Below are 1,153,433 nucleotides of genomic sequence, written 5' to 3'. Positions count from 1 at the left end.
CGGATCAGTTGCCGAAGCTATTTTACTTTTCTGCTGTGCTTCCAATATGTTTGGTGTTTATTGTACTTATAACTGCCTCACATGGGCATGGCGTAGGAGGCAAAGTATCCTGGACACCATACAGCTTCCTCTTGATATCGTGTAACATTCAGCAACCTGGCCCATTAGGTTATTTATATGCTGTAGAATGAATTATCAATGGTGTTCAACTTGTAGATCGCATTGTCTAATGATACTAGCATGTGTTGTGTATTTAAGTGCAGAGCAAACAGCCCTGGTAGTCTTGTCCTTGCCTGGGCTACAAGCTATTTGTGATATGTTTGTATTTTATGATGTCTTGCTGTTTGAATCTGTTTATATTTCTGTGTTTTTGATTGTTGATATTGTGCTGCTTTTATGATATATTTTATCGAAATAAAGCTGAATGATATAAATTATGTCCAAGTACAAATAATGCATATTTAAAAACAAGTATTTTATAGCTATACATAGTATTCCTGTACATCGACTGTGACATACTAAAAATACAATATTTTATAGAATCACTCATACTCAAGAACATAGTGGATCTATACTTGTTTTGCGCATAGTTCCCCTCAAGGTATACGATAACACTTTATTAGTTGCTTACCAGGTGAGGATAACCATCTACCATGGTGTCTGCTGCAGGGAGATAGCGATAGTTAGATACATCACAAACTATTTCAAATCTACAATTGTTTCTCAGAAGTTGGTGCAGGGCTGTTTCACCACATTGTCTAGTTTTCTAAGAAAAAGACTGTCTGAACCTAATCAGGATAGTCTCCTCTATGTGGAAAATGAACTGCAGGAAGCGGTTGCAGTGAATTCTATTCTATTGAACACACAAAGTGAGGGAGACCTAGAGCATGAGGAGAATTGTTATACTCCACCAACCTCCACTTCTGTTTTGCAGTTTGTCTAGGAGTCCTTAACCGCAGTAGGTTTAAGTGATAAAGCCTCTATTCTATCTCATTCACATAACTCTGAAAATGATAGGTCTAAATAGAGGCCTATCTAGACTTGTATGTAAACCAGGCCAAAGACCATCTAGTAACCTTGAGGCCACACTGACAGGCATTATCGGAAGGTCTTTTGTTGGACCTTGAGCCTTTTTGCAAAACAAAGATTAATTGCTTTTTAATCGCTGTAGAGGTTGAACATAATCCATACAATTCCAAGCCTTGTTTGATAGTTTCTTCAGATATAGATCAAGTCAACTTTGCAGACCAAACCTGTTTGGATCAGGGTGTACTGTTTATGACGTCTAGGATAATGTTTAATATGTATTGGCAGAATTAGAATCTTTTCTGTTATTGGGTAATCATTTTTAATCTTCACTATCCCCCATGTGGATCTCTTTCATGGGAGTCACCAATTTCACAACCTGCTTTCCTGGTTGGCCTACAAGAAAATTAGTCATGTATGCCGCCCAGGAAATCGGGTTATGAAATTGGTGACTTCCATGAAAGAGATCAAAATGGGGGAAATTGAAGATCGGATATGGTTACCCCCAAATTTGTACACCAGTTTAAAGCAGAATCTCAGGAACAACATCCATTTTGATAGTACTGTCATAGAGGCTATAGCAGATTTATGAAAAACAAGAACATTCAAAAAATTATTTTAATAAGTTTGATATTTTCTTATTGCAAGATGTATGGCATTTCGATTCTATCTCTTTTGATGGTTATACACTTTTTATGAAGAAAGCGGTTAAAGGTGTTTGAGATCGCCAAAGGGATGGACTCTTGGTAGCAGTTAAAAACCATCTTCAAGCTAGCTTTTTTCAGCAGTATTGTCCAAAGCATTTATGGTTTTGTATATAAATTGGGAGGGAAGGATTAAGAAAGATGATTTATTACCAATCCATCTTTATTACCAATCCATCTCTATTAGAACTCCATGAAGTGTGACAGAGAGTATTGTGGATGATCTAGCTGACCAGATGCAGCTCTAGTATTCTAACGGTAATACAGGCTGTTGAAGCAGGACATTTAAACTCTGCATGGATATTTGTAGGTCAGGTCAACTCTGGGGAGTAGAGAGTAATAGTGACATCCCTGTCTCCAAATTGAGGCGTAAAAAACAGATCCAACTGGCCTAACATGGGCAGCATATTTTGTTGGGTGGGATCTTGTGGTGTTAAACGGGAGAAGACAACGAACTTCGGGTGAGGTGCCTGAAGATTTCTAGAGCACCAGGCCCTGATGGGTTAGCAAAAGTGAATGGGAAAAGTAATGCTAGAAACCAGGTTAGAATTGTGTTATTCATGCATGTTTTGAGCTTCCAAAAACATACAACTTGTCTTGCTTTCTCCCTCTATGGAAAAAATGACAAGATGGTGGATTGGGTGGGGACCTTCAAAAATAAAAAACACCACAGTTAAAATAGCGGTGGCGAAATTTGCCACGATCAAACCATGTGAAACCGGTTAGGGAATATACACAAGGGTTATTCTGACTTTTAGTGGGTTGTGACAGGTGAGTTTGTGCCACATGTACATTTAATCTTTGCTCCCGACATGTTGGATACCTTAAAGAGCGCCAAGAATATTCTGTTTAAATGGGGCCATGTTGGAAAACTGTGGCTAGCTTATGCTGATGCCATTATCGCATTTGACATTGCGTCTCAAGGCCTCCAAGTTAGTATGCTGTTCTTGGAGGGATAGTTTTTTAATTACAATTTTTATTAGTGTTTGGTTAACCAGAAACCTTTCATAACGTACTGAAACACTTTGCAACAGTGTGCGTAAGCCCAGGGTTTTTCAAGGCAGGATCCTTAAAGGGACAGCTGTACCATTTCCTCTTCAGTTCCACAGCGAAGAAAGTAGCCGGTACACAGATGACTCCCAGCAGGTAGCAGGATGTGAAACACAATTAAACACTTCTGGACACTTCGCCAATGATATGAACATCAGTGTAGCGAAATCAAACACCATGAGGTTTACAACTATGAGGCATAGATGTTCATTTGTCTGGCATGTGTCAGATGAGCGACTAGCAGAAGTCTTTGTTTTAGACAAAGAAACAAGAATGCTTACTAAGACAGAGGCTGAAAGTAAACTGTATAACATTTGTAGCTAAAATTAAGAATTTCACCACATATAAAGTACATTTTCATTATAACAACTGATTCATTATTACAAAATAAAAGTGGTGAATAGTCTATTATAAAGTTTAGAGACTATGGACAGATTGGATTTGAAATGGTTAGGCTTTTTGAAGTGTTACATTTGGAAGACACTGCTATGAATAACATCCTCATAACCTATTGCTTCCAGTCATCTAGAATTAGGCTTAATCTTCATAATAATATTAGTAAAGTTGAGGAAGATGCTGTTGTATGTGAAATTAAGACAATCGTCGGGTAATTAGTTATTCTCAGACACAAGTCGAATATACAATAAGAGATGTGTGACATTATCCTCATATATGTTGAGCTGCAACAGCATCGTAGATTTGAACAGGGCTATAGTATTTGTGTTGAACAATTTGACTGCATAAAAATAAATTGTGGGTTTGGAATGGCTTCAACATTTGAGGGTTGCGGACACATTTTCGGAGATAAGGGAATACACAAGATTAGTACATTAGCAGGCTGTAATCACTCTTGACCTGCAGAAATATCCCCGTCAACAGTATAGAGCAATATTTTTGTGATGGCGATTTAAATCTTGTTCCAGCACTGGAAATGATGGGCTCAGGTTGTGCACTAGCAAAAATCAATGAACATGCACATAATGCTGGCAAAAGTACAAGATGGAAACCTTAAATTATCTAATAATTTATTGTAGAGCAACTTTTCTAATGAGACAGGATCTTTTTTTAAATTTGTACACAGCATCAAATTTATATCTACAGAGGCTTTATGGTTTAGATTGCCACAGGGCCGCCAGGATTCCGTTATTCATTGCCATTGTAAATGTGATTATTTCATAAATTATTGGATGAGAAATTTTATGAGTATTATTGGGTTTTATTCATCTTTAGGAAAATGAATTGTTTTATTTATTGGGTTTTATAATGAGCAATGTTTAATTGTGATCATTTTGACTGGTTTGCTTAAAACCAAAAATCCAATTAATAAAGAAGCTACAAACATCATGTTGCACATGTGAGCATTTAAAACGATACTTTATTTTCCTGCAAAGTAAATGACATTGTGTAAGTCTAGGAAAGTTCCGAAAACATTTTGTGTGTATATAAGCCACAAACCATTTTAATCATATTTCAAGAATATAACTGCTTGTGTGTGTGATGTGCATGTGTGAATACTTGTAATGTTACAGGATTTATAAAGTGCAACTAAGGCCATTAGGCATCTAGGTGCTAAGCACTACGCGGGAATTCCAGGGGGAAGAGACCCTAGCAGTGTAAAAAGGAACAATTAAAAGAGATACGTTTTAAGCGCCCTGCGACATGGCAGATACGCCTCAATTTCTCTGAAAGACAGAGGGAGCCCATTCCATAAAGTAGGGGCAAGCACAGAAAAGGAGCGGCCCGCTAGCTGGGCTTGCTGATACCTCGGCACTCTAAGGAGCGCACAAGAGGATGAGCGAAGGCATCTAGTAGGGTGGTAGCGGTCCACCTTGTTTTTCAAATAAGTAGCACCAGTACAGTGAAGTGCTAGACGAGTAACACACAGTTTTAAACTCAACTTGGGCCTTCACCGGCAGCCAGTGGAGTTGACACAGCAAGCCTACAGAGGAAGTCATGCTGGGGGCATTCAGGGCCAGCCTGGCCACCAAATTTTGTAGTACTTGCAGCCGCTGCATCTAATCATTTGGTTGCCCTAAGTAGACCCCATTACAGTACTTCAGTGATCCCATGATCGCCGATGTGACTACCTTAGTCCGGCAGTCCATAAGGAAGCAACGGCAGAATTTTTCTTAAAACGTAGTTTTCCAAAGCCAGTGTTACAGGCTGCTGCAATCTGGGCTTCACGAGAGCCGGCCGGAAGAAGCCTCACCCCTAGACTTCTCACAGACGTACTGGGAATCAGGCAAGGGCCACGAGAGTCTGGCCAGAATTGGGAACTCCAGGATTTGATAGCCACCTGGGGGTCGAACACAAGAAATCCGATTTTCTTTTTCCCCATTGAGTTTCAAACAATTAGAGAACATTTAACTGCCTATAGGAGATAGTTTCTCAGTTTGTGAGGGGGCTCAGTAGTGGGGGAGTCAAGACAAAACACCAATTGTGCATCATCAGCGTACGTGTAAAATAATACCGCAGACTCCGAGATAAGGTCTGCCAATGGGTGCAAGTACAAATTTAACAGAAGAGGAGACAAAGCCGACCCCTGGGGCACACCACAAGGAAGAAAAGAGGAAGGGAGCGACAGGCCTTAAAAGAGACCGTTTGAGTGTGCTCCGCAAGAAACGAGGCAAACTTTGTTTATACACAGGATTATTACATTTAAAAGCACATATATTTGTGCATGATTAATTATTTTTGGCTTTGCATGTGCAGCAGTAGTGTCATACCTTACAAGCTACATAGTATTCAGTGTTCTCTGTTGGGAGGCATTTGCCTTCAGCCAAGAAAGTCACAATTCCAAATGGCAAATTAGTACTTCAAAGTTAGGGCAAAAATGAATGGTATAGATCAAAGCAGACAGTTATAGAAAGATTATTGCATGATCTTGCTCACTCAGTGAAGCCACCTACAGCTTACTTTTCAACAACATTCGCAGGAACTGTTCCATGTCACTCTGTACTTTAGCTTCAAGTTGTTTTTAAATAATTTCAGGAAGCAAAGGATATATCTGTGAATCTCTTGGTTCATCCGTAGGGGACATTGAGGTCCATAGCCCAGCTGCATTTTCGCCATACACTGCAGACTGCAGTGTTGTAGGCTGAGTGGAGTAATGTTATGCTTTTCTTTGACAGGAGGTCGTCAAATATTATTTGTGCAATGCCCAGCCATGCTTTCATCATATTGTACAGCAGTAATCGCAGGTACCTCTTGTAAATCTGTGAAGATGGACATTTGTTGGCAGACTCTTTTTATTATCTCTGCAATTTGGCCAGTGAGTGTAGAGACCGATGTTGTTCCTTCTTCAATCTGGTGTAGGGCAACTCTCCAACAACCAGACCAAGAAAAAACAACCCGCTAGGGAGAAAAGCTAGGTGCACCCTTTTTTTTTAGAAGAACAAGAGCTTTATGTGGTATACAAAAAGGAATGGGGGGCAGGGTATTACAGATCCACTGCCACAGATCTCTCTTCTTATAAACGTAAAACTTGTCATTCATGTGGTACTTGATGTGCAGTATTCATCCCCCACCCTCATTGGCTACTGCCTATTTACATGCTAATATTTACATGGAGCCCCTTTTCCAATTGGTCACGTTGTCTTCTCCTACATCTTCACCACACGTGGGTAACAACCTCTACCATCTTGAAACGATGCAAAGCATTTGGTTACACTTAAATGGCACCACCCTATCTTTACTCCTAACCACGTGATGTGCACCTGGTCGTCAACATGAACTTGGCAGATAACTCGAGGTCAGCCTGGTCCTTGTAGACAAAGCAACTCTTTTCTCATCCCAGACACGCAGGCGCCCCCATCGTGCCTACGCACTGTTTTGGCATCACCCTTTGCTCTCCGTGAGACAAATCACAAGCCTTGTTGTTCTTGGCTTCCCCCTGTATCAGTTACCCCGCCCAAAAGATATGAAGCTTCATTCTGTCTCTCCAACACGGCCTGCAAGGATTCAGGCCTACTCTTAAATACAGCAATAGTTCATTTTATAACTACTTACACGCATGCAATATATTCCATGTGACACTATTAAAGCAAATGGTTTGGGGGGGCGTGGCCTGGAGCTCATGGTGGTAGGAAGCTAAGGCGCCGAGCTCCGGCCGAGACGCCGCGTTACGATCCTCGTCGGACCGCTTGCAGCTTGCCCCCGAGCCACAAACTCGGACAAAATACGGCGGAATCTGCCGCCGAGCAGCGACAGCAACCCCGAGTAAAATCGGAGCCGGGAAACCTTGATTCTGCCCTCCACGCACCTTCCCCCTCTCCGCCCTAGCCTGCACCCAAGATGGCGGCCCCTGCGTTGCTTTAACACTACCGAGCGGACCGCGGCCGAGAACTCCAGCACACGGAGGTGCGATTCGTCTGCGGCCGAGACCCTGGGGAATAAACTCCCACACAGCCCCGACTCGCACTCAGCACCCGCGGCCCCTCCGACACACAGGACGCTGTGAGCCGCGGACGAAAGCTCCTGGACCTGCTCCTGCTGTCCGGGCGGGAACATCCTGATTGCCGCCGAGACCGCCGTCGACACGCCGGCAGCGGAGACTGCTGCCCAGGAGGTGAGGAGACAGGGGGGGCCCCGCTTGACATCGCCGCGGCTCCAGCGCCCGCCGCCGCTCTGAGACCTGAGCCCGGAGCCCAACGGCGCCCAACCCCCCCTCATCCTCCCACCGCTAACACCATCAACCCACCCCACACTGCCTGCCTGGCGGATTGAAACACCCCCCCAAGACTTGAGAGCAGCGCACCATCAAGGCATCGTCGCCCGGCCCTCAGGCCCGCCATGTCTGCTAGAGGCAAATCAAAACCTCCTACGATGGACAGCTACGTCTCCACAAAGGCCAGAACCTCGGCCGACCCACGCCCCCCCAGCCCCGATCCTCCAAAACCGAAAAATGCGGATCCCACCGAGAACCAAGCACAAGTGCTGGAGGCCATAGCATCCCTGCGCACCTTCATTGATACCAAAATCGACGAATTCAGGTCAGACATTCAGCTTGTGAGACAGGATGCCAGGAATTTAACGGATAGGGTCGCCACCTCTGAGACGACCATTAAAGAGACCACTGAAACCACTGTGGAGCTGAGGTCCAAGGTGACGGACCTCGAAAGGAAGGTGGCCTTTCTCGAGGCGAGGGCTGAGGAGGCCGAGGGACGTGCCAGAAGGGGCAACATCAGGATACTTGGAATCCCTGAAGGCGACGAGGGCCCGAACCCGACTGCATACATAGAGACCCTACTACAACAAGAGGTGGGCGCAGGCAAACTCACGCAAGGCTTTGCTGTTGAGAGGGCACACAGGTCCCTCCAAAAGAAACCCCCTCCGGGCTCCCACCCTCGCCCAATAATAGCCAAAATACTTAATTTCCAGGACAGAGAAGTCATCCTCAGACACTCCAGGGAGACCGGCCCACTCATACGCGGGAACACAAAAATATCCGTCTACCCAGATTACACCCCAAAAGTGCAAAGGGAGAGAAACTCGTTTGTGCCAATCAAAGCCAGGTTGCGACACCTAAACTTAAAGTATATGCTGCTCTATCCCTCTAGACTAAAAGTCATCTACAAGGGCCGCTCGATTTTCCTGGAAACCCCGGAGGCAGCCAACATGTGGATGGAGGACAACAACTTAGCCCAAGGCGCTGACACTCACCCCAAAGACTAACGACTGAAACTAAGCACCTGACCGCATGCTCAACCGCCGACGCAAGACCCCGCAAAAAAACACATGCACTCTGCAGTGCGGAAGCAATCAACACTACAGTTCGCCAAACTAACGCGGCTCTCGCTTGGCCCCACACCGGACTCAGGACTTCGCCCCCGCGAACAGACCAGGACAGGCCAGTTGCCTGACCGACCCCACTCGAACCCGACGCCCGGATGGGTCCCGACGGTGCGAGAGCGCCTGAGCGCAGCGAAATGAACGCAGTCGCTAGGCGCACAAGTTACAGTTACGTTATCTGTTATGTTATAAGCACAGTCACTACATCTTCACGCCCGAGTGGACAACAGGACACGCCGACACAGCACTCCAACTTAGGCGAGTACGAGGGCCGAATGCTAAATCGCCCTATCAGGAACCCAAACCCTCTGGGCAGACCCTCTGAGGAGGAGATAAAAAAGATCACCCACACACCCAAATGACATCACAACTAAAGATACTAACGTGGAATGTGTGCGGGATGAACTCCTACCTGAGAAGAAATCGCATTCATTCCTATCTCCGCAGGCAGAAGGTCTCTTTAGCTATGCTCCAGGAAACCCACCTGACGGCGGAATCCTCCTCCAAACTAGCAGAGAGATGGGGTGGCACTGGAAAGGGAGCAGCGTACTCCAAGTACGCACGGGGAGTCTTCACATGGGTGAACCCAAGCGTCCCGTTTCGCCTACAGGGGTCGGAAGCAGACAAAGAGGGCAGATACCTGATAATTTGGGGGACCATTGAAAATACTGCAATCTGCCTGGTCAACTCCTACTTCCCGCAGCACGGGATACCATCGCACATCGCAATGCTGTGCCCCAAAATAGCCCACCACAGGGAGGGCACCCTTATTTGGGGAGGTGACTTCAACTGCACCAGTAATGGCGAGATGGACAGGTCGGTGCCTCTACTACAATCACGCAATGCCGCCACCACGGCCCTTAACAACGCTCTGGAACACCTAGACCTGGTGGACATATGGAGAGCGCGACACCCAAACGAAAGGAGCTACTCATACTATTCTGCCCCCCATAAGGTTCACACAAGGATCGACTACCTCTTCACCGACAGGGAACAAGTTGCCCTGGTAGAGGACGTCACATACCTAGGCAGATCGATATCTGACCATTCCCCGCTGGTCATGCAGTGGGGATTGACTGGCCCCAGGCCTCCGATTCCGACATGGAGACTGTCCCCTATGGCACTCACTGATCAAGAGTTCAAGGAAGACCTTGGCATTAAACTCGAAGATTACATAGACAATAACAAAGGCTCTGTATCGAGCTGGAGCACGCTATGGGAGGCGATGAAAGTGGTAACACGGGGCGAAGCCATCTCTGGAGCGGGAGGTATCCGGAGACGCCTGAAAGAGACAATAGAAGAACATGAAGCGGAAATAACACGCCTCGAGTCCCAATTGGACACCACTACTGAAGGGGAAGAGACCCTGCGGGGACTTCGAGACGACTGCCGAATGGCATGGGACAGACTGGCGAAATTCGACTTTGCAACCAACACTACCAAGATACACAAAGAGGCCGACAAACCAGGTAGACTACTCGCATGGTTGTGCAATCGAGAACACCCGAGGCATTACATCACCAAGATCCAGGATGAACGTGGAGTCTCACACAAATCACAACCTGACATCAACACCACTTTTGCAGAATTCTACTCCAAGCTCTACTCCCACGACAAGCAAATACCCAGAGAAGACATCAGAGCCACCCTGGAAGAGATCGAACTCCCTAAACTAGCCGAAGATCAGCGCGCAGCACTCGACACTGAGATCACCGCCGACGACATCAAGGATGCGATCAGATCTCTAGCCACCAGCAAATCTCCGGGGAGCGATGGACTCCCCCCAGAGTTCTACAAAACCTACGAAGACATCATCACTCCAATACTATTGGGAGTCTACACGGAAGCATACGAAGAAGGAATTCTTCCCAGCACCATGAAGGAAACCATCATAATCCCTATGCTCAAACCAAACAAGCCACCCGAACGCTGCGACTCCTACCGCCCGCTAGCGATGCTGAATTACGACGCCAAGATCTTAACCACCATTCTGGCTAAGAGGCTTGCGAGGGTGATTGGGTCTATTGTACACGAGGACCAGAATGGGTTCATCCCGGGACGCAACACCTCGGCCAATCTGAGGAGGCTACAACACGTCATAGCCGAAACCCATGAAAGCCCTGAGGATCTGGCGGTGCTCTCACTCGATGCGGTCAAAGCCTTCAACTCCATCTTCTGGGAGTGGTTAATCGAGGTGCTGATTGAGTTTGGGTTTGGAGAAGGCTTTGTGAGATGGGTCAGGGTCCTTTATAGTTCACCCAGTGCCAGAGTGAAGACCAGGCGAATAATATCGGAAGCCTGGGCGATACAAAGAGGCACTAGGCAGGGCTGTCCGCTATCACCCATGTTGTACGTTTTGGGACTGGAGCCGATCGCCATCTACTGCAGAAGACAGTTCTTTGATGCAGGCATAAAACTAGGCAACAGACACTTCATAATTTCCTTATATGCGGACGACGTTCTCTTATACCTACAGGACCCACAAGTGAATGCACAAGTCCTACTCGATGTCCTGGACAACTACGCCCACTATTCAGGAATCAAATTTAGCAGATCTAAATCTTGCGCATTCCCACTAGCCAGACTCAACAAGATAAGCATGGAAGAATTGCCGGAGGTGGGGATAAAATGGCAACCAAAGATGTTCCGCTACCGAGGAATCAACATAACACATACCCCAGAACTTACCCACGAACACAACACTGAAAGAGCAACAAAGGCACTCCGTAACTCCATGAAGTTCTGGTCTAAGCTGCCACTTGCCATGATGGGCAGGGCAGCGATTGTGAAAATGATCATCCTACCCAGATTCCTCTACTACTTCACGAATGTCTGCCACTACATCCCTATACCCTTCTTTAAAAAACTGGATTCGCTCATTAGAGACTTCCTATGGGGCCCATATAGGCCCAAGCTACCTCTGAAGATCCTCAAGCTGCGTCACAAGGAAGGGGGGATACAACTCCCAGACCTACACATGTATTACTTAGCAGCCCAACTCAGCCACGTCACAAGGTGGCTCCACGATGACCCAAACGCTGAATCAGGTCTCCTAAGACTAACATCTTCCAACCTGTTTCCCAAGGAATCACTCTGGAACCCACTTAAACAAAAACTAGGGGTCCCTATGATTGTGCAGCTGGGCAGACAAATCTGGACTAGAACCTGCTCTACCCATCAAATCACTCACCCATACTCTCCCGACACCCCCATCCTTGTGGACGCATGCCAATCCATATCAGACCTCAAAGTGGCAAGAAAATGGGAGAGCGCTGGGATTTACACCTGGGGCGACATATACGAAGACGCCAAATTCAGAGAATTCGAAGCGATCCTAGAATCAGAGGAACTAAGCAGAGGCCAATTCCTGTGGTACCATCGTCTCAGACAGATTGCAAAGACGAAATGGCCTGAATGGCCAGAAGAACCCAACCCCAACCCCCTCCTTAACGAGATGCATGAACTCTCAGACGGCTGGAAACCAATAACCCGCCTCTACGGCCGACTAATAGACAGACCCAACCCTAAAAGCGCAGCACTAAAAGAGAGATGGGAACTTGACCTCCGGGTCACGCTCACGGACACTGAATGGGAGAGAGTGCTACTATACCCCAGTGAGGTCTCCAGGAACATCAGATTCCGACAAATCCAACTCAACGTTCTCTACAGAACATACATGACCCCGAAGAGAGTCTCCAGCTTTAACAATAAGACAACATCAAACTGCCCTTGGTGCGACACCATCCCAGCAGACCTGCTGCACATGTTCTGGTCTTGTAACAGGGTGTCGCAATTCTGGTCCAAAATAAAGCAAACCTGCACGGAAGCTGGCATCACCAGATACAACTGGGACCCCCAGGAATGCCTCCTCGGAACTTACCCCAGACTGAGCAAGATCAAACACGTGGTCAAGCTGATGGACATCTCCTGCATCCTAGCCAAAAGAACCATAGCTATGGCTTGGAAATCTAAGCCAGGCCCGAGATACCAACACTGGCTTAGAGAACTAGAGCGTTGGACCACAGCCGAGACCAGGGCCTGGCAAGATGGAGCCACCACTGGAACAACCGACGTAAACAACAGCCTTGAAGCGTGGAAGGCTCTCCTCCGCGACATACCCTTCTCTGCTGACCACAAGCCCCCCTGAGGTGCCTGCCCACCCTAACACTAAACATCCACGGATCCACCTAGTATCTGAACCTCGAACATTCGCAAGCCCCGGAACCCTGCCTTCACACTCCTTTCCTCCAGAATACCTGCTGAACGAAGACATCCTCACAAAAAAACTGTGCATGTTTGTTGTTAATCTTTGTTGTTACCTGTTTCTTTTACACCTCACTTGGCTAACGGACACCTTTACTAAACGCAGCCTTGAAATGTAACCTTACCAAAAATGCCAATAAAAAGTGTTTTAAAAAAGAAATTAAAGCAAATGGTTTGTTTTCTCCTGTATAACCTCCCAAAATACATATGTCTCCCATCAGTTGCTTTTGCCCACAGAGTTCTGCCCGCCTCCCCTACCACCACCCTTTACATTCTACATGTTTTAATATATATTCTGCAATCTAAATAGTTTGGCAGGTGCAGTAATCTGAACATGCATCCCAATATTCCCTTTAGTTAATCCTCCATTCACTAACTTCTTCCTTTCTCTCTATTCGCTTCATCCTTAGGGACCTATGCCCTACACACATAACACAAACTGTAATCAGGTTTCTCACATAAAAACTGCGCCACAGACTTGATTTGGTATTTTCTATCTATGTGCGTCGGCTACAAGTGAGACTTGTAGCCGATGCGCAGAGATAGACAATGGGCCTCATTACAACCTTGGTGCTAAGTGCACCAACTTTACCACCATGGTGTAAACTCCATTTACACCATGGTGGATGGCGGATTTACTGCCCCATTCCAAGGTGAGTGGGGCGGTAAATCCCCATTTCCCATTTTCCCTTCCCCATTCCCATTTTTGCCCCATAGGGCATAATGGGAGTGGGGAAGGCGCTAATTACGCCGCCGTAAATTACGGCGGCGTAATTGGCACCATGGCAGGTTAGCGCCATGGATTTTAACGCCTGCTAAAAGCAGGCGTTAAAATCAGAATCAGGCGTTAAGGGTTAACGGTGGCGTTAACCCTTAACGCCTGAGTTGTAATGAGGCCCAATGACTATCTTGAAGTGAGATCTAACCCGTAAATACATGCAGTGAACGACTTAAGAAATGAGAATGTGCATTTATGCAATGAATGTTTGAAATTTGTAATAAATTGCCCAGATTTGAGAAAGGCACAAGTGTGCCGAGACACATGTCATCATATGGGCTCTCCTACGGGAGGAAATATTTTGATTAAAACAACCAGTTCAATACCAAATCAAGTCTGTGGCGCAGTTTTTATGTGAGAAACCTGATTACATTTTATATATTGGAGGTGGGGTTTTGGCCCTCTGTTTTTTCTCACAGACACGACATCAGGTATATCCTAAGCTACAAGTCGAGTGGTCGCAGGGCCTCAAAAGTTGATATCGTTGCATCCCTGCTTTTTCTAAACCATGACACAAACTGCCCCCATCTTGTGCATTTTTCTCTGGGATGCACATAAGATATATGCAATCTCCATCACCCGCTGAGTTCACCCAGTGCTCAGTGTCACTTTCTGGATCTGAGGTTAATGTCCCTGGGTGGTAGATGGGTCTTTCAATCCTAACCATGCATGGTTTATTTGGGTCCTCAGTTTGAGCTTGCACATCCTTTGTACCTGGGAGAGCCATTACTGCCCCAATAGTAACCATCATCTTTGCGCTGTTCGGAATATTCTCAGCACAACATAGAAGCATCATCTGGCACATGCAGAACAACACAAGCAAGAGCACCATGATCAAAACCAGTATCTTCAACAGTGCCCCAAGCCAGAATCGAACCAATCTTCAGCCTGCACACCTGCTTCACTTTCCATACGAGTCTTTAGCTTATGTAGGGCCCCGACGATGTGTGTCAGGGACCTATTCTCTGAATCATTTGGGGTATGTATTTGCAGCAAGACAACCCTATCTTCTTGCACAAACCCCTTTCCATCACCATCAGGAGATCCAGGGCATACCGGTTTTGAAGCGTCATCAACCGGATTGCTCATCAGGTCGCTTTTGATAGCGTTTAGGCCTTGTTCAGGTCATTCGCCAACTGGATAACTACCCACCGAACAATCTGCAACCACTTTGCATTTGCTGCAGTCTGGATCCCTGGTGTTAAGAGAGACGCGAAAAACTCCTCTGTCTTGATGTACAGCCGATATTTCTCTGAAATCGCTTTGAGCAGCTTGGACGACTATTCCAACAAATAATTTGATTTTCTTTTTCTCAACTTCACTGACTGCTTCTTCTTCCTCATCCCGGCCTGAGGGGTTGGATAGAGGTTGGGATAGATTATGACACACCATGCTTGGATGCCACTGTCAGGTGAGCTCCAGGCACGACTAGGATAGCAGAATGCAATGTTGTTAATGCACGCGTGCCTCGCCAGGAAGATGCAGATATGCTTGTTGACCGCATACCTAGTACAGGTCAATCAGTGCGGCTGTTCCTTTTGCAAGGTTTCTAATAAACATTTTCTTATTGCATTTAGTGTTCATGCCTACAGGAACAGTCTCGTGCCCTCGAAAGCAAAACTGACATTCATCTGCGTGTTAATCTTCTTTTTTTTTTTACTGGAGTTTTACGTGCTTCAATCCATGTTTGTTTAGGTATATATGCAGTCCATCGTGAAACAGTTTATGAAACAGTTCTTATTAATATTCCATCTAGCTTCTTCTCCAAACCTGCCAACCCCCCTGATGCACAGCTCACCACTGCCTTCTGCCATCTGTTCGACACGAACAACAGACACTCCATCCAATTTTTACATGGGCCGTGGTCTAAATTTCGGGCACTGTCATCTTTGGCACACTTCTCTCCATCTTTGACCATCAATACAACTTGTATCTTGTGCCCCTGGAACAAACTACGAACCCGACACAGTGCTAAATGCACCAAACACTGGGCCTCCAAAGGCAATATCTCCTGGGGTACTAACATTTTGGGTGCCCCAGACACGTGGGGAGTGACGGAGCAGACATAACACCTGTTATACCTCTGTTTCACCCACCGAGTTCATATGACTGTACCACATGTTACTAAATTCTGGGTGGTACACATCAGACATTGGGCCTCATTATAACTGTGCCGGTCTGGTAACAACGGTGCCGGTAAGCCTACTGGCACTGTTGTTACCAGACTGGCACAGAGCGACTCTGTGGGTGGGTGCCGTCCCGCCTGCCAGGGTCAGACATGGTGGGCGGGATAGCACCCGCTCGCAGAGTTCTCGTGGGAGCACCGGCACCATTGTTAGCGGTGCCGGTGCTCCCATGTCCCCATTCCCATGGAGTCATATCGGACTCCATGGCACTGCATGGGAATGGGGATTAACAGAAATACCGGCGCCTGACTTCCCGGCCGCCGGGGATGTAATACCCTGGTGTTACCGGGAAGTCAGGCGCCAGTAATTGTTTTCAGATCTGGCGGCAATCCACTGGTATCACCGGCAGGGTTACTGTCAGACCTGAAATGAGGCCCATTGTGTCAAATACCACACCTTTATACTTGTATTCCTTTTCTTCATGTAAACCCCTTTTGACTCGTAACTTTAAATTCCATATTATTGTATCTCATCCATTTAAAATTCACTACCGTGGTCATATACTTATCACTTGGTGTAGCATCAAGAAATTGATTACTGTCAAACAATGTATTGTCTTTATCACATCCCCATTTATATGAAATGACCATATAACTTCACTAGATAAATATGAACATAATCCAAGAAAAAACCCACATGAAAGAGGAACTCCTCTCATACAAATATTTTTAAATCATATAACATTTGTTCCATCATAAAATGCTAAAACTTGCAAATTCATTGCAGCTATCATCATTGAAAAAGTTACAAAACCTAAATATCAGTAAAGCATTCAACCAGTGGAACGTTAATATTCTTGGAAAGGAAATGCAGCAAATATTGTTTTTACCTAAAGAAAAATCGCCTTGTGGTTGGTGGCAATGTTTGCAGTGCTTTCCTAACATCAGACAAATGCACCCAGTACCGTATTGCCTTAACTTTGGCTGCAAGCAAAGTAGAATGCGCCACGGTATAAGGTCCATTGTATCGAGGCTTGCTCCACCTCAAGACAAAATTCTTAACATATATTTTATCACCAGGAAACAATTGCAATGGAGGCGAGCTTGCAGATTCTGGTGCAGCGCTGTTTTCACCTTCTGTTTTCACCTTCTTGCGACCGCCGTGGAGCAATCTGTTGAGAAAGGTATTAAATACACTTTAACTGAGTCAAATATGAATGAAACTCATCACCCAAAATTGATGCATCCCTGTGAGCATCAGAAGCACTACGCACAGGGGATAATGGCATTTGCATGCATCTTCCCATTACTATTTCATGCAGGAAAAGGTGATGGTCCTTACAGGGCTGGGTCCTCAAACTGAACAAGGCAAAAGGGAGACAATGCACCCAGTTCCTTTTCAATGTAGCACAAAGTGGGGACAACTTATTTTTCAGTAAACCGTTTATCCTTTCTACAAGGCTGTTGGCCTGGGGTGATAAATGGAACACAGCTCATTAAAGAAGTGGGTGCCATTGTCACTTTTAAGCATTTTGCACACTGCCCTTCGGGGAAACATTTCTCTCACCAAAAACCTGGTGGCCGATTTGGCATCAGGATGTGCACATGGACCAGCCTCAATCCAACAGGAGAAACGACATACAACTATGAGGTAACGGGAGGAATTACATCTCTCCCCCATATGTGCAAAGTCAATGTGGAGGTCGCGGAATGGACCAATTGGATGCTGTTAAGACGGATTTCTGAACCTGGTGGGCAGAGGTTCAGAAGGCCAGCCTAGTTTTTTGGAACAGGGTAACCTTCCGGACAAGCCGGACCAATTAAGGTAGCATTGGCGGCAGTCATGACTAGGTCTCAGGAGGGGAGAGGGTGACTGAAAGACCTCAATGAGCACACAGAGTAAAGCACACTTACAAATCACTCCCAGTCAGATGTATATATATTAAAAATACAAATACATTTATTTCAAGGCCTTTGAAAGTTCACCACACAATAACAATCACAGTAATACTTTTAGATCAATTCAATCCTATCTAAATGCATATATACAAGACCAAAGGGTTACTGCATGAAATGGGTCCACAACCTAAAAGGGAAACAAAGCAGGCAGTGCAAATAGTCTTTAGTCCCTTCTTCATCAAACACAATCCTAACTGAGAGGCAGTCCAATCCCTAAGAAGAGTGGAGCCTATTGCTCAAATGTACTTGCAATGCTGGCGCACGCGGTAATGCATATGGGCAAAACGGGGTCTCTTCACGGGTCTGTAGCAGCTCAGTAAGGTGGGGTGATGAAGAATAAGTTCCCACTATTTGTGGAGGGTCTACCAACAGGGCAGAACGGGTTCCAGATTTCGGGAATAGTTTTCTAGTTCACACTAGCAGTGGAAAGGAGATGGGCCCTCAGGGGCCACTCGTGCGTAAAAATGGATGGAGGCGCTAGGGGCCACCAGTCAGCGTTGCAATTACTCACTGACCAAACTTCGGCAGTCGAGTCCACTTCGGTTGCAGGTTCAAGTGCAACAATTTGGCAGCTCTGCGGCTTTCAGCGACGAAGTTACAGTGTTGATTCCCAAACAGGACAGTGGCGATTTCTCTGCTCCTGGTGGATGGATCAGGCCAGTTTCACTGCAGCAGGCTTCAGGGGCAAGAGGGGCACAAAAGCAGCGCACGTGCAAAGTTTGTCACCACGGCTGGGCGACACGGTAACCACGTATGCTCTGGTTGGGGCGCACTCACTTTACTCCAGACCTGGGAATGCCAAGTGTACGAAATTCGGTGTGAGAGTGCCGTGAACACAGAGCTAGCAACGTACCAAGTTTCGAGTGTCTCCTCGAACTGGCGACGGTATCTGGGCAAAGGTCCTGCGTAAACTGGTCAGCCCACTTTTTGGCCCAGGGACACTTCCGAGAAAGCTTCCCTGCAGGGTTTGATGAAGGTGCCGAGAATAGTTGGTCCCACTATTCCATTGGGTCGAAGAGTCTTCGCAGACCTTCTCAGATGACCAGATGCAGAGAGGACCAGCGCGACGACAGCGGGCTCAGGGTGCCAAACCTTCCAGCGGGTCACCAGGTTTCCTCGACTTGTCTTTTTAGTTTCAGGATACTTGGATCCTATCCTTCGTTCAGTGAGAACTCCAGAGATTGACATGGTATGGGTGTTTGAAGCCTTCTCTTATCCAAAATCTCCTTCGCGCCAAAACGCAGAAGACCCAATGGGAGATCTTCTCACATACAGGCATACCATACGTGGACCAATCATGGACCACCGTGGTCCCAGGCATTCACAGCACCTCCGACTCACTGGCACCCATGATGTGTATTGGAACCAGACATTCCAGCCCACATCCTGGAGGCACACACACGCGAGGGATGCAGAAGCCTGTGAAAGCTTGGCGTTTCGCGGGAGAATGCATGCCCAAATAAGGACTGATCTGGGTTGGCTCGATCTGGGGAAGGTGAAGGGGCAAGAATGGCCAAAGGACAGGACAAAGAACCTCATGGCATGGCCATTTTGGAGCCAGGCCACCTATTCGTGCCAAACGCAGTAACTGCGGTTTCCATGGCAGGAAAGGGCTAAACATACACAAAAAGATAAGCTGCCACCAGCCCTGTCCAAGGCACATCTGCGCTTCTCCTAACAAGTCCTTCAAGAGTATCTAGGGCCTTTGGAAATTATTATTAGACCCAGGTGCACTGTACTTGTGTATGGGCGTGTTATAAATGCCATATTATATCATACTGTAAGGTACATTGTACACTTGTTACACTTGTTACATGTTGCAGAAAAGTTGCAACATGGATAAGGACTAAGGGAAACAAAGCAGAAGGCTGTGCTACTCTGATAAAGTCAGACTATGGTGATTAAACAAAGCAAAAAGTTGGGGGTACACAACTGGAGGAAAAATTGCACATTAAATGGCAATCTTTCCTAACAGATGCAACAGTGTGCCGCTCAAAGAATTTAATGTGTTCCCAGTGCTGTACGAACATAGACAATTGCTGAATATTGGGCACATACCAATCCTCTTGCATCTCTGTGACAATATTATGTTTGGACACGTTGGAGGGGTAATGGAGTTTGTTGAACGCCACTAAGGCCAAAGCTTGGGCCATCACCACCTTTCCTGTACTCATCTGTCTCCACATTAAATCAGTTGGGGACTGTGGGCACCCCTATTGTTGCCACAACAAATTCTCACTGTGTGGCACCAGACCTTGTGTCTCAATTTCAGTAACGTGAAGTAGTATATGGAAGTGCAGTATATGGAACCTGAAGCTGCATATTTACAAGTGCTGGATGCGCAGGAATGTCTGCTATTGGCAAATACATTGCCTGTTTCACTACTGTCTGCTGCTTCGTTCCAGAGGGAGATGAAATCTGCACCACTTGTGTGGGCGGCACACTTGACGACTGCAGCAAGCGTACACTGTGAAATGGCATGAATTAATCAATCCAACAGGGCCACGTGCTGCACCGGAGACTAATCTGCTATACGAAATCCTTGTCTCATCCATCTTAACAACCCTGAAGAACAGTTGTCGTAACATAGGCCGAGTCAGAATAACTTGTCATTTCAGCACCCTTGCACTGCCTCAAGTGCTTCAATAAGAGCAAATAATTCCACGGCCTGTGCTGAATAATGACCTGGTAGTCTCTGCTGCAAAGAAATCTTGTATTCTCCGCCAACTAGTCGTGCCAATGATGCCCCAATATGTTGCTGCCCTGTCTCCTGATCAATAGTTGAGGACCCATCAACAAAAAAAAGTTCTCAGTCATCTAAACCATCCTAAAGCATAGCCACGTGCCTTGGGAATGTCATCTCCAGGACCCTCATATGTAACACAGTCATGCACCTCATCACTGTCAGTAATGGCTTCAGTCAAGAAAGTAGCTGGATTCACTGTTTTACAACAAACAGTATGAATAGATGAACTTGAGAGAATCACTTGATATTCAGAAGTCATTTGTGTGATCAATGTGGATTTGGACCTCTCTAGTATTGCAAAGATAGTGTGTTTGACGTGCAGCACCAATGAACACCCCATGACGATGGCAGATTTCTCAATGGCAAAGGTAGCAGCAGCCAATGCTTGTTCACAAGGAAACTGTCCTTGCATGTCATAGTCCAGCATGCCACTGTAAAAGGCAAAGGGGTTGTGACTCATAGTGCTGTGTTGTGTCAATACTGTGATCATCATCTGGCCATTAGAATGTGAGAAAAGATAGAACTCTTTAGTATAATCAGGAGTTGCCAGTACAGGAGAAGTGGAAATAAAAAATGTCAGTATTGGTAACCATTTCATCAGTCCAAATAATAGTATTTTTCAGTCTGTTGTGCTTCCTTAAGGGCCTGGAGCAATAGTTTAGTATATGACATGTAGTTAAAGATCCATGCACTACACTAATTGCACATACCGAGAAATGTCTGCATGCCCTTAACCGTCACAGGTGAGGGGTAGCACGCACTGCTGCTGCATGTTCTGGAGTCACTCTTTGTCATGCCGCCGGTTTCTAGTCGCCGGTGGGGGCTATGGAACGTCTGGCGCTGGCGGTGCCATTAGAATGTTCCGGGTTTTCTGTCCACTTCTGGGTTTCCCGCTCTAGTCTTTGCTCTGTCTTCCTGGCTTTCACTACTTAAGCTCCATTCACTTCCGGGTTCGGCGCGTTGCAACTTTGTTTATCTACTGCGTTGCTTGCTCCGTGTGTTTTTTCCTACGTGCTTCTCGCTCTGCCCCTTGGCCCTCTGACGGTGTCCCTTAGCCGTCCCTTCTCTCCTGTTTCTTCCTCGCGGCATCCCCTCACCGCTCCGACTTCCTTACCTTTTTCCCGCAGCGTTTCTTCGCCGTCCTGGTCCTCCTGTCTTCCCGCTTGCTCCCGTTTTTGTTTCTCTTCCCTTCCTGCTTGTGCCTGTGGACTCTCCTGTTCCAACATTCGGATTGTTTCCATTATCCGTCTCTCCCGGAACCCTTTGAAGGACTTGCTTCACCTTTGGTCTTCAGTCCAGAAAAGCTCCATCAGGCATCCTCCATCTGTCACTGGGTCTGTGGAATTTCATCGCTTCACCTTCCGGACCTGTTGAACTGCCTTCCTACTCACAGAGGGTTTTTTTGAGTGTCTGCTTTTTTCCCTCTTCTATTCAGTCCCTGCGGGAAGGAAGCCTCCTGCTTCCCTGCCTGGCAGGGAACCAGGGTGGCTTTCCACCGCAGACGGCCCTACCTCTTCTCAAAAAAGAAGAAGACCAGGAAGAAGTGTATCCGCCATTTAACTTCTTCTGAGGATTCAGGTGAGGAGGAAGGGGGGGAGGTTGTGGATATTACTGATACACCTTCTAAGGCTGCTGAGTTTGACAGTTTGCAACACCAACAGTTAAGAGCTATGGCCTCTCCCGAGCAGGTGCAAGAACTGCTCACAGCTGTGCATACTCTCATACAGGATTTACAGGCAGTCAAAACGGAAATTACTACCCTCAGACAGAGGTTAGACCGTTTCGAGCAGTCTCGCAGTGACCTTCCTCCCATGCCTTTATCCTGCGGTAAATACGACAGATCGCCCAACAAATTCAAGCAAATCATGGAGGCTTTTGTGATCTATTACACATTCAGACCCCATACTTACGCTGCAGACCAAGCCCGCATAGGGTTTCTGATTTCTAATCTGACCGGGAAATCCCTGTCATGGGCAGCCCCTTTGGTAACTAGTGCCAGTCCTCTCCTTCAGGATTATGCTGGGTTCACAGCCCAGTTCAAACTGGCGTTTGAACGACAAGAGACTACCCTAGTAGCCAGTGAACAGCTACTAGACATTCATCAGGGGAACATGGACCTTTTGTTTTACATATCCCACTTTAAGAGGGTGGCCGCTGATGCAGGTTGGCAGGAGAATACTCAGTATACTATCTTTCGCCGAGGTCAGAGAGAAGACCTTAAGGATGAACTAGCCAGGATTAATCGTCCTTCCACACTCTCGGAACTCTGGGCTGCTGTCATCCAGCTCGACTTGCGGCTATCTGAAAGACGTTCTGAGCGTCGGAGGCAACGTGGGTCTCCAATTTTTGCTGACCCAGCTCCGTCTTGCCCCACTCCTATGGGTTCAACAAAAGACGAGCACATGCAGATTGGAACCACTAGAGGACCACTTATGGCCGAAGAATGAAAGCGGCGCAGAGACCTCAATCTCTGCATGTACTGTGGTTCCAACACCCATGTCTTAAGGGATTGCCCAGATGTACCACCCCGCAGGTCGGGAAACGCCATACCTCGGAACTAGTGGGGACCAGTTACCGAGGGGGATATTCCGGTCCCTACGTCTCTTTGGCTATCACACCAACAGTCAGCGCCTCCGATGACAACCGTCGCATGGTTATCGCAGTCCAGTTGAACCACTCACATCAGACATTCGAAGTCCTAGCGCTACTGGACTGCGGGGCGGCAGGATGCTTCATGGACGTCGTCTGGGCAGACAAGACAGGTATTAGCCGCCTGGAGAAGGAAGAAGACCAAAAGGTTGAGGGTGTTGATGGTACGCCTTTAAGCTCCGGTCTCATCACTCACGCCACCGCTCCCATGATAATGAAGGTGCTCCATCATACCGAGACCATCCAATTTGACTTGATCCGAGCAGCTGATTTCCCTGTCATTCTGCGGGTTTCCTGGCTCTGGAAACATAATCCTACAATTGACTGGACCAAGAACCAATTGTCTTTCTCTTCTAGTTTTTGTAAAGAATCCTGTTCAGTACAACCCTTGGCTGCTAAAGTCCACACACTTCCTGATCCTCATACCCTGACAGATGTGTTATCTGTGAACAACATTCCCAAGGAGTGTCTTCTCTATCAGGAAGTTTTTCATGATGAGGGTCCTCAAGAACTACCTCTGCATCGGCCTGAGGATTGCCATATCACCCTCAAGGAGAAGAAAGTACTTAAGGACTACCTTGACTCCAACCTACAACACGGTCTCATACAACACTCCCACTCTCCTGCAGGGGCATCCCTGTTTTTTGTTCCGAAGAAAGGCTCTGATGAATTACGACCTTGCATCGACTACCGGGGCCTCAATCAAGTGACGATAAGAGACCGTTACCCCATGCCTCTCATAAGGGATATTCTGGAGGCCGTCCAGGGAGCACGGATCTTTTCCAAGATTGACCTCCGAAGAGCCTGCCATCTTCTGCGCATCCCTTCAGGAGACGAATGGAAGACTGCGTTCCGCACTCCGTTTGGACATTATGAGTACTGTGTCATGCCTTTCGGCTTGGTCAATGCGCCATAATTTTCCAGCGCTTTATGGATCGAACCTTCTCGGATCTTCTCTTTCATTGTGTTATTGTCTACCTCGATGATATTCTGATATACTCGAAGACCGCCCAGATCCATAATACTCATCTCCTCCAAGTTCTTAAAAGGCTACAAGACAACCACCTCAAAGCCAATGCAGAAAAGTGTGTCTTTGGAGTCCCTCAAGTATCTTACCTTGGTTTCATACTGTCCTCGGAAGGCATTCGCATGGATCCAGCCAAGACCGAAGCTATCTTGCGTTGGCCTCCTCCGGGATCAGTGAAGGAAATTCAAAAGTTCCTTGGTCTTGCGAACTTTTATCGCAAATGTATTCAGGGATTCTCTGAAACGGTTCTTCCCATTACTAGACTACTTAAGAAAACTTCCAACCCTTTTTCCTGGACTCAAGAAGCTGACCAAGCCTTCTTACTGTTAAAGGAGAAGTTTTGCTCTGCTCCCATCCTCCGGCAACCGGACCAAGTGTTAAGGTTCATGGTGGAAACTGATGCCTCTTCAGCTGCCTTGGGGGCAGTTCTCTTACAGGAACATGCTGGTCTCGAATGCCCTGTAGCCTACCTTTCCAAGACCTTGAATGTCAGTCAGACTCATTACTCTGTCATCGAGAAGGAACTACTGGCCATGAAGATTGCTTGTGAAGAATGGCGACACCTTCTGCAGGGGGCTATTCATCCATTCGAGATCAGAACAGACCACAAAAATCTCAAAGTCCTGCAGAATATGGAGTGCATCAACTCACGCCAGGCCCGATGGGCCCATTTTTTTTCACAATATGACTTTCTTCTGACCTACCTGCCGGGATCCAAGAATATTCTAGCAGATGCCTTTTCCAGGAGACCATGTCCCAGTTGTCCTGCCAAGGAACTTCCCAGTTTGTTGCTTTCTGACGTCAAGTTCATATGTACCATCGATGCTTTCTTGGAGAAGGTACGTCAAGTCACTCAGTCTGATGGTCTTCCTCTTACCACTCTACGCTCGGAAGACATAACCATCCAGGATGGTTTGGGATTCAAACAACAACGTCTTTAACTACCCGATTCACAGACTCGGCGCACTGCGCTAAAATGGTGTCATGGCAATCTTGTGGCCGTGCACAGGGGGGTAAAGAACACCCTGGAACTGCTTCGACGAAGCTTTTGGTGGCCTAACATGTCTAAAGAGGTGGTCTCGTATGTTCGTTCCAGTCCGATATGCTGTAGAACTAAGTATTCAACTCAACGATCCATTGGGTTCCTACAGCAAGGTGAGGTACCGAAAAGACCCTGGAGTCTTATCTCGACAGATTTCATCGTGGATATGCCAGCTTCCGAGGGATGTTCCTGCATTATGGTTACAGTTGACTGTTTTTCTAAAATGGCCCATTTCACACCTCTGGCTGGGTTACCCACCGCTGCTGAGATGGCGACCGTGTTCGCCAGAGAGATTTTCTGCCTGCATGGCACTCCTGACAAGATAATCTCAGACAGGGGTTCGCAGTATACATCACGCTTCTGGAGGGAACTATGTGAGAGGCTGGGCATCGACCGTGCCTTATCGTCCGGCTTCCATTCCCAAACCAATGGACAGACGGAAAGAACGAATGCCACCCTTGAGCAACATCTACGCTGCTTCACCAACAACCAGCAGGACAATTGGGTTAGTCTTCTCCCTACTGCTGAGTTTGCCTACAATAACTCTGTACACAGTGCCACTGGTCTTAGTCCTTTCTACTGTTCCTATGGGTATCATCCCAACTTTACTCCTTCCCTGTCACTTGCTCCTTCTACTGTTCCTTCTGTGGATTCCCTTCTCACTACGTTGACAGAGGCCCATAAAACTGCTGTCAATAGTCTACGGCCTAGTAGCCAGCGCTATTGCAATCAGAGTAACCCCAAGCGCTTGCCCTCCCCCGCTTGGCAAAAGGGGACTAAGGTATGGTTATCCACCAAATACCTCCCGTGTTGGCTGCATCCCTCTAAATTGGCCCCCAGGTTCTTGGGACCTTTCCCCATACTGCGCAGGATCAATCCTGTTGCCTATCGGCTTTCATTACCCGAACATATGCACCGCCTTCACCCTGTCTTTCATTCCTCTCTCTTAAGGGAGTATAGGCCGGACCCCTATCATCGCTCCATACCGGCTGTGCCGATCCCTTTTGCTTTACCCCCGGAGGAGTATGAGGTAGCCTCCGTGTTGGACTCCTGCTTTCGGGGAGGTTGCCTGGAATATCTCATCCATTGGAAGGGGTAACCTCATTCTGAGGACTCCTGGGAACCGGTCTCTCATGTCCACGCCCCATCTTTGGTTCAGAGGTTTCACTGTCTCTTTCTGGGCAAGCCTGGGGGGTCTCCATGGGGAGGGGACGTGCTGTCATGCCGCCGGTTTCTAGTCGCCGGTGGGGACTATGGAACGCCTGGCACTGGTGGCGCCATTAGAATGTTCCGGGTTTTCTGTCCACTTCTGGGTTTCCCGCTCTAGTCTTTGCTCTGTCTTCCTGGCTTTCACTACTTCAGCTCTGCCTACTTCCGGGTTCGGCGCGTTGCAACTTTGTTTATCTACTTCGTTGCTTGCTCTGTGTTGTTTTTTCTTCCGTGCTTCTCGCTCTGCCCCTTGGCCCTCTGACGGCGTCCCTTAGCCGTCCCTTCTCTTCTGTTTCTTCCTCACGGCATTCCCTCGCCGCTCCGACTTCCTTACCTTTTTTCCACAGCGTTTCTTCACCGTTCTGGTCCCCCTGTTTTCCCGCTTGCTCCCGTTTTTGTTTCTCTTCCCTTCCTGCTTGTACCTGTGGACTCTCCTGGTCCAACGTTCGGATTGTTTCCATTATCCGTCTCTCCCGGAACCCTTTGAAGGACTTGCTTCACCTTCGGTCTTCAGTCCAGAAAAGCTCCATCAGGCATCCTCCATCTGTCACTGGGTCTGCGGAATTTCATCGCTTCACCTTCTGGACCTGTTGAACTGCCTTCCTACTCACAGAGGTTTTTTTTGAGTGTCTGCTTTTTTCCCTCTTCTATTCGGTCCCTGCGGGAAGGAAGCCTCCTGCTTCCCTGCCTGGCAGGGAACCAGGGTGGCTTCCCACCGCGGACGGCCCTACCTCTTCTCAAAAAAGAAGAAGACCAGGAAGAAGTCTATCCGCCATTTAACTTCTTCTGAGGATTCAGGTGAGGAAGAAGGGGAGGAGGTTGTGGATATTACTGATACACCTTCTAAGGCTGCCGAGTTTGACACTCTTTTACCATTCACTGAAATCAATTGACCCAAATACAACACCTCTTGCTGACAGTATTGAACTTTTCTCTGTCCACTGCAAGGGACGCATGGTATCAATAGTAAAACAGACACACGTGACCACAGTTCAAGGGTGTTTATTGAACTTCAAAAAGGGTGTGAAAAACGCCTATCTATTCCTAAATCTAAAGATGGGAGCAAGCTACGACCATCAAATAATAACGCAGTCCCGAGTTGTGTCTTGTCAACATAAAAGGGCCTATACTAATAAACCTATTGCCAATCCTTACCTCTAAATAAAAATAGTGTGGGAAACAATTTTGTGTAAAAGAAAGAAGGGTTAAAGAAATGACATGTCAGGATAGTCAGGCCGTTGGCCTCCCATCCCCACATTTTCAGCATGGGATAAGGTGGTACACTCGAGCTCAGCACAGTCTCTGGTTTCTCTAGCATGAGGGTACAGTTCAAACATTAGCATCATTGCCTTCCGTTCCCAAGTCTCTTTGCCTTTCAAAGTCTCTTCTCTCAGAGGGCGTAATGTGACCAAAAATTATAAGTTCCTTTCCTCTTTCCTCATCACACGTACTCAATTTCTCAGGTGATTCACTAATCACCTCGGATCCCCCTCAGCTGGTCCAGAACCCTCTTAACACAATGCTCATGAAATGTCCATGTATCCAATTTCTGGGGTGATTCACGTTTCACCCCGGATTCCCCTCAGCTGGACTCAGATCCGTTTCAACACAATGTTAACACAATGTTCAATCAATCTCCCACATGTTTTTCCAACCTATCAATTCAATCCTCCCATACCACACACACATCCCACTCCTCACACACTCAGCCACTCATACTCTCTTCCCATACCCCACTTGTTTTTCTCTGAAAAAGGTGCACTTTCATTTCCGTGTTCACCCAAAGCCCTCGGTCACGGGGTCCCATTAACAATCTGTACAATCCAGCAACAGCGCCCGGCTCCAAAGAACAAACAGGAATTCTGTTAACACGGCTTCTGTAAACCTCTCAAAGGTACAGACAAAGAGGGACTGGTGGATGTGTGGCCAGGAATCCTCTGCCTTTGCTGGGGATTCTGAAATCACGTCGGGGTCACCAATAATGTAGGGCAACTCTCCAACAACCAGACTAAGAAAAAACAACCTGCTAGGGAGAAAAGTTATGTGCACCTTTTTTTGAGAAGAACAAGAGTTTTATTTTGTATACAGAAAGGAATGGGCGATGGGGTATTACAGATCCACTGCCAGAGAGCTCTCTATCCTTCTCAAAATGGTGGGGGTCTTATAAACGTAAAAGTTGTCATTAATGACTTACTCAATAAACAGTATTCATCCCCGACCTCCATTGGCTGCCGCCTATTTACATGCTAATAATTACATTTAGCCCCTTTTCCAAATGGTCATGTTGTCTTCTCCTCCATCTTCACCACACGTGGGTAATGGCCTCTTCCCTCCTGAAACGCTGCAAAGCATTTAGTTAGACTCGAATGAAACCACCCTGTCGTTACTCCTGACCACGTGATGTGCATGCACCTGGTTGTCAACATGAACTTGGCAGATAACTTCGATGTCAGCCTGGTCCTTGCAAACAAAGCAACTCTTTTCTCATCCCAGACACGCAGACACCCCATCATGCCTCCCCACTGTATTGCCATAACCCTTTGCTCTTCCTGGTACAAATCACAGACCTTGTTGTTTTCGGCTGCCCCATGTATCAGTTAATCCTCCCATGAGGTATGCCCGGTGTACCACTGATTCATCCATTTCATGAAGGATTTAAGAGTATAATTCCTGTGCATCTGGTAGTCGTGACAAGACTGAAGGTATTCTCTCACCTACTCCCCCGGGATGTTCCATTCAGGTGGCCAGGGAAGGGCCATCGCTTTTGGATCCTGACCCTGGGGGTGGCCAAGCGAGGGAGGATCACCCGATAAGGGTCACTGGGTATTGGGAAGAGAATACCAGAGGGCGAGGCATGGAATTCCCCTTTTCCCAGCCGTCCATTACCCCACTCTCCCTTAGCCTTTATGGGATACTATCAATTTTGCCCAGTTTCCCCCTCCCCATTTTCAACACATACTAAGACAAGGAATATGTGTGTCAGAGAGTAGCAAAGATTACCATTGAAAGTCCCTATAGTACTGTGAAGAGGAATGGAGAGGCCTACTACTACGTTACACTACCAACATGTCCCCTTAATGAGGTCAGGCAGAGTCGGGCACTTGACAACAACTATGCACACCTGATTTTTATTGAAGACCGACCAAAGTATAAAAGGTGGAGTTTTTCCAGAGAACCTGAGCGAGTTCTGAGTGCTGAGTGAGCTGTGGAAGCTGGAAGACCAGGAAGCTGCAGCATGAGGACACCGAAGCGTCTGGAGGAGAATGGGACGCAGTGAAGCTAACCCTGTGCTGTATAAGGGTTGCAGCGAGGCGAGGGAGCCGTGTCTCCAAGGAGCCGGATTGGGGTGTGCAGAGTCCTGTGGGCTGTGCCCAGGCAGATGATTGTTCCCCTGGGAGGAGTCCAGTTCCCAGGGGCACCTGAGGGGCAGGTGGTGAGACCCTGACCTCGTTGCTGAAGCCGATGAGCTTTCCTGAAAGAATTGCGCTAACCAGTGAGTTTCTGCATGATAAAAAACCTAGTACGCGTTTGAAACTGAAGCGTGAGATTTGAATGCAAACGACAGAAGTTAAAGCGTACAAGCGGCACGAAAGGAAAGGAAAGAAGTTAAAGCGTGCAAGCAGCGCATAAGGAAAAGAAAGTAATTTAAAGAGTTCAAGTGAAACAAAAGGCAGAAGATAAAGAGTGTGAGTGTGAGAGCAGTACGGACAGCAATGAGGGAAAGAAAGTATGCAAGAAGCATAAGGAAGAAAGGAAACCGAATGAAATAAAGAGCTTGTCAGAAGCACGGAGAGAAAGCCAAGTTCTATCTGCGAGAGGCACTACACCAGCAATGGAAAAGCAGTAAAAGGCGACACGAGGAGAAGGGTATTAAGTATCAGAGTGGTTGTGCATAGGGGAAAGAAAAGCTATGCGTTCTCAAAAGTCTCTGATACCGACCCAGTGTTGAAAGAAAGAAATAAGCAGCAACACTTGAGGAAAGGTGAAGTGGGAGCAAAATCCCCAAATTTTTTTAAAGGATTGTTTTGACCCAAGAGGAAGAATTGTGTTTTGAAAAGCATAACGTTTGTGTTTATAAACCTTTTGGTAAACCTATAAATCCGAGGGGCCTAAGCTAGGGGAAGGGAACCCTGAGAGGCCTAAAAGAAACTGTGATTCTTTTTTGATCAGAGGGGCCTAAGCTTGGGGAAGGGAACCCTAAGAGGCCTAAAGGAAATGTCAGGGGTGTTGCTAGGTCTGGAAAAGATCTGGGGCTACGCTAATGTCGGGACTCTGGGCTAGCTAGCATTTTGGTTGTAGCCCCTGAGATTCTATTCAGGGCTACAACCAAAAGACCCAGGGCTATATCCCCCAACCCCCCCGCCCCCTTAGCAACGCCTCTGGGAACTGTGTAAGAAACTGTGAATCTTTTTTTAAATCAGATGGGCCCAAGCTTGGGTAAGGTATCCCTGAGAAGCCTAAAGTAACTGTGTGCTTTAAAAAGCTTGGGGAAGGGGGCCCAAGCAAACCTAGGAACTTTTGAGAACTAAGCTGGTTTGATGCTACAAAAACGTTGTCTGGAAGATTCCAGGGACATCTTAAAGTTGAACTGTTTTTGTACTGGCAACACTAATCCTGACAAGAAGGCCACCTGAATCCAGTCTTGAATACATTTCTTCGGAACACTATTTTTCTTTTAGAGAAAAACTGCACATTTGTTTCCAGAGTGAGGGCAAGCAAAGGTTTGACTCAGACAGATTTTGTGTTGGGATTTACGGACCTCGACTATCCTTAGAAACATCAGTTGAGGGAAAACCCAAATTAGAGAGTTGTGTATTACACCAACCCCAAATTCTTTAAATAAAGGTTTTCAAACTGTTATTGCTTGTGTCTGTGTCTCTCTTGATACCATGCCTTTCTCACACAGTTCAAATGGAACAGCCATCATTCTGAGGGGTGGAGGGGCTAGTGTCCTAAATCTCAGTTAATGTTTTGGCCACCCTGGACCTCTGCCCCGGATCCCAGGAGTGCAGCCTTCGTACTTGGCTGCAGCCCTTCTCCCATTTAGCTGCTCGCATTCCTACCTAATTGTTCAAAGATCTGGCATATATTTATATGTGGGTGTACCTGTGTGTTCCTTGCCGCTTTTGGGAATTGGAATGTTCTAATTGAGCAACAGATGAGGCTTTGATGTTCTGTGTCTCCTACACGATCTGCAAGGATTCAGGCCTCTTAAATACAGCATTAGTTCACTTTATAACTATTTACACGCATGCAATGTGTTCTACATGACACTATTACAAGCAAATGGTTAGTTTTCGCCTGTATAACCTCCCAAAATACATGTTTACCAACAGTTGCTTCTGCCCATAGAGCCCCCCAACACCACCCTTTGCATTCTACATGTTTTAATATATCTAAATCTTCAGGGGGGGAGCGGGATAATTTCACGTACATCCCAACACTAGGCAAGTCTTTGGAGCAAGTAGGTAGATTTTAGGATGCAGAGTTGCACCTGCATTCGTCGTTAATGTATATGCAGGACTTGCATTTTACATTTTGAGTCTTCCAGCAATGATAGAGAGTTAGATGTTGCTTTTTGATGCCCACTTTTATTAACCCATCCACCTGAGAATGTCAATGCAAGTCAATGGCAGTTGGAGCAGATTGTAGAGGTTTCCGAAATTCTCATTATGGCTGCCTCCTGAATCTGTTTCTGTCATGCATGGCATCACGCCGATGTTGTGTACCTGCGCTTCTCCGGTGGTTCTGAAGCGATGAATCCAGTCTTGCAGTCTCAGGAAGACAGTCATGCATAGAGGAAGGTAGTGAAGCAGGTATGCAGATTGAACATAGATTGGTAAAAAAATATCATCCAACACAAAAGACCGGTATGTAGGTAGGCAGAAATCAGGGAAAACAGTGGAAAGGAAGAAAAGGAATCCAGGAACTGCATGTTTGCAAGAACTGGAGTTTCAGGAAAATAGTTAAGGAGAACCCTACTAAAAGTAGGAAGAATTTCGGCTAGGTGGAGAAAACCTCAGGCAGGGCCGGCAAACACAACGTCTGGGCTGGGGAAAAACAAGCTTGGGGCGTTAAGACACGCAGGCTTCTGTACTGAGATGGGCTTTATACTGACACGCTAATGGAAACGAGACCAGACCCTCCGGAAAGGGTTGCCTTGGCAACCGTGGGAGCTTTCCATGATAGCATGTGGGAAATACAAGGACTGCGCTTGCTCATTAGATCTAGCATGGCAGTGGCCTGTGTCACTGGCCCATGGTCGCTCAAGCCAGGGCAGCCTGGGGTAGAGCAATATCTTCAGCACTTGCCAGCACTTGCCACAGACCTGGGAGGATAGCTCAGGGGCAACGCACTTGTCTTGGAAGCAAGACGATGCGTAGCAACACAGGTTCGATCCCTTGGTACACGCTTGGAAACCTCTGGGTATTAAGCGCATTATAAATAAACAATTACAATGCTCTAGAAATGGTTGGCACCTCGCGATCAGTGATCATCTTCCCTTTCTCAATAAGTGCAGCAATATGCCTCATATTACCACTTTACTTTACTGCCATAGATTAAATCTTTCAATTCATATTCAAAACACGGTTTAAAACTTTTAAAGTGTCACAGCCTACAATCTCCATGAAACTGTTCTGTACCCTTTGTTGGTTGCATTTTCAGTCGGTTTCTCATTGAGAACGCACGCTGGAGTTGACCCACTAAGGTGTCTTCGACTGGTGGATTGTCCCAATCTTCTGTTAGTCTGCTCTTCTTGTCTTTGGATAATTCATATCTGTGTCTAGTCCCCTTGCGGGTAATTTGGTGGAGGGGAAAGAAGAGTGGAAGGTACAGCAAGAGGGATAACGTAAGGGAGAGGTGAGAGTAGGAGAATGAAAGAGACAGAATGTCTGTGAAGTCACAAGCCCATTTTTGAACCATACAGACATGATCCTGGGAAAAGATATAATACACTTAGAAAGTCTCATAGGGAGTCTGAAAGCAAAGGCCTCATGGTTAGGCTCTCACCAAAAGCTTAGGAGTGACCACAAATTAGCGGTTACCACCTTGGGGAATAGGGAAGCCTGGGCTAGAGTAGAGGGAGCTCATGGGCTGCCCATAGACCCGCTATGGCAACTCATTTGATTTTAACATCGAACAACCATCAGGAAAAGGGTAAAGCACTATTTTGACATATCATTAATAAAAACCCTTGAACCATCTTTTGAAGTCAGGATATTATTAAGGACATTGTGACAAATTCTTAAGTCATAAATACGAAGAAAACCTAGAGCAGAATTGGTATTTTAAACAAAAGGATTTCAATCGTGTTGCATATGTTCTTTCACTACATGCACCCTTTAAAAAGAAACAGGGAGATAATGGAGGACAGATTGCAGAAAAATGTCTTACTTTAGCATGAGGTTGCAGTGAACTGAAACAGCAAGATCTAAAGTGATCCCCAACTTGTAGCTCAGGAGCAACATGTTGCTTGTGGCACCCTAAATTGTTGCTCACTGGTTGCTCTGGGCCATGGTGTGGAGGCCTAGAAGGAGGTGCTCAAGGGATGAGACCTAAGTAGCAGTAAAGCCAAGACAGAGTCCTGCATTGCGAGAGAATGTTGACCAATCAGCCTGCTCTAGTTCCAGTTGTATTATTTTTGTAGATGCACGATTTGAGTTTATTGCACATTATTTTTCAGTAAATGTTTTTACTCATTATAGCAGTGTCATTGTTAAAAAAAAAGAAACTGTCATCTTAAAATACTTTGCCCAGCTTACAAATGTATTACTGAGCAAAATAATTGAAACATGTTCCCATGTTTGTGTCCTGGAGAACATTGTCATAATCGGTTTCTTTATACAGCTGGTAGGAGCATAATCAGACCCTGTAGGATACTCTGGATAAAATTGAACATTTTGCAGCACACATGTGTATTTTTTGCAGCATTTTTGAAGCACATGTTATTAATTGCCTGGAGGGCGTGTGAGAGTCGGGGTGTAATTATTAGCACCGTTTGCATGTTGATTCTGCTATTCTGTAATAGAAAAGATTCCCAGATGCCCCCAGCTTGACAGAAAAGTGTTGTTTTACGCTATATTTGTTTTTTTTAAGTGTATGCCTATTTTAGGTTATTGACTGTATTGATGTCTACCTCTTGTAATACTGTAAATTAACCCATTCCATGGATGCCAACTTGATTTTACCTACTGGGTGACATTTTTGTATTGTGCATTTGCAGAATCCTTAACCCTAGTGCTTTGCAACAAAGAATTGTAAAAAGCTTAAATTAGTTAGTGAAAGCTGGTGGTTAGTTTTTATAGTGTCTAAAGGAACATATGGGTACATTGTTTTGAAGCACAGTAGGTATCACAAATGCAGAGAGATAGGCTTACCAGAATTCTAACATACATACAAGTTGCTCAGGCTCTCTGAATAGCTACATATTGCATACAAAACCCTATGCGATTAACCCGATTGGTTAGGAGAGGTAAATGTTTTCACTTCAGTACATATCTACATGCACAGAATCTGCTCAATATTGGAATTTTAAATCCCCAAAACGCGAATAATGTGACATTAACACCCTCTCTGGCGTGCCGGATCGGTGTTATCGGCCCGGGCCCCGAGTTCTGTGAGGGCCTTTAAAGGGGGTCCCCGAGCCGATAAAACCCGATCTGGCATGCCGGAGAGGGTGTTAAGGCCATTAGCACCCTGGGTTACCAAAGCGGTAACCCGGGGTGCTAAAAAACGCTGCACTTGTCCCGTTGAAGGAAGGAAAATCGTTTACAAAGATGGCCGTACGGAGCCCCTCTTCCCTTTCCATGGTGGCTCTTGGGAGCAGAGCGGAAGGTGCGACGGCGGCAGCAAGTGCCACTGCAGCCTAAATAAGGTAAATTGGGGAAGGGAGGAATTCAAAATAAAAAATAAATAGGTACGGAGGGTGGGGCGAAGATGGCGGTGGGGGAGCAGGCCATCAGCCTGCATGGAACGCTGGCTTGCATCGGCGGTTCAAGCACGCATTCCTAGCCACCCAATTGCCCCCCCCCCGCCCCGCCAGGGTGCTAATGCAGGTAAATCACTGCCCACTTTCCTCTCCTTGGATCACTACATGAACACTCTTGTTAATTAAATGTATGCAGAAAGATGGCTATAAAGACATTTTCGGTAAATCCTGGCATTTAGATGCATGCCATTTTGCATTCCTTACACATTGTAGGGGTCTGACTAGAAGTACCAGAATGCAACATAAGAGTTTAAAAGCTAGGGATTGTTGATTATTTCACACCTGACATTAGAAAGCTTGAGATCCCCATGAACTATGCTATAGGTTTTACTAGTTTCAAGACTTGGGCACACCCTCACACCCCTCTGAAGAGCCATTTTGATAAACCGATTTGAGGCATGGATGACATGCTACAGAGTGGGTGTGTGTGATTTTATGGGAGTGTGTGTGAACGGTAGCGGGTGCTTGTGTGGACATGAGAAAGGGACAGTATGTGCATGCAAAGGTGCTAACGTGTGGATATGTGCATGCAAGTAATGCCAGTGTGACAACAGTGTGCGTGCTGTGCATGTGAGAAAAGTGGCAGACAGGGCAAAATGAGGCAATAAATTAAATGGTGGCAGCAAGAGAAACTGGGGCCAGAGAAGCACCCAGTGTTTTGGCCAGTTAGTCGCAGATCCAGGATCTGGCAGAATGGACTTTCTGACACTCCCCTGAGACAGTCTAGGAGTAGGTCGATTTTTTAAAACTCTCTTAAGTGTTCCATTTCATACTCTGCCTCTGTCTTTCTCTCACACACGCCTGCCATCTGTTGGTCATGCTTTTCTTTGCCTCTCCTTTTGTCTTCCTCTTCCTTTGCTTTCATCAATCTCCCCCTCGGTTTTGTGTTCCTTCACTGTGTGTGTCTCTTTTTCTCTCCCTCTATCTCTTTGCCCTTCGGGCTCTCTTCCTCTTCTACTTCATTCTTTGACCTCTCACTGTTTCACTTCTTCTTTGCCTTTTCACTGTAGGCAATCTTCACAAGTTCTCTGTCCATTCTATCTGCCCTCTCTACTCCCCCTATCTTCTTCCTTCTCTCCTCGCCCCTCTGAAACACTATTTTCTCTTACCATTCGTATCACTTTTTCCTGTCTCATTTGATTGACTCTTTTGTTTTCTCTCAGTCTCTCAGTGTCTTTAGCATAGCTCACTTGTGTAGCTTCCACTCTGCTTTTCCTGGGTTTTATTCACTCCCCCCTCTTCACTTTCTCTTTTCCAATTTTTCATTTTTCATAATCCTTCCCTCTGCCTATCTCCCAAATACTAAATCCTTTTATTTTCCCTAACTTTGTCCCCCTTCACATTTCTTTAGATGAACGCTTTTCATTTTACAGCTGAGAACTGATCAAATAAAACCCAACCATTTGTCCTTTTATTGTTTTAACTAACTATCACTGGAGAATAAGGTTATGAGCTCTACACTCTAAATGCAATGCGTTCAGCAAAGAATGAATTGAGATGGGGCAGGGTTTCAAAACAAAGCAGGACGTTGTTTATCCGAGGGAAGCAGCAGGATGGCAAATCTGACATGTTGGGAGCTGCTCACACAGCTCAGGGAAGAGTGAAGCACTTGGCTGCATTCACTCAGCAGCCCAAAGTGAAATGTTTGTTTATTTTTGCGGCCATTGTCGGCTTTATAGCAGCAATTGCGGCCATCAGCTGATTTTGCCACCATTGTCGGCTTTATAGCAGCAATTGCGGCCATCAGCTGATTTTGCGTTTATTTGAAAAATCGCGATAAGCTGGATGGTGTGCGTAATGGACCAATAAGCAGCATGCATAACCAACTTTTTTTTAATTAAATCATTTGCATGCACTGTCTTTTCAAATCCAATTAAGTTAATGTTAATAGCTGTAAATTAACAACTCAATTAATGAATCAAAATACCTAGTTAAGGGAGGCCACCAGGGTGCGCGCAGATTTAGGTCTTCTGAGCGCTCCGCTCTCCTGTGACTGCCCCGAAAAAAGTGTTGAGATCCCCCACTTTTCACTCCCCCATGCAGCTGACCCTGGGACACGGGACCTATGAAGGTCCCCCGCTCCTCCTGATCCAACAACGGTCTTAATTGGTCAAGCAAAGACAGAGTTCTACCCTGCGGCGCTTGAGGGAGAAAGCGCAAATGGTTCTTCCCACCTGAGGGACGAGAAGAAGAAACAGTTGGCAGCCTTTCTGCCGGCCAGGGACCCTGCTGCAAGGTCGGGCCTCAGCGGGTAAGCGGTGTCCGGAGGTGAGTGTCCCAACTCTCTGCCCCCGATGCTCTCCTGGGTCCTTCCATTTGGGAGAGGGGTGTGAGCACCCCCCATAGGAGCGGCTGGGGCAGGTGGCACAGTCAACTTTTACTGGGGTGCCAGGCTGATTCCCGGCCTCAATTGATCCTCCCAGGCGCGGCCTGTGGCTTTCCCGTGGAGTTCAGGAGGTCGACTGGGAGCGAGCAAAGGAGAGCGGCTGGCTTCACTCCTGCACGCAGCCCGGTGGGCGTGGCATGCCTGATCCTGTCCCCTGGGCTGTGGCTGGAGATACCGGGCATTCAGCCCATAGCAGCAAATGCTGACAGGGAGACCCCAGTGGGTGGAGGCGGCAGGGCAGTCCCACCTTGGTACCAGCAGTGCCCACAGGGGGCAATGCACAGTTTGGGCCCCCCTCACTACTGGAAAGAGAGGAAGGGCAAATGGGACATCAGTGCGGGGAGGATGTGTGGGCCCTCTACACAAGGGCATGTGCCTGCCCCCCTGCTCCCTTTGGAAAGAAAGAACCTAAGAACCAGAGGGTCCTGGGGGAGATGCACTACCAGGACAGGTGGGAGTTGTATTGGCGGCAGGCGGAGCCCCATTGGCAGGGCTGAGAGGCTTCTTGCCTGTTGAAAAAGTGTACGAGCGGGCCGGTTTGCCACTGTGAGTGTGGTATTGATTCCTGCCCGGCTCCACAACAGCTATGAGTCGACCTTGCGCTATCAGTGGGCCTACCTGACAAGAGACCATTTCTCCAGGAGCTCAAGAGACACGAAGGAGTAAGCATAACACTGAGATAATCCAGAGGCTTGCAATAGTTATTTGTCATGGAGGCGGGAAAGGAACTTGAAGGCCGCTCCAACACAAATGGGAAGTCGTGCTAGTCCATGGTCGGACCACCACACATAGGACAGCTTTGAATACATACCAAGGAAGAATGGCGCAGGGTCCGCCCCACGGTGCGATATGTCTTCCGGGGGAGGTGAGACCTCGGCAACCAAAAAAGACATTGCAGCACTAATGGAGGAGATCAGAAACATGAGGGCCGACATTGGAGGAAGGGTGAATAGAATTACCCATAGAATCGACAAAATGGAAGAGAAATTGGAGGAAGTGGAGCACAATCAATCCTCCCTGGACACCCTGGAGACCCAAATAGATGTGCGAATGTCTCAAATGGAAAGAAGAGAGGCCGAGGTCATATTGAAAATAGACGACCTTGAAAACCGCGAAAGACGGAATAATCTGAGACTTTTTGGAATCCCGGAGAGGGGCGGGGAGTCGGAGTTGGACATGAGAAGAACCTTTTGAGGACGACGCCATTGATTAAACGAAAATTGAGAGGATCCATAGAGCTGGAGGTTTGGCAAGGGGACCAAATTCAGTCCTAGTCCGCTTCCACAACTACTCGGACAAGCTCAATATTCTGGAGAAAGCAAGGAAGAAAGGCCTGGTAATGTACGGTACATCTAGAGTAACGATCTTTCAAGACCTGTCCTCCTTGACCCTGGCAAAAAGGAGAATGTGCTTATCCCTCATGAAGTGGTTGAATGAGAAAGGGTCCAGGTGGGGGTTCCCATTCTCCATCACGTTTGAGGGTGACGGATACAAACACTAGCTGTCTTCGAGGAGGAAATTCATAGAGTCAAGAGGTAGCTCCTGGGAGAAGCCGGAGAAGCCATAGCTCCCCGAGGTCCAAAAGAAAAGGGGTCAGGTGACAGACAATGGAGTGTCAAGGGCCCAAGGAGAAGGATAAGGCCTGGATCCCGGAAGTTTAGAAAGTTGAACGCATCCCCCACAGCAGAGACCTGAAATGGCACTGGTGTAAAATATGCAGTGGACACTCCAGTTAAGGGTCACACAATTTGAGGGGACTCAAGGTGGGGGGCCCATACGGGGTCTGCTGAATACCTATTTGTCTCCTTTTGTTTTGAAAGATGGGGTGACGGGCGGGTGCTCCGGTGGACTTTGCATCAATGTTTTATAAGAGATTGTTATGGGGGGGATAGAAGTAGTGGGGCTCTAGAGTATGTGCTTTGTTTGGAAGGGATCCATTTGAATGGGTCCAGCTGGTGGTCCAGTGTCGACCTAGTGAAGCTAACTGAGGAGAGCCGGGTGGCTTTGGGGAATCGGGAGGGGTTCATGGTGGGGGCATAGGAGGGAGGCAATGGTGCCTTGGTGCAGGCTTGCTCCTTTTGGATTATCCTTCTATGAAGATGTTTGAATCGGAACGTGGAGGCACGCCATGTGGCAAGGAGGGTGCTCCTGTAGTGGTGTTGAATGATGGCAGTAGCTACGGGAGGGGCACGTGCTGACCGCCATAGTATTAGCACCCTCAATGTTAAAGGGCTGAACTGTCATCCGCTGCCGCCGCGATTGGCGGATTCTTCCGCGTTACAGGTGGCGGCACAGGGGTGGTGTGTTTTAGTCCTCTTTCTATGGTCATCATTCTCGGCCATTCTTGTGGGCGGTTTCTGACAAGGAGTTTAAATACTTCCTCTTTCCCAGCAGACTCCGCGTTGCAACCCGCTACAGAAGTCTCTCTTCCGGGTTTATGCGCTCCCGAGGCTTGGCTCTCCTTGCTTGGTTTCAGCCTTTCCTCGCTCCACTGTCCACCGCTTCGTTCTTTCCGCAAAGTATTTTTCTGATGCTTTCCTTTGAGCGTTCTTCAGTGTTTTTCATTAGGTCCGGTTCTTTATTTTCTCCGGACCTACCTTTCTCCTTCTTACCTGTTTCTTTCTCCTTTCTCTCCGCCTCCTGGCTGTACTTCCCCGGACTACTTCTGTTCTCGCTTACTTTCTTTACCATATTCGGCTCCCTCTTTCGGAGCTACTGGGCGGTCTCACCCGTCCTCGGCTTGCCTTCCGGAGGTCCCTTCTGCCAGTGCTGTTTCCTTCATTCAGAGGTGCTGCCCGACCTTCAAGCTATCCTGCTCGTTCACGTTCTGCTCTGCCTTCACCGACACCTACGGAGAGGAAAAAGAAGTGAACTCAAGTACTACGAAGGGTGTTTTCTTCCCGATTGGGTTTTTCCCTTCCTCCGGCTTCTTTCCGGAAAAGGGGCCACGGAACTGCTGTTTCCTAGCGGTAACTGTGGCTTCCTTCCGTGACAAGCACATTCAACCAAGAAGGGAGAAGGATACCTGGCCAGGTGGAACCTACAGTCTACGAACAACAATTCCGGCAGCTCAGGTGAGGAGAGTGCAGAAGGAGGGAAGGAGGAGGGAACGAAGGGAACTAAGGGAATCAAAATAGCACATGAACTCCCCAGTGAAATGATCACTGGTGGCAAGGGAACTCCAGAGAACAGGATGCTGACTCTCGGTAGATGCTGAAAAGGCATTTGATAGGGTGGAGTGGGGGTTCCTCAGAGCAGTGCTCATTAAGTGCAGTGTTGGGGAAATATTTCTCATGGGGTGGTTTGGTTTTGGAAGGGGTACCAAGCAGGGCTGCCCCCTCTTCCTGACATTATTTGCCCTCTCTGTTGAACACCTCACCCAGAGGATTTGAGTGGACCCCTGCGTAGAGGGATTCCTGGTTTGAGCTGAGATCTATAAAGTCGCCCTTTATGCAGACAATATACTCCTACACATAAGGAATCCCCTGACTTCCATACCATCGGTGATCCAATTGATTGAGAGTTCAGGAGCCCCCACCACCGGAAACATCCTCATGCTGCAGGAGCAGCGATGCCCCTCACCCATCCCGCAACTCTGGTGAGCTCAGCTAAACTCCATCATTATTATCATCTCAGAATTCATGAAACCGTTCTCCTAAGCGCATTTCGAGTGCTTGCATCCACTTGTGCTTTCACCTCACTGTGATAGGACTCAAGGGAAGTGAGGAACAGCGTCCTCGAAAAAGCGTTTATCCCCCTTTTTCACCCTGCTCCCATCGCCTTTTGCTGAATCACCCCCACCTCCAAAATGGCTGCCTCGTTTGTGCCTTTGTGAGAGGCACTCATCTCTGCAGCTGCACCATTCGATTGGCCATCACCGCCTACTTAATGCCATTATCATTGGCCGGTAGGCGTAAGCTGGCCCCTCAATTCAAAGGCCCATATTCAAAGGCCCTGTCTGTGCCTGTCTGGGCCTCTCTGGAGACGTTACAATGTGCAATATGCTGCTGGCGCCTAATTGCGGGCTCCCCTATGCCACGCGAGCTACCATAGCAGCAACAGCAATGTTCTATGCCAAAATACACCCTGCCACCTCCAACCGTGCCACACCGGTGTCTAACACTGCCCTACCTGGTCAGACAAGTGCCGCCCCTCGCGGACCCGACCCGCCGACCCCGGTAAGCTTGGGCTTATGCTCTATCTCATATCGCTACCCGTGATAAGCCCCAAAGGTAGTCTGAGTTTACAGGATCCTTAGCCCAGCCAGACAATCTGAACTAATGTTGGCTTGTTAATCACTTCCATGCCCAGACCATACTCTGCCGTGTTTGCAAGCACTTGGTAATTGCCACAAGTGCTCAGTTGACTTCCCGCAGAACCCCTCACAAATAACCTTGGCCCCCCCACTCCCATTGCGCCTTATTGTTAATATGCTCTTGCTCTCAATGTATCATGCAAGATCTGTATTGACTCTGGATTTACTTCTGTGATGTAACGTGGCATACCTTGCTATTACTGCTTACCTAACATGTACAGTAATAAGTGTTTGTTTTGTTAGTCAGTCGACCATGCTAGACTTACCAGATACCGCCCACCTACGTACTCTCAGGTGTCCTAACTCTGTTACTCATTGCTAACCCCTCCCGATGAGCTATTGTAAACTGGCTGCGCCTAACCTCCTCATGGGCCTGGTGTAATTGTACCACCTGCGCTAACTTGCTCCAATCCTCTAGTTCCTGTATCTACCAGTTAGGATATAACTGCAACAGTGCCTTTCTTACAACACTGTCCCATGTACGAATCATGTACCACCACTTCATGTTGAAATGCCTTGCTAGGCCACCTTACCAGATTGCACCCGTGCCCACATGCTACTCGTGTTAGCACCATTTCTCCCTCCAGAACTAGCACAGCCTACTTCCCTGCACATGAACACCTAGAACTAATCCAATTATCCACCAACTTTATCACATACACTGTCACATCTTACCCACAAGGTAGCACGTGCCGCACCATGCTGCACTCCTACCCTTTACCTATACTCACCCACGCTCATTATCCTACCACCACCCTTTTGACTATGTATCCTAAGCTCCCTGACTCCACTGCAATTTCACTGACTCGTTTCTACCTCCTATCATTGTACATCACTTTAATCCTCACCCTCAGCCAGCCAACTCAGAGGCACACCCTACTGAGATTACTGGAACAAATCAACTACTAACTAAATTAAATCAGTCCATTCCCAGCACACCAGCTGACAGAAATAACAGACAGTCTAAATGGACCGACAAGTAACCAAGCCCCCTGGCTTCAACCTCCATTCTGTCGATCCCTTGGAGGAACTCAAATCTGAACTCCAAAATCCCTTTCCGTCTCGTGTGCTACATCCAATAGCCACCCTAGTGGATCCAAAGCCAGGAATCCCAATTCTGGCAGCTCCAAAGCCATAAATTCTTTGTCCACTGCCTGCTCGCCCTCTTGCAGACCTCCTGCCAAAGCGAACTCCAGCAAACCACCAACCCCGCCTCAACAACAAAATACTGACACTAAGCACCCCTCAACTACAAACCTTAATATGAAAGCTTCCACCATCCAGGGTGGCCTCATCTATGCCAGATCACTTCTAGCTCACGCCCTTGATATCACAGACTTGATCACAGCCAATGTTCTTGACTTCCTAGCGATCACTGAAACATGGCTCCATGCAGCAGCAGGCCCAGCCCTCTCGCTGGCTGTCCATGAGAACTACTCCATATACGGGACTGACAGACCTACTAGCAAAGGCAGTAGAGTAGCTTTCAAGCGCTAAGAACATTATTAACATCTGGGAAACACCCAATCTCACCTTCCATGCTGGTGAACTTCTTTCGGTCAAAATGGCCATCTCACCGACAACCATGCTGAACATACATTTCATTTACAGGCCTCCAGGCCGCATATTGTCATTTGAGGGCGACATAGCACAACTCCTCTCCACCATACCAAGACCAGTACCCATACCCTACCTCTCGGCGACCTCAATCTGGGCTTCAATTACCCTAAAGACAACCACGCCCTGGCCCTAGCCAACACCATGTCATCACTAGGTTACTCTCAACGCATACACAACCTCACCCACACTAAAGGCCGCACCTTCGACTGGCTAGTGGAGCTCAACTGTACCACTAACATTACTGCTAACGCCCATTGCCCTTGGTCGGATCATCAAATAATCACCTTCAACATAGACAAGAATGCAGGAGTTGACACCCCTCCACCTCAGGCTCCCGCTGCACTTTCCAGAAACTCACATAGTTTCAAAGCCAACAACATCCTCTGCTTGCTCCACGCTATCAGAGCACTCCACGACCTGCAAACCAAAGATGCTTCAGACATAGTGGACCTCTGTAATCAAACTCTCCAAACAGCTATTGACAAAGTAGCGCCTCTCACTCTACACAAAGCTTAACTACTAGCCCAACTCAACACCTGTTATACACCCAACCCGAAAGCCCTTCGCAATAAGAAAAGAGCAGCGGAATCCAACTGGAAATAATTCCCAATGCTATGGAACAAAGGAGCCTTTTCCGTAGCATCTAAAAACTACAAACAGGCAAGCCTTCACACTTAAAGTACCACGTATAACGAGAGAATCTCAAACACTAAATCAGTATCCAAAGAACTCTTCGTAATCCTGAGAGAACTTGAGTCCCCACTTACACCTCGAGAAAGCTGTATCAAAGACGAGAGCTCGTGCTCTGGTATTTAAAAAGCCCTAATGGACAAAATCACTCTCCTGCAAACCAAAATTGAAACTAAAAAAATCTGCCTCAAACCAGTTCAACCGACACATAGCCCCATCACCTACAAATCAGAAATGCTATTCCAACAGTGAAACCAAAAAAAGAATCTCCAGCCTCAAACCGTCAAGCTGTCAGGGCAACATCTGTCCGGCCTCACTGATTAAAGACTGTGCATCTGAACTGACCCCTTGCATCACTAGATTAATCAATGCATCCTTCGAAAGTGGCTCTGTCCCATCCAATCTTAAAGATGCCTGGATCCTCCCCATCCTAAAAAAATGACTCTAGAACCCAATACACCGACCAAATACAGACCTAGAACTACAGTACCCTTTCTCTTAAACATTCTGGATAGAGCAGCTTACCTCCAGATTCAAACCCCCTTGGAAACCAATAATCTCCTTGGCATTCGACAATCTGGCTTCTGGCCAAGACATGGGACGGAAACAGCTCCACTTGACCTTCAAATACAAATGGATGAGCTAAAAGGCAATGGTAACCTAGCACTCCTCCTCTTATTAGACCTCTCTGCAGCGTTTGACCTACTCAATCACAATATACTATGCAGCCACCTAGCCTCAGCAGCCCACTTCTCACCTAGAGCTATCCTTCGGATTAAATCCTTCCTTACAGACAGAACCATGAAACTCTTTTCTCCTCTCTCAGCGGCTGTACCTGCCCTCGTTACTTGCGGAATACCCCAAAGTTTCTGCAGCTCCCCGACTCTATACAACATATTCACAAAGCCTCTTTTTGACCAACCTGAGAAACTAGATGTTACCTACACTAATTATGCAGATGGTACCCAAATCTTCATACATATCACAGGCTCCCACGACACTGACTCTGAATCGCTGAACAAAATCAGTCAAACAATCCTAGCCTGGATGGCCCTACATCGGCTATGCCTGAACGATAATAAGGCGGAACTCCCCTCATAGGCTCCCAACACCATCTCAACAAACTATCCAACTCCTTCAAATCATTCAACATAGATGGCAACATTATCAAGGTGTGGAATGAAGTAGAAACCCTTGGTTTTTACCTGAACTCATCCTTAACCTTGACTCGACAAGTCAACGCCACTGAATCTGCCGCAGCTTACACATCTAAGCTCATCAATGCCGGTAGACCATTCACAACACCTGACAGCTGCACTACCCTAGCTAGAGCCCTCATATTGTCTAGGCTAGACTATTCCAATGCTTTGTATACAGGCACTTAGGTCCAGAATATTAACAAACTCCAAGTGATCCAAAACAAGGCACTTAGAGCAGCCCTGAACATACCCAAAAAATCCCACATCTCAGCGAACAGAAGGAACGCTCATTGGCGTCCCATCCTTGAGCGCATCCAATTTAAAACACTTGCCTTGACACACAAATGCATACACAAGGTAGCACCTAATCACTCCTTGAGGCCCACGCATTCTGCCTACGTGCACTGCATCGCCACACCAAGATTCAAGCACCAGAATGCCGGTGGCAGTAGCTTCCGTGTGGTGGCTGCTAAACAGTGGAACAACCTACCAGGAACATTGAGAGATGAAAGTTCCTACTGGGCTTTCTGCAAGCATCTCAAAACATGGCTCTTCACTCAGGAACTAGCAAATAACCTCTATGTTCATCCCATGTACTCTCAATGCACCCCTACTATTGTAGACACCTTTATTATTGTTTTGTACAGCACTGTGGCTATGCTACCTGCTTCACTGTAACAACTTGCTAGTTGCAACTCCACACATCATAATTATTAAGGACTGTATTGCATCACATCAACGATTAGAACAACCTGACCTGTCATGATCACCTTGTATTGTATTGTACTGCATTAACGACTAGAACACTCATGTAACCATTTAAGCATTGCGACCAGAACACTCTTGCTACTTTGTAACCTTTGCAACTCGACCTGCAACTTTGCAGCCATTGCAATCAGAACATTCATGCATTCATGCAACTATGTAACCTTTTGCAACTCAGTATGCTTGTTGTCTGTCAAGAAAAGCGCCTAGGTGCCTTTGGGCTTGAAGCGCTATACAAATTACTAAATAAATAAATACGGCTCGTTTAAGATTAATAGGGCAAAATCTGGCCTCTTTCCTTTAGATAGGAAGATGGATAGAGAAGCTGGGAGTTTTGCATCACTGGGTCTGCAGGTGAACCTCGGAACACTTAGATACGTGGGAATTAATGTAACGTGGGGCATAGGGGATTTATTCGGGGCAAACACCCCCCCTCTGATGGCCAAAATTAAAATTGATTTGGAAAAATTGAGTAAATTAACGATATCATGGTTGGGGCGCCTCAATGCTATTAAAATGGTAGTTCTTCCAGAGGCTCCCCATTCGGATCCCAGACTCATTCTTCAAGGAAATAAAGGGCTCCCTATCAAGATTTCTCTGAAGAGAGCTAGGTTTTCCAGAGAAGTATGGGTCCTGCCCAAAGAAAAAGGGGCGTAGGCCTACCTGACATTACACTCTATCATAAAGCTGCCCAGTTTAGGGTTCTTATACCTCATTTTAGGGCCCAAAGGGATCTCCCATGGGTTTCATTGGATAACTTACAGTTGTGCCCGTCCACAGTCGGGGAATGGCTGTGGGTACCGAGAAGTGAGCTTCCCCGCAGAATTAGGAAGCATCCTATTGTGGGAACTATATGGGACATCTGGCGACAAGCGCAGACATGAGAGGTGTTACAACGTGGCCCTCCCCACTAGGTCACCTCTGGGTGCCTGGAGTTAGGGAGGCTATACCAGACCCAGAACGCTTCCAGAAATGATTTGAGGCGGGACTGGAGCGGATTGGCCAACTATGGAGGGAGGGTAGCTTGATCAATATACTCAACCTAGAGGAGGCCCTGAGCATTGGTAAACTCAGTTTTCTCGTACCTTCAATTGAAGGGGGTCTTAACAGGAGCTCGATGGAGGGAACAGATACAGAGACCTCACCTCCTTCGAAAACATTTTAGACAAAGGAACTGAAATGAAGGGACTAATCTCCGCGATGTATGGGGCTCTAGTGGGATCGGGGAAGCACTCCAAGGAGAAGCTTAGAACTAGGTGGGAGAAAAACATGGAGGTTGATATAGATCCAGTACTGTGGGACAGACTTTGTAGGGGAGTTTCACAGACTTTGACCTCCAGCCAATATAAATTGCATGCCATCAAGCTCCTTCACATTCGGCACTATGACTTGGTTAGACTCTCCAAAATGTTTCAGAACACCATTCCTCTGTGTTGGCGAGGGTGCAGGGCTGTGGCAGATTACTGGCATATGTGGTGGGGATGCCCCAGTGTGCAATATTCTTGGGATGAAATCCTAGGTTGGATTAAGGAGATTGACGGGATTGGCCGGTTGAAGTCATCAATGCTGGCCTTGTTTGGTCAGCAGGGGGAGGAGGGAGATTACATCAGGCTGCTGAAAATGTCCTCTTCCCTGCTCTTAGCAGCAAGAGCTTGTTTAACATACAAATAATAATAAATAAAAATAAATAGGTTATAGAGGCAATAAACAGTGGTAGTGCAGCCAGCAAGTGCTGGTTAAGTCTGATAAGTGCAGAAAAAAAGAAAATGGGGGTGTGGGGAACTGTATTGGTACAGATACAGTCCCCAGTGCCAGGAGGCAGTGCAGGAGGGTGGCAGGGTGAGTAGGTACCTGGGCCCAGGGGACAGAGGGTGGCCAGGTGCACGGTGCCAATAGAGCAGTTCAGCAGGGGAGGCGGGGAGCGAATGCAGCAGCAAAGAGGAAGGTCTTGAGGAGCTTCTGGAACTGGAGATGATTCTCCTCAAGTTTTAGAGTGGCAGGGAGGCTGTTCCAGAGGGAGGCCCCAGCCGGAGACAGAGATCTACCCCCAGCTCGTTTCTTTGAAAAACGACTGACCTTGAGTGAGTTAGAGGTAGAGGAGCGAAGAGCTCGAGAGGGGAGATATTTGCGGAGGGATAGCTGAAGGTATTTTGGACCCAGGCCCCAGAAAGCCTTGTCGACAACACACAGGGTTTTGAATTTAATCCTAGCGTCCACTGGAATGCAGTGGAGGAATTTTAGAGCTGGAGAGATACGATCCCAGGGCTTGAGGCCGAGGACATGTCTTGCAGTCCTGTTCTGGATTAGTTGCAGAGTGTGGAGAGTAGAGGGAGGTAGATTTAGAAAGAGGCTGTTACAATAGGCCAGCCTAGAGAGAACCAGAGCTTGGGAGACAGTGAGCTTCTGGGGGAAGAAGAGGAAAGCCAGAGTACTTCTGAGGAGGTGCAGTAGGAAATGTGACTTTCTAGAGACCTCAGAGATGTGGGCGGAGAAGGAAAGTGTGGAGTTAAAGAGGACCCTGAGGTTCTTAGCCTCGCAGGTGGGGGTAGGAGGAGGGCCAAGTGAGGCCGGCCAGAGAGTGAGGGGAAAGGATGGTGAAGGTGTGCCGATGAGGAGGATCTCCGTCTTGCTTGCATTCAGACAAAGATCATTGGCGGCACACCAATCTTGAATGGCAGTTAGGCAACCAGAAATGAGAGAGGGAGAGGAGGTGGCTGAGGGAAGACTGAAAATTAGTTGAATATCGTCAGCGTAGCACTGGAAGTTTGAGCAGAAAATGGAAATGCAGTGGGCGAGAGTTGCCAGGTATTGGTTGAAAAGCCAGGGTGAGAGGTTAGACCCCTGGGGAATACCACAGGTAGAGAGGAAGCTAGATGATAGGAAGGACCAAAGTTGGACCTGGGAGGGTCAATCAGAGAGGTAAGAGGTCAGCCAGTCCAGAGCCTGATCAGTGATATCCAGGTTATCACGGAGATGGTTGAGCAGCATGGTATGGTTGACCGTGTCAAAGGCAGAAGAGAGATTGAGTAGGATGAGGACAGAGGGAATGTTAGAGTCAAGGTTGCAAAACAGATCTTCACGGATGTTCAGGAGAGCAGTTTCCGTACCTCTGACATCTCTGAAGCCAGACTGATGGTCATGGAGACAGCCAACAGAATCAGAATGAAGGTTAAACTGAGAGATTGGCAGCTTTTCCAGGAGTTTCCCCAGAAAGGGAGTAATGGAAATAGGGCGATAGTTTGCCGGACAAGATGGATCGGCTGTAGGTTTCTTGAGAAGAGGATGCACAAGGGAGTGCTTCAGAGCGGAGGGGAAGGATCCTGAGGCAAAGGAGTGGTTGCAAAAATCAGCAAGGGCCAGAGCAAGGGTGTAAATGTGGCCATTGATGGTTTTAGAGGAACAGGGATGAACCTGTTTTGATGAGGCCTTCATAGATCAGACTTGTCTAGCAACCTCATCAGGGGAGAAAAGAGGAAAGGACGATAAGGAGAGTAGGGGAGTGGTTGAAAGAGGGTCAGCAAGCTCAGACTGAGAGGGAATAGGAGGGGAAGGGGGGAGAGGAGAGGGTGGACGGGATATCCTGGGTTTTTGAGATAAAGTGAGAGGCCAGGGCATTGCAGAGAGCCTGGGAGGCAAGAAGAGGGGTAGAGACTGAGGGACTAAGGGACTAAAGATGTAGCTATAGCAGCGAGAAGTTAGTCCCAAGGGGGTTAGGGGGTCAGACTGGGGAGGGAGAAGTGGATACAGTTGGGGATGTTTCTTGGGAGAGGTACAGGCCGGTACAATAAACTGGCTCTGTTATTCGAACCACTTCGTGAAAGTTGTTTATTGTATTCCATTAAACTTAAAATAATGAAAAATCTGAAAAAGAAAATACCTAGTTAACATCACCACACCCCTCTATGAAGTGGTCGTCAAATGCTCAAAGTTTTGACCAATGTTTGCCACTCATTTTTGTGTAAAATCACTTTTGAGGCTCTAAATACTTCTGAAAAATATTTTTATTCCTAACCACTTTTTCTCCAGTATAAAAGTCGCAAGCTGCTTTAAAATGCACTATTTGCCATTACATGCCAAAAGAACTCTTAAGAGGTAATCGCCAAAGCCACACTCAAGTGATCTGTAAAGCCTACCGTGTTATGACCAGTATTACTCAATCAATATTTATTGAATCGTATATCTCCATTAAGTTAGCAACATTTAAAAACCGCTTTCACATATTCACACAAGCTATATATAAAAACATAATCATTACCAATAATTATACAAAGCATAGCTTCCATGCATGTTCACGCTTACGCAAAACAGAGAAACAATTACAAATCAACAGAAAATGAACCAAACCTTCACCAACTCCCTTTTTGCAGGCACAGTTTGTGCTTCCTCTTGCACGCCATCTTCGTTTATTGAGGGGTGGTTACATTTAAAAGTATCATTAGCATCAGCCTGTGGCATTCTGGGGATCTTATTTCACAGATTTCTCTTTGCCGTCTTAAATGCATATGTAAGTATGCAGATAAAGCTAAAGAGGGCAGCTTATGTATATTTTGGCATCTGTCTCTCTCCATTGGTGAAGCTCTGCTTTAAAAGCTATTTTTAGTTGGCTTCATGTACCAAATGTAGTTATAGCACACACCCCTATCCAAATGAGCAGTGGCTTACAAACCCCCCGGCCCCTACTACCCACCCCGGCTCACAAATATTTTGCTTTTCAACTGGAGGCTGCAATCACGCTTACACTGAAATTTCCTTTGTTCTAGCAGAAAATCCCAGATTTGCTTTTAACAAAATAAGTACAACATCTTAACTGGTTCGACACCTTGAAACTGAACACCACCAATTCAGTTCATAAGGCGCTACCAGGTGACCTGGGACGAGGCACAGGAATATATTTTGCAATCCCTCCAGGACATGACAGTTCAAACTTCCCCAGATTTTGCTGCCATAAAACAATCATTGAACAGACCTTTGCCTTGTATATCTGCAGGCATTTGTCCCACCTGAATTCCCCAAACATGAAATAAAATATTAAAACAACCTTTAATCCTTAATGACACCCTTTTAGCTGTCTTCTAAAAATGATTGACCCAAGCACCACTCTTTGAGAAGAGTAGGCTCAAATAAAAATGAGACTACCTGCTCATTTCTATATTCTTTTAAAAACCATTGTAAGGATGCAGAAGTATGAGTCCGACACAGTGGTGGCATGTTTGGTGGCAAATACTTTTTGTTTATATAAAAGTAAAAATAAAAAAAGGAAAAACCTATCTTGCTCTATTTCTGCGGGGGATTGCCCTACCTCATCTAAAATACTAAGGACTCTGTTAGGATTTACAGTAAAGTAAAATGTCCACCGTCCTGTGTCCAAATCTATTTCTGTCCCTTACACTCTAGGCTAACTAAAGAAAAACTGTGTGTCTTCTTGAGCCAGAATGAGGTTTCTCTCGTTCTGAATGCCTATTTCAAATGTTCAGTTCTTGATGAGAAAGCACAATGAGTGGTTCTTTAACTTAAAGGTTCTTGATCTTAAATGCTCTTCCAAGTGTATACAAAACACAGTTCCCAAGTATTATGGGGGGAGTCTCTTCCTCTGTTCTTTATCCAGCTCACCAATGTAGCGTCAAGTCTTGTTCACTGTCCTGCCAGACTTGACTATAGAGCTTAGACTGTCAGAAAATGTCTCTTCCTTTGGCAATGGAGCCTAAACCCCTTTTTTTAGCTTCTTACACATCTCTTTCTCTCTTTCGTGGGTCCCAGGCCCCTCTGTTCTGTCCCAGGATCTCCCTGACTTGCTCTGGGCCCCAGTCCCTTGACTGTGTGCTTCTTTGGACTTTTGTGGGTCCTTGAGCCCTGTGTGCTGCTTTTGTGGGTCTCCTCTGACATCGTATGGGTCCCAGAGACTGGTGTGCTGCTTTGGCAGGGATTCCCTGACTCCAAATGGGTCTCAGACACTGGTGTGCTGCTTTTGCGGGCTGCCTGACCCTGCCTCACTCAATGCCCAATGGAACAGACCTGGTGTACTCCCCTACCAGGTACTTTTCCACATAGGACATTTTGTGAAGTTCGTTCCAGTTTTTATAGTTCTTTCGCTATCCCTTTCTGCTTCTTGGGATATTGTTGTCTCTTTAATCTAGTTGGCCCCCTCCGTGTCCCACCAGCCAGCCCGACCCCTTACCTACCTTTAGGAAATGTTGTCACGGTCTCCGGTTTGTCCTGGGAGTAGAGTGGGGCTTCTGTACTGCTTCTGTGTTCGGCATCCTGCCCTCGGCGGCTCCATAGCGGTAGGCTCTCTCTCCCGTCCTCAGCTGTGCACCTTCTCCTTGCTTTGGCTTCGCCGGTCAAGTTTTCTTTCCCTGTCACCTGGTCCCTGCTTCATGGAGCTACTGGAAACACTTGTCCTTCCTCAACAGCATCTTGTTCTCGTCTCCTTGGGTCTCTATCCACGGAACCGGCGTGTGGTTCCTCGCTCCTCCACGGCCGGCTTGACAAGGTACACAGTCCTTCCTTGCTTTTTATCACCTGGGCTGCCTGTAATAGACTGTACCACGTGTGGTAGTTCCTCAGTGGGCTTTTGCCTCCTTGCCTGATCTTCTTCATGTCAGTGATTGAAGGTACTCCACCTGGGTAAGCCTCACTCTTCCTTGTCCCACTATGATCTGTATGAATGAATTCCTGTATTCTACACAGATACATAGAGGTGTGGGGGACCACAGGGGACTGAGTGAGGTGAGAGGAACGAGGGGACACATGGAGGGAGTGAATACTGCATTTTCTCAAGGCCAAGGCGATCATCACTCGTCCCATGAGATCCACCCACTGGGTACCACCCCCAGGGGGACTATTGGGTAGCGGCCTCAACTCCCTGGCCTCATGGGAAGTGGCTCCCCCCATGGGAGCAGTGACAATACCCTGGGATTCATCACGCCAGCTACAAGGATTCACCCTTTTCCTGAACACCATCTTTTTAGTTTTTATCATATTTAATTTCAAACTATAGTTCCCAAAAATTCATTTGGGTACAGCATACCCTGTTGGAGACCTGCCTGGGTTAAGTTCAAAATAGCTGTGTCATTGGCATGAAAAAAAGAACATGCTATAAAAAGTACCCTTCCTTAGAGAAGTACTAGAGTCAAAGTCTGAATGTATTAATTTGGGGCCAACTAACATCCCTGCTTTTCACCTTTATTGCTGAGGAAAACAATGTTGAATTCCCGGATCGTGTATACCACCAGACGCTGAGATGTCTGCGTATCACAGTTGGATAAGATTTAATAAACCTTTATGGAATGTAAATTACGCCACAATAGGCTTCTATCAATCAAATCAAATGCTTTCTCCAAATCTGAAAAAGCCACAAATAATCTCCCTCCCTTAACCTTACCACTCAGAGTGAAGCATTGATTCACTGTACTAAGCCCTCCCCGGAAATCTGCTTAGGAGGGCTTCAAGATATTGTTACATTGAGCCCACTCTTCCAATCAGAGCAACAAACATTTGGAGAATGTCTTACTGGCAATGTTCAGTATGGAAATTGGACTATAACCGTTGGGTGCTAGTGGTCTAAGGACTACTTGTCCAAGGAGATGGCATAATGCTGTCTGGACAATTGCATTAAACATAAAACAATTTGGTGCTATTTGAACATGTGACCCTCTCTAAATGCTTCTGTTGTTTCTCAAAACATTTATTTTGGTCTTTTAGCAATTTTTATATGCCCTTTTGAAGCTATACATCTGGCCATCTGTGTACTGTAAAGGATGAAGAGTAAGACTCGGACACAGTGGATTTTCAAATGTGGGTTACAGACCTTTATTTAGCATAAAAGAAAATGGGTTGGAGAAATCCTATCTACCCCTAATTCTAAGAGGGGTTTCCCAGCCTCAACAAAACTAAGGAACGTCTGAGTCAGGATGTTAAAGCATAAAACACCCTCTGCCCTGTGTCCAAAAACCCTAAACTGTCCCTTACACACTAAACTTAATATAATGTGTACACAGGATTTCTGTGAGCTATTTACTTGTAGCTTTACAAAGTTCAAAACATAAAACTTTAAAGTGCAACATAGGAAACTGGTATAAAGTTTTACCAGGAAAAGGGTCTTACCTTCCACTACATCTCCTCTGGTCTTCCAAAACTTCCAGAAGGTAAAAGTCAATAATTTTCCATTGTTTTCATAAGGAGACCACTCTCTCTGTAAGTAATTCCTTTTGTCTACAGTTTATTTTCAAGGTTCCAAAAAAGGGGGTGGGGGCAACTCCACCCCTGGACAGGGTTACTGTTTCTATCATTCTGAAGATAGAAGTTTAGATCTCCTTTGCCTTCTTTTTAATTACTCAGTTCTTTGGGGTGCTCTCTCTCTCTGGTTCTCGTCCTTTTTTTAAAGGGGTTATCACTTCCCCCTTTTGTTTTCTAACTCGATTTCAAAGGTGAGTGCTCTTAGCCCTTTGATTGTTCTCAATCCTTTTTCTTAGGTGCAGCAAAGCAAAAGTATACAGTTCATTAGGAAAGTGGTCATCTCTTCCCCTAGATTTCCTCTAGTGGTCCAAATGCTACTTTGATAAAGTTCCAGTTTTATTCAAGGGGGGAATGCTCTTCCCTTGAATTTCCTTTAAAGTACATAATTCTCTTGGATACACACAGTTATCTTGAATGGTTTGTTCAAGGGGTAATGCATTTCCCTTGAAGCACATAAAACTCTCTTGTTACTGTTTTCACAACTTCATGGAGGGGTATTGACTGCTGGGCTTTTAGTCTTTTCTCTTTCCCTGGTGTACTCTCCTGCCAGGGTATTGCAACTTTATAGCTCCACTTTAGAAAGGGGTATGGGTCCTCCCTTTGCCAATGTTTGACAATTTCAGATTGGGATTTCAATCCCCTGTTTCTCTTACTCTTCTTCTTACCCCTGGTTTACTCGTCTGCCAGGGTGTTTCAACTTTTCTACTTGGGTGCAGGTCCCAAACTCGCACATTGCCTGGCTCACTATCCTGCCAGGGCTTATCCACCTTCCGTTCACTCTCTGTTGTATCCAGAAAATAATCATGTTCATTTGCTGAGTCACCAACCCTTTCTTAACAATGACCATGTCAGTTTTGCTTCTCTTGTCTTGGCTCTTAATAATGTGGCTCTTAATGTTCGTATCAGTTTCACTGTCCTTCCTTGGACTCTTAAACAATATTTGTATTGGTATCAACTATACTGTCTTTACTTAGACTTGTAACAATGTTTGTATTGGTATCAATGATACTCTTGTGCTCTCACGCACTTTGTAGCATATGCAGCTTTCACCCTGAAGTGCCCCGGTTACCCGTTCTCTCCCCCTGGGCTTACCGGACTTCTGTGGCTGCTTCGGTGTTCCTCGCATTTCACCCACAGCTTCGTCCTGCAAGCCACTCTGCTTCTGCCGGCGTGCATTGAGAGACATGGTTTTGCTGCTCTGCACGCTGTGTCTCTTTTCTGCATAGCATTCCGCTCCTTCCAAACAATGCCAGAACAAGTTAGCCATAGCTGCAGAGCCTGCCAATCTCGCTGCATCTCTGCCTGGTTCTCTTTCTTTTGCTGCACACCTGTGTCCATTTTAAATGTCCCGGTCTTATTTCGCATTCTGCAATGACTAGAATGCGGCATTGGTTTATCGCACCTGGTCATCCACATTACTCCATCCCTCTTCCTTGTCTCAGTACTTGAAAAGGGGGATAGAGGCTAACAGTGCTATTGGTTAGAATTGAGTGTTGCAAAGGTACATGGCTGTTACTGAGAGGTATACCTGAAGGGTTATTTGTATTCAATATCTCTCTGCCTCCCTTGAGTTTGTCCTCCTCTACGTGGTCCTCCCGCAGATAGCCCCCCCGCCCCCCCAGGGTTAATGTCAGTTTCAACCAAAGACTCAAACAAACTGATACTTTCCTTTGTGGCCTCTGAACTGTTCAACAGTTTTTACGCAAATGGGCCTCATCATAAGTTTGATGGTCCGGAAACAACGGTGCTGGTAAACCTCCCGGCACCATTGTTTCCGGAATGGCACCCTACAAGTCTGCCTGCCAGAGCCGCTGTGCCTGACAGGTCTGACCCTGCTGGGCGCCGCAGCCACGGTAGGCAGACTTGTCACAGGAGCACTGTTGTGAATGGTGCCGGTGCTCCCGTGTCCCCATTCCCATAGAGTCCTGTGGGACTCTATGGGAATGGGGATTAACGAAATTGCCGGCGCCTGACTTCCCGGTCGCTGGACTTGGAATAGCCCAGTGGCACCGGACAGTCAGGTGCCAGTAATTCATTCCCCGCCAAGTAGCACTGGAAAGTTGACTGCCGGACTCGGAATTAGGCCCACTTCGCCTCCTTACGAGAATCACAGTAAGTCAAAAATGATGCCGGAATGGTAATACCAACATCGCCTACCGGTACCGCCTATCACGAGTCGACATCCCGGCATTACCGCCACCGCTTGGTCCGTGTCACTCTGTACCAGGACGCCGTTAACAGGAGGACATCACAAGTTACGCGGGCATGCACTTACCGGCATCCTGAAGGCTGTAAATAGGGTCACCATGATGCCGGTATTACCGGCAAAGCGGATCACCCGTAAATAGTAATCTGCTGTGTTCTCAACTGCCACAGGTGCACACAATCAGCACAGGTGGAGGCAATGGAGTCTGGCCCAGCACAAAAGGAGCACACCCACACACCACACCAAAATGATCCCACTTGCTGTTGCGATTTTGGGGCTGGAGGACATGCCTGCATTGCTACTCCATGAGCAACAACAACAGGCACTACAGAGGAGACACAGGACGAAAAGGAGGATGAGACAGGACCAGCAAGTCCCACCAGTGCAGCCAGCATTACCACGTAGGCAGCCACCAATCCCTCGCATCAGAGCCAGTCCTTTTAACCTAACCACTGTGCAGATCCACACCCTGTACTGGGACACCATCACCACCATTGTGGACATGATACACAATGACACTGTCAGCCTGATTGAAATCTGCACCGCCATCCCCCCTCTACTGAAGGTAGTGTCTGTGCTCCACTTCCTGGCCACAGGCACCTACCAGCACACAGTGGGGCAGCTGCATGGCCTATCACAACCTTTCTTTTCACGCATGCTGAACCAAGTGCTGGATGCCCTCCTGAAGCATGCAAGCGACTACATATCGCTACTGTGGACTGCCCAGGAGCTTTTTGACACTAAAGTTGGCTTCCATGCACTGGCAGGCATGCCCAATTGTATCAATGCCCTCGACTGCACCCACGTGGAATTGGTGGTCCCTCATGCCATGGAGGTGGTGTACTGCAATCGTAAGCTATACCACTCCATCAATGTGCAGATGGTATGTGACTCCAGCAAGATGATCACACATTGTTGTACCCGATTTCCCAGATCAACTCATGATGCAATGGTGCTGCGGAACTCCTCGCTACCCCGCTACATGGAGCGACATGCTGGACGACGAGCCTGGCTGCTCGGTAAGTCGCCTGACAGGCCCATGGCAGTGTAATGGGTGGGGGGGATGCATACTCCACCTGGGTGAGATTGGGGGGAGATGCATTTACCACCTGGGTGAGATTGGGGGGGGAGTGATGCATACTCCACCTAGGTGAGATTGGGGGGAGATGCATACTCTACCTGGGTGAGATTGGAGGGGGTGATGCATACTCCCCCTTGGCGATTTGGGGTGGTGACTGGACAATGCCCATACAGCAAAACACCGTGCCCCAAAACATCCCAACCTGAACATGCCACAAAAACGTTATACAAATAATCAATGCTGCACACCAATGCCAATATGCCAGACTTGCAAGCAGCCCACATCCATCAACATGTCCACTGCACATCATCAGACCGTACCTTCTGTAACACAATTCAGCAACATGCAGTGAGTATGCATGCTGTACATGACCGCAGCAAAGCACAACACAGGGCATGCATCCATGAGTGTGCACATATAAATCCCACCAAGGGAATACACTGATTGTCACTGGCCCTCCACCACAGTAGCGCTGCATGTCACCATGGGAATAACAACCGATGAATGACAAATTATGATAAAACTTGTGCCCATGCTGCTAGTAAAAAGCATGCAAGTGGATACCCTGCATCATCTGGATAACGCAACCCACACCTGCAGACCATAGAACAGTACACATTGTGGCAAATAAACATGTGTGCAGACATCCAGGGACATGTGCATGTCAACACCAAATAGCTGCAGGCATGAGAGTGATAAGTACAGGTGTCATGGTAGAAATGGACTCACACATACCTCATTGTGCTCTCATGCAGGTGATGCTGGCTATCCCTTGAAGCCGTGGCTCCTCACCCCTGTTTGGAACCCGCAGAACAGGCACGAAGAGGACTACAATCGGGCTCATACTCGTACCCGTGTTGTGATTGAGCAGACCTTTGGCCTATTGAAGGCACGGTTCCGCTGCCTCAGAAGGTCTGGTGGCGCACTCCATTACAGGCCTGAGAAGGTGGGAAAGATCACCATGGTCTGTGTCATGCTGCACAAGATGTACATCCGGAGAAATGTACCACTGCCACCTGACATTGACCAGCATTCACCGGGTGAGGATGATGATGATGAGGGAGGAGAAGTAGCACCTCTGCCAGGTCGCGATGCACAAGATGCACGTGCTGTGCGCCAATCAGTGATTGGCAATTTCTTCTGAGACACTGGTATGCTGAGGGTTCTGTGTTAGTTGTACACTGGGCACTGGGATCATGTGCTTATGGACACAGTGTGTGTGGGGAGTTGGGCACTGTGCACCGTCATGAATTGAATAAACACACGCCAAATAAACAATGCCCAATCATATTATTTTGCACACAACTGGTGTATTGAACAGTCTACATCATTGTGAATGGACCCTCCATCTCACACACACACACCCTCCCCCCAACACCCCCAACAACCCAAAACCCCTCCCTCATACCCCCTCTCTGAAAAACATCCAACACATGATGTGCAATAAATGTTTTGGCATTAAACTGCAGTCAGCACATGCAGGGTGGCCCTGCTAGTAGCGGCCTCCCTTAGGTTCCGGGGGCTGCATATCAGTGAGCCGTTTGCTGCCCCTGGTCAACCTCACAGGGCTGGTTTGTGTCGAGCTGGCAGGTGTGCCGGATGATGTTGACGTGCCTGCTTGTGCGTCTGTTGGTGCAGGACGCTGCTGCTGTAAGTGATCTGCAATCCTGGCCAGGACCTGGGTTACTGCTGCTAAACCCTCAGTATTAGCTGTGTGTTGTTGTTCATGTTAATGTTAATGTTAAAGGACATTTGTACCGCGCACTATCACCACCGGAGTGGTACCCTGGTACTCTGGCGGCTCTGAAAAAGGAAGGGAACGGGGGTTAGTAGGAGGAAGCTGGAAAAGTGCAAGAGAGCAGTGATGTGCTGTTGGCGGCCTCAGCCCGGTGGGTCCGTTGGCTGGGCCTGGGGTGTTTGCGGCCGGTAGTCATTGTGTGCTGTCTTGCAAGCCTATGTGTGTTTTTGTTTTGTTGTTGCCATGTAGTGAAGTTTGGGCGGTTTGTTGTGCTGTAGGTTTGTGGATGTGTTTGGTTAGAGTTTGAGAGGTGTATGCAGAGGGGGAAATTGTTAGTGCAATTCGTTAGTTGGCATCTCTATCCTGGATTGAGGCACTGGGTTTGTGTAATCTACCCAGATGGGGTTCGGGAGCACCCCTGCGCCTCTGTCCTGCTCTGGGCCCGTCCAGCCTTCAAGGTCCCTTTCACATCTGGCCCCTCCTTCACCAGCCTCCATCGCAGCCCTACCTGTCTTTCTTTCCCACTCATACGGCCTGTGCACCTGCCAAGGTCCCTTTCACATCAGGCCCCTCCTTCACCAGCCGCCATCGCCGCCCTACCTGTCTACCTTTCCCACTTATACGGCCAGTACACCTGCCAATGTCCACAACTCAGCTAGTGTGGTGATTGCCAATATCCTGACAATTCCACACCACTGTGGTACCTGGTGGAAACTAAGGGGCGAGTGCGGGTGTTGAGTGGGATTAAGGTCGTTGTTGACTCCATGGGTGTCGTCTGTGTTCCGCTCTACACGGCGTCACCCGTCCAGGTGCCGTGGGAGCTTCCCATTCTGTTCTGGGAGTTGTCTGTGTTTGCTCCATTTTTGTCATCCCTTTTCCTTTCTGTTGTTTCGGTTTTCAGTTTGAGTCTGTGGTGTTGAAGAGCCAGGTTTTTAGTAATTTCCTAAATTTGAGGTGATCTTTGGTGTTTCTTATTTATTTTGGGGTGTTGTTCCAGGTTTTTGCGGCTAAGTGGTAGAAGGAGGTGCCTCCTAGTTTTTTCTTGAGGTATGGTTTTGGTCCAGGCGGATTTCGTTGCTTGACCTGAGGAGTCTTGTTGGCTTGTAAATTGTTATTTTCTTTTATAGGAATTCTGCTCCTTGTCCATTGATTGCCCTGTGTGTTATACACATTGTTTTGAAAGTGATGCAATGTTTTACTGGGAGCCAGTGTAGTGTTTTTAGGGCAAGAGTGATGTGTTCTCTTCTTGATAGTTTGAAGAGTAGTCTGGCTGCTGTATTTTGCATCAGTTGTAGTTTCTTCAGGAGGTATTCTGGTATTCTGAGGTAGAGGCTGTTTGCATAGTCGATTTTTGACATGATGAGGCCGATGATAGTGAGTGTTTTGTGCATGAAGGAGAGGAAAGGTAGGATTCTTCTTGCCATGTGGAGGAGGAAAAACATTTCTTGACTGTTGCATTTCTTTGTGGTTCTAGGGTTAGGGTGTTGTCCATCAGGACTCTGAGATTTTTTACTATGTTTGATGGTGCGGTTCCCATTTCGGTTGGACACGGGATGGCGGTTTTGTACTCTTGGTCTTCGGATATGATCATGATTTCTGTCTTTCCTGGGTTGATTTTCAGGTTGTTGGCCTTCATCCAGTTGAAGACTTCTTTTAGACACACGGTTAGGGTTGAGGGATCGGCTTGGGTGTCTTTGATTTGGTAGATGATTTGAGTATCATCTGCGTAGTTGTAGCATGTAATGTTGTATATGTTGAAGATTCTGATAACCGGAGTCTGGTAGATGTTGAAGTACAGTGGTGATAGTGAGGATCCTTGTGGCACTCCACAGTCGTTAACTCATGGAGTGGATTTGAAGGGTTTGATCCATACGGTTTCTGTTCTGTCTACTAGGAATGATTTAGTCCAGAGTAGTGCTGTGTCTGTTATGCCTATGTCTTCTAGTCTTTTGGTTAGGGTGTCATGACTAACTGTGTGGAAGGCGCAGAGAGGTCGAGTAGAATAAGGGCTGAGGTTGTGTTTGAGTCTGCATTAGATTTTAGGTCGTCCCAGATGGATAGTAGTGCTGTTTCCGTTCCTCTTGCAGGTCTGAAACCGACTTGAGCTTGGTCCAGCAGGTGGTGTTTTTCTACGTGTTCTTGGTTTAGTTTATATACGTAGGTTTCCAGGAGGTTTGCCGGGTAGGGAATGTTTGAAATCGGCCTGTAGTTGGAGAGGTCTTCTACGTCGCCACTTGTGTTTTTCAGAAGTGGTTTGATTTATGCTGATTTGAAGGTCCTCTGTACAGTTCCTGTTGCTAGTGATAGGTTCAGAAGGTTTCTGTAGTATCCTGCTGGCGTTCGTTGTGCGAGGATTGATTTGTAGATGTCCGGAGGGCAGGGATCCATGGGTGATCCAGCTTTCTTGCTGTGTTTTACCAGCATTGCGAATGCCTCTGCTGATATTGCAGGAACGTTTTTGAGTTTGTGCTGAGGTTCTGTGATAGGTTCGCTTGGTAGTATGTTGTGGTCAGTTGGTATGTTTTGTATGGTTTGTCGGATGTCATTGATTTTTTTCTTGAAGTGGTCTGCCAGATCATTGCATAGTTTCTCTGAGGGGTTAGGGTGTTGTCGCAGCCCGTAGGGTTTCTCATCTCTTAATGATGTTAAACATTTCCTTTTGTTTGTTGGTGGCATTGGTAATTCTGTCATCATAATGCCTCCACTTCGCCTTTTGAATTTCCTTCTTGTATGCACAGATTTGTCTCCAGAACACAGTTTTTTTTGTCTGGGTTGTATTCTTTCCTCCATTCCAGTTCCATCTCTTTGTTTTCCTTTTTCATGGTGCTTAATAGTGGGGTGAACCATTTTGCCATTGCTCTTTTTTTGATGGGGTGAATGCTTTTTCTGGGGCAATCTTGTCGATTGTATCTGCAATCCATTTGTGTAGTAGCTCTGCTTTCCCATCTAGGTCAGCTAGCTCTAGTTCTGTAGTTGAGGGTTTGGTTAATTCCAGTTGTTCGAATAGGTTGCTTTATTTGACGTCTTTCCAGTTTCTTTTTGTGGTGGTTGTGGGTTTAGGAGGATGAATGCAGACTTGAGTAGGCAGAGTGATCACAAATGGGAGGATGAGATGGTCGCATACAGAGTGTGTCCTGCCGAGTGTGTTGCCCCTTTGACTAGTTGTCGTGGTTTCATGGTAGCGAGTTGTTCGATCAGTGAGTTTAGGGAGTTGGCGTGACTGTCTTCAAACCAGATGTTGAAATCCCCCAGGATGATTAGGTGTTCGTAGTTGATGGCTATGTTGGTGATGGCTTCTATGAAGTTGTCGACGAAGGTTCCATCATATGTCGGTGGTCTGTACACACGGATGAAGTGACGTTGGTTTTTGGGCTTGCTGTTAGGTGTATTACCATGGTTTTGCAGTTGAGGATATTGAGCGGTTCGTCTGTTTTTATTTTCAGGTGTCCTTTGAATGCTATTGCGATGCCTCCTTCTTTTTTGTTTTTCCTGTTTATTTGAAGGCATTTTAAGTTGGTTGGAAGACAGCTTTGGAGTGCGATTTTGTAGTTGTTGTCCAGCCATGTTTCTGTGATGAACAGGATGTCAATGTCGTTGTCATCGAGTAGGTCGAAGATCTCTGTTGAGTTTTTGACATGGATCTTGCGTTTATAAAATTGCAGTGGAGTTGGAGGTGTTGTTTGGTTTGGACTTTCTTGTTGAGGTTGTCTTCTGATCGGTGTTGGGGTTTCTTTCCTGGTCAATCTCTTGTTGAGGTGTAGGTTTTGGGGCATCAGCGCCCCAAACTTTTTAAAACTCTTTCCCGCCTTCTATCTCCTCCCACTCCTGATCCCTCATCCAATTCCACACTTTCTCCCTCTGACTTTGCCAACTACTTTTCCTCCAAAATCATCACACTCAGGCAAATAATTAACCCCCTCTGTGACTCCCTCCCTCCTCCTCCCCCCTCTCCTCCCTCCTTCATCATGTCTGTCTTCTCTGCTGTTTCCCCTTCTGATGTCTCCTCTCTTCTTTCCAAAGCCCACCCAACATCCGCCCCCTCTGACCCTCTCCCCTCCGCTCTCATCCCTAAGATCTATCCTCTCATTATCCCTTACCTTACCACTTTCTTCAACTCCTGCTTCTCCTTATCTACCTTTCCCTCTGCCTTCAAACACGCAACGATTATTCCTATTCTTAAGAAACCCTCTGCCGATCCACTGATCACTGCTAACTACAGACCTATCTCTCTTCTGCCTTTCCTTTCTAAACTCCTTGAACGCCTTGCCTACTCTCAACTCTCTTCCTTTGTCTCTACTTCCTCTCTCCTTCCCCCTTTCCAATCTGGCTTCCGTCCCAAACATTCCACTGAAACTGCTTTCACCTCTATTCTCAACTCACTCCTCTCCGCTCGTCACCCTAAACAATCCATCTATTCTTATTCTCCTTGATCTCTCTGCCGCTTTTGACACTGTCGATCACCCACGCCTGCTCCTCACTCTCTCCTCCTTTGGATTCAAAGGACCTGTTCTAAAATGGCTATCCTCTTATCTTTCTGCCCGTTACTTTGCTGTTTCATGGGGAGGCCAGACCTCTCCTTCCTTCCCTCTAACTTATGGTGTTCCTCAAGGCTCTGTACTTGATCCTTTCCTCTTCTCTCTCTACACCTCCCTTATCGCCCCTGTCATCTCCTCCTTTGGCATCTCCCATCATTTCTATGCTGATGATACTCAGCTCTTTCTCTCTTTCTCCTCCTTCACTCCTGACCTCCATCTTAACCTCTCCTCTTGTCTCACAGCCATCAAGAACTGTATGTCCTCCCGCTTTCTTTCCCTCAACACCAATAAAACCGAAGTCCTTTTCTTCCCCTCTAATACTCTTCCCCCTCCTTCTCCTCCTCCTTTTATCCACTTTCCTCCCTCCGATCTCCCTATCTCCTCCCATGCTCGCAATCTAGGCATTCTATTTGACTCCTCGCTCTCCTTCTCGCAACACATTTCACTCACTTCCCGCACCTGCCGATACCACCTCTACAATATTCGCAAAATCCGCCCCTCTCTCACATTCCATGCTACCAAACCACTAATTTCCTCGCTCATTTTTTCCCACCTCTTCTACTGCTCCTCTCTATTCTTCAGACTTCCCTCTTCTCAACTCTTAAATCCATATACCACTCTGCCATTCATACCCTTTGTCTCCTTACCTCCCACGACTCCATCTCCTCTTCGCTCTCTCACCTTGGCTGGCTACCTTTCCACCTACAACTAAAATTCCACTTTTTCTGCCTTTTTTTCAAATCCCTCCATGGTCTTGCTCCTCCTTATCTCTCCTCCCTTCTCTCTCCTTCTACTCCCCCTCTCGCTCCCTTCGTTCCGCTGAACGCTTCCTTCTCACTGTACCTCCTTCCCCCTGTGCTTCCTCCCGGTTCCGCTCCTTCCACCTTCTTGTCCACTGCACTGGAACTCTCTCCCCCTCCCAAACCGCTCTTCCTCTACCTTCACCTCATTTCGCACTTCCCTTAAATCCCTCCTTCTCCATTCCCCACCTTGAAGCCCCCCACTACCCTCTCCATTCCCCCCTGTTTCTCCCCTCTATTAATTCCTCTCTCCCCTCTCTGATTACATTCTTTCTTCCCTTTCTTCTACACTTATTCTATCCTTCTCCTGCCCCCTCAACACTCCTATCCCCACTCCTCTTCCCCCCCTCTCAGTTAATTGCTCCTTGCACTGTTTTGTAGAATGATTCAAGTTGTATTCTTGCTCACAATGTTAATTGTTGTTATTTCTCTGTATGTGTTGTTCCATTGTACAGCGCCTTGGTGTAAGGTGCCCAATAAATAAATAAATAAATAAATCAGCGTCTTTGAAGAGTTCTTTAGGTTCTGTCTTGGGTTTTTGTTTTCATCGGGTTCGTCTTCCATGAGTTGTGGTTGTGGATTGGAAGTTCTTCTTGCTTTGGTGATGTAGGGTGTTATCGCATCGGTCATGTATTTGTTGTTTCTTGTGTTGTTCATCCTCCTTCTGCATGCTTGTGTTGTGTAGTTTGATGTTGCTGATTCTAGTGTTGGGTTGGTTTGCTCTGGTGACCAGTTGTCAGCGAGATAAGGAGTTAAGTAGAGGGATTTGTCTCTTCTCTCAGTGTTGGTTCGATTCTTGATCCTGACTGCGGCCACAATAAGTGCAGCATTGGTTTCACGGAGTTTGCGGCGGGTCAATTCTCCCTCTGCGACGTACTGCTTGACCAGCTTGGTCATCTGCTCCTGGCGGCCCTCCATTCTTGTCATGCAGCCCTCCATGTCACAGATGGCTGTGGAGGTGGATGGGGCACTTGCAGGAGGGCCCAATGCAGGGCTGTCCTCTGATGGGGACCAAAGATCTGGACTCCCCTGTCCTCCAGACTGATGCTGATGGGTGCGGTCTGGGGTGCCCTGTGTGGTGTGCTGGGGGGTGGGCTGAGGGCTTGGCATATGTGCGCCATCCCCATAGAGGTGGTCATCAACGTGGCACTTTCCCTCGGCATCGCTGTGGGGGGCTGAGGCAGCTGCCTCCCCGATGGAGCTGGTGGCAGCAGACTGTGTCCCGTCCGCAGCAGTTTCATCAGCTGGTGTCTCGGATGGTGTTTGGCTGTCCTGTGGCCTGCCCTGTGTTGGTGGTGCTGCTCTGTGTGGCCATCTGGGCATCGATATTGCCCTAGATGTTGATGCCCTGGTGCCATAATCACTGGGCCTGGATTCCTTGAGGGGTGTCCTGGCCTGTGCGGCAGCAACCTGGCCGTCACTGTCAGCATCCGTGCCTGTGGGGGACCAAGAGAGGCAGGGCATCAGTGAAGGTGGTACGTGCATGATGCATACATTGGTGTTAGTACAGTTGTTCCCATTTGATGTATTGCATTCTTGTAGTTGTGGCGGACAGGGTGCTTGCATAGGGGGGGCCATATTGGCATACGTCGGGGACTCCCATTTTAGCGCTGGTGTCTGCTGTGTGGCCTACCGTTGTATTGCGGTTTGCGTGATGTGTGACACATGTGTTGGGTGTCTATTGGTTATGGAATTGGCATGCAGCATGCATATCAATGTGACAGTGTTTGGCCCACCATCTGGACCTGGATATGTAAATGTGTGTATGATGTGGGCATGAATTGCCTTACTTCACTATCAGATTAGTTGGCCTACATCATGCTTTGGTTATCTGTGGTTTGCGGGGACACTCACCTCCTTCTGCTGATGACGGTACTCCCAACTCCACGTCTCTGAATCCCTCGATTCCCTCCATGCTTATGGTGGTACTGCATGTTTCCTCCCACCTTGTGAGTTTTGTGGGAGAGTGGTCCCCGCCGCCTGTTGCCAGACCCTGCCTGCGGTTGACCGACATAATATTTCTGACGCGGAGACGTAGATCATCCCACTGCTTCTTCACCTCTTTGACAGTGCGGGTGGTGGTCCCGACCGCAGTGACCTTCCTGGCCACTTCCTCCCAAATTTCTTTCTTGCAGAGTTTGGCTGGATGCCTTAAGTCTGCAGCGAACACTTCGTTAGCGTGCCCAACCAATATGTCAGCCAACATGTTCAGCTCGTCATCGGAAAATCTCTTCTTGCTCAGCCGGGGGGCACCTTTCCTAGTAGCTTTTGCCATTCTTAGGTGATTCGGGGTGCTCTCTAGTCAGTACAAGTGCTGTGTTTGGAGGATTGCGATGGATTGTGTTTTTAAAGATGGCCGCCAGCGCATTTCCCGTTCAGGCACAATGACAATTGCCATGGTGGCATTACCGGGTCCGTTATTTAGGGGGTGCTCATGGGCGGAGGCAGTATCAGCGGGTCTCGTGATGCCACTATCAGGGAGTTGGGAGTCTTTAACGGCATGGCGGTGCAGCCATTACCGGCATGGAGGTACGCACATGCACGCGCTCTCGTAATCAGCCGCTTTTTGCGGCATGGAGGCAACTTGGACACATTAATACTGCCATGCCGGTAATGACTGTTTTTTACTGCAAATCTCGTAATGAGGCCCACTGTCTTTTAATTTCTTGTGAAATAGTCATTCTTTCCATTGACTCCTTGTCGAGTTTAGGCATCAGCAACTAATCCCTGTGGCTTTCGGACATTTTCTTTGTGGTGCCTACCCCTGGACATTGGAAAATAAATTCACGAGGATAGTTCTCACTCTGTTCAACCGGAAATGCAAATGTCATAACATTCCTGAAGAAAAAACACAGTAATCAATGACTGAGGAACAGTATTATAGGTCTTTTATGCTGAGGAATGCACCATTTGCCACTAAAATTTCCAGAAATCAAGTACACCTGTAAATCAAGAACCTGAAGCCCCTGGTAATGTTTATTTAATTCTACTATATTTTGTTAACATCTTGACTGGTGCTATCTGTCTGAAAATGTACCGTTGACCACTCAATTGTTTCAGCATTTCATGTTTACCATTAAATGTTAAATCAAGTTAAATGCATTGCAAATTTCCTTTACTAGATTTGCACGTGGTCTATATAACTGTTAAGTACTGCAAATTAAAATGTTCTATTATCAGTCTTAACTGTATTACATTTCTAATTTGTGTTGCAATCATTTTTCCGCCAATATGTTCCATGTGCATAAATCTTTAAGTACGGTGTCACCTAGTCAATCCTGCGACATTTGTAGCCGAGCTAGTGAAACCTGATGACATTTTCCACGATTGTGCAACATATGAGGGAGAAGAGGAAGCGAGAGGACGAGTGTTAAGGAGGATTCTTTGGAGGGAGGTACTTTTTGATAATCAATCAGGACACTGGTGAGAGGCATACAGGTGCAGCCGTTGTGGGCCTTGTGGATAGGAAATACCAGGTCAGACTGAAGAAACGGTTTCCTTTGTATTAATTACTCCTCGTAAGCAGAGGAACTAGTGGTACTTATGGAGGCGTAAGAAATTAGTAAGGGTAAGGCAGTGACTGTGCATATATAACCTCCACTGTGAATTCAGGCTTATCAAGGAGGCAGAGAAGAGGGTTTAGGAGATCTGACGGGAACCCTGTCCAGCATGCTGCTTTGCTATCCAGACTAATCGAAGTGTTAATCCTGTCCACAGAGGAAGGAATCGTAAGGAATCGTAAATTGCGCTGCGCACACTAATCGTACTAACTCAATAGCACTTGAAAATGTTGCTGCATGTAGGGCAGCGAAAGAAGCTGCATATTTGCCATTTACAGATTCCCAGAAAATGGAAACCATGTCCCAGCAGGTACGGTTGCCAGCTCCATACACAGCTGTCCTGTTGCTTCAGATCATAGAAATGCAAGCAAAAGCATCTAAAGAGGAAAAGGAGCTTTGGGCAAAGAGAGGATATGCCCTCTCACCCATGAATTTCCTGTGGAGACAAGAGCTGATGGGGAAGGTAGTAATGCCTGTAGAACTGCTTCTTGTGGCTCTACAGCAACTACATTACCAGTTGCACACTTTTTAATGACAAATTGCAGCAGAGCTCCAGGAGAAATGGTTTATACCAAACCTTCAGGAACAGGCAAGTAGATTTGTAGGAAACTGCATAGTTTGTAGGGAATTAAATCCTGGAAACACCATGAGGTCAGTAAGGGGAGTTTTGCCTAGGCCCTCTGGGTCATTTTGTGAACTCCATATTTATTTTGTCGATATGCTTGTGAGATGTAACAATTACTGGTACCTTACAGTTGTAGTTTGTCTATTCTCCCGGTGGCTTGAGGTTGGTCCCTGCACACACCCTGATGCTAAGTCTCCAGCACAATGTCTTGTGAGGGAGGTATTTCCAAAGTGGGGCATTTGTGAGGTCTTGAAGTCCAACAATGAAACCCACTTTAATGCCTTGTTCTCAGAAATCACTTTGCTCTTGGGAATCAAGCACAGGTTGTGTTCAGTATACAACCCACATGCCAATGGAATCGCCAAATGGTTAAATGGGGTTCTTAAGGTCCGGCTGGAAAAAAATGTGTAGCGATTTAAGTAAACCTTGGTTACACTGTCTGCCTTTGGTTTTGTTTTATTTGAGGAATCGGCCAGGTAAAAAGCACCACCTTGGTCTTCACGAGGCCGTGGCGGGTCGTAGATTACACACACCGCTCTCACCTGCATGCACAGCATCAGCTGCACATAAGACAGCAGAGGTACTGGGTGAGGCATTTAGGGAGTGCCTTAAGGCCCTAACCAGAAGTGTCAGAATTATAGCTTCACAGGTTTTCTCTTCTTACCAACAGCCTACAAGAGGAAGCAGCCAAGAACCTGACGATCTCGACAAGCAACTATTGTTCCCTGGGACCGGATCTTTATCCGTACCTTCGTGTGATGCTGGAATGAGTGGCGTTTCCATGGACCGCACTGTGTGATTTTTGCAACTCTGACTGTTGTGAAGGTGGAGCAGAGCAAGAGCTGGGTCCATATCAACGACGTACGAAGGGATACCAGTGCCCTTCGTTAAGTATGCCTTAAGGATTTGTAGCTCCTTCCAGCAGAAAATGGGGGTGCAAATGAAAATCAGGAATTACATTTTTTTTCAACATTTCTAATGTATATTACAATGATTGTTTATATGTCTGTTTTGTTTCTTATGTCATGTTCAAAGATGTCAAACAGTATGAATATACAGTACAAATGGTTTAAATGTATCTAGAATCATAGAATTTGATGATAAATTATTGAGGTCACAAAGAAATGTTGATGTTGATTTCCTGGCCAGTGAGGACAATGTAAAATTAGACCCGATTGTAGATGCACACGGTTTTGCAGAGAACAATGTATGGTGTAGCCATATGAGGAGAGTTGGGAGAGAGAGATCGGTAGGATTTTGCTAAATTTGCTCTCTCATCCCCCTGCTTCTGGTGTCCCTAGGGTATTTATCCTGGATTAAATGGGGCTACCTGAGGCACTGTGCCTACTGCACCTAGCTTTGTGCAGGGTGCGAGGGTAGTTTCAATGGCAATCACTCACAGCATCTATTGTACCTGTGTTGGGGAGGCATGGTATCACAAGTATGACACTAACACAATGGATACAATTTGTAAAACCTTTGTAGAAAATGTTGGGAGTGGTGATAGCTAAAATGGGAGTAGTCTTGACCATTAAATGATAAACAAAACAGTCCTAGTGGAGTCCAGCAAATCTAAATGGCCTATGCTAACAAAACCTAGTGCCTGCCCTTTCTCTTATACAAAAAGTGAAAAGAGGATAAATGTATGCAAAGGAAAAATCAGTTTTCACAAAGAATAAATGTGGTTGAACCAGCTCTCCTCCTCACGGATTAAGGCTTTCCCTGTAGGCAGGATGACACACTCTGACTCTGTTTCCAACACTATAAACATTGGATCGAGGGAGGCCACCAGGGGGCGCACAGGTAATGGCTGCCTGAACGCCGTGCTCACACTGAGGCTAGGCCGTTTAAGGGGATTGAGCCCCCCCGGCCCCCTCCAGCAGATTTACACGACTGGATTGGGCTGGTTACCTCCCCGGGACCCCCCGCTCGAAAGAGCGAAGCTCAGGGACCCCGGAAAGATAGAGTACGGGCTGTGACGGAGGAGCGGCGAAGAGAGCACCCGCCTCAGCGCCAGGAGAGGAGGAGCGGCCAGGCAGGTGAGCCTTGTCGGGGAACCCGGCCTCCTTCATCCATCCGCTCCCCGCCCCCGTGGGGGGAGCGCACAATCTCGGGTCAGCGTCCCCGGAGCAGGATTTGGGCTCTCGCCAGCGGACGGAGAGAGCACGCAGTCCTGGACCCGGTATCCGGGGCCTGGCAGTTGAGGTAGCGGGGCCCAGCACCCCCGGAGTCTGCCGAAGCGGTCAGGCGGCATCGGGGCATGCTTGGGAGCGGATGCCCCCCCGCGACACACCACGCAGCGGATCTAGTGGGGCTGCGTCTGCCACCCTCTCGCAGCCGCACCCCCCCACCTGAGCGGGCCCATCAAAGGCTACACAAAACCGCAGAGGGCCCTCACAGGGTGGTCGGGCCCGCAGCACAACAGTCGAGGGGCCCCGGGGTCTCCGCGGCCTGCATCCACAACGAAGACAAGTGGAGGGACGGTGATCACCCGTGCTGGACTCAGGCAGGTGGTGGCCCCTGGGCCCACACCCAGGGCGTGTGCACGCCTGCCACCACCCAGGAGGAGCAAGAAGGCATCAGACGGAGGCAGTGGAACGGTGGCGGTGGTCCCCCAGCTTTGAAAAAGTCTGCCAACCTCGGGGAGAGACCCAGGTGTGAGGCCCCCACCCGGTGCTGGTGGGGCGTGTGCCCACGTGGAAGCTGCCCCCCATGGAGGGACGCCTACCCCCCACGGGCTCCCCCGAGACACCCCAGTCTGGACACCATAGGGGGGGCTTGGAGGAGTCCCCCCTAAGCCCCCGCTCCACGCCAGACCCCTCGGTGGGCACACCGAAAAACCATATGAGCTGGCAAGAGGCCCTGCAGGCATACCGCTACAAGGAGACGGGGAGTAATATCAGCGGCCCTAACCGCACTGGGGACATGGTTCAGCCATAGGCCTCGATGCAGTCCACGACAGCGATGGAAAGGGGCTTCGCCTCTATCCTACAGGAAATCAGGGAAATGCAATCAGACATCGCTCAGAAATTCGAAAAGATTGACCAGAGGGTGGACAAGGTTGAGGACAGGCCCCTCCCTACAAGTGGAAACCAACCAGTCGACATCAGCATCCCAGGAGGTTCAAATTGATATGAGGCTAGCGGCCCTGGAGAAGAGGGACGAGGAAAGGGCCAGGCAGATGGACGACTTTGAAAACAGGGATAGGAGGAATAACCTTAGATTTTTCGGGGTCCCTGAGACGGAGGGGGAAACGGAGAGAGACTTAACCCGAGTGGTGAGAGACATTATTACCCTCCTGTTCGCAGAAGAGATGACCACAGAACTTACGTTCGATTGGGTGCACAGGGCAGGGGGAAAGGCGGGGAACCCTCGGTCAGTCCTGGCCCAGTTCCACTACTACACGGAAAAGACTAAGGTTCTGGAGGAAGCAAGGAAGGCAGGGGCGATCAGCTACAACAACGCCCAGATCACGATATTCCAAGACCTCTCTGCCTACACTTTGGCCAAACGCAGGATGTGTCGCCCCCTTACGCAGCTATTAAAGGAGAAGGGGGTGCGCTACAGTTGGGGGTAACCCTTCTCCCTGGCCTTTGAATATATGGGCCAACGGACAATGCTGGTCACGGAAGAGGACATAAGGGGAGCCATCCAGGATTATGTGGTGTAGCCAACCCCCTGGAGGGGCCCAGTCAGCCCGAAGGCGATCAGAGTGGGTGATTCGGCCCACACGGGAGGGAGGAAGGGGGAACCAAAGAAAACAAGAGGTGAGACGAAGGGAGCGAGAAGGGAGCAACAATGTATTGATGTTGACCAAGAGAGAGGGAAACCTAGATTATGGCTGATAATCTGCCGGCCCTGGGAGTGGGTATCCTGAACGTGCGAGGTCTGAACACCCCACTAAGAGATCTCTGGTTTGTAGAGAATTCAGGAGGGCAAAACTGGACCTGCTTTCCTTGCAAGAGACACATTGGGCACGGGGGAAGGAACCCAAAATGAGGGGAGGAGGAATGGGAGAGGTGATCTCCGCATCTCACAAGACTAAGAAAAGGGGGGTGGCCATTTTATTAGCGAGGGACGTTGGCTTCAAAAGGAGGCCACGCTGAAAGACCCCGAGGGCCGCTATTTGTTGGTAAGGAGATCCCTAAAGGGCACCCCCTAACTCTTGTGGTGGTGTACGGGCCAAATGAGGGTCAAGCTCAATTCTGGGAAGAAGTGAGAGACAGGCTCAAACTTATCGTGCATGGCACGGTGGTGATGGGGGAAGATTTCAACATGGTCCTGGACCCATCCACAGACAGAAAGCGGGTAGGCCCCAAAGCATTAGGTCCGCAGATGATGCCATGGCACGAAACTTCCAGAGGGTTAACTCGGAACTGGGCCTGGTAGATACAATCCCATCCCCTAGGACGGATGACCCCTCATTTACATACTACTCTGCCATCCACACCTCGTACTCCAGAATTGATTACATTCTGGTGGACGAGACCCTCCACCCATATATCTCTGGCCACAGGGTCGACCCGGTCCCCTGGTCGGACCATGACATGGTCCGCGTCACCATAGCGGAGGGATGGCGCAAAGACCGCAGAGGACACTGGAAGTGTAACGATACCCTATTAAAAGACAAAGTCCATGCTCAGGAAGTGCTAGATGCCATAACGGAATTCTTTGAGCTTAATGATAACGGGGAGGTTGGCACACACACACTGTGGGAATCCTTCAAGGCAACCCTACGAGGAGTTCTCATCAAAATAGGAGCCCAGAAAAAAAGGGAGAGGGAGGCCCTGGAGAAGACCTTGCGAGAAAAAATAGGCCGTCTCCAACCGGTGGGCCCACCAGATCAGCCTCTCGAGTGCAACCGGGTGGCCGCCCTGGAGGACCACAGGATCCAGCTAAAGAACCTCCTCCTACACAAAACAGAGAAGAGCCTCCAGCTGGTCAAGCAAAAATATTATGACAAAGGGGATAAAGCAGACAGGATCCTTGCCTGGAAACTGAGGGAGGTTCAGAGAAGTAGAATGGTGAAGGCGGTGAGGAACGCCCAGGGGTCATTGGGTTATGATACTCCCCACATAGGAGAGGCCTTCCGCCAATACTACGAAAAATTATATGCGTCAGAATATGATGGGGGCGACGCCCAGATAGAGGACTTCCTGAGCTCCATCCAAGTCCCGGCCCTAACGAGAGAGATGTCGGAGGGGTTGGAGGGCCCGGTCACCGAGGAGGAGATAGATAAGGTGATTAGTGGGATGAAGGTGGGTACTTCCCCCAGGGAGGATGGCTTAACAGTGTATTTCTACAAAAGGTTCCGCTCCACCCTAGCCCCGCACCTGGCAAGGGTTTTCAATTCTGTGTGGAGGGGGGCATTCTCCCCGAATCCATGATGGGTGCCATAATAGCAGTGCTACCCAAGGAGGGTAAGGACCTCGCAGAATGTTCTTCCTACCACCCTATTTCATTGTTAAACATAGATGTAAAGATCCTGGCCAAGGTGGTGGGGAGGCGGCTGGAAGGAATAATACTGAAGCTGGTCCATGGGGATCAGGTGGGTTTTATAAGGGGAAGGCAGGGGTCGGACAACATTCGCAAAATGATAGACCTGCTTCATTACGCCCAAGAATCTGAGCTCGAAGCATGTGTCCTCTCCTTAGACTCAGAGAAAGCCTTTGACAGGGTTTAATGGAGATATATGGAACTCCTCCTCCAAAAAATGGGCTTCGGGTCACACATTAGGAATTGGATATCTGTACTCTACAGAGCCCTCACAGCAAGGGTTCAAGTGAACGGGAAATTGTCAGAGTCCTTCCCCCTCTCACGAGGGACAAGGCAGGGCTACCCACTCTCCCCCTTGATATACATCCTTACGATGGAACCACTAGCCATAGCGGTCAGAGCACAGCCGGATATCAAGGGGATTAGAAGAGGTGAGTTGGAATTTAAGCTATCCGTGTTCGCGGATGACATTTTAGCCTATCTGGTAGATCCCGGCTCCTCACTCCCCCCCTTTCTGTCCTTGGTGGCCACATTTGGGCACTTTTCGGGGCTGAAAATTAACACAACGAAATCGGTACTGCTCCCAATGAGAGCGCGAGACCCTGAGCTAGATCCCCTGGATAGGTTCAATGGGATCGCAGTGGGGAAGGTCTCCATACGTTATCTGGGCGTCCTGCTTACCAGGGATCTGTCGAAACTCGCAACCACCAACTATGACCCCAAAATGGCAGGGATCATATCAGACCTGAGGAGATGGGGCAAGATGATCCTGTTGTGTTATGGCCGGATGACGGCTGTAAAGATGAATGTTCTTCCACGGCTTCTGTACATCTTTACTGCGCTCCCAACCAGCGTCCTCGATCAGACCTTTAGAGACCTACAGAATGCAGTACGAGATTTCATATGGCAAGGGAAAACCCCGAGGACTGGGAGGGCCATCCTAACCCTACCAAGGGAGGAGAGAGGGTTTGGGTTACCGGATTTTCTTCTGTATTTCCGCAACGACCAGCTGCGTGTCCTCCTGGAACATATGAAAGAAGGGATGGGGACTTACTGGTCTTATTTAGAGGACATGGATGCCCATCCCCTGAAGGTTCGGGTCCTCCTGTGGGCCCCGCGCAAGACAATCCGAGACACCTGAGAACCCACCCGACCTTGGGAGTTCTTTGAGAAATTTGGAAAGAGGGCCCACAGACCGCTTAACTTACTTCCTGGCTGTCCACGATGACCTCTCTTTGGGGCCATCCTGTCATAGTGCCATAGATGCCTACCCCCGGGGAACCAGACCAGGACCAGCAACCCCGGAAGCAGGCATCAAGTTATTTTGAGCAAGCCCAAAAACCCCTGCTAGGGGCTGTTTGGGTGTGGTCCTGGCGCCTATGGCGCCAGGCTCATATGGAGAGTCAGTCCTGGCGCCATAGGCGCCAGGCTCATAGAGTTGAGCTGCAGAGCTCCAAGCCAAATGAGACTTGGAAGGGACTATTTTACCTAGGGACTATGTTTTTTACTCGGGTGGGGCTGGGGAGGAATACTTACCTGGGACTACTTTGGAGGCTATTTAAACCACACCCGAAGAGCAGCACACGCTTCATGTTATTCTGCATCCAGCAGCGTAACGCTCACCATGTCTGCAAGCCTGCATCCAGTCTTCTGCCACGCCCGCCTCGAGTCTGCAGCTCCTAGAAAAAGGGAGGAACAGAAGGAGAAGAGGTTAGAATAAGAGCAAAACCTTCGATCCTTACCTGAATTCCGGATCCACCGTGCCTTCGAGCTGGAAGAAAGAAGCATTTTATGCGCGCCGCCTTACCTGCTGCAGCGCCGCGCTGAACTCACCGGCCTTCGCAGCATCCTCACGATCCACTGCATCCTTCTGCACGTTCCCGCCACACTCTGGCACCTAAGGGGAACACAAGAACAGCAAAGGTGAGCCAAGGGAATAAAGAGAGGCAATAGTAACTACCCCCATAGACTTACCTGATTACCGCCGGGGGTACTATTCCTCTTCACAGGTCGGCGCAGTCTCCATTGCATCCTCGCCGTACCCCGGCCCCTAAGGGGAACAAAAGGACAACAAGGTGAGACGAAGGGACTAACAAGGGGAACTCTTCTCACCACAATAGACTTACCTAATTTTACCGCCAGAGGCATTATTCCCCGAACTTCATATTTTCTCTCCACACCTGAATAAGGGAACAAGCCACAGGTTACATTCTGGCCTTATTTTATTGAACTGTGTAGGAAAGGCCAAATCCTTACCTGAACTTCGTCAGCTACCATGAGGAACCCTTCGCTGGGGTCAAGCTGCAAACTGCAAGGAATCGGACAAAAGTGAAAGTCAGACATGTGAACTCTTACGAACTACATAATTTTCGGAGTCAATATTGTTCTGGAACTCACCACTTCCTTTGAGCCAGTGAAGCAACTGGTTATCAATGCGCCCCTGCGCTCAATGCAGGTTGGAGAGCTCATCTTTTCAAACCATCAGGTGAGACTATAAGAGGGAACAACGGGGGTGGGGGGATTTACGCTCAACCCCACGGGTGGTTAATTCCCTTTCTCCATTTACAGAAGAATATTCCTACGGGCCAAGCAAACGAAGTTAGGTGGGCCAGTCCAGTCCGTCATCTCGGCCCCAAGCGTCACATTGGTGGAGACCGCAGCTGTCCAGTTCCGATCGACGCCTCTGTGGGGGCCAGGTGAGCGTAACAGAACGCGAAGCCTACCCACAAATTCCCACCCCGGCCTTATGGATACCTCAGAGACTGACCAATTGGCCCAATTACTAGGGGAACTGACGGCTGAAGTGCATTCCGCCCGTCAAGAAACCAATGCTCTTAGGAGAGAACTGATTTTGTCAAAGGAGCGAACTGATGACCTTGCTAGGCAACTATTGCAAAGCCAGGCTGGACAAGCACCCCTACCTGGTTCCGGGGGAAATCCAGCTCCTATGTTATCAAGTAACCCTGTGCAAATAAACGTACCAGGAAATATTCCATTAGCCCCACCCGAACGCTTTGCCGGAGATCCCAAAAGGTTCGCCGTGTTTATGAACCAATGCCGCTTGCACTTTTTATGCAGACCTGGAGCCTTCCCAAACGATCAAGCCAAGGTAGCCTTTGTATTGTCATATCTCAGCGGCAGTGCAGCTGATTGGTCAATTCCACTAGTTACTCAGGATGACCCAATTCTTCGGGATTTTCAGGGATTTCAAACTAGCATGGAAAGACTATTTGCCCGGCACTCCCAAGGACAGGCCCTGGATAACAAACTTTTGTCCCTACGACAGGGTAACCAGGACCTTCTAGCCTACATTGCGACCTTTAATAGGTTAATAGTGGAAACTGGATGGCCTGAGGTAAAACGAATCACGTTATTTCATCGAGGGCTTCGAGGAGAACTCAAGGATGTTTTGGCTCAAGTTGTGAACCCACCTCAAGACTGCGCTGAATATATAGACTTAGTGGTCCAGTTAGATCACAGACTTCAGAACAGAAAGGCTGATCGAGCCAAGTTTGAGAATCGGATGTTGGTCAAAACCCATGCTCACCCCAAAGGAGCAGATGCTTCAGAACCCATGCAAATCGGAGGGTTTAAAGGACCCTTAACCCAGAAGGAAAGAGAAAGGAGACAGCAAATGCAATTGTGTCTATATTGTGGAACTTCTGGACATTTTCTACGGGATTGCCCTGTAAAACCACCCAAGAAGGTGGTAGGAGCTACTGATAAAAGCCATATGGAGTCAGACTCGGGAAACGACCACGCCCGACAAGCGTAGAGGTCCGCTTGCGGAGCTTAAAGAAGGATACTCAGACCTCGCATTTTATCATACCAATGGTCCTCGTAGATCCAGGGCAACCATCGCGTATGCACGCAGTAAGGGCATACATTGATAGCAGGGCCATAGGAAACTATGTGGACTATGAATTGGCTTCCAGGATGAATCTACCTCTCTGCTGAAAAACCACCTCAGATGTCATCACCACAGTCGATGGAACTGAAATAGCCTCTGGGCCTGTAACTCATTCCACCACAGAGATGACACTATTGGGTCAGGATGGGCATCGAGAGACTATTGTGTTTGATCTAATCAACGCCCCACAGTTCCAAATAATACTGGGGATACCTTGGTTGGAAACACATAATCCTTGTATTGATTGGCGAGAGAAGAGAATAACCTTCCCGATTGTGCACAAACCTGTTACCCAAAGAAAAATCAGAACGTAGGCCTGGCCACAGTAACCACAGCAGTCATGCAACTACCTCCAGAATACCAAGAATTCCAGGATGTCTTCCAAAAGGAACAGGCAAACACCTTACCTCCTTACAGATCGTACGATTGTCAAATCGATCTCATACCCGGTTCACAACCCCCTTGTAGCAGGATCTATGCCCTTAAGGAACCTGAGAACCTTCACCTACGACAATACTTAGACCAGTACCTTGCCAATGGCTTTATTCGCCCATCCAAGTCCCCTGCATCTTCAGCTTTGTTCTTCGTGCCCAAAAAGGAAGGTGACCTCAGAACGTGCATAGACTACCGCGCATTGAACCAGATAACTGTTAAGAACCGATACCCGTTGCCTCTGATCCCTGAACTACTAGACCAAGTGAAGGACGCTTGTATATACACTAAATTAGATCTCCAGGGGGCATACCATCTGGTACGTGTAAAAGAGGGCGACGAATGGAAGACTGCTTTCCGCACTAAGTATGGGTTATTCGAATACCAGGTGATGCCTTTCGGGTTGTGCAATGCACCAGCAGCCTTCCAATACTTCATGAACGATGTCCTTCGTGAACTCATTGACGTTTGTGTTGTCGTGTATATCAATGATATTCTAGTATACTCCTCTTCAGAATCTGACCATGTGAAGCACGTCCGAGCAGTCCTTGAGAAATTGTGCCAGCACAAACTATATGCAAAACTAGAAAAATGCGTTTTTCATGCCACAGAAGTTGAATTCCTTGGGTTTATACTGACCCCAAAGGGAGTCTGAATGGACTCACGAAAGGTGGACGCAATCCTTAAGTGGCCATCACCAAGTTCAGTAAAAGGAGTACAAAGCATGCTCAGCTTTGCCAATTTCTACCGCAGATTCATCCCAGATTTTTCACATGTCGTACATCCCATCACAGCACTCTTGCGAAAAAATAAACGCTTTATGTGGACTGAAAAAGCTGAAAATGCCTTCCAAGAGCTGAAAGCGAAATTAACGTCTGCACCTGTGTTAAACCACCCGCGCCCTGATCTTCCATACATAGTGGAAACTGATGCATCCAGTCTAGCCATGGGAGCTGTCCTGTCTCAAAAGGACCTTGAAACTGGCCAGCTTCACCCAGTAGTATTTTTGTCCAGAAAATTCTCGGCACCCGAGTTAAACTATGCGGTTACCTACAAGGAGTTATTAGCCATTAAATCTGCCTTCAAGGCTTGGCGGCACTATCTTCTCGGTGCCAGGCATACCATTACTGTGATCACTGATCACCGGAACTTACAGTATTTAAAAACAGCCCAGGCTCAATTGTCACGTCAACTCCGATGGGCATTGTTCTTTGCCGAGTTCGATTTTGTGATAACCTATCGACCAGGTTGTAAGAATTGTAAAGCAGACGCCTTATCCCGAATAGGGATGGGAGAGGCAGAGGTGAACCCAGAACCAGTACCTATAATTTCCGAACAAAGGATTCTTGGCATGACTACTCTACAGACACTAGAGAACATTCAGGTAAAGATCGAGCAACTCTTTGATCCTACAGCCCTGCAGGACTGGGTAAAGAAAGGCCCGGACTACTCTGTCACCAATGATCTGCCTTATTACCAAGGGCGGCTATTTCTGCCACACAAGGAACTACAAGAGTTAGTAATTTCCCGTTATCATGATACCCTAATGGAGGGGCACCCAGGTATTGCAAAAACTGAAACTAAAATTAAAAGACAATTCTGGTGGCCCACCTGGCGAAAGGATATTAAATCATTTGTGATGTCTTGTGGCATTTTCGCCCAAAACAAAAGTCAAAAGAAAAAACCAGCTGGACTCTCACAACCTTTAGACATTCCGCCTACACCATGGCACACCTTATCGTTAGACTTTATTACCGATCTACCTCCTTGTAATGGGTTTAACACCATTCTAGTTATTGTGGAACTTTTTTCCAAGATGGCCCACTTTATTCCTTTAAAAGGACTACCTTCAGCCTCAATCCTGGCAAAATAATTCCTCGAAAACATTGTTCGCATACATGGATTTCCGTCCGTGTTGGTCTCTGACCGGGGCAGTCAATTCATTTCACATTTCTGGAAGAAATGTTGTCAATTGGCGCAAATCGACGTGAGATTATCGACCAGTCACCACCCCCAGACCGATGGTCATCCAGACTCTTGAACAATACCTGCGTTGTATGTTACATCAGACTGAGAGTAATTGGAAGGACATTCTTTGGATCGCCGAATATGCATACAATAATTCAGTACATTCTGGAACTGGACAAAGCCCCTTTTATACCCTATATGGGCACCACCCTCGAACCTCAGACCTTGACTCACCCCAACACTTAGAAATGCCCGCAGTGGACCATCTACACGCTACAATTACACAAGCCTTTAAGGAGGCAACTGCACATTTAAAACAGGCGAAGGAGAAATATAAGAAAGATGCTGATCGGCATAGAAGTGATACTCCACAGTACCAGATAGGGGACCAAGTATGGTTGGCCACAAAACACATACCTTTCAAGGGAACGCAGACCTTTAACGCTAGATATTTGGGACCTTACTCTATTAAGGCCATTATCAACCCGGTGGCCATCAAGTTGGATTTACCTGCTAATATGCAAATTCACCCCGTCTTTCATTTGTCATTTTTGAAGCCAGTACAACCAGGGACAAGACTAACCAAGCCACCAGAGCCCATCCTTATAGACGGGGAACCCGAATTTGAAGTTAAGAACTTCTTGGACTCCAAGATGGTGAAGTCAAAACTTTTTTATTTATTCGACTGGAAGGGTTACGGACCACAGGAAAGGTCTTGGGAACCTAGTGACCACATGCATGCACCTCGATTGGTGAAAAGATTCCACCGAAATTTCCCAGACAAATTCCCAGACAAACCAAAACCACAGGGAAGAACGACTTTAGGAGGGGCCTTGGGGGGGAGTGCTGTCATGATGCCTACCAGCGGGAAACCAGACCAGGTCCACCAACCCCGGAAGCAGGCATCAAGTTATTTTGAGCAAGTCCAAAAACCCCTGCTAGGGGCTGTTTGGGTGCGGTCCTGGCGCCTCGCCTGCTGCAGCGCCGCGCTGAACTCTCCGGCCTTCGCAGCATCCTCACGATCCACCGCATCCTTCTGCACGTTCCCGCCACACTCTGGCACCTAAGGGGAACACAAGAACAGCAAAGGTGAGCCAAGGGAATAAACAGAGGCAGTAGTGACTACCCCCATAGACTTACCTGATTACCGCCGGGGGTACTATTCTTCTTCACGGTTCGGCGCAGTCTCCATTGCATCCTCGCCGTACCCCGGCCAATAAGGGGAACAAAAGGACAACAAGGTGAGACGAAGGGACAAACCAGGGGAACTCTTCTCACCACAATAGACTTACCTAATTTTACCGCCGGAGGCATTATTCCCCGAACTTCATATTTTCTCTCCACACCTGAATAAGGGAACAAGCCACAGGTTACATTCTGGCTTTATTTTATTGAACTGTGTAGGAAAGGCCAAATCCTTACCTGAACTTCGTCAGCTACCACGAGAAACTCTTCGCTGGGGTCAATCTGCAAACTGCAAGGAATTGGACAATAGTGAAAGTCAGACATGTGAACTCTTACGAACTACATACTTTTCAGAGTCAATATTGTTCTGGAACTCACCACTTCCTTTGAGCCAGTGAAGCAACTGGTTATCAAAGCGCCCCTGCACTCAATGCAGGTTGGAGAGGTCATCTTTTCAAACCATCAGGTGAGACTATAAGAGGGGACATCAAAGGTGATCTGTGGGGAGAACAGCGGGGGTGGGAGGATTTACGCTCAACCCCACAGGCAGTTAATTCCCTTTCTCCATTTACAGAAGAATATTCCTACGGGCCAAGCAAACAAAGCTAGGTGGGCCAGTCCAGTCCGTCATCTCGGCCCTAAGCATCACATTGGTGGAGACTGCAGCTTTCCAGTTCCGATCAACGCCTCTGTGGGAGCCAGGTGAGCGTAACACATCCTCTCAAACTGTGTATTAGGGGGTTCTGGAGCTCCCAGACCTGGTCAGACATAAGAATGGAATGGGCGGGGCAGTTGTTCAGAAAGGGTGAGTTTCTAGCGTACAAGGAACTAAGAGACACTCTGGGACAGGGGTCTCTTTCCATCTTCGAATACCTCCGCCTCAAGGGCATCCTCTGCGACCAGTCATGGGGTCAAAACCTGAGGAGACAGTTGACCCCCTTCGAGAAGCTCCTGGACACGGCGACCTCAAGGAAGGGGGCTGTATATAGAATGTACACAATTTTGAACACTGTCAACCTTCCGGGGAGGAGGGGTTTCCGCTTATTCTGGAATGACCTGGCAGGAGAGGATATTTCAGAAGATGCTTGGTCAAGGATATTCAAAATTGCTTTTCACAGGAACTTATTCACCTCGGACATGGAGCATAATTTTAAGATTCTGAAGGGGTGGCACAGAGACCTAGTGAAATTGTCAAAGATGTTCCCAGGGGTGTCACCAAGATGCCCAAGGGGATGCGGCCAGGTGGGCACTAGGAGCCACATGTGGTGGCACTTCCCAAAAGTTCAAGACTTCTGGGGGAGGGTAAGGGCCTGGATTGCAGAGGTATCAGACGAACCTCTCCCACTACACCCTCTAACGATGCTGCTGGGCCTCTCACCGGAGGAAACAGAAATACATAGATATCCAAGGATGTTGGAAACAATGTTGTTTCCTCTCACCGGAGGAAACAGAAATACATAGATATCCAAGGATGTTGGAAACAATGTTGAGGGCAGGTAGGGTGGCTCTGGCACAGAAGTGGAAGAGCCCGGAGACCCCCTCCAAGGAGGACTGGCTGAAAAAAGTAAAGAACATGTTCCTGATGGACAAACTGACTGCAATGGTGAATAACGACTCTGGTTCATTCCTAGCGAACTGGTATGGGGTGCAGCAGACCTGGGGATGGGACGTTCACTAACACCGGGACGATGCCCTGAAGTGAGAGAGGGGGGCGGGGCCAGAGATGTGCTGTAAACAAACCGAGTGCCCACAGCCCGGGGGATGGCGGCCTCAATTCAGCCGGCAAAAATGGTCACCAATCACATCATCTCCTAAGTATAGGAAACAAAGAGAACATTCAGAGTCTCCCAAGATCAAAGTTCTTGTTTGGGCGCGGGGATTGGGGGGAGGGTCGGTGTTATGGTGGGGGGTTTGGGTGGGAAGGGCAGGGGTTTAATGGGCCAGCTGAGTGTATACATTTCAAATCTGCATTGACCCTGTTTGTAACAATAAGAAAATGCTGATAAAACCAGTGTTTTAAAAAAACATTGGATGGAGGCCCACTTGGCCCTCCACGTTAAAGTATATTTTCTTGTCTTTTAAAAAATAGTACTTCAACACAAAGTTCACAAAGGTCCCCCCCTCTGCCGGGCTCAGACCTTTCACCACATAGTTCGTGTAGGACCCCCTCTGTCGGGCTCAGACCTCTCACGTCAAAGTTCAACACAAGCTTGCCAGGGGGCTCCCTTTTCCAAACTTATTATACTTTGGGCTTCCCTCTGTCGAGCTCGGACCACTTTCAGACATCGAAGACTTTCGAATGTGCGTGGCTTTCTTTACAGACCACCGCAGGACTACTTCGACTTAAAGTTCACATTTAGTCTTGCTTTCTTCACTTTTTCTGTTCACCTGCTTTATTGTTCCAAACAATGTACCTTTCACAGAGACTTTCGAGTGGGCTACTTCCTTTCACCAGACCACTCTGTTACTTAGTATCGCTGATCTCACAGCTGTCCTTGTTTCAAAGTTCACTCACAGGCCTGCCTTTCTTTGCGTCTCATTCACATGCGTGCAGTTTTCACTTGCGATATAATGTTGCTACTTCATTCACCGGCCTCTCAGGTCGCTTGCCAACTCACTCGCTGTGTGTCTTTTTCTTCTTTTTGCTATTTCCAATTCACGAGTCAAGGTTAGAACCACATGCTTGGCCTCACCTCCTCAACTTTGCTGTTCATCCGGGAGGGTCGTTGGCATCCTTGAAACACAATGCAATCTTTACTTGTGGATCTGGCCTTCTCCACGTTTCTTTCGTGGCCTGTCGTAGGGAACGACCTCCAGTAGGGAACTCCTGGGTTTTTTTGGGCCACTGCTCTTGTCCCTTGGTCTGTTGCTCTGCCACAGTAGTTGTGCCTTCATCCCGGAGGTTCTGCTCGTACTTGTGTTTCACCTTGCTCAGAGTGTGTTGCCTTTTATTCGTGTGATGAGAGCTAATTGGTATTGGGTGTATGCACCTAGATTAAAGTGCCTAACTTTGCCTGACCAGATTAACAGGACATGTCCAATACGATGTGAGAGAGTTGGTCTGCTTGCTCTCCGTCACCCTCTTCCTCTGTCCAGTGTTCGCGTAAAAAAGGGGGGTTGGTGCTCAAAGCCACATCCGCGCCCCCTTTGTCCCATGTGCCCCTTGCATCCCTTGTATCATCACACATGGACACATCAATGACTCTCTGATTATGGAAAGGACAGACTATTGCGACAGATCAAGCGGTCCAACTATCTTTCAACTGCATCTTCAAAAACTTTAATGGACATCCCAGAACAGTATTGGTTGTTTAGTCATAATGAAATGTTCTTTTCGTACCTTCTAGCAACTGGCATCCAACATGCAGCAAATGCAAAGTGGCTCCTGGTGACCCGGTACAAACTCCTTTTCGTGAATTCTTCCAAATCAGCTTTCAGTGCCATCAAGGAAGAACTGCAGGTCCTGTGACTTATAGCTTTGCAGAACAGATATATCCTCGACCTCCTAACCTTTATGGAAGGAGGGGCCTATCAGAAGATAGGGAACACCTGCTGCATGTTTGTGCCTCCCAATGATTTGGAGAATGGGATCATGACACAAACAGTGACCACCTTGCACAAGCTCAGAGTGATAATGGAGAACGAGGCAGGAATCACAAATGGCCATTGGTTGGACTCTTTTTACTTGGGTGCCATCTTGGATGAGCCCATCTGTAAACAATCTAATGCCAATTTTTGTCTTTTTTCCTTATCTTTTGTTCCTGTTAAATGCTCCTGCGATGTTGTTCTAACCAGGTACCCAAAGAAGCTGCCATGATGACTGTGAACCTTTCCAAAGCTAGAACCACTACCATTTTATATCACATGGGTACTGTGAGGAATCCTGCACAGTCATCACCAAACCCCAGCCTAAAGTCTCCTCCCATGTGGCCAGGGGAAGGCAGCCGCTACCTGATCATAACCCTGGGGGTGGTATCAGGTGGGAGGATCTCATGGGAGGAGACGATTATCAGGACACAGTATTTATCTTCTTCTGAGGATGAAAGTCAAATTATTCCCAGATACATGATGGCATGTTATCAATGTAGAAGTCCCTCCCATATAACTACCCAAAGTACCTGTCATGGGAAATCATCTAGAGAGAGTAAGGTTGGTGCCTCAAGGGTTCAAGAATTAAAAGTGAAAACCTTGAATTGTCCTAATTTGACCTTAGAAATAAGTCCTCAATCCAATGTGGAATTACAAACTCCTTTCACAACCTCCCCTTACTGTAATAGCTCTCAGTATATTAAACTATTTGAATTAACTGAAGGTAAATAGATCAAACTAATGTTACACAATCCTCTATGGACTTCAGTTCCCATAATGCTAGTGGTACTGGGACGAGGAAGAATGGCTCAGAGCCAATCGCTGCGTCTTATTCAGGAGAAATGTGCGAGTGTCCCACAGGGTGTTCAGAGGCCATATAATGGGCTCTGTGCACCCCGCGGGCAGCACCCTCAGGAAGCCATCTCTGGGAAGAAACCCCATTGGTGTAGTTAGATGAAAATCCACACAGCGTTGAGAAGTCTTGTTGAGGTGAAGAGGAAGCTGTTGAGGACACCGTAGATGTGGGTGTAGGAGAAGATTTGAATTCTTCTATAGGAACAGCCGAAGGAAGTTCAATCACCAGGCTGTACATGCTGTAAAATCACCAGGCTATAGTAGTATGCTGCCTTTATCAAATCGAAGGAGTTTTTTTGAGAATGGGGTGAAACTTTCATGATCATTGTAGAAGTCTGTTCCTTGATAGGTCCTGATGTGAGAGGGGTTCTGTTTACTCCTTCTACAAGTACCTCAACTGCCTTAGAGACACAGGGGATACTGTTTTGTGTTGCCCAATCAGTGTCCATAAAAAGTCCTGCAGCCCCACAATCCACAAGGGCAGGCACCTTGTATATGTTTTTGTCATGGAATTGAAGGGTGACTGGTAGTACTACCATAATGTGAGAATTTTGGACACAATCCAGGGAACTCTTTGTAGGCAACCCGTCCATGGTTCCATTTATGGACAGGCTGAAGCGTTTCCCAAACGTTTTGGAGAAAGGAGTGTACAGTCTCTAAGAACATGTTTCTCAGATCCACAATGCATGCAGAGACCCAACGTTCTTCTTCTGAGTCTTTCTTCTGGGGAAAGGGAACCTCGGGCAACGCCAAGTTGCATAGGTTCTCCTTCATTAGATGGTCTAGTAGACTTGGTGTTTTCTGTTCTCGACATATCATGGGTAAAGCAAGAGGTTCTGCTCTACTTCCTTTTGAGGTTTCTCTCTTGCAGCCTGCATTCCATTTGTAAGACCAATGTTATCATCTCCGCTAGGTTGTATGGGCGAGGAATTCTGCAGACTTCATCTTTGAGATCCTCACTTAGATTCCTGCAGAATATCGTTAGAAGAGCATCGTCAGACCAAGCTGTTTAAGAAGCCAATTGTTTAAAGAGAGTGATGAAAGTCAAAACATCTGTGTTTCCTTATTGTAAGTCCAATATGTTCTCCTGGGCTGCTGCTACTAATTCACATCACCCAAACATTGCTTGAAGGCTATTTATGAATCCCATTTATGAGTTCAAGAGCTGATTGGTTGTGGTGACGAGTGGGGTTTCCCAAGATAGAGCACTTCTTCACAAATTTGAAACCATGAAACTGATTTTGGAATGATCTGTAGGAAAATATTTGGGCTTTAAAGTAAATTGTAACATACAAGAGTCAAGGAATTCCTTAAGTTTCTTAGGATTGCCATCAAATTTGCCAGTGGTTAATGGTCCTGGTGGTAGTTCAGTGCGGGATGTTACCATTTGTCTGAGCATGGTCATTTTTTAAAGTTTGTAACTCCACGGTAAGGTTTTGTACTGCAGCGACCAACTGTTACAGCTGTTGATCCATGCTTCTCTGGCTCTTTTCGAGCATCGCTATCTATTAGCAACTTTGAGATTTTGAGTACTCACAGTTTGATTGTCACTGCATCTTATTCAGGAGAAATGTGAGTGTCCCACAGGGTGTTCAGAGGCCAGATACTGGGCTCCGTGCACCCCGCGGGCAGTGCCCTCGGGAAACCCTCTCGGGGAAGAAAAGCCATTGGTGTAGTTAGATGGAAGTCCACATAGCGTCGAGAAGCCTTGTTTAGGTGAAGAGGAAGCTGTTGAGGACCTTGTAGATGTGGGTGTAGGAGGCAGACTTGAATTCTTCTCTAGGAACAGCCGAAGGAAGTTCAATGACCAGGCTGTACATTTTGGACCAGGACAAGAAAGGAAGAGGAGGCGAAGGATAGAAGGAAAATAATAAAAGGACAAGGAGCAGAGAAAGGAAAAAAGGCTTAAGAAATAAACCCCGGAATGCGAACACCCAGGAAACAGGAAAGTAAAGTAAACGGATTCAGTCGAAATTACCTAATACATTTTACCTACCCCACCAAAAGACCTAAAATACATACCACCAAAAGTTCGAACTACAAAAAGTTCGAGCCTTTTGTGCTATGTATATTTTGGTGGGGTAAGTAAAAGAAAAATAAAAACAAAGGCTACAGGGGCTGCAGGGGACAGCCCCACAGCTAACCTGAGTAAAATAAAAAAAAACAAAAAAAAGCTGTAGGGGCTATAGGGGTGTCCCCCGCAACATCCCACTCACTATACTAGATAGAATAGTGAGCGGGTGTTGCAGGGGTCACCCCCGCAGCTTACCCAAAAAAAAAGCTGCGGGTGCAGTAGGAATGTCCCTCGCAACACCCAGCTCACAATACTACACAGTATATTGAGCGGAGGTTGCGGGGGACACCCCCACAGCTGCCCAACAAAAAAAAATGAAGAAAAGGACCCTGCGGCGCCGGTATCCGATCACGGAATTGAAAGGTAATCAATGTTGCAGGGACACAGCACGTTGAGGTGAAAGGTAAGTAGGGGGGGTGTGTTGGGGGTGTGAGCGGGGGTAGGGGTGTGGGCAGGGGTTAGGTTTTGGGGTTGTTTTACAATGGATATCCGCATGAAAAATGTACGAACATTTATGTATGTCGTAGATTTCTCATGCAATCATTTCCGTCGCTGACCAATGGTAAAACAACCCCAATTCAAGTAAACGAAGGAAGATTGGGTACTCTGTTATAGAACGCAGAGCGCGAGTACCGGGCTAGAAAGGGCAGGCAAGAGAAATGAAGGAAAGGCAAAGGGGAGAACGGAGAGGTATGCAAGAGAGCGCTCGCGAGAGTAGTCGAACAGACAGTAGACCAAAGCAAAGAATTACAAGATTAGAAGGGAACGAAGGGGGAAAAGAGGGCGCGCTAAGGCGTGGAATCAAGAAATGCAACAAAGTTGTGTTTCGCAAAGAATCGAAGAAAGGTAGCGGTTGCAAGCAGCCAAGTGGAAAGGCTAGGCAAAATCACAAGGAGCGAAGTAGCGACGCACCTACCTCTTCGCAACGGCAACCTTTAATGAGAACAGTAACACTCAGCTGTCCTCAATTTTGAAAAAGATTAGACCTGCTTGTTCTACATATGGCATCAAGGAGGCGCAATCTTGGTTTCCATTTTAGGTAGTGAGAATGGTACTTTCTCCAGTTCATCAATAAGGATTGAGAGGTCTTCCTAACGGTGGGACATTGAAAACCCAAAATGAGGCACAGCTGCAGGAAGGAGATGAAGGTGAAGGTGATACTGAATGCCATGCAGGTGGTGTAGCTGTTGAAGCAGAAGCTATCCGAGGTGCAGGAGCAGCCACGGAATGAAGAACGCCAATAGAAGCCATCACGAAGTGTGAAGGCAAGCAGAAGTGCAGCGTATGCGCAGCGGGAAACGACATGTGTCAAGAAGAAGCACAGCTGAGAAGTGCTCCCAACGTAGCATACAGTTGGCCTCATTCCGAGTATGGCGTTAAGGGATAGCGGCCACCGCTAACGAGAGCGGTGGCGGTAATCCCTTACCGCCATACTCCGAGTTCCCTTAGCGCCATGGTGCTTTTAACACCTGCTTTTAGCAGGCGTTAAATACCATGGCGCTAAGGGACCTTGATGTTAATTACGCCACCGTAATTTACGGTGGCGTAATTGACGCCTTCCCCACTCCCATTATGCCCTATGGGGCGAGAATGGGAATGGGGAAGGGTAAATGGGGATTGGGGAATTACCGCCCCGCCAACCTTGGAATGGGGCGGTAATTCCGCCAACCACCAAGGCGCTGCCGGTCCGGGTACGGCGTCAACCAAGGCGTTAATAGCGCCATTGGTTAGCGCCGTACTCGGAATGAGGCCCAGTGTGTTGGTGAAGTCGCAGAAGATCAACAGAGCTGTCAGAGCTCCAGAAGACAGACACGCAGCTTACCAAAGGTACACGGTAGCAGGAGAGAGAGCGGGAAGGATGCCGGAGAACTGCCCCAACACCTGACCATGAGAAGGAGCTGCCGCAGAGAGCCGGTGAGTTGGCTAGATGTACATGCTGACCCTGGGGCACTCTATACGAGAAAACTGTAGAAATATAACAATTTTAAATACCGAAGAATTCATGAAACAAAGGAGAAAACAATTAATTCTCAATACCGAATAAGTAAAGAAGCAGAACAGAAGTGATAAAGACACAAGTTCCCTTATAGGGAACTACTATTGGGGAAAGCTTATAAGCAGCAATACCAACAGCCAACAGGTGTCCTCCAACACCCTGACAGTGATCTCCCTTTTATAGTTGAGGCGGACGCGTCCTCGTTCGCCTTAGGGGCAATACTGTCTCAAGAATGTGTCTCTACTGGACGCTTGCATCCAGTCGCCTTTCATTCCCGGAAGTTTACACCCAAAGAGTGTCACTATACAGTGACCGAAAAAGAACTTCTGGCTGTCAAAGAGGCTTTCCAAGTATGGCGTCACCATCTCCTGGGTGCAAAACATCGGCTGACGGTCTTCTCGGACCATCAGAATCTACGCGATTTAGCTTCTCTGAAATGCTCGAATAGCAGACATGTTAGGTGGCATCTGTTTTTTGCCGCTTACGATTTCCAGATCATGCATCGTCCTGGTACCGTTCATGGAAAGGCTGATGCTTTGTCTCGCTCTCCTGGGGGGGTTTCATTGCCAGTCTATCCTGAGACCCTGTTAGATAAGAAACATGTGATATATCTCTGTACTCCTTCTCGAGGGGGCGTGGCTAACTGCCATGTAGAGCGGACGTGTCTCCTGTGAGCTCCGCACCGATGTGCCATCATAAGCTGATTTTCACGTATTTCTGCTAACTTTTAAAAGCTGCAACTTGCACCATTCGTCGCCGGATCTCATCTGCTGTCGCTCGATCAGTCTTTCAGACGGTTGGAGACAACCAACACCGACGTACGTCGAGCTAGAAGAGCCGGAGCCGAGAATCAAAATGGCGGCTCCCGCGTCCTGAGTTCCAAGGGACCCGAGCGCGCCTGCACCGCGGAGGACATCATCCATCGGGGCCTGCAGGGGAGCCAAAACAACCGGCCAGCCCACACCGGTGTCGGGAGAGAGATCAACCACGCTCCTAGACAGAGCGACCCGTCCCCCGAGCCTCCATCCTGCGGCATCCTGCCCGCGGCCGCGGGGCCCAGCGGAGCCCTGACAAGACCTGCGGCCGGCCAGAGCCGTGAAGGTGAGCGGGGCGGGGGGTAACCAGCGACTGAGGACTTGCGACCGCATATCACTGGGGCCTTATCCCCCCTCACCCTCTATCAACGCATATCTGCGCCTGGGAGTGTCGCCGAAGCTGACTCCACCACCTTGCGCCCCCTAGCAGACACCGAGAGCGACTCAGGCCCAACGCTCCACATGCACAAGATATGACAAAACCCCGGTCTGCTCAAACCAACGCCTGTCTCTTCGGATGCGTAAAGCCCCGCTTCGGCGCCCAGATATTGCAGCCTCTCCCCCCCTTCGCCTTCATCTTGGTCCTGAGCCCCGTGGCAACTGCTCCAACAACCCCACCGCGCCTCTTAACGGCGGCCTACCACCGACGCCCCTGGCGCGAGAGCACTGTGCCCTCAAAGGATTGCTGGTAAAAGTAGCAGGCCCAAGCAACGGCAGACCACCCTGGACACATACGCCGCCAGCAAATCCCCTAACCCTGAGAGCACGATTTGTGTGCCCACAAGTCTTCAATCAGACCATACAGCACCGGCGGTACCTGAACCCAGCAATACCCAGCTCCTCGAGGCCATCAAACTTCTACAAACAACGATGGAGCACAAAATCGATGCTGTCGCAGTTGACCTGGGCCTTCTGCGCCAAGATGTCTGCTCCCTGGCCGGCAGGACTGACGCGCTCGAAATACAGGTCAAGGAAAATACAGAATCCAAAACGCAACTCCTCTGAGACGTAGACGAGCTCCAGCAAAGAGTCAAGAATTTGGAAGACAGGGCGGAAGAAGCGGAGGGGAGAGCCCGTCGTAACAACATTCGTCTCCTTGGGCTACCTGAGGGCACCGAGGGCTCCGACCCCACTAACTATATTGAGAACCTCCTGTTGCAAGAGGTGGGAGCTGGCAAACTCTCCCAAGGCTTCTCTATTGAAAGGGCCCACAGATCCCTTGCTAAAAGACCTCCGCCGGGAGCTCCACCCAGGCCGGTGATCGCGAAAGTCCTTAATTACCGAGATCGAGAAGTGATCCTAGCCTTTTCTCAAGCAGGTGGTCAAATCAAACGAGACTCTGCCACAATTGCAATCTATCCTGACTACACCTTCCAGGTTCAAATGAACAGAGCCCAGTTTATACATACTAAGGCCAGATTGAAGGCAGCTGGGTTACGCTACATGCTCCTGTACCATTCGAGACTCAAAGTACTGCACAACAACAGGGCACACCTTTTTGAAACTCCGGCACAGGCCAGAGACTGGATGGATGGACAGCAAATCCCTGACATCGATGAAAAAAAATGGAAACCTAGATAACGTTTCTCCCGTCATCCCGACAGCATTTAAGCAGCCTTCACCCACCACTGGCGGGCGGAATGAGCCCCCTACTCAGCTGAACGGATCCTGATACGGAGACACTCGAGTCATGGTCCACTCCTCCCCCTGGAAATTTCTTTCCTTTCTTATTTTTTTTGGGTGTACATACCCACCCGTAGGGCACCTAGTGACCCAAGCACGGTCCTATGGAGCGGAACCGGGATTGTTATAACGAGGGTGACCTCGCTGGGCTAGTTCTATGTTTGGGTTGTTTACAGTTAAGGGGAGAAGGTGGGAAACGGGGAGTTATTACTACAGTTGGGAACTGCAAACGAAAATCACCAAGACCACGGAAGCACTCGTCAAGCATTTCAGCATCAATAAGACTCAGAGTCCTGCCAGCCCCACTCGTCAGACTACGCAACAACTATGGCTGATACAGTTAAGATGGTCACATGGAACGTTAGAGGTCTACACAGCTTTGTCAAACAACGACGCGTCCAGTCCTACTTGAAGAGATGCAAGGTCAGAATCGCCATGCTCCAAGAGACTCACCTGTCAGCCAAAAAGCTAGACGCCTTGGCCAAAACTTGGCGCGGCACCCTAGTGGGTTCCACATACTCCTCCTATGCCAGAGGAGTCCTGATCTGGATTGCCCCCACGGTCCCCTTCAGGCTCACCAGCACCAAATCAGACAACGAGGGGAGAATGGTTGTGGTTTGTGGTTCCATTGAGGGTAGAGAACTGTGCCTGGTCAGCACTTACGCACCCAACCACGAGGCAACTACCTTCTTCCACTCCCTCTACACACGACTCACCCCGTATGTGGACAGAATCATGATATGGGGGGCGACCATAACTGCACCCTCGATCCTTTGCTGGATTGATCCGACGACAAACATGACCGCCCCTCCCCTCCGGCCAAAATACTTTCCAGATTAGTCCACCAGCTACAACTAAGTGATATTTGGAGGGACCAGCACCTGGGGCAACGTGAGTACTCCTTCTATTCCCCCCCACATGCCGTGCATACCAGGTTAGACTATATTTTTCTCAGCCAGACACAGCAGTCCATGTTTGTTGATGCGCATTATTTGCCGAGGGTGCTGTCCGATCATTCTCCCCTGCTGGTTAGCTGGGAGGTGTTCCCGCCTAGACCCCCCATACCCACATGGAGATTGAGAGCCGAAGCTCTCCTTGATACATCATTCAGAGAGCACATTAGAGACGAGACCGAAGAATATTGGGAGAACAACCTGCACAGCGTTAAACACATAGGCACCGCCTGGGAGGCATATAAGGTGGTCATGCGGGGTGAGATGATCGCAGCAACCGGGGGCGCTCAGAGATCCATCACAACCCTGCTGGAACAGGCCGAGGGAGACCTGCGCACCTTCGAGGGCAGGGCTGACTCATCTCCCGACTATCTACTTAAAATTTCCGATCTTAGACAAACCTGCCTAAAGCACTGGGAAGCCCTTGGTAAACTAAGCTACGCCAAACACACGGAGAGAGTCCATGCCCTAGGAGACAAGCCCGGGAAACTCTTAGCCTGGCTCTACAAAAGGGAAACCCCCAGGCCGCCCATATGCCACATACTCGCACCAGATGGCACTACTGTGCATACCCAACTGGAAATTAACTCGATCTTCTCCAGCTTCTACCATAATTTGTACTCTGAGACCCCCTCCCCTCGAACACGGGGATCGAGGACGCCCTTGACGTCATCGATTTGCCAAAACCAGACCCGCATATGGCTGAGACCCTCGATGAGCCCATTACTCCCGATGAGGTCAAGGTGGTGATCAGAACGCTACCAGCTGGGAAGACCCTGGGCTCGGATGGCCTCCCGGGGGAGTTCTATAAAACCTACGAGGAAACACTTGCCCCTATACTGGCCCAGGTCTACAATGAGGCCTTCGAGCGTGGCGCCCTCCCGGATTCCCTGAGCGAGCCTGTGATAATACCCTTACTCAAACCTGGGAAGGACGGAGCAGATTGTGCCTCATACAGGCCCCTCTCCATGCTAAATGTAGACTGCAAGATCCTCACTGCATTGCTCGCCTCCAGACTGCGCAGGGTGATCCCACTGTTGATCCATCAAGACTAGACCGGATACGTCCCCGGACGATCCATTACTGAGAACCTGCGCAGGCTGCATCACGTTATTTATAGTACCGAGGGAAGACCACAGAAACTTGCGGTGGCATCACTTGACGCCACCAAAGCTTTCGATTCCGTGAGGTGGGAATGGCTATATGCTACCATGGCAAAGATGGAAATTGGTCCCGTATTTCTAAAATGGACCCAGCTGGTTTATGCCAACCCCACGGCAAGAGTCCGAACTAACAGAACCTTTTCTGCGAAATGGTCCCTGCACAGAGGCACCCGCCAGGGATGCCCCCTATCCCCCATGCTGTACATCATTGCAGCCAAGCCTGTAGCAGCCTACCTGAGACAGGAATATAGAGACGGGGGCATCACCATAGATGGGACAACTCACCTCGTCTCCATGTACGCGGACGACACCCTCTTATATTTTCAGGACCCCGAACACCTCCTACCTTACATTCTTGAAACCCAGATTAACAAAAATAAATCTTGCCACTACCCCCTAGCCGCACTACACAGTGATCATTATGGGTCCTTCCCTCCCCTAGATCTTGAATGGCAGCCAACATCGTTTAAATATCTGGGGATAACCATACATCGGACCCCCGGCACGGAACACATACTCAACACCGTAAGGGCCAAAGACTCCCTCTCGAAGTCCATGGAGTTTTGGGGGCGGCTTCCGCTCTCGGTTGCCGGGAGGGCGGGCCTCCTTAAGATGGTCGCCCTGCCCCGCCTGTTGCACTACTTCACTAACATTCCCTTCTACATCCCCCTGGCGTTCTTTAAAGACCTCAACAAGCTCTGTAGGGGCTTCCTCTGGCAGGGAGGCAGGCATAGGGTGGCGTTGGAGACCCTCCAGAGGCCATACGAGAGGGGTGGGCTGAAGATCCCAATTTCGAACTTTATTTCCTAGCCAGCCAGCTAAGACACATTGTGCGGTGGATGGCTGACGAGAGCACAACAGACACCCGCCTCCTCCAACCGGCCCTCCCCCAGCTATTGCTCAGGGATCTGCTGTGGACCAAGAGGAGGGCTCTCGTACACTGCCCTTACCTCGTCAAGCAGGGACACCGACTCTGGAAAAGGGCCTGCAAACTGGTCGGGTCTGAAGACCCATACTCCCCACAGATCCCCATTGCTGCACTCATGTCCAACCATTCCTGGGGGCAACTTGAGACCCTTACTCAGTGGGAGCCCCTGGGGGTGGCCACGCTTGGGGACCTGATCCAGGAGCAAACGGTTTTAGCCTTCCCTGACCTTAGCGACGCCACTGGCCTCCCGGCCGGGCAATTCCTACTGCACAGAGCGGTCATACAGGCCCTAACTACCAGGTGGCCCGTCGCTGACGACCTGAATGACGAAAATGAATGCATTGAAACGATTCTTAATGCCGCCAAGGGGGGCCACGAAATCTCACGTATCTACGATGCCTTACTATGGGGTTCCACCAAAGATGACCTTAGATGCCGAGACAAATGGGAGGCCGAACTGAATCTGGTTTTCGAAGACAAAGCATGGGGCGATATAACACACTACCATAAAAAAATCTCCCGGAACGCCCGATTACAGCTCATTCAACTGTACGTCACGAACAGAGCGTATCTCACCCCGGAAGCCATATCCAGATTCTCTGGTGCGACCACTCAATCATGGCCCAAATGCAGCGAACCCAAGGCAGGCATGACCCACATGTTCTGGGGATGCCCAGTGATCAGGGAATTCTGGACTCAATTGAGGGATAGAGTGGCTGGTGCAGACATTGACATCGAAGTGGACAAGCCCTCGGCATGCATCTTGGGCAGGTTTAGGCGCAGCAGGGAGAACAAACCCCTCAACAGGCTGAGAGACCTTATTTACATAACTGCCAAAAGGCGCATTGCCATGGGGTGGAAGAGCCCCAAAGGCCCACCTATGCCCCTATGGTGGGGGGACCTTACAAAGTGGATCGCTGCGGAAACCGTGGCATGGGAGACTGCGATCCATGTGCAGAGGCTTGACTCCAGGGAAGAGCTACACCGCTGGGTGGCCCTAACTGTACCCTTGTTGTACCCTGAATCACAGGAGAGAGAGACAGCTGGGGAAAGCGGCCCTGGCCCGAGCATGGACTCTTGACAAACTTAGTACTTACTGTGGTCTTGGTGGGGAGGGGAGGGAGGGGCGGGGGATAGTTGGGGATTTAATTTTCTTTCCTCCGATATGCTCAATCATTTCCACTGATACCAGTTTTACTCTTTGTTATTGTTTGTAACGAAACTAATAAAATATATTTTTAAAAAAAAATCTCTGTACTCCTTCTCTGACTCTGCTGGATATGGTCCGTAAGTGGGTTTCCACTCACCCATCCTTACTTTCAGATTGGGATTTGGTATTACAAGACGGTCTGCCTTTCTTTCAGAACAAGTTGTTTCTACCCACCACTGATATTCGCAATCTGGCTCTTGAATGGTCCCATGATCTCCCTGTTCATGCACATCCTGGGCAGCGAAGAACACTTTCGCTTCTACAACGTTGGTGTTGGTGGCCTTCCATGAGAAGGGATGTGGAATGTTATGTTAACACTTGCTCTGTTTGTGCCCAATCCAAACATAGGAAAGGACAACCATTGGGTCTCCTGCAGACTCTTCCCATACCCCCGAGGCCCTGGCATACCGTGACGATGGATTTCGTGACGGACCTTCCCCCGGTTCAAGGTTTTGATTCCATCTGGGTTGTGGTAGACTCGTTCACCAAAATGGCACGATTTATTCCATGCTCGGGCATTCCCTGTGCTCCTGTTCTGGCAGGATTGTTTTTCAAGTCTATCGTATGCCTTTTTGGTTTACCATCAGTGTTGGTATCCGACAGGGGTCCTAAGTTCACTTCTCGTTTCTGGCGCGCCTTGACTAGATTAGTGTGGATCGATTCACGTTACTCTTCGGCCTACCATCCGGAGACGGATGGACAGACCGAAAGGGTTAATCAAACCATGGAGCAGTATCTGCGTTGCCTGATTCTCCAGCATCAACAATCCTGGTTTCGCATCTTGCATATGGCTGAATTCGCCTATAACAACGCGGTGCACTCTTCCACTGGTTTCTCTCCCTTCTATGTCTTGTATGGTCAGCACCCTAAAATCCTCCCCATCCCGGATTTTTCGCTTTCTGGTAATACGGCTGCCTCTTCTTGCATCAGAGATATCTCGGCTGTCCACGCGCAGACCTTGCTGCACCTCAAAGAAGCCCAGGATTCCATGAAGGCTGCCGCTGACCGGAAGCGTTCTGTGGCCCCTTCGTTTGCTGTGGGGGATGGAGTTTGGCTTTCTTCTCGTCATCTGCATCTCCAGGGTTTCCGCAAGTTGTTGCCCCGCTTCGTTGGTCCTTTTGTGGTTTCCCGAGTGATCAACCCCGTGGCCTATCGCCTTTGAGCCCCGGTTTCATGGCGGCTTCACCCCGTCTTTCATGTCTCTCTTCTCAAACCTTGCCCTGGTCCTACCCGTCTTCGTTCCCCTGGATCTCCCGTTTCCCCTTCCTCCCCGTATGTTTTTGAAGTGTCTGCTATTCTGGGTTCTCGTTTCTTCAAAGGGGGTTTGCAGTACCTAGTGGATTGGAAGGGTAATGGCCCGGAGGAGCGCTCATGGATTCCTGTGGGTGATGTACATGCCCCTCGTTTGGTTTCCATAGGGACAATCCGTTGTGCCCACGGGGTCGTGGGCCTTTGGGGGGGGGCTCTGTCACGCTGTCCTCTCATTCTGTCCCTTTTTCACAAACATCTAGGTCAGACAATAGGATAGGCAACACTCACAATACACCAGTTACCCCAGTCAGGTTTCCACTCCATGTCCCTCACAGTGGAAGGGTGTCACGTGAGCGGGTTTACCCCAAGGGCCACACATGCAGACTCAAGGGTTCTCCGTTCCTTCATTGGCGCCTGCCATGGTGTCTCCAAGAGGGAGCTCACAGGCGCCGGCTACAGGACGCTGCTCGCAGAAAGTCAAGTCCGCGATCATGGAGACCATTGAGATCAAAACAACGCTCATGTGTCGCGTCTGCGGGTCACGTGACGCGTTCATCCGTCTCACTCGCGGATCAGGTGACGCAGAAGCTTCCGCTATTTAAGCGCTGAACTTCCGCACTTCCGCGCTTCACAGCTGTTCTTTGGAGGACTTTGTACAGCATTTGGATACCATGTGTTTCAAGTCTCTTGACTCTTGGATTGTTTTTTGGATTTGCTTTTGCTCACGTCTTTGGCTCTGTTTGCTCGATCATCTCGAACTCGGAACGCCTTTTGGACTGTCTTGGATTACCCTGAATTGGACTTGGCATTGTTTCCTCTTCACTGCATTACGTTATCAAGTACTTTGGATTTTGCTCTTTTTGTTTCATCAAGTTACAGGAGGGCAAGTTGGGTTTTAACCCAGCCTACAGTTCTTCTCCCTACTGTCATCGGGGAAACCAGCTCACATGCCCATCCACGGAATTACCAACTATCTTAGGTTCTGGGCTTCCCCATCCATCAGTTTAGGTAAGCCCTGTTCTTTATTCTGCCTGTTTGCTTGTACTGTGCTCAGTTGATTGCTAATAAAGGTTTTCTTTACAGCTGCCTTGGGTTTCAACATTTCCCGTGGATCTGACCTGCAAGAACTACCCACCTGTGGCCTCAATATTCGCATAGGGAGTAATCTTATATTCTCTCTCTGTGGTACTTGGGGACAGAGGTTTCAATACTCTTCACGACAATCAAGCAACCTGACAGTATATTCCCCTGCCAGGAATCCTCCTATGGGTTTTTCAGATCCCCTCATATACTACACTGCCAGGTATCTTCCCACAATGTCAGAATATTTATACATCTTCATGTGCCAGGTGTACTTGCCAGCCAGGGCTTCTATTATGGGCTTCTTTGATCCCGTGGTATAATCCCCTGCCAGGTATCATGCCACAATGTCAGCTGTCTGGTATATTCACCTGCCAGGACGTCTTATTTGTTTCACTGTTCTTTTCACTATACCACAGCAGCATATAACCTGAAGTGCTCTGTATATTTGCCTACTTGATTGGGGTTTGTTGCTGCACTTTGTCTTGTCTGCATTCAAATATTATTCTTATTGGGTATTGAATTGGTATTGGGTTTTGTCTGCATTGAAAACACTTTTGAGTATTGCTCGTATTGGCAATCTCGACCATTCAGTCACTCTGTAGCATGCATGTCGGTATGTCGCAGGGCCCCCAATGATTTTGGGCAGACTCACTGGTTATTCCCAGCATCTCTGACTCTTGCCGTGCCTCTGCAATGAAGCTTCTTCACTGGTTCGGCTTCTCAAAGTGTGTGTACGTTCCTCCAGTGTTTCCTTCAGCTCTGCAATCACTTGCCGGCTTTCCTCTGTGGCCTGGACCAGACAGCGCTGCCTCCCTATCTGCACAAATGTAGCTCCAGGAGCTCCTTTGCGGCTCCCAGTGCTTCCTGGTCATTCGGGTGTGCCTTCTGCACCTCTCCTCCCTTCTCCCCACACCAGTATGTGTGTCTCATGTTTGCAAGCCACCGCTTGGATTTGCACATCTTCTTTTGTACAGCTTTCTCCTGCACTGTTCTCTCCCGCACTGCCTTTTCCATTAGTGCGGATGCCCTTTTTAAATGTCCTGCACACTTTAGGTTCAGTAAAACTAGCCTGTGCGTTGGGCTTCGGGTTTCCCTTGGTTTACATAAACTTGTGTCTCCTCTCAGTACTTAAGGGTTTATGGGAGTTGAAATCCATTGATGTTACTGGATTTCTTAGATATGTTGTTCAAAGGTTTCATACAAAGGTACATCAGAAACAGAAGATGATATGTGTGAGTAGTGAGTGTTTGAGTCATATATGGGGGCTTTACTAGAGTGATATAGAGGAAAGGTTTCCTGACTTACTATAAGGTGTAACTGTTAGTTGACAGCAAGACATTAAGAACTCAGGTATTATAGGTTCTTCTACAGGGGAATGAGGGGAATACTGCATCTCATCCAATGGAGTCAGCACCTCCCCCCGGTCGGTAGCTGTCTCCTCCCACATTATCCTCCCTCATATAGCCGCTCCCAGAGTCAGGTTCAGGTAGTGGCTGCCTCTCCCTAGCCACATGGGAGGAGGCCACCGATGGGGAATCAGTGATGACTCCACTGGATTCATACCAGTATGTGACGAATCCCAGGGCATTGTCACTGCTTCCATGGGGGAGGCCCCTTCCCACAAGGCCACGGAAGTGAGGCCGCTACCCGATAGTCCCCCTGGGGGTGGTACTCAATGGGTGGATATCATATGGGGTAATGTTCATGGGACAAGTGACGATGGCCCTGGGAGAACGCAGTATTCACCTAACCCTTTGGTAACTGTGAAGGAATCATGAAGTACAACACAGACAAGAGATATCAAGTTGAACAAAAGAATATTTATTAACTTAAGTGTCAGGATGGTTTAAAGCCTAGCTGTCATGGTCATGAAGTCAGGGGCACAGGCATGCAGGGGTCGCATGCACAGGAGACCTGGGTGGACACTGTCCTGGCGCCTTTGGCGCCAGGCTCATGAACAAAAGTAAACAAGAACATCCATTTAACACCAAAAAGATTTTATTATGGACATAGCACTTCAGATGCATTAACCTTGAACATTGCATCCGTTAAGCATCCCCAAGTGTATTCTTGGGTCTGGCTGCTAATGGATTGCCTTTGCACGTGCTCACTCTCTAGGAGTGTCAGGGTGTGGCTGGTAAGCTGGCCCTAATGGGCGTGCCCGCAATCTCAGCTATATAAGATGCCCTGATCCTCAAGACAGACGATTCGCGTTATTCTGCACTTGCAAGCAGCGTAATGCTCACCGTCACCTGAGGTCAGACTTACCTTTGAAGATCCTGCTTCCTGGACATCCTGCTTCCTGCCAGCATACTTACCAACTGGGGGAAGCTGTTCTTACCTGGACATCTCTTCGGCGAACCAAGTATTCATCTTTACACTTTCCTGAATGCCGAAATCTTCAGCTTGGCACCGCAGCACGACACGCTCCATCGTCAACAGCAGCGCCTGGAAGGAAAAACAGTAGACAAGGTTAGACATTGAAAAAACAGTCAGTTTAAAATTGCACTTCGCCATACTTCGCGCTTTTCCTTAAACCATCACTTACCTACTGTCGAACATTGCGGTAGCATCCATCTTCCATCCGGGCGAGTCTCGCGTCTCACAGCTGCATTGAGGCCGCATTTCCATCTAAGGGAAGAAAACAGAAGAGAGACATTATTGCGGGCATAAATAGGAGCAACATATAAAGACATTAAACAGAAAGAACAACATCACAAGAGCTCATGAAAGACTTACCAATCATAAGGAGAAGCATAGTCGCAGCTGGACTGGACTAATCCTTATCAGGGATCAATGAAGGGACTAGATCCCATTCGACACGCCCCTGCCAGAAGTAGCAGGACAGAGAGCTTATCTTCCATAATTCACAGGTGAGCTTTATGGGGCGGCGTATGCTCACAGAAATCGTACTTTGGGGTGAAGGGTTCGAGAGGTACAACAATCACAGATTGGCGCACTCACACACTGTTATCTCCACGCAGGAGTAGTATCACCACGTACCACCGCTCACAGCTTTTCTACTGAGGGAGAAGCCTGAAGGGGGTGATTCAAGTTCAGGGATGGCTGCAACCATGCCCCAATACCTCAGCATAGACCAGGTGAGCATAACACTAACTTGCCCTACGGTAAGGTGGGATTTCCCTACCTGAATGAAACTAAGGATAGTCTGAGCCAGAGTTCAACATAAAAAAGTCTGTCTGTGTCCAAAACCTATCCTTGCCCTCACAACTACAACAAACCAGTGTGTAGGGATGTAACAGTCAAAAGAAACAGTGTTCAACAAAATGTTCTGAGCTTCTTCCAGCCCACAGCTTTCTTTCAGCTCCCTTCCCCAAGTATAAAATAGTTCCACAAAAAGTCCCAAAGTTGTCTTTTATTTTCAAGTTCAGGATTATGCCAAAATAGTTCTCGGGGTTCCCGTCCCCCAAGTTCCAAATGTCACAGTTCAAAAGAAAGAGTCCTGGAATGTTAGGATTCCCTGTTCCTGGACTTGTATTTCACTGTAGTTCACAACTCATCAGAAACTCATCAGAAAAGGAAATGAAGTCTCAAGGTTCCCTTCCGCAAGACTTCTATTCCACCGTAGTTCAAACCACACAACACAAAAGTGCCATGGCTAATTTCTTATCCTTCTTTTGCCCCATGTGTTCTCTCAATCAGTTTTGCCTGACCATAATTAGGAGGAAATGCCTGACCTTCACACCACCTTGCATTCCTCTTCCTCGTCCCAGTACCAAAGTGGTGAAAGTGTGTGGTATTCATTACTCTCAGTTGCCTCTTCCTCTTCTATGTACTGGCGTAGTGAGAATTTAGGGTGTTCATTACTCTGTTGTCTCTTCCTCTTTGCAGTACTGTCAAGCGTCCCATATGTGTCCCGTATGGGGAATTGAGGGGAGTTGTCTTAAGATAACCCATAAAGGTCAGGGAAGGGTTAGGTTGGTCTTCATTAGGAAAAGGGGGATACCATGTCTCGCCTGAGGTCACCCCACTCCCAATCTTCAAGAACCCTCCACCCAGGTGATCCTCCCTCGCTTCTCCACCCCAGCGTTAGGATCCAAAAGTGATGGCCTTTCCCTCGCCACCTGCTCAGAGGATCGAAGGGGGTTAGGAGTGAGAACACTCTCAGGTTTCTCACATAAACCCACTCTCCTTATTCCCCACTCAAGCCCATTTGGTCCCCCGTACTTCTACATTTTATTGCAGAGTTTTATAGCAGAGTAGAAAGTCTAATTGACAATACTGTGACGAGGAAGAGGGAGATTTACCCAAACCTAAACACAACTGCGATGAAGAAGAGGAAACAAGGAAGCAAAAGCCCACTGTGGAACCAACACATGCAATGCAGTTGTTAAGAGGCAACCCCACAAAAAGGAAAGATTAACCCCTTGGTACCACTTAGTAACAAGTTTTTGACTCTCACCTGACAAAGACCCTATAGTACACATGCCAGTCAAGGGTTGTAAGAGATCTTATAAGAAGATAATTACGTCTAGAAAAACAGGTGTTAAAGTGACAAAGACAACTGGTAGATTTTAGAGACACCACTGAAAAATCATCTGGTCCTAGTGACCTCATTATCCCTGTGATCGGCAAAGATCCCAAAGAGACAGCAGTAATGCAGGGATAGCAAGCTTTTCAGGTTTGTGCTAGAAAAGAAGTTAAGGGCAGACAAAGTGGGGGTCTTCTCATTTGGCTAGAAACTGTATCAAATTGGGAAGTGACTGTCCGACAGATATGGAAGAGCGCCAGCACTTGGTTATCTGCACTTGGGGTGATGACTGGATCCTTTTATTAAATTTGTATAACAGACCATCCGAAGTTAGTGGGTCAGCGGTGGTCGAAGATATCCAAGAATTGACAGATTCATGGAGGGGATCGAACTATTTGAAAACCTATATAATCATGGCAGGTGATTTGAACCTGCAAATGGAACCCATAAGGTAACAGTAAGGGTTGTGGGAAAACCAGGATTGCGCCTGGGGTATCCCCACCCTGTTAGCAGCCCGCCCAAAGAGGGTTCATCAACTTGCCATCGATACTGCCCGCACTTTCTATAATATGGAACTCAGGGCCTGCAATGGCCGGTTCTTAGAAGACCAGCCTGCAAAAATAATCTTTTGGTGAGCATACTGGTGTTTCCGCTATGGATTATATCTTGAACTCGGCCAAGGACTGGACTAGGGTAAGAACTGAAAGTGGCCATAAAGTATCATTTTCGATTCAATAAGATTATTGACTCATCTGCACAAGCCTCAGACCTGGTGGAAGCCATAGTTCTCACTGGCCATGCCCGTGCTCGTAAGTCGGTGAAATGGGTCAGAGTGCTTTAGCAATATTTGAAGTCAATAGTATATTAAGCAATTCTGTCAAATCTCGTAACTATCTATACAGACAATATCCCTGAGAAAGAGCTGCTGTATGAATTTGATAAATTGCTAGAGGATTTGGTACTTTATCTAACCTGTGTGGCTACTAGAGCCAAAAGGCTTGCAATATTTAAACCTGGTTGGTAACATAAAGCCTGTAGGGATGCGAAAAGTAAGATAGTGGGATGCATAAGATCCACCGGGATGTGGATAAGTTACAACTCAGACTGTATAGAACTGATTATAGGTGTCTATTAGGAAGGAAAAATAGTTTGTTACCCAAAAATGGGATGCACTCCTACGGGCATATGAAGAAGGAGACTACATCCCCTATTGGAAATTAATTGTGGGTGAAGAGATGAATGGGGATTTAGGTTTTCAATGTTGTATCACGGCAGATACTTTTCAAATGTATATGGTAAACTTACTGTAGACCAAAACTAGTGTGTGACTTTGGATCCCACTGCAAAATCTAATTGTCGGGGTGAGATTCTTTCATTTAACATAGAGGAAGTCCAGAAGGCAATTAAAAGCCAAAAAAGTGGAAAAGCATCTGGGCCAGATGAATACCCTTAGTCCTCTATAAAGATGAATCAAAGGTTTGGGGCCCAATATTGTGTTCTATTTTCAGCGCAATAATCGGACTGGGTACAGTGCCCACCTCCTGGCGAAATGTGGAATTGTGCCTATATATAAAACAGGTGGGAGGGACTCACCAGCCAAATACCAATCCATCCCTCTTAGACAGCGTGGGCAAAGTATACGCTACGGCTTTTTTGTTTGATCTACAATCCTGGGCTGATTAAAATAATATCATTAACGATCTCCAGGCAGGGTTTCAAAAACACAAGAGTTTTAGGCTGTTCCTGTTGATCCAGAAATACAACATGCTGTTGAAGATGAAACTGTCCGCCGTATTTGTGGATCTCAGGACAGCATTCAACAGTATCTCGAGGGAAACCCTGTGGCGCATTATGAAGGAAATGGGAGCTCTACCAAAACTAATTTCTGCATCCAGTTGCTGTATACTGAGAACAAGGCATCTGTCCGTTTTGGTTTAGCTGATGAACTAACTGAACCATTTCATGTGGTGAAGGGGGTAAGACAAGGATGTGTTCTTGCCCCCCTACTTTTTAACATATACATGGAAGAAATATTTACAGGGATCTATGTGATGTTAACGAATCAAATTTCAGATAATATTTTTTTACCAAACCTTTTTTTACCAATAACGTTTTAATTGTGCTTCTAACCCCTCCCCAAACTCCTCCCAACCCATGTTTACCCCTATACCCCACCCCCATACACATTTTAATTCGAAATTTGATATTTTTTCAGTATTTTAGTTTTGGTAAAAAAGTTATTCTCGGTTTTCTATTCAGTAACATCACTGGATACCTAATTATGGCATTAGTCCAGATGTGCATGGATTGCCCCATGATGGTTCAGGATATTTACCCAGCCCTATTTTATACTGATGACATAGTGATTTTGTCTACCACCCCACAAGGCTTAAAGGGGACTTTGAACGTATTTCTTATCAAATGCAAGGACCTTGGATTGCAATCAAATACTGACAGAACAAAGACTATGGGGCCTCATTACAAGTATGCTGTACAGTAAATAGTGTTGCCGGTATATCCGTACTGGAATCTTTTTCCGTACCAACGTAGTCAGAGTAGTGACGTCAGTAACACCGGCATCGTCAGGGAACTGGCGCGCCCGGCAACACCGTTGCCGGTATCTGCGGAGACACGCGGCAGCTGTGCCAGTGATACTGGCATGGCATAAGTTAACATTCAGTGGTGCACGGACACGCAAACACTGGCATGGGCATGCCATTAACAATGTGAAAATGATGCCGGAAACACCGGCATTGCGGACCAGGCGTTAAGTGGATTATGGTGTGTAGAAACATGCCACGGGTGCTCAAAATCAGAACAGGTGGACCCATTGAGCTGTGCCATAGCACAAAATGACCACTCCCACACCCCTTCCAAAACCACAATGCTACCATTAGCACTAGCAGTACTGGAGCTGGAGTACATACCTGCGGAGCTACTGATTGAAGAGGCTTTGAGGGGGAGGACCATCATGGCCCAACCAATCCCCAATGTGCAGCAGGTTGTACCCTGGAGGCAGCCAACAATCCCATGCCTAAGGGCCACCCCATTCAATCTCATCCCCGGTCAGATCCACACCCTGTACCAGCTAGACAGGGACACCATCACCACTATAGTGGACCTAATATAGGATGACCTGGTGAGCCTCTTAAATATCCAGACAGACATCCCCCTCTTGCTGAAGGTAGTGTTTGTGCTACACTTCCTTGCCACAGGCCTATATCAGTACACAGTGGGGAAGCTGCATGGTATCTCCCAGCCCGGTTTCTCCCGTGTGCTCTTCCAGGTGCTAGATGCACTCCTGTCCCACGTACGCGACCACATCAGCTTACCACGGACTGCGGAGGAGGTGAATGCCACAAAAATAGCATTCCATGCACTTGCAGACATGCCTAATGTAATTGGTACGGTCGACTGAACACATGTGGAGCTGGTGGTCAGGCATGCTGTGGAGGTAGTGTACTGCTACAGGAAGCAGTACCATTGCCTCGACGTACAGATGGTGTGTGATGCCTGCCAACTCATCACGTATTGCTATGCAAATTTCCCTTGCTCTATACTTGACTCCACAGTGCTGCTGAACTCCACGCTACCCTGCTACATGGCATGACATGCTGGACATCCTACCTGGCTGCTGGGTGAGTCTAACTATAAGGCCATGTGGACTGTTCAATTGGGGGGGGGGGCAGTAATCAGCATAGCAAATCTGGCTGCTGGGTGAGTCTAACTACAAGGCATGTGGACTGTTGAAATATGGTCTAGTATGAGATGCATAACCAGTGGATCTTCACGCTGCATGCATTAATCCATCATTACTCTTACTGCAATTTCCTGTAGCATTTCCCAAACCCCTGTGAAAGTGCAGAGTGTCATGATCCACAGAACACGCCCCTTTTGGACCTCATGGTCCTTGTCACAACGGGGCTTGCACTCCTTGATACTCCCAACATGGCCGTCTAACGTGCAACATCTTCCTTGTCCTTACGTCAGATGTAGCGTATTTACAAATAGGCCACGCCCCCGCAGGCCCGCGCGTCTCAATGCTACTGCAAGCAGCGACTAGACGTGTGCTCCGTAGTTCGCTAAACTGTTGTCCTTATTCCTGGACCTCCTAATTCCATTCCCATTACCCTCTTCCTTCCTCCTTGTTTCCCGGACTCGTGTGCTGTGTGCTTACCCTCTTGGTTCCTGGATCCCGGAGTGTCTGAATCCTGGAGCTCTGAACGCACGCTGGAGCCAGAAGAGGCTCGCGCAGGATTATACAAGACCAGGTCTGTGCGTAAGAAGACACCACCCAAGAAATCCTACAGGGATCGCTCCCAGGTGAGAAAGGGGGAATTCCGTGACAGTTAGAGATGCTAAACGACCGAAGTCTAAGCCAACATGGAAGCGGCTGTTCAGGATCTCTTGCGTGGCATGCAAGAACTAATGACCGAGGTACAAAATTTAAAGGCGGAAAACGCCGCTCTCAAACAATTAGTTCTATCCCGTGACTCTGCCACAAAGGAAAGCGTATTGCTGGGCGGCATTGTTGACAAATACGATGGGTTGGCAAAAACCCTTCGTGGATTCCTTCATTCTTGTTTGGTTCACTTTACTTTTAAGCCCTACTATTTTTCAACCCCTAGGGCTAAGGTTGGCTTCATAATTTCACACCTTTCTGGAAATGCTCTAACTTGGGCTACGCCGTTAGTCAATTCTGGTGATGCTCTCCTGGATGACTACGACGGTTTCATAAAAGCCCTTAAAAACATGTTTGACCGCCCTGAGCAGGTCTATAGTGCCCAGGAGCGCCTGCTAGACTTTCATCAAGGATCCCAGGATATGCTTACGTATGTAACCCGATTCAAGCAATTGACCCAGGAAGCTGACTGGTCTCCTGAAGTTTTACACTTTTCAGAAGGGGGCTGAATGAGGAGATCAAAGATGAATTGGCCAGAGTGGCTCGCCCAAGCTCGTTACAGGCCCTTTTGGATCTTGCCATACAAATAGATTTTCGTATCCAGGAAAGAAAGGCAGAAAAAAGGAAATCCAAAGTAACCCCCCCCGAAGGCATCCTTCGAGATTACCTCCAAGACTGACAGAAATCCAGGGTCAGCTACTGAACCAGAACCTATGCAGATAGGAGCCTTCCGTGGACCCATATCCCCGCAAGAAAGGATGAGAAGGATTCATACAGGGCTATGTATGTGCTGTGCCTCGGATAAACACCTGGTTAGAGAATGCCCTCTAGCCCCTACTCAGCGTTCGGGAAATGCCAGCTTCCGATCCTAGATGGAGCAAGGCTTTGGGAGACAGATGTTTGCTCCACGTCTATTCCATCCTTGAACACTCCTGGACAAAACAGCCTAGTGATTGTACAGGCCGTTCTATCGCCATCCAAGAATAAGACCTACTCCATTTTGGCCTTGGTTGACTGCAGAGCTATGGGAGTATTCATTGATCAAGATTGGGTTAGGTGTCACCACATTCCATACGAGACACGAAGTACCATGCAACCGGTGGAAGCGATCGATGGAAGACCCCTCACTTCAGGGCCTATAAGCCTGCAGACTAAAGAGATCCAACTTTCAATAAACCATCACCCAAGAGCTGATCAGATTTGACATCATTAAGTCTGCTCATTATCCCATGGTCCTGGGTATGCCCTGGTTACAGAAGCATAATGCTTATATCAACTGGGCAGCAGGATCCTTATTTCTTGGATCTGAGTTTTGTATGTCTCACTGTCTATTCCTGGAATCTTCCGTGACACCTTCCAAAGAACCATCAATAGATCAGCAAGTTCCACTCATGGTTTCCAATATTGTATCGGTTCCAAAGGCCTATCAGAGTTATGCTGATGTGTTCTCAACTGCCATAGTCCAGGCTCTACCCCCTCACAGACCTGAAGACTACGCCATAGACACAGAACCCTCAGCAGTGATTCCCTTTGGAAGGATGTTCATCCTATCCGAACCTGAAAAGAGAGCCCTACGAGAATACTTGGATACCAACCTTGAAAATAGCGCCATAAGACCATTGAAATCCCCAGCTGGAGCCTCACTGTTTTTTGTTCCCAAGAAGGACACCAAGGAACTTAGACCTTGTCTCAATTATTGTGGATCAATTCAATGCACCCTCAAGTTCAATCCTTCCTGGGGCTAGCCAATTTCTACCGGAAGTTCATACCCACCTTTTCTGAGTTTGTTCAGCCGATCATTGCGCTCTTTTTTTTTAACTTTGTTTATTTTCAATCAAGGCAGAATGATAATTACAAACAGTATCGGCAGTGATTCTTTAGGTATATAGATCCCCAGTCTCTTATCCCCCCCCCTGGGTTTCCTCCCTCTCCTCGTTCTTCGGCCTTTTTGCTCCTCAGTCTCTGGAGGTGGTATCTTCCCTCCTAGGTTGTCCGCTTCTTGCCTCAGCGTCTATGGTTCTGCCTCGGGGGTCCCTTGGTTTTCCAGGATCCAGCGGGCTCGGGTCGGTTTGTAAGTTAGGGCGGGGAAGCGCTGGTCGTATTCTAGCACTGGGGCCCAAATATTCCGGAACCTGTGGAGTATACCCGCTTGTGCCGCCGTCACTTTCTCCGCGATCAGAATGTCCCATAGTTTGGTCCACCATTGGGCTACGTGAGGGCCTTCCGGGGATTTCCAAGTTCGTGCCACCACTGTTTTCCCTGCCAGGAGGCAGTGGGTTAGTAGTTTCGCTCTGGGCCCGGAGCGCGGGTAGATCGTGGGGATCGGAGCTCCTAGCAGGACTGCTTCTGGTTCTAGGGGGATTGTCGTTCCGGTGATCTGCGAGATGGTCTCCAGGCATGTCCTCCAGAACCGTTGGATCTTTGGGCAGGTCCACCACATGTGGAAGAAGGAGCCTGGGTGGCCGCATCCTCTCCAGCAGGAGTGGTCTAATTGCGGATTCATGTGGTGAAGTCGGAGGGGCGGGTAATACCACCGGAGTGTGACCTTATATGCACATTCCCTGTTGGTGATGCAGGTCGATGAGGTGTGAGTTCTGGTCCATATGTCCACCCAGGTTTGGTCCTCGATTGGGTGTCCCAGGTCCGCCTCCCATTGAGCCATGCATCGAGTTTTTGTGGTCAGGAAGTCAGCTAAAAAGCGTCTATATAGGGTGGATACTTTACCGCGGGTGGGGAGGTCTCTCAGTGTGAGTTCCAGAGCGGTCGGGGGGCGTGTCGCTGCTTGGAGGGTCTGGGGGTGCGAGCACCAGTGGCGTATCTGGATGTAGGTAAATCTGTCTCTTTCCTGGAGTTGGAATTTCTCCTTGCATTGGTCGAATGTGAGTGGTCTCCCTCCTATGTATAGCTGGTCCACTGTCTCTAGTCCCCCGTTTATCCAATTCTGAAAGTTGCGGGGATTCGCTCCCGGTGAGAAAGTTGGGTTGTGGAAGATTGGGGATTGTGGGCTCAGCCCCCTTGGCACTCCCTTCCGTTTTAGTGCCCAGTCCCAGGAGCTGAGGGTGTGTTTAGTTGATAGGAGGAGGTCTCCCCAATGCGACCTGAGGGGGGGTGGGATGTGTGGCAAGAATCGTAGGGGCAGGGGTGTTCGTGATTGTTCCAGCTCAACCCATCTAGGGCGATTTGTTATGTTTTGCCATGCCTGCACCTGTGCTAGTTGTGCCGCTACTCTGTAGGCTTGCAAATCCGGGACCCCGAGCCCTCCTAATTTGGAACCCCCCAGCATCGTCCTGAGAGGGATTCTCGCTCTCTTACCTTTCCAGATAAAGTTCAGCATTGTCCTTTGGAGACCTCGGAGCGTTGGTGTGGGAATCGCTACTGGTAGGGAGGCGCAGGAGTACAGGAATCTGGGGAGGAGGTTGAAGAAAGACACTCACTTTCTCTGGTCTACACCTCAAGACAAGGCATTCCAACGTTTAAATATAGAGTTTACTCAAGCCCCCATCCTAGCACAACCCGACATAAATCGACCATTCATAGTGGAGACAGATGCCTCTAACTACGCCATAGGAGCAGTGCTGAAGCAAGCGTTCGAGGATAAGATGGAACACCCCATTGCTTATCTTTCAAGAACTCTGACTCCCAGTGAGACTGTCTTGATATGGGCAAAATCTTCCTCGGGGCCAGCCCTTTGAGAGCAAAAATACCCAATTCAGCCCAAAATACAGGTTCTATTGTGCTGAGCAGTGATCTCATGCTAGTGACAAATGACACTTTCAAAGTTTTAGCATATTTATTCTAAGCAGTGAATTTCATATACATTTGGGATTCAAGTTAAAGAATATTACAAAGCATAAACTTAGAACAATGCAAAATATAGTGAAACATGGAACTTAGATAAACATAGAGAAACATAGAGAAATATAGAGAAACATAGAGAAACACAGTCTTACGTCCCTTTAATCAGCACTGGGAGACCTGGGCTTTTCATAGAAAAACAATGCTGGAGGACACCGTGAGAGCCAATTCCGGGCACTTGACTGTACACGAATCAAGTCCACAGGACGATCTCCCCCCGAGTCATGTGTGCATGGATATTTTATAATCTCGTGATGTCAGTCACCATGACGCATAGTTCCAGAACTTTCCCTGTGCAAAAATATGGGCTGGTTCATGGAAAAAACCCAGCTCTCTCTGAGATGCTCCCTGCTCGCTCCTACCCCCTCCCTTGGAGCCCTCTCCGCGAACACTGGAATGTCCTTATCAGTGCCTTCCCAGAGAAAAGCAAGATTAGCTTGGAGCCAGGGCTACCGTTAGTGAGGCTGAATATTCTAAGGGAAGCAGGGATGTATTAACCCCATCTGCAAGCTCTAAAAGGCATGCACTCATAGCTTAGTGTTTATAGCGCTTAAGACTGGCTATCTAAGCGCTATATAGGTGCCATGATGTTCCAAACACTCCAAAAATACCTATTAGCTACATAGCTAGGGACCCTCTCCCTGCCGGTCTATCAACAATGCATAATGTGACCTATTTCATACTAGGCCTGCATATCCCTTGTAGCTCACTACTGCATAATGGAAGTGCTACAACAGACTACTGTCAGCATTTTTAGCACATACTTTGAATACACTATTGGCTTTCAGCGGCTAATGCTGTCATCTAAAGCCCTGATTGGCAAGGTTGCAATTTCGTGTATCACTACATTCCACCCCTATTCAACGTGTGTGCGACAAAATGCTGACTAATACCTATCAATATAGTATTTAGTGCAGTGATAAAGACCTTGGGGCTTTGCAAGAGGTTTAAGCAAACTATCTTCTAGCGGTTAGTTAGCGTGGCATGCAAGGTAAAACACTACCTAAACAAAAATGTACACAAAGTGAACAGTGACATATACCCTTGCCAAAACCTGGCCTACACAAAGTGAACATGGACATTTACTCTAGCCAAAACCTGGCCTACACAAAAATACCTACACCAAGTGAACATGGACATTTACTCTAGCCAAAACATGGCCTACACAAAAATACCTAAATCAATTTTGTATAACTGATTGTCAGTTAAAAAACAGCATGCAGTTAAAATGTCAAGGCAATCCAGTGTAGTCTAATCTACAATGCACTATTGCATTTATTTATGGTTACCAATTCTAAAACCTGGCAGCCTTTTCACTCTAAGGGCCTACCTCCCCCTGATCCCAGGGCATTCAAGCGTGACTATGGGCTGTGTGACTAGACACTTCCCCCAGGTAGGTGGAACCCAACCAGAAACCATCTAATTTCATGAACAAGGTGAACCCATGGGCACCAGGTTATCTAAATAAAAACAATTCTACTAATTTACATCAAGCATGGCATGTGTTATTCATGCAATCAAAAGCAAGCAATTCAATCCATATGTATGCTGGTAACTGTAGCTGTGCGTGCCAGTGTGTGGAGGATGGTTGCCCCCACCCAGTAAAAAGCCAACACCTGCTGATTTAACAATGTTTGCCATACAATGCATTGTGTGTATTTAGCAGTCTTGTTGACCTGCCCTATTGCAGAAAAAATGTCTTCATACCTAAAATTCTGCCATCTTCAGTTGGCTGTCAATACTTGTAGCAGTGTTGGGCATATCAATGGGCCCCACTAGGCCAGAAGTTCTATAGCAGAGCTGGCATCAGAACCCATAGTGGCTAGCTTATTGTGCACAGTTTCTATGTCACAAGCATATAAAGCACCTGCAATTAATGAATCTAGCTCCCTAGCTACGCGCACTCTAGTGATGGGCCATACAAATGGACTCCATTTGTAGCAGCTTGGTAGTACTAAGGAAACATTGCCTCATGATAAATCTATGTCTAAGTGTATCACTGTAATAATGGAGGTGTGCATTACCAGTCTACCTATTGTGACTTGGAGAATGCTCTTCTTCAAGTGGGATATCTACCATATACAATAATAACTTTAGCCACAAACACCATACTACTATCCGGCAGTGGCTGTTTCATCACACCATGGTAAAATGCCTTAGTCAAGTTATAGTCCATAAAATTTTGGCGAGAAACTCGCTGCAGTTCTTGGTCAGAAAAAACATCACATTAGACAAATTAAACAAATCGTATCCATTCAGTGACAAAAGATGCCTGACAATGTGCCAGGCCAGTACACTAGCAATTCCATGTGGATACTCATTTGTAGCGCTTTTCCAAAGAATTATTCCAAATGTCTACAATCAAAAGGTGACTCTTTGCATTAGTGTGCTGGAGACAGCTGTCCCCACAAAAACATGAAACTGGTTGGTTTAACAAAAACCGTGTCACACTCTGTGTCATAAAATCAAACATCAAGTCAGTCATGGTTTCATTTACCTGCCTTAAGCTGGCTGTAAAAGTATCCAGTGTTTCAAAGATTACCATTTCAAATTAGAGCTCACACACTTGGCAGCATTACTTCAATTAAGAATCTTAACCTGCGCACAGGTGACTTTGATGTGCGCACTCATCTTATCTCAAAATAAATTACACTCCTGCTTGCATAATCCTGCTGCCCCAACAATTCATAAATCATTTTCCTGCCTACGTGCAATGTAGAATATTTTTTTTTTTTTTTTTTCAAAAAACAAAACATCTCTGGTTAAAGCAATTCAGTTGGAAGAGTAAAACCATTTCGTTTTTTCAGATTCATCTCAACAGTGCATTTAAAAACCATTTTTCAATGTGTTAGCATTCAATTGCTGTGTCACACATCTGTTTGTGGTGCCTGATGTTACAGTCCACCACTCATTGTCCATAGTCCTTTAAACAAGAAAGGGCAAAACATGTCAATTAAGTTATTTCCAGCAACTGAGTCATTTGAATGTGTAGCATCAAATACTTGATAATTAGCCAAGTCTGCATCGTGCCAGTTCAGCAAGAGTTATTACTCTGTTGGACACCTTTCGCAGGTTGCAGCATTGAGTGCGGTGCAGGGCACGTTAAAGTTGACTCGCATATCAGTAACTCGCATACTCTATGAGATCAGTGTCACCCACAAACTGCATACATCTATTTCTGATATTATGAAATGCCTTGTCTTGCTTTTATGCCTAGGCAAAATACAAACAGAAATGTTAGGATGTCATCAAAACTTCAATATCATTATTCTTCATGTTAGGATGTCATCAAAAACTTCAATATCAGCGTTATCCACCCCTTCCCATAATACCACCCCCATCTTCAAAAAGTCTCATCAGGTAACTACACACTTTGTCATTGCTACTGCAATTATTTATCACCCTTCTGCATGTTTCTGGGGGCTTATTTACACTCAACCATACGGGGTGTGGCTGCCTAATCACAAACTCATTTGTGCAATGCAATCATAGCTGGTCAATGGTACCTCAGACTGATTTGTGCTTTTACAAAGCCATATAGTAAGTACCCAGGTCGCACAATGCTTTTCTTTTTCACCAAAGCGATCACAAATGCCAGGCGCCAACTTTCTTCCAGTGTCTCATGATCTTGATTTAGTTTGCACTGCTGGCATCACTCCATTTTTCAAAGGTAAAGTCTTTCAGTCCAATACCGCTTACAGTGGTACAAGCAGCTGTTTATTTTTCTTTCCTTACAGACAGTTGCCCTCATTACGACCCTGGTGGAAAGGGGAAAACGATGGCGGAAATGCAATACCGCCATCGAATAGCGCTCGGTGCGACTATGACCCGTCACCGCAAAGTACGAAGCCATTAGCGACACCGTAGTGAACGCCAACGCTAACTGCACTAAGCACGCGCGCGCGCGCCATGCCAAACCGCAAACACCACCATGGTGCAACGGTACGCCAATTCCGACCCTAGCGGACATGTACCTAACGCCATCAGGCATGGCGGAATGGACCATTCCGCCATGGCGAGAAGTACGGCATCGCGAATCAACCGTAAACGGCCCCACTGAGTGCCTGTACACCGCTCCCTGCCCACAAAGTACAACTCCCTGTAGGTGCAATGAAGTCACAATGCAACCAGTGAAATGTACAAAGCACCCATGCATGCCAACGAACAAAAGCAACACAAGAGGGGCCAATGGGAGCTGCAGGTCACAGATGGCACGAATACAGAAGCCATCCCAATGGACATGACCACAGTCCCCCACCAAGAAACGCACGCAAACACAGGCACCTGTGACCAGCAACATTCCGAAAATCACATCATTCCACCAGTCCACCTGGCTGACCGCCATCTGTCACACAAAACCCAATCCCCCGCCCCTGAGCATGACAACATCCAAACTGTCATATAGGCAGCCCCCATCCCTGACCTCACGGGCTCAGTAGGCAAACGCGCCCAGCACAGTACCACGCAACTAAACCCCGAAGCAGGAACCCAATGCAGATCTCCTCACAATACATCGCCCCACATATAGGCACATGCCACATCACTTGCAAAGAAAAACGCTACACGGGCCAAATCAGAATAGAAATTTAATGCACAACAAAATCACCAAGCCCATACAGCCATCAGGCCATGAACTCCAAAACACATTTCACCATTGTGGGCTGCATCCGCAAGAAATGACCAGCCACTACTTGTGTGACGCCCTGTCCCATCATGGTACACAGAGCCACAATCACGTACGAAAAGGCAAAAAGGAAGCGCACACAACCGCAGGGCCGTCCCAATGGGGAGGCACTAGTCCAGCTGAAAGGCCGAAATGTTGCTCCGAGCCACCAGTACTGCGTAAGGGCATGTGGGCCACTGGCGATCGTCCCATAAGATCGTAATGCTGCTCCACCGATTAACACGAAGCAGCAGGTGTCGGGAGTAAAATCCATCTGCAGGAGTGGCATACAGATGGCAGTGGCAAAAGGGGAGGAGATACCTGTCAACCAAAAGAAAAGAACAAGAACAGAATGGCCATCAGAACTACATTCGAACAACTCACTTCAATGAGCACACGAAATCCACAGCCATATGCATGCTAGCCCACTCCAAAGGATCATCACCACCCCAAAGCCACTTGCGACTCATAACCATCTATACCTAGGTGTAAACACCATCACGAACGAGTGTACCTGTGCATGCGTCTGCCAAAACAGAATCCATCAGATGGGAATGTTAACGTGCATGGACACAAGTGTCTGAGGGCGCGTCGAGACAGGGAGGGCTCAACAAGGCCAGATAGACGATGGTCCCACTATGGCAGCCCTGCATCACATAGCGTAGGGGAGGCGGATAGATCCCAAGAAGCCCTGTACATGGCAAACCCTGCATCAAATCACCTGCCCATGCATCCATTCATCATTCCCTCATCCCGGGATCAAAACGCCTGAATAATTACTCACATGACATTAGAAACGTCCATTGAGTCTGTGCGTAATGCAGCCTGCTAAATCCACAGTGCCCCAGCCCGTAAATCCAGTGTTGTGAAGTAACATGTATTTGGGAATGGCCGGCCTCATCGCCCACGTAGCTATTGCGCATCCCAAACTATTCATATCAATCATTGCTCCCTCGCCATGGGCCCTGTCTCAAGGACATAGAACAATAGAACGTTATATTTGCAGTCAGACCTGTGGGCATCTCCTCGCCGCTAGCTGGAAACCGAAAGCGCCGCCCTTCGAATTCCTCATTTGCAACATCACGTCGAAAAGGCATCTGTGGCCGTTTGAAATCACTAATTATTCCATCGAGTGCGGCTGTGTGTGAAAATGGCAACTGCCTTCACCCACAAATGGGACGCCCCGCCCGTCGTTGCAACTCGGTACAGTGATGCATGAGGGCCCACCGTTACTCGAGTACTACGTTCCACTGACCCTTCACAAGTCCGTTCGCGACTGCACAGATAGTATGGGAAACAATGGGACCACAGCAGAATGAACATATCAACCAATCTTACACGCCCATCGGGTACAAATACATGATTGCAATAGCAAGATACCATTCCCCGAATTGCAGCGTTGTTCGCGGGACGTGCTCGGCCAAAGGGGAGAGCAGTTTGCACAGGTGGAATCAATCACCACAGGTGGAGGCCATACAGCCTGAAAACACATAAATTGCACAGCCAGTCTCCTCCCACAACCACAGCGAAATGCTACCGGCAGGACTCGCGATGTTGGCCCTGGGGGACCTGATAGCACTGCAAGTGCTCCGACTCCAAGAAGAAGACGAACAACAACTACAACCAGCCGCACGGAGGAGACGCAGGAGGAGGAGGAGGCCAAGGCAGGGCCAGCAAGGCCCAGCAGCACAGCCACTACCACCACGCAGGCAGCCCGCAATCCCACGCCTCCGAGCACATCCGTTCAACCTCACTGATGAGCAGATCCACACCCTCTACCGTCTGGACCGGGACACCATAGCCGCCATTGTGGACATGACACAGGCTGACCTAGTCAGCATGATAGATAGCCCAACCGCAATCCCACCCCTACTGAAGGTGGTGTCTGTACTCCACTTCCTGGCCACAGGCACCTACCAGCACACAGTCGGACAGTTGCATGGCATTTCTCAGCCACTGTTCTCACGGACACTATTCCAAGTGCTCGATGCCCTCCTGCAGCACGCAGACGACTACATCTCCCTACCACGCTCGGAGCAGGAAATAACCAACACAAAAGTGGGATTCCATGCACTTGCCGGCATACCGGGTTGCATTGGTGCCATCGACTGCACCCATGTTGAATTGGTCGTGCCACATGCCATGGAGGCCCAGTACCGCAACCGAAAACAATTTCATTCCCTGAATGTACAAATGGTGTGTGACTCCAACAGGATCTTTACGCATTGTTGTGCCCGATTCCCTGGATCAACCCATGATTCCATGGTCTTGAGGAACTCTACCATACCACGCTACATGGAGCGACACGCAGGGAACAGATCCTGGCTACTCGGTGAGTCTCATTGCATGCATGATGATGTGGGGTATGTGATTTGGCAATGTACTGGCAGGAAGGGGGGGGGGTGTGCGTACGTACCAATGGCATCCCACATCCTACGTTTCTCGTCCACATACAGGTGATGCTGGATATCCACTGAAGAGATGGCTCTTCACACCAGTCCGGAACCCACGGGACCAGCATGAGGAGGACTACAACCATGCCCACTCACGTACCCGTGTAGTCATTGAGCAGGCATTCGGCCTACTGAAGGGCCGTTTCCGCTGCCTCAGCAGGTCTGGCGGGGCACTCCTGTACCGCCATGAGAAGGTTGCAAAGATGGTGATGGCATGTGTCATGCTCCACAACATGTGCGTACGTAGAAATGTGCCCATGCCCCCTGACGCAGAACTGCAAGCACCGGATGATGGTCATGATGAGGGTGGGGATGTGGCAGCACCTCAAGGAGTCTGCGAGGCACCGGAGGCCCGTGACATTCGTCAGCATCTCATTGATGTATGCTTCTAGCACTCATGCCTGGTGGCTGATACATGGACACGGGACACGTGGCACTGTGTGTGTCTGGAACATGCACGAAATGGACTGTACGCCTATGATGGCCTAGTACACAAAGATCAATGTCCACACATCTCATTGGTTGATCGTGCACTGTTTATGGCATATGTGATATCATGTTGTACACCCTATAGACCCGCCACCCAAGTGAGCCCAACACACCCCCTCCACCCTCCTACCTCCCCCCCGAACACCAGTGTTCAAAGATGCTCATTGTCAGTGGGCTGTCGCTATTGCATGCCCCCTCTGCGGGTATCAGGGGCACCCCTGCCTGTGGAGCGCCGGGTCCTCCCAGATCTACGTTGGGGGCTGCCCTGGACGGAACTTGCAACGGATGATGTGTCTGCCTGCTCACGTCCATGCATGTCCCTAAGGGTTTGCGAGAGCTCAGTGAGCACACGGCGCACTGCGGCAAGTTCGGCACATACGTCTTTGGACGTCGCATGCAGTTCCCCCCTCAGGCTCTCGGTGCTTCTCTCAATTTGTGACCTTAGCGTCTCTGTGCCTCTCTCCATTTCTGCCCTAAGTGTCTCAGTTGATGTTTCTATGTCTGCCTTGGTGCCCCCACATTCATCGGCATGGTCCTTGAGGAGTGTGGCCAGTTGCTGCTGTTGTTCGATCAACTGGTCGAGGGACTGTTGCCTCTGCTGGGCCATGGCCATTTGCGGGGGTGTCGCAGAGGGGCTGTTGACCTCATGTTGCCTTCCCACAGGGCTTGGGGGGGATGGCCAGTCGTCGTCTTGTGGGTGCCCCTGCGTGGTATCCTCATGTTGTACGGGATGGGACAGACAGGGGGATTGGGACAGGTCATGGATGGATCTGACTTCGGCATCCCCGTTTTCTGTGTCCGAGCATGCTGCCATCAATGGGGTGTCACCTATGGTGCTGCTGCCACCAGAGGCAGTGCCTTCTGTGGCATCCATTGGGGGGACCTGTGGTGGTGGTGTTGTGGGCATGCTGGCTGCTGGGGTGCCTGTTGATGTTCCCTCCTGTGTGCTGCCACCTGATTTGTGCTGCTGCCGTGTCTTGATGCGTGCAGCTGAGGTGGAGGGTCTCTGGCCGTTGGTCTTGGCCCTCTTTGCAGGTGTGCTGGTAGGGGTGTCCTGTTGCTCGTCGTTTGGATCGGACCCTGTGGTGGAGTAAAGGAGAGCGAGGGTTATTGATGGGTCTGTGGGAATTGGAATGGCATAGTATCACATGCTTTGGGGTGGTACCTGAGGGTGTTTTGGGTCGGGGCCTTGGAGGTGCATTGATTTGTGTGTGGAGTGAGGGTGCAGTTGTTTGGCAGCCTGCAGTTAGGGTGTGCCTGCTGCACGTGTAGTGCGTGTTTTAGGGGTTTTTAATTATTTATGTATTTATTGTGGTTTTTAACGTGCGCTATCAGGCCGATGTGTGTGGACGTTCTCCTGGACATGTGTTTCTGTTGCACTATGTGGACGCATGGTACTTCACATGGATGGACTGTGTGGATTGTTTTATCTGGCCCACCTACCTGAATCTTCGGATGTCTGCACTCCTTTCTCCATCCCTCCGACTCCCTCAATGCTCTCCATTCCGATGGTGGAGGCACAGATTTCTTCCCAGGGGGTCAACTTGATGGGTGATTCAGGACCTCCCCCGGTGGCTGTGGCAATGTTGCGGTTGGCAGAGAGTATGCTGCGGACGCGTATCCGCAGGTCGTCCCATCGCTTGCGGCATTGCTGTGGGGTGCGGGGTGCGGTCCCCACCGCACTTACCCGCTGTGCCACCAGAGCCCATATGGCCTTCTTGTTTGCAAGTGCCGTCCTGGTCATTTGCGTGGAGAAGACCACGGCAGCATTCTCCTGGAGGGTCTCTGTTAGCACGGTGAGTTCCTCACGGGAGAAGTGGACCTGCCGCTTGCGGTCGCACGCTTTCTTCGCTGCTTTTCCCATTTTTCTTGGTTTCGCTAGGGTGGTTGACGGGGTGGGGTGTGTCTCAGGGTAGTGTTTTTAGTGGTTGTGTGGTTTTAGTGTATTTATAGGTGTACGCCGGGATGTTTCCCGTTCCGGGCCCGTGTTTTAACTTCCGTTTCCGTATATTTCCGGCCACCGTACTTTCCGGTAGGCGCACACTGCGGTGACCGCTAAGAGGGGTGGCGGTATTGCACCTGGGGCGCCGTACGGCGGCGGTGTGGGCCGTTTTGGGGTCTTTTCCGCCATCGCGGACTTTGCACTTCCGCCATGCCGTGGTGCTCGTGCCCGATGGGTCGGAATGGGCCGCACTTTGCTCCTTCGTGCAATGGCGGAAACGCTATTTACGCTGTGGCGCTCCGGTCAGTCGATTTCCGCAAGGGTCGTAATGAGGGCCAGTGTCTTTTCAAGCCTCTGGTTTTTTCACTTGTCATTTTTTCAAAGGGTGTTTGCTGTTTCCTGAACCACCCCTTTGAGTGCGATAGTCTAAGTCAGTTTCTTTTGTTGCTTCAACAAATCATTCATTCTTGCACTAAGCCGTGTGGCTTCTGGATCATGGCTAATGTGCAGTGTTCATGTTATACTTCAAAGCCCCGCTCTGCATGTTGTCTCTTGCAAAACGGCTAAGCACTTTTGTCAGTTTTGCTTCCATCTGGAATGCCATAATGTCTCTGTCAGTTACTCCATCCCTGGCAATGTAGCTTGCAGTTTGCCAGATGTGTATTTTCTCTTCTCAAAGCGCCTAGAGGTTTCTTCTCCAGTGCACAGCGCTTTACTTCAGTTCACATCACATGGAGCATTGGAATGCAGCTTGCACAGCAATAGCGTTTCACTTCACATCACATCACATCACATTGGAATGCGGTTTGCACAGTAATGTCTGTTGGAATGGGCAGCTGTCTTTTCTTGGCCCATTCACAGATGCATAGGTTAATGTTCAGATGTGATGTGCCCGTCTGCCATCCTGCATGAAGCCTTTGTTTCCCTACCACAGTTTCACTGGGCAAATTCTTTACTTCTGAACAGCTCTCTCTTTGCTCCCCCTTCCTCAGGAATGCAGGCATGTTTATCTTTCGTGTGCACCTGGGAGCGCCATGAGCACGCAGCTTATCTCTTTTGCCTATAACTCTTATACTGTGGCGGCTTCAATGGGAAGCACTCGTTTCAGACAGTTCATCCAGATTAACTCTTTCTTGTACTGTTTCTGCTTTTGTTTGCCTTCCTTTCGCACACCTCGCCCAAGACAGCTTCAAGGCACAAGCTCTGCACACACAGCAAGACTCTTGTTTTCAAAAGCGGCACTTTTCTTGTCATCAGATTCTACTCCATGTAATTTTGCAAAATGTCAAAGCGTCTTTTTTTTCTTGTAATGTGCGATCTTTCAAGAGAACTCACAACCCATTAAATCTTTGTGCTATCTTATCACACACAGATGTCAATTCTGTTGTACCATTGCCAAACTATAACCACTCATTTCAGTGCATTTAAAAAATAAAAATGCCAATGTTTAGTGCAGCTCCCTGCACGTTTTCCTGCAAGAGCAACCCACACTCTATATATTGCTTGTGGGCTGTTTAATGTGTCAACAACATTTTTTCATCATGTATCACAGTCAACAGGACACTATTTCCAAATCATACATCACTTATAAGGCAACAGCACAAATCCATGGCATAGCGTGGGATCAAAAATACTCCAGGGGCAATTTAGAAAAATATAAATTGTTTTTCCCCCCAAACCACTGCAAACTGATTCTGCAAATTCAAATCAATACACAAAATCGAAAATCCAAATGACATTCACTCACTTTCCTTTTAAGTGAGTCTCTCACCCATTATAAGCATGGCACAGCCTAAAATGCAATATAACCATTTTAGTGTGTTTCCTTTAAAACAGAATTCGCCACCACCAGCACATGGAATTTTACAGTTGCCAAAAGAAAAACAAACCCTTTAGGCTCTCAGCACAGATGTTACTCATTCTCCTAAACATGGCTCCTCATTATTCAGGAATGCCAACACTCAAAAGCATACATCAAAAAAGCGAACCTTCGCCTCCGAACATTACAGCCCCCACTCGCTAGCACACTGGGGCTGAGTCAATGGTTAAATCACTATTCATAATTTGCATGTCAAATTCTTGCAATTATTTTTTTCCTGCCCTCATGACAGAATAGAGATGAGAACTCCGTCTCACTATGCATTCCAAATTACAACTTTAAACTGGGGAAACCGCATGATAAAATTCTTTTCTAATTGAGCATACATCTTTCTTAACCATTCATCGGAGTGCTTTAAACAAAGCCATTTCCCGCTCGTTTATCGCCTTGTACTCCCTGGCACCAATCCCATGCAATAAGTCAGTCACGACTTATTTACTGAAGGGAGTCTTAACCACACAAGCTATCGGCCACGGCAAGCCGACACAACATTGCTGCCTTTTGAAGTCTCAGAGCTGCAGTGAGACCACCAAGGAAATGCGACAGCCTGCTCCCCACTCTACACTGTGTTCTCTCACACACTTTGTCATGTCATAGCATGGCACTGCTCTTCACAAATCCCACAAAGCTGCCACCAAATGTCTTGATATGGGCAAAATCTTCCTCGGGGCCAGCCCTTTGAGAGCAAAAATACCCAATTCAGCCCAAAATACAGGTTCTATTGTGCTGAGCAGTGATCTCATGCTAGTGACAAATGACACTTTCAAAGTTTTAGCATATTTATTCTAAGCAGTGAATTTCATATACATTTGGGATTCAAGTTAAAGAATATTACAAAGCATAAACTTAGAACAATGCAAAATATAGTGAAACATGGAACTTAGATAAACATAGAGAAACATAGAGAAATATAGAGAAACATAGAGAAACACAGTCTTACGTCCCTTTAATCAGCACTGGGAGACCTGGGCTTTTCATAGAAAAACAATGCTGGAGGACACCGTGAGAGCCAATTCCGGGCACTTGACTGTACACGAATCAAGTCCACAGGACGATCTCCCCCCGAGTCATGTGTGCATGGATATTTTATAATCTCGTGATGTCAGTCACCATGACGCATAGTTCCAGAACTTTCCCTGTGCAAAAATATGGGCTGGTTCATGGAAAAAACCCAGCTCTCTCTGAGATGCTCCCTGCTCGCTCCTACCCCCTCCCTTGGAGCCCTCTCCGCGAACACTGGAATGTCCTTATCAGTGCCTTCCCAGAGAAAAGCAAGATTAGCTTGGAGCCAGGGCTACCGTTAGTGAGGCTGAATATTCTAAGGGAAGCAGGGATGTATTAACCCCATCTGCAAGCTCTAAAAGGCATGCACTCATAGCTTAGTGTTTATAGCGCTTAAGACTGGCTATCTAAGCGCTATATAGGTGCCATGATGTTCCAAACACTCCAAAAATACCTATTAGCTACATAGCTAGGGACCCTCTCCCTGCCGGTCTATCAACAATGCATAATGTGACCTATTTCATACTAGGCCTGCATATCCCTTGTAGCTCACTACTGCATAATGGAAGTGCTACAACAGACTACTGTCAGCATTTTTAGCACATACTTTGAATACACTATTGGCTTTCAGCGGCTAATGCTGTCATCTAAAGCCCTGATTGGCAAGGTTGCAATTTCGTGTATCACTACAGAGACACATTACTCTGTCCTGGAAAAGGAACTCAGAGAAGGACTGCTACCCTTTACCCTTGATCTCGGATATCCTGGAAGCGGTGAGAGGATCTGTAATCTTCACGAAACTGGATCTCATGGGTGCCTATCATCTGATCCGTATCAGGGAAGGAGACGAATGGAAAACAGCCTTTCGAAACACCCTTTGGACGCTTCGATTATCTGGTAATGCCCTTTGAACTTGCTAATGCCCCTGCCGTCTTTCAACGTTTTATGGATAGGGTGTTCTCCGATATGCTGTTCATCTTCGTCATCGTCTACCTGGACGATATCCTGATCTATTCCAAGGACTTTCTAAGGCATGAAGAACATGTTAAGGCTGTTTTACAACGACTACGTGAACATAGACTCCTAGCCAAACCCGAGAAATGCCTGTTTAATGCGACCTCTGTTCATTACCTAGGATTTGTCCTTAGTCCAGAAGGAATTGGTACAGATCAGTCAAAGGTAAAAGCCATATTATCCTGGCTGGCTCCCACTTCTGTGAAACAAGTTCAATCCTTCCTGGGGCTAGCCAATTTCTACCGGAAGTTCATACCCACCTTTTCTGAGATTGTTCAGCCGATCATTGCACTCTTGAAGAAAGACACTCCCTTTCTCTGGTCTACACCTCAAGACAAGGCATTCCAACGTTTAAATATAGAGTTTACTCAAGCCCCCATCCTAGCATAACCCGATATAAATCGACCATTCATAGTGGAGACGGATGCCTCTAACTACGCCATAGGAGCAGTGCTGAAGCAAGAGTTCGAGGACAAGATGGAACACCCCATTGCTTATCTTTCAAGAAATCTGACTCCCAGTGAGACACATTACTCTGTCCTGGAAAAGGAACTGTTAGCCATTCGTCAAGCCTTCACCGAATGGCAACACCTACTCCTGTGTAACGCTCACCTGATTCCCACGGAGGCGCTGTTCTAGGCAGGAAGGAGTCTGTGACTCGAAAAGTGATGTGCAGGACTCGATTGGCTTCTGGGGCTGAGCCTCTTCGCACTGTGTGTCGAACTCGAAGGGTGAGATTTCTGCAGATGAAAGAATATATGGGGTTAAAGATCTGGGCAATTGAGTGTCCTTCTCTCTCTCTCTCTCTCTCTCTCTCTCTCTCTCTCACTCTCGTCTAAGCTTCTCGGTAGAGCCCCCAGGTCAACGTGCTCACCTTAGATAGGTGAATGCTGGGCTCTCCATCTGCGTCTGGTGCAGGGTGCCGTTGCCAGTTCCTTCACTGGGTGAAACGTAGGCCTCTTAACATCAGAGGATCGAAACCGCCGTTAACAGCACGAGCGGTGAGTTTCCGGACACCTTTTAGTCCAGATAGTCTTTAGGTGCGTGGACACGTAAGTATTGAACAGGGCTCGGAATAATGCTTTCTTCTATTTGTTTTGCAGGGCTCTAGCGTTAGAAGATGGAATGAAGAGAGCCAAAACTGGAGCCAGAACCTTGGAAAGAAGCGCTTGGAAATGCGTGAGTAAATGCAAGCGCTTTAACTGTCTCTTTCCTTCACAGCTGTGAGTTCGTGCTGAAGAGGTGCTGGAAAACGCCAGAGTAGTTGCAGGCGCTCTATTGTGGAGAGCGCGATGGGTGTAAGTAAATACCTGTTTAATGTCTCTTCTTTTGTCTTTCAGATGCTGGGTTGCAGTGTTGAAAACATCCGGAATTCACGGATTGCCGGTAAGTAATAACTATGCTTTTTTCTCCACAGGCGGAGGTGCGGCGTGAAGAAATGGTCGCTGCCGATGGACCAGGTAAGGAATGCGTTGCATGTGAAGTCATCGTGCTAACCTGTTGTTTCTTGTCTTTTACAGGCGCTGCTGAAGACTGGATACTGGAATGGTAAGTATTGTTCTTGCAGGTACAGGATCGGAAGAAGAAAAGCTGGAACAGACTCGGTGAGCGTTCTGCTGCAGATGCAGAATAACGCGAAGCACGCTTCATCAATGGGGTGTGGTTTAAATAGCCTAGGAGTGATGAGGCGTCTTCCTCCACGGCCCCGCCTAGGTAAGAAAAGAGTTCCTGTTCCAGAAGAGTTCCAGTGTTGTATCCAGGGCGTGGATCTTGCCCCACCCAGGTAAGAAAATAGTTCCGGCTTACAGAGGATTCCTATGTAGTTGGTAAGTAAGCAGCATGGACTGCTGCAGGTAAGTCCACCCAAGCATCTCCACACATATTATGAGCCCGGCACTTCCTGTGCCGGGACCGATGGCTTTGATGAGCCTGGTGCCACCGGCGCCAGGACAAGGTCCAAAAGGTCCCAGTAGGGACCGGCTGGTGCCTAGGCTTAGGATTAGGGGCCTGCTTCCAAGGACGTTGGGCTGGTCCTGGCTCTTTGGAAGCAGTAATCATGACAGCACCCCCCCTCAAGGCCCCTCCTAAGCGTGTCTTCTCTGGGGGTTTTGGCTTGTCGGGGTGATTCAGATGGAATCTCTTGACCAGACGAGGTGCGTGGACATATTCTGAGGGTTCCCAAGACCTTTCCTGGGGGCCATATCCTTTCCAATCAATCAGGTAATATAATTTAGATTTGGAGATTTTGGAGTCTAGGATGTTCTTTACTTCTAATTCAAGTTCTCTTTCTACCAAAACAGGTTCTGGGAGTTTAGTCAATCGGGTTTCTGGTTGTACTGGTTTTAATAAGGAGACATGAAAGACTGGATGTATTTTCATATGCGCAGGTAATTCCAATTTGACAGCCACCGGATTAACTATGGCAGAGATGAGATAGGGTCCAAGGTATCTTGGGATGAAGGTGCGGGGTCCTTTTAGAGGCAGGTGCTTAGTGGATAACCAGACCTGGTCTCCTACTGCGTAGTGAGGGGCCTCTTTACGGTGTCGATCTGCTCCTTTTTTGAATTGAGCTTCAGCTCTTTGCAGATGGGCAGTGGCTTCCTTAAAAGCACGAGTGATCTCCGAGTGCAAGTAATCCACAGCAGGTGTTTCGAATTCTTGGGGAGGATCCAGGTTAGAGGTTCTAGGATGGTGTCCGTATAATAGGAAGAAGGGAGTCTTCCCGGTTCCAGAATGAGTCGAATTGTTGTAAGCGTATTCAGCGATCCAAAGAATACCCTTCCAAGGGTTTTCAGTTTGTTGGAGCATGCAACGTAGATATTGCCCTAAAGTCTGATTTGTCCTCTCGGTTTGTCCGTCAGTTTGGGGATGGTGACTGGTTGAAAGTCTTACATCAATTTGGGCTAGACGACAGCAACTTTGCCAAAAGTGGGAGATGAATTGACTTCCCCTATCGGAAACCAAAACCGAGGGAAAACCGTGTAACCGAACGATGTTTTCTAAGAATTCTTGGGCCAATATTGAAGCTGAAGGTAGGCCCTTCAGGGGAATGAAGTGAGCCATCTTGGAGAATAGATCCACGACTACTAAAATGGTATTATACCCTGAGCATGGAGGTAAATCCGTGATGAAATCCATGGACAGGGTATGCCATGGACAGGGAGGGATGTCTAATGGGTGTAATAGGCCGGCTGGTTTCTCCTTCTGACTTTTATTCTGGGCACACACACCGCAGGAGATTACAAAGTCTCTAATATCCTTCTTCCATGATGGCCACCAGAAATGTCTTTTGATCTTTTCCATGGTTTTGGTAATGCCAGGGTGACCCTCCATTAGGGAGTCGTGATAACAGGAGATTACTTGTTTTTGTATTTTCTCACAGGGCAAGTACAATCGTCCTCGGAAATATGGTAGGTCTTGATCCACTGAGAATTCTTTTCCCTTTAATTGCCAGTCCTGCAAATCGGCCGGGTTTAGGAGTGATTTGACTGTAGTCTTGATGTCTTCAAAGGATTGAGCGCTGACCAAACCCAAAATCCTTTGTTCTGGGATTATGGGTATTGGTTCTGGATTGGTCAAATGTTCATCTACTCCCATCCGGGAGAGAGCATCTGCCTTTCCGTTTTTACTGCCTGGTCGATAAGTAATTATAAAGTCAAACTCAGCCAGAAACAGAGCCCAGCGAAGCTGTCTGGAAGACTGAGCTTTGGCTGTCTTCAGATATTGTAAATTGCGGTGATCAGTCATTACGGTGACTGTGGCCCTCATTACGACCCTTGCGGAAATCGACTGACCGGAGCGCCACAGCGTAAATAGCGTTTCCGCCATTGCACGAAGGAGCAAAGTGCGGCCCATTCCGACCCATCGGGCACGAGCACCACGCCACGGCGGAAGTGCAAAGTCCGCGATGGCGGAAATGACCCCAAAACGGCCCACACCGCCGCCGTACGGCGCCCTAGGTGCAATACCGCCACCCCTCTTAGCGGTCACCGCAGTGTGCGCCTACCGGAAAGTACGGTGACCGGAAATATACGGAAACGGAAGATAAAACATGGGCCCGGAACGGGAAACATCCCGGCATACACCTATAAAAACACTAAAACCACACAACCACCAAAATCACTACCCTGAAACACACCCCAACCCGTCAACCACCCTAGCGAAACCAAGAAAAATGGGAAAAGTAGCGAAGAAAGCGTGCGACCGCAAGCGGCAGGTCCACTTCTCCCGTGAGGAACTCACCGTGCTAACAGAGACCCTCCAGGAGAATGCTGCCGTCGTCTTCTGCACGCAAATGACCAGGACGGCACTTGCAAACAAGAAGGCCATATGGGCTCTGGTGGCACAGCGGGTAAGTGCGGTGGGGACCGCACCCCGCACCCCACAGCAATGCAGAAAGCGATGGGACGACCTGCGGATACGCGTCCGCAGCATACTCTCTGCCAACCACAACATTGCCACAGCCACCGGGGAAGGTCCTGAATCACCCATCAAGTTGACCCCCTGGGAAGAAATCTGTGCCTCCACCATCGGAATGGAGAGCATAGAGGGAGTCGGAGGGATGGAGAAAGGAGTGCAGACATCCGAAGATTCAGGTAGGTGGGCCAGATAAAACAATGCCAAATCCACACAGTCCATCCATGTGAAGTACCATGCGTCCACATAGTGCAACAGAAACACATGTCCAGGAGAACGTCCACACACATCGGCCTGATAGCGCACGTTAAAACCCACAATAAATACATAAATAATTATAAACCCCTAATACACGCACTACACGTGCAGCAGGCACACCCTAACTGCAGGCTGCCAAACAACTGCACCCTCACTCCACACACAAATCAAAGCACCTCCAAGGCCCCGACCCAAATCACCCTCAGGTACCACCCCAAAGCATGTGATACAATGCCATTCCAATTCCCACAGACCCATCAATAACCCTCGCCCTCCTTTACTCCACCACAGGGTCCGATCCAAACGACGAGCTTCAGGACACCCCTACCAGCACACCTGCAAAGAGGGCCAAGACCAACGGCCAAAGACCCTCCACCTCAGCTGCACGCATCAAGACACGGCAGCAGCACAAATCAGGTGGCAGCACAGAGGAGGGAACATCAACAGGCACCCCAGCAGCCAGCATGCCCACAACACCACCACCACAGGTCCCCCCAATGGATGCCACAGAAGGCACTGCCTCTGGTGGCAGCAGCACCATAGGTGACACCCCATTGATGGCAGCATGCTCCGACACAGAAAACGGGGATGCCGAAGTCAGATCCATCCATGACCTGTCCCAATCCCCCTGTCTGTCCCATCCCGTACAACATGAGGATACCACGCAGGGGCACCCACAAGACGACGACTGGCCATCCCCCACAAGCCCTGTGGCAAGGCAACATGAGGACAACAGCCCCTCTGTGACACCCCCGCAAATGGCCATGGCCCAGCAGAGGCAACAGTCCCTCGACCAGTTGATCGAACAACAGCAGCAACTGGCCACACTCCTCAAGGACCATGCCGATGAATGTGGGGGCACTAAGGCAGACATAGAAACATCAACTGAGACACTTAGGGCAGAAATGGAGAGAGGTACAGAGACGCTAAGGGCACAAATTGAGAGAAGCACCGAGAGCCTGAGGGGGGAACTGCATGCGACGTCCAAAGACGCATGTGCCGAACTTGCCGCAGTGCGCCGTGTGCTCACTGAGCTCACGCAAACCCTTAGGGACATGCATGGACGTGAGCAGGCAGACACATCATCCGTTGCAAGTTCCGTCCAGGGCAGCCCCCAACGTAGATCTGGAAGGGACCTGCGCTCCACAGGCAGGGGTGCCCCTGATACCCGCAGAGGGGGCATGCAATAGCGACAGCCCACTGACAATGAGCATCTTTGGACACTGGTGTTCGGGGGGGAGGTAGGAGGGTGGAGGGGGTGTGTTGGGCTCACTTGGGTGGCGGGTAGATAGGGTGTTCAACATGACATCACATATGCCATAAAAAGTGCACGATAAACCAATGAGATGTGTGGACATTGATCTTTGTGTACTAGGCCATCATAGGCGTACAGTCCATATTGTGCATGTCCCAGACACACGCAGTGCCACGAGTCCCGTGTCCATGTATCAGCCACCAGGCGTGAGTGCTAGAAGCATACATCAATGAGATGCTGACGAATGTCACGGGCCTCCGGTGCCTCGCAGACTCCATGAGGTGCTGCCACAGCCCCACCCTCATCATGACCATCATCAGGTGCTTGCAGTTCTGCGTCAGGGGGCATGGGCACATTTCTACGTACGCACATGTTGTGGAGCATGACACATGCCATGACCATCTTTGCAACCTTCTCATGGCGGTACAGGAGTGCCCCGCCAGACCTGCTGAGGCAGCGGAAACGGCCCTTCAGTAGGCCGAATGCCTGTTCTATGACTACACGGGTACGTGAGTGGGCATGGTTGTAGTCCTCCTCATGCTGGTCCCGTGGGTTCCGGACTGGTGTGAGGAGCCATCTCTTCAGTGGATATCCAGCATCACCTGTATGTGGACGAGAAACGTAGGATGTGGAATGCCATTGATACGTACGCACCCCACCCCTTCCTGCCAGGTCATTGCGAATTCACATACCCCACATCATCATGCATGTAATGAGACTCACCGAGTAGCCAGGATCTGTTCCCTGCGTGTCGCTCCATGTAGCGTGGTATTGTAGAGTTCCTCAAGACCATAGAATCATGGGTTGATCCAGGGAATCGGGCACGACAATGTGTAATGATCCTGTTGGAGTCACACACCATTTGTACATTCAGGGAATGAAATTGTTTTCGGTTGCGGTACTGGGCCTCCATGGCATGTGGGACGACCAATTCAACATGGGTGCAGTCGATGGCACCAATGCAACCCGGTATGCATGGAATCGCACTTTTGTGTTGGTAATTTCCTGCTCCGAGCGTGGTAGAGAGATGTAGTCGTCTGCGTGCTGCAGGAGGGCATCGAGCACTTGCAATAGTGTCCGTGAGAACAGTGGCTGAGAAATGCCATGCAACTGCCCGACTGTGTGCTGGTAGGTGCCTGTGGCCAGGAAGTGTAGTACAGACACCACCTTCAGTAGGGGTGGGATGGCGGTTGGGCTATCTATCATGCTGACAAGGTCAGCCTGTGTCATGTCCACAATGGCGGCTATGGTGTCCCGGTCCAAACGGTAGAGGGTGTGGATCTGCTCAGCAGTGAGGTTGAACGGATGTGCTCGGAGGCGTGGGATTGCGGGCTGCCTGCGTGGTGGTAGTGGCTGTGCTGGCGGCCCTTGCTGGCCCTGCCTTGGCCTCCTCCTCCTCCTGCGTCTCCTCCGTGCGGCCGGTTGTAGTTGGTGTTCGTCTTCCTCTTGGAGTCGGAGCACTTGCAGTGCTATCAGGTCCCCCTGGGCCAACATCGCGAGTCCTGCCGGTAGCATTTCGGTGTGGTTGTGGGAGGAGACTGGCTGTGCAATTTATGTGTTTCCAGGCTGTATGGCCTCCACCTGTGGTGATTAATTCCACCTGTGCAAACTGCTCTCCCCTTCGGCCGAGCACGTCCCGCGCACAACGCTGCAATTCGGGGAATGGTATCTTGCTATTGCAATCATGTATTTGTACCCGATGGGCGTGTAAGATTGGTTGATATGTTCATTCTGCTGTGGTCCCATTGTTTCACATACTATCTGTGCAGTCGCGAACAGACTTGTGAAGGGTCAGTGGAACGTAGTACTCGAGTAACGGTGGGCCCTCATGCATCACTGTACCGAGTTGCAACGACGGGCGGGGCGTCCCATTTGTGGGTGAAGGCAGTTGCCATTTTCACACACAGCCGCACTCGATGGAATAATTAGTGATTTCAAACGGCCACAGATGCCTTTTCGACGTGATGTTGCAAATGAGGAATTCGAAGGGCGGCGCTTTCGGTTTCCAGCTAGCGGCGAGGAGATGCCCACAGGTCTGACTGCAAATGTAACGTTCTATTGTTCAATGTCCTTGAGACAGGGCCCATGGCGAGGGAGCAATGATTGATATGAATAGTTTGGGATGCGCAATAGCTACGTGGGCGATGAGGCCGACCGTTCCCAAATACATGTTACTTCACAACACTGGAATTACGGGCTGGGGCACTGTGGATTTAGCAGGCTGCATAACGCACAGACTCAATGGATGTTTCTAATGTTATGTGAGTAATTATTCAGGCGTTTTGATCCCGGGATGAGGGAATGATGAATGGATGCATGGGCAGGTGATTTGATACAGAGTTTGCCATGTACAGGGCTTCTTGGGATCTATCCGCCTCCCCTACGCTATGTGATGCAGGGCTGCCATAGTGGGACCATCGTCTATCTGGCCTTGTTGAGCCCTCCCTGTCTCGAGGCGCCCTCAGACACTTTTGTCCATGCACGTTAACATTCCCATCTGATGGATTCTGTTTTGACAGACGCATGCACAGGTACACTCGTTTGTGATGGTGTGTTTGCACCTCGATATAGATGGTTATGAGTCGCAAGTGGTTTTGGGGTGGTGATGATGCTTTTGAGTGGGCTAGCATGCATATGGCTGTGGATTTCGTGTGATCATTGAAGTGAGTTGTTCGAATGTAGTTCTGATGGCCATTCTGTTCTTGTTCTTTTCTTTTGGTTGACAGGTATCTCCTCCCCTTTTGCCACTGCCATCTGTATGCCACTCCTGCAGATGGATTTTACTCCCGACACCTGCTGCTTCGTGTTAATCAGTGGAGCAGCATTACGATCTTATGGGACGATCGCCAATGGCCCACATGCCCTTACGCAGTACTGGTGGCTCGGAGCAACATTTCGGCCTTTCAGCTGGACTAGTGCCTCCCCATTGGGTCGGCCCTGCGGTTCTGTGCGCTTCCATGTTGCCTTTTCGTACGTGAATGTGGCTCTGTGTACCATGGGGGAACAGGGCGACACACAGGTAGTGGCTGGTCATTTCTTGCGGATGCAGCCCACAATGGTGATTAGTGTTTTGGAGTTCATGGCCTGATGGCTGTATGGGCTTGGTGACTTTGATGTGCATTAAATTTCTTTTCTGATTTGGCACGTGTAGCGTTTTTCTTTGCAAGTGATGTGGCATATGCCTATTTGGGGGGCGATGTATTGTGAGGAGATCTGCATTGGGTTCCAGCTTCGGGGTTTAGTTGCGTGGTACTGTGCTGGGCGCGTTTGCCTACGAAGCCCAGTGAGGTCAGGGATGGGGGATGCCAATATGACTGTTTGAATGTTGTCATGCTCAGGGGCGGGGGATTGGGTTTTGTGTAACAGATGCCGGTCAGCCAGGTGGACTGGTGGAATGATGTGATTTTCGGAATATTGCTGGTCACAGGTGCCTGTGTTTGCGTGCGTTTCTTGGTGGGGGACTGTGGTCATGTCCATTGGGATGGCTTCTGTATTCGTGCCATCTGTGCCCTGCAGCTCCCATTGGCCCCTCTTGTGTTTCTTTTGTTCGTTGCCATGCATGGGTGACTTGTACATTTCTATGGTTGCATTGTGACTTCATTGCACCTACGGGGAGTTGTACTTTGTGGGCAGGGAGCGGTGTACAGGCACTCAGTGGGGCCGTTTACGGTTGATTCGCGATGCCGTACTTCTCACCATGGCGGTATGGTGCTTTCCGCCGTGCTTGATGGCGTTAGGTACATGTCCGCTAGGGTCGGAATTCGCGTACCCTTGCGCCATGGTGGTATTTACGGTTTGGCATGGCGCGCGCACGCGTGCTTGGTGCAGTTAGCGTTGGCGTTCACTACGGTGTCGCTAATGGCTTCGTACTTTGCGGTGACGGGTCATAGTCGCACCGAGCGCTATTCGATGGCGGTATTGCATTTCCGCCATCGTTTTTGGATTTCCGCCAGGGTCGTAATGAGGCCCTGTGTGTCTGGCTCCCAAAAGATAATGCCGCCAGGCTTTAAAGGCCGATCTGATGGCTAAAAGTTCCTTGTCTGTAATTGAATAGTTGATTTCGGGAGCCGAGAATTTGTGGGACCAAAAGGCTACAGGATGTAATTGGTGTGTGACCGGATCTCTTTGTGATAAAACTGCCCCCATAGCAAGACTGGAAGCATCCGTTTCCACGATGTAGGGGAGTTCTGGGCGAGGATGTTTTAGAACAGGTGCAGAAATGAATTTAGCTTTTAAGTCCTGAAAAGCTTGTTCTGCTTCAGTAGACCACTCAAAACGTTTGTTCTTCTTTAACAGAGCGGTGATGGGCTGGACTATCCGAGAGAATTCAGGAATGAATCTGCGGTAAAAGTTAGCGAAGCCTAACATGCTTTGAACTCCTTTTACAGAGGTTGGTGATGGCCACTTAATGATTGCATCGCCTTTCTTTGAATCCATATGGACTCCATCAGGTGACAATATGAATCCCAGGAACTCAACTTCAGTTATGTTGAAAACGCATTTTTCAAGTTTAGCAAAAAGGTTATGTTGACGCAATCTCTCGAGAACCTCTTTGACGTGTCTCTGGTGTTCCTCTTCAGATGATGAATAGACGAGGATGTCATAAATGTAGACAACAACACACACATCTATGAGTTCTCTAAGGACATCGTTCATAAAATACTGGAAAGCGGCAGGAGCGTTACAAAGTCCAAAGGGCATCACTTGATATTCGAACAGCCCATACTTGGTGCGGAATGCCGTCTTCCATTCATCGCCCTCTTTTATTCGTACCAAGTGGTAGGCTCCTCTGAGATCCAACTTTGTATAAATACATGCGTCTTTGACTTGGTCCAGGAGTTCAGGGATCAAAGGTAACGGGTATCTGTTTTTAACAGTGATTTGATTCAGGGCGCGGTAATCTATGCAAGTCCTAAGGTCTCCTTCCTTTTTCAGAACGAAGAACAAAGCCGAGGAAGCTGGAGATTTTGAAGGACGGATAAACCCGTTAGCTAGGTATTGGTCCAGATATTGTCTGAGGTGAAGATTCTCTGGCTCGGTGAGGGCATAAATCCTACTGCAAGGAGGAGTTGTTCCGGGTATCAGGTCTATTTGACAGTCGTAGGACCTATGAGGAGGCAGGGTGTTAGCTTGGTCCTTCCGAAAGACGTCTTGGAATTCCTGGTATTCGGGAGGTAATTTGGGAACCTCGGAAGAGATCTCTGCCAGTGAAACATCAGGCCGAGGATAACAAGTGGTGACACATTCTGGAAACTGAACCGTCTTTGCTCGCCAATCGATCTGAGGATTGTGCTTCTCTAACCAAGGAATTCCCAGAATGATCTGGAACTGAGGGGCCTTGATCACATCGAACACGATTTTCTCCCGGTGTCCATCTTGGCTCACTAACGTCACTTCTTGGGTGGCATGCGTTACTGGTCCGGAGGCTATCTCCGTGCCATCCACTGTTGTAATGACGTCTTTTACTGCCTTAGGGACAAGAGGTAAATTCATCCTTGATACCATTTCACGGTCCACATAATTACCGATTGCTCCGCTGTCGATGTAAGCTTCAATTGCATGCAAACGATCCGGACGTTCTGGGCTAATGAGGACCATAGGCACCACGAAATGCGAGGTCACGGGACAGATTTTAACGCTCGGCAAGAGGACCTCTACACTTGTCGGGCTAGGTCGTTTCCCTGCTCAGAATTTTGGGTACAGGTATCTGCGGCTCCTACAGCCTTCTTAGCTGGTTTCACTGGGCAGTCTCGAAGAAAGTGCCCCGAGTTTCTGCAATAGAGGCATAATTGCAGCTGTCTTCTTCTTTCCCGCTCCTTTTGAGTTAAAGGTCCTTTCATGCCCCCTAGTTGCATGGGTTCCACGGTGTCGGCTCCCCTAGTAGAGGTCTGTGGTTTAGAAAATACTCGGGTATCAAATTTGGAACGATCAGCCTTCCTGTTCTGTAATCGGTGGTCTAATTGGACAACTAAGTCAATATAGTCTGAGCATTCTTGTGGAGGATTCACAATTTGAGCTAACACATCCTTGAGCTCTCCACGCAGGCCTCTGTAGAAAAGCGTTATTCTTTTATCCTCCGGCCATTGAGTTTCCACTATAAGTCTATTGAATGAGGCAATATAAGTCAAGAGGTCTTGATTACCCTGTCGTAACGAAAGGAGTTCATTGTCCAAGGCCTGCCCTTGGGCATGTCTTGCAAACAGTTTCTCCATGCTGGACTGGAAGGCCTGAAAATCGTGAAGGACCGGATCATCCTGAGTGACCAAAGGGATCGACCAATCTGCGGCACTGCCACTGAGATAAGAAAGCACGAAAGCCACCTTGGTCTGGTCTGTTGGAAAGGCAGCTGGGCGACATAAGAAGTGTAGGCGGCACTGGTTGATAAACACTGCAAATTTCTTTGGGTCACCAGAAAAGCGTTCGGGTGGAGCCAAAGGCACATTACCGGGTAGATTGATTTGCACTGGATTTGAGGATGCTGAAGGGTAACTTACTCCTGGAGCGGGCAAAGGAGTCTGTCCTGCCTGCGTTTGTAGTAATTGCCTAGCGAGGTCCTCCGTTCGCTCCTTGGATATTATCAGCTCTCTTCTCAAAGAGTTTGTTTCCTGACGAGCTGCATGTACCTCTGCTCTTAGTTCCCCAAGCAATCGGGCCAGTTGGTCTGTGTCCGAGGTTTCCATTGCGCCTGGGTAGGAGTTTTGTGGTGGGCTTCGCGTTCTGTAACGCTCACCTGATTCCCACGGAGGCGCTGGTCTAGGCAGGAAGGAGTCTGTGACTCGAAAAGTGATGTGCAGGACTCGATTGGCTTCTGGGGCTGAGCCTCTTCGCACTGTGTGTCGAACTCGAAGGGTGAGATTTCTGCAGATGAAAGAATATATGGGGTTAAAGATCTGGGCAATTGAGTGTCCTTCTCTCTCTCTCTCTCTCTCTCTCGTCTAAGCTTCTCCGTAGAGCCCCCAGGTCAACATGCTCACCTTAGATAGGTGAATGCTGGGCTCTCCATCTGCGTCTGGTGCAGGGTGCCGTTGCCAGTTCCTTCACTGGGTGAAACGTAGGCCTCTTAACATCAGAGGATCGAAACCGCTGTTAACAGCACGAGCGGTGAGTTTCCGGACACCTTTTAGTCCATATAGTCTTTAGGTGCGTGGACACGTAAGTATTGAACAGGGCTCGGAATAATGCTTTCTTCTATTTGTTTTGCAGGGCTCTAGCGTTAGAAGATGGAATGAAGAGAGCCAAAACTGGAGCCAGAACCTTGGAAAGAAGCGCTTGGAAATGCGTGAGTAAATGCAAGCGCTTTAACTGTCTCTTTCCTTCACAGCTGTGAGTTCGTGCTGAAGAGGTGCTGGAAAACGCCGGAGTAGTTGCAGGCGCTCTATTGTGGAGAGCGCGATGGGCGTAAGTAAATACCTGTTTAATGTCTCTTCTTTTGTCTTTCAGATGCTGGGTTGCAGTGTTGAAAACATCCGGAATTCGCGGATTGCTGGTAAGTAATAACTATGCTTTTGTCTCCACAGGCGGAGGTGCGGCGTGAAGAAATGGTCGCTGCCGATGGACCAGGTAAGGAATGCGTTGCATGTGAAGTCTTCGTGCTAACCTGTTGTTTCTTGTCTTTTACAGGCGCTGCTGAAGACTGGATACTGGAATGGTAAGTATTGTTCTTGCAGGTACAGGATCGGAAGAAGAAAAGCTGGAACAGACTCGGTGAGCGTTCTGCTGCAGATGCAGAATAACGCGAAGCACGCTTCATCAATCGGGTGTGGTTTAAATAGCCTAGGAGTGATGAGGGGTCTTCCTCCACGGCCCCGCCTAGGTAAGAAAAGAGTTCCTGTTCCAGAAGAGTTCCAGTGTTGTATCCAGGGCGTGGATCTTGCCCCACCCAGGTAAGAAAATAGTTCCGGCTTACAGAGGATTCCTATGTAGTTGGTAAGTAAGCAGCATGGTCTGCTGCAGGTAAGTCCACCCAAGCATCTCCACACATATTATGAGCCCGGCGCTTCCTGTGCCGGGACCGATGGCTTTGATGAGCCTGGTGCCACCGGCGCCAGGACAAGGTCCAAAAGGTCCCAGTAGGGACCGGCTGGTGCCTAGGCTTAGGATTAGGGGCCTGCTTCCAAGGACGTTGGGCTGGTCGTGGCTCCTTGGAAGCAGTGATCATGACATCCTGGGAGCGAGACATCCAGTCCAGGTCTGCACGGACCATCAGAATCTTCAAGTTCTACAATCCTTGGAGTGTAGAAACAGTCATCAGGCCCGTTGGGCCTTCTTCTCTGCCCAGTACCAGTTCCACATCCACCATGTCCCCGGATCACAGAACATAATTGCTGATGCCTTATCCCGACGTCCTGACTACGAAACAATTGAAGACCGGACCTGTCCCAAGATGTTTCCCCACCCAATTTTTGTAGCCCAAGCAGTCAGTCTTCTCGAAGAAATTCGGATACAAACCCAATGCTCTGAACTCTGGAAGGATATTTCAAGGAAAAATCAATGGAATCTAAGAATCAAGGAAGGATACTTGTTCAAGGATAATGCTCTAGTCATCCCCACACAGAAATTACAACAAAGGATAATCAACCTCTGCCACAATGCCCTTCTTTCTGGACATTGTGGCATCACCAACACCCTCCGTCTTATACAAAGACAATTTTGGTGGCCTAGAATGAAGACAGACGTACAACTGTACATCCAAGCCTGTTCTATTTGTAGTCAGAACAAACATGATAACAAGAGACCAGTAGGTCTCCTACTACAACCTACTCTACCAACAAGACCATGCGAATTCATCGCTACAGACTTCATTGTGGAATTGCCACCTTCCAGGGGATACACGACTATCATGGTTACCATTGACTTGTTCACTCACATGGCTCACTTTGCACCCCTGCATAAACTACCGTCCTCATCAGAGCTAGCTGGAATCTTCCTGGAACACATTTTCCGCCTACATGGACTTCCTTCCAAGATCATATCAGACCGAGGAACTCAATACATCTCACAATTCTGGAAACATCTCTGTCGCATTCTGGGAATCCAACGCGCTCTCTCATCAGGTTATCATCCACAAACCAATGGAGCTACGGAACGTGTAAACAAGACCCTGGAACAATACCTTCGCTGTTTCGCCACTAAGGTTCAGGACGACTGGTTGCTCCTAATAACCTTGGCTGAGTTTGCGTACAACAATTCTGATCATTCGGCAATCAACACCAGCCCCTTTTATTGCAGTCAAGGATTCCATCCATCAGTATTACCCTCTGTTCTTCCACATCCCACACCTGTTCCTACCGTTGACTCCTGGATGGAAACACTCATCAATGTACACAAGGAAGCCAAGGAACACTTAGAGAAGGCCAGAATACAAACTAAACAAAATGCTGATTCTAAAAGAAGACCAGGGCCTTCATATGCAGTTGGTGATCAAGTCTGGTTGTCCTCGAAGCTAAAACCCCGACACTTACGGCCAAACAAACTGGCCCCCCGGTACTATGGTCCATTTCCCGTCAAGGAAATCATAAATCCTGTCTCATACCGACTCAAGCTACCCGACTCCTGGAAGAAGATTCACCTAGTTTTTCACACTTCTTTATTAAAACCCTACATCCGATCTTCCTGGTATCTTGCAGACCTCCTCCGGTGGTGGTGAACGACCAAGTGGAATATGAAGTGTCCCGAATATGCGATTCCAGGTATAAACGGGGTCAGCTTCAATACCTGGTTGAATGGAAAGGATATACTCCAAGTGAATGAACCTGGGAACCAGCTTCTAACCTGAATACCCCTCGATTGCTCAGAAGATACCCTCTCATACACCCGGGCAAACCCGGTGGAATGAGTCTTCGGAGGGGGCATGCTGTCATGATCCACAGAACACGCCCCTTTTGGACCTCATGGACCTTGTCACAACGGGGCTTGCACTCCTTGATACTCCCAACATGGCCGTCTAACGTGCAACATCTTCCTTGTCCTTACGTCAGACGTAGCGTATTTACAAACAGGCCGCGCCCCCGCGGGCCTGCGCATCTCAATGCTACTGCAAGCAGCGACTAGACGTGTGTTCGTAGTTCGCTACACTGTTCTCCTTGGTCCTGGACCTCCTAATTCCATTCCCATTACCCTCTTCCTTCCTCCTTGTTTCCCGGACTCGTGTGCTGTGTGTGAACCCTCTTGGTTCCTGTCAAGGAGTTCCCCCCTTCTCACCTGAGTTCGATCTTTGCTGGGTTTCTTGATCGATGCCTTCTTGCGGACGGATCGAGTCTTGAATAAGGCTGCACGAGTCTCTTCCGACTCCAGCGTGCGTTCAAAGTTCCGGGATGCAAGGATCCAGGAATCCGGGAAATTAACAGAATGCGCTACTAGCACATGAGTCCAGGAATCAAGAAAGGACGTAAAGGGACTAGGAATGGGGTTGGCTGGAAGAAGCAAGGAAAACAATACCGCGAGCTAAGGAGCAAACGTCTGGTCGCTACTTCGCAATAGCATTGAGACGCGTGGAGCCGCGGGAGGCGTGGTCTATAAATAGAACACGCTACATCCAAGGTGTAGAGCGAGGAAGGTGTTTCACAGTGGACGGCCATGTTGGAAGTACAAGGGAGTGTAAGCCCGGTTGAGACAAGGACCAGGAAGTCCAAAAGGGGCGTGTTCTGTAGTTCATGACAGTTCCTGGATCCCGGAGTGTCTGAATCCTGGAGCTCTGAACGCACGCTGGAGCCAGAAGAGGCTCCACTGGCTCATACAAGACCAGGTCCGTGCATAAGAAGACACCGCCCAAGAAATCCTACAAGGATCGCTCCCAGGTGAGAAAGGGAGAATTCCGTGACACAGAGAGGCCGGATAGGTTATTAAAAGGCAAAGGTAGATGAGGAATAAGAGCAAGGAACCTTATTACCCACAATCTGCACAATAATAAACCTCACACATTGAACGGGACATGACCCTACTCAGCATTGTGAGGGCATGAAATGTGCAAGTGTGTAGGTGTAACTGAAGGTGCAACACAGTGGTAGCATGCCAAAGCGCAAGGCCTTGACAGTCGTGTCTCCATGTATGCAATACATACAGTACATACTTAACTACCTCTATTTTGGTCAGCAATAAACCAAAACCACATGTACCAGAATGAACCACACCATAGTGAGAATGACAAGCAAAAACACAGTCAAGGAAGCACAAGTTATGATGCTCAGCCAGGGAATCCAGAAGCTGCCGCACAAAAATTATTTGTGACTGCACACACATTTTACAGGCACACTGCCTGTTAGCACCAGTGTCATATCTCCTTAAGGAACACCTTTAAATTGACAAAATACTTAACTACCATTAATGCATGATTTTAAGGCGGCGGCGTCACCCAATGCAGCGTTTTCCATCCCTGAATACACTCTCCCACCCTTATTGCAATTATGTAACCCTTTACCCCTCACACACACACATATTTGATCAATATGTGATTTCGTCATATGGGTTACGATGTATAAGGATGTCTAGATGAAGGATTGCTAATAAAGACTGCATTCCGTTACTAACACTAAATCACAAATGCAAATCATTTAAATGGTTAAAGTACCATTTTACAGGTACAGTTGATTTTCATTTGTGACACATTCATGACATTTACATCCATTTGTGTCAGCTGCACGGAAATTCTTAGAGGTCATGTTGTCTGTGAATGGTCCATGTGAAAGCAACTGACCAGCACCCCAAATCCCGCCCCCCCCCACACGCATCCTGACAATGTACCCTTCGGGTACACGAAATAGAACATATCCTCTGTAAACTAATTTTTGCCTCTGCATGTTAGTCTTCTGAAATGAACACTATATGAGATGGTGTACAGCCTAACATGTGTTTCGAGCAATCCTTGCTCTTCCTCTGAGGCTAGTACATAATAAATGACAGATATGTTTCAAAGTACACAAAAATATTACAAAAATAAAACATTATAAGATATGTGTCAAATTAAATGGTAGATTATACGAAAAGATATGGTAATTTAGGATAGGTTATATTATTATATTATATATTTTGTTTGAGATCCAGTTGGTGATGTTTCTGCCAGTGGCAAGCCAATGGGAATTTGGCGTCCTGACTGGCTATAGTGGACAAATGTGATCTACGCAAAGGGCTGTTAGGCAGGGAACTTGTGGGAGTCGCACTGGAGGATGGTGCGAGTGGCAAGGTTGTGTGCCGTTGTTCCGCAATTGACTGCACCAACATGGCAATCGACTCCACCAGGGTTCAAATTGATCCATTACCCTCCCTCACACACCGTGCCAGATGATAAACTCCCTCTGTGGCTCTGCCCAGCATGTGTGCAGTGTTCCTGGAGGTGTCCTGCAGTATCTGCCACCTGAGCCGGGCCTCAGCAAGGTATTGTTGCACCATTGTGTGCATGGCTTGCTGTCGTTCCTCCATCCTAGTGAGGCGCCCCTCGATGTCACGTGCATTGCATAGGGGTGGTTGTTGTCTAGGTTGGGTGGTCCAAGGGCCCACAGTGCTGAATCCAGCAGCATCCGCATAGCTCTGGTTGTTGAGTATGTTGTCGACTCCACCGTTGTCCCCAATGTTGTCCGGTCCACCGCCTTGTGCAAGGGGGTGCAGGTTCATCCTGCTGGCGGGGGGGCTGGGTGGCAGGTGCCTCCTGCTGGCAGGGTGGCTGGGCGGTCGGTTCCTCCTGCTGGCTGGGTGGCAGGTGCCTACTGATGGGTGGGGGGCTGGCCAGCAGGTGCCTCCTGCTGGCGGGGGGGGCTGGGCGGCAGGTTCCTCCTGCTGGCGGGGGGGCAGGGCGTCAGGCGCCTCCTGCTGGTGGATGGGCTGGGCGGCAGGTGCCTCCTGCTGGTGTGGGGGCTGGGTGGCCAGTTCCTCCTGCTGGCGGGGGGGCTGGGCGGCAGGTGTAGTTGCCCGCTCCTGTATGCTGGTGGATGCGTTGCAATCCTGACTGGAGGCAGTGGTTGTCTGGCGGGGGGGCTGTGCCCTGGTGGCCCATGATGTGTTTGGCTGGTCGCCGTCATTGCCAGATGATGTGCCTGTGTGGGACAGTAAAGCAGGGCATAAGTGATGGGTGTGGATTCATCAGACAGACATCAATGGTAGTACTTTCCAAAGTATGTGCATTGCCATGGACATGGTGATGAGCATGGCATTGTGCACACATGCATGTGTCAGGGATGCTGTGTGGGTGCATGTGTGGTGTGTGGATATGGTGTGAGCAGTGTCTGTTACCTGGGGTAATGGTGTTTTCCGGTTTGGTGTTATGGGTGTGCCACAGAAGCTGTATGACATGGTTTTGTGTCTGATTGTGAAACGGATGTGTTTCACATGTGACTGCTGCCTATGCCATGTATCATTGATGTCTGCATCTTGTCATCTGCTGGTGGTGGGGGTACGTGACACTGACGTGACTTTGGGCATGTGGTAGCACGGCGGTGATGACGGCAGTTGTGCAGTGTCAGGGGGATGTGTGTCTGAGTGTCTGCAGATGCAACTTGTGGGGGTAATACAGGGGACCTGTTTGATGTGTGAGTGGTGTATGGGTGTGGGTTGCAGGCAAGTACGATGTGCATGTGTGCAACGAGGTTGACGGTGGGTGGAAGGCCAGCAGGGCTATACTGTCCTCGGATACAACATACTTGACATATTGGCCTACCCATTGGCATAGGGGCTACAAGGTATGTGATGTGACATTGGGCTTATGGGGACTCACCAGCATCATTGGATGAGACATCTCCAGCCTCTGCATCTCCGACTCCCTCTATCGCCTCCATGTACATTATACTGCTGCAGGTTTCCTCCCATGCCTGCAGTTTTATTGGAGATGGTGGTCCCCCTCCTGTGGCCGTGCCCTGGGCCGCGCTGTGAGGCAAGGAGGTTCTGCACACAGAGACGTATATCGTCCCACCTCTTTTTGTCGTCCCTCAATGTCCTCGGGGTTGTCCCCACCATCGCCACCTTCCGGGCAACCTCCTCCCAGATGGCCTTCTTTCTGATTTGTGTTTGGCGCAGTTTGTCATTCCAGAAGACTTCTGCAAAGTGCTCGATCAGCATGTCTGCCAGCATGTTCAGTTGTGGTTCACTGAACCTTGGCTTGCACCTCCGTACAGCAGGTTGTCTTGAGGACATGTCTCTCTATATTCTTCAGTGCTCAGATTGTGCCTCAGACTCCTGCACACTGAGGATTGCAATGGATTGTGTTTTTATAATGGCCGCGGGTACATTTCCTGTTCCGGCAATGACGTTATTTCTGGTCCCGCTAATACCGGTGACAGTAACAGCGGTGTGCTCAGAACCGGAGTCAGCGAGGATGCCGGTATCGGGGGTTGTCAGGTTTTTTAATGGTGTTACCAGCATGCCGGTGCTACCGTTTCCGGCATGCCCGGATGTGTGCACACACTGACTCAGAATCAACCGTTGATTCCAGCAGCAGTGCTACACGGACACGGTAGCACCGGCATGCCGGTATTTCTCATTCTTTACCGGTAAACTTGTAATGAGGCCCTATGGTCTTTAAACCACAGTTCTCAAAGCACAGTGTATTGAACTTCTACATGAATTAATGCAAATTAGAATTGATTCTGTTTCATGATTTTTAGGAATTAGATTCCACGAAAACTGTGGATGGTTCTCACAGTTCGCTAATGCCTATACCAACTTGGGTAAGTATAGTGGGGCTACAAACTCCTTTTTCCTAAAACACAGGAGTGGGGCAATTTCCTCCCCCCTTGATCTTTACCGAAAGCAGGAAAATGTACTTTCATTAGTACAAATTTCCCCGACAGTATTATTACGCCTGGAGCTGAACATCATCCCAAAAGGAGATTTACCTGCCTTTAAGCCAGTTTATTACTGGCTTAGACTGTGAAGCATTAACGGCTTAGGAAAGTACCGAGATGCACTAAAACATCTCCTGAGGGTGGAGGGTGGGTGGGGAGGAATGCATCCCATGAGTAGCACATGTTAAGAAACAACGCGGAGAGTGGCGGTGGAGTGGTGAAACGTGGTGGAAGACTGTCTACCATTGCTGCACTAGTAAGGAGGATCCTGCTGTTTGACTGCCTTTCCACAAGCTTATAACAGCACAGACTGCGCAGAGCGGAGAGTGGCGGTGGAGTGGTGAACCATGGTTGATCGGGGATGTCCGTGCCTCTTTACTTCCCTGTAACAACTGGGTGAGTAAAAATGCAGTTTGTGAGAGGTGTGATATTTCCATACTGCCATGAAACCTGCATTGCGCAGCGCAATAACACATGCGGGGAAACATGGTTTTAGTCCCCCTGTCTTTGAGTCATATCTTCCCAGTATAGCCGTAGATGCTGCAGAAATAACAACAAATGAACCTCACCATCTTGAAAATCCACGAAGGCCTCAGATTTAACCACAGCTACATTTACACTCACAGGCTACCCTAAACCCTGGTGCAAAATCAACAAATATCCGATCTGTGGAGGAAGACCAGGCATTGACCCTCATTCCGAGATCGGAGGTAAGTACCAGTATTTTCCGGCATGGTGTAAAGTACAACACCGCCCTGGCGTCAGACCGCTAATTGCGGCCCATTCCGACCTCGCGGACACGCTCTTTTCGCCATGCCGGAAAAGAACCGAGCGGCCTGCCGCTAAACGACCCGCAAACCCCTTACCGGCATGATGCGACACGTAAATAACAACACCGCCTTGGAAGCAGTAGCGTCAGTACATAACGGTGACCGTAATTTACATATATTGTAAATTACGGTCACCGCAAAAAAAGGAACCGAAAATTACGTCATCGCACAGGAACGGAAAGGAGAGCGGCGGCCATCTTTAAAAACACAATCCATTGCCATCCTCATCCGCCAGCACCCTTGGGAGCAAACTAAAGTTTGTAAAAGGACCAGACGACTACCAACATGCTGAAAGCTCCAAAGAAGGCTGCGGACCGCATCCACAAGAGGAGATTCATCCCAGAGGAACTCCAGGCCATGGTGGACTTCCTGGCTGAGCATGCAGATGTCGTTTTCAGCAACGACATGCAGAGGGAGTCTATCCTCTGCAAAAAGAACATCTGGGCTGAACTTGCCCAGAGGGTGAGCCCTGTAGGCAACACCTACTCTGGGGCCTCCTCTCCAGCAACCGGAGTCAGGCCATGCAGACGGGAGGCGGTCCAAGTACCCCTGTGCAACTAGAGCCGTGGGAGGAGACATGTGCGGTTCTGATTGGCACAGAATCGATCGAGGGCGTGGGGAACATGGAGTGCGGGGCAATGACTTCTGCCGAAGGAGGTGAGTGTCCACAGTGTACACTGCCAATGTCCATTGCATGATTCAAACTGCCCCAAGGGCCATCGAAGGCACCTTCTCGTGTTGCCCTCCCCCCATCTAACTCATCCCCCATCCAACTAATGCAGAGGCAAGTCCCACGCAATCAAGGGCCAAGTGCGAGTACATAATTCACATCAACCATATTGCATTAACTTGCACATCCCATCATGCACACTGTGCAGCCGGCTCGGCATTGTGCCAGCCAAACTGCACATAACCAGGCCACGATGAGTCAATCCCAAACATGCGTACATGACATACTCATGCACATGTACCACTGCCGTAGCTACACCCAAAAGGCCACAAACTGCAATTGACTGAAATGTGAATGCAGCCATGTATGCAAATAGGAGATCTTACAATCACTCATGTTGTCCCTCTCTTCTACCCCCACAGGCACTGACCATGACAGCGCCGAGCCACAATCAAGCGGGCCAAGCACCTCCATGGGTAGTGGCAGGGTCAGGCAAATCCCTGCACCAAAAAGAACAGCCCCCCCGGCTCGGGAAAGGCCACTGGATGCTGCCCCACCACAATCCATCCCAGCATTGGTGCCAGCCACAATGCCAACCACAACATCGGCACAGTCGAGCATCTCTGGGGAGGCTGCTGCTACCGGCCCTGACGAGTGTGTGGACAGCCCGTTACCCATCTGTGGGGCGTCCGAGGAGGAGTGCCAACACACAGTCCACACCCCGGAGCCCTGCATTGTACCCCTGGCCTCATGTAGTGACTGTGGAGATGCACCAACACCTGTCCGTAGTCCTCAAATAGACGCGCAGGGGTATGATGATGATGTCCCAAGTCCACCCGTACAGCCCTCACCCGAGCATGCAGGGGCAAGTGGTTTCAGCGATGGTTTTCCATCATTCGGCACACGTCGAGTGAATCAGCTGGCAGACCTCATAACAGAGTTCATGGAGGACAACCGCCAGGCCAGGGTTCAATGGCATGATGGAGTAAGGGAAATGCGGCAGGCACTCACCAACTGCACCGACCGGTTGTGTGACACTGTCACTGACAGCACAACCTGTCTGTGTCACATCCTTGGCCGCATAGCCAATGCCCTTGAAGCAGGCCATTCTAATGCCCAGCCAGAGCAGGCGGACATGCCCGCATCCAGTGAGGCCACACAAGGTAGCCCAGCAAGACGCACTCGGCGTTCCATGCGGCGCAGGGATATGCCTCCCCCGGGCCAGTTGAGCAAGAAACAATAGTCATTGCTGCCACATGTGGCCTTTACGTCCTACATGGGACCACTGCTGTGGAGTTGGGGGGGAGGGGGGTGGGGGTTGGGGGTTTGTTGTGGAGTTGGGGGAGGGGGTTGGGTGTGGGGGTTTGTTGTGGTGTTGGGGTTTAGGGGGGCGATGGTTTGTTGTGGAGTTGGGGGGGAGGTGGGGGCTGCAGATAATGTTCTCACTAATACCTTTTTCACAATACACTATTGGTGTTGCAAAGTTCAACCGTTGTGGACATTCATCATTGAGCATGTGTATAATGACGTCTGACAGTGCATGGTGTACAAGTATACACACATCCTGTGCTCTGTGTGCCCATGTTATGCCACCCTCTGCTGACTTGTGTTCTGGACATCTTGTCCACTCTTTTTTTGGCGCATTACATGTCCCTCAAGTGCACTGCCTCCATGATGCTTTCTTGCCACTTCCTCCTCCACCTTCACCACATCGTCATGTGGTAGTAGCAGTACCATGTCAGGGGAGAGAGACGCAATAGTAGGGATGCACATTTTGTTCAGCTACACATATGACATGGGGTTTTTGGACACCAGGTAGCAGTGGATGGGTCACCCACCAGTTCCTGCTTCGCCAACTCATATGTGCCTTACGCAAGCCAGGTGACTGCTTCTATGGCCAGTGTTTTAGTGCTCCATGGGCCTGTTCTGTGGGTTACTGACAGGGGTCATGTACCATGGTGTCAAGGGACAGCCACCAACAGCTGCATGTCTAGCCAAATAAGGTGAGTGTTTGAACTGTCATGGTGGAGAACTGAACTTGGCTGACATGGCAGGGTTTCACTGGTGGCCATATGCACATGTCCATGGATGCATTCCGCACCTTCATGGACACAATATGTGTCCAATACAATGTAATGCTGTGGGGGGTTGCGTCTTCAAGATGGTCCGTGAACAATGGCATGGACATCTTGTGGTACATGTTCCGTTGATGCATGCTGCTGTCCTGATGTTAGATCCATGTGGTGATGTGTACTGTGTAGAATCGTATTTGGGTGCAATGGCTGTAGTCAGTCGCTCATGGTCATCATCCTGCTCTGATACATACTATGGTGAATCCCAACACTCCTATGGGAGTGCCATGCCGGTGACATGGTGTGGTATCCCTGCTGCCCTCAGTTCAATCCACTCCCAGGGATGGGTCTCCGATGTGGTGCCATGCTGGGGGCAGCCACATTGTGCATATGCAGTGTGTCTTCCTATATGCGCTTACGGTTGTGGTGGCCGCCAATGAGTGGTGCAAGTGTAGTGGGATTTGCCCTTGTCAGATGGTGGAGATGTAGTGTATTGCGAGTGCCTTATTCCATCGATGTGGTAATCTGTTCTCATGTGCCGTTGCACTGGTTCTGTGGCAGGTTGGTTGTTGGGGTGAACATCGTACGATGGCTTCATCATTTCAACCCAGTTGGTTCATGCAGGCACCCACCTCATGGCACCAATGCACTTGCATGACACAGTCAGATGACTCACCAGGCAGCCAGGCACCTCATCCTGCATGTTGCACCATGTGGCACGGTAGCGTGGTGACCTGCTGGCCCTTTTGAGTCATGTGTAGTTCTTTGATGTCGGGCCCACCCATGTGTACGGTTCTTGGTTGCGTTGCATTCCATCTGCACGTAGGGGGAGTGGTATTGTTTGCAGTTGCTGTCCGCCACCTGCATGCCATGCTGGTCCACATACGACATGTGGGTGCTGTCAGGGGCACCAATGTCATTTGGCATGCCTCCACATGCATGAGGTCCAGCTTTACTGTTGTGTATCTCCTGGGTGGTCCATGTTGGGGATTGGTAGGCACTTGTGTGCTTGGGGAGGTGAAACAGCACTTGTTCATGTGTCCGTGTAATGGGCGGTTGTGACATGCCATGCATGGGCACCACTGTGTGCTGGTAGGTGCCTGTGGCATGGGTGTGGGGCACAGGCAACACCGTCACTTGTGCCAGGTTAGCAGTGTATATTTCTATGCTGCTCGCTTATCTCGTTATGTCTCAGGCCAGATATGGTGGTAACGGTGTCACAGTCAAGGTGGTCAGGGGTGTCTATCTGCTAAGGGTTTTCCTTGAGTGGCCGGACATGCTGTGTGTGCATGGGGGCTCCTGGGGTGGTGACAGAGGCTGCACTGGTGCTACATGCAGGGCATGTCTCCCCCTCCTTCTTCCCCTCTGTCTCCTCAAAGGGGGGGCCTGGTGTTGGTGCTGAACTTTTTGTGGTTGTGCCCTTGCTGGTTCTATTGGTGTCATCTTGGTGTGGGAGGGGGTGTGGTGTGTGGGTGTGTTCCTTTTCTGCTGTGGCAGACTCCATTGCCTCCACCTGTGCTGATTGTGTTCACCTGTGGCTCTGGGAACCACTGCTCAGGGTTCTTTACTCCTTCTCTGAGATGCCTGTATGTACTCCATGCCGGTAAGGTACTTTATGGGCTTGAGGAGGCCGTTATTTACGTGTGCTCCTTACTTGCGATCAGCTCCGGTTTACGCCATGCCGCTAATTTCGGCATGGTGGGGCGCGCGCAAGACCCAAGACCGATAATTACGGCATTGTAGTTTACGGTGCCGTAATTAGCGGTCTGAGGGGTCAGAATAGCATGTAGCGGTAAACAATGCCGGTAAATCATTACCGGCATGGTTTTTAGCTTACCTCCATGCTCGGAATGACCCCCATTGTCACCTAGTATTGACAACAACCATTCCTTATTGAACCTATGTATGGATTTCCGAGGGAACTCAATGGGACAAACTTGGTACATGGCTACAAGCACATGCCCCGGTTAAAAACCCTCCAACTATATTAACCAAAGCCCCTTGCGTGAAAACACGCTTTACTAGGGTCCGCTCCCTACAAAGAGATGGCTCCCTAAGAGACGTGAATTTACGGGGCATGCTTGACAGATGGCTAGAAACTAATGGCCGGCTAAAGCAACAACATTGGAAATACATTCGCCTAGCTCTAACGGGCCTGCAAAACACGTTACACTTCCTTATGGTCTGCCTGCAAACACAAGGTTAACCCCAATAACTCGGGAAGCAAATGCTTTAGTGGTTCAAGAGGGTTTAAATGTCTCGAAACGATCACAAGAGGCAAAAACATTGATCTCCTTGGCTGAAACACCCAGGAATGCCACTCCTAATATACATTGCATTTCCCTTGTCAAATTACTACAACGTGCAAGGAAAGTACTATACATCAAATGAATTCAAGGCCAGACACCCAAGGAAATATAATACCTTATTGGGATACCAACACGCAGATGGGAGCCAAAGAGGATAGATCTAAACTGAACTGTGCTACCTATGTTACTCTCCCACCAGGGAAATGGGTAAAATTGAAGAATTCAATGCCAGCGCAGAGAGCCCTTTTATGAACCGTGGGATCCTTATGAACTTATTTCTTCATACCATCCCGGAGAAGATATTGTGCATTTGGAACTTCCTAAAATTGATAGCCTGACGAACTGGGCTGTGATTGCGTTTGTTTCATCTGCAGTGCCAACCCTATTGCACACTCATAATTCAGCGTTTCAAAGAATGGGTTTTCAGCTCCTGTATGTAGGAAACAGACTATGTATGTAGGCAACGAGGAGCCAAGATTGGCTCTATTTGCTGACAATTGACCAAAACAAATCCACCATATGAGAGATCCTGTCTGTTGGCTTCAATTCCGATGACAAGGCCTAAGATGACCACCTGTAGAGCCATAGATAAATGGATCCCAAAAATATCACTGTGATCTGCCTCTAAGGATAATTTTCGAAGCACCAAATAGGCTTTGTGGAATACCCAAGACTAAATTATCATTGCTATTGTCAAGTGACGTTTTTATGTTACAAGAGACTTGGCTACTTGATGGTTTTCTCATTGATGGTCATAATGTTCTATGTACCCTGCTATAAGTGGATTGAGAGGGAGGCCGAAGGGAGGCTTAGCAATTGGTGCCAGATCAGCATTTGTGTTAACTCCTTTCCTTATAGGTACAGTCTCTGCCTACATACAGCCAATGAGCATACATAATCCGGAATGCACGAGTTGAAGAACAGTCATTATAAACGTGTATGAACCCCCTGGGCACGGGATTACAAATACATATGCTGAGGAGGAAAATAGGCATTATCCTGCATCATTGGTCTGAGCTCTACCCCGAAGCAGTGGTCGAAGTGCACAAAAAGAAGTAGTGGAACTATGTTCCCTACTGGCCTGCACCACTCTCCACAAACCCCATCGCCACGCACCCTCCCACGCACAATACAGACCCCAAAGAACATTCTCCTGCTGTTTAGGGGAACGCTCAGTGCAGTGCACTGAAAGTGAACATTTTAACTTCTTCCTACACTTTTGTTTTAAAACGAAACCGTTCCGGAACAGTTTCTTTTTTAAAATAAAAGTATAGGAACTGTAAAACTTAAATAAAAGAAGTATAGGAGCACAATTGCCGACCGTCCCGCCCTCTTCGACCACTGCCCCAAGGCCACATAATTGAAGCGTAGTGCCATCTACCGCATTGACCACTTCGGGATGTTCTTTGGGTACAAGTGGTATTTGCCAATCCCGGACACACTGGCTATCAATATAATTACCAGTTGCTCCGGAATCCAAAACAGCTTTAGTAGACCAGTGCTGTCTTTCCAGACATGCAATGGTGGCCTTAATCGTGAATGGGAAAGAGAAACTGGAGCCCTGAACATTAGTGCTCAGCATAGGGGCTCCCTCTATTGCCGGGCCTTGGCGTTTCCTGATTTCACTGGTTTCTTGGGACAGGAGCGTAAAAAATGCGCAGACGAACCGCAGTAAAAACATACGTAGTTTTTCTTTCGGTTCTCTCTTTCTTCTCTGGATAATGGTCCCCTCACCGCCCCTATTTGCATAGGTTCTCCATTCCCAGAGACCGAGCTCACAAGATTGACTGGACCCACGGCAGTGTCCTTTTTTCTCCCTTCCTTTCTGATTTCCGAGCATCGATCTGGAGAACCAGATCCAAAGAATCAGGAAAAGAGGCTGGTACCACAGGTACCGATGCTATGGTGTCTTTGAGTGAATCCGATAGGCCTTTGTAAAACAAAGCTGCCTTCTTTTCATCCGGCCAGTTAGTCTCAGCCACGAGCTGATTGAATTTAGTGAGGTATGTCAATAAGGGGGTATCACCTTGCTGAAGATTTAGTAGCTCTAAGTCGGTGGCTTGAGATTTATATCTGGTGTCAAAGACCTGTGTAAGTGCCTCTATAAGGGGGTCGTAATCGAATAACAAATGACTACCCTGTTCTAAAAGGGGATTGGCCCAAACTGCAGCAGTACCACCCAAATTAGACAGGACAAAGGCAGCCTTGGTAGTTGAGTCAGGAAATGATGATGGTCTGCATAAAAAGTGCAGTCTGCATTGGTTTATAAACGTTCTAAAGGCTTTGGGATCGCCCAAGAATCATTCAGGAGGGGCCAATGGGAACTGTGCTGCCATATAGACAGGTACCGTTTCTGACCGTGGCTGGGCTCCAGGCGTACCTGAACTGGATGCCACAGCAACTGGTGGAGGCCCAGTGACACCGGTTCTTAATCCCGCCTGAATGTCATCAATGCGGCGATGAGTGGCGTAGTGAGCTGTCTGCATATCAGCACGCAAATCAGCCACCAACTGAACTAATGTCGCCATGGGATTACCAGCTGTGTCCATTATAAGGCTTCTGATTCTGTCAGAACCAAGTGCCTAACGGGCATGGGGTACTCTTGAACTCGTAGTGAAGAAATGAGTTCTTCCCACCAATCCAATACTCAGTTGTACTGAAGAACAGTGATGAGCGTTTAATTGGTTGAAAGAGTAATTGACGATGGCTGGACACGCTGGACCCCAAATGGCTGCAAAGAAAACACTGGGTTAGCAACTGGTATATGGACGGTACTTAGTAACATAAATGACAATTGGTAACCCACCTGACTATAACCAAGATGACTCCTGGGATAGCAGGTACGAAATGGCCAGCACTGGAGTCAGATAGTGAATCTATAGTAAACACAATACACCACAGGTAAGCCTAGGACTGGAAATAGAATCGGATAGAAATAACCAGGCACTAGTACCCTTTGGTCACCTATGTGTCCAAAAGCAGAACCTCTTTTGTAGCACCAGAACCGCAAGACGTAAACTTGAAAAGCTAATAGTTCCAAAATTCCACAATGAAGCAATAACTCCACCTTTACCGCCGAAACGAGGACGCCTGGGTTTCACAAGTACTGCAGGCAGTCTCTAGTCCAACACAGTAGTTCCAAAGTGCTGCAGGCAGTCTCTAGTCCAGCACAGAAATAAACACCCTATTCCCGCCGGCACGAGTACGCCTAGGTGATGGTATTTCCAGCGCAGCTCCTTGTAGAGGTGTTTAAACAATGTCCATAAAGCAAGGCATTCCGTAAGCAGTCCAGGTCCTCAATCCACAAGCAACAAGAAGAAGTGAAATCACGAGACAAAAGCACAGCCAGTTACACAGTCCAGGTCGTAGCAGTTCAAGAAGGCTTAGACAGGAGGGCAAGACAAACGAAGTCCAAAAAACAAGCAAGGGTCAGAAACCAGGAGTTCAGTAGTACATAAGCGCTGCTGTTGAAGTCCAAAGAGAAAACAATCAGAAGCGCTGGGGGAAAGAGGGGGTGTGACTATATTGGCATTGCTGCGGCGTGGGAGTCACGTGAGCGGAAAGCAGATGAGAACATGACTGCAGCCGTGTCAAGTGCCAGCGTCGCCATGGCAACCCCCAATGCCTTCGAAATAGTCCATTGTGCAATCGCCTGCCCGTATGTGAGATTGTTTGTTTAATATCACTAGGTGAGCAAGGGGAACGTGCCAGCGATTGCAACCTGACAGATCCTAGCTTACTGAGCTGGGCCTTCAACCTGGTAATGGGTTAGTCCAGAGAAAATGTTGTATACCGGGGAATTTGTGTTAATCGTCAAGGCAACAGACTCCTATGGTCCAACGCAAACATGGACATATTAGAGTCATATGGATGGTAAACCTACATGCATACCATAATTGGCACATGAACAGAGTCATAACACTATTGTGACACACATGACAGAGAAATCACAGGGTAGGACAATGCCTAGGAATCGCCCTACCAGAGGCCTTTTTGACGTGGCCATTTACAATAAGAAAATATTATTGCACAGAGATCGGGCCACTATAAAAAGAAACTTAAATATGTCATGGCATATGCGGAACAAGGAGTTGGCCTGACTCTGCTAATGACCAAGTATAAAACTGGATTCACCAGTATAAGACTAGTATGCATGGTGCATGCTAATGATAGCAGAACATTTTGGGTGCACTAGTGTAGAGATATGCCTGAGTGGGGATGCAAGAACTAAACCCCATTGCCGTAGTGACATGGCTGACATACATCAAATCCCTTTAATGTGATGAGAAATTGCAGGTAGAGACTCTGACTAAACCTGCGGAGGGCACATTAAAATTGCCATTTGACACTTTATATATAAAGTTGATTATAAAGCGTATCCAATCATCTAGAGCCCCTGGCCCCGATGGTGTTCCTAATACGGTGTATAAAACAAACCCAGATTATTGGGGTCAGGATTTGGAATGTGGCTTCAGAGAAATCATACGCACTTTTACCGTCCCTAAAAGCTGGACAAAATTTGTATTGGTACCCATTCACAAAAAAGGTGATTGGTTAGACCCCTCTAATTTCAGGCTGCTAGTGATGCTAGATTCTTGTTGAAAGATATTTGCCTCCCTATTATTGAGGAGACTACATTCTTGGGCCGACTCAAACCATTGACTAAATAAATACCAGACAGGATTTAGGAAGCCACATAGCACAGTATTGAGTACATGCGTTTTGCAATACTTTGCTTCTGAGACGACCTCAACAAAGAGGAATCTATATCTGTGTTGTGAGAACATCTCTAGAGCCTTTGATACAATTTCAAAAATTTAGGAAATGGGACCTTGATCCAGCTTTGTTATGGTTTTTGCACCATTATTATATAAGTTCTACATCTCTTATCTAGATGAAGCCCTGAGAAGGATTCATAATTTTCCACCCAAAATTGTAACCATGCCACCTCCGTGGTTGATGTATGAGGACGATACAGTTCTCATGGATTGTACGCAAATCGGGCTCCAACAACTCATCGACACCCTCCAGAGTTATGCCACTGCCAACCACCTGGCCATAAATTACAGCAAGACCAAAGTAATGGTACTGGGTGGGAGAATTAGAAGGAAAACATCTTTCATGTGGAAATTGGGTGAAAGTCAACTTGAGGTAGTGGAGAAATACATATATTTGCGCTTCCTGATATATATTGCCCCCACTCAAATTGCTTAGAGGTAATATATCAGTGGCAACGTTCTGAAGAAATGGGGGGCCATTAGGAGATATCTCTCCATATACGGAGAGAGTAACATTGAGGGGCTTCTTACTTTTTACACTACCAGTATAACAATGGGTCTTCTACATGGGCTGGAACCCCTCACTGAACATCATATAGGATGGTTGGAAATATTGGAGGGCAAAATACTCAGAACAATACTCGGTGTTCTCAGGTCGGTTCCAGTGGAATCCCTCCGCCTTGAACTGGGAGTACAGTCACTAAGAGCAAACTGGTGTGTAAAATTATGTAGATTATACATAGCCCTGAGCACTGCTCCTGGCACTGGCCTGACTCTAGCTGGCCTCTTTTCTGGAGGATTACAATCTCCTAACCTTTTTTAGGTGCCCTGATGAAAATGGCACATGTCCATTTTGATAACATCATTTTCGGGTTTGGGGTCATTACAGACTTTCCTGTAAGTATAAGTGGCCCGTAACCATGTACTAAATTAAAAACCAAAACGCAAGTTTGGGACAGGCAAACTCTATTGCCCAGCTCAGCAATAAAAACAGATATCTTGATTATAGCAGGCAGGGTTTTCTACATAATAAACCCTGTATGTATGTTAAGCTCTGCAATAAAGAATTACGAAGATTAGTTAGTTACATTTGCTATAACATGCTCCCTACATACGAATATACAGGGCTTGGTGTGAGAGACATGAGAATATGTAGACTTTGTAAGATGAAGATAGAATCTGCTAGACATATACTAACACAGTGTACCCAGCTCTCTGAGCAACATTACACATGATACAATTTACTTGTACAAGATTTGCAGAATATCCAAGGAGACCAATTCTGGAGTCTTTCTAATGGGAGCTAGTTTATTGGTAGTGTCCAATGCAGCTTTCGATGTATGGAAAAAGGCACAAAACAACATAGAGAATGGCTCTTAATTGATTAAATCATGTACTATTCAATTGATCACTTGTATGATATTAAGGAAAACTGCATCTACTGGATAAGGTTATAACTTGAGATTATGGCATTGTAATAGCTGTTTGCAACTTTAACGCTTTTTTCTTCCCTTTTAAAAAAAACATGAATGGTGATTTTATTAAGGATAAAAATGAAGTTGCATTATGAGTAAACCCTGATAAAAACGATACATATGCTCCACTTAAGATTAAGAAAACAGCGATTGCAAGGAAAAAATAATTGATGATAGAAGCAGACAGAAATCTCAGATTAGGTCCAAACTATCTTCATGGAAAATTAGATTTTGGCTTTGAATGTTACCTAGATTATATACAGCCACCATACAGAGATCCCTGTATACCCGATTTAGGATGGGAATGCTACATTTAGCATACTTTACTAAAACGTGGGGACAAAGTGGGTTAGGTATATGTCTTCTTTGTGGCTTGGGCACGGAAACTATTACTCATTTCCTGTTTGTGTGTGCCAAATTGAAAGATTTGAGAAGCCAATATTTAAGATCATGGGGTTTAGGGCTGCTAGCATACGATCTAATATTGAATCCCTGAAATTTTGCAGAACATCTACTGAGCACCATATTGTTTTTGCAGTAGCCCGTTACATTCATAGGGCATGGTGGCTTAGACTTAAGCTATTACATGGGATTTTATCGAGGCTGCAAGCGTGCTCTCCTCTTTTCATGAAATGTTAGAGATTTGTATCCCTCTTCCATTTAAGACCCTTTTAAAGAAATTGATGAATCTGTTGAAATAACATTTAATTGGAAAGAAATTGAAAATGTTACTCTTTCATTCCTTGTGTATTGAAAAGTGTTTTTGTATGTCTATTGTTACATTGTTACTTTATGATTTTTATACTGAATAAAGTATTAAAAAGAAAAAAGGAAAAATAAGTCAATGGCCTGTTGAGTCAGCTCTGGAGGAGCACTGAACAAGAGGCTCTCGTTCAGTGGAAGGGGATCCAAAGGGTGGAAATGGGGACGCAGCGAGGTGGGACTATCTGTGAGGTCCCAGCGAGGTTGACCTGGGCGATGGCAGAGAGAAAGAAATCCAGACCAGTGAAAGCAGGCCGAGAACGAAGATGCAAGCAGCCGGAGATGTGAGAGGGAGCATTTGGAGCTGCAGAGCCACGAAGACGAGAACACATGAGCGCAGGAGCAACAGAGAAGCTCTGCTCCACCACCCCAAGAGACAGCAGACCGCTCCAAGAGTTCCCAAATGTAAGGAAAGGGTCAGACCGATTGTTGGGGTACTGAGGGAGATGAATACACTGAAAAGCCTCATGTATATATCTCAAAGTGCACAAGGGGATAAAAGCAGAATAATTCCATTTGACACAAACTTTGTAAACCACATAAATATATCCAGAAGAGCACAAGGGAATAAAAGAGGAATTGTACAACTTGATGCAAACTTTGCAAACCAGATAAACACATCCCAAGGAGCACAAGGGGATAGCAGAAGAATCATACACACTAACATGCATGTTGAAAATAAACCTAGGCGGGATAGTACCTGGCAGGAGAGTATACCAGGTATGTCCAAGTGCACACTAGGCAAAGCAGGAACAGGGATCCCACAGAGACAGACAAGCACGGTCTGGGACTCATATGAAAGCGGTGAAGCCTGCAAGTGTGCAACAGGGTCTGTGGCTCAAATGGAAACAGGCAAAGGCCATCAATAAAGTATATAAGGGTTGAAGACCTACATCAGTGCAAAGATATGTATAACCAGTGGGCCGGAGCTCCAAAGCAGTCGGAGAGACCCCGAGAAGACGTAACAAGATAACCCAGGAAACCAGTGAAAGAGCAAATATCTTTGGAACTCAAAAGCTATGGAATCAATAATGGAGGGTAAGTGAACCTGATTTGATACACCATTGGGAAAGTCTGCAGTCAGGTCTGGCAGGTTAGTGAACCAGGCCTGGTAAAAGACTGAAAAGGTTCATTTTTGTTTCACTGACAGAGGAACAGGATTCACCCAGAAGGTTTGGAGAACTGTGTTTTTTTTAATTATAAGTGGCAGCAAGAACCAAGGAGGAGGTTCCTCCCAAGGGATTGAGGAAGTGCATTTTCTTTAAGTTGGTCTGAACATAACAGTGAACAGTTAACTACATATATATTTTATACTAACTTTGCCTCAGAGTCTACATCCAGAATGAAAGGGGCCTCCTTCTGGATTAATGAGACATCCAGTTTTCTTTAGTTAGACTGAATGTGTAAGGGACAGAAATAGGTTTAGACACAGGACAGTGGACTCTTTACGGACATCCTGACCAGGTCCTTAGTATTTCCGTTGAGGTAGGGCAACCCCACATAGTAAGCAGGGCAAGTTAGGCTTTTCATTTACTTTTGTGGTTAATAATAAGTCTATACCAACCAATATACCACCCCTGTGTCAGACTCATACTTCTGCACCCTTACAGCAGTTGTATACACATTTGTAAAAAGTGTAACACAAATACACAATATGAAATAAACATTTACAATTGGTTTGTGTACTATAAAGGTAGACACCAAAAAATTACACATTTACAAACACCTTTTGTATCCAAAGAAAAGCACACATTTTCACACAAAGTAACATTTAGCATACAAACCCTTAAGTAGGAACTTTACAAAATAAGTCATACTGATTCTATTACATTGTGAAGAAATGTACATTCCCACAATTATTTAAATGTACTCCATCACGCAAAGATTTTCCTCATTACTTTAATGCTGCTGTGGAATACTGAAGATCTCCGTTTGTACATAAATTTAAACATGCATCTATTAAGAGTGCATGATTAATTTTGTGGTGAACTGCGGCATCATGCATCCATTTTTTATGTGCAGCTAATCCTGTGCCATCTTGAAACCATAACAAATCATTTTGATAAATCATACTTTATTTGCTGTACACAGTCAATTCTTTTGGTGTACCTTAGGTCATCAGCCTTCCAAATACTTTATAAGGTTTTGCCACTTTCCTCCAAGCCACTGGTCCTCATTACGACTGAGGTGGAACAGGTTAACGAGCTCCGCTAAAGGAGGCGGACCCGTTAAACCCGTTCCGCCTCATTACAAGCTCCCCTCACGGGACCTGGTAGGTAACGCCTGGTCAAACCAGGCGTCCTTACACCGGGTCCCGCGAGGGGAAGAGGGAGCAAACAACGGGCCGCTCATAATCGGGTCGCTGTTTGCACCCTCTCCCATTCCCATTGAGCCGGAATGGCCCGGTAATTCCCCATTCTGGGAACCCGGACCCAATTTCGCCAATGGCGGCATGGCTACCGCCGAAGTTGTAATGAGGCCCACTGTAATCTTACATTTTGTGAGGAGCCAGGAATGACACTCAGACACAAGGAAGTCATAGTTTTGGTCAAGGACTTCTATTAAAATAAAAGGGAGTGGGGAAACACCTCTCTGTCCCTGCTCTAAGAGTTATTTCCCTACCTAAAACCAAAACTAAGAGTCTGTCAATGTCAGAATGTCCAAAGCAAAGCCGTCCAGTGTCCAAAGTGCTATTCTGGCCATCACATTCTAACAAACTAAATCCTGAAGTGAAAAGGTAATGTCTTTGGCCTTACGTGGTTCACAAATGTTCAAAAAGGAAAATGTGTAACTCGAACACAAATATTTGAACAGGACAGAAATCCTTATTCCAGTGGTTGACTCCCTTCCCCGGGATTTCTTCTCCCTTTGTTGCTTACTCAACAATGTCAATACCCTGGGTTTTCTCTGAAGTAATAACATAATTAGTGTACAAAACAACTTGGCTCTCTGTCTTTGTCTTATTAGGATACCTGGAATGCTCTCCTGCCAGGTTTTCACTCCTCTTCTCGTCATCAGCACAGCCTTTTTGCTAATCCTGCTTTGCTTTTCTCAGGACCTCTTTGATTCATGTGTTCCCTATACAATGTTCAACTTGTCCTTGCATGGTGTACTTTTCCTACAAGGGCTTCCTTTTTTCTACACACAATTGCAACTGCTGGTATACTCTTCTGCCAGGGCTTTCTTGGATGCACACACTTGTAACTGCCTGGTATACTAAGCTGCCAGGGCTTTCTTAGATGCACTCTCTTGCAACTGCCTGGTATACTCACTGCCAGGGCTTTCTCAGGTGGGCTCTGTGCACCTCTCCAAAGTTGACAGTCTCTTGTCTCTGCTTTTTCTAATGTTTCTGCTTTTTCTAATGTTTTATTCACCTACTATTTTATCTTGCCTGGGCCCGTGTGTTCGGCATATATTCACAAACGTTAAAGACTTGTGTTTCCTTCTGTTTCCTCTTTCAAAAGAGATACCCTTTCGTTCTCTCTCTTATGTGCTTCATTAATGTTTACTTGGTTTTGTCATGTCTGCCAATAGGCCGCAGCATCTCCACTTTCTCTGGGTGGACTCATCAGCTTTGGCTGGCATATTCTCCTACTCCCGTGGTAAACCAGCAGCATTTGTTTGGTGTCTCCTCTTCGGTTGCCGTATCCGCTTCTTGGCTTCTCTACATCCCGTGGTCACTGCTGGGCTCTTCTGCTTCATGTCTTTGGACTCTGATAAGGCGAAGGCTGCCTCCATAAACCTGTGATCGCCAGCGAGCCCTCTGTTGTCTTCTGGCATTCCCGCTACGTGTTTCTTCTCACGGTCAGCTTCCCTGTTTTTGGTTCTCGGACCAGTCGGTTCCACAGCTCCCTCTCCAGCCTCACAGTCTCTCGGCTCGTTCCGAGACAAGCAGCTTTCTCTCTCCAGCAGCTCCCTTCAGTCAGCTGGTCTACTGGTTTAAATCTCCTGGGCACAGGTATGCGCTCGCAATTACTAGAGCGCAACCTGTATTCCTGGCCTTCCTTGATCTGCATTCCTCTGTTCATCTTCCTCGTTGCAGTTCTCTGTTAGTCATGGGCATAGAAGTCCATTCCTCATTTTCTGTAGGTAAAGTCTGGAAAGTGTGAGTAATTGTTCTTTAAAGTTAAGTCAGTTGTAGATGACTTGTAGGTAGAAGCTGAGAAGTTGTATTAATTAATTTTAGAATGTAAGTCAGATCGTAATGACTTACATACAGCTCTCATTAGAAGGTCTTCAGCATATTTCCTAGGTGGATGAGGAGAGGTGTTACAGTATGCCATTAAGGCATTAGGCAAGGATGGGGTATCCTCAAAGAAGGGGGATACCATGTCTCATCCGATGGATGCCATGATATTCTCCTGGAAGTTGTCTCCCCCCCCTCGTGATCCTCCCTCATATAGCCGCCCACAGGGTCGGGCTCAGGTAACGGCTTCTGTCCTCTGGCCACATGGGGAGGTCACTGCTGCGAAAGGAGTGATGACATCATCGGATTCATCACAATTCGCTAATGATAACATAACTTGTGTTACATAGTTTTGCACCCAAAATATCCAGGAATTGCCAAAATCCAAATTGATTTAGTTTGTATCTAAATTAAAAAGTTGAAATTACAAAATGTTTTGTGACAAGCCAAGCAACCTGACCTTGTTGCAAGGGACTAGGAGCCCCTCCCAGTCTAGGGAGGGAAGCCTGCCGAAGTAGAAGATGGTCTGTTCTACACCAGAGGGTGACAGTGGCAGTTGAGAGGGCCCCATTTCCTGTCCTGCCCCAAGTGCCAGTCTTTACATATTCAATACCAACTTGTATCACCCCAAACCTGGTGACAAAAATGCAGGCCAAGTTCTCTTTCTTTTCTAGAAAGGTCAGAGAAGCAGCAGCCAGGAAGAGACCACCCACAGGACAGCAACCCATCAGCGCCCCACACGTTCTAAGCCAGTGAGAGAGAACCAACAAAAGGGGAGCCAAAACTCTTATGCTGCATTTCAAGGCCCTACACGATCTGCTTACTGATGCAACTTGGATAGTGGGATGAATGAGGAACTGGGGCTACTATTTGGGTTTGTATGGGTACCAGCTTGGAACACAGAAACAAAACAATGGGGGTCAACCTAGACCACCAAAACTTAAAACAGAGCAGCAACCCCTCAATAGATCTTCATTTATCTTGAGGGGAACTGTGCCAAAGTCCCCTAACATGCATTCAGACACTTTGCAGCATGTGCTGCCATGCAGAGAAAAAGGGTGGGCTTAACGCACTCTTTGTAACTTCTTATGATTGTGATGCTGCAGAGGTGGGGAAGACAGGGGCAGATTGTCTAGAGTCAGAAAATGGAGGATGGGGAGGAGGATAAGAAAGAGGATAAGAAAGGCAACAGGAAGTTGTGGGTTCTTTGTTGAAGTGGGCAGAGGAGTTGGTGGTAGTAGCCCAAGAGACCAGCAGGAGGAAGGAAGGTGGATTGGAGTGTGGACATTTTTTAAAAAGGTGAGGTGTTGATTGGTTAGAGCAAGTGGTACTGATTAGTGACTGTGTATACAGGATTAGTGAGTGAAATTGTTTGAAGGAGTGTAGGGAGTGAGTATGAAGTGGTTGTGAGAGTGAAAGGAGTATGATTGGGAACACATTGGGGTGGAGTGGTAGTAGTAGTAGTAGTATGGAGGAGGAAGTAATAGATGGTAGTAGCAGTGTGGAGGAGGAAGTAACATTGAAGGGAGGGTGGAGGTAAGTGGTAAAAGGCGTTCCAGCAATCAGAGGGATAAAAGAAAAAGATCAAAGGTTAGGAGTGCAGGTGGTTTGGGAGCAGGAGAATAGTGAGAGAACATCAGACAGAGAGAGGGAGAGGAATGGGTGTCCATGATAGGAAGAAGTCCGAGTTGGGCATTTTGTCTGATAGGCAAACCCTGTAATCTCTTTTAGTCCACTAACGGCATTTATACTATAGGGTCAGTGTAGGAAGTCCCTGAGGGAGTCTAGACAGATGAGGCTTTTAGGTTTCCCTTCTAGCAAAGTCATAGACTAGTCAGTAGGGAGAAACCAGCAGGATATACTAACCTGAAAGTAGGGACAACTGAGTTAGAGAAAGATTAGTGCTTTTAGACAAGAGAAGGACAACCCCAGCGCACTGACAACAAGTTCAACAAAAACCCGTTAACCATCTCAAGAAGTTTAAATATTCTTTGAGTCACCTGTGACAGTTTACAGATGCACATTAGGAAATGATTACATTGCAAAAGCTGCATGCACAGAATGCACGGCCACACACATCTCTTACACCCGGAGACACATGAAACCTTCTGCAAAAATGTTTCACTACAACTGCATGCATACATGTAATCCATCTCGTATGTGACTAGTACAGGTTTTTACAGTTGTTAAGTATTTACTTACAACGTGCACTTTTACACATTTTTAGATGTACTCACCATTAATTATTTGTGTGCTACAAAACTACCGTAGCCACACCCCTGCCACAATACCATGCCCAAGAACTAAGAATGAACCAATACATATGCAACATTACGAACAAGATGTTAGCCACGCCCATAATGTAATTTGCAACTGAAGTGAAGCACACAGTGTTAGGCACACCTCAGCAAAACATCAAGTAAAACGCTTGCCATTTTTAAAATTTAAGAGAATGTTGTGGCAAGTCAGACTCAGGAGACGGACACTCTGACATCTTTTTAAGGGTTATTTGTTGTTTCACTGTCTCAAACCCTACTCTTTCCCTGATGTGCAGAGCCCTAACCTAGAAATAAAGAAGTCTAAAGGGTGCTTGTCAAGATGTCCTCCAAAGTAAACTAAGTCCATCGTCCAGAAAACCTACTCTAGTGTGGATTGGATTCTACACTTTGAACACAAGGGCCCTCATTACGACCCTGGCGGATTTTTACCGCCATCGACGGACTTTCCGGCCATGGCGCAAAGTCCCTTTACGCCATGGCGGATGGCGGACTTACCGCCCCATTCCGAGGTCGGCGGGGCGGTAAGTCCCCATTGACCCATTTACCCTTCCCCATTCCCATTTTGGCCCCATAGGGTATAATGGGAGTGGGGAAGGAGTTAATTACGCCACCGTAAAATACGGTGGCGTAATTAACACCAAGGTCCCAGAGCGCCATGGATTTTTCCGCCCGCAAAAAGCGGGCGGAAAAATGACCATGGCGCTCCGGGAACTCGTAGTTGGCGGTAAGGGGTCGGCGCAGCTAACGCTGGCGCAGACCCCTTAGCGCCAGGGTCCTAATGAGGCCCAAGGTGTCAGGGGCTTGCGAGCAGATACGTGTCCAGTCATTTGGTCGACAGACAAATGGTCGACAGCCAAATGGTCGACGCAATTTGGTCGAAAGACAAATGGTCGATTTTTTTTTATTTATATATATATTTTTCAGGTTTTCGTTTAGGAAAAAAAGGGTGTTGGGGGGGGGACCCCCCCCAAAGAAAATGTGAAAATACAAAAACAAAAAAAACCAAAAAAATTCGACCATTTGTCTTTCGACCAAATTGCGTCGACCATTTGCCCTGTCAACCATTTATTTTCAACCAAATGACCTGTAACCACGTGCCCACAATGTCAAGTGGAGAAAAGTACACAAGAGACAGGAGTGTAAGGAATCCTGCTGACCAGAAAGGATAGGCAATAACTACAGACAGGCAACAAAGGCAGTGCACAGAAAGGGGCAGGGAGTACAAGTAACACAAACATGTTAGGTTCCCACATGGGTGTACACAGAATGGGGGAAGTTTCCCACAGGATGTGGTGAAAATCTAGCCTTCTGAGCTGGTTACTTTTACAGGGCCCCACTCTGAATGCTCATGGAAAGGAGCAGCAGAAGTGGGTGTCTGTGTCTGGATGCTAAGGCACAAACAGTACTCACAAGACAGAACTGAACATTGACAGCCTCCTGAGGCAGGAACCAGCACACTGTCAACAATATGGCACAAGGTACAATACTGAAACACGAAAAAGGAAAGGGGCAGAGATTGACCCAGCAGCCAAACTCTGAACAAAGGAATTACACAAGCACAAGTAAGGACAAGAACAGTAACAGAAATATCCAAGGAAGAATAGGAAGTCAAAATAAGCAAGGTTTAAGACAGAGTCTAGCAACACAGAAAATACAGAATGCCGCCACCCGTATCATCTTTCAGATGAAACCTATCGAAACAACAACTGCAGCAAGAAAAAGGCTGCACTGGCTCCCAGTGGCAGCTCGTATCCAGTTTAAATTATTGTCCATATGCCACAAATGCATCTTTGGAAATGCCCCATCCTATCTGAAAAATAGGGTACACATTTACCACCCTAAAAAAAATTTGACATCAGCCGAGGGCTCCCTGTTGGAAGTACACTGCATTAAATGAGCCCGTGGACTCGGTCAGGCTTTCCATATCCAGGGAGCAAGGGAATGGAATGCCTTACCAGCACAGCTATGCAAAACTGAGCATTATCTCGCATTTAGAAAGCAACTGAAAACTGTCTTATTCAACCAATATGATTAATCTCCTTACAGTTATAATTTCTACTATCCTGTCTCTCTGCGCCTGGATGCCCATGGGCTTTGGCGCGGTATAAATACAATAACATAACATAACATAACGAAAGATGAAAAGCAAGAAAAGAATCTGAGTGCAATGGTACTGGAGGCTTGCACTTTCATCCAGTGCATCTCCAGACCGTGTAGCACGTACCATACCTTGCACTTCATCTGTGTCTTACCCACGAGCACGGACACTCCAACACCTACCCCCACTGCCCTCTTCCTTGCTGTACTTGCACGTTCTGACTAACCGCAAAGCATAGTAGGTTTGTCCTTTTCTCTTTTCCCTCCACTTTATTTAATATTTTTGTGTTTTTTACTGTGTATCATTCCCATGTTCCCTCGCTTTGCCCTGTGGGCACTTTGAAACAGAATTTACTTGCTGTAAAAGCGCCTAACAAGTGAACAATACATAAATAAAATAAAATAAATAAATGAGTCCCCAACATTCCAAAATGAGTGCCAATTGGTGCTGGAGTGGTGCAGTCATGGCACAAGGAAAATGTAACAAACACAAGAACGTCTTTTCCACAATCAAGGAATGGTTAATCTCTTCTGACCCGCTTGTGATCTCTCCTAGTCCCAGGTTGCACAGTGTCTAGGCCCTATTGAGAGTTCCAGTCACTAATATAAGTCTCTCTCTTCCTTCCCTCCCTCATCGGGTGATATCAAAGTATCATAGTGGTACACTTTATCAAAAGGATTGTGTCAGTCTCTGGTAACAAACCAGCCGGGGGTGGTGTCCCATTCACTATTAAGTGTCCTCTACTTCCCCTAGGTTCTCCATCCAGGAGTCTTATTCAGCTCTCTCTAGGATTGGTTATCCTTATCAGAGTTGTCAAGGTTTTCAGGCCAGCTTGGCCGTTGATTTCTGGTATCCTATCATGGAATTGGGTTGCTCTTACCTTCTCTTGCTCCTTGGGTTCTGATCCCCCACTCTGGGGTTTACTTTCTCTTTCCCTGCTGTGGTAAGTTACACTAATGAACTAAGGAGATGGACACGAGGTCATGCTACAATTGGTGTATGGTTTCTTTCACCGCGTCCTTAGGAATGTGTATCTCACTCCCCACACTGGAATATTGCTACTCTCACTCTGCCCTCGGGTAGTGTTTCGTTTCTCCCCTCCTTAGGATATTGCGACTCATAAAGAGTGAGCAGGTCTGGTAAAAATGCTGGAATAAATGCTGGTAATACTGGTGCATTTATACCGGACCAGCTCACTACAAGACTGCCTTTAGGGGCTGTGATCTACCAGCAGGCCTGACCTGCTGATAGTTCAGTCCCCTTCCAGCAGATAATGACAGAATCACCAGCCCTGCAAATGCCAGTACCGGTGATTCAGTAGTTCCCATCCCATGGAGTCCTTTTGGACTCCATGGGATGGTAACTTACAACTGCTGCCGGCACCCATAATATCCGGTAATACAGGAGAGCTCACATTTAGAGTGGCTGGGTGAAGCTGGTTGCCACCCTTGAAGGTTTTCTGAGGGGGGGTACAGGGACATGGTACACCAGTTGGAGATGGTAGAGCGGTTAGAGGAGAGGCAGAAGTAGGGGCAAAAGGGGAAGGGAGGAAGTTAATGAGAGAGGGAAGACACTGGTCAAGAAGGAGTAGAGTAGGTTGAGAACCTTGGGCCATGATAATGCCATTGTGGTAGACATTAATGATGCACCTAGAGGATGAGAAGTATGCCAGTAATACTTCCCATCTAGTGCCACCATTGATGGGTGAAGAGGAAAAAGGGGAGAGAGTGGTGACCATATGGGGGGTTCATAGGTCAGGAGAGGTGACAGAAAAGAGGATATCAGTAATAGTCTGTCTAGAAGTAGTATTAACATAGGTGCCACACTAGATAGGCCAGATTTAGAGGCCAAGAGAGCTCTTTTAAGCTTTTTTCTTCCAGACTTTGTGAGAGAGATAGAATAGGTGATAGAGTAGCAGTTAGAATATATAGGGAGATAGAGAGTACCATGCGAGTGGTGGGGAGAGAGGGGAAGATAGAGAGGGGACTGCACAGTACAGAAGTAAACTCACCAGGTGGCCTAGCAGCCAGCAGACACAGATGGGGTACTTTGAGCCGATATACACAGGGTAACTGGTTATTAGATACCCAGACTGGATGACCACTAGAATGCAGCAGAAAAACAATAGCCAAGTCTAAAGAGACATCAAAGTATGATTTTTCAACAAAGTTCCAGAAATACATAGGTTTTAGAACACAGCTATGTAAGATTTTTCAACAAGGCACAAAACATGTACAGGTTTCAGAGCACAGCTAGATATGATTTTTCAGCAAGGCACTAACATTTCACAGATATGTGGGATATATTGACTCACTGAACAGTATTTCTCCACATCACCAAACTGCATTTGCGCAGATACAGCAAAATGGCTGTGCCGGCACTTGTGGGCACCATGGCCTCAAAACTGCGTTTTGCAGCAACAATAAAATGGCTGCACCATCCAGCCAAGCACACATCAGGCAGGATGGAACAAGGGGACACAGGGGGAGCTTGCCAGTGTGTTCTTACATATAAATAAGAAACATGGTGAAAAAGCAGCGCTGTTTTGCTGCCAGACCAAAGTCCTCATTAAAAAGGAAACTTTTTCACCTTTAAAGAAAATGCTGTTCTGACGCTATTTCCATCTGTTCTTCCTTAAATCACTGTGATTATTAAGGCCCTGCCATGCCCAGTATAGCTCATTGTGCCTCAGTAAAACCAAGATATGATTTCTGAATGACAGGTCCTGTCAAACCAACTCTGAAAAAAATCAACAAGGAACTTCACTTTTACTCGCACAGTAACACGCGTTCATTTCTTTACAAAAGTATCCTGAGCTCAGCAGTTCAAAGGGACTCTAACTATTTGAGCCATGTCAGTTTCAATTTATCTTTGCTTCAGACAAAACACCTTCAGTCAAGAAAATGACTATAGCTGCAAGACAGTGTGGGAATCTGATGGTGACGCAAAATTCCTGTTTAAAAGTAAACTGTTGTATGAAAGCATGCCTTATCTAGCAATGTGAAGGGGTTTTGTTGCTGGTGATAATACACACATGGGCTATTTTATTCCACAGGTTTGTTTTAATTCAGGACCCAAAATACCACCTGGGCTGGGATGTTGCAAGCTTCCAAAAACAAGTTATTCCAGATGGCAGCTGAAACCTCCCCCAAGGAAAGGGAACCAACATAAACACTCTCAGCAGATGCTAACACCCCAAGGATAATTACAAGGTTGGAAAGAATCTAGTCTAGGCTGAGCCCACTGACAATGAAATTTCCAGGACAAGGACATGTGAGAAGAAAGTTGCATATCATTGTGATTTCTACTGGAGGCTTCAGAGGAGATCTCCATGATGGCCTTCAGCTTCAGGGGTGTAGCTTGGAAGCTATTCCCAAATATGGGGGACAAAGGACTGCCATTTGTTTCCAATGACTATTTAGGAATACAAATGTAAAGACGTTTATCTCTGCAGCAAGACTTTGTAAAAATGTTGCAGTTTAAAAGTAATTTTATGGCCTTTCATTTAAGACATGGTAGAATTCACTGACCCTTTGGGAATATGAATGGCAAAGAATCAGGGATTACAAGGAAAGTATCCATGATGCCAATGCAAATTTTCATATTTACATCCCTTATGACGATCCACACATATGTATGAAGTTTTGGAACTGTAGGCCGAACATTTCACACTGAAAAGCGTGAAAAACTGGTAGAAGGGCGAAATAATGTCTCACAAACTGGAGGATTGGACTGCTATATGCTGCATAAAATGTGTAACCTGTTTATGTAATTTGTTTAGATGTTTCCACTGTAGAAAGGTGCCATTTAGGGCAAAACTGGATTTTTGTTAAAGTAATTGTGGGAGGTTTTGGACATTGTAAAACCTACATCATAAATTTGACATCATTCCCTTGAAATCCAACCAGCTGAGAGCGAGGCGGAGACTAGCACCCCTGACCAATCCAGTAGTTTAGAGGTGTGATTAGCTAAACCTGCCCAGCCATATAATTTGATGATGTCACTGTGCATTATAAATAAGAGTCCCTGACAAGGCTCCATAGACACTCTTCCTGAAGTTCCTGTGCTGCGTTCCTGTTCCATTCATCATCCAGATTCCAGACACCAACTACAAGGCCAAATCATTGCTGACCCTACTCCATGGCCCACTGCAAAACCCAAGCAGTGCTGATCCTATTCTCAGCAAGGCCTCAAATCTGAAAACCCACTAATCTCCCATTAAACAGGGGAAAGCTGTGGTACCTTTTGCATCCTGAACCAGCCTGGCTTGCTGCCCACTAACTGCATGCCCGCTACCATCCTGCTACTCTGCAATCCTGCCATCCAGCTGACCTTTAGTATCCAGTGACCACAATTGCCATTCCAGTCCTTGCCATCCGGTGACCAGAACTGCCCAGCTGCTTGCCAGGCACGCTGCCGTGTAGTGACTAGAACCGTTGACGGGCCAAAAATCCCAAATAAAAAGTGGATGGTAAGTATAAATCACCACCCTATAGAAATTCATATTATACCTTGTCTTGCCTTTGTCCTTATCCCACTCTCTAAGCCATCTTATCCTTATCCTGATAATCTGTAAAACTGTCAGAATTCTCCATGCAACCCCGCCCTTAATTTCTAGTGCTAGCACCATCTCTCTTTTCAATTTTGTTTTGTGTAATCCTATGCCATCAGTCATATTTCGAGTGATCGGACTGGTGTCCGCCAGGGTTGGGCGCTGGGGTGATAGGGTTGAACTCGCAAATCAACCTTGGATCTTACTGTGTCCGTCTTTGGTGGCCTAGCCTGAATACTCTAGTGTAGAGTAAAGCTGTTCTTTCCTATTTCACTGCTTCATTTTATTCAAAGCGCACCTTTTTATATCTTGTATAACTCATCCAATTTACCAGCTAGAGACTTACTTTCACTTCCATATTGTCCCTGTGATATACCGCTATCCCCCAGCCCAAAATCCACACTCCAAATCAGCGTATGTGTATTACCATTTGCAGGGCTTTAAGTGGGGTAAGAAATCGAGGGGGGGCCCTCATTTGGGGGCGTGGCTTGTGGGGGGCGTGGCCTAAAACGTACGCAAATCGTAAGGTATGTACACACATATATATGCATGTTATATATCTGTGTGCGTACCTTACTATGGTTTGTGTACTTTGCAAGCCATCTTTTATAACATATTTATTTCTATGTTTAGAAAAGATGGCTTGCAAAGTACACAAACCATAGTAAGGTACGCACACAGATATATAACATGCATATATATGTGTGTGTGCATACCTTACGGTTTGCCTACTTTTCAGGCCATTTTTTTTTAAACATTTCGGTTTTATAAAAGATGGCTTTGAAAGTACACAATTCAAGCCATCTTTTATAAAACTTTGACTACGGACAAAATTGTCTGTCGGCAAAGATTTATAAAAGATGGCTTGAATTGTGTACTTTTCAAGCCATCTTTCATAAACCTCGAAAAATGTCGAGGAATCCCCAGGTTCGCCGAGGGTTAAAGACGCCTCGGCGACCTGGGGAAACAAAGGGACAGTAACTGCCTCTGGTGACCCCTCGCACGAGAGGTCACCAGAGGCAGTTACTATGACTTACAGAAGTGGCAGCCAGGCACAGCATCGCTGGGGTTGGCTGCCACTTCTGTCAGACTTCATGGCAGGCGCATCTCCCGTCGCGGCTGCCGCCGCGACGGGATAATGCATCCCGCCAATGTTGCGTGCAGTGGAAGGGGGGGCCCCGGCAGGGCCCCGGCTCAGTCCCACTTTTTGGAGACTGCCGGGGCCCGGCCCCGGCAGGCCCCGGCCCACTTAAAGCCCTGACCATTTGGGTAATTGAAGGCGGGAATTGAAAAATGCAACTTTCACACGTGTCACTTTGCTGCAATCTGTTTTAAACTGTCCACTCATTTTTGAACTGTATGCTTTTGGTAATCCATTCTTTGTGATTGTTAGTGTGTTTGCATTGTTGCTTTAGTGAGGAATTATATTTGCTTCAAGGTTTTTAACACACATTCATTATTTATTTGTCCATTTCCGAGTATCATTTCATAACATTGCAAGGGGTTTAGAATCTGTTTTTCTCTCTTATTTGGGAGGGAAGGTCAGATTTGGATTCTGTCTCCTGTTTCTTATTCCTGATTACCTGCTGCTTCTGTTTATCCACTCAGAAATTGATTATTTGTGGGTGGAGGGAACATTGCAGGGGGAAATCCTAACTCGGGTGCTATCTTTCCTAAACTAAAAAGTGCTTGTATTCCGCTGTGCTGTGTATCTGTTCCACTAGCAGGTTAAACCCAGTGCATTGCTCACATTCTCATTGTAATTATCACCCCATTGGTGATTGCTGCCCCATATTAAAAAGTGTATGATTTCTTTTGAACTTTAAAATAAATAAATATTGCATTTTACCAACCGGCCTGGTTCATGGTCCATTGTGACCCAGGGTCTTTGAAAAGGGGGTGTGATATGAGTGGTTTACCATCTCAAAATTGAATCTGCATAAAATAAGGAGAAACGCATCTCAAATGTGCGCTACATACTAGGCCGAGACCAAGGTGTGTGTCGCTTGATTGAAATCCTTAACATCTGACAGTCAACTCCATATGCGTGCAATCTAATGCACCAATGCAATTGGGCATGGAAGGCCACTTTGGTGGCATTGCCCTGTGCAGGGATTCGGGTAGCGCAATGTGGTCTGACACATGGCACATCAGAGCATCCAGTACCTGGAAGAGTATCCTTGAAAAACAGGGTTGTGACAGCCCGTGCAGCTCCCCAACAGTGTGCTGATAGGTTACAGTGGCAAGAAAGTGCAGTACCGAGACTACCTTCAGCAGGGGTGGTATAGCAGTCCCGATGTTGATTATGCTGCTGATGTCTTCATTGATGAGGGTGACAATTGATATTATTGTGGGCCTGCCTGTCAAGCTGGTATAATGTGTGGATTTGACTTGGGGTCAGGTTCCAGGGTGAGGGCCTGATGCGGGGTATTGGTGGATGCCTGCGGGGTGGTAACTGAGGGTTCGTAGCGCTAAATAAATGCTAAATTATAATTTTTATTATTATTAAAATTAAAAGCTAAATTATTATTATTATTATTACTATTATTGTTACTACACTCTCCATTACAGAATGCAGGACATCACCTCTGGTTTGCTTTTTTCCACTTACCTTGGTAAGGTGACCTCGTGCCATCGGGTCCGGTGACATATTGGACTGGAGACTCACCACCCCAGGGCTAGGCGTCCTTGTGCCGTTTGTTCCGGTGGTGCACTGGACCTAGAGACTCACTACCCTAGGTGTAGGATCTCCTCGTTTCATCGGGGTAAGTCTTGTTCCTTTCCAGATCAGAGATAGCACCCCTCTACCCACACACGGGTAATCCTGTTTGTGATTGGTTGTTGCCTTTACTTGTTTTCCGAATCCGCAAGGTCCCTTATTACATGCTTTTTGTATTGCAGGGAAAGTCCCAATGTTGACTCAAGGTTAAATTACTTATGGTCTGCACGGCTTACGCCTAACACAGGTCAGTGCACATCTGTCGTTTCGATTGTTTACAGGAACTGCACTTTTCGTTCTTTGATATCTGTATGGTTTATTCTACAGGTACCTAACATCCTCAGAATACTCCTTGAAGTGTTCCGGTGCAGTCCAAGAGCTCAACTGGTCTCCATCTTCTGGCTAATATCCTTCTTGGAGTGGTTATTGTTATTCACCCAAGAATCACATTTTCTTGAGGAATTCTACGGCTACACTACATGTTCAAGGGAACCTGACAAAATCAGAAGCCTTTTATCATGGAGATCAATGAGAACATTGCAGGCATCATGCAGCTAGTGGCGGATTTCCACACTGACATGGCTGCTGCTCATAACGCCACACAACGCTGCATGGATGAACTCCAGGCTACCATTCCAACTGCCAGTCCGGGTGTTCAATCGGCAACTGGGGCCTCAACCTCCGGACTCCCGTCCGGGAATCCGGGGCAGGGACTGATGTATTTTACAGCTCAGTTCCCTCTCGCTCCACCAGAGAGATTCACCGGAGACCCTAAGGTTTGCAGAACCTTTGTTAACCAGTGTCGCTACCACTTCCTATGCCACTCGAATTCATTTCCTGACTCAACTACCAAGGCAGCATTTGTTCTTTCCCATTTGGGAGAAACAGCGGCTGCATGGGCCAGTTGTCATGAACTCACCTCAGTCACCTCGGCCTGCACATGCCCCACCCCGCTTCCCCGGAGGGTCGCGCTTGCGTTCGGGACACTCCGGGAGGCGTCTTGTTTGGAGACTCTGGCCGCCCCGATCCTGGCGGGTCCCGTGGCGGCTTGCCGCAGGTCGAGGGAGACGGTCGCGTGTTGGGCGGCGGGGCCATTCCGTAACATGGAAAACTTCTGCATCATATGATTCCCCAGCCTCCAGTCAACACAGTAGGTTACAGTCACGTGTCTCCTCATGCGCTCTATCCACGCGCTCACGTGACCTTAACCAGGAAGTATAAAGCAACACACGACACGCCGCAATACGCTTCTCAGCTGTTTTTTTTACAACGTGTGGTGTTTGTTCCTGTTTCTTGTGCTTTCTTGGATTTTGGACCTTGGCTTTTGCTTTTTTGGACTTCTACTGGTTTCTACCCATTGGATTTGGCGCCTGTCTTCATTTTGGATACCTTGAACTGCTCTGACCTTGGATTCTGAACTTTGACTGCCTTTGGATCATCCTTTTTTGATTCTTAAAACTGTTGGCCTTTGGACTTTGGATTGCTTCCTTGTCTGGAACCCCTCTTGCTCCTGGTCCCACCCTATCCTCCCTTCATGCTGCACCTTCCACCCCTTTTTTCCTAATATCTTGGTGGCTTCCCATGGTTGCCTAGTGTGAGTAGCCTCTTGGGTACTTTACATTAGCCTATTATCAACCCCTGGAAGGGACAGCTATCATATACTGGTAGGACTCTTTCTATTTTTTTCCTTCTTCAGAATTGTGGCTTTAAGTTGGTGTTTTGGTGTATATTCTTACCTGCCTTCTTCCCTTACAGTCATCCGGGTTCCAGCGATTCCTGTTCCTACCTACTGTGTCCTCAACGATCGGTCAGTGAGTATAATTATTATCTCTCTGGTCAGTCCACATCTGTGGTTTCCATTGTTTACAGGAACTGCACTTTTCCGTTCTTTGATATCTGTATGGTTTATTCTAAAGGTACCTAACATCCTTAGAATACTCCTTGAAGTGTTCCGGTCCGGCCCAAGAGCTCAACTGGTCTCCATCCTCTCGCTAATATCCTTCTTAGAGTGGTTATTCACCCAAGAATCATATTATCTTGAGGAGTTCTACAGCTACACTACATGTTCAAGGGCCTTTAGAACCTGACATTCTGGCAATAATGTAACAACATTTGCAGACTATGTTTCATACTAAACCCTCGCAAATGCCCACATGCATTCAAGGGTTCCCCAAATTAAGATGGTCATTGTCCCCAAGACCAGATGCTCCACCTCAAAAGACTCATACCTCTTGCATTCCAACCCCTTTAATATCACCACATTGCTACAAAAATCCCTGCTCCGCTCACTCATGACAACTTTACCCATTCCATTCGGGAGGTGCTCATCCAGTCCTGGTTTTAAATTTCCATTCAGAGACTGGTAGCCCTATAAACCAGGAATCAAAGTTTAAACCAGGACTCTGTAAAATGTCAATGTTAAAGTCTTGTGTGTTTGTTAGTGCGAAATATCATTCCATGATAATTCTGTTTGTGTTTTTGCAAAATGTATTCCGAACCACATCAATAAACTCAATTAAAAATCACTATGTATATGTATCAATGTCTATTTGCCTGCCCGGCCTGCCAAGATGTGTTTCGACCAACCATTCTTTTTCAAGGTATACAAAACAATAATCACCAAGAAGAGATATCGCTTTGTCAATTCTACGCAATTTTGTTCAATTGGTCATCTGCTAAATTTTGATGTGACTAAATGCATAATATACACCATTACAATATGTGTTCACTAATGTTTCAGCTCTTCAAATGATGTAGTAAATTCATTATATTATATCACTCTCATGTCTCAAATTCTCATTCCATAGTTTGTGTTCAATGATAATATGCCTCAAATCTTCATTCCACAGTTGGCGTTCAAAAATGTTGTCAAAATTGCTTAAATAGTATTCTTGCATGAAGATGTCAGACCATGTTTGGTCAAATTGTAGTACATGCCATCTGAGGAAAAGGAAAGATAGGGTGGCCTGGGGCAAAGGAGTGGAATGAAATTAAACTTATTGGAACTGTGCATCCCATCTACTAGAATGTTTCCTAGTAGCGATAAATCCTTATGTATTGATCTTAAAGCTGGCATGATCTATTCATTGCAAATTGTTGTACATATAAAATTATGTCTGTACCTATTTATATTTCTGTTAAATTAAGTATAGATTCTGAAAGGTTCTCAATATAATTGTCATGTTTGATTCCAATGTTTTTCTTTGTATTTTTAGGGATCACAAAGACTATAGGGAAGACAGGCTATGTACAGGTCAACCCACATTTGATGAAACAAGGAATGTTGGATCACAGGACAGCACTCTGGCCTCATCACCTGGCAGTTTCAATGTGCAAAGTGACTATGATACACAAATGCAGGCTTTAGAAATAGACCATACATCACAAGATAGTCTCTCATGACCAGGTGAAATTCCCAAGAGAAAAGAGTTTTTAGAACTGATACAAAAGCACAAAAGAGGGAGCAGGAGGGGAATAATGATTCAAGTAAGACTTCAGAGCCAATCCAAAAAGCTATCACAACAGACCTATTAGAGTAAGAGGAAAGAGAGGAGGAAGACACAGACACAGAAAAAAAGGAAGAAGGAACAAAAATAAGAACCAGCTCTGGATACAAAGAACTGTGAAAGAGGGGCAGAATGTGAATTTGATGCTCAACCTTTCTGATAAAATCTCAATCAAAGAGAAATCGCAGTTCTAAATAAGGGGGTGTCTTTTTTTACCATCCATTTGGAATAATTAAATTGATCTATAAATAGATACCATTAAATGTATCAGGAAACATAAAATAAATAATTACTTCCACCACAAGCCTCAAAGGTTGGGATCTGATTACCCAAATACTATAATACGTGATTTGACAATCAAAGATATTAAAGATACTCACATTTGAATTATTTTGCTTGAGCAAGAAGCAGAAATTTCAGATTTCCAGATACCACAGAATTTTTTAACATTAATTCAGGGACATTTACTATTCCTGCAATGAAAAGAAAATCAAAATTTCTCACAAGAAAACTTAATGCATGCAGACATACATTTCACAAGGTGGTGGTCATTCATAAACCAATCCTGTCACAGATGGCACAAGAATCACTCCAAATCAAAGAGGGTAATTCAGTGGTTTTTATTGAAATATCAATGGCCCATATGACCATCCCTCTCCCTCATCTCAATGCACCTATTCTCTAGTCCAGGTGTCCTTAACCCCAGGTTCGTATATAGCAATTTTTTCACCCTGAATATGCTAATCACTAAATTAACTGAGATGTTGAACTTGGCCTTATTTCACTAAACTCCCTCAGGGACTTCTTTACTTTCCCTACTGTAGCCAGTTGTCAGTGCTCTTAAGGGATATCATAGTTTATTTATATAGCGCCTATACACAATGGGCCTCATTACGAGTCCGGCGGTAACCGCGGCGGTAAAACTGCCTGGTTACCGCCAGACTCGTATTACCATTCCGCCTCCGTGACTCCTGGAATTACCAGGGCGTTACAGAGGCGGAATGGTGTTAAGTCCCATAGAACTCAATGGGAATGGGGAAGTGGAAACAGCGGCACCATCTCGTGATGGTGCTGGTGTTTCCACATCTGCCTGCAGGCGGGAGGTGTTCAACCCACCAGATCAGACCTGGTGGGAAGATCACCTCCCGCAGGACTCGGGATCGGGCAGTCCGGAATTAACAGTGGCGGCGGGTTTACCGCCACTGTTAATTCCGGACCGCCCGACCCGTAATGAGGCCCAATGTGTTTCAAAGCGCTTCAAGGCAAGGGAAGAAACAAGGGGCAATACAATGACATTCTTACAGGCCATGAACAGTAAGGATGTGAAATTGACTATCGTACTCGGCTTGATGACATTTCAGATAGTGCAAGAGCTAAAACATAGATAAGGAAGGGAGGGGGAGAGTGGGAAGGAAATGGAAACAGACACGCATCTACCGTACTAGGCCTGACGACATTTCTGGTAGAGCCGGAGAAAACAAAAGGTGAGAGAAAGGGGTGCAGAAAGGGAGGGCAGGAACAAAACAAGCGACTGACGTACTAGGCCTGACAACATTTCAGATAGTGCTGGAGGGGCGGGGTGGGTTTGGGGGTAATAGTAAGGGGAGAGGCGGAGATAGACGAGAGTTGCTATCATACTAGGTCCAGGGACAATTCTGATAGAGTAAGTGCATAGAAGAAAGTAAGGGGAGGAGATAGGAAAAGGGAGAAGGGATACTAGAAGAGAACAGAGAGTAAGCAGTCAAAAAGAGCGGAGGAGCAAGAGGGGAGAGCGAATACAATTGCAGAAGTCAGTAGTAACGCATAATGTTGCAAGCCAGGATACAAGATGAAGATGGGAACAGCATGATTCAGGGCGACCATGAGTACAAGATGCAAAGGAAGTCCAGCATGAGAGTTGAGAAAGGGTGACTCACTGTGAATCAATGAAGTTCATAAAAGTCAAATCCAGCATTGGCCACATGACGGTGATGGTGAAACCAGAATGTATCAGGACAGACTCCTGCAGAAGTAGGCTGGAGGAGGGAGCAGGGCAGAAGAATCAAGTAAAACAGGCAACACCTGTGTGCGAGAAGGGGGGGCACAAGGGAACATCACGGGGCGACCAGAGTGGATGGGGATGCCCTGTGAGGACAGAGGGTGTAAACACATGTTGGTGCATGCTTACCTGCTGTCTGAGCAGGAGGTCGGGCCCTGGGTCCTCCTGGTCAGCACAGGTCCAAACAGGAATTGCCATTTTCTTTGTATGCCCAGGTCCAAACAGGAATTGCCCTTTTCTTTGTCTGCCCAGGTCCAAACAGGAATGGCCCTTTTCTTTGTCTGCCCTTCGCTTCGGACGCCTGGGTGAGAGATGCCCTTGATCTAAGAGTTAAGAGCAGGAAGGAAGAGGCTGGGCTAAGAAGTTGGGTGGTGCTTAGGCGAGGTGACCTAGATCCACTTGCACCTGCTCCACAGCTGCAAAGGAAAAGAGGCTGGAGGGCTCCTTAAGTGGTGAAAAAGAGCGGCAACCAGGAAGGCACCAGGTGGGCGGGGCTTGCTAAGTGGTGAAAAAGAGCGGCAACCAGGAAGGCACCAGGTGGGCGGGGTTTAGGCCAGGTGACCTAGATCCATTTGCACCTGCTCCCCAGCTGTATGCGATGTATGCTTTGCAGACACCCTGCTTGATTTCTTTCCCTTCACGCACACTTTCTCCTTTATTTCGCCTCGGCTTCCTACTACACTCCTCCCAATCCATAGCCACTACTGTCTTCCTCCTCTGTCTCTCTGATGCCCCTCATACCTTCTGGGTCTCACCTGAAGCCTTTGATGTTACTACTCTTCCTTCCTCCATACTACCACACTCTCCTCCATTCTACAACTCCCTACTCCACTCTGCGACTTCCTCCTCCACTTTACTACTCCTTCCTTCACTTTACTACTCCTCCCGCCAAAATACGACTGCTCCCTCCAAACTATCACTTCTACCTCCTTGCATTATTCTTCCTAACATAAATCTGAATATCGTCTGCATAAGAGTGGTAACTCAGCTCAAATTTAGAGACAATGCTTAATAACTGACAAATATACATATTGACCAGCAGGGGAGAAAGGGAGGAGCCCTGGGAAACACTGCAAGGGACAGTCAGTGTGGTGGAGCCCTGCTTGCCCTTCCACTACACTCACTCCTCTCACCTCCTCCCCACTTTCCCTCTACACCTCTCTCTTCTAGCCTCACTCTCTCCTAACATTGACTCCCTCTCACACTAACTAATGCTCCCCTACTCCTATCTCTCATAGCATCTCTCTCACCTACTGTGCACTCCCTCACCACTTCCTACACCACACACAACTGGTATCACACCCTCTCACAAATACCTCACCTTAGCGAGCTGTGCCACCAACTCAACAACAGTCTCCTCTCCTCTGTCTTGGGGTATCAGGTAATATTATCCCCATAAATAATGTCACCATAAATATAGTCGCCGGGAAACGGCGTAGGTGACATTCTTTAGGGGAATCATATATGGGGTAAATGGGAGCAGGGATTGTGAGGGTGTCCCCCGCTACATTTAAAAAAAATTGGGGGTTGCAGGCAGTGCCTTAAGTGGCACTAAAAAATGAGCCGGGGCTCATTGAGGGGGGCATGGCTTAATGGCGGGGGTCCTGCTGGCCCATTAGGCCATGCCCACCAACGAGCCCCGGGGTAATGGGCTACTGGCACCCCTGCCAGGCAGTCTTTTGTAGAGATCACCACCAGCTACCCATGTGGGAGAGGGTGCTGATCTCTGCCTTTATTTTCTAAAGGCTTGCCTGAAAGGGGACAGCGCCTCGCCTATTCAGCCTTAATGGTGGCACTGCCCCTCGCCAGCTGGGGAGGGGCAGCGTCTCCATTAAGGCTGAAAAAGTGAGGCCGCTGGAAGCAGAGGCCCTGTTCCTTAAGACTGAAACTCCCGCGAATCCGCGGGAGCTTCAGTATTTAGAAAGCAAGACCACTGCTTCCAGCGGCCTCACGTTTTCTCCATAATGGTGGCTCCAGCCCACGGGCATCTCTTGCTTAAAGGGATGCCTCGCAGGTGCGGCGCCACCGTTATGGGTTAAAGTCATTTTTTTCTGAAGCCTGAAGCTCTCGCACACGAGCGAGAGCTTCAGGGTATACAAAAAAATGCCTTTTCGTGTAGTGGCCGGGGCTGCGAGGGGAGATTAGTGGGCCCCAGCAGGGCCCCACCTCAAAACGAGATTTCGGAGCCTTCCGGGGCCCAGCCGCAGCAGGCCCCGGCCCACTTAAAGCCCTGGTTGCAGGGGTGTGCCCTGCAGGTTCCCTGTGGTAATATCGCTGCAAAAAACGGTGCCATTCTTGTATGGCGACGTTTTGCAGGGATCTCGGTCCACATCTACTGTAACTTCACCTGTAAACCTCACACTCATGCCTCTCTTGCTGTCTGCTTTTATACTGTGAGGCTGGTGCTTCAGTGCCTTTCTCCCCTTCCCAGTGGCTGCAGTGCTCACCTAAAACTCTGCACCAATCGCTGCCTGTCTTTCCCCCAGGACCCGAGAGGTTTTGAAACCTCTTTCGCCTCCCCACCCACTTTTCCAGCACGGTGTCAGCAACAGTCGCATATGGTTTCCATGCTGTTTTTCTGTTTTGCTGTGTGTCTGGAAGTTCATCTATTTAGCTGCTTTGGTGGTTTTTATGCTTTTATGCAGTGTTGGATGCTATTGGGTTGTGGCATTGGTAATCCTACTATATCTATTACACAAAAAGAAGTAAATAATTGATCATAAAATGGCATAAAAGGGATTTACTGATGACGAAAGGGTTTTTCTGATGAATGGACATCCTACGATCCCCACAATGTATTTCTTCCCGGAAATACATAAAAATATGATTTTTACAAACTGGAAGTCCGATGGATTGTAAGTTGCATTGGTTGGACGACAGAGAACGTATCAAAGTATACTGACAAAGCCATCAGGCTAAAGGTGCAGGAACTGAAACCTTATGTAAGGGATTGCAGACCTACTTTATATATTTTAGACCAAATTTCCTGGCAAGAACAATGCATACTAGCCGCAATATTATTTGAATATGCAGGAATATCATTCTTATTTGTACACTACATGTTTTAAAATTGGTATTGCTGTAAGTGCTTCTCTGCACCCACTGGAAAGTCCTGATATATTTCCCACAGTTGAATAAATAACCAAAGGATGTGGTTGTGTGTGCACTCTAAAACAGACCCAGATTAGAAATATACAGTTTTGAATTCTTATGGAATGAAATGCTGACACATTTTTTACGATCAAGAACAATTATTTTGAATTAAAACTTATTTTAAATGAAAAAACGAAAACAGTGTTGAACTTCACACTCCAAGAAAAACATTTTTAGCTGATATTTCTTCAATTAAGGACAAAATCCCCTTAAATCCTAGTCTTGTAATTCTGTAAATGTCTGTAAACTGATCCCTCCCCTGTGAAGCTAGGGAGGTGAGCCCGCTACGCAACGTTCCCCCGAGGGGTGGCGTTAAGCGGGACCTCACAGGGATAGACTCCCCTCCTAGGGATAGGAGCTCCAGTTCCGTGAATGAACTCTGTAGCCCTCTATCCTGTAAGACCCATTGGTCATCACTACCTCAACAACTCCAACCTGTTGCTATTGTAACACCTCTTCCCTTACCCCGTTAAAAACCCCAACCACTGAGTAGAGAAAGAGTGAAGGAAACATGAAGAGTGCCAACACATTGGAATCCACTCATACTAGGAAGATGACGAATGAAGGAGTAATAATGATCACTCCTCCATTGGAAACATACATCACTGGGAAGAGTTGGAACCATGGAGTTATTAAGAATACTCCATGGAGACTGAGGAAGGACAATGATCCTCTGCTGGGGGGTCCCGTCCAGATAGTATAAACATTGAAGACAGATTTACAGAAGAGGGAAGCCGACGCCAAGCAGGTGTGCCCCGGAATTTCAAACCCGGGAGGGAGAAACCCATGTGAAGGACTGGAGATCCAGCTGGTGGCGTGAACTCAGGGAGGTTGACTTTGCTGTCCACAAATGACGCTGAGACCACCAAGCAGAGGGCTCTGTGGAGCCACTGAGAAGCACTGAAAGCCAGAGAGAGAAACACTGGAAGCGAGGAAACTTGCGATCCCAGGAAGAACCAGTGACGCCAACCCATCAAGACAAAGGTAACGGGGTGGGTGGGAGAGGACATAAGGAAGGCAATAGCGAAAGTCAAGAAGACTTTGGGAGTTATCTCCCTAGTCTCAGTAATTGGGAAACATTGAAGCAGAATAAGAATTCTACGAGAGTCATCTCCCTTTTCTCAGTAATTGAGAAAACATTGAAGCAAGTCAAGAATACTATGGGAGTCTTCTCCCAAGTCTCAGTAATTGGGAAACATTGAGGCAAGGCAAGACTACTACAGGAGTCATCTCCCTTGTCTCAGTAGCTGGACTACTAGTAAAGGAAATCAAGACTACTATGTGAGACATCTCCGTCGTCCCAGTGGTAGCAAAATAACAAAGGTCAATCAAGAGGACTCCAGGACTTGTGATACTTGTCCCAGCAACAGGAAAGGGACACTAGTAGAAACCCAGTGGGGAAAAGAGCAAGATACTGACCTAGTGAAACACAGAGCATTGAGCACCCTTATTGAACTACAAGGGTTAATTAAAACTATCATAAGGAACTATATGCAGATAAGTTACTAAGTCTGAGTAAGCCTAACCAGGAGAAGGCAGTCATTCTCCTGGATGCCCTTTTGTTTGCTGACCTTTTTTTTAATGGTAAAGTCAACAAGGGTTACTTTTTGTACAGAGGATGGCCCAGTTTGATTTGGACAACATCACAAATGACGAGCACCATAGTTAGATTTCTGTTAGGCAGGGAACACCCCTACCTTTTATTGGGACAGATAGGCCTTTTTTCTAAACATTTAATAAAGTGCTTGTTAAAAATGCCACCACTTTGTCCGTCTCCCTTTTCTGGCCTATCACATTTCTCAGATATCACTCAAGTTTTCTATTTCAAAACTCAATTGCAAATTTCCAATTTGGTTCATATGGTGAACATAATTTTCATTTTAATAGTGAAATCCTCTAATTAGATCCTCTGAGTAAGAGATGGTTACATTCTTGTTAGGCTCACCTGGTATCCACAGGGACGCCACCCAGCCGGGCTACTCGCTGGTATGCTTCTCAGCGTTGCCCTGATGTGGTCTGCGGGGAAGGTTCTGCCTGAAAATACAGGAGGACTGTGTTCAAGACTGACCGACTGGGGTAAGTATCCTCCCTACACCCCCGTATGATTTCAGTCCCTCTGGCGCCCTCACCTAGCCTTGTAGTAGAATTAGGTGTGCTCTCCATCCTTCCTTCTTTGCAGGGGCGCGTTGTCTTTCATGGGCAAGTGCGGACAAGTTACTTCACTGACGCCAGCCCGTTTGATATTGTTCAGGTAGGTCTTATTGCTGTTCTTTAGTTTTGTTGCTATCCTGCATGCCTTTCTTTGTTTAAAATGTCTCTTTTTTCTCCCTTAGGTATGCGGAGCTTCAGTGCGGCGAACTGGCTTGGTTGAACCCCGCTGGTAAATGATGGCGAATTAAGAGCGCTATGATGCGGTAAGTAAGCGCTATGCTCAGCGCTGCGAAGTCTTGCCTTTGCTAACCTGTGTTTTCCTTCCTTGTAGGTCGTGGTGTTCTTCAGCGCGAGTGGAATGTCCGGAGTGGTGCCAGCCGAGAGGCATCCAGCCAGGTAAGCCTTTTGAGCAGTTCGTAATTTGTAAATGTCTCTACTGCTTTCTTTAATGTTGCCTCTATCTTCCTCTTTCAGGTCGTTCTGTTCGGGAGGCGTGCAGATTCGAGGAAGCTGTTCTCAGTAGCTGCGAGTGTTTAAAGATGAAGACTGCAGGTAAGATGCTGCTGCTAATGATGTTCCTTTTGTCTCCTTGCAGGTTCTGCTTCTCCGAGGTTCGAGGGAATAGCTGGACACGGTGAGCGTCACGTTGCAAGCTACAAAGTAACGCAAAGCATGTTGTCTTGCTCGGGTGTGGTTTAAATAGCCCCAAGAAAATAGTCCAGGTAAAGTAGTCCCCAGGCTACCACACCCAAAACACTAGACCGCATAGCTCGATTCTTAGGAACCAAGCTATGTGGATGCCTCCATGTTGGCTGACAATACAATAAAGTAGTTCCCAAGCACATTGTTTTTCATGGTGTATGAGCCTGGCGCCATAGGCGCCAGGACTGGCCCCATGAGGGCTTTTGAAGAGGATTCCAGGTTCTAGAGGCCCGAGTCCTGACTCCACCTGGTCAATGGGTTTGCCAGAGGGAGTTTTGGGCGTGGGTTGTGACAATTCTGAAATCCTCAACTTTAATCATTCAATTCTCAATCCTCTGAGTAAGTGATTTTTGTTCTTTAAATCTGTATTGATCAAATTCTCATCTTGGATGGTCCAGTCTTATTTTTTTAATAATCAATTGCCCTTCCTCAATAATCAATTCCTCTACCTCAACACATGTTTCACAATTCAGTGGCTCATCAGGAGGATAAGTAGCTTGAACTTAATGTAAATCCATGTGATAACTTTATAAACCTATGAGATAAAGAATATAGTAGCAGTGCATTGGATATGCTAAATGAAATGTTTGCTAGTAGTGTGATTGTGAGTTATGTAAATAGTTTATTTAAGAACTAATGTAGAAATAATTTTCTTTTAATATTCTGAATAAATTCTGTTGTCACGGCCCACAGTTCCTTTCCCTGGGATCACCTCACCTGGATCTTCTCTGTGGCTGGGTACCTTCTTTCTCCTTCTCCGGTCCTTCGGGGGTTTCTCCTCTTCACCTTCCTTCTTTAGAGATCCTTTCCCCTTCTTACGTTCAAAGAGAAAGGGGCGGTCTCCTCCCGAGGCCACCTTGACCGTTGATGAAACAAACAGTCAAGTGAACCCTGGGGAACCCGCTCCTTCAAACAGGGAAAAAGCCTGGAAGGCAGAAAAAACCCTGTGTAGCTGCAGATGATGATGGCCGGGTGGATTTGAAGGTCCAGAGGCTGGTATGGCCTTGCAACAACGATCTTGATTGTAACTCCAATGGATGGCGGCACAGTTACTGGGATTTCCTTGGGAGGAATGAAAGAGCCCGGGAAGGAGAGGGTGAGGGTGAAGCCGCTGAAGAGGACTTCCGCGATAAAAACGGAAGCGTCCAAGGAAGGACGAAGGAAAGATCACACAAGAACAAACAGGGTAAGCAATGGAAAAGCTCTACCGGAGAACAGGTAAGATCAAGGAGAGCGAGAAGTCAGAACGAGAGAGAGAGCGAGAGATGATGAGCCGGAGTGAAAGAGAACGAGTGAGTATGAGCGAGAGGGAGTGAGAGAGAGCGAGTGAGTATGAGTGAGAGAGAGTGAGAGAGAGCGCGAGAACGGAGATGAAATGAAAGTAACCCCGAGCGGGTGGGAGCCGACAAGTCGGAACCCGGCCGCCGGGGGAGACAGGTCTGCGGCAGCGCGAGGCTGACCACAGAAACAGAGCTAACCAAAGCCGGGAAAAGTAGACCGAATAGAACAGCAAGAAAGACAAGGGAGGAGAACCGATACCCGGCTAGAAGGCTAGGGCAGAAGGGAAAAACAGGGTAGCAAAGGGGAATTGCAGAGAAAGGGGAATAACTAGGAAGGCACTGGAGAGGAACAAAACGAAAGTCAGCGAAAGCGAGTTGCAACGCGACTCGCAGGGGGCGTGGCTTCCATATATGCCTGCAGCAAAACAAAGGCTGGACCGCTAGCAGACAAGCCGTAGAGACCTAATAGCGCCTCCATCTTGCCCATAGCTTCCATGGCCGCAGCGTTGTGACATCTGTGTAGTTCCAATTGAATAATATAGCTCCATATGTGTGTAAGGAGTAAGGGGAAATGTTTTTTGATAGTAATCTATACATCTATCTTGGAGATTTTAAAAACCTGGTTAAGCAAAGAATGATCAAAGGATAATAGTGTTTTGACTTGTATTTGAGTAGATGGATTTGAAGCAGGATGTCTCTCTGTTTCTCGAAATTGTGCTTCTTTCAAGCTACTTGCTTTCACAAGGATGGCAATGATTCAAAATAGGGTCTAGTTATGCAGCATTTAAGTGACATCATTGCGTAGCGATAAACTCCATGATGTCATGCATGCAACGGCCATGTTCTATCTATCCACTTTGAATAAACGTTCAGTAGTAAAAAGACCCGAAATTGACATATTTGTTAATACAATTAAATATAGCGTAGTATGAGATAACGATATGGGTTATCATTGCTGATAAACCTATTGCTTGAAATTAATGCAAAAATGTGGATGGAAGAATATAGGTAAATATTTCAAAATAATATAGAGCTATGCAATTAATGTGCTACTAGTGTTTTTGTTATTGGTGATCAGTATAATTAACAAATCATATGTTATTATAGACAATTTAGTCCTAATAGATGTTGGTGTTTCTGTGTGGTTACATGTACATTTGTGTAAATGATTTCAGGGCATTTTTTAAAATAGTTTATTATCATTATACCCTTGCAAGGAGAGTCTTGATTGATTATTATGACTTGTGGTATCATCTATATTAGACTTTTCATACATTCAGTGTCTTTGTTCAGGCCTATATTGCATTATATGTCAAACCCACAGCAGCAAATACCATTTTACATGCAAATAGTGACCATCATAAACATGTAATTAATAATATCTAGGACAGAGAAAAGGCATAGAGATCGGGTTCAGAACAAGCTATGCAAATAAAAGCAAAATATTGTATAAAATCCTACTTAATGAACATACTAATGGATGATGACCAAAGAGCATATATTGGAAATAAACCAGCATTGACATTCACTAAAGCTTTGGTATTACGTACCAAACTATGTCCAGGCTTTATGAAGAATGAAAAAGACGATACGGGAAGATGGTTACATGTTGTGAATGGTTTCTATAACTGTGGATCATGTCCAATGTGTACATTTGCACTAAATGATACCAAAACAATTGTAACTACTAATGGACAACACATTGCAATTAAAGGTTTCAGAAACTGCAGGGCACAATATGTGGTATATGCAATAATAGGTTTATATAAAAAAAAGTATATAAGGAGTACCATGAGAGAATTAAGGATCAGAGTACCCCAACACCTTGGTATGATTGGTAGTCAAGATCCTATTTTATCACTGGCTCTACATTGGCATAAGGATCACCAGGAAAACCAAAAAGAAGACATGTATGCTACTTATCCATTTGAGATGAAACAGTAGAGATGGTGACAGAGAATTGAAACTCAGACAATTGGAAGCTACACTCATAAGCAATTTGAAAACAGTATACATTGGTTTGCATTATGAACATGAAATTAATGTTTGTCTCTGAATTAATTGATAAGCTTATATATAATATTAAGAATAGCAAGTATGGACAGGGTTAAGTTATGATAAATTGTGTCTATTGTTTTTGGCAAACGAATTGACCTAAATGTGGTCAATTTATAAATATCAGATGATTCATTGATGGATAGGGTGTTATTTAGAGTACAAACAAGATGATAACATAGTGTCACGACCCTCGCCCAAAACCCCCTCTGGCAAACCCATTGGCCCGGTGGAGTCAGGACTCGGGCCTCTAGAGCCTGGCATCCTCTTCAAAAGCCCTCATGGGGCCAGTCCTGGCGCCTATAGCACCAGGCTCATACACCATGAAAAACAATGTGCTTGGTATCTACTTTATTGTATTATCAGCCAACATGGAGGCATCCACATAGCTTGGTTCCTAAGAACCAAGCTATGCGGTCTAGTGTTTTGGGTGTGGTAGCCTAGGGACTACTTTACCTGGACTATTTTGTTGGGGCTATTTAAACCACACCGAGCAAGACAACACGCTTTGCGTTACTTTGCAGCTTGCAATGTGACGCTCACCGTGTCCAGCTATTCCCTCGAACCTCGGAGAAGCAGAACCTGCAAGGCGACAAAAGGAACATCATTAGCAGCAGCATCTTACCTGCAGGCTTCATCTTTAAACATTCGCAGCTACTGAGAACAGCTTCCTCGAATCCGCACGCCTCCAGGACAGAACGACCTGAAAGAAGAAGATAGAGGCAACATTAAAGAAAGCAGTAGAGACATTTACAAATTATGAACTGCTCAAAAGGCTTACCCGGCTGGTCGCCTTTTGGCTGGCACCACTCCGGACATTCCACTCGCACTGAAGAACACTGTGACCTACAAGGAAAGAAAACACAGGTTAGCAAAGGCAAGACTTCGCATCGCTGCGCTTAGTGCTTACTTACCGCATCATAGCGCTTTTAATGCGCCATCATTTACCAGCGGGGCTCAACCAAGCCAGTTTTCTGCGCTGAAGCTCCGCATACCTAAGGGGGAAAAAGAGACATTTTAAACAAAGAAAGGCATGCAGGATAGCAACAAAACTAAAGAACAGCAGTAAGACCTACCTGAACAATATCAAACGGGCCGGCGTCAGTGAAGTAACTGGACCGCACTCGCCCATGAAAGACAACGCACCCCTGCAAAAAAGGCAGGACGGAGAGCACGCCTAATTGTACCATAAGGTGAGGAGAGGGCGCCAGAGGGACTGAAATCATAGAGGGGTGGATGGAGGATACTTACCCCCGTCGGTCAGTCTTGAACACAGTCCTCCTGTATTTTCAGGCAGAACCTTCCCCGCAGACCACATCAGGGCAAAGCTGAGAAGCATACCAGCGAGTAACCCGGCTGAGTGGCGTCCCTGTGGATACCAGGTGAGCATAACAGAACGCGAAGCCTACCATAACAAATCCACCTGGGCACCATGGAGTCATCAGAAATGGACCAGTTGGCCCAATTACTAGGAGAGCTTCGTGCTGAGGTTCATTCTGCCCGACAAGAGACTAATGCCCTCCGGAGAGACCTAATAGTGACCAAAGAACGCACTGAAGAGATTAGCAGGCAATACTTGCAATCACAGGCAGGACAGACGCCTCTACCTGGAAGCAATCCAACGATGCAAAACCCTGCCATACCATCCACTCCGGTACAGATCACGTTACCTGGAACAGTGCCCCTGGCACCACCAGAAAGGTTCTCAGGCGACCCACGGAAGTATGCGGCATTCATCAATCAGTGCCACCTTAATTTTCTTTGTAGGCCTGGAGCATTTCCAAACGACCAAGCTCGGGTAGCTTTTGTCTTATCATACCTGAGTGGTAGTGCAGCAGATTGGTCGGTGCTGTTGGTAACCCATGACGATCCTCTATTACATGACTTTGGGGGGTTCCAGAGAGAAATCGAAAAACTTTTTGCTCGCCATACCCAGGAACAAGCAGTAAACAATGAACTCTTGTCCCTACGACAGGGGAATCAGGACTTGTTAACGTACATTGCTACCTTCAACAGACTGGTTGCCGAAGCTAGGTGGCCAGAAAACCAAAGAACCACGTTATTCCATCGAGGCTTACGAGGCGAATTAAAGGACGTCTTAGCCCAGGTGGTTGATCCACCCAGAGACTGTGCAGAATTCATAAATCTGGTCGTGCAGCTAGACCACAGGACCGAAAGGCAGACCGGTCTAAGATGGACCCTCGGACCGTGTATGTTCGACCAAGGGAAAACACACCTCGTGTACCTGAAAATGCTGTATTTGTATTTGTATTTGGTTTATTTATAAAGCGCAGCCAGGCCCAGGGGCATATGGGCGCGTAAGTTTGAGATCAGGTTACATAAGAGTACAGTTACGTTAGCAAGCAGTAGGCAACAGTTACAATGGTTGTGGTTACAAATAAATACATACATTGGTATTACAAGTACAAGCATACATGTTGCAATTTAATGTGGTGGGCAGTAGATGAAGCAAATTGTGATATTATTTACAATAAGTACAGTGGGTAGGCAATAAATCTAAGCTCTAGGATGTTAAGCTGTTGATGTGTCCAAGTCATGAAGCCAACGTTTAGTGTTGCGTTTAAATCGGTTGAAGGAGGTTTCAGACCTAAGTGGAGCAGGAAGTGTGTTCCATAACTTAGAGGCTTGTACAGGGAAACTAACTTCTCCCGAGTTATGGAGTTTGAATCTCGGTATGGACATAGTGTTTGCTTGAGCAGTTCTCAGTGGTCTTGAAGATGTGTGTGGGGTAAGTTGGTTAGAGATGTAGGATGGTGCAAGGTTAGCCCTAGCTTTGTGAGTAAGGGCAAGAGCTTTGAGGGATATTCTGTGCTCTATTGGGAGCCAATGCAAATTACGTCTAGTCTCAGAGATATGCGACTTCTTGGGGATGTTGAGGGCTGCCCTAATGGCATTATTTTGAGTTACTTGTAGTTTGTAAATATTTTTGCGGCTAGTGCCTAAGTATAGGGCATTACAATAGTCTACTTTGGACAAGACTAACGTTCTAGCAAGAGTAATGCAGTTGGGTGTGGAGATAAACGGCCTGCATGCAGTAATAAGTTTACAGGTGTAGGCGGCTGATGAAGCTACTGTATTGGTTTGTTTGGTGAAGGATAAGGTGGCATCGAGGTAGATACCAAGGGTTTTAGTGTCATTGAGACAGGGATGGGGTTACCATCGATAGTGAATGATTTGAAACCAGTATTGAGTTTTTTAGTTTAGCGTGAGTACCAAGGATAATCAACTCAGTTTTTTCGTCATTGTGACAAAATCCATGGTGTGCCATCCACGCTTGTATTACTGCGTATATTTCATTGAGGGTTTTGCTGTCAGTTGCATAGTCGCCAGAGATAGGGATGAGTATCTAGGTGTCATCTGCATAATTAGTATACGTGACACCCAAAGGATATCGAAGAGGGGCTTTGTGAATACATTATAGAGCGTTGGGGACACGCAAGAGCCTTGTGGGACACCACAAGAGACTGGTGAGGGTTCAGCCGAGTCAGTAGGAGAGAAGACCCTCATGGTTCTGTTCGCCAAGAAGGAGCTGATCTAGGCAGTCGCTGCGTCTGAGAAGTGTGCTGGAGATTTCAAGTGGTGGCAAAGCGTTTGGTGGTTGACCTAGTCGAAAGCTGCTGACAGATCAAGCAATAAGAGCAGTGCCAGTTTGCCATTGTCTTTTAAAATTTGAATCTGAGAGGTGAGATCTATTAAGGCAGAACCTTAATAGATACCCATGCAGATTGGAGGGATACAGCCTCCATTAACAAAAGAAGAGCGAGACAAAATAAGACAACTACAGCTTTGTTTGTATTGTGGGAAACCAGGACATTTCCTGGAGGACTGTCAAGTAAAACCGCCAAGAAGAACAGTCAAGGCCACAGAGAAGAATGAAGCTAAGGAATCGGAAAACTACCAAGCTCGACAATCGTAGAGGTCAGTTTGTCAAGTGAGAAGAAAGAGTTGCTGACCTCGCACTTTGCAATACCAGTGATCTTAATTAACCACCAACAGTCGTCAAGAATGCATGCTGTTGAAGCATACATAGATAGCGGAGCACTTGGAAATTATATTGATCAAGAACTAGCAGCAGAGATGGGGCTTCCTTTGTGTTGTATGCCAACTATGGACAAGGTAACCACCGTGGATGGGACAGAAATCGCTTCCGGACCAGTAATCCAGTGCACAGCCAGGGTAACCTTGCTGTGCCAGGACGGACATCGGGAGTCTATTTCATTCAATCTCATCAAGGCACCTCAGTTCAGGCTAATACTAGGGATGCCATGGTTGGTTGCTCACAACCCTTTGATAGACTGGCGGGCATGAAAATTAACCTTCCCCGGTGACTGATCCCCTGCCTGCTATTACCAAGTGGAGAAACCCGACGTCTGTATCCCCATGACCCCCGGAGCGACAGTATCAACCCTGGGAGCAACTAATATCTTGCCAAGTGAATACCATGATTTCCAGGATGTTTTCCGAAAGGACCAAGTCAATACATTGCCGCCGCACAGGCCCTATGACTGTCAGAAATACCTTGTTCCTGGTGCACAAATCCCTTGTGGCAGGATCTACGCTCTCACCGAACCAGAAAAACTTCATTTGAATTCCTATTTCGACCAGTAACTTGCAAACGGATTTATCCATCGTTCGAAGTCCCCCGCAGCCAGTCCTTTGTTCTTCGTACCGAAAAAGGAAGGAGACTTGAAACCCTTTATTAACTACCGCGTATTCAACCAGATCAACGGGAAGAACCGCTGCCCCTTGCCACTTATCCCTGAGATGCTAGACCAAGTTAAAGATGCCCAGATTTATACCAAATTGGACCTTCGAGGAGCGTACCACCTGGTCCGAGTCAGAAAAGGAGATGATTGGAAACCGCCTTCCATACTAAGTACGGCTTGTTTGAATATCAAGTCATGCCCTTCGGGTTATGCAACGCTCCTGCGTCATTCCAGTATTTCATGAATGACGTCTTAAGGGAGTTCATTGATGTGTGCCCCTTAGTGTACATAGACGACATCTTAGTATACTCAGCCTCGGAACAAGATCATGTCAGGCACGTTTGTTCAGTCCTCACCAAGCTCCGTCAACATCGCTTGTTTGCAAAACTTGAAAAATGCTTTTTTCACATCACCGAAGTAGAATTTCTTGGTTTTATCCTTACTCCAGGAGGCATCAGAATGGATGTGCACAAGGTAGATGCCATTCTGAAATGGCCTTCACCGACATCTCTAAAAGGGGTACAAAGCATGCTGGGCTTTGCGAACTTCTACCGCCGGTTCATCCCAGACTTCTCTCAGGTTGTGCACCCAATCACAGTACTATTACGAAAAAACAATAAAAGTTTGCTTGGACTGAACAAGAAGAAGAAGCCTTTCAGGAACTTAAACGAAGGTTTACCTCCGTTACCAATCCTGCGACATCCTTGTCCAGACCTCCCTTACGTCGTTGAAACTGATGCGTCCAGTCTCGCAATGGGGGCTGTCCTTTCACAGAGAGACCCGGAAACCGGCCAGCTACATCCTGTGGCCTTCTGGTCGAAAAAGTTCTCACCTCCAGAGATTAATTATGCCATCACGGACAAGGAACTCCCGGCTATCAAATCCACCTTTAAAGCCTGGAGGCACTACCTTCTGGGGGCCAGACACACCATTACAGTCATCACAGACCACCGAAAACTGCAATATCTCAAAACAGCCAAGGCCCAGTCCTCGCGCCAATTACGGTGGACCCTTTTCTTCACTGAATATAATTATGTAATCACATTTCGACCAGGAGTCCGAAACGGAAAGGCGGATGCCTTATCTCGCATGGGCATAGATGAAATAGTATATACAACTCCAGACCCAGTACCTATTATACCTGAAGACAAACTCTTGGGTATCACAACAGCCTTAACACAAGCAGAACTACGAAAAGAAATCCAACGGACAATGAATCCTGATGCCTACCTTGCATGGCAAACTCAAGGAGAACAATATACCATCAAGGACCATCTACCCTTTTTTAGGGATTGCCTATATTTACGCAAGAAGAAATTACAACAGCATATTATTTCAAACTATCACGATTCACTGATCGAAGGGCATCCTGGGATCGCCAAAACCCTAGCTAAGGTGAAAGAGAACTTTTGGTGGCCTACCTGGCGTAAGGACATCATTCAGTATATTCAGTCCTGCGGTGTCTGCGCACAAAATAAATCACAGAAACAACAACCATCTGGTCTCCTACAACCATTGGACATCCCTCCAGTTCCATGGCACACTCTTTCCCTTGACTTCATCACTGATCTACCTCCAAGCCAAGGGTTCAACACCATCCTTGCAGTTGTGGACTTATTCTCGAAGATGGCCCATTTTATTCCTCTGAAAGGCCTCCCAGACGCAGCCACTTTAGCAAAAGTGTTCCTGGAGGGGGTGGTTAAGCTACATGGCTTCCCTTCGGTTCTGGTCTCTGATCGAGGCAGCCAGTTTGTTTCAAACTTCTGGAAAGAATTTTGTGCAATGGCGCAGATCGACGTTTGGCTATCTACCAGTCACCATCCCCAAACGGACGGCCAAACCGAGAGAACCAATAAGACACTCAAGCAATATTTACGGTGCATGCTGCACCACGAACAAAGGAATTGGAAAGACCCACTATGGATAGCCGAATATGCATATAACAATTATTTGCATTCAAGCACTGGACAAATGCCCTTGTATACCCTTTATGGCAGACATCCACGTACCTCTGAACTAGACCTTCTAGCCAGCTTGGAAATGCCAGCGGTAAAGACGCTACACACAACCATTACTCAAGCTTTCAAAAGGGCAAAGGAACACCTTATTCATGCCAAAGAAAAACAAAAGAGATTTGCCGACTAACACCGGAAAAAGGCCCCTGATCATCAAGTAACAGACAAAGTTTGGTTAGCCGCTAAATTCGTACCCATCAAGGGAACCCGGACCTTTCATCCCAGATTCTTAGGACCCTATACCATTAAGGCAATTATCAACCCAGCAGCCGTAAAACTGGATTTACCACCTAATCTACACATCCACCCGGTATTCCATGTGTCCCTCCTGAAACCAATGCAACCCGGCACACGGATTGGGACACCACCTAAACCCATACTTGTTGACGGAGAACCAGAATTCGAAGTCAAAGATATCTTGGACTGTAAATTCTCTAGGACCAAGCTATATTATCTCGTCGATTGGAAAGGATTTGGACCACAAGATAGATCATGGGAGTCCAGTGAGAATATCGACGCACAACGTCTAATCAGGAAATTCCATCGGAACTTCCCAAACAAACCTGGGCCAGACAGAAGGAACACCATGGGAGGGGCCTTAGGGGGGGAGTGCTGTCATGACCCTCGCCCAAAACCCCTCTGGCAAAGCCATTGGCCAGGTGGTGTCAGGACTCGGGCCTCTAGAGCTTGGCATCCTCTTCAAAAGCCCTCATGGGGCCAATACTGGCGCCTATGGCGCCAGGCTTATACACCATGAAAAACAATGTGCTTGTGAACTACTTTATTGTATTGTCAACCAACATGGAGGCATCCACATAGCTTGGTTCCTAAGAACCAAGCTATGCGGTCTAGTGTTTTGGGTGTGGTAGCCTAGGGAATACTTTACCTGGACTATTTTGTTGGGGCTATTTAAACCACACCCGAGCAAAACAACACGCTTCGTGTTACTTTGCAGCTTGCAATGTGACGCTCATCGTGTCCAGCTATTCCCTCGAACCTCGGAGAAGCAGAACCTGCAAGGAGACAAAAGGAACATCATTAGCAGCAGCACCTTTCCTGCAGTCTTCATCTTTAAACATTTGCAGCTACTGAGAACAGCTTCCTCGAATCTGCATGCCTCCAGGACAGAACAACCTGAAAGAGGAAGATAGAGGCAACATTAAAGAAAGCAGTAGAGACATTTACAAATTAGGAACTGCTCAAAAGGCTTACCTGGCTGGTCGCCTCTCGGCTGGCACCACTTCGGACATTCCACTTGCGCTGAAGAACACCGCGACCTACAAGAAAGGAAAACACAGGTTAGCAAAGGCAAGACTTTGCAGCGCTGCGCATAGCGCTTACTTACCGCATCATAGCGCTCTTAATACGCCATCATTTACCAGAGGGGCTCAACCAAGCCAGTTTGCCGCACTGAAGCTCCGCATACCTAAGGGTGAAAAAATAGACATTTTAAACAAAGAAAGGCATGCAGGATAGCAACAAAACTAAAGAACAGCAATAAGACCTACCTGAACAATATCAAATGGGCCGGCGTCAGTGAAGTAACTGGACCCGACTCGCCTATGAAAGACAACGCGCCCCTGCAAAGAAGGAAGGACGGAGAGCACGCCTAATTCTACCACAAGGTGAGGAGAGGGCGCCAGAGGGACTGAAATCATATGGGGGTGGAGGGAGGATACTTACCCCAGTCGGTCAGTCTTGAGCACAGTCCTCCTGTATTTTCAAGCAGAACCTTCCCCGCAGACCACATCAGGGCAAAGCTGAGAAGCATACCAGCGAGTAACCCGGCTGGGTGGCGTCCCTGTGGATACCAGGTGAGCGTAACACATATATTATTCAATATACAATGCCCAATGGGTAAAGACACATGAACAAGAGTGTCAGTATGAGAGGAATCAGATCACTTTCTCACCTGTTTGGTTTTAACAGTTTTCTTCTTTGCAGAAGTCTTCCCTTTCTTTTTCATAGATCGCGGTTCATGGAGATAAGGGCAAGCCTCCCCAGACGCCACCCTGCTGGCTCAAGACCAACCAGGCTAGCACCGAGGGCAACTCCCCAAGTAAGACAGACCAAAGGCATTTCTAGGGAGTCCACGCGGTCACCAATTCCAGGGAAGAAGGTCCAGGAGTGATCGTAGCAAAGGAATCCAGGAAGTAATATAGAGCAAGTAATCCGAACGGACGAATTGCAACTGCAGCCGCCAGAAGGACGGAAGATGCACTAGTCCAGCGGTTCAAGAGAGAACCCACAAGTGACAGCACAAGAGCAATGCAGTAGCAGGAAAGGTGCAGGAAGGATAGCGGCGACATTCCAGGAACGACCCGAAAACACAGAAGAAGGTTAAGCAGCCCAACCAGGCGGAGGCACTAGTAGGAGATAACAAGAAAGGGAACACAAGTAAGCGCTGAGCACGGCAGAGCATTACCGAGCGTTGAGACGCACCGAACACATGTCTCAACAGCGCTTAAATGATGATGTTGTCAACAAGGCCAATGACTAGAGCCCACTTGTTCCTTTGAGCGGTGGCCATGTTGGGAGCAAAAATGGACACTGCTAGGTGTCGACGAATCCTCCAGGCTGAAATAAATGGGCGGCCACGTTGAATCATGACTAAGAGACATGAGATGTATCAGACAAAGGCATTATGCAATTATATATACACTAAATTAAATGTTGAATTTGGGCACATTGTAAAATGTATTATATATGACACCCATAATATGCATTATAGATGCGCAGTGCATTTATTAGAAAGATTCAATATTAGATGCTTTAAATTAAAATTGAGGAAGACGTTAGGCAAACAAAGTGTTTTTCGCACAGTGGGTTTATGATGTAACACGTACTCGTGATGATGTCATGTTCATACTTTAAATACATTACAAATGAGGGCCGCAGTGAACGTGGAATGCCAGGCAATGCTGAATACAGCATGGATGATCCCCATCCAACCACTGGATGTGAGTAGTTCATTTATCTATTCTTTTTTCAATATTAGAATCTATAGTGAGGAAAGTAAACTCATACACACAGTTGTTGAGTGTCCTGGTCCTCAGGTCCACCCACCGACACTGTCGGGGCCACGCACCCCACAGTCACGCCTCCACAGTACCAGCAGCACCAGCTGCCTGAGATGTCCAGCCACAAAGTATTCTCAAATCCCCCGGGGCACACAGGTATCGGGTTCCAAGTGTGTTGACAACTGCGCGGTTCCTGGGTAGGCTCCACAGTACACCAGGCCTGCATCATCACCGGTGTGCTGTCGCCTTAACATACGCCAGCCTCACCCTCCATGGTAGTACAGGAGCAGCAACATTGAATGACAGTCCTGGTCCCCACACGGTCTGCTTGTTGCCTCACCTGCCTCCCGTAATTCAGTGGTGCTGAATCCATATCCCCCCCCAATGTGCAGCACCTCGCTGTTGCCAGCGTCGCAGTAATCCTCAGCCTGCTTCAGCTCGTATTAGACATGGGCTAAGCAACAGGCATAATAGCCCTTCAGCGGTTGTCTCAGCCCCTCTCGGGTCCTCAGTGATACCAGTCAAGCCAGACGGCACGGAAGCAGGATCGGCTGCACGGGTCGGGTCATCTGCCACTCACCCTGCACCAGCACCGCAGGTTTCCTCAGGATCAGGCTGCAGAGGTTATTGTGTCAGCAATGCGAGATCCATTCACCACAGATTCATCCCATTAAGCCAGTATTGGCCTGGTTAGGTCTTATCCGCTCGCCCACCACAGTAGATAGTTTAGCAGTGTCAGGCTGGGATACAAGTAGAAAATACGCATTCCTGCTCAGAACTTAAGAGCGCTCCCCTTCTACGCTCGGCTGCTCAACAGCACCCCTCCAGGCCATCGCTCTTGGATCCCAACCCTGGAGGTAGACGAGCAGGCGAGGATCATGTGGGTAGGGTAGTCTGGGCTTGTTCTCGGGGGATACCCTCAGCGAGACACGGTATCCGAATGGGACAATAGAGAAGGGGGAGAAAGTCCCAGACGCTTTCATGGGATACATGATTGCCAGCCCAGTCCCAATCTCACCCTTTCTCCTTCCAATCTCACCCTCCATGACCCAAGGGTGAGGAGGAAAAGAGTTCAGTACCCCAGAAATAGAAAGAAGAAAACATAAATAGGACCAAGATGAGCCCTTTATACTAATATCAGCCCACCCCTTATCCATCTAGATTATGGGAAATATTATCAGGGCCCACACTTCTATAACAGAACAGCAGGGATAGGAAGTAGTATGCCACAAAAGAAAGAAAACACGTCCATAACCACAAGGCCAGAAGAACCCCATATCTCCCATTCAATTCATAAACACCTTGAGACTCCCTCCCCTTTCTTATAACAACCCTTCCATCTTCCCCTTCCCATTCCCACATAATAAGGAGAAGAAGAAGAGGCAACTAGGAGCCATGATGATTATCCCTAGGAACAACCAGGGAAAAGTAAGGGCAACCAACTTTGAAAAGAATAATTGTCCCACTTATAGAGTCAGGCAGCTATTTACAATTGATTCCACTCGACAGTAAGTTCAACTATAAAAGGCGTGGTTGTTCACATGTGAATGAGTGAACTGGGGATGCAGTCCGGACCGGTGGGGCCCAGAAGGAGAGAGAAGCAGGAGGTGCAGGCAGGAGGAAGATGGCGTGCAGGGTTGCTGTCCCGGTGTGGAATGGGGGCTGCAGCGTGGCGAGGAAGCCATGCCTCCAGTGAACAAGGGAAGCACAGCCTGCATTCTGCAGGCCAGATCCAGCAAAGTGCTCGTTCCCTTGGGGCCAGTGCTGACTGCAAGGGTGCATGAGGGGCAAGTGGTGAGACCCTGACCACAACCGTGCATTTCCTGAACGCAACGCTGCCTGGTGCGTTTCGTGGAGAATGTGAGAGAAACCTGTGAGTATGCGTTTAGATGAGAGCGGATCAGGAGAAAGGCAGGAACTGGAAAAGCAGCATGGAAATGTAAAGAAAGAAAAGTGTAAAAGTTGACAGTAAGAACGAAGCGGAAAGCAAAAGGGCTGAAAGCGCAGCAGAGAGCCAGAGTCAAGAAGAAAGCGGAAAAGGCTGAAAGTGCAGCGGAGAGCCCCAGCGAAGCAAAAAGCATAAAGGCTGAAAGCACGGGTAAAAAGCAGGAGTGAAGCAGAAAGCGGAAAAGGCTAAGAGCCTCGCTGAAAGTGAATGTAAAGCAGAAAGTAAGAAAAGCAGATCTGAGCGGAAAGCGAGAAAAAGTCTGATCGGAGCGATTAGCGAGAGAAAGTGGAAAGAAGCACAAGAGTATGAGTGGCCCGTAACGAGAGAGGCACGCTAAAGAGGAAAGCAGAAAAGAAGGTGCGAGTGTGCATGGAAAAGAAAGTAGATAGTACAAGTGTGCACGGAAAGGAAAGCAGTAGAAATGGGGTGCAGGAAGCATCTCAAGAAAACAAAAAGGTATCAGGAAAAGTGAGAGCTGGAAAACAAAGAGGCGCAAAAGGGTCAGAGTGATCACGCCTAGGAAAAGCCAAGAGCCTGCCGTTTCTGAAAGCCTCTGATTCTACCCCATGAAAGGATGGTATGTGGAAAAGATTGTTAATCTGGAAAAAGGTACATCCTAACCAGCAGAGTTTGTGTTGTGAATTGAATGGGCCTAAACCTGGGGAAGTGCCCCCTATGAACTCAAGAAATTACTGTGTTAAATCATGTTTTGTGTTTGAAAGCTGGAAGCCTAAAGCTTGGGGGAAAGGAACCCTGTGAGGCCCATTATACGATATGATAAAACATTTATAACATGCCTGTACACATGTGTTTCTAGGCATGGCAAGACAAGGTAGGGTACAGAGGGAGTACAAGATAAACAATCTTACTAGGCCATGTGTCATTCAGATTTTGCAAGTGCAGTAATTTAAAGTGCAGGGGGAAAGGACGGGCAAAGTGCAAGGGGGTGCAATCAGGGCAGCATTGCTCTTAGTAATTGCAGCCAGGACAGCGCAGCTCTGGGTAAGTGCAAGGAGGCAGTGGACTGTAGAGGTTACAGTCACTAGTGCGTGACAGACCCGCAGGCAATGAGGAGAAGACGGTCAAGAGTAGCCAGGTACCCAGTGAGACTCTGAGGGTAACCAATCAACCAGTCGGCGCAGCCGATGTTAAGTCAGCAGGGGAGGAAGGGAGAGAAAGCAGAGGAGAAAAGGAAGACTTTCAGCTGCTTCTGGAACTTCACGTGGTGCAGCTCAAGTTTGAGAGGGGCAGAGAGGCCGTTCCAGAGGGAGGCACCTGCAGAGGAGAGTGATCTGCCCCCTACTCTCTGCCTGGAGAAGCGTCTGACTCTCAGAGAGTTGGAGGCAGCAGAGCGAAGGGCTCAAGAAGGAAGGTATTTAGGAAGAGAGTGTTGAATGTAGTGCGAGCCCTGGCCCCAGAAAGCCTTGTGGACGATGCAATATGTATTGAACTTGATCCTTGCAGCCACCAGGAGCCAGTGGACAGATTTCAGGGCTGGAGAGATACGGTCCCTGGGCTTGAGCCCAGGGATGTCATTTCACTGAAATGCCAGATGTAGCAGAAGTGACATCAGACGACCCTTGACATCGGATGACATTACAGGAAGTGATGTCATTTGATCCCACCCCCGAAGTGACATCACAGTAAGCGATGGAACATGATCTTTCCCCCCTTGACAAAACAGGAAGTGGCATCACATAGCATTGTTCCTAGGTACACTACGATAAATATGGTTACAATATCACTGTAATGTGATATACATTTCAATGAATCGCCATATGTATTGTTAATATTAGTGTGTATAGGCCCATATTACCAAATTACTGTGCATGCATGCAGACATCCAAGGCCAAATGATAATGATGTGTTATTATGTAGCGCTTATGCTTACGCGCTTTATGTAGAACAAAGATACATGCAATATCACCCAACCTGTGCTGGTACTCATTTATCAACCTCAGAAGGATGAATGGCTGAGTTGACCATGTCGGGATTCAAACCTGCAACCTGCCGATCACACACACATTGCTGCAGCGAGCACTCAACCCACTGAGCTATCTTACCAGCTATAGCTATGTTACATGCTATAGTAAAATTAGCAATTACATGTCTGAATTTTCAAGTCAGAAAACAGATTACACTCTGTAGTGGATACCATTAAACTGGTAACAGATTTAACAGCAGGCCAGTTCCAGTTAATCTGCAGGTCTGGTGCAAAGTTGGCCACATGTCAACCCTGCGTGGATCTACTTTTCAGGCTTCAGAGGTTGGCCTCACATGGCATCCCATACTCTGGGCACTCGTTACCTCATAAATGCAAACAAGCATGCTGAACAGCATGCCATGGAAATTGGAAAGAAAGACACATTACAACAAGGCATTCATTATGTCACAATAAAATCAAGGGCCACTTAATGTGCTATGGTCGAACATTTCTACACTGTACACAAGCTTTTAGGCTCAAGGATTTTGTCAAGGGACCGAGGACACAGATGGAATGTCTTGTGATGATCATAACAGAGACAACAGCAGAAAAAAACATTCTATAACTGCAACTTGCAAAAAGCAAAATACATAGGGGGTCATTCCGAGTACGGTGGTAGGGTGTTAACGGCAACGGTAAGGATGCCGGTGCCGTTAACCCCCTACCGCCACATTTCGAGGTCCCTTAGCGGGTCCCACTAGGGCCAGCTGGTTTTACCAGCTGCCCTTAGCGGGACCCGTTAAGGGACCATGGAGTAATAACGGGCCCGCAATTTGGGGCCCGTTATGAGCTCCTTCCCCATTCCCATTGAGCCCTATGGGGGCTCAAATGGGAATGGGGAATGGTTTTCGAAATGGGTACTTACCGGGTCTGCATAGGTCGGAATGTCCCGGTAAGTCCCCATTCCGACTACCCGGACCCGAGTTTGGAGGCAGCCATGGTGCTAATAGCACCATGGCTGCCTCCATACTCGGAATTACCCCATAGTCCAAAATGGATGCTTATTCTATGCTAAATACTTTTGTGAGGTTTTCCTCTGCATTGTGAATTTGAGCTCTTTAATAACAGACTAAATCAGTGACTCGTCCTCTGAAGTGTGCCTAAAATAAATCTTTGGTGAGTCTTGCAATTAGTGTATATAATTCCAGAAAGACAAATTATTTGTTATTCCTATTCTTTCTTATTTACGGTATTCGCTCAAAGTGGTAGACTTGTGGAACCCCCTCTTTTTAAGAGGCCTGAACAAGAAAGCCAGCCACCCCAGAAACAAAGAGCCACATGCTGCTGGCTCCAGCCCAGGAGCTTCCATTAAAAAAAATAAAAAAAAACACTATTTTTCTTTTTTCTTTTTTAGGGGTAGCAAGGGAGACCTCAGCCCCACTTGAGGCCAAGGATAAGTCTTGCAGAACTGTTCTGGATTATTTGCAGAGGGCGGAAGGCAGATTGAGAAAGACTGTTACAGTAGCCTAACCTAGAGAGAACCAGGGATGTGGAGATAATGAGCTTCTGGGGGAATGTGAGAAAACGAAGAGCACCTCTGATGAAGTGCAGCTGGCAGAGGGCCTTCTTATAATGTGAAGAGAGGAGAGACTAGACTCTATGAGGAGGCTGTAGGGACCCGGAAGGAGAACTGAGTGTCATCCGCATGACACTGAAAGTTGGAGCAGAAGGTAGAGATTTGGTGGGCCAGAGGGGCCACGTAGAGATTGAAGAACCAGGGTGAGAGGTCAGAGCCCTGGTGAACACCACATCCTGAGAGAGAGGTGGTGGATCGAAAGGACCCAAGTTGGACCTGGGAGGGTCGGTCCAGGAGGAAAGAAGTCAACCACTCCAGGGCCTGATCTGTGATGCCCAGGTTCTCATGGAGTCAGTTGAGCAGGATGGTGGGGTGGGGGAAAGCAGAGGAAAGATCGAGGAGGATGAGGACAGAAGGGGCGCTGGAGTCGAGATTGGAGAGCAGATCTTCACAGGTGTTCAGGAGAGCAGTTTCCGTGCCTCTGGCTGCTCTGAAGCCAGACTGGTGGTCATTGAGACAGCCAACAGTTTCAGTGAGCAGAGTAAGCTGGGAGATGGCCAGCTTTTTCAGATGTTTGCCCTGGAAAGGAGTCATAGAGATTGGGTGATAGTTAGCCGGACAGGTAGGATTGGCTGAAGGCTTTTTAACGAGGGGGTGCACAAGGGAGTGCTTGAGGAGAGAGGTGAAAGCACCAGTGGCGAAAGAGTGATTGCAGAAATCGGCAAAGGCTGGAGCAAGGGTGTCAATGTGGTCCTTGATGGTTCTGGAAGAGCACGGCAGCACCTGTTTGGACAACACATTCATAGATCGGACTTGTCATACCAAGAGTTGTACTTGGAGGTAGCCTTCAGATGGATTCTCATGGCAGGGGCCAAGATGTCCAGAGTGTTGGAAATGGCTAGATGCAGATTAGAGAGGGCTGGTCAGGGTGTGAGTCAGCGGCAGGAGTAGGAGGAGCAGAGAAGGTGGAGGCAAAGGCAGCAACTGACACACGCTTCATGGGTCAAATGACCAGGAAAGTAGGTGGTAGTGCTGGGGTGGGCTTTTCCTGGGGGACAGAGTGCCAGGTGAGAGGAAAGAAGAAAGTGGTCAGTCCAAGAGAGAGGAGTAGTGAGAGGGTTAGAGAGAGGGATGTCTGAGGAGATGAGAACATCCACGGTGTGTCCGACAGTGTGTGTCGGACCAGAAGGTAGAATGGAGATAGAGAGTCGCAGAGATTGTGGAAGAGCCCTCTGGAGGGCTCAGAAGCATCTAGGTGGATGTTGAGGTCTCCGAGGAGAAGTTGAGATGTAGAGGCACAGAGAGATGTGGAGAGGTCAGCCCACTCTGGTAAGAATAAACCCTGGGTAGTGAACGGAGGTCACATGAAACAAACATTTTTCAGGTTTGGCCAGGAGTTTATGATCTCAGAGTCTCTGCCAAACTGCCTTCATGTGCTCTTCATATTGTTTAGGATCCTTGGAAAAGATCAGTATGTCATCCAGATATACAATAACAAAGAGAAACAGCATGTCAGAGAACACCCTATCCATAAAGCGTTGGAAAATTGCCAGGGCGTTAGCCAATCCGAAGGGCATGACTAGGTACTCAAAATGGCCAAAGGGTGTTCTGAAGGCGGTCTTCCATTCGTCTCCTTCCCTGAAACGGATCAAATGATAGGCGCCCCTGAGATCCAACTTGGTGAATATCACTGCACCTCTCACGGCTTTCAGGATATCCGAAATCAGGGGTAACGGGTACAGATCCTTTAGGGTACATTGATTTAGCCCGCGATAGTCAAGGCAGGGTCTGAGTTCCTTGGTATCCTTCTTGGGAATAAAGAATAGAGAAGCAGGAGATTTCAAAGGTCTTATGGTGCCATTTTGAAGGTTGGTATCCAGGTATTCTCTTAGGGCCTTCTTCTCGGTTTCGGAAAGAATGAACATCCTGCCGAAGGGAATCACTGCAGAGGGTTCCGTATCTATTGCGCAGTCTTCAGGTCTGTGTGGTGGTAAGGCCTGGACAATGGCATTCGAAAACACATCAGCATAAGCTTGGTAGACTTCAGGAACTTGTATGACATTGGATACCATTAGTGGTGTCTGTTGTTCCTTTGTTGGTTCCTTTGGGTGTGTTAACGGAGGTTCTAGGGATAGACAATGAGACATGCAAAACTCTGAGCCTAGGAATAGGGAACCCGCAGACCAGTTGATATATGGGTTGTGTTTCTGTAGCCAGGGCATGCCCAATACCGAGGGGTAATGAGCTGTCTTAATAATGTCAAACCTGATCAGCTCTCGATGGTGATTTATTGAAAGCTGGATCTCCTTGGTCTGAAGGCTAATGGGTCCTGATGTGAGGGGTCTTCCGTCGATAGCCTCCACAGGCTGCATGATGCTTCGTGTTTTGTAGGGAATCTGATGTTTATCAACCCACTCATGATCGAGGAATATTCCCATAGCTCCGCAGTCTACCAGGGCCAAAATGGAATAGTTTGTATTCTTGGATGGTGATAAAAAGGCCTGTAGTATCACCAAATTGTTTTGTCCAGGAGAGTTCAAGGATGGAATGGATGTGGAGCAAACATCTCTCTCCCGAAGCTCTGCTCCATCTAGGATCGGGAGCTGGCGTTTCCCGAACGCCGAGGGGATGCTAAAGGACACTCCCTAACCAAATGCTTATCTGAGGCACAGTACATGCACAAGCCAGTATGAATTCTCCTCATCCTCTCTTGTGGAGATATGGGTCCACGAAAGGCCCCAATCTGCATGGGCTCGGATTCTGAAACTGGGCTTGGGTTGATTTCCGGTCTGGGGGTACCCTCAAATGATACCTTGGAAGGAGTTCCCCTGGATTTCTTCTTTTCTGACTTCCTTTCCTGGATACGGAAGTCAATCTGCATGGCAAGATCCATTAATGCCTGGAATGAGCTTGGTCGTGCCACTCTGGCCAGCTCATCCTTAATTTCTTCGTCCAATCCTCTCCTGAACAGGGTAAAACTCGCCTCAGTGGACCAGTCGGCTTCCTTTGCCAGTTGTTTAAATCGGGTCACATACGTGAGCATATCCTGGGCCCCTTGCTGAAAGTCTAACAAGCGTTCTTGTGCGCTATAGACCTGCTCAGGGCGGTCAAACATGTCTTTTAAGGCCCGTATAAACCCATCATAATCGTCCAGGAGGGCATCACTAGAGTTAACGAGGGGAGTGGCCCAAGTCAAGGCATTCCCGGAAAGGTGAGAGATTATAAAACCCACCTTGGCCCTGGGGGTCGCAAAATAGTAAGGCTTGGAGGTAAAGTGAACCAAGCACGAATCCAGGAATGCATGAAGGGTCTTTGCTGAGCCGTCGTATTTATCCACGACTCCGCCCAGTATAACACTCTCTTTTGTAGCAGAATCCCGGGATAGGACCAATTGTTTGAGAGCGGCGTTCTCCGCTTTCAGATTCTGTACCTCGGTTGATAGTTCCTGCATACGACGCATCAAGTCCCGCACGGCAGCCTCCATGTCGATATCGCTTTCGATTGGGTGGCGTCTCAAACTGTCAAGGTGTTCCCCCCTTCTCACCTGAATCTGTTCTTTACCGGTGTCCTTGGATGCTGCCTTCATTCGGATGGATCAGGTTTTGAAGAAGGCGGCCCGTGTCTCTGCCGAATCCAGAATGCGTTCAGTTTTCCAGGAGTTCGAATCCAGGAATCCAGGAGGCAAGGTAAGTTCGCTAGAACTAGAATCCAGGAGGAAGAAGAAGGGGGGGGGGTTCGAGGAAGGGAAGGCGGAGTGGAAAGGAGAAGAACCGCGAGCTACGGAGCACAAGTCTGGTCGCTACTTCGCTATAGCATTGAGACACGCAGAGCGGCGGTAGGCGTGGTCTAGAAATAGATGAAGGTTACGTCCAACGCATGGAGCGAGAAGGGAATGCGTTGGACGGCCATATTGGAGGTATTAATGTGTATAAGTCTGTTGTGACAGAGAGCATGAGGCCCAAAAGGGGCGCACCCTGCGATTCATGACAGCGGAGGCAGGAGGTGGCAGTGGAGCAAGAGGTGCTAGTAGGAGTAGCGGGAGAAGGAAGGAAGTTGATAAGACGCGGGAGACACCTATCGAAAAGGAGGAGATTGGGCTGAGGGCCCTGGACCAAGACAGTGCCATTCAAGTAGACATTCATGATGGCCTTGGCGGAATCGAAGAAGGCCATGAGGACCTCCCACCAAGTGCCACCATTAATGGGAGAGGAGAGAGAGAGCCAAGACCATATGAGGGGTCCATGGGTCCAGTGAGAGAACGGCAAAGCGGATGTCGGTGAGAGTCTGTCTGGAGGAGGCACTGATGTAGGTATCAGTAATAATGAGGCCAGGGTTGGCAACCAGGATGTCCCTCTTGAACTTCTTCCTTCCATTCTTAGTGAGAGGGGTAGGGTAGGAGATAGAGTAACAGTTAGAGAAGATGGGTGAAACAGAGAGCACCATAGAGAGTCCGAAGGAGGAATGAGAAGGCGCGAGAGAAGAGAGAGAGAGACACACAGTCCAGCAACACACAACGCAGGATGCACAGATGGGGTGGTGGGGTGGGGGCACACAAAAAGGGAAGACACATTAGGGAACCACAGTAGGAGAAAGCAAGTGATTCCAACAGTACAGCGGCAGACCTAGAGAGTGGGTGAAAGCCTAATGGGACACAATACACAGTACAGCAATAACCACAGTGGATGGAAACCTAGTGGTGGGAGAGAGCCTAATGGGATGCGGGGGGGGCACGCAGTAGGGAACGTGCAGAAGGATCAGACAGGTACACTCAGCACTACAAAGGTACTCCCACTGGGTGTGGACCAGGAGAGAGCTTAAAGAGACACAGTTAACAGTACCACAGTTACAACAATGCAAAACAACCAGATTCAGCATTCCTAAAAAGGGGAGAAAAGGCAGGTTTTTAAACACAGCAGCAATGCAAAACACGCAGATTCAGCTTTCCTAAAAAGGGGGAAAAAAGCCTAGTTTTTAAACAAAGCAGCAATGCAAAACACCCAGATTCAGCTTTCCTTAAAAGGGGAAGAAAGGCTTTGTTTTTAAACACAGCAGCAATGCAAAACACCCATATTCAGCTTTCCTAAAAAAGGGGAAGAAATGCCTCGTTTTTAAACACAGCAGCAATGCAAAACACCCACATTCCATTTTCACTGATTTGTCGCAGCAGGTTGATGGCCACTAGTTCCTGCTTCACCTGCTGACACCGGCAGACACCATCTGGGGCTGTGTATGTGGAGCAGCCCTTGGCCTTGGGGCCCTTCGACACAGGGGCTGCAACGGGCAGTGGGGCTGCCCTACTGGGGTCCAATAAGTGGGCAGCAAGGTCAATGAGTGGTCTGCGGAGGGGTGGGAGGAAGTTGAATCCAGGAAGGAGCAGGTGCAAGGGGATAATGGGAAGACAAGCCGTGAAGCGACAGCAACAAGGCACGCAAAGTTTATTAATCAAATAAAGGCAGGAGTGGGGGATGAAGTAGAACTCACTGCAGCCTCCTAAAGAAAATGTTAGCCGTGCAAAGAACGGCTGGGCTTGGCACTCGGCAGTGCCTCGGGCAGTGTGCAGCAGGCCAATAAGGGGTCCTGGGAGGGATGGGAGGAGGGAAGAACCAGAAAGGAGCAGAGGCAGAAGGGATCGGGGGAAGACAAGCAGTGAGGCAGCAGCAAGACACGCAAAGTTAATTAATTAAATAATGGCGGGAGCGCAGTATGAAGGAGAACTCACTGCAGCCATCTACAGAAAAATAAAATCTCATCAAGGAAAGCATCCCCATAACAGTGACTTTGGGCCTCATTACGACCCTGGCGGTAAGGGGTTTACGCCAGCGTTAGCTGCGCCGACCCCTTACCGCCAATTACGAGGTCCCTTAGCGCCATGGCGCTTTTAACACCTGCTTTTAGCAGGTGTTAAAATCCATGGCGCTAAGGGACCATGGAGTTAATTACGCCACCGTAATTTACGGTGGCGTAATTAACGCCTTCCCCACTCCCATTATGCCCTATGGGGCAAAAATGGGAATGGGGAAGGGTAAATGGGGATTGGGGACTTACCGCCCCGCCTAGGTCGGAATGGGGCGGTAAGTCCGCCTACCACCATGGCGTAAACGTAGTTTACGCCATGGTGGTAAAGTCACGGCCCAGGCGGTAACTTACCGCCTGGGTCGTAATGAGGCCCTTTGTGTTTAAAGGTTGAAAGGGGCCTGGGCTGGGGAAGGTAACCCTAAGAGGCCTAGCCAAGTTGGAGACTTGTTCGTTTTTGTTTTACTGTTGAAAGGATTGAAGCATGGGGAAGGGAACCCCGAGAAGTTTACAAAAAGAACTGTGTTACAATTTTCCATGGTGTTTTGAAACTTGATTAAGCTGAAGCTTGGGGAAGGGAACCCCAAGAAACACAAATACATTGAAAGTAGATAGAATAACTACAAGGGACCTGTGGAGAAGGTCTTATGAATAGCCTTGTGGACTGAACTAATTTGTGTGACCTTGACCAAGCAGCACCTGGTAAGAAGACCACCTGAAAGCAACTCTTGTTTCCGTTTTTGTTGAACCACTATTTTTCTTATTTTGAAGAGACTTCCTATCACATGTTTGTATAGAGTGAGGGCAAGCATAAGTTTAGACACAGACAGACTTTTATTTTGTACTCTTAGACAACACTGGCCATTAGAAACATCAGTTAAGGGAATTACCCCTTAAGGGCCAGTCAGGCATTACACCAACCCGTGAATCTTAGCAAATACAGGTTTAATATGAGTCTGTGTCTCTCTTGATACCATGCCTGTCTCACAGTACATACATATATAAACACTACTCATCTGCTCCCTAAACATCAAAGAAAGACATACATGCCAACCCGCCTGATGCAGGCAGGAGACAACCCCTTTCTCTTTAAAAGATGTTTTACTTTTTTAATTTCTCCCTTGTGAAGGCATCATGAAGTAAACACAGACAACAGGCTCAAAATTGCTTCTCAATAGTTGTATCAACTTAAAAGGCAAGATGGAGTAAGGCATAACTTGCCCTATGCTAAGGTGGTATTTCCCTACCTAAAGAAAACTGAGGATAGTCTGTGTCAGGAATTTCAAATGAAATGTCTGTCTGTGTCCAAAACATATACTTGCCCTCACAACTAACTTTGTACAATGTGTAGGGATGTCAGCATCAAAATTAATAGTGTTCAGAATAAAGTTCTGAGCTTCTTCCAGCTCTTGGTTTGTAATTAGCTTCCCCTTCCCCAAGTAGTTCATAGAACACAGAGGTTCCCTTCCCCAAGAGTTCCAATCTTCCAGCTTTCAACAAAACACAATTCCTTGGGACCCTTCACAGCTCTTTTGACATCAGTACCTTTAATAGGTTCACATAGATAGTTCTGTTTCTTTACTTCAAAATCACATAAGCGGCTGTTGCGAAAGGCAAGCTTATTTATGAATACTTTCATTGGCTTCTCCATACAGGGGGCAGGTCTAGGCGCAGTTGTCGGACCACCCATTACAGCTCATGCAACCGATACCCCATCTTTTCTTAATCAATCTGTTTATTGTTTACATAACAGAACAAACAATACACAACAATAGTACGACTTATGCAAATCAATTTAGAATCCATACATAGTATTAGTGATGACATTTGAGCACCGCCTGCCAGGGTGCCGGTGAGGTGAGTTAATAGGATGGGTGTTCAATGTCTGGGCAGTCCATCCTATCGGGCCACTTAGCCAACACCTTCTTACTTCCTGCATATCTTCATGAATTTCCCAGGGCATCCCTGGCTCTATATATTCTTCTTTTTAGGACCATACAGCGGTCCAATTCCACAGACCACTGACTTAACCTTGGGCACTCTGCTGAGCCCCAGGATGTTGCTATCAGTCTTTTAGCAAGTCCCATTACTACAGCCAGGAAGGTTTTCTCGTGTTTCGTGAAATCCCTGTCCTCCCATATTCCCAGTAATGTCAGTTTCGGCTCCAAGAGGATCCGGGCCCCCACCACGGTGGACAGTTTTTGTATGGATTTAGCCAAAAAGATTCTGATTTGTGCACATTCCCAAAGTGTGTGGTAAAAAGTACCCCCTTTACTACCACATCTGAGTCATGCGTCGCTGTCTATCGTGCCCCATTTGTAGAGCATTGTGCGGGAGTAGTATACCCTATGAAGGATTTTAATTTGTATTAGCCGCATCCATGCCGCCATTCCCACCTCTCTCGGGAACATCAGTGCCTCCACCTATTCCTCTGGTTCCATCCTTCCCAGGTCCTGCTCCCACTCTCTCTTAGGCTGGTGAGTTCTACAGCCCCAAATGCCGTAAGCACTTGGTATAAGGTGGATGTGACCTTAGCAGAAATTCCCACTGTGAATAGGTTAGCCTCAAAGGGGGAACTATTTGGGACTTCTCCCGGGGAGGGGAATTGGGCTGTGATGGCGTGAGATATTTGCATGTATCTGAATCCCTCACCTGTTGATAGGCCATATTGTCTCTGCAGCTCCTCAAATGACCAGAGGTGTCCGTCTTGTATGATGTCCGCCAAGGTGTCTATTCCGCTCGCCGACCAGCTCTCAAAGTACCCTATCTTAATCAGTTCCCCTAGGTACACGTTATACCATTTGGGCTGGTCAAGAGTCGGTTTCCGGACCCATCCCATGTCTTGGTGAGCCTCCACCTACACCTGGCACGTGTGTCTCATTGGCCCCGGCAGGGTCCTCATGTATCACTTCCCCCCATATAGGGCTTGTCTGGGCGTCCGGCCCATCAGCCTTTTCCGCTCCGCCGCTGTTTGTGGGAGTTATTGGTCTCCGTGTAGCCAGTCATTTACCGTCTGTAGCTGGACTGGCCAGTAATATTTGCACAGTTTGGTTAAACCTATTCCTCCTTCCCACACTGACCGCTGGTATCGTCTTCATTGCCACTCGTGGTTGTTTCTGTCATGATTCCTGCCCCTCATGTCCCCAGCCCTCCAAAGACCCACTTGGAGTGAGAATTGACGCTTGTGGCACCAGACTCACTCACTCCCATAGGATACCATTGGGGATTGGACTTGTAGTGCATTGATGGAGACAAGATGGATGCCCCCACATATTTCGGTTCCCAGAACTGCATGTGCGGTCTAGTCTTTTGGGTGTGGTTCAGCCCAGAGACACCTGGGATACCCAGAGACTATTTAAGCCACACCCAGGCTGAGAAACATGCTTTGCGTTTTCTGCACCTGCAGCGTGACACTCACAGTGTTCGGATCGGTCTCCAGTAGGCCTGCATCTTTCTTCTGCGCTCAGCTCCTGCAAGAACAAGAACACCGTTAGGAACAGCCTTACCTTGCGGAGCTTCTGCCCATCATTCATCGCTCCTTCTGTTCTGCGGGCATCTTCGGCGGTGTCATTCCCATCCCGGCATGCCGCTTCCTAAGGAAAAGGGAAAAGAACAGAAAAAAGGCATTAATAAGCATTCTGCAAATCTTCGCTTATTTTTAAATACTGTACGAGCTTCAAACGCTTACCTGAATCCAAGCCGCTCTGGGGGAACTCTGTCTCCGGAACTTCTCATCCATCTGCAAGAGGGAAAAGACACTCCAGGTAAGCGTGGAAACATCTAGAGGCGCTGCATACCGCGCTTACCCACCGCATTTGTTCTTCATAACCGACATCCACGCTGAAAACGTTGCGGCACCTAAAAGACACAGAAAAAGAACTCAGTTCAATGCAAATACGAAAGGGGTGCATCGATGATCGCGCTCTCAATCATCTTCAGCGCTACTCATCTCAGCAGCATGCCGCCAACCCCGGACGCCAGCCATCATCTAAGGAAGGAAAGGAACGAAGTTAGAGAACTAGAGAACTAGAGTTAGAGTAACTAGGCAGCAACAAGCCTGCATCAATCAATGCGCCCCTGCGCTGAAAGCAGGACGGAGAGCATACTATCCAAGAAAACAAGGCCCAGTCTCCAGTCGAATAGCCTCCAGGAAAGGGTTCGAGGTCGTAAGAGGTCAGAGCAGGCTGAGTGACATCCCCGTGGATACCAGGTGAGGGTTACAGTTTCACCGCCCATAGGAGGCCCCTTAGGGATCCCTCAATTTCCACAAAAACCTTCTTTGGGATTGGGAGCGGGGTGTTCTGCAGGGCATATGAGAATTTGGGTAGCGTGAGCATCTTAAACAGAGCCGCCCTGCCCAGTAAAGTTAATGGGAGGGATTGCCAATGGGTAATATTTTGTGCGAATTTGTTCACTACAGGGGTTAGGTTGAGCCGGACATAGTCCGCTAAGCAAGAGTGAAGGTGGATTTCCAGGTATTTGAAGCCTGTTTCTGCTTTCGTGTATGGGCATTCCTGGGGAAGCTATACTATCTCTCCCTGCAGTGAGAAAAGGACAGATTTTTGCAAGTTTAATTTGAGCCCACTAAAGCTTTGGTATTCCTGCAGTATTCCTGTCACGACTTGGCACAAGGCCTTGGGGGTGCTCATGTATATTAATAGGTCATCCGCGTAGAGCGAGACCCTGTCTTCTCCCCCTAGGGCCATCTGAATACCCCCCAGTTTGGGGTTTCCCTGAGTCGTATTGATAGGGGTTCTATTGCGAGGATGAATAGCAGCGGCGAGAAGGGGCATCTTTGCCACATGCCTCTCCCTAGTGTGAATGTTTCAGGAGGTGACGCCATTCACTCTTACCACCGCTTCAGGGGAGGTATATAATAGCTGGACCCATGCGAGGGAGCTTTTGCCAAACCCCATGCGGTGCATTATTTCCCAAAGCGAGTTCCACCGCATGGAATCAAGCGCCTTCTCAAAAACGATGGCAAGGAGCGCCAGTGCGTCGGGTATTTCTGTTGCCAGACCGATAGCGAGGTTTGCGCGGCATAAATTCATTCACGTAGATTTAGAGGGAATGAACCCACACTGGTCCAGTTGTATTAACAAGTCTATCACCCGCATTAGGCAGTTGGCCAATACGCAGGCCAGGATCTTAGCTTCCCCATTTATTAGGGATATTGGCCGATAGGAGGCACAATGTTCTGGGGATCTTCCAGACTTCGGGAGAACCCCTATGCTAGCCCTTCTGAGGTCGGGCGGTAATTCACCATCTAGCTTACTTTGTAGAAAGAGGCGGTGCAGAGAGCTGCACACCTTCTCCCGCAGCCGCTTCCATATCTCTATTGGAAACCCTTTGGGTCCTGGCACCTTCCTCGTCTGCAGTTGTGCGATTGCGGCTGAGATCTCCTCTTCCGAGACGTTCTCCTCCAATCCAGAGGCTTGTTGAGCAGAGATCCACAGGATAGGCACCTGGCCCATTGTGTCCAGATCCCATGCCTCTCGGTCCTCCTCCCTCACGGTGTATAGCACCTCATAATATTGCACAAAGGCCTCCGCTATGTCTGTATCACTGGTAATTTCCTCCCCTTGGGCATCCCATAGGGCGCGCACGTGCCCCAATCCTTTATTCGTTCGTTCTAACCAGGCCAGTATTGGACGTCACACCCCCCTTATCCCTGCTTTCATGGATTTGGCTTTGTTTGACCGAGTGCACTTCCTTGGCATTGTCTACTGCCATGTTGCACAGTGTTTCTTGCGCCGTAACTAGTGGCCGCTTGGCCTTCTGCACCCCGGAGGAGAGAAGCTCCGCCTCCACACTACCTCCACACTCCGCCTTCTGCACTGCCCTTTCGGCCTTCTCCACCTCAGCCATATGCTGCCTATGCTTAGCCGCCACCATTGAAAGGTCCTCCCCCCGGAGCGCTGCCTTGTACCCTTCCCAGAGTGTGACTGGGCTGTCCACCGTCCCGTATTTATTACGAAGTAGTCCTCGGTTTTTGATGCTAGGCCTTCCACAAATTTGGCGCCAGCTCCCTTTGGGCTTTGCCCTCCCACTCTTTAGCTCCATAAGTAGGTAGGAATGATCTGATATCCCTCTGGCCAGGTATTTGGCAGACAGTGTGTCGAAAAAAAATCAATTTGTGACACTGTTGTGTGCACCCCAGAGAACAAGGAATAGCCCTGTTTAGTAGGATGCATCCATCTCCATGCGTCTACCCACCCCAGGGCTTCAGTGAATGAGCGCAATTTGGTACATGCTGCCAGGTTCCTGGTGCTCATATATGATCTGTCCAGGCCGTGGTCCATCAACTCATCGAAATCCCCCCTAGTATCCAGGTATCAGCATGGCATTGAAGCGTGAGTCTCTGGAGTTTCGCTAGGAGATCTGCAGAGAGCGGAGGGGGGGTGTAAACCACTACCATTCCCAGGCTGTTCCCCCAAAGCTCCCCTTTTGCCAAGACATAGCACCGCCTGGGGTCGGACCTCACTTCCGCTAGCTGAAATGGGACCCTCTTGTGCAGTAGTATTAACGTTCCTCTGGAGCCCCTAGCAAAGCTTGCGTGGAAAGCTACTTTGTAGTTGGACCTGAGAAAGAATTTGCATTCTGTTCCTGTCATATGGGTCTCTGTAAGGAACATGATGTAGGGGAGAGCTTGTTAAGAAACTGTAGGACTAGCTTTCTTTTGATCCCAGAACACAGCCCATTTCCGTTCCAGGTCATCACTGTGACCTTTCCATCACGAGCTATCCTCCCAAGGGAATTCTGCTGCAGCCCAGGTAGTGCCCCTCCTTCCCTCTCCAACCCTACCACTCATTGACCCTCCTTTTCACATGCCAGTCCTTGTTTGGGTGCCTTTGTGCGCTGAGTATGTTGTAAACCCAACCCCAACAATATTCCGGCCAACAACGGTTGCCCAACTATCCCACATTCCCGGCCCGTACTCCTCCCAAACTTGAAGCACCTGTAGCCCTAACTCCACACCAACTGGGTATGAAATAACTGTGTCAACCATTTGCTGGGTGCCTGCAGAAGCTGTCAATGCGAGCCTCCACTTCCGATCTGTAGCCGCTGTAGTCACTTGCCTCTACACATCTTGCAGGTGTGTTGCCCGGCGTCTGTATGCGCCAAGTCATCTGTAGCCCTCTGCGCTGGCGTTGCTTCCAGGGGTGCTACTAGGTCTGTTGGTTGCGAGTCGAACAATGCTGGAGAGTGACTCAGGTCTGGTTAACTTCTGGGTCTCCCTTTCGGTGGCTGGTATTCTGGCAATGAGAGGACGTTTGTTTACACCCGCGACCATGCCTCCTTCGGATTGTTGAAGAGGTGCACTGTTCCTTCGTGGTAGACTTTAAGTTGTGCTGGGAAAAAGAGCGCATATTTCATGCTGAGTGAATGCATCTTCCTCTTAACGGATTCAAAGGATTGGCGCTCTCTCTGTACCTCCCGGGTGTAGTCTGGAAAGAACCCCATCTGCTAGCCATTGTATGTTATGGGGCTGGAAGCTCCTGCCATTTGTAGTATGTCATCCCAGTACCTATAGTTCACCAGGTGAGCGATTATGGTGCGGGCGTGCCCTAGGAACGGGGCAACCTGCTGGCAGCCTGTGTGCTCTTTCCACCGAGAAGAATTTGGAGCACTTCCTTGGGGTGAAGAGTTCCGATAGCCATTTTTCCAAGAAGAGCTCCATTCTTGGTCCCTCTTCCTTTTATGGCACTCCAAGTATGCGAATGTTGTTTCGCCTAGCTCTTCCCTCGCTGCCCTCTGCCCTGTTTTCGAGCTGTGTGAGCTTCTGGGTGACCACCGATAATCGCCTTTCCATTTTCTTGATGGCATCCTCTGACTCCGAGATGAGTTGCTCTGCCTCCCCGACCCTCGAGTTTATGTTCCGCATGTCTTGTCTGAGGAAGGTCACTTCAATTGAGAGGGTGTCTATTTTTTCTTTGATTGATGATCTGGATTCCCATATGGCTCCCATTATGTCATGTAGCGTGATTTGGGAGTCTTGTGGCTCCCCTTCCATGCCTTCTGATCCATTGGCACGAGTCGTGGGGGGGCTGAGAAACACCCACTGTGTATTGGTCTATCTTGCATTGAGTCCGGTCTTATTAGCCTTGTCTTTGAGTCTTGAACATGGTGCTGTGCAGTCGGCTCTCGTTCTCACTGCCCGATGTATTTGTCGATATCACAGTGGTGAGAGCCCAGGCTTTATTCCGTTGGGCTGACTAACCAGTGTGGCGCGTGGTTAGTCTTAGTGCTTCCTCCTGTTTCTCTGTGATGTGCGTTGTGTGGGTGTGCAGGTTGTGGCTCCTGCACGAGTGGGGTCCCCCGCTACTGATTGCGGCACCGGGTCTGTCCTTTTGCATCTCACTTGCGGGGCCTTGTATGCATAGTGTTGCCCCCTCCTGGTTGGGTGTCCCGCTCAGAGTGTCTGGGTGTCTTTGCCCTTGTTGCTTCCCCACCTCCGTCGGCCAATATGGTCCCTGAATGGCCTTGAGGTGGCTCCTGGCTGGGCGCACTCGAGCCATGGCTTCACTAGGGGAGGATCTCTCCCAACTGTTCCCCTCTTCTTCTGCTCCCGCCGCCACTTTGTTCTGTCGCTATCCCGCAGGCCAGGTGCCTTCTTCTCTGCGCCTCTCCCCCTAGTCCACCTTGATGTCCGGGTGATGGCAAGGCTGGCGTTAATGTCCAGCAGTTTAGGTGGTCCGCGGCCACTCAGGTGCCACTGGTGTGTTTTTGCAGGTCTTGTGGTGGGAGGATGCAGTCCTCACATCCCCAGCAGCTCAACAGGCAGACCGCTGGGGCAGGGACCGATGATCTGAGTTCTAGCCCTTGGCAGCGGGGGTAAGAGCTCCGTCAGGAGTGTGAGGTGATGGCACCTCCAGATGTAAAAGGCTGCAGTACGGAATGGATTGCGAGGGTAGGGATCAGCCACGCGGCCTTTTTGCAGGTGTCACAGGACCACTCTGGTCTAGCCTCTCCAGTTCAGGGCACCCATCGTGCCACACATTGCCAGGGGTAGAGAAGTCCAGGGGCCCATTGTGCGGGTTCTCAGTATCGGGTCCCTGAGGCACCGTTGGTGCAGATGCCCTGTTCTCAGTCCGCCTGGGTAGAGGCACAGTCTGGGTGCTGGGGGAAGTGGGAGTTTCCACGCCGCGTTCCACGCTGGGGGGCTGTCCTCCTGCCTCTGACCCCGCAGTATCAGCCGGACGCTATTGTCGACCCAGGTCCCCGGGCTCCTCACAGTGCTTAGTTGCAGGGTTTGCTCCGGCAGCTGGCTGTTCATTGTCCCGGCACTCTCGCCTGGCTGTGGGAGGGGTGCCCTGTGTCGGTTCTTCCACCTTGCCCTGTGCAGTCTGGATTGTGGCTGCATTGTCCGATGGGGGTTTGCTGCACCCTCGTCCGGGAGGCAGGGGGATTTGGAAGGCCGCTAGCAGCAACCAACAGTGTTGCCACCCTCGGCCGCCGGTGTTACGCTCACCTGGTATCCACAGGGACGCCACCCAGCTTGGTTACTCGCTGGTATGCTTCTCAGCTTTGCCCTGATGTGGTCTGCGGGGAAGGTTCTGCCTGAAAGTACAGGAGGACTGTGTTCAAGACTGACCGACTGGGGTAAGTATCCTCCCTCCACCCCCGTATGCTTTCAGTCCCTCTGGCACCCTCTCCTCACCTTGTGGTAGAATTAGGCGTGCTCTCCGTCCTGCCTTCTCTGCAGGGGCGCGTTGTCTTTCATGGGCGAGTGTGGTCCAGTTACTTCACTGACGCCGGCCCGTTTGATATTGTTCAGGTAGGTCTTATTGCTGTTCTTTAGTTTTGTTACTATCCTGCATGTCTTTCTTTGTTTAAAATGTCTCTTTTTTCTCCCTTAGGTATGCAGAGCTTCAGCGCGGCGAACTGGCTTGGTTGAGCCCTGCTGGTAAATGATGGCGCATTAAGAGCGCTATGATGTGGTAAGTAAGTGCTGTGTGCAGCTCTGCGAAGTCTTGCCTTTGCTAACCTGTGTTTTCCTTCCTTGTAGGTCGCGGTGTTCTTCAGCGCGAGTCGAATGTCCGGAGTGGTGCCACCCGAGAGGCGACCAGCCAGGTAAGCCTTTCGAGCAGTTCGTAATTTGTAAATGCCTCTACTGCTTTCTTTGATGTTGCCTCTACCTTCCTCTTTCAGGTCGTTCTGTCCGGGAGGCGTGCAGATTCGAGGAAGCTGTTCTCAGTAGCTGCGAGTGTTTAAAGATGAAGACTGCAGGTAAGATGCTGCTGCTAATGATGTTCCTTTTGTCTCCTTGCCAGTTCTGCTTCTCCGAGGTACGAGGGAATAGCTGGACACGGAGAGCGTCACGTTGCAAGCTGCAAAGTAACACGAAGCATGTTCTGCAGTCAGGGTGCGGTTTATATAGCCCAGGTAAAGTAGTACCAGGGACAGTATTTCCAGGCCTGCCACACCAAAAACACTAGACCGCATAGCTTGGTTGGCTGACAATACAATAAAGTAGTTCCCAAGCACATTGTTGTTCATGGTGTATGAGCCTGGCGCCATAGGCACCAGGACTGGCCCCATGAGGGCTTTTGAAGAGGATGCCAGGCTCTAGAGGCCCGAGTCCTGACTCCACTTGGCTAATGGGTTTGCCATAGGGGGTTTTGGGCGAGGGTCGTGACAGCACTCCCCCCTAAGGCCCCTCCCATGGTGTTCTTCTGTCTGGCCCAGGTTTGGTTGGGAAGTTCCGATGGAATTTCCAGATTAGACATGGTGCGTGGATATTCTCACTGGGCTCCCAGGATCTATCTTGTGATCCAAATCCTTTCCAATCGACGAGATAATATAGCTTGGTCCTAGAGTATTTAGAGTCGAAGATATCTTTGACTTCGAATTCTGGTTCTCCATCAACAAGTATGGGCTTAGGTGGTGTCCCAATCCGTGTGCCGGGTTGCATTGGTTTCAGGAGGGACACATGGAATACCGGGTGGATGTGTAGATTAGGTGGTAAATCCAGTTTTTTTACGGCTGCTGGGTTGATAATTGCCTTAATGGTATAGGGTCCTAAGAATCTGGGATGAAAGGTCCGGGTTCCCTTGATGGGTACGAATTTAGCGGCTAACCAAACTTTGTCTCCTACTTGATAATCAGGTACCTTTTTCCAGTGTTGGTCGGCAAATCTCTTTTGTTTTTCTTTGGCATGAATAAGGTGTTCCTTTGCCCTTTTGAAAGCCTGAGTAATGGTTGTGTGTAGAGTCTTTACCGCTGGCATTTCCAAGCTGGCTGGAAAGTCTAGTTCAGAGGTACGTGGATGTCTGCCATGAAGGGTATAGAAGGGCGTTTGTCCCGTGCTTGAATGCAAAGAATTGTTATATGCATATTCGACTATCCATAGTAGGTCTTTCCAATTCCTTTGTTCATGGTGCAGCATGCACCGTAAATATTGCTCGAGTGTCTGATTGGTTCTCTCGGTTTGGCCGTCCATTTGGGGATGGTGACTGGTAGATAGCCGAACGTCGATCTGCGCCATTGCACAGCATTTTTTCCAGAAGTTTGAAACAAACTGCCTGCCTCGGTCAGAGAGCTGAACCGAAGGGAAGCCATGTAGCTTAACCATGCCCTCCAGGAACACTTTTGCTAAAGTGGCTGCGTCTGGGAGGCCTTTCAGAGGAATAAAATGGGCCATCTTCGAGAATAAGTCCACAACTACAAGGATGGTGTTGAACCCTTGGCTTGGAGGTAGATCAGTGATGAAGTAAAGGGAAAGAGTGTGCCATGGAACTGGAGGAATGTCCAATGGTTGTAGGAGACCAGATGGTTTTTGTTTCTGTGATTTATTTTGTGCGCAGACACCTCAGGACTGAATATACTGAATGATGTCCTTACGCCAGGTAGGCCACCAAAAGTTCTCTTTCACCTTAGCTATGGTTTTGGCAATCCCAAGATGCCCTTCGATCAGTGAATCATGATAGGTTGAAATAATATGCTGTTGTAATTCCCTCTTGGGTACATATAGGCGATCCCTAAAAAAGGGTAGGTGTTATGATCTTGATGGTCGTGTAGATGAAGATACCTCCGTCCCCAAGTACCACACTGGTAAGAATAATATCACTACCAATGCAATTCTTGAGGCCACAGGTGTGGAGTGCCGTCAAGCTGGAACCAGGAACACCGGAAGGACCCCCTGACCACTGTAAGGCAATAAATGATTAAGGCAGACAGTCACAATGATCACAGTGTAATATGGTGGAAGAAGCTAAAGGGCTTACCCAAATGTGCTGGTCAGGATGCCTCAAAGGGTTAGGGGAAACAGAAGGGTCCTTGTGGGCACCTTGATGGAGTACACCTAAAAGTCAGGTAGCCAGTGGATGATCCGTAAACAATCCGTTAACAGTCCAGGGTCAAAAGCCAAGAAAACAATAGCCAAGGTCCAATATCCAAAGTTCAAAAGTTTGTGCAAAGCCAAAGGTCGTGAAGCCTGAAGATTAAAGTTCGCCTGAGCCTGAGGAAGAGACCAAAAGCAATCCGTGAAACGTTCCGTGGTCCAAGAAATCCAAATTCTAAGCGAGATCCAAAAACGCCGTGCAGCACTCCGAAAAGCAGCTGTGAAGCATTTGTTCCGCGGTTCCCCTGTCCTTTTGACTGTGTTGAATTAATCACGTGATACAGTCACGAGGGAAACGCGGATCCACGTCACATGACCCTCGACGTTGCACGGGGAGTCTGCCGGCGATTGGCCGCCTGTTGCCGGCGTTTGGTCACCTGATCGGAAACACCTTGTGCGCTGGATCGTAGTCTCTGGACGCCCGTGGACGGGTGCCGTCCCGGAGAGAAGCGCCATTGCAGATTCCAGTATAGGAAAGGTCATAGCCGTCCTTGGTAATTCAGTTGCTGAGTGCGATGAATGTTATGGGGAACACGCCGGATGAAGTGTGCATGGTTAGAGGTGCTGGATGTGAATCTGGAATGTTGTCTGGTAATGGTGCGGCAGGGAGTAGGCGTGACAGTAGGTGGTCCTTGATGGTATATTGTTCTCCTTGAGTTTGCCATGCGAGGTAGGCATCAGGTTTCATTGTCCGTTGGATTTCTTTTCATAGTTCTGCTTCTGTTAAGGCTGTCGTGATACCCAAGAGTTTGTCTTCCCGTATAATAGGTACTGGGTGTGGAGTTGTATATACTATTTCATCTATGCCCATGCGAGATAAGGCATCCGCCTTTCCGTTTCTGACTCCTTGTCGAAATGTGATTACATAATCATATTCGGCGAAGAAAAGGGTCGTAATTGGCACTAAGACTGGGCCTTGGCTGTTTTGAGATATTGCAGGTTTCAGTGGTCGGTGATGACTGTAATGGTGTGTCTGGCCCCCAGAAGGTAGTGCCTCCAGGCTTTAAAGGAGGATTTGATAGCCAGGAGTTCCTTGTCTATGATGGCATAATTAATCTCTGGTGGTGAGAACTTTTTCGACCAGAAGGCCACAGGATGTAGTGGCCGGTTTCCGGGTCTCTCTGTGAAAGGACAGCCCCCATTGCGAGACTGGACGCATCAGTTTCAACGACATAAGGGAGATCTGGACGAGGATGTCACAGGATTGGAGTGGAGGTAAACCTTCGTTTAAGTTCATGAAATGCTTCTTCTGCTTCTTCGGTCCAAGCAAACTTTTTATTGTTTTTTCGTAATAGTACTGTGATTGGGTGCACAACCTGAGAGAAGTCTTGGATGAACCGGCGGTAGAAGTTCGCAAAGCCCAGCATGCTTTGTACCCCTTTCAGAGACGTCGGTGAAGGCCATTTCAGAATGGCATCTACCTTGTGCACGTCCATTCTGATGCCTCCTGGAGTAAGGATAAAACCAAGAAATTCTACTTCGGTGACGTGAAAAAAGAATTTTTTGAGCTTTGCAAACAAGCGATGTTGACGTAGCTTGGTGAGGACTGAACGAACATGCCTGACATGATCTTGTTCCGAGGCTGAGTATACTAAGATGTCGTCTATGTACACTAAGGCGCACACATCAATTAACTCCCTTAAGACGTCATTCATGAAATATTGGAATGCTGCAGGAGCGTTGCATAACCTGAAGGGCATGACTTGATATTCAAACAAGCCGTATTTAGTACGGAAGGCGGTTTTCTATTCATCTCCTTTTCTGACTCGGACCAGGTGGTACGCTCCTCAAAGGTCCAATTTGGTATAAATCTGGGCATCTTTAACTTGGTCTAGCATCTCAGGGATAAGTGGCAAGGGGTAGCGGTTCTTCATGGTGATCTGGTTCAATGTGCGGTAGTCAATACAGGTTCTCAAGTCTCCTTCCTTTTTCGGTATAAAGAACAAAGGACTGGCTGCGGGGGACTTCGAAGAATGGATAAATCCGTTTGCAAGGTACTGGTTTAAATACGATTTCAAATGAAGGTTTTCTGGTTCTGTGAGAGCGTAGATCCTGCCGCAAGGGATTTGTGCACCAGGAACAAGGTTGATCTGACAGTTATACGGCCTGTGCTGCGGCAATGTATTGGCTTGGTCCTTTCGGAAAACATCCTGGAAATCATGGTATTCACTTGGCAAGGTATTAGTTGCTCCCAGGGTTGATACTGTCGCTCCGGGAGTCATGGGGATACAGACGTCGGGTTTCTCCTCTTGGTAATAGCAGGCAGGGGAGTAGTCACCAGGGAAGGTTACTTTTTGTGCCCGCCAGTCTATCAAAGGGTTGTGAGCAACCAACCATGGCATCCCTAGTATTAGCCTGAACTGAGGTGCCTTGATGAGATCGAATGAAATAGACTCCCGATGTCCTTCCTGACACAGCAAGGTTACCCTGGCTGTGCACTGGGTTACTGGTCCGGAAGCGATTTCTGTCCCATCCACGGTGGTTACCTTGTCCATATTTGGCATAGAACACAAAGGAAGCCCCATCTCTGCTGCCAGTTCTTGATCAATATAATTTCCAACTGCTCCGCTATCGATGTATACTTCAACAGCATGCATTCTTGACGACTGTTGGTGGTTAATTAAGATCACCGGTATTGCAAAGTGCGAGGTCAGCAACTCTTTCTTCTCACTCGACAAACTGACCTCTACGTTTGACGAGCTTGGTAGTTTCCCGATTCCTTAGCTTCATCCTTCTCTGTGGCCCCGACTGTTCTTCTTGGGGGTTTTTTTGGACAGTCCTTCAGGAAATGTCCTGGTTTCCCACAATACAAACAAAGGTGTTGTTGTCTTCTTTTGTCCTGCTCTTGTTTTGTTAATGGAGGCTGTATCCCTCCAATCTGCAAGGGTTCTACAGCATTTTCAGGTACAGGGTGTGTTCAGGGTGTGTTTTCCCTTGGTCGAACATACACGGTCCGAGGGTCCATCTTAGACTGGTCTGCCTTTCGGTCCTGCAACCAGTCGTCTAGCTGCACGTCCAGATTTATGAATTCTGCACAGTCTCTGGGTGGATCAACCACCTGGGCTAAGACGTCCTTTAATTCACCTTGTAAGCCTCGATGGAATAACGTGGTTCTTTTGTTTTCTGGCCACCTAGCTTCGGCAACCAGTCTGTTGAAGGGAGCAATGTACGTTAACAAGTCATGATTCCCCTGTCGGAGGGACAAGAGTTCATTGTCTACTGCTTGTTCCTGGGTATGGCGAGCAAAAAGTTTTTCCATTTCTCTCTGGAACCCCCCAAAGTCATGTAATAGAGGATCGTCATGGGTTACCAACGGCAACGACCAATCTGCTGCACTACCACTCAGGTATGATAAGACAAAAGCTACCCGAGCTTGGTCGTTTGGAAATGCTCCAGGCCTACAAAGAAAATGAAGGCGGCACTGATTGATGAATGCCGCATACTTCCGTGGGTCGCCTGAGAACCGTTCTGGTGGTGCCAGGGGCACTGTTCCAGGTAACGTGATCTGTACCGGAATGGGTGGTATGGCGGGGTTTTGCATCGTTGGATTACTTCCAGGTAGAGGCGTCTGTCCTGCCTGTGATTGCAAGTATTGCCTGCTAATCTCCTCAGTGCGTTCTTTGGTCACTATTAGGTCTCTCCGGAGGGCATTAGTCTCTTGTCGGGCAGAATGAACCTCAGCACAAAGCTCTCCTTGTAATTGGGCCAATTGGTCCATTTCTGATGTCTCCACGGCGCCAAGGTGGATTTGTTATGGTAGGCTTTGTGTTCTGTTACGCTCACCTGGTATCCACAGGGATGCCACCCAGCTGGGTTACTCGCTGGTATGCTTCTCAGCTTTGCCCTGATGTGGTCTGCAGGGAAGGTTCTGCCTGAAAATACAGGAGGACTGTGTTCAAGACTGACCGACTGGGGTAAGTATCCTCCCTCCACCCCTGTATGCTTTCAGTCCCTCTGGCGCCCTCTCCTCACCTTGTGGTAGAATTAGGCGTGCTCTCCGTCCTGCCTTCTTTGCAGGGGCACGTTGTCTTTCATGGGCGAGTGCGGTCCAGTTACGTCACTAACGCCGGCCCGTTTGATATTGTTCAGGTAGGTCTTATTGCTGTTCTTTAGTTTTGTTGCTATCCTGCATGCCTTTCTTTGTTTAAAATGTCTCTTTTTTCTCCCTTAGGTATGCAGAGCTTCAGTGCGGCGAACTTGCTTGGTTGAGCCCCGCGGTAAGTAATCGCTATGCGCAGTGCTGGAAGTCTTGACTTTGCTAACCTGTGTTTTCCTTCCTTGTAGGTCACAGTGTTCTTCAGCGCGAGTGGAATGTCCGGAGTGGTGCCAGCTGAGAGGCGACCAGCCAGGTAAGCCTTTTGAGCAGTTCGTAATTTGTAAATGTCTCTACAGCTTTCTTTAATGTTGCCTCTATCTTCCTCTTTCAGGTCGTTCTCTCCGGGAGGCATGCAGATTCGAGGAAGCTGTTCTCAGTAGCTGCGAGTGTTTAAAGATGAAGACTGCAGGTAAGATGCTGCTGCTAATGATGTTTCTTGTGTCTCCTTGCAGGTTCTGCTTCTCTGAGGTTCGAGGGAATAGCTGGACACGGTGAGCGTCACGTTGCAAGCTGCAAAGTAACACGAAGCATGTTCTGCAGTCAGGGTGTGGTTTATATAGCCCAGGTAAAGTAGTACCAGGGAAAGTAGTTCCAGGCGTGCCACACCCAAAACACTAGACCGCATAGCTTGGTTCTCAGGAACCAAGCTATGTGGATGCCTCCATTTTGGCTGACAATACAATAAAGGAGTTCCCAAGCACATTGTTTTTCATGGTGTATGAGCCTGGCGCCATAGGCGCCAGCACTGGGCCCATGAGGGCTTTTGAAGAGGATGCCAGGCTCTAGAGGCCCGAGTCCTGACTCCACCTGGCCAATGGGTTTGCCAGAGGGGGTTTTTGGCGAGGGTCATGACAGCCGGCTCTGCCAGTACCGCCGGGCCGAGTGGAAGGAGGACGAAAATGGCGACTGTGCATTTTTCCCTGGGACTGCAGCATTCTAGAGCTGCATCATTCCGCAGCCTAGGGCTGTGCCTGTAGATGTGCAAGTATGCGAAACCAGGATAAAGGCTTCAGGATGTCTGCGGCTACTCGGGAGCTATAGCTGCTCACGTCCGCATGGCTTTGCTGCGCAACAGCACCCTCCCGATGACCCATCTTGACTGGTTTCCATCAACAACTGGCCACTGTCTTCATTTGACAGTGAAGCTTGGTTCTTTCATCAGTGTCACACTCTTATAACACTGTTCCGTCGCTTGTTTGGCCACCATGCACTTTGTTACCCTGCTCTGTGTTCTTCTGGCTCTTGCCAATACAGGTCTCCTCTTAACCTGCCGTTCCTTCAACTCTTTTAGCTTTCCCAATACTTGGTTTCTCATCTCATACCCTCCTTGGTATTATCTTGGCTTTACCAATACTTATGTCTCCAACAATACATTCAGTGGTATCTGCCACATGCACCACCTTTCTTTCACTCCACTCACAACTGCTCAAAACTTGATTTTTCTCGGGTTGTGGAATTGGGTGAAATGAGAAGCCTAGAATTGTTATCATTATTAGAAATCATAACACCCATTAGAAGAATAGGTACTATCTGTAGAGAACCATTACCCATTATTAGACTCACTGTTAGAGAATCATTAGAATTACCATTGCCTACATTGTTACACTTTGCTATGGAATCATTCCATTATTGCATTCTGTTTAGTTCTGATTAGTACATTGCTGAAGTAGACACTATCTACATATTAGACTGTCACCTTTGTATGCATTTGCAATATGCTTTTAGAACCATACTGTATGCATATAGTGCTTGCCATTAGGAGAGAAACATGCTGCCACTTTGCACTTTGCCATTTAAAATAGAATGACACTTGCACTTGCACATATTTGAAGTGCCATGTAGTGTTTGAGAGACACCGTATATTTGACATGTAAAGATGATGTTTTGTGATTTGCCATGCATCTCTGTTTGCATTAGATATAGCGCTTAGGCTGAGAGAGAAAATGCATTGCTTGCACCACACACACACTGTTATATTGGAAATGGACGTAGAGACATTTAGAGTACACATTGTTATGCTTTGTAGAGACACATTTAGAGACTGTCATGCATGTATGTATGTATGTTGAGTCACTTAGAATGAGTCTGCATTATGTAAAGCTTGTATTGTGAGAGAAATCGTAAATGCTAGAAAGCATTAGGCTGGCATTTGAATCCTTTTTCTGATGGAGAGAGACAGAAGACACTGGGCTCAGTGCGGAGAATTGTTTTGTAAACATTGGCAGAGAGTACAGATAACATGGACCCTTGTCCCAGTAGAGACGGCCTAGGAAGCTTATCAGCTTGGCTGGTGTGCTTCGCTGAGAGACTGCAAAGGTGTGGGCTGCGCCAAGGGAGTGACGACGCAGAGATGGAGGAGTGCTTTTTGCATGAGAGGGACGGGGCCTAAGAGTGCATTATGTAATACAGAGTGCAGCATACAGTGGAGAGAATGGGTATGAACAGTGAATAGATGATGTATTTTGCAACATACTCGGAAGGCCAAGGTGGAGAGATATGAGGTCGCGCTGACAGCACACAAAGTGACAGGACATGCCGTGCAAGGACACGCAAACACAGACAGGCAGGCATTTTGCTATACGCCGAAAGAGACATTCTTAGAATGCAAGTAATTATAGAAATATGGTGCATCATGGAAGACTATAACCAAGGAGGCTAGAATGGGCTGGAGGAAGACTGAAGAGTTGTGGGACTGCACGGGAGATCGAGAGTTGGCCTGAGAGATCGGGAGAGCCACAGAGAGAGAGTTGGCTGGAGATGGTGCTTGGTGCAGCAGACTGATGGGCCTTGATGAGATCGATGAGGCAGAGAGAGAGCTTGAGAGAGCTTGGCAGTTGGCAGTCTTGAGGCCTGCCACTGACTGATTGACAACAGAATGGGAAGTATGGTTTTGGCATAGGCTAAACTGAGGGGAACAGACAAACACACACACACACACACACAGTTTTGGGTGAAGGGGAAACCAGACAGGGGATTGTTTAGATTGTGTAGTGTGAAGATGGTGTGGATTGGATGCTTGAAGCTTGCATTAGATTGCATTAGAACCACACACTTGCAGCACAGGCTTACATAGTTACTGCATGGTAGCTTTGCACCAGAAGTATAAAAGGTGCAAATTAGACATAGCATTAGAACTGCTTGCATTGTTATGCATTATGCTTAGCTGTGTGTATATAAATAAATGTATCCCATTGTTATAAATTGAATCGATTCTTTGTGTTTTCTTTGTGTCGTAGTGTTATTTGTTATTGGCCATGGTAGTAAGATAGGTATCTGTTATTAGGCGTAATCTAGGAGTACACAGTGCACATGGGGCCTGATACGAATGCAGCCAAAGGGGGTGTATAGTGATCCTTCACCCTAATAGGAGATTGTCAAAGATTGTCTGAAGACCGGAGAGCGTGCTTGCCCAAAAAGGGGGGGCAACACGACAGTTAGGGGTTTGGTTTTTTCAGACTGACAGGGTGGCATTCACAAGTTCTTATTATGTCTTTCAGTTTGTTCCGTATTCAAAGTGCTTGTTTCAGCAATCAAAAACGCTTACAATGACTTTTAGTCCTTTTATTATTCAAAAGTACTTTTTTCATGTTCCCAGAGCACGCCGGTATGAGTGTTTCTACTCACTGGTTGCACACAGCAGCTCCCTTCTGATTCTTTCACTGCTCGTTCGGCTCTCTGACTTCCAGGAGCTTTACTTCCTTCACGGCAGCCGCTGAGCACGATTCGCACCCCTGGTTTCCGTGGCGGCTGGGGTCCTCAGCCTCAGGTGTACCCCAGCTCCTGCTGTGCGTACCTGGAAAGGAGGCTAGCAGGACTTCCAGAAATTATTGCGGCCGGCCTCAGCGTCTCTCTCTCCTGCTTGACACGGCTCCCGACTCCAGTGTCACTAGCTTCCTTCCCTCCAGCCCGTTCCATCCTGTGCTGTACTGCAAAGATTTTTATATCCATTAGAAGAGATAATTGACCTCAGGTGAGCGTCATTAAGTCCAATTGTCTTGCCTGACTATGGTGAAACCCATTAGGTTGATGTGCCTGAGGACAAATAGTCATCCTCAGATAGTGGGTCGAGCTCGTCAACAGAAGAATCATGATGAAAAGGGTACCTAGACACACTTGGCAACCAGGTTGCGAAGGAACAAAGCCTGACCCAACTGCTGCAAATAAATAACCTGCAAGCAGAATTCCTGGTAGACACAGGGGCCACTGTGAATGTGATCAGCAAGGACATTTCTAACAACATACCCTAGGCTCCACGCCTACGACCGTCAGAGGTGAACATATATCCCTTCTGCTGCAAAACACCATTGTAACGCAAGGGATATTTTGAAGCCACTTGCCAATGCAAAACAAAATCCAAAAGACTACCAATATATGTACTAGAGGCGGTTGCATCTTAAGTTTCAAAGTGGCCTTAGATATGGGACTCATACATGTGCTGTACCGTCTGAAGGCCCATAAATACATAGGCACAGTGGCGAGAATGGAACAGCTGATCCTCTCATTTTTAAAGGACTAGGAAACCTTAAAAACAAACAAATCCACCTGCACATTGATCCGTCTGTCCGTCCAGTTGCCCAACGCTATTGGGGCATAACAGTTACCAAACAACACCAGGTGGAAGAAGAACAATATAAGCTTCTAAAACACATTATAGAACCTGCAACAGGACCCAAACAATGGGTGTCAGCCATTGTGACTGTTCCAAATAATGGGTCCAACGCTATCAGGCTGTGCGTGGGCATAAGAAGTCCAAACCAGACCTTAATGAGGGAAAGGCATCGGGCCCCCCCCCCCGTATCACAGACCTGGTACACCTATTAAATGGGGTGCATGTCTTCTCAAAGCTGGACCTAAACAAGGGTTATCATCCGTTGGAGCTGAGTCAAGAGTCTAGCTACATTTCAAGCTTTGTGACTCACCTGGGCTTATACCGATGCAAAAGGCTCTGTTTCGGGATGTCGTGAGACACAGAACTCTTTCAGGTTGAGATCCACAATGTCGTAAAACACATGCCCAACTGCCTGAACATCAGCAACGAAAACCTGGTATTTGACAAGGACACGGAATAGCATGACAATAGCCTAGCAAGAGTATGAATGATGCTGGATGCGGCTCACCACACGTGCAGTAAGGAAAAATGTGAATTCAGGAAAGGTACACTCTGATTTTTTGGACACAACTTTTCAGCACAGGGAATGATGCCAGATCCAGAAAAAAGTGGAGGCCCTCAACGAAACACCTCAGCCCGAGAACGTGGCAGAACTGCGGTCCTTTCTAGGGCTTCCTAGCTATTGCACCAGATACATCAAAGACATTGTATCAGTTAGCGAACCCCTAAGGGCCCTAATAAAACACCAGGCCTTATTTCAACGGTCCAAAGAATGTTAGGAGATATTAGAGCTGATTCGGCAAAAAATATCGTCAACAGACCACATGGCCTGCTATGACATGGTGAGGTACACAAAACTGACAGTTGACGCCAGCCCAGTGGGGCTGGGTGCCATGCTAGCGCAGGTTCATGACAACACATCTTAAAGAAGGCACATTGTATCCTTTGCAACCAGAAGTGTCTCCAAACCATACCAAATGTACTCACAAGCCCAAAAGGAAGGGCTAACGGTGGTCTGTGTGTGTGAACACTTCCATCTATTCCTATTCGGAAAACCATTTATTATCATGGCGAACCATCAAGCCCTGTTATTCATCTACGGCAGCCCTCAGGCAAGGATGCCACAGAGAATCGCAAGACAGGAACTGCATCCATCAGCCAGGAAAGGAAGACAGATTTTCTCTCCAGACACCCGGTGGAAACAGTGACCCCAGAACGGTCTATAGTGGATAGATACATCCACTATGAGGTGTACCAGGCGCCGGCTCCTACAAGAGTTGAAAAATGATCAAGCCTTCCAAATCATACAAGAATTCCTACGGATAGGACGCTGGATTATGCTAAGAAGATGGGGGAAGGGACAATACCGAAGGACCAGAACAACATCAAGAGCTTGCTATTAGTAAAGGATAAGCTATCAATGTCCGAACATGGACTATTATTGAAAGGAATGAAGATTATTATCCCATCCTCATCGCCAATGTGACTGGCGTATGCCTCGGGACTGCTGAGGCACGCTGATACTGTTCCCCGGACAGCGTCCTCTCAGCCAAGAAGGATGCGGACACAGAGGTGTACAGAAGGAAAGGATAGGGTCTTTATTCCTTCCTCATTTTATCGTAACTGCACTCCTGCTCTTGCTCCATGCCAAGGCTCCCTTCCGAGGCTGCCCCTGACTAGTGACAAAATCCCTGACTTCACTACGTGAAACGGTCTTGCCATAGAATCAACCTTTTGCCCTGCTCTGATCTTGGCTAAGCAAGAATGCTCCTGCAGCATGCAACATGGCTACTCACCCAATCCTGCTTGGAATTACTGAGAGAATAATTAACGTGTGCGTTGTAGGACATTGAGTTTATTGTGCACCTCATTGGATGGCGTGGGAGGATTGGCTAGACAAGAAAAGTTTGAGTTCCTGTCAAACAGGTGTGTCCATTTACTATACATAAGATTTAAGTACTAGGACTGTGGTGCCTGCCCCTTTAAGGGCACACACGCGGCGCAGTGAGGCAACTCCACCGCATGTGTTTGTAATAAACGGGGCGTTGCCACGGCTGTACAGTGCGACGGTGGAGCCTGGACAGCAAACATCTTGTGCAGTGTGCTCTGTGGCTGGGGGTGCTCACGGGGGCCGGATGAGCATTCTGGCAACATGCAACAGTGGTGATGAAGTTGAGGGGTCGCTCCGACACAGACCCACTGGGCAGAGGCAGTGAAAAAACATGGAGGCATTTTTTCATGCCGCGGAGCTGGCGGGGTCAATGCGGTCGGCCGCCATCTTGTCCACGTGGTGGTGAGGGTTGTGGCTCCTATTAGGAGTGCTTGTGCGCCTCCCACATGTACATTTTTGAAACCCCTTGCGCAGGGGGAGTATTGTGCTGCTGATTCATAATTTTGGAGTGTTTTGGACACTTTCTGTTCATTGAGTGTGAGGTGAGGAGAAAGGGGAGGCGTAGAATTAGATTTTTCTTTGTTCTTTTCCCCTGGGCCCCACCCCACTATATTTTTGGGGACTTCTGGCCCATGGCCTAGGGAGGCTATCCCATTCTTCCTGGCTGGAAGACGCATTGTGTGACTGTGTGGAATTGGTGGAGGTGCAATCACCAGAACAAGCCCGAAGGGGAGTATTAGCTTCCTTCGGCGCGCTCAATATTTTAATGCATTCTGCCCGGAGGAGAGCCATTTGTGATTTGCGGCCCCAGTGCTCACGTGGGGTGCTCGTGCGCTCAACACCATGGGTGACATGGATGACGGTGCAGAAGCCCCAGCGGCGCCAGCAGGAGCAGCAGGCCCAGTGAGTGCACGTTTGCTGAGAAAACAAAGGGCGCTGACACCAATGCCCGAGTTTGATATTTCTGGGGCCCCGTTAAGCCTTGGACCAAGGTGGAGGCTTTGGATAGATCGGCTGGACATGTACGTACGGTCCACTGGTGAAACAGATGAGGACAGCAAAGTGGTCACACTTCTATACTAAGCAGGATTAGCAGTGCAAAATGTTTTTTAGTCCCTGGCACCAGTGGATGCATCGTACACGGCGGCCAAGAATGCACTGCGTGAGCACTTCATGCCATTGGCCAACGCGGATAATGAATGCTTCGTTATGTGCAGTGCCAGACAGAAAGACAATGAGTCTCTGGACACATTCTATGGAGGTCTGCGACGGATGTCGCTGTCATGTGTCTGGGAGAACCCCCAGACCATGATCAGGAACCAGCTCATACAGGGCTGTTAATCTGGAAAACTGAGAAGGCAAGTGCTGCGGGAACCGGAACTTGCGGCCCGCATATTGGAGCTAGATCAGTGTCAGAGGTGTGGGCGTCAAAAATGGATGCAGCAATTCGGCCAGGGAAGACAGAGGAGGTGTGTGCTGTGGGCCGAGGTCAAGGAGGAAGAGCGACCCAATGTCCAAGTGGCGGCCAGCGTGACAGAGGTGCCAGAACCATTGAGTCCTGCCTTAAGTGTGGGTATGATCTTCCGCACCCCGCAGAGTGCCCTGTGCAGGGGAAGGCCTATGGACATTGTGGGGCATTCAACCACTATGCCCGTATGTGCAGGGCACAGGTGGCGGTTGTGGTGCAGAGGAGGCCAGTAAGGGCAGGTTTCTTCAGGCCTCAGCGACTGCCCAATATTTCCCAAGTAGACCAGGGGGATGATGGTGTGACTCACGAAGAAGAAAAGGAAGAGGAGGAGGAGAACATTTTCTTTTTCTCCAACGTCAGTGTGCTACGTGCCTCCACTAGAAGGCAGCCAGAGTGCCTCGTGAAGGTCAACGAGTCAACGGTACCGGTGCTGGTGGACACAGGGGCATCAGCCAATGTAATGGCCAGGGTGCACTGTGATGCCATGGTGACACCGCCACACAACAGAAGCCCAGGGCGTGAATCTTCACTTTTGGTGGGGTGTTTGTGGTAAAGGTTGAGCATGGAGGGTCGTCCATTCTATGTGACGAGCATCAGCAGCAACACTCTCCTGAGCTATGCGGCAGCAGAAGCATTGTGCATTGTGAGTTTTGCCTATTCAGTGTATGTGGAAGATGTACAGGGGCTTCTCGTGAAGTACAACCAGCTCTTTGAAGGAATAGGCTGTATGGAACCTGTGAGGCTGCACATTGATGAGTCCATACGACCAATTGTGCTCAAGCATCGCAGAGTCCCAATCCATCTGCGGGACCTGGTAGACAAAGAACTGGACAATTTGGTGGCATTGGACATCATCGAGAAAGTGGATGGACCTACCCTATGGGTTTTGCCAATAGTCATCGCAAGGAAGCCAAAGCAACCGGAGTCGGTGAGGATCTGTGTGGACATGAGGCTCCCGGATAGGGACAACAAGTGAGAAAGGCACCTGATGCCCACAATCAATGACATCATTGAGTAACTGCAAGGGGCACGGTTCTTTTCAAAGCTTGACCTACAGACGGGTTACCATCAAGTGGTGTTGCACTAGGACTCAAGATAAATTACCACCTTTACCACATATAGAGGCCTCTACAGATACAAGCGCCTGAGCTTTGGGGTTTCATCGGCGGCAGAGGTGTTCCAAAACATAATCTGTGGGGCCCTGGCAGATCTAGAGGGTGTCCGAAACATCAGCGACGACATCCGGGTGTTTGCAAAGACAGAGGCGGAACACATGGAGTGCATGGTGAGGACTCTGGATCGGTTGCAGGCGTTGGTGCTGACCTTGCATAGGGAAAAATGCAAATTCCTCAAGAGAAACATTGAATTTTTTGGGTTCGTATTCAAGGAGGGAGGCGTGTCACTGACCCCCGAAAGGTCAAAGACATTTTGCAGGCGAGGCCACCAGAAAATGTATCTGAAGTCCGAAGCATCCTGAGGATGGTCACCTGCTGTGGCCGTTTCATCTGTCAGTCTGAAAAAACCAAACCCCTAACCGTCGTGTTACCCCCCCTTTGGCAAGCACGCTCCGGTCTTCAGACAATCTTGGACAATCTCCTAGGGGGTTATGGATCACTATACCCCCCCCTTGACTGCATTCGTGTCAGGCCCTATGTGCACGGTGGTTACTTACTCCTAGATTACTACTGTGGACACAAATAACAAATAACATTAAGACACAAAGAAAACACAAAGAATCGATGCAATTTATAACAATGGGATACATTTATTTATGTACACACAGCTAAGCATAATGCATAACAATGCAGGCAGTCCTAATGCTATGTCTAATTTGCACCTTTTATACTTCTGGTGCAAAGCTACCATGCAGTGACTATAAGCCTTTTAGGTTTCTAATGCAAGGATGTGCTGCAAGTGTGTGGTTCTAATGCAATTTAATGCAAGCGCCAACATCCATCACCCTCATGGGCAAATCCACCCCAAATCCACACCATCTTCACACTCTCACTCTAGACAATCCCCTGTCTGGTTTTCCCCTTCACCAAAAGGGGGGGGGGAGGGGGGGGGGGGAGGGGTGTGTGTGTGTGTGTGTGTGTGTGTGTGTGTGTGTGTGTGTGTGTGTGTGTGTGTGTGTGTGTGTGTGTGTGTGTGTGTGTGTGTGTGTGTGTGTGTGTGTGTGTGTGTGTGTGTGTGTGTGTGTGTGTGTGTGTGTGTGTGTGTGTGTGTGTGTGTGTGTGTGTGTGTGTGTGTGTGTGTGTGTGTGTGTGTGTGTGTGTGTGTGTGTGTGTGTGTGTGTGTGTGTGTGTGTGTGTGTGTGTGTGTGTGTGTGTGTGTGTGTGTGTGTGTGTGTGTGTGTGTGTGTGTGTGTGTGTGTGTGTGTGTGTGTGTGTGTGTGTGTGTGTGTGTGTGTGTGTGTGTGTGTGTGTGTGTGTGTGTGTGTGTGTGTGTGTGTGTGTTTTCTAATCCATCAGTGTAGCGTAGGCCAAAACCATACTTCCCATTCTGCATGCGCTCCAGGTCAGTCAGTGTCTGCCTCTCTCAAGATCTGGTCACTTGAACTCCCAAACTCTCTCTCTGCCAGATCAATCTCATCAAGCCTCATCAGTCTGCTGCACCAAGACACCTCTCATCGCATCTCGTCTTGCACCATCTCCAGCCAACAGCCAGCAACCTCAGCAACCCCTCTGTGGCTCTCTCCAACTCTCTAGCAACTCTCCTTCAGCAATCAACAACTGGAACTCCCCGCAACTTTCTGGCTCTCCCGAACTCTTTCGAACTAGCTCCAGCAAACAACTTCTAACGGGCTCTCCTCTCCTCCTTGCTTATAGTCCCCAATGACGCACATATCTCTATGGTTACTCTACTAAGAATGTCTCTCTCTGTGTCAGCATATAGCAATGCCTTCCTGTCTGTGTTATGTTCTTGTCGTGTTCTTGTCGCGTGTACTTTCAAGGCATGTCCTGTCACTTCGTGTGCTGTCAGCGTGACATTAGAACATCATATCTTTCTTTCATGGCCATTCTGTGTGCGAAACACCATCTATTCCCTGTTTCTCCAGTCACTGCACTGTAGGCATCACTATACATTACGAAATGCTCTTTTAGGGCCCGTTCTTAAAGCACCTCTTCTGTGTGAAAAGGCTTCCCTCTCTCCTCTCTACCCACTCCATGTCGCGCCCTTCATGGCCCCAACCCTCGTGTTCTCTCTGCGAAGCACACCAGCCATGCTGATAAGCTTCCTAGGCCGTCTCTACTAGGACAAGGGTCCATGTTATCTGTACTCTCTGCCAATGTTTACGAATACTTTCTCAGTGTAATTCATAACAATTCTCTGCACTGAGCCCAGTGGCGCAGGCAACTTCTGTCCCATCAGAATGGATTCAAATGCCAGCCTAATGCTTTCTAGCGTTTACGATTTCTCTCACAATACAAGCACTACATATTGCAGACTCATTCTAAGTGACTCAACATACATACATACATACATACATAACATACCAAACATATCTCTAAATGTGTCTCTACAAAGCATAACAATGTGTGAATGGCTTTACGTGCATTTCAAATATGCCAGTTTGTGTGTCATTCCAGGCCTAATTTGTTTCTCTCTAGTGCAAACATACGTTTCTCTTGCAGCCTAAGCGCTATTTCTAATGCAAACATAAATACATAGCATATCATGGTGAGTATATATCGTATCTCTAAAACAATACATGGCACTTCAGATATATGCATGTTTCATTCTATTGCAAATGGCAAAAGTGCAAAGTGGTAGCATGTTTCTCTCAAGCACTATATGCATACATATCAATCTATAAGCAAATCTGCAAATGCATACAAAGGTGACAGTGTAATATGGATAATGGTGTCTACTTCAGCAATGTACTAATCAGAACTAAACAGAATGCAATAATGCAATGATTCCATAGCAAAGTAATGGTGATTCTAATGATTCTCTAACAGTGAGTCTAATAATGGGTAATGGTTCTTCTACAGAGAGTCTTATGATTTCTAATAATGATAACAATTCAGGCTCCTCATTTCATCCAATTCCACAACCCTCCCTTTTATCATTAAATAAATCATAACATAAGTCTAATATAACATAGCATAGCAATCGTGGTATGCTAATACCAAGCAAAGTTACTGAAGGAAAAAAGCATATATTTCATGATGCAAAAAACCCTTCTAAAAAATGCAAGCATTTCACTCTATCAGTGGCAAGCTAAAATATCAAATGCAAAGCTGCAAATGTGTCAGAAATCAGAATAGCATAGCCAAATGTCAAAGGTCAAGCCAAAAGTGTCTACAAGCCAAAGGTGTGAAAGTGTCTCTACAAGCAGAAAACGAAAAAGCAATGCATAGAATCAATACATAAGTAATGTGCATACAGGTGTTTCCAGTTCAATGTGTGTGAAGAGGTGCCGGAAGCGGCCTTGGGAAAAGCCACCGATTCGCACACATCGGTCGAACTCGGCGGTCCTGACAGGAGCGGAACTGGCCCCGCCGAACGCTACGGTGGGGTTAGCTACTCACCTTACTGGAGTCGCCGACCCGGACTGGGAAGGGGGCGGGAACCTTGTCAGGATGCAGACCGCGGCCCGCGGCCGAGGAGGAGTAAGAATCCCGACATCAGAGGTCACCCCTATGTACCCAAGTCCCGGCGCCGCATGGATGCCGCCGATGGAAGCACTTCAGGAGCAGTCCCCATGCTGCAGGGGCAGGCAAAACGGACGGCAGGGAAACCCGGTTTTAAGGGGGGCGGGGCCAATCCTTCCCAACCAATAACAAACGAGCCAGGCAAGACGTCTGCTCATTGGTGGGGATTTGAACCAAGGGAAGTATATAAAGGCCCGCCTTTTCTAAACAGGGCGGTCTGTTATTTTCACAGGACACCGAGGAGCAAGCAGGCAACCCCGAGTGGTGGGCCTACCCAGATAACCCGAGTTAGAGGACCACAGCCTTATCACAAGGGCGAGTGGGGAAGGAAAAACCCCGCGGTGAAGCAACCGCCAGAACTTTCAGTTTGTTGTTTATGTACCACACCTCAGTTATTGTCTTTTCCCGGATCATCCATACGGCAATAATAAAGATTATTGCAAAACGAGCATAGTCTCCTGTCCGTAATTGTTACAACTGGCGACGAAGGTGGGATATCGACGGCGCGATGGAGGCATTGATAAAAACGCTGTCGGAAGGACAGCAGCAACTGCAGCAGTTGGTTCAGATACAAAACCAACAAGCAGCTGCCGACCGCCAAGCCTTCCAGCAGGCATTGCAGGTACAAAGCACGGTGCAAACTACTGCACAGGACAAACATCATGACACTATATCGAAGCTAACCGAGCTGGTGGCTAGCTCTAGGACACAACCAATGGTCCCATCCGCATTACTACAGAAGTACAAAGACGGCGAGGACCCTGCCTTCTTTTTTACAAGCTTCGAAAGAATAGCCAGGAACGCACAGTGGCCCCCCGAACGATGGGGACAATATGTCGCCCCCTTGTTGTCCGGCGTCATGCAAGGAGCCTACCAGGCGGCAAACCCCACCGGGAATACTCCCTATGGTGAAATAAAGGCGGCTGTACTGGATCGTCTTGGCCTTGATGAAGAGGCCTATCGAATCCAACTAAGGGACACCAAGTTACGACCTGGGGAAAATCCACGGCAGCTGTATTATCGAATAAAAGACCTGGTGGAAAAATGGCTGTCAACTCCGACGGTCGTAACTCAACCGATACTTGAAAAGATTATCCTTGAGCAGTTCATAGAAGCCCTACCAGGACAAATGCAGAGGTGGGTGAGGCAACATCACAGACCCTCCCTAACTGAAGCGGTGGACATTGCCTCTGCATATCAAAAAGCTGGGTACCACAGGTTTCCACCCACAGGGATAACAGCCCGCATAGCAGTACCAACGACTGATGCCCCGCTGACCAAAGGGGTCAGACCACAACAGTTGAGATGGAGACAACTCGAGGAGGCGGTTCGGAGGCCAGACGAGAAGAGGTCTGGAATTGAAGACAAGTCCGCGGGGACCAGTCCGGGATATCGGCAACCGCAGTGCTTTGAGTGTAACGAATGGGGCCACATAGCCCGGTTCTGTCCCAGGAAAAGATCCGCTGAACCAATGGATATCGGGTACCTGCACGCGCTACAAGAAGAGAGCATACCCGGTCCTTACATCGTGGACATACGAGTGGACGGCAGACCCACACGCGGTCTACTTGACAGCGGCAGCCGGCAAACCGCCATATCACCTAATGTAAGTAGCAAACCCAACTTACTTAACGTGTCCGTACCTATTAAATGTATTCATGGAGATATAAAACTTTATCCGATGAAAAATGTGGCTATCGAAATTAATGGGGAGTTGTCACCCGTGAGGGCTGCCGTCCTACCTTCTCTGCCTGCCCCGGTAGTCATAGGGACCGATTTACCTAACTTTGACCAGGCACTGATGATGGAGGGGAGAAGGGACGTATGTCCCGAGTCAGAACCGGGAAGGGGCATGCCTAGTCCAAGAACCCTCAATAAAAAGAGACGAAACCGTATGGACTGGTGTCAGGCTTGTTATACGACTAGAGCAATCGACTGGAGACTAGAGGATAATGAAGATAGCATCAGGACAGAAACCCTAACGGACAACACCCTCAAGGTAGCCCGGGAGAGGGCTACACAGGAAGGGGATCCGGATCTTTCCAGGGGACCAGGATTTGTGCTTCATCAAGGTTTACTGTACCGAAGATACAAGACAGATGATGGGACTGTTAAGGAACAGTTGGTTTTACCCAAGAAGCAACGCCCCATAGTGCTGCAATTAGCCCACAACCATCCTTGTGGAGGCCACATGGCTTCGCTGAAAACACAGCAAAATATACTCAAACGGTTTTATTGGCCGGGAATTTATGGCGAGGTGGCTCAGTTCTGCAAAAGATGCCCTACCTGTCAGCTAACGAGCGGAGTAAAACCAGCCAAAGCTCCTCTACAAAAAATGCCCCTTATAACAGTACCATTCCAGAGGATCGGCATGGACATTGTCGGTCCATTAGAACCAGCCAGTCGAGGGTATAAATACATGCTGGTCATAGTCGACTACGCTACACGTTATCCTGAAGCATTTCCCCTTAAAGGGACGTCAGCCAGACAACTATGTGATCAACTCATACCCTTCTTTGCCCGAGTTGGCTTACCCTCAGAAATCATCACTGACCAAGGGACGAATTTCATGTCGACTTTACTGCGACAAGTGTGTGAACGCCTACACATCAAGCAGCTAAGAACATCCGTGTATCATCCCCAAACCGACGGCTTAGTCGAAAGATATAACAAAACGATAAAGAAAATGTTGAAAAGGGTGACAGGACCAGGTGCCCAGAACTGGGATAGGGCGATACCTCTTGTTCTGATGGTCCTTCGAGACACACCCCAATCCTCCACGGGGTTTTCCCCCTTCGAACTCCTGTTCGGGAGACAACCCCGAACTATCCTAGACCTGGTTAAGGAAGAATGGGAAGCCTCCGAAGAAACGACCCTAACCGAATATACCGAGGAACTGAAGGAACACTTAAGCGCACTGCGTGCTTTGGCGGAAGCCAACCTTTCTCATGCCCAGAACATACAAGAGAAAAACTACAATAAAGGGAGCAGAATGAGAAGGTTCAGCCCAGGAGACAAGGTACTCGTTCTCTTACCTACCAGCGCCAACAAATTACTGGCCAGATGGAAAGGCCCGTACGAGATCACGGATGTTCTCAGTCCCGTGACCTATAGGGTGCACCAACCTGACCGAACCAACCCGGATCAAATATACCACATTAACTTGTTGAAGGAGTGGAATGAACCCCGGGTATCAGCACTAGGAACCATCGGAGACATAGAAACATTGGAAACCGCGAACCCAGACCCCGGTTCGCTGGACCGCGTCCAGTGGGGGAACGCCCTATCGCCACACATGAGAAGGGAGCTGATGCATAGGCTACTACCCTACAGAGAATCCTTTTCCACCCTACCAGGGAGAACCAATTTACCTGAGCATGAGATAAAAACAGAGCCCGGACAAGTAGTACGGCTCAGACCCTACCGGATACCCGAAGCCCGGAGACAACTCATAAACACGGAGGTGGATGAAATGTTGCAACTAGACATCATTGAGCCTTCAGTCAGCGCTTGGTCGTCGCCCATCGTTCTGGTCCCTAAACCTGATGGCTCAATTCGCTTCTGCATGGACTACAGGCAGCTGAACAGCGTGTCCAGTTACGAAGCATACCCAATGCCACGGATGGACGAGTTGTTAGAGGGACTCGGGGCTGCCCGGTACCTGAGTACGCTAGACCTAACAAAGGGATACTGGCAGATCCCTTTGCGGCCCAAGGATAAAGAAAAAACCGCCTTTTCCACACCAAGGGGACTGTATCAGTTTAAGGTTCTTCCTTTTGGCCTACATGGGGCACCAGCCACCTTCCAAAAACTTATGGACATCATCCTAAGACCGCATGAGGGATATGCAGCGGCCTACCTTGACGATATCATCGTATACAGCAAAACCTGGGAGGATCATCTGAACCATTTGGAAAAGGTGGTAGCCGACCTACATGTAGCCGGCCTTCACATCAATCCCCGTAAGACCACGATGGGAACTCACGAAACAAAGTACCTCGGCCACATGGTCGGGGGTGGAATGCTGAAACCACAGATGTCCAAAACTGAGGCCATTCATCGCATCCCAACACCTGTGAACAGGAAGCAAATACTGGCTTTTCTGGGGCTCGTTGGTTATTATAGGAGGTTTATTCCCGATTTCTCTGCCATAGCCGCGCCACTCACCGATGCGCTAAGACTCAAAGGGAACCCAAACCTGACCAATAACAAAGACGCCCTAAAGGCCATAGACCTGCTAAAGGAGAGGATCACATCTGATCCGGTATTATGTTGTCCCGACTTTCAGAAGCAGTTCTTCCTCCAGACCGATGCCTCGGACCAGGGCTTGGGCGCAGTCCTGTCTCAGGAACAAGAATCGGAACTGCGGCCCATTTGCTTCATCAGCCGTAAATTGCTACCACATGAGTCGGCGTACTCCACGATTGAGAAAGAATGCCTGGCCATAAAATGGGCGATTGAATCCCTCAAGTACTATCTGGTTGGTCGTCGGTTTACGTTGTTCTCGGACCATGCCCCTCTCCATTGGCTTGCCCGACACAAGGATACCAACCAGAGGGTTCTTCGCTGGTTCCTCTCCCTACAACCCTTTGACTTTCTGACTCTGCATAGGCCAGGCAGATTTCAGCTGGTGGCGGACTACCTGTCCAGATGCTCCCACTGGCCCGATCGGCCAGATCCCGGGGTGAGTATGTGTGAAGAGGTGCCGGAAGCGGCCTTGGGAAAAGCCACCGATTCGCACACATCGGTCGAACTCGGCGGTCCTGACAGGAGCGGAACTGGCCCCGCTGAACGCTACGGTGGGGTTAGCTACTCACCTTACTGGAGTCGCCGACCCGGACTGGGAAGGGGGCGGGAACCTTGTCAGGATGCAGACCGCGGCCCGCGGCCGAGGAGGAGTAAGAATCCCGACATCAGAGGTCACCCCTATGTACCCAAGTCCCGGCGCCGCATGGATGCCGCCGATGGAAGCACTTCAGGAGCAGTCCCCATGCTGCAGGGGCAGGCAAAACGGACGGCAGGGAAACCCGGTTTTAAGGGGGGCGGGGCCAATCCTTCCCAACCAATAACAAACGAGCCAGGCAAGACGTCTGCTCATTGGTGGGGATTTGAACCAAGGGAAGTATATAAAGGCCCGCCTTTTCTAAACAGGGCGGTCTGTTATTTTCACAGGACACCGAGGAGCAAGCAGGCAACCCCGAGTGGTGGGCCTACCCAGATAACCCGAGTTAGAGGACCACAGCCTTATCACAAGGGCGAGTGGGGAAGGAAAAACCCCGCGGTGAAGCAACCGCCAGAACTTTCAGTTTGTTGTTTATGTACCACACCTCAGTTATTGTCTTTTCCCGGATCATCCATACGGCAATAATAAAGATTATTGCAAAACGAGCATAGTCTCCTGTCCGTAATTGTTACAATGTGTCAAGCACAAAATATGACAATCACTTTCACAAGTGTCAAAGGTCAGTACAGATGTTTGTAGCCAAACAGGCCAAACATTCCATTGATGAATGCATACAAATCAGTGTATACATGCAGTGTTGGTTATATAGGCCAATTCAGTTATATTCCAGTCCAAGGTATTTCCAAGTTACTCATGAGGTATGTGTGTCCTCACAACCGTACACAGTACAAATTCAGTTCTAATGCAAAAAGGTTTCAGCCATGGAATGTCAACAAAGATAAATGTCAACGAAGCAAGTGTTCACAAACGGATGATGTGTTCACAACGAGCATATCAGAGTTCAGCAAAAGGTCAAAGTTCAGGTTGCAAAGGTGCCCCACAACAGCAAAAGTGTGAAGCAGCAAAGTGTTCAGGTAGCAGAAACATGTACAAGCCAATTCAGGTTGGCCTGCTTGATATATGGCAGCATGAGATTTTTGCACAGGGCTCCATCAAGGAGCAAGCAAGTGTCAGGTACCATATGTGCCCCATTCGTCCCCATGGGGTGATCAACATGTGCCCTTCACTTCAAAGGTAGCACAGGGAAAAACTGCGTGTCAGGACTTTCAATTGATGCCAATCGATGATTACGCTCCCTTTTTCCCTAGGCCTCAACAAAGGCGACAGGTGCACTCATTCAGAGTGTTTGCAAAACAATGCAGATGGTTACTCTCCAGTGCAATTCCATGCACACTGCAATTTCATGCACATTGGCCCTTCTCCGTAGGCCCAAACTCCAGCTTCAAATTCTCTCCTCCCTCGCCAGGTCATGCTGTTGCCATGCTGTTGTCATGCCACCAGTCCCATGCTCTTCAAATGAGGGACAGTCAACGTTAAATGCAAGTGCAAATGCTTTCAAAGCACCATGCTCTGTCTCCTTCACTCAAGAAACAAAGCTTCACTGCTTTCAAACATGGATCAGGCAAGAAATGCTTTCAGAGCGTGTATTCCTGCTCATTGCTGCATTTTTCTCTTTCTCTGCTCAGGCACAAACTTGTCTGGTGCAAAAGGCATTCCAAATGGATTCTCTTCTCGCTGCAGATTACAAAAGCTGTTCACAAAGCAATTCAAATTTCTTCTTCTGCTCTCCTCTGCTGCTGCTTGACTGCTGAACAATTTCTCACTGCTCTCTCTTTCTCACTTGGCATAGGATGCTGCAAGGTGTATTCTCTCTCTGCGCAGTCGGTCACAATCTCTTCTCTCTCCATGGCAATAGGTGTCATGCCACAAAGTCTCTTCAGACTGGGTAGCAAGCACATTTTCTGGGTACATTCTCAGAGCACAGCCATTGGACAAGGCAACACCCTAAGGCCTCTCACCAGGACGGTAAATCGGTCGGTCGGCATTCCCCAGAAGTGCTGCTGCAAAGCGTCAAATGGCTCATCATTGCTGCAAACAAACAGCCATGATGCAAAGTCACATTGCACGGTGACAAAAGCCAGTCTCTTTCTGGTGCTGCTTCAAAACAGCCATGCAAAGTCACAAGGTGTCAGCCATCATCAACTTCTGGTCATTTGGTCTGGTCATGCCGGTCATCTGGACATGCTGCTCTCAGGTGTCATGCTGCTCAATCATGGTCTGGTCATTTCATGCGGCGATGCCATCTCGTCTGGTCTAGGTGTCTCTTCAGATTTCATGTAAATAAACAAAAGTGCAAGAATCAGTCTTACTCAGTTTCAGGTGTTTTTCAAAACCAAAATAAAACAGCATTTCTCATTGTGCGTTGAAGTGCACATCGCTATCTCTACACTTTCCCATGTCTCTCAATGGCATCCATGCTAGTTCCCCCTGTGTCCTATCAATGTGTCAGTGCCTCTGTCTATTGTCTCACTAGGCCTGTCTCTCCCTGCATCATAATGCATGCATGCTTAATGCATGACTCCTGCCATTCCATTGCGATCTTTTTCAAAACAAAACAAAACAAACAGTTTCACATACTTCAACCATGTCACTTTCAAATGCACATTCAAAAATGTCACAACTGCATTCAATTTCAATCCTGCGTTTCCTTCTGTGTCACTTCCATGTCCTCTAGATGTCACAACACTCTCCCCATTTTTCGTCATTAAGAATTCACAAAGCTGAATTATTACATGCTGGAAAATCAAATCAGTGTCATTTAAACAACAATTCAAATACACACTAAATTCCTGCAATGCTGAAAAAGATGCACTGCCAACTCCTGCTTCAAATACTCCGTCTGCCAGTCCCGCGCGTTCTACAATGTCAACAAACATGCTTTCCACGCACACATTAAAACTACGACAATTTGAGGAATGCAAGCTTTCAAAACATCCAAATTTAGCACGATTCCTTTTATCAGTATTCCCTTTCAATGTTTCCAAAATATCTAGGTCATTGGACAATATTTTCTTTTCACTCGAAAACGTAGGAATCAAAATGCTGGCAGTTTCACTGCTGCAAAAACTGTCATTATTCCTATTCAAATCAAAGATCTGCACATAACTCCCTTCACGCACACAACTCTTTTCATGCAACATGCTCTCTAATGACATAGTTTCACAATACCTCAAGTTTTCATAGGCAAAGCCTCTATGCATTCCTCTAGCCAATTCTCTAGGCACACTGCACATGTCTGTCAAATCTGCACTATCTCTTCCTTGTCCTGAGGTAACTTTTTCTCCCCATGAACAATATGCATTTCTATAGGAACGCTGTTCCTGCCCATCACTGCTGATGAAATTGAATTCAATGGGTCTAATGCTGGGACATTTTCCCAGTTATTAATCACATATTTGAGACGATATATTACTGAGTGCAAGTCAACAATATGTGGGCTCCCTTCTCTCATAGCTATGTCACTTTTCACTTTCAATACAGTTGATGCCTGTGATACATCCCAGGAAGCAAGTGTATTTTTAAGCCGATTTCCTATTGCCTTCAGGTCACTAAGAAATTAACTCATTCTGCAGATTCAATTATTCCGAGCGTCTTCAAGAAAAAAACTGTTTCTCTCACTCAGTGAATTAATGTACATTTATTCATAAAACATTTGTCAACTAATGTCAACCAATTCTGGCAACCAAGGTCAAACAATTACGCTCCCCTTCCCACGACGAACGAAATTGTAGACAGCATGCTCTAAGACAATAACATAACCAAGACAGACAAAACATGAAACAAAAAAAAAATCTCTATTCCCACGAAAGAACTAACAGAAAAACAAAAAACACAGTTGCACAAACAAGATGTTCATACTTTGACCGCTGCGAAACTGATAAGTGTGTCAACAGACCAGCTGCAAAACATCTATCTCTATCAGTCAGCATTGAGTGAAGATCCGGGTGCCCCCTTCATTTTGTCAGCCTGAAAAAACCAAACCCCTAACCGTCGTGTTGCCCCCCCCTTTGGCAAGCACGCTCCGTTCTTCAGACAATCTTGGACAATCTCCTAGGGTGTTATGGATCACTATACCCCCCCCCCCTTGACTGCATTCGTATCAGGCCCTATGTCCACTGTGGTTACTTTCTCCTAGATTACTACCATGTACACAAATAACAAATAACATTAAGACACAAAGAAAACACAAAGAATCGATTCAATTTATAACAATGGGATACATTTATTTATATACACACAGCTAAGCATAATGCATAACAATGCAGGCAGTCCTAATGCTATGTCTAATTTGCACCTTTTATACTTCTGGTGCAAAGCTACCATGCAGTGACTATAAGCCTTTTAGGTTTCTAATGCAAGCCTGTGCTGCAAGTGTGTGGTTCTAATGCAATCTAATGCAAGCGCCAACATCCATCACCTTCATGGGCAAATCCACCCCAAATCCACACCATCTTCACACTCTCACTCTAGACAATCCCCTGTCTGGTTTTCCCCTTCACCCAAAGCTCTTTGTGTGTGTGTGTGTTCTAATCCATCAGTTTAGCGTAGGCCAAAACCATACTTCCCATTCTGCATGTGTTCCAGGTCAGTCAGTGTCTGCCTCTCTCAAGATCTGGTCACTCGAACTCCCAAGCTCTCTCTCTGCCAGATCGATCTCATCAAGCCTCATCAGTCAGCTGCACCAAGACACCTCTCATCGCATCTCGTCTTGCACCATCTCCAGCCAACAGCCAGCAACCTCAGCAACCCCTCTGTGGCTCTCTCCAACTCTCTAGCAACTCTCCTTCAGCAATCAACAACTGGAACTCCCCGCAACTCTCTGGCTCTCCCGAACTCTCTCGAACTAGCTCCAGCAAACAACTTCTAACGGACTCTCCTCTCCTCCTTGGTTATAGTCCCCAATGACGCGCATATCTCTATGGTTACTCTACTAAGAATGTCTCTCTCAGTGTCAGCATATAGCAATGCCTGCCTGTCTGTGTTATGTTCTTTTCTTTTTAAACACTTTATTGTTTTTTTTTTTAACGTTACAAAAACGGACAAACATATAAGATACAACGTGTAACACATTACATGACTGGCTGCTTGGCACTCTGTATAAGTGTCCTACTTCTCTTTGCCCCCGAGTGGGCAGGCGACCCTGCCATTTGAGTTTCCTCTGTCTAGGTGGCGGTGTAGCTGTGCAGCGGTTTTCTTTTTCCACCTTCTTGTACTGGGGGGTGCTGCGAGCACCGTCCTCTACTGTTCTTCCTCCCTTCCCAGGTCCCTCTCTTCACTGTCCTCTCTTTGTTCGAGTAAGTCCTGCACCAGGGAGTTCTACTCCATCATTTTTTGTCCTATTCCCTCTTCTCCTTTCTGCGCTGCCCTCATCCACACCACCGTTTCTGTCATCGCCCATTTCTTGAGATCTGCCCACCAAGAGTCTATTCTTGGGCCCTCTTTCGAGTTCCACGCCATCGCTATCCGTCGTTTAGCTAATATACATATTAAGTCTTTCATTTTTGCGAGGTGCGACCTATGTCTGCCTCCTCTAGGGAAGAGGCCCAGTAGGTATAGTTCAGGTTCCCCACTTGTATTTGGAGTCCGCTTCCTGCCACCTTACTTCTGACTCCGTCCCAAAAGACCTGTATCACTGGGCAGGTCCAAAACATGTGCACCATGCCCGCTTGCTCCTCCGGACAGCGGCGGGATGTGCGGGGTTCTCCCAGCTTCATTAAATTCATCCTTTTGGGTGTTAAGTACGCTCTGTGTGTGACATATAATTGTGCTTGCCTGAACCTTGCGTTCCTTGATACTTTCTTGGGATATTTCAATGCTCTGGTCCACTCCTGATCGGTAAGGGATCGTCCGAGTTCTTCCTCCCAGCTTCCTCTCGTGTGTGGCGCCTGTGAGTTATTAGATTTTAACAGCTGTTCATATAGCCTTGAAGTTGTGTGTCCACCTTCTGCTATCTCGTACCATACATCTAACTCCCCTTCTTTATCCTCTTGTTCTGGCCACTCAGGCCACCTCTTTTTAATTGTCAGTATCATCCTATTATATAGGATGAATTGGCCTTCATGTATATCAAAACTCTCCACCATGTCTTGGAACTCTGCCCACTGTTCTTCTATCCTCAGATCTCCTATTTGTGTCACCCCTTTGGCTTCCCATTGGGATCTGTATGTTGCAAGCATGTTCCGATCTGTACCCAATAGCCCGGCTAATGGGATCTGTGACGAGCAAGGGTCCATCGCCTTCTGGAGTGTCCACACCCTCGCCCACAGTTTTGTCACAAGCCTAAGCATGCTTGGTAAGGTCTTGTGTAGGGATTTGTCTAGCCATGGGATTTCTCGTAGATAGTATGATTTCAGTGCCGGTTGGAAGAGTATTTTATCTATTGCTTCATCCTCCCCCAGCCATTTGACCACAAATTGAAGTTGCCCTGCTAGGTAGTATCTTTCGAAATCGGGTAACCTGATAACCCCTGCTTCGTACTGTATTTGTAAAGTTGTCATGGCGATCTTGCACCTCCCCCCACCCCACAGGAACCTCCGCGCCATTGTGTCTAATTTTCTGACAAAGGCTCTGGGTATGGCGTGCGGGATGTTTGTGAAATAATATAGCAACCTTGGGAGTACTACCATCTTCAAGATGGCTGCCCTTCCCATCATCCCCAGAGGGAGTGTCTCCCAGAAGCTCATGGCCTTTTGTATTTTGTCTAATGCTACTAGTGTATTACGTTCATGTGATTCTACAGTGTTATGGTGTATCTCTATTCCTAAATATCTAAAGGAGTTTGGTGCCCATGTCAGACCCATGTCTGGGAGTTTGTCTCGGGGGACTCGTCTGAGGTCAGCCAGGGGGAAAAGGATCGACTTCTCTTTATTAATGGCAATCCCTGAGAGTCTGGTGTATGCATTTGCTGCTTCCAGGAGGCAGGGCAGGTTAGTACGTGGGTTTTCTACGAAGAGCAGGGTATCATCTGCATATATCGAGATCTGATGTACAATTCCGTCTATATCTATTCCTGTGTCTCCGTATTCTGCCCTGAGGAAAACCGCCCATGGCTCCAAGGCCAATATATATAACATTGGAGACAGTGAGCAGCCCTGTTTGGTGCCCCTGTATATTCTCCAAGCTTTTGAAAATGTGCCTTCCTGTCTTTACTCTGGCTCTGGGATCCTTGTATGGTAGCCTGATCCATCTAAGGAACCCTTCCCCTATGCCAAAACACTTAGCAGCCAGTTCCAACTAACTGAATCGAATGCTTTGACGACGTCTAGTGACACCACCGCGCACTCGCCCTGTATCTGGTTCGTCTCCTCTATAACATGATGTAATCTGCAAAGGTTCCATGACGTATTGAGTCCTGGGACGTAGCCCGTTTGATCTGAGTGGATCAATGTGGGTATCACTATTTTCAAGCGGTTCGCTAAGACCGCCGTGAGTATTTTGGTGTCTTGGTTGATGAGGGAGATCGGTCTATATGAGGCACATTTCCTTGGGGATTTCCCAGGTTTAAGGATCGGTACAATCGTCGTTTCCGACATGCTGTTTGGTAGTTGTATGTTCTCATAGGCCTCCAGGTATGTCTCTAATAGTTTCGGGGCAATGGTGTTCTTGTATACCTTGTAAAATTCTCCCGGGAGTCCGTCAGGACCCGGGGCTTTACCCGAGGGGAGGTCGGAAATCACTGTTTCAATTTCATCTAATGTGATGGGGGCATCTAATGATTGGGCCTGTTCTTCCGTTAGTTTTGGTAACCTTATCTCGGCCAGGGTGTCCGGAATGTATTCCGGTTCCACTCCGGATTAGGAGCATACAGCTTTTCATAAAAGCCGGTGAAAAGGTTGTTTATATTTTCTTGACTTCTAACCTCTGTCCCTATTTCATCTTCCAGTACCATTGTGGGGTCCCTTTTGTTTTCTTGTTTCGTGAGCCATGCTAGGAGTCTGCTGGGCTTATTCCCTTCTGCGTGCAGTCTCTGTAGGTATTTCCCATAATTTAGCTTCCTCAATTTCTCCCAGAGTTCCATACATCTTATTCTTAACGTCAGCAATTCCCTGGGTTCCCCGCCTGCCTTTTCTGCCCTTTTCTCCTCCTTTCTTATTTCTTTTTCTATTTTATCCAGTTCCTCCATGGCTGCCCCTTTTAGCCCTCCTGTTTTCCCAATCGCCGCCCCCCTTATCACTACCTTAAACGTGTCCCAGAGTGTGCGTTGCTTCCTACACTTCCCTCGTTGTGTTCAAAGTATTCTTCTATTACCTCTTGTAGGTGTGCTTCCAATTCGCTCTCCTCCAGCGCCTCCGCTCGGAGGCGCCATGTTGGTATTGGGGTTTTCCTATGGGTATACGCCCATGTTACTATTACCGGGACATGATCCGATAGTGTTCGTGCTTTAATGTAAATTCCTGTGAATTCTATTAAGGATTCAGCACCTGTGAACAGGTAATCAATCCGTGTGAATACCCCGTGGGGCATGCTATAGTGAGTGTACCCCCTCCTTCCTCCGTGTACCTGCCTCCAGACGTCCACCAGCTGCAGTCGTGTGAGTGTTCTATGAAGTTCCTTGGCTGGAGGCGCCGGACTCCTGTACTTGTCATCTGATCTGTCGAGGAATGGGTCTAAGGTACAATTGAAGTCCCCTGCCCAGATGAGTGTGGCGTCTCTGTATTGAGCCACTCTGAGTGCCGCTTTCTTGAAGAACTCGGTTGCTTCGTGGTTCGGAGCGTAAGTATTGATCAGACATATTTCTTTGTTTTCTAGCATTCCATGTACCAGCACTAGCCTCACCTCCAAGTCCGTTTCTTGCTTCATGAGCTGGAACGGCACTCCAGGTGCAATCCATGTTAGTGTCCCTCTTGCATAATTCAAGTATGTGCTGCTATATACTTGTCCTCCCCATTTCTTTGCCATCTTGGCCTGCTTTTCCGATGTTAAGTGAGTCTCTTGGAGCATTGCTATTTTGACATTCACCCTGTTTAGCCAGGCGTATACTCTGAGTCTCTTGACATAAGCATTGAGTCCCCGCACATTCCAAGTTGCTATTTTTATCTCGTCAGGGTTCATATATGCATTGATTCCTTCGGCTCCGTTGTCCCTTAGCCTTCAATTCGTTCGTTGCCCTGCTTCCTACCAAGTTGTCTCCTCCTTCGCCTCTGGGGTGGGACTGCATGCTTTGCTGTTGTGTGATTTCTCGATCTCCACCCACTCGGGACATGCTGTAGTTGCTTGAGTCATCTCATCCCTTGATGGTGCCGTGTGCCAGTCGGCCATGTCTAATATCAACCAACATGTAAACCGTAACTTTCTTAACCCAAACTTCAACCTTTAAACTAACGTCCAGCCACTCTCCCCCCGCTCGGGCTTCGCCGCTTCTCTTGTCATGCTCCTTTGGACAAAGCAGACTCGCCGCAGCGTGATACCTTAGAACTGGCATCCAAACTCTCATTGTGCTCTTCTTAGGGGCTTGGCCTTTCCCCCTTCGCTGGCGCTTCGGAGTGGAGCTAGTCGCTCCTTTCTATCTGTCTTCACTCTCCGAACTCCTATTGTATATTCGATGTTTTTCGGCATCATTATTCCTAGTTGGCTGCGTATCCCTTCACCGGGGTCGGCCCCTTCCGTCATTGGCATCCTTCTGTGTCAGCTGGGGGATCCCCTGCGCATCCATCCATGCTTGAGCTTCCTCCGTAGATTCGAAAAAATAAGATTTCCCTTTATGTATCACCTTTAGTTTGGCCGGAAAGAGGAGCATGCATCTTATCTCCGCCCTTCTGAGGCGTTCCTTTGTAGGGCCAAACTGGGCTCTTTGTTTCTGGACGGTGGCAGTATAGTCTGGATATATTGTGATCCTAGAGGAATTTCTGATGATCTCTCCCCCTCCCCTCGAGAATGACAGTATCCTTTCTCTGTCTTTAAAGTTCATTATCCTGGCGATCATTGCTCGCGGTGGGGCCCCGGGCCGAGGCCTCCTAGATAGTGCTCTGTGTGCTCGTTCCACCACAAAGCCCTGGGATAACGACCCCGCTCCGATTTCCTGAAGGAGCATATTTTCTACATATTCTGTGGGGTCATTCCCCTCTTCGCCCTCCGGAACTCCAATTATGCGGACGTTGTTCCTCCTGGCCCTGCCTTCCGCATCCTCTGCCCTCCGCTCTAGGAGCCTGACTTTCTGCAGCACTTCTGACATTCCTGTCCTTGTAACCGTGAGATCTGCAGTGTTTTGTTGTAACTGCTGCTCTGTTGTTGACACCCTGTCCATCAAGTTCCTAGCATCCTGCCGAAGGAGGCCCACATCCACCATGACTGTGTCCAGTTTCTGTTCCAGGGATGCTTCAGGGCACCTATAGCCATGTCCATTTTGTTTTCGAGACACGTCTTTAGGGAAGGAATCGCCTCCAGGACCTCTCCGTTTGTCGCATTGACTAGTTGGCGTGGGGCGCTCGCCTCCGCCGCCACCACATCCTATACGTTTGGTTGCTTATTCCCAGGTGCTGTAGCGAAAGTGTCCATGGTGGCTTGTTTAGTTTTCACTTCTGTTTTCTTGTTGGTAGGCATTGTTTGTATATGGGCATTTAGGTATGGCTCTGCTCCCGTCCCTTTCAGCCGTGATCTGCTCTCAATTCGAAACTGCTGTTATTTTATCTGGGGTTTAGCTTCCCCCGAGGGGCGAGCTCTTCCGCCGGGTTTCTACCAGCTGTGGCAGCCGGGCTGGTGGGTGAGGGGGTCCTGTTCGTCGCCTGCGCCGTTAGGGTGGAGGTTGCGGGAACAGATTTTGCCCGTTCTTCCCGGGGGGTTGTATAGTCTCGTATGCAATCTCGTGGGGACCTCCAGCTCTGTCATGGGTGGGGACAGCTGCCTCCCGCCTGCTGCCACCAGGTGGTTAAGTGTCCCCCAGGGCTGTGGCACACACAGCCCTGTTTGTGACTAGCAGGGGGCCGCAGCACACGGGCACGCCACCCCAAGACAGGTGCTCCGGGTGATCCGGATCTCCGAGTACCTGCAATCCCGATCTGTTCACCTCGGTCGGGCGTCTTCCCCCCGCTCCTCGCTGTGTCGTTGGTGCGCTCTTCGTCTGCCGCCTTTTCACCCGGGCCCACCCGCCGGCAAGTCTGCGGCGGTCGCGAGGTGCAGGAGGCCGTGCCCAGGCTCGGGGGTCTGCGGGGCTCACACCTCGCCGCCTCTGTTGCTTCAAGCGCTCAATCGGTTCCCAGGCGTCAGGGGTGATAGCGATGGCCCGTCCGAGCCCGCTCGCCCCGGGGGCACTGTTCCCCACCGTGTCGTTCGTGTGTTCCTCGGTCACCGCCTCACCACCAGCCCGCCTAGGCCCGTCAGCCTGCGGGTCGGCGATGGCCACAGGGTGCAGGCGCGCTCTCGGGCCCGAAGTCTGCAGGGCTCGCCCCTCGCCGCCTCTGTTGTCTCAGGCGCTCGGTCGGCTTCTGGGGTGACGGAGATGGCCTGCCCGGTCTTACGCACATCGGGGAGCCCTCGGCGCCATCTTGGAGGAGGCAGCGGGGTCACGTGAAACAGCCGCTACCACAGTTTCCCTGGTCTGTTTTCTCTCCGGGATGGCACCGGAGGGTAGGAAAATAGTTCCGCCAACTTTATTTGTGTTTGCTTGCCGACAGATAAGTCTGTATCCGCCGTTACAGGATCATTTACAGGATCTCAAATGGGAGCTGCGTGGATTCGCGTCTTCACTCCATGCGTGCTGGTCACGCCCCCCGTCTGTGTTATGTTCTTGTCGTGTTCTTGTTGCGTGAACTTTCACGGCATGTCCTGTCACTTTGTGTGCTGTCAGCGTGACATTAGAACATCATATCATTCTTTCATGGCCATTCTGTGTGCGAAACACCATCTATTCCCTGTTTCTCCATTCACTGCACTGTAGGCATCACTATGCATTACGAAATGCTCTTTTAGGGCCCGTTCTTAAAGCACCTCTTCTGTGTGAAAAGGCTTCCCTCTCTCCTCTCTACCCACTCCATGTCGCGCCCTTCATGGCCTCAACCCTTGTGTTCTCTCCGCGAAGCACACCAGCCATGCTGATAAGCTTCCTACACCGTCTCTACTAGGACAAGGGTCCATGTTATCTGTACTCTCTGCCAATGTTTACGAATACTTTCTCAGTGTAATTCATAACAATTCTCCGCACTGAGCCCAGTGGCGCAGGCAACTTCTGTCCCATCAGAATGGATGCAAATGCCAGCCTAATGCTTTCTAGCGTTTACGATTTCTCTCACAATACAAGCACTACATAATGCAGACTTATTCTAAGTGACTCAACATACATACATACATACATAACATACCAAACATATCTCTAAATGTGTCTCTACAAAGCATAACAATGTGTGAATGGCTTTACGTGCATTTCAAATATGCCCGTGTGTGTGTCATTCCAGGCCTAATTCGTTTCTCTGTAGTGCAAACATAAGTTTCTCTCACAGCCTAAGCGCTATTTCTAATGCAAACATAAATACATAGCATATCATGGTGAGTATATATTGTGTCTTTAAAACACTACATGGCACTTCAGACATATGCAAGTGTCATTCTATTGCAAATGGCAAAAGTGCAAAGTGGCAGCATGTTTCTCTCAAGCAATATATGCATACATATCAATCTATAAGCAAATCTGCAAATGCATACAAAGGTGACAGTCTAATATGGATAATAGTGTCTACTTCAGCAATGTACTAATCAGAACTAAACAGAATGCAATAATGGAATGATTCCATAGTAAAGTAATGGTGATTCTAATGATTCTCTAACAGTGAGTCTAATAATGGGTAATGGTTCTTCTACAGAGAGTCTTATGATTTCTAATAATGATAACAATTCAGGCTCCTCATTTCATCCAATTCCACACATCCAGAACCTAGCTTCCTGGTCTGAGCCCCTGAGAAGTCTCACAAAGAAAAAGGCAACATGGCAGTGGGGTCCGCTGGAACAGGTCGCGTTCCAACATGTGAAGGGAGCGCCGATGGCTGAGGACACCATGGCGTTCTTCGATCCGTCCTTGACATCCAAGATCGTGGTCGACGCCAGCCCATTTGGTCTGCGTGCAGTCCCTTTTGAGACGAAGCCCCAAGGAACGAGGCCCTGGGAGAACGTACATGCTGACTTTGGGTCCACTGGCCGGGACACTCACTTCTTGGTGGTGGAGGCTGAGTGGTCACGGCACCCTGAGTTCGAATTCATTGAATCAGTGTCTTTTGACAAGGTGGCAGTTGCACTAGAAAAGATCTTTGCCACCCAAGGCCTGCCTCAGACCCTGTGCTCCGACAATGGACCAACGTTCAAAGGGGACAGCTTTGAAGTGCTCGTGAAGAACCGACATCCACAAGGCAAGCTCTCACTGACTTATGAGCCTGGTCCCATGGACGTGGTGGCGGCGAGTGGCTCGATAGTGACTGCATCTGATCAAACTGCCACTGTTATCCAAAAGGCCGGTTTTTCAAGAAGGTAGGTGGGACCAGGCCGAAGGCGATCCATAGAAGAGACTATGTTGAGGTACCGGACGAGGGTGGTGTCCTGGCCCATCCGTCGAGTCCTCTAGGTCGAGGGGACGCAGGTAAGGAGGGCCCGATCCGGGTGGCGGGAAGGAGGTATCCCCAAAGGGTCTGGACGGGGAAGCTTTCCCATCTCAGTGACTATGTGTTGGACCCCTGAACTGGTGGGACCAGCCCACGGGCTGTGCAGTGATTTGTGGGACTGGGAGGGAAGCAGTTAAAGGGGTGCTTATTTTGTGTGCAGTGTAATGTTTTGAAGTGTCTGTATCTACCTCTTTTTGTTGTATGGCACATACATGTCAACATTCTGACAAACCTGGAGGGAGATTTCATCAGGGAAATCGGGAGACATACATTTTCCCATAGCATAACTGTCATGCCCCTGCCCTGGAAGTGCTGGAATCGGTGGAGGCTCTGTGGCTATGTTAGCTAAAACTGTCTTGTGCGGTCTAGTCTACTCAAGAAATGGCAGCTGCAGTTATTTATGCGGTCATTTCCAGATACACTGTGCGTTGTATCCGTCTCTATACCTGCGCTTGCTAGTACTGCTTTCGGTTGTACCAGTGCTTTGCAGTTTTCTTTCTGTTTCTCTTTCGCCTTGCTCGCCGTTCCTTTGCAAACCCTCCTGTTCCATTTTGATACTGTGTTTGACAGGTCTGCTCTTACGGTCTTTCCTATCAGTTCTTTCTCACTATTCTCATAGCTCTCAACCATTTGTGTTGCAAAGGCGGGTGAAATCACCCAATTTTGTTTTTGGCGGGTGAGAGGCCCATTGGAATGAATGGGCGTGAAGGGGGCTTGGCGGGTGACTCGGCCCTTTACAAGGCGGGTGACACCCGCCAAAAGCGTGTGAGTTGAGAGCTATGTATTCTTTTTCAGTGATTTCTTTTCCGTTCTATATCTCTTTTGTCTGAACTCCTACTATTGCTTCTGTACTTTTCCCTTTTACTTTGTTTCCCTTCTTTCTTGCTTTCTCGGCTTACCTTTTTCTTCCTTCGGTACCGTATCCGGCGGCTCGCTAGCTTGAGGGCTGTAGTCCTCTTTGAACCGGTACGGTCTGTTTGTTTCTGTTCTTGTTTTACCTTCTCCTGCTCTTCGCCGTCGCATACAGTGCTTTCTGCTCCTTCCTTTGGTACCGTTGCCTCGCTAGTTCGAGGGCTGTGGTCATCTTTTACCATCACGGTCTGTTTGTTTTTGTGTTGAATGCTCTTGCTCTCGCCGTCTTGTACGGTGTTGTCTGTTTTCTACTAGTTCTTTCTCAGCCTTCTCTTAGACTACTGTAGTTTATTTCTTTTTCTATTGAAAGTGTGGTTTCCTTACTGGACGATCGCTTCCCTTGTTCACTTCTCCTACTTTTTCTCTGTTTCCATTTCCTTTGTGTGGAACTTTCTACTTTATTCTTTGGACGGCCTTTCTTCTGTCCTCCTAGGTCCTTGCTTTAGCATCCTCATAGGTCCTTGCTTTAGCATAGCTCTCAACCATTTGTGATGCAAAGGCGGGTGAAATCACCCGATTTTGTTTTTGGCGGGTGAGAGGCCCCTTGAAACAAATGGACGTGCAGGATGCTTGGTGGGTGAGTCAGCTGTTTACAGAGCGGGTGACACCGGCCAAAAGCGTGCGAGTTGGGAGCTATGCCATAGTTATATATTGGGTACATGCTAACTCTCCCAATTTGGGCGGGAGACTCCCGATTTTTCTGTGAAAAATATTGCTATTTTTCACAGCCTCCCACCTAAAATAACTGTAGCCCCAATGCATTCCTTTGGGGAAATGAACGACTCCCGATTTCCCTGTGGGAAGCTCCCTCCCAGGTGCGTCTGAATGTTGGCATGTAGGGCATATATGCCAACATTCTGGAGCAACTAGGAGGGAGATTTCATAAGAGAATTCAGGAGAAATTAATTTTCCCATAGGCATGCATTGGGGCTAGAATTATTTTTGGTGGGAGAACGTGAAAAATAGGAATATTTTGCAATATTTTTCATTAAAAAATCGTGATTCTCCTGCTTAAATCGGGAGGGTTGGCATATACGTTGGAGTGTGGTGCCTGCCCGGCAGAGTGACGCAACTCTGCCGCGCATGTTTAGCATTGAAAAATATATAATTCATGAAAATCTTGTCTTTGTCCTACTGGGGACGACTTTTTAAAAAAAGAAAAAGATACTATCCTCATTAACAGGCGCGAAAAAAAGATCGAGTAAGATGGCGATCTTTGGACGCAAATGTATGTCTCCCTTTAAATTCCTCATTTGTGGTTTTCCGCAGTCTTTTCTCTGTTTTACTGCCACCCGGTCACGTTGGGAAGGGGTAAGGCTCTGTCTCGCTTGGCGGTCATATGACCTGACCCGTGCCGGTCTGGAGCTTCAGCCTGCTGTCGAAGACACCATGGACTTTCTGCTCGGGAACCCATATGCCTCTCCGGTGGGGCAAAGAATAGGTGAGTACAAGGAAAAACTAAGGTGGGGGCCACTTGACAAACTAGAAGGGGTCTACATAGAGTTTACTTCCGCATCACGTGACACGTTTGACAGTGAAAAAAATGAAGGGGCGGGGCAGATGCGGAGGTTTACCCTGCCAAGACTTGTTTACTGTACCAAATCTCCCTTTATTCCCCCAACTCTCTTCAAGAACCAAAACAGTAAAATCTGTTCACCACAAACACAGTGACACCAGAGTTGCATCGGACAGAACATCCTCTTGAATCCATCCACACTGCTCGGTGACTCACTTCTTAAGGGGTTCTGCCTGGGAAGGATCCACCTGCCACCATATCATTTCTCCCAGTGGATTGGCAGCAGTTCCATTTTGTTTTGGCTGTTAGGTGGCGCCACCTATAAGCTTGAACTACTGCAATAGATTGTACAGTTGGGGAGACATGGCATATGAGGAGGGACACAAAGCTTGTAGGTGTTTAGTTATTTACCCCATCATGGCCATTCCCACCGACGTACTGCCCCTCCTAAAGTTCGTTCTCCTGGGATCTCTTTGAGCTAGCGTTATCAAGCCAACCATCTAACCTTGCTTGAAGTACTTGCCGGTGTTTTTTCAAAGCAGTCTTCTGAGAGTTAATGATTTATTGGAGCTGTAAACACGCATCTGATGTAATAAAATGTCTTAACCAGGACTGTCTTCAGCCACTCTATACGCCCTATGCGTATCCTTCAATGAAGTCCTGTTAATAGCAAGCTTTGGCAAAGCCTAGTTTTTTCTTGTCTATAAGCATTAGACATTTGCCAGGCATTGCTATTGTAGAGGCAGTCACACCATTTTGCAGCTGCTATTTTCCGTGCCCAGCTAATAATACCATTGCGGCAAGTGCATTTTCTGTATCTACACAAAAGCTGAAACTGTTGGCATTGCCAATGATTGTTTGTTTACACTAGGTTTCACCACACTAAGGTTTCAGTAATGCCTATAAGAATGAGTATTAGGGGGCACGTACAAAGCTGGGCGGTGGGGTACATGCAAATAATTCAATAGGCCAAATTGATTTGAGTTACTGTATGCATATATGCGTTTGTATTTAGTGAAATGGTGATGTAAGAAAAGATCTACATAAAGTGCCTACACAGTCTAGTTGGGTAAGATATGTCAACAAATGCAAAAAAGCTATTATTAATGTTCAGGGGCATTTTTGTTTTCATGGGCATTTTTCATTGAACGTGTTTTGCCAATAATGGAAAATGCATCAAATTAATTGGTCTGCACTGACCTCCCACTCTGGTCCCACACAGCAACCTGAATTGCACTTCAATCATGTGTTAATTTTTTGGTTTTCCTTACAATGCCCGTTCAGTGCATTCTCTTATTTGTTACAATTTTAACAACGATCGTTTCACGGTTTTGTCTAGCCTGTCACTATATTAAGTGTTTTTGATAGCCAATTTTATGGTACTCCCTTTAGCAATCTGCGAGAATTCAACTCTGTGACAGCAGATTGCACCCAGATGTCAGAGACATGTGCTTAATAAGTCGACTATCTATCCTTGGTTTGAAAATATCGAATTACTGTATTACTGCAGCGAGGGATCATCTTTCCAACGGTGTGCTTAACAAAGTCACACGGAAAACTGCCCCCAGTGTCCCAAATAACTATGGAAATTCAAATTGAGATCCACATCGGAAGGAAAACTTACTCTGGCAGCATTGAGCATAGATCTTTGGTAGACCGTTTGGGAGCATTTGGTTTAGTAGCATGGAAAACACGTTGGCACGCAATACTGAGATGGGGGATGTGGCTTGTGTACTTGCATATTCTGAGTGGGATAAAATGCTGCCTGTGCTGCGGTTACTTGCAAAAGCCATTCTTGTAAAAACACCGAGTTTCATGGTTTGTTAGCCATGCCAGGCTCCCATTTAAGATTTTAGCTAGCTTTTTTATTTAACAACTTCATTTAAATTCGACTGCAAACAAGTGTATTCAGAGTAAGTCCACCTTTTACCAATACTCTCCCATTACCCCAGTGCTGTCCCACCGTTTCTCAGTCCCACACATTCCATCTACCTTTCAGCAATCCCTTTAAGAAATGTGCCACCAGGCGCGGCTTATACGTTTGTGCTGCATAGTCGAGGTCATACTCAAGTATGGGAAACCAGACCTCTGTGAACTGATGCAACACCCCTTCTTTTGCTGCTGTGACCTTTCAGGCCACTAAGATATCCCAAGTCTTTGTCCACAACATAGGAATGAGCGGACCCTCTGTGGTATTCCAGGTTCTGCCGATTGTGATTCTAGCTGCTAGTAGCAGGTGGGTAATGAATTCAGATTTTCAACACATTCATTAAAGAAAGTCATTCTATTAAAGACACGGAGGCGAAGGATTATGCTTCTCTTATGCTTTACTAACTCAAGCAGCTTAACAGTAAACATTTGAACAATAAAGCGAGAAATTACATGTTCTATGAAAAACCGAGTCTTTAGTAGTTCTCTTGTTATTGGTCCCTAAAGAAACACGTGACATTATTGCACCAATAGTCTATAATCACATCCATAAATATGTCCACCATCTTAAATCCTTCTCCTCTTTCTTTCGCTGGTCATCCAATTTGCGTCCCAATCGGTAAATCCTTAACCTTTATCGAACGTCGCCCTGACGATCATGTTCCCGTCTGTTTGTCATCGCCCATGGAACTTGAAAATAAAGAAACATTTTAGATCTCTGCTCTTCTGTGGTGGGTAATCGTGTTGCATGACAGAAATTGCATCATAAATAATGACATCATATTGGATATTTTCAAGATTTAAAGGGTGGGATAATCCTTCGTCTCTGTGTGAAAATCTGAATTCTATGTCAAGACCCCGAGGCTCGGATTATGCTTGTATAAAGCTTGCTTACCATCAACTTTGTTGCGTTTTTGACTGGTTTGAAGTAAAAAGTCTTCAATGTGGACTCAATTCGTCCAATCTGCTGCCTTCAATATATCCTCCAGTCGGGCACGCACACTAAATGCCTTGGCCGCCATGACTCCTCTCGCTGAGTGAGCGCCATAGCACGAAATGTCAATGCATGCCTGACTAGTCGCCCATCTCATCCATCTTGCCAGAGTGGACGACGCCACTGCCCCAAAGGCTCTCTTCAGAGTAATGAGCAACTGAGATACCCATGCGGGCCATAGGTCTTTTGTCCCGCTTATATATGTTTGTAAACACTGTGCTGGGCATAACTTTGGTTACCCTGTGAATGCTGCATAATATATTGTTCTCAGATTTGTCTTAGTTCTCCTAGATATATAAAATGTCACCCATGTGGTGTATGTTTTCCTATCGACTTCTAATGCTCTTACGTCAGATACTCGTTTGCATGACAGTAAACAAAATAGCATTGCCACCTTAGCCGATAACTCCTTGCTGGATAGCTCATTGTTATCCGGCCATATTGTGATCAACTTTAATGCTCTATCTACACCCAATAACTGGTTGTATTTTACCTTTGGAGGTTTAATCAGTCTGACACCCTTTAGTAGTCTGCATATCGGTGGGTGTTCCCCCACTGCTTGACCTTCCAGCTGTATGTGCACCGATAAAATTGCTGATCTGGCAGTATTGATGTGCCTGTATGCCCTGCTGTGCGACACAATGTTTCACAAAAAAATGTGCTACATGCACAACATCTGTTCTAGCTGGATGAGCGTTCCTTTCCATACACCAGCTATGCTGTTTCGCCCATGCAGACCTGTATGCCTTTCTGGTCCCCGGGGCCCAGGAGTCCTCAATGATGTGTTCAGCCTTGCTCGATAGTCCCGACCTAGCCCAGGCTCCCCTGAGGTTGCCCATGCAATGAGGTTAAGGTTGCCTGATTCCACTAGAGGATGGTTGCCCCCGGTCGGGTCCCGAATGATTGTTTGGATCATCAGTAGTGCAATCGAGTTGTCGTATGTCATCTCCAGCAGGTCTGGGCTTTTTCATTTGGCTTGTTTTCCACGATAAGAGCGCCGTTGGTCTCCCTCTGCCTCCCTCCCTCCCCTGCATCCAGTCCCTCGTTGCCTCCCTCAGAAAATGATAGAGAAACTGCACACCCTATCTTAATTGCACAAGAAAAAATTGTCTTAATTGGTTAGGTTTAGAGCTGTGAAAGCTCTCACCACTTATGAGACTTCAAGGGTGCCGGGGAGAAAAAAAATGACTCTGGTATCAAAAGTCATGCAAAACGTTCTTGATATGTAATCGTGCAAAATTGCTAACGTTGAATGAATTTTGTAATTATTCGAAATTGAAAGTTTTTTTGACTGTGGGATAATGGAATGAAGATCTTCTCATTAATGCACTACGATTCCCAGAACACCTTATTGCACGAAATATCAGACGCACTAATATGGAATTACATTAATAATGAATACATTTGTGCTTAAAAATTGTAGTGAAATGCGCACTTACGGACTGACAAGTATGTTAAAGAAAGCATTGTAGTAAATATTGGGACCTTCCAAATTACGAGCGATTTTGAAATTGAGCGTGAGCTCACTTATTACCGTTTGTTACCATCAATGATGGATAAGACCTACTAAATTCACATTAACATCCCTTTAGTCTCAATTATATCTTTACATCATACGTTTTTAACTAATCTAATTTGGAGAGACTACGACTCCCAGCGTTCCGGACAGGCATGTGACTCACATCACATGACTATTTAACCAATCACGCGGGAATGCATCGGTTCTCGCAGACTTCAATTTGGAGAATAAGGCTGACGATTAAGAGGGAAACGCTGACGATTAACAAGTGAAGAATTAGAGGTATGTCCTAATAGTATGGTAGAATTTACCTAGTGTAAATAACTCTAAACTTAATCCTGATAGATTTCATATTCCTTTTAGAGAATCGCATACTTGAGGGGAATTAACTATAGAATTTGGACCGCCTGATGAAAATAAGTATACACGCTGACAGCAACAGCACGTGGGCTGAACTATACATAGCGTCCCTAGGAACTAGGTGAGTGGATTCTAAAGATCCAACCTGCATTCTAAGATTAAACCAGTAAGAATACACGTTAACTGCTATTGGAAATTAAGTAGATGTACTTATCTCCACAGGGTAATACCACTATACATTGGGACAATTGAGACCCCTAATTAGATGCAGCAATACCAGGTATTTCGATAGAATTTTTTCCATTTAATACTAGAATTTTCTTTGTTTCACAAAATCATTAATAGCAAATATCCGTATTGTTTACAGAAATTGTGCGCGAAGATGACGCTTCCACTACCCCACAATTGAATAATAATTCTCTGAAGATAAACAAGAAAATTAAGCTGAAAAACTTCAGTGTTTGTACAAAAGATTGAAGAACAAATATCATTTAGAAGTGTCAGATTGTATAATTTGATTGTGAATATTTTTGTTGAATGCTTGAAATATTGTTATAAAACTTTTAATGGCTCCTGAAGAAGAGAGATTTCCTCTCGAAACGCGTAGAGCTCATAATTATTAATTTTCCCTTTTTTTTTAAGTGAGTTTGTGAAGTGAATTGAACTCTCAAATTTTAGATTCCTGATTTTTTGAATCCTAACTACATTAAAACATTCGGAACTTAATACCTTAGTGAAGGTTGCTTATCTGATTGTCATCACTTCTTTACACATTAAGAGGTATATTCCGAGACAAACTGAGGATTGAAAAATATTTGAGTCGTTAAAAACTGTTTGGAATATTCATTTCCAATACTAAGAGGTGTGCAGGGGAAGGGAGTTCCTACTGAATATAGGAACTTTGTTATTTCCCTCGTTACCTCCCTGCCCGCCCTCCTCCCCTGATTGGTGGCCTTGTTGCCGTGTGTTTGGTGCTACTGGGCTCCGAGTCCCAAACTCGCTTCATGTCCTCGTGATGACTGCAGTTGAGGTCAGTGCTGGCAAAGCCCCTCCTGGGCTTCAATTGTCTAATTTGCAAAACTTTTTAATTTGGCTTGTTTTTCACGCTACAAGCGCCATTGGTCTCCCTCTCCCTCCTCTGCATCCAGTCCCTCGTTGCCTTCCCTCCCGCCTCTCTGCCCACCCTCCTCCCCTGATTGGCGGCCTTGCTGGTCATTATTGACCCTCCCTTGGCAGCCCTCTTCCCAGCAGCCCCTACGCAAAGGGCGGCTTCAGCAGAGGCGGCTCCAGCTAGTGCCTGCAGGTGTCCGCACTGGAAGCCAGTGCCAGCGGTCAACCAGCAGTGACTTAGTAAGGTAGGAGTGACCCCCGGATAGCTACAGAACCTCACTCTACCCTGCAAACCTGTCCATATAGCAGACTCTCAAACTTAGGTGTGTTTTTCTCCTGTTTTAAAATACCATTGTGAAAGTATTTTGAATTGTATTGTGAAAGCAGTGACGTTCTGTAGTTTGCCTCCTAGCATAGCACTCATATAGCGAACCTTTCTATCACTATCTAAACCCTGTCGTCTTGTCCAGTTGTCAACTTGTCTCGTCTGCCCTGCTCTCCTTCCCTAGTGTTCACCCCTACCCCTTCCCACCCCCTTCCTCCTCTCTCCGCTCCCTACCTACTCTATGGTGCTCTTTGTCTCTCCTATCTTTTCTAACTGCTTCTCTATCGACTATCCTGCTCTCCTCACTAAATCTGGTAGGAGGAAGTTTAAAAGAGACTTCCTGGTCTATCGCTGACACCTATACCAGTGCCTCCTCCAGGCAAACTTTTTCACTGACATCCTCTTTGTCATTCCCTTGCCAGACCTATGGACTCTAAATATGGTCTCTGTTCTCTCTCCCCTCTCTTCCTCTACAATTAATGGTGGCACTCAGTGGGAGGCCCTCCTGTCCTCCTTCCACTCCTCCAAGGTCATCATTTAAAGTTTTTACTTGAATGGTACCGTCTTGGTCCAAGGCTCTCAAGCCAACCTTCTCCTCTTTGATAGATGCTTCCTGCGCCTCATCAATTTCCTTTCTTACCCTGCTGTCCCCCTCTCTCCTCACCTTCCCCTGCTTTCTCTTCTTTGGCTACCTTGCCCTCTCCTCCTTCCTCCTCTTCTGTCGCCCCCTCAGGCATCTTCTAGACCTCTGCAGGGCTTACCTCTGATTTGTACCCCTCCCTGGAAGTCTTTCAAGGATGGCAACCTTCTCCATATTGCCACTCTAAACTCTCGCTCAGCTGTCAAACACTCCTCTGACATCTGCATACACCTGGAAGAATTTGACCTCGATGTCCTCGGTCTCAGAGACATGGTTCATGGCCAGCTCTCACGTGCTTTGACACTCCTCCCTTATGGCTACAAGATCCTCTCCGCGCACAAATCCTACCATACCAGAGGGGGTGTAGCCCTGATCTTCCCTGAGTGGATTCCTGCCTCTGTCATTCCTATGCAGGCCTACCCCTCTTTCAAATGCCTCGTCCGTAGGCTCTCTCTCTCTTGGCCATTTCCTCACCATGGCTACTGTCTATAGGCCACCTGGTCAGATCTCCTCCTTCCTCTCTGAAAGGGCGGTTCTCTCCTCTTCCCTCCTGCTCTTGATCACTCAACTCCTCCTTCTTGGATACTTCAACATCCACCTGGATGCTTCCTGTCCTTCCACTGGACTCTTTCGTGACCTCTGGGACTCTCTCTCACTCTCCATTCTCCCCACTGACCCGACTTTCTCTGCAGGGCACACTCTGGATGTTCTGAACACTTCAGACCTTCCCCTTTCGATCCCTCTCACCACTCCTCTCTCCTGGAGTGATCACTTTCTTCTTTCCTCTTAGCTCACCCTCTCTACCTCTCAGGCCAAGCTAACTCCAGCACTGCCACCTACCTTCTTGGTTATCCGACCCATGAAGCGTGTGTCAGTTGAGGCTTTTGCCGCCACATTCTCTCTCTCCTCCCCCCCCAACCCCCCTGGCCGACTTACACCCTTTCCATGCTCCACTCTGCTATATCTGATACACTCGATGTTCTTGCCCCTGTCATGAGGATCCGCTTGAAGCTAAAGCCAAGTGCAACTCTTGGTACGACTCAGACCTCGTCACGCTTAAACGCAAGTGCAGGGTGGCTGAGAGGAAATGGCGTGCTTACGGTACATCCTCTGACAAACTGGCCTGCCGCCTGCCCCAAAGGAAATACTGGCTCTCCGTCCGCACCAAGAAGAGAACCCTCATCCAAACCACCATCTCTGCGACATCTAACAACTTGGCCGATCTCTATATAATCTGCAAGGAGCTGGCCAATCCTGCTGCAGTCTCTACCTCTCCCGTCCCTTCCCAGGCCCTGTGCACACCCCTGGCTACTCATTTCATCTCTAAAACTCAGGACATCCTGACCTCTCTCTCTTCCTCTGCCCCCCCCCTCCTCCCTCCACTCCCTGCCCTTCCTCGGGCCCTTCTTCAGCCACCTCTCTTCCCTCCGTCTCTGCCTTTCCCCTGTTCTCCTCAGACAAGGTTTCTAGACAAGTCCGATCTATGAAAGTCTCATCAAAACAGGTTCACCCCTATTCCTCTAAAACCATCAAGCACCACATTGACACCCTGGCTCCTGCTCTGGCTGATTTCCACAACCACTCCTTCGCCACTGGAGTCTTCCCCTCCCCCTGAAGCACTCCCTTGTGCACCCTTTTCTTAAACCCTCGGCCGACCCTTCCTGCCCGGCTAACTATCGTCCAATTTCCATCACTCCTTTCCTGGGCAAACTCTTGGAAAAGCTGGCCATCTCCCAGCTTAATCTTCACTCTGAATCTGTCGGTTGTCTGCTTCAGAGTTGCCAGAAGCACGGAAACTGCTCTCCTGAACATCTGTGAAGACCTGCTCTCCAACCTCGATTCCAACACCCCATGTGTCCACATCTTACTTGATCTCTCTTCTGCCTTTGACATGGTCAACCATGCCTTCCTGCTCAACCGTCTCCGTGATAACCTGGGTATCGCCGATCAGGCCTTGGCTTGGCTGACCTCCTTCATCTCCGATCAACCCTCCCAGGTCCAACTTGGGTCCTTCCTCTCCTCTATCTCTACCTGTGGTGTTCCCCAGGGGTCTAACCTCTCTCCCTGGCTCTTCAACCAATACCTGGCACTTCTTGACCACCGCTTTCTGCCCCAACTTTCAGTGCTGTGCAGATGACACTCAACTCATTTTCAGGCTCCCTTCTGCCACCTCTTCTCCTTCTCTCATCTCTGACTGTCTGTCCGCCATCCAGGAGTGGTGTGTCGCCACTGATCTCTGCCTTAATGCCAGTAACACTGAGATTCTCCTCATCGGCACACTGCTCCCTCCTTTCCTGTTACTCTCTGGCTGGCCTCTCTTGGCCCTCTTCCTACTCCCACCTGTGAGGCTAAAAACCTTGCGGTCATCTTCGACTCCACACTCTCCTTCTCTCCTCACATCTCTGACTTCTCTAAGAAGTCACACTACCAGCGGCACCTTCTCAAAGGTATTATTCCTTCCCTCTCCTTCCCCCAGTAGCTCACTGTCTCCAGAGCTCTGGTTCTCTCTCTAGGCTGGACTACTGCAACAGCCTCTTTCTAAATCTTCCTGCCTCTACTCTCCGCCATCTGCAACTTATCCAAAACAGGACTGCAAGACTTATCCTTGGCCTCAAGCCCAGGGAGTGTATCTCTCCAGGACTGAAATCTCTGCACTGGCTCCCGGTGGAGGATTAAGTTCAAAACCCTCTGCATTGTCCACAAGGCCTTCTGGGGCCTGGGACCTCAATACCTTCAACTGTCTCTTCCTAAATATCTTCCTTCTCAAGCTCTTCGCTCATCCGCCTCCAACTCCCTCAGGGTTAGTCGCTTCTCCAAGCAGAGAGTTGGTGGTAGATCTTTGTTCGCCTGGGGCCTCCCTTTGGAACAGCCTCCCTGCCTCTCTGAAACTTGAGGAATACCATCTCCGGTTCCAGAAGCACCGTGAGACCTTTCTCTTTTCTTCTGCTTTGTCTCCTCCTCTCCCCTGCTGATCTCCTGGCTGATACTGAACTTGTACTGGTTACCTGGATACCCTCTGATCTTGGGCCCAGGTTCCATCCCCGCCAATTGCACACCTGCACTGCCCCTCTGGCTTCTCTTGCACCCAGGGACTGTTTCTGTATCCCTACAGCTCCTACTAGCACTTGACACCCGATGTCTGCACTTATGCTTGCTCTGGCCTCCAGCTGGCCCCAGTTCTATTTATTGTCTTTATTTACTTACTGTTATCCTATGTACTGCACTTCACCCTTCCCCCACCTCCTCTGCACTTGCGCAATCTTAATGTCACTTGGCCTAGTAGGATTGTTGTCTGTCTTCCCGCTGTTCCACCCCCTTGCCTCACCTCGTCTCGCCTTGAAACACTTGTTTATAGGTGCGTTATAAATGCCATATCCTATCATGCCTGGTCCCTCCATGCCGGTGTCGCCAATAATATCGATACCCATTGTCTCCTCACCTGTGCCACAGTTCTCGCTATAATTAAGAATGGCGGGAAGGCGTATTCCGAACTTGGGCCCCATATTTGCAAAAATGAATCTGTTGCCTCTGCCTCTGTCGCTGGGTCTGGTCTCCAGTTGTTCAACATCAATGAAATGGGCTGCACCTCGCCTATGGTCTCTGGAACACTGTTTCGTCCAGCTTCCAATCACTGGCATCTCTTAGGAACCTGGAGTTTCCAGTCCGCTACCTCGTTCAGACTGCCGGGCAGGTATTCTGCCATCACCGATATCCTTCTCTGGAGACATAAGTCCCAGAACTCCTTTGCTAGATCCGCTAGCATTTTGGGTCTCGTGTCGCCTAACCTGTTTATGTACCTCACTTCAGACACATTGTCCATCTTGAGGAGAATGCAACATTGAGCCGTTTCCTGTGTCCAACAAGCCTGTCAGAAGCTCCAGGCAGTTGATATGTAGATCTAATTCTTTCCCCGACCATCTCCCTCCAGTCGTCCGATTTCCGCACCGGGTTCCCCAGCCCCATCTGCTGGCATCGGACTCTATTATCAGGTCTATTATTTGTAATGGAGTGGACCTGGGAAAATCGCCTGTATCAATCCTACCACTAGTCTGGCTATCCCTTGAATCGATATCGCTCCTCTTGCTAGAGCGTTCTTGATCTCTTTTGTTTGATGCTGTTTTCCTTGTGAAGCAGTGGACTCAGTGTACCCGAGGGATGTTTACCAAGAATCCCAGAAACTCCATGGACTGTTCTGGTCTCGGTATTGACTTTTCCCAGTTTACCAGGAAACCCAGACATCCTAGCGGCTTCAGAGTGGTGTCCACCTGCCGCTTGACTGCCTCTCTGTTTTGACACATTATGCAAATGTCATCTAACTAGATGATCATACATATTCCCTGTTCCCTTAGATACTTCACAACTGGTTTAATCAGTTTTGTGAAACACCATGGTGCTGACGCTAGCCGCAAGGGCAGACCTATGAATTCCCATATCTGCCCCCTCCATCTGAATCTCCCGACATTTTCAGCAATCGGAAGAGTCGGGATGCATACCTGAGATCTATCCTAACTAGCCAATCGTCTCGCTCAGGTGTCTGATAAGTCACACCAGTGTTCTATGCATTGCGCCTGCCTACTGTGGGCGAACCTCTCTATCACACAGGATCTCTGAATCACTGTTCTCATCTGAGTTAGGCTGCTGTTGGCATTCTGGTTGCCTCTTCCACTCCCTCTTCCCCTGATGGGAAGAAAGGGTTGGGTTTTTTGGTCATTTTGTCTCCAGTGACTTCAGTCGTTGAAGGACCTGTGGTGTGTATACCGGCTGGCTGAGCCACCCCTCCCTCTGCCACCCCGTCCAAGTATTTTCTATCCAAACACCCTTTTTAGGGATGCTTGCGCTTTGTCAATGGCAACGTATGAGTTTGCAAATTTTGTAAGTTCCTTTATAAAGGAGTCACCAAAGAGCTTTCCTTTCGCTGCTTCCGATGTGACCAGCTCAGTGAGTTTTGGGTCTATTTTAACGAGGACTGATTTGCACCTCTCTGTCAAGAGCGCACTGTTCACATTTCCTAGAACGGAGGCTGCCCTCTGCGCCCATCCTGTTAGTATCGTAGGGTCTACGGCCTTGTTTTTCTCTTTGGCCTCCGCTGCCATTTTCAAAATTTTGGTGAGGGGTCCCACCATGTCTAGCGTCTTGTCCTGGCATGACCGCCAGGAGCCGTCTAACCCCTTTATGTCCTTTGCATACTTGCTCAGAAATGTCAGCATCTTTTTAATCTCTTTTTCAATCTATTTCCTGTATTTCTGCTATACCCTCTGAAAGATATGATTTTGGGCATTCTGCCTTAAGTTTGTTCCTGGCCTCTTTGTTCAAGGCGTTCTCAGCCATTTCTTTAGATATGAGGCTATCTTCGCCAGTGACTTCCACTCTGCAGAATGCGTGTGTATTAGTGTATCCGTGTCAAAATTCTACCGGCATTTTCCTCTCTCCTAGTTCAGTTGTTTACTTTTTCTTAGACATTCCCTCTTCATCAGATGATGCTGTCGCTTGCACCTCATCTGAGTAGTGCTCTTGCCACTAGTCATCTTTTTCTGAGCTCTGAGCATGTGTCATGCCACTTATTCACTCTCCTCTTGGACCTCACTGTTTTTTTTCACTTTTTTCTGTGGCGTGCCTGAGGGATTGTAGGGGGTCTTGGTATGTTTAACATTACAGGCTCTCTTTCTTTGCCCTTTCTCTGTCCCATGTCCACTTGCCCCTCTGAGCTCCTTCATACCATGTGAGAATTTTATCCAATCTTCCATAATGGCCAGTTGGTGGGGTCCCCCCGTACTTGCCCCTAGAGCCTTCTGAATAATCTGACACATTCGTGGGTGGCTCCTTTTCTGGCTCACTTGTGCTCTTCTCTCTTCGCTGAGGCTGGACATTGTGACCTTAAAATGGATTTGCCACAGATTCTCTTGCGGCTGAGCAAGAGAACATAATGATTTATAATATCTCATACATGATTCTTACTAGAGAAAGAATCTGTATTGGGTCTAGGCTGTCCCTTCTGGTGAGTATGTTTAATTACATTGACGCACATATAGATATGTTTAAATTTATACGCAAAATGAAACTGACTACATGTTACAACACTAAAGTTACCATTAATGTCCCAGGTGTGAGTACAAGCAATGGGGACATTACTCCTTTGAGTGTAAATGAGGTGTCATCTCTTGTGTATCAAGATATTGATTTGGGGGACAACTTGACTGGGTTGGAGATATCCTCACATTTTGACATCCCTACAGACCTGACTACCAGTGTGGATTTGAGTCAAATCTAAATTTTGTCCACTATTGGTACCCAGTGCTATTGATATTTTTGAGGAATTCGTTTTAAATCATTTGAAGGAACTGCCTGGACAATCCCATTCTGAGTCAGTTGCAGGTTCTGGCCATCAAAAGCTTGCAATTGACAAAAATATAGTCATTAGATCAGCTGATAAAGGGGGAGGGATTGATGTCTGGCAAAGATCCTGTACCTGCAAGAAGCTCAGAGGCAGTTGGGTGATCACGCCTGAGATGTTAGTTCAGGCCCAAGAAGTATACAACTGCAAACTCGATATATGGCATCAACGGGGTCTCCTAGATGATGAGAATATTTCTCTAAAATGTCATCATCCGGTGACGGCCATAATATATCTACTCCCCAAAGTTCACAAAAGTCTTACAGGTCCACCAGGATGTCCCATTGTTTCCTCCATGGGCTCCCTGTTACAATCAGCCTCCAAATATCTTGACCAGTTATTGTATCCGTTTTGTATTGGATCTCAATTCTTACTTAAGAGACACCTCTGATCTATTGAGGAAACTTGAAGGGTTTCACTGGGAATCTCACTACAGTCTTGTGTCTCTGGATGTGGTTTCACTTTATACCAGCATCAATCACAAAGCAGACCTACAAACGTGTGAATTTTTCCTTAAACAAAGATTGGTGAGTTTTAAACAACAAAACGAACTTGCGATTGACCTTTCTTTTTGTCTGAATAATATGTTCCTATTTGAAGACAAATTATATAGGCAAAAAGGAGGTACCACCATGGACTCATGTGTGGCCCCCACCTGTGGTAATCTGTAACCAGGGTGGTTGGAAGAATGTAATAGCCTGGTCATCAGAACAGTAGAAATATCTTGATGATGTTATGGTATGGTTCAGATTTATAGACCACCTGTTCTTGATTTGGGGAGTAACGCCTGCCAAATGTCTGAATTTGTTTCTATCTTCAATAAGAATGATCTGAATCTTGAACTAATCATGAATATTGATTCACAAAAACTTGAATTCTTGGATGTTTGTCTTGAAGTGGTTGATGGGAACTTGGAGAGCAGACACTTTAGGAAATCCACCAGTGTTAATATCAATCACCTGCTAGGAGTTTTCACCCCCAATCTCTTATCAAGAGTATACCCTTTGGTGAATTGATCAGAGCAAAACAGAATTGGTCAAGGGAGACGGATGTTGTGCAAGAAGCAGGTATAATGAGCAACCGTTTTAACAACGGGTTACTCTAAGCAGACCAATACTCCAGCTTTTGACAGGGTGCAGATATGTATCGGGCTGACCTACTTAAGGGAGCCAAAACAAGAAAAAAAGATCATTGCGAGTGTATCGGATTCATGACCAAATATAGCACACAGGTTGCGAATGTGAAGAAGATAATGCAGAAACATTGGGCAGTATTGCAATCGGATCGAGACATCACCAAAGTGATTGGATCTCATCCTTTGGTTACTTTTTCTAAGGCTGCGAATATCAAGAATGTTTTGGCTTCCAGCATGGAAAGGTCTCCATTGACAAATGTGACTAGTTGGCTTACATAACATCACAGAAAGTGTAGTTGTGGAAAATGTAAATTATGCATACTGCTCATATGTACTTCGGAATTCCGATACAATCAAAGAGTCAAATGGAAAATAGATCATGAAATAACCATTTTGACAACATTTGTTTTTATCTGATGTCCTTGTAATCTGGCTTATATTTGCCGTCTTAAATTTAGTATACTCCAACACTATCGTGCTATTAAGAATAATGAGGAAGCATATCCTCTAGCCAAGCACTTCTATGAGAAACACAATGGAGATCCAAAAAACTTGAGATTTTTGATTTTGTCACCTGTACATGAGCATATTTGAAAAAGAAACGGTGAGTTAAAACTACGTCAACTCGAATCTAAATTGACCATTCCCTTTTACACATTGCAGCCTCATGGTCCTAATGTGGATAATCAACTACATGTCTTTTTATGATGTCTTTTATGATTGATTTTTCTTTTTACCTTTTCAATGTCAGTTTCAGTGATGCACTAGCACTTTATTGAGAATGGGTTAGTCCAATATTGGAAATTGCCTATATGGAACTCTCTGTGACAATGTCCATGAACTGTTGTATACTGGATGTGCTGCCCCACAGCGCTTCATGTTGATGTGATCTGCTTATTAGTATTCTGGGCACGTTGTGCAAGCGATTAATGTCTTCATTGCCATTACACAATTGGCTCAAATAATCCAGTAGCATTTTATGGAGATTTTTATTGCCAATTACTTGCTATTATTGCTCTTTGCACATTTGGTTCAATGATACACAAGCACCCTATTGAGACTAAACTGCCAACACATCACTTGCTAATATTGCTTTTTGCACATTTGCAATGTTCCACTGATGCACTAGCACTTTGAGACATGTGCAATATTAGACCTAATGGCACTAGCACTTTATTCAGTAAAAGGAGCCAATTTCACATGAGAATATGTAAACCCAATGAGTGCGATGCATCTGTACACACTTGTGTATACATCCTGCATCTTGTTTGAGGTTTTGAATCATTGACACATGTCTAGTAGAAGGGTTATGTTAGAACGCTGCTGCTGCCGTGTGTTTGTTCTCACTGACCATCATTGGGCTTTTTGGGGCTTGCCTCGTATTTTGAGCCAGAGCCTAGATTTGAAAATTTCTAGCAAAGAAGTTGCACATTAAAAGTGTAAAGTTAATTGTATAAGAAGTGTAACCACAGTGCATAATGTGGACTTTGCACTACATGGTGATATGTAACTGGTTAAAATTAGAATCTTACTAAGTATGTGTTCTAGGTTAAAACGGCACCCATGTTGGGAGATAGAACCAGTGTTCTGTATCAGTCGTTTCTTTTTTTAAAATTGTAACATGCACCGTGTGGACACAATGTTTTGTGTTGACACAATGTTTTAAAAAGAATGCGTATGAATGACAAATGTTATGCTAGCCTGACGAAGCCTGGGTTGGGGTGCAACGCGTGGCAGTTTTTGCTCATTGAGTCTCATTTTTTCCATGGTTTTGTGATCCATGTATCTAGAATACATTTACATCCATTTATTTTTTAATCGGTGGAGTGCCGTGACTTATTTCCTTTATGGGTGTCTGAGTATGCCTTGCATTCACCTTGAAGGATTGGGACGTTATACACAATCGGAGAGTCGCCTCCTTTTTTATAACTGCTGATCCTTTATTTCTTCATGGATGTGTGTAATTATATATAAATACCCACAGGTTTCCTTGGCCTGTACCTGTCAATCACCATACAACAGTGAGCAGTGGTCCCAAAATATGGCTTTTCTTGCAAACCAGGTTTTGATTGGGACTGTGCCCGTCAATTTGTTGCTTTTTTGCAATTTATTTCACTTGGCCACCAGGTGGTGCTGCTTCAGTTCGTCCAGCGGTTGAAATGATAGTAGTTCCCGCTTCAACTGAACGATATGCATACTGTGCTGTAATCCGAGCCTTACTGGCAACGAAACGCTGTTGGGCTAAGGTAACTGCCCCTTTTTCCCTGAGATTGTCTTTGTGGATTAATTTAAAGCGTGAGTTCAAGGCTACTTTTTGAGTCTGTCGCAGTGTGTACTCCCATTCTTCTTCTGGGATGGGTGTCTGTAGAGCTTTTTCCCATCTTTTGTTTGTGTGTTTTCCAGAACCGTGTTGGTTAGGAGTGATTTATAAATTGACCAGTCTTCTCTCCCCTTGCGTTTGTATCACGCCTTGAAGCAGCTGCCACGTTGGTGGCTCTTGTGGGAATGAAGGGAGGAAGTCTTGTATGGTATAACGTAACCTGAAGTATATAAACGTGTCTAGAGAGGTGGTGTTGCCTCTCTCCTTGGCCTGTTGTGGTGTTATGAATGTCCCTTCTACAAATGGGTCGCCTAGTGTGTGGATGCGTGTTTAGTCGGATCGCTGGTGGAAACATTTTTCTGCAGTAAGGGGGATCCCAGGGATGAATCTAACAGGTAGCAGGGGGTAGTATCCGGTTTGCACCCTGTATCTGTGGGCTATTCTTTTCCAGATTGCGTATGTGGACAGCACCACGTTCAGTGTGGTGTAGGGCAATGTTTGTTGGCTGATGATGACTGCCCTTAGTAAGTTTGGAGATGCCAGGGCTCTTTCTATTTGCAAATGCGGTCTAATAAAGTTGGTGGCGAACCAGTAGCCCAGGAATTGCGCCTGAGCGGTCCAATAGTACCATTCCAAGTTTGGGAGCACAAGCCCGCCTTTGGATACCGGTAATATCAGTGTCGAGTAAGCCACCCTTGCAGGTTTGCCGGTCCAAACTAGTTCCAATCTAAGACTTTTTATTTTCCCTAGGTAGCGCAGTAGTAATATAATTGGTATATTGGATAACAGATAAAGAAGTTTGGGAAGGATTACCATCTTAACCAATTATGCTCTCCCCCATAACGTTAGTGGCAGCGACTTCCACCCGTTTACCTTCTCCTGCAGCGTTTTTATTTTGGCTATGTAGTTATCTTGGAAAATCTTGTGGTATCTTAGGGATACTAGGATCCAGAGGTACCGTACTTGTGAGCTCTCCCATTTAAAGTTGTAGTCGTCTGTGAATTTTCTGGTGTTGGAGGTTAAGGGGAATACAATGGATTTGGAATGATTAATATTCAGGCCGAATTTCACTATTTCATGCATTTTTGGGTTCAGATTCTCGTTGGGATTTTGAATGAATAATACCACGTCGTCGGCATAGAGAGAAACAATCAGTTTGTGGGGCCCTATGGAAAGACCTCTTTGAAGATGTCGAGCACGTAGGCCTGATGCCAGGGGTTCCATCACCAATGCAAAGATTAACGCCGATAGTGGGCAACCCTGCCTGGTCCTGTGTTGGATATGTGTATTTGCGGATTTTGTTGTACCAAGAATAATGGCCAATTGGGGTTTATTATATAATAGAGACACAAATTTAACAAATCGGTTCGCTAGTCCGAGTTGCCGAAGTACAGCAAACATGAAGGGCCATTCGACGGAGTCGAAGGCCTTCTCGGCGTCCAAAAGGACTGCCACTGCCTGGTGTGTGTGATCAAGTGCCGCCATGGCCCCGAACAGTCTTGTGATGCCAAATGTCATGTTGCGGCCTGGCACAAAGCCTGCCTGGTCAGCGAGCACTAGTGCCGGCATCAGTGGGCGCAATCTATTGGACAAGATTTTAGCTAGGATCTTCTTATCCAGATTAATTAAGGAGATGGGTCTCTATGATCCGCACTCTTCGGGAGGTTTGTCTTTTTTTATGTAGGAGGATTACATTAGCTTCCCTAAGGGTTTGGGGGAGGATCCTGGTTTCTGTAGCTTCCTCATAGACTTTCAGAAGGAGGAGTGCCACGATGGGAGCAACAGTTTTATAGAATTCCCCTATCAAACCATCTGTGCCGGGGGCTTTGGTGTTAGGGAAGCCCTTTATTGCTAGCAGGATCTCTTCTAGTGTGAAGGGGTCATTTAGAGGTTTGCAGTGTTCTCTCTAGCCAGTAAAGTTCTTGGTAGAAGGCGTGGAACACTTCTACTATTTCCTCCTCAGTGTGGACCAGTCTGCCTTGTGTGGAGAGTATTCTTTCAACCAGGGTTGGTTTCCTATCGGCGACAATCGGGCAGGCAAGGAGGGCGCTTGGTTTTTGTCCCTCTCCGTATTGGCGTATTTGGTGTCCAGGATTTAGGAATTTCAGCTTGCGTTCTGCTATGGTCCTAAAGTTTAGTAGTTCTTCCCTGAGTTCCGCTTGGATGTCAGTTTGGTTTGTAATGCTGTACTGCAGTTCCAGAGCCTTCAGGCGATCTTCGCTTGTGGCCAGTTCTCGTCTTATTAGTTTTAGTATTCCATTTTCTTTTGCGATGCACACCCCCCTTCTGTAACACTTTTTTGTGTTTCCTATAACGTGCCTGCTGAAGAGACTGTATCTTGGTTGAGTTTCAGAAAGGAAACAATCTCATCCTGAAGTTCAGTTGCGAACACCTGGTCCGTTAGTGCTCTGGGCTTAAATCTCCAGTGAGTCGCTCTTGGTTTGGAGTTAGGGAGAGTGCATTCGAGCGTTACTGGGGCGTGATCGGAGAAGGTTCTTGGGAGGATTTGGCACTTTTCCCCACTGGAACGTGCTTTGTGCGGAGACAAGGAGGTAGTATATGTGCAAGCTGGTGTTATGGGCGCCCGACTGAAAGGTGTATTCCTGGTTCTCCCAATTCCTGTGTCTCCAGATATCGACTAGGTTGTACGCTCTGCATATCTCTTGCACTTGGAGGCTGGCTTTGGGTGGCTGAGTTGTTGATGTTTGTGATTTGTCTTTTCGAGGGTCTAGGTGTGTCTTTAGGTCACCTCCCCAGATGATGGTTGCTGTGCTGCTTTGCGTAAAATGGGAGAGTACCCAGTCAAAGTTGTTTGCTACATCAACATTGGGGGGATAGGAGTTTACAAATATGATTTCCTTCCCGGCCAATACTCCCTGTACCAGGAGTGCCTTAACCTCTGTGTCCTTTTCTGTTTTTATTAGACGAAAGCAGGCTGTGGGGTTTATGATGGTGGCCACTCCCCTGGCATACGATGAATAGGAGAGGTATTGATGACATCCCCAGTTTCGAGCCCAAAGGTGTTCTTTGTGTGGAATAAAATGTGTTTCTTGTATCATAGCTACGTCTATATTGTGACGCTTGAGGTATTGCAGGATCTTCCTTGTTTTGGACGGAAGATTACCCCCTCTAATATTCCACGTTGCTACTTTGAATTGGCCAGGTGGTGCTCGCGTACATGGCTCATTTGTGGTGTGGAGCCGCTTGGTGCCCTGTGGTAATTTTGGCGATCTCAGGGAGAGCATGGTTGTCTTTCCTTTCGCTGTTATGTGGGGGTGGCTTGATATCCGAGGACCAGGGGATGAAGCGATGCAGGGGGTGAGTCGGATGGTGCATACCCATAACAATTCAAACAAATAGTTCCTTACACGGACAACCCCCAACTCGTCCGTTCGGAATCCCCCCAAAGTAAAGTCAATGTTGCTGCGCGTGGGGCGCTAGCATCCTCCCAATGTTGGAGACTCCTTTTTAATATTGCGTGTGTTATCCCGGTTTTAGATGTTGTTAAGCAATGTTTCTGGCGGGTTTGGCTCTTTGCGGTTCACGGTGGGTTTCTACCTGCTTGGTCTCTCTGGGAGGTCCCTGGGGCGTTATTGTGGGCTTTGCATCCATGTCTGTCAAGAATAGATTGGCGTCTTCTGGAGAGTTGAAGAATTGGACTTTCCCTTCATATTGGATTTGTAGTTTCGCGGGGAAGAACATCAACTATATTATTTGGTTGTCGCGCAGTCGCCGTTTAACCGATGCGAAGGATCTCCGCTGGGCTTAGACAGTTAGGGAAAAGTCTGGATATATCTGTATGGTGTCTCCGTCTTAATGAAGGTTTCCTTTTATCTCTAGCCAACCTTAGGATCGTGTCTCGATCTTCATAATTCAGCAGCTTGGCTATGATCAGGCGCAGGGGTGCCCCGGGAATAGGTCTGGTTGATGGGATCCTGTGTGCCTTCTCAACCACGAATAGTTGTGATAGAGCTGTGGCCCCGAAGAGGTCTCTGCACATGTTTTTAATTTGGTCCTTCATCTTGGTTTGCATCTGTTGTTCTCTGATTCCGACCACCCTTGTGTTATTTCGTCTGGATTGTCTCTCCAAGTCCTCGTTCTTGTCAATAACTGCTTTCATTTGGCCTTCCAGTGTTGAAACTCTTGACGTGAGGGATGCTGCACCATCGTCTAGGTCTGAGACCCTTTGTTCGACGTTATCAAGTCTATCGCTGTGTTTATCAAGGCGGTGTTTGAGTAAGTCTACCTTCGACAGTGTGTCAATCTTGCTGTCAAGATTGCCTTTCCCTGTTTTTAGGTCATTAAGATTTCCTGGATGTCCATTTGTTGGGGTTGCTCCTCTTCGAGGCTCGCCTGATTTTGCAGTGAATCTGGGCAACTTCTTGGCCTTGGGTTTTAGAGGCCGGTCCGGCTTCGAAGTTGAGCTTCCATTGTGACTTATCGGATTTACCCATATTGTTGATTTGCTGGGGAGGATTGTGAGGTTGGGTAGGAACCGGAGGCCGCGCTGTGCTGGATTTGGCATGCTCAGGCCGGTGTGCTTAGTTGCAGAGGTGTTCAGAGTAGGCGAGCCATCTGGTGTTAGTTCTGCGACGCGACGGAGTCAATGATAATATGGTTTCCACGATCGTTCGTGCGGTCGGTGCATCCTGACTGCTGCTCGGTGAGGAACGGTGATATCCAGCTGTGCCCTCAGGGTCAGGGTGTTGTCTGTTACTCAAAGCGCGGGGGTCGTGGTCTGCGTTGCTTGAGGTTGGTCCGTGTGGTGCGCTGTTGTCGCCCAGATAGAGCCCCTGTCTTTCCCGTGTTGCTACTGAGCTACTTTCCCCTTGTGGGTCTGTTGGTTGCCACGGGTCGCCCCGCTGTGTGCCGTGGGCGCACTGTGGGGGCTCAGTCTTTGCTGGATTGCCTGGTGCTATGTGGTGTCGCAGTTATTGGGCTCACAGCCTCTGTGGCTTGTTGCTTTCTGGGGAGGGAGTATTTGTGCAGGCCAGCCAACTTTTATGTGGTTCCTTTGTTTTTTTTTCTCCTTTTTCGGGAGCTTCTTGGTGGGGGAGCTGGGCCACGAGCGGTGGCGCCTGCCCCTCACCCTCCCGGTCGTGTGGGGGGCTGGGGGGCCGTGTGCTTTGAGTCCCCGGACCCTCCGGCCCGATGTTCTCTGGCTGCCGCTGGGTATGTGTGGGGGCGAGGTGAGGCCGACCAGAGGGGGTGGCGGGGACGCCGCGGGGGAGCCCGCCTGGACTGGCTCACTCACTGTAGGTTGTTAGCAGCCCTCCTCCCGCGCCCCGCAGGTGCTGCGCTCACCTCGTTGATGCAGCCCTGAAGTAGCCTCTGTGCCGCGGGCTGATCAGCTATTTGTTTCCCCCCTTATGCGTTGATGGTGCGTCCGATCTTCGTCCTCCATCTCTGCCAGGTGCCGATCACGCTCCCAGCAACTTCCAGCCCCGCTGGCTTGGTGGACCTGCGGCCGTCGCCGGGTTGCTGTTGCTGCTTGCTTCAGGACTCTGGGCTGCAGGGATGAGGCCCCGGGTATCTGGGCGTCCACTCGAGCTGCGGGGATGTGGCCTGCAGTGACTCAGCCTTCCGTGTCGTCTCTACGTCCCGTGGTTCCTGAGGACGCTCTCCTCTCAGTGTTCGGGTGCTGTGTTAATGTGAGCTATGAGTAGCTTACTGCCTGCATGCTGGGTTGAATCCACCTCGGGAATGCTGTGATTTATCAGGATTGTTAAAGGAGCCTCCTGGGAGCTCACAGGGGGGCCGCCATCTTGGTTGGCTCTCTAGCGCCCTCTTCCCTTAGCATCCTTGAAGACACAGGAGTGGGCAGTTTGGGTGGGAACACCTGCTGGCCGGTCACACCTGCTGGCCGGTCCCTCTATTTAAATACCTTGGGATTGAGAGTCACTGATATGCATGATAAACCTACCTACGTACATAATACAGTTGGGTCCTGATGGTCCCTACTTTGGAGGTTTTGGGAAAAAAAAAACTGCTGCTCTCCTTGATGGGTAGGGTTTTGTTGGTTAAAATAGGACTGCTGTCAAGGATGTTGTAGTATTATTATTCACACTCTGGCATCAGAAACCTCTGATGTCATCTTTGATGTCCTGGGTGTTAGACTTAGCAGTGCACGGTGGTGGCGCGAGTTATGGTTGCTTAGCTTGCCATAACTGGCGAATTTCAGGGGGTTTTTGGTTTTACTTGTAACCATAACATCCCTTTTACAAAGGTTTTTCATTGAATTTCATAGGTTTTTATTAGTGAAACTTAACCATACCGCCTCTTGTTTTTTTTAAACGTTTTTTCATTTAATTTCATGGGTTCTTACCAGTGCGTGCTATTTTCCTACAACTTACTAATATCATACCCAATATAGCAATATTTGTGTCCAATTTACAAAGTGCCACCTTAAAACTCTGCCATTTCCCACCTTCTAGAATCATTTTCAACACTTCTATACACTTTTTGCAACAATTTCAACTAGTTTTGTATCCCTGGACGTCTACGAACATCTGACTTCATTGAGGACCTTCTGGACAGTGCCAGATGACATACGCTGGCGCGCAGCACGATGAAGTGTCCGAGAACCCGTCCGCACTTCACGATAAGATCTGTGCTTCGCGGACGGTATATTTCTCAGTAAAGTACATGGAATCAGTAAGATTTTCCAACATTTCCATTTGCATTTTGTGTTCCGCTAATGGGAATATTGTGGTGTTCATCCTCCGTTCCAGGAAATGGAATGGTGGATATCGGCCCGGCAGCCCAAGTTATCAGCCCAAGCGAAGTCTGGACCATTATCCTCTCCATTCCAGCCCCTGTAATGGGGGATGAAGGCCATTAGCACCGTAGGTTCCCACAGTGGGAACCCGGGGTGCTGGAAAAAAGGATTATTTTCTTCCTACACCGGGACGACTGCGGCATCCCGGTGTAGGGAGGAAAATCCTTTCCCACCATGGCCACTATGGAAGGGGAAGGCGGGGTTCCATACAGGACCCCTCCTCGCTTTCCATGGAAGCCTGTCTCCAAGATGGCCACCATGGAAAGGGAAGGCGGGGTTCCATACAGGGCCTCTTTCCTTTCCATGGAAGTCTGTAGAAGGCGAAAAGAGAACCCTATAACATTATTACCACAAGCACATTTTTCTTCCCTTTCAAATCTATCCCAATTTCGAATAATTTCACCACAAAGCCAGTCCCAGGTGGACATGGCCACTTTAACCCCATGTGTTGTCCCTCATGGTCATGGCCAGTAGCCAGATTATCCGGATCATGACCTTATTCCATTACCTGGACAATCTGGCCACTGCCCGTGGCCACAGGCTACACCTCAGTCACCAAAGATATACTATTTTTTTTTTTCTTCTTTTTTTTTTTGTACCTACATTATGACACTTGTCAAAAAATAAAACACAGGCACATTTGCAAAACCATGCTTTCAGGTTCTTGCCAATGCTCCTTGCAAAAGTTTGCTGGAAATCCACCCATGTTTTATTTTTTTCTAAAGTGTCAAATGTATGCACATACAATCGTCGTATAACCTAGCCCCCACTTGACAAAATCCATTCAGGCCTTTACGAAAACATTTATAGCTAGATCTATTATCTTTTTGAAAACCTTTGTGTAGATTTGACAAATGGCACCTCATTTATAAGCCTTTACATTATTTTGGGACCCCTCCCTCTAATTTTGCCCGCTCTTGACAGAATCCCACCAAACGTTGCAAACTAATTCGGGATCAGGTCAGGAATATAATTGCGAAATTTCATGCATTTTTATTTAGTAGCGCCAAGTGTCCCTGAACTTCTCAGGACTGTTTGTGAACATCCAAACTGTTCGCGGACTTTCGCAGCGAAAAACACCCTTTTTTTCCATCTTGCAGCCATATCCCATCTCATCCTCATCACCCCTCACCTCCCCAGAGATTATTTGGTAAGTCTGACCAGTGCAATGTTGTGCTTTTTAATGTTTTTACTGCGATGTCCACGTACACTTGCCGCTGTCTGCGAATCCAAGATGATGGGCATTTCCAAAAATCTTACGCACCTCACGATTCATCCCAGCCAATCGGCAAACAAGTTGCGTGTCCGCGGACATGACGCAGGCCGATTTAACCAATCGGTGTCCTGTCCGTGGAGCTTACATTTTGGTCGGTTTGGGCTGTAGCCGTGAGCAAAGTTTGTTTTTTGTTTGTGTTTTTTTTTTTTTTTTTTTCTCCATTATGTCTATGGAAAAAAAAGAATTTGGGACCCCCCCTTATAACTTTGCCCCCTCTGGAAGAAATCTCACCAAACTTTGCAAATACATTCAGAGCGGGTCATATACTTTTTTTGCAAAGCTTTTTTGGATTCGTCCACGGGGAGCAAAGTTATAAGCCGCCCAAAAAGTGCTCTTCCTATGGGTTTAGCAACTAATCATTTATTAGTTTTACATTCCTCAGAACGGGACAATAAGCCTCTGCCTGGACCTTTTTGTATAGTAAACTAAAAAATTAAATGTGCAAACTAGACGTACTGTTTTTGAAGTACCTTTTTGTCAGCTTTACTATTTCTTGTTTGACATCTGTTTGCCTCCCGGTCTGCTTTACAAACACATTTCAGCCATCTCGTTTCTCTTGTACTACTGAAATTAATAAGATCCTGTAACAGTAGTTGGGTCAGTTTGGCTTGTTTATTAGTCCAGATTGACGCCCAAAAGAAAGCAGGTGCTGCTTCTAAAATCACAACTTGGTGTGGTATTGAACTCAAAGTTCATTAGCCGTACATTTCTATACACCTAGAATTGGCTTGTAAAAATCCCGCTCAATTTTACTGATGCCTTTTTATGTATTTGTATAGACCAGACGCTTGCACTATAATGTGGTTGGCCACAAGTTTTCGCTGTATATATTTTCAGGGCTGGAACTGTGGTGTTTTTCCCCTAAAACTGGTCATAAGCGTTTGATTGCTGCATTAGATTGTGCCATTCTCACTTCCAAACTATGAACATGCACTGACCATGATTGATTATTGTTAAATGAAATTCACAAATGGATAAAAGTTTGCACTTCAAGTAGTTATTGGACTTTGGAGAAGTTCTCGTTTTTTTTTTTTAGGTTTTTTGATAATTATTTTACATTTGGCAACATTCACCTTTATCGGCCTGTCATGAATGCAACATAGCCATCCAATAATTTCTGCAATGCCCTTTGTGTCGTACGAATTACGACATCTTTGTACGCCACGATGCTAATAGACGGTGTCCAACTCTCAGGACATCTGTTGTATTAGGCAGAAGTGCTTCTTCCAATCCATTTAAATAGAGGGTGAATAAAATTGGTGCTATTGCACATCCCGTTCTTACACTGACTTAAAGTTATCAGTGTGTCTACTAGCTCTGTGGAATAGAACAAATGTTGTTGTGTTAGTATACAGTTGAATAGTTATATTGAGTAGTTCATCGTTTATGTGCAATGACCTTAGGACCTCCCATAACATGGACCTATCCACGGGATCAAATGCCGTGGGTAGGTCCACAAATTCAAGATGCAGATTAGTTTCCTTAACCTCCATACTTTTTTCAAATTATCGATGAGAGGTTCAACAATTGTTCTTTGGTTCATACTGATGGGCGGAAACCCATTTGTGTATCAGATGTTTTAGAACCGCAGATCTTAAGTTCCATTGGAGTTGGTGTCAACCGGTTTCCCTGATGTTATTTTGGTATCCCCACTTCCCTCCTCTAACTCCTCACCTGGAGTATCTGAGTCGTCCTCCACGGGGCTGAGAGATCGATGAGCTCGGTAATCCTTTTCTTTTTCTCCTTTACTGCTCGAGTCTCCCGCAAGAGGAAGCCAAAGTGAGAGCGGTAAAAACGCCCTAGCCGTGACCCCCCTCCCCGGGGGGACAGAAAGGGGAAGAAAAGCCAAGTACTGGCAAAAAAAAACCCACTGAAGATAAGGATCCAGCAGGTCTCATGATGGCTGCTGGATTCGTTCGGAGGATGGAAGAAGCGGGAGACCCAGAATGGAAATAGTAGTACCAGAGGATGACAAAAGAAACACTCCAGAAGAAAGCTGAAGGAAGCTGAATGCACAAACTGCCAGAAGCGGTTCGCAGGAGGAGGCAAACTGGGAGAGCCCCGAAACCGAAATCAGAGAAACCAAGAGAGGACTGGAACCAAGAAAAAGGGAAGGTAGGAAAAGGAAGAGGAAAGAAGATAGTGAATGCTCAGAGGCGCAAACAGCGTATAGCAAAACCGCAGCAGCAAAGGAGCACAGCTGACCGTGAGCGGTTGCAACGCGTAGGACTGAAAGAGAGGCATGGTTAAGTAGCGCTTCGTGTACTCGAACGGAGAAAGACTAGACCGTCGAGTGCACGTAGCTGCTGAACGTGACAGGACTCAGGAAGTCCAAAGACGTACTCGGGGCCACAGACGCCAGCCGGGAACGAGTCGCGTGACAGTTGGGCTGAGTTTTAGCCTATTCGTCATCTGCATGTCTATGTACCGAATTATTAAAATAAAGATGCACAAATGGACACAACCACACTGCACAATTACAAAGTCAATTTATAAACCATATTCAACAGTGAATGTAGCTGACGCGTGTTTCGACCAGAAGGTCTTTTTCAAGGCTAGTATCCACAAAGTAACAGAACTATGGTAATTACAAAGGCGTGTTGCGCACAAAGATTGACAGAACAATGTGCATATACAAATTTGAATAAATTCAAGCAATATGATATTACATAAAGAATGCCAGGGGAATCCAGAGGCATATGGGGGAAAAGAACTAGTTCATGAGTCTACAAATATCCATTCAAGGTAAATATGAAAAAACAAAAGGAATTATTATAAAATATACAACCGTGCAAACACATCATGTACCAAAATAATGACATGATGCAAAGGAAAACGCGTATGACATTCCAATTCCAAGTAAATAGCAGGGAAGAAAGGTTGCGAAAACAAGAACCATGTTGTGAGGACCATTGCAATTAGATTCAGAAGTACGACTAGTAAGGACTCCTATCTAAGCATGCCAGTGCAGTTGCGTGGTACATGCATTGCTAGCGTGCAACACCAAAACAACCATTGCAAGCGGTGTCACGTGCAAGTACTCAAACCTCTCATGCACACGTTTCTTAATCGCACACGTCCATTCTCAGTGCAGTTTACAGAGTACAGTGCAAAGCATGTCAAGCTAATCAGAACCACGACCTACAGGATAATTGATTTTCAACAATTGATGAAAATTTTGTCATGTCTGTCCACAGAACCCGTTCGGAGAACAGGTACTTTTTGCTAATTTAAAAGAAAATTAAAAACGACTTGCACTATCGCTATGAGGGAAGTTCCCTACCTAACAAAACTGTCAGCTCCAGGGATGGCAGCGTAAGGGCTGTGCTCCTGTGCCCTGAATACTGATCCCTTCTCAATCAATATGTCTGTGCCTGATACTCCAGAGAGGACCCAACCAGCAAAAAGACAAGGGATTGGAAAAAAGGACGATGATGGCAGAGACGATAATTTGTTACTAACCAAAGTAACTCTTGACATTGAGGATTTAAAAACTAAGCTTTTTCAATCAGAAGAAACATTTATGGAAGTGACCAAGAGGGTTGACTCAGCAGAAACCCATTTGAGCTTGGTGGATGAAAAGACTCTGAGATTAACTGACCAAGTAAGAGAATTGAAGATACTAAATGTGAAACTGACTTTGAAGATATCTGAGCAAGAGAATTTTTGCACGAAGAAATAACCTCAGGATAGCTGGTTTTCCTGAAAATGCTGAAAAAGATAATGCAATTAACTTCTTACAGAAGGTATTATCTAAAATATTGGATTTGGACTCTAAATTAACCTTGGATATTAAAAGGGCTCATAGGTCTTTGGGTCCTAAACTGTCCATAGGGGAGAGACCAAGACATTTTATTGTTAAATTCTTGAGGTTCCCCATTAAAGAACTCATACTTAAAAGAGCTTGTGAATTAAGAGATATAGCATGGGGAGGCAACAAGATCATGATTTTTGTCGATTTAAGCAAAGACATTTTGGAGTAAAGACAAGCTTTTGACAAAGCTAAAACGAAGACACGTGATAAGAACATTAAATATTATGATATACCCTGCTATATTTAGGATAGTTCAAGATGGACGTTTGCACTCCTTTACAGATCATAAATCAGCTGACGGATTTTTGACTGATCTTGAATTGGACCCCATGCAAGGCACATCATCAGAACAATATCTTACAAAAGCTGTAAAGAAAAGACATATGACAGTTTAATTTCAATTTTTAAATTCTGGTGGACTCCTCCAGTTTTATTTTTTATTTTTGCTCTTTTTTTAAGGTATTAATCATTCTTTTGTGCACCTCTCCTTATATAAATCTAGGGAAAAGATGGCTGCCAAAAAATGTCTGACATATTTAGAATTTTGCGTGGAGCTGGTGGTGTTTTTCAAGTACCACGGTCCCATTGTGCAGAAAAAAGCACCTGCCGACATAAGTGAGATGTTTCTGTGTTAGCACGCACTGGAACACTCAAAGACGTAATGGCCGAAGTTCGGGTTACAGTGAGCCGGCTTGGGAAACTTCAGCAAGGAAAATGGACGGAAGCGGATTGGGAAATTGAAGGAACAGTAGTCATCAGCGCAGCTCCTATCATGCAGAGTGTCAAAACTAGTATAACGCCGAGCGAAGATAACATGAAGGTGTCGGGTATGCATATGCACAAGTACAATGATATGCGGGCAGCATTCGTTATGAGTGCTGACAGCAGGGATGCGGTTATGCTCTGGGGTACATTTGAAATATAACTGAAAACTATCGGTGGAGGGAGAATACAGTGACTGCCTATGAGGTATTTGAAGAGGAGGAGGGATGAAGGGTAAAATGTTATGATTTTATATGTGAGCGAAGACACGGGATATATGGCTCACCACTTATTGAGCTCCTCATAAAGTAGAAGTGTTAATATGCTGATACTTGAATACTGATGGTGAATCCCCTTATGTGGACGGATTAACTGTTACTAAATATAAAAGGATCACCAGGCAGAAAAGCTGGTACATTTAGGCGGAAGCGGACCAGCTAGTTAAGCAAGGTCTTATAACTGGCAGTTGTGGGACTGCTGTTATACGGCACCGTGACTGTATCTATGGTGTGTTCAGCTTGCTCAAACGGTTAATAGATTGTATACGTTGTGTGGAGGCGCCGTTTGTGGATCAACGGGTGCTTTTGCAAATAATTACACAAGTTACTTCAGTTCATTGAAATATGCGACGATGGAGGTGCAAAGCGGATGTACAGTGTAGTGTGCACTGAACGATAACACTGAATGATCAAGTGCTGTGTGCCTTGGCGGATGGTAGTGTTGGCTCTTTGGATTTTGCTGTAATTTTTCATTGTTTACGAAATGCAGTGCAGCGTTTAATATCATATGTGATGCTGCCATATATGCCTGCATTTAGAATCCTTTTCGGATTTCCTTCCACTTCTTAACATCTCTCTCATAATATGTTGCTGGTATGGAAATATGTGCAGCAAGAGCCGAGTTGGGCAGTCAAAATATATACAGTGCCATATTGACTTCTTAGATTGCATGCTGCAGTGCTAAGTCTTTGTCTTAATTCACAATGGCAGATTTGCTTATTTTATGGGGAAAATGTGATGTTTGTTAGTGGCTTATGATGCTCGTCTCTCTTGAAAACACATGTATACTGATCGCGCTGGAAACGGCTGACAGAGTAATATGTTTGCACACTGATTGATGTGACCTAGATCTACAAATGCAAGTTTCTGCACAAGTGCTTTCTTCTTTCTTCTAAGCAACCAGTAGCCATTGGAAAACCACATGCTGGGGTTGTGTACGATTAGTGAAATCTGTTGCTGTACACATCTCGCTCCAAAGGTTGTGCCTGTTGCCTAAGCACTTTTGAAATTGTACTGATGAGATCTGTTCATGGGATGGGAAGTAGTGGTGAAGACCTTATGCTGAGTTTATTGACGTGGATGAACGACATTTTTGAATAAGGTGAAATGGCTCAAACGGAGCGAAAGCTGTTTCGATTTATTGCAAAAAGAGGGAAGGCATAAGATGAGAGCTAATGATTCACATTCTGACATATACTGTAGTTGTCAGAGGATGGCGCTGGTATAAGGAAGAAATACGTTTTGTGGCAATGATAAATGAAGAGGAGGACAAAGATACGTGAACGGTTGCCATGATGCGGCTCAAGATTAAACTGAATGTTGCCGGACCTGGATTATTAGTTTTCAGAGTTTAGGGATATGTTTGGATTTATATTGTGCTAGAATACTGATGATTGGGGATTGATGTAAAATTGTTATGTATGTATATTACATACAGTGATATGGGGGGGTCGAATAATATAGCTGGGTTAATAATAGATGCTGGGGAGGGTTGTGTTTTGGCATAATCTAGATGAGGGCAGAAGAGTTTGTCTGAGAGTATAGTAAGTACGGGATTTGGTACTTGGAGATTTCATATGACTTGAAAAGGGAAGGCCAATGACTACTTCATGTAGAATAAAGAGGATCTGGTTGCTCTTAATCTCTTGCTTAGAAATCTATCTGGCTGTTTTTTCACTTTCAAGATAGATTGGTAAATGTATAGACCTAATTAATATATTTAGTGTTAGGTTGTTTGCTTAGTGGGTTCTTGGTGTAATTTAACAAACTTAGATAGGATAGAACGCAAATATTCTGTTCAGGTAGTAGGTGTTAGTTTAGAGGTTAAAAAGTTCTGTGGGAGGATGGGTTGGGTGCAAACTGTAATAAAATTGTATTGGGTGAAGGGAAAAGCGCTTGATGAAAAGCTTAGAATATCGGGCATAGACAACTGGTACGTATAGTTGGAGACAATGTAGGACCTGTGTTTATAAAGGAATTTATAAGGTTTCTGATGGATGTAGGATTATGTTGTTGGAACCTTGCTTAAGTAATCTGTTGACTGATTGATTGTGTGTCTTTTTGTGGAGTACTATTATGTTTGTCCCCTGTTTTTTTTTTATGATTTATTTAGTTTTTACGAGGTGGGCTACATATTTGTGGGGCTTAGAATGAAGCATGCCCAATTCTTTACTACTAAGCAAAATTATATAAACCAGTAGGACAATATGGCATTTAATTTTATTTCATGGAATGTGAAGGGTGTGAATTGTGCATTTAAGAGGAGGAAGGTTTTAGTAAGAATCTGGAGAAGTAAAGGGGATGTAGTGTTTCTTCAGGAATTCAGCAATCTGAAAAGTTTATAATTCTAGATATATGCAGGAAATATCTAATTGTTATGACTGAAAATCGAAGGGTGTGCGTATTTTGTTCAGAAGGGGGCTGGCAGTAACATTTGAAAAGATGGTGCAGATGAGGGCTGCATATTATTAGCAGATGTAATACACAATTGAGAAAGGATGACTGTAGGAACAATTTTTGCCCCGTGTTCGGCAACTATACAATTTGTTTGGTACATTGGGTAGACTGTTAGAGGAAATGCAAGCGGAAAGTATGATTTTAGGAGGCGACTTAAATACTTAATAGTAAGCTAGATAGGAAGTCAACTTGTATAGTGGTGAAGGAATTGGTAGTGTATTTCAGGAGTTCACGCAAAAATATAGTTTGGTAGATATATGGCAGGAAATGCACCAGGTAGATGCATCATACACTTTATTTGCCAGTGCATGAATCCTATTCGCGAATTGATTATATACTTATGACTAATTGATTGGTCAGTAATGTGACATGGCCAGAAATTAAGGAAAGGGCGATCTCTGATCACTCACTTATTGACATGCAGATGACAATCATGGATCTGAAAGGTAAAACGAAGAGATGGAGATTGCAAGCGGGAATACTGAAAGATTCAACAGTCCCTATGGGATTAGAGACATTTATTAATACATATTTTAAAGATAATCTAAATACAGCAAGATTTCTGGGATTGTTTTAAACAGTGATAAGAGGAGAACTGATAAGTAGATTGGCTACTACTAGAAGAAAAAAATAAAAAAGGAAGAATTTAGGGGTTTGCAGAGTGTTAATTCTAATACAGAAAAGAATAAAAATGAGTTGAGACTATTAGAAGGGGAGATGATGAATAATTTGGACACAATGGCGGAGAAGGGAATGTTTTATAGTAAACATAAATTCTAGGAGTTTGGGGAGAAAAATGGGAGAATCTTGGCAAATAAGTTAAATGGAACAATAGAGGAATTGTGTGATGCATCACTGATAATAGATGAAGGGAAAATACTGCTTAAGAACACTGAGATATGTGGTTATTTTCAGGAATGTTATTCACGATTATATAGGGAAGACAATTCTACAAGTAATGAAGATCTGAGGGCATTTTTTGATAAAATTAAGCTTCCCAAAATTGTCTTCAGAACGGAATGGCAAAGTAGAGGCAGATATCGAAATATGTGAAGTAGTTGAGGCAATAAAACACCTTAATGGGGGGGAAGTCGCCAGGGCCAGATGGGTTAATTTCAGAATTTTTATAAATTATTTGCAGATCAATTTTTGTGCAAGGTGTTCAATGATTTCTTGCTGTCAGGGACTTTGTGTGATTCAATGAAGCAGGCATTAATAACACTGATTCCAAAGCTGGATAAAGATAGTCGGAAGTGTGAGAACTGTAGGCCGATATCATTATTGAATGTAGCCTTAAAATTATTCACGAAGATCTGGTCAAATAGACGATATGGCTATATCGGCGACTTGATTGATAGATCTCAAGTAGGCTTTATTCCAGGGTTATATGGGCATGACAATATCAGGACAATTTTGAATGTTTTAAGCTCGCATAATAATAATCGGATGCCCTGTTGGCTTCTTTTTTAACGCTGAGAAAGCTTTCGATAGGGTCAATTGGACATTTTTGGAAACTCATTGCGAGAAATAGGATTTGGTCCTAAATTTATTCAGGCTATTAATTGCATACATCTGGATATATCTGCAAAAGTTGCAAGTTAATGGAATAATATCTGGAGCGTTTTCTTTATCGAAGGGCACTAGGCAGGGCTGCCCACTATCACTGTTCCTATTTGATTTAGCACTGGAACCCTTGTCTGTGTACATTAGGCAAAATAATGAAATAAAAGGGATTTGAATAGGAAATACTGAGCTGAAGATATTAACTTATGCGGATGACATGACTATAATCCTTTGGAATGTGGCCTATCTCTGAAAGCAATGATGGAGGAGGTAGGAAAGTTGTCGGGTCATAGGATTAATTGGTCTAAGACAGAAATCTTTCCACTCTCCGCTGTATACGATATGAGGGTATTGGAATTGTGAGATTGCAAATGGTCCCCGGATGGAGAAAAATATCTGGGGGTTCTTATTGTTGGAGATTTAAAGGAAATTGTGAAGTTGAATGTTGATATGGTTATAAGTAAAATTTCAACGGCTATTAAAAAATGGGAAAGATTGACCCAAACTTTGAGCTAAAATAAATGCAATTAGGATGGTGTTACTGCCAAAAGTGTTGTATGTTATTCAATCACTTCCTTTATTAGTCACATAAAAGAATTTGAAGAAAATTATAGGGTCTTTCAGAAGTTCTAGTGGGGAATTGGGAAAAGATAAAGTTTCCCCAAATATATTTTGTTGCGTAAAGTACAGGAAGGAGGATTAAGCTATCCAGATCTCTTTAAATATTATAATGGATTTCTTATAAAGAGGGGCTTGCATTATTTTAGTGAGGTGGATGGAAGAGGCCCAATTTGGTTGGAAACGGAGAGGGAGGTCTGTAGACCCTTCGCTTTGGATGCCATATGTACAATGGAAACGGTTTCAAGGAAAAACATTAAGCTTCAGCCAATTGTGGTGACTAGAAATGCTCTGGTGGCATGTTTTAAGGAAAATAATCAATATTTTGGGTTTAGTCAAGAAGCTTCCATATGGCATAACCAAGCGCTATAGTTGCAAAACAAGTGTTTGCATTGGCAGAGCTGGATTGAAAAAGGTATTCTTAAGGTAAGATATGTTTTGGAGGGGAATAGGATTCTGAATATTGAGGAATTAAGAAGCAAGTATAACTTAAATAGAAGAGTTGAATCGCAATACAGATTTAGTACTCTCATAAGTCAGACAATGAATATGATTGACAGAGATGTGGAGTAGAGGCCATAGATTTGCAATTTGTTTGATGGAGTAGAACATGGGGTGTCTACTTATATGAAATTTATGAGTATGGGATATGCAGACTCGTGGTTAAGATTGAAAGATGTATGGTTGAATGATATTGATCTACAGATATTTGAAAAGGAATGGGAGGATCTACTTAGAGTGGGATCCAAATCGAAAATGGACATGAATTTGAGGCTCATAAGGCAAAAGATCATTGGGAGATTATACTGGACCCAGAGAGAATCCATAAGCTTAAATTACTGGATAATGATATGCGTTGAGTTGTGAAACGAACAGAGGATCGTTTTTTGCATTTACTCTGGGATTGTCCAAGGGTTCCAAACTTTTAGAAGGAAGTGTTAGACCGAAGAGATATCACTCTGAGCATAGCTATCCCTATGCCGGCTGCGAGCATGATTCTACTAATGCGTAGAGGAAGACGTCTAGTTACAAGAGAATTTGATATATGGGTTGATAAAGCTTTGATGGTTGCTATCAAGTTGATTCTAAGAGTATGGAATAGTAGGAAAAAGCCTGTGGTGGAGGATTGGATAGTTGAAATGCAAATGCTGTCCAAATATCAGAAGGTGCCATTGGAAAAATAAAAATCGTACAGAAATGTATCTTTCGCTATGGAGTCCTTTTTAATAGTATATATGGTTAGATTTATTTTTATTTGTTTTCTCTTCGCTGTCTTGTGTTTGTGCTGTGCTATGTTGTCCATATATGGAATGTCATCATACTCATTTTTACATTGGACTATGTATAAGGGTTGCGGGCTCACTGTGCAAGATGATGGGAAGTATTTAAGAATGGTATGGATATTATGGCATGTTGATATTGTTTGTAATCTGCAATCTGAGACGTATCTGTAATCCATATGTATTTGTGAAATGTATATATTGTAAAAAGAATAAACGCATTTAAAGAAAAAGTAAAGCAAAGGGTGCACGCCCAGTCCCAAAAAAATCTCTTGTCCAAATCCCAAGTAACTAATTGGCCCTAACACTTTTGAAAAATAAAACTAAAAAGAAGAGAGGCTTGTATGATCGCCTAGCCATAGACTTCTGCCTGCTCCCTTGTAGATGACTATTTCTCAGTTTCTTGTAGCTTGTCTTCACAACTTTAGTATCAAATCCTTTTGGAAAATGACTATCGTCGGTATGGGGTTCTCTCTCCCATTTTTAATAAGGAAACAGTTTCTGTTTTTTAAAAATGTCAGTCCCTCAAGGACGACTTGAAAAATATACTTTTATTTCCCACCTTCGTAGCGTTGAGACTTCCCAAAGTCCTGTAAATCTGTGGAAAATGTCTCTTTTCTTGTGACCAAATGTATCCTTATAGTTTCCTGTGAATTCATACACTTTGCTGTTCTTATTTACCAAGCATTCAACGTCACTTCACTCCATTTTACCGTAGGATCTATCATTATGCTTCCTTGATACTCTTGGTGGTTAATTCAGCTGTGATATACAGAGTCTATGGCCCTAATTACAAGTTTGCCGGTACTTCTGGTGGGATATCGCCAAACTGATCTACCATTTCCACTACCTGATAAACTGGGATATTCCAGGTGGCGGGAAGGGCAGTAAATCCCCATTCCATGGGGTCCCAAAGGAGGGGATTGCCAGTATTTCCGGCACTGGTAATTCTTGTGCTGGAAATGCTGGCTTTTTTCCGGTGGGGGCCTCCAGTTGTTGGCTGGATGGTAAATCCAGGAATACCCACTGGCAAATCTGTAGTTTGCCGGTCCAGTAAATGTGCCGCTCACAATATTGTCTCCACTTTACCTGGCATTTTTTTCCAGACCAGCAAATGTGTAATGACTCCCCCCCCTCCCCTATATCTTTTCCATTCTCATGTAGTGAGGCTGTCTGCCTGTCACATTTTGCTTAACTTTTCAACCTTTTGCAGGCTATCCCAGCCTTGCATCGCAATGTTCATATCCCTTTTTATCTCCTAGGATATTGGGACTGTGTGCCCATTGCATGCTTGTGACTTTGGTGGTTATTCCAGCCTTGCATAAATTTGTTTGTATCCCTTTCTCCCTGGATAAGTGGGGCAGTGCAGCGCTTATGTTCTCTTATTGTTTCATACCTGTCAGTTTTGGTGCTCTTGAAAACCTGCAGTCCGGCATCTCGCTCACCTCCACTCGGTCATAGCTTCCATTTCTCCGTCCATGCCTCTTGTGGCAGGAGCTCGGGATCCTTTGTTTTGCCGGGTCTCGGTGTTCGTTGCTGGTAGCCAGGCCCACCAGTGCTCTTCAGTGGTGATGCCACCCAAGAAGACTCTCTGTCCTCTCCTTCCCCTTGACAGGAGCCTCTTGCTCCTGAAAGGTACCCGCCTTCCAGCATCCAGCTAGCATGTTTCTTGCTAGACAGACGCTGCAGGCTCCATGGCTCGACGTGGCTCTGCCCCCTTCAGGATGTCTATTCTTCAGGGGCTTGCCTGCGCATACCCTTTACTCTACTCCCACAGTAGGAGTTCCTTCTCCATTCATGGTTCGTCTTCGTATATGCGGTGTGACGAATCCTATGATGTTGTGCCTTCTCCCCGAGAGGAAGACCCTTTCCATGAGGCCACGGAGGTGAGGCTGCTACCTGATAGTCCCCCTAGGGGTGGTACTCAGTGGGAGGATCTCAGTGGGAGGATCCACTCTGGGATACAGGGAGGACATCATCGGCCAATGCGGTATAATCAACCATCACCCACCTTGCTCTTATTCATTACCTGCCTCCTATCGGTTCCCCCATGTACCTATGCCAGATTAATAGTACTTGGATTACTGTGACGAGGACGACTAGAGTTGACTCCTCTGAGCTGTCATCTCAACATACTGGGATGAGGAAGAGGCTTGGAGCCATGAAGATCTCTCAAAACAACCCTATTGAATGGTCTATTTCTTCTGAGATGGGATTTAAAAAGGTCAGGCCCTTCCTGGGGGCCCCACGGATGACGTCACAAATACTGCAGACGGCGAGGCTAGAAGAGAAGCTGCTGACTGGGACATGGACGGTGGTGACCTGACATCCCTACCTGCTCTGTCGAGGACCGGTAGACTGAGACAAGGTGGAGAAGGAAGTCAAGGTGGGGGAGAATGCCATGTGACGCTGACAAGCAGAGATCCGGAGCCCGGCTCTGAGGAAGTGCGGCTGAGTCACTGGATACAGCGTAAACCTAGAAAGAGGTGGACAAAAGTCGCCTGGAGACTCTGAGAAGCCAGAGACTGACTCCAGAGACAAGGGCCCAACTATAAGGTACAGGGGCTGCTTTGGTACATGAAGGGGTTGGGGACCCGAGAAATAGAAATTATATTAACTGGATTGGGGACCCAAGCAAGAGAAACCATAAAGGGGTCTGGGACCCAAGGCCGTACCTGGCAGGGCAGTATACCAGGACTGCCCATTGAGCCACTGAAAGGGCATTGCCAGGGGAAGGGAGACATTACTCGCCCACCCCTGGTATATGGAACTGTGCCTGTCCTGAAGAAGTTAGTAGTTCCTCTGGACTCGGAGGACCGCAAACCATTTTAGTTTTCTTTCAATTATTGGCGATAGAAGTTTGATTTTTGATGCTGGATGGTGGAATCCTTATTTTCGGACGTTCAGACCTTTTCTTTAATATTTAGTTGAGGCAGGGAAACCCCTCTCAGAGTTAGGGAAAGATAGGTTTGGCTCTTGATTTATTTGAGAGTAAAAGTGTTGCCCAAAACCATGGCACATGTGTCAGTCTCCTCCTTCCACAGACTTGCGTCCTTCTAGTTACTGAATGGATTTCTGTCTTCATTGATCATGGCTCTCGAGATTCACCATTGCCTGAAATCAATAGCCAAAGAAGGATCCTTGTGAATTATAGTTGCAACATCCATGTATGCAGAACGGGTGGTTTGGACGGGAAATTCCATGCAGGAATGGAAGTCTTTGTCACAAAGAGGGGAGTTGCTCCCACTTGCCCAGACACCTAGGGAGGATCCTGCATAGTGGGCTTGCCTCCCTAGACTCAAAGGTGGTGGCTCCCCTCTGGCGAGAAGGCACGAATTGTGCAAATTCTTCACATGTACCTCCTCGCTTGCTGGACGTTTCATTTTAACAGAGCAAGAATTTTTAAGGGCTAGTGCATAGGCAAAGGTTCCAAAATAGGCTGCAGGGTTGGGGCTGATATCTTGAAGCTTAAAGGAATCCTTCACTATTTCTACTTAAATCGAAGACGCACCAGTTCTGCACCTCCATAGTAATGTATTGTAACCATGTTTTGTATAGATCATCACTTTCTCATGCCCTCGATTCAGTGACCCATCCTTGTTTGTCATGGCCATGTTGTAATGCCAAGTCACACACGTGCGAGTGAAATTTGACTACTAGCATGCACCCCTGCTGTTGATGCGTGGGACGGCCAGAGAAAACCTCTTCTCTACACCTTGATGTAATGGTATGCCCACATTAAAAGGCAGAAGTTTCTCCTCTAATGCATATCCACCAAACCTTTATACAGTTTCTTATATATTCTTTTCTTTTCAGATATACTTTCTCAAAGCAATTGGCAATCATTTAAGTATTTGTATTAACATTTCAGTACAGAAATCTAACACTTATTAAATAGCCTGCATTAGATATCATTGATGCATGTTATTACATGGCAAAGATAAACCTGACATTCAATGCGTTCCCACTATTTCCCTATTTCAGTGTCCAAGGTTGGTGAAGCCAAAAGAAACTGATGGGCGACCTTGTTGAAGTCACGTGAAAACCTCTAGTGACTTTCTGGTGTAGTCTAAGGAAAATAATAATAGTCCTTGGTCTTTCACCTTCCCAATAAGGGTGAGCTTTGTAGACTTATTTTTCACTTAATTGATGTAATTTTGGTGTAATATCAAATTTGAGGTATTTGCAAAACCGCAGCTCTACAGCCCAATTCTAGTCCTTTCTCAGAGATTGGAGAACAGCAGCATTGCTCAGTAAAAACGTAGCGAACAAAAAAGTAGTCTGTGAAAAGTAGTGGTGAAAATACCTCTTCAGTGAAAATGTTGTCAAGCAAAAAGTTGATGCAGTGCTGCTAGGCTAATTGTTGGGGTTAAGTGGGCTTGTGATTGCCTGGTTTAGGGCTAGGATAGGGGGTTAGGGTTAGTAAATTTGTTGGGGTTTGATTAATTGTTGGGGTAGATTAAGTGTCATGGTAAGTGTTAGGGTATGGGTTTGGGTAAGTGTTAAAGAGCCATAGGTTGGAAAGGGCTGGTGATATTGCATAGGATGTCAGTTAGGATAAACCTAGTGGTTAGGGTAAAGCAAACATTAGGGTAAGTGTTAGAGTTGTGATTAAGGTAAGGTAACGTTAGTATTACAGCAAGTGTTTGGGTTAGGGCAAGGGCTATGTCATTTTTGGGGAACTGGTGATGGGTTTGGAGATGGGGTCATTGTTCATTTTCTATTTATTTTGCATTCAGTAATATGCAAACAAAATGCAGTGCGTTTTTGTGAAGGAGAGCCAGCAGTCTGTCTACTCTGCATATTGCCTGTTACAGCAAGGAAGAGTAAGAACCCTACCTACTTAATCTCGGAACACAGGAGCGCAGTGGTGTGCTGCTGTGTTTTGTGGGTGAGAGGGTCCAGACCCACCTACGACTTGGTGGTAGGAAGAAAATGTATTTTTTTTTTTTTTAAACTCTTTATTTCTCATTTTCAACAATATTCAACAAGCAGTATCATCATCATAAGTCATTGAACTGCAAAATATACAATAGCAGGAAGCAATACAGCAGAATTTCATACCATGACCCCATATCCCACCATATCAAAATGTAAAATTAACTTAAAACCAAACCAGATATATCAAACAAATAACAACAGACAAACAAGACTACACAAAACAACCACATAAACAACACAATTCCCCCCCCCCTATATGTAAAGTACCTGAAAGTAAACCATTTCACTCCACTCTATAATTCAACCTAGCATTATCCATAAAGGTCATTAAAACTCTCCCACATTTCATCATAAAGTTCTGCCTTGTTTTGTTTACTAAACATAGTTTTTTCAAATCTTGATAAAGCTCTAACATCCAAAATCCACTCCTCCACTGTCGGCTTTTTCCGTGTCTTCCAGACCTTCAACACTTGTTTAACCGCCACCAACAAAACTTTACGCACCCCGCACAATATCACCCAACTTACATTACGCCCACCACCATACGACAGGAATATAACTGCTAAGGGATTGCGTGGGTAAACAACGTCCCAGACCTGATCAATCCTGTCAATAACCTCCCTCCAAAATCTTACCACCCTTTCACAATGCCACAACATATGTAACAGAGTACCCTGTTCTTTTCCACAACCCCAACACAAATCATTATCAACTAAACCCAATTTGCACATACGTGTTGGAGTCCAATATATTCTGCCCAATATCCTTTGATGTATGTAGCGTAATTGCAAATCCACTTTGGCTGTCGTCGGCACTCTCCAAATCTTATCCCATTCTTTCAATGTGAGTTCCCTGCCCAACTCCTCCGTCCATGATAACCTCAACTTTTCCCACGAGTCCAACCATTGCCCATCCAGTTGCATAAACTGCATAAATGTAGACACTTTTTGAAATCCCATTTCCAATATATCAAAATTCTCTGGCTTTTTCAAGAATGGAGCATCCAACATTTCTCTCCGTTCCAAGAGTAAAGCTACCAACATTTCATATCTTCTCAATTCTATAAAATGTATTTTATTTATGCCTTACAAATAATGGCTGCTTCAGGCTCCCGCTAATATTTGGCCACACTAATTGACACCGAGGTCAGACTCTCGCATTTCTGAAACTAGTTTGTGTGGGTCCACAAGGAGTGTCGCAGCCCGCACACTGTGTACTCTATTTTGATTCATCAATAGCTTAGTATAATTGTGCTTTGCTGTTGGGATTTATGGTGACCGCCTAGCACGGTAAAAACCGGGGCACTGATGTTGTGCGCAGTCCTAATGTGACATTTGGAGCGGAGGGTCAATTTAATATTGAGGGTCCGAGCCTTTCAGAAGACCCTGCCATGGAAGCCTTTTAACAAAATGGCTAATAATCCAATTCAGATTCCCCCTATGACCACTGATACTGTAACGGAATTTACAGCCGATCTTACTTTGAATCAGACTGCCCTGCCGGATACAATAGGGGCTTCTCTGAATAGAGGCGTGACATATGCTCTGGTGTTTAGGGGAAACGAGTGACTGTGATACTCCGCCCTGTCATCCGGCAAGAGTGGGAGCCGGGAGGGGTCCTGATCAGTGGAGAGGAGGGTAACTCATTCCATCAAAAGAACACCTCCGCATCCTTGGATAACTCAGTCATACCAGATGCTTCTTTTCCTAGACTATGCAAAGAGATGGAGCTGTCACGACTAAATAAAGAACGTCCAGCTCCTTCTAGCAAAGCAAATGGAGATCTATCTGGCACTTCTACCCGCCAGGTCACAAGACTGAGTGACGATTTTGGAAAACCACAAAATTATGTTTAACAACGATTTATTTTTACTCCTGAAAAGATTCAGCTAAGAATGCAATCTGAAAAGGGTGGATGCCCTGGGTTCGGCATCAATTTCCGCCCTCCATTTGGTTTTGGATCCCTCCTGAGGTTGTGTAATAATGTAAGACATTGTGACAAACAACTCGACTAAACTGTCTTTTCTGGAGAGTTGCATTTCTGGCCTTTAAGCTCCTTCTAACATGGGTCTAGGAATACCGTTGGTTTCTAATGACATTATAGTCAGTTTTCAAACCCCAGCAACCAAGGCAATACCCAATGAAGGGGTTGATATAAGGATGCATGGTCCGTGGCCTCCCAACTCCTAACTCTCCAACGCCACTGCTGGAATGCGTTTCCAGATTGAGTGCCTCACCACTTCTTTTTGAACTCCAAACCCCTCCAGCTAGTAATTGTGTCAATGAGCAGGTGGTGGTGAGTTACTCTCTTATTAATAACAAATGCAAAAAGAAGTCGATGGGAGAAGTAAAGAAATCTAAAGCTGTTGCCAAGCTCAACCATCGAAACTCTTTGCGGAATCATGTACAACAACTCCCCACCATAGATGTGATTGATTTGAACTTGCAATATTCTATAGGTGGTGCTGGTGAGGTGGAATAGAACAAGTTGAATGATTGCTTGAGTGAACCCCCAGCTATATCTGCATTGATTCCGAATGAGGTTGATTCTGGGATCTCTACCAATTCTAATACGGTGAGGTTCCATGTGCCCTTGCGCACTTAAAGGAACACTTAAGGATACCATGAATAACCACAATGGGGTTCAAGGCGAAGTGCTTCAGGGGTCCAACTCTAAAACTGTTGCTCAGTCTACCCTTAATTCACTGCCTCCTCCTATGAGTGCACTCAGTCGTAGGAAAGTTCAACAAATGAAAATGACATCCTTTTGGCGACCATCAATCCAGAGGGTGTCCCAGCAGTATCTACTTCTATAGGTAGTGTCCAGGAAGGGGTAATTGTAATTTCTCCAGCATCCCAGCCTGGTCCCTCAACAAGTACTGATCCCACCTCAAAGGCAGTGAGGTGTTTTCACTGAGGGATACTATTGATGCACCCAATGAATGTTATACATCAAAAGAAATTGTGGGGTGGGAATGCAGCACCCAAAATGAGGGAGTTAATCGACTGAATAGAACAAAACTGTAGGGTCTTTAAGCAGATACCGACTCTTAGATCACTTCAGTACGAGGATATCGACTTTATTTCTCTCTCCATCATTCCCAATAATAGAATGAAGAAAAGGGTTTGAGTCATTGGATTGTGCTCTTCCAAATAAATTGCGTGAAACTTAATGGTGATTTCATCTTTAATCAGAGGTTGGAAATAGAAGAATTAAAATGAATGGTCAGTTAATAATCACTGGATCATAAATGGAAAAAACATAGATAATGAAGAGATTTTAATTTCCCAAATTCTATAAGTTGCACCACACAATTAAGTTTAAACTCCACTAATTGTTTGTGTGTTCTTGTTGTGATTCTGTCCTCAAATAGCAATAAGTTCATGAAACATCTTCAGAAATTAACCGAGTTCTATATACGGTTCCGTCCTTGTCTAGGACTATGTCCATGAAAATCCTTGAAAGATACCTCGACACGTGTTTCCCCGCTCTATGGTCTGAGCGCTTCTTCAGGACGTAATGTGGATAGTGTTGTCCAGGCTTGAAGAGATTTAAGAAGTCTGGCTTAATTGTCAAAGTTTAGAGATTGTTTGTTGGTCCTGTTTTGCAAAAAGGTTGATAAATCCTTTGGTAAAGCAAGGGCCAGGTTGGCGAATGAAATGTTTTCTTGTTGTATATGATGTTAAATAAAAAGATTGCCATTAGGTAGCAACAAGGAAGTTTGTGTAGATTAGATGTCTCATGAAAATAAGATGGTTCTGCCCGCTTGGTATTAATGGTACATTCCCAACATAGATATGGCGTTCAAAAAATGAGGTCTTGAATGAACGGTGATAAGCGTTGTGTCCCCCAATCGATTGGTCCGGTCGCCATCTTCACGCAATTTATTTGGAAGAGCGCAATCCAATGACTCGAAACCTTTTCTTTACTCTAATCATCAGGCTCAGAGAGCGTCTTTTGGACGCAGCCTTCATTGTTTCATTTATATCCAAAATAACAGGTACCAATCGCTGCCCAATATGCAGAAAATTTGGCAATCCCAATAATAGAATGGTCTCACAATTCCCTTCCTCAATTATTTTGAATATGATCTAGGAGCAACCTTTGAACTTTTTGTCCTTTGGGCTTTGCATTCCATGAGTGGAATTTCGTGGAGGAGGCTAAGATATTTGGATCGCATTCTACTCAACAAGACCTGGTAGCCGAGGTCCCTGGCAATTGTAAGGCATCTGATTCTACTATTTCTTCATCGGCTATTGTTCAACTAGCAGAAGTTTTAAAAGGAGGCCAGGACTGGTTTTGGATTGAGGCAGCACTCAAGCCTTTCTCTGGGTTAAGACAGGGACTGAATCGACCCTAGCACGCCATCAATTCTAACACAATCCGGATCATGTCATGGAATGCATGTGGGATCAATGACGTTACAAAGTTGCTTGACATTAAGGAATTAATGGGGTACATTTTTTTTTTCCTGCAGGAAACAATGAAAACCATGCATTTTGATATTAGTTTCACCACCTTCCCTTTACCAGCTACCTGTAATGTCAACAGCCGTCCCAGTGGCAGGATGGCTATTTGTATAGACCGTACTTTGAGCCTGCATGCCAATTTGTTTCATTCATCAGAAGGGGTACCGGCAGTAGTGAATGTGGAGAATAGTTGCTGTGAGCCAACTATTACTGCTGAATGTGTATTGGAACCCAGCAAGACAAAACATGCTGGAGTTTCAATAAACCTTGTCTCATATTTTTGATGGTTGGTTAGCTAGGATTCATGAACATGCAATGATTGTAGGTGGTGATTTTAACTCTAATTGTGCAGAAGGGGCTAGATTGAACTCAGTGGGTGTTATTTCCCAACCGTCCCAGATTAGTGCCTTTACGGGTGCTGCCTGGGAATCTTACCTGGTCATTTGGGATTTCAACAGAGTGGAGGTTGCATCACCAGTGGGAAAGTATCCCTTCGCAAGCACAGGGGTTCAGCATCCTCTTGGATCGATCATTTTTGTTTTGTTTCGCGGAACCTAATCTCTAAAGTTGGGCCCCTCCTCATCCAGGATACCTTCATAGGGGACCACTTGATGATCTACTTTGACTATACACTTACTCACTCTGTACTCTTAAGTGATTACGATTACGAGTTCTGCGTGGCTGTCCTCTGACAGAGGTGGTCTTGCAGTAAGATGGAATCAAAAACAGGCCAGACAATTCTTTCAGCTCCTGTATTCTGGTGTGGAGGATGGGGGTTTGACTTGTGATACTGCAGTGGATCTATATTCGGTCATAAAGACCTGTATTGGATACCTGACTGGTTCGATGGAAGGTTCACATTTATTAGCACCAACTCGTCAGTTTGATTCATGAATTGCTTCCTCAAAGAAAGCCAAATGACTGAGCATCAAACAATTAAATATGAAGGGGTTCATACCTTGCGATTATGAAATTGCCAAAAAAAGATCTATCAACGCAACAAGAACTTCATAATTGCAATCAAACATGAGGTTCATTTGAAAGATAATCGGTCGGCATTTAAATTTGTCTTAGAGAAACATTATCAAGTCTTCTGTGCTTAAATCAACCAAGGGGCGGGTGGCGCACTGATACATCTGGACTATCTTATCGCAGAGCCTGAATGGGTGAAGTTCATCTAGTCAAAATGTCATTTTCTTGGTGGGTTTTGTGAATTGGGTGACCCCCTCAGATGGGCCCATTAAGCAGGGTTTATGCCCGTGGACATTGGAAGATCTATTGTGGAGCATTGGCAAATTAAAACCATGTGGGGTCCCTGGCCCTGATGGTGTTCCACTTTTTATAAAGCAGCCCCCCCTTCTTTGGGTGCAATTAATCAAACCTTGTTTTGATCATATTTTTATGACCTACAGGATTATTCCACTTTCTTGCACCCAGTCAATCGTGATACCTATTTATAAAAAAAGGGGCTAGAGATATCCCGGCCAACTATTGGCCTATAGCGCTGATAGATGACATCAGCAAGGTGTTCTCTATCCTTATCCTGAGAGATTTTAATCCGGCATTGAGGCAGCATTCCATTCTGTCTAAATTTCAGGTCGGGCTTTGGCACATCATGGGAGACCCCCCCCCCCCCAACCCCTAAATGCTACCATCTTGGCTCATCTTTTGCAGAATTGTAGGTAAAAGGGGGACATCTAGCTATATAGCCTCATTGGACTATTCTTTTGCTTTTGATCGGGTAGTACTTTCCATCTTATGGACTAAGATGCTCTCATTTAAGGTTCCATGAAAACTGGTGCAAAACAAGATGGCTGGAAGGTTTGGAATTGATCCTAACCTCTGCCATTGCTCCGGGCAACCCTCCAGACCATCGTTATTCAGCCTGCCAAGCCATTACAGAAGGGGGAAAAACCCTATGCAACTCTGGCTTGGTCCCAACACATAGGGGCAGTCTAGCCCAAACTGCTAGGTCACATCCCTTCTGCACGAGACACCAAGCAACCCCAGACATGCCTCAGCCTCATTGGGTGTCATCGGTGAGGATTAGCTTGGGTCTCTAGGCCCAGCCGGCTCGGGTCCCACATCTGGGCATACCCGTTCCACTCAGGTTAACCTATGCAAAACAAGAGGTGATGGCCCAGAGCAATACCAGAGGTTAAGATTAATTCTAAACCTTCCAGCCATCACCTCTTTGTTTTTGTCCCTGAAAACTGGCACAATTAATTGCTTTACTCTATTCGAAATCCTCTCTTAAGATCAGAGTTGCCTGGGATGTTTCAATGACCAGATCCATTCCCTCACAGCTCGGTCTGAGATAAGAATGTACCTTAGCTCCCACACTCTTTAACATCTATCTATAGAGAACTTGTGGAGGGCAAATATGATCCCGGTTAGCCTTGTACAACTGAAAGTTCAATGGATTGCTTTTGCAGATGACCGAATTCTTTTTGATTGGATCCCATGGGCCTGCAGCAGAAGCTGAATTTGTTCCACCGCTAAGCCGTGGCTAATAACTTAATTGCAAAGGTGGTCATCTTCGCCAACTCGGCCAAACCTTAAATGGTGTGGTCTGTTGATGTGGAAACAGTGGAGTGGGCTCCTGCCATTTACCTAGATTACAATCTTAGTAACTTCACCTCCAGGGCCATGTGAAGGACTTTGCTTAAACAAAAACGTCTACCTTACATTGCCCAGAGGAAACACCTGATGCCCGAAATGTGTACATTTTCCATGTTACCAGCACTGAAGTTTTATTTGGGTAAAGGGGAGCCGGTATTATTGTATGGGTTGTATTTTCCACTAGTGGATTTAGGTGATTATCTTAATGTCCTACAGGGTTCTTTTTGCACAAAGGTGCTAGGTCTGGCACCTTCGTTACCCAATTCTATAATTCATCATGAACTGGGGTTAGTGTCTATAAAGCACAGTATGTATGGAGACAGTTGCTTGATTATTCCAAAATGCTCCAACCGCCAGACAATTCCTTGTACATTAGTCATTCATTATTTGCTCGAGATCAATCAGTATCCTCATTGCTCTGCTTTAAACTTAGGATGCAGAATGTTTTGGCTGACTTGGGTGTAACAGAGAAGGATCTTGTTTTTTCTATCTGCGGGTAAGGTAAAACTAAACCTATTTAGGTATGATTGGATGATTACTTTAGAAGAACTGCGCACTTCCTCAACATATACATAATATGTGAAATGCCCCCATAAGACACCAAATTTTGATCTACCTGGTCCGTTTCTCTTGTAGCAATTTGTGAAATATATATATTTTGCGCTTTTGGTCATGGCTATAGAGTCATGTAGAGAGACGTGTTTCCAGAGGAGCTCCGGACGATCCTGCATTAATCCGTCATGAAGATGCACACGCAGATGCCTGCTGCGTGCGAAAATAAATGTGCATGCACATGAATATATGGAGCCTCTTTAAAGACAGTCCGGAGGCCACGAGAAGCGCTGGTGACACAGCCCTGGGCATAATTGAGACTGCGGGACTCAGTGATGCCCGGATGTAAAATGGCGGACAAGTGAGGAGAACAAAGGAGCTCTACGGAGGAAGCATCTGCAAGCCCATGGTGCGGTGAAACTAAGATGTGTGAGGCACACCCAGCGGAAAGCGCCACCGCAGACCCTACATGCAGTGAGCACCCACTGCCGAGCGATCTCATACAGACAGCAATTGCCTGAAGTGAGGTGGACCAGAAGAGGACCAGAGCGGTGCATGCCCCAGCTGACAGACGGAACCAAACTGTATGCACGAACTGGGGAAAAGCTACGCCGGACAGCACAGCACAGCACAGCACACACGCCTGACCGTGCTGGAAGGAGAACGCACACGCGGTAATCAAAGCCCTCACCTCGAAGAGCGGCCGAAGATGTATTGTTGCGCTGCACACAAAGGAAACCGCTCCTAAAGGCGTTGGCAGCTCCCCAAGTAACAAGGCAGTCGGGATAATGTAAGTGGAGGGAACACATTGCTTACATAGTGCCTATATGGGCTAACACAGACTTCAGACCACAGGCGAGTGTTCCGAACTGAGCAGCGGAGTGGCCCAGGAGGATACTGTGCCACAAGTGACACGAAGCTGGGCAACCCAGCAAAATGAGATCCTAGGTGACACGTGGGGTAGTCATCAGGGATCACGTAGGTCTGGGACACCGTGCCGAGTGGAAGACTGAGACCACTATCGGGAACTTCCGGGTCCAGCAATGGCACCAGGGCAGGTCCACAAGCCCTCGGGAGTGCAGATAGCGACACGACCCAACAAGGGCCAGGACATAAAGACACGGGTGAGGACACAACCCACTTGTGAAACACAAACAGAATATGAGGACTTTCACCACAGCTTCCTTCAGGCATCATAGTTGGTTACGGACTAGCCCCGAAGTGCTGTAGACCACACTCCTGAGAGCCCAAATTGAAGCATACGACAACACCGAGATGGCGAACAAATAGCCCTTTGCCTTGGTCTAACAACTCACGCTGGAAGAATATGCAAGAACACTGCAGTCGGCAGAAGGAGCTAGGAGCAAGGGGAAGACCCCTGCCACGGATACCGCCATGGCGAGCAAAGACCAGCAGATCCTGGAAGCAATCGCAGACCTGATACTAGCATGGGAAACTAAACTGGAATCTGGTATGGTCTAACTGAAGGCGGCACTGGATCTTAAAGTCGGCGCAGTACAGGAAGAGGCAAATCTCCTTAGACAAGATGTTAAAGCACTAGCAGGTCGCACAGGCGAACTGGAAAAGGAAGTGACCCCGAACACAGCTGCATGTGCGTCTCACACATCGGAGATTCACATCCTGGAACAACGCGTGAGCAATCTGGAAAATAGGGCAGAAGAAGCGGAGGGACGTGGCTGGAGAAACAAACGCATCGTGGGACTACCGGAAGGAGCAGAGGGATCAAACCCTACGGACTACATTGAGACGATGCTGCTGCAAGAAATAAGAGGAGGGGTGCTCAATCAAGGATTTGCGGTGGAACGTGCGCATAAGGCCCTGACAAGGAGGCCACCGCCAGGAGCCCCCCCCCCCCGAGACCAATAATTGCCAAAATTCTGAACTATTGAGACGGGGGGGGGGGGGGGAAAGAGGGTGGGAAAAATCCTACAACACTTCCAGAAGGGAGGCACGATACAAAGGGCATCGGCGAATATCACAGCATACCCGGATTACACACTGATGTTGCAAAGACGTCGAATGAACTATGGGTCATTGAAGAGAAGATTGCGGGAAGCAGGCTGCAAATACATGTTAATGTACCCGGCCAAACTGAAGGTGTACCACAAAAATAGAGCACTGTTCTTCGACACCCCAGAGGATGCATCAGAGTGGCTGGACACACAGAACTGCCCATCGGAAACTGAGAACCAGAAAGAAGACTGTGCAGATAAGTAACATAGACTGTGGTACCTATGGTGCTGCAGAATCAGACACTAGGACTAGAATATAAGACAGAGCAAAGCCAGCTGGGATAGGCGGAACACGGGCTGCATAAATACGAATGTTCAAGCATGGCGATATGGTGCAAAAATGCAGGAGTCTCGAGGGACTCGCTCTCATACCCCCAAGAATAGATTAGTTAGGTTACCGATAGATCGCTAACACCCTGCTGGGTTCCTGATTTCGGCACACTGAAATAGGACAAATGCGGGGGAGCCTGAGATCCAAGGATGGAGCTGGGCATCAGTTGGGGGCGGGCAGGGAGGGGGGGGAGGGGTGGGAACGTGTGTAGTGAACATAGTTGGGGAGTATAGGGTGTGGGGGGTTAATTGAGGAGTTAATGTTGAAAATGGACAGGGAACAAGCCCACATTCATGCCAAGCAAAATCGGAGAGAAGAACAAGGAGGGAGGGAGAAGGGATAAAATATGGATGACCATGGGAGGTCTTAGAATAGTAACTTGGAATGTGAGAGGTATTTGAGAAGGCAAAAAGTGGACGTAGCATTACTGCAAGAAACCCACCTTACCCAAGAGAAACTAGAGGTGGTCAAGAAAAAGTGGAGAGGGACCACCATGGAAGTATCATACTCTGCTTACGCCAGGGGGGTGGTTACCTGGGTGGCACCTCATGTGCCATTCCAGATGCTTCAGGCCACGGCGGAGCCAGATGGAAGGATGATAGTGATGCAGGGACTGCTGGAGAATAGAGAACTGAGTATCATGGATATATACACGCCCAACCAAGATACGGCGGCTTACTTCAGGACACTGTACAGCAAAATCAGCCCCCATATAGGAGGCATGATTATATGGGGAGGGGACTTTAACTGCACTCTATACCCTAAAATGGATAGGTCAGACACGAAACTAGATAAACCCACCCCTGCCGTGAAAGCACTACAGGCCCTGCTGAGAGACTTTGGACTAGAGGACATCTGGAGGCAGCAACACCCAAATGATAGGCACTACGCCGCCCTGCACAACCTGTATACGAGACTGGACTATATGTTCGACGCCTTGTAGGAGAAATGATGGGCTCAGAATATAAGGCAAGAATACTATTGGACCACTCCCCTCTGGTCCTTGAGTAGAGATATCAGCCCCCAAGAGCAAGAATTCCGACATGGAGGCTTAGAGTCGAGGCCCTGCAGGATTCGGTATACCGAGAGGACCTAAGGGAGGAGATCATTGGGTACTTCGATACTAACACAGGGAGAGTAGAGTCAGAAGGAACCCTATGGGAGGCGTTTAAGGTGGTAATGAGGGGAGCAGCCATATCCAAATCCAGAGGGCTCCAAGGGGGCATAAATCGTGAGCTACAAGAGACGGAGAAGAAACTAGAAGAAATAATGAATAGGCAAGGTACCTCACAGGAGGATGCCGAACAAATGAGCCAACTACAACAAGCTAGCGGGGGGCTTTGGGAGAGGCTATGCAATCTGAACTATAAAAAAATATACTGAAAGGCAACATGCAGGGGGGGATGAAACTGGGAGGCTGCTAGCATGGCTATATAAAAACGAGACACCAAGACCAGTAATCGGGGAGATAAAGGGAGAAGGCCAGATCTGGAACACCCAGGAGAGGGTGAACGAGGGGTTCCTCAGATTCTACAAACGGCTCTATGAAGACACAGGGGAGACTGCACAACGGGAGACTCGGGAGACACTGGAAGACATAGGATTACCTAAATTAAACGAGGAAGAAAGGGAGCACCTGGAGGCCCAAATCACAATAGAGGAATTTGAGACGGTGGTACTGCACCTACCCATGAGCAAAGCCCCGGGGTCAGATGGGTGCCCCAGTGAATTTTATAAAACGTATAGACAAGAAGTGCTCCCCCCGCTGCTGGCTATGCTAAATTAGGCTTTTGAGAGGGGAAGATTGCCAGAATCCCTGAGGGAGGCGATAATTAGTCCACTTGTCAAACCCGATAAGCCAAGCACGGAATGCGGATTGTACAGACCCCTATCCATGTTAAACCAGGACAGCGAATTTCTCACTGCTGTGTTGGCGAACCGACTCAAAAGGTTAACAAACAAACTCATACACCCCGATCAAATTGTTTATGTCCCAGGCAGGAATATATCTGATAACCACAGGAGACTCCACCATATCCTAGACCCGACAGAGGGCGACTCTAGCGAAATGGCAATAGTCTCACTGGATGCCATAAAAGCCTTCGACTCTGAGGTGGCATTGGATGATGGCGGCCTTGAAAGCTTGAAAGAATACCGGATGGGACCAGGGTACCTGAGGTGGGTGAAGATGGTGTATAGCTCTCTAACAGCTAGGGTCAAAACAGGAGCAATAATTTCAGATAAATGGCAACTTTGCAGGGGCACGAGACGGGGCTACCCCTGGTCCCCCATGCTATTTATCCTTGCATTAGAACCACTAGCGATCTGTCTCAGACAGCAGTACGGAGAGATAGGTGTCCACACGAAGGGGGGACCGCACGTGATATCATTGTACACGGATGATATGCTGGTATACCTGCGCTTCCCAGAAGAAAACTTGCAGTATGTCCTGGAAGTGATGGAACGCTATGCGACCCTTTCGGCATAGCAGTAAACCCTAAAGTCCTGCATGTTCCCTCTGGGGGAGATATAGGGGAGTCCCACAGGGGAACCTACCTATCCTGCAGATACCCTGGCAGACCACAACATTCAGATACTTGGAGATCAATATATACCACACGACTGTAGACTAATATAAATACAACATGGAAAGGGCAGTGGAAGGCATCAAGAACAGCATGGGGTTCTGGGCGAAACTCCCCCTGGCCATGATGGGTAGGGCGGCCTTGATGGTGGTCCTGCTCAGGCTGCTACCCTTTTTCACGAATATCCCATATATGCTCCCCAAACGCTCCTTCACGAAACTCCAGAGCTTATGCAGGGGCTTTAAATGGCATAACACTAGAAACAGGGTGGCCCTATGGAAATTGCAGAACACGTATGATAGAGGGGGCATAAACCTGCTGAAATTTGATTGAGATATACTGTAGCGGGGCAGCTACAGTACATAGCCAGATGGTTGTCTGAAGACGAGACAGCAGAAGCTAGATTGCTGAGGAGGGACTGTGACCCATTCTTCTTAAAAGAACTGCTATGGCTACCTAAACTAGAGCTGCAAGGGCGAGCAAGATTGCTGTAACTAGGCTGGAAAACATGGCGCAAAGCGTGCCAAGTAGTGGGAAACCCGGCCCCATGCTCCCCGCAGGTGCCACTCGTGCCACTTGTGGCGCTATGCGGAGAGGATGAGCAATTGATGAGGAAAAAAAAATTATATAAATAATATGCTTTAAGCTTAATCTGCTGCATACGGTGGAGAGGACTGCGCATTCGAAATCTACTGATCTAGCCACAAGCCCGGAATGTCAATTTCTGCAGGTCCAGGGGCCAGGCAGTGACTTTACGACACAGGGTTATGGATTGCTATGTCTTGACTCGTTCCAGTCTTGGGATGTTCAGCAAATTCAGTGTATGATTTGGGGTGGAAAAATCTGTTTTGGTCAAGGCTTATTTGGCATGAGAATGTTTCGTTGATTATTGCTTTATTGTTTTTTAAAGGAAATTAATGTGTTTAAATGAAATTAATTAATCTTTCGCATGTTTTTATGCCTGTATGATGTGTTAATTTGTGTAAGGTTACATTTAAACCATATAGCAATAAAAAAAATGCATGTTTTGTGAGTTCAGGGTAGGATAAGGGTTGCAATTGGAGTTAGGGGAAGGTTTAGGAATGGAATTGGGGCAATTGTGGTTTTTTTTCGTTGGCGGTTTGGGTCATGTTTAGGGTTGCAGCCTTGTACTTTTGTTTTATTCTTTTGACAAGCTTGTTACTGTCATTCCCCTGGTCTTGGAGCGTGTAGAGTAGTACCAGGAGAAGAGAGCTATTCTCCTGGTCCAGAAATTTGACTGTACGAAGTGCTGGAACTACCAGCCAGGATAAGGGAGGCCTTCTCCCAGGCATCTGTTTACAAGAGGACATTTTTGGGAACACCACCCATATACCAGGAGAAGCGAGTCTTTCCCCTGGGGAAAGAACTTTGTCAGATTGCTACAAGCCAGGGGCAGGGAGTCATTGCCCTGGCACGTTTTTGTGCTAGTGATTATTTAGGGAACTCCACTTGTTAAGGAGTCATTCTCCTGGAAAAGGAGCTTTCTGGTGGAGTATATTATTCTTTAGTTGTAATGTAAGGGATAGAAGTAGGTTGTGACACAGGACCGTGGATCTTCATTTGGACAGACATTCTGTCAGATATTTTAGTATTAGTTTGTGGCAGGGAAACCCCTTTTGGAGCTGGGGATTGTGAGTGTTTTACCATTGATAAAGGTATACAGCAATAAACATACCACCCTTGTATCAGCTTCCTTCTTAGACACTCTTACGGCACACAACAAAAATCCTGGCTTTTGGGGTACTAGCATTACCAGCAGGGTAATTTATATAGAACTCAAGTTGTTCTATGTTGGGTGCAAGCCAATACAGCAGTACCTCATTTTAGGTTAACAAATGGCATTCTAGGAGATATTAGCCACTAAACAAAAGTTGACATGAACTAAGCACATTACCTGCTGCAACATTACCAAGAAAGGCTATAGTGGTTGTCTTGGGTCCCATGCACATGTATGTTGGTTTGACCAATTTCTTTTTTTAGTTATTATTTTATTTTTAAATGAACCAAAGGTTTCCCACAAATGGTACCATTAAAAATATCAACCAGAAAGCGTTCAAAAATGACCTATTCAGGCTCCCACACCAAGCCCTCATTTGGAATTTCATAGCCTTCTGCCTCAGTGTTTTCCTCTACTCGAGAGCGACTGTATTGTGGGTGAAGTTCTTGATTTTTCTGCAGTGCTTTCAAGCAATTGTGAAGATTTTAGAAGAGATATTTCAGGTGTTTGATTGCATTAATGGTATTGATCATTTTAACCTGGTGGCTCAGGTGGCATAGTTTGTGAAACGGACTGACCTGCATTAAATTAAATATTTTTTTCTGTAAGTATTGTCTGCTCGGGTTGGACATTTGAGGGAAGCAATGATCTTTAATAACCTTCCATGGCTCTGCACTGGTGTTTAATTCAATTTCTGGCAACTGCACATAAGCATCTTTCACGAGTATGGTTGGTTCAAGAGCAGGAGGCTCCAGCTTCCCAGCCACTGCTTCATCTCTGGAACTCTCTGCCGATCCACCTGCGTGCTGAAACATTGTACTAGCCGTTCAGGAAACAACTGAAAACACCACCTTTCAATTGACGCTGCTTCCCCCTCTGCTGCTGATCACACTACTGTATGCAGGATCGGATTTCTCCTACTATGCGCCACCTTCATTAGCTCGCTGTCAATTGTTGCAGCCAATTTAAATCCCTTTTATATTGTTCACAGGGCCTTGCACCACCTTTGTGCTGAGTTTCTGCAACATAAGTTCTGTTGTTCTATTCCCCCTTGAACCTTAGGCTTTTTCTATCCGTGTACCTAGATCCAGGCCTGCCAGGATCGGTGGTCGTGCCTTTTTTAGTGTCTGCTGTGACCCTGTGGACTCCCTTGTTTCCCTCCATGCCATTGACTATCATCTTTTGTTTCACCAACATTTCAAGACTCTCCTATTTTGGCAACAGTGTGCTCTACAAGTAGAGATCACATAACATAACTGCAACCAGCGCCTGGTTTTGCACGCTTATAGAAATGTAAAACTAAATAAATATGTTGTGTGAGATTGGCATGGTATCAAGAGATGAGACAGACCACAGAGAGATATTTAAACAAACCTTTATTAATAATCGGGTAATCAGGATGGTGTAATGCCTAACCCTATGCTATGGTGGGTTTTCCCTGACTAAAGAAACCGAAGGAAAGTCTGTCTAAGTCCAAAACAAAAGTGTCTGTCAAACACCTATGCTTGTTCTCACAACTAAAACCAAAACTAGCGGGGAAGTACTCTCAATCAAATAGAAATTCTTCAAAGTAAATGTTCAATAATTGGCTATTTGTCTTCTATACTTCTCTATCTCAAGATCAATACAGTTCCAATGTAGTCTTGTGCCAGTAAGGACTGATCACATCCTAAGGTTACCTCCTGCAGATGCACATCACTTGCTGGTCTCTGGTTTCTCTTCACTAAGTTCCAAAGATAACAAAGTTCATGTAACACTGTCTTGGGATTCCCTTCCCCAAGATTTACTTTCAACAGTTTCTCCAGCTTACAAGTTCACAAAAGATCATGGGGTCTACTTCACCCCTCCTTTGGTTAACTTCACCAATGATTCACCTTTTTGTGGCTTTCCAACCTTAAGTGGTTTTTGCTCTAGGTGCAGATGTCAGACTGTAAGGTCCACCCATCACATGTCCACAGCCATAAGTCTCCCAAAACCTGGGGTGGGGTTAGGGGGGGGTATGGCCAGCTGCAGTGTGAGAAGGACGTGATTGCTGCGTGTTCCCTACTTGATCCTGCAAAACGTGATCCTGTGTGTGACAGAACGAACAACTGGCGTATATTTCTAATTGCTTCAGAAGTGCGAACTTAAGCAGCACATTTAGAACTGCGTTTGAAAGCACGCCGCAACGTGGGGAAGGAGAGCCCAGCCGCAAAATGGCAGCCGCAGCCTCCAGACGTTGAGTGGAAGGAGGGAGCCCAAACCATCACCATCGGAAACTGCATGATCCTGGGGGAATCCACATGGAAAGCAGCGCTGAATTGGAAAATAACAGTAAGGCAAACTGCCAGCTGCAGTTGCATAAACTGCACTTCTACTGTGCTGTGGAGGGACTGGCCAGAGTGAACGCAACCGCAGAAGGGAGGAGGGGCAGTGTACATCTCTAGCCGAAGCAAGCCCCCAGTCACCCAGCACACGTAACGCGAGCCCACCTCGTATGCACACACCTGCCTCCCCAGGTGACAGTTACGCTCAGGGACGCAGAGAAGGCAGAGCAGAAAGGCAAGTCGGGGAGAAGCGGTGAGAGGCTCCCTTCCGTGTCTCCCTGACAGCACTGGAAAGCAGCGCTGAATTGGAAAATAACAGTAAGGCAAACTGCCAGCTGCCGTTGCATAAGCTGCACCTCTACTGTGCTGTGGAGGGACTGGCCAGAGTGAACGCAACCGCAGGAGGGAGGAGGGGCAGTGTACATCTCTAGCCGAAGCAAGCCCCCAGTCACCCAGCACACGTAACGCGAGCCCACCTCGTATGCACACACCTGCCTCCCCAGGTGACAGTTACGCTCAGGGACGCAGAGAAGGCAGAGCAGAAAGGCAAGTCGGGGAGAAGCGGTGAGAGGCTCCCTTCCGTGTCTCCCTGACAGCACGGACTGATTGTAGGAGCTTCCAAGATACGCAGAGCATAAAGAGCAGCTGGTCATAAATTGAGATGCTTAAACCTCCCAACCTCACCCCAATGATGAGTGCGGAGGGTGCATTAAATGGCATGCCCTGAGCGCCGATAGAGGCAGACCCTCTAATAGCAAATCCGCAGCACTGCCACCCAGCCCACCAGCACACAAGATGGCACACAGCCATAGGACCTGGGATATTCCCCGCCCCCCCCCCCTTTGGCCCCCAAGCTACCTACATGCCACCAGCCACCAGCTGATGTAGCTGAGCCATCCGACACCTTGCCACACCCGAGACACAGATTTAATAGAGGCCACTAGTGGGCCAGCGCAGAGAGCAAACCGGATAAACAGCTCAGGATAAGGGAGTAATCAATCAAACAAGCGCTTCACATTGCTCAGCAAGCCCTGAGGCAGGAACTCCCTCATATGCCGGAGGGGAGGGGAAAGAAAATGACTGCTCAGCCAAAACAAACAATGATGGGCTCCTATGCCAAGAAAAATGACCCGAAACCAGACTCTGGACGCTGGACACCCGGAGAATTTTCCCGGAGGGAGCGAACAGAAACCACAAAATACAGCCAATGAGAACAAGATCCTTTACTTTACTTTATTGCATTTGTACTGCAGAGCAATGAACACGTGGGCACGATGGCGCGGACGAGACTAAACAAAAAAAATAAATATGCGCAGAAAAAGCTGGGGGAGAGAGCTGAGGATTCAACTGGACTTTATTCAAAGAGCCATGTTTTTAACTTTCTTTTGAAGGCCTCGAGAGTCGGTTCCAATCTAAGGTCCAGGGGAAGGCGATTCCAGGCAATGGGGGCTGCTGTGGCAAATGCACCCCTTTCCACTTTCAGAGATTTGCTTTTGGGAATTAAGAGCATATTAGTATCCTGATACCCAAGAATGCGAGGAGAACACTTGGGCAGAATGAGTTTGTTGATGTAGCGGGGCATAATGCCCAGAAGGTTCTTGAATGTAAGGAGCACAAGGCGGTACTGGATTCTAGCCTCTACATGTAGCCAATGTAGTGCTCTTCTTGCTGGTGTAACATGGTCCACCCCCCCCCCCCCCCCCCCCCCCCCCGGCGAGGCCAGTGACCACCCTCACAGCACCATTTTGGATAACTTTCAGCTGATTAATCTTCCTTTTGCTGATACCAGTAATCCATTTTTGTGCCTACTATGGTTCTCGCCGGTGTTTCGGCGTTGGCCTGAGAAGTCATAGGTCTGAGGTCAGTGAAGAGTTTTAGATAGTAGGCTGCCCCTGATACAACACTTCCCACATGAGCATTCATAGAGAGGTGTTGATGAAGAATCACCCCTAGCGACTTAACTTTTTTAAGTGTGTCTAGTTTAACTTCGCCAAGCTGAATTTTGCAGTACCTGGGGTCAAGTTTTAAGATCTGATTAGGGGATCCCACAACCATGAGCTCCGTTTAGTTCTGTTAAGCGCCAGTCCATTTTGTACCATCCAATTCTTGATACAGGTGTAGACTTTGTTTATACACTCTTCATCTTGCGTGTGGTCTCCTGTAAGGGGAATGATACATTGGGTATCATCTACAAAGTTAGTGAACCTGATGTTTTCATGCACCAACATGGAGAAGAAGGGGACAGTAAAGATATTATAAAAACAGGGTGAAAGATTTGATCCTGGAGGCAATGGCGGCTATGAGAACCTCTTTGGAGACCCACATAGGGGAAATGCAACATGTGTCTCTTGCGCAGGGATGTGCGTAACCTGGCCGCAGCGTAAGCAAAACAGAGCAAAAACTGGAGGAGGCAGCATCCACTACATGCTCCGGTCCAAGGTCGAATGCTGCAAGAGAGCCGAGGACGCAGAAGGGCGTGCACGTAGAAGTAACATCAGGATCCTGGGGCTACCTGAGGGGGCGGAGGGCAGAGACCACACCAACTTTGTTAAAAACGTGCTCCTCCAAGAAATTAGGGCTTGCGCTCTGTCGCAGGGATTCACAGTAGAGAGAGCCCATAGGGCGCTCACGAGAAAGCCACCCCCTCCGCACCCTCTGGGAGCGCACCTGAGACCAATCATAGCGAAAATTCACAACTACCGGGACAAAGGGAAAATCTTAGCTCACTCTAGGTTGGGCGGAGTGATCCAAAGAGATTCAATGACCCTGGCAGTATAACTTGATTATACTATCCAAGTTCAAAGGAGGAGAGCTCAATACATTTCAACCAAAGACAGGCTCGGAAGACACGGTATCAAATGCATGCTCCTCTACCCCGCAAAAGTAAAGATTCTTTACAAAGGGAAAGCCCTCTTCTTCGAGACACCGGAGGCATTCAATGAGTGGATGGATGAGCAAAATCTGGGGCAGATGTCGGAAAGACACGAGGACCTACACAGAGACAAATAAAGCAGGAAAGATACGCAGATGCAAGCAAGAACTGACGACACTACTGAAAGGAGGTGATTCAAGTGGGGAATCTGCACTCTTGGTCTCTCAATACTCAAGTGAAGAAAAGTAAAGGATACAGCAACTAGGAACCATTGCCGTTGTTCCTGGTTCTTTTAGACAACGCGCCTGGAGATCTGGCCCCCCCTAACTAACCACACTTGATCTAAGCGTACGTCCTAGTACTCGGCTACTAATCCCTGAGCTGTCAGGGATTATTGGTGGTTATGCCTCTACTGGACCCCACCGTTGGGCACTATGTTAAGTTATGTTAGCGTTCAACTGTTAACACCCCTGTTGAGGTTCTACCACGGTCGAGCCAGCTATGGAAACAAGAACTTTACAGCAACCTATGGGTCAATAACACGATCCGAGATACTGAGAGAGCCCCCCCCCCCCAGGGTTCTGGGGAAATATGGAGCAGCAGAAGGTGAAGGGAACTTAAGGCGGACAACAAGGCCACAGCCGCTCACCCAGCAGACAAGACCCATGCCAAGACAAGGCGTAGAGACAATCAGTTAGGCCCACGAAAATGGGATCACGTGATAACACCAAGAGTAAGATCTCGATGACAGATTAAAAGAATGAGAGTAATGACATACCTACGTCGGAAAGGAGTTCACATTGCCCTGCTGCAAGTGACGCACTTAACACCAACTAAGCAGACACGCATACTGGGAAAATGGAGAGGCAGAGGGTCTGGGTCCACATACTCCAACTATGCCAGAGGGGTGATTAGATGGATATCACCAGGTGTGCCGCTACAGATATTAATCACTTATGCTGATCAAGAAGGAAGGGTGACCTTAATTCATGGCTTTCTTGAAAAGCAAGAGATCTGTATAATCAACACCTACGCACCCAACCACAAAGCAGCAGCTTTCTGCCGCTCTCTATAACACCCTAACCCCCTGTAAAGGTATGGCATGGATCTGGGGGAGGGAGGGTGGGAGTTAAACTGCATATTAAATCCATCCCTAGATACATCCGACAACACGCCCTGCCCACTTTCCCCCTTGTCCAAAGCACTGAACACATTGATGCAGGACTTGGACCTACAAGAAATATGGAGGTGGATACACTGGGACAAGTTGGTATTCTTGTATTTCTCAAGTGTACATTAGATCTACACACAAATAGATTAAGTAATTACAATTGGGGAACGTGGTAGGGTTCTCCAATGAAGGTAGGACCTTTTCAGACCACTCGCCCATGATACTGGAATGGTCACGCTCTCTAACCATCCTGCTCCCATACCCACCTGGAAACTAAGGGCAGAATCACTTGGACAGTAGTTTTAGAGAAGAACTAAGGCACCAAGTGGAACAGTACTTTGAATTCAACCCAGGGAGTGTAAGACATGAGAACAGTGTGGGATGCCTTTTAAGGTCATATTGAAGGGGGCAGCCATAGCCAAAGCTGGCAGAATCCAAAAAGACCTACCCATGCAGATAGTGATGATGGATGGCAAGATAAAAAAAATTGGAAGGGTCGGACCCGCCAAAAACGGAGGATTGAAGGCAAGCTCCCAACACTCAGACAACGGTGCTTGGGGTAGTGGGCCAAATTGGCTAACTTTAGCTATGCAAAATACACCAAGAAACTTCATGGGCAGGGAGATAAACCGGGCAGACGCCTAGCCTGGCTGGTCCAGGACAAGAATAGCAGGGAAGAGGTAGTAGAGATAGCAGACCGATGTGGGAATCTCTGGAGATCCCAGAAAGAGCTAAAGAACACCTTTTAGAGAATTCTATAGTAGCCTCTATGAAGATCACTCTGAATGCAGAGAAGCAGAAATTCTAGAGACCTTTAGAGGACATAGGTTTACCTAGGTTAACGGCAGAGCAGAGAAATGTAAGACGCACCCCTCACTATAGAGGAGATGCCCGAGGTTATGGCTGCACTACCTACCGGGAAAACCCCTGGAAGCGACGGACTCCCGGCAGAATTTTATAGAGCATATGCTGACCTGATAGCCCCAAAACTGCCACAGGTCCTTGAGGAAGCGTATGAGAAAGGCGGCTACCAGATGCAATTGAGCAAGCGGTGATAATACCCATCCTAAAACCCGGCAAAGACAAAAAATTATGCCAAACCTTAGCACTCATAAATCAAGAGACCAAAATCCTTACTGCTGCCTTTGCTGAGAGGTTAAAAAAAAAAGTAGTAACCACACTGATAGCCCCAGATCAAACGGGATCTGTCCCAAGGAGAGCCACCACAGAGAATCTTGGGAGACTTCAGGCGATTATTGACAGAACACTTGATCGACCTGAGGGTAGCGCGTTAGTAGCGCTAGATGCTATTAAAGCATTTGATTCATTAAGGTGGGAATGGCTATTCGCCTCCCCGGAAAAATACGGCATGGGGAACCATTCTATGAGATGGATATGCATGCTCTACTCCAAGCCATCTGCAACAGTACGAACAGGGAAGCATGTCTCCGACCCATTTCCAATCAATAAAAGGACCAAACATGGCTGCCCCTTGTTTCCCTTACAGTACATTCTAGCACTAGGACCCCTAGCAATATACCTAAACTTTCACTGACATGGGGTTGTGGGTGGCCGGGACACTGCACCTCCTATCCCTTTACGCTGATGACATGCTGCTCTATATATAATATCCAGAAGACAACCTCGAAGCATACCTAGAGGTACTTGAAAACTTTGCAACGCTGTCAGGAATAGCGATTATCAAAATAAAATCCTGCCTCTTCCCTTTAGCAGGGTGGATAGGAGTGGAAGATATTCTCCCCCGCCTCGGTCTCCAGTGGAAGGCCCATACCTTTTGCTATCTGGGTATAAACCTATGTCACGATACCAGAGAGACCCATGAAAAAAATACTATTAAAGCAAAAAAAGGGTTGGAAGCGCCCATCAAGTTCTGCGATAAGTTGCCCCTCTCTGTGATGGGCAGAATGTCCCCTGTGAAAATGATGGCGCTCCCCCGCCTACTGTAGCATTTTATAAATGTACCACATCTCATACCAAAAACCTTCTTCAAGGAGCTCAACTCGACGTTCAGCAGTTTGATATGGGAAAGGGACGGAGAAGAGTTGCAATGGAGGTACTGACTAGGGACTATACGGAGTGCGGGGTACGCCTCCCGCATTTTGAACTCCCATTACTTAGCAGGACAGCTCCAACGTGTAGCAGGCTGGCTGGCGGACACAGACAATAGACCATACCCTGATGAGCTCCAAGATGGCCCCCTTCCTCCTCCTTCGGGAAGTGGAGATAGGTAGACAAATCACTGAAGGGTAAAGGGTGAAAGCAATGCTATATCCAAAAAAGGTTTCAAGAAACGCCAGGCTGAAACAGATACCATTCTACATACTACACAGGGCGTATGTGACACCTCAGAGCAAAAAAATCACAATTCCCAGAAGTGGGAACAAAGGGATGCCCAAGATGCAGAGAAGCAAACTCAGACGTGGGCCATATGTTCTGGTCCTGCCCAATAATCCAGAAATTCTGGCAGGGAATTGAACAGCACCTGTGCGATAAAGGGTAAAAGGCCAGGAATGGTCAGCGGAAGCCTGCCTCTTGGGGCTATACAAGTACCCAGGGAAAGATGGAGCAATGAGGAGAATGATCGACCTGGCATGAGTACTGACCAAAAGGAGGATTGTGATGACTTCGAAATCTGAAGATGGGCCGAGAATAGAGACATGGTGGAAAGATTTGAAAAGATGGACCATGGCAGAGGCAACAGTGCGGTATGAGGCACGAAGAACAGGCATGAGAGAGAGCTCTGCAGATATCACGGCATGGAATGCATTGGTGCATGACCCGTTCTCCTCACCAGACAAACCCTCCTGAATCCGACCCTTGATGTATGGACATTTCCAGGAGACTGTGCAAAATGTACACCATTGATATTCGTTACCTCTCAACCAGACAATGGCGATTTGTTATTTCCAGGTTACTCCCACTGTCTATTCCATTTCTGACCTCCCTGTTAGGGAGAGCTTAAACACTGTGGCCTTCTCTCAGACTCCGTTAGGGACTTCCTAGGTGTCCTAGTGGGGTGGTCTGATTGCCCGTACACCCTTATCCTCACTGTTCTCTCCCACCATAGGGCTCCACCCTCTCTCTCTCTCTCCTTGTTCCCGCTTTTGCTCTTTTCATGCTCCCTATTCTGCGCCGTCTCTTGCTCTCTTCTCCCGCCTCTGTCTCTCTTTGTTTGCCCCCCCCCTACCCCTGCCTCTCTGGCTCTCTTTGCCCCCCACCCCTGCCTCTCTGTGTCTCCCTTTGCCCCCCGCCTCTCTGTGTCTCCCTTTGCCCCCCGCCTCTCTGTGGCTCTTTGCCCCCCCCCCCAACCTCTCTCTGGCTCTCTTTGCCCCCTGCCTCTCTCTGGCTCTCTTCCCCCTTTTGCGCCCTCTCCCTTTTGTTTTGTTTCTCCCATTGGTGCCATGTCCTCAGTCCCAACACCTTAACTTCAGTCTCTCCTAAGGGCTCCTCCAAGTCCTGCTAAACCCTCCTCCCTAGTCTCTTCCTCCAGCAATGCGGACATCCCCTTTCACTATCAACAGTTTTTTTTTTTCTTTTTCATAACCCTCAATGAACTGCTTAGAAGCTTATATTGGTTACATGCGCCAGCCTCAGTCTCCGCTATCCACTCCCGGGCCAGGACTACCTCTGGGTATGTTCATAAGGAATTCCAGCCCCACCCACTTTGTAGTCTCCATCTGCCACGGAGACCATGCGCACACCAAAGTTCTTTGTTGTGTGTCTTCCCTTCAATCAGTCACTCAGTGTAGAACCGGTTTTGGAGACTGTCCCTAAGTCTTCCCTATTTTTGGCCAGTTCCTTGCTAGTTCATGCTCAGCAGCAGTTGCCCCATTGTTCCCCTGTAGCCAAATGGCGGTTTATGGAGTAGTTGTTGGGCCGCCCATTTGGCTGCTTAATGGGTAAACCCAGTCCATTCCTTTCCAAGCAACCAGTGTGTGCCTCCTGCTCCAGGCTGGTTCGGGTCTTGCCTGTTCAGCGAGGCGCATTGTGGTTCTTGTAGTTTTTCATTGAATGGTACTGCTTCGTGTATGTGTGTGTGTTCCTAGTGTCCAAAATAACTGTCCCTCACACTCATGCGTACAACAAAAGCATATAGGAACAACTTGGTGATTACATCTCACAAATTAACATGAACATTCCATCATCGTTTTCAACAAAAATCCTTGTGACCAGGGTTGGGTCCTCCTTACACTGGATCAATGCAGGATGTTCAAACCAACAATCCAGTTTAGGTAAGTTCCTTTCGCTGTCTGAATTCTACTTCGGGTACAACAAACAATTCCAATATGTCTTTCATTTGGCAACGTGACTTTCAGCTTCAAAAAAGGGTACTTCACTCTTGAGACTCTTAAGTTCTCTGCTTGGTTAATCCTAATGATTCTCTCTTCACATATCAAACCAAAATGCAGTATAAATGTCTCTCTTTATATAGCCAACGTTCAATATAAAGGCTATTATGCAAGTCTATGCAAAAGGGACAAGCATACTCGTCCTTGGCACTTAAAGGGTTAAAGGTTAACCATGTTGTATAACATTACACTTCTTCATAAATGATACTTTTGTCAGGATGGTTCGATAACAGTAATAATTCCACTACTGTGTTTTGATTAACTGTATTCTACTACATTGCAGTACTTCAAATCCTATTCTTCCTGGTCCACTCGCCTGCCAGAACTAACCACTATAATACTCCTTCCACTATTTGTACTCTGCGGTGAGGTTTGTTCCCAACTTTCCACACTGACATCTTCAATAGGGAAAGTTGTATCAACGACTGCTTCCTAATTCAGTCTCTTGACTTTCACAATACTTGATTCATAACTTCTTTAACATGTATATCGTACAAAAGGACAACGCTTCTCATATTGATCTCGTTTCCATAGGCAATGCACGTTTTTATTTTTTAAAACAATTTTTATTCCCTTTCTTAACAATCAATCCAACATAAACCAAACTTGGCAGCATTCGTTATACAATTCACATAGCTCATGTCATATTTTGCCATAGCTGCTACCTACCCCATACCCACCCCCATTCCCTTAAGCCTATTTACATATCCTCTGGAGATGTTCCCCTTCCACATCTTGGGAGGTGTCATCCCAACTTGAGCTTGCTTGCTTGGGTCCCGATAGTTCAGCCACTAGGTGCCTCCAGGCTATTAATGTGTCTGCCCCCCCCCTTCTATTGGCTGACTCGGTCCAGACTGCCGTTTCAGTTTCAGCCCATTTCGTAAGATCGTTCCACCAGACCTCCATCTTGGGTCTCCTGCTTGATTTCCAGCCCAGGGCAATTCTGCGCTTAGCCAGTATGTAAATTAGGTCCTTGGGTTTACCCACATGCTTTAGCTTGCGTGATCTAGGGAACCCCCATCTTGCATGCCCACACCGACCCCACCACTAGGCAATGCCTTTTTCTGCTAGGCGGTGGGCCACTTTGTTAAAAAATTTGCCAATTTCTGGGCACGCCCAGAACATGCGTCATCCCAGCATTCTCTTCTCTGCATTTGGGGCATATTTGTATTCCTGCGTTCTTAAATCGGGTTATCCTCTGGGGGTCATATACACTCTGTGCGTTACATACAGCTGGATTTGTTGCAACCTCGCATTCCTGGACACCTTTTTATGATACCTTTTTTTTTCTTTTTTTTTTCTTTTTTTTTTTTTGAGCCCTTTCCCACTGCCCGTCATTCATGTTTTCACCCACCTCCTCTTCCCATTCTCTTCTTAACTGGGTCACTTCTTTTCCCACTCTAGTCCTTAATAGTTCATAGATTCGGGAGACCTCATACCCTCCCTCTGCGATGTCGTATATAGTATCTATGACTGTCTGGTTGGTCTTCCAGCACTAATTCAGATCCCGTTTCTTTCATCCGTCGCTCTAGTCTGGTGTATGTGATGTGTATTGCCTTAGGTGTAAGCCCGTTCCCTCTACTAATGCATTAAATTCCAGTTTTTTTCCCATCTTGCCATATATCTCCCAGTGTTGCAATGCCTACCAGTTTCCAGTGCTTGCCTATCATCTTCCTCAACTGCACGTCCCCCCTGGTCAGTGCCACTAGCGGTGCCTGCGGTGACCACGGGGTCGGGTTCTCCTTTGCCTGGCAGGCCTTTCGCAACATTTGCCATCCTAACTCCAGCATTTTTTAGCACCCCTTTAGTTCTGTTTTGGGCAGCCAAATCCATTCTTTTAGGAAAAATGGGCCACATTCTGACCTCAACAGTCTAGACTCGGCTCTTGCATCTTCTGATAGCCATCTGGCCACATATTGTAGCTGGCGGGCCAAGTGGTAGATCTCAAAGTTGGGGAGTTTTATACCACATCTATCATATGTATTCTGTAGTTTCCACAGGGCTACTCTCTTCCTGGTGTTATGCCGGATGAAGCTGCTGCATATCCCTTGGGTCTAGCAAAGAACCGTTTAGCTATCCAATATGGTATGTTCCCGAAAAAGTGTATCAGCCACGGTAGTACTACCATTTTCAGCAAAGCCGCCCTTCCCATCATAGCCAGTGGGAGCTTAGCCCAGAATTTCATGCTATTTTCAATGTTTGCTTTACTGCCTTTTTTGTGTTGTGTTCATTCTCAATGGCATGATAGATGTCTATCCCCAGGTATCTAAAGGTTTTGGTCTCCCAGGGTATTTGTAAAGTGGGTAGGTGCCCTCCGCAGGATCCTTTTTGTATCTCCCCATGGGGAATATGCACAACTTTTTAGGATTGACTGCAATGCCTGAGAGCGACGCAAATCGCTCCATAACTTCTAGGATGTACTGTAGGTTTTCTTCCGGGTATCTCAAATATAACAACATATCGTCTGCATACAGTGATATTAGATGTGGCACTCCTTTGATGAAAATCCCCACCTCTTCGTACTGTTGTCTTAGGTGTATAGCTAGGGGTTTAGTGCAAGAATATATAGCATCGGGGGCACCCCTGTCTGGTACCTCTGCCAAGTTTCCATCTGTCTGAGATGACCGCTCCCATCTTAACTCTGCCCAAAAGTGAGCTATACAATAGTTTCACCCATTTCAGGTATTCGGGCCCTATTGCATATTCCTCTAAGGCTGCAATCAGCCACGGCCATCTAACCGAGTCGAAGGCCTTCATTGCGTCAAAGGAAACGATTGCAACTTCTTGCCCCCCCTCCATCCGTCTGTTCCACGACCCGGTGAAGTCTCCTATGGTTAACAGATATGCTTCTGTGGGGGACATATCCAGTCTCATCAGGATGTATAAGTTTGCTTATAACCTGTCATAGCCTCCTGCCAACACTGCTGTAAGAATCTTGCTATCCTGGTTCAGCATGGACAGCGGTCTGTATGATCCGGGGTCCATGCTTGGTTTATGGGGTTGAGGATCGGGATAATTATCGCTTCTTGCAGGGACTCTGGCAGCGTTCCTGTTTCAATGGCCTCCTTCAGCATTGCCAGCAATGTGGGAAGCACCTTTGTCTTATGTTTTATAAAACTCGCTAGGGAGTCCATCCGCCCCCGGGGCCTTGCAGGTGGGTAGTGCCTCGATCACTGCCTGTAATTCCTCCAGTGTGATGGGGGCATCTAAATTCTTCTTATCTTCGGCACTCAATTTGGGCAGGCCAATGTCCTGTAATATTTCTACTATCTCGTCCCCTTCACCGCCCCCCCGTATCTTCATACAATTGTTTGTAAAACTCAAGGAACCCTTCGTTCACTCCCTCCTGGGTATCCAGTATCTGTCCTTTCTCCCCATGCACTGCTCTGATCGTCTGTCTCGCTTTTATACAACCATGCCAGCAGCCTCCCCGGTTTGTCCCCGCTAGCATGCTGTCTCTCGTATTTCTTATAATTTAAGTTACTAAGTCGCTCCCAGTGCTCGTCACATACTTGCCTTCCGGGGTGTCATCCCCTCTGCGCATGAACGCCTCAAGTTCCTCTTCTGCCTTTTGCAGCTCCTGCAATATACATCGTTGTAGCCCTTTAGATTTTGCTATCGCTGATCCCCTTACCACCACTTTGAATGCCTCCCATAGAGTGCCAGCCAATTTCACACTTCGGGTATTATTCTCAAAATATTCTATTATCTCTTCCTTCAGGTCCTCTAAACACTGTATCTCTCAATGCTTCGGCCCTCAGTTGCCACGTTGGTATTCTGGCTCTGGGGGGGGTTGATGTTTCCATGTTAAGATCAGCGGTGAATGGTCTGATTGGACTCTCGCTTTATATTCCGTGTGCACTACCTCTTCTGTAATCTCCATGGAGGCAAACAGATAGGCCAGTTGTGTGTGCAAATTATGTGGGGCTGAGTAATGTGAGTACTGTCTGTCATGTGGGTGGTGTAGCCTCCACATATCTTCTAGTTTAAAGGCTCTTAACAGGGTCTTTAAGGTTTTGGCTGCCGAGGCGGGTTTATTTAATTTCCCATCTGGCCTGTCTACTTTGGGATCCAGGGTGCAGTTGAAGTCCCCTCCCCATATGATTGCTCCTCCCAGATACGGGCATATCTTACTATATAAAGTCTTAAAGTAGGCCACGATATTTTGGTTCGAGGCGTATGTGTTAATGATACGTATTTCCCGGTTTTCAAATGGGTCCCGTACCGCTATCATCCTCCCATCCGGTTCCGCCGCAGATTGCAGTAGTTGAAAGGGGACGTGCGGTGCCACCCAGGTAATTACCCCTCTGGCGTATGTCGACTATGTTGCCCCAGGGTGGTTCCCTTCCATTTCTTACTTCTAATTTCTCCTTAGTGAGATGAGTTTCTTGTAGTAGGGCGATGTCTATTTTCTGTCGTTTCAGGTACATCATGACCTTATTTCTCTTCAAATAACTATTTAGTGCCCTGACATTCCAGGTCGCTATCTTAAGGTCTCCCATCGTTCATCCAGACCCAGACCCGCCACTATCCTCCTTTTGACTTCTGTATCTTCCGCCGCGGCGCGTTGACATAGGGAACAAGCCTAACTAAAATCACTGCACACCTCTCAACTCCCCTCCCCCCACCCTTCCCGTTCCCAACTGTTGCCCAGCTTCATCCCTGGATCTCGGGCTATCCCGCATTTGGTCCTTTCTCGGTGATGCCGATATTAGGAGCCCAACAGGACGTTACCGTACTATCGATAACCTAACTAAATTGTCTATGGGTGTGTGAGAGCGAGTCCATAGAGTCTCCTGCAATTTTGCACTATTGCGCCATGCCCATTCACATCTACTTATTCAACCCACTGCATGTCTATCCCAATCTGGCACCACCCTAGCTTATATTCAAGTCCCAGTGTCAGTTTATACCACACCTCGATTACTGCAGTGGCTGTCTTACTTATCTGATCCGTCTGCTTTCTGGTTGTCTGTTTCCGTCGGGGAGTTCTGGACATCTAACCATTCTGTGCATCCTCGGGGTATCAAAGAACAGATAATTCAGGATTTTGGCAATTATTGGTCTTGTGGGGGGTGAGTGGGGGGTCCCGGCAATGGCTTCCTTGTTAAGGCTCTAGGTGCTCTTTCCACTGCAAATCCATGGGTGAGGGTCCCTCCCCCTATTCCTTGCAGCAACATCGTCTCGACGTGGTCCTTTGAATTTGATACCTCTTCACCTTCCGGTAGTCCCACGATACGCATGTTATTTCTCTGAGAGCGTCCTTCCACTTCTTCCGCTCTATTTTCCAGGTTGCTCACGTGTTGTTTCCGGATGTGGATCTCCAATGTATGGGACGCACATGCGGGTGTGTTTGAGGTCACTGCTTTTTCCAGTTCACCTGTGCGTTCTGCTATCGCTCTGACATCTTGTCTGAGTAGATTCACCTCCTCCTGAACTGCGCCAGCTCAGAGTTCTAATGCCGCCTTGAGTTCAGCCATGGCTGACTCCAGTTTAGTTTCCCACGTCAGTTTCAGGTCTGCAATTGCTTCCAGGATCTGCTGATCCTTGCGTGCTGGGGTAGTGTCCGTAGGGCGTTTTTCTCCTTACTCCTTGCCCCTTCTGTCTGCTGCGGTGTTCTTGCGTGTTCCTCCAACGTGGGTTGTTTCCCTTTTGTCTTGGTCTGCTTGTTCGCCATCTCAGTGTTGTTGTGTGCCTCAGTTCAGGCTATCGAGAGTGTAGCCTCCGGTACTCCAAGTCTGTTGTATGGCTAGCAGTGTTTCATGAGGGAGGCTTTGATCTAAGTCTGCATGTATTATTTATATTGTCCAGCGAGTGGATTGTGCTCTGCCAAGTCTTCTGGCTTCTGCCAATCTTATTAAATCCTCTGCGGTGAGTCTTCTCACCTCTGAGTGTTTTTATTGGGACAGATCTCAGTGGGGGCGCAAGCTGCTCTCTGTACCTCCTGTATCTTCGTGGTCCATATGCTAGGTCTTTCAGCACACGTTGGCCTCTTCAGCCTGAGCGGATCGCATTGGAAGCTGAATGTCGATTATGAGGTGGTATAGTTGTCTTTTACTTCCTGCATCTATTTTCATTTCTCATGCAAGAAACTACTGTCTTGCGGACAGGGGGACCTCTGTGCAGTTCCAGGTTCCTTTTACTATGCCATACCTTTTCCGCAGGCAGTCTGCAGAGTGACCAGGCAGAACCTCTTCCATTCGGTTTAGACCGCTCTGCTTGTATTCCCTGCACAGTCCGGACCACTGTGCAAGCCGAGCCCGCACTGACTGAATGTTCCTGAGGTGTGACGGGGCACCGTTGGGTCTGCTCTCTGCTGATCATGTCTTGTCCTGCATTACAGTTGTGCCGTAGTTCGTAGTTTTTGCTTCCCATGCAAAGCTACGTTTTCATGAGGTGGCTTCTTGTTGTTGTGCGGTAAGGAGCAGTCCGCTCCTTCTAGTTATCTCTCTGGTCAGCGCACCTTAAATGTTTCAGCCACTGTTTGCCTTTGTGGCGTGATGTGTCCGATTCACTGCTGCACTTCACCTCAGTCTTACATAGGGCGGACTCTGGCGGAAACCGGCATCTTTGCAGTTTTTTCCATTGCCGGTCCGATGCTTGCCACAATGTCGCCAGATAACTGTGTCTGTCTTGGGGGGGGGGGGTGAGGGGGGAGGGTGGACCACACTGGAAGCTGATTTGCAGCTTGTACGTGCACAACTACGTAGCCTGTTTCTTCCGTCTGTGTTTATTTTCCACGTTGTTGTGGGCGGACTCTGGAGGGAACCCTCCTTACACCGATTTGGCTTCTTTCGTGCAGGTTCCGTGCCTGCCATGCTGCGGCAATCGTCTTCAGAAACAGAATCCCTCGTTGGCGGGCGGACCCCGAGTGGTCTCGCTCAGCTCCTCTGTGTTGTTGCACCACTCCAGCTCCACTCTTGCACCGCTGCAATTCTCTGACGCCGCTCGTCTCTCCCGCCCGGGCCAGGTCACTCTTTGGGCCAGACTGCACTCTGCAGTCCACGGTAAGGTGACTGCTACTTCTCTGGTGGTGCTTCGCAATTGTTGTTGTCCTTTGCGGTTTGTTACGGCCGCCATTTTGATTTCCCTTGCGCAGCGGGGTATTAAAACTTCACCGACTTGTTCTCGGATCCAGCACCAGCAGTGCACACGAAATGTGCATGCATTTGTACCCGTTCGCCTCCGACAACCAATACTTTGCGTTTCATGGGCCCTTGCCAGCTGGGACCGTGATGCCAGGATATTGTAGGATCCCTAATCTTGTTCATTAATGGGCATGCCTTATCGTTCTCCGGTGCAATGCAAGTGCCCTGGCTATTCACGGTGCTGGCCTAGAGCACGTTCGTCCACCCTGCGTGTGGTTTCCGGTGCCGGCGTGTATATGCTCCACACTGCGAATCCTCACGCTGCTACTGTCCTGAAGACCTCGCTGGCTTTTCGTTTCTACAGACTGTCTCTCGTGTTACATCATCGAATTACTGGTACAGCAACACTGTATCCGTGCCTTCTTCCGAATGCGTTTGTGCCCGTTGCAGCAGCTGGCCCAAAATCTATCACAGCCAAGCCTCCCTGTCACCTCGTATGTGTTGGTTCAACGCAACCGAGGGAAGAGGCCTGTGCTGTGTTCCTCCCCATTCCCAGCTGATCTCCCGATGTAAGGGTCTGCGTACACACGTCTCTGTGTGTGTGTGTATCTTCCAGCTGGTATATGGGCTGCCACTTCGCCCGCTCCGGCACCGGGCTCACGCTACAGCTAACCTGCATTGCATCAGGGGATCAGTGCTTCTCCTTTCTAATTATTTCCTGCACTTTGGTCCACTTCCAGCTGATCCACATGTAGCAGCCCATCCGCGGCTGCTTATTTCTGTACTCTATCTCTTTGTCTGTTGCGGGCCGCCATCTTTCCCTCTTCACCCGCGAGTGGCTTCAACCTTTTGGAGTCGAATTATACTTGATTCTCGGTGGCAGTCTACTCAGGTTGCACCTCAGGCTAGCATTAAAGCTTCATAGGTCGATACACTTATTTTACTTGATCGTAAGCTTCAGTTAGTATAGCTTCTGCACAGATCTTTTCAGGATCAGCAGGATCTCCCTACGAAACTCGTCCTATCCCATGGCTTAGTAGCCACGCCCCCCGCAATGCAGGTTATACTTCTCTTCCCCTTTTGATCCTTTCTACAAGGAGAGCCTTTCTCCTGCAGTCTCTTATCTCATCTTACACAACCTTTTGGTTCTAGATAATGTAGTGTACAACTTTCTCCCACAGGATATTGTAACGCTTACCTGGACTCCTCGGGAGTGTAATGCCTTCTCAGCCTGTGGACCTGGTACCTTGGCACTTTTAGGATTCTTTCTGTTTAAACAAACAATGGCAACAATATAAATGCTATAACCTCTATTCACTGAGATAATACTACCTGATATAAATATTCCTGTACTCCCTCCCTTCTCACCTGTGTTTATTTATTTTGGAGCTCTTCATCTTGCTTTTCTAAAGGGGCGCGTTGAGATGAAGAAACAGTGGTAACTTGGGTAGCTGATGTACTCATATTATCTTGCCTTGAAATGTCTATACTTTTAAGAATGAGTCCTTGGGTAAGTAAGCTGGTAAAATGCTGTGATCTCTAAGGGCTTGAATGATTCCTACGTTTGCGAGATCTTTCTAATTTGCTCTTTTTTTCTCTTTTTTGCAGGTTCTCAGAATTTGGGGAAAAAAATTATGGCTGCAGAGTTACTCAGCATGAGAAAATTTTTTACATGCAGGTTTGCCAATACGGAGTTACTGCAGCCTTCAAGGAAGAGCGCAGAAACAACTATGCGGTGAAAACTTGAAGAAACTTCAGGTACGTAAATGCTTATTAAACGTCTTCTTTTATTAACTGTTAAGTTGGTTGGTTAATTAAATACCTTTTGTGTTTTCTGCAGGTTTTCAGAACGCTGAGGAAAAGTTCCTTCGAAAGATGCGGTGGCTGCGGAAGAAACATCTGACTGAAGATGCTGCGACTACGAGTGACAACTGCTGACTGAAGATGCTGCAGCTGTGAGTGAAACTTCTGATGGAAGATAACTTCGATCAGGTAAGTATTTTCTATAAACTATTGTATTCAGTAGTTTTCTGTAAAGCTAATGTCTCTATTTTTCTCCTTTTACAGGTTCTGTGAGAAACGCTGGTAGCGTTACATCAGCTGAGCAGAGGCGGGGCTTAAGTAGCTCCCTCTGCAATATGAATAGAATGTGCTTCAATTTGTAAATGGATCTTGCAGCGGCCATGTTCAGTGTATGGAATTACTGTTAAACATCACAAGAGTCTATGGAAGCAAATGCAGTGAATGGTGCAAATGCGATATGTGCCAGGCTAACACCCATCTTTGACCTGACTGATCTAATTTTGCCTGCCTAGACTGAATGCCTGAATGAGGACTATGCACTGCGACTGGGATCATGACGGATATCTTGTTCTAGGATTGTTACATCTCAATGGTCTTGTCACTCTCGGCTTACTTCGGCAGTGCTATTTACAGTATCCTCTTATTGGATATCCTTCTTTGGGTTAGTTGTATCCCCTTTTAACTATGTTTGTTTATTTATTTGTATAGTGCACCAGACCCAAGGGTATTCGGGCGCGAAGGCAAAAAGAGGGTTGTTCAGCTTAGGTTACATATTAAAACATGGAGGTACAGCTACGGTTACAAGGCTGTATGCATATGTAGTCAGAGAATCACAGATGTATATACAGTAAATTTACAAGTGTGCATGTGTGGCATATAAATAAAGCAAGACAGATATACAAAGTATACATGAGATACCAGGTGTCAGTGGGGGGAGGTAGTTCTAATCGACCATGAGGTTAGGTATCCTGTTCTTTTAGCCATTGAATCAGATTAGATCTGAATTGCTGGTAGGGGAGATCTTCCCTTAAAGCAGGGGGGGAAGAGTGTTCTAATATTGTGCTGCTTTAACAGCGAAGCTGTTACCACCAGATTTAGTGAGTTTGAATCTGGGTACTAACAGGAGGTTGGAGTTAGCTTTTCTTAGGGGGCGAGAGGCTGTTTGTCTGGAGAATCTGTCTGAGGTATTGTGGGGCTGTGTGGTTAAGACATTTGTGTGTAAGAGATGCTGTTTTAAGGAGGATTGTCTTTTGTGGAGATCCAGTTAGTAGATCTCCTAAGGACCTGATATGTGGGTATTTTTAGTGAAGTTTAGTGCGGCTCTCAAGGCATTGTTTTGAAGTGTCTGTATTTTGGCAGTGATGTGTTTGTTACTACCTATGTAGAGGGCGTTGCAATAGTCGAGCTTCGATAGGATTAGTGCCCTTGCTAGGGTGACGCAGTTATTAGGTGAAAGGAAAGGTTTGGCTGCTCTAATTAATTTGCAGGTGTAGGAGGTGGCTGAGGCCATGGCACTCACTTGTTTGCCAAAGGTGAGCGTGGAGTCTATGTAGAAGCCAAGTGTTTTGACTACTTTCGCCACAGTAATGATATTGTTGTCAATTATTAGGGAGTCATAGTTGGGGCCTAGTTTTTTGATGTTAGAGGAGGTGCCTAGAATGAGGAGTTCAGTTTTGTCATCATTCAGGCATAGTCCGTGGGAGGCCATCCATGCCTGGATGATGAGGTAGATTCTTTTCACAAAGGCCAAATCCTTTCCATAATCTCCCGTCAACGGGATGAGGATCTGTGTATCATCTGCATAGTTCGTGTAGGTGATACCTAGAGCGTCTAGATCATCGAAAAAGGGCTTTGTGAAAATGTTGTAGAGGGTAGGAGATGCACATGAACCTTGGGGTACGCCGCATGAAATAGGAGCGGGGTCTGCAGCTGCTAGAGGTGAGAAAACTTGCATTGTCCTGTTATTTAGGAAGCACTGGATCCATGCGACTGCTTCATGGGAAAAGCAGGCTGCCGCAACCAGGTGTTTGCAGAGTATTGCATGGTCTACCAGATCGAATGCGGCCGAGAGGTCAAGGAGTAGTAGGAGTGAAGTTGTACCTTTTATCTCTTAGTGTGTCTATTTGTGCCTTAAGGTCTAGGAGTGCAGTCTTAGTACCATGCTGTGGTCTGAAGCCGGACTGTCGAACTCCTAGCAGGTGGTTTAGTTCCAGGTGGTGCAGAATTTGTAAATAAGCCACTTTATAAGATTTTCAGTAGGAACGGCACAGTGGTTATGGGGTGGTAATTGGTTGGGATGGAGGGGTCCAGAGTTGTTTTTTTGAGGAGGGGGAGGACCCAGGACTGTTTCAGGTTGCTAGGTATGGTACCTGATGTGAAAGAGGCAGTTATAAGTTTAGTAATGAAGGGTGAGAGTTCACGGGCAGCATCTTTTATGATTTGGGCTGGACATGGGTCGCCCTGGCAGTTAGAGGGTTTGAGAGTGAGGATGACTTCCTCGACTTCTTTGGTGGAGACTTTGCGAAAGTAGAAGGGAGGGATGTCCAGTGTGGGTAGAGAAGGAGTGGATTTCAGAGTTGGTAATGGGTTAGTAGTCGCCTTGGATGGGGTGCCTATGCTGACATTATTTGGGCCAGTTATGGAGGCTTTTTTGTTATTTATCTTTGTCTGAAGCATTGTTATTTTGTTGGCAAGGGCATTTTGTTTGCCTGTGCACCAGTTCTTATCCTTGAGGCAGGAGTCGGGGGGAGGGGAGTTGGGGGGGGCTGGAGGGTTGGATGGGGGAATTATACTTCCTTTAGGATGGCAAACAATTCTTTGGTGTTGGATTTGGCTTGGGTGATAAGGGTGTTGTAGGATGTTTGTTTCGCCAGGATGATTTCTTTTTTTGTAGAGGGTAGCTAATTTCAGCAGGTTGTTTTTGTTGATGTCTGAGGGGTCTGATCTCCAAGTTTTTTCGCTTAGGCGTTTCTTTTGTCTAATGTCTTTCAGTAGGGGTCTGAACCAAGTATTTAGGTGTTGGCGGGGTTTGCTCTTCCTAATTTTCAGTGGTGCGATCGCGTCCAGAGATGCAAGCATCACTTCATTGTACTTTTCTACCATGTAGGCAGGGTCGGACTGATCTGTTATGGAGTTTAGGGTGGGGCGAATGAGGGGGATAAGATTTTCAGGGGTAATATTTTTTTTGTTTTTGGTAGGTGTGGTGTGAGCTAGGATGCTGTTTATGGGTTTGGAGGCTTCTAAGGTGAAGGATACCATGTGGTGGTCGGACCATTACTGAGGCATTATGGAGGTGATGGTAGTTGGGCAGTTATGTTCGGCAATCCAGTCGAGAGTCCTTCCTTTGATATGTGTGGATTCTGTAATCTTTTGGTCAAATCCTAATTCCTCAAGGGTGCTGTTGATTTGTAGGGCATTGGGGTCACGTAGGTCATTGAATCCGAGGTTGAAGTCACCCAGGATGAGACATTGAGTAGAGTTTTTTTTTTAAGTTGCCAGAAAATAGGTTCATGAGGCCTTCCTCAAAGGAGCCTAGGGGGCCTGGTGGGCGGTATATCAAGTGGATGGTGATGGTTTGATTGTTGGCAATGGTAAGTTTGGCTGTGAGGGATTCACAGGAGTTGGTATTATTGGGGGAGGAGAGTCTTAGTGCTAGATTATTTTTGACAATTATAGCAAGGCCACCACCTCTAGACGTGGTGCGATCCATGCGTATAAGAGTGTAATTGTCTGGGATGGCTAGCATGATGGCTGGCCCTGCTGCGGGATGGAGCCAGGATTCCGTGATGGCTAGCAGATCTAGGTTCTTGTTTTGGATTAAGTCCGCTATTTCGGTGGCATGGGCTACCATAGAACGGGCGTTTATTAAGGCACCATTTATTCCAGGTAGGGTAGATGGGGCAGAAGGTGGTTGGACATTGTGTTGGCATTTTGGGGGGAGGTGGATTCTCTAAAGATTCGACTGCCGAGTTGTAGTCGGTGTTGGCCAATATTATCTGTGTGGAGGCGTGTTGGTGGTATGCATGGAGTGTCTATTGTGGTTGGGGGCGGATTGAGCATTGGATAGAGGGTCATAAATTCTTGGGAGTCTGGCGCGGAGTCTTAGGTTTCGCTGTTGGAGGCTGCAAGTTTTAGTGGCCATGTTGTCTTGCTCCAACGATACACTTCCGTGAGGTAGCTGGTTCTGTGGTTGGGATAAGTTCATATCGTGAAGCGTGGTCAAGTAGAGGACAGTTCTCAGTAGAACTGTGTAGAATAGTGGTATAAACATAGTGGGCTAGTGTAGGTGGCTTGGAGTGCTGGCAACCTAAACTTTGATCGTGCAGGCGAGATAGGAAAGCACTGTCTGATAGCTGTGGGGCGTGTGCTGGCAGCCTGAGTGCAGATTTACTAAGGCAAGCACGACTAGGTGGGCTAGTGGCTAGTAGACCGATACAGGCAACCTAGATGCAACTTTACTAAAGCAAGCCTAAATCCGAATTTGCTGAAACAGGCAAGGCTAGGTGGGCTGGTGGATAGATACAGGCAACCTAGATGCAACTTTACTAAAGCAAGCCTAAATCCGAATTTGCCATAACAGGCAAGGCTAGGTGGGCTGGTGGATAGATACAGGCAACCTAGATGCAACTTTACTAAAGCAAGCCTAAATCCGAATTTGCTAAAACAGGCAAGGCTAGGTGGGCTGGTGGATAGATACAGGCAACCTAGATGCAACTTTAGTAAAGCAAGCCAACTACAGCTTATCTATATGAGCTAGCAGCGCATAGATGACTTGGTGTCAGTTTCCGAGCGCAGTCCATAGAAGGCTGGTGCCTGGATAAGTGGGTCCTCAATCATAGTCAGAGAATGGTGCGTGTTGATTGTAAAGCATGGCCAGCGGTTACTTACAGAGTGATCTTGTTAGCTATGGAGCCGGATGTAGGCTGCACACGACGGTCTAAGGTCTTACTTTTGTAGCCGCGTAGCATATTGGGCAGCGAAATGCTGAGGCTGGAGCAGTCGCGTCCCTGGAGGCGCATCCATGCGCAAACAGGGTAGATTGGCCTAAAGAGGCCTTAGGAAGGCCGCTGGCTCTTCCGCTTGCCGGCGGAAATGTGTGTTTAAATAATAACACAAACACGCGTTGCCTAGCAACGGCGAAGCTTCTTAGCCTCGTTCTCATCCCGCATCGCGTCCGACATTTTGAAAGTATTGAATGTCGGCCTGTGCGTTTTTAAATTGTCCCCTTTTGGCTTTGTCAATGCGGTTAAAGTTTTCTCTTATTCCACTTCTCCCTTTTGGGTTATTACATTTTCTTTGCTTAATTATTGACCCCTCTTGGGTATGGCAATACTGGTTACAATGTTTGCATTGAGCCTCTCCCCTTTAAATAAGAGTCGTGTCCAACTTGCTTCAATTCAAAAGTTTGGTTTTCAAAAGATAGATTCTTACGTAGTGGTCTATCTCGGAGTGCCCTGGGGTCACCTATGTCAGGTAAATTCGCCAGTCTTTCCTGACATCTCCTCGGGACTCGCTGCTTCTTCAAGCATCTGGGTTTCCTTCACATTTGACATGTGAGAAACTCTAAGGTGTCTCTCCCGCTAGTCCCCGGGGACATGCCATCTAGGTGACCAGGACATGGCCATTGCTATTGGATCCAGTTCCTGGGGGTGGACCAGTTCGGGAGGATCACCTGGATGGGGACGGGGAGGTTGGATATTCGGGAAGTGGAAGTGGGACACCGAAAGGGTGAGACATGGTATCCCCTTTACTGTTACACTGTTTCCCCCTTCCTACCAGGCAGGATACTGGGATGCTCAAACCCCCCCTGGCCCCTTCCCGACACACACCTTTTCAAGGACTGTTCATCGTGAGCAATAACAGACTAACACCAGAGCAGTATGCCTGACACGTCCCAACACCTTAGTCCGGCAAGATCAGGCAATTACTAATCATTACACACACACCTGACTCCCATCACACTTCCCCACATGGATAAAAGGCATTGCATGAAAGCACACTCGGAGCGAGGAAAAGCACACAAGGAAAAGGCAGTTCCAAGGTGGTGATTTAACACCAGGAGAAAGGCAGCGAGACTGGAGAGGGTTGCAAAGAGGGGAGTACCATTGAACTCTAGAAACTGCTATTTACATTAGCCTTGGAAAGTATACAGCCCAAGACCAGGAAATGAAGCTGAGCCGACCTACGATGGGCATCACAGGTATCGAGAGCTTTCCTGTGTTGAACACCCAGGCCCGGAGGAGCGATTGCTGCTGTGGTACTGTCCTTGGCTCCTGCAAGAAAGCTGCGCCAGTAAAAGCAGCACAGCTGGTCAGTGTGAGAGACCAATACGAAATAACCATATGTTTGAACCACAGTTGCAAGCGGCAACATTGTATGAAGAATTCTACTAAGGACTGTTTGAAGTGCATGTGTTCAGAGGCGCAAACAATTGGAATCTTAAGGAGTGAATAAACTGTTGAAAGTTAAATTGGATACCAAATACAGAGTGGTCGACGCCCGAGGGCGGTGCTCATTCTAAGGTCTCTGTTGGGTATGGAATTAAATGAGAAATACGTTGTTGAATACATTTTTAATCGCCTCCGACGGGTCCAACAAAAACCTGTGTACAATCGAAAGTATTCGATAAATATAAAGTGGAACTGACAAGTGGTCTGAGCCTGGCTGAGGGAGACTAGTTGAACGTGAAGAGGCAATCTGAGCCTGGCTGAGGGGGATCCAGGATGAACCGTAAGTCGCCCGAGAAGGAATAGATTTTGAATTACAAGAAGAAAGGAATTTTCTACGTTTTTGTTTTGCACATCAGGCTCTCTAAAGCAAGAGACTTAGATGGAAAAGAGACTTGAGCACAGAAGGCCCTGATATTGGAACTGCCATTACATCCTTGTATCGCAGACACCAGAGTGTGCGCCTTGATCAGAGTGCACCGCCTTGCCCCGTGCTGAAAAATTGGGGAAAGGAGGCCAATGGCCCAAGTATCCGGAGTATCATTTTGTGAACACTTCTTTCTTTTTCATGAACTGTACCCCACACTGTTTGTAGCTAGTAGTAAGGATTGGCAATAGCAGTATATGCCCTTTTTTGTTTGACACGACTCCAGTAGGACTGCATTCTTTATTATTTGATGGTAGTAGCTTGCTCTCATGTTAGATTTGGGTTTGATTGACCGTATATCACACCTCTTTGAAAGTTCAGTAGACACCCTTGAACTGTGGTCACTTGTGTCTGTCTTACTTTGATACCATGCTTTCCTTACAGACAGCTGTGGTCAGCTTCTGACACTCGCACAGTCCGTCAATGGAGCTTCCACTGCTCTTCACGTGCTCCGGTGAAAACTTCAAATCCCTAGGCAAAATGCAGGACTAGGAGAGCTTCTCTCTGTCAGGACTGCTGGGATTCACGCTGCTTCCTGCTTCGTGTCATCTGCATCTCACAGGAGCCTCATTCTCCGCCATGCTTTCTGTACATTATACAGCGGCAGCTTCTACTTCTGTTTTTACTTTGTGTCTGCTGCTCCCACTGCTTTTTACTGACCTGCATCTGAAAGGCCTTTTAAATATTTAAAGGTCTCGCTCTGGTGTGGGTCATTGGAATAACTAGACCGCTCAATACGGTTTAGTAACTTTGTGCTTCTCTTCCTCGTCTCAGTAGTAAGACCATTCACAGTTATTTTAAGATAATTTAATCCATTCTGTTCGAGTGGTTTATAGGACATATTTCTAAGGGATATTTTAAAAGGAGGTCATGGCTTTCTCTTAGGTTTATCCAAACCCACTGGGAAATCACTACTAAAGGTATTTGCATTATCTCCTTGTTCCCTATATACATCATGTTCAGGTTTCCAAAAAGGAGTTTCACACTTGGTACCTCAAATAATCCTGGTAGGGGAGGTCTTACTGTGGCAACATGCCATTACTTACTCTGGTATTCAGAGACCTTCATCCTCTGAAGAGGATAGATATTGCGTTTCTCCTGACAGTCAGCCTTGCTAGCCTTCTTCTCCCATGTGATCCTGACGCCACCCACAGGGTAGGGATCAGGTAGCGTCTGCCTTTCTCAGGCAACATGGGAGAAGACTTTAGGCTGGGATTTTGTGATGGCTCCACAGGATTCATCACACACCACTGAGAGTACATCGAGAGGGTGGGGCTGTTGCTTCCTCATTTGGGGTAGACCAGTTAGTAAACTGTACAAAAGGCATCTTGGACAGTGCTCACACGCTATAAAAAAGAAAGAAAAACAGTTATTCAACAAGACCAGCATGCCAAGTGTACCTGTATTGATTGAGATGTGTCTGAGGGCACAGACGATACACTGCTTTCCAGTGTCTCCTTCTGCAAGAAATGAATGGGTGATGAGCAAAAAGTGCAGTTGTCATATTCCGATATTGCACAGGCACACCCGTGGGAACAGGCCTATATATGAACAGGCTATATATTGGCCACCTGCCCTCCTTTTCACATTGGTTGAGATAACTGTGGGTAGCATCACAGTTCCTTCCACCATCTGCTGCAGAGGACAAAGGAAGAGGTCAAGAGAAAAAGGGCCAATTCATACATACAATGTACACATCCAGTGATGTCTTTCATTATGACTTCATGACAACAATCCATCTTTAACTTACTGGACGACATTTGTCTGGAAAGATCAGGAGTATAGCATTAGCAAGTAATCTTGGTTGAATTTTCAAAAAGGCTATTCCAGAATGACTAACCAGTACATCTCCGAGCTGAAGTGATGACTGCATGCATAGTAAAGATTACCTCTTTTATCTAATATGGTTGAATTTGTACATGTATTCATCTCATCTTGTTGAAAAACATAGTTGAGAAGCCATTGACTGATTAGTGAAAACTCTTTGCGAAAACGTGAAGTGTGGTGCCTGCAAGATGGCACTTTAATAACAAATTCAAAATGTGCAATAGGAAAATGCATTATTTGCAGTAACTAATCATTTAATTTTATATTAGCATGATTTGTTTTATTTAGAATGTATTGACTCTATTTACTTTTACATTTATTTTAGCGCAACAAGCCCTGAGGCATTTAGCCGCTACTTGCAGAAAGTGCATATAAATTTAGGGAAGAGCAAGCATAAGCATATGATTATAGTCAGAGTTGGAGGGGGGGGGTGGGTGGGTGGGTGGTGGTGGTGGTGGGGGGGGGGTGTGTGTGTGTGTGTGTGTGTGTGTGTGTGTACACACACACAAACTGTCAAAGCCTCACCTCAAATTGCAGGGGGCTACATCAAGTATGTAGTACAGGTTGAAAGTCACAATAGGTAAGGTAGTACAGCCTGGAAAGAGCCTCACTTCATGTTACCGGGGGAGGGGCAGGAGCTACATCAAATATGCAATACAGGTTGAAAGTCACAATAGGTAAGGTAGCATTGATCAATATCACAATTCAAATCCTCGGCAGGTCCTAGTTAAAATAATTATGTTTCAGTCTCTTTGGATTTACAACAAAGATGGATGAATAGAAATATTTGTATACAAATGCAATTGTAGCACATAGAAACTGAGTTAAGAAGTTTCTTGCCTTTTTTGCATGATGTCTTGTCTAGTAGTATGTACTGTGACGAATTGAGGGAATTTGTCCTTTCTCTCAAAGGGGAAGCCTCTGCCTTTGAGGCCAGGGAGGTGAGCCCACTCTGTAAAATCCTCCCCAGGAGTCTGGGCATGTGGGACCTCCCTGGGAGAGACTCCCCCTTGGGTGACAAGACAAGGACTCCTGTTCCTTTAAGAAACTCCCCAACCCCTCTCCCATGATGGCATACATGTGACTGCCTGAGATGCTTAACAGTAATAAAAACCAAGAATGGGCTGAGGACAATGTTAACATGCACCATGAGTATCTGAGAAAAGAAGCTGTCTCTTTAAAGACAAACCTCGACTTAACTGTGATGAGGACGTTTTACGTAGGAGTACATGCTTAGATTTAGGAGACAGAGAATAACACGGCAGCAGGGGAGACTCCCTGGTAACATAATGCAAGCGGGAGGTAGAGCCCGTGAGAGCCGCAGGGTCTGCTTAATTCAGGACTCTGAACTAGAGTATCAGAAACTGGGGAAGATGGCGTACTGAATTGTCCAGAAACTGAGGGTCTAAGAACCCAAATCCAGTTGGCAGTGTGACCATGAATAGTTTGGGGAGGGCAGAGAGGGCAGGGAGCCCAACTAACTATGCTGACACCAAACCGCGGAGGTATGTGCAAAGGTTGCCAGGAGAGGACGGTGACCATAGCACGCAAGGGAGGTGAGAAACTGGCAAAGAGATGCCAACAATTCTTTAACACTATCCTTGTATGATACGAACAATTGGCAACCATGCATGGGCGAGATTCATGTATGAAGTATAGACTTAAGAACTTCCAGATGAATATCTGGACATTAATGACTTTGAAGTAATTAAAAACGCTGAATAAGAAGTGTAATTTCAATGTGGTTTCTCAAAAGAATTGTTTGGGGGGAAGGTACTTCTGCTGCTATGCCACCCACCTTTTTTTAATCTTGAATATGAAGTGTGCTTAAGGTGACGCAAACCATTTTACAGAAAGCATTGGTAAATAGTTTGTCCGTCACCATGGGGCAAGTGCATTTCTTTCAAGTCAAGGCTATAAACTAAGGAATTCTCCCTGTAGGTTAAGTGGGATTTTTAAGACTCTGCGAGGCATGTGGAAAATGGCAAACTGTTGTTTTACTGGCCCTTCTGAGAACAAAAATGACATTCCAGTCAGACGTGAACGTGTTTTTTAAAAAAAAGTTTTAATTTTTATTTTTTAAGACCTATTTAGAAGAATTTCCATGAATACTTTAAAGGCACAGCTTCCTACAGCGTATGGCTGGCAACCTGTCTGCAAGCACATTGGGCCTGAACATCTCTTTATAGGTGAGAGATCTCCCCAGTGCATCAGCTGTTTGATTGCTGAGATGTTTACCATCTGGTTAGTCACGGATATCGGGGGAGAGAAATGTCAATGAGTGTTGGCATTTGTAACATTTTTGCATTTTCTTTCAAATGATTAAAGTTTTTGTTTTTGTAAGCCAACTACTCTTTGCTTTCATAGATGCCCCTTTTGAAAAAGAGCAAGCTTCATCTGCACAGCGATTTTTGCGTGACAGAGTATATCCCAACCACCGTTATGTGACTCCTCCAAAGGTTTCCATGTTAACATTCTTTGCTTAGCATGGCATTTACTTTTCTTTAAAAAAAATAAAACCATTAATAAGTGTTTGAGAATACCACCTGTAAGCAAAGCAGTGTTTGAAGAGGGAGAAAATGCTAAGAAATGCTCAGCAGTACACCCCTTTCATCGATGCAATAATTACATTCTGGTGTAAGTGCTTTACCTGCACTTTTGTTGTTTTATAGCACTGGCTCTGTCCTCTGCACTCACAGGGCTCCTCTGAGCTTTATCCATTTTTTATGTTAAAGATGCCAAAGAGTGGGCATTTTAAAGAGGGTAAATGAAGCTCATAAGTAGGGTGCTTTTGGTCAATTTCTGCCTAGGTCTAGTTTGTTTTGGAAAGCCTTTGTGGCTTGCATATTTCACCCTTTGAATGCGGGTCAGACCCACAAGTTGATGGTCTGTTGGCAGCTACGTGTTTTACACTTATTTCATTGTGGAGATAAAAGCAGCTCCTGGGTATCCAGCATCAACCAGTGACCAGGAGCTACCACTGGGGAACGAGGAGCTTGTACAAAGCGTTTCACGAATCTAACTTCCACATAAGATGGAAACGTATGTTTTTTTTTCTTATGACCGCTTATGCTTTAAATGTTATATAGATGTGTCCCAAAGTTTATGTATAGATTGCCCCAAAAGCAGATTTCACATGTTTATTTGAACTCCATAAATTAGCTTGGTGAGCCAAACATAGCTCCTGGTAGCGGTTGGTGTCAAGCTAACAAGGCTATTCGAGGCTAGAAACAGGAGCTAAATAGCTCCCAACTCTGGTCAATTTCGAACCCTGACCTGGCATAATACCACTCTCCCTGTAAACTCTTCCCTATCCCCACACCGTCTGAGGGGAGTTAAATTACCTGGGGTGCTATCATCCACTCCAACTGATTTATCGCTTTACACCCTGCCTAAAGCACAGCTTTAGCAGTGTTTGAACTGTGGCGTGTTTCTTACCGATCCAGAGTTGCCGCTGAGTGAGAACTCCTGGAGATTGGAAAAGCCAGTAGCAGGTCTGTATAGGTGAGTAACTGTGGCAGGATGCAAACATTACTTGTAAAATATGTTCTACCTCATAGAAATTGGTACTCCATTTATCAACCAAATAAGGATGAAGGGCTGTGTCAGGCTTCCTGGTATTCGAAACAGCCTGCAGAGCCTTTAGGGTACTAGGAAAGTGCATGAACATCATGCTACAGTAGGAAACCTTCTTTGGGCGTGGTTCGGGCGGGGGGCTATTGTGCAACAGTGTTAAAGGTCAGTGCACTGTGCAGCTGGTAGTTTCGTCACACAGTATCCATTACGCCACTAGAATACCATCTCAATTTCACCCAACACTTTATATATACTTTATAGGTTCGAAAAAAAAAAAACCTGAGAACCGTTGACGAATAACAAGACGTTAAAATGATTCTTTTCAGATTTGTATTGGTAGTATATGAAATGATGAGCGTTGAGACATTAAGATTCACTTATTAAAATCACAAACACAAGATTTGTGGTCATTTAAAAAAAAGTCTTGTTAGAGTCTGTGCTCTTTCGATGCAACACATGCAGGGATAACTTTCGTTCAAAGTATGCCATGAAACCACCGGTTATATGCATGGAATGCCAAAAGAACATCTATTTTTTTTTTTGGCCTTTGGGACAGACAATGGATGAAACTAGTAGCCCATTTTCAAGAATACTACCTCTCAGACCTGGCATTAGCCATGGCAGCCATCACTACCTAAACCTTACATATAGCTGGACTGCCCACTACACAGTGATGCCAGATTGGCTTCTATAGCGATATAACAACACACAAAGTGCAGTGCCAACATGCTAGGTTGGGTTTGTTGTGTCATAGTGGGCCCTTTCAGGAGTTACTTTACTGTGCATCTACAATGTTTAACGAATGTCTGTTAGGAAGGATTTCTCTTTTAGGCAACTTTCCCACCATATTCTATGTACCTCCAAACGTTTTGCCTTTTGTTTTACACCTTGTCCTGACTTTTTGCAACAAAGTGAATCCTTCAGCTTCACTTCCACACACCTTTGGGTCATTTGTTATGGGGAAACTAACTAGCCCTTTAGACTGTGGATACTGGGAAAGCAGGTTTCCTTTTGTCTTTTGACATGTTATTGTTTTGGGTACATTTTTCATTTTGCACAGAGGATCTTTCAATGTAGTGCAATGGGGATACTTTGTAACACCCTAGACTTTTACCAAATGGATTCTTTGTTACTTTTAAATTTGCTTAAAAACAAGCTGGTGGCAGCAGTTACATTTTTACCTTCTTTGATATATTTTTAGTGTTCCCATTCTCGTTTACTGTGTTTGGCTACTAGCAGTAGCTGCCATCCTATGATGGCCTCGCCACAAGATCTTTTGCTTGTTCTTTGGCCATGTTGTTCTTTGGCCTTCTTCCTACCTTCTCAGATCAGGAATTCCCTTTGTATGGTCGTGCAGTTGCCTGATAAAACTTCTGTTTTCACGGGCTAGTGCATGACGTGTGTATGGACCCAGGAAGTGGGTTGTGACCGTCTGGTCCCAATCCACAAACTGGTGCCAGTGAGTCTAGTGTGCTTGCATGAGTCCGCCCCACAGTGGTCCCTGATTGGTCTACTGCTGGTGTGCATGAGTGGTGTAGGTCTTTGCTATTGGAGGTCTGAGTTTGACCACTCACCAGAATTTCGGATAAGAGGAGTCCTGCAGTCATTCCAGCAGATCAAAAGAGCACCCAAGTATCCTGTGGAGCTGTGCAGATGATGCAAGACGACAGGACAAATCGTGAAGAGGCCTGGCGACCACTCTTGCTGCTGTCCCGGTGAAGCCCTGCTGAACTACCTGATCTCGGGAGACCTTTGCTGGTGCTGCCACCCTTTGGACTGGTGGGACCAACTAGTCTCTAGGCTTACTCGCGACCCTGGAGCCTTCGGAAGTGTCCCTGGACCACCCAGTCGACTGACCAGCAATGTGTTGGGCTACCGTGCCAGAAGCATTGCTGTTAACTTCGTAATCCCCAGTGAGTCCTACAAGGTGCCTTTCTTCCAAGTTTCAGTGTGCCAGTATCCAGGCTTCCTGTTCTGGAGGGCTTCCTTTGCTTGTGACTGGAGAGATGCCTGCTGTTGCCGTGTGCAGTGATGTTCACTGGAAATTACCATCCCCCATCTGGTAGAGTGCCCTGAAAAGGCCTGCATTGTGCCTACTGCGTATCTTGGCTGGAAAGGGTTGCACTCAGCATCTGGACCCACTGGAAACATCCTTGCACCCGCAGTTCCTGGGCATCTTCTACTGGATCCAACAGCGGGAAACCCTACCTCCAGCGACTCCCATTAAACCTGCAGAGTCATTTGGGAGTAAGGGCAGAGAGTAGTTGTAATACTTACCAGTGCCCCTATCTCCTCCATTATAAAAGTTTAAGATCTTTAATTTATATTCTAGTCCATTGCTTTTTAAACTTTTACTTAAAAAGCTGTTCTAAAAGACAGTTAACATACTTTACTTGGCTGTGAAAGTCCTGGAGAAGTCTTTGGAAACCTTGTTCATCCAAACAGGAACATTTCTTAACTTTGTCCCTTCTTCTAAAGGAACTTTGTGAACCTTTGGTCACAAGGCCCCATTCAACTTGGACTGATAGTGAGGGCTCCTATTCTAGTGGACTGGTTATACAGTTGCTTAACTACTTACCTCCCCTTTCAGGTACATACGTGAATTGCATGCATTGTTCGAACCAAAGGTGATTGTAAATATGTTTTATATTTAGAGTGTTGTGTGATATTACCTACTTGATCCATTTTCCTTTTGTGTTTTCTGGCTTATAATAAATATAGTATTTGTGTACTCTGTGTAAGTAGAATCACTGTGATTTTCACTGTGGTATGTTACCATTTCGTACCACGGGGTACAGCGTAACTTATGCCAGGAGGCAACTTGGCACTGCAAGACTTGCAGAACTGCTACATTGGCCCGTCAAAGACTAGCAAGGTTTTTTTAATGAACGTCAAAACTGCAGATGAGCCGTAGTGGACTGCAGTGCAATAGGCAGGGCATACCACAGTTTGGAAGCCACCACTGAAAAAGAAATCTTTCCACAGAATGAAGAGAGCGGCAAGGTACGTAGGGGTGGAACATATGCTGTAAATATTCAGGCCCCACAGCATGAAAAGTCCTGTGTACCAAACACAGGGATTTAAACTGCACCTGCCTGGCCACTGGAAGCCAAGGAGGAGCATGGCTAATCGGGAAATATGATCCCTGATTGGAGTCTCAGTGGCTAGCCGTGCTGCAAAATCTGTAGGCGTTGTAGCAAAAAAGACAGGCTGTGTGAGGTACAAGGAGTTGCAGTAGTCAATACGGCTAAGGACTAAGGCTGCTACATCCGGACCATGAAGATGTTGAACACCTTTCTAAGAATCTTCAGCTGCAAATGGCCAGCCTGACCAACTGAACTGATCTGAGTAGCCATAGAAAGGGACGCAGAAAATGTAACCCCTAGATTTCTAACAGCCCCTACAGTGGAAGGGACCAATAGAGGAAGGCAAGAACAAGGGGTCCAGAGGTCGAAGAAGCAGAAACCACCAGCATAACCTCAGATTTACCCCCGTTCAATGTGTGGGCTCATTGTGGATCCCTGACTCCACTCGCATCTCCTGTGACTTCGGTGTCACTACTCTCCACGCTTACCTTGATTGGGTTTGAGTAAACTCTCACAGTTCCCCTGTTTACTATAACTAGGGTGCCTCCTGAATCTGTCCACCAGGCAAGATTTGAGAAATGCATCTTAACAGTGTCACTGAGCAAATATTTTTAAAATGCATAGTTTTTAAGCGGTTTTACCTCAAGTCACCTTGGCCACTATTTGCAGCCACAAAGTAAAATAATTGCCTTGCTCCACTTCTAACCTTTGACCCACCAGTAAGTGGGTGATATTCCAAATAACGTTTCTTAATTAAGAGTAATCAACATCCATACTTAAACTTCTGTATTACAATGTATGAATGGAAGTCTTGACACATATAGGAGGATATGAGCTAGTGGTATCGCACATTGTGCCATTGAAAAGGTGACTGCCAGTTATGCTAATGGGAGTGGAGTAATGTTTGAGTTATAGTTTCATTACTTGAATGCACTTCTCATTATTGGTGACCCTCGGAAGAAGAGTACCCCGTAGCTCCTGCATCAATATTAGCATGTTAAGAATGGAACGGTTAATACTGACCTAAAGTCCTTTTTCAAACGGATCAATCGTGGGGGGATCTTCGTCATCAAGACAAGCACAACCCGTTGAATTCTCCATACAACAGATATTTTCCTGTAATATGGAAATCAGTTGACACTGCTGCCAATCGCACCTAGTTGATATGTCGCCCATATGACTGGGTTGAGGAACAGGAAGGTAGACTTCACTGCCATTGCCTTGCACCTGGAATCCTCGCTTCTATTTCTTCATCGGTATATTACATTTCAAACAAAGGTGTGAAAACCATCCATAATTAAAGTGTACCAGTAGGAGTCGTTCAAAAATAATTTGGTCATGTGGGCAACCTATAAGGAGTCGTACAACTAAACTGTGTAGTTGCGAAAAGGATCAATGATTCACAATCCTTTTTTGTTCAAAGTAACAAGTCGAGAGAGATGTTGCAACGTAATTATCACACTTTTAGTTTAAAAAAATCACATTGCCTGAAAATTCTTTGTGAAGTACAGATATGTCGGATGCAGTCTTTTTTAGATCAAAATATTTAAATTGGAAGCCCATCCATTTTCCAATACCCACCAATACATTCTACATCTGTAAAATAGGCAATATTTAATGTAACATGCTCACTGTGAATGATGTAGATGATGAGAGAATGTTATGTTTACAAAACTATATGAAGCATTTTAGTATAGCAATAATTAACTTGAGCCTGACTGTCCATTAGCACAAGATTGCCATGGTGAACAAGGTCGGGGCCACAGTATGCAAATGTAAGTGATGCTCCATAGAAATCATGGTTACAATACTGTGCTGTGCGGTGCAGAGTTGGCCTACTGATGATTTATGTGGAAACGGTGAGGTGTGACCACTCCTTTTTAATACTGGCTAATTGAAATCAGGCCATGCCATCTCACTTTTTTGGCCAGATTTTAAGGACCCTGCTTCCCCCACCTTCTAAATACCACGTACTGCTCAAACCCAAAAGTGGCTGCCATGGCTATGAGCACCATAGACTGGAATCAAAGAGTAGAGACTCATTGACATTTGTTCTCCAGCATGGGGTCTGGGATGGATTCACATGCTCATGAATATTCCCCATCAGGCTGGGAATCCTTGGTAAAAAGAAATGTTTCACTGAAGCTTGAAAACTGTATTTCTCCTCTAAACCAATCACTGTCCTTTTGGGTCATAATCCTCCCGTCCAATGACAGTCCTCTCCCTAAGCTCCACCCCTGGTGGCCAGCTTCAGATTTTTACTGCATGCTTCAGTGTTGGGACTCTTCTTGCTCTCTGAGCTAATTTTCATATTAGGAGTTCCTGCACATTTTGGAAAGGATTGTGACCAATTATTTGAAAAAAAATGTATGTTTTTCTTTTTTTCTTCTCCTTGGACCGGAAGGTCGATTACCGTCAAGCGAAGATCACACTACAATGTGGATCTTCCATCGAGTTACGAGAAGGCCAGGGCCTACTTTGCGCCTTTCCACAATGACCGAGGAGAAGAGATGCCTCTTCGGACTCTGTGCGAAATGTGGATTGAGGAATGTGTACATCGAAGATCGACACCATAAATGTCTATATTGCCTGCATCAGGTCCATGAGGAGGGATGCGAGGTCTGCTGTGCATTTTCGAAAAAGACAAAGAAGCATTGCTACAGCAGACTGGCAGCGTGGCTCAAAATCGGGCAAGGCCTCCATGCTTCCTGCTTTGAGGACGCCACACCTTCGGGGGTGGTCCAAAAGAAGGCCAGACTGAATGACGTTGATCCCACTGGGTTCGCCGCAGCTGCGGGTCAATGGTCGGGAAGGACAAGGTTGCCGTCACAGACTACTTCTACAGTGACACTACCAGTGAGGGGTGGTCCCTCTAAGAGAAAGTCCTTGACTACTTCAAAACTCTTGTTTATCATCGCAGGACAAGGTGACACAATAGGCAGTTCAACCCGCCAAAACAACTTCGTCATCAATCACGACGACGAAGGCTTCTGCTACCACCCCATTTATGAATCTGTTGATTACCACTACTTCGTCAAAAGGGGGCCTAGCGACAAAGGTAGCGCCCACGGTCATGGCGGCCGCTGCTCCTTAGGGGTCCCTACCGCCACAGCATGAAGCAGCTGCTGTGGCTCTGGCTAAGACCCCTGGAATGTGGACAGCTCCACCTAAGAAGTCTCCAGAGAGAAAGGGTACAGCTCCTAGTGACCCTAAAGGGTATGAACCACAAGCTGCCCCGGTGAAACCGTTGCAGATTTATATGAGGTCCAAGGAGGGCTACGATAACCTGCCCGAATATTTTTCACACCACAGACTTCATCAGGGACCCATGTCTGTAGGTGGTTCCCCACCAGGTGAGCTTGGCCCCCAACCTCACCAAAGGAGGCTCATCAGTCCGGAACCTCCACTTCCCATTCCTTTTATGCCTCAGCCGAAGGACATGTCTTTGGACAGTCTGACCTCTCTGCACACGCTTGTTTTGGAAATTCCCTCAGATGCCGCGTCGTCTAGAAGTGACCCAATGCCGCTTCCCAGGATTTCTCACTGGCGCAAGCCCAGGTCGAAGGATTCAGCTGGTCCAAGGCGCCAACTGACACCTCCTCCTCCTCCTCCTCCTCCTCCTCTGGAGTGGACTCCGACTGGGGATCCCGCAAAACACATGCAAAGACACTGGCACAGATACGGCGACCAACAAAGCCGATTTCGTACCAGCTGACAGGGAGCCGGTCGTTGCGGATGAGCTGCAAAGCGCCTCTCCACCGGTTGAGGTTGGCTCATTTCAAGCTATGATGTCCAGGGCCTCTGAGCTTTTTCAACAGGTGCCAGAGGAGACAAAAAAGAAAGGATTCCTTTACCAACGACGTGAATCCAGAAGGAAGACAATCATGTCGGTTCCCTTGCTAGACGATATCTGGGCTGAGGGCTTTGCCCCAATGAAGATTCTGAGCACCGTTCCATCCAAGTGGGATAGGTTCGAGAAGAAATGCAGAGTTCCAGACTCTGCTTCCAAATGCCTCTGGTCCCAGCCCCCCCCCCCCCCCCTCTCCCACCCCTCCCAAACTCTGGTCTCAGCCGCAGCTAGAACACGCTTGGCTAACCAGTCGTTCTCATCCATGGTGCCCCCGGACCAGGAGGGTAAGGAGCTGGACGCGATGTGGGATAGGGGGGAGGGGGTGGAGGATCATCTATACTGTTGCCAGCACCATTGAGGCTGCTAATGCCCTGGCCATTTTGGTATAAATCTGGCTCCATTTTGGACTTCTTACCTGATTACAAGAAGGTAGAAGCTCTGGTGCTGTTCCAGGAAGGAGAGGTGGCCTCGGACTACACCATTACACTGGCAGTGGACATCGCGGGCACCTGGTTCTGTCAAATGGGCAACGGAGTGTCTCTTCGTCAGCAGGGATGACTTAAAGCCACCAACTTCAGACCGGACGTTGAGTCCAAATTGTTAGACATGTCATTCGACAGAGAGAACCTCTTTGGCAACACCGCCGAGTCTCTGCAAATGATCAAGACAGACACAGAGACGGTGCGTTTGCTGGGTAACCTACAGTAACGTCGGCTGTCCTTTTAGTTCCTCGTGAGGAAAGCCCTGCAGGTCCTTCAAGGGATATACTACCCCTTATCGACAGTGTTCCCGCCCCATCACAATGCAAGATTCTTACAGAGGTAGCTCAAAGGCATTCGGCAGCGGAGGACGCGTTGGCCCGCCCATAGGGCAGAGCCCCGACTCCGAAACAGGCCTGAACTGGTTGTGGACTCGGGCCCTCACTTGTGCACCACTGTGAAACGCCGGCTGGCGAGATTTGTCAGCGCGTGGAGGAACATCATCACCACCAACAGAGGAGTGCTGGACTCCAACAGGGGCACTCCAACGCCGGTGTCCTTATTCCCCTGGTGGCTCCACAAGAACATGTGGCGCAGCTGCTGCAGGAGGTCCACGCTATTTTAAAGAAGGGGGCGATAGAGCCCGTCCCCCAGTGCCTCTGGCGCTCCCTGTGTACTCCAGATACTTTATGGTCCAAAAGAAGTCAGGAGGGTGGAGGCCGATCCTGGACCTGAGACGCCTCAACAAGTACTTGAATTCCCAGAAATTCAGGAAACTCGTCCAACTAGAGGACGGCGACGTCCTGGCATCGCTGGATATGGAGGACATCTACTTCCACATCCCCATCCACCGAAAGCACTGCAAGTTCCTGTGGTTCGTAGTTCAGGGCGACACTATCCATTCAAGGCTCTCCCCTTTGGCCTGAAATCACCCCCATGGATCTTTACAAAATGCTTGGCTCAGGTGGTGGCGCATTTTCGTCTTGAGCGCATCCACGTCTACCCTTATCAAGACGATTTGGCTTGTCCAATCCCATGCCCATGCACTGGCAGGCCAACACACGGCGAGGACCATGCGTCTGCTGACGGATCTGTGGATTCTCCATACTATTTCCAAAGCCCTGCTTGGAGCCATCGCACAACCCTCCGTTTCTGGGAGCCTGACTCAACACAATAACTTGTCTGGCGTCTCAATCAATAGTGATCGCCATCCTAGCGATGGTGCAACGCCTGTCGTCGGCGCGGTTGGCTTCTGTGCGAGCCATCAAGTCTCTGCTGGGCATGATGTCCTCCTGCATCAACCTAGTCCTGCTTTTGCAGAGTAAAGATGAGGCCTCTCAAGTCATTTCTGGATGCGAGGTGGCTGCAAGCTTTATTCCAAGTCCCTCCTTACCAGGAGACAGTCACCATGGATGCTTCTCTGGAAGGTTAGGGAGCACACACTAGACAGTTGCACGCCAGAGGCCTCTAGCTGCCAGAAGAAAAGACCCTTCACATCAACGTCCTGGATCTTTGGGTTGTCTTCTGGGTCCTCAAGCCGCTCCTACAGTCGCTGAGGGGCAAGGTGGTGCGATCTTCACAGACAACACCACCACCATGTTCTACATCCAGAAGCAGGGCTGGACATGCTCTCTCCAGGGAGACCCAGGATCTGTGGTGCTGAGCCCTTCGTCGGGACATTTCTTGGTCCTTTTCACCTGGCGGGCACCAAGAACATGATCGCAGACTCGCTCAGCAGAGAGCTGGGTTCTTGCCATGAGTGGGATCTTTGCCAGGACCAAGTGGATCGTCAATTCCACAAATGCAGTCTGCCCCAGATCGATGTCTTTATGAAGGCAACAATTTAAGTGTCGGGGGCTGGGGGGAGCAGGGAGGGGTGAGATTTTGTTCCCGTGGGCGGGACCTGTCCTATGCATTTTTTTTTATTATTTTTTTTTCTCCATTTCCCACTCCTACCATGAGTGATCTACCCATTCAGTGTCGCTGCCGGATGACTCGTCGCTTCAGTGCGGCTGCGACGAATTTGGTATCCAGACCTGCTACGTCTGTCAGCAGCTCTGTCCATCAGGCTGCCGTTACTTGCCGATCTACTCGCCAGAGAGGGGAGGGGCGATTGTACACCACTACCCAGCTTTGGTAAACCTCAGGGCCTAGCTTTCGCTGCCCTAGAATTTAGACCTCAATCTTTACCAGCATAATGCACGGACATCCTGGCCAAGGCCAGAGCCTCTTCAACGTTGACATGTTATGCCCATAAGTGGATTTCTCTGTGTGGTGCCGGGCTCAGAAGATTACTCCTCTGTGCATGTCACAACCCTGCAGCTCCTACCATACCTGCTTTCCTTGGCCAAGGCTAGACTGGCTCATGTCTCATCGCCTGGCTGCCATATCCCGCTAGACCAGGACACTGGGTACGCTTTCGCTGTGGTCGCAGAGGCTTGTCTAGGAGTTTCTCAAGGGCCTCTTCAGGACTTTTCCGCCAGTAAAGTCTCCTGCCCTAGCTTGGTGACTCAATGTGGTCTTGACTAAACTCATGGGGGCGCCTTTTGAGCCGATGCATCAAGCCCCGCTCAAGTTTCTCTCGTGGAAGGCGACGTTCCTCGTGGCGATCACCTCAGCCAGGCGGGTTGTCACCTCGGCCATGTGGGTTGGGAAGATCCAGGCCCTGTCTTGCAAGCAGCAGTACTTATCCTTCCACGCTTCAAGGGTGGTACTGCGTACACCTCCCACGTTTTAATGCAAAAGGTGCTGTCGGAGTTCCACCTCAACAAACCTTTGGTGTTGCTGGTCTTCTTCTCGAATCCGTCATTGCCAGCGTTGAGGGCCTTGTATTAGCTGGATGTTGCTTGTGCCTTGATGTAAGGGTTTTCGGAAGACTTCTCAGTTGTTTGTCAATTTCTGACCTGTGAATCACGGAAAGGCCTTGTCGAAGGCTTCCATCTCCAGGTGGGTCTCCAGCTGCATCATGCACTGTCGTTGTCTGGCTAACAAACCGCTTCCTGGCCGGCCGAGAGCCCATTCCACCAGAGCCATTGCAGCAACAACAGTTCTCTCTGGTGTGCCCCTACTCGAAAACTGCAGGGCTGCTACATTGAGGTCCACGCACACCTTCACAAGGTTTTACTGCATCGACAGGGATTCTAGGGCGGAACCCCGGGTTAGCCAAGCAGTGCTATGCAACCTGTTCACTTGAGATGAGTCTGTTCCAGGGGTAAGTCTTCTTTTGAGCCTTGCCACCTTCCATGGTTGTGTATTTGTATTGCTGTGTAATCTTTATTCATGAGCATGTGAATCCATGCCAGACCCCATGCTGGGGAAGGTTTAAGTTACTTACCTGTAAATCTTGTTCTCCGCATGGGTTCATATGCAAACCTTCCATGTGCACCATTTAAAAAATGAATCTTATCCAAGTGGTTGACTTTGGTCAATTTTGGGACATTAATACCAAACCTTTAGATTTTGGGATACTGTTTACCATGCTGCCTTTAATGATGGCACCTGGGTTCTTCACTTAGCCGAACTCTGTTAAAGGACTGGGCATTTCTGACTTATAGGTTCAGGGAGTGCAGTGGGCAGAAGGGCAGGGAGTACTATAAGCAGGTGCTTGTATTGACAGAAATAGCCTCACGTTACCAGTAGTGGCAGTGATTTCCCCTCACAATCCCAGACAGGTGGTTCAACCTTTCGCTCCTTCTCCGATGTGCACAAAACACATAAAGAACATGCACCCCAGCCACCTGCAAGTATATCTGATAAATAGTGGCTGCCCTGGATTGCGAGCCACGGTCTAGTCGTTTCACTTTCCTCCTGCTTGATGTAATATTATGCGCCGGACGGCTAGCAGACCTCGTGTCTCAACGCTCGGTCGCTTAGCATTTGCTTCCATGCTCAGCGCTTTTTTCCAGTCTCCGGTCTTGATCCTTTCGCCTTGTCCCTGGTTCCCTGCTCCTATTCCTTCCTTCCTTCCCTTCTCCTTCGAGGCTCTGCTTCACTCTTGCCTTGTTACTTCCTGGTTCCTGCTATTCTTGCCAAGCCCTGTCTTTGTTATTGCCTTACTTCCTTCTTGGATGCCTTCCTTGCCGGCATTCATTGTGCTTGCCTTACTCAGCTTACTCTGCTTGGTTTGCTGTATTCCACGCGGCACACTGAAGATCTACAGCAGTGTTCGTCACGTTCTCATCAGACTGCCTACATGTCATCTGCAGGGGTTTTCCCCATATGTGGTCACCAATTTCAGCAACTGAATAAGAAGTAGCCGATTTTGTGCTGCAATCCTAAAGCCTCCAGGTCCAGCCAGGCCGAGCAAAGGGCCCATCGGCATAAAAAAACCCCGGCGAGTAGAGACCCTGATGCACAGAAAGGAGACGCAACAAAGAGAGACGTTACACCAGGCCGAATAGTCCGCCCCCCCACCCCCCCTCACCTGACACTTGTCAGAAAGGGAGGAGACGGATCCACCACCTGCGCACAAACAGTCTACAAAAGGATCAGAATCTGTCGAGCACCGAAGGAAGGAAGAGAGGGTGTCTGTATGCCCTATGAAACCCGTACGCCTCAGAACATAGCCCCACGTTTCCCATAACCATACAAGGGAAAGAGTTAAAGTTCCTTGTCGACTAATGTGCAACGATCAACGCAATGTCAGAATTCGAGTACTGCAAACACACAGAATCCCTAAGACTGAAGAAAGCCTGTGTCGACATCTATGCTTATGGAGTGAAACAGCCACACCCATGCCTAGGAGCCTTGATGACCACCTGTTGGCACAAGGACAAACCGGGCTGCATACTCATTCATGTCCTTGACACTGTGGCCTCCTGTGGATGCATACTAAGCTTTAAATTGGCAAAACAGATGGGGCTCATTCACATATTCTACCAAGTGATGGCAGACAAACGCCTCTCGCCCAACATCTGGCCTGCCCCCCCTCCGTGTGTCCCCTAGTAGTGCCAGTACTAAAAAGGGCCAGAAAGACACATTAGGTTATGTGTGGACATGCGCGTACCAAGCCAAGCAATACTGAGGGAGCATCACCAATCACCATGCATCACAGATATGATGCACTTGCTAAACGGAGCCAACATTTTTCTTGCTTGAATCTAAACAAGTGGTACCATTAAGTGGAGGGTCACATAACATCCTGACCTTCACTAAACACCTGGGACTTTTTCGTTATAAACGACTGAACTTCGGAATATCTTCGGCCACAGAGATATTCCAAGAGGAAATCCGCAAAGTGATCTGTCGCATGCCACACTGTATCAACTACAGTGACGATGTCTTCATCCAGTCACAAGAAGCCCACAACGCAACACTCATGAAAGTATGCTCCGCCCCCCGTAACGCAAATCCGACATGCAACAAAGAAAGATGAGCGTTTTTACAAAAAAAAAGTTTCTTTGGGCACATCTGTTCAGAGAAAGGCATTCAACTAGACCCTGACAAAATCTGGGCATTAATGGAAGCCGCCTGCCCGACGGGTACCGCACAAGTGAGATCCTTCCTAGGATTAGCAAGTTACTGCACACGCTACTTTCCTGGCTTCGCCTCCACCAGGGCCCCACTATGAACCTTAACCAAGAAAGACCACCATTTTGAATGGAAGGCTACCCAACAAAAGGCATTTGACAAAATCCCAAAAGGCATCGCCATGGCCATCTCCATGTGGTGCTTCGACACCAAACTACACAGAGAAGTGACGGTAGATGCGAGCCCCGTAGGGCTAGCCGCCATCCTAGCCCAACATTCATGCAGTGAACATGCGAATAGGAAGATTGTATAGTACGCCAGCAAAAGCCTTACAGAGGCAGAACAGCTATACTCACAGGCCGAAAAGGAAGCACTAGCGGTAGTCTGGGCCTGTGAACACTTCTACCTGCTGCTTTTATCTTTTTTTTTTTTTTTTTTTTTTTTTTTTTTTATTTAAAAATGTCTTTATTGGCACACTTGGCAGCACAAAACACAGCTCACAACATAGTATGACAATCAAGTACATATAACAGCAAAGATTTCATCAGGAGGGTCAAACTGTATATATTGTCTCGCACCAGAGAGGAGAGTATAGATGCATAGATGGAATGAGCACCTACAATTCGAGCAGTGGGGGGGGTGTATTGCTGGGGCGGCAGTTTGCATCAGGTGGGGAGATCAAGGTGAAGCCAGATCCGATGCTGTGCGCCAGAGATGCAGGTTTAGAGGATGCCAGATGTCACGTGGCCGGGACTCGGGCAGTTGCATGTGAGCCCATTGATCTTCCATATCATTTGGGTGGGGGCGCGTTCAGGGGGAGGGCAAAATGCGCACTTGTCCAGCGTAGCAGAATACAGCGCTTGGCAAGCAGAAGGCATATACATACAATCTACATATATTTCCCAGTGGTTGGTCATGGATATGGAACAAGCAGGGTAATGGTAGTGGAGTGACAACCTTGCCAGTTATTTCGGAGAGTTTGCTGCATACTTCCCTCCAAAAGGTCCTGATTTTTCGGCAGTCCCATATCATATGAAATTATTTAGCATGCATAGAGTTACACCGCAGGCACGCTCCAGACCCTGCATTAGAGAACATATGCAATATGTTAGGAGTGTAGTGGTATCGATGCAACACTTTAAGCTGTACCAATTGAAATCGAGAGTTGTACGATAGCTTGCATGTCTGTGAGCACATATCAGCCCAAAGGCCATTTGAGATCTCTACTTGGAGATCTGCGGCCCATTTTTCATGTGCATTGAGGTGCTTCGCACTTGTGTGTGTTTGGATTAGGGGATATAGAGCCGATACACGACTGCGACTATCACCTGAAGACAGAACAAGCCCAGCAGGGCATAATTGTCGGGCTTAATCGGGAAATGCCACCGCTTTTTACAGGCCCTACGCAGTCCGGCATACTTTAGCCACTGGGAGGACGTTGTGCTTGTGGGCCCGGAGATATCAGTAATGTGAATGAAGTTGTTCTCAATATATAGCGACCCCAGAGTGTGAAACCCTCGCTGCGACCAGGCGGCACGCGTGCTGGTGTCCACCTGCGGTAGAGCTGGGACACAGTTCCAAAGGGGATAGTCCTCATGGTACGGACGTGAGCAACCGTCCCCTTCCATACCTTCCGTCAGGCCAGTGCCGTGATGCTTGCAGGATTGAATCTGCAATCAGTAAGTGCAGTGGGAAAAATCAATGACCTCCAGTCTCTTATCACCTGCAGAGTGTTTGTTTTTCTAGCAGTGTATCGGGGCTAGAAAGTCATTACTGAACCGTTGGGCCTGCAAATTGTGCCTGTGCGGCTAACAAGTCGTAAATTGGGGGCAGCAAAACCTCCCCTATCATGTGGTATTGTCAGTGTATCCTATTTTAGGCATACCACGCTCGAGTGCCAAACAAACCTGTTGACCATGCCGTCCAGGTCCTGAATGAATGTTCGCCCCACCCAAAGTGGTGCATTAAGGAAGAGATACAGGAGTTTAGGGCGAACGGTCATCTGAAGAAGAGCCACTTTGCCAGCAATCGTGATAGGCAGGTGAGCCCAGTTTGAGAGCTTAGTATGTAGGTGGGTCATATATATAGTCTAATTACTATCATATAGCCTGAAGGGCTGTCTTGCAACCATCACACCTAAATAAACTGTACATTCCAGGGCCCATTTAAAGCCACGTAGGTCGCCAGGGCAGCCAGTGATATCAGTGAGGGGGGAACAGTTCACATTTACTACAGTTCACCTGGTGTACCAGCAACTTTCTAAAGTGTAGAACATCCAGCATAATGGGCTCCAGGTGTACTCGAGGGTTGCGAATATAAATCAGTGCATCATGGGCATAGAGGGAAATTTGTGGTTCTCCGACTATCCTGAGTCCCCGGTGTCTCTGGCGAGTGCCTCTGTCTATCTCAAGCTGTGGGGAGAGCATACCGTTCGTGTTGACCTTCGGCATCGCATAGAGGAGATGCAAAGCATCCAAGAAACCTCAGCCAAAATCCAAATCGGACGCCTTTTGAATATCAAGCGTGGCGGCTACCGTTTGAACCCCGGGGCCAATTTTGAGCTAGAATATTAAAGAAATGGCGCAAGTCCAGTGTTGTGGATCGACCCAGGATTAACCCCGATTAGTCTGGGTGAATAAGGAACTGCATGATTGGCAGCAACCCAGTCGCCAGAATCTTTGCAAAAATGTGCACGTCCGTGTTAATTAACGATAAGGGGCGATATGAGACATTGATCAGCGGGTTTCTTAGGTTTTTACAGTACCGTAATGATCACCTCCTGCATAATGGGCGGAAGTGACTGGGGCTCGAGGGCCTCCTGCCAGACCCAGAGGAGGTGCGGAGCAATGGTGTCTTCATAGCGCTTATAAAACTCTTCTGTAAGGCCATCAGTGCCAGGGGCCTTTCCCGACGGCAGATGATGTATTGCTTGAGTTATGTCAATTATTGTAATTGGAAGGTCCAACAGGGCACTTGTGTCCTGTGATCTTTGACTGAGAGGGAGGGTGTCAAGAAACTTGTCAATCTCCGCCATAGTGCATGTGTCTTTGTTCATGTAAAGGGTTTTGTAAAAGGTAAAAAAAGACTTTAATGGCTGCAGGGGGTGGACTAGGTTGCCCGAGGCATCCATCATAAGTGGAATGCATCTATCGCCGCCTTTTTGACGAGCCTTGCAGGCAAGTAATCTACCAGGCCTATCTCACTCCCTGTATTTCTTAGCATACATTGGGGCTTCAAAGAATTTACTTTGAGCTAGGCGTGGGCCCTAAACGTGTCGATGGCTTCTTAAATCTGTGCCAATGAAGCCGTGGGGGGGGGGTCGCTAGCAAGCCTGCACTCTAAGTTCTGCAATACGTCCTCGCATTGGGCCACACCACGTCAAATAACTTTGAGGACGCTGCATTCTGTTGACATCGTAATCCCACTAACGTACACCTTGAAGACTTCCCAGAACACACCGGGTGAGGGCACTGAGCGTCATTTTGTTTGAAGTACAAGTGCACATGTTCATTGATAGTAGATGCAAAAACTGTATCCAGCAGTGCCTGTGGTTTGAAGCCCCAGTTATTACGGGGTCTAAAATAGGTTGGCAGTGTTAAGGCTATGCTGATCGGGGCAGCATGCAGGCGTCACTAACCCCTCCAACTAGTGTATTGGACACCAGCAACAGGTCCCTACGAGAGAATGAGTAGTGGACTGAGTAAAAAGAATAAGAGCATTCCCTTGCATGCAATGATGCAATGCCCTTCAAGCATCCACCAACCCCAGGGAGTGCATACAGTCTATGATGGTGGAAGTGGCACACATAAGGGTTCTCCTGGTGAGGGTGGATCTGTCGAGTTCCAAATCCAGAATAGTATTAAAACCACCATCCCACAGCGTGGGGATCAGCAGGTATTACGCTAATTCACCCTGGATGTCCGAATAGAATTGAGGGCCATCCACATTAGGGCCATAGACATTCAGCAGCAGAATTTCCCTTCCCGCTAGCACCCGTATACCAAGGCATATCTGCCCAATAGGTCTACATTTGAATGTTTGCACTTGAATGGGAGGGACTTATGTACCAGGGTCATGACATCCCAGGACAGTGAGGAATATGTTGTGTAGAGCTGATTTCCACCCCAGTTATTAGCGAACCCTTCGCAGGTCTCTTGTAGAAATAAAATCTGGGCTTTGTGTCTTTCCAAATAAAGCTGCATCTTACGTCGCTTTGTCGGATTCCTTCAGCCTGGCATATTCCAACTAAAACCAGTTATTTTCCCCCATTCAGGTATGTAATAACCTGCATTTGACTCCCTGGTACATATGTCCAAAAGTTCCATTACCCTCCCGATTACGACCAGGCCCATCCACAGCCTATCAGTGAGTGTAGTGTGCGCCAAATGTTTTTTTTTTTTTTTGGAACTTAAATATTCCCCGCCCCTCCATCTCCCACATCCCCCTTAAAACCGGGGTGATGATACCCTCCAAGAAACGCCCCAAACTGGTAACACAACTTTACATGGGGTGTGGGGGGGGGCTAGTGCGCAAGACTATCCGAGCCAGCACGGGACTTACTACGGAAAAAAAAACAAGGGTAGATGTTCACGTACTCCTTATACTGTTGCCCCAACAAGGAGCAAAGCGTCTACTTCCAGTTGCAGATTTCGTGACCAACACAGACCAACACAACCCCCTGGTGAGCAACATAGCAGCAGTGATGGGTGTACAACTTTTCACAGCAAACAATCCAAAGGTGCTTTGCTTTGGTGCAACAGAAAAGAGGTCTCTCGGTGAGAGACGGCAATCTGGGCACGGGCGTCAAAAGTCAATACAGTGGTAGAGATTCAGCCAGAAACTTCATGGCTTCGTTGGGTATTGTAAAAGAAAGTCTTGTTCAATTCCACCCGCAGTTTAGCAGGGTAAAGCATTGCGTATTTCAAGTTATTGTCACATAATGGTTTCTTAACCACCAGGAAGGATTTCCTCTCCTGCGCACGGCCACAGAAAAGTCAGGATACATGTGTACTGGATCCCAGCATCAGATCTCCCTGTTCGCAAGCCGCTTGGAGGATCGCATTGAGTAGAGAATGCCTGCTATGCTGGGCCGTGGATGTGCCAGAGGTCTGGGGACCAGAGAGCTATGTGCCCGTTCTACAACAAATTGCAGAGACGGCTTCAGGTTACCCAGGAGCCAGAGCAGGCCGTCTCTAGCCATTGTTCCAGGGATGTTTGGCTGCCGCTGTCTGGGACCCCGATGATGTGGATATTGTTACGTCCGGACCTTGATTCCAGATTGTCGTTGTTGTTCTCCACCTGGATAACTCGCCAGGAGAGTGTAAGTTCATTACGCATGGCAGACACGTCATCCTACACGGTACCCACTCGTGCCTCCACTTCCAACAATCTCTGATCAGACCTATCCATATGAGTTTTCATAGAATCTTTGGTGCTGGTCATTTCGTCAAGTTTGGTGTGCACTTTAGCGAATCCCTCCTGCATGCACACCAACATACATTGAGAGTCAGATACCTCCAGTGGCGCTGCCTCTGGTTCCATGTCTGTAGATGCCCCACTGGAGGTCGATGGCCTAGGAGTGGATTAGGTATAATGATTCATGATATGATATGGCATTTGTAACGCGCCTATACACAAGTGTTTCAAGGCGTGACGAGGCAGGGAGGGGGGGGGGGGGAACAAAGGGAAGACGGACAACGAACCTAATAGGCCAGGTGTCATTCATATCGCGCACGTGCAGGGGTTGGGGGAAGGGAGAAAGTGCATGGGGAAGGGGGGGGAGTGCAGTACAAGGTAAGAAGAATAAAATAAAATAAATAAAGAGGGCCAGCTGGTGGCAAGTGCAAGGTAAGTGCAGACAAGTGCTGGGAAGGGGGGCTGTAGGGATACAGAGACAGTCCCGCAGTGCAGGGGTTGCCAGGGAGGCAGTGCAAGTGGAGAGTGGCTGGGCCCAGGACCGGGGTCGGTGAGAGTGGCCCAGTTGCAGATTCAGTGCAGTTTCAGCAAAGAATTAGCAGGGGAGAGGGAGAGAGAAAGCAGAAGCAAAGAGGAAGGTTTTGAGGTGCTTCCAGAACCGGAGATGGTTCTCCTCAGGTTTCAGGGAGGCAGGAAGGCTGTTCCAGAGGGAGGCCCCTGCCGCGGAGAGAGATCTACCCCCAGCTCGTAGCTTCGAGAAACGGCTGACCCTGAGGGAGTTGGAGACAGATGAGCGAAGGGCTCGGGAAGGAAGATATTTAGGAAGAGAGAGTTGAAGGTATTTAGGCCCCAGGCCCCAGAAGACCTTGTGGACAATGCAGCAGAGGGTTTTGAACTTTATCCTCGCAGCCACTGGGAGCCAGTGTAGAGATTTCAGTCCTGGAGAGATATGGTCCCTGGGCTTGAGGCCAAGGACAAGTCTCGCAGTTCTGTTCTGGATGAGTTGCAGAGGGCGGAGAGTGGAGGCAGGCAGATTAAGATCGAGGCTGTTACAGTAGTCCAGCTTTGAGAGAACCAGGGCTCGGGAGACAGTGAGCTTCTGGGGGAAGGAGAGGAAGGGAAGAATACCTCTGAGGAGGTGCAGTTGGTAGTGTGACTTCTTAGAGACGTCAGATATGAGGAGAGAAGGAGAGTGTGGAGTCCAAGATAACCCTGAGGTTTTTTGCCTTGCAGGTAGGAGCAGGAAGAGGACCAAGAGAGGCCGGCCAAAGAGCTGCAGGGAAGGAGGGGGTGGGTGTGCCGATGAGTAGAATCTCAGTCTTACTGGCATTAAGGCAGAGGTCATTGGCGGCACACCATTCCTAGATAGCAGACAGACAATCGGAGATGAGGGAAGGAGAGGAGGAGGCCGAGGGTAGCCTGAAAATGAGCTGGGTATCGTCCGCATAGCACTGAAAGTTGGGGCAGAGAGCGGCGATGCGGTGGGCAAGGAGTGCCAGATACTGGTTGAACAGCCAGGGGGAAAGACTAGATCCCTGGGGGACACCACAGGTGGAGAAAAAGATGTCAGAGAGGAAGGACCCCAGTTGGACCTGGGATGGTCGATCGGAGAGGAAAGAGGTCAGCCACGCGAGAGCCTGACCAGTGATACCCAGGTTATCACGGAGACGGTTGAGCAGGATGGCATGGTTGACAGTGTCAAAGGCAGAAGAGAGATCGAGCAAGATGAGAACACACGGAGTGTTGGAGTCGAGATTCAAGAGCAGGTCCTCACGGATGTTCAGGAGAGCAGTTTCCGTGCTTCTGGCGGCTCTGAAGCCAGATTGATGGTCATGAAGACTTCCAACAGATTCAGCATGGAGGTTAAGCTGGGAGATGGCCAGTTTCTCCAGGAGCTTGCCCAGGAAGGGAGTGATGGAGATTGGGCGATAGTTAGCCGGGCAGGAGGGTTCAGAAGAGGGTTTCTTAAGAAGAGGGTGCACAAGGGAGTGCTTAAGGGGGATGGGAAGACTCCAGAGGCGAAGGAGTGGTTGCAAAAGTCAGCCAGGGCCGGAGCCAGGGAGTCGATGTGGTCCTTCATAGTTTTGGAGGAACAGGGGTGAACCTGTTTAGACGAGACTTTCATAGATCGGACTTGTCTAGAAACCTCTTTAGCAGAAAAAAGGGGAAAGGCAGAGGAGGAGGGGTGGCTGCAGAAGGGCCAGAGGAAGAGCCAGGAAGAGAGGGAGGGAGGTGATAGGAGGAGAGTGAGGACAGGATCTCCTGAGTTTTAGAGATGAAGTGAGAGGCCAGTGCAGTGCAGAGGGCCTGGGAGGGGACAGGAGAGGTAGAGACAGCAGCAGGGTTGGCAAGCTCCTTGCAGATTTTAAAGAGTTCGGCCGAGTTGTTAGATGCCGCAGAGATGCGGGCTTGGATAAGGGCTCTCTTCTTGGTGAGAACGGAGAGACTGCATTGCCTTTGGAGCAGGCGGCAGGCCAGTCTGTCAGAGGATGAACATGAGGCACGCCATTTCCTCTCTGCCACCATAGCATTGTTTTTTTTTTTTTTTTTGCTCCACATTTCGTCATACCGTGTAGGGGCAGGGAGGACGATTCGGTTGGTGACAGGTATACAGGATCGGTGGACCACAGTATGCCAGAAGTCTCAAGTCGATGACCACTCTCTGGGCACAGGGGCGCAAATATGGAGAGTAGACAAGCTTCTTCCTGGACTCTAGGATAGATGAGCGCAAGCGGGCAGGTCCCCAAGATTGCCCACCTGAGCGATCAAGTGAGATGAGTTTAGAGAAGAACCAGCACCATGTATATGAGGAATTTACCCGTGATCATGGGCAGTGGACCCATTTAAACAGACTGCAGGTCAGCTATTACAAGGATGGTGGGTGGGGTTCGCTCAGCGGAGACGGCATCAACTGGGAAAATAGGCAGGGCCAGTCTCTCAAACCCCGCCAGCCGGACTCTGCATAGGATGGAGGGCACCGGTGTGGCCCGGACCGCAGGATGCATCACGGAGAGACTGCAATGATAGATGTACAGAAGGACCCCCCCAATCCACTGCACACACCATGGCTTGAGGGGTATTGAATGCTTTGACTCAGTGGGACACCGCAGCATAGTGTTGCCCGGCTGCCCTTGGGGGGTGGGGGAGGTGGGAGGGATTAGGGTTTGAGGGGGGTGGGAGACCTCAAAGTGGCCTACACAAGGACAAGGCGGTGGCACCACAAGGATCTGTGGTGCCGGATCTGCAGCAGTCACAGCAGGTAGATGGCAGAAAAACATGACAGGATCGCATGTGGACCAAGCAGCCCAGCAGCACATGGACTCACCTCGATGTTCTTCTAGTGGGGGATGCAGGGCAGTCGAGCAGGGATGGCAAGAAGGACCCACATCGCTAGCACTGTTGTCTTCCCCAGGCGCCGGGGTCATAAAGTGAGGTGTATCGTGGTCCGGGGGCAGGCTCCACCTCAAGGACAGCAGGCGCTGTTCTCCCCCACTCCAGAGGAGCGGCACCACAGCGGGTGTGAGGCTGGACTTGGCCGACAGTGGAGAAGGGGGGGGACACGGACGAAGTGTGCAGTACAGCAATGTGGGGCGAGGGGTGGGCTGAGGTGCACCACCCAACGATCTGGCCAATGCCGCCAATCTGCTTCGGTGCCACAGTAGTAAGCCGGACCGTCAGTGCATCCAAGGGGGGGCGGCAACGAAGGACCATATGTAAGCTGGATGGTCCCCCGCTATCATGGAAGGCGTCTGCCACGTTTGCGCCACTTGTCCCTCACCAGCATTCAAGGCTGACAGCCCTATCAAAGCTCTGCAGCTGTCCCCAGAGGTCAGAGCTGGACCAGAATGTAGACGGGGAGGTCAGGGGCCGATCGGCCACACTGGAGAGTTTCAAGGATGATGGAAGGAGACCGATTGCGTCTCGGACTGCCATGGGTGCGGGAGCTCTAACGGAGAGCAGCCATCCTCTAGTTCTGCGCTACCCCAACCCCCCCCACTTCCAACTGTTCTTATTTGATAAACCGTTCACCATCATCAGACCACCAAGCCCTTGTCACCAACTGGCCAGATGCCCCCCGGATCGCACTATGGGGACTCTGTCTACAAGAATACCGTATTCGACATCATACACAAGCACGGTATCAAACGCTCTTAAACCATGCCACATATGCCTCCGCCTACAACCACCATCATTCCCGGAACACCTACACATGACACCACTCCCAAATGGCGTGTGGGAAGAGATTGCAATCGACTTCTTTGGTCCACTAAGGTCGGGAGAATACATACTGGTAGCACTCAACAAACATTCTAGGTACCCAGAGATCGAGATACTGCCAGCAGCCGCCACAACCGTGATCCCTGTATTGGACCGTATGTTCTCCACCTACGGTCTCCCGAAGGTGGTAAAAATCTGACAAGGGGCCTCCTTTTACCAGCAGTGACTTTAGAACTTCGCCAGATACATGGGATTTCACCACAGGACGATTGCCCCACTGTGGCCCCAAGCTAACCGGACAGTAGAACGATTTCTGGCCAATGTCAAGAGAGCCATCAGGTAGCCAACATCACCCATATGCCTATAGAACAAGCCCTATGCCACCCCTAGAGGACTACCGAAACACACCGCAAGACTCCCCAGTAACACACCTGGCAGAACTGATGCTCGGCCGCCCCATACACCCCAGAGTGCCCTACGAGGCTCAGCCCACAGGAGTTGACCCACAGGAACAGGAGACACGGAGAAAGGACAACCGGGCAAAACACAAGATGAAAGGATATGCTGAGCACAAGAGGCCAATCTGAAAGAACATTTGATTGTGTTGCAGACACAACCCCACAAGGATACACCATCGTTTGAGCCTCGGCATCTGACCTTCACCAGCATGAGCGGGTCCATGATCGCCGCAGAGAGAGAGTGAGAGAGCCGACAAACTAGTAACCAGGAATAGTTTTTTTTTTTTTTTTTTTTAAGAACAAACACACAGCAACCGGACCCAAATGGAGCAATGATGAAACCCGCACCAGACAGGAATCGGGATACACTGGGGACGAAGATGAATTGGAGGCAGGGGGACAGACTGATGAACTGACTCATCCCCAATCCGAAAGCAGACCCTGCCAGACCATTTGGGGACCAAGACGATGGACCGATGAGATGGGTAGGACAAAGTTATTTTGGGGGCGATGTAGTGTCGTCTGTGCTCACCAATTAAGGTGACATGACCAGGAGGGTCAGGTGAGCAAAGTTTTAAGTAACCGCGTGCGGCGCTGCAATAAAGCAGTTCCGTTTAGACACTTGTCTGTGAGGCCGTGTCTTTTCCCAAGCGTGCATAATCCCGCACGCCACAGGTAATCAGAACCTGACAGTTGGATGGATAATTTTTTTGTTTTTGATGCAGAAATATTCTGGCCCTTTGCTCCAGATTTCTTGGTTACTGTGCATTGGATTTTGAAGTTCACTCTTTTCGATTGGCAGCCATTAAAGGGTTTTTAGGCCGTGTGAGATTGCTCATTTCTTTTAAGCTGCAGAATCCTGCAGGTTGAAGTTAATTTCGAAGTGCCAACAGTAAACATCTATATAACTCTTGGAACTCCAGGAGAGGACGCTCTTTCTGCCATAGTTGTCGATCTGCCAATGGAAGAAAACCATATGGCTGCAAGTGTGCCATCTGAGAGTCACCTATTATAATTTCTGTCTTGCTCTGGTCAGGCAGAGGCAGCTCTTGCTCTTTCAGTGTTGGGCTTTTTACAGTATCCTGTGGCCTTCTGGAGTGTGTGCTGATTAGAATCTGAGTCTCTGTTACACGTAGACGTATGTGTGTATTTTGAAAGTAGTTTTTATTTTCCCAGATTGTTTGCCACATTTGTTTGTTTCCTTCCCATCGACCTCTGCCAAGTTCTTTTTGAATAATGTAATATTCTTGGTTTCGATCTTTGTTGGTTTTGGGGGCCATGCTTGCTTTGGCCCTTTTTGTTATTTGTACATATCTGGTCTCTCCTTTGCCACCAAAGCGTTTGTGTATCATTAATAAATCTATTGACAACATGTCTTGGAAGGATGACCAACCAATAAAATACAAAAATAACTTTATAACGCTAATCTTAGTGTGAGTTGCTTCTTTTGAATCCAAACATGTATTATTTCTCATTTTATGTTGTTTATATTTCTCTTTGTATGTTCTCATTTTAATTTGTCTGCCATGTTTTTTGAGTCCACGCCTCGAATGATAAATTCAGTTAGTCACACTTTGAAAAGGGTAAAAGTTGGTTGATGAGCGCATAATCTGTTGGGCCGAAGGGTGGCAGAAAGAGTACATTGTTTGCAGATAAAGTGAATTGTAGAGCATCTATTTGAGGCATGCTTGTCTGTCTCGCACAGACCTAGATGGGTTGGGAAGTGCACCTCCTCTCTCTCCCTCCATCTTTTGGTTTAATTGTGAAGAGGCCCGAGATTGGAGAAGGGTCATGCTTTGGAGTGTGTCATCTCTGCTATAACTCTGATCAATCCAGTGATGTATCCCCCCCCCCCTTCGTCTTCTCTAGTTATGTAACACCTGGCACATTTGTGGGCCCGTTTTAATTGATAATGTTGTTTCTTGTATGTGGGATTATGGTACCACAGCATGTGCCCGTCTGAGGACTTTTGTATTTGCCCCATCAGTCCACCTCAATTCAACCTGATTTTAGATACAATGTAAAACTGATGGTTCTTCCACCTATTCCATTTTGGGTGAAGTATGAAACCTCTATAAATGCAGTTAAAATCATGTTGCGATTATGAGTCTTTAAAAGATTTAAAACGACCACCATACACCACACAGACTACATAAAGAGAATGTTTGTTTAACTATTTTGTTTATCTGTTATCTATGATTTCCATGAAATCTAGACTTCAAAAATGGAAATATGTTCTGTTGCTGTCACTAGGTTTATGAACATACTCCATAAAATGGTCTGCCAGCTTAATTCTTGAGTCTGTCTTGACCCTCATTTCAGTGGAAGGCCAGAGGGCGGGAGGCAAAAAGGGGATATATCCTCTTGGCGTACTACTGATGCCTTTGGGGGACACCTTTTGTTTAGAAGAGGGCATCAGCCACTCTTTGGGTTGCTTAAACACTGGCTTGTGGGGTCTGATTCCAAAATATTTTTTGGAGATCAGGATGTTGAGGCCCTCTTCCTCTAGCTGCAGGAAGAGGGCCCAGGGATGTCCCACAAAGGTGTGACCCTTCTCATGGGTTCTGCAGATTCACACCCTATTGAAATTCTTAGTATGGCATCAGCTGTTCTTAAAGCAGCGCGTCTGGAAATCTCTGTGTGGCTGCAGATGGAAGAATGCTTTTGTCTGTGATGGCTTATGTGCACTCCACATTACATGATGTCTCTCTCCACATCATACCAAGATTCAGGCTAACTAAGACTGGGGGAGGTAGCTTCCAGGTCCAAGTAGTCAGTTATGGAACTCACTGCCTCACCCTTTACGTGAGGAGCAGCCCTTTCTGAAATTCAGACACAACTACATCAACCTGCTGAAGTCTGCCACTGACTAGCCCACTAGCTATTACCTTACTCCTGAGCACTCCCAGTGTAGATACGTTATAGACCCGCCTATTTGTTGCCCATGTGTACATTTTCATTTTTCCCTCTCTGCTGGGGACTCAACGCCCTGCTAGTGCCTGTATATATGCTGTGCCCCTTGCAAATCTGTATATATTTTGCCTGCACGTAATCTGTTATTGACTGCCTGTTCCCCTGTATATACTTTGTTCTGCATGTAATCTGTAACCTTGTAATTTAAGCTTTGCCAATCCTGTACTGCTGCGCCCGGCTACCTTCGGGTTTGGTGCGAATTATAAGTGAATAAAACGAACATTACATGATGTCTCTCTGGGTAATCGTGCCCTCCCAGAATCTAAATGGCCTACCACCTCGATTTAAAAAGTCCCTCACGACAGAGCTATCATTAAAGTTCATAGGGATGATGCAATTCTTGTTAACATACCCTGGGGAGTTAACTCTTTTTGCACCAACAGTAGTCTGACTTTCTCTTGTTCCATGCACTGTTAGACTAATTCCAGTGGACGAACATACCAACGCACAAACCTCATGGTACTGCACTACTGTTAAAAGATGAAAGCCCAAATGGCGGCTAACCGAACTTTGTATAGCGCTCCGCTCCTCTCGAGCGAGGTCCACGCTTTAAACAATAAAATAAAATGCAGGGGGAGGGAAATTACTTTGTGGCCTCAGATAAAACATATGTGAACAATAGTAGAAAATTGGGATTTCAACACTTGTGGAGTGGGTACAAATATGTCTGCCTTCAGTTCTGCTTCATGGCTATTAATACTCTGTCCATATAACCACACACATCAATGCCAGTTCAGTTCTACAATGGACTTCAGCAAACCCTGCTTTTTTCTAATAGGTGCCAACAGCTGGTTCTGCTAATACACTTCTTTTCTGACCTGGATTTCTGCTGCTATTCCCTGGCACCGCTCTGTCAATTAACATTGATATTTGCCTGCAGCACTCTGCTATGCAAAAGCATACAAATGTGCAGCGGGTAGCGGCCCCGTGGGGGTGTAGTCACTGGTCTCCAAACACTAGACTGGGTAGGTTCTGTGAAACGGCTGGTTGTGTTGGTTTTGATATCCATGTCTCTCACTTCCAAGTTTTTCCTCTTCCCTGGATACAAAATCAGAGGTGAGGTGAGTTGAGTTGGTGATGATGGCCAGAATAGTTTAGTATTGGCTGTTGAGATCTTTGTGTGATCTGTTGGTTGCTGGTTTGAATCCTGGCACAGCCAAATCATCCTTTCATCCTTCTTGTTCAATGTGAAGTTGTTCAGTAAAAGCAATGTATTAGAGACATATTATTTATATTGCAGAATTGTCCTAACCCTCCTTTTTTTTTTTTTTTTTTTAGAGAAGGCCACGGAGGGTGCTTTGCAGGCTGAGGACTGGGCCCTTAACATGGAGATCTGTGACATCATCAACGAGACAGAGGAGGGGTAGGAAAAGGAGTGCAACATGCATTTCCCTTGAGTATGGCTAGTATGTTTGAGTTAAGAAGGCATGCAAAGTCTGAGGATGGTACTGTGAAGAGTCAGGAATGAAATTCGGACACAAGTTAGCCTTGCTTTTGGTTAAATAATTTTATTGAAAATAAAAGGGGTTTGGGAAAATGCCGCTCTGACCATGCTCTAAGAGGAATTTCCCTTCCAAAACCATAACTAAGGATCTGTCTGTCAAGATGTCAAAATCAAAACTGTCCTTCTGTCCAAACGTTCTTTTCTGACCTTCACACTATAAACTGAACTAAAAAGGGAAAGGTCTTTAAGCTTTGAAGCTTTATGCAAACGTGTTCATAAAGAAGAATACATAGTTCCAACCCGGACTTTAAGTGGGGTAAGAAATCGAGGGCGGGAGCCCTTGTTTGGGGGCGTGACTTGTGGGGTGGGAGTGACCTAAAAAAGTATGCAAACCGTAAGGTATGCACACAAATGTATATAAATGTTATATATTTGTGTGCGTTGCTTACTATGGTGGTTGATAGGTTATTTGATAGGTTATTTATAATGCGCTTAATACCAAGAGGTTTCTAAGCGCGGACCCGGCGAACAAACCTGTGTTGCTCTGTGTCTTGCTTCCAAGGCGCACACGTTGCCCCTGAGCTATCCCCCCCCCCCCGAGGTTTGTATACTTTTCAAGCCACCTTTTTATAAACATAGAAATATGTTACATAGTTCTATGTTTAGAAACGATGGCTTGCATAGTACACAAACCATTGTAAGGCACGCACATAAATATATAAATGTTTACATTTATAGATTTGTTTGCGTGCCTTACTATGGTTTGTGTACTTCAAGATGGCTTTACACAAACCATAGTAAGGTACGCACACAAATATATAACATTTATATATATTTGGGTGCATACCTTACGATTTGCATGCTTTTCAAGCCATCTTTTTAAAACATTTTTATGTTTATAAAAGATGGCTTGAAAAGTACACCATTCAATCCATCTTTTATAAAGCTTACCCGACGGACAAACCATGAGGCGTCTTTGTCTGTCAGCAAAGCTTTTTTATAAAAGATGGCTTGAATGGTGTACTTTTCAAGCCATCTTTTATAAATCTTGAAATATGTCGAGGAATCCCCAGGTTCAGTGAGGGTTAAAGACGCCTCAGCGACCTGGGGAAACAAAGGGACTGTAACGTCTTCTGGTGGCCCTTCGGACAAAGGGTCACCAGAGGAAGTTACAGTGACTGACAGAAGTGCCAGCCAGCTACAGCCTGAAATAATGGCGGGCACATCGCCCGTTGCGGCTACGGCTGGAGCAGGATAATGTGTCCCACCGATGTTGTGGTGGGACCGGGGGGCCATGATGTTATGCAATGTTATGGAGTTCTTGTTCCAGAGGGCTTCCCTTCCTCTGGATTTCACTTCAACAAAGTGATCCATACAACAGTTCACGGTCACACACAAAGCTCCTTAGCTTTTTAATTCTATTTCTTTCAGAATTCCTGGTTTCCTTATTTGCTAGGGATTATACTTTTCCTTATCCATTCATCCGTTCTGATATGACTTTTCTTAGAACTTCTTGTTCCCACACACTTGCAATCACTGGTATACTCTCCAGCTAAGGCTTCTTGTAGTTATATACTTCAGATAGCCTGGTATACTCTCTGACTTCTTACATTCACACACTTGTAATTGCCTGAAATACTCTCCTGCCATGACTTCTTAAGTTTACACAGGGTCTTTACCCATTTGCACAGTTGTATATTTACTTGGTTGAATAATATAGCCTCTCTTTTTTTTGTGAAACACTTTTTATTTCATTTTGTATAACAACAACTAACATATCAGAGGTCACACCAAAGTCTTCCACGTGAATGCTTATGCATAGGTATCCCTGGCCCAAGGCCTCCCTCCCCTTATACCACATCCCTTTCCAAGTCTTTCCCCTGCACAGAAACTATCTCTTACATCCTCACACCTATTTTTCCCAGATATTTTACATGTTTTTGTGGGCATCCCCTATGTTTATATACCACTAGGTCCCACCGTTTGATGATGTCCAACCCCGTTCTCCAGACTGATTGTTGGGGTGTCAGGGCTCATCCACTTTTCTGCAGTCTCTCATTTTGCCATTATAAACTCAATATTTAGAAAGATTTTATCTAATCCATCTACATTCTCCTCCCCCCAAATCCCCAATAGTGCCCCCTTGGGTTCCAATGGAAACGCCCTCTCCCAGGTCCCTTCCACTTCTCGTCTTACCCTCTCCCAGTACCGCTGCAGCGTCGGGCACTGCCACACCATGTGAAGAAAGGTCCCCTCCTGTGATTTACATTTGGGACACGTCATCCTCCCCCCTCCCCATTCTTTTTTAGTTGTTGCATAGGGTCTATCACTCCAGGGAAGTATTTCAAATGCATCCGCCTCAGGCTCGCTGCAATTTCTACCTCCCTGCAGTATTGTAGCCCCCACCCCCATTCATCCTCCCCAAGATCTCCCAAGTCCTGTGCCCATCTCTCCTTCAGCTTGTCCCACAGTGTCGTGGAATTGAGGTTTAATGCCTTGTGAAGGGTTGAGACCTGTTTTCCATTCTCTCTCCACCCAACATGTCCTGCTCTATAGGGGAAGCTTGTGGGATCTCCATTTCTCAGTTCACACAGGGTGCCAAGGCATGTAGTAGCTGCAGGTGTTTATAATGATCATGACTAGGCAGACCCCCCCCCCCAGAAGTAGATTAAAACAGGGGGGGGCGACCTACCAACAATTTTCAATAATTGCAACCATGCAAACTTATTTACCTTTTGTATCACTGAGACAAGAACCTCTTTGTCTCACTAATAACCGAAGCATAACATTCACAAGCCCACTCCAACTGAGTAGTGTATAAACAGCTTTTATTATTTGGCTGCTGATCTTATTTTGATTTTTAGTTGGCAAAACTGTGCTTGGAAGAAACACATATTCAGAGTCCCATGGGGTGTGTAGTATCACACTCCTAAGTGGAAACCTCGAAAAAAGGTCTACCAATGCCAGGCCGGTCAAAAGCGTTAGCAGAGGCGCAAGCGCGAATGAAACAAGCAGTATTTATGTGTTGCCTTGGAGATCCCAAGGCGTCGCATGTAAACACGTACGCCCTGGGTCCCACCTCCGTGCGAGCACGGGAGGCGGGATAGTCGCCATGACAACGCTGTGCATTGTTACAGTGAAACTTAGCATTTGTTAAACGAATACCAGCCAATATGAAAATGTTACTGAGAACAGAACGGATGCGTTTTCAAAAGGCAGTATACGAGTGCTGCAATGGAGATCCAAAGGCGTTGCGTGGGCACACGTACGCCTTGGGTCCCACCTCCGTGCGAAGCAAAGGAGGCAGGAATATCGCCATGACAACGCTGTGCACTGCTGAAGGGAAACTAAGCAATTGTTAAACGGATACCAAACAATATAGAAATGTTATTGAGAACAGAACGGCTGTGGTGCGGCATCGTATTAACTCGTGATGACTGTAGTATTGGAAAAACCCAATGATTATGCTAATAATGAATGATGTTAAAACGAATGCTAGGTAATTGAAGTGGGTAACATGAAGATGTCGGGGTATGGGTATGTTAAGTACCCAAATGTCTAATAAACGGATAGTGGAAGATGGTATATCCATAAGAGGAATCTTAATTGAAGGAAAGATGTAAAGATAGGTAAAAGTAAGTGCTCAACATCTACAATAGGAATACTTGTGATGAAAATGTCTAGGAAACACACGCAATGATCTGGTCAAAAGATGGAGACCATGGGTACAGTCATGTTATCATCAAAAATTATAGGGACGGTAGAACTGGATACAGAGAAGACAAACTGAGATGTCTGTACATCCTCAGTTGCAAAAAAGATGTATGATGTTCATAAGTAACACATATAGTTTATTTCTTCATTCAACCCCTTGTGTGTCGGAGAACTCAGTCGATCTATCTAAAATGTTTCTTGTTGGTCGAGTCTTTTTTGGAGATTCTCATACTTGTTGTATTTGCGGACCACTTCTAAGATTACAAATCTGATCTGTGCCAGATTGTGGTGTTTTTCTTGCCAATGTCTGGCCACCGCCGAAGTTGCTGTATGATTCCTTATGCATGAACGATTTTCATTCCATCAGATTTTAGCAGTACGTTGTGTCTAGCCAACATAGAACAGCCCACAGGGGCATTTTATTCCGTAAACAATATTCTGTGTATCACAAGTGGCAAAGTCTTTCAACTTAATCTTGGCTCCGAGTGTGGGTGGTCGATGGTTGACCCCTTGATAATGTAGTTGCATTTGCTGCAATTTAAGCACGGAAATGTGCCTGCCCGATCTGTTAACTTTTTTTTCCGCAATGGTTTTTTGTAGACCAGCTTATCTTTCGAATTCTGGCTCCGTTGATACGCAAAAGTGGGGAGTTCTTTAAAAAGATGTTCTATTCTCTGATCGGAAGATATGGTGTTCCATTTGTCTTAATTATAGATTTAATCCGACTGGTTTGCCTAGAATATTTTGATAATAAGACCAATGGGGGCATTTGTTCTGTTTTTGTTTTAGGTTTCAATAGTTCTTCTCTGTTTTGTGTAGCTGTGCGGGCAACTGCTGTGTTTATCTCGTCTTGGGAATAACCTCTTTCCAGAAATGTATTCCCCCATCTCTTTCAGTGCTTCTTGGTAATCTGTAGGGTCGCTGACTATTCTTTTCACCCTTAGCATTTGGCTGTAGGGGAGATTCTTATTAAGACTTGGTTGATGGAAACTTAATCTTTGTAGAAGATTATTGCGATCCATACTTTTGCAATAGATCGTGGTGCGGTATTCCCAGTCAGTGACTTATTTCCACATCCAGAAAATGTATGATTTTGTTCGAGTATTCATCTGTGAACTGTATCCGAGAGTCTATACTGTTGAGGTAGTCAAGAAAAGTTTGGGATCTCCATGGCAACGCATAGATACTGCTTGTTTCATTCGCGCTTGCGCCTCTGCAAACGCGTTTGACCGGGACGGAGCATTTAGTTGCTGAGTAATCGTAGCATTTATCTCATGTTTGAGGATTCTGCGTGTTGACAGACTGCATTCTGATGATTTTTACATAACATTAACCGGAAGATTTACTCGGATTGGATTCTTCCTTCACAAGTCTGAGAATCCTTTGAAGCACAAGGTACATTTTAAACAGATTACCTCAATGTTAAAACGATGATTGCAATGCTAGTCACATTACTGATTTTAGAAAATGGTTTTTGTATTTTTCTTTTTTCACAACTACAACTGTACCGTTGGAACACTGTGACACAACTTGGAACCGGTATGTGTGTTTTCATGTGTTTCTTCTTGTAAACACTGTTGAATGATCTTTCTGTTTCTTACAACATGCTGATTTATTGATCTGACATAGTGAATTATTGGGCATAATTAAGTCGTCGTATGGCTCTGATGAAGGTTTCAATAACCGAAATGCATTGGCAAAATGTACAAATATTCGAATCAGTATTTTTATGCCTGTCCTCATTGAATATGAAGTAAAATATTCAGGAGCAAAGAACCCTCAGAAGATGTGAAATAAACATTCTTTTGAGAAAATGATACAGTATATTTTGAATTTCTACATATATACAGAACTAACAGTGCGAAAGCGTACAATCCCTTCTTTTAGGGCAAACTGAGAGCACCAGTCTTAATAGAGTGGATACACGCTTATTTTTCTTTGTTTAACATCTTGAATACCGCCACTCTTCCCATCAACAAGATTCAGAGTCGTCTACTGTCTGGAGTTCTGTTCAAACCTTTTGATGGATAATATAGCCCGTTGATATAATATTCGATTTGGTATCCTCATATATTTGCATTCCATGCATTCAAATACTTGTAAGGGCTTTGATTCTCTTCCCCTTTTTGTAATTAGTCTCTTTGCTTTCTCTCTTTCTGTTGTATTAATTTGTCGTTGCTATCCCCCCAGAGTCCCCACTTTCTTTGGTTTGACTCACTGGCTTTTGCTGGCATTTTCGGGATAGTTTGCTGTCAACCAGTGAAGGCATACAGTCTGCTTTACCTTTGTGGCTGCTTTATCTTCGGTCTCCCATCGCTCGTAGCATCTCTTCCACATGCCCGCTTTGCTTCAGACATCAGTAAGTAAGGTACTGCTTTCTGCGGTGGGTGAACGCCCATGAGTCTTTCACTGGCTCCTGGCGTTTTGGGAGTGTGTCGCGCTCTTGCAGCGTCTCCCTTCATCCTGCATGGTGAGCCGCCCACCTACACCACGCCTGTCTCTGCTATTCAGTTCCTCATGCCTCGCAGAGAGGTGAAATGGTTTCTCGCAAATGGCAGCCTCTAGCGTTTCGCTTCGGTTCTTTACATTTCCCAGACACACGTGTTTGAGGAAAACCGCTAGAGCGTTCGCTGGGCTTCTGGCCTCTTCTGCTCTGCACTCCTCTGCCCCTACTCCTCGTCCCAGTACCTGTGTTTTTGGGACACGAAGTCCATTGTTGGTATTTGATTTACAAAGCTTGAACAATCACTTGCAATAGTTTTTAAATGATGAAGCAGTTCTGGATGATAGAAAAATAGAACTTGAGAAGGTGATCTTGTCATTTCCTCAAGATTAGGGTAGACATATGACAAAAGGCCATAAGGGGTTTGGGTAAGGGAGGATTATCTTCAAGGGCAAATGGATAATACCATGTCCTATCCATTGAATCCATGACGTCTCCTGCTTCATGTGGCCGCCCCCAGGGTCAGGATCAGGAAGTGACTGCCGTCCCCTGGCCACATGGAAGGAGGCCCCAGCCGAGCAATCATTAATGACTCCATCAGATTCATCCCAGTACATGTAAGGTTGGCTCAATGGGGTGTGGCATCATCTGGCCATGTGATCAGAGGAGTGGATGTAGTATACGAAGTTGGGTTGGTCTTTGAGATCAGAGTGGGGGAGGTGATCTGTGTCCAGTAGGACCTAATGGAGAACAGAGGGCCTTCACAGTGGACTCTCCTTGCCCCCTCTTCCACCTCAGGAGCAGGCATGTTTTGTAGGGATCCTGTATGGAGCTCGGAGTGTGGTATGCTGTAACAAAACCATGGTCCCTTTGCCAGACTACCCCTCCTTTCTAAGGGCCGATGACGCCTGAGAACCTCAGACATCAGTGAAGTTTCTAACCTCGTGCAAATGTTTCTAAACCCTGTCATTTTCCTCCTTTTGAAGAGTTTTCTTTCATGAGGGTTCCAAGATCACAAGCAGGACTCTATCCTAGTGAAGAACATGGTGCTGCTGGGATTCAAACATATTGCTAATTCAGCCATGCCGTGCCAGCAATGCTCTGGACGTATTGTTAGGTCAGAGCCTCCAGCTAGACTGTCTGAATGTGTAACCCAGATACCGGTCAGATCATTTGTTACTAAGTGGCATAATTACCAGAACCCACTTGTATTATGCACAAAACATTATTTTACAGTAATGTGCATCAGTTTCAACAAAATAGGCTGCCCGACGTACTTCAGCAAGTTGTTATCTTCCAAACTGAAATGGAGGCTAGGACCACTTCTGATCTAATGGACATACACATCAGCGATATTGCTTGTCTCATTCAGGGGATCAACAGAAAACATATAGTCAACAAGCAAGGTCACAAGGGTTTATTATACATTAGTCAAAATATCAGGGGAAAACAGTTTGTCCTTTGACCGTGGCCCCCAGTCCTTTGCTCCTGGCTAAATCTGCCCCTGTGTCAGCAAGCAGTCACTCAGCTGCTGGGGGTATAATTGTGCCAGCACTTCTTACTTGACATACTTGTTGGGCCTTTCTCGACTTACCTGGTTCGCATTAGGATATCGTCCTTTCTTTCCTGTATTGATCAGATGATCAGGCTTGGTGCTGCCGGATGCGGTGCATGCTCCTAACAGGGTTGCGTATCGGGTTCTTGAGCACATTTTCAACCCCATCACTTGTATACTTCACCCGTGGTTGGGGCTTGTACTGGCTTGGCTATTGTTTCCAGGCTCTCAGTTGTTTGCCCACTTCTTCCCTCCTGTAGATGATGTGTTGGATGATCAAGCCACTGAAAGACTATCCTTCAACATCCTCCTACACTTTAATCTGGCAGATAATTCAAATTCTTATTTCCTGTCCTTCTCCAGCATGGGTTCTGGCATGGATTCACATGCTCATGAATATGAATATTACCCGTCAGGCCGGGAATCCTCAGTAAAAGAAAAAAGCTTCACTTTCACTTACTGTCTTTCTCATATGAACCAATCACTGAGCTCTGGGGCACACTGCCCCCAGCCAATGCCTAAGCCCCTCCTCTGGCAGCCATCTTCATATTTTTACTGCACGTTCAAGTGGAGTCATCGTGTTTTGCTCAGAGCTTTTCTACATTTTCACGATTTCTTCAATAAAAAGTTCCTATTTTTGTCAAATAGAGCCTGTGTGCTCTTTAGTTTCTTTGACCGCCAAGCAGGGATCTGTTTGTCAGCGTCTTCAATGCCCCTCAAGGGCAAGGGTTTAATCGAAGATTCCAGAAGGCCATCGGGCCTACACTGCACCCCGAGCCATGGGGGGCAAGAAGGACGGGGGGGGTTCCCTCTTCAAGCTCTGCTCCAGCTGCGGATTGAGGAATGTTTGTAGAGGACAAACACAGTTCCTCTACTGCCTCCATTTGGATCTCAAGGAAGCGGATTGCAAGATCTGCCTTGGTTTTTCCAAGTGCACCATCGAGGATCATCACAGTAGGTTGGCGGCGTGGCTCAACGCCATGGCCTCTACGCCGTGTGGCAAATGGTGCCATGCTTCATCCAGGACCGGCCGGTCCGAGGAGTGGGCTTTTAAGTCCTTTGGGGGCGCTCCAGCCGTGGTGGCCCAAGACGAGGCCAAGCCCCTCAAGTCAGTCTCCGTCGGGGTCACAACACAAGCAGGTACCCCAATGAGCAGGGCACGCTCATCGTCACCATCTGCCACCATCTCAAGTCATCGCTCCAGCTCCTCCTCGAAGAGGAAATTGGCTAACTCTGTGAAACTGCGGGAGAAGCCAGAGAAGACACAGGGTAAGGTTTCTGACCTACCCTTAAAGGCCCCGGTGGTCCAGGAGAAGTCATCTTTGAGGACCAAGCTGGTGGCTGCCACTCAATGGAAGGTGAAAGGGGCTGGCCCAGAGTGGCGCCCGCACACCCCAGGCGGGAGGCTTCGGCCAAAGCGTTGGAGAAAACGATGGAGAAGAGGATGTAATCCCTGAGCCCGAGACTGACCCCCTCAGGATGCAAAAAAAGGGGGGGGGGGGACTGGAGGTCTCTACCGCGCTCCAAGGCACGCATATTTTTTCTTCGGACCAAGAGGATCTGGTGTCCGTTCACACAGTCCTGCAGGACATGGAACAACGATGATGGTGGAAACGCAGAGGACGACGACCAAGACGACGGCAGGAATGCCGATGTAGGCCCAGACACCGCCCAGGGACGTATCACTGGACATTCTCTTGCCGCTCCAGGTGCTGGTGTCAGAGATCCAGAGGAGGATGCTGACGGCCAGCGAAAAAGAGAAAGCGGCACCCTATGCCGCCTCGGCAACCGCTGCACACGCCCCTCCCCACACCCCTAGGGATACGGGGACGGACACAGAGATGACTGATATGGACGACGACAGCATTTCCCCGCTGGTGAGGGCTTCTCCCCTGGACGAAGTGGGATCATTCCATGCCATGGTCGCCCGTAGTCAGTCTCTTCCAGCTGATGCCAGAAGAGACCAAGAAGGAAGGTTTCCTTTATCAACGTTGTGAGGCCAAGAGAAAGACCGTTTTGGCAGTGCCTCTCCTGGACGACCTCTGGTATGAGGGCCTGGCGCTGATGAAGAATCCCGCCTCGGGCCCAGTGAAAAGAGACAGACTGCAAAAGAAGTACCAGGTGCCAAAGTCTGCACCCAAGTGCCTGTGGTCACAGTCCTCACTGGACTCTGTGGTCTCAGCGGGTGCGAGGGAGAAGTCTTCAAATCCCTCATCTTCAGCCTCCATTCCCCCAGACAGCGAGGGAAAGAGGTTGGACGCCATGGGTAGAAAGGTGATCTACTCGGCAGCAACCATGATCAAGGCAGCGAATGCGCTAGCGATACTGGCCATATACGACAGGGAGTTGTGGTATAATATGGCCCTGCTGCTGGAATTTCTCCCCGATGACAAGCGGGTTGAGGCGCTGGAGATCCTCCAAGAAGGCGAGGTGGCATCGGACCAGGCCATCACCGTGGCCCTGGACGTCGCGGACACTGGGTTCTGACAGATGGGGAACAGTGTCTGCCTCGGTTGTTGTGGCTGGCTGAAAGCCGACCACTTTCGGCAAGAAGTTCAGATGAAGGTCCTGGACATGCCTTTCGACTGGGACAATCTCTTCGGAAAGGCAGTTGACGAATCGTTGCAAGCCATCAAGTCCGACACGGCAACGGCCGTGCCCTAGACACGCTTCAGCAACATTGTCCTTGCTTTTGTGCCTCGGAAGCGAAATACAGAAAGTCGTCAAAGGGCTTTGGCGGGGGCTCATCCGCTTACTGCCAGCCCTCCCGTTCCATGAACCAGGAGGCCTACAGTGGTCATTCCAAGGCGTTTGAAGGTGGCCGCCATCATCGTCGTTCCAAAGGAGGCCCGCAGGCCCCGAAGCAGGATTGAACCCGTCAGGACATCTGGCCCCCACCCATGCACCGCAGTGGGAGGCTGGCTGGCAGGCTTCGTTAGCGAGTAAGAAAAGATATCCACCGACTGATAGTTGCTGGATGCTCTTCCCCACGGGCACACTCTAGAATTCCAGCAGAAGTGTCTGTGGATTCCAGCGGTGGCCCGGCAGGAGCAGCACATCCCTCGGCTCTGGCAAAAGGTATGGGCCATGTTAACAAAAGGGGCGATAGAGATTGATCCAAAGCGACTCCGGGCTCCGAGTGTACTCCAGATACTTCTTGGTTAAAAAAAAAAAAAAAAGATGGGGGAGTGGGGTGGGAGGGCTAGAGGCCCATTCTCTACCTGTGGCATCTCAACAAGTACCTCAAGTCTCAAAAATTCAGGATGGTCACTTTGCAGCACGTGCTCGGCTAGCTGGAGGAAGGGGACTTCCTAACATCACTGGATCTGGAGGACGACTACTTCCACATTCCCATTCACGAGAAGCATTGGAATTTCCTGTGCTAGGTCATACAGGGAAAGCACGACCAGTTCAAGGCCCTTCCCTTCGGACTGATGTCGGCACCCTGGGTGTTTACAAAGTGCCTAGCAGCGGTGGTGGCCCATCTACATCTACAAGGGATACATGTGTACCTGTACCTGGACGACTGGCTCATCTGTGCCAAGTCAAGGGAAGTCGCTGTCGAACACACAGAAAGGACCGTCCGGCTGCTGACGAATCTGGGGTTCTCCGTGAACTATCCAAAGTCCTCCTTGATTCCATCGCAGAACGCGCTGTTCTTGGGTCCAGGCTCAACACGGCCTCCTGCCTGGCTACTCCTTCGGAAGAGAGGAGAGCGTCCGTGCTGCGTAAAGTGAAACGGCTGTTGGCACTGAAGACCGCCATGGTGTGGAACATCAGGTTGCTGCTTGGCATGATGTCATTGTGTATTTACCCGATTAGTCTCTGCAGGTTGCGGATGCGATAATTTTTAGTTTTTTTTTGTCCCCCCCCCTCTTCAAGAATTCCCAGTGGATCCAGGTGGTCCGGAAGCATCGCAGACAAGATTATCACTTGTCGAAACTCCTCATCGAGAACAAAGTGGTGGGGTGTGCGCTCCAACATCTCTGGGGGGCACTGATTTCCAGAGGCCCTCCCCTCCCCCAATACCAGTAGATGGTCACCACAGACGCTTCCCTGTAGGGCTGGGGCCCACACCGGAAGTCTCCACGTCAGAGGCATGTGGCTACCGGAGGAGAAAGATCTCCACATCAATGTCCTGGAACTGCAAGCTGTGTTCTGGGCCCTCAAGTCCTTCCTTCCGTCCCTCAAGGGCAAGGTGGTGAGGGTCTTCATGAACAATACCACCACGATGTTCTACCTAAGGAAGCAGTGCGGCACCAGATCACCAGCGCTCTCCAAAGAGGCGTAGGACTTGTGGCACTGGGCTGTCGCCTGGCGGGAGTCCAGAACACCATCGCCGACACCCTCAGCAGGGAGCTGCACTCTTTACAAGAGTGGGAACTTCGGCATGATCTAGTAGACAGCCTCTTCCTCAAATGGGGCAGGCCCCACATCGATCTGTTTGCGACAGCGACAAACTCCAAATGTCAGAAGTTCATCAGCAGGTTCCACCAGATGAAGAGCATGGGGAACGTGTTCTTCCCTTGGGAAGGCCTGTTCCTGTGCATGGTTGCACCCCCCCCCTTTCCCCTTGTCGCCTCTCCTGCTGCAAGTCATCAACCAACTCAAACGGTGCCCATGCAGGATGATCCTCGTCGTCCAGGCAGATTTGGTACCCGGACCTTCTTAGCATGTCAACGTCATTGCCAGTCAAGCTGCCAGTGGTCGCACATCTGCTTACCAGAGAAGGAGGCGCAATCCTACATCACGACCCAGGATTGCTGAACCTGAAGGCCTGGCTCCTGCAGCCTTAGATTTTGGTGGGTACGAGCTGCCGGCGGACTGCAGGGAGGTCCTTGCCAGGGCAGAGCGTCGTCCAGTGCTACGGGCACAAGGTGAAACGTTTGGCTATGTGGTGCCGGACACAGAAGATAACCCCTTGGAGTGTCACGGCCCGCAGATCCTTCCATACTTGTTGTCCTTGGCCAAGGTGGGACTGGCACACGCCTCCATCAAGGTGCATCTGGCGGCTATCTCCTGCTACACCAGGTCTTCGGGACGGTCTTCTCTTTGGTCACACCGTCTAGTCAAGGAGTTCCTCAGAGGACTGTTTCGATCGTTCTCGCCCGTGAAGGCGCGTCATAGTGAAAACTCAACGTGGTTAGACAGGGCTGATGGGTGGGGGTGGGGGGCCTTCGATCCTATGCATCAAGCCTCTCTCTCAAGTTACTTTCGTTGAAAATGGCTTTTCTCATGGCCTCTGCCAGGAGGGTAGGGGAGAGCCAGGCCCTGTTCTGCAAGCAGCCTTATTTGACCTTCCACGACACGAGGGTGGTGCTGCAGAAGCACCCCTCCTTCATGCCAAAGGTTCAGTCAGAATTCCACCTCGAAAAGCCTTTGGTGTTGCCTGTATTCTTTCCGAAGCCTTAGTCACCGGCTGAACGTGGCGCGTGCTCTGAAGTTCTATTTGGCACGCACAAAGTTTCCGGAAGACATCTCAACTTTTCGTGAACCTTGGTCCTGTGAACCATGGGAAGGCCTTGTCCAAGGCTTCCAACTCCAGGTAGCTCTCGGGCTGCATCACACACTCACCGGTTGGCAAACCGACTGCTGCCTGGCCGTCCGAGAGCCCATTTCACCAGAGGCTTCGCTGCGATGACTGCATTCCTGTCTGCTGTGCTCCTGCTGGACACCTGCAGAGCTGCTACATGGAGGTCCACGCACACCTTCACGAGATTCTACTGCGTCGACAGGGATTCCAGAGAGGAGTCCAGAGTCGGCCAAGTACCTGTTTGCTTGAAGGTGAGCCTGTTCCAGAGGTAAGAGTAATTGCTCCTATTGAGCCTTACCACCTCCCGTGGTTGTGTAGTGTTTGTACAGCTATATATTATTTATTCATGAGAATGTGAATCCATGGCAGACCCCATGCTGGAGAAGGAACAAGTTACTTGCCTGTAACTGTTGTTCTCCAGCATGGGTCTGGCATGGATTCACATGCGAACCCTCCCACCTGCCCCTCTGCAGCGGCTCTTGGTCATATTGCCCCTGTACGTGCTACCAAATATGAAAATGGCTGCCAGAGGAGGGGCTTGCGGAGAAGGCAGTCAGTGGCTGGGGGCAGTATAACCCAGAGCTCAGTGATTGGTTTATAGGACAAAGACAGTTTGTTTTTTCTTTTACCGAGGATTCCAAGCCTGACGACGGGGAATATTCATGAGCATGTTAATCCATGCCAGACCCATGATGGAGAACATTTACAGGGAAGTAATTTGTTCCTTTACCAGCCCCCCTTCTCCTCGCCACATGTCTTGTTCCTCCACTTCCCCTCTACTCCTGCTTTCTGTTCACACAACCTGTTTTTCTCTACTGCTTTCTCAGAGCTAACTTCTGTCAGTTCAATTTCATATTTTTCTTCTTCCCACACCAAGGTTATTTTACCTGCACTCTGCTTGTCCGCGCCATTTCTCTCCTTCCTCACTCCTCTTTTGTTTCTGCCCCCCTTTTACTTGTCACTGCTGCTTCCTTCATTCCTTCAATCGATCCGTGTTTCTGAGGTTGATTGAAGTTAATGGGAAATTCATTAAATACCTGGTGGATAAGTCAAGGCTATGTACAGACTCATGGGGGGAAAAACAAAGCGGGCGCAGCGCCAGGCCACATGGACCGAGAACATTAAAGGAAGGCTAATGTGAAAGAGATGGGTGCGATTGCAAGGTATGTACAGAAGTGTGAATGGGATGAATGCTCTTAAAGACCTGATCAAAGAATTTGAATGTAATGGGTGGCTGGCTGAGCACTGTGATTGCATGGCCTGTAAAGTGATGCAGAATAGTGACGGATGAGCCGGGGTGCAAAGCCAGTAAACTAGTTGGAGATGAGAGATTAGTTGTACCTGATGAATTACACCAGACCCTCATTGGCATAGGTCCTGAAAGCTGCTAAGGTGCTTCCAAGATCAAAACACTTGTCAGGGAAGACTCCTAGTAGTAGGGCATGGACCATATGGCAGAGAAAACCATAGAGACATATAGTGAATGCAGCCACAGTGACAACTTATAGGCTACCAGATGGTGCTGTATCCAACCTCTCATGTAAGAAGTAGCGCTTGATCTGCTGGGTCCACTAAAGATTGGGGGAGCCAGCAGTGCATTTTGTGGCCGTGTTGATTGACCTCCTTTTCTTTCTTTTTTTTTTTCTTTAATGGAATAAGTTTGTATGTTTATTGATGTCGGCAGTAAAGGGCACATAAAGTTTCCCTTTGGCGGGAAGTGGGAGGTTCTTAAAGATTATAGCTGTTAATGGGTTGCAGTTAGGCTTGCAAAAAAAGCCTGAGGTTTCACACTCAAACAGCACTGCAGCAACCCCAGAGTAATCGGAGTGGTAAAAGATGTCAGCATAACCTCTCAGATACCATTAGAATTTCTGTTTCTAGTGGGAACGATTGGATTAAGTGCCTCATGGAATTGTCTTACAATAATGTTTCGCAGCCATGCCGTCCTTAATATATCACATTTTGAACTATTGTGCAGGAGAAATCCTAACTCGGGCTGTGCCTCACGTGGTTAGGAAGAGTAGTGTTCCAGTAATGTTTTGCAGCCATGCCATCCTTAATATATCACATTTTGAACTATTGTGCAGGAGAAATCCTAACTCAGGCTGTGCCTCACGTGGTTAGGAAGAGTAGTGTTCCAGTAATGTTTTGCAGCCATGCCATTCTTAATATATCACATTTTGAACTATTGTGCAGGAGAAATCCTAACTCAGGCTGTGCCTCACGTGGTTGGGAAGAGTAGTGTTCCAATGTTTTGCAGTCATGCTGTCCTTAATATATCACATTTTGAACTATTGTGTAGGATAAAACATAACTCGGGCTGTGCCCCACGTGGTTAGGAAGAGTTGCAAGCAAAGTGGTGGAGAATAGGTAGGTCAAGAGGAGAATATTGTCTCAAGGTGTTTGTAAAACAAGAGGTTTGATGACATGCATAGATTGGAGTGTTAGCGGTGGAGGTAGCAAGCTCAGGGTAAATGGCAAAGGCACAGTCAGATTCACTGTAATGGTGACCGTAAAGCAAGATTTGGGAAGAACTGTGTTTCTGGCGGAATAGTGTATAAAACAAGGAACTAGTGGCATTACATGCATGCATCATTAGCAACCGGGGTGGGGGGCATAGCCTATCAGGTTCTGTGGATCGTGGGCTGAAACCTATAATCTCAGCCTGTGTTCCACAGAACCTGCAGGCTGCCTTCCCACGCCCTGTATATATATATTTTTTTAAATGTCCCAACCCCCTTCCCCACACCCGCTTACCTGATTGCAGCAGCAGCTTCCATTTTCCGGCTGCCATGGTCATAGAAGAGGGGCTCCGTATGGAGGCCCGCCTTCTATAACTCTGGTGCCCATTTTGGATCAGTATTTTCATTAATTGAACAGGATGCCGCGTGCGTCCAGTTAAATGAATGAATATATAATCATTTTTATTTTTTTTAAGCACCCCAGCACTAAAGGCTTTGCTTGGGTCATTAACAGGTGCTGCCAGGCTGTTACCCTCCCCACCCCCGTTCCAACCCTTGGAACTGGGTGTAAACGCCACATAATTTTGCTCGCAAATGAGTGTGGGAGAGTAGGAGGTGCCTGGAAGGAGTGGTGCTGACAAGTTTGAGGTAATATGTTTTTTTCCTTTCACTTGTTTTCATTTCCTTGTACAATGTTCACATTCCTCTTGTCCCCATATGTCCTTTCCGAACTTCTTAGGGTGCACCTTCTCATAACACACACAAGCCTTGGAATGTCATGTACCATGCAGAACCCAAGAAACTCAGGAGTACAAACTGTCAGGGGACTGTTTTGTGATCTGGAGAGCAGCTGTTCCCCCAGGGCTTTGTTGCCTATTTAACATAATTAAATATATAAAGGTTTAATACTGTCAACGTTTGCTTATTAATTTATCGCTCTGCTCCAATATTTTAGCACTCTTCCCTTATTCACTCTTCTGCCCCCTTTCTCCACTCTCTACTAGTACTTCTGATGCCTTTGCCCACCTTTCGCTCCTTCCAGGGTCCTTCCTCTGCCTCCTTTCACCACCATCTTCTCTCTTCCTTCAAGGTCTATGCATACCTAACTCCCACACTTTTCTGGTGTGGCTGACCACTATTATTTGCCCTCTGGGTGAGTGGGTCAGGAAGGTCTACTGGGCTTGCGGGTTCCCACTTGTGTGGAGCATGTAACTCTATGCAGGGATTGGCAAGTAGCTATTAGGACTGCAGCTGTTGTCAGTAGGGAGTAATGGATCAGCAGTCTGCCCAGCTGCTCCATGACCCAAAGCTATTATATCCTTATTCACCATCTTGGATTCAGTCCACAGACCACAGTTCTTGCTCCTGGCAGATGGACAAGTTACTCTTTCTCTTGGTGGATTTGTATGGTTCGCTCCTTTATTTGTGTTTTACAAGCCAGCTGTGCTCAGTCAGGACTTGCTTCACGAACACCGGGTATAGCGGATCCGTAGATCACTTGAGTTGCATCCTCCCTTTTATTTATTTTATACCAGCTGAGTGGCACTTTGGGGTGTAACAAGCATAAGAGTGGTATGGGCTATACAGAAAAGTCTAGGGGACATCAACCCTATTCCTCCTCTGGTGCCAATAGAGTGAAGTGGAGTGGCTGTGTCTGGCCCCCACGGTCACCTTGGCCTGATCCTCTAGCTTTAGAAATGGAACTTGGTCAATGGAAAAATCGCAAATAAAATAAAGGGGGCCAGAAAAAGCTTAAACTACTAAGTCAATCTGTAGAGGAAACCTGCTGGTTGGACGTGAATCTACATACATGGATTGACCAGTTCTGTTTAACATGACGAGATACAATAAAGCTGTAACAGGAAACCGAAAATTCACTACATTTAACATATACACATGGTGATCATCCCAGAAAATTATCTGAATTATCTTACAATGAACCATCACTGCCAGTTAGTCAAGCTGCCTATCAACATTGCAAAAAAGCTTTCCCCTTCTTCCAGTCAGACAAGCTGAGAAATCGAGAAAAATGATCGACAACCGACAGAGCATTTTGCACTGCGTCCTCTCGCATCCTGTCTCAGAAGGTGTCTCCATGTCTAGAATTGCCAATAGCGCATTTGCTCTGCTTTAGCTTCTGTGCATATGATACAAAGTTCCCGACTAAAGACGAAAACTACCACACCTACTTCTGTTCTTTCCTAACCCTCAACCTTTAGAGTTGGCCACTTTCCTTGTATGCCCAATTGCTTTCCCTTCCTAATTACTTTTGGTCTGGAAATCCCAGCACTATTTCTCTGTGCCAGGTGACCACTATTGTTGTGCTTGCACAGTATCATAGAATGCCATCAGGTCAGACCTTGATGCTAGGAGACCCCTACACAGTGTAATTGGTGCAGTATAAAGGTTCATTGTGTTGGCTTTCATATTGCTACAACTAAATCTTATTCTCAAACTCAAAGATAAGAGAATAGAATAGGCCATTTCAGCTAACACCATGGCACCACTCAGTAGTGATTCTTGGAAGACCGACTCCTGGAGCAGAATACATCCTTTTCAGTTTAGTTACATAGCCACATGCATTGCTCAGTGGCTCTGAACAGAAGTTGTCTTTCGTCTTGTAGGACAGTACTATTGTTTCTGATGCTTGTTAATCTGCTTAGAATCGCATGCTGTGCATATAGTCCGACATCAGTATTGCATCTTGTCTTTCAAGGATTGAAAGGGGAAGTCTTCATGGGCGTGCCTATAACACGATCCCTAACGTGACGTTTAGTGTACCCAAAATCCCTCACGCGTTGAGGTCCCTCAGATAGTTTTTTCCGCCCAGCTAGCTGATCGCCTTACGCGGAGCTCTTACCAAATTGCAATATTGTTATATTTCCCGACCTCCAGTCATATTTTTATTATCGTTCCCCTCCTCGACTATTGTTTCCTGAACCACCACCGAAGACAGCGGAAGAACACACTTCGATAGCTGGGGCTCCAGTCGACGCTGTCGACCGTGTGGCTGGGCCTTCAGGCCGGCCTATGGTAGGGAGAGTGGGGAGTGGGGGTTTCTATTCTTTTCAACAATGTCTTTCCTTCTCTCCTCTGTTTGTCTCTTTGGTTTTGTCGTTGCTTTTAAATTCCTGAGCTATGGACAGGACACCATTTAAATGTTGCCCTTCCTGTAAGGGAAAATTCTCATGGAAAGACTAGCACCAGCGATACAATTAGTGTCTTCCCCTCAATCACGACGAGGCGTCATGTAAGCTCCTATGCCCTAAGATAATTAAGGAGCATCGAGTGAAACGGTGGGCAGCCTACGCTATGTCGCAGGCAGAGGGTAGCTCCCCCACCACCGCAGCCGCCGAATGCAATGAGATAAGCAACGACCAAGGCTCCAGTTCGGACGCCATTGACCTTCCATCGGAGCGCTCCACGACATCCGTCCCCAGTCCCGCTAGGCTCGGTGCAAGTCCTGCTATGGGGAATGTACATCCCGGCGACAGGGACGCACCCACTACTCAGGGCACAAAGTACACAACCCCCGGTACCGCCTCGACGGCTCAGTCGAAGTGATCCAAAGCGCCAACGGGTACGTCTGATTCTTCGGCACCCGCCGATTTGTGTGATTGGCAAATCCTTCCTGCAACCACGTCAGCAGCCTGCATCCGGGCATTCTGAAAGTAAGGGCGCCAGCACCAAAAGCCACGCGGTCGTCGAGATGCCTCAGAAGAGCCCACTGATGCCACATAAAGCCCTGGTTGTGTCGAAATCCACGCCGCAACCGCCTACACAGTCCAAACACCTCCCAGTAACGCCGAACATCAGCGAGAGTATTGCTAAGGTTGTTTCGGCGCTTAACATAAAGACACGCGTTGAAACGCCCAGAAGAAAGGAAAGATTACACTGAGCGTCCCCTATCTTTATCTAAAACTCTGGTTGAGAAATCTTGACATTTTAGGCAAGAGGATCATCGGGGAGAGCCCTTTTCTCCTCTGGACACCTCTGCCTCCTCATCTTGGACCAAAGAGAAGTTTGAAGGTTACATGGACAGGCTGGAAAAGTTTGTAGACTTTTCTGAAATGTTTTCTCCTAAGAGGCCTAGTGAACAAGGCCCTTATACACCAATAACAACGTTCCAAAGGACCTCTTGAATTAATTCATGAAGAGGTCTTTGACCTTACTGTTCAAGAAGGAATTCCTGTTGACCCATACCTACAGGATGATGATACATTTGATGATACTGCTGATGATCCCACTGATCAGACCCAAGGATAGGGGAACGACCAGCTGGTAGATAACCCACCTTGGCTGTCCCCTACCCATACCCCGGACTTTGACACCTTATGTATGGACTTGCCCCTCTGCCCAGCATTACGTCAGGCATCACCTGTTGATGACCAGATGGCGTTTAACGCCATCCTAAAGAAAGCAGCAGAACATTTCTAAATTGCCACGCTGGAGGCCGTGCCCGAGATTTTGTTGAAGACATTTTAAAGGAGAAGCCTCCTGCCAGCCAGGCTGTCCCATTACTTCCTTTAAAAGGCTCATTGCCCCTTCATTATTAACACCCACACAAACCAGGGCTGTTAATCCACAGGTGGAAAAGCTTTTTCGGCCTTCCCCTACTGACCCCCTTTACATTAGGGGGCATGCCACCCCGGATTCTCTGGTGGTCACAACGACAAGGAATAGGGCATGTGTCCCCTTGTCCACAGGCGAGGCACCGCCTGACAAAGAATGTAAGAAATTGTACTCTGGGAAAGGGAATCACTACTGCAGCAGCATACTCCACCCACATAGCCAAAAATCCTATGCTATTGGCCAGCTATTCGGATGTTCAATGGAACCTGCTGCAGGAGGGGCCTAGAGGATGTCCCTGAACCTGTGCGTACTCGCCTGCTTACAATTGTATCTGAGGGTAAGCAGATGAACCACAACATTCTCAAAAATACTTTAGATTCTGCGGAGACAGCGGGCCGGACTTTAGCCCAGGGAACCCTGCTAAAACGTCACGCCTGGTTGAAGAACTATGGATTCAAACCAGAGACTCGGGTGTCATTAATCAACAAGCCGGTGCAGGACTCAAAACTGTTAGGCAAGGCCGTTGATGTGGCGCTGGAAACGGTAAATAAGGAACACAAGACTTTGTAAACTTTGGACCAAATTACTCAAAGACCCTTTCAACAGAGAGGGGGGCGGGGCGAGTTCTCGCCGCTCCTTTCATGGGCAATCCTACTCTTGCTCCCTTCACAACCAATATGGCTCTGGGAACAATTGGTCCTCAGGACAGGGGTCTGACTCCTCTACCCCCTAACCACCAAGGGGACAATACCGTGGGAAGGGAAAGGAAGGGGTCGTAATGCCACCCCCAGAGCCTCCCCGGCCTCCAGCAGTCAGAAATGACTTTCAGATCTGGGTCCCCTTCCCATGCCTCCCCGGTTGGGGGACATATAACATCATTCCTGGGAGGGTATTACAACAGACCAGTGGGTGTTGAAGACTGTTGCCCACGGTTACTGCATCAAGTTCATCTCACCGCCTCGATTCAGATCTCTGAGATCAAGACACCTAACAGCAGAACACCTGAGGATCCTGCTGCAAGAGGTCAAGATCAACCAGGAAAAGGGCGCTATCGAAGTTGTCCCTCTTCTACAGGTAAACAATGGTATTTATTCAGTGTACTTCCTTGTACCCAAAAAGGATCTCACCATGCGCCCTCTGTTAGACTTCTGCCCAGCGAACAAATTTGTCGAACCTCAGAAGTTTCGTATGGTAACGCTGCAAGAGGTAATTCCTCAGCTAACGCAGGGGGGGATTACATGGCAACATTGGACATGAAAGATGCATACTATATCATATTTCAATGTTGCCGGCACAAAGGAAATATCTGAGGTTCATGATAGAGGACAAGCATTACCAATTCAAGGTCCTTCCCTTCGGCATTGCCTCAGCCCCAAGGGTGTTTACAAAGGTGCTGGCAGTGGCAGCAGCACACCTGCGCAGGCAATCCATTCCAGTTTATTCTTACCTTGACGACTGGCTCATAACGGGAGATTCCTACGGAACATGCCTGTCGAATACCCAAAAGACGATGGACCTCTTATTCAGTCTAGGATTCTCCATAAACAAGAAGTCCAGCGTAGATCCCAGCCAAGTCAAGCAGTTTCTCGGGGCTCTAATTCAGAAAGAAGACAGCCTTGTCTTGGGTCCAAAACATGCTGTTTCAGATCCCTCTGTATGTAGCCAGTCGAGAGGTGATGGTATGCAAGGAATGATGGTGTGCTGCATTTACTTGGTTCCTCATGCACGTTTGCCCATGCATCCCATGCAAGAGTGGCTCAACAGTCCGCGGTGTCGGGCCAGTGGACAATGGGACTATCTAGTGGTTGTCTCAGCAGCCCTCGTTCGCTCTCTGCAGTGGTTGTCGAGGGAAAACCTCTTGAAGGGGAAGATCTTCACCACCCCCGCAGTAGAAGCCACTCTCACGACGTACGCATCTCTCACTGGGTGGGTGGCTCACCTTCTTCAGCAGATGGCGCACAGCGTTTGTTCCCCAGCAGTAGCGCCAAACCACATAAACCTGTTGCAGTTGTTACCAGTGTTCAAAGCACTGAAGGCCTTTCAAACACAGTTGCAGGGAAAGACGGTCCTGATCCTCACCGACAGCACCACGGCCTTGTACTACCTGACAAACCAGGGGAAACTCACTCTCCAGGGCTATCCAAACTGTCCCTGAACATTTGAAATGGGTTCTCGCAAGATGTTGCTGTTGTCTCAACACGTTTCAGGGGAACTCAATCTTCTGGTGGACGTGCTCAGCAGAGACTTCCCACTGCCCTTGGAGTACGAATGGCGACTACACGAAAACATTGTCTCCAACATCTTTGCAGAATGGGGGTCCCCAGAGATCGACTTGTTCGCAACTCTAGTGAACGCACAATGCCAAGATTACACATCCAGGTACCCTCAGAACCGATCCAAAGGGAACGGTCTCTAGATAACATGGTCAGGGAAATTTGTTTATGCTTTCCCCACCCCACACCCCCTACTCAACAAGATCATGCACAAGGTGCACCAGGAACCAGTCGCCATGATGTTGGTGGCCCAGATGTCGGCCCGCCTACCCTGGTTCTCCCATCTGATGGAGATGTCTCTCTCTCTCCTCCGATGAAACTTCCTTCCCATACAACATGTTATCTCAGGACAAGGGGGGAAACACTACATCCATGCCAGCAAACTCTGAACTTGGAGGCCGTTTGGGCCTATGCCTAAGGCAAGTCTCAAAGCTCTTACTTACAAGACCGCCTTCCTAGTGTCAGTCACTTCCATAAGGAGAGTCGGTGCACTACAGGCCCTCGGTTTGCGCCCACATTTATTTCTAAGTTCCATGTGAACCAGTCTATTGAACTGTCAACTTTCTTCCAGAACCCCACTAATGTGGTGGAAAGAAGCCTACACCCACTAGATGTGTGCAGGGCAGTCATGTACTACCTGGAAAGAACTAAACCACTAAGAAAGATTAACTACTTTTTCGTTTCAGTGGCTGCTGGTAGAGAAGGGGATCCTGACTCTAAATCGGCCATTTTAAGGTGGATTGTCAATGGCACTCACACTCTGCTACACTCTTCCCAAGAGAGATCTGCCCTTCAAGCCTAGAGCACACTCTAATCAGGGCACTGGGGCTTCCATAGCATTCCTTGCAAATGTTCCTCTCAGGTCCATTTGCAAAGCGGCAACCTGGAGTTCTGTACACACCTTTACAAAACCCTATTGCCTAGTTACTCACTCTAGGTCTGATTCTCTGGCGGGTCAAGCAGTACTAAAACATCTTTTCACTACTGTTCCTTCTCACATCCCACCTCCAACTCCAGGTACTGCTCGCTAGTTTATGCACAGCATGTGATTATAAGCAGTTTAACAAGCATCAGAAGACATGCATTAGTTACTGTAAAAGCATTTCTGATGATTGTATCTGCTTAGATTCACATGCGCCCTCCCTTCCTCCCCGCTTAGATGGAAGGAACATACACATCTTAATGCTACTCTCTTTTCTGTACTCGCTCACAATAGTCCTAAGGCTCTCTCAGGGCAGAAAAAATACAATCAGAGGGACCTCGACGCTTGAAGGATTTTGGGTACACTACACATCACGTTAGGGATAGTGTTACAGGCACGCCCATGTCGACGTCCTCTTTCGATCCTCGAAAGACCAGATGCAAAACTCTGCGGTTACCACTAGATGTTGGACTATATGCACAGCATGCGAAACTAAGCAGATACTTGCCGCAATAGCATCTCTGATGATTGTAATGCATGTCATAAGTAGCTTTATCAACTCGGGACAACCACAAGGTTCCAGACATCATTAGGGCATAATGGGGCATAAGAGCTCATTTGCATACCCACAATGCCATATTCAGTAGCTCTGAACTGGGGTGAATTTCCAGGGATGGCTACTAGATGGAGCTATGGTGTATTTCTTTGAAAATGTATTTTTATTTTTGTTGTTGTTGCTGAAATTACATAGGATTTTTTAATTCATATTTAAACCCTCCATAGCACCGATAGTTTCAAAGATCAGATGTCAAGCCTACCGGTTAGACCCTACTTTCTTAACATGACTAACTCCTTGTCTGGTCTTTGAGCCAGATTTCATGACCCACGTAACACCTATTTGTCGGCGTTAGGCAATATTATATGCAGTACCCTTTTGGTGCACTACAACAACCCTGACCTCCTGGCAATAGGAACCCAACCTTTGGTATACGTCTGTACTACACAGGTTGGTAGCATTTTGAGCAGCCAGGTTCATCTCAAGAGGTGTCAATGTGAGTTGCAGGGGAGTTACACAGAGGTTCACAGTGACAGGTATTAAAAAAAAATAACTCTTACACACAAGGTTTCTTGATTAAACAATTATTAATTTATTTAACAGTCAGTTTGAGTAAGCCTTCTTCAGAAGGGGCAATATAATAGTAACACACAAATACACTCCAAAATACGCACTCTAATATTTCTAAATCAAGTACCCTTTAGTAACTAGGACACTGTGGACATTAATATATCACTGTTTGCATTTAGAATCAGACTTGGGAGTATGTCAAAGAGAAAGGTTATTAGAACAAAAGCAAGAGATCACACAAATATTCTGAAGCAGGTAAGTACTTTTGGTAACTCCCAATGCAAAGTTAGTTAACACATTCCTGGAAGGAAGACAAAACACAATGTCAGAGAGCAGTCGGTCAGGGAGCCAGGCTAGGCCAAAGTCAATTGGTCAAAAGTCTAGGTGAGCTGAAGCACTTCTTGCAGGTAAGTAAGTCTTGCACAATGTTTTAGAAGTCTTTGTAGAAAAGAAGAAATCAAAGCAAGGCCACAAGCTAATTAGGCTTGTGAAGTAAAGAAGCTGTTATCAACTCTACAGAGCAACCAAGACAGGTCTCCACAGAGCAACCAAGACAGGTCTCTGCAGAGAACAAGTAAGCTTACAACAATCGATAAGTTCTCTTAGACTGTACAGTACCTTTGGTTAGAAGAAAAGGGCTTTGGCTGGTTTCTGTTTGTGTGCAGCTCTGCAGATCCCATGTTCCTGGGCTTCAGTCGGACAAGAGGGAGGACGTCTGAAGGACTCCTGCACTGCAACGGGACGATCAGCAACAGAAAAGGACCAACTTCTATTCAGTGGCACTTTGCAGTTTCAGCTCCTCGTGTGTAAGCAAATGGCAACACTGCAGACTCTTGGCTGTCAAGATGGGCTTTCATTGCATCTGGGGTGCAGCACTCTGTTGAGGTGGCTCAGGCTCGATCGGTCCTGCTTCCTGGATCTTCCTGGAGCTCTTGGCCAACTTAAAAGCAACGCACATGATCTGGTGGTCCTCTCCCTGGCTATTCGGTTCCAGCAACAACTGCAGTGGAATTTCACCCATCTCTGAGAGGATGTCCAGGTGGCTTACTTTGGAGTTGATTGGTCCCACCAACTCAAGGAGAGAAGTCGTCCTTGCAAGGCTTCTCTAGTCGAAACAAAATTGGAGTCTCAGCACAGCAGCAGGGCTTCACCGGGCAAGCCAACGGTCCAGGAGTTGCAGCAGGCATCCTCTTCAAGTTCTTCTTCGGATTCCTTCGTCCAGTGGTCGACTCTGCCTTCCAAGCCAAAAAGCCTTGACTTTATGCAGCTTTCTCCCATTCATTCCAGCCCAGCTGTCAGTCACCCAGCAGGGTGGCTGTCCTTTCCGGACAGCCAGCCGGCCAATCACCTAAGAGTGCATTCCTGTCTCCTAGGAGACTAAGCACAGGGAGTTTTGGGCACCTCCCTTGCTTCCAGCCACCGCCAGACACCCTGGAGCCATAGGCGGGCTTCACTCACAAATCCCGCCAAAGGCAAAATGAACAAAGGGACCAAACATGGTTTGGTGCGCAGAGGAAATTTCAAGAAGGGCCTTTCCACAAAGAAATGGCGAAAAAAGACGGTGCCATTTTGACAAAAATGTCACCCATGGGTGCTTTACTGCAGCTGCGAACGCAGCTCGCGGTAAAAGCACACCACGGTAGTTAAAGGTAAACCACTGACACCAGCCATTCATCAAGGAAAGGGCAACATAAAATGTTACATGAGAAGCTAGACTAAGGGGATACTAAGAAACCCCTCCAGCACCCTATTGTAAGATAGTGTGTGCTGTGTCTAGAAAGTTTACAATGCAAGTAAATTCAATTTCACTTCACTGCTCTTGGAAACAGTAGTTTATCCAAGAGAAGGTATTTAAACCTTGGGAAATCTAAAAAGACTTCCCTGTGTCCCTGCACTGAAGGTGATATGTGGCACAAAGTAAACGATGATGCCTATTGTGTTTGCCAGACTCTACACCCAAAAGAAACACAGAAAACACATAGAATTAAAAGTACAAAGTCCCAAAGTTCAGCACAAGAGCTGGGGTTCTCTAAGATGCGAGGAATTTAGTACTAAACTGAAAATCCTCCCTAACAGTGGGGGTGTAGTTCTCGACCTGTTCAAACACACCACTCACTCAAGTAATTGCCAGCAGATCATAAGGAATATCCCAAATATCACCATATCTCAAGCTTGCAGTGCTTAAGCAAATTCTTTTGAAAGCAGTGCAGCAGCTAATTTAAGGAATATTAGAGATGTCAATCTGAAAAAGTGAATACCCTTCATTTGAATGACAGACGTAACTTGATGGCCGTAGGCCAACCGTCTTATGCACCGAATTATAGAAATATAGACTGCTATGCTTGACCAACAAGCGGCCATTTTAAACGTAGCAAGAATCGCCATTTTGCTTGTTAACCATTGCTCATTGCTTTGTCTAAACTGCTTTGCAGCTTGCAATTCTTGCGAATTCTGCTTACGCTGCTCAACTGTTAACATTGTTGTCTGAATATGAAAGGGCAAGGTCGCGGGACTGAGGAGTTCATTGAAACGCCTCATGAGTAGCTCAGAAAGGAATGCCCACGCTCCCTCTCTGTAGCCTTGGGAGAGAGCTGCAGGGCATTTAATCACTTCACAGCTGCCAGCCAGTCTCGTACGATGGTAGAATGTTAGAATAAAACAGCTAAAGGCTTGAATTATGTTCTTCTTACGGCCCCCCTTCGCAAAACCCCTTAGAGCGTGTTGGCTCTCAGGACACAAATAGTACCTCATAGATAGAAAAGTATGGAATGTGGCTCTTCCCCCGTGTGCAGCTTGCTTCCAAGAACAGAACCACCGTGTTCTGTTCAACAACTAAAAGATGCCTCCGCACTTTCTAAATTGCACATTGTCACTAAAATAGACCTCGAAAGTGTCATAATTGTCATACCCGTTAGAAATGTCCATCGCCATCCCGAGTTTAAAGAAGCTAACCAAAGGGGGTGTTAAACATGACATTGCTGATTGTATGATATGCATTTTGTATATATGTAACTGATGTACGTAATCTGCTCTCTTGCGTCCCTCGAGGTCTAGGAAACTCGCGTCACGGGGCGTGAGACCAGAATTGGCCAATTGAGAATATTTTTGCTTGCAATAAACCCTAGCATTGGGAATTTGAACCTCGTGTCTGCCGCATCTTTTCGTGTATGGTTATTGCCTTGTTTCCATAGCACGAGGGACCCCTAGGGGCCCCTTTCAAGATGGCGCCCGAATAGGGACCCTCCCCCACTTGCCCCATCGTATACATTGTAACGGAGTAAAGGCGGAAGAACAGCGAGGACGGGACGATCGAGCCGGGATCAAGAAGTGTACGGGGCGCCCTGTAGAAGTGAGGAGAGATTCCTTCCGCAGATCTGCACACATCTGATCCCTGATCGACGTACCGGGCCAGAGGGCAAAGGAGGCGAGGGTCCTGAGACGAGGCAGAAGCCAGAGAAGCGCAGACACGACGTTGGGAGAGGTTGCGTTAGGACAGGCGACTTGTTTTATCAGGTGAGTCATTCCCCGATTCAAATAAAAACCTGATTTTTGGTAGTGTTGATTTTGCAAATTCAAACGTCCAGGTAAAGGTTAGCTAACCAAAGGGGAAGGTTAAAGAAACATGCCTGGAGTACTGTCCACTTTAGCGGGGCTTTTCAGCTGCGGTAGACAGTCCTTGGAATATGGCCAAAGTGCACCGCCTGGGGGAACGCCGGCTTATGATATGTATGCAAAATATGGTGTGGGTGCGATATTTTGTGAAATTTGGCATAGGCAAACTAGAAAGCAACCCGACCATCAGTGGCCGATTAATGGTAGCTTTGAGATTGCGAGGATAGATAACCTAGAAAGGGTGCTCATTAGGAAAAAAGCGTGACCCGCAGCTTTTGAGACTGTCAAAGATTGGAGGAGGGAAGCAATGCTCCGATTTAGGAGTAGAGAGAGAAGCATGCGCGTAAGCACAAAACGAAGCTTGAGGTAGCAGAAGAAAAGGAGGAGGAGTGGACGGCAAGTCTAAGACGGGAAGGGAGACGTGACCAAATGAACATAGAAAGAATATACCCGCAGCGGGAACTACACATAGCGGACGAATTAATGGAACATTTGTTAACTAACACAGGTCGAGGCACAAAACCAGAATCGAAACCAAACACGCCAGCAGTGACTGCGCAGGCCCAACCAGTAGCTCTCATACTTCCCCTCAGGCAAGCATTAACCCAAGCCCCACCCACAGCTCGAGCCCTCCCACAAGCGCAGACTGCGGACACACAATTTCCCAGTACCCAGGAAGGCCCTTCACAGATGCCACCTGTGTCACTTGTCCCATCCGCACCTCCCACTCCAGAGACAGATTCAGCACCATCCGCCCCTCCCGAAGTCGAAATTGAGACCGGGGAGGCGAGAGGCGGGGCTGAAGGAACAGGATTTGGACGGGTAACTCGAAGCGCGATCAGCAAAGAAAGAAAGATTGAATTACGACAAGAGGCAGAAATGTACATAGAAGGAAATTATGGGACGGCAGCATTGGCCTCATTATATGGGTATCAAAGAAGAAACGAGAGACAGGTAGTGTTGGAATGCATGGGGGAACTTTTGGTGGGAGAATGGAAAAAGATACTTGGAAATTTACCGCCACAGCGATTGTTAGATTTGAATAAGTTAGCACGCAGTGAGCAAAGAGATGAGGACGTAAGAAAACATGTGCACAAACTCATTGAAGTAAAAAATGAAATGGAAGACAGATATGCTGAGATGTTTGCTACACCCGAATATAGTAGTGAGTGTATTAAGAAAGGTAGGAAGGAGGCGTCAAGGTTGTATATGCAAAAATTGTGGCCGAGAGTTTTTTCAGGGGGTACAAAGCATTTGCCGGTACGGGGACAAATAGGGGATAAACGAAGATTGCAGGTATGGGTGGGGGAAACAATGTGATGGATGTCGAACAAAAGAACGTCAGTAAAGGAAGTAAGTGAGATATGTAATGGGTACCCATTGGAGATGAGAAAAGAAGCAATGCGAACGATAGTAGGGGTGTTACTGCAGCAGGTCAGTGGATACAATAGAGGTAGAGGAAATGCACAAGGCAGAGGAAATGTGAACAAAATGCATGGGGTGTCATTGGGAGTGAATCAATGTGCGTACTGTAAGGAGGAAGGACACTGGCGAGCGCAATGCCCGCACCTACAAAATAGAGGTGGGTTTGGTCAGAGAAGGCCTCATAGAGGACATCAGGGGTCAAACGGCCCAAGCAGAAATAGCATGCAGCAGCAGCAGGGATATACCAATGGAGGTACTCAAAACCAATCCTATGGTCAAAACCAAGCGCAACAGAACCAGGCATTGAACCAAAGTGTTTCGAACCAAAATCGGGGCGGGCAGGGCCAACAGAGAAATGATCAGAGTGGAGGACATTGAGGTGGAAATGGGAATATTTTTGATACACAGCCAAACACGTATTATAGCAGCAGCGGTGACTACACATCGGACGATGTGTTATTTTCGCGATAGGACAGCCCACGGCAGGGGTCGGAACCAGTGTCTATTCCCGTGAATCAGAGAGGACCCTACGTAGAAATGAGAGTCGGGAATAAGGAGCACCGTTTCCTTGTAGATACAGGGGCACAGAAGTGCTCGATAGACCACCACTTGGTTCCGGAGATACCACTGTCGGGGCAAAAGAATGTTTCTGTAGGGTTCGCAGGTGCACCAGTAATTACCCCCATGTCCGAAGCTGTCCCAATTACAATAGGACCATTTACGGAACAGTGTCCATTTCGTTTGACAGAAAATTGTGCAGAGAACTTGCTAGGATTAAATTTGTTGAGAAAATTGGGGGCAGTCATACATTGTACGGCAGATGGGGTGTTCCTCACGATGTGGCCTCACGATACACCGGTGACGGAATTTGTCATCAGCGTTACCAGAAGAGCTAAGTAGAGTACCAACCTGTCTGTGGGCAATGCATGATAACGATGTAGGATGTTTGAAAATAGAGCCAGCAAAAATAACTTTGAAAGAAGGTGTTACACTACCACGAATTCCCCAGTATAAGATTTCTGTTGAAGGTGAGAAGGGATTAAAAAGTGTTGTTACTGACCTGGTGAGATTGGGGGTGGTTGAAGAAATTGCAGGTAGCGCGTGCAACAGCCCGATTCTTCCAGTTTACAAGAAAGGAGGCAATGAAGTACCCTATCATTTCATAATTGATCTGCGCGCACTAAACAAAGTGGTAGACCCACAATTCCCTTTGGTCCCAGATGTCACAACGATACTGACAATGATACCGGCCACTTCAGAATACTTTAGTGTAGTTGATTTGAAGAACGCGTTCTTTAGCATTCCAGTGGATAAAAGCAGTAGATATCTGTTCGCGTTCACTCTAGGAGGTCGATCATTCACATTCACACGCATTCCACAAGGATATACAGAAAGCCTGAGCATTTACAGCAGAGCGCTAAAAGAGCAGCTAGACATGCTAGAATTATCCGAAGGTTGCATACTCTTGCAGTACATAAATGACTTGTTATTAGCTGCTGACACAAAAGAGATCTGCAAAGACAGTAATATATTACTATTGACACACTTAGCGACCCATGATCACAAGGCAGGTTTGAAGAAATTCCAGTATAATCGGAAAGAGGTGTCTTATTTGGGTTACCTACTTTCGAAAGAAGGGAGAAGATTAACACCAGAACGCATATAAAGTATTTGTAGTATGCCTATTCCAAAAACTCAAAAAGGAGTGAGAGCTATAATAGGCATGACCTCGTATTGTCGGCAGTGGATCAGTAATTTTGCGTTGATTGTGAAGCCGATGATAAAGTTAATTAAAAAGGATGCAGTGATGCCTTTACAGTGGGATGAGGAATGTCAGAAAGCGTTTGAGCAATTGAAAGCTGCATTGTGTGCTGCGCCAGTTTTAGGCACTCCTAACTATAAAAAGATCTTTAGACTATTTGTGAGTGAGAGTGAAGGATGTGCATTGGCGGTTTTGACACAGGAACAAGGTGGAAGAAATAGGCCGTGCGGCTATTATTCTTCCGCGCTGGACCCTGTAGCGCGCGCACTACCATGATGTTTGCGATCCGTCGCAGCGGCTGCTGCGTCAGTGAAACAAACGGAAGGAATGGTATTGGGTCACACTTTAATTCTGATGGTGCCACATGCTATAGGCGTTCTATTAAATAGGACACAGACGCAACACCTCACCTCAACTAGACTGACAAGATATGAGCTCATCTTGTTTGCACCCCACATCCAAATTATGAGGTGTAGCGCATTGAATCCTGCAGAATTAATGCCACTGCCCATAGCAGAAATTGGTGACGACGAATCACCACCCCATGATTGTTTAATGGTCACTGAAGAAGAAACAAAGAAGAATTGACTTGAGCGACATCCCACAGAAAGAGCCAGATGGGGAGTTATTTTGTGACGGCTCTTGTTTTAAATTACCTGATGGCACATCAACGGCCGCATATGCAATTACTACCCTAGAGAGTGTTGTAGAAAGCAGAAGAATACCCTACAATTCGGGGCAAGCCGTAGAAATAATAGCACGGACCCGAGCCTGTGAACTCTCTGAGAATTTGAACGTGAATATTTATACTGACAGCCAGTACAGTACGCCTTTGGCGTGGTTCATAACTTTGGCCGACTTTGGGCTGAGAGGGGTTTCTTGACCTTGCATGGGGCCAGGATTCAGCATGGCCCTTTGATTGTGCGATTGTTGTCTGCACTCACGTTTCCAAAGCGCCTAGCTATAGTGAAGTGCGAGGCGCATAAAAAGGTAACATGTAAAGTGGGAGAGGGAAACGCATTTGCCGACAGGATTGCGAAGCAAACGACCACAGATTTGTGAAATAAAATGAGGACAGTACAGACTGAGGAAGTACCTTGTATGATGGAGAATGGAGTTGCCACAGTCAAAGAAATGCAGGCTGGGGCCACAACCGAAGAGATTCAGGGGTGGGCTGAGGGCTCTGCTGAGTTAGATTTGGAAGGATTTTGGGTGGACAAGGAAACAAAGAACTGGATGTTGCCTAATTGTTACGTGACCGCAATGGTTACAATGGCGCATAGCCCTAACCACATTTGCGCGAAGAAAATGGTACAGCATTTATCCACAGTATGGAAAAATGAGCACATAAAAAGGAATGCAGAAAGACTAGTGCAGAATTGTATTACGTGCCTGCAACACAATGTAGGGAAGGGAACCGTGACTCCAGCAGGTAGTTTCGGCCCACCCTCTATGCCATTTGAGGTGGTCCATTTTGATTTCATAGAAATGGAAAGGTGCCAGAACTACAAATATGTGTTAGTGGTGATTTGTGCATTCAGCAAGTGGGCTGAGGCATATCCTTTAAAAGACTGTACTGCCATGTTTACTCCTGTAAAGTAATGTTAAAGGAGTATTTCTCCAGGTTTGGGTTGCCCCGTGTCCTGTGGTCAGACAACGGCCCACACTTTGTGGGCTCAGTAGTGCTACAGATCTGTGCAGGTCTGCAGATGGAGAAGAGATTCCACAGTTCCAGGCATCCCAGGCTTGTGGAGAGACATAACGGAATCTTAAAGTCAAAGATAGCTAAAATCTGCGCTGGGAGCAAGTTGAGTTGGGTGGATGCATTACCCCTAGCGCTGTTGTGCATGCGCACGTCTGTGCAGGCTAGACTGGGCTCTCCCCCTATGAGATTATAATGGGGAGACCAGCAAATCTATGGTGCGCACCACAGCCCAACAGATTATGTGAAGTCGAGCATCATATGTTAAGCACGTACTGTGGACTTTTAATACAGAAGTTGCGTTTGAGTCATCAGCAGGTGCAGGAGGCGTTACCAGTGCGATATACCGGACCGGGGCACTCGCTGGAGCCTGGAAGTTGGGTCTTAATAAAGAACTTTGAACGGAAGACCGCACTAGCACCCAGGTGGCGCGGCCCCTACCAAGTACTTTTGGCGACGCAAACGGCCATCCGAGTAGATGGACGGAAGGCATGGATCCGCGCGACACATGCAAAAAGATTCCCAGGACTGCTGACAACTTCTGACGACCAGAGAAAGGAAACGGTCTTGGAAACGAAAGAAACTATTGCCAGTCCATTGCCACAGCATCAGCCTGAGCGAGAAGTGAAAGTTGAACAAAGCCCAAGCGAGAAGTGAAACTCGAAACAGAACATGAGGAGGCTGACAGTAAGGGGAGAGAGTGAAAAGTGCCCCAACGTTGTTCAGCAGAAACAACATCACTGCCGAGCGACACAAACCCTGCATTGCAAACACGAGCAGAAACAACCCGTGTACCCCTTTGGCGCCCACCAGTTTCTACAAATGCACCAAAGCCAGAGAAAGAAACTAGGTCATTGCCACGGCGCTCATCGCTACCCATCATTGTGCCACAGACTGACACTGAGCCTGATACTGGAAGTGCAACAGCACTATTCACGGATCATACAATACCAGGAGTGAATCGGTATAATTTGCGGCCTCGACGGGCAAAGTGATCCACAGATCTTTGGTGCTTTTCTTTTGCCTTTGGTTCCACTCACGGACGGAGTAGGAGCCAGGGGCGTAGAGGAGGGAAGTGTGAGAGTTGTGCAAGTCGGACAATTCAAGACTCACGGCTCCTGGGTGCGCTTATAAAAGTACATGTGTCCTAAGCCAGAGCGGGACAAGCTGGATGCACATAGTACTCTATCAATAAAGAACTGTTCAGAAATCGTCTGAGCAGTAGGAGAAAGAACTAATCTTGTTCGGAGTGGATAGGTGATCCAGGCTGTGAAAGGGCTGACAGAATTGAACTGTGACATTTTTCGTTGAACTTTTCTGGCATCGAGAACGAGAGACATTTACGACGAACTTTGCCAGCAAGAAGAAGGACGATGAAGAACAAGTCAAGACCGGTTTCAGCCTCCTCCTGCACCCCAACTGAAAAGATGATAGATTTAGAGACTGTAAATTTAGGGAAAAAGCATGGTAAAAGGAATAAGGTACTGATTTGGACATTGGTCCTGTGTTTCTTAAGTATGGTAGTACCAACAATAACAGCTATTACACTATGGTTCCTAGAGTACGTGCACCCATTAGAAACACTTTTGCCAAAAGCAGCTACTGAAAGCCCGGTTCATGTAATCACTGGTACTTTGCCCCCAATGGAAGAGAGACATAGAGAAGGATATGGCAACAATACATTGTTGCTCATCATGAACATGACCCATGCGGTTTTAAAGAAAAAAGATTGCTGGGTTTGCGCCCATTTATCACAGCACGGTGGGAAAGGGATAGGCTGTTATGTACAACCGTTACCATTGATTTATTCATGTGAAGTAACATTGAGTGCAATGTTCTTTGGGTAATGGAACAAGAGTAATACGGGTCAGCTAGATGAGACCAATATGAATGAATTTGAGGAAGTGATCATGAGACCTGTGGGTTGTTCCATATTCCAAAAATCTGAGTGTTTTCACTAGAACCCATGAGGAAGAATACACGAAAGATAACAAGACTAGATAGATTACATAGGCAAAATAGACCAACCCCGCCAGCAGAAAAAACATCAGTAATGACATTTCGAATGAGGGATGAATGGAATGAAGATGCTGTGCCCCCTGCCTATACAGTGGATCACAGCCCCAAAACTGTTCCCCTATGTTTACAGAAAAAGGGTTCCTATAAAGTAGGAACGTTTAGCAACTTCCTGAACACAGTGGTTTTAAAACACGAAATAGTAGGGGACCCTTTTTACTTTATATGTGGGGAAAAAGCATATCCATGGTTACCTAGGAACTGGGGAGGTACATGCTACCTAGGTCTACTGTTTCCAAAAGTGTTCCTCTTGGAGACAGCAGAGGTAGCCAGACGAACAAAAGGTAGAACTCAAAGGAGTAGCGAGGATGGAATGATAGCAATGGATATAGCCAAATCATTTATGTGATTTGCACTGAAAGACAGATTTTCAAACATTCTGAATACAATTCAACCATTGGCACATGTGCATGCGAGGCGGCATCTAGTACATGATAGCTGTTGATGATTTATGTGGGCATATGCTGTACATTCTCGTGGCTCCTGCTCTTATCTGTCTGTATATAGCCGCACCTGTGCATGCAAGGCTGCATTTAGCAAATTACCATATCTATCATGTGAGGTTATAACTGGCATCATTTGGCAGTAACTGGTCACCTGATCCTGTACTGTGATACCAATGCAGGACCCTCCGTCAATGAGGTCTTTACCAGGTGTGCCCATCGTATTACGAATGTGCCCATGGCATATTGAGGCACCCCAATGATGATAATAAAAATTGCCTGTTTGTCTTTTTTTAATAGCCGTTTTTGATCCATCATTAAATCTGTGATGTTATTGAACCGTGTGTGATGTCACTTCCTTTGTCGTTGTATCTGTGAAGTCCCTACTGCTACCTGTGGCATTTTGATGAATTGACGTCCCTGCCCTTAAAGGGTCTTTGCCAAGATGTGGCTTTATTTATTCTTGGCTGTTGGTTTTGGCCAGGGCATCCTCTCCACTTCACCTCCAGGTCCAGCATTACAGCATCGGGGGTGATGCCCACGGCCATTTTGTCCACCCAACAATCGCCCCAAGGGAAAAGCAGAGGAGAGTGTTAGATTTCTTACAGTAGTAATGCTGCCACATTGGCACAACTAGCATGATAGTGTTGTCTTCAAGTGACAATAGTGGTATTATTGCGCACAGCAAGCATGAGAATGCCTTTTTACACAGGCAGAGTACTAGAATATACTATAGATGCAGGCATTGTGAAGTACGTTTTACAGTGCCAATGCTGTATATGTTTTGGGCAAAGGCATCAAGCCCCCCCCCCCTTTTTAATCCCGTACCCCACCCCCCATATATATTTATTGCTCAAAAAAATGTTTTTTTGTTTCGTTATTTAGGTTTCACAGGGAAAGCTTGGCGTTATTTTTATTTAGTCATAAACACTGTATACCGTTGGTAACTTGGTATCTATTGGATTTTTTTCATGTGTTAATCTACATAACTGACTTTTTCCTCACAAAAGTATGCAGTAAAATTACATAATTTTAACGCATTGCTTAAGGAGTAATCTTGGGAGAGGCATTGAGGTGTGAGGGTAGAAACCCTCCCATGATCTTTAAAAAAATGTTTTACAAACATATTTTTTAGGCTCCCTAGCTACGCTTGGTCACTTGGGCTTATTAAGACACACACAGTGAATATGTATATGGTATTTAAGGTAGGGCTTTTAAATACAGGTTGACTTGTGGCTGACTTATCCACTCCTACTGGTGTATATAAGGTGTATCCATGTCAGAGCGATGCAGTGTTTTTATGTGCTGAGATGTTATTTTAATAATTGCACATTTATTGTGGGTGTTTGTCACTTCTGATGTCATTGCTTATGCTAATTAGTACCGGCTGTGGGACCAGCCTGCACATCTTGCTTGCCGAGGCTGCTAATGGCTTTCGTCTGTCACTGCTCCTGGTTTTCTCTTTCTGGGCTAATTTTAATTCGAGCCCTACTGAGGTGAAACTTCTAGTGGCAAACATATATGCAGATTGTCTGTCTGAGTGAGAGAGACCCTTTTTCTGCGATTACTGATTTGTAGATGATGCAACACGTTTACATTTGAGGGGAAAATGGTTTGGGTAGCCAATTAATGAAGAGTACTGTGGTTTTCTTCCTGCATCTAGTCATGTTACTTTATTAGGCTTTTGCCATATGAAAAGTAACCATGACCTATGGATTGAAACTTCATAAAAGAATAACTATCACTTTCGGTTGTTTTTTAAAAGGTTTATAAGAATAATTTCGAACTTTCAGGGTATTTATTTCTTTGCCTTGCCCCCTCCCATAGATTATAATTGTAGTTAATTGTGCTACTATATCCTATGTATTCGGAAACCATAATTGACCACTGTCTCATATGAGCCGTTTACAATAGACCAGTGGTGGGCAACTTCTGGGCCGCCAGATGTTTTTCCCTACGACTCCATTATTCCTCACCTTTGGCTATGCTGCCTCGGCCTATGTGAAGTTGTAGGCCAAAACACCTGAATGCTGCACTTTGCCTCCACCACAGCAGTAGACCTGTTCCAGTCCCTGTATTTATAGTTTAACTCCTTACTTATGATATCTTATATTCTTACATGGCTAAAATAATGTTTATATATATTTCTGAGGCTTGTGGAATCTGCTTAGATCACATGCTGTGCATAGGCCGACATCTAGTGGATGCTGCGGAGTATTAGTTGTTTTCAAAACTCGAAAAGGGTCTTCGACAGGGCGTGCCAGTAATACTATCCCTAGTGTGACATCCATTGTACCCATGACCTCTCATGCGTCAAGGTCCCTCAGATAGTTTTTTTTCCTGCCATTCTAGACAGACACTTATAGCGGAGTTCCTCTTTTGCTGATAGCCATTTAGTAGTTCACAATTACTGATAGTTTATTCTTTCTATCCTTTATACCACCGACTTTGAAACATCACGCCAGTGAAGGCCAGAATAACGACCATCGGAAGACTCCCGCGACGGATCCATTTTGGCCTTAATGGCCACCCCGGGCCTCAGCCCACACAGTAGGGAGAGAGGGGGGGGGTCATTTTAGAATGTAGATGCCCCTTTATTTACACTACATTCGCCTTGCTGACGTATCCTTTCGTTATGGACAAGACCCCCCACTTTAAATTCTGCCCCAAGTGCAATAGAAAATTTCGATGGGTCGATAAGCACCTAGTCTGTCTCCCACAAGACCACGTCGAGGGTTCTTGTTGAGCGTGCAGGCTCTTTAAGCCCAAGACTTTGAAGGACCGATCTACTAAAGGCTGGGCCCATTATGCCAGGCAGCTCGAGGCCATGGGGTGGAGGGTGCTTTCAGTGACGGCAGCAACGCTGCGGTATCCGAAGGCGACTGGGTAGCTCCGGTTACCCAAGCGCTGGCCCCCGACCCCCAGAAGAAAGGTCGGGCGGCCTTGTTATGGGGACAACACCCGGTGGCGTAAGCGCTATCACTTCATCCTCCACTAAAAACACAACCCACAGCCAAGACTTGACACGCGTGTCGAGAAGGAAACGCACAACGTCTAGGGAGAGGTCAGTGGAATCCCTGGGCACTCTCAATCGAGATCGCCACATGACAGCCCCTGGCCATCAAAGGACGGTACAGACGTTGCGCGAAAAACTCCCACTGGTGGCCGATCGTCAATGGACGAGGCTCCGGTTCAGCCCACGGCCAAAATTCGACGTTCTGCGTCTAGTCTGGTACAAAACCCCTTACAGTCCGGGAAACACGCTTCGGGGGACCAGGGTAAAGAGAGGGAGTCCAAGAAAAAGTCCTATAAGACCCTCCATAGGGAAAAGAACCCTCATTGGGAAAAATCTCAGGAGGTTAGGCCCAAACAACCTGGATCTCACGATTCTCTGTCTTCCACCCTGAAAAAGAAGATGACTCCTTCTACCTTACTTCCTCCCATGGATGAAGATTTAGGGCTCACTTCTCAACCATTGGTCATCCCCAGTTCTGCCCAGTGGTCGGCTGAGGACATAGACAGGGTAATGAGGAGGATGTCCTTTATGGCTAACTTCTATGAAAAGGACCCTGCCTATTTCAAGAGTTTCCAATCCACCCCCCGCCCCATTACAGCACCCTCTGGGTCGCAGTCCCTTGCTCAATCTGCTCAACCCCCTGCTAAAAGGTCTTGCCCCAGGAATTCAGTGCAAGACAGTCCTAGATCTCTATACCTGGACTCCGATCAGGAAGACCCTTCTATTCAAGAGGCGGCAGACCCTTATTATGGGGATGATGAGGACCCTGAGGTGGACCCCGACGCAAATATGCATGTCATGGACTCGCCTGTTAATTAGGACTGACCCCCCACCCCACGGTCATGGATTCACCCATTGACAACCAACCCCTGCTCAATGAGGTGTTCGTCAAGGCTAGCTAACCAGGAAGAACAGGACAAAGATTTTGTAGAAGAGATCTTGGGGAATAAGAAGTCTGTTACCCAGTTTATCCCTCTCCTGAAGTCCACTCAGCGAAAAATACAGCCATAGCTGGAAACCCCTAATCTTACGCGGGCAGTAAACCCTCGTATAGAGAAACTGTTTAGACCTGCCCCTTCTGACCCACTGTATATCCGATGGCAGTTCAAGCCTGATTCATTGGTTGTTAAAACAAGAAAAAAGGGCTGGTACTCCCCTAGCTTCCTTTTGAGGCCCTGCCTGACGAGGAAAGCAAGAGACTTTAAGCAATGAGCAGAAAGGTGGCCTCTTCTGCAGCATTCCAGACAAGGATTGGTAACAGTTCCACCCTTTTGGCCAGCTATAACTGTCACAAATGGGATGAGGTATTGGGCTTACTATCATCAGCCCCAGAGCTGCTTAAGTCTCAGCTTGCCCAGGTGGCCACAGAAGGCAGGGTAGTGTCAAGCTGTTTATTGACGACCAATCTTGACGCCGAGGATAACGCAGGCAGGATAATAGCAGAGGGGACTATTATCAAGTGACACACTTGGTTGCGCCAATCGGGCTATAAACCAGAAACTCAAGCGACCCTTATTAACATGCCCGTTGAGCCCAATGTGCTCTTTGGAAAGGCTGTCGAGGATGCCTTAAAAATAGCCACAGAAGAGTACGATACCCTCAAATCATTGGGCCAACTGACCAATAAACCTACTGGCCAGAGGGGAAACAGGAATTTTCATCGCTCACACGGCCAAAATCTCAGAGGAGTTCCACTTACAACCAAAGCAAAGGTACTGCCTGGGGAAACAATCTGGGTCAGTCCACCCAGAATTATCCTAGAGGAGCACACAGATCACGTGGTGGGGTAACTCCTCCCTAGGTGGTACTCTCAAGTAGGAGGGCGCATACCCCGCTTCACCCACGCATGGGAGGGAATCACCACAGACAGGTGGGTGCTGTCCACTGTAACAGGCGGATACTGTAGAGCTCCTCGAGAAACCTCAGAACCATCCACCACGACAAAAGACCCATTCCAAGGAACACCAGAGCATCCTCCTCGAGGGCCACTCTTCTTCTAAAGGATGCCATTGAGGTTTTCCCGGCCAACCAGGTAAACAAGGGTATTTATTCAACCTACTTCCTTGTGCCAAAGAAAGATCTAACAATGCGCCCAGTGTTATATTTGCGCCCTGCAAACAAATATGTCAAGCCACAAATGTTCTGCATGACTACGCTACAAGAGGTAATCCCCCTACCAAAAAGGGGATTACATGGCAACACTGGATATGAAAGATGCCTATTTTCATATTTCAATGTTCCGAGCGCACAGAAGATTTTTGCGTTTTCAAGGTAGCGAACCAGCACTACCAATTGAAAATGCTGCCCTTCGGAATACCATCAGCTCCAAGGGTATTCACGAAGGTACTGGCGATGGTGGCAGCACACCTGCGCAGGGAGGCAATTCCAATGTACCCTTACTTGGACAACTGGCTGATTACACCGGGTCTCCCCTGATTTGCAGACATAACATTCAAAGAACTATCAACCTTCTCTTTCAATTGGGCTTCTCAATCAACGAGAAACATGTTACTGCAAATACCACATCAGGCCGGCTGCCAGATAAGAGTGTGCAAAGCTATGCGTTTGCTAGGCCTGATGGCATATTGGATTTACCCGATACATCACGCAAGCCTGCGCATGCGACCATGCAGGAGTGGTTGGCGAAACAGTGGTCTTGGGCAAGTGGTCAGTGGGACAATCTAGTGGTCGTTTCGCCAACACTAGTACAAAATCTTCGCTGGTGGATAAGAGAAAATCTGTTGAAGGGGAAACCCTTCTACGATCCGGAAGTACAAGCGATTGTCACAACGGACGCCTCACTCACTGGGTTGGGGGGAGTTCACTACATTCACCACACAGCTCAGGGTCTGTGGCCTCAGGCAGCAGCACAAAACCACATCAATATACTAGAACTTCTGGCAGTATTCAAAGCCCTCCAGGCGTTCAAGTCTCACCTAGTGAACCAATCTGTTCAAGTCCTGACAGTCAGCACTACAGCAATGTTTTACATCAACAAACAGGGGGGCACACGTTCTCCAAATCTGTCCAGGCTTGCACAATAAATTTGGAAATGGGCCCTCAAACGGAGAATATTCCCATCGTCCCATCGTCCCAGCACGTTCCAGGGAAACTACACTCTCTCTTGCAGACTCTTTAAGCAGAGATCCCCTACCAGAAGAACACGAGTGGCAACTTCACGCAGGAGTCGTGGAACACCTCTTCTCTCAATGAGGTTTCCCCACAATAGACTTGTTCGCTACAAACGAAAACAAGCAATGCCCAGACTTTGCATCCAGGTTCCCCCAGCCATGCTCCAAGGGAATGCCCTATGGATGAACTGGTCAGGGAAATTTCCCCCAAAACCTCTGAGGAAGTTGGTGAACAAGATACACAAGGAACAGGTGACGCACATCCTAGTTGCTCCTATGTGGGCAAAACAACTATGGTATCCACATCTGCGCAATCTGGCAATGTGCAATCCCATCAAACTCCTGTACCCGTACAATCTTCTCAGTCAGCGCGGGGGCCTAACAGTGCACCCTCAACCTCACTTGGCTGCATGGCTCCGGAAGTCCTAGAGTTTGGACATCTTAATCTGCCACAGAGATGTAGGTGTATCTTAAAGGAATCCAGAAAGCCTAACACTAGGCACTGTTATTTTGACAACTGGAGAAGATTTGTAATTTGGTGCCAGTCTAAACAAATTAACCTCTTAGAGCGTACCTCTTCACACATTCTAACCTACATGCTCCACTTGCTAGATGCAGGGTTAGTATTCAACTCAAAGGTCCACCTGGCGGCTTTGTCAGGCTATACCACTTCCCACAATAAGGTTGCATGGTGGAAGGTACCTGTCATCAAAGCATTCATGTAAGGTGTAAAGAGACTCCACCCTCCAATTTCAAACCTGCTGCCAGGATGGGGCTAAGCTCATGCGACCCACTTTCGAGCCAATGCATAAGTCTAGTCTCAAATACCTGACTTACAAAACTGCCTTCTTAGTGGCTATCACTTCCATAAGAAGAGTTAGTGAAATGCAAGCATCATCAGTGCAGGGCCCTTTCTTTGTTGTACACAAAGACACACTGGTCTTAAGTACTCACCCTAGGTTCTCTCCTAAATTAATCTCTAAAGTTCACATAAACCAGTCTATTCAGCTACCGGCTTTCTTCAGGAACCCACCAGCTCAGCTGAGGTAAAACTCCACACACTAGATGTGAGGAGGGCGGTCCTCTACTATGTAGACAAGACCAGATCGCTAAGAAAAACAAATCAACTGTTTGTCTCTATAGCACCAGGCAGAGTAGTGATCGCATTTCAAAGAATGCCATCTCGAGGTGGATAGTCAGATGTATACAATTGTGCTATTCCCTATCAAACAAGACGCTGCCTTTTTATGCCCAGGGCTCACTTCACAAGGAGCACAGAAGCCACTCTGGCTTTCATTGCAAATGTCCCTCTAGACAGCATTTGCAAAGCAGCTACATGGAGCTCAATACACGCTTTCACTCAGCATTACTGCATTGACACTCATTCCAAGAAAGATACACAGGTGGGACAGCGTCTAAGACATCTGTTCGCCCATGAACCTTCTCACATCCCACCACCTTCTTCTAAGACTGCTTGCTAATCTATGCACAGCATGTGATCTAAGTAGATTCCATAAACCTCAGAAGGGATACATTACTCACTGTAGTCGTATTTCTGATGCTCGTATCTACTTGGATTCCCATGCGACCCATTCCTTCTCCCCTCGGAGAGAAGGCGCATGGATGCCTATGAGCTTGTACAACTGTACTCACGCTACACCTCATGCTACCGCATGTCAGAAAAATAATAATCTGAGGCACCTCGATGGGTGAGGGATCATGGGTACAGTGGACGTCACACTAGGGATAGTATTACTGGCATGCCGTGTCGATGTCCCTTTTTGAGTTTCGAAAATAACTACTGCAATACTCTGCATCTTCCACTAGATGTCGGTCTATGCACAGCAAGTGAATATAAGCAGATACAAGCATCAGAAATACGATTATGGTGAGTAATGTATCGTATATATGCTATCACTATGCCACCTGTGTGTTGGTCTCCTCCTTCTGTACCCTTGTATAGTTTCAAAAATACTCATTCAGAACAGGACTTATGTATTCCCTAAATAATAATTTTACTCCCAACTTGTAAACATCAGTGCTCCATATAAGATTTTGAAGTGGGAGTATTTTACTCCCTATTTTTTTTTTAAAGTTAGGTGTAAAATGTCTTTTTAACTCTCGAAGTCCTGTTCCGAATGAGTTTTTTTTTCTGAACTATGTAAGTGTGTGGAGGGAGGAGACTGACACACATGCGGCATAGTGATTGCTAAAGACTTTTATTTAAGATCAAAATAAAGAGAAAACCTATCTATCCCTCCCTTTTTTAAACGGTTAGTATAGCTCAGTGGCAATGTGCTAGTCTTGGAAGCAAGACGCAGAGCAACACAGGTTCAAATCCCGGGATGCATGCTTAGAAACCTCTTCAGTATTAAGCGTGTTATTAAAAAACAAAAAACAATTATAATAACAATGAGGGGATTCGCTGCCTCAACTAAAGTGCTAGTGGATGTGAGGAGTCAGAAATGTGAGGCGGACAAATTTGTGAAGGTTTTTCAAAAGATGCAATTTTATTAACTCAAACGGTTGGATAAACGCCTCACTATCCCTACTCTGACTAGGATTCCCCTGCCTAAAATAAACTAAAGGAAACCCCCCTCACACTTATACATACAATAACTCAACAAGGTAATGCATGGCAGTGCAAATGCAACAAAAATAACACCATATAACAACACTTTCGAATGTATGGTCTGGGCGAGTTTCCCTTCCCCAGATTCAAACAAGAAATCAAGAAATCCTGTTCTGTAAAAGTTCAAACAGTTCTTTGTGACTGCAGCTTGACAACAAAACGTTTCCACACTCCACTGGTTCAACAGAAGGTTCTTTCTCTTCCTCTTGTAATAGTAAGATGTAAAGTAATCTTCCCATAAAGAATATCTCCTTTGTAACATAAATTGTCTTTGGTTGGGATGCTTTTGCCACAACGTATTACTTCTGAAAATATTTAACACTTCTGCAACAGTTTGATAACGTTCTTGCTTATGCAATGAATGTTTGTCGGTACAGTTTGCCAACACCACTTCACTTGCAGCAATTCATCAACTTCCACCTGGTTTACTTCCACGCCAGGCCTACTACTTCAAAGTTTGTTTTTCATGTGTACTCCCTGTCCGAACATTAATTTACAAACATGTGCTTCTGTGGTTAAGGTCAGCATAGCAGTGTTCATTACTTTACATCATGTTTTAAGCATTTCTTGAGGAAGGCATGATTCACATTGGTGCTCTTTGGTACTCTTTTGCATTTTCCAACACCTTTTCAAGTTATGCTCCTCTCCTTCTGAGCAACCTTTTCCAGAAGGGCAGCATTCTTGAAACTCTTGTTTCCTCACTGCTTTATTAATCAAATAATGACAAGGATAGGGTTTTATTCTGCTTCTCCCTTGGCTTTGGCAATGTGAGTTTATACCAGCTTTTGTTATGTACTTCTTCAAATATGAGCAATAAGCTTTAAAACCTTTGGAACTTTAATTAGTACCCTACTGACTTTGGCAATATCTGTTGGTTTTAAATTGCCTTGCTTTTGGTTTATTCTGGTTTGGGCAATGGTTGTCTACATTGGGTTCTAATAATATTTCCCCCTTTTGTAGCTGGGTTCTAATTAAACTCACAGGCTTAAACAGCCATTTGATTTGCAAAATAATGTCTCTGGCTTCTAATAGGTTTGTATTCAAAATTGCCTCTGCTATTAACTTCAAACACTCATGCGCATGTGCTTTAGAGTCTGAAAATACCTGTAGTGAGCATGTGAGTGGTCTCGGAGCGCTCCTATGTCACTATCAACTGGTGAACACACCAGGTCAGGCGTGCGCTTCAGATTCCCTCGCTGCTCACAGGTATTTCGCTTCAGCAGCTCCTTGCGAACCAGAACTCTGCTGATTTTGGTCCTCCGTCACCCGTGCCACTTGTATACAGAGCTTCCTTTGCTCTAGAGGCCCTCTGGTGCTTGCTGGCCACCAGAGAAGGCCTTGGGGGGGGGGGGGGGAGGGGCAGGGGGGCGTGGTGGAGGCAGGGGGCAGAACGTTTTCCACACTTTCGCTGCCCACAGCAAAACAGGTCTTCACAGGGCAAACTTCCCCCCTCACGCTTTCCGCTGCACAACCTCTGCAATTAATGTTTCTAGAGGCAAAGACCCTCTCGGGACTAGCTGCAGCTCTCTGCTTAACAATGGTCCGGATGTCCCCCCCCCCCTCCTTTCTCCAGTTTCTGCTTCTCCTGCTTACACTGCTCACACTGCAGTCTCTATCTAATGGCCTGCACCTAATGGGGCCGTTTAAGCCTCCCAGTCTCCCTCCCATTCCTACTGATTTAGTTAGAATATTTAAACAGGAGTAAGGTGATACATTGACCCTGAAGAAGACCTGTGTTCTGTAAGGTTGAAACATGTGTTGGCAGGAGCATATTAATCACCAACTGAAATTAAATTTAAATGTGAAGAATCTGTTAAACTCTCAATTGCGAATTGGAAAGAAAACTGATACCTATTGGTAACATTGTATATTAAGGAGAGGATTGATAAATGGTCTATGCGCAGTGGTTGAACCAATACCTTGTCTGTTGATTTACCACTTGTTAGGCTCACCAGGGATTCTGGGTCTACATTTTCAAAACCCTGCAGCAATGATGTTCTTGGGTTGAATATTTGAGCACTATTTTGTGTGGTTGCGCATCGGAGTAGCAGTCCCCCACCCCTCATTTTTGTGGGGGTACATTTTTTCTTTTACATTCCTACTAACGAGCTGCACTCGGCATCTCTGTTCCTCTTTATCCTTCTTCTTCATCCCAGGACTTCCGGCATTATGGGACGTGAAGTCCCTAATGAAGAAATTCATTTTTCTAACTTCTTCTGTTTTGCAATAAGCCATTATTATAAGTTTGGGGTCTCTGGGAAAGTGGAACAGGGGGTTTCCTATTTCTCATGACCTGCTATCCTCCTGCAGAACACCACCCCCGAGGTCTGGATCAGAAAGCGTCTCTTTCCCTGATCACATGAGAAGAGTCACAGGCCAGGTTTTCTTGTGTAATCGCCACTGATTCATCACGTGGGTCTGTCGGGAGGTTCTTTTAACTAGAGTCAACCGTCCTGTGTCAAACGTCCCTATCTCTGTCCCTTAAACTTATAACTAAACAAATGTTTAGATTTAACTAAACAAATTATCTTGGTCAAGGACAATGACTCCAACCTCCGGAACAGGACGGCACAATTCTGTTTTCAAGTTTCTCACAAGGGGGAATAACTCCTTTTTTCCTGGTTTCAATGCTTCACAACAAAGGATTGTTGGCTCTGCATCACCTGTTAATCATGTCTTCCCTCCAGGTGAATGACTCACTTCCCTAGATCACTAGTTTGATCCTCGTTACCAGCAGAATGACTCTCTTCTCCTGATGTCTGGCTCTGTGTTCCCCCCCCCCCCCCACACAAAGCCAGGACTCTTTTTTTTTTTTTAACTTGGTTTCACAATTTCACTGGCCTTCCATGGCTTTATTCTCGCACTCTTGGCTTTACTTTCACAGTTCACAACACCAGGTGGAATTACTCCCTTCTCCATGCCTTTTAATTTCACCCTTTGGTTTCTCAGTAATAGTTTATGTACCAGTAGGGTCCTTAACCCATGCGTCCCCACTGTGGCCCACTTGGTTCTCTGCCTTGCCAGGTGTTGCCTCAAGGAAGAGGGATTAACTCTTTCTGCTGCACTCTGTCGTCGCTGGTCCCAGACCTGTATCTCTCTGTTCTTTAGTTTTGGCACAGCTGGTTCACTGTCCTGCCAGATACTGCCATGAGGATGATGACCTCTATGTTCCTCTTGCTGGCTGGCATTTCGGTCCCAGGCATTTCTCTGTTCTTTCTACTTCTCCCAGACTTGCTTTACTCACCTGCCAAGTACTGTGCCGAGGAAGATTTCCCCACTCGTTATTCCGATACAAGGTCTTGTTCCCCTGTGGTTTCCAACCACCACCGGTCCCTGTGCGGTTCCCGTTACCTTTGTTTTTCTTTGGGTGCACGGTCAGTTCATCCTGGGGTCTTTCTCTCCAGGTCTCAGTTGCACGGGCGTCTTAGTGTTTGGGTTCTTTGCCCTTGGAGACATGTTGCCTTCTGCTGGGACTAAAGGTTTCTTCTGCTTCCTGCCTTCAGGGCTCCGTTTGCGAATGCTCGGACGTTGTGGGGATAAAGCAGATTACTGGCTTTCCCGTACCAGGGTACTGATTGCTCTGTTTCTCCCTGTTCAGCTCTGTCTCCTTCCAACTTCCTGGGCTGCACCGTCTTGCGATCTGGTTGGCTGCTTCTCTCTTTTTCATAGTCCTTCCTTGCTTTTTATGATCAGTGGACAAAAACAACTAGAACATTTATCCCAGTTCTCATCATGGCTGTGCGCCTCCTTCTCATCTCAGAATCTGTCAAAGGAGTCCTCACCAGGTAGTCCCTACTCTTCTTCTCAGTGGGTGTTAAGCTTGTTGCCCTACAGACATGCATGTGAGTAGTAGATAGGTAATTGAGGTTCCTAGTATAAGGAGATGTGTAAGATATGGAGTGAGGGTTGTTGTACCGCGTTCTCCTGAGATGTTCTCCCTAATCCCCAAATCTCTCCCCTTGAGATCCTTCCGCTGAGTACCACCCCTAGGGGGACTATCTGTTAGTGGGCTGCCCTCCCGGGCCTCAGGGGCTCCCCCCTCGGGGAACATTGACGACATCTCGGGATCTGTCACGCGAGAAAAATGTTTTAACCGTCAAACATTTTTTGTAATAAATATCTCTTTGCGCCTAGTTATTCATGCACATTAAAACATACATGTTTAATGTTTACCTCTTCGGAGCAGGCTGTAATAAGTGTTTTGTTCCTGAGGCACTGTGTGTACTGCTATGCCAAACACATCCACAGAGCTCTGTGGGTGAAGGCAGAGAGTACAGGCACCTTTTATGTGTCTGTTTGCCATTTTCTTTTTGGGAGTATATTTTAACTCCCGGTTTTTATTTTTGGGGAGGATTTACCTATTTTTAGGAAGTACAAGTGGTTGATACACCGCTTATCTACAGGGCTGCTTATGCCTCATTCTGGGTAGTGTCCACTAATTCAGTCCGTATCGCCACAAATAGGCGAGTGACTGCACTGGTATGTGATCATTCTTAAGAGGAGACGTTTTTAACAACATATGTATACAATGGACAAAACCAAGGAGAGAGGGCTATATCTATTTAATTTGTTTTATGTACTGTAGCTGCATATATTTTGTCTTGCGCTCACATCAATTTGTATTACAAATACAAATTCTAAATTCATAATCGGGGCTCAATTCGAGGGTACATGCAGGTGGACGGAGTTCCGCCGTCCCCTTTTTCAGGACCCAGGTTAATGGCTTGGTCCAGGCTACCTGATATTCTTCTGCTATTTCTCTGGCAATACCCTACAGCTATATGCTATTGCCATACCTATTCCAGTCCTCAATCATGTTTGACTGTTTTATCTCGTTTTCCTATCGACCTCTATACCTGTTCCTTGTAGTGTATAAGCACACTTATGCAAGTTCAATAAAAATAAAGTATAATTGTTGGAAGGGCATGCCACAGGCCCCACTTTGATTTTTGGCTCCATTTGGTTTTTCTGTGGGTTTGCAAGCCCAGGCAGAAATCTGGGATGAAACAGACCTGGACACAACGGGTACCACTGATGTGACTCCACTGGATTGACTCAAGGAGCAGCCTCTTGGAGCACATTTCTTTTTTAAGCATTACATGCATATTGCGGTTTTGCAGTTATGGGGGTGGCAGTAGTTATACACAGCCTGGCTTCATTTGATCATAACTGTTTCTCTCTACCTGCAGTGCAACTTAAACAGGCATTGGTACCTGCACCATAACTAAAACCTAAAATAGTGTGAATGCGGCTCATTATGGAGGATTGAAAATTATCTTTGTCCAGAGAGTAAAAATATGAAAATTGTGTGCAGAATATTCATGGAACTGCTTGAGTGCTTCTCTGTACCTGGTTAATATTTGCCTGTATATTGGGTGTATCAAGGTCTGGCTACATTCGTTGCAGTCCATCGCCTGTGTGTCAATCAAAATGTCCCTGCTTTGGTGAATATTTCCTTGCATTTCCCTAGGAATTCATGTCTCTAATCTACGGTCCCCAGACTCTGCCTTTGTCTTCCTGTGTCCAATGTTCCCAATCCTTTCTGGATCTCTGATCAACTGCTGTGTTTTTCAGCAAGTTATGAGAGTTCCAAAGGTGTGCTATTCAATACCACTCAAACACTCACTTAAATGCCAACAGAAATTGCATTCAACAGTAATCAAGCTGATTATTTTAGCAAAAATATATATAATTGTTTTAACACTAGCAACTAAAAATGTACATTGTTCTCAAGTTTACCAATGTGGAAACATGTAATTTTTAATATAGTCCCATTTAGTGACAACCACAAGTGTCTTTGTAAAACTCTCAACTGAGGCCATGCATGGTGTGCACACCACCTGGAGGCTGTGGGGTTTCGGGTAATATCTTTCGAACAAATTCAAACTCCTGTAGTATTATGGGCAATTTATATTTAGTTTCATATGAAAACGGTATCATTTAGAATTTCTGGAGTACACCCAAAGCTGTGCTCGGCAGGCCGATTTCCCAAACGCCTCATGTTACAGGGTACAAAGTGTGGGACATAATTTGGTCATTGATTGTGAGCTGTGAGGTATTTCATGGAAAAGAAACAACTTTTCAAAATATGAAATCTAAATGAATGGTCCGATCATTGTGAAAGGGTGGTTTGTGCAACTGAGTAAGATTCGAACTGTCTAGCTTTTGTAGATCTGTGTGATTGAGAATCAGTAATTGCTTAAAAGATACATATACATGTTTTTGTTTCTTTACATGTTAGTGTGTGGATAAAGGGAACATCTTACATTTATAATTTTACTATCAGGATTTTTTTCTAGAGCACAGTATGTGGGTCCAAGATAACTACTGACCTAGCTAGTGCATGTATTTCTTTTGGCTTCACTTGCCTCACTTATTGGCAGCAGTGGTCAAGCAATCAGGTTAAATTCTCAGGCGCGTGGCTGAATAGACCAGAGTATATGCTAACACAAGTGTTGCTTTGAATAACAGAAGGTTCACTGATAGAGTTTTGTTCCGATTAACTGACCTCTCTAGCCTTGCAACTATGGTATCCACAGAATTATAATGCACATAAACCCAGAGTACGGGTGGGACTGAATAATGCACTTCTTTCTTGGTGTGTTGCTGTTCTTCTCTGTTGTCATTTTGGCTAGGATGCTGGGGTTTTGGGTGGTCCCTTCCACCTGCCAGGCCTGAGTGGGTCTGACTTGCCAGACAGTGCCACATCTGCATCAGGCTTTGCAAGATCTTTTTGAACCTAGGGAGCTTCTTGGGTCATCCCCAGAATTCTGGTGCGTCTCTGCCCAAGTCGCTTGTAGCAGTCGGTCTGATGTCGCTTCCCCTGGATGAATCTATTTGGTTCTCCTCAAATACTTGATCTTTTCTGTTTTCATTGCAGCCGCTACTACTTTCCTCATCAATGCCCAACAATGATCTGGCCTAACCTCCGCTTTAGCTTTCTCTCTTCTCCCAATTCTATCACTTTTCCTTTCATAAGGTCACAGACAACCTTGCCTCTGGGGTTCCCTTTACTGTCTGGTCCTTATTCCTTCTCCCCTTCAACTCACCTGTTCTGGTCTGTTTTGCCCTTCTGTGCTTGTTCTCTCCTTTTCCGTCCTTGTACCTTTCTTGTACTCGCACCCTTCTTTTCCTCCTCCTTCCTTCGTATGTCTCTTCGCACCTTGGTTTCTCAAGCTCTTGTCTCCATCTTCATATCCCTACTCTCCTGCACCTCCTCTGCTGTCTACTCTTATTTTTGCTCGCATACACCATCTCCATTTCCTCCTCCCCACTCCAAATCTTTTAACTTTCTTCTTTGCTTTTTACCACCTCTTAACTCCCTTCTCCAGAGTTTTCCACGCCATTCTCCCACTTTCCTCTTCCTCCGAATCTCACTCTCTCACTCTGATGTGGGATGCAGCCTGCAAGTGCAGGAATTGGCTGGCTAACCTTTTGAATACCTTTCCGCACTTGATCCATGGACTAAACCTTTAAAAGGGGTGTTCACCATATTTATTTTCACATTGTTTTGATGTCTACCGCTGCTCATCTTCTATGGGCCATTGCTTTGATGCTCATTCCGCTCTGAAGTCGCTCTCGCGTACTCGCAGAGGAAGGTACCTGGCAGTGGGTCTCATGTCAGACCTAGTTTGGATATCTTTTTGGACATTGCTGGTCCTCGCAGCTGCCACTTGTCTTGTGTGTTCATTTTTTCCAGATTGGTATTCTTTCAAGCAGTATATGAGACATAATGGGCGTTTGCTGTGTTTCAAACAGCCATTCTTATACGGGATTCTGCAGTTTTAGCAATCTGATGACTAGAGGTGGTTTGGGATGTGTGACGAATGTGGACTATCTGTAGTTTCTCCCCACAGGGGAGCACACCCCCTTGGAGGGTAGGGAGGGGGGGGCCTGCCCTGCAAGACCCTCCCTAGGGGTCTGAACACGCAGGACCTCACTGGGAGTGACTCCCCTCTCTGGGATAAGTACTGCCATTCTAGTAAGGAAGTCCCTGTCCAGAATACATTGTCTGCGTACATGGGAATCAGACTGTTAACCCCGTTTTGCTTCCACCAAATAGTAACATCTCTCCAATCTCGTTGGCTTCAGGTAATGCTTGATCTCACCTGAACTCTAGTCAGAGGTACGACGCACCCCTTTTGTTTCTGATGTACATAAAACGAGGAGCTTGGAATCCAACAGAGGACTTCCTCCCGTCCGAGGCTGTCCTCTGCATAGGATGTCCTGGAGGGGGTAGCCAAGTGTGAGAAACTTGGCAGTATTCTCCCATATAGACCCTGAGAGTCCTCTGTTCAGGTGGCCTGGAGAGGGCCATTGCTTTTGGATCCCAAACCTGGGGGCGGACTAGCGAGGGAGAATCCCCTGGGTAGGGGAGTCGGGGGTGAGGTGGGGCTTAGTGGATGTTTATATATCCATGGGGGAACCCCAGGTAAGGCATCCTATCCTAATGGGAGGATGATGAGGAAGATGTCCCTGAAGCCTTCATGGGATATGCAGCTCTGGTTATCCCCGATTCAAGAAGGGGGCTTGACTATAGTAAAGGAGTGAAGGTGAGAAATTATGAAGACCAAATGTGTTTAGCCTTGACACCGATTTATTTCCTCCTACTTCAGATCACAGGATTTGTTGTTAACACCAGCCACCAGCCCTTTCATTTCATGTTCTCAGTGATGGGAAATCTCCCCTTTCAAACACCTTATGGTTCCTTGACCCTTAAGATTTAATTTCAGTCTTCTCCCGTTCCCATCCACCCCACCCTCCCCATTTCCAACATATACCAGGATGAGGAAAAGGCGACCGAGAGTTAGAAAGATCACCTTTTGGGAAAAGTACTGTGACGTGGAAGATGAACGGAAAGGCCTACTGCATTACACCACTAGCATTTCCCTTTAATGCAGTCTGGCACTCTATTGACCAGCCAAGATATAAAGGGTGCAGTTCTGCTATAGAAAGTGAGCAAGCTGTTGGTGCTTGATGGACCGTGGGAGCTGAAATACAGGAGGCTGCAGCTAGAGGGGCCCTTAGGAGCGCAAGACACTGTGTGTCAGGGGGGTAGCAGCGTGGCGAGGGAGCTGGATCGGGCTTTTATGCATCCTGTTGCTCGTGTCCAGGCAATTGCTTGTTCCCCTGGGAGGTGTCCAGGTCCTTGGGGTGTCTGAGGGGCAGGTGGTGAGACCCTGATTTTTACACTGAAGCTAACAAGCCTTCCCGCCAGCGCTGTGCCGACTGGTGAGATTCTGTAAAAGTGAAGAACCCGGTACTTGTATGTGAGGCGGGAGCATTAAAGTAAAGAGTGTGCAAGTGGCACGACGCAAGAGAAATAAACTGAGGTGCGCGAGCAGCACAAAAGAATAGCAGGAGAAAGTGTTTCAAGTTGTAAAGAAAAGGAAGAAACCAGAGGGTGTGAACATCCCGAAAAGAATGCCAGAAGTTAAGTTTTAAAACGTGCGAGCGGCACAGGGCGAAAAAAGAGGAAAGTGTGCAAAGGGCATGAGTAAAGAATTAAGTGACAGTGTGCAGGCGACACAGAAAGAAAGCAAGAGGCAAGACAAGAGTGCAAGTGGCACAGAAAGACAGAACGTGCCAGAGAAGTGGGGAAAAGACAAACCCCAATTTAAAACAAGATAAAGGAATATAAGGAGAGGGAGCTGGGTATCGGAGTGGTCACGCATGGGGAGGAGTAAAGCCGTTCTCGATTCTGATATTGCCCCAGTGTTAAAAAGGAGGAAGTGAACAGTGCCACTTCAGAGAAGGTGAAAAGGGGGGGAGCTACACTGAGGGTGTAGTGGGAGCGAAATCCCCAAAGTGAAAGAGGGGCTGTTCTGAACCAAACAGAAGGAACTGTACTTTGAGAGGTGGATGCTGACAAGTGGAACTTTTGTGTTTTACAAACATTTGTTACCCTTTTGAGACCAGAGGGGCCTATGCTTGGGTAAGGGAACCCCGAGAGGCACAAAGGAAACTGTAAGTGGAACATTTGTAACAAGGGCTTAGGCTTGGGGAAGGAAACCCTGAGAGGCCTGAAAGGAACTTAATCTGTATGGAATGGGAGGGGCCTAAGCTTTGGGAAGGGAACCCTGAGCGGCCTGAGGAATTGTGAACTTTAAGAATCTTAGGAAAAGGCATCCAGGCGAACCTAAGAACTCTTGGTGAAATTATAGTACAAAAGGTGCTCAAGCGTAGGGCCAGGAACCATAAGAGGCCTAAATTGAATTGCTGACTTTGAAAAGGTGTGAATTGATTTATGTCAAAACTAAAGATGGTGCATGGAAGAGAATAAATCACCTTTTTGGGAGTTATATTATTTTGACTTTGGAACATTGAGTGAACTGCTTTATTTGGCTGCAAGGGCCTTGCCTGGAAAATTCCACGGGCATTTATTTTTTAGCTGAACCATTTTGAACTGACGGAACTAAACCTGACAATAAGGCCATCTAATTCCTGCCTTATTTTGCATTTCTTTTTGAACCACCATTTTTCTTTTAAGAAGACCCAGCACAACATTTGTTCCAAGAGTGAGAAGCATAGGTTTGACACAGACAAACTTTGTTTTGGGATTTGCAGACTTTGACTTTCCTTAGAAACATCTGTTCAGGGAACAACTCCACTAGAGTTAGTGCAAGTTAGGCATTCCATCAACCTAGCTATTTTTAAGAATACAGTTTTCAAACTGTTATCCTTGGCTTCTGTGTCTCTCTTAATACCATGCCTGCCTCACACACGCTATGCCACAGGGCCTGCAGTAGCGTGGAGAGCCAGCTGATCGCTATGATGGAGATGGTAAAGAGATTGTCTCGCCTGATGGTGTGACCCCACAGAGGTCGTGGTGGGCCTAGGGCTTGTTAACTGATGCCAAGACCAGACTGCAGCTGAGAGGTCTGAACCCCCGCAGGAGAGGTGCAACAACTGCTGAGCCGGACAGAGTAAGAGAAGCCACCGCTCCCGAATAGGGAATGCCGCTGAGAGGGGCCATCCAGTGTATATGAGGCTAGGAATGTTGCAAGGGTTTATGGGAGCCAAGAAGACCTGAATGCTGGATACGGGCAGACGCCCAATCAAGGTCCCACTAAAGCCAGCTTAGCTCAGCGGGCCATAGGGCTTTGGAGAGCCCAGGAAATCAAGAGACATTGAGATTAGAGGCTGGAAAAGCCACTAGTGTTACAGGAGCCAAGAAACCTGAATGTTCGACAGGCTGATGCCCCACTGAGCCCCCACTAAAGTAAGCCGACCAGACGGCCAAAGGGCTCCGGAGAGCCCTAGAAAAGCAAGAGACATGAATACCAGAGAAATGTTAAAATCCTTATTTTTTTTGAAAAGATCTAGGACACATTTTTTAAATCAGGATGGCGGGGCATGAAAAGGAAAGGTCAAGGTGATTGGGTAGGTTAGGGATGGACTGGGGAAAATTTTGGAACCTATCTTTTTCTCCACAACCTAAATCATGTAGTGACACCCCGCCCCAGGGTCTCTCCAATCTCCCCATACAACCTTAAACTTAAGACTTTATCATAGAGGGCAAGCCTCTTTCTTGGTTACTTTTGGTTCTGTAGTTTGGTATCCTAGAAAACCGTAGCACTGTCTTTTTTCCTGTTGAAGCATTTCTGTTCAGGTGCTCTCACCTCTATCATCTGTTTCATGTAGGGAGTAGACAAGCAGAACTGTTGCTTGCAACAAGACTAGTCCCTCCACATTCAGGGGAACGAGAACCATCCTTGGATTATCTTGAGTGGAGAGAAGTTCAGTTCCACCGTCCACGAGGAGAGCTTAGTCTTTAGGAGCATTGTTAAAAGGTTGCACATTCCAGCAGGGTTTTCTTATATCTGCACCCACCTGTGTGAGTAACTAATGTAGATCTGCTTTTATGGGGAATTGGGGTGATAGTAGATGGGTTGCATTTTTTCTAACTGTAGTGATGAGGCATACTCACTGAGAGAAGTAATTTTATTCATTCCCTGCTACACAGCTCCTGCCTACTGCTTGTTAGCCTGCCCTCACCAATTATCCCCTTTGGAATTCTGACCCTCTTACACTCAGTGAATGAGGTAGGCAGTGACATCTTCTGTATTCAACTAAGCACTAGACCGTAACACACTCCCTTCCACTACAGACCTTTTTACAATTCCCGACAACGTGCTCCCTTACAGACTTGTGACAACCACCTAGCAACTTAATTAATTGCAAAGATAATGGATGTTACTTCTCAATTTAATCTCTAAGGTGAATTGGGGGGGGGGGTGGAGCTTTCCTGGCCCTTCCTGTCATGTGCCCTGAAGTCACTGGTGGTTCCCATGCACAAACCTCCACCAGAGTGTTCCCTTTTGGTGTAGGTGTACCGGCTCCCTCTCTGCTCACTTTACTAATGCCTTCACCTAGATCTCTTGGAGGTGGCACTTCTTGTGCTGTTCGAGGATGCTCGGTCTTCCAGCAAGTGATGGATTGAGTGGACTCTACGCCCCTGTTCCTCCACCATACCACTCTGTTGTAATTCTACATTGTGAATTTGTTTACTCTGTCATTACTGTGTATCTCGATTCAGAAAGCCCCCTGCAAATTTGGAATGTCCTTTCTCTGTGGAAATGCCCACCTTGCCCTAACCTAATCTTCCACAGTTCAAAATTCGTCCCCTCTGCCATGAATTTGCTCGGGTAACAGTATAGTTTAATTATCTCCTGCATGTGGAAAATGTACTGTCTTACCTCTTAAATGGTCTTGTTACTCTTAGTTACTTTCATGTTAACCCAGGCCAGGTTTAGTTGTAGTTAACTTCCCTGTTCCCCATTAGCCATAATGGGTAGGTGCGTGTTATTAATTGTGGCGTTGTACACATGCTCCACTGGAGCTCCTTCAAAGGCTCCCTCTATTTTAATCTGCCGCTGATGGCTAGCTTCAAATGTCTTTAAGATGCAGTTCTGTCGCTCTATGGACCCATTTATTTTTAGGGTTACATGTGGCAGAATACATCCATGTACATCCCTCTCCTATGCAGTACAGTTTGATGGTCTTGGCTATAGATTGTGGTCTATTGTCATGGATGATATTCCAGAGAGAGGGGTTCCCGTAGGTGTTTATTTCAGGTAGATCAATTCTCATCATTGGTGACAGTCTGTCGCCATCATCTCAAGCTACTTGGGAAGTGGTCCCTCATCCCTACGAAAAATGGATCGTCCTTGCCCAAGTTTTGCATGGGCATAGTATGTAAATTCCTAACTTAACCTATGACCCGCATGGAACCTTAATCGGTTGACAAGTTTGTTTAGGAGGCTTGACTCCCTTGTCTGCATTCGTGCAAGGCCAACAATTCATGACCAGCCTCTCTATCTGGATGTCCATTCCTGGCCACCAGCGGCTTCTTCTGACCTGCCTTTTTACATTTATGCCAGGGACCCTCTTGTGCTTTGGGTGTTATCATGTGTCAACACTCAGGCAAGACTGAGTTTTGACTGCTCAGTGGGAGAGAGTTCATTACATTATCCCATTAACCCCAGAAATATTGATTTCTAACTTTCTCCTGTCTGGCCACCCGCTGTTTGTCCAGCTTGTCAACAACATGAATAGGGGGTCTTGGCAAATGGCTCCTGTCCATTTGCTAAGTGAATGGCGCCCCTACCACTCTGGAACTGCTAACCAAGCTGCACTGTACTCCTCGTCTCCTTCCTGCAGTTTACCCTATTCTGGCATCTTCATCATGGAATGCAATTTCTCTTAGCAGGTTGGTAAATTGTGTAAATACTTTTTTTCAAATGCATAATTGGTTTGGCTAACCTTGGGGTGGCTTTAATTATGTCCTTAACTGATCATGCATCCAACAAGGATTTGTGGTCCGTGCCTATAGTGATATAAGTTTGCCTCTATACTTGCAGCCTGAAGCGCTCCGTCCCACAACAGCAGGCCAAGTTCTCTTGCAATCACTGAAGTTTTGGTTTTGTTCTGTCACAGCCCTTGATGCAAAGGATACTAGTTGTTCTTTAACTCCCGCTTTCTGAGAGCACTGTCTGTAACTCTTTTGTGTTAGTGTCTTCTCTAATAGTTTTTGTTTTACGATCAAATCCTCTTGAGGATAGCACTTTTGCATATGCTTTGTTTTATTTCTCTTGTGGCCTTTCCACACACCACATCCCACACAACGCGGTCGTGTTTCTTTAGCAATATGTGGCGGACTGGTTATGCTTACAGTGGTACAAATTTGCTAAGGGATTATTGCAGCAGATTCTTTTTGCAGGCAAAGCACCGTCCATAATGGTTATCGTGCCATACTGCTTTTAGGCAGGTAAACCTTACCATCCAAAATGGGCCCTAGATACTCCACCTCCTTTGAGTTTGAACTTGCACTTTTTGTTCTACTTGCCGTATATGTTGCTCAGACCCAACCTCAATCCCCCATTATGATCTGCTGTGCCTTTCCATATATAGTTGTTGAAAAAAATCAACTGCGGGTACTCCATTTCAGATAAGTTTATTTTGTGAAATCTTAGCTGCACTGCAGGTGAACACAGACAAGAATGCCCACAGATGTGCAGGTCCAAGATGAATCGGACTGCACCCCTCCATCCCCAAGCAAGGTCTTGTTTGCTCATTTTTTTACTCCATTACCTTCAGTGCTGCAAATGGAATGCAACTGAACTCATTGGAGAGGTTTCAGTCTCCCTCCCCCAACTCCTCCAATTCACACAATGATGGCAGGCCAGTTCAAGCACTGGAGGTAAATGGCAAGTCTGCATGAGATCATTTAACGGAAAATACAATTAAGCATTTCAAATTCTCTCAACAGATCAGTGTGCATTCGTAAAATTTTGATAGTGAAAGGTGTCCCTCTCAATATTTACGCAAGTGCAGAAGTTTCAAATGTTACATGGCCGAGGGAACACACAACTGACGCTAGAATAAAGTTAAATGGCATTATTAAGAAAAGGTCAGTGTTATGCCTATTGCAAGGAACTGTTTCAGGACTGTAATATTAATGTTCTTGGGAAATGTAGTACTTGTAAGGAGGAGTGTGTGTGTGTGTGTGTGTGTGTGTATGTGTATATATATTTCTGAGGCTTGTGGAATCTGCTTAGATCACATGCTGTGCATAGGCCGACATCTAGTGGAAGCTGCGGAGTATTAGTTTGTTTTTCGAAAGTCGAAAATGGGCGTCGACACAGGCGTGCCAGTAATACTATCCCTAGTGTGACGTCCACTATACCCAAGATCCCTCACGCGTCTAGGATCCTCAGATTGTTTTTTTCCGCCATACTGGTCGGAAGCATCTTGCGGAGTTCCCTGGCCTTAGCCATACTTTTGCTGTTATTATAATTATAATTCTTATTCATTCCCTTCCCCACCCCAACGTCGACCCTCGACGACGGCTGGAGAAGTCATCGACCGTCGACTGCTGCACGACGGATCTGGGCCTCGGAAGGCCGCTGGCCTCGGCCCGGGCCTAGTAGGCCGCTGGCCTCGGCCCTTACAAGTAGGGAGAGTGGGGGGTGGTACATACTCTTCACTCTTGATATATAGTTACATTTTATATATTCCTACACTTAGCAGCCCGCTGCCTTAAGGTGCGTATGGAGGGTACCCCTTTTCAATTCTGCCCCAAGTGCAATCGCAAATACCCTTGGGTCGACAGGCACGCCACGTGCAATCTCTGCTTGCCGAGGGATCACCCCGAAGCGAACTGCAGAGCGTGTAGTAGATTTAAACCTAAGACACTTAAGGACCGTTCGACAAAGCGTTGGGCCCACCACGCCAGGCAGGAGGCCATGGCAGCGGAGGGCGCCTTTAGCGATGGCAGCGACGCCGTACTTTCGGACGGCGAGGGCATTATGGCGTCGAAAGACAGCCGGCGAGCGCAGGTCCCCGACCTCGGAAGGTCGTCCGGCAGGGCGGCTATGGGGAAGACCCCCGGCGACGCAAGCGCTACACACCTAACACACACTAAACACACTAAGACCAACCGGACCTCGACGACGTCGACTTCCCGGAAAGAGGCACAAAAAGAACGGTCCGACTCGGTGTCCTCTGGGCGCTCTCGATCGAGATCACCTCACGACGCAAGGCAATCATCCACTCTTGCCAAGAGTGCCTCGCTACACACATTAACGGAAGTTCGATCGTCGGGAGACGAAGACGACTTCCACCCCCAGGCCGCGCTCCAAGATACCGAGACCGCGGTTAACACCAGTGAGGCCCCACGCCCGAAGCACACAGATACCTCTCCAGACCCTCGGCGCCAGGCGTCGAAACTCTCTGGGGCCTCCAAGGGACAGGGAAAACATTTTTCCACGCACGGGGAGGGGGGGAAACAGCGGAAAGCACAGCCTTCCACTCCTGTAAAGCCATCCTCTCACCCTAGGCAGACAAGCAAACACAAGTCTACCCTTAAAGTCCCATAAATCATCACCTACTAAAGTAATACCCTGTTCCAGGGAATGGTCCAGTGAAGACATAGACAGGGTTATGTCTAGGATGTCTTCCTTGGCTGATTTTTATGATAAGAACCCAGAACATTTTCTTTCATATAACCCTCAAGGGGCCACACCCTCAGGCTCCTCCGATCCTATCCCGCTAAGTAAAAAGCCCCGGTTCGAAAGACCTGAACCCTTCGAGGTTCAGCCTTACTCCACTCCATATTCTACTCCACGCCCCAGTTACCAGGGACAAGTTTTCCCTGAAGAGGACCAGGAGTTTGAAATTATGGAAGAACAAACCGGGACAGATTACTATGCAGAGGATGTGGACCTGGAGGAGGGAGAAGATGAGCAGGAAATTTACAGAGTAGATTCCCCAGTACAAAGCGAAGCCCCAGTTACCGACTCTCCAGTTGATAACCAGCCCCTCCTTAACGAGGTTCTCGCTCGAGCAGCGGAACATTTCCACATCGACACCCACGGTGTACAGGAGGAAAGGGACTTCGCGGAGGAGTTTGTAGGAGAGAGGAGACCGGTCGCTCAGACCATCCCTATCCTCAAATCCATCCAACGAAGAATAGATCCTTCCCTGGTGAATCCTAACCTCACCAAAGCTGTCAACCCCAGAATTGAAAAGATTTTCCGGGCAGCCCAGTCTGACCCTCTGTATATAAGGGGACATCTTAAACCAGATTCCCTAGTGGTTACCAACACTAGAAAAAGGGCTGGCATGCCCTGATCTTCATCAGAAGCTCCTCCCGACAAGGAGAGCAAAAAACTTTACGGGTTTGGCAGGAAGGTAGCCTCAACGTCCGCCTACCAAGCAAGGATTGCGAATTCCACCACCCTGTTGGCTAGTTACAACTGCCATCAATGGGAAGAAGTCGCGGCGCTCATTGCCTCTGCTCCAGAACCGTTAAAGGGCCAGCTGGCTCGGATCTCGGCAGAGGGGAGAGCCGTGTCTGGTTGCATTTTAAAAGCAACTTTCGACGCCGCTGACAACGCAGGGAGATTGATAGGAGAAGGTACTGTTATCAAGAGACATGCGTGGTTACGGCAGTCGGGATTCAAGACAGAAACCCAGGCTTCTTTAATAGACAAGCCAGTGGAACCCGACCTATTGTTTGGGAAAGCGGTCGAAGACGCACTTAAAAATGCCAAAGATGAATATGAGACTCTCAAATCCCTTGGCCAGCTTACCAACAAACCCCCTAACCAGAGGGGGAACAGTAATTTTCGTCGCCCACGCGGCCAAAATTCACAAAGAGGCAACTATGCCCAGGGACAGGGTACACAATGGAATAACAACCAGCAGTCTACCCAGAGTTACGGCAGGGGTAACAAGAGAGGTCGTGGAAGAGGCAGAGGCAGCCCCAACAAGGGAGGCGGCACGCCTCCACCAAAACAGTGACGCTCAGTTCAGGGTCCCTTGTCACGCAACCCCAGTAGGGGGACGCATTTCCACCTTCACCCAGGCTTGGGAAGGGATCACCTCAGACAGATGGGTGCTGTCAACAGTATCCGCAGGATATTGTATAGAACTACTGCAGCGTCCCCGGAACCATCCTCCACGACAAAGAGTGCACTCCCTAGAGCATCAAAGGATCCTTCTCGAGGAGATCGCCATTCTGCTAGAAAAGGACGCGATAGAACTCGTCCCAGGACACCAGGTAAACAAGGGTATCTATTCAACTTACTTCCTTGTGCCAAAGAAAGATTTGACAATGCGCCCAGTATTGGATTTACGGCCTGCCAACAAGTATGTCAAGCCCCAAAAATTCCGTATGACCACGCTACAAGAGGTAATCCCCCTCCTAAAAAAGGGGAATTACATGGCAACCTTGGATATGAAAGATGCTTATTTTCATATTTCCATGCTCCCAGCGCACAGAAAGTACTTGCGCTTCAAGGTGGACAGTCGCCACTACCAATTCAAGGTACTGCCCTTCGGGATAGCTTCAGCACCAAGGGTATTCACCAAGGTACTGGCGGTGGCAGCTGCACACCTACGCAGGGAGGCAATCCCGGTGTACCCTTATCTGGACGACTGGCTCATAACGGGGGAAACCCCAGGAATTTGCAGGTCAAACATTCAGAGGACTATCGACCTCCTCCACGAATTAGGCTTCTCTATCAACGAGAAAAAGTCAAGTCTGGTGCCAAGCACCTCAAAACAGTTTCAAGGAGCTATCCTAGATACTCAGAAAGGATTGACCTTCCCTTCGGAAGAGAGAATTCGGAATATACTTCTGCAAATTCCGCATTATCAGTCAGGTCAACAGATAACAGTACGCAAAGCTATGCGGTTACTGGGCATGATGGCGTCATGCATTTACCTGGTCCCCCACGCGCGTCTGCGCATGCGTCCCATGCAGGAATGGTTGGCGAAACAGTGGTCTCAGGCAAGTGGTCAGTGGGACGATCTAGTGGTCGTTTCGCCAACACTCAAACAGAGCCTACACTGGTGGACAAGAGAGAATCTCGCAAAGGGGAAACCCTTTTACGATCCCGAAGTACAAGCCGTGGTGACTACAGATGCATGCCTGACTGGGTGGGGAGCTCACCATCTCCACCACACAGCTCAGGGTCTCTGGTCTCACTCAGTAGCCAAGAACCACATCAATCTGCTAGAGCTTCTGGCAGTATTCCGAGCGCTAAAGGCGTTCGAGCCCCATCTACTGAACTTGTCGGTGCAGATCAGGACGGACAGCACGACAGCCATGTTCTATCTGAACAAGCAAGGGGGGACTCGTTCGCCAAATCTGTCCAAGCTTGCCCAGAAAATATGGATATGGGCACTCAGACGGAACATCTTCCTGTCATCGCAACATGTTCCAGGGGAGCTCAATTCCCTAGCGGATGCTCTAAGCAGAGACTCCCTCCCAGAAGAACACGAATGGGTCCTTCACAGAGACGTAGTAGAAGATCTCTTCTCTCAGTGGGGTTTCCCCACTATAGACCTATTCACCACAAGCGAAAACAAACAATGCCCAGGATTTGCATCCAGGTTCCCCCAGCCGGACTCCCAAGGGAATGCCCTGTGGATGAACTGGTCAAGGATGTTTGCGTACGCTTTTCCACCAACTCCTCTCATCAGGAAGGTGGTGTACAAGATGAACAAGGAATCGATGACGCTCATCCTAGTTGCTCCCATGTGGGCGAGACAACCATGGTTTCCACACCTACGCAGGATGGCGGTGTGCGAACCCATCAGACTCCCAGCCTGGTACAACCTACTGTCCCAGCAACAGGGTCAAACAGTGCATCAGGAACCCAACTCTATGAACCTAGCAGCATGGCTCCTGAAGTCATAGAGTTTGGACATCTCAAATTACCACAGAGGTGTATGGACATTCTAAAGGAGTCCAGGAAACCAAATACAAGGCACTGTTACTTTGATAAGTGGAAATGATTCGTTATCTGGTGCCAGAATAAACAAATCAACCCGGTTGATTGCACTCCTTCCAACGTTGTGACATACATGCTCCACCTGCTGGATGCAGGGTTGGTTTTTAACTCGCTGAAAGTACACCTGGCAGCCCTCTCGGCTTACACCACATCCCATAACAAGGTCTCGTGGTGGAAAGTACCAGTGGTTAAAGCCTTCATGGAAGGAGTAAAGAGACTTCACCCTCCTATTTCGAACCCACCGCCAGGATGGGACCTCAACGTGGTGCTAGCTAAGCTCATGGGACCCCCATTCGAACCCATGCATAAAAGTAGTCTCAAACACCTGACTTATAAAACGGCCTTCTTAGTAGCCATTACCTCCATAAGAAGGGTCAGTGAAATTCAGGCTCTGTCAGTGCAGGATCCTTTCTTTACTATCCACAAGGACAAACTGGTTTTACGCACACACCCTAGGTTCTCACCTAAATTCATATCAAAGTTCCATGTAAACCAGTCCATCGAGCTTCCGGCTTTCTTCCAAAACCCGCAAAGCTCGGCTGAGGTGAAACTACACACCCTAGATGTGCGTAGGGCGGTCCTATACTATGTAAATAAAACCAGACCGCTAAGGAAAACAGATCAACTGTTTGTCTCCGTAGCTACAGGCAGAGAGGGGGATCGCGTCTCTAAGGGCGCTATCTCGAAGTGGATTATCAACTGTATACAGCTGTGTTACTCTCTTTCTGAAAAGACTCTGCCTTTTACGCCAAGGGCCCACTCTACTAGAGGCATTGGTGCCACTCTGGCTTTCATTGCAAATGTTCCCCTCGACACCATTTGCAAAGCAGCTACTTGGAGCTCTATTCACACTTTTACTCAGCATTACTGCATTGACACTCATTCCAAGACAGATACACAAGTGGGACAAGCGGTTCTAAGACACCTGTTTGCTCATGACCCTTCTCACATCCCACCTTCTTCTGGTACTGCTCGCTAATCTATGCACAGCATGTGATCTAAGCAGATTCCACAAGCCTCAGAAGGGATACATTACTCACCGTAATCGTATTTCTGATGCTTGTATCTGCTTAGATTCACATGCGACCCACCCTTCCTCCCCTCCGAGAGAAGGCGCATGATTACTTGTAGTCTTACCTTTCTGTCTATCTGCTTGGATTATCTGTACTCACGCTACTCCTCATGCTTCCTCATGTCAGACAAAATACAATCTGAGGATCCTAGACGCGTGAGGGATCTTGGGTACAGTGGACGTCACACTAGGGATAGTATTACTGGCACGCCTGTGTCGACGCCCATTTTCGACTTTCGAAAAACAAACTGTAATACTCCGCAGCTTCCACTAGATGTCGGCCTATGCACAGCATGTGAATCTAAGCAGATACAAGCATCAGAAATACGATTACGGTGAGTAATGTATCCCATATATATCAAATAAAAAGGCATGCAGAACGTTTCAGACCAAAGGTCGTCTGCTTAGTAATTTCTTGAGCTCAGTTCTTATCCATCCTTCTGGGGCCCACAATGCCTCTCTGCCCCTCTGATTTTTAGAGCTTCCTCCCTTTTGCTAGTGTCCCAAAAGTCCTTCCTTCTCTGTTACTTACTCCCTTTTTCCAGCGCCTAGGGTCCCCCTCTGTTACACATCCCCTCTCCAGCAGATCAGTCATTCTCTCTTCACTGTAGCACATCCCCCTGTTTAGGGCCATCTTCCTTCTGATGAATCCGAGATGATTCACCCAGGAAGCCTGGCCTGGGACCCTTCTCACTTGGCCAGGGTAAGGCAGAAGCTTTGTGATCCTGACCCTAGGGGTGGTGTTCTGCGGGAGGATTGCATGGCGGGGGTGGAGGGTGGAGGTGTGTGAGCAGGTCAGGAGGAGTGGGAAACCCCCTTGTATAACTTTTCACAAGACTCCAACCTTCTAATAGCCTATTGTAAAGTGCAAATGAGTCAATTAGGAATTCTAACCCACACCTGAGGAGGACTAGAAGGCATAAAATGCCCCCTCATGTGCAGGCCGTATAGGAGAATAGTAGCAGAAGGTGGAGTTGTTTTTCTCGCTCCATGTGGCAGCAGAAGCCAAAGGCCGATGTGAGCAGAGACGCGGGGACCTCAGCAATGTGTAATTGGAATACCGGTCCTGAGGGTGTCTCCCATGCTCGAGTTTGCATCTGCGGAGCTTACACAGCGGAAAGTCTACCATTTTGCAGCTTTTCCCACTATCAGACAAGCAGCGGTGGCAGATGAGCTCAGAACAGCAGTGGGAGCCAGGAGAGCTCTGAAATTGACAGACGCGGGCCGTGGGAAGCTGCGAAGAAGAGGTTGCTGGGCAGGGAACCAAAGCAGAAGACGCAAACTGACATGCAGACCAGACCTCTTGAGTTCACGGTTACATTGTTACCCCGGAGCGCTCCGTAACTGCCCACTGGTCAAGTTAAGGGATCGAAGTCTCAGAATTGAGATAAACAAAGTAGCGTGAAGATTATTTTGGGAATATTGAACTGATGCAAAGTAGATTCATTCTTCTGGTGGGTGTGTGTGTCTGCGTGTGTGTGTGTGTGTCTGTCAAGCCGGGTTTAAAAAGGTGTAGATGGCAGACTAAGAACTTGATTATCATAGCAGAGGTGTGTGATTATGACATTATGGAGCTGAATAAGTGCCAACAATAAGAGAGGCCAATATCCATAGATGGAAAGACAAACCATCATTGCCAAAGCTAAAAGAGAAACATACCTAGGCAATTATGAGACAACCAAAATTGACCAAGCCAAAACAAAGCAGTTGAGAATTTTAGCAATGGTAAAAACTGTTGCCCATATGAAAAGGTGGTCCTAAAAGATAATGGTTAAAACCCACATTGCCAAGAAGTGTAAAAGTAAAACCGAATCCTTACCAGCAGTTAGTTGATGCGAAAGGGGAGAATAAAGAGTAGCATGCAGACTGCCCTGCTGCCAGAAAACATTCTGAAGGACAGGAGCATAACCTGCAGAGAGCTTGGCAAACACACAGGTGTAACGAATGGCACCAGTGTGGTTCTTGTTTCCATTGAAGAGTGTCTTATATTTGATGTTGCGCAAACGACATTGCGAACCTGTTTGAACTTGACCTTTACCACAGAAGTACATACAAGTAGTAGTTTAATCTGCCTGGCAGGGAGTACATCAGGTCAGAGAATGTTGTAGTATTTTGATCTGTGCTGGCAGGAGATTATACCAGAGAACGTTGTCGTACTAGGTCTGGCAGCTGAGTGGACCAGGTGGAAGCCATTGAAGTACTGTGGTGTGTTTAACAAGCTCAAAGAAGGTGAAGAACCACTAAAGTGTTTTGTGGATTAATGCAGAATAATCCTGACAAATGAATGTTGTTGAAGCAAGTGTTGTGTGAACTGCTCCAGAATTATTTAATATTGTGAAACAAGTGGGTGAACTGATGCAGAAATATCCTAACAAAGACTTTTTTTTGCAACCAATAAAGCAAGGACTTATTCTGTGCTGATGAAAAGAAGTTGCGTCAAGATGTTTGTCGCAAGTAGAAAGAAGAAACTTTGAACACTTGTGAACTGTTTGTTGAATACAATTTGGAACTTTGTGATATCAAGTTGGAACAAAGAGAAATGAAGTGGAACTGTGTTACGAGACCAGATTTGCTTAACTTTTGTTTGGAACTATTGAAGAAAATTATGCTTGCATCTGGGGAAGGGGAATTCACCAAGATTAGAATGAGAAACATTGATTATGATGCGAATGTAACTGTTACATTGGTTGCTGTTAAACTGCCATATATTGCCTTGTTAAGATAGTGTATATTTAAGTGTGAGTGTCAGAAACCTTTGTTAGTGTTTCCTTAGTTTGTTAGGCAGGGAAATTCTCGTCAGGGTAGGGATAGCGAGGTGTTTATGCAACCTTTTGAGTTAATAAAATGGCATCTTTTGAAAAAAACTTCACAAAGTTGTCCGCCTCACATTTCTGACCCCTCATATACCCCTCACAGGAGCACACAACTCCTCTGGGCTTCAAGGGGCTCTCCTCTTCTGTTATATATCCTCTCCTCCAGGGATCAAAGTCACTGCTTCTCTTACTACTTTACACCCCTCCCTTTGAGTCAGGACCTGTTCTACTGGTCTCAAGAGCTCTCTTCCCCCTCACTGGAGCACATCCTTCTTTTCTGGTCCCAGGTGCTCACCATTTCATCACAGGAGCACACCTCTCTTCTTGAGTTCAGGGGTACTTACTCCCTCCATAGTAAACCACAATTCTGGGGGGTGGGGGCAAGGGGCTCTTCTCACCCTTACTGGGGTTCAAATGGCTATTCTCTTCTCACTGGATCCCCTTTGGGCTCAAGGGGTTCCCCTTTGCTGGTGTTCTCCAGCTTTCTCGACAAACTCCACTCCAAGCCCAGAGACATTGTTTTGTGGATCTCTGCCTCAGTTTTGAAGCCCTCGCCGTCCTCCCATTGGTGGAGGCACTCTTTTGAATTGATTGGTTAATTGGCTTCCTATTCCAATCCAGAGGGAAGTCTTTAAAAGGCTTTCAGACACTTCACATTTTTGTAAGTTTTGTTCCCATGTAGGAGCTGGTGTTTGCCTGCTGCCCTGCGCCTGCCTTGCCTTTTGGTTGCTCCTTGCACATAAGATTATTTGCGTTTCTGGTGTTTGAAATGCCATCACAAGGGACAGGAAAACCTCTAATAAGCTACCACCTGTGCAAAAGTGTTTTTTGGAGGGAGGCAGAAAGGAAGTATTTCTCTCCTTAAATGCTGCATGGGAGGGGAAACCGGTTTCCTCCTTAACAAGCACTGACCTAGGATGTGCTAGTGTTTCCTGATCACATATCTTTATCTGAATGCCTGAAAGAGATTCTGGAATCCCTTCTGGGTTTTGTAAACCTGATGCATATTGGCAGATTTAATCCCGAATGTTCTGTTTCTTTGAGACCTGGTAGTTCTTAACTAGTTGCTCTCTCAGGGATGGTCCTGCCAGAACCTACTCAAAAGCAGACAATGGGCTGGATGTGATGTTGGTACTGTTACTGTGTCACCAACGTTTGAATAGGTATGTCATGAATTGCAAACCTATTAATTTCCATATCTGCTAGAATACACCTCATCCAAGATGGATTCTCTTTCTCAACTAACTTGGGCCTATTGATAAACTGAGGCCTAGTTCTTCTCAATCAACACATTTCATAATTACACAAAGTCTACTTGGTTACATTTCTCATCCACATTTATGAAACATATAATTGCATTTTCTGACATCATTATATTGTCTTGAAATATGCACACTCCCAGTACCCCCATGAGCAAACATCATTCTCCACTGAAGCCCTCTGCTACTGAAGACTGTCCAAATGCCATTTTGCAGTACCTGAATGCCCTGAAGGGGGTAATGGATATCTGTCCTCCCCTGGTGGTGTTCATAATTTCTGCAATTATGGGAAGTGGCTATTTCTCCATTAATATGTTCTTTTTTCGGGTTCTCCAACACATGCTCTTACCTTCCCATTGGCCTTGTGGGCCACTGTGATGGGTGACAACTATTCTGCTTCTTATATGGGTTCATTGATCTCTTTGCTCATCAACTGCTTTTTTCCTGTATAACCTTTCCACTTAGTGGCACAGGAATACTTCTCGGGTTGTGTATTATGGCTGTAGCTTCCATTGTGAGGACAATCCTGTTTGCATACTCTGCCTGGGATCTTTGCAAAAACCCTGAAAACTGTATTCCTTCTGGTATATTAACTGACTCTGTTGCCAGCACTTGTTCTCAATAGTTCGGGTCATGTTTCATGTGATGCCTGGTGCTTTCAGCCCAGGATGTTGATCTCCTGGCGTATGATATACAAACTGATTGTGGAACATTTCCCTTAAGCTCAATCAGCACTTGTTTGTGAGCTTTGAGGATTATGACGGATCCCTCAAATCCCCTCAACTACACTGCTGTATAGGAGTTGTTGAATAAGTATTGTAGATAACTCTAACTGTACAAAGTATCTTATACATGATTAGAAGCTCACAATTATGTTTTAGAAAGTGTTTTCTGTGATTTTCAAATTCACATTTTATTATTTATTTTAGGTAGCTGCACATTTTTATGCTGCTTTATGGGGTGCTGTTGTTTTAACTTAATAGTTCGCACTCAAGCTCTAAAAGGCTTGAGTAGTGCCTATAAAGCCTGTTTGGGCCTACTCAGGCAAGGTTGGGATTGGAAGAAGTTTCTGCTAATTTTTTTTCTGACCTTTTTTTGAAGCGCCACATTTTTGAATGTGCAAACACTTTAGACTGATAACGGGACGACAATACGATTCTTTTGAGATCGGTGTTGCCGTTCTTTTGATGATTTCTGTATTCTAGTTTGATTTATATATGACTTGTCTAATTTGCTCAAGTTACCTGTTAGGATTCATTAAAGAACTGGGGCCTATTTTTGACAGTGTTAAAGGCTTGACAATAATATTAATACATATACACATCTGGGCATCATCAAGTAACTAACAGCAAGATGTCAATAATGCCCATCCTGTAGTACCCAACGTGTGCTTAATTTCTGATCTAATTGCACAAGCAATTCATGATTTACCTTCCTTTTATTTCTGAAACTTGGTAAATTGATGAGAATGTAGCAGTTTTCCCGATGTTATTTCCTAAAGGTTATATAATTCAAGGTGTAAATGAACAGGAGAAAAGTTGTGTGTGGGGGTGGGGGGATTGGCTGTAATATGTAGCCAACCTTTACAAATCAATCGCCATCTGTCTGGTGATTGGGAATGAACGGCAGAGGTCTTACTGTTAGATGTGGCCATGTTTATCAATCAAACTATAAAGATGTCTTTGTTATCAAACCCCCTTTCCATCAAATTTGTTTTTTGGATTTGTTTTTTTAGCTTCTCCAGCGTGGGGTCTGGCATGGATTCACATGCTCATGAATATTCCCTGTCGTCAAGCTGGGAATCCTCAGTAAAGAAAAAATCAGTTTCAGTTTCACTTCTGAACTGTCTTTCTCTTAACAACCAATCACTAGTCTCTGGGTCATACTGCCCCCAGCCAATGACTGCCCTCTACTTAAGCCCCTCCTCTGGCAGCCATCTTCAGATTTATACTACAGTGTTGGGAGGTCTCGTGCTATAGCTCTCGAGCTTTTACTGCGTTTTGCGTTTTTTTTCTAAGAGTTTACTCTGTTTTTTCCGGTCAATCGAGCCTCAAGCTCCATCGATCCATCATCCCACTAACGGGAAACCGTTTTCAGAACTTAAAACACTTCCATCCCCCACCCACAATATCCCCCCAGGGTGATTTTTCGTCGATTTCCCTTCTTGGAGGATTCCAGAAGATTGTTTGAGGCCTACCCCGTGTGGACATGGCTGAAGACAAAGGAGACTCGACGATGCTGTACAGGATCTGCCCTGGATATGGACTACGGAACATTTTCCTCAACGATGGCCACTCTCTGTGCCTTTACTGCCTACATTCCGACCAAACGCACGTGGAGGAGACCTGTGCATTCTGCAAGGATATGGTGGCCTGCACAATGATGGACCGTCGTAAGCAGCTCTCCGAGTGGCTTCAGACGAAGATCCCGGCTGCGGGTGAGCCCCGAAACTCACCCAGCAAGAGAAAATGTGAGCGGTCTTTTAAGACCTTTGAGGGCGCTCCGGCGGCGGGGGCCCAACATAAGGCAAAGCACTGCAAGCTCGCGGGCACCGGGAGCGCCGTTGGGATGGGCTCCTCTGCGGCCAGGTCGGGGATGGCATCCCTGGCACCTTCAACCATGAGCCAACGCTCCGGGTCGACGATGAAGAGGAAGTCGGACCATCCAGGTAAACTTCTGGAGAAGTCCCATTCGATTCCAATGGAGAAAGCCAAGGGGGAGCGGGGCGCTGATCACCCCCTCCCCTCCACCCCTCTGCCCGGTGAAGGCCTCAAGCACGTCCAAGATTGTGAAGACCCAGGTTCACCAGGCGAAATCTTCCCTGAAGGAGTGGTGGCGTCACTAGCGAAGGCCGCAGATGCGGGTTCACAGGAGGCGGCCCCTAAAACGAGAGTTTCCCTGCCTGCGCAGAGGGAATCGTCTTTTTTACCCATCGAGAAGACACCGGTGAAGACGATGCAGATCATCTCCCCTAGAGTTCCCCGCTGGTTGAGTAGCGGGGGCGGGGGCCTGTAGTCCTGCAGGGCTTGGACATCTCCTCAGAGGAGGAGCTTTCTAGCCTGAAGGCCGTACTGGACAAAAAGTTTGTCGAGGCCAGCTCCTATGGGAAGGACCACGGCAAAGCAGATGTGGAGAGCAGCGAGGATACCGACGCGGAGCAGCAGGGCGGTGAGGAGGCAGAGGACACCACGCCACTGCCATTGCTCACTTTGCAGCCACCGCAGCAACCGCCACCACCGCCAGCTGACATGTCGGCAGACCTCCTACAGGCACTGCACACCTTGTGTTCAGAGATCCGGACAAGGAAGCCCCTGTCGCTGGTGGGAGATCCTGCGGCACCTGGGCCGTCAGGGGACCCCCCCACACCGGCCAGAGTAGGAGAGTCCATCCTCCACCTCCTTGCCATCCTTCGCCTCCATCCCCCCCCTCAGAGGGTCGATACGGAACCAGATACGGCGACGACGGGCACATGTATGTACGACGGAGGGGACCTCCCGGTGCCCAGAGCCTCGCCACCCGACGAGATTGGCTCCTTCCACGCCATGATCGCTAGGGCATCAGATGTTTCAACTGGCCCCCGAGGAGGAGGAGGAAGGCTTCCTGTACCAGCGCCGGGAGGCCAAGAGGAAGGCTGTGCTTTCTATCCCTCTGTTGGATGACATTTGGGACGAGGGGCTGTCCCTCATGAAGAACCAGTCCTCTGCCCCGGCGAGGAGGGAGCGTTACGAGAAGAAATACAGGGTGCCGGGCTCTGCACCCAAGTGTCTCCGACCCAACAGTCCCCGGACTCGGTTGTCTTGGCAGCGGCAAAAAAGTCGTCCTCCGGATCTTCGACATCCTCTACCCCCCTCCCCCCACCCCCACCGGATGGCGAGGGAAAGAAACTAGATGCCATGGGGCGACGAGGGATCTCGTCGGCTGCGACGACGAAGGCGGCCAATGCCTTGGCCATCGTGGACTGTTATGACAGGGAGCTGTGGTTCAAGATCGCTCCCCTCCTGGATGTCCTTCCCGACAACAAGAGAGCGGAAACGCTGGAGATCCTGCAAGAAGGCGAGGTGGCATCGGACCATGCCATCACGGTGCCCACAGACCTCGCCGACACAGACTTCCGTTAGATGGGCAACAGCGTTTGCCTTCGTCGGGGTGGGGTTGGTTGAAGGCCACTAGCTTCCGGGAGGATGTGCAGTTGAGGGTGTTGGACATGCCTTTTGACGGGGACAACTTATTCGGCAAGGCAGTGGACGAGCCACTTCAGGCCATCCGGGCAGATACCGAGGTGGCCCGGGCATTAGGCACGCTCCAGCGGCAACGGACATCCTTTCCGGCCTCTGGAGAAAAGGCCCAGGGATAATCGTTAGGTTTCGGCGGCGGCTCATCATCCTACCATCAACTGTCCCGCTCTTCGGCCCAGGAAGCCTACAGGGGCCGCAGCAAGTCCGGAGGAGGGTGCTGTCTTCGCCAAGGTCCACAAGGTGGCGCCCCCATGCCGAAGCAGGATTGAACCGGCCGCGATGTCTGTGCCCCCACCCGCTCACCACGGTAGGAGGCTGGCTGGCGAACTTCGTCAGCTCGTGGAAGTCCCTCTCCACTGACTGTTGGGTGCTGGACCCCCTGGCCCACGGGCACACCCTGGAATTTCAACAGAAGTGCCCGTGCATTCCACCGGTGGCCAGGAAGGAAAATCATATTCCTCAACTTCTGCCGAAGGTACGGGCCATGTTGAAGAAGGGTGCGATCGAACTCGTCCCATAAAGGCTCCGGGGCTCGAGTGTACTCCAGGTACTTCCACGTCAGAAAGAAGATGGCCGGTTGGAGACCCGTACTAGACCTCCGCCACCTCAAGTACATCAGGTCCCAGAAGTTTTGGATGGTCCCTCTTCAGCACGTGCTGGGACAACTGGAAGAAGGGAATTTCCTGCCGTCACTGGACCTGGAGGACGACTATTTCCACATCCTCATTCACAAGGGGCACCGCAAGTTTCTGCGCTTCGTGCTCCAAGGGCAGCATTACCAATTCAAGGCCCTTCCCTTTGGATTGATGTCGGCACCAAGGGTTTTCACCAAGTGTCTGGCGCCAGTGGTGGCGCGGTTACGCCTGCAGGGGATCCACGTCTACCCCTACCTAGAGGATGGGCTCATCTGAGCTGAGTCGAGGGAGACCGCCTTCCAGCACACGGCGGGGACCGTCCGGCTACTCACGGAACTGGGGTTCTCGATAAACTTTGCGAAGTCCTGCTTGGTGCCATCGCAGGACGTGCTGTTTCTGGTGTCCCGGCTCAACGGTGTTGTCTGGCGTCCCCGTCGGAGGAGAGAATAGCGGCCATCCTGGGCAAGGTACAACAGCTGTTGAACCTGAAGATTGCAAGGGTGAGGTCCATCAAGTCCCTCCTCCGCATATCGTTGTGCATTTACCTTGTGCGCCTGTGGATGCGACTGCTGCAGCAGTTCCTCGATGTCTGCTGGATCCAGGTATCGTGAAGCTTCGAGGACAAGATCACCCTCGACAGTTTCCATTGAGCGATTCGGTGGTGGGGTGTCTGCGCGCATCTGTCGGCATCTTTCCAGACCCTCATGCACTAGGAGACAGTCACGACGGACACATCCCTGGAGGGATGGGTTGCGCACACTGGTCGTCTCCAAGCAAGATGCTTGTGGCTACCGGAGGAGAAGTTGTTGCACATCAACGTTCTGGAGTTATGGGCTGTGTTTTGGGCCCTCAAGTCTTTCCTTCCGCCCCTCAAGGGCAAGGTGGTGCGGATTGTCAGACAACACCACCACAATGTTTTACATATGGAAGCAGGGGGGCACCGCAGGAGATGTTCCTCGTCCCATTTCATCTGGCATGAGTGAAGAACACTGTGGCCGACTCTCTCGGCAGGGAACTGAGCTCGTGCCACGAGTGGGAGCTTCGACAGGACCAAGTGGATCTGCTGTTCCGACGATGGGGCAATCCCCAGATCAGTCTGTTTACGACGGCAACAAACACCAAGTGCCGGAGGTTCGCCAGCAGGTTTCCCCAGGTGGGAAGCATGGGGGCTGCTATCTGGAGGTCGACTCACACCTTCATGAGATTCTACTGCGTCAACCGGGATTTCAGGGAGGAGTGCAGGGACGGCCAGGCAATGCCGCGCAACCTGTTCGCTTGAAGGTGAGCCTGGGGAGGAGGTAAGAGATGCTTAATGTTGAGATGTTGAAATGCTTAATGTTGAGCCTTGCCACCTCCTGTGGTTGTGCATGTGTGTACTGCTATGTATTCTTTATTCATGAGCATGTGAATCCTTGCCAGACCCCATGTTGGAGAAGGAACAAGTTATTTACCTGTAATTGTTCTCCAGCATGGATTCAAATACGAACCCTCCCGCCTACCCCTCTGCGGCTCTTCTCTTGGTCCTAGTGCCACTTTACGTGCTACCAAATCTGAAGATGGCTGCCAGAGGAGGGGCTTAGGTAGAGGGCAGTCATTGGCTGGGGGCAGTATGACCCAGAGACCAGTGATTGGTTGTTAGTAGAAAGACAGTTCAGAAGTGAAACTGATTTTTTTCTTTACCAAGGATTCCCAGCCTGACAGGGAATATTCATGAGCCTGTGAATCCTTGCCAGACCTATGTTGGAGAACAGTTACAGGTAAGTAACTTGTTCCTTACTGCTTAGTATGTCTGCCATCAAACCCCTCAAAAATGGACTGTTTGAAGCCTTATTTATTAGATATTTTATTAACATGATATTGCTCTCCATTACGCACGGCTTCACATGTCGACTGTCTTGATTTAGACCTAGTAATGTCTCAATCCCAAACTGATTGCTACCTCCCTAAAGATGATTGTTCTTTTAACAGGGAATATTTGTATGAAACCTAAAAAGAATAGTGTATCCTTTGCCGATCTAAATGGAAACGTTCATCTGACCAGTGTGGCGAATTGCTGCACCTTATTAAATTAAATCTAGCAATGGATTATTCAATTAACTGTACTGAGTTGTGTTTTTTTTTTTTTAATTTTTTTTTTATTCCCAGCAGCAAGCCTTTCTCAGTCTATTATTATTTGGCACTTTTGTGGGGGGAAAAGTGGCTTTCTTGTTCACTCCAGAGCTGGTCAGAACTGCTACCAGCAGGGATCCTTTTGGCGAAAGTCATCCTGCTCTACTGATCTTTTTAATTTTTAACATAATCCTTAAATAAATCTAAAAAGATTATTTTGAAGCAAAAAAAGATGCACTTAATGGGTGTCCGCTCTAAACAAACCGACCTGAATTGTTCCAAATTGTTTAGTCTTTTTTAAACTCCTAAATGTAATCGGGGGCATGCTGGAACCCTCTCACAATATAAAGCTTTTAATCTGTTTTTTATTTTATACAATGCAATCCATTCAATCTGAGTTTATCATGAAGACTTCAGTTCAGAGTGAGGATATTCCGGTATCGTACTTAAGAGATTTTAATTCAGCGAGGTCACGTTTATGGATATTTTCCCACCACTACTTACTACTTTACACTCAATCTGCCAATTTGAAGATCCTCTTCCTGCATTACCTGCTGAAGAGCATGTTGGATACATTTAACCATTAGTCCCTTATATCGATCCCCGCCCGTCCCTTCCCCAGCCCTCCCCATAAGGTTTCTCCTGTCTTAAAATCTTCTATCCGGATCCCTCTATGAAGGAAACCCTCTTTTGGCCTTATGCTCCTGCATAATTTTAGACCTATTACCAGCATTAGCATTCCATGCTTTCAAATGTTTCTGCGAAAGTAATCATTTCACAGCCCCAGAATGTTATCATACAAATTTTGGTCCTACAGGTTTGTCAGTCAGACCTTCTCCCCAGTCATGGCAGGAAGGATGCATTATTAACCGTTTGGGATGATGTTCTGATTGCTGATGATGAAAGGCCTTTTTCATTGTTCGTAATGCTGGATCCGTCGGCAGCCTTCGATGCCGTCAATCATGAAAGCTTGGTGTCCCGCCTAGCTGTGGTTTGCATCGCGGATTGCGCGATCTGTTTTCGATCATTTATGTTTAATAGAGTGCAGAGCGTGAAGATGGGGAAACTAGTTGGTTATGGTTAGTTTTCATATCAGACTTCCGATAGGGCATCTTTTCCACTCCTTTGCTAATGATGCACATGTATTTGTGTGTCAGTGGAGCGCAGGAAAATTCTTTTGAGCCGACTACCAGTTTAGTGAAGACTGACACTTGCATAACTTGCAGTGGTCTAAAGCTTAATGCATCAAAAGCTTGAGTGCTATTAGTAGGCCCCTGCTACTTAATAAATGGCCATAAGACTGCACCAATCCCCTGTAGATAGTTTGGACTTGACAGTGTGAGAACCCTGAGGGTATTCTGATTCTGAACCCCTTGGATCCTCTACGCAGGATGCCAGGAAAAGGCTATTGCTTTTGGATCCCTACCCTGGGGTTTGAGAAGTGAGGGAGGATCACCTGGGTGGATGGTCCTTGGGAACTAGGAGTGGGGTGCCCTTGGGCGAGACATGGTATCCCTCTTTCCCTATTGACTGCCAACCCAACCTTTCCCCAACTTTCATAGGCTGTTAAAAGCCAGCTCCCCCCATTTCTCCACCAATTACATTTGATAGTACTGGGACGAAGAAGAAGCTAAGAGCAATGAAGACCATGCTCTTTTACCATTCTGGTACTGGGACGAAGAAGATGCCTGCTAAGAGCTGTCCGGGTCAGGCATGTCCCATTAATTGTGGTCAGGCAGGGCTCATTGACTGCTTACACCTGCAGTCTGTTAAGCAGCTGTAGGTTTATAAAAGTAGCTCAGCTAAACAGTTATCGGGGGCGACAGGAAAAGCAGCAAGGAGATTGAGGCAAGCGGCAGAGGACCTTTCCGGAAAAAGATTCTGGGACAGTTGCGAAAAAGGGTCCATGGAAACGTGGTCGAGGAGCTGAGACTCCCTGGAGCAGAGGGAATGAAGAGAGGGAATAATGAGGAAAGGCTATCCCTCGACCTTATATCTGCGTTGCTCGTTCCTCTTTGTGGTGAGGCCCACCCAGGAGTACCTGAGGGGCAGAAGGTGGAGGCCGAGCCTTGAAAATCGGAGACTGTGCTCCGGGCTGCAACAAGACCAGTCAGTGCGGCCAGTGAGCTTCTGGTGGCTGGGAAACCCAGTGTGCTAATAAATGAACTTTGTTATCAAGAGATATTTTGTATCGGAGTGGTTGTGTGTCTCTAATGAGCAAGTTTTCGAAGGTCTCTGGTCTTTAGCAACTTCAATTACTGAACCGGGAGGATAACTTTGTATCAGAGTGGTTTCGTGTAGTATAAAACACGTTTTCAAAGGTCTCCGGACATTGGGCAATCCTCTTAAAGCAAAACAAACCAACTTTAAACACTTAAAACAGAACAAACATCCAATGTTTAAAGAGGAACAAACACCTCTTGAACAATAGACAATGTAAAACTAAGTTGAGAATAAAAATCGCCGTTATTGTATACCAAACTAAACTAAAACTTTGGGAACCGCCAGAATCAATACCCTTTTGAAGCCAAAGGGGGTGAACGTGAGCCTACATTTAAGCAAACCATTACATGCTGAGTTCAACAGTGAATTTTACTCTAACAAACCAGCAATTTACTGCATGTTCTGCTTCAAATTGAACTCCACTCTGAACAATAAACAAATAAAATCTGAAGTTGAATGTATATTGGAACTTTAAACTTAAACAGAAAGCGATATAAAACCATATCATCTTGAATTTAAGCAAGGTAACTTTAATACTTTTTTTGGAACTGCTTTACACTTGGGAAAGGAGGCCGAAAGGAAGCTTCTAGCTGGAAAAACAGACTTTTTGTATTAAACACTGTGTTTTCATTTGGTAACTGACATCCCTACACATTGTACAGATATATTTGTGAGGGCAAGCATAGATTTTGGACTCAAGATTCGTAAGTTGAACTATTTTACTCAGACTTTCATTTGTTTTATTTTGGTAGGGCAAGTTAGGCCTTTTTCCATCCTGACATTTAAGTTAATAAAATTATTTGTTTTGAACCTGGAATATGTTTGGTGTGAATGCATTATGAAGGAGGACACACACGTCCCTCACTACCTATCCTCTGTTAGGGTCTTAGAGACTTCATCTGCTCTATGTGGTGGTCACCTGTAGCTTAAAATCCCCTTGCACCTCAACTGCATAACTTGGTATTTTATCAAGCGCCATGTTGTCCTCCAACGTGGGTTGACACACGCCCGAACCGATCTTGGTCCACTGGATTATTTGTGTGTGCTATTTGCTCACAAATTAGTTTATCTAGTCTTACCCCGTTACAAAATTGCAGAAGGCAGTCTGCTTCCTCAAGGCAGTGATTTAGTCACCTATGCTCATCACTAAATTGTTTGCGCAAGTAGAATTGGGGCAGTTCATTGCCACATTGGTCTCTGGATAGTAGCACTTCTCTAACTGTTTGGCTGTTGTCATTCAAGTTTGCCCCATCCCTCACCTCTGCATCTGCTAATAGGGGAATGTCCCTGTAAATTCTGGCTGTCTGGTCTAAGGGAATGTAACGGACAATTGCTTGTTTTGGGGCATGAAGTCTGCATTGGGGTGGGTGTGCAGCAATGTCAACGGTCTTCAGACCGAGAAGTGCAGCTGTGAAGTCGTAATAGAATGGATATTTTAATTCACCAAGCATCACAATGCACTGTGCGGAGGAATGCGCAGAATGTTGTTTCGATGTGCAGAAACCCCCTTATTTGGTCACAATATGCTGCTCATTAGTGGATCGTCTGAGAATTGTGATGCCAGGCTAGCGCAACACTGCCTCATTGTCAAGCGCTTGGCCAGTGTATTGTGACCTAATAACGGGAGATAATGCACATTCTACACAATTGCTCACTACGCTGGGCTAAGCAGTAGTGCATCACTATGTCTTTTGTGATGCCGACCAAGCATCAAAATCGCCTGCCATGAAATAAAAGTAGTGACGTTATTATGTCCCTCTGCACACCCCTCACCAAGAAGCTTGCTGACGTTTCGGGAAAGGGGGTTGGGACACCTTCACCCGCCCACAGCGACCTGCCGCTGGCCATAAAATAATGTTGCCTCTCTAACAATGGTGGAGGATTGCTGAGCTCATTCCACACCCGCAGTGGCTTGTGTTCATTAAATAACACTGCCTCTCCAACAGTGAGGCGGGTCATGCCCCTCGCTCCATTTGCCAAATGGTAGCGGGGTCGTAAGTAGTAATGGCAATCACACCCCCAGGGGAGTTAAAGCAAGCAATGGCGCTTCACAGGCTCACCTCAATAGCCACTGACTGTTTGGGATCCACCATCAGTCCACACAAGCCATCAATCCAGGTAGTGGTCGACTAGCCTAGAGGGAACTCTGGTAGGCCTCTGCCCCATGGGCCTCTTTTGTGTGGATACCTTAGCGTTCTGCTCCTCTCTCGCATGCACCCTACCCTGTCCTTCTATCTCTCCACATAACCAACATCTTTTTGTTTAGCTACCCTTTAATCCCGATATAGTGACACATCTACTTTAAAGTTCACTATTTGGGCCAATTATTTTCAAAACCTATTTGGAGGGGTTTAGTTTGCACTCCTGTTTTTAAGGGGGACACTTTGGAAACCAAACGAGGCCCTGGAAATTCCAGTCTACCCCCAGTAGAGGGGCCATGTGTAGGAGGTGATGTGTGCAGGGTCTATCCACTCATCGTCGGTTGTAGTAATTGGGCAGGCACACCAATGAAAGATGTCGTTTATTCAGACCCTGCTGCACAGCTTCCTCCCACTGCTTGCTTGCCTGCTGTCGCAAACTGTTTCTTTTAGAATGAAAAGGCTCCAGAACCTTCAGAATTCCAAAGGAATTACCAGTAACGCCTGTGTTTCATCAAGCACTAACTTGTAACACAAATGTTTTGCCAGGCACTCAATTAGTGGGCGCTGCCATGTTGAAACTTCTCAATTGTCTTCTAGGGCAAACTTTCCAGATGTGGTTTCAACTTCGAATGTTATGTTATTGTGATATACCGCAAGACTGCGACTGTTTTCATGGTCACCAGGGGCTCTGGCGGATCTGAAAAGGCGGGATTTAATAAGTGGGATTTAGAAGGAAGAGAGCTTTGATATGCTGTTGGTAGCTTCAGTTCGCAAAACTGGTCACGTGTGCTGGTTTGTTTTTAGTTGCTAGATGTTATGTGGTGGTTGGTGCATGTGTGTGTGTGTGGTAATTTGTGAGCGATTGGTTTAGTTGCCTGCTGGGTCTACGGGTGTTTGTAGTTTGCAGTGTTTTATTTGTTTTTTTTCTGGGGTGGAGGTATGCGTGTGATTTGTTCCGTGTTTGAGGATGAGCATTGGAGTATTTAGTTCGGTTAGTGGATTAGTCTTCAGTTTTGTGCAAGTTATGTTGATCCATCAAATTATTATTCTGTGGTAATTTGCGGTAGGATCTGTTATTTCTTTGGGTGGTCTAGTTTTGGCTCATCAAGTTTTTGTTTTCTGTGTTTCTATTGTGATGTGGTGACGTTTTCCCTTCGGTGATGTTTCCTATTTGGCTCTGTGAGTTAACAAGCTATGTTTTTGAACTGAAGTGGTCTTCTCTTCGTACTTCCTTTGGGAGCTAGTTCCAAAGTCTTGCTGCTATGCAGGTCCAAGGCAAATGTTGCTGGACTTTAATGTTGGTTTTGGTTTGTAGATATAAATTCTTCCCTGTATGAATTTTGCTCCTTGGCCGTGGATTGCTCTGTGTTATGCATAGCATTTTTTGACCCGTAGCGAATATAGTCTTTTTAGTGCTGAGATGTGTTGTCTATTAGCGAGTCTGAGGAGTAGCCTTGCTGCTGTGTTCTGTATTAATTGTAGTTTTTTGATAAGGTACTCTGGCATTCCGAGAGAGATGCTGTTGTCATAGTCTATTCTTCACATGACTAGAGAGTTGATGGTGAGTGTTCTGTGTAGGAAGGTGAAGAAGGGAAATATCCTCTTGATTGTGAATAGGTGGAAGAAGCATTTCTTTACTATAGCATTAACTTGTGATTCGAGTGTTCGTTGTCCATTAGTATTCTGAGATTTTTTTACCATTTTGGAGGGTTCTGGTGGGTTTTCCAATTCAGTAGGCCATGGAATGTGTTAGTGGTTTGATGGGTCATTGGGCACAATTATGATTGTTTTGTCCGAGCTGAGCTTAAGGCTGTTGATACTTTTCCAATAGTTTGGAAACTACCTTAGTTGATAGTGTCCCAGTTGTAGTATTTTCCCTTGGCCCAGCTTTTTCTGTACGGTTTTCCTTTGATAGAGGACTCAAAGTGCTAGGAACTGGTGATGGGGAGGTCTCCAAATGTTAGGGTCTCTGAATAAATGGTCATTACTGTGCTATGGTTCCTGGTCGTAAGTACTCGTAGCGGTGGTGCACTGTATTGGCGAACGGGTTTAATGTGGCGTTTGCTTCCAGATGGTTTCCGTTTTATGAGACCCTGTGATGGTATCCGGTTCACATTGGCTAAGTCCTCTTTGTGTTTGTATCTTGGTTTCTGAGCCTCGTGGTGGAGACCAAGAACTATCGATTTGGGGCCCTAGTCAAGCAATATACAATTGTGTAAGACTACAAGTATTGGCTAGATGCAGAGCGGAGTCCAAACCGGGAGAATCTGGTCAGGCTGAAAGCCAGTGCGGTAGACATCAACTGTCGGCAACCCCAAAGAGGCAATCCACCTTAGGAGACCTAGTCAGGCCAAGTTCAGTCGTGGCAGAACCTAATCAGTGGGCGTCATCACCACAGTAGTCCATGCTGGGGGACCTAATCTGACCAAATGCGAAGGTGGCAAGGCACAACTAGTGTCGAAAATCAAAGCAGCAGCCTAAAGTGGAAGTCTGGCAAGAAGGCAAGGTGGTTAAATAAGGCAGTGGAGAGGTTCAAATGAGTGATGTACCTGGTAAGGCACACACACTGGCGAGGTATAAAGTAGCAAAACCTTCTTTTGGAGTCAAAGTGTAAGTTGTAACACATAAACCGTGGTGAGGCTGGTGATGGCAAAACTCCCTTAGGAACGCTTCTGTGGGCAGAATGCTACTGTGGCAGGGTGCAGACCGTGGCAGGATAACAGGTGGGCAAATCTACATTTGGGGCACTCTTGGGGCCAGATGCAAGTAATGGCAAAATACAGGCAGTGGTGAGGTAACAGGCAGCAGAACTTATATTTGGCACACTCTGGGAGCAAAATGCAGGGAATGGCAAAATAGAAACCGTGGTAAGAGCGGGCCGCCAAACTACATTTAGGTCACTCTGAGGTTAAAATGCAAGTAGTGGCAGAATAAAAACAGTGCCGAGACAATAGGCAGCACAATCTATATATCTGGGAAAATCTGGGGGTAAAAATGCAAGTAGTGGCATAATACAAATACTGGTGAGATACCAGGCAGCAAAACCTACATTTGGGGGCAAAATGCAGGGAATGGCAAAATACAAAGTGGTGCGGTAATGTGCAGCAAAATCTACATTTGGGCATTCTGGGGGAAAAATGCAAATGGCAGTGAGATACCAGGCAGCAAAATCTACATTTGGTCACCCTGCTAGGGGGGATTGGGGGGGGGGGGGCAATATGCAAACTGTGGCGACATACAAAGTAGACGTCCCTTACATGCGAGTTGCTGTAGTGCGTCCTTTGCTGGCTGCCCTGGGGGAGAGCTTGAGATATGGTGCTCCAGGTCTTGTGACTTGGAGCACCAATAGGTCTCGCTCAGGGCAGGCAGTGAGATGGTGGTGGGTGGAGCTGGCTCTCTGGGTGGGTTGTGCTGTGGAGGTGCCTTAGGGGAGTTAAAATGCCCCCACAAAACAAATAGCTACCTGCAAAGGGCTGCGTAATCCCTGTGGTGGCTCTGCATGGTCACTGGTAGCCAGGAAATGGGCAAATCTGCCTCTTTTGCCGAGTCTTCTTGGTGTTCTGGGTCTTGTGACCTGGAACACCAATAGGACTTGTCGAAGGCGGGCATCTAGACACAACAAACTGGCCTTCTCATCATGGCTGCCGGTGCCCTGGAACTCTGAGGCTGCCAAAAGTAAGGCATACAAGACCACGTTTGAATGCATTCACTGTATCGCTGGAAGAAGGCTTGGCTGCTGATCTTTGCTTTCGGTTTACAAAAAGTTTACAAATACCCACCCACTTGAAGAGAAGGCTGATACGAACATGTAGAGTTCTCAATGCCAGTGATTGCAGAGTACTTTAGATGGTGAAGAGGGTGCATGGTGCACCCTGATTGTGCGAAATGTAGGGTCTTTGAGAGGCAAACATGTTATTTGTGTCGGAGTGAAAAAGGTGTCATGGCCATCGGGCCAAGAACACAGACAGGGCCCGGATGGACACAGTCCTGACGCCTTTGGCGCCAGGCTCATAAATAACAATCAACAAGAACATTTATTCGGGACAAAATGCTTTTATTACAGGCATAGCACCTCATTCCAGGTGCAAGGTGCATTTAACGTGGGAACTTCCATCACTCAGAGCATCCCCACCTGTACTCTGGGGTGGGGCTGCTATTACTGGGTTGCCTTGTACGTGCTGACTCACTAGGAGTGGCAGGGCGTGGCAGGCAAGCCAGGCCTAGTGGGCGTGCCCACGATCACAGCTATATAAACTGATCCAATTCACGAGGCAGACGCTTCGCGTTATTCTGCACATCCATGCACCGTAACGCTCACCGCCGCCTGGGATTAAAATTTAACTTGGAAATCCTGCTTCCTGCTTCTATACTTACCATCTGGGGAATCTGCTCTCACCTGTGCGCGTCTTCTTCAAATCATCCGGGACGCCGTCATCTTCATCTTGGCACCGCCGCTTACCTTCAAACCTTCCGCAGCACAGAGCTCTTCATCTGGGGACCGCAGCTCATCTTCACAGATTAGAGGATGTTGAAACCTCCTTCTTGGCACCGCAGTATTACGCGCTTCATCCGTGACCACAGCACCTGCAAGTAAAAGCAAAAGGCAAAGTTAGACAATAACAAGACATTAAGGTTAAGGTCGCCATCCCACCGCATCTTGCGCTTTTCCTTAAACCATCACTCACCTGTTGTCAGACATTGCGGTTCCTTCCATCTTCCTCCCGGCCGTGTTCCACACCTCCACAGTTGCTGTTGAGCTGCAATTCCATCTATTGGGATGAAAACGGAAGAGAAAACGTTATTCAGGAATTAACAAATGGAGACCAAGAATACAAGACAGAAGGCGAGAAGGGGAAAAAAACGGAGGAAAAGACCAGACATTGAGAAACACTTACTACCAACCAAGAGAAGGATAGTCTCATCCGGACTGGACTATTACTCACCAAGGATCAGTGAAGGAACTAGATCCCATCGACAAGCGCCCCTGCCAGAAGTAGCAGGACGGAGAGCTCACCATCATTAATTAACAGGTGAGCCTTATGGGCCGGTACATGCCCACAGAAATCGCACCTTGGGGAGAAGGGTTTGAGAGGTACCATAGTCACCGATCAGCACACACACACACACACACACACACACGTTTTCTCATATCCGTGCAGGAGCAGTGTCACCAATTGATGCAGCCCACAGCCAGTCCGCAGGTGGAGAGATCCAATGGGGGTGATGCAATTCCTGGGAGGGCTGCAACCGTGCCCCAACGCCTCCACAGAGACCAGGTGAGCATAACAAAAGGCAGATATATATCTGTCAACCACATTACATGTCAACCATTCGGTGGTGCTTAGTTTCTGACTCTGTCCAGCACTTTCCATATGACTTTAGACTGTGATAGTTTGGCTCAATGAGGGTTGTATAGGACTACTTCCGTAACTCTACTCGTGGAGGGGGCCCTGTCTTGCAATCGTTTCTGTGGCGCACCCCACTCTCCTTCTTCCTCAAATGTTCTCATTTCAGCAACCTTTCAGAGGGTTGACGCACGCTGGCTGCCTCATTGTGTCCTATTCTTACTGGATTTCATCTTTGCTCTGCAAATCCAGCATTCTGTCTATCATGCAGGGTTTTTGTCGAAGCATGACAGTGGTTTAAGCTTTTTTCTCCACCAGTCACACCTCTGGCCCTTTGTATATAACCTCTTTGGTTTGCATTAGTGACTCCACTCTGCCACCCCACCTCATAGCCCAAGAGGCATCTACCTCTGTGGTGCTCCTGACATCCTTGAGGTTTTTGGGCACCCCAGTCTGGCTCATTTTCTCTAAAGAACCACTGTTTGAGACCCACCTCCATACAGGACTGCTCATGGTTGAATGATGACCCATACGCTCTTCCAATCCAACCTCTTTTTAAACTCTCAAGTTCCCCCTGTAAGAGATGGGTCTCTTGAATGAGGCAAACATCGGATTTTAGATCATTTAAATAGGCCAACACAGTTTTACGTTTTTGAATGTTGTTCAGACCATTAACATTCCACGTGACCACTTGCAATTCACCATCCATCCTCAATTCCTTATTTATACTGAAAACGTCAACTGATTGTAATGGGGACGTTGGGGCTGATGTGGTATGGGAGGCATTTAAGTGCACGATGAGAGGTATTCTGATTGGCATGGCGAGTGGGCAGAAGAAGAACTTTGAAAGAAAGCATCAGGAGTTAGAAACAAGAATTAAAGAAATTTCAGGGAGGTTGATGTTGAATCCAGCATGTGATGGTTTGGGTTTGGAACTATTGAGATTAGAAAGGGAATTAAGAACACTACTGGCAGAGCGTATGGAGAAGAGATACTTTTATCAAAAATGTACTTACTTTGAGAGTCGAGAGAAATGTGATTGGTGGTTAGCTTTCAGGTTAACAAAGAGAGATTCACAGCGTGCAATTAAATCAGGAAGAGGTAATGATGGTAGCATCACTTTTAAACCAAAAGAAATAAATGAGGTCTTTCAGTCATTCTTTACTAATTTATACAAAAATTAGGCGGATGTTGGAGCTGACGAGGAGTTCATTAAAAATATAGAGATCCCAAAAGTCTCAAGGGATAACGCAAAAGTTCTGGAGAGAGATATTACACTGGATGAAGTCAGGGGAGAAATTAGTAGACTGAATACCAGAAAGTCCCCTAGCCCTGATGGTTTGCCGGTAGAGTTTTACAAAATACTCCCCAATTCTGCACTAAATCTGTTGTTGAATATGTTTACTGATGCATTATCCAAAGGTTTGTTGCCAAGTGCCACGAGGCATGCTATGATTTCGTCCTGCTAAAGAAAGGTAAAGCTGAGAATCTAGCATCAAGCTATAGGCCAATAAGTTTGCTTAACGTGGATAATAAAATTCTGGTTAATGTTTTGGCAATGAGATTGGAGTCATTACTACCGGAGCTAATACACCAGGATCAATCAGGGTTTGTAAGGGGAAGGAAAACTTCAAGTAATATCAGGAAATTACTGCACACCATAATCAAAAGCGACAGATTGTCAGGAAGATTTGGCGGTCCTCTCGTTGGGTGCCAAAAAAGCCTTCTACCGGGTTAATTGGGAATTTCTATTTAAGATCTTGGAGAAAATGGGTTTTGGCATCCAGTTTAGGTCCTGGGTTAAATTGCTTTACACCTGTCTGACTGCAGATGTCCATACAAAAGGCCAGAGATCGGACCCTTTCAATTTAGAGCGGGGCACACGACAAGGGTGCCCACTTTCACCGCTATTATTTGTCATTGTGATTCAGCCATTAGCCATAGCTCTGCGATCAAACACAGAAATACAGGGTGTGAGTTGTTGGGGTTTACAGCAAAAAGTTTGGCTATATGCGGATGATCTGCTCCTTGTGTTAAGTAATCTAAAACAATTGCTTCCAAAAGTGATGAATATCTTGTCGGCTTTCAATAGGTGTTCAGATTATAAAATAAACTGGACCGAATAAGAGGTTTTGCCCCTGCACACATTTACAACAAACATTTAACAACACAATTGGGGTTTAAATGGTGTGATGAAAGACTTATACTTGGGGGTGGGGGGGTATGGAGAACACCTGTAATTAAGGATTTCATTAAGGAGAATATGAATGTGGTCTGCAACACATTTAAATTAGACATAGAGAGGTGGAAACAACTACATCCATCTCTTTGGGGGAAGGTGAATGCCTTGAAAATGGTTTCCACCCCCAGAATAAACTGTTTTAGGCAGGATACCATTGGATGTTGAGATCAAATATTGGATGGAACTGAATAGGATAATTCAGAGTTTCTTGTGGGACCAAAAACCACCACAATTGAAGCTAAGTAAATTGCAATTACCCTTGTCAAAGGGAGGTTTGGGAGTACCAACATTTAAAGCATACCATTTGCCTTTTGTTTCACAATTTCTAGTCGAATTTTTAGAACCTAATCCAGGAAAATGGGTGCTTGCGGAGACTAGTTTTCACTGACCGCTCACACCAAAAGCTATGTTGACAACAGTATCCAGAACAGGTAGTATAAAAGATCCTAAAACTAGGAATATAAAGAATGTTTGGGAAAAGTTGAATAATTACTTTGGAAATGATGCTATGAGAGGCCCGGGAGACTCAATATGAATGAATCCCAAAATCAGGATAGAGGGTAAGGTTATCTTCTGGCATGAATGGTTCCTCTGCGGTGTGAAGTGGCTTGGAGATCTTTACAAGGATGGGCGTTAGATGACCGGGAGAGAAATGCAAGCTACCTTCAAAATTCCTAATTTCATGGTGGCAGACTATCGGAAATATTAGTAAAGTCATTGTGGGGATTGTGGTTTGTGGACCTGTTCAGGAAAACTCTGAAACCGAGAGAGAGTGGTTTAGCCAGCCGTCTATATGGATTAGTGGTGGCTGCATACAAAGGAAATGATTTATTACGAGAAGAATGGAGCAGGAGAATTGGTGAGATTGATGAGTGAATGGTCTCAAATGTGTGAAGATGTCAAGCTATGCTCTTTAGGGTTAACAGAGAGATTGCGTCAAATCAAGATTTTAAACCGGGTTTTTTGGACGCTAGAACGATTGCGAAAGAGGGGGATGAAGGATAATTCAGAATGTTGGGCTTGTGTACAGGAGCCCGGAACACTAGAGCATATGTTGTTGGATTGCACATGAGTGAGAGGATTTTGGTTAGAATATGATACCATCTGTGCGAATGTTTTAGGTAGAAGAATACAATATGATTTCAAGACTCTGATTATGAGTAGTGATTTAATTTTAGAAGATTTGACTTCTAGTGAGAAAAAATGGATTTTCAGAAGTGCTATGGTGGGCAAAAGAATTATCTTGAGAGGGTGGAAGACTGCGGAAACTGTTGATATTGCAGTGTGGCTTGCAGAGATGCATAATCTGTTGGAAATTGAAGGATTCTTTAAAGTAGAGAAAAGAAAATTGCATTGTTTGAGAGAATTTGGGGTACATTTCTTACAATATATTAATTGATAGTGTGTGTATATATATATATATATATATATATATGAACCTTGAAAACCGGGTGGGGGAGAATTTATTTTCTGTGTATTATTATTATAAGATGTATTTAATGTATATATTTTTTTATTGAATGGCACTATGTATATAGTTGAAACTAACATTTAAAATTAAAAAGAAAGACTGCTCATGGTTCCACTCAGCTTTCCAGATGGTGAAGCTTAGCCGTTTGAGTCATGGTGAGTGGGTTGGAGGGTATTTTTGTTCTCTTGTGCATTGCAGGGGCCTGGTGCAGACGGGGACGTCGTTTCACGAAAATGCCTGGGGTAGCGTGTTTTCTTTTTCTGTGCCGTGTTTGAATTCTGAGTTATCGAACAATGGCATAAAGGGGGCCGGATTTATTGACGGTGTTTTTTTTTTTACTGCTCTATCCCAGTTGTCGAGGGCCACACTCGTGATCTCGCTGATCCTGAGGTTGTTGGAGGTTTTTCCTTGTCACTGCCCTGTCTTGTACCACCCATATCTTCTGAGATGTGTTGGGAATCCATTATTTCAAGACCCACAATTGGGTCGCCTCATAGTATTTCCGGAAGTGTGTTAGTGCCATGCCTCCTTCCGACTTCGGGGCCGTGAGCGCTATGCTGGAGAGTCTCTGGGTTTTGTTCAGCCAAATGTATTTGTTGACCATTTTGACCAGTGCTTTGAAGAACGTGGGTGGGATTCTGATTGGAAGTGCCTGAAAGTGATACAATAATCTGGGTAGTACCATCATTTTTATCACTGTTATTCTACCCCACCAGGACGCCGAGAGAGGGGTCCACTTGTCCAAGTCCTTTCTCACTTTCTCTAACAGGTGTGGGTAGTTCCCAGCATAGAAGGCTTTAATTTTGCTGGTGAGGGTGACCTCTGGGTATTTGAGACCTTCCTCCGCCGCTCTGAGTTTTAACTCTCCTGCGCACTTCTGTATTTCCTGTTTGTCTCCGGCCAATACCATTAGCTCTGACTTCTGTCTGTTTATCTTCAAGCCCGAAACTCGGCCAAATACCTCTATTGTTTGTGTTAGTGGGGGCAATGTGTCTACCGGATCCGCTAGGACCATCAGCATATCGTCCGCATATGCTGCTGTTTTATGGTATATGCCTCCCATTGTGATACCTTTAATGTTGGGTGAGTTTATTTTCATCAGCAGCGGCTCCAAGAAGATGGCGTATAGGAGTGGGGAGAGGGGGCACCCCTGTTTGGTGCCTCTTTCGATTCTTATGTCTGAGAGTTTCCCGTTCACTGCAATTCTGGCTGTTGGTGTGTTGTAATTAGCCTTTATCATGTCGATATGTGTCGCCAAGTTCATACTTCTCCAGCGTCCGGAAGAGCATGGACCACTCCACCAGGTCAAACGCTTTTTCCTCGTCTAATGCCAGTAGGGCAGCTGGGGTGTTTGTGATTCCTATTTTCTCAATCAGGTGAGTAATTCTTCTGATGTTGTTGTGTGTTCTGTTAGAAATGAATCCTGATTGATCCTGGTGTATCAATTTAGGGAGTAGGGGGGTGAGTCTATTGGCTGGGACTTTGGTGTATAGTTTGGCATCAAGGTTTATCAGTGCTATGGGTCGGTATGCACTTGGCGATTCTGGGCTCCTACCTTTCTTATGGAAGACTAATATTTTTGCCTCGGTCATTGACTTCGTGATGTTTGCGGAGTCTTTAAAGGTTTTCAAGAGTTCAGTGAGGACCGGGTTTAGCGTTCCCTTGTAAATTTTGTAAAAGTAGGCTGTGTAGCAGTCAGGGCCCGGGGCTTTGTTTTTAGGCAGATCTCTTATCGCTTTTTTGACTTCCTCTATCGTTATCTGCGCCTTGAGTGCCGTTTTCTCCTCTGGTGTGATGGTTGGGAGTTTCATGTCTTTTAGATAGTTTATTTGGTCTCTTTGTAGGTTTGCCCGATGTGTATAGTTCTTGGTAGAAGTCTCTAAATATTTATTTGATGGCCTTCGATTGGGTTCTCACTTTGTTATTGGAGTCTCCCAGAGCCTGTACAGTTTGTCTTTGTTTGCCTTTCAGCTGCCTCGCTAGTAGTTTTCTCATGTATCTTTTAATGTGCATGATTCACTTGATTTATTTGAAGAAACGCAGCAATCCTTGTGTTGGAACAATTGGGACAAGCCTGCAATGCATAAATGAATAAGGACTAACAGAACATTAGCAGCATCCATTTTCAATACGTTGCTTCATGTTCATTTACCTCCCACAGTGGTCACAGATAAGGTTGGCTGCCAGCTGCTCAATGGTGGTACTGTTTACCGAAGGAAACACTGAAGTTTGGTAAGCAATCTTTCATTCTTGCCAATCCAAAGAAACAATAACAAATGCCTTGTTGGGTCTAAGTAGAAGGTGTCTGAGACCCCAAGTGGCAATCATCTGGAATTGAAACGCCACTCTGGGTAGAGTAGTCATTTGAGGGTGGACAGCCTTCCATTCCAAGAGACTGCTAAATGTGGCCACTTCCTAAGATCCTTCATGAGCGTCTCCCACAGTAAAAGGAACATTCCATCAAAAGGATGCTCGAGGGATTTCATCACCTGGACTTGCAAGTGTCTTATGGTTTCTGTTTGAGTTACAAATGGGAAGAACATAGTTCTCTAAGCCAATCCCCTTTGTTACAATGAAGGGGAATAAACAAAGATTTATTCAAGTTAATGTTAAACCTGGAGAGGTCACAGTATATCATTATTGCCCCTAGTCAGCATGGATATCATTGGTCCGGAAATGTAACACATCTTCCACAAAAAAGACCTATTTTATATTCCCTGTACCTTAGTGTTAAAACCGTAACTGACTAATTTCCCCCAATCGCAGCTGCCAACGGCTCCATCACCAGAGCAAACAGTTAAAGGAGCACGGGGCATCTCTCATCGTTTCTACCAAGTGCTTTCCATTCGTCCAAAAATCTACCTGGGTCAGTACCTCACCCATGAATCGCCATCTGACCCAGTCGCACGTTTTCTGGATTCAGTAATAACCCAACCGGGCCAGTCACGTTTTCATCCAAGGAAGCAAAGAGGTTATGGGTTTTTCCAATATTGTCAGCCACAGATAAACCTTACCTTCTGATTGTGAATGCCAGATGGTAGTAGAGAGTCCAGCCCTGAAGCCAGGAATCTTGTGACAATCTTAACATCTCCGTTAAGTAATGATATGGGCCTGTTAGACTCCCAATTCTTTTGATGTTTCCCTACCTTGGGTATCTCTGAGATGACTGCTTTGAGAAATGACAGTGAGTCCCCATTAGAGAAGATGTTGGCAAAGCAGCTACTACATGGTGTAATCACTTGAAAACGGATATCATAAAACCATCCCTGCCTGGAGCCTAATCTGCCCCCATACATTGTATAGCCTCCAGAACTTCTCTAGTATTTAAGGAGGCATCCACCCTTGCACTCTCCTCCCTCGACATCCATGGGAAACTCTGCTTGTACTGGTACCCTTTCATCTATTCCATGGTCCCATTTCCCCCGTTGCCACCCCGTCTCGTAACATTCTTCAAAGTGTTGGGAAATCTCTCTGGGGTGAGTTTTCTCCCTTACTAATAGGTCCTGATGCTGGTAACGCCTTCTATTTTCTGTGTTCTGAATTCATCGGCTAGCAAAGTGTCTGCTTTGTCCCCATTTTTTTAGAATCTTTGCATAGGATGCATTCTTTCCTAAAGACCTTCCATCAGTAGAAGGATAAGCTCATGCCTCGTTGTGTATGTCAGTGACCACGTCTTTTGTTACTTCTCCTTTCTCCAGTACCTCCCTAGCACCTGTAGCTCCCTTTTCAGCCTGGTTTTTGGACATTTTTCTCCCTCTTCAACCAGGTGCCTTCGCTAATACGTAAACCCTGGAATGCGGACTTCACAGTCTTCCAAACCATGCTAATAGATACATTACAGTGTTAACTTCCAAAAAGAAATTAATTTAGTCTACTAGGGTATCCCAGAATATATTCGCCTCCCGATTTTAAATATTCTCCATAGGTGTTTCAGTGTTTTTTATTTTTTCTTCCATCAAACCTGACTTAACACTATACAAACAAAAATGTGTGCCAGTGATATTGTATGGCCTAGAGGCAACAGTCGATGTTAGCCCCTGACTTGATAAGCTGGAGGGGCCCTTTTGCAATAATTGTGTGGGACTATTTAAGGCTACCCTAATATGATTGATCTAATGTGAGCTGGGATTACATTGTTTATTTAATTAAAAGTTGGGAAGGCTTCTTCTGATCTGAGACTTTTGTTATCAGAAACAAATACGATCCCTCACACCATAAAGGGCCTCCTTTGAGGAATTAATTTGTAGATAAACTGTAGAAGAGATTCTGTGGAAAAATGACAAGAAATTGAATTAACCTGGAATATAACGGATCACGTAACGTCGTGGCAAAAATTGCTGAGGAAGAAAGCACTACTATAGCGTTGGAAAAATAAGCAAGCTAATATAGCAAAATTAGCCCTTGCAAATGAATATCACAAACGCTGCCCAACGATTTTGTACATTGAGCCCTATACGAAATTCTTTCCTGACAAGACGGGCCGCAGAACCCTGGCCAACTTCGGGCTAAATCAACTGGAGACACTGAGTTTGTAGGGGCACACAAGCATTTAGAAAGAAGACCGTAAAACATTGATCTATCGAATGCCGAAGCTTGAGGAATGTGAGATGTAAAACATTTGGGTGATTTGTTCATAATGAAGAGTGTTTGGGGTGGGTTGACTTCTGGGCAAGACGTATGCGGGGGAGACAAGTGAGTTTAAATGTAGCAAATTAACAAAGAAATGTGTAAAATAATAAGCGGTGAAGATTCCACTCGTAAATCTAGGATTTATCATGTTGATTACTTTTTGTAATGGGCATGGTCATCAATGTTATGTTATGGTATGTTACTTGCCATTTATATAGCACTCTATATATCATTGGTATGACCTCGAAGCTCTGGTAGGTTGAACGCACTCGGGAACCGTAGTTCTGGTCAGTAGAGGGGTATTGTCGTAGGGTGCGTGGGTGCACCTGATGTGTGCAGCTGATGTAATTGCCAATGGTAGCTGCATCTTAGCGTTGGGTGTGGCGCTGAAGATATCAGTTGGATGTGTGCAGTCTGGTGGGTGGACACCCAGACTGGGCTCTGTCTGTGTTAGACCTGAAGGACGCATATGTGAGCAACTAGGCCGGAATGTGCTCGGTTAGCTACGTTTTATTAGGGTGATGAGGTGTTCATGGGGTCGTATTTGTATGTGAACAGTTAGGCTGAATAAATCCGGGGTATAGCTATGTTCTAGTTGAATGATGGTGTATAAACCAGTCCAAACCAGTGCACTCACCTGTTTGCATGGCAAAACGAGGTGAGCAGGCTCAGAATACAATTTTGGGCAAGATGCACTACAAGGGGGGCCTGGGGGCTACAAGAAGCAGTTAAATTATAATTTTGGGCAAATTGAGGCACGAGCACCAGTGCACTCACCTGTTTGCTTGGCAAAAGGATGCAAGCAGGCTCAGAAGCGGGTCACTACAACCACAACAACACAGCTAAACAGCCAATCGGGAACAGTGGGTGGGTTGGCTGGCGGGGAGTGGAGGGAGAAGGAAGGGATGCAATGGGGAGATGCGGGCACACTAGGTACCTCGGCCTACAAAATATGTTCAAATTACCATTTAAAGTAAATAGATTTGTTATTATAGCATGACACTTTGTGCATAACACTAATACTTAAGAATGAACTGAGTATTTAATAATGTTTGTAAACTTGGTGTATAATGAAAGATTAAGTATCAATTAACCGTTTTTTTTTTTTTTAAGGTTTTGTATTGTAATACCTCTAGTATGTAAGGTTTAAGTGTAAAGAAAATATGCACTGTAAAATAAAGTATCCCAGAATAAAACGCCCTCAAAAAGAGAATTGTTAAATCATCATGTCAGCACTCATGAAACAATTCTCTTATGTTAGTTGTCATCATAACCATGTTGTGGTCTGTCCAGTATTGTACTGGCAGACACAAAGTATTCCTTCCCCTTTTCAACTTGTAAATAATCAGTGTATGTAGAGGGGTGGATATTAAAGAGAACTTTGTTCCTAGTTTTGGTAACTCTCAACATCTATTCAAAAACGGTGTTATAGGTAGAGGTTAAACTTGTTTGCTTTACTTTCTCTCAGCGGTAGAACCCCTCTCTCTCAGTGAGAACCAGTTCAAAGCATTAGCAGAGACCCTCTGCTCACCCCCTGCCCTCCCCCCTGATAATTCCAAAAGCCCGTGTATAAAGTGATGCTTGTCTTTGGTTTGAACCCTATATGATTCCCAGGGTCACCATTGGGCCCCCAAAGGAGCCCATAACCAGAAAAAGCCATCCACAGGGTCTTACTTATGGCTCTGTGTGAATTGTAAGGATTTACCAATCCAAATTCCTACCCCCTTTTCTTGTGTGCTTGACAGAGTATTCAAATCCAAGTCTGTACATCTGAGTCTATACCCTCTTTAATAAATATTTATTTATTGTTCACTTGTTAGGTGCTTATACAGGAAGCAAATACTGTTTCAGAGACCACATGACAACAGGGAAGGGGACATGGGGTGATAGACAATGTAATTACAGCTATATTAAATATTTAAATACAACAAAGAGACAATGGAGAGTGGAAGACTTATCTACTATGCCTTGTGAGTGTTCAGAATATGTAAGTGCAGAGGGGACTGAACGTATGGGATGGGTGCTGTGGAGTATCCTGGACCACCAGGAAGTCCCTGCTAACCCCCACTTCACAGCCCTAAGACCCACCAATTTTAACAACCCTTTTGTTTGAACCATGAACCCTTTTTGGTGAGTGGGGAGCACCAAGGTGTGTCTCCATGCGACCTCAGTCTCAGCAACAAATTATTAAAACCCTTAAGTAACCCATGACTCTAAACAAGCGAATATTCCCAAGAAGACAAGATGTTCTGTGCCAGTTATCAACTATTGACCCTTTACTTGGTAATGGAGCACTCATTTTCCTGTATGTTATTGCTCCAAACATCCTCTTTGACCCAACAGAGAACACAAATTTCCCTTCAGACATTCGCTTTAGCCATAAGAGATTGGTGGGACTCTCCTCCTTTTTTTCTGTCTGTCTACGTCTGTCTCTATCTAGCTCTTTGTCTCTCTTTAGCTCATTCTCCTTCTCTTTCTCTCTTCCCCTCTATCGAAGTGTCGAAGGACTTGTTCTATATCTTCAAGGCTTCTAATCCTCATTTTTTTTACATCAGAGATCTAGAATATCCCATCTGTACATCAAGTCATGCTCATTTAGCAGAGCAGTTGGGGCATTGCGTTTTCGTCTCTGATTAAGTGTTTGCTATGAAAGGTATTGGAAAATATTACTCTTCACCCATTTATAATCCATACTCGTGACCGTGTGCATCTTTGTTAGGACCTACCTTGCATGTTTTCACAGCATTTAGCCTCAGTAGACCTATGGCCGTTTTCGATGAGCACATTCGATGTAATGTGCACGTTTAAAAGCCTAGCGATGTAAAAGCAGGTTATGTAAGGACGTCGTACCCTCTGGGAGATACCTCGTCCTTCTCTGTGGCCACAATAATGCAGAGATTACAGCACCTCTTCCCTATTTTCAGTATTGTTCCGTTTGTGAGCTAAATCAGTTTCTCGTGCTTCCTAGTCTGTCAATGTCACTTTATAGTTAATCTCCCAGGAGGTCTGTTGAACATGGATTGTTCTTGAGGACCTCCACCCTGGTCTCTTTGCCGAAGCAGCCTTCAATCTGTTATTGATGCCTGGATATCAGTACAGAGTGCTTTAATTTCTGCTAGGATATCCATAATGTCCTTTTTAGTAGCTGTCTCCGACAAAACAGCAGCTCGGTTGGGGACTGCAGTAAACTCCCGTTCCATGATTGCTATTTGCACAGCTCTCTTTGTGTTGCAGAGATAATGGGTCTTGCAACTTCGAATCTTAACTGCTTCTCTGCCACCCCACCTTTGCACAGTCCTTCTGGTTCTCTAGGGCTGTTGTTAGGCACTTCTTGTGATCTCCCTGACACGTGCTTCCTTGCCTGTCCCTCAGGAGAGCCTTCACTGGCAATCCCTTCTTTCATCCGTGTCCTCCAAAGTTCCAGTTGTAAGGGCCTTACCTGACGTCTCTTTACTGCCTGCTCATGCATGGGCAACACATGACAAAATGGTACACACATGCTGCTGTGTGCATCTATGCATCTAAATCGTCTGACCCTTACGGGAATGCTAGGTGTTCCGACCTCTTACCCCTGTCAGTTTGTTCTTGAGGGGCAGCCTACTGCTGTCCTCCTGTTTTCTAGGTCTAATCTTAACTTTTTTTTTTCTCTCCACTGCAACCTGTACGCCTGCCTCAACAGTCTGCTGCAGAATGAGGGGACCTCCCGGAATGCCAGAAACTATCTTCCGTGTTGCTGCTCATCTTGAACTACACCAGGCTCCTGGACTCTGTTCTGAGCTCCTGAACTCTAGCTAGTGTTTCTGCCACCGACTTACAATAGGCTGTGCCCCATACCAGCTTCTAGGCTTTTGGGTCTACTTTCTTGGGTTTTTCTAGCTTTCTGTGATGCACCTAGATTCTCTGCTTGGGCTTCCGGGTATGTGCCCTTACCCCCCCTTTGCCCCGCCCCCCGCTGGTCCCACAGGAGGGGTGTTGCTAGGTCTGGAAAAGATCAGGGGTTATGCTAATGTCTGGACAGTCGGGACATAGGGCTAGGTAGCCTTTTTGGTTGTAGCTCAGAACTTCTATCAGGCGCTACAACTAAAAGACCTGGGGCTATAGCCCCCTTGCCCCCCCAACCTCCCTAGCAACACCCCCAGGTCTTGCAATTCAGTGACTCGTCTTCGCTATGGCAAATTGCAAAATGGAGCTGCTCTGCTGGAGCTCTGATCACCAGAGCCACCTCTGTGCTGGACATCTCAGGAGACCATGGGGTACCCAGGGGTGGAGGGCAGGGCACTGACCCCATTTTTTCATCCCTTTTGGGGATGTTTCACTACTGTGGGGTCTGGGTAGAACCACCAACTTGCCTGCTCCTCTTGTCGGTCTCCCTTCCATCTTATTTTGATGTCTTTTCTGTAGCGTGAAGCCTGAACCATTCCTGTACCAAACCCAGCACCCATTCATGAGTTAAGTGGACGGAGGGAAGAATTTGAGGAAATGCCCAGTTTTGTTCGATTTAATCTTTAGCACCACTGGCGAGGGGCACTATTGGTCATTAAGGGACTGGAAGTCCCACTTAATGGCTGTAAGCGAAAGTGAGAAGCATGAAGGAGGGCTTAGGTTACCCAGTGAATAACTTTGGCCTTCTCTGGGGATGCCAAGGATTTTAATATTCGCCAATGCCCAAGAGATGTAGTCGAAAAATATGGGAATCGTAATATTAATGTGCCCATTTTACTGTGCCAGATGAAAATGCTGACTTTTTGTTTTATTTTCGACCCACTTTTCACTGCATATATATGTGGGTGATGGGTAAAGTATATAATTAATGTTGGGGTGATTACTGGTGCAGTAATTGCATAGATCCGGCCCAGAAAGGCCATGTCCTGATTAGCTGGGCCCATCGCACCATTCTGAAAAGGGGTTATTTTATCATGGAAACCTTCTTCAGTCACAATCGGGCTCAGGAGTAGGCGCATAAACTGCAACATTTATTTGACATTAAATTTGTTGAACACCAATTACACTCCAGTACATATTAAGACATAAGGCAAGTGACAGCCACTGGCCCATCCTTGGACCCATAAATACATTGAATTTACCCAACAGGCAGTGAACTGTCATTCATCTGTAGCGCCAAGATTGTACAGTCCAGCCTGGCGGACCAGTGAGCAGGAGTGGACTCGGAACCAAAAGAGGCCCTGGAAATAATGTTCAAAGTGGCCCCATATTACACATGTTCATGAAGCCCATTTCTTTTCCTATGAGAAAATGTGGAAATAAAATCGGTTACCGAGTTACCTATAGGCCAGTCCACTCCTAGCACCGCGACGAGTAACAGACGTGTAGTCCTCTCGTTGCTCTGCAGCCAGATCTAGGAAGGTGCTGTGTGGATAGTTGCTCAGATCCCTGCTGACCATTACACGAAATGAGTTCTCAGGTTCCTAACAGCAGTGCTCACTTGAGTATATAACAACCTGAACTTTGGGAGAGATCTGTGGAGGCTGCAGTTTCACGTTCTGTACGGATTCTCCCGAGCGCTGCTTCCGCTGGTCTTTTCCACTCAGCTGACCGGGGCTAGCTGAGGGCACTTGTGTCTCTGTAACCAAGGTGATAGAGTATTCTTCCATGATTGATACTGTGTAAATTAGATAATAATAAATGTGTTGCTATTTGTGTACTTTTATTGAAGTACTTTGTAAATGTCTCTCTGAGTACGTTTGAAACATGTGGGCCCTTGTGACTGATGCGTATGTGGTTGTGTAGATTATTTGCGATTCCACATGCCTCGACTTTTCCACCGCTCGGATTCTTCGCAGTTGGCCACTTAGCTGGTGGCTGATGAGCCGGGCATTTGCCGCGCCCCTCTCCTACTATCCTAGTCACGCGGGCAATTACCCTTAATCACTCCCTTAACTACCCCGTCTCCCCCTTCTTCGCCACCCCCATTTTCCCCTTTTCTTTCGCTAACTATATCACATACAGGCTCTCTGTTCTACTAAAATGCCCCAAACTCTAAGCCCCTTTCTCCCCGCCCACTCACCCATCCTTCCCTCCCCACCACCACCAGCACCTAACGCAGCTGAGGAAACTGACCATGTGGGTGGAGCTGGAGTGGTTTGAAGTTAGTTATGAGCTTCTGCACAGTGTGCTTGACTGGGGTGTGTCCCATTGAGTCAGCCAAGCTCTGTATATTTGAATCCAGCCCAACACCGCGCCCTGCGCTCTGCTGCTCTGTTCAGCTGGATTCCAGCGACCGCTCCCTAGAGGGAGAACCAGCGCGGCCCGTTCCTCTGGTACCGTGCCCTTTCATATGGGACGTCTCCGCTCTAAGCTTCGGATCCAGACCGTCCAGTGCTGGGAGTAGGCCTGCCAATGCCACACATAGCGGGGCCGCAGCGCCCCCTGCTGTCATACACTACTGGGACCCGATTGCGGCTCCGAGAATATTTCTGATCCGCAGCTGAGTTCCTCTGCTGACCCCAGTCCTCGAAAGCACACACCGCCCTGCTGAGGCACCCAAAAATCCGACTTGCATCTCCTTAATCTCGACACAGCACTGACATGGGACACGCCCTGCTATTCCGCACACAGCTCTGCTGACCCTTTTGCCGACGTACACCCCCACGTGTGAAGCTTTACTGTGCTCAGCGGCGCACCTCGACAAAACTAAAAAGTAATGTCTGGAAGGGTTTAAATGAATTCTAACCACTAGCATTGCTCCCAACCACCCATACCATAATTATTTTAACCCATCTACGCCAGCGCTGGACATGGACAGCATCTACTGGGCAAACTCCCTTCGCCCCTTTGTGTGCGAGGAGGAGTTGATGGTAGGTGGAGGGTAGATTGACAGTGGCGTGGGAGGGACGGAGCTAGGTGTTGATGTGGGTGCCCTGCGCTGTATATAGGATTGTGGCTGCTTTGCATAAAAACCAGAGTGCATTTTGGGAACGTAAGCATGACCATCAATTTATCAAACATTTCTGTAATAGTAATTCAAGATTGCATTCCTTTCGAGAATGTCGTGCACACTGGGAATGGTGCTAATTTGATCTATCAGAATAGACACCACGACAGTAAAATGTGTGCAGAGCATGAGACATAAATGCAGCTTTAGACTGTTGAATTGCTTGAGTTTGGGCTGTCCACAGGACGACTTTCATAGGCAGTTTGCGAAGTAATTGTTGAGATTTGTGGCAGACTCTAAACCCACAAGGTTAAGGAAATTCGCGGCAGTCGGGTGACGAGAGCTCGCTGTCTGCCTCAACTGTTGTGGCGCGTGAGGCCAGTGTTGCCTCCCAACCTCCCGTTCGCAGCGGCCCATCGGATGCGCAGGCCCTTTGTTCAAGCAGCACGTTAAAGTGGGGGCATTTTACAAATGATGGCCCAGTTAACTAAGAGACCATTGTTTTCGAGGAGATGGTAATAACGTTTCTGTGTTAAGAAATGCTAATAGGCAGTTTCCTTCTTGATGCATTTATTTTTCCCTGATTGCGGTCATGTGCTGCTTTTCAGGGCACAAGTAAAGGTCACGTGGGTGGACAGTCATTTTTTTCAGAGGATGGGCTCCACCCAATTGGGTGTTTTTGAGGTCGGCAAGCTTGTGCAAGCATTTGGCTACCAGGATTGCACCCAGGGTGTCATGTTTACAGTGCAGACACCCAACCCACAAGACGCATAAAATGATCACCACAGCACATGCTCGTAATGGGATTTTGTTTTCTTGGGAATATTTCACTACATTACATGTTGCTGGGTTAAAAAGGTGAACGCCCTTTATACTTGTCCAGTGTATTTTTAATGAAAAATGTCCTCTCCCCTGTTATCTTTCTGTTGATTACTTTTTTTGTAAGGCCAATGCTCTTTTGTCTGGTGCACTTTCTTGTAAGGGGAAAGGTCAAGTGAATGTATCTTTCACTTTAAAATATGTTCACTTTACTGTGCATATATTCTTGGGTGCCAGCTTTTGATTTTCGGTGTTGGGGCAAAAGTTCCCACACTTAGTAAAGTGAGGGAGCCGTACTCATACCCATGACAAAACTCCACATTTTACCGCACATGTTGTCGCAGCAATAGGAAAGAAGACATATGATTTACCAGAAGGTCTAAATGTATAACATCTCTGCAATAGTCTCCAACCCTGCTCAGTTGCCTTTGAAACTTTCTGCTATAGGATCCCCTGATAAAAGTTTTGGCCTGCTCACCACCTCCAATCAAGGCTCAGGAGGTACATTAATGAGGATACCTTCTCATTTTGTAGTGCGCAGCACTTGATAAATGTAGTTATTTGCTATGTTTGTTGACAGTCAAAATACTCCTTATCTCTAGCTTCTGGAATAAAAGCATATTGCTAACTTGAGCAATATGCCCAAATATACACACACTAAAAATAAAATCAATCGTGAGACTTATGCAAAACAGCGGTTGGTTTCAGTTAGCAAAACACAATCAACATATTTTTTATTGCCTTCCACAGATGGCGTTTTTTAAACCAAAGTTTCAAAAGACCTTTTGTAAACAGTATTTATATCAATTATATCTGGGAAGAGATGTGTTCAAGTTCCTTAATTGCAGACTGGTTTCAAATCCGGCCTTTTAAAAAATGGGAATCCAGTCCTGATGAAAAGTAGCCCACAATAGGATCATAGTTGAAACTACGAATAAAGGGAAGAGCTTTACCCCTTCACTTGGAGCTCAAGACAATGTTTGATTGAAGACAATCACAGTGATTTAGATTGTCTCCCCTAGTAGGCTTAGTTATTGCTTCCTCTGTTCGCTCGCTTTTTCTTTTCCTTAATGTCCTCCTAATGTTACTCTATGATTGACAGTAATGTGATTTGGTCGCCCTTTGTTGTGGAATTCACTTCATCGAATAAGATTGTGATTCAAGAGGGGCATCTGCTCTTGCACAGGAAGGGCAGTTGCTGTTCTAGTCTTCACTTTGATTTTTTGCTCCCTATCCTTATACACGCTAACCCTTCTTTGCACAATTTGCTTTTTTACTTCGATCTGTAGTTTTTTTGACACATTGGTATATTTATTTCATTTGTGTTTTTAACTTGTATGTGTTCAAGGCAGCATAATGCGGCTACGTTTAAATGATTAAAAATGACGCACATCAGTCTTTTTAAAAACTATACTTGACCTTCATTGTTGCATTGAAATCCGGCCATCACCACTTAACCAAAGTGAGTGCCCCCGCAACATTTGCCACACCGTGCCTTATCTGCCAAAATTAGAAGTCTGTACAAGGCATTCAGCTGTCTGCTACTTTGAAAAAATGCATCACTCCTGATATTGCCACATAGGTAAATGTTAATATTGGCAATTCATATACTGGACGTAATAGTGTATTTGTCTACTACCATACGCATGGCAACATGTTTTTAATTTCACTTCCCATGATACCTTTGTGTACCGAAGATTGTTTCTGTGATATTACTGATGTCGCTATTTATGCAAATTAGGGGGTGCGGATTAGGGCCTTTGGTCTAAACGTAACAGCACTACGCAAGGCTTTTTTTGCCGGAACACAGCTCAGTCTCGTTCGGGCCCAATTCCTTTCCTGATAGTCTACACCATTATGAAAAGACACCACTCATTTGCAAATTATTCTTTGTTCTGCCACTACTGTAATTTAACAGTCCCTAATACTGTGGAATGGCAGCAGTTCTTTCACCACTTGTAGGCCAGATGCCCGCATGTGTTTTCAGACCGTTTTTTTAAAGTCTGCTTTTTTTTGTGCACCTTTGGTCGAATGGACTAATTATATATACATGTTTGTGAGGCTTGTGGAATCTGCTTAGATCACATGCTGTGCATAGGCCGACCTCTAGTGGAAGCTGCAGAGTATTAGTTTGTTTTTTGAAACTCGAAAATGGACGTCGACACAGGGCGTGCCAGTAATACTATCCCTAGTGTGACATCCACTGTACCCATGATCCCTCACACGTGTAGGACCCTCAGATTGTTTTTTTCCGCCATACTGGTCGGAAGCATTTCGCGGAGTTCCCTGGCCTTAGCCATACTTTGTAAAATATTGTTATATTTCCCCTTTTCTCCACCACAACGTCGAGTCACTGAACTTCCACACTCGACGCCGGCCCGGAGAAGGAATCGACCGTCGACAGCTACACGACGGATTTGGACCTCAGAAGGCCTCTGGCCTTGGCCTGGGCCTTGGCCTGGGCCTTGGAAGGCCTCTGGCCTCGGCCCTGCAAGTAGGGAGAGTGGGGGGTGGACATACTCTACACTCTTTGTTATATAAGTACATTATATATATTCCTACACTTATTAGCCTGCTGCCAAAAGGGGCGTATGGAGGGTACCCCTTTCCAATTTTGCCCCAAGTGCACCCGCAAGTACCCTTGGGTTGACAGACATGCCACGTGCAATCTCTGCTTGCCGAGGGACCACCCCGAGGCGAACTGCAGAGCGTGTAGTAGGTTCAAACCGAAAACACTAAAGGACCGTTCGATCAAGCGTTGGGCCCACCACGCCAGGCGTCAAGAGGCCATGGCAGTGGAGGGCGCCTTAAGCGATGGCAGCGACGCCGTGCTTTCTGACGGCGAGGGCAGTGTGGCGTCGAGACAGCCAAGCGCAAGTCCCCGACCTCGGAAGGTCATCCGGCAGGGCGGCTATGGGGAAGACACCCGGTGACACAAGCGCTACCCACACCACTTCCACCAAACATAAGTCCAACCGAGACTTGACACGCACGTCGAGTTCTCGGAAAGAGGCACACAGAGAACGGTCCACGGAATCGGTGTCCTCTGGGCATTCGCGATCAAGATCGCCGCATGACTCCAGGCAACCATCCACTATTGCCAAAAGTGCCTTGCTCCCTAAGGTAACGGAGGTTCGATTGTCAGAAGACGAAGCCGACCTCTATCCCCAGGCCGCACTCCAAGAGTCGGCGCCAGCAGACTGCGTAGCGGCTTCATCAGAGTCCCAACCTCCACACTCTAGAGATAGGGACACTACCCCCGAACCTCGGCGCCAGGTGTCGAAAGGCTCCGAAGGGGCCAAAAAGTGGGGAAAACAATCTTCCACCCACGGTGAGGGGGAATAACAACTCAGGAAGCAGTCTCAGCCTCCTTCCACACCTCAGAAACATTCTACTCCACATAAAAGACCCCTGCTCAAACCAGTAGGTCTAGTCAAGATGAAACAGGGAAAGTCCCCCAGGGAACAGTCATTCCTAGTTCAAGAGAATGGTCGAGCGATGACATAGACAGTCATGTCAAGGATGTCATCATTGGCAGATTTCTACGCCAAAAACCCTGCACACTTTCTCTCTTATACCCGGACGGGTCAACACCCTCAGGCTCTAAGGATCCTATACCCCTAAGTAAAAAGTCCTGGGTTGAAGCTCCTACTTCAGACCCCTTCTATATGCAATCCTATTCTCAATATCCGGGAGATCCATCCATTTGTGAGGATCTAGAATTGGGCATGTTGGAAGTACAAACTGGGACGGACTACTATGGGGATGATGCGGACCAAGAGGAGGAGGAGGAGGAGGACGACCCAGAAACCTACAGGGTAGATTCCCCGGTAGATAAAGAACCCCTGGTTACCGACTCCCCTGTCGACAACCAGCCTCTCTTAAATGACGTTCTGTCCAGAGCGGCAGAACACTTCCACGTTGACACCCAGGGTGTTCAGGAAGAGAGGGACTTTGCCGAGGAGTTAGTGGGAGAAAGGAGACCTGTTGCCCAGGCCATCCCTATCCTTAAATCAATACAAAGAAGGTTAGACCCTTCCCTTGTTAATCCCAATCTCACTAGAGCAGTAAACCCCAGAGTTGAGAAGCTTTTCAGGGCAGCCCAAACAGACCTACTGTACATAAGAGGGCATCTGAAACTAGACTCCCTGGTAGTTACAAACACCCATAAGAGGGTGGGAACACCCTTGTCATCCGAAGCTCCTCCCGACAAGTAGAGCAAGAAGATTTATGGCTTGGGCAGGAAAGTAGCCTCCACTTCCGCCTACTAGGCAAGGATTGCCAACTCCACCACCCTGCTGGCGAGTTACAACTGCCACCAGTGGGAAGAAGTCACGGCACTCATAGATTCCGCCCCAGCTCCCTTAAAAAGCCACGAGTTTCGGCAGAAGGGAGAGCCGTGTCCGGTTGCATATTAAAAGCAACCTTAGATGCCGTGGATAACGCCGGCAGATAGATAGCAGAAGGTACTGTTATCAAAAGGCATGCTTGGTTTGCGACAGTCTGGGTTCAAAGCCGAAACCAAGCATCATTGATGGATAAACCGGTGGAGCAGGATCTATTGTTTGGAAAGGCGGTCAAGGACGCGCTGAAAAACGCCAAGGACGAGTATGAGACACTCAAATCCCTAGGCCAACTAACCAATAAACCCCCTAATCAGAGAGGGAATGGCAATTTTCGTCGCCCACGCAGACCAAATTCCCAGAGAGGATCTAACTATTCCCAGGGGCAGGGTACACCATGGAACAATAACAACCTGCAGTCTATCCAGGGTTATGGCAGGGGTAATAAAAGAGGATGTGGTAAAGGTAGAGGCAGCCCCAGTAGAGGCGGCGGCACGCCTCCACCAAAACAGTGACGCTCCGTTCAGGGTCCCTTCTCACGCAATCACAGTAGGGAGACACATTTCCAACTTCACCTAAGCTTGGGAAGGGATCACATCAGACAGATGGGTGCTGTCCACAGTATCCGCAGGGTACTGCATAGAACTGTTGGGGCGTCCCTGAAACCATCCTCCACGACAAAAAATATATTCTTTGGACCACCAGAAGATCCTCCTCGAGGAGATCGTCAATCTGCTAGCAAAGGACGCGATAGATCTCGTCCAGGGACACCAGGTAAACAAGGGTATTTATTCAACTTACTTCCTTGTGCCAAAAAAAGATTTCACAATGCGCCCAGTATTGGACTTACGGCCTGCAAACAAGTATGTCATGCCCCAAAAATTTCGCATGACTACTCTCCAAGAGGTAATCCCCCCCCCCTCCTAAAAAAGGGAGATTACATGGCAACATTGGACATGAAAGATGCCCATTTTCATATTTCCATGTTCCCAGCGCAGAGAAAGTACTTGCGCTTCAAGGTGGACAGTCGGCCCTACCAGTTCAAGGTACTGCCCTTCGGGATAGCTTCTGCTCCAAGGGTATTCACCAAGGTACTGGCGGTGGCGGCAGCACACCTGCGCAGGGAGGCAATCCCGGTGTACCCTTACCTGGACGACTGGCTCATCACGGGGGAGACCCCAGTAATTTGCAGAACAAACATTCAAAGGACGATCAACCTCCTTTTCGAATTGGGCTTCTCAATAAACGAGAAGAAGTCCAGTCTGGTGCCAAGCACCTCCAAACAGTTCCTAGGAGCTATCCTAGACACTCAAGAGGGGTTGACCTTTCCATCCGAGGAAAGAATTCGGAATATACTACTGCAAATTCCACATTATCAGGCTGGTCGCCAGATAACGGTATGCAAAGCAATGTGTTTGCTGGGTATGATGGCGTCATGTATTGACCTGGTCACCCACGCGCGCCTGCGCATGCGTCCCATGCAGGAATGGTTGGCGAAACAGTGGTCTCATGCAAGTGGTCAGTGGGACGATCTAGTGGTCGTTTCGCTAACACTTGTACAAAGCCTAAACTGGTGGACAAGAGAAAATCTGTCCAAGGGGAAACCCTTTTACGATCCCGAGATACAGGCGGTAGTCACAACCGATGCATGCTTGACAGGGTGGGGAGCTCACCATCTCCACCACACAGCTCAGGGTCTCTGGTCTCACTCAGTGGCGAGGAATCATATCAACCTACTAGAGCTTCTGGTGGTATTAAGAGCGCTACAAGCGTTCGAGCCCTACTTGCAGAATCTGTTTCCCTCCATAGCCCTCTCCCATGCCCCCCAACCCTTATTGTTCCATGTGACGCACTTTCATCCCCGATCTTGTATTCGTTTGTAGCCGCGGTTATTTCGCTCAATAACCCTGGCTATGAAAGCACCTTTCTGCTCTTGACTTGGTATCTAGCATTCCTCCAACTCCTCATTTTCACATGGTTCCCCACCCCGCTCCCAAACCCACCCCCTAATGCCATTTCTTTGTTTTTCCTCCTCCAAATGGCATTTTTCTGCCTTTTTATTTGAAGTTATCTCTCGCATAGAACAAAAACCAAAATGGTAGCTTTATCATTTATATAACTTTAATTTTGGGAGAAGGGTGCACCCCCCCCTTATCTGTAAAATACTTAATAAACTACTGCACGCAATAATTACCAGACCCCCCAGCCCCTGAAATAGAGTTAACGCTTCGTGTCCAAGTTATTTTGTAACTGGTCCAATTTCGTCCATCGGTTTTGACTGTGCACTAAATGAATGGGTACTAGACCTAAACTGTGCTTTTTGTCTTCTTATGATCTTTTTCATTTTGTAACGGATATTGCTCGTGGGGTGGTGGATACAATTTTGTCTGCAAAATTTCAGCCATATGCGTCGTAAGAGTCAAGTTATTAGCAGTTTATTTTTTTTGCGTTTCCTATGGTACTCGATACTTAATTATAGTGTCGCGATTGCTGCACTGTTGAGTCACACACGTAGACCGACACACGCAGACCGACACAGACTAAGCCTGGATTTGAATCCAGGATGCAACTTAAGCACTTGATTGCAGTTCCTCCCAGGGGCAGTTGGTGTGAATAGGTTTGGCTTTCGAGAAAACGGCTTGGAACAGCACACTTCACAATAGCATCTAAATGCATGTCTACAACCTTATGAAATATATTATATCAAAAAGTGTATAATTGTAGCTTTTATGTAGAATGGAAGAACACAAGTTCCAAAATGCCAAGTCATACGATCCATAAAACGTCCTCTGGGTTTTGCAAATGTACTTTCAAGACTTACAGAAACACAAGATGCTGCAATAAAATCGCATGCTTTTTGGTTAACCCCGTCATCCGGCTTGTAATTTAGGTATAGTGTGAAGAAAATTTTGAAATTCCACATAATGCAGAACCTTCGTTGTGCATTAAAAAAAAAATACATGAACATGAGATGCAGTTCAAAATGCTTTTTGTGTATGATTCGCAGTTTCATTGCCATGCAATAAGGCACCGATTTGAATATCTAACTAGTGCTTTATTCAGGTTTTCAGAAGCAAAATAGGAACTGCCCCTTCAGCTCTGATCACGAAGCATCAATAAGCAGGTGTTTTTCAACATCCCAGTTGGAGCCATGTGCACCTTGCTGGCCGAGTGACGTCCTGTAACCTGCCTGTAAGACGTTTTCTGACCACTTCTGTTCTGATGGTCGCTGTCCAGTTATTGTAATGTATTGCATGCCCTGGCCATCCCGGTGTTTAAGCAAGAATGCCATTTTTAAAGTAACATCCCTTCGTTTTAAAACTATGATAGGGAATCCAATTTGGGGTTTCTCTGCCACACCAACAAAGTCTGCCCGTGCTGGTGTGGCAACCTTGCTCTATTGAAAGGGAAAGCGCTCCGCACTCGCCATGGAGCCCCCGGCACCAGCGCCAGAGCCGGCCTATTTCATTTGAATAGGGTGCATTCAATCCAGCTCGAGGGAGCCCTTGAAAGAATCCCTGAGCTGGTGTGGCAGGAGTAGGTACTAATGTGGCGTCCTGGACGACTGCCCGGGTCACCCATGCCTATAGCTGCCGCTGCCCACCACCGTACAAACTTGATAGGAGATTGCTAGCCAATGCCCAGATCCCCTAGGCTGGGGAAGTGAGAGTAGGAAACATTGGAACGGCAAAGTCCTCACACAGTCCAGGCCCAGGCAAACCACTTACCCACTAACTCAGCAATTCATTTATATACATTTGAGTGTTCTTGTTTATAAATGGAGCAAACATTGTAGTGTTAACCATGCATAAGTGAAGCTTTTCGTGTAGTGCACACTTGATATAATTACTTCTAGTTAATTTTGGCAGCAAAAGAAAATAAGATCCCTTTAGGTGGTTTGCCCAGTTTGTATAGACTTGTCTTGGGACAAAGCGTGGCTATGAGCCCAGGTGTTCAGCTTGAAAATGTTTAGACTTCATTGTACACGTGCTTCCCTTGCCTCTTCAGTTGTCAAGGGCAAGTTCCAGCTTTTTAGCACACACCATTCTATTTTCTTCTAGAGTATTTGTAGTTTTAGGTTACCAATAAAAAATGCAGGGCTAAAAGAAACAGAATGTGATGTGATGGGAGCCTAAAAGGAAGGACTCGATGAGCATCTCACAGGGCCCTACTTGAGATGCCTTTAATAACATCACCTGCTCTGTCATTGTTTGTTTGATGTAGCCGTGCATTTTATTTTTATGCATGTGAATAGAGGTTGCATTACCACAAAAAAGCGAAACCCATATCACAGAAGCGTTTTATAGTGTTTTAATCCCACTGAAAAACGCTCTGTGAATCAGGCCCCACGTGTCCAAATTAACTGATGGCTTTCAATGTAAGGAAATGGTCCGATATTGTATCCAAGTCTATTTTCAGTTTGCGCTCTTGTGTTTCGCCACAAATCCTAGTGTGGTGAAACGGTTGGCATGAGGGTGTAGATGGAGGAGAGAGCCATATGAGGAATGCACAGCCCCTTTCTCTCTACTTACTACTTTCTTTCTCCTTTTACTTCTTTCACTATTTACTTCACTTTTTCTCGTTCTCTTTATCTCTTTCTTATAATGTTTATTTATCTCTCCTTCCCAGACCCAAGGATGCCATACGAGCCCTGAAGAAGAGGATTGGAGGCAACAAGAATTTCCATGAAGTGCTTTTGGCGCTGACGGTGAGGAACGTTACATGTAAACATGTCCTAAAAACCCCTGGTTGCAGGGTAACTTGCAAGAAGAGCATCTCCAAGCCGAGAAAAGGTTATCACTGCCTGTACTCATTGGAATCCTTCAGAGATTTGCATTCTAGTCCAAAAGTTTTGTGCTTGAGACAGCATCAGAGAACTAAATCATAGCACCGTTAGCATTTTTTTAAACAAATAAGCTCACTTAATTACAGTAACAATGGACTGCATCTAATTTGTTTCTGAATTTCGCAATATAGATAAGCACGAAATCAAAAAGATCTAGCCATGTCTCAATGACAATCTTTACACTTTTTCTTCAGACTCCATGGTTTCATATGAGCTTTCACATCCACAAACCTAATGTGCATACAATCTTCGTACAAACCAAATGTCCATAGTATTTGATATCCTTGCAAGTTTATCGCAACATATCATGTTCTTATTCCAAGGCACTGTACAGCGCTAGCCATACAACCACTTTGGATTTTAAAGTACCTTTACAGGAACTTGGAGAATATTTTGGCTGTAAAGCAGCCACTCTTAACTGAAAATAATAAGAATATGAGCTTGTTGCCACCTTTACCTGAAGTTCACTGATGTAAAACGTAATGATTGGGAACAAATCCTGAAATTGCTTAATGCCAAGACTTGTAAAGATCTACATATATGTAATGTCAAGTGCTATTCGTTCACTTAAAATTAAAATGTCTTAATAATTTGGTTTTACATGCAACGACCGACATACCACATACACAAAGCATATATACAATGGGCTATTCAAGAGATTCAATTGATTAAATGATATTCAAGAGATTAAATGATATTCAATACATTATTTAGGTCCCTCTCAGCAATGCCTTATTGTGATAATTTTTTTATTTTTTAGTGTTCCACAGGCCTGGCAGCGGAGAGCATAGAAGATGCATTTACAAATATACAGAGGTTTTCCCCCTTCCAACATGGTATAATGTTTTATTTGGTCCAATGGCAACATTTTAGTTATCACGATTGTAGTAGAGAGATCGCCCGATAAAGCATCTTCAAAATAGTATGTGTTGAATTGAGCCTGAAATATCCGGGAGGGCTGATCTGCATCTGCCTTTAGTGCTGTAGCGTAATGCCGTACAAATGTTCACTTGACCCCCTTCAACCCTACATCAGTTCAACGGGTGGATGCTAGAGTTGCTAGTGCATTGACCCAGAAAGTAGTCTCAACCGAAACACAACTCTAGATGACAGAGGAACTCACTATCTCCATAGAACGGTGCTCCACCAGGAGATACAACCTCACAAGACTGTAAGTAAGAGGGGTGAAAACAAGAAACTGGCCTTTTCGTGCTGTAAACTAGATCTTTGGAGCAAGTCACCAATGCGGATAGCAGTGGCCCTCTCTGTCCTACACTTAGGAAGGACTAGAAGACCCCTGTGACAAAATTGGTATTACTCTGCTGAAGTACAAAGATGAGAAGTGGATGCAACTCCTATTGAACAACGCACTACTACGGAATCGGCAATGAACCCTGTCGTAAAACAAGCACAATATGAACAGAATACTTCCTCTGCTTCTTTAAGGTAGTATGAGTCTCTTCAAGAGGGATGGAAGATATCAAAGACGCTTCCAAACAGAAATGGATCTGGATTACTAAAATAAAAGAATGCCCAACCAAGGCTCTATAAATAATGGGAGTCTTTAAAAATACAGACCACTAATAACCCACCCCTGTAAGAGTAGACACAGAATATGCAGACTTTGTAGTGAAAGGGTGCACTCTAGATCTGAAGTTCAGTCAACATTTTCTGCAGGAAAGTCGAGTTCAACTAAGACACCCTTTAGAGTTGGGTCTTCTTTGTCACTAGGGCCTCTTAAGCAGCGAGTGTTATAGGCAGTTCAGGTGGCTTGCAGTAGAACAACCGAGTATTTTACCTGGTGATGTCAGAGCCAGGCTGCTTTGTCTGTAGGAAGTGGGCACAGGAAGTGTGGGGGCTGTGTCCGAATCTAGGGAGTTTTTCCTCTCACTAAGGGGAAGCCACCCCTTTTGAGGCTAGGGAGGTGAACTTGCTAAAATGAACACCTCCTAGGGGACAGGGCAAGCGAAATCCCATTGGGGTGATCCCCCACCCTCTTTGCAGACCTATGATTCCACTGAAAGGGATATCGATAATCCTCCTTATTCTCAAGACTGCAATGTTTCTGTTGGTTTGGTTATATGGGACTTAATTTGTGTGATAACTTAAAGCTTCCTCTAAGGATGATTGGTGTGGCTTCTAACATTAACCTGGATTGAAGGAGTGCTGGTCCGACGCACCCCCTTTGTGGAAGAGCGATGTCTACCAACCCACACTGGAGAGGAGCTGGGCCCATGGGACCAGAGAGGTCTGCCTCCTGGAGGTGTGGTACTAAAAGGCGACGCATGCGCCACATTTTGGCAAGAAAGTCTGTGGTAGAGTCTGTAGAGTGCTCTGAGCCTGCCAAAACCAGAGCAGAAACTGGCTGGCCCCCGCAAACAACACTTAGCAGCCGCCAAAAGAAAGGCGGAGCACTGGCACACACAGCTGCTGGCATCCTGGGCCTGACTGGAGCATGACGAACGAAAGGGCAAGTTCTGCCTGGGCTGCAATGCCAGAAAGGAACCAAAGCAGTGCAGCCAATGGAGCAGAATTCCTGGAGTCTCCTGAGGAGCATTGCTCATGGGGGAAAGGCATGCAGTGGCTCCAGGAAGTAAGGATAGGGGACGCAAAGAGCAGCCAAACCCCGAGGTGGGGCAGAGAATCTTAAAGGTTGTGGCGGGTGTAGAGAAACAATATGCTAGGTGGGGGAGAAAAAGTGGAAAGCTGAAGGGCTAGACAAACCCAAAAAAACCCAAGGCAGGGTGTGGGGAGGACAGAACGCAGAACCTTAGATGGGGGGAGACTCCTTGCCCAAAGGGGGATTGTGAACAGCCGCAGACATGGACACAGCTCTACACAGCTACTCTCAGGATAGGCAATGTCTATGACATTGAGTATCCAAATAAATATAAACTGTGCAGCAGGGCAGAAGCTGTGTTTCAGAGCCAACCACCATTCAGTTAGGGCCAAGGCCCAAGTGTACTACTGAGTTGATTGTTTATTTGATAGTGGTCGGGTCTAAATATAGGCTAGCATAGGGTTTGGGCAGAGTTTGAGAAACCTCATGATGAGGATTCGATCAGGCTGTTTGCAGAAATGCACATGTCACTCTAAGGCTCGTTCACAAAGCTCTTGCCTCACCTCAGTAGTGGGAAGCGCGCAACATCAGTATAAGCTGAGAAGGGTCTGGGACCCGAAAGCCGATACTGAGGGCATTCGAGGAAATCTTCATTGTCACAGTGGGGAAGAGAAAACCACTGACCACCACAGAAGGGTCTGGGACCCTAACACAATTTGGGACTTTGCTAACAACAAACCAGAGTGGCAAAGTGTACGTCAAACTAAAAATTGTAAGAAAGAACTGTGTCAAGCAATACCAGGAGAATGTTGGCATTCTCGTACTACTGAACTAGGAGTTGTGGTAAAGACACCAGGGGAAGAGTGTCATTCCCCCTGGCCTTGTTGTGAACTGTACCAAGCTATACCAGGCATAGGGAGGCATTCTCTTGCTCCTGAACTAAAAGTTGTGCTGGCGACACCATGGAAAGCCAGTCATTCCCCCTGGTTTTATTGGAAACGGTATAGATCTACACCAGGAGAAGGGAGCCATTCTCCAGGACATGAAATTGTATAAAGTCTGTGTGATACCCGCACGCCAGGGGAAAGGAGTCATTCCCCTTGACATTTTTGTTGCAAGAGAACATTCCTTTAAACACTATCGAGAAGCAGGACAATGGAGCCATTCTCCTGAAGAATGAACCCTGTTACTTTATCCTTTTAGTTGTAGTGTGAGGGATAGACCTAGGTTGTGACACACGACGGTGATTAATTTGATGGACACTTTAGTATTAGTTTTGAGGCAGGGAAACTTCTCTTAGAAGATGGGGATAGTGAGGGCCTTTTGCATGCATAAATACAAGTCTATAACCACCACCATGCGACCTTTTGTGTCAGCTTCCTTCTTCGACACCCTTACAGGTGTGCGTAGACTGGCTCAGAATTGCTACATGTTTGCACTATACTTGTCGTCATGGTGCATTATAAAAGTGAGGTCCGATTAGCAGACCCCGCTTTTCAGAGACTGAATTACCCGAATTAGTTATATTTTAATGGAAAAAAGCTCAGGCTAGTATACCCTCACAGATGCTACTCCTGTACCTTACTTTTAATCCTGTAGATGCAGCCTCAAAGTACAGCGCTGTGTTGCTCCCAAGTAACACTCAGTAACACTACCAGTTGTGAGGGTTCAGTAATGTGATGCGGACAATGGTTAGTGTTTTTTTTTTTTTAAATCCAAATTAAAGATTTTATTAAAGGTAAAAAGTGCAAATTAATCCTCACTAAACCTACTGTATCAGGGAGTTCCCTAATTAGTTTAAGGGAGGTACTCCCAGCATCAACAAAACTGGCCCTCACACTAAAAAACAAAACGTTGAAAGTAAAACATAAACAACATAAATGAGTGAATAACCATCAACCAGTGATTTGCATGACCTTCACCTGTCTTGGGTAGATTCCTTCTCCAGGATTGCTCAATATATTTCTCCCAAATGTTCAAAAAGAAAAGTTAGTCTTGAACCAGTTTTTGTAAGTTCCCAATGAAATCAAAGTTCACCAAACAAAAATCCACTGGTAACAGTTCTTCAGCTTTCTGTTGAAAAGTTCCCCTTCCAATTCTAGCCAAGAAAACAGTACCAATGTTAATCCTGGGTATCCTCCTTCCAGGATGGTTTGCCACAGTTCAATGGATAAAGAAGCAAACGACGTCTGTTTCAATAACTTTCTTTACAGTTCTGACCTCTGCAGTGTTTTGATATACTTGTCGGGGTGCTTCTTCTTAGGGTGTTGCTTTCATCTTGACATCCCCCTTCTACTGTTACCATGGGAACAAGCTCCTTTGTTCCACAGTATGCCACTACCTCAACCAGCTTTAGGGTAAGATGCAGTATTCTACACAACCACAGTTCTGGCAGTTCTACTTCACCTTGATACTTTAGATTTGTAATGTGTTTTAAAGATAAGAGTCTTCGTCTTCCACAGGTAGGCAAGGCACTCTTCTTTCCTAGGCTATAGCAAAAGGGCAGCCTCTTTGCCTCTTCTTTCTATGTTATTGTCACCAGTATAATCTGCCTCTGCTTCCAGACTGCTCCTCTTTCAACTTCAACAGCCTCAGCATTATAGATTGTTGACTTGATCTTCTTACAAGCACAAAGCTCCCTTCCTCAGCTTCATTGACACATTCATGGATGGTACCAGTAGCTACCCTGAAGCTGTATTGTCACACTTCCAGCTTTGGAAAACAATGTCACACTTGTATCAGAAGACACTGGACCTTTGATAATTTTAACAACCTCAGATTGTAAGTGGATAGATCTCAAAAGTGCTGGTTTCACCATAGGAAGCATTTGCCTACTGGCTTTGGCATTGCTTGTTCTTCTAGTCAATTAAACAACTTCTACGTTTTTATATAATACTTGTTCTGGATATTACAGGGATCAACCTTCATTAGCGAAGCAGATTAAGGTATACCCGACAACTCTTTAATGGCGATCTTTAACCTTAAAGATCCACAAGAAAATGTATTCCCTTTTATTAACACAGAGTTATACTCTGACTCCAGTCAGGAATCACAATTGTTCACACACAACCTCTTTGATGTAATATGCCTTGTAACAATTTGTGAAAATCAGCTTTATGTTTCTGAGTGATTTGGAAAAGCGTTCCCCTTCTTAATTGGAGACACTCAACCACTCCAGTAATGTTTAAACTATTCCACAATGGAAATAAAAGCTTTTCTTTTATACGTGAGCACTCTGACTTGCATTAGAAGTGCGTGTGATAAGACTTCCAAGAGGGGAGCACATTCATCTAGGTGCTTTTGCCTCCCGCTGCCCAATAATGAGGAGAAATTCCACATTTGTGCCTTTCTGACTGGAGGGGGGAGGGGTGGGCTGTGTGGAGTTGCAGTGGGGGCGGAAAGCTGTAGCAGCGGTGATCGAAAGAGGCAGATACATCGTCGGAATCCTCTTGGGTCTTGGCGAGGGGGTGACTTGGAGGCAGCGTGGAGTGAACCGAGAGGCACAGGGGAGCCGCTCTAGGTAACGAAGAGGCGACGGTGGGACCGGCCTCTGAGGATTGAGTGACATAAACCCCGACTCCCCCACCCCCCACTCTCCCCCGTTGCAAGCAGTGCTGCGGGCAGGCACGGCGGGGGCGACCACGCTCCGAAAGGGGGGTACAAGCAGCTTCGGCCCGGAATCAGAACCCGCATGAAGGAGCAACCATGTGGCAAGACGTGGCTGAGGGGAGCGGGCCGGAACGAGCGGGCGGACTCTGAGGTTGCCAGACCGAAGGCCCGGCTGCGCTGACAAGGCTGGGCATGCATGTGTGGAGAAGCCGCATATAGAACAGAGGGAAATGCCACAGAGAGCCCAGCAGGACACCCCGGTACGCTGTTGAGCCACAAGGGGAAGCTGGAGATGATGCGGTCAGGGGAGGATGAATCATGGAACTCCCGGAGAGTTGAGGTGCAGGCTCACTGCCCAGCAACGTGGGGGAATCCCCTACAGCTGGCCCGGCGCCGAGTCGTGAGAGAGGGGGCCCTCTGCAGCATGCATATGATCCACAGTGAGCCCGGGACTAGGAGGGGGGAGGGGAGTGCTGACCTGTAGCCATTTAGGCAAGCAGTGGAGAACGTGTGGGCCTGCAGAAAGGGCGGAAGTGAGCAGGAGTTGGGCTCGCATGGAGCAGCAGAGGAGGCACATTATGCCAACGATGATGGGGTACAAACGCAGCCCTATTAAGGAGGAGAGGATAAACCAGTGGCAGGGGCTGTGCGCAGGGGCAAACGCCAAAAGGTGACTCCAGCCAGCTCGAGTGGACACTGGTAACGGTACCATCCCCTAAAGGGGTGACTTCAGTGAGCAGGATGAGCAACTCAGAGGGGGTGTGTCATGACCACTGTGAGGGGGCACAAGTTGTGCCACAAGCAGGCTCCCACCAGAACCCTGAGGGCCTTACCACCACTGCAAAGGGCTCCTGGAGCCAGTCCTGGCGCCTTTGGCACCAGGCTCCTATGTAGGAAGGAAGGGCTGTTCAACCTAGGTCCCATTTATGTACATGGGCTTTTAGATCCAGCATGGAAGCACCCACACAATCTAGTTCTAAGAACCAAGCCATGAGGTCTAGTGTTTTGGGTGTGGCAGGTCTGGAACTACTTTCCCTGGTACTACTTTTCCTGGGCTATATAAACCACACCCTGACTGCAGAACATGCTTAGAGTTATTCTGCAACCCGCAGTGTGACGCTCACCGTGTCCAGCTCCTGGTCTTCAGCATCTTCCTGTAATCTTGCAAGAACAAGATTATTCTGTTTTACCTGAGATAACACCCTCCAGCACTCAGCATCTCAACTGGGCTGCAATCTGTGGAAACCGAGTGAAGAGGAAACCTCACTCACCTGTGAGTACTAGCTTAAGGACTTCCGGCAAACTGCTACCACAGCTGCTGTTCGAAAATTGCAACCTGCAATAATGAGAAAGGGTAAAGCAATATTAGAACACGCGTTTCCAAAACATCGAATTTCATCAGTCTTACTTGCATTCCATCGCACTGCGCCACGCTTTCATCCGAAGCACCACAGCAACATCTGCAAAGGAAAAGAGACATATTCCGGTTTGCTTTCAATATTAAACAACTGCACAGCGCTGTACTTACCTTTAACGGATTACGAGGGCCTGTTTTTCATCTCGCTCTCATCCACTCGCAGCACCCCAGCGGCTTGTGAGGAGAAGAAGAAGAAAACACAGGTTAGCTTTAAAAGACAATAAAGGCGCTGCGCTTCGCGCTTTCTCTTAACTGGAAAACGTGCCTCTCCATCTGGCACGCCAGCATCAAGACCTTCGCACCTGAAAAGGAGGAGATAAAGACATTAACAAATTCCCACCATAAACAGAAAAAAGACTCAACAATTAACAAACCTTCCTGCCTACCAGCAGATTTGGGGTCACAGCAGGCCTGGGCCCAAGGAAGGCGTACTGCACCAGTGAAGCAACTCTGGCAGCTCCCCAACAAACGTCAAGCGCCCCTGCACAAGAAACGCAGGACGGATAGCTCACCCTACAAATAACCAATGTGAGAAAAGAACCCAGTGGGAAGGGAATCGGTCAGAGGGAGGTGGGAGATTCACCCATTATAGACAGTTATCACAAATCCTCCCTTCTGTAATTGCAGATTCATTATTCAGCTCTGGGCAACTATGCATCCAGGGTTCCAGATCTCAGAACCTTCCAGACGCCCCCAGGGATATCAGGTGACTGTAACAGGGTGAACAAGATTGAAGAACAGTCAGACCTGCAGTCACAGAGGCAGAGGGGCGCTTCTCCCCAGCGCAGCGGGCAAATGTCGCTGCATAGGAACAAAAATCAGAAGGAAGGGGTCCCAACCCCTAAACTTACAAAAAAAGGCGCAAGACGGCACCCTGCAGAAGCTCTTGCGGAGACAAGGGGTCGGACACGTCCACAAAGCATATATCCCAGCAAGCAGGAGGGGACTGTACCCCCAGGATGAAAGAGCGTGCAGTGATGAGCGCAGCTCTACAATAGGGCTTCAGGGAGTTTAGTGACAAAAAACACTCTGCAATCACAACTAAGCTTAATTTTACCTGAACTAGCACAATCGTTGCAGGAGGTAGAAGGAGACCTCGCCGAGCTGGGTGAGGGAACGGATGCGGCAGAACATGCGATTTCAGGAGCTGGCTGAAGATGCCTGTAAAACAGACGGACTGGTGGAATAACTGGCCAGAGTCAATCGGAACCTGGAGATCCAGAGTGAGGACCTCGAAATACGCTCCAGGCGATCCAACCTACGGATAAAGGGGATGTCGGAGGGCCTTGAGGACCGTGATCTGCTGGAAATAATACAACAGGTCTTTGTGGGCCTCTTAGAAATGGAGAAAGGCGAGGATGTTCTGCTGGATCTGGTCCACAGGGCTGGGCCAAAAACGAGGGAGCCGGGTGCTAAACTAAGGGACGTGGTGGTAGTGGTGCTGCAAAGGTACGGTCAGAAAGAAAACATCCTGTCGAAGGCTAGTAATGCAGGCCCAATAAAGGCCAACAGCACCGAAATTCAACTCTACCAAGATCTGGCCCAAACAACGCTGGTGAAGCATATGCTTATGCGGCTGGTGGTAAAGGCCCTGACCCAGGCACAAGTGAGGTATAAATGGACCTTCCTGTTTGGTCTCCACCTGGGAGGGCCTCCAACATTGTATCACCACCTGCAAAGGATTGCAGCCCCTGAACCTGGAGGAAGAGGGGTCCGAGCGACGTGAAATACAGCAGCAGAGCGAAGCAGCCAAGAGGAAGCAATGGGAATGTAGGAGGGTCCCCAAGTCCATCAAGAAGAGGTCCCCGAGTGGCCCAGCTAACAGACCAAAGATCCCCTCCTCCTTTGACAGGAACTGAATTGGCTCCAACCAAAGGGGGCCCCCGTCTGCGGTTTTGGCAGATAATAGCTGGGAAGCAGAAGATTCTCTGACTGGAATTTCGGCGGAGAGGGAGGTTAAAGGGTGGAGGGACAGCAGGGGTCAGATGAAAGCAGATATGGGGGATGTTCATGGGGATTAACCATCACTTCCGACCTTTGATGTGATGGTGGAGCTTGGGGGTGGAAGCGCTACGTCAGCAGGGATGAAAAGAATGGGACTACTGTCAAGAGCGGGAGGGGGCACGGGTGGGCTAGTCAGGGGTGGGGCTTGTCAGTTGTGTATTCAGAAAATGTTTAATAAAAATGTTTAGAAGAAAAGAAGCGTGTATGATACATTTTCATTGTTGGCAGGACTCTTCAGTGACAAACAGCTTCTACTCGTTTCCACTCTTCATGGAGCTGGTAACCATTACCGACAAGGTTTTCAAAGTGAACCTGCATACAGAGCTTCACTCACCGGCTCCATGAACACTTTGGTTGTGGGGTGCTTCCACCTCCTGACTTCTTCTGCTACTACGGTAGTGTAACGCTCAACTGGTATCCACGGGGACGTCACTCGGCCTGTTCTGACCTCTTACGACCTCAAACCCTTCCATGGAGGCTATTCGACTGGAGACTGGGCCTGAAACACAGGATCTGTAGAGTGTAACTCCCTATTGTCTGTGTGCTTGAACCCCCTTCTTCTCCGGGGTCCAACCCTTCCCTTTGATCCACAGCTCACCTTGTTTTCTTGGATAGTGTGCTCTCCGTCCTGCTTTCAGCGCAGGAGTGCGTTGATTGATGCGGGCTCGTTGCTGCCTAGTTACTTCACTGGCAAGAGTCCGACAGGTAAGTATAATGAGTCTTTTGAACAGTTCTCTAACTTCGTTCCTTTCCTTTCTTAGATGATGGCCGGCGTCCGGGGATGGCGGCGTGCTGCTGAGATGAGTAGCGCTGAAGGTGAGTGAGGGCGCGATGCAGCCCTTTCGTATTTGCATTGAACTGAGTTCTTTTTCTGTGTCTTTTAGGTGCCGCAATGTTTTCAGCATGGATGCCGGTTATGAAGAACAAATGCGGTGGCTAAGCGCTGTATGCGGCGCCTCTAGATGTTTCCACGCTAACCTGGAGTGTCTTTTCCCTCTTGCAGATGGATGAGAAGTTCCGGAGACAGAGTTCCCCCAGAGCGGCTGGGATTCAGGTAACCGTTTGAAGCTCGTACAGTATTTAAAAAAATAAGCGAAGATTTGCAGAGTGCTTACTAATGCCTTTTTTCTGTTCTTTTTCCTTTTCCTTAGGAAGCGGCGTGCTGGGATGGGAATGACACCGCCGAAGATGCCCGCAGAACAGAAGGAGTGATGAATGATGGGCAGAAGCGCCGCAAGATAAGGCTGTTCCTAACGGTGTTCTTGTTCTTGCAGGAGCTGAGCGCAGAAGAAAGATGCAGGCCTACTGGAGACCAATCCGAACACCGCGAGTGTCACGCTGCAGGTGCAGAAAACACAAAGCATGTTTCTCAGCCTGGGTGTGGCTTAAATAGTCTCTGGGTATCCCAGGTGTCTCTGGGCTGAACCGCACCCAAAAGACTAGACCGCACTTGCAGTTCTGGGAAACCGAAATATGTGGGGGCATCAATCTTGTCCCCATCTTTGCACTACAAGTCCAATCCCCAATGTTATCCTCTGGGAGTGAGTCTGGTGCCACAAGCACCAAGTCTCACTCCAAGTGGGTCTTTGGAGGGATGGAGAGGCCCTTGAGGGCCATGTATGTGATCGTGGCCTGGCTCCAGCCTGACATCTTGGAGGGCTGGGGACATGAGGGGCAGGAATCATGACAGGTAGGCACTCTTGGGACCCACACACCTCTGCAGGCCAGGTGTCTTCAGTCCACCCTTAACCACAGGGAGACTCCTTCATGCCTCTGTCCCTCTGCTTGCTTCTGCACACGGGCCTTGGGTTGCAGCACGGTCAAGGCTCTGCAGTCATAGCCACTAGGCACCCCTTGGAAGACTTTCAACCTTGATACATCTGTTTCGGCGCAGCCATGACAAGTAGGGTTTATGAACAGATGACTCTGTCAGTGCTTGCAGGTGAAACCTGCTTTCCTCTTGTCCCAGCGTCTCTTAAGTGAACACACTTCCTCATGAACTGACAGCCTTGTGCTCTCCTCCTTCTGCTATTACTGCCAGCCTTTCATCTCATGCTCTAGCTCCATTTCCTTTATTCCTACCGCTGAAGCCTTTTATACCTCTTAGGTGGAGCAATTGATTTCAGGTGCAGGCCCTTTGTTAATTGCCTGACCCTGGCAAAGGCTGTTAGGCCTACTTGCCTGTCCTTCACTTCTACAGGATATCCATGATAATTTCGAGGAGAAAAAAAAAAATTGAGAAATGACCTAATAATTTTGACAGAAAAGCCAACATTTCTTTTTTTATAATGTGTGGGGGGGAAGAGCCTCCCTCACCACCTCCCCCTGCCCTCCAACTTATACCCTTACTTCACCCCCACCTATTATTTACCATACAAATACTACAATACCTATTATTTCCGGTCAAATAAATGTGAGATGTTAAAATGACAATAAGCCATAACCTCTTCTGACATGATGGTAAGAGTATCCCTTTTAGAGGAAAAATACTGTCTCATACCATGGATTCTCCTTACTGACCTGGGCCCCGTCTCCACCCAGGTGATCCCCACGTAGTACATCGCTCCCATCAATTGGGATCAGGAAGAGTCTGCCATCTCCTGGCTACCTAGGAGGAGACTTTAGACAGGGTTTTAGTGAGGGATCCACAGGATTCTTCAGTGTATTATTATCTGGACATTGTCTTCACATGCTTGGTAGAACAAAAGAGTTTTCATACATCATACTTGAAGCCGTAGACTGGCCTGGCTTGCCCTATTTTCTTCAGGTTTGCCACTGACTTCACTGGTTTTCCAAAAAAGCCATTCAGTTGAGGTCTCTATTTACTCGGATATATATGGTATGATTAGACCTCCAGGCCAACCTATGTTCACACTGGTGGGTTCACTCCTAGAGAATATGTCCAAGTTTATCGACAAGGTACTTTTACCTTTTGTATCCTCTTAACGTTGTATCTCAAAGACACTAAGGATTTTATATGTAAAATAGAAGACGTGCCATGTCATGCTGACTACATGGTAGTCACCATGGATCTATTTTTTTTTATACATCCATTCAACATGACTTTGGGAAAAAGGCATGTGAATACTTTTTGAGCACTCAGTCGCTGAACTTCTGAAGTCATACGGAAATTATCCTCGCCCTGATTTATATACGCCTCAAAAACAATGTTTCTCTTTAACAAATAATTCTTTAGACAAAAGCAAGGAACTGCGATGGGCACCACTTTTGTACCTGCTTATGCAAATCTGAGTATGGGGTATTGGGAGAAATGTACAGCTTGATCAGAGAAAAATGAAGTACACTCAAAGTTGTGTTGTGGCTTTGTGATATCGATAAACTGTTAATAATTTGGGAAGGGGAGTGAGGTGGAATGGATGGACTTTGTAGAATTTCTTAACCAACAAATGTAATCTTAAATTCAATGAAAATCATAGAGAGAGCAATAGTCTTTATAGATGCAACTGTGAAAACAGAAGCAAGACGACTCGTGGGTGAACTGTATCCAGCATCCCCCTTCATGCAACAAGCGAGCATCCGAAGAACCTCATATGGCGTATCCCCTATGGGGAATTCATTAGATTGCGAAGAAACTGCTCAACATTAGAAGCATTCGATAAAGGAAATAGAATTACGTCATGGGGATTCCAACAACAAGCATATACCACAAAAGGATAATTGAGCGGGCACACATTAAAGCCTGCCAATGTGAAAGACAAACTCTATTGGTAGAGCAGTCTGACTTTTCAGATGGGCAAACCTAATAAAGATGTCACAAGACTCATTTTAGCATTTGGCATACATGCACAGCCGATTCATCATGGCCTTAACAGACACTGGAAGATTTTCCTGGCGGACAGTGACTTCAATTGCACTTTAAATATACAACCAGTCATCAGTTTCCGCAAGTGTTGTTCCTTTAAGTATGTTCTGGCTGGCAGTTTTATGCAGAGTGACGATAGCACTGGACATACTATGTGGATTAAGACCTCTGAACAGGGTTTTTTCAAATGTACTTGATCCAAGGTTTGCAAGTATACCCTTAACTGTACAACGTACTATCATCCAATATTGGGCACCTCTATGAAACTGGATAATAAAATCACTTGTGTTTCTGAATTCATGGTTTACGTCCTTAAATGTTGCTGCAACAAGTGGTACATAGGGAGCACCAAATCCAAACTAAAAATGTGCATATTGCAGCATCTAAGAGCTATGAAACATCATGATGCAGCTAATCCCAAGGCGAAACATTTTGCAGCGTTCCATTGGGATAATTCTGATGGTTTCACTTTCTTTGGTATTCACAGAATAGAGAAAAGACCCAGAGGAGGGAATAAAGAAAACCTACTACAGCAACAAGAAACAAGTTACATTATAAACTTCGAAACCAAAAATTCTTTTGGACATAACATCAATAAGAACTGTATACATGTTTAAGTCTAAGATTAAGGTCAGAGAGAGTTTGCATTGTTTGTGCAGGCTTTTTAATGGAATATGCAATGAAAGTTTAGAATCTTCCTACACATGTAGGCTAGAATATTCTGGTACGGTCACACCAGTAAGCAAAGATATTTTGTTATCTAGTCATTTTTTCTGATTCAGTGAACTCGTTCCTTCATGATATAATCATTTATGAATATATTCTTTTCTTTGTTTTTTCCTTTTCACTTTTCATCTTTCTTTTTTCTCACATCCCTACTGTTTTTTTCTCCTGTTTTTTTTTATTCTCTTCACCTTTATCTCTTTGTTACTCTATATTAGTGTTGTTTTTACTTTAGATTAGTTGAGAGTTTAGGATGTGAGACTACTCTGTGGTTGTGATACAGTTCTAACTAAGAGAACACGGATACTACATGATGATATACATTGGAGCCTGCATCCGTGCAGAAAATGTCTGTTTGATAGGCTCAGGATTGTGTACAATTTGGTCATCGTATTTGGACAATGTTTTTAATGCTGCAAACTATGGAGGTTGAATCACCTAGCCAGTTCAGTGGAGTAATGATTTCAATGTTACGCATGATGTTGCATTATGCACTTTAGAGCTTTCTAACATATGCATTGTTGCACTATGCACTTTAATACTTTGGGCTGCTAGGATTGTTGTTCCATACCATGAAGTTTGTAGTACATGCCACTTTGCGTAAAACCCATGTACGCTGCAATCTACGGCAGGTTGCATTTTGCACTGGAGAATATGTGCTTTTAGTATAGAACCCTTTTATTAGAGCAATGACATCCACTATTTTAAAATATTGCACCGTGCACTTTAAGATCTCTTGCTGCTAGGATCATATTTCATGGGGTGAAGTTTACAGCATGTGGCACTTTGCACTAAGCGTTTAGATGTTTAAAAGTATGACTCTGCACATTTTTTGCATTGTGGGAAATTGTGGTGTTATAACTGTATTGCCTAATACAGAGTAATATGTGGGACATGACCACCTAGTTGCAACCCAACATTTGTTTACTGTATAGATTGTATTTTTCAACAGGCTTTTGTGTTTCCCAGTATATATTTCAAATTCCCAGAATGATCTGCCGTTCTTATTCTTGTGTTTTAAGAAGGTGGTGCATGGTATACACACATCTTTTGGGACACTGTTCTCACAGATAGAAACATCATCATTTTTAAGGTGCAAATGTCTAAATTGGCAACATACAATCAAACATGGAACACCTACCGGCACCTATAAAACATTGTGTCAGACATACATGTACCATTTGGGATGCTGTTCCAACCGAAAGAGTACTTTTCATGTTAAATGCACATTTTGATCGATGTTGCTCGAACATAGTGTCCTTTCTGTCAAAGTGCTATATTTATCGATGTACTGATGGTATACATACATTGTACCTGCTGCAATATTTTTTTGTAAACATTTAGGTTTGTGGCCTCATGGGTGGCATATTATTACTGTCTAAAACACTACTGACGGGCAAAGATGGCAGATATATTTTTCACTCCATATGAAGGCTGATGCCGAGTACTCTGTAAAACCAAATATAAATGATGGACATCAGCCTGCAAGCCAATTACAGCTTGTTTCCAATTGTACTCCCTTTTCCCATTCTACTTGCACTTTGCACTGATTGTAGTCCCTTTTCCCATTCTACTTGCGGTAATTGTTTATTTTAATCTGTTGTACTGGGGGTCAGGCAATGTGAGCAAGCAGCAGGTCTGTTGCGTAGCATGTCGTTGTGCTGCTGCCATACCTTTGCCTGCTTTTTGGGATTGTATATACATTTTTAATTGAAAACAATTAAGATATAGAATTTTAAAATCTTTATCTGGACCCAGCCGAATATTTGTGGACTTTAGCCCATTGGGAGTGCAACTTGATTGCCAGTTTAGCTACTGGCTGTAGGAAGATATATATATATATTATCGATATCTGTGAAGATAGGAAACGAATAAGATTTGTAACACATGCTGTTGTTCCTCTACAGGTTCTTGAAACATGTGTGAAGAACTGTGGCCACCGGTTCCACTCATTGGTTGCCAGTCAGGACTTTGTGGAAAACGTTATGGTGCGAATTATCCTCCCCAAGAACAATCCACCCACTGTTGTGCAGGACAAAGTGCTGATGCTCATCCAGGTTAGTAATTCTTTTGTAGAACATCATTCCGTTTGAAAACAGAAAAACTATTCTCTTCACCTAAATACATCTCATCCTAACAATTCAACTCCACTTGGTCCTGCAACTAAACTTCCCGAATGCACAGCTTACCTCAACTCACCCGAACCTTCTGCTATACCTGCAGTCAATCTGAACAATCTAATCTCACCTTGTTCCATCAATCCAATTTGATGCTGCCCCAGAAAGCGACTCAACTTCAACTACCAATCCCAAAACTCTCAATGGCTTGATTTAGCCTGCACCCAAACACATCTGGTCTGAAGAAATTAACCCTGTCTCAAATCCTCACTCCCACCAACAACACATCATTTTGCCCCCAAAGTCGGTGCTCAAAATCCAACTCACACAGAGACTACAACACTGTCTCTAAACTCAACGTGACTCCATCCGTCCATCTCAACTCTCCCAGAACCGAGATCTCCCCTCAAATCTTGTTCTAGTGCCCAAACCAATATCATTCCAACTTTCCAAACCTGAACACTCGCCAAAACCTAATAGTATTGTCCCTCAACCAAATGCATCCAATTAATCGAGATCTGTCCCATAACCCAGCTCCACGTGAAAACACAAACATATTTCATCCCAAAGCATAACCGTCCCAAAACCCAACACTTTAAATGCCAAATTGGCTCCAGCAGCACACCCACGCATTGCCCAACATGTTCATCCTACATTGAAACCCAATTTACTCCAACAATTAATCCTAACAGCCCAAATCAGCAGTTTGTGGGTTGAATACTAGTAATCTGCATGAAGAGAGCTTTGTCCCACAAAATTCATTGGGCCCTCTTACTGAAGAGACCTCCGTTACCTTCATCTGACTCCATTAGGAAGGTTAATTTGGTATCCAGTTACATTTTCGAAAACACATTTTTCGAAATGCCATTTTGTCCAACAAAATTGCGGGGGGAAAAAAATCCTTTTCTTTTTTTCTCCTTTTCATTTTATGTTTTATTTTTGTTTCTTTAGTAAAAAAAAAGTGTCCTTAAAAAAACCGGAATGTTGGGAGGTGGGGGGAACCCCCCCATTTAAAAAATAAAAGAAAAACATTAGAACATTTTTTTTCCAGTATTTTGGTGTCGAAAAAATGGCATTTCGAAAATGTTACGTTCGAAAATGTCACTATAAACCAGTTAATTCACTTGATACCTGTCAGTTGCCTCTGTTCAAAGAAGACCTTGTATAGCAAATGATTTGAACTCTGATGAGCAGGATCTCCCCATCCAGTAGCTGTGGGATGGCTGGAGATCCTCTGACAGCCATTCGGAAGTTCTCACTTATGGCTCTTTGAAATTACTGAGATGCATATACACTACATGACTGCACTAGCCTAACGTTCATGTCCCATCTAGTGGGGAGAGACCAGAACCATGACTGCTCTGGCAAAATTCATACCCCTTTGATTCTCATGTGACTTGCTTGACCAACACAGTAGCAGACCAGAAGAATGTCTCAGGAGGATAGCTCGAGGGCAACCTTGGTGACCAAATGATAACTCAACCCCTGCTGCTATCCTATAACACAACAGAGGACAACATGCATCAAGAGGCAGACAATGTTTTTAGTACTCAGCAATTGCTGTTCCTGTTATTTAGCACCATTGTCTGTTATTGATGAATGTACAGAGATCAGTATTCCCAACTGGATATTTATCTCTTGGTTAATTGCATTCCAAATGTTCTCAAACTAATTTTGACGATGGGTGCATGTGTTCGTGCCCACCTGCTGCTCCAGATCCAGAGAGCCTCCCTCAGCACACAACCAGTGGACAAAATTATGTATTAACAATGCTCTGTCTATGTTCATATAATGCATCAAAGGGACTCTTTGCTAACTTGCCTGTACAAGGCCGTTTAGTTTATCCCAAGTTGTGTGCATTGGCTTTGCTGATCTGGAGTATTGCATGCACTAAAAAACCAAAATAATGAACTCAGCCAATTGTTTATTAATGAATAACAAAAAGTATCCGTTCTGTGGACAGCCATAACACTCTCATAAATTGTTGAAAATCCATGTTCTGTAGGTCGATGTTCCGATTCGCTTGGTGCTTGATCTGCTTTGCACTCTGAAGTAAACTGCACTGATAAGGGGCGTGTTTGGCTGGCTGACATATCCCAGAGCAGACGTTTGGGCCTGGCGAGAGTTGGTGTGCTGTTGCATATTGGGACCTACTGTGCTCCCTCGCCATGTGTTGCCTCACCCTGCAGTTCGTTGCGTTGCAAATGTCCCAGAAACCCTGCATTCTAGGGTTGAGGACCGGTCTTCTATGACCACTTTGATGTTTCACCGATTTCAGGCTACCGTCTCATGTGTGAAGGTGCTGAAATCCAGGGAAAGGGGTGGGCTGTTGTCTGGTGGGTCCTAACGGGTAACTATGCTAAATTCGGTGCATATTGGTGAAACAGTGTTGAATTGTATAAGGAAAAAATGCTTTGTCATGCCACAAACAAACCCACAAATGTTCACTTTTATAAATCTAGATTACGAACAGTTAAGAACCAAGACATGCTGTACAGCTGACATCTAGAAGTGTGGAAATCACTAAGAATATTGTAAAAGATGGAAATGCCAACCATGGCCATTTTGTTAGTAGGGGCGGGTACTTTCGAAGTTTGTAAAATCACAATGTATGTGCCATTGCCAGAATGGCAGAGATAATCACATTTTCCAGCCCTAGAAAGCAAATTCAAACTTTTCCCCAGGGAAATTGAAAACCATGTTAGTTCTGAAATAAATCGATTATGTGGGGGTCTGCGGAGCTCTCGCTGGTTGTCCCTGTTTTGTTAGTTGGTGGTGAGCTTTGCAAAGAAGAGACATAGTCCCATGCTTGGGACCAGTGTTAAGCTGCTAACAAATATTCACATGAGTGTACATTAGAGGGGACACATTGGACTATACTTCTTACCAGTGGGTGCGGCACCATTTCTCTTCTTACCAGCAACAGGTAGGTGTTGTGTTGGAGTTGCAGATAAGGGGGTTGTGAGAGAGGACTGTGGGAAACTCTGGGTCAGTGGAAGCCACTTGCTAAGTAATGCAACCCCCCTAGAAGTGCTAAATGGGGAATCTACCAGAGTTAATCAAGCCTCCCCAAGCACCTAACTGGGAACCCTAAACACTGGCTTAGGAGAGGCCCTTTCCTTATAGAACACTAGGCGATACGTTACATGGGTAGCATGCCGGGATGCCCCCACTTTGGAGCCCGAAGGGTAACATCCGTACTCTGTCTCCTCGGTCCTCGCGATTCTATTTCCACCTCACTCTCAGCTTGGCTGGCTACCCTTCCTCTTGCAACAAAAATTTAAATTCCTCTGTCTAGTCTTCAAATCCCTCCATGAGCTCGCCCCCCCCTATCTCTCTTCTCTCCTCTCATTTTACACTCCCTACCGCTCTCTGCGCTCAGCTGACCTCTTCTTACTCACTGTGCCCCCTGCCTCATGCACCTCCTGGCGCTTCTGTTCCTTTCAGCTCTTGGCCCCCCTACATTGGAACTCCTTACCTCTTTCTATCCGCTCCATCCCCACCTACTCCTCCTTCTGCACCTCCTTGAAAGCCCTTCTTCTCCACTCCCCCCCCCTTGACTTTCCTTCCCTACCTTCTCCCCTCTGTAATTCCCCTGTTGCCTTCCTATCTCCCTTCGCTCCCTTCCCTTTCTTGCACTTTTTTTTTTTTTTTTAATTGAAAAAACTACAGTTTCTTTTATACAAAAAAAAAACTTTGGTTTCAAAACTCCATAACTCCTAGACTCCAACTCAACCTAATGAAAGCATGATATTTAATTCCACTCAACCTTCTGGAATCACAAGTAGTACAAGATTGAGCAATCCTGCTCCAGGCAGCTCAGAGTAAATGAGTATGCACTGCCAGCTTTGTTAAACCTCTAAGATTCAATATTGAGAACAGCCATTAGAGGGGAAATTTCAGCAGCACATTCAGATGGTTCACAATTGCACAAACGTGTTTTACGCTGTTGCCAGAGGAGATCAAGCGCCACCACGCCTCCATGTCTCCATCTAAAGGTGCAAATTGGCCAAGATGTAAGGAGCGCAAATCGCAGGTGGCCTAGCAGTCCAGAATTAGATGTTTCAGGGACTCCACAGAAACGAAGCAGAAGTGACATTGATTGTCATTTGTCGCTGGATCTTTGCGTTGCCATAGGATTTCCTTAAATTTTAGTATGTTTAAGCGGAATCTGAGAAATTGCTCACAATAATAGCCGGGATAACATCGAGTCAAGTAGGATGACTGATGACTGAGCGTTTAGTTTGTTTTCGGTCATATCCTAGCGAACTTGCCGAGACCAATTTTACCCGCTTTTCTAGATTGACAATCCATGCCCAAGCCTCAAATTTGTTTTGTGCATGTTGGGGCCGGAAGGTTAAGTCAAAATTGCAGATTTCCGCAGCAGCTACCCAAGCTTGCACGTTTGACCGCCATTGAACCAATAGGCCGATGTTAGTTGCTTCCTGCCTATGATTGAAGATGTGGTAGGGTGAAGCTTTGCTCGCAAGGGACATCTTTCGCATGAGTGAGATGGATTTCCATATGACATGACTGAATAAAGAGTTCAATGATAGTTCATGGTGAATTGCAATGGTTGAAACACAGCGTGGAAGGTTAAGTGCCCGTTTCCAAAAGCAGCCTTCAAGTTGGTCCCAAGTTGACTCATTTATATTCCAACTTGCTTCTGCGCCATACGTTAAGATGGGCACTACCTTTTGCAGGTAGAACGTTAACATTGGTGTAAGAGAGAATTTCCCAAAGCTTTTATTCAGTTTTGCCGCTTGGAGGGCTAATCTTGAGGTTTTCAGTTCTAGTTCTTTGATCCACTGAGATTTGCATATGGAATTGTTAAACTCCACTCCTAAGTAGCGAATGGAGTTAACTGAGGATAGGTGATGGCCACCAACTGCCCAAATAAACGCTCTGTCTTTTCTGCTGTTAACAGATCCGATTGATACAATTTTTAGTTTTTTCTGTATTAATTGAAAGGTCGTTAATGGCAAGATAATCGTAGAGACAGAGAAGTAGACATTGGAGACCGATCTGTGTTTTATCAAACCGAACCAGGTCATCAGCATAAGCAATGTAACTTACATGAATCTGATTTATTTTGGGCGAAAAAGCAATGAGCCTGGGCAAGATGAAGAGGAAGGTCGGCCAAAAATAATTTGAAAAGGTCAGCAGCCAGGTGGCACCCTTGCTTGACACCCCGAGTTGTTGGAATGCTTGCTGATAAGTCGCCGTGTTTGTTGAGGCGCACTCGGATGGAAGTATTTGAGTGGAGAGCTATTATAGGATTGAGAATAGCAGCTGGATAATCCCACTTTGATCATTTCGACCAAAGGCGGTTGCGATTTATTCCATCAAAAGCTTGTTTCATGTCAATGAAGGCTAAATGGAGTTTCGATCTTGATTTTTGCGCATCCAACTTCATAAGCGTAAGTAAAACCAGATTGACATCCACGCCTACGCCTTTTGAAAAGCCAGTTTGGTGTTCATCCTGGATGCCGGCTTGTTTGGCCCAAATCACAAGCTTCGATCTTAAATTTGCTCCAAAGATTTTCCCAATCGAATCTAGAAGGGCAATAGGCCGATAATTGCCTGGATGGTCCCAGCAGCCCTTCATATGACTTGGGACTACAATTGCAGATAGCCATGACTCAGGTAAAGTGTTAGATTTGGCAATTCTCTTGAAAAGGTGCTCGATAAAAAGAGCCCACGTCGATGTGTTTTTCTTGAGCATCACGTTGCTGATAAGATCAGGGCCGGCAGCTTGAGAATTTTTTAGCTGCGTGATTGCTCGAGTAATTTCGACCTGTGACATTTCTACGTCCCAAGATACGTTGTTTCGTTCACAGTGTGAATCTGCCTCTTGCTTCTCGCTGTTAAATACCTTAAAGAAGTGCTTGTGCCAAATGTCCCCAGAGATGGTATTTTGGGTTGAGTTTAGGCTATTTACATAGCCCATATTCAAAATATGCCAAATGTCACATGTATTTTTTGTTATTATTAGCTTTATCATTAATTCAGCACGATCTTGTTCAATGATGACTCTATGGGATCTTGCCCAATTCCGATATAACGCTCTTCTTGCCTTTACTTCATCAGCTACTTCCTGACTTGATCCGGCTTTTCTTTTTATTTGTCTCAAGCCTCTACGTAGGACTTTCTTTTTGTCTTGCAGTACCTTACTAAATAGATATTTGTGGCATTTCTGCTGTTGACCTCGATCATTACGCTCTGTTACATGTAATGATAATGGGGGAAAGTAATCCACACCGTACGGTCAAAGCCAATTTGGTTAACACTTATCCGAAGACGATTGCCACTGGAATTTGCCTCTACTGGGAGATTGTACAAAGGGGTAGAGGACGAGGTGGCCAAGGAGCAGCCAAGCGTTAGCAACATATGGTCACTGTTAAGCATTTTTCGAGAGTGTAAAGTGGTGTCTTTTGTCTCAAAATGTCTTGAGACCCAAAAGTAATCAATAATGCTGTGAGATGACTCTCGGTGTCAAGTTGGTTGTGCTGGAATATCGCCTCTGACGGCACCGTTTATCATCACACAGTCACGCATCTTCATTGCATTTGACCATCTTCGTTCCTTTAGACCAAGTTTTTCTTCGGCAATACGTTTATAACTTTGATTTTTCGGATCGTAATCAAACCATGAGCAATTTAGGTCGCCACAGCAAATGATTGTCAAGTGATTAAATTTCAGAGATGCATCATCCATTAGGTGACAAACAGCATTTACAAAAACCGATCGCTGATTTTTGCAGAGTTCCAGTAACAATTGATAAGGAGGAGTGACTATTTTGACTTTGAATTGTCACTCATTAGGTGCATGATTGGGCCTTGTACATAAGGATTTGGGTTTGTACAGACCGGAATAGACCAGTTTTGGGACACGCGAACCATGGTTAAAAGTCCAGCGCTTGGGCGTCCTTGTAGGTTTTTGACAGCTGGGTTGACTGATATTACGTAGCCGTCTCATCGGTGCTTCAAGGAGCCATGTCTCTTGCAGACAGACTGCAAACACGTTGTCGAGGGGAGCTTCGAATCCATTCACCAAGTGATGGAACCCACAAGTGTCCAAGATAAGACTGAGCATGGTGCTTCCTGAACGCTCAATCATGACTATTTTTTAGTATGAATTTTCGAGTTGTGTACTTGTTTGGCATTTGAGTGTCTTGAGACACCCTGCAAGGCCGCTGAACTCAAAAGATTTCGTACATGGGACACGTCGACGACCTTTTTCGCAGCAGGATTGTTTGAGGTACACTCCAAGTTGCTTGCCTGGTTAGTGTTTTCAGGTTCGATGGAAATGTCAAAGCCAAACAACAGTAGGTCCTCCGCTGCTTTGAGTATTGTGTTGCGAACACCAGCTGACTCAATGTGCAGCAAGACCGCGTCAGAGCACTGTTCTGAAACATATTCGACCATTTTTATGTCATCAGAATTAATTAAGCGCAATGGCGGAATATGTTTAAACAGCCTTACGACATTTGCGCGATTAAGATTCAGCTCGTTGTCGTCACTATGGATGTTTTGCAATCTTAATTTGCAGCTGTAGTTGACAGCACGACGGGGGTTGTTTTCATGTACTCTTGATTTGAAGCAACTGCTGCTTTCGTTGATTTTGGGTCAGTTTAGGATTTAAGGATGCGCTAGCCATCGCCGGTTTTGCTAGGACCTCATCAGAAATCGCTGAACCCGGCGGCTGGGTTGTTTGATGGTTTGGCAGCAAAGGGCATGTCCTCTGTTGAGCGCCACACAAAGGTGGATGTGAAAAGGGCTGAGTCACTTCACTTGGTGTCTGTTGATATTCATCGTCTCCAGAGGAGGAATACGTCGAAAGATCACATAGATCAGGTGAAATAGGAATCACTGAGGTGACTAATGAATCGTCATTGGAGCTTATTCGGCGCCGTTTAGAACCAAGTTGTGGGGGTGACTCTGCTGTTTTTTTGAGCTTTTGAGGGAGCTCTGTCGGGGCCAGAATTTCGTTTGAACAGGCCCAAACGAGGAGGAGTAGTTAGATTTCTTATGAAGCTTTTAGTCGACGTACGGGCTATTGGTTTCTGTCTCCTCCCTTTATTAGCCACCTTTTCTTTTTGATCTGATGCTTGGGGCTTGTCAGCCTGCGCGGCTGCAGTCATTTTTTGCACCAAACCCACAGCACCTGTTTTGGCGGGGCCAGAGAAGATTCCAAATGAAGAAAAGGGATTTCTCGTTGGGCTTTTTTGAGGCTTTGGTTGACTAACATCGTTTGAAGGAACATTTTTGTCCACTGCCAAGGGGTCAGTTGCATCTGGGACGTGAGTCTGCTGGAAGATGTGTGATAGCGTCTACAGCTACTTGGGCACTTGGATTTGCACTCATGATGTCGACTATGCATCCATTTTGCACCTGCTTAGCGACATTTGTCGCTACAGCTGTGTTTAAGGTCAGTTGGCTCAGAGACGCATTTGAAGTGGTGGCTAAACTCGCTTTGACCACGGAGCACTTTTCTGGACTGCTCACACAAAAGGGTTTTGCAGCCATATCCTTTAACTCAACCAATAGACCATTTGTTCGTGGCTCCTCTGTTGACTTGCCACTAAGTCACTCAAGCGCGAGTGCCACTGCAAACTTGAGTCAGCTTCCGCTTGCATGTGTTGTCGTGTAAATAAGGCAAAGTTCTCGTTTTTTTTTTCTTTTTTTCTTTTTTTCTTTTCTAGTTTTATGGATAGATTCGAGATCATTGCCCCTTGGTCACGAATTGTTTCGTTCATAGACTCGTAAAGTTTTACAAAAGGTATCATTGCCTGAGAAGACGCTGCAAGCACATTGTTGTGTATTTGGATGGCCGCAGCGACTGAAAGGCTCGATTTAGAACTAGGCGTCTTCGAGCACTCATTCGCTGGACTCAAGGTGCTTGTTAGTTTTGTTAAGGATCGGTGGCTTTAGTGGCGTCGTCAAGTTGGAGGGAGCATTAATTTTATTTGCGGCCAGTCGAGCTTCCGAATGAATAGGAACAGACGTCTTGTTCAATGCTTTTACTTTTTGGTCGCATTGCAGTGGGAGCTGCGTGGTCAGTGTTGAGGGAGTGGATGAAATAGCAGTCGGCAAGGCTGAACTCTGCTTGTTCGCGACAGTTAGTAGGCAATGTAAATTAGGGCGATCACTAGAGTGGTGCTGTAAATGGCTTGGGACTCTAGGGATGACAGTTTGAGGAGTCTGCTGCGATGGAGTCTCTGGAGTGACAAGGTGTAGAATTTAGAGAAGGACGGGCAGAGCTCTGGGTGCCGAATAGGGCAGCAGGGGTACGAACGCAATCATGTTGCGAAGTGCCGAATTTCCTTGAATTAGAGCTTTCATTTTCAGCTGGCGTTGGAATTAAAGTAGAGTTCTGAGGTTGACACTGATTATTGCAAGCCGATTGTGATAGAAGAGGCAGACTAATTTTGGGAGTCATTGGCTGCCTGTTGCTTGTATTGGGGTTGTAGGATTAAGCAAATCAAGAGCATTTCCTGGTTGTGATGCAGATTTTAGAGGAGAGAGCCGAGTGATGCACTCCGAGACCGTGTCCGCTGCGCAAACGCTGGCACCTGCATTAGCGCCCACGTCTATTTGCTCAATTGAGTCCTGCATGGCTTCAATAGATTTTTCTTGAGCAACCAACGATGCACTCGTTATTTCCGCATCGGTCAAATCAAACGGCGAAAAATAGATGTCGGGCGAAGCAATATGCTTGGACAAAGGCGATCCTGCCACCGGTAATTCCTCAGCAGGTACCGGGGCTAGGTTTGCCAATGAGAGCAACAAAAGAGGTCTCGTCGGGGTGCCTGCCGGCATGAGACAGTTCGTTGCACAGGCCGGTGCATTTTAAATTGGGCTAGGCGGATGAGAAAGACCAGGAGGGGCCGCTTGATGTAACATGAGCTGTGATCTGGAGGGAGGTGGGCATTGGCAATAAGGTTTGAGCTTTCTTGCATACTTCTTTGCTTACCTTTGCAGCAGCGTTGATACCTGACAGACTTTTGCCCCGCTGTAGTCCATGGATTCAACATTCGGCGTTGTTGGGGAGTCTTATGTCGGGTCTGAGGGCCACACGCCGCTGAGGAAGAGGAAGAAGCTTTTGGGGTAACCCCCATACTGGCCAGTACACCAGGCTCACTTAGGCAAACTGGGACTCAGTGCCGGACTCTGCTCCGCGCGGGAAAGGTGATTTTAAAGGCAAACCCAGTAGAAGGAGAAAGAGGACTGTAATAGTCCAGCAACGTAGCAGTAGCTGCAGCTCCTCAGGTAGAAAGCACAGGGACACTGGGCAAACTGGGACACAGTGCCGGACTCTGCTCCGCGCGGGAAAGGTGATTTTAAAGGCAAACCCAGTAGAAGGAGAAAGAGGACTGGAATAGTCCAGCAATGTAGCAGTAGCTGCAGCTCCTCAGGTAGAAAGCACAGGGACACTGGGCAAATTGGGACTCAGTGTCGGACAGTTATTTGCAACCTTCCTTACCTACTGCCGCTGCCTTCCCTCTCCCCCTCCACTTAAGTAATTTGTTCTACATACTGTCTTGCTGGTTTGCTTCATGATTGTACATATGCTACTTTCTTTATTGTACCTTGTTATACTGTAAAGCGCTTTGGATTAAAGCGCTATGTAAACCTAATAAACCTATTTCTGATGCTTGTGAATCTGCTTAGAATCACATGCTGTGCATTTAGTGGAAATCGCAGAGTATTGCATCTTTCTTTTGAAGATTGGCAGGGGACCTTGACATGGGCTTGACTGTAAGACTATCCCCAACATGTGTAGTGTACCCAAAATCCCTTGCGCGTCGAGGTCCCTCAAATTGTTTTTGTTCCGCTCAACTAGTTGGTCGCCTTATGCGGAGCTCGCAAGAGTTAATATTGCTTACTTGTCCCACCACCTACGGTCATCTAGTCTCCTGACTATTCTTTTCGACGACTGCCTCGTGGGCTTCCTGCCGCCAAAGACATCCAAACAACTGCTCAGCGACTGGTGAACTGTTCGACTGTCGACCGCGTGGCCTAAGCCCTCCGGCCAGGCCCTGGGTTTATTCTTCTTCAAGAATGCATTTCCTTTTCCCTTCTCATTCTCTATTTGGTCTGGCTGCCGTCACCCTCTGCTATGGAGAGGACGTAATTTACATTTTGCCCGTTGTGTAACGGCATGTTCCCTTGGAAGGACACCCATTGCCGTTGCAATCTGTGTCTACTTCGAGACCACAACGAGCATGCATGCAAGTCCTGCAAACTCTTCCGACCCAAAACGTTGAAGGACAGGCGGACTAAACGGTGGGCGGCCTACACAATGCAGGCCAAAAGCCATTCCCCCGTTGGTGCCATCGCTTCGGATGATGAGGATTCCATCGGCAGCCATGGCTCCAATCTGGAAGCCATCGATCTTTCGGTGGAACCTTCAGGTCTCCAGATGCCCTTCCCTGCCCCCGACAGACAGGCCACTGGCTCTGTTATGGGGCGGTCACACCCCGACGACAAGGGCGCACACCCACCACTAAAACCCAAACGGAGAACCCCGAAGGCCTCCTCGACGGAAACGTCGAAGAAGCGCATAAAGCCAACAGGGGCGCCGACAAGTTCGGCGCCATCCGAACCTCGCGGTTCGGCGCCCTCCACGCAGCAGTCTTTGCACCGTGCAACTGGGCTTTCCACCGGCAAGGGCGTTCTCCCAAAGAATGTCGCCGACAAACCGTTCAAGGACTCGCACGCTCCTAAGGCTTTGGTGGAGTCGCCGACTGCGGCAGCACCAACAGGTGCGTCGAGACCTTCCATTCAGCTACTAAAAATATGCGAAAGCCTCGCAGCTATTACGGCAGCGGCCGAACACAAGGGCACCCCCTCTCATCGAGAGTAGTATTCTGAAGCCCCCCAGCCTCATTTGAAGGCTATATCAGGAAAATCGCCCCCTTCTGGCCAATCCTTTCCAACCCCAGACCCTTCTGCGTCTTCCCTATGGATTAGGGTGGGATTTAAAAACATTATCGACAAGAGGGCACCATTTATTGACTTTTCAGACAAATATATCATTTCCAAAAGACCTAGCGAGGACTCCTCCTGTCCCATTCCACATAAGTTGCTGAAATTTCCCATCTCCGCACAAGGCCACCAAGAGGACAGCTTGGATTTCTCAGAGCAGGAGGATACCTATGAGGACACTAATCCATTTGCTCAGGAAACTGACCAAGACCCAGACTGGTATCCGGATCACTGGGGGGGGGGGGAATCTGGGGCCTTGGCTATCACCTACACATACCCCTGACCCAAACATTAGTCTAGGTCCACCGTCTTGACCTCCATAGAGGAAGTCATTACCTGTGGATGACCAAATGCTATTCAACACCATTTTAAAGCGGGCGGACGATCATTTCGATATTGCTACTCATGAGGCAGTCCCTGTGTTAGTCAAGATTGTATGCAGTACCCTGTGGGAGACTGCACCAGCCTTGACCCCTTCGCAGTAGTTGACCCAACCTTTGGTATAAGCATGTACTACACAAGTTGATAGTGACTGAGAAGCCAAGCTTATCCCAAAGGGGTCAATGTGAGCTGTAGTGTTATCACACAGATTCACAGTGACGAGTATCCAAATAAAGTCTTACACTCAAGGTTTTCTAATTAAACAATTATTAATTTACTAAACAGTTAGTTGAATAAGCCTTCTTTAGAAGGGAGCAATATATACGCAACACAAAATTATACTTCAAAATACACACTTAATTTCTCTAAATCGGCAAATACCCATTTTGGATGGCACAAAGATTCTTCGTACACCCTGAGGTGACTTAAATATCTATGACACTGTAGACATTAATATATCACTGGTACATTTAGAGCAATACTGACGTCGGTGTCAAAAGAAGTTCAGGGAATAAAACAATGGTTAACAAATATTCTTAAGCAGTTAAGTACTTTTAGAACCCTCCAATGAAAAGTAAATTGACCCTTTCCTGGGGGAAAGGCAAATAACAAAGTCAGAGTTAAGAAGAGTCTTTCAGGGAGCCAGGACAGCCAATGTTAGTTGAGCAAAATTCTAGGTGAACTGAAGCACTTCTTGCAGGTAGTTAAAAAGCCTTGCACATGGTTTTAGAAGTTTTTGTATAAAAATGAAATCACTGTAGGGCCACAAGCTGGGAGGCTTGTGAGGGGCAAAGCTGCAAGCATCTCTGCAAAGCAACCAAGACAAGTCTCAACTGAGAACATGCAAGGCTACACGACAAGAGGTAAGTCCTCTTAGTTTTCAGTACCTTTTGTTAGAAGAAAAACTGCTTCCAGCTGGCTTCTGTTCCTGTGTAGGTCTGCAGGTTCTGTGTTCCTGGGCCTCAGTCATGGGGACAAGAGGGAGGACGTCTGGGGACTCCACCACCACGAATAGAAAGTCGGCGGCGGCAGTGAGCAAACTTCTGATCAGCAGCACTTCACGGTTTCAGCTCCTCACGTCTCTCGTAAATAGCACCACTGCGGTTCTCGGATACCACTATGGACTTTCCTCTCATCTGGGGTCCAGCACTCTGAGGTGGCTCAGGCTTGTTCAGTCCTGCTTCATGGGAGTCCAGAGGATCTTGCACTCTATCTGGTGTTCCTCTCCCTGCCGTTCGGTTCCTGCAGCAGCAGCAGTGGAAGTACAGCCAGCTCCGAGAGGATGTCCAGACGAGTTTACTTTGGGGTTGATTGGTCCCACCAACCCAAGGGGAGAAGTCGTCCATTGCGGGGCTTCTCTAGTCAAGGCAAATTCGGAGCTTCAGCAATGCAGCAGGGCTTCACCAGGCAAACCATTGGCCCAGGAGTTGCAGCAAGCTTCTCTACCAGTTCTTCTTCGGTTTCCTTCGTCCAGTGGTCGCCTCTGCCTTGCAAGCCAAAAGCCTCATCTCCCCTTTTATGCAGGTTTCTCCCATTCATTCGCAGCCTAGCTGTCACTCACACAGCAGGGTGGCTGTCCTTGCTGGACAGCCAGCTGACCAATCACCTTTGGGTGCATTCCTGTAACCAAGGGGATTAAGCACTTGGAGTTTTGGGCACCTCCCTCACTTCCTGCCCATGTGTCATGCATGCAGGCTCTTGGTGCTTATGGCATAGATGGAATTTACGTTGCCATTCGACCGTGCCTCCACGTACCCCCTTCGTTCCTCTATTGCTGGTCTATTCTTTTTCCATCATGGCCACCGCCGGGAGGGTCTTAGTTGCTCCTCTCCCTGCGGTTGGTGCTTTGCAACCGCTTGCTTCTGTTGCTCTGTGTGGCTACACGCTAGTTTTCCTCTCGGTTCCTTTGTTTTATTGGAACCCTTTCTCTGTCCCCTGTCTTTGGTAGACTATCTTCCTTTTTGTGTTTCCTTTCCTGTTTTCCTTTCTCTACAGGCTCACGTTCTCGTACGGAGTTCTTTCTATTTTTATTTCTTTCCTTCCGGGCTCGCCCCGTTCCTCTCTCGCTCAGACAGATTCTTCCATGCTCCCTCTTTCTCTCTTCACCCGTCCTCCGTAACAGGCTTTCTTATCTCAAGCTCCTCCTCCTGCCTGCCTGCTTACTTGAAAATTAACAAGGGGCTTCTTGGGAGTCCCTCTGTCAGACATTAGTCCTGGTTACGAGAGCCTTACCCAGATTCTTTAGCTCACCATCTTTCACAGAAGAGAAATATCCAAAACCTATCCGTCTATGTCCTGCCCTGGGGCAGTCCAGCACGTAAATGCTAGGTAATTTTCCTCTGAACAAGAGTACCAACAGCAACCCCAGACACGTGTTTCGGTTTGGTTGGACCTCATCAGTAGGGTAGAGCTGTGCCTCTCGAAGAATAGTGAGCAATGCTGTGGAAGTCCTGCCTCCTTCCTCTCATGGTCAGTGGCTATAACTACCTGCATCTCCTTTTTCTTCGTGCTTCAGCCTCCCTCCTGATCTACAGTGTGTACTGCCATGTATCTTTCCGCTGTCTGTGTGGTATCCAGTACCTTTTGTTCCTGAGTTTGATTTAGTCTACCAGGTATCCTGGCTTTATCCCAGGAATCGGGACTCTTCTTCATTGGATTCAACCTAAACACGACAAGACTCAACTTCATTGGTTTTTTTTATGCCAACTGGGCTTTTTACACATACTTAGTCTTTCTTCGGGAAAGGGGCCACAGGGCTGCCAATTTGCAGGCAGTCACCGTGGCTTCCTCTCGAGTTAGGAATACACACCTCAAGAAGGACTACAAATCCAGACAGCGTTTGACTTCAAGCAGCCCTGACACCCGTGACACAGGTGAGGAGGAAGAAAAGAGTTTTTGTCTGGGGGAGGAGAGACAAGGATCTAGCACCCTGCCAGACACGCTAGAGCCAGAGGCGGTCTTCAGTGAATCCTGCCAAAGACAAAACTAACAAGGTGATCAAACCTGGTTTGGCACGCAGAGTAAATCTCAAGAAGGACCTTTCCAACAAAAAATCGCGAAAAAAGACCTGGGCCATTTTGACAAAATAGGCACCCATTGGTGTCTTACTGCAGCTACAATTGCAGCCTGCGGTAAAAACACAATGGTAGGGAAAAGTAAACCACTGCCACCAGCCCTTAATTGTAGAAAGGGTAACATACATTTATTTATTTTTTTTTACATGAGAAGCTAGACAAAGGGGGTACTAAGTAACCCCTCCAGCACCCTATTGTAAGATAGTGTGTGCTGGGTCTAGAAAGTTACAAAATGTCAGTAAAGTCAATTTCACTGCTCTTGGAAACAGTAGTTTCACCAAGAGAAGGTATTTAAACCTTTGGGAAATCTAATAGACTTCCCTGTGCCTCTGCACTGAAGGTGCTGTGTGTCACAATGTAAAGATGAGGTCTACAGAGTTTGTCAGACTCCAAAGTCAAAAAGAAACAGTCCAAATCACAGCAAAAATACATGAGAGAGTGGGTCAAAGGTCTCACTCTCTCCAGGTAAGAAATTAAAAGTCCTAAAGTCCAACAAAGAGAGCTGGGGGTCTCTAAGGTAGAAGGGAATTGTCACATTCCTGAGAATTCTCCTTAACACCCTGACTCTGACTTTGTAGAAAATATCCTCAAGGTGAAGCCTGCCACCAGTCAGGCCATCCCCTTACTCAATTCAATGAAGAAGTACCTAGCTCCTTCTTTGTCACCGTTCCCCCCACACGGGCCGTCAACCCTCGGGTTGAAAAGTTATTCCGCCCATCTCCTTCTGACCCACTGTACATACAGGGCATGCCACACCGGACTCCCTGCTGGTTACAACTACTGGAAAGAGGGCGGGGTGTCACTGTCCACGGCGGAAACCACTCTGGATAAAGATTGCAAGAAACGTTATGCCCTCTGGAAACCAATCACTACCTCAGCGGCCTATTCGACTAGGTTTGTTAACAATACAACTCTCCTGGCAAGCCACAGTGAAGTCCAATGGGGCCTATTCCAGAAGGGCCTTCACAAGAGGTCCCGGAGCCCACCTGATCACGCCTGCTGGCGGTCGTGACTGAGAGAGGTCCACTTATCCATCTATTAAAAAATACTCTGGTGCTGCCGAGACTGCTGGACACACACTAGCCCCGGGGACTTTACTTAAGAGACACGCCTGGCTGATGAACCCTTAACCAGAAACACTGGCCTCTCGCTGGATGTAGCTAGAGCGTTGAAGTTCTACGTGGACCACACAGAGTTTTCGGAAGATGCCACAGCTGTTTGTGACATTTGGACCTGTGAACCAAGGGAAGTCCCTCTCGAAGGCTTCCATTTCCAGATGGCTCTCCGCCTGCATCATGCACTGTCACCGGTTTGTAAACCGACCGTTGCCCGGCCGTCCGAGAGCCCATTCGACCAGAGTGATCGCTGCTACCAAGGCGTTCTTGTCTGGTGTGCCCCTGCTGGCCATCTGCAGGGCTTCTACGTGGAGGTCGACTCACACCTTCACGAGATTCTACTGCGTCGACTGGGATTCCAGGGAGGATTCCAGAGTTGGCCAAGCAGTGCTGCGCAACCTGTTCGCCTGAAGGTGGGCCTGGTGAGGAGGGAAGAGTTGCTTAATGTTGATTTTATGTGATGCTTGATATTGAGCCTTTGCCACCTCCCGTGGTTGTGCATGTGTACTGCTATCTATTCTTATATTCATGAGCATGTGAATCCATGCCAGACCCCATGCTGGAGAAGGAACAAGTTACTTACCTGTAACTGTTGTTCTCCAGCATGGGTCTGGGATGGATTCACATGCAAACCCTCCCTCTTACCCCTCGGTGGCTCTTCACTTGGTCACACTGCCACTTTACGTGCTACCAAATCTGAGGATGGCTGCCAGGGGCGGGGCTTAGGGAGAGGGCAGTCATTGGCTGGGGACAGTATGACCCAGAGACCAGTGATTGGTTACTACTAGGAAAGACAGATCAGAAACGAAACTGATACTGATTATTTTTTTTTCTTCTATACTGAGGATTCCCAGCCTGACGACAGGGAATATTCATGAGCATGTGAATCTATGCCAGACCCATGCTGGAGAACAACAGTTACAGGTAAGTAACTTGTTCCTTCATATTTCCATGTTCCCAGCGCACCGAAGATTCTTGCGCTTCAAGGTGGACAGTCAGCACTACCAGTTCAAGGTGCTGCCCTTCGGTATAGCCTCGGCTCCAAGGGTATTCCACAAGGTACTGGCGGTGATGGCGGCACACCTACGCAGGGAGGCAATCCCAGTGTACCCTTACCTGGACGACTGGTTCATCACGGGAGTGATACCAGTAATTTGCAGATCCAACATCCAAAGAACGATCAACCTCCTCTTCGAATTGGGTTTCTCAATCAACGAGAAAAAATCAAGCCTGGTGCCAAGCACCTCCAAACAGTTCCTAGGAGCTATCTTAAACACTCAAGAGGGGTTGGCCTTTCCATCAGAGGAAAGAATTGGGAATTACTACTACAAATTCCTCAATATCAGTCCGGTCGCCAGATAAGGGTGCGCAAAGCGATGTGTTTGCTAGGCATGATGGCGTCATGTATTTACCTGGTTCCCCACGGGCGCCTGCGCATGCGACCCATGCAGAAATGGTTGGCGAAACAGTGGTCTTGGGCAAGTGGTCAGTGGGACGATCTAGTGGTCGTTTCGCCAACACTGGTACAAAGTCTTCACTGGTGGACAAGAGAAAACCTGACAAAGGGGAAACCTTTTTGCGATTCAGAGAGACAGGCGGTGGTCACTACAGACGCCCTGTCAGGGTGGGGAGCACACCTCCTTCACCACACAGCTCAGGGTCTCTGGTCTCACACAGTGGCCAAGAATCACATCAATCTGCTAGAGCTTCTGGCAGTCTTCAGAGCGCTTCGAGCGTTTAAACCCCACCTTTCAAACTGCACTGGACCCCACCTGTCAGTGCAGATCCTAACGAACAGCATGTCAGCAATGTTTTACATAAACAAACAGGGGGGCACTCGTTCACCAAATCTGTCCATGCTTGCCCAGAAAATTTGGATATGGGCACTCAGACGGAACATTTGCCTGTCATCTCAACATGTTCTCGGGGATCTCAATTCACTAGCAGATGCTTAGAGCAGAGACCCCTTCCGGAAGAACACGAATGGTGTCTACACAAAGAAGTCGTTGGGAGACCTCTTCTCACAGTGGGGTTTCCCCGTTATAGACCTATTCTCCACAAGCGAAAACGGACAATGCCCAGGATTCGCATCCAGGTTCCCCCAGCCAGACTCCAGGGGGAACGCTCTATGGATGAACTGGTTGGGGATGTTTGCCTACACTTTTCCACCAACCCCTCTGTTGAGAAAGGTGGTCAACAAGATGCACAGGGAATCGATGACTCTCATCCTAGTTGCTGCTATGTGGGCGAGACAACCGTGGTTCCCGCAAGATGGCAACGTGGGTACCCATCAGACTCCATTGCTGGCACAACCTACTATCCCAGCACGAAGGACAAACAGTGCATCCTCAACCCATCTCGATGAACTTGGCAGCATGGCTTCTGAAGTCAGTTTGGCCATCTCAATTTACCACAGAGATGTATTGATATCCTAAAAGAATCAAGGAAACCAAACACAAGACACTGTTACTTTGATAAATGGAAAAGATTTGTTATTTGGTGCCAGAATAAAGAAATCAACCCAGTTGATTGCACTCCTTCCAATATTGTCACCTACATGCTCCACCTGCTAGACGCAGGATTGGTTTTTAATTCACTCAAGGTACACCTCACATAACAAGGTGTTGTGGTGGAAAGTACCAGTGGTTAAAGCCTTCATGGAAGGGGTAAAGAGACTCCACCCTCCAATTTCCAACCCACCAGCAGGATGGGACCTTAATGTGGTGCTTGCTAAACTCATGGGCCCCCCCTTTGAACCAATGCATAAAGCTAGTCTCAAACACCTGACCTATAAAACTGCCTTCGAGGGGATTGGGTCCTCCGACGTATTCCATATCTGACATGTAATCACCACAGCTGTGCTGCTTCGGAAACTTTTTTCGGCGTCTGCGTCCTGCGTCGATGCGCCGTCGTCGAGGGCCTCCTCTGACGTCATCCGATTTGATAAGTAGGACGCACGACGCCCGTAGCCTCAGTTCCGTTTCTTCCGCGAACGTGTTGCTTCGTGAATCTCGGTTAACGCCTTGACTCTTTGCAGTTCTGTTCTTCTCGGTTCTTTGAACCTGTTCGTTTTGTGAAAATCCTTTGTGTGAAGATGTCTTCTATTTCGTCTTCGACCCCGCGTCCGGGTTTCAAGAAGTGTGGGGAGTGTGGGTCCAAGATGTCGGTGACGGACTCGCACGACGCCTGCCTCTGGTGCCTGGGGAGGCCCACGACACGGATGACTGTATCGACTGCCAGTCGCTCACGTCCAAAGCCTTACGCGAACGTAAGAAGAAGTTGTCGGTAGGTCGGGTGTCCAAGCCCAGGAAGTCGAATTCTGCGGGGCTTTCGACGGATGATTCGAGGGGTGACTCTCCGCGTCATCGTCAGAAGTCTCGTGGGTCTCCTTCTAGGAGTCGGTCTCACCACTCCTCAGCCTCTTCGAGGCATTCTCGGAAGCGCCGACACCGGTCGTCTTCCAGGTCCTCTTCGGAGGACTCTGCCCGGCACGCCGCTTTCCCCACCAGCCGTGCGACGCCGGAGGAATGGGCTTCCTTCGGGAAGAAGATGCTGGCGATTCTTGAGTCGCAGGGTACTAAGCCGTCCGCGCCCGCTCGCAAGAGTGGTCGGCACAAGTCACGGGAGAGGTCCCGTTCGGACAAGGAGACTCGTTCTCGACGTACCCGTTCCAGGTCCCGGTCCTCGACACGTTCGAGACCGCATGCATCTATGAGGTCTTCGAGGAAGACATCGACGTCTGAGGCGTCGAGGGTGTCGACGGGCTTTCTCGAAGCTCCGGCTCCGAGGAAGTCGTCAAAGCCGTCGACGCTCAGGTCGTCGAGGGACACGCTCGGGGCTCCGGCTTCGATGGCTGTGTCGACGCCGCTGATGCTGGAGGCGCTGCATCTGACGTCGACGCCGATTTCCTTGACGCCGATCCTCTCGGCGCCGATGCCGGTTCTCTTGACGCCGGCGCCGAGTCGCTCGACGCCTTTCGTGTCGGAGGTACCCTGTGGCACGGAAGAACCCCCTAGGAAGGCTCTGGTTAAGAGCAAGCACTCTCGAGTGCCTTCTTTTCGCCACCTGGACTATATTTCAGAGGCGGATGAGGATTCTGATGGCCTGGTTCCTAGTCAGGTTCCAGATGACATTGTCTCGGGCCATAGTCAGTTTGACGATTTGAGACAGTCACTGCATGATGCCAGTGGACTGGACACCTCTCCGGAGGTGGAGTTTTGTAGGCCTGAGCCTGGCTCTCATGCCGATTCCTCGTACCGGCGCCTTATGGCTAGGGTTTCTGAGTACTTGGGATGGTCTGCTCCCCCAGGGGAGTTTGTGCAGGATGATCTGATGGACATCCTTGATGTTGGTCCCCCAACTGATCCGGTACTACCGTTCCATATGGCTTTACAGAGAAGGGTGGCGGCAGCTTGGACTGCTCTGGAGAGTCTCCTGGCGGTGGGCAGATCCTTGTCACGAAAATACCGTCCAGCCAGTAGCGACCCCTGCTACTTGACCAGGCACCCCACTCCAGAGAGTGTGGTGGTGCAGGCGGCCACGGCCCCGGCAAAGCAGGCGTCGTACCCTACCATCCCTCCTGATAGGGACGACAAACGTTTGGATGGCTGGGCGAAGAAAGTGTTTTCTTCTGGTGGTATGGCGCTTCAGACGCCCAACTCCATTTGTGCCTTGTCTCGTTTCACACACACTCTTTGGAACTGTGTTGCATTAGCAGCTGAACATATTCCCGAAGGGGACGAACGGGATGGTTTCCTTGCTATGGTCCAGGATGGTAAGGATGCCATGTGTGAGTCCGTTCAGTCGGGTTTGGACTTAGCTGAATGCGTCAGTAGGTCCATGGCGGCGAGCACCATAATACGCAGGTTTGCCTGGTTGCGGAAGTCGGGGTTTGCTCCTGATGTGCAGTCCCGGCTCCTCAACATGCCCTTTGACGGTGAACACCTTTTTGGCAGCAAGGCTGACGAGAGCCTTGAGAGGTTGCAGACCTCAAAAGCTGCAGCGAAGTCGTTGGGCGCTGCAGTTCGCCAACCTCTGCCTTTTCGTCCTAGGGGACAGCAGTGGAGGGGTGGTTCCTTTCGCTATTACTCCTTCAGTAAAGCGAGAGGAGCTGGCAGTCAAAGAGGCCAACTCGGGGGTACCAGAGGTGGACGACAGGGTACCCGTGGTGCCAAGGCCGCTCGGGCAGTTGCCTCTTTGCCCTCAGGTAACGCCGCAGCCGCTCCCATTCAGTCATGAGGCCATGTCCCATGGTTCGCCGGTTGGGGGAAGGCTGGCGCAGCATCTTGTAGAGTGGCAAGCCATTACTTCAGATGTGTGGGTTCTGGAGATCATAACCCACGGCTACTGTCTTCCCTTTCGGCACAGGCCTCGCGACAATCCACCGGGGAACCTCTCTTTGCAGAGTCCGGATCCGCTCCTTGCGCAGGAAATTCAAGCCCTGCTGGAGAAAGGCGCCATAGAACTGGTGCCTGTAGCTGAGAGGAACAAGGGATGGTATTCCCCTTATTTTTTGATTTCGAAGAAAGACTGGGGATTGAGACCCATCATGGACTTGCGCGGTTTGAACAAACTCCTCAGGAAGGACAAGTTCAAGATGGTTACTCTCTCTCGTCCTCCAGGCCCTTCAGCTTCAGGACTGGTTGGTGTCACTCGACCTCAAGGATGCTTACTTCCATGTGCCGATCCATCCCAAGCACAAGAAGTACTTGAGGTTCGCGGTTGGCGACTCGCACTTTCAGTTTCGGGTCCTGCCGTTCGGATTGACCTCCGCCCCGAGGGTTTTCACCAAGCTCATGGTGGTGATGGCAGCGCATCTCAGGCAAGGGGGGATTCACGTCTACCCCTACCTGGACGATTGGTTGATCAGGGGGAGCTCTCCCGAGCAAGTCCTGGATCATCTGTCCGTCACCTGCCACTCCCTTCACAGGCTGGGCTTCTCCCTCAATTTAAAGAAGTCCCATTTGAGGCCAACACAGCGGCTCCAGTACATCGGAGCAGTGCTCGACACTTCCCTGGGGCAGTGTTTTCCTCCCCAGGTGTGGGCTCTTCACATTCAGCAGATGGTACACAGGTTTCAGCATGCCCAGACGCTCCCAGCGTTCGAGTTCTTGAGGCTGCTCGGCCTCATGGCATCCTGCATTCTTCTGGTGCCAGAGGCTCGCCTGAGGATGAGATCTTTGCTGTGGGCGCTCAAGACGCAATGGTCGCAGTCCTCCGGCAGGATGTCGGACCCGGTTCAGGTGCCGCCCTCGGTCGCCCGGGACCTTCTGTGGTGGGCTGTCGAAGGCAACTTGATGAAGGGGGCTCCATTTTGGCTTCCCTGGCCGGAGGTGACGATCGTGACGGATGCATCCCTCACGGGTTGGGGAGCTCATGCCAACGGGCTGACAGTCAGCGATCGTTGGTCTCCGTCGGTGTCCAGACTCCATATCAATCTGTTGGAGCTGAGGGCCGTCAGGCTAGCCCTGAAGGCTTTTCTGCCGACTGTGCGAGGAAAGAGTGTCCTGATCCTGACGGACAACACAGTGGCCATGCACTACCTCAACAAAAAGGGGGGGGCAGGGTCACTTCCTCTGTGCAGGGAGGCGATGCAGCTCGAGTTCTGGGCCATCCAGCAGGAAGTTTCGATCTCGGCAGTTCATCTGGCCGGAGACGAAAACGTGACGGCGGACGCTCTGAGCAGGCAGAGCACGATCTCTCACGAGTGGGAGTTGGCTCAGGAGATTCTCCTGGAGATCTTCGCCCTTTGGGGGACCCCTCAAGTGGATCTCTTCGCCTCCAGTGTCAACCGGAAGTGCGAAAGGTTTTCCTCGCGGGAATTTCCTCCAAAAGGAGCCTTAGGAGACACGTTCGTGGTGGAGTGGTCATTCCCGCTGCTGTACGCGTTTCCTCCAGTCCCCGTCATCCCGCAAGTGCTGCGGAGGTTATGGAAGTTCGGTTCCCGGATGATCCTCATTGCTCCGGCGTGGGCTCGGAGGACGTGGTACCCGGACCTTCTCGACTTGTCCATCTGCCCTCCGCGTTGTCTTCCCTACCGAGACGATCTGCTCTCACGGGAGGGGGGTCAGGTTCTCCATCCAGAGGTCAGATCTCTCAACCTTCACGCTTGGCTTCTGAAAGGTTGAGGTATAGGGATTGGGACCTCCCTGAAGACGTGATGGAGGTGTTGCTTTCGGCCCGAAGGCCAGCAGCAAAGTCTCTGTACCGTTGCCGTTGGCGTAAGTTCTGCGACTGGTGCAGAGTTCAGAATGTGGATCCTTTTGCATGTGACATCCCCATGGTTCTGTCCTTTTTACTTTCTTTGGCCCACATGGGCTTGCAAGTGGGTACCATTAAAGGTTACCTGGCGGCGCTGTCCATCTTTAAGCGCTCGTCTGAAGAGTGTTCTTACTTTAAAATCCCTTTAATTTCACAGTTTCTGAAAGGGCTCACTAATGTGTTCCCGCCATCACCTTTCCTGGTGCCCGGTTGGGATTTAAACCTTGTTCTTAAATTTCTTATGGGTGCTCCGTTTGAGCCTTTACATTCTTGCCCTTTGAGGCTGTTAACTCTGAAAACTGTGTTTTTAGTTGCGGTTACTTCCGCTCGCAGAGTGAGTGAGTTACAGGCACTTTCAGTTAAGCCACCCTTCACTGTTTTTCACAAGTACAGGGTTGTCCTTAGAGTTCGTCCTTCTTTTCTTCCGAAGGTAGTGACAGAATTTCATTTGGCCCAGAAGGTTGTTCTTCCGGCATTCTATCCTCCTCCGCATCCTGGTAAGGAAGAGGAGAGGCTCCATAGGCTTGATCCTAGGAGAGCTTTAAGCTTTTATGTTTCACGCATGTCCCGGGTCAGAGTGGACGATCAACTCTTTATTGGTTACGCTGGAAAGCGTTTGGGGCAAGCTGTGACGAAACAGACTTTGTCTCGCTGGATTATTTTGGCCATCTCGGAGTGCTACCGCTTGGCGGGTAAGGACCCACCGGCTGGCTTCCGGGCCCATTCTACCAGGGGTATGGCTGCATCTACTGCCCTGCAGAGGGGTGTTCCTATTCGCAACATCTGTGATGCAGCCACCTGGGCTTCAGTACATACATTTGTACGTCACTATTCCCTCGATTCCATCCGAGCACAGGATCTGGCCTTTGGCAAGGCGGTCCTTTGCTCTGCTATTTGATTGGCTATTCTAAATTTTGATTCTAAATTCTTTCCCTCCTCCTTGCTCTGGTACTGCTTTGGGAGTCTGTCATAGATATGGAATACGTCGGAGGACCCAATCCCCTCGAAGAACAAGCTACTTTCTTACCTGGTAACGTTCTTTCGATGGGATGGTCCGACGACGTATTCCATATCGCTCCCGCCCTGCCTTCCCCGCTGCAGAATTTCTTTTGCGATTGCAGCTTACGTTCCGCAAGGCTTTGTGTCTGACTGGCAGTTGACTAGTGTCACACGTTCTGGGGGAAAAAACTACAACTGAGGCTACGGGCGTCGTGCGTCCTACTTATCACATCGGATGACGTCGGAAGTCGGAGGAGGCCCTCGACGACAGCGCATCGACGTCATCGATGCAGGACGCAGACGCCGAAAAAAGTTTCCGAAGCAGCACCGCTGTGGTGATTAAATGTCATAGATATGGAATACGTCGTCGGACCATCCCATCGAAAGAACGTTACCAGGTAAGAAAGTAACTTGTTCTTCTTAGTAGCCATTACATCCATAAGAAGGGTCAGTGAAATCCAGACTGTCAGTGCAGGATTTTTTTTTACTGTTCATAAGGATAAACTGGTTCTACAAACTCACCCTAGGTTTTCACGTAAGTTCATTTCAATTCCATGTTAACCAGTCCATTGAGCTACCGGCCTTCTTCCAAGAACCCAAAAGCTCTGCTGAGGTGAAACTACACACAATAGATGTGCGAAGAGCGGTCCTCTACTACGTGGACAAGACCAGACCGCTAAGGAAGACCGATCAACTGTTAGTCTCAGTAGCTACAGGCAGAGAAGGGGATCGCGTCTCTAAAGGTGCCGTCTCTAAGTGGATAGTTTAATGTATCCAGCTGCGTTACTCCCTGCCAGATAAAACTCTGCCTTTTTTTACGCCAAGGGCCCACTCTCAAGAAGCACTGGGAACTCTGGCTTTCATTGCAAATGTACCCCTTGACACCATTTGCAAAGCAAGCTACATGGAGCTCTATTCACACCTTTACTCTGCACTACTGCATTGACACTCATTCCAAGACAGATACTCAAGTGGGACAAGCGGTTGTAAGACATTTATTTGCTCATGACCCTTCTCACATGCCACCTCCTTCTTCTAACACTGCTCGCTAATCTAGGCACAGCATGTGATCTAAGCAGATTCCACAAGCCTTAGAAGGGATATATCACTCACTGTAATCGTATTTCTGATGCTTGTATCTGCTTAGATTCACATGTGCCCGCCCTTCCTCCCCTCTGAGAGAAGGCACATAGGATGCTTGTAGTCTTATCTATCTTATCTGCTTGGATACTCTGTACTCGCGCTACTCCTAATGCTACCTCATGTCAGAAAAAATACAATCTGAGGGTCCTACTTGCATGAGGGATCATGGGTACAGTGGACGTCACACTAGGGTTAGTATTACTGGCAAGCCCTAGGTCGACGCCCATTTTTGAGTTTTGAAAAACAAACTAATACTCTGCAGCTTCCACTAGATGTCGGCCTATGCACAGCATGTGAATCTAAGCAGATACAAGCATCAGAAATAAGATTACGGTGAGTAATGTATCCCATAATGTATATATGTGTGTATATATATATATATATATCAGTAAAAAAAACTTTGTTAAAGGGACGTTATGGTTAAGTTGCGCTACTAAAAACCTATGAAATTCACTAAAAAAAACTTAATGGGACATTATGGTTCCAAGTAAAACCAAAAAACCCTTGAAATTCGCCAGTTATGGTAAGGTAAGCAACCATAACATGCGCCACCATTGTGCACTGCTAAGACTAACACCCAGGACATGAAAGATGACATCACAAATGTCATTGATGACATCACTGATGACATCACACGTCTGGCTCCCCCTTTTTTCCTTAACAGACATATTTAGGCCACATGGTTTTCTTCAGTAACAGTACGGAACTAAAAATTGAAAACGTACTATATGTGTAGACTTATCCTTAAAGTATGTTCTTACAGTAATACCCTTGGGGTGCAGTCACATCATATGATACATATACATTTCCTGCATTTCCCCCACACTTTACAATATCTTCACGAAGCTCCTCTTTGACCGTCTTGACGATCTGGGTGTCAGCTACACTAATTATGCAGATGAGACCCAGGTCCTCATCACTCTCACTGGCAGCTATGAAGAGGATGTTGCAAAGCTTAATGAAATCTACTTTGAAATCCAAGCCTGGATGGCCACACACAGTCTTTGCCTCAACGACGATAAGACAGAACTGCTTATCGTAGGCTCCCAGGTTCGCCTCAACAAACTAGACCAAAGGTATCAATCCTTTACCATGGTGGGGCGTGGCCAGCACGCATGAAGTGAAGACTGATCTCCACGAAGCTCCTGCCCATGATCCTGAAACGCGAACTATCGCGGCTGAAATAATGCAGCTCTGATGCTGAAACTCAGCTGAGCCATAGACGAACCACTTCTGGGGCATCGACGAAAATACCGGAGAAAATCGGCGCGGGCAACGTCGAAAACTAAGCGCCCTGAGACTCCCCCCCCCCCCCCCCCATGACGTCCAAGATGGCGGCCTGACCGAGGGACCCACAACGCTACGGCCTGTCGGGAGCGTAGGATCGAAGGGCGGACTGCGGCCACAACCACACTCCTCCACCGAGCGCAGGAAGCGAACGACCGTTGGGCCCCTGCTGCACCGCCCCGCGGAGGGAGAAAGCGGAGAATCTCGCGGCGACCAGAGAGTGGAGAGAGGCGGCAGGCGGTAGGACCCTCGGGGATCCTGCGCCTCCGATCCCTGTCCCCGCCGGCCCGCCGGCGCGAGCACACGCAGAAGCGACGCATCTGGGTATCGGTGAGGGCCCCAGCCGGAAACCCACGGATCCCCCAGCCCGGGACAAGGCCCGGATTGGGAAAGGCAACCGCATCCCCGACCAGCATACCAGAAGTAAGTGCCTACCCTTACGAGCGGGCACACGGCCCCACACCATCACCCACCGGCGGGGGCCATCGCCCACCCCACCAATTGCACTGTGCGGCAACACCCAATGCATTGCGCATAGCGTTGGGGGCGAGACCCAAGAAGACTGGGACAGAACAGAGGTCGCATCTCGGACCTGCCCCACACCACCAACTCCCAGGGAGGGCTATCGTCCACCCAGCTACCCGAACTGTGAGGCCACGGACAATCCGCTGTGGATCGTGCTGGGAGGGCGCCACGGGCGGACGGTGACGCGGTTGTAGCAGGACCGCGGATCCACCTAACCACCCCTTACGGCCAACGGGGGAGAGCACGAACACCAAACTAAGGTGTGACCCAGCTCTGAAACGATCCCCGGAGGAGAGATCCTTACAACTCATTGGGGCTACTAACCAAAAACTGGCACTGGCAAAACCAGAACCCTCAGGCGGTGTAATGTCTCCTCCCAAAGGCAGATCAAAAAATATAATGATGGACTCATTTACCACTCCCAAACCAAAACAGCAGATACCACACGCAGAGAACAACATGGCCGAGGCACCACCACCGGCGGCGGACCCCCGTGACTCACAGATCCTTCAGGCAATCGCAGCACTGAGAACAACGGTGGAGGACATGAGGGGGGAAATAATATCAGACCTCCAATTAATAAGGCAAGATGCCCGAAACCTAGCTGAAAGAGTCACCGCCACAGAAGTCACCACACGTGAGACCTCAGAGGCGACGCAGGGGCTACAAGCGAAAGTCAAAGCGCTAGAAACAACGGTGGCAAGACTAGAAGCAAGATCCGAGGAAGCAGAAGGCCGGGCCCGACGGAACAACGTTCGAATCTTGGGAATCCCAGAGGGCATGGAGGGCTCAGACCCCACAGAATTCATAGAATCGCTGTTGCTACAGGAAATTGGGGCAGGCAACCTCACCCAGGGGTTCTCTGTGGAACGTGCCCACAGATCTCTCCAGAAACGGCCACCCCCAGGGTCCTACCCGAGACCTATGATTGCAAAAATCCTGAATTTCAGGGACCGAGAGACTATACTGAGGTTCTCCAGAGAAGGGGGAGAGATCAAAAGAAATGATGCATTAATAGTCATGTACCCTGACTACACGCCGGTGGTGCAGCGGGCAAGAAATTCCTTCGTACCTATAAAGGCCAGACTACGCAAACTGAATCTTAAATACATGTTGCTGTACCCAGCAAGACTTAAAATAATACACAAATGGAAGGCGATCTTCTTGGAGACCCCAATCGCAGCAAACCTATGGCTCGAACACAATAACCTAGCGGAAGACACTGAGGAGCAGGCGAAAAGCAGCAAATGATGATCCCGCAATAGTCCAATGCAAATGAAACCGAACGCAAAGATTGAATCCAAACCCGCATCAAGGAAACAACAAGATTGGGAAGGAAACAGGAGCCCCACTCACAAGACAGCTGCTGAACCCCCCCCAACCGACAAGGTGTAGTCAACGCAGCTACACACTGCCCGAAGACCTGGAGAGGTATGGAAGGCTTGGGAACCCCCGAGCGTTGTGAGTTTGAAACAACTGCTGGGGGCAGTTTCTTCTTGTTGACTTGTAGTGTTAATCCATTCTCCGGAATGGTAGTTGAAATAGTTGGTAGGTCTCCATATGAAAAAGCACAACTGGAGGGCCGGTGGGCTGGGACGGCGGCTGAGAGGGGCGGGAACCCACGAGAAAGCGATGACCTTGAGGCCCTAGACGAGATTGCAAACATTTCAGGGAGAAGCAAGACCCTCCCGTGTCTTCAACATAACCTAGATGGCAACGCACATTAGGATACTAACCTGGAACGTGAGGGGCCTGGGCACTTACCTTCGTAGGAACAGAATCAAATCCTACCTACGCAGGAAAAAAGTAGACATAGCCCTGATACAAGAGACACACTGCAACACGGAAACAAACGCTAAGCTTAATGAGCACTGGGGGGGACAGGGCTTTGGAGCACCCTACTCTAAATACGCCAGAGGGGTTTACACCTGGATCAACCCACGGACACCAATCCACCTGCATAAAACGGAAACGGACCCAGAGGGCAGATACCTCATAATATGGGGCACCCTCGAGCACAGAGAGATCTGCATAGTTAACTCATACTTCCCCAATAACAACATCCCCAACCACCTGAAAACATTAGGTTCCAAGATGGTGCAGTACAGGGAGGGCTTCTTTTTGTGGGGAGGCGACTTTAACTGTGTCCATGACTCAGAACTGGACAGATCCTGGTCCCCACAGAAGGGTCCCTCCGCAGCCACTCTATCCCTAGTCACCTTATTAAAGGAACTAGATCTGACTGACACGTGGAGGGAATTACACCCAGCCGAAAGGGCCTACTCATACTACTCATCATCTCACAAACTCCACACCAGGCTCGATTACTTCTTCATAAGCAAAGAACACCTACCCCAAGTAAGAGATACGCAATACCTAGGGAGGACTATCTCCGATCACTCCCCTCTTCTGCTAGACTGGCAACACAACAGCCCCAGACCACCCATCCCCATGTGGAGAATGCCCGCCGAGGCCTTAATAGATCCAGCCTTCAGGGAGGAACTACATGAAGTTATAGAGAACTACATAACTTAAAACTCAGGTAGTGTCGAACATGCCAGCACATTATGGGACGCCCTTGAAGTAGTCATGAGAGGGGAAGTTACAGCGAAAGCCGGAGGAATCAGGAGACCCTTAAAGACCGCACTTGAACAGAAAGAATGCGAGATATTAAAACTTGAATCCACCCCAGTGGATACCCCCGGGAGGGAAAATAACCTTAGAACTCTTAGGGAGGGACTGCTCAGGGGCATGGGACAGATTAGCCAAATTTGATTTCATAAGCAGAACAAACAGAACACACTCAGAAGCTGACAAACCTGGCCGGTTACTAGCCTGGCTTTGTAAAAGAGAGCACCCTAAACACATAACCACGATACTACAGGATGAACATGGTGTAGAGCATAGAACCCAACAGGGCATCAATGATGCCTTTAAAGCTTACTATGCCAGACTATACTCACATACAGAAAAAGTCCCGCAAGAACAAATATTGGACACCTTAGAAGAAATAGGGCTACCCAGACTATCGCCAACACGATCCGACATCCTAGACTCTGACATCACACAAGAGGACATAACAGAAGCCATTCGTTCCCTGGCCACATGTAAAACCCCGGGGACCGATGGGCTCCCCCCCCCGAGTTCTATAAAGCATTTGAACCTTCCCTGACCCCCCTACTACACCGGGTCTTTTTAGAAGCCTACGAAGAAGGCATCCTACCAGACAGCATGAGAGAAACCCTGGTGATACCAATGCTCAAGCCAGATAAACCTCCCGATAAATGCGACTCCTACCGACCGCTCGCTATGCTAAATTATGACGTTAAAATATTGACGACGATCCTAGCAAACCGACTCTCTAAAGTGATTGGAGACGTCATACACATAGACCAGAATGGCTTCATACCAGGCCGAAGCACGTCCCTGAACTTGCGAAGGCTTCAACATATCATAGCCCAAACCAACACATGTGATGAACAACTAGCACTACTATCTCTGGATGCCATTAAGGCGTTTGACTCCATATACTGGGAGTGGCTTATAGCGGTTTTGGAGGGATTTGGAATTGGCCAAAGGTTCATCAAATGGGTTAAGATCCTATATAACAATCCGAGGGCTAGGCTTAAATCCGGGAAATACGTGTCGGAAGCCTGGGACATCCAAAGGGGCACTAGGCAGGGCTGCCCACTCTCTCCCATGCTTTACGTCCTGGGATTGGAACCCATAGCAATTTATCTTAGAAAGCAGTTCTTCGATGCAGGGATTAGACTGGCAGGAATAGACCACATCATCTCAATATATGCCGACGATGTCCTGATATACGTAAATAACCCCCATAAGAATGTCCCGACAATATTGGATGTTCTTGACAATTATGCTAAATACTCTGGCATTAAATTCAGCAAAACCAAATCCTGCTTGTTCCCACTAGCGGGATTGAAAAATAGAAGTACCGATGAACTTCCCAAGGTGGGCGTCGAGTGGCGGACGTCGGCTTTCCGTTACCTTGGGATCCTGGTAATGCACACCCCGGAGCTGATGCATGAGCACAATACGAAGGCTGCGGTACCCATACTTCGGAAATCCATAAAATTCTGGGCAAAGCTCCCATTGTCTATACTAGGAAGGGCCTCAATAGCTAAAATGATCATTCTCCCCAGATTCCTATACGGATTTCAAAATGTGCACTTCTACATCACAAAACCCTTCTTCCAACTCCTTGACGCAATAATCAAGGAATTCCTGTGGGGAAATGGCAGACACCGGGTGGCCTTATCCACGCTGGTCCTGCCGTACGAGCAGGGCGGAATTCAACTACCAAGTTTAGAAAAATACTACCTGGCGGCCCAACTGAGCCATGTATCCAAATGGCTAGCAGACGATGTCACTTCCGAGTCCCCCCTGCTGCAAGCGCTGATAAAGCCGCTTCGGCTGAAAGAACTGATCTGGGCCCCTAAAAACCTTATGTGCAGACCACCATTCCTGGCAGACCTGGGTAAGAAAATATGGCACAGAGCCATGATGATCCAGCATCTGAAACAACCATACTTCCAAGAAGTCTGGCCTGAACGAAACAGACGTTAGCCTGAACAACATCAGATTGTGGGAAAGGAAGGAGCTATACACTTGGGGCGACCTTTACATGGACGGCACATTTAGAGAATTTACCGAAATACGGGAGAAGGAAGATATCCACGCCGGACAATTCCTGTGGTACCAAAAGCTCCGGAACATAGCCCGATCGAGATGGGCCACCTGGCCTGAAGAACCGGAGGCTGATCCCTTCTTGACATTGATGTACAACCTGAACGATGGTGGGAAGGTGGTATCACAGATATACAGTATTTTGCGCAACATCCCCAACCCTCGAAGCGAAGCAATGAGGATCCGTTGGCAAACGGACATGGGACAGGAAATGTCTGACAGCGAATGGCTCAGGGCATTGTCGTTCCCGAAGGAGGTGTCAAGGAACCAGAGATTCCGATTAATACAAATCAATGTGCTGTACCGCACCTACCTGACCCCAAGTAAAATAGCAAAGTTTAATAAGACCAATCAAACACAATGTAACTGGTGCGGGACGGAAGGAGCAGATCTGATCCATATTCTATGGAACTGCGTTAAGACACAAACTCTCTGGGCAAAGGTAAAGCAGACCTGCGAAGCAGCTGAAGTTACAAGATACAAATGGACCCCAGCAGAATGCCTCCTGGGCAGTTACCCCAGGCTAGCTAAACTTAAACACGCTGTGAAATTGATGGACCTGTTATGTATAACAGCCAAAAGGACCATCGCCATGGCATGGAAAAAACCTGCGGGTCCGAGTTGTAAAGCTTGGCGCATCGAACTGGAAAGGTGGGCAAACGCTGAAACCAGAGCCTGGGAAGACAGCATAGCCAGATCCACTGAAGAATCAAGCATGGCACTGGAGGCATGGAAAGACACTATGTCTAAAATACTTCGATCCTCCGATGATAAACCCCCTTGAACAATGAACCCGAATACCCTATTGACCCACTAGAATGGACAAATACCGGAATACGGCCCCCCGTCAACCAGGCCATCTCAGGAAAGATTCCCGATGACCCCCCAAAGCCGGGTCGACCGCCCACCCCCCCCTCCAGGGACAGACTAACCTACAGCTATCCCCCATAAGGAGACAGTTAATGTTATTTTGTTGTATAAATGTTGTTGGCCGTTTTTGAATATAATGGCATGTTAACTGCAAGTAAGTCAGTCAACCTGAGTTAAGGACCTGACCAATGAAAATGTACAATGCATATAACCACAAATGCCAATAAATAAATTTTAAAATAAATCAATCCTTTACCATTGACGGCAACGTCATAAAAGTCTCCAAAGAGGTCAAAACACTACGTGTGTACCTCGACTCCACCTTGTCACTAAAAAAACAAATTAACTTCACCATCTCAGCCACCACCTACACCAATAAATTGATCAATGCCTGTAGGCCTTTTCTCTCCACCTCTAGTTGCCTCACCTTATCAAGAGCAATGATATTGTCTAAATTAGACTATTGCAACACACTCTACCTAGGCACTACCACCAAAAACTTGAACAGGCTCCAGATCCTGCAAAATAATGCACTAAGATGTGCCCTTAACCTCCCGCGCAAGGCTCACATATCCACGGCCAGCAAAGAAATTCCACTGGCTCCCGATCCGCGACAGAATCAAGCTAAGGACCCTGGTCACCACCCATAAGTGCCTGTCACGCACCGCCCCTCGCTACCGCTCAGACAAATTCGCTAGACATTGCTTCACTAGACCCACCAGAACCCCTTACCTGCACCAACTAGAGATCCCCAACTATAACCTAAAAACAGCAGGAGGTTCAAGCTTCCCAGTGCTCGCAGCACAATGCTGGAATAGCCTCCCTCTTGCAATTAGATTTGAAGCCGCATTCTGGCCATTCAGAGCCATGGTGAAATCATGGTTACTAGCCTAAACATCCAATCTCTCAATGACGCGTTCGGCCAGCCGCCGTTCGCCACCATGTAGTAATGTTCACCCTGGCTTTATCCGATTCAAGACCACCCTGTAACCCGGTCCTCACTCTCCACTGTAACTATCTTGTACCCTGTTCTCTGTATACTTTATTATTGTATGTAACTACTCAGAGCCTGGACTAATGTATGCTCTGACTGGTGTATTAAGGTGTTTGTGTAACGATATGTAACTCTGCTGTGCACATGATTATGCGCCCTGCAACCTGAGGGTTCGGACGCGCTTTATAAATAAACAAACTAAACTAAACTATACATAGGGGAAGACACAAGCTTGAAAGACAGCAATCCTTTCTGTGCAAGAAGATAATCAGTAGGGTTATCAACACTTTCTGATAGTTGTATTGTTTTTTTATTACTGTACTTTCCCTGTATATGCTCATATTTGTATACATTGTACTCGCACTACTTTCCTTAGAGTCCAATAAAATCATGTGAGACATATGCATAGGGTTACTAGCAGCTTTGAAACAGAGCAATGATTTCTCTGCATAAAGATTATCAGTTAGGTTATGAACTGCTACTACTGCTGCTTTTTTTTCTTACTGCAATTTCCCTGTATATACACTCATATTTAGTATTTTTTTGCAAAGTTTGGTGACGTTTGGTCCAGGGGGCGAAAAGTTATAAGGGGGGTCCCAAAACGTCTTTTTTTCCGATAGACTCAATGGGGGAAAAACTTTGCGCACGACTACAGCCCAAACCACTGGATGGATTTTCATCAAATTTGTGGCAGGAGCTGGAGCTTGGTCCCGAAAGCATGCTTTTGTAAATTTGGTGACCATCCGTTCAGTAGTTTTCTGTAAAACGACCAAAAATTATGTCTCAAAAATTAGTGATATCTATGTCAGCTCTGCGGTCACACTTCCCTGTTTGCTCCGCGGACAAGATAACGATTGGCTAATGTGATGACCGCAGACACGCAACGTGTCTGCCCATTGGCTGGAGTGAGGCGTGATGTGCATCAGATTATTCGGATGCGCTCGACATCTTGGATCCACCAACAGCGTGGGGGCGAACAGAAGCGAAATGCAGTTTTGGGGAGTGGTTTGGTGTTATAGAGTGCTTGGGGAGGTTTAGGGAGTAAGAAATGAGTGAAATACTGTATTTGTTTAGGCAGCAGGTGCTAATTATGTATTCGCCATGCCCGCGCTGTCTGGGATGTTTGTAATTACTGAAAATGAGAGGTCTCATAAGGATAGTATTTCTGTGCGTGCTGTGCGCAGGCAAGTTGAAACTGTTTAAGGACACGCGTGGTGTCAGCGGACATTAAAATTGAGTACATGCCGCAGTAACATTTTTTGATTCTATGGGTGTGGTACTGAGTTATAAGCCGCCATGGGTGTGATATGCTGCAGTGGTTGTGGCCAGGGCCTAGAGTCATTGGTACATGGCCGTAGGCCATACACCCAAGACTCTAGGCCCTGGCCACAACCACCGCAGCATATCACAGCAATAGATACACCCGTAGTATCGAATATGTATCAGGTGATTGTGGGGAGGGACTAGAGTCTTGGGTGCATGGCCAAAAGCCATGCACCCTAGACCAAAGTTATAAGCAGTGAAGTTATAAGCTACCATTGGTTTGACATAGTGTGGTGGTTGTGGGCAGGATGTAGAGATTTGGGTGCATGGCACTAGGCCAGGCACCCAAGACCAAAGTTGTAAGTACTGAAGTTATAAGCCACAATGGGTGTGATATGCTGCGGTGGTTGTGGCTAGGACCTAGAGCCCAAGACTGAAGTCATAAGAACTGAAGTTATAAGTCAGCATGGGTGTGATGTGGTGTGGTGGTTGTGTGCATGACCTAGAATCTCAGGTGCATGGCCGCAGGCTGTAAGCCGTAGGGTATACACCCAACCCTCTAGGCCCTGGCCACAACCACCGTACCATATTACAGCCATAGATGACACGTATAGATTCAAATATGTATGAAATGTTTGAAATTATACTTAGTTTCATTTGTTGAGATTCGATATATTTTACATGTCTTTAGTACTTGGAGGAAATATTCTTTTTCAATTTCTGTGATAAAAGAAAAGAGCATGTTGGTGTATGTAGTTTATAAAGACTTATTACATTGCATAATAGACATTTTAGCTTTTTTTTTTACCCTCATATTTATTTTGCAAATCGGTGTACTGTGCACTTTGCTCAGTTTCTGTTTGTTTTTCAATCATTGGGTCTGGGGGAAATAAATCCTTGTCGGATTAAAAAAAAGTTTTTTTGCTATGCTACAAACTGTTTCCTTTCAGTGTTCACTTGTTTCCGATTAATGTCCTATCTGTTGGCTTGTTGCAGATTTTCGAAGCAGTTAAATATAAGCATATTCTAACTGTGTATTTTTTTTTTTAATTTAGTGCTCTACATTTATCTGTGTGGTTGTTATACAATCTTGGGCAGTTAGATACCTATTGGCGTATTCGAACTGTTTAGTCTTTTAATTGCATTTTTGTAAATGTTGCACAGATTAGTTATTATATTTTGGCTTTAAGAAAATTAAATAAATGTTTGTAAGATTTGCTGATAACATCTGCTTTAGAGTAATGCTACTATCATTACATTCGAACCATCCACATTTCTTTTTAATATATGCTGTGTAGTGACCTGCATTGGTCTGGCTCCTACGTGGTAGATTATACTTGTTGTGAAGGTTTTCTTACCAAGTGACACTTGACCATGTGTGAATCCAGTCAGCTTGCAGTTGTTTTTGGTACCATCTGCATTGTAATGTAGAAGTATTATTAGTGTAACATAGTTACTATGCGTTTGTATTAGTAAGGTGGAGCGATTATCTGAATTTCAGATAGTACATAATCTGCCTTGGTTTGCATTTTGTACAAGTTGTTGAAATGGAATGGATTCACAATTAGGTATGGATACATACACAAAGCGCTCATTAGGGATTTGTTCCTGTGTCACATTGTTGCAGAGGGTGCATGCATGATTCCATATGTATGAAATCTGGAAGATTTCATTTATAGGTATGTTTTTGTTTTCCAGTACTTGTAGTAAGTACATTAGAAATTCTTGTGGATCTTCTTGGGATTTATAGTGAACCTCACCATTCCAGCACAGTAGTCCAATTCTTGTCTTATTCCGTGAACACTATATGTGTTGTCAGGATTATTTGTTGCGTTTCTATGAAGGATAACATTTGCAAACACAATTGGTCTGTACTGTGTAAGTAAATATTGTTAACAATTGGTGGCAATTGAAATAGTATATTCATTGCTACATTTGCGTAGCAGCTTGCACCGGTGACATTTGAAAATTTGAATGGACCAGATAGTTCTGTGTCCGAGTCATTTTTTCAGAGTTTGTGTTGCTTCTTTGAAGAAGTACCCGAGTTACTTTCAATAGGTTCTTTGGTTGTGGTAATTGATGCAGTATTAGCTTCTTTTATTCTCTTTGAAGGATTTGCAGTCAGATCCTGTTGCATTTCTGTTTGAATTACTTTTCTTTTACGTTTTCCTTTTTGTGGAACAGGATATGATTTCAGATGAACGGTGTACATTGAACGTAGTCTATTGTATTCTAAAATGCAAGGAATATCAGCGTTTACTTTACTTGCACCAAAGTTGATTAGAAATAGACCGTCAAGTGTACGTAAGCGTGATAGTGCTACGTAGCTCATGCCTTCTTTAAAGACTGTGTTTCCAATATCTATCAATGCTTTGTCTAGGGAAAGACCTTGGGATTTATGAATGGTGACTGCATATGCAGGAGTTAGAGAAAATTGTTCTCTACATACATACTTGTCTTTGAAGAGAAGGAATAGAGCTGTTAAGCGCCCTATCATTTTTACTTCTGAAAGTTTGTCAAAGAGAATATTGACAAACTGTTGTTGTCACGTGGGTATGTTTGAAAGCCAACAACTGTACCCAGTGCTCCATTAACTAGTCCTTGCTCCACGTCAAGGTTACGTTTAAGCATTACTCTACAATTTAAGGATAATTTTAATATTTTTTCCAAACCAGCAGGGTTGGAGATTGATTTTTTTTTTTCTAAGGTATTTAGTCTTGTTGTAGCTTGTTGACACATGGGTAGTTTCTGTCTATGGAGCAAATTTCAATTATTGGTTGCATTTCTTTTTTTAACATTGTTTCATTGAATTTGGAACAGCTTGCAAGAGTTGGCATTAAGGCCATACAATTGACATTTTTGTGCTCTAATTGTTCCATAACATCAGTAGCACATGCGATATCGCCATAAAGTGAATGGATGTGCCGGGTTTTCAATATTGCTTGTGCCTCTTGAGATAGTACACCAACTCTAATACTTTTTAAAATGTTGGCGTAAGTGAGGTCTGCAGATTGGCGCATGTTTTCTGTTAATTCTCTGTATTGGAAATGTTGCAAAAGACTGACATTTCCTATGCTGCCAACAGTTTTACGGCAGAGTTTGTGTCGTAAGGTTTTAAAAATAGGTTCACCTTTCACTAGTGTCAATTACAGAAGATCTCCGAAAACAATGTGTTTTCCTCCAAAGAGTTCTTCGTAGTTTGTTTTAAGTACTTCTTTCAATCTGAGGTGAATCAAAGCCAACATTAGGTTGGAGACCATGCTGACTTCATCTATTAGTAGCATTTTCATTTGTTTTAATACTCCGCGTAGTTCCATTGCAGCTTCTGTAGAAAGTTTGTAATAGTCTAATTTGTTTTGATGTTCTACTGGAAGGAGTAGTAATCGGTGTAGTGACACCGCCTATGTTGTAGGCAGCTAAACCTGTGGGGGCAGTTACAACAGCTGACAGTTTGTTGTTTGTCAATTGTTGAAGGAACTTGCTGATGATTTTGATTAAGAATGTTTTGCCTGAATGTCATAAATCACCAAAGTATCAACTGAAAAGGATACAGTAACCAAAAAAGGATACAATTTGGTAGGGCTTTTTCTGGATCCTATCTTCACACGACTTGATTGTAGGCAGGTCAAATTAGACCTTCCAAATGATACAACTCTCTGACTGAATAAAACAGGCAGAGAGATGGATCACTGGAAAGGGCGTGGGAATTGTACAGGAAGTATACCTAAAATAGATAAGTATCATAAAACACTGTCCCAAGTTAAATACTAAGAAACACAGAATTGGGATTAATTCAGACACTGACCTTAAGGCTAAACTGAAGAATTCCAGGACAATATCTTGAAGAGTCCCAAGAGTTGAACAAACGACAAAGGAAGGGAAGATTAGTAAGGGAGACTTATCCCGAACGGCACGAGGCTCTCGCTAGATACCGGGTTGGTGCACCACAGGATAGCGTCCAATGTACTGTGCACATTCACCTTCCAATAGTTCATGAAATACTTCCTTTCCCACAAAGAACAAAATAAGAATCTCACCTGTTGACTGTCACAGGTACCAAAAGTTCGAAGTAGTTCAGAAAAACATGTGCAGGATTGCACGCGACAGCATACACGCAGCCAAGCCAGCCGCGCCTGTAGACAGCGTTTCCGCGTGAAGAATTAGACACGCGAACAGTATTCACGCAGCCCTGGACAGCCGCGCTTTCAGGCAGCGTCCGCGTGGAGATTTGGCACGCGAACTGGATTCACGCAGCTCAGGACAGCCGCGCTAGCAGACAGCGTCCGCGTGGAGATTTGGCACGCAAACTGGATTCACGCAGCTCAGGACAGCCGCGCTTGCAGACAGCGTCCGCGTGGAGATTTGGCACGCGAACAGGATACATGCAGCTCAGGACAGCCACGCTTGCAGACAGCATCCGCATGGAGATTTGGCATGCGAACAGGATACACGCAGCTCAGGACAGCCGCGCTTGCAGACAGCGTCCGCGTGGAGATTTGGCACGCAAACTGGATTCACGCAGCTCAGGACAGCCGCGCTTGCAGACAGCGTCCGCGTGGAGATTTGGCACGCGAACAGGATACACGCAGCTCAGCACAGCCACGCTTGCAGACAGCGTCCGCATGGAGATTTGGCATGCGAACAGGATACACGCAGCTCAGGACAGCCGCGCTTGCAGACAGCGTCCGCGTGGAGATTTGGCACGCGAACAGGATACACGCAACCCAGGAATTAGCGTGTGGAGGAAACAAGCTCCAATTAGGCCAAAGAAGTTTGCTGAAAGGAATGCGAGAACGCAGGTCTGAAGTTCAGCTACAAACGCCAAAATTGACTTAATCAGAAGCAGCGAATGGAGTTTCCAAGCTGCTTATGTACGCACTGCCGTGATACACGTGACGGACCTAAGTCACGTGAAAATTAACGACGTGAAAAATGCAGACGTCGTTTTCCGGGCAATGTATCGAACAACCTCCATTTTGAGTAACAAGGTCTACTGGTTCTATGGGCGTAACTCATCTTGTATGGAGAAGTTGTTCCTGGTCCAGGGGTATGTCCGGCAGGCATGACAGTGCCACCCCCCAAAGGAGCAGCTACTCCCCTTTTCGAGTGGAATCGCCTTAATAAAGCACGAGCATGAATGTTCGACAGAGGTTCCCAGGATCTATCCTCGGGACCATAACCTTTCCAATCTACCAGATAAAATGGTTTTCCAGACCACAACCTCATGTCCAGAATGTCATGCACTTCATATTCGTCTGACCCTTTCACTGAAATAGCAACAGGCCGTACAGGTAATCTAGTAGCATCCGAACACGGTTTGATGAGCGATACGTGGAAAACGGGATGCCCTCGCCACCGTTGTGGCAAAGCCAGACGGACAGCAGCCGGATTTATAACTTGGAGAACTTCATATGGCCCAATGTATTTAGGCAACAATTTCCTTTTGCCGGGTATTCTCAAGTTTTTTGTGGACAGCCATACCTTCATTCCTGCTTTGTAAACCGGTGCAGGAATTCTATGAGCGTCGGCATAGTACTTGTCTCGTTTTTTAGCTTGTTCCAATTGCTGCTCAACTTTTTTCTGTAGACTTTTAAGATCCCTAAAAGTACGTCCTGCTGCAGGAGTATCCAAAGACAAACTGGAGTCAAAAGGAATGGAACGTGGGTGTTGCCCATACAAAGCATAGAAAGGTGAAGTACCTATAGCACTATGATAGGAATTGTTATAGGCGAACTCTGCTGCCAGCAAAACATTGAGCCAATCTGACTGAAACTGCAAGCACAAACATCGCAGATATTGTTCCATAGTGCTATTTACTCTGTCTGTCCATCCGTTTGAGGGTGATGAGCACTAGACAACCTGTCATCAATTAATAATGCCGAATTTAGTGCCTTCCAAAAACGTGACGCAAATTGTGATCCCCTGTCAGTGATGATCACTGAAGGTAGACCAAAAAACCGGAATATATGCCGGATGAATAGATCAGCCAGACCAGCAGCTGTTGGTACACCAATACAGGGAATGAAAAGCGCCAATTTTGTAAAGTAGTCCACCACCACCCATATGGTATCGTAGCCTTTATTTCTTGGAAGTTCAACCACAAAATCCATTGATATAATGACCCATGTTTTTTTGGGAACTGGTAGAGACTGGAGTAAACCCACTGGTTTGCCAGGAGTAGTCTTGCATTGACTGCATACCGAACATGTTGAAACATACTTTATAACATCTTGTGTTATAGACGGCCACCAACACCATCTTTTCAATAGCTCTAGAGTCTTCTTCTGTCCAGGATGGGCGGCAATCAAAGAATCATGACCCCAACTGAGGGCTTTTTTCTGCATGGTATCAGTTGGTAGATAGAGTACTCCTTTTTTAAAAGGCAAACCATTGTATAAATCAATGTTCAATTCTTGGATCAATTGTGGATTTAGTTTCACCCACTCCTGTAAGTCGTTTTTTAGAGAAGGTTGTGCAGAACAACTACATATCACGTGATCTGCCAACAGCTTATTTTGTACTGATGATTCTTTTTTCACCTCTTCACCGATGCGAGACAAAGCATCAGATTTGACATGTTGTCTGGCAGGGCGATCAGTAATTTGAAAATTGTATTGAGCAAAGAAAACATGCCATCTGGCCTGTCTAGCTGTGAGACATTTCATAGTTTTAAAAGCCTGAAGGTTTCTATGATCGGAATACACCATCACCTGATGTTTGGCCCCAAGAAGATGATGTCTCCACTCTCGGAAAGCATCTTTGATTGCAAGTAATTCAAGCTCAGTGACAGTATAGTTCTGTTCATAAGGTGTAAGTTTACGTGAAAAGAAAGCAACTGGATGCTCCTCCTTAGTTTCTGCACAAACCTGCGAGAGTACTGCTCCTGTAGCGACACTGGATGCGTCTGCTTCAACGATAAACTGACCATCCGGATCAGGATGCTGAAGTACAGGTGCAGTTGTAAATGCTTCTTTTAACTTCTCAAAGGAGGCTTGGGCATTCTGGTTCCAACAGAATGGAATTTTAGAGCTAGTTAAAGCTGTCAATGGGACCACTGTTTTGGAGAAAGAACGAATAAATCTGCGATAGAAATTCGCAAATCCTAGAAATGACTGTAGTGACTTGACATTGTGTGGGATAGGCCAATTCAATATAGCTTTCACTTTAGAATGACTCATTCGAACACCATGATTAGTAATGTCATAACCCAGAAATTCCACTTCTTGTGTATGAAAAACACATTATCTCGACTTTAACAAAAAGTTTATTCTCTCTAAGCCTTTGTAAGACAGCTGAGACGTGTTTAACATGTTCTGGAAAGGATGATGAATATATCAAAATGTCATCCAAGTAAATCACCACGAATTGATCCATCATATCTTTGAAGATATCGTTCATGAAGAACTGAAATGTGGCGGGAGCGTTACAAAGACCAAAAGGCATCAGTAAATATTCGTAAAGGCCATACCGCGTCTTAAAAGCGGTCTTCCATTCGTCTCCTTCACAAATGCGAACCAGATTGTAAGCGCCGTGCAAATCCAATTTAGAGAAGTACTTGGAACTTCCTAATTGGTCTAACAGGACATTAATCAATGGTAAAGGATACTGATTCTTTATGGTGATGTCATTAATAGCCCTGTAATCAATGCAAGGCCTTAGGTCTCCTTCCTTCTTTGGAACAAAGAATAATGGAGAAGCAGCCGGCGATTGAGATGGCCGTATGAATCCCATATCCAGAGCTTTATCGATATATTCTTTCAAGACAGCATCTTCTTTGAGAGTCAAAGAATAAACTCGACCAGTAGGAATTTTAGCTCCAGGAATCAATTCAATTGGACAATCATATTGCCTATGTGGAGGAAGCTGTTCTGCCTGACCTTTGTCAAACACATCGGCAAAATCTGCATATTCACTTGGTATATGCGTACCTTTCTGATGTACCACATTGATAGCAGAGATTCCCTCAATAGAGGCCAACATATGTGATTTATTTGATACCACCTGCCTGGTAAAGCAATGTTCGTTACAAAAAACTGAAGGATATTGGATCAATCCCGTAACCCAGTCTATGGCGGGATTATGAAGAGTCAACCAATTAAGTCCAAGTATTATTTGGTATTGAGGAGCCGCAATGACATCGAAGACAATTTCCTCCGAATGACCATTTGATAAAGTCATCTGAATAGGTACAGTCTCCTGAGTTACCATACCGGAAATCAAGATTGATCCATCCACTGTATTAACAGTTTCAGGTTTGTTCTTGTCTATAAGGGGTATAGAACATTTCTTGGCATATGTGATATCAATGTAATTATTAGTGGCTCCCGAGTCAACCATAGCCTTGGAAGCCAAGTCTTGATCATTGAAACGTAAAATCATCTCAACAGCGATCGGTGCATGAGCTGGAAATGTAATGGAGTCCGATGTAACACTCGACACAGGGACTCCTGCTACTGTCGAGTTTTGGCATTTCCCGAAGGCTTATTTGGTCTTTTAGGACATGCCGCCAATAAATGCTCAGAGGAACCGCAATACATACATAAGTTATTTCTCTTTCGGTTCTCTCTTTCGGCTTTAGACAACCGGCCTCTCACTGCGCCAATTTGCATTGGTTCAGGATCATTCGAAGAATGTGCCAGTGTATCAGAACGAACTGGTGCCGGAAGAAAAGGTTTTTTCTCTCCTTTGCGGGTATTTCTTCGGGCGTCAATTTGTAAAATTAAATCAAGAAATTCTGAAAAACCTGTAGGAACCACTGGAACCATGGACGAAGCGTCCTAGAGTTCTTCTGAAAGACCCTTGTAGAAAACAGCCGTCTTCTTGTCTTCCGGCCATCGGGTTTCGGCCGTTAATTGGTTAAATCGCGCAATGTAAGCGAACAGAGTTTGAGTACCTTGTTGTAAATTCAACAACTCCAGATCTGTGGCTTGAGTAACATAGCGCATATCAAAGACTTTGTTCATAGCCGCCAGAAGATCATCGCAATCGTACAACGAGGGGCTATTTGACTCCAATAAAGGATTTGCCCAAGCAGCAGCTGTACCCCCCCAAATGAGAAAGCACGAATGCTGCTTTAGTAGTAAGATCAGGAAATGAATTAGGCCGGCAAAGGAAATGAAGTCGGCACTGATTAACAAAGGTTCTATAGGTTTTAGGATCACCTGTGAACCTTTCCGGAGGAGCCAAGGGAAACTGTGTGGGCATAACCACTTTAAGAGTTTCCTGTGATACTGATGGTGTCGTAGTCCCAGATCCAGATGCAATGGCTGCTGGAATCTGTACTCCCTGAGGAGTGACTTGCTTAACATCCATTCAATGCCGTAGCAAATCCAGTGCCGTAATCATTTCATTTCTCAAGTCAGAAATTAACTGAGTCAAAACTGTTATAGGATCCGTTCCCTCCATGGCTTCTGATTCTGTCATAAATCACCAAAGTATCAACAGGATACAGTAACCAAAAAAGGATACAATTTGGTAGGGCTTTTTCTGGATCCTATCTTCACACGACTTGATTGTAGGCAGGTCAAATTAGACCTTCCAAATGATACAACTCTCTGACTGAATAAAACAGGCAGAGAGATGGATCACTGGAAAGGGCGTGGGAATTGTACAGGAAGCATACCTAAAATAGATAAGTATCATAAGACACTGCCCCAAGTTAAATACTAAGAAACACAGAATTGGGATTAATTCAGACACTGACCTTAAGGCTAAACTGAAGAATTCCAGGACAATATCTTGAAGAGTCCCAAGAGTTGAACAAACGACAAAGAAAGGGAAGATTAGTAAGGGAGACTTATCCCGAACGGCACGAGGCTCTCGCTAGATACCGGGTTAGTGCACCACAGGATAGCGTCCAATGTACTGTGCACATTCACCTTCCAATAGTTCATGAAATACTTCCTTTCCCACAAAGAACAAAATAAGAATCTCACCTGTTGACTGTCACAGGTACCAAAAGTTCAAAGTAGTTCAGAAAAACACGTGCAGGATAGCACGCGACAGCATACACGCAGCCAAGCCAGCCGCGCCTGTACACAGCGTTTCCGCGTGAAGAATTAGACACGCGAACTGGATTCACGCAGCCCTGGACAGCCGCGCTTGCAGACAGCGTCCGCGTGTAGATTTGGCATGCGAACTGGATTCACGCAGCTCAGGACAGCCGTGTTAGCAGACAGCGTCCGCGTGGATATTAGGCACGTGAACGGGATACACGCAGCTCAGGACAGCCACGCTTGCAGACAGCGTCCGCATGGAGATTTGGCACGCGAACAGGATACACGCAGCTCAGGACAGCCGCGCTTGCAGACAGCGTCCGTGTGGAGATTTGGCACGCGAACAGGATACACGCAACCCAGGAATTAGCGTGTGGAGGAAAACAAGCTCAAATTAGGCCAAAGAAGTTTGCTGAAAGGAATGCGAGAACGCAGGTCTGAAGTCCAGCTACAAACGCCAAAATTGACTTAATCAGAAGTAGCGAATGGAGTTTCCACGCTGCTTATGTACGCACTGCCGTGATACACGTGACGGACCTAAGTCACGTGAAAATTAACGATGTGAAAAATGCAGACGTCGTTTTCCGGGCAATGTATCGAACAACCTCCATTTTGAGTATAAAGGTCTACTGGTTCTGTGGGCGTAACTCATCTTGTATGGAGAAGTTGTTCCTGGTCCAGGGGTATGTCCGGCAGGCATGACACTGAACCAGCTTCACCACTGACGTACAGCAGTATAGGTTTATAATTTTGGCAGGTACATTCTTTATTTGCGGGTTGTACACCATGTGCAATTTCTTTTGTTCTTCAAAATTGGTGCGCTGGTCTTTAAGTTTTGGTTGTAGTACAGTTAAGTCTTCTGTATCTTCTTCATAGTGACACATGGTGTTTTCTACTTCTGTCATAGCTAATTCTGCCTCATTTGCTATTAGTGGCTGTCCTAGTGGTTCTTGGCTTCCTGTTAGAGAAGGTTGACTACTGTCGGAAGTGTCCTTATCTAGTTGGGCCTGGAGTTTTTCTTCGTGTTGCTTTTCATTGTGCAACATTGTTTTGTACTGCGTAAAGTTCACATCGGTGATAGTGCTTTCATTTGCTTTGAAAGTGTCTTTATAGCAGTCATAGTCATCTAGTATTTCTTCTTTTTTTCTCCATGGTTTAAAAAGTTGTAGCAGGGACATGTAATATAGTTATTTCTGTTGAGGTTTTTTTAATGACAATCTGACATGATTGATTAAGCTTCGTTTGGTAAGTTTCACTAAGCTGCCTTCACAATCTGTCACTCTGTATACACCTTTTTTTCATCAGGTTTTATATTTTTTTATGCAAAGTTTTGGGCTATGTGGTATAGACACATGCTTTACAAAGTGGTACTCCTGTTCGGGTAGTATGTGTCTAGTAAATTGTTTTTCAAAATGTCTTGGCTGTTGGGATCATTTTTGGCTATTGTTTCTATGTCCTCATATGATCTGAGAACTTTTTCTAGAATTAGCAGGACCAAGACTTTGTAGGCGCCACATTCTCTCTGAGAGCCTTTTTATGCCTAGCCTGTACAATTTCTGAGATAGTGTTTTGTCTGATGATGGGTCATTCCAGAGGTCTTGAAGCTCTGTTTTTCCTGCTTTTGTTAAGTAGGCTGTAACATATCGTGCAACTGCAGTGGAATTGTCTGTGATGTACTGCACATCTGTTTGCATTCCATAAGAGGCCAATGATTGCATTGTAATCATTGATATATTTTTATTCTTCTGTTCTTTTTATGCAATACGGGTTCTTAGGTGATTTACCTTTAATACTATGTCGAACTGAAGACATGAAGTTGTTCACTTCACCTGTTTTTGTAACTGGTTTAGGGAAACCAAAGCGGCATTTGGTGTAGTATTTACCTTTTGTATTTGCGACGACAATATTTGCCACATTTGTGTCTTTGAAATTTACAATTTGTTCATGAAGGACACTGTGTCGTTTGTGAAGGGATTTCACAAGTGACATATTTTTGGATGAACTGCAAAACAGTGGCATCACTGTCCTGACCGAATTTAGGTACACCTTTAATCCATAAAAGCATGTGGGTATGTGGTGCTAGAATGGTGCTAAAATGAAGTGTAGCATAGCAATGAAACAATGGTGGAAATATCTTGAAACATTAACAGGATCTAGAGAGCAAAGTTCTCCAGGTGTTAGTATATCTTTTTTTTTTTATTTGATTTAATTGTATAATACAATTTTTACAAAATAGAGATACAATCCTCCCATTAACTGTTCAAATTTCCCCCAAACAAAACGGCACGGAGTCTTTCTTTGACCTATGTTGCAATCCAAGCGTAGTTCCATCTCAGATTCTGCACCGGGATCAAGAACAGGGTCCACGACCCCCACAGAAGTGGCAAGGTAATGACACCCAGCTGGCTATCCTGCCCATCCGTATCTGCGGTCAGGTAAGCAGGCCGATTTCTCGAAAAAACCCTACCACCGCGATCACCCAAGTAGTCTTTTCCCCACTTAGGAGCCGGCACCACCATTCCTCTTCCTCATAGACATATAAGTTTTTGAACAAATGTCCGAGGTGTCTCTGGCGGGGGCCCATGACGCCTAAGCAGTTGAGCAAGAGGTGTCTTATGGTTTCAGTCATCTCTAACTTCTTGCAGAATCTGCATGCTTCGTCCGGGGCCAATTTTCTTCGGAATAGGACTTCCCTTGTGTGAAGGATATTAAGACGGATTCTTAAAAAGTTCATCATGAGTTTGGAATCCGGTCCTCTCAATAAGTAAGGTTTGAGTTTGTTCACTTTAGACAACTGTGAAGGAGGATCTTTAAACAGTTTTGAGGTGGCAGCTTTTTCCAAAGTGTCGATCCAGTCTTGATTTAGAAGTCGAGATTTCGCCTTGGCGGGGTTGTTAATTAGTTCATCTATAGAACTTCCAGCACTCTCTAAGATTAAGTCGATCTTTGCCATCCAACTTGTGAGCATTTTGCATGATCCAGATCGAATTTCATACTGGATTTCTTGCATGATCCGTGGAGGGCTTGGGAGTAGGCACTTTCGAAGTAGCATTGCTTCGTTACGAGAGACAATAGAGGTCAAAGATTGTAAAGAAAGTTCCCTTCTTATTATCACCATTGGTAACGAATCAGGAAGATTGAGAATCTTTCTCCAATAAAAACCTTCCACTTTTAACCAGAAAGATGTTGGCAGGTTCGGTAGGGCTTCTGCTCCATACGTGAGCGTCGGGATCACTTTAGCCTTGTAGAAGGTTATCACAGGGGCCATGGTGAATTTTCCGTATTTTTTCAGTATTGCCCGAGATTGAGAGGTAAGAAGTCTCGCCTTAGTCATAATGTTCTCCTGCATCAATTTTTCCTTGCAGTTCTTGTTAATAATCACTCCCAAGTATTTAAAGCTGTCTACCAATTCAATTTTAATGTTATTTACCGCCCATGTGAATTCCTCTGACTTCCTTTCGTTTCCTCCCAAAGTCATGATTTTGGTCTTTTCCAAATTCATCAAGAGATTGTTCTCTTTGAGGTAGGAATCGAGGTTGTTTATCTGTCTCTGGAGGCCGATTGGGCTTACATCAAAGAGAATTATGTCGTCCGCGTACAGCAAGCGTGAAATTTTGCTGGCTCCCAATGTCGGGGGGAACATCCGGACTCTAGCTTCGTACTCTTTGAAGTCGGCCATATATGCGTTATACAGGGCGGGAGCTAGAGGGCATCCCTGCTTTACCCCTCTTACCGTCTTCATCCAGGTAGATAAAAGGCCTTGGTTGTTGAGCCGGACACATATTGTGGTTTCCGTATATAAGGCCTTTATGGGTTCCAGTATCCTTGGGGGGGCAGGCATGGAGGTGTAATTTTTCCCATAATCGTTGCCTGTCTACCCGGTCAAAGGCCTGGACCAGGTCGATGAATGCCATATAGATCTTGGGGCTGCCCTCAAATACTTTGGCTTTTAGTGTGCTCACTGCCAGAACATTAACCAAGGTGCCGACATTTTTCACGAAACCCGCCTGGAAGGGATCCGACAGGCCAGTCACCGAGATCCAGTTGCTGAAGTTGTCCAGGATTAGAGCACCAAAGAGTTTTCCTATGGAGTCTAGTAAAGCGATGGGACGATAATGTGAAGGGTTGTCTTTAGATCCCTTTTTGAAAATAGGGACCAAAATCGCTTTCTTCCAGGATGATGGAATGGTCGAGAGTCTAATACAGTTTGTGAAAACTTCTTGGATAAAAGGGGCCCAGAATTCCAATTTGTTCTTTATGTCGAAATTGGTTATGCCATCGGGTCCTGCCGCTCTGGATCCATTAAGCTGAGTTATTTTCCCTTTTATTGTGTTCAGGTCCGTTGGGATTTCCCACAGTTCTCCTGAGCTAGGTGTCCAGTTCTCTATTACCTTATCCCGGACTCCATACAGGTTTTCAAAGTGTGATATCCAGGATTTTTCACCGATTGCATTTTGTAGTACCTGGTTCACTAATTGAGTTACCTTTAATCAATGACCAGAAGTCGCGTACCTTGTGACCACTAATAGTGCTCAGCATGTTTTCCGCGTCTGACTGGTACCTATTTGCTTTAGTTGACTTCATCCAGACTTTGTAGGCTTTTACTGCAGTAACGGCTTCAACCTTCTTGCTCAGTGACATTGTTTTTGCTGCCTCCCGTTGCAGCTTTCTGACCCCCTTTCTTCGAATAACTAACTGTTCATTGTAAGTATGAAGTGGGGCTTTAATTCCGTGTTTCAGCACCTTTTTTTCCGGTGGTAGACTGTTAGTAGGGGTAGATATTCGATCCTGATTGCTGGGCTTAACTGCTTAATCAGCTTGCGTTCCTTATATTGATTGGTTATATTGGAAATGGCTACTTCCGACAGTCTCAGTCTTATCCCACTCTGGTTTACTAGCAGATCCTGTGCGCCGTACTCCGCCATTCTTCTCCGTGACTTCCACGAGAAAGTTAGTAGGTTGTGGTCGCTATGCTGCGTTCTTATAGTTGTGAAGGATGAGCACAGCGGCAGGAGGCTCCTCGACACCTGGATGTAGTCAATTGTTGCCGCTTGATTTCCTCTTTCCCAGGTTGGGATATCTTCTGTCTTCTTACCGGCCCTTTGCCCTAGGATATGCATCTCTCTTGAGTCTAGGAAGTTGTGCCACATGCTGTTTCTATCTTGGGGCTCTTTAAAATCGAGAGTTAGATCCGTGTTCAAATCTCCCGCAATGATCACGTCACTGGAGGTAGATGTTATTAAAAAGTCATCTATTAGACTCTCAATTTGTGCGAGGAAAAAGTCAATGTTCACTCGCTTTGGGCTCCAATATACATTAATCAGAAGAATTTCTGATTTATGAGTGGGGTCCGGAGGGCCTTTCGGCCTTTCCCACTCCAAAAGTGTAGCCAAAAAAAATTCTGAGGCCAAGAGTGTCTTAGACAATGATAGCCCTGAGCCCACTCTTAGGGCCGTAATGAGGCCAGATCTAGGCCTACCTCTCTCCTCTCTAAGGGCGGGTGAGTGTGCCATTTGAAAACCGTCCAGCATTGGTGGCTCCATTAGCCACGTTTCCTGCAAACATAAAACGTCGAAACTCCCAAAGTTGACATCTGAAGAGACCGTTAGATGGCTGAAACCGCTGGTGTTCCACGATCCCAATTTCAGTGATATCTCCGGGACTTCCATGGGGATCGATACTATCCCTGAAAAATCACCGGAAAGGACGTCTAATGGCTACTTCCCACCAACTTGGTGTTAGTATATCTATGTTGGTTTTGTTGTTTGATATGCGTAGGAAATCATGCAAATCTTCTCATGCATATTCTGCACAACTTAATGTAACAAACCAAGTGGGTGCTCCAAGGTTTCTGATCATACAACTTACATCTCTGTGATGTTGGAACCAGTATTCTTTCGTACCACAAATGTTTGCAAACAGATTAGTTATGCTTGATTGTAAAAACGTCATCTTTTTCTTGCACTTTTTGCATTAATTGCGTAGCTGACATATTTTGTAAGTGGGTTCCAGATTTCAATATGTGTGCAACTCCGTAACATAGGGTTGCTAGTTCACTTTCAAAGAGTAGGTCGAATATGTATTCCCAGATTTAGACAAAATGTAGATCTTCAGAACACATTCGTAATGAGCGGTATTCTGATGCTGTTATCTGAGTGGGTCTATCTTCGTATCTTCCTCCTTTGCCAGTAGGAAATAGTAGTGGAAAAGCACGTGCTTCTATACTTTTTTCCCATATGCTCATTGGTGAACCTTTGGTTTGTCGCATTTGGTAAGTTTCTTGTGCATCATCTATGCTCTCATTAGAGTGCAATGGATGAATTGTATAATGGTCCAAAAGAGTGGATACTGCAGCAGGATCCAGAGGTTCAAATTGACCAGGTTCTGATGACTCGAAATTATTTCAGTTGTTTCCCTTAAGCTTTCCTCAATATTTATTTCTGTGTAGTATTCATTGTCTTTCAGATATTGCAAGGCTTGCCTTACTTTATGTAAGTCCACGAGTTGTTTCCAATTTCTTTTGTCTTTTGTTGGTACACCATTTACTAAGACAATTAAAGAAGGCTCTATTGGACGTTGCACTCCTAGAGTGTGCACATTTTCTGTCAGATCTAATGGCAAATAAACTACTTTGCCATGAATGCCTTTCACCAATTCAGAGGGAGGTAATTTTTCTGTTTTTGGTTGAAGGCGTATTATTGCTTGAAATGGGTGTACTGTTTGAATTATGATGCTCTCATACAAATTGAGTTGTTTCAGGGGTTTTGGTAGTGGGAATAATTCCAAGTTATTTGTGATAGCACGTGAAGGAGTTTGGTTGTCAAGTTTTTTGTAGTGCAGTAACTAGTAACTACAACATTAAGGGTTCACTTATTTCGTATTTGTTTTCTTCTAAAAGGTAGAGAGCTAATTCAAACCATTTGGAATCTGCATTGTCTTCTATATTGTATGTTACGTCTATAGTTTTTGTGTTACTTTTGTAAAATGTTTTGCGGCAACACACACACATGGTTTGGTACTTCAGCGAATGTACTTTTAAATTTTCGTATTTCTTTTTTGTATGTGTGTAATAGAAGGTTGCCATGTGCACAATTGTTGCTAGTCTGTTCTAAAGCTATTGCATTTTGTAAGTGGCTTTCACTTCCAAAATATTTTCTCTGGATACGGTCGATTTCTTCTTGTAGGTATTTGGGTGTACCATGTAGAAGAGTGTTATTTAAATTGGCTAGTTCTAAAGTAGGATGTTTAGCATAGTACAGTTTATACACTAGATTTCTTAAATTTGATGTGTTGATATAATTTTGATATCATGGAAGGTGCTTTTGCAAATAGGTCCTGAAATGCAGGCTAATGAATGTCCTTGAAGTCCTGTGTATTTGCGCACTGGACAGGTATCCATATTTTGCAGCACTTTCATTTTGATTTTGTCTTTACCTTTCAATACTGATGGAACTGGCGTAAAGATTTGAAACATTTGTTGGGAATGCTATACATTGACGTGCACGGCCATTTGTATACTGGACGTTTAGGTTCAGTCGAATGGAGAGGTAGTTCTGAGTTTTCTGGGATACTTTTGTAAGCAGTGTTTCTTGTTCTATGATGGTATTATTGATTTTTTTCATATCCTCGTCCACTGCTATGGATGGCAATTATTTGTTTTGTTTGTATGCTTCTTCATTAAAATATGGTTCTGTGGTTGTGGTGTGACTCCATTCACCCCCACAGATATTTAAGAAGTTATTTTTGTTGACATTCCGTTTGGGAAGTTTCTTTTGTAGTTTAGTACTTAGTTTTGTTAGTGGTTTCATCCTGTTTAAAAATAAAATAAATAACTTCCTTTTGAGAAGGATTGCACTGTCTATGAGAGCTTCTAGGATTCATTTTCTACGGTAGGTTTTAAGGGTTGTGGATGGTTTCGCTCCTGTTCTTATTAGATTCTAAAGGACTCTGTGGCGGAACATTTTTGCTAATACTCTTTTTAGTATGGTTTTCTGCTAGTATGAGGATTTATAGGAGCAGTGTTGGTAGTAGTGGTAGCCGAATTCTTGTTCATCATTTTCTGTTTTGTTTCACATTTTGATGGAGGAGGCAAAGTTTCTGTAGTTGAAGCTTCTTTTGTTTCTGTAAATGACTGCATTAGCTGTTTTGTTTCAACGTTTTGTACAAACTCTGGTTGAGATGGATGCTTATTTTGGACACTTTTATTTTCATTTGCTCTATTGCTGCGTACCTTTCTACGGGCTTTCTTTTTGGTAGGCATTCTTTGGGGTCTGTTAAAAAAAAAAAGAAGGTATGGGTTGGTCTGTTTTACAATGTATTTGTGCTGGGCGCATGCATGTATGAGTTTGATGGGGAAGTTGTTTGTGGTGGTGTGAATGTGCATTGGGCAGTTACAATGAGTTGGGAAGGCTATTTCTGTTTGTATGTTACTACACTCTGGTTCAGATGAGAGTAGAAAGTGAGCTAGTGGTGAGGAGAAGAATTAATAGTAAATGTAATGGTATAACATTACAACAGTTATTTGTTTTGTAGTATTAACATTCTAAGGCTTCAGTGTGTTATTTGTGTTCCAAAAAACAGGGAATTCTGTGCCATTCTGTCGGTTAATCTCCGTTTACTAAATGGGGATTTGTGGGCAGAATGGTTCAGAAATCGATGTTTTTTTTGGTGCGCAAATTACATGAATGACCCACAGTCTCTTTGAGGAACAGTAAGAATATAAAGGTATTAATCCACTTACTTTTTTTTTTTGTTGTAGAATGAGCAGGTTTCTTCCGATATGTTTGTAGTTTAGATGCTGTTGATTTTCAGGAGAGTGGTGTTCACTGCAATTGTAAAAGGAAGAAGTTAGTAATTTTGTGTTTATAGCACTGATATTAATGTACACGTTAACTTTTATGTTTTCATGGTAGTATTCTTGTTTGATATCTGAACATAGTGTATGCAGCCATGTTGTTTGACTATGTGCAGCCATTATATGTTATTTGCAGTATGTTAGTTCAACCTGCTTCTCAAATGAGTACAATTTTAAGTTCATGAATATCACTTGTTGTTTTGCAGTGGGTTTTAGATAGAGAGGTTTGGAAGTGATAATTCATTATAGTATATGGGAAAAATGTGAATAATTTCATATTATAACTAGACATGCAAACGATCGGGAGCACCTGAGAGGGAGATTTCACCACAGCAGTCGAACGTTTATTTTTCTCATACAATCGCATTGGGATTAGCATTAATTTAGGCGGGAGACACTAAAAAATCGTGTCATTTTTCAATGAAAAATCATAAGTCTTGCACTTAAAGTGGGAGCGTTGGCATGTATGTGTTGGCTATGCAGATTTAGTGGCATTACTTTTTTATATGGATTCCTAAGAGTTGTACATGTACTACGAATAAAATATGCATACCTGTAATTTGTAATCATGTATGTAGATATGCATGGAGCTGTAAGTAGAAATCTTCGAGACTTGCACAATAGTTTTTGTAGTAGGTGCTTTCTAATGATATCATACTTGTATTCAGAGTGATCAACAATACATTTGAAGTGTGGCATTCTGATGCTGGAGTTAGATGTAGATGTAGATGTAGAGGTCTTGGATGTGATTGGTGGATGGTTGTGTAACTGCTTAGTTGTGTGCAATGAGGGAATGGATTCGCGAGTGATGTGGAAAGGGTAGAAGGGCTGGCTAAGAGTCAAATGCCGCATGGACACCGCGCCTGTCCGCGGGTAGGGCGTGAAACATACAGGGTTTTACAGCAAATCCAGCATGGAAAGGGGACTCTAGGGATAAGCCAATCAGATGTTAACGTTGTTGATTTGTGTAGAAAGAGAGTGTGTAGTGAAGATGGCAGAGGTGGAGACAGTCAGGGTGTTGGTGCTCGGAGATATGTTTGTCCATGGTTTACAACACTATTCTCAATGCAAGCATGTGGCAAACAATTTCGATATTAGAGGAGTGGAGGTGGTGTGGAGCGCTGCGAATGACTGCAATGTAGAGGCAATTCTCCAAGTTTGCAGAGATATGCATAGGATGAACAGTCCCGATGTAGTTTTGCACTATGGTGCTTTCCATTTGGGGTATGTGAGTTCCCCTACTTTGTTGGGAAATTTGGAACAGTTGGTTGAAGCAGTAATCGACAGCTTTCCAACTGCAAAAGTAATTTTTTCTGGATTACTTCCTAGAGCAAAATGGGACAACAGTTCTGTTTTTTTTGTCCTGATCAAACTTTGCTAGGTGTGCAATCAATTGAGGCTTGCTTGCTTTCATGCTAAGAACTGGTATGTTTTTCTGTAGCCACGAGAACATTGTTTCGAGTAATGCGGCTTATTTTGAAGCAGATGGTGTTTCTTTATCTTTTTCATGGGAAAATGCTATGTTTTTTTGGAATGTAAAGATTGCTTTGGAGAAGGTTATGTGTAGATTTTAGTTGTAAAGTAAGAACAAAATCCCCAAAAAATACACAATAACAGGTGTCTGTCAGGCATCTGCAAAAAAACCCCAAAAACCGGCTCTTTTCAGAGCCCACCTTAAAGGAGAAATGGGGAACACTATTTAAATGTACGATCTTCTACATGTCCGCGGACATGGCGGTAGTCTGCGGACAGTGCGTATTACATATGGGGATTCTAGGGTGGAGAGGCATGCAAATGAGCGGAGCTAGGGATTGGTCAGTAAAGTTTAGTGGGTGTGTTGTGTACGGAGAGATTTAATGAGGACGTCTTTTTCCTAAGAGAAGAACAGACAGCTATGGCTGTGTGTGCTCGAAAACAGATTATCTGGATTTTGGGAGACTCATGGATACATTGGTTGAAGGTGCATGCAGAACGTTGTGGTATATCTGCAGATCTTGGGATTCCCTCATGTGGAAGTGCACTGGCATGGAGTGCGTGGAATGAAGTGGCTGGACTTGGTACCTCTCTGTACTACTTTACAGACAGAGCGTCATCCTGTCATAATTATAATTAATTGTGGAGGGAACAGTTTAGGACATGTGTCTGGAATTTCTTTGCAATTTGCAATAAAGGAAGGACTTGCGAAGGTGATGGACATGTTTTCAAATTGCCAAGTAATTTTTTCTCGTATTGCGCAAAGACAAATGTGGCCCCGTTCTTCATTTGGTCCACAAATGGAGAAAGTGAAGCGCAATGTCAATAAGGCTGTTTGTGCTTTTCTAAGAGATGTTGGCATGTCCTCTTTCCACAATGAAAATATTATGTTTCATAGCACATTCATTTTTCGCAGAGATGGAATCCATCTTACATATGTGGCAATCAGATTTTTATTCGAAATGTACAAAATGCATTACAACCTTTTTTGGAGATATAGTTATCTATTTTGCATTACATGTTGATGATTCACAGTTTTTCAAACACACAAAACGCCACCAAAAGGCTCTTTTCAGAGCCACCACTTACACTCAGAGAAAAGAGCATTGTTTTTGCTAGGGGTGCCCCCCAAAATCTTTTGTGTCCTAAGACTGTCCGCACACTTTTAAAGAGTGCGCTGGGGCCTGCACCGTTTACTTGATAATTTTATTTTTAAACTGAGAAAGGCGACTCTGAAAAGAGCCTTTTTTTCCCTTTTTTTTTGTTTTATATATTTTTTTGGCTTTTTCTACACCCGACACTAGGAGAGGAGGGGAAAGGAGGGTAAGGAAGGGACACCAACCACGGGGATAAGAAAGGGCAGGTAGAGAGATAAAGATGTAGGGTGGGCCTTATTTAGGTAGGTAGTAGCTCTTCTGGTGCTCCGTGACCGTAGTCTCGAAAGCACTTTGAAGACTCTCCCCCCTGCAGAGTACTGAGTCGCAGTAAAAACACAATATTGTGACCCTCGAAAGGTAACGGTCAACAGCATCGCGAATGGCCTGTGAAGCAGCTGGAAGGATGCGCTCTCACACAGGAGTGTCTCTTGTGGTGAGAGGATCAGAAACTGAGGATGCTGCAGAGGAACTCAACCTACTACGTTCGTCACAAGGTACAACCTTGTGAATGTCCGCACCGTGGAACGAAGTTAGGTGTTGCTTCATGGATGTCGTACCAAAGCTGTACGAACCAGGTCTCCCACGACTCGGCACCAACTTGCACTGGTTACAGGTGACCTGGTTCGCATGTGCTTTTGGTACGTTACCATAAACGGTAAACAACCGGCACACCCACGACCCCTGGCGAGTGCTGGTAGTAGGGAGTTTCTCGACCTCATTCTCTTCATCCTCGCTCTCTACATCCTTATGCGTATTCCCTTCTGCAGGCCCTAGGGGAGGTGGTGGTGGTGGTGGTGGAGGGTTTGGGGGTATTGCTGTTGCTGATGTAGCAACAGCAGCCATGGATGGCATCAGGGTTGGTGAAGTAATCTCCGCTAGAGCACTAAAGGCAGCAAAAGTCAATCTGCAATCGGCAGAAGTACAATGAAGATGAGCTCTGGGGTGTGGCCTTTTATAGGGGTGGAGGGGTGTGCCTCGTGACCATATCGATCACTCAAAAGCATTCAAAAAGTTCCAAAAAATATGTGGAAAGCTAGGGCCATTGTATGGGACATGTGAAATGGTGATTTCTTTTTACTGTAAAATAATTTGGCTTGTCTGCATAAGTTCTATTAAAATGTTGTCCTCTCATGAATTTTCTTGCGTTGGGGCACACCGGAGGTGGGCCTCTTCGCTACGGCGCCAAACAAGAAGCTTCCGCAGTATGCCTCCAGAGGGGGGCTGGGAGCCTCCTCTCTGGGGGATGCTCTCGAGATTCCATGGCCCAACATGAGAGCTTACGCCTTCCCGCCTCTGCCTCTAGTCCATCGGGCATTTTGGAAGCTGAAGAACTCAGTGAACTGTTCCCTTCTACTAATAGCCCCATGGTGGCCGGCCAGGTTTTGGTTCTCAGAACTTCATCACCTGTCGATGTGTACGCCGATCAGGTTACCAGTGACCCCTCATCTTCTTCATCAAGGGGAACAGCAGCTGTGGCACCCCTGCCCACAATCGCTCAGCTTGGCGGCCTGGTGCCTGAGTCTTTAGAAAATCTTAACTTGTCCTTGGATAACATGCGTATTATCCAGGCAGCCAGGAAACCCTCGACTAGATCCCAATACAGAAGTAAATGGCTCAGGTTCTGTCATTGGTGTTTGGGAAAGCGGTTGGACCCAAGGGAGGCTACGGTTGACACGGTGCTGTCCTTCGTATCCTTCCTAGCAGAGTCTGGTGTTCACGTTCTGTCATGCAGAACTTACCTTTCAGCGGTCTCTGATTCTCTTTCTACGGACCAATGTTCTTACTCACTGTGTAATCCAGTGGTTAAGAGGCATTTTGCAGGCTTGACACGCCTCTACCCTCCAGTTCGTGCTCCGCACCCGCCGTGGGATCTAAATGTAGTCCTCACAGCGTTGTGCCATAAGCCTTTTGGACCCATGGCCACGGTGGACCTTAAGTACCTATCCTGGAAGGTGTCCTTTTTGGTCGCCGTTACGTCAAGCAAGGCGGGTGAGGGAGCTCCAGGCCTTGTCGGTGGAGCATCCCTTCTTGGTTTTTCACAAGGATAAGGTAGTCCTACGGACGAATCCTGCTTTCCTGCCGGAGGTGGTAACTGAATTCCATCTGAACCAGTCGATCTCCCTTCCTGTCTTTTTTCCGAACCCTACCTCAGAGGCAGAAAGGGTTCTGCATTGTCTCGATGTCAGAAGGGCTCTTAAGTTCTATCTGGAAAGAACATCTGAGCTTAGGAGTTCTTCTCAACTATTTGTGACTTTTGGTAACCCTCAGGGTAAGCAGGCGTCTAAGGCGAATATTTCCCGGTGGATCGCCGCCTGCATTACGGAGTCTTTCACCGTCCAAGGGCTGAAACCTCCTAAAGGTATTCATGCACGCCTGGTGCGGAGCAAAGCAGCCGCTGTTGCTTTTCTAAAATATGTCCCCTTGGAGTCCACTGCTAGGGCAGCTACTTGGGCCTCTCCATCTGCTTTTTGTAAGCATTATTGTCTTGACATGAACTCAAGAGCTGATGCTCAGTTTGGTCAGGCTGTGCTGAAGAACCTTTTTCAGTAAGGGGTATTTCCATCCACCCGTAGTTCCTGTTAGGAGTGCTTGGGAATCTCCCATAAGTATGGAGGAAAGGAGACGGGACGTAGGAGTATAACCAGGTTACTCACCGTAATGACCACCTTACTCCTAGTCCATAGGCCCCTTTCCTCCATACGCCCGCCCGCCGTCCCCTGTAATAAGGTTCCTCTGTTATTGCTAATAGGTCTTTGACATGGCGATAGAAAAGGACTGATGGGCGATGCGTGGGGCGGAGCCAAGGTGGACGTGGTTACGGCCACGTGCCGGGCCCTGCGCAAGAAAGAGAGGAAGGACACATTTTTGAAAAAAAAAGTGGATGCTTTTTACAAAGTTCTCCGGTCCCATCCCACAGGATGGAGAGATGTCCCATAAGTATGGAGGAAAGGGGACTATAGACTAGGAGTAAGGTGGTCACTACGGTGAGTAACCTGGTTATTCTATGTGAAAACAGAAATACATTTGTTCTGCACCTCATACAAAAAGAATACAAACATATAAGAAAAATGTACTTCACTTACTACTTTCTTGTAATTTGTATTTGTTGTGTTGTGTTGTGTTCGTCTACTGTCGCTACTAGCTGTGAAGTTTCTGTGAGGTAATTACGTTGGAGGCATATCTCTTTGTTATGGTATAATCCATTTAATTATATATGGTATTTAAATGGATGGGTGATGTGTTAGACGTGTAGGTTCCACTGCTTATTTATTATTACTTATAATGTGTTTGTATTGTTTTTTAAACTTGTGCAGTTTTTATATGGTATGATAGAACAATTTCAGATACCCCCTGAGTGTTTGGGTAGTGTTGATGTCGTCCGTAGACATACGCACAGTATGTGGCCTTCAAATATCGTTAGCGGGGAGGTTCAGTATGTTCTATGTTACATGTATATAAAGTAAGGGAATCCTAGTAAACATCTCCTAAATGTGCATGGTGAAAATGTATATTCAGTCAAACTTTGTTAAAGGGATGTTATGATTAAGTTGCGCTACTAAAAAACTATGAAATTTCAGTAAAACAAACGTTAATGGGACGTTATGGTTAAGTTGTGCTACTATAAACCTGTGAAATTCAGTAAAAAAACATTGTTAATGGGACGTTATGGTTCCAAGTACAACCGTAAAACTCTTGAAATTCGCCAGTTAAGGTCAGCTAAGCAACCATAACTTGCGCCACCACCGTGCACTGCTAAGACTCACACCCAGGACATCAAAGATGACATCAGAAATATCATTGATGACATCACATGTCTAGGACCTTCTTTTTTTGTTCACTGCCATATGTAGGCCAGGTGGGTTTATTTACTGACAGTCAGAAACTTAACTTTCAAAAGGTATTACATTTATAGATATTGCTATTCTCACATGTTCTTACACTACTTTCCTTAGAATTTAATCGCATTTTATGATGTACATATATAGGGGAAGAAGCAGGCCTGAAGCACAGCAATCTTTTTTTGTGCGTGAATACAATCATGTACATTATACACAGTTGCTAATGATACTGCCTCTTGTTTGGTTACTTTACTCTCCATACATAAGCCCCATATGTGTATGCATTGTAGTCTATTTATGTTTTGTGTATATTGGTAGAAATATGTGGTAAGTGATGTATTATTGGCTATTTAGTACATGTTTCACAGTACGGAAAAGTCTGATACAGAAGAATTTATTACAAATATAGCACCTCTGTGGGGTATGCTGTAGGCAATACCTACATTTCTGTATGACTAGGTTCCTGTACTACAAAGAACACTGCAATGGAATGTTCTTTAGAACACTGCATTGTGTGTTGAAGTAAGCAGTTTATTACACATCGCTCGATAATCCCTGATACTTTTTTGCCAACATTACATTCACAACCCCTTGTATGAAAAGTAAATGCAGATGTGATGTCATCAGCGATTATTTCTGATGTCCTATGTCATCTTTGATGTCCTGGGTGTTAGTCTTAGCATTGCACGGTGGTGGCGCAAGTTATGGTTGCTTAGCTGGCGAATTTCAATGGTTTTTCGGTTGTACTTGGAACCATAATGTCCTTTTTAATGCAGTTTTTTTACTGTGTGTGTATGTATGTATGTGTATATACAGTTTGTTTTTTGAAACTCGAAAATGGGCATCGACACAGGGCGTGCCAGTAATACTATCCCTAGTGTGACGTCCACTGTACCCATGATCCCTCACACGTGTAGGACCCTCAGATTGTTTTTTTCCGCCATACATGTCGGAAGCATCGCGCGGAGTTCCCTGGCTTTAAATCATTTTGCCAAAAATGAATATTAATTTCCCCGTTCTTTCACTCCCACGTCGAGACATCGAAGATTGACGCCGGTCCGAAGAACACACCGTCGAGAGCTGCACGACTGACTTGGGGCCTCGGAAGGTCTCTGGCCTCGGCCCGGGCCTCGGAAGGCCTCTGCCTCAGCCCTGCAAGTAGGGAGAGTAGGGGGTGGAAACATACTCTGCACTCTTTATTTTCCTGCACACACTAGCCCGCTGCCATAAGGTGACATATGGAGAGTACTCCATTGAAATTTTGCCCCAAGTGCAACCGCAAGTACCCTTGGGTTGACCAACCCGCCGCCTGTAATCTCTGCTTGCCGTGGGACCACCCCGAAGCTAACTGCAGAGCGTGTTTGCTTTTTAAAGCAAAAACACTCAAGGACCGCTCCACTAAATGTTGGGGCCGCCACGCCAGGCAGCTCGAGACCATGGAAGCGGTGGGTGCCTTCATTGATGGCAGCGACTTGGCCCCCTTCAGACGGCGAGTGCACAGGGGTGTCCAAAGATACCCAAGTGCTAGTCCCCGACCTCAGAGGATTGCCTGACAGGGCAGTTATGGAGAACACACCCGGCGATACGAGTGCTACCCAATCTTCTTCTACACCTAAGAGCACTAAGGCCAACCGAGACTCTACACGCGTGTCGAGTTCACAGAAGAAAGAGGCACAAAGGGAGCGGTCCACCGAATCGGTGTCCTCTGGGTGTTCCAGGTCGAGATCGCTGCACGACACACGGCAACCGTCCACAGTTGCCAAGAGTGCATAGCTCCCTAAAGTAACGAAAGGTACGTTCGTCAGAAGACTAATCCCACCTCCATCCCCAAGCCGCACACACAGTCTGCTCCGGCAGCCCATTCGGTGTCTGCCTCCGAGTCCCGATGTGCGCACTCAAGAGAGAGAGTACCCCCGAATCTCGATGCCCGGCGTCTAAAGATTCCGAAAAAGCCAAACCGTCTTCCACTCGCGGGAAAGGGGACAAACAGCAGAAAAGGTCTACACATTCTACTTCTGCACCCTAGGTACACAAGGACAAACACAGGTCGTCCAATAAGGACAAATCTAAGACCTCTGTCCCTGTCACTACACCCAGACTCATCCCTCACACTCCTTACGATATGGGATTAGAAGATGAACCTCAACAGGAGGTTGTCATCCTCAGTTCCCGAGAATGGAGCACTGAGGACATAGACCGGATGATGAGGAGAATGTCTTCCTTAGCTAATTTTTATGAAAAAAATCCACAGCATTTTCTTGGCTATACACCTGACAATGCGAATCCTTCAGGATCCAAGGACCCTCAGCCTCCTAATAAGAGATCTCGGCATGATACTCCAGCTCAGGGACTGTCTTCAGACCCTTACTATATTCAGCCTTACCAACAGTATGAGGATGACCCAAACGTACTGGTGCTGGACGACCAAACTGGGGTCGAGTATTATGGAGATGATGAGGACCAGGATGAGGAGGAGGAAGACGATGCGGAAGTCTACAATATGGACTCCCCAGTTAGCAAGGAGTCACAGGTTACTGACTCACCTATAGATAACCGGCCTCTTCTAAATCAGGGCTTGGCTAAAGCTGCAGAGCACTTCCACATAGATACTCAGGGGGCGCAGGAAGAGAGGGACTTTGCAGAGGAGCTAGTGGGGGACAAAAGACACATTGTTCAAGGCATTCCTATTCTCAAATCAATCCAACATAGAATTGATCCTTCCCTTCTCACTCCTAATCTCACCAAAGCTGTGAACCCCAGAATTGAGAAGATGTTCAGGGCTGCCCAGTCAGACCCTCTTTACATAAGGGGTCAACTGAAGCCCGACTCCTTGGTAATCACAAACACAAGAAAAAGATCGGGGACACCTCATCATCTGAGGCTCCACCAGACAAGGATAGCAAAAGAATTTATGGGTTAGGAAGGAAAGTAGCCTCCAGTTCCGCTTACCAGGCAAGGATCACCAACACCACCACTCTGCTGGCAAGCTATAATTGCTACCAGTGGGAGCAGATAGCTGCTCTCATTGACCCCGCACCGGAACCACTAAAGGGTCAGTTGGCCCTGATCGCGTCGGAGGTTAGGGCCATGTCCGGTTGCATTCTGAAGACAACCTTTGACGCTGCAGATAATGCAGGCCGGCTCATAGCAGAGAGCACTGCCATTAATAGGCACGCTTGGCTAAGACGGTCGGGATGCACTGAAAACTGCCAAAGAGGAGTATGATACTCTAAAGTCCCTGGGATAATTGACGAATAATCCCACTAATCAAAGAGGGAATAGTAATTTTCGTCGCTCACACAGCTAAAATTCCCAGAGGGGCTCCAATTATGCACAGGGACAGGGTACATCATGGGGTGGCAACCAGCAGACTACCCAAAGTTACGGCAGAGGTAACAAGAGGGGCTGTGGTAGAGACAGCGGCAGCCCCGGCAGAGGCGGTACGCATCCCGCAAAGCAGTGACGTTCCGCTTAGGGTTCCTTCCCACGCATAACGCATTTCCAACTTCACCCAAGCATGGGAAGGGATCACATCGGACAGATGGGTGCTGTCCACAGTGTCCGCAGTATACTGCATCAAACTGCTAGAGCGCCCCCACAACCACCCTCCACGACAAAAGATACATTCACTGGACCACCAGAAGATCCTCCTCGAGGAAATCGTCAATCTTCTCGCAAAGGACGTGATAGAACTTGTCCCGGGCAACCAGGTAAACAAGGGTATTTATTCAACTTACTTCCTTGTGCCAAAAAAAGATTTAACAATGCGCCCAGTATTAGACTTCTCCAGCATGGGGTCTGGCATGGATTCACATGCTCATGAATATTCCCCGTCGTCAGGCTGGGAATCCTCGGTAAAGAAAAAAATCAGTATCAGTTTCTTAGTAGTAACCAATCAGTGATCTCTGGGTCATACTGCCCCCTGCCAATGACTGCCCTCTACCTAAGCCCGTCCCCTGGCAGCCATCCTCAGATTTTTACCGCACGTTAAAGTGTTGGGAGCCCTCGTGCTTTAGCTCTCGAGCTTTTACTGCGTTTTTGCGCTTTTTCAGAAGACTTTTCTCATTTTTTTGGTTTAGTCAAGCCTCAAGCTCTACCGTTTCTACTTCCGGTAACGGGGACCCGTTTCGGAATTCTTCTATGCCCCTCAAGGGTGAAGTTTTTGTCGAGTTGCGCTTCTTGGAGGATCCCAGAAGATCTGTGGCCTACCTCAACGGACTTGGCCATGACAAGGGAAGCGCTACGCCCGGATCCAAGCTGTCTAGGAGCTGCCCAGGATGCGGATTGCAAAATGTTTTCAAGGAGGACGAGCATTCGAGATGTCTCTACTGTCTTCATGAGGACAAGACGCATGTGGAGAAGGACTGTGCGTTCTGCAAGAACCTGTCGGAACGGACCAAGCAAGATCGCGTTCCCGCCTCGGCCCCTGGCTGGAGAGGCTGGAGAAGGGCACAGCAGGTGAGAAGGCGGAGAAAAATTCTGAGCGGTCTTCTAAGTCCTGTGATGGCGCCCCGGCGATGGGGGCCCAACACAGGGCCAAGCACCGCGAGTCCGTGGGCACCGGGAGCGCCTAAAGGTCGGGCTCCTCGGCTGCCAGGCAGGGCGTGACTTCCCCGGCACGATCAACCACGAGCCAACGCTCTGGTTCGGGGAAAAGAAAGTCCGAGAACCCAGGTAAGCTTCTGGAGAGGCCCCGGTCGATCTCGAAGGGAACAGAGGGGGAGCGAGGCGATAATAAACCCCCCCCCAAGCAAAGGCCCAGGACGCACCTAAGGTGGTGAGGGCCTTGATCCAACCGGCAAAGGCCTCTATCGAGGTTGTCACAGCGGCCCTGGCGAAGCTGGCAGAGGCTACGCCAGTGGAGGCGGCTTCGGGGCCCAGAGTTTTCCCTGCCACCGCTCAGGGAATCCTCTTTCCAGACCATCGTTAAGACCCCCCGTGAAGACCCCGGCGGAAAAAGAGGGGGGGTCCGGTGGCCATTACAGACTCGGATTCAGCCTCCGAGGAGGATCCGGTGGAAACCGTGAAAGGCCTCAACGAGAGGTTCATAGGCCTCAACGAGAGGTTCTAGAAGGTTCGATCCCAGGGGAAGGTTCCTGCTGATGTGATTGAAGATAGCGACGATGGCAACGAGGGCCCAGTGGAGCAGCCATCGCATCCGTCGCAGCCATTACCCGAGCCCCAGGATAGCTCGGCGGCCCTTTTATTGGCGATCCAATCCTTATGTACTGAGATAAGGACTAGGTTACCACGGACCCCAACGGAGGATCCAGAACCAGGCCCGTCGGAAAGCCCTCCGAACAAACGGAGGAGAGTCCACCCCGCTCCGCCCTTCGTGCCCGCGAGGCCTGTGGACCCCTCATCCCCCTCGCCGGACCCTCAGGAGGATACGGTGACGGATACAGCGACGGGGGACGGACGGCGGCGGCGATGATACAACGGACATCCCGTCATCACCCCCCGAAATTGTCTCTTTTCACGCCATGATAGCCAGGGAATCCGAGCTGTTCCAGCTCTGCCCTGCGGAACAGAAAAAGGAAGGTTTTCTTTACCAATGACGAGAGGCCAAGAGAAAGACTGTCCTCGCGGTGCCGTTGCTTGACGACATCTGGGACGAGGGGCTGGCTATCCTCAAGAATCCTTCCACGACACCCGCCAAGAGGGACAGGTACGAGAAGAAGTACGGGTCCCCGATGCGGCCCCTTTGTGCCCCAGGGCCCAGCCCACGCCGGACTCTGTCGTCTCGGCAGCGGCCAAGAAGAAATCAGCGGGTGCGGTGGCTTCAACTTCCACTTCCCCGCCACACAGCGAGGGCAAGAAGTTGGACTCCATGGGACGGTGAGTGATCTCGTCGGCATCGATGACGATTAAGGTGGCCAATGCCTTAGCGATTGTGGTCCGTTACGACAGGGAGCTTTGGTTCAAGATAGCTCCTCTGCTAGACTTCCTACCGGACAAGAGGGCGGAGGCCCTACAGATTCTGCAGGAAGGTGAGGTGGCGTCGGATCACGCCATAACGGTGGCAACGGACATTGCCGATACCGGATTTCGCCATCTGGGCAACAGGGTGTGACTCAGACGACGAGGATGGCTCAAGGCGACAGACTTTCGCGAGGACGTCCAGACCAGAGTGTTGGACATGCCGTTCGACGGCAACAACCTGTTTGGAAAGACAGTGGATGAGTCCCTCCAGGCCATAAAGACAGACACGGAAACAGCCCGAGCCCTAGGAGTCCTTCAGCAACGGTGGCCCTTTCAGAGCTCTGGAGGCAGACAGGGAGCCTCCAAGGGATCCAGCGGTGGCTCTTCTACTTACCGCCAGACGGCCCGCTCCTCCTCCCAGGAGGCCTACAGAGGCCGCGGCAATCAAGGAGGGTCTCGCCGCCGTCGGCAAGGAGGCAAGGCCTCTTCCAAGCAGGACTGAACCGGCCGTAGCGTCGGGCCCCCACCGAAGCTCCCCGGTGGGAGGCCGGCTGACTAAGTTAGTCAGCGTGTGGGAGTCCATCTCCACCGACCATTGGGTGCTGGACACCCTGGCCCGCAGACACTAGCTAGAATTTCAAAAGAAGTGTCCTCGCATTCCTCCCGTGGCCAGGAAGGAGAATCACGTCCCTCAACTGCTGTTGGAGGTAAGGGCGATGCTCAAGAAAGGAGCCATTGAGCTCGTCCCCAAGAGGCTCCGGGGCTACTTCCTCGTCAGAAAGAAGACAGGCGGTTGGCTCCCCATCCTGGACCTGCGTCGGTTGCACAAGTACATTAAGGCACAGAAATTCAAGATGGTCACCCTCCAGCACGTGCTGGGACAGCTGGAGGAGGGCGACTTCCTTTCGTCGCTGGACCTGGCGGATGCTTACTTTCACATCCCCACTCTAAAAGGACACAAAGTTCCTCAGATTCGTAGTCCAGGGGGTGTCACTACCAATTCAGGGCCCTGCCGTTCGGATTAAAGTCGGCACCCAGGGTGTTCACCAAGGAGGCCCAGGATCTGTGGAACTGGGCCGTCGCCCAGGGTTGTTTCTGGTTCCCTTCCACCTGGCAGGAATAAAAAACACCATCGCCGACTCACTCAGCAGGCAGCTGCGCTCGTGCCACGAGTGGGAACTACGCCAGGACCAGGTAGATCGGCTCTTTGAACGGTGGGGCAAACCCCAGATCGACCTGTTCGCTACGGCGACGAACTCTAAGTGCCTGAGGTTCGCCAGCAGGTTCACACAACCGAGGAGCATAGGCGATACATTCTCGTTCCCTTGGGACATCCTGTTCTTGTACGCATTCTCTCCGTTGCTGCTCCGTCTCATCAGCCAGCTCAAGAGGTCCAGGTGTAGGATGATCCTCGTCGCACCGGCATGGCTGAGACAGATCTGTTTCTCCAGCATGGTGTCTGGCATGGACTCAAATGCTCATGAATATTCCCTGTCGTCAGGCCGGGAATCCTCGGTATAGAAAAAAATCAGTATCGGTTTCGTTTCTGATCTGTCTTTCTTAGTAGTAACCAATCACTGGTCTCTGGGTCATACTGCCCCCAGCCAATGACTGCCCTCTCCCTAAGCCCCACCTTTGGCAGCCATCCTCAGATTTTTACCACATGTTCAAGTGTTGGGAGTCCTCGTGCTGTGGCTCTCGAGCTTTTGCTGCGTTTTCGCGCTTTTTCAGGAGATTTTTCTCATTTTTCGGTTAAATAGAGCCTCAAGCTCGACAGTTTCTACATCCGATCAACGGGGATCCATTTCGGAGTTTTCTACGCCCCTCAAGGGTGAAGATTTCGTCGAGTTAAGCTTTTGGAGGGTTCCAGAAGTTCCGAGGCCTACCCCGGACATGGCCCAGGAGAAAGGAAGCTCGACGCCCGGGAAGCTGTTCAGGAGCTGCCCTGGATGCCAGCTTCAGAATGTTTTCAAGGAGGACGAGCATTTGTTATGCCTCTACTGTCTCCATGAGGACAAGACACACACGGAGAAGGACTGTGCGTTTTGTGGGAACATGTCGGAGCGGACCATGAAGGATCGCCACCTCTGTCTCGCCAACTGGCTGGAAGGGAAGAGCCCGTCAGGCGAGAAGAAGAAAAAGAAGTCCGAGCGGTCTTCTAAGTCCTGTGAGGGCGCCCCAGCGACGGGGGCCCAACAAAAGGCCAAGCACCACGAGTCCGTGGGCACCGGGAGCGCCGAACGGTCGGGTTCCTTGGCTGCCAGGCAGGGCGCATCTTCCCCGGCGCCATCAACCACGAGCCAACGCTCTGGCTCGGGTAAGAGGAAGTCCGAGAACCCGGCGAAGCTTCTGGAGAGGCCCTGGTCGATCTCGAAGATTCCAGCAGAGGGGAAGGCCCCAGGCGTACAGAAGGTGACGATGGCCTTAATTCACCCTGCCAAGACCTCGATTGAGGATGTTGCAGCGGCCCTGGCTCAACCTGTGGAGGCTACGCCAGTGGAGGCGACCTCCGGACCCAGAGTCTCCCTGCCACCGCGGAGGGAGTCGTGTTTCAGGCCCATTGAGAAGACCCCCACGAAGTCCTCGTTGGAACAGGTGGGGGAGGGGTAGGTGGCCATCGTGGATATGGACATGACCTCTGAAGAAGAGCTCATCGAAGTCGTGGACGAGGCCCAGCCCATCGGGAGGGATCCCGACGAGGGCAATGACGAGAGCGACGGTGTCGCCGACGAGGTTCCTCAAGAGCCCTCGCGCCCGTCGTTTCCGGCGCCGCAGGACACTTCGGTGGCCATTTTGTCAGCGATTCAGTCCTTATGCTCGGAGATAAGGACAAGGCTGCCCCTCCCCCCCCGACGGAGGTACCTGAGCCAGACCCAAAGGGGGAACCGGAACCAGGACCTTCGGAAAGTCCACCGCATAAGAGGAGGACGACGCATCGTACGCAACCTCTCCCACCTCTGCCGCCTGCTCTGCCTTCCCCCCGGTTTACTACCCACAGGGATGATACAGGCACGGACACGGCTACGACAGGTACAGATGACGACGGGACATGTCCCCCTTCGCCCCCTGCTCGGGCGTCCCCGCCCAACGAGATTGGATCCTTTCATGCCATGATTTCCAGGGCATCCGAGCTCTTCCAGCTCTGCCCAGAAGAGAAGAAGGAAGGGTTCCTTTACCAAAGGCGCGAGGCTAAAAGGAAGACGGTCCTCGCCGTACCGCTTCTTGATGACATCTGGGATGAGGGGCTCGCCCTCCTCAAGAACCCTGCCACGGCGCCGGCAAAGAGGGACTGGTACGAGAAGAAGTACCGGGTCCCCGACGCTGCCCCCTTGTGCCTTCGGGCGCAACCTACCCCGGATTCGGTCTTCTCGGCGGCGGCAAAGAAGAAAGCTGGGGGGGTATCGGCCTCAACATCAACTTCCCCGCCGGACGGCGAGGGCAGGAAGCTGGACACGATGGGACGACGGATCATCTCATCCGCAGCGACGACTATCAAGACGGCCTTCGACAGGGAGTTGTGGTTCAAAATCGCCCCTCTGTTGGACTTCCTTCCGGACGCCAAAAGGGCTGAGGCCCTTGAAATCCTACAGGAAGGTGAGATCGGACCACGCCATCACGATGGCAACGGACATCGCCGACACTGGTTTCCGTCAGTTGGGCAACAGCGTTTGCTTGAGACGACGAGGATGGCTCAAGACCACGGATTTCCGCCAGGACGTACAAACCAAGGTTTTGGACATGCCCTTCGACGGCGGTTAATGAGTCCCTTCAGGCCATCGAGACGGAAACGGAGACTGCCCGGGCACTTTGAGTGCTCCAACAACGACGGCCGTCCTTTCAGAGCTCCGGAGGCAGACAAGGTGCCTCCAAGGGATCCGGCAGTGGCTCCTCCACGTACCGCCAAGCGGCAAGATCTTCGTCCCAGGAAGCCTACAGGGGATGCGGCAAGTCAGGTGGTGCCCGTCATCGATGAGGAGGTCAAGGAGGCAAGGCAGCCTCCAAACAAGATTGAACCGACCGTGGGGTCGGGCCCCCGCCGAAGCACCCCGGTGGGAGGCCGGCTAGCGAGGTTCGTCAGCGTGTGCGAGTCCATCTCCACTGACCGTTGGGTGCTGGAAGCACTGGCCCAAGGGCACGCCCTAGAGTTTCAGAAGAAGTGCCCTCGTGTCCCACCCGTGGCCAGGAAGGAAAATCACATCCCTCAATTACTGTTGGAAGTAAGGGCGATGCTCAAGAAGGGTGCCATCGAGCTCGTCCCAAAGAGGCTTCGGGGCTCCGGTTCCACCCAAGGTACTTCCTCGTAAAAAAGAAGACAGGAGGATGGCGCCCCAACCTGGACCTGCAACGACTGAACAAGTACATCAAGGCACAGAAGTTCCGGATGGTCACCCTCCAGCACGTGCTGGGATAGCTGGAGGAGGGCGATTTCCTGTCTACCAGTTCAAGGCCCTCCCGTTCGGATTGAAGTAGGCACCCAGGGTGTTCACCAAGTGCCTCGCACCGGTGGCGGCGCGGCTGCGCCTACAGGGGATCCACGTCTACCCCTACCTGGACGACTGGCTCATCCGGGCAAGGACAAGGGAGCTCGCCGTGGAGCACACTGCGAAGACCGTCCAGCCGCTCACGGACCTGGGATTCTCCATCAACTTTCCAAAATCCCACCTGGTTCCGTCGCAAGTCGCCCTGTTTCTCGGAGCCAAGCTCGACACAGTGGCACGGCTGGCCTCGCCGTCGGAGGAAAGGACCAGGACCATTCTGGGCAAGGTGCAGCGTCTGCTGGCCACGGACATGGCCAGGGTAAGATCTATCAAGTCCCTCCTCGGGATGATGTCCTCCTGCATTTATCTGGTGCGCCTTTGCAGGCTTCGGATGCGCCCCTTACAAGGGTTCCTCGACGCTTGCAGGGTCCAGTCGACGGGCAGCTTCGAGGACAGGATCCCTCTCAACGAAACGTTCCGTCAGGCGATCCGGTGGTGGGGTACCCACTCTCATCTGTCGGCGGGCACGGACTTTCAGACCCCAGGTCACCAGGTGACTGTGACGACGGACGCCTCGCCGGAAGGTTGGGGAGCGCACTCCAGAGATCTTCACGCGAGAGGCCTTTGGCTCCCGGAGGAGAAGTCACTCCACATCAACATCTTGGAGCTCTGCGCAGTGTTCTGGGCCCTCAGGTCCTTTCTTCTGTCCCTCAAGGGCAAGGTGGTGAGGATCTTCACCGACAACACCACCACGATGTTCTACATCCGGAAGCAGGGTGGAACCAGATCCCCGGCCCTATCCAAGGAAGCCCAGGATCTGTGGCATTGGGCCGTCGCCCAAGGGATGTTTCTGGTGCCTCTTTATCTGGCAGGAATAAAAAACACGATCGCCGACTCACTCAGCAGAGAGCTGCGCTCGTGCCACGAGTGGGAACTACGCCAGGATCAAGTGGATCGACTCTTCCGACGATGGGGCGAACCGCAAATAGATCTCTTTGCGACAGCGACGAATTCCAAGTGCCGGAGGTTCGCCAGCAGGTTCCCCCAGCCGAGGAGCATGGCGATGCTTTCTCGTTCCCCTGGGACGGCCTATTTCTTTATGCGTTCCCTCTGCTGCCTTGCTGCTCCGGCTCATCAACCAGGTCAAGATGTCCCGGTGCAGGATGATCCTTGTCGCACCGGCGTGGCCGAGACAGATCTGGTTCCCGGACCTTCTGGACTTGTCAACGTCCCCACCAGTCAAGCTGCCGACAGACGCAGACCTTCTCTCCAGAGAAGGAGGCGCCATTCTTCACCACAACCCGGAGTCGCTGAACTTACAGGCCTGGCTCCTGCAGCACTAGAGTTTGGAGGGTACAACATCCCGGCCGACTGCAGAGAAGTTCTTGCAAAGGCCAGGGCGTCCTCAACCCTCAAGTGCTACGGACATAAATGGAAGAGGTTCTCTGTCTGGTGCCGTGCACAGAAGATTAACCCTCTGCGGAGTATGGCCCCCCAAGTATTGCCGTACCTACTGTCATCGGCCAAGGCTGGACTAGCTAATGCTTCCATCAAGATGCATCTGGCCGCCATCTCACGATACACCAGAACTATGGGACAGGCGTCCTTGTGGTCTCATCGACTGGTGAAGGAATTTATGAAAGGATTGTTCCGGTCATTCCCGCCGGTGAAGGCCCCTGCCCCGGCGTGGGAGCTCAACGTGTTGCTGACCAGGCTGATGGGGGGCCCCCCATTTCAGCCTATGCATTTGGCGCCGTTGAAGTTTCTGTCGTGGAAGACAGTGTTTCTCGTGGCCATTACCTCCAGGCCCTATCTTGCAAGCCGCCATACTTGACGTTTCACGACACAAGTGTGGTGCTGAGGACGCACCCCTCCTTCATGCCCAAGGTGCCATGGGACTTGCACCTCAACGAACCCTTGGTGTTGCCATTTTCTTCCCGTCTCCTTTGTCGCCAGCTGAAAGGACTCTGCACTCGCTGGACGTAGCTATAGCGCTGAAGTTCTACGTGGACCGCACAAAGAGTTTTCGGAAGACATCACAGCTGTTTGTGAACTTTGGGGACTGTGAATCAAGGGAAGGCTCTCTCGAAGACTTCCATTTCCAGATGGCTCTCCGGCTGCATCATGCACGGTCACCGGTTGGCAAACCGACCGCTGCCCGGCCGTCCGAGAGCCCATTCGACCAGAGCGATCACTGCTACCACGGCGTTCCTGTCTGGTCGCCCCTGCTGGACATCTGCAGGGCTGCGACGTGGAGGTCGACGCACACATTCACAAGATTCTACTGCGTTGATCGGGACTCCAGGAAGGAGTCCAGGGTCGGTCAAGCAGTGCTGCTCAACCTGTTCGCTTAAGGTGAGCCTGGTGAGGAGGTAAGAGATGCTTAATGTTGAGTTGTTGTATTGCTTAATGTTGAGCCTGTTGCCACCTCCCGTGGTTGTGCATGTGTGTACTGCTATGTATTCTCTTATTCATGAGCATGCGAATCCATGCCAGACCCCATGCTGGAGAAGGAACAAGTTACTTACCTGTAACTGTTGTTCTCCAGCATGGGTCTGGCATGGATTCACATGCGAACCCTCCCGCCTACCCCTCTGCGACTCTTCACTTGGTCATACTGCCACTTTACGTGCTACCAAATCTGAGGATGGCTGCCAGAGGCGGGGTTTAGGGAGAGGGCAGTCATTGGCTGGGGGAAGTATGACCCAGAGATCAGTGATGGGTTACTACTAAGAAACTGGTACTGATTTTTTTCTTTACCGAGGATTCCCGTCCTGACGACGGGGAACATTCATGAGCATGTGAATCCATGCCAGACCCATGCTGGAGAACAACAGTTAAAGGTAAGTAACTTGTGCCTTACGCCCTGCAAACAAGTATGTCGACCCCCAAAAATTTCACATGACTACTCTCCAACAAGTAATCCCCCTTCTAAAAAGGGGGGATTACATGGCAACGTTGGACATGAAAGATGCCCATTTTCATATTTCCATGTTCTCAGCGCACAGAAGATTCTTGCGCTTCAAGGTGGACAGTCAGCACTACCAGTTCAAGGTGCTGCCCTTCGGTATAGCCTCGACTCCAAGGGTATTCACCAAGGTACTGGCAGTGGCACACCTATGCAGGGAGGCAATCCCAGTACCCTTACCTGGATGACTGGCTCATCACGGGGGAGACCCCAGTAATTTGCAGATCAAACATCCAAAGAACAATCGACCTCCCCTTCAAATTGGGTTTCTCTATCAACGAGAAAAAATCAAGCCTGGCGCCAAGCACCTCCAAGCAGTTCCTAGGATCTGTACTAAACACTCAAGAGGGGTTGGCTTTTCCATCAGAGGAAAGAATTCGGAATCTACTACTGCAAATTCCTCTATCAGCCTGGTCGCCAGATAAGGGTGCGCAAAGCGATGCGCTTGCTAGGCATGATGGCGTCATGTATTTACCTGATCCGCCACGTGCCCCTGCGCATGCGACCCATGCAAGAATGGTTGGCGAAACAGCGGGCTCAGGCAAGTGGTCAATGGGACGATCTAGCGGTTGTTTCGCCAACACTTGTACAAAGTCCTCACTGGTGGACAAGAGAGAACCTATCAAAGGGGAAACCCTTTTATGATCCGGAGGTACAAGCTGTAGTCACTACAGACGCGTCCCTGTCAGGGTGGGGAGCACACCTCCTCCACCACACAGCTCGGGGTCTCTGGTCTCACACAGTGGTCAATAATCATATCAATCTGATAGAACTGGCAGTCTTCAGAGCGCTTCGGTGTTAGAACCCCATCTGCTGAACCCGTCAGTACAGATCCTAACAGACAGTACGACAGCGATGTTTTACATAAAGAAACCAGGAGGGACTCATTCGCCAAATCTGTCCAGGCTTGCCCAGAAAATGTGGACATGGGCACTCAGACGGAACATTTACCTGTCATCTCAACATGTTACAGGGGATCTCAATTCACTAGCAGACGCTTTAAGCAGAGATCCCCTCCCAGAAGAACACGAATGGTGTCTACACTGAGAAGTCGTAGAAGACATCTTCTCACAGTGGGGTTTCCCCACTATAGACCTATTCGCCACAAGCGAAAACAGGCAATGCCCAGGATTCGTATCCAGGTTCCCTCAGCCAGACTCCAAGGTGAACGCCCTATGGATGAACTGGTCAGGGATGTTTGCCTATGCTTTTCCACCAACCCCTCTCATGAGGAAGGTGGTCAACAAGATGCACAGGTAATCGATGACGCTCATCCTAGTTGCTCCCATGTGGGCGAGGCAAACGTGGTTCCTACGCAGACTAGCAGTGTGCGAACCCATCAGACTCCCATGCTGGCACAACCTACTATCCCAGCACCAAGGTCAAACAGTGCATTCTCAAGCCAGCTCAATGAACTTGGCAGCATGGCTCCTGAAGTCAGAGTTTGGGCATCTTAACGTACCACAGAGGTACATGGACATCCTAAAGGAATCTAGGAAACCAAACATGAGGCACTGTTATTTTGATAAATGGAAGAGATTCGTTATCTGGTGCCAGAATAAGCAAATCAACCCACTTGATTGCACTCCTTCCAATATTGTCACCTACATGCTCCACCTGCTGGATGCAGGGTTGGTATTTAACTCACTGAAGGTACACCTGGCAGCGCTGTCAGCCTACGCCACCTCCCATACCAAGGGTTTGTGGTGGAAAGTACCAGTGGTTAAAGCCTTCATGGAAGGGGTAAAGAGACTCCACCCTCCAATTTCTAACCCACCACCAGGATGGGACCTTAATGTGGTGCTTGCTAAACTCATGGGCCAACCCTTTGAACCCATGCATAAAGCCAGTCTCAAACACCTGACCTATAAAACTGCCTTTTTAGTAGCCATTACATCCATAAGAAGGGTCAGTGAAATTCAGGCTATGTCAGTGCAGGATCCTTTCTTTACTGTTCATAAGGAGAAACTGGTTCTACGAACACACCCTAGGTTCTCACCGAAGTTCTTTTCAAAATTCCACGTTAACGAGTCCATTGAGCTTCCGGTCTTCCAAGAACCCAAAAGCTCTGCTGAGGTGAAACTACACACTCTAGATGTGTGAAGTTTGGTCCTCTACTATGTAGACAAGACCAGACCGCTAAGGAAAACAGACCAACTGTTTGTCTCGTAGCTACAGGCAGAGAAGAAGATCGCGTCTCTAAAGGTGCCATCTCGAAGTGGATAGTCAATTGTATCCAGCTATGTTACTTCCTTTCTGAAAGAACTCTGCCTTTTTCGCCAAGAGCCCACTCTACAAGAGGCACTGGGGCCACTCTGGCTTTCATTGCAAATGCACCCCTTGACACCATTTGCAAAGCAGCCTCTTGGAGCTCTAGTCACACTTTTACTCAGCACTACTGCATTGACACTCATTCCAAGACAGATACTCAAGTGGGACAAGTGGTGCTAAGACACCTGTTTGCTCATGATCCTTCTCACATCCCACCTCCTTCTAACACTACTCCCTAATCTATGCACAGCATGTTATCTAAGCAGATTCCACAAGCCTCAGAAGGGATACATTACTCACCGTAATCCTATTTCTGATGCTTGTATCTGCTTAGATTCACATGCACCCGCCCTTCCTCCCCTCTGAGAGAAGGCACATGGATGCTTGTAGTCTTATCTATCTGCTTGATAATCTGTACGCGCGCTACTCTTCATGCTACCTCATGTCAGAAAAATACAATCAGAGGGTCCTACACGCGTGTGGGATCATGGGTACAGTGGACGTCACACTAGGAATAGTATTACTGGCACGCCCTGTGTCGATGCCCATTGTCGAGTTTCGAAAAACAAACTGTAATACTCTGCAGCTTCCACTAGATATCAGCCTATGCACAGCATATGAATCCGTGTGTGTGTGTATATATATATATATATATATATTATATTCTTGTGGATCTGCTTAGATCACATGCTCTGCATAGTGATCAAAGCAGTTGCAGTGCGTTATAAGATTTGGTTTTGAAACTCAAACTCACGTCAACCGGGTACATTTAGTAATACTATCCCTAGTGTACTCCTGGACATTCACGCGTGGCGGTCCCTCAGATTGTTTTTTTCCAAATGCTGAGTTTTCTTCTGGGATGATGCCTTCAATTGGCATGAGGCAGTTACAGTCATCAATACTGTGGATGTTGCTCTGTATGGCTGGAGTGGCAGGTTCAGATGACCAGCATAGTTTTAATTGCGTTGCGGAAGGCTACGTCGGATGTTAAGGCGGTCCATTGGCTAGCAGCAATGAAAGGGAAGCTGGAGCCTCCGGCCCATGCTCTCAATATCTTGGGCACTGTGATTTTGTTGGTGTAAGGGGTTCTGGTAAGTCTAGCTGTGTTGTTTTGTGATTCTTTGTGTTAGGCACCGGGGGGCTGTATTGTGGATGCATTTGTGTGTGACGGCCAGTGTTTTGAAGATGACCCGTTCTTTAATGGGGAGCTAGTGGGCTTGTTTCCTGGCGGCTGATATGTGGTCTCTTCTTGGGATGCCGATGGCAGCCTGGAGCGCATTGTTTTGGACAATTTGGAACTTTTCAATATTTTTGTGAAGGTGCCAGCTAGGAGGGTGTTGCAGTAGTCAAGTCGGGACCCAATTATGGCTCTAGCTATGGTTAGGCAGTTCTACTCATTTAGGAAGGGTATAGCTGCGTTGAGAAGTCTAGTGTGGTAGGCAGCAGCGGATGCTATGGCATTCACCTGCATGATCATAGAGAGGTTGGAATCGAGGCAGACTTCCAGGGTTTTGGCTACTTGGCAGACTAGGATTTGTGAGTTGTCGATCGTGAAGGCACTGTATTGGTTGCCGAGTTTCCTGAGGGTTTCTGAGGACCCAATTAGGAGTAGCTCAGTTTTGTCTCTGTTTAGGCACAGCCAGTTCTCTGCCATCCATGTTTGGATGGTGGAGTAAGTGGTTTTTAGGGATTTGGTGTCGGACTCGTAGTCACCAGATAGTGGCAGGAGGACCTGTGTCGTCGGCATAACTTGTGTCCTTTACACCTAGTATTTTCCCTTTCTTCCCAGAGTACTTCCTAAATATGTTCTTTTCCCAGAATATTACAGTTCCACTTATTAACTTTATATTTCAGTCCTCGTCAGTTTCACTGGGACAAGTTTCTCCTGATTTGTAACGATTCCCCAGTGGCCTCCCAGTTCTCCCGTTCTCCCGGTTACTTTGGTATCTGCAGGGGACCTTCTCAGGGACGGTGCCTGCTCGGGTTTTCCTTGTTCGTTAATGTTCCCCGGCTTCTGCCAGTGTCGGTCTGTCAGTTGACTCTCTGCAGTCACGTATCACTGCGTGTAACCGGTCTAGGGGTGAACCTCAGTTCTCTTTACTCCAAATAACCCCACTTCCCAAGAAGCGAGTGCACACTTGTCTGTATACCCACACCCCGGAGGGGCTAGACCACTCCTTAGAGATGGAACTAACCCGATTCTCCTCGAACTACACAAGTTACACCGTATATACATTATTGCAACATTTAACACCCCCACATATTTCTTTTACAAAGACACCCACCCCCAAATATGATTGGCTAACCCTATACAAGCATGCATATCTAATACCACACTCTTATTACAAATTCCATCTGGTCAGAGGGACCTCATGATCCAAAGTGGGATTCATATTGCTTTTAATAGAACACTTCATCGATGTGAGGGAGAGAAATAAACTAGTTTCCTTTGAACCGATAATAAATCTCTTATCCACCCAGACTTGCTTGAGTCCCTGTTAATTCTCGTTTCACACTAATCTATTAAAACTACCATTTCAGTTCACATGGCCTCTGGCCACATCCTGGTAATTTCCCTGAGAACCTAATTGAAACCCATAAACCATTTGCTCCCTCTGCCCTTAAGCACCTTTGTACCGGGTTTATTACCTGGCCCCAACTCGACCCTGCTTTTTGGCTGGACTTCCCTGGCCACTGAATAACAAACTCCCATGTTCTCAGGAAAATTACATCTCTTATCCACATCAGCACCAAGTCGTAAACCTATGCCCCACTAGCACTTAATTTCATCCAGGCCGCAACTGACCATTTGATATTATTGCAGCTGGCCAAATGTAGTTAGTCGCCTCTACCTCGGTCAACCAACTCTCTAGGTTACTCAAAGTTTATCTCGCCAACCCAGACTTCTGCAGTTTACGCAGACTCCAGCTATGAAGGACCTGCGGTATACAACCATCCCATGTATTCACAATGTACCCTTTGTTCCCCATCTTTCCCAAACGCATTTACCTGAAAACCCTGTGTATACGTCTGTGCACATGTGCTCAAGACTACTGCATCCCTTCACGGTGGCTTACCCATCCACATATCTCTTCTTTCGGGTCCGCATATAAAGCTCCTCGCTTTCCATCTTTAGGCACTACATTGCACGTCACACAACTACATTGTGTTCACACTGTATCTGCATACTTGTCAATATGTTGTGTGAAGAACCCGATGAAAGGGGCCCCTAGGGGTCCCTCGTGATATGGAAACAAGGCAATAACCATACACAAAAAGATGCGCCAGACACAAGGTTCAAATTCCCAATGCTAGGGTTTATTGCAAGCAAAAATAGTCTCAATTGGCCAATTCTGGTCTCACGCCCCGCAACGTGAGTTTCCTAGACCTCGAGGGACGCAAGAGAGCGAATTACGTACATCAGTTACATATATACAAAATGCATATCATACAATCAGCTATGTCATGTTTAACACCCTCCTTTATTAAGTTTCTTTGAACTCGGGATGACGATGGACATTTCCGACGGGTATGACATTTATGACGCTCTCGATGTCTATTCTAGTAACAATGTGCAATTTAGAAAGTGCGGAGGCATCTTTTAGTTGTTGAACAGAACACGGTGGTTCTGTTCTTGGAAGCAAGCTGCACACGGGGGAAGAGCCACATTCCATGCTTCGCTATCTATGAGGTGCTATTCGTGTCCTGGGAGCCGACACGCTCTACATGGTTTTGCAAAGGGGGGCCGTAGGAAGAGCATAATTCAAGCCTTTAGCTGTTTTATTCTAACATATTCTACCATCGTACGAGACTGGCTGGCAGCTGTGAAGTGATTAAATGCCCTGCAGCTCTCCCTCAAGGCTACAGAGAGGGAGTGTGGGCGTTCCTTTCTGGGCTACTCATGAGGAGTTTTCAACAAACTCCTCAGTCCCGCGACATTGCTCTTTCATATTCAGACAACAATGTTAACAGTTGAGCAGAGTAAGCAGAATCTGCCAGAATTGCAAGCTGCAAAGCAGTTTTAGACAGAAAGCAATGAGCAATGGTTAACAAGCAAAATGGCGATTCTTGCTACGTTTAAAATGGCCGCTTGTTGGTCAAGCATAACAGTCCATATTTCTATAATTCGGTGCATAAAACGGTTGGCCTATGGCCATCAAGTTACGTCAGTCATTCAAATGAAGGGTATTCACTTTTCCAGATTGACAAACCCTCCTTTTGGCCGTATGCCAAACGTCTTATTCATTCATTGTATCCTCCTCCGATGATGATAAGTCTGGGGTATCTATGTCTGAACCTTTCATGCTATCATCAGCATCATCTTCATCACTAATGTCTATAGCCATGAATTGTTTTACTGTTTTTGTTTCATCAGTGTCTGTTATTTTGGCCATCCGTTTGTTTTTCTCTCGACATCATGTGCATACATCCCTTAGTACATCCATCAGTTATTTCAGTGCAAACTATTGGTAAGCATTGTATGCAACAGCAACATGTTATGAATATACCAAGTACCACCATTAGTATCGAAATTAACTTCCATCCCCAAGACCGCAATAATCCCCAAAACCAGGATCCTATCCCCCAACCCCTTCTTCAGTAGAGAGTGTGGAATTTAGGACATGCAATTTCCGGATTGCTTTAAATATCGTAGGGGAGTAATCATCTATATACACACAACATGCAGTTTTTACGAGTTTGCAAACCTCCCCACGATCAACTAATATTATGTCGAGAGCCATCCTGTTTTGGAGTGCCATTAGTCTTATTCCTTTTTCTTCTAACGTCATATTCAATAAAATATCCGTTGTTGAATCTATTGTATTTTTTAATATTCTAGACAGTTTTCTTATATTGTAGGAATTTTCTATTTGGGACAAGAATGGTATAAATGATTTGGCTATATCTATTGCTATCATTCCATCCTCGCTACTCCTTTGAGTTCTACCGTTTGTTCGTCTGGCTACTTCTGCTGTCTCCAAGAGGAACACTCCTGGAAACAGTAGACCTAGGTAGCATGTACCTCCCCAGTTCCTAGGTAACCATGGATATGCTTTTTTCCCACATATAAAGTAAACAGGGTCCCCTACGTACACGGGTTCTATTTTGTGCTTTAAAACCACTGTGTTTAGGCAGTTGCTAAACGTTCCTACTTTATAGGAACCTTTTTTCTGTAAACATAGGGGAGCAGTTTCGGGGCTGTGATCCACTGTATAGGCAGGGGGCACAGCATCTTTATTCCACTCATCCCTCATTCGAAATGTCATTACTGATGTTTCCTCTGCTGGCGGGGTTGGTCTATTCTGCCCATGTAATCTATCTAGTCTCGTCTTTCGTGTGTTCTTCCTCATGGGATCTGGTGAAAACACGCAAGCTTTGTGGAATATGGGACAACCCACAGGTCTCATGATCACTTCCTCAAATTCATTCATATTGGTCTCATCTAGCTGACCCGTATTACTCTTCCATTTCCCAAAGAACATTGCACTCAAAGATACTTCACATGAATAAACCAATGGTAACGGTTGTACATGCCAGCCTATCCCTTTCCCACCGTGTTGTGGTAAATGGGCACAAACCCAGCAATCTTTTTTCTTTAAAACTGCATGGGTCATGTTCATGATGAGCAACAATGTATTGTTGCTGTATCCTTCTGTCTCTCTTCCATTGGGGGCAAAGTACCAGTGATTACATGAACCGGGCTTTCAGTAGCTGCTTTTGGCAAAAGTGTTTCTAATGGGTGCACAGACTCCAGGAACCATAGTGTAATAGCTGTTATTGTTGGTACTACCATACTTAAGAAACACAGGACCAATGTCCAGATCAGTACCTTATTCCTTTTACCATGCTTTTTCCCTAAATTTACAGTCTCTAAATGTATCATCTTTTCAGCAGGGGTGCAGGAGGAGGCTGAATCCGGTCTTGATTTGTTCTTCATCGTCCTTCTTGCTGGCAAAGTTCGTTGCAAAAATGTCTCTCGTTCTTGATGCCAGAAAAGTTCAATGAAAATGTCACAGTTCAATTCTGACAACGCGGGTCCTGGGAGTCTCTCTGCCAGACATTAGTCCTGGTTACGAGAGACTTACCCAGAGTCTTTAACTCACTATCTTTCACAGAGAAGAAATATCCGAAACATATCAGACTTTGTCCTGCCCTGGGGCAGTCCAGCACCGAAATGCTAGGCAATTCTCCCCTGAACAAGAGTACCAACAGCATCCCCAGACACGTCTTTCGGTCTGGTTGGACCTCATCAGTAGGGAGGAGCTGTCTCTCTCTAAGAATAGTGAGCAAGGGGTCCACGTCGGGATTCCCCTAGTAACTTAGGGTGAGACCCAAAGTTGCTTAAATATGCAAATTGACAAGGGTGGTCTATTTCAATTCTGCCAGCCTTTTCACAGCCTAGATCACCTATCCACTCCGAGCAAGATTAGTTGTGTGTTTTTTTTTTTCTCCCACTGCTCAGACGATTTCTGAACAGTTCTTTATTAATAGAGTGCTATGTGCATCCAGCTTGTTCTCCTCTACGCCCCTGGCTTCTACTCCGTCCGTAAGTAGAACCAAAGGCAAAAGAAAAGCACCAAAGATCTGTGGATTACTTTGCCTGTCGAGGCCGCAAATTATACCGTTTCACTCCTGGTATTGTATGATCCGTGAATAGTGCAGTTGCACTTCCAGTATCGGGCTCAGTGTCAGCCTGCGGCACAATGATGGGTAGCGATGAGCACCGTGGCAATGATGCAGTTTCTTGCTTTGGCTTTGGTGTGTTTGCAGAAACTGGTGTGTTTGCAGAAACTGGTGGGCGCCAAAGGGGTACACGCGTTTTTTCTGCTCGTGTTTGCAATGCAGGGTTTGTGTCGTTCGGCAGTGATGTTGTTTCTGCTGAGCAACGTTGGGGCACTCTTCTCCCTATCCCCTTACTGGCAGCCTCTTCGGGCTCTGTTTCGAGTTTCACTTCTCGCTTGGGCTTTGTTTCAACTTTCACTTCTCGCTCAGGCTGATGCTGTGGCAATGGACTGGCAACAGTTTCTTTAGTTTCCGAGACCGTTTCCTTTCTCTGGTCGTCGGAAATTGTCAGCAGTCCTGGGAATCTTTTGGCATGTGTTGCATGGATCCATGCCTTCCGTCCGTCTACTCGAATGGCCGTTTGCGTCGCCAAAAGTACTTGGTAGGGGCCGCACCACCTGGGCGCTAATGCTGTCTTCCGCTCGTAGTTTTTAATCATGACCCAACTTCCAGGCTCCAGCGAGTGCCCCGGTCCGGTGTATCGCACTGGTAACGCCTCCTGCACCTGCTGATGAATCAAACGCAACTTCTGCATTAAAAGGCCACAGTACGTGCTTAACATAGGATGCTCGACCTCACATAATCTTTTGGGCTGCGGTGCGCACCATACATTTGCTGGTCTCCCCATTATAATTTCATAGGGGAAGAGCCCAGTTTTAGCCTGCACAGACGTGCGCATGCACAGTAGCGCTAGGGGTAATGCATCCACCCAACTCAACTTGCTCCCAGCACAGATTTTAGCTATCTTTGACTTTAAGATTCCGTTATGTCTCTCAACAAGCCTGGCAGAACTGGGCTGCCTGGAACTGTGGAATCGTTTCTCTATTTGGAGATCTGTAGTACCACTGCGCCCACAAAGTGTGGGCCGTTGTCTGACCACAGGACACGGGGCAACCCAAACCGGGAGAAATACTCCTTCAACATTACTTTTGCCGTTGACATGGCAGTACAGTCTTTTAAAGGATATGCCTCCACCCACTTGCTGAATGCACAAATCACCACTAACACATTTGTAGTTCTGGCACGTTTCCATTTCTATGAAACCAAAATGGATCACCTCCAAATGGCATAGAGGGTGGGCCAAAACTACCTACTGGAGTCACGGTTCCTTTCCCTACATTGTGTTGCAGGCACATAATACAATTCTGCACTAGCCTTTCTGCATTCTTTTTTATGTGGTCATTTTTCCGTACTGTGGATGAATGCTGTACCATCTTCTTCACTCAACTGTGGGTAGGGCTATGCGCCATTGTAACCATTGCGGTTACGTAACAATTTGGCAACATCCAGTTCTTGGTGTCTTTGTCCACCCAACATCCCTCCAAATCTAACTCTGCAGAGCCCTCAGCCCACCCCTGAATCTCTTCGGTCGTGGCCTCAGCCTGCATTTCTTTGACTGTGGCAACTCCATTCTCTATCATACAAGATACTTCCTCAGTCTGTACTGTCATCATTTTATTTCCCAAATCTGTGGCTGTTTGCTTCGCAATCCTGTCTGCAAATGCGTTTCCCTCTCCCACTTTACATGTTACTTTTTTATGCGCCTCGCATTTCACTATAGCTAGGCCCTTTGGAAACGTGAGTGCAGACAACAATCGCACAATCAAAGGGCCATGCTGAATCCTGGCCCCATGTGATGTCAAGAAACCCCTCTCAGCCCAGAGTCGGCCAAAGTTATGAACCATACCAAAGGCGTACTGGCTGTCAGTGTAAATATTCACGTTCAAATTCTCAGAGTTCACAGGCTCGGGTCAGTGCTATTATTTCTGCGGCTTGTGCCGAATTGTAGGGGATTCTCCTGCTTTCTACAACACTCTCTAGGGTAGTAATTGCATATGCGGCCGTTGATGTGCCATCAGGTAATTTAAAACAAGAGCCGTCACAAAATAACTCCCCATCTGGCTCTTTCTGTGGGATGTCGCTCAAGTCAATTCTTCCCTTTGTTTCTTCTTCAGTGACCATTAAACAATCATGGGGTGGTGATTCGTTGTCACCAATTTCTGCTATGGGCAGTGGCATTTATTCTGCAGGATTCAATGCGCTACACCTCATAATTTGGATGTGGGGTGCAAACAAGATGAGCTCATATCTTGTCAGTCTAGCTGAGGTGAGGTGCTGCGTCTGTGTCCTATTTAATAGAACGTCTTTAGCATGTGGCACCATCAGAATTAAAGTGTGCCCCTATACCATTCCTTCCGTTTGTTTCACTGACGCAGCAGCCGCTGCGACGGATCGCAAACATCGTGGTAGTGTGTGCGCTACAGGGTCCAGCGCGGAAGAATAATAGCCGCACGGCCTATTTCTTCCACCTTGTTCCTGTGTCAAAACCGCCAATGCACATCCTTCACTCTCACTCACAAATAGTCTAAAGATCTTTTTATAGTTAGGAGTGCCTAAAACTGGCGCAGCACACAATGCAGCTTTCAATTGCTCAAATGCTTTCTGACATTCCTCATCCCACTGTAAAGGCATCACTGCATCCTTTTTAGTTAACTTTATCATCGGCTTCACAATCAACGCAAAATTACTGATCCACTGCCGACAATAGGAGGCCATGCCTATTACAGCTCGCTCCTTTTTGAGTCTTTGGAATAGGCATACTACAAATACTTTCTATGCGTTCTGGTGTTAATCTTCTCCCTTCTTTCGAAAGTAGGTAACCCAAATAAGACACCTCTTTCCGATTATACTGGAATTTCTTCAAACCTGCCTTGTGATCATGGGTCGCTAAGTGTGTCAATAGTAATATATTACTGTCTTTGCAGATCTCTTTTGTGTCAGCAGCTAATAAGTAATTTATGTACTGCAAGAGTATGCAACCTTCGGATAATTCTAGCATGTCTAGCTGCTCTTTTAGCGCTCTGCTGTAAATGCTCGGGCTTTCTGTGTATCCTTGTGGAATGCGTGTGAATGTGAGTGATCGACCTCCTAGAGTGAAAGCGAACCGATATCTACTGCTTTTATCCACTGGAATGCTAAAGAACACGTTCTTCAGATCAACTACACTAAAGTATTCTGCAGTGGCCAGTATCATTGTCAGTATCGTTGTGACATCTGGGACTAAAGGGAATTGTGGGTCTACCACTTTGTTCAATGCGCGCAGATCAATTATGAAACAATAGGGTACTTCATTGCCTCCTTTCTTGTAAACTGGAAGAATCGGGCTGTTGCACGTGCTACCTGCAATTTCTTCAACCACCCCCAATCTCACCCGGTCAGTAACAATACTTTTTAATCCCTTCTCACCTTCAACAGAAATTCTATACTGGGGAATTTCTGATAATGTAACACCTTTTTTCAAAGTTATTTTTGCTGGCTCTATTTTCAAGCATCCAACATCGTTATCATGCATTGCCCACAGACAGGTTGGTACTCTACTTAGCTCTTCTGGTAACGCTTTTGACATAAATTCCGTCACCGGTGCATCGTGAGGCCACATCGTGAGGAACACCCCATCTGCCGTACAATGTATGACTGCCCCCAATTTTCTCATCAAATTTAATCCTAGCAAGTTCTCTCCACAATTTTCTGTCAAAAGAAATGGACACTGTTCCGTAAATGGTCCTATTGTAATTGGGACAGCTTCGGACATGGGGTTAATTACTGGTGTACCTACGAACCCTACAGAAACCTTCTTTTGCCCCGACAGCGGGATCTCCAGAACCAAGTGGTGGTCTATTGAACACTTCTGTGCCCCTGTATCTACAAGTAAACGGTGCTCCTTATTCCCGACTCTCATTTCTACATAGGGTCCTCTCTGATTCACGGGAATAGACACTGGTTCCGACCCCTGCCGTGGGCTGTCCTATCGCGAAAATAGCACATCGTCCGATGTGTAGTCACCGCTGCTGCTATAATACGTGTTTGGCTGTGTATCAAAAATATTCCCATTTCCCCCTCGGTGTCCTCCACTCTGATCATTTCTCTGTTGGCCCTTCCCGCCCTGATTTTGGTTCGAAACACTTTGGTTCAATGCCTGGTTCTGCTGCGCTTGGTTTTGACCATAGGATTGGTTTTGAGTACCTCCATTGGTATATCCCTGCTGCTGCATGCTATTTCTGCTTGGGCCATTTGACCCCTGATGTCCTCTGAGGCCTTCTCTGCCCAAACCCACCTCTATTCTGTAGGTGCGGGCATTGCGCTCGCCAGTGTCCTTCCTCCTTACAGTACAGTACGCACATTGATTTACTCCCAATGACACCCCATGCATATTATTCAAATTTCCTCTGCCTTGTGCATTTCCTCTACCTCTATTGTATCCAATGACCTGCTGCAGTAACACCCTTGTTTTTAAATTTACTCTATCCTTCACCTCTTTCTTTCGCCACATTTACCCTGTTCTCGTAATATTGGGCTATGTGTAATATCTCACTCACTGGTTTTGCTGCCCAGGAACTGTCCGACGTCATTAACATGTCTTGAATTGTTGATATTAGTCCCCTCACATATTTATCAACAAATAGCCTTTTCCCCGACTCTGTGCTCACATCCTGCCCACTGAAGTCTGTGAATACTCCTTCAAATCTATTGAAATAATCCGTTACTGGCTCATCCTTGCCTTGTACACATGTAGTTAATTTGTCCCACTGAATCCTTTTTCTGGAATTATTTCCCTCAATCTCTGCATTATCCGTTCTGGTAGATCTGCCATGCGGGTTCCCGGATTTTCCCCTACTTTTCTATTTTTGTCCTCCAATAGTAACTCCGCCCATGTGGCGCCAAAAAACCCCACGTCATCTACCTTCCTCATCTGTTTCCATATATCTGCTGGCAAAATGACTGGGAAAATCAAATCTTTATCGCTCATAGTAAGCACTGCTGATCTCAGGGTTGACTCTACTTCCTTGTAGAAACCTGCTGGATTCTTTCTTATATCAGGAATCGTCTGTTTTATAGTATTCACCTCTTGCCTGGAAAAGGGGACATGCACATACTGGGCGGTGAAATGGGCTGGTGTTACCTGCACTCCTACTGTACCCGTCGCAGGGATCTCTACTTTTGGTACAAACGTGAGCGGAACCTCTCTCATTGGAAATGCCCCACTCACGATCCCTCTCCCTTCTCTTAGGTTCAATAGTATTCCTAAGTCCAGTGATGGGCCCGTTTCTCCTGTACCTAGCTCGAATGCTCTCTTGTATACCGCTAGTATCTCAGGTGGGCTGGCCTTATTATTTTTTATATCCTTCTCTATCAAATGTTCAGCCTTCAATTGCAGTGTCTTTCTTTTCATTGGCATGGAATAGTCGTCAAATATGTCTTCTATGACCATTGTTGGGATACTAGGATTCGACACCCACTTTATCGCTTCTCGTATACACACTTTCAGCTTGTGGCCCCTCTGTACAGATGACATTGAATGTCTCCGCTGTGTGTATGATTCTACCGTCCCTCTCCCATCTCTTCTAATATCCCAACCCCTGTATCCAGGTGCAGCAAACATTTCGGCATACTTATTATCCAACTCATTTTTAAGATCAAAAAGTCCATTCACATGTTCCTTTACTTCTTCATCTTTTATTCTACAACATGCTAATTGGTTCAAATCTAACAATCGTTGTGGCGGTAATTTGTCAAGTAACTTTTTCCATTCTCCCACCAAAAATGTCCCCATGCATTCCAACACTACCTGTCTCTCGTTGCTTCTTCGGTACCCATACAATGAGGCCAATGCTGCCGTCCCATAGTTTCCTTCTATGAATATTTCTGCCTCATGCCGTAATTCAATCTTTCTTTCTTTGCTGATCGCGCTTCGAGTTACCCATCCAAATCCTGTTCCTTCAACCCCGCCTCTCGCCTCCCCAGTCTCAATTTCGACTTCGGGAGGGGCGGATGGTGCTGAATCTGTCTCTGGAGCGGGAGGTGCGGATGGGACAAGTGACACAGGTGGCATCTGTGAAGGGCCTTCCTGGGTGCAGGGAAATTGTGTGTCTGCGGTCTGCGCTTGTGGGAGGGCTCGAGCTGTGGGTGGGGCTTGGGTTAATGCTTGCGTGAGGGGAAGTGCTTGGGCTACGGGAGGGGGTTCGAGAGCTACTGGTTGGGCCGGTGCAGTCACTACTGGCGTGTTTGGTTTCAACTCTTCTTTTGGGCCTCGACCCGTATTAGTTAACAAATGTTCCATTAATTCGTCTGCTATGTGTAGTTCCCTCTGCGGGTATACTCCTTCTATGTTCATTTGCTCACGTCTCCCTTCCCGTCTTAGACTTGCCGTCCACTCCTCCTCCTCCTTTTCTTCTGCTACCTCAAGCTTTGTTTTGTGCCTACGCGCATGCTTCTCTCTACTTCTAAATCGGAGCATTGCTTCCCTCCTCCAATCTTTGACAGTCTCAAAAGCTGCGGGTCCCGCTTTTTTCCTAATCAACACCCTTTCTAGGTTATCTATCCTCGCAATCTCAAAGATGCCATTAATCGGCCACTGATGGTCGGGTTGCTTTCTAGTTTGCCTATGTCAAATTTCACAAAATATTATCGCACCCACACCATATTTTGCATACATGTCATAAGCCGGCGTTCCCCCAGGCGGTGCACTTTGGCCATATTCCAAGGACTGTCTACCGCAGCTGAAAAGCCCCGCTAAAGTGGACAGTACTCCAGGCATGTTTTTTTTTAACCTTCCCCTTTGGTTAGCTAACCTTTACCCGGACGTTTGAATTTGCAAAATCAACACTCTACCAAAAATCAGGTTTTTATTTGAATCGGGGAATGATTCACCTGATAAAACAAGTCGCCTGTCCTAACGCAACCTCTCCCAATGTCGTGTCTGTGCTTCTCTGGCTTCTGCCTCGCTTCGGGACCCTCGCCTCCTTTGCCCTCTGGCCCGGTACGTCGATCAGGGATCAGATGTGTGCAGATCTGCGGAAGGAATCTCTCCTCACTTCTACAGGGCCCCCCGTACACCTCTTGATCCCGGCTCGATCGTCCCGTCCTCGCCGTTCTTCCGCCTTTACTCCGTTACAACGTATACGATGGGGCAAGTGGGGGAGGGCCCCTATTCGGGCGCCATCTTGAAAGGGGCCCCTAGGGGTCCCTCGTGATATGGAAACAAGGCAATAACCATACACAAAAAGATGCGCCAGACACGAGGTTCAAATTCCCAATGCTAGGGTTTATTGCAAGCAAAAATAGTGCCAATTGGCCAATTCTGGTCTCACGCCTCGCTACGTGAGTTTCCTAGACCTCGAGGGACGCAAGAGAGCGAATTACGTACATCAGTTACATATATACAAAATGCATATCATACTATCAGCTATGTCATGTTTAACACCCTCCTTTATTAAGTTTCTTTGAAGTCGGGATGACGATGGACATTTCCGACGGGTATGACAATTATGACACTCTCGATGTCTATTTTAGTAACAATGTGCAATTTAGAAAGTGCAGAGGCATCTTTTAGTTGAACAGAACACGGTGGTTCTGTTCTTGGAAGCGAGTTGCACACGGGGGAAGAGCCACATTCCATGCTTCGCTATCTATGAGGTGCTATTCGTGTCCTGGGAGCCGACACGCTCTACAGGGTTTTGCAAAGGGGGGCTGTAGAAAGAGCATAATTCAAGCCTTTAGCTGTTTTATTCTAACATATTCTACCATCGTACGAGACTGGCTGGCAGCTGTGAAGTGATTAAATGCCCTGCAGCTCTCCCTCAAGGCTACAGAGAGGGAGCGTGGGCATTCCTTTCTGGGCTACTCATGAGGAGTTTTCAACGAACTCCTCAGTCCCGCGACCTTGCTCTTTCATTTTCAGACAACAATGTTAACAGTTGAGCAGAGTAAGCAGAATCCGCAAGAATTGCAAGCTGCAAAGCAGTTTTAGACAGAAAGCAATGAGCCATGGTTAACAAGCAAAATGGCGATTCTTGCTACGTTTAAAATGGCCGCTTGTTGGTCAAGCATAACAGTCCATATTTCTATAATTCGGTGCCTAAGACGGTTGGCCTACGGCCATCAAGTTACGTCAGTCATTCAAATGAAGGGTATTCACTTTTCCAGATTGACACCGAGGGCGTCCTCACTTTTCCCTCTGGAGCCTCCTCTCAGTTGGTCAGGGATCCTCCTCTCAGTTGGGACAGGGAAATGCCATTGCTTTTGGATACCGACCCTAGGGGTAGATATGCAATGGAAGATCACCTGGGTCGAGGGAACTTGCGGAGTGGACGTCCCTAGGTGAGACATGGTATCCTCTTTTCCCTTTTCAAAATGAACCCTTTATCCCTCAAGTCTTTGTAAGCTACTGCCAGCCTTTTTCATTTTCTCCCCCCCCAGACCCCCTGAAAAATATTCCCCAGAACCATTGCCTTAATACTGGGACGAGGAAGAAACCAACAAGGAGGACACATCCTCATGTTGGTAAAACCAATATAAATCAGTCTTATATTGCTAATACAGAGACGCATCAAGAGTTATACACACTTTCTTTAATTCAAACCTTATCAAACAACACTTTGGTACTGAGAAGAGAAGCAGGGCTATGGAGTATTTCAGTTGGAACATTCAGGCATGTCCCACGAAATAGGTTTCACACTGGTCAGAAAATTGAACTCCATGATTTGCACCTGAGGTCATTTAACAATTTCAAGGTGTTTAAAAATGCTGGCCGCCCAGCACAAAGGGAAAGACGGCTTGGAGAGAAAGAAGTGGCAGGAGAGTGAGCGTGGGCTGGAGAGGATCCGTGCAGAGCATGAGTGAGAGACGCCAAGGCTGGCCATGAGAGGGTCTGAAAACCCTGGTGCCCTTCCTGGAAGGTGCCTGCAGCAGGAGCTGGCGATTAAGCCAGCTGGTCGCTGCAGAACACAAGCAGAGTGAGCTGTGCTCTCAGTAGCTGCCGCAAGGGAAGAGCAGAGCTACATGCTGTAGGACTCCTAGAGGGAGAGGAGCAGAGCTATTGGAAGCCGAAAGGCAGAGCAGAGAATGGACAGAGAACCGAGGGTGCTGCCACATACAACCTGTCAGTGATAACAGGGAAACTCCTACCGGGGACTGGAAACCAGCAGCTTTGAACACAGAACAAGTTGAGAGTTGTTAATAGCACTTATGAATGCTGAAGCAAGCAATTTTGAATAATGAATGAACTGAAAGACATTGTTGGCACTTTTAATGCTGCACAGAACAAAAGCAAGTTAAGAGCATTTATGAATGAGGTGAAAGCAAGGTGGTACAAATAGCAGATACCACAGAATGAATTATGTGAGACACAACTGTTGGCAAAGCCAAGAGAATACCAAGAAGAGTATGAGATGTAAGGAAGGCATATGACACAAGTGACCACAGTTCAAGGGTGTGTATTCAATTTCAAAAAGGGTTTGATAAACGCCCATCTAATCCTAAATCTACAGATGGTAGCAGGCTACGACCATCAAATAATAACGCAGTCCTAGTGGTACCTTGTCAAAATAAAAGGGCCTATACTAATAAACCTATTACCAGTCCTTACCTCTAAATACAAAAAGTGTGGAAAACAGTATTACGAAAAAAGGAAGTGTTCACAAAATTATATGTCGGGATGTTCAGGCCGTTGGCCTCCCTTCCCCATGTTTTCAGCACGGGACGAGGCGGTTCACTCGAGTGCAGCAGTCTCTGGCTTCTTTAGCACGAGTATACAGTTCAATCATTAGCATCAGGGCCTTCTGTGCTCAAGTCTCTTTGCTTATCAAAATCTCTTTATTCAGAGGGCCTGATGTGATCAAATAAACAATAACCTATTTTCCTCTCAGAATTTTCACAAGTATTCAATTTAGGTGATCTCACTATTCCCCCCAGATCCCCCTCACCCGGGCTTGGATCCGTTTTAACACTATTGGTCTCCTTCGGCCGGGCTCGGACCAATTTCAATTAACATTAACTATCGAAGACTTTCGAATGTGTACAGTGTTTGGCTTGACCCGTTGCAGGACCACATTGATTTCACGATTCCTTTCCTTTTAACATTTGCCACCTTTCATTTGGATACCTAACAGACTTTCAAATGAGCACCACGTGGTGCTGCACCACTCTGTCTACGGTATTGTAGCTTGGCTTCAAAGTTCAGTCACTCATCTGCTGTTTTAATTATATTCACGTCGCTTGACACATACGCTTCATACACTGTTCTCTTCACTTTCTCTGTGCAATGTTGCTGCTTGCAACCTTGGCTTCAACACAGTCTCCCCAACTGACCGGCTGTGCTGACTTGAATGGTGCTGCTTTGTTGTGGGGGCCAAGGACAGTACCACAGCGGCATCGATTCTCCCTGCCTTGACTTTCAACGCAGGAGAGCCCCAGGTGCCTCTGATACACAATGCAGGATTCTTTAGCTTTGATTCCGGGTCTTGCGTTTCGTATTCTCGAAGGCTCATGAAAGTTACGCCATTTCTATTAAATGGTCAATGGCACTTCCCTCCTTGCAATCCTCTTCTGACTTGCTGTCTTTTGCCTTGTATAGAACTGCCATCTTGGAAATGCTGCTTCCTTGTGTGTTTTGCCTTGCTCATAGGGCGCTTTTGTGCTCTACCTTTTATCCGTGTGGGGAAGTGTGACGGAAGTCAGGTGTGTGTAATGAGTAATTGTCTGACTCTGCCTGACCTTTTGTATTGCTACACGTCAGATATACGGCTCGGGTGTTGGTCCGTTTTCTTCTCACAGTGAACTGTCCATGAGAAAGTGTTTGTGCGTGAAAAGGGGTTAAGGGATTGAGTTCCTAAGTATCCTACCTAGTAGGATGAGGTAAAGGTGTTACAGGGAAGGAGATACCGTGTCTTGCCATCTGGTGTCCCACTTCCACTCCCTGAGGACCTCTCGTCCAGGTGATCCTCCTGCACTGGTCCACCCCGAGGAACTGGACCCAAAAGCAATGGCTGTGTCCTGGCCACTTGGATGACAGATCCCTGGTGACTAGTGGGTGAGTCACCTTCATGTTTCTCACAGAGATGAGAAACTAAGTATTGGCCAAAGATTCAGGAGTTCAAGGAACTGCAGGTTAAGCCAGAAGAATACATAAAGTGTAATGAAGTGCATAGGGGTATTGATTGCCTGACCTGTAATGGGTGGACCATGTGGTTTGACAACTGTGCCGAGACCAAGTGCTCCCTTTATGGAAAGAGCCAATGAAAGTAAACATAAAGAAGCTTGTTTTTTGCAACAGCCGCTCATCTGATATTAAAATCAAGAAACCGACTTATCTATCTGAACCAGTGATTAGTATTGATGACAAAAGATATGGAAAATGTCCCAAGAAACTGTACTGTTTGCAAAAGCTGGAAGACTTGGACTCTTGGGGAAGGGAACCCTGATACTTTGAACTGTTTTGAATTTGGGGAAGCTGATTACAAGCCAAGAGCTGGAAGAAGCTCAGAACCTTACGTTGAACACGATTCATTTTGATGCTGACATCCCTACACATTGTATACAGTTAGTTGTGAGGGCAAGTATAGGTTTTGGACATAGGCAGATTTTAATTGACTTTCTGACACAGACTATCTTTAGTTTACTTTAGGTAGGGAAATCCCACCTTCGCATAGGGCAAGTTGGGCCTTATACCATCCTGCCTTTTTAAGTTAATAAAGCCTTTTGAGAATCAATCCTGAACCTGTTGTCTGTGTCTCCTTCATGATGCCTTCAGTTGCTACATGTATGCAAATCTAAAATGCATCAACTATACACAAAATAACACTAATAGTAACACTCCTTGTATTCTCATTAACTATACCAGTACACCAGCTTTGCTGCTACTCCTCGATCTATCTGCAGCTTTTGATCTTGTGGACCACAAGACATTCTGCAGACAACTCATGAACTCAGCCCAATTCACTCCTGAAGCCACCGCTTGGATCACTACCTGCCTCGAAGGTGTTCTCAATCAGGCATGTGCGGCACCCATCACCATCCACTGCAGAGTCCCACAGGACTCCTGCACCTCACCCACCTTGTCCAGTATTTTCACCCTACCCCTTTTCAACAAACTTGACAATCTCGGCATAGCATACACAGACTATGCCGATGATACCCAGGTCCTCCTTCCTCTCTTGGGCTCCTACGAAAAAGATGAAGAAACACTGCGCAAAACCTATGCCACCATCCTAGCATGGATGGCAGAAAATGGACCGCCTGAACGGGGACAAGACCGAAATCCTCCTCGTTGGCCCCAAGGAAATGCTCAACAACCTTGACAAATATTACAGCACCTTTTAACATGGACAACACCCAAATCACTGTCTCATCAGCAGTAAAAACCCTGGTGGTATACATCATCTCCACCCTCTCCATGACGTGCCAAGTTAGCGCTATTGCATCCTCGACTGAATTCACAACCAAATTGATCAATGCAGTCAAACCCTACCTATCCATGCAAAACTGCCTCTCAATGGCCAGAGCCACCATTGGGGCAACACTGGACTACTATAACGTCCACTTTGCTGGCACCTCGGCAAAAAATCTCAACAGACTACAGGCCATTCTAAATAATTACTCTCAGGGCAGCGCTCCCACGCAAGGCGTGATGCCCACTGGCTCCCGGTCAAAGAATGTATTTTATTCAAGACCCTAGCCATAACTCATAAATGCCTCTCACTCACAGCCCCCTCCTATCTGTCAGAAAAAATAGTCGGAGCCACCTCCTCCAGACCCAAATGTTCACACCACTCCAATCAGCTTAACATCCCTACCTTCAAAAGGACTAAAGCCAGAGGTTCCAGCTTCCTATTCCTAGCCCTCAAACATTGGAATGCCCTCCCCACCACCATAAGGAATGAGACCTCTCACTTTTCCTTCTGCAAAGCACTCCAAATGGAGCTATTGAATTAGCGCATCCCACCTCACAAGGCACATGCAAACAGCGGTTTCAGGAATCTGGAGGTATCGCGTTACTCCTCTGTAACCACAGAACCGTGAGACCTCTGTGTTTTCCTTTGCCTTTTAACTTTGCCCACTATTGCAATGTCAATGTAACCATCAACTGTCATTTATCTGCGTCACTTTAACCAAGAACCACAGACAGGCGATACTATTGCTCTCATGTAACCAAGTAAGCGTACTGTAACAGCACCACAATGCACCCGGGCCGCCTTAGGCTCAAAATAAAATACATAACCAGATTGCAACTTCGCGTCTACCCCAGTCACCAATATGGCAAGCGCAACACAAACCTTTCTTTTCCCATGAAACCACTATCGACCATCCCAACATTCCCCCCTTTTTTAATACATTAACTAATAAACCTATTCTTTGTCTTTTTTTAAAACATCCTCTTGGGTAATCAAGACCCTACAAACATCTTTCATGCTATTCCCACTATGGGCATGCTCCTCCGATGAACAAACCCAACTCGTCCTCCCCACTGTTTCCATAATCTATCCACTGTGCCACACAATCATCCCAATTTGGTGGAGGACTTGGGACAGCACCTGGAATCCCAACCAACCCTGGATCCATTTCTAACTCCGTCTGTACTGTGGAAAACCTGAAGGTGTCTCACCCGCTAGTCCCCGGATATCTGTCATCGAGGTGGCCAGGACAAGGCCATCGCTTTTGAAATTTCAGTTTTATTGGTTTTACAGATGAAAGTTGCACAGTTGTTATACGAGCAAGAACGCAAAGGAAAAGCATGTAACAAGAAAGGAGCAACGCAGGAGTATGACATACAATATACTGGTAAGAAAAAATCACAAAAAACCAACCCCTCCCATCAATTTATGTCCAAGATGAGAGCAGAAACAGCTTTCCTGATTCATGTTATAGTTCTTTACAGAGTTCAAATGGCAACATTAGGCACGATTGTCCGAGAAAAATAAAAACAGCTTGACCTTTGTACAAGGTTCAAATAAATTGTTAGGATCATACTGGGGCATTATGCACACGGTCTCTCATGTGACGTATTTTGCACGAAAGTCTGCCCTTTCGGTTTCAACAGATGCACCATGTCTGTGTAGAGCAGCGGTTAGACTCTCCATTCTAAATATGTTTCACGCAACGTTCACCCACTCCCCCTTGGTGGGGAGGAATGGTCTCTTCCAGGTCATTGTAAGGCAGGCTCTTGCGGCCATCAGGAGACCCAGAGTCATCTTGGGGGCTTTTAGAATCGTTTCTTCTTCTTTGATTATACAGAAGAGGACCAGTAGGGGGTGTTTCTCCCTTTCCTCTTCGTCTAGATCCTTGATCCAACTGAGGACCTCATCCCAGTAAGCCTGGACTTTATTGCAGCCCCACCAGATGTGCCAATAATTCGCGTTTTGACCACAGCCCTTCCAGCATTGCCGGTTGGCCCCTTGATACATTCTAGCAAGTCTGAACGGGTCGTACTGCCACCTGTAGAGGAGTTTGAGCGCGTGGAGTTTGTATTGGCATGATATTGATGATTTGGCCATCTGTCTACATATGCGCAACCACATCTCTTCATGAAGAGGTCTACCCAAATCGGCTTCCCATCTATTCCTCAGTTTGGTTGAGGGGCCATGTTGGTTGTTATCAGGGCATTATACATGGAGCTTATCAAGCCTCTGGAGCCCACGCAGGTGTCCAGAATTTTTTCAAAGGGCGTGAGGTCCCTCTGTAGCTGGTCTTTCCATTTCTCCCGAGACATTACCCCCTTTAGCTTCAAATATTGGAAGACCGATAGTGGGCCTATATTGAGTGCGTCCTCGAGTTCTTGTATAGTTATAAAGGCTTTATTTCTCCAGAATTGTCCGGCTCGTTCCAGACCTGCCTCATACCAAGACTGGTACCTTAATGGTTCAGGTATGTCGTCACGGATCCCCGGGACCCAAAGATGTCCTAAGGGAGAAGGCCAGGTCGTGATCCCTTTCATATCTTTATTCGGTTTCCAAATTGCCCAGATGGTCCCGAGTATGGGCTGATTCTTGATTCTGGTCCGCAGTTGGGGTCCAGGAACCCATAGCCATTCTCCAACAGTGTATGGACGAAGGTGGAAGTTGTCCAAGGCTATCCATTGTAAGTCTGCTTGCTGTCTCAGGTGTGGGATTATTATTCGCAGCTGGGCCACTTTATAATATGATTCCAGATTGGGGAGGCCCACTCCCGTATCGTCTTTCTTAAGATAAAGAAGGGATTTGGGCACTCTTGTTTTTTTGACTTTCCACAGGAAAGCCAGCAGGGACTTCGTTATTTCGGCAAATAATTCTTTAGGCATCCTTATGGGGAGCATCTGAAACAAATACAGGATCTTAGGGAGGATCACCATTTTAATGGCGTTTAAGCGCCCCATCCAGGAGATTGAGTTTAGCCCAGTTCTTCATATCGTTTCGCAGTGTTAGTGACATGGGAGGGAAGTTAGCTTTATACAAAGTGTCGAGATCTCGTGTGACGTTTATGCCCAGATATCGCAGGGTGGTCAGGCTCACTTTCATCCCTAGTGGGGTGAATCTCTCCACTTCGTTGTCTCTGCTCTTGTCGAGCAGGAGCAGGATTGATTTCCCAGTGTTGATTTTCAGGCCTGCCTGCCATCTGCCCATATTCTTCAATAATATTCAGAGCTGCCGGGATGGACTCGAGTGGATCAGTAAGATGGAGCAATATATCATCAGCATAAAGGCCTAGTTTGTATTCCTTGTCTCCCACCTTGATCCCCCGGACCCCGGTGTCTAGTCTCAGCCGCTGCGCTAGGGGTTTGAGAGACAGAACAAACAGGATGGCAGACAGCGGGCATCCCTGTCTTGTTACTCTTTCCAGGGGGAACCATCTGGAGTAGCCACCATTGACTGAGACTGATGTTCGCTGGGATGTGTATAGTGCCTTTATGGCAAGGCGGAGCTTTGGGCCGAGGCCCACCTCGACAAGGACCTTTTCCAGGAAGTCCCAGTCCACCCTGTCGAAGGCCTTCTCAGCGTCCAACAGGAAGGCAGGGTCCCCCGGCATGTTCTGTGCCTCATGTATCGGGTGGAGTGTTTTCCTCATTGTATCCGCACCTTGTCTTCCCATCACAAAACCAACTTGATCCGGATTCACCAATCGCAGCAAATGGGCTTCTATATGGGCTGCTATGACTCTATGACTCTATGACTCATATATTTTAGCGTCTATATTGAGAAGTGATATGGGGCGATATGGTCCACATATTTTCGGGTCTCTGCCTTCCTTAGGTATGACCGTGAGGAGAGTTTGTGCGAAGGAAGGGGGTGCTTTGCCTGTTTCGAAGATTTCATTAAAGAGTGTTAGGAAGGGCACAACGTACGTGGAGAACGATTTATCGAAGCCGGGGGTGAATCTGTCGTCTGCGGGAGACTTCCAAGCTTTGAGTCGCTTGATGGCGTCAGATACTTCCTCCTCACTGACGGGGACGTCGAGCGCCTCACATTCTGCGTGTGTCAACAATGGTATTTTAATGTCTTTAAGGTATTCATCTATGGCACTTGGCAGGGAGGGCGGGTCACATGTGTACACGTCTTCATAGAAGAATGCAAACGCTTCCTGAATCCCTTGAGGAGAGGTTTCTGTGGTGTCCAGGAGTGTGCCGTCCGTCCTCTTTGACATCCACCCATCTCTCGGCTCTCTGTGCGCGCAGCCTTGCCGCTAGAAGGGCGTCCGCCTTATCACCTTATTCATAGAATTTTTGCTTTAGGTACTGCAGGATTTGGGTTATTTTACCAACTTCCAGTATTTTTAGTTCTGAGTTCCTTGGCTTCATTGATGTATCTTGCTCTTTCATGTGGGTTTGATTGGGCTTGCTTCTCTACCATGCTCAGTTTCTCTCTGATGTTTTTTTCGATCAAGGTTCGCTCTCCCTTTTTGCGGGCTCCCCCTCTGATAAGGACCTCCTCCAAGTAGCTTTGGCTGCCTCCCACACTGTAGTCCTTGCAACCTCCCCTGTATCGTTTGAGATGAAAAATTGTTTGATTTCGTTCTCGAAGTTGTCTCTGAGCACTGTGTCCTTCCATAAAGTGTCATTGCACCTCCACTTTGTATTTTGGGGAATTTGCCTCAGCCACCGTATCTCTGCCATGACCATATCGTGATCCGACCAGGAGATGGGGTATATGTCTGCAGTCAGGGTTTCTCGCAGGAGGCCTTCGGATAAAAATAGTCGGGTTTCATGTGGGATGGAGCGGAAGGTGAAACCTCTATCCTCGGGGTGGAGATGACGCCAACTGTCAGTTAAACTGAACGTTGAGAGGGCTACCTTCATATCGGCTACCTCATTTGGCTGTGGTGGTTTGAGTGCGTCTGTTTTACTTTGCCTGTCTAGGGAACTGTCCATCCACATGTTGAAGTCTCCTCCAAGGACTGTGTCCTTGTGCCATATTGAACACATTTTCAATTGCCTTATGGAGGAATCTTTTTTGGCCTTGGTTGGGAGCATAGACCGTGGCTAGAGTGACAGGAGTGTCCTGTATGAGCCCCATTATAACCGCCGTTCTTCCCTCTGTGTCGACCCAGGTGCTTTGGACCGATATACGGAGGCTCTTTCGTATTAGTATCCCCACCCCTGCCTTTTTTGCTATTCCGAAGCTCCACAGGGAATAGCCAAGAGCTACGCCCGGAATTGTTCTTTCTGTTCCCCTAAGGTAGTGTCTCTTGAATGAATAGAATGTCAATCTTGGAGCGCTTAAATTCTCTGGCCACCAAGGAATGCTTTGTTGGGGAGTTTAGGCCCTTAACGTTAAGTGTGCATATGCGTAGATGATCATTAAGTATGATCGCCATCAGAGATTTTTGACGAAGATTTTAATAATCTCTGTGCCTGTCGTGATTTCTCTGTGAACTCTCGTGGCCATATGTTCGATGTACATCTCTTGCCATTAGAAAAAAGCGGGTTCAGTTCAACACCTTTTCGCAAGTGTGTCCTGCGTTCTGCAAAAGGAACCTGTAAAAGTCCAACATTTTCACCCCAATCCCCCCCACCCTCCAAGAACCGAGTGGCCCAATGTGGGGTCACCCACACCCTTCCCCTCCTGCGGCGTCCGATTCAGCTGGGTTAACACCACCCAACCGATATCAAACCACTAGTACGAACCGCAACACAACATAAGTTCAACTTTTGAGTCCCCCAATAATGTCATTCGAGACCTGGGAACAAAATGCCTTCCGTGTCACCAGCCAAAATAATCTCGGCAGTGGCTTCCTGTCCAGGTGTAACGAGTTCATCAACATTTCCTCCCCTTGACCCCGACCTGTACCTCTGATCTCGTGATTCAGCCATCGAACCCCGTTCGTGGGTCCAGCCTGGGAGTCATCACAGCAGAAGTGTCACCCACTATAGCTCCGTCGTTTGAAATGACACCTCCTGGTGGCTCATCGAGATAGTGGAAGAGTCAGTGTTCCATATCTGAGGAGGCATTCATCCTCCTGAATTTCCTAGAGCCTTGCATTCTCCTTCTTCGAGGGCCTTTAGTTTGCCATGGGCCTTCAGCGTTTTTCTGTGCTGGCACGAGAGCTCCGTCTGCTTGGGGGCCCAATAGATCTGCAATGGCGTTGGCGATGTCTCTTTCAGAAGTTAGTTTCATCTTCGTGCCCTGCCATTCGAATATCAGAGAGAATGGGCAGCCCCAGCGGTATCTGATGCCTTTTGTCCTTGAGGAGTTTAGTGATCGGTAGGCACTTCCTTCGTAACGCCAAAGTAAGAGAGGACCGGTCCTGGAAAATTACAATGGGTGAACCCCCTAGAGAGATCTGCGGTGAGAGTCTGACCTTCTCCAGGTTTCCACGGGGGCCACAGTCCTCTGGGGGTGTGTGGTGCTGTGTACTCACTGATGTGACCTTTGGACTCGAGGAAGCGGGTGCCTTGATTTGTGCCGTGCCCCGGGCGGGTCTGAGGCCCTGTTGCGCTTCAACGTTATGGTACGTAGAAGGCTGACGAATGTGCGCAGGCCAGCTTTGTTCAGGCGGTCCTTCCGGGATCCCAGCCCATGTGACCGCCCACGGGTCGGCCACAGGGGACGAGAGGTGTCCAGGCGCAGGCTTTGATGTCCTTCTCCTAACAATGCCCTCACAGGCTGTGTGCGCATGGAGCCCCTCCGCAGGCCGCGAATGCGACTCAACACACCGTCAGTGCGCCAATGTCTCGAGGCCCCCCCACGCCGGTCTGAAGTCCGAGTTGATGTAGGGGGGGGTAGGCGCGCGTTCTAGAGGTGCGCCGTAACACTTCAGCCGTGCGAGGTCGCCTGCGGTCCGAAGCTGGGCCTCCGCGGAGCTCCGGCTGGGCGGGACTGAAGTCGAGCATGAAGTTTTCGATTCAGGGGCGGAGACGGGGGGGGGGCACTTCAGTTCGATTATTTCGGAGCGGAAACCTCACCTACTGGCGGGGGGCACACTCGTAAAGCTCTGTGCTTAATCTCGGCCGTGGGGGGGTCCTCAAAGTGGGGGCTCAGACCTCTTATGGGACCATTGAGGAGCGAGCTCAGACGGAGCACATCACCCGTGCGCCCCCTGGTGGCCGATCTACGGCCATCGCTTTTGGATCCTGTTCCTTGAGGTGGACCAGTGTAGGAGGATCACCTGGGTGAGGGGTCTTCAGGAAGTGGGACACCGGATGACGAGACGCAGTATCCCCTACCCTGTAAAACCTTTTTCTGATGCTTGTGGATCTGTTTAGAATCACATGCTGTGCATATAGTCTGACATCTAGTGGAAATTGTAGAGTATTGCATCTTTCTTTCGAAGATCGAAATGGGACGTCGACATGGGTGTGACTGTAACACTATCCCATACGTGGCGTGTAGTGTACCCAAAATCCCTCACGCGTCGAGGTCCCTCAGATCATTTAGTTTCCACCTACCTAATTGGTTGCCTAGGTGGAGCTCGCCAGAGTTTTATATTGCTAACTTTCTCCCCATGACCTACGGTCGTCTAGTCTACCAACTAATCTTCTTGACAACTGCCTTGTGGGCTTCCTGTCACCGAAGACATCTACGCCTGCTCTGCGACTGTTCAACTGTTCGACTGTCAACCGCATGGTCTCGGCCCTCTCTTAAACATTTTCCTCTCTTTCTATTCTTGGTCTGACTGCCGCTACCCTCTGATATGGAGAGCACACCCTTTAAATTTTGCCCGTCGTGTAATAGCAAGTTTCCTTGGAAGGACACCCATCGCCGATGCAATCATTGTCTACCTCAAGACCACGACGAGCACTCATGCAAGTCCTGCGAGATCTTTTGACCAAAAACGTTTGACAGGTGGACTAAATGGTGGGTGACCTACGCTATGCAGGCCAAAAGCCTTTACCCTGTTGGCGCCGTCGCTTAGGGCGAGGAATCCGTCGGCAGCCATGGCTCCGAATTGGAAGCCATTGACCTCTCAGCGGAGCCTACTGGCTCCCAAATGCCCATCCCTGGTCCCGACACAGGCCACTGGCTCTGTTATAGGGAGTTCACAACCCGGCAACAAGGGCACCCATGCACCATGAATACAAAAACACACAACCCCTAAGGCCTCTTCGACTGAGTCGTCGAAGAAGCGCACTGCACTAACTCGGCCGCCGTAGATTTCGATGGCGCCTTCCGAACCTTGCGGTTTGGCGCCCTCCATGCAACCTCTTTTGCGGCATGCGTCGGGGCATCCCTCTGGTACGGACGTTCACCCTAAAAAAAACATACCGTCGTCCACACACTGTCAAAGGGCGCACAAGCACCTAAGGCCTCGAAGTCACTGACCGCGACTGTGCCGTCGGTCGCGTCGAGACCTTCGATTCAACCGCCAAAAATCTGCGAAAGCCTTGCGGCTATCATTTCGGCAGCCACGGAGCACAAGGCCACCCCCTTGCGTCGAGAGGAATATTCTGAAGCCCCCCAGCCTCTCGCCAAGGTCTTATTTGGAACATCTCCCCTTCTGGGCAACCTTTTCCCCCTACAGACCCTTCTGCCTCCTCCCTATGGACTAGGGAGAAATTTGAACAATACATGGATAAAATGGCCCAGTTTTATTTACTTTTCTGACGGGTATATTGCACCCAAAAGACCCAGGGAAGAGGACTCCTGCCCCATTCCTTACAAGCTGCAGAAATCCCCATCTCTGCACAGGGACAACAGGAAGATATATTGGATGTCCCAGAGGACCCAACACAAGAGGATACCTATGAGGACATTAATCCCTTTGCAAAAGACTCAGCCGATCAGGATCAGGCGGGGGATCAGGGCCCTTGGCTATCACCAAAGCATATTCCTGACCTGGACGTTATCGGTCTAGATCCTGCTTCTTTGCCTCCACAGAGGGATTTGTCACCTGTTGGCGACCAGATGTTTAATGTTCTTTTAAAAAGAGCAGCCGATCATTTCCAGATTGCAACACATGAGGCAGCTCCAGACTCAGACTTTGTTGAGGATATCCTCAAGGAGAAGCCTCCAACTTGTCAAGCCATGACCTTACTGAACTCTATATAAAGAGGCGCCTGGCCCCTTCCTTGCTGTCACCGTCCCTCACACGGGTGTTCAACCCATCACCTTCCGACCCACTCCACATAAGGGGTCATGCTACACTGGACTCCTTGCTGATTACTGCCACTCATGAAAAGGGCAAGGGTTCCACTGTCCTCGGCAGAAGCCCCTCCGGACAAAGACTGTGAAAAGCTTTATGCCCTGGGTAAACAGGTCACTGCCTCTGTGGCCTACTCTACTAGGAGTGCAAACAATACCACTCCCCTGGCAAGTTACAGCGATATCCAATGGGGCCTAGTCCAGGAGGGCCTTAAAGATGTCCCAGAGCCCACCCGATCACGCCTGCTGGCCGTCGTGGCTGAGGGCAGACAGGTTACCCATAACATATTGAACACTCGACGTTGCTGAGACCACTGGATGCACCCTAGCTCATGGGCTCTTACTTAAGACACGCCTGGTTAAAGAACTCCAGCTTTAAATCGAAATCTCAGGCCTCTCTGATCAACAAACCAGTTGAGGACTCCAACCTTTTTGGAAAAGCTGTTGATGTCCCGGAGAGTGTGAAAGAGAACACGAAACACTCAAGTCGCTCAGCCAGATCACGGCTAAGCCCTTCCACCAGCATGGAGGCTCTAACTCAAGCCGGTCCTTTCACAGGCAATCTTTTTCCCGCTCTCCCTATGGACAATATAGCTCAGGGAGTACCCCCTGGTCCTCCTGCCAAGGCTCTTCTAGTAACAACCAATAGCAACAAATAAGCCCTCGTACGGGCAAGGGTAGAGGCAGGAACTGTGCTCCTAGAGGTTCCCCAGACGACACCTCAAAGTGACTCACCGCTTCAGGTCACCTCCCATGTCACTTTCTGACAATGGGCCACTGAGACGGTTGTCATGGAGACCGTTGGAATCAATGAGCGGGGACTATACATAGAAAGTGAATTAGTGTGCACAACACCAAAGATGTATTCACATATTCAGCTCACATTGGGACCACAACAGTGCAGTGATAGACTGGCAGATCTTAATGCACTAATAATGTCTCAAGTTTAACGTGAGACTATCACTTGTGGATGTGGGAAAGACATTAACTTAACCAGCTTATGCATGTTAATGCTTGGTGGAACAATTTCACACAAGTACCAGATTTGGATACCTTTGATTTGACTGAGTCTATGTAGAGATGGAACAATACATTCGCTTATGAGATCCCACAGACGATTTCATCAGATATTGCAGAGTGAAATGATTTGTAAAGGAAATCCACAGCACAGATCATTTTCAAAATGAGAAAAAATGGAATGTGGTCCTGGAATTGCTTTCTTACCTAAAAGTCCATAAAAACTACTGGAAGTAGGGGACACAAGGGGCTGGAAAAAGTAGACATTCTAAAAGTTGCATTTAACAGAAAAAATTAGAAGACATACAGGCCGATTCATGGAATTAATGTGCGCTGAAAATTCCAGCGCAAGCGTGCGAATCGCAGTGCAAGTGCGAAAATTGCAGCAAAACCCGCGCACATCGATTCATGGAAGTCCGTGCACGAGTAAAATCTGGGATGTGGGCTGAAAATATGCGTTGCGCACGCCGGCGCACAGGTCATCGAACGGCGAGCGCTACGGCCGTAGCGAAAGCGCACGTAGCGCGGCGCACATAACAAAAGTAGGCGTAACACGGGGCGTGACACGCGGAATGGGGAACAACGCGTGAAAATGTGGGCGTCACGGGGGAAGTACAGGAGGCAAGTGCGCGGAACGCCCACACGCTCGCCTACAACACGTATTCCTGGAATCGAATAGGGCAAACCAGCGCACGGGCGAAGACGCGCACAGGCCTAAACACGTCCGCCACACGAAGGCAGACGGTAGCGTCCCTGCGCATGAAAAAAAGTGCGCCAAAATGTGCGCCAACAAAAAGCACGTATATACAGCTCTGATGATTGTCCCATACTGTGGCCCTCTAGGACAAATGACGTGCAAAGGGGTATGCGACAAACACGAACACCCTCTGTAAAAATAGCGTGTGCGTGTATTTCGTGGGTGCGTGGGAAGTTTCACACGCGATTGGCCTTGGGTGAGCGGGGTGCGTGTAAATCTGGGGTTCGCGGGAAGTTTCACAAGCCATAGGCCCTGTGCGAGTGGGGTGCGTGTATTCCTGGGGTTTGCGTGAAGTTTCACACGCGATTGGCCTGGGTACGTGTAAATCTGGGGTGCGCTGGGAAGTTTCACATGCGATTGGCCTTGGGCGAGCTGGGTATGTGTATTTCGGGGGTGCGCGGGAAGTTTCACACATGACAGGCCCTGTGCGATTGGGGTACGTGTATATCTGGGGTGCAGGGGAGTCCTACATGTGAATTGGCAGTGTGGGTCCTCCCAGGTGTTCCCTCTACACCCTCCATAGCCCCTGCAGGCAGCCCACACCACAGGGGACTACCCTGCACCCCTGGTCATGTCCCGCAGGCAGCCCATCCAGCATGGGCATGCCCCCCAGCCAAGCCACATGTCGGCTTGCATTACTGATCACCAACGCATGACCCCCCTCCACCGCCACCCCCGAGCAGTGCAGGGCACCTGCCAGCAGGCCCCCACTCATGTCCCCTTGCACCCCCACCCCCCAGCAGTGCAGGGCACCTGCCAGCAGGCCCCCACTCATGTCCCCTTGCACCCCCACCCCCCAGCAGTGCAGGGCACCTGCCAGCAGGCCCCCACTCATGTCCCCTTGCACACCCACCCCCCAGCAGTGAAATGGCGATCTCATGACACAAACCAAAAGTCAACTATGTACATCAACAAATGTCCACCACACGAAGGCAGGTGGTAGCGTCCCTGTGCATTAAAAAATATGGGCTAACAAAAAGCCTGTATATACAGCTCTGATGAATGTCCGATACTGTTGCCCTCTAGGACAAATGACGTGCAAAGGGGTACGCGACAAACACGGACACCCGCTGTGTCAAAAATAGTGTGTATTTCGGGGGTACGCAGGAAGTTTTACACGCGATTCTGCCTGGGTGAGCAGGGTACGTGTACTTCAGGGGCTCGCAGGAAGTTTTACACGCGATTGTGCCTGGGTGAGCGGGGTACGTGTATTACTGGGGTGGGTGGGAAAGTACAGGAGGCAAATGCACGGAACGCTCACACGCACGCGCCAAAAAAGATGCGCTAATCCGGACACGCATACGCCCACAGGAAGCAGGCGTACGTGGACCCGCGCAGCATAAAAGTGCGCGCAAACAACAAGCAAGCTCAGACACCAGGATGAACATACCGTTCCTAGCAGCAGTGGTCGTGGGATACCGGAGGAGGAGGAGGAGGAGGAGGAAGAGGAGGAGGAGGAGGAGGAGGAGGAGGAGGAGGAGGAGGATAGTCGGGCCCAGAATTTTCACACCCAGAACAAGCCTTTTTGGCATGCCTGATGACCAGGTGTATGGGAGGTACAGGTTTCCACCTCACATAATACTCTACCTGGTCAGTGAGTGGGAGGATGACCTCACATCACCCACCCTCTGCTCCCAAGCACTCAGCCCCCTGGAGAAGGTCCTCAATGTACTGCACTTTTTGGCCACCGGATCATTTCAGCGGACAAGTGCCATAGAGGGGGGGGGTGTCACAGGCCACGCAGTCACGCTGCCTACACCAGGTCTTTGCCATCATGACTGCACTCCCATCAGTCCGCAGGCACATATACCTGCCCAGAACACCTGCAGAAAGGCAGGATGCCGTCCAGGATTTCTACGGGGTGGCACAATTCCCCAAAGTACTAGGTGCCATTGATTGCACCCATGTGGCTCCAAGTCCCCCCAGGGCATCAGAGCACATCTATAGAAACCGCAAGCAATGGCATTCCATCAACGTCCAGGTAGTATGTGATGCCAAGGGAATCGTCACCTCAGTATATGCCAACTATCCAGGGTCCACCCACGACAGTTTCATTTACAGAATGTCAACCCTAAACCGGGACCTAGAAGCTGGGCGGCATGGCGATACATGGCTGCTCGGTGAGTATAAATGCCACAAAACATGCATGCATGCCAGATACTGAGTAATGTCACAACCCTACTAATGATACCCAATGATACCACCTCCCCAGGGGACAGTGCCTACCCTCTGAGCACCCACATGACGACGCCAATTCGGAACCCCACCCCACCCGAGGTAAAATACAAAACAGCCCATATTGCAACCCGGGGCATAGTGGAGCGCACATTCGGAGTGCTCAAGTCACGCTTTCGCTCCCTTGACCGTTCTGGCAGGCAGCTGTTATACGCTCCGCCAGTAGTGTGCAGGATCATAGTGGCAGCATGTGTCCTGCACAACGTTGCAACACGGTGGGGCCTGCCGGTGGACATGGTGGTGCCCCCACATCCCCAACCACATGCACGCCCGCTGCGCATGGGGAGGGGAAAGGGCACGGGGTGAGGCAGCCCAAACGCAGCTGGTGGCGAATTACTTCACTTAGAATCAAACCCCTGTGGAGTGCACACAGCCCTGCCACATACCAGCTGACAATCGATGATGACACAAGGGACAGTGAACTGTCACAACCATACCAGCCTGAGATTGGTCACCTGGAAGTGTCACAATGTGTGCATCCCTACCTACAGAAACACCAGCAATGCTGTGTCATCAAAAGACACATATGCTGCTAAATACATTACCGCCTTGCAAAATACAACATGAGAACAGTGCCATGTCACCCAACCCCTCCCCAGCACCACCACCCAACACACCAAGGCATGTCATGCTATCTGAGAGCAAACAAAGCAATCCCGAAAACCTGACACAAGTGTCACAAAGTACAGTGTCCCTAATGGAAACTGGCCACACACAATATGCTCCCAGTAATGTTGAACTAACACACATGACCAAATACTTACCAACAATGCAATGCAGCTAAACAAGCTCAAACATAACTAAAACATGACAGTACTAAGTTAAAGTAGTCATAGTCTTACAACCGGAATATGCCACCACATCGCCCCCTTCCAACTGTAGTCTTGCAGGCTTCAAAACTTGTCTGTGTTCTGCATACAACATGAACTCCATCTCCAAAGTAGACGTCCTTGTGAAGACATGAGGAATGAACCTGCAAATTCAGAAGGAGACATGGAAGCAGAAGCATACATAATTCCAACATGCGGTGTACAATACAACAACAATATACACAAGGAATGTCTACACAGTATTGACTACAGACTGCCCTCAAAGCTCATGGGAGTCCAACATCACTGTGTACATCACTGTCACTTGGTCACACCCTTTGCAAGCCCATGGAAACAGGAAGCAGGAGGGGTGGGTGGGTGTGTGTGTGTGTGTGTGTGTGTCTCAAGAACCCAAGCATCGCACCTAAACTCAGGACAAGCCTGCATGTGCCCAGCCGGAATACAGTGGATGCCCACGGGAGCCACACAAGGCAACACACTGTTAAAAAATAATAAAAAATAAAAAAATAAAAAATGGCCATGTGGGGGCCGGGGGTGGGGGGGCACCCAGGAGGTCCGAGGACAGGGTGCGCACCAACAGCCGCCTGTGTGGATGTTGGGGAACAAAAAAACACCTCCATGGGCTCATGGCCTGCACGGCTATGCCACTGTGAGAGAACTGCTGCTGTCGCTCTCATTACCCTCTGCTGCTGCCACAGGAGGTGGTGGTGCTATGGGAGGCAGCCCATGCAAAGCCCTGGTATGGTCCTCTATGGCAGCAAGCATGCGCGTGTGGAAGGTCTTGTTCTGGAGGATTATAGTGCGGAGATCCCCATGCAGCACCTGACGTGGTGCCCGGATCTCCTCCCGAGTTGCCTGCATCTCAGCTGAGAGCGAACGTGTGTGCCGCTCCAGCTGCTGTTCTGCCCTCAAGTTAGTGGAAGTCTCAAGGTCAACAAGAGTCTCCCAGAGGTGATGGAGTTCTACCCTCAGGGCTTCCCTGTGGCCCTGGGACTCTATTGATATCAATTGGCGTAGAGTCTCCAGTGCCGCCCGTCTGTCCCTGTTGGATGCCAACATGTCCTCTCTGTGTGATTGGCAAATGGAGTCTGTTGCCTGCTGTAGTAGCTCCATCTGCCTTTCAGGGGGGACAATGGAAGTGGCCACCCTCTCCATTGCTTGAGCCATCATCTCAACTGATGCTGCCTGTTGGGTTGCCATACCATAAATGGATTGTTCCCATGCAGTATTGCCTGGTGGCGTACGGCCACCGCGTCGGCGGGCACCACACCTGTTTGGGGCAAGGAGATCTGCGCCTTGCTGTGCCGGCACTGCCTGAGGCTGCAGGACTGCATTCCCCCTCTGATCTGCTGGCCCAGGAACAGGATCAGATGTTGTGGAGTGTGACCCTGCACCCGTAACCGCCAAAGGCTGACTAACCAACACTGACATCCCCATAGAGGGTTCTACCCCTGGTGCAGGTGGGTTGGACAGAACAGAACCCCTTCCAGAAACACTTACCTGCGACGCCAGATAGGTCTCATCATCCGAATCAACACCTGAATAGAGGTCTGGGGAGGTGCACCCACAGACACCCCTGGACAGAATCTTCTGCAGCAAGAGTGGGTTCTCACCCACCACCACACCGCGTCCCCCACTGGTGGCCGGTTGTGCCTCAGGTTCCTCCTGGGTCTGCACCATCTCCTCAACCTCAACAGCATCAAGTGCGTCATCCCCTGCAAAAACATGAAAGACAAAAAATGGAAACAGGCATTCGTACCATAGCACACAAATAGGCCTGACAAGCTACAGAATCAGTACATGATTTACACATGTCCCACATGACTATAACTCTCCCATGCATGCACTGTCACAGAGTTGGAAGGGGAGGCAAAAGTCTGACACTGATGACACCAAGATGGAAGAGCAACACGTTTGCTGCATGCTGGGTAGCACTGCCATCACACATTGGCCTGTGAGTGGCATGTCCTATACACATAAATGACACATGCCATCACACAGATGGCATGTACCATAGCCATGGTACATTCCACAAGTACATCCATATGTCAGTGAATGAGTACTGTCACCCATCCATGTGAGATGGACATGGAAAAATGCCACATAGTGTGAAAAGATACGCCATGTGCCACACACTGCAACACATCCAGTGTACAAAAATAGTGATTCCAGGGCCATCTACACATCAATGGTTGTGCACTTCAACATGACAGGAAACAACTAGCATGTTCCACATTCAAACAGGCCCAAAAACATCATGTGATCAGGACACTACTCATTCAGCCTGAATGGTCAAATCATTCAACTACCAAGGTGACACGTGGGCCAATGTGGGGTTCTTCAATGACAGAAGCATGTCACATATGTCACAATAGGGCTGAGGAATGTGTTGCAAAAGTGGGAGAATTGAAACAATCAGCCTGAAAGAACACTGAAAAATACAAACAATTTTGTTGCATGATGCCACCTGAAGGGCAACTGCCGTTATGTTGCGCTAAATTACTACTGTGGGCAGAAGGGATAGTGTCGCACCCAAATTCAAGACCGCAGAATGTTTTGGATGAAGCACATGGGTGACCCATACTACTCAGTCACACACACCCTCACCTGGCACTCAATCAGAACCCGTCACCCAAACAACATACACATGCATTACACACACACGCATGGGCACTCACCAGACAATGTGTCATAATCGGGTAGTTCTCCCACACCTCGGATCTGTTCCTCTGTGACGAAGGTCCCAGCAACAGACTCATGTTCAGTGAGTTCGTTGTCCTCTTGTGGAGACCCACCGCCAGTCACCAGAGTAGCGGCATGACTTGAGGCCAGCTTGTCCTTTGCTCTGCGTTTCAGGTCGTTCCACCGCTTGTAGCAATCATCAGCTGAGCGCCTCACAAATCCAAGGGCACTTATGTGGTTGGCGATGGTCTGCCAGTGTGCCTTACGTTGACCAGGTGTGGTCTTGGTCCCTGCAGTCACCACCATTTCGTGGCTATGTTGCAACACATAGCTCACAAGTGCATTAAGTTTTGAATCATTGAAGCAAGGCTTCCTGTACCTGGGGTCTCAGCCTGTCGTGCCAGAGCACCCTTCTTCCTCTTTTTAGAAGGTGGACCGGAGCCAGAATGGCTAACGCGGCTCTGGTCAGTAGGGGCAGAATCACCGGTGGACTGGGTTGTTGGAGTGTGCGAATGCACATTGACCATAGGACTTGGTGCAGGCATTGTCTGAAGTGTGATGTTGGCAGGGGGAACATCAGTATGATGGACCAGGACCGACACTGTCCTGGCTGGGAGAGTCAGAGCTGGGGCGGATGGAGCTGCAGCTGCCCCTGCAGCCTCACCACCCTGCATATTTGGGGCAGCAGATGACATAGCTGCCCCAGATCCACGTGGCTTGGTGACAACTTGCACTGCCACAAGTGGCTTAGACTTGCTGACCTGGAAGTCAGCCTGTGCCAGGTCAGGTGCCACAATGAGCTGGTCCAACAAGGGCTGAGCTGGGATAGTGGCATCCACGTTTCCCTCAACCATGGAGGGGGGGGGGGGATCATGGGTGTCCCCGATTGGTCCTCCACACATGGGGGTCTAGGGGCACCCTGCAAATCCTGGCCACGTCCCCTACCGTGCCCACCATGTCCACCTTTTGAAGGTCGGCCACCTTTGCCTCCCTTACTTCTTGGTCGCCTCCCAACCATGGCACTGATGTTGTTGTGCGTATGGGAGGAGCAGTAAACTATTGTCCTGGGCAATTGGGAGTCAAAGGGGTAGGGTACTAGATGGAATTTGTACTCTAGCGCTCTAACAAAGCGGTCTGTGACCCCTGGGGGAAGATGACGGGTCACGTAACGCACAGGCAGCCTAAAAACAAAAATAAACGTGCACGCAACCCCTCGTAGACCACGTGCGTGGAAAATTGACCCGCACTACGCTGTGGCACCCAGAAACACAAAAATAAGTGTACGCGTGATACACGCAGCCTACAATGACCTCTGAAGGGGTACGCGACACACGGGGCAAGCACAGCTGCTAAGTACGTGCGGAACTCACCGTCTGCCTGGAAAAAGAACGTGAAAAATACGCCTGTGTGCGCGTTGGCAACACCCCCCGCCATAAGAAAATTGTACGCTGTCTGAGGAGACAGGACACAAGAAGTTAACACTGTTGGAGGAAACGGACCCAAAAAAAGTTGAAAAATGAAAGCCCTCAGAGGTAACAGGGAGTACGAACTTGAAACGCTGTGAAGTAATCGCGTGTGAACCGACAAGTACAGAATCCACCCACTTGCTCTCCACAAAAAGCACGTACAAGGAAATGGCATCCTACACGTACCTTTTAAACCGGCCTACACGTCACTTACGCGTGTACGTGCCCTTTCCTCCAATTACACGTGCTGACACTCGGACGTGCAGCTTTTCCACGTGTGCTCTGTCATCACGTGCTATGAGGGAAACACCCGCGCGGGTCACGTCACAGACGCGCTTACGCGTTAAGTGCCTTTGGTCCAATGAAATCGCGTACTTGCGCTGACGCGCTTACGCACTAAGGGCCTTTCCTCGAATTACACACTGACGTGCAAGATTTTCACGTGCCAAATCACTCCGTATCAAGCTGGCCACGCGTTCACACACGGAAGACCATGCTCCTGCCCAGAAGGCCGTATTACTGCCCCCCAGAGCCCCGAGCACGCTCCCACCTGCCATCTGCTGCTGCCTGATTGCCTGCTGCCCACGTGCTCTGCCATTTGCTGCCTGCACGTCAGCCAGGGGTGCTGTTGCTGTGACCGCCCCTGCTGGAACCGAAGACTCCCAACTGGGATTCCATCGCTCCACAGCCCAGCCCCAGGACCCAGTTGCCCACCCACTCCTGCCTCTGGGGTTGCCATGTCCAGCACTACACCATCTGGCGGCACTGGCAACCCCCAGCCAGAGAGGCAGAGGGCCACCAGCTTCACTGCCACTGAAGTTGGTGTCCTGTTGGAGCAAGCCCTGGGGGCAGTATGATGCCCTCTTCGGAAGGTCGCGCGCCGACAAGGAAGGACGGACCAGGATCTGGACGGATATCGTGACTGCCATCAATGCGGAGGGGGTGGCAGTCCGTGAATTCCATCATGTCAAGAAGTGCTGGGAGGACTTCAGGTCCAGGACCCTCAACATGGCCCGGCGCCTCTTGAAGGCAGCAGATGCTAAGGGGTGCGGGGGTCACCTGTCGGAAGACCAAATGAGGGTCCTGGAATGCGTATGCCCAGCGCTCCACGTCCAGGTCCTTGAGAGGCACACCTGTCTGGAGTCTAGTGGTAAGTGTACATGCATACTGAATGGAAGCTGTGCGTGTGGAAGTGTGCAGGTTGCACATGTGGTTTTGTAGGACCATGTATGGATGTGTATGTACGGGGCCGTGAGGCTGACACATGCGAGTCCTTTGATGTGTGAGACACATGGATGGTGTATTTGTGGGTAAGCATGCAGGCCAAATGCAGATGTGTGAGCACACATGTTTTAATGACTGTGTATGTCAGTTGTCAAGGTTGTGGTGTCACACATGGATGTTGGTTCCAGCTGCATGTATCTGCACTGTGTACGTGTGCATATGTGTATCTGACAAATGTGCAACTGTCATGCAACATGGATGCATGTGAGACCGATATGTAGAAGACTGATTGCCAGATGTGACATGGATGCCGATCTCATCACTTCGACACTTGGTGGAGATGTACCTATGCATGTAAGTGTGGTGGCGTGTGTGCATGTCTAGTGCACTCCCTGTGTCTCATGTGATGTCTGGCTCACCTTTGCCTGCTCATGCTGTTGTATGTGTATGGATGGTGCTGGCTGTTGCGATATGGCTGTGGAATAGCTCGTGTGTGTGATTTGAAATTACATGTGTGTTGGGGATTGTGATGCCATGTCTGAAGTTTAACAATGACACTCGTGTGAAACTGTCGTGTGTATGAGTCCATTGTACAGTGCCCTGATGCCTGTGTCCTATCTCTCCCTGTCTGCAGCGTCGAATGATGAAGTGGACGGAGAGGGTGCCCTGGAGCACAGCGGCAGGGATCACGCCGCCAGCCGGAGATGCAAGGTCCGGCTCCCCTCCCAGGTTGTCATCTCGTCGGGGAGTGAGGAGTCTGGTGCCGCGTCCCAGGTCGTAGCTGCCGAGGGAAGGTCCAAGAGGTGGAGGTCGGAGTTGGACTCCTCAGCAGCAGAAGGGGCAGCTGAGACCCCACAGGGCCCGACGGAGGAAGATGGCACGGAGTCATCTAGGTTGGTGGGGGGTTTGGTGGAGGAGGAGGCCGTGCAAGGGACAGACACAGGGTCTGGAGGTGGGGATTCCACTGGTGCTAGTGGTGCAGTGCAGGGGCAGGGACAGGAGGCAGCACAGGCCGCCGCAGAGGTGCCTGTGTCTAATCCTGTCGCCGATCCTGTGACTGCATCATCTTGCACCAGCAGGGATACCTATGTCCAGACCAGTTTTGAGGCAGGGGATGAGCTTACGACAACTGGCCTTCCTCTGCCTGCGGACGTGGCTATCCGGGACCGGGTTGAGCCTGTCCTGGGTGGTGTGGCGTTGCGTCAACGGGCCATGCGAGGCGAAATGCAGTCTTTTCATGGGGAGACTGCATGTCGTCTCGAATGGCTCGTTGACCACGTCGACCTACTGGGACAGGTCACCAGGGCCGGATTCCTCCGTTTGCTGGGCCTTTTTCCGACCCCCTCCTCAACTGAACCCCCTATGCGCCAGTCGTACTCCGTGCCATCTTCCCACCCATGTGTCACCTGGGTGCCCTGTGGAGCTGCCTCTGACCCTGCGGCCAGGCTGGTGGAGGACACATCCCTGCCACAGTCGGGAGTCGGACGTCCAGCAGGGGTGGCCACATCAACAATTGCACCCCAGCCCGAGGAGGATGTGCAGGCAGCAAGAGCCAGGGCACGGGCAGAGGCACAGCAGCAGCAGCAACAAGGTGGGAGCCATGATGGCTCCGGGCCTTCGTCATCGGAGGGGCAGGCATTGGCCAGAGGGCAGGAGGACCCAGTACGGGAAGTGTCTTCCGTGTGGCAGCGGTTAGGCCATGCCATAGATGTGGAGCGGCAGCGGGCAGAAGAGGCACGGCTCACAATGGTCACGGCGGAGAACTCCATGCGGAGGGCCCTGAAGCGGGCCGAGTGCCTCGAGGTAATTCGCAGGGAGTTGGAGGAGAACATGTCGTCCCTGCGAACCTTCGGCGCCATGGAAGAGGACCGCCTCCGGGACATTGAGCAGGAGTTCGATGATGCCCTGGCCCGGGACATCCAAAAGTGAGCCGTCGGACTAGCCTGCTGCCCTTGTAAATAGTTGGATAGTGTTAGGTTCACTTTGGTTTTTTCTTTATTTTGGTTGCGCTTGGACAATGCACCACGTTTCTGTATAGAGTTTCATTAGGTAGTATTTTTGATAGGTTTCATTTCTTCAGTTGGGATCATGGACCCTGGATTGTTAATCTGTATGTAGTTCACTATTGGATTCATCTCTTTTTTTGGATTTCCCCATGGAGCAATGGTTTTCACTTTTGTTTTTCCCTTGATTTGCTTTGTTGGACTTTGATGACTTTGGACACCTTTCCTTTGGATTATGATTTTTTGTTTTTCATTATTTTGATTGATTTATTTTTTTTTATAGCGCTTTATACCAAGGCGCTGTACAGTGGAACAACATAATACAAAATAACAACATTTAACAATGAGAGCAAAATTTACATCATGAATCATTCAACAAAAAAGTGCAAAGAGCAATTAACTTAGGTGGGGGTGGAAAGGGAAGAGGTGGGGGGAGTAGGAGATGGACAGGGCGAGGGAGAATGGAAGGGGAAAAGAGGAGTAGGAGAGGGGAGAGAGGAATCAGATGAGGGTAAGAAGAGGGGTTGGGGGAAGTGAAGAGGGCAGAGGAGAAGTTTTCAAGGAGGGGAATGGAGGAGGAGGGATTTAAGGGAAGTGCGAAATGAGGTGAAGGTTGTGGTAGAGCGGATTGTAAGAGGGAGCGAGTTCCAATGCAGGGGTGCAAGGAGTTAGAATGAGCAGAAACGGGAGGAAGCGCAAGGGGAAGGAGGAACAGTGAGAAGGAAATGGTCAGCGGAGCGAAAGGAGCGGGAGTAGAAGGAGAGGAGGGAGGAGAGATCAGGAGGAGCAAGACCATGGAGGGATTTGAAGACCAGGCAGATAAAGTAGAACTTTAGTTGTGAGTGGAAAGGTAGCCAGCCAAGGTGAGAGAGCGAGGAAGAGATGGAGTCACAGGAGGTAAGGAGACAAAGGGTACGGACAGCAGTGGTATATGGATTTTAGAGGGGTAAGCTGAGATGCGGGAAGTCCAAAGATTAGAGAGGAGCAGTAGAAGAGGCGGGAAAAGATGAGAGAGAAAATTAGGAGTTTTGTGGCGTGGAATGTGAGGGAGGGATGGATTTTGCGTATATTGTGGAGGTGGTAACGGCAGGAGCGGGAGGTGAGTGAAATGTGTTGTGAGAAGGTGAGAGAGGAGTCAGAGAACGCCTAGATTACGAGCTTGGGGGGAGATGGGGAGATTGGAGGGAGGAAAGTGAATGAAAGGAGGAGGGGGGAGGGAGGGGAAGAGAGAGGGGAAGAAAAGGACTTCGGTTATATCCGTGTTAAGAGAGAGAAAGCGGGAGGACATCCAGTTCTTGATAGCAGTGAGACAGGAGGAGAGTTTAAGGTGGAGGTCAGGCGAGAAGGAGGAGAAAGAAAGAGTTGAGTATCGTCAGCATAGAAGTGGTGAGAAATGCCAAACGAAGAGATGACCGGGGCAATGAGAGAGGTGTAAAGAGAAAAGGAAAGGACCAAGTACAGAGCCATGAGGAACACCGTAGTTAAGAGGGAAGGAAGGAGAGGACTGGCCTCCCCACGATACAGCAAAGGAACGGGAGGAGAGGTAGGAGGATAGCCATTTTAGAACAGGGCCGTTAAACCCGAAGGAGAAAAGAGTATGAAGCAAGAGTGGGTGATCGACAGTGTCAAACGCTGCGGAGAGATCAAGTAGAATAAGGATAGAGGATTGCTTAGCATGTCGAGCAGAGAGGAGTGAGTTAAGGATAGAGGTGAGAGCAGTTTCAGTGGAATGTTTGGGACGGAAGCCAGATTGGAAGGGAGGAAGGAGAGAGGAAGAGGTAACAAAGGATGAGAGTTGAGAGTAGCATGCAGCTTTTCTTTTTTTATTCCCATTGTTGTTTGTTTGATTTTAATTCCATTCATGTTGCTTTTAATAAATTTCTTTTCTTCATACTTCGATGTGTGGTCTTATCTCATTGGTTTCATGCATGTCATGATATGGGTTTTCACATTCACTTGCAACCATTGTGTGTGTGTGTGTGTGTGTGTGTGACGGACATGTGTTCATTTACATACTTGCCATTGGGGTTGTATCATGTAATTGCCTTTTCTATGTGGGTGGATGCAATACTTGGTTGGGTCTTTGGGCTGGGGAGGCTGGCCATAAGGGCCATGATTGCGGATCGTCATGACCTGGGGACGGGGACATGAGTGGGGGCCTGCTGGCAGGCGCCCTGCACTACTGGGGGGGTTGGGGGGTCCAAGGGGACATGAGTGGGGGGCCTGCTGGCAGGTGCCCTGTACTGCTGGGGGGTGGGGGTGCAAGGGGACATGCGTGGGGGCCTGCTGGCAGGTGCCCTGCACTGCTGGGGGGTGGGGGTGCAAGGGGACATGAGTGGGGGCCTGCTGGCAGGTGCCCTGCACTGCTGGGGGGTGGCTGTGCAAGGGGACATGAGTGGGGGCCTGCGGGCAGGTGCCCTGCACTGCTGTGGGGTGGCGGTGCAAGGGGGTAATGCGTTGGTGATCACTAGTGCAAGGTGACATGTGGCTTGGCTGGGGGGCATGTCCGTGGTGGATGTGCTGCCTGCGGGACATGACCAGGGGTGCGGGGTAGTCCCCTGTGGTGTGGGCTGCCTGCAGGGGCCGTGGAGGGGGTAGAGGGGACACCTGGGAGGACCCACACTGCCAATTCATGTGTAGGACTCCCCGTGCACCCCCGAAATACGCGTTTCCTGCTCTGACAGCAAAATCGCGTGTGAAGCTTCCCGCGCACCCCCGTAATACACGCACCCCACTCGCACAGGCCCTTTCGCGTGTGAAAGTTCCCACGAACCCCGTAATACACGTACCCTGCTGAAATTGCATGTGAAAATTCCCACGAACCCCAGTAATACACGTTCCCCGCTTGGCAGCCCTGTAAACTGGTCCAGGGTTAGCGCTGCCCTTTGCGCTGAATTGGGAATTTTGATGGCTTTTCCTTGCGCGAGGGCGTTCTTGGGGGCGTAACTGGCGCTGCTGCAGGGTCGCTGCGCCACAGCTGGTTTTGGAGGCTAAAATCCATGAATACGCTGTGCGCGGAAATCGATTTTAGCGCACGTGGCTGGCGCAGACATTCGCACGCGCACACTGTGCGCCAGCTGCATGTGCCACTTTTGTGCGAAATTTTATGAATTACCCTGTTATTCTTTTCAAATGTAACCAATAAGTTAGGTGCAAGCAGTCATAAGGTGGGCCTTGCTAGTTGTCTAAAAGTGCTGGTTATTTTAAAAGGCGTATTAAAGTAAGAGGTTTGAAAACCCATTGGGAAATGGGGTCCGTTTTGTTTTGAAATCAGAGTCTAAAGTGTTTTGTAGCATCGGGGCGTTTTTAGTGATTCCAATGCAGCTGCTAAGGATTCCTGGCTGGCATACATTTTGGCACTACAAAAATGTGCTCTACTGTTTAACTGATGCAGTCTCCAAAGTAACCTCACTATGACTGAAGCGTCACAATGGATTCCTGGCTTGCATACAGTGTGGCAAATGAAGAACACATTTTTGGACAGTACAGTGTCTCGTGTTATCTCCGCTTGAGCCATGCTCCTTAATTGGTGCCAAATGTTCACTTGTGGATGTGGTGGTGGAACTAGTGCTCCAGATACGATTTGGAAGTGCAAGTATGTTTTGCTCCCTATTTTTTAAAGTTGCTTTAACATGATTTTTTTGGGAGTAAAAATGAAGGTATTTTCTAAGTGAGTAAATGTTTGAACTGAAAAACTGAATTTTGTTTGAAATATATATATATGTACGTATATATATATATTTGTACCTAGTTATGCATGCACATTTAAAGATACATGTTTACTTCTTCCAAATCAGGCAGTTAAATTTTCTTCCTGGGGTGCTACATGTACTAGTGGTCCAAACGTATCCATGGAGCTGTTAGGGTCAAAGCAGGGGTGCAAGATTCTACTTGTTGTTTTCAAGTAAGAGCATTGTCGCTTCATTGCTCGTTGCATGACTTTTCACCCATGAGACAATCGCAAACACCTGCAAGTCTTCTCTGTATCTTTTCATGGTCGTCAAACAAGAATATCACCCAGTTTGCCTACATACGCCAGCCTTGCATGCTTGTCCTTGTGTTTTCTGTTTCTGCCAAGATCAGTGTAAACGGATTGCAACAGCACCCTGATGCCCTTGGGCTTGGGCGCTTTACATAGGTTAAAAAAATAGATTTGTACTCCCTCTTTTTTTTTTTTTATTGTGTGTGTATATAGATGAAAAACAACTTTTACAATTCTTTACAACGTTTCATGGTCAATTACATAGTTTATCACATTACATCATGTTTCATCAAATAAAATATCCAAATGATGGCCAAAAAAAGGAAAGCTTTTCTTACAATCTTTTTCAGTTTAAGATCACATTTGGATAGTTTGAACGTTAAAATATTTTAAATAAAATGCAGACCTTCATTATTTCCTGTACTGAATCACTATATACTAGATATAGCATCTCATTATATCATATTGCATAGGATAGGGGTGCCTCAATTAATTTTTCTATTAGAAAATGTAATAAAAATAAAAGCCAATTTAGAACTAGTATCCAAGATGTTGATTAAATCACATACAATGATTTATGAACCGATAACCACATTCTTAATACTTTTGACAACTCTATATCGCTATACTCAGTAAACTCAATTTACAATTGAGAATTGATCTATTTAAAAAAAAAAAAAAACGATAGAGGGCCAGTATTAGTGAAATATTATCACCCCACATCAATCTTGACCATAGCAAATCAAGATGGAACTTATATTTAATTGGCACATTTTCTCCAAGAAGCTGTAATCTTTGGGTGTCAAAGTACAGACATACTAATATCCAGTGTTTTAGAGTTTCGGTTTCAGCTGGCAAATGACAGAACCAACCACAGAGGTCAACACTCATATTTTCATTACTACCCCAGTCCTTTGATCTTTCTCGCGAAGGGAAGTGATTGAAGCGAAAGCGCATATAGAGTGCTCTTAATTTATTGCAAGTGAAGCATTTGATGTAACTATTTTCCTCTTTCTAGGATAACAGGCATATTCGTTGTGCAAAAAATACTTGCTCAAGCACTTTATCATTTTAATCCAATCATATGTATACAATTTTATTTTTAGTGTTCTGTGGGCGATTTAATTCACTCATCCTCAGTCGAACCAGTATTGTCAAGTAGACCTTGCATCATCTAGCTGAATTTAATCATTGATTTAACTGATTTATCTTTTATCATTAAGTTCATGTCTTCATATAGGCGATTTTTAGGGGGACTAATGATTTTAGAGTCACTTAAGAGTCGTGTCCAGTCAAATCTGGATGACAGTGATACCAGGCCTAACTCGTGTCTCACTAGTTGATAGGTTATTTATAACATGCTTAATGCCCACAGGTTTCTAAGCGCGGACACAGGGATCGAACCTCTGGTGCTCCATGCCGTCTTGCATTCAAGGCGAACATGTTGCCTCGGAGCTATCCTCCCGAGCCAACTAGTGCATTGGGCAGTGACTTGGCAAAACGGAGTATTACTTTCCATAACCGACTCTGTAGCGTGTTTAAACATCCATGTAAGTCTATCAAACACAAGTCTAAACCATAGAGTAGGATGGGCTTGATCTTCAATGTGTAGTATTCAATGATAGGAACTAGTGAGAACTTGCTAAGATTTGAGAAAAGACATTAATTTGAGATAGTAATGGTCGGAGTTTTGTTTCCAATGATTCTTTCCACATCTAAGCAGAATTGCAGTGCTTGTAACCCAATTAACGGAAAAAAGGTATCTTCAATTACTTGCACACCCAGGATCCATTTAAATGTTTTAAGCTTCTTGGGTGCAGTGTAGACCAGTATTTTTGATTTGCTAGCATTGGCTTTAAGGTTGTTTATTAGACAATATTGCGTAAATATTTCCAATTTAATTTGCAAGGGTCCTGTCAAAGAAGATTAAGTAATCTGCAAAAGCGAGCCAGTGAATTCTCCATCTACCCAGTCTCACCGATTTTCTCGTGTTTCCAGATTTCGTCCAAATCACTTAAATACAGATTGAATAGCGTAGAAGCCAAACATCTGTGTTTGACTCCAGTAGCAATCTGAATGGCCCTAGTTAGTGACCGTTCTTGAGTTAATTGAATTCTGTATGTGGTTTCATGGTATAAGGAGGCTATCAGTTGTACTAATCCAATCGGAATTCCCATCCTGAGTTTGTTTGAGAACTGGACGAATGACTCAATCGAAAGAGGTCATGTCAGGGGATGCTAGATAAATGGGACCAATTTGGTTATTATGTTTTATAGTTTCCAAAAGATGTGCCAAAATGGAAGCATTTAATGGAGTACCCATCCTTTTTCGGAAACCAACTTGGAAGCGAGATAGAGTATTTGATAGTAGCAAGACTTCTTCGAGCTCCTTCAAGCTCAGATATGCAAATACTTTAGATGATGCATCTGTCAAGGCTATAGGTCTGTAATTTGCTGGATCAGACAATTCTCCTTTTTTTGTGGATGGGAATAACAAGTGATTGAGACCAAGTTTTCAGGATATATTCTGTGCTGAAGATCACATTTTATTTTCAGAATCAAGACCCATAGATTTGGATCTTTTTTGATCACGTATGATGGAAAAAAAACACCTGGGCCCGGTGCATTTGATGAGTTGAGTTTTCTTATGGCCTTAGAATATCGTTTTCATTCCAAGGACATAATCCATGAATGCTTAAGTATTCACAGGGGTTAGTTTGCTGTAAAATTGATCTGGTAACTTGTGTTTGAAGCATTGTACCCAAACGTCCTTGATGTGTGATTCTAGATAATACTCTTTCACCAATGGTCTGATTCATGGTTGACCAAAATGCTCTAGAGGTTTTATTACACAGATTGTGTATCATCCGATTTTCTTTTGTGTGGCTGTTTATACTCACTGATTTTTAGGAGCTTTTTATGTGTTTGAATAATTGATCTCTTCCCCTGTCTGTGTTGATTAACAATAAGGTCCTAAGAAGAGCTCTGATTTTTTTTTCTTTTCTTGTCCGTTTTGAGTTGAGCAACTTCAGTATTATAGGCATGTTTTTTTAGCTTAACAGGTCTTAATTTATTTATGTCAATCGTTATTTTCAAGCAATAAAACACAATTTCAGATAATACATTTCCCCTCTGAGTTTGATGAAGCTTTTTATTAATTCGGACTTCAAAGGAAAGAATTTCCACGTTTACTCGCTTGGAGAACAACATGGCTAGTTTACTATTCCATTTGACAGAGATCCAAGGACTGTCTGTTTCAATAAACGCTAAAGAGGTATTTATTTCCAAAGTAGTGTTTTAATCAAAACTATTTCAAGAAGCATATGATCATCAATTCCAGCATCCACAATAGTCACAGACCCGGTACTAGATCTGATGTTGGAGGATACATCAAAGTAGTCTATGATGGAGTGGGAGCAACGTTGGTGCCAAGTATAATTAGTAGAGGGATCAGTATTGTTTAAATCTAATTGCACCATGTCCCATTGTGGAAATAAGAGTCCGATTTCATTGCCTTTTGTTCGATTTCGTAGCAAAGTCTTCAGATAAATAGCCAGTATTGATTTTAAGATCCTCTAAGCAGTTAGTTGAAATCACCACCCATTATTATTTCATAGTTGGCGTGATCAATGACCCCTGGTTCCAAAATATCAAGAGAGTAATGTGTATTTCAACGGGTTCCAATAGATATTAACTGAAATAGGTGCTTTGGCATTTTCCATTAGTTCGATTTTGATGACTAACAATCCATCAGAAGAATGAATAAGTTTGTTTTTACTTTGAAGGTTCCTATTTATCGCTAATCCACGACTAGGTCGCCCATTCGCTCCTTGCAACAGAGTGCATGTATAAGTTTCGTATCCATGTAACTGTAAATGTGAGGACATCATGGTCTCTTGTATCATTAATACTGTTGCTATTTTTAGTTTTTTTGTATTATAAAACCATGAATTCAGATTTTTGGAGCCGCAAGCATTCCATGAGATAATCGTAATCGAATCCTTGCTAAAGTTTGGTGAGCCCTTGTTGGAGAGCCATAAAGGTTTTTATTGCAGGTTCTACCCATGACCAATCCTGACTTGTTTGCAGTTAATAGTTTCAGTGAGTTCGGTTGAGGTTTTCCCAGAGCTAGTCATATGATTACTCTTGGAATGCTTTGAATGCTTTACCATTCTGCAGTGATTTAATGTTGAATAACTTGTATCCCAGGATCTCCAGATTATGACACTGTTCACAAATTAATTTGGATATAATTAGGAGTGAAATCCACAAAACAAGGTTTTTGTTAGTTTGTGGCAGAGTAACTCACTCAATATCATCTGATTCTAATGATCTTAAAGATGGAATTTGTTTGAATACTTCCAGCAGATAGGTTCTATTTATTCTACATCTCCCATTTATTTAAATTCTACTCTCCCATTCATTTTCTTGATTAGTGTAAAGCAGGTTTGGGGATTATTGGACGAAGTAGGTATAGATGGTGGTACAAAGATGAAGTTGGTAGAGATGCAGGCGCCAGGGGAGCAGCTCTCGACGCTTTGGTTTGTTCAGTGATGACTATTGGTTTTGAGGCACAATAAGTAAAAAGATGACATTTTTCTCTGTTTGCCCTCCCTGCCATTATTGAGATGTATTGTAATGGCATTAGATCAACTCGAGAATCCTTTTGATCATTTGTTGAAGATTTTTCCTTTAATGGGAGTGGACACTCCTTTGATTTCTTTTTATCAGCCTCATGGTCTATAGTCTCAGAGAGGGCAGCATTATTAAAATTTGCATCAGTGTCACCTTTGACAACCTTTTTGTCCAGTTTATTCGATTCACTAGTTTGATTTTCTAGGGACGAATTTGGCAAGTTTTTAATTGCAGAGTTGTTGCCATGAATTTTGGCAGCCTTCATGTTTTTCTTTTTTTTGTTTCTTTAGTTACTGGAGACCCTAGATGCCTTTCTACTAGCCTTGGTTTCTTTACGTCTCATTCTACATGAGTTGAGGGTATTTTGTGGAGTAGAGTTCCCAGTTTCAGATGGAACCATAGAATTATTAGTTGAGTCATGTTCTAATTTTGTTTTGTTTCTGTGCCAAGAGATCTATCAAAGGCGTTGGACTATTAGGTGATGAATAATTTGAATCATCTTCAGTCTGAGGAGCTTTGGTATCTGGCTTTAGAGCTGACAGAAGCACGGAAACTGCTCTCCTGAACATCTGTTAAGATCTGCTCTCCAACCTTGACTCTAACATTCCCTCTGTCCTCTTCCTACTCAATCTCTTTTCTGCCTTTGACACAGTCAACCATACCATCCTGCTCAACCGTCTCTGTGACAGCTTGGGTCACCTCTTTCCTCTCTGATCGACCCTCCCAGGTTAAAACCCAATTTGCGGCCTTCCTTTCATCTATCTCCCTTTCTACCTGTGGTGCTGTGGTGCTGTACAGGGGTCTAACATCTCGCCCTGGCTTTTCAACCAATATCTGGCAACTCTCGCCCACTGCATTGCCATGTTCTGCTCCAATTTTCAGTGCTATGCTGATGACGCTCCACTCATTTTCAGGCTTCCCTTGGCCTCCTCCTCTCGTTCTCTCATCTGCGATTGCCTAACTGCCATTCCTGGTTGGTGTGCCGCCAATGATCTCTGCCTGAATGCCAGCAAGATGGAGATCCTCCTCATCGGCACACCTTCACCCTCCTTTCCCCTTACTCTCTGGCTGGCCTCCATTGTCCTTCCTCCTACCCCCACCTGCGAGGCTAAGAACCTTGGTCATTTTTGATTCCACACTTTCCTTCTCTGCCCACATCTCTCTCTAAAAAGTCAAACTTCCTACTGCACCTCCTCACAGCTACTGTGCCTTTCCTCCCCCCAGAAGCTCACTGTCTCCCGAGCCCTGGTTCTCTCTATGTTGGACTATTGTAAGCCACTTTCTAAATCTACCTGCCTCTACTCTCCGCCATTTGCAACTCATCCAGAACAGGACTGCAAGACTTGTCCTTGGCCTCAAGCCCTGGGATCGTATCTCTCCAGCCCTGAAATCTCTCCACTGGCTCCCAGTGGACGCAAGGATTAAATTCAAAACCCTCTGCATTGTCCACAAGGCTTTCTGGGGCCTGGGTCCAAAATACCTTCAGCTATCCCTCCATAAATACCTCCCCTCTCGAGCTTTTCGCTCCTCTACCCCTTCCTCAGGGTCAGTCGTTATTCAAAGAAACTAGCTGGGGGTAGATCGGTCTTTGGCTGGGGCCTCCCTCTGGAACAGCCTCCATGCTACTCTGAAACTTGAGGAGAACCATCTCTGGTTCCGGAAGCACCTCAACCTTCCTCTTTGCTTCTGCCTTCGCCCTTCTCTCCCCTGCTGATCTTCTCTTTCTAGACACTGTGCACCTGGCCTACCCTCTGTCTTCCGGGCCCAGGTACCTGCTCTCCTTGCCACCCACCCGCACGGTCTCTGGGCAATATCTTGCGCTAGGGTCTGTATCTGTAACCATGGAGTCTGCCCCCCCCCCTTTTATTCCTGCACTTATCAGACATTCCCCGTCTGCTGCCTGGAACCCAGCACTGTCATTTTGTGGCTGCTCTCACTGTTTGTTGCCTTTTATTTTTATCTGTTGTCCTTTGCTCCGCACTTTTCACTTCTCCCCCTTCCATGCACTTTTCCCCTTTCCCTCTCCCATGCACTTTTGTTCTCAATGTCACTGGGCCTAGTAAGATCGTTGTTTTTGTTCTCCTTTGCTCCTCTCCCATGCGCTTGCCTTGTCACGCTCTGAAACACTTGTGTATGAGCGCAATACAAATAAAATATCAATATCTACATGGACTGAGAGAGGATTGGCATTCAATGATGATAGTTTTTGCATTATTTCCATTTCCATCATTGTTAGTTTGTGTGTGTTCGAATTTACCATCTGCCAAATGTCGACTCCATGCTTGTTCAGTGGAATATCCCTAGGTAATTTAGCAAATTGATTTATACAATCCAGTATCTCTCTTAATTCCCGAGTTGGATCAGTGACATTTTGACTCGACTCAGTCCAATGAGCAGATACCTGCGCACCAATTGAGGTGGTTTTGTTTGAGAGGCTATAGATACCCTGCATATTTTTTTTTCCCAAAGTATACGTATTTCTCAGAATATCTACGCCGCAGGCAAGAATGAATCCCTCAAGTATGTTAATCTTGGCCCTCATATCAGCTAAGGCAGACCTGACTTCACATGGCTCACATTGTGTCGCGTCGTGGCCTCTACCTACTAGATTTAAAATTCTATTGAGTACAGGAAAAGAGCAAATGTCAATTGGTGATTGATTTTTAGTTTGAGACTTTTCATTTACAGGAGTTGAAATCCATTCCCTATGATCAGGGTCCGTTTCTACTCTGTCATGCAAATGTGATCTTCTAATATAATTTGAGTCGTCATGTGTAAGGGCAGCAATGTGAGCAGAGCTGTTTCAATGAGTTGTAGGATGCCAACACCTTTAAACCATTGGAAAATATATTTGGCTCATTATATACGCATATGTCATCAATCATTGCAGAGAAACGTGAACGTGGTGTAAACAGTCCCAAAGATGAGCAGATTTGCTTCCCCAGTTCACTAGATGTTACGGTTGTTAAGATTGAAACATCAGATCCGCACATTTGATTAGGTCCTCCGGTTCTACATGAGTAGGGGAACAGGAGGTGTCTTCGACATGAGGAGGAGTTACACGCTGGTTGGTTTTCAATTTCCCCAATTGATTTCCAATTTGATATGTAGCCTGTGGGCTCATACATACAACAGGTGGTTCTTTACAAGAAGTTGTAGCAAAAACCTCTTCAACATTTTTATTCACAAGAATATTTTCATTTTTATTTGGTATAACTATAATCATTGGATTTTGCACCACTGATGGTTTTGTCAGCTGAAGGCATAAGAGTTATTAGCAGAGCTTACTTTTATAGGCGAGTTCATACTTTGTCCGTACTTGCAAGAGCCCTGCTCTTTCAGGCTCTTCCCACTTCTCAGGCCAACCACCATGAAGTTGTTGTGGTTTTTTAAAAAGTTTTTTTATTAAAAATTCTTTGTGTAGTTTCAGAATCACTTTTTTTATTTTTTTATTAATTTATCTGGAACTCAAATTGAAAAGAGACAACAATCATTTAAATCAGTTACTTATACAATCCAAGTAAAGAAATTAATACATTCAATTGATGAAATGGCTGGAGAGAAAAGGCTTTAAGCCACAACAACTATGTGCAAGTTTAAGTAACCTTGGAGCGCTTTTGCTAACGGTAAGGCAGTGAAATCACATTGGTCGCACAATCATAGAAATACAAAAGATTCACTTTTATAGGTGAATCGAAAAGAGAGCAGCAAGTTAAGTAATTATTTGTCAAACACAAGTTGATGGTTGGAGCAAAATTATCCTTACAAAACTACAGCGATTGTAAGCTGCATCTTATTTAGGTTGAAATGTGCCCCGATTACTCCAGAGTCGTGCGATGAACAGCACAGTGCAGTGACCATCCCACAACGCAAGATAAGGCCAGCAAAACAGTTTTAGTAGACACAGGGGCTCTATCTCCTGGTGATTTAAACCCACCCAGCAGGAGTTCAAATGCACAAAGTCCTGCAATCTCTCCTGCAGCGAGGGCCAACGCTGGTTAACTGAAGAATTTCAAGAATATCAAAAGTGCATTCATTGCAAGCAGCTCTTATTAGGGTTGGAGTGCTCAGCAATGACTCCACTGTTGTGCCACTCAGAGCGAAACCAACAGCAATATTCACATAGACAAACTCACTACACATGGTAAGAACAGCAAAGCAGTTCAAGAATACACTCAGGGGCTCTTTCTCCTGGTGCTTTGAGCCCACCCAGCAAGAGATCAAAGGCTCCGAGGCCCGCAGCCTCTCCTGCAACAGGTATACAAAAAGTGGTTTCTGCGGTGGTTGAATGAAGAATGTTAAAACAGGGGCAGTAGGAGATCAAAGGCACTGAACCCACAGTTTCTTCTGCCGCCTTGTTAAAACTGATGATTCTTCGGTATAGTTGGTTAAATCCAGAATCTTCCAGGTACAAGCCGTAAGAGACCAAAGGCTATTAAGTCTGGAGTTTCTCCTACGGTATTCGGCAGCGGCCTGAAGTTATATCAAAAAGATGTGTAGTGCAGCCAGAGATCAAAGGCTCCTTGGACCACAGTTTATTCTGCAGGATTCTCACTTGCGATGTTGAAAGTAACACCAAATGCATTCACAGCATGAATAATAAAATGTTTGCCAGCTGGTATCACACGCAACTGAGTTTGTCGAAAGAATACAGTCTCCTGAATTATCTCAGTTTCTGTTTGAGAGTAAATAGTTGATAGGAATCGTCAGATGATAGTACATGCTGCTCACTGCATAAGATCTCAGACGTGGAGGCAAGATCTTCTGTGAGCTCCTTGCACCCTCCACAAAACACACTGCACCACCCACTGCGCTGCGCTCCTGCCAAAGTGGTTGTTTTATTGTACTGCAGCTGCAGATTTCCTGGATGGTAGAAGGCGTAGAAAGTCTGGACTTAGTCTTACAAATGTAAAAAAATAAAATTTAAATAAATGTGTGCTCCCTATTTGGATTTTTTTGGGAGTATCTGCCAATTTGTAGTGAGTAAAAGTGGCAGATACACCCCTCATCTGTAGGGCTAGGTGGAACAATTTCAGAAATCCACCATTCAAGACCCTATGTATGGTAATAGGATTACTAGGGCATCAATGTTGAGTTATGTTTAATATTGATGTGATGGCTCAAGCCATGATATCCTATGTACATCACACTTTGTTTTAAAATGGCGAATCTGTGGAGACCTTCCCACCACTGAGACTATACATCTATAGGATGACATCTTCTAGCGCCAATCGTGTAGATTCAAAGCTAGATGTTCCATTGGGAGCTCTTTCCTCATATAAAAATAGCTCTAGGGCACCGTTTCTCCCTAGAAGCATAGTGGATATAGACATGCATCTGAATACCGTTTAGACTTGAACCCTTCGGATGACCTTCTTGGTCATCCGACCCATGAAGCGCGTGTCAGTTGAGGCTTTCGCCTCCACCTTCTCATTCCTCCCTCCCCCTTAGGCTGACTCCCACCCCGACGCAGCCCTCTCCACTCTGCTATATCTGATACTCTTGATATCCTTGCCCCTGTCATGAGAATCCACCTGAAGCCCAAAGCCAAACGTAACTCTTGGTATGACTCTGATCTCGTCACCCTAAAACGCAAGTGTAGGGTGGCAGAGAGGAAATGGCGTGCTTCATGTTCATCCTCTAACAAACTGGCCTGCCGACTGCTCCAAAGGCAATACTGGCTCTCCGTTCTCACCAAGAAGAGAGCCCTTATCCAAGCCCGCATCTCTGCGTCATCTAACAACTCGGCTGAACTCTTTAAAATCTGCAAGGAACTGGCCAACCCTGCTGCAGTCTCTACCTCTACTGTCCCCTCCCAGGCCCTCTGCACGGCACTGGCTTCTCACTTCATTTAAAAAACTCAGGACATCCTGTCCTGCCTCTCCTCCTATCACCTCCCTCCCTCTATTCCCTGCTCTTCCTTTGGCCCTTCTGCAGCCACCCCTCCTCCCTCCTTCTGCCTTTCCCCTTTTCTCTGCTGACAAGGTTTCCAGACAAGTTCGATCTATGAAAGTCTCGTCAAAACAGGTTCACCCCTGTTCCTCCAAAACTATCAAGGACCACATCGACTCCCTTGCTCCTGCCCTGGCTGACTTCTGCAATCACTCTTTTGCCTCTGGAGTCTTCCCATCCCCCCTTAAGCACTCCCTTGTGCACCCTCTTCTTAAGAAACCCTCTTCTGACCCCTCCTCCCTGGCTAACTATCGCCCAATCTCCATCACTCCCTTCCTGGGCAAGCTCCTTGAGAAACTGGCCATCTCCCAGCTTAATCTCCATGCTGAATCTGTTGGTTGTCTTCATGACCATCAGTCTGGCTTCAGAGCTGCCAGAAGCACGGAAACTGCTCTCCTGAACATCCGTGAAGACCTGCTCTCCAACCTTGACTCTAACACTCCGTGTGTTATCATTTTGCTCGATCCCTCTTCTGCCTTTGATACGGTCAACCATGCCATCCTGCTCAACCGTCTTCTTGATAACCTGGGTATCACTGGTCAGGCTCTAGCGTGGCTGACCTCCTACCTCTCCAGTCGACCCTCCCAGGTCCAACTGGGGTCCTTCCACTCTGACATCTTTTTCTCTACCTGTGGTGTCCCCCAGGGATCTAACCTCTCTCCCTGGCTGTTCAACCAATATCTGGCACTCCTTGCCCACCGCATCGCTGTTCTCTGCCCCAACTTTCAGTGCTATGTGGATGATACCCAGCTAATTTTCAGGCTACCATCTGCCTCCTCCTCTCCCTCCCTCATCTCTGACTGTCCGTTATCCAGGAATGATGTGCCACCAATGACCTTTGCCTTAATGCCAATAAGACTGAGATTCTACTCATCAGCACACCCACTCCCTCTTTCCCTGCAGCTCTCTGGCCGGCCTCTCTTGGCCCTCTTCCTGCTCCTACCTGTAAGGCAAAAAACCTTGGGGTCATCTTCGACTCCACACTCTCCTTCTCTCCTCACGTATCTGACATCTCTAAGAAGTTACACTACCAGCTGCACCTCCTCAGAGGTATTCTTCCTTTCCTCTCCTTCCCCCAGAAGCTCACTGTCTCCAGAGCCCTGGTTCTCTAAGCTGGACTACTGTAACAGCCTCTATCTAAATCTGCCTGCCTCTACTCTCCGTCCTCTGCAATTCTCCAGAACAGGACTGCAAGACTTGTCCTTGGCATGAAGCCCACGGACCGTATCTCTCCAGGACTGAAATCTCTGCACTGGCTCCCAGTGGCTGTGAGGATTAAGTTAAAAACCCTCTGCATTGTCCACAAGGCCTTCTGGGGCCAAAATACCTTCAACTCTCTCTTCCTAAATATCTTCCTTCTCGAGCTCTTCGCTCATCTGCCTCCAGCTCCCTCGGGGTCAGCCGCTTCTCCAAGCAACGAGTTGGGGGTAGATCTCTCTCCGTGGCAGGGGCCTCCCTCTGGAACAGCCTCCTGCCTCCCTGAAATTTGAGGAGAACCATCTCTGGTTCCGGAAGCACCTCAAAACCTTCCTCTTTGCTTCTGCTTTCTCTCCCCCTCTCCCCTGCTAAATTCCTGACTAAAACTGCACAGAATCTGCAACTGGGCCAGTCTCACCGATCTTGGTCCCTGGCCCAGCCACTCTCCCCTTGCACTGCCTCCCTGGCAACCCCTGCACTGCGGGACTGTCTCTGTATCCCTACAGCCCCCCTTCCCAGCACTTGCCTGCACTTACCTTGCACTTGCCACCAGCTGGCCCTTATTATCTTGTTATTCTACTACCCCTGTACTGCACGTTCCCCTCTCCCTTTCCCCTTGCACTTTCCCTTCCCCTCTGCCCATGCACTTGCGCGATCTGAATGTCACCTGGCCTAGTAAGATCGTTTTTCTGTCTTCCCTTTGTCCCCCCTCCCTGCCTCGTCGCGCCTTTAAACATTTGTGTATAGGCGCGTTACAAATGCCATATCATAGCCGCCACTTATACACCTTGGATGCCTGCCCAGCATACAAAGCAGGTAAAATATGTTTAGTTTAGCAATGTAATAAGTATCCGCTGTAGCAGCGCGATACACAGTAGATTGAGGGAGCTTTATATTTCTTAAATGTGGGTTTCCTCTTCCTTCAAGGAAAGGGTTTATGTGGGGATCCCTCATCTTCCTTTGTTGCATGTTCCTTTGCGGAGATGCAGTGGTTTGAACCAAGGACTCCACGCTACTTAGACTAATATAAGGATGAGACTCTCTGACACCTGGTTCCCATACTATGTTGGTATTGAAAGCACTCGCCTGACAATGTTAGAGAGTATCCCAGCGCTTTTCACTGTGACAGGACATTAAGGGGCCTGCCACTGTAAAATGCAACCCCAAAAAATGCATTTCGATCCCGTTTGAGGAACAGAAATGCAAGTGAGATAGCAGCGGTTCATACCTCTGCTGTTCACACTAAAAAAAAATAAATAATTGCATGACAGGGTCAGGAGAGACCCTCCTATCCAGCAGCATCCCCCGTGTGCCTATTCAAAGCAGGCACAAAGGGTTGCCTACAATTTCTGCATATTTAAAGGAATAGTTTGGTAAAAAAAAATGTATTGCCCCTACGGGTCGGCCATGTATTTTTAAGCCTAAGTCGCTCGATTTTAGAAAAATTTCCTATGGACCTTACCCGAGTTTTCGTCCATTAAACGCACGCGAAAACAGGCATCAGGGAGCTGCCATTTTGTGATAATACTATCACTTGCCGCATCACCCTGGCTGACCTGCTTTTGCGGCACTAAATCATATCCACCGCCCCTGAGCCTGACATTATCAAAACATTCATATTCTCCGCCTCTCTCCGTGGCGTTTCTGTGCTGCGTAGGCAAACGGGCCCCGTCGTCTTCTACGCGACTTCACACAGAACCCGGAAACCAACACAGATCAACTCACCACACAGGGCGCCACAATTCGGAATATGAAACTGTACTTTAAAATCAAACCGCAACACTGTACATTTGGTAAAGTAAATTTATTTGACATTAAATGTTTATAGAATATTCAGCAATTGCCATATTAACTCTGAATGCCATTTATTTTCTTTTATCTCTATCCGCAAAAACTGTTCCGTTTTATCGTGAGTCACGCGCTGTTCCTTTATGGTACTCAGGGTGTTGGTTTTTGTGAAAAGAAGCACTTTGGTCGCACAGTGAACCGCAAGGCTGTTCAATCAAGTAGGCACTAGGCCAGCGTAAAGGTTGAGATGTTGCTTCTAGCCGCTAGTACCGCGGAAGGGCATATGGGCCCTTGGCGATCGTCCCATAAGATTGTCGAAGTGGTGCAGTTGTTGACAAGAAGCTGCAGCTGGGGGTTGAAGAAGCCATCTGCCGGGGTCTGAAACTGGTGGCAGTCGCAGTAGGGAAGGATATATCTGTTTTGAAAACATAAAAATTATACTTAGTCTCGCCAGCCGATCTTTATTAATGTTATTCATTTTATTTATTACGGCTGAGCTGAAACTATTTGCTTTCAAGGATAGTGCAATGGAGTATGTTCGGCTCTAAAATCAATGCGAAAAGTAACGAAATAAATCGAGGTTGGCACACAATGAGAAACGACTGTTTGTCTACATGTGTGTGGAATGTGGACCTGCATGCCAATGTGCCCACTACAAGGACGATCCCACAAACGTTTTCCTAGCTCTTCATTCATTCATTTATTCATGCTTCCATTAATTAATTCTTCATTCCGGTATAAAAGCGTCTAAAGAGTTATTTACATTATATTTGCAATTTCCATTGTGTGTCTGCGTAATGCAGTCCGTAAATCCCACTGTGCTCTTGACAACGATTTTTCGTAAACTGAACTAACATGAAACTCTGTCTAGTTTCCAAATCTCCTGCCTTATCGTCTCTTACGTTATTGCACCCACCCCCTTCAAATGAAGTTCTTTCGGCATGGTCCCTGTCTCTCAAGGTCAAAAAACTATAGAACCTTATACTGCCAGTGCGAGTTGTGGGCCTCTTCAGGCCGCAAGCAGAAAATCAAAGCCGCTGACCTTCACTAGAAATGAGCATAAATTCTTTCTTTGCAACATCCCGTTGCAAAGCCATCTGTGAGATCTTGAGGTTTCGAATACATCTATGTACTGCGCCTCAATGTGCAAATGCAAACTGGCTTCTCTCCCATCTGCAACGGCTCGCTTGGCGCGTTCTAAGGCCCCCAATTTTGTCCTCGTTGCCTGCAAGCTTTGCAGCCCCAAAGAACCATAACTATTGACTTTGAATTTTTTGGGGACGGTCAGGGAAAGTATAAAGTACCCGAGGAGTTGAGTTGAAAGTGAGATTTGTTTGTTTGTTTTATTATTTGCAATACGCAAGCCTCCCCTCGGTTAACTGTGCGCAGCATTTACATGAGATTTCGAAAATTAGTTACATCAACAAAAATATATGCATACACATATAGAGAAGGTCAGCAATATGAGGTGAATAGAGAGAGAATTCAAAGATGACACCCGGGTTGTTCGCCACCCAGGATGATGATGGTAGGGGTTAGGGTTAGCATACTTTGTATGTACACTGTACAATAACATTTATTTACAAAAAGGCAATCGTATTACAATTATTTAAACCGGGATTTGTACTTCACAACCAGCTCTCCTTTGGGTGGACATGGCACAGTGGCAATGTTTGGTGGCAATGGGTCAGTGCTCTGCACAGAAACGTTCAAAATTCCATATCTTTGCTTCTCTAATACAGCAACAAGAAGGCTTTTGACATAGTCGAACTCCATTTTCTCATAGACTGGTTTGATCACCCATTGCTTACTTCTTTTTGAAAAGGCTTTAGTGTAGCGAGGCAACCTTACATTACCCTTAGTCCTAGATTGTTCACGGCCGAGATTCTCGTTATGGGCCAAGACGGCAAGTTGAGTCCTATGTCTCATGCCCTGTATGCTGAAATGCAAGCGCTTTGGCCTATACTTTAGGCACATATTGTGGAACACCTCCAAACCTCCTGTGTGACAGAATTCTGTCAGTCCCCTCAAATCTCTTGATAGTTTTATCGAAAACAATCTTCTCAATGGCTTTGTGTGCCGGTGAAGATGGAATCAACCACTTCTTCTTCCGTGCCTCCACTGGGGACAAAGGGCCATGTTCACATTGGTGGAACTGTAGGTTTTCTGACCAGTGGTGCACGTTGGTACAGTGGTGCATCAGTGACCACCATTTTTCAAGTAGTATTTCCACTGACCCTTCACGTTTTGGAGCTCCACCAAAGATGGTTGCTGATAGACTGGGACCACTCTGAAATACTTTCCAAACCTTTTTTTTTTCCCTGCAGCCGAGATTTTCTTATTGATTGATTTAGCAAGATGCCATACGTCAAATTGATGTTTAATATGTGGGAGCTGCTCTCTTTGTCTTGGCAATTGAAACGTGTCTGTCCGTGGCTGTGAGGTCGATGTGCATTCCCCCCGATTGTAGATATTCCACTGATTTTATAAATCCTCATTTCTCCATGGCCACTGAGGATGTACATTGTGTTACCTGCACAACCACCGAACTCCCAATTTTCTTACTATCCATGTCCTGAAAGTGGTAGGTGCAGTACTTGGCAGAAAATCCAGTGCTGTCGCACTGTCCATCACCAGCTAGCCTGAATCGTTTGCCTTCAAATGTACTTGCTATAGACAATTGTTCAATTTTCCAAGCATCACTAATGGCCGGAAACAGATAATCATGTTGGTATTTGTAGTACTGTGTTTTTTAAATGAAATGGAGTCCCACAAACTGAAAGAAAGACTCTAACTTTCTAAAACTGGACCCACTAAAAAGTGATGCAGCTGCACACAGCAGATTGCCTGCTGGCAGTTTCCCCAGCATCGGTTGTGCAGACCATGAGAACGTATGATTTAATCTACAGGCTGCATTTATTTTGACGTTGCTGCCTTTTTTTTACGAGCTTCCCACATACTTTCCCTCTAACGGAATGCCCACATTTCAGCATACTTATAATATTCATCAAACAACTGTCGAATACTATGTATTTGCCCTCTTACATTAGACTGCCATCCGGCGTCAAAGTTGTTTCGGCCTGTGACGTTGCGGACATATCACCACATTTGAAAGAAATATCGCTGCTATCAAGTTCTGATGTGTCGGTGAATGCTGCTGCTGGTTCATTCTCTGTCATTTCAACATCTGCTACTTCAACATTGATGGGAGAACACAACAATGTCGACAGCTTTTTTGGTGGCAATTTTTTGGCGGGTGTAGATTGTGTGAATTGATCTGCGACTATTTCAAAGCTATCTTCAATACATCCAGTATCATGTTGTTGTTGTGGTGCGGTCGCACTGTAGCAATGGTCCAATACAACTTTGCTGGATTCTCCGGACACATTCATTTCATGTTCTGGCCATTGGACATGAGCATCTCTAGTCTCAACACGCGGCGTCTGAATTAATAGTTCCTCCATAGTGTAAATGGTTTGGCAAGCAACATCTCTCATTCGCTTCACTGTCTGTGTATGTATAGTTCGGACACCCACGGGTAACTAGAGGATAGTTTGGAAAAGGGATGTTCAGTTTAAACACAAGATAAAGTATAGTACAATTGACTGGAAAAAAACATAAAATAGTGTCATAATCTCTGCTTCCAAAAGATCAGGACTTGCCCGACTCCCTTGGAAGCAGACCCATAACCCCGGTTCCGAGTGCCAGCCAGTCCCAATTGGGACCTTTTGGACCCTGTCCTGGCGCCAGTGGCACCAGGCTCATAAAGATGCCCAGTCCCAGCGCTGGAAGCGCCGGGCTCATAATGCTTGGGTGGACTTACCTGCAGCAGACCATGCTGCTTACTTACCTGCCAGTTGAACCCCTGATCCTCTTCTGTTTGGGACTACTTTTCCTGTTGGGTGGGGCAGGAGCCACTCCCTAGGTTCAGAACACTGGAACTCTTCTGGAAAGCAGGAACTCTTTTCTTACCTAGGCGTGGCTGTGGAAGGAGACACCTAAGCACTACAGGAGGATATTTAAACCACACCCGATGGATGAATCTTGCTTTGCGTTATTCTGCATTCTCTGCAGCAGAACGCTCATCGTGTCTTCTGCTTCTGATCCTGGGCCTAAGGGAACAAAGGCTTACCATCCTGGAATCCAGTCTTCAGCAGCACCTGTAAAGACAAAGAAAGAACAGGTTAGCACTACGGTCTTCAGTAGCAGCGCATCTCTTACCTGGCTCATCGGCTGTCACCAACGCCTCGCGCTGCATTCCGGCATCTGAAAGACAAAGGCTTACCTACTCTTCGCATGCTCCGGAGGTCTTCGCACTGCATTCCGGCATCTGAAAGCCAAAAGCTTACCTGCTCTTTGCACGCTCCGGAGGCCTTCGGCGCTGCATCCCGCATCTGAAAGACAAAAGAAGGTGTGTTTAAAGACATTGGGCAACTTTATTACTCACGTGCCATTACTCCTTCCCACGCCGAATCCAGTGGGTATTCCAGCACCCTTCAGCTTCTCTAAAGCTCCGAACTTGTACCTGCAAGATAAAAGGGACAGTTAGTGCGCATCGTGAAGCAGGCTACAAGCGCTTACTCACGTGCTTCCAGGCGCTTCTATTCCTCACGCGGGTTCGATCCTCAACTCTCATCAGCCCGCCATCCGCCATCGCCGGAACCCTGCAAAACAAGAGATATCATTACAAAAGACTTTTAAGACATTTGAAGTGCCCAGAACTTACCGTTTGAAGATACGGCATTCACCCAGTCAAGACCGGCGCCTCTGCGGGAATCAGGTGAGCGTTACAAATAGTCCCCAGCACAAAATAATTTCTAAAGTTATGAACTGTTTGTAACTAACCTTATTTTTGTTTCTTTTCTTTGCAACTTTTTTGACTTGACCTTCAACATCTGCGCGCTGTTGCTCCGATTCGTATCGGCATGTCTCCCCTTCCTTTTGCGCTGCAACAACTATATTTTCTGTAGCCGCATAGACGGCACGGAATGAGGCTCCATCGACTCCCTGAAACATAGTATTTTCATTACTGTGTATCAAAATATTGTTAGCATGAAACACACGTGAGGACGAACACACAGATACATCTCAACAGCCAAACACGATTTATACATTGTGTCGAACAATCAAACGACAAGTATTCAAGCTCTGATGAGGTGTCCTGCCATTTCCATGGCGACACATCATTGGCTGAAGCGCAGTGAATTTTGACACGAGACGTGCTTTGGCGTTGTGAAATGGGCGGTACGCGTCTGCTGATGACAGGCTCAGGGGCGGGGGATATGATTTAGTGCTGCAAAAGCAGGTCAGCCAGGGCGATGGGGGGTAATGATAGGATTATCACAAAATGCCCGATGCCTGTTTTCGCGTGCGTTTAATGGACGAAAACTCGGGTAAGGTCCATAGGAAATTTTTCTAAAATCGAGCGACTTAGGCTTAAAAACACCTGGCCGACCCGTAGGGGCAATAACTTTTTTTTACCGAACCATTCCTTTAAAAGCGCATCTTATTTGGGATAAACTTTTAAATGCGCAGAAACTTCCCTTAACTTGCCAAAGGGGTGAAAAAGGCCATCTGAATGGGCACGTATAAATGCACCCATTTAGATGTCCTTTGTGGATTGGGCTGACCTTTTTTTTGGAGCAAGTGATGAGATTATAATTGTTTTATTTGTTCTTTTTTGTGCTTGTGCATCTCATTTCTTTCGCCCTAAAGTTTTGAGATCCAGGCACTGGTGTTTTTTTGTGTGCAAATATTTCTGGGTGTTTTTGCAAAAACGGCAGTTTTCCAGTTTTTTAAAAAAACTGCAGTTTTTTTTCGTGGCATTTTGCACGATCGCAGAATCGCTATAAGCTGGAGGCTCTGCTCAGTGGAACATTGAAGAGGGCGAGAGCAAGGTAATGTGGACCATCTCTCGAGGTTTCCCTGTGAAGCACCCAAGTCTAACCCGTATAGGGGAAGGGTATGGGAGAAATCTGAAGGCACCCTCAGCTACTCCCCAGTGATCTTCTGTTCAGGTGGCCAGGGAAGGGCCATCGCTTTTGGATCTCAACCCTGGGGATGGACTAGCTAGCGAGGATCACTTAGATGGAGGGTTATTGAGGATAGGGGAGAGGGTGCTAGACACAGTATCCCCCCTCCCTTCCTTACATTGGCTTGCCCTACCCTCCCTCAGCAGGAAAGTGTTGTCCCTATCCTAATGTCCCTGACATGACCCAAAGTACAGAGCAAGAAGATGACTCAAAGAGTAATGCAGATTACCTATAGGAAACACCACTATAATACCTGGACGAAGAAGAGGGATCCTGAAAACCACAGAGCTGAAGGGCGGGCATGTCCCAGTAATTGGCCTAATTGGAGACAGGCATATTAGACAAGTGAATCACACCTGAAACCCCTTAATGGGGGACAGGTGTAGAAAAGGTGGAGCACCAGTGAACTAAGACGGCAGCAGGAAGGCCAGGCCAGCCCGAGAGAACCCAAAGGAGAACGGGGCGCTGAGATGGTGAAGGAATGTAGAGCCGAGCATAGTGTAATTGCATTGCGAGGAAGCCGTGTCTCCAGGGAGCCGGAGAAGACTGGAGAAGGGAGCTGTGGAAAGTGGTGGTCCCTTCGTTGGGGGCAAGAAATGCTTGTTCCCTGAATGGAAGTATCAATTCAGGGGTGTCCAAAGGGCAGGCAGGGAGACCCTGACCTCAAATTCCATAAATCTTCTTAATGAGAAAGCAGAGGAAAAAGGAACACTGCGACCAACCCCAAGCTCCTTTGGAACATTGTTTGGTAAACCAGTGCTTGAGTCTTGGGTAAGGGAACTCCGAGCTCCTTCTGAACTTTGTTGAGGCAATTAAAACCTCAAATGTTTGGAACTGTAACCTGAACTTGCGAGGGGAGTTAGAGGCTGCACCAGAGTTTATATTGAACACCATTTGATTTAGACTATCCCTACACTACATTTCTGTATTTGTGAAAATGTGATTCCATTTTTCTTACAGATCCACTCATCAAAGATTACATTTTATGCAGATGATTCAGCATTAGTTACAAATATTTTGTCAGCAATATCAGTGTCCGAGTGACAAACGCCTAGATTGGCAAAGCCAATTTCTCTGATTATAATATGGCATTTATAACACGCCTGTACACAAGTGTTTCTAGGCGGGCCTGACCAAGTCTCATGTTTGCTATTTGCACAAACTGTATTTCTTGTTTAAGCTACCACCCTGTGGTGCTTTACTCGATAAGTTTTATTTACAAAATGAAGACTGGGCAAGCATAGGTTTTAATACAGACAGACTTTTGATTTGGACTCATGGACATAGACGCTCCTTAGTTTCTTTAAGTAGGGCAAACCCCTCCATAGCTATAGGACAAGTTAGGCATTACACCCATCCTGATATTTAAATAAAGATTCTATTGCTGAATAAACCTTGAAGCTGTCTGTGTCATCTCTTGATACCATGTGTCTCGCAGTCCTTATTACACTAGACACTCTTGGGTAGTCTGGACTCTTCCTCGTCCCAGTAGGTGTTAGATTGATGGCCCTACACATATACATTGGGATATTATTTGTGTCAGGTTATAGAGTGTGTGTGGTTGTGAGTGGTGATGGTGTGATGTGGTTATAGCACATTCTTCCTAGATGTCTGTCCCGGTCCCCAGAGGAGGAGTCTCTCCCCATGAGATCCTCCCACTGTGCAGAACCCCCAGGGGCACTGTTTAGCAGCCTCACCTCCCTGGCCTCATGGGAAGGAGCCCCCCCCTTGGGGAGAAGTGACGACATCTAGGGATTAGTCACAAGATGTATATTCTCCAATTTATACTCTAATATCTTTCACATGTCGGTAGAGATGTCCAATTTAAATTAAGTGGTACGTCTCCCCATTAACATCAGATATCATGAAAACAGAGTAACAAAGAGGGTGACCAACTGAGGCATTCAACGTCAATCTGAGTGTCCTTGTCTTCATTTTGTAAAAAACATATTTATCGAGTAAAGCACCAGTGGGAGGTAGCTTAAACAAAAATTACAGTTTGTGCAAATAGCAAACATGAGGCTTGGTCAGGCGTGCCTAGAAACACTTGTGTACAGGCGTGTTATAAATGCCATATCAGAGAAATTGGCTTTGTCAATATAGTCGTTTGTCACTCTGACACTGATATTGCTGACAAAATATTAGCAACTAATGTAGAATCATCTGCATAAAATGTAATGTTTGAGGAGTGGATATGTAAGGAGTGACGAGGGAGTGTTCCTTGTGTAGGGATATCGAATTTTGGCTTGTGGATTGTTGGCAGCTACAGTGTTTTTTCCATCTCCACTTGTGCAAGGAGGAGCTAACAATACTTAATCCCCCTCCACTGCGGAGTGACGTGGGGTGACAAGAGAGTGTTCCTTGTGTTCCGTGTGAAACGTCAGGGAACAGAAAGTAGTAGGTGAATCCAAAACTGTTCTACGGACTTCATAGAACAAGAGAAAACATAATGGAGATAAGACGCCAGATGCGCTTAAACTTAACGCGCTCTGACCCTGCGCCTACCCGGACTACAAATCGATTATCAAAAGCACCTTAAGTAAGTGATGACAACGAAAGTGAAAGAATGACTAAATTACATGAAGTGTTTTTGTCGGATGGTGGTGGTAGAGAACAGCGCCATAACGTGGTGTTCAAAGATATGCAGCCCCGGTTTGTTGCAAAGTCTGGCGTGTTACTAGTGGTGCATCTTTGGGACCCTCATTTGTTACACTCGCTGCTGATTCTGCACCTCTGTGCAATCTGGGTCCATGAAAAAATGGCACTACGGAGCAAACCTTTCCCTGTTTCGGTACCCCCTGCCCCTGCCCTGCCCGTGACAAGGAGTGGAAGGAGTATAACATACCTGCCTCGCTGTCTGCTGGAGCGGGTATTGGAGTGGATGCAGCGGTGGTGGAAGGGTGGGGGGGTCCCAACGCTGTGTTGCCTCTATTGTTTGCTGTTGCAGCTGCCGTTGTGGGCGTCTCTGTGGTCCTCCCCTTGTCTGGCGTGGATGGCGTTGCTTGAGCCGTTGCGCACCTTCCTTTGGACACCGCCACCCCTCCGGCGAGTGGGAGGGTGTTTGCGATCTGATGCAGCTCACTGCCCTCGGGGCCGAGGGTGGCGCGGCGAAAGCAGAGCATGGGTGTCACTTGCTGACACCGCTGATACCCCTGGCATTGAGATTGGAGCAGTCGCTATCTCCTTTGAGGCCTCAGCTGCCTCATTTACCTCTGACCAAGTCTCCCTTTAAGAACGATCTCTATGATGAGCAAGCTCTCTCTGGTGGAAAGGGTAATATGCTGATTTGTGCGGAGGAAAATAATGCGAATAGAGGGTGCATGACGGGAGTGTCTAAGAAATTTGTGGGCGCTCTGCAAGAGTCACAGACTAATCCTAATTGTCTATCATCAAATACCTAATGATGACAACATAAAACCAGTTGAAGTTGTTGAAAGTGATGATCTGCCATCTGTGCATGCTTGCTTAAACAGTGAACTTGAAATGATATACACACAGCTCCCATTTCGAAAAGCGGACAGGCGTAATTCACTAGCCGTAGCCGACCGGCCAATTAAAGATCTGATGGAAATAATCACGCTAAAAGTAAATATGCGCAATGAAGAAGTGACAGCACAGAAACAGACTGAAAGACGCACTGTTTGAGATGATATGGGCTCATCAGGACTATCAGAAGTGTTAAAGGATGAACCCATTATTGGCAATGTAACAGGCATACACATGATAGCATCAAGGATAGATGAAAGTACATTGGCCTCTAACATAATTGAGAGACCACACAGAGTCAAAAGAAGAATTATTGACTCTAGCCCTATGGCCGAGATTGTATGCTCCCAAAAATGAATTGAGGATCAAAGACCCTGGAAATAATAAAGATGATAAAGCGATAAAGCTAAAAGCCCTGCTGTAAGAGTACAATGTGTAAACTCTTTGTCAATATCAGAAAACACCTCGTCTGATGAAACTATCGATTTTCCTCACTACCAAAAAGTATATTAATATGCACAATTAAAACCCATTCCTAAACAGAGAAGATGTAAAGAGTCGATCCAAAGGAATTTTATTCAGGAGGTGACCGAAACCATAATGAATGAGCTAAGGCCAAATCTTACGTCGGCAACAGCTATTGCAAGAACTCCTCTCACAAAAATATATAATCAGTTTAACGAGAATTAGAGATCAGAATACTCTTATTGTGCTTCTAAACACAAAAATGATCAATCTGGAAATGTATTTGCAAGACATAAAAACACAATTACAAAAAGACAAGCAGAAGGGTGAGCTGACAGCAAATTCATTGAGAGAGGCCTTGAAAAGTGCAAGTGATTACAAAAAGCTGTTGGCCGAGGTCGCCAAAGAAGCTTTAGCAATTCTGAAAAAATATCATAATGGAGATCACGATAAGACACATTTAAAAACAGATGAAACTTCAGATGTGGAGCTGCAAGGTCCTTATCAAGACTTGCAAAATACATCAAAACAAAAGGAAAAGGATGATTCAAATAGAGCACTGAAAATACAGAGGTGCTAGGCCGTGTGGTAAACAGCTTGACATTTGAAAATAAAGTCCATGCAGGCTCAGAAGAGAGATTAATTATCAAAAGATCAATGCCTGAGATGGGTATACCCTCCACATCTATGAATGCTGAGGGTCTTCCATTTTATATGAGGAAGGAGACTGACTGTGATAAATGTTGATAATTTTCAATAGCCGGAGACAACTCTTAAAGAGAATTACCCTGAATCAGATGTTTCTGAATCCCCTACTGCGGGTCAAAGTTTTGACTTGTTGGAGAAGAAACTTCCGGAGAAACCCGTAAAAAAAAGACTCTATTTTTGAAAAAGACAAACTAACATCGGATTCTATAAATAAAATCTGATATTACTCAAAACAAATCTCTAAAAAAATCTAAAAAGACGAAGATGACAAAAGTAAAGAAGTTGGATACTAGAAATTCCTGCACATTTTTGTGAAACTTGAAAGCATTGAATGTGACAATACAAACCACCAATTCCAACATCTGCAGAAAAAAACCTAAAGGCACCAAAAATAAGATGGAACAGGAACTGGAAAAACAGCCATTCCTCTCTGCCGAAAATAAGGAACTTCTAGAAGAAATAGAAATATCTGCGACCATGGATGACATGTTGAATATGTCAACTTATGAAATTAGCGATGATGAAGTTGAAGTCTCTTGTTGTAGCGAAACAGAAAAAGAGAGGAGCGACTCTCCTGTTGATGGTGATAATGGAGATCACCAAGAACCCTATAACAAACCATTATTTGAAGCAACCAAAAAAAAGTGGGAAAGAACGGTTGAAAAAACCTCATTGGGAATAGACGAGTCACTAGCCAAGGAAAATAACGCCAAGAATGTAAAAGTGAGCCAAGAGTTCCAAACGTTAGAAGATAGAAGAAACCGGGTTCTGGGTACATGGAACCCTATAATATCTATCATCAATTCTAATGTTGACTGCAAAATAAGAGCGAACTCAGCAGATCGAAATAAAAATGCACAACGCACGAACAAACAAAGAAATATTAAAAGAAGGAACTTAACTGAGGAGGAAGCTGATGAAGCCTGGAGAATAGATAAGAGTTAACACTCTAAAAATGACTGTCTGCCAAAATGTAGACCAGAGCCAGTCAAATTGGTGATTACTGTTAGAGAGAAACAAACCAAAAGAAGATGGCTTGATTCTCAACTGATTTTAATGTCATGCAACTTCTTAACCATCTACCGACCATGAAGGAATTTATTGAAGAAGCAATACTAGATAGTTGTATTACATATTAATTCAAACATTGTGTATGACCTTGTACTACAGAATTTCAAGGAGCTTGACTATCTTGGTTTTCGGCTGAAAGAGATCAATATGAAAAGAGCTGTAGAGAGAAAAACTAAAAATAATGAGAAAAAAAAGAAACCTTAAAGAAAACGCATGTTTTAACATACTTCGAGGAAAAAGTCACTGACTACACAAATTTCTGTAATAGACTATCTGGAAGAGCCAGTTCTGGATATCGGGAAAATTAGTGCTAGTAATATCTATGAAATCATTTAAAGTCACAATGGGGACCGAGGATGATGTGAAAAACTCAGTTAACTTAAATAAAAATCGTCAAGAGAGGAACGAGTGAAGAAAAGTGGAGGTGGGTTGCCAGTGTTTTAAAGACAAAAAAATCTAGTTAACATCATGCAGCCAATTTGGGAAAAGCTAAAGTTATTGGATCTTGGAACACCTGAGGCTTCTCTCACTTAACACAGAATTCAAGTAAACTGCTTGCTAACTTTGACATAATTTGCCTCCAAGAAAGGGGCTGTGTGTGCCTCCTTGTATAGAAGGTTGTGACGTTGCCTTTAGTTCAGCGATATCTCTAACCAGAGGCCGACCCATGTCTGGTTTAGTTACCTTGGTAAGGAGTGTGGTCTTCGAATTAGTGACTTCAGTAATGTCACCTTGCATCCAGATCACTAAAGTTAAGAACACAGGAAATATTGAATCTCGATTGACCAAAATGTACGTTATAAATCTCTATTGGCAACACAAAGCAGTTGGTGGGCAAAATTTTCTTGACCAGTTATGTGATCTGATGGATAGCATAATGGAGAAAGACGAAAATCTTTCCATTATAATTTGTGGAGATTTCAACATGGACCTGCTAATATTGGACAACAAGGAATTAAAAGAGTAAAGAGAGCGTAAGAAACACCATTCTCGAGGAATTTGATGCAAGTACGGATATTCTCAATGGAAAGTTTACAGGTGACATCCCAGCTCAACCGACATGTGAAGAAATAATCAAAATTCCATCTTCGACTACTTTATAACAACGAAAAGCATGACAACTAACCTTGTTGAGATGAAAGTGATGAACACCGCCTTAAGTGACCACAATATTGTAACTATCTCTTTCAATACTGAACTAATGAAAGAGCCTATGAAATGGAAACCGAAGATCGAAGTGGAGCCAGGGGTTAATCGACTAAGAATTAATAGTGCAAAAATAAAGAATTTGAGGGCCTAATTAGCGTTTGAATCTCCAATGCAAAATGAACCAATGCTCGAATATGATGTCCTACTTCAGATATACAAAGTTCAAACTAATCAAATGGTAAAAGACTAGTCAGGAAACATACATTTGACCCTGAAGTGGCCAGAAGAAAGAGACTTGGGAAAACAATTAAGGGTCCTGGAAGCATCGCATATGTTAAGATCAGCGAAGGTCAAAGAAAAAAAAAAGGAAGCACATGCGATTTATAAAAATTGGCTGAAATGGCGCAGGTCAATATTTGAACAAAAGGATGCCGAAGCAATGCTGCTGTCTCTTGCTCAAAAACTCCAGAGACTTTTTGACATTGATTAATGAGCTTGAAAGACCACAGAATGCAAGTCTTTGTAATATGTCGACTGAAGATGGGTGGGTCGCCGATTTTACTGCGATATTTAAAAAAATAAGCTGTGCACCTTTTGATGATATAAAGCAACAATCCTCCTGGAACCTTAATATTGAGAGATATCATCTATATGAACATCAAGAAACAAAGCACCTCGCGCGCTCCTGGCCCAGATGGCTTGACCAATTGCATCTTGAAGGAAAACCTGGATGAATGGACCGACCTTTGTTATATACTCTTCAAAAAGGTACTAAGTGAAGGAAGAATACCAATAACATGCATAAGTGTCATTATCGTTCCTATTTTTAAGAAGGGTTAAAGATTGGATCCAAGTAATTACAGACCCATCGCTCTTTTAGATGTGGTGGGGATACTGTTTGCTACACAGTTGCTGAAACAATTAACCGCTTGGATAGACACATCGGGAGTGGTGGAGGTGAGGCAGACTGGTTTCGCTAAAGGGGTGGGTTGCAGCCTAAATTTGTTCCTTCTGAACTCTATGAAGATGGAAGCGATGAGGAAAAAGACCTCTATATCGCTTTCGTTGATCTAGCTCACACTTTTGACAGAGTAGATAGAGATACTGTCGAGCAAACTTGCAAACAAAGGTTGTCCAACCAGCTTAATTCTAGCAATTAAGGCTCTTTACACCAAGACACATGCACAAGTCCGCTTAGACCAAAAAGGTCATTTAACAGCGCCCATACTTACTACATGTGCAGTCAAACAGGGATGTCCCTTAGGAGCTAATCTCTTTAACTTCTTCATTTCAGATGTTGGGGAGGCCCTGATGAAAGCAATCTCTTTTCCTCCTAAATTCAACGGAGAACATATTAATGATTCTGTATGCTGATATCGCGATTCTGGATTTAACACTGGTTGGTCTACAGAGGAAGATCAATGCTCTGAAAGATTACATTGAAAGGAACAAATCAGAGATCAATGTCCAGAAAACAGAGCTATTAATATTAAAGAACTTGCAAGGATCTCGTATTCGAAATACATGTCAAAAAGTAAACTGGAAGCTGGGAGATGAGGCGCTGAAAGTGGCACGGGAAGTTAAATATCTGGGTATCACAATGAATGCTAGCATCTGTGACGAGCCAATGGTAAAAAAGCTGGTCGCAAAATGTAATCAGTTAGCAGCTCAAGGTGCTAAACTCCACATGAAATATGGTAAATTCTCCATGCTTCTAGTTGTACGCTTCTATAGAAACACGATTGTTCCAGCTTTGTTATATGGAGCTGACCCTTGTTTGGAATAGCCCATGAATTTTGGTCGAGATATGAACATGTGCTATATCGAAGAATACTTCAACCTCCGAAGGGCCTTCCTATGGCATGTATGCGATATGAGTTAAGTCTGTCTTCTCTACCTGTGATTGTTACTTGGAATGCCTTAACCTTGTATAGTAACATTTCTGGAGCAGAGAACATCCATCCCTCAATTTCTGATCCTAAAAAAGAAACAAAGCAAAGGCTGTCCTGATACTATTTTAGATTTCTGGAGAGTATCGTGCAAATCCATTCTGAGTCAGCTTAATACTGATATTCAAACTTCCTTTCAGAATCCAAATGCAGTTAAGAAAAGACTTTTAGAACAAGACTGGATAGATACCTGCGACATGCGCATGAATTATGCATGAATGAAAAATAACCCAATGGAAGCAAAAAAACTGAATGAGCTACCGAGGTATCTGATCCAATTCCCTTGCAAAAGGAGACACGTAGTCTTTTTGAACTTTAGATTAAACGTATGGGAAACTAAGGAAACGTTACACCAAGGCCGAGTAGGACCAACATTAGACGACTCCTGTCGCTTCTGTGATGGTGCTGAGGAGTCCTTAAAGCATCTGGTGCTATTTTGCCCTATAATGAATAACTCAAGACAGAGGTGTATGGCGCAAGAGATGGCCAAACACACTGTATGGAACCCTGAAGAATGGTGGAGCATGATGCATGTTGGTGAAAACAAGCTGATTTTTGTACTGACTGCTTTTTTTGGATGATATAGTAAGAAGTTTGAAGGTCAGCAATGATGCAATAAATATGAAATGTGTAAGACGTCTGGCCGAACAGAATCTAACTGTGGGTCTTCCAGTGCGTCCTGCTGGTTTGTGATGCCATAAAGAACTCAGTTGTAATAAACTTTAAAAAAAAAATTGCCCTTTCAGATGGCCCTTTGCCCCTTTGCGTAAATGAAGAGGCGTTTCTGCGCATTTAAAAGTACATCCCAAATTTACAAACAAGAGGCGCTTTTAAATGTGCAGAAACTGTAGGCAACTCTATGCGCCTGCTTTAAATAGGCACGCGGGGTGCTGCTGGATGGCAGGGTCTCTCATGCAATTTTTTTAATTTTTTTTAAATTTTTTTTTTTAAGTATGACAGCAGGGCTATGAACTGCTGCTATCTCACTTGCATTTCTGCTCCTCAAACGGGATCGAAATGCGTTTTTTCTTTTTGTCACATTTTGCAGTGGCATGCCCCTGAAGGGCCTGTCGTGGTGAAATGCGCTGGGATCCTGTCGAACATTGTGAGGGGAGCGCTTCTGACACCAACATATTCAAGGCGTTTGGCCAACGCACCATTTGCGCTACAGCTCAGCGCCATGGAAATGCGCAGGTCACTTTTTTCAAAATAAGGTGACCTGCTAATTTCTAAAAATGATGGGTTATCTAAAAATAGCTTATGCTGTGCTCTATTTTTAGATCACCCATTTTGTTGAGGATGTGGGACAAAATGTACATTTAAAAAAATGGTCACAATATGAGGGAGAGGGATAGGGAGGGAGGAGGAGGAGAGGGAGGGAGGGGGAGGGAGAGAGAGAGAGAGAGAGAGAGAGAGAAAGTGGGGGAGGGAGAGAGAAAGGGAGAAAGAGTGGGAGGGAAGGGGGGGAAGATAGATCTATATCTGAGGGCCAGAAAGCAGAGGGAGCATGTGCTCACAGGGAGCTGCGGGCCAGAAAGCAGAGAGGAAGCAGTTGGCAGGAAAGAGGCCGTGAGCTACAGATTGGGAGAAAGGGTGAGGGAAAAGTGCGATAGAATGGGAGAAAGGATCACGGTGAAGTAGTAAGAAAGAATAAGTGTGGGAGGAATTGGGGAGCATAAGGTGTGAGTTGGGAGTATGATTTGGAACGCGACAGGGACTAGGGAGTGCAAATTGTGACTTGGCAGTGTAATGGAGTATGCGTATGACTGAGAGTGAGGGTCAGGAATACAAGTTGTGATGTGGAATTGGTGAGACGTGTGGGTGTTTGGGGGATTGGAGAACATAGAAGGGGAATATTTATTAGCATTATGATTGATAATGATCAATACAGTTAATAGGCATGCACGTTAAACCAAAAATGACAAAACACTGCCAAGCCAGATACATCTGGGGCTATTCCCGGTAAATGTACACCAAAGTTACACATACTGACACCTTGTCTCTCTTGTAGTCCTCAACACTACCTCTTTCATGCAATGTGCCAATCTTGCACCCTCCAGTCAATAAAGTGCCACAAAAATGCTGCAATAAGTAAAGGTTTATGCCACAAAATCTGCAATTTCATGCCGCAATAATTTGCCATTTCATGCCGCAATATCCTGGAGGGTCTGACTGAGAAGCAGTATAGTTGAAGGTCTAAAAGGCACAGCATAATCCTAGGATTTGACTCCTTTCTCTGGCTAATTCAGACTAATGGAGAGTGATCAGTGACTAGTCTGAACCTTCGATCTAGTAAATAGTATTTCAGATGTAAGATTGCCCCGTTTATTGCCAAAGCTTCCAACTCAATGAACGAATAATTATTCTCTCTCGGAACAGTTTCCGACTGATGTATAATATCGGATGTTCCAGCCCGTCATGATTTTGGGATAAAATGGCACCTAGTTAGGGAGGCAACGGTCTGTAAAATGAATTCTTTAGAAAAGTTGGCTACTTTCAAAATGGGACTTTGGCATAAGGCTTGTTTTAAAGCGTTGTAACAAAGTTCATCCTCTACATCCTGTTTAATCCTTTTGGGGCTCTGTTTTTTTTTCAATGCATCTGTCAATTTGGAAGTCTTACTAGAAATGTTTGGGATGAACCGACGATGGTAACCTATGAAACCCTGAAAGGCTCTCAAGTCTTTCTTAGTTTTTGGTGTAGGGGTCTCGAGAACTGCTCTGATCTTTTCTTGTTGGTGTTGAACACTAAGGTTACCCACAAAAAAAATCTAAGTACTTGACAGCAGACTTGGCTAGCTACACTTTATAGGGTTGGCAGTGAGCCCGGCTTTCCTTCAGGCTCTCATGACGGTATATAGGTGGTGCTCCCATGTCCTAATATGGATCACAATGTCTTCAATGTATGCTCTGCAGAATTCTGAGTAGGGATGTAAAATCTGATCCAGGAGTCTCTGGAATGTTGCAGGAGCACCATGGAGGCCGAACAGACTTTAAAATAGAGCAGTCCTATAGGGTTGGGGATGCAGTTTCTTTCCCTGTCTCGTTCAAATAGTGGAACCTGCAAATACATGTTTGTAAGGTCCAACATTGACAAATTGACTGCATTACCGAATCTATCGATCAAATCGTTGATACATGGCATTGGGTATGCGTAAACGGCTGAGATGGAATTTACCTTTCTGAAGTCTATACAAAACCTCCAACTTCCATCGGGTTTTGCCACCAACACGATTCGGGAGAACATGGGGCTGGTTGAATGTTAGATTTATATTGGATTTAAGCATCTGTTCCACTTCTTTTATAATCTGTTTTCGGGACTCTGGTAACTTATGTTCTTAGATGCACTACATTGCCTACAGGTGTATACATGTGTTGATAGATACCCTTCACCTTTCCATCTGGAAATTGACTCGCAAGATCAGAAATATCTTGTTTCTGATTGTTTGTGAGATTAGGGGGAATTAAAGTCATCTTCCAGAGCTTCAGGTATGAAGCAGGACAATATGGTAGCGTTGGACTAAGAGGGGTTCTCCTTCCACTCTTTTTAAAGATGCATGTGGTAAATCTGGGTATTTTGCCATCGATCTGGCTGAGAGATTTTATAATTATATGGACCCCGTCGTCTACTACCTCATAAGGTCTGTGCCATTTGGAAACTAACTTGTTATCCAATGTGGGTAGGACCTTTTGCCCAATAGAGAATAATACCTAATGAGACCTTTTTATTATAAGAAGTCTTCGGTTGTTCCTGGGCCTTTACCATATGTGCCTGTATCAGTGATCTAGCAGTGGCCATGTGCTCTTTGAGCCTGGTTGTGTTTTGAGAGAGTGGTATTGGGGCCTATTGCATGCCTAGGACATCTCTGGGTTCTCGCCCATTAAGTAATTCAAATGGGGAAACACTGATAGAGGCCTGGGGTTTTTTCCTGATTGCGAATAATGCCCATGGAATCATTTGGTCAGTTTTTCACATCTTGATCCACCAGCTTCCACATGATGGTTTTCAGTGTTTATTGAATCTCTCTACCAGACTATCGGTTTGGGAATATTTATTTATTCATTTTATTTGTTTTATGGCGCCCAAGACCCGGTGGTATCATTGCACAAGTTAGTATAGAAACATTATGTGCATTGTAACAGGTACAAGGTTACACAATATCATTAGCTCACAGATGATACATTGTGGATAATAGTTTCAGGCATATTTGTTGAACAGAGCAGTTTTAACTTTTTTACGAAGTTCAGGTAGGAGGGTTCTTCTTGGATCGAGAGTGGGAGAGAGTTCCACAGAGTGGGAGCGATGACGGTGAGGCTCATTCCTCCTGCTCTTTTTCTAGTGAATCTGGGGGTAGTTAGTGTGGTGGAGGATGATGATGAGTGTGGGCTGTATAGGTTGGACTTTTTTTGTGATGCAGTGGGTAAAATAGGGAGGGGACGTTTTGTGGAGGCATCGATGAGTGATGGATAGGATTTTGAACCCCATGCAAGCCTTAATTGGTAGCCAGTGTGCATCACGTCTAATTAGGGAATGGAGATGTGATCTGATCATTTCAGGCCCCACACTGCCCTGAGGGCCTTGTTTTGGATCAGCTGTAGTTTGAGGTTTTTAGAGGAGGTTCCTGTGCGGATGGCATTACAGTAATTTAATGTTCTGCCAATAATGGCTCTGGCTAGTGTGCAGCAGTTGCTGGGGGTAAGGAACTTCCTGGATAAGCGAGTATGCAGCCGACGAGGCTACAGCCTTGACATGTTTGTGCATGTTAAGCTCAAGAGTCAAGGTAGATCCCCAGTGTTTTGACATGGGATGATCCTGGGTGATCCCGTCGATGAGAAGGGAAGCAAAAGTGGGGGTCAAGGTGTTTGAGGCACTGTGAGCCGACAATAAGCAGCTCTGCCTTATAGTCAATTAGACAGAGATGGTGTTAGACATCCATGCCTGAATGATGCTGTAAATGCAGTTAATATTACCAGAGTCAAGATTGTGGTTACCCCCGAGTTTAAGGAGGACCTGTGTATCAGCAGAGCTTGTGTAAGGGATGTTCAGGCTGTCCAGGTTAACAATGAGAGGCTTGGTGTACATATTGTACAGCGTAGGTGAGACAGGACCCTTGTGGGAGCCCATAGGGGAGTGGGATGGGTCGGCTGCATCGGCCCCAGCAAAGACCCTAGAGGTTCATTCACTCAGGAAAGACTTGATCCAATTGGCTGAAGTTAACAGTGAGGTGGTGACACAGGACATTGTGGTGAACAAGATCGAAGGCCTCCGAGAGGTCCAATAAGAGGATGGCGAGATCTCCGTTGTCACGGATGTGGTCGAGCTGAATCTTTAGGTCAAGGAGGGCAGATTCAGTGCTGTCTGGGCCTGAATCCGGACTGATGAGCGCCAAGTAGATTGTTGGTTTCTAGATGGGTTTGGAGTTGTGAGTAGGCAGTGCAGTCAGGAATTTTCAAGAGTTAGGGCACTATTGTGATAGGGCGGTAGTTGGTAGGCAGGGTAGGCTCGAGTGAGGGATTTTTCAGGAGCAGTGTGACCACGGCTTCTTGTATGGAGTTGGGCACAGTGCATGAGTTTAAGGAGGCGTTGATGAATTTAGCAATGGTGGCAGTGAGGGGTCTGCACACGTCTTGATGAGGTGGGCAGGGCAGATGTGGCCTGTGCAGTTAGATGCTTTGAGGTGTTGGATGGTGGTGAGCACGTCTGCCGGGGAGACCGGGTCGAACTGGAAAGGTGGGGTACTAGGTGCGATGGGTATGGGGACCGTGGTTTTGGTGAAGGAGAGCTGAGGTTTCTCGAATAGTTTTGTCTCTGAGGTTGAGGCGTTTGTTCGCTAGGGTAGATTATGTGAGGGAACACCAGGCATTTGTCTTTGGGAAAGGTGGTAGTAGGAGGGGCTGGAGCTTCAAGCTCCTTGAGGATTCTGAAAAAGCTCTCTAGTGTTCCAGCTGGCTTCATTGATACAGGTGTTGTAGATGCTGGCTTTAGTGTTGATAATCACTGTTTTGTAGGAGGTAGCAATGTTGCTAAAGGACTCTTTGTTGGAGGGGAGGGATTTATTTCTCCAAATGTGCTCTTTAGCGCGTTTTAATTTGCGAAGGGATGTATTTCCTCTATGAACCAGTTATGGGGGTGTTTTTTTTTTCTGGAGTTGTCGTTTTGAAGGGGGGGGGGAGGGGCGTTCAAGTGTAGAGTTGTAGGCCTTGAGAATGGCTTTAGGGTCGATGCTATCGGGCCACGATTCAAGGGAGGCACGAATAGTAGGCTACAATATTTCCTTGTCAATTTGCAGATGTCTTGTAGGGATGGGAGGACGGTCTTTAGTTTTTTTAGTGGAAGTGGGATCAAGGGACACAGTGAAGAGAATCATTGGTCTGTCCAGGGTACCGAGTCAATGGATGCGACTTGAATGGGAGTGTTAAGGAGTAGGATCCAGTCAAGGATCCGACCTTTGGCATGAGTGGGGGTGCAGACCATTACGTAACGTTAATCTTGTGGAGTGCTATGGTGAGGGCGGTCGACTTCTGGTCTGAGGGGGTCACTGAACCCTAGGTTGAAGTCACCCAGGAGCACACATTTAGTGTTGGGCTTCAGTAATGGAGCAATATGGGGTAAGTCAGCGTCTGGGGAGCCGATGTTGGGTTGTCGATAAATGAGCAGGATGTTATTGTTTGTGGGTTAGACTCAATTTTTCCCCAGCAAAAGTTTGTAACCTGGCAATGGATGGAGCTGGAAGGCTCTGATAGGAAGGGATGTTTTGGAGATAATAGCAACTCCTTCGCCTTGTCTCCCAACTCCGTCAGCTCTGAGGATGGAGTATCCCTTGGGGAAGGGTGAGTGATGAGGTGGGGCCAGCCACCTTCTGCAGCCAGGTTTCTGTGATGGATGGCATGTGAAGGTCGTTATCGAGTAAGTTGTTTGTCGGGTGCATGGGCACAGCTGGAGCAAACGGTAAGTGGGTAGCTGGGTAAGGTAGTAGAAGTTGATAAATTGCACGCTTTGTTCTCTGCTGGGGAGGCAAGAGGTTGGGGCAACGCGGCACAGGGGTAGTCTTTGGTGTAGCAGGGCCGAATAGCACAGGGCAGAGGTGGGCACAGCTATCTTTTTGCAAGTCGAAGTAGAATCCGGTTTGACATTAGTAGTGCAGAACCGGGCAGCATGAGGCAAAGGGGCCACTGGCAGTCTGATGTGGGTGTTACATTCAGTAGCAGTATCACATTTGTTAATAGCAATACAAAACTGCTCAACATGAGGGACAGGGGCCACCAGCATTCTGATGAAGGCATTGCAAACTTCAGGGGTGACCGATTTGTCAATGGTAGTGGGCGGTGGATCTTCAAGGGAAGGTGTTAAGGAGAAGTCTCTTATAAGGCTAATTTTCCAAACCTAGTGAGTCCCCCAGCAGCTTTGCTGGATTTTTGGGGTTTGTTTTTTTCTCCTGCTAAGAGTGAGACTCTTTTCCTCCCACTCTTAGGCATGATTTGAGTGTCTTTGACTCTGCGTGTGCTTATGGGCTATGGGGTTTTCTTTCTACTCCATAGGGTATCATCTATTTTTTGTGTTACACAGCACCCTCAGTGCAGTAACACAGGGGTGTCATAGTGACCCCCAAACATAGACTCCATACCCTGGGACTGACCACTGTCTCCCAGGGCATGTAAAGTCACCATTGACTTTACTAGTCCTAAATTGTGAACAGAACAAGTACAAACCATCATATTGTGGAAGTACTGGAAGGGGTTCATTATATTGCCCCTGGGTCTGTTTTCAAGGGGGCACTGTCCAGTCCCCCCTTGTCGAGTTTCTGGCTGGTGGCAGTGGTTACCACGTGAAATATTCCACCGGAATATTCTCTATGGGATTTTCCCATTGATTTTAAATGCACCACTTTTTGGTGCAATGTTAAAGATACTGCCGGTTTATTTATTTAATATTAATTCAACGGTTGGGTCTTTTTGCCAGAACTCTTTTCTAAAATGGTGCTTGTGTCCGTCTCTGTAACTCTGACCAAGGTCGAGCCCTTTGTTCCACTATTTTGGCGGGCTTCTCCACAGAAGCCCTCCAAATGGTGCCACTCTGTCTGGGTTCCACAGGAGGGATGGAGGGGGAAATTGGCACCCTGTACTGCGTTGCCTCGGCAACCCAAGTCGCACTCTACTCTGATTGGCCCAGTGGTGAGCCGCCCGGCTCACCCCTTGGCATGTGTGATTGACAGCTAGGCTGATGAATGGGGGTTTTTCTGCATAAAAGCAGGGCCTTTGGGACTGTAACTTCAGAAGTCGCCACAGGACCTAAGAATCCGAAGAGGGAAGAAGCTGAGCCATCTGCAACGACGACACCACCGGTGAAGCCGTGCTGCAACTACCTCACCACTTTCCCGACGACAAGAGAAGATCTTCTGCTGGACGAGTCTACTTCCTCTGAGCTGGTGGTACCAACGAGTTCGCCCTTTTCACCTTCCGAAGACGTCTCTTGGTCGAATCGCCCGGGCCAAGCACCACGGCGGCCGGATAGCCAAGCTTCACCACTTTGACCACGAATAAAAGGAACGCTCCTTTTATTGACGAACACTGCGGCTGGTTTCATCCCTGTGCAGTGCAACGACTCCACGTTTCCTCCTCGACGAGATCCTCTCTTCCTCGGGTCGAAACAATGAAATGCAACCACTGCCAGGAACAACTGCCACCGCTGGAGCTTCCTCTCTGTTTAAGGTACTGTGTCCTGCCTGGCCTCCCTTTCTTCGGTTTGCGCAAGGTGACCCTTAAATCCTTGGCTTGCCAACTGGGTTGGCCCCAGACCTTCTAACTTTCCCTTCTTGAACCGCCCCAACCCCTTTTGAACATTCTGCAAAGACTTTTAGTGCATTTTTAAACCGTGTGATCCTGGGCACATTTCGCTTTGCTCCCTTTTAAGTGGGCCTGGCCTATGAACTTTGGCTCTCCAGTCTATACTGCCTTTATTCCCTTGCTGAGAACTCCCAAAAGTGTTGGGACCTGTTTTATTTATATGCTCTCTTTTTCTCTCCCTTTAACTGAACTATTGGAGTGCCATCAGGTTATGCGCTGACATCTGTTTAACAAATCGTGGTGTTTTAATTCTGACTTGTCTAATAGTTATTAAGGGAGGTGTGTATACTTTACCTGACTGTGTTTTAACTTGCTTTTAATTTAGAGTGCTAGTATATTGCCTAAAGTGTGTTTTTAAATAAATAATTATATACTTTTTATACAAAGCTCTGGTCAGTGTTTGTTTGCTCTACTGTGTTTTTAGCCCGATGGTGTATACTCTATATATACTGCCCTACTCTTCGTGAGAGAAGTCTGACTGCTCAGCCACAGCTACCAGGTAAATCTGGGTGGTGCAGACTGCCTCCAATTGGGTTTACAGCTTACTCCTGTAGTCTTAATCTTTTTGCAGTGTTCCCCAAGGGAACTGCACAGGATTCTACCCAACAGAAGGATAGGGCCTGAGCGACCTAATGCAGGTGCTATAGTCCTTATGTAGCTAATAGATATCAGTCGTGGTACCCTTTGGGTCCCCGCCAGGCAGCAGGGGTAAGAACATGGCAGAACGCTGGCCCCCACCAAAGGCTCACACTCTGGCCCGTCGAAATTCGGCTCATTCTATGAGCGCATCCATGATGTGCAGCCCTCCGCTGATAATCCTCCTCAGATGGCATCCCTCACCCAGCACCAACTACTATTGTAAGCCCACTGGGGCCTTACACTGATAAAATCATGTGCATCGTGAAATGTCCTGCCTGTTTTCGCCAGCGACTGCATCCCGACCATATTTGCAGAATTATAATGAGAATCAAAGCTGATATCGGATGCATACCTTCATCTATTTGCTTTGCACAGCATTTTAACGGCATACCTCGAACTCCGCACCATTTTCTTTGAGGAAAACCCTTTTCAAAATGGCGGCCGCGCCATTTGGCACCAGAGTGCCTGACCCCTCTTCCTGACACAGCAGGGAGCTGCTGTGATTGGCCATTTACCCAGCGAAAAGGGTCAATCGGGAGCCAGCAGGCGAACGCCGGCCCCCATCAAAGGCCCACACTCAAGGCCCTGTTTGCCCATGTCCGTGACGATACACGGAGCATTGAATTTAAGACCTCCCATAGCCTAGGTAAACACCCCCTGGTATGCTTATACACCCTTAACACTGGCGCCTTATTCAATTGCTTCACAACCACGGTCTACGCAAGCCCTGCAGCTTTTCCCTTGCTGCTGGCCCCTACTACGAGCTCCTGAACAGCCTAAGTCAATTACTGCATGAACTAACTCCTAATCGCCTAAGTACTGTTCTTCAGTGGTGTACGCCTGGACTCTACTTCTGTGCTCTGCAGTGAAGGTTCTAACAGAGTATTATTAACACCAGTGTATCGTCGCCGGCTCACACGCAACACTGTGGCGCTTCCTGCCTTTATATTGTGTCTAACATCCTATTGCATTTCCCATAGTGCTGCATTGCATAGGGTTGATTCTAGCCTAAATGGCGATTGGCCACCTTTTGCCACTTCTTACTATATATATATATTATTGTATCCCATAGAGCCATCGGCTGTCCCCAAGACTTGCGAGGCTTCACCTAATTCTGCTGCATATCCTAATGTGCTGCTTATCATTTTGCTGCATTTAACGTGAGAGGGTTGAAGTCCACATCTTGCTATATACCATACTGCTACATTTAGTCCAGAGGGTTGTATTCCGCATCTTGTCTATCATCTTCTTGCATCTAGCTTAGAGGGTTGTATATTGCATTTTGCTGCCCTTCATACTGCTGTACCGAACCTTAGGCTACACCTGAAAGTTCCCACCTACTCTTACACTGCTCGTTCCTAGACAACCATAGAACTCTAACACATGATTCTTGCTCCCCTTCAAATGGCCACCTTAAGGAGAGAAACGCTCACTATGGCTACTCTCCTACCCCTGTTTCACACAAGAAGCACCTACAAGGTTCTATCCCTCCCTTCAGCCTTATTCACCTCAGCCCGCTGTGAACTCGGCTCCAGCTAACAATGTCTATTGTCCCTTCACCCGTGCTGAATGGATCCATATTTTTGCATCCCCACCTACGCCACTGGCACTGTGTACACAGAACCTGAAGAATGCTAGACTGGGCTTGCTGTTACGCTCGCCTGGTATCCACGGGGGCGCCACACGATACTGGATGGAGGTCTAAGCACTATCCCGGACCCCTCTCTGTTTGGTTACGTGGCAGACGTTGGGTAGCGCCTATAACAGGAGAATGGAGGGTTAAGGTACTGGTTCTGTGATGGCTGGACTCCCACCTCCCTCTGGTCTCAATCCCCTCCCTTGGGGTTATTGCTCACCTTAGGTTTTTGTGTGTTGAACTCTCCGTCCTGCGTCTCTGTGCAGGGGCGTGTGGTTGATGCGGGCGTTCCATGGACCTAGTTGCTTCACTGGTCCGTGTGCCCTTATGTCGGGTCCAGACCGGCTGTGACTGACTCTGCTTGCTGTCTTCCAGGTGAGGTATGTCTTTTCCGTCTTTATCTGTCTGTATTTCCCTCCGTTTTCTGTCTTCTCGGCGTCTTGCTCCACTACGCTGTTCCCTAACAATGTCTCTTTTGTTTTCACAGGTATGGTTGCGATCTTGGAGTTGCGGCGCCGATGGCGAAGACCACAGTGAGTTATTGATGCGTGGAGCGCTGCGTTATTTATTGGTGTTAATTGCTGACCTGTGTTCTCTTCTCTTGTTTGTACAGGTTACGGTGATGTTCCAGAGTGATGAGCGATCGAAGCGCTGGTTGCCCAGGTAAGTGCTTTGTTAATGCTGACCTTGTTCCTTCTCCCTTGCAGGTTGCGGTGAAACCCGGAGATGGGCGAGGTAAGAGGAGCGCAGGCTGTTGCCAGGACTCACTGCTTGCCCAGGTAAGAATTGTTATTAATGCTGTCCTTGTTTCTATACCTTTGCAGGTTGCGGCGAACTCCGGAGATGGGCGAGGTAAGCGAAGCGCAGGATGGATTCAAGGCCGGTTACTTCACAGGTAAGTGCTCTTGCTCGCTAATGCTGTTCTTGTTCTTCCAGTTTATTAATGGAATCTGGATCTAGGGCTTCAGGATCGGGCCGCCGGAGAAGCAGATGAGCAGGAGCTAGACATGGTGAGCATTATGCTGCAGGAGTGCAGAATAACGCGAAGCATGTTCTGCTGTTTGGGTGTGGTTTAAATAGCCCAGGTAAAGTAGTTCCAGGACCAGCCACACTCAAAACACTAGACCACATGGCTTGGTTCTAAAGAACTGAGCGTGTAATAGGCCTCCATGTTGGATTAAGGCCCACAACTGGTATTACTTTATTCCTGATAATGAGCCTGGCGCCAAAGGCGCCAGGACTGACTCCATGTATGTTTCTGATGGAGTTTTAAGGCCCTTGGGGCCAGTGTGAAGGCTTTAGCTCCACTGCTGCCAGGGGGCTGTTATACCTGAGGGGGTCAGGGGCATGGATCGTGACAGCACTCCCCTCTAAGGCCCCTCAAGATATTTGCTCCGTCTGGCCCTGGTTTGGTCATATGGTTCCGATGAAATCGTCTTGCATGGCGCATGGACGTTCTCGCTAGGCTCCCATGTCCTGTCCTGAGGGCCGTATCCCTTCCAGTCCACTAAGTAATATAACTTGGATCTGGTGAGCTTAGAATCTAGGATGTCCTTGACTTCAAATTCGGGTTCTCCGTTAATCAGTACCGGATTTGGTGGTGTTTTGACTAGAGTTCCAGGCTGAACAGGTTTTAAGAGTGACTCATGGAATACGGGATGGATCTGCATATTTGATGTAAAGCTAGTTTTACTGCCACAGGATTTATGATAGCCTTGCTGGTATAGGGCCCTAAATATCTGGGACAAAATATTTGAGTTCCTCTTATGGGCACGTGCCGAGACGCCAACGAGACTTCATCTCCGACTTGGTAGTCTGGGGCTTTTCTTCGGTGTTGATCAGAGAATCTTTTCTGTCTTTCTTTGGCTTGGATCAAGTGTTCTGCTTCCTTTTTGAAGGCTTGAGTGATGGTTGTATGTAAATTCTTCACCGCAGGCATTTCCAAGGCCATGGGGTTATCTAATTTGGAAGTACGTGGGTGCCTTCCATATACGGTATAGAATGCTCTCTGTCCGGTACTGGTGTGTAGCGAGTTGTTGTAGGCTTATTCGGCTATCCACAGCACATCCTTCCAGCTTTCTTCCACTTGATGTAACATGCACCGTAGTTATTGCTCTAGTGTCTGATTCGTCCGCTCCGTTTGGCCATCAGTTTGGGGATGGTGACTAGTGGACAAACTAATATCGATTTGGGCAATTGCACAACTCTTCCTCCAGAAGTTAGATACAAACTGACTCCCTCGGTCAGAAATCAGGACGGTGGGGAAACCATGTAATCGTACGATTTTCTCTAAAAACACTTTTGCCAGACTGGATGCGTTTGGTAGACCCTTTAGTGGAATGAAATGGGCCATTTTAGAGAATAGGTCAACAACCACTAGGATAGTGTTGAACTCTTGACAGGGAGGCAGATCTGTGATGAAATCGAGGGAGAGTGTGTGCCAAGGTGCAGGTGGAATTTCCAGGGGTAGAAGAAGGCCCGCAGGTCTTTGTTTCTGGGATTTATTCGGTGCACAAATGCCACATGACAGAATAAACTGCATAATGTCATTTCGCCAGGTCAGCCACCAATAATTTCTTTTCACCTTGTCTAGGGTCTTGGCAATTCCTGGATGTCCTATCAGGGGGTCATGATAACTAGAAATTACTTGTTCTTGTAGTGCCTTATTCAGTAGCTATAAATGCCCTCTGAAATACGGGAGTTGGTTCTTTGTTGTGTAATGTTCACCTTGAGTGCTCCAGTCTTGTAGAGCCTCGGTGTTTATTAGGAGCCCAATTTCCTTTTGGAATTCGTCCAGAGATAACGTTGTTGTAAGTCCTAGTAGTTTGTCACCTGGAATAATGGCCACCGGGTCTGGGGTTCAATATCCGTTCTCATCAATACCCATGCGGGATAGGGCGTATGCTTTTCTGGACTCCAGGTCGGGACGTGATTATGTAATCCTATTCTGCGAAGAATAAAGCCCATCAGAATTGACTGGATGATTGAGCCTTTGCTGTCTTGAGGTATTGTAGGTTGCGATGGTCGGTGATTACTGTGATGTATGTCTGTCACCTAGGAGGTAATTCCGCCAAGCCTTAAAGGCTGCCTTGATCGCTAGGATTTCCTTGTCTGTTATTGCATAGTTAAGTTCAGGTGTAGTACATTTTCGCGACCAAAAGGCAACAGGATGTAACTGGCCTGTTTCGGGTTCCCTTTGGGAAAGAACAGCCACCATTGCCATGCTGGAGGCATCTGTTTCGACTACATACGGGTGATCTGGGCGGGGGTGTCGTAGCACTGGGGCTGAGGTAAATCTTTTCTTGAGTTCCTGGTAGGCCTTCTCCGCCTCTTCTGTCCATTGGAACAGTTTGTTGTTTTTTCGTAATAAAGAAGTGATCGGGTGCACAATCTGGGAGAAACCCAGGATGAATCGGTGATAAAAGTTTGCAAAGCCGAACATACTTCGGACACCTTTGACTGAAGAGTGTGATGGCCAGCTAAGGATGGTGTTTTCTTTGTGCCTATCCATCTGGACGCCTCTAGGAGTGAGGACAAAACCAAGGAACTCTACTTCGGTGACATGGAAGGAGCATTTTTCAACTTTGGCGTATAGCTGGTGCTGTCAGAGTTTTGCAAGGATGGAGCAAACGTGACTGGCATGGTCCTGTTTACAAGAGGAGTACACCAAGATGTCGTCGATGTAAACTAGGGCACATATGTCGATCAATTGTTCATGAAGTACTGGAATGCGGTGGGAGCGTTGCAAAGCCCAAAGGGCATCATCTGATATTCGTACAGCCCATACTTAGTACGAAAGGCTGTCTTCCATTTGTCTCCTTTCTTTATATGCATGAGATTGTATGCCCACCTAAGGTCCAATTTGGTGTAAATTTGGGCATCCTTGACTTGGTCCAGCTGTTCTGGGATAAGGGGTAGAGGATAACAGATTTTAACTGTTACCTGGTTTAGTGCGTGGTAGTCGATGCACATTCTCAAGTCACCCCTCCTTCTTGGGCACAAAGAATAGGGGCATGGCTGCCAGGATTTGGACAGGGGGCTAAAACAGTTTGCCAGGTATTGGTCCAGATATGATTTCAAGTGGAGATTTTCAGGTTCGGTGAGTGCATAAATTCGACTACATGGGATTTGTGCACCAGGTACGAGGTCGATCTGACAGTCATATGGCCTGTGAGGGGGTAAGGAATTAGCCTGTTATTTTTGGAAAATGTCTTGGAAATCGTGGTATTCGCTTGGTAGTGTACTTGTTACACCTAGTACCAACGCCTCTTTATCTTGGACAGGTGTCTATGGGTCAGACGATGGCATTTCCACTTGGTAGCACACATGAGCGCACTCATTGGAGAAGGCTAATTTCTTGGCTTGCCAGTCGATGTTAGGATTGTGAGCCACCAACCACGGCATCCCTAGAATCACCTGGAACTGAGGGGCCTTGATAAGGTCGAAGGCAATGGCTTCCCGATGTCCGTCTTGGCACAGAAGCGTCAATTCTGCTGTGCGTTGAGTTACAGGACCAGAAGCTATCTCCGTGCCGTCGACAGTGGTGACCTTCTCAGTTGTCACTTTCCAACAGAGGGGAAGCCCCATCCTTGTTGCCAGGCCTTGGTCTGTGTAGTTACCAATGGCTCCGCTGTCTATGGATGCCTCCACAGCATGCATCTGAGACGTTTGTTGGTGACTGATCAAAACCATAGGCAGGGCAAAGGTGCGAGGTCTGTGGCTCTTTTCCTTCGCTCGACAAACGGGCCTCTACGCTTGCCACACCTGGAAGTTTTCCGACTCTTGTTCTCCTCCTTTCTCTGTAGCTCCAACTGTTCTTCTAGGGGGTTTTATGGGACATTCTCTGAGGAAGTGACCCGATTTCCCGCAGTACAGGCATAATTGCTGTTGTCTCCTTTTGTCTCTTTCGGCTTTGATTAATGGGCTCCGTACCCCCCCAATTTGCATGGATTCCGAGTTGTTTTCTGATGAATGCAGACTGTTCTCCTTTGAGCCTACCTACGCCGTCCGATTCTCCGTTCTGGCTCGATCTGTCCTTTGATCTTGCAGCCTGTGGTCTAGCTGCACTACTAGGTTGATTAACTCTGCAGTCTTTTGGCGGGTTTACCACCTGAGCTAGGACGTCTTACAATTCCCCCCCGTAATCCTCGATGGAATAACGTTGTTCATTTCTCCTCAGGCCACCCAGTTTCAACGAAAAGTCTGTTAAAAGTGGTGATATATGTTAACAAATCTTGGCTACCTTGGCGGAGGGCCAGAAGTTTATTATCCAGAGCTTGGCCCTGGGTATGTTGGGCAAACAGCTTCTCCATCTCCTGTTGAAACCCCCTGAAATCCCGCAGGAGTGGGTGATGAGCGATGGAAGTGCTGCTTGCCCAGGTAAGTGCTTTGTTAATGCTGACCTTCTTCCTTCTCCCTTGCAGGTTGCGGTGAAACCCGGAGATGGGCGAGGTAAGCGAAGCGCAGGATGGATTTAAGGCCGGTTACTTCACAGGTAAGTGTTCTTGCTCGCTAATGCTGTTCTTGTTCTTCCAGGTTATTAATGGAATCTGGATCTAGGGCTTCAGGATCGGGCCGCCGGAGAAGCAGATGAGCAGGAGCTGGACACGGTGAGCGTTACGTTGCAGGAGTGCAGAATAACGCGAACCGTGTTCTGCTGTTTGGGTGTGGTTTAAATATCCCAGGTTAAGTAGTTCCAGGACAAGTAGTTCCAGGCGCAGCCACACCCAAAACACTAGACCGCATGGCTTGGTTCTAAAGAACTGAGCTGTGTAATAGGCCTGCATGTTGGATTAAGGTCCAAAACTGGTGTTACTTTATTCCTGATAATGAGCCTGGCGCCAAAGGCGCCACGACTGACTCAATGAATGTTTCTGATGGAGTTTTAAGTCCCTTGGGGCCAGTGTGAAGGGCTTTAGATCTACTGCTGCCAGAGGGCTGTTATACCTGAGGTGGCACGGGGCATGGATCGTGACACTTCGCTTTCTCTGCAACAAGACATTTAAACCTTGTACTTCGCCTTCGCCAGAAGCCAATAATCTGATCAAGAGCATGCCTTCAATTCCTCCTATCATGTCTCCAATAAATAACCCTGCTCACCTGCAACCATAATTCCAATATGTGGCGCACCAGAGGCACCTGCCATCAAAGGAGCTCTCAAGGCAAGATCCTTGCTAGCTCATGCCCTTGACATAGCTGACTTAATTTCTTCTAACTAACTTGACCTTCTCACCATAACTGAAACCTGGTTATACCCTGCAGCAGGACCCACCTTATCCCTAGCTCTCCCAGATAACTACACAATCATCAGAGCAGATCGAGGTACTTGCAAAGGTGGCGGAATGGCTTTCATATCCAAATCACACTTGGGCCTTAGGGTATTTCCCAAAGCTAGCTTCCCCTCGGCCGAACTCTGTCAGTCAAACTACCTCTCTCAGCCACTCACACCCTTCTTTTCCATCTCATTCATTGGCCCCCTGGCTCAATCTCCTCCTTCGAGAAAGACATTACCCTCCCCCTGACACAAAACACCAAAGCAGAGTCTAAAATCATTTTGTTGGGAGATCTTAACTTGGGTCTTCATGACCAAAATGACCCCAACACCACAGCCAGAGAACCTTCTATCTCAACTTGGCTTTAAGCATTGTATCAATGAGCCTACACACAACAAGGGCGGAACTTTGGATTGGCTGGCGGACCTAAATTGTACTATTAGAATCCTCAACAATGGATCGCTCATAGGCCACATTTGCCATTTTGATTTTGCCTTAATGGTCTCTCATAGGCCACATTTGCCATTTTGATTGTGCCTTTATGGTTGTTCTATGCCACATGTGCAATTCTCATTTTGCCTTATGGTCGCTCATAGACCACATTTGCCATTTTGATTGTACCTTTTGGTCGCTCATAGGCCACATTTGCCATTTTGATTGTACCATATAGTTGCTCATAGGCCACATTTGCCTTCTTGACTGTGCCTCTTGCTTCTCGTGGGCCACATTGACTTTTTTTGTACCTTAGGATGCTTTTTAGCCCACTCTGAACCAATCTGTTCCTGCTTACCATTGGCCGGGGCCACCCAACCCAATTTGACTGTGCCCACCACTACCCCCAGCCCTCCCAGAATACAATCATGCCCATAGCTTCCTGCAAGCTCGCCGCTGCCACCACCACACTGCTCACTCTCCTTGCTACACTCGCTGCTCTCCAACTTTACACCACACTCCGCCCCCTCGCACCCACTCCACAAAGCCCCTTCCCCAATCCCACTCCACCCACTGCCCCGGATACCTCACAAACACACTTGCCTCTTACAGACGCACCCTCTGCACCCTGCATCACAATAATGTATAGACTAGAAAGACTTAGAGGTTGCACACTGACTGCAGAATTCAGCACACAACCCCCTCCCATAGAACACAGAAACTATAGATTGAGCTCCCGCACAACTTCCAAACAAATCCCTCGCACTGAACATCCACATACCTACAAACAACCACCCACTAACCAAACCATACCCAACAATGTCACCACACATAACATATCAGACACATCCACCACCCACACCTCCACTAACAAAGTACACACACCTCAGATCAAATGTGCCCTCCTCAATGTCTGCTTCCTCCCAGCTCATGCATCAGATATTCATGACCTCATAACCAACAACATTGACCTATTAGCCATCACAGAAACATGGTTACATGAAGCATCAGGCCCCGCCGTTGCACTTGCACTACCACCAGGTTTCACCATACTCAGACAAGACAGACCTGAACGAATAGGAGGCGGAATAGCCTTCATTTACAAGGAGAACCTCCAGCTCCAACTTCTCTGGAAAACATCACCCACATTCTCAGTAATATCAAAAGCTCCATTAAAACCCTTCTACTAGGAGACCTCAATCTGGGATTCAATGACGCTAAAGACAAACCTGCGGTCACCCTCACTAAGGAACTTAGTGACTTAGGCTTCACCCAGAAAGTAGAAAGTCCAACTCACTCCAAAGGCTGCATTCTAAATTGGATTGCGGACCAAATTCTCTGTTCCTATCACCAAAAATCACAAACCTCTGACCCCTGCTATCGCTGCACAAGTCAGAAGCTCTAAAAAACGTAGAGCGTAGAGGATAACCCGCGCCCTTACCTCAACACCCCCGAACTAGCACCCCCATTTGCTAATGACCCCAATATTCTAGCAGATATCTACAAAGATGTCATCACTAAAGCTATTAATGAAATAGCACCACTCGAATGGAAAAAAGAAAAGAAATCACTACACACCAACTCTTGGTTCACTGAAGAACTGCACTCAATGCGCTCCCGCAAAAGAGCAGCACTAAAAAACTGGCAAACCAACCCCTGCAGCAGTGCCAAAAACAAATTCAACTTAATCTCCCACCAATACAAAACAGCCATCACCGCTGCCAAAGCCAACGCCTTCAACAAACAAATCTCTAATGCCAAATTGCACTCTAAAAAAATCTTCGCCATTTTTAACGAGCTCATCCCCCCCCCCCCCCCAATACACCTGATGAAATAATCAAAGATGAAGCTTGGTGTGCTAGTGTCCAAGCTGCCATGCTACACAAAATTGACCTTCTCCAAAAGAAAATGATCAGACCATTGCAAAGCATCAACTCAACAGACAGGAACCAAGCCTACCAACTCCACACCCGCTTCGTCTAAGCCCACCATACCTGACTTCTCCTTCAGGGACGTCACTGAACCAGAAGTTATCAACTTACTAAAAAATCTCAAACCCTCCCCCTGTAAAGGCGATATATGCCCGCCAAAGCTCATCAAAGATTTCACCTTCATCAATGTGTCCTTTAAATCAGGCATCACCCTCGACCCCCTACAACCTAACAATTACAGACCGATAACTACAGTGCCATTCCTCTTGAAATTATTGGACAAAGCCGCACACTGCCAAATCCAACACTTTCTGGAAACCCACTCCATCCTTGGGACCAGGCAATCAAGCCCCCGGAAAGGACACAGCACCGAAACAGCCCTGGTGGATCTGAAGAGTGAGATCACCCAAATCATGGATAAGGGCAAGCCAGCCCTACTGCTCCTCCTAGATCTCTCAGCCGCATTCGATCTGGTTGATCACAAGACCCTCCCCTCACACCTCACACACTCAGCCAATTTCCCTAAAGAATCAGCTCTCTGGGTCACCTCCTTCCTCAAGGGAAGAGCCATGAAAGTCTTCTCGGACACTACTAATGCCACACCCACTACAATCCATTGCGGCGTCCCTCAAGGATCCTGCACTGCACCCACACTTTACAACTTGTTCACTAAGCCTCTCTTTGACAAACTCGACTCACATTGTATCACGTACACGAACTACTCGGGCGACACACAAGTACTTCTACCTCTCTCAGGATTATACCACGAAGACGCCAAGGCACTCCACACAATCTACTCCATCATCCAGGCCTGGATGGCAGTTAATGGCCTCTGCCTTAATGGAGACAAGACTGAAATCATGATACTAGGTCAACAGAGCACCCTAGAGAAACTGGACAAACTGTACGCTAACTTCTCCATTGACAATTCCATCATCCCCGTATCCACAGCTGTCAAGACACTGGGAGTATACCTGGACTCCTCACTATCAATGACCAGACAAGTCAGCGCAATCACTTCCTCATCTGCGCATACCACCAAACTTATAAACGCCATCAAGCCATACCTCTCAAAACCTAACTGCCTTTCAATAGCCAGAGCAACCATTGGAGCCAAACTGGACTATTGCAATGCCCTCCTAGCAGGCACATCGGCAAAACACCTAAACAGACTACAAGTCGCACAGAACAATGCTCTCCGGGCCGCTCTTAGCATCCCATGAAGAGAGCATATCTCTCAGGCCGGACACTCAGCCCAATTGCTCCCAGTCAAAGAGCAGATCGCACTCAAAATCCTCACCCTCACACACAAATGCCTCTTTCTGCCCCGTCCTACCTATCGGAGACGATCTCCAAACCCCCCTCTTTTCCCACCAGGATGCAATACACCAACTTACTCCATATCCCACGCATCAAAAAAGCCAAAGTCGGTGGCCAAAGCTTCCCCTACATTGCTGCCAAGTCCTGGAACGCTCTACCTGCAGACATTAGAGCGGAGAACTCACTCCGGATTTTTCGTAGGAAACTGAAGACCTTTCCTTGCACAATAATATGTGACACTCGCTTACCTATGTAAATATACTGCACTGTAAATTTGTACAAATGTCATACTTGCTCCTGTAAATTGTGTATTACTCATGTATATTCTTGCTCCTGTAAATTGTGTATTACTCATGTATATGCAACTAAGATATTTCTTTAACAAGTGCCACGATGCCCTCGGGCTGACGTGCGCTCTACAAATCCGAATAAATAAATTAATAACATACCTTGTGCCTGCTCAGACCATCATTGCATTACCTTCAGTAAACAGGAGAGCGCCCGTCCTGATTCCAGTACCATCATCGCCCCACAAACTTGGTCTAGATTAATCGCAACATAACTCTAGATAACCTATCACCCTTACTACAGCCCATTACCGACCTATAAAAAAACCTAGACAAGGACCTGTCATCCCTGGTAGACCTGTACAACTGTACCTCAGAACAATCCCTAAATAAAATTGCCCCACTTAAATTAAGAAAGGTTAAACCCCTAGCTCATTTAAATAAATAGGTCACGGCGGACCTAAAAACCCTCTTTAACAATAAAAGATCTGAAGCCACCTGGAGAAAAACACCCTTAATCCCCAATAAGGAAAAGTTCACCAAGGCTGCTACAAATGATAAAGCAGCTATTCTTAATGCCAAAAGAGATCTACAACGTCAGAATTCAGAACGCCAAATCTGGTACGAAAGAGCTCTTTTCTATACTAAAATAACTAGAATGCCCTGCACCACCTACAGGAGCCTGCATCAAAGATGCGGCCTGGTGCGCCACTATCCAGAAAGCATTAACTGATCTTGTTGACCATCAGATCCTTACCAAGCACTTGACCTCAGCTGCGTCATTCTCTCCAAACGCCACCAGTTGGATCCAATCCTTTCTCTCGAATAGATCAACAAGTGTCTTTGCTCCTACAGCGTCCGCTGATCCACTACTGATCTACTGTGGAGTCCCTTAGGGCTTGTGTGTGTCACCCACCCGGTACAATATTTTCACAAAGCTCCTCTTTGATTGTCTTGATAGCCTGGGTGTCACATACACAAATTATGCTGATGATACCCAGGCCCTCATTACGCTCACTGGCTACTATGATAAAGATTCAAAAATGCTAAACGACATCTACCTCAGAATCCAGGCCTGGATGGCTACACACAGCCTCTGCCTAAACGACGACGAAACGGAACTCCTGATCATTGACTCTCCAGCTTGCCTAAACAGACTTGATGCACGGTACAAGACTTTCAACATTGATGGAAACATCATTGGAAACCCCTTCCTTTGAACCAACAGCAATCACTCCTGAACTTGGAACTTAAGCCAGGGCAGAATCGTTTACGAATTAACACCACCGGCTTGAATCTCCTCATGAATCTCTCAACTGGCTTCGTCAAAGATGAAGCAGGAAATTCTCTCTCCATTTTTGGATTACCCACTGGTTCTAAAAATCATTGAAGTCAAAAGAGGACTTGGGAACAGAAGAGAATATGTAGTAAAACATGTATGTAACCAAGAAGTGGCAGACAGGAAGAAGTCGTTTAACTACGCCAGACCCACAAAAAATGTCCAACTCTTAAATCCGCAGAGGCAGTTAGACGGGGATCCCAATCGCTCAAAAACTGGTTCAAATTTCACACATGCAGATTATTTCAGCTGGACGGCGAAAATATGTTAAAGCTTCTAGCAGCAAAGAACATAGCTGGAATGTGGAAGACGTTTAACGCCTTAACAGCTCCTCGGGACGCCCTACTTGGTAACTCAGTATCTTCTAGGGCATGGGAAAACCACTATGGTAAACTGTTTAATAACGAGGGAGTTCCACTTCCAGGGCCAGTGACAGAAAGCAACAGCGTATTGTCTTTTGGAATAAACAAGGAAGAAATGGTTAACCTGATTTAAATAAAATCTAGCAGCTCTAGGGCCGCAGGGCCAGACAGCCTCACCAATGCTATTCTCAAAAAAGACATGGATTTCTGGGCAGACTTCATGGTTTTATTATTTGAGAAAATTCAAGTCAAAAAGACCATACCCCAGTCATGGACTAAATCGATAGTGGTACCCATTTACAAGAAGGGCGATGGGTCAGATCCAGACCAACCATAGGCCGATCACCCTTCTTAACGTATGGGTAAAATTGTTCTCGGCAATTCTCCTGAAAGAACTGAACACCTGGAGTGTGGCTACAAAACATCAGGATTTTTGGCAGTCGGGCTTCAAAAAGGGTACAGGTACTGCCCTAAATCTATTTTTGATTAACCTTTTCAAATGCAGTGTCTTATGCCTCAAAAGCTACCAAGAACAGAAAAATGTACATCGCTTTTATAGACTTGGCACATGGATTTGGCTCAGTAGATAGGAAATACTTGGGTGAAAACTGCAAAAATGGGGATGCCCGATCCATCTGAGAGAGGCTTTGGAATTACTCCACACTTCAACCACAATCAGAGTTAGACTTGAGAAAAGGGGGACTCTATCTGGTGAAATACCAACATCGAAGAGTATAAAGCAAGGTTGTCGACTGGCCCCGGCAATCTTTAACCTCTACACTTCAGGCATAGAAGAGGTTTTCACTGTGAGGTGCTTTCCACTGCAGATTTCAGGAATAGCTGTGGGCAGACTCCTCTACGCAGATGATCTCCTGTTATTAGATCAAACGGAGATAGGCCTGCAGTGACCGTTGGATGCACTGGCCATTTACGTTGATGCTAACGCGCTAAAGATAAATATAAAAAAAATCAAAGATTTTAACATTGGGCAATGCCAGAGAACTACATTACGCTAAGAGATCTTGGTATCTAAAAGGGGAGAAAGTCCCACAAGTGGAAGAAATGATGTACCTTGGATTATTGTTGAACAGCATCAATGATTCCTTTGGATTGATAGCATTAACATCTAAAGCTAGGAATTGGGCAAGTTCTCCTCATCTCCAGTCATAGGGCCTCATTACACGGATGGCGGTAAGGATTTACCGGTACCGGTAAATCCTTACTACGAGGTCCCTTTGCTGGTTGGGGGATTTAACGTCTGCTTTTTGCAGGCGTTAAAAACCAACCCGCGAAGGGACCCAGGGAGCTAATTATGGTACCGCAATTTGCGGTACCATAATTGGTGGAAGGGGGAATTACCGCCCCGCCAACCTTGGAATGGGGCGGCAATTCCCCTTTCCACCAAGGCGGTGCCGGTATTTTACCGGCATGAACCATGGCGCTAGTAGCGCCATGGTTCTCCGCCATCCGTGTAATGAGGCCCATAGAGTTTTATAAGCTCAAAGTAATGCCTATACTTACATATGGCGCAGAAACACAACTAATGTTAGCAGGGTCAGCTTGGCAACAAGTCGAGGTACTCTTCTGGAGGAAGGTTCTCAACATGCCTTATTCCTTGCCGGTTGAAATTATACAGAGAGAGCTTGGTTTGACATCGCTCCATGCAGTCATGGAGTGGAAAACACTATCTTTCTTCCAGACATGCTTGAGCCCCCCCTGGGGAAGTTGGTTTTGAATTACTGGACAGTGCCTTGAAGAAAAATGAAAAGCCCTTGCCTGAGTGGAGAAACATATGCACAGCTATACTAAAAAACCTGGCTCTCTCAGAAGAAATGTTGTTAGTGAACCCAGACCATGTAAATAAATAACTATATGACCATTACTGGATCATCACAGAAGACCGGATCAACTCCTCCAAAGTAGGAGGGGTAATAAGCACTGCCTGCAGAAAGAGGCACGATCCCCAGCTACATACAGAAGTTTCCAGCCGCTGCCCTTAGACATCAATTCATGAGACTCTGTTTAAATCTGTTTACTACAAAGGAAGTAGCCGAGAGATGGATTACCGAAAGGGAGCGCAACTACTCATGTAGACTCTGTTCTGAGCCACTCGTAACTTTGTTTCACCTCATGACACAATTCCAAGTATTGAATGAATTAAGATCGAAACACTTGGATACATTTTTAAATCTTACCAGCAGGACACCCAAAGAAGTATGGGACATTTTGATTCAAGAAAAAAAGAACCACTGTGAGACTGGCATTATTAGCATTCTCAAGGGATATTCTTGATCAGTATGAGAAGTAAAGAATGAGCCATTAATTCACATGAAATGAACAAAAAGACAATGATTAATTAACCTTGGATTAAGCCATCTTTTACCACTCATTCGACAGCGATTTCTTAAAGAATCCTCTGTGTTGTTGTTTCCTAACCTATTACCTATTTATTTTGTTTTATTTTACTGGTTCATTTTGTGTATGGTAAAGTTGGTTCTTTTCTTTTATATAATTAATTAAATAGCATAAACAAAGTTTACATTGTAAACTAATAATATGCTTAAGAAAAAACAAATTACTTGTGGCCTAGAGGGGTGTATTAACTCTGGTGTGCGCGTGTTTAGGGGTACCTGTATTGAAGGGGTGCCCCTGTAAGTTGGGCTACCTCTCAATAAACACAATAGTCCCCATCCTGCTCCATTCCCGACTCATCCAAATATGACATGGCTTTACTCTTGTCTGTAAAGGATAATATTTTCCCTCTGTAGACCACCGTTCATTGTGATGAGGTGTGCCAGAGTTGTTCACAAATTTTCCTCCCCAGCTGATGTGGATTCGCACAATCCCATCCTTTTCTGCTTCACAGTGCACTGCCCCCATGGTCTCCCCAGACCCTGAGGTTGTTGCAGAGGACAGAAATGGGGAGCACTTTCAAAGAGCACTCCTCTTTGGATACCGCTAGCTCCACCAGGCAATCAATGTAATTCTAAGCAAAGAATCCTCTGTTTGCTAAAGGATTCCAGGAGCATAAATTGAGTTTCAAATGAAGACCGATTTCTTGTTAGCTCATGACTGACACAAACAAACTGGCAGGATTTGGGGTTCCAAGGAGATTTGAAGTATCTCAATCAGTCTTTGCCTGACTTTGATCATGTAAACAGAAGTACGTTTTATTAACTCTAAAGTGCTTCATTACCATTTTGAGCAGAGAAATGCACATTTGTAATCCATGGAGAAACCATCTTGAAGTTGAACTTTACAATCTTGCAATTATGTAGCATTCCCCCTGCTATTCCATGGCAAGACATGCAACCCTACCTCATTTTCCACTACAGGAGCTTAGAGACTGGGGCACCACACCAACAGGCCAGCTCTGTTGCTCTTTTGGAAAGTTCTTTATGGCCTGTGCCTACATAGCCTTATTGCATCTGAACATAAAACGACTGCAAGATGCAAAGAATCAGCAGGACCCTTCATGGGAATTCTGCTCTGTTTCAGGCCTCATCTACTCCCTCCGCACTCACTCTCTAAACCCCTGACAACGCCATTTACCTCCAAAATAGAGGGACAACCTCCAGGTTCATCGTTGGCTGCTTGCCATCGAAGCACATTGTAATAGAATATCGGTTTACCTAATGTACACTACTCTCTGGAAGGGTCTCTCAATGCATCTTTGTTTCAATTTAGCTTACTTCTTGAAAAACTAGAAAAGGTTACAGACTCGCCTGTTAACCTCCAGGTTTGGAACTTGGCATGTTCTCGTTGACTCGCCGCCTAAATTTATTGGTGACCCCTTGCCATTTTTCTCTAACGTGCCAGCACGCTGACGATGTAAAGTTGGTAAGAGAGCTATACAGAGCCATTTTAATAAATAAAAAACTCAACAACCCAACTGGCTATGACCCACAATCTAACCTAGTCAAAAAAGTGTATTCTGCCCAAAAAAGAAATCCCAAAAGCAACCCATTCAAACTCGAGATAAAAACCCGCCTGCCAGGAAACATCGCCCTGCCGTTCCTTAGAAGCCAGCAACCTATATCCAGTCTGTCCCCAAAAGAAGTTTAAACTTGCCTTCAAAGTAGTCTCTGCACAAACCCTCCTTTTACTTTACCTTCAAATCTACAGAATTCAACTGAGTGTCTTAACGTATCTCAACTTTTCCCCCTTAATCCGTCCCAGAAGCCGAGCTAGCCTCAGAAGGCCATTGCAAAGTCCAGTTGTACTCGTAACTCCTCTTCATATGGACTCTTGCCCATGTAAGGAAGGCATGGTATCGACAGTAAGACGGACACAAGTGACCACAGTTTATTTATTTTGAAGCTTATTTAGCGCGCCAAGCCCTAAGGCATCTGGGTGCTTTCTTACAGAGTGAGAGGTTACAATTGTTACATAGCAAGTAAAAGACGGGTACAGTGGAGATGATGACATTACAAATGGATGGCGTGAGCATAATAACATACAAGTACTGGTGAACAAAATAACATAAAACGTTTTCAAGTGCAGGTGGAAGCAGGATGGGTGGTGGCGAGCTAGGTTAGATGAGTTATTTGGTTGCTTAAGCTTTGGGTGAAGGTGTGTTTTGAGTGGTTTCCTGAACATCCAAAATGAGTCTTGCACTCTTAGGGTGAGAGGCATTGAGTTCCAGAGTTTGCTGGCAAATGTTGGGAAGCTGCTCCCACCTCCCTTTTGGAGCTTGAATCTAGGAATGGCTAGGTGGTGCTCATAGATTGCTCAAGTGGGTCTAGAGCGTTGGGTCAGCGTGATGCTGTTGGAGAGGTAGGCTGGGGTCATCTGGTGGATACATTTGTGTGTGAGGGTAAGTGACTTGAACATGATGTTCCTGTACTGGGAGCCAGTGTTGCTGGTGTCTGATGGCCGAGATGTGTGCAGATCTAGGGATGTTGAGCGCATCCCAGAGGGCATTATTTTATAGGACCTGTGGCATCTGGATTTTCTGGATCTTAGTTCTGGTGTACAGTGCGTTGCAGTAGTCCAGTAGTGTAAGGATTAAGACTCTAGCTAGGGCAAGGCAGCTGTCTGGTGAGATTAATTTTCTGCAAGTGCTAATGAGTCTGCATGTGTAAGCGGTGGCTGAAGTGGTAGCACTTGTTTGTTGAGATTGAGTGAGGAGTCTAGATGGAAGCCAAGTGTTTTTATCTCATTTATGACTTTACTGGTGTGTCCATCTATGATGAATGACTTGAAAGGTGATTGAGTTTGGCGAGTTTGTGTTGCGAGCTGGTGATAAGCAGCTTGGTCTTATCGTCATTTAAGCATAGCCCGTGCTGCGCCATCCAGTCCTGGATACAACGGCATATGGCATTGAGGGTGGCCGTGTCAGTGTCATGGTCTCCTGAGATGTGTATGAGGACCTGGGTGTCATCTGCGTATTTGGTGTAGATGACCCCTAAGTTGTCAAGGCGGTCAAAAAGTGGCTTTGTGAATAGATTATACAAGGTGGGGGTCACACATGAGCCTTGTGGCACTCCACAGGTGACTGGGGGGGGGGTTTCGGCTTTGGGGGAGAAGACTTTCATAGTTCTGTCGCTGAGGAAGGAGTTTATCCATAGTGTGGTGTTAAGGGAGAAATGTGCTGCTGATGTTAGGTGATCGCACAGAGTGTTGTGGTCCAACAGATTGAATGCAGCAGAGAGGTCTAGAAGGAGGAGCACGGCTAATTTCCCATTGTCTTCAGATTGTCCATTAGGATTTTTAAGTCCAGAAGTGCTGTTTCCGTTCTGTGTCTTGGGCGGAAACCAGACTGACGTTGCCTTAGGATGTTGTTAGTTTCCAGGTAGTTCTAAATTTGCAGGTAAGCTACCCGATCCAGAATTCTCAGAAGAAATGGTACCGTTGTTATGGGGCGGTAATTAGTGGGAGTGTTTCGGTCCAGAGTGTGTTTTTTTAATAGGGGAAGTACCCACGCTTTTTTAGGTTAGATGGGATGTAGTTGCTTTTGAACGAGGCATTGATGAGATTGGTGATGAAAGGAGCAAGTTGGGGTGTGCATTCTTTGACTGTGGGTGGGCAAGGGTCACATTGGCATATTGAGGGTTTTAGGCTACGGATGATCTTCAGAACTTCTGGAATGGAGACCTTGGTGACTTCAAATTGGGGAAGCTCATTGGTGAAGGTGGCGGTGGCAGAGTGGTGGTGTGGAGGTTTGTGTAATTTGTCTAGGCTGTTCTTTTTGGTTTCGATGGTGGATTGGAGGCGGTTGATTTTGTTTTGGAGGGCCTTTTGAATGCTCTTGCACCAGTCTGCGTCTTTATTGCAGCTTTCTGGGGGTTGGATAGGGGTTTCAAGCTCTCTGGGGATTAGGAAAAGGTCCCTGGTGTTGGAGGTGACTTTTGTTATTCTGTTATATAGATTCCCTTTGATGAGGAGTACTTTTTGTTTGTAATCCCAGGTGGCAGTGTGAAAGAGAATTTTGTTAGTAGTAGTGGGTGTTTTTTTCCAGAGTGATTCTGCTTTTCTTTTAGATATTCTTGGATCTTTTAACTTGGGGGGTGGGGGGGGGGGGGGCGGATTGAACCAGGCATTGAGGTGGGCCGGTTGTTTCGCTTTGCGTAGAGTGAGCAGAACTATTTTGTTAATGGCAGACAGGATTGTTTCGTTGTAGAGACTTGTCATTATGGTGGGTATGGCGGTGTTGTCCGTGGGAAAAGCCAGGACGGATTGTAATAGTGGGAGTAGGTTGTTAGCTGTGATGTTTTCTTCTGTTTCTCGATGGAGCCTCTGGGGCTACGTTGGGAATGTTAGTAGGGGTGGTCATGGTATTTATGTTGAATGTGATTAGGTGGTGATCAGTCCAGAGGCAAGGAGAGTTGGATATGATGGTGGCAGTGCAATTGAAATTTGCAAGCCAGTCAAGGGTGCAACCTTTCGCATGCGTAGGATTCTGTATTCTGTGCGCAAAGCCAAGTGCTGATATGGTGTTGGCCTTGGAGAGAGCATGGGTGTTGAGTGGATCGTTCGGTCCTAGGTTTAAGTCCCTTAGTATGATGGTTTGAGATTTGGGTTTAGTGTTGGACAAGATGAGTTGAGTGATCTCATTCTCAAAGGCATGTGTGGCCCCAGGGGGACGGTAGATGAGGTGGGCATTTAGTGTCGCTGAGAGAGACAGTTTCACAGAGAGGTGTTTGCAGGAGGTACAGGGTGTGGATGGCACTTCTCTCATGACAAGGGAGGTTTTGGCTATAATGGCCACTCCTCCCCTTTGGCATTGGGTATGTCCCTTCTGCAGATGTAGTAGTCTGGCACAGCAAGGTATAGCGCTGGGCCTGAGGCTTTGTTGAGCCAGATTTCCGATATAGCTAGGAAATCTAACTTAAGTGGAGTGATTATGTCAGCAATGTCAAGAGCGTGTGTGTGGGAAGAGATATGGTGTTGATGAGGGCTTCCATAATGGTTATGAACTGAGTCAAGGTGTGCCTGTTGTGAGAGGCCCTTGGGCTACAAAGTAGGTAAGACAGGCTAATGTGAGACCATATAATGGCAATCCGATGTAGGCTGCTGCACTCTAGAGGGACTAATAGTTACCTCGAAACTACTGAAATTGATGAAACAGAAACAAGGGGAGTGTCACCTCATCCTCGGTGCGCTGCACAAACTGTAGGTAGAGAGGGATACGAGTAAGACAAATGGATAGCTATTCGTTTGTCAAGAGGTATGGTTCAAGCCAAAAAGTCAAAATCATGAAGACATTGGGTTACATAGAAAATGAAGTTTATAGTAGAGTTTAGAACAGGTCTGCCGACACATGTTTTGACCCAAAACCGGGTCCTTTTCAAGGCAAAGTTGTGTATAGTTCAATCAGATAAAACATCTGTGGCATGACATTATAAAAGAGCAAAAAAGAGGTAAATCACAAATCATAGATGCCCCCAGAAAAAAGAAAAGGGGGGCCGCGGGGGCGCAAGTAAATACAAACAGAAATATATAGACCATGTATTTACATCACACACAGTTCATGAGGGCAGGGTCAGGTACAAAAGGGGAAACGCAGACCAAGGGTAAAATAAACAATAAGGGGTCCAAAGCCGACCAAATATGTTCACACAACATATACATTGAAAGATTACCAATGAAGATGTTGGTATCCAAGATGGAATAATGTGGCACCAATCGACCTGAATGGGAAGCGAAAAAGAGGAGAGAAACACAATGAGGGTGAATCCTATTTATACAATCCAAGGACAATGAAACAATGACCAGTGTTTTAGTTGAGAGAGTGCCCTTGGCATAAATATTCACAAGAAGGTATCCAAAGGTGGATCCTCTGCTAGGTTACTATTCTGGTGGCACACATTAGTAATGTAGTCCTACTGAAAACATGCGTACGAGCAGCGTGCCAAGTATGTGTAGTGAAAGTATACTGTTGACAAAAGAATATGGTGAGGTGTCCAGTTCAAGAAACCCATCCCCAGTTGTAGATGAAGGAATAAACGAGAAAAAAGTATTGCGACCAGAGGCAAAAAAAGGGGAGTTTCAGCCCGTGATATTTTAGAGAAGCAAAACAAAGAGTAGTCTTAATGCATGCCATACCATCTGACACCACTACATGCAGTGATGATTGTGAAAAATGTATTGGATTATCGTAGATATTGAAGGGAAAAAGGCACTTCAAAGTCTGGACGTGGTTAAAATTAGAACAAATACGGTGTGGGTAAGCAAACATGCCTGTGAGGATGAGCGAAAAGAAATATATGGAGGATCATGGTTGATGCAGATTGCAGTCTTGTATTTGGAGAAATTAAACGAGGTTCAGGACATGAGGGGTTACCTTAGATTATATATGTTGTTTGATGGTAACAGTCGCTACATGCTCTTAGTAGAACGAGAACAAATGGCGTCAAGAGTTGGTGCATGCTGTGCGGTAAGAGAGGAGTGAATTTCTGAGTCTGATGGAGGGGGCATTGGTGCCCGGTGTGACTCTGGAGAGGTGGGTCCTAGCTGCAAGGTGGGATTGTCTGAGTGCAAGGGGGCAAGGGAGGCGGTGCATAAATGCGGGTCCTCGAGGGGGTCTCATGGGTTCCAAGATGTGCCAGTCTAGGTGTATGGGGGGGCATGAGGGGCAGCTTTGGCATCGTTGGGTAGTGGTTGGTTATGGCCAGGAGGAGTGATAGGGCCTGGATGGGGTTGCGGGAAGATGGATGTCAGGGGGGCTTGAAGTAGGATAGGGTCAGGCAGTGGCAGGCGTGGATCAGCAAGTTGATCAGGGCCGCAGACCAGGTGGTTGGTGGATGCATAGTGAGGTTTACCTCCCGTGGCACTAGTGAGGGCGCAGAACAGTTACCTAAAATACACCAGCAGGATTCAACTTTCAGTAACAACAGCAAAATATGGTGGGCAGCAAGGTGCAACTTCTGGTAACGGCAAAATGAGATTCAACTGAGTGCAAGATACAAAGCATGTGGCAAGATACAATGGCCAGCAGGATACCATTTTCAGTTGAAGCGGTAGGGTATGGAAGTCGCGAAAAATGCAGAGATCAGAGAGAGCCTCTGAAGAATGGTATGCAATATAGTCAGTTGAAAGCAACAAGCAAAATGTGAGGATGAGAGTGGTGGGTGTGCAGTGTAAAGCTAGGGTCAGTGCTCGGAGGCTAAGGGTGTCACTATCTGCTAAAGATCTTGCAGACAGACTTCTACATACTTTAGTTAGTACTATGGGGGTGACTGAGTCAGTCGCAAGGGTACGTCGACATAAAAACACAGCAAATTGTGTAATGGTTTGTAATTAACACACAACCATGATGGATGCAGGAACGGTGAGGCGGATGAACAACTGAGTCATTTGGCCAGAGGGGGCGATCGTAGTGTAGTCGCAGCGGGAAGACCAGCCCGGCAAGGTAGGGATACAAGGGGACCTGTAAGCGCTTACCTGGATTTAGGCCGCTCGCTGCAGTTCAAGGGTCTTTATTGAACTTTAAACAAGAGGTTTGAGAAACGCCTATGTAATCCTAAATCTAAAGATGGGAACAAGCAACGACCATCAAATATTAATGCAGTCCTAGTGGTGTCTTGTCAAAATTAAAAGGGCCTATTCTAAAAAAAACTATTGCCAGTCCTTACCTCTAATCACAAATAGTGTGGGAAACAGTGTTATGCAAAAAAAGAAGTGTCCAAGAAATGTTAAGTTAGAATATTCAGGCCGTTGGCCTCCCTTCCCCACGTTTTTCAGCACGGGACAAGGTGACACACTTGAGCTTAGTCTCTGGCTTCTGTAGCACGAGGGTGCAGTACAAATATTGGCATCGGGGCCTTCCGCGCCCAAGTCTCTTGGCCTTTAAAAGTCTATTCTTCCAGAGGTCCTAATACGAAAAACAAACCATATGTACTTTTCCTCTCAGGATTTCACATGCACTCAATTTCTCAGGTGATTCACTATTCACCTTGGATCCCCCTCAGCTGCCTAAGATCCTCTTTAACCCAATGGTCATAGGATTTCCATGTATGCAATTAATGTATCTAGTTTCTGGGGTGATTCACGATTCGCCTCGGATCCCCCTCCACCGGGCTCAGATACGTTTTAACATAATGTTCAATCAGTTTCCCTCTGCCTGGCTTGGACCAATTTGAATTAACTTGCTTTAACCAAAACCTCTCAGCTGATCTTCCTCATTCAACATCGGACCAACTTTTATCTTTTTTGTCATCAACTTTCTTTACTCTATTAGCATCAAAGACTTTCGATTGTGCACAGGATTTAGTTTGACCCATTGCATAACCACTTCGATTTACAATCTTTTATCACTCTTTCGTTTTGCCACCTCTCAGTTGGATTTCTTCCAGAGAGTTTTGAATGAGCACACACGCGGTACAGGATCACTCTAAGGTATTGGATCTTGGTTTGGAAGTTCAATCACTCATATACTGTCCAATTTTACTTGTGTTGGTTATAACATGCGCTGCATAAACTGTTCGCTTCAGCGTTCACCATACAATGTTGCTGCTTGCAACCTTGGCTTCAACATAAACCAATCTGGTATCGGCCTCCCAACTCACTGGCTGTGTTGATGTCACTGCCGCTGCTTTGTTGTAGGAGCCAAGGACAGTACCATGGCAACAGGCAATTCTCCCTGCCTTGATTATCGACACAGGACATCCCCGGGTAGCTCCGACACACAATGCAGGATTCTTCAGCCTGGTTTCCTGGTCTTGCGCTTTATATTCTCGGTTTCGTGAAAGTAACGGTTCCTTCTCGAAAAAAGTCAAGGGCACTTCCCTCCTTGAGATCCCCTTCAGTTGTGCATTCTTTCGCCTCGTGTTAAACTGCCATCTTGGAACTGCTGCTTCCTGGTGTGCTTTACCTTTTATCCATTTGGGGAATTGTAATGGAAGTCAGATGTGTGTGATGGTCAGTAATTGCCTATCGTATTGTGACATGTCAGGTATACAGCTCGGGTGTTGGTCCATTTTCTCTCATGGCAAGCTGTCCGTGAGAACATGTTCATCCTGTCAAAGGGGTTGAGTTCCTAAGTATCTTACCTGGTAGGATGGGATAAAGGTGTTACAGGGAAGGGGATACCGCGTTTTGTCATCCAGGCCACCTAGATGACAGATCCCCAAGGATCAGCAGGTGAGACACCTTCAGGGGCTTTGACTACCACAAGCTGCAGAAAAGAAAGCAGAATACTTTAATATGTCTGTGGAAAGAGCTGCCCCCTAATTTCCTTAGTAAATCGTGTCGTCCCTTAGCTTGGCATAGTGTTTTCCAGAGGTTAGTGTGCCTCTGGTCTGGGTGTCTGACATCTCTAGATCGTTTTAGACATACCTTTGTGTCATGACCTCCATACACAGGTTACTGATCTTCTTTTCATTTTGTGAACAGTCTTGGGCTGACGCATTTCGCAGTTCACCTGGCCTTACAGGTGTGGTGTCTGTCTACGAGGACCTGCGACGGAAGGGCCTGGAGTTCCCAATGACCGACCTGGACACATTATCACCGATCCACACACCCCAGAGGGTAAGGTTTTTCGTCCTATAAAAGGAGGTAAGAGTGTTCTGTAAATTCTGCATTGTGGTCCAGCATTATTGTGTACACTGTGTACTTTAAAACATGATTTATAGTTTGATAAGAGACTGAGTAGTCACATTTGTCTTACTTTGTGCCCCTGCATTTTATTTATTTTTGTTTTGTGTCCCATTCCAACATTGCTGTTTGAAAGTGTGGTGAGCTGAGTTGATATCAGTCTTCCAGTATGAATTGTTTTTAAAAGGGGGACATTAAAGGAGAGGCAAAATCCTGGTTTCCCGAAAGAAGGTAATGGCAAGTTGATGACCGTGGAACCCATTGTGTATGGCTTTCTTTATTTACGTTTGATGGAAATGTTCATGAGATCTTAAGAACCAGATAAAATTGAAAATGCAGAAATGCATCCTGCTTTTTTAGTAGGATTTTAAATAAAAATTCTTGATACAACAAAATTCTGTATTACATGCTGGCACTTACCTTTTAACCTCACTGCAATAATGTAAATCTAATAACCCTAGATTAAGAAACATAAAGCATTACACGTCCACAGTAAAACATGAGAGGATTAATGTGCATGTAATAAAGTTAGTAAATGGTTGTGTCCCCTTGCATCTCTGTTTGCAGTTTTTGAATCCCAGATATACAGTACATTATTTAATGCTGAAATGTTTGTCACAAAACATGAGTGGAATGACCTCCAGAATGAATACATTTAACAATGAAATGGAGATCATTGATTCATAGGTGTGGAGATTAAGGCGGGTGGGAATAAAGATTGCAAGCAAAGTAATTCTAGAAAGAAACTTTTTTTATTTTACATATTTCATGTAATGCAGACCTAGATGCAAGTAGCAGTTTAGTATTTTATTGAAATTATGTAAGCCAGTCTAAGATGGGGGGGAGGTAGTGAGTCGGAGCAGGTCATTGGGACACAATTATAATTTTTTTTTTTTTACATTAAATATTTTCAAATATATATGTAAATTGGGGCACAGTGATCGTGATTTGCTAAGCATCACACAATTCTTTTCACTCAATCTAAACTGAGATTAGAATCCATGTTTCACATTTCAGAAACGTAGCCACTAGACTTCATCTTTCCCATTTTCAGTAGAGTTATTCTATATACTATTTCAAGAAACACATTTAATGACACACAATATATTCTTAAGGAAGACAACATTGCCTTCCAAATGTGATGGTATACTGCGTATGGATCCAGTATAAAAAAAAAAGAAAACTCTGGACCACACCTAAATCTAAGTGTATTAGGTCTGACCTTTACCCGGACTAAATATAATGCAAAGGAAAAAAGGTCAGACCTTAAGTAGTCCGATGCCATAAAAACTTGGTTTAAAATAAAACATCAGTGAGCACCTGTGGTGAAGGACCCTTTTTTAGACTATAAACCAAGAAGTGAGATTTGGAATAAAATGGCCTTTTGAGGGAAAACTCTCACCTTTCGTGTTAGAAATTTCAGAATAGATGCACATTGGTCCTTTGTTTGTGCAACAGGTCGGTGCACTGAGGAATCTGTGGAAGATGCATTTTGGAGAAAGCAAATTATGCTATTAGGACAGTGGAACACAAAGGGCCTGGCTATTGCAAATAATTGGATTGCCCAAAATACTCTATGCTTCCAATTGTCTGTGTACATATTGTGCATTACTGCTTGTTATATGTTCTGTTCGTGTAAAGTGTGACTTTGCATGCTTCCTTGGTGGTGTTGGTCCTGGAAAAGAAGTTGAGAATGAGGTGAAAGGGGAGCCAAGGCTGCTTTTGCTGAAGTGGTGAAGTGTAGCCAAATGGAGAAACTGCTATTTTGTGGGTGAAGAAACACGTGGTGATGCGCATGTTGAAGAGTGATGTTTCTAGTTAGTTGTGTTCTTGAGACCTCATTATAGCCATAATGAATTGTAAGCATTGGTAGACATTGGCAGATTGGTTGGCATATTGGTTGACATGTTGGAGAGGATGAGCTTAGGGTGTGCCTGGTGTTCAGAAGGATTTCTAGAATCTGGCCTGGTGGACAGATTTTAGGAGGCCACCCTAGTTATAGTGAACAGGAGACATCCGAGAGGTTAGCCAAAATGAGTGTGAATGGTGTTGGAGGTCCACAGTGAAGCACACAATAATTACATTTAGACAGGCAAGTACAAACATACTGTATTCATTCTAGCCCCAAAACACACAATGAAACAAGCAGATGATATTACCCAACATTCAACACTAAATTATAAACGTATATACAAATGTTCCAGAGAGATATTTAACAAAGTATGTACTGGCAAGTTAAATTATGTTCCTATCTTTCAGGTACAGCTGCTTTTAGACGCGATAATCAAAAAGTCTATGGAATGGAATAGTAATCAAAGTTTATTTTTAAGTTTATTTTAAGCAGAACAGGGGGAGATGAATGTGTTGTGATTACATTTTCCCATAGGACTAGATGGGTCGACTGGGGGTAGCTGGAGGTAGGTTTTCCCACCGTTGGTTCCATTGAGTGGTGCCCAGGAGCTACGGGCGCAAGGATTCTTCTGGTCGGTTCCAGGAGCAGAGTGCAACCCTTTGTGATGAAGACACTGTTGCAGGCTTTGTCAGGGCACTTACCCAGATTGGGGAATCCAAGTTCCAACACCGTTACGACACGCAGGCGTCCTTCCAGTCACAGTTGAAGACCTTCCAGAGCAGGATCCCGTGAAACTGGGAGGCTAAAATGCTTCAGGAACGCGACTTGACCCACAAGCTGGTGACTACCAAAATTCTGGCAGAAAACGCAGAATGTTACAGTGATGGTTCTAGTGAGGTAGCCCACTGTAGAGCTGGTCAGTCTGCCGGATGGTCCAGGGACACTTCTGAAGACTCGGAAATGGCTGGAACCTCGCAAACACATCGAGACTGGTGGTCCCATCCGCCCAAAGGGTTGAATCGCTGCTTGGGGCCTTTGCAGATCAGGTAGTCAAGTAGGGTTTCACCGGGCCAAACGCAGCAAGGGATTCTGGCCTCTTTGAGAGTCGTCAACGGATCTTTAGCAGGCTGCTCTTCTACACAGCATACTTGGCTCCAATGTTGATCTGAAGAAATGGCTGCAGGAGTTGTCCTCTTATACTAAATCCTAGATGGAAGCAAGTCCAAGCCCACCAATGGTAAGGATCTGCACCATTCAAACAGCCACTCATTCTACACACCTAGACTCTTGGGCACCACAGATGTGCAATGGGACCAGACAGTACCACCCCTTTTGTAGGCTAAACACCCACAAAGGCATCACTAGCCGCGAAAGCAGCAGCATTCCCCGGCAAGTGCTTAAACTTGTACGGGAGTTCCTGACCTGGCAAAGCAGGAAGAAGGCCAAACAACAATATTTTTGTATTTGTATTTTATTTATTTGTATAGAGCACCAGGCCCGAGGACAACTGGGCGCATGTCTTACGGCAAATAGATACATGACTGGCATGGGTACAGTTATAATCAATCACATTAAAATCACAAGGCAGTAAAGTACAAAGCAGTGCAGGTTGGCAGGCTAGGAGGTAGCCGGTGACATGGTGGCGAGGATCCGATGGCTTGAGAGTGCAGCGGGTCGGCTGTAGCGGATAGCCAGAGCTTGGCTTTGTAAGGTAGGGGAAGGCAGGGTTCTGATGGCGAGTGGCAGTGAGTTCCAGAGTTTGGCAGCAAGGACTGGGAAGCTAACACCTCCGGCTGTCTGTAGCTTGTATCTGGGAACCTTGAGGCAGTGTGCCTGGGCAGATCTGAGTGACCGTGAGGGTATATACTGGCAAAATCGAGAGGCTAGGTAGATGGGGGCCTGGTTGTTTACACATTTGTGAGTGAGGGTCAGGGATTTGAGTGATCTCCTTTGGGCAACTGAGAGCCAGTGTAGGCTCTTCCTAGATCCAGTGATATGTGCAGATCTAGGAATGTTGAGGGCCGCTCCAATAGCATTGTTTTGAGTGATCTGGAGTTTGTTGAGGTTGCGTTGGTTGGTACCTTGATGGAGTGCTTTGCAGTAATCGAGTTTCGACATAACCAGAGTCCTGGCAAGGATAATGCAGTTCTGAGTGGAGAGGAAAGGGCGGCAAGCTGTGATCAGCTTGCATGTGTAAGCCGAAGCAGCGACAACTGCATTAGTTTGTCTGTTTAGGGAGAGAGTAGAATCAAGGTAGATTCCTAAGGTTTTAGTGTCATTGGCCACTTTGATGGAGTTACCATCGATATTGAAGGTGCTGAACGAGGGGTCTAGCTTATTAAGTCTTTGTTGGGTGCTCAGGATGAGGAATGAGGAGCTCTGTCTTGTTGTCATTAAGACAGAGCTTGTGTTGGGCCATACAGGCTTGGACAACTTGGTAGATGTCATTCAAAGTTTTGGAGTCTACGATGTAGTCACCAGTGATGGGGGTGAGTATCTGGGTGTCATCGGCGTAGTTGGTGTTGGTGACACCCAGATAGTCAAGCACATCAAACAAAGGTTTGGTAAATACGTTGTAAAGTGTAGGAGATACACATGACCCTTGTGGAACTCCGCAGGGAACCGGGGATGGATCGGCCGATGAGGAAGGTGAGAATACTCTTGTGTCTATTGTCCAGGAAGGAGCTAATCCAATTAGTGGCTTTTTCCAAGAAGTGGGCAGCTGATCTCAAATGTTGGCAGAGGATTTGGTGATTGACCAAATTGAAAGCTGCTGAGAGGTCCAGGAGTATTAGGAGGGCTAGTTTGCCCTTGTCTTTTAAGTCCTCAATTTGCGTTTTGAGATCTAATAAGGCTGTTTCTGTCCCATGCTTGGGTCTAAAGCCAGATTGTCTTGTGCCAACTAGATTGTTATTCTCCAGATACTTCTGTATCTGTAGGTAGGCTGCTCTCAGATTTTTAGAAGGAACGGGACTGTGGTTATAGGCCTGAAGTTAGTAGGTATGGATGGATTCAATGTAGGTTTTTTCAGCAGAGGGATGACCCATGCGTCCTTCAGATTGTTAGGGACAATTCCAGAATGAAATGAGGAATTAATGAAGGCGGTAATGAAGGGAGCAAGGTCATGAGCCAATTCCTTGATGCTAGGTGCAGGGCAGGAATCACCTTGGCAATTGGTAGGTTTAAGATTACCGATGATTTTTTCAACCTCTAGGATGGTGAGGGGTTAAAGCTAAATGGAGGCTGGGTGAAGGTGGTGGTCGTTTTAGGTGCAGGGAATTTAGTAAGGGAAGGGGTACGGAGGGAGTTTAGATTTAACTAAGTGTCTTTTCTTCGTTTTGGTACATGGTTTCAGATGTAATGAGTTGGAGGACTGCAAGAATGAAGATCACTCGGGTGAACCAAAGTGAGCAGTCTAGTTCTTTGACAAATCTAATTGGTTCAAATCAACTCCCTTTCCCAATGCAGGAGTTTAAATGTAGCACAGATGAGAACCAAAAGAGAACCCCTCCGAGTAGCTGTGACCGGGGAAGCAAAGCTGTCATTTGGAAAGCAGAGCACAGCGACATGAAACCGACACAGAGGCAAGACGCTGTTTGCCAAAGGAGAGAGAACGAACTTAGCCTAGGAGCTGTCTAGTAGGAAGCTCACTTACCGAATGGGCACCGGAGCATCTTACCATGTCCAGAGCAATGCAGAGACGAGAGCCGACCGTAAGAAGGACGTGGAATGCTGCGGATGAGAAACCAAACCGAGACCAAGCACAAGGGCTACCAGAGCCTCAAGAAGGAATCTCGCAGCCCAGAAGATGCACACCGAAAACTAAGGTAAGCAGGCTGGTGAAAGGTAACAGGAGGTCTGGGGAAGCTGGAAAAGCACAGAAGGGACCAAAGGAGGGTCAGAGAATATTTTGGTCTAATACACTGAGAGAAATATGGAAAAGCAGGGGGTTAGATACCAGAGTCGGTAATGAATGCATGACAAGCAAACATAAGGCAAGAGAAACCTTAGCTTGGCAGGAGAGTTAACCAGGCTATTTTGAACAGTCTGGGACCCGCTCCCATATCAAGTAGAATATCTATGGGAGACTGCACATGAAACAAGTTTTAAAAGGAGGAACGGTATGTTTGGCAGGAGAGTAAACCAAACGAACCTGAAGTTACATTGCCAGTCTGGGACCCACACCCAAAGGGGACACCAAGGATGGAAGGGTCCGAGACCCTAAGTATAATCAAAAACAAGGGCTGGAGCCCTGTTACGAGAAATTATAGTACTGAGAGATCAGGGACTCAGCAGGAGAGTATACCAGGATCACTCAAGTATTGCAAGTCTGCGACTCGCACCCAATGCAAGGGCTGAAAACCAAGGGATTTCGAACCCTCGGACTATATATCTCTATCTCTATCCTTTTGAAGACTAGGGTAAAGGAGCAACCCCCTAACTTTGCAACATAATTCATTTGAACATTGTACATTGTTTTGAATCCTTTGGAAGCCCGACTGGTGGTGAACGTTTATTACCTCAAACACTGTTTTCTTTAGAGCAAGATCACCCTTACACCATTTTGTTAGTTTATAGTGTGAGGGACAGAGATGGGTTTTGGGGAAGTGACTGCGGCATACTTTATTTGCTTTTGGGCATCCTAACTTTTTTCACTAGTTTCGTTGAGTTAGGGAAACCCCTCTTAGATATAGGCGTAGAGAGGCTGTTTTCCCAATCTTTCTTGATCAATAAGTCTATACCCCCAAAAAATGCCAGACCCTTACTTCTGGTACCTCACAGAACATATAATAGCAACCAAAAACCCCAAGTGTTAAAGACTATGGTGATACAAAAGCATCTCCACTCCACTGCATTGTAAGATGCTGTGTGCACTGTTAAGGTAAAACGACCAAAAGTGGAAGGAAACTAGTTTCCCAGTACTGATCTCCTGAAGGACAGATCAGTTTCCCCATAACAAATGAGCAAAAGGCCAGGGCAGTGAAGCTGAAGGCTTCACTTCCCTGTAAAATGTCAGGACAAGTTCAAAAGCAAAAAGTGTGGGGTTCGATTTAGAATATGGAGGGATAGTTACTAAAAGAGAATCTATCTTATCACCTAGTAATTGCTAGATTACAGGAGTTAATTGGCATGATTAGGGTAATGAGTGCTGTTCAAAGGGTACATCAGTGTTTGTTAAATTATGTAAGTCGAGAGTTGTTTAAGTCACAGAATAAATTAACACGTTACAGAAATCAGTCATAGTGTTACAGAAGTTGCAAGAAACGGTTGGCATATGTGACAGGGCTGTAGTTTCAGCCCTGTCACGGATGGGGTGGGGGGAGGAGCTCGACCCTCAAACCTCCCAAGGTGCCAGCAGATGAACCCCCTGCCAGCCTCTCCTTACTGTCAGCAGTGGTGCCAGCAGAGCTGCAAATGAATGCCCTGAATGGGCTCATGTGCTCCCAGCCGCTCCTGCAAGGAAGGTGGTGACGGTCATGCCACCACAGCAGCAAGGACTGTGGTTATTATTGATGCTGAGGAGAGGCATGCGGCTCTGGTGTGGCAGTGGGCACGGAGGAGCCATGTAGTGTGGCCTGAAACCATGGCAGAGGCAACAGACTGGCCCTGAGGAGGAGACGGGCAGAGCTAGAAGCCCAGGGAGTTTACCACTGTGGGGCAACAGATCTACGCACTGGGATGTGGCGGCCGAGACACCACTGACCGCTGCTGAGGGAGTGGCAGTGTCAGCTGGAGCCCCCTTGTACAGGTATAGCCACTAAACCACCAGGGATCTTATGACTCCACGGAGGGCCTAATAGTTCAGACCTACTAAAGCAGCATGGGGTATTTATAAATAAAAAGCCCCAGCAAGGCATAGCTATAGTAACCCAACAGGGATTGAGATACTTGGATGTGGCTTGTGGTGGAGGCCCTGGGAATGGGGAACAGCAGTTCTCCAAGGGCCAGTCCATTGTTCAAGGTTAGAAATGCAGCAGACCCGTGCAGAGAAGGGACAGCCTTTCAAACCCTCATAACCCCTATCCAAGACTCTCCCTTGTCACACCCCCTGGAGGCAGGCAAGTCATTGTTTAAGAGTAGCTGGCCAATCTTGGGAGGCGGTGGACTATTTAAGAGTTAAGTTGGTGTGGGTTAGTTGGCTAAGGACATCCAAGAGACCAAATGTGGAGAGTGTGGAGGGTACTGGAGGGAAGGGTGTCTGTGAAGTGTTTGTGCAAAAGAGGGAGGAGTGAGTGAGTTAAGTCAAGTGAGAGTAGGTGGAGGTAGTGGGAAGGAGAGTTAGTCGTATTGGTAAGAAACGTGGTAGTAGCGGCTGCAATGTTTGAGACTAGAAAGAGGGTAGTATTAGGTAGTAATAGTTGGAGGTGGTTGACGTAATAGTATTAGGAGGTGGTGGTGGTGGTAGTAGGAGGTGGAAGTGGAATAGGGTTAAGAGTGCAAAGGTAGCAGTGGTAAGGGGACGAGTAGTAGGCAGGAATATATAATAGCAAGGGGATTAGTAGAGTGGTAGTTGGAGATAGTGGTACTAGGGTGTGGAGGAGTAGGAAGAAGAGAGGAAGTGAGAGCAGGAGAAATGTAACATACAAGGGGGAGGAAAGAAGGCGTAGTGCGACATCAGAGGGATAGTTGCGGGTGGGAGGAGAAAATCTTGGGCCCCCAATGCAAGGGAGCATCAGTTAAGACCATGCGTGCCTGTATACAGAGTGTCATCATGTGGAAGAAGGCACCACCCTTAATTCCCCAAGAAAGCCAAGCATTGTTAGGTGGGGGAGAATCAGGCGATTCCTATGGAGACAATCAGCCAATGCCTTGGGGGGGGGGAAGTCTTGCTTAGTCTAAGGAAGGAATTGGACAGATAGATGTTAGTGTTCGGTAACACTAGCATCCCAATTACAGCTACTGGGTTAGGGAGGGGGGAAAGCCAGTGGGAAGTAGGACTGCCCCACCATCATACATATTTGAGAACCTGGTAGGCCCTAAAGATCTCCCACCAGTCCCACAGCCATCCTGTTTGTATCATTTGAATGAATGCCACTACATTGTCAAGAAGCCTCCACAGTAGTTTGTGGTGGAAGCCCCATCACACACAATACAGAAAGCACACCTTAACAAGACAGAACTTTGGATGCATCATGGAAGGTTGTTGTAAATGTCTGTTACTGGTTCTTGTGTAATGTGAATTGGAGGCTGTGCTCTGCTGTGAGTGAGCGTCTATGTATTATGAAGTTTGTGGTGTTGTGTGTTGCTTCATACCGGATGGTGTCTTTGGCATTCCTTCTTGACTTGCCCGAGTGTGATGGTGTGGAAGGTTTTTTTCAAGTAGGTAGAGGGCAGAGCGTATTTTGTGTAGAGTGGTGTGGGACAAGTAGGGTTGCTAGAGTTGAGGGCCCTTGCCGGGTATTATTGTAGAGGAGACATGTATGTCTGTTACCAGGCTGAGATTGTGATTTTAGTATTAAGTTAAGTCTTGTTTGAGCAGGGCTCATGCAGGTTGAGTTAAGATTCTTAATGGGTTGAAGCCATGCTGTAGTTGCTAGTGATCTCCAGTGGGTTCCTTAAACTGATGTGTGTCCCTGGGTCCAGGCTGTGCTTCCTGTTTTTGGATGACCCAGGCTTAATTTTGAATTGTCCGCAGTTGTTGTAGTAGTGCCTTCAGTTTGTCCCATATTCGTATTAAATCTGAGAAATCATCTGGATTTTAATTGTGATTTTATGATTAGCCAGGTATTAAATGCTTTAAAAAGTGATATTGTAGAGTGCTTTGGGCCTTGAGTTAGACAGTTTAGTTGTCAGAACTGAACGTTAAGTGTCTTCCTATGGTTTCCTTTTGTGTGGCACTTACAAGAGGGTTGCATTGCTGGATGTTAGCCTCCTGATGGGAATGTATGCCAGGAGTTTGCTTTCAATGAGTGCTGGCTCCCAGCTGTATTAAAGTGCCTTTCCCTGTGCCTGGTTGGAACCAGTGTATGGTATGCAGAGCCGGAGTGATGTGCTCTCTCTGCCCTCATCACAACTGTAGTCTGGCGCACTATATTTGCATTCTCTGTAGCCTTTCAAGAAGTTATTCAGAGCGGTTTTTCTAGATGCTGTTAATGTAGTTACAAGTGGTCTGAGAGGAAGGTGAGTAAAGGCATGAATCACTTGATCAATCTCAGATGAAGCATGCATTAATTGATTTGTGACATGATGATGAGGGGAGACTTTTAGTGCATGGCAATGGCTGGTAATGAGATCATTTCTCCAGGTACATTGATAACATAATCAGTCCGAGAGTGCTGGAGGGAGTCGATGCATATTTTGCAATTGATTGACAATCTTGAATGGAGTACAATACAATACAAACCAAATTTTAGTAAGGATCGATGTAAAAGCACTGTATACATCGATCAAATATGAACTAGCACTAGACACATTGGATTTTTTTGTTTTTAAAGCGTTTGGCATTCTACTTTCATCACTTTGAAATGTTAAGAGCTACTGCAATTAACTATGGACAATAATATCTTCCTATTCAATGGACCGTATTGCAAGCAGGCAAGAGGTATTGCATTGATTGCTATTCCATGTCTATTGCCAACTTGTTCATGGGATTTTTTTGAAACACTTGCAGGTTACAATGTGCAGCTACCCAAACATGTTAACACATGGCTCAGGTACATAGCTGATATAATATGGCAAGGCACAATTGAGGAACTCCAACAAAACATGATGTACCTAAATGACAATGCTTTTGGGATACAATGCAGTAGTACAGCCAGCAAATATGAGATGCAATTTTTAGATCTCAATGTTTATGTACAGCAAAACTGACTACCCTCACGGACATACAGTAAACCCACTGAACTAAAAGCAGCCTTTCACGCACAAAGTTGTCCCAAAAATAGCACCATTAGAAACATTCCCATAGGTGAGTTTATACATGCACACAGAAATTGCAGTGCAGAAAAAGCCTTTGCTAAGAAATGTGACTTTATTAACAAATTTAGACAGAGAGGATATGACGAGTATAACTTAGGCTTTTAACGAAAAAGAAACAGAGATCGGTCCACGCTACTAGTACCTAAATCAAAAAGGAATGATGTAGAGTAGAACCAAGTGATATTTGTTACAATGTATTCAAGCAAAAGCAAGTTTGTTTCAAGAAACCTGTCCAAACATTGGCATCTATTACAGATGGATGCAGACTGCAAAAAGGGGACAAACCAAAGGTTACGTATACCAGAGCGTGTACACTACGTAACAAATCATACTCAAGTTTCATGACACATGCATCTATGCAATATTAATGATTGGCTCAGCACAATAATGTGAATGGATTTGTGACAAAGAAGCCTACCTTTTAAAATCACGGACTACTTCAATTGTAAGACAAAATACGTGGTATATGCAATTGTTTCTGTATGTGGTCAAATCTACATTGGCAGTACTATATTTGAACTTCGAATGTGAGTATATAGCATTGATAGGGAGTCAAGATTTAAGACTTAGCCATGTGGGTATCACACTTTTGGGAATAAAACATGTACGGAGTATCATCAGAGGTAGTAACCGAGAATTATGTTTTGTAGCATTAATTGTTCTACTCAGAACAGCGATGCTTAGTACACGGAACATGAGATGTCAGTTTGCCTGGGACATGTAATCATAATAACAGTAAATCCTGTGTCTACTCAAAATAACGGGTTTTGGTTAAAACACGGGATTCAAGATGTCTGCTTCCCCCGCACCTCCTCCCGATGCTAATGCCCAATAAATGAAATACTCGGGTGCAGTACAATATAACTGACAATGTTATTGAGATTACATATTTTAAACAGAAGTCATTTATAGATTGTTTCAAAAGAAAAATTCTGGTAGAATGGCAGGGAATGCGCACGTTCCAGCGCTGCTTATTTGCTTCTTTTAGCACAGTAAGTCAATCATGGATGACTATTTTCCTAATTAGAGACGGATTCATGCAATTATACAATAGTGTAATAAACATGCATAACCTCTTCTATACACACAAGCTTATTTATGAATAATTTTGCAGCAATACTACACACACATTTGTTGGGTTTAAATATTTTTCAAATTCGTATCTAGTTTTCAATACAAATAAACATACAATATATTTTGTTAGCACTTCTACTGGTGCAATTTTTCATTTGAGATTTGTATTCACGCAAATATACTTTAAATACATTAATGTGGGACTATAAATGTTGATAAGTGCAGTGCTCAAATAGCACTGGCACCAGTAATCGACACTGGCGAAATGTGCCCAATGGCTGTATAGTTATGACCACGACATGAATGACTTCATATGCATGTGTAATGTCATACACGCACGTTAATATGTGCAACTAGTTTCTAAATGATGTCAAGGTGGCGTGTAGACACCGGAGATGCGCTCATGCTGAATGCAGCATGGGAACCATTTGCCACACTATTCACAGGTAAAACAATATTAGTGAATCTACTACACACTCACATTTTTTTGTTGTAGCTCTATCAATTTGAAGTGACAATTATTTACCTCTGGTAGCATACCGTAGTTTGTTTCTTTTGGTCAATTTTTTTCTAGAAACCTTTTTTGGAATGTACCATTACACGTATAAATGCTTTTTTATGAACGTTCCCCTTCTACACCAAACAGGCTAAGCGGACATACAGTAATTAGAATTACTGTTAATACAAGCAATTATTCAGCAGCAACATTTATTTGTATAATACGCATTTTCTCTGCTGTTAACGGGATCTCAAGAGAAAATTTGATCAAATCCCCCTTAACTGAGACGAGGACGATAACTTGCAGAGAAAAAGAAAAGCTGCTGGAGCCAGAGAAAAAACACAACACTGCACCGGCGAAGCCCTACAGCTACGTAGTGTATGAAAGGGGAGGAGATGAGAGAAGCCCGCGAGATACGAATTGGCTTCCACGCTGACACAGAGGAGATGGCTTTTGCGAGAAAGCAACAGACTGACATAGACGCGCTGCGTCTTGTAAAACTGAGCGAGAGAAACAAAGCTGGAAGTGTGGTGTGCCAACACCTGTAAAAAGAGGGAAAAAGCATGGTGGCGTGACCACAAACTTGCGGTGGACTGAAAAACAACGCCAATACCAATCCGCAACTGTCAAAGCAGAACGAGTAGGTAGCCGAAGTACTGAGGAATCATCCTAAGGGACTGCACGAATGGAGAGAGATTGAATGAACACAAGAATCTAACCTGACGAAATCGAGAGACGATCTCTAATGAATAGGAAACCCAGTGATGCTCTCCCTAACGGCAACCGGTAAAAAGGAAAACTGGAGATCTGGGAGGGGGCATGGAGAATAATTATACACGTCCCAGTCGAGATGAAAAATTGGTTCCATGTCATTTCATCGCGGGATGAAGTTTCAAAATTTCGCCTGGTTTTTCTCCGCGGATACTTTAATGAAAAAGCTCATGAAATTTGTATTTTCTTTTATTGGTGTGGGGGGAGGTTCCCCACCAAAGCCCCCTATCTGTTTTAATTTATCTATTCCCGAACACCCACACCACATATATATATATTTGTAGCCGCCTAGAAAATTAAGTGAGTTTTTTTCGTTAAAATATCCGCAGAGAAAAACCCAGCGAAATGTCATCCCGCGATGAAAGGACATTGTACTGAAAGATTGATCAATATGAAAGTGAATGAGTTATTCTTAGAGAGCTTGTGTTCATTCCATACTAGAAGAAAAGTCTATAATTGTCAAAAGCTTCTTTCTTTCTCTCACCTTTTTCTCCTTGCTTGTGTTCTTCCGGGATGAGGTTTCTTTCTTTTTCACCGACCGTGACTTGTACAGGCTGGAACGCTAGTCCTCGGGTTCCAGCATGGAAGCCGGCTGCCAAGCCGGTAGCGTTCGACTTCCAGGAACAATGTCAATAAATCCTGGAAGGAAGATATCGGAAGGTAAGGATTGGAGGGGGGTGGTTCCAGGAACAAGGAAGGAAGGAAGGAAGATCGAATTCACGATAGCGCAGAGAGCGAACTCGAACAACGTCTAGTAACTCGTAGGGGTAGAGTTGAGACGCGCAGAGCCACGGGGGCGTGCCGGTTTTCTAGGAAGCTGGCGACTGCACGCAAAGGCTAGACCGCAACGGTTCTGACTCGTCGGCCATCTTGGATGAGTTGCAGAGTTTATGCCGCGGTGCATCATGGACCATGAAATCCAGAAGGGTCGAAACCGGCTATTCATGACAGCATGCCTTCTCCTGAGCCCGGACCCACCAGGTTTGCTCGGGTGTATTCGATGAAACCTCTGCAGTAGACGAGGAGCATTCATGTTATAGACTGGTTCCCATGTACGCTCGCTGGGGGAGTAACCTTTCCACTCTACCAAATATTGTAGTTGGCCTTGTCTATATCTGGAATCACATATCCTGGAGACTTTGAATTCAACCTGATCATTGATGAGCACAGGATTAGGTCTAGGAATAGTCTGATTGGCTTGTACATATGGCTTCAATAAGGAGGTGTGAAAGACCGGATGAATTCTTTTCCAGGATTCTGGGAGCTGAAGTCAATATGCCACTGGGTTAATGATTTCCTTGATGGTGAAAGGTCCGTAATACTTGGGAGCCAGTTCATTGGGCCGTAGATGTCGAGGAAGGAGTTTGGAGGATAGCCAGACTTCATCCCCTATTGAATAAGAAGGACTAGGTCTCCGCTTGGCAATTTCATATCGTTTAACAGCTATCCTGGTCTTTTCCAGATGTTTCTTAGCATCCTTGTGAACGTTTACCAACGTTTCAATCCACGAATCAACTGCAGGTACCGGGGTTGGATGTGATAAAACTGATGGTAAAACTGAAGGATGGAATCCTTGACTGCAGAAGAGTGGACTTGTCTTGCTGGCCTAATGGTCTGAATTGTTGTAAGGGAATTCGGCTACAGGAATCGATAGCGACCAATCATCCTGGACCTTGCTTGCAAAACAGCGGAGATACTGTTCTAGAGTCTGGTTAACTCTTTCTGTGATCCCATTGGTTTGGGGATGGTAACCTGAAGACAATGCCTGCTGAATGCCTAGTATTTGGCATAGTTGTTTCTAGAACTGGGAAATATACTGAGGACCTCTGTCGGAGATCATCTTGGAAGGTAATCCATGAGCCTAAATATGTGTTGGATAAATATCCCAGCAAGTTCAAGGGAGGAGGGTAATTTAAACAGCAGTGTGAAATGTGCTGTATGGGTAAACAAGTCAATGGTAACCATGATAGTCGTATATCCGCGGGATTGGGGTAATTCCACAATATAATCTGTGGGAATGATCTCCCAAGGACGTGTTTGTAATGTAGGTTGATGCAGAAGACCGGCAGGTTTTCTATTGTCGTGTTTGTTTTGATTGCACACAGCACAGGATTGGATGTAGGTTTTTATGCCAGTAATCATTCTTGGCCACCAGAATTGCCTCTGTATGAGATGAAGTGTAGTAGTAATGCCTCGATGTCCTGAATGAAAGGCGTCATGACAGAGACTCATGATTTTATCTCTCAGTCCTTGTGTAGGGATGACTAGTCGTTTGTCCTTGAAGAGATAACCATCATTTGTGTTCAGGTTCCATTGATTGTTCTGGGTGTAGTCTTTCCAGAGATCAGAGGAAGGTGTATGAGCATGAATGTCTTCCAGGAGAAATTTAGCTTGTGCCACAAACACGGTTTAGGAAACATCTTGGGAAAGGCCCTGACCTCAACAGATTCGTAGTCGGGACGTCTGGATAAGGCATCTGCGACAATGTTATTGATTCCAGGAAGGTGGTTAATTTGAAACTGCTACTGAGTGAAAAAGAAGGCCCAACAGGCCTGGCGACTGTTTCTGCATTCCAGGGATTGTAGTACTTGCAAGTTTCGATGATCTGTTCGTACTTGCACTGGATATTTAGCTCACAGGAGTAAATGACGCCAATCAGTGAATGCTTGTCGGTTGGCCAGTAGCTCCTTCTCCAGGACGGAATAATGGCATTCACTTGGCGTCAAGGTGTGGGATAGGTAGGCAATAGGGTGTTCCATCTTGTCCTCAAATTCTTGTTTTAAGAATGCCTCAATGGCATAGTCAGAAGCATCTGTTTCCACCAGAAAGGTTCTATCTGTATCGGGTTGGGCTAAAATAGGACCATCAGTGAATTTTCATTTGTTGTTGAAAGGCCTTCCCTTGTTCTGTGGACCAAATAAACGGTGTATCCTTCTTTAGAAGTGCCACAATGGGATGTACAATTTCAGAAAATGTCAGAATAAACTTTCTGTAAAAATGTGCAAGTCCTAGGAAGGATTGTATCTGTTTCACAGTGGTAGGAGCAGGCCACAAAAGTATGGAATCTATCTTACCCGGATCCATTCCTATTCCATTAGGGCTAAGCACAAATCCAAGGTAATTAACGGTCTGAGCATGAAATAAACACTTTTCAGGCTTGGCCAGGAGTTTGTTTTCACATAATCGCTGCAGCACTGCCTTAACATGCTCTTGATGAATCTGGGGATCTTTAGAATAAATCAGTATATCATCCAGGTATACGATAACAAAAAGGAACAACATATCCGAGAAAACCCTGTCCATGAATCGTTGAAATACCGCGGGAGTGTTGGCAAGACCGAAGGGCATGACCAAATATTCGAAGTGGCCAAAAGGGGTTCTAAAGGCTGTCTTCCATTCATCACCTTCCTTAATTCTAATGAGATGGTAAGCACCACTAAGGTCGAGCTTGGTGAAAATAACAGCTCCTCGAACGGCCTCCAGAATATCAGAAATGAGTGGTAATGGATAGCGGTCCTTGAGGGTACATTGGTTAAGACCACTTTAATCCAAACAGGGTCGTAACTCTTGTGTTTTTCTTGGGAACAAAAAACAAGGAAGCACCATCGGGAGACTTTGAAGGCCGGATAGTTCCATTTGCCAAGTTGGTATCTAGGTACTCATGTAAAGCCCTCTTTTCAGGTTCGGATAATATGAACATTCTCCCAAATGGAATCACGGCGGAGGAATCTGTTTCAGTGGCGCAATCCTCCGGTCTATGGGGTGGAAGAGCTTGAACAATGTCTGTTGAAAACACGTCAGAGTATGTTTGGTAGGATTCCGGTACTTGGATAATGTTGGACACGCTTAAAGAGGATGGTTCGTGGTTATGGGAGATTACTGGAGGAATCCGGGACGTGTCCTGACCTCAACAGTGGGACATACAAAACTCTGAACCAAGGAACAAGGAACCTGCTTTCCAATTGATGTGTGGGTTGTGCTTCTGTAACCTGGGCATGTCTAAAAACCATGGGATAGTAGGCAGCCTTTATGATGTCAAATCGTATTCTTTCCTGGTGGTTGTTTATTGACCGTTGCAATTCTTTTGTTTGGTGATTAATGGGGCCTGAAGACAATGGTCTACCGTCGATTCCTTCCACAGGTTGTATCACTTCATTGAGCTCTCTAGGGATGTTATGAGTAGTGGCCCATTCGTGATCAATGAAAATCTCCATGGCACCGCAGTCCACGAGAGCCAGGATGGGAAAAGATTAATTTTCGGTAGATGTCAGGACAGTTTGTAGAATCACTAAGGTATTCTGCCCTGGAGTATTCATGGAAGGAACGGATGCGGAGCAGGCATATTTCTCCCGAAGCTGTGCTCCGTTTAGGATCGGGAGCTGGCGTTTCCCGAATGCCAGGGTGGTGCTATAGGACATTCTCTAACTAGATGTTTGTCAGAGACACAGTACATGCAGAGTCCAGTGTCGATTCTACAGAGCCTTTCTTGTGGAGAAATTGGACCCCTGAGGCACCTAGTTGCATGGGTTCTGGATCCAGGGTACATGGAGCAGCGCTCTCTTTGGTACTTGGGTATTCAGTAGTTGTCTTTGGGAACGTTTTCACCTTTTTCTTCTCAGCCTTTCTCTCCTGCATCCTAAAATCTATCTGCAAGGAAAGATCCATAAGGGCCTGGAAGGTTCCTGGACATGCTACTCTGGCTAGATCGTCCTTTACTTCATCATTTAAACCCCTTCTGAAGAGAGTGAAACTGGCTTCTTGTGACCAATCTGCTTCTTTAACTAGCTGCTTGAAACGAGTCACATAAGAGAGCATATCCTGACTCCCTTGCTTAAATTCAAGAAGTCTTTCTTGTGCACTGTAGACAAGCTCTGGTCGATTGAACATGGCTTTTAGGGCGTCCACAAATCCTTCGTAGTTATCCAAAAGCTGATCTCCCAAACTAATTAAGGGAGTTGCCCAGGTTAAGGCATTGCCCGTTAAGTGTGATATCATGAATCCGACCTTTGCTCGTGGTGTTGAAAAATAGTAGGGTTTGAAAGTGAAGTGCACTAAGCATGAATCAAGGAAGGAACGAACGAACGAACGCAGGGACCTAGAAGATCCATCATACTTGTCCATAACACCTCCTACCAGAATGCTTTCTTTGACTGCGGAATCCCGGGATAAGACCACTGTTTTAAAGCTGCATTTTCAGCTTTGAGATTTTGAACCTTGGTAGTTAATTCTTGCATACCTCTCATGAGGTCTTGGACTGCCGCTTCCATATCTGTTTCTGTATCAGGTTCTAGGCGTCTCAATCTGTCACAAGCTTCTTTCTTTCTCACCTTTTTCTCCTTGCTTGTGTTCTTCCGGGATGAGGAGGTTTCTTTCTTTTTCACCGACCGTGACTTGTACAGGCTGGAACACGAGTCCTCGGGTTCCAGCTGGAAGCCGGCTACCAAGCCGGTAGCGTTCTATTTCCAGGAACAATGTCAATAAATCCAGGAAGGAAGATATTGGAAGGTAGGGATTGGAGGGGGGGTTCCAGGAAGATGGAATTCACGATAGCGCAGAGAGCAAACTCGAACAACGTCTAGTAACTCGTAGGGGTAGAGTTGAGACGCACAGAGCCGCGGGGTGTGCCGGTTTTCTAGGCAGCTGGCGACTGCACGCAAAGGCTAGACCGCAACGGTTCTGACATGTCGGCCATCTTGGATGAGTTGCAGAGTTTATGCCGCGGTGCATCATGGACCATGAAGTCCAGAAGGGTTGAAACCAGCTATTCATGACAATAATAGAGAAACCCAGAGGACCAACCAGTAATCATTGAGATCCAGTACAGAAGTCCCAATCATGAAAAAGCGACTGTACTACTAAAATCTAAGGAAACCAGCAAGAACCATTATGGGAACAATTACACTTGTTCCAGTCAAGAAAAAATATTGATATATGGAAGAGTGAATGAGAATCATTATTTTTTTTTTATTTTTTTTTTATTTACGAGTGTATAATCACTGTGGTGATTTTTACAAGAAGATGAACGAAAAACACTCCCCAGTTCCAACAATTATCTGTCAAACTGTCTAACTGTGGCCAGGCCCGTTAAGACGGGGGTACATGTACGAAGATCTGATCCAAAATTTTTGTGGCTGCAATAGACCGAGATGTTCTCAAGCCTCCTATTAGGCGCTCCCACCAGAGCTCTTCCTCCCTCAGATAGGAGTTTTTTAAGTGATGGAGAATGTATGGTGATCTAAATTTGTCAGTACCTGGACATAGTAGTAAAAGGTGCCGTAAAGTTTCGCTTTGTTCAATGTTATTACAAAAGCGGCAAGTATTTGTTGTTGAAAGGCCCCTTGTGTACAGAATCTCATTTGTAGGTAGCAAATTTAGCCTCGCACGGAGTAGGGTGTTCCTAGTTTTTTTGTCTGGGTGCTTTGTCAGGAAGGGTTGGAGTACATTCAGTTTTCTGTTTGTTGGTGGAAGGTGGCTAGTTAACTTGTACTCGGATGCCTTTTCCAATGTATTTATCCAGTCCAATTCTTCTAATCGGGTTTTAGTTTTTGTCGGGTTCCCCAGAAGTTCTTCAATCGAGCTGCCGCAGATATCAAGTTGCTGTAAACACATTTGCTCCCATTTGGACGATAACATGGATTTGCTTGAATTCATCTCTTCATGGACCATCTGGAAAATTGCAGAGGAAGAAGGATCTATTATTTTCCGATATAACATAACTGACGCTCTTTTCACAATTGACTCTAAGGAGGAGAGGGAAAGTTCACGTCTAATCAGAGCAATCGGAGTAGAAGATGGCATGTTCAGTACTGAGCGCCAGAACTGACTCTCCAGTCTGGCCCATATGAAGTGAGGTAAAGATGGCATGGCCTCGGCTCCATAGGTGATGGCCGGGATAATGAGAATCATTATTGGAATCCTCGTACTCATCCGCGTCAAGGAGAAAAGCTTATCCGAGCAATTCATAGAAGAGTGAATGAGAATAATTGTGGGATGTTAATATTGATATCATTGAAGAAAAAGGAAGTCTAATTAAAGAAGAGAGTCCAGATATAAAAGAAAAGTCTGAAGATGAGGTTGGAAAAGAGAATTGATTAAAGGACAAATCTTGGAGAGACAAGAGACTCTGAACCGTATAAAGACGAAAAGAATGGCAAAGTAGAGAATCATAAGTACTGCATAATTTATCACATGAAAAGAGAAGGACGATCAATAAAAAAGAAAGCCGAAAGGAGAAGAATAAAGTAACGGAAATCCATTATCAAATGAAGTAGTAATTAAAGTCCCATGAAGTATTGAAGGAACTACACAAATTGATATAAAAACAGTCACCATAGACTACTTGAAGATGCATTATTGAACAGAATTTTGCAAGAAGCAAAAATTCCAGGTGAAGGGATTCATTCTCCTGTCTTTGGTTCTTAAGTTAGTGGTAGAGTCAGAAAGGGTTAGTTCTTATGGTGGACAGTCTCTTAAGACATTCACTGACGAATGACGAGCACCTTAGTTTTGTTTGCCAAGGGAAAGATGGCCTTTTACTTTTTACTTTTTTCTTGAAATAAATACTTCAGTGAAATGGATTATCAGAGTCTGCATCTTTCCCCTGACCCACCAAGTATCATATATGCTATTGTGATTTTGTTATTTTGCACATAATTGTAGATATGAACTATGGATTAAGGGTTTTCAAATGCTTCTGCATGCTTTTATTTTACGCATGTAATGATTCTTTTCCTGCACAAATTAGGGAGCACTTACTTATTAGTCTGGCTTGATAAAGACCGGATGGTCTCAAGAAATGGGTTGCCAGCAAATTCTAGGCAGTACAAATTGTAATTGATGATGTAATTGATGATTGAACAGCAATAGACAGTGATCTGAACTATTTAGGCAACACATTTAGATTCCAGTAAAGTATCTATGATATCATGCTATAATGTTTCTTGAATTACACTGCAATCGGACATTTCTATTTCATGTGCAATAGCACACGTCCCCAGTTAGTAGAATATTTTCAATTAGCAAGGCATTAGAAGTATGCCATTGTTATGTGTAAATGCAGCTGCACATACATCAACAATAAGGTTTACATTTTTGGTGGTAGGATCAGGACTAATATAGTGTACCAGTGTTCTTTCCGAGTGCATTGTTGTAGGACTAGACATTTGTGGAATCCTTTAATGTTATGGTGGTGTTATCTTGGGTTCTATGATGGTTTAATGGAAGTGCTTTCGAGGTGGTACCCAAAACGCTGTGGAAAATAGGGTTAAGGTAATGTAATAGACTATATGCATGTTCACTGTCCCGGTTACTACTATAGTTGTCTCATGGCACCAAGTCTTGGCCTGCGGCTCCGTATTCTGCCCATGCCTGAAGGTCAAGCAAAGATATTTTGTTTACTTTGCAAATGGGCCTTTGGAAAAACTCAGCATCGAGTTTGATTCATTGACATGGTCATATGTTCTTCCAGTGTGGTGTTCTCTGTTCTGTCAGATGCACTGTAGCCATTTACCCAGTGATTTCTAAGACTTTGCTCCTGTTTGGAATAGTAGTTCATGATCAGGCAACATTGGAGCACCTCATTGAATCTGCAGACAATCCGTACACGTAGCTTGGTGCATGGGTTCAAACGGAATAACCACTTGCCCACTTCCCTTTTATATATGCTGATGAGGCCATCTGTTGCATCCTTTCTTACGCCCCATGTCAAATCCTTAGCAATTTGCCCTTGCATACGTTTCACTTAATGTGTATTCTGTCCTTGCAATCATTTTTCAGTTTTGTAGGCTACATCCCTTTAGGGAAAGCCCATAGTGCATACTGGTAACATGTTTCCCCTAAGAGCATGCACTCTTTCAAATGAAAAGGTGGCTAAATATTCATTTTTCAACAGTTGGCATGGCGGGCAGCCCAGAGATCTTAAATTTGCAAATTCAACCTTTAAAATATTTTGTCTTTATACTCAGCACATTCATTAAAGATGTGTTAACCTATATGTTTCACATTTTAATTCTCATTTTACTCATAGTGTGAACCTCATTACTTTTTAGAATGGCTTTCATAATATTTTTTATGAAATTTCTCATATTGGGTTAAAAAAAGGGGCCAATTAACGTAATGGTTTCCCAGACTTGGATTTATCCCGGGCACACACAGATGGAGAAACAACATGGATTATGTAGGTGTGCTTTTTCACAGAAGCTGATGTAAGTGAACTCTTCATTACTGTGATGCTACTCACCTGCAGACTGTTGGTTGTGAGGTGTGTCGGGAGAGCAATTGCTACAATTGTAAGTGCATCCCTGATTTTCTGACCTCTTATCAGAAACCAAAAGACATAAAAATGCACCATTTGGGTAAATGACTGCAGCCTTACCTGTCATCTTGAATATGCAGGGCCAGTGCCTCTGGAGAATTTTAAATTTAATAGAAGTGATTCATGACGCTGCACTTCTAAACCCCCTTAGCAGAACACATTTGGATGGAGCATTCCAAAGAGCTTTTTGTAGATCAAGGTGGTAATTGTGAGATAATCTATGGTCGAAGCAAGACCTGCACTTAAGATCTGTGATGGGAAAACATATACACACGTATTATGAAGCTTAAGCGACCCAAAGCAGCTGGCCCTAATGGACTCACTAATTTAACCTTAAAAGAGAACCCGACCCTATGTGCTTCAATTCTGTCTGTACTCTATAACTATCTTGCAATGTGGGATAATCTGTTCCTCCTGGAAAGCATCATATGTTCCAGTTTTCACGAAGAGCGATCTGCAACAATCCACAAACCTTTTCCCTTCTCGACGTGGTGGGCAAGGTATTTACATCCATCATACCGACTGAATTGAATGATTGGACCAAAAGCCATAATCACTGCGATAAGTTTCAATCGGGCTTTCGCACAGGTGTGGGCACTCAACAAAATGTGCTCCTTTTTTCACTTCCCTAACAATTATCCTTAGAGGAAAAACGAGTTCATCTATAAGGACTTTGTTAACCTATCGAGTGCATCGATATGGTCAATAGGAATATACTTTGAAAGAAAGCTCAAGACTTTGGGCCTAGCCGAGAATCTGCTGAGTGTCATTATCCAAATTTACTCCATCACTGAGATTAGCATCAGATGGAACAGCTTGGGTAAGGCGTCTGACCCGATTGATACTCGCAGGGGGCTTTGAGAGGGGTGTATCCTGGCCCCTGCCTGCTTCAATCAGCATATATCTGACAGTCCTAGATTATAAGCGGCAGAAGCATTTCTTCCTAGACTGGGTCAACTGCAACTAAACTTTTACCTATGCTGACGTCCTGGTGTCCTAGCCAGAACTCCAATAGTTCTTCAAAGAAGTTTCAGTGCCATACAGGGCTGCATGGCTGAAAGTGGTCTAAAAATTAATTGCAACAAATCTAAATGTCTTACTTTTAGAAAGACAAAACAGGGATGTAGTTCCTCTTGGTATTTACATCTCACAAAATTGGAAGTTTTAGATGAAATCACTTATTTGGGCTTAATTTTTTATATAAATGCCCATGATTTCCCTTGCGACATCTAGACCACACAATAAATGCATGAAGCTTGCTGCCCAAATTAACCTCATTAATTCCAGGTTTTGTGCTTTTCATTTTTTTTTAACCGACTACAAGATTAATGTAATCTCCAGTCTACCATATGGGGCTGAGTATGTAACCAAAAAGGTCAAACATTTGTGCAACAAGTTAGCAGGATTAATCTGGAAGAGAACATTGGGCCCCCTTAGATGTTTACCTATGTCGGCTGTGAGGTATGAACTAGGCTTGCTCTCCTTGGTTGCTCATGTCACCTGGATATACTAGCGCATTAAAAGTCCTGTGTCCTCCAGGAAAGGCCCTGAACTATGACCTATATTTAATGCTATTCGAAAAATCCTGGTGTTTGACAATTGGATTATTGTGAGTGGGTCTTTGGCATGTTGAATTCCTACTGCAAATGACTGTTGGATAGACCAGAGGACATCAGCCACTTACGATATGGACTGGTATACTACTACAGACAGGATTTGTTCATACTGCCCTATAATAGTATAAAGCCATATCGGCCCCAATTTCTGTGTTGCTAATGGAGAGCCCCATTCTTGCATTTATGCTTAAATGTATTGCCTGCAAGGGAGGTTATCGGGTTAAGATCTAAAATACCACCTGACTGTCTTAGCTGCTGTTTTTGCGGTAACATAGAGGCAATTGAAACACTACAACATCTAATCACGTATTATCTAATTACAATCGATTTAAATATGAACACTTTAAACATCTATTTGAAGAGGATAAGCCACCCTTGTGTTCATTATGGACTAGCATCTGCGCTGGTTCAAATGTTTCTCTAATATTATCCACGGTTAGGCTGCTAAGTAACATCTTGGACCTTAAGATTTAGGACCAGATGGTTTCCTTTTCCTATCTGATGAGCTCTGGATGTTATGTAGGGTCTCTTATTCGATAGCAGTTTTGAATTTCGATTACATAGAGATGAGCAAAGCTGAAAATCCTGTCCATGACAATTTTACCCTTCTTTTTTCTTTTATGTAATTAATTTGTGTGAGAATTTCTTTGTAAAAAGGTCTGTACTGAGCTTAATAGCTGTAATATATATATATATATATATATATATATATGTGCAATACCAAACTTTGTACAGCATATTAATATGTTGATCTGTGGCACCATATAGAGGTATGCCTATCACCACAGCCCATTCATTCCTCCACACCAACTCAAAATCACATTACAAAGTGCAGAGAAAAGCATGGAAAATCACACAGAGGGCCAGAGAAAAACAAAGCCAAGTGATGGCAGAGTGTGTCTGTGGTTTGGTTTTAGAAGGGACCCAGGGAGTGGGTGCAGAGGAGTACAGGGAGTGGGATACTGGGGGCAAGGAAATAATTAAAGTTCTTAAACACTAGCTTTGAGACTGTGGCTACAAAGGACTGTTCTATTTGCCATAAAAATAATCTAGGGCAGAATTGGTACTTTATCTGGATAAAGGTCTCTGTGGGCTAACGTAGAGGCTGCGCCCATCTCCACAGCCCAGCCATTCACATATACTTGCGCACTGCATGCACCCATTGAAAATAACCAGAGATATTATAGAGGACAGTAGACCAAGTCTTACCTGAATATTGAGCTGCTGTCAAGTGAAAGGCAAAATCTAAACTTCTCCAGCATGGGGTCTGGCATGGATTCACATGCTCATTCCCCGTCGTCAGGCTGGGAATCCTCGGTAAAGAAAAAATAAGTTTGTTTCGTTTCTGAACTGTCTTTCTACCAGTAACTAATCACTGGTCTCTGGGTCATACTGCCCCAAGCCAATGACTGCCCTCTACCTAAGCCCCTCCTCTGGCAGCCATCTTCAGATTTTTACTGCGCGTTCAAGTGTTGGGAGTCCTCGTGCTATAGCTCTCGAGCTTTTACTGCGTTTTCACGCTTTTTTTCAAAGAGATTTTCTCATTTTTCAGTTAAATCGAGCCTCAAGCTCCACCGTTCTACTTCCGATCAACAGGGACCCGTTTCCGAACTTCCTACGAGTTACGCTTCTTGGAGGATTTCAGAAGATCCGAGGCCTACTTTGGACATGGCCCAGGACAAGAAGCTCGACTCCCAGATCCAAGTTGTTCCGCACCACCTGGAACTAAATCATCTCCTAGGAGTTCGACAGTCTGCCTTCAGACCACAGCATGGGACTGAGACTGCACTCCTAGACCTTAAGGCCCAAATAGACACATTAAGAGATAAAGGTACGACTTCAATCCTACTACTCCTCGAGCTCTCTGCCGCATTCGATCTGGTAGACCATGCAATACTTTGCAATCACCTGGTTACGGCAGCCTGCTTCTCCCATGAAACAGTTGCATGGATCCAGTCCTTCTTAGATAACAGGACAATGCGAGTCTTCTCTCCTCTAGCAGCTGCAGACCCCGCACGTATTTCATGCGGCATACCCCAAGGATCATGTGTATCCCCTACCCTTTACAATGTTTTCACAAAGCCCCTTTTCGATGATCTAGACGATCTAGGTATCACCTACACTAACTATGCAGATGATACACAGATCCTCATCCCGTTCACGGGAGATTATGACAAGGATTTGGCCTTTGTGAACAGAATCTACCTCCTCATCCAGGCATGGATGGCCTCCCACGGTCTATGCCTGAATGATGACAAAACTGAACTCCTCATTCTAGGCACCTCCTCCAACATCAAAAAACTAGGTCCCAACTATGACTCCTTCACAATTGACAACATCATTACGGTGGCCAAAGTTGTCAAAACCCTCGGCTTCTATATAGACTCCATGCTCACCTTTGGTAAACAAGTGAGTGCCATGGCCTCAGCCACCTCCTACACCTGCAAGTTAATCAGAGCAGACAAGCCCTTCCTCTCCCCTAATAACTGCGTCACACTAGCAAGAGCACTAATCCTGTCGAAACTTGATTACTGCAACGCCCTCTACGTAGGTAGCAACAAATACATCACCGCCAAAATACAAACTCTTCAAAATAATGCCCTTAGAGCCGCCCTAAACTTCCCTAAAAATGCCCATATATCAGGCCTCAGGAGATCTACTAACTGGCTTTACACAAAAGACAATCTTCCTTAAAACAGCATCCCTTACACACAAATGCCTTAACCAAGCAGCCCCGCAATACCTTATAGACAGATTCACCAGACAAACAGCCTTTTGCCCCTTAAGAAAAGCTAACTCCAACCTTTTACTAGTACCCAGATTCAAACTCACTAAATCTGGTGGGAGCAGCTTCGGTGTTAAAGCAGCACAATATTGGAACTCCCTCCGACCTGCTCTAAGGGAAGATCTCCCCTACCGGCAATTCAGATCCAATCTGATTCAACGGCTAAAAGAATATGATGCCTAACTTCACCCTAATGTCTTCTGGGATCTCATGTATATTTTGTATATTCGACCTGCTTTATTTATGTTACACCTGTATTCTAGTAAATTTACTGTATATATTTCTGTGAATCCTTGACATCACATGTCTACAGCATTGTAACCGTAGCTGTACCACTATGCCTAATCTTTAACCTGTAACCTAAGTTGAACAACCCTCTTGCTGCCTTCGTGCCCGAATACCCCTGGGTCTGGTGCGCTATATGAATAATAAAACAAACAAACGAACTGCCCTGGATGCGGGTTACAGAATGTTTTCAAGTAGGACGAGCATTCGAGATGTCTCTACTGCCTTCATGAGGACAAGACGCATGTGGAGAAGGACTGTGCGTTCTGCAAGAACCTATCGGAACGGACCATGAGGGATCGTCGTACCGCCTCGCCAGCTGGCTGGAGAAGGGCCCAGCAAGTGAGAAGAAAAGGCCCGAGCGGTCTTCTAAGTCCTGTGAGGGCGCCCCGGCGACGGGGGCCCAACAGAAGGCTAAGCACCACAAGTCCGCGGGCACCGGGAGCACCGAACGGTTGGGCTCTTCGGCTGCCAGGCAGGGCGCGCCTCCCCCGGCACCATCAACCACGAGCCAACGCTCTGGTGCGGGGAAGAGGAAATCTGAGAACCCAGGTAAGCTTCTGGAGAGGCCCCGGTCGATCTCGAAGGGAGCCGAGGGGAATCGAGGCAGTGACCCTCCCCCCAAGGTGAAGGTGGTGGGGGCCCTGATCCAACCGGCGAAAGCCTCTATCGAGGTGACCTCGGGGCCCAGAGTTTCCCTGCCACCGCGGAGGGAATCCTCTTTCTAGCCTATCGACAAGACCCCTGTGAAGACCCCGGTGGAAAAAGAGGGCGGGCCCGGTGGCCATTACAGACACAGATTCAGCCTCTGAGGAGGAGCTGGTGGAAGCCGTGAAGGGCCTCAACGAGAGGTTCGAGGAGGTACGTTCCTACGGGAGAGATCCTGCTGATGTGATCGCAGAAAGCGACAAGGGCAACGGCGAAGGCCCAGTGTCGGAGCAGCCATCCCGCCCATCGCAGCCATTGCCCGAGCCTCAGGACAGACATCAGCGGCCATTTTGTTGGCAATCCAAACCTTATGCACCGAGATAAGGACAAGATTACCACAAACCCTGGCGGAGGATCCAGAACCAGGACCGTCGGGAACAAGCGGAGGAGAGTCCACCCAGCCCCGCCCTTCGTGCCCACAAGGCCTGTGGAGCCCTCATCCCCCTCGCCGGACCCCTGAGATGACAGCGACAGATACGGGGACGGATGACGACGGTGGTGACGACGGGACAGACCTTCCATCACAACCCCTTCGGGCATCTCCTCCCGACGAAATTGGCTCTTTCCACGCCATGATCGCCAGGGCATCCGAGCTCTTCCAGCTCTGCCGGAGGAACAGAAGAAGGAAGGCTTCCTCTACCAATGGCGGGAGGCCAAGAGAAAGACGGTCCTCACGGTACCGTTACTCGACGATATCTGGGACAAGGGACTTGCCGTCCTGAAGAACCCTTCCACGACGCCCGCCAAGAGGGACCGGTACGAGAAGAAGTACTGGGTCCCGACTTCGCCCCCTTGTGCCTCAGGGCCCAGCCTACGCTGGATTTGGTCGTCTCAGCAGCGGCCAAGAAGAAAGCGGCGGGTGCGACGGCTTCAACCTCCACTTCCCCACCGGACGGCGAGGGAAAGAAATTGGATGCCATGGGGCGACGGGTCATCTCGTCGGCAGCGACAACAATTAAGGCGGCCGGCTTAGCGATTGTGGCCCATTACGACAGGGAGCTTTGGTACAAGATAGCTCCCCTGCTGGACTTCCTACCAGACGACAAGAGGGCGGAGGCCCCAGAGATTCTGCAGGAAGGTGAGGTGGCGTTGGACCACGCCATAACGGTGGCAACGGACATTGCTGACACCGGATTTCGCCAGTTAGGCAACGGTGTTTGCCTTCGACGACGAGGATGGCTCAAGGCGACGGACTTCCGTCAGGAAAGGTGTTGGACATGCCGTTCGACGGCAACAACCTGTTTGGAAAGGTGGTAGTTGAGTCGCTCCAGGCCATCAAGACTGACGCTGAGACGGCCCGAGCCCTGGGAGTCCTACAACGACGGCCCTTTCGGAGTACCGGAGGCAGACAAGGGGCCTCCAAGGGATCCAGCGGTGGCTCCTCTACATACCCCCAGGTGGCCCGCTCCTCGTCCCAGGAGGCCTAGAGGGGTCGCGGCAAACAAGGAGGATCTCGCCGCTGTCGTCAAGGAGGCCAAGGCGGCAAGGCCACTTCCAAACAAGACTGAACCGGCCGAAGCACCCCGGTGGGAGGCCGGCTGGCGAAGTTCATCAGCGTGTGGGAGTCCATCTCCACCGACCGTTGGGTGCTGGATACCCTGGCATGCGGGCACTCGTTATAATTCCTGAAGAAGTGTCCCCGTATTCCTCCCATGGCCAGGAAGGAGAATCACGTCCCTCACATGCTCTTAAGGAGGTAAGGGCGATGCTCAAGAAAGGTGCCATCGAGCTCGTCCCCAAGAGGCTCTGGGGCTCCAGAGAATACTCAAGATACTTCCTCCTCAAAAAGAAGACAGGCGGTTGGCGCCCCATCCTGGACCTATGTCGGCTAAACAAGTTCATCAAGGCACAGACGTTCATGATGGTCCCCCTCCAGCACGTGCTGGGACAACTGGAGGTGGGTGACTTCCTATCGTCGTCGGACCTGGAGGATGCTTACTTCCACATCCCCATTCTAAAAGGACACCGAAAGTTCCTCAGATTTGTAGTCCCGGGACGTCACTACCGATTCAGAGCTCTGCCGTTCGGATTGAAGTCGGCACCCAGGGTGTTTACCAAGTGCTTAGCACCAGTGGCGGCGCGGCTGCGCCTGCAGGGGATCCATGTCTACCCCTACTTGGACGACTGGCTCATCCGTGCAAGGACAAGAGAACTCGCCATCGAGCACACAGCGAGGACCGTCCGCCTACTCACGGAGCTGGGATTCGCCATCAACTACCCCAAATCCCACCTGGTTCTGTCGCAGGTGGCACTGTTTCTGGGAGCGAAGCTCAACACGGTGGAGCGATTGGCGTCACCGTCGGAGGAGAGGACGAAGGTCATTTTGGGCAAGGTGCAGCGCCTGGTAGCCACAGACATGGCCACGGTGAGGTCCATGAAGTCTCTCCTCGGGATGATGTCCTCAGGCATCTACCTAGTGCACCTTTGCAGACTACGGATGCGTCCGCTACAAGAGTTCTTCGACGCCCGCTGGATGCAGGCGGCGGGCAGCTTCGAAGACAGGATCCCGCTCAACGAGGTCTTCCGTCGGGCGATTCAGTGGTGGGGCACCCGTGCACACTTCACGGCATGCACAGACTTTCAGACCCCGGCGTATCAGGAGAAGGTGTCGACGGACGCCTCCCTGGAGGGATGGGGAGCTCACACCGGAGATCTCCACGCAAGAGGCCTTTGGCTCCCAGAGGAGATGTGTCTTCACATCAACATCCTGCAGCTCAGGGCCGTGTTCTGGGCGCTCAGATCGTTCCTCCCGTCCCTCAAGGGCAAGGTGGTGAGGATTTTCACTGACAACACCACCACGATTTTCTACATCTGGAAGCAGGGAGGCACCAGATCCCCAGCCCTGTCCAAGGAGGCCCAGGATCTGTGGCACTGGGCCGTCGCCCAGGGGATGTTTCTGGTTCCCTTCCACCTGGCAGGAATAAAAAAAAAAACACCATCGCCGACTCACTCAGCAGGGAGCTACGCTCGTGCCATGAGTGGGAACTACGCCAGCATCAGGTGGATCGGCTCTTCCGACGTTGGGGCAAACCCCAGATCGACCTGTTTGCGACAGCGACAAACTCCAAGTGCCGGAAGTTCGCCAGCAGGTTTCCCCAGCCGAGGAGCATGGGTGATTTCTCGTTCCCCTGGGACGGCCTGTTCCTGTATGCGTTCCCTCCGTTGCCGTTGCTGCTCTGTCTCATAAACCAACTCAAGAGGTCCCGGTGCAGGATGATCCTCGTCGCACCGACGTGGCCAGGACCGATCTGGTTCCTGGACCTTCTGGACTTGTCAACGTCCCCACCAGGGCACGGATCTTCTCTCCAGAGAAGGAAGCGCCATTCTTCATCACGACCCGGAATCGCTGAACTTGCAGGCCTGACTCCTGCAGCACTAGAGTTTGGAGGGTACGATATCCCGGCAGACTGCAGAGAGGTTCTTGCAGAGGCCAGGGCGTTCTCAAGTGCTATGGACATAAGTGGAAGAGGTTCTCTGTCTGGTGCCGTGCACAGAAGATTAACCCTCTATGGATTACGGCACCTCAAGTGCTACCATACCTACTGTCGCTGGCCAAGGCTGGACTAGCTCACGCTTCCATCAAGATACATCTGGCAGTGATCTCCCGATACACCAGAACTACAGGACGGCCGTCCTTGTGGTCTCATCGACTGGTGAAGGAATTTATGAAGGGACTGTTCCAATCGTTCCCGCCGGTGAAGGCTCCAGCCCCGGCGTGGGAGCTCAACGTGGTGGTGACCAGGCTCATTGGACCGCCATTCGAGCCTTTGCATTCGGCTCCGTTGAAGTTCCTGTCATTGAAGACAGCGCTCCTTGTGGCCATCACCTCCGCAGGACGCGTGGGAGAGATTCAGGCCCTATCCTGCAAGCCTGCATACTTGACTTTTCACGATACGAGGTTGGTGCTGAGGACGCACCCCTCTTTCATGCCCAAGGTGCCGTCGGACTTCCATCTTAACGAGCCCTTGGTGTTGCCAGTTTTCTTTCGGTCGCCTTCGTCGCTGGCCGAGAGGACTTTGTACTCGCTGGATGTAGCTAGAGCGCTGAAGCTCTACGTGGACCGAACAAAGTTTTCGGAAGACATTGCAGCTATTTGCGAACTTTGGACCTGTGAACCAAGGGAAGGCTCTCTCGAAGGCTTCCATTTCCAGATGGCTCTTCGGCTGCATCATGCACTGTCATTGGTTGGCCAACAGACCGTTGCCCGGCCGTCCGAGAGCCCATTCGACCAGAGCGATCGCTGCTACTACGGCGTTCCTGTCTGGTGTGCCCCTGCTGGACATCTGCAGGGCTGCTACGTGGAGGTCGACGCACACCTTCACGAGATTCTACTGCGTCGACCGGGATTCCAGGGATGAGTCAAGAGTCGGCCAAGCAGTGCTGCGCAACCTGTGGGCCTGGTGAGGTGGTAAGAGTTGCTTAATGTTGAGTTTATGTAATGCTTAATGTTGAGCCGTTTGCCACCTCCCGTGGTTGTGCATGTGTGTACTGCTATGTATTCTTATATTCATGAGCATGTGAATCCATGCCAGACCCCATGCTGGAGAAGGAACAAGTTACTTACCTGTAACTGTTGTTCTCCAGCATGGGTCTGGCATGGATTCACATGCGAACCCTCCCGCTTACCCCTCTGCGGCTCTTATCTTGGTCCTACTGCCACTTTACGTGCTACCAAATCTGAAGATGGCTGCCAGAGGAGGGGTTTAGGTAGAGGGCAGTCATTGGCTGGGGGCAGTATGACCCAGAGACCAGTGATTGGTTATTAGTAGAAAGACAGTTCAGGAACGAAACTGAAACTGATTTTTTCTTTACAAGGATTCCCAGACTGACGACGGGGAATGTGCATGTGAATCCATGCCAGACCCATGCTGGAGAACAACAGTTACAGGTAAGTAACTTGTTTCTTCACGTGGAATGGTACAGATGTCTCCTACCATACGTATGGGGGTATATATTGATATACAATGTGTGACAAATGTTTAATTGAAACCAAATCATAATTAAGTTCAGTGCATTTTTAGAATATTTAAATATGCATACTTTTACCAAGATCACATTACTGATGTACTTAGCATTGCTTGGTACATAACTCTTTCTACTAGAACGTGTAAATAAGTTAGAACTTCCGATAGAAGTGACAAAATGTTGATTGAAATTATGCATCACTTCTGAGTGTTTGAATTTTACTGACCAAAGAGTTGTGCACTTAGCGTTTAGAGTAAAGATAATTTAATTGTTTAACAGGTTTACGCGTGTAACAAACACACAAGCGCACTTAACATGATACACAATATTGTCTCATTTTTAATTTCTTAATAAATATTTCAAATCCTGTTATTTAACCATATGTTTTTATGCAAGATGCAATTATTTTCGTAGTTTTTAACTGTATCAAAGCTTTTGGCTCAGTAACTTGTTAGACCTCTTCCTGTCCCCAGCAGGCAATGTTTTATTGAACCTCTTACCCTTATTTTTAAATAAATACTCAAATATGTCGGAACAGCGTCCCCTCACTCTAGTAGTGGCAAAACATGCCACTGGGACATACCACACTCGGCACCACAAACCACCAATTGCCCAGTCAGAGCACCGGGCCGTAATCCACCTCTTTTGCGCTAGGTGAGGCTCCCCGGATAGATCCTAGCAGGACTTTACAGATCCCCCACAGCGTTGGCTAAGTGCCAAGCTCAGAGCTGGGTAAAGCACTGCCCCCTGGGGGATACAACAGACCCCTCCGGGACCCATTGGGCCTTTTACACACTGTGTCCCGCGAGTTGGCCAAAACCCACCTCTTAGGTGAGTTCCCTCATCCCCACACTCAACAGAGCTAATGATCTTGTACAGCCTCTCCGTGTGACAGGAGAGGAGAATTTTACCTTCACGTCTAGTCCTCTGCTGCCCACATGTTAGTCGTAGCGCCGGCACACGCAGGGTTCAAAATCCCTTTCTTACTCTTTCCCTAGCCTACCTGACTACTATTACTCAGCGCGAGAACACACTCCGCTCTCTATTCCTCATGAGGGGTGGCAGGATGGGGTGGCACCCGCTAAGGGCTCCTTCAAAGTCACGACCCCCGGCACACTCGCTCGACCCCGGGCGGGGAGAGAAATACCGGGCCCGATGGGCTGAGGGTCTACGGGTGGGAGCCTGTCTTGACACAGCAGAGGGCCTGGATGCCCTCTGTGACGGTATGGAGCTCCCATCTCTGCTCATCTCTCCCAGCGCTCTCTCTGACGCTCCCCTCGGGCTCTTATGCTGCCCGGAAACTCTCCACTTGTCTCCGCCAGCAGGGGGGCTCGCGCCAGTCCTGAGGTGAATCCCCTCACAGACTGCCCCAATCCCCCTCCTGGTGGAACCTACCATGATTGCTCTGGCACACACTGCGTGCCCAAACCATGCCACACAGTGAAACACACTGTGAAGGGTAAATAAACAGGCTTTCAAAACCACGTGACACATAGCCCGTGCACACACGGAAACCCACAAGAAATGCGTGTTTACACAGAGAATGCACTTTGCCTATGACACCAGAGGAATCTGCATAATTTCTTCCAACTTTTAACTCCATAAAGCTTTGACATAAAATCGATTTGGTCTTGGGGTTCTTAAACCTAAATGCTATTCTTAATCTTAGTTCTTACCAAATATAAGCTTATGTTGAGTGTATTCACAGCAATACATGTTGATTGCTAACTTCATGGCTTGCCCTTCAAAAGACTGCAAAATATATCCTCATTTTTGTAGAATAGATCAGCCCCATAAAATAACTTTGCAAGGGTCTTAGTCTTCTAGATATAGCTAGTTGTATAAAGGGGGAATCAACTTGTCTCTGAAACCTGTTTAAACCTCAAATGGTAGTGACCATTCTTTTATTAATCAGTCTTTTTTTTTTTGTTTTTTTTTGCAGTTCTTTTGGTCAAACAATCTCTTTTGTTCCTTCCATTCATTATTTTCGTCAAACCATCATGACCTCCAAAAATTATATCTGGCATTGGCAACCTTTTCAACCCCAGTCTTGGAGTGGGGGGGGAATGGTGGTGGGTGTAATTCTCCATACTTTTGTGTCTGGTAAATCGGACGTGTTTAAGATGAGATCTGCAGTTGCCTGAATGCATGCTTTGTATTACGCTTAGAGTAGCCTGTACTTTTTGTGTATTCGTTCGAGTCTCACTTTTTATGTGTGTTGCTGTAAATGCCCATATTATGAGCTTTTTTTAATTTTATTAATATCACTTGCTGCCAATTCAACCACAGATTATTGCTTTTTATCCAATGAAGTGCGACAGACACATCTACAAAGTGTGGGTATAGATTCAATGTTTACAAGGGAGTGTATTGAGTGTATTTGTGAGCTACGGCTCTCGTTACTTGGACACTTATTTATTGTAGAATTTCCTTCTTTGAATCTCAACTGTGACCAGGGATTTAATTTTTTTCTTCGTCGGACAAGGTGAATTGGTCTAAAGCTGAGCCTTGGGATTTAGTAGGAGGCCTTACTCAATGATTACGTGATGTTGACACAAGTTTACTAGGTTCATGACTACACAGGATTAAATCAAAGTACACTTCTCTTTAACCTCTCACTGCTAATCGGATTACCAACAATCCTATTTATTCAAGATAGTGTTCAGAGATTGAGCGTATTAACATCCCACAATATTCTGTCTTTTTCTCCTTTGATACAAGTCAAGTTTTCAGATCCACTGCCTACCTGAATGTCCCTGTTCCAACCGAGTTTTGAGCCCCTGAACTCTAAGTTTTTGTTGTCACTGCATCGGTCCACCTCCCACTCTCCCATCGCCCGTATCTGGCTGCTAAAGCTTTCTGTCCTTGGAGATGTTTGTCTCCTTGGACTGATGTCTCCCAGCTTGTATGCCTGCCTCTAATTTCCTTGTTGTCATTTTCAGGCCACTCAATCCTGGCCCCCTCCGAGTTGGTAGAATTCTGCTCACCCATGGCTGCATCTGGCCTCTGGTCCTGCTAAGAGGTATGGTGGTGCACATCTCTTTAGAGACCAGCCATTGCCTGACAACATTGGGGTGGGTTTTGAGATGGGTAACTAGTAACTCGTAATTGATTATTTTTTTTTGTGTGCATTTTTCCTTTATACAAATTGGAGACTCTAGGTGAGTGACATGGTGCACATAATCAGTTTGGGCATGGGGGGGCGGCTCAGGTGTCTCTTAGGTGGACATCTTAGATGGTACAGGAGGAAAGTCTCATCCTTCTGGTTCTCCTATTGACTAGGCAGGGGTGCTGTGATGGCCTGGAGAGTATATTCACCAGTTGTCAAATTGTGCATGTGACATGGGATCTCTTACCAATATACTTGGCTCCTTCTTTTGAACAACTGCGAACTCGGTCAGATCAAGGGAACATTTTGTCTTTCTGCTTGTTCATATGATATACCAAGGCAGCCAATTGAAGTTCCTTTTCATTACTGCTCCACATACCACCAGGCAGGCATTCTATGTTCACCATTTAAGGCAACAAATCTGTTTCTTGCTCTGGGCTGTTACCGCAGTCTGTCATTTCTGCCGCAGTCGTCCTTTTCTCAGATTTCTGGTCCTTTGCATGTGGTCTAAACCTAAGATGAGCTACTGAAGATGAAGTAACTGATGTACAATCAGATCTTTGATACACATTTTGTGCATGACAGTTGGCTACTGCTCTTGTTCTGTGTGGGGCTTCTGAACGTGGGCACAAGAGACAGGCGTTGGTATGCTAGCAGCTGCTGTGATGTGTGATCTCATGCCTGATTGCATGGAATTTTGGTTTCATTTGAGTCCAAGTTTGCTGCAGAGCACCGACTTCCAGAGCATGAAGTCACCTCTGGGAGGAATCTGGCAGTGGCCCCCTCTCACCACCATCTGCTTTTGAGCCTGCCTCTTCAGGTAAGTCCTAACATCACTATGGTAGTTCTTTTGAGGCTTCTTTATTGTGTGAAGGGATTTAGGGGATCCCCTTGACAAACGGACACAGCAGAATATTCTGAGGCTGCAGGTAGCTCGATCAAGCACTGGACCTTGCTGTTGGGTTGGAGTGATGGGGTCTCTTCTCTGGCTCTTGGCTTCTGCAGGCCCTTTGTAAACTAGTCGGGCACATCACGTTAGCTATGACCCAGTGTCTGTGTGCACACCTCAAAGTGCGGCCCACACTATTGGGGAGTGCTTCAGAATAAAATAGCTACACTGCACAGAACCAATCTTTCAATGCGTTTCAACTGGTACTTTATTAAACAATCTGGTGGTAAACGAAGTCCTCGTGCATGACCAGAAACAGGATTGTAATCTCCAAAACCTAGGAACACCCCTAGAGGACAACTTGCTGCTTACAACCAATGGCATGCTGATGGGCAATGTGAGGGTAGTGGAGGGTTATAACCCTTTATTTCACTGAGGGGAGGGCAGGGAGAGACAGTCACGCCGAACTACCTGAAAGGACTTATACAAATGGCAAGGAGTGCCACCGTGTCATGTAGCATTAGGCTCTGCTGTGTTAAAACCGTCCCGAATCCAGGTTCAAAATGTATACGCTGGCTGCTTGTGTTCAGCTTTTGCAAGTGGCATATAACCTTTAAATAGAGGTCCCTTTTTTAGGTGACAAAAATATGTATGTACCCCAGAGTATGAAATGGTCTCCCTGATTTTTGTCATTTGTAGGTAATGCCTCATTTTGTTTCTGCCTACTGTCTCGGACATTAGGAATCTCCAGCTGTACAATGACACTCCTCTAAGTGAGTTCATTATTGTACATTAAAACATTGGTGCCTCTGATATGTGCCTTTGAGGAAAACCCATACTGCCCAAAAGTAGTGCAAGGGAGAGCAATGGGTTTCAAGTGCTATGCCCAAACGTGTACATCGACAACTCGTCTCAGTTGTGTCCGTCATAAAGAATGAACATGTCAAAGGTGCTTTGTATGCCACCTTCTCCCCTACTTTGGTAACGTGGGCCACGGGCAGTTTATACTCCTGAGAGATCAGTCAGCAGCGGAAGCATCCAAACGGCCATACAATGGCACATACCAAATAAAAGAAGGAAAAAAAAAAAAGAAATGCACAAGCAAGGTTCTGGGAAAATATTGACTTTCCCTAAACGCAGACAACTAATAAAAATACTAAAAACCTACCTCTCCAAGGATAGTACACAAATAATGCAAGTTAGTCATATAGACTGTACTCTCTGGGTATTCTAATGGAGAAGGGGAACACGCAGGAAAGAATGACGTAAACGGTGGAAATGCAACACAATGGCCTTCTTTAAATTATCTTTTAGTAAGGTAAGTAAGTGGGAACTTTACATTTTCTTGGGCCTAGAATAAATGTCATGGGTACAGGTAGCTAGGAATGTTTTGTCGGGCAGGTAGTACATGGATTCAGTACTTTAGTCTCTTAAGTAGGCTCAACCGCATCAAACAGACCTATTGGCGCCTCTCCTTGTTGCAGGAGTCGAATAGCTGCCGGCTATGTTTGCAGAAGCATGGTTTATGGGTTTGGCTTTCGTGCCGTGTAAAGTACTTTTGTTGTGCCCGCTCCAGGCCCTCACCCTTCTCTCATGAGGGGGACACCACAAACCTTCCAGTCACCTAGACCCACCATTGCCCACTGAACTCCCTCGTCTCATGCAGGAGCTTGGTACCCCGAGAACCCCTGTTATACTGCCAGGCGCCACTACTCCATCGATGACTCTGCCATCACCCAAACCTGAACCAACCTTTCCCTCCACCCCTGACATCATCCCCAGCCTGCTCCTTACATTGGTTATCATGTCACTTCAGGGTTTGCACGGGTTCTTGCATGTGCCGATTCCCGACAGGCCATGGTTCTAGTACCAGGCACCCGCTCTGCCCGATAGAGGATATTTGAGTAAAGAGCCTTCTGTTTCCCTCTGATGCAGCTATGTCTTTACTGCTGTGCAATGGGACATTGAACTGTCACACGTTCCAAATTCTTATAAGGCATGAGCTCCCCTCATTCTTTTGATAAGTGCCCTCACAGGGGATTGGTCGTTTGCTAGAAGTCACTGTAGCAAGTGTTCGTTCTCTGCTGTCGTACCCAGAGCCGTATGTCTGCAGGAAATCATGTGGGGTCAAAAGAAAGTGCTTCAAAAATAGCGTCCAAACTGAGATGGCAGAATGAATCTTCCCCGAGTACTGGCCTTCTGACTCCTGTTTGCGGCTCCTCTCCCCATGACTCCTGCAGATCGGAGTGTCTCCAAGTCTGCCCGCCTCTTCCAAATAATCATGGTCCATCCCAGCCCAGGAAAGCCACCAATTCACATGGGCTGTGCTCCAGATAAGATTTTGGAGTATGAGTATTGTACTCTCTATTTTTTTTAAGTTGGGAGTAAAATGATTTTTTAGGGAGTAAAATTGGAAGTCCCATTGCCAATGGAAGTATTTTTTTGATTTTTTTATAAGCAAGTAAAAATATGCTTTAACTGGAAAACTGAAATGTTTTTGTAATATTTCCTTTGCACGTAGTTATTGACACGCATTAAAAGACACATGCTTACTACTTCCAATTAGGCAGTACTAATAGTAGTTTATTCCTGTGGTGGTACGTGCACTTATGGTCCAAACATATCCATGTAGCCATTTGCGTTAAAGCTGGATGCAAGGTCCCATGTGTGTTTCTCATTTATTTGTTGGGGGTATTTTTTACTCCGCGTTTTTATTTTTGGGAAGTATTTCTCTATTTTTGGGGAGTAAAAGTAGTCGATACACCCCTATTATTTGTAGGGCTAGAGACGCAAAACGTTTTCTGGGTGTACATGTGTGGAGTTCAGATCAGAAGTAAGAACCTTTAGCGTATACTCATCTGCCGAGCCAATCAATGGAGGGCTACATAGGCAGAGAATATGGTTTAATAGCAAATTCGCGATTGCTAGTAATACTTGTAGGCTAGAGTTTATGTTTAATTCGACCTCGCCTCCATTTTGTAGGATGCTGAGCGTCAGCCAGCAAGCATAGAGTCCATTGAAATTATGCGTTGACCAAAAACGTTTTTCATATCTACACACTTCCAAAAGAGGGTAACTGTGAAATGAGTCATGACTTTGTTGCCGTGCATTCTACTGATAAATCCTCTGGAGGCCAACTTCACTTGGTTGTCAGGCATGTGCCATCTTTTCGAGGCTGCTATGACAAACCTAGCATGTGTGCCAATCAAAAATGTTTGCCAATGCAAGCTTACAAAAACTACGGTTGCTCTTTTTAAAAATGCTGTTCCATTTGCTGCTAAAATTAATAAAATTTTAGCACACTTTTTCATAACATACCCTTTTTTTAACACCATATTAACGGGTAGATAGCAACTGTATGCTATGAAGTTCCTTTAGTGTCAACCTTTTGTTGGATATTTCTACATGCGCACATTTCCCATTTGAAACACATGATTCTTCATTGTCTGACTGGTGTATGTTCGCAGTGCTTACCAGAAGTCTACATGTATCCAAGGGGAGGTATTATTGGAGAGCGATAGAGTGTGACTATGAAATACCAGGTTTAGCAAAAGACCTATTCTGAAATGTATCCCTTCAGAGCATCATAGTGAGCTCATGTACTGTGGGATGCTGGTGGCTCTAAAGCATCAGTAGCTGCCATCCATAAGCTGCAAATGCCTCATGTGAGGCAAAAAGCATATTGGATGACCGAGATATAGACCATCGAGGGTTGCATGTGGTTGGATGTCCACAAACGAGGGGTTGAAAGACGCCAGATATGAAAGTTGGAAATCAATGTAATGATGGAGTGAGCATAGTCAGAGAAACCTTTTAGTTTGCATAGAAGCATGTGAAGCCATTCCAAGCGCTGTTCCACAGAACTGGATCCTCAGCTGACCTCCGATCTATCTCGCACTGTTGGGGCCATAATCGCATGCCCCAGCAACCATGACACTAAAGGTAGCTAGGATACAATGTCAGTGGAGCAGCACACAAAGAAGCCACAGAAGCAATGATGCCTTCATGTCCGTGCAGCCACAAACTGTTTCTGCAGCTTTCCCAGTGCCCCTATACAGTTCTATATGGTTTCATCAACCACACCTACCGAGACTCTTATTGGTCATGCACATTTATTTTTCTTTTAATGAGCCCAATCGGGCCCTTGCCTCCCCCACTCCACCCCAGCGACCCCATACCACTCCTAAACATACACAAACATGGTCCCACTATGCAAACGAAATCCTCCACCAGCATAATGACTGCAGGAGCCACTGCAAGTGTCTAAACTGCCCACTTCCTACAGCACGATTTTGGTGGGCATCCATGCATCAGTTGATGCTCCACCAGAGGCAGTACCCACCATTCAATATATGTATGTTTTTATGTATGTATATGTGCATTTATGTCATAGACCATGAAGCATTCTCTCACAGAACAAACACTTGGTGTATCTCCTTCACAAGAACTAGTATCAATCAGAGCGGTCAGTGGATTGGAAAAACCAGGTAATGACAATGTGAAGCGATGTTCTAGGCATATTGGTGAACATTATTAGTGTACTTAAACATATGCAGCAAACCACTTGTATGCAGACACAGTTGACTAGGGAATCTTTAATTGATCCATCCGTGCCCAGTAATGAATCTGGGGGTTGTCATTGGGATGTAGCAAGGTGGACGCCTAGGATCTTTCAGTCAGTTTGTGTTCAGAGGATAACTGGGTTTCTGATGTTTGTTAATCTGCTTAGAATCACATGCTGTGCATAGGTCCGACATCCAGTGGTCACTGCGGAGTATTGCATTTTGTTTTTCGTAGTCGAAAAGGGGACGTCGACAAGGCGTGTCTGAAACACTATCCATATAGTGACGTGCGTTGTACCCACAATCCCTCACGCGTCGAGGTCCCTCAGATTGTTTTTTTCCGCCCAGCTTCTGGTCGCCTTCACGCGGAGCTCCTCGAGAGACATTGCAACTCCTCGACCTTTGGTCGTTTTTTCTCTAATATTAATAATCCCTCCCTCGACGCAGTTGTAAGCTGTTCTCCGCCGAAAAGAATCTTCGACGGAGGGTCGAGCGGAAGAAATCCTTCGGCGCTGCCGAACACGTGGCCTGGCCTCGCAGGCCATATACAGTAGGGAGAGTGGGGTCGTGGGACATCTCTGGGTCTTTTCTGAGAATGCCTTTCCCTTTCCCCTTCCTTTCCCTTGGGGTGTTTATCGCGATTTATTGCCTCGGCTATGGAGAGGACACCGTTTAGGTTTTGCCCACTTTGTAAAGGCAAATTCACTTGGAAGGACAAGCACTCACGGTGTAACCGCTGCTTGCCCCTCGATCACAAGGAGGAAAGGTGCGCGGCTTGTCGGCTTCTTAAGCCTAAAACTCTAAAAGACCGAAGGGTTAAAAGGTGGGCGGCCTACGCGATGTCGAAGGCCGAAGGTTCACCCGCCGCTGCTACCACCGACAGTGACGAGGAACGCGATAACACGACCTCCGCTACGGAAGTCGAAACCCCCTCTAAGGAGCGCTTACGCGCTTCGTCGTCTGTCCCCGGCCCCGACGGGCTCGGCTCACGCCCTGCTTATGGGGATGAACACCCCGGCGACACAGACGCACACAAAGATCCACATAAACACACAACCCACGGCTCTTCTTCGACGAAGTCGAAAAGACCTTCGGCGCCCAAGGAGACGCAGGTTCCACCGGCGGCCTCCTCGGACCGTTCGGGTTCGAAGCCCCTCTCGCAACCGCAGCCGCGACCTGCGACTGGGCTTTCGGCAAACAAGGGCGCTGCCACCAAACCATCGGCCAATGCGCATCAACAGAAAGCGCAGACCGCCGTAGAGCGTTCGATACCCATAGCGTCGAAAACTCAAGCTTCCGCCGACAAACGAGTCGCCGACAAGCGAGTCGCCGATAGCTTAGCAAGGATCGCTGTAGCCGACGCCCAAAAGCCTACGCCGAAGATTTCGTCAAGCGTTACGCATAAGTTAAAGGATACGCCGAAAAAGCCGAAGGGAAGCAGGGACTACCCCCTTCAGTCAGGGAGTCTCCCGACACACCTGAAGGTTTTTCGGAGGGCGACAGGACACTTTCCTCGACGCTTTGGGAGAGGTCGAGCCATTTCGAGTTAGATAACCCTATGTTTCCCCCGCCAGACCGCTCTGGGGTACCCCATGAAACAATGGAAAGACTCCACCTCTGTATGGAGAGGATGGAAAGGTTCATGAGCACCCAGGCCTCTCAAACTCACAAGAGGACCAGAGAAGGGCCTCAGGAGGACCCCAGGGCCAAAAATCCGAGGCTAGTCGATCCCCAGCAGGACACAGCCTCAGACTTCCAAGATGTATATGACCTCACTGGGGAGGAACAAGACTTCGAGGAAGAAGATGATTTCATGGACAATGAAGAACAGAACCAGGAGGAATGTCTGGAAGACAGAACAGACATTATAGAAGAAGGCTTCAGGGTTAACCCAGAAGAGGGACCTTCACACCCCTGGCAATCACCATCAGTGTATTCCGACACTGATGTCCACCTAACTCCTCCGGACAATTCTCCAGTTAGGAACACGTCTCCAATTGACGATCAGCCCACGTTCAATGCACTGTTGCGCAGAGCAGCAGCGCATTTCGAACTCGACACCGGGGAACTCTCTCCAGAATTGGACTTTGTAGAAAGAGTGATTAAAGAAAAACCCCCGGTCAGCCAGACCATTCCACTCCTCGCTTCAGTGAAGAGAAGGATCATACCTTCGCTGTCCACTCCCGCAATGATCAGAGGGGTCAATCCACGGATTGAAAAACTTTTCACTCCTTCACCCTCAGACCCCCTCTACATTAGGGGACATTCCATTCCGGATTCCCTAGTGGTATCTAATACTAGAAAGAGGGCAGGGGTACCACTTTCCACCAGTGAGGCACCCCCGGACAAGGAGGGCAAGAGGCTATATGCCCTTGCAAAAAGAGTTACTTCCTCGGCTGCCTTCTCAGCAAGAATTGCCAACAACAATTCCTTGCTTGCAAGCTACGCAGACGCGCAGTGGGCCAAACTGCGAAAAGACGCCGAGGAAGCACCGGAGCCTTTACGTACGCGCCTACTGTCAACTATTGGCGAAGGAACCCAAGTGAACCAGAGCATTGTTAAAAACTCTCTGGACGCGGCAGAAACAGCAGGACGTTCCTTGGTACAAGGAATACTCCTAAAGCGCCATGTATGGCTGCGCAACTCAGGCTTTAAACCAGAGACACAGGCGTCTTTGATAAATAAACCTGTCGAGGACGCTAACCTCTTCGGAAAAGCGGTAGATGAAGCCCTAGAAATGGCTAAAAAAGAGTTCGACACTATCAAGACTCTTGACCAAATCTCTAAGCCCACTACCAGGCGCGGCTATGGCAACAAACGCTTATTTCGTGGCCAACGCCAACAACAACAAAATCAACATCAGCAATACCCTGCCACCAATTACCAAACCAATAGTGGGCAGTACAGCCAAAGAGGCCAACGCAGGGGCAAAGGGAGGGGTCGGGGATCCACCCCCAGAGGCTCCCAAGCCCCCAACAACTCCAAGTGACGCGAAGATTCGCGTCCCCTCCCATGCAACACCGGTCGGGGGCCGGATAACATCCTTTCTTCCTGCATGGGAGGAGATAACATCAGACCGTTGGGTACTGTCCACCGTAGCCCACGGATACTGTATCGAATTCAACAGTTCCCCATCCTACAGACCCCCGAGGGGACGTCGCATGACACCGGAACATCTTGCCATCCTTCTCCAAGAAGTACAACAACTGCTGGAAAAAGGAGCCATAGAGGTCGTGCCTCTATCTCAGGTAACGGAAGGTATTTATTCAGTGTACTTCCTTGTACCCAAAAAGGATCTAACCATGCGCCCTGTATTAGATCTGCGCCCAGCGAACAAGTTTATCAAACCCCAAAAGTTTCGTATGGTAACCTTACAGGAAGTAATCCAACTGCTTTCTCAGGGAGATTACATGACAACATTGGACATGAAAGATGCATACTTTCATATTTTAATGTTGCCAGCGCACAGAAAATACCTCAGGTTCATGATAGAGGGCAAACACTACCAGTTCAAAGTGCTACCCTTCGGCATAGCATCAGCACCAAGGGTATTCACGAAGGTGCTGGCAGTGGCAACGGCCCACCTGCGCAGGTTGTCCATCCCAGTTTACCCTTACCTCGACGACTGGCTCATAACAGGAGATTCTTACGAAACATGCTTCTCCAATACCCAAAAGACAGTAGACCTTTTGTTCCAGTTGGGCTTCTCCATCAACGAAAAGAAGTCCAGTTTAGACCCCAGTCAAATCAAACAATTCCTAGGGGCTCTAATTCAAACAAAGGACGGCCTCGTCTTCCCCTCCAAAGAGAGGGTCCAAAACATGCTGTTTCAAATCCCTCAATATGTAACCGGTCGAGAGGTGACGGTACGCAAAGCAATGCGCTTGCTAGGAATGATGGCGTCGTGTATTTATTTGGTACCTCACGCGCGCCTGCGCATGCGCCCAATGCAAGAGTGGCTCAACAGCCAGTGGTGTCAGGCCAGCGGACTATGGGAGGATCTAGTTGTGGTCTCGCAGGCCTTAGTTCTCTCGCTACGGTGGTGGACAAAGGAAAACATGGAAAAAGGGAAACCCTTTGCCACACCCGCGGCGGAAGCCACTCTAACCACAGACGCATCCCTCACAGGATGGGGGGCGCACCTATCCCATCAGACTGCTCACGGAGTGTGGACTCCGAACGTAGCATCCAAACACATAAATCTACTGGAGCTACTAGCTGTGTTCAAGGCGCTAAGAGCCTTCCAGGAACACCTACAAGGCAAAACAGTAATGGTCCTTACAGACAGCACCACAGCCATGTACTACATCAACAAGCAAGGGGGCACCCACTCTCCAGGCCTGTCCAAGCTGGCCCAGAATATATGGAAGTGGGCTCTCAAACAGGACATGTTCCTACTATCACTACATGTACTCGTAGAACTGAATCTGCTAGCAGACAGTCTCAGCAGAGATTTCCCCCTGCCCAAAGAGTACGAATGGCGCCTGCACGAAGACATCGTCTTCGACGTCTTCACACAATGGGGATTCCCAGAAATAGACCTGTTCGCAACCCTGGAAAACTCACAATGCCTAAGTTACGCCTCCAGGTACCCCCAGAACCAATCCAAGGGGAACGGTCTGTCGATGCAATGGTCAGGGAAATTTGTTTACGCTTTTCCCCCGACTCCCCTTCTCAACAAAGTGGTGCACAAGATGCACCAGGAACAAGTGACCATGATACTAGTGGCCCCAATGTGGGCACGACAACCATGGTTCGCTCACTTGATGGAGATGTCTCTATCCCCCCCAGTAAAACTCCCCTGCCCGTACAACATGCTGTCTCAGGACAAAGGCAGGACTCTGCATCCATGCCCCCAGAACATGAACTTAGCAGCTTGGCTCCTGAGATCATAGAGTTCGGACATCTACAACTCCCGCAAAGATGCATGGACATCCTCAGGGAAGCCCGAAAACCGAACACTCGCCACTGCTATTCTAGCAAGTGGAAAAGATTTGTCATCTGGTGCAGGAGTAAAAGCATCAACCCTATTGACTGCTCTCCCACACATGTGGTCCTATACCTGACCCACCTATTGGATTCAGGTCTAGTGTTTAACTCCATTAAAGTCCACCTAGCTGCACTTTCTGCATACACCACTTCCCAACTCAAAGTGTCGTGGTGGAGGATCCCTGTTATAAAAGCCTTCATGGAGGGAGTAAAGAGAATACACCCCCCGATAGCTGACCCAGCTCCCGGATGGGACCTTAATGTGGTACTTACCAGACTCATGGGCTCTCCATTCGAACCCATGCACAAAGCATCTCTTAAACACCTCACGCTTAAGACTGCTTTTTTAATAGCTATCACCTCCATCAGGAGAGTAAGTGAACTTCAGGCTCTTTCTATTCTAGACCCCTTCGTTACAGTTCACAAAGATAAAGTGGTTCTACGCACTCACCCTAGGTTTGCTCCGAAATTTATTTCTAAATTCCACGTAAACCAATCTATAGAACTACCAACGTTCTTTCAAAATCCTTCCAATTTGGGAGAAAGGACTCTGCACACACTAGATGTACGCAGAGCGGTCATGTTCTACATGGAAAGAACCAGACCACTGAGGAAGACTAATCAGTTCTTCGTCTCGGTGGCAGCAGGAAGAGAAGGAGATGCAGTTTCAAAATCCACTATTTCTAGATGGATTGTTCAATGCATCACTCTCTGCTATACTCTTGCTAAGAGAGAACTGCCCTTTAGGCCAAGAGCACACTCTACTCGAGGCACGGGGGCATCCATAGCATTCATTGCAAATGTTCCCCTTGAGTCCATCTGCAAAGCGGCTACCTGGAGTTCTGTGCACACCTTTACAAAACACTACTGTCTAGATACACACTCTAGATCTGACTCCCAGGTGGGACAGGCAGTATTACGACACCTTTTCTCTACTGTTCCTTCTCATAACCCACCGCCAACTCCGGGTACTGCTCGCTAGTCTATGCACAGCATGTGATTCTAAGCAGATTAACAAACATCAGAAGAGAATGCATTACTTACCGTAAAAGCATTTCTGATGATTGTATCTGCTTAGATTCACATGCGCCCGCCCTTCCTCCCCGCTCGGATGGAAGGAACATAGACTTCCTTTATATATCTCTCTCTTTTCTGTACTCACTCACGTCTAGAAGGCTCCCTCAGGGCAGAAAAATACAAACAGAGGGACCTCGACGCGTGAGGGATTGTGGGTACAACGCACGTCACTATATGGATAGTGTTTCAGACACGCCTTGTCGACGTCCCCTTTTCGACTACGAAAAACAAAATGCAATACTCCGCAGTGACCACTGGATGTCGGACCTATGCACAGCATGTGAATCTAAGCAGATACAATCATCAGAAATGCTTTTACGGTAAGTAATGCATTCTCATATCTCTCCAATAGACACAAGCCGGTCCTATTGAGCAGGAAGGCAAGTGGACAATGCCCCAGCAGCAGTCGTAATGTCCACCACACCTACTGGATGACACCCAACCGTGCCTGCATGTGTCGTCTCTTAATAAAATATAGCTACTTTAGGGTTGCGTTAAGCTCCAAATGTTGGGCTGTGGGTGATTTCGCACTTTTTGAAACTGAACGCTTACAAAACAGAGTTATTTTTCATTGGTAATCCTCTTTTTTTTTTTCTTTCTAACTTGGTGAAACTATCATCCTCCTCCTGCAGTTACCTGGTTACTCGCATCTTCTAATACATGCTTTGCTCTTGGTCGTGCTCTGACTTGTTTTACTCATGAATGCACTGGTGAAATTTGCCCACTGTTCTTTGTCTCCTAAGCCTATTAATCAGTCCTTGCAAATTCCTAAAAATCCCACTAGATGTGCAGGGAGAATTCCTTAGTTTACATATTCGACCGAAGAGAAATGAGAGGGGAGGGAGAGCTGGACAATGGGGCCTGCGAGAGGTAGATGGTGAGGAAGAGAAAAGCAAGGACGGGAATGTCGTGAGTTTTAGTGGTGAAATGGAACAAGAGCCATAAAGGGCCTGTGAGCAAACAGGCAGGACGCAGACTGCAGTAGCATTGTCCAGTTCCTTGCAGATTTAAGAGTTTGGCTGTGTTGTTAGAGGCCGCAGAGATGCGTTTTTGGATATGGGCCCTCTTCTTGGAGAGGACAGTCTGTATTGCCTTTGGAGCAGGCGGCAGGCCAGTTTGTCAGAGGATGTGCCCAAAGCCCTCCACTTCTCTCAGCCACCCTGCACTTGGGTTTCAGGAAGAGGTTGACCAGGTCAGGTGGCCTCTACATGGTGGCCACAGTCGGAGAGCGGCCAGGAGAGCTAGAGAGCCTGCAGACTAGGCATTCAAAGTAGAGGTAGGCCTGCGTAGGAATGAGAGAAGCAGGGACCCGCTCCGGAAAGATCAGGGCCACTCCACATGCGGTCAGGTTGGTACTTGGCTCGGAGAGGATCTTGTAGCCCTTGGGGAGGAGAGTGTCAAAACTCGTGACAGAGCTGGCCATAAACCATCTCTCGGTGAGAGCGAGGACATCCAGGTCAAGGTTTTTGAGGAGCTGGCAGATGTCAGAGGAATGTTTGACAGTGGAGTGAGAGTTGAGAGTAACAATGTGGAACAGGTTGAAAGACTTACGGGTTCGGGTGCATGGGTGAGGTACATCCAGCAGAGGTGGTAGAAGGACCTGAGAGAGGGCAGAGGCAGTAGACGGAGGTGGCATAGGAGCCAGAGCGGAGGAGGAAGGAGGTGGTAGAGGGGCCAAAGTAGTGTTGGCAGTAGTAGAAGGGAGGAAATTGAGACGTGGGAGACACCCGTCAAGGAGGAGATTAAGCTGAGAGCCCTGGATCATGACTGTACCATTTAGATAGACATTGATGATGGTCTTGGAGGATTGGAAGAGAGCCACGAGGACCTCCCACCCAGTGCCACCATTAATGGAAAGAAGGAGAAGGGAGAGAGCAGAGACCATATGGGGTTCCATAGGTTTGCAGAGGGAACGACGTTGAGTCTGTCTTGAGGAAGCGCTGATGTTCGTATCAGCGATGGGGAGGCCTGGGCTGGAGATCCGGATATCCCTCTTGCACTTTCTCCTTCCAGAATTAGTGAGAGGGATAGGATAAGAGATAAGGAGATGGAGTAGCAGTTTGAGAAGATGGGAGAGATGGAGAGCACCATAAGATGTGCGAGGGGGCAAGAGCGGAGAGTGAGGAAGGAAAAGAAGCACAGCCCACAACTGCTCACCACAGGGAGCACCAGACGGGGAGGGTTAACAGAGGAGTGGGCACACAGGAGGCAACAAGAAGGCAACACACGGCAGTATGAACGGAGGACCTGCAGCATGGTGGCGGGGGGAGGGATGAAGGGCAGTGCACTGCACCAAGTAGGGAAGAAGGCCTAGTTTTAACACAACAGCAATGCAAAACCACCCAGATTCGGCTTACTCCTACGTCCCGTCCCCTTTCGTCCATACTTTTGGGACATTCGTCCATCGGGACAGGACCAGAGCACTTTTGAAGCATCAAAAATACATTGTCCTTTTTTCATTTTTTTTCGTGGGGCCACCACACGTGACTGTAGCCCCACCCTCCTGAGCTCCGCCCCGCACATCACCCTTCAGTCCTTTTCTCTGTGCGGTCCGAGTCGGACGCACTTGCATCTTAGGGACTTTTTTCTTTTTGTTCCCTTGTCCTTCATCTTCCTGCTCCGGTTCCACGGTCTTCTTTCCTCCGTCTATGCCTGAGTGTGTGGGATTCGTGTCCTATTGTTCGTGCGAATGTTGTTTTGCGAGGGCAGATCCCCGTTCTCTGTCTGGAGTGCTTGGACCCAGAACATCGGTTGGACTCTTGCTTCTACTGCGACTCACTCTCCACCCAGGCACTCCAGCATCGGCTTGTCAGGTGGGAGGAGGTGTTCCAACGGATTCCGCCTCCACGTTTATAGCAGTTCATTGATGAAAAAAGGAAGCGTCCGGTAAATTCTTTCCTTTTTGGAGCACCCCGGCCAGTGGACTTCTTCCCAGGGTTTCTGGTTCCGGGAGGGGCCCAAGTGGCTCTTTTACCAGGGTTCTCGCTGAGGTGTCCTGAAAGGGATCCAGCCTGGATTCTGGAGTTTGGCTGCAGGGTCTGTCAAGACCAGATTTTCATCTGAGGTTCCCCATCTGGGGGCTAGGGTTAAGCCCAACATTTCTTGGGCTGTTTTGACCCGGGTTATTCCCGATGTTTCCAGGTCTGAACTGAACGTACCGGGCCTAGTCTCGAGGTTACCTGTACAGTGACTAAAGGCACTGGGGTTATACCAGAGGATCCCCGACTAGGGGCTATAATTAAAACCGTCAAGATCGAGGGGCCTCCTCTGAGGGCTTTGGCCACAGGGGTTGACCTTAAGCCTTCCCACAAACAATCTTGTGGTCTAACCGATCCTGCTGAGGGGACGAAAGGGGGCAAAGGCCCCAAGTCTTAAAGTACCCGCCCTGCCGAAGTTTCCTCACCGAGGGCTAATTTTTCTGCAGAATCCAAAGGGGCTCAAAAGTGCTCTAGATCTGCTACTACCGGCTCTGCCGAGGTACCCTGTCACAAGGCTAAAATGGATAAAAAAAGCCCCTGAAATCCCTCTGGTGACAATGGCCTCACTGACACTTGTGACGCAGTTCACTTCAGGCAGCGACAAAATGGCGGCTCAACCCACGTGGTCTGAGGCAGCCATTTTGACGAGCTCTCTCACACCGAGGTTCTCAACGGCTGGTACAGAGGGGCCTATAGTTGGGGCCGAGCAGCATTTTCAACGGTATGTGGACAATGGGAATCCTTTCAGCCCTCCAATGGATTGGTGTGCTCCGTTTCCGCTGCCACAGTCTCGCTCCCTCCTGCGTCTGCTCTCTTAGTTTATGTGGATCCTGTTGGTGGAGGGCCATCCTGGCAACCAGCTTCTTTACAATCCTGAGTGTATGCCCCTTCAGAGCAGCCTCTAACCACTCCTGTGCCTAGACTTTTCTCTTAAGGATCTATTCAAAGAAATGTATCCTAAGCCTCCTGAGCTGCAGCCTGCTCCTAGAACACCTCAGCAGATTGCGTTAGTGCTGCCCCCTCCTCTTCCGATGGGGTCCCCTCCTCCAGTGCCTCCACTTTCACCTGTGCTTAAGATGCCCGTTGCTCAGTCAAATTTGCCCACGGGGTCGGAGGTGTCACGTGTCGCAGATCAGTTCTCTGTTCCCGCCGCATCGGACGAATACCAAGCAGACCAGGATAGCAAGGGCCTGCCCCACTCAGCCTTTCATGACCGGGTTGTCGATATGATGGTGTTGCTGGGTAGTCCGACACCCGAGTCTTCGGCTCCACAAGAAGGTGTACTTTCAGGAGCCTCAACTCTTTCGACACAGGAGCGCACAAGCCTTTTCCTTCAAAAGGACGTGCTAGCTGAAGCCTGCAAGGTCTGGGAAAAACCCCATTCCGGGCATCACATAAATATGAAAATTGATGCTCGATATAAGCTACACTCATCAGAAGACATACCCTTGACTGAATGTCCACTCCCCTCATCAACGGCGGTGGCAGCAGCTACGCTTCAGTCTAAGCCATCCTCAACATCCTCTACGGCTGCCTCTCAGGTCCTGTCCAAAGAGAACAGGCTTCTTGATGCCAATGGGGGAAAAAAGTATTTTCCAATTCTGCTCTTCAGCTGCGACAGGCGAATACTGAAGTGATCCTGGTATCCGCAAATCTCAAGCTGTGGAAGGAGCTTTCCGAATTTCAGGAATGTATCCCTCTGGACAGGCTGGAAAATATAAAGGGGGCCTTTCAGATGCCAGAGTGCTGGCTGGGGACCTGCTGGAGGCCTCAGCCCATCATGTAGACACTGGGCCTTATGGTTGGAGTAGACATCTCCCGCCAAGCGTGGTTGCATGATACAAAGTACTCAAGTGGGTTCAGGACAAAGTACTTAATCTTCCCTTCGAAAGTAAAGAGCTGTTCCAGTCCTCCACTGATGAGGAACTCAATAACAAAGGCAAGCCTGAAAACGGCGAAATCTTTGTCGGTCCTTGCCAAACCCCCAGCTAAAGCGGCCTATACGCAGAGGTCTGGGACCCAGACAAGGTCCTGCTCAGGTTTCAGAGGGTTCAAGGAGCACTGTGCACGCCAGGCAGAAGGTTCCTCTGGTGGGCGTCGCCGCAAGCAGCAGAGGCAAAGTGGCCAATTTTTCTCTTGGTAACAGGTGGTCTTGTCGCTGACATTCCACCAGTGAGGTTTTTCATCGGTCTCACTGTGACAGACCATCTCATCAGACCGATTTTTGTCCGTCACCCGAGCAGGTTTTCTTTTGCTTCTCCCTCAAACCCCACCATCTCACCCTTCTCTTCAGCAGACTGGGTCACCCTCCCTCAGAGCTGAGGTACAGAAACTTCTGGACCCCAGAGCAGTGGAACCTGTACCCTCACGGGAGCAAGTGGAGGACTGTTACTCCCGTCTGTTTACAGTGTCCAAACCCAACCAGGCTGGCATTTCGACCTCTAACTTCAATCTCTTCCTACCCCGAGAGGAATTCAAGATGATCACGCCCAGCCAGATAAGGCCCTATCTCCAGAAGGGCGATTGGCTCAGTGTGGTAGATCTTCAGGACGCTTGCATGCATATCCTTATCTGGTGCCCACATAGGAAATATCTTTGTTGTTCCCCTGGAATGGAACACTTCCAGTATCGAGTGCTACAGTTTGCTCTCAGTTTGGCACTGCGTGTGTTTATGAAGATGGTGGTGTTCATCGCAGCATTCCTCAGACTGCAGGGAGTTCATGTCTATCCAAATGTGGACGATTGACTTCTGCGGAGTCCTTGCCCACAGGCTGCAGCGGCCAATCTTCAGTCACTCCTCGAGCTCCTGTTCCAACTTGGGCTGTCAGTGAACTTGCGGGAATAGTCTGACAGTTGCAGAAGACCTGATTTATTTTTTTTATTTTTTTCTTGGTTTCTGTTGGGATAGGTCAGTGCCAGTGTGTTCCTAACGGAGGACAGAAGTTCGTCCTGGTGGTTCCAGAGACTCCTGGGCTTGATGACTTCATGCGTGTTAGCCTTACCCCTGGCAAGACTGCTGGTCCTAGGCTGTGGACCCGGACTCCAAAATAATTCCGATCCCATCCTCCATGACAGCGAATCTTCAATGGTGGTCATCCGCCAGCAACCTTTCAGTGGGAACCTGCTTCCAGGTGCCCTGCCCACAGGTTACGGTTACAACAGAGTCCTCCCTTCTAGGGTGGGGGCGACACTGCATCACCTCAAGGTGTACGATCTGTGGACGCCCCAGGACAGAATGTCTAATATCAATTACCTAGAGCATCTGGCAGTTTTTCTTGCATTGAAAGCTTTCCAGCACTCTCATCAACATAGGTCTGCAAATTTGCATGGACAATTCAGTAGCAATGGTCTACATCAACAAGCAGTGGGGCGCACCAGGTCCCCTCCACTGGTGGATCTAGCTATCCAGATTTGGAATTGGGTGGTCCAGCACAATGTCTGGCTACAGGCCGTGCACATTCAGGGTCAGATCAATGTTGCTGCAGACTCCCTGAGCCGCCAGTCTGTTGCGAGTTACAAGTGGGAGATGAACAGCGTGTTCTTACCAAGATTTTCCAGCAATGGCGTTCTCCAGTGGGATTGATATTGCTTGGGACAACATGAAGGTTTACACCTTCTGACCTTTGAAGTTGATTCATTGGCCTCTCTGGAAACTCAGGAGCGCTCTCAACTGCAATCTCTACTTCATAGCTCTTTGGTGGCCAGCCAGGTACTGGTTTTCTGAGTTGCAGCACCTATCACATCAGACCTCCTCAACCAGAGCAATAACCAGGTATGGTACCCCTCCCACAATCCTTCAGCTTGGCTGCCTAGTACCTGAGTTCAGGTCCTTAGCGCAGTTTAACCTTTCAGAGGATAAAATGCGCATTATTCAGGCTGCACGTAAGCCTTCTATGAGAGCGTATTACAAAAGTAAATGCCGTTATTTTGGTCATTGGTGTCTAGCTAAACGGCTTGATCCTCGACGGGCCTCTATTGACTGTGTCTTGTCTTTTATATCAGACCTTGCGGCCCCTGGCATCCACGTCTTCTCATGTGGAATGCACCTATCAGCCATTGCAGCTTATCGGTCTACAGACAGTTAATCTTTTTCACAGGCAAACCCAGTAATGGAGGCATTTTGCAGGTCTAATTCTTCATCTTTCCGCTGGTCAGGCCTTCTCACCCGAAATGGGATTTGAACGTGGTCCTCACTGCTATGTGTCATAAGCCATTTGAACCTATGGCCACTACCGAGCTCAGGATCCTTTCTTGGAAAACGGCCTTATTGATTTATCCGCGAGAAGAAGTGTACTTTAAGCTCTGTCGGATATCCGTTCTTAATGTTCCACAAGGATAAGTTTGTGCTTCGCACTTGTCCTTCTTTCCTTTCAAAAATTGTCTTTATGTGAAACTCAATCAATCCATATCCTTACCGGTTTTCTTTCCGAATCTGGTCTCACAACCTAGACGTCAGACAAGCTCTGAAGTTTTACCTCGACAAGCCAACTTAGAAGTTCTTCACAACTCTTTGTTACTTTTGGTGACCCAAAAGGGAAACCTGCTTTGAAAGCGTCCATCTCATGCTAGATCGCTTCATGCATCTCAGAGGCTTACACAATTCAAGGCCTTCAGCCCCCAAAGGGCGTTCATGCACATTTGATCTGTGGCAAAGCAGCCACTGTTGCCTTCCAGAAATATGTCCATTGGGAGTCCATAGCTTTTTGCAGACACTATTGTCTTGACCTGAGATCCCAGGCTGATGCCCGGTTCGGCCAGGCAGTTCTTAAGAACCTGTTCCAGTAAGGGAAATTTCCATCCTCACGTTTCTTTGGTCAGTGCTTGGGAATCTCCCAAAAGTATGTAGGAAGGGGGACGGGATGTAGGAGTATAACAAAGTTACTCACGTAATGACTACCTTACTCCTAGTCCATAGTCCCTTTTCCGCCATACACCCACCCACCGTCCCCTTTAATAAGTATACTCTATTGTGCTAATGGTCCTTTGACTTTGGCGATAGAAAAGGACTTAAGGGTGATGCGCGGGGCGGAGCTCAGGAAGGCGCGCCTATGGTAACACGCAGTGGCCCTGCGTAAAAATAAAAGGACAACACAAATATTTTTGATGCGTCAAAAGTGCTCCAGTCCCGTCCCAATAGACGGAATGTCCCAAAAGTATGGAGGAAAGGGTACTATAGACTAGGAGTAAGGTAGTCACTATGGCGAGTAACTTTATTCCTAAAGGAGGGGAAAAGGGTCTATTTTTAACACAAACGCAATGCAAAACCACCCAGATTTGACTTTCCTAAAAGGATGTATCTAGTTTCAGAATAGTGGAGAGAACCTTGTAAACGTGATGCTGGAAAAAGCTTTTCTTTTCAGCTCCAGGTTCATGCTCATGAAAGATTTTAGGTTCTGTGGAACCTTCAGAAATCGCCAAGTGCTAGCAAAAAGATAAATTCTTGACCGCATCATGGTTTACTCCTGATTTTGGAAGTTTCATAATAAGATCTTCTGGGGTAATGCTGTGCACTAAGGAAGCTCTAATGCACATTCTGATTGTGATATGCTAAAAACAAATATTTCAATTAACCAACTATCCACGGTTAAATCTAGTTTTAAGTGCATTTTTTTTTATAAAAGCTAATTACCTGTAATCTCAAGGTTCAGCAAACCAGTATTTTAGCAAGCTACCCAAAGTTCCAAAGCCCATAGTAAGAAGCTCACTGCTTCCCATCAAATCAATTTCTTTATTGTACGTTCTTTTGTGATCAAAAGAGCATTGTTCCTCCGAACTCTAGGGCCACCCACGGAAAACTGTGAACTCTGTTGAACTCAATCTTGGCCCTATGCGGTTATCCACAGCCATTAACTGGACTTCACTTCTGTCCCTTGAATGCACTGGTAACTATTTGGATGGGTATATCAAGTCTGGTTCACAGTCTGCAGAACTGATTAGTTGGGATTCCCGTTTTCCAGGATCTCCTGCCATTAGTGGCGTGCCTCGTACTTTCGCACCGAGCGCCATACTGACTGAGCCCTGGGTCCTTGGTCTCTTGCTCTGGCATTCCTCTTTTGGCTGCTTGACAGCATTCTTGTGCGGTTTCTTGCCCCCTATGCCTCGTACGGGGACTTCATAGGCTATTTTCGTCCCATTTTTATTTATTTTTTGTATCCACCTGGCCCTAGCACCTTGAAGTAGGAAGCCACAATCATCCGGAGATGTGGTGGGGCATCGCTACCCCACCTCTGCCCTTCGTTTGGTACATTGTGGGTCAATTTTGCTCCAATATGGGAAAATACTATCTCTATTGACTTAACTCGGACATATTATTTTGTGGCGAACGGCCAGATGTTTCATATTGAAAAGTTTTCTTAGAATGAAAAGTAAAAACCATCGAATGGTCTCTTAAATCCGGCAGAATTGGCTCATTGCCAGTCAAATGCATGTAATTAGAAAAAAGGCATTGGCAAAGCCAACAGTTCTGGCTCTGTAAAGGCATTAATCAGATATGTGTCTATTACTGCATCACACGCCCATGTACTAAACCAATTTGCCATCTGTTGTTGTCTTATGGTAGTCTGTTTGAGGGTATAGTGGTGGTCATTTTTGGAGTGCGCTTTGGTGGCAGCTGGCTGCGTATACAAGTGAGGTATGGTGAATGTGGTGCTGGGGTGAGCTTGAGTGGGAGTTGTTGGGGTGGATGTTGGGTGTGTGGGATATGCTGGGGCCTTGAGGTGAGCAAGAGTGTGTGGGTAAAGAATGCTTGGGAGAGGAGTGGGGTGTGCTGTGATGAGCTATGGCATTTTTGGCTGGTTGGAGTGGGTGCTTGGGGAAGCCATGGAAGGTCCTGGGTTGGGGTGAGCCAGGGATGGTATAGGGTTATGATATGGAATTTATAACGTGCCAAGTGTTTCAAGGTGCAATGAGGCAAGGGAAGGGGAAAAGAGGGGAGACGGAGACAACGATCCTACTAGACCAGGCATCATTCAGATCACGCAAGTGCGTAAGAAGGAGGGTGGAAATTGCAGTACATGGGGAGGGGGGGACGAATAATAGACGATAAGTAAAAATACAGCCAGCTGGTGGCAAGTGCAAAGGGTAAGTGCAGACATCAGGTGGTAGTGGGGCTGTTAGCGATACAGAAAACAGTCCCCAAGTGCAGGGGTTTGCAGGAAGGATGTGCAGGTGTGGACTGGTGAGGGGAGGGGAGGGGACCTGGGCCCGAGATCAGAGGGTGGCCAGGTAACCAGTGCAGGTTCAGATTCAGCCAGGAAGGTCGGCAGGGGAGAGGAGGAGAAAAAGCCAAAGCAAAGAGCAAGGTTTTAAGGTGCTTGCGTAACCGGAGATGATTCTCCTCAAGTTTCAGGGAGGCTGTTCCAGAGGGAAGCCCCAGCTGAAGAAAGAGATCTACCAACAACTAGTTGCTTGGAGAAGCGACTGACCCTGAGGGAGTTGGAGGCAGATGAGCGAAGAGCTTGAGAAAGAAGATATTTAGGAAGTGAAGGTTGAAGGTATTTAGGCCCCATTCCCCAGAAGGCCTTGTGGACAATGCAGAGGGTTTTGAACTTAATCCTTGCAGCCACTGGGAGCCAGCGCAGAGATTTCAGTCCTGGAGAGATACGATCCCTGGACTCAAGGCCAAGGACAAGTCTCGCAGTCCTGTTCTGGATGAGTTGCAGAGGGTGGAGTGGAGAAGCAGGCAGATTTAGAAAGAGACTGTTGCAATAGTCCAGCCTAGAGAGAACCCGAGCTCTGGAGGCAGTGAGCTTCTGGGGGAAGGAGAGGAAAGAATACCTCTGAGGAGGTGCAGCTGGTAGTGTGACTTCTTAGAGACGTCAGAGATGTGAGGAGAGAAGGAGAGTGTGGAGTCTAAGATGACTGCAAGGTTTTTAGCCTCACAGGTGGGAGTAGGAAGAGAGCCAAGAGAGGCCAGCCAGAGAGTGACCGGAAAGGAGGGAGCGGGTGTGCCGATGAGGAGAATCTCAGTCTTACTGGCATTAAGGCAGAGATCATTGGTGGCGCACCACTCCTGGATGGCAGACAGTCAGTCAGAGATGAGAGAGGGAGAAGAGGTGGCTGAAGGTAGCCTGAAAATGAGCCGAGTGTCATCCGCATAGTACTGGAAGTTGGGGCAGGGTGCAGCAATGCGGTGGGCAAGAAGTGCCATGTATTGGTTGAACAGCCAGGGAGAGAAGTTAGACCCATGGGGAACACCACAGGTACAGATAGAGGAGTGGAAGGACCCAAGTTGAACCTGGGAGGGTCGATCAGAGAGGAAGGAAGCTAGCCACGCCAGGGCCTGACCGGTGATACCCAGGTCATCACGGAGAGAGTTAAGCAGGATGGCATGGTTGACCGTGTCAAAGGCAGAAGAGAGATCAAGGAAGATGAGGACACAGAGGGTGTTGGAATCAAGTTTGGAGAGCAGGTCTTCACGGATGATCATGGAGATGACCAACTCTGTGTAGATTGAGCTGGGAGATGGCCAGCCTTTCCAGGAGTTTTCCCAGGAAGGGACTGATGGAGATTGGGCGATAGTTAGCCGGGCCGGACGGGTCGGTAGAGGGTTTCTTAAGAAGAGGGTGCACAAGGGAGTGCTTCGGGGGGGGGGGACTCCAGTGGCGAAGGAGTGGTTGCAGAAGTCGGCCAGAGCAGGAGCCAGGGAGTCAACGTGGTCCTTGATCGTTTTCGTGGAACAAAGGTGAAGTGTATTGATGAGTCTTTCATAGATCGGACTTGTCTTGAAACCTCATCTGGGGAGAACAAGGGAAAGGCAAAGGAGAAGGAGGAGGAGGAGGAGGGGGGGAGGAAGAGGAAGAGGAGGAAGAGGAGGAGGGAGGAGAGGTGGCCGAAGAAGGTCCGGAGGAAGAGTAGGGAGTAGAGGGAGGAAGGGGAGAGGCGGAGAGAGAGGACAGGATGTCCTGAGTTTTAGAGATGAAATGAGAAGCCAGAGCTGTGCAGAGGCCCCTGGGAAGGGACAGGAGAGGAAGAGACTGCAGCAGGATTGGCCAATTCCTTGCAGATTTTAAAGAGTTCAGCCGAGTTGTTAGATGCCGCAGAGACGCAGGCATGGATGTGCGCTCTCTTCTTGTGAGGACAGAGAGATGGTATTGCCTTTGGAGCAGGCGGTAGGCCAGTTTGTCAGAGGATGTACCGGAAGCACGCCATTTAGTTGCGTTTGAGGGTGACCAGCTCTGAGTCGTACCCGGAGTTGCACTTGGCTTTGGGCTTCAGGCGGATCCTCATGACGGGGGCAAGAACATCAAGAGTATCAGATATAGCAGAGTGGAGCATGGAAAGGGTTATATCAGGGTGTGAGTCAGCCAAAGGGGGAGGGAACGGTGAGAAAGTGGCGGCGAAAGCCTCGACTGACAAGCGCTTCATGGGTCGGATGACCGAGAAGGTGGGTGACAATGATGGAGTTGGCTTGGCCTGAGGGGTAGAGAGAGTGAGATTGGGAGGAAAGGAGAACGTGATCACTCCAGGAGAGAGGAGTGGTAAGGGGGATAGAAAGTGCGAGGTCTGAGGAGATCAGAACATCCAGTGTGTGCCCTGCAGAGTGAGTCTGGCCAGAGGGGAGAATAGAGCGTGAGAGAGTCGAGAGGAAGGACAGGAAGCATTCGGGTGGATGGTAAAGTCTCCAAGAAGGAGGAGTTCAGTGGTCGAGACCAGGAGAGGTCCGCCCACTCAGAGGAAGGAGAAGATCTGACCAGGTGGCTGATAGTAGCCACAGTGGGGTGGGGGGGCAGGAGGGGGATGGATATATATCTATATCTCTGAGGCTTGTGGAATCTGCTTAGATCACATGCTGTGCATTGGCCGACATCTAGTGGAAGCTGTGGAGTATTAGTTTGTTTTTCGAAACTCGAAAATGGGCGTCGACACAGGGCGTGCTAGTAATACTATCCCTAGTGTGACGTCCACTGTACCCATGATCCCTCATGCGTGTAGGACCCTCAGATTGTTTTTTTCCGCCATACTGGTCGGAAGCATTTCGCGGAGTTCCCTGGCCTTAGCCATACTTTTGCAAAATATCGTTATATTTTCCCCATTCTCCACCTCAACGTCGAGTCACCGAACTTCCACACTCGACGCCGGCCCGGAGAAGAAATAGACCGTCGACAGCTGCACAACGGATTTGGGCCTCGGAAGGCCTCTGGCCTCGGCCCAGGCCTAGGAAGGCCTCTGGCCTCGGCCCTGCAAGTAAGGAGAGTGGGGGGTGGACATACTCTACACTCTTTTGGTATGTAGGTACATTCTTATATATTCCTACACTTAACAGCCCGCTGCCACAAGGTGTGTATGGAGGGTACCCCTTTCCAATTCTGCACCAAGTTGACACACGCCACGTGCAATCTCTGCTTGCCGAGGGACCACCCTGAGGAGAACTGCAGAGCGTGTAGTAGGTTTAAACCGAAAACACTTAAGGACCGTTTGATCAAGCGTTGGGCCCACCACGCCAGGCGTCAGGAGGGCGCGTTCAGCGATGGCAGCGATGCCGTGCTTTCGGACGGCGAGGGCAATGTGGCGTCAAGAGACAGCCGAGCGCAAGTCCCCGTCCTCGGAACGTCGTCCGGCAGGGCGGTTATGGGGAAGAACCCCGGTGACACGAGCGCTACCCCCAGCACTTCCACAAAGCACATGAAGTCCAACCGAGACTCGACGCGCACGTCGAGTTCTCGGAAAGAGGCACATAGAGAAGGGTCCGAATCGGTGTCCTCTGGGCGTTCTCGATCTAGATCGCCGCAAGACTCCAGGCAATCGTCCACTGTTGCCAAGAGTACCTCGCTCCTCAAGGTAACAGAAGTTCAATTGTCGTAAAACGAAGCCGACTTCATCCCCAGACCGCACCCCAGGAGTCGGCTCCGCCTAACGGCGGCTCCCGAGTCCCTACCTCCACGTTCTAAGGATTGGGACACTACCCCCGAACCTCGACGGAAAGCTCCGAAGGGGCGAAAAGACAGGAAAAACACTCTTCCGCCCATGGGGAGGGAGGAAAACAACAAAGGAAGCAGTCTCAGCCTCCTCACACACCTCTAAAACTTTCCACTCCACATAAACAGACAGATCAGTCCCAATCTTCCGTTATCCCAAGGACCCCTGCTAAAACCAGTAAGTCTAGTCCGGATAAGGCGTAGAAAGTCCCAGAAAGGGTCATTCCCAGTTCTAGAGAATGGTCTAGTGATGACAGAGACAGGGTTATGTCAAGGATGTCATCATTGGCAGATTTTTACACAAAAAACCCTGAACACTTTCTCTCCTATACTCCCGACGGGTCAGCACCCTCAGACTCTAAGGATCCAATACCTCCAAGTAAGAAGTCCCGGTTTGAAGCCCCAACACGGTCTTTGGACCCCTTCTATATACAGCCCTACTCTCAATATCAAGGGGATACATCCTTTTGTGAGGATCCAGATTTGGGCATGTTGGAAGAGCAAACTGGTACAGGCTACTATGGGGATGATGAGGACCAAGAAGAGGAAGAGGAAGACCCTGAGACCTACAGAGTAGATTCCACGGTAGAGAAAGAACCCCCAATTACCGACTCCCCGTCGACACTCGACCTCTCCTGAATGAACTTCTGTCCCGAGCGGCAGAACATTTCCACATTGACACCGAGGGTGCTCAAGAGGAGAGGGACTTCGCCGAAGAGTTAGTGGGAGAAAGAAGGCCTGTTGCACAGGCCATCCCTATCCTTAAGTCTATTCAGAGAAGAATAGACCCTTCACTTTTAAATCCTAACCTCACCAGAGCAGTGAACCCCAGGATTGAGAAACTTTTCAGGGTAGCCCAATCAGACCCCCTGTATATAAGGGGGGCATCTGAATCCGGACTCCCTGGTTGTTACAAACACCCGTAAGAGGGCTGCAACACCCTTGTCATCGTCCGAAGCTCCTCCCAACAAGGAGAGCAAGAAACTGTATGGTTTGGGCAGGAAAGTAGCCTCCACTTCCGCCTACCAGGCAAGGATTGCCAACTCCACCACCCTGTTGGCCAGCTACAACTGCCATCAGTGGGAAGAAGTCACGGCACTCGTAGACTCCGCCCCAGAACCCTTAAAGAGCCAGTTGGCACGAGTTGCGGCGGAGGGAAGAGCCGTGTCCGGTTGCATTTTAAAAGCAACCTTTGATGCCGCGGATAACGCCGGCAGATTAATAGCAGAAGGAACTGTTATCAAGAGACACGCTTGGCTACGGCAGTCTGGATTCAAAGCTGAAACCCAAGCATCATTGTTGGATAAACCGGTGGAGCCGGATCTGTTTGGTAAGGCGGTCGAGAACGCGTTGAAAAATGCCAAGGACGAGTATGAGACACTCAAATCCCTAGGCCAACAAACCAATAAACCCCCCTAATCAGAGAGGGAATGGCAATTTTCGTCGCCCACGCGGCCAAAATTCCCAGAGAGGATCTAACTATTCCAAGGGGCAGGGTACACCGTGGAACAATAATAACCAACAGTCTAACCAGGGTTACGGCAGGGGTAATAAAAGAGGACGTGATAAAGGTAGAGGCAGTCCCAGTAACGGAGGCGGCACGCCTCCACCAAAACAGTGACGCTCCGTTCAGGGTCCCTTCTCACGCAACCCCAGAAGGGGGACGCATTTCCAACTTCACCCAAGCTTGGGAAGGGATCACATCAGACAGATGGGTGCTGTCCACAGTATCTGCAGCGTACTGCATAGAACTGTTAGGGCGTCCCCGGAACCATCCTCCACGACAAAGAATACATTCTTTGGAACACCAGAAAATCCTCCTCGAGGAGATCGTCAATCTGCTAGCAAAGGACGCAATGGAACTCGCCCCGGGACACCAGGTAAACAAGGGTATTTATTCAACTTACTTCCTTGTGCCAAAAAAAAGATTTGACAATGCGCCCAGTATTGGACTTACGGCCTGCAAACAATGTTGAGCCCCAAAAATTTCACATGACTACTCTCCAAGAGGTAATCCCCCTCCTAAAAAAGGGGGATTACATGGCAACATTGGACATGAAAGATGCCTATTTTCATATTTCCATGTTCCTAGCACACAGAAAGTACTTGCGCTTCAAGGTGGACAGTCGGCACTACCAGTTCAAGGTATTGCTCTTTGGGATAGCTTCGGCTCCAAGGGTATTCACCAAGGTACTGGCGGTGGCGGCAGCACACCTACGCAGGGAGGCAATCCCGTTGTACCCTTGCCTGGACGACTGGCTCATCACAGGGGAGACCCCAGTAATTTGCAGAACAAACATTCAAAGGACACTCAACCTCTTCTTCGAATTGGGCTTCTCAATAAACGAGAAAAAGTCAAGTCTGGTGCCAAGCACCTCCAAACAGTTCCTAGGAGCTATCCTAGACACTCAAGTGGGTTTGACCTTTCCTTCTGAGGAAAGAATTCGGAATATACTGCAGCAAATTCCGCAATATCAGTCCGGTCGCCAGATAACGGTACACAAAGCAATGCGGTTGCTGGGCATGATGGCGTCATGTATTTACCTGGTCCCCCACGTGCGCCTGCGCATGCGTCCCATGCAGGAATGGTTGGCGAAACAGTGGTCTGAGGCAAGTGGTTAGTGGGACGATCTAGTGGTTGTTTCGCCAACACTTGTACAAAGCCTAAACTGGTGGACAAGAGAAAATCTGTCCAAGGGGAAACCCTTTTACGATCCCGAGATACAGGCGGTAGTCACAACCGATGCATGCCTGACAGGGTGGGGAGCTCACCATCTCCACCACACAACTCAGGGTCTCTGGTCTCACTCAGTGGCCAAGAATCACATCAACCTGCTAGAGCTTCTGGCAGTATTCAGAGCGCTTCAAGCGTTCAAGCCCTACCTGCTAAATCTGTCAGTGCAAATCCGGACGGACAGCACTACAGCCAAGTTTTACCTGAACAAGCAAGGAGGGACTCGTTTGCCAAATCTGTCCAGGCTTGCCCAGAAAATTTGGATATGGGCACTCAGACGGAACATGTTTCTGTCATCACAACATGTTCCAGCGGATCACAATTCTCTAGCGGATGCTCTAAGCAGAGACCCCCTCCCAGAAGAACACAAATGGTGTCTACACAGAGAAGTCATAGAAAATATCTTCCCTCAGTGGGGTTTCCCCACTGTAGACCTATTTGCCACAAGCGAAAACAGACAATGCCCAGGATTCGCATCCAGGTTCCCCCAACCAGACTCCCAGGGGAACGCCCTGTGGAAGAACTGGTCAGGAATGTTTGCGTACGCTTTTCCACCAACTCCTCTCATCAGGAAGGTGGTCAACAAGATGAACAGAGAATCGATGACACTCGTCCTGGTTGCTCCCATGTGGGAGAGACAACTGTGGTTCCGATTAGCGGTGTGCGAACCCATCAAACTTCTGGCCTGGTACAACCTACTGTCCCAGCACCAAGGTCAAACAGTGCATCCTCAACCCAACTCAATGAACCTGGCAGCATGGCTCCTAAGGTCATAGAGTTCGGACATCTCAATTTACCACAGAGGTGTATGGACATCCTAAAAGAATCTAGGAAGCCAAACACGAGGCACTGCTACTTTGACAAATGGAAGAGATTCGTTATCTGGTGCCACAATAAACAAATCAACCCAGTTGATTGCACTCCTTCCACTATTGTTACATGCATGCTCCACCTGCTGGATGCAGGACTGGTTTTTAACTCACTGAAGGTACACCTTGCAGCTCTGTCGACATACACCACTTCCCATAACAAGGTGTCGTGGTGGAAAGTACCAGTGGTTAAAGCCTTCATGGAAGGAGTAAAGAGACTTCACCCTCCTATTTCTAACCCACCACCAGGATGGGACCTTAACGTGGTGCTATCTAAACTCATGGGCCTCCCATTCGAGCCCATGCATAAAAGTAGTCTCAAACACCTGACTTATAAAACGGCCTTCTTAGTAGCAATTACATCTATAAGAAGGGTCAGTGAAATTCAGGCTCTGTCAGTGCAAAATCCCTTCTTTACTGTCCATAATGATAAACTGGTTTTACGCATACACCCTAGGTTCTCACCTAAGTTTATTTCTAAATTCCACGTGAACCAGTCCATCGAGCTTCCGGCTTTCTTCCAAGACCCACAGAGCTCGGCTGAGGTGAAACTACACACCCTAGATGTGTGTAGGGCGGTCCTCTACTATGTAAACAAGACCAGACCGCTAAGGAAAACAGACCAACTGTTTGTCTCCATAGCTACAGACAGAGAGGGGGATCGCGTCTCTAAAGGTGCCATCTCTAAGTGGATTATTAACTGTATCCAGCTGTGTTACTCCCTTTCTGGAAGAACTCTGCCTTTCACGCCAAGAGCCCACTCTACAAGAGGCATTGGGGCCACTCTGGCTTTCATTGCAAATGTCCCTCTTGACACCATTTGCAAAGCAGCTACTTGGAGCTCTATTCACACTTTTACTCAGCACTACTGCATTGGCTCCCATTCCAAGACAGATACACAAGTGGGACAAGCGGTTCTAAGACATTTATTTGCTCATGACCCTTCTCACATCCCACCTCCTTCTTCAGGTACTACTCGCTAATCTATGCACAGCATGTGATCTAAGCAGATTCCACAAGCCTCAGAAGGGATACATTACTCACCGTAACCGTATTTCTGATGCTTGTATCTGCTTAGATTCACATGCGACCCCCCCGCCCCCCCTCTGAGAGAAGGCGCATGGATGCCTGTAGTCTTACCTTTCTTTCTATCTGCTTGGATCATCTGTACTCGCGCTTCTCCTCATGCTACCTCATGTCAGAAAAAATACCATCTGAGGGTCCTACACGCGTAAGGGATCATGGGTACAGTGGATGTCACACTAGGGATAATATTACTGGCACGCCCTGTGTCGACGCCCATTTTCGAGTTTCGAAAAACAAACTGTAATACTCTGCAGCTTCCACTAGATGTCGGCCTATGCACAGCATGTGAATCTAAGCAGATACAAGCATCAGAAATACGATTACGGTGAGTAATGTATCATATATATATATAGCACATAACATTACTCACCGTAATCGTATTTCTGATGGTTGTATATATTAATATATATATATATTGAGATTTATATAGCACATCATAACCCTAGGGTATCAAGGCGCTTTAACTTAAGGATATAGTAAGTTACATTAAGTGCTTCAGGTTACAAAATATAAGGACAATTAGTGGTCAAATACATGGTGCCAGCTACACACAGGTGCATTGTCAAAATCAGAAGGCAAGAGAATGGTGCCAGATGCCAAAGTCACAGTGCTTCGGTTACAGAATAGGAAGCATAAGGGTGCATTACAATAATGTGCAAGTTCATGCATCATAAGAAAAGTGCAAAAGAGGTACGTGGTTATCATATCCATTGGAGCATAAACCTGGTGCCTACCCCAGGTTGCAGGGCGGCTGCACACAGAGATGCCAAAGTCAATTCAGGGAGCATAAACATGGTGCCTACCCCATGTTGCTGGGGTGAGATGAGCTGGCCGGGTGCAGTTGCAAGGGTTCAATTAGGTGCTTAACCATTTACAAGCTGTTGTGATCCTATGGCAGCCCAGCTTTTTAAGTTAGACTGGGGTAGGTAGGATAGGTGGGATGGAGTAGATTGGATGGGTGGTGAGGAATTGCTGGGGTGAGCCTGGGTCGGTGGCTAGGTTTCCTAATGTGTTCGACAGTGATGGGGTGCTTCAGTGAATTATAGTGGGTGAGTGAGGGCCAGCTAGGGTCGGTGGTTTGTGCTGGAGTGGGGATTAAGTGAGCTAAGGTACTCTGTAGGACCTGAGGTGAGTTCATGTAGTTGAGGAATGCTGGGGTGAAAACTTGTGTGAGCTTTGGGATTCTTTGGTAAACTAGGGTATGGCACATGGTCCAAGTTGAGCTACTGGGGGTGAACTATAGTGGGTGTTCTGCTTGTGGTGACATTAGGATAATTTGGAGGATGAACGAAGGAGCAGGCACTGCACGGCTTCCGTTGATGCAAGAAGGCTGAGGATACAGGAGCAGGCATCTTGTTGTATGGAGTTGAAGATAGTCCAAGTTCCAAGGATGCAATTGGAATGGCGACAGATGCAGCGAGGTAGACCAGGAGAGAGTTGGTCTGTCCACCCTTTGGTACAGGGACACTTCCAAAGGCGTGGATCCTCGAGGAGGGGTTGAGACTGGTTGTTCCCACTGGTCTGGGGTTCGGAGCACTGAGTATTGTTTAGATTATGCAGAGGAGTGCTTCACCAGGGTTTCACTGGAGTTGGTGCTGGTCAGCTGCAGGGGTCCTCCTTGGGTCATCAATAGCTATTCTTCTGTGTAGAGGACTTGGTTTGAATGATCTGTCGATGCAGGAGCCCTCCTTTTACCCAACAAACATGCAGGTACCTGGATGTGTACTGGAAACGCGCACTCCCAGCCCTAACATCCGGGCTTGCACATACACACTGCCCCTTTGTCCTCGAAAGCAGCACTTTTCCCTGGGAAAGGGCATTCCATATATGACATTTCCTGACCAGAGAAGGCAAAATGAATGTCCAAGTGCAATATTGCTATCGAACAACCTTGTGGCACGGTTATCTCAGGGTGTCGGTCACCTTTAGTTGTCCTTTGCAGTAAATGCAAAAATGCACGAGTAAAAAGTATAAAACACAGTAAAAAAAATCTTCTCATCCCAGGCACTTTGTAAAAGTAACCAAAACACAATTCCTAGAAAATGTTGTAAGGATATAAAGTATCCTAACCACACTTCACTTTAAGGTGATGTTGTGTTCAATTGTAACCACATACGACATTTACAAAGAGTGACAGTCTCTCAGAACTGATAGTCTCAAGGAAAAATCAGTTTCCCTGTAAGAATGATCAAAAGACAAGAGAAGTAAAGAAGGTGGCTAGACTGACCTCGAAAAAGTCAGGAGTCCATACAAAGTAAAAAGAAAGTTTCCCATAGTTTACGGTAGGAAAGTAGGAAAAAAAAATGTTTAATTGGGATGAGTGAGCAGATAGAATGGGTTGCATGAGGTGAGGACTTGGGATGAGGTTGGGGATGTTGAGGACAGTGATCAGGTGATTGGAGATGAGTGGTAAGTGGTCAAGTGAGTGTGGGCAGGTTGAAGTGTTGGGTTTAATTTGGATGCTGTGAGCTACAGAGAGATTGACATTTTCAGTGGTGACGCTTGCTGGATTATTTAGTTGTGCTGTTGTGGTTGGGTGAGTGTGGTTTATGGGTTGGAAGAGGTGGGGTAGTAGGATAAGGGGGTCAGATGGTGAGTTGTTTGGGTGACTGCAGTGTGGCTGGAGCAAAGTTTGGTATGGGGTTGGGCAAAGTGGGGTGAGGTCGTGGGCTGAGTTTGGGGATGAGTAAGTTTATAGGTGGTGTGAAACTGGGTGGTACAGGTTGCCGGGGTGAAGTATTGGGTTGAGGGTGGTGGTGTGGATGTGTGAGGAGGTGAGGGTGCAATTGTCAGGGTCAGTGGATGTGGAAAATGACATTTATTCATGTGAGTGAGAGTATATTTAGAGGATTTTTTTTTTTTTTTTTTTTTTTACACAGGCCTGCTTGAAAAAAAGTTCAGCATTAGCAAGTTATTCTCTTAAATCTCTCACACTCATGCTCACGTTGCCACATTCCTTTTCAGAGTGTACAGACGGCCAGTGCACCAGATGCACCAACCTTTGCTGCTGGTGACCCTCCACAGAGAGTGCCATCAGTGACTGGACCAGCTGTGCCCCCCATGGGACTCCCTCCAGCAGCTGCTGCAGACGGTGATGCAGCCTTCTCCCCAAGCCCAGAGCAGGTAAGGCCTGAATCTCTATACATGGCCTATAGAGTGGTGCACAATGGCATAACCTGCTTCACATGTCATATGTACCTCAGTACTACTTCTATAGTCTCTCAAAGCATGTGAAGCAGTGTATGCGTGTGTGCCTTAATAGCTGAACGTATATCTGGGTACTGCGCCCTGCCTGGCAATTCATCAACAAATAGGTACAAGAAGCATACCAGGGATTCCATTTTGTGATGCTGAAAGCGATGTGTGTATATGTATGCACTTTGCACTTAATTGTTATTTTTGCACTTCATTTCTCGATTGTATAGGGAATACTCAGCAATTTACTTAATAATGAAATTCAAGTATTACTTTGCATCACTACTTCTTCCTTGGTTTCAAATTAGTAATTCAAATATGTATATCTTTTGATCATTTATTACATTTGCTAGGCCATGTTCAATTTTAGCAAAAAAAAGCATGAAGGACTTTGTCATTGTATATCCATGGAGAGGGTAACCAGTTGCCATTATTTTGTATACTTATGTATTTTTATTATTTGCCATTCAGGAATCTTAACGGTGAGTTCCAACTTGTAAATGATTGCTGTATTACTATTTGTTGCAGCGATGCACTATGCACATTATATTGTTAAAAGCAGCATTAAGCGTTATGTGAACCATTGTAACATGGCTGCCTCTGTCTCCATGTTGTTCATGATGAGTTCCAGCACTAAGCGAAAGTGTAGAGGGACTATTCCGTGTCAGACATGTTTTGTTTGTTTAAATCAAAGCTGAAGCATTATATGGCTACATGTCAACAAGCACCAGGTCGGTGCGAAACGTGTTGTGGCAGTCCTGTTCTGCCTGATCAACTTTAATAAAGTATGCCATGGTTATCACATCTGGCAGATTAACAAGGGGGGGGGGGGTCCTGGGAGTCCCTCTGCCAGAAGGATTGCGAGAGACTTACCCAGAGTCTTTAGCTCACTATCTTAAACAGAGAAGAAATATCCCAAACATATCAGTCTTTGTCCTGCCCTGGGGCAGTCCAGCACCGAAATGCTTGGCAATTCTCCTCTGAACAAGAGTACCAACAGCATCCCCAGACATGTGTTTCGGTCTGGGTGGACCTCATCATTAGGGAGGAGCTGTGCCTCTCTAAGAATAGTGAGCAAGGGGTCCACGTCTGGATTCCCCTAGTAACTTAGGGTGAGACCCAAAGCTACTTAAATATGCAGATTAACAAGGGGGGGTCCTGGGAGTCCCTCTGCCAGACATTAGTCCTGGTTGCGAGAGACTTACCCATGCCTGATTTGCATATGGTCTTTCACCTTCTGTAATGGCTTGGTAGGCGAAGAACGATGGTCTAGAGGGTTGCCCCGAGCAATGCCAGTGGTTAAGATTCAGTCTAAACCTTCCAGCCATCACCCCTTTGTTTTTGCTTTGTCACCCCGAGTGGGACGGGTATGCCCAGACGTGGGTCCCGTGCCTGCTGGGCCTAGAGACCCAAGCTACTCCTCACTGATGAGCCCCAACAAGGGCGAAACATGTTTGGGGATGCTTGTGGTCTTGTGCAGTGGGGATGTGACCTAGCAGTTCAGGCTGGACTGCCCCTTTTGGGGTGGGGCCATGCCTGATTTGCCTATGGTCTTTCCCCTTCTGTAATGGCTTGGTAGGCGAAGAACGATGGTCTAGAGGGTTGCCCCGAGCAATGCCAGTGGTTAAGATTCAGTCTAAACCTTCCAGCCATCACCCCTTTGTTTTTGCTTTATCACATCTGGCGTCCAGGATTGATTTCGGGGCATACGCGAAAGAGGTCCGGAACACGTGGTGTTCGTTTAATTCCATGTATGTATGTATATGTATGTATATGTACGTGTGTGTGTGTGTGTGTGTGTGTGTGTGTGTGTGTACAGTACCCATTATGTAGCATATACATACATATATGCCACATACTGGTTAATACCCTTTATGTAGCATATATTGTAACAGTATATTGTAGGCCTATGTCATGGTTTATGTCACCAAAACAATTAAATGAGGAAGAAGGCAGGGTGCATTTATAAATGTCACCAAAACCCCAAAATGTCATTATAGAACCATAACACTCAATTACACATTGTGGGCCTCATTACGACCCTGGCGCTAATCGCCCGTCATTACCGCCATGGCGTAATGAGCGTTTACGCCGTGAGTCGATGGCGTAAAGAGCGCCACATTACGACCCATCGCGCACGAGCATTACGCCATGGCGGTAATGCAATTAACGCCATGGCGTAAAAGGCCCCTACCGCCATCGTTGAGTGAGCAAGGTGCCCTTCCGCCAGCGTAAGTAGCGTCCACCGTAGTTTGCGGCCACCGTAATTAGCGGCGGCCGTAAATTACGTTGGCCGTAAAAGGCCAAACCGGAAATAGCGTCATCGCGCCGGAACGGGAAGCATCCCGTCGGCCATCTTTAAAAACACAATCCATTGCCATCCTACCAAACAACACCAGACCCAACCCTGACACCTGTCCCAACCAAACAACCACCCATCCAACTCCCTGAAAATGCCGAAATGCGTCAAAAAAGCATGTGACCGCCAGCGCCAGGAGCGATTCAGCCGGGAGGAACTCTGCATGCTTGCAGAGACCCTGCAGGACAACGCAGGTGTTGTGTTCTCCCCTGAAATGACCAGGACAGCAATCGGGAAGAAGAAGGCCATCTGGGCCCTGGTGGCTGAGCGCGTCAGCGCGGTGGGGACCGTACCCCGCACCCCACAGCAGTGCCGGAAGCGCTGGGATGACCTGCGCATACGGGTCAGAGCGGTCATCTCAGCAAACCGCAACCTTGCCCAGGGAACCGGTGGAGGGTCGGAATCCCCCCTGAAACTCCAACCGTGGGAGGAGATCTGTGCTACCACCATCGGCATGGAGTCCATCGAAGGTGTTGGAGGGATGGAAAGGGGAGCCCCGACATCAGGCGATGAAGGTAGGTGCCTCTGACAAGACATGCCACAGTCACAGCAGTCCAATCATGTGTAGCACAAGGTTGCCCTAGAGTGTAAATGCAACACATATCAATACTGGCCATAGCCACATGCGAGCACCACCCTGCATACACTGCTGGCACCCGCATACCTGCGTCCACACACCACACTAGAAGGAGACACCCTGCATGGCACTGCCTGTAATCTGCCTCATCCACTGGCCAAAATAATGTCAACCATTGTCATTCCAAAGTCCGTAGACCCATCAATAACGGCCTCCCACCTTTGCTCCACCACAGGCACTGAATCACACCCAGAGGACCAGGACACCCCTGCGCCGAAGAGGGCGAAGTCCAACATCAACGTCCCTGCACCCTCAACCTCAGCTGCAGTGAGGCAGACCCCACGACAAGCAGGTCCCACTGCAGGCATACTGGAGGTCCCACCGGCAAGCACCCCTGTCGGCAGCAGGCCAGCAGCAGCTGCTCCACCTCCACCGACATTGCCTGCCACAGAAGGCAGGGGGTCAGCGGCCAGCAGCAACATCGGGGAGACAGCTGCAACAGCTGCATGTTCTGACTCGGACATGGAGCAGGAGGTCAGAAGCCCCACTGACCAACTACATTCCCCCTGTTTCTCTGACGCCAGCCCCCATGAGGGTGACACACAGGGGCACACTGAGGCAGAGGAGTGGCCTTCCACCCCATGCCCTGTCCACACTCCACAGGAGGGGAGCAGCCCCTCCATCACTCCACCTGCACTGGCCATGGGCCAGCACGGCCAGCACTCCCTAGAGGAGATCACTCAACGGCAGCATCAGCTGTCGGCAAAGCTGGATGAGCATGCCGCAGAATGTGTGGGGGCTGGGCCCAGCATTGAACAGGCCACGGAGACCCTAAGGGCCGAAGTGGCGCAGAGCACTGCCACCCTGAGAGATGCCATGCAGGCCATGTCAAGGGACATCTGTGCCGAACTTGCGGGCTTGCGTCGTGCGGTCACTGACCTCAACCACACACTACAGGAGCAGCATGCACAGGGGCAGCCAGGGACATCCTCCACTGCCAGTTCTGTGCAGAGCAGCCCCGTGCGACGGTCCGGACGCAACCTGCGCTCCACAGCCAGGGGTGCCCCGGGGGCCGGGAGAGGGGCCTTGTGAGGGACTGTGGACACTGTCACAGGCATCTGTAGACACCTACATGGGGTGTGTTGGGGTGTGCAGGGGGGAGGGGGGAGGGGGTGTGTTGGGGTGTGCAGGGGGGAGGGGGGAGGGGGTGTGTTGGGGTGTGCAGGGGGGAGGGGGGAGGGGGTGTGTTGGGGTGTGCAGGGGGGAGGTGGGAGGGGGTGTGTTGGGGTGTGCAGGGGGGAGGTGGGAGGGGGAGTGACACGACAGTTTGTTTTACCAATACACTTTTTTCTTTCCTAAAAAGAAATGTGTGGACATTTTCATTGCGTATGTGTGCTTTATTGGTGTACAGTCCACAGTGTCCATGTACCAGAGTGCCCCAAGTGCAGTCTCCATGCGATGAACACCAGCCGTGTGTGCTAGAAGCAGTGGTCGATGATACTTCGGCGCATGGCACGCCCCTCCTGTGCATCGCCTCCTCCATGTGGTGGCGCCCCATCTGCACCCTCCTCATCCTCATCGTCAGGTGGTTGCAGTTCTGCGTCAGGGGGCAGGGGCACATTCCGTCTGACGCACATGTTGTGCAGCATGACACATGCCATGACGATCTTTGCCACCTTCTCATGGCCATACAGGAGTGCCCCACCAGACCTGCTGAGGCTTCGGAACCGTGCCTTCAGGAGGCCGAATGTCTGCTCTATGGCCACACGAGTACGTGTATGTGCATGTTTGGAGTCCTCCTCGTGCTGGTTCTGCGGGTTCCGGACTGGTGTGAGGAGCCACCTCTTCAGGGGATAGGCTGCATCACCTGTATGTAGGCGAGAATGATTGTGTCAGTCATGTTGTCTGATCAGGAACATGGTGTTCAACCCTGGCTGGCATCGAACTGTTACCTTGGCTAACTTCTACATGCACTAATTGATTCACACAATGCAACCAGTATATGCTCATTGCTGCCATGGCCTGTTTTGCATGCCATCACCCTATGCATGCAGTGGGGTTGTGTGCATTGTGGGTGCCCTTCCTCTGTCTCCGTTCTCTGTGTTACTCACAGCCAGGTGGAGTATGCATCATCCCCCCCCCCCTTTCTGCCAGGTGGAGTATGCATTGGTACGTCATTCCCATGCCCACTTCCATGACATTGCACTCACCGAGTAGCCAGGATCTTGGGCCTGCATGTCGCTCCATGTAGCGTGGTATTGTGGAGTTCCTCAGGACCATAGAATCATGGGTTGATCCGGGGAATCTGGCACAACAATGTGTGATGATCATGTTGGAGTCACAGACCATTTGCACGTTGATTGAGTGGAACTGTTTCCGGTTGCGGTACGGTACCTCCATGGCACGTGGAACCACCAATTCCACATGGGTGCAGTCGATGGCACCAATGCATCCAGGTATGCCGGCTAGTGCATGGAAACCCACTTTGGTGTTTGCTATCTCCTGGGCAGTCCGTGGTAATGAGATGTGGTCGTCTGTGTGCTTGAGGAGGGCATCGAGCGCTTGGATGAGTGTTCGTGAGTATAATGGTTGTGAAATGCCATGCAGGTGCCCCACTGTGTGCTGGTAGGTGCCTGTGGCCAGGAAGTGGAGTACAGCCACTACCTTCAGTAGGGGGGGGATGGCGGTTGGACTTGCTATCATGCTGACGATGTCGTCGTGCGTCATGTCTACGATGGCAGTGATGGTGTCCCGGTCCAAACGGTACAGGGTGTGGATCTGCTCAGCAGTGAGGTTGTTTGGATTGGCTCTGATGCGTGGGATTGGGGGCTGCCTGCGTGGTGGCACTGGCTGTGCTGGTGGGGCTTGCTGGGCCTGCCTTGCCCTCCTTCTCCTCCTGCGTCTCCTTTGTGCTGCCTGTTGTTGTTGTTGCTGTTGTAGTAGCACATGCATTGCTACCAGGTCCTCCAGCCCCAACATTGCTAGTCGTATTGGCATCATTGTGGAGTGTGACTGGGTGTGGTTAGGGGTGGGGTGTGCTCTTTTTGTACTCCCCTGAGTCTGTATTGCCTTCACCTGTGCTGTTTCTGTGCACCTGTGGCAGCTGCATACACTTGACATGGCCCTTTACGGTTGGTTCGCGATGGCGTTATTTGCACCATGGCGGTAAGGTACTTAGCGGCCTCGGTGATGGCGCTAGGTGCATGTCCGCTTGGGTCGGCATTCGCGTACCTTTCCGCCATGGCGCTAAGTACGGTGTGGGCGGTCGCGTGCGCGCACCCTTGGCGCAGTTAGCGGCAGCGTTAACTACGATGCCGCTATTGGCATCGTAGTTTACGGTCACGAGTCATGATCGGACCTGGCGGAAAACGATGGCGGTAACCAGTTACCGCCATCGTTTTTCACTTAGCGCCAGGGTCGTAATGAGGCCCTGTGTGTTTTTCATATTGCATGTAGGGATATCTAGTAATGGCATTTGAAGCAGTGGTAAGTTCGAATTTTCAATAGAATATAGTTTTTCTTAAAATTGGTTTATTTATTCATCTACCCCTTATACAAGTCTTAATTTTTCAAAATTGTGTTTATTTGCGATCTATTTATGTCCTGTGTCCCTGTAATTGCGTTTGCATTGGCACAGCAGTGTCTGTGAGGGAGGAGTGCCATTATGTATCACTTGTTTGTGCTGTACTATTATTATTTTGCCTACATATAGTGTGTGGCCTACTTACTTTTGTTTAAGTGATTCCCAGGCGGCCTGCTGAGACATCAGTGGCATTTAATTTGTACATGACAAAACAGCTTAGGCTATGTAACTGTTTTTTAAACATTCAGTGACCTGATTGGTACTTACAGTGCTGTGTAGTACACAATTTGAGAGACTCCTTGCTGGAATTTGTTTTCAACTGAGAGCCAATTTACATCTCAGATTGAAACTATTTCCAGCATTGCTTCAGTAGCACTGTGATATTATGGCTGACTGCAGAGTTCCTTAGAAAACTGATTAGGAGAGCTAGGGTTGGAACCTACGAACTCGCCTGCTATTTGAGATGGAAATCAATGTTTTGGAGTCAATGATTACAATGCACACAAAATACATGCTTCACGGGGAAGAAATCCTCCATGTGTATAATAGGTGTTCTACTTCACAGGGATGAAGCAATCCTGTGAAGAATGTGAATATGTATGTGCCATTAAAAGGTGTGATCGTGCCATACAGATACACAAAAAATGTATCTGCAAAGAAAATGCATAATAAGGGCAATAATGTGTTCTGTGCTACAAAAAAAGTATTAGCAAACTATATATATATATGTGTATATATATATGATATTTCTGAGGCTTGTATCTGCTTAGATTCACATTCTGTGCATAGGCCGACATAGTGGAAGCTGCGGAATATTAGTTTGTTTTTCGAAATTCGAAAAAGGGAAGTCGAACAGGGCGTGCCAGTTATACTATCCCTAGTGTGACGTCCCCTGTACCCATGAACTCTCACGTGTGTAGGACCCTTGGATCGTTTTTTTCCACCATACTAGTCGGACACATGTTGTGGAGTTCCTTCGGCTTTTAGCCGTTTATAGTTAACAATTACGGTTAAATTCTTCCCCGTTCTCTTCCACCGTACGCCAAAGATCGATGCCGGTGACTATCGTGGAAGCCAACCGTCGAGGACTGCCACGACGGACTTCGGCCTTGGAAGGCCTCTGGCCTCGGCCCTGTACAGTAGGGAGAGTGGTGGGTGGTCATACAGGCTTCTTTCCCAGCTTTTCGTGCATATACTCGCCCGCTGCCATTTTGTAACATATGGAGAGTACTCCATTCAAATTCTGCCATAGTGTAACAGGAGGTTTCCTTGGGTGGATAAGCACAATACGTGCAATCTATGTCTCCCACGAGCCCATCCCGAGGCTACCAGTCGAGCTTGTAAGCTCTTCAAGCTGAAAACCCTTAAGGACCGCTCAACTAAATGCTGGGCCCACTACGCCAGGCAGCTAGAGGCCATGGAAGTGGAGGGGACATTCAGCGATGGCAGCAACGCTGCTGAATCAGACGGCAATGGCAAAGGGGTGACTTTGGACATGCGCACGCAGGCCCCCAACCCCGTAGGACTGGCCGGCGGCCACGTTGTGGGGACAACACCCGGCGGCAAGAGCGCTACACATATTACCTCCACTAAGCACATCAGCCCCGGGCCGTGACTCGACAAGCGTGTTCAGCGATCGGCACCGGACAACACCAAGATAGCGGTCCAAAGAATCTTTGTCATGAGGCAATCGGGAACGCCCAGAGAACAAAGGCCAACCATCTTCGGTTGATAAAGGTGTCGCACTATCAATAGTCCCCGAGGCCCGATTGTCTGACGATTCCGCCCTCTATCTTCCACAGGCAAGACACGTAGTGTTTGACCGTACACCCGAGATTAAAAGTCCTTCCTCGAATCCCACCTCCGAAACTCGATGCGTCAAATCCCTCGGAGGCCCCTAACAACACTGGAAAACACTCCTCGTCATGGGAAGGGGGATAAACAACATAGCAAAGACATCTTCAGAACACTATGTTCATAAAGGGAGGCATAAAACCCCTAAATCAATAGGGAAGTCCAAAGTCTCCTATCCTACCACTAAGAGTAAACTCATTCCTCCCACTGCTCAGTATATGGGCACTGATGAGGAACCAGAACATGTTGTTGTTATTCCTAGCTCTAAAGAATGGAACTCAGCAGACATTGATAGGGTCATGAGAAGGGTGTCATTCATGGCTGACTTCTATGAAAAGGACCCAAATTACTTTCATAGTTACTCCAACACCCCTCCTACCTCTGCCCCTTCAGGGTCCAAGGCAATACCTGAGCCCCTCAGCCCCCTGCTAAGAAACTCTGCTCTGATACCCCAGTTCAGGGCTTGGTCACAGACCCCTTTGTGGTTGAACCTTACCGCCAGGATTCATATTGTGATGAAACAGAACCTCAATTGGTGGATGACCAAATGGGTGTCTTATTATGGGGATGACGAGGACCAGGAGGAGGAGGAGGAGGAGGAGGAGAATGTGGCTGAAGCCTACAACATCGACTCCCAGATTCCTAAAGACCCCCCGGTGCATAACTCGCCTTTAGATAACCAACCCCTCCTCAATGAGGTACTGGCTAAGGCAGCTGCCCATTTTCATATTGACACACAGGGTGTCCAAGAAGAAATGGATTTCGCTGAGGAAATCCTAGGAGACAGGAAAGCCATTACTCGGACTATCCCTATCTTAAAATCCATCCACCTAAAACCCCAAATCTCACTGAAGTGGTAAATCTGCAAGTCGAAAAATTATTCTGTGCCGCACCCTCCGATCCACTGTACATTAGGGGCCAATTAAAGCCCGATTCCCTGGTTGTAGCAACCACCAGAAAGAGGGCAGGTACACCGCTTTCTTCTTCGGAAGCACATCCCGATAAATAAAGTAAACAACTATATGCTCTGGGTAGAAAAGTTGCCTCCACTTCTGCCTATCCGGCACGGATTGCCAACAGTGCCACACTTTTGGCAAGCTAGAATTGCCATCAGTGGGAGGAGGTATCCGCTTTGGTATCCTCCGCACCCGAAACCTTAAAGAGCCAGTTGGCCAGACTGGCAGCAGATGGAAGGTCTGGATCAGGCTGCATGCTAAAAACAAACTTTGATGCAGCAGATAATGCTGGGAGGTTAATAGCCGAAGGCACTGTCATAAAACGTCACGCTTGGCTAAGGCAGTCAGGGTTCAAACCTGAGACCCAAGCAACCCTGATAGATATGCCTGTGGAGCCGAATGTACTATTCGGCAAGGCAGTAGAGGAAGCTTTAAAGACGGCAAAGGATGAGTACGAGACCCTAAAATCTCTTGGCCAACTCACCAATAAACCCTCTGGACAGAGGGAAACAACAATTTTCGCCGCTTTCGGGGCCAAAGTTCCCAAAGGGGTTCAAACTATTACCAAATCGGGGAACCTCATCCACAATCCTCATAGGGCTAACCCAGAGGGCAATGCAGGGGTCGCGCTAGGGGTAGAGGCAGCCCCGCCAGAAGTGGTACGCCACCCAACAAGCAGTGGCGTTCAGCTTCAGGTCCCCTCCCATGCATCCCCAGTAGGGGGGCGCATTTCCACCTTCACCCACGCATGGGAGGGGATCACTTCGGACAGATGGGTGCTGTCCAAAGTGGCCAGAGGATACTGCATAGAGTTGCTAGGGCGCCCCCACGACCATCCTCCTCAACAGAAAGTACACTCGCTGGAACATCAGAAGATCCTCCTTGAGGAGATTGCCGTTCTGCTAGCAAAGGACGCCATATGAGTCGTCGCTGTCAACCAGATAAACGAGGGTATTTATTCAACCTACTTCCTTGTGCCAAAAAAGATCTGACAATGCGCCCAGTATTAGATTTGCTCCGTGCAAACAAGTATGTCAAGCCACAAAAATTCTGCAGAGATGCACTACAAGAGGTAACCCCCCCTACTAAAAAAGGGGGATTACATGGCAACATTGGATATGAAAGATGCCTATTTTCATATTTCAATGTTCCCAGCGCACAGAAGATTCTTGCATTTCAAGATAGACACCAGCACTACCAATTCAAGGTGCTGCCCTTCGGAATAACCTAGGCTCCAAGGGTATTCACCAAGGTACTGGTGGTGGTGGTGGCGGCGCACCTATGCAGGGAGGCAATCCTAGTGTACCCTTATCTGGACGACTGGCTCATTGCAGGGGAGTCCCCCCTAATTTTGAGACGAAACATCCAAAGAACTATCGACCTCCTCTTCCAATTGGGCTTCTCAATCAATGAGAAAAAGTCAGGCCTGGTGCCAAGCACCTCAAAACAGTTCTTAGGAGCTGTCCTAAATACCCAAGAGGGGTTAGCCGGTCAATATTAGGCCGGTCGCCAAATAAGGGTGCGCAAAGCTATGTGTTTGCTAGTCTTCATGGCATCTTGCATTTACCTGGTTCCCCATGCGCGCCTGCGCATGCGACCCGTGCAGGAATGGTTGGCGAAACAGTGGTCTCAAGCAAGTGATCAGTGGGACGATATAGTGGTTGTTTCGCCACCACTAGTACAGAGTCTTCGCTGGCAGGCGAGAGTGAATCTTACGAAGGGGAAACCCTTCTACGATTCAGAGGTACAGGCCGTTGTCACAACAGATGCCTCCCTGGCAGGGTGGGGAGCTCACTACCCTTACCATACAGTCCGGGTCTCTGGTCTCACACAGTGGCTCAGAACCACATCAATCTGCTAGAACTTCTGGCAGTCTTCAGAGCGCTTTGGGCATTCAAACCCCTCCTATCCAACCAGTCAGTGCAGATCCTAACAGACAGCACGACTGCTATGTTTTACTTAAACAAACAAGGGGCACTCGTACTCCCAAACTGTCCAAGCTTGCCCAGAACATCTGGAAATGGGCACTCAAATGGAAGATTTACCTGTTATCCCAACTTGTTCCAGGGGAACTCAACTCGCTAGCAGATACTGAGCAGAGATCCCCTCCCAGAGGATCGCCACAAGCGAAAACAGGCATTGCCCAAACTTCGTATGTAGGTTCCCCCAGCCAAGCTCCAAGGGTAACGCCCTATGGATGAATTGGTCAGGGATATTTACCTACACTTTTCCACCAACCTCTCAGATGAGGAAAGTGGTGAACAAGATCCACAGGGAACCGATGACGCTCATCCTGGTTGCTCCTATGTGGACGAGACAACCATGGTATCCACACGTACGCAAACTGGCAGTGTGAGACCCCATCAAACTCCCCTGCTGGTACAACCTACTCTCCCAGCACAAGGGGCTAACAGTGCATCCTTAGCCCAACTCAATGAACTTGGCAGCATGGCTCCTGAAGTCATAGTTCGGACATCTTAATTTACCTCAGAGATGTATGGATATCTTGAACGAGCCAAGAAAACCGAACACGAGGCACTGTTACTATGATAAATGGAAACGATTCGTAATTTGGTGCCAGAATAAGCAAATCAGCCCCATTGATTGTACTCCTTCTAATGTGGTCACCTATATGCTGCACCTACTGGATGCAGAGTTAGTGTTTAACTCACTAAAAGTACACCTGGCAGCTTTATTAACCTACGTCACTTCCCATAACAATGTGTCATGGTGGAAGGTGCCAGTTGTCAAAGCATTTATGGAAGGGGTAAAGAGACTCCACCCTCCAATTTCTAAACTAATCACCAGGTTGGGACCTTAATGTGGTACTTGCTAAGCTCATGGGACCTCCCTTTGATCCCATGCACAAATAAACACCTGACTTATAAAACTGCCTTCTTAGTAGCCATCCCCTCCATAAGAAGGGTCATTGAAATTCATGCTTTGTCAGTGCAGGATCCTTTCTTTACTATTCATAAGGATAAACTGGTTTTACGCACTCACCCTAGGTTCGCACCTAAGTTAATTTCCAAATTCCATGTTAACCAGTTATTGAGCTACCAGCATTCTTCCAAGAACCCAAAAGCTCTGCTGAGATGAAACTCCACACACTAGATGTGAGGAGGGCGGTCCTCTACTACGTAGACAAGACCAGACCGCTAAGAAAGACGGATCAGCTGTTCGTCTCAATAGCACCAGGCATGGATGGAGATCACATCTCTAAAAATGCTATCTTTAGGTGGCTAGTCAGATGTATCCAACTGTGCTATTCCCTTTCAGATAAAACACTGCCTTTTACGCCAAGGGCCCACTCTATGAGAGGTACTGGAGCCACTCTGGCTTTCATTGCAAATGTACCCCTGGACAGTATTTGCAAAGCAGCTACATGGAGCTCTATTCACACCTTTACTCAGCACTACTGCATTGACACTCATTCCAAGACAGATACTCAAGTGGGACAAGCGGTTCTAAGACGTTTGTTCGCTCATGACCCTTCTCACATCTCACCTCCTTCTTCTAACACTGCTCGCTAATCTACACAAGCCTCAGAAGGGATATATTACTCGCCATAATCGTATTTATGATGCTTGTATCTGCTTAGATTCACATGCGCCTGCCCTTCCTCCCCTCTGAGAGAAGACGCATGGATGCTTGTAGTCTTATCTATATTATCTGCTTGGATACTCTGTACTCGCGCTACTCCTCATGCTACCTTATGTCACAAAAAATATAATCTGAGGGTTCTACACACGTGAGGGATCATGGGTACATGGGTACAGGGGACGTCACACTAGGGATAGTATTGCTGGCACGCCCTGTTCGACGTCACTTTTCGAATTTCGAAAAACAAACTGTAATACTGTCGGCCTATGCACAGCATGTGAATCTAAGCAGATACAAGCATCAGAAATACGATTACGCTGAGTAATGTATCATATATATATGATACATTACTCAACGTAATCGTATATTTCTGATGCTTGTGTATGTGTGTATATATATATTGAGATTTATATAGCACATCATAACCCTAGGGTATCCAGGCGCTTTAACTTAAGGATATAGTAAGTTACATTAGGGGCTTCAGGTTACAAAGTAAAAGGACAATTAGTGGGCAAATACATGGTGCCAGCTACACACAGGTGCATTGTCAAAATCAGAAGGTAAGAGAATGGTGCCAGATGCCAAAGTCACAGTGCTTCGGTTACAGAATAGGAACCATAAGGGTGCATTACAATAATATATATATATATGATAACGCGTCCCTGTCGGGGTGGGGAGCTCATCTCCTTCACCACACAGCTCAGGGTCTCTGGTCTCACACAGTGGCCAAGAATCACATCAATCTGCTAGAGCTTCTGGCAGTCTTCAGAGCGCTTCGAGCGTTCAAACCCCACCTGTTGAACCTGTCAGTACAGATCTTAACAGATAGTCGACAGCGATGTTTTACATAAACAGGGAGGGACTCGTTCACCAAATCTGTCCAGGCTTGCCCAGAGAATTTGGACATGGGCACTCAGACGGAACATTTGCCTGTCATCGCAACATGTCCAGGGGATCTCAATTCACTAGCAGACGCTTTAAGCAGAGATCCCCTCCCAAAAGAACACAAATGGTGTCTACACAGAGAAGTCGTAGAAGACATCTTCTCACAGTGAGGTTTCCCCACTATAGACCTATTTGCTACAAGCGAAAACGGGCAATGCTCAGGATTCGCATCCAGGTTCCCCCAGCTAGACTCCAAGGGGAACGCCCTGTGGATGAACTGGTCAGGGATGTTTGCCTACGCTTTTCCACCAACCCCTCTCATGAGGAAGGTGGTCAACAAGATGCACGTGGAATCGATGACGCTCATCCTAGTTGCTCCCATGTGGGCGTGGCAACCGTGGTTCCCACACCTACACAGACTAGCAGTGTGCGAACCCATCAGACTCCCGTGCTGGCACAACCTACTATCCCAGCACCAAGGTCAAACAGTGCATCCTTAACCCAGCTCAATGAACTTGACAGCATGGCTCCTGAAGTCCTAGAGTTTGGGCATCTCAATTTACCACAGAGGTGCATGGACATCCTAAAGGAATCTAGGAAGCCAAACACGAGGCAAAGTTATTTTAATAAATGGCAAAGATTCATTATCTGGTGCCAGAATAAGCAAATCAACCCGGTTTATTGCACTCCTTCCAATATTGTCACCTACATGCTCCACCTGCTGGATGCAGGGTTGGCATTTAATTCACTCAAGGTGCACCTGGCGGCGCTGTCAGCCTACACCACCTCCCATAACAAGGTTTTGTGGTGGAAAGTACCAGTGGTTAAAGCCTTCATGGAAGTGGTAAAGAGACTCCACCATCCAATTTCAAACCCACCACCAGGATGGGACCTTAATGTGGTGCTTGCTAAGCTCATGGGCCCACCCTTTGGACCCATGCATAAAGCCAGTCTCAAACACCTGACCTATAAAACTGCTTTTTTGTAGCCATCACATCCATAAGAAGGGTCAGTGAAATTCAGGCTCTGTCAGTGCAGGATCCTTTCTTTACTGTTCATAAGGATAAACTTGTTCTACGAACACACCCTAGGTTCTCACCTAAGTTAATTTCTAAATTCCACATTAACCATTCCATTGAGCTTCCAGTCTTCTTCCAAGAACCCAAAAGCTCTGCTGAGGTGAAACTACATACTCTAGATGTGCGAAGAGTGGTCCTCTACTATGTAGACAAGACCAGGCTGCTAAGAAAAACAGACCAACTGTTTGTCTCCATAGCTACAGGCAGAGAGGGAGATTGCGTCTCTAAAGGTGCCATCACAAAGTGGATAGTCAATTGTATTCGGCTATGTTACTCCCTTTCTGAAAGAACTCTGCCTTTTACGCCAAGAGCCCACTCTACAAGAGGCACTGGGGCCACTCTGGCTTTCATTGCAAATGTACCCCTTGACACCATTTGCAAAGCAGCTACATGCAGCTCTATTCACACTTTTACTCAGCACTACTGCATTGACACTCATTCCAAGACACATACTCAAGTGGGACAAGCGGTTCTAAGACACCTGTTTGCTCATGACCCTTCTCACATCCCACCTCCTTCTTCTAACACTGCTCGCTAATCTATGCACAGCATGTGATCTAAGCAGATTCCACAAGCATCAGAAGGGATACATTACTCACCATAATCGTATTTCTGATGCTTGTATCTGCTTAGATTTACATGCGCCCGCCGTTCCTCCCCTCTGAGAGAAGGCGCATGGATGCTTGAAGTTTTAGCTATCTATCTATCTGCTTGGATAATCTGTACTCGCGCTACTCCTCATGCTACCTCATGTCAGAAAAAATACAATCTGAGGGTTCTACACACGTGAGGGATCATGGGTACAGTGGACGTCACACTAGGGATAGTATTACTGGCACACCCTGTGTCGATGCCCATTTTCGAGTCTCGAAAAACAAACTGTAATACTCTGCAGCCTCCAATATATATTATAGAAAATGTATTTTTGATGTTCCTTATACAATTCCACACAGTTTCACCAATCAGTATTAATTTTTGCATGTTACCTCTTAGGACCCTCTGGCCATTACTGGATACATCGCCTTTGGATGCCCCACCCCTTTCCCTGGATTTCAGCAAAAATCAGCATTACTTTGTGGGTTCGTGGCTTAGTGAAGCATTGTTCCTTATACAATGACACACCGTTTCAGCAATCGGCATTACATTTTGCAGTTACCTGTTAGGACTCTCCATGTTGTTCTCACGTACAGTTGGACGTTTCAGGCTGACTTTTTAAGAAGAAGAATTGTGTTGTGTAGCCTTTATAGGAAAACATTTTGAAAATGAGAAATAATGGAAAAATGGAGTGATTTCTATTTTTTTTATTTTGCCCTTTCTTATGGACCTTTCCAAAAAGCGTAAAGCTACCTTAAGGTATTTCTAACAAATAGTACATATAAGAAAATAAAATGCTGGGTATATCGGCTAGTTATAAATAAATTGCAAGCAATCCTACTGTTCTAGCATAAATTGTCTTTGAGAGACATCAGTAAATGGCTGGTGGTGTCATGTAGAATAGGAAGATATGGCGATAGACGAGGTGAAGAGTAACACAAGGTGTTATACTATTGTCATGTTAGTTTAAAGCTGAGAATTTTCCTTATTTTGATTAATTGGAGTGGGACCAACTTCTTAGGGTGAGGTTAATGTTCATTGTTTGTAAAGAACATGAAATTCCATTGCGTGGGCTTTGACCACTTAAGATTGTTTTCAATCCCACTAAGCTATCACGGTAGTTGCATTCTTTCTCCTCCTTTGCAGGTGCTGGCACATGATGCAATTGAGAAATTGCTGATCTTCATTCTGATGTTCTTTGAAATGTTTGGTCATAGGTTTACTTGCATCCTGGTTTTTTATGGCTCTTGGATGTTGCAAGGTTCTCAATTTCAAAGGTCTAGTGTTGTAACCTATGTAAATCATATGACTCTGGCATGAGAGCACTTACAAATCATGTGTTGCATTACATGTGATGTTACTAGTTTTTGCACTCTTTGCTTGATCGCCCATTTGTGAATGAGTTCTTGTCTGCAGATCTGCTGGCTTTACTTGTCACATTTATTTTGAACTCTGCAACTTTAGTATGTGGCTTAATGTTGCTTCAGGATATATGTAACGGGGAGAAGGCTTCTCTTGAAGATTCTCCAATTTGGTAAATATGATAATTGCATGGACTCTCACATGTTCATTTATCTTGTTCCAGTTTTAAGACTCATCATTGTTTCTGCAGAAGGTGTTACAAGTGTGGGACGGTCTGTTGAAACAAGTGATCCGTTTCAATGGTTGATTACTAAATTCTGTAGATTAAATTGGTTTCTATTTTTTTGTGATTAACGGACGTCTGTTTTTTTAAAATGCTTTCGCATAGTTTTCATTATTTCCTCTGGGTATGGTCTAGCTTTGAATCTTTTTAACACTATTTGCATTACTTTCTTAAAATCTTGGACTACAATGCCGTTTTTGTCCTGCATGAAGAAATTCCCTAAAAGAAATAGTCTATTCTAGTGGAGTGTTGTGACAATGTTTGCATAGAATTGTCTGTTTGTAGTGGTTATTGTCTGTACAACCTAATATTTCATTTGTTGTCTTGCACAATTTGACAACCAAGAGATCTGCCTCAATTCAGGAAGTACATTTAAAATTCAAGTAATTTTGTATAGTATTAAGATATAATACAACATTCCTTGCTCTTCATCCTATATGAATAACAGATATTATCCATAATGTAGGGATCTCGGTCTACGATAGATTTTTGATGTTCCATGCTTTCTCCTCTCACCTCCCATTTGTGGGCACAAATAGGTTGGCGCTTTTGTGAAGCCTGTGCGCACTGCTTGTTTTTGCAAGTAAACACTTTTCATTAAAAAGTAATACAAAGTTCTTTTTACAGTAATTTGTCCAGAGTCACGTCTGTGTGCTGCATTAAGGCAGTTGATCTGCACTAAGAAAATGGCCACATGCTAGTGGGCTGTTTTGGTGGGTTATGTTGGTGAAGTGGGAAACTATATTTATAGTGCACAAGATATACCTACCTTGCCATGAGAGGTTCACTGATTTAGGTCTGGTGTATGCAGAGGACTTTAGACGTTTAACAATGTACCTTAATGATTTCTTTAGTGCAGAGTTTGAGGAGTCTTATCGGTATACCTAGTGAAGTTACCAATGATTTGTGAATCTTGGTAACATGTAAATTGTCCTCATTACTGGTTCCTTGCAAGTTAGAAAGTTACACTCATGAGAGTCCAGTAATAGTTTGAGCCATTCATTGAAAGGTTTATCATAATGCCTCTGGGAATCCAGTGTTGGACTGACAGCAAGACGTTATAAACACCAAACACCATCTCTTAGTTGCCTGTGTGCTTCTTTAATACCATCCGGTATATTTTGGATAACTACACCTTCTCTAAGTTTTATTTTTTTTATGATGCTGTCTTTCTGCGTCCGGTTTCTTTCTAGCATTTTCAAATCTGCTGTAACTAATTCTTGAAAAAGCGTTTGTCCATTTTTGACTGGTGGGCTATTTTTGAATTTTAGCTTTAAAGCTCCCACGGCCATTGCAGTGTTCAATCCTGTACATTCTTTGGCCGATGCTCCAGTACTTCAGTTGGGATGCGTGATTTTGTTTTGCCTTTCAGTTGCGATAATTACAACACTGCTCGTTAATCCGTGATCAAGGGATGGTTTAAGGTATGGGGTAGGTGGAACAGTGGGTTGTTGCTTGAAAGCAAACAGCTTTGCCAGTTTAGGATTGTACATTAGTAAAAAAAAAGAAATGTATTATTGTCTCCTTCGATGGAGTGAGAAAGCCTGTTGAATCACTTGCGTAGTTTAGGGCGGTAGGCGTGGTATAGTTAAGGTTATCTTACACTTTACAGGGAAAACCAAGAAATTATTTTCCCCTGGAATTTTAGAGCACACCCGTGAACGTTCACCAAATTTGCCAAGCCACTACTTTAAACACTCATGCCAAATTGATTGAAAGTTCATCAGTGCCTTCATGTAGAATAAGAATCACGCTTTCAGTATGCACAGCAAGAAATTGTCCACTTTCATTTTTTTTTTACAAGTACGCAATCCCCTAGTGATCTAGTCCTTACCTTGAACTGCTGCATGATGCAAACCTTGGTATTAACCAAACTCGGGATTCATTTTTTTTCCGAATGGTTTTGTACCTATTCATGTTGTAGTTCCAGAATGACACCAATATGCATTGCAGTTGACGTATGCTGACATTAAATGAAACCGTTAGTATCAAAAACCAACATGGAACAAATATATATATATATATATATATATCTCACAGCCCGGACCGTATCCATGGAATGTGTAAGTAATGGCATGAGATATTGGAGCCCTATAAGCCTAGACAGCCTGTATGAGCAGTACGTACAGTACACGAAGCACGGAAAGCAACACGCACAACATGCACACGCATTCATATACATGCACGTATAAACACACCATACACATTTTTAAGCTTGTGAATCTGCTTTATACCCACATGCTATGTATAGGCTGACATCTACTGTTTTGCAACAGTACTGTGAACTGGCATATGCTGCCTGGAGTGTTAAAGCTTACCTAGTTTGGGTGTAGACACCCGTCACTGATTGTTTTTTTCTCCATAATCTGTTCAGTCACGTAGTGTCTGGAACCACAGAGCAGCCTTCACAGGAGACACAATGCCCCACCAGGCCCCCCCCACCCCATCACCTGGTGCCTAACATGTTCCTGTAATCTGATCCTGCAGAGTTATCAGCTGGGATAAGTGGGAATGGTACAAAATAAGAAAAATACTCTCAAACTCCTCGGGAGTTCTTCTGGGCAGCAAGTAGAGGAAGGTTAAACTTTTCTGCTCACAGGGACCACCCACAAGACCCAACATGTTACGCTCACCTGGTATCCACGGGGACGCCACCCAGCCAGTTGGTCGTTGATGCCCTTCCCGATGATTCCCTGGTGTGGTCTCGGTGTCGATGGGATTCCGCCTGGAAATGAAGACTATATTAGGACTGGGCGACCAAGGTAAGTTTTCCCCCACCTCCCTTGTGTTTCCGGCCCCTCCAGGTTCTCTTCTCACCTGGTTGTCGGAATCGGTGGGCTCTCCGTCCTGTTCTCTGGGGAGGGGCGCGTTGTCTTTTGTGGGCACAGGCGGTCCAGTTACTTCACTGACTGCTGCCCTTGTAGTGTCTTTCAGGTACGTCTTATTGCGATTGATGGCGTCGTAATTCTTGCATGCCTTTTCTCCATTCTAAATGTCTTTTTTTTATCTCACTAGGAGCGCGGAGTGTCCGCTTGGAGAACTGGATATGCTGGTTCTCACCGGGAAATGATGGCGCGCTATAGCGCTATAATGCAGTAAGGAGGCGCTTTGCGTAGCGCAGCGATGTCTTGTCCTCACTGACCTGCGCTTTTCTCTTTTCGTAGGTCGCGGTGAGTTCCCAGCGTAGATGGAGTTCCGGAGCTATGCCGGCTGAAAAGCAACCAACCAGGTAAGTCTTTAAGCGCTTTGCGGTTGTAATGTCTCCACTACCTCCTTTAATGATGTCTTTCTCCTTTTCTCAGGTCCTTCGATCCGGGCGGTGAACTCCACCAACAGAGCTGCTCAGGAGCTGCGAGCAGTGAAGGATGATGAATGCAGGTAAGATTCTGCCGCTAACCATGTTCTTGGTTTTTCTGCAGGTCCGGAATTCACCGGGCTCGTGAGAAAGCTGGACACAGTGAGCGTCACGTTGCTAGAAGCAAAGTAACGTCTTGTTCGGGTATGGTTTAAATAGCCACTGTAAAGTAGTCCAGGTAAAGTAGTCGCTAGGCCACCACACCCAATACACTAGACCGCATAGCTTGGTTCTAGGAATCAAGCTATGTGGATGCTTCCATGTTGGCTGAAAGCCTAAATAAAGTAGTTCCTCAAGCAGATATCTTTCCTTACTGATGAGCCTGGCGCCAAAGGCGCCAGGACTGGCCCCAAGAGGGCCTGAGAAGTGGATGCCAGGCCTTATTAGTGATCTGAGCCCTGATTCCACCTGGCCAATGGGCTTGCCAGTGGGGGATCAGGGCTGAGGGTCGTGACACAACAATAAACAATCTGGCTGTCCCACTAGAACGCTTCATTCGGGGTTAATCTAATGAAGTTCGTCATTAGCACGCAGTCTTAACACTGTCGGTAGAAAAGGTACTATCACTGAATAGTCCTGTGGAGGACCCACAACTCTGTACACAACAGCGGTAATTGTAACACACCGGAATGTGCAATGGGGAGGGCTATTGGCCACAGCCAATGGAAAAAGAGGGGGCAGGATAGGACACTGCCACTAACCAATCCTACTAAAAAACATCTTTCTGCAAGCACCTCTCAAACCTTGAACTAAACAGAGCCAACCTCTACAGCACAACAAAGCGCACACACTCCACTCCACCATAATAACGAAACAAACCACACATAGGGCCTCATTATGGGACTGGAGGTAACTGTGCCGGTAAAACCGTCAGGTTGCCGCCGGACCCATGAATATTTACTGGTCCCTGACTTGCCGGGGATTACTACCCAGGCGGCTGAAGTCTGCACCGGTAAAATGTTGTTCTACATTCCTTTAGTCCTACAGGACTCTATGGGAGTGGGGACCACCCAAGCACCGGTATTAACGGTGCTGGTGCTTCCGTGAAACTCTGCGGGTGCGGTTCTGCGCGGCAAGACAGACTTGTACTTTGGCGGTCTGGAAATAACAGTGCCGGTAAGCTTACTGGGACCGTTGTTTCCAGACCGGCAAGGTTATAATGAGGCCCATAATCTCGTCCAACAGCACATGGTGGCTACCAACCAAAAATCACACCTACGTTCAGCGAACGCAGTAAACTGAAATGAAGTTGCCAGCAGCACATCACAGCTCTCTTGCTCTTTTCTCCCACTCATTCCTACAAACTAACCCGCTGTTAGGGAGATTTATCATTTTTATGCTTCATCCTCTTTCCTAGTGAGACCCCTAGCACTTTTTGCTGGATGTCTGGGCCTTTATCTTTAAAGGAATGGTGCTGTCAGAAATATCATTGTCCCTATGGTTCGGCCATGTGTTTTTAACCATAAGTCGATCGATCGTACAAACATTTCCTATGCACCTTACCCGAGTTTTCGTCTCTTGAACACAAGCGAAATCAGGCAGAAGGGCGCAGCCATTTTGTCATAATCTTATCACTTGCCGCATCGCCCTGGGTGACCTGCCTTTGCGGCAGTAAATCATAGCCCCCCCGTCCCTGAGCCTGACATCACTTGACGCGTACCGCCCATTTCACAACACCAAAGCACGTACCGTGTCAACATTCTCTGCGCTTCAGCTGATGACGTTTCGCCATGGAAACGGCAGGAAGCCTCTTTCCTCGATAAGTATAAACAGACCGTTTCACAACACACAACAGCAGATTTTCTTTTCCATTCCTCTCACTGTATTTCTTTGAGTATTCTGTGACTCGTTTCTGTTCTCTGGTCAGCTACCTTTGTTGCTTGTAGCTCGTGTGAATAGATACCAGTCCCATTGCTATAAATTTTCGTTTGTTTACCACACAATGCCAACAATGATGCCCTACCTGTACGAGCCAGATTATTCTGAGGAGGAATTATTGGAAAGAGAAAGATGCGGAAACGATGGGGCTTCGGCCGACAATTGGGAGGACGATTCAACAGATGAAGAGCCTGGGCCTAGTCGTGTGGACTGTTTCCACCTGGTGTACCTGCAATTGGTGCGCATTAATGCCAACCGAGGAGGAGAACAGTTGCTGCCGAGAAAACTGTGGATGCTTGTCTTACATATCGCAAGGCGATCCACAGCCGCAATGCGTTACCGAGATGCCAGACTTCAGGGCAGCCTGCCTTACACTGTCCGTGTTGAGGATTTTGATTGTGCTTATGCACAAACTTCGCAACAGTTCGCCCTCGTAATCCAAGTAACAAGTAAGTATACTCTGGTTGTGATGTCAGTTAGGCCACTACTATTTTATGGTTGTCTCCTATATTCTCGTAACATTCAATATATCATTGTCATATCAGTTTAGTCTTGCAATTCTCTAGTAATGGTCGCATAAAAGTCGTTCAATATTGTGCAGTGTCTAGTTAGCATTTGTCCAGGCAAAAATGCCATTGGATACAAGAATTGTCATTGACAACTAAGGTTTAATACACTTATATTGGTCATTTTAAAAACAGTTTCTATCTTTCTTTTTCATAGCTGGTATAGGCTGGTGGCCTATCGTTCGTTTACATGATGGCTTCATGGGAGGCTTGGACACTGCGTTCAACTAATACCCGCCTGTGTCGTTGGTGCCATTAGAGAGAATTTCCCCAGTGACAGCAGTCAGTAGAGGGTATTTTCCCTCGCTGTGCTGCAACCAGACTTTTACAATGTTTAGTAGTTTTGTGCCATCAAAATAAAACACAACATATTTTTTATCAATGGTTGTTTCAGTGTTTAAGTGAATCTAGTGTGTTTCCATTCAGCAGTGTTACGGTGCCTTGTCTGCACGCCCCAGGCCAAATCATCCCCCCTCCACTATCAAAGGCAGTTCGCACAAGTGGATGCGCGCTGCCAAAGGGTGTTGTCAGGGGCGCGAACGGCCAAGGTGCCAAACACCATGTACACTTCAAAGCTATCTTTCGCGTAGGTGTTATTCTTCACAAGGCCTCATCAGACCGCGTGTCGCCTGGCAGGCTCCCCTTCAAGCAGACCGCACCCGTGCAATCCCCATAATACCACAACATATACACGTCATTCATTCACAAACGCACCCCTTTTTGTAATTCTTTATAAACCACTTGATATTTATTATGAGAACCTCTTTGAGCACTGCAAGTCAACTTGTGAACGTGCTACTTGAGAAGCCCGGTGACCGATACTAATCTGCTCTTCGTCGTGTTATCTGTGAACTTCTGTGACCGCTTCGAGTGAAGTAGTCAGTGTGCTACCTGTGAACATCTCCCTGTTCTCCTGCCACTAACTACTCTGCTTGCTGAATCGAACTGTTTGTTGGTCAAGGTAAGGGCATGTATCCTAATCATATCTCCTTCATTTGTAAATTTATATCGATTTCGAAGTAACGTACTCAGTAGTGCTATGTTAATTTGTCTCATTGCTGTTGACTTGAGTTTCTTTTGTTATGTTATCGATATATCAATTTTTATCAGTGTCAATTGGCATCCGATTGCATCCTTCGCGGACTGTGTATATAGTATAAGCATGTTTCCTTTTCATGCACAATAGTACATTTGAGGGACGAGTAACATGTTCCGATTTTCAACACATCAATGAATTGTTTGTGAAAATTATCCTATAATACAGTCGCCCACACTGCACTGGTTTTGCTGTGGTGCCCAAATGAAAGCGTGCAATGAACAATGTATGGTTCAATTCCTTCTTTCTCACATTTTTATGCAAAATAATTTTCGAATAATGTTGACCTTTATTTTGCAGAATTTACAACAATGCCTGCATGTTCTATTTTCGGTTGCCCTCCGAAGACCCATGACAAATCTGAAGGCATTACAATGCATGTATTCCCTAAGACTGTTGATCGAATAAGAGAATGGGTCAGATATTGCGGATATCCATCGGAAGAGCTTGAAAGTAGAGTCAAACAAGTCTTGGAGGACGAGAGGGGTATCGATACCGCATGTGCAGCCTGCACTTTACCCCGAATATGTACGACACATCCTTGTCCACAAAGACTCGACTGAGAACAACTCGAAAATTGCTCCCAAACGCTATTCCAACTTTATTCGTGAAAATGCCGCCACAGGTGAGTCACGCTTCCCAATTTAGCTTTACGCCTGTATTTTCGGTGTAAATGTCACTTATAATACTTTCAATATTTATATGATTGAATAGCTGTTTAAATAAGGACCATTTTGCTAAACATAAGTCCTTGTTTTTGAGAACCAGCATAGAAAAGTGATTCATGGGCACTGATAACAATGCTATATTATGCATTTACATAAGCATAATTTTCTCGTATTCAGTCTCCTTGCATGCCACTTTTTAATGTTGGCATTTCTAAATCGAATAATGCTTTCCCTTTACAACTCCATGACTATCCACCGAATATGAAGCAACAAGATTTAACATCCATGTCTTGCCTGGAGTCATCAACCACTTCGCGCGCGTATCAGGTAATCTTACTTAGCTATTCTGTTCCAGACTTGTTTTATGCATGGAATTTGAGATAATGTGATCATATTTTCACAGCGTATCGTTGCTTTACACAATGTTTTTCGTGGTTTCATATTGATATGTACCTTTGTCCGTGTCCCAATGTGTGTGTTCAATTTCCAATATTTTCATCCTTACTAATGCAATTACTGTGTTCCAGGGAGATGCTGAAGCGTCCACTACAATTACAACATCCCACGTAGTAGATCCGGATCCAGAGGTATGGGTCTTGACAGTTCAATTGAACGTGATAATCTGATCATATTTACATATCGTGTAATTGTTTTACACAATGTTTCATTCGTACTTTGCTATTGATATGTACCTTTTTGTCGTCTTTCCAAATTGTGTGTCCAGTTTCCAATATATTAATCCATACTAATGCAAGTACTGTGTTTCAGGGAGATTCTGGAGTGTCCTCTACAATTACATTATCCCTTGTAGTTGATCCGGAGCCAGACCTTGTAGTTGATCCGGAGCCAGACCTTGTAGTTGATCCGGAGCCAGACCTTGTAGTTGATCCGGAGCCAGACCTTGTAGTTGATCCGGAGCCAGAGCTATGCGTACTGACAGTAGCCTCTAATGAAAGAAAGTCGGTCTAATTTTATGTGTAATGCAAATGACTTATTTTAAATGGATACTCTTATTTTATAGGGATGTATACAAGATCCGTATTTTGAACGGGAGGCACGTGGATCTGAGTCGGTGCGCCAGCTTGCTGATGGTGATGTTGGAGTAAAGAAGGTTTCAAAGAAAAGAGAGAAAAATAAGGTTAGTTTATATTTTTGGCAATTGTTTTGTGCTGAGGCCTTCATTATGTTTTTTTTAATGTAAATTGTACAACACTGAATGTTGGATTTACACTGAACATCCCTTTTCCTATCTGTCCTGTAGTTGCCTGATGGAGTACGGACTGTGCAGGCACAGACAGCGATACAAATGACAGATGCTGCTTGCCAAACTGTTTTCACCATGGAGGAAACTATTAATTGAGGCGCGTCGTGTTCACACTCGTGATGCCTTTTGCCCAATGGCCAGAAAATGAATTTAATGTGACAGGCGAATCCAGCAAAGTATTTTTGGACCATTGCTACAATGCGAATCCTCTGCCAGATGAAGATGAAATTGAATTTATAGAAGATAGTTTTACATTACTCGCAGAGCACTTGACACAATCAACACCTGCCAAAAATATTCCCCCCAAAAAACAGTCAACATTGATGTTTTCTCCTATCCATGGTCAAGTAACAGATGTTGAAATGACAGACTGAAGCATCAACGCTATTGACCGACGAACTAGACAAAGATATCAACTACAGTATGTCCAGTTTGGCTGATCTGTCCCCAACGGTTCAGTCTGAAACAGTGTTGCCGGATGACAGTCTAATAAGAGGCCAAATACATAGTATTCGACAGAAGCTTGATGGAGATTATAAAGATGCTGAAATGTGTGCATTCAGTGGGAGGGGAAGTATGTGGGAAGCCACTGGTGAATGTGACTCGTCTAACACAAGGCAGTAACCTCAAAATACATGCCACCTGTGAAAAGTTACATAAAACATTTTCATGGTCCACTCAACCGATGCTGGGGAAAGTGCCAGCTGGCAATCTACTGTGTGCAGCAGCTTTACTTTTCAGTGGCTCTAGTTTCACAAAGTTATCCAGTTTCTTTCAGTTTATGGGACTGAATTTCATTTCTAAAAAACAATACTACAAATACTAATGTGAGTATCTATTCCCTGCCATTAGTGAAGCTTGGAAAATTGAACAATTGGCTATTGAAAGTACGTTCTCCGACAAACGCTTCAGGCTAGCTGGCGATGGACAGTGTGACAGCCCCGGATTTTCTGCTAAGTACTGCACATACCATTTTCAGGACATGGAAAGTAAAAAAAATTGTGAGTTCGGTGGTCGTGCAGGTGTCCCAATGTAAATCCTCAGTGGCCATGGAGAAACTTGGTTTTATAAAATCACTGGAATATCTACAATCGAGGGGAATGCAAATCGACCTCATAGCCACGGACAGACACATTTCAATAGCCAAGACAATGAGAGAACAGTATCCAAATATTAAACATCAATTTGATGTATGGCATGTGGTCAAATTAATCAATAAAAAAATCTCAGCTGCAGGGAAAAAAAAGGTTGGGAAAGTATTTCACAATGGTCCCAGTCTTTCAGCAGACATCTTTGGTGGAGCTCCAAAACGTGATGGGTCTGTGGAAATTCTACTGGAAAAATGGCAGTCACTAATGCACCACTGTTCCAACGTTCACCACTGGACAGAAAACCAACACTTCAACCAATGTGAACATGGCTCTTTGTCCCCAGAGCAGGCACGGAAGAAGTGGTTGATCCCATCTTCACCTCCACACAAAGCCCTTGAGAAGATTGTGTTTGATAAAACTCTATCAAGAGATCTGAAGGGACTCCCAGAATTGTCACACCGGAGATTTGGAGGTGTTCCACAATATGTGCCTAAAGTACAGGCCAAAGAGATTGCATTTCGGCATCCAAGGGATGAAATCTAGGACTTTACTAGCAGTATTAGCGCATAACGAGAATGTAGGCCGTGGACAATCTAGGATTGCAGGAAACTTAGGGATGCTTCGCTACACTATGGCCTTTACGAAAAGAAGCACAAAATGGGTTGCCAAACCAGTATATGAGGAAATAGAATTCGATTTTGTGAATTATCTTATTATTATCGTAGAGATGCATACTCATGGTAATGCGCACAAATCTGTTCAGAGCACGCATACATTGCCACGAAACATTGCCAACCTGCCATGTCCACCCAAAGCAGAGCTTGTTGAACAGTTCAAATCCCGGTACAAATGATTGCCATCTATTTTTATTTTTGCCAAAAATGTTTTTATAATGTGTCCCAATAAAGTATGCAATTTGTCTTTGGAAATCTATCCTCTTAGTCCATTTTTTAAAATAATAGTATAATTATGATTGCTTTCACATTTCATAGTTTAGTCGAGCTACTGTGGGACCTTCATTTTTCGTGTTAATGACCAATGGATAACAGTGTGTAAGAATCTTTGGGTTTTGGCAGTTGCCTTGCCATAAAGTTCCCCAAACAGCTGAATATCTGCTCGTCACACAAAAGGGATTAGACCTAGGCTACATAACATACTAGGCACGTAACAAGTACTGACTGTGAAAACTTGCCATGCGGTAGGACCCCATGAGATAAGCAGAGGTGGGCCTATTACTAGACACACTTTGACTCTGTTTTTGTGTTACATCGACTATAATTTTGGAGTAGGGGGCATTCTGTCATTGGCAAGTTTCCCCTACCCCTCTGCAGCGCCAAGAACAACGAGCAGTGACAGCCCACAATTTTTTCCTCCAGGGTCCCGTGCTTCAAAATTCATGTTCTCATGGATGCGTTGACACGGGATGTTGCAAAGTAAGAATGTATGTTCATTGTGAGTGAAGGTCACAAGCTTTGAATATTTGCTTTGGAGCTGGGAGGCCCTCGCGTCCCACACACAGTATAAGGTTCTATTGTTTTTTGACCTTGAGAGACGGAGGCCATTCCGAAAGGGATTGAATTGAAGGGGGGGTGTAATAACGTATGATATAAGGTTGTCCATTCCGAAACTGGACATAGTTACATGTAAATTCAGTTTATGAAAAATCATTGACGCGAACAGAGGAGTCTGCATTACGGTCTGCATTACGCCAAGAGAATGGAAATGCTGAATATAATCTAAGTGTCTCTTTAGACGATTTTATACCAGAACTAGTCAAAATACGAATAGCTGACCGTTATTGCTGGGTTACATTGTACTTGTTGGTTCTGCGAGGCATATTGCAATGAAGTGCTAGTACAACCTTTGTGTGCTGGGCCATCTACCGGGCACATGGGCAGGCCAGCATAGAGACGCATGTAGACCACCACTGGTTTCCCCCTGGTTCTACGCTAATAAATCATTACATTGTGTGCGCACCTCCAATTTGTTGCCTCAGTTTACGCATTACGTTTAGAGCTCAACATACTCCATTGCACTATCCTCGGAAGCAAAAAGCAGAGTACTTTGATATTCCACGTTGTATTCTCTCGGTTCACATTGTGTCACCTCTGCGCTGATAAAGAAAATGATTAATTGTAATAAAGATCGGCTACTGAGACACATTTCTATTTTTATGTTTTGCAAACAGGTACATCGTGCCATTCTGCGATTGTCATCTATTCCAGACCCCGACCGATGGATTCTTCAATCGCCAGCTGCAGCTACATGTCAATCACTGGATTTACTTGACAGTTTTTTGGTAAGATAGACAAGGGCCAATTTGCCACTACGCTCTACCAGTGATTAGGAGCAACATAACCTTTACGGTGGGTGGTCTAGTGCCAAGTTGATTCACCAGCCTTGTAAGTCACCGTGCGACCGAAGTGCTGCATTTAGACAAAACGAACACCCTGTGTACCAAAAAGGGACAGCACGCGACTCCCGATAAACATTTGTGGATTTGCGGATCGAGAGCAAAGAAAAAAAGCCCCATTTTGATGGAATATGTCAGACGCTGAATGTTATCGAAACTTTTAATGTGAAATAAATGTACTTTACCAATTGTACAGTTTTGCTGTTTCCTTTTAAAGTACAGTTTCATATTCCCAATAGTGACGCGCTGTGCTGTGAGACGATGTGTGTTGTTTTCCGGGTTGTGCGTCAAGTCGCGTAGGTGACGACTGGGTGCATTTGGCTACGCTGCCCAGTAACGTCACGGAGGGAGGCGGAGAATATCAATGATTTGGTGATGTCAGGCTCAGGGGCGGGGGCTATGATTTAGTGCCGCAAAGGCAGGTCACCCAGGGCGATGCGGCAAGTAATAAGATTATGACAAAATGGCCACGCCCTGCTGCCTGATTTCGCTTGTGTTCAAGAGACGAAAACTCAGGTAAGGTACAAAGGAAATGTTTGTACGTTCGATCGACTTATGGTTAAAAACACATGGCCGCACCATAGGGACAATAATATTTCTGACCGTGCCATTCCTTTAATCCTGAATGAGTGAGGCCTTTTCCACTCATTCATTCGTATGGGCTCTCTTTTGGAACTCTGTTCTTTGTGTTTTACTGTCCTATGGTGTCTACTTTCCTCTATCTCTTTTAAGGCATATGTATTTTACTATTGCAGCACACAGCTCCTTATGGGCAGTGCTGCTGGGTACCCTTTGGGTCCTCCTTTTGAGATTCATATCCTAGAGTAACTACATTTCGAATGGATTGTGTACTCCCACGTATTCCTCATCTTATGATAACTCGTTGTCCCCAGCTTTGCTGCTTTGGAAACATTTTTTCTCTCGGCAGAGGGCGCTGTGCTCGAGGTCGTGGCGTCGATTGTCCCTCGACGGACTCTGTACTCTGTCGACGTCACCAATGGTATAAATAGCTCGAGCCGCGCCCGTTGCTTCAGTTCCGTTTTTCCGATCGCTTCGGTAGCGAACTGCGTGCTTCAGATTTTCTGTGAAGAAAATGTCGTCATCTTCAACTCCTTCGACACCCAAGACTGGGTTCAAGAAGTGTGTAGAGTGTGGATCAAAAATGTCGATCACTGATCCCCACCGGGTATGTCTCTGGTGTCTCGGTTCCAGTCACAGAACCGACGACTGCGGTTCCTGCCAATCCATGACCGAGAAAGCTCTTCGTGAGAGGAGAGGTAAACTGTCGGTGGGGAGAGGAGAGGTAAACTGTCGGTGGGGAGGGAAGCCTCTAAGAAGGCTATGTCTAAAAAACATAAGAAAGCGACTGATTTGAAGGAATCAGATCGCCATTGGCACTCCAAGAGATCTCGATATAGGAGTGGATCGAGACACTCTTCGTCATCATCTAAAAAAATGAAGAGGAGACCTGGATCTCCCTCTTTTTCAGAGTCGACCGAAGACATTCGATGTCCGACAAAATCGGATTCTCCCAGTAAATGGGAAGAATTCCGTAAAAAGATGGAGGTTTTCGAGAACGCGGCCCGACCCCCTCGAAAGAACCTCAAAAAAGCCATACCCCTAAGGTCGCTCCATTGGACGACAAAGGGAAGTCCAAGATTACCATTGTAAAGACCAGTAGTGTCGAGGATACTAAAAAAACTTGATCCGACGCCAAGCCGTGGAAGACTCTTCGAGAGTCGAACACTTCTCCTGTGCCATACAAAAAACACGGTTACCAGACATTTGGTCGAAAAAAAATTGGTCGACCAGACAAATGGTCTAACCAATTTGGTCGAAAACCAAATGGTCGAATTTTTTATTTTTTTTATTTTCACCCTTTTGTTTTTTTTTTTTTGGGGGGGGGCCCCCCCCAACCCCCTTTTTTTTCTAAAAACCCATTTTTGTAAAAAACGAAAACCCGAAAAATAAATATATAATTAAAAAAAAATCGACCATTTGGTTTTCGACCAAATTGCGTCGACCAAATGTCATTCGACCAGTTTTAGGTCGACCAAATGTCTGGACACCAAAAAACACAAGTCGTCGAAGGCTTCGACGACTTCATCGACGCCGTCTACCATTTCGGCACCAAAACCAAAAACATCCTCGACGCCCGTGTCGAAGTCTTCTTCGAAGTCATCGAAGACTCCTTCGACAACTTCAAAGTATTTATCAATCCCTTCGACGTGTATGGTAGAAGAAGAAAGGAGATTCACTCCTTTGTCCAGGTCAGACTTTTTTAAGTCCATGTCCTCAATTTATGAGGAATCTGGCTCAGAAGAAGACAAAGTTACTCCTTTTGGAGTTTCTTATGGCACAAAGCAAGTTCCTGAGGAACTTATTGACCAGGAATCTAGAATGAGAGACCTCAGTGATACTCTACATTCTGCCAGTGGAATTGACACCTCCCCAGAATTAGAGTTTGCCAGACCTGATCCTGCAGAGCATGCAGATGCTGGGTACAGGGGTCTTATGACCAGCGTAATGGAATATATGGGTTGAGGTAACACTTCACCCGTTTTTGAACAGGATGACATGACCGATGTAATTGTCGGAGGGCCTCAAAAAGATCCAGTTCTCCCCTTTCACAGGGCCCTTCAAAGGACAGTGGAGAAAAACTGGGATAAACCATAAAGTATTGCTGCTGCAGATAGCACTTTTCCCCAAAAATATAGACCAGCTGGAACGGATCCTGAATACTTAAATAAGCATCCGACTCCAGGAAGTCTAGTCATTCAGGCAGCATCTACATTAAAACAAACTCCATATACCACTATTTCTCCAGATAGAGAGGATAAAAAAGTTGACGCATGGGCCCGTAAAGTTTTCACGTCAGGCAGTATGGCCCTTAAATCGGCAAATGTCACCTGTACCCTGGCCAGGTTTACCCATACCCTGTGGGACTGTATTTCGACAGCGGCTGATCATATTCCAGAAGGCGAGGAAAGGGAAGGCTTCCTGAATATAGTCAGATGGGAAGGAGGCAATGGGGGAATGTCTCCAGTCTGGACTGGATACTGCCGATAGTATCAGCAGGTCCATGGCTGCAAGCGTTGTGCTACGCAGATTTGCGTGGTTGAGGAAGTCTGGGTTTGCACCAGATGTCCTTTGATGGCTTGAGGCTGTTTGGCAGCAAGGCTGATGAAAGCCTAGAAAAACTTCAGACCTCGAAAGCGGCAGCTAAATCGCTTAGCGCCTCTATGCACCAGCCTCTAAAACCCTATTCCGGCTCATCTTCCCGGAGGGATCGTTCTTTTCGATACTACTCTTCTTTTGGTAGAGGAAGAGGACAGGCTTCTCAAAGGGGCAAAAGAAACTTCCCTCGTGGAGCACGAGGAAGAGGTGCAAAATCAGCCTCATGAGCGGCATCTGTACCCTTAGCCACTCCTGCAGCCGCCTCCAAATCCCTCTGAGACCTTGTTGCACAAAACACCAGTGGGAGGCAGGATCTCTCAGCATCTGAAGGAATGGCGGGGCATTACTTCAGATGCTTGGGCACTGGAAACAGTAGCCCAAGTTTACTGTCTTCCCTTTCTAAAAAATCATCCACCGGGAGCCAACTCTGTCAAAATTCCAGATCCGCTCCTGTTGCAGGAAATTTTAACCCTGCTAGAGAAAGGTGCCATAGAACTGGTACCTGTAGCGGAGAGGAACAGGGTTTGGTACTCCCCATATTTTCTCATTATAAAAAAGGACAGAGGACTGAGACCCATCTTGGACTTGAGAAACTTGAACAAGTTCCTCAGGAAGGACAAGTTCAAGATGGTGACTCTTTCTCAGATCCTTCTGGCTCTCCGACTCCAAGATTGGTTGGTATCATTGGACCTTCAGGATGCTTACTTTCATCTGCCAATCCATCCAAAGCACAGAAAGTACCTGAGGTTCGCGATTGGCAATACTCATTATCAGTTTCGAGTTCTGCCGTTCGGGTTTTCACCAAACTGTTGGCGGTTGTGGCAGCAAGTCTCAGGAGAGGCGGTATCCACATATATCCCTACCTGGATGTCTGGTTGATCAGAGCAAGTTCTCCAGAACAAGCTCAGGAACATCTTTCGATCACCTGCCACTTACTCCACAAATTGGGCTTCTCCCTCAATTTCAAGAAGTCCCACATGATACCATCCCAGAAGCTTCAGTTTATCGGACCAGCCTTGGACACTTCCTCGGGAAAAGCCTAGCCTCCCGAAGTGAGAGCTCTCCACATCCAGCAGATGGTAACGAAGTTCCAGAATGCCCAACGATTTTCTCAGGTTGCTCGGCCTCATGGCATCCTGCATTTTCCTAGTACCAGAGGCCAGGTTGAGAATGAGATCCCTTCAATGGGCACTCAGAACTCAGTGGTCCCAGTTCTCAGGGAATATGTCGGATCTTCTGCAAGTCCCGAGCGCAGTTGCTCAGGATCTTCTATGGTGGGCTTGCAACGACAACATTCTCAAGGGAGAGTCTTTTTGGCAACCATGGCCGGAGATAACAGTAGTGACGGACGCCTCACTCACAGGGTGGGGAGCACACACCAACGATCTGACAATCAGCGGTCCTTGGTCTCCATCGGAGTCCAAACTGCACATCAACCTTTTGGAGCTGAGGGCAATCAGACTAGCGCTGAAGGCCTTTCTGCCCTCTGTACAGGGAAAGAATGTCCTGATAATGACGGACAACACGCGGTGGCCATGTACTACCTCAACAAAAGAGGAGTAGGGTCACTACTACTGTGGAGAGAGGCGATGCAGCTATGGTTCTGGGCAATACGAGAAGGAATCTCTCTATCAGCAATTCACCTAGCCGGAGGGAAGAACACGGCGGCAGACGCTCTGAGCAGGCAGAGCACGGTCTCTCACGAGTGGGAGCTGGCTCAGGAAGTCCTTCTGGAGATCTTCGCCCTTTGGGGAACCCCTCAAGTGGATCTGTTCGCCACCGCGATCAACCGGAAGTGCGATCAGTACTGCTCAAGGGAATTTCCTCAGAGGAGCTCTGGGAGACGCATTTGTAGTGGAGTGGAAGTTTCCACTGCTGTATGCATTTCCCCCACCCCCTGTGATTCCTCAAGTAATCAGGAGGTTGAGAAGGTTCAGGAAAACCATGATCCTAATTGCCCCGGATTGGGCCAGGAGGACGTGGTACCCGGACCTTCTAGACATGTCCATCTGCCCTCCAATATGTCTTCCGTAAAGAGAGGATCTTCCCTCGCAAGAGGAAGGTCGGGTTCTCCATCCAGAGATCAAGAAACTCAACCTTCACGCATGGTTTCTGAGAGGTTGAGATACAAGGATTGGGATCTTCCGGATGACGTAATGGAAGTCTTGCTTTTGGCCAGAAGGCCAGCAACAAAATCTTTATCGATGTCACTGGAACAGGTTTAGTAACTGGTTCAAAGATAAGGATGTGGACCCTTTTCAATGTGGCACTCCAGTAATGCTCTCTTTTCTATTACATCTAGCCGACCTGGGGCTCCAGATAGGAACAATCAAAGGATACCTTGCTGCGCTGTCCATTTTCAAGCGCACCTCGGAAGAGGTTTCATATTTCAAAATACCACTAATAATTCAATTCTTAAAAGGACTTACTAACGTATACCCTCCAATACCTTTTCATGTCCCAACTTGGGACTTAAATTTAGTATTTACATTCTTGACTTGCATACCTTTTGAGCCTCTGCACTCATGTCCATTGAGGCTTTTAACACTAAAAACTGTCCTTTTTGTGGCCCTATCATCAGCCCGCATGGTTAGTGAACTTCAGGCTCTCTCATGCAAACCACCATATACTATTTTTTATAAGGATAAGGTAGTCCTTAAAGTTAACCCTTCATTCTTACCAAAGGTAGTTTCGGACTTCCATTTGTCACAAAAAATAGTACTACCAACTGTGAGGTGGAAGCAGTGGCAGCCGCCCTGGATACTGGGAGAAAGGAGGGAGTTGCGGAAGGGGCCCGTCAAGTGCTGGCCATCAATGAAAAGAGACAGACTACAGATCCCAGAATGCCCCACGAAATACTGCATCAGGGGGGGGAGGCACACCGAAGGGTAAAGAAAGGGGAAAGGGAGAACCGGGTTTTCTTATGTTAAAACCGCCCGAACACAAAGTACAGGGTTAACCCACAGTGGACAGAGCAAGGAGGAGGTGGGGAATCTGAATCAGGTGTGTTAAAACCGTTGCTGAGAACACATGGGGCTGATTACGGGGGAGGGGCCGGACAAGGGTTAAATGCAACTCCAAGAGACTCAGGAGGCGTCTTATTTTGCAGGAGCAGGGCGTGGCGAGAGATGCCGCACCCGAGTGGAGTGAGACCAGTCAAGAATACGAGTGGGCTTACTAGTAGTAAGCGGAAAGCTCACAGATTGACGCCGTACCTGGTCCAAGGCTCAAGACATTCCAGTGGAGAGAAACGGCCGCCGAAGGAGGAGGATTCGGAGTGGTGAAGTGTGTATTATTGCCATTTGTTAATTTCGTTTTCATGGCCGTCGGACAGGTTTGAAGGGTGAAAGCCTGTAATCGCCTGGTTTGGAACTAAGCCCAGCAGCGGAAGTTGCAAGTAAAGCAAGGCACAACGCCTGTGCCTATGAGGTGAAAAGAACCGTCATCAGTTGGCTCAAATGATTGATCTGTGACCAGTATTTGTTGTGCAATAAACCGCTGTGAAGGAAAACCTTGTTTGTCTCCAGCTGACTACATAACACCAACTTTTTATCCTCCTCCTCATTTGGGCAAGGAAGAGGAGAGACTGCACAGACTAGATCCCAAGAGGGCTCTTAGTTTTTACATCTCAAGGATGTCTAAATTGAGACAAGATGACGAACTATTTGTGGGTTATACTGGTCATAAACTAGGCTTATCTGTAACAAAACAGACCATATCCCGCTGGATCATTTTAGCCATAATTGAATGCTACAGATTAGCGTGAAAAGGCCTCCAAAATTGTCACTGCTATGGGAGTCTTATCATAAGATGAGGAATACGTGGGAGAACACAATCCATTCGAAGAACAAGTTACTTACCAACTGTAATGTTCTTTCGACTGGATGTTCCTCCCACGTATTCATCGACCCTCCCATCCTACCCCACAGAACAGTTTACGTTTTCTTACACTCTCCTCTCACGATGAGTGCATCAGTTATGGGGCACGCCTGGGTGTTCCTCCTATATGTTTCATCGAAAAAACAGAACTGAAGCAACGGCGCGGCTCAAGCTATTTATACCATCGGTGACGTCGACAGAATACGGAGACCGTCGAGGGACAATCGATGCCACAACCTCGAGCACAGCGCCCTCTGCAGAGAGAATTTATTTTTCCGAAGCAGCGAAGCTGGGGACAACCAGTTATCATAAGATGAGGAATACGTGGGAGGAACATCCAGTCGAAAGAACGTTACAGTTGGTAAGTAACTTGTTCTTCTTAAGGATAGAGAGATTAGTATCTCTCCTAAAATGTTAATCTTCAGAGATTGCCACAAACCACCTTATGTGGAGTGCCAAAGGGATCCTTAGGATCCTCCTTATCTCTGCTTCTGTGATTTTATTTATTTTTGATTTAGTTTTTTAAAAAAAGTTTTTTATCATCTAGACAACCTTCTAGTTTTGGCTGGTGGCAGTGGACGTGTTATACCAACTGTTGTGCGACTATTCTACCGCAGGCTATATCCATAGCCCTGGTTGTGCACAATAGGGTCACCAAAGTACTAACTGGGTGGCTCCTTTCTTTTTTTCACTATTACTAGCGTGGTTTTCTTTGTCAGCCCTCCTTCTACTGTCCTGGGAGGGGGAGGCCTGTGTGTGTGTTTTGCCTTTGGCGGGAACCCTTGCCTGTACCCGCCTATGCTCCAGTTTGTCTGGGCCAGCAGAAAGTGGGGGAGGAGTTTTTCATTCCTTGCCCTTTGTCTGCCTGAGTGGCTGAATGAAACCAGCTCTCACTGGAGGGGTCGGGGGGACGGGGGGTCTGACTGTCCTGATTAGACAGCCACCATTCTGTAAATTGCTGAGAGATTGCAGAGGAGCGTGTGCTTGAACATTATTGAGGTGAAGGGCAAGTTGACCACTGGGAACTGAAGTAACCGAAAAAGAAGACCAGCTACGCCTGCAGACCCTTTGCAACATTGTGAATCGACCACTGCTGGCCTGACACCGTTTTCTGTGCGACAGAGGAACTCCGAAGAGGAGTCCTCCTTGCCCTTGACTGGTGGGAACAACCAGTCCCAAGAGAAACTTTGACTAGAGCCATATCCTGAGGTCCTGTGAGTTCCCAGAGCTGCAGAACCCCAATACCAGGGTGACCTGCTGCCCATTTCGATTGAATTGTTGTGGAAAGGCCGAATTCATCAAAGTCTTTGCTGAGCGTTGAAGCAGACTCCAGGGACCCAATCCAACCTGTCCAGACCCCCCTCCGCAGTGTGTGGGAGTGCTGGAACCAAAGAAGATTGACCGGGCGTATTGTGTCTTTTGTTAATGCTGCAGAAAAGGCGCCAAAACCGCAGAGTGACCAGAGTAGTTGAGGAAAGCTGTGCCAGAGGTCCGCTCTTGAGACTGCTGCTGAGATCATGTCCATCGTCCTGCCTTTCGTCATCAGACCAAGGAATCCGGAGGTCGGGGTCCAGCGCTGCCACATCGAGGAGAATCCTGCCACAATCCTTTCTTCTAATCTGAGGTACTGTGGGGAAAAGGTATTGCTTACCTTGATCCATGAAGTTTCTCCAGAGCATTGTAGTGTACATAGGTGTCCAGGGTACCCACCTTCTTACCTCTGACTCAAGCTGCTGCTTGTGTCCCTTTAGCCAGTCCTTAATAGGGTCTCTCACGTTGGTTTAATCTTGCTGCATCCTAAAGACTAGAGACTCTAAAGTATCCACAGGAACTTTTTCGTATTCTGATGCTGTCAAGACTTTAAGCCCTCTCCGAACTTCCTTTTGCTAGGGTTGCGTTTTGTACATTAAGACTTGCTATGCGAAGAAACTGCCCCTAGAACGTTAAGCCTTGCTAGTATAACTCTAACCAACTATTTTCCTTCCCAAAAGTCACTATCTGATATGTGTATGCAGAGTAAATGTCTTTACCGTATTTCTGCTAAGACGCGCAAGTGCGTGTTATTACTTATAATACGATAGAACGGTCAATACTGTCAAAAGCTGTAACAGATATAATCGCAAGCAACTACGAACTAAGGAGAGGCCTTTGAAAAGTATTGTAAAGTATTCCTACGTGGTTTGGCTTTTTGTGCAAAGTATTTAAAAGTGAGTGTTTCGTAAATATAATCTATATTTTAATTTAAATGTAATAGTGTTTCGACGGGATTGGGTCCTCTGACGTATTCCATATGTATGACAGTAATCACCACAGCTATGCTACTTCGGAAAATCTTTCTGCGTCGATGACGTCGATACGCCATCTTCGAGCACCTCCTCCGAAGGCCGACGTCACCAGATGTTATAAGTAGGACGCACGACGCCCCTAGCCTCACTTCCGTTTTTTTCCGTGAACGTGTTCGCTTCGGAGATCTCGGCGTGCCTCCACTCTCTGGAGTTTCTGTTATTTCTGTTCTTCGAACCTGTTCGTTGTGAAGTTTATCAGGATGTCTTCCTCTTCTTCCACCCCGCGTCCGGGCTTCAAGAAGTGTGGGGACTGCGGGTCCAAGATGTCGGTGACAGACTCGCACGACGCCTGCCTCTGGTGCCTCGGGGAGGCCCATAACACGGATGATTGTGTTGACTGCTAGTCGCTTACGTCCAAGGCCTTGCGGGAGCGTAAGAAGAAGCTGTCGGTCGGTAAGGTGTCCAAGCCCCGGAAGTCGAGGTCCACTGGGCTTTCGACGGAAGATTCGAGGGGCGACTCTCCGCATCGTCGTCGTAGGTCTCGGGGGTCTTAGTCCCGGAGTGGGTCCTGCCACTCCTCTGCCTCTTTGAGGCACTCCCGGAAGCGCCGTCATCGGTCGCCTTCCTCGTCCGAAGACTGCGTCGGCGGGTTGCTTATCCCACGAAGCATGGGACTCCGGAGGAATGGGCTTCCTTCGGTAAGAAAATGCTGGCGATTCTTCAATCGCAGGGCACCGGTCCGTCCGCGCTTGCGAGTGGGGTCGGGCGTGACCGTACTAGAGCCTCCGCTCGTACGCCTTCGAGCTCGGGTGGGCGGCACGATTAGCGGGAAAGGTCCCACTCGGACAAGGGGAATCGTTCTAGTCATGCCCGTTCCAGGTCCCGGTCCTCGACTCCCTCGAGACCATGTGCACCTGTGAAGTCTTCGAAGAAGACGGACGCGCTTGTGGCTCCGCCCTCGAGGCCTGTGTCGAAGCCGTTGGTGCTGTCGGCGCCGTGCTAGACGACGACGCTGCTTCACTCGACACCCTCAACGCCTTTCGAGGCTGTTTTGTCGGAGGTACCCCGTGGCATGTTGGAACACCCTAGAAAGGCTCTGGCCAAGGCCAAACATGTCTTTGTTCCCCATTCTGTGCCCACTTTCCACCATCTTGATTATATTTCTGAGGTGGATGAGGGTTCTGAAGATGGGATGGTTCCTGATACGGTACCAGATGAGATTATCTCTGGACATAGCCAGATGGAGGACCTGCGTCAGTCGCTGCATGACGCCAGTGGTCTGGACACCTCTGCGGAGGTGGAGTTCTGTAGGCCTGAGCCTGGCACCCATGCCGAGTCCTTGTACCGGTGCCTTATGTCGAGGGTCACCGAGTATTTGGGGGTCTGCTCCACCAGGGGATTTTCTGCAGGATGACCTGACGGATATCCTCGACCAAGGTCCACCAACTGACCCGGTACTGCCGTTCCATATGGCTCTGCAAAGGAGGGTGGCGGCGGCTTGGACTGCTCTGGAGAGTCTCCCGGCAGTGGGCAAGTCTTTGCTGTGAAAATACCGCCCAGCCAGTAGTGACCCCTGCTACTTGACCATGCACCCCACTCCAGAGAGTTTGGTGGTGCAGGCGGCTACGGCCCCAGCAAAGCAGGCGTTGTATCCTACCATCCCTCCTGATAGGGACGACAAGTGTTTTGATGGTTGGGCGAAGAAAGTGTTTTCTTCAGGGGGTATGGCTCTTCAGGCAGCCGTATGTGCCTTGTCACGTTTCACGCACACTCTGTGGAACTGTTTCCTTAGCGGCTGAACATATTCCAGAAGGGGACGAACGGGATGGTTTTCTTGCTATGATACAGGATGGCAAGGATGCCATGTGTGAGGCCGTTCAGTCGGGTCTGGACATGGCAGATTGCGTCAGCCGGTCCATGGCAGCGAGCACCATAATACTCAGGTTTGCGTGGTTGCGGAATTCAGGGTTTGCTCCTGATGTGCAAGCCCGGCTCCTCAACATGCCCTTTGATGGTGTACATCTTTTTGGCAGCAAGGCTGACTAGAGCCTTGAGAGGTTGTAGACCTCAAAAGCTGCAGCAAAATCGTTGAGCGCTGCAGTTCGACAACCTCTGCCTTTTCGTCCTAGGGGACAGCAATGGAGGGGAGGTTCCTTTCATTATTACTCTTCCTTTAGTAAAGCGAGATGAGCTGCTAGTCAAAGGGGCCAACGTAGGAGTGCCAGAGGTGGAAAACAAGGTACTCTAGGTGCCAAGGCTGCTCGGGCAGTTGCCTATTTGCCCTCAGGCAACGCTGCAGCCGCTTCAGCTCAGTCATGAGGCCATGTCCCATGGTTCGCCGGTTGGGGGAAGGCTGGCGCAGCATCTTGTAGAATGGCGTGCCATTACTTCAGATGTGTGGGTTCTGGCGATCATAGCCCACGGGTACGGTCTTCTCTTTCTGCAGAGGCCTCACGACAATCCGAAATTCAAGCCCCGCTGGAGCAAGGCACCATAGAACTGGTGCCTGTAGCGGAGAGGAACAAGGGATGGTATTCCCCTTATTTTTTTATTTCGAAGAAAGACGGGAGATTGAGACCCATCATGGACTTGCACGGTTTGAACAAACTCCTCAGGAAGGACAACTTCAAGATTACTCTTTCTCAAGTCCTCCAGGCCCTTCAACTTCAGGATTGGTTGGTGTCTCTTGACCTCAAGGACGCTTATTTTCATGTGCCGATCCATTCAAAGCACAAGAAGTACCTGAGGTTTGCGGTTGGCGACTCGCACTTTCAGTTTCGGGTCCTGCCGTTCGGATTGACCTCCGCCCCGAGGGTCTTTACCAAGCTCATGGTAGTGGTGGATTCACGTCTACCCCTACCTGGATGATTGGTTGATCAGGGCGCGCTCTCCTGAGTAAGTCCTGGATCATCTGTCCGTCACCTGCCACTCCCTCCACAAGCTGGGCTTCTCCCTCAACTTAAAGAAGTCCCACTTGACGCCAACTCAGAGGCTCCAGTACATCGGAGCAGTGCTCGACACGTCCCTGGGGCAGTGTTTTCCTCCCCAGGTGAGGGCTCATCACATCCAGCAGATGGTACAAAAGGTCTAACATGCCCAGAGTCTCCCTGCGTTCGAGTTCTTGAGATTGTTCGGCCTCATGGCATCCTGCATTCCTCTGGTCCCAGAGGCCAGGTTGCGGATGAGATCGTTGCAATGGGCACTCAAGCTCCAGTGGCCTCAGTCCTCTGGCAGGATGTCGGACCCCGTTCAGGTGCCGCCCTCGGTCGCCCAGGACCTTCTGTGGTGGACCGTCGAAAGCAATCTGATGGAGGGGGCTCCGTTTTGGCTGCCCTGGCCGGAGGTGACTATCGTGACGGACGCGTCCCTCACGGGATGGGGAGCTCATGTCGACGAACTGACAGTCGGCGGTCGTTGGTCTCCGTCGGAGTCTAGATTCCATATCAATCTGTTGGAGCTGAGGATCGTCAGGCTTGCTCTGAAGGCTTTTCTGCCGACTGTGCGAGGATAGAATGTCCAGATTCTTAGACAAGACAGTGGCCATGCACTACCTCAACAAAAAGGGGGAGGGGGCAGGGTCACTTCCTATGTGCAGGGAGGTGATGCAGCTCTGGTTCTGGGCAATCCAGCAGGAAATTTCAATCTCGGCAGTTCATCTGGCAGGAGACGAAAACGAGACGGCGGATGCTCTGAGCAGGCAGAGCGCGATCTCTCACGAGTGGGAGTTGGCTCAGGAGATTCTCCTGGAGATCTTCGCCCTTTGGGGGACCCGTCAAGTGGATCTGTTCGCCTCCAGTGTCAACTGGAAGTGCAAAAGGTTCTGCTCGCGGGAATTTCCTCTGAGAGGAGCCTTAGGAGACGCGTTCATCGTGGAGTAGTCCTTCCCACTGCTGTACGAGTTTCCTCCAGTCCCCGTCATCCCGCAAGTGCTGCGGAGGTTATGGAGGTTCAGTTCCCGGATGATCCTCAGTGCTCCGGGATGGGCCAGGAGGACGTGGTACCCAGACCTTCTCGACTTGTCCATCTGCCCTCCACGTCGTCTTCCCTACCGAGACGATCTGCTCTCACGGGAGGGGGGTCTGGTTCTCCATCCAGAGGTCAGATCCCTCAACCTTCACGCTTGGCTTCTAAAAGGTTGAGGTATAAGGATTGGGACCTCCCTGAAGACGTGATGGCGGTGTTGCTTTCAGCCAGACGGCCGGCGACAACCCTGTACCGTTGCCGTTGGAGAAAGTTCTGTGACTGGTGCATGGTTCAGAATGTGGATCCTTTTTCATGTGATATTCCTGTGGTTCTGTCTTTTTTGCTTTCTTTAGCTCACGGGCTTGCAAGTCGGTAACGTTAAAGGTTACCTGGCAGTGCTGTCTATATTTAAGCGCTCGTCTGAGGATTGTTCTCATTTTAAAATTCCTTTAATTTCTCAGTTTCTAAAAGGGATCACTAATGTGTTCCCTCCGTCACCTTTCCACGTGCCCGGTTGGGATTTGAACCTTGTTCTCAAGTTTCTAATGGGTGCTCCTTTTGAGCCTTTACTTTGTTGCCCTTTGAGACTATTAACTCTTAAAACTGTATTTTTGGTTGCGGTCACTTCCGCTCGCAGAGTGAGTGAGTTACAGGCACTTTCAGTTAAGCCACCCTTCACTGTGTTTCATAAGGACAGGGCTTTCCTTAGATTTCGTCCTTCCTTTCTTCCGAAGATGGTGTGGGAATTTCATTTTGGCCAGAAGGTTATTCTTCCAGCATTTTATCCTCCTCTGCATCAAGGTAAGGACGAGGAGAGGCTCCATAGGTTAGATCCTAGGCGAGCTTTAAGTTTCTACATTTCACGCATGTCCAGGGTCAGAGTGGACGATCAACTCTTTATTGGTTACGCTGGAAGGCGTTTGGGACAAGCTGTTACTAAGCAGACTTTGTCTCGATGGATTATCTTGGCAATTTCTGAATGTTACTGCTTGGCGGGTAAGGACCCTCCGGTAGGCTTGCAGGCCCATTCTGCCAGGGGTATGGCTGCCTCTACTGCCCTGCACAGGTGTGTTCCTATTCGTAACATCTGTGATGCAGCCACTTGGGCTTCGGTCCATACTTTTGTACGTCACGACTCCCTAGATTCTGTCCATGGGCAGGATATGGCCTTTGGCAAGGCGGTCCTTTACTCTGCAATTTGATTGGGCATTTTAAATTTCTATATTCTAAATTCTTTTCCCACCTCCTTACGTTGGTACTGCTTTGGGAGTCTCTCATAGATATGGAATACGTCGGAGGACCCAATCCCCTCGAAGAACAAGTTACATTTACCTGGTAACGTTCTTTCAATGGGATGGTCCGACGACATATTCCATATCGCTACCTCCCTGCCTTCTCCGCTACAGAATTTCTTATGCGATTGCAGCTTACGTTTCCGCAAGGCTTATGTGGTCAGACTGGCAGAAGATTGGTGGCACACGTTCTGGGAAGAAACTACAACTGAGGCTATGGGCGTCGTGCGTCCTACTTATGACATCTGGTGGCGTCGGCTGTCGGAGGAGGTCCGCGAGGACGGTGTATCAACGTCATCGACGCAGGACGCAGACGGTGAAAGATTTTCCGAAACAGCACAGCTGTGGTGATTACTGCCATAGATATGGAATACGTCGTCGGACCATTCCATTGAAAGAACGTTACCAGGCAAGAGAGTAATTGTTCTTCTTTAATATATATTACAAACTAGTTTCAGTGTACTTACCTACAGCTCACATCTTCCTCTTATGAGCCTGACTGCTTTGCCACTCTGACAAATGAGAATTTAGGAAAACTCCCCTAACACCCGCCCCCTCCCTTTTGCTCTACAGATCTGCTGGAGTGCCAAGAAACCACACAGGTGGCGAAAGTATTTGGTATAAGAACCTTTAACATAACTGTTAGGCAGAAACCTGTGCAGTTCCCTCTGGGACCGCTGCAAAAGATTCAAGACTACAGGTGTTTGGCAGTAAACCCACTTGGTAGCAGTCTGTACCACACAGATTCACTTGGTAGCTGTGGCTGAGCAGTCAGACTTCCCTCAAGAAGAGTTAGGCAGTATACAGAGTATTCACAATAGGTCATAAGAACACAGTAGAACAAGTAAACACTGACCAGAGCTTGGTGTAAAAGAGATATCATTATTTATTTAAAACCACATCTAGTAAAACACACAGGCACTAATGTTAAGCAGTTCAAAAACACGGTCACTAAAAGATATACACTCCCTTAAAAGAATATTAGACAAGTCTTAAGTAAAGCCCCACTTATTTTCAGACAGCGGTGAGCGCTTAACGCAGATGGCACTCTAATAATTCGTTTTAAAAAGGGAGAGAAAGGCAGAGCATAATTTGAAACCGATCCCAACACTTTCAAAAGAACACAGCAAGAGAGGAAGGCAGAGTCAAACCGTGAAGTTAGAGTTCAGAAGGCCGGATCTACTTTAAGAGGATCAGAACGAAATGTGTCCAAGATCACACGGTTGAAGTGCACAAAAGTCTTGAAAAGGTTCAGAAAGAGTTGGACCAAAAGAAAGGGACCAGTTAGATGGTCAAGGCGTCCAGCCCAGTCCAGAAGGTTAAGGGATTATTATTACCTTGTAGCAATCTTTAGAAAGGGAGGCCTGGCGGACACGGTACCTTAAAGTGGTGAGAATACTCCAGCGGGGCAGTTCCTGGCAGCGGATGCAAGTCGGTGCTTCTTACGGGGGAAGAGAGGATCTCGTCGGGGAGGAAGACAGGAGTCTGTTGCACTGCCAGGGAAGAAACCAGCCGCGGAGTTCTCGGGTAAAAGGAGCGGTCCTTTTATTTGCGGTCCAGTGGTAAGTGGCTATCCGGTTGCCGGGGTGCTTGGCACGGGCAATTCGACCACAAGACATCCTGGGATGCGAGGAAAAGAAGGTAAACTGGTTGTGCCCACCAGTCAGGGGAAGAAGCCTCTCCAGCCGGTAGATCTTCTCTGTCGTCGGGAAGTGGTGAGTCGGTTCCGCAGGGCTCCAACGGTGGTCTCGCCGTGGTAGGTCGGCTCAGCTTCTCCCTCGTCGGATTCTCAGGTCCTGTGGCCACTTCTGAAGTTCCAGTATCCAAAGCCCTGCTTTTATGCAGCACACCCCATTCACTTAGCCTAGCTGTCAATCAAACATGCTAAGTGGTGAGCCGGCCGGATCACCACTTGGGCCAATCACACAAGAGTGCGACTTGAGTTACCAAGGTAACTCAGTCCAGGGTGCCTAAACCCCCTTGCACGCCCCCTGTGGTACCCAGACAGAGTGGCACCACTTTTGGAGGCTTCTGTGGAGAAGCCCGCCAAAAAGTGGACCAAAGGGCTCGGGTTGAAGTCACAGAAGAGAACACAAACGCCATTTTATAATAGAGTTCTGGCAAAAAATACCAACCGGCGAATTAATATTAAATAAATAAACCGCCGGTATGTTCGAGGCTATGAGAATTAAATAATTAAAGTTGGTAGCCTCGAACAATGGGAAAATCTCATAGGGATATATTCGCGGTCGAATATAAAAAGTAGTATCCACTGCCACCAGCCAAAACTCGATCAGGGGGGATGGAGACGTGCCCCCTCGACTAACAGACCCCGGGGAAATCGAATTGCCCCGACCAGTACGTCCACAATATGATGGTTTGTACCGGTTTCTGTTAATAATTTGGGACTAGTAAAGCCAATGGTGACTTTACATGCCCTGGGAGACAGTAATCAGTCCCAGGGTATGGAGTCTATGGTGGGGTGTCACTATGACACCCCTGTGTCACTGCACGGAGGGTGCTGTGTAACACATATAGTAGAAACACATGAGACCCTATGGAGTAAAGGACCCCATAGCCCATAAAACACAAACAGTCAAAGGAACACCATAAATCATGTCCAAGAGTGGGAGAAAGAGTCTCACTCTTGGCAGGAGAAAAATCAAACTCCAGAAATCCAGCAAAGCTGCTGGGGGACTCACTAGATTAGGAAATTCAGCCTAAAGAGAGAATCCTCCCTAACAATAACATTAGTCTTTTTGTAGTCTCCTCCTTTGTTCACAAGCTGGCATGTCATCAGAGCCTGAGGCCGACTCTTGAGATGCATTTTATTTTTAAATAGCTTTGCTTATTGATGTGCTGATAGTTCACTTTGTTCACGAGAGCAAGGCTGTTTTTTCCCTTTTTTCTTTTAAAACGGCAGATGCATTTGACCGTTTTTCAGAGCATCTTGAAAAAAGACCTTCATTCAGAGACATTATTAAAAGCAACCAAAAAAGAGGTGTAGTGTCAAGGGTAGATTTAACACATTTCAAGGACACAGTGTAATGCGAATATGGCATAGCCTTCAAAGAAGAAAGAAAAGCAAAAAGGCCAGAGACAGATCTGAGTAAAAGAAACCCAAATGGAAAAAGAACTAGGGAGGATTGAGTAGGTATCCAAAAAAAGATTTTTGTAATGGACATAAGATTACCTTTTCTGGATGTCAACAAAATGAGTATTGGAAGATTCAGCTGAATTAAACAGAAAATTCAAAGCTAGGGACAGGAACAGGGTTCTACATTTCTGTATTCCTGTGACTCATTCCCACGGATTTTGGCAACAAAGGAACAGGATTTAGCAGTGTGAATATTCACTTCAAAAACAGGGCAAGAAGCGTGCATAGTTTTACACCAAACACCTTCTGTGTATTTTATCAGTTTCTTTTCAACTCTTAGCTGTAAAGAAAACAGGGGAGCAGTACGTCGACGTTTGATTGTCGATGTATGGTAGACTAACATCAGGATGAGGTGGTAGAGTGATATCAGGAGGAGTTATTGGGAACATTTGAAAATAATTTGGCAGGAGAATACCAGGAGTGGGTGCTGGGAGAATGCCAGATGTTAGGAAAGATTTCACTTTTGGCCACTTTCCCTCAAACCCCCAAACTTTTTGATTTTGTTTTTGAACCTATCCTGACTTTTTTTTTAGGGAGGCAAAGCCTTCAGCTGACCTTTTGCTTATTTGTTATGGGGAAACTGATCAGTTTAGGGCAGTCAAATCTGGGTGTTTTTACAGTTCCCTCCTCCCCCGCCCCCCCTGTCTTCTGTCCACACTGTTCCTGCGTTCCCCTGTGGTTGCCTCCTGTGTGCCTCTTTGTGTGAACCCTCCCCTCTGTTGCCTCCTGTGGTGCTTGGCTTTGGGCTGTGCTTATTTCCTACCTCACACACCCTTATTGCCTCCTTGCACCCTCTATGGTGCTCTCAATTGCTTGCATCTCCTCAAACTGCTACTCTATCTCCTATCCAATCCCTCTCACTAAGTCTGGTAGGAACATGTTTAAGAGGTATATCCTGATCTCCAGCCCTGGCCTCCCTATCGCTGATGCACATCAACGCTTCCTCCAGACAGACCCTAACCGACATCCTCTGTCGTTCCCTCTCCAGACCTATATACCCCTCATATGGTCTTGGCTCTCTCCTATCTCTTCCTTGCCCATTAATGGTAGCACTCGGTGGGAGATCCTCTTGGCCACCTTCCACTCCTCCAAGAGCATCATTAATGTTTATTTGAATGGCACAATCTTGGTCGAAGGCCCTTAGCCCAATCTCCTCCTTTTCGATGGCTGTCTCCTGCATTTAATCGACTTCCTTCCTTCTCCCACTACTCCTACTAGCACTTCCCTGGCTCCTCTGCCACCTCCTTCTTCTGCCGCTTCTCTGGGACCTTCCTCCTCCTCTTTGGCTACTATACCACCTCGTGCTACACCTCTGCCCACTCTTGGGCCTCTCTACCACTTCCGATGGGTGTACCTCATTCCCGTACCCCACCCCGGAAGTCTTTCAAATGTGACACCCTGCTCCACATTGCTACCCTCAACTCTCGCTCTTCTGTAAAACACTCCCGACATCTGCCACCTCCTCGAACAACTTGGTTCAGGGTCAGCTCTGTCACGAGTTTTGACACTCTCCTCCCTCATGGCTACAAGATCCTCGCCTAGTTCTGAACCAACCAACCTGGAGGTGGAGTAGCCCTGATCTTTCCGGAGTGGGTCCCTGCTTCTGTCATCCCTGCGCAGGGCTACCCAGCCTTTGAATGCTTGGTCTGCAGGCTCTCTATCTTCCCTGGCCTCTCTCTGACTGTGAACCAAAGAGTAATAGAGGGTTAACCGCACACCTTAGTTAAAGTATGGTGGTAAAAATAGTTTGAGAAAATAAAGGGTGCAGGGGAGAAAACTATGATTTTGACACTGCAAGTCGCTTTGAAAATTGCAAAAGAAAGTAAAGTGTCCTCAATTGATGGACACTCCCGTCCCCTGCACTCGCATATACTGGAAAGACCAGTCAAAATGTGTAGAAATTCATTGTTTTAGTTCAAACTATTCCTCATTGGGGATATAACATTTAAGCCGGCATTAATTTGATCAACATTTACAAATTGACAATGGTTTCACATATAGAAAAGTATTTTTAATAATAATACAATAGTGTGTATCCTATTCTAGTGCATTAATAATACAATGAGCTAAACGCGTTTCGGGAATACAATATCCCTTCTTCAGGAGCAAATTAAAGTTCAGCAAGACGAATTCAAACAATTCATTGTTTCAAGCTGCAGCTTAATCTACAAGGTAAGTGAAAAACTATCAGTATATTGCAAAATTCAGTATCTGATAGCTTTCTTGTGATGTTTTTACAATTACACCAAATCACCCGTGTTCTTGAACTGTTTTGTAACAACGTTAGAACAATCTCAGTGGTCCCTTCTCATAGGACTGTACTTCATATCTTGAGGATTCTGAGTATAAAAGATAGAAGATAAAGTGGTAGACCTCCTGTAACTCTATAATGATCTTCTTGCTCTTAAAAAGTGTGTGCAAAAACCAATACCTGTTAGCTGGTGATGAATGTCCTGAGGACAGTATTCTAGATGGACTCTTGATGTCCTTTACGTTAAATAGATGTGCTCTAATTTGAGAAAAAATGAAAACCACCTCAATTTGTCATCCAAATCATCTGTAAGCTGACGGTTTCCCAAAAAGTTGTAATATGGCTTACCCTATTTGCAAAGCCGATTCAGCTCGGCCGGATGGGGGATTGTGGCATCCTATCTAAAACACAGAGCGTCACGTTTCAGTTTTTGGTTTGGCCGGCGTAAGCTAAAAAAGTGACATCAATGAAAAGTAAGCTTACTTGATAGTATCCGTAGTATCTAGTCATCACACCTGCAATATCCTGAGTTTCCGCTGCACTATCAGCGTTTCGTGACTAAGTAGAAGAACTCATTGCTTTCTGCATGTGTTTTAGGTGTCCCGTAACTGCCTGAAAGATCCTAGAAAGTAAACCTTGCAGGGACTAACTCGCTGTGAGGTCTTGGGGTACAAAGTATCTAAGAGATGTGTGTGTATGCAATTGGAGTCTGTCAGGTCGGGTTCATTGTGTACATCAATTAACCATTGAACTCTAATCTAGAAACAGTTGCATGATGGTCCTTGTAGTGAAAAGTATGCACTACTAGCACAACATATAGCTCTACTGTGTATATATTCACACAATCCTTTGACATTTAAATGCAAGATTGTTGCTGCGTATTTACATTTGAATACATTGTAACATTTGTATGTATTTATATTGATACAGCTTTATGATGGGTAAAAGCAGGATCTGTGCTTCACAGTACCAAATGTGCGGCTTAGAACATACTGCTGTGTAGTTCACAATCGTACAATTCACAAAATCATACTGATGGTATGCTTTTACATGTTTAACCTATTTCTATTTTAATTTTTACGTACATCTTCTGGATTTAAATACACGCAACATTTTGGTCTATGTAATTCTGATATACTTGGTGAGAAGGTGCAAGATTAAAAGGTGTAATTACCCTGCCGTTACGTAGAATGACCATGGTAGTGCGGCTTACAATCTAATGTGTGTGCATGGTATATATGTCACAGACTCAATGTGGTCTATTTATCATTTGCCTGCTACTTAGTTGTTCAGGAACATTTCTACTTTATTGTCAAATGCATTAATACAATACATTAGCCATCTATAAAAATGCTGCTAATGAGTATTCTTCATTGAGACCCAAGGGGGCCATAGCATCTAATTTGGGAATTCAAAACAATTCTCTCTTTATTAATATGGAATGTATGTCCCCTCCTCTGAGAGGGGTTTTAATGGTTTCTGGTACCAAGTACTTTAGTTGTGCAATAGTGTCATATTTAATTAAAATGTCTGGCAACTGGGGGCGTCTGACTGATTGTCCGTATGTTTCACTTATGTTCTGTCAACCTTTCTTTGATTTTACGAGTTGTTTGTCCAATGTAAAATTTGCTGCATAGGTAGATTAGACCGTAGATCAGAAATTTCGAGTTGCAAGTAGCGAATTGGATGTTAATTCTCTGACCGTACATGGATGCCTGATTTGTTCTCCTTTTTGGTTGTTATTGCAGTCACTGCAATGTAAACATGGCTATTTTCCAAATTTGGGTTTGCCCAAGAATGTTGGTTTTGACTGAACAATCCTTTCCGTTTTGACCAAATGATCTTTGAAGTTTCTCCCTCTTGTATACACAATTATGGGGGGGTTTAGGGAATAATTTGAAAGGCTGTGGATCTAATCTTGTCAATTTTTCTTCAGCTGGCGTTTGATTTGATGACTTTGTCTGGAGTATCTCATGATGTGGACAAACGTTGGGTCTTTATTACGAGTATTGGGTGCCAGTAGTTCGGGTCTTGATTTGTCCAGGCTTCTATTTCTAGCCTTCTCTAGTATTCTGTCCGGATATCCTCTTTTTTGGAATTCATCAGGTATTTGGTTCATGCTTAGCTGGTATGTTTGGTCCTCTTCAGTCGCCGTAATCTCAAAAATGTACTCATCTCAAAAATGTACTTAAAGGGAAATTGTATTTAAGATGGTCTGGATGGAAACTGGAGTAGTGTAGTGTATTATTAACATCTAGGGTTTAAGGTTTTACCAACTGATTTGATCATAACATCAAGGAAATGAATATTAGGTGTAGCAATGTCCATGGTGAATTTAATGTGTAGATGTTGGTCATTTAGTAGTTCAAGGAGATATCGAGCTCATCTTTGGTGCCTTTTCAGATGCCAAAGCTGTCATCTATGTAACTTTTATATAAATGTAATTTGGTTTTCCATTGTGGGTGTTCCAAAATGTGTTTTGTCTCAAACTCAAACATGAACAAGTTTGCGTATGCAGGGGCCATATTAGAGCCCATCAAAGTTCCGGAGATTTGTAGATAATGTGCCTTTTGGAATCAAAAATAATTTTTGCAAAGAATAATTTTAGCCAGCTCAATTACGAAGATTTTATTAGATTGTACATGTTCTTCTTTTAGAAGGGCCCATTCCAGGGCATCAAGTCTGTCATTATGAGCGATCAAGAGTAAAGATGGTCCAGTCTTCTTCAAATTCAGTTAAACTTTCCAATACATTGGGAAAATGTGGTGTCTCGCAAGTATGTTGCTGTATTTTGTACAATTGGTTGGAGAATTCTATCTACGTATTTGGCCAAGGGATCAAAAATGCTGTTAGTTGCTGCCACTATGGTGCACAGTGGTGGAAAATTCAGATTTTTGTGGATTTTTGGTAGGCCATAGAACACTGGCATGATTGGATATCTGTTGCCTAGGTAGTTTTATTTTAGCCAATCCTCATGGAGTGCTTTTGTGAGTACTTGTTAAATTAGTTCTTTAATCTCGTTGGTTGGATCTTGTTCTAGTTGGAGATGGGTATCCTTATCATTCAAAAGTGATAAGCAGCCGTGGTTGTAAAATGTGCTGTCCATAATCACTGTGGCACCACCTTTATCAGCTGATTTATCACCTCTACCCTGCTGATCTGTTTCTGCACTGGGCACCTGGCTACCCTCTGATTTTGGGCCCAGATCCCTGCCCACCCACTTCATACCCACACTGCCGCACATTTGGTACGTGAAGCATCAATCCTACTTTTACACATAAAGCTGTATCAATATAAATGGATAAGAATGTTACAATGTAGTCAAATGTAAATACGCGGCATCCATCTCACATTTAAATGTCAAAGGATTGTGTGAATATGTACACAGTAGAGTTATAGGTTAGTGCATACTTTTTGCTACAAGGACCATCATGCAACTGTTTCTTGATTGGAGTTCAATGGTTAAATTATATACACAATGAACCCAACCTGACGTTCGAATCCATTAAATACACACACCTCTTAGATATTTGTACCCCAAGACCTCACCGCAAGTTAGTCCCTGCAGGTACGGGACACCTAAAACAAGCACAGAAAGCAATGAGTTGTTCTACTTAGTCACGGAATGCTGATAGCGCAGCAGCAACTCAGGATATTGCAGATGTGATGACTAGATGCTACGGATCCTATCAAGTAAGCTTACTTTTCATTGATGGTCACTTTTTTAGCTTGCGCCGGCCAAACCAACAACTGAAACGTGACACTCTGTCTTCTAGATAGGATGCCACAACCCTCCATCCTGCTGAGCTGAATTGACTTTGCAAATAGTGTAAACCATATTTGACCTTTTCAGGAAACCATCAGCTTAAAGTTGATGCGGATGACAATCAAGGTTGTTTTCAATTTGTCTTAAATTAGATCACAACTATTTAACACGAGGGACATCAAGAGTCAATCTAGAATTCCGTCCTCGGGACACTCCTCACCAGCTAACGGGTATTGATTTTTGCACACACTTTTTAAGAGCAAGAAGATCATGGTATAGAGTTACAGGTGGCCTACCACTTTATTTTCTATCTTTTATACTGAGAATCCTCAAGATTAGAAGGACAGTTCTATGAGAAGGGACCACTGAGATTGCTTGGAAGTTGTTACAAAACAGTTCAAGAACACAGGTGATTTGGTGTAATTGTTAAAAACATGATCACAAGAAAGCTATCGGATACTGAATTTTGCAATATACTGAGTTTTTCACTTGCCTTGTAGATTACGCTGAAGCTTGAAACAATTGTTTGCATTCGTCTTGCTGAACTTTAATTCGCTTCTGAAGAACGGATAGTTTATTCCTGATACACGTTGAGCTCATTGCATCATTAATTTTTTTTTTTTCTTATTTATGAATGCACTAGAATAGAACACACTATATTGTATTATTATTAAAAATACGTTTCTATATGTGAAACCATTTTCAATTTGTAAATGTTGATCAAATTAATGCTGGCTTAAATGTTATATCCGCAATGAGGAATAGTTTGAACTAAAACAAGGAATTTCTAGACATTTTGACTGGTCTTTCCAGTATACGCGAGTGCGTGGGAACGGGAGTGTCCGTCAATTGAATACACTTTACTTTACTTTAGCAATTTCAAAGCGATTTGTAGTGTGTCATTGTTTTCTCCCCTGAACCCTTTATTTTCTCAAACTATATTTTTAATTCAATTCAATATTTGAATGATACTTTACGACCATACTTTAACTAAGGTATACTCTTTGGTTATTCGTTTTACCCACCCTCAAAGTGGGGTGACACTGTGTCGAGGGACGCACCCTGAATACCAGCATGTCATTTTCCAGTTTTCCAGTATATGCGAGTGCAGGGGACGGGAGTGTCTGTCAATTTAGGACACTTTACTTTATTTTGCTCTCTTGACTGTGGCTAGGATCTACAGGCCATCTGACCAGGATGCCCGTTTTTCTCTGAGTGGGCTGACCTCTCATCTTCTCTCCTTGTCTCTGCCTCTCAACTTCTCCTTTGAGACCTCAACACCCACCTGGAAACCTCCTCTGGGCTGTTGCGCAACCCCTGCGACTCTCTCTCCATTCTACCCTCTGGCCTGACACACTCTGCCAGACACACCTCCTCAGACATCCCCCTCTCTAACGCTCTCACCACTCCTCTCTCTTGGACGGACCAATTGCTGCCTTTCTCTCAGCTGAAACTCTGTCCCTCAGCCAAAGCCCACCCCAGCACTTCTCGGCCCATGAAGCGTGTCTCAGGTGCATTTGCCTCTACTTTCTCTGCTCCTCTTACCTGTGTTGCTGACTCGCACTCTGACACAGCCCTTTCTAACCTGCATCTTTCTATCTCCAACACTCTGGACATATTTGCCCCTGTCAGAATCCGCCTATAGCCTACCTCCAAGTGCAACTCTTGGTATGACTCAGACTTCGGCGCCCTGAAACGCAAGTGCAGGGTGGCTGAAATGAAGGGGAGGGCTTCAGGCACATCCTCTGACAAACTGTCATGCTGCCTGCTCCAAAGGCAATACATACTCTGTCCTGTTCAAGAAGAGAGTCCACATCCAACCCAACGTCCGTGCGGCCTCTAACAACACGGCCAAACACTTTACAATCTGCAAGGAGCTGGCCAATCCTTCTGCATTCTCCACCTCTTCTGTTCCCTCCCAGGCCCTTTGTATGGCTCTGGCACCTCACTTCACCACTAAAACTCACGACATCCTGTACACTCTCTCTCCTCCTCCTCTTCCTCTACCTCTCTTGCCCCCCTCCGTCCACCTCTCCCTCTCCTCTTCCTTTCTCCATTTACTCTCTGACACCACCTGATGATGTTTCTAGACAAGTCCGATCTATGAAAGTGGCATCCAAACGGGTGCTTCCCTGCTGCTCCAGAACCATCAAGGTCCACATTGACACCCTTACTCCAGCGTTGGCTGATTTCTGCAATCACTCTTTCGCCACTGGATCTTCCCCTCTCTCCTCATGCACTCCCTTGTGCAGCCTATGTGCTGAAAAGCCTGCTACCGATCCTACCTTTCTGGTAAATTACCGCCTGATCTCCATCACTCCTTTCCTGGGCAAACTCCTGGAATAACTGGCCATCTCCCAGTTTACTCTCCACACGGAATCAGTTGGTTATCTCCATGACCATCAGTGGGGCTTTAGTTCAGCCAGAGGCAAGGAAACTGCCCTCCTGAACACCCGTGAAGATCTGCTCTCTAATCTCCAGCCTTCCTTCTGTCTTCATCCTCCTTGACCTTTCGCCTGCTTTTGACATCCTGATTAATCGACTCCATGAGAACTTGGGCATCACAGATCAGGCCCCGGAGTAGTTGACCTCAATACTCCCAGGTCCAACTTGGGTCCTTTGTTTCCACCACCTCTGTTTCCACATATGGTATTCCCTAGGGCTATATCCTCTCACCCTGGCTCTTCAATGTCTAGTTGGCCCCTTTGGCCCACCTGATCTCTACCTTCTCCTCTAACTTTCAGTGTTACACGCATGACACACAGCTCTCTTTCAGGCTCCCCTCAGCCTCCTCTCCTCTCTCGCTTGTTTCTGACGGTCTATCCGCGATACAGGATTGGTGCACCTACAATGATCTCTGCCTTAATGCCAGTAAGACTGAGCTCCTTCGCATTAGGACCCCTGCTCCCACTTTCCTTCTCTCACTCTGGCCGCCCACCTTGGGCCCTCTTCGTTCGCCTTCCTGCGAGGCAACAAACCTTGGTGTCCTTTTCGACCCCACTCTCTCCTTTTCTCCTCACATCATGTACCTTGCCAAGAAGGCCCACTACCAGCTGCACCACCTCAGAGGTATTTTTCTTTTCTCACTTTCCCCCAGAAGCTCACTGTCTCCAGAGCCCTGGTTCTCTCTAGGCTGGCCTACTGCAACAGCCTCTTTCTCATTCTGCCTTCCTCTACTCTCCACCCTCTGCAACTAATCCAGAACAGAATTGTAAGATTTATCCTTGGCCTCAAGCCCAGGGACCATATCTCTCCACTGGCGTTCGATGGCTGCAAGGATAGAGTTCAAGACCCTCTGCATTGGCCACAAGGCTTTCTGGGGCCAGGACCTGCACAACATCCATCTCTCTTTCAAAATACCTTTCTTCTCAATCTCTTCGCTCAGCTACCTCCTGCGGGTCAGATGCTTCCCCAGGCAGAGTGTGGAAGGTAGATCTCTTTCCTCTGCAGGTGCCTCCCTCTGGAATGGCCTCCCTGCCCCTCTCAAACTTGAGCCGAACCACCTGAAGTGCTGGAAGCAGCTCAAGATCTTCCCTTTCTCCTCTGCTTTCTCTGTCCCTCTCCTGCTGACATATCCGTCTGCTACGCCGACTGGTTGCTTGGCTACCCTCAGTCTCACTGGGTACCAGGCTCCTCCATGATCTCTTCCCTGCACTGCCTCCGGGCCTCTGCGCACATAGGGGCTATAACTGTAACCTCTACAGTCCCCTGCTTCCTTCCACTTAACCAGAGCAATGCTGCCTTGATTGCACTCCTCCCCCGCCCCCTCCTTCTCCCTGACACTTTCCCCCTCACCCTTTCCCTGCACTTTGCGTTACTTGCACGATCTGAATGACACAAGGCCTAGTATGATCGTTTGTCTTGTCCTCCCTCCCTTGTCTTGTTGCCCCTAGAAATACTTGTGTACAAGCACGTTATACATGACATATATCATATCAGTCCTTCAGACCATTGGTACTGGAAAACGGTTTCCCTTTTTGTCTTTTACCTCACTTAACCTTTTAACGTTGCATACAGCATCTTACAATGCAGCGCAATGGGGATACTTTTACATCACCCTAACTTTTTACACGTCGGATTTTTGTTTACTTTCATATGTGCTTAACAGTGGCGGCTGGCGAATTTTTTGAACTGGAGGGGCATAAATATTTATCCCAGATTGCCATAGTGACCGAGCGTAGCGAGGGACCACGAACCAATCAGACGTTGAGGGGGCTTTACACTCCCCCTGAGAATTTCTTTTATATAATAGGTTGAAATGGTGCATTTTAGGGCACGCTTTTTAGAACAATTGGGTAAAAGGCCAAACAGTTTGCAACTGGTTTTGTAGGGCAATTTATGGAAAAATCCAATAGATGCAATCATGAACGGTGCATAGGAGCATTTCTCTAACATATTTTCATGATGCTTTTGCCCACACCGTGCCAGGGTAAAACATTTTCACACTGGCTGTGCCCATACATTTCTATACTGACTGCACCATTATGCCGTAGTATTCCCATATAAGAACATACTCCTGTTTGCTTTGCTCATAATGCCAGAAATGATACTATAAGAAAACACGTCCATGTTTGTTGTGCCAATATATGACACTATCCCAACATAAGAACATACTCCAGTTGGCTTACCATTAAAAATGCACTGCTACAGTATGAAAACATGTCCAAACTGGCTGCACTAAAATGCCAGTCTAGCTACTTATGCTTGCTTTATCAAAGAAGCCCAATGTAAAATGTCATATCTCAGTAAGAAATGGCTAGACTGGCTGCATTGAAATACCAGTCTAGTTACACGATAAAGACTTCACTGTAAAACTACTTGCAGAAGTAACAAGCCTCACCACCACCCTGTTAGGGTTCTACGACAAGGTCTGCAACACTCTACTCGAATCACTCAACAACATTTTGAGTGAAGCCATGTCCTTGTCCCAGCAAAACAACTTGACCATCGGCAAAAAAAGACCTCTAGAAGCCCTTGCGCATGTCCAAAACTCCATCTGAACTAACCCTAAAGATAAAATTCTCAATTTCAGCAGACACCACAAGCCTCCTACCAGTACACCATAGCCAAAGGTAAAAACTAAAGTAAGGCTGTCTTCAAGGTAGTCAAACAGCGCATCAAACCACCCATACCACAGTCCTTGAGAAATCTCACACCATTAACAATTTCTTTATTGACAAGTTCTACCAAAACATTGATGCTAACCCTATCACTAGGACTGTGGGCACACTATGCCTTTTCTATTGGTTATTACTTCTAGCACAGAGCGCTCTGGGCCCTCCTAGCCATAGGTCTGCGGCACACTGTCTGCTCTAGGGGTTATTCCTTATTGCAGAGAGCTTTGGGCCCCCCTTGACCCAGTTCTGCAGTGCACTGTGTCCGTGCTAGGGGGTATTGTTTCTTGCACATAGAGCTCTCAGTACCTCTAGCCCTAGTTCTGTGGTGCACTGTATCTTGTCTAGGGATTCTGTCCTCATTGGCGCACAGCTTTGGATTTCTGCATCCTTAGTGCTGCAGTTGGCTGTATGATCTATGGGTTATTTGTTCTTGCAAAGAGAGCTCTGGATCCCGCTAGCCCTGCAGCACACTGTATTGTCTAGGTAGCCTGACCTCTTTTGCGCACCACTTTGGATTTCTGTATCCATAGTGCTGCAGTTTGCTGCGTCTGTTCTACAGGTTGTGCTGTCGCATATACAACTCTGGATTCCCCATATTTCAAGTGCTGCCTTTACCACACTGTATCTGCTCGATTGTGGGCTATGTTTTCTTCCACATACATGCACAGCTCTGGGTTCTTTATCTCCCAGTACTCCACTCTCATTTCCGAGAGCTATGTTTTCTTTTTGAAGCACCCAGCTCAGGGTTCTCTTATCCAAAGTGCTGCACCAAGCTCTTACTTTGCTGGGGCTATGTTTTCACATACAACTCTCGTTTCATTTTTGCTCCAAGTACCGCAGTCGATCAGACGACTTTTCTCTTCAGTATGACTGTCTGCATATCCAGAAGCCAGAGCCCCCTTCCATTGCTTCTGGATGCTGCGGTACCAACGGCCGCCTTTTGCATTTGACTCTCTATACATTCACATACGGCATCTCCTCCTTTTTCTTTTTTATTCCCCCTCATCTAGTATTTGCCCTGGGGATGTGTCTCCGCCTCACATCGTTTCTTTTCCTTTGCATTACTGTTATGCACTGGACTCTTAATTCATGTGGAAGGCATTGGCTCGCTTTGGGGGTCATACATTCTCGTGAAACCATATACATGTTTTACCCCTCACCTACGCTGCTGGCTCTGGTATCACCTGTCTTCACCTTCAACATACCACGTCAACACAGGTGCTAACACAGAACAGAATCTGGCAGACTCCAGAGAGACTACAAAGGCTGAGGACCTTTCTAGACAACCCCACAGAATCTGCCCCTTCCCGGAAACAAAATGCTCCATGGTGACCCCTTGCACGCTTCAATAACACTTGGTTTTGCTGCCACCCCTAACCGCTATTGCAACACATACTTCAGGCATGTTTTTCTCAAACCACTCTTTGATCTGTACTCTTGGGGCACTAGGTCTGCAACTTGGCACCGGGGCTCTACCCTTTCTGCTCAAGAACGATTGGGATGGGAGGGGGTGGGGGAGGTCCAGGCTCTGTGCCCAGCATGCCGAGTTGCCCACCGGACTGGGTCTGCGTCTCATACCAGTATCTAGGAGAGTGGGATGCAGTTGCTACCTTGCGGTCTGCAGCTCTGCACCGTGAGGTTGGCGGAGGTTCTGGCTGGCCTGTCCCCACGGGAAGCCAGGACAGCCTTAAATGTACATTTCGCTACTGAAGGCGGCTATGGCGTGGGGTGTAAATAGCTGCACTATGATGGTGTGATAGAGAGCAACCTGGGCAACCAAATCCGACACAATAGTGGAGCAGCCCATGTAGATTTGGTGGCACAGGAGGAGACATCTATTAACAGCCAAAACCTTGCAGACTGTTATGAAAAAGAAAAACAAAGACAAAACTTTGTTTCTCTTTTTCCTCAAATGTATTAATGCATAGGCTTGGCTGAGCATTCCCAATCATGATTTACCCACCTCTGTGACTTGACTCTGGCTCCGAACAGTCAGACTGGCTGAGGGGCCCGTTAGTGCGTACGGCGGTGCTGGAACGTCGCGTTGGACGGCACAAAAAGCCAGGCAGAGGGATTGACGGTGACCGTGCCCATCCCATTGCCAGTGCATTTCCTTGCCATTGGTGGGGCCAGCAGCCCAGATCCCACCCCAGCCTATAAGATGCATAGGCAGTGGGCGGGTCCACGGCACATGAAGCTATGACACCACTCAGGCTCATTCCAAATGTCACCTGCACATCGGAACTGCATGTGTGGCGGGAGGGCTCTGCAGAAAAGCGTCCCTCTTCCCACACATGCACAATTCAAACGGGCAGAAGCATGGCTAATAAAATGAGTCCTGGCTGCAGCCTGCACCGCAGTCAGACTCTGAGCGAAAGTGGCTCAGATTAGGGAGGGCGCCGCTCTCTCCGCCCTTACAGACGAGACGCAACCGGAAACATCCTTGCACCCACAGCTCCTGGGCACCTCCCACCGGAATCAACAGCGGGACAACCAACCTAGACTCCCCAGTCGCCCCATCCAGTCATCTGGGAAAATCAGAATCTGTGGGTTAAGTAAATGCAAAGCATTTGTCTGTCCCTGTCCACCATAGGATAACATTGCGAATACGGCTCATCCTTCCATTCCCCTGCTTTTTGGTTGTTGCACCTGAGCAGTGAAACTTGAAAGATAAGAACACATTTTTACTTAACAGTAACTTTGTTGCATCTCTTCTAATGAACAATTACCAACGCAAGTACATAACCTGCATCCAATACATTCTGGGGATAAGCAATGTGACTTTTGGGCACGAGACCCCACTCTTCATATGGCTTTGACCTCTGAAGCTAGGGCATATTTCTTGTGACTTCCATCTTACTGCATCATTTACTTTGTTATTGAATTAAGTCATTTAATGCATTTTAAGAACCTATAGTGACTGTATATATGTTTATTATTGAGTGTTGTGTGATACCACCTGCTTGTTTCATGTTTTGGTGTGTTTGAGGCCTAGAATAAATATAGTATTTATATACATTCCGGTTTAAATTGAATTGTGTGCATCCCTGTGTGAACTAATTGTGGATCCCTGACCCCACCTACTCTCCTGAGAATAACCTTGACTGCTCTCCATTGCTACCTTGATTGGGTTTTGGCTAACCTCTGAGTTCCTCTGTTCACTATAACTAGGATGGCCTCATGAAATCTGTCTACCAGGCCAGATTCTAGAAACCCATTTTTACACCAGGAGGTGGTGGTTGGAGAGTGCCAGATGGAGGTAGTTGGAGAATTCCAGGAGGAAGTGGTAGAGAAATGGGAGTACGAGTGAAAGAACCCAGATATTCAGGTTAGGAATGATGATTTGGGCATGCTTTGTCTAAGGCACGGGGGGTATAGGTGAGGCCCTGATCTGAAGGGGTCAAGTACATTGTGGAAGGAGGCATGAACACATGGCATGGCATTGAGAAGGACCAGTGCCGAAGTAGGGAGGTGTTGAAGAGGGTCAGAGTGAGGACTTTAGGGATGGGAGGTGACAGAGCCCTTTAAAGTTTGTATGATAATTAAAGGAAGGCAAACCCTCACTAGAAAAATTAAACCTGTGTCATGACCCACAGAACGCGCCCCTTCTGGACTTCCTGGTCCTTGTCACGGCGGGGCTTGCATTCATTGTTTCTTCCAACATGGCCGTATCACGTGACACGCCTCACACCAGCCTTCACGGCGGACGTAGTACGTTCCATAAATATGCCACGCCCCTGCGGCCCCGCGCGTCTCAATGCTATTGCGAAGTAGCGACCAGACGTATGCTCCGTAGCTCGCTGTATTGTTTCCCTTGCTTCTTCCACTCTAACCCAATTCTAGTCCCTTTCCTTCCTTTCTTGATTGCTGGACTCGTGTGCTAGTTTCGCACCCTGTTATTTCCTGGATTCCTGGACCCCTGCATCCCGGTACTTGAACGCACGCTGGAGTCGGAAGAGACTCGTGCAGCCTTATTCAAGACTCGAGCAGCACGCAAGAAGGCATCGATCAAGAAATCCAGCAAAGATCGAACTCAGGTGAGAAGGGGGGGGAACTCCTTGACAACATGAAAGAGAGAGAGCCAGAGAATGAGAATAATGCTGCCAGAGCCCTTTAAACCTTGGAGGGAGAACTAAGCAGAGGAAACTCCAAGAGGATGAGAGGAGAAGCGTGTGGGATCCCCTTAAGCATGACACTAAGACCCACTAAGAAGAGAGCCCAAGACACCCATAGAATGAGCGTGTGGGAACCCCATGAAGCCAGAACTGCACATCCAGGGAAGCAAAGGTGAAGAGGAGCACAATGAAGAAGGGTGTTGGGGAAACCCCAAGTCCGAATTGAGACCATACATGTAATCTTTGTGAGAAAGGTTGATTGAAGGGGGCAGGAACAGCTGGACTTTAGGTCAGCCTTGTGAGAAAACTGAAGGTGTCTTACCCGCTAGTCCTCGGGGGACCTGTCATCCAGTTGGCCAGGACAGTGCCATCGCTTTTGGATCCAGTTCCTGGGGGTGGACCAGAGGCTGAGAATCAGCTGGATGAGGGTCCCTCGGGGAGTGGGACACCGGAGGGTGAGACACGGTATCCCCTTCCCAGTAACACCTTTTCCCCTAGGATACCTAGGAATTCAACTCTCCCTCCCCACTTTCTGGACAGTTCACTGTGAGCGACAATGGACTGAAACAAGAGCCGTATACCTGACATATCCCAACACCATGGACAGGCAAGGTCAAGCAATTAATAATTATTACACAAACCTGACTTCCATCACACTTACCCACATGGATAAAAGGCGGAGCACGAAAGCACACTCTGAGCGAAGCAAACCACGCTAGGAAACATCAGTTCCAAGATGGCCGTTTAATACAAGGGGAAGGGACAGCGAGACCAGAGAGTCGCAAGGAGGGAAATACCCATGAACTCTAAAGATCGTTACTTTCGTGAGCCTTGGAGTGTAAGAAACCAAAGACCAGGGACAAAGGCTAATAAAAGCAGCACAGTGTCTCTTCCACATCGATAACCAAGGTTGGGTGGAGAGATTGCCGCTGTGTTACTGTCCTTGGCTCTTACAACAAAACGTCATCAGAAAAGACAGCACAGCCAGTGAGTTGGAGAGACTGATACCAAACCAGCTTGTGTTTTGTACCAAAGTTGCAAGTTGCAACATTGTACGAAGCGAACAGTGTGTGAGGCGTTTGCAAAGAGCGATGCAGATATGAGTGAAAACCCGAAGGAATAATTGAACCTTATAATTGAACTTTGGAGACCAGGAAGAGATACCATACACAGTAGTCCGGCGCCATGTCGGTGCTTATTCGAAAGTCTCCATTGGGTATCCAACGGATGCTGAGTTTGAGATCGAAGTGGTCATGCAAAGTGTCAACCTAAACCCTTTGCACATTCGAAAGTCTTCGATAGTTTAAAGTACATCATAATTGGTCAGAGCCTGGCTGAGGGAGACTAATCGAGTGAACGAGAGGGCTCTGAGCCCGACTGAGGGGGATCCGGTGTGAAGCGTGAGTCACCCGAGAGAATTTTCTGAACATGCTTTGAAAGGTATCTGAGCCCGACTGAGGGGGATTCAAGGTGAGCGCCAAATTGAATACTGGAAAAGGAAAAGAACATTTCATTGTTGTTTTTGTGTACTAAGACCCTCTGCATCAAGAGACTTGCAAGAAGTAAAGAGATTTGAACACAGAATGTCTTGATCTGTAAAATGTTAACTGTATCCTCGTGCCGCTTATGCCAGAGTGTGTGCTTTGCTCGAGTGAACCACCTTTTCCCATGCTGAAAACGTGGGGAAGGGCGGCCAACGGTCCGAACATCCTGACTTTATCATTTTGTGAACACTTCTTTCTTTTTCATGAACACCCCACATTATTTCTAAAATAAGTAGTAAGGACTGGCAATAGTTTATTTTTTATTTTTAGAATAGGCCCTTTTATGTTGACAGGACTCCACTAGGACTGCATTATTCCTTGATGGTTGTAGCTAGCTTCCATGTGTAAATTTAGGTTTAGATGGGCGTTTATCTCACCCTTGTGAAGGTTCAATAAACACCCTTGAACTGTGGTCACTTGTGTCTGTCTTACTGTTGATGCCATGCTCTCCTTACTGCATGCAGAGACATGTCTGTGTGAGAAGACCCATTAAATCTCTATTCGAATTTTGTTGTGTGTTGGTTATTTTGGCCTATTTGGAAAATATTCCCAGAATAAGGCCTTTCATTGCATTGGCTTGGCTCGGTCATTGATCCTCGTCACATTTGTGGCAGTACCCATTCCTTTATTAATGCAAAATATTCAGCCTGAGGGAGTGCTTTTAACTATCAATGAGAAACATTGTTTCCCTTTGACAGTTACAGTTCCAAAGCCATGCAAGCTCAATGAGTCATGTAAGGCTGTGGGTGTTTTGCTTCCCCAGCCTTGCGTGGCTCATTGGAAATGCTGACTGGGTAACTCCATGTCTGTGTGTGTAAGGGGGCGCTCCTATGCCGCCTCGCACATACATACATACAGACAGAGCAGGTTGGAGTGGGGCATCTCGTCACCCACGCTCAGGCTCCTGCACGCATTTGCAGAAACCAGCAAGCTTCTGGTTTCCTGTTCATGCTAGCAGGGGCCTGAGCACTGGAGAGGAAAGACCTGCAGCAGAAGGTGCGTTTATGTACATGTTTTTTAATTATTATTTGTATGGATGGATGCGTGCATGCTTGTTAGGTGAATAAATGTATGATGATGGATGCTGGTGTGAATGAGAGCGTGATTGCTGTGTGCATGTTGTGTAAATGTGTGCGTTTGGATGTTCATTTATTATTTAAATGTGTCTGCCGGCATGTATGCTTGTGTTATGAGTCTGTGCATAATGGATGCTTGTGTGAATATGAGAGCGAGTGTATGCTGTCTAAGTGTGTGTGTGTGTTTTTGTGCTGGTCCGAGCTGATTTTGGCGAGTGGGGGTAGGAGGTTTGTACAACAAAGGCATTTCAAAAATGCCTTTGTTGCACAATCCTCCCTCCCCACCGGCCAAAATCAGCCCTCCCTCTGAGGTGCTGTGGGGCCCAGGCGACGGGGATGAAATAAGATACCTGCTCCTCTGCCTCCCAGTGCCTTGCATACACACATAATCACGTTGATTGTGTTTGTGTGTTTGGTGCTGTGGGGCCCAGTGGACAGGGATGGCATTTGTTTTACTGGACATCTATTATAGATGTGTAGTCAAATATACCATGCCTGCCCACTGGCCATCCCAGCACCTCGCATACACACATAAACACTTTGATTGTGTGCATGTGTTTGGTACTGTGCGGTCCAGGGTACAGGCGTCATTTATTTTACTGATCTATGATAATGTCCAGTAAAAAAAACATAAACACAAAGGTAGAACAGTGCCTAATACCCCATTCCAGGGGCTAATAAACCAAGCGTTATACTGAAAGGACAGAATGAGGATAGATCTGATAATATCACAAAACAATTCTTTATTTAATTATTCATTAAAAAAAAGCCTCCTTAGCAGGCCAATTGGAATGTTGGACATACATATAGCAGAAAAACACAATACTCAGACAATTTCATCAATTTAAAATTCATCATAATGTTCATACATGTAAATAGTCATAAAGGGCAATGTGAATTGTGCAAAAATTATACCTGTTATTACACCACAATCCAACCCTGCGCATGTGTGATGTAATACATTTAGTGCATTACTAATACATAAAGGTCCTCACATTTTGAAAACCTTAAAGACAAAATCTGTAAATCTAAAACATTTTTCATTGATGTGAAACAATCATCATCTTTACTAACGCAACACAACCAAAGTCTATTAGGCGAGACCGATGTAACACTGAAATGTGCTTTTTCCTAACGGTTGGATAATTTTCCTTCGTCCTAGTTTCAATGACTGTTTTTTTCAGGACAGCTGTATCCATGTATTTCACTGAAGTGCAAGGCAAGTGTATGCGTAGTTTTTGTCCCATGATCCACCAACAGAGTATCCCTGAAAACATCAAAAGGAATGTGTTCTCATGGATGCTGACCAGCGTCTTGCAATCGCACATCACATTCATCAGTAACGTGATTATGTCTGAGTGCAAAGAGCTGGCGCATCATGGAGCAGGCATGGCATTTTCTATTGGGCATAGTTGATAAAGCGTGCATGATGAGTGTTATTATGTAGCTCGAATGGCATTTTAGTACATCCAGTTTGGACACGTTTTCCTACTTTGGCATACATTTTTAATGGTAAAGCCAACTGCTGTATGTTCTTACGTGGGGATACTGCCATATATTGGCAGAACAAACATGGACATGTCTTCCTATAATATAATTGCTGGCATTATGTGCAAAGCAAACATGAGTGTGTTCTTATATGGGAATACTAGGGTATAATGGTGCTGTCAGCATGGAAATGTAAGGGCACAGCCTGTGTGAAAATGTTTTATACTGGCACTTATTGTGTGAAAAGGCATCATGAAAATGTGTTGGAGAAATGCTCCTGTGCACTGATGGTGACTTGCATCTAGTGGATATTTTCATGAGTTACCCTATAAAAGAAATTGAAAACTGTTTGGCTTTTTACCCAATTGTTCTGAAATGTCTGCTCTAAAATGCACCATTTTAACACATTATTTTAAAAGACTATCTTGGGTGGGGTAGAACCCCCCCCCCACCCCCTGAACACTCATTTATTGGTGCAGGCTCCCTCGCTATGCTCGGTCGCTGTGGCATATCTGGGACATATATTTACTCCCCCTTAAAGAATTTGCCAGCCACCACTGCGGGGGAGTCTGGGAGTATCTAGTGGTTGTAACTCCAAAGGTGGAATGCATAGAACCTCAAATGATGATTACCTTTTGCAGTCTGCAGCCCTCAGTAAACGCTAGCCACGGAAGCATTTCTCACCTAGTTGGTAGCACTTCGAAGGTCCATGATAGATAGTACGGACACCATAACAAATGTACAGCAGGTGATGTTCATTGTTCTAGGAATCTTGACTCTAGCATTTGTCCCAAATGGGTCAAGGGAATTGCTTGCTAGTCAAGGCGGATAATCCAACTGCAATGTTTTACAATGGAACAAGTGTGATACCAGTCCTACACCGTATCGATTGTTGCTCAGCAGATTTGGCACTTTTAACTTGGAAAAGAGGATAGCTTTAGTAGTGCAACATGTGCCTGGGATGGACAATTGGCTCAGTTGTCACAAGCAACAGGGCAACAAGTCGGAACTGAAATATAAGACATTTGCTAAAATCTTCAACACATAGGGCACGTATAGCTTTAGACATCTTTGTAACTAGGGCGAGTGCAACATGCCCTGCCTTCAAATCAAGGTACCTACAACAGGAGTAAGTAGAGAATGCGCTATGGATCAGCTGGTGAGGGATACACCTTTCTACAGCACTCAAGATTTATAGTGATCCAGAAGATTCAAATATCGCACATGACTTATTCAAAGTGTCCATGTGGGAGAGATAAATCTGGTATTCACACCGGAATCAGCCATAAAGACAGAGATTAAAAGATTGAATTGGAGATTTGGCTGAATTTCGGCCGTTCACTATATACTGAAGGGCTGAAAAGTTTGACCAAATCCCCCATTCAGTGGCAGGGGCTATGGGGGTGTCCGCCGCACCTTTGCTCACTCTATTGTGATGGTGGGTTGTGGGGGTGTCACCCGCAGCTGGTCCCAAAAAAGGAAAGGACCCTGCGGTGCCAGTTCCCGATCATAGCAGTGAAAGTGAACAGGCGTTGCAGGGATAGTGAGTCGGCAGCAAGGTAAGTAGGGGTTGGTGGTGCGTGTTGGGACGGACGCTAAATTGGAAATGTTCATGGGAGAAAAGACCGAAAAGGTTATTTGGGAAAAATGATCTTCAGTCTTTTCTCCCTCAAACGTTTCAATCTGTCTTTCAACGCAGAAGGGAACGCTGCAAAGACCATTACAGAGCACTTAACGCTAACAATATTAAAGTTGCAATCTTTACCATGGGAAAACTACATTAAACAATGGTTGCGTGTGCCTTAGGGTGATTCCCTAAGGAGGCCTGAACTCTATCCTTTGCTTCTATGGGAATACAATTTCGCAACCACCTTTAAAGCTTGAAAAATACATCAGAGTGGTTGTGTGTGCCTAATTGTGGTTTCGAGGGGATTGGGTTCTCCGATGTATTCCATATCTATGATAGTAATCACCACAGCTATGCTGCTTAGGAAAATCTTTTGGTGTCTGCGTTGATGACGTCAATACACTGTCCTCGAGGGCCTCTGTCGAGCCGACGTCACCGGATGTTAGAAGTAGGACGCACGACGCCCGTAGTATCAGTTCTGTTTTTTCTGTGAACGTGTTCGCTTCGGAGATCTTGGCGCGCCTCGACTCTTCTGAGTTCTGTTCTTTCGGTTCCTCGGACCTGTTCGTTTGTGATATCTATGATGTCCTAGTCTTTTTCTACCCCGCGGCTGGGTTTTAAGAAGTGTCGGGAATGCGGGTCCAAGATGTCGTTGACTGATTCGCACACCGCTTGCATCTGGTGCCTCGGTGGGGACCACGACACGGATGACTGTGTGGACTGCCAGTCGCTTACTTCGAAGGCCTTGCGGGAGTGTAAGAAGAACCTTTCTGTAGGTAAGGTGGCCAAGCCCCGGAAGTCAAAGTCCACTGGCCTTTCGACTGACGATTCGAGGGGCAACTCTCCATATCGTCATCGTCGGTCCAGGGGGTCTCGGTCCCTCTGATGAGGCCATAGGCGACCAGGCTGTCGAAGGACACGCTCGGGGCTCTGCCCTCAAGGACTGTGTCGACACTATCGCGCCACGCTCGACGCAGATTCCATTGACACCCTCAACGCCTTTCGAGGCTGTTTTGTCAGAGGTACCCCGTGGCACAGTGCAACCCCCTAGAAAGGCTCTGGCCAAGGCTAAAAATGTCTCTTTCCCTTTTTCTGTGCCCTCATTCCAGCCTCTGGATTATATTTCTGAGGTGGATGAAGGTTCTGAGGAAAGGTTGGTTCCTGATACGGTACCGGACGACATTTTGCCTGGTCATAGCCAGATTGATGACCTGCGTCAGTCGTTGCATGATGCCAGTGTTCTGGCCACCTCTCCGGAGGTGGAGTTCTGTAGGCCTGAGCCTGGTACCCATGCCGAGTCCTCGTATCGGCGCCTTATGTTGAGGGTAAGGGAATACTTGGGGTGGTCTGCGCCACCAGTGGATTTTCTGCAGGATGACCTGACGGAAATCCTTGACCAAGGTCCACCAACTTACCCGGTACTGCCATTCCATATGGCCTTGGAAAGAAGGGTGGTGGCGGCTTGGACTGCCCCGGAGAGTCTCCCGGCAGTGAGCAAGTCTTTGCCGCGAAAATACGTCCAGCCAGTAGCGACCCCTGCTACTTGACCACGCACCCCACTCCGGAGAGTTTGGTGGTGCAGGCGGCTACGGCCCCAGCAAAGCAGGCGTCGTACCCTACCATCCCTCTTGATAGGGACGACAAGCGTTTTGATGGCTGGGCGAAGAAAGTGTTTTCTTCAGGGGGTATGGCTTTCCAGGCAGCCAACTCTGTGTGTGCCTTGTCACGTTTCACACACACTCTGTGCAACTGTATTTCGTTAGCGGCTGATCATATTCCTGAAGGGGAGGAACGGGATGGTTTTCTTGCCATGGTGCAGGATGGCAAGGGTGCCATGTACGATTCCGTTCAGTCGGGTCTGGACATGGCAGATTGTGTCAGCCGGTCCATGGCGGCGAGCACCGTAATACGCAGGTTTGCGTGTTTGCGGAAGTCGGGGTTTGCTCCTGATGTGCAAGCCCAGCTCCTCAACATGCCCCTTGATGGTGAACATATTTTTGGCAGCAAGACTGACGAGAGCCTTGAGAGGTTGCAGACCTCCAAAGTTGCAGCAAAGTCGTTGAGCGCTGCAGTTCGCCAACCTCCACCTTTTCGTCCTAGGGCACAGCAATGGAGGGGAGGTTTCGATATTACTCCTTTAGTAGATCGAGAGGAGCTGCAAGTCAAAGGGGCCACCTTAGGAGTGCCAAAGGAGGAAAACTGGGTACTCGAGGTGCCAAGGCCGCTCGGCCAGTTGCCTCTTTACCCTCAGGCAATGCCGCAGCCGCTTCAGCTCAGTCATGAGGCCAAGTACCATGTTTCACCGGTTGGGGGGAAGGCTGGTGCAGCATCTTGTAGAATGGCGTGCCATTACTTCAGATGTGTGGGTTCTGGATCATAGCCCACGGCTACTGTCTTCCTTTCCAGCAGAGGCCTCGCGACAATCCACCTGGGAATCTCTTCGAAGAGTCCAGATCCACTCCTTGCGCAGGAAATTCAAGTCCTGCTGGAGAAAGGCTCCAAAGAACTGGTGCCTGAGCAGAGAGGAGCAAAGATGGTATACCCCTTATCTTTTGTTTCAAAGAAAGACGGGGGATTGAGACCCATCGTGGACTTGCACGGTTTGAACAAACTCCTCAGGAAGGACAAGTTCAAGATGGTTGCTCTCTCTCAAGTCCTCCAGGCCCTTCAACTTCAGGACTGGTTGGCGTCTCTCGACCTCAAGGATGCTTACTTTCATGTGCCGATCCATCCCAAGCACAAGAAGTACCCGAGGTTCGCGGTTGGTGACTCGCACTTTCAGTTTCGGGTCCTGCTGTTCGGATTGACCCCCGCCCTGAGGGTCTTCGCCAAGCACATGGTGGTGGTGTCAGCGTATCTCAGGAAAGGGGGATTCACGTCTACCCCTACCTGGACGATTGGTTGATCAGGGTGCGCTCTCCCGAGCAAGGCCTGGATCATCTGTCCGTCACCTGCCACTCCCTTCACAGGCTGGGCTTCTCAACTTAAAGAAGTCCCACTTGACACCAACTCAGCGGCTCCAGTACATCGGAGCAGTGCTCAACACGTCCCTGGGGCAGTGTTTTCCTCCCCCAGGTGAGGGCAACACGTCCCTGGGGCAGTGTTTTCCTCCCCCAGGTGAGGGCTCATCACATTCAGCAGATGGTGCACAAGTTCCAACATGCCCATAATCTCCTGGCGTTCGAGTTCTTAAGGTTGCTCGGCCTCATGGCATCCTGCATTCTTCTGGTGCCAAACGCCAGGTTGCGGATAAGATCTCTGTAATGGGCCGTCAAGATGCAGTGGTCCCAGTGCTCCGGCAGGATGTCGGGGCCCCGTTCAGGTGCCGCCCTCGGTCGCCCAGGACCTTCTGTGGTGGGCCGACGAAGGCAATCTGATGAGGGGGGGGGCTCTGTTTTGGCTATCCTGGCTGGAGGTGACAATCGTGACGGACGCATCCCTCACGGGATGGGGAGCTCATGCCAACGAGTTGGCAGTCAGCGGTCGTTGGTCTCCGTCGGGAGTCCAGACTCCATATCAATCTGTTGGAGCTGAGGCTTTTCTGCCGACTGTGCGAGGAAAGAATGTCCCGATTCTGACGGACAACACAGTGGCTGTGCACTACCTCAACAAAAAGGGGGAGGGGCAGGGTCACTTCCTCTGTGCAGGGAGGCGATGCAGCTCTGGTTCTGGGCCATCCAGCAGGAAGTTTCGGTCTCGGCAGTTCATCTGGCCGCTGACGAAAATGAGACGGCGGACGCTCTGAGCAGGCAGAGTGCGATCTCTCACGAGTGCAAGTTCGCTCAGGAGATTCTCCTGGAGATCTTCGCCCTTTGGGGGACCCCTCAAGTGGATCTCTTCGCCTCCAGTGTCAACTGGAAGTGCGAGAGGTTCTGTTTACTGGAGTTTCCTCCAAGAGGAGCCTTAGGAAACGTGTTTGTGGTGGAGTGGTCCTTCCCACTGCTGTACCCGTTTCCCGAATGATCCTCATTGCTCTGGTATGGGCCCGGAGGACATGGTACCCGGACCTTCTCGACTTGTCCATCTGCCCTCCACGTCGTCTTCCATACCGGGACGATCTGCTCTCACGGGAGGGGAGTGGGGTTCAGGTTCTCCATCCAGAGGTCAGATCCCTCAACCTTCACGCTTGGCTTCTGAAAGGTTGAGGTATAAGGATTGGGACCTCCCTGAAGACGTGATGGAGGTGTTGCTTTCGGCCAGACGACCGGCAACAAAGTCCCTGTACCGTTTCCGTTTGAGAAGGTTCTGCGAGTTTTTTTTTTTTTGTTTTTTTAATTTTATTACATTTGTTATACGCCGAGACCCGGGGGTATCACGGCGTAGTTGCACACAATGGGAGAATGCAATCTTAAATGGGAACACAGAAGTACACAGGAATAACAGTCATTAATATACAACAATATAGTCAGCTATGTACAGTTAATTGGAGCGGATTGGTGCTCTGGTTCAGTTAGTACTTGTTGAATAGCCAAGTCTTCAAAGAGCTTTTGAATTTTGGGAGGAATGTTTCGTTCATAATGTGGGAGGGTAGAGCGTTCCAATGTCTGGGAGCCAGTATTTTGAAGCTACTGCCCCTGCTTTCTCTTTTGTATCTGGGGGATTCAAGGTATGCGTTTTTATTGGATCTGAGGAGTCCGGTCTGGGGCTTCTTCATGACTGTGTTGCTGTATTTAGGTGCTTTGTTGGCCATGCATTTGTGAGTGATACTCAAGGCTTTAAATAAGATTCTGGCTTGGATAGGGAGCCAGTGGTGGTCTCTTCTGGTGTTAGAGCTATGTTTAGGTTTTTTCATACCTATGGCTGCTCTGAGGGCCTTGTTCTGCATGAGTTGAAGTTTGGCTATGTTGGCTTTGGAGGTGCCAAGGAAAAGGATGTTACAATAGTCTAGTTTAGACAGTATGAGTGGTCTGGCTAGAGTAACGCAGTTGTTGGCTGAGAGGAATTTGCGGCTAAGGGAGATGAGTTTGGCAGTGTAAGAGGTGGACGAGGCTAATGTGTTTACTTGTTTAGACATGGATAGTGTTGCATCTAAGTAAACGCCAAGGGTCTTGACCTGTTTAAAAACGGGGATTATGGTGCCATCGATGGTGAATGATTTGAAGGCGGGCTGAAGGGAATCGATTTTGCTGGAGGAGCATAGTATGAGGAGCTCGGTTTTGTCGTCGTTGAGACAAAGGCTATTATTTGCCATCCAGTTTTGAATGAGTACATTTGGTTAACCAGGAGTGAGTCTTGTGCGTGATTACCTGAGAGTGGAATGAGGATTTGGGTGTCATCGGCGAAGTTAGTATAGATGACACCCATGGCATCCAAAGCTGCGAATAGTAGCTTAGTATAGGCATTATACAGAGTGGGGGATAGGCAAGAACCTTGCGGCACACCTGCAGGGACTGGCACCGGGTCTGCTGATTCTTTGCCGATGGATACTCTGGAGGTCCTGTCTGCCAAGAATGATTTCATCCAGTTGGTGGCGTTCTAAACCAGGTTGAAATTGTTCGCTAGAGTGTTAGAGTTTATCGTGGTCAACCAGATCAAAGGCCACTGTGAGGTCTAGGAGCATTAGTAAACATAGTTTACCTGCTTCTCTAGTGGCATCCATTTGGATCTTCAGATCAAGGAGGGCTGTCTCTGTGCTATGGTTGGGACGGAATTCTGACTGACGGTCTCCTAACAGTTGATGGTGTTCCAGGTGGTTCTGAATTTGGCAGTAGGCTATTTGATCAATTATTTTTAGGAGAAATGGGACCGTTGTAATAGGTCGGTAGTTGGTAGGTATTGATGGGTCCAGGGATGTTTTTTTAGAAGTGGTGTCACCCAAGCTTTTTTGATGCTGGTGGGGACTGTTAGTGAGGAAAGAGGCATCGACGACTTCGGTGATGATGGGTGTAAGGGTGGGGGTGCAGAGTTTCACTAGGTGGGAATGGAATTGGTCTTCTTTGCAGTTGGAGGCTTTGAGTTTCGTTATGGTGTCAAATACTACTTTGTTAGAAACTGGTGTGAATTGAAATGGTGGGCCAGTAGTGGTATTAGATATGGTCATTGATATGGTGGGTGGTGTTTTGTCAGCTAGGAGTTTTTTTACTATCGATCTTGTTTTGCAGTAGGAGGATTTTGGATGAGAGGGCGTTTTGTGTAGTGGTGCACCAGTCTTTACTAGAGTTGGTGGGTGCTGAAGTTTGGCAAGGGTTTTCAAGCTCTCTAAGGATGGTGAACAGTTCTTTACTATCTGAGGACGCATTAGTAATACGGAGGTTAAAGGCATTGTCTTTTTGGGTGATTATTGCTGATTTGTATGCTTTGTTGGCTTCAGCAAAGGCTAATGCTGATTCTGGGGTATTGTTTTTCTTGTGGAGGTGTTCAAGTGATCTTTTTGTGCGTCTTAAGGCTACAAGTTCCTCATTAAACCAAAAACAGGATCGTTTGTCAGGATCGGGTTTTAGTGATGATGGGAGCGAGTAAATCAATAGTTTGGGTGAGGCATTGTTGGTAAAGTTCTGCTAGGTAGGAAGGGTTGTTGGTACCTGGAACCTTATGGGCAAGAGCAGCACTCAAGGCTGGAGTGAGTTTGTCGGGTGAGAGCTTTTTAATATTTCTGGTTTCAAAGGTGTCTGGTTTTTTGGGAGTGATGTGACCTCTACTAACATTGTTTATTGTGAAGTTGATTGCAAGGTGATCTGACCATTTGACTGGGAGGATGGAGTTGATGGCGACTTGAGAGTTCAGAGTGAGAAGCCAGTCCATGGTTCTTCCTTTGGAGTGGGTGGGTTTGTCTATCAGTTGTGCGAAGTTCATTTCTGACATAGCTGTATAGAAGGTTGAGGCATCAGAGTCCAGGGGGTCATTGTATCCTAGGTTGAAGTCACCGAGTACTATGCATTTAGTTTTAGGCTTGATGAGAGGAGTTAGGAGTAGCGGGATGTCCAAATCGGGGTGTGTATTTTTATTCGGTGATCTGTATACCACTAGTAAGTTGGTAGTGGTTTTGGGGTTGGAAGTATACTTCACTAGTAGGAGTTCATAACCTTGTATCTGTTCTATTGGGCAGTCTCTGATTTCCAGGGCGGTTTTGGCTATTATGGCGACTCCACCTCCTTGGGTGTTTGTCCTATCTGTTCTGAAGATGCTAAATCCCGGGGGAATAGCAAGGGCTAGTAGTGGTTCTGCCGCTGGATGAAGCCAGGTTTCATTAACTACCAGCATATCAAGATGTTGGTCCTCGATAAAGTCATGGATATCTATTGCATGGGCACCTAGTGAACGGGCATTGATTGCACATTTAAGGGTGGAGGTGGGGGCAGGGGGTGGTGTGTTACCTAGGATGGGGGAGAAATCAGTGGTTTTGGTCTTGATTTGGTGTTTGGGAGGTGAGTTATGGAGGCTTTTGTGTTGGAGATTAATGGGCGTGGTGTTTAGTTTGGTCAGTGCGTTGGGTGTGGTGGTGAGTGAGGTAGCTAGTAGGGACGTTTTAGTTCTAGACATAAGTCTATTGAGTCTTTCAATACCCAGGATGGACGTGGTCCTATTGTTAATACTAATAGGTTGGGTGTTTTTGTATGTGGGCAGTTTGGGACTGAAGCACGGAATATCTGAGGTTGCTGCATTCTTGATGATGGCAGGTGTAATGTAGGAGTGAGAAGATGGTGTGGGCAAGGGAGGGGGTGTGTGGGGAGGAAGGGGGTAGGGCAGGGGATTAGGAAGTGACGTTGACCACCTAGTCTGGCTAATCCTTCACCAACCTTGATGAATTGTCCTCTTGTACAAGGTGTGGCATTAGGAACTATGCAAAAAGGGAACATGATGGTGATAAGGAGAGCCTGCATTATAATGGTAGGGGCTGAGTGGGCAGAGATAGAGTTCAATAAGCCATTAAGGCACATGGGCTAAATGCAATAATCCAGCGTGGGCAGGTAATGCACTGATGCAAATCACAATGGACACATAGGCTAGGTACAATAATCCAGCACGGGCAGGTAATGCACTGATGCAAATCACAATGGACACATAGGCTAAGTTAAATTAAGTAAGGTTAGGAGGCAAGCTCGGGTCGGCACCTATTAGCATTTGTGCATATGTGGAAGGTACAATTGGTCACCAGTAGATAAATGCATCAGAAGTATGAAAAAAGAAGTGGCATTTGGAACATGGGTGAGAGGGCTAATTGTTGGTTTGCTTTAACATTGTGTTTGTGAGGTCGCTACAATCGCTCCTGAGAAAGGGAGTTGGAACATGTATAAAACAATCTGTTATGGGCAAGGCAGTACATGACCGCAATTGAAGGTTAGCATATAAAGTGATCACAGGGAATGCGGAATTATTGTCGGCGTCTGAGCGCTAATGGGCTAAGACATAGTCATTGTAGTTAGTTCTTGTGTCAGGGAAATGTTGTTCAAGGCGTACTCACAATGATCAGGCTACTCGGACTCGGCTCCTAGCTGCCCGCCGCGGACAGCCGCAGACAGGCCCTTTAAAATGCGGCTCTTCAATGGATGCGGCCGGCTTCCGCCTCCGGTCGTGCATCCAGCAACAAGAATGCTTCAAAGCCAATCAGCGCTTTGGGGTTAAGGGTTAAGAATGTGGATTCTTTTTCATGTGACATTCCTGTGGTTTTGTCTTTTTTGCTTTCTTTAGCCCACAAGGGCCTGCAAGTGGGTACCATTAAAGGTTACCTGGTGGTGCTGTCCATATTTAAGCGCTCGTCTGTGGAGTGTTCTTATTTAAAAATTCCTTTAATTTCTCCGTTTTTGAAAGGGCTCACTAATGTGTTCCCACTGTCACCTTTCCAGGTGCCCGGTTGGGATTTGAACATTGTTCTAAAGTTCCTAATGGGTGCTCCATTTGAGCCTTTACATTTTTGTCCTTTGAGACTGTTAACCCTTAAAACTGTATTTTTAGTTGCGGTCACTTCCGCTCGCAGAGTGAGTGAGTTACAGGCACTTTCAGTTAAGCCACCCTGGGGTTGTCCTTAGAGTTCGTCCTTCCTTTCTTCCGAAAGTGGTGTCGGAATTTCATTTAAGCCAGAAGGTCATTCTTCCGGCATTTTATCCTCCTCTGCATCCTGGTAAGGAAGAGGAGAGTCTCCATAGGTTGGATCGTAGGAGAGCTTTAGGTTTCTACATTTCACGCATCTCCCGGGTCAGAGTGGATGATGAGCCCTTTGTAGGTTACGCTGGAAGGCGTTTGGGACAAGCTGTTACTAAGCAGACTTTGTCTAGATGGATTATCTTGGCAATTTCTGAATGTTACTGCTTGGCGGGTAAGGACCATCCGGTAGGTTTACGGGCCCATTCTACTAGCGGTATGGCTGCCTCTACTGCCCTGAAGAGGGGTGTTCCTATTCGTAACATCTGTGAAGCAGCCACTTGGGCTTCGGGTATATACCTTTGTACGACCCTACTCCCTAGATTCTATCCATGGGCAGGATCTGGCCTTTGGCAAGGAGGTCCTTTACTCTGCAATTTGATTGGGCATTCTAAATTTCTATATTCTAAATTTTTTCCCTCCTCCATACGTTGGTACTGCTTTGGGAGTCTGTCATAGATATGGAATACGTCGGAGGACCCAATCCCCTCGAAGAACAAGTTACTCTCTTACCTGGTAACATTCTTTCGATGGGATGGTCCGACGATGTATTCCATATCGCTCCCGCCCTGCCTACCCCGCTACAGAATTTCTTATGCGATTGCAGCTTACATTTCCGCAAGGCTTTCTGTGGTCATACTGGCACAAGATTGGTGCCACACATTCTGGGATAAAACTACAACTGAGGCTATGGGCGTAGTGCATCCTACTTATAACATCCGGTGACGTCGGCTCGATGGAGGCCCTCGAGGACAGCGTATCGACGTCATTAACGCAGGATGCAGACGCTGAAAGATTTTCCGAAGCAGCACAGCTGTGGTGATTACTGTCATAGATATGGAATACGTCGTCGGACCATCCCATCGAAAGAACGTTACCAGGTAAGAGAGTAACTTGTTCTTCTCCTCAAAGACTGCACCTAATACTTTGTATATACGTGGCATACCTTTCATTAAAAAAGACTATAAAAGAACAAACCATTGCCTAAAGCCAAGAGTTACCCCATATGAACTGTAAAGCTGAACCTTTGAGTTTAAAACAATCCAGCAATACTGTGAAGTTAACAGTTCATTAGCGTACACCAAAACGTATACAACTGTTACTTGAGGCTAAGAGTGGCAGCAAGGCTTCTGGGCAATTGTTGGCCTGAAAGCTGGTAGAAAGGTGCAGGTAAAATCAGGGAATGGGTATTGGTTGCTTGTGAAGAACATTTTGAAGTAGACTCAGCCTGTATTGCCCAAGACTGTGCAGGTCAGAAAGAAGGGAGACTTGAAGGCAAACACAGGTTACCATTGCTGACAATTAGACAAGAGAGGCTAAGAGGCTGCCCCTTGGAAGAGAACAGTTTGAAGGAAGAGTGCCTAGCCTACCTGAAGAAGTTGAAGTATTGTCAAAGTCTGTCTAAAAGTCATTGAAGTTGTGTCAGTAGTGCAAAGTAATTCCCGAGATACATTTTGTTGTCAGTAGATGGTACATTACAGTTGTCGAAAACGAGATAAACTGCTGTGGGACAGAGGTGACTTCTCATGGTGAAACTAAGAAGAAATATAGTTGTTGAAGTAGAAGCAGCAGTAGTAAGAAGTTATCCTGACCAATATACCATTTTGACTATTGAAACTATATTTAAAGTAATCCTAACTGTTGATCAAGAACTGTGTACCATTAACAGTGGATATTGCTTTTTCTTTTGAACTGTGGCAAACCTTCCTATGGGTTTGACAAAGCATTGTGGCCAGGATTACAATTGGGGCTAATTTTCTTGAAATGAAACGTCGAAAATTTCACCCAAAAGGAGATTTGTTGATTGTGGAACTTTTGTTACAAGGAAGAGATTGTTACCATTGGAGCTCTGTTAATGAACTTTTGCTTTAACTTTCCACAAGAGACGACTCCCAACTCGGACAATCAGTACTGATTTGTTTTAATGTCTCTTTGGGACATCCTCCTAGTAGACTTGCAGTACTAGTGCAGACTTCAAATCAGCTGTTGCAAAAAGGAAATGGCCAGAAAGCAAGCCTTCTCTACCTATGCCTCATGACTATGGAACCTCCTCTCAGTCAGCATCAGACTTGAATTCAAGATCCACCTCTTCAAGGAATCTCTCCTCAACACCTAGGCCTTTGTCACCCCTCTCACCACCTGACCTGCTAGACATCGCTCGCCTCTCTCCTCCCCACCACCTGGTACAGCTGTACTTCTCCCTCGAGGGCGATGTCACCGGATGTTATAAATAGGAAGCATGGCGTCTGTAGCCTCAGTTCTGTTCTTTTCCGCAAACGTGTTTGCTTCGAGAACTCGGCGGCCACTCCGGGTTTCTCAGTCCCGGAGTGGTTCCTGCCATTCTTCTTCCTCGTTGCGGCGTTCTCGGAAGCACTGTCACAGGTCGCCTTCCCCATCCTCCTCTGAGGATGGTGCAGCGAGGAAGGTGGCATGCCCAACAAAGTTCTCCACTCCGGAGGAATGGGCTGCCTTTAAGGAGCAAATGTTAGCAATATTTCAATCGCAGGGCATGGTTCCGGTGCCTTCTAACAAAGCCAGCAAGGAACGGTCTTGTACTGTGGCTCGCACGCCTTCGGGTTCGGGTCCGCAACGCGACTCACACTGGGAACCTTCGAGGTCCCTTTCAGACAAGGCTTTGGATAGTCGTAAGAGACTTGCTTCCAGGTCTCGGTCCTCATCTTTGGCGAGACCGCTGCAACCTGCTCGAAGCCAGCGTTGACTCGGTCGAGTCGGACTGACACGGCGCCGGACATCGACACTTTGCTGTCTTATCAGCCCACGGCGCCGTCGGCACCAGTGTAGACGCCGAAGCCTTCGACGCTCACGAGGCCAAGGTTGTCGACGCTTTCGGCGTCGAAGCCTTCGGCGCCCTCAACGCCTTCTCGTATTTTTGCCCGCAATTTACCATTGAAGTACCCTGATTTGGTGTATCCTCCAAAGAAGACTACAGCGAAGCCTGTGAGGCCAGTTTTGGACTCCAGGCTCTCTTCTGTCCCCAGGCCAGAGTTTAAACTCCCTCTGGATGAAATATATGGAGAGAAAGAACGGTCTGAATTTGAGGACCCTGGTGAATTTGACGTGGCTCCAATGTTTTCTGTAGACAGTCAATTGGAGTTGAGGCAAACCCTTCATGATGCCATTGGGTTGGACACTTCTCTGGAAGTGGAATTTGGTAGGCCTGAGCCTGGAGCTCATGCTGAGTCTTCATACAGACGGCTCATGGCTAGGGTCTCTGAGTATCTGGCTGGCCCAGTCCTCCTGAAGACTTGTGGAGGATGATCTAACGGACATTTTAGATCAAGGTCCGTCCTCTGACTGTGTTACCGTTTCATCTCACCTTACATAAAAGGGTGGCAGCTGCTTGGCAGTCACCGGAATCTCTTCCGACTGTTAATAAATCTTTGACAAAAAAGTACTGCCCTTCGGTTAGCGACCCCAGCTATTTATCCACTCATCCCACTCCCGAGAGTTTGATGGTTCAGGTGGCTACGGCCACCTCGAGGCAGGCGAGGTTCCCTGCCATCTCTCCCAATAGGGACGACAAACGCTTCGACGGTTGGGCTCGGAAGGTATTTTCTGCAGGGAGCATAGCATTGAAATCGGCCAACTCCACTTTTGCCTTAGCAAGGTTCTACCACACACTGTGGAACTGTTTCTTTAGCCGGTGAGCATATTTCCGAGGGGGAAGAAAGGGACGGCTTCCTTGCTCTCGTGCATGACGGCATGGATGCCATGTGCAAATCCCTTCAGTCAGGTTTGGATACGGCCGACAGTGTTAGCCGGTCTATGGATGTCGAGCACCTGTATACACAGATTTGCGTGGTTGCGGAAGTCTGGTTTTGCTCCGGATGTGCAAGCCTGTCTTCTGGACATGCCCTTTGATGACGCACATTTGTTTGGTAACAAGGCTGACGAGAGCCTTGAGAGGTTGCAGACCTTGAAAGTTGCGGTAAAATCTTTAAGCGCAGCTGTTCGTCAACCTCCGCCTTTTCGTACTAGGGGACAGCAGTGGAGGGGAGGTTATTTTCGTTACTACTCCACCTTTGGTAGTACGAGAGGGGCTGCCAGTCAAAGGGGCCAGCGAAAAAGTACCCGTGGTGGTTGGGAAATGGAGGTGCCAAAGCCGCTCAGGCAGCTGCCTCTTTGTCTTCAGGCACTGCTGCTGCCGCTACAAAACAAGTCATGAGACCATGTCCCATGGTTCGTCGGTTGGGGGTAGGCTAGCTCAGCATTTCGAAGAGTGGGGAGCCATTACTTCAGATGCGTAGGTTCTGGATACGATAGCCCACGGCTACTGCTTTGCCTTCCTAAAGCGGCCTCACGACAATCCACCGGGGAAACTCTTTGAAGCTTCCAGATCCGCTCCTTGCGCAGGAAATCTTAGCCCTGCTGGAGAAAGGCGCTATAGAACTGGTACGTGCAGCGGAAAGGAACAAGGCATGGTATTACCCTTTATTTTTTGATAGAACACCATTTTGTTAGCCGAGAAGGTGATCCTCATCTGCATTCGAAGCGCAGAAAGGTTGTCTGGGCACACACCGCATGCCGGTGGCGGGGAGCCAGAGAGCCAATGTATGAGGCAAAATCGCTTTCTACAAAGAGACGTTTCAATGATGCATTTAAACACTTTCACCTTCCCCTTGTCTCTGGCAGTCTGTGGTGACCTCATTGAGCACAAGACACTGGATTGAGGTTAATGCGTTTATTGGGACACCTTGCATAACAGAGGGGTGGGGCTGGTATTCACAGTTCAGTCACAGTAGATCAGTGCAGTTGGCTTCACTGCACTGGTAAACCAGTGCCCGGTATTTACAACCTCTCACTTGCTAGAGCTCCCACGAGGCATACTCTCCGCCATGGTATTACGCTCTGCAATTGGAGGAACCTGTTTATATTGGCAGACTGCTCTTGAGGAGCTGGCTCCCTGCTTAACCGGAGTAGCGCTGGGACACGAGCGTCGTCCTGGTCCCTCGCTCTGTCTATTTTTCCTCTGGCTCGTTGCGCGTGCGTCATCTTGCAAGATCTCGGGCTGCTGAGATCTCGCTTGGCAGGTCCTCACACAGTCCTCTGTGCAGGGATCGCTTTTAATTTTCCCTCATTTATCAATCACTTACCGGAGCAGTGCAGTCTGGGAACGTGTTGCTTTTGCCCGCCGAAAGTGCGAGTTGTGCACATGTTTCACTTGCGCCATATTCAGCGCTCACCCTGTGTCGGGCAGCGACACTGTCACAACTAGGACCAACAAAGAATTTTACCCAAGGTACATCGTCCACACTCTGCACGGAGCGCAGATTCTGAAAGGTTACCCGTCATTGTTCTGGAGCAACTGAATCGCTGTGTGCCTGGACACACTCGATTTGTGCACAGTGGGCAGCGTAATTGAAATACGGCAAGTTAGAAGTTTGACGTGAACACAGTGAAATGGTGCAATTCATCAAACTGAGTACAGAAGCAAATCGAAGCAACAGTCGCAGTAAGATAATTTTCAGCATTACAAAGAGCCCATGGAGAAGCGGAAAGTAAGTAGTCTGACCAACTTTCTAGTCAGCAGAATAAAGAAGGCGGACAACAGGACCTTTGGGTAAGCTGTGTCAAGAGCACTGCATGGTGTGATTACAGGCAGCAGAGGCGCATGAAAACGCACAGCCCGGTTGTCGCAAGCGTCACTGCTAAATTGAGAAGTTTTGGTAAGTGTTAAAGTGCCGACGGGTCCTGTTACCATGAACACCCACAGGGCCGGCCTTAGCGGCAGCAACGCCCTGGGCAAATTGGCGCCCCACCTCCCTGCGCACTGCTGGTCATCAGGGGGCACGGGGTGGGTGGGGGGGGACTGGACGTGCCACATTTCTTTTCTACCTTGTCGCTTCGGCGCCTCGCAGGGAGCTAATCACTGGAATAGGACGCTCATGCTAATGCTTGAGCGCCCTATTCCAAAGCAAACTGCCTCTCTCCTGTGTCGGAGTGAAGAGGTAATCATGTGAATAGGGTGCTGGTGCAAAGCATCGGCACTCTATTGTTATTAAATGTGCTCTGCCGCCGCACGCGCATTTAATAACTAAAGGGCACCTGCTGCGCCTTCTCACAATAAGCCAGCTTGGGGGAGCCCTTGAAAGACTTCCTCTAGCTGGCGTGGTGGGGGGGTAATGGTGCCGTAGGGGGCACGGCGCCCCGGGCAGTTGCCCAGCCCGCTCTGCCTTAAGGCCGGCCCTGAACATGCATGTTTTATTTACAGAGCTGGAACCTGTAAAGGGACCTGCAAGGAGTAGTTTAGTTGCTACAGATGTGCTGGGGATAATAGCCCCGGAGCAACGCTTAGGCCCCAAAGCTAACAACTGTAGTATCACAGGTTTAGATCCCGGTCACGCGCTGAGTGGTCCCACCATTGAAGTGTAATTAATAGTGTTTTGGGGAAGTGGTTTAGAATGGGGCACAGCACTATGCTATCCACGTACAAACTGCACCCCTAAGCTAATGACCAACAAAAAGCAATATAATAAAAGGGTGTTAAAAGGGCACACCAGTTTATAGCACTTAGAAGTGGGCTTATTATGGCATATAGAAGCACTATATAAAATGTGGCAGTATGCATTTATCATATTATGCCCACCCCGCCCCCAAAGCATAAGGGTTATTTCCTCGTGAATCAATAGAAACGGCAGGTTCTCCAGCATGGGGTCTGGCATGGATTTGCATGCTCATGAATATTCCCCGTCAGGCTGGGAATCCTCGGTACAGAAATAAATCAGTATCAGTTTCGTTTCTGATCTGTCTTTCCTAGTAGTAACCAATCACTGATCTCTGGGTCATACTGCCCACAGCCAATGACTGCCCTCTCCCTAAGCCCCGCCTCCGGCAGCCATAGATTTTTACCACACTTTCAAGTGTTGGGAGTCCTCGTGCTATAGCTCTCGAGCTTTTGCTGCGTTTTCACGCTTTTTCAAAGAGAATTTCTCATTTTTCGGTTAAATTGAGCCTCTAGCTCCACCGTCTTTACATCCGATCAACGGGGACCCGTTTCGGAAGTTTCTACGCCCCTCAAGGGTGAAGATTTTGTTTAACAACGCTTTTGGAGGATTCCAGAAGTTACTGAGGCCTACCCCGGACATGGCCCAGGAAAAAGGGAGCTTGCAGCCCGGGAAGCTGTTCTGGGCCTGCCCTGGATGCCAGCTGCAGAACGTGTTCAAGAAAGACGAGCATTCCTTATGCACGTGGAGGAGGACTGTGCGTTTTGCGGGAACATGTCGGAGCGGACCATGAGGGACCGCCGTCTTCGTCTCGCCAACTGGCTGGAGGGAAAGAGCCAGTCAGATGAGAAGAAAAAGAAGAAATCCGAGCGGTCTTCTAAGTCCTGTGAGGGCGCCCCGGCGATGGGGTCCAACAGAAGGCTAAGCACCGCGAGTCCGCTGGCACCGGGAGCGCCGAACGGTCGGGCTCCTCGGCTGCCAGGCAGGGCGCATCCTCCCAGGCGCCATCGACCACGAGCCAACGCTCTGGCTCGGGTAAGAGGAAATCCGAGAACTCGGCCAAGCTTCTGGAGAGGCCCGGTCGATCTCGAAGATTTCGGCTGATCGGGAGCAAGGCGGGGAGCCCTCCCCCAAGGTGAAGGCCACAAGCATGCTGTCGGTGACTAAGGCCCTGATTCACCCAGCCAAGGCCTCTATCGAGAAGGTCGCTGCAACCCTGTGGTAGCGGCCTCGGGGCCCAGAGTCTCCCTGCCACCTCGGAGGGAGGCATCTTTCAAGCCCATCGAAAGAACCCCCATGAAGCCCCCAGCGGAGAAAGGGGGGAGGCCAGTGGCCGTCGTGGATTCAGACACAGAACTTGTCGAAGTCCCTGAGGGCCACGACGCGGGCATGGAGGAGGACCAGCCCGTCGAGAGGCATCCCGACGAGGGGGACGACAAAAGCGGCGGCACCGACGGGACCCCAGACCAACCGTCACACCCGTCGCAGCCAGTGCCGCAGGACAACTCGGCGGCCATTTTGATGGCAATTCAATCCTTATGCTTGGAAATAAGGACTAGATTGCCTTTACCCCCGACGGAGGAGCCAGAGCCAGGCCTGACGGAGGAGCCAGGGACAGGCCCATCGGGAAGTCCACCACCCAAGAGGAGAAGAACACATCCTCCTGCACCCTTCCAGCCCTCGAAGCCTGCTCAACCCTCTTCCCCGTCCACGGTCCGTGGGGATGACCGGGCACGGACATGGCCACGACGGGCACGGACGATGAGGGCGGCGACGATGGGGGTGGACCTCCTGTCGTCCCCCTCCCAGGGCTTCCCCGCCCGATGAGATTGGATCCTTCCATGCGATGATCTCCAGGGCATCCAAGCTTTTCCCGCTCTGCCCCGAAGAAAAGGAGGGGTTCCTCTATCAATGTCGAGAGACCAAGAGGAAGACGGTCCTCGCGGTACCTCTACTGGATGACAACTGGGACGAGGTGCTCTATCTCCTCAAGAACCCATCCACGACGCCGGCAAAAAGGGATCGATACAAAAAGAAGTACCGGGTCCCCAATGCGGCCCCTCTATGCCTTAGAGCACAGCCGGCCTCGGATTCAGTCGTCTCGGTGGCGGCCAGGAAGAAGGCGGGGGGGCATCGACTTCACCGCTGGACGGCGAGGGAAAGAAGCTTGACGCAATGGGACGACGAGTCATCACGTCGGCGGCGACAACGATTAAGACGGCCTACGCCCTGGCTATCGCTGCCCGTTAAGACAGGGAACTTTGGTATAAAATCGCTCCCTTGTTGGACTTCCTGCCGGATGACAAGAGGGCGGAAGCCCTGGAAATCTTGCAAGAAGGCGAGGTGGCGTCGGACCACGCCATAACGGTGGCGACGGACATCGCTGACACCGGTTTCCGCCAGTTGGGCAACAGCGTTTGCCTCAGAGGGCGCGGATGGCTTAAGGCGACGGATTTCTGCCAGGACGTACAAGCGAAAGTGTTGGACATGCCCTTCAACGGGAACAACCTGTTTGGGAAGACAGTCGATGAGTCCCTGCAAGCCATCAAAACGGACACGGAGACAGCCTGGGCCCTGGGAGTTCTCCAGCAATGACGGCCGTCCTTTAGGAACACCGGAGGCAAGCAAGGGGCCTCCAAAGGTTCCGCAGCAGCTCCTCTACCTACCGTCAAGCGGCCAGTCCACGTCGCAGGAGGCCTATAAGAGGACGGTGCAAGTCTGGAGGTTCCCGCCGTCGTCGCCAGGGATGGCAAGGCGGCCTCGAAACAGGACTGAACCGACTGTGGCGTTGGGCCCCCACTGAAGCACCCCGGTGGGAGGCCGGCTGGCGAAGTTCGTCAGCGTGTGGGAGTCCATCTCCACGGACCGTTGGGTGCTGGAAACCCTGGCTTAGGGGCACGCCCTCGAGTTTCTAAAGAAGTGCCCTCGCGTGCCACCCGTGGCCAGGAAGGAAAACCATGTACCCCAGCTGCTGCTGGAGGGAAGGGCGATGCTCAAGAAAGGTGCCATCGAGCTCGTCCCAAAGAGACTTCGGGGCTCCGGGGTCTACTCAAGATACTTTCTGGTAAAGAAGACAGGAGGTTGGCGTCCCATCCTGGACCTGCGGCGACTGAACAAGTTCATCGAGGCTTAGAAGTTCCGGATGGTCACCCTCCAGCACGTGCTGGGACAGCTGGAGAAGGATGATTTTCTGTCGTCGTTGGACTTGGAGGATACCTACTTCCACATCCCCATTCTAAAAGGACACCGGAAGTTCCTCAGGTTCGTGGTCCAAGGACGGCACTACAAGTTCTAGGCCCTCCCGTTCGAACTAAAATCGGCACTCAGGGTATTCACCAAGTGCCTAGCACCGGTGGCGGCGTGGCTACGCCTGCAAGGGATCCATGTCTATCCCTACCTGGACGACTGGCTCATCCGAGCAAGGACAAGAGAGCTCGCCGTAGAATACACAGTGAAGACCGTCCAGCTACACACGGACCTGGGGTTCTCCATCAACTTCCCCAAATCCCACCTGGTCCCTTCGCAGGTCGCCCTGTTTCTGGGAGCCAAGCTCGACACAGTGGCACGGCTGGCCTCGCCGTCCGACGAAAGCCATCCTGGGCAAGGTGCAACGCCTGCTAGCCACGGACGTAGCCATGGTAAGATCCATCAAATCCCTTCTCGGGATGATGTCCTCCTGCATCTATCTGGTACGCCTGTGCAGACTTCGAATGAGTCCACTGCAAGAGTTCCTCGATGCACGCTGTATCCAGGCGACGGGCAGCTTCGAGGACAGGATACCGCTCAACGAAACCTTCCGACGAACGATCCGGTGGTGGGGCACCCGCACTCATCCGACAGCTGGCGCAGACTTTCAGACCCCAGCTCACCAGGTAACGGTGACGACGGATGCCTCCCTGGGGAGTGCATACCGGAGATCTCCACGCGAGAGGCCTTTGGCTCCCACAGGAAAAACAGCTTCTTATCAACATTCTGGAGCTCTGCGCAGTGTTGTGGGTCCTCAGGTCCTTTCTTCCGTCCCTCAAGGGCAATGTGGTGAGGATCTTCACTGACACCACCACCACGATGTTCTACATCAGAAAGCAGGGTGGAACCAGATCCCCAGCCCTGTCCAAGGAAGCCCAGGATATGTGGCACTGGGCCGTCAACCAGGGGATGTTTCTGGTACCTTTTCATCTGGCAGGGATAAAGAACACCATCGCCGACTCACTCAGCAGGGAGCTGCACTCGTGCCACGAGTGGGAGCTACGCCGGGATCAAGTGGACCGACTCTTCAGGCTGTGGGGCAGACCCCAGGTCGATCTCTTTGTGACGGCGACCAACTCCAAGTGCCAGAGGTTCGCCAGCAGGTTCCCTCAACCGAGGAGCATGGGCAATGCTTTCTCGTTCCCCTGGGATAACCTGTTCCTCTATGCATTCCCGCCGTTGCCACTGCTGCTCCGGCTCGTCAACCAGCTCAAGAGGTCCCGGTGCAGGATGATTCCTCGTCGCACTGGCGTGGCCGAGCCAGATCTGGTTCCCGGACCTTCTGGACTTATCGGCGTCCCTACCAGTCAAACTGTCCGTGGATGAAGTTCTTCTCTCCACAGAAGGAGGCGCCATTCTTCATCAAGACCCGAAGTCGCTGAACTGGCCTGGCTCCTGCAGCACTAGAGTTTGGAGGATACGATATACCGGCCGACTGCAGAGAGGTTCTTGCAAAGGCCAGGGCGTCCTCAACTCTCAAGTGTTATGGACACAAATGTAAGAAGTGTCTGGTGCCGGGCACAGAAGATTAACCATCTACGGATTACAGCCCCTCAAGTACTGCCGTACCTACTGTTGTTGGCCAAGGCTGGACTAGCTCACAGATACATCTGGCTGCCATCTCCAGATACACCAGGACAACAGGACGGGTGTCCTTGTGGTCTCATCGCCTGGTGAAGGAATTTATGAAGGGACTATTCCGCTCGTTCCCGCCGGTGAAGGCCCCAGCCCTGGCATGGGAGCTCAACATGGTGCTGACTAGGCTCATGGGGGCCCCTTTCGAGCCTATGCATACGGCACCATTGAAGTTCCTATCGTGGAAAACAGCTTTTCTTGTGGCCATCACCCCCGCACGGCGCGTGGGAGAGATTCAGGCCCTATCTTGCAAGCCTCCATACTTGACTTTTCAGGACACGAGGGTGGTGCTCAGGACGCATCCCTCCTTCATGCCCAAGGTGCTGTTGGACTTCCACCTCAACGAGCCCTTGGTGTTACCAGTTTTCTTCCCGTCGCCTTTGTCGCCGGCCGAGAGGACTTTGCACTCGCTGGATGTAGCTAGAGCGCTGAAGTTCTACGTGGACCGCACAAAGAGTTTTTGGAAGACGTCACAGCTTTTTGTGAACTTTGGACCTGTGAATCAAAGGAAGGCTCTCTCGAAGGCTTCCATTTCCTGATGGCTCTCCGGCTGTATCATGCACTGTCACCGGTTGGCAAACCGACCGCTCCCCGGCCGTCCGAAAGCCCATTCGACCAGAGCGATTGCTGCTCCCACGGCGTTCTAGTCTGGTGTGCCCCTGCTGGACATCTGCAGGGCTTCTACGTGGAGGTCGACGCACACCTTCACGAAATTCTACTGCGTCGATCGGGATTCCAGGGAGGAGTCCAGGGTCGGCCAAGCAGTGCTGCGCAACCTGTTCGCCTGAAGGGCCTGGTGAGGAGGTAAGAGTTGCTTAATGTTGAGCCTTTTGCCACCTCCCGTGGTTGTGCATGTATGTACTGCTATGTAATCTTATATTCATGAGCATGCGAATCCATGCCAGACCCCATGCTGGAGAAGGAACAAGTTACTTACCTGTAACTGTTGTTCTCCAGCATGGGTCTGGCATGGATTCACATGCAAACCCTCCCTCCTACCCCTTTGCGGCTCTTCACTTGGTCATACTGCCACTTTACGTGCTACCAAATCTGAGGATGGCTGCTGGAGGCGGGGTTTAGGGAGAGGGCAGAGATTGGCTGTGGGCAGTATGACCCAGAGAGCATTGATTGGTTACTACTAGGAAAGACAGATCAAAAACTAAACTGATACTGATTTTTTTCTGTACCGAGGATTCCCAGCCTGACGATGGGGAATATTCATGAGCATGTGAATCCATGCCCGTCCCATGCTGGAGAACAACGGTTACAGGTAATTAACATGTTCCTTTCTTACATGCATGTTTTTATCAGCTTTCTTTCCCCCCCCCCCCAACTAAAAAAAAAAATCATATGTAACAAGCTGCATTTTAAGGGTAAGGGCAAATATGCAACACAAATATCCTTTAATGCTTGCTAGTTGATAATGAAGGGTAATATTTCAAGCATCATCGACAATCCCAGCGCTCAGAAACAATGACCGGGGTGCCGCCCTTCACTGGCTCGCACTTTTTTTTAACAGTATATCGTGCTGTGCCATAGGAAGGGATTAGTTGATAATCCAACTGCACAGAAAATGTATGAGATAATAGATATCTTTTATTTGGCCGGGGGTAAGCGTTACAGGCTCCGGAATGCAGGGTAATGCAAAACAGAAATTAGTTTAACCTTGAACATTGAACACCAACATTGAAAAGCCCTAAGCAAAGGACACCGGGATAGGTGTCCCCGCATATTTTGATTTCTTATGCGCACCAGGCAGACTAAACCACATTTGGGCGCAGATGTTAACTACAATTCCATCTTAACTCTAGGATACTGTTCTTGCCGTTACCTCTTTGAATCACTTAAATAGGAAGGTTTTCAGTTCCTTTCTGAAACCTTCTAGTTGGATGTCCCATATATTCTTAAGGTGGCATAAGGGGGGAAAATGTCAAAATTCAGCAGAAAGCAAACCCCCGTGGTGGGGAAAACTAGGGAAGTATAATGGAAAATGGACAATTTCACATGTTCGTGTTTTCGTATAAGGCCCAGGCTGGGCCTTTGTGAGGAAAGTTTCAGTGTAATCCAAAGCAGTCCCAAAAAATGGGTCGGGACAAATAAGGATCCTGCACTTGTTTAAAAGATATTACCTCATGAATGAAAACAGCGAAAAAGATCGCAAGCTGGCTCAATGGGTTAAACGCTTCTGCAGAGATCAGTCTTTTTGATGTGCCAGGTACAGGTCCAAATACCGGCAAGGCCAACAAGCATTACATCTTGCTGCGATCAATAAAGTATCAACTTCGATTGGGTAACAATAGTAATGTATATAAATGTCCTATTTAAAGCGCTATATAAAAAAAACAATTATCAGGTCCATGCATGAAGGTGCGCATGCCTTCCCCCACCCTCCTTATCGATGCGGATGAGCGATATTCACCTCGTACCCAAACTTCGTTATCAAATAGGTATACATTTAATGTTTGCTTGCTGCAGGGCATTTGCTGAATGATGTCGAGAGGGTGGCGTTTGGGCACGGGAAAAGTGCCACACGCAGGCCTAAAATGTCACATAGACAGGTCGGTATGTTGACACCCCCACTTGCAAAGAAGCAGGAGAGCCCCATTAGGTGCTTCGCTGAATGTATTTTACCAAGTCATATTTCATATAGCAAATTAATTTATGGGGAGGCGTTGTCAGTTAAGTGATTCCAGGAAGGGGGGATGGGGTGGGCGGGTCACCTCAACCTTGATGGATGACTAATTCTGATACAATAGAAGGGTGATCAACATTGACATGCAGGCAGCAAAAAGGAGGGGAAGCCAGTCGATGCACACAGTCAGAATGCCATACTTGAATATACTTGATCACGCATTGAACAGCTATGAAGGTCTTGGCTCAGTCCGGTCATGGCCGAAGGTCTTGGGGGCCTTCAAATAGGCGCTAGGAAAAATGCATGAATACAACGGTTCTTTGTGAAAAGACCTCATTTTAAAGGTCTCAAGAGAAAAGAACAATTTTATAATGCCCGATTTTAAATTGATCGGAAAACTAGCTTTGTAAAGGTCTTTTCTCTTGAGATTTTTAAAATGCGTATCTTTTTTATATTGGGGGCGTTTCAGCACCCGCACCACTTTGTTCCTCCCCGCTCGCCACCCCCCAAACCAAAACACATACATGCATAAACCCATACATGCACACAACACACGTGTACCCACATACCCGTTGTCCTCGTCCTGCGCTTCCGGGCCCTGATGTGCCTGTCAGCCCCTGCGCGCACTTGTGTGCGGCAGGGGCGAGACAGATCCATTTAGAAAGACCATTACGTGCAGTCACGGAGCGGTCTTTCTAAATGGTTGTTTTGGTGAAAAGATTTTAAGAAAAACATTGATTCCGTTCTAGGTGAAAATAACAGAATATGGCATCCCGCTAGCTCAGTAGAAGACAGCAGAACCGCGCCAATGTCATGTCTTTCATAGGAATGGAAATATACACCAATTTGGGGGGTGGTGGGGTTTGGGAGGGGAGGCAGGATTCCTACAGACAAAATAGAAGGCCTACTTGAAGCAGTCAGGTCGTTAAAACAGAAGGAAAAGGGACAGTCAGAAAATGACACTCTGGCTGGAAACCTCAACTTCACAGCAAGTGTTAACTTAAAGGGTTTTAGGTCAAGAATTTCAATGGGTCGGGCATATGGCGCACGCCATTAAATACACAAATGAAGAGAGTGCTATTCACTGATGCCCCTAGTAGCAAGGTCTTTGGGCCAACTTTAGATGCAAAGTGGTGGGCTGACCCTTGGTCAGCGGCATGGCACAGATACAGGTGGACCAGAAGAATTACACTACTGGAAATCTTCCCGATAAGAATTGCCTTAAAGCAATGGGTCACTCTGTTTGAGCAGCAAAGAGCTGGCCAGAATTGTTTTTGTGAAATTTTGAGGGGATGCTAAAACCAAAATAATGGCCTGCGCCGAACGTCCGGGACCACAACGCGAGTATACAAAACACAACACAGCTATGGGTGCCAGCAAAGGTTTTTCCATGTCGGAGAGCCAGAGGCCTACCTGTGGTTTTTAGTCCTGACAAAGGGCTAAAAACAATGGAAACGGCACACGCTGAATGGCCGGGGACATTAAGAGGGGGAGGTGGCAAAACGCTTCACAGTTACAGTTGCCAATAAAACGAGCGGCCCGAAGCAATACAATGGGATACATTACGGCACCTCCGACCAGCCGCAGACCAAATGGTGACTAGAGTGCCTACGGGGAACTACTCAAATCAGCTGATTGATGAACAAGACAGCCGCCAAACGCACCTCAGAGAAAGGTGCCAACATAGCCCACTCCCTGTCAGACAGCCCACGGCGCCTCAGGGGTCTTGATGGAGCTAGCCTGCAGGGCTTTAGCAACTAAAACTGTCAAGCAATGCACTAAGTGCCTGGCTACAGTAAAATAAAAACCAAATGTTGCACATAAAAAAAAAAATAATAAAAATGATGTTAACAAATTTGTGGCCAGAATAAAAAGAAAGCATGGGCTAAATTGAACCTGTTAGCCACAGCATATTTTGTAAAATTAGCTGGAGAGAAAGACCCAACCCACAGCGCACTGATCGATTATGCTTTCAAGGGGTAGGGTAAACTCGAATGGCCAGCGAAAGATGGAAGGTACTCATTGTGGCAACAGTAAAGACAGATACAAGTGATCACAATTAAAGGGTGTTTATTAAACTGCAAAAGTAGGTGAGATAAACGCCTAATCTAAACCTAAATCTAAGATGGGAGAAAGCTTCGACCATAAAATGAAAAATAAGCCAATCCTTGTTGTGTCTTGTCAAATCAAAAGACCCAATACTAAAAAAAAAAAGCTATTGCCAAACCTTACAACTACATACAAAAATGTGGGATAGGATTCATAAGAAAGGAAGAAGTGTTCACAAATATGTCAGGATGCAATAGTCTGGGTCTCCCTTCCTCACGTTTTGAGCATGGAATAAGGTGGACCTTGGAGCACAGCAAACTGCTCGAGCTTCCCCAGCACGAGACGACAGTTATGTTATCCAAGTCTCTCTTCATGCAAAAGTCTCTTGCCTTCGAGTGTCTGAAAATAAACAAAAAAGATCCTTTCATACAATAGTTAGGGTGATAATGGCTCACCCCTGTGTCCCCCTCTTCCGGGTACGGCCCTTCTCAATTTTCAGCATCCCTCAACTGGGTTCAATATGGCTCTTGTTCGCTCGTTTTCGTCTTTTTCATTCACCAGTCTTTGGATGACGACGTTTCACCCAAGGATCCTTCTCTGCCACGCTCAGACCCCTTCTTTTCTGTTTGCTTTGATTCCGTACATTTGTACCATTTCCATTCACAAATCTAATTGTCCTTTTAAACAATTAACTGTTGACTTCCCTTTGTCTGGTTCACTTTTGTCACACATACAGTTCTGTCTTCTTTCTCCCTGAATGGGATTCGCCTCCCGTAGCTTTTCCTTGCTTGTCGGTCAAAGACTTTCAAGTGTACAGAGGCTTTGGCTAGACCCCTGTATGACCACCTTGACCGCTCCTTTGCAGCCTTCCCAAGGCCTTCTGGTATTAACAGTTTAAACAAACACACAGGATTGACCAGAGTCTCTCGAGTAAGCACCGACGTATCCCTCTGCAGCTATTCTTCTCTTTATTTCAAAAGTTCTTTGAACTTCCCTTAAGTTGCTACTCTGCATTTTTTTGTTCAACACAGTTCGGTTCTAATCGGTTCTTCCCTCTTGACTCACCAGCTGTGATGGACCGCTTGGCTTTTCAGAACATGTGCAGTCAAGACGCTCCCACGGTAGCAGGCGTCTCCCTCGGTCCTGCTTATCAGCGTAGGCACGCTCTGTAGACTGTTGACATCTGCTGCAACACACTTGAGTTATTGTCCATGGTTTTACTGTTAGGCAGAAACCTGTGCTGTTCCCTTAGGGACCACTGCAAAAGGCTTAGGACTACAGGTGTTGGCAGTAAACCCAATTGGTAGCAGTCTGTACCACCCAGATTTACCTGGTAGCTGTGGCTGAGCAGCCAGACTTTTCTCAAGAAGAGTTAGACAGTACATAGAGTATACAAGATAGGTACCAAAATACAGCAGCACAAGTAAACACTGACCAGAGCTTGGTAAAAGTATATCATTATTTATTTAAAAACACACTTTGTAAAATACACTAACACTAAAATGGCAAGCAAGTTCAAACACAGTCACTATTAATATATATACATCCCTGATCACTTATTGAACAAGTCTTTGTTAAAACACCACTTATTTTCAGACAGAGGTGAGCGCTTAACCTAAGATGGCACTCCAATAAGTTCATTAAAAAGGGAGGGAAAAAGGCAGAATTAGGAACATACACAGTACCATCTCTTTAAAGGAACCAGAGCAAGTCAGAAAAGGCATAGTCCACTGAGGAGCAAGAAAGTCATAAGCCAGGCCCACTCTTGGAGAGAGCAAGGTGGAATGTGTCCAAGATCACACAGTTGAATAGTACTTTTCAAGAGTCTTTGCAAAGAGTTCAAAAAGGGTTGAATCAAGTCAGGAAAAGTTAGTTAGGAGGTCCCAAGTCACCCCAGGATAGAAAGTCAAGGATTTACGGGACACCTTGGACAGTCTGTTGCAAGGGAGACCAGGCGGGACACAGTACCTGAAATGGTGAGAAAGCTCCAGCGGGGGCAGTCGTTCCTGGCACTGGGTGCAAGTCAGTGCTTCGTCCAGGGGAAGAGAAGATCTCGACGTGGAGGAAAGCTGGAGGTCGTTGCACTGCCAGGGAAGAAACCAGCCGCAGAGTTTCCCGGTTAAAAGGTACTACCCTTTTATTCAGGTTAGTGGTGAAGCGTGGCTATCCGGCCGCCAGGGTGCTTGGCACGGGCGATTCGACCACGAGACGATCCAGGAAGGCGAAAAGAGGGCGAACTGTTTATCCCCACCAGTTCAGAGGAAGAAGACTCTCCGAGATGAAGATCTTCTCTGTCGTTGGGTAGTGGTGAGACGGTTCAACAGGGCTCCACTGATGGTGTCGTTGTTGCAGGTCAGCTCAGCTTCTCCCTCTTCGGATTCTTTGGTCCTGTGGCGACTTCTGAAGTTCCAGTCCCAAAGCCCTGCTTTTATGCAGAAAACCCCCATTCATCAGTCCTAGCTGTCACTCAATCATGCTAAGTGGTGAGCCGGGCGGCTCACCACTGGGCCAATCGCACAAGAGTGTGACTTGAGTTGTGAGGCAACTCAGTCCAGGGTGCCTAAACCCCCTTCCCACACATCCTGTAGAGCCAGACAGTGGCACCGCTTTTGGAGGCTTCTGTGGAGAAGCCCGCCAAAAAGTGGAACAAAGGGCTTGACTTGGGCTGGAGTTACAGAGGCGAACACAAACGCCATTTTAAAACCGAGTCCTGGCAAAAAGACCCAACCGGGGAATAAATATTAAATAACCCGGCGGTATCTTTAACATTGCACCAAAAAGTGGTGCATTTAAAATGAATGGGAAAATCCCATAGGAAATATTCCGGTGGTATATTTCGCGTGGTAACCACTGCCACCAGCCAGAAACTCGACGAGGGGGGCTGCACAGTGCCCCCTCGAAAAACAGACCCAGGGGCAATCTAATTACCCCTACCAGTACTTCCACAATATGATGGTTTGTACTGGTTCTGTTCACAATTTAAGACTAGTAAAGTCAATGGTGACTTTACATGCACTGGGAGACAGTAGTCAGTCCCAGGGTATGGAGTCTATGTTTGGGGGTCACTATGACACCCCTGTGTTACTGCACTGAGGGTGCTGTGTAACACACTTACCAAAAACCACATGGAACCCTATGGAGTAAAAGACCCCATAGCCTATAAAACACATTACAAAGTCAAAGGATATCTCAAATCATGCCTAAGAGTGGGAGAAGGAGTCTCACTCTTAGCAGGAGAAAAAAAGAAACCCCAAAAATCCAGCAAAGCTGCTGGGGGACTCGCAAGGTTTGGGAAATTAGACTTAACAGAGAATTCTCCTTAACACTTACGATTCCTTCTGAGGAGGTTTCGCGGACCTGGGTCGGAAAGGGCAAGGTCGTGTCTCTCCTTGGAAGCCTCTCGATATTCTCTGCCTTTCTCCTCCTCTTGAACTTCTGTGCCTGGATAGCTGTCTTGTCATGGGGGCTGCCCTGCTCGTAGTGCGCTCTCGTGCTCCACATATTATCCCTATGGGGAAGGGAAAGAGCCGGGGTGGGCGGGGGTGTGATTCTGGTGAATTGTCTGATCCGTGTATTGGGAAATGTTAGGTCAACAGCACAGGTGTTAGTCCATTGTCTGTGGTGTGTGCGAGTGCTCGTGTCGGGGGGGGGGGGGGGGAACTGTTTTGGAATATCCTAATATGTTCACGCATATGAGACTAACTATGCAGGGCAACCTTTGCGCTAGCCTACTTTGGAGCCCTTAGGGTCAGCGAGCTAATAGCTTCTAAAACAAGGGCCAATGATGGTTTAGCCATGATAGACGTGCGCGTGGGCCAGGACTGCATGACAATAGAGATAAATTGGACAAAAACAGGAAAAGGTAGGTTAAAGAACCAATACTGTATTGAAGAAAGGGATAACTGCCCGATATGCATCACAAATGATTTCCTCCCCCCCCACCTCGGGGGCCAGTTCTTAATACATAGGGGTGACCAGGCCCTCAGCCGGGGGTTCCATGTCTTTACAACAACACCCTAAATAACGACATATTTTTGTAACGACACCTGAATAATGTTTTTTTTAAGGGTAGGCGTCTCCCCAACCCCCTGTTTCTACTGCCTTTTGACCGTCCCCCAACTACCCACACACCTTTTGATCCCTTACCCCAACCCCCCCATATATACTTTTACTTTAAAATTCAACTTTTTGATGTTATTTAGATGTTGTTTAAAAAGTGTCGTGATTTTTTCATTTTGAACACTGGATACCCTCAGACGGTTTCAGTTTCAGGCCAACCCTAAAAAAGTTGTCGGTAAGACTGGCTGGGACAGGGCAGAATATGGAACCCACTCCTTCAGCATAGGTGCAGCAACATCGGGCCAACCCCAAAAAAGTTGTCGCTAAGACTGGCTGGGACAGGGCAGAATATGGAACCCACTCCTTCAGCATAGGTGCAGCAACATCTGCACGGAGGTGGGAATAGGGCCACAAGGGGTCAAGAAAATAGGGGACTGGACATCAAGGGGTTTCAGAAGATGCATAAGGCCAGAGCTAATTTAATAAATATTTCTTAACTGATGAAGAAGCCCCCCACATCAGCCTGAATTGTTGTGCACCTTGTGGTTAGGACAGGAAGGTGGACCGAGGAAACCAGAGAAAAACTGCCATTTAGAAACGCCATCACCTCCTGGTGGTGCCCCCAGGGTATGAAATGGGATGACATACACGAGGGTCTAGCAGACCTGGTAGGGTTCAGACCCCCAAAATACCTAGTAATACATCTGGGGGACAGCAATCTAGTATAAGTGGGAAGAAAACGCTAACGCAATGGAGACGTAGACAGGGTAGGGCTTGGGCAGGCAAAGGCCCACCCAAAATCTGTAAATGCTTACTCAGCAGCGCTTTTTTATTGCCAACACAAAATAAGTGTCTGAATGTTATGTTCTGTATTTACTGTGTAGGATAATTGCAAACTGATGTATTGTCCCCATAGGGCTAGCAGTTCCTCATTTTATGGGCCGCGGCTGTGACTTTAATCATTGGCGCTCCTCATGGCAATGGAGCGCTTCACTGTAAGAGGCCGGCTTCAGCGGTGATATGAGGTGTGCTGTGCCCTGTGGGCAGAGGTGTAAAGGCAGAATGTACAAGGTACTCTGCTTTGGGGTAGCTTGTCCCTCCTGAGTCATCGTCGGACTATCTATCAACTGTAGAAACGGCCTTCAGCTCTCGCCTTTCCAGATAATGTCTGTTTGTTTTTGAGGGGACACCTGTGCCACACCCGCCCAGGGCAACCTTCCATCCAAGGTGCAGCCGGGGACAGTGGTTCTATGCGATTACATGCACCAGTTAGTTTGTGGTCTTCCAGTTCAACTTTTGTAAGTGTTATTTATTTTATTTTTTTAATGGGGGGGTTCCCATTATAACTATAACCAATCCCCTTCCCCACACTGCTCCTACACATGCAAACAGACACATATGTATATAAAAATAGAAAGAAATCGACACTTTTCGAACCAGAAGATCACAAACTAGCTGTGGTCCATGTTATCCCCGTAAACCGTGTGTGATATCACTCAATGTGTTTTTTTTATTGAAGCACATGCCCTACAGTGCCTCATGAAAGTGGGTAGGTGGTTACATAGTGTCCAGTCGAATAAGACTAAAGAGAAAGCAACGTAAGAAAGGGTAAGGACGTAATGGAGAGTTTAGTGAAAGAGTTTAGTGAAAGAAAGAGGTGGTGTAAGCAGTTGAGTAACTTAGCTGAAAATGGTCGTGGGAGCATGACCTCTAAATGAAAGGGGCCCCTGCAAATGACTGGGACAAAATGGTGTCACAAACGCTGTGGGGAGGGGGGGGGGGAAACAAACACCCTTGTCCAAACCGAAAATTATGCCCACGTCGTAAGAAAGTATGAGTTTAAAGAGGAAAACTGAAGGATGGGGTAGAGATAAACTAGGAAGTGGTTTTGCGGCAGGACAGTCTGCTGTATGCAAGTGAGCTGCCCATGCGGACATGTTTTTTCATTGGTCTGCCCTGGGCGCCATACAGTCTAGAAACTGAAGTCCATGCGATGATTGCCTGGTGAGTGGAAATGGCCTTCAAATGATTCAACTGAAAATGAACTGCGCCAGCTGCCACTTGAGGTAGACAAATGAGAACCCGAGATTGTATTAAAGTGTACATACCGAAGTTCTAAAATTCGGTAACAGTCTGACATTTTTGGTTGCCCCCTGAGCTTCTATTCGGGGCTACAACCAAAAGACCTGGGGCTATAGCCCCCTCAGCCCCTCCCCCAGCAACGCCTCTGCGCATGGGTGTGATTTGAGTGTGCAAGTGTATGGACTGTGGCACAGAGTGCTGCCTGACACGGTGGTAGGCTACCTCCTTTTCCCTGCCAAAGTCTCCTTGATATACAGCTACAAATACCAGTGGCCTTACAGCAACATTGTTTCAGTTTCTAAAACTATGATGATTGGAAGCTCTTGATTCCTCTGCACAACGATTGCTCACTGCCTGGTGATTTATTCTTAGATCGGAAAAATACGGAGTGAGCTGGAGGTGGTGAATGGGAATGTCAAGGTGATGTCGGAGATGCTGGCAGAGCTGGTGCCAGGGCAGGCCAGCCCTTCCGATCTGGAGCTCCTGCAAGTAAGAATGACCACTTTTGGTTCCTTCACATGCACATCTGGGACAGGGCAACCATGCAAGGCTCCAGCATTGGAAACTAGTACATGGTGAGTAGTAGAAAAACCGTACACACCAGTGCAATCTCCCCTCACACAAAACTGATAGAGCCTGGCCAGCTGCAGGGCAGTTGTCCGGTCGGTAAGATGACTTGGAGGGGCTGTGATCTGTATGTAAATATGTGTATTATATATAAAACTTTATTATTCCTTCACCCAGTTTTATTAACTTATTAACGCAGGCTTAGCGGACCTTCCCCTGCCTTCCTGTGCCAGGGTTATCGGTGCCTTAGGAGCTGCTTCGTTGGTTACTCGGGGCTGTGGCAGGCACCCCTCACTCCTTCTCTCCTAGGCCTATTGCTGTTTCCAGAGGGAAAGCTATTGTGTTCTGCTACCTCCATATTAACTCTGGCAAGACACGTTATAGTGTGTGCTCCCCTGTAGCGCTTAATACCCGATTCCCCCCGCTTCTAGGCAATGTAACAGCACGTACTTCATTCTAATGTCACTCGGCTTACTCGCCTCGGAAAGAATGAGGGCTGTTTTCCCCGTCGCAGGATTCGAAGTTGGGACATGCATGCTGCCCCATGTTTGATACAGATGTAGAACTAATTAGCTATCCAACGACCCGTCACGACTTTCGGCAAGTCGGCATGTTGAAGAGGGTGCCATTATATGGGTTCTGAACGGGCCTGCGGCAGTATTATGCTGCCCGCCATGCAGGTGTCCTGCCCGTCCGGCCCGTACTCACAATGGGTACAGACTGGCACGAGCAATTCTCTCGTTCTCCCATTAAAGTTTTGGCGTACACCATTGTTTAATGTGCTCTAATGTCTTTCCTACCAGGAGCTGAACAGAACCTGCCACGCAATGCAGCAGAGGATCCTGGAGCTCATCCCTCGCGTCTTGAACGAGCAGCTGACTGAGGAACTACTTCTGGTGAATGACAACTTGAACAATGTCTTCCTGAGGCACGAGAGGTAAGATGGGAAGCAGAAAGTGAGGCAGAGCTGTGACTGCGGTGGTAGTAGTGGGGGTGAGGGGTGAAGTGGAGCAGAGGCTTTTGAGGATGGAGAGAACCGAGTTTAGAATGATTCAGAGAAGGCTGTATTTTGGGGGATAATGTGGCAGGGTAACAATCGGGGAGAGCAATACTTTCTGGGAAGCTAGCAGAGAGGGGCTTACACGAGAGTAGGCTCTCGAGAGAAATGCTGAGTAGGTACATGGTCTATGGGGGGAGAGCAACCACTGATGGAAGTAAGAGACTGACAAGGAGTGAGGAGGAATGAGAGGAACACGATCTTCTGAGGGATCAAAAGGGGATAAGTTCCAGAGTAGAAACCACGGATAAGAGGGTAAAGATGAGCAGGAAGCATAGCAACAAAAACGTGTTGATGGACAAAAGGGGGAACTGGAAGTTGAGTAGGGAGTGCTGCCCAGTGAGAATAGCAAACCAGCAAAATGTGGGATGTGCGCTCTAGTTCGGTCATCGATTGTGCAGCTCTAACCCTCTGCTTCCCACTTTTCAGGTTTGAGCGGATTCATGCAGGACAATCAGCCACAGCCCTTCCCACCCTGGTGAGTCTTTTTGAGTTGCACATCCCATTTCCAGTATGAAATGGTCACCTGCCGAAGGAGGACATGTTGTCCGAGCCTTGCATGGATGGCCTCCTTGTGGGCATAGGTTCTGTTCTAAGTAGGACAGAGCAGGGAGTTTGTTATGGGATAGTGTCTAGCCCCCACAATAAGGGTGGGTGTTTGAAGGGTTGGCATGCCTGTGGTGGATGGGCTCTACATTTTTCACAAGTTGGTTGGCGGTTCTGAAAACAGTTTTTCATGTAAATGGATGTTTGAAAGAGAATGAACAAGTCTAGTGAGCTACCTGCACTTGAGGTTATGCAGTTTACTGGCGCAAAGACAAGGGGGTATCCAGTAGCAATGCGTCTTATCATAGCGTGATATCTTTGGCAGGCCTTAGTTTGTAGTAGTGTTGTGTGCAAGGTATAAGAAATACCTGTCAAGAACTAGACAACGGCGTTTGCAGTCTGTTCCCCAGATTCTGCAGTGGTTAATGTCCTTGAGAAGCCAAGACTAGACTCACAGAAGGGCAGAGTGGCTGAAGGAACAGCGTAAAACTTTTTGTAGCTTGTGAATCTGTTAGGTGTCCATGATTTGCATAGTGCGGCATGCAGGGGCTGGTCCGGAGTATTGCATACACATTGCTTAATGCAACTTTCAATTAGGCATCGGCATGGGTGGATAAATGACAGGATCCATGCATATGATGTGTGCATGCACCTACAATGGTCCTTTGTCATCCATGCCCACCTCAGATTGTTTTTCTCCACCATCGGTTCAGGTCTCCGAGTGGCAGAGCAGCGAAAACACCTACAACTTATAACCTTTCCATTCAGTGTTGGGGACAGTTTTCGTATCATTGCCAGGGGGCAGGTTGTATGAATAACGAATGTAAAGTTGTTGTGAAATCCTGCCGCGGATATTTTCTGTGTTCCTTTTCAACCTATCCTGTAACCACAGGTTGCTCTGGATGGAGAATACAGTGTCTTCCATGGGCCACGAGAAGCAAGTGCCAAGTATGCCGAAAATGCAAACTCTAGACGCTAGGAAGACTAGTATGGAATCCAGTAGATCCAAGACTGCAGCGCAGTCTCACTCCTGATCTGCATGGATGGAGGCACTCGAGACTGAAATGGTGTCGGAGCTGGAGGCCCTGATTTAGGGTTGGGAGGCTCGGGGATGAAATTGGTGTGACTGGTAAAGCCTTGTCCTCCTCTTTGTAAATTGCAGTGATTGTGTTGTTCCCCTTCTAAAAGTGCCACCATCGCCGTACTAATTACTGTTAGTGCTGCAGCTAGTGGTTGTGTAGCTACCACCAGGGATGGACTGGCAACCAAAAGTGGCCCTCGGACTAATTTTCAAAGTGGCTCCATATTACACACTTTCAGCAAGCCCCAACCCTTTTCCTTTGGGAACATTTGGAAATGCCACACAACAGAGGCCCAGGATGCAGAGACCTACCAGAAAATCCCCAGAGTTCCCTACTGGCCAGACCACTTCTGGCTACCACATTAGGGGACTAATTCACAGAAGCGTTTTAAGCGTTTTATAATTGCAAAACCCCATTGCAAAACGCTCTGTGAATAAGGACCCAGGTGTCACCATCAACTGGCAATTACCCGTGGATGGTGCAAAAGGAAGCATGACGCTCCATTAATCCCCAGCACTGCTCTGCAAATAGGCAGTAATTGTTGTGGCCGTGCTCCAATATGCAGGTGATGCACTGCTAAGCTGCTTGCTTATGGAATTATTAAAACGGGGTATTCTCTGCAAAAGCACGGCCTGTGAACATTGAGCGCAGTGATCCAGGAGGCATTTTGCAGGAGCCCAAGAAAAAAAGGCTAATTTAAAATGGCCTGCAACAGCATATGAACAGGATTTTTTAACATTAAGTAGGCGCAAAGCAGGAGCAGTTTTCCGAGAAACCAGGGAAAAGCGGCTCATTTTAAAATCCCTACAGCAGTGCCGGCAAGTGAGTGTTAAGGCATTACGGTGCCGGATGCGGCTATGAAGGGCAGCAGTGAGGGTGAATGTGGCACAAGAAGAAGGTGGGTTGGGGACACCAGTCATTTCGGTGTTTCAAGTGACCGTCCAAACCCTCCCCCAAACCGGCGACACCCTCAGTGAGGAAGACCGTTGTTAAAATTGATTCTCTGAATCCGACCTGCGGACAGATTCTGAGAGGCCACTTATTCTGGAGATCACTAACATGTAGCCAAACTGTATCAGGGTAGTTTTAGTTTCTTTATTTATACCGCTCACAGAACCCTTAGGTAACTGGGCGCTTAAAGCTTATACAAGGGTTACTGAAAGTATTAGACACCAACATGACAAACAGCAGAGATACGTGTAGATTGACCATAGTTACATGAGGGTCGAGAGATGAGAGCAACAGTTACAATGTCAAGCAGTTAGTTATAACAGGTATAGAAGAGAATAAGCAGGCACGATGTAGACCGGGTAAGGTAGGTAGTGTTGCTTGAGTAGTAAGCGTGAGAGGAGGAAGGCTCAGTTAAGCACACCCAGAGCACTCTTAATACAGTTAGGCAGAACACATCAAAATACATCTCTACTTATTTAGGCCTTGGGCAACTCTTGGCAATTAAAATTCACAGGTAAGTAAATCACTAAATGCACACTCTTAATGTAGACACATTCAGTTTTGGGGTGCTCTGGCTACAGAGTGGTAAAACTTTACTTTTAAACAAAGTAAGATAGAACACTGTAGTGTAGCAAAGTAAGGTGAAGACCAAGAAAATGTAAGTAATAAACCAATTGGAGAACTTCTAGATTAAAACGTTCCTTGCTAGAAGAGATGGGGGGGCCTTTTGTCCTTGGGTGACCAGTCCCAAATAAACCCTTTACAGTAGACTAGGATCCTTTAAAGTAGGCTGGACAAGTGTTGACGAAGCCAACGGGGAGTTTGTAAGTAATTTATAAGTTAAGAACAGTAGAAGTAAAGTTCTTAGTTGGTCACCTCCCTGTCCTTCACCTTAGGGGAAGCTCGGGGCCAGATCCTAGACCAGAACTCCACTGATCACTGCCAGGCAAGGCAGAGCTAGGGCTTAGAGTGGCCAGGTAACTGTTACATTCTCTTGACTGTTTGTAGTCATTACGGTTATTCCATCCTCTCATTACAATGTTCGTATTGTTGGCTCACTGGGTCAATGGGGCATTGTGCCAGTTAAATGTACTCTGGGGTTCATACCTGCATTGGTTTCTGTGTGCCTGGAAACCCGCAGTCGCATATCTTGCTCTCTTCCATAGGTCCGCTGCCTCTCATTTCCCGTATGTGCCTCTCGTGGCGGGAAAGCCGTGTGTTGACAGAACCTCGTGATGTCGGGCTCCTCTTTCCTTTTGGGGCTCTGTGTTGGTTGCTGGGCTCCATGCTCGCCACTGGTCCTTAGTGGTCAAGCCACCCGGGAAGAATGTGTCTTTCTGTCCTGTCTCTCCTTGACCAGAGCTGCCTGCTCAGTCAAAGTACCCACTGCCAGCCTCCGGAGAAGGGATGAATGGTGATGGGATGAATGCTTCAGATTCATCACACCTTATGGATGGATGTTGAGTTTCCCCCTGTACTCCAATTTTATCAGGGACTTCTGCAGCTCATCAATTCCCTGGATCCAATTGCTTTGTGCTTCGGGTCCGGCTTGGAAGGGCCAGGGGTTTCTGGTGCAGAGCTCACTTTTGTCTTCAGGATTTATGTCTGGCAGTTGCACATTCAGTGCTCTTGCGAGATGGCTCCTGGGCTGGGCAGTTGGATGGCCCTTGGCATAATGAAAAAAGGACCACCACATTGTCAGACCCCCTCAGAGGACCTCCAAGATGCAATGCAGGCAGAATACTGCGATGGCCACCGCAATCAAACAGTGGAAGTGGACCCTTGTGGCAGAAACAAGAAAGCTGGCCCTGCAAGGCCCCTCTTCATGCTGGAAAATGGCAACTGCAGCGGGAGGCCTCTTATTTTACAAGTGAAGGTCTGCAGAGTTTCAACTATGAACTTTGGACAGTGATGAGTGTAGCCCACAGGATTGTTCCGGGACGCTTCGAAAGGCTTCCAAGATCAGGATCCTCAAGCACAGCTTGAGGCCGGTTGTTCCCATTGGTCCAGTCCAGGGGTTGAAGTTCCGATTAAGGTCTTCTGAAGATCAGTAAAGGGGCAGGGCTTTGCTTGGACGGTTGAAGAAAGCAATGCTGGTTGGCTGCAGTTCCGGGTCTTCAGCAGGATGCTCCTCTTCAAATGGGGCTTGGCACCAACGGCGATCTGAAGAACGGCCGCAGGAATCCTCCTTTGTATCCTAAATTTGAGCTGGAGTTGCACCTGAGCTTTCCAGTAGTAAGGATCTGCACCATTGAAACTGGCAGGAGCTCTCCAACCCTGGACAGCCTCCGGCCACCATATATGCCAAGCAACAGACACACTTTGGCCATGATGTGAACTGAATACACAGTCCCAGACCCCACATCCGACCGTAAACACACACACCGCTGCTTTGCTCTGGTAAACTGAGGCTTTGCCTGGGAAAGGTATTAGCGTATATGGTAAACCTGACCCTGAGAAAGCAGGAAGAAGTCTAAAAGACAAGATAGCCAAAGGACAGGGCGAAATCTTGTGGCAAACAACATTTAGAGTAATTGGTACTTTGTCAGAAAATGAAACAGAGCTTACAGGAATGTAAGCAAGTAATTATAAAGCTACTAAAAACAAAAGAGAACGTGATACAAAGTATTCCCACCAGGACTTCATGGTGAGGTGAGGTGTGCAGTGCAAAATAAAACCCCAAGGAATTTCGTAATGGAGGACCGATTCCCCCTAGATTGATGGCCATTAGTTGTCTAAGTGGGACTTGGTCTCTTACACATCTCGTTCTGTTCTGCCCTTTGTATAATGACATCCAGAAAATGTTTCTTGTGGGCATACTTGGGGAATCTTGGTTGAGACAATATCGACTAGCTATGTGGTTTCTATCGGTGTCAACCAGTTTGTCAGTCAATTTGATCTTAGAAAGTTTTTGGAAGAAAGTAGGGGAAAGAAGATGCTAATTAATGGATGCCAAAGGTTGACCCGGGAAGTTCAGTTTGCACAGCATATCTTTGGAGCCATTTTGTGTTTTTATTTGCTTGTCTAATTTAGATGTGTTGTGCTTTTTCAGCTTTTCAATTATTATTTTTATTGTATGTTTTATGGATTGCAATCTGAAATAAACTTCTCCAGCATGGGGTCTGGTATGGATTCACATGCTCATGAATATTCCCCGTCGTCAGGCTGGGAATCCTCGGTAAAGAAAAAATCAGTATCCGTTTCGTTTCTGATCTGTCTTTCTTAGTAGTAACCAATCACTGGTCTCTGGGTCATACTGTCCCCAGCCAATGACTGCCCTCTCCCCAAGCCCCTCCTCTGGCAGCCATCCTCAGATTTTTACCGCACGCTCAAGTGTTGGGAGTCCTCGTGTTTAGCTCTCGAGCTTTTTGCAGCGTTTTTGCGCTTTTTCAAAGAGATTTTCTCATTTTTCGCTCAAATAGAGCCTCAAGCTCCACCGTATCTACATCCGATCAACAGGGACCCGTTTTGGATTTTCTACTCCCCTCAAGGGTCAAGATTTCGTCAAGTTGGCCTACCCAGACATGGCCCAGGAGAAAGGAAGCTTGACGCCCCGGAAAGCTGTTCAGGGTTTGCTCTGGATGCCAGCTGCAGAATCTGTTCAAGGAGGACGAGCACTCGAAATGTCTCTACTGCCTTCATGAGGACAAAACGCACGTGGAGAAGGACTGTGCGTTTTGCGGGAACATGTCGGAACGGATCATCAGGGACCGACACCTTCGTCTCTCCAACTGGCTGGAAGGAAAGAGCCCGTCAGGTGAGCAGAAGAACAAGTCCGAGCAGTCTTCTAAGTCCTGTGAGGGCACCTTGGCGACGGGGGCCCAACAGAAGGCAAAGCACCGCGAGTCCGCGGGCACCAGGAGCGCCGAACGGTCGGGCTCCTAGGCAGGGTGCATCCTCTCCAGCGCCATCAACCACGAGCCAACGCTCTGGCTCAGGGAAGAGGAAGGCCGAAAACCCGGCAAAGCTTCTGGAGAGGCCCTGGTCGACCTCGAAGGATCCAGCCGAGGGGGACCGAGGCATTGACCCTTCCCCCAAGGTGAAGGCCACAGGCCCGCAGTAGGTGGTGAAGGCCTTGATTCACCCGGCCAAGGCCTCTATCGAGGAAGTCGCGGCAGCCCTGGCACAGCCTGAGAAAGTCTACACCAGTGGAGGCGACCTCGGGGCCCAGAGTTTCCCTGCCACCGCGGAGGGAAGCCTCTTTCAGGCCCATCGAGAAGATCCCTGTGAAAACCCCGGTGGAAAAAGAGGGGGGGAGCCGGTGGCCATTGTGGACACGGACACAGCCTCTGAACAGGAACTGGTTGAAGTCTTGGAGGGCCTTGATGAGGGTGTCTAAGAGGCCCGGTCCCACGGGAGGGACCCCCGCCGAAGGGGACGACGAGAGCGCCGGCGAGGTTCTTAGTCAACCGTCGCGCCCGTTGCTTCCGGAGCAGCAGGACAACTCGGTGGCCATTTTGTTGGCAATACAATCCTTATGTTCAGAGATGAGGACGAGATTGCCCCTACCACCGACGGAGGAGCCAGAGCCAGGCCCGTTGGGAAGTCCCCCAAACAAGAGAAGACGGACCCATCCAGCCCCGCCTTTTCAGCCCTCGCGGCCTGCTCAGCCTTTGCCCACATCCCCCATACCTGGGGATGACACGGGAACGGACACGGCCACGACGGGTACGGATGACGCGGCGGCGGCAGGACGGAGCTCCCATCACCTCCAGCCCGGGCCTCCCCGCCCGACTAGATTGGGTCTTTCCACGCTATGATCGCCAGGGCATCTGAGTTTTTTCAGCTCTGCCCCTAAGAGAAGGAAGGTTTCTTTTACCAACGGCGCGAGGCCAAGAGGAAGACGGTCCTCGCCGTGCCTCTGCTGGATGACATCTGGGACGAGGGTCTCACCCTTCTCTTTTTTTTTTTTTTTTAAATGTTTATTTACATTTTAACAAAATAAGTAGACATCAATCACAAAACAAATACATCAAACAAATCACGAGCAAAGAACAACAATGCAATCAATATTCGAGTACAAAAAAGAGAGAAGAAAAAATAATAGATAAAATAAAAAAATTAAAAAACAAATAAACACCATTTACTATATAAATACCTCTTGCTAATGTAAGCTTATATACCATTCCTCCTGCTAATACAGATTTAGGAATACATCCCATACCTTAGCATGCACACGCAATATCTCACCCTTCTCAAGAACCCATCATGCTGTTCCACGGGAACAACCTGTTTGGGAAAACAGTGGATGAGTACCTCCAAACCATCAAGGCGGACACGGAGACAGCTAAGGCGCTAGGAGTTCTCCAGCAACGAAGGCCGTCCTGTCGGAGCTCCGGAGGCAAGCAGGGTGCCTCAAAGGGATTCGGCGGTGGCTCCTCTACGTACCGCCAAGCAGCCTGCTCCTCGTCGCAGGAAGCCTATAGAGAACGAGGCAAGTCGGGTGGATACCGCTGTCGTCGCCAGGGAGGCCAAGGTGGCAAGGTGTCCTCCAAGCAAGATTGAACCGACTGTGACGTCGGGCCCCCACCAAAGCACCCCTGTGGGAGGCCGGCTGGCGAAGTTAGTCAGCGTGTGGGAGTCTATCTCCACCGACCGTTGGGTGCTGGATGCCCTGGCCCAAGAAAGAAAACCACGTCCCTCAACTGCTGTTAGAGGTAAGGGCGATGCTCAAGAAAGGTGCCATCGAGCTCGTCCCAAAGAGGCTCCGGAGTATACTCAAGGTACTTCCTCGTGAAAAAGAAGACGGGAGGGTGGCGACCCATCCTAGACCTGCGACGACTGAACAAGTACATCAAGGCACAGAAGTTCCGGATGGTCACCCTCCAGCACGTGCTGGGACAGCTGGGGGAGGGCGATTTCCTGTCGTCGTTGGATTTGGAGGATGCATATTTTCACATTCCCATTCTAAAAGGACACCGGAAGTTTCTCAGGTTTGTGGTCCAAAGGCGGCACTACCAGTTCAAGGCCCTCCCGTTCGGATTGAAGTCGGCACCCAGGGTTTTCACCAAGTGCCTCGCTCCAGTGGCGGTGCGGCTGCGCTTGCAGGGGATCCACGTCTACCCCTACCTGGACGATTAGCTCATCCGCGCAAGGACAAGGGAGCTCTCCGTAGAACACACAGCGGAGACCGTCCGGCTGTTCACGGACCTGGGGTTCTCCATCAACTTCCTCTAGTCCCTCCTGGTCCCCTCTCAAGTCGCACTGTTTCTGGGAGCCAAGCTCGACACAGTGGCGCATCTGGCCTCGCCGTCGGAGGAAAGGACAAAGGCCATCCTAGGCAAGGTGCAGCGTCTGCTGGCCACGTACGTGGCCAGAGTGAGGTCCATCAAGTCCCTCCTTGGGATGATGTCCTCTTGCATTTATCTTGTTCGCCTGTGCAGGCTTCGGATGCGCCCTCTACAGGAGTTCCTCGACGCCCGCTGGATTCAAGCGACGGGCAGCTTCGAGGACAGGATCCCTCTCAACGCGACCTTCCGACGAGCGATCCGGTGGTGGGGCACCCACGCTCATCTAGCGGCGATGACAGACTTTCAGACCCCGGCCCACCAGGCGACGGTGACGACGGATGCCTCTCTGGAGGGGTGGGGAGCTCACACCGGAGATCTTCACGCGAGATGCCTTTGGCTCTCGGTGGAGAAGCCGCTTCACATCAACATCCTGGCGCTCCGGGCAGTGTTCTGGGCCCTCAGGTCCTTTTTCCCGTCCCTCAAGGGCAAGGTGGTTAGGATCTTCACCGACAACACCACCACGATGTTCTACATCCGGAAGCAGGGCGGAACCAGATCCCAGGCCCTATCCAAGGAAGCCCAGGACCTGTGGCATTGGGCCGTTGCTCAAGGGATGTTTCTGGTGCCGTTTCATCTGGCAGGGATAAAAAACACCATCGCCGACTCACTCAGCAGAGAGCTGCGCTCGTGCCACGAGTGGGAACAACGCCAGGATCAAGTGGACCGACTCTTTCAGCGATGGGGCAAACCCCAGATCGATCTGTTTGCGACGGCGACAAACTCCCAAGTGCCAGAGGTTCGCCAGCAGGTTTCCCCAACCGAGGAGCATGGGCGATGCTTTCTTGTTCCCCTGGGACGGCCTGTTCCTATATGCGTTTCCTCCGTTGCCGTTGCTGCTCTGACTTATAAACCAGCTCAAGAGGTCCCGGTGCAGAATGATCCTCGTCGCACCGGCGTGGCCGAGACATATCTGGTTCCCGGACCTTCTGGACTTATCAGCAACCCCACCAGTCAAGCTGTCGACGGACGCAGATCTTCTCTCCAGAGAAGGAGGCGCAATTCTTCATAACGACTCGGAGTCGCTGAACTTGCAGGCCTTGCTCCTGCAGCACTAGAGTTTGGAGGATACGATATCCCGGCCGACTGCAGAGGTTCTTGCGAAGGCCAGGGCGTCTTCAACTCTCAAGTGCTACAGACCTAAGTGGAAGAGGTTCTCTATCTGGTGCCGTGCACAGAAGATTAACCCTCTGCGGATTACGGCCCCTCAAGTATTGCCGTACCTTCTGTCGCTAGCCAAAACTGGACTATCTCATGCTTCAATCAAGATACACCTGGCAGCGATTTCCCGATACACCAGGACTACAGGGCGGTCATCCCTTTGTTCTCAGCGCCTGGTTAAGGAATTTATGAAGGGACTGTTTTGATCATTCCCGCCGGTGAAGGCGCCAGCCCCGGCGTGGGAGCTCAACGTGGTGCTGACCAGGCTCATGGGTCCGCCATTCGAGCCATTGCATTCGGCCACGTTGAAGTTTCTGTTGTGGAAAACAGCGTTCCTGGTGGCCATCACCTCCGCACGGTGCGTGGGAGAGATCCAGGCACTATCCTGCAAGCCTCCATACCTGACCTTTCCCGATACGAGGGTAGTGCTGAGGACGCACCGCTCCTTCATGCCCAAGGTGCCATCGGACTTTAATCTCAACGAGCCCTTGGTGTTACCAGTCTTTTTCCCGTCGCCTTCGTCGCCGGCCGAGAGGGCTTTGCACTCGCTGGATGTAGCTAGAGTGCTGAAGTTCTACGTGGACCGAACAAAGAGTTTTTGGAGGACATCACAGCTGTTTGTGAACTTTGGACCTGTGAACCAAGGAAAGGCTCTCTCGAAGGCTTCCATTTCCAGATGGCTCTCCGGCTGCGTCATGCACTGTCATTGGTTGGCGAACCGACCGTTGCCCGGCCGTCCGAGAGCCCAATTCGACCAGAGCGGTCGCTGCTACCACGGTGTTCCTGTCTGGTGTGCCCCTGCTGGACATCTGCAGGGCTGCTACGTGGAGGTAGACGCACACCTTCACGAGATTCTACTGCGTCGACAGGGATTCCAGGAAGGAGTCCAGGGTCGGCCAAGCAGTGCCGCGCAACCTGTTCGCTTAAGGTGAGCCTGGTGAGGAGGTAAGTAATGCTTAATATTGAGCCTTTGCCACCTCCCGTGGTTGTGCATGTGTGTACTGCTATGTATTCTTATATTCATGAGCATGTGAATCCATGCCAGACCCCATGCTGGAGAAGGAACAAGTTACTTACCTGTAACTGTTGTTCTCCAGCATGGGTCTGGCATGGATTCACATGCAAACCCTCCCTCCTACCCCTCTGCGGCTCTTCACTTGGTCATACTGCCACTTAATGTGCTACCAAATCTGAGAATGGCTGCCGGAGGCGGGGCTTGGGGAGAGGGCAGTCATTGGCTGGGGGCAGTATGACCCAGAGACCAGTGATTGGTTACTATTAAGAAACACAGATCAGAAACGAAACTGATACTGATTTTTTTCTTTACCGAGGATTCCCGGCCTGACTGGGAATATTCATGAGCATGTGAATCCATGCCAGACCCATGCTGGAGAACAACAGTTACAGGTAAGTAACTTGTTCCTTTCTTTGATGATGATGGCCATGAAGACTGACCAGTGCCCCCAAAACAGATGAGCTTGGGAAGGTAAGTAAAGCAAAAAGGATTTACTTAAGTCAGGTCATGTTTAAAATAGCAAAAAGATAAGGGGGTTTCAATAGATATCTATGGAGGGAATGCAGCAAACAGAAAATCTTTCCTAACAAACGTCTTTTCTTATGGTTATTACTCATTGCTCGCACTGGCTCATGCATGCCCCCTGGACCTACTTCATTAGGTGCCGTGGAAGACCACTGTCTTTTTTTCAATTGAACAGCAGCAGGGCTGACATCCCGACTGAAAGTTTAGAGACAGAAGATGAAGAACTTTAAAAATCTGGACGCTTTTCCTTGTTACTGGTGATAAAATTCTATAGACTGAAGGTGTTGGCAGTATTGGCGTACGGTGCAGAAACTGCCTTATTCCTACCAGAAATTATTTGGCCCATTTTAGAGAGATTGTTTTGGAAAATAGTATTAGGCATGCCGAGATCCACCCCAATCCAAGTGATTCGACTGGAACTGGGCCTGGTGTCTCTGTACGGAATGATGTGCTGAAAAGGTTTGTCCTATCGTAAGTGCATGGAAGATAGCCCAAAGCCCATTGTATCAGTTGTTAAAACGTCTCTTAACAAGGACACACTACTTGTTAAGTAGAACAAGGCCTGCAACCGTTTACTGGTAGAGCTAGACACCACAATAAACAATCTTAAGGCCTTTCCTGATAAAGTAAAAACCAAAGTCTAGCGAACAGAATGGATACGAACGCAGACAGAAGGGAAGAATTACAAACTATTCTACCATTGTATTCATGAGATCAGAACCCATGGTCTCGTATCTCTCAAAACTTCCTAACGGATACTACAGAGATCAATTTCTGAGGGTGAAACTGAATCCGATGTTAACAAGGGAGATACTTGCTTCACGATCAAGACCGGGTGGACAGCCCTGTGACTGGCGATATTATGCGCTAAAACATCTACTACTATCTTGTAAGGGACTAACTGATCTGAATACTATCTACATGAAGAATTTTTATCTGCACAATTGCACTTTATCATTTGGAGAATGCTGGGCAGTTTTAATAGGTGGAGAAAATGTTCACTTGGTATTGGCTACTATACATTTCTTGAAAAAGATATTTTAAGATATTGAATCATATGTAAGAATTTTCTTCTTTAATTACGTTGTTCATAGGAAATGCGTTGTTGAATACAGATTGACTGATTTTATGTTGAAAAATAGTTATCTAGAAGGTTTGTGATAAACCAGTGCTAAATAAAAAAATAAAATTGAAGACTGCATGTGCTGTGCAGAGGACTCTGCTGCGCCCAACTTTACATTTTGGCCAGACGGGACAGGTAATAAAGGTACTCATTCAGTAAAGGGCACTTCTCCCACACAATATGCTGCATACAGTGATTCCCTAAATAGTCACACCCTATTTACTGGACATGGAACAACAAATAATTAAGAGCAAAGCGCACATAGTTGAGGTCATGGAGTCAACAAAACCAAAAAAGGGGCCTTGAACGCCTAGTATGACCACCGTCTCACCTGAAATAATGCACCTGTAAAGAACAGAAAGGCACTTCCAGAAGAAGACAGCATGGCGGTAGTGAACAACATGGCAATGAAAGCCACTATGGCAGTGAAATGCTGCATGAGATCCACCAATTATCTGGTGCCAGAAGAACACAGTATTAAAGAAATGTTAAGCAGAAACATCCCATGGCGCTGGAAGTATTGAGCAAACGCAACTACAAAAGCAAACCTACTTCAGACATGGTACACAGGTTGCCCACAAGAAACAGGAAGGGCAAGACCTTGAAGAGTGCTTCATGGAAGAACTAGACTTGGAGGAGTTAGATATGTCCCCAACGCTCATGGACTCTGATCTGATGCTTTTATTGATATTTTCCATTAGAAAGAGGGTGTGCACTGATTTCACCATCCTAATATGAAAAGTGGTAAATTTGATTGAGTCTATTCAGTTTTCTTGTACCATGTTAGCCAATGGTAATATAAAAAGTGTTGTGCCAAAAAAGACAAGATAATACCTTATTTAGGCTAACAGTCATTTATTTGCAAGCTTCCGTAATCTTCAAATTACTTCATCAGGCATAGGAACGACGAGGCGGGGGGGGGGGAACAAGGGGAGACAGACAACGATCCTACTAGGCCAGGTGTCATTCAGATCGCGCAAGTGCAAGGGTAGTGGGGACTGGGAAAAGGGGAAGGGGAGAGGAGGAAAAGTGCTGTACATGGTTAGTAGAATACAAGATAAATAATGGGGCCAGCTGGTGGCAAGTGCAAGGAAAGTGCAGTACATGGTTAGTAGAATACAAGATAAATAGGGCCAGCTGGTGGCAAGTGCAAGGTAACTGCCGGGAGAAGGGGCTGTAGGATACATAGACAGACCCGTAGTGCAGGTAGGCAGTGCAGGGAAGAGTGGCTGGGCCAAGGACCGAGATTGGTGAGTGGCCCAGTAGCAGATTCAGTGCCGGTTCAGTGATTTTAGCAGGGGAGAGAGGAAAAAGAAAGCAGAGGCAAAGTGGAAGGTTTTGAGGTGCTTCCGGAACCGGAGATGGTGCTCCTCAAGTTTCAGGGAGGCAGGAAGGCTGTTCCAGAGGTAGTTGGAGGTGGATGAGCGAAGAGCTCTAGAAGGAAGATATTCCGGAAGAGAGAGTTGAAGGTATTTTGGCCCAAGGCCCCAGAAGGCCTTGTGGACAATGCAGAGGGTTTTGAACTTAATCCTCGCAGCCACTGGGAGCCAGTGTAGTGATTTCAGTCCTGGAGAGATACGGTCCCTGGGCTTGAGGCCAAGGACAAGTCTCGCAGTCCTGTTCTGGATCAGTTGCAAAGGGCGGAGAGTAGAGGCAGGAAGATTTAGATAGAGGCTGATACAATAGTCCAGCTTCGAGAGAACCAGGGCTCTGGAGACAGTGAGCTTTTGGGGGAAGGAGAGCAAAGGAAGGATACCTCTGAGGAGGTGTAGCTGGTAGTGTGACTTCTTAGAGACGTCAGATATGTGAGGAGAGAAAGAGAGTGTGGAGTCGAAGATGACCCCAAGGTTTTTTGCCTTGCAGGTAGGCGCAGGAAGAGGGCCAAGGGAGGCAGGCCAGAGAGCTGCAGGGGAGGAGGGAGTGGGTGTGCCGATAAGTAGAATCTCAGTCTTACTGGCATTAAGGCAGAGGTCGTTGGTGGCACACCATTCCTGGATAGCAGAGAGACAGTCAGAGATGAGGGAAGGGGAAGAGGAGGCCGAGGGTAGCCTGAAAATGAGCTGGGTATCATCCGCGTAGCACTGAAAGTTGGGACAGAGCGGCGATGCGGTGAGCAAGAAGAGCCAGATACTGGTTGAACAGCCAGGGGGAGAGGTTAGATCCCTGGGGGACACCAAAGGTAGAGAAAAAGATGTCAGAGAGGAAAGAACCCAGTTGGACCTGGGAGGGTCAATTGGAGAGGAAGGAGGTCAGCCACGCCAGAGCCTGACCAGTGATTCCCAGGTTATCATGGAGGCGGTTGAGCAGGATGGTGTGGTTGACAGTGTCAAAGGCAGAGGAGAGGTCGGGCAAAATGAGAACACAAGGGGTGTTAGAGTCAAGGTTAGAGAGCAGGTCCTCGCGGATTTTCAGGAGAGCAGTTTCCCTGCTTCTGGCAGCTCTGAAGCCTGACTGATGGTCACGAGGACTACCAACAGAGTCAGCATGGAGATTAAGCTGGGAGATGGCCAGTTTCTCCAGGAACTTGCCCAGGAAGGGAGTGATAGAGATTGGGCGATAGTTAGCTGGGCAGGAGGGGTCGGAAGAGGGTTTCTTAAGAAGAGGGTGCACAAGGGAGTGCTTGAGGGGGGATGTGAAGACTCCAGAGGCAAAGGAGTGATTGCAGAAGTCAGCCAGGGCAGGGGCCAGGGAGTCGATGTGGTCCTTGATAGTTTTGGAGGAACAGGGGTGGACCTGTTTTGACGAGACTTTCATAGATCGGACTTGTCTCGAAACCTCGTCAGCAGAAAAAAGGGGAAAGGCAGAGAAGGAGGGAGGAGGGGTGGCTGCAGAAGGGCCAGAGGGAGAGCAGGGAATAGAGGGGGGGAGGTGATAGGAGGAGAGTGAGGACAAGATGTCCTGAGTTTTTGAAATGAATTGAGAGGCCAGTGCCGTGCAGAGGGCCTGGGAGGGGACAGGAGCGGTGGAGACTGCAGCAGGGTTGGCCAGCTCCTTGCAGATTTTAAAGAGTTCGGCCGAATTGTTAGATGCCGCAGCGATGCAGGCTTGGATAAGGGCTCTCTTCTTAGTGAGAACGGAGAGCCTGTATTGCCTTTGGAGCAGGCGGCAGGCCAGTTTGTCAGAGGATGAACATGAAGCGCGCCATTTCCTCTCTGCCACCCTGCACTTGCGTTTAAGGGTGACGAGATCTGAGTCATACCAGGAGTTACATTTGGCTTTGGGCTTCAGGCGGATCCTCATGACAGGGGCAAGGATATCAAGGGTATCAGATATAGCAGAGTGGAGAGTGGAGAGGGCTGTGTCAGGGTGGGAGTCAGCCGAAGGGGGAGGAGGGGGCGAGAAGGTGGTAGCGAAAGCCTCAACTGACACGCGCTTCACGGGTCGGATGACCACGAAGGTGGGTGGCAGTGATGAGGGTGGCTATGCCTTTGGGGTAGGGAGGGTGAGGTGGGAGGATAGGAACAAGTGATCACTCCAGGAGAGAGGAGTGGAGAGCGGGACAGAGAGGGGAAGGTCAGAAGAGATCAGAGCATTAAGATGCAGGCAGGGTGTACCCATAACGGTGTAGCAAAAACAGTTGGTAAATGCAATGGTGAAATAGCCTCAACCAACTTAACACTTTTAATATTACGGCTGTGAAACCACTTAAAACAAATGTCAACTCGAAAGAAGACATGCTTACGTTTCAGCAAGTGTTAAATTAATACTTTGAGGGAAAAGATAGCCTGGGGTCAAAAGAGAAGCACTTGTTTTCAGCACTCCATTCAAAATACCAAAAGTAAAATTGACCACATTGTTTCTTGCACAAAAGGAGGGCGGTGGCTGCTGCACTAGGATGAGGATCACTTACTATTTGAGGCAGAGTATGTATGGAATGATTATGTAATGGAGCCCCCGCATGATACTGAACTTTATTTAATGTAGTCTCCCGGGGACAACAAACATGACATCATCACAAGGGTGTTAACTAGATGAAACTTAATATGCAGGATGAGGAAGACTAACATTTTGGTACAAACATTTAATGAACTAAAATCCGACACCATTTCCATAATGAAGAAGGGGGGAAAATCATGTAACCCACACCATGCTCAATCCTGATCCATCTAAGCATGTGCATTTTAGATGAGAGAAAAAAAAGACCTGCACCACTGGACCCAATAGTCATCAGGTGGTCACCCAAAATCAAATGTTGATAGTCATTATGTCCAGGAAAATATACCATATGCCAGCCTGAACATCAGAGTCACCGACTGATTGGGACAACAGGTATATTCCTGCTTTTAGTGTGATAATAGCTACAACAGTGCCATACAATATATGTATTGCAAACTCGACGACACTTCTTTTGAAATAAAATCGCCTCAAATGGGATGAAATGAAGCCATTTTTCAAAATGCTTCCAGAAGAAGCTTCTGGCAAGGCACAGGCCATTCTGCAGGAAGGACACATTGCTACCAGTATTAATATTAGGATCAGCTTGTGTGCAGTAGAAACTGGGGCAGGTGATTGGCCACTGGTTTGGTCATAGAGGTGATCGTGGCTCAAGGTGGTAGCCATAAACAGAAAACCTTTGACCAGAAGGGGCAGCCAAACAATCTAGAAAAGCAAGTTACCAGCAAGCAACCAGCATCCCTTTTTGGACCTGTCCCTTTCATGCAAACTGTCCCTGTTACAATGCCGACATAGGCAATATAGATCACAAAAGTCCAGTGGTAGAGGATGACCATGACTTTCTAGGGGGACATGCTCCCCAAAACAGGTATGTAAATGGCCATCATATAGAATATATTAGGAAAGCATACCACCGAAGCAAGCTGGGGATAGAGAAAACACCCCTCCTATTAGCAGAGGTCAGAGCTCTCTTAGAAGTAAAGGGAGGAACAGAATTCCATTATCTGTTGTGCACATTTCCCAAAAAGAGCATAACGCAAAACAGAGCAATGGATCACACCACCCACCCCTAAAAACCAGACACTGAACTAGGTCACGTGTCTTCACATGTACATCCCAACCACATGTTGCCCCTACTCACCCTTACCCGAACTCCGGCATTGTTAGCCTTGTGTCACATGTCACTTGCCATTTCCCCCAGATCTTATATTCGGCAGGGCATCCCCACTGCTTGTAGTTCAGTATTTCCAGTTCATTCATTTGTCAAATCCAGTTTTCCAGATGAGACTGTGTGGTGAGCACCTCCGAAGACCCCCATTTCAGGGCACTGTCTCTTGTCGCTGTTATCAGGGCCAATTCAAGGAACATTTTCCTTTTTTTCTAGAACGCGTAATTTTACTCCAGGCCACCAACAAGGCAAATTTAGGATCCTTATTTTATTGTCAGCTTGATATCTGGTTTTAGATCGCAACCCAGTATGCCTGAAGACATATGCAAGAAAGTACATTAATTTTCATTGCATTTGATGCGTAGCAGGGTAGCAGGATTGCAGCAACATGCCGTGAGTGGCAGCCAGCCAGGCTGGATAAGGATGCCAAAGGTATCACAGTTTTCCCCTTGTTAATGGGAGATTCAGTGTTTTTTTAAATATTGGAGGCCTTGCTGGGAATGGGATCAGCACTGCTTGGGTTGTGTAGTGGCCCTGGAGTAGGATCAGCACTGCTTGGCCTGCTAATTGGATCTAGATCAGGAAGGTGATGGGTACAGGAACGCAGCGCAGGAAATCGGGAAGAGTGTGTGTGTAGAGTCTTGTCAGGGACCCTTATTTATAGTGCATAATGACATAGACAAAGTATAGGCTGGGCAGGGTTAACCAAACTTGCCCCTAAACTACTCGGATTGGGCAGGGGTGCTTGTCTTGGTCATTGCTCTCAACTGGTTGGATTTCCAAGGGAATGATGTCGGGTTTATGAGGTGAGTTTTACAATGTCAAAAACTCCCTTATTTACTTTACTGAAAATCTGATTTTGCCAAGAACATACATTTACACCCTTGCAATCTCTTGGCAAATTATACACACAGGTTACATATTATGTGCATCACATATCAGTCCAATCATCAGTTCTGTGGGACCTTGTTTCGCCCTTCTGATACATTTTGGTAATTTCAAACATGATAGATTCAGCCTAAAATTCCATAATTTTATACACAGATGCAGATTATGCCCAGGGATGTATGTACAAAATGTTATGTTTGCAGCATTTATACTTTTCTATTTATCCTCAATACTTTGCCCTTTCAGTCCCCAATAGGTCAGTGAGTTCTACCATGTCTCTAAAGAAAGCACAACCAATCACTTTTAAATTGTGACATTTTTACAATTTTTCAAAGTTTTGCTGCAACGATCGAAGTCTTTAAAATGGATTCCTGAAATAGTCTTTGGGACCAAATGGCAGTCTTTGTTCCTGGGTCCATTTTCTTTTCTGTCCTTCTCTGCTGCCAACTGTCATTTACTTTAGAGCATGGTGGCGGTTTCTCAGCTTAATTGAAGTTTTTATTGCCCCTTCACACCTCAGACTTCCTTCCCTGGGAGCTTCATTGTCCGGGTCCCAGCAGAGACAAAAGTCCTGTAATTATCAGGGGGCTGTTAGTATCTGCTGAGAGAGAGCCCTCGTTTTGGTGCCACTGCTCCAAGCAGAAAACCTGTTTTTCAACTTGCAGCACCAGCCACCATAGTTTTAATATTTAATTTCTGATCTTAGATCCAGAATTAAAGCAAGCCAGCTGCATAAAATCACCCATGTTTTATGTCTCACCAGCAACAAACCCCTTCATGTTGCTAAGGACTGGCAGGCTTTCATTCACCATTGTACTGTTCCAACACACAGGCATTTGTTTTTCTTTAATTTGCAAAAGCCAATTTTTTTATTTTACACGTGATGCAGCTGGCCTTTCCCTCTTAAATTCAACTTCATCTCCAGCAGCCTGACACTGTCTTGCAGCTATAGTTATTCTCTTGAATGCTGGAGTTGGTCTGCCTTGGTTTGACTGGGCTTGTCAATTCAGAATCATGCCTGGTTTTTCTGAGGCACAGTGAGACACACAGGGCTTGGTAGGGCTTATTAATCACAGTGGCTTTAAGGAACAGAGGGAATTTTGCGTCAAAGCTGCATTTTTTAAAGGTGAAAAAAGGGTTTCTTTTCCATGCCGATTTTGGCTTTTGCAGCAAAGCAACGCTGCTTTTTCCACTTTCTTTCTTTTTGTTTATGTAGGAACCCACTGGCAAACTCCTTTAATGAGCCCCCTGGTTCCATCCTGCCCGATGTGTGCTTGGCAGGACGGTGCAGCCACTTTTGTTGTTGCAAAATGCAGTTTTGAGCCATGGCGCTCACAGGAGCCAGCGCAACCCTTTTGTGAACGTTTTGCGAAAATGCAGCCTAGTGATGTGGGGCAATGCTGTTGAGTGGGTCAATATATCCCACAATGAAGCCAGGCTGACATTAAGATAGCATAGTCAGGATTCACTAGCTTCTAGAGAAATCTGAATTATGGAAATAGCTTTTCTAATTGAGATAAGGAGGTTAAAACAGAAATGTATTTTCTTTGTTTAGTTTAAAATAAAAACATAGGACACTTTTATAGATGTGATAAAATCAAAGGATTCCTTTTGGTTTTAGGATAATGTTTAACAATTGAATTGGGGAAGGTGGATTATTGGGTAGTGTGCCTCTTGTGGAACAAATCTGGCTTCATTACATTAATGATTTGTGTGGGGTGGGAAGCACCCCATATTGTTGGACCCCATTGCTCAAACAGGGAATCGGAAAAATGTATTCCTGAAAATTATCATGACTTTAAACTAATTATGATGGCCAGATCCCGATGACATTTCTAATTGGCTTACACACACTTGCCTCGTTTTGGGGCTTTTATTCAATTCACCACATTGCCATAAGACATTTATAGATAGCAGTCTAACCCCTGTATACTGAGTGGTGAACAAGAAACTTCCAGGTTATTAGAGAATATTGCACTTCTGTATTCAGCAGTCAAATATTTTGCACAGTGATTATATGACGATATACATGGGTGGGCACATAGACATATTATTACATTATCCCAGTTTGGCTTAATTAGATCATGTTTTATGGCTACTAGATGTATTGCTTTGTCATTACTAGTGAATGAGGGACAGGAAATTCAGGGAGTCCCCTTTATAGCGCCCTCATTGACATAGTCTGCTTCTTTGATAAAAATTGAACAGCTTTTTGGAAAGCCAAAGGTTGCAGAACCGTGTGCCAGATGGAAGTTCACTAATCTTCCAATGAGAAATTAGTGAATTTAATTTTTATTGTAAAATCAATCTTTTAAAATTCAATTGACAAAATCAACATTATGATGCCAACAACACCCACCAGGACGCCCAATAGGATAAGATCATTGTACACCCATCTGTGTCCAAGAAAGGATTGCTAATGTAATTTAAACCAAATCACTTTCCATTCACGAATTAAAGATGCATTTGTCCTTGTGTCATTTGGTATCTTTCTTTCAATAGTTGACAATCCAATTTTCAACTTTGCAATTTTTAGAACGACAATATAAATACCAGTTGATGGTAAAGCTGAACACTTCAGGCAATAATAGCCATATTCAGAAGAAAGGTATCCCTGTATTCATACCTATTCCACATACCTGCTAGAAAGCCAAACTCATGCCCCACCTTTTTGGCATGTGGGAAAACTGAGATTCACTTTCTAGTAGACAGTTGGAATTTTGGAAGCAATTTCTTTGTGAAAGTAAGTGATACCTATTACTATCGCTATTTTATGTAATTTCTGTTGTAAGTTGAATTATTCCAAGCAATGAAGGAGGAATTGTAAATCTTTGATTGGAATCATATTTTAGTTTCTTTTGAATTGGTAGTCTTTTCTTGGACACCTGTGGGTGTGCAAAGTGCTGTCCTTCTGGGAGTTTGTGGGCATATAAGCACTGTAGGTAAACACACTTTCTTTTTAGATTCTTTTTGGACCTTTCTGTCAATAGATTTCTATGGGACCCCCTTTCTTTGTGGTTATTTTGGACCCTGCACGACTTCCTGGAGGTAATTAAATCATCCTGCTTTACTTCCCTTGCCTGTTTTGCCAATTCTTGGAGGGGGTGGTGGATGACAAGTCCCTAAGACTGTCATTACCGAGAGACTGTCGCTCTTTATGCATTCTTACATTTGCAAACATCACCTTAGTGCAGTTAAGATACTTTGTATCCTTATATCCTTTTATATAATGGCTTTTTGGTTATTTTTACAAAGTGCTCAAAACAAGCTGTCATCGGTCCTGATCTCAAGAAGCCTTTGTTGGTGATTCGACCCCCCTGGACTGGTGGAAACAACCCTGCTCAAGGATCCGTCGCTGCTGAGCCTTCTGAGGTGTCCCTGGAACAACCGGTGGACTGACCAGTGCTCTCCTGGGCTACCTCACTCCAACTGTCACCATTCTGAGCAGAGCCTTTGAACTTTGTAGATTGTCAGCTTATGCCACAAGGCGCCTGCGCCTGCATTTGCAGCTGTCTCGCACTGATGGAAGCTGTTATGGGCGTGCTTCTGTGTTCGCGGCTGTAAAATTGCCTTTTGCCGCCTGACTGTGGTACTCTTGTTGCAACACTTACTCAATCCTGCAAAGTGTCCTGAGATAGTCTTCCCTGCAGAAAACTTCATCTTTCCTCGTTAAGTTCGTCGACTGGAAGCTATCTGGAACAGATTAATGTGTGCAGCGATTGACAAAAACTAAATCCCGACAACAAAGGTGACCTCTACACCTGTGACCCCTGTGCCTGCCTCAACCGGACCAAGCATAGAATATTATGACCCCAACGGATTCCAGAGCACCTACAGTGGTTTCTGGAAGAATGTGAGTCAGGGAGGTAAATTAACATTACTGTTAATGTTCCCTGCACCCCGTCCAGCATAAGATTACATGGGCATAAAGTCCTGGCCCTAACTCCCTCTTAACTGACCTTTGGTGATGGAACCTGGACTAAGGAGCCTTCCCTAGGACTATTCTAGTCTATTGGATTGAGTTGAGACATAATCTGAATTTTGCTTTCATTTTCTAAATTTGGGACTTTTGTTTAATCATACCCACAGGCACTGCAAATCTGTATATAAACCTACCTGAAGAAATATATACTTTGGAACAGGTGACTTTTGGGCACAAGACCCCAAACGATCTTCGGATTGGTCTTTAGAATATATCTCATCTGTTTTGCACTGGTCATTGTATGAAATGCTAAACTAATTCTCCTATGGGTGAATGTATATATCTGTTTTATAAGGGTTTTGTGTGGCAATATTTGCATGGCATTTTTATCTGCTTTCTGTGTAAACTAAAGACATAATAATTATATTTTTATATACTACCTGTCTAACTGAAATTACTGGTGTTGCTCTGTGTGGATTAATTGTAGTCCTACCAGTCACACCCTCCCTGGGACTAAGCCATGCAGCTTTACTAGATCACCTTTGTTGAGTTTGGCTAACCTCTGTTTTTTCCCTGTTCACCATAATAGGGTGGCCTCCCAAAATCCTCCCACCGGGGTTGATTTTAGAAATCCATCTTCACATCTTTTTCTTCCCTATCCTTTCCATCTTGAATTGTTTTGATAACAAGTTGCTTCATGTGCAAAAGGAACCACAGTTGACTATGACTGTTCGTGTTAGGTTTCCCATCTCCCCCTGTGTTCAAGGTGAGAGAAGAGTCTAACCTCAACTAGGCAACGGTGTTACCCTCAATTCCAACTCACTGTTCCAGCGGTAAACATGGTGGAGCAGCCAAGGTTAATGGTACAGAAAACACTTTGTGGGTCATTGCGAATTGGGCGGTGTTAGGGAGAATTCTCATTTCTGTGCTAATTCCCTTCAATCTTAGAGACCCCCAGCTCTTTTACTGTACTTTAGGACTTTTTCATTTTAATCCTCCAGTGAGTGAGACCTTTCTCTCACTGTCTCCTGTTTTGACCTGTGTTTCCACGTTTTTTTTAGTCTGACAAACTCCATAGGCATCTACCTTTTTTGTATGGTGGCACAGAACACCTTCAGCGCAGTGTCACACATAAATCCTCTAGGTTTCTCATAAGGTTCCACTAACTTTTCTTGTGTGAACTACCGTTCCCAAGAATAGTAAAGTGAAATTGACTTTACTTAAATTTTCTTTGTAGGTTCAGCACACACCTTTTTATGTGGGGTCCGGGGGGGAGGATTTACCTAGTAGTCCCTTATCCTACATTCACATGTAAAACAAATTGTTACCCTCACTACTTTAAATGGCTGGTGGCAGTGGTTCAATGTTCCTACCATTGTGCTTTTTTACCGCAGGCTGAATCCTCAGCTGCAGTATCGCACCTATGGGTGACCATTTCGTCAAAACGGCCCCATCTTCTTTTTTCACCATTTTCTGTTTGTGAGGTCTTTCTGGGGTTTACTCTGTGTGTCGAGGCAGATTTTAGCCCTTAGTTAGTTTTGCCTTGGGCGAGTGTCAGCCCTGAAGCCCGCCTCTGTCTCAAGTGTGTCTGGCAAGGCAGCATGTGAGGGAGGTTGCCGAAACTCCCCTTTCCTTTGTCTCTAGGAATGCCTGAATGCACCCAGTACAGCCTTTCAGGACAGCCACCCTGCTGTGTCATTGACAGCCTGGGCTGTGCATGAATGGGAGATACCTGCTTGAAAGGCGAGGGTTTTGGGACTAGTCTGAGTCGACAACTGGGAGAAACGCCCCATGAAGAAACCGTGAACAAAGCTTGCTGCATTCCTTCTGGACCGCTGAATTGCCTGGTGAAGCCATGCTGCTGTGCTGAAACTCCTTTTTCAATTCGACACAGAAGTACCAGAAGGGACAACTTCTTCCCTTGGGTTAGTGTGAGTGCCAGGGGTCGAGAAATCCGTAGTCGAGTGCAACATCTGAAATCCGACTAGAAGTTCCAGGAGTCTCCTAATGTCATGAATGGTAGACATATTACCTCTGGACCTGGAACACCGTCTTCACGCAGAACAGGTTATGCTCATAGAACTGCTAAGACTTTCTATTCTAAATGGAGGTTGTTTGATATCTTGCCTGGAAAACGACGTTTGCACTATTCACGTCGTTGAATTCACGTGATTCAGGATAATCATGTGTATTACTGCATTACGTTTATAAGCAGTGCAGAGACGTTGCTCGCTGCTTCTGATTGAATCAACATGACGTTTTGGTAGCTGAAACCTTGATCTGTGCCCTCGCATCTCTTCAGTTACATCTTTGGCTTTCTCCTTCGTGTTACTTTCACATGCAAACTCCTGGAGCTGCATTCAAGAAGTTAGGGCAGCTTTTCCTGTTCGTGTGTATTTTTCTACACGCTACCTGCGGCAGTCGTCCATTAGAAGACCAGCGGACTGCTTTTTCTTCACACGCAAGTTCTGGCAGTCCTGTCTGCGTGTACTTCAGTCGTGTGTATAAACACAAGCGGGTTCCTGATATCTTCGCGTGCTGCTTTCCTGGCTGCATGTAAGTTTGGCGTGTGTAAAACGACACGCGGTTTCCTGAATTCTTCAGGCGCGGCTGTCCTGGCTGGGTGTACTTTCGTGGCATGCAAAACCCCACACTGTTTCCTGAACTCTTCAAGTGCGGCGGTTTTGGCTGCGTGTACTCTTGTCACGTGTAAAACCCCACGTGGTTTTCTGATCTCTTCAAGTGTGGCTGTCCTGGCTGCGTGGACTTAGTCGCGTGTAAAAACACACGCGGATGTCTGAATTCACCACGTGCTGCTTTCCTGGCTGCGTGTAAGTTTGTTGCGTGTAAATCTCACGCGGTTTCCCGAACTCTTCAAGTGCGGCTGTTCTGGCTGCGTGTTCTTTGGTGCGTGTAAAGACGCACACTGGTTCTTGAACTCTTTAAACGTGCAATTCAACACACAAGTTGTATTTTGTTTTGGATTTATCCCTGGCACCTGTGATAAGATAACAGGTGGACTGCATTTCCTCATTTCTGTTCTACGTGGGAAAGGAAGTATTTGTGACAACCGTTTATTTGAAGGTGATTGTGCACAGTTCTTTGGACGCTGTCCTGTGGTGCACCAACCCGGTATCTAGCGTGAGCTTCGTGCCGTTCAGGATAAGTTTCTCTTACTTACCTTCCCTCCTTTTGTTGTTGTTTCAATTCCTGGATTTCTTCAGAGACTTTTTGGCAGAGCCTCCAGTTCTAAGTCTACAGATTAGTGTTGTACTAGGTGCTATTGCTGTGCTATTAGTGAGAGTTTTGGTTGGGACATTTTCTCATTATACCTGATTGTATCCTAGGCTGGCTTCCAATGATGTTCCCACACCCTTTCCAGTGATCCCTCTCTCTGCCTGTTTTATTAGTCAGAGAGTTGTATCATTTGGAAGGTCTATTTTTGACTTCACTACTCTCAAGCCGTGTGATTCAAGGATCCGGAAGAACCCTACCAATTGTATCCTTTATCATTACCTGTATCCTTTTTCATAAGATACTTGGGTGATTTATGACAGAATCAGAAGCCATGGAGGGTACGGATCCTTAAACGGTCTTGACTCAATTAATCAGTGATTTGAGAAACAAAATGATTACGGCACAGGACACATTTGGTCATCGCATGGGTGTTATGCAAGACGCCATTCATGCCTCTCCTCAGGGAGCGCAGGCTCCAGCAGCCACTGCATCTGGATCCGGGACACCGGCAGCACAACAAGAAACCCTTAAAGTGGTTTTGCCAACACAGTTTCCTCTGGCTCCCCCGGAAAGGTTCACAGGTGATCCTAAAACCTATAGAACCTTTGTCAATCAGTGCCGACTCCATTTCCTGTGCCGGCCTAACTCGTTTCCCGATTTACCACAAAGGCAGCATTCGTGCTTTCCCATTTGGGGGGGTACTGCTGCTGCTTGGGCTAATCTTTTGTTGGAGACACAGTCCCTTGCTTTACGAGTGTGACGATCTTCTGGCCACCACGAGTAAGGTCTTTGATATGCGCTATGCCACTCAAGCTACAGATTTGGAGTTGCTAAGTCTACATCAAGGTAGTCAAACCTTATTGGCTTACATGGCCAGATTCAACCAATTAGCAGCTGAGACTCAATGGCCTGAAAACAAGAAAACGGCTGTTTTTTACAAGGGTCTTTCAGAATATTGAAAAGACGCCTTGTCTACGGTTCCTGTGATCCCTACAGGGTTCACAGAACTGCTCGATCTAATTCTGCAAATCGATGCTCGACGAAATGCTCACAAAGGAGAGAAAAAACCTTTCTTGCAAGCACTGGTTCGTCCGGATGTACCGGCAGCCCCCTCGAATGACCATGAACCAATGCAGATTGGTGCCGTGAGAGGTCGGTTATCTAATGCAGAAAGGGAGAACCGAAGAAAAAACAATTTATGCATGTATTGTGGTTCATCTGGGCATTTACTGGCGGCATGTCCCAAGAAACCAGTTAAGTGTTCGGGAAATGCCAAAACTCGACATTAGCAGGAGTCCCTGTGTCGAGTGTTACATCAGACTCCCATACCATTCCGGCGTACGCATCTATAGCTGTGGGGGTGAGTTACATTTTGCTGACCAAGAATTAGTTTCCAGGGCTATGGTTGATTCCGGAGCCACAAATAATTACATTGACATCACATATGCTAAGAAATGTTCTATACCCCTGATAACCAAGAAGAAACCTGGAACAGTGAGCACTGTGGATGGGTCAGTTCTGACTTCGGGTATGGTAACCCAAGAGACTGTACCTATTCGAATGATTTTATGAGATGGTCATTCAGAGGAAATGATTTTTGATGTCATTGCGGCTCCTCATTACAAACTATTGCTTGGTCTTGCCTGGCTGACTCTCCATAATGCAACCATTGACTGGGCTACGGGATTGATCCAATATCCTTATGTTTATTGTAACGACCATTGCTTTACAAGTCAGGGGGTGTCAACCAAATCGCTTATTTTGGCCTCTATGGAGGGAGGTTCATCTATCAGTGTTGTATACCAGAGCGGTACACATATACCATGCGAGGTATACGGAATATGCAGATGTTTTTGACAAAGGCCAGGCAGAAGAGGTGCCTCCACATAGACAGTATGACTGTCCGATTGAACTTCTTCCTGGGGCCAAAATCCCTATTGGTCGAGTCTACTCATTAACTCCCAAAGAAGATGTCTTGAAAGAATACATCGATAAAGCTCTTGATATGGGGTTCATATGGCCATCCCAATCGCCTGCTGCCTCACCCTTATTTTTTGTTCCGAGAAAAGAGAGATCTAAGGCCCTGCATAGATTACAGGGCTCTTAGTGACATCACTATAAAGAACCAGTATCCATTACAAATGATAAATGTGTTAGATCAGCAAGGTACTTCCATGTACTTTTCTAAATTGGACTTACGAGGAGCATACAATTTGGTTCGCATTCGTGAGGGAGATGAGTGGAAGACCGCTTTTAAACGTGGTACGGCCTTTATGAATATCTTGTGATGCCTTTTGGCCTTTGTAACGCTCCCGCCACTTTTCAGTTCTTCATGAACGACATCTTCAGAGACATGATGGACCAATTCGTGGTGATATATTTGGATGACATATTGATATATTCATCGTCATTCCCAGACAATGTTAAGCATGTGTTTGCTGTCCTTCAAAGGCTCAGAGAGACCAAACTTTTTGTTAAAGCTGAGAAATGTGTCTTTCATACACAAGAAGTTGAATTCCTGGGTTATGACATTACCAACCATGGTGTCCGAATGAGCCGTTCCAAAGGGAAGGCCATATTGAATTGGTCCATTCCACATAATGTCAAATCTCTACAGTCATTCCTAGGTTTTGCGAATTTTATCACAGATTTATCCGTTCCTTCTCCAAAACAGTGGCCCCATTGACAGCTTTAACTAGTTCAAAGGTACAATTCTGTTGGAACCAGAACGCTCAAGTTTCAATTGAGATGTTAAAGGAAGCGTTTACCACTGCACCTGTACTACAAAATCCTGATCCTGATTGTTAGTTTATCGTAGAAGCTGATGCTTCCAGTGTCGCTACAGGAGCTGTAATTTCACATGTTTGTGCAGAAACCAAGGAGGAGCATCCAGTCGCTTTCTTCTCTCGTAAGCTAACTCCATACGAACAGAACTATACCGTTACTGAGCGGGAATTGCTTGCAATCAAGGGTGCTTTCCGAGAATGGCGACATCTTCTTGGGGCAAAACATCAGGTGTTGGTGTACTCTGATAATCGGAATCTTCAAGCATTCAAGACTATGAAATGTCTTATGGCTCGACTGGCCAGATGGCATGTGTTTTTTGCTCAATACGATTTCCAAATTGCATATCACCCTGCCAGACAACCTGTCAAATCGGATGCTTTATGCCACATTGGTGAGGAGGTGAAGGAAGGACCTCCGGTTCAAAATACGTTGTTGGCAGACCACGTGATATGTAGTTGTTCTGCACAGTCTTCCCTAAAACACGAATTACAGGAATGGGTTGAACAAAATCCTCGATTAGTTCAGGAATTTAACTTGGACATACACACCGTTTTGCCTTTCACACAAGGGGTGCTTTATCTACCAACAGATACCACTCAGAACAATGCTCTCAGTTGGGGACACAACTCCATTGTGGCAGCTCATCCAGGACAAAAGAAAACCTTAGAGCTGCTAAAGAGATCTGGTTGGTGGCCTTCCATTACACGAGATGTAATAGATTATGTTTCTACATGTTCAGTATGCATCCAGTGCAAGAACACTCCTGCCAAACCAGTGGGTTTATTACAATCTTTACCTGTTCCTCACAAACCATGGTATATGATATCAATGGATTTTGTGGTAGAACAGCCAAGAAATAATGGTTACAATACCATATGGGTTGTGGTGGACTACTTTACGAAATTGGCTCTTTGTTCCCTGTATTGGGTTACCAACAGCTGATGTCTTGGCTGATTTATTCATCCGGCATGTGTTTCGGTTTTTTGGTCTACCTTCAGTGGTAATTACCGACAGGGGTTCACAATTCGCGTCTAGTTTTTGGAGAGCATTGACCTCTGCTTGCTTATTGATGACAGGATGTCTAGTGCTTATCACCCACAAACGGACGGACAGACTGAGAGGGACATTAGTACTATGGAACAATAGCTGCAGTGTTTGTCTTCAGTTCCAATCAGACTGGGTAACTGTACTCCTGGCCGCAGAATTTGCTTACAATAATTCCTACCAAAGTGCCATCGGTACCTCTCCTTTCTATGCTCTGTATGGGCAACACCCCAGATCCAATCCTTTGGATTCTGGTTTGTCTATGTATACGCCTGCAGCAGGGCGTAATATCAGAGATCTAAAAAACTTACAGGGAAAGGTGAAGCGGCAATTGGAAAAGGCAAAAAGACGAGATAAGATCTATGCTGATGCTCGTAGAGTATCTGCACCGGTTTACAAAACAGGAATGAAAGTATGGCTGTCTGCTAAGAATTTGCAGATACCTGGTAAAAAGAAACCGTTGCCTAAGTACATTGGGCCATATGAGGTACTCCGTGTGATTAACCCGGCTGCTGTCTGGCATTGCCACAACGATGGCGAGTGCATCCAGTATTTCACGTGTCCCTCATCAAACCATGCTCCGATGCTACTTGATTGCCTATACGGCCGGTTGCTGTTTCAGTGAAAGGTTCAGATGAGTTTGAGGTACAGGAAATGTTGGATATGAGACTTCATTCCGGTTGACCATATTATCTGGTGGATTGGAAGGGGTATGGTCCCGAAGATAGATCCTTGGAACCTCTTTCCAATATCCATGCTCCCGCTTTGTTATGAAAATATCACTTGAAAAGGGGAGTGGCTGCTCCTTTGGGGGTGGGGGGTGGCACTGTCATGCATGGTAGACATATTACCTCTGGACCTGGAACACTGTCTTCACGCAGAACGGGTTATGCTCATAGAACTGCTAAGCCTTTCTATTCTAAATGGAGGTTTTTTGATATCTTGCTTGGAAAACGACATTTGCACTATTCACGTCGTTGAATTTGCGTGATTCAGGATAATTGTGTGTATTACTGCATTATGTTTATAAGCAGCGTGCAGATGTCGGTCGCTGCTTCTGATTGAATCAACATGGCTTTTTGGTAGCTGAAACCTTGATCTGCGCCCTCGCATTTCTCTTCAGTTACATCTTTGGCTTTCTCCTGCGTGTTACTTTCACACGCAAACTCTTGGAGCTGCATTCAAGAAGTTACGGCAGCTTTTCCTGTTCGCGTGTATTTTTCGACACGCTACCTTCGGCAGTCGTCCATTAGAAGACCAACGGATGGCTTTTTCTTCACATGCAAGTTCTGGCAGTCCTGTCTGCGTGTACTTCAGTCGCGTGTATAAACACACACGGGTTCCTGATATCTTCGCGTGCTGCTTTCCTGGCTGCGTGTAAGTTTGGCGCGTGTAAAACCCCACGTGGTTTTCTGAACTCTTCAAGTGCGGCTGTCCTGGCTGAGTGGACTTAGTCGCGTGTAAAAACACAAGCGGATGTCTGAAATCACCACATGCTGCTTTCCTGGCTGCATGTAAGTTTGTTGTGTGTAAATCTCACGCGGTTTCCTGAACTCTTCAAATGCGGCTGTTCTGGCTGCGTGTTCTTTGGTGAATGTAAAGACACACGCTGGTTCTTGAACTCTTTAAACGTGCAATTCTACACGCAAGTTGTATTTTGTTTTGGATTGATCCCTGGCACCTGTGATGAGTTAACAGGTGGACTGCATTTCATCATTTCTGTTCTACGTGGGAAAGGAAGTATTGGTGACAACTGTTTATTTGAAGGTGATTGTGCACAGTACTTTGGAAGCTATCCTGTGGTGCCCCAACCCGGTATCTAGCTTGAGCCTTCTGCCGTTCGGGATAAGTTTCCCTTACTAACCTTCCCTCCTTTTGTCGTTTCAATTCCTGGATTTCTTCAGAGACTTGTTGGCGGAGCCTCCAGTTCTAAGTCTACAGGCTAGTGTTGTACTAGGTGCTATTGCTGTGCTATTAGTGAGAGTTTTAGTTGGGACATTTTCTCATTATACCTGATTGTATCCTAGGCTGACTTCCAATGATGTTCCCACGCCCTTTCCAGTGATCCCTCTCTCTGCCTGTTTTATTAGTCGGAGAGTTGTATCATTTGGAAGGTCTATTTTTGACTTCACTACTATCAAGCCGTGTGATTTAAGGATCCGGAAGAACCCTACCAATTGTATCCTTGGGTGATTAATGACACCTAAGGACCCTCCAGGAGCAGGATGACCCGAGCTATAGTTCCTGCACCAGAGTGCAAGACCCAAGAAGTGAAGGAAGCCCAACCTGTATCCGAGATCCGCGATGGTGCTGTTTACCAAGTGCTGAAAACGTAAAGTACTCGTAGCTGCTGACGACCTCCAAAGTGTCGCTGCAGGAGTCCTCCAGGCGTCCTCCCTCTGGTCCCCACGACTGAGGCTCAGGAAACCAGGGTCTGCATTGCTGCGACAGGACAGAATCCAGCTGGACCACTCTTTAAACCAGAGGTACTTTTTAGACTTGGGGGTACTGACCTCTTCGTCTTTGAGCTGTGCTTTTCCGAGTTGAGACTTGCAGTGGCTTACCCGAAAGTTGATTCCAACTCTGCTTTTTCACAGGTTTAACAGCTTGTGACCCTACAAGTGATTGTTCAACAAACTCTCTAACTTTGCAAGAATTTTTATCTAAGAAGTACCTCATCTCATAGTCTGTGTTCCAATTGACTTTGGCTGTCCTGACTCCATGCAGACACTTCTAGCCCATTGACGTTCATATTGTTTGTCCCTCAGAGGTGGTAACTTGTTTTAGACTGTTATTGCTGGGAAAGTCTTGTCTAGATTTCATTGGAAGATTTAGTTGTCCTCACATATACTGAGAGCCTGTTAAACCTTTCCTTTCTGCAACCTCACAATCTGCAAAGTATAACTAGTGATATATAAATGCCATTACTGTGTAGAGAAGGAGCAAAGTACCCCCACCTCAAGTATCTCACCCATAGTTCCTATAGATTGGGAACCAGAGTGTGAAACACATTCAGTACCAGTGAAAATACTGATACAGAGGAGAATCCCAGAGGTAAGGTTCCCGTTAAGAAAGCCATACCTGCATACACGACAGTATGAGGGCCATCTGAATGAAATCCCAGAAGAAACGGGACAAATGAACGAAAGAGCAGATTGGTGACATCACACAAAGTAATACTGATGCACGTATAAGAGATGCAGAAACAAGAGAATGTAGACATTCTTTAAGGCATCAAGAAAGTATCAAATATGAGCAACATCTTGGGCTCGAGATGGAGAGGCTTATGCTACAGAAACGATGAACATATCAAGTTATTTTACACATGTATTCTTGAGGCTAGCTACGTAGTAAATGGATTGCAGCAAGCGCCAGCAAGCGCCAACGTATACATATATAGGAGTTTATAAAGAATGTATGATTCAACTAAGTATTATAGCAGAGCTGTACCAGAGAAGGAAGGCCTTTTCCAATGTGTCACAGTGAAAAAGCAATTGAATTACAGAAGTGAATTTCCGGAGGGTGAGGCTGGACCAGCCCCAAGAAGCCAAGGTCGTATCGGACTGGGATGAGCAGACATTAGTTCTGTTCACATTAGTGACATTAGTTCACACGATTCAAAATCGTGTGAAAGAACAAAACTCCTGTTCAGAAGGCATGGTCGAAAAAAAAGAAAGAAGTCAGAGGTTCATTAGATAATAGTATTTTATATGCACAAAAGCTCAGATTTGTGGTCTTAAGTCACGTGGAGGGATGAAGTTGGACAACCATGATGAACCACACCTACGCAAGGAGACGGAGTGTGCCTCTACTCCCCTAAATTCTCTGGAGCAAAATACACTTTCAAGGCCAAGTTCAAGCCTTAATTGACGTGCAGACCACGGAGGTGATGATAGATTATGTGCTAATTGGTGGGAAGCTATGGTTATGACCAGCTCACCAGCACCTGGAAGTCCAGCGTGCGTGCTGCTATCGTGGGTGGAAAAGTACTGACTGATGTAAGAGTGTCAACCAATTATAGGGGGCCGCATAGTTAAGAGCCCTCTAGTTTATGTAACCAATGGGACATTGTGTATTTAGTGACGTTCATAGTGACCTGTTGCGGGGAGGGCTTATCCCCACCTGACGTTAGAGAACCTATCGCTTTCTTTGACTAATATGGAACGTATACCTAGATGCTCCCTTTAAGCCTATCACATTTGCCACTAGGTTTTTGTACTTTGCCACGTAGAATGACATTAGCAAATACATAGGTTAACGTCAGCAGTGATAAGCTTTTACTATAAAGATGTTTTTTATGAATTTCGTTGAGGTCATGCTGTGAGTTGTCCATTGATGTCCGTTGTACTCTGTTTTAGATAGTTGACATATAAACAGTCAACTTTGCCAACTTCCTGAGTCTTTTTGATTATTGATGTTTGAGTATCTTCTGCATACCCATTCATCTCAAAGTATTGCTACCTCGTCTTAGAGGGCTGGGTTGGCTGTCCCAGTTCAACTGTCCTTGTGAATGAAGTCACCTCAGGGTGTAGGAAGTGTGAAAGAAACATATCCAAAGAGTATCCGCTAACTTGTTTGATTCTGAAAAGTATTTTAAAGTATATTTACAGTGTTACATATCTTGCCCTTTTTAAAGAATGCTTATTTAAACATTGATGTTAAAATTACTAGTTTTCTCATGCTTGTGAATATGATTAGAATCACATGCTGTGCATATAGTATGACATCTAGTGATAATCGCATAGTATTGCATATTTCTTTCAATGATCGAAAGGGGTTGTCAACATGGGCGTCACAGTAACACTATCCCTAACATGACGTGTAGTGTACCCAAAATCCCTCACACGTCAAGGTCCCTCAGATTGTTTTTTTCCGTCCAACTAGTTGGTCGCCTTATGCAGAGCTTGCAAGAGTTAATATAATATTGCTCAATATTGTTACTTTGTGCCACGACCTACTCGTCTCCTGACTACTTCTTTTCGAAGTATCTTTGCCATGGAGTGTTATCTTTCTCAGGTTGCAGCAACTGGACCTTTCACAGGGTCATATTCAGGTTAAGGTTCAGTTTCAGTGCTTTGGGATTTGTTCCAGCAAGTGAAGAAGTTTCAGGTGCCGATTTCCCCATCTCATAAGAATATTGGAATTGCAAACAGCCTCTTATCATAAACTTGCTGCCTTTCATGTTCCACTGATTCACCCCGGCAAACACACAGAATGTGGATTCAGCATTTAATCTTATTGAAATATCTCCTGGATCTGATCTGGCTACTTTTGCCTTAGCTACTTCGGCTCAACACAACATATGGCCACTTTGTAAAGGTTGTGGGACTCCTAGAGTTTCCAATGCAAGAACTTCACCTAGGAACTATCTGCCAAGCATCCAGTATTTTCTGTGGCCGGTCTGAAGGACGCAGACATTGTGATGACATTTCCAATATTTGTTTATTAAATAATGGGAATAAGGGCCATCTTTCCCTAATACTATGGGGTGTTCTTCTACCTATATTAATAACTAGGGTGCTCGTCTGTCGTGAGGAAATGTTCAAATCTAAAAAGTCTACGGTCCCAAACTCTAACCCCTACTGACCCTACCACTAATCTAACAAACTTAGATCAGGAAAAGGACTCCCTTCTCCAGTTGGTGTACTGGTCGTCTTTATAGAGTTCTTCTTAATATCCACTTTTTCAGATAGCCTCTGGCCACCTTCTGTATCAACTCTAACTCTCACAAGGGATTTGACTTTCACCCTATCTTTTGTGGACAGTCATCCTCAAGTCCTTTCTTCAACTTTGTTTGGTCCTTTGATCTAGGCTATTGGGCCTTCGGTATTCTTGAAAATTATAATCTCTTGGATGCAGTATTTCTTCGGGATAACCAATGTTCCCCCTTCTCAGCTTTGGTATATCCTATGTACCTTTTATCTCATAGGCTTCTCTTGCCCTCAGTTTGTTGTATTGTCTCTCTTCCCCTGATGGTGTAACCCCTGACTTAATGTACTTATCCCCTGGTGTATTCGGCGTTCTACTTATCAGATTAATATAGTTAAAGTTCATCAGTCGATTTTCTATTAAGGCTTTCATCAGTTTCACTGGGATGACTTTCCTTCAATTTTATAATTAAGGTTTCGTCAATTTTAGTTTCTTTTGGTCCATAGCGAGTCCCGTGTGGCCTCTCGTTCCTCCCTGTTACCTCTATCCTTATGGGGTAACGTCTCCGGGTCCTGCAGTCGCTTGGGTCTGTTCTCTTCCTTGCCTCGCTCTCGCCACCGTCATTTTCTCGTTGCACGTTACGTCGCTGTTTTCCTTTTGTTACCTGGACAGGTTGGTGCACTTGCAACCGGGGGTTGTCGGCGTCGTTGATCAGGCATCCTGCCCACCACTGAGTCGCCTTGGTCACGCCACCACTGGTACATGGGTTCTCCTTCTCTCGGCTTCTTTCTGCCTGCACTCGCTGGTTTTCCAGCGTCTGTCTCGTGTTCAGAGTGGATCTGAACTTCACTGGCTCTGCTCGACTCCACCTCTGTCATGTTACTCTTACAAGGGGCCTCCCCTGCTAGCGTTACGTTCCTCTCGTTTGCCCTACTTTCGGCATTCCCTCGCTTCAACCTCTTTGTGACAGTTAATTTGAGGCTTCTTAAAGTGAAAGGGCTTTTCTCTTGATGAAAAGGACATATGTCATTCTCTTATTCAGCCAATGTTCTGACTGTGGTCTTACTTTGCATATCCGATCGTCTAATTAATGACATCAATGGGAATGGCTTAGGGGGGTATTCAGTGGAATGGGAGTCCTTGTTCACTAAGGGGTAGTTTCTCCTAGTGAGGTCCCACTTGCCCAGACACCTAGTCAGGGTCTTGCGGCACAGGCTCACCTCCCCAGTCTCAAAGGGGAAGGCTCTCCCCTTGGGGAGAAGGGATGAATTCCCTCTACTTGTCACACGTTCCTAATGATTATTAAATGGCAGGTGCCTGGGGACGTTTTCACAGATTATCGTTGTGACTGTCTGCCAGGGCTCACTCAGCTAAATGGGAAAGGTTACATGCACGGAAAACAATGGGCAGGTTTGGGCGCCCCACCCTGAGAGGCTTATGGTCTCTTATGCAGCACAATAAAGAGTTACACTATTTGGGAGGCCTTGGCTAAGTACTCACAAGGGGAAAGGTTTATGAATTATCAAAAACAAGCAGAAATGTTAGGGGGGGGTGCATATGCCAGAGATGCAGCTTAAAATACTCAACCTAAAATGGGAAAGTTCAACTAGAACTTTACTTAGTAACTTGAAAAAAAAAACTCTGACAAGGTTAGAGACTATGTCTATCTGGGTACCTACTTTGATAACAAGCTGAGGTTGACTCCTTCAACGGTGGTGGAGGAGACAATTTATAGAATGAGGGCTTTGCAAGCCTTTCATAATGTCTATTTTAGCATCTCCTTTACTTCTGTGCTGGACAATTAGTGCTCTAGTTTTTAGGCAGATGTTTGGCATCCTTTTGCCAGGATCATTTGGGGAAATAAGAGGGAGAACTCTGGAAGCATTGTCTCAACCTTTTAAGCACCACTCAAATTATTTATGCAGAATGTGGTCCTTTTCCCTGCTCAGATAATAGCTATGCAATATTTTCGATGATTCAACTAAAATGCTTAACCTAAGCCAGAGACATTGATGGACTTGATGTGTCCTAAACCATTCTCTGGGGTGGGTAAATCCTGATATAGGGAACGGAGGACCAATACTATTCTATTGTTTGGTCTAGGCAATGTGCAACTTACCATGACTCTCGCTATGGGCCTCTTCAAAAGATCTGCTACGAAAATCTTGAAGAGTTCGGTACATGATAAAACAAAAACACTGGTTTCTCATAGCTGCTGTAAATATAATCCCAGAAACTCCTATTTTGCTTCTCAGCAATACTTAGCAGAAATCATTGTTTCTTGGGCGAGGAGTTTCTTCATGGGGTCCACATTCAAACTGTTAACTATTCAGGGCATTTAGGACCTTTGGGGAAAATGCTGAAGGAGTTAAGTGCAGATCTTGTGGATTGGCAACTAAAAAAGTGAAGCATCTTTTGCTGGGTGTTATGACTTGAGGTCCATGTAGATTATAGTGCCTCCGTCCCCAAGCACCAATCATAGATGAGTAATACCACTCGCTGATCGGTTATTGGGGCCACAGGGGAAGGCAGGAACGGGATGCACCGGGTCCCGGATGGCTGAAAGGAAAAGCAGGGGTTAGATTTGCAGATAAGGTAGTAACAAAAGGAACAAAGGCAATAGAACTGTAAGTGACACCTACCCCAAATATGACCAGTGCCAACGTGGGACCTAACGGTTCCTACGCAAGGGAGAGGGCAGGGGGATGAAGGTAGGCAGTCAAGGTTGCTGTGATCTGAGAGGCAAGGAAAGCAAGATGATGGTGCCAAAACAAAACCAGAAGTCACAATCCAAGGCAAACAAATTGATTGATTGATATTTTATTTCTATCGCGCTCGTACACAAGTGTTTCAGAGTCCAAAGGGCAATCCAGGTAGAAGTCCAGCAGAAAATTCCAAGGGTCAAAATCAGCTCCAGAACGTTGTAAGGAAGGGGTAGTCCAATTGCAGTCTAGGTACACGAAGCAAAGTCCAGAAATCTGTGAAATCCAACAAGGTTCCACAAATTGCCAGTAGCTGCCGAAGAAACAGCTGAGAAGCGCTGAATGGGCGGACCAAAGCTGGTTTTATGCATCCTTCTGGGTCACGTGACCGCTTCTTCATTTTCTTCTGGGTCACGTGACCGCTAATCGGTTCACGTGACCCATTGTTGTGGAACGTCGGCTTCCCGGGGTGCCCGTAAAGCTGGAGGGCGCCCTGGCGCTCCTGCAACCGCCAAGGTAAGCCCCAGGATCTGTGGGGGTGGAAGCGCCAGGAACGCCACAAGGGGCGGGGCCTCACCGCGGGCCGAGCAAAAGAGAGCCGTGAATGCCTGGACCCGGATTGCAGGACAGGTAAGGAGGCGGGGGCGTGGGAAGGCATGACACTGGGCGACATTATGTGAGATGCTGAGCATTCTCACTTGCCCTATGAGTACAAGCCCACTTGCTAATGAAAATGCTCCATTGTTCTGACTGCAACTGTCTATTTTGCTGTTCCAATTTTATTGCAGATTGTTGGAATAAATTAGACTAACGTAATTCCTTTACACTGTTAAATTGGTGTTTTAATTATGTACTAATATTAATTGTAAAAAAACATTCATTTCTTTGTTTGTAAAAGCTAATTAAGCATATGTTTCCAGGTCCCACAGGTTATTCAGGGAGAAGCATCATTGGTCGACCTGAGCCCTGCTATCTCACCCGTCTGTAGGTTGGAGGCCTCCAGTTTGTCTACACAGCTAGCTACCATGCGTGAGTTAAGAGCCCATACCCACCTACTTGAATTCTCTGTAGGGTCATGGTTTGCTTCTCACACACTTTAGGAGTTTCCTTCTACTCCAATGTATGGTGTGACCTCTTCTCTTGTGAGAAGAACGTTCTGCCTAGTTTTCAATTATTTGTATTAATTAGCAAAATAAATACTTATGAGCAAAAGTAAGCAATGATGACATTTTGCTGTCTCAAGATCATAACACTGGTTACACTAATTAGACCAATGTAGGTGCATTCCATCCATCCTTGCCTGGGTCCACTGGAAAAGAAATGGGGGAAATAGTAGCATTTCTATATGTGAACATGGTGTCCGCTCATTTGGTAGAAAAAAAACGATCGAATGACCATTTGGTCGAAACCAAATGGTCTAAAAAAAAATGGTCAATTTTTTTTTTCATTTATTTATATATTTTTTGTTTTGTTTGGTTAAAAAAAATACAGATAAAAACGGGGGGGAACTCCCCCCAAAAAGAAAATGTAAAAAAAAAAAGAATTATTCGACCATTTGGATTTCGACCATTTGGTGTCGACCAAATGGTCATCCAACCATTTGGTTGTCGACCAAATGACTGGTAGCCGTAAACATTTTGTATTCACGTTCAAGCTGTCATGGCACCGTATACATTCCCTCTTGTGGACTGATCCTAAAAAGAAATTCTGATATAGTTTGGTTTCCCCAACACAGTATGAATATATACAAAGGCATTGATAAGCACTACCAAGATCTGGTAAAAAAGGTGGAAAGAAACTATTTGAAGATATTTCCATGCAAAAAGAACTATGGAATGAGTAGAGACATTAACATACTAGAACAGGGGAGAGATTCTCCCAATTTCTAAAGTAAGTTAGTAAATCTAGTAGTAGGGTCGGTAGAAGTAGTTTTTGCACAGAGGACACTTTTCAGTTTGGAACTATGGACGGGCACTCTAGTTATTTGTATAGGCAGGGAAACCCCTCTAGCAATAGGAAAAGTTAGCCATTATTATTATTTGAATAAACCAAATTCACTCTGTCCTCCAGGTCCCCTCATTATAGAACATATGGGGCCTGCATCATAGAGGGGCTGGTGGTCCCAGGCTCACCCCAGTCCCATTCCCTAGCCTCCAGTGTGGGACTTCATCGCAATAATCACAGTATATATTTTAGGCAATACTTCAAAAACCCTAATATGTAAAGATAAAGAATTGTTTATGCTACTGCCCACCTCAGTACATCCCCATGATATCTTGTAAGCTTTGGGCCTTCGGTCTTTCCACTACTTTGTTGTGTGGTATTGGGCCAACGAAAGAGCAAGGTCTTTAAATCGTTAAATGCTCTTCTGCTTTACATCTAGTGTACAATCCAAACTATGAAACTATGCAAGGAGCCAGAGGTGTTGCTAGGGGGGGTGGGGCATAAGGGGGCTATAGCCCCAGGTCTTTTGGTTGTAGCCCCGGATAGAAGCTGAGGGGTTACAACCAAAAGGACTAGCTAGCTCCCATTCCCAACAGCCACAAAATGAGTGTAGCCCCAGATCTTTTCCAGACCTAGCAACACCCCTGCAAGGAGCCGTTTGAAGCAGAACAGCTTTTCTGTTAATCACTGATCTTTTATTACGCCTCCCAATACTACAGGCTAATCCCATAGTAGATGTGGAGGGAAAAAGAGGCCCTTCGTACATTGCATCTGCAAATGTTTTCCGGTGTGTCTGGATTCCTCGTGTAGGACGGCCTATGTGAAGTAAGTTTGGAGTAATAGATTGTTTTGTAATGTTTAAACATCAGATTCCTTTAAACCTTCTGGACATGTTTCCGGCCCTAGTCCATTGAGTGTCCTCCAGCTGTTCACCAAGGCCTGTCTGCAACGTTCCTCTAGCCTTGAGCTCTGGTCTTGCATGTGAGGCATCAGTGACCCCTTGCAAGGTTTAGGAGCTTAAACTAGCTCATTGGTCTCGAGCATCACCCAGTAGGCAGAAGCTATCACTGGGGAACCTGAGAGTTAGCCGGTTTATCTTTTTGCCCATTTTGTATTAAACATTATTTCGAGGGGATTGGGTCCTCCGACGTATTCCATACCTATGACAGTAATCACCACAGCTGTGCTGCTTCGTAAAATCTTTGTGTCCTGCGTCTATGATGTCAATACGCTGTCCTCGAGGGCCTCGGTCGAGCCGACGTCACCAGATGTCCTAAGTAGGACGCACGACGCCCGTAGCCTCAGTTCTGTTTTTTCTGCAAATGTGTTTGCTTCGGAGATCTCGGCGTGCCTCGACTCTTCCGAGTTCTGTTCTTTCGGTTCCTCAAATCTGCTCGTTTGTGATATCTATGATGTCCTCGTCTTCTTATATCCTGCAGCCGGGTTTTAAGAAGTGTTGGGAATGCGGGTCCAAGATGTCGTTGACGGATTCGCACGTCGCTTGCCTCTGGTGCTTCGGTGTGGACCACGACACGGATGACTGTCACTCGCTTACTTCGAAGGCCTTGCGGGAGCGTAAGAAGAAGCTTTCTGTAGGTAAGGTGGCCAAGCCCCGGAAGTCAAAGTCCACTGGCCTTTCGACTGACGATTTGAGGGGCGACTCTCCGTATAGTCGTCGTCGGTCCGGGGGGGGTCTCGGTCCCGGAGTAGGTCCCGCCATTCCTCTGCCTCTTTGAGGCACTCACGGAAGCGCTGTCACAGGTCGCCTTCCCCGTCCTTGTCCGAGGACTCTGCCCATCGGCGGGTTTCTTGTCCCAACAAGCATTCCACTCCTGCCGAATCGGAGTGGAATGCTTGTGATGATGGCGATTTTTCAGTCGCAGGGCTCCGGTCCGTCCGCGCTGTCGAAAGACGCCGCCCGTGACCGTGCTAGAGACAACGCTTGCATGCTTTCGGGCTCGAGTGGTCGTCCTGATCACCGGGCGCCTTCGAAGTCCTGGTCAGACAAGGTTGGTCGCTCCAGACATGCCCGTTCCAGGTCCCGGTCCTTGACGCCCTCGAGACCGTCGGAGCTTGTGATGTCTTCGAAGAAGACATCGATGCCTTCGGCGCTGAGGTCGTCAAGGGACTCTCTCGAGGCTCCGCCTCCAAGGAAGCCGTCTTCGTCATCGGCGCCCAGGCTGTCGAAGGACACGCTCGGGGCTCCGCCCTCGAGGACTGTGTCGAAGCTATCGGTGCCACGCTCGACGGCGACGCTGATTCCATCGACGCCCTCGATGCCTTTCGAGGCTGTTTTGTCAGAGGTACCCCATGGCACGGTGGAACCCCCTAGAAAGGCTCTGGCCAAGGCTAAAAATGTCTTTGGCCCTTTTTCTGTGCCCTCATTCCAGCCTCTGGATTATATTTCTGAGGTGGATGAAGGTTCTGAGGAAGGGTTGGTTCCTGATACGGTACCGGATGAGATTTTGTCTGGTCATAGCCAGATTGATGACCTGCGTCAGTCGCTGCACGATGCCAGTGGTCTGGACACCTCTCCGGAGGTGGAGTTCTGTAGGCCTGAGCCTGGCACCCATGCCGAGTCCTCGTACTGGTGCCTTATGTCAAGGGTAACGGAATACTTGGGGTGGTCTGCGCCACCAGTGGATTTTCTGCAGGATGACCTGACGGAAATCCTCTACAAAGGTCCACCAACTGACCCAGTACTGCCATTCCATATGGCCTTGCAAAGAAGGGTGGCGGTGGCTTGGACTGCCCTGGAGAGTCTCCCGGCAGTGAGCAAGTCTTTGCTGCAAAAATACCGTCCAGCCAGTAGCGACCCCTGCTACTTGACCACGCACCCCACTCCGGAGAGTTTGGTGGTGCAGGCGGCTACGGCCCCAGCAAAGCAGGCGTCGTACCTACTATCCCTCCTGATAGGGACGACAAGCATTTTGATGGCTGGGCGGAGAAAGTGTCTTGTTCAGGGGGTATGGCTTTGCAGGCAGCCAACTCCGTGTGTGCCTTGTTACGTTTCATGCACACTCTGTAGAACTGTATTTTGTTAGCGGCTGATCATATTCCCGAAGGGGAGGAACGGGATGGTTTTCTTGCCATGGTGCTGGATGGCAAGGATGCCATGTGTGAGTCCGTTTAGTCGGGTCTGGACATGGCAGATTGTTTCAGCCGGTCCATGGCGGCGAGCACCGGAATACGCAGGTTTGCGTGTTTGCGGAACTCAGGGTTTGCTCCTGATGTGCAAGCCCGGCTCCTAAACATGCCCATTGATGGTGAACATCTTTTTGGCAGCAAGGCTGACAAGAGCCTTGAGAGGTTGCAGACCTCCAAAGCTGCAGCGAAGTCGTTGAGTGCTGCAGTTCGCCAACCTCCGCCTTTTCGTCCTAGGGGACAGCAATGGAGGGGAGGTTCCTTTCGATATTACTCATCCTTTAGTAGATAGAGAGGAGCTGCAAGTCAAAGGGGCCACCGTAGGAGTGCCAGAGGTGGAAAACGAGGTACTCGAGGTGCCAAGGCCGCTCGGGCAGTTACCTCTTTACACTCAGGCAATGCTGCAGCCGGTTCAGCTCAGTCATGAGGCCAGGTCCCATGGTTCGCCAGTTGGGGAAAGGCTGGCGCAGCATCTTGTAGAATGGCATGCCATTACTTCAGATGTGTGGGTTCTGGAGATCATAGCCCATGGCTACTGTCTTCCTTTCCGGCAGAGGCCTTGCGACAATCCACCAGGGAATCTCTCTTTGAGGAATCCAGATCCGCTCCTTGCGCAGGAAATTCAAGCCCTGCTGGAGAAAGGCGCCATAGAACTGGTACCTGTAGCGGAGAGGAACAAGGGATGGTATTCCCCTTATTTTCTGATTTCGAAGAAAGACTGGGGATTGAGACCCATCATGGACTTGCACTGTTTGAACAAACTCCCCAGGAAGGACAAGTTCAAGATGGTTACTCTCAAGTCCTCCAGGCCCTTCAACTTCAGGACTGGTTGGTGTCTCTCGACCTCAAGGTCGCCTACTTTCATGTGCTGATCCCTCCCAAGCACAATAAGTACCTGAGGTTCACGGTTGGCGACTCGCACTTTCAGTTTCGGGTCCTGCCGTTCGGATTGACCTCCGCCCGAGGGTTTTCACTAAGCTCATGGTGGTGTTGGCAGCGTATCTCAGGATAAGGGGGGGGGGGATTCACGTCTACCCCTACCTGGACGATTCGTCCTGGATCATCTGTCTGTCACCTGCCACTCCCTTCACAAGCTGGGCTTCTCCCTCAACTTAAGAAAGTCCCAATTGACACCAACTCAGCGGCTCCAGTACATTGGAGCAGTGCTCGGCACAACCCTGGGGCAGTGTTTTCCTCCCCAGGTGAGGGCTCATCACATTCAGCAGATGGTGCACAAGTTTCAACATGCCCAGAGTCTCCCGGCGTTCGAGTTCTTGCTCGGCCTCATGGCATCCTGCATTTTTCTGGTGCCAGGGGCCATGTTGCGGATGAGATCTCTGCAATGGGCCCTCAAGATGCAGTGGTCACAGTCCTCTGGCAGGAAGTCGGACCCCGCTCAGGTGCCGCCCTCGGTCACCCAGGACCTTCTGTGGTGGGCCGACAAAGGCAATCTGATGAGGGGGGGCTCAGTTTTGGCTACCCTGGCCGGAGGTGACGATCGTGATGGACGCATCCCTCATGGGGAGCTCATGCCAACGAGTTGACAGTCAACGGTCGTTGGTCTCCGTCGGAGTCCAGACTCCATATCAATCTGTTGGAGCTGAGGGCCACCAGGCTTGCCCTGAAGGTTTTCTGCTGACTGTGCGAGGAAAGAATGTCTGGATTCGGACAGACAACAGTCGCCGTGCACTACCTCAACAAAAAAGGGGGGCAGGGTCACTTCCTCTGTGCAGGGAGGCGATGCAGCTCTGGTTCTGGGCCGTCCAGCAGGAAGTTTGTTTCGGCAGTTCATCTGGCCGGCGACGAAAAAACGAGACGGCGGACGCTCTGAGCAGGCCGAGAGCGATCTCTCACGAGTGGGAGTTGGCTCAGGAGATTCTCCTGGAGATCTTCGCCCTTTGGGGGACCCCTCAAGTGGATCTGTTCGCCTCCAGTGTCAACTGGACGTGCGAAAGGTTCTGCTCGCGGGAATTTCCTCCAAGAGGAGCCTTAGGAGACGCGTTTGTGGTGGAGTGGTCCTTCCCACTGCTGTACGCGTTTCCTCCCGACCCCGTCATCCCGCAAGTGCTGCAGAGGTTACGGAGGATTGGCACATCCTTGAAGATGTCATGGAGGTGTTGCTTTCGGCCAGACGACCGGCAACAAAGTCCCTGTACCGTTGCCGTTGGAGAAAGTTCTGCGACTGGTGCAGGGTTAAGAATGTGGATCCTTTTTCATGTGAGATTCCTGTGTCTTTTTTTGCTTTCTTTAGCCCACAAGGGCCTGCAAGTGGGTACCATTAAAGGTTACCTGGCGGCGCTGTCCATATTTAAGCGCTCGTCTGAGGAGTGTTCTTATTTCAAAATTCCTTTAATTTCTCAGTTTTTGAAAGGGCTCACTAATGTGTTCCCACCGTCTCCTTTCCAGGTGCCCGGTTGGGATTTGAACCTTATTCTAAAGTTCCTAATGGGTGCTCCATTTGCGCCTTTACATTCTTGTCCTTTGAGACTGTTAACCCTTAACTGTATTTTTAGTTCTGATCACTTCCGCTCGCAGAGTGAGTGAGTTACAGGCACTTTCAGTTAAGCCACCCTTCACTGTGTTTCATAAGGACAGGGTTGTCCTTAGAGTTCGTCCTTCCTTTCTTCCGAAAGTAGTGTCGGAATTTCATTTAAGCCAGAAGGTAATTCTTCCGGCATTTTATCCTCCTCCGCATCCTGGTAAGGAAGAGGAGAGGCTCCATAGGTTGGATCCTGGGAGAGCTTTAAGTTTCTACATTTCACGCTTGTCCCGGTTCAGAGTGGATGATCAACTCTTTATAGGTTGCACTGGAAGGCGTTTGGGACAAGCTGTTACTAAGCAGACTTTGTCTAGATGGATTTTCTTGGCAATTTCTGAATGTTACCTCTTGGCGGGTAAGGACCCTGCGGTAGGCTTACGGGCCCAGTATACTAGGGGTATGGCTGCCTCTACTGCCCTGCAGATGGGTTTTCCTATTCGTAACATCTGTGATGCAGCCACTTGGGCTTCGGTCCATACTTTTGTACGACACTACTCCCTAGATTCTATCCATGGGCAGGATCTGGCCTTTGGCAAGACGGTCCTTTACTCTGCAATTTGATTGGGCATTCTAGATTTCTATATTCTGAATTCTTTTTCCCTCCTCCATACGTTGGTACTGCTTTGGGAGTCTGTCATAGATATGGAATACGTCGGAGGACCCAATCCCCTCGAAGAACAAGTTACTCTCTTACCTGGTAACGTTCTTTCGATGGGATGGTCCGACGATGTATTCCAGATCGCTCCCAACCTGCCTACCCCGCTACAGAATTTCTTATGCGATTGCAGCTTACGTTTCCGCAAGGCTTTCTGTGGTCATACTGGCAGAAGATTGGTGCCACACGTTCTGGGAAAAAATTACAACTGAGGATACGGGCATTGTGCATCCTACTTACAACATCCGGTGACGTCGGCTCGACGGAGGCCTTCGAGGACAGCGTATCGACATCGACGCAGACGCCGAAAGATTTTCCGAAGCAGCACAGCTGTGGTGATTACTGTCATAGATATGTAAACGTCGTCAGACCATCCCATCGAACGAACGTTACCAGGTATGAGAGTAACTTGTTCTTCTAAATGTGTCCTAGATATCCTGATTTGTCTGTATTTACATTCTCAAGCACTCAAACTCTGTCATAGATGCATTTTTGTAAGACACCAGTTGTCCTGTGGAGCAAAAGATGGCGCATGGTAACCTTTGGCTTCAAGACACTTCCATTATATGGTAGAGATGGCTTTTCTGCCCTCTGGCAGGTCAGGCATTTTTGGTAATGTTGGCCATTACCCCTCCTTGCCTGCTTCTGCTGCCTCTTGCTCCGAGCCCTCCTTGTGTCCCCACATGGCTATTGAAACAGAAATGGAACAATGTCCCTTTTCTGTTGGTTAGGCAGCCATATTTAGGGGTGGGGGCAGCCTGCAAGCGCGAGGCCTGCAAAGCTGATTTTCCCAATTTAAAAAAGTCACAATGTTCCAATAACCTTTATTGCCATGGTTGTGAGCAGGCTTCAGTGGTAATGGCTCTGTGCTCATGCTGAAGCCTGTTTCCTGGTTATTGCTGCAGTGTATCCTGGCTGCACTGGTTAGAACTATTTGTAAGAGTTTTTTTTTTTTAGGATTCCAGTGGAGATCCTGGATTGCTCATCCAAAAGTAGATTGGCCGAGAGGGCTAGACTGTATTCCACCTGTGAACTTGATGGCTCCAGCAAAGGCTGCTATGCCTCCTGGACCTACTCCCATTGGGATCAATGAGCTGTATGGGTGTTTCATTTTTAGTTTAAGTGGCCTTTTTGACGCTTCCAAAGCTCTCAATATCTGGAACGAGTAGCTATGTGGTAAGTCGGCCCCACCAGAAAATCACCCTCAATGATTGAAACAAATGCAGACACTCAGTGTTCTGGTCCTCCGTTGGCCACTTTGTCAAACAATTCCAAGATATGCCTAGTTTAAGATCCCTCCATTGGGTATCCAGAGAGGGGTGCAGGTTGATCAGCAGATCCTATTCACATCCCATCTCCCAGTTCCTGTAGAACATATAGTTTGTATGCTCCCCAGATATCCCTAGATTTACTAGTGTGCGGCAGTGACACACCGTACTCTGCTTCTTTCACAGCATACAGCAATTTCTCAGAGCTGCGTTTGGAGGGATGGCACTGGGCCCCATATCCTGGTTCTCGACACATTACGCCTGGCCAGCATGAGTATCAGTCCCCAGAATTTTGTTTGTGCCTTGGGGCCATTATCTTTCCAGCCCAGAAGGCCACTCGATGGTGAGGGGTCTATATTTCCTCTGTCATTTTCAACACTGTCTTAAAGATTTTTTACCCAGAATTCTACAATCTTCAGGTATTCCCACGCTACTTGGAGAAAAGCTTCATCTTCCGCCCCACATCTTAAACAGTTATTCAGAGTTTCCGGGTATATCACATGCAGATGTCTGGGTGTAAAATAGATCTTGTGAATAACTTTAAAGTTCACCAATTTCAGTCTGTGACTCAAGGAGACTACTTTGGTAAGGCACAGTATGTACTTCCATTGTTCCTGCGTAATTGTGGTTCCTGGTTCTCCCTCCCATCTCTCCTCAGCACTAGATGGAGCGCTCTTTCAATCTCACTCTGGCTACTCTGTACATCATAGAACCCAATTTGCCCCACGCCCCCTCTCGACTTCCCCACCGTGCAACCATATCACTTAGGAGGGGGAAGCTCTCTGGGCTCCTCCTAAAACTACGAAAACCACCCCCTAATCGTTTCTCTCAGCCTCTAGTAGAGGAAGATATACATGACCGAGCTCCCCCCAGGTCTTTAAATCCTTGCTCATCTATTAATCTACCCTTGTGAACGATATCTCCAAAAACATTCTGACCCAGTTCCCAATCCAGTTTATAAACCTTTTGTCTGCTGTAAGGGACTTCCTGAACATGCCTCAAAGGGATCAATGATGAATAGTTTCCTTATTCCTTGTAGCTAGTCTCGACCATGCCCATTGTGTCGTTCTGACTGCAGTAATGTCACCAACTGAGCTCTGCTCCCCAGACACTATTCCCCCACATTCCTACACATCCTGGATTGTCCAGTTTGAGTTAATTGCCGGGTTTTTGACAAACAACATAATCTCATCCGCATAGAATGAGAAAACCAGCATGCACCTATACAGCGGCAGTCCCTGCTCCATGTGGGCACTCCTCAGCCATTCCCCCAGAGGCTCCACTGCTATGGCAAATAACAATGGCAAGAATGGGCAGTCCTGCTGGGTATCTTCATATGAAAGCTACGGGAGACACTCCCATTGGTGAATATTTTTGCTGTGGGTAAGGTGTAGAGCTTCTGGACCAAGAAATTGAATCCACTTCGCAAATCTCATCTTTTCTAACACTGCAGCGAGGAACGGCCATTGTAGGGAGTCGGATGACTTCTCTGCGTCAAGTAAGGCCCCGACATCAGGTAGCGTTGGTTCAAGCAGGTTTATCAAGCAAAAGAGCTGCTGTAAATTGAAGGAGGTGGATCTTCCCGGGATAAACCCTGCGTGATCCAACCTAGATATCGCCAGCATCAATGGCATGAGTCTGTTCTCAAGGACTTTAGCTAATATTTGATTGTCCACAATGATCCGTGAGGTAGACCTGTAGGATGTGCAGCATTTCAGGTCTTTACCTTGCTTATGGATCACCTGGATTAGGGCTTCTAGCATGATGCTAGGCAGTATCCCTTTTTCAATGGACCCCATATACATATCCATTACGTGAGGGATTACCTCGTCAACAAATGCCTTATAACATTCCCCAGTTATCCCGTCACTTCGGGGCGTTTAACATCAGGGAGTTCCCCATTTGCCCTTCGCACATCTCCCTCCAACATCGGGGCATTCAGTACCTCCCTTCAGGTTACTCTAGCTACAGCAACCCCACTTTCTATAACTATACATTCATATTTGGCAACGGTTTGAGGCAGCTTAGACCTATGCAGCTTGGAATAAAATTCGAGGGAGGGCTGGGCTTATTTCAAAGTCTTGAAGAACTGCGAGAAACCTGGGGCCTTTCACCCAGGCTATTCCCGGGGATCCTTTATTCTGGTGGCCGGGGGGGTTGAAGGGGTTTTCACTCTTTGTTCCCAACCCTGGGGGCAGACTGGTGAGGGAGGATCACCTGGGCAGGGGGTGCTTGTGGACTGATAGGATAGGTTATTTGTAACGCGCTTAATACCCAGAGGTTTCTAAGCGCAGACCCGGTGATCGAACCTGTGCTGCTCCATGTCGCCTTTCTTCCAAGGCGAGCATGCTGCCCCTGAGCTATCCTCCCGAGTGAGCTATCCTATGGGAGACGCGTCCTCCGGTGAGACATGGTATTCCTCCTGTTTCCGAAACACCCATACCCGACACCCCCTTCCCCCCCTGTTGTCCTGGGATATTGTCAGCAAAGTTCCATTATACCCCAGTACCATTCGGTAAGGAAAAGCAGAAAACGACCAGGGAAATTAAAACCATCTTTAAAATCACAAGAACCCAATAGAAAATCCATTCACCCACCACATTACATTTACCCCCTTCAACCTGACAAAAACCTACATAGGTTTTCCATGATCTCTGAAAAAACCTACAACTCCCTCAATCCCTACTTTCATTGTAGCCGAGCAGGGAAGGCCATAAGGAAAGGCCTCCGGTGCTCTTTGCAGCGCCTCTGCGAGCACGAAGCATCACCGATCAGCTGAGGGCTAAATCAGCTGTCCTTCTTTGCTTTGGAACGTCCGTGTGTTCCTCTTTGTCTCCAGCACATGCCGCGTGCGCTGAAGCACCATTGAGCCCAGACAAAATGGCCCCTGTTTCCATGGATGCACAATGCTGTGGGCCCGTGTCCCGATTCGCTGCTTCGCCCCGCCTGCCCCTCCCCTCCTGCTTTATATGGAGGGGGGAGAGGGCCGAGAGGCGAAGCCGAGCAGGGAAGGCCGTAAGGAAAGGCCTCCGGTGCTCTTTGCAGCTTTTAGCTGCTCGTCTGCCGTTTGCCCCAAATCCATGCCGCATCCCGAAGGTAAGAAGCATAACATTTACAAGCTTCTCTCAAACCCAAACAACATTACGCGCTACCACTAGATTCTTCAGATTACGCGCCCGTACTCTGCAAGCCACCGTCAGCTCGCAGCCCATCCCCACGAGCACCCGCAATGACCGGCTATGCTCACGTACCATGCAACCCTCTCTACTTGCTAACAAGGCCAGACTCCTCCGCCCAACTTCAAAGCCTACAGCCACTACAACTACTGCCAATATAGCGGCCAATTAAGTACTTTACTCCACATACAATTGCACTGCCTCCACATTAAATGTGATTCCACATGTGTCCACCACCACTGAAAATGAGCCCCCAGTGTAAAATCTGTGATGTGCAACTCCTCCAACTCCCACAGCGAAACCATGTCCACCACCTCGCCCGCTCTCCTCATAAATCCCCCCCCCCCAGCCATTACTGAACCCCATTTTAAATGCGCCATGATTAATGCTAGGTCCATCAATGCGCACGCTCTAGACATCCACGACCTCCTAACCACCCATGACCTCGATTTGCTCATGATCTCAGAAACCTGGCTACACGAGGCCTCCGGCCCTGCGCTCTCCCTTGCACTACCCCCTGGTTATTCAATCGCCAGACAAGCTCGCCTATCTAAAGGTGGAGGTGTAGCAATTATTGCCAGAGACTGCCTCTCTATCAGAAAGGTAGAGAAATCCTTGCACAAAAACAGCAACTACCTCCAAGTCAAAATAACCCTCTCTCTGCATTGTACCATTACTGTGCACACTGTCTACCGCCCTCCAGGCCCAACGGGAGACTTTCAAGCCTCTCTCATCCACCTCGTCACTGGCAACCTCAAACAGTCGAAAGCCATTCTCCTTGGGGACGTCAACCTAGGTCTCCTGGATAATAAGGATTTAGCAGCCAAATCCCTTGACTCCGCCCTCAAGGCTCTAGGCTGCAAAAACACCATCCTTAGCCCAACTCACATCCAGGGCAGAACTCTCGACTGGATCGCACAGCATAACTGCCCACTCATCACTGGAAACACTCCCACCCCATGGTCTGACCACCATATCATCACCTTTAGCATCCTCACCACTAGCTCCCCCCCACCCCTTCACGACAACCCCTCCCACCCTGCCTCACTTGAAGCTCCCGCCAGCTCACAAAGGAAAGGCTACTGCCCTTCCTCCAAGGCCCAGCCTTCAGACCTCCCTTCGCCACAGACCCAGAAACACTCGCAACAGCCTATGATGATGCTCAAACCCCCGCAAATCCAAACCCACCACCCACTCCAACTCATGGTTCACCCCGGACCTCCTCACACTCCGCAATTAAAAAAAGGCTGCACTTACACAGTGGCAAACGTCTCACTCTGACAAAGATAAGATGATCTTCAAAGCCCACTCCACTAAATACAAAAAGGCAATCACCAAAGCAAAGGCCAAATATTTTGAATCCAGAATCTCGGAAGCCCAATCTAGAACAAAAGAAATCTTCACCATTTTCAGGGAGCTCGAGACACCCACTCCCGCCCCCCAGAATTTCACCAAAGACAAAGGCCCTCATTACGAGGTATGCCGGTAAGGGAAAAACAATGCCGGTATGTAAATACCGGCATCATTTACAGTTCTGTAGCATTCCGACCTGGAACCCCGGTATTAGCAGCATACCAAACAACGGTGCCGCTAATAGTGGCATAGGCGCGTACACGCGCCTCTTCAGGTAGTAAATACCGGCATGTCGGTAATAGGGGGTCATTTCAACCCACGCAAACATGCAAATACCGGCATCGCGAACCCGCTAATAACGGGCTGCATGATGCCGGCAAAACAGGCATTGCGGACCGCCCGCAAACAGCAAGCAAGATACAAGGCAGCTGCCACATGTGCACACAATCCCCACAGGTGGAGTCAAAGGAGGCTGTGCCAGTATGAACTGAGCACACCCACACACCACAACCCTCCGCCCCCCTTTCCCGGTGTAGGCAATGCAGAGTTGCCCAGTACAAAAGGAGCACAACTAAACACCACACCCCTTCCTACACCAAAATGCTACCACTAGCATTTGCAAACATGGCGCAGGAGGACCTGCCTATACTGATACAACTACAGCAACAACAGCAGCAAGAACAGGCAGCACAGAAGAGACGCAGGAGGAGAAGGAGGTTGCGACGGGCCCATCCATTACCACCAGCGCAGCCACCAGAGCCTCGTAGGCAGCCAGCAATACCTCATACCAGACCCAGCCCATTCAACCCTACCCCTGAGCAGATCCACACCCTGTACCGGTTGGACCGCGACACCATCACCACCATAGTGCACATGATGCAGAACGACATTGCCAGCCACATACAAATATGCACTGCCATCCCCCCACTACTAAAGGTGGTGTCTGTGCTACACTTCCTGGCCGCAGGCACCTATCAACACACAGTGGGCCAGCTGCATTTCATTTCACAACCACTATTTTCACGCATGCTGAACCAAGTGCTGGATTCCCTCCTGAAGCACGCAAGCACCCACATAATCCCTACCACGGACTGCCCAGGAGATGGCCGAAACCAAAGTAGGCTCCCATGCACTGGCAGGCATGCCCAATTGTGTTGGTGCCATTGACTGCACCCATGTGGAATTGATAGTCCCCCATGCCATAGAGGCCGTGTACCGGAATCGCAAACAATACCACTCCATCAATGTGCAAATGGTATGTGACTCCAGGAAGATCACCCATTGCTGCGGCCGATTTCCTGGATCAACACATGATGCCATGTTACTGGGTAAATCCACGGTACCCCATCAAATGGAGCGACATGCCGGACCACGTGCCTGGCTGCTTGGTCAGTTGCACAACCGTCCCATGGCAGTGCTTTGGGGTACTGATGTGTGGGGATGCATGAGGGGGGCGGGGCAATACCGCACCTGGGTGGGAATAGCCAGTGATTGGAGAATGCATGCAGAGCCAAACACTCCTGACCTGAACCAATCAAACGGTACATGACACCTCACTGGGCCACATATCACAAATAATGCATATCAATGGAAAACAAGTAAGCGGCACAACCCAGGCCACCATGGTGATGGCAAGCAATCCATGAATGAACAGGACGGCAAGTGTGGCTATGTGGGCAATGTGACCATGCATAGTAAATAATGAACAGCATGAATTGGAGTCAACACATTGTTGCACTACCACAGCATATCTGCCTCAGCATGCATGATTACACCCTGCATCATCTATTTAATGCCAACCAGACTACCACACCTCATGACAGTACAGATTGCACCTAGATAACATTTTTTCATGCTTACAGGGACATGTGCATGGCCACACCAAATAGCTGGCGGCATGACTGTGTTCCCTGAATTACGGGAGTTCAGAGTGACACACACCTATTTGAATCTGCTTGCAGGTGATGGAGGATATCCCTTGAGGCTGTGGCTACACACCCCTGTGCCTAACCCGCAGAATGGCCATGAGGAGGAGTACAATCGTGTGCACACCCTTACCCGTGTTGTCATTGAGCAGACCTTTGGCCTGTCGAAGGGGCGGTTCCGCTGCCTCAGCAGGTCTGGTGGGGCACTCCTATATAGGGTTGAGAAGGTGGCAAAGATCACCATGGACTGTGTCATGCTGCACAACATGTGCGTCCGGAGAAATGTACCATTGTCACATGACATTGACATGCATGGGCCGGGTGAGGATGATGAGGAGGGAGACGGAGGTGAAGTAGCCCCACTGCCAGTACGTGATGCACGGGATGGCCATGCTGTACGGCAAGCACGAATTGAAGTATACTTCTGAAACACAGGGACTATGAAAGACTTGTGCCAGTCAGACACTGGGCCAATGTGAACATGCACACAGGGAATGTTGGGAGTTGGGCACTGAACACCGTAACACATTAAATGGATGCACACGAAAAATAACAATGTCCAGCCATGGATTTTTCTTCTCACAACTTGTGTATTATTTAAAACTGCAAAAATGTGCCCACTCCCCCCTCCTAAACCTCCCCCAACAAACTCCCTCGCCCACCCCACAAACCCCAGAAAATACCCCAACAAACTACCTCACCCACCCCACAAACCCCAGAAAATACCCCAACAAACTCCCTCACCCACCCCACAGATCCCAAATGTCCCCATGTGTGCAACAAACAGTGCTCCCTTCACCAATGTAGTTCTTCACATTGTCATTGGCCATACTGTTATTTCTTTGAGACTTTTGGGTCTGGGGGTGCCATGGGCGAGCGCCGTGCGCTCCTCTGCGTTAACCGCACAGGGCTCGATTGCACCGAGGTGGAAGGGATTGTTGTAGTGGAGGTGTCTATTGTCAGTCCCATGGCTGGGCCAAGGTGTGGCCGCTGAATTTGCGGGATGTTTGCAAGAAGGGCCTGTGTCAGTGACCCCCTGCACTCCCTGAATGCACACGTAGATGCCTCCACAGCAGCTGTATTGGCTGCAATGGCCGTGGCTATGGCCCTCATAGTCTCATTCCCAGTGTTGACCTGTTGATGCATGATTTGCAGCATTGACTCTTGGCGGGCCTCTACCCTTGCCAGGCGAGCCTCGAAGGAGGTGTTGGCCGCAGGTGTACTGGTGGCTGGCAGGGTGGTGGCTGGCAGGGTGGTGGAAGGCACCTGCGTGGGGTACTCGTCCTGGGCACTGTCCTCCTGGCAGATCCCAATGTCTGATTCTCCAAGGTCGAGTCATGGAGACACGGATCGTCCAGGCTCTCAGACTCCGCAGGTGGGTGGGGGCTGCCAATGGGGCTTGGGGTGGGTGTTCCAGACATGATTCCAGCCTCATCATCCACCTCTGTGGACACAACATCCGTGGTGGCTGGCGGAACGGCTCCCACTGTTGTGGGTGCCTGCTGCTGTTCTGTCGCTGCAGGTGCCCCCTGCAGGGTTGATGCCCTGCGTGGCACACTGGGTGTTGCTGCAGGCATTTTCTTGGTAGGAGGGGTGGCGGTGGCCCTGGTCCCTTTGCGTGCACTGGATGTACTCACACCCCTGTCCTGTGTTCCACATTCTTCATCGGTGCCTGGGAGATAGAAGAGATGCAGGTCATCAGTGATGTTGTCAAATGGCAGCTATGATGTTCATACATTCAGGCATCATTTCATTTCTGGTGTGTGGCATTTGGTGTACTGAGGGGACATGTTGGCAATCAATGCATGGCTGGTGGCATAGCATTGGTTTGGTGTCTGTGTGGTGGGTCCCATGGGCATGGTTGGGTCATGTTGCACCTCTGTTGGGATTGGGATTTTCACTCAGCATGCGTGTGGTGCAGGGTGTGGCACTCATTATTCTATGGATGTGTTGATGTAGCCTTGGAACATGCATTGCCTTGCCTAGTCTAACTTCCACATCACTTGTGCCACATCATGTTTAGGTATACGTGGATGTGATAGTTCACTCACCTTCCTCTGTGGTAGTTGCAGCGCCGACCTCCTGGTCTCCTATTCCCTCTATGGATTCCGGGTCAATGAATGCACTTGCGGTCTCCTCCCATGCGGTGAGCTCCACAGGGGAGTGTGGGCTGTCGCCATTGCGGCCCTCCTGTTCTACGCCAGGGTCTTCCTGACCCGGAGGCGGAGGTCGTCCCAGCGCTTCCGGCAGTCACGTACACTCCTTGGGGTGCTCCCCACTCCTGACACCCTCTGAGCGACCTCCTGCCAGACCTGTTTATTTTTGGTTTGGGCCACATGCTTGAGGTCTGTGCTCCTGATTGTGTCTGCATGCTGTTCGAGGGTGTTAGCAGGCATAGTGAGTTCAGCATCAGAAAAACGCTGCTTCCTCTTCCTTTGGGAGGATTTACTGGTGGCCTTCGGCATCCTGCTTCAGTTGTGGCACACAACAACACGAGTGTAGTGGTGGTTATGGAGGATGGCAATGGATTGTGTTTTTAAAGATGGCCGCCGGCTCATTTCCCGTTCATGCGCGATGACGTAATTTCCGGGTCCTTTTTTGCGACCACGGTAATACCGTGCTGGTGTTTAGTGGTTATGACACGGTTACGGAATGGGCAGTACCCGCAAAGCCGGTATAGGGGGGTTGGTGGCCCGTTACCAGCATGGCGGTTTTGCCACTACCGGCATGGGGTAACGCGCGTTCTCGCGCACTCGTAATCACCTGCTGTTAGCGGGTTCATACGGGCACAGACTTGCACGTTCCGGCATGCCGGTGATGGACACGCTGTTACCGGGATACTCGTAATGAGGGCCAAAGTCTGGTGTGATGAAATACAAACGCCCATGCAAATTAAATTGAGCCTCCTCAAAAACAAAATACTAGCCACTAAACAAGCCCTACCTAATAAGCACATCCTTGTCCCACCACCAGCCCTGGACCCCCCGCCCCAACCTTTTTCCTTTAAATCCATTCAGGAAAAAGACATCAACATAATGAGGAACATCAAACCTTTAAACTGCAAAGGTGATGCATGCCCAGTCTCCATTATCAAAGACTGCACTGAAGCGCTAGCTCCCTTCCTGACAGCCTTTGATAATGCCTCCTTTGCCACAGGGAAAGTCCCCGCCTCCCTCAAGGAAGCTTGGGTCCACCCTCTTTTTTAAAAAGAAACTCTTGATTCCACCTCCCCCAACAACTATAGACCTATCACACTGTCCCATTTCTCCTCAAAATACTGGACAAAGCAGCCTACCTGCAGGTTCAACACTTCATTGAAGAGAACCAACTCCTGGGACTCCCCCAATCTGGTTTCCGCCCCAGACACGGGACTGAAACCGCCCTACTTGACCTGAAAAACCAGATGGATGATGCCAGAGACATGGGTAAACCAGCACTTCTTACTCCTTGCCCTATCCGCGGCCTTCGACCTCGTAGAACATGGCGTCCTATGCCACCACCTCTCCTCCACTGCCAGATTCTCCCCAGAGGCCACAGCATGGATCACCTCCTTCTTACAAGACAGAACCATACAAGTATTCTCTGACCTAGCCTCCGCCTCACCAACCATCATACTCTGTGGTGGCCCCAAGGCTCCTGCCTCTCCCCCACCCTCTACAACATCTTCACGCGACCCCTCTTCCTCATCTTCGACGCTATGGGCATCTCCTACACCAACTACGCTGACGACACTCAGATCCTCCTCACCCTCACTGGTAACTATGACACTGACTCCTTGACCCTCAACAATCTCTACAACACCATCCAAGCCTGGATGGCAGTCAATGGACTATTCCTCAACTCTGACAAGACTGAACTCCTCCTGGTAGGTTCCCCTGACATGCTAAAAAATCTAGATTCTCAATTCAGTCACTTCACCATTGACACCATTAAAATACCTGTCTCAGATTCTGTCAAAACTCTTGGAGTCTACCTGGATTCCAGCCTATCCATGGATAGACAAGTCAACGAATAGCCTCCGCAGCTGCATATCATGCTAAATTTATCAACGCAGTCATGCCCTTTCTCTCCATAGAGAACTGCACTAACATAGCTAGAGCCATCACTGGCTCTAGGCTAGACTATTACAATGTACTCTTTCTAGGAACCTCCAATAAAAACCTAGGCTACAAGTCATACAGAATAATGCTCTCCGGGCAGCCCAAGGCATTGCTAAAAGAGAACACATCTCTGAGGCCAGAAAATTAGCACACTGGCTCCCAATAAAGGAAAGGATCGTCTTCAAAGCTCTAACACTGACCCACAAGTGCATTCCCCTCACTGCTCCTGCCTACCTCTCACAAAGGATCCACCCCGTCTCCACTACAAGGGCAACCAGATGACCGTATACCAACATGCTCTCTGTGCCACTAATAAAAAGAGCCAGAGCGGGTGGATCCAGCTTCCCCTATCTCATACCCACTCAATGGAATGCCCTACCTCCCGCAATCCGAGGTGGGGCCTCCCTCATCGCCTTTCGCAAAGCTATGAAAACCATCCTCTTGACATAAGGTCCTTCACATCAGCATGAATACTTAACATATGACCCACTGCATAAGCTGTAATATAATGACCAAGTGCAATATATGTAACAGTATTATGTTTTGTAGTATTCATAATGTGTCAACGACTGCTACCATTCCTATACCTGTGTAACTAAGTTCCTGCAACTAACAGTGTCTCAATGCCCCTGGGCTGCTTGCGCGCTATATAAATATAAATAAATAAAATAAATTGTAGAAGTCCAACTACCAGGACGAAGAGGAGGCAGATGGGAGTCCTGAGGATTACCCATAGGAATTAATGGGCAATGCATTTCTATGGGCAGTCTCCATGTTGTCCCGAAAATGAGGTTAGGCAGAGTTGGGCAGAGGGGGACTACTCACACCCGACTCCAGTTAACTCTAGCTGGGAGTATAAAAGCAGCAGCCTGAAACAGAATTTTGAGCAAGCAGGGGATGCTGAAGGAACCGTGAAGACCAGAAGTCAGCAGCTGGGAGAACTTTGGGAAGCAAGAAGGGGGAAAGGACTGCCAAGACCGTGAGGCCTGTCGGTCCAAAGTGGGCTACAGTTTGGCAAGGGAGCTGCGCCCCATGAACCAAAACTCCAGCTACACTTTTCTGGTAGTGTTTAAATCAGTACTTGCTCTCTGGTTGAGTTCCAGAAACCCAGTTAGTTGAGGGGCAGGTGCTAGAACCTTGACCTCAAGTGTATCCCCATTGAGGACCCGCTAACACCTCATCACTGAGGGTAAAAGATGGAAACCCTGTGACTCTGTGATCCGAGCTAAGACGGGATAACCTGTTATGTCAAGAACTTTGTGTAAACCCAAAAGTGCCTGTAACTGGCGAAGTGGGAACAAAACCTTGAATGTGCACTCTGGGATTTGTAGCCCAAAAGAGCGAAGCTGTGAGGCAGTGGTTCGGCACTGCGTATGCCCAGTCGAGATTCTCCGTAAGGTATCCAGCTGAGAAGTGGCAGAAGTGAAAGCAACATCATGCGCACAGTCGAAAGTCTTCGATTCTGGTGTCAAAAGGTATCTGAGCCTAGAAAGGGGTGATCCATGGTCTGAGCCCAGATGAGGGAGACCAAATTGTGAACATTGTAGAAAAGGGGTTTGAGCCCGGATGAGGGGGACCCATGGTCCGAGCCCGAAGGAGTGAGACCAATCGTGAATTTATGAATGTAAATCTTGACAAACGAAAGGAACCTTTTGTGTTTTGTTTGCTACATCAGACCCTCTGCAGTAAGGGACTGAATGGCAAAGAGACTATGGCACAGAAGATCCTGATACAGAGATATGGAACTGTACAAGTAACAAAAGGAACTGCAAGTACCAGCAGTCAGTGGGAAAGAAGGTAATACTGTGTGTTTTGACAAGTTAAGTGAACTTCAGTTTCAAGGCGGAGGAAGCCTGTATTCTGACAAAGGAAGTCTGTGTTTTGACAAGAGATGTTTCTTTTGAGAATCCTTTTTTTGTTTCTTAAATACTTTGCCTGGGTGGTGCGAGACCTGCTGACCCATTGAACTGTGTCCTTGTGCCGAGGAAGCCAGACGGTGCACGAGGCGCGAGCGTGCTGCCTTGTTCCATGCTGAAAGCGTGGGGAAGGGAGGCCAACTGCTCAACTGGCCTGAACTATTGTTTCTTGAACACCTTTCCTTTTTTGTATACACTACCGTCCCACACCATTTTGTATTTGGAAGTAAGGATTGGCAATAGGTTTATTAGCATAGGCCCTTTTATTTTGACAGACTCGACTAGGAGTGCATTTTTATTATTTGATGGTTGTAGCTTGCTCCCATCCTTAGATTAAGGGTTTAGATAGGCGTTTAACCAACCCTTTAAAATTCATTAAACATCCTTGAACGGTCTCTCATTTGTGTCCGTCTTCATTGATGATACCAAGCCTTTCCTTACAAAACCAACAAACTGTCATCTCACCTTACTCCCTCAATAGTACTGCTTCCCCAATCTCCTTTTACCACCCATTGTAGTGTTCTACTCGACCTGACTCTTCGCATATTGTCTAACATGAGCTTTGCCCACCAATAATTTGACCTCCCGTTCTGCGTTCTCCTGAAATGTATCCGTCTCTTTGTCTGATCTGAGCGAGGATGCTGGGGTCCTCATTTTCCATGTATTCAGTCTCTAACCCCTTTTCTTTTTGCATGCAGTTAGGGTAATTCACTTCCCTCAAAGCACCCCTGCCTCTCTCGACATATACATACCCTGTATATAGATCTTAAAGGTTTCCCAGACGACACTGGGGGAATTCAACAGAGCCCAAATTGATATTAAATAACTCTTAAACATCTCTGCCATTTTGATCCCTATAAGCCACATCCAAAATGGATTTCGGCTTGAGACTCTGCCTCCTACCCTGCCCCTTCTCACCCGGAAACCTGATCCTACACACTATTAGGTAATGGTCTGGGAGGGTCAGCAGTAGTATCCCTGTGTCATGGACCCATGCAATAATGCGTTTCGATGTGTAAATTGTCTATTCTTGTTGCAGCATTGTGTACATTTGAATAAAAGAGGTCCCTGGTTTCGGGGTTTTCAGCCCTCCATACATCTCTTAGGCTGTATAACTCTTCTATCTGTTCGATTACCCTGGATGACCTAGACTGGGGTTGCACCACCCCACTCGTTGGTCCCTAACAGTGTTGAAGTCCTCTCCCCAGACTATGTGCGTCATGATATGCCACGAGTTTTGCAGATAAATTATGGAAAAGGTCTGGGGCATCCACTTTCAGAGCATATATATTAACAAATGCTGCTATGTGCAAGCATAAACCAGTCATAGTTTTCTCTTTCCACTTCTTTCAGCTTAAACAGGGATTTATGTATCCATAATGTCACTCCCGTGCATGCGAGCAATAGGAAGAGAATAAACAATGTCCCGGCCCATCCCCATCTTGACCCCACCACTGAGGTAGTCTTTCAGGTGAGTTTCTTGCAAGAAAGCCCCATTCATTTTATGTCGCTCGAGGTACAGTAGGACCCTTACAGGTTTTGATATGCTGATTTAGCATCTGAACTTTACATGACATTACCCTAAGCTCCACCCCTCCCACCCCCTGTTTAACCCCCACCCCTGCCGTCTCCGCTTCATCACAGCCTCTATGCTCCGACAACTCGCCTTCCCCCCCTACGGGAGTATTTTCCAGTTTCTGTTATTGTACTATGTTCCAAATCCCACCTTCTGCCAGCCTTGGGTTCTCCCACCCTTGATGAACCCCACAGCCAACTCTACCGCCCACCCCCTCCCACACTGACCTCTCAATCAGGACCGGGACCTGGATCCATCCCTTTCGAGGGGATTGGGTCCACCGACGTATTCCATATCTATGACAGATAATGTCCACAGCTGTGCTGCTTTGGTAAATTTTCGGCGTCTGCGTCCTGCGTCGATGACGTCGATGCGCCGTCCCCGAGGACCTCCTCCGACAGCCGTCGTCACCCGATGTGATAAGTAGGACCCACGATGCCCGTAGCCTCAGTTCTGTTTTTTCCACGAACGTGTTCGCTTCGTGAATCTCGGTACGCCTCGACTCTTTGTAGTTTGTTGTATTCTTCTCGGTTCTTGATCTTGGTCCCCCCACTTACCCGGTACTGCTGTTTCATATGGCTATGCAGAGAAGGGTGGCGGCGGCTTGGACTGCTCCGGAGAGTCTCCTGGCAGTGGGCAAGTCTTTGTCGCGAAAATACCGTCTAGCCAGTAGCGACTCCTGCTACTTGTCCAGGCACCACATTCCGGAGAGTTTGGTGGTGCAGGCGGCTACGGCCCCGGCAAAGCAGGCGTCGTATCCTACCATCCCTCCGGATAGGGACGACAAACGTTTTGATGGCTGGGCGAAGAAAGTGTTTTCTTCAGGAGGTATGGCGCTTCAGGCGGCCAACTCCGGATGTGCCTTGTCTCGTTTCACACACACTCTGTGGAACTGCGTTGCATTAGTGGCTGAACATATTCCCGAAGGGGACGAACAGGATGGTTTCCTTGCTATGGTTCAGGATGGCAAGGATGCCATGTGTGAGGCCGTTCAGTCGGGTTTGGACATGGCAGATTGTGTCAGCCGGTCCAGGGTGGCGAGCACCGTAATATGCAGGTTTGCGTGGTTGCAGAAGTCGAGGTTCGCTCCTGATGTGCAGTCCCGGCTCCTCAAGATGCCCTTTGACGGTGAACATCTTTTTGGCAGCAAGGCTGACGAGAGCCTTGAGAGGTTGCAGACCTCCAAAGCTGCAGCAAAGTCGTTTGGTACTGCAGTTCGACAACCTCTGCCTTTTCGTCCTAGGGGACAACAATGGAGGGGTGGTTCCTTTCGCTATTACTCGTCCTTCAGTAATGCGAGAGGAGCTGTCAGTCAAAGGGGTCACTGTAAGAGTGCCAGAGGTGGAAAACAGGGTACTCTAGGTGCCAAGGCCGCTCAGGCAGTTGCCTCTTTGCCCTCAGGCAACGCCACAGCCGCTACCACTCAGTCATGAGGCCAGGTCCCATGGTTTGCCGGTTGGGGGAAGGCTGGCGCAGCATCTTGTAGAGTGGCGTGCCATTACTTCAGATGTGTGGGTTCTGGAGATCATAACCCACGGCTACTGTCTTCCCTTTCAGCAGAGACCTCACGACAATCCACCTGGGAACCTCTCTTTGAAGAGTCCGGATCCGCTCCTTGCGCAGGAAATTCAAGCCCTGCTGGAGAAAGGCGCCATAGAACTGGTGCCTGTAGCGGAGAAGAACAAGGGATAGTATTCCCCTTATTTTTTTGATTTCAAAGAAAGACGGGAGATTGAGACCCATCATGGACTGAACAAACTCCTCAAGAAGGACAGGTTCAAGATGGTTACTCTCAGGTCCTCCAGGTCCTTCAACTTCAGGACTGGTTGGTGTCTCTCGACCTCAAGGACGCTTACTTCCATGTGCCGATCCATACCAAGCACAAGAAGTACCTGAGGTTCGCGGTTGGCGACTCGCACTTTCAGTTTCAGGTCCTGCCGTTCGGATTGACCTCCGCCTCGAGGGTTTTCACCAAGCTCATGGTGGTGGTGGCAGCGCATCTCAGGAAAGGGGGATTCACGTCTACCCCTACCTGGGCAATTGGTTGATCAGGGGGAGCTCTCCCAAGCAAGTCCTGGATCATCTGTCTGTCACCTGCCACTCCCTTCACAAGCTGGGCTTCTCCCTCAATTTAAAGAAGTCCCATTTGACGCCAACACAGCGGCTCCAGTACATCGGAGCAGTGCTCGACACATCCTGGGGCTGTTTTTTCCTCCCCAGGTGAGGGCTCTTCACATTCAGCAGATGGTGCACAAGTTTCAACTTGCCCAGACGCTCCCGGCGTTCGAGTTCTTGAGGTTGCTGGGTCTCATGGCATCCTGCATTCTTCTGGTGCCAGAGGCTCGTCTGCGGATGAGATCTTTGCAGTGGGCATTCAAGATGCAGTGGTCGCAATCTTCCGGCAGGATGTCGGACCCTGTTCAGGTGCCACCCTCGGTTGCCCAGGACCTTCTGTGGTGGGCCGTCAAAGGCAATCGGATGAAGGGGGGCCCCGTTTTGGCTTCCCTGGCCGGAGGTGATGATCGTGACGGACGCATCCCTCATGGGATGGGGAGCTCATGCCAACAAGTTGACAGCGGTCGTTGGTGTTCATCGGAGTCCAGACTCCATATCAATCTGTTGGAGCTGAGGGCCGTCAGGCTAGCCCTGAAGGCTTTTCTGCCAACTGCGAGGAAAGAGTGTCCTGATCCTAATGGACAACACAGTGGCCATGCCCTACCTCAACAAAAGGGGGGGGCAGGGTCACTTCCTCTGTGCAGGGAGGCGATGCAGCTCGAGTTCTGGGCCATCCAGCAGGAAATTTCGATCTCGGCTGTTCATCTGGGCAGGGACGACAACGAGATGGCGGACGCTCTGAGCAGGCAAAGCATGATCTCTCGCGAGTGGGAGCTGGCTCAGGAGATTCTCCTGGAGATCTTTGCCCTTTGGGGGACCCCTCATGTGGATCTCTTCGCCTCCAGTGTCAACCGGAAGTGCGAAAGGTTTTGCTCGTGGGAATTTCCTCCAAAAGGAGCCTTAGGAGACGCGTTCGTGGTGGAGTGGTCGTTCCCACTGCTGTAGACGTTTCCTCCAGTCCCCGTCATCCCGCAAGTACTGCAGAGGTTACGGAGGTTCGGTTCCTGGATGATCCTCATTGCTCCGGCGTGGGCTCGGAGGACGTGGTACCCGGACCTTCTCGACTTGTCCATCTGCCCTCCACGTTTTCTTCCCTACCGAGACGATCTGCTCTCACGGGAGGGAGGTCAGATTCTCCATCCAGAGGTCAGATCGCTCAACCTTCACGCTTGGCTTCTGAAAGGTTGAGGTATAAGGACTGGGACCTCCCTGAAGACGTGTTGGAGGTGTTGCTCTCGGCCAGGCGTTGCCGTTGGTGTAAGTTCTGCGACTGGTGCAGAGTTAAGAATGTGGATCCTTTTGAGTGACATTCCCATGGTTCTGTCTTTTTTGCTATCCTTGGTCCACAGGGGCTTGTAAGTGGGTACCATTAAAGGTTACCTAGCAGCGTTGTCCATATTTAAGCGCTCGTCTGAAGAATGTTCCTATTTTAAGATTCCTTTAATTTCTCAGTTTTTAAAAGGGCTCACTAATGTGTTTCCTCCGTCACCTTTTCTGGTGCCCGGTTGGGATTTGAACCTTGTTCTTAAGTTTCTTATGGGTGCTCTGTTTGAGCCTTTGCATTCTTGCCCTTTGAGACTGTTAACTCTTAAAACTGTGTTTTTGGTTGCGGTTACTTCCGCTTGCAGAGTGAGTGAGTTACAGGCACTTTCAGTTCGTCCTTCCTTTCTTCCGAAGGTGGTTTCGGAATTTCATTTTGAGCCAGAAGGTGGTTCTTCCGGCGTTCTATCCTCCTCCACATCCTGGTAAGGAAGAGTAGAGGCTCCATGGGCTTGATCCTAGGAGAGCGTTGAGCTTTTACATTTTGCATGTCCCGGGTCAGAGTGGATGATCAACTTTTCATTGGTTACGCTGGAAAGCGTTTGGGACAAGCTGTGATGAAACAGACTTTGTCTTGTTGGATTATTTTAGCTATCTCTGTGTGTTACCGCTTGGCAGGTAAGGACCATCCGGCTGGCTCGCGGGCCGTTTCTACCAGGGGAGTGGCTGCGTCTACTGCCCTACAGAGGAGTGTTCCTGTTTGTCACATCTGTGATGCAGCCACCTGGGATTCGGTACATACTTTTGTACGTCACTACTCCCTCGATTCCATCCGAGGGCAGGATCTGGCCTATGGCAAGGCAGTCCTTTATTCCGCAATTTGATTGGGCATGCTAAATGTGTGTTCTAAATTCTTTTCCCACCTCATTGCTTGGTATTGCTTTGGGAGTCGTTCATAGATATGGAATACGTCGGAGGACCCAATCCCCTCGAAGAACAAGTTACTCTCTTACCTGGTACGTTCTTTCGATGGGATGGTCCGACGACGTATTCCATATCGCTCCCTCCCTACCTTCCCCACTGCAGAATTTCTTATGCGATTGCAGCTTGCGTTCCGCAAGGCCTTGTGTGTCTGACTGGCAGAAAACTAGTGTCACACGTTCCGGGGGAAAAACTACAACTGAGGCTACGGGCTTCGTGCGTCCTACTTATCACATCGGGTGGCCTCGGCCTTCGGAGGAGGTCCCAGGGGACGCCGTATCGACGTCATCGACACAGGACGCAGACGCCGAAAAATTTCCGAAGCAGCACAGCTGTGGACCTTATCTGTCATAGATATGGAATATGTCATCGGACCATCCCATCGAAATAACGTTACCAGGTAAGAGAGTAACTTGTTCTTCTTTCCCTTCCCCCACGATCCCCGAACCAAATACAAACCATAATTGGCTTTGTGTAATAAACACTGGGGAGCCAGCCGCTTGCCACTGCACTGTAGCATCCGTTCTTGCCATAGCTTCCCACAGAGTGTCAAAGGAGAAATTATATTGTGCCTCCTATTGCAATATATATATGAATATTGGCCTACGCCAAGCTGCTCGAAAGTCGCTTGCGAAAGAATCCGTGTTACAAGGTCCTGACCTTAAATCAATGTAAGACGCCATTTTAGGCCAATCCGCCATTTTAGGATTCGCTTTGTAAAAGTCACCCTGTGAGTTAAAATGGTGGACAATGTCATTCCAAAATACAACATGGCCGTCTTGACCTCTGTACATAGCCAATATGTAACTTGCCTGCAGGCCACTTGTTGAGGTCATGAACTGAGACCTTGTCCTTCGTTGACTTGTGTGTAAGGGATTACCTGTGTAAAGAAACTAAGCCACGAGTATACTATAAAAACAATATATTCAAATACTGAACATAGAACACTTGTTTAACCGCATTGTATTAATGTTTAAGAAGACTAGTATGGAAAAATCCCAGATCAGTTATTGCATAGGCTTGTTGATACATGTATTAAAGGCAAACCAGTTATATGCGGTTGTTCGAGACTTGCCACGAACCCTAACCCGAAGTGGGGCTGGACATTGTGCCCACCAAGTGTATAAAAAGCAAATGCATTTTAATGTACAGCGTCTCTCACTGAACACACTGAACCACGCTGGAGTTCGTTGTGTTGTACTGAGGGCCGATAGCTATCTGATTTTGCTCTGTTTTTGTAACTGGATTCAGTATAAAATAAAGTACTTTGTATGTTCCTTTGTAACACTTTGTATGTTCCTTTGTAACCAGTGTTTGGTGTATTTCCTTTTGGGGTACTCAGACACAATATTTTGATTTTGTTTTCACAAGAGGACCACAGCATCCACAGACATAGGTGTGGCTCCCTCACTCCCCTGTGCCAGCCCCCACCCCTGAAATCCGCCTTACTGGGTCACAAAGGTATGAACTGGAGTCTGCGCACCATACCAACATGGCCGCCGCCAGCAACGATTGTGATCCAATCTAAAGTGCAGGTAGTTGGGATATGTGAGGGTGGGATAGTCGGTGGGGGCATTTTTGGTGGCTCTTTTGCCCCAAAGATTGTGGATTTTGTCTGAAAGGGCAGTTTGAATGGTATTACACCATATTTTGTCATTGGGAAATGAGGAGGAGGGGGTGGGGTTTTCTAGCTCTTTTAGGATGGAGAAGAGTGCTTTGGCATCAGAGCTAGCCTCTGCAATACTTGTTTTAAAAGAAATGGTTTTGGTGGCAATGAGTGTATTTTTGTATTTTGTGGCAAAGGCAGAGAAGGCATCTTTTTTAGTTGTTTGATGTTTTGTCCACAGATGTTCCAGAGCACGTTTGTTTGCGGAGTGAGAGGTGTTCTTCAGAGAACCAGTTGATGGATATCGGTGCAGACTTGGGGATCCTAGGTTTAAGCGGGGGCGTGTTGATTCAAAGTTATGAGAAGGGCATGATTATAATGGGCGACGAGGGACTGAGGGTCGTTGTCAGATATAGCACACAAAGTAAACAGTCTGATTAGGGAAGGTGCAAGAAATTCTTCTATGAGCTTGTGGGTGCTGTGGGCCAAGATAGGTGTAGGGCCGTTGGTGAGATTGTACTCCTCGTATGAGTGCATGACGTTGAAGTCAATCCGAGAATGATCGGTCCAGGGTAAGGGGCTGATGGTTGTGAAAAGGAGATCAGTGTTGAGGGTAGTGATCCAATCTAAAGTGCAGCCTTTGGTGCAAGATGGAGAAGTATCAGGTCAATAGTGTTATGTTATCGGTGGTATGTGAATTAAGAGGTAGTTTAGCATGCAAAATTTCATAGCCTGAAAGAGAGGGTGTTGAGAGTTCTCCGATAGGTAGATTAGTCTTGACAATGAAGGCAACTCATCCTCCTGGTTTAGCGTGGTGGTCAGAGCTTAGGATGGTACATCCTAGTGGGATGGCCAAAGAGAGGTATGGGCCAGCTGCATTGTGGGGCCATGTTTCGATGATGGCGAGGCTGTCTAAGTGTTTTTTTTCAATAAGGTCATGGATATTGGTGGCATGGGGGGCACAGAGCTGCGTGAGTCTATGCGAGCCAGTGGAAGGTATATAGCCGCATAATTGTAGGGAAGGTGACTGCTTAGGACAGGAGCGTAGGTTGGGGAGTCTTTGATGGCCTGTACGCGGCACGGGTGACAGGGGTGAGGTGCTTCTAAGGTCAGTAGGATGGCGGGGTGGGTCTGGATGGGGACAGCGAGTAGTGTTGGTAGAAAGAGTGGGTTTGGGTAAGGGGATGGCAGTGGTGGAAGAGGGTAGTGGATCGGGAAAGCCAGGTACATTAATAGTAGACCGGCTTGTGGGACGCCTGGACCAGGAAAGATTGTGTCAGGGAGACTTCTCGGAAATGTGCTAATTCCTCTACTTTAGCGACCCACAGCAACTTTGCTGGATTTTGAGGACTTGATGTTTTAACCTGGAGAGAGAGGGAGAGAGACCCTTTTCCCCACTCTCTCATGTATTTTAATGTAATTTTGAACTCTGTTTCTCTTTTGGTTTTGGAGTCTGACAAACTCCATAGGTATCATCTTTTACATTGTGTCACACAGCACCTTCAGTGCAGTGGCCCAAGGAAGTCGTTCAGATTTCCCAAAGGTTTAAATATCTTCTCTTGGCTAAACTACTGTTTGCAAGAGCAGTAAAATGAAACTGACTTTCTCCAGCATGGGGTCTGGCATGGATTGACATGCTCATGAATATTCCCCGTCGTCAGGGTGGGAATCCTTTGTAAAGGAAAAATCAGAGTCAGTTTTGTTTCTGAACTATCTTTCTACTAATAACCAATCACTGGTCTCTGGGTCATACTGCCCCCAGCCAATGACTGCCCTCTACCTAAGCCGCTCCTCTGACAGCCATCTTCAGATTTTTACCACACGTTCAAGTGTTGGGAGGCCTCGTACTGTAGCTTTTTTGAAGAGTTTACTCTTATATTTTCGGTCAATCGAGCCTCAAGCTCCACCGACTTTACTTCCGATCATCGGGGACCCGTTTTTGGAATTTTCTACGCCCCTCAAGAGCATCATTTTGTCGTGTTTTCAACTTCTCAGAGGATTCCAGATGATCTTTGAGGCCTACCCTGCGTGGACCTGGCCCAGGACAAGGGAAGCATGACGCCTGTTGGATCCAAGCTGTTCAGGAGCTGCCCTGGATGCAGACTTCAGAACGTCTTTAAGGAGGATGAGCACTCTCGGTGCCTCTACTGCCTTCACGACAACAAATCGCACGTGGAGAAGGACTGTGCGTTTTTTAAGAACATGTTCAAACGGACAATGAAGGATCGTCTTATTCGACTCACCAACCTGCTGGAGGGGAAGAGCGCAGCAGCAGGTGAGAAGAGGAAGAAATCCGAGCGGTCTTCTAAGACCTTTGAGGGCGCTCCACCAACATGGGCCCAACAAAAGGCAAAGGACCGCGAGTCCGCGGGCACTGGGAGCGCCGATTGGTCGGGCTCTTTAGCTGGCAGGCAGGGCGCACTATCACCGATGCCATCAACCACGGGCCAACGCTCTGGCTTGTTGAAGAGGAAGTAGGAGAACCTGGGCTTGCTTCGGGTGACGCCCCGTTGATCCCGACGGAGACAGCCGAGGGGGAGCGAGGCGGTGACCCCCCCCCCCCAAGGTGAAGGCCTCAGGCACTCCCAAGGTCGTGAAGGCCCTGATTCACCCGGCTAAGGCCTCGATTGAGGCAGTCGTGGCGGCCCTAGTGAAATCTACAGAGGCTTCCCCAGTGGAGGTGACTTCAGGGGCTAGAGTTTCCCTGCCCCCCAGGAGGGAATCATCTTTTCTGCCTATCGAGAAGACCCCAGTGAAACCACAGCAGGAGAAAGAGGGGGGGAGGGCACAGTAGCCGTAATGGACACGGATACCACCTCTGAGGATGAGTTGGCAAGTGTCAAAAGGATCCTGGACAAGAAGTTTGAGAATTCCAGGGCCCACTGGAAGGATCCCGACTAGGAGACCAACGGGGGGGCCCGACAAGGAAAATAGGGCCGCGGAGGACCCCACGCCCCAATCGCCTGTCCCGTTGCAGCCGCTACCCGTACCACAGGACAATTCAGGAGCTATCTTGATGGCTATACAGACCCTGTGCACGGAGATGAGGACAAGGATGCCCTTACCCCCCACCGACGACCCAGCGGGCCTGGTCCGTCGGGGAGCATGCCTAAGAAGCGGAGAAGAGTCCATCCTCCTCCCCCTTCCAGCCTTCACCCCCATCACCCTCCTACGAGGGATCAGACGGGAATGGAGACGGCAACGACGGGGACGGACGACGACGACGACAGTGGTGATGACGGAATGGACCTCCCTCACCTCCTCGGGGCACCCCCACCCCCCAATGAAATTGGCTCCTTCCATGCCATGATCGCCAGGGCATCTGAGCTCTTCCAGCTCTGCCCCGAAGAACAGAAGGAAGGTTTCCTCTACCAATGGAAGGAGGCCAATAGGAAGACTGTCGTCTCAGTTCCGTTACTGGACGACATCTGGGACGAGGGGCTGGCACTCCTGAAGAACCCGTCCACGGCTCCTGCTAAGAGAGACCGGTACGAGAAGAAGTACCGGGTCCCGGACTCCGCCCCTTTGTGCCTCAGGGCACAGCCGTCCCCGGATTCTGTGGTCTCCGCGGCGGCCAAGAAGAAAGAGGCGGGGACAACGGCATCAACTTAAACATACCGGACGGCAAGGGGAAGAAGCTGGGCCCACTCCTCGTCGCAGGAGGCCTACAGAGGACACAGCAAGACAGGAGGATCCCGTCGTTGCCAAGGAGGCCAAGGTGGGAGGGCCGCGACGAAACAGGATTGAACCGGCCGTGGTGTCGTGCCCCCACCTAAGCACCCCGGTGGGAAGCCGGCTGGTGAGATTCGTCAGCGTGTGGGAGTCGAGCCGACTGTTGAGTGCTGGATGCCCTGGCCTGCGAGTACACCCTGGAATTTCAAAAAAGGTGTCCCCGTATTCCACCCGTGGCCAGGAAGGAAAACCACGTCCCTCAACTGCTGCTGGAGGTACGGGCGATGCTAAGAAAGGGAGCTATCGAACTCGTCCCAATGAGGCTCCGGGGCTCCGGAGTGTACTTGCGATACTTCCTTGTCCGGAAGAAGACCGGCGGTTGGCGACCCATCCTGGGCATTCATCTTCTGAACAAGTACATCAAGTCCCAGAAGTTCCGGATGGTCATCCTCCAGCACGTGCTGGGACAGCTGGAGGAAGGCGACTTCCTAGCGTTGCTGGACTTGGAGGATGCCTACTTCCACATCCCCATTCTAAAAGGACATCCTTTGATTTGTGGTCCAAGGGTGACACTATCAGTTCAAGGCCCTTCCCTTCGGATTGAAGTCGGCGCCCAGGGTGTTCAAGTGCCTGGCACCAGTGGCAGCGTGGCTGTGCCTGCAGGGGATACACGTCTACCCCTACCTGGTCGATTGGCTCATCCGAGCAAAATCAAGATAACTCCATCGATCACACAGCAAAGACCGTCCAACTTCTCACGGATCTGGGATTCTCAATGAACTTTGCGAAATCCCACTTGGTACCGTCGCAAGTCGCTCTGTTCCTGGGAGCCAGGCTCGACCGAGTGGCGCGATTGGCTTCGCTGTCGGAGGAAAGGACGAAGGCCATCCTGGGCAAGGTACAACGGCTGTTGACCATGGACGTGGCCAAGGTGAGGTCCATCAAGTCCCTACTCAGCATGATGTCCTCATGCATCTCGTGCGCCTATGCAGGCTGCGGATGCGACCTCTGCAGGAGTTCCTCGTCGCCCGTTGGATGCAAGCGGCAGGCAGTTTCGAAGACAGGATCTCACTCAATGAGACTTTCTGCCAAGCGATCCGGTGGTGGGGCACCTGCGCGCATCTGGCAGCGGGCATGGAATTCCAGACCCCGGCACATCAGGAAACGGTGACAACGGACTACACATCAATGTCCTGGAGCTCCGAGCCATGTTCTGGGACCTCAGGTAGTTAATTCCGTCCCTCAAGGGCAAGGTGGTAAGGATCTTCACCAACATCACCACCACGATGTTCTACATCCAAAAACGGGGGGCACCAGATCCCCAGCCCTATCCACGGAAGCCTGTGCCACTGGCTGTCGCCCAAGGGATGTTCCTGTTACCCTTCCATCTGGCAGGAATCGAGAACACCATCGCTGACTCACTCAGCAGGGAGCTGCGCTCGTGCCAACGAGTGGGAGCTGCGGCAGGATCAAGTGGATCTCCTATTCCAACGATGGGGCATTCCCCAGATCGACCTATTTGCGACGAACGCCAAGCGCCGGAGGTTCTCCAGCAGGTTTCCCCAGCCGGGGAGCATGGGCGATGCCTTCTCATTCCCCTGGGATGGCCTGTTCCTGTATGCGTTCCCACCGTTGACAATGCTGCTGCGACTCATTGGTCAACTCACAGTCCCTGTGCAGGATGATCCTCGTTGCACCTGCGTGGCCGAGGCAGATTTGGTTCCTGGACCTTCTGGACATGTCAGCGTCCCCCGCCCCCCCCCCCCCCTTCAAACTGCCAACGGACGCAGATCTTCTCACCAGGGAAGGAGGCGCCATCCTCCACCACGACCTGGGGTCGCTGAACCTGCAGGCCTGGCTCCTGCAGCATTAGAGTTCGAAGGATACAATATCCCGGCGGACTGCAAGGAGGTGCTTGCAAATGCCAGGGCGTCCTCGACTCTCAAGAGCTATGGACACAAATGGAAGATGTTCTCTGTCTGGTGCCGTGCACAGAAAATTAACCCTCTGCGGATTACGGCCCCTCAGGTGCTGCCGTACTTGCTATCGCTGGCCAAGGCGGGGCTTGCGCAAGCCTTCATCAAGATCCATCTGGCGGCTATCTCCCACTACACCAGAACTCTGTGGTGGTCATCCCTATGGTCTCATCGCCTGGTGAAGGAATTCATGAAAGAACTATTCCTATCGTGCTGGAGAACAGTTACAGGTAAGTAACTTGTTCCTTACTGACATTTGTAACTTTATAGACCCAGCACACACTATCTTACAATAGGGTGCTGGAGGGGTAACTTAGTATCCCCTCTGTCTAGCTTCTCATGCAACAATTTTGTTATCCATCTCTCGATGAATGACTGGTAGCAGTGGTTTACTTTTAACTACCGTGGTGTGCATTTACCGCGGGCTGCGTTCGCAGCTTCAGTAAAGCACCCAAGGGTGCCATTTTTGTCAAAATGGCCTGGTCTTCTTTTTTCACCATTTCTTTGTGGAAAGGTCCTTCTTGAGATTTACTCTGCGCGCCAAACCAGGTTTGGTCCCTTTGTTAATTTTGCCTTTGGCGGGATTCACAAGTGAACCCTGCCTCTGGCTCCAGGGTCTCTGGCGGGGGGGGGCAGGAAGCGAGGGAGGTGCCTGAAACTCCCTGTGCTTAGTCTCCTAGGAGACCAGAATGCACTCTTAGGTGATTGGCCGGCTGACTGTGCGGGTGGTACAGCCACCCTGCTGGGTGGCTGACACCGCAGCTGGAATTAATTGAGAAACCTGCATAAAAGAAGAGGCTTTTTGGCTTCGAAGACAGTTGACCACTGGAAGAAGGAATCCGAGAACTTGAAGAGGACGCCTGCTGCAACTCCTGGACCATTGGTTTGCCTGGTGAAGCCCTGCTGCTGTGCTGAAACTCCAAATTCGTATTGACGGCGAAGCTACTGCAAGGACGATTCTCCCTTTGAGTTGGTGGGACCAGTCAACTCCAAAGTAAGCCACCTGGACATCGTCTCGGAGCTGGTTAAAATTCCACTGCAGTTGCTGCTGGAACCGAATAGCCAGGGAGAGGAACATATCATCTTATCATGTGTGTTGCTTTTAAGCTGGTCAAGAGCTCCAGCCACCCCCCCCCCCCGGACTCCCAGGAAGCAGGACTGACCGAGCCTGAACCCCCTCGGCAGAGTGTGAGACCCCAGATGCAAGGAAAGCCCATCTCGACAGCCTGGAACCGCGGTGTTGCTATTTGCGGTAGACGCGAGGAGCTGAAACACTGAACTGCCACTTGTTTGTAGATTGCCGGTTACGAGCGGTGACCGTCCCATTGCAGTGCAGTAGTCCCCAGGAGTCCTCCCTCTTGTCCTCACGACTGAGCCTCAGGAACACAAGGATCTGCAGAGCTGCACAGGAACAGAAGTCATCTGCTGCACTTTTCTTCAACCTAAAGCTACTGTAAAGTCTGAGTGAACTTGCCTCTTCTCCAGCATTGGATCTTTAATGGATTCACATGCTGAGAATATTTCCCCGTCGTCGGGCTGGGAAACCTCAGTAACTTTAATTCAGCGTTTTCCTATGGGAAACTTTGACAATTTAGTGTCCTATCAACGTCCTTTTTGGGTGCTTTAGGCCCCACCAATAGGACGTCTGGTATAAATAGCCCCATCCCCGCGGCTTCCCTTCAGATTTCAACTGTTTCCAAAATGTTGGGATCAGCTTGTGTTTCTTCATGTTTTTTGCACGTGCGTTTGGTTTGTGGGCTAGGATGTCGTCGGTAGCTCAGAAGAAATCTCTTTTTCGGCCTTGTGCTACCTGCGGCATGAAGGTGTAAGAAGGGGATGGTCATATGGACTGTCTTTACTGTCTGTACTCCACAGCACTTGGCAGATGCCCGCAAGATATGTCCATGGTTTTTGCAGAAGACCTTGAAAGACCGTAATCGACTGCTTATATGTTGGCTTAACGAGGGCACGTACCCGGCCTCTGAGGTGGGTCCGGCCTGGGGGAGCCAGTCTTCGGGAAGAGCGGAGAAGTCTGTGGAGCATCGCTGATCGGCGTCGGCGGAACCCCTTGCTAAGAAGCATCGGACAGCGTTGCCTGCGTCGGAGGTGGGGAAAGGCAGCAAGTCTTCGTCTAGGCCGCATCATTCGAAGGGAGCGAGTGGCTCTTCGTTGTTCAAGCATGGCTGGCCGGACGAGTCCAAAGGGTCTGGTGGTAGGCCCAAGAAGTCTACGGTGTCAGAGAAAGACCTGGCAAAGCCAAAGAAGTCTTCATCGAAGCAGTCTTCGTCCAGGGACCATCACAAGCATTCGTCCACCCTAGGAGTCGTTGAAGCACCTTCCTGAGAACATTTTGCAGCAGGATCCAGCTAATTTTTCTGTTTCTTCAGGAATGGAGGCGGAACCAGAGCCGGTGTTTGACATGTCGACTCTGGGTCTGAAGAGTGCGAGTCCTTCGTCTAGTGGGTTGGGGGCTGGGCCGCCTCTACCTGTTGGTTAACCAGCAATCTCTGCTGTCTTTGCAAGTGCTATCTACACTTCAGTCTTTGTTGGGGCACCTAGATGCGAGGTTGCCGCCTCCTCTGAGGTAGAGGGGTTGCCTGGTGAGGTGCCTAGGAAGTCTTTTCCGGCACAGTTGCCATTGCCATTGTTGATGGGGTTGGGCCGTCCACGGTCTCATCCTGAAGAAGGCGAGCTACCTGATTTGGACCCTGAGAATGTTCCGCGGGACACCCCATCTACTGTGTCATCGTCGCTGATGAGGGATGAAGCATGGAACACAGACCCTGAGGTGGAGCAGCCCCATAGTCCCGCACAACCATCGGCTCCGGATGATATTGGGGCGTTCCACGCCATGATATCGAAGGTGTGTATTGAGTTTGGGCTGGTGCCTGAAGAGGAACGTAAGGACTGCTTCGTCTTCGACCATATGGGCAAGCGCAGGAAGGCGGTCTTCTCAGTGCCGATTCTCGACCACGTGTGGCAGGAGGGCATGAGCACGATGCGCCACCCATTTACTGAGCCGGCGGTGAAAGGTCGCCTTGAAAAGAATTTCAAGGCTCCCAAGTCTACCCCTAGATGCCTGGTGTCGCAGCCCACGCCAGAGTCTGTGGTGTCGGCGGCTGCCAGCCGTAAAGCCAGGAGCCAACATAAATGTTACACCTCCGGACAGTGAGGCCAGGAAGCAGGACGCATTTGGAAAGAAGGTCTTGATGAAATGTGGCATTGGCTGGCCCCGATTCTTGAACATCTCCCAGAGCAACACCGAAAGGTAGCAATGCTGTTGGTTTGAGAGGGGGAGGAGGCCTCCAACCACAGCATCAATATTGCTGTGGACCCGACGGAGTCAGGTTCTAAACAAATTAATAATGGGGTGGTGCTCCGACGGCAGGCCTGGTTGAAGTGCACAGACTTTCCGCCGGACGTCCAATATAAGGTCATCGACATGCCCTGTGAGGGCGAACACTTGTTCGGCGAGAAAATTGATGAGGCCCTGAATGGAATGAGAGAATCGGGAAATGCGAAATCCTTGGGTTCCTTGCAAAGTGGTCGCTCTTTTTGCTCCTTCCGAGCTTTTCGTGGAGCCTCTTTGCCCTGTTTGTTTCCACCAGAGATCGAGGATAAGTGCGCTCCAGCTACTCGTCTCAAATCGGCGATCAGTCCAGTCAGCACAGAAGGACCAGGACTTCCAAGCTCAGCAAAGAAAAGTTTGCAGTCCTCAACGGCTAAGGAACGGCAAACAAAGCTCAACAATGACTGCCATATGCACAATCTGCTGTGGGGCAGGGTCTTCATCCATGTCGACGAGTGGCGAAAGATAACATCAGATCGATGGGTGCTAGATACGGTGCGTCTTGGCCACTCGTTGGAGTTCCGGCGTCCTCTGTTCCCTATTCCGCTGTTGCACGTGCTGCAGCCGCATCTTTCAATCCTGTGGCAGGAGGTGTTCTCATGCTAGAAAAACGGTAGATAGAACCAGTTCCAGTTGCGGAACGGGGCCAAGGGGTTCTACTCCCGGTACTTCATCGTGAAAACTCCCAACGGCAAGTGGAGAACTATTCTAGATCTTCAGGCGTTGAACAAGTGTCTGCAATGCCTGAAGTTCAAGATGCTCACCCTTCAAGATGTCATCCGTTCGGTGCAGCCGGGCGAGTTCCTGGCGTCGTTTGATCTGTGGGATGGCTATTTTCACATCCCTATGAGGCGGAAGCACTGCAAGTTCCTGCGTTTTGTGGTCTGAGAGGAACACTATCTGTTTTGGGTTCTCGTGTTTGACCTGAAGTCGTCCCCCAGGTCGTTCACGAAGTGTCTGGCCCCGGTGGCGGCCTTCCTCCGGAGGGAGGGTCATCACGTGTACCCCTACCTGGACGATTGGTTGGTGAGTAGTTTGTTTCAGGAAAGGACACGAGAGTCTCTCATGGCGACTATACGGCTTTTGCAACTGCTGGGATTCGCCGTCAACTTTGACAAATCATATTTGACGCCATCCAGAGAGTTGGAGTTTCTCGGGCGCAGTTTCTTACCTGGAAAAATCTTGTAAAGCCTTCCACCGAGCGAGTGGAAAAGTTGCGGACCAAGGCAAGCGAGTGGCGAGGGGACGCAGTGGTCTCGGTCATCGGTTACATGTCGCTGTTGGGGGCCATGGCGTTGTGTATCCCTCTGTTAATGAGGCCGGTGCAGGAGTTCCTCACAAACAGATGGTCGCAAAGTTGAGGATTATGGTCGGACAAGTTGGTGGTCGATGAGGGCTTGGGGGACACCCTTAGCTGGTGGACATGCACAACCAACCTTGTGACGGGCATGCCCTTGCTGGAGCCGGAGTTCCAGTTTACGATCGTAGCAGACACCTCCCAGGTAGGCTGGGGGGCACACCGCGACAAGTCACAGGTGAAGGGCCTATGGCCTCGGGTGGAGACTGTTAAATATGAATGTGCTTGAGTTGAGGGCGATGCACTGGGCCCTGAAGTAGTTTCTTCCGCGGATCAGTGGTGAGGGTGTTAACGGACAATACCACCACAATGTTCTATTTAAGGAAACCGGGGGTGGGCACACATTCCAGAGTCCTGTCAAAGGTGGCGCAGGGCGTTTGGCATTGGTCTCTAGCTCAAGGGATCAGCATTGTCGCTTTCCATCTGCCCAGAGGTCTGAATGTTCGAGCAGACACGCTCAACAGGGACGCCAGTCAGCTGCACAAGTGGAGGCTGAACGAGCAGCAGGTGGCAATAATCTCCTCTGTTGGATCTGTTTGCTACGAGGGAAAACCAGCAGTGCCTGGAGATTGTCAGCAGAGGGGCTCATCCCGAGCTATTGGGGGACGCGTTTTTGTTCCCGTGGACGGGTCTCTTCGTGTGTGCATTACCCACGTTCCCGCTCATTCGGAGGACCATCCAGTGGATTCGGAAGTACCAGTGCCAGGTGATTCTGGTGGCCCCGTTCTGGCATAGGCAGACGTGGTTTTCAGATCTCCTTCATCTGGTGGTGGAAGAGCTGGTTCTGTTGGGAGCGGATTCGGATCTCCTGTTTCAGGACGACGGCAGTGTGGCATCACGATTCAGCGTCTCTAAGCCTGGCAGCATGGCTCCTGACCACTCAGAGTTCGGTCATCTAGGAATATCCAGAGTGTCGACGGATCTTGGAGGCAGCAAGGGCGCCTTCCACGAATGTCTTGTATGGTCATAAATAGACGAGAATCTGTGATTGGTGTAAGGGTCATCCAGAGGTTGTGCCTTTGGATGTTTCCCCGGCTCAGGTTCTCCTGTACTTGTTACACCTGGCGGAAGGGGGCCTGGCGGCGTCATCCATTAAGGCACATTTGGCGGCGATGTTTAGGTTCACAAGAAAGTGCCATACTGCTCCTCTGTTTAGTGATCGCTTGGTGAAACATTTTCTGAAGGGGTTGTTTTGGACATTTCCTCCGGTGAAGAAGTTTGCACCAGTATGGAGCCTTAATGTAGTCCTTTCGGCTTTGATGAAACCTCCTTTTGAACCCATGTCTACGGCTCCCTTGAAGTTCCTCTAATGGAAAGTGACTTTTCTAGTGGCGATTACCTCGGCCAGGGGGTGTCAGAACTGCAAGCACTGGTCGTTGACAAGGTTCTCCTGGCCACTAACCCGCACTTTATCCCGAAAGTGCTGTCGGCATTTCACAAACTTGCCTCTATTGCATTACCCTCATTCTTTGCTAATGCATCCACGCCAGCGGAAAAGGCCCTGCATTCTCTAGACGTTAAGAGGGCCCTAATGTTTTATCAGAATCGCACACAGGAATTCAGGAAGTCAAAACAGCTGTTTGTGCATACCTCTTGTTGTGCCACATTGCTTGTCCTCATTGGCGACTTGTCTCGGTTGCCTCTGTAGAGTTGCTAACCACTTCTTTACCTCACAAGCCTAATCAGCTTGTGGTCCTACTTTGATTTTCTTCTTATTCTACAAAGACTTCTAAAACATTGTGCAAGACTTTACTTACCTACATACAAGAAGTGCTTCAGATAACCTTGACTTTTGCTAACTTAACATTGGCTGGCCTGGCTCCCTCTTCTTGCCTCTGCTTAAGTGTGTAAGCCTGCCTTCCTCCCAGGAAGGGGTTAACTAACTTTGCATTGGGGGTTACCAAAAGTACTTACCTGCTTCAGAATATTTGTGTGATCTCTTGTTTTGTTCTAATAACCTTTTTTCCTTTGACATATTCATATCTCTGATTTTTAAATGCAACAGTGATATATTAATGTCCCCAGCACCCTAACTATTGAAGTTACCTGAGGGTGTAGGTAGTGCCTGTGGGCCATCCCAAATGGGTACTTACAGATTTAGAAGACCAAGAGTGTGTATTTTTGAAGAGTATTTGTGTGTTGCTGTATATTGCTCCCGTCTGATGAAGGCTTATTCTAACTGATAGATAAATTAATAATTGTTTAATCAAGAAACATTGTGTGTAAGGGTTTATTTGAATACTTGTCACTGTGAATAGCTGTATAACTCTCCTACAGCTCACATTGACCCCTCTTGAGATAGGCCTGGCTGCTGAACATGCTACCAACCTGTGTAGTACAAACATATACCAAAGGTTGGGTTCCTATTGCCATGAGGTCAGGGTTGTTGTAGTGCACCCAAAGGGTACTACATACAATCTTGCCTATCAGATTGCATGAGCATTGTGAGAAGAGGGGGTGAGGAAATGGGTAGGAGGAATGGGGAGGCTGGATCTAAGGGGGTGTTGAGACTGCGCAAAGTGCAGCTAACTACAGAGGGTGTGTGCTTACCTTCTGTGTCTTGCTGGAGGCAGTGCCATGTGGTAGTTGGCGAGTGGATAGCTGGTGATGAGGCGGGGTAGGGGTGTCATGCAGGAAAGGGGTTATTGCCGTTCCTGCCCAGACAGGTGGGGGCCTTATTTGAGGGCCTTGCTGGAGGATGTTTACGTCTCCTCCATGATCTCTGCTGCGTTTTGGTCTTGTCGACCACAATATACTATGCCAGCACCTTAGTTCTAAATTCCACTTTTCATCTGAGGCTGCATGGTGGATTAAATCTTTCCTGAGTGAACAGACATCCAGAGTCTACTCTGGAGAAGCAGCCACTGTCACCATATATGTCCCCTTTTTGTGTCCCAAAAGACTGCTGCATCTGTCCCATGCTTTACAATAGCTACACCAAACCTCTATTTTCCCATCTTGATAATCTCTGTATCCCATACACTAACTTTGCAGATGACACCCAGATCCTTCTACCTATTTCTTGTTAACTATACCCATAACACTACTACCATTAATTAAATCTTTAGCATCATTAAGATCTGAATGGCCAACCACCACCTCTGCCTCGATGATAACGCTTCCCCAGAAACTCAATGTCTCCATAGCTCTGGTCTTCTCCAGGCTGGACTACTGCAACAACCTCTTCCTTAATCTGCCTAACTCCTCCATTCGCCCCCTTCAACTAATCCAGAATAGGACTGCAAGATTTATCCTTGGCCTCAAGCCCAGGGACTGTATCTCTCCAGCCCTAAAATCTCTCCACTTGCTCCCAGTTGCTGTGAGGATCAAGTTCAAGACACTCTGCATCATCCACCAGGCTTTGTGGGGCCTGCGACCTGCTACATCTAACTGTCTATCCCTAAATACCACCCTGCTAGAGCCCTTCGGTCGTCTATCTCCAACACTCTGCAGATCAGATGCCAGGGAGGAATGGCCTCACTGCCCCTCTCAGACTTGAGACTGATCTCCTTAAGTTCCGGAAGCTTCTCAAGACCTTCCTTTTGTCTTCCTCCTTCCCTGTCACCTCTGCCTCCTTTTGACTGGCTGCCTGGTTTCTTCACATTCTTACAGGGCACCAGGCCCTCCTCGACCAGTCTACCCTTGCACTTGGTCTCCCTTGACCTCTTCCCCCCCCCCCTCTACATCCCCGCGCAACCTGCACCTGCCTTTCCGGGATCCCCCACCCCTGCACTAGCCTGGCCCATTGAGCCCTTTCAGCCCTATCCCTTGCACTTAGCATGTGGACCTTCTTCCCCTGCACTCTATGCATGCCCTCTGCACTTGTTCACCTGGCCTCCCCGTGACACACATAACCGCATGGGCCCTTCCCTCCTCCCTCGCACTTGTTGTTACTGCACTTGCAGGGTGCACTCAGTGGCTGCAAAGAAGGCCCGTGCCCACACAGCTGTGCCACCTGCCGCGGTTTGTCTCTGGGCTCCCAGCCTGCTGGTTCAGTCCAGTCCGTCCTCCAGGTCTGTGTAGTGGGTCCCAGCAGAACAAAACATGATATTGAGGTGCGAGCCGGAGCTCTCCGCTTATGCGTCCGTCTTGGCAAGGGCTCACCAGCGCCTTCCTGTGCCACCATTTATGAATGTGTATTGGGAAGGTGTTTTCTGTGGAAAGGTTATGTTTATCATGTTTTTTTTTTTTACTGTAGGTTCTCACCCTGAACCTATTAATACATGTGTTCAGCACTCTGACATTCCATGTCAATGTTAAATTGGGAAAAAGCAACATGATTTAATCTGTGAATGCTTCCCATTCACTGATTCTCTCATTCGTGAATGGCTGCACAGCTGTGCGTTTGGTTTGTGCACATAGCATAGCAGTACAGGTTGTTACGTGTAGCATCTACTTCAGATACTCCCCTGGGTATCTTTACTTTTCCCCCTTCAATTCCAAAAATCAAACTGCCCCCATGAGAAATCGTCATCTGGGTGATTTTAACTACCTCTATCATTCTGCACACATCCTGAGTGGAAGTCCCGTCTTCAAGAGCGACTTCTCCACACCTTAGTTTGGGCTGCATCTCCAATCAGGGAGGCCTAAGCCATGTTGTAAAACATCCCACTTCCTTTCCTACTTTTTCCCGGTCAGTCCTGCAGTAGGTGTTGTAATACCATTTGTCATCCTGGACAAAACTATAACGAAATCGAAGAATCAGTGGTATAGCAACCCAAACAATATAAATGAAAAGCATGGCTAGCTATTCAGGTAACTTCTTTTGTGATGGCAAGCTTACAGTCACTCTGACTTTGGGTCTCCTGTCTGGTGACTGGGCCAGTTCAGGATGGGCACAAACAAACTGAGTTGTCTGGCTTCTTCCTCTGCAGAGAGGTCTTCCTTATGGCCCTGACATGGGTGACATTGGAATTAATCTTGGGCTTCTGCTCGGTGAACTAGTGTCCATTTTCTTCATTCTATGGTTCAGCCCCTTCTCGGTGTGTCATTTTGGGTGCGGCACCACCTGAACGTGGCTTAATAGTATCTTGATGCTCCAACCATTTCATGACTCTGGAAGGTGTCTCAAAGAACATTGGGTGACTGCTCAGTGTGTCTTTATGCTTGGCAGGAAACAGCAACATATTTAAGTAATTTATCTACGAGGCAGTATTTTCTTTGCTGGAAAGAGGTTCTTTTTGGATCCACTGGGTATAGAAAGATTATAAGCGAATGGGGCCTTATATTCTGGAATATTTGAAGATGTCATCTCCATCTTTATGCTCTATGAACTATAAAGAATGGCGAGATGTGGTTGGCCCCCATTGACTTCCAAGAACAGATTGTGCCGTACCTTGTGGAACTCCAACAGGCCCACGGCATGGATATTATTGCGTTGTGTGCCCTTCTGCATCTTCAGCTGATCTACATGTTTCTGGTCTTATTCCACCTATCCATAATCTTGTGTTTGAGTTCTTAGACTTCAATTTCCAATACAGATGTTTTGCTTTCAGTGAAGTCACCATTCTGGCAGTTTTAACAAAGCAGAAAACACTATCACTATATGTAGCTTCTCCACCTCATTCTCCAGCATGGGGTCTGGCATGGATTCACATGCTCATGAATATTCCCCGTCGTCAGGCCGGGAATCCTCGGTATAGAAAAAATCAGTAGAAGTTTTGTTTCTGATCCGTCTTTCTCAGTAGTAACCAATCACTGGTCTCTGGGTCATACTGCCCCCAGCCAATGACTGCCCTCTCCCTAAGCCCCGCCCCTGGCAGCCATCCTCAGATTTTTACCGCACGTTCAAGTGTTGGGAGTCCTCATGCTGTAGCTCTCGAGCTTTTGCTGCGTTTTCGCTCTTTTTTCAGGAGATTTTCTAATTTTTTCGGTTTAATAGAGCCTCAAGCTCCACCGTTTCTACTTCCGATCAACAGGGATCCGTTTCGGAGTTTTCTACGCCCCTCAAGGGTGAAGATTTTGTCGAGTTACGCTTTTGGAGGATTCCAGAAGTTCTGAGGCCTACCCCGGACATGGCCCAGGAGAAAGGGAGCTCAACGCCCGGGAAGCTGTTCAGGACCTGCCCTGGATGCCAGCTTCAGAACGTTTTCAAGGAGGACGAGCATTTGTTATGCCTCTACTGTCTCCATGAGGACAAGACGCACAAGGAAAAGGACTGCACGTTTTGTGGGAACATGTCGGAGTGGACCATGAAGGATCGCCACCTCCGTCTTGCCAACTGGCTGGAAGGTAAGAGCCCGCCAGGTGAGAAGAAGAAAAAGAAGTCCGAGCGGTCTTCTAAGTCCTGTGAGGGTGCCCCGGCGACAGGGGCCCAACAAAAGGCTAAGCACCGCGAGTCCGCGGGCACCGGGAGCGCCGAACGGTTGGGCTCCTTGGCTGCCAGGCAGGGCGCATCCTCCCCGGCGCCATCTTCCACGAGCCAACGCTCTGGCTCGGGTAAGAGGAAGTCCGAGAACCCGGCGAAGCTTCTGGAGAGGCCCCGGTCGATCTCAAAGATTCCGGCAGAGGGAAAGCGAGGCTCGGACCCTCCCCCCAAGGTGAAGGCCCCAGGCATACAGAAGGTGACGTTGGCCTTAATTCACCCTGCTAAGACCTTGATTGGGGATGTCGCCACGGCCCTGGCTCAGCCTGTCGAGGCTACACCAGTGAAAGCGCCCTCGGGTACCAGAGTTTCCCTGCCACCGCGGAGGGAGTTGTCTTTCAGGCATATCGAGAAGACCCCCACGAAGTCCTCGTTGGAAAGGGTGGGGGAGGGGCTGGTGGCCATCGCGGATACAGTCACGACCTCTGAAGAGGAACTCATCCAAGTCGTGGAGGAGGCCCAGCCCATCGGGAGGGATCTCGACGAGGGCGACGGTGACGCAGACGAGGCTCCTCAAGAGCCCTCGTTTCCGGCGCCGCAGGACACCTCGGCGGCCATTTTGTCAGCCATCCAGTCCTTATGCTCGGAGATAAGGACTAGGTTGCCCCTTCCCCCGACGGAGGTACCTGAGCCAGACCCGACGGGGGGACCAGAGCCAGGACCTTCGGAGAGCCCACCACTTAAGAGGGGGAGGACGCATCCTAGGCCTCCTCTCCTGCCTCTGCAGCCTTCTCTGCCTTCCCCCCCGGTCCACTACCCATGGGGATGATACAGGCATGGACACGACTACGACGGGTACGGATGACGACGGAGGCGATGACGGGACGTGTCACCCGTCGCCCCCTGCCAGGGCGTCCCCGCCCGACGAGATTGGATCCTTCCATGCTATGATTTCCAGGGCATCCAAGCTCTTCCAGCTCTGCCCCGAAGAAAAGAAGGAAGGGTTCCTTTACCAACGGCGCAAGGCTAAAAGGAAGACGGTCCTCGTCGTACCGCTTCTTGATGACATCTGGGATGAGGGGCTCGCCCTCCTCAAGAACCCTGCCACGGCTCCTGCGAAGAGGGACCGGTACGAGAAGAAGTACCGGGTCCCTGACGCTGCCCCCTTGTGCCTTAGGGCGCAACCTACCCCGGATTCGGTCATTTCGGCGGCGGCCAAGAAGAAAGCGGGGGGCATCGGCCTCGACTTCAACCTCCCCGCCGGACGGCGAGGGTAGGAAGCTGGATGCGATGGGACGACGGGTCATCTCATCTGCAGCGACGACCATCAAGGCGGCCAACGCCCTGGCCATCGTAGCCCGCTACGACAGGGAGTTGTGGTTCAAGATCGCCCCTCTGTTGGACTTCCTTCCAGACGCCAAGAGGGCTGAGGCCCTGGAAGTCTTACAGGAAGGTGAGATTGCCTCGGACCACGCCATTACGGTGGCTACGGACATCGCCGACACGGTTTCCGTCAGTTGGGCAACATCATTTGCCTGAGACGAGGATGGCTCAAGGCGACGGATTTCCGCCAGGACGTACAGACCAAGGTTTTGGACATGCCCTTCGATGGGAACAACCTTTTTGGCAGGGCGGTTGATGAGTCCCTTCAGGCGATCAAGACGGGCACGGAGATGGCCCGTGCACTGGGTGTGCTCCAACAGCGACGGCCGTCCTTTCGGAGCTTCGGAGGCAGACAGGGTGCCTCCACGGGAGCCGGCAGCAGCTCCTCTACGTACCGTCAAGCGGCAAGATCTTCGTCGCAGGAAGCCTACAGGGGACGCGGCAAGTCAGGTGGATCCCGCCGTCGTCGCCAAGGTGGTCAAGGAGGCAAAGCGGCCTCCAAGCAAGATTGAACCGACCGTCGGGTTGGGCCCCCGCCGAAGCACCCCGGTGGGAGGCCGGCTGACGAAGTTTGTCGGCATGTGGGAGTCCATCTCCACCGACCGTTGGGTGCTGGACGCCCTGGCCCTGGGGCACGCCCTCGAGTTCCACAAGAGGTGCCCCCGCATTCCTCCCGTGGCCAGGAAGGAAAATCACGTCCCTCAACTGCTGTTGGAAGTAGGGGTCGATGCTCAGGAAAGGTGCCATCGAGCTCGTTCCAAAGAGGCTTCGGGGCTCCGGAGTTTACTCAAGATACTTCCTCGTAAAGAAGAAGACAGGAGGATAGCGTCCCATCCTGGACCTGCGACGACTGAACAAGTACATCAAGGCACAGAAGTTCCGGATGGTCACCCTCCAGCACGTGCTGGGACAGCTGGAGGAGGGCGATTTCCTGTCGTCGTTGGACTTGGAGGATGCATACTTCCACATCCCTATTCTAAAGAGACACCGAAAGTTCCTCAGGTTCGTGGTCGAAGGGCGGCACTACCAGTTCAAAGCCCTTCCGTTCGGATTAAAATCGGCGCCCAGGGTGTTCACCAAGTGCCTAGCACCGGTGGCGGCGCGGCTGCGCCTGCAGGGGATCCACGTCTACCCCTACCTGGACGACTGGCTCATACGGGCAAGCACAAGGGAGCTTGCCATGGAACACACTGCGAAGACCGTCCAGCTGCTCATGGACCTGGGGTTCTCCATCAACTTTACAAAATCCCACCTGGTCCCGTCGCAAGTCGTCCTGTTTCTGGGGGCACAGCTCGACACAGTGGCACGGCGGGGCCTCACCGTCGGAGGAAAGGATAAGGACCATCCTGGGAAAGGTGCAACGTCTGCTGGCCACGTACGTGGCCAGAGTGAGGTCCATCAAGTCCCTCCTCGGAATGATGTCCTCCTGCATTTATCTGGTGCTCCACTGCAGACTTCGGATGCGGCCCTTGCAAGAATTCCTCGACGCCCACTGGATCCAGACAACGGGCAGCTTCGAGGACAGGATCCCGCTCGACGAAGCGTTCCATCAGGCGATACGTTGGTGGGGTGTCCGCTCTCATCTGACGGCGGGAACAGGTTTCCTAGCCCTGGCCCACAAGGTGACAGTGACGACGGATGCCTCCCTGGAAGGTTGGGGAGCGCACACCGGGGGTCTCCATGCGAGAGGCCTTTGGCTCCCGGAGGAGAAGACTCTCCACATCAACATCTTGGAGCTCTGTGCAGTGTTCTGGGCCCTCAGGTCCTTCCTTCCGTCCCTCAAGGGCAAGGTGGTGAGGATCTTCACCGACAACACCACCACAATGTTTTACATTCAGAAGCAGGGCGGAACCAGATCCCCTGCCCTATCCAAGGAAGCCCAGGATCTGTGGCATTGGGCTGTCGCCCAAGGGATGTTTCTGGTACCCTTTCATCTGGCAGGGATAAAAAACACCATCGCCGACTCACTCTGCAGAGAGCTGCGCTCGTGCCATGAATGGGAACTGCGCCAGGATCAAGTGGACCGACTCTTCCGACGATGGGGTGAACCCCAGATCGATCTCTTCGCGACGGTGGCGAACTCCAAGTGCCGGAGGTTTGCCAGCAGGTTTCCCCAACCGAGGAGCATGGGCGATGCTTTCTCGTTCCCTTGGGACGGCCTGTTCCTTTATGCTTTCCCGCCGTTGCCGTTGCTACTCCGGCTTGTCAACTAGTTCAAGAGGTCCCGGTGCAGGATGATCCTCGTCGCACCGGCGTGGCCGAGGCATATCTGGTTCCCGGACCTTCTGGACCTGTCAGCGTCCACACCAGTCAAGCTGCCGACGGACGCAGATCTTCTCTCCAGAGAAGGAGGCGCCATTCTTCATCACGAACCAGAGTCGGTGAACTTGCTAGGCCTGGCTCCTGCAGCTCTAGAGTTTGGAGGATATGACATCCCGGCCGACTGTAGAGAGGTTCTTGCGAAGGCCAGGGCATCCTCAACTCTCAAGTGCTACCGACACAAATGGAAGAGGTTCTCTGTCTGGTGCCGTGACCAGAAGATTAACCCTCTGCGGATTACGGCCCCTCAAGTATTGCCGTACCTATTGTCCTTGGCCAAGGCTGGCCTGTCTCACGCTTCCATCAAGGTACATCTGGCTGCCGTCTCACATTACACCTGAACTACAGGACGGGCGTCCTTGTGGTCTCATCGACTGGTGAAGGAATTTATGAAAGGACTGTTCCGATCATTCCCGCCGGTGAAGGCCCCTACCCCGGCGTGGGAGCTCAACGTAGTGCTGACTAGGCTAATGGGGCCCCATTCGAGCCTATGCATTCAGTGCCGTTGAAGTTTGTCGTGGAAGACAGCATTCCTCGTGGCCATCACCTCTGCACGACGAGTGGGAGAGATGCAGGCCCTGTCTTGCAAGCCTCCATACTTGACTTTTCACGACACGAGGGTGGTGCTGAGGATGCACCCCTCCTTCATGCCCAAGGTGCCGTCGGACTGCCACCTCAACGAGCCCTTGGCGTTGCCAGTTTTCTTCCTGTCGCCTTCGTCGCCGGCTGAGAGGACTCTGCACTCGCTGGATGTAGCTAGAGCGCTGAAGTTCTACGTGGACCGCACAAAGAGTTTTCGGAAGACATCACAGCTGTTTGTGAACTTTGGACCTGTGAATCAAGGGAAGGCTCTATCGAAGACTTCCATTTCCAGATGGCTCTCCGGCTGCATCATGCACTGTCACCGGTTGGCGAACCGACCGTTGCCAGGCCGTCCGAGGGCCCATTCGACCAGAGCGTTCGCTGCTACTACGGCGTTCCTGTCTGGTGTGCCCCTGCTCGACATCTGCAGGGCTGCTACGTGGAGGTTGACGCACACCTTCACGAGATTCTACTGCGTCAACCGTGATTCCAGGGAGGTGTCCAGAGTCGGCCAGGCAGTGCTGTGCAACCTGTTCGCCTAAGGTGAGCCTGATGACGAGGTAAGAGTTGCTTAATGTTGTTGTATTGCTTGATATTGAGCCTTTTGCCACCTCCCGTGGTTTTGCATGTGTATACTGCTATGTATTCTTATATTCATGAGCATGTGAATCCATGTCAGACCCCATGCTGGAGAAGGAACAAGTTACTTACCTGTAACTGTTGTTCTTCAGCATGGGTCTGGCATGGATTCACATGCGAACCCTCCCGCCTACCCCTCTGCGGCTCTTCACTTGGTCATACTGCCACTTCACGTGCTACCAAATCTGAAGATGGCTGCAGAGGCGGGGCTTAGGGAGAGGGCAGTCATTGGCTGGGGGCAGTATGACCCAGAGACCAGTGATTGGTTACTACTGAGAAAGACAGATCAGAAATGAAACTGATACTGATTTTTTTCTATACCGAGGATTCCCGGCCTGACGACGGGGAATATTCATGAGCATGTGAATCCATGCCAGACCCGTGCTGGAGAACACCAGTTACAGGTAAGTAACTTGTTCCTTGCATGACATTTGTTCTGTAGGCAATAAGGTGGGATACCCTTTGCTCTGACCATATTTTTGGTCTTGGGATTCTGTGCTGCATGTCGTGTAAAGAGTTCTTGGGACACTACCCTACTTTCGTTCAATGTTTTCCAAAATACTTGGATATCAGTAGAATTCTACTCTCCTAACCTAAGAAGAGGATCTCACTGGGGATGTTGCTTTTGAGGGTTTTATGAGGGAGTTATTATAGGTGCCCTTTTAGGGGGTAAGAAACCCCTGTTGGAGTTGCGTGCCTCAGGTATGCCTTCTGTGTGTAGCGATTTGTAACTTCTTCCTCCTTTCCTTTTATCTTGTCTGAGTACTCTGATCCAATAACACCAAAATGTCTATTTTAAGCGTACCAAAGGTAGGACCTAAACATCTCCATGGAGGGCAAATGGGTTGTGTCTGTAAACTACTTTCATCCTAGTCTACAAAAAAAGAAATGCTGTGATACACATTTCACTTTATTCTCAGACCATGAGATTTAAGCACATGGGTCAAGTTTGTTGGTTGAAGGATGGGGGATAGCCGGGGTTTGTGACAGAATCAACCAAGAGCTCCACTTCAATGTTTCTGAAGAAATAATGGCTCCTGGAGAGGGCCCTGTCCATAAGAGGGCTAGGTCGGAGGAAGGTTTCTTTTGTGTGAATGGAAAAATGGTGAAAGCCAAAGGACTGACTTAGTGTCTGCAAGAAAGTTGTAAAGTAAGTCCAAGCATGGTAACCACTCATCATGTTTCCCGCAGTGTTGCGACGGTTGGTACATGCAAACCACCATTGACTCAAGAAGCTGAGCAATGACACGTTATCAAAGAACATGTCAACAAATATCCCACTGTTGCACACTCCTTCAACAGCAACATTTTGCCCATCAAGGCCACAGCACCGTCAGTGGCCTCTTGCCAGTCATTCTTCGACTTGAACAGCTGTGCCTGTGACAGCAGTTCCATCGACGTGACAGCAGTTCCATCGACAGGAGCACCCTTGATGACAAAAACGTCTCACTCTGACTAGAAAACAAAAGATAAAGGAGATAATCCTTCAGCACCAGGATCCACCCAAGGCGTTCTCAACAGCTCTTCTGGGCAATTTATTTATTTTTATTTCTTGCAGATTTGTATGGCGCCTATACAGAAGTGTTCCAGGTGCCTCAAGGCAAAAAAAGGGGGGTGGGAGGGACAAATGGGGAAATCAACAGTAATGGTTGTACTAGGCCTTTTGACGTTCTGTCAATACAAAATGTGAAAGGGGGTGGGGGGTTGACGAAGGGGGCAATGCAGGGGAGCGAACATGGGGGTGGAGGGGGTAAGTGCATGAGTGCGGGCGCAGCAGGGGGCTGAGCAAGTGCTGAGGGGAGCCAGACAAAGGGAAAGTGCATGGGAAGTGGTAAAGGGACGAGTGTGAGTATGGGCGGGGGCAGATTCGGGCTGGTCTGGGAAGAGTACCAGGGGGCAAGTGCTGGTAGGGATACTGAGGGGTGGGGACTGGTCAAGGAGGGCCTGGCCTATGGAAGACTCAAAAGGGGCAGGCACCAGTCACATCGGCAGAGGGACATTGGCAAGGGAGGGGGAGAAGGAAGGAGGAGGAGAAAAGTCTTGAGAAGGCTGTAGCCCCTGTTCTTCTCTTGGAAACCCCAGAGTTTCTACTGGGTGAAACTCCTGAGCAGCAGATAGACAATAAGTGATCACTCTTTTTTGGAGCTATTGAAAGTAGAGGAAATTGGTTCAGATTGACATAAAGCAATCCACCCTTTTATTGCTCCAGATTGTTTAGTCTCTGCAGACCTAGATCACTCGGCAACAGATTGTCAACATTGAGCCCCGTTTACATTCTAAGCTTCGGGATGCACTAAACTAGTGCCATTGTTGGACCCCGAACCACCAGCTCCTTTTGGCAACCTTGGAACATGTTGAAAAATGTGTCCCCTCTTTTAGAGTATCTTCCAGATGGCATGAGGCAGGTGGGATAGAAAATCCTTAAGCAGGAAGACTTGTTGTCTGTCCACAATATTAACTTTGCAGGGATAGGGTTAAATAGATGAGCAGTGGTTAAACTGTCAGAAGGCAGGTCTGCCTAAAGTGCACACGTTTTAGACCGGAGAGTCAAAAATATGTAGACAAACATTTTCTCTGGATTCCCTAGATCAGCAACGATCTTTAAAGCCTTTTTGGTGCTCTGCAAGTCCACCACTATAATCTGAGAACCTTTTCGGCCATACCATGCCTCGTAGTATTATGGTGTCAATCAGGAATGCTGAAAAGGATGAGGCAATTGTGCGTTCACTAGCGCGAGCAGACACCACTCCTAAGAATCTATGGAACAAGAGAGCCGGGTGATGAACTGGTGTATCACCTGCGCTGGGCTTGGGTTTTGTCTGATGGTATGGTTTGCTATGACTGCTGCATGTGCCTGGGTCTGGGGCCACACCTCAAAAGCTAAGAGGGTAAATTGGGTAAAGCAGTACCAGAGGAAACTTTGTGCATGTAGTGTTTTTCAAAAGCTTTTGCAGCGTTTCATTTGTCAATTGGTGATGGGACATTTCATATTCACAATAGTGTTGTACATTTTGGCAAGTTAAGCTTGCACTTGAGACTATGAGGTTATGTTTATAATTTTACCAAAAAATCAGCAACATCGAAGAACAGAACTGCTAGGTGTTTCAAGTGAAAGGGTCTTTGTCAAGGCTGTGGCAGTGAGTGAGGGCCAGGATAGTACAAAATATTGTGTTGCAATTACCTGGGAGGTGAACCCAGAATTTGTTTTTTCAGAGTGCCTATATTGTAAGTGACAAAATACATTTGTTAAGAAGGAGCATGGTTCATATTGATAAGAAGAAAAATAAGTGTGTTGAATTATACGAGTCTTTGGCATATATTCATTCATGGAACATTGTTTTTGAACAATTGATGGAGGAGAGGAGAGAAAAGAGGGGATAGAGGGGGAGAAAACAGGATGAGAAATATAGATTCAAGTCTACGTTGGACCACCTATTGGTGGGCACATCGTAATACTGTTTAGTGAATAGTACAACAGAGAAGATCTTATGGGCCCGGCAGGATACTAGCGTTGATGTGAGCCATTGTGTGATTGTGTCTGATGGCGAAATGGGACAGTGCTTGGGTGTTTACCGCGCCCCAAAGGGGGGCTCATGGATGTGATATTAGGTAATATTTTTATTAGTGCTGAATCTGAAGGCACATAGGTCACATGCACATAGGGTGGTGATTTATTCAGTATGACTTATCAGTACTTATTGTTGGATCAATGTCCGCCAGGGGGTCTGTGACACGTCCTGGTGTGGGCAAACATTTTGAATAAAGGGCAAAAGGAAGAAGCAAATTCCCTTACCAATGTTGGTAGTGGTGTGGGAGTAATTGAATGTCTTTAAATCATTGTGTTAAATATGTGAAATGGCTGCAAGTGTAGGGAAACCTTTAGGGTCGCCAGTGAGTTACTGCATTAATTATTGATCCATGTCCGTCTGTGTGATAGGCAGACTTCAAATCTATAGATAAAAAAAAACAGAGGACCAAGGTACTTGGTTTACTGAAGAGGAAAGAAGTGACTGATTCTGCCCACTGTATCTATTGCTTTGGTACACTAGTGGTGGTGACCGAGCACCACAGGGAGGTTGCTTACCTTTGAAATCTCATCTTGGTCTAGCGTCTTTGCAGGAGCTGGTTCTCCGGAAAGTACCGTTAGATTGTTCCTCTGTCACATACTGAAGCCGGGCTGGTATAAATTATGCTGGGAGCGGTCATGTGATCATCTTGATCACATGGACGTACAGAGCGTTTCTGGGAATATTATTCCCAGATATTTGTTAGATTTCCAGTTCCAGCCCAACGTCCATGTTCGAATTGGTAGGCCGGTAATGTGTTTCCTGTCTGTTAATGCCAATTGGGGACCAGAAACAAAGGGAAAGTGCGTCCCAGTAATCTCGTGCTTGTGTGAATCGAAGTCAATTCTTGTGGACTTGCACATGAAGTTTTGGCAAAGGTTCTTAGTGGTTTCCAAAGGCAAGTTGTTTTTTGAGTTTATATACAGATCTGGTGTAAGGGTTTTCAACACTCTTTCTAGGTAGATGAGGGGAGGAGTAACAATACACCATAAAAGCATTAGGTATGTGTGGGATGCTCTCAGAAGAAAAAAGGGGATACCATGTCTCAGCCGATGATGCCATGGCACTTCCCCAGAGGCTGGCTGCTCCCTCTCTCCTCCCCCCCCCCCCACGCCTCATATAGCTGCCCTCGGGATCAGGTAGAAGTGGTCTTTCCCTGGGCACTTGTGTGGAGGTCCCCGCCGGCAAAGAAGTGATAACACCATCGGATTCATCAAAGTAGTCATATTGGCCCTTCACCATTTCCTATCCAGTATCCAGAAGAGGGTTGTCAGAATTATAACGGAAGATGCAATTACAATGTTTTAGATTTGAAAGCCAAGGAGCAACGTGTTCACTTGCACGTTATTAACTTTGCATTGCGCACTAGCCCAATACCACTATAAATAGGCCACTGAATCTGTTGGTTGTCTTCATGACCATTGGTCTGGCTTCAGAGCTGCCAGAAGCACGGAAACTGCTCTCCTGAACATCCGTGGAGACCTGCTTTCGAACCTTGACTCTAACACCCCTTGTGTCCTTATCGTGCTTGATCTCTCATCTGCCTTCGACACCGTCAACCATGCCATCCTGCTCAATCGTCTCTGTGATACCCTGGGTATCACTGGTCAGGCTCTGGCGTGGCTGACTTCTTTCCTCTCTGACCGACCCTCCCAGGTCCAACTTGGGTCCTTCCTCTCCACTATCTTTTTCTCTACCTGTGGTGTCCCCCAGGGGTCTAACCTCTCTCCCTGGCTGTTCAACCAATTCCTGGCACTCCTTGCCCACTGCATCGCCGCTCTCTGCCCCAACTTTCAGTGCTATGGGGATGATGCCCAGCTCATTTTCAGGCTACCCTCAGCGGCCTCCTCTCCTTCCCTAATCTGTCTGTCTGCTATCCAGGAGTGGTGTGCCGCCAATGACCTCTGCCTTAATGCCAGTAAGACTGAGATTCTCCTCATCGGCACTCCCGCCCCCTTCTTTCCTGTTGCCCCCTGGCCGGCCTCTCTTGGTCCTCTTCCTGCTCCCACCTGCAAGGCCAAAAACCTTGGTGTCATCTTCGACTCCACACTCTCCTTCTCCCCTCACATCTCTGATGTCCCCAAGAAGTCCCACTACCAGCTACACCGCCTCAGAGGTATTCTGCCTTTCCTCTCCTTCCCCCAGAAGCTCACTGTCTCCAGAGCTCTGGTTCTCTCTAGGCTGGACTATTCGCTCATCCCCCTCCAACTCCCTCAGGGTCAGTCGCTTCTCCAAGAAATGAGTTGGTGGTAGATCTCTTTCCTCTGCGGGTGCCTCCCTCTGGAACAGCCTCCCTTAAACTTGAGGAGAACCGTCTCCAGTTCCGGAAGCGCCTCAAAACCTTCCACTTTGCTTCTGCTTTCTCTCCCCCGTCTCCTCTGCTGACTCCTGGCTGAAACCGGTACTGCACTGGCTACCTGGGCACCCTCTGATCCCGGGCCCAGGTCCCTCCCCCGCCAGCGTCACACACCCACACTACCCACCTGGCAACCCCTGCATTGCCCACCTGGAAACCCCCGCACTTGGGGACTGTTCTGTATCCCTACAGTCCCCCTTCCAGACCTCGATAGCTGTTGTCCACACTTACCCATGCACTTGCCACATGCGGGCCGTTATTTTACTATTGTTATCTATTCCCATGTACTGCACTTTCACTTCCTCCCTTCCCTCGCACTTGCGCAATCTGAATGACACCTGGCCTAGTAGGATCGTTATCTGTCCCTCTTTGTTCCCCTCCCTTGCCTCGTCGCACCTTGAAACACTTGTGTATAGGCGCGTTATGCCATATCATATCATTCAGCAGAGCATGCATCTCCTACCGCAGCATCTACTGGATGTGAGCAACGTTGATGGCAGATATTTAGCAGTCACTTGACCTCTTGACACAAATGGGAGATCAATTGGCAACACCTAGACTGGATGTTCCAAAGTTGTGGTAAACACTTGAATGCAGTTATTTGAAACGGCTCAGACCCTGGATTTCCCATCCTGAATATCCCCGAAACCGTGTTCTATGGGGGGAGTGTTTTTAGTTCCCTGGTTAAGGATAGACTATGCTTTGCCCCATTCTCCCCAATCTAAACTCTGCTAATGAAGATGCAATAGAATCAGGCACAATAATTTTGATAGCCCCAGTGTCGACTTGTCACTATTGGTTCTTATATCTATTACATCTCTCAGGAGGACCCTACGGTCTACATCATCCTGCGATCTTCCACAGATAGTGGGCAATTAAGTTCCTGCACACAAAGCCAGCCTCCTCATGTCTGAAAGCATGACTTTTGGGTTTTAGAAGTTGATGACTCTAGAGCTCCCAGAGGAGTGCTGGGGCATTCTACCTGCATCAAGTGTTTTGGTGTCTTGTGTAAGGAGACAGTGTCGTACAAAACCCCTACTCATCACTTACTACCCTGCCTGCTACATTTAGTGAAGTTGTGTCAATCAAATTTTTGAGAACGAGTCCATTTAGCAGCAAACACCCGATTTGCCGGAGTCCTGGATCATTTTTCCCTTTTCTTACAAAAAATAGTAAATGAATTAAGGGCGACATAAGGCGAGGGGGTGTTAATCTCCCCAATTCCAAGCAAGAGGAACTGGGCCTGGGAAAATCCCCTGCACTCAAAAACAGAAGAGTCCAAAGTTTACTGTTTATTGAAAGCTTTCGTAATGGGGATCAAGTTTTGTTAAATAGTCAAACCATGAAATTAGCTTTACTTAATAACTGCTCACTGGGGGAAAGATGCCATAGATGTTTGTGATTATATCTTGGACAAGGAGATGGACCTTATGGCAATAACAGAAATCTGGCTTGAGGATTCGAGCGGACCTATTATTGACTTAGCCACACCGAAGGGGTATACTTTTTTTGGCAAGAACAGAGAACAAGGAACATGGGGTGACTGGGGGGGCAGTTCTAGCTACATTTATCTAGATCACCCGTGCGGGGTTTGAGATCTTGCACTTAAAAAGAACCTCCTCTCCTGTAAACTGTACTAATATTGTGATGTTATATCGTCCACCAAATGATCTGCCAAATTTTAATGAGGAATTCACTGGCATTTTAGCATATTGTGGTGTTATATCGTCCACCAAATGATCTGCCAAATTTTAATGAGGAATTCACTGGCATTTTAGCAGGGTTACACACACCCTACTGCTCCACCATAATGATTGGTGACCTTAATAGGTGGAAGGGGAAACTGTGTTGATAAGGAGTCTGTTATTAGAGCAATCTTTAGAAAGCATAGAGATAGTGATCGATAACAGTGAACCAATGCATATGAAGAGGAACTATTTTAGACTGGGTTACCTCCAGAAATCTGCAGGTCAATCCTTTTATCATGGAACCTTGTGTTTGGTGGTGCGACCATTTCTTTGTTAATTTTCAGATTATACTGCCCAGGAGATGGGCATTGAGAAGTAATGATAAAATCATTAGTAGTAGACATTTGAACAAAGTATGGCAAGAAGATTTAGATACATGTTTATGTAAGGCCATGGAAAGCATTACATATGCTGATCCCCATATTTTGGCTGTGAACTACGATATAGAGATGGAGGAAATGCTGACTAGAATAGCACCTATTAAGACAAACGGTCAAGGACTGCCCAAATCATCCTATTTGGTGCTCTCCTGAGCAAATTAAGCTCAAACAAGAGAAAAGGAAGGCAGAACATTGTTGGAGTAAAAATAAAACTCGGGAAAATAGATCCATATGGAAAATTATTCAGACAAGGTATAAAACAGCAGACTATGAAGCAAAAAAGAATGTCTTCAATTGAAACATTGACAATTCAGTCAATAACGCACAAAAAAAGTTTCAGATCCTACGAAACTTAGAGAAGCCACATGTGAATTCAGAACCCTTCTCCCCTATAAATGAGGATTGTATGAAAATACAGTGGGCTTTTACCGACAAGATCACACTGGTATATGCTAGGATTGCGTGAGAATTAATTTCTGACGCACTGGCTGAGACTGGCATGGCAAATGGAGTAGAGGGCTCCTTGTTTAGATTTTCTTCTATCTGTGTTAGAGATATGGAAAAGATGTTGAAGAAAATGTGGCCTACTTCTTGCCCTGGTGATACTATTGTTGCGAAAATTGTTCTGAATAATATTTGCTCTTTTACACTATTTTTGACAAGTTTCACCAAAGCTACTTTTCTTTATAAAACGATCCCTGAAATTAAGAATGTAGTAGTTAGACCATTATTAAAGAAAGTGGGACAAGATCCTAAGGATATTAACAATCTTAGGCCTTTCATGAATATCCATTTTCTTTTAAGAATTGTGGATAGGGTAGCCACGATACAGTTTCAAGAACATCTTGACTGTGCTAATATTTTACATCACAGATAGTTGGACGCCCAAGTGGATAGTGTAGTAAAAAAATCCCAGTACCCCCTCAGATTGAGATTAGTGAAGCCCTATGTCACTAATAATAACTTTGAAACTCTACTACGGGCAACGATTATGGCCAGATTAGATTACTGCAATGTGCAGGGTGGAGCTAATCAGAGTTGTATAAATAAGCACCAAATACTTCAAAATGATGCAGTGTGCATTGTTAAGAATATACCCAGGAGGGGACCACATCACCACTGCTAGGAAGGAATTGCACTGGCTTCCAGTTGCATCCAGGATTCTTTTCAAGGTTACACATTGACAAATAAATGTTTATTTGGATCTGCACCTACATATCTCAAGGAAAGTGTTGTATTGCAGACCAAAGGGAGAGTTACCAGATCCACTTACACTTTTAGGCTTAGATGCCCTTATTTCAAGAGGGCAAGAGGGAACGGCCGTTCCTTTCCTGTACAAGCCGCAATCTCTTGGAATGGACTGCCTGTTGATCTGTGGAGAGAGAGAAATCTCACTTTTCTCAAACGGCTAAATACATTACTATTTATTTGAGATTGCTCCGTTCATAATGGGATTCTTTAGCTGAACATGTCTTGTTATTTTGTCTGTTTTATTTAATGTGCACCCTGATGCCTGCGGGCTGTGGCACGTAAGAAATTTTAATACATTTTGTTTAAAAAGACAATGCCGCTTTCTCCAATACTTTCTCGTCGGTTACAGGCATGTCATTGCGTTTTAAGGTGGTGTGACATCACAAAATAATGATAAATTGCAAAAACATAAGGTGGTATGGGATTGTTTAGTGTGGTAGGCTATGTATATAACATAGGTGTGATTAGTACACTTATTGGTTAAACCATATCTGGTGGCTCCTCCTGTGACCACCTCCTAAATGTTGCAACTACAGTTCTGTCCGGTTAGTGTGCTGGCATTGGGCCATGTAATAAAGTGTGAGCTAGCATCGAAGGTGAGTAGGGATTTGTCAGAGAGGGTCTTCTCAACCTTGGCGCTTTGGAAAGTTACCAGCCCATGTGCAACTATTCAAGGTGGTGAGAACGGCCCTAAAGTTTCTACTTGTACCCAACAAGTTACCATCTCTCCTCTAGGCCTTGAGACAGAACATTAGGCTTTGAACCTGGTGTTACTTTTGTATCACCTTGCCTTCGGTTGGATGGGAACAACGATCTCTGTCTGGCTCAAATGAGTAGGCTTAGTCTTCCAGTTTCTGAGACACCTGAGGACGTCCTTACATCTACTCCACATGGGTCCTCTTCTCAGGTGGCCAGGGAAAGGCCATTGCTTTTGGGTCCTGACCCTGAGGGTGGAGAAGCGAGGGAGGATCACCTTGGTGGAGGGTCTTTGGGTATTGGGGAGAGGACACCCCTAGGGGAGACACGATACTCCCCTCTTCCGATTCCATGATGAACCTGTAATCCGAGGCGCATTCATGGGTTATTGTTACCCCTTCCTCTAGCCAGGATAACATCAGAAGAGATTATCAATTTAGAAGCCACATATTAAGTAATTTCACCGCTCTAGTACTGAGACGAGGAAGGGGCCTGCAGAGTGTTGTAAAGGTCAGGCATGTCCCAAGTTCTCCTCTAATTGCAACCAAGCAATTGCAATTTTGAACTTCCACCTTCAACCTTTTAAGTGTTTGCAGGTGTACAAGAAGGGAGTAGATCAGCAGGGAATCCTACATGTAAGGAGGCAGCCGTGGTGGGTCCTGCAGGAGCGCCATGACGTTGGCAGACGACCACAAGGAACTGTGGAGCCGAGGGACAGGCAGGCTGTAAGAAGACCTCCATGGTTGGAGATACACAGCCGGAGCTGTGGGCAAGGAACAGGAAGCAAAGTAACTAACAGTGTTCGTGGAGAGGAAACTGAGCTGCCAGCGGGAACTGAAGACAAACTGAAGTGGGAGTGGGGCTCATGGTGGAAGGAAGGCCAACAGGCAGAGCCGAATCGCCAAGCGCAGTGGCTTGGAGGGAACACCAGGGACCGGTGAGTGAAGAGGGAAAGTCACGAGAACCGGGCCGGTCCTGGGGGCTGTGGGGGTGCGAGCCGTATGCCAAATGAATGAATCAGCATGCACACAATGAAAGAAATACAAAGCCATGGGTTGGAAGAAAATTAAGGACAATATAAAATACAAGCGGCAAATGAAAAGATCATAAAATAGTGAACTGAATGAAACTTTTTGGCAAAGCTATGACCTGATAAAATGAATGCTTTCAAATAGGCAATATCTGAATTTCACGAAGTACGACACGAGAGGAAGAATGGAAGATTGTGAGAGAGCATGACTGCAAGGTGGTAAAGGAACAAAACCACCACGAATTTTACTCTATGCTTGAATAAATTGTGGCAAGTCCAAAGACCGGCAAGTGATATGTGACACATTGTGGCAAAGCCAAGAGGCTGACAAGTAGAAGCCAAGTGTGTGTGAACCTTCACATAAAGCCAAGAGGCCGACGAGGAGAAGCAAGTATGTGTGAATATTCACAGAGGGGCAGATACAGAAAACCCTGTATGGGCTAAGGGTTCCTGGTTGCGTGACCTGTGATGGGTGGACCGTGTTGTCTGACAACTGCGCCTAGACCAGGGAACCCTCGATTGTGAAAGCCAAAGACATTGATGAACTCAACTAAGAAGAAGTAGTAATCTGATTGAATTGATAACCAAATCCAGAAGGGGTGTAAGGTTGATCTTGAGTTGTTTTGACTATTGAGAGACTGAGACTAAGTACAAGTTGGAAAGTTGAAGTCTTTGGAAAGGGAAACATGAGACTTATTGAACTTTAGTGCTGTCTGGAGGACAGGAACCTCAAGGCACTTTTTGGAACTGTGTTGCTTTGAATTTGGGGAAGGGAACCCTGGGGATTTGTAGAACTGTCTTGAACTTGGGAAAAGTAATCCTGAGACTTTTTTGGAACTTTCATGAACCTGTGGAAGGGGGGGGGGCAGAATAAGCTAGGAGCTGTAAGAAGCTCAGAACTTTAGTTTGATCACTATTTATTTTATTGCTGACATCCCTACACATTGTTTAGTTGAGGGCATGGCTAGGTTTTGGACACAGACTTTTAAGTTGAACCGTCTGACTCCAACTTTCCTTAGTTTCTTTAAGGTAGGGAAATCCCACCTTAGGATAGGGCAAGTTAGGCCTTCATCCTTTAATTTAAAAAAATGTTTCTGATCCGTTTCTGCAGTATTAAAGTGACATCAAATATTTCATATAGAGCGCTTCTGTCATATGAAAGTGCGGGATGGTTTTGTCAAGGGTTTGAGAGACTTTTTCTTGTGCTACAATGTATATAACCTTCCACTCCTCCTACTGGGCAATTCCTCCCGCAGACGCTCTTATTCATGGCCCCAAGAGGTACTCTACACGAGAAGAACGCTTCTGGATTCTAATATCTGCCTCCTAAAACTTGGTCTCATATGGGCTGCGTGATATACAGTGGCGTAACGACAATTACTAATGTAACGCGTTTCATTGTTAGCAACTGCATTTGTCTGCTGACATTTTTGGTCAATTGAAATCGTGATGGGGTGTTGGTGCTTGCATGTGAAAGCAGTGATTGGAAAGGTAGGGGGGCAGGAGACAGCTCGATTTCACTGCAGTTCTTAAGTGTGTGCTTTCAAACGGGAAGAGAGGGTGATGAACATTGAAGTCATACCAGTATAGTAGTCTTGGAATATGTAGAGACGTTAGATGCCCCCACACAAGTTTGCCCCTCCCCCACAGTCTCTGAATGTAACCAATCTACCAACATTTGAAGGGTTTGCCCCCTCCGCCCACCCCCTGCAATGTGATGCAGTTGCACCCATAGTGATGTACCATGACTATCGTACACTCTTGATCTAGAAACCCCTTATGGGCGTTAACATGTGCCTAATGTGGGCTTACCTTGTCCAAGAGGTGCCTCATCTGCGCTGACTACCTCTTCTCATCTTCCCTCAGATCTGGACTCGCCATCGATGAGTGGGACGCTGCAGACTCTGGAGGCGCCACCCAGAGCCCCCGACGACTTCGACATGTTTGCCATGACCAGGGGCAGCTCTCTGGCCGAGCAACGCAAGAGGTGGGTGTATGTACCGCTACTCCGCCATTGGACCTCAATCCTGATGTGCAGCACCACAGTGCACTCGTGCCCACCATCTCCTAGTCTTTTATGGTAACCAACACCTAGCTCTAAGTGCACACAGATCCTGACCTGCAATACCTGTGTAATGCTGCACCCATCTTGCCAGTGCACCTCAATATGGACCTAAAGTGCGCAATACCATTCCAGCAGCCACCCACACGCAGCTCAGTCAATGCATGCCACTCCAACGTAGAACACCTGGAATCACACGCTGCCCTGCCTGCACCAGAGAACTCAGGTTTCCCTTGGCCGTGCGTTAAGACACCCATTCTGAGACTTTTAGCTTTCCTAAATTGCAAATGGGAAAGGAAATCCCCGAATCCAGAGAGGGGAAGCAGGATGGGATGGCCTTCGTTTCAAACGCATGGCCATGGGAAACACGAGAGCTCTGTAGCACAAATAGTGACCTACAGCCCTCTGTGCCATTGCATGGACACCTTGGGTCATTTGCACCCCCGGCCGACCCTTCCTTGTTACTCCCTGCTATTCTCCTTTTAGGATCCACACTCACATCTGTCCATTCTCCCCAATTCCGACCCACAGCACACCCAGCTCTGAGACCCAAATACAGATCTGTCAGCACCTCAGTCCTAACCCCTTGCACCTCCTGCCATTCCAAGACTGAGAGCCCACGCACAGCTCTGCCAGTACACAGCAATCCTGGCCTACAGTACCCCATACCATTCCAGCATGGTCACCACCTACACGTAGCGCGGCCAACCCCCCCCCCCCCTCCTCCTCCTTACCCTGATTTACAGAGCCACCTCTCTCGTGTAATCTACGGACCCCAATGCCATTCCGAAACAAAACCCAATACACGGGTGTCCCCAATGCACCTCAGTTTTGACCTTCAAGACACCGGGCCATTACAGTCCAGAGACTTCCGCACAGCTGTCACTGCAGTTCAATCCTGAACGTGCAGTTCCAACGCGGAGAAAAGGCGCCTCAATTCCGGCCCATACCCCGCATGGAGAATCACAGGCGTCTGCCAGTGCACCTCAACCCGGACCACAGCACCTCGTCATTGCAGCACAATCACACGCAGCATTGTGCGTGAAGCTCGACCATGAAGTGCGATTTTAGCACAGAGACCTCTACCCAGCTCTTCCAATCGCCTGGCTCCCGACTTGCTGTACCCCCGCCCAGGGCATCACAGGATGGAGATCCACGCACAGCTCTGCCAATTCACCTCCGTCCTGGCCTCCCATTTCTGCACGTCTCCCTCCTCTTATACCCACCTGCCCCGCACTCCCCCTCAGGTTCCCCACACGCCAACAGCTCATTCCAACACAGAGGCCCACCCACAGCTCTGCCAGTTTACCCCCGCCCTCACATACAGCGTCCCATGCAGTGTGTGGGCTTACAAAGAGGTCTGCCTGTGCACCTCACGCGACGTGCCCCCAAGCCAATCTAACAGACCTACACGTTTCTCCTCTGCACCCTCCACCCGTGATAGATATATATCTGCTTATTAAAGGTTTCCATATGAAAATTCGAACAAAGTGCCAATGTCTGATGTGATTACAATTTGAAATGTATGAGCTATACTGAGACTGATCAGGGAAAGCAACGGGGGGGGGGGGGGTTAGGGTAGGCGGGGTTGCAGAGTTATTGTTACAGAGAACCGGTACGGGGGTGTTCGAGGCCTTGGATGCGAGTGTAGCGAATAATGAGAACACACGATTGTAAACAAAAGGGAAGGCAGTTTAATAAGAAGAGATCGGGGGATGTGGGCGGCTAAGTATACACGGATGAGAGATCAGGGCTAGCCTTCTGAAATGTGCCACAGCACTCCTCCAGCGAGCCTGCTCCCCCTTTTCACTGATGGGTGGGGAGGGGTGGGTTAAGAAGCTTTGAAATCGAGCAGTGGTTTTTCGGTAGGCATAGGATATGCACTTGCCAGGCACTGACGTAATGGTACAAGATGGCCTTTTATGGGTAGAGGAGTTGGGGGCCTTTCAATCTATTCAATTAAAAATGTCCCCAAGCCTGGAGGAGAGGGGACAGGCAGATGCCCTGTGTTGGCAGTCTTATGACTAAGGCTTCGAGTTCTCCGTTTTTAGTGAATTTTTACATACAAATACAGACGGAAATCATTCTGCTTTCTGTCTATTTATAAAAATGGAAAAAAACAGAAAAAAAGCTTTCTGTCTGGTTCTCCATGATGTCACTCATACATCGCAGTCAATCGCATTGCAGATTGCCAGCACAGACAGTGTAAAAGTTGTTTAAAAATAGCATTAAAGTCCTTCACATTGCTGACAGCACATATCTTAAGGCAGCAGCAGTCGCATTTGTTATGGAAAATGAAGCTAGCATTTCTTCCTATCTGGTTGCATGTGTGCTTTAATAAATGCATTTTTCATTAGAATAAATGCAGAAAAATACTGGTTGTGAATTTATATTTTTATATGACAAAAAATAAATGTGCATAAATAAAAAAAAAAGCCCTAAAAATGGATAAATAGACGGAAATGGCAGAAAAATAAATACCATAGAACTGGAAGCCGTACTTATGACAAAGCAACTTGAACCTACAATTTAGGACAGTAAATGTACGCCTGACAGTGTGCATGTTACAGGCTGCCACTTCCCTGGGCTTTCCAATAACCAGCCTTTTTACTCTGGTTTCCTCTACATTAGTCATTTACAGCAGGTGGCATTTTGCTGGCACCTTCAGTACCCATTTCTGGCTTTTCGGGGTCCAGCCCTTGTTTTTTTTAGTCCCGATTCATCTTAGTATGTTGGCCCCTTGCTAGCAAAGAGGGAATCTGTGCACATTTAGTGTTCCAGCTCCCCACTGGCGGCCCACCCTTTGAAAATCTGAACCCCTTGCTTCATTCCTTTGACTCCATTGTAGTTTAAGCTGTAGCCATGGTGGCCACCCAGCATGTGGAAATAGGACCCCATCAGCGCTGACATATCTTCAGCCGGCGCTGCCATTAATGTGTGCAGCTACAAAGTGGCGCAAGAACCTGGGTATATGATAGCAGTGCCTGGCAAATGCCTTGAATATCAGTACACAGGCCAAATATGTTGGCTTTACAAATGCCTGTTTTTGACAGAGCGCCAGTGACGGACACACTAACTGCTTATAAATCAAGTGTCTGAATGCATGCTTGGTTAAGACATTTTTATCATACCAGTAGATCGTCTACAGCTCCAAGTAAGCCATGAACTCTCAAGCGACTGCTTTAAAATAACACTGGTAGGCACTTTGAGAACAACATTTGATACTGCTTGATAAAGCTAGCTCAACAAAGATCCCAGGATGGTGTGTTTTTGGCGGGGGAGTGGGAGGTGGCAGGAAGTGGGTGGGAACGACCTTGGGCAGTCAGTGGGTCGGTAAAGAATCGAAAACGCACAAGCTGCGTATCCCTCCTCACATACCATCTCCTTTCTAGCTGTACTCCTATGCAGTAGTTTCTGCCAACTAATAGCCAAAACCAGTGGTCGAAGTGTACGAAAAGAAGTAGTGGAACTATGTTCCCTGCTGGCCTGCCCCCGCTCCCCACAAACCCCATCGCCACCCCCCCTCCAACACACAATCCAAACCCCCAAATAAACACACCTGCTATTTAAGGGAATATTCAGTGCAGTGCACTGCAGTACAAGCTTCAACTTCTTTCTACACTTTTATTTTAAAACTAAACCATTCCGGAACGGTTTCTGTTTAAAATAAAAGTATAGGAGCAGTAAAACTTAAAAATAGAAAATATAGGAGCACCGCTCCCACCCACTTCAACCTCTGGCTAAAAATGCAGCTGCAAAGTGTCTTTCACAACGCTGCGTTGTACACTGTATACAATCAATACAGAGATTGTTACAATTTACAAAGCACGGGTAAGGCTCTCTCCCTACTGAGACCCACTGACGGCTCTGCCAATGCATCAGAATCGAGGTTTGCCAGTCCCCCGCCGTAACACCAGCTGCTATTTCAGCACTCGGGACAGACTATACCCACCGTTTTGCTGGTCCCTGGCCCACTCTGCTCTGGGCGTGTCTGGCACTCTGCAGGTTGTGGTTATTAATCTCTCTGCATCGAGAATGTCAGCAGCGTCCAGGAATAGGAGGCCCTCCCCTGCTGTGTCTTACATTCGCCTTGCTCTCCCTTCTTGCCTTGCAGCTCCTCTTTCCTGGAATCAAGTTCCCTCTCCCGCTTCCTCGGTCCCTTCCTGTCTTGCTTTCTCTTTCCCTATCTCAGCGCCCTCTCATTCTCTCCCTCTTCTACCGCAATCAACTTTCCCTTTTGTGTGTTTGGTTTCAAGTAAAGAGTACACAAAGTAAGCACACTACACAAATATCCATCCATCATACATAGAAAACAACAGAATAACTCTGAAACATTATTGCAATTCATACATTAAAATGATCAATGCATTAAACACATTATAATTCTCAAGACATCAAACACAATCGCAGTGCTGAGAATTCCTTAAAATTCGAATTCATCATACGTTTAACAGATTTAATGTATCCAGATATTTGTTTACATGACAATACCCTGGACCAGAAAAGCTCTGTGAAAATAATATGTGCATTATGTACATACTTAGCAAAATGTAAAATGTGCAGATTATGCAATAATTGGCACTTCAATAATCAACGTGTTCTCACTAGGGCTGTTGCAAAATCTATACAAACAGAAAGACAATGGCGAATACCCAATATTTATCGAGTCGCTGGTAAACTTAGCCTGAGCTTCATAAAACTGCAATCTCCATTTGGCATTCGGGAATTTTGCCAGATAAGGAGCACCCCCTCTCAACTTCTTTTGTTCCTGCGTTAAGTTTCCGGAGTTCCTAGCTCTTACGAGGCGAACATGTTTCGCGCCAATCCTATTGCCAGAGTGTGTTTTTACTTGCATGGGATTTTGTGTTCGAGTGGCTGGTGTTGTTTCTAAAGTTTTGAATATGTCCCCTGTAAAGCGCTTTAGATTAAAGCGCTAGATTCAAAAGAAATGTATTATTATGTAAATGGCATTTAACGGATGGGCGAAGCAACCTGTATAATAACTACCTGTATTTTTAGAATTGGTTGCATAGAACTCACGCTGTTAAAAGACACCAAACCCAGGTCATAATGTAAGATGGCAATGGGAACACAATTTGGTAGAGCCAAAATGTTTTGCTACAAAAGAACATCAATGGTACCGAAGTCTATTCTAGTGATCAGTGGGAGGTCGCAAGTCTATGTTAGTGTTGCCATAGCGTTGGATTTGTTAAATGTTATCATATTCAAATACATTCCAGCTCTTCTACATAGCATTTGGATAATTAGTTCATTATTTGGTTTAGCGGAAAACAGAAAAAACTAGCCAGTTCAGATCATTAACAGTGTCCAACTTCCTATCTTGTATTTTTTTCCATGCAAACCCGTACTCTTTCTTAGTCATAGAAAATACGATTTTGCTCATCGTTATTAACAAATCAGTATACAGTGTATATTGATCAAAGGAATAAATGAGACATTGAACTCCTATTTGAGAATCATCTAAAAGCGTGACGTCATTTGCATGTGTTAACCAGCATATTTCCAAGGCACCCAGGTGAGGAGATATAAAGGCAGCTATCTCTGATGAATCTCCCATACCAGGAACAGAGATTAAAAAGGCACATGGCCAAAACGCAGCCTTGCTTCAGCCCTCCGAATGTTTGTATTTACTTTGACAACTGGGCCTGTGTATTTAATCTTACTTGTATGATATGGCATTTATAACGCAACTGTACACAATTGTTTCTAGGTGCCACAAGACCAGGGTGGAAAGACATGGGGAGTACAAGGCAAACGATCCTACTAGGCCTTGTGTCATTCAGATCGGGCAAAAGCAACAATAAGAGTTCAAGGGGAAGGAGAGGGGGAAAGTGCAAAGGAGAGTAAAAGGGAGTGGGGGAGTGTGAATGGGGCAGAATGGCTCTGAGTAAGTGCAGCCATGGCAGTGCGGCTCTGTGTAAGTGCCAGGAGGCAGTGGGGCTGTAACCGTTAGTTAATGGCCCTAAGTGCATGGTAGGTCAAGAAGCAGTGCAAGGGAAGACTGTTCATGGAGGAGCCTGGTACCCAGGGAGACTGAGGGCACCAAGCAACCAGTTGGTGCAGCAGACAGGTAAGTTATCAAGGGAGCGAGAGAGGGAAGGCAGAGGAGAAGCGGAAAGTATTGAGCTGCTTCCGTAACTTCAAGTGGTCCGGTTCAAGTCTGAGAGGGGAGGGAGAGACCGTTCCAGGGGGAGGCACCTGCAGAGGAGGGAGATCTACTCCCCACTCTTTGCCTTCAAGAAGCGTCTCATCCTCAGTTGGCGGTAGCTAAGTGAAGGGCTCTAGAAGGAAGGTATTTTGGTAGAGCGAGTTGGATGTAGTGCAGGCCCTGTCCCCAGAAAGCCTTGTGGATGTTGCAGAAGGTCTTGAACTTGATCTTTGCAGCCACCGGGAGCCAGTGGACTGATTTCAGGGCTGGAGATACGGTTCCTGGTCTTGAGGCCAAGGATACGTCTTGCAGTCCTGTTCTGGATTAGTTGCGGGGGCGAAGAGTAGAGGTAGGCAGATTGAGAAAGAGGCTGTTAGTCATCCTGCCTGGAGAGAAACAGGGATCTGGAGACTGAGCTTCTGAGGGAAATTGAGAAAAGGTAGAATACCTCTGAGGATCTGCAGCCAGAATTGGGCCTTTTTTTGGTGAGGTCTCTGATGTGAGGAGAGAACGAGAGAGTGGAGTCAAAGGTAATGCCAAGATTTTTTGCTTCACAGGAAGGCGAAGGTAGAGGGCCCAAGGAGGGCGGCCAGAGAGAGGGGAAAGCGGGAGCAAGGGGCCCCAATGAGAAGGATCTCGGTCTTACTGGCATTGAGGCAATTGTATCACTGTATCTGTATATAGTTAAATCAATCTTTTAATTGTAGTTTGGTAATAAGGGTGTACTGAACTTCAGCTTCAAGTAAGTATTTGGCTGAATTCCGGCTGAAAAAAAGCTATACGCCTCCGGCCTTGCTTTTCTGCTCTTGCCGTATACTTTGACATTCTTATTTGAATACAATGCAACAAGAACTCAGAAAGGTAAATATAGACTTCAGTTTGAAAAACTGAATAGAATTAGACCAGAAACTTAGCCACAAGACCAGACAAATTGCTATCACACAGCTGTAAAATATCTTGTATTGTAATCTGCTCTTTAGGGCATGTTTTGTTACAGATTCTTAGACATAAAAGATGCTCACTTTTTTACTTAGCCAGCAACAATAAATCTTTTATTTTGGTGAATGTTTATATGCAATGTGCACTTTCTTCAGTTGAAAAAGACAAACTGAAAGAAATGTGCATATTTCACTTAAGGATACATTCAGTTCCTGCCATGTCACTTCCCATTGTGTACGTCATAGTCCTCCCTCCCCTTTTCTTTTTTAAGGACTTGAGTCGTGAGTTTAACATTCTCTGATATTTTATCAGGAATGATAAGGTGCATATGTTTGTATAGTGGCGAGGGTAATGGAAAAGTGAGCAGCATTTGCTCCTATAGGCCATGCCCATGGAGAAACATTAAGAATTCACAATAGGTAGTCGAGACTAGCAGGGCTTGATTATGTCAGGCAGAGTAATATGCCCCACCTAACAGGCCTCTCAGAGGAATTTATGTTGGGTAATCTCACCAGTTCCAAAGTGGGCCAGTGTGCGACAGCGGGTGAAGATATGTGCGAGGACTCTGAGGCAGAGATCTATGTTCTGCTGGTGGAATTTGTAGGATGTAGAGTTGGGAGAGGCAGAGAATTCCTGGGATGGACCAAATCAGGGCCGAGCCTTAGAGTCCGGCTTGGCTCCAAGTGGCAAACGTGGTCTGATTCGGCAAAATGAGCGTGTAAGTCTAGGAACCAAAGACACCATTGCTGACACTCTGCCGGCATACAGTGCAAGTTCCCATTACTGGCACCCTGCGTTCCCAACACCCCCACAAACTTCCTACTTGGGGCCTGCCACACCCTAACACAAATACCATACATGGCATTCCACCTCCCACCCCAACAACACAAATCCCCTACCTGGAATTCTGCTTGCCCATCCCTACTAAACATAAATCCCTGCATGTCCCCCCACCTGCCCAGACCACGCAGAGACAACACCCTACACCTACTTGGAGCAATCAGACAATGAAGGCAACCAGAGTGAGAAAATGATTCTGCATTACATTGCCTTTTTGTTCTGCAAAACATAGGACTATTCCTCTGAAATGTTTCCTTTAAAGCGTTTTTAATTTGGTTTGGCCAGTGGGTTTAACTCTGACATAAAGCAATTCTCTAATGAGAATGTGCATTTAGGGCCTTTCTGTCTAGTTAATATATGAAAGGGATTTGGATAGGTGCTTTGGCTCTCCTAAATGTTAAGCCCCTTCACACGCTTGGTTCTCAAAATGAGCATTTTTCTCTTTTGACAAACATATTAACAGCTGGTCGAGGTAGTGCCAAGGTGACAAAGGAACAGACCAGGCTGAGAGACAACACCTTTCCATCCGCACGAGTGATTGCGGACCATTGTTTACTCAGAAATGGGTGAGGGTCGTCATTGCTGTTTAATCACTTCTAGCAGCATTTGAATGCAGAGGCAAGAGGGATACCGGCAGCGCTCGGGAGAAGGGGCCAGGTCAGACTAGCTTTTTTTTTTAAAGAAATGGGTGTAAACTCTACAGGGGAGCCTTCAGCATGAATACAACCGGACGAGGGGATGGAGACTGGACGATCTTGCAAAGCTCTCAAAGCCACCAGAGGGCGGCAGTTCAATATATGGGGCAGATTTCCTTGTACGTTTGCACACTTGTCTGTTTTATATATATTGCTTCATAGTAAAAATGTGATGCTTTCGAAATTACCCTTTTGAAGAAAGGAAGGATGAATCGTGCGGGACCAGCAAGCCACTCAAATCAACTCAAAACCACACAACAGACTATCCAAGCAGCTTTCTTTATTGATCAAAGAAATCAAAACAAAACAAAAATAGCACTACACAGGCAAAAAGACAAAATTGGCAAAAGCAACAGCAAATTTGGTGGAAAACTGCATTAAATATGTTGGTTAGAATACGACTATAGTTAGATCAAGTATAAAGTACATGTTGACGTTTATTTTAGTGCTGCTATAATTTCATTGTTTTGGTGGCCATCAGAGTTACATAAACAAACTATTTTTTAATGCAATGAATAGTTAGACCTGATGTGAAAATCAATTGTGATAAATGAACGGATGCTTACCTATTCATCAAACACCAACAGCCTCTCTGGGAGAATCCTCTCCTTTGTTTGGCCTATGAGTGGGTGGAGTGAATAGTTGTGAGATGGAGTTAAAGCATTTCAAATTTCCTCTTGACTTGTGTCCTGCATGAGCCGACATGAACCATTTTATACATTTCTATGTGAGCTGCAAAGAAGTTTCGAAACTCCACAGCAACAACTTTGCAACTGGATAGAGAATGCACTGTCTGATTCACAAAGGCAGTTGCAAATTGCAATATCCATTTTGTTCATTGTAGCCTAGTCCTTTTGCATTTGTTAAGCCTCCTACTTTGACTGGCACTGGTTTTGAATATGTAACAACCTTCTGCACATTCGGTCCCTTAATTTTGGTTAAATCTGTTTTTTTAACTTTAAATAAAGATGCTGGATTGTTTACAATGAAGAGGAATAAAAGTATAGAATGAATTTAAAATGGTTTTCTTTTTTTTAAATGTGTTTTTTCAAGTTTGGAACATGATTTATTAAATAAAGCAACTATTCGGCTTAGGACAAATAGATAACAAACTATTCGGTATTCGGCCGAATACGAAATATACTATTCGGAACAGCCCTATTTGGTAATACCAACATTTCTAACTTGTGCAATGGAAGGGTCCTGTTCCCCATATCAAATGTTAAAAAAGCTTGATATATACTAAAAAGATAGGACAGGCATTTTTCTCCCAAGCTACTTTTTGTAGATTATCTATAATGAAGCCATTCAAGGAAGTACCCCTCTTTGAAAGCCAGTCTGGAATTTCTTGAATCGACCCGTTTGATTTGCCCGAGATTCAAGAACTAGAGCCAATCACCATTCTCGCTTTTATCCCCTTAACCTTTTCTTCAATCCCATCATCTTTAGCATCCTTTCCCTCCAACACAGCCCTTCCTCTGACATGTTTTCTGTCTTTCTAGCTTCTCTCCATCTCTAATTCTTAATTCAATCTCCTCCCAGGCTCCTTCTTTTAACCCTCATTCTGTTGCCTTTTCCCTCCTCCCTCACTGCACGGTTGCTCCGGTTTGGGTCTACTGTTGACATACTTATGTGACCTAAGTGAAAAGATCTTTTTAGAAAGGCTGCTCCCCGACTGCACAGACCGGTCTTTCTAAATCAAACGGTCATGCCCCTGCCGCACCCAACTGTACGCACATGGGCTGACAGTCTCTGAGGGACCCAGAAGCCGAGGGTGAGGAGAAAGGGTAAGTGTGTGGGTGCATGCGTGTGTGTATGTGTTTTTGTTTGTGCAGGGATGGGCTGAATTCCTGCGGGGAGAAGGTGGGGATGGGTTGGGGGGGGGGCAATGGGGACTTGGAGGGGTGAAACACCGGAATATTTAAAAAATTACATATTTTTAAAAAAAGCATTTTAAAGGTCTCAAGAGAAAAAAGATCTTTACAATGTTGTTTTTACGATCAAAAGAAAATCTGGCATTATTAAATTTTTCTTTCTCTTGAGACATTTCAAATTAGGTCTTTTCAGATAGAACCACTTATGTGCCTTGTTTTGACGCCTCCGATTGGTGTTTTGTGTGATCCGACTATGCCAAGTAAGACCATTTGTGGTCCTACGAGGAGAATGGGCACCTAAGCTGCCTAATCTCCTGGATTCCCCCGGAGATTCTGGGCTTTCTAGCTTTTCTCCTGGAGGAGTCTTAGATGCACTAACAGGATTCAAACCCCTGCTCTTGAGGGTATTTACCTCACTGAGATCTTTTGCAAGTAAAGAATTTGCTGTTTTTGTGACTGCTGACTTTAAACCCTGTCCACCACTGCCATATAAATACAGACAAGTAGAGCCATTTCGGGCATAGTGTGTAAAGTCAAGCTTGGGCGGGGAAGAAAGCTTCAAGAATACTCTTTTACTTAACCTAGTTTTATAGGGGGTTTATATAGTTGGTGAATTGGTTTATTAGGATTCATGTAGTAATTTTTTTAAACTAAATATTCCGTTTGGATTTAAACGGTCATTTGCAGCTTACAATTCACACATTTCTGCCAACTAAATGTGAAAACTTTTGCCACAAGCCCCTAAACTTAACTAAAGTGTGTGATCCTGGGCAAATCAGTTTATCGTTCTGTGCCTTATTTGCCGGGGATTTTAAATATCTTGTGCAAAATGTTTTCAAGTTTTAGTTTGGGCTATTGGGTGTCACTTGCGACACCTATAACTCGAAACTAATGCATTAGAGTACAGATGGGGTGGAATGGCGTATGGGTAGGGACGCAGTCTGTAGTTGTTGTTTGGTTATGTGTCCTGCCCCCATTGACTGCCCATGGCCATGCAAATCCCTATGGCTATACCCACCCTTTCCTTCCCATCCCCGCCCAAAACGCCTCCTCATGGGAATTCTTCAAGCTGCTTTAAACAAGCCTTATCAAACTTTGCACTCGAAATGCCTGGCTGTGTTTTTTCAAAGCAATCTTCTGGGAGTTCATGACTTAACTGGAGTTGTAAAACTGCAACTGGTGTAATAAAATGTCTTACCAGGCCTGCCTTCAGCCACGATTAATAAGCATTCTGCGTCGTTAAAAACAAGCATTGGCAAAGTCAACAGTTTTGACTTGTGCTTAAGTATTAACCTTTTGCCAGGGACTGGTATTATATGCCCAGGTACTTGCACCATGTTGCACCTGCTAGCAGCAATTGCCCTTTAATACCACTACGGCGGTGCCTGGCAAGTAACTTTCCCATGTCTACACAAAAGCCCAAACTGTTGGCATTGTGGATGGACGCTTGTTAGTTTTGAACACTTATTGGTGGTAATTGGCGTGCACAGCGAAAATAGCAAAAAAACGAAATCTGAAGGGTTTTGATTTTCAAATGTAGGCAGGTCTGATTGACGCATCTTAGAGAAGAGTGCGTGTCCGAGGTGCAGACGGATCCTTAATAACCCCCAGAGTTAAACAAGGGGGTGACGGTTTACTGTGTAGGCAGCACACCCTGCCACGTATAAACCACACCAAAAGTGGGAGCTGCACCGACCCGATGGTGCTGGAGTGTGACCCTGGGGACATGGAACCTGGGAGCGCCACACCTGCACGTGTCTGTGGCGATGTCTATTGGTCAGAGGGTAAGGCGATCCCTGAAGGCACTGGGGTGGGAGGGCGAGGGCGGAGCGTGCGGCAGCTTCTCTGCTGGCACCTTCTATTTATTGCATTTGGCAATGGGGTGTCCGTTTCAACTGCAGGCCTCTCTCACTGAGGGCCGGAGCGTAGAGCAGCCTGTCCCCGGTGTCCAGGGGGTGGTGAAACACAGATACACTGCTTTGGCCCCGCCCTCGAGCTCTCCCCACCCCCCAAAATTGCCTTTTCTCCCGCGGTGGGCAGGGACTGGCCCCGGTGCCGCAGGGTTTTGAGTGCTGCTCGCAGACTCTGATTTGCGGTTCGGCGGCAGACCTCGGAGCCCTAGTGTGAGTCAGCATATTGTCCCGCAGGCTGCTCTCCGTGGCCCTCTTCCCCTTCGCTTGCATGGAGCTGGAGTGAGGCCTGTGCCACATGCACCCCTTCACGCCCATGAGTGTCTCCACCGAGTGCTACTGCTGGCGCCACCTGAAGCCGTTCGTACCCTTCTTCCTCATCTGTGCCCTAGTGACGGCCATCTACTTCATCCTCAACGCCATTGTCCACAGCGGGCCCTTCACAGACGAGCATTTCTTCGACAAGTTCGACCGCGACAGGCCCAAGCCACTTGCCCTCAACGGGACGCAGGGTGGGTGATGGCGTAGTCCATCCACCCCGGAAACACGATTAACTGCAGCACCCTGGACCAAAACCCCATTAACTTCCTCTCGAGGGGTAAATCCGGCGTGTAGAGGTGGTCTCAACCAGCCTGTCCACCACCCTCCTCGTAAGTTTGCCAAACCAGGTGCGACCCACATCCCTTGTGCACGTGTGCCGGTTCGGATTGAGGTACATCGCAGAGTATTTCCCAGAAATCGTTCCGCAGGCGCGCCTACATTCTAGTTTTTTGATGGCCTGAGTACTATGTAATACAGGGTTATTGATGGAGGCGCTTTGGCAGAGTTGTGTGTGTTCAGTAGAGCGTGATTCAGATACGTTGGCAGAGCTGTTTGAATAATCGGTGGAGCCAAGAGGTAGTGACAATTCCCCAATTCTATGATTACCCAATGATGACTGAAACGTAGTGTAACTGTTGGCAATAAAAGGCTGTGGTTTTTATTGCACAGAACATCTTTGTAGAAAACCTATTTTGTACAGTATCACAAAATCCACAATAATAAACAACTGTACACTTTTGGGAACGAGGTCCAGGGTTGTGCCCCTTCCCGCCAGACCTGGATGAGTTATCAGCCGTCCAGGCTCCCCCCCAAAAGTTACCGACTACCTCTTCTTGTGTCCAACCTGTTTACCGGTTCCGAATGGAAATTGTCCAATCGTTTGTCTGGTAAATGCATTCCCATGCTAAGGTTTTGTCATGATCTGGCATTTGTGCATGATGGAGTGAATACCTCCAATGGTGCAGCAATTTTCCACCCCCTTATTGTACTTGTCCTTGCTATGTGTATATGATATGGCGTTTAAAGCACGCCTATCCACAACTGTTGCAAGGCGCGACTATGGCCTAGTATGAATTTAAACAATTTATTGCATTCTCTTTTGCAATCTGTCTTTGATGTTTGCACTTCTATCGACATACTGTCCTAAATATCCAATGCGCCCAACTATGTAATGGTAACTGTTGTTCTAACTGGTTGTCTCATACGGGTGCAAGCACCCCCTATCTAGCAACATTTTTAGGATTCCCCTTTTCTTGAAATTCAAAAGCGGGGGCCCTTCGTCCTTCTGTGGGACCCCCAACTTTCCCTTACCCTTTCCTTGCATACGTTATTTCTGCACTGCTGGTGGGGTCTGACCCACCTTGAATTTTTTTCTGCTTCTACTTTTGATAGCCTTTGACCTTTATTAGTTTTAATAGTACCATTTCCAGCCACTTACTATATTGTGCTGGCGGCTGTTCGCCAATGTCTTCTTAATAACCATATCTTCCGTAGTACCGTTTACAGCCACTTACAATATTGCTGCTGTAGCATCTTGGCCTCGGCCGTCCAGCATTGGCATTGATGTTGCCATCATTTTTCAGCTCGTACCTCTTCTTGGAACTTCCGTCGAGTATTTGTCGGTGTTTGAGGACATTTGACGGACCGTATTCCACTAAACTTAGGATACTGTGTCTGAAATGTCATAGTTTGTGCGGGGTCTCTTCTTAATTTTCCTCTTGCTTAATAGGTCCTCCCCAAATAATTTATTTTTATTTTGTTTAGTTCTGTTTTAACTTCTTTAATCTCCGGGAATGGTTTTTGAGTGCCGACTCGGGATTCGCCCCTATTCTATGGCGCTCCATTTTGTATTCCGGACCACGGTGTTGTTTCTGAGCTATCCCCGTTGACCGAAATGCAGTGGTTCTGGCAACCTTTCCTACTCTGCCGCCTTCTATGTGCCAACCTAGGCATCCCAGGTGCTGCAGCGTGCCTTTGTCTCAAAACGGGTCCCTGCTTATGCCTGCCAGTGTTGGCAGATTCATGCGTGCCCCTTTTTCCCATGTGCTTCTATGCAAGGTTGCTGTTAAGTGTCCTCCTTTTCTATGCCTTTGATCGTTCTACACTGACTCCCCCCTCGCCCCTGCACTCGTTGCCCTCTTTTCTCTCCTTACCAAATGCCATAGTCGTCTGGATTCGCACGAGTCAAAACTGTATGTGTGTGTCCCCACCCCCCCATCTCCACCCGCCCCCTCCGTTTGCCCTAACCGGATTCTACTTGCAGAGTGTGGGGTTATTTACATAACCGTTGTCTTTCCAGCATGCGTTTAGGAAAAGCATCGAATGCACTCAATGTTGTGCAGTAATCACTACCCATTTTGCGCGTTCATAACCATAGCTCGTTGTCTGCATGGCCCTTTTAATTTGTTGTGTCCCTGTCCTATGCTCCCTATCTTACAGGACATATTTAAAGGCATTCTTAACGAAACCCCATCAATGTTCAGCTATACCACTGTTCCCCTGCGTTTTCCACACTAGTCAGATTGTAAGGGTAATAGTAACCCCGTCTATCATGTTTAAACGTTTAAACTTGCCTCCAGTGCTACCTGGCACGGCTGTCTGGTGACACACGAAGCCCTTGTTCTTAATGCAAAAAAAGCCTTGTTGGGGACCCCTGACTGCGTCTGTCAGTTTGAGTTGTCATCATTGCTACTGGCTGTTTGTTATCTCTGCTGTGCGAGCAGTTCTACTCTCCCAGACCCCACCTATCTTACCTTTAGCTAGATTGTGCCCCTACGTAACAATCCTTTTTGCTTCCCTGATAGAAAGCTTGACTAGTTGTGTGCTTTGTGGTGTGAAAGCCTCCCATTGAACTGCTTCCATAAGTGGCTGCCATAGAAGTTTGTCCCCAATCAATAATAATTTGCATTCCTATAGCACTATGAAGCCTCAGGCATCTGAGCGCTGCCCGTTATTACCCACAGTGCGTGGTGCTAATCTATCGCCCTTGGAAGGATGAACTGCTGAGTCTGGTCTTGTCGGGATTCAAACCTGCATTTCGCTGTGCTATCTGACGGACTTCCGGTACTATCCCCTGTAAATGTTATTTTGTTATCTACAGGCCACCCGTCACCCACTTCTGGTGCTCCGTACGGTGTACCAGTGACTTGATTACTCTTTTCCCAGTGGCTCCTTCTATCACTGTAACTTCGCCCTGCGCTACGTATGTTTGTGAGGGCTTTCTGGCGACGACTGCCATTAACACCTTCTTGTGCCCGTTGTTCCCCTTTTGCCCTTTCATGCTTCTCTCGTTCATGCGGGTGTGGCACTGTAGGTGTGCCTTAGCACCCTGGTGTGGAAAGCACCCCTCCCCTGAGCCTGGTTGGACTAGCAACAGTAGGTAGTGGGGTGAACGTAAATCTGTGTGTTGTGGCGGGCTGGTCTTGCACACCCACCCCCATTTTGCCCCTACTATGCTTGGCTACTTACCTTCTTAGTTTGCTCACGCCTTATGACCACTGGATCTCAGGTTGGTTTTTGTGAGCCGTTGTCCGATTGCAGCCGCACCATGCGGTGCCCGTGTCATTGCATTTGCAGTTTTTCTGTGTACCGAGCCTAATTTTGCTGTGCTCCGTTCGGAGCATTGTGTGAACTATTTCCCCCTTCTTTCAGGTTCTCCTTGATTGTAAACCAACACTTGCAGTGTTTTTCCCTCACTGCCGCACCGTGCGAGGCCCCCATCTTATTTGCTGTATCCTGCGTACGCAGACTACTTTTGCTGCACTCGGTGTGGAGTGCTGTGTGACCTGGCGGCCCCTTCTTTTGGGTTCTTCGTTCAATCGTCCCAATCTTGTCTGGTTGCCTTTATCCCTTGGCTTATGGTGATCCTCCCATTTTACCCACAGTGGGTAGTCTTGCTTGATTTACTTTGCTGCGGGTTGACATTGCACCCTGCTGATCTTCGCAGCCAGCACTTAACTGGCTGAGCTAAGAGGCTCAGACTATGAGCCACCAACAAAAACGTGTATTGCAGTGACCGTGTCACATGATGCCATCTAAAATTCCTCTGCTTTATTCATGAAATAATGTTGCAGTTCGCCCTGCGCAGTCAGATGCTGTTTTACAACGCCCTAAGCTGTTCACATGGCACGTGCATTGCGCGACAATGTCTGAAGAGTTGTCAGATCGTGTGCGTAGTTTCCAGTCTTGTTTTATGCTTTCTTTCGAATTGAGACCGGGCAAGCACTCACACTGGTTCTGTGTAGCTCAATTAATCGTTTTTGCCAGTGGAGACTAGAAAATATTCTCAGGCTTTACTTAAAATATATGATGGGAGTTGTAGTGCCGGTTAACAACACTTGTATTAATTGGGTTTAAAACCCAAAGCCGATGAGGTTGTGGAAATGGATTGCAGGAGTTAAAATAAATACAAAACATAGTGGAGTCCTGGAATGGTGACACTGGATCGCCTGCAGTAGACTTGGGTCAGCTTGAATTCTAGGGGCGATTAGATGGAGGCTTTTGATGAAATGGCAATTTCAGATATTCTGTTGATAAATAGGAGGTAGTATAATTGTTGCAAATCACTGCTTTCATGCATTCCGATCTTATCCATGTTTCTGAACAACCAAGAAGGAAAGACGTGTTGAAAAGTTACACATGCCGAGGACTTCCCCTGTAACATCTGGCTGTCACCTCTGGGCGTAAATGCGTCTAAGTGGCTGCACTGCAAGGACACGATCAGTCAATTAGCATTTCTCATACATTGCCGCGTGGGGGAGTGGGCTGGCCCTTCCAGCCGGATAGCATGCATTTCAAAACAATACACAAACGACCATTTAATAAATGCATTTTCACCCCAAACTGAGTCATCCACACATACTGCAATACTAATTTAGGAGTTTCCTGCATTGTGTGTGGTGAGCCGTACCATGTGTGCGTTTGTATTTGCTTTGTGACCAGGATACGGATGCCTCTCAGCTTGCCGCAATGACAATTGCTTCTGCGTCTTTGTTCTGGTTAAATATTGTCCTGCCCTGCGTTTGCAGAGCTGTTCCGCTGTTTCGTTTATCTTACACTGCTTGAAATTGACACAGCTCTACATTATCCGTGATTTCCTGCTGCGTTGATTTAATGAAATCTTCCCGTCTTCTTCGGTGTGCTTCTGATGGGTACAAAAATGATAATGACTTGCTTTCCCGATTTGTGCCGGGCATATCTTTCTTCCAGTGTAACACGGTAGTCGGCTTTTTTGCCTGCTCGTGCTCAGTAGGCTTGCATCCGAACGTATGTTACTTTGTTTCACAAGGCGTCCTCCCCTGCATGTGGTGAACTCGCCTTGTGACCTTAGTTGCTGGTGTTCAATTGTCGTAGTAACCCTGGCCCTCTCTCCTTTCGTGAATGTTCTGCTCGGCCTGCTCTCGTCTGACAGCTCTGCCCTCTCTGGCTTTGCTTGGTGTCCGTAGTTTCTGTATCCGATATTTCTCCTGGGACCTCTGTGCCTCGACCTGGATGTCGCTGGTGAGTTGTTTAATTTCCACTGCGAACTCCGACCCCCCTCCAGTGATCTTCTCCTTGCACTGCTTGCTCCCTTAGGCAAAACGATCCAAGCTGTTCAGTTTTACGATCCAAGCTGTTCAGTTTTGCTGCCGGCTATAGCCGGTTGTTTTGTGACACATTGCTTGTACCGACCGCCGCCTTAGCCATGAGCCAGGTGAAGCTGCACGGCAGCAGCGTTTTGGACAGTCTTTTGTGCACCGACCGATTGCATCCACATTGTAGACCGGAGAGAGAAAACTCTCCCGCACTACTCTCCCAACCCAGAGCAAGGTAAAGCTCCCGAGACGTGTTTCCCAAGTAAGTTTCTCCCAACCCAGAGCAACACAAAGCTCTCAAGCCATGTTTTTAAGAGCAGGTCAATGCTCAAAAGAAAAGCCTTCTGCGTGCACAGAATGACTCTGGTGCTCCGTCCGAGTACCAAATGCCACTGAATTCTCCCTCTGGTGCCTACTTTTATTCCCCCAGTTTCGCTTTGTGGGGGCTTTACTTCCCTGGACAGCTGACGATTGTTGGCACCTTGGTGTCCCTCTTTGTTTTGCCACTTGCCTCCCTCCTGCATATGTAAAACTGGAAGTGGAGGAGGGAAGCTGTTTGCTTTATCACCTCCTGTTGTAACAAGCTGCGTGTCTGTCCCACTGCCCCCCTTGTCCTTCAGATTACCTTCCTGTGCTTTCTAGCTGCGGGTGTGCCTCCTCCGCAGCACTGGCCAGATCTTGCTGCCCTGACACCAGTGGGAGCTGAAGAGGCTGTTCAGCAGAGCTGTTATGACCAATTTCAGAATGTTGGCGTTCGCAGGGATCTGGTCAAGCATTCGTGAGGGTGTGTACCAAACGACGTGCCCTCCCCGCCCTCATTTCCATATATAGTCCCATCACAGAAGGTGATCTCAATCTTTTTTACTGCAGGACATTGTTGGAAGTTACATTGCAAGAAGTTACCAGCTCCAAGCCAAGACAGAAATATGTTTGTGATATTCAGTATGGTTTATAGTGACTATTTCGAATTACATCATTTCAAATGGCAAAATGTAGAAAAAAGTTTACCTAAAAAAATAAAAATAAATTTCGAATGTCTTTTTTTTTTGTTTGAAATGGGGGGTTCCCCCAACCCCCCCTTTTTTACCCTTTTTTTTACTCGGGAAACCAAAAAAACATGTACATTACAAAATAATACATTCAACTTTTTTTTTTTTTTTAGGTAAAATGTCTGACATTTTTGTCATTCAAAATTATTTTTTCGACATATTAACTGGATACCATTCAGTATACCAATAGTCACTGTGACTTATATATGGATACACGCTATCAGCCATGATTGACATTCTTTTTATATAGTGCACTCTTATGAGCATGATTAACTCTCAGGTCCTCCCTATTTGGTAGATAAAACAGTGAGGTGGGCTGATTTGCCAAGACTCGCTGACCGTAAAAGTAAAGGCAGGTTTAAATCTGGACTGCTATTTTCACAATCACATATCTTATGCTCTCCAGTGGGTGTACCATGTGCATTCATTTTTGGCTTTAAAATTCTAAAAACCTTTGTAGAATTGACTTTAAAGGTACTTAAATCACATTGATTGTCAAATGTATAAAATCTTATACAAGCCCATAAACAAAGTATGATTGCAATGTTTCCAGGCGGGTGGGGTAAATAATGTAAGTGTCAAATGTCTCAAGTTTTAAAACTGCGCTTCTGAGACTGACATGCCTCAAAGCAAGCATTGTGATAGGATTTCCCAGCTTGTAGTCCTTGTTTGGGACAGACATGCAGATTGCTACTATGCAGCTTTGTTCTATGATAAAAAATCTGCAGGCCAACAAGCAGACACTGTGGCAATAAAGTATGTGGTTTAAATAGCGGGGCATATATGACATCTATTTAGAAATGGCATAAATTGAGTAGCTTACTTGAGCCAGGTGTGTCTTTCACATGCAAATGGTACCATTTGATGTTCTTATCCCAATGTTAGGAAAGATTTCCATTTATGGCTAATTTTCCCTCCTGTTGTGGACCCCCGCCCCCAACTTTTTGCAGTTGTCTGATCAACCTAGCCTGACTTTTGCCAGTGGGGCCCAGCCTTCTGCTGTACTCCACTGGGCTTTTACTCATTTTGTTATGGCAAAACTGACATGCCATTAAGACAGTCGGCACCGAGAGACTTTGTTTCCCTTAGTCTTTCACGTTGTTGCTATTTCTTAGTACCATTTTATCAGTGCATAAAGTACCTTACAGTACAGTCTTCATTTTTAAGGCACTAGCTGGAATGATTGTGACCACCGTGGTCGGTGATTGGTGTCTGGGATGGCTGTATGTGAGCAGATCTCTCATTGATTTCTCTTTGTTTTGGCACAAAGGAGATTTTGGATAAGCAAAGGCATCTTACACCCATTCCAAGTCGATCTTCTGAGTTCACACCAAACTTAGTAAAGGAGCCAAGTATCCTGAATCAAAGAAGCAGATCTGTGGACCTGCTGGAAGGTTCAGCACCCTGAGCCTGCTGTTGTGCCATTGGACCTCCTGTTTTTTATCGAACCTAGAAGGCCTGCAAGGGTGCTTCGATCCACTGGAATAGTGGGACCACCTATTCTCGGCACCTCCTGCTTAACCTGTAAGCAAGCCTTTTTGGAAGTGTTCCTGTACCGCCCAGTAAACCCGTACAGGACCTGTGCCATGGAACCGCCGCCGTCTCGAGTTACGACTTGTCTTTGGAGACTGTCAGCTCTGGGTATAAGGCACTCTCCTGCCGGGTTTCGTACACCTAGCATTTCTAGGTCTGGAATTAGGAGAGTCTGCCTGAACCTGAGCATACACGGTCACTGTGTCGGCCAGCTGTGGTGACAAACTTCATGGGTGCCTTGCTGCTGTGCTCCCAGACTCACTACAGCAGAATTGGCCTGCTCCCTTCATCTGTAGCAAAGAAATCATCATTGTCCCGCCATGGAATCATCCCTGGAACGCAGCCCGTGAAAGCCTGAGCCGCGCAGTTACAGGATTTGAACCTGCAACAGGAAGTAGAATCGACTGCTGATGTTTGGTCCGGAGTGCACCTAGGTTCGGTGAGTACTTGCAACCCTCACAGGTGACCCCTGGTGCATCCATCCATTTTTATGCACAAGTCTTCTTTATCAAGGTATACTGTGCTACCAAGCTATTCTCAATTCTTTAATCCTGTTCTGCCCTCTTGGGGAGACCCTCCTCGAATAGTGGGACTTATTCTTCACCGCCTCACCCACCTTTCTGAGTGGATGCAACCCCTTAAAGAGACCCTGTTTTGACTTAACTGCACGATCGCGTGCGCCAGCACCGAATGAACTTTGGAGCTCAAGGCTCAACTCATCCTAGGGACTGGACTGCCTCTTAGCTAGGGTTTGAATTGTGAAGGACTGCCTAACCGATATTCACACTGTGACCCCTTTCTTTGCAGGTTGTGGATCAATACTGTGTACTATTCCTTTAGGCCATTGGTTACTGTATATATGTTTGATAGATTAGTGTTGTTGGTTTTGTTGGTTTTGTTATTACTGCTGAATAATTACTTTGTGCTTGACTTAAAAGGCCTTTAATAAATGTATATATATTTTTGATGTACACCTGACTGAGAGTAATTTGTGGTTTCATTTACTGTGTGTGCATGTTGTGGGCTTTACCCTCCCCTCTCCTGAGACCTAGTCTTGAACTACGCCAATGCTACCGTGATTGGTCTGGCTTGTCCAGAAGGTTACCCTATCCCAAGAAACTAGGCTGCCTTCTGAACCTCTGCCCACCAAATCAGAGTTCAGAAATCCATTTTAACAGCGCCCACCACACGTACCCCAAATGCAGTTCAGTTGCACGTTTGCTTGTTTTCAGAAGGGTATTTAAATCAAGCTCCAGGGTTACTGGGGGCGGAGTTGCTGGGAGTTGGAGTAATGCAGGGTCCAATCTCTGAGCTCCCTGTGTTGACTTTTTCTTTTTTACATGGACTTATTTTTATAGTAGCTGCGTTTTTCTGCTGATTTAGATGATTTTTAGCACACCTTTTAAGGAGTAGTACACTCCCTTTCACGCTAGATGTCCTCGCGTCTTGATTCTTCAACTATGCCCGACACTGATTTGGCCTCGACACCAAACTTTGTTTCACAAGTCAACTAATTCGCCCCTCTCCCCATTTCTTATCCCACTGAAAGCACTGTTGCCCTGCACACACATCTGACGCCCCCTTCTATTTCTTGCAGTGTGAAGTATGAGGAGCCGCAGGCAGCCGATGGTCTGGCAGGAGCGCTGGACACCCGACAACAGAACACAGGAGCTGTGAGTAACGGATGGGCAGGCTTCAAGGGTGAAGGGAAGTGTGGTGGGGGGAGGGAGGACAATCCTGGCCTGGCCATGCATGCTGTGTACAGCTTCCCACTGCAGTGCACACTATCACTGCTCTCTGCACTGTATTGGTTGTAGCAAGCACATAAGCGTTGGATGATTACTCTGTGCCTCTTGCCCTGCAGGTGTTGACTTTAAACGTACCTCCCTTATAGACTGTGGGAGCAGGGGAGTATCTAACATTGCAAGAGTGGGGGGGGACGGGTATGAGGGGGTTAGCCACAGAAAAAGTCCTGCTACTCCCCCCCCCCCAAATGCAGTGTGTGCAATTCCATACGTTCTCATTCGCGCCCCCGCCCCAATCAACTTTCTTGGTAACAGTGGCAGATGGCATTTTAACACAGAACAAAACAAATAAAACTGCAGAATCATTACAGGTGCAGGAAACTCTTCTATTAGAGCTGTGTCCATGAGCTCTGTCCAGGCGCTTTCTGGCAAAATACATGCAAACCTCGTAATTTGCATATGGATTCCACAAACAGAAATTACTTCACAGAAAAGGACATCACAAGGAGCATCATCAGTCTTTGATACTTGGAGGAACCATGGAAGTGACCTTAGAATAAGTTGCCATGAGTAAGCCAAGTGGCAAATAACTTTGTGGTGCACAATATCTAAATTGCACTATTATATTTGGAGCAACTCAACTCTATAGTCATTAAGTTTTTTTCAAATTACACCATGATCAACATAAGCTATGAATTGAATCACTTAGAGCTGCAGATAAGACACAGTGCGATTTAAAAGATGTGCCCAGTATCACACACTTTGGTTAAATGGTGAAACAGGGATGTGGACAATTTAAGCAACTGAGCTCATCTTCCCAGGTTTAGCTGATAGTTATTTATTAAGGTTTTGCTTTGCATTTCTTGTGCTTAAATAACACTTTATAGCAATGCCTTGGAAGCAAACCACATTGTTATATATAAAGCTGTATGTATGTATGTTTGTCCAGCTACACAAATCCACACCATTTAACCCACTGCGACCTAATTTTGCATGGATTCCTCATTTGTCTGGGGCAAGATTGTAGTCTGTTTGGATGCAAAAAATTCACTCTGTGGACACCCTGATTTACTGATGCTCACTCCGATTTACTACAGTAGGTACTAGAAGGAGGCAAAATTTGCAAAAGTGTCTGAAGCATAATGTTCGATGTGTTGGTTATTCCTTTGAAATGTATTACTACTGTATACAGTTCGGAAGTGTTTACTAAAGCTTTTTTTAAAGGGAATTAAAAAAGAAAAATGGTAACAAAAATGTTTTCACGCCACTCCAAATATTGGGAAATTAAAGGTTACAGTTTACTTAAGTTCATTCACAAGAAATCTATCTTTCTTGGATATTTTCTCAAATGTGCTGGAGCCATTGAGTGACTGAAACATGCCGCACAGAAAACAAACATCACTTGTAAAAGCTCCATCTGATGCAAAGTGAAATTCAATATCAAGAGCTTCTAAAACACAACAAACAGCAGCACGACTTGCCGACCAGAGGACAAGAGCAACTTTCTCCAGAGCAAATGAGATGCCAGAGCAAACTGAAGCAAGACTTGCTGACATGAGGACAAGAGCAACTTTCTCTAGGGCACACGAGACAACACTCGATCAGGAAACGGGCAATGCCGGGTACCCCAGATAGTAACATAATAAAATTAGCCTTTCATATTAAACTATATGGCTTTCGTTTTATTCTCCCCATCCTGCATGCAAAGTCACAATAGCATCATGCAGCTTAGTGTGAGCCTAACAAATACCCCTTGGGTTTTAAAGCCATAGTAATTATTTCTTAAAGCATTCAGCATTATGCAACCTTCTCACTTCTGATCTCTCCCTCCCATTCACATTTCTAAAGGGACAAAAGTCCCTAATAGTGCCCGCCCTCACGTCCCATCAGTGCCTAATGGCTCACATTGAAATGCTCTGTAGACACAGAGCAACATGACAGCACTTCTGATGCTCGGAGCTCTTTGGGACATTGTCCTGGTAGCGGGACACCTCTCCCGTTCTGAAAGGGTAAGGTGTCCTGTTGCCAGGCAGGACAATGAGCGTGCTAAGGAATTGCTCAGCAAACATTGCCCTGTCAGCAGGACACCTTTTGTGTTGGGCACCCTCATTGAGGTGCTGAACGGGAGAGGTGTCCCACTAACAAATGTCCTGGTTTGGCTGTCAAAAGAGCCTCTGGGGGAAGCTTACCTCCCCTGGCCCCCCCCCTCGCTTGGTACGCCACTGTGTGGGTGGGGTCATTATCGCGGGATAATGACCCGCCGCCAAGTTACAACACAAGGTGAAGTCAAGGGCAATAAGTTGGGGAAGGGTCATTATCCCAAGCAATAATCAACCCTCCCTAGGTCTATAAAGCTATTAGTAAATAGTGGCAGTAGCTAATCCTGTTTTGGTGTTGAAGTAAAAAACAGTTTAATAATTTTTAAGTTATTTTATTTTGTATTTAAATGCAAGGAGTCTTCATAATTTAAGCACTTCAATTGCAAACCTGGATAAACTGGAGAGTATCTAACCTGAACATGCATTAGGGGTTGTGTAAAGCTAAACAGTTTCTCTAGAAGAAAGGGAAAGCATTTCCACATGTTTTAGCTTTTTCTTTTGTGTGTTAAATAGGATGTTGCAGCGAAAAAGTAGATCCTCCTCAAGGGGAAGCGTCTTGTTGAATGACAACTTGCCTGGAAATTGCATTGTTTCCCGGTCAGCTTTTGAAGTCAGAACGCATCGATGCCAGTAGTGATTGACTGCCCTCTGAACATTCCGATTGGCTGAGAAGAGGTCAATAACGATCTCAGTCTACTAATGGAACGTAACTTTACTGAAACACACTCAGCCTATATAGAATATCAGTAAGACGCGCAGTGCCTCTGCTTAAACACTATAGTGATAAAAAGCATAGACCTGAAATAACAAGTTGTTTTCTGAACCAAAATTACAATTTACACGAAAGAAGTAAGAGTAGTGCATGTTTATCAGTTACATCTTTTTCTTCTTAATTGTCGATTGTTGGTTGCTTTGGTGAAGGCTTTTCTCACTAAAACTAATTTGGCCGAGTGGTTATTCAAGCACCGCATAACTAAACGAGACATCCCTGTTCAGCGCTACTAGAACATCACGCTGACGGGGGAGTGCCGGCCAACACTCCCCATGAAGTGGAAGCAATGCTGTCTGACACTTTGCGGAGCCATGGCAAACTTTACTTGCGGATGGCTCAGTTCCATCCTGCCCCATGCAAGGCTAGGAGGGAGGAGCAAGCAGCAGATGAAGTGAAAACATTCACTTGAAAGCACATCGGCCAGCGACAGCATTTTTAGAGGGATCCTGCTCTGCTTGCGAATGCGATGTGATATGTGGTTACCCTGGGTGTTTGTCATGCTGCACTGTAGCATGACTAGGGGCGGGTGATATTACTTTAACATTTTATTTTTATTGTGTCATTAGTTAAAAATAACAATTTTTATTCACCAACACATAATGTTCACCATATTCATATAGAGTAAAACATTAATACAGTATAATCACAAATCCATAATACTCAAGTGTTCATCTCAATTCATTGTGTACCAAACTAACAACCCTATCCATCTTTTTCACATATCAAAATGCCATCATTGGTTACGTATATGTAGCCTCACCCACCAAAGTGTGGCTCTGGGTTAAGACTTAATAGGGCAAGTATTGGGGAAGTATCTTGCCCGATTTCAAAACCAATTACAATCCGCTCTTATGTCAATATTCGGAAATCTTCCAAGGTACAGCCCCCTTTCAGCATTGAAACCGGTACTGGACAATAGCCAGTGTTGAAGTGCCTCTACTGGCTCTCTTCCGCACACACTACATTCCCATTCTCTTTCCAATAGGCCTCTTATTTGGCCCCATCTACCTAAAGTTCCTAATAAATTGAAGCCAAAGCGCATGTACATTGCTCAATATTTATAGTGAGGAAATCTTACAATATAGTCGGGCAAGGTAGATATGGTCTGTGCTGATTAACTCCCTGTGCATCCTATAACAGAAAATAAAGTATTGGTCCTTACTCCATAGATCTAATTTCAATTTTCAATATATCTTACTAAGGTTAGTAATCGGACAATGGTCAAATCGGCTTCCTTCAGAATTGCCTCACAAGCCATACAAAACTTGCATACGTTTTTTTTCTTTTCCTTTTCATACTGCAAACTGGAAGATTTGGAGAATCCTGCTCCCCTCCCCTTGTGGTGCCAAAATCGGCATTTTGACACACAGTGCACCTTATCTTGTTGCAGACACATTTCAGTGGAAGCCACCAGATTGGCTGAACTTTTCGCATACCCCCACAGAAAATAAAATGTCAAACGTGTACTGTCCGAGTAGGGGGAATTGGCGGGAATTCCGCTCCACTGGTGAGGTGGTTATGTTTGCAATCCACCAATTCTGCCGCCAACAGTGTACATTTTCCTCACTCCAAATAAAGACTGCCTATAAGGTTAAGCAACATTGCAGGTGGTATCTGTCGGGTGTCAGTGGGCACTCAGAAGAGAGGCCGCAAGCAGTTGACAACAAATTCTGGACTTGAAATCATGCCCTAGCTTTTTGTAACCCAAAACAGCATGACCTATACTAACGTTGCACAATCTGTCCTAATGGGCATAACAAGACCTAGCTATGCATGTTACCCCTTCTCCTGTGGATCGGAGCTCTGCAGTGCTATGGCAGTTCCTTTGACTGGCAGCAGGGAAGGACATAATATTGGTTCTGCTTCAGTCAGCCAATTGTACAAGAATCTCTGGGGTCTAACTAGCTATGGGGTGATATGCATTCTTCCTTGACATTAAGTGGTTTTGGACTGAGGCTGGGCTTACAATAGAGCAATTCTAGGATCCTTCCTTTGTAATCTCCTGCAGAGGAGCACCTTGAGGTGTAATTTTCTATCACACATTTACTCTGCCTCATTTTCTGGACAATGCTGTGACAAAAAGCAACTTTGTAGCTGCAGCATTTAATGCCTAAACCATCTTCCTTCAGAAGGCGAGTAACCCAGACATCCTTCAAGGCGACAGGTACTATTCCTGTTTTGAAGGAGGGATTAATCATTTTGGTGATCCATGGTGTTCTGAATTGAGAAATGTGTTACTTGGTGCCAAATATTCAGTGGAGATCGGAAAGGATCATCGGAAATCTATCCGCATTGCAGCAGATGGAATGCAAAAAACTACAGACAAGCTGGTTGGGCGTATGTCTTTGCTCTGTACGATTTTTACATCATGTACATACCTGGGACGAGTAACACTTTTGCAGATGCCTTGCCAAGTAGTATTGAACACAGAAACACTATGCACCTTCTGGAAAGGATGTCAGGCAGAAGGTTCTTACACAGACCTGATCAAGGAAGGAAGAAAGCAGGTATAAATTGTGGAACATACCACCTCCAGCTCTACAGACACCATAAGCTAACCCAGACTGATAGTTTATACTTCTTGAAGCTTCTAATCTAACCCACACTGATGGGCAATACATCAAGGTGTACAAAACATACTGGTTCAACAGCAATTTTGGTCGCCCACGATATGTAAAGGTATTCAAGATTACATCTCTTCATGTACTTGCTGTGCTCAAAACAAACACCCATGTTCCTTACAAATGGGAAAGTTACTGAACATTACTGCAATTTGCGCTACCTTCCGTAACTTGGCATACGATTTCAACCGACTTCTTGGTTTGATCTACCCCCTCCAAATGGACATACAGCCATAATGGTAACAAACGATTAGTTCACCAAAATGCCAAATTGTTCACCTTTGCCCAAGACTACTAGTGCCCCTGAAATGGCTGGGGGTATTCATGAAAGAAGTTTTCTATTTCCATGGCCTGCCGTCTGTAACAACAATATCTGACAGAGGATTACCGTACGTCTCCAAGTTCTGGTTAACATTATGTAAGCTACTTGGTATCAAAAGAGCTCCTTTACCTGGTTACCACCCCCAAACAAACGGCCAGACAGAAAGACTGAACCAAACCATGGAACAATATCTTGGGTGCTTTTCAACAGCTGCACAAGGTAATTGCATGGACTTACTTCCTATGGCAGAATTTGCCTACAACAAAGCTACACACACACTTGTACTAAACTGGGTCCTTTTTTTGCTCTTCTGATTTTCATAATCCATCCCTTCCTTTTCTGGATCTTTCCGTTATCCACATGCCCAACCATGATGGTTTATTGGAGAACATACACTAAGGACACTTCGCAGCTTCTACTAATCTCGAGGCAACCCGGGCACAAACTAAAAGATATGTACACTGACATTGTCTGTAACCACCAGTATGGAACATAGGAGACATGGTATGGCTCTCTACTCGCCACCTTCCTGCGCACCTGGTTCCCTCTAAGTTGTCACCTCGATTTCTGGGCCCTTCCAAGATAGTTCAACAAATCAAGCCCATGGCCTTTCGCATTTCTTTGCCTCCTTTGTGGGAATGTATCCATTGAGCCTTTCACGTATCATTGTTCAAATGCTTCATCCTAGATTGCTTCCCTGGGCAGACGACTCCGCCTTTGTACGACTCACCAAGGACGCTGGCTTGGAGTACGAAGTGACTTATATCTGTGACTCTCGCTACTACCGTGGTCTTCTCCAATATTTTTTATACTGGAAAGGCTTTGCCCCTTGTGTCTGCCCCTGGGAGCCCACCTGTCATGGTTATGTTCCCACTTAGGTTGGGAAGTTTCTTTTGCTTCATCCTTGGGCGTGGGGTGGAGGGATGCTGACTTGAACACAGTCTGCGACACAGGGTTTGTCCATTTGGCAGTGTTTTAAGCAGGGACAACGGGCTGGCCAGTGCCATCATACCATTTGGAAGCATACCCTACTGGTCTAGCTTATTTAAATATGGCCGCTGTTTCTGTTCTCTCGCAAGAAGAATCAGACCAGACTTTGATCTGTGCACCGCCTCACAATGCTGCTTTGCTGCTCAGATGTTCCCCTTCTCCAGTAAGCTCTTTTACCTGCCTCTGCCCAGTAAATCTGCTTCTCTTGCACCCATCTCCTCCTGCTTCCATATCTGTCTGTGTGCCTGTTCTTGCCATCTGCTGGGAAGTTTCCTGGAGCCTTCACCCTATGGTTTTATTCTGCCAATCTAATCTGCTGCCACCCTCAACCCCCTACTTGAGGTCAATCCTCTGGGAGCTCCTCTTGCCCTTTCGAAGTATTCCTTATCTTGATAGATCATCTCCAGCATGCTGGCCTCGGGAAAAAAAATTTCAGTAGAGGGCGCTGCGCGTCGACGTCCCTCGAGCCGATGTCCCTCGACAGCCTCCGTATCGGCACCAACGTCATCATGCGTATAAATAGACTCTCGCAGCGTCCGTTGCTCAGTTCCGTTTTTCCGCGCTTCGTGGGCCTCGTAATCGCGTTGCTCACTTCGTTAGTCGGAGAATATATTCATTATTCTTCGAGAATAAACCAACTCTTACTCGATGGCCTCCTCATCCGAACCGACGACTCCACGGTCCGGCTTCAAAAAATTTCGAGACTGTGGAAAGAAAATGTCGTTGACAGATCCTCACAGGATCTGTTTGTGGTGCCTGGGATCGGAGCACCAATGTTCGGAGTGCGAGGACTGCATGTCCATGACAGAGAAAGCCTCGAAGGATCGTAAGGGGAAGCTTGAGAGAGGTGAAAAGACATTTAAAACTCCTTCGAAAGTTTCCTCGGTAGAGTCGAGACATTCGTCTCCTCGCCGACACAGGAAACATTCTCGGTCTAGGTCTCGAAGCAGTTCCCACCACTCTTCGCGATCCAAGCATTCAAGTAAGAGACGTCGAAGATCCCCTTCCTCGTCTTCTGTTTCTCCGGAAAGAATCACTTGCCCCACAAAACATCGCTCTCAGGCTGAGTGGGAGGAATTCCGTAAAGGAAGCTTAGCGTCTTCGAGAAAGCGGCCTCGACCCCCTCGAAGACAGCTGAGGGTGATACCCTGGGTGAAGGACCCGAAAAATCTAAACGCCACGAGTCGTTGCACCCGGCGAAAGAAACTACTCGAGAGCGCCACAAACCCTCGAGAAAAGGCACTGTGCCATCGTCGCCAGCGTCGAAGGTCCCTTCGATGCATAAATCTGCGTCATCGGCGCCATTATCGAAGGGCTCATCAACGCATAGGTCGATGGAATCGACGCCGTCTTCGACGCCGAAAAAAGAGCAAACCCACGGCCGTCACTACCTCACAGCCAGTGGTCATACTCAGAGCCTCGAACATGACTTTGAGGTCATTGACAACCTCGAGTAGGATCCCGATCCTCTCGAGTTCTTCAAGGCCACTTCCAATCTTCTCGACGCCTTTTTCGGTGTTTTCGAAGCCTTTAACGTCTGCAACGACGTCGACGATTTCCCAACCAATTATGACAAATTTAGCCCCTTCTGCTCTGGAAATGGGATTTAAGCCATTTCCAAGGTCTGATCATTTCAGACCTTTGTCTTCAATCTATGAAGAAGGGGAGGATTCAGATCAAGAAAGACTCTTTGGGTTGCAGAGATCTGCAACACCAGAACCAGAGGAAAATAGGTTGAAGGACCTTAGAGAACCGTTACATGAGGCACGTGGGTTAGATACTTCCCCAGAAATAGAATTTGCCAAACCAGACCTACGGGAACATGCTGAGACCCCTTACAGAATTTTAATGGCAAGAATTATAGAATTCATGGGTTGGTCTACACCTTCACCTGCATTCCAACAGGATGACCTTACAGACATGTTAGTCAAAGGCCCACAGGAGGATCCTCTGGTTCCATTTCACGCTGCATTACAAAGAAAAATATTGGCTAACTGGGAAACTCCTGAGGTTATTCTGGCGGTTAACAAAAAGTAGCCAAATATAGGGTATCTACTACTGACCCTGAATTTTTGTCTAAACATCCAACTCCAGAGAGTCTGGTTGTCCAAGCAGCAAATGCATCAGGCCGCAGATCGGCATACCCTACTGTTCCAAGATACGACTCTATGGCTAAGAAAGTTTTTTCTGCATGTAGCATGGCGTTGAAATCTATTAACGCTACTTGTACGCTCGCAAGGTTCAGCCATACACTTTGGGAGTGTGCTTCATCAGCGGCTGACTGCCTCCCAGAGGGAGAAGAAAGGGAAGCGTTTCTAAACATCATTAAGGATGGTAAAGACGCAATGTGCGAATCCCTTCAAACTGGCATTGATTCTGCTTACAGCATCAGTAGGGCCATGGCGGCAAGTACTACAACCCGCAGATTTGCGTGGTTGCGTAAATCTGGGTTTGCTCCAGATGTACAAGCCAGACTTTTAAATATGCTCTTTGACGGCTCTTCTTTGTTTGGTAAGAAGGCGGATGACAGCCTAGAAAAGCTAGACATCCAAAGCAGCAGCAAAATCCCTGGGTGCTGCAATCCGCCAAACGCCATTTCGCTCCTCAGGAACCTCATGGAGAGGTAAGTCTTTTCGCTTTTATTCCACATTTGGAAAAGGCAGAGGACAGTCGGTTCAAGGAGGTCAAAGATTCACCCGAGGTGGACGGGGTAAAAATACAAAAGCCGCAGCAGCAGGTACCTCTTTACCCTTGGCACCTGCATCAGCCGCCTCTAAATCACTCTGAGGACGCTCCTCACAAGACACCAGTAGGGGTCAGGCTAGCTCAACATCTAACGGAATGGCAGGCTATTACGTCAGATGCTTGGGCATTGGAGACAGTTGCCCAAGGTTACTGCCTGCCTTTTCTATGCATTCCTCAGTCATCCACCGGGGAACAGCTCTTGGAAAGTTCCAGATCCGCTCCTCTTGCAGGAAATTGTAGACCTACTGGAGAAAGGTGCCATAGATCCGGTACCTGTAGCGGAGAGGAACAAGGGCTGGTACACCCCCCCCCCCCTACTTCCTAATATCGAAGAAGGACGGAGGACTGAGACCTATCTTGGACTTACGAGAATTGAACAAGTTCCTCAGGAAGGACAAGTTCAAGATGGTAACTCTTTCTCAGATCCTTCAGGCCCTCCAGCTCCAGGACTGTCTGGTTTCTCTGGACCTTCGGGATGCTTATTTCCATGTGCCAATCCATCTCAAACACAGGAAATACCCGAGGTTCGCAATTGGCGGCTCTCATTATCAATTTCGAGTTCTGCCATTTGGGCTGACCTCCGCCCCGAAGGTCTTCACCAAGCTAATGTCGGTAGAGGCTGCAAGTCTAAGGAGGGAAGGGATTCACGTCTACCCCTACCTGGACGATTGGCTGATCAGAGCTGTATCTCTGGAACAAGCTCAGATCCAGCTAGATTATGTCTGCCACTTCCTTCACAAACTGGGCTTCTCCCTCAATTTAAACAAGTCATAGATGATACCATCACAGAGACACCAGTTCATTTTGGAGTGGCCCTGGACACTTCCCTGGGAAAAGCCTCGCCAACAGAGGTGAGGGCTCAAGATATTCTGCAGATGGTCACCAAGTTTCAAAATGCCCAACGTCTCCCAGCCTTCGACTTTTTGAGGTTGCTAGGCTTCATGGCATCCTGCATCTCCCTTGTGCCAGAGGCTCGCCTGAGAATGAGATCTCTTCAGTGGGCACTGAGAGCTCAGTGGTCGCAATTCTCAGGGAGAATGACAGACCTCCTTCAGGTTCCGGACAAGGTGGCTCGAGACCTTCAGTGCTGGGCCTGCCAGGAGAACGTCTTTAAAGGAGAACTGTTTTGGCAACCATGGCCGGAGATAACAGTAGTCACAGATGCCTCACTCATGGGGTGGGGAGCACATACCAATGACTTGACCATCAGCGGTCGTTGGTCTCCATCGGAGTCCAGACTACATATCAACCTGTTAGAGATGAGAGCAATCAGGCTAGCGCTGAAGGCTTTTCTGCCATCTGTACAGGGGAAAAATGTCCTGATAATGACGGACAACACAGTGGCCATGCAATACCTCAACAAAAGAGGAGGCGTAGGATCACTGCCACTGTGCAGAGAGGCGATGCAGCTCTGGTTTTGGGCAATCCAAGATGGAATCTCTCCATCGGCAGTTCACTTAGCCGGAGAGAAAAACTTGACAGCGGACGCTCTGAGCAGGCAGAGCACAGTCTCCCACGAGTGGGAACTAGCTCAGGAAGTCCTTCAACAGATCTTCACCCTTTGGGGAACCCCTCAAGTGGATCTGTTCGCCACCAGCATCAAAAGGAAGTGCGATCAGTTTTGTTCAAGGGAATTTCCCCCGAGAGGAGCTCTAGGGGACGCGTTCGTAGTGGACTGGGGGTTTCCACCTCTATACGCGTTTCCTCCAGTACCTGTCATTCCTCAAATGATCAGGAGGTTGAGAAGGTTCCGGAAAACCATGATCCTAATTGCCCCGGACTGGGCCAGGAGAGCGTGGTACCCGGACCTTCTGGACATGTCCATCTGCCCTCCAATTCGTCTTCCACTCAAGGAGAATCTTCTCTCACAGAAGGGAGGTCAGGTTCTCCATCCAGACATCAGAACCCTCAACCTTCATGCTTGGTATCTGAAAGGTTGAGATACAAGGATTAGGATCTCCCAGATGACATCATGGAGGTGTTGCTTTCGGCAAGAAGGCCAGCAACAAAGACTTTATACCGCTGCCGTTGGAACAAATTTTGCAGCTGGGGTAGAGAAAAGAATTTCGACCCCTTTTCATGCGGTACACCAACGGTGTTATCTTTTCTACTCTATTTGGCAAATTCGGGCCTTCAGGTTGGCACTATCAAGGGCTATCTTGCAGTGCTATCGATCTTCAAGCGCACTGCAGATGAACCATTGTATTTCAAGTTACCCTTAGTAATACCATTTCTGAAGGGATTAACCAATGTCTATCCTTCAAGACCATCCCAAGTTCCCTTATGGGACTTAAATTTAGTCTTACATTTCCTGATGGGTATTCCTTTTGAACCACTCCACTCTTGTTCACTAAGGTTTCTCACCCTTAAAACTGTCTTATTAGTGGCATTGACATCTGCTCGGAGGGTGAGCGAATTACAGGCTCTATCTTGTAAACCCCCTCATACAATTTTTCATAAAGATAAAGTTGTCCTACAAGTGAAGCCTAATTTTCTCCCAAAGGTGGTTTCTGAATTCCACATCACTCAGAAGATTACCTTGCCTTCATTTTATCCCCCTCCCCATCCGGGGAAAGAGGAAGAAAGGCTGCATAGGCTGGACCCAAGGCAGGCTTTGAGCTTATACATCAGCAGACTTGCTAGGATTAGGCAAGCAGACCAACTGTTCGGAGGTTACTCAGGGCACAAATTGGGTTTACCGATAACAAAACAGGCCATTTCCAGATGGATTATTTTAGCCATTCTGGAATGTTACAAACTGGCGGGGAAAGAGCCTCCGCAAAATCTTAGGGCTCATTCAACCAGGGGTATCGCAGCCTCTTCGGCCCTCCAAAGAGGGGTACCGATTCGGGACATATGTGCGGCTGCCACATGGTCATCTGCACATACCTTCACAAGATTTTACAACCTGGATTCCTCCTCTAGCCAAGAGACTAGATTTGGCAAAGCTGTGTTGCACTCTGTTCACTCTTGAAGGGAAACATGGCAGTTTTACTCCCACCTCCAGTTACACACCACTGCTATGAGAGTCTATCAAGATAAGGAATACGTCGGAGGACACAATCCCTTCGAAGAACAAGTTACTTCTTACCTGGTAACGTTCTTTCCATGGGATGTTCCTCCGACGTATTCCTCATCGCCCCTGCCATCCATCCCCTCAGTAAAACTTCCCTTGTGGTTACAGCTTACGCTCCTTCTGGGTCACTAAACAATTCATGTAAAACAACTGTTAACGTCAAAACGGAACTGAGTAACGGACGCTGCGCGAGTCTATTTATACGCATGATGATGTCGGCGCCGATACGGAGGCTGTCGAGGGACATCGGCTCGAGGGACGTCGACGTGCAGCGCCCTCTACTGAAAAAAAGATTTCCGAGGCCAGCAAGCTGGAGATGATCTATCAAGATAAGGAATATGTCGGAGGAACATCCCATCGAAAGAACGTTACCAGGTAAGAAGTAACTTGTTCCTCTGTGGTATTCAGAGGTCATGGTGGTGTCTGGAAGGGATCGCCCCTTACCTATTTAAGCCTTGCCTACACACCAAACTATCTCCGACACCCACAGGTGAGAGGACCAGTCTTAAGTCCCTTCATGGTTGATCAATGTGTAGGGTAGTCACAGATTATTTAAGCACATAGAGCAATCGTTTTTGTGGTATGCATTGCAGAAAGGACCCAATTCCCAAGATTTGCCCCCTATTGCCCAATGCATACTTTCAGGACAAGGGTCCCTTAGGTGCCCCTTTGTCAGTGCTCTACTGCCAAGTGATGATAGACCCTGTGGCTCTCATCCCCACACAGCGCCTTTTTTTTGTCGCTATCGGTTGACCATGGCCAACCTCTTCGCATATAGCCATAATCTTTGTTTGGGACATGTTGGAATCATTTTATGTATTTAAGAGTTTTGTGTAGCAGAGCATGTATCCACATGGTTGCCTCAATGTATGTAACGAAACAGTTAATATAGGGGCAGCGGTATTGATTGAATTCTTGTTTTTATCCGTGGTGTGGTGCCTTGGGTTGTTTAGGTGTCCCTCCACTGTTGATGGTGATTAGGGAGGGAACAGGTGTGGGCACGGTCTTATGATGGGTAGGATGGGTGACGAGGCCGGTTTCATGTTGAGGGCTAGGGCAGTCTTGAAAGTGCACCACCAACTGCCAAAATGTTTGTCTTAAAAGGAGGTATATTTCATCATTCCTGAACCATTTGTAGCTTTCTTGCTATCCTCAAGTACTGCCAGTATTATTTCAGATCTTCCGCATCAACTCCCATAAGTTTTTCCTTCACCTTACTTTTCCTTGTGCCAAGTCGCGCAGTAAATAAATCAATCAATCAATTGTACTGATGAGGTTGTTGTAGGTAGATCACAGGTCGGGACCTATTTTATTTCTAACTTTTCGAGGTAGGCCTGTGAAGGCTTTGTGCATTGTCTATAGTGTCTTTAATTGCGTCCTTTGCTTCTCTGATGCAGGAGAAGGGTTTCAAGGCCTTGGCTAAATGGTAGCGTTTCTGGAGATTGATGTACTCTTGCCTTCTTCTATATGTTTGCAGTTTCTAGATTTGAAATTTTGGGAGTCCAATGTTACATGGTGTTGGAGTAGTATAACCTCAAGAGGGAGAGGGATCTAAAACCTTCTATTTGATGGTGTGCGTTAGTGGCAATAACTTTTTGAATGTGTTCAGCCTGCAATTGGTGCATGTGCTCGTATAACATTTATTACAAGGGTGAAAGAAAACCTGGAGCCGAACAAGATATTCCAACGTTTGGCTTTTTTGACTGTTAGAGGTTCCTGCAGCAGGCGATGCCTTGCAAATGGGAGATTTTCAGTGGTGGTGGTACAACTCTGAAGAAGGGTCTGATTTCGATCAATCAAAATAAAAGCAACAGCCTTTTTCCAATGGTTTGTGTGGCATGCATCAGTAGATGTTGGTCTGTTATACTATCTCCAAGTCTGATCTAGGTGTAGTCTTTGCATCTGTGTAACTGTAGTTGGTGAGAATAAAGATTTTCCATAATAACTTACTAGAAATTCTTGATTCTATTAAAGACACGGAGGCGAGCATTATGCTTCTCTTTCTTTTATTAATATATAAATAGAAAGCTCAGCAGCAAGTGTTAATGCACCTTATTGAAAGCGCAGGAGTGCGTGGCAGACAAAAGGTGCATGAAAAACACAAAGAACTTAGTAAACATTAACAAAAACAGTGTAAATCCAAGAAAAACTCCATTTTCCAAGATGCTTCAGGAAAGGTCCAGCAAAGGGTCACTAACATGTGACTTAGTCCACCAATGAATAACTGGCTGTCCATATAAACAGTCATACAAATTATGTCACTTCCTCTTTCGAAAGCTGCGAACTTGAAAAACGGTGAAAAGAAGGGCTGTAGCTGAGGTCATCTCGAGACTGAAGCTGAAGCAGAGCTGATTAGGCAATCAGGAGGGCTTGTCTGGAGCCGCTGTCAGAGAAAAGAAAGTAACTAGAATTAGTTTCTGCATCAGAGAACCCTAGTTCCCCTTACGGGGGTGGGAGAGAAATAGTGTGCTAACTTGACATACGTAAGTCAGTCCAATAAGCAGTAACATTCCCAACAAGTCGCACAATTATAACCCAAAGGTGGTAGCGCTGTTATTTCTCTTGCTGGGCGGGATAATGCTCGCCTCCGTGTCTTTAATAGAATCAAGAATTTCTAGTAAGTTATTATGGAAAATCTTTATTCTATGTCAAGACCGGAGGCTCCCATTATGCTTGTTTAAAGCTTACTTACCACGATAGATGCTGGTTGTTCTAGCGGTTTCAGGTAGAATTCCTTGAATATTGATTCACCTGACCAATCCGCCATTCTCATGATATCTTCTAGGCGTACTCCGACCTGAAATGCTTTGGAAGCCATGGCTCCTCTAACGGAGTGGGCCCCGAAATGCAGGGTATCTATTCCTGCCTGAGCCAGAGTCCAGCGCACCCAGCGTGCTAGGGTTGGAGACGAAACTGCCTTGTGCGGTTTACGCAGGGCTATTAGCAGTTGCCCGTTAGGGGAAGTCCTAAGCGGGGCAGTCTGCTCCTCGTAAACTTTTAAGCATTTAACTAGGCAAAGCTTAGGTTGATCTTTGAAAGCGGGGTACGAAATAACCCTCGAATTACATTTCGTTCTCCTGTGCAAATGGAATACCACCCCATCAGGAGAAAAGGTCCTGGTCGCCAGATCGAGGGCTCTAACGTCAGAGACCCTCCTGGAGGAGACTAAGCAGAGCAGTGTAGTAAGTTTGCCTGACAAGGCAGTCCGAGACAGGTCCTTGTTATGCGGCCATGACAGAAAAAGATTCAGAACCTTGTTGACGTCCCAAAGCTTATCATAGCGAGACGGGGGCGGAATTGTAAGTCTTATTCCTTTAAGGAGTCTGCAGACGAGCTGATGCTCTCCAGCTGGAAGCCCTTGAATGAGATCATGCCCGGCGGAAATAGCCGAGCTGTAGGCGTTAACCGTCCTATAGGCGAGGCCTCTTTCAACTAATGAAGCCAGGAAATTTAGGATTTCCTCTATAGGTGCTGAAACTGGATGTGAACCGTTCCTATGGCACCAGTTACTCCAGGCATTCCAGGAGTTAGAATATCTCTTGAGGGTAGCAGGGGCCCAGCTTTCCTCAATGAGGTTGATTGCCATGGCTGAAATGCCGGGAATCCTCCACCTTGACCTGAAATCCTCCAGGCTGCTAGGTTCAGTGATCCGTTGAGGAGAAGGGGGTGAGGCTGTCCTGACGGATCCAGAAGGAGATCCGGAAATTGGGGTAGAAGGATTGGAAAATCCGAAGAAAGTTCCAGAAGAACTGGATTCCAGGTCTGAGAGGTCCAGACCGGGGTTATGAGGACCAGGTCCGTATGCTCCTGACGGGCCTTCGCCAGGGCCCTCGCTATCATTGTAAATGGAGGAAAGGCATAGTGAATCCCCTGGGTCCACTGCTGTAGGAATGCATCGGTCGCAGCTGCTGCTGGGTCCGGTCTCCAACTGTAAAAGATGGGTAGCTGGGAATTGAGACGGGATGCAAAGAGATCTACAGACATGGGGCCCCATGTTCGCTGGAGGCGGAGAAAGACTTCTCTGTCGAGCCTCCAGTCGCTGAAATCTGTGGAGTGACGGGAGTGCCAGTCCGCCACTACGTTTGTGAGCCCTGGGAGATATTCCGCTGTCACCGAGATCTGATGTTCCAGACAGAAATGCCAAAAGTCCTTGGCTAATTCCGCTAGAGGTCTTGACTTGGTCCCTCCCAGATGATTGATGTACCGTACTGCGGAGATGTTGTCCATCTTTAGTAAGATACAACAACTCGCTTTGCCTCTGGCAAAGGAGCGCACAGCGAAAGAGCCGGCGAGAAGCTCCAGACAGTTTATATGCATTTTCAGCTCCTGAGGTGACCAGAACCCTCCTGTGGCTACAGAGCCGCATCTCGCTCCCCAACCGGAGCGACTGGCGTCTGATTCTATGATAATATCGGAGGTGGATCCGAAAATGGCTCTGCCGTTCCAAGCTTCCATATGAGTGAGCCACCAATTGAGCTCCGTGCGCGCAGAGGTCGACAGTGTCAGACGTTGAGAGTAGGAGAGGCTCCGTCTCAGATGCTGACCCTTGAGCCTTTGCAATTCTCTGTAATGAAGAGGACCGGGAAAAATCGCTTGAATGGAAGACGACGGGAGACCGATTACTCTTGCCAACTCTCGAAGAGATATGAGGTCTCTCTGTAGAAGTCTGCGGATCTCCCTCCGTGTCGCATGTATCTTGGCCACGGGAAGATGAAGTTGCGAGTTCAGGGTGTCCACCAAGAATCCGAGAAATTCTAGATTCTGGGATGGACGGAGTACGGATTTCTCCCAGTTTATGAGGAAACCAAGACTGTGCAGTAGGTCGATGGCTATTCTGGCCTGATGCACTACTAGGGCTTGAGAATGAGCCATGAAGATAATGTCGTCTAGATAGACTATTAATCTTACTCCCAGTTCTCTCAAGCGAGCTACTACGGGTCGCAGAAGTTTGGTAAAGGCCCAAGGCGCTGAGGAGAGCCCGAAGGGTAAACTCGTGCACTCCCAGTCTTGGTTTTTCCAGGAAAATCTGAGATAGCTTATGTGGGCCTGGTGAATAGGAACTGCTAGGTAAGCGTCCTTCAAGTCCAGGCGCACAAGCCAATCGTTTGGCCTCAGGATGTCCCTGAGCATGTGTATCCCTTCCATCTTGAAGTGATGGTAGACAATGAAGTCGTTGAGAGCTCTCAAATGTATAACTGGGCGTACTTTTTGCTTCCTGCGAACCAAGAATATGGGACTGAAGAACCCGCCTTGGCTTGAGCAGGGGCGAATCGCTTGTTTTAGATGTAGACTGCGTATTTCGCCATCTAACGCTTCCTCGTCTGCTATGGACATACCTAATGGTGCAGGACGAGTGGTTTGATGAGGTTGAGCGAAAAACTCTAAGCGCAGGCCGCGCGCTGCGTCCCTGATCCATGCATCTCCTGATAAGGAGTCCCATGCCTGTGCAAAAAGAGCTAACCTCCCCCCTACGGGTGTCTGTGGCGCAGGCGCTACTATGGGTACACTGACCTGTAGTTTGCTGTTGGGCTGGATATCTTGCACTTCTTCTCCATCTACGACCTCTTCCCCGCCCTCTTGAGGGGAAGAAAGTGTCTGAGCGGTCCTGCCAAGAATTGTATTGGTCCCGGGATTGCTGAGGTCTTCGATCAAAGGCGAAGCGGCCGGAGGAGCGACCTCTGCCTCGTCCGGCCCTGGAGAAAACCTTAGTAGCGGAAACCCTTCTGATGGAGGCTTGAGCCTTATCCAAGGCTGTAAAGGTGCAGACGAATTTTGACATTTCTTTCATGAATGGGTCTGCAAAAAGCAGACCTTGGGCTTCTGCTCCTGATTCTGTATCTGCTAGCTCGGTTAGTTTGCCGTCAATTTTGTATAAAATACCTTTACGGCGTTCAGCCGAGATGGCGCAACTGGCATTACCCAGTAGACAGAGGGCTCTTTGCGCCCAACCTGAAAGGATTGTAGGATCAATGGGATCACTAGAATCAATGGCCGCCTCGGCCAGGTCCATAATCTTGGCTAGAGGACCAGTAATGTCCAGGACTCTGTCCTGACAGGACTTCCAAGCGCGGTCGATACCCTTTCTCGGGTCTTTCACATTCTTTCCTAGAAATGTGATCATCTTGGAGTCTAACTCCGGGGTGAGGGCTACCTTTCCAGGAATATTGGGACGGGGGCATTCTGCCTTTAATCTGGCCCTTACTTCCTTATCTAGAGGCTTGTGAAGTCTGTTCATGATGTAATTGGTTGTTCTGGACGAAGGTTCCCAGTCAGAGGATCTGGGGTGCACAAGATCTTCTGGAGCAAACATCCCGCTGGAAGTGGGGGGTTCCTCCGTTACCTTCTTGGGGATGGGGACTGCCACAATCCCAGAGGTAGAGGGTCGCGACCCTATAGTTTGAGAATCCTCATCAGAGGATGAGAGGGGATGGTAGTTATCATAGACCCCTCTATCTTCGTCATCAGTGCCCTGTTGTTCTCCCTCCGGGCTTGAGGGTCTAATACCCCTATTGTCTTCCTCGGGGTAAGAGGGTCTTTCGAGGGAAGGGGAGTCCTTCCTGTCCATGAAGGCTTTTTTAAGCCTGGAGAAGGCGTCTGAGACGGCAGCGGTGGCAGGAGTAGGCTGGCTCGGGGGGGTCATGGAGTCTCTGCTCCTACGAGCCGGAGTACATCCCCCATCTATAAGGTGCTTTCGTTTGCGTGTTTTCTTTTTCCCCGTTGGGGAGGTCTCCTGAAGATGCTCCTCCAAACTGTCTAGGCGCTGCTGGATAGGCAGGAGCATCTCGGATACTGCCTTCTTGATGGTGGTCTCCACTGAGGATCCCAGCACCTTTTTGAGGCTGTCTGCCATTGCCACCTCATCAATGTGATACTCTTCCTCCTCATGATCAGACCAATCCTGATCTGCCTGGGGAAAGTACTGAGCTGCCATAATCAACTTCAAATGCACCTCTTCTTTTTTTTTTTTTTTTTTTTTTTTTAAATAAATGTAAATGCTCTTAGTGGGCAACAGACAGCCTTCTCTCATCCCACTCAATTTCAGACAAGGAAGGTGTGGAGCACGATACCTTGCCGAAAAGAAAATCAATCTGTTTCTGTGGAAGTTGTGACTTCCTTCGATTTAGTTTTCTTTCTTTTTTTTTTTTTTTTTTATATAATGTTGAAAGGAAAGGAAAGGGGGCTCGTAATTGCAGCTGGCGCTCGCTTTCAAAATCCGTTGTGAAAGCAACGGAAATGACAAGCGAGCGCCAGCTGTTTGAGGAAAGGACTCAGGGAGCAGAGGCTCCCTCTAGTGGCCACGGAAGGCCACCGCAGCGAAATGCAGCGAAATGCTCTCCGTGTGCGGCCTTGCCGGGCTCTGTGGGAGTGAAGAGCGAGCCGGAGGCCGCGCACGGAGGGGTGAATAAATTAAAAGGGCCGCTCGCAAACGCGAGGGCTCCTGTCAGCAGCAGAGATCCTCTCGCGGCAGCGAAGCTGCTAACGCGGAGGATCGAGTGAAATTGACAGACAATGAAGCGCGTTACGCGCGCGCGTACTTATTATATTTACGAACGCTAAATAAAATATGTAAATATATCATTCACCTTATTAAAATATATTTAAATATATTTAAATTAAAATAATTTTTTTTTTTATATAAACAAGGAGATAAAAAATGGGTACTTATCTTTGCTGTGAGCAGCAAGAAAGAGAAAGTGACATAATTTGTATGACTGTTTATATGGACAGCCAGTTATTCATTGGTGGACTAAGCCACATGTTAGTGACCCTTTGCTGGACCTTTCCTGAAGCATCTTGGGAAATGGAGTTTTTCTTGGACTTACACTGTTTTTGTTAATGTTTACTAAGTTCTTTGTGTTTTTCATGCACCTTTTGTCTGCCACGCACTCCTGCGCTTTCAATAAGGTGCATTAACACTTGCTGCTGAGCTTTCTATTTATATATTAATAAAAGAAAGAGAAGCATAATGGGAGCCTCCGGTCTTGACATAGAATTAATGAGTTTGGTAAGTGACTGATGTAAATGTTGTACATGAACTCAAGATATTTTGGTTCCATGTGATAATGTCCCAGCAAAAATATCGTCTGATAAAATGTCGCCAAAAAATGGCAGTGGATTTATAAAGTCGCTTCAGCCTTTTCCCGGCGACCATATATATGGTGATAATAGTACCGGATATTTTGAATCAAAGCATAATGGACAAAAAGGAATCTGCAACTTCTGACAAGGGAATCTATTCATTCTAAGGTTATTGCTGTCATTTCTGCCCAATTGCAGAGGCCTTTGATAACCCCTAATAATGCAATCAATAGTTTTGATCATATTCCAGTCAGGGCCTACTCTGTCCCTCTTGCTGGCTTCAAAGCTAATCCGCATTCACTAACAATATTGTGGTTCTTCAGGTGCCCCTAGAGTTATTTAGTTAACTCCCTCTGCATGATCATATTTATGAAGGGTAGGTTAGACATTGGGTTTTGGTTGGCGTGTAAGATAAGCATGTTATTTCCAGTATTCTTATAATGGGTTTTTAGAGAGTCCGGGATCCTACCCTCTGATAAGCATGAGTTTCACAGTTGAGAGATTTACGGGGCAAGTCTGCTGATGAAGCGCCTTCATCCTGGAGCCCTCACATGGTTCCCTTGGCTGGTTCAAACCCTTGATTTGTCTTGCAGAGATGGGGTGTCGGGGCTCGCAAAATCTAGCCCACTACCATTGGCAAGAAGTTTTTATGAAGTGCGAGTACCATTTTCATGATACTCAACCTTGCTGGCGAGTATGGGGATGTTAAACCTATTTTTCATTCACTGCAAACACACTTTCTTTGCAGTAAATGACTTCATTGTACCAAATATGAAGTGTGTTTATGGCGACATGCACCATTTTTACAAAAAGCACTGGTAAATATTTTGTCACCAGTCCTCTTGGGGCAAGTGCATTTCTCTTAGGTCAAGCATGTAAACTATGGAACTTGCCCTCCAGGTCTAGTGGGATTTTTAAGAATTTGCAAGGCCTGGATGGTCAATCTGAAGGATCCAGAGTTATGATAGTGACGACGGTGAAGTAATCTGGGTGACTGGAGATGCATGCCATTTGTCCATAGCTTTTCTTATAGCATTTCTGACTTTTGCGTATAAGACATTTTGGAGGCCTTCACACTGTTCTCCTGGGACTAGGCTAGCTTTCAGATGTGCTCTAGGCCCACTTAATCTTGCTTCTAAAATGGGCCTTGTAGGCCTGTTCAAAATCAGTACGATAGGCTCTCTGTTGAATTTTGAATTTAATCCATTCCATCTCTGATGGATTTAAGTTTTCTTTTGTCTTGTTTCATTAAGGCTAGATGGGTAGTGAACAGTTTTTTCCCAAGACATTATTTTCCCTGATGGGCACATACCTATCTAGTTTGGAGGATATTTTTCTGATGAGCATTATTCGAGTTAAGGCCTCCTGCTGATGGCGCTACTTTTGTTGTAGGTTTTCTGCGTAGGCGTGCTCGTTGGCTTGACAACTGATTTTACTTCAATTGGAATCTGGCTGGAAGTGATCATCAGGTGGGAGTTATTTTAATGCAGCCACCATACATGTTTTGTGAGAATTAACTCCAGCACATGATTCCCTGGTCTCTCAGGGCGTTTGTAACTTGTACAAGTACCAGCAGCTCAAAAACTCTGTGGGAGTTCCAAAGCTTATTAACTGTACTACCATCAACAAGTTAGTCATTCAATATGAATTTTTCAATCATTCATTTTTGATCTTTGATCCCCAGTAACCAAATGCTACATCGACAGACACAAGGTTCCAAGTTAGTGTTAAAGTAGCAACTTGTAGGCTGGCTATAAGGAACCCTTTTCCTGGACATATGTGGCTGCAAAGCTAAATTTACAGGGAAGGAGTGATTGTCAGGTTATTCACAACACAAGCGATGAGCCTAATGTTCTCATTCTGGACCATGTGGGTACGTATATTTCACTGCTTATATGAATATATTCTGCCTACGCTAGCCTGTATGGTAAAGAACAGTGCATTTAGTTTAGCATACTCTCAGTGCTGGCTTTGTGTATCGAGATCACTATCAGTGGTCTGAGGAAAGAGGGTCTGTACTTCTTCACTGTTCATTTTTAAGTTCTGTAATGCTGCTCTAGGATTCCAGGACAGGTCTGTGGGGTGGAGGGTCACTTGAAATATTTAGGTCCAGAGAGTGCTGAAAAACAGTTGGAACAGAATCTGGATAAAAATCAATGGAACAAGTGAGGGGCAGGTGACGCAGCAAAGATTACCCCACAGGAAGGACATATCCAAGAATAGGCTACACAGAGGTGTAAAGTGCTGTTAGATGCAGCAAGAGTATGGTATTTACCAGTGACAAATGGAAAAAGTGCATCTATCAGTAACAAACAGAACAAGGTCTTGTGGGCACTCACATTCACACACAGCGGGACACACTTCTTAATCCTTAACTGCTCTGTGCTGTACGTTTGACATTTGCTGCTCACCTGCATTGTTGCCATTACACTCACAATGCTGCACACCAACCTGCTAATTTCGCTGCACTCAGTTTGACATATCTCCTTAGCAGATGGAACCGGAGCTCCCCCAACGCTCAGGGGACCTCAGTCACTGGATGAGCACACAAGGAATGGTGAGCTTGCCTTGCAGGGCACAATTGGTGTTGGGTGGGACTCTGTAGATGAAGAGCGCAGTGTTTGTGGTCGTCGCATTCATTTGAGAAATCATGCGACTGATAAGAGCCTGTCCAAGACTCTTAAGGCAGGGATCTGCAACTTTTGGCTTCCAAGGCGTTTTCGACTAAAATTCCCATCAACCCTTTCCAGCATGGTTAATGGCAAGGGATAATGGGAGTTTTAGTGCAAAATATCTGGCATTCCACAGGTTGTAGAACCCTGCTCTAGCGATCACTCGCATAACAATCATCCCCCACAATCTCTCTGCACCAATACTCACTCACATCTGCTTTCAGCAAAATGCAGACTTCCTCAAATACTGCTCTGTTTCGGAGGTGGCTTTGTGGGTTTCTGCTTGGGTATATCTGGCAACTCATTGTTAATCCCTTGTGCCCATCTGACAAAGAGTTTAAATACCCTGTAGCCATGTGCTAACCCTGTGTCCATCCGGCCCTGGAGGTGCCAAGCTCTGTATCCATGTAATAGTCTTAAGAGCCATATGATCGTAGAGGTGCCATGGTCTGTATCTAAATGGTAAGCCCCTGTACCTGTCCCATCCTGGTGGTGGGAGGCTTTATTTACTGCTGTGCTTATCATGCTATTTGCTTTAATTGATGGGTTATATTTGTGTGGGAGATGTCTTGAAGATGGTGCATGAGTGTCCCTGTATTCGTTTTGAGGGCTATGAGAGAGATATTGATAGTCTTTTGCTTGAGTACACTCTGCATTGTTGTCTGTGGAGTTTGTTTGGATGCGTGTCTGCAGTGTGTTTCTGTGGATTTTCTGTGTGTGTGGCTACCGTACAGTGACTGTGGTATGTTTGTGTCTATGGTGCAGACACTGTGGTGTATTTACGTGCATGTGTGTTGTGTGCGTCTGGGGCGCTTCATTGTAGGTCAGAGGATAGATTGCAGTTTTCAAAAACTTTCCTTCATATGCCATTTACTTTCTTTCCCCAGATACCAGTCACGCAGGCTTGTATGATGGATGATATTGAGAAGTGGCTGTCCGTAGATGTGGTAAGTGGATTTTGGCCAGGTTTGGGGTAGCACAGGCATTAATGGTATGTGGGAGGGTGAGCTGGAGGAAAACCTTGTAGTTACTCTCCCCAAGATCAGTGCGCAGACTGAGCAATCCAATATTTGAAGAGGGGTGGCTGAATCTCCGCATGATTAGATGGTGTTAACAGAAGTCCCCTGGTTTTAGATGGCACACAGAGACTGCTCCTGGGTTTAAATGGTGATGACAGGAAGGCCTTTTGCTTTAAATGGTGTTCATTGATGGTGTTCAGGTTTATCTGGTATTGACTGGTGGCTTGTATGTGCACATGTAGCATCATTAAAAACTGATTACATGTTTTACACTAGTGTTTGTGTGTGTTGTATTATAGGGTGATAAAAGCCGCCCTATACTTAAGGTAAAGCCTGTGTACATAGACTTCCCCCCCCAAATTCTTTTGCTAATAACATTTCACTCGCTGGACAACTTTGGATGAAAGTTTCCAAAAAGTGTGCCTCCCTCCCCCCACCCCGAAATGGTAATTTTGGGTTAAATGTGTTAAAAGATTAAAAGGGTATTCATGAAACAAAAAATGCAGTTTTTAGCCTAAACCCGCTCATTATCCCATAGAGAAAAACTGCATTGTTTTTATCTTGTTAACAGCCGGGGCATGAAAATCACTGGACGGCTTTGGACCAAATAAGAAACAACTTGGGAACAAAGCATTGCGATCATTTCCTTTTCTGGTTTTGGGTAAATCTGTCCAGTAGTTTTTAAAATATTCAACAGAGAAGGGGTTGCCTCGGCTCACAAAATCTTTTATATATCTCCCATGGTGCTTTGCAGCATAAGGGCTGAGAGGATTTCCAGAAATGAAATACGCCCTTTTTTTTCTTTTCTTGTTGCAAGTTATTTCTGCAATACCGATGGATGCAGAAAAAGAAAAATGCTGAAAATGCTATTTGGAGAATGAGAAATGATCCAATGGCATCAGGATAGACTAGTGGAAGGAGGAAAGTCTTTTGGGGAGCCAGTTACTGGTAGAACATTTTTGGTTTATCGCGTAATCTCTCAATATTACTGCAGCAACGCTGAAAGACCCGTTCTCAAAAGAAACTATTACACGAACCGAAGTGTGATTGGGAGTCGGAGGGGTTATTGGGTCAGAGAGGGGAAAAGCAATTGAAGACAGTGAAGTGAAGACCAAGAAAAGGAGGGGGACACATGGTGGAGTGCATGTAAGGATGGGGGAGACGTTTTTGCATTATTGCTTGAATTGGCACAATACTAGGCTGCTTTGGGGATCGGAAGTTATTTCTGGGGAAATCGCGGAAATAAAGAGCAAAAATCTTGTTTTTACACCTGCAGAAATCAAATCTAGGCGTAGGGGACAATGGGTCTTTGGGAACAATTTATGGGTGTAACATGCACAGTGGCCACGGCCGAAGGCCATGGCTAGTGGGGCCCACAGAAACTAGTATAACAAAACCCTTGAAATTCAGTGAAAAAACATTTGTTGAGAGGGCTATGGTGATCAGCTTTAACACAAGATGTGTGGCCAGTTTACCTGGATACCTGGCCATATCACAGCAACACTATTTTTAAATGCAAACTCCAACCAAGTTGAATCCACCTTTGTATGCAGAAACATGCTTTTCAAATGTTGAATCGCTTTCTTGCACATGGGATCCTCTGTACAGGTGATGACACGCAATGGTGGCATCATAGTTAAAGTGGCGCAGATGGGATTGAGATGGGATTAGTAATGGTGTGATGGGAAGACTGAAGTTGTGTAATTGGGTACTTTGACAAGGAAAAGTAAGTCGGGGTAGTTGGGGACTGTGATGAGGAATGGCAAGGCATGATTAGAGGGGGACTGTCATGAGAAAGGCTGAGTTGGTACACAATAATTTACCTGCAGTTGTAAGAAAGAGAAGGACCGGCTGACAATAGAGCTGGCACAAGGAGGTATACCGAGCGTTTTGATTTATTAGTAGTTGTGTAGTGTAAGTTAACTCCCACTTGGTAGTTTTACCTGAAAACCATGGGGAATGTGGCAGGAAACTCTGGGGGACACATGGTGGAGTGCATGTAAGGATGGGGGAGACGTTTTTGTATTATTGCATGATACTCTGTTCTAGAATATAACCAGTGACTGATATTTTTAAGACTTGATGGGTCCTGAAGAAAGTGGGAGAGAGAGAGAGACACTCATATAACCCACTGATAACAGTTGACTGTTTTTGTTGGTGGTGTCCAGGAAGAAGTTGGACACCCAGTTTCTAATAATTGGTTTTTAGTGTTTTTAAATACAGATGAGTAGGGAGCATTAAAGTTTGGAACTCCTTTCTGTGCTTAATTTTCCAGCATTTAACCTGCAAATCTTTTATAACCCTCGTTTGGTATATATTAATGTCTGCCTAATTGGTCAGATTTCAGATCTAGGGCGAGTATCTCGTCTATCCCCTTACCCTAGACTGGTGGCACACCAGCACTGCCTAGGGACAGGAACCCAAGTAGGGCCAATAAGTCTGGTTGGACGGACATGAGCGATTTGTTTTATTTGGCAAGGCGTAAGTAAGTAGTGTGGACCTTTTACTCTTTTTTGTGTTAAACACAAATACACCTTCCACATTATAAACACAACTCCATTTAAGGGCTACCTATAAATATGAACTTTAATTTTTTTTCAAAGGGAATACCCCGATTGCTGCGAAAATACTGTGACAAAGATGGACCTGCTGATATGAGATCTACATTCATGAGCAATATCTATGCCTTGGACTATTGAAATCGAGAATTAACAAAAAAGGGAAGATATGAGGACATTATCTGAACCGAGAAGTCCTGCTACGAATTATTCAGCCGATAATGAGGCGAGGAAGAGTACATTGAACAAATAGACCAAGAACCACATATAGACCCAATACAATAAAAACTGCATCTTAATCTTCCAATAAAATTATTTTATGTGAAGGGAGGATGTTAACACTACAAAAGGCATTGATAAGTGCACTCTTTTGGAAAAGGTTTAATAAAAACAAGCAACAGATGGACTATTTTCCCTCTGATTTGCAAAGGCACATGGACGGTATGAAATTCAAGAGGCGATTGGTTCATAGACACACGGATCAGGAATCACACACACATGTCTATACTGCAGAAATCATTACATTTACTTATTGCAACACGTGCACTTAATACACAGACGCTTACTACATATAAAATATGGATATACAAATGCTCTCACATGCACCTACGACAGGTGCACCTATGACACATGCTCTTAAGCACACTCTTAATACACATGCTCCTACAACACATGCTCCTATACCATTTGCTCCTATAACTCACGCTCCTGTAATAGATGTTCCAATGACAAGCGCACCTTCTACACACACGCCTACTACACATGACATCTGGACGCCGGACACATGCTCTTATGATGCATGTTTCAACCACACACCCTCAATGAACTCTTACGATGCACGCCCCTTAGGACGCTCACCCCGTAGGAAACATGCCCTGTATGATACACTCCCCTATGACGTGCTCCTACCAGACACGCTGCTATAACCATGCACTCCTATAACGCATTTTCCGATCACAAGAGCACCCACTACATGCACGCATATGACACAACATATCTCACAACACATGTTCTAACCAAACACACTTTTAGGATGCACACTCTAATGACACACACTCCTGCAACACATGCTCCTATGATCCGTGCAGCTACTGCACATGTTCCTACTAAACACACACACTACTACGACACAGGCTCCTATGACACACTCTTACACCACATACTCTTACCACGCAGGCACCTACAGCATGCACTGCAATACAGTTGGTACATTACAGAATAAACATTTCCTGAAATGTCACATAAAAGGCAAGTCATAGCTGTCAGTTTACAGCTGATGGCATAAATAGACACTTTTCACATGAACTGTTACAAGAGCAGAATGAGTTTCACAGTTCGTACATTACACCGATCACATCTGAAAACTATCAGTCAGGGCTGATTTTGATGTTACTTCTCAGTGGATCTAATAAATGTACATGTTCCATACGAAGTTTACCAACGGGCGTATAATTTTCGCAGTTCATAGATCATACAATTTACATCTTTTAAAAATGGACAGGAAAGGACTTACTATGATGTACTTTTTAAAGGAGCTGTAAATTGCATAAAAGTACGAAATGCCCGTCGATTACTGACTGCAGGTCTGCAGACAACGCTGCCTGCTGTTTCCTCTGCTCTCCAAGCAACTTTCATGGACTTCTCTGTGTTCTTCTGTTAACTGCTGGGTATATCTTCAATCCCGTTCAAGCTTTCTTCGATTGATTTCAACCATCCTAATTTAGTGTATTTTAACTATACACATTTACTTTTATCTAAACAGTTACCCTAAACCACACCCCCCTCACGTGGGTGGCCTACTTGAACCAGGATTCACGCGCGCGCGTGCCCGCTCGAGTACTGACTGCTAACTGCTGTGCCACAGTGCAGCATGTCAGCTCGAAACTTGGGACTCGGTAGGCACATCCCTTCCTTGGAATCTTATCCAGCTATTATCAAAGGGTTAATCCTCTGAATTTGAGTGATTTTCAACTAGTTCTGCGTTTATACAATACAGCGCCAAAATGAATAGGCTTACCGCGGGCATGCCCCGCCCCCCAAACCACACGATGCAACTACACCTTTTCCTGCAATCTCCAAAGAACGCAAATTCGAACAAACCAACTTCAAATACCCCAAAGAACATCGGATTTTCTCCTGATATCCGCACCTTCCTTTTGAATAGTGAGCCTGTTCGAATTTCTGACTTAAATTTGCGAGTATTGAACAACGAACGCTCCTTTCCAGTTCCTTTTCGACCCCCCTCTGAATCTGACGGAACTGTGCATCAGCCTTCAAACCCGTTATCGGACACAACAATGCAAGGATGCACTTTGTCTGCTAACAGTCTGATTGCTGCTGATATGTTTCACATGCTGACCTATTTACCTGAGTTTTCGTGGATTTTCAGGAGCTTAATTCTGGGCAGCCTGCTCAAACCTTTGCACCAATTACCCTATATTCCCAAATCTTAGCTCCCCTGAAGCAAACCAATGAAACTGAAAATTGTCTGTCTCATTCTAAGCCCAAATTGCATAATTTAACCTTGCCTCTTCCTACACCCTCCTCTCACTCTACTCAATCACATGTAAGCCCAGCTACTCTAGGTGTCACTCCGGTTGTTAATTTACCTCATATCATGGCTGAATATTCAGCTCTTTCAAACTCCCCTGAGTTATATCCCACGGATGCACCAGAAGACATTATTTCATCTGGAGAATCTGATTCATCCCTAGTAGCCTAATTTTCCAAACCAGTTCCACGTCCTTCATTTGGATTTCCTTCAAACTTCAATCTTGTCCTTGAGTTGGCCTTAGCAGCCATAAATACTAGCATTCTTTCATTGACAAAACTATTTGAAGGACTTGATCTTAGATTTGCTACTCAAAATGAATCGTTTCTTCTGCACTGTAAACTAGACTGGTTGGCCAACAACAATGCGACTCTTTCTAATAGAGAAAAGACTGCTTTTTGTATTCCATCTGATTCAGCAGACATTCAAAATGTGATATCTTTGGAGATGCCACAGGTCCAGTGTGAAAGCATAACATCACCAGTCATACCCGATTCTGTTAAATCGCCTCAAAGTGAGCCTGCCAAGTGTGAATCCGCTGACTACCTCATCATTGAAAAACCACTGTACAACCTCTTTTCTAGACCTTCTCAAAACAAAAGAAGAAAAGGCAATTGAAAACGTACATCACAGAGATTCAATGATTCTAACCCTAATCAAAATATTGAACAAAGGAAAAATAAAAATTCCCAAAATTCCTCTTCTCCTTTAACTAAAAATTCCAAATCCAAAAGCAAAAAATTTGTAGCGAATCTATCCTCCCCCTCGCAAGTGCCTGTTAACTCTGCTGACGTCTCGACTATATCTCCACTAAATCATCCGGAGGTAGTTCCAGAAGACGCAAGTCACCTTGTTCCTGTCAATGGCATCTCCATAGGTAAGACTTCTGATAAGTCAATACCTGTATGTAATGCATTTCAAGCAAATTGTGGAACCTCTAACCAGGCAAATTTGAATTCTCCAGCATTGGATCTTTCATGGATTCACATGCTTTGAATATTCCCCGTCGTCAGGCTGGGAATCCCCGGTACATTATATAGACCCTTTCCCGTAGGAAAACTTTTTCGACGCTTATGCGTCCTATCCACCTCGTTTTGTATCATGCGTGCCCGTGCCGTCAGGACGTCATGATATAAATACAGGCCCCGCCCCCGCGCTCCCTCAGATTTCAACCGTCTTTCAAAGCAGTGGGATCTTCGTGTTACTACTAGTGATAACTAGATTGTTTTTTTGTCTGTTTCGCGTAAGCGAAGTTCAAATCTGGAGAATTATGTCTGGAAAGGCGTTATTTCGCCCATGTGCAACCTGTGGCCTCAAAAAGGTTTATGAAGGAGACGGCCACATGGACTGTATCTACTGTCTCCACCCGCACCACACGGCGGATACATGTGAGATATGCCAGGGTTTCTCCCAAAAAACCCTTAAGGACCGTAAAAGAAGGCTGGTCGACTGGCTTAATGACGGAGCGGGTTCCTACCCGGCTTCGGAAGTTGGCTCCACGGCCTCCAGGAGCAAGTCGGAGCCTCCATCGAAGAAGGTGCGGCCAGCAGAAATTCGCCCTGAGGACAAGCATAAGGGGAAACATGCTGGATCCTCCTCATCTCATAAAAAGCCCTCCTCCTCCTCATCATCTAAGACGGAGAGGCTGGCGCTGTCTAAATCCTCCTCAGGGGACCGTCCCAGGTCTTCCGTGAGTCGAGAAGCTTCAGCCGGGAAGTCGGCATCAAAATCGACAACGAAGTCTAAAGGCTCGACGACGACGACTTCCTCGTCGACCTCGGTGTCATTGACGATGCCTATTACCGTTCAAGCAGCAGCGGTTGGGATTCCTTCGTCGACGGAAACTCAGTCTATGGCTTGGCTGCCTGAGGTCTATGACCCGATCCCCCCTGAGGTCTTACTGCAGCCAGACACGGCCTGCTCGGCGGAAGGGGAAGGTGACATGGTTCTGCAGCCATTGGATTTAGGCTTACGGCCTTCCACGTCGACGACGACGGCGACGAGTGCGAGCGGGGGTATGGTACCTATATCATCCACGTTGCTGAACCCCCAGACAGTTTTGTCTCTGGATGTGCTTAATACTCTTCAGAAGCTACTACAGCGGCTGGATACCCAGTTCCCTCAACCTGGGACGTCATCGTCACTTCTGTCTGTACCTTCCGTCGACGAGCAAACTTGTACGGCTCGCTCGTCGACGAATCACCCATCGGCTCCCCAGGCGGTAAAAGATCGTCCTCGAGCTCAGGAGGAGGGTGAGTTGTCGGAGTCCGACTCTATACATGATGACTCTGGGTCAGACATCTCCCTGTCACCGTCGAGGGACCCGACATGGAATTCGGATGTAGAATTGGAGTCTACGAGGAGCCAGACACAGCCATCTCCCCCTGATGATGTGGGAGCCTTCCATGCAATGATGGGGAAAGCGTGTTCCGAATTCGGCTTGATTCCTGAGGAGCAGAGGAAAGACTGTTTCCTTTTTGACCATATGGGTCAAAGGAGAAAATCGGTATTTGCCATCCCAATCCTTGACCACGTGTGGCAAGAAGGTCTCAAAACGATGCGCCATCCGTTCTCGGAACCAGCCATAAAGGGACGGATCGAGAAAAAGTTTAAAGCTCCGGAGTCCACTCCAAAATGTCTAACATCACAGCCTTTGTCTGACTCGGTGGTGTCGGCGGCAGCAGCTAGGAAGGCCAGGGTCCAGCAAAAATGTTCAACGCCACCGGAAAGCGAGGCTAGGAGGCAGGACGCATTTGGAAAGAAGGTGCTCTCGGTCGGAGCGACGACAGTAAGAGCAGCCAATTCCTTAGCGATCGTGTCACGATATGATAGGGAAATGTGGCACAAATTAGCCCCTATCCTAGAACACCTGCCAGACGAACACCGAAAAGCAGCTATGTTACTGGTGCGGGACGGCGAGGAGGCCTCGAACCACGCTATTAATATCGCAGTGGACCTAGCAGAGTCTGGTTTCAAACAAATCAACCATGGAGTAGTGCTTCGTCGACAAGCGTGGCTCAAATGTACTACTTTCCGTCCTGAAGTACAGTACAAAGTCCTGGACATGCCATGCGAAGGGGAGCACCTGTTTGGCGAAAAGGTTGATGAAGCGCTGAAAGGGATGAAAGAAGACACGGATACTGCTAGGTCCCTCGGCGCCCTTCAAACGGGTAGAAATTTTCGCTCTTTTCGCCCTTTCAGAGGTGCTTCTGGAAACTCCCGCTTTGGAGCCTCGAGGGACCGTGGATTTAACAGGCCCTCGTACTCTTCACAAGGGTTCAGACGAGCGTCCCAGTCGGCACGTGGAAGCAGGGACTATCAAGCCTCCAGGCGGCGAGGCTCAGGTCCGTCGTCAACGAAGAACAAGCAAACCAGCAACCAATGACGGCCTTCGGAACGTCCTGGGGGGTCGAGTCTCTCATCACTTCGACCGATGGAAATGCATCACCAAAGATCGATGGGTCCTAGACACGATTCGCATGGGTCATGCGCTGCAATTCAAAGACAAGCCTCCGCGTCTTCCTCCTTTATTCTCGACACAGCCCCACCTCCAAATCCTACGACAAGAGGCGGAGCTTATGTTGCGAAAAGGGGCGGTAGAGAGAGTTCCTGTGGCACAGGAAGGCCAAGGAGTTTATTCCAGGTTCTTTGTTGTCAAAAAGCCAAACGGCAAATGGAGGCCCATTCTCGACCTGAGGGTACTCAACAAGTGGCTAAAGAGCCAAAAATTCAAAATGCTAAAACTCCAAGAGGTTATCAGATCGGTGCAACCCATGGACTATCTCTCTTCACTAGACCTTCAGGATGCTTATTTTCACATCCCAATACGCCCACGACACAGGAGATATTTAAGATTCGTCGTCGGGAGAAAGCATTTTCAGTTCAAGGTCCTCCCGTTCGGGCTCAAGTCCTCCCCCAGGACGTTCACCAAGTGCTTGGCCCCTATAGCGGCCCATTTAAGGAAGGATGGTCATCATGTCTATCCATATCTAGACGACTGGCTAATCAGAGGGTCATCCAAGGAACAAACACGAGACAGTCTACGAGCCACAATGTCCATCTTACAGGAACTGGGCTTCGCAATAAACTTCAACAAGTCCTCAGTAGAGCCTTCGAGGACCTTGGTCTTTCTAGGAGCGGAGTTTCATACGCACACAAGCCTGGTGAAACCATCCAGCGAAAGAATTCAGAAACTTCAAAACAAGGCGTCGGAATGGAGCGGCGGTACCAGAGTCTCTGTGCGCAAGTACATGTCCCTGCTAGGGACCATGTCGTCCTGCATTCCGTTAATAAACAACTGCCGTCTGTTTATGAGGCCTTGCCAGGAATTTCTAGCGGACCGTTGGGCACAGAGCAGAGGTCGCTGGTCCGACAGACTGGTCGTCGACGAACAACTAGTTCAAGCACTCGGCTGGTGGAAAGTGTCTACTCACCTAACGAGAGGGATGCCTCTACTGGAACCAGAGTTCCAAAAGACGGTGGTGACGGATGCATCGCTGAGCGGATGGGGAGCTCATCTGGATATGTTACAGGTACAAGGCCAGTGGTCTTTGCAGGAGTCCTCCCTGCATATCAACCTGCTAGAACTGAGAGCAGTGCGATGGGCTCTGAAGTCTTTTCTTCCGCAACTGAGGGACTCGGTGGTGCGTGTCATGACGGACAACACCACTACGATGTTCTACTTGAGGAAACAAGGAGGGACACGTTCCAGGTCCCTATCGACAGAGGCACAGAAAATCTGGCATTGGGCCCTTCAACACAACATACAAATCTTAGCATTTCACCTACCAGGAGTGAAAAACGTGGAAGCCGATGCCCTCAGCAGAGAAATGAACGAAGTTCACGAATGGGTGCTGAACGACCAACAACTTCAACAAGTATTCAAGGAATGGGGACACCCTTCCATAGACCTGTTTGCAACGAAGAACAACAAGAAATGCCATCAGTACGCAAGCAGATGGCCTCAGCAGGGCTCACTGGGGGATGCGTTCTCATTCCCATGGACGAACAAATTCCTGTACGCATTTCCTCCTTTTCCCCTTGTCAGGAGGACGTTGCAATGGATCCTCAGGTACCCATGTCGGGTAATTCTGGTGGCCCCATACTGGGCCAGACAAGTGTGGTTTTCAGACCTACTACACTTAGCGGCGGCGGAACCGATGAGATTCCAGAAGACCCCCGACCTTCTGTCTCGACAGGAGGGTGTCGTTTGGCATCACGACCCGGACAGCCTCAAGTTGACGGCCTGGCTCCTGACTTCGCCGAATTTGGTCGGCTAACGATTCCGGAGGACTGTCGACGTATCCTGCAAGCGGCAAGAGCACCTTCCACAAACGCCTCATACGCGTACAAATGGAAAAGGTTCTGTCAATGGTGTGAGGATCAACCAGGTTTGGCCCCGCAATCGATTAGGCCGGAACAGCTCCTTCCATACTTGCTGTTATTAGCTCAAATGGGCCTGTCGGTGTCGTCAATAAAAGTACACCTAGCAGCCATTTCCAGGTTTACTCGTCGACGGCACTCGGCACCATTGTTCAGCGACCGCCTGATTAAGCACTTCCTTAAAGGCCTCTTTCGGAGTTTCCCTCCAGAGAAGAAATTTCCACCGGAGTGGAGCCTCAATCTGATCTTAACGTCTCTTATGAAACCTCCGTTTGAGCCAATGTCATCATCGTCTCTGAAGTTTCTGTCGTGGAAATTGGCCTTCCTGGTGGCCATCACTTCAGCCCGACGTATCTCAGAAGTTCAGGCTCTAATGGTGGACCCACCATACTTACGATTTTTCAAGACCAAGGTAGTCCTAGCCACTAACCCACAGTTCATACCAAAAGCTCCTTCGGTGTTTCATAAACACTCTTCTATCGTGTTGCCTACGTTTTTTCCGGAGCCATGCTCGGGAGCGGAGCGCATGCTACACACATTGGATGTAAAAAGGGCTCTCAAGTTTTATCTTCATCGTACGCAACCGTTCAGAGAAACGAGACAGCTGTTTGTGGCCTATGGGTTGGGTGCTAGAGGAAAAGCCATTTCAAAGCAAGGACTTTCAAGATGGGTGTCATCTACCATCTCGTACTGCCATTCCAAGGCAGGGAAGCCTCTTCTACGACGGCCAAGAGCTCATTCAACTAGAGCAGCGGCATCGTCGACGGCACTGTGGGCCGGAGTCCCTCTAGGGGACATCTGCATGGCGGCTACCTGGGCGACTACACACACCTTTACCCGCCATTACTGCCTGTCGCAGCAACATGCCGAAGACACCCGGATGGGACAGGCGGTGCTTCGACACCTATTCCAGTAAGGTAAGCCCCGGCTGCGGGGTGGCATCCTGTGGAATTTATGACTGTATGTGGTCCGTTTTTTCCCTATGTAAACTATTACTGATGTATACATAATCTTAGGGAACGGCCTTTTGCGAAGAATGTATAGGGGTTTGCATGCACACCTCCTCTTGGGGGTAGTACTGCTATGTAATCTATTCAAAGCATGTGAATCCATGAAAGATCCAATGCTGGAGAAGGGAATAGTTTCTTACCTGTAACTCCATTTCTCCAGCATTGGTATCTTTCATGGATTCACATGCGCCCACCTGCCTCCCCTGATCATGCAAACCGGTTCCCCCACTACTTTGGGGGCCGAAATCTGAGGGAGCGCGGGGGCGGGGCCTGTATTTATATCATGACGTCCTGACGGCACGGGCACGCATGATACAAAACGAGGTGGATAGGACGCATAAGCGTCGAAAAAGTTTTCCTACGGGAAAGGGTCTATATAATGTACCGGGGATTCCCAGCCTGACGACGGGGAATATTCAAAGCATGTGAATCCATGAAAGATACCAATGCTGGAGAAATGGAGTTACAGGTAAGAAACTATTCCCTTCTACACAGGATCAGTTAATGAATTTGTCAGCATATTCACATAGTAACAAATCCATTGTTGTTGATGTTCATCATGGTCTTCACAACAACTTCAATCACAAATGCCTGCCCCCGGAAAGCCAGACCAGGCCCAGCAACCCCGGAAGCAGGCATCATGCCACTTGAAGCATGCCCAAAAAACCCCAGTTAGGGGCTATTTGGCTACAGTTCTGGCGCCTATGGCGCCAGGCTCATAAGAATAAAGTCAGTCCTGGCGCCATGGGCGCCAGGCTCATTACAGAAAACTTACCTGATGCAGACCATGCTGCATACCTACCTGATGCAGACCATGCTGCACAAAGCCACAAGCCAAATGAGGCTTAGAGGGACTATTTTACCTCAGGGACTCCTTTCCTCTCGGGTGGGGCTGTGGAAGAATACTTACCTGGAACTTCTTCCAAGGCTATTTAAGCCACACCCGGACAGCCACACGTGCTTCGCGTTATTCTGCGTGCTGCAGCGTAACGCTCACCGTGTCTTCAGCAGCTCCAGTCTTCAGCCATGCCTGCTTCAGCCCTGGAACACCTGGAACAAGAAAAGGAGAAGGAGAAGGAGAAGAGATCAGAACCAAACCCTTACCTGAATCCTTGATCCAGCACATCGTCGATCTGGAAGAGAGAAGCCTTCACAGTGCCTCGCAGCGCCGCGCTGAACTCACCATCCGGGGCTGCATTCCTTTACTCCATCGCGAACCCAACATCTCCAGGCCATTCTTCAACACCTGGGGGAGACGAGAACAAATAGGTGAGCAAGGGCAATACAAACCACCCCCAAAGACTTACCTGATTACCACAGGGGGGTACTCCCCTCATCTCGGGTCGGCGCAGTCAATCCTACATCACCGCCGCACCCCGGCCCCTAAGGGGAAAACGAGGACAGTACAACCTACCCCCAAAGACTTACCTGATTACCACAGGGGGGTACTCACCTCATCTCGGGTCAGCGCAGTCAATTCTGCATCACCGCCGCACCCCGGGCCCTAAGGGGAAAACAAGGACAATACAACCTAACCCCAAAGACTTACCTGATTTACCACAGGGGGGTACTCGCCTCATTTCGGGTCGGCGCAGTTAATTCTGCATCATCGCTGTACCCCAGCCCCAAAGGGGAGAACCACAATAGACTTACCAGGATCTTACCAATTGCCACTTGGAACTCTTCTAGTGGTTTAAATCTGCAACCTGCAAGGAATCTGGCAGAGTGAAGATCAGACTTTTGAACTCTTACGAACGATTGGACTTTAGAGTCAATACTGGAACTCGCCAATTCCTCCACGCCAGTGAAGTAACTGGTCGTCTACGCGCCCCTGCGCTCGACGCAGGATGGAGAGCTCATCTTTCCAAATCATCAGGTGAGATTAAGAGGGGACATCAGGAGTGTTCTGTGGGCAGACAAGGGGAGTGGGAAGGCGGGTTAACACTCAGATTACGGGAGGTTAATTCCCCTTCTCCATTGCAGAAAGATATTCGTACGAGTCCAACAAACAAAGCTAAGTGGGTCTGTCCAGTCTGTCATCTCGGCTCTATGTGTTACTCTGGTGGAAGCAACAGCGGGCCAGTCCAGATCAACGCCCCCGTGGGACTCTGGTGAGCGTAACGCATACAGCCACAACATTCCATGTAAATTTTGACATCCAACCACCCTCATTTAGAACTATGGATCGATGACGTAATGACTCAGACGTATGTGCTCCTAAACCACAAGAAAAAAAACTATCAATCCAGTTCCATCGTCATCTGCCTCAGTAAATTCCTCGGATAAACTTTTCCAGCCTCAGTTGAATCACGCACTACCGAGAAATGATGGTACACATCCAATATCGTCATGAAACCTAGGTCAATCCGCTAGATGTGCGTCCCAACAGAACCTTGATATAATTCATGAAGAGGTTAGACCAATCGTTTATTATCCTGACCCATTGGTCCTGAAAAAAGAGAACATTCGCCTGGACAGACTCTATACTGATCCTTTTCCAAATCGAACAGCGATTCTTGCAGTGTTCAATTTCTACTTTAAAACAAATAAAATCTAGTGATATTCAATGCGTACGATATCCCATACCGGGTCAACAAGACATCACAGTGATCAGCATTCCATCACTAATTGTTAAAAATGCAGTGTGGGCCGAAAGACCGCAACTATTCATCAAAGGAATGAGTCTTGAGACCATTATGCCTCCCCCTCCAAATAACCAAACTTCGCCTCCAAATCTAACTCTTCCAACCATAAGTGCAAATGATAGAAGTTCTTGGCCCACTGACAGACCCTCTTGTAGATGCATGAATGAGGCTCGTTCCACGTCTAAACCCCCTCCTTCTAAATGGAACTGGGTCAGAAATGCTACCAAAAATGACCAATTAGACAACTGGGATAAAACTTCAATCGCTACTCATTCTTGCTCCTTGGCTTCCTGGAATACCAGGGGATATTCACATCTACTTTTCACTCGATCCTCTGACTTGAACAAATTTTACATAGTTGTCTTACAAGAAACTTGGATGTTAACAGCTCCAACATGGCCAAACCATCAAATTGAAGCTATCCTTGCCTCAAAACCAGCGGGAGGTCGCCCTGCAGCAGGCCTTTTAGTGGCAACTCGGAATGATTCTCAACTTGCACTAGCTGCTTGGTCTTCTCCAGACCCGGGTATACAAGCGGTAAAACTGTCCACCACCAACACTAATCATCATCTTTTTCCGTGCTGTGTTCTAATTAACATTTATCAAAACCCGGCTTTCCCTTCTGAACCGCAATTCTTAGATAAAATTGAAAATATCTTAGGCAAAATCTTACTCGAACCAGCTGTTAAAACCACTATAATAGCAGGTGATTTTAATCTGAACTGTCTTTTAAATGGCAGCAGACGGTCCAACTCAAGAGCCTCAAAATGGTTGAAAGTAATCAATCCAAGAAATTCCCCCATGTTTAATGGCTCCACCCCCGGAAGACTCGCCTACAAGACCAACATGGTCTAGAAACTTGTCACTCAATTCTAGATTATATTTATATCACTTCTGACTCAAATTAATAGCATCTTTTCGATTATTACCTACTACATTGATTGATCATAACATCATACAAGTAGAGTGGCTTCCACATACACTATTAAATCCATCTTATTTCATATCCAATCTTGAAATCAACAATGCAGGCAATCGCATAAAATGGTTTCCAAGCCTGATCAACAACTTACATCAGAAACGTTTAAAGACTGATGCACAGAAAATTGGGGTCACACAAACATTTTACGATGAGTGCATCATATTAAATGAACGTCGTGGTACGAATCACCCAAAGTTGGCCCACAAACATCCACAGATATCAGCCATCTTTAATCTTAAACAAGAACTCAAAGTTGTGCTAAGAACACCATCAGTTAAATCATCTAAAAGCATCAAGGCTCGCCTCAAGACAATATATAGAAATAAGATTAAACACTTATTATTAATACACAAACAAGACCAGGCTGAACTAATGTTGAGTGCACTCATCTCCAAATCATCTGGAGAAATATGGAAGGTAATCAACAAATTACCTCTCTACGCTCACCAATCTATTCTCCTGAATACAATATCTGAATCTGAATGGATCTCCCATTTTCAGTCTCTCTTGTTAAAGTCCACTCCCTTGACAGAAATCTATTTTACTTCTCCACCTGATCTAAAACAGCTCAAATTCGACAATCTTGCTATTCAGATTATAATAAAGAAACTCAGCTCTTCAAGAGCCCCGGGTCCAGACAAATTGACCAATGCAATATTGAAAGCCAATCCTGAATCCTGGGCCTTGTTACTCGAAACTATTTTTACCAGAGTGCTAAGCACAGCTAAAATCTCACCTACCTGGCAGCAAGCCGTTGTTATACCTTTTTATAAAAAAGGTGATGGATCGAATCCTGACAACTACAGACCTATAGCCCTACTCGATGCTACGGGCAGAATCTTCGCAAGACTCGTTCTACGAGACCTTACTAAATGGCTTATACAAAACCAATTTATGGATAAAAATCAATTGGGCTTTGTAGCAGGTGTTGGTACAACCCTGAATCTTTTAATCTTAGCAATTGTAAAACAACAAGCGATACAAGCCAAATATCCGGTCTTCGTAGCGTTCATTGATTTTAAGCAGGCATTTGACTCTGTCTCAAGAAACATATTATGGAGTAAACCTTTTAAAGCAAATTGTCCCCTGTATATAATCAATTTTATTCGAACACTTCAATCGGAGTAAAAATGACAACCGACTGACTCTTATCTCAACCAATTGAGACCGATACTGGCTTGAAACAAGGTTTGCATTCACCCCAATACTTTTTAATTTTTATATTAATGATATGAACCTCACTTTTCACTCAACATGTTCTTTCCCACCAAAATCGGGCAAGCGTGAAAGATCTTATTTATTATATGCGGATGACCTCATTCTGCTTGACAGGACCCCAATTGGTTTGCAGAGAAAACTTACTGCTCTCAGACTTTGCTTCAAAGAATGGTCTAACAATGAATACATCTAAATCCAATATTATATTTCAGCATCATCGCTCTGCAACAAACTTTAAATTTAATTGGAAATTGGGTGACTGTTTGTTACTTCAGATACAGGAAATAAAATATCTTGGGGGTAACTATAAATTCACATCCCTTAGACGTTCCATACAAAGGTGAACTGGCGTCCAGAATGCGCCGTTTAGCCATACAAGGAAAAGCACTTCAATCGACCTACGACGAATTCTCTCTTACCCGCTAGAATATTCTATGTCCAAAAAGTCGTGCCTATCATTACATATGGGAGTCAATCTAAAGCTACGCCCAACTCTGTGCGATGGGATATCCTAGAGGATATTTATTGGAAATACATTCTTCCTGTACCACCAAGTATTCCAATTGCACTCATCAGATACAAACTTGGTCTTGTCCAGGCCACTGTATCTTGTCTAATGTTAGCAACATATAGGAAATGCCTAATTGCTTCAGATATGTCACCAAACTTGTTCCCTATTCTGAAAGAAATAATTCATACTCCTATCTCCAGACCGCTGTTTGAATGGAAACAAGAATGTGGTGTAATATTACATGAAGCTGACATTTCTGAAGCATTGCTATTGGAATTTCCAGACAAAGCAAAACTGTGGAGACATGACTGGATTACTACTTATGAGAAAACTAACACATATGATGCTGTTGAGGCTGGTTCATTTCAAGTGAAGTCACTCAATACTCTTCCACAATACTTAATAAAATGTCCTGACCAAATATATGCTGATTCATTCTTGCGATTTCATTTTAATTTACTCCCCACAAAAAATAAACTTGCAATTTACAATAACTCCTCAGATGAAGCTAAAACATGTGGTTACTGTAAGCTACCCGACTCCATCGAAACATCTAGACATCTCATGATTGTTTATATCTAGTCGATATGAGGACTCGTTATTTACATAAACATTTCAAGCACTGTTCTCTATTAACTAAGGATGAACTATGGTCAGCTATTTTTAATGCTTCGGAGAACTCGCTTATTATCGATATTGTGCAATTCTTAAGAGAACTGAATTTTTTTCCGTCATATTAGAAACTTTAAGATCTATAACTTACGTCTATCTTGTAGTCAAATAACTTTACTTGAAGGACACACAAATGAGTTAATGATAACCTCAACAATTTTGTACAGTGAGACTGTCGCCTACACAAGCTGGTGAATGTATTGTACTTTCAGGTGAAGTCTTAAGAATTGTAACTGGTGAAATTAATGTGTTCAGAATTGTCAAGATCATGATTGAAAAAGTTGTTAATTCAACTAAACCAATACCTTAATTAAAAAAAGTTACATACACCTCTCCTACGTATTAAAACAAACACCCTTTAAAGGTAACTTCAATGTGAGCTATCATACATATATGGGGTATAGTATGCACAAGCAGAATACAAAACACAACACACTCTTGCAACACAAAATGTAATACACTCCTGCAACATGTTCTACTACGACACACGCTTCTATGACACATGCAGTTAATACATGTGCTCTTACAAAACACATGACACATGCTCCTATGACATGTACTCCAACAACTTAGGTTCCTACCAAACGGGCTGCGAAGAAAGATACTGCAAACAGGTATGCAGTGCTTATGAGTTTTACAGTTTGTATATTACAAAATTAACATCTCCAGAAAACTTAAATCAAAGCAGTTTTAAGATTAAATGTACACTTTTCATACTAACTGTAACAGGCGTATGAGTTTCACAGTGCAGTTTTCATAGAAAAACTCATACTTTTATGATATTAACATTGTGTATATGAACAGTAATAACACATTCTTACTATGCATCCTATGATGACAACACGCTCCTACGTCACGTTATCATATAACATGCACTCCTACAACATGTACTCCTACCACACGCACTCCTGTGACATGTGCGCCTACAACACATGGTCCTACAATGTACTCTTCACCATATTCCTATGATGCGTGAACCTCCTACATGCGTTGCTATTACTCACATGCTTACCTGCTCCTACAACACATAGGCATATGACATGTGGGCGTATGCCACATGCTCCTATGGCACGTGCTCCCATAACACGCCATCTGACAAGACTCCATTTTATTACACAAGCTCCCACAACACACACTCCTATGGTACGCACGTGCTTACGACACACACTTTTACGACCAATGCTCTTACAACGCAGAAACCTGCAGCACATGCACTTATGCCACATCCATTTACGTCATGCGCTGTTAGGCACCATGCTTGCATGCCGCACACACCTTTACAAGATGCTCTTCCAACATACGCTAGTTTTACAGCAAGCACTCACAATCAAGAATCACGTAACCTTAGTAATAAAGTTTAAATTATTTGGAGTCTTTTTTTAATTTTTTTTTTTTTACAAAAGTTAAGGTTAAACCAATAAAAACGTAATTACAAACATCAGAAATAATAATAAGGTAACATAATAAACTATTAATACATTGAAAACATATTATTTTAAAATCAAATATCCTAACCTTAACTCACCCACACATTTAAAAGCATACAATATTACCATACAGTTGTATCTTTTAAAAACTTTGTGTTTTAGTTCATTGAACCTTTCACAAATGTATACAAAAACATATCAGACAAAATTACAGCTCATGAAATTGCAATTACATTTAGAAGATAAACATACAACTATATATGAAAAGAAAAGGAAAAAGAAAACTAAACAAGGATTAAAACTAAACAATTAAATCAAAAGGCATACTATACGGCAAAACACAACATACTTAAATGGCAAATAGCTTGACAATGAATACTCGGAGAAGGATATCAAGACAGATGGTATATGTAAAAGCAGAAGGCATGGTGCCAGTTGATCAGAACATCTAATATCAGATCTCCCTGTTAGGTCAAATAGAGAGACATAACCTTGAGCAGCGTCAATTCAGAGCTAGATATCCAAGTTTGTCATCAATTTAACCTCTTCAAATTTTCGCAGGAGTTGATTACCCACCTTCCAAATCTGGGTAATAGCAATGACCAGACTTTTATTAAACGCAGATAGGAATCTCAACCAGAACATTTCGCTTACAATATATTTGTAACGCTCCCCTGATTCCCACGGAGGCGCCGACCCGTTCTGGACTGCTACAACTTCTTCCATGGTAAAGCGTAGTGCTTGGAAGATGGACTGGACTGGACCCCAAACCTAGTCTGTCTGGCCCATAGAATAATCCTTCTGTAGATGGGAAAAGGGAGTTAACTGTCTGCTAAATTGTGTGTGAGATTCCCCCCTTTTTCCCCTTCTCACCCTCCTCGAACCCTAGCTGTGCCTTCCGCAGACTCTCACCTTAATTTCTGTATGGACGAGCTCTCCATCCTGCTTCTGACGCACGGGCGCGTAGATTTCCAGTTACTTCACTGGATCTCGGATTTGGCGAGGGTTCGATGTCTGCTTGCCTTTACCAAAATGCTGCCGTAAGTACATAGTTCAAAAGATCAAGTCTTATTTGTCCCTTGGCCTTTGTTTAATTTTCAGGGACTAGGTGAGGAATCCGTGTGGAGGAATGGATTCGCCAAGGTAAGCTCAGGTGAGTACTTTTAATGAAGGTGTTCCGTAGTGGTTTGCTCCGACACCTTAATGAGTGTGTATGATTTCCCCATAGGGGCCGGGGTACGGAAAAGCCAGAAAAGCCGCTCCGACCCGAAAAGGGAACTGAGGTCCCAACAAAATTCAGGTAAGACTTAAGGTGAGTAATCTGTCCTTTTGCAATTAGTTCGTTGCTCACCTTGTTTTGTCCTTTTTCTCCGTAGGTCTTGAATGCGACCGATGTCGCCTATGGGCGCTGAAAAGGTTGCCGGCGCCATGTGAAGGTAAATGGAAGCGGCGCGGCAGCGTGAGAAGCGGAGCGCTTCTAACTATTGTCTTTCTTTTCCGTAGGTGCTGGGATGCGGCCGATGACGCCTATGACCGCTGAAGAGCTAGACAGCACCACGTGAAGGTGAGTGGAAGCGGCGCTGCAGCGAGCGATGAGATGCGTTTCTAATCCTTGACTTTCTTTTGCAGGATCGACGGAGTGAAGAATCCGGATGCTGGATGAAGGTAGGTAATGTCCTAATGCTTGCCTTTCTCTCCTTGCAGGTGTTCCAGGTGCTGGCGGGCGTGGCAGGAGCCAGGATGCAGGAGCCGACTCGGTGAGCGTCCTGCTGCAGATGCAGAATAACGCGAAGCACGTGTGGCCATCCGGGCATGGTTTAAATAGCCTTGGAAGAGCTTCAGGTGAGTGTTCTTCCACTGGCCCCACCCGAGTAAGAAAAGAGTTCCTGAAAGAAAATAGTTCCTCCCCAGCCTTAGTTGGCTTGGAGCTTCAGACAGCATGGTCTGCCTCGGGTGAGTATGCAGCATGGTCTGCCTCAGGTGAGTTCACCCAAGCATTACCATATGTTCTGCCATGATGAGCCTGGCGCCTATGGCGCCAGGACAGATGCCTTTTATGAGCCTGGCGCCAAAGGCGCCAGGACAAGGTCCAAAGAGCCCCGAGGACGCTGGGCCTGACCTGGCTCCTCGGGAGCAGGCATCATGACAATATTCCTGATCAAACTCAAATTTGACAAAGTATTTATCATAAGGCGATCTCATCAGGCAGCCGGCGAGTACATGTCTAGCAGTTTCAACCTCTGTATCAACTAGACAAAGTCTGCTGGTCCTCCTTTTGACTGGAATGCCGGTCCAGGCTCCCCTTACCCCTAAGACATTTAGGCGGTTAAGTCTGATATCTAAGAATATTTTGCGAGTCGCCTGGGAAGGCATCATTTTCGGGTAATTTTGTGGCTTTTTATACGAGAAAGGTTATCTTGGCAAACATACACAAAGAACTCATAGTTACTACCTTATCGTGGCTGGCAACCCAGTTCCACTTCTCTCGAGTCCTTGAGAGATTTTAATACAGCCCCTTCTCCATAATCCCATTTGGGAGACCATCCAATTCTTTCAAAGAGTTTAAGATTTTTCTCCTCAAATTTGTTCAGGGCATCCGTTTTGCCCCTGTCCAGACCTTCCCGAACGGTGAACAGCAGAGTACCGAGCAAATTTAATTTTTTTTTTTTGAAAATCTTTATTGGTTTTTCGATAACATGTGATGAACAGCACATAGGCAAGGCATTGCAGCATGTATGATAACAGAACATTAACTTAACATACCCTCCCCACCCACCCCACCCCCCTCCGAGACCGCAATTAACACCTAGTCTTCTACGGGCTCACATGCCGGGCCGGGGCTAGCAGGACTGTTCGGAGTGCTGTCTGGAGTCGCTGGACGGAAAAGTGGCTCCGTCAGCTCTCTCCAGCGAAGAAGATCTGCACTGGAGTCAATAGTTTAGCTCTATTATGCTCTGAGAGCAGATGAGATGAGCCCCAATTCAAGGTGAACCGCCTGAACCGGGGTAATCTTCTCCATATCGTACCTTCAGTCTCGTCTGACCAGTCTGAGAATGACGTCTCCAAGGCATACAGGAATATTGTGGCCAGCTTCTGTGTATATATATATATATATATATATATATATATATATATATATATATATATATATATATATATATATATATATATATATATATATATATATATATATATATATATATATTCAGTGAAAAAACTTTGTTAAAGGGACGTTATGGTTCCAAGTAAAACCGAAAAACCCTTGAAAAATCGCCAGTTATGGTAAGCTAAGCAACCATAACTCGCGCCACCACTGTGCACTGCTAAGACTAACACGCAGGACATCAAAGATGACATCACAAATGTCATTGATGGCATCACATGTCTGGCTCCCCCTTTTTTCCTTTACTGACATATCTAGGCCACATGGTTTTCTTCAGTAACAGTCAGGAATTAAAAGTGTAAAAGGTAGTATATTTGCAGATTTATCCTTCAAGTACGTTCTTAGAATAATTCCCTTAGGGTCCAGTCATATCATATGAAACATATATACAGGGGAAGACACAAGCTTGAAAGACAGCAATCCTTTCTGTGCATTAAAATAATCAGTAGAGTTGTCAACACTTTCTGATAGTTCTGTTGTTTTTTATTACTGTACTTTCCCTGTATATGTTCCTATTTTTATATCTTGTATTCACACTACTTTCCTTAGAGTCCAGGCACATCATGTGATATATATACATAGGGTAAGTAGCAGGTTTGAAACATAGCAATCATTTCTCTGCATAAAGGTAATCAGTTAGGTTATGAACACTTTTTGCTACTACTGCTGTTTTTTTCTTCAATTTCCTTGTATATACTCATATTTGTATGTGGTGTTGTCTTTGTGTTTTGTCTATAATAATGCAATTATGTAGAAAGTGGGTTTTATTATCTACTTATCACATGTTTCACAGTATGCAAAAGTCTAATAAAACAGTTATCATTTCACTATTCAACATGGCAAGTTTATGAATATTGCACCTCCATCATGTATGCTGCACACAATGCCTATGTTTCTACATGAGCACATTGGTATACTGGATGGACGAATTAGCACTTGATATTTATTCCAATGATCCTGACACTTTTTTAAATTAACATTGCAATAAGAAACCCTTGTACAGACTTTTCATGAAAGATAAATGCACATGTAATGTCATCAGTGATGTCATCAATGACATTTGTGATGTCATCTTTGATGTCCTGTGTGTTATTCTTAGCAGTGCACGGTGGTGGTGCGAGTTGTGGTTGCTTAGCTTACCATAACTGGCGAATTTCAACGGTTTTTCTTTTTTACTTGGAACCATAACGTCCCTTTAACAACGTTTTTTCACTGAATTTCATAGGTTTTTAGTAGCACAACTTAACCATAACATCCCTTTAACAAAGTTTTTTCACTGAATTTCATAGGTTTTTAGTAGCAAAGCTTAACAATAGTAACTTTGACTTTATGTACATGTAATATGGAACATACTGAACCACTTCCACTGAATGCAATGTCCGCAAACATTTTTGATGTCCGCGAACATATTCGGACAACAGTACCACTACCTAAAAAGTCTGGGGGGGGTGGGTATGTTTAATTGTTATATTACAACATGATAACATTTAAAAAATTTACAAAGTAGTACACATACATATTATATGTAGTAATACATAAGAAATGTAATCCATATATGTACCGCACTAACCATTCATTGAAATACAATATGTTCTAAAATGGAATATACTAAGAGAAGATAAATAGGCTTCCAACATAATTACCTCACAGACACTCCACAACTAAGACCAAGACCAGACCTACAGAGCACTCGGAACATATTTTACCTGAAATAGTAAGTGTACATCATTTTACTCATATCTTCATAAACTTTCTGTACTAGATTAAAAAATATATATATATTTTTTTCTCACAGAAATGTCTAGTACTCTGGAATGGCTAAAGGAGCACTTCCCACATAACGAAATGTCAGAAAATAGTGAAGCTAATGGTACACACTTTACAATATAAACCATTTAATTGTTATTATTTTATATATATTTAACATATATATTTCTTTTTGTACAGAGCATACCAAAATAGAAAATATCCCTACCTACTTAAAGTCGCCCAATGCTGTGTCACAAAAAGACACACATTCATGCAGCAGGAATGACTACCCCCTTGCAAAATACCACATCAAAATAGTGTCATGTCACCCAACCCCTCCCCATCTCAGCTACCCAACACACCACACCATGGCATGGCATGCAATGTGAAAGCAACCAAATGAATACCCAACACATGACACAAGTGTCACAAAGTGCACTGTCCCTAATGTAAACAGGCCACAGACAATATGCTCTCAGTAATCAATAAGAAACAGCACACATGAACAAATACTTACCAGCAACGCAAAACATCAGTACAGGATGAAACCGTGGCAATATGACAGCAAAGAATTCAAGTAGTGCATGTCTCACAACCTGACTAAGGCAGCACATCGACCCCTTCCAACTGCAGAGGGTTGCTGTCAGGCAAATGTCTCGGTGTATTGCATACAACAAGAACTGCATCTGCAAAGCAGACGGCCTTGTGAAGACATGAAGAACCTACATGTATATAAGGAGAAATACATGGATGCACAAGCACATATCAATACACCATGCAGTGTAGAATCCACCAACAATCCCCACTAGGGATGTACACACAGTTTTGACTACAGACTGCTCACACAACTCATGGGAGCCCAAAGTCACTGTGTAAGTTACTGTCACTTGGTCAAACCCTTTGCAAGCCCATGGAAAGGGGAAACAGGAGGGGTGTGTGTGTGTCAGGAAACCAAGCTTCGAGGGGATTGGGTCCTCTGACGTATTCCATATCTATGACATGTAATCACCACAGCTGTGCTGCTTCGGAAAATCTTCGGCGTCTGTGTCCTGCGTCGATGACGTCGATACGCTGCCCTCGAAGACCTCCTCCGACGGCCGACGTCACTGGATGTTATAAGTAGGATGCACGACGCCCGTAGCCTCAGTTCCGTTTTTTCCGTGAACGTGTTCGCTTCGGAGATCTCGGCGCACCTCGACTCTTTTGGAGTTTCTGTTCTTTCTCGGTTCTTCGAACCTGTTCGTATTGTGAAGTATATTCTTCGTGAAGATGTCTACCTCGTCTTCCACCCTGCTTCCGGGCTTTAGGAAGTGCGGGGACTGTGGGTCCAAGATGTCGGTGACTCTCACAACGCTTGCCTTTGGTGCCTCAGGGAGACCCATGACACGTATGACTGTGTCGACTGCCAGTCGCTCCCGTCCAAAGGCTTGCGGGAGCGCAAGAAGTTGTTGTCGTTAGGTAAGGTGTGTCCAAGCCACGGAAGTCGAGGTCTGCGGCCCTTTCGACGGATGATTCGAGGGGCGACTCTCCGCATCGTCGGAAGTCCAGTGGGTCTCGGTCCCGGAGTCGGTCCCGCCAATCCTCTGCCTCTTCGAAGCACTCCCGGAAGCACCGTCATCGGTCGCCTTCCCTGTCCACATCTGAGGAATCCGCCCGTCTGCGGGTCGCTTATCCCACCAAGCATGCGACCCCGGAGGAATGGGCTTCCTTTGGGAAGAAAATGTTAGCGATTCTTGAATCGCAGGGCACTGGTCCGTCCGTGCCTCCGAGTGGGGGCGGTCGTGATCGGACGAGAGACACCGCTCGCACGCCTTTGGGCTCGGGTGGTCGGCACAATTCACGGGAGAGGTCCCGCTCGGACAAGGGGAATCATTCTCATCATGCCCATTCCAGGTCCCGGTCCTCGACGCGCTCGAGACCGTGTGCACCTGTGGTGTCTTCGAGGAAGACGTCAACGCCGGTGGCGCCGAGGTTGTCGACACGAGGCCCCGCCTCCGAAGAGGTCGTTGGCGCCATCGGCGCCCAGGGACACGCTCGGGGTTCTGGCCTCGAGGCCTGTGTCGACGCCATCGATGCTGTCGGTGCCGCGTTCGGTGTCGACACTGATTCACTCGACGCCTTTCAAGGCTGTTTCGACGGGGGTACCCCGGGGCTCGGTGCAACCAGCTAGAAAGGCTCTGGCCAAGGTCAAGCATGGCTTTGTTCTACATTCTGTGCCTTCTTACCGCCATCTTGTGTTTATTTCAGAGGTGGATGAGGGCTCTGATTATGGCATGGTTCCTGATACAGTGCCAGACAAGATTCTCTCAGGCCATAGCCAAATTGAGGACCTGAAGCAGTCCCTGCACGATGCCAGTGGGCTGGACACCTCTCCGGAGGTGGAGTTTTGTAGGCCTGAGCCTGGCATAGCAATATAGCAATCAGCTGTGCGCCTCACAAATCCAAGGGTACTAATGTGGTCCACAATGGTCTGCCAGTGGGCCCTACGTTGAGCAGGCGTAGTGTTGCACCCTGCAGTCACCACCATTTCGCGGCTATGTGCCAACACATAGGCCACAAGTGCATCTAGATCCGCGTCATTGAAGCTAGGCTTCCTTGACGTGCCGGACTGTGTAGCCGTGTCTGGGGTCCCAGCCTGTAGTGCAAGAGCACCCTTCTTCTTGGAAGGTGGTGCGGATCCTGAGTGGCTTACGCCGCTCTGGTTGGTAGGGGCAGAAGCGCAGGTGGACTGGGTACTGGAAGTTTCCAAAGGCACAATGGCAAAAGGTCTCACTGCAGGAAGTGGCTGCAGGGTGATGTTGGCAGGACCAACCTCGGTGTGATGGACTTGGACCAACACTGTCCCGGCTGGGAGACTCAGAGCTGGGGTGGATTGAGCTGCAGCTGCCCCTGCAGCCTCCTTACCCTGGCTACTTTGGGCAGCAGATGACATTGCTGCCCCAGATCCACGTGGCCTGGTGACAGCAACTTTCACCACCACACGTGGCTTAGACTTGGTGACATGGAAGTCAGCCTGGGAGTCATCCTGTGCTGGTTCAGTTGACAATATGGGCCGGTTTAACAAGGGCTCAGCTGGAATGGTGTCATCTACATTTCCCCCAACCATTGGGTGGGGGGCATAGGTGGCCCCGATTCGTCCTCCACACACTGGCCTCTTGGGCCACCCTGCACATCCTGGCCACGTCCCCTACCGCGCCCACCTCTTTGAGCTCGGCCACCTTTGCCTCCTTTACTGCTTGATCGCCTCCCAACCATGGCACTGATGTTTTGCGAATGGGAGTTGCAGTAAACAATTGTCCTGGGCAATTGGGGTGAAAGGAGTAGGGTACTAGATGGAATTTGTACCCTAGTGGTCTAGCAAGGCTGTCTGTGAGCCCTGGGGGAAGGTGACGGGTTACGCAACGCTCAGGCACCCCGAAAACAAAATTTAACGTGCACGCGAACCCTGGTAGACCACGTGCATGGAAAAATGAACCTGCACTATGCTGCGGCACCCAGAAACACAAAATCAAGCGTACGCGTGATACACGCAGCCTACAATGACCTCTGAATGGGTACGCGACACACAGGGGCAACCACAGTTGAAAAATATGTGCACGACTGGAAAAAGAATGTGAAAAAGACACACGTGTGCGCGTTGGCAACACCCCCGCCAAAAGAAGAATTGAACGCTGTCTGAGTAAACAGGGAGTACGAACTGGAACCGTTGTGAAGTAATCGCATGTGAACCGACAAGAAGTACAAGAATCACCCGCTCGCTCCCCACAAAAAGCACGTACAAGGAAATGGCATCCTACGTGTACCTTTTAAGCCAGACCACACGTGCCACGTCACATACGCGCTAAGGGCCTTTCCGCCAATTCCACGCAGTGACACCCGGACGTGCAGTTTTTTCACGTGTACAATGAACATGCACCTGTGTTGTGGGAAAGGCCTGTGCGCGAAATGTCACAGATGCGCTTACGCGCTAAGAGCCTTTCCTTGAATTACACGCTGACGTGCAATTTTTTCACGTGCCAAATCACTCTGTATCAAGCTGGCCACGCAATAACACACGGAAGACCACGCTCCTGCCCAGAAGGCCATTTTCCTGCCCCCAGACCTCCGAGCACGCTCCCACCTGCCATCATCATCATCATCATCATCTGCTGCTGCCTGCCTGCTGCCCACGTGCCCTGCTGTTTGGTTCCTGCACATCAGCCATCTGCAGGGGGCCAGTTGCTGTGACCACCCCTGCTGGAACAGAAGACTCTCGACTGGGATACCATCGCTCCACAGTCCAGCCCCAGGACTCAGTTGCCCACCCACACCTGCCTTTGGGGTTGCCATGTCGGACACAACACCATCTGGCACCACTGGCAACCCCCTGCCAGAGAGCAGAGGGCTACCAGCTTCTGTGCCAATGAAGTTGGTATCCTAGTGGAGCAAGTCCTGGGGCAGTATGATGTCCTCTTTGGAAGTTTGAGCGCCGACAATGAAGGACGGAAGAGGATCTGGATGGACATTGTGGCTGCCATCAACGTGGAGGGGGTGGCAGCCCGCAACATTCAACACGTCCAGAAGCGCTGGGAGGACTTCAGGTCCAGGACCCTCAACAAGGCCCGGCGCCTCTTGAAGGCAGCGGATGCTGAGGGATGCCAGGTCCTGCCTAACAACCGACCAGATGAGGGTCCTGGAAGGTATACACCCAGCACTCCACATCCAGGTCCTGGAGAGGCAGACCCGCCTGGAGTCGAGCGGTAAGTGTACATGCGTACTGATTGGACGCTGTGCATGTTGAGGTGTGCCAGCAGGGTGCAGGTTCAACATATGTCTTTGTAGGGCCATGCATGGTTGTGTATGTACAGGGACATGAGGCTGCCGCATGTGAGTCCTGTCATGTGTGAGACACATCAATGGTGTATGTGTTCAAATGCATGCTGGGCAAATGCATGTGTGGGTGCAAACATGTTAAAATGTGTGTGTATGTACTGTGGAATGGTTGTGGTGCCATACATGGATGCTGGTTCCAGCTGCATGTATCTGCAATATGTACATGTGCATGTGTGTGTATTTGACAAGTGTGCAACTGTGATACAACATGGATGCATGTGACACTGACATGTAGGAGGCTGATTGCCAGATGTGACATGGATGGCGATGTTATCACTGCGACAGGTGGTGGTGATGTACAGATGCATGTAAGTCTGGTGGCGTGTGTGCATGTGTTCTGCACTCCCCGTATTGCATGTGACTTCGGGCTCACCTTCGGCTGCTCATGCTGTTGTTTGTGTATGGATGGTGCTCCCTGGTGCAACATTACTGTTGATTTGCTCATGTGTGTGAGTTGAAATGACGTGTGTTGGGGAGTGTGATGCCATGTCTGAAGTTTGACACTGCCACTCATGTACAACTGTCATGTGTGTATCAGACCATTGTACAGTGCCCTGATGCCTGTGTTTTATCTCTCCCTGTCTGCAGCGTCAACTGATGAAGAGGGCAGAGAGGGTGCTGTGGAGCAAAGCAGCAGGGATCGCACCGCCAGCCGGACACGCAAGGCCCAGCTCCCCTCCCATGTTGTCATCTCGTCGGGGAGTGAGGAGTCTGGTCCGCGTCCCAGGCCGCAGCTGCCGAGGGTAGGTCCAAGAGGCGGAGGTCGGAGGTGGACTCCTCGGCAGCAGAAGGGGCAGCTGAGACCCCACATGGTTCGACAGAGGAAGATCAAAAATCATAAATGCAGTAAGACCTCATCTCTCGCCAAAGAACTGTCTAAACATCACTAGAGCCACAATCGGAGCAAAACTGGACTATTGCAATATCCTACTCCTTGGCACGTCCACAAACAACATTAAAAGACTGCAAATCGCGCAAAACAATGCCCTCCGGGCAGCCCTCAACATACCTAAGAGAGAACACATCTCCCAGGCTAGAAAAGGGGCCCACTGGCTCCCGATCAAAGATCGCATAACGTTCAAAGCCCTCACGATCACACATAGATGCCTCACCGAGACAGCACCAGCCTATCTAGTGGAAAGAATACACTAAGCCCCATCCCACAGACCTAAACGCGACAAATAGTCTAACCAACTCTCAGTCCCAACCTTCAACAGAACTAAGGTTAGTGGTACCAGCTTTGAGGTCCTAGCTCCTAAAGCCTGGAACTCTCTGCCACCTAATCTCAGGAAAGAAGAATCCCTACTCCCATTCAGAAAAGCACTAAAAACCAAACTATTCAACTAAACTATGCTCCAATACTACCCCTTACAGTAAGTAAGCAGTTCCACTGTAACCACGGAACACCATCTCTGTCTGTTATCGTTAATAACAATTGTTCTCACTTTGTTCCACTGTAACCATGGAACTCCATACACCTATCACAAATAGACATGATCTATGCCTGTAACCATTTTTGTCAGCTGGTTACGAAGTCAAATATTCTGTAACAGCGCCACAATGCCCCCGGTCCGTGGGGCGCTTAACAAATCCAAATAAAATAAAAATAAATGTCATGGAGTCATCCAGGTTGGTGGGGGGTTTGGTGGAGGAGGAGGCCGTGGAAGGGACACACACCGGGTCTGGAGGAGGGGATTCCACTGGTGCTAGTGGTGCAGTCCAGGGACAGGGACAGGAGGCAGCACAGGCTGCCACAGAGGTGCCTGTGTGTAATCCTGTCCATGATCCTGTGATTGCATCATCCCGCACCAGCAGGGATGCCTACGTCCAGACCCGTTTTCAGGGAGGGGATGAGCGCACAACAACTGGCCTTCCTCTCCCTGCAGATGTGGCAATCCAGGCCCGGGTTGAGCCTGTCCTGGCTGGGTGGCGTTGCGCCAACGGGGCATGCAAGCTGACCTGCAGTGTTTTCGTGACGACACTGCATGTCATCTCGGATGCCTCTTTGACCGCGTTGACCTACTAGGATGGGTCACCAGTGCTGGATTCCTCCATGTGCTGGACCTTCTTCCGACCCCCTCCTCACCAGAACCCCCTATGCGCCAGTCGTCCTCCGTGTCGTCTTCCGGCCCATGTATCACCTGGGTACCCTGTGGAGCTGCCTCTGACCCAGCGGCCAGGCTGGTGGAGGACACATCCCTGCCACAGTTGGGAGTCGGACGTCCAGCAGGGGTGGCCACCCCAACAACTGCACCCCAGCCGGAGGAGGACGTGCAGGCAGCAAGAGGCAGGGCACAGGCACAGCAGCAGCAGGCCCAAGGTGGGAGCGATGATGGCTCGGGGCCATTGACATCAGAGGGGCAGGCATCGGCCAGAGGGCAGGAGGACCCCGGAATGGGAGTGTCTGCCGTGTGGCAGCGGGTGGGCCAGCACATAGATGCGGAGCGGCGGCGGGCAGAAGAGGCACGTCTCACTATCGTCCGGGCAGAGAACTTCATGCGCAGGGCACTGAGGTATGCCGAGTGCCTTGAGGCAATTCGCAGGGAGTTGGAGGTGGACATGGCATCATCCCTGCGAAACCTCTGGGCCACGGAACAGGCCCGTCTCCAGGACATAGACCAGGAGTTCGATGATGCCTTGGCCCGGGAAATCCAAAAGTGAGCCGTAGGACTTGCACGCCGCCATTGTATATAGTTCGTAGTTTTAGGTTTCCTTTATTTTTTTCATTCATTTGGGGTGCTTGGACTATGCCCCACCTTTTTGTATATAGTTCTTTATTGGGTAGTTTTTTTGCTAGGTTTCATTTCATTCGTTGGGCTCATGGACCCTGTATTACTTCTTTGTACATAGTTGAACAGTGGATTTATCTATTATTTTTCTCACCACGGGGCAATGGATTTTACTATTTCCGTTTCCTTTGGATTTGCTTTGGTGGCCGGAGACTTTGGACACATTTTCCTTTGGATTTATTTGGATTCAGACTTAATATTTTTCTTTTCGTGTTTTGGACATGCTGCATTTGATCTTTTTTTTAAAAAGTTTGTTTTCATTTGATTACATGCTTTTTGTGTTCAATACATTTTGGTGTATTACTTTGATGTGTGGTATTCTCTCATTGGTTTCATGCATGTCACGGTGTAGGTTTTCACCAGCACCGTGTGTGTGTGTGTGTGTGTGTGCGTGTGTGTGTGTGTGTGTGTGTGTGTGGGGTACATTCTTGCCATTTGGGTTGTATCATGTAATGGCCATTTCAATGTGGGCTGGATGGGATACTTGGTTGGGTCTTTGCACAGGGGTGGCGTGCGGTGGGTTTTGGGGGGCCATGAGGCCCATGATTGTGGATCATGATGATGTGTTGGGGGGGGGGGGGACAGGAGTCGGGGCCTGCTGGCAGGTGCCTGTCACTGTTGGATGGGTGGGGATGCAGGGGGGCATGAGTCGGTGCTCACTGGTGCATGGTGACATGTGGCTTGGCTGGGGGGCATGGGCTGGGTGTATGTGCTGCCTGCGGGGCATGGCCAGGGGTGCAGGGTAGTCCCCTGTGGTGTGGGCTGCCTGCAGGGCCTGGGGAGGGGGGAGAGGGCACACCTGGGAGGTCCCACACTGCCAAATCGCATGTGAAACTTCCTGCACACCCCCAAGCTACACGTACCCCGCTCACACAAGGCCTATCGCGTGTGATTCTCCACGTGCACCCCTCAGAATACAAGTACCCCACTCCCCAAGGCCAATCGCGTGCGATTCTCCACGCGCACCCCTCAGAATAAACGTACCCCGCTTGCACAAGGCCTATCGCGTGTGAATCTACCCTGCACCCCCAAATGCACTGTCCCAGGACTGTGAACTGGTGCAGGGTTAGCACGGCCCTTTGCGCTGCATTGGGGTTATCAATGCTTTATCCTTGCGCAAAGGGCGTTCTTGGGGGCGTAACTGGCGCTGAAGGATGTTTTCTGCACCAGCGCTCAAAATGGCTTGGATATTCCATGAATACGCAGTGCGCCAGAATGCTGTTTGGCGCATACCGCTGGCGCACGCTAGCGCTCTGCGCTGCTCGCGTGCGCTTCCTCTGCGCTGAAATCTATGAATTACCCCCTTAATATATAATATACCCAAGAATAATTTCTCCAAACAATTTCAATAAAAAAATGCATGTTTTAATCTACAATAACAAAATATGTAGAAGCATTCAAGTGTCATACTTTACATAATCAACAATATAATTAACAAGGTACATATGTTACTAAATATAACATTATCAAAAAGAAAACATAAACTAAACCAAAAAAGTGTTAGAATATATACAGTAAAAGCTTACTAACTCTACACACAATTTAGTACATTACTTTCATTTAAAAGCATTTGAAGCAAAAATATAATTTTACAAAACAGGGTGAGTTAAGATTACCATGATATGTAATTCTAATATGTGTTCTTACATTTATTAAAGTTAATGATATTGTTACCTTAACATTACTTTTTCAGATGTTTGTAGACTCATTTTCTGTTGGTTTAACCTGAACTGTTTTGTAAATTTGTTTTTCTCCAAATAACACACACATATATAAAAACACTTTAGTTGCATGGATGTTAAGGTGAGCACGTAACGCAAGAGAACCCCCGAAATTCAGCTAAAGCCACCTTAACTTTGCATCCCCTGTTGTGCAGCCTATGACCATAATGATGACATCACTGATTACATCATCTATTACATCACTGGTGATATCACTGTTTACATGATATATAATACGACTGATTACATCTGTGATGGCATTAGACATATCATTTATGACTTGGCTAATAATTAACTAAATAACTATTTAGGCTGTGGCCTTTGCCAAGGCTATCAACACTGTAAAACACTACCAGACCACTAGTGATGGCCTTTGGCCACGACCATAGCTTGTGCCCACTCTATATTTTAGAACGCTACCAGACCAATAGGGCACGGCCGAAACTCTTGCAACCGATCGCTCAAAGATCTACATCAATCAAAATGGTTTTGACCTGTTTTGACAATGGTATTGTGTGTAAAAGATGGTAGACTTTGAGAACTCACAATTTTTGTAGGAAATGCGCAGTGAGATTAAATTTGCCAAGGATCACACACTTTGGTTAAGTGTGCTACAAGTCTATGGTTTTATGGCTGGTCTCTTGGTGACTGTTATGGTACATCACACAACCACAACTAAGCACATTTAAGCAATTTAAGCAGCACGGAAAAGGGGAAAAAATGACCGGCTGCAAGAATTACACATGCTCAGGTACTTTCACCCCATCGTGAAAATCAAAAGCGTGTACCTGTGAGAAACCTGAAGGTGTCTCATCCAGTAGTCCCCGGGGATCTGTCATCCAGGTGGCCAGGACATGTCCATCGCTTTTGGATGGACCAGTGTGGGAGGATTACCTGGGTCAACTGTCTTTGGGTAGTGGGAGTGGGACGCCGGATGGCGAGACGCGGTATCCCCTTCCCTGTAACACCTTTACCCCATCCTATCAGATAGGATACTTAGTAACTCAACCCCTGTCCCTTTCCCCAACACAAACACTATCTCACAGACCTCTCTGGATGAGAGAAAACAGACGAACACCGGAGCCATATACCTGACATGTCCCAATACAATGGTCATGCAGGGTCAGACAATTACTGACCATTACACACACCTGACTTCCATTACACCTCCCAACACGGATAAAAGGCAGAGCACACTCTGGGCCAGTTAAAACACACAAGGAAGCAACAGTTACAAGATGGCAGTTTAATACAAGGCGAAAGACGGTTGAACAGAAGGGCATCGCAAGGAGGGAAGTGCCCTTGACTATTTCGACAAGGAACTGTTGCTTACATGAGCCTTTGAGAATAGAAAACTGAAGTCCAGGAAGAAGTGTGAAGAATCCTGCATTGTTGGTCAGAGGTACCTGGGGCTCTCCTGCATCGATAGTCAAGGTGGGGAGAATCGCTTGCCGCTGTGGTACTGTACTTGGCTCCTACAACAAAGCGGCACAAGTGAAGTCTGCACAGCCAATGAGTTGGCGAGATTGATAACCAGACCGGTCTGTGGTGTAGCCAAGGTTGCAAGCAGCAACATTGTGTAGTGAACGCTGATGTGAACAGTGTGATAATCAAGCGTATGTGATAATCAAGGCGAGTTGAACAACAGATGAGTGATTGAACTTTGAAGCCAAGATACAATACCATTAGACAGTGGTCCGGCATCGCGTACATGCTCATTCAAAAGTCCCTGCAAGTAAAAGCGAAAGAGAGACAAAGAACTGCGAATCGAAGTGGTCCTGCAACGGTTCAAGCATGTTAATAGTATAAAGAAAGTTGATGACAAAGTAGATGAAGTTGGCCTGTGCCCGTCGAAGGAAGATCAGCTGAGAGCGTTTTGGTTAAAGGAAGTTTGTGTTGAAAAGTTCAATTGAAATTGGTCCGAACCCGGCAGAGGGAGACAAATTGAACATTATGTTAAAAGGATCCGAGTCCGGTTGAGGGGGATCTGGGGTGTACTGTGAATCACCAGAGAAAGAATATCCTATGAGAAATTGGATGCATGAATAGCCTATGAGCATCGTGTTGAGCCCGGGTGAGGGGGATCCAAGGTGAACAGTGAATCGCCTAAGAAATTGAGTACTTGTTAAATTCTATGCAGAAAAAAAAATGTATTGTTTGTCGCATCAGTCCCTCTGAAAGAAAATACTTTGAAAGGCAAACAGACTTGGGCACGGAAGGTCCTGATGCTAATGATTGAACTGTATCCTCGTGCTAGAGAAGCCAGAGGCTGTGCTAAGCTTGAGTGTACTGCCTTGTCCCATGCTGAAAACGTGGGGAGGGGAGGCCAATGGTCGATGGTCTGAACATCCTGACCTATCCTGTGAATACTTATTTTTTCATCACACTGTTTCCCACACTATTTGTATTTAGAGGTAACGATTGCTAATAGGTTTATTTGTATAGGCCCTTTCATTTTGACAAGACACCACTAGGACTGCATTATTATTATTTGGTGGTCGTAGCTTGCTCCCATCTGTAGATTTAGGATTAGATGGGGGTTTTTCAAACCCTTTTTGAAGTTCAATAAATATCCTTGAACTGTGGTCACTTGTGTGTCTTAATGTTGATGCCATGCCTTCCTTAAACCCCTGTGAATATACTCGAAACATAGTGTTTAGTGAAACAGTCACTAGACCTGGAGACGCCTGAGGTGTAGCCAAAACTACTGCCTATTATCACATATACTGGGCACACTTGGATTCCCCCCCTCCAACTGTCCCCCACCCTTCTCCTGTACCGTGTGTGCACTTGCACGATCTGAATTTACCATGCCTTGAAGATAGTTTATCTTTTGCTTTCCTGTCTCCCCTCCTGCATGGCGACGCCTCTATGCTCTTGGAAAAACTGCAGAATCTTCGTCAGACCTATTTGCTGTTAATTGTATTTATGCACTTACTGTGCCTGGGCAGACTTGCATCGTTCAGAAATTCAAGGGCTCTGAATGACTGTTGTTTTTCTCCCCTTGTTCACTCCCTCCTTGAGCGTTTTGAAACACTTGCCTTGTGTACAGGTGCTTTACAAATAAACAATACCATACTTGTTCATTACATTTTCAGATGAATACGGAATACAAAATTCTCATGGTCCATAAGGTTCCAATCTTCTTTTTTCAAAATATTTGTGCAGAGACGTTTGCCGCTGATACGTTTCAGAAATGTGTCCTCTTTCAGGGCGAGTTCTATGGATACATGACATGTTCCCTAGTAACATAATTATGCTAATAATCTGAATCTCAGATGTATCTGAACTCCATGGTATCTTCTACTAAATTCCTACCTGTGTTGTTGATGTGAAATGAGGCGTAGTTTAAAAGGGTCCCCTAAAGGAATGAAGCCTATAGGTGAAGGTAGCTCTGACGGTTGATATGGGCTAGTGTTGCCTCAAACCTGAAGAAAAATGTTAAATGGTGACGCAGCGATTGTGCTCCTAAAGGTAACTTTTGTTGACTTATATTATCCTGAAACTGTGTAACTCAATGTGCTCTTACCTAAAACCTTGTTCTGTTAAATACGCCAAAGTTAAAGAACCAAGCTCTGTTATCTAGTGTATTGCATATAAAGCCAAAGGGATACCTGTAAAGCAAAAAATATATCTAAAAATGCTCTAAGTGCTGAGATGAATAAGTGTAACTGCGAGAAGGCTCGGTTCTCAGTCAAACTAGAAAGTAATAGTTCACATTATCTTAATTAAGGTCCAAATAATGCGCAGTCATCAGTTATGCAGAAGATGCTGATGGATATTCCTTAATGTTAACTGGAGCGCGGCAAATGAAAGTAAAACAGCATATTGCCATATCAAATTGTTTATATGCTAGTTTGCACATGTAAGGAATTATGAGGGCATGTTATATTACCTGATAATCAAAGTGCAGCCTGAATTTGCTGCTAATGTGAAGACAGCAATCTGTCAGTTAGCCGACTAGGTGCAGTGAAGGATCCGTGCGCCTGCCTCTCCATGGAACTATCTGGTTACCCTGGTAGCAGACACGCAAGTCCCTCACCCGTTATAGAGCACACCATTGTGTACCAACGCCATGAACTGGATCTAGTTTGTGCTGATGTTTCCATGCAAGTTGAAGCCGCTCTGCCTGCTGCGAACTGAAGTAGATATAACAAAAATTAAGAATGTAAATGTCCCAGCATAATGAAAAAATGTCCCAACATGATGAAAGCTGCAAAGCCGCAAGCCTATTCTAACTTAGTTATGGGAGCACTAGTTCTGTTTGTGTATGGCACAAACACATTAGAAAGTAACGTGCCGGTCAGTCCTATTGATGTATTCGGCTAATTACAAATTAAACGTGTTGAAGGATCCTGGCTCGCCGTAGTGGCCGGCTAATAAGAGTAAAGGCTAAACATCATAAGAGATCATTCTGAACAGATCAGATGAGAAAATATAATCATGGGGTTTACACATTAGATCAATTAATTTCGAGTGCTCACACATATTTATTCAATGGTTCATGACTAGAACCCACATTACTACATATACTGTGAGTATAATCATTTAGTCACAAACTCAGTATGCCAGACACATACTATGTATGGCATGTGCTTGTCGGAAAGTTCTACAGTACTGTGTTGCCGTAGCTCAAAATATGAAAAATCTAATAGATGAGCCTACGTGACTCCCGGACCATTGCTATAAAGGAGTGATGTTTCTACTCATCCTGTGCTGACTGGGCTTCTGCTGCTGGTTGTTATCCATATGTTGCATATAAATGGCAAATAGCAACAATCACTATGCTTGTATCATTGTTACATTCTTTACCTGGAACATGATCACATATATACTGATACTCTTCGAAAACATACATGAGATACAAACGTATGGTATCTGGACATTTACCACAGATTGTTGTTCCTGCTGGTATTATGTTAGCCATTTCTGCCTAAACTTGGTCTAATATATATTCATGTTCGTTAGACTCCTCAGTGGTTAATCTGAGACTTGTGTATAAATACATATATCTCTGGACACAAAGATACAAGAGAGACACAGACCTGAACAAAATGTATGTGAACAATACAAATGAAAAATAATGCTTGGTATATGGTGAATTATACATATACATACCTGTGTGTGTCTGCAATATTCCTATGTTATCATCTTGGGGATCATGGTTGCTAGATCCGGGCTTCACAAATGTCTATACAAGTCCAGTTTGTTATTCAAACCATGCAGAAAGACAGTGTCTAATGGTTTCAGGCAAATAGCAACAATCACCATGCACGTGCCATTGTTACATTCTCTACCTGGAAACTGATTGCATATATACTGATACTCTTAGACAACATACATGAGATATACATGTGTGATATCTAGACATCTAACACAGATTGCTTTCCTGCTGGTTTTATCTTACCCTTTTCTGCTTAAACTTTGATCTCATATATATTCGTGTTCGTTAGACACCTCAGTGGCTCATCTAAAACTGTTGTACAAATACAAATATCTCTTGACACAAAGAAACAAAGAATACACATACCTGAACACATTGTATAGGAACAAGACACATGATGAACATAAATACTTGGTATATGGTGAATCATACATACATAAATATGTAAGTGTGTGTCGCAAAGATTCCTATCCAGGTTCATGGTTACTAGATGAAGGCTTTACAGATAGCCAAGCAAGTCACATATATTATTCAAACCATATGAAAGGGCAGTGTCTAATGGTTGCTAGAACAGGTTTACAGATGGCAAAACAAGTCCAGTTCTTCATTCAACCCATTCAGAAAGAAAGTGTCTAATTTGTCAATCTAGAATGCTTCACGTTGTTCTAATTTCTTACCGATACTGATTCTTAAGTTTGTTACATATACAACCTCAAGGATCTGGAATCTAATCTGGGACAGTTGATGCCTCTGTTGCTGAAAATGTCTTGCTACAGGTGATTGTTGGTCCTGATGTTAGATTTATGTTCATTCCACTTTATGCAGGCTTTCTGACTGGTTTGGCCTATATACAGTATACCACAGGGCCATTTGATGGACAAAATTACATTTTGTGTATTGTTTGAATAATTATGTCATTTTTATTTTGTCTCCTGTATCTGGATGTGTAACTGAATCTCCTTTGCTATTATTGCAGTTATTGCAAGATAAACATGGATATATGCCAATGTTTTTAGGTTTCTGTGGTATGGTTCTCTTCAATTTTGTCCTTACTAATAAATCCCTTAGGTTATTGCTTCTTTGAATGGCAAGAATCGGTTTCTCGACGAAAAGATCTTGGTAGATTGTATACTGTACTTGCTTACAAACAATAATGGACCCTCTTCTGAGGCGGTTTTAGTCTTTGATGTCAAAAGCGTTATGCAGTCTTTCATCTCTGCTTTATTTCTGGCTTCTGTTAATTTGGTTTGTGTGCATCCGCTGCCATGGAACAACTTCTTTATCGTAGCCAGTTCTTGCTTACATTCTGTTTCTGTATTAACTATGTGCTTTACCCGTAGTAATTGGCTGTAGGGTAGGTTTCTGATGGTTGTTGGGGGATGTAAGCTCTTCCTGTGAAGGTTGTTTCAATCAGTTGGTTTATGGTATAAAGACGTTTCAAAGCCAGGAGCTTGAGGGGTAATTTGTACATCAAGAAAGTGAAGACCAGGGTCCCCAATTTCAAAAGTAAATTGAATTCTCCTGTCAATCATGTTGAGATATATTGGGAATGATGTTAAGGTCTCTGCTGTATCGCTCCAAACGAGAAGATTGTCGTCGATGTAACACCCCCCTCCCCACCCAATGGCCTATGTACTTATGCCAAACGGGGTGGTGGATAACGTGATCCTCCTTGAACCTGAACATGAAGCAGTTTGCATAGGCCAGTGCCATGGTGGCACCCATGGCCGTACTACTTGTTTGGAGGTGAAACCTTCTGTTATGTTCAAAATATGCATTTTGTGAAATGAATTCCAGCAGTATCATAATCCATTCTTTGGATGCTCCTACTTCTTCTTCATTCACTAATAGCCATTCGAGTGCCTGCTGTCCTAGGTCACGGGGAATGGAGGTGTATAGGCTGCAAAACTCTATAGTGACCAATATGATGTTCAATCCGTATTTTAAGTCTATTGATAAACTCTGTGATATCTTTAATGTGTGGGATATTTCTGAAGGATGGGTTGAAGTATGGTATCAATGTATATTCCCAATGGTTGCAAGACTCCATTTGTTTCTGCCACTATGGGCCATCCTGGTGATTTTACCAAGGTTTTATGGATTTTAGGAAGTAAATAAAAATGTGGCATTTTTGGATAACTGTGTCAAAAATGTTTGCGTCTTATCATTAATCCAGTCATGACTTTCAGCCATATCCAGGATGGCTTTCACTTGTTCAATATCTCTAGTTGGGTTGTCTGGTAAGATGCTGTATACATTTGAATCATTCGGTTGTCTGGCACATTCCTGTTCATATTCCTCCAAAATCCTAATAACTAGTGCCCTTCCTTTATCCGTTGGGCGGATTATAATCTTGTCTTCGGATACATTTCTGATGGTAGATAAGTCACTCTTGCTTAGGTTCTCATACTTTGGAACCATGTATGATATTTTCTTTAGATTCTTCAATTATAGTGCCATGTGGTAGAAGAGGCACATAGTTACTTTTAGATTTCAACTCGAGATATCTTGTCTCAGATTGTGACATGTCTATATCCATGTTGACAAAGTATGTTTTTAATTTCAATTGACGGCTTTGAGAACTTGCAATTCTTTTAGGAAATGTGCAGTCAGATAAAATTATTTGCTAAGGATCACACACTTTGGTTAAGCAGCATGCTACAAGCCCATTGTTTTATGGCCGGTGTCTTGGTGACTGTTTTGATACATTTCACAAACCCAACTAATTGCATTTAAGCAGCACAGAAAATAGAACAAAATGACTGGCTGCAAGAATAACCTCTGCTCAGGTACTTTTACCCCCATAGTGAAAATCGAAAGCTGGCACCCATGAAAATACACGCACACTAAGTGAACATATATCTTAAAGTGAAATATGCAAATATAGTTCAATTGACCTTGCCCTTTGAAGAATGTGCACAAGACAATAGCATTGGATTTTTATTTTAAAAAAGAGTAATGAACACCAGAAAAATACCATGAGAGGAAATGTTCCAATAAATATGCTGGCAAAGTATAAAAGGTGATCACCTTTTAAACCTAGCAATCTTTAGTGATTATTTATTGAGCATTTGTATGGTGCTTATACAGCAGAACGTGTTTCCAGGCACCACAAGACAAAAGAGGGAGGTGGGACATGGGAGAAAACAATCACGCAGGGACTGGGCAAGTGCTAATGGGTGCCCAAGTGGGCTAGTGCCAGGGGAATCCAGGGGTAGAGTGATAGTGCAAAGGAGGGGGGGGGGGTCAACCTGGAAGGCTAATCTGGGAAGGGAGCCTTGTGGCAAGTGTTGGTGGAGGGGTGAGGAGGGTTCGACTAGACAAGGGATGGCCTGACCCCCAGCAAGACTCATAAGTGGCACAGGAATCCAGTTGGGCAGCAGGAGGAGACTAGCAGGGGAGAGGGCGATGGAGAGAGAAGGAGGAAGAGAAAAGGAAGGTCTTGAGGAGCTTCCGGAACTTAAGGAGATCTGGCTCAAGATGGAGAGGGGCAGGGAGGCTGTTCCAGAGGGAGGCTTATGCCGAAGAAAGAAATCTACCTCCCACTCTCTGCTTGGAGAAACATCTGATCTGCAGAGAGTTGGAGCTAGAGGACCGGAGGACTCTAGCAGGGAGGCCTTTCGAGAAAGAGAGAGTTCAATATATCGAGGTTCCAGGCCCCAGAAAGCCTTGTGGATGATGCAGAGGATCTTGAATTTGATCCTTGCAACCACAGGGAGCCAGTGGAGGGATTTTATGGCTGAAGAGATGCAGTCCCTGGGCTTGAGGCCAAGGATAATCTTGCAGTCCTATTCTCTGTGGTAGAGAGGGAGAAAGGGAGAGAAAGATAGGACCTGCTCATTGTGGTTGATGGATGCACTACGTAATGTGAGTCTAAGACAATAAGTGCCGGCTGGGGCTTAAAAATAAGTGCCCGGGCTGAGCCCTGGCAAACATCCCTACAAATTAAGCAATGCTGAAAAATACATCTATTCTGAGGGTCATACAACTAATCTCTGCATTATCAAGGGCCAATTCCGTGTTTTCACAGTTAACTTACAAAATAAGTTTTGACAAAGCCAATAGGTTTTGGCTGTCAAATGTAAAGTGCAGTCTTGAATTCCACAATAAACTGCATGCCATAACTAAAGGACAGCAAAAACAATCACACCAATAAAACACATGCACACATGTCAAACAAAAAAGAGCTAAATAAATGCTGTTCTGTCAAGCCTGAACAAATGGGCCTCTTTCTCCAGCATTGGATCTTTCATAGATTCAGATGCTTGAATATTCCCCGTCGTCAGACTGGAAATCCTCGGTGATAAATTAAATAATAATAATTTTTTTTTTAAAATATATATATATATATATATATATATATATATACTGCCACCTAGCAGTGCATGTACATAGCCCATTATAGCCTATGAGCCACTTCATTGTGTAGTCCCTCCACCTCACTTTGGTCCTTTATGGCCCCAGCCAATGAGGTGGCAGGGCTTAAGCTCCGCCCCCGGCAGCCATCTTCAGATTTTTCACCGCAGTCTATCAGACACAGGGAATCCTCAAGCTCTCTGAGCTTTTTTCTAATTCTTTCTACTTTTGTGTGGAATATATTTGTAAAATATATTCCATCTTGTTCCCCTTCTTAGGGGCTTTCTTTCCAATTAACCTTGGTGGCAAAACTTGTTGTTTTCCTCTTCAAATCGTCGACTGAACTTCTCTTCAGGAATGGAGGCACCTCAGGCTGTCAGGAAGCCTTCCCTGTTAAGGGACTGCACAAGGTGCAAGAAGAAATTGGTTTACTAAAAGGACCCCCACGAGCATTGCATTTATTGTCTGTACCCACATGACATTAAAAAATGTGAGATTTGTAAAACTTTTTCCACCAAGACCCTTCATGACAGGCATAGAAGACTCCTTTCATACCTGGAATCCAGGGATCAATCTTCGGACGAAGAGTCTGTCAGAACAGCTCCTGTCCAATCCAGCACTCCATCTGAGAGGCAAACTTCAAAGAGAAGGGCCTCTTCAGTGGAAAGGAGTTCCTCTCCCAAATCCAAAAAGAGGAAGCTGGAATTGATACCCTTTCTGCCTCCAGCTGACCTGTCAAGCCAGAAAAAGTCAGCAAAATCTGCCTCCAGAGGTAAGGAGGAGTTTGCAAAAAACGGGGGGGGGGCAGTCGTCGGCGGGTAAACCGCCCACGAATGAAGGGAAAGGTAAAGGCTCATCATCGGCCATACCGTCGACGAAACCAGCATCGACGACGACGACGCTTAAGACATTGTCGACAGTTAGATCATCGTCATCGGACATGTCGACCGCGAAGCAATCGTCGACGAGCAAGAAACACCACTCGTCCACGAAGCATTCGTCCATGACTCAGACGTCCACGGAACACACTCCACATTCGTCAACGAAACCCTTGTCGACGGGAAAATGTCAGTCGTCGACGACGAATCCCTCGTCGACCGGAAAATCTCAGTCGAGAGCGAAGCCTTCGTCGACGGGACAATCTCAGTCGTCGACGGGAAAATCTCGGTCGGCGGCGAAGCTCTCGTCGACGGGAAAATCTCAGTCGTCGACGAGGATAACATCATCCATAACGCCTTCAGAGACGCCGCAAATTTCGGCAGTTACAGAGGAATTACTGCCTCTCACTCTTGAAGCTCCTGTCATTACAAGCAATATCATTGAGAAGAATACTGTAACTGAACCTCTGGTGCAGCAATTTTCACCTTTGGGGCACATGGCAGAACTTCCGGATATAATTCTTCAGGAAGAATTCTCCGATGCGGAAGTGGTGCAAGAGTCCATCAGTCCCTTCCGAAACAATACAGCCCTCCTTGGCACCCGTCCACGGGAGAATCCGAATATCCTCATGACCCGGTGCTCATGTTATCCGTGCAGAGGATTGTAGAAGAATTTTACAAACGGCAAAGGGAGAAGCAAATTCCGATTAATCCCATTCCTAGAGAGTCATCCCCGATTCCAGGCACATCGGGTTGCTCTCCTTACAGGAGTAGACCGCAAAAACAGATGAGATCACCTGCTCGAAGACAGAGGAGCAGCACCCACAGTGCTTCACCTACAAGAGTCCCGTCACCACAGTCATCGCACAGACCGCGATCTCCGGACGTAGATCCCACCATGGTGCCGTCCACCATCTCGGTATCAGACTGGCAGGAGGATCCTTTTGGTGAATTTTCGGAACCAGAAGAAGGAGAAATTACTCAGGAGCCAGACGCACCCAGTGATTGGGATGACTACGTCGTCGAGAAGCCCAGGAGGAGAGACTCTCCGGGCAAGGCCTCACCACCGGATGATCTCGTCTCTTTCCACACCATAATAGGTAAAGCCGCAGAACTGTTTAAAATTCAGGTTTCTTCAGAGGAAAGGCAATCAGTGCTCTATGAGCACAGGGACAAACGAAGGAGGACAGTGACCACAATTCCCCTCCTCGATACCATCTGGGATTCCGGATCCAAGATCCTATCTACGCCCTTATCGACTCCGGCGTTGGTGTCCAGGCCAGAAAAGAAATATAAAGCTCCGGATTCAGCACCGCTTTGTTTAATGGGTCATACGAAACCGGACTCAGTTATTACAGTGGCGGCCAGAAAGAAACTCGCCAACCCCTCCTCACCGTTGTCGGCACCACCGGATAAGGACGGACGTAAATTGGAAGCCATGGGCAGGAAAGTATCATCTTCTGCATCACTTTAGACTTGGAGGATGCATACTTCCACATTCCGATCCATCCAGCACACAGGCAGTTCCTCAGGTTCACAGTGGGAGGGCTCCACTTTCAGTTTCAAGTGCTTCCGTTCGGTCTAAAATCGGCGCCAAGAGTTTTCACGAAATGCCTGGCACCGGTAGCGGCAAGTCTCAGGAGAGGAGGAACGGACGTTTTTCCATACCTGGACGATTGGCTGATAAAGGCAAGTTCAGCTGCAAAGGCTCGTTCGGCAGTGTCGAGGACGGTCAACCTCCTAAAAGAGTTAGGTTTCTCCATCAACCAGACGAAGTCCTGCCTCGTTCCCAGCAAGGTAGCTCTCTTCCTGGGAGCCGAGCTCGACTCCAGCATTCCCAGAGTGAGACCATCCACAGAGAGAATAGCAGCGATTCTACGCTTAACTTCGAACTTCCTACAGGAAGAGACAACATCTGTACGCTCTTACAAATCCCTATTGGGCATGATGTCATCATGCATATTCCTCATACCGAACTGCAGGCTTTGCATGAGGCCGGTTCAGGAAGCTCTGGACCACCAATGGAAACAAGCTTTCGGATGCTGGGAAGACATTGTCCAGATTCCATCGACGTTGCACAAGGCCCTTCGATGGTGGAACGCTCCGAGAAATCTTCTACAGGGAATGCCGTTTCAAGCACCGACATCGACCCTCCTGCTGCGGACGGACGCTTCCTCGTCAGGCTGGGGCGCTCATCTTGCGGACCTCCAAACCAAGGGATCTTGGTCGGCACAAGAGTCCCAGCTCCACATCAACGTGTTGGAGCTCAGGGCCGTAAGATTGGCGCTGAAAGCCTTCCTACCGGTTATAGCTGGTCAAGTTCTTACGGTCCAGACAGACAACACGACTTCCATGCACTATACAAACAAGCAGGGAGGCACGAGGTCTCAGATTCTGTCGCAAGAAGCCCAACAGCTATGGGCATGGGCCTTGCGCTACGGGATACAGATCAGGGCAGAGCACCTTCCAGGAGTAGACAATGTCCTAGCGGACAGATTAAGCAGAGAATACACAGCGTCACACGAGTGGGAGTTGGACGACAGAGAAACCCGACGGATATTTGCCTTATGGGGCCATCCGCAGATCGACCTTTTTGCCACCAGGAACAACAAAAAATGCAAGAGATTTGCCTCAAGATACCCCGAGCACCAATCGCTGGGAGACGCGTTCTCAGTGGATTGGTCGGGGAAGCTCCTCTACGCCTTCCCACCCATTCCCCTCATGTCGAGGGTACTTCGCAGGGTGAAAGAACAGGATTGTTCCTTGATTCTTATTGCACCCGATTGGGCACGGCAAGTCTGGTACCCGACGCTGAGACATCTATCCTGCAAAACCCCGATTCGTCTCAAATCACATCAATATCTACTGACACAACAGAACCGCAAGGTCCTCCACCACGACCCGAGGAGCCTGTCCCTCAAAGCATGGTTCCCGAGCAGCGTAAACTGATGCACCTAAAGTTACCATCAGAATGCTGGGATATCATCAGGGCCGCTAGAGCCCCGTCCACGCAACTCACCTACACCAGAAAATGGACCAGGTTTTCCAAATGGTGCGAGACCTCTGCGATCGATCCCCTCACGGCCTCGGTTGATCAAATTCTGCCTTACTTGTTGCACCTGGCTAAATCAGGGCTCTCACTGTCCTCTATCAAGGTCCATCTGTCAGCCATAGCGGCCTACACAGTAACCGCGGAGACGCAAGCCTTACTCTCCTTACCAGCGATCAAGATCTTCCTGAAAGGGCTGATGCGTACTTATCCGCCTACACCTACACCAGTTCCGGACTGGAGCCTCAACACCGTCTTAACAGCCCTCATGCAACCTCCCTTGGAGCCCATACATAGATGCGATATGAAATTCTTGTCCTGGAAGACATCCTTCCTGGTAGCCATCACATCGGCCAGAAGGATCAGTGAGTTGCAAGCTTTGTCTTCGGAACCTCCGTTTACCTTGTTCCAGAAGGACCGCGTCATCTTAAGGCCTCACCCTAAGTTCCTCCCCAAGGTACTTTCGGAGATGTCGTTCACTGAGCGCATTGTTTTACCAACCTTCTTCCAGAATCACGCTTCGGAAGCGGAAAGGACATTACACTCTCTAGACGTTTCTAGGGTGTTGAAGTTTTACTTGCAAAGAACCAAGGAGTTCCGCTCCTCAAACCGGCTATTAATTTCCTTCTCTGGCCGTACCAAGGGCCAACATATATCCAAACAAAGCCTGGCACGCTGGGTATCGTCCTGCATCACCCACTGTCATCAGTTGAAAGGCGACCCTTTAACTAGACCGCCGTCTGCGCACTCCACCAGAGGAAGGGCGGCGTCAACAGCATTCCACGCAGGGGTGGCCTTGAAAGACATATGCAGAGCTGCCACGTGGAGCACTCTGCATACTTTTGCGAAACACTACTGCCTGACTGAAGATACCAACAAAGAAACTGCAGTTGGACAGGCAGTGCTCCGCCACCTCTTTGTATAAGGTAGGGCCAGCCTCCTTTCCCACCTTTCCCGAAGTATGTAACCGTTGTGTTGCTGCATGGTAAAGGTTTGATCAGAAATATGTTTTTTCTGTAATTATGCATATCTGTTTATAATGGTGGCATGTTTTAACTGCTTGGTATTCTATTCAAGCATCTGAATCTATGAAAGATCCAATGCTGGAGAAGTCTTAGTTACTTACCTGTAACTGTATTTCTCCAGCATTGGTATCTTTCATAGATTCACATGCGCCCGCCTCCCCTGAGAGGCTGCTCCTATGCTCGGCATCCATCATACTGTAATCTCTATGGTTCAAAATCTGAAGATGGCTGCCGGGGCGGAGCTTAAGCCCTGCCACCTCATTGGCTGGGGCCATAAAGGACCAAAGTGAGGTGGAGGGACTACACAATGAAGTGGCTCATAGGCTATAATGGGCTATGTACATGCACTGCTAGGTGGCAATGTATATATATATATATATATATATATATATATATATATATATATATATAAAAATTATTATTATTTAATTTATCACCGAGGATTCCCAGTCTGACGACGGGGAATATTCAAGCATCTGAATCTATGAAAGATACCAATGCTGGAGAAATACAGTTGAAGGTAAGTAACTAAGACTTCTACTTAATTGAAAGCAAAGGTAAAATATGACATTGAAGACAGACAGCGAATGCTTGACTTTAATCAAATCACAATTCCAGAGCGAACAATGGCACATGCCAAAGGCAGATATGCATGCATCTTCCACTACCCGTCCCTATAGTTTTTGATGTGCTTGCAGCTGTGCCCGGTGCACTCTTGCAGAAGTCTGACACACTGACTTTCTTGTCGTAGGTGCAAGAGGTCTTCATGCATGGCGTCCTATAAAAACATTGTTGTCCTCTGCAAGGATTGTTTTCTCACTCTCTGGTAGTGAGCAGGAAGCTTGGTTTTCCCTTCTTGAATAATCCGCTGTCCGGTCTCTAAAGGCCTGAAGGAAGCAACATTCTTTTCACTTTCTCTCCTGATTCGTACACACATTTATTCACATCCCGCAACAATTCCCCGTCAAGAAATCGTATAAAATACAAATCTTCAAACCGACCATTTCAAGTCTCTTTCCTTGTATGGAAAGAGACTTTTTTCAGTCGCTGGATGGCATTAGAAGTCACTTGTTAGGCAGTGTCAGACTCGGTATACCTGAATTCGTGGGAGTCTCCCACAAAACAACGATTGCAGGATGGGATTTATGAGCGTGAAGATGGGTTTATTATGGGAACCATTTCCTGAAATTAAAAACATGATTTGCTTGGATACGACGAGACATGTATATTACTTTTGTACATAGTTCTTGCTATGCAGGTTTTTTGTTGTTGTTTAGTAGCACTTTACTGTGAATACCCGGACAGGTGGCACTGTTACCCAAAATCAGTAGTACTTATTTGCGTGTTCTGTTTGACAGCACTTACATTAAGAAGCTGCCCTTTGTTGATCTGCACTGGGTGTAATTGTGAAGGATTCCCTAGCACTTTCTCCATTTTGGAACGAGCCACCCTGTTTGGGACCTGCATGTACGTTTTTCCTCTTCGTTTGATGTTTAAAATGTTTGAATAGGTATCAGTGAACTCAAACCAGTATGAATGTAAAAATCAGATAAATGGACAAAGCAAGACTGTGTTTATTTACAGGTTGCAACCAGTATAACCGCCCAAACTAATAACCCAACCCACCTCTAGTTCACCTATCCTTATATCCCCTGTAAGGGTGCAGAGGTAGGAGACTGACACATAAGAGACATAGGGCCTCATTACATGGTAGGCGGTAAGGGTTTACCGGTACCGGTAAACCCTTACCGCCTTACTAGGAGTTCCCTTTGCGGGACCCGACCTTAACGGCTGGTTTTAACCACCTTCCCCATTACCATTATGCCCTATGGGGACAAAAATGGGAATGGGGAAGGGCCTTGGTGAATGGGGAATTACCGGCCCCGCTCACCTTGGAGTAGCCCGGTAATTCCGCCATCCACCAAGGCGGACACGTTAAAATACCGGAGGCAACCATGGCGCTAATAGCGCCATGGTTACCGCACAACTTGTAATGAGGCCCTTAGTTTTGGCTATAGACTTTTATTTTCAACAAAAGCAAAGAAATACCTGATCTTACCCAATTCCTACGATGGGATTTCCCTGCCTCAACTAAAATTAAGGATGTTTCGGGAAGTCCGAAATCAAGTCCATCGTTGTGTGTCAAATCTCCAAGATTGGTCTCCATCTTCTGCATAGCTGAGTTGTATTTATACATGGAGTATTTTCGTTTTCATTCTCCCGGGCCCCCTTGGCCTGGGGGGCGGGGGGGCCAGGAGACTCAAAACTAAAGTAACCACATGTATAAATAGGTGATTGTATTTATACATGCGGTTACTTTCATTTTCAGTCTCCCGGGCTCCCCCGTACCCCACCACTTACCAGGCAGCAGCCTGCATTCTCTGCTCTCCGCGTCTCACTATGAAGCAAAAGCCGCTGCTGTAATAAAAGTAACCAGCAGGTGGCTTTTATTTCATTAGTGCCGCGAGGGCAGAGATTAACTAAAGCACAGAAGACTCGTCCATTTCACAAAATGGACCGTTCCTAGTGTTTGATTTTACAGGTGTTTAAACATTTGTGAAATATTTTACATAGGAACTTTAATTTAAAAGATGTTTATTATTTTTTTTGTATTATTGCCCATCTTTTAAGCCCATACAATTTGTGAGCGCACTATTCCTTTAAAGATGGTATCTGTATCCAGATCAAGGGAACCATAGAAGAAGGAAGCGGAGCCAGGGAAGAGAGAAGCAGAGACGAGACAGACAGCAGTGCAGGACGGGACTATGCTGGGGGAAGCGGCCACTTCTACCACGCTGCTTGCAAGCTTGACTTACCCGTATGGCACGAAGCCTGAAGGGATACCGCAGGCACCGGGAAAGGGCTGTCGAACAGTCTGCAGCAGTGGCAGAGCTGTTGGGAACACGGTTGTGCAGAAAAGCGACCGACGTGCTAGCGGTTGAACGTGCGGCTGTCCAGAAGGCTGGAAAGGGGTCTGCAGTGTGAGAAAGCCCATTCTGAAGCAGTAGCTTCACTGCAGCTGCATGCCACAGGTTGGGGACGCTTCAGAAGATCAGTGAGTCTGCCTAGAGCCATTGGGGACCCCGGGGCATACCAACAGGCATGGGAACCGTTAAGGATCTTTTAATACCGATCAATAGACATAATTGTAACAAATCCCCATACATGAGATGTCAGAATGGGGAATGTTGGAGCAAGCATTACACTAAGCAAATGAGTACTAATGAGAATATAAGAAAGCAAAATGTAAACCAGTCTCCATAGATGAGATGGTGTCCAGTCAACTGGTCGAAAAAAAACTGGTCGACTGCAATTTGGTCGACGCAATTTGGTCGAAAACCAAATGGTCGAATTTTTTTTTTTTGTTTATATATTTATTTTTCGGGTTTTCGTTTAGTAAAAAAAAGGGGTTTTTAGAGAAAAAAAGGGGGTTGGGGGGACCCCCCCAAAAAAATTAAAAAAAGGGTTAAAATAAAAAAAAATAAAAAATTCGACCATTTGGTTTTCGACCAAATTGGTTCGGTCATTTGTCTGGTCGACCAATTTTTTTCGACCAAATTTCTGGCAGCCAGATGAGATGTCATTGTGGGGAAAGTTGGGACAAGTAGTACCTAAAGCCAACAAAGTGGAGCACAGTAAAGTAATACACTTGTGCTGCAGTAAAAAACTGAATTTAAGAAGTCCTGGTGAAAAGGAAAACAGGCGGTGAACATTGAGAGGCAAGATACCTGGCAGGAGAGTATACCAGGGGATCTGTAAGACCTAGAAGAAAGGGATTTCCTAGCAGGGGAGTATACCAGGAGGTCCAGTAAAAGTTGTATAAAGAACCTCATTTAATTTTCAAAGTATAGATTAATGTAGTATACCGGAGACAATTTTGCCATCTTCAGGAAACTGTTGTTTGAAAGAGACCCTTTTGTTAAGGACCTATTATTTGAAAGAGAAACATTGCCATCCCACCTCAGACATCCAGGGAAAGGGAACTACCCTCTGGATCCAAGAATTGTTTTGTTGGATTTATTTACTTGTTTTTGAACACTTATTATCACTCCTACATCAGAGACACTTTCCTTACACACTTTTAGTGTGCGGGTCAGATTAGTATGTTTTGGACACAACAGTGTATATCATTTTGATGACAAGACACATACTGATCTTTAGTTTTAGTTTCCTGGATAGCGAACCTCTCTTCCGGATAGGGACAGAAAGGCCTTTATCCAACCCTTTACTTTAATCAAAATCTGTTGAAAATATTAAAATGTTGTGGTTGCCTCTCATTTCTGACCCCTCACACTGGTTCCCAGAGATAATCTTCATGCGGCTGCACTTCTCCTTTGTCCGAGTACTGATCTTGATTACTCCCAGTGAGTTATAGGTGGTGGTCTTCAGTCTTGTGGTGAAAATTGCATGGGTACTCCCTACGCTTCCCTGTCCCAGTACGGTCTGTAGTGGCCAAGTCTTCTACCCTACAGGAGTATATGTAGGTATGGGTGCGTATAGGGTTTGGTGTAGGGTATGAGTGAGTGAGGGAGGAGTGGATGTATTTTGAGTGTACCTTGTTCTCCCATAAGTCGTCCCCAGTCCCACAGGGGGGTCTATTGCCACGAGATCCACCCACTAAGCACCACCCCCAGGGGGACTTTTGGGTAGCAGCCTCACCTAACTGGTGTCATGGAAAGGGGCTCCTTCTTGGGAAGCGGGCACTGTTGTCTCCTGGGATTCGTCACACCACTCACGATTTTGACCACTTACATTGGTTTTACATCTGTTCAGGTAACCCTTCTTTTGTCCAAGAATGTGTGCAATTTCCAAGTCAATCAGAGTTCTTCAGCTTCTTTCCAAATCTTTAGATGTGTGTGGCAAGAACCACACTTTCCCTATATTTTCTTAAGGTGGTTATATTTTTTCTGGGTCACACAAACTGAATCTGTTTTTTGGAGGAGCTTTGTGTCCTGCAGTGGTCATTCTCCAGAAAAGCAGGCCTCTAATGCATCAATCTCTAGCTGGGGGTTGCCAGTTTTTAAAAGTATTTTTTGCTAGGCAGGCTGGACCAATGCTGAGAGGCCATTGTTTCTTTCGTAGCGTACACCACTATGTTCCACGTGTCCTCTGAGTTATATGCCGAATGGTTTGTAACCCAGTTCTCCATCGATGTTTGCCTCCAGATGAAATGCTCATTTGAGACCTCCAGAAGTATGAAAGTTTAAAAAGGGTCTGGAGAAATGGGGCTGGGCATGCTGCTCACCATTGTGGCTCTTGCGCTGCTCATGTACTGCTGGCCTTCTTTCCTCTGACAAACAGCTCACTGACCTGCACAGTCTACATCTATTCTACATATTGAAGGGCGTTCAACCCCACATCTCGTTGAGGCCATACCAATGACAGGATTTACTATAACGTAACATCAGAGGAAATGGTTCAATTGCAAAGAGCAGATTTAATTGAAAGAAACTATCAACTGCTCTGGTAAATTCAAATTGGGCATAAGAAATGTGAGCCTGCTTGCCCACTGACTAGGCTCCAAACTTATTACACTACTCTGGCACTCTAGGAAGTCATCATCCTCTTTAATCACCCTGATCTCAGGAGAAAGGAGTGTGAGTGACTTCCTTCAAGAGAGTGATCATGGACATAAATAGAAATATATCTGAAACCCATAGAAATTTGTCTGCAACCTGTGTGGGAAATATAAATTCCTAAATGGTGGCTCTTCTTTCAATTGAGAAAATTGAAGGGTATGCCTCATTGAGGGAGCTGAAAACAGCTTGTTCTTGTCAGGGATTCAAGTCTTTCTTGTGGCAGACAGAAACACCTACTTCAAATCGATTGTGTCCTCCCACGTATTCCTCATCTTAGATATATCCTTACCTTCAGCTTGCTGCTTCAGAAAAAAATGTTCTTCTCTCCACCAGAGAGCACTCCTCTCGAGGCCGTGGCGTCGATGTCCCTCGGCGGCATCCGTCGAGCACCGACGTCAGTCATCCACTGTATAAGAACCTCGAGCGAGCGAGCGCGCGCGCGCGCGCGCGCGCGCGCGCGCGCGCTGGCTTCAGTTCCGTTTTTCCGTTAGCTTTACTTTGGATCATTTCATTCGGCGCTTTTTTGTATAAAATAGCAATGTCATCTTCATCGAACCCTTCCACACCGAAGACGGGATTTAAAAAATGTCTGAAATGTGGAAAGAAAATGTCTCTGATCCACACAAGAATTGTCTTTGGTGCCTTGGTTCCGACCACCGAATGAAAGACTGTGGTTTGTGCCTGTCGATGACCCATAAGGTCTTAAAAGAACACAGAGGTAAACTGGCGATGGGGGAGGGTTCATCGAAGTCTACTTCGAAAGGGAAAGACTCGGTTGAGTCTTCGAAAAAATATCGTAAAAAACATAGGTCGAGGAGTAGATTGAGAAAGTCTTTGTCATCCAAGAAGACAACGAAAAGACATCGATTCCCCCTCTTCTTCCTCTACATCTTCGGAGGAGGTGATGGCATGCCCATCAAAGCATGACTCCCCGAGTAAATGGGGAGCCTTTTGAGTTTCCATGCTAAAGATTTTTGAGAATGCGGCCCAGACCCCCTCAAAAAAGGCTAAAGAAGACCATGCCCCTACTGACAAAAAACATGACAAAGGAAGGTCCAAAACAAGGAAAGCTGACAAAAAGTCGTCGAGGGGGGTCTAGGGACTCGTCCCGATCAACTCGTGAAAAAGACCTTCCGGTGCATAAATCGAAGGTAGAGGGAAACAAAATGGCATCGAAACATCATACGCTATCAAAGTCGACATGACGCCATTGAAGACTTTGACGGCTCTCAAATCGACAACTCTTTTGAAGGAAGTTGCGTCGATTTCACGATCGATAACTTCGAAAGCTCCTTCGACAATTACGACTCCCTCGACGATTACATCGAGGTCATCGAAGGTTCCCTTAACAACACCAAAGGCTGTGGTAACGGCATCAACGCCATCAATGTTCGTCGACACCCAAGCCTTTAATAAGGGAAAAACCTACATTACCAGAAAAGGTTTTTCAACCTGAGTAGACATGATTTTTTTTAGGACCATGTCATCTATCTATGAGGGAGAATCGTCCGAAGAGGAAGAAGTCACCTCTGCTGGTGTTAAAGTTGGCACAAGATCTGTTCCAGAGGAATTAATTAATCGTCAGTCAAAAATTCAAAATTTACAAGAATGTCTTCCAACAGCAAGTGGCCTGGACACTTCCCCAGAATACGAATTTGATAAGCCAGACCCATCAGAGCAAGCTGATGCGGGTTACCGAAAACTCATGAATAGAGGTACAGAATGTATGGGGTGGGGTAGAAATTCACCAGTCTGCCAGGATGATGACATGACTGATATTCTATCAGGAACACCTCAGCAAGAACCCATTCTCCCATTTCACATTGCTTTGCAAAGAAGGCTTAATTCTGCTGGGAACACCCTGAAGCCATCCCAGCAGTAAATAGAAAATGTGTGTCTAAATATAGACCCTGCAATTCTGATCCAGAATACCTGAGCAAACACCCAACTCCAGAAAGTCTGGTAGTACAGGCAGCCACTTCCAGAAGAAATGCTGCATACCCTACAATCCCTCCAGATAGGGATGATAAAAAGGTGGATGCATGGTCTAGGAAGATTTTTTACATCAGGGAGTATGGCTTTGAAGTCTACTAATGTAACCGGTACCTTGGCAAGGTTCACATATACCCTGTGGGACTGCATGTCAGGGGCTGCTGAACACATCCCAGAAGGTGAAGAGCGTGATGGCTTTCTAGTCATAATAAGGGATGGAAAGGAGGCTTCAGGAGAATGCCTTCAATCGGGTTTGGACACAGCTGACAGTGTCAGCAGGTCCATGGTGTAACGCTCACCTGATTCCCACAGAGACGTTGACCCGAACTGGACTGCTACCGTTTCTTCTATCGTGAGGCACAGGGCCCGGAAGATGCTCTGGACGGGGCCTCCGAATTTGGATTCCCTGGCTTGTAGAGTAAGTTTTCTGCAGGTAGAATAAAAGGGATTGATTACCAGCTGGGGTGGATATGTGTTCCCACCAATCTCCCGTTTCTCACTCTTTTTGACCCCCAACTTGGTTTCTGCGAGCTCTCACCTTAGGTATTGTAAAGATGAGCTCTCCATCCTGCTTCAGGTGCAGGGGTGCGTAGGATCCAGTTGCGCCACTGGATGAGAAATAGTTGCGGACACTGTCCTTTCGTCTCTCCTGCGGTAGCCGTAAGTATGAGTGTCTTTTCTCCACAGGAGCCGGGGCCCAGAAACCTAAAGCAGGTAAGTCTCTTGGTGAGTATTTGTTCTCTGTGCTTAGTTATTGCTCACCATGTATTCCTCTTATGCAGGTGCTGGGATGTAGCTGGCGTCGTGGCCGCGGTGGAGGAAGGTAAGTGAAAGAAAAGCGACTGCTTACTTCTAATGATTGTCTTTTTCTGCTTACAGGTGCCGAGATGCTGCCGGCGACACAGCCGCTGTCGCGCGTGATGAAGCACGTAAGTAAGTGGAAGAAATGTGGCCGCTTTAGAGCGGGCACCTCTAATGACAGTCTTTTTCTGTCTTTCAGGTGCCGAGATGCTGCCGGCGTCGTGGCCGCGGTGGAGTTCGGCGAGGCCACGAATGGGTAAGGCAAGGCGGCGCGGCTGCGAGCGTTTGAGAGCGCTGCTAATCTTGTACCTTTCCTTTGCAGGATCGTCGGAGGTAGGATTGCTGAGGCCGGATTCCGGTAAGTATAATTTCTAATGCTCGCCTTCTCTTTTCTTGTCTGTTTGCAGGTGTTCCGGGTGCCGGCGGGCGTGTCAGGAGCCAGGATGCAGGAGCCGACTCGGTGAGCGTCCTGCTGCTGATGCAGAATAACGCGAAGCACGTGTATTCCATCGGGCGTGGTTTAAATAGCAGAAAGTGCTTCAGGTGTGTGTTCTTCCACCGGCCCCACCCAGGTAAGAAAAGAGTTCCTGAATAGAGGAAATAGTTCCTCCCAGCCCAGATGGCTGGGGACTTCAGCCAGACTGGATTGTTCTGGGTAAGTATGCAGCATGGTCTGCCTCAGGTAAGTCCACCCAAGCATTATTACACAGTTTATCAATATGAGCGGCGCTGGGACTGAAGTCCTTTATGAGCCTGGCGCCAAAGGCGCCAGGACATGGTCCAAAGGGCCCCTGTAGGGGTCTGCTGGGTCCGGAGATGTGGAAGAAGGGTCTGCTTCCGGGGGCGCTGGGCCAGTCCTGGCTCCTCGGGAGTAGTGCTCGTGACACATGGCAACTAGCACGATGCTACGTAGATTTGCGTGGCTAAGAAAGTCCAGACTTCTTAATATGCCTTTTGATGGCTCGAGGTTGTTTGTGCAGCAAGGCGGATGAAAGTTTGGAGAAGCTGCAGACCTCCAAAGCGGCGGCTAAATCTCTCAGTGCCGCTATAAAACAAACGCAGCAATGCCTCTACACAGGCTCATCTTCCTGGAGGGGTCGTCCTTTTCGTTATTATTCCTCAATTGGAAGAGGACAGGCCAGTCAAAGAGGCCAAAGAAAATGTCCTCAGGGGTAAGGAAAAGGTGCTAGATCTGCCCCAGCAGCGGCATCTGTCCCTTCAGCCGCTGCTGCAGCCGCCGCAAAACCACTCTGAGGTTTTGACCCACAAAACCCCAGTGGGAGGCAGGATCTCACAGCATCTAGAAGAATGGCAGGGCATTACTTCAGATGCTTGGGCACTGGAAACAGTATCCCAAGGTTACTTCCTTCCTTTTCTAAAGAAACCTCAAAATCACCCCTGGGATACAACTCTGCCAAACATCTGGATCCGGTCCTGTTGCAACACGTCTTAACCCTGCTACAGAAAGGTACAATAGAACATGTACCTGTAGCGAAGAGGAACAAGGGTTGGTATTCCCCATATTTCCTCATCCCAAAGAAGGACAGAGGACTGAGACCCATCTTGGACTTGAGAAACTTGAACAAGTTCCTAAGGAAGGACAAGTTCAAGGTGGTCACGTTTTCTCAGATACTTCAGGCTCTCCAACTCCAGGATTGGTTGGTATCATTGGACCTTCAGGATGCTTACTTTCATGTGCCAATCCATCTCAAGCACAGAAAGTACCTGAGGTTCGCGATTGGCAATTCTCACTCAGTTTCGAGTTCTGCCATTTGGGCTGACCTCCCCCCCAGAGTTTTCACCAAGTTGATGGTGGTGGTGGTAGCGAGTTTCAGGAGAGGGGGGATTAAAGTCTACCCCTATCTGGACGATTGGATGATCAGGGCACGTTCTCCAGAACAAGCCCAGGATCATCTGTCCAAGACTTGTCACTTCCTTCACAAACTAGGGTTTTCTCTGAATTTAAAGAAGGCAAACATGATACCATAACAAAAACTCCAGTTTATTGGAGCAGTCCTTGATACTTGCTCGGGCAAAGCCTCGCCTCCCGAAGAGAAAGCTTACCACATTCTGCAGATGGTACCAAAATTCCAAAATACCCAGTATCTACCGGCCTTCGATTTTCTCAGGTTGCTCGGCCTGATGGCATACTGCATTTTTTTCATGTTAGAAGCCAGATTGAGAATGAGATCCCTTCAATGGGCTCTTAGAACTCAATGGTCCCAATTCTCAGGGGAAATGTCAGATCTGTTGCAGGTTCTGGCCAAAGTAGCACAGGATCTACAATGGTGGGCTTGCAGGCATCATATCCTCAGAGGAGAATCTTTTTGGCAACCATGGCCAGAGATCACAGTAGTAACAGACGCCTCACTCACGGGGTGGGGAAGCCCATACCAATGATCTGACAATAAGGGTTGCTGGTCTCCATTGGAGTCCAAACTATACATCAACCTTTTGGAATTGAGGGCAATCAGACTAGCGCTGAAGGCCTTCCTGCCCTCTGTATGGGGAAAGAATACCCTGATAATGACAGACAACACAGTGGCCATGTACTACCTCAACAAGAGAGGAGCGGGGTCACTACCACTGTGCAGAGAAGCGATGCAACTCTGGTTCTGGGAAATTCAAGAAGGGATCTCTCTATCGGCAATTCATCTAGCCGGAGAGCAAAACACAGCAGCGGACGCTCTGAGCAGGCAGAGCAGTCTCCCACGAGTGGGAGATAGCTCAGGAAGTCATTCAAGAGATCTTCGCCCTTTGGGGAACCCCTCAAGTGCACGTGTTCGCGACCGGTATCAACCGGAATTGCAAGCTGTACTGCTCAAGGGAATTTCCCCCGAGAGGAGCTCTAGGGGACGGGTTTGTGGTGGACTGGGAGTTTCCACTCCTGTATGCATTCCCTCCAGTCCCTGTGATCCCTTAAGTAATCAGAAGGTTCAGAAAGTTCTGGAAAACCATGATCATAATTGCCTCGGACTGGGCCAGGAGAACATGGTACCCGGACCTTCTGCATATGTCCATCTGCCCTCCAATACGTCTTCCAAGAAGAGAGTATCTTCTCTCGCGAGAGGAAGGCATGTTCTCCATCCGGAGGTCAACACACTCAGCCTTCACGCATGGCTTCTGAGAGGTTGAGATACAAGGATTGGGATCTTCCGGATGACGTGATGGAAATTTTGCTTTCCGCCAGGAGGCCAGCAACCAAATCTCTGTACCAGTGTCGTTGGAGCAAGTTCAGTAACTGTTGCAGGGAAAAGAATGTGGACCCATTTCAATGTAATATTCCCATTATTTTATCTTTTCTATTACATTTAGCTAATCTGGGGCTCCAGGTTGGTAGAATAAAGGGATACTTAGCAGCGCTATCCATTTTTAAGCGCTCTTCAGAGGAAGAATCTTACTTCAAGATACCTTTTTTAATAATTCAGTTGAACGGTTTAAATAACATATTTCCACCAATACCTTTTCAGGTTCCAGTGTGGGATTTGAACTTGGTTCTGAAATTCCTCCCATGCATTCCATTTGAGCCTTTACACTCTTGTCCGTTAAGGCTCCTTACTTTGAAAACTATACTTCTTGTAGCATTGACATCAGCCCGCAGGGTAAGTGAGTTGCAGGTGCTTTCTAGCGGTCCTCCTCACACTATCTTTTATAAGGATAAAGTAGTTCTTAGAGTTAAACCATCTTTTTTGCCAAAAATTGTTTCGGATTTTCATCTAACAGAAAATAACTTTACCTACTTTCTACCCTCCTCCTCATGCAAGCAAAGAAGAGGAGCGGCTACATAGACTAGATCCCAGAAGAGCTCTTAGTTTCTACATTTCAAGATTGGCGAAAGTGCGTCAGTGTGATCAACTTTTTGTGGGGTACACTGGCCGTAAACTGGGACGTGCAGTAACTAAACAAACATTATCTAGATGGATAATTTTGGCCATAACAGAATGCTATAGATTGGCTGGAAAAGAACCAACTGATGGACTGAGAGCTCATTCAACCAGGAGCATGGCAACTTCAACAGCACTAAAAAGGGGTGTCCCTTTACAAGATACTTGTGCAGCAGCCACATGGTCATCCATGCATACCTTTTATAAAACATTATGCTCTGGACTCGACTTCTTCTCAACAAAGTCTATTTGCTAAATCTGTACTCCACTCTGTGCACGATTAGAAAAATTCTGTACTCCCACCTCTGAGACAAAACTGCTTTGGGAGTCTAAGATGAGCAATACGTGGGAGGACACAATCCATTCGAAAAACCAGTTACTTACCAATTGTAACGTTCTTTCGATTGGATGTTCCTCCCACGTATTCCTCATCAACCCTCCCAACCAACCCCACAGTACAGTTTATGTGAATTACACTCTAAATTCTTTTAAGGCTTGGGTCAAAAGAGGCACGCCATTAATTAAAATCCATGAGCTACAACATACGAAATAGCAGAACTGAAGTCAACACGGGTGCGCTTGAGGCTCTTATACAGTGGATGACGTTGGAGCTCGACGGATGCCGCCGAGGAACATCGACGCCGCGGCCTCGAGAGGGGCGCCCTCTGGTGGAGAGAAGAAAATATTTATCCGAAGCAGCAAGCTGAAGGTAAGGATATATCTAAGATGAGGAATACGTGGGAGGAACATCCAATCGAAAGAAGGTTACAGTTATTAAGTAACTTTTTAATTTTTCCAAGCAGTGAATCCTAAACATAGATCCAGGTTTAATAAAGTGGTTTGGTCTAGGAAAATGATTCATCATCGGCAGCGCCACCAACTGTCCTTAAGTTGTTGAAAAGGAGACGATTATAGTAAAAAAAGGCGAAAAACTACGAGCATATATAAACTGGAAGTGCTCTCATAAATATATGATTGGAAAAATGAAATGGGGAGAATATGCTGAACACTTTGTCAAACGTTTGGTTATTAATTAACAGCTTAAGTAATGTTCAAAATGGATTATAGGGGAATGTGGTAAGTGAAGCAGATTGGCACATACAATGTTCACAAATGAATGGGGTAACAAATATCCGTAATTACCTTTCGGAATCAGCGGTTTGGGAATTAGATTTCAATAGTGATATAGAACGACTCATTGTAAAGGTTGCTTCCTGTAGGGCCTCGGGGCTAAACGGATTAACAAATGCAATACTAAAGCTAAACAAAGAGTTGTGGGCTTCTCAACTCTACTGGTCTTTATGGATATTTTGAAAAATTGTACCTTGCCCGAGTCCTGGAAGGAATCAATTATCATACCCATTTATAAAAAAGGTAATTTGGAGGATCCAATGAATTACAGACCAATTGCACTCCTGGACTCCGATAGTAAAATCTTTGCTGCTTTGGTTCTAGATGGTTTCTCCTCAGCTTGGGTGGTAGAGCTAAACGAAAGGTGACTGGGTTTATCCTCGCCGTTATCTTAAAAGGTCCAATGAATCTAGGTGAGAACTTGCCATGGTGTACCCATCTGGGTAAAAGCTTGGTCGACAACCATACTTTTGTTCCAGTTTCCCATGAGGGGATAGGTCTTTGCTTCTGGTCTGCCCATCTCTTGCGGTCTTCACGAGCCTTTTGTAGATTGGTCTGGATTTCCTTTTGTCGGTTCCGTAGGTTGTTCAGAAGTGTTTCCACAGAGGGAACATTAGAAGAGACATGTCCGAACAGTGGTATGTGTTTTAGACCGTAGCCATAGGTACAATGAAATGGACTCATACCTATGGTTGAATGTCTTGTGTTATTGTATGAAAATTCAGCCAGGGGTAGAATATACCAGTCATTCTGTTCTTGATTACAGAAGAGTCTTATGTATTGCTCCAAAGTGGCATTTAGGCATTCGGTCTGTCCATTGCTCTCTGGGTGGAATCCTGAGGACCGGGATCTTTTTATCTCCAACAATTTACACCGACTTGTCCAGAATTTGGATGTAAATTGTGTGCCTCTGTCAGAGACTATAGTGTTAGGAAGTACATGTAACCTAACCACATCCCTTAAAAATACCTTAGCTGTAGTAGAAGCTGTCGGTGTTCCCTTGAGTGGTAAAAAATTAGCCAGCTTACTGAAGGAGTCCATTGTAACCATGATAGCAGAGTATCCTTGAGAAATGGGTAGATCTACTATGAAGTCGGTCGAAATGTGTTGCCAGGGACCTGCGGTGGAAGGTCTTGTTGTAGCAGACCCAAGGGCTTGCAGTATGCATATTTGTTTTTGGCACACGTAGGGCAGGTTGAGACATACTCTTTAACATCCTTGGTGATCGTAGGCCACCACAAATGACGAGAAGTCAGTTCCAGGGTAGCTTTCTGTCCTTTATGTCCAGCGGTGGGAAGGTTGTGACACCATGACATAGCAAGATCACGTAACTCCTGAGTTGGTAGATATAGGAATTTGTCTTTGAAGAGGTGTCGCCCTTGCGTAGTAGTCTTAGATTGGTCTGCTCTCCCTGCTCCCTTTGGGCTGCTTGTACTTGTTGGAGGAAGGAATTTACTGTGTTAATGAATCTTTTTCCTGCGAGCAAGATTTCATGGCCTTGAAATCCCTCTGTATCTTCTCCCATGCTGCGGGATAATGCATCCGCCAACTGATTGTCTTTTCCAGGCAAATAGGTGATTTCTAAATCGAACTGGGAAAAGAAGTAAGCCCATCTTGCATGTCTAGAATTTCGACATTCCATCTGCTGAAGGACCTTTAGGTTCCGATGATCTTTACGTACTTGGAATGGGTAAACGGCTCCTTGAAGCAGATGCCTCCATTCTTCACAGGGTTCCCTTATGGCTAAAAGCTCCTTTTCAAGTACAGGATAATTCCGTTTGCTGGGACTGAGTGTTCTAGAAAAATTTGCTATGGGATGTTCCAACCCGTCCTCTTTTCGCTGCAACAGAGCTGCTCCAATTGCACCACCTGAAGCGTCGGTTTCGACTATGAAAGGCTGGGATTGGTCTGGTTGCCTGAGAACAGGAGCTGAAACAAATGCTTCTTTAAGTTGTCTGAAAGCCTGCTCTGCCTTCGGATCCCATACAAACTTAACCCCTTTCTTGAGTAGGTTTGTGATCGGGAGCACTATGTTGGAGAAATTTGGGATGAATTTTCTATAAAAGTTTGAGGGTCCCAGAAATCTCTGTCCTTGACACAAGTGGGTACAGGCCAATGTGAGATGGCCTTAGTCTTGGCTGGATCCATTTGCACCTTGTCAGCTGAAAGGATAAACCCCAGGTAAGGAACTGTGATTGTTTCAAAAACGTCCATTTGTCTCCCTCACAAACTCTTCGAAGATGATAGGCCACTCGGAGATCAAGCTTTGTGAATACACGAGCCCGTTGGACAGCCTCTATGATGTCTTTCATTAAAGGTATGAGATATCTATCCCGTACTGTAAGGCTCTTTAAACTCCTGAAATCAATACAGGGTCTGAGTTCTGTGGTTCCCTTCTTGAAAATAAAAAAAAAAGAATAGCTCTGGCTGAAGAGGATGACTCTCTGTTGTACCTATTGTCGCAGAGCTGTATTATCGGCTCTTAGTGAATGTACTTCCACTGTGAGGGCTTGAATAGCATTAACCATTTCCTGGTATTGCTCAAGGCTTGCCATGTTTTCTGGGCGTTGCAATCTCAGGTTCAGGCTGTTTAGTGTCTACAATTGTACCTGTATCACTCTCCCACTCCTCACCTGAGGTTTCTGGGTTGGAAGGCTCGTCTGAAGAAGTCTCCACAGGTTTCGCTCTCCAGGCCCTTTGGTTCTTCTTCACCGTCTTGCACTTTTGTTTGAAGAGATGGGGCCAAGCTCCTCCGTAGGCCACTTTGCCAGTAAGGCAATATGCCCGGCAGCAGGGACTCCGGGGAGCACACCCCAAACCAGGGAAAAGCTGCAGCAGAAAAACCCTGCGTAGTTTCAGGCGAGTTGGTCTGTTCAAATAGGTATTCACAATCCTCCTTGGAATACTGCTCAGTGAGTGGGTAATTTGCAATCCTTCTTGGAATCCCAGTTCTTGAGAGTACTATATATACCAGAATGCACTTGGGTGCAATGTCTAAGCTTTTGGAAAAGATTCCAAGAAGTCTGTGAGCAAGGCTGAGTAAATAAACAGAAGGGGAGGTGACATAGGTCAGAGGAAGCCCACAGCTCAGGGGACACGAGTTGAAAGTGGCAGCTGCTTGCAAAAGCGTGTGTTAGAAAAGAACTGCAGATGGCAAGTTCACACTCGCTGAGTAATGGCCCCAGAGCGTGAACGCATGTGTCTGCTGACACCAGCAAAAAATAACAGAAACACATTCTGGGAAGGTAGGGTAAAGGAGCGAGCAGGGAAAGGTCAAAATAAAGAAGAAAAATGCCCGCCCCACAGGAAGCGCAGCAGCAAAATACACAATAGGAAGCAGGGAAAACAAATGGTGTAAAGGCAAATGAGTGGAATAACAAGGAGTAGCATGAGACGGGAGCACTGTCAACTAGCCTTGGGAAAGAAATCGGTTGCAATGCACCGGTTGACACACCTGACAGCTAATTATAGCCTCTGTTCCAGCGAGGCTAGAACGCAACGTCTAGGTAAAGGAGGATCTCAGTCCTTCTTCCATCTCTCCCACAGGCTCCATGGGTGTTTCATGAAAGTATGACCCCTTCTCAATGGCCTTCCTCCAGGTTTGCCCGGATACATCCGATGGAATCTTTGAATGAGTCTAGGTGCTGATATGTTGCGAATCGGTTCCCACGAGCTTTCTGACATGGGATATCCTTTCCACAACATAAGGTACTATAATGTACCCTTCTTGTATCTGGAATCGAGCAATTCTTTTTAAACTTTATTAGATCTAGATATGACACCAGCTGGCTTGCAATGCTAACTCACAGCTCTGAGTCTCTATGCCAAGGAAAATGAATTATTTCTAAACCACAAGAAATGCAATGTTATTCACCTTAACCATGATGGGAAAAAAATGTAAAAATAGATGTTTCATCGATGCGTTCGAAATAGATGTGATCAGTGAGATCACCCATTTGGGTGTCCACCTTATGGGACAATCTACTAAGGAATCCACTATTAATCTTATTGAAAATACAAATAGACCAATTGGGATATGAAATGAAGAAAATGTATTATACAGTTTGAAAATTCTCCATCAAACCCATGTTGAGAATTTGCATAGGAAAAGGTATCCCAGAGGTCCTATATGGCCTGTAGCTGCAATCATCTTTTGACCTATCATGGGAGAGATTGGAAGGCAGGCTATGGAAGGAAGCGTTGACTTTGCCACTCTCTGGCTTGATTGCATCTGTGAGGTAGGAACTGGGTCCAACCCTGGTTGCATTGCCATGTTTCAGTTGTGGGTAAAATGTATTCACCCATGAGGAATTCAATGTTTGAAGGTCTTAGATTGGAAATGTTTAATGAATCCTAATCTCTCACCATGAATACAGAAACCATAGAGATCTTCAATCATTGTGCTAGATCAATAATTGAATTATTGGAAAGCACACTCTTGGTTAAAAAAAGTATGAAGAGTATGGATTGGATAGACTCCATGGGCCATGGCTAAAGTCAATAGCTATGGAGTTCATTAAACTTTTTCCTATTCGGATAAATCTTTGGGTTTGTTACTGAAATATTGTGTGCAGTTTCCCTGTACTAATATCAGAAGTCATTTCTTACGCTTTCGATTGAATCTTCTGCCGACTTGGGAAATTCTTTGTTCGCTCAAAGGGTTGCAACCCCAGTATTAGGAATTGTGAATACTGTAAAAATGAGGCAGTCTACCAAATGCTGAAGCACATTGTCATTGAATGCCCAAAACTGAAGGAGATTAGAACCATAATATTTGGGTCGCTTTTTCCAGTTTATACAGTTTGTGTGCAGTGTGAAAATATGGAATCGTCTTGGGTAATGAAATAAATTTAACATCTGAATGAGTGAAATTCCTTCAAGAATTGTGATTAGTTAAAACAAGAGAAAGCAAATAAACTCTTTAGCAATGAATTAAAAAAATATTTTGTACGAATGTATAGTATTTGAGGCAACAATTGTAACGTTAATGAAGTATTGTGAAATCTTTTTTTAAAGAATGTATGTGTGTTTAAAAAACTAATTTTTATCATTATTTATTTCTTTTCTTTGTTATTATCTTGATGGTACTTTTTAAAAACATTTTCTATGATTTTAAGATTAAAAATAAAAATTGCTTGTATTTTTTCATACTTTGTGAAGGCCATTGGTTGGGCAAAACACAATAACATTTCTTTTAAAATGAGTGAACCTAAGGACAGAAAAACAGTGGCAAAGAAAGCAGCTTTCAGTGCTGGTGAGAGGGTGGGGGACAGTGTTCTCTGGGGGGGGGGGCAGGATTCTAAATGATTAACGTTCAGTCATGGCTGGCGAATATTTTCAGTGGAGTGGTCTAAATATTAGCACGACTTGGCATAGTGACAGAGCCCAAAATAATGTGCAGGGACTGAGGGTGGGTGAGTGTGTTTGCAAATGTGGCAAAATACAACAGTTTCACGAAGATGCGCCCACAATCTATCTATGCCAGTAATGGTCACTGTTAATCCGTTTAATGGAGGTGCGGCCATAATCTGTGTATTGCTGACTGGAAAGCACTTGCACAAAGCTGCGACCACAATCTATCCATGCCAATAATGGCCACTGTAACACACTTATATGAGGACGCAGCCACAATCTATGCCAGTCATGAAAGCGATTTACAGTGACCATTAACAGATTGTGGCTGAACTTTCTTGAGTGATCAATCTGTGCCACTAACAGTGAGTGTAAAAAAAACTTGCATGAGGCTTGGCCATCATGGATATCTGCATTGCTGTTCCCCCACCATACATACACATGCATGCATTGCATTAATGTGTTGTCACAACCAGACACACATGCACAAATTCAATCAAAACTCTTGCTTGTGCACACTTGCACTGCATGCATTGCTTTCAAGTCTGTTCAAACATTTTTTTTTTACTTCATACCTTTTGGTACTTCTGTCTGCTCTTCAGTGGAAGTGGGAGCAGGTGGGAATGAGCTTGGGCAGCACCAGCATGCCCTGGTAAGACTAGAACTCACAGCGCACGCCAGGCGCCAGCTGATGGCCACTCAGGGCAGCGGGATTGCTTTTTTAAAATATACAATTGAGTTAAAACAACAAACTTTCTGTCTCAACAAGTCTAGTGCCAGCTCTGCTAGAGGTCGGGCCATGTGGAGGCAGAAGGGGGGCAATTTGCCCAGTTGGCTCTGCCACTGTAAAGAAATACATGAAAGGTTGCAAGTGATTATCTTTCTTGCCTACAGTGTTCTGAGCTTAATTGATAGTGCAGCCCACATCTACACCCCCTATCAAGCCCCCTGCACCTATTGTACCCTGTATTAAGAAGAGGGCTGACAGGCTTAAAAAGAACTTGGCACTAGTAGGCATGTCTTCAATACATGGGTAAATTCATTTCTTAGATTGATAGAGTTGAAAGGGGGACCAGTTACATTATGAGTAGACTTTGCATGGCCCATTGACATTGAATTGAAAATTATTTCTTGACCTGGTATACTTTTATGGAGGGAATCTGTTTTCAGCCTGTGTTCTCGACTGTACGAAGGGGACTTTTTCATGCACAAGTTTTCCCCAAGCTTCTAGGAAAACACAATTTTCTGTTCAGTGACTTTTCACATGAGAAAAAGTCACTTACTCTCATGCCATCTGTGCCCTACTGGTAATACATCACTTTTTCTTGTACTCCACATATCCTAAGAAGTCATTGTCGTCTTTTGTACAAATGATGTTAGCTGACAGAAATAAGTCCTCTTACTTTGGCTTCTATTTCTGGCAGGATGAAGAAGCGGAGGACGCCGAAGGTGTTACCAGTGAAGGTAACTATTGGCAGCAGTAAAATTGTGTGCTATTTCCCTACGCGCTCCCATATCTGGTCTGTTAGGATTACGGTCAATATTGTGTTCAGTTTCATCTTGCTTACTCCATCGTATTCTTTATGGTTTCATTGTGTATGTGCGCAATACATATTGCAAATCAATATGGTATTGCATTTGTTTAGATTTTAAAGTAAAGAGTGTCTTCACCCAGGAGAAGTGTCTTCACTGAATCAATGAGCCGTTCAGACTAGAGGGGAGGGTAATTGATGGAAAGGTTAGAAGAAACTCCTAGAACATAATGTTGAAATAATACTATCAAATTGAGAAATGGAAGCGTAAAGTGTCCTTTTCAGCATTCACCATTAAAGTGATGGCAACAAGGTAGGTGGTACAGCTTTTTGAAAAGTAGTTTTGCTTTTAAACTAGTAATTATACTTTAAGGGTCTAAGGCAGAACGATCTTCAGGACTGGAGGGTAAGGAGAATGGTTTCCATTTTATGGGAACATATCTCAAAGCTTTGTCTATTATTGAGGTGCCCCTGCATTGTTTTTAGCCTTATACTTTTACAGTACAGTTTTCAGTTTTTTTCAGAAGTTTAGATGGAAGGGCTCCTCTTTGATACCTGGCGGTAGACATTCCAGAGGGTAGAAGCTATGATGGTGTAACATTCCCCCCCTGCTCTTTGTCTGGTGAATCTCAGTGTCACTGAGGATGTGGAGGATTGCAGGGAACATGGTTTGGGCCTTTTGGAGAAGCGCTGGTTAAGGTATTGTATGATATGTTTTATTTATAGCACGCCTATACACAAGTGTTTCAAGGCACAACGAGGCACGGGAGGGGAACAGGGGGTACAAGAACAATCTTACTAGACCCAGTGACATTGAAATTGTCCAAGTGCAGGCGAGAGCGAAGGGGAGAAGTGCCAGGGGAGGAAGTGCAAGTGCAAGACATGGGATCAAACATTGAAAACAGGAAGTGCGGCATGCAGGTGGCAGTGCAGGGTTAAGTGCAGGAAAACAAGTGATAAGTGCAGGGAGGGCGGTTGTAGATACAGCCCCAAGTGCAGGGAGTGCCAGGTTGCAGTGCAGGTGTGCAACTGGGAGGGCAGGGACCTACACATGTGGTTCAGAGGATAGTCAGGTAACCAGTGCAGTGTCATACAGGAGATCAGCAAGTTAGCGGAAGAGAGAAGGCAGAAGCAAAGAGGAAAGTCTTGAGCTGCTTCCGGAACCAGAGATGGTTTTGCTCAAGTTTCAGAGAGGAAGGGAGGCTGTTCCAGAGGGAGGCACCAGCCGAAGAGCGAGATCTGCCCCCAACTCGTTGCTGGAAAAGCGACAGACCCTCAAGGAGTTGGAGCTGGTTGAGCGAAGGGCTTGAGTAGGAAGATACTTCAGAAGAGAAAGCTGGAGATATTTTGGTCCCAGGCCCCAGAAGGCCTAGTGGACAATGCGAAGGGTCTTGAACTTGATCCTTGCAGCCACTGGAAGCCAATGGAGAGATTTCAGTGCTGGGGAGATACGATCTCTGGGCTTGAAGCCAAGAACAAGTCTTGCAGTCCTGTTCTGGATGAGTTGCAGCAGACGGAGAGTAGCGGCAGGCAGATTTAAAAAGAGGCTGTTACAGTAGTCCAGTCTAGAGAGAGATCCAGAGCTCTAGATACAGTGAGCTTTTGGGGGAAGGAGAGGAAAAGAATACCTCTGAGGAGTTTCAATTGGTAGTTTGACTTCTTAAGAGACGTCCGTGATATGAGGAGAGATGGAGAGTAAGGAGTCGAAGATGACCAAGAGGTTCTTAGCATCACAGGTGGGAGCAGGAGGAGGGCCAAGGGAGGCCAGCCAGAGAGTGGCAGGAAAGAGGGGTGCAGGTGTGCCGATGAGGAGGATTTCCGTCTTGCTGGTATTCAGGCAAAGATCATTGGCGGCGCACCACTCCTGGATTGCCAACAGACAATCCGGGATGAAAGAAGGGGAGGAGGTGGTAGAGGGGAGCTTGAAAGCGAGCTGGGTGTCATCAGCATGGCACTGGAAGTTGGAACAGAGAGCAGCAATGCGGTGGGCAGGTGGTGCCAGGAATTGGTTGAACAAGCAGGGAGTAAGGTTAGACCCCTGGGGAACACCGCAGGTGGAGAGGGAGATGGAGGAAGGACCCAAGTTTGACCTGCGAGGGGCGGTCCGAGAGGAAAACAGTCAGCCAGAGCCTGATCAGTGATACACAAGTTATCACAGAGCTGGTTGAGCAGGATGGCATGGTTGACTATCTCATAGGCAAAAGAGAGATTAAATAGGATGAGGACAGAGGGGAGATAGTCAAGGTTAGAGAGCAGGTCTTCACGGATGTTCAGGAGAGCAGTTTCCTTGCTTCTGGCTGCTCAGAAGCCAGACTGATGGTCATGGAGAAAACCAACAGATTCAGTGTGAAGATTAAGCTGGTAGATTACCAGCTTTTCCGGGAGTTTGCCCACGAAAGGAGTGATCGAGTTAGGGCAATAGTTAGGCAGAAGGGAGGGGTCAGCTGAGGCTTTATTGAGAAGAGGGTGTATGAGAGAGTGCTTCAGGGTGGAGGGGAAGGTTCTGGAGGCTAAAGAGTGGTTGCCAAAGTCAGTGACGGCTGTTGCGAGGGTGTCAATGTGGTCCTTGATGGTGGTTTTGGAAGACCGGGGAAGAACCTGTTTTGATGAGGTTTACATAGATCAAACTTGCCTAGAAACCTCGTCAGGGGAGAGGAGCGGGAACGCAGACAAGGGAGGGGGAGTGGTCGCAATGGGGCTTGAGGAAGAGGAGAGACTGGAGGGAGAAACAGGAGAAGATGAGGGTGGACAGGAGGTCCTGGGTTTTAGAGATGAAATGTGACGGCATGGCTATGCAGAGGGCCTGGGAGGGGACAGGAGAGGTAGAGACTGCAGCAGTATTGGCCAGCTCCTTGCAGATTTTAAGTTCGGCCAAGTTGTTAGATGCCGCAGAGACACTGGCTTGGATTTGTGCCCTCTTCTTAGTGAGGACAGAGAGTCGGTATTGCCATTGGAGCAGGCGTCAGCCCGGTTTGTCAGAGGATGTACAAGATGCCAACCATTTCCACCCGCCACCCTACACTTGCGTTTAAGGGTGACGAGGTCTGAGTCGTACCAGGAGTTGATTTGATTTTAGTTTAGGCTTTAAGCGGATCCTCCTGAGAGGGTGCAAGTACATTGAGAGTATCAGAGATAGCAGAGTGGGTCAGCCAGAGGTGCAGAAGGGGGAGAGAAGAATGCGGCGAAAGCCTCAACTGACACACGCTTCATGGGTCGAATGACTGAGAAGGTGGTTGACAGTGTTGTGGTAGGCTTGGCCTGAGGAGTAGAGAAGAGAGATGAGAGGAGAGGAGAAAGTGGTCACTACAGGAGAGAGGATTAGTGGGAGGTCTGAGGAGATTATAACATCCAGAGTGTGCCCTGCAGAGTGAGCCGGGCCAGAGCGAAGAATGGAAAGAGAGAGAATCGCAAAGGTTGCGAAAGAGTCCTGTGGGGGGCAGATAGGGAGCATCCAGGTGGATGTTGAAGTCGCCAAGGAGGACGAGTTGAGTGGTAGAGGCCAGGTGGGAGGAAGAGAGGTTGGCCCACTCAAAGAGGAAGGGGGTGATCAGACCAGGTGGCCGGTAGGTATTAGCCACTGTAAGAGAGGGGGGGGTAAAGGGGGCGGGAGAGAGGGAGACCGACACCAAGAGACCAAGGCTACACCCCTGCCGGAACGGTTGGATCTGGGGGCGGAGAGGATTTTGTAGCCATCAGGAACGAGAGTGTCAAAGCTTGTGACGGAGCTGGCCGTGAACCATGTCTCAGTGAGACCAAGGACATCAAGGTCGAGTTCTTCCAGGAGACGACAGATGTCAGAGGAGTGTTTGACAGCTGAGTGAGAGTTAAGGTTGCCATCCTTGAAAGACTTCTGGGGAGGGGTACTCCCTGCAGAGGTGTAGAAGGAGCCCGAGGGAGGGCAGCGGAGGTAGGAGGAGAGGGCAAGGTGGAGGAGGAAGATGGTGCCAGAGTAGTGACGGAGGGTGGAGGCAAGGAAGCCGAAGACGTGATAGTGGGAGTGGAGAGGAAATTAATAAGGCGTGGGAAGCGTCTATCAAGGAGGAGGTTGCCATTCAGGTAAACATTAATGTTGACCTTAGAGGAGTGGAAGGAAGCCAGGCAGGCCTCCCACCCGGTGCCACCATTAATGGGAGAGAAAGAGTAAAGAGAGCACAGAGACCATATGAAGAGTACATAGGTCTGGCGAAGGAACGACAAAGAGGATGTTGGTGAGGGTCTGTCTGGAGGAAGTGCTAGTGTAGGTATCAGTGATAAGGAGGCCTGTGGTGTAGACCAGGGTATCCTTTTTGAACGTCTTCCTACCAGACTTGGTGAGGAGGGTAGGATAGTCGCTAGAGAACAGTTGGAGAAGATAGGGGAAACGGAGAGCACCATAGATGATGTGGGAGAGGAGAGAGAGGGGGACAGGGGGTAGGAGGGAACACTAAGGGCGAAAACAGGAGGAGGGTGCAAGCAGAAGCGACAGAACAAGACGGTACAGGAGGACAGATGAAAGCACAATGCAGCCACTGGGCGCAACTAACTTTGAAATAAGCAGGACACGTGAAAATGCAATGCACCCACTAGGCACAACTAGTGGTAATAAGAATGGAAGTCCTGGTGAGAAGGAGTAAGGGGGGAAAGTCAGAGGGGGAAGGCTAAGGTCCTTAAACATGCCTGTAGAAGACAATGGGTCTCATAAGTCTGTCGGTCTGGAACTCCGGCTCTGGAATTTTTTCCAGACCGGCACACTTCAAGTTTGCCAAGGCAGCCACGGATCTCCCGGCATGCCTGACCTACTGGGAGTGGAGGCCCCTACCGGCAAATGCTTGAATCACCAGCACTGTTACTAAGGGTGACAGTGATTCAGGCAATCCCATCTCATGGAATCCTATAGCGGGATATTGGGTGCTGGAGATGCTAAGGCAGGTTTGCTGGTATCCCGCCGGAATTAGCAGCGGGATACCGTCAAACCTGTAATGAGGGACAATGTCTTTTTTTGGAAAGGTAGTGGATGATGCTCTGGAAACTACAATGAAGGAGCATGAAACACTTAAAAAAACATTGTGACAGGTTACAAATAGACCACACCAGCAGAGAGGTTCCTTTTCCAACTGCTGTAGTTTTTGTGGCCAAAGCTTCCTAAAATCCTCAGGGCAGTGTGGCTATACCTCAGGTTTAGGTTCCAGTACATGATTTATCAAACAGGCCAGCAGTCAACAGCACAGTCCTCATTTTGAATACCATTCAAAAGGGGTATGTGATGAATCACAGCTATATGTCCCTTTTCCCCAAGGGGGGAGCCTTCCCCTTTGAGGCTAGGCGGGTGAGCCCACTTCGCAAGACTCTACCTAGGGGATTTGGCAAGTGGCACCTCACTGGGAGAGACTTTCCCTTAGGGGACAAGGATTCACACTCCGCTGAAGAACTCCCTCCACCATTACCCATGATGGCATACATGTGAGTTAAGGATGTGAAAAACCAGAATAAATTCCAAGACTTGACTGAAGAGAAAACTAACTTGTACCATTAAAAGCAAGAACGAGAATCTAGCCCTTTAACGAAAAACCTCCAATTAACTGCGATGGTGAGGTTGAAGGAGTAAACGCCAAACAAAGGGGAGCGAGAGGAGCGTATATGCAGGCAGGCAAGGCCCTCTCGAAGTGTAACACCTGAAGCAGGTGGAGCTAGAGAGCCACACAGCCCACAACCTTCAGAACTGCTCTGAACGCGAGAAGCAAACGCTGAAGAGCCGGAGGGTGCAGATCTTGAGAAGCCGAGGCAATAGGAAACCAATACCCAGAGGTTGTGTGACCACGCAAACTTAGTCATGGGCAGGCTGCCCGCATAATGATGCTGATACCACAACGCTGAAGAGTCGTCTAATTGTCCGATAACCAGAAGGATGCTGAGTGAACGAGAGAAAGCGGAAAGAAGAGGACGCTACTGAGAGCAAAACGACAGAGAAACAGAGCAGAAGAGAAGGTGCCAGGCAACTACAGGCCCCAGAGACATTCCCCTGCAATATTTGAGGTAATTGGGGGAAGGAGAGGTCCGGGAAGCCGCCAAGGACTTGTTATGTAATCAGAGATACTCGTTCCAGGATAAATGACGAAACCTTGAAAGAAGAGTTGATGAACGTGAACTGTAGTAATGTAAGGGAGAGCGCTACAACACTGAGAGGGAGATCACTAAATGTTGGTTAACAATACCCAGGGAAGAGGGGAAAACACCCACTCATTCAAGAAGCACAGAGTGGAACATTTTAGAAAGATTTGTGTGGAGCCAGGAATGCAAGGCGGACACAGATGAGTCCTATTTGTGGCTACAACCCTTTATTAAAACGAATGGTGGTAGGACAATGCCTTTTCCCTAATCTAGCAGTTATTTTGCCTACCTCAGCCAAAACTAATGGGTCTGCCCTTTGTCAAGATGTCCAAACAAAAACAAGTAGAACCTGCCCCTGTAATCCTATTCGGGCCCTTGCACTCTAAAACTAGCTTAAGGTGTAAAGGTTGCTGTCTTTTGATTTCTCAGTGTTCAAACCCGGTGGGCAGTCATCATTTCGAAAAGAAAATGTCGACAGACAAAAATGTCGACAAAAAAATGTCGAAAAAAAAAATGTCGACTTTCGTTTTTTTTAATTATATATTTATTTTAGGGGTTCGGGAGTTAAAAAAAGGGAAAAATCAAAAACAAATTAAAAAAAAGGGGGTTAAGGGGGGATCACTCTCTCCCCTTGGTGCATTCACAGTTCACAGGGAAACTGCTCCCTTCCCCAGGTTTTCTCTTCACCTTTAATATTCTGCATCTTTTAAAGTGCATGTTCCAAATTCAGATGTTATCTGGTATCTTCCTTGCCAAACTTTTTCTCACACATTTATAATAGTTCATAATCTTAAGGGCATGGACCTGTCTTGAGATTCCCTTAACATTATAATTTGCATGCGCACACACGTGCATTCACCTGGTATACTCTCCTACCAGGACTTTATAAAATAAACACTCCCACTGTACCTTCAACATCAGCCTATCGCTGGTTCAAGAAACCTTGTTTCATAATGTTCTCTTCATTACATTACATATTTCTCTTTCCATATAAGGCTGTGGGGTTAGCCTTCTCTCTCCCTTGACATCTCTCAGGCTTTGCTTAACTTTCAAGGGGTATAGACTTTCCCTTTCAAGGGGTATAGACTTTCCCTTTCCTTGTCCAAGCACCTTCAACTGTAGTTTGTTTCTTCCTTTAAGGACTGAGTTCAATAACCCATTCGTGGTCTGCTTTATCATTACTTTCTCTTCTTTAATGGCCTCCCCTTTGGTGTCCCGCTGCGTTTTCGTGAAGCGGCAAACATTGTTTAACAACCCAGTGGTATTCTTTGGGCTTAGCGGTTGTTTCAGGCCTCCCCTCGCTTCAGGTTCCTTCTCTCATACGCTTGCAGGTAACCAGTTAACCCAATTATTTTGCCTGGGCTTACCGGTTGCATAGATTGTTTCTTTACTTCTGTCTGCTTCAATTTGTTGGTTCCACCTGCACCCCGTAAAGCACTGCACTCATTCTGTGTTCCCCTTCATGGTGCCTGGTTCCCGTTGCTCTTTTTCCTTAAGCTGCGAACCGCCTGCACCTGGGCTTCTCCTTTCCGGGGTTGAGTTTGCCTCAATGCCGTCTGCCACAGCATGTTTCTCCTCAGCGCGGTGCTCGGCGTCGATATGGGTTGCGATGCGAACTGGCGTCTGTAGCTCTTTTCTTCTCTCTGTCAGCTGTGTCGGACGCACATTTAAACTTCCTGGCCTGATTATACATTTTTCAACAACTAGACCTCTGCGTTAATTGTCCGGTCCGAGTGATCCTCATTGCTCTGTTCTTTCTCGTCTCAGTGGCAAGGGGACAATTTCTTGAATGACGTTGAAGTGAGTATTGACCTTCATTGAGAGTGATCATCACTACCCCCTGTCTCTTCCTCGTCCCAGTTGTCCATTTGCTATTCTAGTGGGATGTTGGGGGAGTATCCATAGTAGACATACCAAGAGAGTGGAGACGAGTGTGACAATATGGCATTGGGAATAGAGGGAACATCCCTTAAAGGAAAGGGGGTGGTATGTGGTTTCCTCCAATGATACCCCATCCTCTCCACAAGGTTCACCTCCCCTCAGGTGGTCCTCCCACATATAGCTGCCCCCAGGGTCAGGATCAGGTAGCTGCTGGTGTCCCCTGGCCACATAGGGGAAGGCTACCTTAGGTAAAGAAGTGGGGACATCGCCATATTTAACACAGATTACTATGAAACAAAGACAAGAGAAATGGGTGAACTATAATTACACAGAAAGCAAAGTACATATAACAAACGGTACTTAACAAGACAACCCAGGACCCCTTAACCTGAATCTAACAATACAGCAAAGATCAAGAAGTGAAGTATGGAAAGCCATCCCTAAAGATGAGGGAAAGCCAAAAGCCTATGAGATAGTTAAAAGAAATGACGCAGTAAGTGACCAGAGACTATTTAAACATTGTATATTAAGAAGAAAGTAAAAGAAATAACCATCAGGAGAAGCGAGCCAAGCGTGCACATTGCCACAGAATGTGATAGAAGCTACCCTCTTCCTGTTTGCAGCATAGGCATTTGGCATCTGCAATCTTGCCCCATTGGTACAATGTCACTCGTGGATAGTATATTCTGTATAACACTTTCAGTTGTATAAGCCTGATTCTAGCCGATATTGCAGTTTCTCTGGGGTACATTAAGGTTGAAGTCCAGTACTCGGGCAACAATGGGCCCACATCCTTCTCCCATTTTGCCTTCAGACTATATAGTTCCTTCTTGGCAAAGCTGCTTGTAACCTTGATTTCAACACAGACCTGTCTTGTATTGGTCTCCCCAACTCACCGGCTGTGTTGATTCACTAACGCTGCTTTGTTCTTGGAGCCAAGGAAGGTAACACATCGGCTGGTGTTTTCCCCCACCTTGATTATTGACGCAGTAGGGCTCCGGGTATCTCCGACACACAAGGCAGGATTCTTCAGCCTGGTTTCTTGGTCTTACGCTTTCTCTTCTCGAGGCCTCGGGAAAGTAACGGTTCCTTGTCGGAAAGGTCAAGGGAATTTCCCTCCTTGCGATCCCCTTCAGTTTTGCCGTCTTTTCTCTCTTGCTCAGCTGCCATCTTGAAACCGCTGTTTCCTCGTGTGCTTTGCCTTGCTCAGAGTGTGCTCTCATGCTCCGCCTTTTATCCGTGTAGGAAAGTGTAATGGAAGTTAGATGTGTGTGATGGTCAGTGATTGCCTGTCCTCGCCTGACCATTGTATTGGGACATGTCAGGTATACGGCTCAAGTGTTAGTCTGTTTTCTCTCATAGCGGTCTGTTTTCTCTCATAGCGGGCTGTCTGTGAGAAAGTGTTCATTTGGTAAAGGGGGGGTAGAGTTCCTAAATATCCTACCTTGTAGGATGGGGTAAAGGTGTTACAAGGAAGGGGATACTGCATCTCACCATCCGGTTTCCCACTCTCTGAAGCCCCCCCCCCCTCTCCCAGATGATCCTCCTGCACTTGCCCAACCCCAGGAACTGGATCCAAAAGCGATGGCCATGTCCTGGCCGCCTGGATGACGGATCCCTGGGGAATAGTGGGTGTGACACCTTTTGGTTTCTCATAAAAACTACAAAAATTCAGAATGACAACTTTGCAGGGAATCATCCCGTTGCTTAAAAGGGAGACTTCATGACAACACTAGATATGAAAGATGTATACTTTCATATTCAATGCTGCCAGGGCATTGAAAATATCGAAGGTTCAAGATAGGTCCTGCGCATTACCAATTTAAGGTGCTTCCCTCTGGGTTCACATCAGCCCCTCGTGTATTTACAAAGATACTTGCAGTGGTAGCAGCGCAACTATGCAGAGAAAGTATTATAGTGTACCATTATTTCGACGACTGGCTAGTAACAGAAGAAACACCAGAAATATGTCAACAAAAGACAATACATCTTCTGCATAAGCTAGGCTTTTCTATCAACTGACAGAAGTCGAGGCTTATCCCCAGTCAACAAAAACAGTTCCTATGAGCAGTCATTTGACGCATTCATGTTTCCCTCCAATTAGGAGGTCCAAAACCTACTAAAGCTAATCTCTTGCTATATGTATGATTGGAAGATTTGCGTAAAGTGGTGTTAGCCCTATCGTGGTGGCCAAGAGAAAACCTGTTACAAGGAAAACTGTTTGTCAGCCTGCCAACACACCTCTCAGTTGGAACAAACACATCACTCTCCAGATGGGTAGCCCATTGTATACACCATAGAGCGTAGGGAATGTGGTCTCGCTCACTTTCCAAAAAACACATCAATGTGCTGGAATTGCAAGCAGTTTAGAGGGCGCTACAAGCATTCCAACAGCTTTTGATGAGGACAAATGTGCTGGTTATAACAGACAGCCCAGCGGCCATGTTTTACATCAGTTAACAGGGCAGAATACACTCCCTAAGCCCACACTTGCATAGAACATCTGGAAATGGAGCCTCCCCAGAAAAATACATCTTCAGGCACATGTTCCAGTGGAACACAACTGCCTAGCAGACACACGAAGCAGAATCACAACCCTCAGAACACAAGTGGGAGTTACATTTGGACACATTTTGACACGCTGGGGGCAACCAGATATAGATCTCTTTGCCACAAAAGAAAACTCAAAATGCCCAAGTTGCGCCTCAAGGTTCCTGCAGAAGAAATCCAAAGGGAATGCACGGTGGATCAGTTGGTCACGGATATTTGCATATGCTTTTCCTCTAACTACTCTTGAACATAGTAATCAACAAAATGCGCCAGGAGTACTTGCCATTGATTCTAATAGCTCCAATGTGGGCACATCAAACGTGGTATTCCCTCCTCAAAATGTCCATTTGCTCACCCTTGAAGCTAACACGGCCTTACAACATGTCACAGAATTGAGAATGAATCCTACATTCACAGACAAACAATTTTGCAGCTTGGCTTCTGAAGTCCTGTAGTTTGGACACCTTAATTTGTCAAATAGGTCCATGGAAATATTAAAGGCAGCATGTAAGCCTAATACTAGACACTGCTACTTTAACAAATGGAAAATACTTGCAGTGTGGTGCAGAAAGTCATATGTAAACCTGTTACAAAGTGACCTCCAGCCTTCTTAGGATTACTTGTAAGGTTCATTACAAGGTTCTCAAGGTACATTACAAGCAAGTTACCTGGAATACAAGTAGGATACATAGGGTAGGACAAAAACTGGCTCCCATCACCCAGGCAGGGGGCTTGCAACTGCCTGGGATTGGAATCCTCACAGAACCCTCACCCATATATTCTATCATTCAGGGAACAACACTCCACATGACATCACAGCCTTCCTTCATACTTGAGCAAGCAATACACAACACAATTGATTGCTCACCATCGCATTTAGTGCACCATTTACTAAACTTGTTAGATTCTGGTTTCGTTTTTTATTCATTAAAAGTAATTTAGGTGCTCTATCTGAATATACAACCTCGCAGAGCAAGGTTTCATGGTGGAGTGTACCACTTGTTAAAGCCTTCATGGAAGGAGTAAAACAGCTTTAGCCTCCAATTGCTCACCCAGCCCCGGGTTGGGATTTAAATATTGTGTTGAGCAAACTCATGGGCCCATTTTTTGAGCCAATACTTCCATGTCAACAACGTCATAAAATGTCCCTCGGTAAGACCTACCAGAGCTGCCTACAGTCATTGTCTTGTCACACCACGCTTCAAACGATCTAAAGTGGAAGGCTCCAATTTCCCATTCCGGGCACTGTCTCACTGGAACAAGCTACCCTTACATCTACGCAGAGAACCATCCTAAAATGTCTTCAGAAAGCACCTCAAAACCTTCCTTTTCAACTGACCTTTCCCTCCCCCTAATCCTCTCCACTGAATTTTTGGTACCTGATCTGTAACTAGCACCTAGATGCCTGCACTCTTTGTGCACTGCTATGAATGTATAAATAAATAAATGCATGAAATAAGCCTCAAAGATCTCACTTACAAAGTCGCTTTCCTTATAGCGCTTACATCTATCCGGAGGGTAAGTGAGCTTCAGGCATTGACTGTGACAGAATCTTTTATCACAATACATAAAAACAAGGTAGTCTTAAAAATGCATCCTTGCTCCTGACCAAAATACATGTATAAGTTCCATGTCAACCAATCCATTGAATTGTCAGATTTCTTTCAAAATCCACACAACTCTGGGGAAAGAGCACTCCATATACTAGATGTTTCCAGGTCAGTCATGTACTACCTCAACAAGACCGCTTGGAAAAACAGACCCTTCTTTGTCTCCAACATCTGGAAGAGAGGTGGATCCTGTCTCAAAGGCTACCATTGCTAGATGGATTTTAAAATGTGTTCGGCAGTGTTACTTTGTCAAATATATCACTGCCATTTACGCCTAAATCCACTCCACACGTGCTACACTAGCATCCAATGTAGACATGTCACTTTAGGCCAGGGCTGCACAACTGATTTTGACAGAGGGCCGAAAGTACCTTACATGAGGGCTATAGTGGGCCGAAAAGTAAAAGTGGGCGGGGCGGTAGGCGGGACATGTCAGGAGGCTTTTTCAACCCCCAATTTGTATTAAACACATGGAAAAATATGTTTTTGAGGGGTAACGATTTTTATTGCATTTCAAACTTATATTTTGTACTACACATTTTCCATTATCATTTATTTCAATGTAGTTATTGTATATCGTCTGTTTAACTAAATTATATATATTTTATTGACCTTTGCTTGGACATTCTGTTATTTTGGACAGCTATAGTTTGCTGTTTGTGTTGCCCAAGAGGAGTATGGCCTTCGTTGAGTCAGGTTTCCTCAAAAAGCAAAGGATGTACATCTCCTAACTGTGCCTGTTTTAGCTTTATTATTGGGTTCACTCAAGTGCAACACTATGCCTCATGGCTCCCACCCCCAACCAAACACTATGCCCCATGGTCCCCTTACCACCCACCAAACACTATGCCCCATGGTCCCCTTACCACCCCCAAGCAAACACTATGCCCCATGGCTCCCTCAACCCCCAACCAAACACTATGCCCCATGGGCCCCTGACCCCCAAGCAAACACTATGCCCCATGGGCCCCTGACCCCCAAGCAAACACTATGCCCCATGGCCCCCTCACCCCCCAAGCAAACACTATGCCCCATGGCCCCCCCACCCCCAACCAAACACTATGCCCCATGGCCCCCTCACCCCCAACCAAACACTATGCCCCCTGTCCTTCACCCCCAACCAAACACTATGCCCCATGGCCCCCTCACCCTCAACCAAACACTATGCCCCAAACACACTCAAGCATGCACCCATACACACCCAAACCCCCCAAATCAGCACACTCTCAAACATGCACCCATACAGACCCAACCCCCCCCCCCAACTCAGCACACAAACTCTGAAGCATGCACCCACACATTCCTCTCAACATACACAACACAAACATACATACACATTCATGCACACCCGAACCCCCCACCCCCCAACTCAGCACACACTCTCAAGCATACACCATGAACCCATACAGACCCGAACCCCCACCCCCAACTCAGCACACACACTCTCAAACATGCACCCATACAGACCCAAACCCCCCCAACTCAGCACACAAACTCTGAAGCATGCACCCATACATGCCTCTCAACATACACAACACAAACATACATACACATTCATGCACACCCGAACCCCCCCACCCCCCAACTCAGCACACACTCTCAAGCATACACCATGAACCCATACAGACCCGAACCCCCACCCCCAACTCAGCACACACACTCTCAAACATGCACCCATACAGACCCAAACCCCCCCAACTCAGCACACAAACTCTGAAGCATGCACCCATACATGCATCTCAACATACACAACACGAACATTCAAAAACAAACATTCATCCACATCCGACACGCCCCCCACCCCCCATCTCAACATACACAACACAAACACTCAAAAACAAACATTCATCCACATCCGACACGCCCCCCACCCCCCATCTCAACATACACAACACACTTAAAAACACACATTCATACACATCCGACACACCCCCCACTCCCCCATCGCAACATACACAACACAAACATACAGCAGAACAGACCCGACACACAAACACAAACACACAGACCACTTACCGGAGACTTGCTGGAAGGCAGGTAAGCTGGAACGCTGGCGAGGTAGGTGGAATCGTTCTGCGGCTGGCGTGGCAAGCAAGGCTGAAATGCCTTCCGGCATCAAGCCTTACTGGCCACGCCAGCTGTAGTGCTGGCCCTCCATTGGTGCAGCACACACGCACTACGTGGCTCGTGGGAGCGACGTGGTACATGTGTGCTGAGCCAATGAGGGCCAGTGTTTTGTCCGGCCCGGAAGACAACGAAGACTTTCCTAATGGAGGGCGGCCGATGCTGCTTGCGGGCCGCCCTCCATTAGGAAAGTCTTTGTGCCTCGCAGGCCGGACAAAAGAGCATGGCGGGCCGCAACTGGCCCGCGGGCCGTATGTTGTGCACCCATGCTTTAGGCTATCTGCAGAGCAGCTATATGGAGTTCAGCGCACACTTTCACACGGCATTACTGTGTGGACACACTAGCCAGAAATTACTCACAGGTGGGACAAGCAGTATTAAAGCATTTATTTGTCTCTGTTCATTCTCTCAACTCACTGCCTTCATCAGGTACTGCTTACTAGTCTGTGCAAAGCATTTGATTTTAAGTAGATCCACAAGCCTCAGAAGACAAACATTACATACCTGTAATAGTCTATCTGATGCTTGTATCTGCTCATATTCACGTGACCACCCATCCTCCCCTCGTTGGAAGTAGAAGGTATCTTCGATAACAGGTTTTATGTGAGGGGTTTCAAAACTATTATTCACATTCATATTCTGCTTTACACTTCATGCAACTTCAGGCCTGAAAAACAACAATCTGAGGACCAGGATTCCGGAATGTTGGACAAGGTGACAGCAGCTTGAACCTGCAGCTCCTGGTCCCCTCCCTGAAGCTATTTCATTTTTGATAATGAATTCAAAAAAGACGATTCATGAACCAGAAAACCCTAATTCTAAAAAACAGAAACAATTACTGGAGATGGAAGAAGATAATCCGAGCAGTCAGAACATATATAAACTTCTGAAGCAGGCGTCTCTGGATGTGGTGGAAGTGAAAACTACCTTGGCAGAGCTGAACTCGAAGGTGTGTCATCTAGATGGCAGAGTGGAGGAATTAGAAAGAAAATCACACTCTATGACCTCGGAGATGGCAGGCAGCTACAGGGCCTATAACATTTTGAAAAAGGACCTCCATGAAAGATCGGAGATTGAAGATGGATTTCAAACTGCGGGAGAGAAATGTCAGGCTGGTTGGAGTAGAAGATGATCCTGGAGTTGAGAAACTAATTTCAGCGATTACTGGGATTTTTAAAGAATGTTTTGGTTTAATATCAATTGAGGAGGAGGATATTGATCACGTTTATAGGATTGGTAAGCAACCAGGCTCTAGACCTAGGCACATCATGGTGGTCTTTGTTTTGGCCAGGAAGGAGGAGGGTTTGCTGCTTGCTGCTCGGTCTAAGGGATCTACCGTCTACAAGGGAAAGCCTATTTTTGTGTTCCCAGATTACCCTAAAGAAGTCATGGCAGCTAGAAAGAGCTTTAAGGGTGTAAAAGACTTGGCAAAGTCCCTGAAGGTGAAGACTTTATTGAATAGATATAACTCCATGACTTTGATGTTACCAGAGGGAGAGAGAGTTACTTCTCTCTCCCTCTGGTAACTTCTCTCTCCCTCTGTTTCAAGCCAAGAGAAAGGAGGCTTTCTCTTGGCTTGAAACATTGCAGGATAAAACTAATGAAATTACTGATTAATGTAACATTGGCCCTTCCCCTTCTTTTTCATAATTATATTTTTTTTGTTTTTTTTTTAAAAAAGACATTGGATTTAATACAGCATAATGGCGCAGAGTACAAGATTCAGTTGCAAGTTTGAAAATGTACTTAAAATCGATGCTGGAACGCGGCTCTTCTTAAATTCCTTTCTTGATGCAGCATTTTGAAAGAAAGGACCTTCCTTCGTTTATTGACACGTGACGTTACGTCTTGCTACGTGCCGCATCATGTGTCTGTGATACGGATGATGGATTGTGGAGATGGGTGCTGCAGTTGGGATGTGGAGGAGAGTGAAGTGCACCCTCCTTCCGTGACTCTTGCAGTGATGCGGTTCGGCATACGGAGATTGGGCCGTTGCAGTCGGCTGATTTTACCAAGGTACGTGGTTCATATCTGGAGGCCGGTCAACGTGGTGTGCTGCTGAGCCCGGACCTTTACGGGCTTTGAGTGGGTAGTGGTGGCCTGTCTGTGCCTCACCCCCAGCCAGTTGATGAAGCATCTGCTGTGGATCTTAATGGATGTTTTTGACTGCCATATGGGGCGGGCAGCCTCGGATACAGCTGTTTATGCCTTCACTGCTCACCAGGAGCCTCCGTATGCATGCTCAGTCAAAACTTTGGTAGCTTTGATATCAGCATTGTCACACAGTTGTTTGGGAATTGTTTCCAGGGTATTTTACATGGGCTCCTATGTGGAGTTGCTTTCCCGGAGAGCTCCTGGAGTCGTCACGAAGACTCTTGAAAAGTTGCATCTCTAATGCTTCTCTTCCAATTTATATGTCTGAGTGATGGAGTAGAGGAATGGGTTTTCACGTGACTGAGACATGTAGGAATATGGTGCTTTTATTCCATGATGTTTCCACTCCCACTCTGTGAAGGGTATTTCACATGATGAATGCGCAGGATGGAGGACACTTTCACTTACTGTATTTATATGTGCTGCCATGACATTTCGGTTCAACTCAACTTGTGGATGATATTGTGGCTGAGCACGGACAGGGGCGGAGATTTATACCTTGGAGCTTGACTGCTATATAAGCTGCTGCATTGCCATTTGCTTTTTCTGCTGTGGTTTATTTTATTTTTTTACATATGTGGGGGAATGTAACCTTTTTATTCCCAGGTTTCCCTGGGTTGATGTTTTGATTGTGGTCTGAAATGAGTTGGGTATGCTCATTTTATTTAGATATATTTTTTAACCTATTGCATCAACATACTTTGGTTTTGATTCCGGTTGTGTGACGCTGACAGGTGCCTTTGTTAAAGTCATGCATAAGCCTTTTTATTTTGGTGTTTTCTGGTTGGGGATGTTATATACATGATTGGGAGGGTTACAGGGGGTGGCTTGGGGTTTGTTCTTGTTAACGTTGGATTCATACTTCTGTAGGTGGGGGTGGGGGTGGGTTTTTGATTCTTATAAGTGCAGTATTTTTGCTCTGGTTTTGTGTTGTCTTATTGCTCCCTTTGCAATGTCATCTGGGGGGAGTGATCAGTTGTCGGTTTCCTCTTGGAATATAAATGGTCTTAACAATCCGCTCAAACGGCAAACGATTTTTAATTGCTTGAATGATATGCACAGTGATGTTTATTTTCTTCAAGAGACCCATTTGTTGTTGGATGAAGTTAATATGTTGTGCAAACGGTGGATTGGGAAGTCTTTTGTCTCGTGCTATTCTTCCAGGAGTAGAGGGGTTGCTATTCTGATACGGAAAAGTTCTCCGATTAAAGTCTTAAATTCTTGCTCAGATGGTGAAGGTAGAGTCATTGCACTCTTGGTAGATGTTCAGGGGGTTCAAATTGTTCTTTGTAATGTTTATGCGCCCTCAGTGGATGATGGTTCATTCTTTGGAACAGTTGCTCAAATGTTGCAGGATTTTAGTTGCCGCAATATTATCCTGGGGGGAGATTTTAATTTGGTTATGGATATTACCAGAGACCGTAGTGGATTCTGTACTGCTCAAAGGAGAGACCAGACATTTTGTTCTTTTCGCTCACTTATCTCTGACTTTGCCTTGGAAGACTGTTGGAGATTACATCATTCTGATTTGAGAGAATACATGTTTTACTCTAACTCTCATGGTTCACATTCTCGTATAGATATGTTTCTCACGGCTGGTTCAGCAACCTTGAATCTGGCAAGCTGTGAGATTGGTTGTATTGCTGTCACTGATCATGCACCTGTGTTTATGAATATGGGTTTGCAGTCTGATACTTCCAGATCATTTTGTTGGAGAATGAATACCTTAATTCTTCAGGATGAGAAGATTGTGGAAAAAATCAGATCTGAAGCTGATCATTTTGTTGTGGAACATAGGACAGATGGAATTGGTGTTGGGACAGTCTAGGAGGCATTTAAATGTACAATGCGGGGCTTGATTCTGGGTTTGTCCAGTAGCAAGAGGAAATGTTTGGAGAAGAAAAGTTTGGATTTAGAACAATGTATTAAGCAGCTTTCAAAGGATTTAATAAATGACTCCGTAAACCTGGAGAAAAGGAGAACACTTAGGGAGCTGCAGAGGGAGTTGAATGAGACTTTGAAAACGAGGTCTGAAAAGGATTTGTTCAAATTGAAATGTTCTTATTTTGAATATGGTGAAAAATGCAATTGCTGGCTTGCCTATAGATTAAGACAGCTGCAATCAGAAAGATCTATCACTTCTATTAAAAGAGAGAATGATCAGGTGGTCAATGGATTAAATGAGTCATTTTTGGAAGGGTTGGAGATACCTAGAGTGAATGATTTGGAGAAAGCCAAGCTGGGAGAGGCTATGACTGTGGATGAAATGAAATCTGCGATTGGGAAATTGAACTCGGGCAAGTCTCCTGGTCCGGATGGTCTGCCTGCTGAATTTTATAAAATCTTTCCTGATTCAGCGGTGGAACTTCTGCGAGATGTGTTCATGGAGTCTAGGGTGGGGGGGGGTTTGCTTCCTGCTTCTACTAGTCATGCCATTATATCGGTTTTTCTTAAGAAGGATAAGGATGGTTGCTTGACTTCGAACTATCGTCCGATCAGTTTGATTAATACAGGTAATAAGATTCTGGCGAAATTATTAGCCCTGCGTTTGCAGACTCTTCTTGTGAAGTTGGTGCACACTGATCAGTCAGGCTTCGTTCACGGCTGGAGAACTTCTAGCAATATTAGTAACTTATTGTTGTTGATGACTCATGCACAGGATATGAAGGATGATGTGGCAGTGTTTTCTTTGGATGCGGAGAAAGCGTTTGATCGCGTTGATTGGAACTATCTTTTTTCAGTATTGCGTGCTATGAATTTGGGAGAGGAATTTATTTCATGGATTACCTTGCTTTATGCTTGTCCGACTGCCGCCGTCAGAACTAATGGGCAATTGTCAGACTCTTTTGTACTACAGAGGGGTACAAGACAGGGATGTCCTTTATCCCCCCTGATATTTGTTTTAGCCATGGAACCATTGGCGATTGCCTTGAGGTGTGACATGGTAATACAGGGTGTTTTCATGGTGCTGATCAAAAGTTGTGGTTCTATGCGGACGATCTGCTATTATTATTACGGAATTTAACAGTGTCCCTTCTGGCCTTGCTGGATGTTTTAGATAGATTTCATGTGGTGGCAGGATTTAAGGTCAATTGGTCTAAATCTGAGGTGTTGCCGATTTCAGGATACTGTGATAAGAATTTGCTTACTGGACTTGGGTTTCAGTGGTGTGAAAGGAAACTAAAATATCTGGGTATATGGCTGACCCCGCTGGTGGATGAGATGGTTGTGGTGCACATGAGTGAGGTATGTAGTGATTTGAAAACGAGAATTTTGAGGTGGTCTTTGCTTCATTTGTCCCTATGGGGCAAGGTGAACGCTCTAAAGATGAATGCAGCTCCGAAAATTAATTACATTCTAGGTATGCTTCCGGTGAAAATTGGCCAACATTATTGGAAGAAAATTGATGGTTTGTTGCAGTCCTTTCTAAGGGATAATAAGCCGCCACGGCTAAAATTATGGAAACTTCAGTTACCAGTGGAAAAAGGGGGCCTAGGGGTACCGAACGTCAGGGCATATCATTTAGCTTTTTCAAGTCATTTTATTGTACCTTTTTTGATGGATCTGCCTGATAAATGGGTAATTGCTGAGGCAAGTATGTTGGGCCCGCTCCCTCCAAGGGCAATTCTCACGGCAACGAACAAATTGTGTAAGAAATCGCCTTTGACAGTTTTTCTGAGAGAAACGTGGAGACATGTACATGAATTGTTGGGATCGGTTGCTTCAAAGACCATTCATGCATCCATTTGGTTGAATCCGGTGATTTCTGTTGGGGGTAAGTCTATATTCTGGCCGGATTGGTTTCTGGGTGGAGTTCTCTGGATTGATGATGTCCTTGTGAATGGAGAGTGGATTGGAGAGCGTGAGTTGCGAGCGAAGTTTCACATTGACAATTTCAGATCTGATGATTTCAGAAAATTGAAAAGATGCATAGGTGATGCGTCGGAGCAAGGGAGTTCAATGGTAAATCTCTTTCTTAAAGAAAGGGAGCCAGGAGGTTGTTCAATTGCTAGTAGGATATACAATTGTATTGTGTCTGCTTATAAGGAGAATTCTGACTTGACAGATGAATGGGCAAGGAGATTAGGGTGTGGGATTTCACCCGAGATGTGGTTGAATATGTGTGCGAATGTTAAACTATGTGCTATTGATCTGGTGGAACGGTCAAGACAGATAAAGATCCTCAATAGAGTGTTTTGGAGTCCGGAATGAATGTTTAAGAGGGGGTTGGTGGACTCGGATGATTGCTGGTGTTGTGGGAATGGCCTGGGAAGTTCGGAACATCTACTGTGGGAATGTGTGCGTGTACGGGGATTCTGGCATCATGATTGGTGTCTGCTTGCGTGTTTTGAATCTGGATGTTGAATTGGATTTTATGACAATGATTTTGGGGGGGGGGAGAGTTGCTGGAGGATCTTTCTGTGTCACGGAAAAAGTTTCTGCTCCGTGGTGCTAGTCTGGGCAAGAAGTTGGTTTTGAGGGGCTGGAAATCACGGAGTGCACCAGTTCTTGAAGATTGGATTTAGGGGATGTCTACCCTTGCGTCCATGGAAAAGGTGGTTTTTAAGAGACAAGGGAAGTTGAGATTGCATGGAAAGGTTTGGGATGACTTTCTGAATATTTACTGGTTTCTTGCTGGATATGAATATATAATGTTATGCTGTCCTGTGTATTCTTTACTGTTTTGTATTAATTGTTTTGATTGATTTACTTGTTTATATGTAAAATCTTATAAATAAATAAAATAAAAAACAATCTGAGGCCCTCGATGCATGAAGGCTTGTGAGAATACACGTCACAGTAGGGATAGTATTACAGAAATGCCCTGTCGACATCCTATTTCAAAGTCGGAAAGAAATTGTGTAATTCTCCTCACAAACCACTAGATATCAGTCAATGCAAAGCATCTGAATAAGCTGATGCAAGCATCAGGAAGATGATTACAGGTATGCAATGTTTGTCATATATATATCTAATCCACATTTTTCATTTTCAACACTTTCCATTTGAGATTTTCACTATTTAGTAACTCCGCTAATTTTGTACATCGTTCAAGAGTACATCCATCCATTACTTTGCACTTTGGCAAATTATCCCTTTTTTTGAGAATATTCAATGCATAGCTTGTTTCACATGTGATCTATACCCATGCCGCTCTGACCTGTACAGTACTCAATTGGTCTGAAGCTAGGTTCTTGCTATGAAAATATATGATAATAATATCCTATCCTTCTTCCTTCCAGAATTTGATAAGTTCTTGGAATCGAGAGCCAAGGCAGCTGACCAATTGCCAATTTTGCCCTCTCCACCCAGCGAGCCTCCGGGACCAGCTCTAAACACTAGCCGAAGCAAGCGTGAGAAAGAAGAAGACTCCCTCTTTGCATTATGAGCCTTGTGGGACTTGTGTGGCTTGCTTAGAAGGAACATGCAGTGGAAATTGTGAGGAAGGGATAAACAACCAAAGACACCTTCCATGTGCCCATGTATGGATTCCCACCTACTTCTAGAGTTAAAATCACATTGTATTGACTTTACTGGGGCCACCACCAGCATCCTGCCTTTTCTGATATCTGCATTAACAATTATACGGTACAATTTTATGCTCTAAACCTGAGTGTATGCAGGGCTTTATGCCTTTTAGTTATTCAACCCCTGCCGCAAAATGAACATTTTCTAAACTGAATAATCTTTTAGTATTCAAATCCCACTTTAATCTCAAAAAGCAATCCCCCTAGTACCACAGTGCCTTTGAACTTGAGCACCATCCCCCACTGCCACTAATCGAAGCACTCCCTACAACAACCTTCCTTACTAGTTACTCAATCCCAATGATGATACCGGTTAGACTATTCCTGGTACCACCTTCCTTCTCCGCATCAGAGCCCTACCTCAGCTACCAATGTGAAAACTGAAAACGGTAGTGCTTTTTATTGGCAGGGTTCCAAGTAAGCCACCAAACTGGGCGCTTTATCGCTGCAGTGCCCATGAGCACTGGAATCCAACTTGAGCCCCCAAAGTGACGGCAAAACATTAATACATTTTATCATCTGCATTCTATCAAGTGCTGCAAGTTCCCTTGTCCCAGTCAACATTGCAACACAACATCAGACTTCTGTTTTGAGCATTTGCTGCAATCGTCTTTGGATTCCTGTGCCTGGAATATGTGTATATGATTTATGCCTTTGCAATTCTCATGCTGTGTATTGAAGTAATACAGTGGCTACTGACTGGAAACACATTTTACCATGCTGGATTTCCTTCAATAGTGCTATGCTTTCAAAACCAGTGCCTTGTGTATACCAGTAAACTCATCACACACTTGTATTCATGCTCCTCCCTTGGCTAATCACATCAGTATCTGACGACTCTGTTGTGGCCCTCAGCGTAAGTACCCCACTTCTGCCCCAGTCTACTTACTCCAAGAAGATTATAATTTCTACCACCAATTAATGATACCTTCTCAGTTCGTTAGTTCCTTCTGCCAACCAGCAGGGCCACTGAGAGAAATGGTCACAGTTCTGTAGTGCCTTTGTCATGAGACTACACCTCTTCTACTAAACAAAGTTCAAGATAAGCGTACATTGCTGACTAGACCATCCTTGCAGTTTTTCTCTTCCTCATATGCAGTTTCATTGATTGCCTTAAGGTGTTAAGGATAATTTGCATAATGATATTTAGCAGCTGTTCTTGGGTGAGGAGAAAGTGTCACCCACCCCAAAATGATTCCTGGTGAAGTATTTGTTTTCATCAGCCATTCAACCACTGCTCCTTTCTACTTGTTCATGCATCTACTGTGGCTCTCTCTGTCTGCATGTTTGTCTTTGTGTTGGATTTTCTATTTTTTAAGCTCCACAGTTAAGGTTGAGTCTGCTTTCAGCGTGTGGTTTTATAGTGCTTGGCAGTACTCTATCCTAAGCTTTGTAGCTTCCTCTTTTCACCTTCCGATCTTTTCAATGACTGCTTCTAAAATATTGAATCAAATAAAATGAATATTTATACATCTCTTTGTTTTCAAGCAGAATTTCCATTGCCAGTGGCACTGTACTATGTAGAGATGTGTACGTGTTGGACCTGTGACAATTCAATCCTGATTTATTCTCTCTAATTAAACATAATGGGTAGCCGTCAGGCCAATCAGTTTCAAGGAGGTTATCAAGAGCTGCATCTCCTCCTTGATCTTGGGAGAACCTACACCTAGGAATTGAAGAGCCCTCCAGCAATCTTCTAGTCCCCTGTGCCGTCTAAGTTCCACTGAGATGCTACTGTTGGGCTCCCCCTCTACCCCACCCTCTCACTCCCTATGGAGATGGTTGACTGAGTTTCTACGAACTGTTTAGCCCAAGGCATGAAGACCAATTGCAAAGACTTATCTATAACAAGCAGACATTTGGTGCTGTGGCAGATCCCTTGTCAGTGTTCTCCTCCCTACACTATTCCTGCCCAGAACACTGTGCTCGGCAGCGCTCCCAAAGCATGTTCCGTAGAGCCCTACTTCCATGTCTCACTAACCACCAAAGTACACATTCCTTTCTCCAGTCGTTATATCCTTTATAAACATGCATTCTTGCATCCCTTTTATCCCCTATCTTGTGCCTGGGTTCTCATGACAGCTGCCTGTGCCAACTTCATAGACCCTTATCTTGCAAACGCAGTCTTGGTCTTTGTACCTGGACATTTTCAGAGTGTGTAATTGGGGGTTTGCATGCAGGTTTGTGTACCTTGTACCGTCTTCAAAATGCCTTTTTGTTTTAAATGATATCTTGTGTGTGGTAAGAGCGCTGGGAATTCTTCCAAGACAACCTGACTATAGCTCACTTTCGTCCTGTCTGGCGGTTATCAGACGGTACCTAGGATTGGGGGTCAGGAAAAAAGTTGCATACCGCCTGTTGCGGTTTCTTCGCCTAATTGTGCGGCAGTATTTTGTTCAGTCAGTGCTGGGCCTGCCCTCTGTTCCTAGACCAAAAGACACTTGCAAACTGGTGCATTTTTCTGCCTGGTGCTTTTCTCTCCAATTGGAGGGGCACCAACTGCTGCTTCATTCTGCCCACAACCACTTTCTACTTATTGTGCCCAGTGAAGACCTAGTTTTGGGATCCAGCAGGTGCCTTGTTTAATACCGGATGCGATGGCCTGGATACTTTGGATAGCTGTATAGATAGTTTACTTCCAGATATTCTTAACGGTAATAAAAGCAGGAAGGCATAGTTGTGTTCTTTATCAAAATAACATGTAAATTACTTCATAGCCATTAGTCAGAAAACAATGATCCACGCTTTAAAGTATCTGAGATGTAGGATTCCAAAGTAATTAGTGTATGAAAGTTCAATATTCAAGTCCTGTTGAAGAGTCGGGGGATCTCGGAGGCTTCTGATGGGATTGGAAGGACACTAAAGAAACTGAGCGATCAAAGGCAAACCCTGTCCCCACACTGGGAAGGTGCAACCGTTGTATCCAGTTCCTTGTGGGGTGCCTTGGTTCTTCGTCAAAGCTGGTGATGCAATATAGGAAACCAGGGGTCTCATTTTGTCCAAGAGACTATTCTCCCCAAAACCTAACTTCAAAGTAGTTGAATATGAATGGGCTGAGGCAGGCCTAGGAAACCTCTGGGAGGTGGGTCTTCGGAAGAGGGATTTCTCAGGGATTCAGGCGAGTCCTGAAGGCTAAGACCTCTTGAGTGAAACATTAAGGATAATTGTTTCAGTTGGATGACCCTGAAAGGGAACTCCTATAGACAGGGGGGGTCAGCTACTGGTGGACAATTGGTCTTCAAAGGGATCTGGAGGACTAGGAGACCAAATTCTAAATGGTGTAGGATTATTGGGATTTGTTAGACCTGGAGCCCTTGGGTTTAGTCACTGTCCACAGAGTTCAGTGTTGAGGTGCAGGGAAGAGCAGCCTATTGGCTAGCAATTGCTGATAGCCGGTATGCTTGGCAAAGCTGCTGGGCATCCCAGGTATCCTGTGGGGGCTTAATATCATTAAGGGTTGTATCCTGGCAGGAGTAACATCAGGAGTCATGGATGCTGTGGCTCAAGATCACTGAGGGGGCAATTCAAGAAACCAGGACGGCAAGGGGGTGACAAGAAGCTTGCATCAGTTATAGTTGATTTGTTTTTTTTTCTTTGGAGCCCTACTGGTGGGTCACCAGGCTACTAACAACCATGAAGTGGGCTAGTGAAGGACCAGACTTGGCTGCGCAAGGCTGGCCACCTGTTCTGTATAGCATCAAGGTGTGATTGCTTTGTCCTTCCTGTGGAATGGATCAGAAGCCAGTAGGGGTATTTAAGGCACATGTTGCAGAGGGGACCCCTCAAATCACACTATCTGCCCTGGCTGCAGGTCAATGCTGGTGAACCCGTAATGAGGAGCAACACCTGCTGTACTGTGTCTGGTCCTTTTTGTCTTTAGCAGAATCCACTACTACAGGAAGCTTGTGTTGTAAGGCTGCAACTCAAAGAGCAGGCTGTAGTGAAGGAGTTTTCCTGGTTGCTTCTTCCAAGAGACTTCCAGAAGAGGGTAGCTCTCATGCCAAACAAGAACACCTTCCTCTAGGTTTTCATGATGCAAACCAAGGCCAAGGGATGGGCTTGCTGTACTCCTACCCAAAGTCTTTCTCCTTGCTGTGCAATGTCTTTTTGAGAAATTGCCCAGGCTAGAAGCTTAGTCAGAAGAATTGTGGAGGGGCACAAACGGAGCAAGACAAATGGAAAGCATAGTGTCTCCTGTGTGGTTGAGCACAAGATCTGCCAGAAGTGTGAAAATTACTTCGCACAGCAGGACAGAAAGTAGGAGGAACATAATTTGTCCTAGCTGTAACTACTAGGGGCTCAAGGATAACAAGTGGTGTACTGGCCACTATCCTGGCATTCCAAGGAAAATGCAATATGCCGGGTGCTTTCTGGAGCCTTGATATCCTAAAATGGATGATAGTGTCTGGGATTAATGCATACAGCTTTATATATGAAGGGTAAGTGAGACTCCTGCAGTTCGGCTGCAAGTCCTGGCTTCTTATATGCTGAAACGTGCACACTGTTGGCTTGAGTATACAGGCGGGAAAGTCGAAACATTTACATTTTACCTTAAAACCAATGGCTACTTTGAGCATTTAAAATATGACATACAAATGGTCTTCTCTTTTGTATGTCGGTCGACCCTAATTGAAGTAGAACACAGGTAGCCAGCCTGTGATGAGGAAGAGAACAGAGAGAACTAATCAATGATTCAGCAGTTCTATAGAGAAATGGCAATGCAATCCAAGATGGTGGCCTGAGGTTTATAATTTCCCCTCCCCTAGACCTTTGTTATGGGGTCAGTAACAATGCTGGGGATTGAGGAGTAAAAAAAACCATTGTATCAGTGAGAGTAGGTCACAGGGCTCTACATCAATCGGATGAAGACCTGAGGAGTTTGAGAAGAAGACACAGCAGAATTGAGAGAAGCTCTGGAGATTGGGAAGACATGACACAGAGCCATTAGCTATTGAAGCCTGAAGAGAGATGCCCCAGAGTTGAGTGGTAGGCACTGGTCGCCTCTGTCCTTTACTCGTGAGAAATACATCCTTGCTAGAGATACTAAATATCTTTCCATGCAGGATGACACATAGATGAGGGAGCTGTGGGGATGACCATGTACTTCCTCCTTTGGCTGAATAACATAGCTGGTGGCTTCCCTATCCCTCAGACCTCCAGTCCCCTTATAGGTGCTTCCCAGCAGTGACAGTCGCATCAGTCGGAGATGGGTTGAATTCTACCAAGACCAGTTTGATAAAGTAAGCAATTGCACGGGTTTGGGGGAGCTTGGGAGGTCGGCTCTGAATGTTTCAAGTTAGAGGGCAAAAGTGTAGATTTACTTTTTGTTAATGGATCGATGAGGATGGCGGTTACGAGTGAGTGGAAGGAGGATGGATAGGGTCACAGAGAGCAGAGGAGTCAAATGAGGTTGATCAGAAGATGAGGTTTAGTGTTTTGCCATGGTTGTAGGTAGGTACTTTGTGTAGTGTGACAAATCCTTGGATGCCGTCACTTCTCCCCTACTGGGAGCCCCTTTGCATGAGGCCAGGGAGGTGAGGCCAGTACCCGATAGTCCCCCTGGAGGTGGTACTCAGTGGGTGGATCTCATGGGGAGGGAAGCCCCTTATGGGATTAGTGACGACCTGGGGAGAGCATGGTATTCCTGGAGCCAACCTTGCCCTAACTTACCTTCCTCACCAACTCACACCAGTACAATTCCTGCTGTTTCTATATGTTTTTCTTATACCTCCAATACAGGAAGTACTGAGACGAGTAAGAGTGAGGAATACCCAAGTGGAGTCTCCCTTCACAATACCAAGATGAGGAAGAGATCTGTTGGCTCCTGGGACGAAGACGATGTTCCAAGTAAGGCAGAGTGCTCATGGAAACCAAAACAAAAAATCCAGTCTTTCTAGACCCAGTAAGAGTATTCAAATCTGTTGTAGGACAACAGAAAGAAATGAAGGAGCCGCAGCCATTCTGCGTGAGATGCTGAGAAACCTGGGAAGTACAAAAGGGAGTCTGGTGAAGTCGAGAGAGAACAGAAAGCAGTCTGTTATCAGTGCTGGCCGAACACCAGAATCCCTGTCCCAGGAGGCACGGCCAAGGTCCGACAGGCAAAGGACGGCTACCGGGTGCCTGTGTAAATAACAGGAGTTACACTGACTCTATCATAACCACAACAGGGTTGGTCAGCCGAGCGAAGCACTGAGTAGGAGACAAAGACGCTGTGCATCACCGGATAGGGAACCACGACCCGGTCTGCAGCCAGCCGAGCACCCGTCAGGCACTAAAGGTATTGGGAGTGGCTCAGGCTTCGACGGGGGTGAATTAACGAGGGAAGTGGAAACGCAGCACAGGTATAATGCATACCCTCTCCTTCATTGCAATACTTGGCGAAGCAGTGTACCAAGCCATGTTAAAGTGGTCTGTGACCCGAATCGGGGAGAGAACGTGAGCAAAGTGGTCTTGGACCCGGAAGCGATCCGGGTCCGAGACCCATAAGTGAGAAACTGATATAAAAGGGGTCCTGGACCCGCCACAGAGAGAAACCTGTATCAGAGGAGTCTTGGACCAGAAAAAGAGAGAACAATGCCAAAAGGGTACGGGACCCTGAAGCGAAACAGAAACCATTACCAAAGGGGTCTCGGACCCGACGGAAAGGAATACCTGGCAGGAGGGTATACCAGATGGACGTTACATGCTAGTCTGGAATTTGAACCCATTGAAACATCTGCAGTGTGCCTCATGGATATAGTTTGTTTATTGATTTGTATTGCGCACCAAACCAAACCCAAGGGTATCTGGGTGCATTATCACAAGGTTACAAGTATACTTTAAGCATGGGTTACAGTGATTAGAATGACATGGGTTTCAAGGGTTACAATTAATTATGTAAGGTAACAGTAAATACATCGAAATGCAAGAGATACTGCAAAGCAGGTACAGAATGGGATGCAATAGTGGTCAGTGGCAGAAGTTACAATTCATGGTGAATCATGTAGCGACAATAGCCAGGGTTTAGACAAAAACAGGTGTCGGAGGTCCTTGGCTCCAGCCAGTTTATAGTGCTTCACCTGAAATTAGGGAAGGGATGGCCCGCTCTTAGGGAAGGAGGGAGGGTATTCCAGAGTTGCGCCGCCATAACAGGGAAGCTGCTCCCCCACCCCTGCCTTTTTTAGTCTGAATCTTTGGACAACCAGACAGTATGACTTCACTGTCCTAGTAGGGCGTGAGGTGGATTTTTTTTTTTTTTACAATTCTCTCCAAAAGGTAAGGTGGGCAGCATTGTTGAGGCACTTGTGGGTTAGGGCAGCAGTTTTGAGTGTGATTTTGTCATTAATGGAGTGCCATTTAGCCTGTCTCCTGAATTCTGTTATGTGCTCCCTCCTCGATATGCCAAGTGCTGATCGGAGCGCATTGTTTTGGAGAATTTGGATTTTCTTAACAATGTTCTTGTTTGCACCCAAGTATAGTGCATTGCAATACTCCAACTTGGAGAAAATAAGGGCCCTGGCTAGGATCGTACAGCTTTCTTTGGATAGAAATTGTTTGCAGGCCCTGATCAGCTTGCATGTATATGCTGTCGCAGAAGTGTTCCTGGCAGAAGAGTACACCAGGTGAGCTGTACATAGAGGAGATACAGTGTGGGTCTGGGACCCACGCTCATAATAATAACTCAGTGCATCTTTAGTTATCTTCATAGTCACAGTACCTAACAAAAAAGTAAGTCTGGTTGACTGTGAACCCAAGACAATTGTGAGAAAAGCCAAGATAACGCAGTCATTCTCTTGGCATTTGTAAGAAACCTGAGGAAGGAAAAAAGAGACATCATCCCTCTTACTCTGAAGTTACAGGACTTTCTTTTCTGTGCGACTTGGTGGAGAGCTTCACTGATGAATGCTTTTTTAAGGACTTTTTAAGTTGGTTTAGGCGAGGAACACTTCCTCTTTCTTATACATGAACTCTGAAGAATTATCCAGAGGACGGGAACCATTCTTCTAGATCAGGAAGATTGCCCTCTTTTCATTAGTTGATTTAGAGTGTAAGGGAAGGAAATAGGTTGTGACACGACAGTGGCCTATTTGCTTTTGACAAGACCTCCTGACAGAGTCCTTAGTTGAAATGAGGAATGAGTCACTGTTAGAAATGGGCACAGCTAGGGTTTTCCTTTTTATTTTGGTTAAAATAAGTCTATAATAAAAAATATGCTACCTGTCTTCTACTTCTACAGTAGACTGACCAAAAAGTGATCCAATTGACCGGTAATTAATGGGCTTTGGTCGTGTTAGTGAGGTTGAGGTTGCCCATGATGACGCAAGTACGTCAGTTGGGAGAGTTTAGAGCAGTAGCTTGTGATCTAAGAAGACAAGATTGATGATGATGGTGGGTGGGTGGAAAAGGTGTGGGATAATGAGGTATGGGAGCGAGAAATTGGGCAGAGGTGTGTTCAGAAGAAGGGGGAAGTAGAGTCAGAGAGGGTAAGTGGGGCTAATGGGATGCCCTTGCTAATCATTTGATCAATGGCACCTCCTTTCCTGGCTAGTCAAGGGAACTGGGAGAAGGTAGCCGAGCCAGAGTGCAGGTCAGCCAACGTGGCAGTGCCAAGCAGGGCTAGTCATATTTTGGTGATGGCTTTCATAGAGTGTTTGAGGTTGTACCCCACTTGCCAGACTCTAGCCTCCAATGCAAAGGTGGTCAAAAGGCCCACATGGAGCTGTAGCACGTTTTGTCTTAGAGAATAGCGTGATAGCCAATGCAAATCTCTGGCTAGTTTAATCTCTGTTCTTAGTTCATTTCTTATTACAAATGTGTAAATCATTAAAATGTCCAATTCCCCATACAGCTTTTTCACTGAAACAAGCATTTTTACTTGCAATATAGTGCCTCCTTGTACTTAAAAATAGAAAGGCACAAATAATGTTCTTACGCTTTTCTTTAACATGTATTTACATTAATTATCTTGTAGAGATTATGAGAAATATAAATAAAGTCAATCAATATTCTGTCCCCAATATTGGCAGTAATGTAGTTGACTATATAGTCCTGGCATCCTACTATTCTACTGTTCACTTCTCGAAATCTAAAGCTTGCAACCAACCCGCACATTGTATAGCCAGCTTAATTATGGCACAATAACAATTACACTTATACTCATCGAAGTGCAGTAAGGGTTGATGAGTCCGTTGACAGGTGAGGATATACCAACCAATGTAAACCCATAAAATGGAAAGGGCTAAAACTCTATCAAATTCTCATGGCTTCTAAGATTAGTTACCTAAACACAGTCTAAAACTATGGATTAAAAACGGCAGTTTAAACCAGTTAAAATTCATCCACTGGCTTCCTCTTTTCCATCCACTAGTGCATGTGCTGATGCACTTATCCTGGCAGGCGAGCTAAATGTAGGAGCAGAGGCTTTTGCATGTACTTTTCCGAGCCTCAAAGCACACCAAACTCAGTGTCTTCCCATGCCTTAGAGAATAGTTGGAGGCAAACGTTACAAAAATACTTCTCTACTTGCTAACCAAGTGCATATACTAAGAAAGGTATGTTCTTCAAAAAGTCCCCAAAAGGGTTTAAAAAAAGGCTTAATTCAGCCCCCAAAATATATAAGGCAGCAAAAAAAATAATCATTTAGATATGTTGGCCAAGTGCTTCTTTTTAGGCGCAGAAAGCAGATTTACTCTATTCTGATAATTTTATTCGTGGATTTTTCTTCCCAAAAAAATATAGAAATCCTACGCACTCCTGTGGTGCACCCCTGCCTGCCAGCATTGCCGTCCCATTGGAATCTGAGAATCGGGTAGTTCAGGCATTGTCCTTTTTCTCTTTAGAGCTTTGCTTGTTCAGAAATTGAAAGTCAGGCTTTTATAACCCCTACCTCTCTCCTAGCAGTCATTGCTGAGCTGGGAACATCAGGGTTTCAATCTTTAACTCTGCTCTTTTAAAATAGTCAGCACGTTTCTTTTCCATTGACTTTGTTGATTTCAAAACCATATAATAAACATCTGGGTTATTTACCTCTCAGCCCCATTCCCCCAAAATCCTTAATCTGGGTCTCCTTCCAAACTGGCCCAGCCCACATCAAGCTCATGTCACCCACCATCAAAAACAAAACTGCCAGCAAGTACGTTTCTCATAGACTTTTGTGGTCTGGGGTCCCCCCCATGAGAACCTCATGGGTAATCACTTACCTCCCTGCTTCATAGGATTACCATTTGTTAATGAGCCAATTTTGTTCTGTATGGAGTTGACTTTTCAAAGCTTGAGATGCATCTCTATAATGGGGAAATTCATTTAACTTTTAAAGTGTCTACCTATGAATACAACAGCAGTAGCACATAATCCAAAGTTTTATCTACACCCTTTATACGGTTCTAGCATTATTCCATAAAAAGCCCTGCCTGGCCACTTATTGTTTGTTAATTATGCACTAATCGTTACAATGTGGAGAAAACGGGGAAGAAGACCCCACTAAGAATTCTCAAGATACTGACAATTATTTCATTATGGAGGTCCTCTTAGTATAATAGTTAAGTAATTAACCTGAATAAACGTTATGAACAGCGACTGTACATTAAGGTATTTTGAGGGTTCGTGCTCAGGTTTTGCTGTGTTTATCTAAAGCTAGGGTGGTCCGGATACCTGACCATTGTTCTGCAGTGTCCGGTGGTTGCGAGGAAACTACTAATTATATGCGTTAGTCTGTCATCCTAAAGATACGGTATCAGTCTGGATCGGTACCCTCCTAGTTAGCAAATATTTTGGACACCTATGACTCCCAATAAATCCACTAACGGCTTAAAAGCCAAGTGATGCTTTATATATGTCCTCGAAGGACCAGAATGTACAGAAATCCCACCAATATTAAATGTTGTGCCTTGCCAAAACAAACATCTCCAACACGGTCATGTGGAAGTGTAAATGTTCATTAAATAGGAGAAAAGAGGAGCCGAAAACGGCTTCTAACTGCATTTATGTAGATTTTGCACATAGCTCAACAAATCTGCTTCCCCAATAGGGTAATTATTTTGAGTCACTCCTATCTGTCCCCCACCTCATATTTGTATTTATTTTATTTGTATAGCGTGCCTGGCCCACGGGCATCTGGGCGCATATCTTAGTTACAATTACATGTTATGCATAATGACAACACGTTTAAGTTACAATGGAGTACTGTGAGAGAATAAGATGAACAGTGAGAGCATAAAAGCAACAAATAATCAGGAACATAATGCAGCGCAGTGAGAGCATAAAAGCATAAGAAGCAACAAATACTCGGGTACATAATACTTAGAGAACTAATTACAGTGTTTTACAGTCGTGGAACTTGACAGAGGTGTACGTGCAACCCTATTGATTAGGGTCTGTGCATGTTTGGAAGGTCTTGGGTGGACAGCCACACTTTGGCCTTGCTTTTGAAGGCGTGGATAGAGGGTTCCGCTCTTAGAGGGTTAGGCAGAGAGTTCCAGAGTTTGGCAGTGAGAACTGGGAAGCTAGCCCTGCCTTCTTTCTATAATTTAAACCTAGGTAAAGATAGACTGTGTGTCTGGGCAACTTTCTGAGGCCGATTGGATGTGTGGCGAGTAAATCGTCTAGCCAGGTAGCTAGGTGCCTGGTTAGTCGGACATTTATGTGTCAAAGTGAGTGCTTTGAGGGAGACTCTTTGGGCAACAGAGAGCCAGCGTAGGCTCCGTCTGGAGTCTGAGATGTGCTGATTCCTGGGAATATTTAGCGCTGCTCTGATGGCGTTATTCTGGGTAACCTGAAGCTTGGAGAGGTTTTGTAGGCTAGTTCCTAGATAGAGGGCTTTGCAATAGTCAATTTTAGACATGCTCAAGGTTGGAGCAAGAGTGGTGCAGTTGGCAGTGGTGAGAAAAGGGCGACAGGCTGTGATGAGTTTGCATATGTAGGCCGAAGCGGAAGTTACAACGTTACACATAAGGATGTGTCAAAGAGCCATTGTTAATATTGAAAATCTAATATAGTGTGGAAACCCTCCATGTCAAAGATCTCTCAGAAATATATCATGCACTTTTGTTTTTTTCTGCCACCTTCTTTCTGAAGTAAATGGCGATCCAGTGCCTAATTTGAACAAGCACAGTACCTGAATCCCTATTTTTATGAAAGCTTGGGTGCTTGAGTGCATGCCTTTAATTCTTAAGGGTTGGCCCTGGTTGTAAAGCTGATCCAACCTGTGCAGACGCCATCACGCAGGATCTTAAATGGGTGGTTTTGAAGCCAGTATATAAGTATGGGTTGTCTCCTACTAGGAAGCAAGCGAAGAGTTGCAGAATGCTGTGCAGTTTAGATACCTTTTGAGCTTGGCAGCAAACCCCCTGTAGCTCAAGAAGCCAATTAGGGCAGATCCAAACCGAGCAGCATAAAACTGTCAATCTGGGTGTTATGCTTTGGGGGTGCTAAAAGGCTGATCTAAATGCTTCACAACCAGATTTACTGTAGTGCTTCTTTAAGCTTGCAGACGTTACTGAGGTTGCAAGAAATAAAGTAAGGAGATGCAGACACCAAGAAGTCCTAGCAAGTCCCCAGGTTGTTACAGGGAGACCATTTTGTTTAATCGGGGGCTCTCCTCTGTGAGCCCACAAAGTCAGTCCATATCCTTTTTTGATTGATGGCCTAGTATGAAAAAAATAACTTTTGTTTCAAAACTTTTTTGCGGAAGACAGTCTAACGCACAAGTCTTCATGAACATTAGCTGAGGCAGTGGGCCGTTTTAGGAAGGACTGGAGAACGATGTGAGGAAATCTGTAGGGGTGTGGGGTGGTGTGGACAGGAATTGTGGGGGTAAACATCCTATTCAAAGCCAAAGCAAAAACTGAGCTACTTTTGAAATGGATAGAACTTAGGAGCACAACAGATGAAGGAAGGTAATGGAGCATGGGCAGTGGATAGTGGTTATGGGGGAGCAGGATGTATTTGAGGGTGTGCGCTGGGGGATGAAGTTGAGAAAAAAAGACCATTTCAAAACTGACGTGATGCAGGATAATCCATTGAAAAGTGAATCTATTTTGTGAAATTGTGATATCTGCAAATTGACAACCGTGCCGGGGTCAAAGAAGTAACATCAAAACGGGATGTTGCCATCTAACATGCAACATCATACATTTTTTCACTCTAATGGATGCTTTCTACTTTCACCACGATGGCTTTTTAAGAACTGGAAGTTCCCATGGACCAAGTGTACCATATCAGATGGGAGGCCTCGGCTGAATCGAGCCAAAGAACTGTCCGGCACATTCTTGGAGGTGGTATGCTTACTTTAAAGCATAGTGATTATGTAGAGGATGGGGGATTGCAATCTGTTACTTGCCTCCTAGTAAAGCAGTGCTATCTGCACCCAAATGTAGTTCTGTCTGTCTGGCCTTTCAGTATACTTAAACATAAAGCGATTGGATTCTGGATTGTGTCTTCCCCCGGGACACACTACTCGGAGGGATCCAGAAGGCGTTAATGTGGCTTCTAATAGATTCTTTGCTCCCATGGATTCCACTTCTAAGATATCCCTATCCCAGTGCAGCCTTTGTGCAGCCAGGGGGTGCAGTACGGCTCTGCGTCCAACACCTCTGCGTGCCCTGTGCCAGATATGACATTGGGTCCAGTATCTAAAATGGCGCTGCACCCCAAGACTGCAGTTCCTTTTTTTGGCACACTGTTTGCTAATTGGGAACACACTCATTGTGCTTAAATAAGTTTTCTAACGATGCCATGCCTAATCTGTATAAAGCCTTGGGTTTTACAACCTGTGCAGTTTGCGGCAGACCGATGTAGAGCTTGGATCCATACCGGATCTTCCTATTCTGATTGGGCTAGGGTTACGACCCCTGGGAATGCAGATCATGCCGCCAGTCCATGCATCCAAAGGCCCTTTGGGAAAGGACGATGAAGATTTTCACCTTCCTCCACAAGGTGAAGGCTGATGATCCTTGATCTTGGTTTAGGTTGCAGGGTGCAGATCGGTGCTCCGAAGAACAGGCGATTTCGCAAAAGGAAAAGAAAAAGAGGAGGAAGAAGAGAACCCACATTTGGGTCCTTGCACTGGCATTTCGTCTTCAAAGAACAACCACCGCTCCAGGGGTTCACCTTAGTGGACAAAAGATGTACTTTTTCCAACCCAATCATCTACTCCGGAGGTATGGAGAACTTCTGCCTGAAGATGCTAGACATTTTTGCCCAGGCACCAATGGTTCAAGCTTCGGCAACTGTGTCGCAGGCAATGGTGCCACAGGGCCTACAGCATCTTTTGCAACCAGCAAGGCACCCTCAAGGGACAACGCCACATGGCCACGGCTTGGGGCAGGCACTAAAGGAAGCTGCAATAACTATGCACCCGCAGGCCCAGCCTTCGGGCGTCGCTGCCTCAGTGCCGGCACAGATGCCGTGGACACTGCGATTCTGCGGGAATATGCCCTGCTCCCTATGGGTGCTTTTATGTCTAAGATGTACAACATCTATGACGATGGTGACCAGATGCATTTTGGAATCTCTGGGCTCCTGGGAAGTGAGGGATTTCCCTGAGGAGTTCTACGGGGAAGGGGAGAATGCACTGGCAGAGGACCTACAATGGACCACCAGCCCTGGCTCCTCTGCGGAAATGAATTTCTTGCCAGCTCCCACACCGGGAAAGCCCCAAGCAGCATTCCAGCGATTGATGACAAAGGTGGATGGCACTTCAGAATGGTATGCTCCATCCAGGTCTAGGGTATGAACTCTGACATTCTGGGCAAGACGCCCAAAAAGAGACACTCCTACCCTTCAATGTGGCTGTGGAAGCACCTGTGCTGGAGGCGTGGGAGTAGCGTACCTCTGTTACGGCTTTGGACACAGACATGGCAAAGAAACACCATCTCTCCTCCCATCCTTCACCAGAGAGCTTGATGATCCAGGCTGCCACAGCTAGCCTAAAAACATCTACCTTCCCGTCCCTTCCACCAGATAGGAAGAGTAAGAGGTTGGACGCATGGGGCAAGAGGGTGTTTGTGTCAAGTAGTCTGGCACTGTCCGTGAATGCCTCATGTGCCATGGCAAAGTTCTTCGGCCTTTGGACAGGGGTGCCCAATGCAGCCAAACACTTCCCTGAACAGGAATTGAGTGACGGATTCCAGACCCTGGTCTCTGTCAGGGTGGCGGCACATCAAATGCCTTACTTGGGGTTGGACATAGCAGACTGTGTGGCTAGGGCCATGGGCACCAGCAAGGTGTACAGGTGCTGCTCCTGGCTAAGGACTTTAGGATTTGTGGCCAATGTCTAATCCAGATGGTTGGACATGCCATTTGACGGCAGCAACCTTTTTGGAGCCATGGCTGACTATGCCCTTCAGAAGTTTGTTAAAAGCGACGGCTAAATCCTTGGGGCTTGTGCAACAGCCCTCTGCACAACCGCCATCCCGAGGCAGGGGTTTCACCCCTTCACTGCCTTTGCCCTGGGAGGCCGTGGCCAATCTGCCCCAGGAAGAGGCAGATGCTTCCCGAGAGGTAGGGGAAGAGGTGCAGAGAGGGGTGGACGTGGCCGCAGCCTCTGTTCCCGCTGCACCAAACCTCAGTGACATGTTTTACCATGCCTCCGCGGTGTGGGGGGCGCTCTCCTTGTTCATCATGGAATGGTCCGAGACCACGTCCGATGCTTGGGCTTTGCAGGTCATTTTTTACAGGATTATTGCATACCGTTTCTCCAGTGACCCCCGGACTACGGCCCCTTGGTTACCCCCTTTTCTCCAAACCCCTTTCGCCCAGAGGAGGTCAGTCAGGTTATGGCAAAAAACACGACCACACTGGTTGCGCACTCAGAACGATGGAGGGGGTGGTACTACACCTGTTTTCTGGTGCTGAAGGGGGACAGAGGCTTGCGCTCCATTCTGAATATGCGGTTGCTGAATTTGTTCTTACGCAATGACAAGTTCAAGATGGTTACTCTAACACAGGACCTGTAATCCTCGATCTGCAGGACTGGTTGGATTCCCTGGATCTTCATGATGCCGACTTCCATGTGCCAATTCATCTAAAGCACAGGAAGTACCCGAGGTTCGTAGTGGGCCAACAGTTCATGGTCCTGCTGTTTAGGGTTTTCGCCAAGCTGCTGCCAGTGACAGCAGCTCACCTCAGGAGGGAAGGCATGCATGTCTTTATCTACCAAGACGTCTGGCTCATCCGAGCTCGCTCCCCAGAGCTAGTGTCGGGAACATCTAATTTGCAAATTCACTCTCTTGCACAATTCCAAAAAGTCTCAGGTTCTGCCATCCCAGTCTCTCAGATTCATTGGGGCAGTCTTGAACACGCACCTGGGCAGGGCTTTCCCGCACGAGGATAGAATGGTGAACATCTTTCGGATGGTCAATGTCTTTCACTCACAGGAACAAGTGCATGCCTCAGCTTTCCTGCGCCTTCTGGGCCTCATGATCTGCTGCATCTTTGTAGTGCCTGAGGCGAGGCTGCGCATGAGGTCACTTCAGTGGCTTCTCTGTTGCCAATGGTTGCAGTTCCAGGGCCACATGTCATACCTTCTACAGGTCTCGGACCAGGTGCCCCAGGATCTTGGGTAGTGGGCGGTGCGAGACAGCTTGCTGAGAGATGCTCTTTTTAGTCAACCTTGGCCCCATGTGACGATGGTCACGGATGCTTCTCTGACTGGCTGGGGTGCTCACCTTTCAGACCCAACAGTGAGCCGACTGTGGTCTCCTGCTGGAGTTGAGGGTGCCCTAATCTCTTTGCTCCCGTATGGGGAACTCCTGAAGTAATCCTCTTGGCTTTCTATGCCAAGAGGAAGTGTGAGTTGTTCTACTTCAGGGAATGTCCTCGTCTAGTAGCTTTGGGGCGTGCACTGACAGCAGATTGTACTTTCGACCTCCTTTATGCGTTCCTGCAAACTGTCATTCGGTGGACAGTCATAATATCGAAAAAAAAAAGTCGACAGACAAAAATGTCGACAAAAAAATGTCAAAAAAAAAATGTCGACTTTCGTTTTTTTTAATTATATATTTATTTTAGGGGTTCGGGAGTTAAAAAAAAAGGGAAAAATGTTTTAAAAAATTAAAAACGGGGGGTTGGGGGGGAACCCCCCCATTTAAAAAAAAAATGCATTGAAAAAAAAAGTCGACATTTTTTTTTTCGACATTTTTTTTTCGACATTTTGACTGTCGACATTTTTGTTGTCGACATTATGACTATAAACCCTGTCATTCAGCTGGCTCTCGGAAGATATTGTGCCTGTTCGGAACTACAATGATCCTGATGGCCCGAGACTGAACCCGGAGTTGCTGGACATGTCCATCTGCTCTCGTTGGCACCTTCCGAGGAGAATGGACTTGCTCTCTAAATCGGAGGGGTGGGCCTCAGCAGCCTGAACCTTCATGCTTGGCTATTGAGAGGTTGAGATACAAGGAGTGGGACTTGTTGGACGACATCCTCGATGTGCTCCTTCCGCCCAGATGCCCACTGTGAAATACATTTGCGTTTGCAGGTTTTCGACTTGGTGCCGGGAAAGTTATCTGGATCCCTTAATCCTCTCCTCCGTCCCCTGTGTTGGATTTTATGCTATCTATCTTTTCCCAGGTGGGCCTAAAGATTGGCACTGGTGAAGGGTTACCTCGCTGCTTTTTTTAGTGTTAAAAAGGTCCCCAGAACAGGGCTGTTAGGCATTTCTTGCAGGAGTTGTGTAACCAGTTTCCTCGCAGCCAATTTGTGGTTCCGGCATGGGTGTTGAATTTAGTCTCTCTCAGAAGATCAATCTTCCTATGTTTTTTCCTCCACCTCACCCTTCCAAGGCAGAGGAACAATTCCATCGGCTGGACTTGTTAAAAGAAGACAAGCTTTTCATTGGCTGCGCGGGTGCTCATGTTGCAAGGCTGTCACCAACCAGATCCTGTCCAGGTTGATCATTCTCTGCAGTTCAGAATATGATCTGGTTGGGAAGGATGTGCCTTAGTGTCTTAGAGCTCCTTCTACCAGGAGAGTGGCTTCCACCTCCACCCTGCAGTGGGGAGTCATGATCCTGGACATTTGTCAGGCGACAATGTGGGCATCTTTGCAAATGTTTGCTAAGCATTGTTGCTTGGATTCCCATTCAGATCAGGATCTCATTTTGGTAGGGCAGTACTCTAAGGTTTCCTGGTTCAGGTGGTGGTCTTGCTTTCTCCCTCGTCCAGGTTTCCGGTCTGCTTTGGTAGTATATCATAGATAAGGAATCTGTGGGAGGAAAATCCATTCGAGGAACAAATTACTTGCATCTCTGTAATGTTCTTTTTGATGGATGTTCCTCGCGCAGATTCCTTATTGCCCTCCCTACCTGCCCCACTTGAGGAAAGCTAGTACACTATCAGTTCTATGGTCCTTCATCTTCTGAGTGCTGGGGGAGAAGTGTGGAACTCAGGTCATGGGGTACGGTGGTGCTATATACTGGGCCCGACATATCCGGTGTGGGACACAGGGGTGTTGGACGGAGCCGAAAGCAGAGCCCCACTGTTCCCTCTGGCTGCAGAAATGTTTCCCGAGAACAGCTGTGCTGGGATAGGGATATCCTAGATGAGAATTTCGTGCGAGGAACATTGATCAGCAAGAACATTACCGAGAAGTATGTAATTTGTTCTGCTCACCTGACTGTCAATTCTTCACCATCTCGTTGGCAGTGTACAAAATCCGAGGAGGCATTCTCTCTAGCAAAGTGAATTATTGATTGGATTGGGCCAAGCGTAACCAGCATTGTGTTCTTCATGGACCGCCACAGAGCAAAAACATAGATAAAGTGCAATCATATCCTTTGGGATCGTGTTGTAGAACCTACAAAGTGAGTGGGAAGGTCAGCATAGCAACCAAGGCACACTAGTAAGGCTCCTGTCCTGTGCCTGTTTCGTGACGCCCGTAAGCCCTTGCCATAACCCCAGCCCTATTCCTACTGCAGCTGTACCATCCACACAGCAACAACGCTACTATCCAGTGACTGGGCTATAACCTACTTCTTCGCTGCATACTCGCAACACTCTATGGCACCATATGGTAAGACTCCACGGATTTGCTAACACAGTGTAACTAAACTGTGACCTCTCACCTACTGCCGCACCACGCTGCGCAAGTTCACCTGACCATATAGAACACTGCACTATCCCCATGAGCTTTACTTACTCCCAAACCTATCGACTTGCTTATCCTGAATGTCCTGGTAGTCACAGTTGCTCCACAAATTGCAGCTACTTATGATTTACAGCTCAGTATTGAAAAGATTTGTTTGCCATATCTATCCTGTAAATCGGAACATACTGTATGCTTTTAATCCTTTGTCAGAGCCCATACCTTCATATGCACCTGAAATTCCTTGATAACAAATGTAATTGTCATGCTCCTTGATCCGCCAAATGTTTTTTGACCCGCAAACCACGCAATAGTGATCACGCTATCGTGTTGTATTGATTTGCCTGATACTACTTGCCTTTATTGTCTCAAATGCATTTATTTATTGTCTCAAATGCTAGCTATCATGCACTACCTTAGTCCAGTACACTAAGCCAGCCACATTATCACCTAGCACCATCACGATCAATGATGCTCATATCACACATAGCTGTGCACCGTCCCAACATCCATGTTAGGCTCATGGAAGACCCTGCCTCACGCAGCCCCATTATACCACAACCCAATTCCAATAATACCCTTCATCTTCACCTTCCACCCACAATCCCGGTGGACGCCGGCGCCAGCAAATGCGCACAATGAGACCCAACCACTCTCATCTAGGCCTTATTGCATTATCCATCTTCATACTACCACAATACCTCTTACACTGCCACATACACATTAATAACAGGAGTATAGCCACCTCCTCCCACCTAGCACTAATGTTTTACCAACGGACTCTAATTCTGAAAACACCTTAGCATGCTCCAAGGGAGCTTTCATCCACCTAGGCCTAGGATTAGCATGCATTCACTGCCCCAGACATCACCTGCTACCATGCCCTATGCCATTCTTACCCAACACAGCAGCGTTCCCACCCATACCCTTCAACATTGCACCACTACAATCCACCTTATCTTGCCAACTTGCACTACGTCTTGCACGCCTTGCATCAAGAACATTCACCCTACGAACACCCACAAGACCTGTAAGAGGTAGCACAAGGACAACTAGACTATCCTCCACTATAAACCACAGCCCCTCCCTATCAATCAACCACTCATGAACCAATCATCACACACTCACAAACCCACAACCATGTTCACACAGCTGCCACTCAACTCCCTAAACTCACAACACAAAACTAATGATAACACCACAAAAAAACCATGGATTACACCCATCCAAACCACAAACACCACTGAAAGGATCATTACTCAATGTACGCTCCCTAGGAGCACACGCCATCGAGGTCCACAACCTCATCACAAACGCCCAACGAGACTTCCTAGTAATGACGGAAACATGGCTACATTCAGCGTCAGGCCCTCTATTAACACTAGCAATCCCTCCTGAATATACCATTTTCAGAGTGGACCGTCTTGATACTGCCAGAGGTGACGTAGCCATCATTGCCACATCCTCCCCACAGTTTAGAACATGTAACCTGGATACCCTCCTAGGTTACAAGCTCCTTCACCTTAAATTAAACATCAACCCTAACACAACCATTAACGTCCTAATAGTATACAGGACCCCTGACCCAACTGGAAACCCAGACATTGTTCTACCTCTCCTCATCATGCCCATTCTGAAACCCAATACAAAATTCATCCTCCTAGGAGATAACAATCTAGGCTATAATGACAAAACAGAGCACAAAGCCACTGCCTTCTCTAGCACATTCCAACGAAATGCAATTCACACAACTTGTAAATGCCCCTACCCACTCTAAAGGCAGAATCCTTGACTGGATCCTAACACTGAATTTATCCATCACTTTAGAAGGCATCATTAATTTATCATGGACGGACCACTTCTTAATCAGTTTCAACATCACATTGACCAATGACATAGTACAGATCGTCACCCTCCCAACCCCTATGTTACTGCGAAACACTCGCAAACTCTCCCCAGAAACCCTCTTAACCATTTTACGCAAAACCCCTTTTCCACAACAACCCTGACAACCTTGTACTTCACTATCACACCTGCCTTAAAACAGCCATTGATGATGTAACCCCCCTAAAACTTAAACTACCTAAGCAGAGCAATCCCTGGTTCAATGATGAACTCATTGAGATGAGAAGGAGAAAAAGAGCATCCAAACATTTATTTAGAAAAAACCCTAACAATGTCCAAGTCAGAAATCCTCACCATATCTAAAACCTACAAACAAGCAGTGTACATGCAAAAAGCTAATTCACTCAATCAACGCATTATCAATGCAGCATCCAACAGTAAAGAGCTATTCTCGATCATTAGAGAATTAGAAAGCTCTATTCCACCGCCCAACCCAGTCATTGCTAGTAAAGCATGGTGCACCACCATTCAGAATGCTCTAGCCTCCAAAGTGAACACCCTCCAAAACAAAATAGCCCAGCAAAGAACTCTCCTAGCACATTCAGTGGCGCTCCCCCAACGGCCAGTTGGACATTCCTACCAACATACTGTTATGCCACTTCACAGAAGTAACCATCCCTCAAGTACCAAAGACTATAGCCTCCTTGAAACCATCGAATTGTAAAGGTGACAGCTCCCCTGCGAAAATATTCAAAACCTGCGCACCCGCCCTTGCCCCCATTAGCTCCAAATTCATCAATGCTTCTTTTAGCAATTCCATTCCTGCCAACATCAAAGAAGCATGGTCTACACCCCTCCTCAAAAAACCCTCCCTAGACCCCACCACGCCCACTAACTACAGACCGATCACCATGGTGCCCTTATTACTCAAAAAATTATATACAAAAATTGCCTATACCCAATCCCATCTTGAGGATAACCACCTGCTTGGGGATAGAAAATCAGGCTTCCACCATAGGCATAGCACCGAGATGGCCCTTCTGGACCTAAAAAAACAGACTGTACACTGCACACTGTATTCACGTGTATGTACTGGCCTGTGACAGGCACTGTAACTAAGCTTCAAATCATCTTGTACTGCTGCGCCCAGCTGCCCAAGGGCTTGGTGTGCATTATCAAATTAATAAACAAACAGATGGACTCCATCAGAGACTCTGGTAAGCTCTGCATCCTACTAATATTGAACTTATCTGCAGCATATGACCTTGTGGATCATGACAAACTATGCCTCACCGTAGCAAATAATTTCTACTTTTCAAAAGAAGCAACCACCTGGATTAAATCATTCTTGTCAAACTGCACCTCCAGAATAGCCATAGGCGACAAAGCGGCTGATCCCATAGCAGTCCCACTGGGTGTCCCACAAGGATCCTGTTTATCCACACTTTACAATGCTTACACAAAATTACTCATTGATGCCATGGGACTTATATATACTAACTTCGCCGATGACACTCAGTTACTTAGCCCCATCAAAGGCAATCTGTATGAATAATATCTACTCACTCATTCAGAACTGGATTGCCACAAATAGCCTCTGGCTCAACGCAGAAAAAACAGAGATTCTCTTAGTTGGCACTGCCGCCCGTCTGAATAAACTACACTCAAACTACAATTCCATAATCATAGGTGGCACCCCTATTACCATCTCTAACCAAGTGAAAACCCTAGGTGTTTACCTTGCCTCCAACCTCACCATGTGCAAACATGTTAGCTACATCGCTTCCTCCACTGCTCACACTTCCAAACTTATTGCCCTGAGCCGCCCTTTCCTCACACCCCAAAACTGCATCACATTATCTAGAGCTCTCATCCTGGACAAGCTAGATCACTGTAATATACTTTTACTAGGCACCTCAAAAAAGAACATGAGCAAAATGCAACTACTTCAGAACAAGGCCATGAGAGCAGAACTGGGCATAAACAGAAGGGAACACATCCCCCAACACAGGAAAGACACACATTGGCTTTCCATGCCTGCCAGAATATTACATAAAACTCTCACTATCACACACAAATGTATCACCTCTTTGGCACCCACCTCTCTCAACCAGTGCCTCACACGCAAAACCACACCTAGAACCCTCAGATCTAATGCCAACACCCACCTACTCATTCCTCTATTCAAAACCACAAAAACAGGTAATTCAAACTTCACTGTAGCAGCACCCAGAATCTGGAATTCACTCCCCCCCACCCCGCCCCTCAACATCTGCAACAAACCCTCCCTACCACACTTCAAGAAACTACTGAAAACCAGGCTATTCAATAAATTCTAATGGCCATCAACTACCTGATCGTTCCTCAATCACACATGCCTTGGCTTAAATGATTTAATGTTTTGTTGCTTTGACACCAATGTAACTAAATACTCTGCACATGTTACCAATTAAGTTTTGTAAAGGAATCACTGTAACCAATAATCTTGTAAGAACTTGCTGTAACAAATATCCCTACGCTTGCTCAAGTATTCTTGTAACGTATGCTGTGATACCTCAGGGTCTGGGCGTATAGCCAAATGCAATAAATAAAATAGAAATCCCCCTTTCAGTCGGTATTTGCCTTGAACCCTCCCACCACAATTCAGTGGCCCAGGCAGCTAGGCAAAATGTATACAAGTATAAACGGATGCTCTCCCCACAAATCTCCTATAGATGGAGGAATTAATTCACTTGCTTTATTGTAAAAGCTTGAGAGAACGCTGAACTGCATTTAAAACAATCCATACATTGATGATCAAAACTAGGATGCAATATGCGCAAGTTATTTTATCCCAATCACGAAGTGGCGTCAGAAGTGGGCTCCACAGAGGGCTGACTGGAGGCCATTCTTTTGTTCCCAGAAACAACTCACAGGGTAGTCCAGATACAATGCATGGCCCAGGAGCCTTTCTAAGCCACCAAGGAGCTGCTGGTTTTGTCCTCTTCAACATGGACAACCCTTCTTACAGTCCAACATTAGTGCCTACAGGTGAAGGAATATATTGGAGAATTACTGCCAAGTCAGGCTTAGGCTTAACATTTGGCATTGATGTGGGAGCAGGTATTTTGGACTGCAGCTAGCAGAGGGAGATTAATGTGTTATTTAATCACAGTAACCAGACTTCTATACTGCATTAAGGGGACCTGTGTGCAAAAATGATCTGCGAGAGATGCTTCCAAGTCTTGGGGAGGAAAGTGCAGCGCTCAACCCTATTGCGAGTGGTGAAAAGGTGTTCCTCTACCTAACCTGGCTTAAGAATCGGGACATTCAACTCCTGCAATTGATCAGGAGTTCCATTGAATTACCAAAGGGAACTATAAGGAACTTGTGTCTGTCTTTACTGTTGTCACCATAAGTGATCACGGTTCAAGGGTGTTTATTAAACTGTAAATGCAGGGTGGAAAAACCCTAAGCTGAACCTAAATCTAAGATGGGAGCAAGCATCGACCATCAAATGAAAAATAAGGCAGTCCTTGTGGTGTCTTGTCAAAATAAAAGGCCTATACTAAGAAAAACCTATTGCCAATTCCTTACAACTAATTACAGAAAGAGTGTTGGATAGGGTATTCAAATAAGGAAGAAAGTGTTCACAAATAATAAGTCAGGATGTGATTGCCTCGAGGTCTCCCTTCCCTACGTTTTTAGCATGGGACAAGGTGGGACTTGGCGCACAGCACACGCTCGAGCCTTCCCAGCACGAGTTAACAGTTCCATATCCATTATCAGGTTCTTCATTGGTTAAGCCTCTTTATAATAAAAAGTCTCCCGCCTTTGAGGCCAGATGCTCTCAAAAAACTAACACAAAGTTCTGTTCTGCAAACACTTTGGGGGATAGCTTCACCCCTGGATCCCTTTCTTCTGGGCATAGACCCCTCAGAAGTCGTATTCAACAAATTAACCAGACAGTTCCTTTCTAAGTGAAATTTGGGTGTTAACTTTCCACCCCTGGATCTCCCTTGGCTGGGCTTGGACCCAAATGATGAGGGATGATGCTTCCCTTATCCTTGTCTTGCAATGCTTTTTGCCTTCACAAATCTTAATATCATTTCAAACAATGTAGTGTGATCTTCCCTCGATTGGGTTCACTCTTGCCAACCTTTGTATAACACTACTCACGTGCTCATTTCACCAAGTGGGATTCATTTCTTTCAGCTTTAACAATTCTGTCGGTCAAAGAGTTGTGACTATACAGAGGAGTTTACAAGACCCTTGAATGACCACTTTGATTGTTCTTTGCCTCTTCCCAAGACCTTCTGGTCATGGTAGTCTTTACCGTTGGATAATCGCCCAGAGTTTCCTGCATGAGCACCCACCTGGTGCCGGACTCCTCTCTATCTGGTTTTCCCCCTCCTTCATTACTAGTATCCTTCTGCCTTTCAAAGTTCATCTTAGCCGTTGGCTATTTCTCATTCAACACAGTATGGTTTCTTGTCGACACTCCCCTCGACTCACCGGCTTTGACGAATGGCTTGGCTTTCTTTTGTCTCAGTCAAGGTTGGTACCACAGAGACCAGCGTCTCTCCCCGGCTTGGCAATCAGCGGAGGAGGGTCTCCTGTACCGTTGACATCTGGCGCAATACACGCTGGCTATTGACAGACTTATCGTTCCCTCGGCAGAGGCTTCACAGGCCTTGGTCGGAAAGGGCAAAGCTGACTCTCCTTGTCACCTTCTCAGTCTGCGCCATATTTCTTTTCCTCTTGAACGTCCGTACAGAGTTGGCTTTTACGTCGTGCTGTCTGCCTTGCTCCTCCCGTGCTCTTGTGCTCATTTTATCCCTGTTTGGAAGGGAAAGGGCTGTCCGGTATGTGGTGTTCTGGCCAATTGCTTGACTTTGCCTGACCCTGGTACACGTCAGTCAAACGGCTCTGCTGTTAGTCTGTTGTCTTTCGTGCTGTGTGAAAATATTTGTGCAGAAAAAGGGGGGGCAGTGTTTTGGAATTTCCTACATGGTAGGATGGGTAAAAGGTCTCAAAAGAAGGGGGATACCGCAGCTCGCCCGTTGGTGTCCCACTCCCCAAGGACCCCCCCCCATCCAGGTGAACCTCCCTCACTGGTCCACCCCCAGGAACTGGATATAATTGTGATGGCTGTGTCGTGGCCACCTGGATGACAGATACCCTGGGACTAGCTAGGGAGACACCTTCAGGTTTCTCACAGAACTTCTATCCCTTATCCCAGTGGAAAAAAGGCTCCAGGAAACTGGGCTGTATTTTGTATAAAGTGTTCTAGTGTATTGGTTAGAAAACAGACCTACTCTGGTAATGGGGAAAAAAAGCACTTGCAGCTGCTTGTCCTGACACTCTTAAGACAAGCAGTATTAGACTTTTGCATTTGCCACTTGACCTCTGGAGACCAAGGACTAGCTAAGCTATAGGATCCTGGCCAAAGTCAATTCTTTTGGCCTGGAATGTACAGACAGATTACAAACTACAGCACAACCGTCCCAATCTGTCAAAAGATCTCTTGCAATGATGTTGGCAGAGCACAACTGCAACTCATTCCTAATACTGGCTTTCCTTTCTCCATAATGGGAATGGATATTATGGGGCCCATTGGTCCCTTTTTGTAAAATGGAGATGGGGCTGTAGATTATGCCTGCAGGTATCTCAATACCTTCCTATCAGAAACAATACTACCCAGCATATTCTGAAAGACATAATGAGAAGCTACAGGGCAAGACTTCCTATGCTGCATGTTGGCTTGTTTGTATGGGTAGGGCGTCACTGCCCCCTTGCTTGAATAGTAGGCAGCACAGTACATTATTTGCAGGGTGGCTGTGCTGTCTGCCACTGAGCAGGGGTGCTTCCCCTGCTAAATTTAATGTTTTTATTTTATTTTTCAAAGCAGAGCCCTCTGCACAAGATGTAGAGTGCAATAAGAGGCTGGCTCGGCATGGGGAGTTTGGCCCTGCTGCCTCTTGTTATTACATACTTGTGTAGTTTGCATTTACTTAATAGATAAGAGTCTTCTAATCTCTGGTCAGACAGCGTGCTCTATGTGGGCCAGACCTTCTGGTCATGTCTCGTGGTAGAAGCGTGCTGAAGGTGTGAGCAGGAGGTAATTGAAATGTAAATGTGACTATATGTGTTTGTGTGTATGCATGCAAGTGGAATTGTCTGCGTGTCTTTGTCAGTGTGTGAAAGTGTTCGTTTTTATGTATACATGCGTGAAAGGAGTTGTCTGTGTACTGTATAAATGCACTGGTGAATGAGTATATATTGTATAGATCTATGTTCAAATGAGTGAGGGAAGGCGTGTATTTTGTGTGAATGAGTGTGTGACTGTGCCGATTGTAGGGAGGGTAGCAGGTCTCTAATTGTAGGTGGAAGGGCTACTGCTGAGTTGGCAATTATAATCTGCATCAACGGTCAAGCAAACTCAACAAATGTTGTAGCTAAACTGGCCCACCTTGGTGCAGCCAGTTTAGATATGTATTCATATTGTGGGCAGGCATTTGGTACTGGCATGAAGAGTAAAGCTAGCATGTTAAGTGTTATTAGTTTGGTAGACTGGCTTTCATGGGTGTAGCCAGTATGGATCTACTTTCTTTCTGCTGCATGACATTTTTTACTGGGCATCAATGGTAAAGCAAGCATGATGATTGTCCGGTATACTTTGGTGCAGCCAGTTATGTTTTCTTGTTGTGGCATAGCATTTTTACTGGTATTAAGGGATAAGGCAGCATGATGAGTTTTATTTTGTTTCTATTCTGCCCTTCATTGGTGCAGCCAGTCTGGATATACTTTCTTATGGTGGCAGGGCGTTTTAATAGGCATCAAAGATGAAGAAAACATGTGTTATTACTTCGAGTGATTTGAGTGGTTTAACCATATGACTAAGTTTGATGAAGACTGTAGAAAGTTCAAAGAAGTACTTATTTCCTGGGGTTAATAAAAGCCAACTGCAAGACCTTAGATTAACCTACTAGTCAATTATTGGGGAGAAGAAAAAATACCATTACCAGTCAAGGTGGGAAATCCTCACAGAAGCTTGGAGGACTAATGGCTCAAAGACCTTCTGGCAGCTTGTGGCCGGCGATGCTCCTAATTTGCAGCGCAAACTCCATTGTAGCATCGCACCTGACATTTGGCAAATCATTTCTCTAATTTGTACAAGGATGAAGAGGGCAAGAATTCCACATATGAGAATGGGAGTGCCTGTCCAAAGGAAATGGGCTTCAGAGTTAGCATAGAGGAAGTAAAGGGGCCAATTGGTGCCATGAGAAGTGGGAAAACACCTGCCCAAATTGCACAATTATCGATTTCTACAAAGAAGAACCAGCAGTCTGCAGGCCATTACTGACCCGAGTGTTTAATGCAATGATCGAATTGGATACAGTACCGGCAACATGGTTGGAGGCTGTAAACATCCCCATTTACAAAAAGGGTGGGAGGGAGCACCTGGGGTATTACCAACCTCCCCTTTTAATGGAGTGGGAAAATGTATGCCAAGGTTATCTTTGAACATCTGCAGAAAGGGTCCATAACGGAGGGAATTCTGAACCACCTGCAAGCAGGATTCCAGGATGGCATGGGATCCCTGGTGCGGGGATTTCGGCTTGATCTCCTAGTGAAAAAAGCATACACTACTTAATAACACTAAATTTCAGGCAATTTTTGTAGATCACTGCACTGCGTTTGATTCCGTTCCTAGGAACCAAATTTGCCAGGCTTCTGCTGATTGTAGCATCTGCCACCCCTGCTTGCTATTATTCAGGCCTTGTATTTGGAAAGCAAGGCTGTGGTGTTTTGGGGCGTGGCTGGTGAATGCACAGGGCCCTTTGCTGTGCAGCGAGGAGTAAGGTATCAGTGCGTTTTGACCCCGCTCCTCTTTTGTCCTTACATCAATAGACTAGTAGAGGAGTTGGTGGCCAATAGCTCGGACGCCCCTAGGATGGGCAGCATGCGCCATCCAGCGCTATTTTTTTTGGAGATGATGCTGTTACTTGCCACCAGCCCAATTGGTGCCAAGTATACATTGTCAATTTTTGCAAGGAAATGTGGGGAGTTGCGCCTGGACATAAACCAAGCGAAAAGTAAGTCGATGATCTTTAGGCATAGATCATCTAGGAGATACACCATTACCATAGAGGTGAATGGGGAAACGTTAGAGAAAGTCTTGGCCTACTAGAGTGAAGAATGCACGCAGTTTTTGCCTTACACAACTGGTTCTTAAGGTACTTAGGAGGTTGTGTCGGTCACACGTTTGAATGTTAGAGTGAGCATTTTATGTGAGATTTGTTGGCTAGCTGGAAGCCAATGCAGCGCTCTCCTTGAATCCGAGACATGGTCTTGTGAGCCAAGATTGCAGACAAATCTTACAGCCCCATTCTGTGCTTTTTGACAACTTCTGAAAAAGATTTTCAGAGGCCGCGTATGGAGTAATCTGTCTAAGCAACTTGTTAACGTAGGCACAGGACATCTTAACATGGCTTACACGTTGCTTCATTGTCAATCCAGAATCAAGGATAACGCCTAATCTTTTCACAAATGGATTTACTGGAATAACACATCCAGATATGGTGAAATGGCTGTATCTTGGATCTAAATTTTGTATCCTTTGATTAGAACTTACAATCAAAACCTCTGTCTTTTCTTTGTTCAGTGCCAATGAGTTGACTGACATCCAGTCCTTGATCATGTTGTAGGTGTCATTTATAAGAATGGAATCTGTCTCAGTCACCAGAGATCTCAAAGACCAGTTGGGTATGGTCGGCATAGTTGGTATATTTGATGCCGACGCTGTCCAGCTGGACAAAGAGAGGGCGCATGTAAACATAAAAAAACAGGGGCGGCAGACAGGCGCCCTGTGGGACGCTGCAATATAGTAGCTCTGGGTGGGCCTAAGAGCTGGTCCCCTGAGAATGGCTGCTTGCACAAAAAATGGGTCCCCGCATAATACCTGAGTGTTTGATCTGTAGTGCACTCATCGAATCAGTCACCCACTTCATGCTGCTGTGTCATGGGTACGATGCGTTAAGAGCAAAATATCTATTGCCCATGTTTAGATCAAATGGAATCCGACGAACTGTGCATGCATTCAACTAAAGGCGAGCCACTCCTGCCCTTTCCAGTGGCCAAGTATTTACATGGGGCATGGCTAAGGCGATCAAGAGTTTTGATACAAATTCTGACTAAAGCTTGTATGATGGTAACATTTATGTTCACTTGACCCTTGATGCCCAATTTAAAAAATAGCATGCCACTGTAAAAATATATGGCCAGGCTGGGGCCATCGTTGAAGGCCAGTTTAGCCATAAATGGCTGTGTTTGCAAGTCTTGGTCTTCCATGTGAGGAAGTAGCCCTTTGAGACATGCTTGTGAACACTTCAAGCCCAAAAGTTTACCCACAGTAAAAAACTTCCTTGACTTGTTTATATCATGGCTTATGTTCGTTTGTCAACTGGTAAAAGCATTTGTACTCATCTTCTCAAACTTCGTCTTGTCAGCGTCCCCATTGTGCTCCCTCATGTTCTTTTCGATTTTTGGAAGCTAAATTATGGAATGCGCTGCCATTGGACATTCGCTTGTGTAACGGGCTAACACTGTTTTAGAAACACTTAAAGTAACATTTGTTAAGCATTGGTGGCAATTGACAGTAGATCTCCTTCTCTGGAGCATCTATTGGCTATGTGTTTTATTCTTTTTAAAGCTTTTTTCTTCATTGGCTAACCAGCTGTAAAAACAAAATCAATAATGAATAATCAACTCGGATGAGGCAGCATTGAAAGACAACACAGCAAGTGAGGCTAAAGAGTCTGAGTCAGAGGAGTCCCTTCAGTTTTCAGCTCAGAACTCTATAACTAGATGTTATCGAACACGGTACCTTTGACCCACTTAAATAAATGCAGGATGCTTGGGTGTGCAATGGCTTTTCTCCGCCCTCCCACCCCCTCTTTACCTCCTCCACCAGGACACATCTGTTATTTTGTATCATGGACATGGCTTTTCTGGGCCCATCTATTTAGTTTTTCCTTTCAGGAATGTGGTTAGAGCGGACTGTTGTATGCATCTTCTAAACCTACTTGATTCGCAATGGGTGAGATATGGAGCCCGATTTGGGCGATTGGAAGCTAAGGCCTCATTGTGCAGTGTTAATTTGTTTTTCAATGGGCTATGAGGCTGCACAAAAAGCCAGGCTGTGGCGTCCAAGTCATGACCATGGTGGAGAGCATGGCTGTGATGACGTTGTGCATTGTGGCAACAAATCCACCAGTCAGGGCATGCACTCGCACCACCTCACTGGTGTAATGCAAGTGCAGTGTACGTGCAATTGTGGAAAACACTGGAGGAGAGTCCTGCTTTACGGCAGCTGAGACCTGGGCCCTGTCAACCCTTCACGGACATGCCCGTACAGGTATGTGGGTTAAATAACCCAATACGAGGTTTATGTGGTTTGCAGATATCCTGCGCTGTACAACGTGTTGGTGGCAGGGCCACAGGGAGGGCTTTTGGAACTGACCTGGACCTTCGAATGGTATTGAGTGAGGGAAAGAACATTTGTGGAGCCACACTAGATCTGGTCACCGACCAATGCTTAGGCCACGCTCTGTGGCAGATCATTGAGAGGGGTAGAGGGTTGCTGTGAAAGGTGCATGCTGTAAAGAAAATTACTAACCATATCCTGTCATGTTCTCCTGGGCTGCTGTGGTGGGATCCTCATTTTGGCTTCAGTGAACTGTTAAATTAGTATAGTTGAGGATGGGGCAGGGGAGTGGAGAGTGCAATGCACATGTGGTAGAGTACAGTTCGCTATGACATTTGTTGGATTGGATTCAAAATGGCTATACACGCTGGATGGTGCAGTTTGGTATGATGAGAATTAGTATGTTTCTGTCCATTTATGTTGTGTCTTTTGTTGGTTGGTCCCTCTTGTTTTGTGCCTTTGGCGGGTTATTACCACGGTTTCTTTGGGCATAGTAGGTTGTGGGCTGAGATGTGCCGTGCAGAGGATCTAAATTTGAGAAGTACTCTGTGCTAGGCCTCTGCCTAAATTGAATGATGAATAGACTTTTCACTATGATGTCCTGTAATGCGCATGTGCTGATTACCCCACCAAAAAAATCCAAGTTCTAAAGTACCTTGCAGGGGAGATGCGAATGTGGTCCACACCTGCATGAGAGGGACGAGGTTTACATTTTAATTAAGAAATTCAATGCTGACTTCTGTAATGGCATTAAAGCCAGGGGCGTGTGTGGGGAAAGCTGCTGATAATAAAGAAATAAATGACGACTGAATATAAGAGAGACCATTTTTTCTTTACAGGTGGACCCTGATCATGAGCTGAATAAAAGTTGGTCCCGCCTCTAAAACGCCACCACTCATTTGCACCACAGGGTTTTCTTTTAGAGAACATTCTAGATTTCCCTATCCCAAATTGGCTTTGCCAATTTTTCTATGACTGGGACACAATTTGAGCATGAACTCTATGAACAGAACTGGAAAGCGCCGTCCGCACAGGGTTACTGGGCCAAGCACGAATTCTCTGTGCACATCGCAAAAAACTATCCTGGACTGTTATGAAAAAGAAGGCTGCACAAAAGGGCCAGAAGTCCTCATGGGGGTGGAGAACAAACGCCCCTTGGCGAGGATCAGTGGACTGGACGTCGCTCTAGCAGGTTCACTGTTTTGCCGACAGGTGGAATAAGTGCCAGTAGGCCTAGAAGTCGTTTTTTCAAATCTGCTCGGGCCATTTGGCTATTGTTCTCGAAAAGTAGGAGAGCAGGGGTTCAGGTCAGGACTGTCAGATTGGGTCACGTCTAGTGGCGACTGGAGAATTTTTTAACTGGAGGGGTGTAAATATTTGTCCCAGATTTGCCAGAGCAACCGATCGTAGCGAAGGACCCCACACCACTCAAGGGGGATGTCCACCCCCAAGATGTTTTTTTTAAATAATGGGTTACAATTGTGCATTTTAGAGCACACTTTTTTTTTAGAAAAATTGGGTAAAAAGAGAAACAGTTTGCAATTGGGTTTTGTAGGGTAACTCGTGAAAAAAATCCAATAGGTGCAAGTCACCAACAGTGCACAGGAGCATTTCTCCAACATATTTTCATGATGCCTTTTCCCACAATATGTGCCAGTATGAAACATGTCCACACTGGCTGTGCCCATACAATGTCATGCTGACTGCAGCATTATACCCTATTATTCCCATATAAGAACATACTCTTGTTTGCTTTGTGCATAATGCCAGTAATGATACTATAGAAAAACATGTTCATGTTTGATCTATCAATAATAACTAGCTTTTAAATAGCGCTTCAAACCCTCCGGCATCTAAGCGCTACAATAACAGTTATTATCCCATAGCGTGTTACTCACATACTTCAATTGGCTTTACCATCAAAAATGCATGCCAAAGTATGAAAACATGTCCAAACTACCTGTGATAAAATGCCAATCGAGCTACATAATAACTTATCAAGCTTGCTTTACCAAAGTTGACCAATACAAAATGTCATACCACAATAGAAATGACTAGACCGGCTGCATTGAAATGCCAGTCTAGCTACATAATAGCACTTATGCTTGTGTTAGCAAAGATGCCTAATACAAATGTCATGTCACAATAAGAATAATACCACTGATCCTCAAAGATGCCCAATACAAAATGTCATACCACAATAAGAAATGGCTAGACTGACTGCACTAAAATGGAAGTCTAGCTACAGAATAACACTTATCATGCTTGCTTTATCAACCGTGCACAGTAAAAAATTGCATGCCTGTTACACCGTGTGCCAGTGCCTTGCAGTCAGACATAATCACAATAATGATGAATGTGATTCCCACAGCCTTGGTGCCTGAACGTACTCTCTATACTGTTAACAGGACTCACGATTGGAAACCAAACATGAGCTGGTGAGTGACCTTCATGCAAGTTGGCAACTAAACTACTGAGTTTAGCGGGTGTATTCTGTGGAGTGTGGCTCTAGCTTTAAAGGCAAAGTCATGGCCATGTGCAGCCCGATTTGCTCATCCCTCTTTACCTGCTGCAGCGATTTGTGGCAGCCTGCACTCAAAGCTCCACGTTTGATGTTTTTAACCTTTTGGATTTTTAGTAGTTTGCTCGCTCTCATCCTGCTGGGCTAACATTTATGCAATTAAACTTCCCGTGTCAAGGCTTCACTTGCGTTCTTTTTCCAGCCTTCGAAATGCCTGGAAAAAACGAGTTGAGGTTGCACAAGGTCAAACAAAAGAAAAATTCCCCCCAAGGCCAGTGGTGTCGCCAGGAATCAAATTTAGGAGGGGCACAGAGGGGGCCAAAGACAAAAGTAGGGGGGCACAGACAAAAGTAGGGAGAGAACATGGTCACTGCTCATCTTAGGTAGGGGGGCACAAGGGGGGCACAGGGTTTCACAGGGGGGACCCGGCCCCCCCAGACCCTCAAGCGACGCCACTGCCCAAGGCCTCTGCGGGACGCGGCGCACAAGTTTGTGCAAAAGGCTTTAATGCTAATTCTTTTAACACTCGCAACACTAGTTTGCCTAGTGGAACTAAGGAACTAAGTGCACAGAAGGTGGCATGGGTGCTATTGATACTTCTCGCTGGAGCCTAAAACTAATCTACCGACTATGGCGAACTCGGCGCATTCACAATCTTTTCCAATCAATGACACCCTTTGCAGAACAGATGCCTCTACTCATATCAACACGTCTTTCTCAGCCATGCACTATATTCGCTCGCTGCTTGCCCTATATTACCCCTTACGAGACTCCCTTGCCCTTAACGATTTTCATCATTCTCAAGCTTTGGAATCAGGGGTTTCTCAACATCCTTGTAAGGAGTCAGCGGGCGTGCAGCCTGGCCATGACCCTCTGAAGCCCGACGAACTGGAGGAGCATAACCACAGAGACTCTGCCTCGCCCAACATGTGCCCTACTGATGACGATGCTCCTATGAAATCCTGTGAAGGCAAACTGGAGATCCAGTGTTCTTCACATGCACAAATATCTGTTCTACAGTTTGCAATGAAAGGCCTTTTAAAGATGTGTGGGAAGATACTCAGGGAGGTCTCCTTACTGAATAGCAAAAGAGAGTCGCTGGGGCGGATGATGGTGGCCCCCTTGATGAACTGATTGCGGCTGCAGCAATCGGCACTCTTGACAAATTGCCTACTCCCAATGTCCAAGTGGGAGAATGGAGTGTTGTGGAGGTGGCTGAGGGGGAGGCACTAGATGATGCCCCTAGCGCAACCTCCACCATTTTTCTGACATTCAAACAAATAGGAAAAAGAAGAGATTAACTTGCAATGCTGCAATTATTAACCTGGACCCTACTCGATCGTGGCCCGAGGAAACTCCTCCTGTGGATCAAGTCTCAATTAAAAAATTGAAAAAACCTTACACACTAACCAGTTGGGTTTTGAATGATATACAGCCTAGCGAGAGGAATAGCAGGGGCAACCAAACTTTGCATGGGGTGGACTTTCCCCACCCCCCCCCCCGCCACCCTTGCCCACATCACCCAATGCTGAAACCCACTGCCAGAATCCAAAATCTACTACTGACGCACAGGCCCCAGATGCCAACCTGGAAGATGAGGAACATATTGTTTCTGAAACGACTCTGGAGATCTGCCCTGGACCATCACTATCAAGAAGAATACCTCTGGCAAAGAGAAACTTAACCTTCATATAAATAGAGCCACTTTTTCGGGCGCTGACGTGTAAGATCCTGCCATTAAGGATTCTGGAGTCAACAGACTTCACATTTTTTTAACCAATCAAAGACCCCAAATTCCTATTCAGCAGAATTCACTGCTGCACGGATGAAACGGCACTTGCCATTCGTTCCTTTAAAGACTGTTCTGTAGATCTAGGTTACGATCTAGATGTTGCAGAACAGGTTGCCCCGACTGAACCAACGTGGGGGTGTGACATCTGTAATATTACGGATGCAATTTAATCTCTGGGAAATAATGGCACTCTCTCCACTCTTGGCATTTTCAACTGGTTGGTCTCAAATAACGAACGGTGCCGTTGTTGGAAAATTAGATTTTACCATCTACACCTGGAACACCAGAGGGTTCGTACACCTACTGGAATCTGGGGGTCCTTGGAACTTTTGTTGTGTAATGATATATTGTCCTTCTGCAGGAAGTGTAGTTAATGTCTGATTTATTGATTGATGGGTTCCAAATATTCCAAACCACAGCAAAGAAAGGTACTCGTGGACGCCCATATGGGGGACTTATCGTAGGAGTAAATGTACACATGAAATCAACCAAACTGAAACTGTTAATGGTAGGCCCGCCATCAGTCATTCAGATAATGGGAATCGCAAAGGGACTTATTGGGTGGACACCCTGCATGATTTCAACTGCTTCTTTTTGACCGGCAGAGCAAAGGGGGATGTTCTGGGGAACATTACCTGGTGGGCTGGCACCAGGCTTTCGACTTTGGACTACCTTTTCTGTAACCTGACGTCTCTACCACCCATTAATAAGCTGGATATTACGCCTATGAAATTCAGTGACCATACCTTAGTCAATTTACATATAACTTGGACTACTCCCCCTTGGTACCAGGGGCGAGTTGAGGTTCTTGAAAGAAATCCCGCTTGGTTGCAGAATACTTTGGACTGATAGGACTATTTTGAGTGGGCTAATTACTTTAATGCCCAAAGCGAACTCTGGTATAATGATGTAGTGTGGCTAACAGCTGATGGAATTGAAGAAAGGATAAAGGACGCTACTCAGCTACTAGCTATACCAAAAGGAACGTTTTTTTATGACTAGCAATAACAAAAAATATTGCCTCGACAGGGTGATGCGTGAATCCAAAAAAACGCTTAGACGTGAATTAAACAAGATTCGGAATAAGCGTATGGCTCCTGCCAAAACTTTAGCTGCCTCTAAGATGGCTAAGAATGGCTACCGATGATGGGACAGGGATAGGTTGGCATTGGGCAGAACTGCGCAATGGCAGTACGTGGTTGCCATTTTTAGCAAGAGGGACTCAAGTACGTTTTGGAGGTTGTTGAGGGGCTTTGATTCCACATTGCCAACCAGGAGATCTGCGCTATTGGGCAATCTAAGTGGGCGAACCACGTTCGTAATAATGTTTATGGTGCTGCAGTGGCTTGCTCGAATATAAAGCCAGTAAAATCTTGCTTCTGCATCCAGTTCTCCCGCAAAGAAATCAGGGTAAAAATTGCTTCTCTAAAGAACTCCAGAGCCCCGGGCCCGAATGGGCTTCCAAATGCTATCATAAAAAATAACGCTCGTTTTGGGAGGGAATCCTGTTCCACCTATTAACAGAGTGTATCAGGATGGATTGATCCTTGCTTCGTGGCGCAAGTCGATATTGGTCCCTGTCCATAAGAAGGGACCTAGAGCCTGCCCTGAGAACTTTAGGCTTCTATCAATGCTGGACTCCACTGGTAAAATCGTTGCGTCCCTATTGCTGGGAAGACTTGGAATCTGGGTGGAATCTAATTGCATACTTCCAAATGGGCTTTCGTGAGGGTTCTGGCACCTCCAAAGGCTTGTGGCTGCTTGCCATTTTGACTAGGGTGGCAAAGTCCAGCGGTTAACCGGGTCTGTATGTGGTAATGATTGATTTTAAAGCCGCCTTTGACACGGTCAACCGGCGCAAGCTTTGGGAAATATTTACTCCTGGCTATTAGGGACCTGCATGAGAACACCTAAGTCCGGCTGGACAATGTATGTTCTATATCACCCCCTATCGGCACCAATCAAGGCGTAAAACAGGGATGTTCCTTTGCGCCGGTTCTCTTCAATATCTATCTCTCTGAACCCATTAAAGAACTTAGAGGGCTAATTACGTGACCAACAAAATTCATGGGTGTCAGTGTACCTTGTCTATCCTACACTGACGACCTCATTATCTTTGATTACACTTTTGCTGGCTTAAAAAGAGCCTTGGGAGTTGTCCAGAAATTTGCCCGGGAACACGATTTGGAGCTGCACTATAACAAGACAAAGGTTATGCACTTTGGACATAAACAGGTGAATATCCCACATTGGTATTGGATCGGAAAGTCATAGAAAAAGTGTATAGCACAAGTATTTGGGGGTGGAATTTTCCACCAAGACCGACAATGTAGCATTGAAAGAAGTGAGTAAATGTAATGGCATATCAAAAATGAATGATAAGCTGGAAATTGACTGCTCTCCCGACCGAGGCAACCTGGGCAAGAAAAGCCAGAGACCTTTACGATATGGAAAACATAACAGGCCTTCTACACGACCACTCACTGAGCAGTGAAATGGAATGGGCTCTCTTCCTTGAAGCCTACAAATGACTGGTTCAAAACCTCTCTGGTTCTGTTCCCAAAGGTAATCCGCTACAAGGCCCAGGTGTTTGCTGAATGCTTCTTGTTTGAACAGTTGGAGATGGGGGGGGGTGTTCTTGACATTCGTTTAATGTTTATGACCTTGTGTCTTGTGTTTGAAAAATGCCTAGTAAAAACAAATTTAAAAAAAATGAATATGATCTTTTGGGGAGTACGGGTAGCGTCGGGCTTTTCCCTTTAAGGCATCCTGACTTTGTATTTGCAATGTTTCTGCACCGCTCTGTTGTATGGGCTGGAGGCACTTAGCATGAAGCATCCCTCATGGGTGAAAGCCTTGGAGGGTAGATTCTGGTGGAAAATGCTGTGGTTGGTTCCAATCGAAATCATTCGCCTACAGCTGGGCCTCACTTCTCTCTCCGCTATGGTCACTAAAAAAAGATGCACACTGTATCTGAAGTCACTCAAGTCTCCTAGTTTCCCACTGTTGAACATATTGGGTAGGCAGCCCCCATCTACTAACCTAGTGTTGTCTGTCATTGGCAGAGAGTAAGGCATTCCCGGAGAGCCGAATTACTGCCGTTCCTGTGGGCTGGTGAGCAAATTGGAAACGGCACAACATGTTCTATCTGAGTGCAGGGCTCATGGTCCTTCATATATGAGCAGGTTTGGGGCCTATGTGTTTGACCCCAAAAGTATCAAGACAGTCTTTTTGGCGCCATTGCCTTAACTCTGGCCACAGATCAGTGCACATGCCCTCTTTAATATTTGGAGGGAACTTATGAAGAGGGGAAAGGTGGCGATACCGGCAATCTCCTCTCAAGTGCTTGAATGCTTCTCTGCCGACGATTAATCATGAATTAAAAGGTGGTCGGAGTTGCTCTGCATAACCTGCTCGACTTGGTGGCAACACATCTGTTATATGTTATTTGCCGAAATATGGCTGCTTTTAGGACTGTGTAGTACCCTTATTAATTGAAAATCAAGTGACTTTACCCTATTCGTGTTGTAAATTCCTTTTACCATTTTAATGTCTATGCAGTACTTTTTAGAACTTTCGGTCAGATCATGGACTATTGATTCTATGGGATGTTTATAATTGCTACGACTCATGTAAATTATTAAGACTGGATATACTGATGATTGTGAATGTATGTGTTTTTATGTGTCACATGTCTTAAGCTTTTGTGTTTTGTTTTATGGACCGGTTTGCATGATATGATAAAGCTCTTTATGCTATAACCATAATTAACAAATAAATAATGATGAATGTGATTGTGTGATTGCGAGGTGCTGGGGGCATTGGGGTAAGGCATGTTTTTTTTTTTACTGGCCATCTATCATAGTAAAAAAGGACACGCCTGTCCCCTGGGTCTCGTGCTCCTCACACATGCACACAATCAAAGTGCTTATGTGTGTATGAAGGGCACTGGGGGACCAGGGGGCGGGGAGGGTATTTTTCTTTACTGGACATCTTTCATAGATGTTCAGTAAATAAAATACCATGCATGTCCCTTGGGCCTCACAGCAACACCCCCCCCCCCAAGGCGCTGGAGGGCAGGTATGGTATTTTTCTAGCAGCCATCTATCATAGATGGCCAGTAAGAAAATACCATCCAGCTGATTATGTATGTTTGAAGAATGAAATTAAATGTTTTATTGTGCACATAAAGGGATCTGTATTGACGTTTTCGTAGTTTCGGATGCATTAAAGGTGGCATTGCAGGGGAAAGTTATAATTGTGCATCCCATACGAGAAGGGTTGGAGAAAGATGAATCGAGTAATTGGATTTGTAAAGGGAAGATTTGAGGCTTAAGTGGGCAAGGCATGCGCACAACAGGTGAGCCGTGCATTGAGGGGAATGTACTTCTCAAGGCAGCTATTCTCGGAGCAAGGGGAGGATCTGGGTCGTGTGCTAGCCAAAAGGTTAACAAAATTAGAAGGCACGAGGATGTTTGGCACCCTCTGGACGAGTGCAGGCACGGTAGAGATGCCTAATGAGGATATTAATAGAGAAGTTAGGAAGTACTATGAATATTTATAAAAGTCAAAAATAGACCCCACAGAGAAAGTTTGAGTCCTTATTTGAAGGCATTGAGCTACCATTTGGGGGTGATGCAGGAGATCAAGGTGCTAGAGTTAAGGGTCTGTGTACAACTAGTTAAGGATGTGATGAGAAAATGGAAATGCTTACGTCAACAGGATTGGATGGGCTGCCTGCTGTGTTCGAACAGTATTTTTCAGATATGCTCATTCCCCTGTTGTGCGAGCTATCGAATGAGGTGATTCAGAGAAAAGTTTGCCTTGAGTCGATGTTTACTGTGTAAATAAGCTTGATCCCCAAACCATAACAAGATGGAAGGGAGTCTGCTAACTATAGGCCAATCACCTTGCTGTCGTTTGATCTCAAACTATTGGCTAACATCTTTTCATTATGTATGTATGTAAGGTGTGCTATGTAAGCTGATCCAACCCTCGCAATGTGGATTAATGAAAGGGCGAAACTCTTCTAGACATTTTACACACTTATGAGGAAAGGTAGAGATAGCAGCAGCTCTGTTGACTGACACAGAAAAAGCCTGGGCCTTGATTGGGTCAGTTAGAGTTTTCTTATATACACACTTGTGAAACTGGGATTTGGCCATATGTTTTTGTATCAATTTGTGCACTGTACTCGAAAGCACAGGGATATATCACTATATACTATAGACTGGATAGGGTTGCCAACTTTCCCGTATGTTGTTTAATTTACAGTTTTTGGAGTTTGGATACCCTACTGGCTGCAATCCAACAGCACCAGAACATCGGCAGTTTGAGTGGGCAGCTCTAAGGTAAACAATTCCGTCCCATGCAGATAATGTAGTCTTTGCGAGTGAGCCGAACATCTGTTTAGCACCTTTGCTACAGCTGTTGTCAAGTATGGTAAGATGTCTGGATTTAACGTAATTGCTGGGAAGAGAAAAGAGTTGCCACTGTTGAATAGCTGTTTCAGGGGTCATTTTGAGGGGAGTGGGATGAAATGCGAAGAGAAAGGTGTTTGATACTTGGGGGTGCTACCGGTTAGGGATATTGCAAGACTAATGCTGCTTAATATAGTAATGAATGTTGTCAAGGGTGACATCCTAAAATGGTAGCACCTGAATTTGACCTTTTTGGATGACAGAGTAAAATTATTAATTTGCCAAGATTGGCATACATCTTTGCTTCCTTACCCTTATTGTTGCCAAAAAAAGATTTGAAAATGGCTTCTAAAAACCTTTTTGGGTGGGGATTCTGTGGGACAAAAGGAAGTAGGTGAAATTCTGGTGTTCTCTATTGCAGACAGGGGGGCTTTGGGTTTCCAGACTCCATGTCACTAGCTACTGTATCAGAGGGGAAGAAGGAAGAAGGGACGAGCCAGGTGAAAGTGTGAATTGATTGCACTGTGTGAGCTGGAGTACTATTGTCAATGGATTACCCCCTCCTCCCCGGCCCATATCCAAGAAAACTCCCAGTAAAGGACTTTGTCTGGTCTAATTGTACTTACTTTAACAGAGGGTATTCCTACAGAGGGTAAATCAGTGATTGCATTAGAAAAACAAAATCTACTGTCTGGGATCAATTGTTTGGTTAACATCGGGGTTGGCAACGAGATTACGTAATTTGGGTATCTAAATTCAAAATACAAGCTGGTAGCCTAGGAAGAGCAGAGTTATTCTTTTGAAGTGTTGTCTTAAGTCCCACGGAGTAGTAGTAGATTTCTGGACTTTGAGGTATGCCAGAGGTTACAAACTGGACTTCCAATTGGGGGATGAATATAGGGAATCCATGGAAAAAGACTTCACAATGCAATTAAAGGGGAAGTTCGCTCGGAAATGGTACTGTCCCAATTGATCGGGCACGTTTTTTTAAGCATACTGTAATCAATATTAAACATTTTTCCTATGCATTTTACCTTAGTTTTCCGCACATTTAAGCAAGTGAAAACAACGGGTTGGACACTGCCATCTTATGTTAATCTTATCCGTTTATACATCGCCCTAAATTAAAGTGCCCTCACAGCAAGGATATAGATTACCGGCCACTCAAACTGACATCACTTGTCCAAACGATATGCTCCACCTATTTTCATGACGTTCGTGGCCAGCATAGCCCAACATACCCTGTCATCACCCACGCTATAGCGTTACCTAACAGAACCAGGAAAATACACACATCCTCTCACAGCGGGAAACGTTTCTTTCTTTTCACAAATAGGAGAAGAAAACATTTGTTTAAAAGAAAACAACAATAGTCTACAAGTTACAAGAACCTTTATTTTTCCCATAATGCTGAAAACAGAAAATGATGTCCCGAAGATATTTATATATTTAGCCAATAGACGTTCTTGCTAGCGAACATCGCAGGCCTTGAATGTTTTATATAAATTCCTCATGAAAAGCTGATTGTGTTCAGCGATTGATTCATCCCTGTGTTTCATTTATTCTCGCTTCCTTCTCTCCTTCAGTTCCATTGCCGATTATTTTTTTGAACGCACTTGGTGTTCCATTATTCAGAAGATAAGGAGTTGTTTCACTTTCAAATGCAACACTTTCACATTAGCTCTTTTTCACATCATAAATGCTGACAGATTGCTCCTTATTGCTGTGACCTCTAAAGGACATATTGGCCCCAGGCGATCGTGGAACATAATGTTAATCACAGAAGTGCTGTTGATTATTATCATCCAATGTTGATTGAAGAATCCATCAGATGTGAGCTGGAAACTATGGAATGTGCAGAACGGTAGAATATAGCTATGTAAATGACAGAACAAAAAATATATTTCAGTAGCTGTTTTATAATCTGATTAACACATTAAAATATGCTAGGTAACTAGTTGCATTATAATCCAGTCCCAGACAAAAACAAATGAGCAACACCCACACCACACGGAATGAACACAGAGATGTCAAGACTGGTGAGTAGGTCAAACCATGATGTGCAGGGAAGTGAACGGAAGTAGTCAGACCACCAAATGGGAAGGAGGCCCAGATGCACCCGTTTTCCATAGCAGCCCCAACCTGAAACTAAGGCCAGAGATAGGAACGTCTTAGGTTGAACCACAGACAGAAGGCATTATAAAGTGGAAAGAGTAGTGGGAGAACAGATGGCCCCCCTGGCCCAGGAAGCCCAAGGGCATAGGGAAAAGGTTCTGCCCCCCGCTTTAACGATGCCCAGCGATGCGATGGTGGCTGCAAACCTGGCTAAGCCATGGAACAAAGTTGTGTAGACCTCATTGGCCTGAACACAGTTTGTGGGTGCATGTGTTGTAGGAGTCATCACCACAGTAGAGGCCACCTTACAACCCACAACTCTGCATAGAATATATGATTGCGAAAAGGCACAACAAACTGCAACTGCAAACTCAGCGGTTATAGCGTGCAGTATAAATATTCTTCAACATAACGTATGATGTGCATTCTTTTTTTGTGAAAAGTACATTCATCCGGTACATAGTCATCAAGCGCACAGCACACGTGCCATTGTCAATCGCCCAAATATTATGTAAAGTTACGCTTACATAATTTCCGGGTGTTCGATTCTCTCGATGTCAAGCAGAGCAACCACTCCAAACAACAGATCCCAGAAATGGAAACAAGTTTTGTATGTCCACTTTCAATATAGTCAATGTTCTCAATTCTTGTGGCTATTCGACACATTGTGTCCTTTGAACTGTTAGTGCGTTTTATTCAAGGACAAATAACAATGCCAGGCGGTATAAGGGAAGGTAAGTTAGGTTTTGGAGAAAGAATGCCACAAAAAAGATCCAGCATAAGACCTTGCTTCTGACACATGGTTTAGAAAACTGAGTTAAAAACAATATGTGCTTCAACAGGGGAGCGAAAACACAACAGAACATTATGTATTGCTGTTAACTGTAATAATAGGAGATCCATACCCTCCTCTCGCTTGTCCTGCACACTTCATGGCCCAAAGCATGCCCCTGCGCCTAGTCTCCTACAAACCTACAGACCTTCATTACTAAGTCCCTGTTTCACCCTTGATTTGTTTGTTCGCTACCTATATTTCTGGCATATATTGTACGCCTCTTACTATAATTCCGTGCCCTATCCATTTTCGAGGATGAGTGCGACAAGTTGGGCCTGAAGATAAACGCCATCAAAATTAAGGCCATGGTCTTCTCACCAAAAAAAGTGGGAGTCAGTCCATTGAACCTGAAGGAGAATGGTTGTACCTTAGAACATTAGCCTGTTATGACTACATGGGGATTCGGTTTTTGAATGGGGGGGGATGCTGTAAGAACCAGGTTACTAAGGCTAACATTATGCTACAGAAATCTAGTGGTGCACTAAAACCCTATTATGTAAAACATGGTAGGGGCGCCGTAGGACCAATGTTTAATCTGTATCAAGCGCAGGCCAAAGTGTCGGCCATGTATGGGGCAGAGGTCTGAGGCTATGCAGTTCTCCAGCATGGGGTCTGGCATGGATTCACATGCTCATGAATATTCCCCGTCGTCAGGCCGGGAATCCTCGGTAAAGAAAAAATCAGTATCCGTTTTGTTTCTGATCTGTCTTTCTTAGTAGTTACCAATCATTGGTCTCTGGGTCATACTGCCCCCAGCCAATGACTGCCCTCTCCCTAAGGCCCGCCTCTGGCAGCCATCCTCAGATTTTTACCGCATGCTCAAGTGTTGGGAGTCCTCGTGTTTAGCTCTCAAGTTTTTTGCTGCGTTTTCACGCTTTTTCAGGAGATTTTCTCATTTTTTCGGTTTATTCGAGCCTCAAGCTCCACCGTTTCTACTTCCGACAACGGGTAGCCGTTTTGGAATTCTTCTACGCCCCTCAAGGGTGAAGTTTTCATCGGGTTTACGCTTCTTGGAGGATTTGGGAAGCTCTGCAGCCTACCTCAACGGACATGGCCCAGGACAAGGGAAGCTCGATGCCCGGATCCAAGCTGTTCAGGTGCTGCCCTGGATGCGGATTGCAGAATATTTTCAAGGAGGACGAGCACTCGCGTTGTCTCTACTGTCTTCATGAGGACAAGACGCACGTGGAGAAGGACTGTGCGTTCTGCAAGAACCGCGAGTCCGCGGGCACCAGGAGCGCCGAAAGGTCGGGCTCTTCGGCTGCCAGGCAGGGCGCTACATCCCCGGCACGTTCGACCACGAGCCAGCGCTCTGGTTCGGGGAAAAGGAAGTCCGAGAACGCAGGTAAGCTGCTGGAGCGGACCCGGTTGATCTCGAAGGGGGAGCGAGGTGCTGACCCTCCCCCCAAGGCGAAGGCCCAGGACGCACCTAAGGTGGTGAGGGCTTTGATCCATCCGGCAAAGGCCTCTGCCGAAGTGGTCACTGCGACCCTGGCGAAGCCGGATGAGACTACGCCAGTAGAAACGGCCTCTGGGCCAAGAGTATCCCTGCCACTGCGGAGGGAATCCTCTTTCCAGCCCATCGTTAAGACCCGCGTGAAGCACCCGGCGGAAAAAGAGGGGGGGGCGGTGGCCATTACAGAGTCGGAAGGAACTGGTAGAAACCGAGAAAGGCCTCAGCGAGAGGTCCATAGGCCTCAACGAGAGCATAGGCCTCAAGGAGAGGTTCATAGGCCTCAACGAGAGGTTCGAGAGGGTTCGATCCCAGGGGGCGCCAGAACTGGGCCCGTCGGGAAGCCCTCCGAACAAGTGGAGGAGAGTCCACCCCGCTCCGCCCTTCATGCCTGCGAGACCTGTGGACCCCTCGTCCTCGCCGGACCCTAGAGAGGATACGGCGACGGACACAGCGATGGGGACGGATGATGATGGCGGCGATGACACAGCGGACATCCCGTCATCACCCCCCTGCGGGCTGCCCCAGCCGACAAAATTGGCTCTTTCCACGCCATGATAACCAGGGCATCCGAGCTCTTCCAGCTCTCCCCTGAAGAACAAAAAAAAGGAAGGGTTTCTGTACCAACGACGAGAGGCCAAGAGGAAGACGGTCCTCGCGGTGCCGTTGCTCGATGACGTCTGGAACGAGGGGCTCGCTGTCCTCAAGAACCCTTCCACGGCACCCGCTAAGAGGGACAGGTACAAGAAGAAGTACCGAGTCCCCGATGCTGTCCCCTTGTGCCTCAGGGCCCAGCCCACGCCAGACTCTCGGCAGTGGCTAAGAAGAAGGCAGCGGGTGTGGCGGCTTCAACTTCCACTTCCCCGCCAGACAGCGAGGGCAAGAAGTTGGACTCCATGGGACGAGTCATCTCGTCAGCGGCGATGACGGTTAAGGCGGCCAATGCCTTAGCGATCGTGGCCCGCTACGACAGGGAGCTCTGGTTCAAGATAGCTCCCCTGCTAGACTTCCTACCTGACGACAAGAGGGCGGAGGCCCTAGAAATTCTGCAGGAAGGCGCAGTGTAGTCGGATCACGCCATAACGGTGGCAACGGACATTTCCGATACTGGATTTCGCCAACTGGCCAACAGAGTTTGCCTCCGATGACGAGGATGGCTCAAAGCGACAGACTTTCGCCAGGACGTCCAGACCAGAGGTTTGGACATGCCGTTCGACGGCAACAACCTCTTTGGTAAGGCGGTGGATGAGTCTCTACAAGCCATCAAGACCGACTCGGAGACGGCCCGGGCCGTAGGGGTGCTTCAACAGTGACGGCTCTTTCGGAGCTCCGGAGGCAGACAGGGTGCCTCCAAAGGTTATATTTGTATTGACTGTGTTGAAGCTGGTGCTTACGAACAATTTTTTCAGATTTGGAGAACGCTACTTCTTACAGGTATCTGGAACTAGCATGGGAGCAGCCATGGCACCTTGCTACGCCAACACATTCATGTTTTACCTAGAACACGAAAATGTCCTAACTTCTCCAAGATGGTCCCGACATTTATCGATTTACACACGTTACATTGACGGCATTTTCGGAATCTGGAATGGTCCAGTGGACGAACTGGAACAGTTTTTTTCAATGATGAACTTGATGAACCCCAGAATTAAGTTTACATCAGTTACCAACTCTTCCAGAATACACTTCCTGGACGTTGAAATATATGTGAAAGAAGGAAAACTAGAAACACGGATCTTCACAAAGGAGACGGACAGGAACAGCCTATTACTAGCTACAAGCTTTCATCCCCAAAGAACACTGGATAGCGTACCCTAGAGCCAATTTCTAAGATACAGGCGAAACATCTCGGAAATGTCCGAATTCACCAGACAGTCTTCAACCTTACAAATGCAATTTGTGGAAAGAGGATACAACAGAAACCTTATCTCTAAAATCCAGGACAAAGTAAACCAGATTCAAAGGGATACCCTACTTACTCCAAAAACCAACCAAGATCAGCAGAAACTAGTATACGTTACGACATACTCTACCCAAAGCAAGAGGATCAAAAGGATCTTCCAGAAACATTGGCACTTACTGCAAATGGACCCGAAACTGCTACAACTCTTTCCAGAAGCTCCTACGTTTGCCTACAGGAACAACAAATCCTTACGTAACAGCTTGGTTAGAGCAGACTTAACCACCATGGGAACCGAAAAAACGACATTCAATGGCACCGTCCCCTGCCACAATTGCCAGCACTGCGGCAATATACTGAAAGGCAACACCATCAGCCATCCATACACAGGAAAACCTATTCCCCTGAAACACTCATGCACATGCGATGCATCAAATGTCATCTATGGACTCAAATGCCCCTGTGGCCTATTCTATGTAGGCATGACCACGCGAAAAGCGAAAACCAGATGGTCAGAGCATAAATCCAACATCAGAACTAAAAGTCAAAAATCTCCCGTTGCATTACATTTTTTACAATCTAGACACTCGGTAGCACAAATGAAATGCATTATACTGGATCATGTAATTCTAGGCCCTAGAGGTGGAGACATTTCAAGAACTCTCCATCAGAGGGAGATAGTATGGATTGACACTCTTGACTGCCTTAGCCCCACAGGCATGAACGTAGAGTTTGACTTGATGTGTTATGTTTAAACTTATGTACATGCAAACCTGTTGAAAAATTGATGCATTCTGTTAAAAATGCCTTGTTACGAATTGCAATACACTTTCTTTGTGTAGAGGTTACATAACATGTAACTGTGACACACCTACTGCCACTTTAGAGTGTGAGCCATATAAGTGGCAGAGATCTACTCACTTAAGCGTTAAATAATAAACCTTTCTTGGAGTATAGATGCAGGAACTAGAGCTGATGAATTTCTCGCTACAGGGTAGCACGTATTAAACCATGTATCACATCAAGCAATACCCAATGGAATTAATCATGCCAATCTGTATAGAACCACTTGTCAAGTAGTACCACGTATACAGTTAACAGTTGCAAACCACAGTATGGAGGTAATAGAGACCTAAGCAGACCACAGATCTGCGCTACCCCCCACTCACACATGATGAACTTCTACAATACATTTCCTTATCTGGATTTGCCCGCAATCTTCATAGTTACAGTTTCCAGCCACAGCAGGGAATCCATGGGGACCCAAGCAGATCACGATCTGCGCTACTCCCCACTCACCCATGCATGGCCACCACCAGATATCCCTTATTAAGATTTTTTTTTTTTTTAATTTTTATAGTTTCGAGCCAACAGTTCTTACCAATTAGACAGACATTCTTACTGGTATTGGAACCGACAAGTCACCATTCGTGGCTCTGATCAGCCCTTACATATAATACACAGTCCTCTCCCGAGGCACTGTTAGAAACATATCTGCGCATGCGCGAAGAAACAGTGTACCAGCAGTCGTTGCTGCGCACTGCACATTCGCGCATGCATGATAAGAGTTCTACCAATCCCCACGTTTACACCCACACAAGTGATTAGCGGTCCAGCCCGCTCACGCACATGCGCACACACGTAGGATAGAGATCACTACGGTGCGCATGCACTATAGATTAGCGGTCCAGCCCGCGGTTGAACATGCGCAATAACCCCTGGGACAAACACATAAAACCACAATCAGTAAGTACGCTAGAGACCGAACACCGCACCCGATGCTCCGTGGACCTCAGGACCTCCGTGGATACATGCACGCCGGACGTGTGGGTAAGAGACAGAATCTATACGATCCTATTAGGGAAAATCTCTTTGATTGTGAACCACTGCACTGGATAAACTCTATGGAAGGTTTAAGGGGCCAGACTAGATTCGGTCTGACTAGCACCCTACAACTATTTATACAAAATGCATTATTCAGCAAGGCTTATTGGGCAGTAGCCTTAGATTGAGAATAACCGCACTACAGTAACCATCTTGAAATTCTAAGAGATTAGACTGGTTCTAGCCTGACTCGAATACTACAACCAGACCATTTACCTGATTGGGATAATACAGCCAGATCCACCATAGGGGGGAATGGCATTTCCGTTCTATATTGGTGTAACCTGTAAATCTTGAAACACCTTCCAGTAACAGATACACTAAGCAGACCACTATTCCTTCCCATTTTCTTTAGAAACTGTTTTGACAAAGACTAAACTCCATGAAGTACGGGTGTCCTTACACAGAACAGATTAGGTGCAGCCATACCTATCTACAAGAGGTTGTCCAAAAATTAGAAAGCAGATGCCAGTGGCATCAGAAAAAGGTGCGTTAAGAGTAAACCTGTTTTATGGTATCAGTAATATAATATTATAAATTACAATCCCGTGTTGTTAAGCTGTTTTACCTTGAACAAATTTAGAGTAAACCTGTTTTTTGGTATCAGAAATGTATTATTATAAATTACAATCACGTGTTAAGCTGTTTTATCTTGAACAAGTTTTGAAACACTTAGAGTGTAATACTATCTATATGTTTTTACCGTAGGAATTGATTTTTGGAAGAAGTAGTATCATTTAGCCCTGAAGATGGACTGTCAGAAAAGTCCGAAACGCGTTGGCAACACATTGATAAATCTGGATACTATTTTGTTTTGTTGACTATAACTAGGAAATCTGTGTGACTACTTTTCTTGTTGCTACTAGTAATTTTTTGTTGTTACCCTAAAGGGTCTTTGTGAATTTATGTACATAAAGAAACAAACCTTATGTATTTATGAATAAGATGTTGTTAACTGTACAAATTATGGATCTTGACGAATTTTGAAAGTGAAAAAATTGTTTTGGTTTGATTAAAAAAACAACCCATGAAGGGTCTCTTTACTTTCCCAAAAGTTGTATTGGTTTACATCAATGAATTAATATACTTATTGTAAAACTCTGTGAAGTGAACTTAGACCATTCTATTTACCCCACAAACTGTGAACCCTAGATAAGAGATCGACACCTTTAGCTAAACTCAGAATCGCAAGCAGTGGAAGCTTTATGGGAGCTCACGTGCCTGCCACATTTACATGTTTTGGGATTATATTCCCTTGGGAGTGCACTAAGGGTTGGCAGGTAGTAATACATGCCTCTCTCTCTCCTGCCTCCAAAGGTTCCAGCGGTGGCTCCTCCACTTACCGCCAGGCGGCCCGCTCCTCTTCCCAGGAGGCCTACAGAGGTCGCGGCAAGCAGGGGGGATCCCGCTGTCGTCGCCAAGGAGGCCAAGACGGCAAGCCCGCCTCCAAGCAAGACTGACCCGGCTGTGTTGTCGGGCCCCCATCGAAGCACCCCGGTGGGAGGCCGGCTGACGAAGTTCGTCGGCGTGTGGGAGTCCATCTCCACCGACCATTGGGTGTTGGACACCCTGACCAATGGGCACTCGCTGGAATTCCAAAAGAAGTGCCCTTGCATTCCTCCCGTGTCCAGGAAGGAAAAATCACGTCCCTCAACTGCTGTTGGAGGTAAGGGCGATGCTCAAGAAAGGTGCCATCAAGCTCGTCCCCAGAAGGCTCCGGGGCTCCGGAGTGTACTCAAGGTACTTCCTCGTCAGGAAGAAGACAGGCGGTTGACGCCCCATCCTGGACCTGCGCCGCTTAAACAAGTCAAGGCGCAGAAATTCAGGATGGTCACCCTCCAGCACATGCTGGGACAGCTGGAGGAAGGTGTCTTCCTGTCGTCTTTGGACCTGGAGGATGCTTACTTCCACATCCCTATTCTAAAAAGGCACAGGAAGTTCCTCAGGTTCGTGGTTCAGGGACGCCACTACCAATTCAGAGCCCTACCGTTTGGATTAAAGTCAGCACCCAGGGTTTTCACCAAGTGCTTGGTACCATTGGCGGCGCGGCTGCGCCTGCAGGGGATCCACATTTACCCCTACCTGGACAACTGGCTAATCCGGGCAAGTTCAAGGGAACTCGCCATCGAGCACACGGCGAGGACTGTCCGTTTGCTCACGGAGCTGGAGTTCGCCATCAACTACCCCAAATCCCACCTGGCCCCATCGCAGATAGCACTGTTTCTGGGAGCGAAGCTCGATACAGTGGGGCATTTGGCCTCCCCTTCGGAGGAGAGGACCAAGACCATCCTGGGCAAGGTGCGGCACCTGCTAGCCACGGACGTGGCCAGGGTGAGGTCCATCAAGTCCCTCCTCGGGATGATGTCCTCATGCATCTATCTTGTACCCCTTTGCAGGCTTCGGATGCGTCCGCTACAGGAGTTCCTCAACGCCCGCTGGCTTCAGGTGAGGGGCTGTTTTGAGGCCAGGATCCCTCTCGACAAGGAGTTCCATCGGGCGACCTCATGGTGGGGCATCCATGCTCACCTCACGACAGGCACAGAATTTCAAATCCCGGCGTTTCAGGAGACTGTGACGACGGACGCCTCTCTGGAGGGTTGGGGGGCCCACACCGGAGACCTCCACGCAAGAGGCCTTTGGCTCCCAGAGGAGAGGTCTCTCCACATCAACATTCTGGAGCTCTGAGCAGTGTTCTGGGCTCTCAAGTCATTCCTTCCGTCCCTCAAGGGCAAAGTGGTGAGGATCTTCACCGACAACATCACCACAATGTTCGATATACGGAAGCAAGGAGGCACCAGATCCCCAGCCCTATCCAAGGAGGCCCAGGATCTGTGGCACTTGGCAGTCGCCCAGGGGATGTTTCTGGTTCCCTTCCACCTGGCAGGAATAAAAAACATCATCGCCGACTCACTCCGCAGGGAGCTGCGCTCGTGCCACGAGTGGGAACTGCGCCAGGATCAAGTGGATCGACTCTTCCAACGATGGGGCAAACCCCAAATCGACCTGTTTGCGACAGTGACAAACTCCAAGTGCCAGAGGTTCGCCAGCAGGTTCCCACAGCCAAGGAGCATGGGCAATGCTTTCTCGTTACCTTGGGACGGCCTATTTCTATACGCGTTCCCTCCATTGCCGTTGCTGCTCCGCCTCATCAACCAGCTCAAGAAGTCCAGGTGCAGGATGATCCTCGTCGCACTAGTGTGACCGAGGCAGATCTGGTTCCCGGACCTTCTGGACTTGTCAACGTCCCCACCAGTCAAGCTGCCGGCGGGCGCGGATCTTCTCTCCAGAGAAGGAGGCGCCATTCTCCATCACGATCCGCAGTCGCTGAACTTGCAGCCCTGGCTCCTGAAGCACTAGAGTTTGGAGGGTACGATATCCCGGCTGATTGCAGAGAGGTTCTTGCAAAGGCCAGGGCGTCCTCCACCCTCAAGTGCTACGGTCATAAACGGAAGAGGTTTTCTGTCTGGTGCCGTGCACAGAAGATTAACTCTCTGCGGATTACGGCCCCTCAAGTGCTGCCGTACCTACTGTCATTGGCCAAAGCTGGACTGGCTCACGCCTCCATAAAAATATATCTGGCGGCCATCTCCCGATATACCAGGACTACGGGACGGGCGTCCTTGTGGTCTCATCGCCTGGTGAAGGAATTTATGAAGGGACTATTCCAATCATTCCCGCCGGTGAAGGCCCCTGCCCCTGCGTGGGAGCTTAATGTGGTGCTGACCAGGCTCATGGGAGCCTATGCATTCAGCACCTTTGAAGTTCCTGTCTTGGAAGACAGCATTCCTCGTGGCCATCACCTCTGCACGACGAGTGGGAGAGATTCAGGCCCTATCTTGCAAGCCTCCATACTTGACTTTTCATGACACGAGGGTGGTGCTGAGGACGCACCCCTCCTTCATGCCCAAGGTGCCGTCGGACTTCCACCTCCACGAGCCCTTGGTGTTACCAGTTTTCTTCCCGTCGCCTTCGACGCCAGCCGAGAGGACTTTGCACTTGCTGGATGTAGCTAGAGCGCTGAAGTTCTACGTGGACTGCACGAAGAGTTTTCGGAAGACGTCACAACTGTTTGTGAACTTTGGGTCTGTGAATCAAGGGAAGGCTCTCTCGAAGACTTCAATTTCCAGGTGGCTCTCTGGCTGCATCATGCATTGTCACCGGTTGGCAAACCGACCGCTGCCCGGCCGTCTGAGAGCCCATTCGACCAGAGCGATCGCTGCTACCACGGCATTCCTGTCTGGCGTGCCCCTGCTGGACATCTGCAGGGCTGCTACGCACACCTTCACAAGATTCTACTGCGTCGATCGGGACTCCAGGGAGGAGTCCAGGGTCGGCCAAGCAGTGCTGCACAACCTGTTCGCTTAAGGTGAGCCTGGTGAGGAGGTAAGAGATGCTTTATGTTGAGTTGTTGTATTGCTTAATGTTGAGCCTGTTGCCACCTCCCGTGGTTGTGCATGTGTATACTGCTATGTATTCTTTTATTCATGAGCATGTGAATCCATGCCAGACCCCATGCTGGAGAAGGAACCAGTTACTTACCTGTAACTGTTGTTCTCCAGCATGGGTCTGGCATGGATTCACATGCGAACCCTCCCACCTACCCCTCTGCGGCTCTTCACTTGGTCATACTGCCACTTGGCATGCTACCAAATCTGAGGATGGCTGCCAGAGGCGGGGCTTAGGGAGAGGGCAGTCATTGGCTGGGGGCAGTATGACCCAGAGACCAGTGATTGGTTACTACTTAGAAAGACAGATCAGAAACGAAACTGATACTGATTTTTTCTTTACCGAGGATTCCCGGCCTGACGGGGAATATTCATGAGCATGTGAATCCATGCCAGACCCATGCTGGAGAACAACAGTTACAGGTAAGTAACTTGTTCCATATATCACCTTTGAAAGTGTCTGAGAGCAAGTTCTTGAAAACAACGGTGTGTCTCCATCATAGCACTCCAAATAGTACCATTCGTATAGAGTGCGGTCTTCCACCCACCGATGAGGAAATAGCGATTAGACCTGTATACCTTGGGTCCGGATATGGGGAAACAGGGGCATGGAGAAAAGTTGCGAGGTCCTGGTGCATGCATTATCCCTGGGGGGCTGGCAGAAGGTCACCTGGCATGTTCATGTTAAAGAATAGCTGGCACGGCTGGGCCTATCTCCCTATTGGTATAATCCACATTTAATGGGCAAAGACTCGAAGGGCATGATGAGGACGGCTTTCCAAAGGTGTAAACTGACTAGATCAATGACAATTGACTCGAAAGCTATCTGAATACAACCAGACCAGCATATGCCTGCACCTTATATATTCGGTTGCGGCTAAGCTCCCTACCATTACAAGACCACACAAGAAATTGAGATGAGAACGACAATACTGAATGCCCACTGTGTGGCAAAGGTGTGGAAACTTCTGCCCATTTTTTGTTATTATGTGAAAATCTGAAGGACTTTAGAGTTAGATATTTGAAACCCTTATTTCATCTATATTGTGTTTTAACAGTAAGGGATGCCCTGCAGTTTTGCAGGTTGTCCACAGATTTGAATGTTTTTCATTTTGTCTTTAAGTACACTCACAGAGCTTGGCTTAAAATGCGAAACATTTTATTAGGTAACGCTCAATGTTTTGGGGCCAATTGTTAATATACAGATTGGGAATGCCGGTAATAGATGTGGAGTACTATAGATATAAATTGCTTTTCCTGCCTGATATATTATCTGACTGGTATTGCATGCTGCACACTAACATTGTGAACTGTGTTTTAAGTGTTTTTGTAAAAGTTTGAAAAGTGTTGATGTGAGATATATTTTAACAGCCTGTATTTTATTTTTAAACCATTGTAAAGAAGTATTATTGTTATTCTGGTGCACCTAAAAGGCTTATGCCGAACTAAGGTTAGAAGAAGAATTGCTGCATGTCCGTTCATGCTTACTTGCGTACCGGAAGCAGCCCTATGTACCATCAGGCAATACTGGGTGAGATTGCGTGCTCACACAACATATGTCTCCTGTTTGTTTTCATGTCAAGTAGCCACATGGACCACGAGGTGAGGCTTTAAAACACTGTTTACTCCAACATATTGTGTCTCTAGCCTTTGGTTACACTTGAAGTAACCATTTCTGCTAGCCGGGAATTAAATGTTGTGTATTAATCTAGTTTTTATTTTATTTTATTGAGCGTTTGCAAGGTGCTTTACACAACAGAATTGTGTTTCAAAGCACCACAATGCTCGACGGGAACAGAACATGAGAAATAACGGCAAAACAGTAATATACTGTCGTTGTCGTACTAGGCCTTGTGGCATTTGCCTGTGCAAGTGCATTGTGGAGAGGTGCTGGTGAAGGGGATGGAAGGAGGAGCAGAGGGGTGGACAAGTGCTGGAGGAGGGCCCTGGAAGGAAGTGCTTAGGGGTGCTAAGGAGGAGAACCTCAGGCTTAGTGCTAGTACAGGCAGATCTCAAGGGTGGTATGTGAGCCATCGCGCAGGGGACCGCAAGGCAGTGAAGTTGGGTGGAGGGGTGCTTGTATTGACTTGGAGCATGGTCCTGGGATCCTGGGATATTCATGATGATCAAGTCACCGGTCATAGGGCAGTGGGGTGATTAGCGGTGAAGCGAAAGAGGGATAATGCGAAAGCGGAATAGGGCCTTGTGGATGATAAAGAGGGTCTTGAATTTGATCCTTACAGCCACCGGGAGGCAGTGCATAGATTTTAAGGCTGGACAGATGGGGTGTCTGGGCTTGAGGGCAAGGATGTGTCTTGAAGCCATATTCTGTATTGGCTTGCGGGGGAGAACGGAGGAAAGAGGGAGATTGAGAAAGAGGCTTTTGCAGTAGTCCAGCCTGCAGAGGACCAGAGCTTCAGAGACATTTATCTTCTGGGGGAAGGTGAGAAAAGGAAGAATGCCTATGAGGTGGTGGAGCTGGAAGTGGTACTTCTTGGTACGGTCCATGATGTGTGTGGTGAGGGAGAGAGCGTAGTCAAAGATGACCTAAGGTTTCTGGGCCTCACAAGATGGTTGGGTTAGGGGGTCCAAAGATGGTAGGCACAGTGTAGGAGGAAAGGAAGGCACAGGTGCCCTGATGAGGCAATTAGTAACATAGGCCTTTGTTTGATTACAATATGAATGTGCGTCATCTGGGATGCCATCCTTTCCACCATTTTCCATGGCCCTTTGAGAAAACGTTTACTCTAGGAGGAACGCACCTCCACTTCGTACAGATAAAAAAAAAAAACTTTTATTGGTCATATTTATTCCCTCTGCATGGCCATATCCTCGGATAACATTCCACATGGTTACCTATGCTTCCATGATTGGAAATATGCATCAACATTTAGAACAATGGGCCATATGTGTGTACTATAATTGTCAAGTGCACTGAGTGTCTTTAGCTTATTTGTTTGTGGGTGGTCCCCATAGTTACCATTACCATCAATTGCTGGACCACAACTTGTTCTCGTGTATCGCATAACATGAATGGTAAATAAATGTGATCTACCATGTACATGTGAACCAAACCAGGGCAATG

At 47.0% G+C, this 1,153,433-nt stretch overlaps 1 protein-coding gene across 3 annotated transcripts; it reads left to right on the top strand.

Annotated features, from left to right (window-relative positions):
• Window positions 1-260,844: 260,844 nt before the first annotated feature.
• TOM1 (target of myb1 membrane trafficking protein) lies at window positions 260,845-1,098,082 on the top strand. Of its 3 annotated transcripts, none has more exons than XM_069653063.1 (16): window positions 260,856-261,010; window positions 375,018-375,102; window positions 486,242-486,320; window positions 502,502-502,651; window positions 686,966-687,100; window positions 756,127-756,285; window positions 856,178-856,294; window positions 857,176-857,309; window positions 857,859-857,907; window positions 896,331-896,439; window positions 959,443-959,563; window positions 982,139-982,214; window positions 1,005,482-1,005,547; window positions 1,006,550-1,006,609; window positions 1,074,567-1,074,606; window positions 1,096,324-1,098,082. In XM_069653063.1, exons 1-16 carry the CDS (start codon window positions 260,959-260,961, stop codon window positions 1,096,467-1,096,469), a joined length of 1,578 nt encoding a protein of 525 aa, XP_069509164.1. In that variant the 5' UTR covers window positions 260,856-260,958; the 3' UTR covers window positions 1,096,470-1,098,082. The 3 variants fall into 3 exon arrangements, with proteins under 3 accessions (XP_069509163.1, XP_069509164.1, XP_069509162.1); XM_069653061.1 differs by having other exon boundaries at window positions 260,862-261,010; window positions 1,005,485-1,005,547; XM_069653062.1 differs by lacking the exon at window positions 1,005,482-1,005,547 and having other exon boundaries at window positions 260,845-261,010.
• Window positions 1,098,083-1,153,433: the final 55,351 nt, after the last annotated feature.

This window comes from Ambystoma mexicanum, chromosome 3q (assembly GCF_040938575.1).
Source record: "Ambystoma mexicanum isolate Mex_15411 chromosome 3q, UKY_AmexF1_1, whole genome shotgun sequence".
In the NCBI taxonomy this organism is placed as follows: domain Eukaryota; kingdom Metazoa; phylum Chordata; class Amphibia; order Caudata; family Ambystomatidae; genus Ambystoma; species Ambystoma mexicanum.
Note: the sequence above shows the minus strand (reverse complement) of the source record. Positions and strands in the feature narration are given on the sequence as shown.

Coding starts and splice junctions, on each gene's coding strand:
- TOM1 (XM_069653063.1), top strand. CDS start 260,959: ATGGACTTTCTGCTCGGGAACCCATATGCCTCTCCGGTGGGGCAAAGA. Junction 857,310..857,858: donor GTCTTCCTGAGGCACGAGAG/GTAAGATGGGAA, acceptor CCCACTTTTCAG/GTTTGAGCGGATTCATGCAG. Junction 1,006,610..1,074,566: donor AGTGGCTGTCCGTAGATGTG/GTAAGTGGATTT, acceptor TATTTCTGGCAG/GATGAAGAAGCGGAGGACGC.